Source organism: Mobula birostris, chromosome 27, assembly GCF_030028105.1.
Source record: "Mobula birostris isolate sMobBir1 chromosome 27, sMobBir1.hap1, whole genome shotgun sequence".
Classification (NCBI taxonomy): domain Eukaryota; kingdom Metazoa; phylum Chordata; class Chondrichthyes; order Myliobatiformes; family Myliobatidae; genus Mobula; species Mobula birostris.
In genome coordinates this window covers 6098042-7251474 of record NC_092396.1, presented here as the reverse complement: position 1 = coordinate 7251474, position 1153433 = coordinate 6098042, and the positions used below count along the sequence as shown (strand labels likewise).

General features: G+C 42.1%; 5 protein-coding genes, 1 long non-coding RNA gene and 1 pseudogene across 15 annotated transcripts; 5 read left to right on the top strand and 2 right to left on the bottom strand.

Annotated features, from left to right (window-relative positions):
• Positions 1 to 102562: 102562 nt before the first annotated feature.
• On the top strand, positions 102563 to 143451 carry gpr157 (G protein-coupled receptor 157). Of its 2 annotated transcripts, none has more exons than XM_072245075.1 (4): positions 102563 to 103245; positions 112410 to 112623; positions 127271 to 127465; positions 128465 to 128680. In XM_072245075.1, the coding sequence occupies exons 1-4, from the start codon at positions 102869 to 102871 to the stop codon at positions 128486 to 128488; spliced, it is 810 nt and encodes a 269-aa protein (XP_072101176.1). In that variant the 5' UTR covers positions 102563 to 102868; the 3' UTR covers positions 128489 to 128680. The 2 variants fall into 2 exon arrangements, with proteins under 2 accessions (XP_072101176.1, XP_072101175.1); XM_072245074.1 differs by lacking the exon at positions 128465 to 128680 and adding an exon at positions 140832 to 143451 and having other exon boundaries at positions 102566 to 103245.
• Positions 143452 to 167752: 24301 nt separating this feature from the next.
• Positions 167753 to 200282, top strand: slc2a5 (solute carrier family 2 member 5). The gene is made up of 13 exons (XM_072244755.1): positions 167753 to 167839; positions 174582 to 174710; positions 177625 to 177723; positions 179999 to 180159; positions 183078 to 183202; positions 184650 to 184802; positions 185391 to 185516; positions 189174 to 189361; positions 192615 to 192725; positions 192825 to 192926; positions 195222 to 195297; positions 195649 to 195776; positions 199059 to 200282. Exons 2-13 carry the CDS (start codon positions 174666 to 174668, stop codon positions 199287 to 199289), a joined length of 1545 nt encoding a protein of 514 aa, XP_072100856.1. The 5' UTR covers positions 167753 to 167839; positions 174582 to 174665; the 3' UTR covers positions 199290 to 200282.
• A 4215-nt stretch (positions 200283 to 204497) lies between these two features.
• On the bottom strand, positions 204498 to 227995 carry ca6 (carbonic anhydrase VI). The gene is made up of 7 exons (XM_072244758.1): positions 227821 to 227995; positions 223649 to 223797; positions 220946 to 221041; positions 209627 to 209693; positions 208870 to 209027; positions 207744 to 207867; positions 204498 to 205114 (listed from the first exon to the last, which is right to left on the bottom strand). The coding sequence occupies exons 1-7, from the start codon at positions 227849 to 227851 to the stop codon at positions 204498 to 204500; spliced, it is 1242 nt and encodes a 413-aa protein (XP_072100859.1). The 5' UTR covers positions 227852 to 227995.
• Positions 227996 to 247820: 19825 nt separating this feature from the next.
• On the top strand, positions 247821 to 295900 carry eno1a (enolase 1a, (alpha)). Of its 2 annotated transcripts, none has more exons than XM_072244933.1 (12): positions 247821 to 247933; positions 252108 to 252202; positions 262280 to 262375; positions 270297 to 270355; positions 274963 to 275032; positions 278792 to 278925; positions 282441 to 282663; positions 285294 to 285491; positions 287173 to 287374; positions 293140 to 293248; positions 293340 to 293398; positions 295640 to 295900. In XM_072244933.1, exons 2-12 carry the CDS (start codon positions 252118 to 252120, stop codon positions 295707 to 295709), a joined length of 1305 nt encoding a protein of 434 aa, XP_072101034.1. In that variant the 5' UTR covers positions 247821 to 247933; positions 252108 to 252117; the 3' UTR covers positions 295710 to 295900. The 2 variants fall into 2 exon arrangements, with proteins under 2 accessions (XP_072101034.1, XP_072101033.1); XM_072244932.1 differs by lacking the exon at positions 270297 to 270355 and adding an exon at positions 269991 to 270049.
• A 51843-nt stretch (positions 295901 to 347743) lies between these two features.
• rerea (arginine-glutamic acid dipeptide (RE) repeats a) lies at positions 347744 to 1003473 on the top strand. Of its 8 annotated transcripts, none has more exons than XM_072245212.1 (22): positions 347744 to 347996; positions 519332 to 519777; positions 585087 to 585157; positions 697783 to 697888; positions 707541 to 707637; positions 707753 to 707857; positions 771871 to 771919; positions 794012 to 794136; positions 797628 to 797727; positions 817338 to 817436; positions 870705 to 870785; positions 950127 to 950286; positions 957365 to 957457; positions 959462 to 959661; positions 960822 to 960983; positions 962835 to 962948; positions 968049 to 969352; positions 975088 to 975310; positions 980148 to 980868; positions 994853 to 994999; positions 998685 to 998862; positions 1001212 to 1003473. In XM_072245212.1, exons 2-22 carry the CDS (start codon positions 519477 to 519479, stop codon positions 1001243 to 1001245), a joined length of 4470 nt encoding a protein of 1489 aa, XP_072101313.1. In that variant the 5' UTR covers positions 347744 to 347996; positions 519332 to 519476; the 3' UTR covers positions 1001246 to 1003473. The 8 variants fall into 8 exon arrangements, with proteins under 8 accessions (XP_072101313.1, XP_072101315.1, XP_072101316.1 ...); XM_072245213.1 differs by lacking the exon at positions 347744 to 347996 and adding an exon at positions 426759 to 426841; XM_072245214.1 differs by lacking the exon at positions 817338 to 817436.
• On the bottom strand, positions 410040 to 478856 carry LOC140188693 (uncharacterized). Its single transcript, XR_011883354.1, has 3 exons — positions 478752 to 478856; positions 412778 to 412972; positions 410040 to 412115 (listed from the first exon to the last, which is right to left on the bottom strand). It is a non-coding gene; the product is annotated as an uncharacterized lncRNA (long non-coding RNA).
• A 20028-nt stretch (positions 1003474 to 1023501) lies between the features above and the next one.
• LOC140188536 (protein tyrosine phosphatase type IVA 2 pseudogene) lies at positions 1023502 to 1024061 on the top strand (annotated as a pseudogene).
• Positions 1024062 to 1153433: the final 129372 nt, after the last annotated feature.

Sequence of the window (1153433 nt, the reverse complement as noted above, 5' to 3'; positions counted from 1 at the left end):
CTCCCATATGTCTTCGGAATGTGGGAGGAGACCGAAGCACCTGGGGGAAACCCGCTCGGCCACGGGAAGAAGGAACAGTATAAACTCCTTACAGAGAGAGGCGATATTGAATCTGAGTCACTATTGCTGTGGTAGCATTACTCTAACCACCACAGTCTTCCCCAGGCAGGGGAGGCGAAGACCAGGGGGTACGGAGGGGAAAGTTTTTAAAGGGGACCTGAAGGTGGTGGGTATATGAGCTGCCAGAGGAAATGGTGGAGGTGGGTACAATCTTGTGATGACCTTTGGACAGGTAGGTTTATAGGAAAGATTTAGAGCAGGCGTTCCCAACCCGGGATCCACTTACCCCTTGGTTGGTCCATGGTATTGGTCCATGGCATAAAGGTTGGGAGCCCCTGGTTTAGAGGGGCATTGGCCCAATCAGGCAAATGAGGTTAGCTCAGGCAAGCACTTTGTTCAGGATGGGCTGAAGAGCCTCTTTTCCCACTGCATAACTCTAATTCTCATTTCTAGTTACTGGACTTCACGCCTGGGGAAGCAGCCCTGCCTCATCCCTCCCGAGATCTGCCGATCCTCAATGTGACCTTGTTATTGTGCGCTCCGGAGTGTAATATCCAATCTTAATTTTTCTTCATAGGCGAACCTGTCAGTACAGGAATCGCCTGCCTCGCGAGTCTCTCTGGCAATGACTGCAAGGTGAATGCGCCGTTCTGGTACAGAGAGGAAACCCGCGAAGGGTGATGGAACTGAGATAATCCCAAGGCTCATTATCTCCACGCCTTTGCTCCATCCAGTTTTGGCCAACGTTCCTCCCCATTTGGATGCTGCCTATTTATTTATTTTTTCTTGAAGCAGCTGACATGGATCCCAATCACTGCATTTGTCTTTGACTTGAGATTTTGCAGACACTGGAAATCTGGAGCTACACGCACACAAAATGCTGGAGGAACTCAGCAGGTCAGGCAGCATCCGTGGAAATGAATAAACAGTCAACGTTTCAGGCCGAGACCTCCAGGATCCTTCATGTTGTCTTATAATCTCAAGTGCAAAGCCTCACATTTTCTCAATCTACTATCTCCTTAATCGGTCTCTGATCAGACGCTTGGTGAATACCACAAAGCTTGCTGCCCCATCTTGCTGGTTACGTAACAGTTGGTCGTTTTTGTCCCAAGTCCAAAGAAGAATTTGTGAATTAATGACCACCACCTTAGCAGCTTGAGGCTTGACTTTTGCCCATTTTTTCCCTTTATTTTCAAATCTTTTTATTATTATTATCCAAAATTAACAAGAGTACATCGAAGTAGGCAACACTTACAATGTCTCAAGAAAAAAAAACATTGTTTTAAAAATTGAAAAAAATTTTGGTGACCGAAAAAAAAGAGGGAAAAACCCCCCTACTAAGCAAGGAAAAGTGAGAAAAAAAACTCCATTAGGTGTTCAACCCTGGAGCCATGTGTCACACATAAAGCTTCTAAAGATAAACATCAAACCGCCAGCAAGAAAAAAAAAGTACCAAAAATTTACAATTAGATCGTGGAGGAAATCTATCAATTAACTCAAATGATAGTACCGAGCAAATGAACCCCGTCTTTTCTCAAAATCAAACATAGGTTCAAAGGTTCGACTTCTAATTTTCTCCAAACTAAGACATAGCATCACTTGGCCCATTTTTTTTTCAGTCAACAGGTACATTAGCCTTTCTTGCAAAGGGGCTGGAATTAAGAAATGGGTTAAAGATAAAGGTTAGCTTTATTTGTCACGTGTATGTGGAAACATACAGTGAAATATGGAGTTCCAGTCAACGACCAGCACAGACCTGCAAGTGTTGCCGTGCTTCCTACACCGACACAGCATGCCCACAGCTCACTAACCCTAACTGGTACATCTTTGGAACGTAAAGGAAACCAGGAGCACCCAGAGGAAACCCACACAGGGAGAATGTGCAGTCTCTTTACAGGCGTTGGCAGGAATTGAACCTGGATCGCTGATGGTGTGAAGCGTTACGCTAACTGCTACATAACTATGTCATGGGAGGTATGGTTTGCACGGGGTGTTTGGTGAGGCAGAAACTGGAATACTGTGCACAGTTTTATCCCGTTAAATCAAATCCAAATATATAGTCCAAAGAGAAGTGATAGTATAGGGTAATTAACTGGTGGAAATTTACATAATTCACAGCCACTGACGTTGAGTTGGGGTTCACTTTAAGAGCCTAGTCTGACATAATTACATAAAGTACTTTTACCACGCTTTGTGTTCGGTGCATGGAGTACAATAAATGAGTTGTTAGGATTTTTCTTAACCATAGAGCGTCTCTGCCGTTTTATTTACGTAAACCTATGATAGAAATGCCACCATCTTGTTAGGGGCAGCACAGTAGCAATTAGCATAATGCTGTTATCCAGTGCTAGCGACCCAGGTTCAATTCCCACCGCCGTCTGTAAGTTCTCCCCGTGACAGCATGGGTGTCCTCCCACATTCCAATGGCATACGGGTTAGTAGGTTAATTGGTCACGTGGGTGTGATTGGGCCAGAAGGGTCTGCTACCTTGCTGTATCTCTAAGTAAAATAAATAATATTGAATGGTGGGACGGAGAGTAAGGGGCTGAGTGGCCTTCTACCTGCCCGTGTATTTTCAGGCAAATAGCCAGTATACTGATCCACAGGGAGGACCAATCGAATTCTCAGTACTCCACCCAGAGTTGCATAGCAACAAGACGTATGTCTAAATTGCTCTACACAAGGCACGAGAAGCAAGACGGAAAATGCTCAATGTCAGGGGTCCCCAATCTTTCTCGCACCGCGGACCGGTTTAATATTGACAATATTCTTGTGGACCGGCCGACCAGGGGGTGTTCAAGTAGGGTTGCCGACTTTCTCACTCCCAAATAAGGGACAAAAGTAGCAGTCAAATATGGGACACTTGTGTTTACCCCGAGAAAGACTACCATGAACATGAAGCCTTGCACGGGCACCTGTGTGCGCGTGCGTGTATGTAATTTTCTTTTCTCTACAAATCGGTTTTGGCTTAATCTTCCTGATTCTGTTAAGTGAAACTACACTGTACTTATATTATTTCTACTTTATATAGGCTGTGCGTTTACCATATCATTCCTGCTTTTTCTATATGTTAGTGTTATTTTAGGTTTTATGTGTTATTTGGTATGATTTGGTAGGTTTATTTCAAGTTCAACAGTGTGACAGGGAATGAGGAAAGGTGCAGCTGACTACTATCATTTCGTATCGCCAAATCATATCGTTTCCTGGTGGTTGGAGACTACTGCTCAACGTAACAGTGTTTTACAATTGAATATTGCCATCGGTATAGACCAGCCTGACCCCAGAGATAAGTCCGGGATAACATGGAAAGTTACTGAGTAAGAGTTCTATTGCGGGCACAATTTGTGAAGTCAGCCGTTGTTGCATTTTGCTGGCCTTGGTACTTTTACAAGGGCAATTTGTTGCGATTTACAGATCTTTTGTCCATCAGTAAATGGTTGCAAAGATGTATCTAAAGTGAGGTGCTGGGTCTGTTCAGGAGCTGAGGGAATGTGAAGAATGTAAGATCTGCAGGGAACATGAGACTGCCCACAGCGTGGGAGGCAGAGAGATAATCAGCAAGTCAGGAAGGAAGACAAATGGAGATGGGGCGAAAGGACCACACAGAGAAAGACCACAAGGGAAATGAAGAACTTCTAACACCTTGGGACCTCCCAAGATGCATCCTGGGCAAAACTACCCTCTTAAAGTTCAAGGTAAATTTATTATCAAAGTACGTATGTTTCACCAAATACCACCCTGAGATGTATTTTCTTGCAGGCATTCACAGTAGAACAAAGTACACCAATCAATGAAAAACTACAAACAATCAATGTGTAAACAAAGACAAAATGAGCTAATAATAAATAATACTGAAAACATGACTTGTAGAGTCCTTGAAAGTGTTTAGGTTGTGAAATCAGTTCATTGGTGAGGTGGGTGGAGTTATCCACACTGGTTCAGGAACCTGATGGTTGAAGGGTAATAACTGTCCCTGAACCTGGTGGTGTGGGACCAAAGGCTCCTGTACCTCCTGCCCAATGGTAGCAGCGAGAAAGAGAGCGTGGCCTGGATGGTGTTGGGGTCCTTGATGATGGATGCTGCTTTCCTGTGACAGCACTCCTTGCAGATGTGCTCTGTGGTGGGGAGGGTCTTTCAGGGTAAGCTTGTTTTCTTCGGGGCACGGGAGGCCTTGTAGAAATGTTTAAAGGTATGAGAGGCATTAATAAGGTAGACGGTGACAGTCTTTTCCCTTGCATAGGGGAGTCCAAAGCTAGTGGGAGGGGGAAAGATTTATCTGAGAGGGCAAAGATTTTAAGGAGATCTGAGGGAAAGTATTTCACTCAGAGGGTGGTGAATATATGGAATGATCTGCCAGAGGAAGCAGTTGAAACAGTAATATCATTTAAGAAACATTTGAATAGGTACAGGTAGGGAAGGGTTCAAAAGGATACAAGCTGAACACAGGTAGTTGTGACTGAATGGGTGGCCACCATGGTTTGCAGAGACTTGTTGAGCCAAAAGGCCTATATTTGCTCGGACTCTAACCTACAATGGGAGGACCATCATTAGAAGAAATGTTTTGTGTCTGTGTGTACCTGCTGTAATTGGGTTACATGCCAATCCAAATTGTAGATTTGTATTTGATCTTGTACCTAGACTTGCACACCATGTGAGAGGAAATTGTATAAATAGTTTATTGCATACATCCTATAACTTTTGTCTAGAATTCACCTTGGCAGGCCTTCTGACTCATTGAAGTTAAGAAAATATTACTGAAGAATTCCTTTTGATGGTATTAATTAGGGTTACTGTTTTCAAGTCAATTCATATTGGTGGGTTAATGCTAAATATTGCAGAGAAGTGTCTTGTACTTTTAATTAACTTCTGCTCCATGACTTTTGTGACAGGTCTGGTATAACCTGGAGTTTCTGCGGGTTTCAGAAGATGGAGGCTGCTTCACTGGAGTCTCCAATGGCTTCTTGTGACTGATTTGCAACTTTGAGAGTTCCCAGATGTGGATTGTTAAGGTTAGTGGTACAACAGAGCATCACAGTGCAGGTCCTCATACCTCATCCTCTGCCGTGTCATCTACCCTGAACCAGGGCAAACGTTTCCCAGCGGACTGTCTCTGTGTGATTACCAATATATGTTCGGTTTAGTTGTTGTCTATGGTCCAGTGATGTCATGTAATCTCTTTAGGAAATGGTTGTGAAATACTGGTTAAAATTAAAACTGATTATCAAAGTATGTATCTCATAGTCATAGTCATACTTTATTGATCCTGGGGGAAATTGGTTTTCATTACAGTTGCACCATAAATAATTAAATAGTAATGGAAATAGTAATAGTAATAGTCATGGAAATAATAAATAGCAATAGAATAGTAATAGAAAAATAGTAATAAATAGTTAAATAGTAATATGTAAATTATGCCAGTAAGTTATGAAATAAGTCCAGGACCAGCCTATTGGCTCAGGGTGTCTGACCCTCCAAGGGAGGAGATGTAAAGTTTGATGGCCACAGGCAGGAATGACTTCCTATGACGCTCTGTGTTGCATCTTGGTGGAATGAGTCTCTGACTGAATGTACTCCTGTGCCCACCCAGTACATTATGTAGTGGATGGGAGACATTGACCAAGATGGCATGCAACTTAGACAGCATCCTCTTTTCAGACACCACCGTGAGAGAGTCCAGTTCCATCCCCACAACATCACTGGCCTTACGAATGAGTTTGTTGATTCTGTTGGGATCTGCCACCCTCTATCTGCTGCCCTAGCACACAACAGTACACACATTAGGGCCTCCAGCTCCCAGTTTTTCCCTCCGGGTCTACTCCCAAAGCCTTCCCCGTGATTGGGATCAGCCGCAAGGCAGCAGAGGTTTGAGATCAGAGTTTTCTTTCTCCTAGATGAGCTGCTAACCACGGCGGAGATGCCCCATCTGCCCGAAGTGATGGGTCTCAAGGCGCCAGTAACTCCTGTCAGTAGAAACAGTTCCACTGGGCTTAGTAACTAAGCCATTTGTGAAGTCCAAGAGCTGGACTTGGTTGTCAGAGGCTATTTGAGGCGCACGCCGTAGGGAGCATTTAATAGGTAGTGGGAGCTTGTCCCCATTACCACCCCTCGGCTATAACAAATTTCATGTTGATTTATTTGCTGTTCTCAATCCACCCAAACTCCTTTTGCTATTCTTGCAAAACCTGGATTGCATAGTGTTTGTTTTATGGGGCTAGGCGCTTCCTGTAATAAGCTCCTCTTCTGTTTTGGGCTGATCTTTAGTGCCCCACAGTGATCTCATTACTTGCAGAGTTTTGCAGCAATAATAGTTTATCATTTGTCACTGTGTAACTGCTGCATCACTTTAGTTCACAAGTAAGTAAAATTGGAATAGGCTCAATAATGTTTTGTAACTCCAAAACACAAAACTAGTTGAAAGAGAATCATGGAGCCAGGATATGTGTGTCTACTTTGTTCTTTACTTTTAGTGAACTGAGTACTTATGACGTGCTGAAGTAACAATATATACCATTCACATTCTTGTACATATAACCCATAATGAATTATGTAAACAACAATGAATGCTTAATCATTGCTTAATCAAGCAATATTTCAGTAATATTACACAAATTACTGAAATATTAAATACACAACACTCCTCCCTGCTTGGCTATAAACTCCAACTCAATATAGAGTGTACCTTAACTTGTATACATATACACAGTATACTATAACACAACTACGATACAGGCATAGCTTAGTTTGTGTTCATCCATCATTGTTGATGAAGACCTCGACACCAATTGATGGTGTTGAGACTAGCACTTGATTTGGATTTAAGTGAGGGAGAGTTGCGCAGCGTCAGCCTCACTCTCTCTTCCCAATTCCCATCCGGATCCAGTGGCAAGACAAGAGTTGAGACGGCTGGAGATGGGACTATGCACAGCGGATGATCAGGATGTCTTCTGTGTCTAGTCGTGCTCTACGCATTCCACGACGCTTGCAGAGACCGCCTTCTTGACCATTGGGCCTTCCATTGGTCTCGTCTGCTCAGTCTGCCAGAGTCTGTCTTCACATGCTGGGATAGCTTAGTAAGTATTACGTAGATGCATTCAGGCCTAAATATTTAATCATTCTGGAGAACTTCTTACTGGTGTGGGATGCTGTCTTTCCTGGTAAGGTTGGGGGGGGTGGTGTCACTCTATGCTTGGCAGCTGAGACTTGTAGCTGTGAAACAATTTGATGTTCTGGGACCTCCTCTGTGCTATTTGTAGGAGTTAACTCTGAGACTGCAGGAAGTGGTTCTGACAGCTCTGGACACACTTGTTCTCTAGCAATTGACTCTGCTCTCCTCAACTAATCAAACTGTTGTCTCCAGATGACCCCAGACGCAAGCTCCACTGTGTAGAAGAATGGTCCAGTTCTGTCTTTAATCTTTCCAAGTATCCACTTTGATCACTTCGGTAGTCTCTCACTGGGACTGCTTGTCCAGGAGTGGAACATCGAACCTCCTTGTTTGAGGATCCTTCAATTTGTCTCAGCTGTTTGACTAGTTCTGAGATTGGGTTTGAGGAGATCCAAGCTTGAGTGTGAGGGGCACCCAGAAACAGCATAGCTGGTGAGTTGCTAATTGTGGAGTGTGCTACATCGTGATATGCAAGGAGGAAATTGGTGAGATTCTGATTGTGTAGTGATTACTGCTGACATCGCTGGCAGTGTATTCTTTAGACTCTGGACAAACCTTTCCTCCAAGCCATTTGTAGCTGGATGGTACGGTGCAGTTGAAATGTCTTATTCCATTCATTTTCAGGAATGACTGAACCTGCTCTGTGACAAATTTGTGGTCCATTGTCACTGACTGAATTCTGGAATATCAGTCCTTGAGAAGAGGCTTCTTAACACATCAACAGAACTTGAGGCTGTACTGGAGGCTATAGGGAACACTTCTGGCCACTTTGTAGCTGACTCCACTGTTACCAAGAAATTTGTGCCATTGAATAGTCTGGCAAAATCCACACGAATCCTCTGCCAGGGCAATGCAGGCCATTCCCAGGGATGGGAGGCACTGCTTTTTGCATCTTCTGGAGGGGTGTTGACATCCTGAAGTGTGCATGGCAAGCTGCTCAATCTACTGGTCTATCTCAGGCCACCAGACAAAGCTTTGAGGCAATGCTTTCATTTTCACCACACTTAGATGACTAGCATTTAGCTCCTCCAACACTTCAGCTCTCAGCTTGGATGGTACAGCAACTCTCAGTCCCTACAACCCTCGTCAAGGACAAGTTCATCCTGGTACTGGTAAAAATGGGGGAATCTGGAATTTGTGCTGCACATTCCAACCATTTTGGGTGGCCATGTAGACCTGAGACAGCGTAGAGTCTTTTCTGGTTTTCCTTTGGATCATCTCTGCTGTTGCAGGGAGGTACCTCTGCTCTTTCCATTGATGCAGCCATTTCAACGTCCCTTTTAAATGTGAGATGTGCTTCAGTCAGGACTGGTTTTTGAGTGCTTTCTTGTAAGATTCTACAAACTAAATGATCTCTCAGTGCATCATTAAACCCATCAATCAGCTGACAATGCTCAGACAGTTTCTTTAGTTCATCCATGTATGCTGAAACGGGCTCCCTTTCCTTTTGATTCCACTTATAAAATCTAAAGTGTTTTGTAGTCAACAATGGCTTCGGTTCTAAATGTTCCTGCACTACTTTCACGATATCAGCAAAGATAATTTCGGCTTAGTTGGAACAGTTAAACTTCTAGGCAAGCTGTATGCTTTTTCACCTAATGCATTCTGCAAAACTTGCACTGGCTTTTCATTGGCTATTTCATTTGCTTCAAAATACTGCTCAAATTGTTCAGTATACATCAACCAGTTATGGTATCTCTTGTACAATCAAACACATCTATCTTTCCGATGTAGCCAACCATTTCTGTTTTTTAAATTTATAATTATCATCACCCAGTACTCGCTGTTTATGAATCTGTTATTTTGTTTTAAAACTTCCTCATCGCCACTCTTATTTTTTTGTAACTTCAAAACATAAAGCTAATTGAAAGAAAAACATGGAGCCACAAGATGCGTGTCTGCTTCATTCTTTACTTTTAGTGAGGTGCACACTAATGATGTCGTGGCATTATGACGTTTGCCATTCACGTACTTTTACACAGAACCTGTAAACAACAAAGAATGCTAATCAAACAATATATTTATAATATTACTCATATTACAGAAATATTAAACACAACCTTATTGTCACATTTACAGTGATATAGTGAAAAGATTGTCTTGCATTTGTTCATCCAGATCAAATCATTACACAGCATTTTGCTTGAATAAGGTAAAATAATAACAATGCAGAATAAAGTGTAAAGTCTATATAGTGTACAGGCTACAAGAGTGCAGGCCATGTAAATGAAGTGCAAAATCATAAGGGTAGTTTGTGAGGGCAAGAGTTATTTTATTGTGTGAGGGAGCTATTTAATAGTCGTATAACAGTGGGGTAGAAGCTGCCCTTCCACCAAGAGGAGCACAACATTGTCGTTTGGGTTTGGAGGCTTGCATGCTCCAATGAAGAGCTATGTGGCTGGAGTCAGGGCTTTATGCTTTGTCTCTCGGTAGGATCAACCATGCCAAACAGGTCAAAGGGTAGAGGTCAGACTGAAAGTGGTCTACCTGCCGTCCAGGTTCGGAGATTCAACGCAGGGCTAACAACGCTGACTGATGAAACAAAACCGTTACGGAAACAGCAACGAAGAACCCTTCTACATCTGAGTGTGACAGTATTCCTGAGTCTCCACCCAGGACTTGCATGACTGACAGTAGTGAATACTGAGAGGAAGCTACTGACATGACGATGGAAGCTCTGGACACTGGCAAAGGTGGAGGTGCCCTTCATTGCTGCTCTAAATGCCAGTGGCGTTACGGGCAGCAGGTAAGTAAGGAGCTGTCCTTGAGCCTACTGGTATGTGCTTTCAGGTTTTTGTGTCTTCTGCCCAATGGCAGGGGGGAGAAGATAGCATCTCTCAGGTGGGTGAGGTCTTTGATTTTGCTGGCTGCTTTACTGGGGCGGAGTCAAGAAATGGTTTCTGTAATATGCTGGGCTGTGTCCACAACTCTCTGCTGTCTCGGGTAGAGCAGTTGCCGTCCTGAACTATGATACATCCAGGTAGACAGTTAATGCCTTTGGATTGGTGTGGATAACTTCACTCACCTCCACTCTGAACTGATTCCGCAACCTGCAGACTCACTTTTAAGGACTGAACTCGTATTCTCAGTACTTTCTTATTTGCACAGTTTGTCGTCTTTCTCACATTAGATTAGATTAGATTATGAGGACACACAATCCTCTTTTATTGTCATTTAGTAGTGCATGCATTAAGAAATGATACAATGTTTCTCCGGTGTGATATCATAGAACACAAGACAGACCAAGACTGAAAAACTGACAAAAACCACGTAATTATAACATATAGTTACAACAGTGCAAAGCAATACCGTAATTTGATGGAAGAACAGACCATGGGCATGGTAAAAAAAAAGTCTCAAAGTCTCTCGAAAGTCCCAACATCTCACGCAGACGGGAGAAGGAAGAAAACTCTCCCTGCCATGAGCTTCCAGCGCCGCAAACTTGCCGATGCAGCACCCTGGAAGCACCTGACCACAGCCGACTCTGAGTCCATCCGAAAGCTTCAAGTCTCCAACCAGCCCACTGACACCGAGCACCGATCACCATCTCTGCCGAGCGCTTTGACCCCAGCCCCGGCCGCCAGCAACAGGCAAAGCTGAGGATTTGGGGCCTTCCCTCCAGATATTCTCGATCGCACAGTAGCAGTGGCAGTGAACCAGGCATTTCAGAAGTTTCTCCAGATGTTCCTTCGTGCTTCTCACAGCTGCCTCCATCAAATCAGAATTGTGCACGGCCCCTATTTAACAAATACAATATCATTTCACTGTAGAGGCCATGCACGCTGCGTCCATCTTCTGGTTATTTATCAGTATTGTTTATGTATAGTTTTAATAAATTAGTATTTCTTTATTTTCCTGTAAATGCGTGCAGAAAAGGTAATGTAGCACATACATACTTTTTTTATATAATTTTTATTAAATTTTCAAAAAGAATACATGAAAAGATAAAATCTACCCACCCCCCCCTTAACCCTCCCCCCCCCCCCCCATATATAGTCCTACCTAAAAAGAAGGAAAGAGAAAAAAAAGAAAAGAGCCGCCTGGTTATTGGAAGGTTTCCACATGCTTCATGGGATTCAAAATAAATTTGGTATAATTATTCGTTACTTTCTCCAAGTAACCAAAATCTTTATCGGAGCACTTAAATATGCCATCCTATCTTTTGTAAATAAGGGCGCCAAATATTCAAAAATGTTACATATTTATCTCTTAAATTATAAGTAATTTTTTCAAGTGGAATAGAACTAGCCATTTCATTATTCCAACGATCCATACTTAAATACGAATCAGATTTCCAAGTAACTGCTATAGTCTTCTTAGCTACTGCCAATGCAATTTTTATAAATTCTTTCTGATATTTATTCAATTTAAGTTTCGGTTTTATCCCTTCAATATCACCTAGTAGAAATAATACAGGGTTATGTGGAAGTTGAATTCCAGTAATTTGTTCCAATAAAACTCTTAAATTTATCCAAAAGGGTTGAATTTTAAAACAAGACCAAGTAGAATGTAAAAAAGTACCAATTTCTTGATTACACCGAAAACATTTATCAGATAGATTTGAATTTAATCTATTTATTTTTTGTGGTGTAATATATAATTAGTGTAAAAAAATTATATTGTACTAATCTAAGTCGAACATTTATTGTATTTGTCATACTGTCAAGGCACAGTCTTGACCAATTTGTTTCATCAATATTAATATTCAGATCTGTTTCCCATTTTTGCTTTGACTTATGGATTCCTTGTTTAATTGTCTGTTCTTGAATCAAATTATACATACAAGAAATAAATTTTTTAATTTTCCCTTTTTGAATTAAAATTTCAATTTCGTTCGGCTTTGGCAAAAACATTGTTTGACCCAGCTTATCTATTAAGTAAGCCCTTAATTGAAAATAACAAAAGAAAGTATTATTAGATATTTTATATTTATCCTTAAATTGTTCAAATGACATCAATATACCTCGCTCAAAACAGTCTCCTATAAATTTAATCCCTTTTTGGTACCAATTATATAAAAGTTGATTATCCATTGTAAAAGGAATAAGTCTGTTTTGGAACAAAGGTCTCCTTGCTAATAGAGATTTCTGTGTTTCCTTATCAACATTTATCTTATTCCATAGATCAATCAAATGTGTTAATATAGGAGATTCTTTCTTTTCCCGTATCCCTTTAGATTCCCATTTATATATAAAATCTTCAGGTTTATTTTCTCCTATCTTGTCTAATTCTATTTTAATCCATGCTGGTTTTTGATCATCGAAAAAAGATGCAATAAATCTAAGTTGATTTGCTTTATAGTAGTTTTTAAAGTTTGGAAGTTGTAATCCTCCTAACCCAAATTTACATGTCAGTTTTTCCAATGATATTCTTGACATTTTACCTTTCCAAAGAAATTTTCTCACACATTTATTTAATTCTTGAAAAAATTTCTGTGGCAATTGTATTGGTAATGTTTGAAACAAATACTGTAATCTAGGAAATATATTCATTTTTACAACATTGACTCTACCTACTAATGTTATTGGTAGTATCATCCATTTGTCAAGATCTTCTTGAATTTTTTTCAACAGTGGCAAGTAATTAGATTTATATAAATTCTTTACATCATTATCAAGTCTTATACCTAAATACTTTATACCATTTTCCGGCCATCTAAATTGCATTACTAATCGACATTGACTATAGTCTCCTTTAGTAAGAGGTAAAATTTCACTTTTATCCCAGTTTATTTTGTAACCTGATACCTTCCCATATTCATCCAATCTAGAAGATAATTTATGTAACGAATGTTGTGGGTTTGTTAAATATATCAAAACATCATCGGCAAAAAGATTAATTTTATATTCCTCTTGGTTAACTCTAAAACCCATACATACATACTTTGATAACAAATTTTACTTTGAATTTTGAGATGGGATGCTTTCTGTAATGCCACAATAAAAACTGGTAAGGGTCAACGGGGACATGCTGGGTCCTCTGAAAGTTGTTTTGATTGCGGGATGGGACGCACAAGCAGTTCTTCTGTCGCTTCCTGAAGAAGCAGAGGTGTTGGTAAAGGAGCTTTCTCTGCTGTGACATCACTGGTCATGGATTGACCTATTTGAGATGCTGAGGTAGGAGAGACCTCTGGCCAAATGTGCCTCTGTAACACAGCGGTCTATTAGAATGTGGGCAGAATAATGGAATTACGGCATGTGGGCTTAGTCCAGTCTTGTGGCCTTGAGGTTGAAATAAAACTCCGGCCACTCTTTCCACCCGAGCTGCTGATTTGGTATGTAACAGCTTCGGTACCCAGTAAGAGATTTTCCACAGTAATGATTTGAGCTTCAGGGTTGAAGTCTGGGACTGGTGATGTATTAGTCTCTGCTGGGAGCCCTACAACCCAGTCTGAATCTTCAGTCGTGATGGTTGGGAATGGTGTGCAGGATGCTTGTTTTGCTGAGCAAATATGATAATGTCACGTACTTGTGGTTGCCTGGTTAGAGTCTCACAGCATAGAAACAGGATGTTCACCCGCTCAGTCCACATGACCCATCAATCTTTTTCTCCCCACATTCCCATCATTTCCAGACGTAGAGCGTTACAGTACCATACAGGCCCTCCAGCCCATGATTGTTGCAGCGGCACTTCACAGCTTCTAGCCAGGTAACCTACCAGCCCCTGCATCTTCAGGATGTGGGAGAAGCCCAGAGGAAACCCATATGGTCGCAGGTTTTATATTTTGTAACTCCAGAACATTAAAAACTAATTGAAAGGAAAAACATGGAGCTCGGAGATAACACGTACACACTTAGTTTCGTTTTTACTTTGAGCAAGGCGCGCGCTTATGACATGGTGGCATGATGATGTGTGCCATTCACATACTTTTACATATGACCCATAATGAATTATGTAAACAGCAAAGGTTGCTTAATCAACAATATATTTACGATTTACTGAAATATTAAATACACAACAATGGGGAACATGGAAACTCCGCACAGACAGCACCAGAGGTTGGGTTCGAGCATGGGGCAGCACCTCCACAAGCTGATCTATTGTGCCTCTCAACCGTTTATGAGATCATAATTGAGTAGAGACTGTTCACATAGTTTATGTTTCCCTGACTTGCGGGCCCATACGAACACCTGCGTGTATGGACACTTCTGAGGATGCGTGCATTTGGTTGTGGAAGGTTGAAGGCAGCAGCAGGACTGTGTTTGTTGATTGGTAAAGGGACCAAGGGTCACTGAGAGAATGGGGCTGAAAATACAGTACTGCACAAAAGTCCGAAGCACATGCATATAGTTAGGGTGCCTAAGACTTTTTCATCGTGCTGTATTTGTCAGCATAGAGCAGAGAGTGAGTTTGTAAATCTGGTGGGTGCAAAGGATTTTGGGCTGGCAGGGGTGGAGCTCCGTGGAAGGGGTGTGGGACAGCTGACTGAGGTGGGGCAGAGGTGGTGCGGGTGTAGACCCACCCAGCCCTGAGACAGCAGGCAAGGTCATTTGATTCCAAACAATTGGTTTACTGGTCATTACAGAATGTCTCTCTGGTGCTTCCCTCTCCCTTCCCCTTTTCCCAACCGTGATTCCCCTCTTCCTGTCCCCTTCCCACTGTCAGTCCACAACAGAGACCCATATCGGAATCCGGTTTATCATGAAGTGTTTTTGTGTGGCAGCAGTACGGTGCAAAACATAAAATTGCTACCGTACTGTACAAAAGTCTTGGGTACCCTAGGGATAGATATAGATAGGGAGATGGGAGGTAAGAGATACACGCGCGTACACCTAAGACTTTTGCACAGTTCTGTACTGCCCACGATGGAAATGACTTGATGGGCTAAATATCATAATTCCACTCTGGTCTGTTACGGACATCAAAACAAGTTTTTTAAAAAATTTGTAACTGCCTTTATTTCTGCTTAAATTGCTTGGCTTAGATTCACTCTTTTCTCCTCGAGACTGAATATAGAATTTGGTTATATTATGATCATTGTTATGTTGAGTTGCTTTCACCTTGGGGTTGTTAATTAATCCCACTTCATCAAACGATACCAGGTCTGGTTGAGCCTGTAATCCAGTTGCCTTCTGATAATTGTAAGAAAGCGTTGTGTAATGATTAGCAAGGGTGTCAAAGGTTATGGAATGTGAGAGTTTCTTGGTCCTCTAGTTGGGGAACTTGGCCAAGCAATGCAGCAGATTGTAACCCCTCCCCAGTCATTGTTGCGGGAGCGATCTCCCTCTCCCTGGCTAGTGAGAGCAAGAGCCTGCCTGAGATGTCGAAGCGTTGGGGTGGACTGCAGTTTTTGATGGTCTCTGGATCTTGGTCTCTTTGGGGATTTGCTATACCTTGTGGGGTTGATGCGTTTGCTGGAGTAAGTGGGGGGGGGGTGAGGGGCCTTTGGGGTTCTAACTTACCCTGTCTTTCATTCTTGGGTTTTTCTGTTTTGGTGATGTCTGTGAAGAGTCAGAATTTCAGGTTCTATACTGTATACATTCTCTGATATTAAGATAGATAGAATAGTACAGTGCAGTACAGGCCCTTCGGCCCACAATGTTGTGCTGACCCTCAAACCCTGCCTCCCATATAACCCCCCACCTTGAATTCCTCCATATTCCTGTCTAGTAGTCTCTCAAACTTCACTAGTGTATCTGCCTCCACCACTGACTCAGGCAGTGCATTCCACGCACCAACTACTCTCTGAGTAAAAAAACCTTCCTCTAATATCCCCCTTGAACTTCCCACCCCTTACCTTAAAGCCATGTCCTCTTGTATTGAGCAGTGGTGCCCTGGGGAAGAGGCGCTGGCTATCCACTAAATTGATCCCTTGAGAAGGCAGGAGAATGGGATTGAATCAGCCAAGATGAAATGGTGAAGCAGACTTGATGGGCCAATTGGCCTAATTCTGCTCCTATATCTTATGGTCTTAATGCCTGTGACTACAAAGAACTGCACAGAGAGGTGGACGTGGCTCAGTACTCAACACGCATTCTCTTCTGGTAATCTGCTTCCACTTCACTTCCCAGAATCAGACATTATTACTGACTTGGATGACATAAAAATTGTTGTTTTGTGCCAGCAGTGCAATGCTAAGGCGTCACTACAAATTACGCAATTAAATTGTATGACAAATGGAATAACAGGGTAGTGTTCATGGGCTCGTGGACTGCTCAGAAATCTGTTGGAGGAGAGTAGGAAGCTGCTCTTAAAGCATTGAGTGTGTGCCATCAGGCTCCTGTACCACCTCCACGATGGCAGCTGTGAGAAGAGGTCATGTCCTGGACGCTGAGTCAGGAAGTTGTGTTCAGAATCAGGTTATTATCATTGATAAGTCATGAATTTTTTTTGTTTTGTGGCAGCAGTACAGTGCAAGATAATGGGCACGTGGCCAAGTGGTTAAGGCATTGGACTAACGACCTGAACGTCGTGAGTTCGAGCCCCAGCCGAGGCAGCATGTTGTGTCCTTGAGCAAGGCACTTAGTCACACATTGCTGTGCAACGACACTGGTGCCAAGCTGTATGGGTCCTAATGCCCTTCCCTTGGACAACATTGGTGTCATGGAGAGGGGAGACTTGCAGCATGGGCAACTGCTGGTCTTCCATACAACCTTGCCCAGGCCTGTGCCCTGGAGAGTGAAGACTTTCCAGGCGCAGATCCATGGTCTCGCAAGACTAACGGATGCCTTTACTTTACAGTGCAAGATGTAAAATTACTACAAATTACAAAAAAAAAAGATAAATAGCGCAGAAGACTAATAATGGGGTAGTGTTCATAAATTTATGGACCATTTATGGACTTATGGACCATAAGTTTATGGACTGGTGCCAGAGGGGAAGAAGCTGTTCCTAAAAATGTTGAGTATGGGTCTTCAGACTCATGTATCTCTTCCCTGGTGTTAATAATAAGAGATGCAATGGAGAACGGGCTGCTCAGCAACCCCCAATATAACCCTAACCTAATCATAGGTCCAATTAACCTACCAACAAGTACAGCCTTGGACTGTGGGAAGAAACCGAACTCAGAGGAAACCCATGTGGTCACAGGGAGAACGTACAAACTTCTTACAGACAGCAGTGGTGTGTCCCGGGCGCTGAGGGTTTTTATTGATAGATGACGCTGCCTTGAAGCACTGCCTATTAAGATGTCCTCAATTGTAGGAGACGCTAGTTTTAGTGATGTTAGTGACTAATTCATCAGTCATTGTCTTCACGCGAACAGTATCATTCTCTTCTGGCTGCTGCAACACATTTAAACAAAATTGGGTCAGAAAATTGGGACAGAAGAGTGTGGGCCACAGGAGGAGTCTTGTGCATCCTGCTAACCTCCATTAGAAACCTTCCTAACGTCCTGTTGATTAGCCTAATTCGCAGGGCTGGATTTATAGTTCTGTACTGGAGAAATAGGTTTTCTTTCACCCAGTCCTGATGTTCCAGAGTAAGAATTTGGAAAAACAGGGCAGTGAGGAAGAGTACCATCCAGGACATTCCCTCTTCTCATTGCTACCGTCAGAAATGAGGTACCTAAGCCTGAAGACACACACTGAATGCTTTTACAACACCTTCCCCGCCACCATCAGATTTCTGAACAGTTCGTGAACACTACCTCTTTTATATTATTTTTATATTGTAGCTTTAACGAGAGCTAGAACTAGAGGTCATGGGCTAAGGGGAACCTGAGGGGAAACTTCACCAAGAGGGTGGTGGGAGTGTGGAACGAGCTGCCATCGGAAGTGATGGATGCAGGTTGGATTTCGACAGTTAAGAGAGGGTTGGATAAGTACGTGGATGGGAGGGTAAGGGAGGCTATGGTCCAGTTGCGGGTCAATGGGTTTAAGGAGAATAACAGTTTGGCACAGACTAGATGGGGTGAAGGGTCTGTTTCTTACTGCAGGGGTGTACACTGCATGCACACCTTGCTCTGACACTTAATTTTGTCTGTATTGTGCTGTACTGCTGCCACAGAGCAGCAGAACTCATGACACAGGTCAGTGATGATCAATCCGATCCTGAGACTGAGCTGGCCTGATGTAGGAACTGTGCAGGGAGATTTCCTCCTGCTTTGTCCTGATTGTTCCCTTTTACTGCTCTTGTCATCCTATTTCCTTATATTAGGGAAGGAGATTGCTTGGGCCAGTAAGCCTCAATCCTGCAGTAATTTTCCCTCCGGCCTCTTCTCCCAATGTTCTCATTGTCTCTCTCCAGATTCTCCCACTTGTGCACCCACTAGGGCAATTTATAGCCCCCAATTAACCCACCAACCTGCATGTCCTCCTTGATCAAGTGGGCCCTGTGTAGATTAGATTTGTTTAGTTTATTTACCTTTTTTCTTGTGTGTGTGTGTGTGGGGAGAGGGGGTTTTTGATGTGTTTTTTTTCTTTGAACGGGTTCCATGGTTGTTCTTTGTTTCGTGGCTGTCTGTGAGGAAGACAAATCTCAGGATGTATGCTACATACATACCTCAATTTAAAAATGTACTTTGAATCCTTTGGATCTACACCAGTTTGCAATAATAATATTTACTCACATGAAGATGGTAGTAATAGCAATAAGACCATAAGACACAGGAGCAGAATTAGGCCATTCAGCCCATCGAGTCTACAAGACCAGTTAATCATGGTTGATTTACTATCCCTCTCAATCCCATTCTCCTGCTTTTTCCCTGTAACCTTTGACACCCTGACTAATCAAGAACCCATCAATCTACACTTTAAATATACCCAATGACTTGGCCTCCACAGCCACAGCAATAAATTCCACAGATTCACCACCCTCTGGCTAAATTTTTCCTCATCTCTGATCTAAATAGACATCCTTTTATTCTGAAACTGTGCCCTCTGCATTTGGCCTCCTGTAAGGAGACAGATCTCAAGGTTGTGTATGGTTTACGTACTTTGATAATGTACTTTGAACTTTAGTCGTAGACTCTCCCACCACTGGAAGGATCCTGTCCACATCCACTCTGTTCAGATCTTTCAATATTCAGTAAGTTTCAATGAGATCTCCCCCTGTCCTGCTAAGCCTCAGTGAGTTCAGGGCCAGAGCCATCAAATATGATTCACATGTTAACCCTTCCATACCCATGAACATTCTTGCAAACTTCCCCTGGACCCTCTCCAACCCTTAAAGATGGGGCCCAAAGCTGCCCATAGTACTCCCGATGTGGTCTAAGAGGTAAGCCCCAGCATTACATCCTTCCTTTTATATTCTAGTCCCCTTGAAATGAATTCTACCGTGCCATTTGCCTTCCTTACCACCAACTCAACCTGCAAGCTAACCTTAATGTTAACCTTTAAAGAATCCTGCAGTAGGACTCCCAAGTCCCTTTGCACTTCTAATTTCTGAATTCTCTCCACGTTTATGTAGGAAATAGTCTACATCAGTGGCTCTCCACTGTTTTTTATGCCACGGGCCCCTACCATTAACCGATGGGTCCACAGACACCAGGTTGGGAACCCTGGACCTCTACATCTTTATTCCTTCTGCTGAGGTACATGACCACACACCTCCCAACACTATATTCCACTTGCTACTTCTTGACTATTCTTCCAACCTTTCAGAGTCCTTCTGCGGACTCCCTGCTTCCTTAACATGACCTATCTTTGTATCATCTGCAAGCTTGGCCACAAGGTCATCAGTTCCATCTTCTATTCATTAGCATTTAGAGTGAAAAGTAGTGGACCCAGCAGAACACCACTCGTCAACAGCGGCCAACCAGAATAGGCTCCCATTGCTCCTACTCTGCCTTCTGCCAGTCAGCCATTCTTCAGTCCTTGCTGATATCTCTCCTGTAGTACAATGGACTTTTAACTTGTTAAGCAGCCTCGTCTGGCACTTTGTCAAAGGCCTTCTGAAAATGCAAGTAAACTCCTCCTTTGTCTATCCTGAAAATTTCCTCAAAGAATTTCAACAGATTTGTTAGGCAAGATTTCCACTTAAGGAAACCATGCTGACTTCATCCTAAATTATCGTGTGCTCCCAAGCACCCTGAAACCACTGAAGTCAGGCTAAGGGGCCCATAATTTCCTGTCTTTTGCCTCCCTCCTTAGAGTGGAGTGGTATCAATCTTTTATACTCGTTGGAATTTAGAAGATTGAGGGGGGATCTTATTGAAATGTATAACATCCTAAAGGGATTGGACAGGCTAGATGCAGGAAGATTGTTCCCGATGTTGGGGAAGTCCAGAATGAGGGGTCACAGTTTGAGGATAAAGGGGAAGCCTTTTAGGACCGAGAGGAGGAAAAATTTCTTCATACAGGGAGTGGTGAATCTGTGGAATTCTCTGCCACAGGAAACAGTTGAGGCCAGTTCATTGGCTATATTTAAAAGGGAGTTAGATATGGCCCTTGTGGCGAAAGGGATCAGGGGGTATGGAGAGAAGGCAGGTACAGGGTTCTGAGTTGGATGATCAGCCATGATCATACTGAATGGTGGTGCAGGCTCGAAGGGCCGAATGGCCTACTCCTGCACCTATTTTCTATGTTTGTATTGATTTTCCAGCTCTCTGGGGCAAATCAGAAATTGGAGGGACATGGATATTGTGAGGCAGAAGGGACCAAATTGTTTGGCTTTTAATTACTATTTTAATTAGTTCAGCATAACAGCATGACATCACAGTGCAGGTCCTTCACACTACAGTGTGATGCTGGTCTTTTAACCTCCTCCACAATCTATCCAACCTCTTCCTCCTACATATCCCATAATCCTCCATTCTTCTTACATCCATGAGCTTATCAGAGTCTCTTAGATATCCTTATTGCAAGTTTCTAGCACCACCCATGGCTGTATTCCAGGCACCCACCGCTCATTGTGTGTACATATTAAAATAAAAATTTAAATAAATAATTTACCTCTCACATTGCACCCCCCGCCCTCCAGACTTTCCTCCCTCCCCCTGGGGGAAAAGATTCAAAGACACTGTCTGTCCGATCTATGTATGCTTCCCATAATGTTATCTTAGCCCTCCTTTGGTCGGGGTCCGTTAGCTGTCTATGTGATATGCAAGACTGGGCAGTACAATATGGAGAGCAGCAACTTCCCCCCTCTGTAGTCTGATGAACCCAAAGGAACAGCAGAAACTGATGCAGTTTGGCACCAGCAGCATTACAGGGAGTTTCTAGTCAGTGTTGAACTCGTTGTAGGACTTGCCTTATGGACTCCAGCTCCATATATTTCCCACTGGGTATACTCCCAAAGCTTTCCCCATGTGTGGGTTTAGCCTCAAGGCAGTGGAGGTTCAAGGTCAGAGTTTTCCTTCCCCTTTGGGAGCTGCTAACTGCGGTTGACAAACCCCATCTGACCTAAGGGTCTGGTTTTAAGGAACCGGTAATGCACTTTTGCCCCTTCTCCTGTCAGTAGAAACGGTTCGGCTGGGCTTAGTAACTGAGGCCACACGTGAAGGCCAGGAGCTGAACTTGGTTGTCAGGAGCTACTTGAGGTGTGTGCCTCTACAAAGTTGCACATTGTGGGCCTGTGCTGTACTCATGTGTTTTCCTCAGGATTGTATTATATCAGCAGTTACACCATCCCTCTCTTTCTTGACCGATTACTAAAAGCACATCAGCCTTTGCATTGAGAAATTAATCAGATCCTGCATTTATTTGCCCACAATGAGAAGAATGAGGGTGAATCTCATTGAATCCTACCAAATACTGAAAGGCCTAAGATAGAGTGGGTGAGAAGATGATGGTTCCAATAGTGGGGGAGCCTAGGACTAGAAAGCACAGCCTCAGAATTGAGGGGCATCCCATCAGAACAGAGTAGAGGAGGAATTTCTTTAGCCAGAGGGTGGTAAATCTGTGGAATTCATTAGCTCAGATGGCTGTGGAGGCCAAGGCATTGGGCATATTTAAAATGGAGGTTGATAGGTTCTTGATTAGAAAGAGTGTCGAAGGTTATACTTTATACTTTATTGTCGCCAAACAGTTGGTACTAGAACATACAATCATCACAGCGATATTTGATTCTGCGCTTTACACTCCCTGGAATACAAATATTAAATATTAAAGATATTAAAAATAGGTAAAAATTAGTAAATATTAAAAGTTTAAATTATAAATCATAAATAGAAAGTAGAAAAATGGAAAGTAAGGTAGTGCAAAAAAAACCGAGAGGCAGGTCCGGATATTTGGAGGGTACGGCCCAGATCCGGGTCAGGATCCGTTCAGCAGTCTTATCACAGTTGGAAAGAAGCTGTTCCCAAATCTGGCCGTACGAGTCTTCAAGCTCCTGAACCTTCTTGGATGGGGAGAAGACAGGAGAATGGGGTTGACAGGGATAATAAATCAGCCATGATAGAATGGCAGAGCAGATTCAATGGGCTGAATGGCCTTTCTGTACATTCTGTATGTCTTATCGTGACTTTAAAATCCTGGGTTTACGTGGACTTGGTGCTTAGTTTGCTAAGGCTAATCATTTTTGTTTGGGCTTTTATGTGAGTGTTTGCAGAGTTGCCGTGGAAGTTCTATGGCAACATCTGTAATTCTGGACTGTGGTTCTTTAGGCGCTCAGACAGCCAAGGATAACACCATGACTGGTTTGCTGCTGAAAGTAGGAAATAAATAACCTGTGAGGAGCTCCCAGATTGCTGTATTGGGTCTCCAGCTCTCCGGTTTTTCATTTGACTCCAGGGATCTTTGACCCTTCTGTTGGCTACTCCCAAAGCTGGTCATCAGCTGATCTCCAGTATAGACCTTTAGACCATAAAACATAGGAGCAGAATTAGATGATTTGGCACATCAACTCTGCTCTGCCATTCCATCATGGCACCATTCTCCTGACTTCTCCCCGTAACCTTTCACACCCTGGCTAGTCAAGATCTTATCCACCTCCATTTTAGATACACTGAATGACTTGCCGTCCACAGCCGTCTGTGGCAATGAATTCCACAATTCACTATCCTCTGGCAAAAGAAGTTCCTCCTCATTTCTGATCTAAATGGTTGTTCCTCTTTCTGTGAGAGACTCTGTGAAACAAAGCAGATATAGAAAGTAGAACAGTACAGGCCCTTTAACCTCCTCCAAGATCAATCTAACCCATTCCTCCTACATAGCCCTCCATTTTTCTATCTTCAATGTGCATAATGCATCTGCCTTTACCCCCACCTGTGGCTGTGGTAAAATGGATATTCAGAAAGGATTAAGTGACCTTCAGGGGGAGCGTCTTTATCCTAGCCAGTCCCTGCTAGGATAAGCAGGACTGTCCTTATTGTCATTTTTCGGTAACAAGTGTAAAGGAGAATAAAATGATTGTTACTCTGGCTCCGATGCAGCACAAAACAACACGATATGTATATAAAGCACAATAAATATAAGTAGAAAACAAGTAATTGTTGAGTGTGGCTGTGTAAATGCACGATTAGCTTGACGCGGTGTTTGCTGAGCTTGGCGATTAGCTTGCAGGCATTTCACCAGTCACGGTGACAACCCCAGTGCACGGATGTTGGGTGTTTCTCTCTGGGTGTGCTCACGTTTATATGCCCCCCTCCCCTGACCCCATTCACTTGCCTCGGTCCTGATTGGCTACTCTTTCAGTTGACCTTTGAATATGTGAGCCAGTAAAATTCGAAGGTCAGCTAAAGGGGTAGCCAATCAGGACCGAGGCAAGTGAACGGTGGGTCGGGGAGGGGGTCTGTATAAATGTGAGCACTCCCAGAGAGAAAAACCACAACAATTGCACGCTGGGATGTCACCTCAACTGATGAAATGTCTGCAAGCTAATTGCCAAGTTCGGCAAACACCACAACATCAAACCCCTCAACCTGAGCTACCAATATTCATCACCGCCCTAAACGTGAGATTATCTTTAATACATTGACTGTAAACTGATGGTGGTGGGTGGGTTAATAGGGGGAGGTGTTGATAAGCCTGCTAACCTTGGAGGGGGGGGGTAGGGGTAACTGTTTTTGAGTCTAGTGGTCCTGACGTGGACGGTCTGGTGTCCAGACTGCGTTTCTCGTGCATGGTAAGGTGTGCTGTGCCGGACCAGTCCTCAGAAACGGTGCTCGGAACACTGTAAATAACTGGGGGCGGCAGTGTAACGCCATTGCAGGGTTCCGTTCCCACCGCTGTCAGGAGCTTGCACATTCTGCCTGTGACTGCGTGCACGTCCTCCGGGTGTTCTGGTTCCAAGGATGTACAGGTTACAGGGTTAATCAGTAAAACGTGTAATTGGGCGACATCGGCTGGTTGGGCTGGATCTGTTACCGTGCTGTATCACGAAATAAAATCAACCAAGTTCGAGCTCATGTTCACTGTCATTCAACCATACCCGTGTAAACATCGTCCCTCTGGGGCCAAGGTGTAAAACACGGTACGTAGAGTCACACACAGTACATGGTGCAGCTGATGCTGATGTACATTCCCACCGTACGATACATCACTGGAACACGGCATCAATGTAACCTGGGGTCATTGGGTGTTTCCAGTCTTTCCACATCAGGCGACCCAGCCAGGGTTGATCAGGCCTAGGCTTGTCTCCCAGCAGCACTGGTCCACGGGTCACACCTCTTGATCCATAGCCATCTGGAGGCTCGCTCAGCAGCCTCCGTGACGGTTGTAGTTACAATCCAGCGCAGAATAATATTAGCACAATCCCTGACTGGCATGGCCTGGAGATTGACAGGTTGGCGTAAAGTGTGAGGTTCAAGGTTATGTAAGAAAGTATAATGCTACTGACACGATTATTATAAAACAAGCGGTTGTATAAATTTGTGAAACAGCTGCAATAAAAGATGAAAAGTGACCAGTGCAGGGTGAGAGCGTGTTTGTGAGCTGGGGTGGGCTATGGCACGGCATTCAAACAGGGTGAACCTGTGCCCTGGGTGGCAGCATAACTGAGCCGTTGCTTGGGGCTCGAGAGTTTGCAGTTGCCCGTTTAAATGGATTGCAGTTAATTGCCCTTCTGGGAGGACGACAGCCTTGTAGGGTGTGGAGGCTTGCGTGCCTCAATGACCCGGAGAGCTATGCTGGCTGGAGTCAGGACCCTGTGCTTTGGCTCTCGGTAGGGTCACCCATCCCAAACAGGTCGAAGGGTAGAGGCCAGACTAGGAGTGGTCCACCAGTCCTCCAGGTTTGGGGGTTCAGCTCAGGGCTAACAATCCTGACTGGTCAAACAAAATTGTTATGGAAACAGCAATGAAGAATCCTTCTGTATCTGAGAACAATGGTATGGACAGGCAGAGACGGAGGACCTTCATTGATGCCCAAAATGCCAACAGTGTAATGGGCACTTAAAAAAAAAAGTGAGTTACCAGACTTTGAGCTCTGGGGTAAAACCACAAACACTCAGGTGCAGTGTGTATGATTACATTCTTAGTCCAGATCTGAATGAGTCTTCAACTGCACACACCCACAGCGCACACAAACTACAGGTGTGGCCCATTATGTGGACGCGAAACTCCCCTGGGTGGGGACCAACACTCGCTGTCGTTTGAGAATCAAATCTCCCTGGTATGCGGATGTGTTGCCCTGCGTTCCTGTTTAATGCACTGCGACGGAGAATTGGATTTGCTCCACGCAGGAGAGCGATGGGCTGAATGGCCACTGTGTCATGTGACCGTACGATCAACATGGAAACGTGGAGGTGTTCCTGGTTGCTGAGACCTGACATGTGCTTGAGGATCAAGGATCAACTTTATTCACCGTGTACATCTACTTTTGTTAGGAATTTGCTGTGGTGTGTTTGTCAGGGTGTGACGTGCAACAGAAAAACAACATTCAACAATTCTAAAGAGTTAAATAAGAATAACTCGGGAGATTAAAGTACGGATAAGGAATAAATACATAATCAAGAATCTACTATGCAAGCAACATTATAAAAAGTGGTTTAAAGTGCTTACAGTACAGTGACTGGGTAATAGAGGGGGGTGTGGGGGGTGTAACTAGAATGGTTGATCAGATTAACTGCCTGAGGCACGAACTTTTAAGGTGGGGTGAAGTTTTTGTTTTAATAGCCTTGTAGTGCTTTTCCAGAAGGGAGCTTTAGGCAAAGGCATTCTGCATGATTGGTAGTGTCCACAATGATTTCCTCCCATTTCTTTGTCCTGAAACTAAAGATGAGACAACTGTGGCTAACAAGAAGTCATAGCCAACGTAAAAGACAAAGAGAGGGCTTATAATAGAGCAAAAACTAATGGGAAGTCAGAGGATTGGGAAGTTTTTAAAAACCAACAAAAGGCAACTTAAAAAAAAGTTTTTTAAAGGTGAAGATGAAATATGAAAGTAAGCAAGCCAATAATATTAAAGAGGAAACCAGAAGTTTCTTCAGATACATAAAGTGTTAAAGAGAGGTGAGAGTAAATATCAGACAGCTGAAGAGGTAGTAATGGCGGACAACGAAATGGTATGATGGGATTTCCACGTGTCAGAGGTCATGTGGTGAGTGAAGTTACCATAACTAGACAGAAAGAGGAGGCTGAAGAGATCATAGAGGCATTAGTAATGATCTTTCAAGAACCGCTAGATTCTGGAAGACTAGAAAATTGGAAATGTCACTCCACTCTTCAAGAAGGGAGAGAGGCAGAAGAAAGGAAAATATAGGCCAGCTAGGCTGACCGCAGTGGCTGGGAAGATGTTAGATTGTTAAGGATGAGGTGTCAGGGTACTTGGAGGCACATGGGAAAATATTAAACTGCATAATCTTCCTAGCTCTGACCTTACTATCACGTGGCATGGGTAGCAATCCTGAGATCACAACTCTGGAGGTCCTGCCCTTTAACTTAGCACCTAACTCCCTGACATCCCTATACAGAACCTCGTCATTCATCCAGCCCATGTCATTGGTACCTACATGAACCACGACTTCTGGCTGTTCACCCTCCCACTTAAGAATGCTGAGGACTCAATCCGAGATGTCCCGGACCCTGGTCCGGGAGGAAACCCACATGGTCACGGGGAAAATGTACGAACACCTTACAGACAGTGATGGGAATTAAACTTGGGTTGCTGGCACTGTAAAGTTATTCTAACTGCTACTCAGACCACTTTTAGGGTACCATTCAACTTGCGTGTTTTGGGACGCCAGTATTGAGGAGTCATCTCTCTGAGTTTAGATTCTTTGAATCTGTAATTCACTAGGTTTCTGTGCTAATACGCTTTGGGAGCCAGAAGATGGAAAGAAGGCTATTCTAATCCTGTTCTGACACTCGGACATTACTGTTCTCTCTGCTCCCAGGACTGAACCAATAAGGTGGGGGTCCCCAACCATTTTAGCACCGCAGACCGGTTTAATATTGACAATATCCTTGCGGACCGGCCGACCCAGGGAGGGGGTGTCTAAGTAGGGTTAAACTCACCTCAACATGTCTTTTACAGTTAGGGTTGCCAACTTTCTCACTCCCAAATAAGGGACAAAAGTAGCAGTCAAATCCCAGAACACTTTACCCCAAGAAAGACTACCAAGACCATCAACCCTTGCACGGGCACCTGTGTGCGCATGCGTGACGTGCGCATTCGCGTACATGGCGATTTTTCTTTTCCCCCACAAATCGGTTTTGCCTTCATCTTCCCGACTACACTGTAGATACATTATTTCTACTTTATATAGGCTGTGTATTTATCATATCATTCCTGTTTTTACTATATGTTAGTGTTATGTATTTTTGGTTTTATGTGTTGTTTGGTATGATCTGTTAGGTTATTTTTTGGGTCTGGGAACGCTCAAAAATTTTTCCCATATAAATTAATGGTTATTGCTTCTTCACTTCACGCCATTTTGGCACGAAAGGTTTCATAGGACCGCTCTACCTTAGCAGGGGAAATACAGGACAAGGGCGGTCCTGTATGGGACAAACCAATTTAGCCCAATATACGGGATGTCCCGGCAAATACGGGACAATTGGCAACCCTATGTTCAAGTTCAACAGTGCGTGACAGGGAATGAGGAAAGGTGCAGCTGATTCATATCGTTTCCTCATGGCCCGGTAGCACATGCGTTGTGGCCGCGTACCGGTCCGTGGCCCGGTGGTTGGGGACCGCTGCAATAAGAGAACCACAATCAGAGCTTCCTTGTGTCCACCTTCTGGGCATGTTGAAGGCTTTAGTGATTAGACTCCCTGAAGGAGGATGTATGATGAGGTGCAGCCCGCACTCTGTTGAAAACACAAGAGCTTTCCAATGTCTTTGGTGTTCCAGTTCCGCTTTCTGATTCCTCCTCAATCCATCTGAACAAACTTCCATTTTCGCAACACAAAATTAAAATGGCTGCCCCCACTCCCACCCCCCAGCCCACCTGGAGGCTTTCTGGCTTAGGTGTCTGTCAGCAACTTGTGCTTCCTCCCTCCCTCCCTCCTTTCCTTTCTCTGTCCATTCCACTCTCCTCTCTCTTGTTTGCTCGTGCTATCTTTCTCTCAACTCCTTCAAAAAGGTTGTACTCCATGGCGGTGCACAGCGTTTGCTGGGGTGTGACTTCTGTAAGTCAGAGCAGTTGAACTGAAGCTGCTCCGAATTCCAGCTCGCTGCACTGTGGATGTGCTAAGCAACCTCTGCAATATTCCCTTCTCATTTTGTGCCTTCCGGACAGGTGTGTGTTTATGGAGCTGGAATTTCTCCCTTGCAAACAAAGAATTCCACCCAGCGTTGTGGCAAGCCTTCTAATGGTCACTTGGCTCCACTGGAGTCCCAGGGAACAGGCTGAAAAATGGGGAAAGTCATTAATTTCGCCAGGCACTTCAGAATCCCCACTGGAGTGCATCCATTTGACTTGGTAACCTATACCTGACAGATCCATTAGAATTGGTTTGAGATCCATGAGCAGAAATTAATTAAAAACTGAGCCCAACTTTCAGCTGGGGCGAATTAAATTAATCTGCGTCTTTAATTGACGAGTAACAGAGTGATTTTTAACTTGGGTTCATACCTTCAACTCCTCGGGTTGGGGGGCGCATCAGCAGGGTTGCTGCCTGTCAACACCGACATCCCGGTTCAGTTCCATCCTCGGGTGCTTGCTGTGTGGAGTTTGCATGTTCTTCCTATGACTGGTGGCTCCAGTTTCCTCACACATCACAAAGATGTGTAATTTGATAAAACAAGTCCTGACGAAATGGCGTCTCTATATTCCTTTCCCTGTCTGACCTGCTGAGTTCCTCCAGCATTGTGTATGAGTTGCTCTGGATTTCCAACATCTTGTGTTTATATTCTGTTAGAGCCCTTGCCTGAGGAGTGTCCTCGATCCACTCCAATTTGCCTACCGTTACAACAGGTTAACTGCAGATGCTATTTTATTGGCCCTTCACTTGGGGAACATCCGGACAGTGACGATGCGTCCATCGGGATGCTCTTCATCGACTACAGCTCAGCATTCAACACGATCATCCCCTCGAAGCTCATCACTAAGCTCCAAGCCCTGGGCCTTGATACCTCCCTGTGCAAATGGATCCTCAATTTCCTCACTTGCAAACCTCAGTCAGTACGGACTGGCAACAGCATCTCTTCCACAAGCTCTATCAGCCCAGGTTCACCGCAAAGCAGAATGCTTAGCCCCCTGCTCTGCTCTCTTTATACCTTCGATTGTGTGGCCAAGCTCAGATCCGATGCTACATATAAGTTTGCTGATGACACCACTGGCATTGGCCCAGTCAAAGGTGTCATCTTCAGAAGTTTTCGGATGACTCTGCCATAGTTGGATGCATCAGCAAGGGAGATGAGGTTGAGTACAGGGCTACGGTGGGAAACTTTGGTGTGAGCAGAATTATCTGCAGCTTAATGTGAAAAAGACTAAGGAGCTGGTGGTAGACCTGAGGAGAGCTAAGGTACCGGTGACCCCTGTTTCCATCCAGGGGGTCAGAGTGGACATGGTGGAGGATTACAAATACCTGGGGATAAGAATTGACAATAAACTGGACTGGTCTAAGAACACTGAGGCTGTCTACAAGAAGGGTCAGAGCCATCTCTATTTCCTGAGGAGACTGAGGTCCTTTAACATCTGCTGGACGAGGCTGAGGATGTTCTACGAGTCTGTCGTGGCCAGTGCTATCATGTTTGCTGTTGTGTGCTGGGGCAGCAGGCTAAGGGTAGCAGACACCAACAGAATCAACAAACTCATTCGTAAGGCCAGTGATGTGGGGATGGAACTGGACTCTCTCACGGTGGTGTCTGAAGAGAGAATGCTGTCTAAGTTGCATGCCATCTTGGTCAATGTCTCCCATCCACTACATAATGTACTGGGTGGGCACAGGAGTATATTCAGCCAGAGACTCATTCCTGCGAGATGCAGCACTGAGCGTCATAGGAAGTCATTCCTGCCTGTGGCCATCAAACTTTACAACTCCTCCCTTGGAGGGTCAGACACCCTGAGCCAATAGGCTGGTCCTGGACTTATTTCATAATTTACTGGCATAATTTACATATTACTATTTAACTATTTATGGTTCTATTACTATTTATTATTTATGGTGCAACTGTAACGAAAACCAATTTCCCCCAGGATCAATAAAGTATGACTATGACTATCATCTCCTTGAAACTCATCACTAAGCTTCAAGTTCTGGGCCTTGATACCTCCCTGTGCAAATGGATTCTCAATTTCCTCACTTGCAAACCTCAGTCTGTACGGACTGGCAACAGCATCTCTTCCACAAGCTCTATCAGCCCAGGTTCACCGCAAAGCGGAATGCTTAGCCCCCTGCTCTGCTCTCTTTATACCTTCGATTGTGTGGCCAAGCTCAGATCCGATGCCATACGTATGTTTGCTGATGACACTGGCATTGGCCCAGTCAAAGGTGGGAACGAGTCAGAGAGACTGAAAATCTGGCTGAGTGGCGCCACAACAAGAACCTCTCCCCCAGTGTCAGCAAGACCAAGGAGTTGATCATTGACTACAGGAGGAGGAATCCAGAGGTCCATGAGCAATTCGTCATTGGGGGATCTGAGGTGGAGAGTGAGAATCAGATTTAATATCACTGGCAAAGGTCATGAGGTTTGTTGACTTGGCGGCAGCAGCATAATGCAATGCATAATAGAAAAAATGAATTTACAGTAAGTATATATACTAAATAGTTTAAGTAAAATACAAAACTGGAAATAATGAGGTGAGGTCGTGTTCATGGATTTAATGTCCATTCAGAAATCAGATGGCAGAGGGGAAGAAGTTGTTCCTGAATTGTTGAGTGTGGGCCTTCAGGCTTCTATATCTCCTTCCTGATGAGAACAAGGCATGACCTGGGTGACAGGGGTCCTTAATGATGAAAGCTGCCTTTTTGAGGCATCACTCCTTGAAGATATACTAGATACTATGGAGGCCAGTGCCCATGGTGGACTGACTAAGTTTACAGCTCTCTGCAGCTTACTGTGATCCTGTGCATTATCCCCCCCCCCCCCAAACCCCCATACCAGACGGTTACAATGCTCTCCTTGGTACAACTGTAGAAATCTAAGAGTGCTTTGGGTGACATATCAGATTGCCTCAAACTCCTAATGAAATAGCCACTGTCATGCCTTTGTAGGTGCGTTCATATGTTGGGTGGAGGTTAGATCCTCAGAGATATCGACATCCAGGAACTTGAAATTGCTCAATCTTTCCACCTTCTGATCAAAGGTTCATTTTGTTATTAAAGTGTGTAAACTCTGAGATTTGTCTTCTCCAGATGCCATGAAATGCAGAAAGACCACGGAAGCCATTGAAAGAAAAGACACCCCGTCCCACACACACACACACAAAAAAGGCAAAGAAACAAAAACTCACAAACCCTGACCCCTCAACCCCTCCCATGCACAAAATCTAACAGATCACCCACCTGGAAAATGGCAGGTAGAATATCAAACCCCAAACCCCCGCCTCGCAAAAAACTAACATATTGCCCACCAGTACATCAAATCCCCAAAACTCCAACTTACCGATCAGCAACAAGAAAGAAAACTGAAAGGGACCAATATAAACTATAGTCCACACCAATAATCACATAGATCTTGGAATTTTCAAAACATTCTCCGTCAGCATAGAGACAAGTGGCTGTTTGAACTCAGTCCTTCTGTGGAGAGTGGCCACCATCTTGTCGTCCTCTGCATTCATCTCGATGTTTCAATCTTCCTCGACACTTTGATCAGTGAGAAATGGAGTTGATCATGGCCTCGCGCCCCATGTCTGGTCTTCTCCTTGAGGCAGCTGGTGCTCGCGGTCATCTCCTGGAATTTTCTTTGGCACAGCAGTGTACCCAATCACTCGATCAAACTCCGAACTGTAAGTCACAGGCTCCAACAGTTTCTGAAGCACAATTAAGATTTTTAAAAAAAGTAGAAGTTGTAGAAAAAGTGAAGTAATCTTGACTACGCAGACTGGTGTGTGTTCCCTCGTCACATCCTTTCTGAAGTCCACAATCAGCTCTTTGCTGTTTCTGACAATGAATGCAAAAGGTTGCTGTTGCGACACCAGTCAGCTAACTGAAATATCTCGCACCTGTTCACCCTCTCATCACCCTCTGAGATTCTGCCAGTAATGGTTGCTCAGTCAACAATTTTTAAATGGCTTGCCGCACAGTCAGGGTGCAGGGAGAGTGGAGCAGTGGGTTAATCACACGTTGCTGAGGCGCGCCGGTGTTGATTGCCAGTGAGGTTGAGATGTTATTTACAATCCGCACAGCTTGTGGTCTTCCAGTTCGGAAGTCGAGGATCCAGTTGCGGAAGGAGGTACAGAGGCCCAGATTCTGGAAATTTTTTATCAGAACATTTTAATCACAGTGGGCCAAAGGTTTACAACTATAAGCTTTACATTTATGATTTGTCGAAGTGAGTTTTCTTTGAAAAATATTTGAGAGAGTGAGAAACGCTTCTGTTCCTGAGAAAGAGCAATGCAGGCAAGACTACATCAGGGTGGATTTTGATGTCCAGAGTCCATCTTGTTTGTTTGTTTATTTATTTTATTATTCATTATTTAGCGATTATAGTGTGACGTAGGCCCTTCCGGCCCTTCGAGTTGTGCTGCCCTAGTAACCCCAATGAACCCTAATTTAATCACTGGACAATTTACAATGTCCAATGAACCTACCTGGTACATCTTTGATTCGTGGGAGGAAACCCACGGACTCCACGGGGAGGATGTACAGAGACTCCTTATAGAACGGTGCCAGAATTGAACACCCTGAGGTGCAATAGTGCCACACTAACTGCTGCGCTACCATACCTGGGGTGGATGGGGTCTTTGGTTATGTGGGCTACATTACTGGGGCAGCAGGAAGTATAGACGAAGTCCCTGGAAAGGAGACAGGTTTATGTGATGTGCCGAGCTGTTACCATACCAACCAAGGATGCACCCAGATATACAGTTATTACCCTACAATCATCGGTCCACTCAACCAGTGTGGATAAAGCAGAGGCTGTCCTGTATTTTAATAAGCCAAAATATCTTTTTGCACCACTGATCTCTTGTCCTTGTTACATATTTACGGTTAACTTTGGACAGTGGTGCAAGCTGAGTGCGGTGGTATGAGAGATATAGGATATAAATTTGAGTTTACGGGGAAGGGGCAGGGGAATGGGGTTGAATGATCTAATAAATCAGCCACGGTGGAATGGCTGAATTACCTAGCGTCACTTTAAGTACATACAATCAGTCCTAATTTTATGTATTTATACTTATTATATTTTTATTGTGTTCTTTATGCTTATTGTGTTATTTTATGCTGCATCAGATCCTCTCCCTCAGGCACAGCACATGGCTGTGTGTTCCCCTCCTTGTGTTTACAGTAAGCTCTGAGCAGTAACAGGAGGTTTGATGGGTTTCCTCTCCTTCCTGCAGTCTATGGATACTTTCGAGACTTAATTTACTTTACCGTGAGCTGCAGATGTATGATTTCCATACCAGGAAAGTGCGCGGTGTTGATCATAATTCAATGCTGTTATGCCACAGAAACCAAAAAAACATTTGAATGACCATCAGCCACAGGAGCAGAATTAGAATATTCGGCCCATGGTGTGTGCTTCACCATTCAATCAAGACTGATATATTATTCTTCTCAGTCCCCTTCTCCTGACTTCTCCCCGGAACCTTTGACTCATCAAGAACTTCTCGACCTCTGTTTGAAGTATACCGAATGACTTGGCCTCCACAGCCATCTCTGGCAATGACTTCCACAGATTCACCAGCCTCTGGTTCAAGAAATTCCTTTTCAACTCTGCTCTGAATCAATGTTGACTATATGATGGTCAAGTTGAAATATTTGCTTGATAGTTGTAGAGTCACATTAACATGGGAATAGGAATCAATCCTGTTCTTCATGTACAGGTATCTCTCTACACCAATTATATCCTCCAGTACTCTGCTTACAGCGAGCCACGCCACTGTTGTCTTAAATACTCTTCTCTGAGAATCGTCACCTTGTCTTGATGCAAAGGATTGCGAGTTCCTCAGATCCCGAGAGCGATGCTGTCTGGAGCTTAGCTCCTGATAGGGTCACCCATGGTGGTAAGGCCAAGGAGGAAGATCCAGACAAAGAGCGATTCAACCAAGACCTCAACGGTGGAGCTAGAGGAAGGTGACACATCACAGCAGCAGTGAAGATGGAGGAAGACTGCAACAGTGAAGGGTCCCAGTCATCTGGATCTCCTGACCTCGATCAGTCAAGAAGGTGACTGCCTGTGCATCAGCCTCCCCGTGTTAAATAAAGTCGCACACAGGCATTCGTCATTAAGGGAATCCACCCTAACATCCCGGATTAAGAACTGGTGCAAAGGGGGCAGGATTGTGCCCAGATCAGCCTCTACAGCCACCTGAGGAGTCACCAATAGACAACCCGTTTGGAGAACATCATACTTGACTTGGGTGATTGCAAAAATTACTACTACACCATAAACTCTGAGAGCATCTCTACCTGGGGTAGAATGTTCCTGGTTTCAGCCACCCTCAAGCTGAAAAAATCCTAGCAGGTTAAAAGGTTGGCAAACATCATGAGCCGAGGGGACTTTACTGTGCTGTGGTGTTTTATGTTCTCTGACCTTCAAGGCAGATTATTGACTTGAATAGCAAGTTCAGAATGTTTTCCTTGGAAGCAGCAAAGGGGGTCAGATTATTACTCTGGGATCAAACTGTCCCATTGATCTTATGGAGTAGTTCAGTTCTGGAATAATCCAAGTCCTGACTTGGAGAAAGGCGATCAGGAACTTAATGCTGGGTACAAATCGCCAAGAATGTTTGCGTTTCGCCAATCAGTTGAACGCGCATCAAAATCGCTGTTAAATCCAATCTGTTGCCATGTGGTGCTTCAAAGTATTGGAGAAGGTTATTTATTGTCTTGTGTTGGCGACGCGATGGCAGCGCATGCGGCCTCTCCGGTGATGAATATCTGTAATCTGTCAAGTAGGGGACCGTGCACAATTCTGATTTGATGGAGATGGACGTGAGAGTACGGAGGAACATCTGGAAAACTTCTGAAATGCCCACTTCGCTGCCGCTGCTACTGTGTGGTAACCGGAATCTCCGGAGCAGAAGGCCAAGAATCCTCGGCTTTGCTTGTTTCAGGGGCCGGGGAGAGGTCGAAGGCGCTCGGCAGAGGATGGCGCTCGGGAGGCTGTATCGGACAGGCTGATCGGAGGCTCGAAGTTTTCAGATGGATGGGCTCGGTGTCGGCTGTGGTCGGCTGCTTCCAAGGCATCGGCAAGTTGTCGGTGCCTGGAGGTTTATGGCAGGGAGTTTCTCCCTTTTGCCGCCTGCTATCGGGGACTCGGGGACTTTGAGACTTTTACCATGCCCATGGTTTGTTCTTCATCAAATTATGGTATTGCTTTGCACTGCTGTAACTATATGTTATAATTATGTGGTTCTGTCAGTGTTAGTCTTTGGTTTGTCCTCTTTTCTGTGATATCACTCCGGAGAAACATTGTATCGTTTCTTAATGCATGTATGCATTTCTAAATGACAATAAAAGAGGACTGAGTGTTCTCATAACCTTAAAGTTATTTATTGCCAAACCTGTAAATAGCAGCAAATATCAGTGTATTATTGCCAGGCCAGTTCGGTATTGTAAATTCAGGACAAGAGATTAATTGTAGGTTTCCCCTTACACCCTGGCCAAATCTTTATTTCCAGTGTGAGGTTGGTGGTGAAATGGGAGGGGTGTATGAAACAGTGACTAAATTGTGGGGTACTGCGGCAGTGTGGCGGTTAGTCTGACACGATTACAGCTCAGGACATTGAAGCTTGGAGTTCAATTCCAGTGTCCTCTGTAAGAAAGCTTTTACATTCTTCCCACGGGCATGTGGGTTTTCTCCGCTTTCCTCCCACAGTCCAAAGACCCATCTAGTAGGTTAATTGGTCATTGTAAATGGTTGTGTGATTAGGCTGGGGTTAAATAGGTGAGTTCATTGGGCCAGAAGGGTCTGTGCCACAGTGTCACTGTAGATAAATCAAATATCACCATTGGGTCTCAGCAGGTAGCTGGGAGTGTGAGGCAGATGTGGACTACCTCCCTGAAGCCTTCATGGACCCAGTGTGTGTTGCAGATGGAGTGTATCTGTACACAGCTCCTGAGCAACCAGGGATGTCCCAGGAATGCCATGGTCCCTCTCTGTCCTCCTCCTCTCTCTCCTCCTCTCTCCCCCTCCTCCTCTCTCCCCCTCCTCTCTCTCCCCCCCTCCTCTCTCTCCCCCATCTCTCTCTCCCCCCCTCTCTCCCCCCCTCTCTCTCTCCCCCCTCTCTCTCCCCCCCTCTCTCCCCTCCTCTCTCTCTCTCCCCTCCTCTCTCTCTGCCCCTCCTCCCTCTCTCCCCCTCCTCCTCTCTCCCCCCCTCCTCCTCTCTCCCCCCTCCACTTGTCTCACATGGAGCGGGCTGATGTCAGCACAGAAGCAATCTCACTTACGAGAAAGCTTCTGGTGTGGTGACTACCAAAGACCCGGCCCAGTGCTGCTGTAGGTCAGATTAGGTTGCAGGTTCATAGTTCAGGGTTTAAGATTGTTTCATGTCATTTGTCAGTACACAAGTCTAAAGGAGAAAGAAAGTTTTGTTACTCTAGATCCACTGCTGCATAAAAATACACAATAAGCATAACAAGATAATAAATATAAATACATATGCGGTGATTCTGTGTCGTACCGATGATGCTGAGACCTGTGCGGGGGAGTTTTTAAAGTGGAAAAGCCGTTGCCCTGGGGCAGTTCCACTCCCTCGACCTCGGCAGTCCGGGTCAAGTGGTACAAGCAGTCGTCACAAACTGGGGACTCCTGGGTTGCCGTGGGTGACCACGACTACTTCTGAGCCTTGGCATGCCCCTCGCTCTCTGTGAAGCTTTGTGGTACCACCTTCCTGGCCGTTGAAGCTCTCCGTCGATCTCATCCGCCCCGTCTGCCTGAGCTGACCTTGCCTGCTAGGACAGACATCTCACCACGGGCCAGCCAGTACCCTCACCGGGTTTAGCCTGCCTGTTGAAGCAGGGTACTGTGGTGTGGCTACTTTGAGTCGCAATTGGGAGCTGAGTGTCCAGTGGGGACCCAAGGTGAGTGAGCTGCCCCAGAACAAGCCCCTTCGCCAGAAGTGCTACAATAATATGTTAAGATGAGCTTGCAGACATAGATTTATGGTATCTACCTAAAGTGACGCGAGGGACAAGAGTAATTGTACATACGGTGGCATCTGTATGTAAGATTAAATGGGGAGGGAATGTAATAATTGGTTGTGATGTACCTGGACGTCCAGCTGCTCTGCCTTCTGACCTTCGGTTGATCAGTCTGTAGCTCGTTACAAAACAACCTAGCTCCCACCCCACCCACAGCCTCTCTTGTTAGAATGACCCCCCCCCCCCACCCCTGCCCTCTAACACTCTGCCCCTAAGGGCCTGCTGGCCGTCTGCCTTCAGTGATTCTCGGCAACTGACGCTCCGTACGTCCCTTCACGAGCCTGCTGGTGTCTATGTTCATTGAGCAGCCTGCGCTGAGTCATCGAGCCATACTGCACAGGAACAGGCCCTTCGGCCCCACTAATCCATGCTGACCAAGCTGTCCATCTGCCTGCCTTGATTCCTGCCCTGTTCACATGGGGGTTGGGTTGCCCTTCATCCAGTGACCTTCCCCCCCAGGTAAACATTTGGTCTTAATGGTGCGGAATTAGGCCACTCGGCCCATCAAGTGTGCTCCGCCATTCCATTATGCCTGATTTACTGTCCCTGTCAACCCCATTCTTTTGCCTTTTCCCTGTAACCTTTGAGACTATGACTGATCAATTACCTAGCAACCTCTGCTTTAAATACACCCAGTGACTTGGCCTCCACAGTGAATTCATGTTAGCCAAGATGTCTGTCTAAGGCAGTCCCATTTCCCTGTGTTTGGCCCAGTCTCCTCTCCAACCTTTCCTATCCATGTTCCTGTGAAAGTCCCTTTTTAAATATTGTTGATATACCTGCCTCAGCCACTTCCTCTGGCAGCCCATTCTATACATGGACCACCCTCTGTCTGAAAAGTTCTTACTAAATCTCTCCCCTTTCACCTTCAACCTATGCCCTCTAGTTCTTGATTGCCAACCCTGGGTGGGGTGGGCGGTGGGAAATGCCCTTGCCCCCCCTGAGGGGCAGAATCCAAGGAGGAGTTAATGGGAATGTGGGGGAAGAATAAAATTGGCCATGGTCGAATCAATATTCAATGGTCAGCTTGGACTTAATGGGCTGAGGGCCCTTATTTTCAGTGCTGTGCATTTTCACAGCACCTCTCACCTTCAGAGTCCTGTTGAAGAGTCTTGACACGAAACATTGCCTGTTCACTTATTTCCATAGATGCTGCCTATGTTTTACAATAACTTTTTAAGTGTCATTATAGGTGAACAAATTCCTGGTCTGCTTTGTCTTTTTCCTGTATCATATCTATTATTTAATTAATTTGTACCTTTTTGGAAAAAACTATGGACTAAGTAACCATTACCGGTTTCTTAATCTAATTGTATTTAATTCGTTTGGAGGGTTTTGCATTTTGAGTTTGCAAATTTTATATTAAGATCACTTTCAATTAATTTGTTTATTTGATGTGCAAGTTCATACCCTGATGGATGAAGATTCTTTGCTATGAAGAGCTGACTGAGTTTGGAGTTGCCCGTTTCTTATCCCCTCTTGTGGACTGAGCTGGAATTTGACCTTTGCTCAGTTGCTTGGTGTTTGCGGGGAATCCGCAGTGCACTCAGTTTCTGAATGCAGTTCCGCTGAGTTCAGCAGTGTGACGCATGGCCCAGCACGCAATCACCGCATTACTGCCTATTTTTGTTTCACAAAAATATCTTCATTAGAAATTACCTTCTACAGTTTGGGTGGTGTGGTGGAGATTTGTCTCCACCACAGGAGGTGTGAGGTGCTCCTTCCCTCCTCTGGCCTGCAGGTCACCCTTGGATAAAGTGCAGCACCTGCTCAGCCCCCGATCAGGGTCATGTGAAGCCATGGGAGCAGGTGGTGGATGGTCGTATGAGCAGCTGATGCAGATCACAAGTCCTGGTTACGTGACCACTGACGCCAGGCAGACAATCTCTGAAGGGTATTGATAAAGGCTGGGGTCACCCGTCTTGTAACGACACTGTCCAGAAGAAGGCAATGGAAAATCAATGCCAGAAAAATTTGTCAATGACAGTCACGGTCATGTAAAGATCATAATTGTCCACATCATATGACATGATACATAACAAGCAAACCTTCTACAATACCACAACATACACATTGACAATAATAGTGGCTAACACAATTACTAAAATGAACTAAATTAAATTAACATGTTCCTACCTCCACCAAAGATGCCAGTTATCCTGTGTGGTCTTAGCACACCTCCATGGTACCCATGGGCACTGTACGTTCCCTTGCCGCGGTTACCGGCCATGGACATACCCCCTTGGAACATTGGCGGGCCTCTGCTGCCCACTCCTAGGACCCATGGATAGCTATCGTTGCCAGCCCGATAAGTAAGTTTGCTGGGCCATAATCATCCCTCTTTGCCCTACCCCTTTACTGGGTGACCGCATATAGATAGAGTGGGGTTAAAGTGCAGCCAAGAGACAGACAAAATTTACGGGATGTTGCTGGGACTTGAGCACCTGAGTTATAGGGAAAGGTTGAACAGGTTCGGACTTTATTCCCTGGAGAGTAGGAAAATGAGGGGAGATTTGATAGAGGCATACAAAATTATGAGGGGTATAGACAGGGTGAATGCAAACAGGCTTTTTCCACTGAGGTTGGGAAACTGGAACTAGAGGTCATAGGTTAAGTGTGAAAGGTGAAATTTTTAAGGGGAGCATGGGGGGTTGGATATTTTTCACTCAGAGGGTGGTGCGAGTGTGGAACAAGCTGCCAGTGTAAGGGGTGGATGCAAGTTTGATTTCAACATTAAAAGGAAATTTGGATAGGTACATGGATGGGAGGGGTATGGAGAGCAGTGCTCTGAGTGTGGGTCCATGGGATCTACTGAAGGTAGGTACATAGTTTGGCGTGGACTAGATAGGCGTGCAGTAATGTTCTGTGACTCTAAGGCAAGGAGCAACCCCTAGCATTACTACACAAAATGATCTGCAGTTGCTGGGGTCAAAGCAATACTCACAACACATCGACTCATCGTTTCCACGGATGCTGCCTGACCTGCTGAGTTCCTCCAGCGTGTTGTGAATGTTCCCTAGCATTACTGCCTCCGTAGCACCAGTCTCTGAGCACAAATTTCCACCGCAGGTGTATTCCTGAGTGTTTATTATCACAGGGTCTGTCTCCCATTGACTTCAGCTGTTGAAATGCTCCAGACTTTAAAAGTACATTCATTCATAACACAGACACAACTGCTCCGTGCTTTAAACACACGTTTGTTCATAACGTGGACATGGACGGTCTGGACTTTCAACATGCGTTCGACTGTAACACGGACATCGTAGTTGGGAGTTTGTTTGATATTTCCGAATTGTGACAGTACATAATCACGTGGTTTTGCTGATAGGAAATTGCCTCTATCCTCTGACTCATTTTCAGTGGAGTTAATCCTCTTCCGTGGTCTGTAAGGATTCTCCCCATGACCGCAAGGGTTTCGTCTGGGTGCTCTGGTTTCCTCCTACAGTCCTGGGACGTATGAGTTAGGGTGAGTGTGTTGTGGACGTGCTACGTTGGTGCCAGAAGTTATTTGTTATTTAGAGATTCAGTGTGAAACAGACCCTACCAGCCTAATGAGCTTCACCACCCAGCAACCCACCTATTTAACCGCAACGCTACTGTGGTGCCCAAGTATAGTGACACCAACGGGCTGCGTCCAGCACATCCTGAGTCTACATTGGTCATTGATGTCAATGACGCATTTCACTGAATGTTTCAATATATGTGTAACAAATAAAGCTGATCTTCATTATATTTTCTCTTTTCTAACTCGTTCTTAACGAAGTTGGTATCAACAAACCATCCAGTAATTATTTTTGTGGAAGTTGTATTCCTCTTGGATGCCACAGTGAGCCACTCCAGTTATTTCTTTGTCCTGAAGAAGGGTCACGGCCTGAAACGTTGACTGTGTACTCTTTTCTGTAGATGCTGTCTGACCTGCTGAGTTCCTCCAGCATTTTGTGTGTCTTACTTTGGATTTCCAGCATCTATAGATTTTCCCATGTTTGTTATTTCTTTGGCCATTGTTTTCAAGTTTTCTCATGATTTTAGGCAAGTTTCTCTCTCCAACTTACCCAGTGGTTTGACCCTATTCAGCTCACTGTGGTCGGGCCACTAGCTATCATGGCAGTGGCTGCACAGGTTTGCCCACCAACTCCATACCCCGCTGCTCTGTCTGCATTGGTAGCGGCCCGTATTCAGTACCTTAAATTGTCTGTGCTGTTGGAGGCGTGTCTAAAATTAAAATAAAGTGAATTAAATAAGGCTGTGAAAGCCGCTGTATAAATGCAGACATTTTTTACTCTCCTTTCCAGCCTTCCAAGGTGGCACGATACCATAGTGATTAGCACAGTCGCTTTACGGTCCCAGCGATAACTAACTGGGGTTTGGTACCCGCCACTGCCTGTGAGGGGTTTGTATGTGTTTCCCATGACTGTGTGGTTTCCTCCAGGTGATCCAGTTTCCTCCCAAATGCCAAAGATGTATGTGTTGGGGTGCATGAGTTGTGGGCGTGTTATGCTGGAAGCATGATAACACTTAGGGGCTGCCCCCACATTGCAAACAATGTTTTGATATACGTGTGACAAATAAGGATTTTTTTCTGCAAATTCTCTCTCTTCCTCTTTCCTTCCATTCTGTCTCTTTGCTCTACAACTGTGCTAATTACAGAGACTACAATTGCAGCCCCCGGTCGCTACATCAGAACGGGCAGTCCCCTATCTGATTCAGCGGGCTTCTCCTTACCCAGTGTGAATTGACCTCCAAATATCCAAGTGCTGCATTAAAAGCCTGGTACTGTACTCTGTCTCATGTGCTCTGACCCTCTCCCTCTCTCTCTGGTTTAGGTAGAGTGTTCCATATCTTGTGTCGTGCTGATAAATATAGAAAGTAGGAACAAGGGGCCTTTTCTGCTGCTAAAGGCAGGCTGACAGCAGTGCCCTGCTTACTGAGATCATCCACTGCAGATAGAGTAACACATCTCAGCCTGCTTCTCAAGCTGCTCCCCCATTGGCTCATTCGGAAACCTGAGCCCTTCCTTGATAGGCTGCGGACCCTTTTGCGTCCTTTCTCCTCGGCAACGCTGAGGTGCGTACGCTCACAGACCCTGTGACCTCTGGCAGGATGCTAAACCCTCACAGGGACAGGATGTCACAGCAAATCTCACATGGGCATGCTGTACTGTAATGTAGTGTGTGAAGAGTTCAGACACACCGTTTTGAACAAGGGGTGATTGAATAAACCTTCCATTCAAGGTCGCATCGCATTACATTTAACCGTCAGGGGTATAATTAGCAGAGTTTATTAAGATTTCTTTTATCTGCTGCATGTATATGGAAACATACAGTATGGTGAATTGCGTTATTTGCATCAATAACCAGCACAGTCTAGGGTGTGCAGGGGCAGCCCACAAGTGTCTCCATCCTTTTAGGGCCAACATAGCACGCCCAGAGCTACTAACCTGTACGCTTTAGAATGTGGGAGGGAACCGGAGCACCCGGAGGAAACCCACGCGGTCTACAATCCCTTTTACAGACAGCGGTGGGAACTGAAGCGTGATTGAGGTCACTGGTGTTGTAAAGCGTTACGTTAACCGCTATGCTACTGTGCCGTCCCACATCTCGTGCCCACGGTCTGGTGCCAGTCGGCTGTGTTGTAACGCGGTTCCGTCAGTTCAGTGAGGCTTTGTACAATCCATTGGTAACTGCTTCCCGTTGTTCTGGGGGGAGGGGGCGACAAGGGTTAATTAGCACGCGCTGGATTTAAATTTCATTTGTTAACTCTCATGACAAAGTCCTTGACCTGTCTTTCTATGTTTAAATTTATAAAAGTGGACGCTTCATCAGAGAACACACACAAAATGCCGGCGGAACTCAGCAGCTCCGACAGCATCCGTGGGGGTGGGGGAAAGAATAGTTATGCTGAAATTGGATAAGATGTTGGTGGGCTAAATTTGGAGCAGTCTGTGCATTTTGGTTGCCTACCAACAGGAAAGGTGTCAATAAGATTGAAAGAGTGCAGAGAAATTTTACAAGGAGGTTGCCAAGACCTGAGTTATAGGGAAAGGTCGAATAGGTTAGGACTTTATTGCCTGGAGCATAGGAGAATGAGGGGAGATTTGATAGAGGTATATAAAATTATTGGTTCCTTAAGGTGATTATTGCTGGAGATGGTAATGGGGATCACCTCCCACTACCTATTAAATGATCCCAATTGGTGTGCCTCACATAGCCTCTGACAACCAAGTCAAGTGTGGCTTAGCTACTAAGCCCAGTGGAATAGTTTCTACTGACAGGGGAAGGGCCAAAGTCAGGTTACTGGCGCCTTAAAACCAGTCACTTCAGGTAGATAGGGCTCATCAGCCGTGGTTGGCAGCTCATCTCGGAGAAGGAAAATTGTGATCGCAATCCTCCGCTACCTTGTGGCTTTTCCCACTGATGGGGGAGGCTTCAGGAGTAAACCCCGAGGTTGAAATCCGGAGCTGCAGTTCTACATTGAGTTCAACGCTGACTGGTTACTACTCTGATGCTGCTGCTGGCGAACTGTACCAGCCTCTGCTGTTCCCTTGGGTTCATCAGATGCATGGAGGTAGAGAGCTCGCTACATTGGGCAACGGCTTGCTCTGCCCAGGCTCGTGCAGGCTAGGACACAACATCCACAGTCGACCCTGGCCGACGGAGGCCTCGGCTACAAAATGATGTGTGGTATTTACAGGGTAAATGCAAGCAGGCTTATTCCTCTGAGGTTAGGTGAGATGAGAACTAGAGTTTGTGGGTTAAGGGTGAAAGGTGAAATATTTAAGGGGAACCTGAGGGGCAGCTTCACTGAGGGTCGTGAGAGTGTGGAACCAGCTGCCAATGGAAGTGGAGGATGTGGGTTCGATTTCAACCTTTTAAGAGATATTTGGATAGGTACATGGATGGGAAGGGTATAGAGGGCTGTAGTTTAGAGGTGGGTCAATGTGACTAGACAATAACAGTTTGGTATGATCTAGATGGGCCAAAGAGCCTGCTACTGTACTGTAGTCCTCTATTCTACCTAAGGTCATCACCCCTACTGGGGCATGGGTCGCCTACAGCAGCTCACTTGAGTCTAATGTCCAGGACCGGTCTTTCAAGTTGTCCATGCCCAAGCCTTCCTCCTTTCACAGCCGGACTTGGGACCGTCCCTGACAGCATTGTTGTGCTTTATGACTATGGTATTTCAGGCTAGGTCCCTTCATCTGGACTCTGTGAGGGAATTGTTTCTTTTAAAAAAAGTGATCGCGAATGTAAAATCAAATTCCTCCCCCCCCTTCCTGAAAACTTCCTTTCCCCTCCACCCAATAGGATGGACTGGGGCAAAAGTCAAGACCCTTAAAAGACCGGCCACTTGAGCAGATTTATATAGACCTGCACTTTTGGCGTAGATTGTGGTCTTCAGAATCTAGTGTCTGATTGGGGAGAAAGTGTTTGCCATGAGTCAGGCATGTGGAGGATAGGAAAGATTTAACAGTCCAGGAGTTCGAACGCGACCTAAAGCTGAGTCTAAGTGTTTGTTACCAGTTGAAGTGACTGGAATCCCTTATCAGCTGGGTTCAGCTTTCCTTCACATGAGCCGAGCTGAACTTTAGCTCTCAGCTGAGAGTGCGATGTAATGAGGGCGGGGTGAGGGCCTTATCATATGATTCAGCACAGATGGGATTACAGACTGTGGGTGTGATGTGCTGGAGACTACAGGCACTCTCACTCTGGGAGACCAGCTGCAGGAGAGTGAGTCAAACCTCACAAAGGCTGCGGCCGTGGGGAGGTTCTTCTTCTGCCTCCCTCCGGAGTGCAGACCCGCATCTGGGGAACCTTCCTGTGTGTTGTTTATTGCCTGATTTTAAGCTCTCTCAAACCCCGTTGGCTGAGCCAGACCAGCACGTGGTTTTGGGTGATCGGACTGACAGGAGACACCAGGATGAAATGGTCATGGGTTCGCCATGAAGTAAAAACGAGAGGCAAAAGAAAGAGACACAAATTGCTGGAGGAACTGAGCAGGTCAGGCAGCATCTATGGAGGGGAATGAACAGTCGACGCTTTGGGCCGAGACCCTTCATTGGGACTGGAAAGGAAGGGGGAAGAAGCCAGAATAAAGAAGTGGCGGGAGGGAAGGGAGTACACGCCGATAGATAGAGCCGGGTCAGGGGGAGGGAAGATGAATTAAGAAGCTGGGAGGTGATAGTGGAATTGTTAAAGGGCTGGAGAAGAAGGAATCTGATAGGAGAGGAGAGCGGACCATGGGAGAAGGGGAAGGTGGGTCGCCAGGCAGGGGTGATAGGCAGGTGAGGACAAGAGAAGAGGTAAGCAGGGAGCCAGGGTGGGGAATGGAAGAGGACGGGGAAATACTTGGTGTGTTTTGTCATGAACTGCGATTGTACCTGTCCTCGGATGACTGGTGTGGGACGGACAGCAGGCGTGTGGTCACCCAGACGGATAATGGATTTATCGATGCAGCCTCTGACGGTTCGCTTTTCCAAGTGTCAGACAAGGAGGATGTAAGTGAACATGGCCCCCTTCGGACTGCGCATCTCCAAGCGGCCCAAGGTAGAATGAATTTTTCTGCATGCAGTTACAGCAGAGTTGGTAAATACAAGAGATTCTGCAGGTGCTGGAAATCCAGAGCAGGACACACAAAATGCTGGAGGAACTCAGCAGGTCAGGCAGCATCTATGGAGGAGAAAAACAGCTGACGTTCCAGGCTGAGATCCTTCTTCAGGACTCTGGTGAAGGGCCTCGGCCCAAACTATTGACCATTTGTTCCTTTCTATAAAGTTTCCTCCAGCATTTTGTCTGTGTTACTTTGCAACAGAACTGCATTTTCCTTTGTCTGCTAAGCTAGTCAGGTTTTTAAATACAAAAATAAATTGCGATCGACAACTGGGGATTGTAGCCTCTTGACGTTCAGCCCCTTTGCTACGCAGACCAGTGGAAGACATTACGTGCACTATTGTTTTCAGTCATGCGTGGGGCATCTGGGCCGTGAACAGCCCATTGCTGGCAGTGAGTGGGTAGGGTGGCTGGTGCTTTGTGACTTAAGGGGACACTCCAGAGCAGATTAGAACTGCTGTTCGGAAGCCAGTTCCGGTAGGTCACCACAAGACAACACCTCCCTGAACCGCTCACCAGCTCTCCAGTGACGCTGGAACCTGACCTTTGACCTGACAGGCTTGCTTGTCAGCCTGCAGACTAATCTGATTCTCCTATGCTGGGGTGGGTGTGTCCCACAGCAGTTTTAACATTTCATGCAGATAGAACATACAACATACACTGTACAGGCCCTATGGCCCACAATGTTGTGGCGACCTTTTAACCTATTCTAAGGTCATCCTATCCCATCCCTCCTACATAACCCTCCATTTTCCTATCATCCATGTGCCTATCTAAGAGTCTATTAAATGCTTCTAATGTATCTACATCTACCACCGCCCTTGGCAGGGCTTTCCACGCATTCGCTACCCTCCGTGTATATTTTTTTTGAAAAGCTCTCCTCGGACCCCCTGCCTATACTGTCCTCCAATTATGTTAAAATTAATGCTCTCCTATTGGCCATTTAAGTCTGCTATGGATGGTCCCAAGCCCGGTTACAAAAGGAGGAGGGTTAGGCACGGGGCCAGCAACCCCAACCTGTAAAATTCCAGTGCTGCAGAAACGCCAATGTTAGCTCCAAAGACCTCATCCCTGGAGAGGAAGGATACACATCAAGAAGAAAGACTACACCAGGGGACAAATTGAAACCTTGGCCCAGGATAGAGGACTCTCACGAGCTGCTGTTGAAGGCCTAGGCCCCAGTAGGGGTGATAGGTTTAATAATAAGAAGAAGAATATTAGCCATTTCCTCCCTCGGGGGTGGGGGGGAAGTCTGTGACTTTCCACTCAATCTATGCCTTTTGTCATCTTGTACACCTCTATTGAGTCACCTCTCACCCTCCTTCATTCCAAAGCTCTCACTCACTCATCCTGTCCTCATAAGACATGCTCTCTCGTCCAGGCAGCACCCTGATAAACGCTGGAAATAATTTACTAAATGCTTGATTAATTTCAGGAAACATCCTTGTTCAGTGTAGGGCAAAGGGAACTAGCTGCGCGGTATCAAGGACATCAATTGACACTCTCTAATGAGCCAGTGTGTGCGGTTAATTCATGGTGAATGTGATGTTGGCTCCTGGGACTTCCTTTGACCAGTCTGATTTAATGAGCTGACCTTGTTACTTGAACTGTGATATTTATTAACACAAGAGATCCTGCAGATGCTAGAAATGTTGAGCAACACACACAGAATGCTGGAGGAGCTCAGAGAGACAGGCACCCAGCAGCTCAGTATCTACCTCAGACTGAGGTTCCTAATCAGAACTGGTTCCCCCTCTCATCCCATCACTTCTCCTCACCTGCCATTACTTCCTTCCCTTTCCTCCATGGTCCACTCTTCTCCCCTGTCAGATTCCTTCTTCAGTTCTTTACCTCTTCCACCTATCATTCCCCCATCTTCTTCTTTCATTCCCTACCCCCCCCATCCACTTTATTCTGGCCTCCCTTTGCAGACGAGCCCCATCTGCCCGAAGCAACTGGATTTAAGGTGCCAGTATCCTGCCTTTTCTCCTTCTGTCTGAAGAAACGATTCCACTGGGTTTAGTAGCTGAACCATGTGTGAAGGTCAGGAGCATTCTTTCCATTCCTGGTGAAGGTCTCAGCCCAAACCATCGACTGTTCATTCATTTCCATAGATGCTGCCCAGCTTGCTGAGCTCCTCCAGCACAATGTGTGCGATATTTATTGACCTGAATTATATATTGCTGGAACTAAATTTAACTTGAAGAACCTCATTATTTATTTACATTTATTTGCATACTTTGTCTTCTTTTATACATTGGCTACTTGTCAGTCTTTGTTTACCGATAGTTTTTTTTCCCCATTGATTCAATTACGTTTCTTTATTTTCCTGTGAATGCCCACAAGAAAATGAATCTCAGAGTTGTAAATGGTGACATGTACGTACTTTGACAATAAATTTACTTTGAAAGTTTTGGCCACCGCATCCCAGGAGGGACGTGAGCACTCCTGGGCAGGCGCAGTAACAATTTACTGGAGCAGTTCCAGGGAGGAGGTATTTTTGTTCCTCATTTAGACTGTAGACACGGAGACAAGTTTCAGATTTGACAGAAGTGGGCAAGACAGACATGGAGAAATTTTTCCCCTCTGCTGTACTGGAACGAGCTGGCAGCGGAAGTGGTAGATGTGGGTTCGATCGCAGTGTTTTGGAGAAGTTTGGATAAGTATATGGATGGCAGGGGTATGGAGGGAAATGGTCCAGGTGTGGGTCGATGGGACTAACAGCTCAGTACAGATTAGAGGGGCTGAAGGGCCTGTTTCTGTGACTCCATGACATTTCAGGGACTAGGAAAACATCTCAAATTTTAGGGGAAAGTCAGCGTCAAGGAGAGGATATGACAGAGAGGGCTTAGTTTGGAATTAGCCCCCTATAATCGACATACAGCAAGCCAGCAGAACTCAGCAGATCAGGCACCATCTACGCAGGGAAGCAAACAGTTGACATTTCAGGTCAGTACCTTTCATCTGGACTGGACCCTCCACAGATGCTGCCTGATCTGATTTGGGGGGGGGGGGCGCGGTGTGTGTGTGTGTCTCTCCAGATTCCAGCATCTGCAGCCTCGTGTCTACACTCTGCATGTCAACATTACAACACAGTAGAGGCCCTTCAGCCCAAGATGTTGTGCTGATCTTTCAACCTACTCCAAGATCAACCTAACCCTTCCCTCCCACATAGACCTCCATTTTTACATTATTCATGTGCCTAAGAGTTTCTTGAATCTTCCTCATGTATCTGCCTCTACCACCACCCCCGACAGCACGTTCCACACACCACCACTCAACTCTGTAAAATAAAACTACTTTTGACATCCCTCCCTATATTTTCCTCCAATCACCTTAAACTTGTACCTCCTTGTACGAGTCATTTCCACCCTGGGGAAAGGCATTGACTGACCACTATAACGATGCCTTGTGTACACCTAATTGAAGTGGGAACAGAGGCGATCAGCACTTTGATGTGGGAACTGGAGCAGCAACAGTGAGAATAATTGGCTGCTGGCGAGTGAGGGGGGGAATGTCAATTGCTTGATTGCCCCATCACCCAGGGCATGCCCTCTTCTCATTGTTACCATCAGAGAGGTGGTCCAGGAGCCTGAAGGCACACACTCAATGATTCAGGAACAGCTTCTTCCCCTCTGCTATCAGATTTCTGAATGGACATTGAACCCACAAACACTACTCACTACTTTTTTCCCTCTCTTTTTGCACTACGTATTTAACTTTCTAAATATTTGCATACTGACTGTAATTTACTGTTTTTATTATCATGTATTGCAATGTACTGCTGCGGCAAAACAACAAATTTCACAACATATACCAGTGATACTAAGCTTGATTCTTATTACACAATTGGATCCACTTGAAGGGGGCAACAGTTTCCTTTCATGCTTTCAGAGTTTTGAGATACTGCAAGTGCTTCAGTACAACCTGACAAGTCCTGGTGTAGAGACAACTTAGGCTGTAATTATGAAACATATGTGTACGAACACTTTTAGAAACATAGAAAGTAGGTGCAGGAGTAGGCCATTCGGCCCTTCGAGCCTGCACTGCCATTTATTATGATCATGGCTGATCATCCAACTCAGAACCCTGCACCAGCCTTCCCTCCATACCCCCTGACCCCCGTAGCCACAAGGGCCATATCTAACTCCCTCTTAAATATAGCCAATGAACTGGACTCAACTGCTTCCTGTGGCAGAGAATTCCACAGATTCATCACTCTCTGTGTGAAGAAGTTTTTCCTAATCTCGGTCCTAAAAGGCTTCTCCTTTATCCTCAAACTGTGACCCCTCGTTCTGGACTTCCCCAACATTGGGAACAATCTTCCTGCATCTAGCCTGTCCAATCCCTTTAGGATTTTATACGTTTCAATCAGATCCCCCCTCAATCTTCTAAATTCCAACGAGTACAAGCCCAGTTCATCCAGTCTTTCTTCATATGAAAGTCCTGCCATCCCAGGAATCAATCTGGTGAACCTTCTTTGTACTGTCTCTATGGCAAGGATGTCTTTCCTCAGATTAGGGGACCAAATCTGCACACAATACTCCAGGTGTGGTCTCACCAAGGCCTTGTACAACTGCAGTAGTACCTCCCTGCTCCTGTACTCGAATCCTCTCACTATAAATGCCAGCATACCATTCGCCTTTTTCACCGCCTGCTACCCCTGCATGCCCACTTTCAATGACCGGTGTATACTGACACCCAGGTCTCGTTGCACCTCCTCTTTTCTTAATGGGCCACCATTCAGATAATAATCTGTTTTCCTATTTTTGCCACCAAAGTGGATAACTTCACATTTATCCACATTAAATTGCATCTGCCATGAATTTGCCCACTCACCCAACCTATCCAAGTCACCCTGCATCCTCTTAGCATCCTCCTCGCATCCTCCTCACAGCTAACACTGCCGCCCAGCTTCGTGTCATCCGCAAACTTGGAGATGCTGCATTTAATTCCCTCATCCAAGTCATTAATATATATTGTAAACAACTGGGATCCCAGCACTGAGCCTTGTGGTACCCCACTAGTCACTGCCTGCCATTCTGAAAAGGTCCCGTTTATTCCCACTCTTTGCTTCCTGTCTGCTAACCAGTTCTCTATCTACATCAATACCTTACCCCCAATACCGTGTGCTTTAAATTTGCACACTAATCTCCTGTGTGGGACCTTGTCAAAAGCCTTTTGAAAATCCAAATATACCACATCCACTGGTTCTCCCCTATCCACTCTACTAGTTACATCCTCAAAAAATTCTATGAGATTCGTCAGACATGATTTTCCTTTCACAAATCCATGCTGACTTTGTCCGATGATTTCACCGCTTTCCAAATGTGCTGTTATCACATCTTTGATAACTGACTCCAGCAGTTTCCCCACCACTGACGTTAGGCTAACCGGTCTATAATTCCCCGGTTTCTCTCTCCCTCCTTTTTTAAAAAGTGGGGTTACATTAGCCACCCTCCAATCCTCAGGAACTAGTCCAGAATCTAACGAGTTTTGAAAAATTATCACTAATGCATCCACTATTTCTTGGGCTACTTCCTTAAGCACTCTGGGATGCAGACCATCTGGCCCTGGGGATTTATCTGCCTTTAATCCCTTCAATTTACCCAACACCACTTCCCTACTAACATGTATTTCGCTCAGTTCCTCCATCTCACTGGACCCTCTGTCCCCTACTATTTCTGGAAGATTATTTATGTCCTCCTTAGTGAAGACAGAACCAAAGTAATTATTCAATTGGTCTGCCATGTCCTTGCTCCCCATAATCAATTCACCTGTTTCTGTCTGTAGGGGACCTACATTTGTCTTTACCAGTCTTTTCCTTTTTACATATCTATAAAAGCTTTTACAGCTTATAAAAGCGTACAAAAGCTTATACAGCTTTAGCATCATATTAACCACTGAAGTGTAACAAATGCATCTCAACGCTTTCCGGGGGACGAGAAGTTAAAAGCAAGTTGATAGAGTCCTTCATCAGAGTTCTGATGAAAGGTCTCGGGCTGAACCATTTCCTCTTTATTCCTCGACCTGCTGAGTTCCTCCAGTATTTTGTGAGTGTTGTTCTGGATTTCCAGCATCTGCAGAATCTCTTGTGAATATAAAAGCAAGGGTGTGATGCTGAGCCTTTATCAGGCATTGGTCAGACTGCACTTGGAATATTATCAGCAGTTTTGGGCTCTTTATGTGCTGGCATTGGAGAGGGTCCAGAGGAGGTTCTCAAGAATGAAAGGGTTAACATTTGAGGGGTGTTTGCGTGCTCTGAGTCTGCGCTGCTGGAGTTTAGAAGAACGAGGGAGGATATCCTTGAATATTGAAAGCCCTAGACAGAGTGGATGGGGAGAAGATTTTTCCAATAGAGAGGGAGTCCAGAACCAGAGGCCACAGTCGCAGAATAAAGGATCATCTCTTTAGGACAGAGGAGAAGGAATTTCTTAAGCCAGAGGGTGGAGAATCTGTGGAATTCATTGTCACACAAGGTTGTGAAGTTCAAGTCATTGGGTATATTTAAAGCAGAGCTTGACAGGTTCTTGATTAAAAGGTTATGGGGAGAAGGCAGGAGATGGAGCTGAGGGTGATAATAACTCAGCCATGATGAAACGTCAGGGCAGACTCAAAAGGCCGAATGGCCTTTTTCTTCTATGTCTTATGGTCTAACTCACACAAAATGCTGGAGCAATTCAGCAAGTCAGGCAGCATATAAGGAGGGGAATGAAAAAATGTACCAGACTGATGCCCTTTATCAGGATTGGCTTATGAAGGGTCTCAGCCCAAAACATTGACTGTTAATTCCTCTCCATAGACACTGCCTGACCAGCTGAGTTCCTCCAGCTTTTTGTGTGTGTTGCTCTGGATTTCCAGTATCTGCAGAATCTCTTGTGTTTTCCAGACTGGTACAATCCCATAAATTATACATCGACCTTTAAACACGCAGTGCAATGAAGTCTAGTTTTCATCTTGTCCAAGGTTAAGTTCTGAATCTTGATTTCTGGGCACACAGGTAGGAGTGTAGAGGCCTCCTAACACAAGCTTTGCTTCAGCACAGAATTCTAATCAAGGAAACAGGTAGTCATAACTGCCTGTCACATCACCAGCACGAGCCTGCCTGCCGTCAAGGACAAATGCACAGAAAGGTGCCAGGAAAAGGCCAGCAATATCATAAAGGATCCCACCCACTCGGCTCATGGACTGTCTGCCCCACTCCCATCAGGAAGGAGGCTACACAGCATCCACGTCAGGACCACCAGACACAAAGACAACTACTTTCCTAGAACAGTAAGGCTGATCACTAACCTACCCCTTCACACCCGCAACGACCACTACTTCATCATTTTAATTGCAATCGCCATTCTGGTCCATGTCCCCTTCATGGTAGAGGAGCAATACCCTGTATTCTGTCTTGGTAGCCTCCAACCTAATGGCACGAATATCGATTTCTCCTTCTGGTTAAAAAAAATTTCCACCCACTCCCCTCATCTTCTATTCCCCACTCTGGCCTCTCACCTCCACCTGGGTCCCCTCCTCCTTTCCTTTCTCCTGTAGTCCATTCTCCTCTCCTATCAGATTCCTTCTTCCCCAGCTCTTGAACTTTCCCACCCATCTAGCCTCACCTATCACCTTCCAGCCAGCCTCCTTCCCCTCCCTCCACCTTTTTATTCTGGTGTCTTCCCCCTTCCTTTTGAGCCCTGGGGAAGGGTCAGCCTGAAATGGTCAGAGGCCTGAAACGTCGATTGTACCTCTTCCTAGAGATGCTGCCTGGCCTGCTGCGTTCACCAGCAACTTTGATGTGTGTTGCTTGAATTTCCAGCATCCGCAGAATCTCTTGTGTTTATCATTTCCTGTCAGAGTCACCTTATGAACAGACACTCCTGTGACTAGCACAATTTTATGGAAATATAATGTATATAACTTACCTTATGTATTTATAGTTACTGTGTTTTTTAAATGATTGTGTTCTTTATCTTTCTGTGCTGCATTGGATCTGGAGTAACAATTATTTTGCTGTCTTTTACACTTGGGTACTGGAAATGGCATTAAACAATCTTGAATCTTGAATAATTGGAGCTTGTAAAAAAACAGGTGCAATAATTATTGGTGATTTAATTATCATTTAGATTGGATAAATCAAATGATCAAAGCCGGCCACAAGAACAAGCTCGGAGAGTATAGTCCGCATGAGTTCTGAGGGCAATTTGTTGAAGAACCAGAATTACTTTAGTTCTAGAATCCTGAAACCGGATTAATCAATGATGGCTGAAAAATGAAAGAGTGGTCATGGCTCGTGGGAAATCCGGATTCACTTTGGGAGTGTGAAACCCGAGCCTGAAACTAGTTCACGAACTTAAATGTAGGGATGCCGCCGTACTGCAGTGGTTAGCGCAGCTCAGGGAGTTTGGAGTTCAATTCCGGTGTCTGCTGTGAGCAAGTTCGTACATTGCTTCCTGTGGGTTTCCTCCCACAGTCCAAAGACGTACTGGTTAGTACATTAATTGGTCTTTATAAATTGTCCTGTAATTGGGCTAGGGTTAAATCGGTGGGTTGCTGGGCGGCGAGGCTCAAAGGGCCAGAAGGGCCTGTTCGGCACTGTATCTCTAAGTAAAACATAAAATAAATATATTTATGATAGCAAGAGATCAGAGTTGGCAAAGCTGAACAGAGTATAGGGCCGTACAGTAGCTTAGAGGACAGCTCGGGAGCCTAGCGGTCAGCCCCAGTAACCCGCGTTCAATTCCCGCCACTGTCTGTAAGGAGTTTGTACGTTCTCCCCACGACCACATTGGTTTTCTTCAAGTACTGCGGTTTTCTTGCACGTTCCTAAGACGTATCGGTCAGGGTAGTAGGTTGTGGACATGCTTTGTTGGCGCTGGAACACGGTGACACTTGTGGTCCATAGCATATCCTTGGACTGCGTTGGTGATTGACACAAAACACTGCATTTCACTGTCTGTTTCAATGTAACAATTGACAAATAAAGCTAATCATTAATTTCTTATAGATCAGGGGTTCCCAACCTTTTTTATGCCATAGACCAATACCATTAAGCAAGGGGTCTGTGAACCCCAGGTTTGGTACCCCTGCTTTAGAAGATAGGAGATCAGCTTCAGATTGTCTTCAGAGATGCATCTTCGGAGATATTTTGTAAATCTGAAAGGTACACGCTACTGAGGAAGGTGAGCTTTAGCAGGGACCTCCAACAATGCAGTACTGCCTCACGAACCAAGTTATAACGCTTAATCTCTGCAACAAGACTTCAATGCTCAATGGCTAATTTATGACCCTGGGTTCCACTAATCGGACTCTTCACCCAAAAGAAACCATTGATCCTGCTTTGCGAGGAGGAATCCATGATACAGAAAGGAGTGCCGGATTTACAATCCAAGGCACTTATGCGGAACGCATCTTATTTCAGGCCTGTACGGTCAGATGTACTGAGGAAGTTGTGCTTGGAGAAACAAAACTGAACAAAAGGCATACAACATAGTGAAGGTTAGTGATCGGCCAGAGACTTGGGAAGTCTTTAGCAGCATAAAGACCAAAAATATTGTTGGCTCAGACAAAAAATAAACTAATATAGAGGTAAAGAACATCGTACTAGTAAATTAAAAAAGAGGATCATTTAAGTAACTTTGTCTTCAGAGAAGTGTTAATATAAAACAGCAAAATGGAAAAGATTCCAGTTACTTGGATTTCTACAGCAGAACACATTATTATCATAATAGTCAAGGGGCCATTGGAGATGGAGGAACAATTTCTATTACGGAAAATAATATAGTCCTTTCCCCTTCACTTCTCCTCACTTGCCCATCACCTCCCTTTGGTGTCCCTCCTCCTTCCCTTTCTCCTATATTCCACTGTCGCCTCCTATCAAACTTCTCCTTCTTCAGCCTATCACCTGTCAGCTTCTTACCTCGTCCTACCTCCCCTTCCCACTGACCTCCCACCTGTCACCTGCTAGCTTCTTCCCCTCCCCCACCTTCTTATTCTGGCTTCTGTCCTGTTGAAGGACCTTGACCCAAAATATCGACTGTTTATTCTCTTCCATAGATGCTGCCTGTTCTGCTGAGTTTCTCCAGCACTTTGTGTGTTGCTCAAGAAAAAAAATATATTTTCTCGCAACATGTTACCAGAATTTCATAACCAAGCTGGTCACTTTTCCCCCTGACCTTACCAAAACCAGTGTGAGTCTGACTCTGACAACCAAGTCCAGCTCCTGGCCTTCACGTGTGGTTTAGCTACTAAACCTGGTGGAACCATTTCTTCTGACGGGAGAAGGGGCAAAGGCAGGTTACTGGCACCTTAAAACCAGTCACTGGGGCAGATGGGGCTTGTCAGCCACGGTTGGCAGCTCATCTAAGAGAAGGGAAACTCCGATCTCAAGCCTCCACTGCCTTAAGGCTATACCCAGTCATGGGGAAGGCTTCGGGAATAAACCCTGAGGGAAAAATGCGAAGCTGGAGCCCGTTAGGCAGTCCTGACTGGCAACTCCTGCAACACCACTGGTGCCGAGCTATATTGGACTCCGCCTTTCCTTTGGATCTATCAGCTGTGTGGGAAGAGGGATCTACATGGACAACAGTTTCCTCTCCAGGTTGTACTGCCCTAGTTTCCTTTCTGACTTGTGGTTCACTCCGACGCCAAGGATACAATATCCTCCGACCAACAGAGGCCGTCACAGTAGAGGCTGACTGGCCTCCTCCCGCTCGACGGAGATGGTTAATATTAAAGTTTCTGGACCAGGTGTGATCACTGCTTTTTATTCAACTGTTTGATCGAACTTCACTCCTGTCAGGGAGGGCAGGAGTTTTGTTGAACCCATCTTCACACGGAAGGTGCCATGAAACCCAATGATTTGCTGCTTGTTTCTTCGGACTTGGTTGAGGAGCCAGGAGTTTCCTGCTAACAGTCTGCTGCAGGGACTCAGTGGGGTTGAGAATCTTTGTCAACGTTTCGTGTGAAAACCTTGCTCCAAGACTTGGTTAGCTGTTTCCCTCCATGGATGCAGACCGGCCTGCTGAGTTTTGTACTCTATCTATTCATCTTTCCTTCCTCCTTTGTGAATTTGGTCCTTTTGGCTCTTCGAGCCACGCTACCCAGCAATTCCCCAATTTAATCCTAGCCTAATCACGGGACAATTGACAATGACCAACTGACCCACAAACTAGTATGTCTTTGGACTGTGGGAGAAAATCGGAGCACTGGAGAGAATGTATGATAACTTTCTTACAGAGGATGCTGGAACTGAGCTCCGAACTCCGACGCCCCGAGCAGCACTACCATAGTATGGAGTTCCTCTGGCGTGTTGGGTGTCAATTATGGGCAGTAGGTCCCAGGAAGCTGTTCAACCTGCTGACTGCCTCCAGCAAATTGTTTGTTGCCCCCCGCCATTCATAATTCCAACAGCCTGCAGTCTTTGGTACCTCCAGTTTAGAAGCAGGCTTTGAATCTGTTGACAGAGTCACCCACTCACAGAGAATACCTTGCAGTTGTTAAACTGCAATTCCAGCTGAGGCTGGACATGCCTCAGGATATTACCGGGTACCCTGCTTGGCAAATTGTTCCTATCTTCAGAAAATCTGTCTTTTTGACAGTCTTTTGTTATATATTAAGAGATGTGTGTTATTGTTCTACAGTATGTGCTTCAGGCTGAACTGCAAGAGAAACTCAGAGGCATCTCCCTGCAGGTGTCCGAAAGGAAGTGTGCCCTTGAATCACCAAGGTATGGCAGGTACGGACCAAGTGCTGATAATTGAGATTAGTTTGGGTGGGTCAGCATGGTGTGGTGGGCCGAAGGGCCTGTTTGTATGTTATAGAGTACTGTCAGAGAGTAGAGGCCATTTAGTCCATCTGCAGGCCATGCCAGCAGGGTTTTTCCACTGCATTTGGGTGAGATGAGAACTAGAGGTCATGGTTTAGGGTGAAAGGTGAACCCGAGGGGGAGCTTCTTCCCTCAGAGGGTGATGCAAGTGTGGAGAATGAGGGGAGATTTAACTGAGGTATACACAATTATGAGCGGTATTTACAGCAGCGGTCCCCAACCACTGGGCCACAAAGCATGTGCTACGATATGAGTCAGCTGCACCTTTCCTCATTCCCTGTCACGCACTGTTGAACTTGAACATAGGGTTGCCAACTGTCCCGTATTTGCCGGGACATCCCGTATATTGGGCTAAATTGGTTTGTCCCATACAGGACCGCCCTTGTCCCGTATTTCCCCAGCTGAGGTAGAGCGTTCCTATGAAACCATTTGTGCCGAAATGGCGTAAAGCGAAGAAGCAATTACCATTAATTTATATGGGAAAATTTGTTGAGCGTTCCCAGACCCAAAAAATAACCTATCAAATCATACCAAATAAGACATAAAACCGAAAATAACACTAACATATAGTAAAAGCAGGAATGATATGATAAATACACAGCCTATATAAAGTAGAAATAATGTATGTACAGTATAGTCGGGAAGATTAAGCCAAAACCAGATTTGTGGGAAAAAAATTGGCACGTACACACATGCGCACACAGGTGCCTGCGCAAGGCTTCATGGTCGTGGTAGTCTTTCCTGGGGTAAACACAAGTGTCCCGGGATTTGACTGCTACTTTTATCCCTTATTTGGGAGTGAGAAAGTTGGCAACCCTACTTGAACACCCCCTCCCCCGGTCGGCCAGTCCGCAAGAATATTGTCAATATTAAACCGGTCTGCGGTGCAAAAAAGGTTGGAGACCCCTGGTTTACAGGGTAAATGTAAGCAGGCTTGTTCCACTGTAGTTGGGCGAGACAAGAACCAGAGATCATGGGTTAAGGGTGAAACATGAAATGTTTAAGGGGATTCTGAGGAGGGCCTTCTTCATTCAGAGGATGGTGAGTGTGTGGAACGAGCTGCCAGTGGAAATGGTGGAAGTAGGTTCGATTTCAACAGTTAAGAGAAATTTGGATAGGTACATGTATGGGAGGGATATGGAGATACAGTATATGGTCTGAGTGCAGGTCCATGAGACTAGGCAGATTAGTAGTTTGACATGTGATGTCAGTCTGAGGATGGTCTCCGTGGTTTGTCGTTGGCTCCCCTGGTGAATGCAGCGGGGAAGGATAACTCATTGATGGAGGGGAGGTGGACAGCATGGGAATGGTGACCCCAGACAGGGAGAGAGGATTGACTCAGTCAGAGTAAGTTCCGCTTCTCTTTATCTCTCTCCTGGTGCCTTGGCTATTACACTGTGGGTTCTGGGGTCTGGAGAATGGGCCATGAGCAGTGTCTACAACAGCTGAGACAGAGGTCAAAATAAATTTATTATCAAAGTACGTGTACAGTAGAGGCATTTTCTTGTGGGTATTTATAAGAAATAGAAGAGAACTTATGAAAAACTATAGGACACAGAACTTTACAGCACGGTACAGGCCTAAAATGTTGTGCTGATCTTTTAACCTACTCTACAATCAATCTAACCCTTCCCTCCCTACATCTTTCTATCATCATGTGCCTTTTTGAGTTTTTTAAACGTTCCACATTTATCAGCCTCTACCAGCACCCAGAGCAAGGCGTTTCACACACCCACCACCCTGTGTGTAAAGTATTTGCCTCTGAAGACCCCCCCCCCCGTACTTCCCTCCAATCACCTTAAAATTATGCCCCCTCGTATTAGCCACTTCCGCCCTGGGAAAAAGTCTCTGGCTGTCCCTCTTATCATCTTCTCAAACTATATATAAACAAAGACCGAAAAACACCCAATGTGCAAAAGAAGACAAATTGTACAAATAAAAAACAAATAAAAATATTGAGAATGTGAGCTGTAAAACACTTTGAAAGTGAATCCATTGGTTGTGGAATTAGTTCAGTGTTGAGGTGAGTGATGTTACCATTTCCAATTTGGGAGCCTGATGCTTGAAGGGTAAGGATTGTCCCTAAATCTGGTGGAAAGATGCCAAAAGCCACTGCACTAATTCCAGTCTTGGCACAACCCGAACATTAATTGGACACCTCTACCTGAGCCTAAATTTCGAAATTCCATTCCTAAGTCACTCCAGCTTAAGTCCTGATGAAGGATCTTGGCTTGAAACTTTGACTGGCTGAACATTCTAAAACCAATTCCCATTCCTGTTCCGTGTTGGTCCATGGCCTCCTCTTGTGCCAAGGTGAGGCCACTCTCAGGGTGGAGGAGCAACACCTTATATTCTGTCTGGGCAGCCTCCAACCTGATGGCATGAGTATTGATTTCTCCTTCCAGTAAGCAGATTCCCTCTACCCCTTCCTCTATTCCGCACTCTGACCTTTTACTTCTCACCCTCCTGTTACTTCCCCCTGGGTCCCCTTCTCCTTCCTCTTCTATGGTCCACTCTCCTCTCCTATCTGGTTTTTTTCCTTCTGCAGCCCTTGACCTTTTCTATCCACCTGGCCTCACCTGTTACCTTCCAGCTAGCCTCCATCCCCTCTCCCCCACCTTTTTATTCTGGCGTCTTCCCCCTTCCTTCTTGGTCCGAATGAAGGGTCTCGGCCTGAAACATTGTCTGTTTGTCCATTTCCATAGATGCTGCCTGACCTGCTGAGTTCCTCCAGCGTTTTGTGTGTGTTGCTCTGGCTCAAGCTGTGCTTGTTGGGTCTTTCAGCTTCATAGCTTCTAATGAGGTTTGGCATCAAAAGGATTCTGTTGAAGTTCCCTGAAGCACTTGGGATAATTTAGCAGATTAAAAGCACTTTATTAATACAAATTGCATTATTCTGTTGATTTAAATTTGGGACACGGGTGAAATGAATTGCTTTCATTTTGTGTTTCAGCAGCCAGGGCTAAAGTCTTGAGAAATGGGCATCTATTGTTTCACCAACAGTACGTGGGCTGTTCAAGTTAATCATTATGTTGAGTTTGGTTCAGCTCAGATTGCAGATGGCTGGCATACAAAACACCGGAACTCAGAATTGTTTTCCTGTCGGGTAATGGTTTTGTCAGTGGAGTGAGGGTGGCAAGGTAGTGTGGCGATAAGCAACATCTCGTATTCTGTGTGGGTAATCTCCAAACCTGAACATCGGTTTCTCTAACTTCAGGTAATTTCTCCCCCCTCCCATTTCTGTTTTTTTAATTCTCTATTCCAGTTCTCTTCTTGTCCGTTCTCCTCTTCTGCCCACCACCTTCCCTCCGGGCCCCACCTTCTTCCCTTTTTCCCATGGTCCACGTCTTCTCCTATCAGATTCCTCCTTCTTCAGCCCTTAACCTCTTCCACCTATCCCCTCCCAGCTTCTTACTTCATCGTCCCTCCCCCACCCACCAAACTTCCTCCTCATGTGGTCTCACCTATCACCTACCATCTTGTACTTCTCACCTCCCCCACCTTCTTATGCCAGCTTCTTCTCCCTTCCTGCCCAATCCTGAGGAAGGGATTTGGGCTGAAACGTTGGCTATTTATTCCCTTCCGTAGATGCAGCCTGGAACTAGCTTACACAGGGCGTCTTGGTTAGAATGAACCAGTTGAAGGGCCTGATTCTCTGCTGTCTAAGTCTATGACAGCCAACTCTGCATTTTCTAGTATCGTTCCTTAGTCTATTGGAGGACACTCTATTGGCATCCTTTTGAAAACCTAGTTCCACAATGTTTCTGTGGTATCCTTTCTGCAACTTCAAAAAAAAAGTCGTTTTTGTGTTTGTGTTTGAGATCTGCGCTGACTTTCCATTGTTAGAGTCTTGGTTTGGGAAGATAGCGAGGGTGAATCAGGCGAGTAGGAAGAGGGACTGTGGGTATTTTACACCTCCCTGCTGCTTGATCAGCTCACCCATTGCTGAATGCTCCATCGTCACTTCGACGTTTGACTGTCTTGCAGTCCTCCAGCTCTTCCGGTGTACAAGGTTTTGTTACCTGTAGCTGGATGGACAATGTGTGCAGGAAGTGTTAAAGCAGGGAGGTGTGCACACTTGGTAACACTACAGGTTTTAATGTTCCCCGGGTGTGCCTGTGGCCCGTTGAACTGAATTCCAGAAGTGTTTTGTCATGAGTCTGTGAGGCCGATTTTGGGCTGGGGGAATCGGGAATGCGTCCCATACAGGAATGATCGGCATTTTTGTCAGCCCTTCTGCACTTACTGAACCAGTCTTCATGCTTATTATATTTGTCTCTGAATTCAGTTCAGAATGAAGGCAGCCAGTGCAGGATCAAGAAGACAGTGCTTGTTTATCCACCTCTTTGATTGTGTGTGATTCTCATAGGTGACTTATTTTCAATCTGCGCCATTCACAGGCTGCTTTCGATAGTCCAGGTCGCTGATAAAGCAGATTGTACACTGATGTGCGAGTTAATGAGTGCCCGAGGGAACCTGGCTGAGACTGTGACCTTTGCACTCGGCCCTGTGCGCACCTTGCAGAGACGTCTTCCTCTCGTCTCTCCCTTCCACCTCTCCATACAGCCGAGGGAGGGGAAACACTCTCCCCTCCCAAAGGGACCACACAGGAAAAGGGTTTTTGCTCTTCGCTTCTTGCCAGACTGAGAAAATCCAAATCAGATTTATTATCATGAGTAGCAACAGTGCTGTTGGTTTTAAGGAATGTGATAGAACATTACTTTATCCATTGACAATGATTGTCAGAAGGAAAAACATTGCACAGTTTATTACTGTAAATATATTATGAATAAACTTTGATTTGATATATGGTGTAATCATTGGGATAGGTTGTGAAATTTGTTGTTTTGCGGCAGCATTACAGTGTGAGACAAAAATACTACAAATTATTGTAAGAAATCTATAAAATTAAATAGTGCAAAAGCACTAGGTGGTTAATCTGATCAACCATTCTAGTTAGCCCCCAACCCACTCTATTACCCCCGTCACTGCACTGTCAACACTTCAAACCCAAGAAACTCTGCAGATGCTGGAAATCCAGAGTAACACACACACACTCAATGCTGGAGGAACTCAGCAGGTCAGGCAGCATCTACGGAGATGGATTACCAGTTGACGTTTCAGGCCAAGACCCTTCTCCAACTTCCGATAATCTCTGCCCCCTCCCTCCTCCTTTCTTTTTCCATTCTCCATTCTGGTTTCCCTCTCACCTATTTTCTTCTCTGCACCTACCCATCACCTCCTGCCTTCCCTTTCTCCCATTGGCCACTGCTCTCCTATCAGATTCCTTCTTCTTCAGCCCTTTACTTTTTCCACCTATCACCTCCCAGCTTTTCACTTCTTTCCCCCCTCCCCAGCTTCCCAATCCACCTACCTTCCCTTCACCTGCTCTCACCTGTCACCTGCCAGCTTGTGCTCCTCTCCCCCCCCCCAAACACTTTATTCTGGCCTCTGCCCCCTTCCTTTCCAGTCCTGAAGAAAGGTCAAGAAAGGTCTCTGAAGCCAGGACTAAGGAAGGGCCTCAGCACAGATGCTAGCTGACTTGCTGAATTCTGCCAGCATTTCTTATGTGTGTGTTAAACACTTTAAGCAACTTTTTATAAAGTAACTCTCACAAAATGCTGGAGGAACTCAGCAGGTCAGGCAGCATCCATGGAAAAGAATAAACAGTCGACATTCCGGGCCGCGACCCTTCATCTAAACTTTTTATAATGCTTTTACATTGTTACTGCACACTGATATTTGTGTATTCATGCACATTTTCTTCCATATCTGTACCTTAACCTCTAACTTTATGTTTTACATGTAATTCTTTATTATAACTGTTGAATGTTGTTTTTGTTGCGTGTCACACCAAAACACCACCACAAATTCCACCCCTCCACATTCCCAACCACCACTACGTTATCATTTCCTGTCAGTCATCTGATGTACAGACACTCCTGTGCCTAGCGTCACTTAGTGGACATAGAATCAATCTATGCACGGAAGCTATCTTGTGTATTTATATTTATTGTGGGGTTTTTTATTATTATTGCGTTCTTTACCTTATTGTGTTTTTTTTTGTGCTGCATCAGATCCGGAGTAACAATTATTTCGTTCTCCTTTACACCTGTGCACTGGAAATGACATTAAACAATCTTGAATCGTACTACATGGGATGAATAAAGTTGATCTTTGATCTTCCTCCTCCTTGAAAGAGAGGAGATTAAAATAGTGAGGTGGTGCTCGTGGAGGGGAAGAGGAGAGAGGAATGTGACCAGTATAGGACTGAGCTGGCAGTTCTCGTTTGGTTAACCACTTGCCCAACTGGTTTACATGCTTCCAATATTTGTACTTGTCACCGCTCAGCTGCGGGAGGCAGAGCGGGGCTAATTGGAGCACTGCATGTTTAGCGGCAGGTTCAGTCTCCTGCTGGTTGTCACTGGCCCATTGCCGTGGCGTGTTTTCCTCCCTCCCTCCTGAGTTTGTGCCGATGTCATCTGTAAAAATTCTCTTGACAAGGCCAAGGGGGGGATGGGGGGGGTTGCTGAACTTCAGAATCAGATGACAAGAAGGTTGTGATTCACAGCTAGGTGCAGTTGCTGTCAATACTAGGACTGTCACTAGGTATGCGAGGAGCAAGCAGGTGATCAGGAACAAGAACTCCCTGTGCAGGTAAGCAGCAGGGAGGCAGAATGCTTCGAACATCCCTCGAGGAAACTTTGCTGCCTCAGGAGATAGCTCTGCAACTAGCTGTGATGTTGGGAAGCTGATCCGAGCGGACAGGTAGACTTCTTTTTCTCTTTTATAACTCAGACTGTGTACCGAAACCGTGCTTTGCCAACATTTCAGTGTACGCTGGGGCAGAATGTTTTTCTTGTGTGATTGACTTTGTCCTCATTAATTCAGTCATGTCTAATCTTGCTCTGGGTCGTCTTTGAAACAAACTCTGGGTTTGTGTCGATTATCAAATGTGCTCTGGTATCTATCGTTGGCTGTAAGACATTCGAGGTTTGCTGCAGTGAAAGGCGCAATTATAAGCTAATGCTTCGTCCTGGCAGAGAAGATTTTGAACAAAATAAGCAAAGAAAGAGATTATTTATTTACTTAGAGATAAAGTGCGGAACAGGCCTTTCCGGTTTATTGAGACACTCCGCCCAGAAACCCACTGATTTAACCCTCGCCTAATCACAGGACAACCTACAGCGACCGATTCACCGATAACCGGTACGTACGTCTTTGGACTGAGGGAGGAAACGAGAGCACCCAGAGGAAACCCACGCATATCACGGGGAGAACGTACACAAACCCTTTACAGACGGCGCCGGAATTGAACTCCGAACTCTGACGTCTGTCATGCATCACTACCATACTGTGGTATCCTACAAGAATAAAACGTAACCTTAGTGACTTGTGTCACACTGATTTTGATAAGGTCAAGAGGAAAGGGACCATTAGGTTATCAAATTCTGGTAATGTGTTTCTAGATAATACATTTTTTTTTGTTGAGCAACACACACACAAAGTGCTGGAGGAACTCAACAAGTCAGGCAGCATCTGTGGAGGGAATAGACAGTCGCATTTCAGGCCGAGATCCTCCATCAGGACTGGAAAGGAAGAATAAGAAGGTGAGGGGGAGTGGAAGGAGGACAAGCTGACAGGTGATAGGTAAATCACAAACGAGAAGATCTGTAGATACTGGTGCTGGGTGGATAGGGGAGGCAGGATGAAGTAAGAAGCTGGGAGGAGATTGGTGGGGGAGGTAAAGGGCTAAAGAAGAAGGAATCCGATAGGAGAGGAGTGTGGACCATGGAAGAAAGGGAAGGAGGAGGGGCACCAGAAGGAGGCGACAGGCAGATGAGGAGAAGAGGAGGGATGAGAGTGGAACCAGATTAAGGGATGGAAAAAGAGAGAAGGGAGGGGAGGGGGAGAAATTACTGAAAGTTAGAGAAATCGATGTTCGTGCCATCAGGCTACTGAGATGAAATGAGAGCTGTTGTGCCTCCTACCTTATTGTGGCAGTAGGAGGGGCCATAGATCGACATGTTGGAATGGGGGGTAGAAAAAATGAGTGACCACTGGGAAAGCCTGAGCTTTGTGGAGGCTACCCACCTGGAATCTGAGGTGTTGCTCGTCCAAGCTGAGTTTGGATGAATGTGGTTTTTGTTTTATTTCTCTGCAGTAGGGAACGAATGAGTAAACTTGGGTGTGAAAACACTTATAATGGTTCAATCTCAAAAAAACAATTTTGTCATTGGGATAGTGATGGTCAAGGTACCAGCCAGCGTCTACCATCTTAATCATGTGTACGAGCCCCAGGGCAAAATTAACAGCCTCCTCTTCGGGGAGGAATTCTACCACGGGTAGTCCCAAGCCCGGCTATGAAACAGGCAGGGTTAGGCATGGGATGGGTTGCTAGCCCCGTTAAAATCACAGGGCTACAGAAACGCCAACAGAAGCTCCAAAGACCTCATCCCTGGGAGAGGGGTACACACCAAGACAATGGTGCTCACCCAGAGACCACTTGGAAGTTGTCCAGTTGTCCTGGCCCAGGACAGAGGACTGTTGTGAGCTGCTGTCAGTGGCCTATGGCCCCATAGGGGTAAGAGGTCTTGTGGAGAGAGGGGGCAGCAAGCCTTGCTTCTTCCCAGACAGTTCATTCAGCTCTGAGTGTAGGCTGGATTATAACCTTTTGTGCTAAAACTGCCACGTATGGTGGAATGGTTCCAGCGCCAGCTGATGACGACTGTATTAAGACCGTAAGACTTGGGAGTGGAGTTAGGCCATTTGGCCTGTCAAGTCTGTTTCACCATTTGATCATGGCTGATTTATTTCCCCCCTCAACCCCATTCTCCTGCCTTCTCCCTGTAACCTTTGACACGCTTACTAATCAAGAAACTATCAACCTTTGTTTTAAATATACCCAATGCCTTGATCTCCACAGCTGTCTGTGGCAATGAATTCCACTGACTGATCCACCACCCCCTGCCTAAAGAAATTCCTCGTCATCTCTGTTCTAAAGGGACGAACTTGTATTCTGAGTCAGTGCCCTCTGGTCCTAGACTTGCCCACTATAGGAAACATCCTCTCCGTGTCCACTCTGTCCAGGCCTTAGGCCTTTCAATATTTGGTAGGGCTCAATGAGATTACGCCCCCTCACCCTTCCACCATTCTTCTAAACTTCAGAGAGTGCAGATCCATCAAACACTCGTCATACGCTAACCCTTTCACTCTCGTGAACTCCTGGATGCTTGCTGATGCTCCAAAGTCGCGTGCCATTCACTGCTTCCACCAGACGCAGTGTCCAACGGTTCTCAGTGGATATCATTGGGAGTAAGGATGGATGCCCAGCTCCACAGCTTGGTTTGTGTTGGCCTAGGAAGCTGCAGAGTCCAGCTGGATGGTGGCAACGGAGAGGTTTTGTTAGGGTGATGTAAAAGTCAACCAGGGTAGGTTTGAGTGGGCAGCCTCTTTGGGTGCAGAGGGTGAGCTCAATCCAGCATCTGTAGATTTTCTTTTGCTGGAGATTTAATTATGACATTCTGAAAAAAATGAGATGGATTTTTTTTTTGCCTTGATCAGAGAGGTCAGAATTCAGGGGAGCACAGAGATGAAACAAGTAGCAGAAGGGAGGTCAAGGTGAAGCATTTTTACCCGGAGTGTGGGGATCTGGAGCTGGGTGCCAGGAGGGGGAACTAGCAGAAAATCCCTCCCCACTTTGTGGGATTCTTTTTCTGTTTAAGCCTGACACCTCTACTGGGACGTAAGCCACAGACAGCAGCTTGCCAGGGTCCTCCGTCCTGAGCTGAAGGTTGATTGGCCCTGTGAGTTAAGCTTTCACCACACGACTTCATACGCCTTCGAGGCAAAGATCCTTCCTCTCCCAGGGATGAGGTCTTTGGAACTTCTGTTGACGTTTCTGCAGCTCTGGGTTTCTGCCGGATAGGGTTGCTAGCCCCATGCCCAACCCTACTCCTTCTGCAGCCAGGCCTGGGACTATCCATGACAGGGTTATTTTATGGGACTAGGGTTGCATTGCACTGGAATCTGTTTTCTAACGGGTTCTTCTACTGTGTTGTAAACTCTGTGATGTTGCCCTCAGGAAGACGTGCGTATTGTCCATCTGGGCGGAGGTGCCCTGCACCAGCTGAAGCCGCAAAGAAACGAAGAGGATTCAGGAGGAGCAGAAGTAGGCTCGGGTACAGCTCCACAGGATGGCAAAACTCGGCGATCGTGATGATTCTTGCGCTCCTCGTCCGGGCTCCCCCGGGATTCTCTGCAAGACGGCAACCAGCTAGGGCACGGCTCTGGACAGCGGTGGCTGGAGTAGCCTCACTGGAGGCAGCAGGCCACGCGGCCGGGACAACCCTGTATGGGTGGTGCATGTGGGTGTTTCTGTGGCAGTGTCTTAGCTGGTTGTGGTGTCCACTGGTAAGAAGCAGTCAGCAAGTATACTGCCGCAGGAATGCTGCACTCTTTCGTGTCTTTTCACCCACTCCGTTCGTCAAGTTTTCATCTCTGAACTTTCCAACTAAAACCCTATGCTGACAGGTGAGAGGTCCCAGCAGCAGAAGTATTTTGACGTGAAGAAGATTTTGATGTTGACAGAGTTGGCTTTTTGCACTTGTGTCTGAGTTCTTTGACTAAAAACACAAGAGATTCTGCGAATTAATTAATTTAACAACCTGGATTTTTAACATAATGATGATAATAAAACTATAAACACAAGAGGTTCTGCAGAAATCTTGAACAATGCACACAAAATGTTGGAGGAACTTAGTCGGCCAGGCAGCATCTATGGAGAGGAACAAACCGTCGACGTTTCAGGCCGAGGCTCTTCATCAGTACTCGTGAAGAAGGGTCTTGGCCTGAAGCATCAACTGTTTATTGCTGTCCATAGATGCTGCTTGACCTGCTGAGATCCTCCAGGAGTTTGTGCACGTTTCTGAACTATTTTTGTGCTGAATTACGTTGCACAGTGGAAGTCAGAGGAGGGAAGTGGGGCTGTGGTTTCAGAGCCAAATGCTTGCTGGGGTTTTGGCTGCCTGTTGTACTCGCCTCCTGCCAATCGCTTCCAGTTACGCCGATGGAACCGACTGCGCAGAGGTGAGTACAGCTGCCGGCTGATACTCTCGCTCCCGTTCTGCAACTGCGACCAAAGATTAAATGCTTCCATTTTCTGTGTTGGCTTCGTACCTGGCAGCTTCATACCCGGATCACGCAGGCTTCGCGTGGTGAGAATGCACCAAAATGACCAGATACATTGTTTCAGGCTGGGAGGCTGTGCCCAGTACTACCATGTGTGTGAACAGAGTGTTATTATGTTATTATATTAATGTAATGGGGTGTCACACCAAAGGTTAGGGTAAACATAAAAATAATCACATGTGCTTCTTGGATTTGGATCAGAACTGGTTTAGGTTACATTTTAATGTTATATTCTGTATGACCATAAGTCACAGAGCAGAATTAGGCCATTCAGCCTTTTGAATGTGTTCTGTCATTTGATCATAGCTGGTTTATTTTCCACCTCAACCCCATTCTCCCGCCTTCTCCCCGTAACCTTTGACATCCTGACTAATCAAGAACCTATCAACGTCTGCTTTAATTATACCCAATGACTTATCCTCCATGGCCGTCTGTGGCAATGAATTCCACAGATTCATCACCCTCTAGCTAAAGAAATTCCTCCTCATCTCTGTCTAAAGGGATTTCTGAGGCTGTGAACTGTGGTCCCAGATTCTCCCATTATTGGAAACTTTCTCTCCATGTCCATTCTATCTAGGCTTTTCAATATTTGGTGTTTTTGAACGAGAGCACCCCTTGTTCGTCTAAACTCCGGCAGGTAGAGGCCCAGAGCAGTCAAACCAATCCAAAGATTGAGGAAGGCAAAAATAATTGTACATGCTTGTTAGGTTTGGATCAGACCTGTTCACATTGGATTTTAATTAGAGACTCTTGGGCAAGAAAGAAAAATGGAGAGCTATGATTAGATTAGATTCAACTTTATTGTCATTGTGCCGAGTACAGATACAAAGCTAGTGAAATGCAGATAGCATCTGACCAGAAATGCAAAGAATAGTGTTATTTACAAAATAACTGCGAATAAAAAGTAAGTGCTACAGCACACAAATATAAAAGTACTGAGACAGTACAATATGGGTGCAATACTGCTTAGCGCTGTGATATGAGGTTCAGCAGGGTCACAGCCTCAGGGAAGAAGCTCTCCCTGTGCCTGCTGGTGCGGGAGCGGAGGCTCCTGTAGCGTCTACCGGATGGGAGGAGAGTAAAAAGTCCATGGTTAGGGTGAGATGCATCCTTGATAATGCTTTTCGCCCTGCCCAGGCAGCGTTTATGGTAGATGTTCTCAATGGTGGGCAATTGGGAGGGAAGGGTTGGTTTAATCTTAGAGCAGGTTAAAAGGTCAGAACAACATTGTGGACTGAAGGGCCTGTACTGTGCTAAAATCGTATACACTCAGTGGCCACTTTATTAGGTACAGGAGTCAAACCACCCTGTCTGGCACCAACAATCATTTCGCAGTTAAAGTTGCTTAGATTTCATTACTTCCCCGTTCTGATATTTGGTATGAACAGCTAAACTTGAGCATGTCTGCATCTTTTTCATTCATTTGTTATGTGCCATGTCGTATGATGTGGGTGATCACGATCTTTCCATAAACATGATTGCTCTTGGCAAATTTTTCTTCAGAAATGATTTGCCATTGCCTTTTGGGCAGTGTCTTTACAAGACGGGTGACCCCAGCCTTTCAGAGATTGTCTGCCTGGCGTCAGTGGTCGCATAACCAGGACTTGATATATGCACCAGCTGCTCATACAACCATCCAGTACCTACACTCATTACTTCTTGCCACCCTGATCGGGGTGAAGGGGCGGCTGAGCAGGTGCTACACCTTGTGACATTCAGGCTGGCAGAGGGAAGGGGCGCCTTATGCCTCCTTTGGTAGAAACATATCTCGCCACCACCCAATCCCTCCAACGTAGCCCTCCATCTTCCTATCATCCAAGTGCCTATCGAAGAGTTTCTTAAACGTCCGGAATCTCTCTGTCTCTTCACAACCAAATGTTTTTTCCTACCCTGCCACCAAATGGTTTTATGCATTGAGTTGCTGCCACATGATTGGCTGATTAGATATTTGCATTAATGACTGGATATACCTAATAAAGTGGCCACTGGGTATATGTTCAATATTTCTGTATTGTTTAAGCTAGATAAAGGAAGGTGTTGTGTTTTAACACTGATCACCCAGTGTACACTCCCATGTGTCTTCTCTGCTCTGATAGTGATCCGTTACAGAGAAGCATTCCACTATCAGCAAATGGATAGGAAGGACCATGACTTGTTGCAATGATGTGTTTAAATGTATTGCTACATGTTCATGTTAATCAGTACAACTTGATTATCTCAGTCCATTTTCTAATGTGATTCTTTTCTCGTATAAGAAATTGGAACGGTTTATTTTTGTCCTTTGCCAGCATTTCGCAATAGAAACCCTGTTTTGGAGTTAAACGGGTCTAAGGCAGTAATTACAGTTTTGGCAATGACCCCAGTTTGTTCCCTGCAGACAAAGCCCTTCTGTCACTTTAGCATAAAGTGCTTCACAGCGCCCGCTGTGAGATCAGGGTTCAATTCCTGCCGCTGTCTATGAGGAGTTTGTACATTCTTCCTGTGAGTGCATAGGTTTCCTCTAGGTGCTCAGGTTTCCTCCCATATTCCAGAGAGTTATGGGTTAGGATTGCTGGGTTGTGGGTCTGCTGTGCTCTCTTTCACTTTTATCCTGTTGTTGGCCTCCATTGTCAGCTTCACTGTATCGTTATTACAGCGCCAGCAACCCGCATTCATTTCTGCTGCTGACTGTGAGAAGTTTGTACGTTCTCCCTGTGACCATGCGGGTTTCCTCCGTGTGCTCTGGTTTCCTCCACAGTCCAAAGACCCACAGGTTAGTAGGGTAATTGATCACAGGAGTGTAACTGGGCTGGAAGGGCCTGAGACTGTGCTGTATCTCCAAATAAATAACATTTCTTTCTCCTCCCCCCCCCAGCTCACCCTCTTTCAATTCTAGTCCTCACCTACACACAAGGAGAAGTTCACAGGAGCCAGTTGACATGCCAACCTGCCGCACGTTGTTTGGATGTGGGAGGAAACCAGAGCACCAGGAGAACCCACTCGGTCACGAGGAGATGACACAGACTTCACCCAGGCACCGTCCGTGGTTGGGTTTGAACTTGGGTCACCTGGAGCCAGCAAGCAGAAGACTTAAACTTCTTCGCGTCACTTGGTCGAAGGGTTGGAGGGCAGCAGAGGTCACAGAGGGGTATCTTCTCTTTGGGAGTTCGGCAGGACCCTCTCTCACCCCCTCTGTGATCTCTGCTGCCCTCTGACTCTTTGACTGTGTGCTCAACCAGACCCGCCGCCACAGCCGAGTATCCTTCCAGGGAACTTGTCTGGTAATTTTTTTTCCTTTTTTCTTTTTCTCTCTCCATTCTCTCTTCTTCCAACCTCCACTCTGATCTCCTATATCGTCTGCTCACCTTCCGATCGCCCCCTCTCTGGTGCCCCTCCTTCCTTTTCTCCTGTGGTCCACTCTCCTCTCCTATCAGATTCCTCCTTCTCCAACAACTGAACTTTTCCACCCACCTGGCTTCACCTAGCTATCCTCCTTCCCCTCCTTCCACCTGTTTATTCTGGCGTCTTCTCCCTTTTCAGTCCTGAAGAAGGGTCTAGGCTGGAAACACTGACTATTTAATCATTTCCATAGATATTGCCTGACCGGCTGAGTTCCTTCAGCACTTCGTGTGTGTTGCTCTTAGGTACATTGATGGTCGAAAAAGTTCAAAGTAAAATTTATTACCAAAGTGCATATACAACCCTGAGATTAATTTCTTTGCAGTCATACTCAATCAATCCATAATAAAATAATAATAAGGCATCCGTTAGTCTTGCGAGACCATGGATCTGTGCCTGGAAAGTCTTCACTCTCCAGGGCGCAGGCCTGGACAAGGTTGTATGGAAGACCAGCAGTTGCCCATGCTGCAAGTCTCCCCTCTCCACGCCACCGATGTTGTCCAAGGGAAGGGCATTAGGACCCATACAGTTTGGCGCCAGTGTCATCGCACAGCAACGTGTGATTAAGTGCCTTGCTCAAGGACACAACACGTTCCCTCGGTTGGGGCTCGAACTCACAACATTCAGGTCGCTAGTCCAATGCCTTAACCACTTGGCCACTTGCCCACACATAATAAAATAATAGCCATAATATAATCAATGAAAGGCCACATCAAAGAAAGAAATGATAATAATAAATGAATAAGCAATAAATATCAAGAACGTGAGATAAAGAATCATTGAAAGTGAGTCCATAGGTTGCGGGAACATTTCAGTGATGGGGCAAGTGAATTTGGGTGAAGTTATCTCCTTTGGTTCAAGAGCCTGATGGTTGAGGAGGTAATAGCTGCTCTTGTACCTGCTGCTGTGATTCCTGAGGCCCCTGTGCCACCGCCTTGATGGCGGCAGCGAGAAGAGATCATGACCACCTGGATGGTGGGGGTTCCTGATGGTGGACGCTGCTTTCTCGCGACAGCGCTTTGTGTAGATGTGCTCATATGTTGTGGACGACTTTTACCCGTGATCAACTGGACAATATCCACCACTTTTTGCAGGGTTTTCCATTCAAGGGCATTGGTGTTTCCATACCTGCCCGTGATGCAGCCAGTCGATATACTCTCCGCTACACATCTAGAGCAGTTTGTCAAAATTTTAGATGTTGTTCCAAGTCTTCACAAACTCCTAAGGAAGTGGAGGTGCTGCTGCGCTTTCTTCATAATTGCACTTGCATGCTGGGCCCAGGACAGGTCCCCTGAAAGAATAACACCCAGGAATTCAGAGTTGCCGACTCTCTCCAGCTCTGATGCTCCGATGGAGCCTGGCTCATGGACCTCTGGTTTCCTCCTCTGGAAGTCAACACTCAGCTCCCTGGTCTTGCTGGCATCGAGTGAGAGGTTGTTGTTTGTGGCACCACTCAGCCAGGTTTTCAACCTCCTCCTGTGTGCTGATTCAATTCAGAGGATTATGTAGGAGGGAAGGATTAGATTGATCTCAGAGTAGGTTAAAGGATCGGCAGGACGTTGTTGTCTGAAGGGCCTGTACTGTATGGTAATGATCTGTGTTCTAACTCTTTAAACAGTGCGTCCAACGTGTCAGCTTATGTCCAGCTCCCAGGAAATGCAGCATTATTTCGCCACAAAGTATATTCAATGTTTTTATTATCCAATTTGTTACCAAAGTTACAAAATTAGCTGGACTGATGAAACTTGGGAAAGAACAGAAGGGTGATATCAGACCAGTGCAGATACCGCTCAAGGTTACAGAACTGGAAGAGATTATAGACGTGCCAATGGGTGAGCTGTGGGAGCGTGGAAGCTGAATGGGTGTCTGTGAGCACATGGGTGGGGGCGGGGGGTGGGAATCTTTTGCATGGTCAGGAATATTGGTTTAGTGTATTATTGTCACAGACATGGAGGCGGCCTGTCCTGGGATTGGTGTCCTGTGTGTGTGTGTGAGAGAAGAAGGGGAATTGTTTTACTGTTTTCTGCTGTTGTGTTATTGCTCTTGCTTGTGTCGTTCTGCTGAACATTGTGGACATGCTATGCCATGTGGGCGCTGGAATGTGTGGCGGCACTCGCGGGCTGCCCCCAGCGCATCCTTTGGTTGTGTTGGTTGTTAACACAAGCGACACATTTCACTGTGTGTTTCCATGAACATGCAATAAATAAATTGATCTGAATCTGAAGTTGCAGGGAAAAGCATTTGCTTGCATTGCCATCCACTCAAATTATGCCCTACAGCAGGGGTTCCTGACCTTTTTTTTTAATGCCATGGACCTCCTACCATTAACTGAGGGGCCGTGGACCCCAAATTGGGAACCCCTGCCCGACACAATGAAATCTCCAGCTGGAGATGGCCAAGGCATGGGTGAGAGTTTCGGAGCAGATGAGGAAGTCACATAATGTTACCAATAAAACAATCGGACCAGTTGCAGTGTCTACCGAAAGTCCATCACAAGCAAAGCTCTGCCCACCACTGAGCACACGTGCAAGGCGCACTGCCTTAAGAAAACAGCATCCGTCATCAAGGGCTCCCACCATTCAGGTCATGCCCTCTTCTCACCCCTACCATAGGGCAGGAGATACAGGAACCTAGGGTCCCACACCACCAGGTTCAGAAACAGTTATTACCCCACAGACATCAGGCTTTTGAACCAGTGTGGATAACTTAATTCATCTCAATTCTGAACTGATTCTACAACCTGCAGACTCACTTTCAAGTACTCAACAACTAATATTATTTTATTTTGCCTACTTTTGCACATTGATTATAAGTCTTTATTTATAGTTTTCATAAATTCTATTGTATTTTATTTCCCTATAAATGCCTGCAAGGAAATGAATCTTAGTACATATGCACTTTGATAAGAAATCCACATTGACTTGTTCACTTTGCTTCTATAACATAACATAGTTTGAATTTGTGGGCCTTGCTAATGAAGAAGAAGTTTTATTGTCTATCCCCACATCTCTTGACAAGGCCAGGCAAAGATTTTTTCCCCTCGGGTTGGGTGAAGCTGGAACAAAAGATGACAGGCTTAGGATGAAAGGTGAAAATCAGAGGGCAAACTTCTTTGCTCAGAGCGTGGAACGAGCTGCCAGCAGAAGTGGTGGATGCGGGTTGAGTTGCAACATTTAAGGGAAGTTTGGATTGGTACGTGGATGAGAAGGGTGTGGAGGGCTATGCTCCAGGGTCAGGTCAATGGGACTAGGCAGAAGAACAGGTTGGCATTGACTAGTTGGGCTGATGGCCATGCTGCTGTGCTGCGGTGCTCCATGACAAAGTCCTGAAGTGCTGCGGGGAAAGAGTTTCAAGGGTTTGGGTCATGAATGCCTATGAGGTGGTGGTAGTAAAGGCAATTACATTAGGAACACTGAGGAGACTCTTAGATAGGCATATGGATGAAAGAAAGATGGAGGCTATGTGGGAGGGAAGCATCAGTGTGATCTTGGAGTAGGTTAAAAAATCGTCATAACACCGCGGACTGAAAGGCCTGTACTGTTCTATGTTCTGAAATATTTCCATGTTAGGGTAATGTGCAACTTCAGGGGAACCTGCAAGTGGTAGTGTTCTGTTGCAATTGACCTTGGTGGTAGAGCTTGCAACTTCAGGAGATACTTTTGGAATTAGCCTAGGCAAGCAATTACATTTTGTAGATGATGCATTATTGGCTGTTGTTGTAATTACGGCAGGAGATTGATTGGAAATCGATGTCTGGTTTTCCTTCAAAATCCAAGTTAATGTTATTACTAAACCTGGCACGTTGACATTTCTTCTATCAAATGGAAAAATAACATTAGAATAAGAATAAACAAAAGAAGTTCTGCAGCTGCTGGAAGTCTTGAGCAACACACACAGAATGCTGGAGGAACTCAGCAGGTCAGCATCAATGGAGATCAATAAACAGTCAACGTTTCAGGCTGAGACCTTTCGCCGACTTCTGATGATCTCTTCCCCATCCCTCCTTCTCTCTTTTCCCATCACTTCCCTCTGGTGCCTCTCCTTCTTCCATTTCTTCCATTGTCCACTCTTCTTTCCTTTCAGGTTCCTTCTTCAGCCCTTTACCTTTTCCACCTATCTCCTTCCAGCTTCTCACTTCACTGCACCCCCACCCACCTACCTACCCCTCACCTGGTCTCACCTATCACCTGCTAGCTTGTGCTCCTCCCCACCCCCTTCTTATTCTAGATTCTTCCCCCTTCCTTTCCAGTCGTGAAGAAGGCCCTCAGACCGAAATGTCGACTGTTTATTTCCCTTCACAGATGCTGCCCGACCTGCTGAGTCCCTGTAAGAACAACAGTAATCATTCAGATTTAAACTGCCAAGATTTTTAAGACACAATGTGGGACATACAGAGACTTGATGTTTAACACAACAAGAATTTCTGTCATCCTGGGAGACAATAGAACCATGGAGAAATGCTCAGTGGAATTTGGAATGTAAAACATTTGTCTGAAAGTTTTAAATTGCAAATTCAGCCTGTAGTCAGCACAAATGTGGACTATGCTGGCAGTGGTAAGTGTGTGCATCTGGCGTTAAATGAGTGGGGAGTGTGCCTATGACTTGGTATCAGAATTCAAAATCTCTGTATCTTCACATCGCTGAAGGCAGTTTAGAGGTGTTATCAGAGTGGATTTCTGAATCAATTCTCCAGTATCAAGGACACCTTTAAATGCTGATGCCTCAAAAAGGCAGTATCAATCACTAATGACCCCCACCAGTAGCGATTTCGCGATCTTCTGAAGGACTCAGCGGACTTGACTCTCAAGTATGCAGGTACGGCACCTTTAAATGGACGATGGTACATCGCCATGGTCGAAAGGGAGGGAGGGGAGGACTCCAAGCCAGGCTAATACACAGTGTATGAAACTTCCTCTACCCAGCACCTTGTTAGCAAACTTACAGTCGCTGGAAACAAGATTGAGGACCTAAGGGCAAGATCGCTGTATCAGAGGGAAATGAGGAATTGTTGCATTCTGTGTTTCACGGAGACATGGCTCACTCTGAACATGTTGGATTCGGCAATCAGACCCAAAGGCTTCTTGATACACAGGATGGACCGGACTGCTGATTTGGAGAAGGCGAAAGGTGGGGTCTGTGTTTCATGATAAACTTTGTGTTACTCGGCAGCAGCAATCTTGTCACACTCTTGTTCCCCTGACCTGGAGCATCTAATGATTAAGTGCCGACTGTTCTACTTAGAGAGTTCTCCTTTGTGATCCTGACTGCAGTTTACATGCCACTACAGATCAATGTTAAACAGGCACTCGAGGTTCTGAGTGCCACCAACAGGAAACAAAAGCAGCCTATCCTGACTCCTTGCAAATCATTGTCGGAGGCTTAAATCAGGCTTGTTTGAAGAAATATTTTCCCAATTATCATCAACATATCACCTGAGCACCAGGGGTCCCAATAGGCTTGACCAATACTATACTACAATTAGGAATGCCTGCCGTTCCATGCCTAGACCACATTTTGGGAAGTCTGATCATTTGACTGTACCTCTTTCTACCCGTACATGGGCAGAGGCTAAAGATCAAGACTCCAGAGTTAAGGGCAACAAAGAGGTGGTCGCTCTTCACTCAACCCTGGGACATCTGTACAGCAAAGATGCATACATCAGGGTGCCCTCCATTGACTACAGCTTGGCAGTCGATACTATTTTCCCCTCAAAACTAAACAATAAGCTTCAAGACCTCGATCTTAATACCTTCTTATTCAACTGCATCCTTTCTTCCCTCACTTTCCAACCCCAGTCAGTTCGGATTGACATTTCCTCCAGAATTTCCATCAACACAGGTGCACCAGAGGCTGTGTGCTAAGCCTACTGTCTACTCATTTTATATTTATGACTGTGGGGCTAAGCACAGCTCCAGTGCCAAATTTAAATTTGCTGATAACACCACTGTTTATGGCCAAATCAAAGGTGGTGACGAATATAGGAAGATTGAAAGTCTAGCTGAATGGTGCCACAACAACCTGTCACTCAGTGGCAGCAGGACTAAGCAGTTAATTATTGAGCTCAGGAGGAGAAAACCAGACGTCCGTGTGCCAGTCCTCATCAGGAGTAGAGGGTCAGTAACTTTAAATTCCTTGGGTTTATCATTTCAGAGGATCTGTCCTGGGGCTGGCACGTAAGTGCATTACAAAGAAAGCGTGGCAGCTCCTCTACTTTCTTAGAAGTTTGCAATGATTTGGCATGTCATCTAAAACTTTGGCAAACTTCTGTAGACGTCTATAGATAGCTGTCGCAAGAAAGTATCATCCATCATTAAGGACTCCCACAACCCAGGACATGCTGTCTTCTTGCTGCTGCCATCAGGAAGGAGGTACAGGAGCCTCAGGACTCACACCACCAGGTTCAGGAACAGTTATTACCCCTCAACCGTCAGGCTCTTGAACCAAAGTGGTTAACTTCACTTGCCCCATCACTGAACTGTTCTCACAACCTATAGACTCATTTTGAATGACTCATCTCATGTTCTTAATATTTATTTGTTATTTATTTATTATTGTCATTTTTTTTCTTTCTTTTTGTATTTGCACAGTTGTGTTTTTTGCACATTAGTTGTCTGTCCTGTTGGGGGCGGTCTTTCGTTGATTCTATTGTGTTTCTTGTACTTGCTGTAAATGCCCACAATAAAATGAATCTCAGGGTTGTATGTGGTGGTGTATGTACTTCGATAATAAATTTACTTTGAATTTTGAACCCAAGACATGCTGCCTTCTCATTGCTACCATCAGGGATGAGGTACAGGAGCCTGAAGACACGCGATTTAGGAACAGCTTCTTCCCCTCCACCATCAGATCTCTGAATAGATGCTACCTCACTATATTTTTACTTTCGTTTTGCACTACTTATTGAATTTAAATTTTTAGTTAATTGGGCTATTGGTGAAGCAGGGCAGCCATTTTTTTTGGGCCAACTCTTAAAGAGCAGAAACTAATTGAGAAAATAGCTGGGAGTCCTTTCATTTATTTGGGACACTATGCTGCTTTACTTGGGACAGGACACTGTTGCCAAAGAGTTTCTAACTAGTATCAGTCACGTGGCTTCGAGCTCAGAGCAAACAGTTTTTAAACAATGTCAGTTGCCTGTGTTTGTGTTCAAAAATAGCGATTTTTGTCACTGATAGTTGGTGAGAAATAAGCAGTAAGACAACCCAGAGCTGTTTTGCTCACTGTGTTTTCAAGCATTCAGATGCCAAAATCAGCTGGGAGTGAAAATGAAATTACTTGGTTACTGCAACAAGTTAGGAACTATGAAGAATTTGAAGGTATCGACATCAATCATCTTGAATGTTACAATGAAAATGAAGATTTGGAGGATGCAGTCATTGAAACGATCGTATGAAGGCAGTCCATTATCTGTACTAGGTGTCTACGCTGATTGTGTTCATTTACAGTCAATGAAGAGAACACTGGATGAATTCTAACATCATTAACTATTATAAACTAATAGTTTTATTGTAGCGTTCTAATTTGTTCTGTATTTCATTTAAATAGATAATTTGTTACTTTGTTAAACAGTAGTTTGTCTTTTTTTGGACCTTTTTAACTATTTCCATGAAACTTCATCTGATTGGGCAGCTGCTTAATTGGGCCTCAATGTACTGGTCATGATGTGTTCGAATGAACTGGAATCCACTAATAATTATATACATTATTGTAATATTGTATTATAGTTTTTTATATATTGCACTGTACTACTGTGCAAAAAAAACCCCAAAATTCACAACATAGGCCAGAGATATTAAGTCTGATTTTGATGCTGTAAACATTATTTCAAAGATTCAAAGTACGTTTATTATCAAAGAGTGTATAAATTGTACAACCTTGAGATTGGCTTGCTCAGAGGTAGGTTCAAAGCAAGAAACTTGAAATAACCCCCAATTTAAAAAAAATAAAAGCCCAACACCCAATGTGCAAGAGAATAAAATAAAAACAAATTATGCACACAATTGAAGTAAACAACGATGTTCCAGACCAAAATTGAGTCCTCAGATCCAAACCCCGGAGTAGGCCCGAAGCCTCACTTATCAGTTCATCACATCAGTGGGCACAGACCACCACAGCCAGGGAGTCTTCATAGTCTCAGTGCCAGTTACTTCTAATTATTGTTCCTTGCCTATTAGCAGGAAAATAATAGGGTGTTATATAATGTATCATGAAACAAAGCAGGGTGAATGTACTTGATCATTACAGTATACAGGACAGTATTTAGCCAGACTCCTGGAAGAGGGGTTCCACTGCCACTATCCACCACTCTTACACCGACTGTTCTTCAATTAATTTCCCCAGATGTTGATCCAGTCTCCCTCTGAAAGGTCTGGTTATTCCCCAAGGATTTGAACACAAGAGACCATAAGACAGAGGAGTAGAATTAGGCCATTCTGCTCATCAACTCTACTCTGCCATTCCATCATAACTGATTTATTTTCCCTCCCAACCCCATTCTCCTGCCTTCTCCTCTTCCTAATCAAAAACCTATCAACTTGCACTTTAAATGTATCCAATCACTTGACCTCCACGGCCACCTATGTCTGAAGAAATTCCTCCTCATCTCTGTTCTAAAGGGACGTCATTGTATTCTGAGGCTGTGCCTGTATCGGGTCAGGAAGGACGCAGGCCTTGTGAAAGCTGAGATGGTTTGTCGGTGACAAGACTGCAGAAACTTCAACGTGCAGCTCTGCAGGCTGTAACACTTTCCACTGCATAAACACTCAGTTGCTGAAGGGAATCGCTGAAGTCAGCTTTCTTTTCCAGTTTTTCACTTAACAGAAAGCCTTCCCAGGGGAGTCAGAAATGTCTTGGGATGTCTGATTGATTTCAGCTTAAGTGCTATATTTTCTTGCCAAGAATTAGAACCTTGATTGAGTGACAATTTTCCTAAAGTTTTCAATTGTATTTTCCACAAACTTGCCAATGATAAATTGGTTCATTTCTTTTGAGTACCTTCAAGATTTAATCTTTTCAAACATAATGATTGACAGCACCACACCAGCTCACTGGAAACTGCCCACTATTTCAGAATAATTCGACTAATTTGCAGTACCATCAATTTGGAATCAATTTATTAAAAATGCATAAGTTATTCAAACATCAGTGGGCGTCAGTCTGAGTGCAAAATGCAATGGTTTACAAACACATTTATTTCTTTATTATTGAGCTACAACACGGAATAGTCCCTGCTGGCTCTTTGAGCTGAGCCACCCAGCAGCCCCCGATTTAACCCAGGCCTGATCATGGGGCAACTTACAATGACCAATTAACCTACCAACCTGCACATTTTTGGACTGTGGGGGGAAACCAGAGCACCCGGAGAAAACCCATGCATTCCATGGGGAGGACGCACGGTCAGTCTCCTTACAGATGACGTCAGAATTAAACTCTGAACTCCAGTGCTCCAAACTGTAACAGCATCACAATAACAGCTATGTACTGTGGCACCTTCAACAGATATATCATCAATAGTTCTTGGTCTGTAGACTGAATACTCTTGATAAGCAAGTGTAATTCCAAATCCTTGTCTTACACATCTGCAGACAGCTTTAATTCAAGACTGGTTAGAGACCATCTGAGTAAAAATATTATGTTAAAAATCCTTTAAGTTTATGTTACTTTCTGGATTACAAGACTGGCTCTTGCAAATAATTTAGATTTCACCTTTTTTCTTAATTGTTCTGTGCCAGGTTATTATTACAAGCACAGGTCAGTATTTATGGAATTACATTTGAATCACACGGCCCGCTGAGGACAGTTAGGAGTCTCCTTCCTCGCCATGATTAGATTAGATTAGATTATGAGGACACACAGTCCTCCTTTATTGTCATTTAGTAATGCATGCATTAAGAAATGATACTGTGTTTTTCCAGAATGATATCACAGAACCACAAGACAAACCAAGACTAAAAAAACTGACAAAACCACATAATTATCACATATAGTTACAACAGTGCAAAGCAATACTGTAATTTGATAAAAGAACAGACCGTGGGCACGGTAAAAAAAAAAAGTCTCAAAGTCTCTCGAAAATCCCATCATCTCACACAGACGGTAGAAGGAAGAAAAACTCTCCCTGCCAGGAACCTCCAGCGCCGCAAACTTGCCGATGCAGCACCCTGGAAGCACCCGGCCACAGCCGACTTCTGAGTCCACCGAAAACTTCGAGCCTCTGACACTGAGCACCATTTCTGCCAAGCGCTTCGACCCCAGCCCCAGCAACAGGCAATAGGCAAAGCTGAGGATTTGGGGCCTACCCCTCCAGAGACTCTCAATCACACAGTAGCAGTGGCAGCGAAGTGGGCATTTCAGAAGTTTCTCCAGATATTCCTCCGTGCTTCTCACGTCAGTGTCTCCATCAAATCAGGATTGTGCACGGTACCTACTTAACAAATACCAATATCATTTCGGAGTGGCCACATCGCACCGCCATCTTCTCCTCCCCTCTGGGGATTTATGAAGATATAAAGATTTGCTTGATTTATCACACGTACATCAAAACATAGTGAAATGTGTCGTTCATGTCCCTGGCCAACACAGTCCAAGGACGTGCTGGGGGCAGCCCGCAAGTATTGACATGCTGCTAGCACTAACATAGCCTCCCCACAACTCTCTAACCTTAACCCATATGTCTTTGGAATGTCGGAGGAAGTCAGAGAACCTGGAGCAAAACCATGCAGTCACAGGGAGAACGTACAAACTCCTCACAGACAGCAGAGGAATTGAACCCTGATCACAGGTTGAGTAAGGTGTTGAGTGAGCCAGAGCTTTTCACTTTGCAGCCAAAGAGGATGAGAGGTGACCAGATAGAGGTGTTACAAGAGGTATAGACAGAGTGGACAACAGGCGCCTTTTTCCCAGGGCGGAAATAACTAATACAAGAGGGCATAATTGTAATGTGGTTGGAGGAAGGCGTAGGGGGAGATGTCAGAGATAGGGTGTTTTTTCACACAGAGAATGGTGGGCACATGGATTCCAGAGATGAGGGGGTCAGACTATGAGGAGAGATTGAGTCGCCTGGGACTGTACTCGCTGGAATTCACAAGAATGAGAGGAGATCTCATAGAAACATATAATGGTATGAAAGGGATAGATAAGACAGAGGCAGGAAAGTTGTTTCCATATCAGTAAGTGAGATTAGAACTAGGGGATATAGCCTCAAGATTCGGGGGAGTAGATTGAGGATGGGCTGGCTGGTGGCGTAGTGGCATCAGCGCCAGACTTCAGAGCAAAGGCTCCCGAGTTCGAATCCAGCCGGCTCCCTTGCACGCTTTCCATCCATGCTGGGTTGAGCGTCGAGCTAGCAACTCGGCCTTGCAAAAATAAGAAAGCCTGCTAAAAAAAAAGTTGTCATGACGGTGTCCCGATGACTCCACTCGGAGTTAAGGGCGTTCTTCTTCTTCTTCAGATTGAGGATGGAGATGAGGAGGAACTGATTTTCCCGGAGAGTGGTGAATCTGTGGAACTCTCTGCCCAATGAAGCAGTGGAGGCTTCCTCAGTAAATATATTAAAGACAATTTGGATAGATTTTTACATAGTAGGGGAATTAAAGGTTATGGAGAAAAGGCAGGTAGGTGGAGATGAGTCCATGGCCAGATCAGCCATGATCTTAATGGCGGAGCAGGCTCGACAGGCCAGATGGCCAACTCCTGCTCCTATTTCTTATGTTCTTGTGGAACGTGCTGCCAAGGATGGTGGCAGAGGCAGATGCATTAGGGACATTCAAGAGACTCTTGGGCACATGGATGAAAGAAACATGGAGGGCTAAATGGGAGGGAAGTGTTAAATTGATCTCAGAACCGGTTAAGAGGCTGGCACAACATTGTAGGCCGAAAGACCTGTACTGTGCTGTAAAGTTCTATGTTAACGCTCATCTCCCAGCCTCAGTCACACCACCAGCCCCGAAGTCATAGTCAATCCCCACCGACATTGAGTGTTGCAACTGACTCTCTCAAAACCCCTTTCATAAACCCCTCTAACCCTGAGGCAGCAGAATACACGTCACAGACATTCAATTCAGGACTGCATCTCAGAATCTCTACATCGGTCACTGAGTTAATCTTATGATTAATAGTTACAATTAGAGTCAGTACATTTCCTGGCCTGTTTGGAAGTAATGACTGCCATCAATCACCACTTATGTAGGTGACTAGAAATCATAATCATAATAATTTGTATCATGTGATGATCTGCCATGAACTGTACTCTACACTAATGCAACATTAATCCCTTCACTGCCCCCAGATCTTCCCAACAGCTCCCCCCAGATTCTCTTACTCATCTACACCCAAGGGGCACCCTCAAACCCAGTTGTGTTTGTAGTGTGTCTCCCACAGCTGCAATCAATTCTCCCAGTGTGGTCTCGTTAATGTCCTACTCATCAACAAACATTCATATTTCTGTTCAACAGCTTGAAATTCTTCACGTTAAAGAATTGAATAGTCAGTAATTCAGGGGTGGGGGCACAATACTGTAGTCACAATGCTTTACAGTACCACTGGCCTAGGTTCAATTCTCACTGCTCTCTGTAAGGAGTTTATATGCTCCCACCGTGACCATGTGGGTTTCTCCGGGTGCTCCCCTTTCCTCCCACAATCCAAAGTCATACTGGTTGGCAGGTTAATTGGTCATTGTAAATTGTCCTGTGATTAGGCACAGCCCAAAATGTCGACTGTTTATTAATTGCCATAGATGCTGCCTGACCTGCTGAGTTCCTCCAGCAATTTGCATGCATTGCTCTGGATCTCCAGCACCTGCAGAATCTCTTATGCCCTCATGGAATCTGTTCAGGAACTTGCAGCTACCCTGCCCGATGCTTAAGCCTGGTGACGAACCAGCAATCATATAATCTGAAACCCAGACCAGTCTTTACAGGCTGTTGAAACAGAACTTGGAGCAGGTTTAAGATGAACAATTAACTCATGTCAATTTACACAGAAGACATTTAAAATAAAAGTTAGTGCTGTTGAGTGTAAAATAAATTGCTTCAGAATGGTATGATGTTGACTGTGTGTCCACAGAATCCTCACACGTACTGTACAGACACAAAGACCAATTCATTACAAACAATAATATATTTCATTGGGATGATGTAATGTCAGACACTTAATTTTACATTAAAAAATAACAAATCCTGTTTTTTTAAAAAAATAAATGAAGCAATTTTGCAGGCCGAGATTAGACTGTCTGGTTATTTAAATAAAAAGTGGGAGTTGTGCTAGGAATTTACTTAGAATGGGATATTAAAATTTATTTTCATTTTTCATTTTAAAAATCTTCTTTTGGTACATAATTTTTTACAGCTTTAAAATGGTACATTCTCTCAAAATATAAATATTCCTGACTCTGTATTTTTTTAGATCCCTCAATTCTTTCCCCCACTTATTTTTTCAGAAATAACAGCAATTACTTATGGAGTCATACCACACAGAAACAGGCCATTCAGCCCAAATGCTCAATGCTGAACTAGACACCCATCTAAGGTCCATATCGCTCCAATCATTTCCTATCCATGTAACCGTCAAAGTATCCACTTGCTTGGATACTCCAACACCCTCCCAACCTCAAACACCAAGGGCCAAGGTTTTAGGTAAGGTGAACACCACCTTCTGGAGGTTCCTCTACAGAAACTCTTTTTGCACTACAGTAATTTTAATATATATTTCTTACTGTAATTTATAATATTTTTATGTACTGCTGCCATAAAACAACAAATTCCACATTCACGAGGTCTTCTGCAGATGCTGGAAATTCAAGCAACACACATCAAAGTTGCTGGTGAACGCAGCAGGCCAGGCAGCATCTCTAGGAAGAGGTACAGTCGACATTTCGGGCCAAGACCCTTTGTCAGGACTAACTGAAGGAAGAGTGAGTAAGGGATTTGAAAGTTGGAGGGGGAGGGGGAGATCCGAAATGATAGGAGAAGACAGGAGGGGGAGGGATGGGGCCAAGAGCTGGACAGGTGATTGGCAAAAGGGGATACGAGAGGATCATGGAACAGGAGGCCCAGGGAGAAGGAAGGGGGGGGGAACCCCAGAGGATGGGCAAGGGGTATAGTCAGAGGGACAGAGGGAGAAAAAGGAGAGAGAGAGAGAGAGAATGTGTGTACATAAATAAATAATGGATGGGGTACGAGGGGGAGGTGGGGCATTAGCGGAAGTTAGAGAAGTCAATGTTCATGCCATCAGGTTGGATGCTACCCAGACGGAATATAAGGTGTTGTTCCTCCAACCTGAGTGTGGCTTCATCTTTACAGTAGAGGAGGCCGTGGATAGACATATCAGAATGGGAACTGATGTGGAATTAAAATGTGTGGCCACTGGGAGATCCTGCTTTCTCTGGCAGAGTGTAGGTGTTCAGCAAAATGATCTCCCAGTCTGCGTCGGGCCTTGCCAATATATAGAAGGCCACATCGGGAGCACCGGACACAGTATATCACCCCAGCCGACTCACAGGTGAAGTGTCACCTCACCTGGAAGGACTCTCTGGGGCCCTGAATGGTGGTAAGGGAGGAAGTGTAAGGGCATGTGTAGCACTTGTTCCACTTTCAAGGTTAAGTGCCAGGAGGGAGATCAGTGGGGAGAGATGGGGGGGACGAATGGACAAGGGAGTCGCGTAGGGAGCGATCCCTGCAGAAATCAGAGGCGGGGGGAGGGAAAGATGTGCTTAATGGTGGGATCCCGTTGGAGGTGGTGGAAGTTACGGAGAATAATATGTTGGACCTGGAGGCTGGTGGGGTGGTAGGTGAGGACCGGGGAACCCTATTCCTAGTGGGGTGACGGGAGGATGGAGTGAGAGCAGATGTACGTGAAATGAGGGAGACGCGTTTGAGAGCAGAGTTGATGGCGGAGGAAGGGAAGCCCCTTTCTTTAAAAAAGGAGGACATCTCCCTTGTCCTGGAATGAAAAGCCTCACCCTGAGAGCAGATGCAACGGAGATGGAGGAATTGCGAGAAGGGGATGGCATTTTTGCAAGAGACAGGGTGAGAAGAGGAATAGTCCAGATAGCTGTGAGAGTCAGTAGGCTTATAGTAGACATCAGTAGATAAGCTGTCTCCAGAGATAGAGACAGAAAGATCTAGAAAGGGGAGGAAGGTGTCGGAAATGGACCAGGTAAACTTGGGGGCAGGGTGAAAGTTGGAGGCAAAGTTAATAAAGTCAACGAGCTCAGCATGCGTGCAGGAAGCAGCACCAATGCAGTCGTCGATGTAGTGAAGGAAAAGTGGGGGACAGATACCAGAATAGGTTTGGAACATAGATTGTTCCACAAAGCCAACAAAAAGACAGGCATAGCTAGGACCCTTGCGGGTTCCACATGCACCCGTGATATTAAACCTGGATCTCATTCTGAGTTACACTCATCATTTTGAGTTAGAACGATAGCATAATTTCTTCGCTGCTGCTGGAATTCCCTACCTGAGAGCACTCCAGGCACACCTTCACCACAAAGACTGCAGAGACTCGAAGGAGGGTAACCACCCACCTACTCCAGGGGCTTCTGGCATTCCCACCAATCCCCAGACATCAAAATCAATAATAGAGGCCGTGCCTCCACAGAACAGCACAGCACAGGAACATGCCCTTCAGCTGCAATGTCTGGGCTAAACAGGTGCTGAATTAAAATAAATCTAAATCTAAATCTAGCTTTGGCGTCACAACTAGATAGGGTTGACAAGGTGGCATCACAGGTACATAGGGTCATCAAAGTGATATCACAGGTACATAGGGTCATCAAAGTGATGTCACAGGTACATAAGGTCATCAAGGTGGCGTCACAGGTAGATATGGTCGTCAAGGTGGCTTCACAGGTAGATATGGTTGTCAAGGTGGCTTCACAGGTAGATAGGGTCATCAAGATGGCATCATAGCTAGATAGGGTTGACAAGGTGGTGTCTCAGCTGGATTGGGTCGTCAAGGTGGCGTCACAGGTACATAGGGTCATCAAAGTGGCGTCACAGGTACATACGGTCATCAAGGTGATGTCACAGGTAGGTAGAGTCATCAAGGTGTGTTACAGGTACATAAGGTCGTCAAGGTGGTGTCAGAGGTACATAGGGTCATCAAGATGCCGTCACAGCTAGGTAGGGTCATCAAGGTGGCGTCACAGGTACATAGGGTCATGGAGGTGCTGTCACAGGTACATAGGGTCGTCAAGATGGTGTCACAGATAGGCAGGGTCACAAAGAGAGCTTTTGGCACTTCAGCCTTCATAAATCAGAGTATTGAGTACGGGAGTTGGGCAGTTATGTTGAAGTTGTATAAGATGTTTGTGAGGCCTAATTTTGGAGTATTGTGTGTAGTTCTGGTCACCCACCTACAGGAAAGATATCAGTAAGATTGAAGGAGTACGGGGAAGATTGATGAGGATTTGCCGGGACTTGAGGACCTGAGTTATAGGGAAAAGTCGAACAGGTTCGGACTTTATTCCCTGGAGCATAAGAGAATGGGGGGAGATTTGATAGAGGTATATAAAATTATATGGGGTATAGAGTAAATGAAAGTAGGCTTTTTCCACTGAGGTTGGATGAGACTTGAACTAGAGGTCATAGGTTAAGAGTGAAAGGTGAAATATTTAAGGGGATCCTGAGGGGGTACAACTTCACTCAGAGGGAGGTGCGAGTGTGGAACAAGTTATGGGATTAAATGGAATATTTAATGGAAATTTGTGATAAGTACATGGACGGGAGAAGCCATGAGGGATATAGTCCACTTGCAGGTCAACGTGATGAGGCAGAATAACCACTTGGCACTGACTAGATGGGCTGAAGGGACTGTTTCTGTGCTGTAATGCCCTATGACTTGATGTATGTCCCTCCATTCCCAACACTGGCATATATCTAACAATCTTTCAAATGCATCCATCCAGTGCTTCAGAGAACTATGTTGGGGCTTGGTGCTTTGGCTCTGGGTAGGGTCACCCATGCCAACAAGGTCAAAGGGTAGAGGCCAGACCAGGTAGTGATCCACCAGTCCTCCAGGTTCAGGGGTTCAGCTCAGAACTAACAATCCTTACTGGTCAAAAAACAATAGTTACAGAAACAGCAATGAAGAACCGTTCTATACCCAGACAGAGATGGAGGACTTTCATTGCTGCCCTAAACGCCAGTGGCCTAAGTAAGTAAGTAATATATTGAATGTATAGCCTTTTCCCAGGGTGAAAATGGCTAATACCAGGTCACTGTAAGAGCATTACGCTACCATGCCAATTAGATTAGATTTGATTATGAGGACACACAGTCCTCTTTTATTGTCATTTAGTAATGCATGCATTAAGAAATGATACAATGTTCCTCCAGAATGATATCACAGAAACATAAGACAAACCAACTAAAAAACTGACAAAAACCACATAATTATAACACATAGTTACAACAGTGCAAAGCAGTACTGTAATTTGATAAAGAACAGACGAAAGTGGATCTCAAAGTGGAAATGGCTAATAACAGGGTACTATGATGGCATTGTCCCGCTTGGTGGCACAATAATATCAGCGCCAGACTCCAGAGCGAAGGTTCCCGAGTTCGAATCCAAATTGGGTTGAGCGTCGAGCTAGCAACTCAGCCTCGTAAAAACAAGAATAGCTTGCTATGGAAACACCGTCGTGACGGTGCCCTGATAACTCTACTGCCGAGTTAAGGGCTATTCCATTCTCTATTCTATAATAGCATTACTCTGCTGTGCCAGTTGATTGTGGCAAAGGTTTATGCAGACTGCACTGCTCAGACCAACCATTGCTCTGGGTAGGAAACTTTCACATGGCCTGAAAACTGTGCAGCAATTTAAATGTTTTTTTGTAATATGCATATTATGAATGTTTAGAATGAAAATTGAAAAATTACATACTTTTGATTCTGTTTGTTAATTGAAGGGTCTAATGAAATACGGTACAACATAGAACATCTTTCACACTTCATAAGTTTTTAAACTTAGATGGCATTGGCATTCAACAGGCTGATGATTTATTAACAATGAGCTCCAGACTTCCATTCTGTGTTTATTGTTGCAATATGTAACAGTGTTGTAACTTGAAACACCGACAATTTAAGTACTGTACATTGAAGCTCTAAAATGTTTGGTACATTTGTTATTTAGAACTTTTATGGATTATATTCACTAACACATAATTAATTACACTGTATTTCACTATTATATTGATGTAGATTTCAAAATTATATTACTATATAAAAGGAAATTCCAGCTGTGTGATATTTTCTTTCTTGGTTTCATGGCTATCTGGAGAAGAAATATTTTGGAGTTGTATACCTTGATAATAATTGAACCTTTGAACAAAGGCTATGTGCACAGGACCACTTCAGTTACTGTGCGGCCTCACTCCCTCACAGCTTGGAGGGAACTGCGTTCTCAAATTAATCCAGACTTCCCACAAATATCAATCAAGTAAGCTCATGTTGCACCCTTGTCATAGCAAATACAGCATTCTTCGTATGTTGAGATCAGAACTTCATATGACTCTGATACTAGTGTAACCTATGGACCCTTCATCAGGACTTTCAGCTCAAAATACACCAGAAGTGATGTGTTCACAGAGCCCTCCCATCTGTCCCACAATCTCTTTGACCTCCTACCATCAGGCAGAAGCCACCACAGTATGAGAACAAGCACTGTTAGGCTGGGTAACAGCTTCTTCCCCCAGGCTGTGAGATTTCTGAATACCCTGCTACTACCCAGTACCCATTATTTATGATGGTACCAGAAGCAAATACTGTTGTATATTTAACCATATGTCATACTGTATATGCACTTTGTCAATCTTTATACCTACAGAATACATTTTTATCTGTTAATATTATTGCATTCATATTATTTTATGTGCTGTGTGTGATATATGTGCTGTGTATCCCTGAGGGATGTTGCTTTATTAGCTGTATGGTTGAATGCCTATAAACTTGAACTTGAAACGTTAGCTCTTTCTTCCTCTCCACAGATGCTGCCTGACCTGTTGTTCCTCCAGCATGTTGTGCATGTTGCTCTGCACTCCCAGCATCTGGAGAATCTCTTGTGTTTTATTTAAGTTATCCAGTTGCTTCTGCAACCCATTAACCAAAGAGGTTTCAGCATTTCTGTCAGCTGATCTATAATGTACCAAGTTCAATTGGAAAACACTGGCAGTTCTATGCTACCCTCTATAGGCCATTCCTTCAAGCACAATGTTCAAAGTTATTTGGCTGACCTTTCAACTGGGGTAACACCAATTTGCTTTTAAAGGTGGGAAGCAGAAAGTGAGACGAGGACTGACCTTTAATCCAGGGGTTCAGCATCAAAGAGTCATACCCATAACTTCTGTACTTCAGAGGTGTACAGTTGAGTCCAATCTAACTGGGTGCATCACTGCCTGGTTGAGAGGCTCCAATGCCCAGGAATCAGAATTAGGTTTAGTATCAGTGGCATATATCGTGAAATTTGTTGTCTCCATGGCAGCAGCACAATGCAATACATAATAATAGAAAAAACATGAATTACAGTGAGTATATATATTAATATTAAATAGCTAAATTAAATTAGTGCAAAAATAGAAATAAAAAAGTAGTGAGGTAGTGTTCATGGGTTTAAAGTCCATTTAGAGATCAGACAGCAAAGGGGAAGAAGCTGTTCCTGAATCACTGAGTGTGTGCCTTCAGGCTTCTGTACTTCCTTCCCGATGGTAGCAATGAGAACAAGGCATGACCTGGGTGATGGGGGTCTTTAATGATGGATGCCGCCTTTTTGAAGCATCGCTCCTTGAAGGTGTCCAGGATACTACGGTGACTCGTGCCCAAGATGGGGCTGACTGAGTTCACAACTTTTTACAGCTTATTTCAATCCTGTGCAGCAGCCTCCAGAAGGTGATGTAGCCAGTTAGACTGCCCTCCATGATCGGATAAAGCTGCTGAGGGTTGTAATCTCAGCCAGCTCCACTGTGGGCAAGAGCCATCCTCCATTGAGGATATCTTAAGGAGGCATCCATCATTAAGGACCCCACTACCCTTTACTGCCTCTTCTCATTACTATCATCAGGGAGGAAGTATCGAAGCCTGAAGAGACACACTCAATGTTTCAATAACAGCATCTTTTCCTCTACCATCAGATTTCTGAATAGATAATGAAATCATGAACACTGCCTCACTGTTCTGCTTTATTTATGCACAACTTTTTATATTTTTTATTGTAACATATGAAAAACAGCAAGATTCATGACAAACAACAGTGATGATAAACCCGATTCTGATTCTTCAGGGAGCCAAGTGTGGATAGCCGTTTCGACAATCTGGCCCAATGCCTCTCACAGTCTTGTGATGTCGGAAAGCAACCTCAGACACACAGTCACTGTTCTAATCGTGGAAAGGCAGCGAATAAATTGGACAAGGCAAGCTCACACAAGCAACAGTCCGATCGTCATCAGGAATATTTGTTTGTGCTTTGCCCCATGCCGCTGCTGCAAAACAAGAAATTTCATGACCTCTATGACGTAAACCTGATTCTGATTCTGATTCTGAGGCGTACAGTTACAAGTGAAAACATTTGCACATAGGTGCATTGTAACCAGATGTATTAATTGACACAACCTCTTACAATGTATTGGGGCAGCACAGTAGCCAGGGCCGGATTAACCTAGTAGCAAAAGTAACATATGCTATGGGCCCCGCCCGCACTAAATGCTTGCAAACTGCAGTCTGGTGAAATTGGCATCTCACCGTATTCTCACGACTGTTAAAGTGAGTTTTGGGTAGACGATTCATTCACTTAAATAAATGAGTTCAGCCATCAGTCTTCTGTTCTTTGACCAAGTACTGTGGATTGAGTTCATAACAATGCATTTCCTAAAAAGCTGTGAACCCAGTTTCATTTGTAACAATGCATCTCTGGTGCCTCTGAGACAAGAATGCTAAGTTTACAGGTAGTTGCGAAGACACCATATCTATATGAATTATCCTCTATGTTAGCACGTAACATACCAAATAATGTATTATGGATTTTAACCTGCATTCCGAAAGGCTATGAATGCCAGCTTAGGCATTCTGGCGCTGGTAGAATGAATTTAATCAAAAGAAGTTTAAAAGCCGAACGCTTCTTAACATTATTGACAGCTTGCTTTCTGCCCTGTCAAAAAGGCAGAAAGCTTATCTAAAGGTGAATGGTGTTTTGGATTCCTTCATCAGTTACAGTCGTTTACACCTGAAGTGTTTAGCAGATAAATATCGAGCCTCAATCACAATCACCTGTTCTGCCAGGGGTCTCTGCCTGCTGTAACCTTGTTTTGTCGAATAAGGAAACTGCCTTGTACCTACCGGTAACGCAACACTCTGTGATTTCATTCACGCCAGAACAACGAGAATCTGGCAATGCTGCTGTATTCATGTTGGGGGAGCTGCATGCTGCAATGTACAGTATGTGTGTGCAACATGAGTGGCAAGTAAAGTGGCCAAGGATGTGACTAAGTGTGAAGATTATCAACAGCAAACTGGAAGAAAACACAAGCAAAATCACTTATATGATGATTTCAATAGTTCCAGTACCTCTTGATCCACTTGTTGAATCTCAAACGCCTTCTCAGAAGTTTAAAAGCCAAACACTTCTTCCTATTATTGACAGCTTGCTTTCTGCCCTGTCAGAAAGGCAGAAAGCTTACCTAAAGCTGAATGGTGTTTTTGGTTTCCTTCATCAGTTACAGTCGTTTACACCTGAAGAGATCGTAAAGAGGTCATCAAATCTTATTAAGTCATATCCAGAAGATCTAGAAGAAAGTCTTAATGAAGAATTTGTGCAATTTACTGAACTGTTGAAAACTGATCTGGCTTCTCATATTGGCGCCAAACAAGACCTTGTAGAGTTACAGTTGTACCGTTTGATAACTGACAATTCTTTGGAGTCATGTTTTCCAAATGTAGAAAATGCCTTGCGCATGTATTTGTCACTCATGGTTACCAACTGCAGTGGAGAACGCTCATTTTCAAAATTGAAAAGGATTAAAAATGAACTAAGGCGCACCATGGGTCAGAACAGATTGAACAATCTCACTCTAATGAGCATTGAACATGAACTTCTGCATGAAATAGACATTTCCAGTATCACCAACAAATTTGCTCATGCTAAATCTAGAAAATCTAACTTTTAAATTGTAGTTTTGTTACTTTTGACATTTGAAATTGATACCTACATGTAAGTAATACTATTACTGAAGTATCAGACATTTGTCGTATTATCTGGCTGTACAGCAAATGATAAAATTGAATTACTTTACTATGCAAGTAAATAATTTATGTTTTAATACTTATGTGCATTTTGTAAATTAGGGCCCCTTAAAACATATGCTACAGGCCCCGCACTAGCTTAATCCGGCCCTGGCCCAGTCGGTCTACAGTGCCAGCAATCTCCAGTCGAGGTTCAATTCCCACCACAATCTTTAAGGTTTGTATGTTCTCCAAGTGACCATTTGTGTTTCCTCTGGGTGCTCCGGTTTCCTCCCGCATACCAAACACGTACAGTTCAAGGTTCATGAGTTGTGGGCAACGTAGCATGCCCACAACTCAATACCCTACGTCTTTGGTGTGTGGGAGAAAACCAGAGGAAAGACTGAAGATGTACGGTTCAAGGTTAGTGAGTTGTGGGCATGCTTCGTTGGCACTGGAAACGTGGTGACACTTGTGTGCTGTCCACAATCCTTGCTGATTTGATCTAATGCAAACGACACATTTCACTCTATGTTTCAATGTACATGACAAGTAAATCTAATCTTTATCTTTACAATGAATGCAAAGACATGTACAAATTGTATTTAAGACCAGAAGACATAGGAGCAGAATTAGGCCATTTGGCCCATCAAGTCTGCTCTGTCATTACACCATGGCTGATCCATTTCCCTCACGACCCCATTCTTCCCATTACCTTTCACGCCTTGACCAATCAAGAACCTATCAACCTCCACCTTAAATGCACCCAACCTCCATAACTGCCTGTGGCAACGAATTCCACAGAAACATTACCCTCTGGGTAAAGAAATTTCTCTTCATCTCTGTTTTAAATGGATATCCCTCCATTCTGAGGATGTGTCTTCTGGTCCTAGACTCCCCCACCATAGGGAACATTCTCCACATACACTCTATTTAGGCCTTTCAACATTTGATAGGTCTCAATGAGATCTCCCCCCCCCCTCCATTCTTCTAAATTCCAGCGAGTAAAGGCCCAGAGCTCCTTTTACAATAAACCTTTCATTCCCAGAATCATTCCCAGTAACCTCCTTTGGACCTGTTCCAATGTCAGCACATCCTTTCTTAAATACGGGGCCCAAAACTGCTCACAATACTCCTAGTGAGGCCTCACCAGTGCCTTATGAAGCCTCAGAATCACATCCTTGTTTTTATATTCTAGTCCCCTCAAAATTAATACTAACATTGCATTTGCCTTCCTCATCACTGACTCAACCTCCAAATTAATCTTGGACTCCCAAATCCCTTTGCACCTCTGAGTTTTGAATTTTCTCCCTTTTTAGAAAATAGTCTATGTTTTTATTCCTTCTACCAAAGTGCATGACCATTCACTTCTCGATACTGTATTCTGTCGGCCACGGCTTTGCCAATTCTCCTAATCATTCTAAGTCCATCTGCAGCCTCTCTACTCCCTCAACACTACCTGCCCCTCTACCTATCTTCTCGTAGTCCACAAACTTGGCTACAAAGCCATCAATTCTGTGTTATCTTGTAGGTAGCATTTTGAATAAAGTATATTTTTAAATTGAAAATAATTCCCAGCACGAGGAGGGGTTTAGCAAGATACAGGCCACAGTTTTCCAGTCCCAATTTTGGAAACATTTCAGGAGAGGATTGGGGTGACACACACAAAATGCTGGAGGAGCTCAGCAGATCAGGCAGCTTCCATGGAGGGGAATAAATTGTTGACGTTTCGGGCCAAGATCCTTCATCTGGACTGGAAAAGAAGGGGGTTAGAAGCCAGAATATGAAGGTGGGGGGAAGGGGAAGGAATGCAAGCTGACAGATGATAAGTGAGGGGAGGGGGGAATGAAGTGAAAAATAGTGGGGGGATAGGTGGAAAAGGAAAATGGCTGCAGAAGAAGGAACCTGATAGGAATGGAAAGTGGGCCATGGGAACAAGGGAAGGAGGAGGGATGCTTAGTTTTGATGGGACCAGAACAACCCAAATCCTTAGCCTTGTTAAACTGTGGGTCCATGCCAAAAACTCCCAGGCACGATTCTGAACACAAGCAAGAGCATTCCCTCTGGTGTTCCTAATCAATATTTATTCCCGCTGTCAGTGTCTGCAGTGTGTGGCAGCTTGCTGTGCACTGATTATTACGATTGCATACCAGGTTTGACAAGGTTTCTCAAGTTGTAAGAGACTTTGATATTCAGAAAGATCTTCAAACCAAATGAAAATCATAAAAACTGCAGATGCCAGAAAACTGAACTAAATTCAGAAAATGATGGGAAAACTCAGTAGGTCAGTCGGCATCTGTGGAGAGAGAAACAGTCAACATTTTGGGCCTATTACCCCTTGACAACACAGAGAGTCAAAGTAAAATTTATGATCAAAGTACAATACATACGGTATACGTTGCCATATACTGTACTACTTTGAGGTTCTTGCAGGCAGTCACAGGAAAATAATGAAATACACTCGAATGTATGAAAAAATGTACACAAAGACTAGCAAGTCATGAATGTGCAAAAGAAGACATTGTGCAGATAAAAAAAATACTGAGAATATGAGTTGTAAAAAGTCCTTGAAAGTGAATCTGTGGATCTGTGGACAGCAGCAAGAAGACAGCATGGTTTGGATGGTGGGAGTTTTTGCTGTAATGCTGCATTCTCGTGGCAGCACATATTGCAGATGTGTTCAATGGTGGGGAAGGATGCATCCAACACTTTCTGCAGAGAGACAGAGATAAAGAGAGGTAAAATAATTCTCAATAGGAGAGGAGGAGGAACAGAACGTCTCTCAAAGCAGGACAATTGTCCAAGGGAGAAACCACCAGCATGCTAAGCTTTAGGGTTTGTACATTATTGATTGTGAGGAGGTGGAACCTGCAAAACAAGTCAAACTTGTACCAATAGAATAAGACAGAAACTGATAGACACAAAAGATTCTGAAAAATGCTGGAAATCTTGAGCAACACGCACAAAAGAGTTCAACAGGTTAGGAAGCATCTATGGAAATGAATGAACAGTCAACTGTTGCAGCTATATAAGACCCTGGTCAGACCACACTTGGAGTACTGTGCTCAGTTCTGGTTACCTCACTAGAGGAAGGATGTGGAAGCCATAGAAAGAGTGCAGAGGAGATTTACAAGGATGTTGCCTGGATTGGGGAGCACACCTTATGAGAATGGGTTGAGTGAACTTGGCTTTTTCTCCTTGGAGCGACAGAGGATGAGAGGTGACCTGATAGAGGTGTATAACATGATGAGAAGCGTTGATTGTGTGGATAGTCAGAGGCTTTTTCCCCAGGGCTGAAATGGTTGTCACAAGAGGACACAGGTTTAAGGTGCTGGGGAGTGACTACAGAGGAGATGTCAGGGGTAAGTTTTTTTACTCAGAGAGTGGTGAGTGCGTGGAATGGGCTGCCAGCAATGGTGGTGGAGGTGGATACGATAGGGTCTTATAAGAGACTTTTAGATAGGTATGTGGACCTTAGTAAAATAGAGGGCTATTGGTAAGCCTAGTAATTTCTAAGGTAGGGACATGTTCGGCACAACTCTGTGGGCCGAAAGGCATGTATTGTGCTGTAGGTTTTCTATGTTTCTCTCTTCCCTGAACTCCACCATGGAGTTCCTCCTGCTCCTCTCCTCTTGAGGGTCAGGTGTGGGGCTAGCAACCCCATCCCATAAAAACCCAGAACTACAGAAACGTCAACAGAAGCTCCAGAGACCTCATCCCTGAGAGGGGAAGGGTCTTCACCTAGAAGACGTATGAAGTTGTGTGGTGAAAGCAGAAGCCACGGGGTTGGTCAGCCCAGGACAGTGGTCTCTGGCAAGCTGCTGTCAGCAGCCTATGTCCCAACAGGAGTGATCAGCTTAAGAATAATAGATGCTGCCTCACCTGCTGAATTCCTCCAGCATTTTGTGTGTGTTGCTCAAGACGGAAACTGAAGCCATTTTTACTTTAAGGTGTGGCTGTACTTTGACCGGCAGATAACCTCAATACTCATCTCCTTCCCTTTCTCCCAGGTACCACGATCCTTACTCATCAGATTCCTTTTTTCCACTGATCACCCTGCACCCCCAGCTTTTCACTTCATCCTCGCCCCTCCACCTTCCCCCTCACCAGGTTTCACCTATCCCCTTCCAGTTTCTTACATCAACCCCACCCTCACCCATCCACCTTTCCCCTCACCTGGTCTCACCTCTCACCTGCCAGCTTGTACTCCTTCTCCTCCCCTCACCTTCTTATTTCGTGGAGCAGACTTGATGGGCCAAATGGCCTAATTCTGCTCCTATCTTATGGTCATAATTTCTCCAGCCCTTTGCCTTTTCTACCTTTCACCTCCCAGCTTCTTACTTCATTCCCCCTCCCCCACCCACCTGGCTTCACCTGTCACCTTCTACCTTGTCCTCCCTTTCCCTCCCCCTCCCTTCCTACTGTGGCTTCTTCCCCCTTCCTTTCCAGTCCTGAACAAGGGTCTTGGCCAGAAACGTCGACTGCCTGTTGCCCTCCATAGAGGCTGCCTGACCTGCTGAATTCCTCCAGCATTTTGGGTGTTTTGCTCAATATGCACTCATGCAGAGGTTAATACTGAGCAGGTAGGGGGACATATATTAGACATATACAGAGTTATAGATGAGGTGATTTCTACACTTCTCTCTACCTCAGGAACACAGCCATGGACCTCTCCCACCTCGATCATTCTCTCTTCTGCCTCCTTTATTCCTGATGGGCAGAAGATACAAAAGCTTCAGAACATATACCACCAGCGCAAGATTCAAGTTTATTTATCAGTTTATTTATCGAAACACACAGTGACCTGTGTCCCTTGTGTGAACAACCAACACACCCAAGGAGGTGCTGGGGGCAGCCCGCAAGAGTCACCACACATATTCTGGCGGCAGCATACCATACCCACAATGCTCGGCAGCACAACACAGAACAACAACAGCAAAACAAGCCCCTCTCCTCCCTCCCAAACACACATACACAGTCAAGACAGACTCTTACGTGGACCTCTCATACACTAAAGACGAGCTCTTGATCTCTCTATCTGTTGCAGCCTTTACAATTTATTTACTTACCTGCTCTTTTTCCGTAACTGCAACACTTTATTCTTCTTTATAGTTTTGTTTTTTTTTACTCCCTGAACAATGCATCTCAGCACATGTAACATCAATAATAAACCCACCTTTGGTTGAAACATTAAAACCAAGTTTATTGTGACATTCACAAGTACATCTACAAAGTTCAAAGGTCAATTTATTTTCAAAGTATATATATGTCACCATATACAACCCTGAGATTCGTTTTCTTGTGGGCATACTCTATAATAATAACTATAACAGAATCAACAAAAGACTGTCCAGCTTGGGTGTTCAACCAGAGCGCAGAAGGCAACAAACTGTGCAAATACAAAAAGAAATAATAATAATAAATAAATAAGCAATAAGTATCAAGAACATGAGATGAAAGTGAGTCCACTGGTTGTGGGAACATTTCAATAATGGGGCAAGTGAAGATGAGTGCAGTTATCCCCTTTCGTTTTGGAGCCTGATGGTTGAGGGGTAATAACTCTTCCTGGACCTGGTGCTGTGGGTCCTGAGGCTCCCGTACCTTCTTCCTGATGGCAACAGCGAGAAGACAGCATGTCCTGGGCATGTACAAATGAACACTGAGACGACTGCAATAGTGGCACTAAATCAGAACCCTTCACTGTCAAGACAGGAGTCAAACGGGGCTGTATCATTGTGCCCACTCTATTTACCATAGTTATTGCTGCCACCCTTCACCTCATTGGGTGAGCCCTGCCATGGGAATCCCGATCGTGTATAGAATGGACAACATTCTACAGCCACCCGAGGACCCACCAACAGACAACCTATGTTCTTAGGAGAACATCATATCTGATTTGCGTGATACTACACGAAGGCACAGGAGAAGTGGAAAACTGAAATGCAGCAGCATCGCAGGTGTAGGACGTTAGAATCAGATTTAACACCACTGGCATATATCATGAAATTCATTATTTTGCAGCAGCAGTACATAGCAATAAATAATAATTAAAAATCTATAAATTACAGCAAGATATATATATCTTATTGCTGAGGCCACTACACCACTGGCTGGTCTAATTATATATACAGCATATAATTAAATAAAGTAAACCGTCCAAAAAGAGAGCAAAAAAAGAAGTGAGGTAGTGCTCATGGGTTCATTCAGAGATCTGATGGCCGAGAGAAGCTTCTGAATGAAGTATGTGTCTTCAGGCTCTTGCACCTCCACCTTGATGCTAGTCCTGAGAAGAGGGCTCGTGGGGGTCCATAATGATGGATGCCACCTTTTTGAGTCGGTGCCTTTCGAAGATGGCCTCGATGCTGCGGAGACTGGTGCCCACGGTGCGGCTGGCTGGGTTTGCAACCCTGTGCAGCTCTTACCGAGAAGTGGCGAAGAAATAATGTAACAGAACAGTAGTGAAAGCATTTAACTTTGAATGCGAATAATGAGAAGGCATTGTGCAGTTTATTCTTATGAACATTTTTGTTACTAATTAAGTTTGTTTTATATATATAAAAAAAAGTTGCAAAGAAAATTACCAGAGAATAAAACTTCCACAGTTATAAAGGGACGTGATTTGCTGGAACATAGAATTGACGGCTCAGGAACAGGCCCTTCGGCCTACAGAATCATGCCAGACTAACGACCATGATGATGCCTAACCCATGTAGTTCGCAACACAAACAACATATGCTCAAGATTCAAGACTGTTTAATGTCACTTCCAATACACAAGTGTAAAGGAGAACAAAACAATTGTTACTCCAGATCCAATGCAGCACAAAAACACAATAAATATAAATACATAAGATAGTTTATGTACCTATAGTGACTGTATGTCTCTAAAGTGTTGCTAAACACTGTAGTGTCTGTACATAGCGTGACTCTGACAGGAAATGTGAAAGTAGTGGTGGTTGGGGGTTGTGGAGGGATGGGTTAGTGGGTGGGGGTAGTGATCAGCCTTACTACCTGGGAAAATTAACTGTTTTGTGTCTTGTGGGCCTGGCGTGAACCTGCATAATTTTTTCCCAGATGGGAGTGGGACAAACAGTCCATGAGCAGGGTGAGTGATATTGATCTTGTTGGCTTTTTTCCAGCAAGTATGTCTTTGATGCACACGTGACAAATTAAGCTAATCTTTCATCTTCTGCCCGCATGTCGTCCACATCCCCGCAGTCTGCATATTCACGTATCTAAGAGCCTCTATGGTATTTGCCTTTGCCACTGCATTCCAGGCCCCTACTTTGTTAAAAAAAAATCGCTGCCCCGCACATCTCCCTTGAATTTACCCCTCTCACTTTAACTGCATGTTTTCTAGTATTAGACATTTCGACCCTAGGAAAAAGATATCGGCTCTCAATTTTATAAACTTGTGGCTTCCCCTCAGCCGCTCCGGAGAAACAAGCCAAATTTGTCCAACGTGCCCTCTAATCCAGGAAGCACCCGGCACTCTCTCCATCGCCTCCAGAACAGTTCAAATACGGTCTAACCGGGTGTGTGCGTGTTTTCACAAAGCTGCGATGCACTGTCCCGACAAACGGGATCGACCCTTCGCCTCCTCCCAGTCAGGACGCGACGGGCCGAGTGTTCTCTTGCGGAGCCGCGTTCCGTCAATCGAAACACTGTGTGTTAGTGTGTGCGCGTAGGGATCAGCTAGAAGAGCGCTCCCACACGATCCTGTGGCTTGTTTACCAGACTGGGAGGTGTTTGGAGGAGGGCCCGTCACTCGCCGAGAGCGGGAAGGAAAGTTTTGCAGTGAGGCACATGACCGGACTCCGGTGCAAGGCTGCTGTCGAGTGGGAAGCGGCTGTGATTCGCTCCGGGTCAGCAGCGGAATCCGCTGAGCTCCGTTTGTCCGCGCCTGTCTTTACTGCCCAGAGTTGCGAACATGCAGGGAATACCTCAGACGGAGGTCTACGTGTACGAGAAGGTGGTGATTTCCATCTCCTGCCTGTTGTCTGTCCTGGGCTCGGGGATGATCATCGCCACCCACTTGTGGTGGCCCGACCTGCGCAGCAAGGCTCGCCAGCTCCTGGTCTACCTCTCGGTCGCTGACCTGCTCTCGGCTCTCTCCTACCTCTACGGAGTGCTGCGGGACTTCCAGCGCTCCTCCTGGGATTGCGTGCTGCAGGGGGCCGTGTCCACCTTCGCCAACACCAGCTCTTTCTTCTGGACCGTGGCTATAGCCATCTACCTGTACCTCTTGATCGTCAGGAGCGAGCAGAGCGTGGCGAACAGTCTAAACGGCTGGTTTCACGCCATTAGGTACGCACAGCCTGTTTTTAAATTGGAGTGTCTCATTAACTGATAACTAGGTTCTGTAACACACGCAGAAAGTTCTGGAGGAACTCAGCAGGTCAGGCAGCATCTGTGGGGATGAGTGAGCAGTCCACGAGTCGGGCTGAGACCCTTCCTTTGTCATGGCTTCCTCTGAAGGGTCTCAGCCCGAAACGTCGACTCCACAGATGCTGCCTGACCTGCTGAGTTCCTCCAGCGTTTTGTCTGTGTGTTACTCTGGATTTCCAGCATCTGCAGAATTTCTTGTGTTTATAATGACTTAGTAAATTGGTTCATTATTGTTATAAGTACTGGGGTACAGTGAAAAACTTGCCATGCATACCATTCGCAAAGATCAATTCATTACGTTAAAGTAGTACAAGGTGAAACAGTAACATAATGCAGAACATGGTGCTGCAGAGAAGGTGCAGTTGAGGTGGACCAGAAGGTCCAAGTTCACAACTTGTGGATTGAAAGTTCAAGGGTCCATCTAGGGAGCAAACCATCCAATAGTCATATAACAATTGGACAGAAACTCTACTTGAGCCTGGTTTCAGGCATTTTATCTTCAGAGAATGTCCTGGGTAGGTGGCATCTTTGATTATGTTGGCTGCTTTACCCAGACACTGGGAACTATAGACACTATTTGGAGGGAAGGCTGGTTTCTGTGATGTGCTGGGCAGTGTCCCCAGTTCTATGGACTTCTTTGTGGTCTCGGGCAGAGCAGTTGCCTTCCCAAGCCGCACTGCATCCTGATAGAATACTTTCTGTGGTGCGTCAATAAAAAGTGGTGAGGGTCAAAGGGGACCTGCCTGATTTCTTTAGCCTCCCGAGGAAGTAGAGGTATTGGGGAGCTTCCTTGGCCCTTGACATCAATATGGTTGGACCAGGGCAGTGATATTCAATCCTGGGAACCTGAAACTATCACCGGGGTGGTGTTGACATAAACAAGAGCATGTGCACTGGCCCCTCTTCCTAAACAGCTCTTTGTTGACATTGAGGGGAAAGGGCATTGCCATGACAACATGTCACCAAGCTCTCTATCCTGTATTCCGACGCATTGGAATTTAAGGTATGTCTCACTACGATGGTACCATCTCCAACTTGGTGGATGGAGTTAGAGTGGAATCTGGCCACGCAGTTGTAGAGAGTAGAGTTGGGGGCTGAGGACACAACCTGGTGAAGCACCAGTGTTGAGGATAATCGTGGCGGAGGCACTGCCATTTTAAAAGTTTCTTCCCCCAAGCAGTAAGTCTGATCAACCATTCTAGTTTAGGCTAATTTGTCGGGGGAGGGGAGGTGGGAATTGGAGTGAATGGGCTGAGAATGGGGCATTTGGTATAGAAGTCAAAACCATGTAATGAGACTGTGAGAATGGACAGGCAGATAGGGCAAAATTGCAGTCGGTGCAATGAGGTGAAGTGTAACATGGGGACAAAATCGAAAAGGGTGATGAGTACAGAACTCAAGGTGTTATATTTGAATGTATACAGGATGAGGTAGGTGATCTTGTCGCGCAGTTAGAGATTGGTGGGTGCGATGTGGGCATCACCGAGTTGTGGCTGAAAGAAGATTATAGCTGGGAGCTTAACATCTAAGGGTTCACATTGAAAGGACAGGCAGGTAGACAGGGAGAGTGGGTGACTCTGTTGGTAAAAAATCAAATCCTAGAAAGAGGTGACATGGGATGAGAAGATGTAGGATCCTTGTGGGTAGAGTTAAGAAATTGCAAGGGTAAAAAGACCCTGCTGGGAGTTATATACGGGCCCCCAACGGTTGCCAAGATGTGGGATATAAATTATAATGAGAGGTAGAAAAGGCATGTAATAAGGGCAATGTTATGAAAGTCATGGGGGATTTCAAAACATAGGTAGACTGGGAAAATCAGGTTGATGCTGGATCCCAAGTGAGGGAATTTGTAGAATGCCTTCAAGATGGCTGTTTAGAGTAGCTTGTGGTTTAGCCCACTCGGGGAAAGGCAATTCTGGATTGAGTGTTGTGTAATGAACCAGATCTGATGAGGAAGCTTAACGTAAAATACGATAGAATTCACCCTGCAGTTTGAGAGAGAGAGAGACGATAAAGTCAGATGTATCAGTATATAGTGGAGTAAAGGGAATTACAGAGGCTTGAGAGATGCTGGCCAAAGTTGATTGGAAAGGGACACTAATAGGGATGACGGCAGGTGTTTCTAGGGGCATTTTGGAAGTCACAGGATAAATACATCCTGAAGATGAAGTATTCTAAAGGATGGATGAGGCAACAGTGGGTGACAAAGGAAGTCAAAGGCAGCATTAAAGCAAAGGAGAGGGTACATAATATAACAAAAATTAGTGGGAAGGTAGAGGATCGTGAAGCATTTATAAACTTATAGAAGGCAACTGGAAAACCATAAGGAGAGAAAAGATGAAATATGAAAGTAAGTTAACCAAAAATATGAAAGAGGATACCAAAAGTTTTTTCAGATATATAAACTGTGAAAAAAAGGCGAGAGTAGATATTGGACTGCTGGAAAAAGATGCTGGAGAGACATGTAATGGTGGACGAACTGAGTAAGTATGTTGCCTAAGTCTTCTCTGTAGAAAACATTAGCAGTATGCCAGAAATTCATGAGTGTCAGGGGGCAGAAGTGAGTGTGGTTGCTATTACTAAGGAGAAGGTGCTTGGGAAGATGAAAGGTCTGAAGGTAAATAAGTCACCTGGACCAGTTAGATTACACCTAGGGTTCTGAAAGAGGTAGCTGAATGAAGGCATTAGTAATGATCTTTCAAGTATCACTATATTCTGGAATGGTTCTGGAGGACTGGAAAATTGCAAATGTCCGTCTACTCTTTAAGAAGAGAGGGAGGGAAGCAGAAGAAAGGGAATTATACACCAGTTAGCCTGACTTCAGTGGTTGGGAAGATGTTGGAGTCCATTATTAAGTATATGGTTTCGGGGTACTTGGAGGGGCATGATAAAAAAGGCCAAAATCAGGATGTTTTCCTTAATGAGATATTTTGCCTGACAAATTTGTTGAAATTCTTTGAGGAAATAACAGGTGGGATAGACAAAGGAGAGTTGGTGGATGTTGTTTACTTGGATTTTCAGAAGACCTTTGACAAGGGTCTACACTAGAGGCTGATAGACAAGATAAAAGCCCTTGGTATTATAGGAAAGATACTGGTATGGACAGAAGATTGGCTGATTGGCGGGAGGCAAAGAGTGGGAATAAAGGTGGCCTATTTTGGTTGGCTGTCGAAGATAGGTGGTGTTCCACAAGGGTTGGTGTTGGGACCACTTCTTCTCATGTTATATGTATAATGGATTGATAGCTTGATGGCCAAGTTTGCAGACAATACAAAGTTAGGTGGAAGAGCAGGTAGCGTAGAGGAAGCAAGGAGTTTGCAGAAGGACTTGGACAGATTGGAAGAATGGACAAGAAGTGGCAGATGAAATGTAGTGTAAAGAAAGAGTATGGTCTTCAGTAGAATAAGTAAAGATATGGACTATTTTCTAAACAGGGAAAAAATTCAAAAATCAGAGGTGCAAAGTGACTTGGGAATCCTTGTGCAAGATTTCCTAAAGGTTAACTTGCAGGTTGAGTTGGTGGTAAGGAAGACAAATGTAATGTCAGCATTCATTTCAAGAGGACTAGAATATAAGAGCAATGATGTGATGCTGAGAATTTGTAAGGCACTGGTCAGACCGCACTTGGTGTATTGTGAGCAGTTTTGGGTCCCTTATCTCAGAAAAGATGTGCTGGCATTAGAGAGGGACCAGAGGAGGTTCATGAGAATGATTCTGGGAATGACGGGGTTAATGTGTGAGTGGTATTTGACGGCTTTAGGCCAGTACTCACTGGAGTTTAGAAGAATAAGGGGGGAATCTCATTGAAACCTATTGAATATAAAGGCCTAGACAGAGTGGATGTGGAGAGGATGTTGCCTGTAGTGGGTGAGTCTAGGACTAGAGGGCACAGCCTCAAGAGAGAGGGATATCCATTTAGAATGGAGATGAGAGGGAATTTCTTCAGTCAAAGGGTGGTGAATTTGTGGAGGCCAAGTATTTAAAGCAGAAGTTAATAGGTTCTTAGTCAGGGCATCAAAGGTTACAGAGGAAGGCACACAACCCTGCAGCTCTCCTATTAACTCTGGTCTAATCACAGGAAAATTTCCAGTTAACCTACTAACTGCAATGGCCAGTTAACCTACTAACAGCATCAGAATTGAGCTCTGAACTCCAATGCACCAAGCTGTAATAGTATCGCACTAACAGCTATGTTGTCGTGGTGCCTCACTATATAATGCTGTTTGTATTCAAAACACTTGCTGGTACAGTATTTATGTATTTATAAACATTTTATTTCCTATCCTACCCCCTTTAACCTCTAACTTTATCTTAATATAATTCTTATCCTTTATAATTGTTGAATGATATTTTTTGTTGCATGTCGTGTCTGATTATTTGAGCAGCTGCTTATTTTGGGCAACTGTTAAAGAACCAAAACAAATCGAGAAAATAGCTGGGATTCTCTTTATTTATTTGGACACTATGCTACTTAATTGGGACAGGAGACTGTTGCCAAACATTTTCTAACTAGTGACAGTTGCATGCATGTCGTGTGGCCGTTATAGATACTGTACTGTGTTTAGAATGAACAGTTTTTAAATAGCATCAGTTGTGTGTGTTTGTGTTCAAAAAGCAGTGATTTTTGTCACTGATAGTTGGTGAGAAATATGCAATTAGACTATTCAGAACTATTTTACTATTTTGCTCATTGTAGTTTCAAACATTCAAGCATTCAGACTTGGAAATGCCTGAAACAGCCAGGCATGATAATCAAATGATTTCACTACTTCCACAAGTTAGGAACTACGAAGAATTTGAAGGTATTGGCAATCATCTTGAGTGTTACCTTTGGTATCCCGGACACTCAGCTCTCACCTGTACCAAGTACAACACTTTGACAGGCTGGCTAAACCAGGTGTGGTAGTCAGCAGGTCTCATTTCCTGGTGAGATAGGGACATACCTGTTCAGGCATGTGAAGTGGACTGGGCGGATAAGATCTACAGTGAAATCCAAGGTGATTCTACATGGAGAGTGAAGGGCATGATGAGACACAGAAGAATTCATGGTCATCCACTGGACTTGAACTTGCGAGGTAGTGAAGGTACCACTGACCCAGCGCAATGCCTTTTCCACTTTAAAAACTCTCCCGTACAGTTTTCCTGTCATCGTCAGATATGATAGACTACCATTAGTAGTGTTCTAATTTGATTTGCATTTCATTTAAGTACATAATTTGTTACTCAGTCAAATATTAGTTTGTCTTTTTTATACCTTTTTAACGATTTCCATAAAACTTTGGCTAATTGAGGTAGCTGCTTAATTGGGCCAAAATATCCTGATCACAATGTGTCCCAATTAACCAGAATCCATTGTATATGTAAATATACTTAGCAAATAAAGTTGATCCTTGATCATCAGCTATCCTTATTGATTGTAATCTGTTGGTCAGGAAGTCAAGGATGCAGTTTCAAAGGCGATGTTGGTTTAGGAGAATGGAAACAAGTTTGCTGTGAATTATTCACTCAGTGGCTACTTTATTAGGTACACCTGTATATCTGCTTGTTTATGCAGATATCTAATCAGCCAATCGTGGCAGCAAGTCAATGCATAAAAGCATGCAGACGTGGTCAAGAGGTTCAGTTGTAGTTTAAAGTTAAATTGGATAGCTATCTGGACAGGAAAGGAATGGAGGGTTATAGGCTGAGTGCAGGTCGGTGGGACTAGGTGAGAGTAAGAGTTCGGCACAGACTAGAAGGGCCGAGATGGCCTGTTTCTGTGCTGTAATTGTTATATGGTTATAGTTCAGACCAAACATCAGAATGGGGAAGAAATATGATCTAAGTGACTTTGACCATGGTATGATTGTTGGTGTCAGATGGGGTGGTTTAAGTATCTCAGAAACTGCTGATCTCCTAGGATTTTCACACGCAATAATCTCTAGAATTTACAGGGAATGGTGCGATAAACAAAAAATATCAAGTGAGTGGCAGTTCTGTGGGTGGAGTTACCTCATTAATGAGAGGGGTCAGAGGAGAATGGCCAGACTGGTTCAAGTTGACGGGAAGGTGACAGTAACTCAAATAGCCGCACATTACAACAGTGGCGTGCAGAAGAGCATCTCTGAATGCACAACACGTCGAACCTTGAAATAGATGGGCTACATCTGCAGAAGACCATGAACGTAGACTCAGTGGCCACTTTATTAGGTATAGCCAGCACTTAATAAAGTGGCCACTGAGTGTATTTTAAGCTCTTCCCAATATAAGTGCAGTTGACATTAGCACACACTGGAACACAGGAGTCCTATTGAAACTGTCTCTCATAGAGATACATACGTGAGGGTGCTTGCAGAGTCACGCTGGGTAATTCTGAGATATCGCATACGGAGATAGAAGCTCATGTGCTGTTCAGTTTGTAGATTGGATAGTATTGTACAAACTGCTTTACATTTAGTCCCTTTAGCAATTCCAAACATCCCAAAATACTTGTCAGCTGAGGAAGCAGTGTGCTGTTTGGGTATAAAATTACAACACAGACTGAAACCAGCCAACCCACGGTTAAAAACAAACACAACTTGTGCCTGAGTACCCAATGTGACTGTTGCCGTAAGCAGCTGTCATGAGTATTGATTTAATATTGTCACATGTACTGGGATATAGCGAAGAGTGCTGCTTTGCATGCTGTCAAGACCTATCATTCCATACGCGGAGGTGGTAAATGAAAAGGAGGGAATGCAGAATGAAATGTCACAGGAGAGGGAGAAAGAGAGATGTTTTACAAGGGCCATGACGTGGCAGAGAAGTGTAGTGGACTTTTCCCAGTACAACAGTGGCACCTCATTCCCCCACAGCTGGAGGTGTCTACATTAGAGGTGCTTCTCAAGAAAGCAACATCTCAAGGTTTGAGGTATATTTAAAGTATGTATGCAGTATACAACTGGGATTCATCACCTTCTCCAGGCAGCCACCAAACAGAAAACAATGGAAGCCATTCAAAGAGAAACATCAACCACCCCTCCACTCTCAAAAAAACAAATCATGCAGGCAAGAAGAACATCAGGCCCCGAACCCCCAGGCAAAAAACAAACATCGTGCAAAAGGCAACGAGACCATCAAACCCCAACCCCCACCACGCAAAAAGAAACAAGCAAATCGCGCAAATGACAGCAGGAGAGGACGGGTGAAAACACTGTCTGTAAAAACACAAAACTGAAAGAGTTCAAGGGAACCACAGTCCAACCCATGAATCACAGAACAAGAATGCCAGAATTTCAGTAGCATCGTGGGACAGAGAGACCACCTGGGCGCAGGGGCCTTCCTCCGCAAGCAGCAAGGGAGAGACCATTGCGTGCATTAACCATCCTCCGCGAGCAGCGAGCAAGAGACCATCGCGTGCTTTCACCTTCCTCCAGCAGTACTGAGTGTGAGTCTGGCAGACGGCACTGAACACTCACTCTCCTTCCGCACTCACCTCGATGTCTCAATCTTACTTGCTTTAATCGGCGAGAAATACCCAGTCAATCATCGGCTCGTGACTCTCTTCTTCGCCTCCAGACCTCATGGCCGCTCGCCCGCCCGCTGGAATTTTCTTGGAGACAGCAAAGTGCCAGATTGCTCAATCAATCTTCACACTGTGGATCACAGGCTCTAACAGAGCCCGAAATACATTTCAGAATAAAAAGAAGACACAGAAAGAAACAGTTTCATGGACTGTCTGGAAGAGGTCGCCAGAGGTAGCATTTTTCATTGGTGGTATCTGTCGTCAAAGATCCCTGACGTCTGGGCCATGCCATCAGACAGGAGGTACAGAAGCCTGAAACCCCAAGGCAGCAGGTTCAAGAGTAGCTGCTTCCCTTTAACCATTCGGTTTCAAACCAATCTGCACAACATTAATTGCTACCTCAATATAGCAACACTATGACCATTTCAGTCGCTACAATAGACTTGTTATTTGTTCTCATTGTGTTCTTTCTTGTATAATTTATGTTTAGTTTGTCTTTTTGTGAATGTTGTGTCTCCTGTACTCTGTGCCTTTGATGTGGCTGCAAGTATGTTCTTCATTGCACCTGCACATTTAACGATAAACTTGACTTTCACTTCCACTATGAGGCAGATTGAAGATTCATCGTTTAACATATGAGATGTCCATCCAACAGCGGAATAGAAGCTGTGCTTGAGTCTGGTAGGACATACTCTCATACCTTTATACCTTGGATGGAACAGGAGAGAGGAGAAGAGAGAACGACTACAGTGGGAAGGGTCAATCACATGCGAAGCGCTCCCCTCCATTCAGCACGTGACCGTGGAAGGCTGCCATGAGAAAGAAGCATCGATTACAAAAACAGTGGGGCTTTTTTCCCCAGAAGGCAATGCCCATCCAGTGTTCACTTGCTTTTTCATGGTTGTGACAATCAGAACGTGTGATCAAGTCCCTGGGCTTGAGGTTAAGAGTGTTAGCACTGACTGATTTATTTAAGCCCATCACCCCTACTAGGGCATAGGCCTCCAATAGCAACTCACTAGTGTACTGTGTCCTGGGCCAGTCCTACAGGTTATCCCTAGGTGAAACCCACCTTAAGACCGTTCCTCTCTCAGGTATGAGCTCTTTGGAGCTTCTGTTGGTGTTTCTGTAGCTCTTGAAGATCTGAAGGGTAAATAATATTGAAGCCATTGTTCATGCAAACGATGCATTTCACTGTAATTTTCAAAGTACACTTGGTAAGTAAACTTGAATCTTGAGATTGTGAGATCATTGCATTTAAACAGTTCAAAAGTGTGATTCTTAAAGGGAAGTTACAGGCTGCAGATTACAGCAATAACAGTTCAGAAGATGTATATCTAGTAGTTTTGTAAGCTGTCACAAAACGTCACCGTATGTCACTAATTATCTGTGATAATTAAAAGGTAATCTCTAAAATCTCAATGTTGTGCCTGTCTGAGGTAGTACTCCTCACCCCCATTGGCTGTGGGGAAGGTCTCTGGGAATATCCGTATCAATCTGACTCACTGTGAGGTGAGACAGTTCATCACTAGCAGCGACTGTTGACAATGTCTGTTCGGCCATTTCTAATGGACATGCCTCTGTTTTGTTTTCTCACCAGTTGGCTTGTGCCTTTAGCCATCACGATGGCAGCCGTCAGCCTGCAGAAAATAGGCTACGACGCATCTGACGTGTCGGTGGGATGGTGCTGGATTCGTATCAATGCAGAAAATAGCATCTTGTGGATGCTGCTAACGGGCAAAATCTGGGAATTTATTGCTTACATCACCCTGCCAACGCTCTACATCCTCATTAAGAAGCACATCTACAGAGCGGTATGATCAAAAGTTGCATTCTGATAAAGGCACTGGGCAGCAAGAGGGTGTAGCGATCAGCATAACACTTTACAGTGCCGGCTGTAAGATCGAGGTTCAGTTCTTGCCACTGTATGTAAGAGTTTTTAACCTTATTCCCCGTGACCATGTGGGTTCATTTCGGGTGCTCCAGTTTCCTCCACATTTCGAAGACGTAGGCTTAGGGTTAGTGAGTTGCGAGCGTGCTGTGTTGGTGCCTGAAGCCTGGCGACACTTGCCTGCTGGCCTCAGTAAAGTTTTCACACTATGTACTCATTGACACAAATGACGCCAACACCAGATGTTTCGATTTACAGATACATGTGACAAAAACAGTCAAAGTAAATTTATTATCGAAGTATGTGAACAGTACTGTGCAAAAATCTTAGGTAAATATATATAGCAAGGATGACTAAGACTTTTGCACAGTACTGTAATTGTCAACGTGGAGTGCAGAGCGAGTTTGTAAATCTGGCAGGAGCAACGATGTTGGGAACGGTGAGGGTGGAGTGCCACAGGAGGGGTGTGGGACAGGTGGCTGAGAAGGAGTGCCAGGGTAGGAGATGGTGGGGGTGCGGACACACCCAGCCCTGAGACACCAGGCAAGGTCATTTGATTTCAAGCAATTGGTTTATTGATCATTACAGAATGTCTCTCAGTGCTTCCCCTCTCTGCTCTCCCTTCCTCTTCCCCCTTTCCCAACCATGATTCCTCTTTCCCTGCCCTCTTCCCACTCTCAGTTCACAATGGAGACCCATATCAGAATCAGGTTCATCACCACTCACATATGTCATGATTTTTTTTGTGGCAGCCGTGCAGTGCAATACATAAAATTACTACAGTGTTGTGCAAAAGTCTTGTTTGTGGCTAAGACTTTTGCACAGTACTGTATGTAACCAATAGTTACTTTCAGATTCATTTTCTCATGTGAATTAACAGAAAAATAAAGGAACACAATAGAATATATGAAAAGCTGTACATAAGTAAAGACTGACAAACAACCACTGCACGGAAGAAGACAAATTGTGCAATTAAAATAAATAATGCTGAGAACATGAAATGTAGAGTCCTTGAGAATGAGTCAGTAGGGGGTTGTGGAATCAGTTCAGTGTTGAGGTGAGTGAAGTTATCCACATTGGTTCAGGAGCCTGATGGTTGAAGGGTAATAACTGTTCCTGAACCTGGTGGTGTGGGACCTCAGGCTCCAGCAGTGCGAAGACAGTGTGGCCTGGGTGGTGTGAGTCCTTAATGATGGACTCTACTTTCCTGTGACAGTACTCCTTGTAAGTGTGCTCAGTGGTGGTGAGGGCCTTGCCTGTGATGGACTGGGCTCTATCTACCACGTTCTGTAAACCTTTCCTTTCTTGGGCATTGGTGTTCCCATACCAGGCCGTCATGCGACTTTGCACTGTACGTCTATAGAAGTTTGACAAAGTTTTAGATGACATGCAGAATCTACAAAAGCTGGCTTGCCTTGTTTGCGATGGCATTTGCGTGCTGGTCCCAGGATAGATCCTCTGATGTGAATTTGAAGCTACTGACCCCTGTCCTCCTCTAATCCCCAAATGAGGACTGGCTCACGCACCTCTGGCTTCTTCCTCCTGTAGTCAGTCAGCTCATTGGTGTTGCTAACATTGAGTGAGAAGTCTTTCAAGAGGCCTTGAAAGATTCTGAAAGGTAGTGTTTGAGCAGACAGTGTTACCATGCAAGACTGAAGGAAACCTAAGTCATGGGGAATTTGGGGTTTCCTTCCTTGTTTGGTGAGAATGTAGAAGTTTCACCTCAGGGAGTGCTTTGTGGTTTATGCATATGAGAAAGCTTGCAGAAAAGAAAGGAACGGGGTATTTTTTGTGGTGATTGAATGGGGAAGTTCAATGGGGATAATTCTTTAATCACAAAACAAAAACTGAACAAAAAGTAGATCATTATCAGGTTGACAGAAAATGCAGGGGGGGGGGATCAAATGGCGACTGTCTTGGACTGCATTCACCAGACATTCAGAATTAGTATCAATGTTTTGGATGGAAAGTTTGTAATTTTGCCAATGATCCAAGTCCAGGTAGGATAGTGAGCTGTGAGAAAGGTGCAAAATATCTTTGAAGGACAGTTGAAAGGTTAAGCTAGTGGACAAGATGCCAGTGTTTAATGTGAGACAGGGAAATGAAAAAATACACAAGAGGTTCTGCAGATGCTGAAAATATTGAGCAACCCACACAAGAATTCACCCCTCTCACCCCTTCTCTTCCTCACCTGCCTCTAGTGCCCCTCCTCCCCCCCCACCCCGCACTTTCTCCCATGGTCCACTATCCTCTCAGATTAGGTTAATCCATCTTCAGCCCTTTACCTTTTCCACCTCTCGCTTCCCAGCTTCTCACTTCACCACCCCTGCCCCCTCATCTGATCTCACCTATCACCTGCCAATTTGTACGCCAACCCCACCTTCCACCTTATCCTGACCTCTGACCCCTTCCTCAGCTGCCCTGTCACACCAGAAAACGTCAAATGTTCATTTCCCTCCTTGGACGCTGCCTGACCTGCTGAGTTCCTCCAGCACTTTGTGTGTGTGTGTGTGTGTGTGTGTTGCTGAAAATGTCCAGCACCTGCAGAATCTGTTCAAGCATTGAAGATCACCCTATGTGCAACAGCTGTGATTGCAACAGAACTCAGCGTGGAAGATTGTGGCCTTTAACGGGGTGGAAATGACTTTTTAAGGTGATTGACGGGAAGTATAGGAGAGATGTCAGAGGTAATTTTTTTTTAACAGGGAGTGGTGAGTGCGTGGAACACCCTGCCAGGGTTGCTGGTAGAGCCGGACATATTAGGGAGATTTAAGAGACTCTTAGAGAGGCACATGGATAGTAGAAAAACGGAGGCTATGTGGGAGAGAAGGGTCCTATTGATCTCAGAGTATGTTAAAAGGTTGGCACAACATCATGGGCTGAGGGGCCTGTTCTGTGCTGTAATGTTCTGTCTGGGCAGAAATTTGAACAAGCAGGGTACTGAGGAACATGGAATTAATGCAGGGAAGTCGGATTTGTTTAGATGGGTGTGGTGGTTAGCATAGACCTGATGGGCTGAAGGGCCTGCTTCTGTGGGTACAACTCTGACTGTGGCAAATCTGGAGGTCAAGAGGCCCGTCGACTGCGAGTCTGGACCCACGGTGTGGAGGCCGAAGGCCCAGATGCATCCTGACCTGGGGTGTGAGGCCCATCTGTGTATGTGGGTGAGAGATTGGGAAAGGGGTTTGTTTACTGGTGTTGTCTGTTGGCTCTATGTCGTTCAGCTGAGCATTGCAGGCATGCTGTGTTGGTGCCATAACCGAGCAACATGCAGCTTGAGGCCTAGTCCACACTATGACAGAGGCTATGCTGCTCCCCCGCCGCCCGCCAATAAACCAGTGAATCAGACTTGCAGCATTCCACATTAACTGTGCCCAATGTCCAAATAGGAAAGGGGTTGGTTTTGCTGTTGTACGTTGGCCGCATGTCGTTCTGCTGAACATTGTAGGCACGCTTTGTTGGTGCCAGAATGTGTGGCGACACTAGCGGGCTGCCCCCAGCACACCTTTTATTGTGTTGGTTAACATAAGCAGTGTGTTTCACTGTATTTTCAATGAACGTGTGATATATAAATCTTATTTATCTGTCTTTTATTAAACGCTTCCAAAAAGTAGAAGTATTAGTGGGAGCAGAGCAGTCCATTGGTTGATAGCAAACAGGAAGGTGGTAATGACCAGACAATCTCTTTTAATGATGTTGACCAAGATATAAACATTAACCAGGATACCCAGGATGACCTTCCTGCTCTTCGTGAGTTTGATAAGATCCCATCCACTTAGGACTAGACATCTTTATTCTGATCTAGATAATGGTAGTGTATTGGTTAGCACAATGCTTTCTAATACAGGCAACCCAGGTTCAATTCCTGTCAATATCTGTAAGGAGTTTTTAACGTTCCCCCGGAGACTCCATGGGTTTCCTCCGGGTGCTCAGGTTTTCCCTTACAGTCCAAGGGCATATGGGTTCATAGGTCAATTGGTCATTGTAAATTGTCCTGTGATTGGGCTGAGATTAAATCAGGGTATTGCTGGGTGGAGCATTTCGAATAGTTGGAAAGGCCTATTCTATGCTGTATCTGAATTTAAAGAATAATATCTGAAGTAGACCTAGCTATAGAAAGTGTGAAGAGATCTGCACAATTCTTTTTTTTAAAAATGAGTCCTGATAAGGGTCTCGACCCCAAACATCAGTTGTTTATTCTTTTCCATAGATGCTGCCTGACTCGCTGAGTTCCTCCAGCTTTTTGAATGTGTACCCCAAGATTTCCAGCATCTGCAGAATCTCCTGTGTTTTACAATTTTTTTAATGTTAGGATTGACTGTGTAGAGTGGGGCTGACAATATATCAAGTATTTAATAGACAATGTAACTTGAGTAGACGTGCATCAATAATAAATACAGTTGGCATTTGATTCCCTGAAGAAAGAACTTTATGTAGCAGCTCTTGTAGCCTGTATTCTGAGGTTTTTTTTATTTGATCACTTGATAAATTGCTGAGGTCATCTGAGGTCTGGGAGCTCCCGATGCGGCCTCCTCTACATTGATGAGACCCGCCATAAACTGGGGGACTGCTTCGTCGAGCACCTCCGCTCCATCCACCGAAAGCAGAACTTCCCGATGGCCAAACATTTTGATTCCCATTCCGACACGTCGGTCCATGGCCGCCTCTTGTGCCAAGATGAGCCTTCCCTCAGCGTGGAGGAGCAACATTTTATGTTCTGTCTGGGAAGCCTCCAACCACATGATATGAATACCGATTTCTCCTTCCGGTTTGAAATAAAATTCTCTTTCTCCTTCCCCCGCCCCCACCCCTCTTCTGATCCCTACTCTGGCCTCTTACCTCTTCTCACCTGCCTATCACCTCCCCCAGGTCCCCTCCTCCTTCCCTTTGTCCTACGGTCCACTCTCCTCTCCTATCAGATACCTTCCTCTCCACCCCTTTACCTTTCCCACCCACCTGGCCTCACCTGTCACCTTTAGCTAGCCTCCTTCTCCTCCCTCCCACCTTTTTATTCTGGTGTCGTGCCCCTTCCTGAAGAAGGGTCTCAGCCCAAAATGTCGACTGTTTATTTATTTCCACAGATGCTGCCTGACCTGCTGAGTTCTTCCAGCATTTTTTGCGTGTTATTTGGTAAATTAGTTCATTATGTGAAGAACCTTTTTGGGTGCCATCCACACAGATCATTTCATTATTACAGTGCACTGAGGTCGTACAAGGGAAATCAGTAATGTAGAATGTACAACAAAGTTTCACAGTTACAAAGAGTGCAGTGCAGGCAGGCAGTAAGCTACAAGGTTATGATGAGGTAGATTGTAAAGTCAAGAGTTAATTTTATTGTACCAGGAGAACATTCAGTAGTTTTACAGCAGTGGGAAAGAAGCTGTCCTTGTGTCTGATGGTGCATGCTTTCAGACCGTTCTGTATTCTGCCTGATTTTAGGTGATGGGTGTGGGCTTGGTGGTGGAGAAGAGAGAATGTCTGGGGTGGGTGACTACAGAGAGAATCAGATCTACCTGTGCCTCGTGACGTCCCATTACAGTGATTTGTTGATCCAATCCATTCTCTTGCTCCTCCAATCCCTATGGTATTCAGTGGTTCAATAGGTCCAATTTGATATCAGAGAATGTATACAGTACACAACCTGAAATTCGTACTCTTCACAGACATCCACAAAACAAGAAACCCCATGGAATGAATGATAGAAACATTGAAGCTCTGAACACCCCCCTCCCTTTGGACAAACAGCAGCAGCAGCAACAACCCTCCCCCCCCCACTTGCGCCAGCAGCACCGACAACCCCACCCCACCATGCAAGTAATCGCAAAAGCTCCCCAAAAAGATCTTGATCCAGCGTTCATCAAAACTACAGTCCATAACTCAGCACTTCAGCATCTCTCCCCCTCTCCCCCTCTCCCCCTCTCCCCCACACACATACCCACCCACCCACCATCGGGGGCGAGAGTGGTTGCTCCTGCAATAACAAGAGCGGAGATCAGTAACTCGCTATTCCAAAGTTACAATCCTCCCGTGTTGCTTCTCCAAGCCCCAGGTCTCGAGGACTGGCGGGCTGTCATTCTCCATCAGAAGAGGAGGAGAGAGAGGGATTGCTGGAGTACAGGGGCAGTCTTTCCGACAGCAGCCAGCAATTAGCAAACACACCGCCTGCTGTCTTTTCGTTTCAGTCTCCCATGGAATTACCCCTGCCTAACAAAATCCTTCCTGGAAATTCCAGGTGATACACTGCCCTGTGGGAGGATTCGGGGTTTCTGCTGCACTTTGAATTTTGATCCTGACTAGCTTGTCTGTGTTCCTGAACTGGTTTACTTTGCTTGAAGGAATGTACACTATTCCCCACAAGAAATCATCCTCGTAGCTTCTAATCTCTTATCTTGAACATCGTGACATACAAAGAGGACATTCAACTCTTTGAGACTTTGTTGGCCCTCAGAGCATTTTCATTCACATAATTATCTTCCTGTTCCCTGTTCCCTTCTGATTCCCAACATGTCGAGGAACCAACTAGAGAGCAGGCTATTCTAGACTGGGTTTTGAGCAATGAGGAAGGGTTAATTAGCAATCCTGTCGTGAGAGGCCCCTTGGGTAAGAGTGACCATAATATGGTGGAATTCTTCATTAAGATGGAGAGTGACATAGTTAATTCAGAAACAAAGGTTCTGAACTTAAAGAGGGGTAACTTTGAAGGTATGAGATGTGAATTAGCTAAGATAGACTGGCAAATGACACTTAAAGGATTGACGGTGGATATGCAATGGCAAGCATTTAAAGATTGCATGGATGAACTACAACAATTGTTCATCCCAGTTTGACAAAAGAATAAATCAAGGAAGGTAGTGCACCCGTGGCTAATTGGTCTGAAGGTAGTGCACCCTGGCTAATTGGTCTGACCAGAGAAATTAGGGATAGTATCAATTCCAAAGAAGAAGCAACAAATTAGCCAGAAAAAGTGGCTCACCTGAGGACTGGGAGAAATTCAGAGTTCAGTAGAGGAGGACAAAGGGCTTAATTAGGAAGGGGAAGAAAGATTATGAGAGAAAACTGGCAGGGAACATAAAAACTGACTGTAAAAGCTTTTATAGATATGTAAAAAGGAAAAGACTGGTAAAGACAAATGTAGGTCCCCTACAGACAGAAACAGGTGAATTGATTATGGGGAGTAAGGACATGGCAGCCCAATTGAATAATTACTTTGGTTCTGTCTTTACTAAGGAGGACATAAATAATCTTCCAGAAATAGTAGGGGACAGAGGGTCCAGTGAGATGGAGGAACTGAGCGAAATACATGTTAGTTGGGAAGTGGTGTTAGGTAAATTGGAGGGATTAAAGGCAGATAAATCCCCAGGGCCAGATGGTCTGCATCCCAGAGTGCTTAAGGAAGTAGCCCAAGAAATAGTGGATGCATTAGTGATAATTTTTCAAAACTCGTTAGATTCTGGACTAGTTCCTGAGGATTGGAGGGTGGCTAATGTAACCCCGCTTTTTAAAAAAGGAGGGAAAGAGAAACCGGGGAATTACAGACCGGTTAGCCTAATGTCGGTGGTGGGGAAACTGCTGGAGTCAGTTATCAAAGATGTGATAACAGCACATTTGGAAAGCAGTGAAATCATCGGACAAAGTCAGCATGGATTTGTGAAAGGAAAATCATGTCTGACGAATCTCATAGAATTTTTTGAGGATGTAACTAGTAGAGTGGATAGGGGAGAACCAGTGGATGTGGTATATTTGGATTTTCAAAAGGCTTTTGATAAGGTCCCACACAGGAGATTAGTGTGTAAACTTAAAGCACACGGTATTGGGGGTAAGGTATTGATGTGGATAGAGAATTGGTTAGCAGACAGGAAGCAAAGAGTGGGAATAAACGGAACCTTTTCCGAATGGCAGGCAGTGACTAGTGGGGTACCGCAAGGCTCAGTGCTGGGACCCCAGTTGTTTACAATATATATTAATGACTTGGATGAGGGAATTAAATGCAGCATCTCCAAGTTCGCGGATGACACGAAGCTGGGCGGCAGTGTTAGCTGTGAGGAGGATGCTAAGAGGATGCAGGGTGACTTGGATAGGTTGGGTGAGTGGGCAAATTAATGGCAGATGCAATTTAATGTGGATAAATGTGAAGTTATCCATTTTGGTGGCAAAAATAGGAAAACAGATTATTATCTGAATGGTGGCCGATTAGGAAAAGGGGAGGTGCAACGAGACCTGGGTGTCATTATACACCAGTCATTGAAAGTGGGTATGCAGGTACAGCAGGTGGTGAAAAAGGCGAATGGTATGCTGGCATTTATAGCGAGAGGATTCGAGTACAGGAGCAGGGAGGTACTACTGCAGTTGTACAAGGCCTTGGTGAGACCACACCTGGAGTATTGTGTGCAGTTTTGGTCCCCTAATCTGAGGAAAGACATCCTTGCCATAGAGAGAGTACAAAGAAGGTTCACCAGATTGATTCCTGGGATGGCAGGACTTTCATATGAAGAAAGACTGGATGAACTAGGCTTGTACTCATTGGAATTTAGAAGATTGAGGGGGGATCTGATTGAAACGTATAAAATCCTAAAGGGATTGGACGGGCTAGATGCAGGAAGATTGTTCCCGATGTTGGGGAAGTCCAGAACGAGGGGTCACGGTTTGAGGATAAAGGCAAAGCCTTTTAGGACTGCGATTAGGAAAAACTTCTTCACACAGAGAGTGGTGAATCTGTGGAATTCTCTGCCACAGGAAACAGTTGAGGCCAGTTCATTGGCTATATTTAAGAGGGAGTTAGATATGGCCCTTGTGGCTAGGGGGATCAGAGGGTATGGAGAGAAGGCTGGTGCAGGGTTCTGAGTTGGATGATCAGCCATGATCATAATAAATGGTGGTGCAGGCTCGAAGGGCCGAATGGCCTACTCCTGCACCTATTTTCTATGTTTTCTATGTTTTTCCTAGATTCTCCCATGTCCACTCGTTCGTTCATTATGTGCTGCGTCTTTCCATGACCGTGAGCGTTCGTGGCAAATTTTTCTACAGAAGTGGTTTGGCATTGCCTTCTTCTGGGCAGTGCCTTTACAAGACGGGTGACCCCAGCCATTATCAGTACTCTTCAGAGATTGTCAGCCTGGTGTCAGTGGTCGCATAACCAGGACCTGCTCCCATGTCTTCACGTGACCCTGATTGGGGCCACTGAGTGGGTGCCACCCCTTCTCAAGGATGACCTGCAGGCCAGCGGAGGGAAGGGGTGCCTTATGCCTCCTTTGATAGAGACATATCTCGCCACCACCCAATCCCTCCTGCATAGCCCTCCATCTTCCTATCATCCATGTGCTTATCCAACAGTTTCTTAAACGTCCCTAATCTATCTGTCTCTATCACCGCCCTTGGTTGGGCATTCCACACACCCACCACTCTGTGCTTTAAAAACAACTCTAAAGCACCACATGCAACATGCTGAAGGAGCTCGGCAGGTCAGGCAGCGTCTGTGAATGCCGATGCTGGAAATCCAAAGCCCCACACACATTCCAAAGCAACAGCATTTTGCGTGTGTTGCTTTGGATTTCCAGCATCTGCAGAGTTTCTTGTGTTTTTTAAAAAAACCTCTGAAATTCCTCCTGTACTTTCCACCAATCACCTTAAAATTATTCCCCTTTTAATTTTCTTTTAAACTGCTAATTGTGTTGTTACATGTAACCGAACAAGTTATTGCTTTCTTTCAAGTTCCCAATTGTGTACAGTGCTAATCCTTGGGGTTCAGACAGAATTAGACAGATCCTTAGACATGTTTGTTAAGGAAAAAAGAGGGTTGACCTGATTAACACAAAGCAGACAGAAAACCAAAATCAGCTGTTCGTTTTATTTTTAAGGAATTTCTGCAACCTCACACAGCTGATCTTTTCTCTCATGAACAAAGGCACCTTTATTTGAATCTGGGCCGCGGTTCAGTGGGTCCCAGTCCAATTATTGTCCCTTAGTCATCGCTAACACATTCCTGATGGCTATTGCACTGCGGCTTGTGTGAGCTTGCCTTGTCCGACTTGATCGCTGCCTTTCCAGGATTAGAGTGGTGACTGTGTGTCTGAAGTTGCTTTCGGACATCACAAGACTGAGAGAGGCATTGGGCCAGATTGTCGAAATGGCTATCCACGCTTGGCTCCCTGAAGAATCAGAGTCAGATTTATTACTGCTGACGTATGTTGTGACATTTGTTACTTTACAGCAGTGTACAGTGCAATCCATAAAAAATCCTGTAAGTTACAACGAGGAATATATAAATAACCAGTACAAAGTAGTGAGGTAGTGTTCATGGTTTGGTTCACTGTCCGCTCAGAAATCTGATGGTGGAGGGGAAGAAGCTGTTCCTAAAACATTGAGTGTGCATCTTCAGACTCCTGTACCTCATCCCTGGTGCTAGTAATGAGGAGAGGGCATCTCGTGGGTGGCGGGGGTCCTTGGCAATGGATGCCACCTTGTCGAGGCTTGGTCTTGATGGCAACGCTAGTGCCAATGAAGGAGCTGGTGAAGTCTTCAAACCTCTACAGCTTTGTCCGATCCTGTGCATTAGAGCCTCTGTATGCATCCAGCCGGGATGGTCTCAGTAGAAACTTGGCCATACCAAATCTCCTCGAGCTGCTTGTGAAACACAGTCACTGGCATGCCGCCTTCGTGATTGCATCGGTATGTTGGGCCCAGGGGATACCTTCAGAGATGTTGACTCCCAGGAATTTGAAGGTCTGCTCACCCTTCCCACTGCCGACCCCGCAGGGACAACTAGTGTGTCTTCTCCTGGCTTGTGGCTCCTACTACCATTGGGGTTTCCGTTCTGGTATCTGTGTGCAGCCCGCTGCACCCCACTCACCATTCATTAGAACATTGTCGACAGATGCAAGGAGGGCCGTTTAGAGCACCACAGCACAGACACAGGCCCTTCAGCCCATCTGGTCTGTGCCAAACAATTATTCTGCTAGTCCCAACAACCTGTGTGTGGACCATGGCCCTTCATACCCTCCCCCCTCCCCCATCCAAACTTCTCTTGAATGTTGAAATCAAATCTGCATCCACCACTTCCAAAGGTTCAAAGGTCCAATTTGATGTCAGAGAAATGTATGCAATATACATCCTGAAATGCTTTCTCTTCGCAAACATCCACGAAAACAGAGGAGTGCCCTAAAGAATGAACGACAGTTAAATGTAAGAACCCGAAAGTCCCCCCCAGCTCCCCTCCCTCCCACGTGTAAGCGGCAGCGAGCAACAATCCCCCCTTCCCCCACTGGCAAAACATAAACATCAGCACCTGTCACCGAGCACTCAAGTGTGAACAAAGCAATAGCAAAGACACAGACTTGCAGTTACCCCAAAGACTTCATATTTCACCCAGTATTCGACATACCACAGGCACTCTCTCTCCCTCCCTAATAAGGGAGAAGGAGGTGTCTCCATTTTTACAGCGAGCGGGGAGACATAACAAACTTTTACGATGTTAAAAGTCCGTTATGTCACTTTTTTCCAGCTCTGTGCCTGAAGATCGCAAAGATCCCAGGTCTCCAGGCACACTGCAGTAGATTTTCCGACTCCCCTGCTGACACACGGGTCTCCTGCCGTGACACGGACCTTTGATCCACCCGTCTCCAGAGCTCCGAGAACTTAGCCTTCCAAATCCAAGCCGGACTCTCAGGCCGAACCCTTGGCGTGCCGAACAGTGGCCAGTCCTGAAACCCCGAGAATGGGTCCCATTCCCGCAAAGCACCGAAGTCAACATGTAACTCCAAGTCAGGGTCTTCAAAAGAACTCTGAAAGGGAAAAGTAAAGATATTAAAGATGGAAATAGAGCTGTTTCTGAAGATGCAAGGAAAGGAGTCGCCGTTTAGTGTAATCATTATTCCGCCCCATCTCTGCTTTCTCTGGCAGCTCTTCCCACAATCGTACCACCCTTTGAGTGAAGAAGTTTCCCTCACCTTAAATAGTTCACCTTTCACCTTTGAGGTTCTATAACTTGTTTTAGACTTAGTGGAAAAAAGCCTGGTTACATTTACCCTATCTATGCCTCTCATAATTTTGTTTACCTCTTTATCAAATCTCTCATTCTCCTATGCTCCAGGTGAAGTCCCAACCTATTTAACCTTTCCTTATAACTCGGGTCCTGGCAACATCCTTGTGAATTTTCTCTGTAATCTTTCAGTTCACAGTTGACGAGGCTGCTGAAATTGCTTCTTTTGTTCCAGAACCGATTGACATGGAAGCCCTTGGCAGCGTGCCCCCTTGGAGTGTGGGATGCCTTCACACAGCCGCTTCCCAGCCAACCAAAGGCACAACTCGGAAAGGTCCCCTGGTTCCAATCATTTGGGAAGATGTGGGATGGCACAGTGGCTCAGGAGTTAGTGTAACACTGGTTACAGCCCCAGCAACCCGGGTTCAATTGCCGCCACTGTAATGAGTTTTTACGTTCTCCCTGTGACAGCGTGTGTTTTCTCTGGGTGCTCCAGTCTCCTCCCATATTCCAGCGACGTATGGGTTAGCAGGTTAATTGGGCACGTGGGTTTATTTGGGCAGTGCGGCCTCGTTGGGCTGGAAGGGCCTGTTACCGTGCTGTATCCCTAAGTAAACAAACAAATTACGGGTGAGTGGTTTGGTTTGATTCGCACAATCATTCCAGAGCAATATTGGTATACTAGGCTGACAGGAAGTGATTTTTTTTAATACTAGGCTGACACGAAGTGATGGTTTGACCCACTGTTGTTGATTCTCCTCAACCCTACCTTATTTTGGAGTTAAGCTACACTGAGTGACCGCCTTATTAGTTACACCTGTGTACACCTTGTTAATGGAGCTGTCTAATCAGCCAATCATGTGGCAGCAACTCATAAAAGCACGTAGACATGGTCAAGAGGTTCAGTTGTTGTTGAGACCAAACATCAGAAGGAGGAAGAAAGGTGAATTAAGTGACTTTGACTGTGGAATAACTGGTGCCAGACAGGGTGGTTTGAGTATCTCAGAAACTGTTGCCCTCCTGGGATTTTCACACACAAGTCTCTGGAGTTTACAGAGAATGGTGTGAAAAACAAAAAAAAAACATCCAGCGAGCAGCAGTTCTGTGGGTGAAAACACCTTGTTAATGAGAGGGGTCAGAGGAGAATGGCCAGACTGGTTCAAGATGACAGGAAGGTGACAGTAACTCAAATAACTACACGTTACAACAGTGGTGTGCAGAAGAGCATCTCTAAATGCATAACATGTTGAACCATGAAGTGGATGGCTACAGCAGCAAAAGACCACGATATTACACTCAGTGGCTACTTTATTAGATACAGGAGGTAGAAATATAGTGGCTATTGAGTGTGTGTTAGGTTTTGAAGTAGTTCTTGATATTTATCAACCTGTTGGAAATAATTCAAACTGGATGCATATTTTCCATGAATCTCAGTAAACAGCACTGAGATCCTGAGTAATTATTTCTCTCAATCACAGGTTCCTAGGGATCGAGCAACCCAGGGGGAGTTCTTCCATCTATACAAGAGTATGTTTGTCTCCTGCAGCTGACGTAATATTGTCAGCACACAGCAGTACAGGTGATATGTGGCAGGGAGCTATCAGCTTTTCATACACTGAACTCTTAATCTCCCAAGGAACACACACAAATGACTGGAGGAACTCAGCAGGTCAGACAGATTCTATGGAAATGAATAAACAATCGACGTTTCGGATTGAGACCTTTCATCAGGCTAACCTCTGCCAGTGACTCAGGCTCTCGAGTCCTGACAACCTTCTCATAAATCTCTGTACTCTTTCTAGCTTAATAACCTCCTTTGTATAGCAGGGTGACCAGAACTGAGCACGGAACTCCGAATAGCTAACCTATGTGTTTTGAAATGGATTCGACTGAACACCAGAACATAGATCAGTCCAGGCCCTTCAGCCCACAGTATGAGATCAATCTAACTCCTCCCTCCATTTCTCAATCAATCATGTGCCTATCTAAGGGTCTCGTTAAGTGCTCAAAATGTATCTGCCCCAACCACCACTCGGGGCGGGGCGTTCCACATACCCCCCATTCCCTGTGTAAAGAGCATATCTCTGACACCCCAAACCTCCCCCCATACTTTCCTCCAATCATTTTAAAATTATGCCCCCCTGCTGCTCACTGAATGTTTTTTTTTGTTTTTCACACCATTCTCTGTAAACTCTAGAGACTTGTGTGTGAAAATCCCAGGAGGTCAACAGTTTCTGAGATACTCAAACCACCCTGTCTGGCACCAGTTATTCCAGTCAGAGTCACTTAATTCACCTTTCCTCCTCCTCCTGATGTTTGGTCTCAACAACAACTTCTGCCCTGGGAAAATTAGTTTTAAAAGTTCTGACTGATAAGAACTGTTTGAATAACTCTTGGGCAGATGGGTCTCCTGGATGATAAAGATGTCAGGTGAAGGGTGTCTGGTGCACTGACCCTCCTGCATTTAACAGATCATTTGACACAGAAGAAAGTCGGTGCCTCCAATGTTCTTGACCCTGTCCATACCAGTGTGGTGTCCACTGTACACCAAAACCTCCCCCCAGAGGAGCTGACATATTTTTCTTTCATTTCCCAGCACGAAGCCCTGTCAGAGTATCGCCCAATCCTCATCAGCAGTTCCAGATATCACCCGAGGTCTTCGATTGCTGACCGAAAGATGACCATTATACCTATTATTTTCATCTTCCTTCGGATGTGGAGCACGGTTCGGTTCATACTGACGCTCTACAATTCCGCTGCTGTGCAGAGCCAGGTCCTAGTAATATTACATGTAAGTACTGTGGTCCCCACGTGACTCGCGTCTCTGATGATTGTGGCTGCGTATCAACTTGCAATTGTCACATGTACTGGGATACAGTGAAAAGTTTATGTCTTGCGTACTGTTCGTACCCATCAGATCATCACACAGTGCATTGAGGTCGAACCAGGTAAACCAGTAGAATGCAGTATGTGGCATAGCGGTTAGTGTGATGCTAAAACAGCGCCTACAATCTCAGTTCAATTCCCGCGAGGGGGGAAGTGGGGGTAGAGACGTATACATTAGAGATATTTGTGACTGCGTGGGTTTCTTCAGGGTGCTGTAGTTTTCCCTGCATTCCAAAGACATATAGATTAAAGTTCAAGGTAAATTTATTATCAAAGTCACACATACAAGCAACACACACAAAACGCTGTTGGAGCTCAGCAGGCCAGGCAGCATCTATTGTTGGGTTGCCAGCATCTGCAGATTTTCTCATCTTCACCATATTGCAACCCTGAGATTCATTTTCTTGTGGGCATACTCTAAAGCTATAGACTGAGCATAACAGGATCAGTGAAAGGCCACCCAACTAGAGTGTTGAACCAGAAGGTAGAAGACAAAAACAAAATGAGATTGGGTGGAATAGGTGGTTTCGGGTTGGCAAGGATGTGGTGGGCCAGAGGGTGTGTCTACTGTTCCTTCAGCACAATTTCATGTATAAATATCCACACCACTAGAAGCTGTTTGTAGAACAACCACCAACTCATTCATTCTGGAGGCAGACTTAATGCCCTTAGTCTGCTTTCTGAATAAATGAGGTTCTGTTTGTTTTATAAAGCTTCAGATTATCTGGCGGTTGTCCATCGTGTCCGACAGTAGCAGGAAACCTGCGTGAGAGAGTTTTTAAAGTGGAAAAATAGAAACCCAAATCCAGTGGTACGAACAAACGTCGCGAACTGGGGTCTGTCTTGGTCACAGTGGATGACCATGATGTCTCCAATGCTTTGTCATGCTCTTCACTCTCCACAGAGCCTTGCGGTACCAGCTTCCTGACCATTGGATCTCTCTGTAGATTTCGTCCACCCAGTCCACTGGCGCTAACTTTGCACGCTAGGACAGGCAAGTCCTTATCTCACCAGGTGTAGCCCGCCTGTTGAAGCGGTGTACCGGGGTGTGAACACTGTTGCATGCAAACAGCTTCTTGGAGCCACTGGTGAGAGCTGAGTGTCTGGTGGAGTCCAAAGCTGAGTGAGCAGTCTAGAATGGATATGACGTGCCCCTTCACCAGAGGTGCTTCCCCTCTCCGGACACCCAGTACACCCCTTCCATTTCAATAGGAACATATAAGCGTAGCATTAAGAATGTCAGGCATTGCCAAATGCTGAATTGTACATAATTTTCAGCTGTTGTCCTCTTGAATACTACAAAGTACAGTAAATTTATTATCAAAATACATATATGTCACCATATACTACCCTGAGATTCATTTTCTTGCGAGTATTCACAGTAGAACAAAGTACAATAGAATCAATGAAAAACAACACACAAAGACGGACAATCAACTTGCAAAAGAAGGCAAATTGTGCCAATGCAGACAGACAGACAATACTGAGAACATATGTTGTAGAGTCCTTGAAAGTGAGTCTATACTATGGACTAATTTTCAAGGACTCTACAACTCATGTTCTCAATATTGTCTATGTCTGTTTCCAACCTTGGCTATGCCATGGACCGTTACCATTAAGCACTGGGTCCATGGATGCTACTGAGCAGTGGTACCCAACCACCGGGCCGCAAAGCATGTGCTACCGGTTCGTGAGGAAACGGTATGATTTGGCGATATGAAATGATATGAGTCAGCTGCACCTTTCCTCATTCCCTGTCATGCACTGTTGAACTTGAAATAACCTACCAAATAACGCATAAAACCTAAAATAACACTAACATATAGTAAAAGCAGGAATGATGTGATAAATACACAGCCCATATAAAGTAGAAATCATGTATGTACAGTGTAGTTTTTCACTTAACAGAATCAGGAAGATTAAGCCAAAACCGATTTGTAGAAAAACAATCGGCACGTACACACATGTGCACGTTGTGTATGCGTACGTCACGCATGTGCACACAGGTGCCCGCACAAGGCTTCATGGTCATGGTAGTCTTTCTCGGGGTAAACACAAGTGTCCCGGGATTTGACTGCTACTTTTGTCCCTTATTTGGGAGTGAGAAAGTTGGCAGCCCCACTTGAACACCCCCCGGTCGGCCAGTCCGCGAGAATATTGTCGATATTAAACCGGTCCGCAGTGCAAAAAAGGTTGGGGACCCCTGCTACTGAGGAACTCATAGTCTATGGATTGTGGAATCAGTTGAGGTGAGTGAAGCTATCCACATTGGTTCAGGATCCTGGTGGGTGAAGGGTAACGACTATTTAACAGTGTCTTCCAGTGAAGGGTGCTTTACTGCTCCGGTGCCAGTAGCCAGAATCCAGCACGGTCTTCAGCTGCAACCGTCCACCTATTCTGTCCTGTCTTTGAGGGCACTGATCGGCTGTTTCCACCCTACAAGCAGCAGGCTCCAGATCATAACCACACACTCTCATATCACTCGTCTAACCACGGCCCTTAGGCAGTGTCTTTATTTTTAGCTGACATTTCCTATTGCCTCAGCAACATTTTTGGAGCATTTTTTCCATTGGTTGGCGGGGGCGGGGGGGGGGGAGCAACCTCTCTCATCCGATCACCTCATGAAGTCATCCAAAAGGGAATTTTTTTTCCCCCACCTTTGTTGTCAGCACTTTCATGGGAATTGCATATGACTCATAAGAGGAAGAGATACCTCAGGCAGTTAGTGACAGGACAAGCAGACAATGACTGTTCTGTAATCCAGGCCACCATGACTGGGGCTGAAACCTTTTGTGGTTAAGGTGCTGGATAAGCATTTGTACATCTGGACCACTGATCTCGGGACACAAATACCACCAGGAGTAGAGTCATACAGCCCTTGGCCCAACTGGTCTGTGTTGACCCAGATGTCCTGTCTAAGTTGGTCCTATTTGACTGCATTTGGCCCGCATCCTTCTAAACCTTTCCTTTCCACGTACCTGTCCAAATGTCTCTTAAATCTTATCATACCTGCCTCTACTGCTGGCTGTTTGTCCATTTCTGTGTGTAGTTTTTCATTGATTCTATTGTGTTTCTTTGTTTTACTGTGAATGCCTGCAAGAAATTGAATCTTGGGATCTTACAGTCCTGTGCAAATGTATTTTTATATTTACACACACTCATTTTCTGTTCCATGTTGACAAATACAGTACAGTGCAAAATCTCAGAATACCTAGGGTGCCTAAGACTTTTGCCCGTACTGTGTTTGTCAACGTGGAGTGGAGAGCACGTTCGTAAATCTGGCGGGAGCAAAGGATGTTGGGAATGGCGAGGGTGGAGCACCACGCGAGAGTAGTGGGACAGGTGGCAAAGGAGGAGTGCCTGGGGTGGGGGTGGTGTGGGTTCAGACACACCCAGCCCTGAGACACCAGGCAAGGTCACTTCATTCCAAGCAAATGGTTTATTGATCATACAAAATGTCTCTCTGTTCCTTCGCATTCCAGCTCTTCTCCCTTCCCCTTTTCCCAACCATGATTCCCCTCTCCCTGTGTCCTTCCCTCTCTCAGTCCACAATGGAGACCCATATCAGAATGTCACAAAATTGTGTTTTGTGACAGCAGTACAGTGCGATACTTAAAATTACTACGGTACTGAGCAAAAGTTTAGTCAGTCTCTCTCTCTCTCATACTTTGATAATAAATTTATTTTGAACTTCCTCTGGCATTTATTGTCCATTCTGAATTGCCTTGAATCGAGGAGGCAGTTAAAAAGCTGACCACATTGGTGGACAAGATATGACAGGTAGGTGAGACTAGGTGAGATTGGATGTCCTTTGGAGATGGAAGTTTCCCAATTAGACCATTAAATATAGGAGCAGAGTCAGGCCATTTGGCCCATCAAGTCTGTTCTGCTATTTCATCATAGCTGATCCATTTCCTTCTCAGTCTCAATCTCCTGCTTTCTCCCTGTATCCCTTCATACCCTGACCAATCAATAATCTATCAACCTCTGCCTTAAGTATACCCAATGACTTGGCCTCCACAACTACCTGTGGCAACAAATGCCACAGGTTCACCACTCTGGCAAAAGAAATTGCTCCTCATCTCTGGTGTAAATAGATGTCCCTCTATTCTGAGGCCGTATCCTCTAGTCTTGGACTCCCACACCAGAGGAGACATCTTCTCCACATCCACTCAATTGTGGCTTTTCAACATTTGATGGGCTTCAATGAGGTTACCTCTCATTCTTCTGAATTCCAGTTGGTTCAGGCTCAGAGAGCCATCAAACACTCCTCATACGATAAGTCTTTCAATCTCGGAATCATTTTCGTGAACCTTCTTTGAACCCTGTCCAATGTCAGCACATCCTTTCTTAGATGAGGGTCCCAGAACTGCTCACAGTACTCCAGTTGAGGCCTCACCAGTGCTTTACAAAGCCTCAGCATTACATTCTTGCTTTTATATTCTAGTCCTCTCCCCCAGGGCTGTGTAAAGACAAATCCATTGCATCTTAAAGTTAGTGGATGACACAACTGTAGTTGGTCTCATCTCCAATAATGATGTGACCTGTCATCAGAGAGAGGTAGACAACCCTGAAGCATGGTGTGCTCACAACATATTGGGAGCTTAACACTATCAAGAAGTGGAAGTGATGAGTGACTTCTGTTGACAATCCCTTACTTGCTTCCCTTTGGAAATTAATGATCAGGCTGTGTCTGTGGTCGAGTCATTCGAATTCCTGGGGACTACCATCACCAGTTCGTTGAAGTGCGATAAGCATGTGATACTCATCATGGGGAAAGCCAGCAGAGATCGTTTTCCCTACACCAGCTTAGAAAACTTTGATGAATTTTTAATCGGACATCGTTGACGAGTGTTGTTGCCACCTCTCTTACCATTTGGGTCCCTGCTGCCAAGTCCAGTTAGCAGCAAGTGGTTTAGTCAGTGGAGAAGATCATTGGCTATCAGTTACTGACATCACCTATTCATCAATTTGCCATCAGAGAGACGCTATAAATCCCATCACCACCAGGACTACACGTCATCTCTGAAACCTCTTTTCTGTAGCTCTCCAGCTTCTGGACAAGACTCACTCAGGTGTAATACCCTGACTGTCTCTGTACAACGTCCGTTAAATGGTCTTTCAGCTCTCCTTTTTCTGTTGATAACTATTGAGTCTGTTCATATGTTCACACTTATTTAAGTTTGGGTGGGTCAGGAGGACAATCTGGTGGGCTTGCTTCTGGGCCTGGCCAAGGCAGCCATTCACGGGTCTAGGAGGTGGAAGGTCCAGGGCTCTGCCAGCCCCTCTTCCAAGGATATGTTGGTGCCCGGCTGTCCTTGGAGAGGGAGCATATGGTCACCCCCCCCCCGCCGAGAATTGACTGTTTTATAAACAGTAGTAATCATATTTTAATTTGAATTTACTCAGTGTCTTGTAAATACTTAATGTACTTTGTGTGTTTGTCATGTAAATAAACTTTTGTAGTTTTGTGAAAAAGTAGTTTGATAACATGTACACAGCTTTGCGCATGTGTCTGTTCTGCTAATTGTTGATTGCTCATGGTTGTGTGCGCTATTGCCTTGTAAACTGTTGGTTGCTGTTGTGTTGTCTGTTATGGTATTGTTCTGTCCTTATGCTTGACACCGAACCACAATCCATTCTGTTATGTTCACAGACTGGCAATTAAGTGATTCAGATTAATAGCTGGATGGGTTTTTATGGTACCACTAAACTGCCAGTTTACTGTCACTCAGGACTCAGGACAGTCCTTTCTGAAGTCCAGACATTTAATTTGAATAGTCACCCTTCTTTAGGAAGATGTTATTAAATGGGAAAGAGTACAGAAAAGGTTTGCAAAATGTTGCCAGGAGTTGAAGCACCGAGTTATTAGAAGAGGTCAGACAGACCATGGCATCACAGGAGACTGAGATCAAATCATGTGGGCATGGGTAGGGTGAATGCACACAGTCTTCCTCCCCACCCCCAGGCCTGGGGAATCAAGAACTAGAGGGTGTAGGTTGAGGTGAGAGGGGAGAGATTTAATAAACCTGAGGAGCTGAGGATGGTGTGTCTATGGAAGTTGCTGCCAGAGTGTGTGCTGGAGGAGATTAGCAAGGGAGAAGTTAGAGAGTCCACAAAGACAGCTGTAAAGCAGTAAGCAAGAATTCTGCCTGTGGCTTCCTAATTCTGTCTCCACCTACCCGAACTCCAGATCCACCTCTCTTAGCAGCCAGCATTGTGCGTGGTGTTTAGAAACAACTTTATCCATGTCCTTCAAGTGTCTTAAAATTTAAAGTATATTTCTAATCAAAGTATGTATGCTACAGTATACACAAACTTGAGATCTGTCTCCTTCCAGGCAGCCACAAAGCAAAAAAACCCAGTAGAACCCATTTTAAAAAAGACCGTCAAACACCCAATGTGCAGAGAGAGTAAAACTAGTTATGCAAACAATGAAAGTAAGCAAATAACTTTCTGAACTGAAGTTCATGAAAGTGAGTCCTCGGCCACGAAGCCAGAAGTCACTGCAGCTGATTAAGGAGCCCATTAGTTGCAGGCCACAGCCTCTCTTCAGTGCAGAGATGAATAAGCCTTTCGAAGCAGTGAGCCGAACGCTGGCCAGCCCTTACCTCAGTCCCCGATACAATGGCCTTTTCAATCTGGTCCAACGCTTAAGTTGTCCAAACCTCAAGTCGTTTGTCGCTGGTGGACACGGGCCCTGCTGCTTCGATACGCTGTTAGGCCTGGGCCCAGCCACCTCGACTCAGCCTGTTCCTAATTTTTGCAATTCAGCCCATCACTTAAATCAATCAAACTTCGGATCTTTCCTTGTTCCTGGGCATGTGCCTGGGCCCCGCCACCTTGATACTGCCTCTCCTTGGATCTACCTTATCAAATTGCCTCCAAGTCCATCCGGCAACGGCCAAAAATTGGCTCATTCCCCACTCTTGAGCCCACCACCTCAATCCAGCCCGTACACGCCACGCCGCAACTTCTGTGCGCCTCTGAGACTTTAGTTTACACCACAGAAAAGCCAGTCCGTACAGACAGTTCAACATCTCGACTCCGAAAGGGAGGTTACAGATTATTGATTGCAGTGAAGCAAATTTACTTTGAAGGTTACTTGGGTTTGTTCACCGATATTACTTTGGGATGATGAGCACAGAGCATAAACTGTGCAGGGCTTTTGGTCCACGATGTTGTTCCAACCTCGAAGGTACTTTGAGATCAATCTGATCCTTCCCTTCCACATAGTCTCTCATTGATCTGTCGTCCCTAGGAGTCTCTAAGATGCCCCTAGTGTATCTGGCTCTACCACTACCCCTGGCAGGGCGTTCCATGCACTCAGAGTCGAGTCATAGAACATCACAGCACAGAAACAAGCCCTTTGGCCCATCTAGACTTTGCCGAGCCATTAATCTGCCTCGTCTCATCGATCTGCACCAGGACCATAACCTTCCATACCCCTCCAGTCCATGTACTTATCCAAATTTCTCTTAAATGTTAAAATTAAATCTGCATTCACCACTTGTGCTAGCAGTTCATTCCGCACTATCATCTCCCTCTGAGTGAAGAAATTCCCCCTCAAGTTCCCCTCAGTGTGTATTTAAACAAAAGCTTAAAACCTACATCTCAGACTTCCCCCCCCCCCAACACTTTACTCCATGCATCTTAAAATTATGCTGTCTCTTATTAGCCACTACACAACCAACTTCCACCAACACCTCCAACAGCTTTTGCCCCTCAGTCTCATGGTGTTACCCAACACATGTTGCTTCCCTGGGGAAAGGTTGGGTACAGGCTGAGTTGAGGCAGTGGTGGGGTCCAGGTCCCCACAGCACATCGAAGTGACTGAACTTGATGTTGGGCTGACAGTTCAGGTGCTGGGCCAGATTGAAAAGGTCAGGGTATTAGGGCCCGAGGTGAGGGACGGGCCAGTTCAGCTCGAGTTCTGAACTCGAGGGTCTGGGAACTGACTCCCTTTGTGGACTTTAGTGCAGAATGCTATTTGCTTGCGTTTATTGTTTGCATGACTTGTCTTTTTTTCTCTCTGCACATTGTGTGTTCGACAATTTTTATTTGAATGGATTCTTTTGGGCTTCTATATTTCGTGGCTGCCTGTTAGGGGACGAATCTCAAGGTTGTATAATGTATATATACTTTGATAAATATACTCTGAACTTTGAACTATCACTGATTCCGATCTATGCCAGTCCTCTTTTTGAACTATAGGGGACTCAGTTCTCTGAGATGATGTGGCCCACTCCACTATAGTAGCCAGTAACTTCTTGGGAATTACTGGGACCCCTGTAATTAGAATCAGAACCAGGTTTAATATCACCAGTGTATGTCATGAAAATTGTTAACCCTGCAGCAGCAGTAAAATGCAATACTGATAATATAGAAAAAAACTGTGAATTAGTCAGTATTACTGTATGTACAAACGTATTAAATAGGTAGTGTAAAAAAAGTAAAAAGTAGTGTTGATGAGTTCAAAGTCTATCAGAAATTGGATGCAGAGGGGAAGAAGCTGTTCCTGAATCATTGAGTGTGTGCCTTCAGGCTTCTGTACCTCCTCGCTGATGGTTGCAATGAGAGGAGGGCATGTCCTGGGCGAGGGGGGTTGTAATGATGGATGCAGCCTTTTCGAGGCATTGCTCTATGTCCTGGATGGTGGGGAGGCTAGTAATGGAGCTGACTGCTGACAACTTTCTGCAGCTTATTTCAATCCTGTGCAATCCCCCCCCCTCCCGCCCCCCAAACCCCACACCAGACGGTGATGCAGTCAGTCAGAATGCTCTCCACGGTACATCTGTAGAAATTTGCAAGTGTTTTTGGTGACATACCAAATCTCCTCAAACTCCTAATGAAATTTAGCCGCTGTCTTGCCTTCTTTATAACTGCATTGATATGTTGGGACTGTGTTAGGTCCTTAGAGATATTGACATCTAGGAACTTAAAACTGCTCACTTTCTCCACTTCTGCTCCGTTTCTACAACACAGCTTCAGCTATATGCCAGTTCTGTTGCCTGTCTGTTAGACTTGAAGTCTTTAATTCTAACTCAGTGGCCACTCTGTTAGGTACAGGAATGAAACCTGGTGTGGCCTTCTGCTGTAGCCCATTCACTTGTTGTGCATTCAGAGATGCTCTTCTGCACACCACCGTTGTAACGTGTGGTTATCTGAGTCACTGTCGCCTTCCTGTCAGCTTGAACCAGGCTGGCCATCCTCCATAGGACCATAAGACATTGAAGCAGGATTAGGCTGTTCAGCCCATCAAATCCACTCTGCTGTTTCATCATGGCTGATCCTGGATCCCATTCAACTCCATACACTTGCCCTCTCACCGTATGCCTTGATGCCCCAACCAATCAGGAATCTATCAACTTCTGCTCTAAATACACCCATGGATCTGGCTTTCACCACAGTCTGTGGCAGAGCATTCCACAGATTCGCCACACTTCGGCTAAAAAAATTCCTCCCTACTTCTGTTCTTCAAGGTCACCACTCAGTTTTGAAGCTGTGCCGTCTAGTTCTTGATACCTCCACCAGAGGAAACATCCTCTCTACGTCCAACCTATCTAGTCCTTCCAATATTTGTTAGGTTTCAATGAGATCCCCAAGCATTCTTCTAAATTCCAGTGAGTACAGGCCCAAAGCTGCCAAACACGCCTCGTATGATAACCCCTTCACTCCCGGAATCATCCTTGTGAACCTCCTCTGGACTCTCTCCAATGACAGTACATCCTGAGATAAGGGGTGAAAACTGTTGACAATACTCCAAGTGTGGCCTGAATAGTGTTTTATAAAGCTTCAGCATTATCTCCTGGTTTTTATATTCTATTCCCCTTGAAATAAATGCATTTGCCTTCTTTACCACAGCTCAACCTGTGAATTAACCTTCTGGGAGTCTTGCACGAGGACTCCCAAGTCCCTCTGCACCATGTTTGAACCTTCTCCCCATTTAGATAATAGTCCGCACTGTTGTTCCTTTTACCAAAATGCATTATCGTACGTTTCCCAACACTCCAACACTGTATTCTATCTGCCACTTTTTTGCCCATTCTTCCAATTTGTCTAAGTCCTGCTGCATTCGCATTGCTTCCTCAGCACTACCTACCCCTCCACCTATCTTCATATCATCCGCAAACTTTGCCACAAAGACGTCAATTTCACTATCTAAATTTTTAGCAAACAATGTGAAAAGTAGCCATCCCAATACTGACCCTGAGGAACATCACTGGTCATTGGCAGCCAACTAGAAATGGCCCCCTTTATTCCCACTGTCAGCCTCCTGCCTGTCAGCCATTCCTCTATCCATGCCAGTATATTTCCTGTAACTCCATAGGATTTTATCTTGTTAAGCAGCCTCATGTGAAGCACTTTATCAAATGCCTTCTGAAAATCTAACTAAATGACATACACTTTTATTCTTTATAAAGCTGAAAAAACTTTTACTATTCTGCTTTATATTATTGGCCAGTTTGCCCTGATGTTTCACCTTTTCCCTTCTTATAGTTTTTTTTAATTGCCTTTTGTTGGATTTTAGCTTCCCAATCATCCAACTTCCCATTCACTTTTGCTACCTTATATAGTCATAGTCATACTTTATTGATCTCGGGGGAAATTGATTTTTGTTACAGTTGCACCATAAATAATTAAATAGTAATAAAACCATAAATAATTAGATAGTAATATGTAAATTATGCCAGGAAATAAGTCCAGGACCAGCCTATTGGCTCAGGGTGTCTGACCCTCCAAGGGAGGAGTTGTAAAGTTTGATGGCCACAGGCGGGAATGACTTCCTATGACACTCAGTGCTGCATCTTGGAGGAATGAGTCTCTGGCTGAATGTACTCCTGTGCCCACCCAGTACATTATGTAGTGGATGGGAGACATTGTCCAAGATGGCATGCAACTTGGACAGCATCCTCTTTTCAGACACCACCGTGAGAGAGTCCAGTTCCATCCCCACAACATCACTGGCCTTACGAATGAGTCTGTTGATTCTGTTGGTGTCTGCTACCCTCAGCCTGCTGCCCCAGCACACAACAGCAAACATGATAGCACTGGCCACCACAGACTCGTAGAACATCCTCAGCATCGTCCGGCAGATGTTAAAGGACCTCAGTCTCCTCAGGAATGCCCTTTCCTTGGTTTTTACATCTTTAGAAAGAGGTGACATGGGATCAGAGAATGTCAAATCTTTGTGGGTGGAGTTAAGGAATTGCAAGGTTAAAAAAAACATTATGGGAATCATATATAGGCCTCCATATAGTAGCCAAGATGTGGGGTTGAGATATATGCCCTTTCCTTGGTTTTTATGCAGTCCTTAACTTCCCATATCAGCCACAGTTGCCTACCCCTGCCATTTGAGAACAACCTCCGTGGGACATATCTATCCCACGCCTTGTGAACTATTCCCTGAAACTTCAGCCATCTCTGTTCTGCCATCATCTCTGCCAGTATCCCCCTCCAATCCCCCTGGGCAAGCTCCTCTTTCACGCCTCTGTAATTCCCTTTATTCCATTGTGATACTGATACATGTGACTTGTGTTTTTCCCTCTCAAATTGCAGTATGAATTCAATCATATTATGATCACTGCCTCCTAAGAGTTCCTTTACATGAAGCTAACTAATAAAATCTGTGTTATTACACAACACCCAATCTAAGAAAGCCATTCCCCTAGTAGGCTCGAGCGTAAGCTGCTCTAAAAAGCCATCTTGTAGCTGTTCAACAAGTCCCCTCTTGTGATCCAACATCAACCTGATTTTCCCAATCCCCTTGCATACTGAAGTTCCCCATTACAATTGTGACATTACCCTTATTACATGCCTGTTCTAGCTCCCTTTGTAATCTCAACCCCACATCTTGGCTACTATATGGAAGCCTATATATGATTCCCATAATGTTTTTTTTTAACCTTGTAGTTTCTTAACTCCACACACAAAGATTTGACATTCTCTGATCCCACGTCACCTCTTCCTAAAGATGTAATTCCATCTCTTACCAATAGAACCACACCACTGCCTATGTCTTCCTGCCTGTCCTTTCGATACAAACTATATCCTTTGATGTTAAACCCCCAACTATGACCTTCTTTCAGCCACGACTCAGTGATGCCCACCACGTCATATCGACCAATCTCTAATTGCGCCACACGTTCATCCACCTTATTCCGAATGCTACATGCATTTAAATACAGCACCTTCAGTCCTGCATTCTTTGCCCTTATGAATTTTGCCTCTGTGGTACAACTAAACTCTTTGCTCTGTCTGCAGTTGTACCCAGTCATTGGCTTGTCCTTCCTTATATTCATATTACAAATTACATCGTCTACTTGTAAACCTGCTGGCTCATCTTCAGCCCTATCACACTTGTTCCCGTCCCCCTGCTGTATTGGTTTAAACCACTCCCAACAGCTCTAGCTAAGATGCCCGCAAGGGTATTGATCTCCCTCGGATTCAAGTGTAACCCGTCGCTTTTGTACAGGTCCCACTGGCCCTGGGGGAGGTTCCAATGATCCAGAAACCTGAATCCCTGTCCCCCGCTCCAATTCTTCAGCTATGCATTTATCTGCCCCCTCATTCTATTCCTATCCTCACTGTCACGTGGCACAGGCAGCAATCCTGAGATTACTAACCTTGAGGTCCTGCTTCTCAGCTTCTTTCCTAACTCCCTGTATTCTGTTTTTCAAGACCTCCTCCCTTTTTCTACCTATGAACCACAACTTCTCCTCTGACCTCTCTCATGAACAAGGTGTTTTAGCCCACTGAACTGCTGCTCACTGGATGTTTTTTGTTTCTCGCGCCATTCTCTGTAAACTCTAGAGACTGTTGTGAAAAGTCCCAGGAGATCAGCCGTTTATGAGTTACTCAAACTATTCCGTCTGCCAACAATCATTCCACAGTCAAAGTCACTTAGATCACATTTCTTCCCCATTCTGATGTTTGGTTTGAACAACAACTGAACCTCTTGACCAGGTTTGCATGCTTTAATGCATTGAGTTGCTGCCACATGATTAGATATTTGCATTAATGAGCAGGTGTACTTAATAAAGTGGCCACAGAGTTTATGTCGCTCCTTTTGGACATCCTAGAGTATTCGCAAACAGTGACTTTGAAACTATAGTCGTGATAGGAATGCACCCCTTGAACTATCGGTAGCAACTGACAAGAATGCCTTGCACAGAACCGGCTGTCCACAGGAATTTAACGATGGCACTGTTTCAACCTGCTGACATTTCTCTCTCTCTCTCTCTCTCTCTCTCTTGCTCTCTCTCTACCAGGGGATAGGAAACACCTTTCAAGGAGCAGCCAACTGCATAACTTTCGTGCTGTGCACTCGAGCTGTTCGGTCCCGGCTGGTTTCCGGTCTGTGCAGCTGCTGCAAGTGTGAGAGTGACGCAGTGCCCCACGAAGCCACGGTGAACAACTGCAAGGAACAGCAGCCGTGATTGCTCCGTATGCGCATCCGGGCAAACGCTGTCCAACGGCATCGGAGCTAACTGATCTTCACCTATTCCCAAGAAAACTGGAGTACAACATACGCTGCACTTTTGTAATAAGTTCAGGGTAGTTTCGCTCGCGTTGTGCTGAAGACGAAGATCGGCCTTTATTGGTGGTGTTTGCTGCAGAATGCTCAGGAGCTGGAGCTAGGACCATCCAAGCATTTGAACTACCAAAGTGGGGTGCTTTCAGAACCACAGTGCCTCTATCCACTTACAGTAAATCCAGTTATATTCTAGTTAAGTTTAAATATTATATTCTGTAAGGAATCCCCTTTCTCCCTCTCCCTCTTCCCCCCTCTTCCACCCCTCTTCCACCCCTCTTCCCCCTTCCCCCTCCCTCTCTCTTCCCCTCCTCCTCCCTCTTCCCCTCCCCTGCCCCTTCCCCCTTCCTCCTCTTCCCCCTCCCCCTCCTTCCTCCCCTCCCATTTTCTCTTTGTGCCTCATTGTACTGAGGTTGAAGGTGTGTTTTCTGTTGGTATACACTGCTAGTTATTTTGTTAAAGGTGCTGGTTAAAGGGGCTATGCGGCTGGTTATAAGTCTCTACTTAACCGGTTTAGAAGTTACCAACTTTTCTTTGTAATGCCATTTTGAGCATTGCCTTCCTTACTTCAAAGTTCAAACAAGTACTCTGGACAATAATTTGACGGTATGTTGCCCATTGAGCTCCCTTGCTAAACGTGTTTCTCCCTGATTCTGATGTATCGCCTTCAATGGAGTCTATTAAGTCTTATTCACATTCTGCCTGTTCATACCGAGAGGCTGCAGGGAATTTGGACTGATGTCTCTTATTTATAATGTCAACACTGATAAATAGCGATTTATACATTTCGAACTAATCTTTCCAAAGAATTTCACCATTTCTTGATCTTTTTAAACAAAAGCTTGTTTTTTTTTTACTTTTCCTAATCTTTTGGGCAGATCTCAATCTTGAATTTGCCTTGTCTCCATGCAGTAACAAATATACCACATACAGACATTGTGCTCACGTAACAGTCGAAGACTTCAATACCACTTTGAGTAGCTCGTCGTCCAGCAACCGGCCTTTTCATCTTGCACTGACTGAGTCAGTCATTCTCCCGCTTGGGCTGACGTATGTCCTTTGCCTCTGTGGGAACCTGAAGCAAAGCTTAAAGGTAGTGTGGAGAGGGGAAATAAAAATGTGAAAAGCATTGAATTGGCTTACAGTCCGAGAGATTTGCATCGTGATAATGGCTATTGATGGAGGGACATTGAATATGCCCTGTGTCTATTGAAAGAAAATCGGGCAAGTGTACCCAATGATCTATTCTGGTTAATTATAATCTAAAATGGTGTTGAAAGACCTAAACACGACTTAGTGAATGACATTGGTCCACCTCCACTCACGTATCAACGCTTGAAGATTTCCATCTCATTTGCGGCCCCAGTTTGATACTGTGATTGGTCGACTTGCTGGATTGTTGAAATATTAACAACCTCTTCAACCTGGAGCCCCAGATTGAAATTACAACCAATTTTCCATTGTCACAGTCTGAAAGGAAGATTAAACTCTTTTCTTACCCCTCCCCCCCACAAATTAGTCAGTGCAGGGCTATTGAAGCCATTTCTCCAGGCCCCAAGTCAGGCAGATTGATATTTAATTAAGTTTTTCAGGTCCTTGAAATTCCATCAAACACCACGAGATGAACTTGAGGAATCTCCTCTTTCTGTACATTGGAGTCACACAGTGACAGAATGTAATAATTTTGTATAATGTTACACATTTGACCCTGAATTATCTTCACCACACATCCGCTTCCCATCTGTCTGCATGGGCACCATGCCTCATTCGTATTACCTCAAAACAGCCTCTTCCCCAGACCCATGGGGAAGGTTTGGACCAAACGTTGGATGTCTGCGATTATACTTCGCTGTTACAAACTGGTTGTTCGTCATGCTTTTCTATAAGGAAACATCTTCTACACTTGAGAATAAAATCAAACCAAGGTTTGCTCGGGCAGCTCTGGTCTTTGTGCTAACAGTGTCAAAGTTGGTATACTTCCAATAACTGCACTCCATCCCGGTGAGAAGTTTCACTCTGAGTTTCCTACTGGAACCTGAGGTCATGTGAGCTCCTCCTCGGTAGGTCTGATCCCCTGGAACTAACTCAGGTGACCTTTGCCTAAAAGTTTGGCACTACCAGTACCTGCAAACCCATCTTGGCAATTCTTTCATATATTTCATCTTAGAATTTTGTAAAAGAATTTTCTAAATGTTGTGTAACTTGATTCACCTGGATGCTATACTAAGAAAATGATCCATCACCCTTTGGGAAACCAGACCTATTTTCTCAATGGATTTGTGGATAAATTTTGGACATTGTTTTTGTTTATATTGCAGAAGTATGTAATGTATTTGTCTGGAGTAATAAAGTATTTTTGCTAGATTGCATGTTTTTCTCTTAGTTTCTTAGAGCAATAGAAGATTGGCCTACAAAAGTTGGTGGATACAGCCCAATCCTTCACAGTCAAAACCCTCACCACATTTACAAGGAGCACTGCCACAAGAAAGCAGCATCTATCTTCAAGAACCCCCACCATCCAGGCCATGCTCTCCTCTCACTGCTACCATCGAGGAGGAGGTACAGGAGCCTTGAGTCCCACACCTCTAGGTTCAGGAACGGTTATTACCCTTCAAACACCAGGCTCCGGAACCAGTGTGGATAACTTCACCCACCCCAATGCTGAACTGATTCCACCACCTATGGACACAACTCATGCTGTCACTACTATTGTGTATTTGCACAGCTCATTGTCTTTTGCACACTGGTTGCTTGTCGGTCTTTATATGTAGTTTTTTTTTAGCCTGTTGTGTTCTTCTGTGAATGCTTGCAAGAAAATGAATCTCAAGGTAGTTTATTTACGTAGAGTTACCGTGTGAAACAGGCCCTTCTGGCCTAGTGAGCCGCTATTTAACACTCGCCTAATCACGGGACAATTTACATCGATCATTTAACTTACTAACTGGTTGGTCTTTGGATGGTGGAAGGACGCCAGAGCACCCAAAGGAAACCCATGTGATCACGGGGTGAACGTACAAACTCCTTACAGGCAGCGCTGGAATTGAAATCTGAACTGTAATAGCCTCGCGCTAACCATTAACGCTAGAGTGGTACCCCAGTGGTGACGTATACGTACTTTGATAATAAATCTACTTATATACTTTATTGTCACCAAACAATTGATACTAGAGCGTACAATCATCACAATGATATTTGATTCTGTGCTTCACGCTCCTTGGATTACAAATCGATAGTAAATATTAAAAATTTATATTATAAATCATAAATATAAAATAGAAAAGGGAAAGTAAGGTATTGCAAAAAAAACCGAGAGGCAGGTCCGGATATTTGGAGGGTGCGGCCCAGATCCGGATCAGGATCCGTTCAGCAGCCTTATCACAGTTGGAAAGAAGCTGTTCCCAAATCTGGCCGTACGATTCTTCAAGCTCCTGAGCCTTCTCCCAGAGGGAAGAGGGACGAAAAGTGTGTTGGCTGGGTGGGTCGTGTCCTTGATTATCCTGGAAGCACTGCTCCGACAGTGTGTGGTGTAAAGTGAGTCCAAGGATGGAAGATTGGTTTGTGTGATGTGCGGGGCTGTGTTCACGATCTTCTGCAGCTTCTTCCGGTCTTGGACATGACAACTTCCATACCAGGTTGTGATGCACCCTAGAAGATCTGATCTGACTTTGATCTGAGCATCATAAAACTCAAAGTCGAGTTTATTAACATGTGCGCAAGGACAGTGAATAACGTGCAGCATCTCAGGCATGTAGCTACAGACAGCATGATATTAATTAAACCATGGAGTAGAGGAAGACTGACAGTGTGCAAGATATTAGTGGCAAAAACATCCACCATTGCCGGCTAGTCCATGGTGGTCTGCAGTGAGGTAGCATTAGGGTTGAGCAGGTCAGCTCCAGAACGTGGTGGTTGCAGGAATGGAACTGTTCTTGTTGGGAACAGGCCAAGTGCAGGCAAATAGGGCTATCTCAGATGGGAATCTTGGTCAGATGGGCTGATGGGCCTGCTTCTGTGCTGTATAATTCTGTGACTGCTCGAGGATGGCACAGGAGCGCAATGCTTTACAGTGCCAGCCATAAGGTTGGGGTTCAATTCTTGCCACTGTCTGTACGGAGTTTGTATGTTCTCCCCGTGAGCGTGTGGCGTATCCTCCGGGTGCCTTCCACAGTCCAAAGATGTACGGGTTAGTGTTAGTGAGTTGCTGGCATGCTGGAAGCGTACGGGCTGGCCCCGGCCCAGTTCCCACTGATTTGATTTGACGCAGGTGGCACATTTCACTTTTTGATGTTCATGAGACAAATAAAGCTTTTCTTTCATCTTTATCTACCCTCTGGCAGCCGTTGTGTGCCGTCTTTTCCCATTCAGATTCCGAGTCTGGTTGGCGTTTCTTGTGAGCTGTTCTGTTTTACATCCCTTATTCAGAGTAAGTTTATTACCAAAGGACATATATGTCACCATATTACTACTCTGTGAGATTTGTTTTCTTGTGGGCATTCACAATAAAAACAAACAACAGTCAATGAAAAGCTACACACAATGACAGTCTAATGACCAATGTACAAGAGGCAACACATTGTGCAGATACGGAAAGGAAAACAAACTAATAATAATAATAGGTAAATAATACTGAGAACAAAAGTTGTAGAGGCCTTGAAAGTGAGTCCATAGGTTGTGGAATCCACCGGGACCTCAGTGTTGAGGTGAGTGAAGTTATCCACTCTGGTTCAGGAGCCTGATGGTTGAAGGGTTAACTGCTAGGGCTGAAGTTCGACCAACTGCATCAGTGAAGGATCGATATTAGGGTGAGGGTTTGTGTCACAGCTACACGTAACGAAAAAACCGGTAAAATCAGAGCTGCGCCTATGGGTATCCATATCAATTTTAAAAATGGCCATTTCCCCATCTCTTTAGTAACAGCACTTTCTGCTGCACGCCCAGGTCAGGTTCAGTGTGAGGCTGCTGGTTCATGCGGCTTTGAGCTTGAATGTTAATCTCCCCAGCGGTGTGGCCACAGGCAGCAATCCAGGGGGAGTCCAGGCTTGCCTTTGTACCCCTCTGTGCCACAACACTGGTGTCAAAGCCAGCACTGACTTCAATGCAGGGTGACCGCGCGTTTTCTACCGGAAGCTGAGCCGCTGTAAAGGTTAATGAAAGCTGATGATAATTACGATCTGTCAAAGCCAATTAGTGAACATCCTGCCAGGAGCTTATAGTCTGAGTGAGAAGCGAACCCCAGTCTTACAACTGGCGCTGCAAAGTGATTGCACGAACCGCTGCCTTGCTGTGCTGCCCAAGAGCAGAGTCATAGTTGTACAGTACAACAATGACCCTTCACCTGCCTGGTGCATGCTGATCCCCATCTAGCCTGGTGCTATCGGCCTGCACTTGGCCCATCCGAGAACCTTTTTAACAATGAAGATTAGCTTTATTTGTCACGTGTACATCGAAACGTACTGTGAAATGCACCGCTTTGCGTCAAATCAGATCAGCGAGGGTGTGCTGGGGGCAGCCTGCGAGTGTCGCCACGCTTCCGGCGCCAACATACCATGCCTGTATGTCTTTGGACTGTGGGAGGAAACCCACGCAGTCACGGGGAGAACGTGCAAACTCCTTACAAACAGCAGCTGGAATCTGCAGATTGTGCTAACCACTATGCTACTGTGCTGTCTGTGTACTCTTTGTGCATGATACAATCAGCAAGAGATGAGGTGATTATCTGATCATTGTAATCAATTATGATATACTGAGGATCAAATGTTTATAAGTAATTCATTTTTTAAAAACTTGAGCCTGTAACCCCTCACCTGCCCCCCTGCTAACAAACGCCACCCTCCGCTGCCCCCTTTATATTTATCACCCCCTTAGAAACTCCTACTGCTCCCGGGGGGTGGGAGGGTATCGCCCACTTTGGGAATCACTCAACTCTTATGTACGGCCCCTTCTCATCTTTGACTGGTGACTAGTGACCTCTGCTGGAGACTGCCAGTATGCCACCCTGGGTGGGAACAGGGCCCCTGAAACTGAATACTGGAGCCTGCTGATGATCAGAGCTCGGCTTCAAGTGAGGAACTGCGAAGTGGAAAAAAATAATAAAAGGAGTGCTTTCTTAGCCTCTAACATCTCCTTCTAAAACTGTGACCTCTACTAAGAGGGCGGAGGCAGAAAATACAAGGTTTCCACTCCCCTTGCTGCCTCAGTAAAGCAGCCAGCACAAAGACCTCAACCACTGTGGACATTTTCTTCCTCCCTGCCCCACCGGGTAGAAGATAAAAAGGCCTGAAAGCACGTACCGCCAGGCTCAAGGACAGCTTATGGGGCCTATTGTTGTCAGACTCTTGAATGGACTTCTTGTACAATAAACACGAGAAAATTACAGATGCTGGAAGTCCAAAGCAACACGCAAAATGCTGGAGGAACTCAGTAGGTCAGGCAGTGTCTATGGGAAAGAGTAAACAGTCGACATTTCGGGCCAAGTCCCTTCATCAGGACTGGAAAGCAAGAGAACTCAGAGTAAGAAGGTGGGGGGAGGGGAGGAAGAAGTACAAGGTGGTAGCTGATAGGTGAAACTGGGAGGCGGAGGGATGAAATAAAGAGCTGGGAAGTTGATTGGTGAAAGAGATAAAGGGGTATTTGATAGGAGAGATTAGAAGACCATGGAAGAAAGGGAAGGGGGAAGAGCACCAAAGGGAGGTGATGGGGAGGTAAGAAGATAAGGTGAGAGAGGGAAATGGGAATGGGGAACGGTGAAGGGGGGGGGCAATTACTGGAAGTTCGAGAAATCGATTTTCATGCCATCAAGTTGGAGGCTATCCAGATGGAATATAAGGTGTTGATCCTCCAACCTGAGTGTGGCTGTAGAGGAGGCCGTGGACTGACATGTCAGAATGGGAATGGGAAGTAGAATTGAAATCTTGTACAATAAGGTTGGCTCTTGGCCACACGATGTACCTCGTTATGAGTTTGAACTTTATCTTTTACCTGCTCTACACCATCTCTGTAGTTTTTACACTTTATTTGCATTCTGTTATTGTCCTATTGTGTAATGATCTGATCTGAATAAATAATATGCAAGGCAAGTTTTTCACTATATCTTGGTATGTGTGACAACAGTATTCCAATTCCGATACCAACCAGGCACCATCCCTTTGTAAGGGTAACTAGAAGGATGTGAGAGTGGGGAGTAGGTTGGAAATTGAAGGAAACCAGGGCATGGAACTAGTATAGCTGGTGTTGACTAGAGGTTGGTTATCTGCTCCTTACAAAGCATCAGGACTAAGAATGTAGAAGATTGAGGGGAAATTTGATAGAGAAATACAAAATTATGAGGCATATAAACAGGGTAATTGCAAGCAGGCTTTTTCCAGAGTTTGGGTGGGACTCCAAATAGAGGTCATAGGTAAAGGGTGAAAGGTGAAAAGTTCAAGGGGAACATGAGAGGAAACGTATTCACTCAAAGGGTCGTGAATGTGGAATGAACTGCCGGCATGAGTGGTGCATGTGAGCTCAATTTCAACATTTAACAGAAGTTAGCATAGATACATGGATGGTAGAGGTGTGGAGGGCTATGGTGCTGGTGAAGGTTGAGGGGAGCAGGCAGTTTAAATGGCTCAGCATGGACCAGATGGGCCAAAGGGTCTGTTTCTGTGCGACAATGTCAGAGATGTAATTGGGCTGCTGTCAGTAGAGTGGCTGGACCAACTATCAATCAATAAGCGTAGTTATTGATGGTGCAGATAACAGAGCTGTTTTACTAGAGAACACTTCGTCTTTGTGTCTATTGTTTCTTTGGCGGCCTGACCCGAGCATGCAAGCAGACAACGTGTTACAACTGAGGGAAGATCAACTGTCCCAGCAAGCCTGGTGGTTCTTTACCCCCTCCAAGGTCCCAGAGAGCCAAAAAAAAGCTCGTCAGTTAGAGTTTTTTTGGCACACGCACAAGTACAGTGAGGTCCGTTAATTATGTGCCGTGTTGTTTGACGTGGGTGATCACGGTCTTTCTATGACCATGATTGTTCTTGGCAAATTTTTCTATAGAAGTGGTTTGCCATTGTCAATATTCTTCAGAGATCGTCTGACGTCAGTGGTCACAGAACCAGGCCTTGTGATATGCATCGGCTGCTCATACAACAGTCCACCACCTCCTCCCATGGCTTCACGTCACCCCGATCGGGTGGGGGGGGGTCTATGCAGGTGTCACACTTTGCCCAAGGATGACCTGCAGGCTAGTGGAGGGAAGGGGTGCTGTACACCTCCTTCGGTAGAGACGTGTCTTCACCCCGCCGGTGAGATACAGATGCAATAAAAAAACTTGCAGCAGCATCAGTCAACACACAGAATATAAATTATAGGACCATAAGACATGGGGCCAAGTTAGGCCATTCAGCCCATCCAGTCTGCTCCGCCATTCAGTTATGGCTGATTTATTATCTCAACCACATTTCCCTGCCTTCTCCTGTAATCTTTGAGATGCCCTTACTAATCAAGAACTTATCACCCTCCACTTTAAATATACCCGATGATTTTGCCTCCACGGTGTCTATGGCAGTGAATTCCACAGATTCACCATTCTCTGGTGAAAGAAATTCCTCTTTTATCTCTGTTCTCAAGGAACTGAAGTTCTCATGTTAAAAGGGTGGTCCTTTTATTCTGAGTCTGTGCCCTCTGGTCCTAGACCTCCTGACTGGAGGAAACAACCTGTCCACATCCACTCACTAATGTCCACAAGGCCATTCAATATTCGATAGCTTTCAATGAGCTCAATCCCTCCCCATTCTTCTAAACTCCAATAAGTACCGGCCCAAAGTCATCAAACACTCCTCATGTGTTAATCCTTTCATTCCCTGGATAATTCTCATGAACCTCTGCCAATGCCTGCATGCTAGTTCTTAGATAAGCAATCCAATACTGTTCACAATATTCCTTACAATGCTTTATAAAACCTCAGCATTACATCCTTGCTTCTATATTCTAGGCCTCTTGAAATGAATGTTAACATTGCATTTGCCTTCCTTACCACCGATTATCCATAAACTATACAAAGCAGTGAAGAGAGAGAAAAATAAAGAAAATGCAGAAATACTCCTGATGAAGGATCCCGGCCTGAAACGTCGCCTGTTTATTCATCTCCGGAGATGCTGCCTGGCCGGCTGAGTTCCTCCAGCACTTTGTGTGTGTTGCTCTGGATTTCCAGCAGCTGCAGAATCTGAGTCCAAAAAGCAATTAGCGGCAAATCCTGGCTAGTTCAAGGAAGGAGGCTGTAGCCAGAAGCAGGAGGGTCTTTACCTTTTACACCTATCGTCTTCCCAGCTTCTCACTTCAAATCCCTCACCACCTACTTTCCCCCCACGACCCCGCCAGCTTGTGCTTCTCCCTCCCCACCCCCATGTTAACTTGGTAACATCAGAAGTCCTGATGGAGGGTCTCAGCCCGAAACGTCAGCTGTTCACTCCTCTCCATAGATGCTGCCTGACCTGCTAAGTTCCTCCAGCATGTCGTGTGTCTATTGCTCCAGATTTCCAGCTTCTGTAGAATCTCGTGTTTATCACCCATTTTTAAATTTACTTTGAGTGAGTGAGCATCAGGTGAACATAAAGCTCAGTCGATCTACCGTTTTATTTTCATCATCCTTGTACGAGATATACATCAGAATAGAGATCTCCTGGGGTGTGATAGACCTTTACATAAGTACCCATTCCGGCAAAGACTGCCCGCCATTAAGTGATTCACACTCCAACCGCAGCAACACAGCATGACAGTTGTTATTTCTTCACTCTCTCACTAACCAATCCAAAGCTATATGGCTCTGATGTATATTTTATAGCTGAATGTAACAACTCCATCGCATTTTATTTCTTCCATTTTTATTTATTTAGAGATACAGTGCAGAACAGGCACTGTTAGGGAGAGAGAGCCTGTGGCGTGTCGAATTGCTCGGTGAACAGAGTTTGTTGGACTGCAGATCCTGGTCTCTCTTCGGGGGCTTTGCCATTGCTTGCTCGGAGGGTGCTGGGTGCTGATGTTCCCCACTGAAATAAGTGGGGGCGGGAGGGGGGTAGGTTGATGTTTTGCTGCTTGTGCACAGGAGTGAGTGGGGGGGCTTTGGGGTTCTAACATTTTACCGTCATTCATTCTTTGGGGTTCCCTTCTGTTTTGTGGCTGTCTGCAAAGAGCAAGAATTTCAGGTTGTATACTGTATACATTCTCTGATAGTAAGTTGAACCATTGAACTACTGAAGATGTTGACCAGTTTCTCTCACCATGGAGGCAGCCTGGCATGCTGAGAATTCCCAGGGTTTTCTCTCTTTTTCAGGAGAGGAGATGAGCTGTGAGGTTATGTTTACTGCCTCAGTAAAGCAGCCAATATAATCAAAGGCAAACAGGAGAAAATCTGCAGACGCTGGAAATCCAAGCAACACACTCAAGATGCTGGTGGAACGCGGCAGGCCAGGCAGCATCTATAGGAAGAGGTACAGTCGACGTTTCGGGCCGAGACCCTTCATCAGGTCCTAACTGAAAGAAGAGATAGTAAGAGTAATCAAAGGCCCCACATTTGAAAAATTTTCTCCTCTTCTCTCTCCCATTGAGCAGAAGATACAAAAGTCTGAAAGCTCATACCACCATGAAAGGACAGTCTACCCCACTGTTATCAGACTCTTCAATAGACCTCTTGTATGATAAAATGGACTTTTAATCCTATAATCTACCTCAATATGAGCTTTCACTTTATTGTTTACCTGCACTGCACTTTTTCAGTAGTCTTTACACATAATTTTGTGTTAATGTTCTACTTCAAAGCACTGTGTAATGAATTGTTCTGTATAAACAGTATGCACAACAAACACAATAGATTCTGTAGTTGCCACATAGCACAGCAGGTACCACAGTAGCTTAGCGGTTAACGCGATGCTATTACAGCTTGGGGCGTCAGAGTTCAGAGTTCAATTTCAGCGCTGTCTATAAGAGGTTTGTATGTTCCTTCCCATGAGCACGTGGGTTTCCTCCAGGTGCTCTGGTTTCCTCCAACATTCCGAAGGTGTACTGGTTAGTAGGTTAATTGCTCATTGTAAATTGTCCTGTGATTAGGCTGGGGTTAAATTGGCAAGGTTACATCTCCAAGCAAAATTCCGACGTCTGTGTTGTGTGGCGCGTTTTCACGCCCTGCCCTCAGCTTCCCTTTGTTCCCTGAGGTTTGTCGACAGCCGTCGCAGTGCATTTTTGTGTTGGGCGGCTCCCATCTGTTATTTTCTGGACCATCGGCCAACCCTGTGGGGTTGCTGGTGGAACAAAGCAACTGCCTCTCACATCAGTCTGGTTGCCGGCGGAATCCGCCAAAGCCTTTCCCAGCACCCACATACGTCAGCTGGCTGTGGCCCACTTGTCCCCCACACACAGGGCTCAGCTTTCACTGGCCTGTTCACCTCCCCAACTTGCTCCCAACTGTTACCTGGCTGCATCTTCACACTGGCCGCCACAGTAATGTAGCAGTTAGTGCGACCCTATTACAAGGGTCAGATCTTGCAGTTCAGTTCTGGCATCCTCTGTAAGAAAGTTTGTACACTCTTCTCATGAGCACGTGCGTTTCCTCCGAGTGCTCCGTTTCCTCCCACGGTCCAAAGACATACCAGTTTTTAGGTTAATTGGTCATCGTAAATTGTCCAGTGATTAGGCTAGGGTTAGATTAGGGAAAACATAGAAGACTACAGCATATTACAGGCCCTTCGGCCCACAATATTATGCCACCCATGCAACCTGCTCTAGAAACTGTCTAGAATTTCCCTACCGCACTGCCCTCTATTTTCCTAAGCTCCATGTGCCTATCTGAGAGTCTCTTAAAAGACTCTTTTGTATCAGAAATCTGAGAAATACCCCTGCTTTGTTGAGGTGTGTAAGGGAGACAATGAATCAGAATAACAATGAGATATGTGTTATTATCCCTAAAACGTTTACTTATTTAGAGGCACAGCATGGAATAGGCCCCTCCGCCCCTTTCAGTCTCTGGCAGTGCATTCTACTCAGCCACCACTCTCTGTGGGGATTGCTGGGCGGTGCGTCTCAGTGGGCCAGAGGACCTGTTCTGCTCGGAGTATCTAAATAAAATAAAATGGTTGTGAGGCACAGTAACACAGCTATTCAAATGACTTGAATCAGAGAGTTGTGGAGTATTATAGCAGAGAAACAGACCCTCTGGCCCATCTACTCCATGCTGAACTATTTTTCTGCCTAGTCCCATTGACGTGCAGCTGAATTACAGCCCTTGATACTGCTCCCATCTGTACTTACACAAATTACTCTGAAATGCTGCAATCAAACCCACATCCACCACTTCCGCTGGCAGCTTGTTGCTCACTCTCTCCACCCTCTGAGTAAAGAAGATCCCCCTCAGATTCCCTTTAAGTGCCTCTATCAGCCCTACCGTCCTTCGGGGGCATTTATCTGGAGCTCTGCGTATGCAGGGTGCTTAGTATTATTAAGGATGCCACCCGTCCATCCAGCATCCTCTGACTTTCTACCGTCAGACAGGAGACTCCGATGCACAAAGACAAGACCAGTCAGGATGGGAAACAGTTTCTTCCCTCAGGCCATTAGTCTTCCGAACTTCTTACCACATTGTATTCAAAGTGTGACTGGTTAATTTGTTCTGTGCCTTACAATATTTAATTAATGCTCTTTACTTTGTTCATTTGTGCATAATTCATCTGTAGATTTTATCCTTATTTTCCTAAGTTATTATGTGCCATATGTGTGTTATGTGTACTAATGTGCTTTACACCCTGGTCTGAAGAAACGTCGGCTCACTTGACGATATAGATGTTTATAGTTAAATGACAAAAAACTTGACTTGACTTGATCTCCCCTCATCCTCCTATGCTCCAGGGAGTAAAGTCCTAACCTATTCAAACTTTCCCTAGAACTCAGGTCCTCATGTCCTGGCAGCGTCCTGGTAAAATTTCTCTGTACTCTTTCAATCTTTTCCTATCCTATAGGTAGGTGACCAGAACTACACACAATACACAAATTCGGCCTCACCAACGTTTTATACATAAACATTCATTTTCCCCCATCCCCACAGACGCTGCCTGACCTGCGAAGTTCCTCCAGCATTTTGTGTGTGTTGCTTAGGATTTCCAACATCTGCAGAATCTCTTGTGTTTATAATAGGCTCCTTGTTGATTTCACACTGGGTCAACTGGTATGTCAGAGAGTCGTTACTTTTTTTTGCACTTCCCACCAAGCACAGCGTGAAGCAGCGAGTTTTGTAGCCCAATTAGCAGCCTGACGGGTCATGATGTGAATGTTGTTTCTTGAATCTTGCAACCTCCTACCAGCCAATAACTTGGCCGAACCTGGCAGGGGGTTTTAGAGTTTTCTACAAACTGCCCTGGTGAGCAACACACATAAAACGCTGGAGGAACTCAGCAGGTCAGGTAGCGTCCATGGAGAGGAATAAACAGTCGACGTTTCAGGATGAGACTCTTCATCAGGACCGGAAAGGAAGGAGGCAGAATCCAGAACAAGGAGGTGAGTAGGGGAAAGAATACAAGCTGGCAGGTTAACGGTGAAACTAGGTGACGGGAAAGTGGGTGGGTGGGTGGTGGGGGAGCTGAAGTAAGGCGTTGAGAGGGGATATGTTCGAAGAGGTAAAGGCCTGAAGAAGAATGAATCTGATAGGAGGGGACAGTGGATTACAGGAGTAAGGGAAGGAGGAGGGGAACTAGAGGGAGATGATGGGCAGGTGAGAAGAAGAGAAGGGGTAAGAAGGGAGCCAGAATGGGAAATTGAAAATGGGAGAAGGGGGAGGAGGGAAAAATTACCAGAAATCTGAGAAACACCCCTGCTTTATTGAGGTGTGTAAGGGACACAATGAATCAGAATAGCAATGACATATGGGTTATTATCCCTAAAATGTTTGTTTATTTATTTAGAGACACTGCATGGAATAGGCCCCTCTCACCCCACCACCCGCAACCCTGATTTAATCCTAACATAATCACGGAACAATTTACAACGGTCAGTTAGTCTACACGGTACGTCTTTGGAGTGAGGAATGAAACCGTGGGGAACCCACAGGGTCATGGGGAGGATGTGCAGATTCCTTACAGATATCACTGGAACTGAACTCCAAACTCCAACATAAAATTTAATGTTTTGTGGCGGTAGTAGAGTCCAGAGGCAGGAGAACAATAGATTACAAAAATAAATAAATCGTGTATAAAATGAATAACAAGGTAGTGCTCATGGAATGGTCTGAAATCTGGTGGCTGGATCACCTGGGGTATTTAAAGAGGAGGCAGTACATTTTCCAAAGGTCAGAGGATTGAGGGCGACAGGGAATTGGTGCAGAACGGGAATTGGGCCCTGCGGCAGATCCTCATCTGGAACTCGAGGCCTGATGTTCCAGCTCCTCATTCGTCGTCCTGGGGCCGACACCAAAGATTGGAGCCCGAGGGTCGATCGGAAGCCCAATGTGCAGGGCCCTGCGTCTCTGAGTTCACTGGGGACGTCGAAGGCCCAGTGCCTGCAAATCTGCAAGTCCACCGAATGCTGGAGGCCGGATGGCCTGGGGACTGTGTTTGTCTAGTGGGAGGAGGGAAACGGAGCTTGCTCTGCTGTTTTTGTTTTGTTGCTTGCTGTGTTCTGTGTTGCTCTGCCGAGCATTGTGGGGATGCTATGTTGCCACTGGAATATGGTGATCAACATTCCCTCTAATTCCTAATGACCAGTGTGCACAAAAATCTTGTGCTGTGCAATTTTTTTGCCCAGTGACAACAACATGTGCACACTGAATAACTTTTTCAATAAAAACAGTATAAATAAGCCAGTTCTAAAATCTGCAAACAAATCATCGCAAACTCCACTTTGTCAACACCGTCCACATCAGAAACCTGGAAAGGTAATGCGATTGTGTATGACCGTGAAATAAACTTAACACGGCAACGAGGTAGAGGGCAACAACCTTTTGTGTGCAGTTTAAATTCCTTTGTGCACTAGTGGCAAAAGATGTGTGTGTGTGCACATGCGCACAACTTAGAGGGAGCATTGGTGGTGATCCTTCCAGGCTGCCCCCTGTGAGAGTTAGTTGTGAACACAAACAACACATTTTTCTGTATTTTTCAATGTATACGCGATAAATAGATGAATTGGAATCTGATCTGGGAACAGCCATGATCACGTTGAATGGCAAGTCAGGCTTGAGGGGCCGAATGGCCTACTCCTGCTCCTATTGTGCTCTTGAGGTTGAATGGACTCAGACACAAAGCATTTGAAAATCAAGCCACTGCAGACGCTGGAAATCTGAGGTAAAAACAAGATGCTGGAAACACTCAGCAGGTGTGAAAAGAGAAACAGATTATCGTTGAGTTACCTGCTGAACATTGCCAGCATTTGCTGTTTTAAAAATACTAAATAATTCATCACTTTTAGTAAAGTGAGTCTGTACCCACTGGAGTTTAGAAGAATAAGGAGGCATCTCATTGAAACCTATTGAATATTGAAAGACTTGGATAGAGTGGACATGGAGAGGATATTTCTTATAGTTGGGGGGGGCGCGCAGAGGATGGAATAGAAGGTTGCCCTTTTCAAACAGGGAAGAGGAGTGAATCTGTGGAATTCATTGCCACAGATGGCCATGGAGGCCAAGTTGCTATGTTTTCTAAATTCAGAACATTAAGCAAATTTAAAGGAAGACACTGGAGTCCAAAATGAGAGTCTAATTTTGGGTTTATTTTAAGTGAGGCATCTATGTATCACATGATAGAGTGATGATGCATACAATTCACCTAATTATACATATAACCAGTACTGAATTACTTAAATAAACTAGAACACTTAATCAATCAATATATATACAAAGTTACTCAAATACTAAACACACATTCCTCCCTGCTTAGCTGTAAACTCCAGCTCAATAAAGAATGCATCTCAACTAAATACACAGTATACTATATAATACAACCACCATATACAGACGTCCACAGCACAGTAAATTTTAAATTGTCCCATTCAGGCCTGAAGATCTTTCTCGTTGTGGAGGATTTTTTACTCTTGTGCGATAATGTCTTTTCAAACAAGGGGGTCACTCTGCCTGGCAGGTGAGACTTGTGGCTGCGAAAACAATCCCACATTCTGGGGCCTCCTTGGTGGTTGCAGGAGTGGATTCTGACAGTTTCCTCTCCTTCCTTTTCCTCCTTTTAGCTTGAGCATCCTGATCTTGGGATGGTGCATTGAGTTCACTGGAGGATTCTCTTATTAATCCTCTATCGCTCCCTTTACAATCTGTTCTCTCCTCTTGGTTTCCTCATCCACAACACCATCTGATGAATCCTCTGTTTTGTAACCCCATTGACTGCTTTCTTTTTGACCCTCCGTTCATCCTGCAGGGCTTTGGTCTTTGCATCTACTTTTACCAGCAGCATTTGTCTCCTACTAGAAGTTCATTCAATAACCTTAGTGCACTCAGGGTAGATTCTGGCTCTTTATCATAACAAGAGCTGAATGCTTGCAACTTTCCTGAAGCTCCTTGAACTCTGCTCCAGCTTAAAGCCAAGCCACATTTTGTAAGTAACTGCCTGATTAACATATCAGAAGCTTTCTCAGAAATGTTGCCTGCAAAAACTGTTGCTGTCGGACTACAGCTTTTGTCACTTTCGTGATTCCTCTGTGCAGCATGGTCCTTCCTTTGTCCAAAGTACTTCCCAACCAGAGGCTGAGCGGTTGGCACCAACCCCTGTTTGTCCTCTGTTAGGCAGGGGTTCATGGTGTTCAGCATAGAGACAGTTGTGACATCATCCAGTACCTTGCCTAATTCGCTTTCACTAGGCGTCATTGCAGGGGATTGGCATGCAAGTGGTGGAACGATCTTCAGTCAAGTTGTGGTTGTCTCAGTCACTCACACCCCACAGTGCTGGCCCTCCTGTTTTTAACCACATACAAGCTCAATGTGGCTTGTTTCTTGTTGTATTTCGCTCTTATGAATGTCATTCCCATAGGAGTTATCTTTTCTTCAGTATAAGTTCTATGAATATCTGCAGGCTCCAGTTCAGTATCTTTGAAATGCCGTCCAAACTCATTCCGTGGAATGCCTGAAACAGCCAAACCAGTGTCCAATCCTATTTTAATTAATTTGCCATTCACTTCTGCTGTAAGCCATATTACTTGTCTACTGCTGGTTTTCACACTGTAAATCTCAACGCTACCCAGCCTGTGTCAGTCTCATCTAACAGCATGCAGATTAGTGTTCATTTTGAAACTGCAACTTGCCCTTTTATCTTTTCCTCCTCTTTGTGCAGTCCAGTTATTTTTGTCTGCCTGACATGGGTGTGTGTCCTACTTTGTTGCATTTTCTGCAAGTTTTGCCTTTAAATCTGCATTAGTTTGGTATATGTGAATCCCTGCCACAATGGTAACACAATTTGTTCAGCCAGGCCAGTTTCTGTTTAGAGGTTGCAATTTCATTTACGCTCCCTTTCATTCCTGACTGCAACTCAATTGCATCTCTGTCTGCTGGTTTATATAGTGATTTCAACTGCTCTTTTAAATGTGAGTTGTGCTTCAGTTAGGAGCTATTTTTGAATGCTTTCTTGTAAGATTCCACAAACTAAACAATCTCTCAATGTATCATTAAGCCCATTACCAAACCAACAATGTCCAGACAAACTTTTCAATTTAGCCACATACACGAAATGGATTCTCCTCCCTTTTGATTCCACTTATGAAACCTAAAGTATTCTGCAAACAGCAATGACTTTGGTTCTAAATGTTCCTGTATTACTTTGACAATATCAGCAAAGCTCATTTCTGCTGGTTTGGTTGGAGCAGTCAAACTTCAAAACAATCTGAGTGCCTTTAAACCTAATACATTTATCTAAATTGGTACTCATTTCATGCTAGTTATTTCATTTGCTTCAAACTATTGTTCAATATGCTCAGTATATAAAATCCAGTTATCTGTTGCGTAATCAAATGTGTCTGTCTTTCCAAGGAAGCCAGCCATTCCTGCTTTTATTTATGATAATGGTCTAATTCTGCTGCTACGTTTTATGGTCTTGTGATTCTGGGAATGAAAGTTTGATGGCTCTGGGGCTGTACTCACTGGAATTTAGAAGGATGAGGGGGGATCTCATTGAAACCTTTCGCATATTGAAAGGCCTAGACAGAGTAGATGTGGAAAAGATGTTTCCCATGGTGGGGGAGTCCAGGACAAGAGGGCACAGTCTCAGGATAGAGGGGCATCCATTTAAAACAGAGATGCAGAAATATTTCTTTAGCCAGAGGATGGTGAGTTTATGGAATTTGTTACCACAGGCAGCCTTGGAGGCCAGGTCGATGGGTGTATTTAAGGCAGAGATTGATAGGTTCTTGATAAGCCACAGCACGAAGGGAGAAGAGCGGGGAGTGGGGCTGAGGAGGGGAAAAAAGCATTGAATAGCGGAGCAGACCAGATCCGCAAATGGCCTAATTCTGCTCCTATGTTTTATGGTTATGGTCTTATGATTATCATCACCCAGTACCCACTCTTCATGAAACCATGAATTCTTCCATTTACTTAATTTTTTAAAAAACTCGATCGTGTCTTCCCTTCCAAAGAACACGTGCTGGGCTGCTTTTTTTCAGTTTGAACGTCTCATTACACTTCAAATGGTCAGTAGCCGTCTCGAATTCAGTCTAAAAATACCTCGTCTCCAATGTAATGTTTTGTACAGTCAAACATTAAACTAGTTCAAAGGAAGACTCGAGAGTCGGAAGTGTGAGTCTAACCTCGTGTTTACTTTAAGTGAAGCGAGCACGTATCACGTGGTAGCATGAAGACACATGCAATTCAAGCCTGACCCTAATACATGGAACCCCTAATGAATTATTTAAACAAACAAGAATGCTTAATCAAACAATATACTGCATATATACGATTAGTCAAATGCTACTGAAATATTAAATAAACGACACCTCATAAGTCTGGAGGAGTCTTGTCAGAACTGATCTTCATGGAAGGGTTGCTGCCAAGAAGCCATTCCAATGGAGTAAAAACAAAGTCTAGAGACTCGCCCGTGCACAAAAACACAAGGACTGGGATGCTGAACAAGTGCTCCGGACTGACGAGTCAAAATTTAAAGCTTTTGGCTCAAGCAGGAGGCGATTTGTCCGTGGAAGAGCTGGAAAGCGCTACATGGATGAGTGCCTGCAGCCATTTGTGAAGTATGGTGCAGCCCCCCTGGCCACCCTCAGGGTCGCTCGGCTCGCTGTCGTCTAGGGAAACAGCCTCGGCCCCGCCAAACTGGGTAATTCGTTTGTGTGGATGCTGTGTGAGGTACCCCACCCCACCCAAATAACAGACACTACACCAGATGCAATTAAATGATTTACAGTTTATAGATATTACTGGAACTATATAATTAAAAGAGAATAAAATATAAAAGGAAAATAAAAGGCGCCACACTTATCAAAGTCCAATCTCTTCGTGCACAAAAACCGTTGGAGCTCAAGGACTTTCTTCTTCACCCTGCGACCCCTCGGACCACCTCGACCGGCCGCCTGGGACCAACAACGGTGGTCGACCAGACGCTCCACACCAGTCTGAGTCCGTCTCCGTCTCCTCGCCGAACGTCCCGCTCGGGGTCCGACCCCGTTAGCGGACTCACAGCACCTGGTCCAGCCTCTGTCTCGCTCTCCCGCCTTCTGCCCCAAAACCCCACGCATACAGTATCTTCAAATACACCAAAACCATAACAACTATCCCAATTGGTTAATAGCACCCTCTTATCACCCTCTAAACCACAATAAGCTGCTAGCGCAAACTTTCTCAGCGTTAAAGCACAACAAAGCCGCATTCCCCAGATTAACATAACAAAAACGCCATTTTAATTAGCCTTCGCAGTAACATAAAAATCGAAACCCCCTTACACTCTCCCCCCACCAAATAAAGTCATGTCCTCATGACTTCTAAATAACTCGCCACCCAGTCCTACAGACACACAACACACACATACACAGATACACACAGTGACAGTGCTCCCCAAACAGTAGACCTTACTCCCGTCCCACGGGCGCTAAATAGGCCAACCTATCTGGGAGCTTCTTAACCCTCTGAGACTTCCGTACCCCCTCACCTAAACCCAAAAGGCTCAGACACTACTAGGGATACCTCGGGCCTGCTTGCCAACTCCTCTCTCACCCAGGCCACCACTACAGTTCGGAGCCCCCTGTCCCGTGTCCGGGGCCCCGCCTCTCCTCCTTCCTGATCCTGCCGTAACTCAGACTGCCCACAGCTAGCCCTCCCCACTACACCTGACTCAGTGGGAGAAGGGCCAAAGGTCTCTTCCTCAATCACGGGGAAGTTAGCGAAGGGCAGCATGTTCCACATGTGCAGCACATCATCCTTCGAATCCGTATTCTTCCTCATTCCTTCGATCGGTAGCTGCTGTTTGAGTTTCTCCAAACTGAAACATTTAGCTGCGGCTACCCCTTCAGCCTCCTGCAGTCGAGACGTCAGCTTCTTCGGGGACTCCTTCAACTTTCGCCACAGCCTCCTCAGCAGTTCTGACTCAGGGTTCCTGGCCATCTCAATCTGGGACGCAGTTACCCCACCAGCTTCTTCCTCCCTGACCTGAAAAGCAGCAGTTAAAGGATGTTCAGCCTCCGGTTGTTTCTTCCTGAGGGCGTCTTCCAGGTCAACTTTCAGTTTTTCCACTTCATTTAAACTCGCGATAGTCATCTTCAGGTTCCTTTCAAGCGTCCGCCTCCCTTTTCCGAGATCTGTCCTCCATTTCTTTACCTCCTCGGGAGTGTAGTCAAACTCCCCTCCCTGGGCTCTCGGTTTTCTGTTGACCTTAGTCAGAACACTTCCTTGATCTTCCCCAATTTGTAAATCTTCCAATCTGTTCTGAATGGACGTCTTGAGTTTCTGCTGATCCCTTCGAAGGTGGGTCATTGTTTCTTCTCGCTGGATTAATTCGTCAGTATATGACCGCAGTGCGGTGCAAATCCCCTCTCTTCCCTATGTCTCATTCAGATTGACGACCTGGGTTTCCATCCCCCGGTCCACCACCGTCTGTCCCAACACCAGGAAGTTCAACTGGTATGTCGGGTCATTTTCTTCACATTGCACCAAACTCCTCCGGCCAAAAACTCCTCCACATTTGACTCTTCGCTTCGGTCGCCCGGACTCAGCCACTCGCCTCGCCTCATAGTCCCCCCAGGCGAATCCAAGCTCTAGGCGGTCATCCACATACGTCAAAACTCCACACACCTTCACTTCCCCCATGGTCTTCCTCATGCCCCGCGGGAAGATTGCAGGGGCTCCGGATATGCCCTTGGGCATCTTTTCGGATCGGAAGAATCCTAGGGAACTAGTAACGGCCGTCTTCGGCTCAACAGCCGCACTCCTCAGGATCTGGCAACATCCACCCCTCAGATGCAGCACATTAAACCACGTCGCATCATCCCCACACACGCTGCCTTCATCTTCCACGCCGCTAGGGTCCAGTTGCCGTGACCTCTCTCTCACTGAGGTGTCTTCAGCGGTCAACTCCCCTCCCTCGTGGTGGTTCGGAGCATCTACTAAGAGGGTCTCACCCTCAGCTATTTTCCCCAAGCCGTACCACCGCTGGGTCTCGTTTAAATTCGGTACCGGCTCAAGGCTGCTACACACGTCCTCAGAAGCAACTCGACACGCTGGGTGCCCAGACAATGCCCCCATGAACTCCAGGGTCATTAACCAATCATCGTCTTCTGGATAACTACTGCCACTAGTACCCAAAGTCTCCGGTGTCCTTGCGGTTGTCAATGGTAAATGCTTCAGACACCGGTTGTAAAACGAACTGTCCAACAACTTGACCTGTGCCCCGGGGTGAAGGATGGCTTTAGAATTGCTTCCCTCTATCCATAGCGACACCCTGGGGCGTGGTCCCTCTAAGCCTTCAGGAATAGGGTCTTTTCCTTGCGGAAGTTCAGTGGTACATTGCTAGGAACGTGCTTCCCCAGAGACCGCAGGCCGTTCCCCCACTGGGCCTCCACTAAGTTTCCAGACACCTCTCTGATCAGCTGAACAACTGATCCCCTGGCACTACAAGCAATTTAGCCGCCCTCCTCGCCAGAGAAGGCACACTGAAAACTTTCCCCCCTCTTTCAAATAACTGACAGCTGTCACTACGGTGTAAGTGAACCTGACAGCTCTAACACCGTCACCAGCCCGCCTACTCAAACTTTCAACCAATCCCTGTCGCTCTCCCTCAACCAAGCACTGCCACTCATCTGACAACAGAGATCAGCTCCGCCCACGTCTCGCATGCCTCCACCCCTCTTGGGGTGGACACTATCCCAAATGCCAGGCGGAGCCTGTCAGAGCGAGAACATTTATTCTCAGACTCTACCTCCAAATCAGACCACTCTTTCCTCTCTCTCCCAACTGCATGGACAGCCCCGAGTGCCACCTCTAACTCGTCAATGCTAGTCTGAACTCGAACAAAGACCGCACCCACAACGCATACAGCAATCAATAGCAAATAACCCACAGAGACACACATTACAGATTTAAACAGGGCACCCACACAGCATACCAACAGACTCAAGCATCCCGGACAAAGCCCCCACAATGTAGCCCCCCCTGGCCACCCTCAGGGTCGCTCGGCTCGCTGTCGGCTAGGGAAACAGCCTCGGCCCCGCCAAACTGGGTAATTCGTTTGTGTGGATGCTGTGTGAGGTACTCCCCCCAAATAACAGACAATACACCAGATGCAATTAAATGATTTACAGTTTATAGATATTACTGGAACTATATAATTAAAAGAGAATAAAATATAAAAGGAAAATAAAAGGCGCCACACTTATCAAAGTTCAATCTCCGTGCACAAAACCGTTGGAGCTCAAGGATCTTCTTCTTCACCTTGCGACCCCTCGGACCACCTCGACCGGCCGCCTGGGACCAACAACGGTGGTCGACCAGACGCTCCACACGAGTCCGAGTCCGTCTCCGTCTCCTCGCCGAACGTCCCGCTCGGGGTCCGACCCCGTTAGCGGACTCACAGCACCTGGTCCATCCTCTGTCTCGCTCTCCCGCCTTCTGCCCCAAAACCCCGTGCATACAGTATCTTCAAATACACCAAAACCATAACAACTATCCCAATTGGTTAATAGCACCCTCTTATCACCCTCTAAACCACAATAAGCTGCTAGCGCAAACTTTCTCAACGTTAAAGCACAACAAAGCCGCATTCCCCAGATTAACATAACAAAAACGCCATTTTAATTAGCCTTCGCAGTAACATAAAAATCGAAACCCCCTTACAATGGCAAAGGTTCCCTGTAAGTTCGGGGGCTGCATTTCTGCAAAAAGGGGTTGGTGATCCGGTCAGGAGGAACGGAATCCTCAATGCTGAGAAGTACTAGCAGATCCTCATCCATCACACAGCACCATCTGATTGGTCCCAACTTCATTCTGTAGCAGGACACTGAACCCAAACGTGCGGCCAAAGTCATAAAGAACTATCTTCAGCGAAAAGAGGAACAAGGAGCTCTGGAATATTTGGTATGAATTCCACAGAGCCCTGATCACAACATCATCAAAGCTGTCTGGGATTGCCTGGAGAGACACGAGCAAGTGAGACGACCAAAGAACGCAGAGAACTGTGGCAGATTCTCCAAAATGGTTGGAACAACCTAGCAGCCGATATTCTTATAAAACAGCACAACAGTGTACCTTAGAGAATTGATCCTGTTTTAAAGTGGTTACACAAAATATTGGTTTAATTTAGCTTTTTACTGTTTACTACTCCTTATAGTAGTTTTTTGATATTTAGAAACTTTTCATTTCATTACTTTATAAGGCATCTTCACTTTACAGATTTTTTTACATGCGTCTAAGACTTCTGCATAGTATTGTATATATTGTAGCGCTCCGGAAGGCGGGGCGGGGACCATGGTTGACAGCTCGCCCCAGCATTCCCAATGGCCCAGCATTATTTATTAGTCTTGTTTTAAAATGCGTTCGTGGGGTTATGGTGGGATGTTCAAGTTCCCTTATTGTTACATGTTAGCTTGGGTTATACAGTAATTGGCTTGTATGTGTGTGGGTCACCCTGACTGTAACCAAGGTGTGTAATAATCACTTTGCCAGTCTGTACGTGACTGAGTGGGTTCTCTCCCTGGGTCTTAGCACCCAGTCAGTTTTAGTGCTTGTACTAAATAATATAAAAAACATAATAATAATTTAAAAATTTAAAAAACTAAAATAAAACCAGCAGGGGAGCTGAATGAGCTTCTCTCGTCTGTCATCATGCTGGTCACAATATGTATAAATTAAGTAAGTAGTGCAAAAGAGAGCACCAAAACAGAGAGGTAGGTCCAAGGGATTGTTGTCCATTCAGAAATCTGAAGGCTATTTCTAAAACACTGAGTGTGTGTAGTCAGACTCCTGGACCTTCTCCCTGATGACTGCAATGGGAAGACGGCAAGTCCTGGTTGATGGGGGTCTTGCTTGTTTGCGCTTTAATTCCCTTTCATTCTTTCCACTTCATGCCCTCCTGTTTTAAGCGGACACACATTTTAACCGTCATAGTCCTCCGTAAGAGGAATGTGAAGTGCAAGGTAAAACAGTCAACGTTTTAGGAACCACCATCAGATTTTTGAACAGACGATGAACCCATGAACTCTACCTCACAAATTTTGCTCTCTTTTTGCACGATTAAAGTTGTCCATCGTGTCCGACGATGACGGGAAAGCTGTGCGGGAGAGTTTTTAGAGTGGAAAATCCAATGCTCCACTCTCTCGATCTCACAAGACTGGGTCCAGTGGTACGAACAAGTGTCTCAAACTGGGCTCTTCCCTGTTTGCAGTGGATGACCACGCCACCTTCTGCGCCGTGTCACACCCTTCACCTTCCTAGCTGCCGGATCTCACTGTGGATCTCATTGCCGGAACTGACTTCGCGTGCTCGGACAGGTGTGACCCTATCTCACCAGGGTACGAGGCCTTCCGGCTGCCCTCCCCTGGTTTAGCCGGCCTGTTGAAGCGGTATGCCAGGGCGCGGCCTCTGTCGATAGCAAACAGTGACTTGGGGCCACAGGTAAGAGCTTAGTGTTGGTGGTGTCCAAAGGCGAGTGAACTGCCGTGGAATGGACATGACAAGCCCCTTCACCAGATACCGTTCCTTGTACACCCCATACAAAATATTGTTGTAACTTGTGTATGTTATGTACTGTACTGTACAGTTTCAGTAAAACAGCATATTTCACAACATATGTCAATGACAACAAACCTCATTGTGCTCCTGACTGGTGGATGTTTGGTAGGTACACGCAGGGTTAAAGGAGCAAAGAAAGGCGTGGATATTTCCGCCGTAGCCATGTGCCAGTAAATCATTAACCACCAAGAGAATTAGCAGTCAATCAGCCTAACATCGCAACGTTAGCATTTTCTGCCCACTGTTATGAAGTTTGGCCTTAACACGATTGAAAGGGAGTGAATGTACTATGATCAAATATAATTCATTATCCCTTTATCTCTCGAGATATTTAGTAGCAGGGATCCTTATTCAACAGGCCACAAGAGTGTTATAGTAGAATTATGAGATGAGCAGCCAGAGATTTGGACTATTGATCCAGAGGCAGCAATTCAAATCTCACATGGTAGCTGAAGAACTTAAATTTGTGTTTTTTTAAAAAATGGAGTTCATAAAAGAAAAAATGAAGTCACATTAAATGGTGATACACAGAACTACTAAATACTTGCAAAATGCATGCTCATGAATATCTTTCAGTCTGAATCAGAATCAAAATCAAGTTTATTATCACTGACTCACTCAGTGGCCACTTTATTAGGCACACCTGCTCGTCAATGCAAATATCTAATCAGTCAATCATGTGGCAGCAACTCAATGCATAAAAGCATGCAGACATGGTCAAGGAGGTTTGGTTGTTGCTCAGACCAAACACCAGAACGGGGAAGAAATGTGATCTAAGTGAATTTGACTGTGGATGATTGTTGGTGCCAGATGGGGTGGTTCGTGCATCTCAGAAACTGCTGATCTCCTGGGATTTTCACACACAATCATCTCTAGAGTTTACGGAGAATGGTGCAAACAAAAACATCCAGTGAGTGGCAGTTCTGTAGGCAGAAACATCTTGAAACTGAGAGAGGTGAGAAGAGAATGGCCAGACTGGTTCAAGTTGACAGGAAGGCGACAGTAACTCAAATAATCACAGAGGAGTACTGAGGAAATGTTCATGGATTCATTGTCCATTCAGAAATCTAGTGGCAGAGGGGAAGAAACTGTTCTTAAAACATTGAATGTGGGTCCTGAGGCTCCAGTACCTCCTCCATGATGGTAGCAATAAGAGAAGGGCACGTCCTGGGTGGTGATGGTCCTTAATAATGGATGCCATCTTCTCGAGGCATCTTTTTGAATATGTCCTTGATGGTGGTGAGGATTAGATTGATCTCAGAGTAGGTTTGGTGGTTGGCAAAATATTGTGGGCTGAGGGGCCTGTCCTGTGCTGTAATGATCTGTGAGACTCACCCAAGATTAATAAATTTATTTATCAGTTGTACTTTGGCAGCCTTTCACACCAGATGATGAGTAACTTTGGCGCCGTCAGTAAACAGGACTCAGCTGGAATGATGCAATGTTTACAAGTCCAGGAGGGTGAAATGGATCCATGGAAAGGTGGAAAACGTTGCTTCCAGTAACTGGGGAATAATGATTCCTATTGATATTGTCCGGGCTCAGAAAAACGCAAGGGTCCTGTAATACTACGGAAGGTAGGGACTTCATACATTTTTCTGGAAGTATTAGATCTTCTTTTTAAGACCCAGGTGGATGCAGCAGGCAGCCCTCTTTCCTCGAAATCCGAAGGCAGTGTGTTCGCATCCAGCAACAGGGACTTGGACAGGAAAGTCACAGCTGCTGCGGTGGAAATTGCGGCAAGGCAAGGGTTAATGTAATGTCCAGGCAAAAGTAGATGGCGGATCATATTGAGTACAACAGGGGTCGGAGCCATTTTGGCTTACTGAGACAAGATCATGATATAATGGGGAGGCTCGAGGAACACACACCAAATGAAGGGACGATTACTTCACTAACCTCAAAGTGTCATCTGTCGTCAGCTTGTAGTTTCCATTGACTTTTAACACCTGCCTTGTGGATGGAACTTGAACATGCAAAAGGTTACCAGTTGGTCAATATCCGTAACTGCCAGTCAATTCTGTATAGAAACGGCATTTCTTTGTTCAGACCAGAGCAGTGTGGTGATATTTATTTATTTATTTATTTTATTTGGAGATGCAGCATGGAACAGGTCCTTCCAGCAACCCCCGATTTAACCCTAGCCTAACCACAGGGCCGTTTACAATGACCAGTTAACCTACTAACCGGTACATGTTTGGACTGTGTGAGGAAACCAGAGCACCCGGAGGAAACCCATGCACACATGGGAAGGAATGTGCAAACTTTCCTCCAGAGGATGCAGGAATTGAACTCCAAACTCCAACGCCCCGAGCGATACAAGTGTCGCACTAACGTGGCGCCCCTCTCCTTGTGCACAAGTAGATAAAGCCTGATTGAGGGTCGTGTGGGTTTTCAGGATCCAGGTCAACACCGATGGCTCTACTGTGTTGTGGGGCTGAGGAAGGGCCACATTGTACACGCACAAAATGCTGGAGGAGCTCAGCAGGTCCGGAGGGAGATAAACAGTCAACGTTTTATGCTGAGGCCATTCGTCACGACTGGGAAAAGAGAGGAAAGAATCCAGAATAAGGTGGTGGGGAGGGTAAGGAGTACAAGCTGGCAGGGGATAGATGGGGCCAGGTGAGGGTTTTAACAAATGGATGGGAGAGAGGGTAAAGAAGCTGGCAGGGGATAGGTGGGGCCAGGTGAGGGTTTTAACAAATGGATGGAAGAGAGGGTAAAGAAGCTGGCAGGGGATAGGTGGAAGAGGTAAAGGGCTGAAGAAGAAGGCATCTTCTGACAATGCTCTTTCTTCACATTCAGACATTTTTCCAAGCTCCATCTGCTCTGTCAGGAGGAGGAATTCTCCCAAAGAGTGATAAACTTCCCAGGGTGTGGAAATTCTCCAAGACTGTGGGAATTCTTCTGAAAGAGTGGGAATTCCCACAGAACGTGGAGGAATTCTCTCCAAAGCAACGGAAATCTGCCAAAGTGTGATAAATCTCCAGGGGAGGGAGGGTGTAAATTATCGTGGAGCATGGGAATTCTCCCAGAGTGTGGAAATCCTCCTGAAAGAGTAGGAGTTCTCTTGGTGGTGGAGCGATTCACTCCAAATCATTGGAATTGTGCCAGAGTATGATAAATCTCCCAAGGTGATTCAGTTCCCAGAGAGCATTGAGGAATTCTCTCCAGAACATGGGCATTCAGCTGAAGCATGGTAAGTCTCCCAGGGGGTGTAAATTCTTGAGGGTGAGGGAATTCTCCCAAAGTGTTGGAATTCTATCAGGTCATGTAAATTCTCCAAAGTGTGGGAATTTTGCTAAAGCGTGATAGATCTCCCAGAGTGTGGAAATTCTCCTAAGAGAGTAGGAATTCTCCCCAAAGCTTTGCATTTCTGCCAGAGTGTGATAAATCTCCCAAGGTGATTAAATTCTCAGAGAGTGTGGAAGAATTCTTTTCAAAACATCGGAATTCTGTTGCAGCGTGGTAAATTGTAAATTCTCCAAGAGTATGGGATCTCTTCCACAGTGAGGGAATCTCCACAGATTCCTGGGCAATTTTTATTAACTTACATCCCTAAAAGAGCTTGTCTGGGTAAGAACTCACCTCTGTTTGTGGCAGCTCACAGTGCACAGCCATCTACCAGATCTCCTGGAAAGTTAAACGAACTGATGTCAGTATCCCTGAGGGCCTGGCTACAGTTTGCATACCTGACACCAGGTTTCCACAAGGGACCTCCTGTCCTGTGGTGCCTCAAGATGGTGGCATCCATCATTGAGGACCCTCACCACCCAGGACGTGCCCTCTTCTCTTTACTACCATCGGGGAGGAGGTACGGGAGCCTGAAGACGCACACTCAATGTTTTTGGAACAGCTTGTTCCTCTCCACCATCAGATTTCTGAATGGTCCAGGAACGCATGGACACCACTTTGTTATTTGCCTTTTGCACTACTGATGTACTAACTTATCATATTTTTTATGTATTGCACTGTACTACTTTCGCAATGTATATTCGTGATAATAAGCCTGGTTCTGATTCTCAGTGTCCAACCATGCGTCAGGAACACAAGGAAACCTTGTGTAACCAGTAGAGGGAGTAGACCACTTCACACACTAGCCATAAACCCATAAGACATGGGAGCAGGATTTGGCCATTCATCTCATCGAGTCTTCTTTGCCATTACATCATAGCTAATTTATTTTCCCTCTCCATCCCATTCTCCTGCCTTCTCTCTGTAACCCCAAACGCCCTTACTCATCAAGAACCTCCCATCCTCTGCTTTAACATACCCAATGACTTGGCCCCTACAGATGTTTGTGGCAATGAATTCCACTGGCTAAGGAAATTCCCTCTCATCTAAAGAGACACCCCTTTACTGAGGCTGTGCCCTCTGGTCCTAGAACGATCTAGTCAACCATCTACACTTTCTGCCCCATCAGTGGAAGGGTCTGTTGTCCCCACACTGGTCTCATTAACCGCCTCAGGGATAGCTCATCCTTGTTGCTCAGCGATGTCTCAGACATCAGAAAAATGTCTCTGATTTGGAGAGAAGTTGGTTCCAAAGCCACTTCGGGTAGCTCTTAATTTGTGAAAAGCACTTTATAAATCACAAAGGGAAGGAAAAGAAACTGGAATAACACACACACAAAATGCTGGAGGAACTCAGCAGATCGGGCAGCTTCTTTGGAAAGAGATAAACAGTCAACATTTCGGGCCAAGACCCTTCTTCAGATCTTCATGAAGGACATCAGCCCAAAGTGTCGACTGTTCACTTCCATAGATGCTGCCTGGCCTGCTGAATTCCTTCAGTATTTTGTGTGTGTTGCTCTGGATTTCCAGCATCTGCAGAATCTCTTGTGAAACGGAAGTTGTGTTGTGCCTCGCTGCCACTGCAGATTACCCCTTCATCCAATCAGATACTGCATGATCCTATCCTAAAATCCTTCCTGAACCATTCCACAACTCAAAATTCCCATAAATTCCAAAAAATCCATCATAATCAATCGCATCTCTCTTGGGTCTCCATAATCAGTCATGAATGGATTCAGCAAATGAGCATCCTTTAATAATTCATTCATCTTCCCTTTGCTGATCCCTTAATGGTTCCTACAGCTATCAGATCCCAGCACTGGTTGTTCCTGTGTTCCTGCTAATTAATTACATATCGTTATTGTTACCACAGACGGCTCTGGAGATCAAGTCATTGGGTAAACTTAGAGCAGAGGTTGATAGGTTCTTGATTAGTCAGGGCGTCAAAGGAAGAAGACTGGTGAACAGGGTTGAGAGGGATAACAAACCAGCCATGATCAAATGGTGGAGGAAATCAGGTTTAATACCACTGGAACGTTATGAAATTTGTTAAATTTGCGGCAGCAGTACAATGGGCCCAATGGCATATTTCTGCTCCTATGTCTTATGGTCTTATCGTACTGTCACCGTCTAGTACGTCGTCACGTTCACCCTTCCCTGCACACGCTTGGTTCCATCTGCCTTTTGTTTTTGTCCGCCTCTATCTATCACCTACCTGCCTCATCTCCCGACTCCACTCCTGTGTTAGAATCTTGTCAGTAGAACAGCTTGACAATGATCCCAACTTTGGGATTTTTCCATTTGCCCATCGACGATCCCCAAGTTCCCAGAAGTTAGAGTCTTAAAGGGAAACAGGCCCTCTGGCCCATCGAGTCCAAACTGACCAACATCAAGTCCATTTGTACACAAATCTTGTTTTAAACTATTTTAATTTCTCCACGGTCTCTTCACTCATCTGTTATGCACCGTGATGTATGACATGGGCGATCATGGTTTTTCCATGACCATGATTGCTTTTGGCAAGTTTTCTGCAGAAGTAATTTGCCATTGCCTTCTTCTGGGCAGTGTCTTTACAAGACAGGTGACCCCAGCCATTATCAACACTCTTCAGAGTTTGTCTGCCTAGTGTCAGTGGTCACATAACCAGGACTTGATATATGCACCAGCTGCTCATACGACCATCTATCACCAGCTCCCATGGCTTCATGTGACCCTGATCTGGGGGGGTGGGGGGAGGCTAAACAGGTGCCATACCTTGCCCAAGGGTGACCCCCAGGCTAGCGGAAGGAAGGAGTGCCTTACACCTCCTTTGGTAGAGACGTATCTCCACCCTGCCATCCACTCTTCGACTACCTCTCGCAATTCTTCCACTCAGAACATACTCAATACACTGGGGGCCATTTAAAATGGACAATTAGACTACCAACCCAGATATTTCTGGGATGTTGGAAGAAACTGGAGCAGTCAGGTGATCACCGCGAAAACTTGCAAGCTCGGTTTGGGCAGCACCTAAGATCAGGATCAAACCAGGGTCACTGGAACAGGGAAACGGCAGCCCTATGAATGGTAGAGTGGCCTCGCACTCAGCCTGGTATGGAGACTCCTCAGCACAGGACTGAACGAGGCGGCAGTGGGGTTGGAGACTCAGCCATCTCCATCATGGACACAAGCCACTCCACCATGGAGGACACCAGCGTCCATCGCTAAGGAGCCTCAACATTGGGGACCTGCTCTCTTCTCGTTGCTATCAACGAGGTGCTACATGAGCCTGAAGACACACACTCAGAATTTAAGGACCAGCTTCTCCTCAGATTTCTGAAAGGTCCATGAACACCACCTCACTATTCCCTTTCTGCTCTATTTATTATTTATTTATCTATTTATGTATTTATCTGTCTTTTTATTGTTGTAACTTATAGTAATTTTTATGTATTGTACTATACTGATGCCATAAAACAACAAATTTTGCGACATATGTCAATGATAATAGACCTGATTCTGCATCACTGTGTCACCATCCGAGGCACTGTGCACCCACACTGGAACTGTATTCAGAGGAGGGGTCTCCCTGTTACAGCCCACTTCCTTTACAAATGCTGCCAGGAAAAAGTATCGCCACATTAAAACTCACACAATTGTTAAACTGCTTTCAGTTCCTCAAAGCCTCAGCACTTACTCCCCAAACACAGCAACTCAGCATCACCGCAACCACTGACAAAGTGGTCGCTCTCAGAACAAAGTTATAACTTCACAACATTACACAGTAAGTAAACACAGAGTGGAACGGGCCCTTACGGGGCAGATTTTTGTCACAGATAGTGGTGGGGGTGTGGAACAAGCTGCTAGAGGAAGTGGTCAAGGTAGGAAAGGCTGAATGGGTTCAGACTTTATTCCCTGGAGCATAGGAGAATGAGGGGAGATTTGATAGAGGTGTACAAAATTATGAGGGGGATAATTAGGGCAAATGCAAGCAGGCTTTTTCCACTGGGTTTGGGTAAGACTACAACTAGAGGTCATAGGTTAAGGGTGAAAGGTGAAATGTTTAAGGGGAACATGTGGGGGAGCTTCTTCACTCAGAGGGTGATGAGATTGTGAAACAAGCTGCCAGTGGAAATGAGGGATGTGGATTCAATTTCAACATTTAAGAGAAATTTGGGTAAGTACATGGATAGGAGGGGTTTGGAGGACTATGGTCCAGGTGCGGGTCAGTGGGACCAGGCAGAACAACCGTTTAGCATGGACTAGATGGGCTGAAGGGCTGGTTTCTCTGCTGTAGTGCTCTATGAGTCTACAATGACAACTCTTAAAAAAACATTTGAACAGATTCCTGTTCAGAAACGCCAAGAGACATATGGGCCAGTGCAATTGGGGCTAGCACTGGAAGGCACCTAGGTTGTGTGAATGAGTTGAGCCAAAGGGCCTGTTTCTGTTTTGTATAACTCCATGACTCTCAGAGGAAGGGGTATATACAGAGCCGTGAATTACCTTTCAACATGCACTACAAAAGGTAGTGGATTTGGCCCAGTACATCATGGGTAAAGCCCTCCCAATCATTGAGCGCATCTACATGAAATGTTGCCATAGAAAAGCAACATCCATTATCAAATATCGTCACCTCCCAGGCCATGCTCTTTTCTCGCTGCTGCCATCAGGTAGAAGGTACAAGAGCCTCAGGACTGGCACCACCAGGTTCAAGAACAGTTACGACCCCTCAACCATCTGGCTCCTGAACCAAAGAGGATAATTACACTCATTCTATTTCTGGTGTTCCCTCAGCCAATGGTTTCACTTGAAGGACTGTTTATCTTGTTATTTCATGCTCGTTATTTCTTGCTGTTTATTTATATTTACATCTGTACAGTTTGTTGTTCATTGATCCTGTTTACAGTTACTGTTCTATAGATTGCTAAGTACGTAGGCAGAAAAACAATCTCTGGGTTGAATGTGGTGAGAAGTATGTAGTCTGATAATAAATTTTACATTGAACTTTAATAGCTGGCTTGATACCAATTTTACATATCAACAGGAGATAATGCGGTCTTCCAGATAACACGTTCAAAGTGCAAGGTACCAACTCTCAACACCAGGATTTCTACAGAATCAAGAAATAATGGAGAAACCACAGGCCTTTCAACAGTGTGGCACAAGGAAAGGGGTGAGTATTATTTCCTCTTGGTCATTTCTTGCCTTGTGTTCACAGTGTTCTGTTCCTCATTCTCAGAGCGGGATGACGGTTCCTCTCTGCCTTGCCTGTGGTCAGTACTGTGCCCACAGAATCTCTGTACTGCAAAAGAAATAAAAAACATGGTGTATGCTGGAAATCTGAATTTAAAAAAAAGAATGTGTTGGAAACACTCAGCAGGTCAGGCAGCCTCTGTGGAGAGAGAGCAGTGGAAATATGTTTCAGGTCAATATCCCTTCTTCAGAGCCCGAACATTCTGGAAATTTGATTGTTTTTGAGCAAATATAGAAAGAAGAATATTGTATGATGTTCCAATCACGATGCAAAGGGCAAACATAAATGGCTACTGTACTGGAGAACTTACACTGGGAGGTTTTGGATACTCAATGATTTAGGAATAGCTTCTTCCCCTGTGCTGTCAGATTTCTGAAAGGTCCATGAACCTATGAAAAGTACCTCAATATTCCCTTTTTTGCCCTATTTAATGTTAGTAATTTGTTAAATTGCGGGGGCATAATTTCAAGGTGATTGGAGGAAAATATAGGGAGGATGTCAGAGGTAAGTGTTTTACACAGAGAATGGTAGGTGTGTGGAACATGCTGCCAGGGGTGGTGGCAGAGGCAGATACATTAGAAGCATTTAAGAGACTCTTCGAAGGGCACTTGGTTGAAAGACAAATGCAGAAAGGAAAGGTTGGATTGACTTGGCCTCCACCGTCGTCTGTGGCAATGAATTCCACAGGTTCACCACCTTCTCGCTACAGAAATTCCTCCTCATCTCTGTTCTAAAGGGACATCCTTCTATTCTGAGGCTGTGCCCTCTGGTACTAGACTTTCCCCCTATAGGAAGCATCCTCTCTATCAGGCCTTTGAGCATTGGGTAAGTATTGTTGAGCTAGGTGGCACACCATGGGTAGAGCACAGAGCATGCAATGATTTAAAAAAGAGTGCATCTTAGTGTAGCGTGACATGGTGGTTAAATTACTGGATGAGTATTCAAATGTGGGGACCATTGATCCAGAGATGCAAGTTCAAATCCTTCGACTGTGTCTGGAGAATTGAACTCAGTTAATTATAGAAATGAAGAATCTATAACAATTAACTTGCTGTTGTAAGATTATATTTGATTACAGACGCTCTGATTCCAACCTACCAAGGTGGCTGATTGCTAACTGGTTACTCTGTTTACGTACAAGTAGGCTTGAACAATGAATTATGGCAATGCCGGTGAAATTAATATGAATACATTTGCATATTTAAACACAGCAGTCGTCAGTATACCAAGAGTAAGGTTTCAAAGGCTAGGCAATACAAATTCAAAGCACGACATCCTCAAAATTATTTCATTCTGCTTATTAATACAATCTTGAACTATATATATTTTTAATATGCTTTATCAAGAATAAATACACATATTATAAATAGGTATGTGTACATATATATGTGGTATACAGAAAAAAAATTTACTATATATATAATGCACTCAGTGGCCACTTTATTAGGTAAATTGCTACACCTGCTCATTAATGCAAATATCTAATCAGCCAATCATGTGGCAGCAACTCAATGCATAAAAGCATGTAGATATGGTCAAGAGGTTGTTGTTCAGACCAAACATCAGAATTGGGTAGAAATGTGGTCTAGCTGACTTTGACCATAGAATCGTTGATGGTGCCAGATGGGGTGATTTGAGTATCTCAGAAACTGCTGATCCCCTGGGATTTTCATGCATAGAAGTCTCTAGAACAGGGATTCCCAGCCTGGGATCCATGGACCTCTTGCTTAATGGTATTGTCTCACGGCATAAAAAAGGTTGGGAATCCCTGCTAGACTTTACAGAGAATGGTGCAAACAACAAATCCAATGAGCAGCCATTCTGTGGGTGGAAACACCTTGTTAATGAGAGAGGTCAGAGGAGAATGTCCAGACTGGTTCAAGTTGATGGGAAGGCAACAGTAGCTCGGGTAACCACACATTACAACAGTGGTGTGCAGAAGAACGTGCGTGTCAAACCTTGAAGTGGATGGGCTACAGCAGCAGAAGACCACAAACATACGTTCACTGGCCACGTAATTACATACCTCATAAAGTGGACAACGAGAGTATATATAGTATATATTATATTTCAATATATTTTTTCAAACTACACATTTCATTGTATGTGATAAGTAAATCTGAATTTGTATCTGAATATTCTCTCTCAATCTTGTACCAGTGTAACTTACATATAATTAATATTAATTCAAATTTAATTAATGAATTACCTGTTATGCAGCTGGTGTTTAGATCGGCAATGAAGGTCCTCCATCTCGTCTGTCCTTGGCCACATAGGACTCACCTTTGGTCTCTCCATAACAATTATTTTGTCCAATCTGGGATGTTAGCCCTGAGCTGAACCCCTGAACTGGGAGGACCGGTGGACTACTGTTAGTCTGGCCTCTACCCTCTGACCTGTTTGGCATGGGTGACTCTAACAAGGGCCCTGACTCGAGCCCCATACAGTAGCTCTCCGGGTCATTGAGGCGCGTAAACCTTCAAACCGCAAAAAGGTTGTGGTCTTCTTGGAGGAATTTAAGTTTATGTTAACTCTTATTGACTTGCGCCTTGTAACTGATGGTGGTATTGCAGTAAATGGACTAGATTTCACGGCAATTATATACTGTGTATGTACGCCTATGATGATAATAACATTGATCTCAAACTTGAACATTGTACAGTACTTCGGATAATAAACTTGATATAATTGTACTAATTAAAACAATTTACACAACCCTGCAAGTAATTTACTTTGACCCTTCCAATATTTTCTGCCAACTTTTTTTTACGATGTATTATTATTCTGTTAGAAAATTTGGGATTAATGCCAGGCTGACTTTATTATTCTACAGCGTTTGACCAGTGTGCTGGCTTTGGCTACTCTAGTGTCTGTTTTTGGATCCTCCTTCCAATATGGTTATAATGTCGCGGTTATCAATTCTCCAAGTTTGGTAAGTTATACAAAGATTTTATACTTCCCATTTTTCCTCGCTGGATTCTGCATGACGACTATATTCTATTAAGAACATGGAACATAAAACATTACACAATGTTGTGCCAATCTTTTAACCTACTGTAAGATCAGTCTCACCCTTCTCTCCAACGGAGTCCATTTTTCTTTCATCTTTGTGCTGATCTAAGAGTCTCTTACACGTTGCTGATGTATCTGTCTCTACCAGCACCCCTGGCAGGGCATTCCATGCATCGAACACTTCCTGCGTAAAATCCTACCTCTGACACCCCCTATACTTTCCTCCAATCACTTTAAAATTACGCCCTCTCGTATTAGCCGTTTCCACCTCTGAGTGTCCATTCTATTGATAGCCCTTATCACTTCTCATCGTCCTTTGATCATAAGAGAAAAGCCCCAGCTCACTCAGTCTAAGATATGCTCTAATCCAGGCAGCATTGTGGTAAATCTCCTGTGCATCCTGACATGGAGAGAATGTTTCCTATAGAGGGAGAGTCTCGGACCAAAGAGCACAGCCTCAGAATAGAAGGATGTCCCTTTAGAAATTTCTGTAGCCGGAAGGTGGTGAATCTGTGGAATTCGTTACCACACTGGCTGTGGACGCCAAGTCATTGGGTATAGTTAAAACATGGTTGATAGGTTCTTGATTAGTAAGGGTATCAAAGGTTACGGGAGAAGACCGGAGAACAGGATTGAGAGGGAAAATAGATCAGCAATGATGGGATGGCAGAGCAGGCCCAATGTGCGAAATAACCTCATTCTGCTCCAATGTCTGATGGTCTTTTGGTCTTTTAATAAATCCATATCTTACATTGAGAAGCAATCAGAGATTTTACAAATCTGCTTTACCCTGATCTCCTTATGCATTTTTTTAATCTCACCTGTTACTCCTGTTCAGTTCTATCTGAGCACCTCTGCTCTTCCCTCAGGTCTAAGGGAGTGTCCCTGATTCAAACTGTTAGCTGGCTTCCCTTTCCACCACTCAGCTGACCGATTTCTTCCTGCATTTTCTGATTTGGCTTCGGATTCCATCACCTGCATTATTACTCTTACCAAATTGATTGTTTAATGACAAAGACAATCCCTTACTCGACATCTACCTACTCTCCCAGCTTTAGTTACAGCAACACACACAAAAGTTGCTGGTGAACGCAGCAGGCCAGGCAGCATCTCTAGGAAGAGGCACAGTCGACGTTTCGGGCCAAGACCCTTCGTCAGGACTCAGTTACAGCAAGTGGAATTTAGCAGGCAGTGATGTTATAAATGAGGGCAAAAAATTGAATGGATCCATCCCAGTAATGAATGCTCTCAATTAGTTGCAAACTGCATGATTTACCGAGTGGATGAAAGTTGAAGTCATTGTGGGACCCATCACATGGTATCAACAGCTTTCACTGGTCCTGTGGAAGGGTGACCCCAATCCCAAGTTGTTATGTATTTAATATTTCAATGAGATTTGAGTAATCTTCTGTGTGTATGTGTGTATACATGTGTGTGTGTGTGTGTGTGTGTGTGTGTGTGTGTCTGTGTGTATGTATGTGTGTATATATATAATATAGTTTGATTAAGTGTTCTTGTTTGTTTAAATAATTATGGGTTTTATTTAAAAACACATTAATTGTATTCGTCATCACACTACCATGTGATATGTGCACACCTCACTTAAAAGTAAACATGAATTTACTTGCATTCCCTGATTCCCATGTTTTTACAGGCAACAGCGGGAATTGAACCCTGGTAGCTTGTACTATAAAGCACTGTGCTATATAACACTACCGTGCCAGTACAGCACAGAAACAGTCCCATCGGCCTATCCAGTCTGTGCCAAACTATTAATCTGCCTGGTGCCATCAACATTCACCCAGATCATAGCCCTCCCATCCATGTACCTATCCAAATTTCTCTTAAAATGTTGAAATTGAATCCACATCCATCATCTGCTGGCAGCTCATTCCACACTCTCACCACCTTCAGTGAAGATGTTCCCCCCACATGATCCCCTTAAACATTTCACCTTTCACCCTTAACCCATGACCTCTAGTTCTAGTCTCACCCAACCTCAGTGGAAAAAGCCTGCTTGCATTTACCCTATCAATACCCCTCATAATTTTGTATACCTCTATCAAATTTTTAAAAATCAAAATCTAAATCCTATCGAAAATCAAAATCTTTAATCATTTTTCCATAAGAAACACTCTTGTGTTTATTAAAGTTGAATGGGACTGAATGTTCTTTGACAATTTCTTGTCTTACAGCACATGCAAAGGTTTTACAACCAGTCTTATTTTGATCGATATGGGAAATACATGGACAGTAGCTTCCAGACTTTGCTGTGGTCTCTCACTGTCTCAATGTATCCACTTGGAGGATTCTTTGGCTCCTTGATGGTTGCCCCACTGGTGAATTATTTTGGCAGGTGAGAAAATGGTGATCAGCTGATCAAATACAGAACCCTGGGGTGTATGGAGTGTCCAGGGAAGAGTGACACCTCTGGTGAAGTGTGTCCATTCCAAGGCAGCTCACTCACATTTGGTCCCCACCGGACACTCAGCTCTCAGCTGTGGCTCCAAGTAGCCCTTGGCATGTGACAGCAGCCGCACCCCAGTACACCACTTTGACAGGTGAGCTGAACCAGGTGAGGGTAGCTGGTGGGCCTCGTACCCCGGTGAGATGAGGACAAGCCTATCCTAGCATGTGAAGTCAGCTCTGGCAGACTGGGCGGATGAGACCTACAATGAGATCCACTGTCCAGGAAGGTGGTTCTGCAATGCCCTGTGGAGAGTGAAGGGCAGGGGCAAGTCACAGAAGACATCATGGTCATCCATTGCAACCAACGAAGGGCTCAGATTGTGACGTGTGTTTCGTACCACTGGATCCGGACTTGTGAGGTCAAGAAAGTGAAACTACAGCGCAATGTCTTTTCCACTTTAAAATCTCTCCCGCATCGGTTTCCTGTCATCACCCTGACCACCACCACAGAATCCGTTAGAGAGTCATCTGACTGAGGGCTTTCGGTGAAGAGACCAGCTACAGGAATGTATCATCAGAATCCCAATCAGCATCAGGTTTATTATCACTGACGTACGTTGTGAAATTTGCTGTCTTACAGAGGTAAAAACGGTGATTGTCCATTGTATCCAACAATGACAATGGGAGGTTATGCTGCAACTGTACAGGGTACTGGTGAGGCCGCACCTGGAGTACTGTGTGCAGTTTTGGCCTCCTTACTTGAGCAAGGTTATACTGGCTTTGAAAGCGATGCAGGGGAGGTTCACCAGGTTGATTCCAGAGACGAAGGGGGTTACACTATGAGGAAAGATTGAGTCACCTGGGACTCTGCTCACTGGAATTCAGAAGAATGAGAGGAGATCTTATAGAAACATGTAAAATTATGAAAGGGATAGATAAGACAGAGGCGGGAGAATTGTTTCCACTGGTAGGTGAAACTAGAACTAGGGGACATAACCTCAAGATTCGGGAGAGTAGATTGAGGACGGAGATGAGGAGGAACTGCTTTTCCCAGAGAGTGGTGAATCTGTGGAATTCTCTGCCCAATGAAGCAGTGGAGGCTTCCTTAGTAAATATATTTAAGATAAGGTTGGATAGATTTTTGCATAGGAGGGAAATTAAGGGTTATGGGGAAAAGGCAGGAAGGTGGAGATGAGTCCATGGCCAGATCAGCAATGATCTTATTGAATGGCAGAGCAGGCTCGACGGGCCAGATGGCCGACTCCTGCTCCTATTTCTTATGTTCTTATGACAGGAGACCTTGCAGGAGAGTTTTTAAAGTGGAAAAGCCATTGTACTGGGGCAGATCCACACTCTCAACTTCGGAATTCAGTGTCTGGTGGTACGAGTAGTCGTCAGAAACTGGGGTCTTCCTTTGTTGCAGTGGATGGCCATGACTTCCTCTGTGCCTTGTCCTGCCCTTCGATCACCACAAAGCATTTCAGAACCACCTTTTTGGCTGTTGAATCTCACTGTAAATCTCATCTGCCCAGTCCATAGGTGCTGCCTGGTTATGCTAGGGCAGACATGTCCCTATCTCACCAGGGTTTTAGGCTGTCGGCTACCCTCGCCTGCTTTAGCCCGCCTGTCAAAGTGGTTTACAGGGTGTGGCTGCTGTCACATGTAAACAGCTACTTGGAGCCACAGGTGAGGGCTGAGTGTCCGGTGGGGAACAAAGGTGAGTGAACTGTTCTGGAATAGACCTGACAAGCCCCTTCCCAGAGCTGCCGCCGCTCCCTGGATACCCCATAAACCCCACACTGTATACAGAGTATATTTTATACATTAAATAGTCTATTCATAGTATCTGTATTTCATGGATAAAATATACTATATATTTGTAATATATCTCATACATAAAATATTCTATAAATTATAGTAAAAGATATATGTACAGTATTTATAAGAATTAAATAAGTAGTGTGAAACAATAGTGAGGTAGTGTTCATGAATTCATGGACCATTCAGAAATCTGACGGTGGAGGGGAAGAAGCAGTTCCTAAAATGTTGAGTGTGTGTCTTCAGGCTCCTGTACCTCCTCCCTGATGGCAGTAATGAGAAGAGGATGTTCTGGGTGATGGGGGTCCTTAATGATGGATGCCACCTTTTTGAGGCATCGCCTTTTGAAGATGTCCTCGATGGAGGGGAAGCCGGTGCCTGTGATGGAGCTGGCTGAGTTTACAACATTCTGCAGTAAGCCTTAACCGTGGCTGGAATTAAAAAAAGCATTCAACTTCAGCTGGTTGTCCTTTCAAAAGGCTCCCCAAAAGCCTCAAAAAAAGCCTGAAACCACATATGGCCAGGCACAAGGACACCTATTAGAAGATTACTGAATGGTCTTCTCATGCAAAAAGATAGATTATGGCCTCACAATCTATCTTGTCATGACTTTACACCTTACTGTTTGCCTGCTCTGCATCTTCTATGGACTTGTTACTAATCAAGAACCTAGCAAGCTTCGCTTTAAATATACCCAACAACTGGTCTCCACAGCCATATGCGGCAATGATTTCTATAGATTCACCACCCTCTAGCTAAAGAAGTTCCTCCTCATCTCTGTTCTAAAAAGACATTTTTCTACTCTGAGGCTGTGCCCTCTGGTCCTAGGCTCTCCCATTATTGGAAACACATCTCCTCTATGTCCATTCTATCTGGATCTTTCAATTTTCAATATGATCTTGAGTAATGTTCAGGGTTCATCTTAGATTTGTCTTGTATCGATACAGGGATGATTTGTTCTTTCAAGTTTTGTTCTGCTGTTCTTTTATTGTGATTTATATAACATCACAAAGTTTAAAGCCTGTTTCTTTTTCTTCTGACTTTCAGAAAAGGCACCTTGTTGTTTAACAACATCTTCTCTATCATCCCAGCAATAATGATGGGAACAAGCAACGCATCCAAATCATTTGAAATTATAATTATTGCCAGAATCATTGTTGGAATCTGTGCTGGTAGGTATGTCTCTCTTTAAGGGGAACATGAGTGGGTGACCTCATCACTCAAAGGGTGGTGCAAGTGTGGAACGAGCTGCCGGTGGAAGTGGGTTCGATTTCAACACTTAAGAGAAGTTTGGGTAGGTACAAGGATGAGAGGGTTATGGTCCGAGTCTAGGTTGGTGAGACTAGGCAGAATAGTAGCTCATCACAGACTGGATGGGCCGGAGGACCATTTTCTGTGCTGTAGTGTTGTATGATTCTATAATTCTACAACTGCCCTGCCAAGGAGGAACTCAGTGGATGGGGCAGCACAGTAGCATAGCGATTAAAGCAAACGCTTTACATCGTCAGCTATTGCCAATTGGGGTTCAAGTCCCGCCACTGTCTGTGAGGTGTTGGCACGTTCTCCCTGTGAACGTGCGGGTTTCCTCCGGGTGCTGCGGTTTCCTCCCACAGTCCAAAGATGAGCAGTTAGGAATAGTGAGTTGTGAGCATGATGTGTTGGTGTCCCTCAGCACAATCCCCAGTAACTTGACATAATGCAAATGATGGATTTCACTGCATGTTTTAATATTTGAATGTACAGTACATGTGATAAATCAAGCTAACCTTCAATCTTTAATTCTGTAAGTGTTCAAGCTAACCTTCAATCTTTAATTCTGTAAGTGTGAAGTGTTGATATATATATATATATATACATGGTTGGCGCGTGGCCAAGTGGTTAAGGCGTTCGTCTAGTGATTTGAAGGTCACTGGTTCGAGCCCTGGCTGAGGCAGCGTGTGTACCCTTGAGCGAGGTATTTAACCAAGCGTGAGGTGTTGATAGTTCTTCTTTTACTGGCACCTGAATACAGGGGCATGGAAGCCAATGAGGACCATTCTGGTTAGGAGAATGAGGAGGAAATCTCATTGAAACCTATCATATACTACAAAGCCTAGAGAGAGTGAACGTGGAGAGATGTTTCCAATAGTTGAGGAGTCTAGGACCCAGAAGGCACAGCCTCAGAATAGAACAGAGATGAGGGGAAATTTCTGTTGCCGAAGGGTGGTGAATCTGTGAAATTCATTGCCATAGACAGATATGGAGGCCAGAATCATTGGGGATATTTAAAGTGGAGGTCTTGATTCATAAAGGCATCAAAGGTTATGGAGAAAGGGCAGGAGAATGGGGGTTGAGAGGGAAAGTAAATCAGCCATGGAAGAACGGCAGAGCAGACTCAATGGGACGAATGGCCTAATACTCTTCCTATGTCAAATGGGTTTATGGTCTAAATTCGCCTTACACAGCCTTAAGGGAGGTTTTAAAAATTCTGCAGAGGGAGAGTTTTGGACCAAGGTGACTGGTGGAAGATCCCCTCCCTCTCAGTCCTGGTAAACAAACTGTCTCCAAGCTCGGGTCATTCATGAAAATTAGGAACTGTGCTTCGTACAAGTTGTCTATTGACTCTGTTCTTTTATCTAGGCCTCTCATCCAACGTGGTCCCTATGTACCTGGGCGAGCTCTCACCAAAGAACTTTCGAGGAGCCATTGGGGTGATGCCCCAACTCTTCATCACAATTGGAATCCTGATTGCTCAGATATTTGGATTAAGAAATGTCCTAGCAAATGACAGAGGTATTCCTCTCGGCCTTGTGATAAAAGATTAGAGTGTAGAATCGTTATTTTTCTAGTATTTTCCTTGTAGTTCAACTTCTCTGTGTTTGCTTATAATTTTTATATTAGGTCTATATATATATGTAATTGTTCAGTAAATTTTCTAGTAATTGAAAAAGGAAGATTAGCTTACTTTTTGCCACATGGGCTTTATTTGTCATATGTATTTTGATATATACAATGGAATGAGTAATTTTTGGCAAATCATGTCAGTGGTATTTGTGCCGTAAGTGTTGCCATGCTTCCAGTGCCAACAGAGCATGCCCACAATTTACTCATCCTAACCCTCATGTCGTTGGGATGTAATGGAAACCACAGCTCCCAAAGGTACAGTAATTCACATGGTCACAGGGAGGGACGTACAATCTTCCCACTGACAGTACGGAGCAATTAAATCCCAATCTTACAGCTGGCACTGTAAAGCATTAAGCTTCCCGTTATGCTACTGTGATGGCCCATTGATCACCACTGTTGCTATTACAGTTGTGTCTAACTGAGTACAAATAAATGGGCAAAGACGCCTACATTTTCTCTTGTTTTTCCTTACAGGTTGGCCATTGCTCTTGGGACTGACCGGAATCCCAGCCGTGGTGGAGTTAATCTTTCTGCCTTTCTTCCCCGAGAGCCCCAGATACATGTTGATTCAAAAGGGCGATGAAACTGGAGCAAGAGCAGGTAACCTGGGCTGCACATCTGCGAAAGAATGTGCTGGCTGGCATTGGCGAGGGTCCAGAGGGGGTTCACGGGAATGAAGGGGTTAACGCATGAGGAGTGATTGGTGGCTCCGGGCCTGTTCTCACTGGAGTTTAGAAAACTGAGGGAAGATCTTACTGAAACCCACTGAGTACTGAAGGGCCCGGAGGGAGTGGATGTGAAGAGGATGTTTCAAATGGTGGGGAAGTCTAGGACAAGAGTGCACAGACTCAGAATCGAAGGACGACCCTTTCAAACAGAGATAGAAACATATAAACAGCACGTCCCTTCAGCGCAGGACGTTGTGTCGACATTATAACCTACTCTATCATCAGTCTCACCCTGCCCTCCCATATAGCCTCCATGTGCCTGTCGAAGAGATGAGGAGGAATTTCTTTTGCCAGAGGGTGGTGAATCTGCGGAGTTCAATGCCATGTTTGGCCGTGGGTATAATTAAAGTGAAGATTGATCGATTCTTGATTGGTCAGGGTAAAAAGATTGTGGGGAGAAGGCAGGAGAGAGGGATTGTGAGGGAAAATGAATCAGTGGTGATTAACTGGTGGAGCAGACTCGATGGACAGAGATGCCTGATCCGGCTCCCATGTTTTATGATCTTCGTCATTATCATCATTATGTGCTGTGTCGTCTGATGTGGGCAATGGTTGTCTCTATCCATGACCATGATTGTTCTTGGCAAATTTTTCTACAGAAGTGGTTTGCCATTGCCTTCCTCTGAGCAGTGTCTTTACAAGACGGGTGACCCCAGCCATTATCAATGCTCTTCAGAGGTATACTCTTTCCTTACATCTGGCCTGGAATCATTCTGGGCCTCATATTAAATTAGACTCAGAGTATAACTAAATGACAGCAACCTTTACAGTTGAACAGTGAGGAGGTCTTAAAAGTTTGGACTTAAGTCTTTAATGAAAGAATCTTTGATCAGTGCTTTCTTATCTTGTAAGTGGAGCAGGAATATTGACATGTGGGAATCAGGAATGCAAAGTCTATATCTGACACACCTTGGAGGAAACAGAAGGCAGTGTCAGCAACAGTCAGGAGACTAGTCAACAAGTGATGCTGTGGGCTTTCAATCGTCTCACATAACCTGGTCCCAGCCTGCTACCAGGCACAAGCTCCACCACCTCAGGGGGACATTTATTTTCAAAACCTTTGTCAGCAAGTAATGAGCATAAGAACTTGGGAAATAGAAGCAGCAGCAAGGCCATTCAGCCCTTCAAGCCTCAGGTTAATTAGGGGAAAGCTGTGGGAAAATGCTTTCCAATCTCTTTGGTTCATACCCAAGCTCTTTGGTGACCAAAATTGGTTTAGGACTGGTAGAATCTGGAGAGAGTCAATGGGGTGTGGGGAGAGCGGAAAGGGATTAGTGTGACTATGTGCCTGATTGTCGGTGAGGCAGAAGTTAAGGCTCACATTGAGAAGTCCCAAAGCTATGCTCATCTTCATGAGTTTACCATGGAATGTCGCCAGGGTGATGAAAAGGCTTTGTTCAGTTTTGCCGCCAGACTTAAGGGAAATATTCCCCTGAAAATGGCTCTCTTATGAGTTTACTTGTGATCGTGAGATTTATATTACCTGCTCCTCCCTAGTTCCCAGATCTGTCTTGTCTGGAACAATTAGAATTTTATATTTCTTTATGGATTAACAATTGGTTACTGCCTTATAGTTCAAAGTAAATTTATTATCAAAGTACACATATGTTGCCATACATTACCCTGAGATTTATTTTCTTCCAGCCATTCACAGTAGAACAGAGAAATACAATAGAAAAACTACCCACAAACAGAGATGGACAAATAATTAGAACTGAAGACCGGCTCTTGCTTGAATTAATATCCATTATATTCGTATAACTCCAGAATATTCTCTAGCATGCATAGGAAACAGAGGGGTTTCTTGTGGCAATACAGGACCAGGTTGGCAACACAAAAAAAAATGATCAAAATATGTAATAAAAGACCAATAATTTCAAGACAATGCTGAAAATGTCAAGAGAAACCAGAAACCATCCAACAGATTACAAGATCCTGCAGTAGTTTAACTCAGTCTGATTACTTATACAGGCAAAATCAAGTGGCAAACATCATTCACCAAAATCTTACTTTAAAATGTAAACTCATAAAAGACACCATACTGTACTATAAATACAAGCCTGATCTAGTTTTAAAGTCAGAGTCCTACAAATTATATTACAACTGTGGGAGGATGATTCTTTGAATTGTATTTTGTATATGTTCTTTGATAATAAATCTACTTTGAATCTTTTAATTTTTGATCTATTGCTTTGCACTGTTGTAACTATATGTTATAATTATGTGGTTTTTGTTAGTTTTTAAGTCGATTTGTCATGTGTTTTCGTGATATCATTCTGGAAAAACATCTTTATCATTTCTTAATGCATGCATTACTAAATGACAATAAAAGGGGACTGCGTGTCCTCATAATCATAATCATATTATTACAGATAGGGCATTCCATGATAACCATCTGGATATAATATTACAGGATAAAAAAGTATATAGCCATTCCAACGCACACAACATACATAAATCAGTAAGTGAAAAAACACTAGAGATATGCTGAATTAAAAGAGGAAATTGAAAGTTATGGAACATGAACAGGGTATACGTTGTCCCAGTACTAATGTCTAAAACGCGTGCCATCCCAAAGTCTCTGCACAATAGCATTGAACAATTCTGCCTACACAGCAATATTTATGTAAATCTCCAGAAAGCCACAATACTAAACACCACTGGAATAGTCCGAAGGTTACTAGCAATTGAGAAAGGAATGTGCCTGGCTGTGACTGTACCTCGGGTTTTGCTAGCTTGAGCTGAGAAAAAAATTTTTTAAATTATAATTAATTAATAATATTGAGAACATGAACTATAGAGTCTTTGAAAGTTTCACTTTTTTTTCACCTGTTTTAACATCTCGAGAGTAGTGTTTATGGATGCTATATTAAGAGTCACATATACGCTCAGTGGCCAATTTATTAGGTACAGGAGTGTATGTAATACATATATGTCACCATATACAACCCTGAGATTCATAAAGTGGCCATTGACTGTATGTCTGTGGTCTTCCGTTGCTGTAGCCCATCCACCTTAAGGTTCGAGGTGTTGCGTGCTCAGAGATGCACTTCTGCACACCACTGTTGTAACGCGTGGTTATTTGAGTTACTGTTGCCTTCCTGTCAGAATGAACCAATCTGGCCATTCTCCTCTGACCTCTCTCATCCACAGAACTGCCACTCACTGGATTTTTTTTTTGTTTTCTCTGTAAACTCTAGAGGCAACTGTAAAAACCCCAGGAGATCAGCAGTTTCTGAGATACTCAAAACACCCCATCTGGTACCAACCATCATTCATACCATGGTCAAAAGCACTTAGATCACACTTCTTCCCCATTCTGATGGTTGATTTGAACTACAACTGGACCTCTTGACCATGTCTGCATGCTTTTATGCATTGAGTTGCTGCCACATGATTGGCTGATTAGATATTTGCATTAACAAGCAGGAGCACAGGTGTACCTAATAAAGTGGCCACTGTGCGTACAATAGAAGATAATTAAAATCCCATCTTTAAAACAGCATAGATCAAATGTCTTGTGTTCAAGCTTTAAGGCGTCTGAGAGGATGGGAGGACGTTGATGGTGAAATTGAGGAGATGCGTTTGGAAGATGAGTCCGAGAAAGCTGAAGGTCGGTTGTCTGTACTCAATCTTTGCTCATTCAGGTCACTACGCTGGCAGTTAATCACCGTCATTGTTCTGAACATGGGACAGCAGCTCTCTGGAGTTAATGCAGTAAGTAACGAAAACGTGCTTGGAAACAGTATCTAAGTAGTATCTGAGAAGGAATGTGCTGACATTGGCGACGGTCCAGAGGGGGTCCACAAGAATGATCCCAGGAATGAAAGGGTTAATGTATGAGGCTCTGGGCCTGTACTCGCTAAAGTTTAGAAGAATGGGGGGGTGGGGTGTGGATCTCAGTGAAACCTGTCGAATATTGAAAGGACTAGATAGAGTGGATGTAGAGAGGATGTTTTCAATAGTGGGGGAGTCTAGGACCAGAGGACACCGCATCAGATCAGAATGGAGGTGAGGAGGAATTTCTTTGGCCAGTGGATGGCGAATCTGTGGAATTCATTACCATACATGGCTGTAGAGGCTAAAGGCTGATTTATGCTTCTGCGTTAACTTGACGCGGTAACCTACGCAAATAACTTACGCGCGTTGGTGTGTCTGCGTCACTCTGTAATTCGCAGACGTCATGCATGCGCACACACTTGCTCGTACAAGGCTTCATGGTCATGGTAGTCTTTCTTGGGGTAAACAAGAAGCGAGCTTCTTTTTTCGTAAAAGCGAAATATGTCCTCCATAATTTCGGAGGTCTGTAAAGCTTTATGGAAAGCATTGCAGCCAGAGTTCCTTCCCTGCCCTTCAGTCCCCCAATGGGAAGCTATTGCAGCGTAGGAGGAAATGTGATGCTATCAAGCGGACCAATCACAGCTGTTGGGTTCTGCGTTGCCGCAACGCGTAGTTACATTTTGGGAGAGGTGTGCATCAGGCTCTAGCGTAGGGATCCGCGTCGGCACTGCATAGGGTTTGCGGCGACGCAATACTTACGGCGTTGCATTGACGGAGAAGTATAAATCAGGCTTTAGTCATTGGGCATAGTTAAAGCGGAGTTTGATAAATTCTAGATTCGTCAAGGTGTCAAAGGTTACAGGGAGAAGACAGGAGAATGAGGTTGAGAGGGATAATAAATCAACCTTGATGGAATGGTGCAGAAGACTCGATGGGCTGAATGGCCTAATTCTGCTCCTCTGCCTTATGGTTGTATGAAATAATAAAGCTGTATTTATAAATCAACATTTTCTCATTATTCCATGGCTTTTGGGTAAAAGGTAATGCCAAAACATTGTGTAAGAGTGTTATCAAATAAATGTTCACACTGAGCCACGAGGAGCTGTTAATGAGCAATCATAGCTGGAGCGAATGCACTCACCGTCTTTCCCAGGCTTGGGTATACCCGAACCAGAGGGCATGGGTTTAAAGCAGGGGTGGCCAACCTCTTACATTCCATGCGTCAATTTTTTTCACTCACGAGTTCAAATGCGCTGTACAACTCTTGTACCCCCATTCAATTCTTGTAAAAAAATATGTTAATATAGAACTCATGCGTGAAAAAATCACATCTGAACTCGTGCGTGAAAAACTTGACGCATGGAATGTAAAAGGTTGGCCACCCCTGCTTTAAAGGAAGAAGGGAAGTACAGTGGATTCCGGTTAACTGGGGCAGCCGCTTATTTGGGACGACTCTTAAACAACAAAAATAATTGGGAAAATAACCGATATTCCCTTTGTTTAGTTGGGACACTATGCCACTTAATTGGGGCAGGAGACTGTTGCCAAACAGTTTCTAACTAATGTCAGTCACGTGCACTTGCGTAGTTGGTAGACACTGCAATGTGCTTAGAGCAAGCAGTTTTTATATAGTATCACAAACAAGAGATGTTGGAAATCTGAGCAACATACGCAAAATGCTGGAGGAACTCAACAGGCCAGGCAGCACCAATGGAAAAAAAGTACAGTCAACTTTTCGGGCCAAAACCCTTCGGCAGGCCCGAAATGTCAACTGTACATTTTTCCATAGATGCTGCCAGGCCTGCCAAGTTCCTCCAGCATTTTGTGCGTGCTTCTATTTAAAAAGCAGTGATTCTTGTGACTGACAGTTGGCGAGAAGTAACCAGTTAAACAATTCAGAACGGTTTTGCTCACTGAGGTTTCAAGCATTCAGGCTTGGAGATGCCAGGAACAGCCAAGAGTGAAAATGAAATGATTTCACTACTTCAACAAGTTAGGAACTACGAATAATTTAAAAGTGTCACCAATCATCTTGAATATTTCAATGAAAATGAAGATTTGGAGGATGCACTCGTCAAAAGCATTGTATGAAAGCAGCCCGTTATCTGCACTAATTTTGTTTTCTCTTTGGAGCAAAGGAGGATGAGGGGAGACTTGACAGATGTGTACAAGGTGATAAGAGGCATAGATAGAGTGGACAGCCAGAGGCTTTTCCCAGGCTGGAAATGGCTAATACAAGGAGGCATTTTTTTTAAGGAGATTGGAGGAAAGTATAAGGGGATGTCAGGGTAATTTCTTTGCACAGAGAGTGATCAGCGTGTGGAACACCCTGCCAGGGGTGACAAAGAGGCAAACACATGAGGAATGTTTAAGAAACCCTTAGGTAGATGATAGGAAAATGGAGGGCTATGTAGGAGGGAAGAGTTAGATCTTCGAGTAGGTTAAAAGGTCAACACAACGTTGTGGGCCGAAGGGCCTGTACTGTGCTGTACTGTTTTGTTTTATGTCTGATTGTACCAGCAGTTTAGGAAAGTGACTCTAGAGTGAATGTTTCTCAGGAAGAACACTCATGTCTGCCATTTTCCCAGAACTCAGCAGAAAATACAGTGTCTTCCTGTCTTTTCAAAAGACAAAAAAAATCAACTTTCACACAGCGACTCTTTGAAGAATGTTATGTTGAAAACAAACAAAGGAGGGGCGTGGAAGCATAGCGGTTAGTGCTATCACTTTACAGCACTAACAATCAGCGATTGGGGTTCAAATCGTCCTGCTGTCTGTATGCTCTTCCCATAGCCATATGAGTTTCTTCCGGATGTTCCGGTTCCCTCTCGCCTCCCAAAGATGTACAGGTCAGGGTTAGTGAGCTGTGGGCTTGCTACGTTGGCACTGGAAGCGTGGAAGAACTTGCGGGCTACCTCCAGCACATGGATCTCAGCATAACCTACACATACTTTGATAATAAATTTCTTTTAAACTTCGAACTTTTGCGGCAGGAACCAGAAGGGCCTGTTACCATACGGTACCTCTAAAGCTAAAAATCTAAATCTTAATTCAAAGCATTCATAAATGGTGTCAAGAGTTCAGAATTTGGAGATAAGATAGCAGCTTGTAAAGAGAGGGTATATTGTAAAATTTAATTTTAAAATAATGCAGAGGTCTCATTCAGTATCCACTCATTTTCTGTTTGCAGATATATTACTATGCAGACAGCATATATCGATCGGCAGGGGTGAAGGAGAACGATATTCAGTATGTGACTGTTGGCACAGGATCGGTCAATGTGTTCATGACCATAGCAGCAGTGAGTCCTAATTAATTTCTGCTATAATCTTTACCAGATGTTAATGCGGTTGGACGTGAGTACGCTGCATTAAGCTCACACTGCTGTTGTGTTCTACAGACGGCTATAATCGAAAAGGCAGGTCGCAGGCTGCTCCTCCTGCTGGGATTTGCCATTTGCTGTATCTTCTGCATAATCTTAACCATGAGTCTGAACCTCCAGGTTGGTGGAAATCCTTGTACTCTGTGAATGGCAATGAATTAATAACATATATACTCAGTGGCCACTTTATTAGGTACACCTGTACACTTGCTTGTTAATGCAAATATCTAATGGACCAATCGTGTGACAGCAGCTCGGTGCAGAAAAGCATGCAGACACGGTCAACAGGCTTAGTTGTTGTTCAGACCAAATATCAGAATGGGGAAGAAATGTCATCTCAGCTACGTTGACCATGGAATGATTGTTGGTGTCAGATGGGGTGGTTTGAGTATCTCTAAAACTACTGGTCTCCTGGGATTTTCTCGCACAACAGTCCCCAGAATTTACAGAGAATGGCGCACAAAGCAAAAGACATCCAGTGAGTGGCAGTTTTCTGAGGGAGAAAATGCCTTGTTAATGAGAGAGGTCAGAGGAGAATGACCAGAGTGGTTCAAGCTGACGGAAAGGTGACAGTAACTCAAATAACCAAGCATTACAACAGTGGTGTGCAGAAGAGTGTCTCTGAACACACAAAACATCGGACCCTGAAGTGGATGAGCAACAGGAGCAGAAAACCACACTGAGTTCCACTCCTGTGCCTACTAAAGTGACGACTGACTGTATATTCCATATTCCGAATAGGATCTTAAAGCTTTGAAATGATGTTGCATAATTAAGTTATTTTTACTTGGACAGAGTCTTCAAACATTTGTATGTGATTAACTTTATTAAAGGTTAGCTTTATTTGTCATACATGCACCGAATCATTGAGTGAAATGCATTATTGTTTTGTGACGTGCCAGGGACAGCCCACAAGTGTCACCACGTTTCCGGAGCCAAGTTGCAGGCCCACAGCTCATTAACTCTAATCCGTGCACCTTTGGGATGTGGGAGGAAACGGGAGCATCTGGAGGAAACCCTTGTGGTCACGGGGAGAACGTACAAACTCCTTCCCGACTGTGGAAGGAACTGAATCCCGATCAGTGAACACTGGTGCTGTAAAGCGATATGTGAATTGCTACATTACCATGCCATCCTCGATTTGAAGCCAGCTAACAAGAATAGATTATGGTAACGTAATGGCCAAAACAGTATCTTATGAGGATAGGCTGAGCGAGCTAGGGACTTTCTCTTTGGAGAGAATAAGGATAAGAGGTGACTTGATAGAGGTGTACAAGATGATAGAGGCATATATCAGTGGATAGTTTATTGATTCATTAGTGAGACAGTGCAGAGTAAGCCCCACACATCCCCAGCCACCCCCAACAACTCCAATTAACCCTAACCTAATCACGGAACAATTTACAATGACCAGTTAACACAGGCTTTGGACTGTGGGAGAAAACCAGGGCACCCGGAGAAAATGCAGGCATTCCACAAGGAGGACATATAGGGACTCCTTACAGAATGGTGCTGGAATAGAACTTCGGAATCCAGAATGCCCCAAGCTGTAATGGTGTCGCACTAAACATGATGCTACCACGGTGTGATCGCCAGAGACGTTTTCCCTGGCTAGTAATGGCTATTATGAGGAGGCATAATTTTAAGGTGTTGAGAAGGAAGTATAGAAGGATATCAGGGATAGTTTTGGTGGGTGGGTGCATGGAACGTGCTGCTAGGGATTGTGGTAAAGGCAGACACATTAGGGACACTTAAAAGACTCTTGGAGCAGAGTTGGGGAGGAATTTCTTTCGTGACTCTGCAGGTTTCCTCTGGGTGTTCCAGCTTCCTTCCACATTCTAAAGACGTATGGATTGGTTAGGGTCAGTAAGCTAAGGACGTGCTACGTTGACGCCAGAAGCATGTCGACACTTGCAGGCTGCCCCCAGCACATCCTCGGACTGTGTTGTGCGTTGACACGAGCGACACATTCCACCGGATGTTTCCATGTTTCGATGTCCATGTGACAAATAAAGCTAATCGTTTAATCTTTTCTCTCTTTACCTGTATAAGATCTTTCCACATTCTCCTGCACTCCAGGGAATAGTCCTTATGAAGGGTCACGACCTGAAATATCAACTGCTTATTCCCTTATGTAGATACTGTCCAATCTGTTAAGTTCCTCCAGCATTTTGTGTGCGTTGCACTGCATTTCCAGCATCTAAAGTCCTAACCTATTCAACCTTTCCCTATAATTCGGGTCCTCGAATTCTAACAACATCCTTGTAAATTTTCTCTGCGCTCTTTCAAGCTTTTAACTGTTGTGTATTTAATGAAATGAAGAAAGCACCACAGAAGCTAAGTTACATATAATGCAAGAATGTGATAAAAGTGCAATAAGAATTACTGAATGTGAAAAATATGTTTTCTCCTTAGGACTCCATTGATGGAATGTCATATCTCAGCATAGTCTGCATAATCGTATATGTTATTGGACATGCAATAGGACCTAGTAAGTAGTACAAAAATCATCCAGTTCTTCACTCAGTTTGATTTTTCTTTTACTTGCTGTCTTGATGCAGTTACAAAATGTGAAAATAAATTCAATGTCTTTACGGTGTGTGACCTACAGTACACCCAGTGGCCACTTTATTAGGTACCTCCTATTCCTAAAAAAAGTGGCCACTGAGTGTATGTTTGTGATCTTCAGCTGCTGTAGCCCGTACATGTCAAGGTTCAGAGTGTTGTGCATTCAGAGATGCTCTTCTGCACACCACTGTTGTAATGTGTGGTTATTTGAGTTACTGGTAATTATTTCGCTATAATTGCTAACAGTACTTCTCCTGTTTTTCTCCTTCATTAGGCCCCATTCCGTACGTGATAACAACAGAAATATTTCGTCAGTCCTCCAGACCGGCTGCCTTCATGGTGGCAGGATCAGTTCACTGGTTATCCAACTTCCTCGTGGGCCTCATTTTCCCGTTTCTTGAGGTACATTTAGCTCAAGCCACATTTATTTATGATTAAATGCACCCATCCATATCCCGTGCTCTGGGTGGTCTCAACCTGATAGTCAAGTCAAGTAACTATATACAGGTACTGTAGATAATGTATATGACCATATAATTAATATAGAATGGAGATGTTTCTTCGAACTAGAGCTCAAATTTCACCAGGGTGCCAGAGGCCAAATATCGAGAAAGCCAGACTCAAGGGAAAGGTTGTGCAGGGTAGGACTTTATTCAATGGAGCATAGAAGATTGAAGGGAAACCTTATCATCATCATCATTATGTACCATGTCATGTGAAGTGGACAATCATGGTCTCATGACTATGATTGTTCCTGGCAAATTTTTCTACTGAAGTGGTTTGCCATTGCTGCTTTCTGGGCAGTGTCTTTACAAGACGGGTGACCCCAGCCATTATCAATACTCTTCAGAGATTGTCTGCCTGGCGTCAGTGGTCACATAACCAGCACCTGTGATATTCACCACCTGCTGATACAATCATCCACCACCAGCTCCCATGACCCTGATTTGTGGGGAGGAGGGTGTGGTAGTGCTAAGCAGGTGCTATACATTGCCCGAGGGTGACCTGCAGGGTAACGGAGGGAAGGAGTGCCTTACACATCCTTTGGTAGAGGTGTATGAACTGATGAGGGGTATAGATTGTGTGTACGCACCCTATCCACCGGATGGATAGAACAAACCCATGACATGGGTGAATATATTGGCCCTTGTGGCTAAAGGGATCAGGGGGTATGGAGAGAAGGCAGGTACAGGGTTCTGAGTTGGATGATCAGCCATGATCATACTGAATGGCAGTGCAGGCTCGAAGGGCTGAATGGCCTACTCCTGCACCTATTTTCTATGTTTCTATGTTTCTATGTCATGAATTGGATGGATTGAACAGACACACGTGTTACAGTACAGGTCTTATCTTACCTGCTCATCGAAAGCCACTCCCCCAATGGAGGCAGGGGCTGGCCTATTTGAGGAGCACTGCAGCCCCTCGCACTAGCTTCCATTTAGCTGATGATGTCATGACGCCATTAGGGTTTAAATCTAGTGTGTGGTAACCGTGTGGTCTATCTTCCTCTCTGGTCACCATGGACCAGGTAGATGATAGGTGCCATGGAAACGGTAGACAGTGGGGGGAGGGTGTGCTGCAGTTCAGAAGGGCCGGGCACACACCTTGGATGAGTATTTGCCACTGTGTGTATGTGTAGTGTCTGTTTTGTCCTGTCACTTCAGGCATTCAGTTTAGGTAAATATCTGTATCCGAGTTTGGCTTGAAGGGTTATTGAAGTTATACTCTTTTGTTCAAGAGCCTGATGGTTGAGGGGTAGTAACTGTTCCTGAACCTGGGGGTGTGTGTCCTGAGGCTCCTGTACCTTCTTCCTGATGGTAGAAGTAAGGAAAGAGCATGGCCTGGGTGTTGGGGGTCTCTGATGATGGATGCTGCTTTCCTGCAACAACGTTTCACGTAGATGTGCTCAATGATTGGGAGGGCTTTACCTGTGATGGACTGGGCTGAATCCACTACTTTTGTTTAGTGTCATTGTCTTGAAATATAGGGGGCTTAGATAATTACTTATTTGGTTTAGATACTTGGTTGAGAGTTTCATTGTTTGTCTTGTAAATAAATAGTTAGCATGCTTACTCGCAATCAGCATCTCCTGTCCCACTTACCAAATCCGCAAATCTTCTTCCCTGTACCAACATGAGTTGGGTGAATGTACCCTATCATGAACTGGGTGGGTGAACAGACCCACGAACATACGTCTGTGATTTTAGGTTTGGATTAATAGCCCACATGGATGAATCGACTATGGATGCAATAGAAGAACGGCAATATATATTGTCACGTAACACAGAAAATCTATTCGATCGGATAAATGGGATTTAATTAGGCCACACCAGTCGGTCAAGTCATAGAACAGTACAGCATGGAATCAGGTCTCCTGGCCCAATTTGTACATTCCAACCATGGCGCTGGTTCAAGCTAGTCCCATTTGCCCATGTTTGGTCCACATCCTTCTGGACCCCTCCTGTCCATCTACTTATTCAAATGTCTTTTAGATGCTGTCATTGTACCAGCCTTCATTGCTTCCTCTGGCCGCTTATTCCATATATGCACCACCGTCTGTATGGTGAAGTTGACCCTGACGTCCTTTGATGTCTTTCACCTCTCATCTTAAACTTCTGCCTCTAGTTTTTAGTTTCCTTTTCGTTCCCACCTCCCACCCTTTTCTTCTGGCTTCTGCCCTCTTTCTTTCTAGTCCTGATGAAAGGTCTCAGCCTGAGTTACCAAGTGTTCATTTCCCTCCAGAGATGCTGCCTGACTTATCAATGTTGAAATCAAAGCCAATTTATCTCTGGAATTCTTTAAAGCCACAGTCAGAGTTCATTGAACCAGATTGATAAACGGGTTAGATAGGCGGGTTGTATATCAGCCATGATAAGTGTCAGAGCAGGCTTAAAGGACCAGGTGCTCAACTCCTCCATCTTGTTCTCTTCATGTGTTATGTTCCCTGAGCTTAGGTTGGAAATCGAAGACAAAGTTGAAAAAAGGTCAAAGTAAATTTATTTTCAAAGTGTGTATAAGTCACCATACTCTATCTGAGATTCATCTTCTTGCAGGTATTACAGGAAAACAAAGAAATACAATAGAATTTATCAAAGACAGAGGCCAGAGATTTATTTATGACAGTGCCAGTAGCAGCATACTGTTGTATTTTAACTATATTTAATAAATGCACCTTACATCAACTTGTACATCTGCAGAATACTTTTTTATCTGTTAATATTATTGTATGTGATATATGTATTGCATTTTGCACCTCGGTCCCAGAGAATTGTTGTTTCATTTAGCTATATAAATATGCACAGTTGAAGGACAACAGATTTGAACAGAGTGGTGGAGTAAATGATATTTAAAGTTACAAGCAAATGGAAGTTCAGGGTCTTTTGCAAAGGATTGGGGGGGGCTTTGGGGTTTTGATGTTTCTACCATTCATTCTGTGGGGTTTCTTTTTTCATGGATGTCTGTGAAGAGTAAGAATTTCAGGTTGTACACTATATACGTTCTCTGATAGTAAGTGAACCTTTGAAACTTGCAGACTAGTCACAGGTGCTCTGCAAAGTTAACACCATTTTATTCCCCCTTCATCTTGATACTGTTAGAATTAAGGAATCAATATTAGCATCAAAGGTTCAAACTCAACACCTTCCTGTCTAATTTTTTTTTTGTCTAACTAAATTCTCCTTGCAGAAGGGGATTGGCGAGTACAGCTTCATCATTTTTGGGGTGATCTGCCTAGCCACTTTTACCTACATCTTCTTCGTCATTCCTGAAACGAAAAACAAGACCTTCCTGGAGATCAGTCAGATTCTGGCCAAGAGGAACAACGTGGAGATGAAAGTGAAGCAGGAGCAGCTGGATCTGAGTCTGAGGGATGTGGGTCACGAACAGTGGAAGGCAGAGAAGAGCACACATCCCTAACCAACCCCAGTATGTTCCTTGGGCTGGAATCATTTTGTGCAATACTAACCACACACATGTTAACGTTTGTAGGAGGCTCCTTTGCCACTTGGTCTAACAAGAGTGCTAATACATTTACAATCATTCAGTGTCATTATCATTGCTGGTAGAATTCCATTCCTTAAACCTACTACCTTATTAACTCCCTCACATCTAAAAGAAATTCCTAAAAACCTGTATCTCTGCCAATGTTTTTTGTAATGTGCAAATGCAAAAGCTTTTAGATAGTGTTTATTGACACCAGTCAATGAGGTTATTGACCATAATATAAAATAGGCATCCGTTAGTCTCGTGAGACCATGGATTTGTGCCTTGGAAGGTTTCCAGGGCGCAGGCCTTGGCAAGGTTGTATGGAAGACCGGCAGGTGCCCATGCTGCAAGTCTCCCCTCTCCACGCCATCAATGTTGTCCAAGGGAAGGGCACTAGGGCCGATACATCTTGGCACCGGAGTCATCACAGAGCAATCTGTGGTTAAGTGCCTTGCTCAAGGACACAACACGCTGCCTCAGCTGAGGCTGGAACTAGCGACCTTCAGATCACTAGACCGATGCCTTAACCACTTGGCCACGTGCCAATACTATTGACCAGGACAGCATGGAAACAGGGCTTTTGCCCCAATTTCTCCATGGCAACCATGCTTCTGGCCCTAAGATGGTCCCGTTCACCCACATTTGGCCCATTTCCCTCTAAACCAGGGGTTCCAACCATTTTTATGCCACGGACTCCTACCATTAATCGAGGGGTCCCCGGACCCTAGGTTGGAAACCCCTCCTACCTGTGTATGTACTTAATCAAATATTTTTATATGCTATTATTGTGGATTTGATCAGCTTTATCAGATTAGTTTTATAATTCACGTGGACTTCAAAATACTTAAATATACATCTGACAAATGAAGTTACTGTAATCTTTCATAACTAACGTTCAATGCTGAAGTCAATATAATCAATTTACTTGGACAAGGGAGTCTAGTTATTTACTTACTTTATTTATTGAGATACAGCACAGAGAAGGAACTTTGAGCCACACCCAGCAGTCCCACTCATTTAACCCTGGCCTAATTATGGGACAATTTACAATGACCAATGAATCTACCAACTGGTACGTCTCTGGACTGTGGGAGGAAACCAGAGCACCCAAAGGAAACCCACATGGTCTCGGGGAGAACATACAAACTCCGTACAGACAGCGGTGGGAATTGAACGGGGGTCACCTGTACTGTAAAGCGTTGTGCTAACCACTATGCTGCCATGTCACTCAATGTGAAAAGTGAGGAGGAAGTGGAAACTCTTCCCAATAAAAGCAGCAGTAGCAGGGAATAATTAGGTATAAATTAAATCAATCAGCAGTCTGCAATTGATGGCCAAACTCAATAAGGAGGGGATTTACCCAATCATCTCCATAAGCATTGCACTCCAGCTAAGTGAAATCTGTAATTACAAAACTGAAAAAGCTAGAATTGCCCAGCAGGTCAGGCAGCATCTGAGGGTAGAGAAACAGTTCAGGTCATTTATTTTTAATAAGACCATAAGACACAGGAGAAGAGTTAGGCCACTTGGCCCATCAAGTCTGTTCTGCCATTCTATCATGGCTGATTTATTATTCCTCTCCACCCCATTCTCTTGCCACTCCCTGTAACCTTTGACACCCTTACTAATTAAGAACCTATCAAATTCTGCTTTAAATATACCCAATGACTTGGTCTCCACAGCCGTCTGTGGTAATGAATTCCACAGACTCACCATCCTCTGGCTAAAGAAATTCTTCCTCATCTTCATTCTGAAGGGACATTCTTCTATTCTGGGGCTGTGCCCGCTGGTCCTAGACTCCCCCTCTATTTGAAATATCCTCTTCACATCCACTCTATCTAGGCCTTTCAATATTCAACAGGTTTCAATGAGATACCCCTCATTCGTCTGAACTCCAGTGAGTATAGGCCCAGAACCATCAAATGCTCCTCATACATTAAATCTTTCATTCCCAGAATCATTCTTGTGCGCCTCCTCGGTCCCTCCCCAATGCCAGCCCATTTTTTTTATTAGATAAGGGGCCTAAAACTACTCAAAATACTCCAAGTGTACTCTGACCAATGACTTCTAAAGCCTCAGTGTCACATCCTTGCTGTTGTATTCGAGTCCTCTCGGCGTGAATGCTCACATTGCATTTGCCTTCCTTCCTACCAACTCAATCTGTAAGTTAACCTTTACAGAAACCTGCACAAGAACTCCAAAGTCCCTCGCACCTCAGATCTTTGAGTTTTCTGCCCATTTAAAAAAATGGCCTACTGTCTTTATTTCTTCTACCAAAGTGCATGACCAGACACGTCCCTACACTATATTCCATCTGTCAGTTTTTTGCCCATTCTCCCAATCTGTCCAAGTCCTTCTGCAGACTCCTTGCTGCCTCAACACTACCTGCCCCTCCAGCTATCTTCATATTGTCCGCAAACTAGGCCATAAAACCATCAATTCTGTCATCCAAGTTGTTGGCATAAAACATGAAAAGAAGTGGTCCCAATGCCGACCGCTGTCCACCAGCAACCAACCAGAAAAGGCCCACTTCATGCCCACTTTATTCCCACTCTTTGCCTCCTGCCAAACAGCCAATGCTCTATCCATGCTAATATCTTTCCTGTAATACTATGGGAACTTAACTTGTTAAGCAGCCTTATGTGTGGCACCTCGTCAAAGACTTTCTGAAAATCCACGTAAACGACATACACTGACTCTCCTTTGTCTATCCTGCCTGTTATTTCATCAAAGAATTCCAACAGATTTGTCAGGCAAGATTTCCCCATAAGGAAACCATGCTGACTTTGGACAACTTTATCATGTGCATCCAAGTACTGTACCCTAAACCTCATACTTAATAATGGACTCCAACATCTTCGCAACCTGTAATTTGCTTTCTTCTGCCTTTCTCCATTCTTAAAGAGTAGAGTGACTTTTGTAATTCTGCAGTCTTCCGGAACCATTCCAGAATCTAGTGATTCTTGAAAAATCATTACTAATGCGTCCACAATCTCTTCAGCCATCTCTTCCAGACCCTGAGGTGTATTCCAGGTGACTTAGCTACCTTCAGATTTTTCAGCTTCATAAGTACCTTCTCCTTAGTAATGGCAACTACATTCACTTCGGCTCCTGACACTCTCAAAGTTCTGGCATACTGCTAGTGTCTTTCACATTGAAGACTGATGCAAAATACTTATTAAGTTCGTCTGTTATTTCTTTGTCCCCCATTACTACCTCTGCAGCATCATTCTCCAGCGGTCTGATATCCACTCTCACCTCTCTTTTACACTTTATATCAGAAAAAACTTTTGATATCCTACTTGATATTATTGGCTAGGTTACCTTCATATTTCAGCTTTTCTTTCCTGATGGTTTTTTTAGTTTTCTGCTGTTGGTTGTTAAAAGTTTTCGAATTCTCTGACTTCCCACAATTTTTGCTCTACTCTATGCCCTCTCTTTTGCTTTGATGCTTTCTTTGACTTCCCTTGTCGGACACTGGTGCCCCTTCTTCCCTTCGGATAACTCTATCGTCTTTGGGGTGTAGCTATCTTGCACCTCGTGAATTGCTCCCAGAAACTCCAGCCATTGCTGTTCTGCCATCATCCCTTCTAGTGTCCCCTTGCAACCAATTTAGGCCAGCTCCTTTCTCAGGCCTCTGTAATTACATTTACTCTACTGTAATACTGATACATCTGACTTTATCATCTTTCTCTCTCACTCTCAAACTGCAGAGTGAATTCTATCATATTATGATCACTGCCTCCTAAGGATTCTTTTACCTTTAGCTCCCTGGTTCATTACGTAACACCCAATCCAGAATTGCCTTTCCCCTAATGGGCTAGACCACAAGCTGCTCTGAAAAGCCATCTTGATGGCATTCTACAAATTCCCTCTTGGGATCCAGCATCAACTTGATTTTCCCAATGTACCTGCATATTGAAATCCATTATGATTATCATATCATTGACCTTATAACCTGCCTTTTCTTTCTCCCATTATAATTTACATCCCAATCCCAGCTACTGTTGGAGTCCTGTATATAATGCCCATCAAGGTCTTTTTACCCTTGCAGTTTCTTAGCTCTACCCACAAAGGCTCTACATCTTCTGATCCTATGTCACTTCTTTCTAAGGATTTGGCTTCAATTTTTACCAACGGAACCATGCCAACTCCTTTGCCTACCTGCCTGTCCTTTCGATGAAATGTGTTCCTTGGATGTTAAGCTCCCAACTATAATCTTTTTTCAGCTACAACTCAGTGATGCCCAGAGTGTCATCCCTGCCAATCTCTAACTGTGCTACAGGATCATCTATCATATTCCATATACTGTGTGCAATCAAATATAACACCTTTAGTCCTATATTCATCACCCTTTTTGATTTTGCCCTCATGTTACGGTTCAACTCATCCCACTGACTGCAATTTTGGTCGATTATCTGCCTGTCCTTCCTCACAGTCTCAGGACACACTGTCTCTGCGTGTAAAGTGGTGAATCTGTGGCAGTCGTGGATCTGTGGAATTTGTTGCCACAGGCAGCCGGGAAGGCCAAGTCATTGGGTATATTTAAGGCAGAGGTTGACAGATTCTTGATTGGTCAGGGCATGAAGGGATATGGGGAGAAGGCAGGAGATTGGGGAGAAGGCAGGAGATTGGGGCCAAGAGGGAAAATGGATCAGCCGTGATGAAATGGCAGAGCAGACTCGATGGGCCAAATGGCCTAATTCTACCCCTATATCTTATGGTAAAACAATAGCTTTATCATCAGCCTTATCACTCCAGTTCCCATGCCCCTGCCAAATTAGTTTAAACCCTCCCCAACAGCACTAGAAAACTTGCCAGCAAGGATCTTTGTATTTTAGTTCTCTTGAAATGAATGCCAATTCTCATCTAAGCTAGCAAGCTCTGGAAAGGAAAGAAGAGTTGAGATGCAAAGGAAGTTTGTAGGGGCAGAGCAACCGAGGCAAAGTGGGTGATTGAGTGGTGACCAGGAAGAGGCTATATGAAGGGAAGGTTTAGACCCATCTCAGAGTAGGAAAAATGGTCAGCACAATATTGTGGGATGAAGGGTTTGTACTGTTCTGTGTTCTTTATATTCATTTACATCTCCAACTCCTCTTCCACCTGGGGACACAGTGCCGGGGTCTCCTGTCCAGCTCATTATCCAAAGCAAACAGTGTCCTCCGCAAGCCCCACGCCACCAAACAGTGCCACGGAGCTCACCCCCCAACCCACCACATTACCCTTCCTCCATCTGTACCTGCATTCCATGAGACGTCGAGTCTCCGAAGGACTGAGCACATGGTCCCACATGTTGAGAGCGGTTACCTCTCCCACAAAAGCATCAGAGTACATGCCCTCAATGCCATCCTGGTCTCTCCCCATGATCAGGGATCCGCCTGCTTTAATAATGTATCCTTTCTTCACGTGTCTGGCCCGGGCTGCTAGCCCGTTGTTCCACATTTCCACCGCTCCCGTCTGAGAAGTCCACGTTGTGCAGTAGTGCACCCACTCATTTGTCTGGAAGTTCAAAGGCACGTTCACAAACTGGCCTCCAATCCACAGCCCCCAGTCGAGGCCCACAGAAAGAACGAGTTCGTTGTCGCTCTCCCTTGTTGCGTATGACAGGAGGATCCGCGGCAGGGAATCCCTCATTCTGATCCACAAGCACATTGTAAATGAAGTAAGGTTCATGCTGCGAAGGGTTTGAATTTCCACATAACTCGCAAGGCTTTCCTTGGAGAAGTGAAAAGCAGGATACGAAGACAACTCACTGCCTTTGAAATCAATTTAAAAAAGAGATGTCAATGGCCATTATATTCAACTTCTAAAGTATCTCCTAGCCTCTAATGTTAAACAATGCACACCAAATGCTGGAGGACCTCAGCGAGTCGGGCAGCATCTATCGGGGTGGGTGCAAAGATTGAACCTGGGTGACTGGTACTGTAAAGCGTTGTGCTAACCATTACATTACCGTGCCACCCCCATCTTCAAGATATGTTCTGATATCCTGACGAAGGGCCTAATGATGTTGGCCGTTAACTCCCCTCCATAGATGCTGCCTGACTTGCTGAGTTCCTCCAGCATTTTGTGTGGGCTGCTCAAGATTTAGGGCATCTGCAGAATCTCGTGTGCTTATTATTTAAAATGTTATTGTTTGCCAGTTGAAGTGGAATGATATTTGGAAACTGCAGACATCCCAAAATATTGGAGCAAAAATGAAGATACTGTACTGGAGTCACTCAGCAGGTCTGGAACGATGAAGGGTCTCAACTAGAGACATCAACTGTCCATTTCCCTCCACAGAGGCTGCCCGACCTGCTGAGTTCCTGCAGCAGATTTGTTTTTTGTTCCAGATTCCAGCATCTGCAGATTCTTGTGTCTCCATCTCAAAACACTGGAGAGATAGACTGGGAAGAACCTTCAAACCTGTTACCAGGATTAGTGAACCAATGGCAGTGTCCTCTCCAAGGCCAGTATCTCCTTCACTGAGGTCCTCATGACTCACAACTGGCTCTGATCGGAAAGTCATGTCCTTCACAGCCCCAGCGCGATGTTCCCAAAATAGACACTGTATTCTGAATTCCATCATGGCAAAAGATTGTGAAGTGGACAGCACAAAGGCTGGAGGATATCCTCAAAACCATTTGAGAAAGAGGTGCATCTCCACTGTCTGGGTCTTGTGATCTCTCAAAATAGAAAAGGAACATTCAGTGTGTCAGTCAGAAATGAGAGTATGCCCCTGGGACATGCAAGTGGCTGAAAGAGTGACATAAACCCTAAACTGTCCATCTGCCAGTCTTGACAAGAACCTTAGCCCAACCTGCTAAAGAGTCTCGAGGTTAAGGTAAGTCAAGTCAAAGTCAAAACAAATTTTTTATCGAAGTGTATATACACACAGTCGTTGCTTAATTAGGTACACCAGCTCATGAATGCAAATATCTAATCAGCCTATCAGGGGTTCCTGGGTTTTCCCTCTGATGGGCTGGGCTATATCCACACTTTTCTGTATGACTGTTTCTAGGCATTGGTGGTTCCATATCAGGCTGTGAAGCAAACAGTTTGTCTGCAGGGAGCACAATAGCCTTGGCGCCCACCTCAAGACCCACAGACTGGAGTAGAAACAGAACCTTCTTATTAGGAATGGACAGCTTAATGAGATGAAAATGAAATACTGAATAATTGACAGCTATCTTGCTTCAAGCACTGTGGTCGGTTGTTTGTTGGTGCTGCGGACGGGTAAAGTGAGTAAGGCTCTGCTGCCATCTCTTGGAGGAGATGAGGAATTGCATTGTGTTAACTTGGAGACCCGCGACTACAGATGCTGGAAATCTGGAGCACAGGCACACATACACATACATCAGGCAGCATCTGTGATTGGATGACCAGTCAGAAGACCATCAGGTCAATTTTGGGGTCTGGTTTCAGATTTCATCTCCTGAAGCCAAGTCACCTGTCTCCACTTCATAGGAACCCCACCGCAGCAAGGGGTCAAATACTCTGGGACCAAGGACATGTCACAAAAGGCAAATAGACATAGGTCACACATAAAAGTTGCTGGTGAATGCAGCAGGCCAGGCAGCATCTGTAGGAAGAGGTACAGTCGACGTTTCAGGCCGAGACCCTTCGTCAGGACTAACTGAAGGAAGAGTGAGTAAGGGATTTGAAAGTTGGAGGGGGAGGGGGAGATCCAAAATGATAGGAGAAGACAGGAGGAGGAGGGATGGAGCCAAGAGCTGGACAGGTGATAAGCAAAAGGGATACGAGAGGATCATGGGACAGGAGGTCCCGGAAGAAAGACAACGGGGGGGGGGGGACCCAGAGGATGGGCAAGAGGTATATTCAGAGGGACAGAGGGAGAAAAAGGAGAGTGAAAGAAAGAATGTGTGCATAAAAATAAGTAACAGATAGGGTACGAGGGGGAGGTGGGGCCTTAGCGGAAGTTAGAGAAGTCGATGTTCATGCCATCAGGTTGGAGGCTACCCAGACGGAATATAAGGTGTTGTTCCTCCAACCTGAGTGTGGCTTCATCTTTACAATAGAGGAGGCCGTGGGTAGACATGTCAGAATGGGAATGGGATGTGGAATTAAAATGTGTGGCCACTGGGAGATCCTGCTTTCTCTGGCGGACAGTAGACATAGGTCAGACTGGGCACAATCCTATTGTGGCAGATTGTTATGCATATTTTAGCTGCCATGTTCACAGCGACAGTAATAATTCTGTGTTGTTATTCCTACCTGATTCTGAAGTTTGCAATTTATTCAAAATTCCTTCAATTCTATCCAACTTCCTTTGAAGAGTATCAAGGTGGCAAGAACCTATTAGTGACAACAGTAAGTCATCGTGTCAATGGGATTATGAGGCACAGGGCTAAAATATGCATTCCTTGTGCTAAGGTGTTATACCTTTCTCCTGGAAAGGTTGAAATGAAGCTTCCACAATTCTGTCGTTGATTGGCTGTGCGTGCCGATAATCGTTCCGCAGGGTTTTGTTCTCCCAGTCCATCACAGAGTTTTCTAATAATCGGATCTCGGGGAAAAATATCAGAAGAAAAGTTAACTTATGAAGTGTAGTGAATGCAACAAGAGCACACAGATTCCCTGTGCTTGGACTCAGTGGAGTTTAGTAGAATAAAACCCAGCTCATACCATGTTTGCAACACACACACAAAATGCAGGGGGAACTCAGCAGGTCAGGCAGCAGCAATGGAAAAGAAGAAACAGTTGACACTTCAGGCCGAGCTACTTCATCAAGGCTGGAAAGAAAGAGGAGAAGTCAGAGTAAGAAGGTGGGGGAAGGGGAGGAAGAAGTACTAGGTGATAGGTGATAGGTGAAACCAGGAGAGGAGGAGGAGGTGAAGTAAAGAACTGGGAAGTTGATTGGTGAAGGAGATAAAGGGCTGGAGAAGGAACCATCTGATACGAGAGGAGAGAAGACCATGGAAGAAAGGGAAGGAGGACGAGCACCAGGGGGAGGTGATGGGCAGGTAAGGGTACAAGGTGAGAGAGGGAAAAAGGAATGGGAAATGATGAAGGGGGGAACAATTACCAGAAGTTCAAGAAATTGATGTTCATGCCATCAGGTTGGAGGCTACCCAAACGGAATATAAGGTGTTGCTTCTCTAACCTGAGCATGACCTCATCGCAGCAGTAGAGGAGGCCACGGACTGGAAGATTTAGCGTATTACATATTTCACTGTATGCTTTGATGTACATGTGATAGATAAATTAATCTGAATCGGAATCTGAGGGACGGCTTTTCTGCCAAGAGGGTGTTCATATTTGGAATGAAGTGGTTGACCAGTTGCCTGAAGAGCCTGTTTCTGTCCTGTGTTAGTCTATATTTCCAGGACTGTCTTTCATTCTTCTAAACCCTGGCAGGGACAGGCCTAGTCTACTCAACCTCCCCAGATAAGCAAATTATTTCATCCTAGTAACCAGTCCAATGAATATTTATTGTACATCCTATTTGTTCCTATCTTTATAGATATTAGACTGACCTTTATAAAAACATAATTGGGATCATCTTTACCTGATTAGAGGAGAGCACAATTGGTGTGTCAAAGATTGTCCAGATTATAGACTCAAAACAAGGTGGGGTTGTCAGAGACCCTTTGTATCTGTAGAAGTTGGAGAGGTTATCGGGTAGCATTGTGCTGATGTCAAATGGTTGCATTTCTGTAAACTGGCCTGAAAAGGAAAGAGAAAGTTGCAGATAATCTGAATAAAATATAGAACATAGAACAGTCCAGCACAGTAAAGGCCCTTTGGCCCACAATGTTGTGCTAACCTACTCTAAGATCCATCGATCCATCCCTTTCTACAGAGCCTTCCATCTTTCTATTATCTAACATCATCATCATTATGTGCCATGTCGTACGACATGGGTGATCATGGTCTATCCATAACCATAATTATTCTTGGCAAATTTTTCTACAGAAGTGGTTTGCCATTGCCTTCTTCTGGGCAATGCCTTAACAAGAAGGGTGACCCCGGCCATTATCAATACTCTCCAGAGATTTTCTGCCTGGCGTCAGTGGACATATAATCAGGAGTTGTGATCTGCACCAGCTGCTCCTACGACCATCCATCCCCTGCTCCCATGGCTTCACGTGACCCTGATCAGGGAGGGTGGGTGCTAAAGGAGGTGCTACATCTTTTCCAAGGGTGACCTGAAGGCAAGCAGAGGGATGGAGCACCTTACACCTCCTTTGTTAGAGATGTATCTCCACCCCAAAGCCCAGCTAGGTCCTCTACGTTTATTTTAAATAGAAGTGAAGACAATGTACCTGAATAACGGATTTTACTCAAGCTGGAGATAAAGTCACTGTAGTATGTGTTTTCCAAATGTCCATCCTGGAAAATAGCCATGGAGTAAACAGTCATAAAACCACAATAAAACATCTCTCCACCATCAGCTCGTGAGTATATGAATATATTGTAGCTTCCCAACATGACTGGTTGGTTTTCTGACTAGTTTCATCACCATCTGGTATAACATACTGTATGAGGAGCCTTTGATGGCTTTGGGCCTGTACTTGATAGACTTCTGAAGAATGAGAGGGAATAGAATCACAGTGTCATGGTGTCATTGAGCACAACAATGCAGAACCGGCCCTTCAGCCCATCTAGTCTGTGCCAAAATATTATTCTGCTGATCCCATCAGTCTGCACCTGGAGTCTCATTGAAGCCCACTGGATTCTGAAACGCCTAGACAGAGTAGACGTGGAGAGGATATTTCCATCAGAAGAAGAATCTTGTATCATTTATATCATTTCTTAATGCATGCATTTCTAAATGACAATAAATGAGGACTGAGTGTCTTCATAATCTAATCTTGGATCTGAGGGCACATCAGCCTCATCATTATATGACATGTTGTATGACATAGGCAATCATGGTCTATCCATCACCATATTGTTCTTGGCAAATTTTTGTGCAGAAGTGGTTTAGTGCTGGCTTCTTCTGGGCAGTGTCTTTACAAGACGGGTGACCCCAGCCATTATCAATACTCTTCAGAGACTGTCTGCCTGGTGTCAGTGGTCGCATAACCAGGACTTATATGTACCAGCTGCTCATACGACCATCCACCACCTGCTCCCACGGCTTTAAGTGACCCCGATCGGGGGGCTAAGCAGGTGCTACAGATTACCCAAGGGTGACCTGCAGGTTAGTGGAGAAAAGATTCTCCTTCAGTAGAGACATATCTCCACCTCGCCACCCAAGCCTTAGTATAAAGAGATGTCCCTTTAAAACCGAGATGGAGAAGAATTTCTTCAGCCAGACAAAGGTGAATCTGTGAAATTTGCTGCCACAGAGGTGAAGCCATTGGGTGTGTTTAAAGCAGAGATTGATGGATTCCTGCTTGGTAAAGGAGTACAGGGTTCAGGAAGGAGGTGGGAGAATACAGTTGAGAAAAACAAATCAGCCATGATTGAATGGTGGAGCGGAGTTGATGTTTATTTTATTGTTTCTTCGTTTTTGGCTTAACCCCAACCTCATTTATTGTTGGTTTGTTTGAACTGTTGCTTTCTTAATTATTCAGCTTGCCTTCTTTTTCTCGCAGATTAACTTCAAGTCTTTCAATTCATCTATCAGCCACAGTTTGTAATCTACTGGGGTTTGTATGGAATCAGAGCATTGAAGACCTTGCTGGAACAAGGATCTTTGCCAAGATTACTGGGGAACAGGCATTTTATTAAAGAAATAGGACACCTGATATGACAGAGCAATGTTCATCGGCATAGCACCTTTTGGCATAGCAGCAATTGGAAGGTATGAAAGATTCAGTCAATGCCCATGAACGGAAAAGCCTACAAAACTTAGCGGATTCTGCCCAGTCCCATCGCAGGAAAGACCCTCCCCATCAATGGGCACATCTACAAGGACCCCCACCATCCAGGCCATGCTCTCTTCACCGCAGCCATCATGAAGGAGGCACAAGAGCCTTGGGTCCCACACCACCAGGTTCAGGAACGGTTATTACCTCTCAACCACTAGGATTTTGAACCAGTGTGGATAACGTCACTTACCTGAGCAACTCACCTGATTCCACAACCTATGGATTCACTTTCAAGGTAAATGCTCGCAATGTTGTTATTGATTTATTTATTTATTAGATTTGCAGTTTGTCCTCTTTTGCATATTGATTGTGTGTAGTTTTTATTGATTCTATTGTATTTCTCTGTTCTACTGTAAATGCCCCCAAGAAAATGAATCTCCGGGTATCTCCTGTACCTAATCATGCGGCCATGGAGTGTATGTTCACGATCTTCTGCTGCTGTAGCCCATCCACTTCAAGGTTCAGAGATGCTCTTCTGCACACCACTGTTGTAACGTGTGATTATCTGAGTTACTGTCGCCTTCCTTCAGCTTGATCCAGTCAGGCCATTCTCCTCTGACCTCTCTCACTAACGAGGCATATTTGTCCACAGAACTGCCGATCACTGGTGTTTTTTGTGTTTTTGCACCATTCTCTGTAAACTCCAGAGACTGTTGTGCATGAAAATCCCAGGAGATCAGCAGTTTCTGAGATACTCAAACCACCCCATCTGACACCAACAATCATTCCATGGTCAAAGTCACTGAGATCACATTTCTTCCCCATTCTGATGTTTGTTCTGAACAACAACTGAACCTCTTGACCATGTCTGCATGTTTTTATGCAGTGAGTTGCTTCACATGATTAGATATTTGCATTAACAAGGTGTACAGGTGTACGTAATAACATGGCCATTGAGTATATACATACTTCAATAATAAATTGACTTTGAACTTTGAACTTTTGATTTTACAAAAGCTACAAGGCAATAACTTAACATAGGTCCACATAGATGCATAAAATAAAATGTCCAAACATTTTACTCCGAGATAGATTTAAAGGAGCATCTTATGAAGCAAAGTAAGAGACAGAGTGTTTGGAGTAATAGAATCATAGAGTACCACGCCTCAGAAACAGGGCTTCAGTCCATCTAGTCCATCTGGTTGTAGTCCCACCCTACCTCAGTGGAAAAAGCCTGCTTGCATTTACCCTATCTATGCCCCTCATAATTTTATATACCTCTATCAAATCTCCTCTCAATCTTCTACACTCAAAAGAATACAGTTCTAACCTATTCAATCTATCCTTTATAACTCTGGTCCTCCAGAGCTGGCAACATCCTTGTAAATTTTCTTTGCACTCTTTCAACCTTGTTTACATCTTTCCTTTAGGTAGGTGACCAAAACTGCACACACACTCTGAATTAGGTCTCACCAACATTTTGTACAACTTCAACATAACATCCCATCTTCTGTACTCAATACATTGATTTATGAAAGCCAATGTGTAACCCCTTTACGACCCTTTTTTTTCTGTGATGCCACTTTCAATGAATCATGTACCTGTATTCCCAGATCCCTTTGTTCCACCACACTCCTCAGTGCCCTACCGTTCACTGTGTAAGATCTACCCTGGTTGGTTTTACCAAAGTGCAAAACCTTGCACTTGTCTGCCTTAAATTCCATCTGCCATTTTTCAGCCCATTTTTCCAATTCTTTGCATTCTTTTAAGCTTATTGATATCTTTCCTGTAGGAAGGTGAGGGGGGGGCAATTCCAGAGTTTTGGAGCTCCAATGTGGAAAGGGCAAGGATGAGGAAAGAAATTTTAAGATAGGGGATGGGCCAGAGCTTGCGAAAGGTGGAATTTCCTCAGAAACTTTTCAGAAGGAGAAACTGTGGAGATGAGGTAAAGAGGGACAACAGAATGAGCTAAAAATGGAGAGAATTTGTGGATGAGTGAGATGGGGGGGGTCAGCAAACTGCCAGTTGAATTTTGCATTGAAAACATACAATTCTTCTGCTGAAGTGGAGATTTTGCTGTGAATCATCGAACAGGATGCAAGTCTCTTTAAATGAGAAAACGAGACAAGATTAGTCTATAAGGCCATAAAATATATGAGCAGAATTAGCCCACTCAGCCCATCGAGTCTGATCTGCCATTCCATCATTGCTGATTTACTATCCCTCTCAACCCCATTGTCCTGTCTTCTCCCCGTAACCTTTGACACCCTGACTGATCAAGAACTTATCAACCTCCGCTTTAAGTACACCCAACAACTTGGCTTTCATAGCCAACTGTGGCAATGAATTCCACAGATTCATTACCCCCTAAAGAAATTTCTCCTCATCTCTGTTCTAAAGGGACGTGCTTGTATTCTGAGACCACGAGACACAGGAGTAGGATTGGGCCATTCAGCCTTCTCCCTGTAACCTTAAACACCCACACTAATCAAGAACCTGTCAACTTTAAATATAGCCAATGACTTGGCCTCCACAGCCGTCTGTGGCAATGAATTCCACAGATTCACCACCCTCTACAGAAATTCCTCCTTATCTCTGTTCTAAATGGATGTCCCTCTATTTTGAGACTGTGCCCTCTGGTCCTAGAATCTCACACCATAGGAAACATCCTCTCAACATACACTCTGCCTGGGCCTTTCAATATTTGATAGGTTTCAATTAGCTTTATCTGCCACATGTACATCGAAGCATACAATGAAATGCGTCATTTGCATCAAATCAAATAGCAAGGATTGTGCTGGGGGCAGCCCACAAGTGTCACCGTGCTTCTGGTGTCAACATAGTATGTCCACAACCTACCAACACTAACCCTTTAAAGTTCCTTCCTCTCACACAAAACCTCCAGCTTTTTGTTTTTGATACACCTACCATGAGAAAAAGATTTCAAATACCTGCCTTAACACCTCAACATGTTTTTACATTTTACATGGTAAAATAATGGGTTTTCCAGTCAATTTGTTGAGGTTAAAGGGAGCAGGAAATATACAAATACAGTGGACCCTGGGCATGGCCACAAATCTTTTACTTTATTTTTATTTATTTTTATTGTGATACAGCCCAGAACAGGCCCTTCTTATCTGCTGACCACGCCGCCCAGCAATCCCCTGATTTGATCCCAGCCTAATCACGGGACAATTTACAATGACCAATTAACTAACCAACCGGTACATTTTTGTACTGTGGGAAGAAATTGGAGCACCCGGAGGAAACCCATGTGATCACAGGGAGAGCACACAAACTCTTTATAACAGCTGCAGGAATTGGACCCCACCGGTGATGGCTGGTTCTGAAAAGCCATCGCAGTAACCTCTATGCTACTGTGCCACAGTTCCTTATATTTCTGACTGTAGTTCACAGTTTTTATTTTTATTATTATGTATTGCATTGTACTGCTGTCACATAACAACAAATTTCACAACGCATGCTGGTGATATTAAACCTGATTGATTCCGGCTTTGAATGTAAATTTCCCTTTGTTTGATTATTTGGTACCTTTCTCTGTGGTTCATCTGTTTGAAGTGGATTGAAAAGAAACTCAGCCACTCAACCGTGCAATACCTCTTTCACTTGATTGCTACTTTAGAGTAAAAATAACACATTTCTAATTGACAGCTGATTCAGATAAAGAAAGGTGTAATGAACCCCTCCAATTCAGAAGTAAAAATCCAGCTCAGACCGCACTTGGAGGATTGTGAGTAGTATTGCGCCCCTTATCTTAAGAAAGAATGTTCTGGCATTGGAGAGGGTCCAGTGGAGGCTCACATGAATGGTTCTGGGAATGAAGGGGTTAATAGATGAGGCATGCTTGATGACTCTGGAACTGTACTGACAGAAGATCAGAAGAATGAGGAGGATCTCATTGAATATTGAAATACCTAGATGGAACAGATGTGGAGAGGATATTTCCTCTGAGTCTAGGACCAGAGGGCAAGGCCTCAGAGTAGAAGGGCATCCCTTCAGAACAGGGGTCCCTAACTTGGGGTACACAGGCCCCTCGGTTAAGGGTACACGTCCATGGCATAAAAAAGGTTGGGAACCCCTGCTTCAGAACAAAGGTGTGGAGGAATTTATTCAGCCAGAGGATGGTAAATCCATGGAATTCATTGCCACCAACAGCTACGGTGGCCAAGTAATTGGGTCCTCGATAGAGTGGATGTGGAAAGGGTGTTTTCTACAGTGGTGGAGTCTAGGACCAGGGGATACAGCCTCCAAATAGTGGGACATTCATTTAGAATGGAGATGAAGAGGACTTTCTTTAACCAGCAAGTGGTGAATCTGTGGAATTCGTTGCCACAGGCTGCTGTAAAGGCCAGATAATTGAGTATATTTAAGGCAAAGGTTAATAGATTCCTGATTAGTCAGGCCATGAAGGGATACGGGGAGAAGGCAGAAGACTGGGACTGAGAGGGAATTGATCACCATGATGAAATAGTGAGGAGACTCAATGGACCAAATGGCCTAATTCTGCTCCTATATCTTATGGTCTAAAATAGACATTAATAGGTTCTTGATTAGAAAGGGCATCAAAGATTATGGGGAGAATGGGGTTGAGAGGGGTAATAAATCAGACATGATGGAATGACGGAGCAGACTCGATGGGCCGAATGGCCTAGTTCTGCTCCTATATCATAGCCTTATGGTCTCAGCACGGCATAAGCATAAGACGTTCTGCAGCTGCTAGAAATCTTGAGCAACACACACACAACATGCAGGAGGAACTCAGCTGGTCAGGCAGCATCTTTGGAGGGGAATAAATTGTCGAAATTTTGAGCCGAGACCCCAGAAGTTGCATAGATGTTGCCTGACCTGCCGAGTTCCTCCAGCATCTGCTGAATTTCTTCTGCATTTTATATGTGCTGCTGCAGTGCAGCTAGGGCCTGTTCTCTCCAAGACTGAGTTCATCGATGCCGTGTCCTCCAGCTGGCACAAAGTAGCCTCCAGCACTTCACAGAAGGAAACCACCTATCATTCACTGATCTAATTTGTGATAGGCCTTGGGGAAAACCAGCCCCAAGATCTGCATGGAGCTGGCCAGGATACGTCTGTAACCCGGCAGTTCCTGAGTACGGCTTTACCACAGCGCACCACACAGTGTGGAGTTGGCCTGAGGTCGCCCGTGGAGTCCAACGGGGCAACGTCAGCATCTGCAGGCAGCTCAACTTGCAGTTCAGTCAACCGGCTGGTTCGCCCACAGGTTAACCACGTTCATTGACTGAAATTCACAGAGTAAATCAGCTGCTGGGAGAGAAGTGAAGCCTAATGAAGTGAATTTAAAAGTTCACTGTTGCTTTTAGCGGTGTGTGTGTGAAATGTATATATCTGGATCTCGGTATATGTGTGTGGGTAGGTGTCTGTGTGGGTGTGCGGGTAGGTGTCTCTGTGGGTGTGTGGGTGGCTGTCTGGGTATGTGGGTAGGTGTCTGTGTGGGAGTGCGGGTTGTCTGCGTGGGTATGCGGGTGGGTGTCTGTGTGTATAGGTGTGCCCAGGAGTGTGGGTAGGTGGGTAGGGGTGGGTGTGTGTGTGTGTGTGTGTGTGTGTGTGTGTCTTTGTGGGTGCAGTGCATGTCTATGACTTATGCCATCCTTATTTCCCATCCACACTAATCCCACTTGCCCAGATTAGGACTTCATCCTTCTTTTCCCTGCCAGTGTTTTGTCTAAATGTTCCCTAAATGTAGCGATTATATCTGATTGCAGCACATTCCAGATATCGGTGACTCTCTGTTAAAAATCTTTCACCCTCAATTCTCCCTTAAAGGTCAATCATACCCACAAGAGATTCTGCAGATGCTGGAAATCCAGAGTAACACACACAAACTGCTGGAGCAACTCGGCAGGTCAGGCAGCATCTATGGAGAGGAATAAAGACTTGACTTTTCAGGCCGAGACTCTTCATCGGGAATCCAGAGATTTGTGTGTGTTACCCCTTAAAGTTCCTTCCTCTCACCTTAAACTTCTGGCTTTTTGTTTTTGATACACCTACCATCAGAAAAATATTACAAATATTTGCTTTAATACCTCAACATGTTTTTATTTCAGGTTTATACATTTTACATGGTAAAATAATGGGTTTCCAGTGAATTTGTTGAGGTTAAAGGGAGCCAGAAATATACAAACTCAGTGGACCCTGAGCTGGCCACAAATCTTTTATTTAATCTTTATTTATTTATTGTGGTACAGCCCAGAACAGGCTCTTCCAGCCCTTTTGAGCTATGCAGCCACCCAGCAATCCTCTGATTTCATCCCAGCCTAATCATGGGATAATTTTCAATGACCAATTAACCTACTAACCTGTACGTCTTTGGATTTTGGGAGGAAACTGGAGCACCCAGAGGAAACCCCTGCGGTCTCGGGTTAGAACGTACAAGCTCCTTACAGGCAGTGCCGGGGATTTAATCCAGGCTGTCAATACTGTAGGGTGTTGTGCTAACGGCTAAACTACCATGCCTCCCCAAATCCTAACACCATGAGTGGAGTTACCCATGTTTCAGATCCATCTCCAACAGTATACATTAATGATCTGGATGATGGGGTGGTAAATTGGATGAGTAAGTATGCAGATGATACTAAGACAGGTGGAGTTGTGGATAATGAAGTAGGTTTTCAAAGCTTGCAGAGAGATTTAGGCCAGTTAGAAGAGTGGGCTGAAAGATGGCAGATGGAGTTTAATGCTGATAAATGTGAGGTGCTACATCTTGGTAGGACTAATCAAAATAGGACATACATGGTAAATGGTAGGGCATTGAAGAATGCAGTAGAACAGAGGGATCTAGGAATAATGGTGCATAGTTCCCTGAAGGTGGAATCTCATGTGGATAGGGTGGTGAAGAAAGCTTTTGGTATGCTGACCTTTATAAATCAGAGCATTGAGTATAGGAGATGGGATGTAATGTTAAAATTGTACAAGGCATTGGTAAGGCCAAATTTGGAGTACTGTGTACCGTCCTGGTCACCAAGTTATAGGAAAGATGTCAATAAAATAGAGAGAGTACAGAGAAGATTTACTAGAATGTTACCTGGGTTTCAGCACCTAAGTTACCGAGAAAGGTTGAACAAGTTAGGTCTTTATTCTTTGGAGCATAGAAGGTTCAGGGGAGACTTAATAGAGGTATTTAAAATTTAATAGAGGCTTTTTCCATTGAGAGTAGAAGAGATTCAAACAAGAGGACATGAGTTGAGAGTTAGGGGGCAAAAGTTTACGAGTAACATGAAGGAGAACTTCTTTACTCACAGAGTGGTAGCTGTGTGGAATGAGCTTCCAGCAGAAGTGGTAGAGGCAAGTGTGATATTGTCATTTAAAGTAAAATTGGACAACAATATGGACAAGAAAGGAATGGAGGGTTATGGGCTGAGTGCAGGTCGGTGGGACTAGGTGAAAGTAAGCGTTCGGCATGGATTGGAAGGGCCAAGATGGCCTGTTTCCATGCTGTAATTGTTATATGGTTTATATGGTTATATAGTTTATAGTACACTGGCCCGCATTTTCAAGATTCAAGTTTACTGTATACAGTGAGGCATGCAGCGAAATGCATCATTTGCGTCAACAACCAACACACCTGAGGGTATGCTGGGGGCTGCCCGCAAGCATCGCAACACCTTCCAGCACCAACATGGAATACCCATAATGCTCAGCAGAACAACCCAGAACATAACAGACAACAGCACAACAAGCCCCGTTTCCCCCCTCACACCCACGCACATTCTGGATAACAAACATAGCTCTGGTCACGAATCCCGGACCACCACCTTATGTTCTAGACCAATGAGTGAGCCATATGCCAAGCCATCAGAACATCCAATCAGATGCCAGATTATCAGAATTTCACGGTAATTTTTCTTCCTCAGGGAATGGGAGTCATTATGGCTGTGGTTGATAGATTTTGGACTGAAAGAAAACAAAAGATAAGAAGATGCAAGGGACCGCAAAAGCTGTAATCTGGAGTGAAAACAAACTGCTGGGGGAGCTCAGCAGGTCAGGCAGCATCTAGGGTGGCCAATATTTCAGGGAATAGAGCAAGGGTCCATGAGGAGTGTACTGCACAAGACTGAAATAAGCTGCAGAAAGTTGTAAACTCTTTCAGCTCCATCACTGGCATTATCCTCCCCAACGTCCAGGACATCTTCAAGGAGGTAGCATCTATCACCCCCATCACCCAGAACATGCCCTCTTCTCATTGCTGCCATCAGGGAGGAGGTACAGGAGCCTAAAGGCACACGCACAACAATTCAGGAACAGTTTCTTCCGCTCTGCCATCAGGTTTTTAGATTATGAAGACACGTAGTCCCCTTTTATTGTCATTTAGTAATGCATGCATTAAGAAATGATACATTATTTCCTCCGGTGTGATATCACAAAACACAGGACAAACCAAGGCTGAAAAAACTGACAAAACCACATAATTATAACATATAGTTACAACAGTGCACAATACCATAACCTTGATGAAGAAAGTCCGTGAGCACAGTAAAGTTCAAAGTTTCTTAAATGTCCCACATCTCACGCAGACGGGAGAGGGAAGAAAAACTCTCCCTGCCATGCCGACCACAATCCAACTCTGAGTCATCCGAAAACTTTGAGCTCTGATCAGCTCTCCGACACCGAGTACTGAGGTTTATGAATGGGCATTGAACCCATGAACACTACCTCATGATTTTTCTTTTCTCTTTTTGCTCTACTTACTTAATTTAGCTTTTTAAATATGTGTGTGTATATATATTCACACATACTACTCGCTGTAATTTACAGTTTTTATTATTATGTATTTCAATGTACTGCTGCCACATAACAACAAATTTCACAACATATGCCAGTGATACTAAACCTGATTCTGATTCTGAAGGGTCAACTATGGTCCTACAGGCTACGTAGACCTTGTGTCTTGCTGCAGCGCCTACTATTACATTATCACAATAGCATAGCTTTTCCGGAGGAAACTCATAGGAATGATCCCAGGAATGAAAGGGTTAACCTATGAGGAGTTTTGGATAGCTTTGGCCTATACACACCAGAGTTTAGAAAAATGAGGTGGATCTCATTGAAAACAATTGAATGTTTGAAAATCCTAGATAGAGTGGACATGGAGGTGATGTTTCCTATAGTGGGGGAGTCTAGGACCAGAGGGCACAGCCTCAGAATTGAGGGAGGTCCATTTAGAACAGAGATGAGGAGGGATTACTTTAGCCAGAATCTGTCTTTATGATAGAAGGGAGGGCACAGAATGCACGAAAGTTCAGTCACCACCCAGTGACGCAGACTGAAGTAATTCTGAGGGAGCGCTAGGGTTGGACTGGGGAAGTGGTTGTTGGATTGTCCACCTTCAGAAATTCTTGGCATTCCAGAATGATTCCAATGGACTGGAGTGAGACTAATGTGCCTCCAGTATTTATTCAAGTCAGAAGGGAATAAACAAGAAATTAATCTAACAAATTCCTTTAGCCAGGTGGTGAATCTGTGGAATTCATTGGCACAGGCGGCTAAGGCGGCCATGTCATTGGGTATATTTAAAGCAGGGGTTGATAGGTTCTAAGGTTGTCAAAGGGCACGGAGAGAATGCCCACAGAATGGGGTTGAGACGAATAATAAATCAGCTATGATTGAATGGTGGAACAGACTTAGTGTGCCAAATGGCCTAATTCTGCTCCTACACCTTATGGTCTTGTTGTCCTTGCGTCTTGCTGTGATACCTACTAGTTATGTATCTTTCATTATCTCATCAATGTCGCAGTTGCAAATCAGTTTAATTTCTGATGAAATCTAGAGCCATACCTCATAGAAAAATGCAAGCACAGCCAGTCCATCTGGTTTAGTAGAAGCTTCAGAGAAACTGCTGTATTTGTCCGAATTGTAATGAACAATGTGCAACTGGAAAACAAAATGTGAAGCAATGGTTTTAGCCTAGTATTGTCCAGGCTGTATGATAGCTTGGCATCTACAGTCGACCACACCAAGTCTGGTACGAAAACAAAACATGCTGGAACACAAAGAAAAAATGTTGGAAATCTTCAACAGATCAGGGAGCAAAGAGGAAGGGGCAGAGTTAATGCTTTGGGTCGACAAATTTTCATCAGAAGAGGAACATGTTTTGGAGGGAACCAGGTTTTAAGGTGATGTGAAATGGAGAGAGGAAAGAAAAGAACAACCACAAAGGAGTGTGAGAGGCCACTAGAGACTGAATAAATATCAAAAATGGTTCAGGTACAAGGCTAAGAAATGATGGGACAAGAGTGTATCAAGAGGTGATGCAAATGGGAACTGCAGATTCATTGTCTGGAATTGTAAACCTCAGCATTGAACGTTGACTTTAACATCCTACCTGATATCATGAACAATGATTTCTCCAACTTCTGGTAATTTCTTCCTCCTCCTCCTCCTCTTTTTTTCCATTCCCAATTCTGGCTTCCCTCTTACCCTTTTGTTTCTTCTCACCTGCCCATGCCCTTCGTCTGGTGCCCCTCCACCTTCCCTTTCTCCCATGGTCCACTGTCCTGCCCTATCAGATTCCTGATTCATCAGCCTTTTACCTCTCCTCCCACCTTCCCCTTCACCTGGTCTCACCTATCACTGCCAGCTTGTTCTTCTTCACCAACCCCCCCCCATCTCTTATTCTGGTTTCTCTGCTTTCCTTTCCAGTCCTGATGAGGTCTCTCTGCCCAAAACATTGACTGTTTATTGCTTTCCACAGATGCTGGTCAACCTACAGAGTTCCTTGAGAACTTTGTGTGTGTTTCCATGGAAAGCCTTGTGGTGGCTTGTCAAGGTGCAATTCCTTGAGCTTAGAGTAAGCTTCAGCAAAAGAAATAATCAGTAAACGTCCCCTCAATTGACTCTATGATAGAAGGGAGGTCAAAGAATGTGCTTTAGTTCAATGACGCAGACTAAAGCAATTCTGAGGGGCATTGGGGAGTGGAGTGGGGAAGCTGTTGCAGGATTGTCCACCTTTGGAAATTCTTGGCACTCCAGATTGATGTGAGACTAATGTGCCTCCAGTATTTAATCAAGGCAGAAGAGAATAAACAAGAAATTAATCTAACAAATTCCTTTAGCCAGATGTTGGAGAACTTATGGAATTCATTGCGAAGAAGAGCCATGAAAGCCAAGTCATCGAGTAAATTTACAGTGGAGGTTGATAGGTTCTTGATTAGTAAGGGTGTTCCAAAGGTAGGGAGATAGGGCTGAGGCACAAAATAAATCAGCCATGCTCAATGGGCCGAATGGCCTAATTCTGCTCCTGTCTTTTGGTCAGAAGTGTGAGAAATGTTAGAATCTAGTATAAAAGTGAAGACAAAGCAGTCAGAGTCCGTGCCTGAGGAGAGGAGACCACATTTCAAGCAATGAGTACAGTGTATAAAAGTACAATTTAATCATTGTTTGATGAAGGGTCTTGGCCCAAGACGTCCACTGTTCACTCTTCTCCATAGGTGCTGCCCAACCTGCTGAGTTCCGTCCAGCATTTTGTGAGTGTTGCTTTGGATTTCCAGCATCTGCAGGTTTCCTCCAGTTTATTATCATTTTTGTGCTTGGGAGGAGTGCCTGAGGTTCCGGACAGTTGCTCTGAGTCTCACAGTGAGCCAAGGCTTACTTTGACCTCAGTGACCTGGGACAGTCAAGGCACTGTGATGGGCGAGGGGCGTGAATATTAGAGAAGGAAAGCTGCGGGATTAAGAAGGCCACTGCCTCCTCTCACAGAAAACTTGGGTGACACCTGGAAGCATCACATCTGCCATCCGATTTCTGAATGGACATTGAACCGTTTTTTTAATCACTGTTTTTTTTCTCTATTATTACGTTTTGCAATGTACTGCGGCCATAAAGACAATAAATTTCACGACATATGCCGATGATATTAAGCCTGATTCAGATTCTGACCTGGCGATGTCCCCCAGTGTGTTGTGCAAGTTAGATCCTTTATTGACAAAGTATTCAATACTAAATGTAAAACAAAATCCACTTTATTATATCAGTGGTATTTTTTAATTTCATCATAATCATCTGCAGTGATGCTAAGATTACCTCGGTGCTTTCTCAGTGAGATCAACATGAGCCTACGATCAGCACTGATAATAATTGATTTAATCTGGGGCGCTGATAGAACCTGCATCATCCCAGGGTTGCAAAATACACTAGTTTGTATTAAAGGGACATTACAATCAGTTTTTGTTTCAGAGATACAAGCCCTCCTGGACCAACAAGCCCCCGCCACCCATTTATGACGAATTAACCTCCCTACCGGTACGTCTTTGGACTGTGGGAGGAAATCGGAGCACCCGGTGGAAACCCACACGGTCACAGGGAGAACGTGCAAACTCCTTCCAGACAGCATGGGAATTGAATTTGCGCAGTAATAGTATTATGCTGACGACTTTGCTGCCCTGCTGCAATTCTGCGAACAATAGCCTAACAGGAACCTGAAACAATGTTTATTGGATTCCATCTATTGTTTCGGTATAGCCTAAAGGTATTTTACTATACCTCTGCCACATATCGTATGCCATCAATTGTGTGCTCAGAGCCGCTACTCTCCAGGTCGAGTCCACCCCAGTGAAAGTGCATCTGAACAGCCGTGTAGCGATCCTCCAGCCCTTTGTTGATGGACATCGAGGGAGGCAAGTTTATCGCAACTGTGAAAGCAAATTGCATGAGATTACTGGCTAATATGTGCATTTCTCATGCAAGTATTTTATGAATGGAGGCCGTACCTTATGAGAATAGGTTGAGTGAACTTGGCCTTTTCTCCTTGGAGCGATGGAGGATGAGAGGTGACCTGATAGAGGTGTATAAGATGATGAGAGGCATTGATCGTGTGGATAGCCAGAGGCTTCTTCCCAGGACTGAAATGGCTAACACAACGGGGCATAGTTCTAAGCTGCTTGGAAATAGGTACCGAGGGGATGTCAGGGGTTAAGTTTTTCATACAGAGAGTGGTGGGTGCGTGGAATGCACTGCCAGCAGCGGTGGTGGATGTGGATACCAATAAAGTCTTTTAAGAGCCTCTTAGATACGTACATGGAGCTTAGAAAAATAGAGGGCTATGCGGTAGGGAAATTCTAGGCAGTTTCTAGAGTAGGTTACAGGGTTAGCACAACATTGTGGGCCGAAGGGCCTGTAATGTGCTGTAGATTTCTATGTTCTATGAATGCTCTGCATGTATACATGTCTGTGTATATGTGTACTGTATGTGTGTGTTTTTGTGTGTGAGTATATATATCTGTGTGTATAAATGTGTATGTGTGTATAAAAATGTAAGTGAGTACATGTTTGTTTATTTATGTGTGTATATACGTTTGTATATATAATTGGTGTGTTGGCGGGTGGCCAAGTGGTTAAGGCGTCGGTCTAGTGATCTGAAGGTCGCTAGTCCAAGCCTCAGCTGAGGCAACGTGTTGTGTCCTTCAGCAAGGCACTTAACCACACATTGCTCGGCGACGACACTGGTGCCAAGCTGTGTGGGTCCTAGTGCCCTTCCCTTGGACAACATCGGTAACATGGAGCGGGGAGACTTTCAGCATGGGAACTGCTGCTCTTCCATACAACCTTGCCCAGGCCTGCGCCCTGGAAACCTTCCAAGGTGCAAACCCATGGTCTCATGAGACTAACAGATGCCTATATATATATAATTGTGTATTTAAGTGTCCGTGCGGTGTGTGTCTCAGTGTGCATGTGTTTGTGTGTACATATGTGTATGTGTGCATCTATGTGTCTCTGTGCTTGTGTAACTGTGCATCTGTGTATGTGCATGCAGCTGCACGTGTAAGTTTGTGTGTACGTATGGTATATGTGCATGTTCATGTCTGTGTGATATACGTATGCATGACAGAGCAATACATACCTCAATATCTAGAAAAAAACACTCTTACACTGTAATATATTCATCACTGAAACAATTTAATCAAGCCCATTCATCATATTCCTTATAGTTTCTCTATGATTTCGACCGAAATCTTCTCTGGTGCCATGTCACATCCAACTGTTATCTCCCACCATTTTACATTCACACTCTCACCTGGATATCACCTGCCGGCTCCCGCTGTACCCTCCCCACATCTATACTGGCTTCTGCCTCCTGCCTTTCCAGTCCTGATGAAGGGTCTCAACTTGAAAGGTTGACTGCTCATTTCCCTCCATAGATACCGCCTGACCTGCTGAGTTCCTCCAGAATTTTGTGTGTGTTGCTCTGGTTTCCAGAATCTGCAGAATCTCATGTGTTTGTGATCAAACTTACTCTGTCTTTCTCAACTTTTGACCTGGTTTCCCATGCCATCCACCTTCTGATCCCAACATTCTCCAATGGAGTGAAACCTAACTCCATAAAACATAGGAGCAGAATTAGACCAACAGCCCATCAAGTCTGCTTGGCCATTCAGTCAAGGCTGATTTAAAATCCTCTCAACCCCATTCCCCTGCCTCCCCCGACCCCTCCCTGTAATCTTTGACACCCTGACTAATCAAGAACCTATCAACTTTATTTTTAAATATACCCAATGACTTGGCCTCCACAGCTGCCTGTGGCAATGAATTCCACAGATTCACTACCCTCTGCCTAAAAAAAAAGTCCTCCTAATCTCTGTTCTAAAAGAATGTCTTCTATTCTGTGGCCATGCCCTCTGGTCCCAGACTCCCCCACAAAAGGAATCATCCTCTCCACATCCACTCTGTCTAGGCCTTTCAATATCTGATAGGTTTCAATGAGGTCCCTTCTGATTCTTCTAAACTCCAACGAGTACAGGCCTGGAGCCATCAAACGCTCGTCATACATTAACCCCTTCATTCCTGGGATCATTCAAGTGAACCTCCTTTGGATCCTTAGAAGTGCCAGTACCTCATTTCTTAGATAAAGGGCCCAAAGCTGCTCACGATACTTATATCTCAACCAGTTCCTTTCTATCTCTTGGACCTGAGCAATGATATCATAAGAAATAGCTCCCCTTCCTTCACTGGCATTGTTACCGTGGTGTCACCCAGGGATATATCCCTGGCCTCTTCCTGCTTCTCACATGCAAAATGACCCTTGTATAAATGACTGGAAACACATCAATAGTGTCCATATATAGGTGTATGTATCTCTCTCTCTCTCTCTCTCTCTCTCTCTCTCTCTCTCTCTCTCTCTCTCTCTTTCTCTCTCTCTCTCTCGCAGATTGCTTGTGTGTCCAACCATAAGAGCAGGAATTTATCTGACACAATCATTGGAAGTCTAAGATACAGGGGATTCTGCAGGTGCTGGAAAACATGAGCAACACACACAAAACACTGGAGGAACTTGGCAGGTCAGGCGGGATCTATGAAGGGAAATGGACTTTCTATGTTTCAAGCCGAGACCCCTAATCAGGACTGGTGAAGGGTCACAGCCTGAAACATCAACTGTCAGTAGACTTAAATTCATTGGTGTAAAACATACCAGAGGCTTTATCCTGAGACCAGCATGAAAGTATCATCACATAGAAGGCACAACAATGCCTCTACTTTCTTGGAAGTTTGTGTAGTTTCAGGATGTCACCAAAAACTTTGACAAACTTCTATAGATGCTCAGTAGAGAGTATTCTGACTGGTTGCATCGCAGCCTGGGATGGAAACACCAGTGTCCTAGAATGGAAAAGGTTACAGAGAGTGGTGGATACAGGCCTGTTCATCGCAGGCCAAACCTTCCCCACCGTTGAGTTTACTTACGTGGAACACCACCACAAGAAAGCAGCATCCATCATCAGAGACCCTCACCACCCAGGCCCTGCTCTCCTTTCACAACTACCATCGGGCAGGAGGTATAGAAGCTTTAGGTCCCAACACCAGGTTCAGGAACAGTTTTTACCATCCAACCATCAGTCTACTGAACCAGCACGAATAACTTCACTCACCACTGCTTTGAACTGATTATACAGCCTAACACTCACTTTCTAGGAATCGTTACAACTCATGTTCTCAGTATTACTTTTTATTTGCACAGTCTCTCTACGTTTGCTCATTGGTTGTTTGCCAGTCTTGGTGTGTTGATATACAATTTTTTGAAAAACTCTATAGAATTTCTTTTTATCCTATAAAAATCTGCAAGAAATTGAATCTCAAGGTAGTATGGTAACATACAGTGTATGTACTTCCATAATAAATCTACTTTGAACTTTAGCCCACCTTGTCGATGCCAGCCAAGCGGATCACCTAATTTAGTTCTGTTTGTTTCGCCCATGTCCCTCTGAACCTGGGGTCCATGGACCCCTTGCTTAATGGTTTGGTCCATGGCATAAACAGAGGTTGGGAACCCTGGTCTAAACCTTTCCTCTCCATACACTTATCCAATTATGTTTTAAATGTTAATATTGTACTTGGCTACGAGAAAGCAGATGAAAAGGGATAGATTACATAGACTTATTGGACTGATTTAGACCATAAAACATAGGAGCGGGGTTAGGCCATTCAGCCCATCGGGTCTGTGCTGCCATTCGATCGCAGCTGATTTATTATCCCTATCAACCCCATTCTCCTGCCCTCTCCCCATAACCTTTTGTACCATTACTATTCACAAACCTATCAACTTCTACTTTAAGTATACCCAATGACTTGGCCTCCACAGCCACCTGTGGCAATGAGTTCCACAAATTAAACAAATACATTTTATAAGACATTTAATTTCATTATTATTATTAAGAATGACAGACCTGAATGACCATTATTTAACATCAGGAACATTCCTTGGTGGGGTCCGTCGTATCCGTCTAACTCTAGATTGGGCAGGCTGGGATTATACAGGACCTTTTTCCTCTGAATGTCAATGGGAGACTGGTGCTTGCCAGCACACAATGGATATTTTGAACTCCAATGAGCTTCATTTAAGTCTCCTTCTGGGAAAAAGCAATGAATAACAGACACAAGAAGTTAACAAAGAACATCCCCTGTTAAATTTATCAATTGCACTACCCAGGTAATCTGAGTTTTATACGACCACAAACATTCAGTCAGTGGCCACATATTAGATACACTCCTGTACCTCTTAACTGGCCACTGTCATACAGAATTCTGGATGAACTCAGCAGGTCAGACATGGAAAGGAATAAACAGTCAATGTTTCGGGCCAAGAATCTTTTTTCAGGACACTGGGGCACTGAGTGTATATTCTGCAAGATTAAACAAGAAAGAACACAATTACAACAAAAAAATTAAATGATCATTGAAAATTGGTTCATTATTTTCTCAGGTACCGAGGTATCATGAAATCCGTTGTTTTGTATGCTTTCCATACAGATTATTTCACATCAGCATTTCTACTGTATTCCATTTATAATATTGCCACTTGATAAACAGAAGACAAGTTTTCTTGTATTAAATCACATGAGATAAATATCTTAGTTACCTTGATAGGTCCAGTGTTCTTTATTACCAATGGCTGACTGGGCACAAAGCAGAATAAAAACTCCAGAAGCAAACTTTTCCAAATACAAATATCCCATGTTTATGAACAGGGATGCTATTTTGTTCTTGCTGATTGAAGTCAGTCACACAGACTGTGACTGTAAGGAACTCCCAACTCTTGACAACGCAGAGTACTGATGCTCCAATTAAAATTGAGAGCAAGGCCTCTGGGCGTGGCAAATCATTTGATTCCTGAGCGTACTGCCCTGACCATCTGGTAAAATACGTTAGGAAAAGAAATCAGTGCTGGCAGTGAGAATGGCCCTCCCAGTCAGATCTTATCTGCATGCCCAGAGCAGCACTCCCACAGCACAATAACTGTGGTGAGGAAGAAGCAGTTGTTCACTCTTCTGCAGACTGTGGGTTTGCAAGGATGGTGTGGAGGAAAATACAAGGGTCTGTGTCACAGTTCGTCTGAGCAGCCAGTGACAGAGGACTCTCTGACCTACAGGCTGTTCCCAGGAACATACACGGAGACCGTCATCAAGTGCTGCTGGAAGCAATGTTCCCTCTAATTTGTAATGACCAGTGTGCACAAAAATCTTGTGCTGTGCAATTTTTTGCCCAGTGACATGTGTGCACTGAATTTTTAAGTGGAAGCAAACCTGAAGCTATTGTAAGGACAATAAACTACCATTGTTCATTGTTTAAAAGAAATAAAATAACTTTCAATAAGAACTTTGATCATTTTTGCTCTCGCTCATCTGCACTCTCACAAAACATACGTAGCAGGCTGATAGCGGATAATGAAGAATTTTCTTGCCGGAGCTTTTGCACACTGTCCATATGTGATTTGCTTGCTAAATCACACTTTAAAATAAAGTTTCCAAATATCATTCCACTTCTTCCCACTTGCAAATTCTTCAAAATTTTGCACTGCAACAATACACACGGGTAACACCAGTTTCTGTATTGTACAGAAATATTTCTCATAGCTGCACGTTCCTGACCTCATGAGCTTTCAGTGTAGCAGTTTCTACTGTTTCATTAAGCCATTCTGCTTTAAAGAACTAGCAGTTCTTTTGTGCTTCACACCCTTTGCTTCTTTGGAGTTCAACAGTGAATCAATAGTTTCTTCAATAAAAACAGTATAAATAAGCCAGTTCTAAAATCTGCAGATAAACCAGTTCTAAAATCTGTGTTGGCACGCGGCCAAGTAGTTAAGGCGTCGGTCTTGTGATCTGAAGGTCACTAGTTCGAGCCTCAGCTGAGGCAGCATGTTGTGTCCTTGAGCAAGGCACTTAACCACACATTGCTCTGTGACGACACTGGTGCCAAGCTGTATCGGCCCTAGTGCCCTTCCCTTGGACAACATCGGTGGCATGGAGAGGGGAGACTTGCAGCATGGGCAACTACCGGTCTTCCATACAACCTTGCCCAGGCCTGCGCCCTGGAAACCTTCCAAGGCGCAAATCCATGGTCTCACAAGACTAACAGATACCTATTTAAAAAAATCTGCAGACAAATCATGGCCAGCTCCACATTGCCAACACCATTGCATCAGAAACAGGAAAAAGAGATGTAATTGTGTATGATCGTGAAATATACTTAACATGCCAACGAGGTAGAGGTGACAACCTTTTGTGCGCTAGTAGCAAAAGATGTGTGTGCACGCACACCTCAGAGGGAACATCGCCTGGAAGATCATCAACTCAGTAAAAGACGCCCTTTGGTCTGCCCACACATCAAGATGTCCATGGAGGACAGCTGCCGACTGGCACACTCCAGGCTGCAGGAGTACGTGCTGAAGGACGCACTGAAACTCCACGCAAACACTATTTTGGTGTTCGTGGCATCTGGCGATCATTGATCAGGCAAGTATATCTTCCATAGGTATAAAGCATATGTTGCATAATTTTCATGCAGATAGACTTTCAATTGTTGTCTCAAGGATCCAAGTCATTGCAATAGATTTACTTACTCTTATGCATTTGTACTACAAACTGTAACACAATTTGCTTTCCTAATTGCTTGTTAAACCAAGGAATAAAAGGATCCTTTTCTGGTTGGCTGCCAGTCACTATTGGTGTTCTGCAGGGGTCGGTGTTGGGACCACATCTTTTTATGCTGTATATAAATGATTTAGATGATGTGCTGGCATTGGAGAGGGTCCAGAGGAGGTTCATAAGGATGATTCCAGGAATGAAAGTGTTATCTTATGATGGCTCTGGGTCTGTACTTGTTGGAATTTAGAAGGATGAGGGGGGATCTCTTTGAAACCTTTCGAATGTTGGAAGGCCTAAACAGAGTAGATGTGGAAAGGATGTTTCCCATGGTGGGGAGTCTAGGACAAGAGGGCACAGCCTCAGGATAGAAGGGCGCCAGTTCAGAACAAAAATGCGGAGAAATTTCTTTAGCCAAAGGGTGGTGAATTTGTCGAGTTTGTTGCCACATGCAGCTGTGGAGGTTTGCAGGTTTTTGGGTACATTTAAGGCAGAGATCGATAGGTTCTTGGTTGGACATGGCAGGGAAGAAGGCCAGGATCTAGGGTTAAGGAGGAGAGGGAAAAAGGATCAGTCGTGATTGGATGGCAGAGCAGACTCAATGGGCCAGATGGCCTAATTCTGCTCCTATGTTTTACAATGGTCTAAACCTGAATTTTAGATCACATGATTCATAAGCCAACTTCTTCTCTACGCCAATTACACTCTTCCGTGCACAAAAAGTATGTTCTGACCATTGCACTATCCTCTAGCCTGCAGACCAGTAAGTGACCCAGTTACTTGACAAAAGACACAGGAGCAGAATTAGGTCATTTGCCCATCGAGTCTGCTCTGCCATTCCACCATGGTTGATTTATTATCCCGCTCAACCCCATCTTCCTGCCTTCTCCACGTAACCTTTGATGCCTTTACCAATCAAGAACCTATCAACCTCCACTTTAAATATACCCAATGACTTGGCCTCCACAATGGCAATGAGTTCTACAGATTCACCACCCCGGCTAAAGAATACTTCCTGCATATTATTCTGTCATTTAAATAATTCTCAATCGCTTGTGTCCTGATTTTGTATAATAACTTCTATATGGACTGCATTTATATACTCTCGAGTTTTAACATATGAAAGGCTCGTTGGAAGGGCACTGTAGGTCTCTATAGAGGACGTTCATTTAATTCAACAGTGAAAGCTGTGAGCTAAAATCGTTCAATCCATTTTGTCTGTCCATTCTGATCTGTTTTTTGTTAAACAAAATCAATACTGGTTTTCATCGTTGGGAGGAATACTTGCTTCAGAGTTCAAACAAGCTGTAATGATCAGTAAGAGTAAAATTCCAGCCCAGAAAAAACGAACTTGATGAAGGACCTTCAAGTTCAGGTTTATTGCCATCTGACTGTACACGTAATCAACCGGACAAAACAACTTTCCTCCAGACAGTGATGCACACAGAAAGCATATTACATCAGCACGTAAAACAAAATATAACCATAAATAAGTTAATAAAATATAATTCAAAGTGCATGTAGTGCCCAGAACAGGTAAACAGTAAAAAAGTATAGTAAACAGTTCACTATCCTGGTGATGAGAGACCATGGTGGTGGCAGGGTCTTCAATAATCTCACAGCCTGGGGGAAGAAGCAGTTACCCAGTCTGGCAGTCCTAGTCCTGATGCTCCTGTACCTCCTTCCTGATGGCAGTGGGTCAAAAAGATTGTGGGATGGGTGGTAGGGATCCTCAACAATGCTTTAAGTCCTTTGTCTGCAACACTCACTGTAAATATCAAAAACGGGGGGGGACCCCAGTGATCATCTTGGCAGTTTTTACTATCTTCTGTAAGGTCTCCACAGCAGAACCATTGATTACAAGTCTAAACTTGTTTGGTGAATTTCCATGAAGGTTTGATGATGTACTGTCAGTTGTAGGTGGACGTATATTGAAATGGGGCATTTCATACATCAGATGAATGTTTAGCGGTTTTCTCTTGTTTTCATTTATAGAAGCTATTCCAAATTAACAATGACACCAAGCATATACACAGTGGCGATTTTATTAGTTACACCTGCTCGATAATGCAAATACCTAATCAGCCCAGCGTGTGGCAGCAACTCAAAGGTTCAAAAGTTTATTCTATTATCAAATTATGTATGCAGAGTACAACTCTGAGATTTGCCTTCTCCAGACAGCCATAAAAAACAGAGATATGATGGAAGCCATTCAGAACCCCTTCCCGCACGAAAAAGAAAAAGAACCAAAACTCACATACCCAAACCTCCGAAACCCCTCCCTCGCACAAAAACTTACAAGATCGCCTACCTGGACACGGAAACTGAAACATCCAACCCCCTAACCCCCACCCCCCAACCTCTCCCTCACACAACAACTAACAAATCACTCACCCAGACATGGACACAGCAGCTAAAACATCAAACCCCTAACCCCCCCCAACCTCTCCCTCGCACAAAAACAGACAGATTTCCCACCCAGACATGGACACGGCTGCTAAAACATCAAACCACCTACCCCCAAGCTCCTCCCATGTAAAAAAAAAGTGACAATAACATCAAACACCCAACCCCTTCCTCACCAAAAAAAGTAATAGATCACCCTCCCGCCAATCGGCAACAAGAAAGAAAACACAGAAAACTGAAGGAGACTAATATAAACTACGGTCCACACCGATAAATCTTGGAATTTCGAAAACATCCTCCATCAGCATCGAGGAGAGCCAACAGCTCGGACTCGGTCCTTCCGGGGCGGTGGGGGGGGTCCTTCTTCCACTGTGACGCAGCCTCCAGTGGCGAGTGACCTCCGGCCCAACATGGCCTCCCATTGTAAACAACCACTGACCCGACCTAAGAGCGACCGCCAACTTGGTTTCCTCCACATTCGCCTCGACGTTTCATTCTCAAAGCATAAAAGCATGCAGACATGATCAGGAGGTTCAGTTGCTGCTTAGATTAAAACTCAGAATAGGGAAAAAATGTGATCCAAGTGACTTTGACCATGAAATGGTTGTTGGTGTCAAACGGAGTGATTTGAGTATCTCAAAAACTGGTGATCTCCAGGGAATTTCACGCACAACAGTCTTCAAAGTTACAGAGAATGGTGTGAAAAACAAAAAAAAAATCCAGTGAGGGGCAGTTCTGTGGGTGAAAACACCTTGTTAATGAGAGAGGTCAGAGGAGAATGGTCAGACTGGTTCACGCTGACAGGAAGGCAACAGGCCACGTGTTACAACAGTGGTGTGCATAAGAGCATCTCTGAATGCACAACATGTTGAACCTTGAAATGGATGGGCTACAGCAGCAGAAGACCATGATCATACACTCAACGGCCACATTATTAGTTACAGAAGGTTCCATTTTAACAATGACATCAACCATATCTGTTCTGTGAGCAGGATTACAAATTCATTCTTCCTGGGTTTGATGGAGAGAACTTTGCCTGATCCAGGAATTGTCTATTATGGGGCAATTACTGCAAAACTGATCATTGTCTCACACAAACACACACACAAAAAGCTGTAGGAACTCAGCAGGTCAGGCAGCATCTACGGAATGAATGAACAGTTGGTGTTTTGAGCTGAGACCCTTCATCAGGACCCGAGAGGAGGGGAAGGAGCCATCCCCATTATGTTAAATTCTTTGGTGTCAACTATCCACACCAAGGTAATGATTTAATATCCTTTGTCTCAACATTTATCTGGAAATGTTCCACAAATTCAAGCCAAGTTTACCTGAAGTAAAATTGGAATGTGCCAGCCAGTGTTCCCTCTAAGCCGTGCAGGTGCATGGCCGCACAGTGACTGAAATGCTTCCGCACACACGCCCTTTGTTGCGATGCAGCTAGAGTTTTCTTTCATATAATGTTAACATAGTTTTTAAATTATGCTAATGTAATTGTGAAATCTATGTTAATATAATTGTGAAATACCCTATAATTATTTATTTTAATGACTATAATCCATAAATTTTCTAAATAATAAATGCATCACAACTTTTCCTTTGAAACACTTTAGAGCTTCAACGTATTTAAATTGTCACTGTTTCAGGTTACAACACAGTTACAAATTGTAATAATAAATGCAGAATGGAAGTCAGTAGCTCATTGTTAATAAATTGCCATCCCACTGAATGCCGATGCCATCTAGTCAAATTATTTTACTTTTGCCATTGTGTCTGTCAGTTGTTTTGACTGCCTGACATTGTTGATTTGTGAGTTGTGGTTTGTGTTTGCTTGATGTACATATTACAAAAAAAATTAAAGTGCCGTGCAGTTTTCAGGATGTGTAAAAATTTCCTGCTCAGAGCAATGCAGTTGTAAAAAAAATTAGAGGGAACGTTGGAGCCAGCAGCTACATTTCATTAGGAGATTGAGGAGTTTCAGTATCTCACCAAAGATTCCAGCAAGTTTCTACAGATGTAGTGTGGAGATCATTCTAACTGGTTGCATCTCCCTCTGGTATGGCGGCACCATTACACAGGATCGGAAAAACCTACAGAGGGTTGTAAACTCAGCTAGGTCCATCACGGGCACAACCCTCTCCACCATTGAGGACATCTTCAAAAGGTGATGGATCAAAAAGACGGCATCCTTCACAAAAGAGCTTGAAGACTCACACAATGTTTAAGGAACAGCTTTTTCCCCTCTGCCATCACATTTCTGAATGGACAATGAGCCCATGTACACTAGTTTGCGCTCTTTTTGCACTATATTTTTTACCTATAATAATTTTTTTATGCATTGCACTGCTCTGCAGTCACAAATCAACATATTTATGACATAGGTCACTGACAATAAACCTGATTCTGATTCCACTAAAGGCCTTTCATGATATGTGATCCTCTGGATCATGAATCTGTTATCAGCCACATGATACCCTGCCAGCTAATATTTGGCTTTCATGACATCTTCTCGCAATCTGAGAGCACATTTATATTTAGCCTGCTCCTCAACGGAGAAGATCACCAGTAAAAGCACTAACACAGAACCTGGAACAGTACAGCACAGGAACAGGCCACTCGGCCCACAATGTTGTACTGAACCAGCTGAACTGCAAATCAAAAACACTCAAACACACATCTCTCCTGCCTACACAATGTCCATATCCCTCCATCTTTTTTACACCCACATGCCTATCCAAATGTCTCTTCAAAGCTTCTGATATATTTGCCTCTACCACCATACCAGACAGCACATTCCAGGCATCCACCACTCTCTGAGTTAAAAACTTACCCCTCACATTCCCCTAAAACCTACCCCCCCTCCACGACCTTTAATGCATACCCTCTGGAATTAGACATTTCAACCCTGGGAAACAGATACTCCCTGCCTACTCTATCTATGCCTCTCATAGTTTTATAGGCCTCTATCCCACGTGTGGGCACATGGCCAAGTGGTTAAGGCATTCGACTAATGATCTGAAGGTCGTGAGTTCGAGCCCCAGCCGAGGGAACGTGTTGTGTCCTTGAGCAAGGCACTTAATCACGCAGTGCTCTGCAACAACACTGGTGCCAAGCTGTATGGGTCCTAATGCTCCTCCCTTGGACAACATTGGTGTCGTGGAGAGGGGAGACTTGCAGCATGGGCAACTGCTGGTCTTCCATACAACCTTGCCCAGGCCTGCGCCTGGAGAGTGAAGACTTTCCAGGCGCAGATCCATGGTCTTGCAAGACTAATGGATGCTTTTATTTATATATCCCCTCAGCCTCTGACACTACAGTGAAAACAACCCAAGTTTATCCAGCCTCTCATGATGGCAGCATCATGGTAAACCCTCTAATCCAGGCAACATCCTGGTAAACCTCTTCTGCACCTTCTCCAAAGCCTCGACATCCTTCCAATAGGGGAATGAGCAGAACTGTACGCAATACTCCTGATGTGTGGCCTAACAAATGTTCTATAAAGTTGCAACATAATACCTTGACTTCTGAACTCAATGCCTCGACTACTAAAAGGAAGCATTCCACAAGCCTTCTTAACCACCTCCTTAACAAAAGGCTCTGGAGTTACAGAGAATGGTGTGTAAAACAAAATAAAATCCAGTGAGCCGCAGTTCTGTGGGCAAAAGCGTCTTGTTAATGAGAGAGGTCAGAGGAGAATGGCCAGACTGCTTCAAGCTGACAGGAAGGTGACAGTAACTCAAATCACCACACATTACAACAGCGATGTGCAGAAGAGCATCTCTGAATGCACAACACATGGATGGGCTACAGTAACAGAAGGCCACAAACGTGCGCTCACGTGGCCACTTTATTGGATACAGGTGGTTCATAATAAAGTGGCCGCTGAGTGTAGTTTCAGTGTTATAGTTTTTGACCAAGAATTTTTTCTGCTTACTTAACCTGCTTGCCAAGAGTGATGTACAGCCATTTAAACATTCTCATATTCTGACTAAGAGATCGTTCAGCCCATCAGATCTGTGCTGGCTCTCAGAAAAAGCCGATTAATCCCATTTCTCAACACCCCTTTATTTCCTTGCAACTTATTTCCTCTCACTTGTCCATTATTCACCCCGATCTACTATCACCCACTTACACTGGGGATGATCTACAGTAGCCAATTAACCTACTATCCAGTGCATCGTTGAGATCTTTGGGATGAGGAAACTAGGAGCATCCAGAAGAGATGTTAGCTTTCACAAAGCAAATGCGCAGTCTTCAGCAACCATACAGCACCAGAGGTCAGTATCAAATCCAGATCCTGAGAGTGGGGAAACTGCTAGAGTCAGTTATCAAAGATGTGATAACAGCACATTTGGAAAGCGGTGAAATCATCAGACAAAGCCAGCATGGATTTGTGAAAGGAAAATCATGTCTGACGAATCTCATAGAATTTTTTGAGGATGTAACTAGTAGAGTGGATAGGGGAGAACCAGTGGATGTGGTATATTTGGATTTCCAAAAGGCTTTTGACAAGGTCCCACACAGGAGATTAGTGTGCAAACTTAAAGCACACGGTATTGGGGGTAAGGTATTGATGTGGATAGAGAATTGGTTGGCAGACAGGAAGCAAAGAGTGGGAATAAACGGGACCTTTTCAGAATGGCAGGCAGTGACTAGTGGGGTACCGCAAGGCTCAGTGCTGGGACCCCAGTTGTTTACGATCTATGTTAATGACTTAGACGAGGGAATTAAATGTAGCATCTTCAAGTCTGCGGATGACGCGAAGCTGGGTGGCAGTGTTAGCTGTAAGGAGGATGCTAAGAGGATGCAGGGTGACTTGGATAGGTTAGGTGAGTGGGCAAATTCATGGCAGATGCAATTTAATGTGGATAAATGTGAAGTTATCCACTTTGGTGGCAAGAACAGGAAAACAGATTATTATCTGAATGGTGGCCAATTAGGAAAAGGGGAGGTGCAATGGGACCTGGGTGTCATTATACACCAGTCATTGAAAGTGGGCATGCAGGTACAGCAGGCGGTGAAAAAGGCGAATGGTATGCTGGCACTCATAGCAAGAGGATTCGAGTACAGGAGCAGGGAGGTACTACTGCAGTTGTACAAGGCCTTGGTGAGACCACACCTGGAGTATTGTGTGCAGTTTTGGTCCCCTAATCTGAGGAAAGACATTCTTGCCATAGAGAGAGTACAAAGAAGGTTCACCAGATTGACTCCTGGGATGGCAGGACTTTCATATGATGAAAGACTGGATCGACTAGACTTATACTCGCTAGAATTTAGAAGATTGAGGGGGGGACCTTATTGAAACGTATAAAATCCTAAAGGGATTGGACAGACTAGATGCAGGAAGATTGTTCCCGATGTTGGAGAAGTCCAGAATGAGGGGTCACAGTTTGAGGATAAAGGGGAAGCCTTTTAGGACCAAGATGAGGAAAAACTTCTTCACACAGAGAGTGGTGAATCTGTGGAATTCTCTGCCACAGGAAACAGTTGAGGCCAGTTCATTGGCTATATTTAAGAGGGAGTTAGATATGGCCCTTGTGGCTAAAGGGATCAGGGGGTATGGAGAGAGGGCAGGTACAGGGTTCTGAGTTGGATGATCAGCCATGATCATACTGAATGGCGGTGCAGGCTTGAAGGGCCGAATGGCCTACTCCTGCACCTACTTTCTATGTTTCTATGTTTCTATAGGTCTATAAAACAAACCCAAATCTCTGATTCAGGTTAATTAATTTATCACATGTATGTACATCGAAGCATACACTAAAATACATTGTTTTGCGTCAACAACCAACACAGTTGAAGGATGTGCTGGGGGCAGCCTGCAAGTATCACCACTCATTCTGGCACCTCTCTACTGCTAGAACAATAAGATCAATAAATTCCAGAAATTAATCAATAAATGTTGAAGTTAAAGTCAAGTTTATCATCATATACACAAGTGTGCTCAGGGTGCAATGAAAATCTTGCTTGCAGCAGCTTCACAGACACATAGTAGTATTTACAAGAAATTTCACTTTTAACAAAAAAGAACACAATTAGATTTTTAAAAACATTGACATGCTGATATGCTAATAAACCGTGCAATTGCAGACATCGGTGGGCTTTCCAACTATGCAATCTGAGGGTGATTTCTCCTTGGACTCAGTTGTTGAAGGTTCAGAGCCCAGAAATTTGCAGGTCCAATTAATTAGTATGAGTTCATCTCAACCAGACAGCACTAGGGGGTACTGTTGTTGCAGAAGGAGGAAGTTAGCCAGCGTCCCACCCCTAAACACTTGAACACTAATGACTTAAACAGCACAGTGTCTCTGTGCAGATTCAGAGATTGTCCATTCTCTTCTCTTCATGGTCTGATAGCTTGTTAAACGAGAGGGTGATTCGTACTGATTGTTGTGACTGACTAAAATCGAGCCATACAGAAGATGTAACTGGGATATAAAAGTCCTTATACTCACAGCTAATAGAAGGAGCATCCATATATTGTTTTTCCAGGGACAGAAAACCATAAAGTCAAAGTACGCATGGGTTATATGTACACTACTGTACAAATATATAACTAGGGTGCTCTTTGGTACATATATATATATATATATATATATATAGCTAGTGTGCCTGAGACTTTTGCATAGTACTGTAGTAGTAATTTTATGTATTGCACTGTACTGCTGCCACAAAAAAAACCAAATTTCATGATATATATGAGTGATGATAAACCTGATTCTGATATGGGTCTCTATTGTGGACTGAGAGTGGGAATGGGGCAGGGGGAGGGGAATCATGGTTGGGAAAAGGGGAAGAGAGAGGGGACAGAGCAGGAAGCACCAGAGAGACATTCTGTAATGATCAATAAATCAATTGTTTGGAGTCAAATGACCTTGCTTGATGTCTCAGGGCTGGGTGTGTCTGCATCCACGTCCCCCCACCCTGGCATCCCTTCTCTGCCACCTATTCCGCACCCTTCCGTGGCTCTACACCCTTCCCATTCTCGACATCCTTTGCTCCCGCTAGATTTACAAACTCGCTCTCCACTCCACATTGACAAATATAGTACTGTGCAAAAGTCAGGCACCCTAACTGTACATTAACAAAATCTGACAAACTACCACCGTACAAAAGAAGACAAATTATACTAACAATTAATTAATCAAGTAATGCTGAGTATACTATCAACTGGAAGTTAAACAATGTGCAGATTTTATTTCCTGAAGACTAATTCTCAGCACAGTTGATACATAATTATGCTATCCAACACTGTTCACTTTCCAAATAATGGTTCCTAACACTGTTGAAGAGAGAAGTGAGAACATGCAAATCTTGACACACTGTAATATCTTCACTTCCTGCCGTGATCTGAAGGAATAAATGTTTCATCTTCCCAATTTATCAGTTCTCAATCTCAGTTGGATCTCCAAATGGAGGAATGATATTGATTGGGTCTAGGAGTAATTAAAAAATTTGAAGGTTATCTCCAGGAATTTAAAAAAGGTAATTTTGTACACAGTTATCTGACCTTTGAAATAAAAACAGTAAATGCCAGAAATGCCTCTTGGAGACAGAGAGGAAGAGTTATCTTTCTCGGTCACTGCATCTCTGGAGAGTTATGGCTTCAGGACAATGATTTTTCAGTTTATTTAGCAGAATTTTTATACACTTGATTGGCAAAATCCAGATGCATGACTTCACTTGTTTAATGTTGCACACATTTAGATTGTATTGAATGATATCGCAGTAACGAGGGATGCAGCATGCGGTTGGCTTCATCGTGTCTTTGGGCTTCCTGGTAACAGCTTAGGTTGATGGAGAGTGCCCTCAGCCATGAATTGGCCATCCTCCTTGTGAATTTTCAATTAATGGAATTGAGTTCAAAGTACAAAGGAAGTAGAATTTGGGATTAGTGGCCCTCTTCCTGATAGAAATACAAGCCTTCTATTAAAGAGGAGATGCTTGCCCTATTTCCAGGAGAGGAAAGAGTATTCTTTGAAAGTGAGTGTTGAAATAATGCTAATAATGCTAACATTAATTAATTAAAACAGTAGGATTTGCCCCATTAAAAGATTCAAAGCAACATCTGTTGTACAAAATGCGGGAGCCCTGATGAAGGGTCTCAGCCCAAAACATCATCTGTTTGTTTCTCTCCATAGACACTGCCTGACTTGCTGAGTTCCTCCAGCATATTTTGGGGGTGTGTATCTGTTGTTCTAGATTTCCAGCATCTTCAGAATCTCTTTACTAAATGGCACAGCTTCAAACAAAATTTATTATCCATTCCCAAATCTGACCACAGGTGGCTTTAGAAAGCAACACATTTTCCTGTGCTTAAAGGTGAAAACCTGTGGATCAGAACTATTTGCAGTTCTCATAATACCTCCAGGCAGTTAGTTGCAAAGTGCCACATTTCCAGCAGCAACATAGCATCCCCACAACACACTAACCCTAACCATACGTCTTCGAAATGCGGGAGGAAACCAAAGCACCTGGAGGAAATTCATGCAGTCACAGGGAAAATGTACAAACTCCTTATAGACAGCAGCAGGAATCAAATCTGTTCTTACAGCCCGTACAGAAAGCATTTTGCTAACCATTATGTGACCGTGCTGCATAAATTATGTCAATAGCATGGCTACAAATGCATTATGCTAAACAATTTAAAATTAATCTTTGGGCATTTAATCACAAAATAACTTTCAATTGTATTTTATATTTTTACCTTTTATGTGATCTGGGCTCTATTAGCAACTCTATGACAGTCAATGAATTGGATAATGACAGTATATAGTTCCATATCATTGCACAGCTAACAATGGCAATTAATCTGAAAATCATCTCTTCGCAGATCAGAGAAAGATAATTCATTTAAAGCAACCTCTTCCTTCCCAAACAGGGAATTTCTGTCAGAAATACCATGTGGAAGATACTAGTACAGTACATGAATTTTATGTTTCAAATCAATCCTAGTCATTTACAGTAGTGCAAAGTGATTGGTTTGATCGACAGGAAAATTACCCAATTCTGCCTGGGAAATAACAATGTACACTTAGTGGCCATTTTATTAGATACACTTATACACTTGCTCATTAATGCAGATATTTCATCATCCAATCATGAGGCAGCAACTCAGTGCACAAAAACACGCAGACATGGTCAAGAGGTTCAGTTGCTGTTAAAACTAAACATCAGAATGGGAAAAGAAATGAGGTCTAAAAGTGACTTTGACTGTGGAATGATTATTGGTGCCAGATGGGGTGGTTTGAGTATCTCAGAAATTACTGATCTCCTGGGATTTTCATGTGCAATCATCTCTAGAGCTTACAGGAAATGGTACTAAAAAAAAAAAACAAAACCCATACAGCCAAGCAGCCCTTCTGTGGGCAAAAATGCCTTGTTAATGAGAGAGGTCAGAGGAGAATGGCCAGACTGGTTCAAGCTGACAGGAAGGCGACAGTAACTCAAAAAACCATGTGTTATGCAGAAAAGTCGTGTGCAGAAGAGCATCTCTGAGCACACAACACATCGAACACTGATGTAGCAGAAGACCACAAACATACATACGGTGGCCAATTTATTAGGTACTAATAAAGTAGCCTCTGAGTATAGATGCAGCATCCAAGATTATGACTTTTAGGTTCAAAGTGCATTGAAATATGTTTTGATGTGTTCAACTTAAAATCACAAATTTTATTCTAGCAGTTTCAAATAGACTAATCTACCAGGAAGATCTTTCACTGTACAACAATTTGTCATATTTACAGAATTTTCCATATCACTTCAGAGCCAATAAATTGTTCAACATTGACTAGGAAAATGTAATGGCCAAGTTCCACATAAATCTCAGCAACAGTCAGGCAATAGAGGCTACAGATCTGAAACATAAATAGAAATTGTGAGATGTCAAAATGTCATCACCTCCGATCTCTCCTCAGGTACTCTCTGACCTTCTGAATGATACTCTCTAATCTGTGCTTTGTCCTGTTGCCATCTTCCTCTATGCCTTCTCCACGACCACACAATGAAAGAGGAATGGGGGTCGTCCATCTGGCCCCCTCAAGCCTACACTGCCTTCTGATATCATGGTTGATCTGCATCAGGCCTCAAATCCTCTCCTCTTGATAAGATGGATGCTGAGACATTTCTACAGGTGGGAAAGTCTCAGTTGAGGAAATATGGATATGAGATAAAGGCACTGTCATTTAAAACCAAAATCCATGTGGATTTTTTTTACACAAAGGGTGATGATTCTTTGGAAACCTGTCATGGTCGAACCAATGATAGCCTTCAAAACTAACCAATAAGCTTCAAGACCTTGGCCTCAATATCCCCTTGTGCAATTGGATCCTCAATCTCCTCACTTGCAGATCTCTGTCTGTTTGGATTAGCAACAACATCTCCTCCACAATCTGAAGTACAGATGCACCACAAGGCTGTGAATATGAAGAAGAAAGCCTTCAGGTCTGGAGATGGACAAGTACTGAGGCAAATACGGAGTAAACTGAGAGTAAAGCTGAGAGAGTGCAAAGAATCCTACAAGAGGAAGCTGGAGTACAAGCTCCAGCAGAATAATATGAGGGACATCTGGTTGGGCATGAAGCAGATCACTGACTTCCAAGGTTAAGGAAAGGAAGATCGAGGACTGCCTGGATAGGACCAATGAAATGAACTTGTTTTTCAACAGGTTCAGCATGGGGCTTCTGCTGTCCCTTCCCCAGCTTGCCCAAATCACACACCACCCCTACCCCTGAAGCCTTCTCCCTCCCCTCTGGTGAGAGCTTGTGTTCCAAACCCCCCAACTTTGGAGTAACCTGCCTCCATGGGGATGACCAACCTCCCCCACCTGACTGTGACTGCAGGTCAGGTTAAGAGACAGCTGGAGTTTCTACATCAAGGCAAAGTTGCTGGACCAGACAGTCCAAGCAAAATGCTGGAGGAACTTGGCAGGCCAGGCAGCATCCATGGAAAAGAGTAAACAGCTTGACGTTTCAGGCCAAGAAGTTTATTCTTTTCCATAGATGCTGCCTGGCCTGTTGAGTTCCTTCAGCATTTTGTGCGTGTTGCTTGGATTTCCGGCATCTGCAGATTTTCTCTTGTTTGTGATTGGATCAGACAGTATCAGCCCCATTGTACTGAAGGCCTGTGTGAGTTAGCTGTCTGGTATTTTGCAGCACCTTTACAATCTGAGTCAGAGTCAGGAGAAGATACCAGTGCTATGGAAGGCTTCCTGCTTGGTTCCTGTACCCAAGAAGGCAACTCCATCTGAACTTAATGACTACAGACCAATTACCCTCACATCTCATGTGATGAATGTGCTAGAGAGGCTGGTCCTGACTTACCTTGGACCACGGGTGAGATCTTTTTGGACTGTCTACAGTTTGCCTGTGGGGGTGGATGATGCCATCGTCTACCTGTTGCGGTGAACTCACTCCCACCTGGATGAAGCTGGTGGCATTGTGAAGGTCACATTTTTTGATTTCTCTAGTGCCCTCAATACAATCCAGCCACTTCTTCTGAGCAAGAAGCTGCAAAGGATGGGTTTAGACAAATCCACTATCTCCTGGATTACTGTCCACCTGACAGATAGACCCCAGTTTGTACGGCTGGGTAGTTCTCTATCTGAGATGGTGGTGAGTGACACTGGAGGCCCACAAGGAACTGTCCTGTCTCCGTTTCTGTTCACACTGTACACCCAGACTTTCAGTACAACTCTGAATCTCGTCACTTGCAGAGGTTCTCAGATTCTCTGCGGTGGTTGGGTATATCAGAGATAGGCGAGAGTCAGAGCACAGAGGACTGGTAGACAAGTTTGTGAGTGGCGCAGGAGGAAACACCTGCTCCCGAATGTAGCTAAAACCAGGGAGATGGTGATTGATTTTAGGAGGAAGAGGACTGTGACGAGTCCTGTATACATTCTGGGATGGCATGTGACAAGTCCTGTATACGCTCTGGGATGGTGTGTGACGAGTCCTGTATACGTTCTGGGAGAAGACGTTGTAATGGTGGAGGAGTACAAATACTTGGGTGTTCACCTCAACAACAGATTGACTGGAAAGCCAACACCAAGGCTGTTTACAAGAAGGGGATGAGCAGACTCCATTTTCTAAGGAAGCTGAGATCCTTCAATGTGTGCAGCAAGATGTTGGAGATCTTTTACCATTCTTTTGTAAGGAGTGAAGTCTTCTTTACTGCTTTATGTTGGGGGAGCAGCATCGGTGCTGGTGATGCAAAAAGACTAAATAAACTCCTCAAAAAGGCTGGATCCGTCCTAGGCTACAACCCGGACTCTTTTGAGTTAGTAGTTACTAAACAAACTATTATCCATTATGGACAATCAGGCACATCCTCTCCATGACTTACTGAATAAGCAATAGAGCACCCTTTCAAACAGACACATTCAGCTTCTCCGTCACAAGGATTGTTACAGAAAATCTTCCCCACCAAATGCAATAAGCATATACAACAGTTTATCTCTGTGTGACGAAGATCACATATCATAGTACAATAGTCTCTGTTTTATTATTTCATGCATTATTATTGCACATTGATACATTATTATTGTGTATATTATTATTCTGTACTGTTATTAATTAATATTATATTATTATTATTATTTATTTCTAAGTGTGTTTTTAAATGCTGCTGCTGTAACAAAATAATTTCCCACTCAGGTTCAATAAAGTATTTCTTCTTTGTCTTCTCATTATTATTATTATTATGATGATGATGATGATTATTATTATTATTATTATTATCCCCCGCTCTACTCACTTTATACTTATGACTGTGTGGCCAAGCATAGACCCAATGCCATATTTAAGTCTTCTGTCATCGGCTGAATCAAAGGTGATGACGAATCAGCACATAGGAGGGAGATTAAAAATCTGGCTGACTGGTGCCACAACATCAACCTCTCACTCGATGTCAGCAGGACAAGGGAGCTGATTATTGGTTTCAGGAGGAGGTAACCAGAGGTCCATGAGCCAGTTCTCAATGTGGAATCAGAGGAGGAGAGGGTCAGCAACTTTAAATTCCTCAGTGTTATCATTTCAGACAACCTGTCTTGAGCCCAGCATGTAAGTGCAATTATGATGAAAGCACGGCAGTGCCTCTACTTCCTTAGAAGTTTGTGAAGGTTTGGCATGACATCTAAAACTTTGACAAATTTCTATAAATGTGTGGTGGAGAGTATATTGACTGGTTGCATCATGACATGGTATGGAAACACCAATGCCATTGAACTGAAAATCCTACCAAAGGTAGTGGATACGGCCCAGTCTTTTGTGGATAAAGCTCTCTCCTCCATTGAACACATCTATATGGAGCACTATTGAGGAAAGCAGCATCCATCGTCAGGGACCCCCACCACCCAGGTCATGCTCTCTTCTTGCTGTTGCCATCCAGAAGAAGGTACAGGAGCCTCAGGACTCACACCACCTGGTTAAGGAACAGTTCAACAGTTAAACTCTTGTACCTGTGGAATAACCTCATTCAGCTTCACTTGCCTCACGACTGAAATGTTCCCATAACCTATGGACTCACTTTCAAGGACTATTCATCTCATGTTCTCAATATTTTTTGCTTATTTATTTATTTATTCTTTTGTATTTGCACATTTGCTGTCTTTTGAACATTGGTTGCTTGTCCATCCTGTTGTGTACAGTCTTTCATTGAGTCTATTATGGTTCTTGGATTTGCTGGGGATGCCTATAAGGAAATGAATCTCATGGTGACATATACGTACTTTGAAAATAAAATTTACTTTGAACTTTGAATAGATGGTCTGAGCACATTCAATCAAGGCTGATTTCTGTCAATAAATACATCTGATGAATTTGGGAATATGGAGCTTGTGTGGTAGTGTGACACTGTGATAAAAGGAATGAGTGACCAAATATCCCTCTCCTGACTTTAACATCTGCCGGACGATGCTGAGGATGTTCTACGAGTCTGTAGTGGCCAGAGCTATCATGTTTGCTGTTGTGTGCTGGGGCAGCAGGCTGAGAGTAGCAGACACCAATAGAATCAACAAACTCATCCGTAAGGCCAGTGATGTTGTGGGGATGGAACTGGACTCTCTGACAGTGGTGTCTGAAAAGAGGATGCTGCCCAAGTTGCATGCCATCTTGGACAATGTCTCCCATCCACTACATAATGTACTGGTTGGGCACAGGAGTACATTCAGCCAGAGACTCATTCCACCGAGATGCAACACAGAGCGTCATAGGAAGACATTCCTGCCTGTGGCCATCAAACTTTACAACTCCTCCCTTGGAGGGTCAGACACCCTGCGCCAATAGGCTGGTCCTGGACTTATTTCATAATTTACTGGCATAATTTACATATTACTATTTAACTATTTATGGTTTTATTACTATTTATTATTTATGGTGCAACTGTAACGAAAACCAAATTCCCCCGGGATCAATAAAGTATGACTATGACTATTGTCCCTAGGACTGACAAACCAATAAGAAAATAAAACCGCGCAAATACAGTCATAAGAGTAAATTCTGAGTTGTAGAGCCTTTGAAAGTGAGTCTTTGGGCTGTGGAGTCAGTTCGGCGTTGAGGTGTTTGAAGTTATCCACGCTGATTCAGGAAGCTGATGGTTGAGGGGTAATAACTGTTCCTGAGCTGTTCCTCCTTCCCGATGGTAGTAGCGGGAAGAGAGCATGGGTTGGATGGTGGATGCTGCTGTCTTGTAAAAGTGCTGAACGGTGGGAAGGGCCTTTGATGTGATGGACTTTTTTTGTTATTTCAAGGAGCGAGACTCTTTCCGAGATTACGCTCCGTTCCGTGCGCGCGCACTGCGCTCTCCCGGGCGAGAGCGCGCAGGCAGGAGTTGTCTGTGGCAGTTGTCGCCGTTTCCCGGGAGACGCATTGTTACGTGCGGGAACGAGCCAATAAGAACCACCGCCGCGGCAAAGGCGCCTCTCCTGTTGCCGGGCGGGCGGCGCGGTCGCTTGTCCTTGCGGTGCCCTGTCTCCTGCCTCTGCCCCCTCCCTCCTCTCGCTCGCTGCTTGCGGCAGGTAGGTGCTGATTTGTGTTATTTTATTGTGATCCTTCTCGCCAAGCTCGCTGGAGTTGCAGTTTGTGTTGTTTAACAGGTTAACGCCGTCAGTCGGAAGCCTGGAAGCGTTCGACTGACGCGCAAGCCGCGATTCAGCCCAAAAGACTTCTTGCTACAGCTTGAAGGTTGCAAAATTACCTCCCAATTTGTTAAGCAACTCATTGGAAAAATACCGGTGGTGTTATATTTTTATATTGTGAAAAGACTAGATAATTTGTACGGACTTATCAATATTTGGCCATCGAGTTACTTGTTTTCCACTCTTGGTGTGTGAGCTGTGCGTTTGGGGGTGAAATGAATTTTAACCGAAATTGTAGGATTTCCCATTTAATATTAAACTCAGTAGGAAGGGGTGAAAAGCGGTTGGTTATTATTTGAAATGTGATTCATTTCTGCGATTGCATTATGACTCCAGACTAAAAATAGGGAAATGCTAGATAACTGTCCATGTGTCTGCATTAAGTTGTTGGGGGGATTTCTACAGGCGAAGTTACATACAGTCCTTTACATTTGGTTACCATTTGCCTGGAATGTTTGGCATAAACGTAATTTAAATAATTAAAGGGTTGCTGAATTTTTCATAGCTGGAGCTGCTGATGGTGTTTGAGATGTTTCAGCTCTCTGGTCTGGCAGCATCAGTGGACTGGCTGAAAGAATTGGTAACTGTCCAGATATGTTCTGCTTAACTATAAATAGCAAGTCCTTCTTCACTGGACTGAAGTTTAATCTAAACTGGTGACTCTTCCAAATCCTGAATGGCTGCACTAATTTTCACCCTGTGTATATTGCCCAGTAATTTTGAGTGAAGGCTCTCATTCAATTTTCTCTTCCTTACGCTTTCAGTACCAGATCTACACCCAGTGGCCACTTTATTAGGTACACTTGCTCATTAATGAAAATATCTAATCTGCTCAATCAAGTAGCAGCAACTCAATGCATAAAAGCATGCAGACATGGTCAAGAGATTCATTTGCTATTCAGACCAAACGTCAGAATGGGGAAGAACTGTGATCTGAGTGACTTTGACTGTGGAATGATTGTTGATGCCAGACAGGGTGGTTTGAGTATCTCAGAAACTGCTGATCTCCTGGGATGTTCACACACAGCACTCCCTGGAGCTTACAGCGAATGGTGTGAAAAACAAAAAGCATCCAGTGAGCAGCAGTTCTGTGGTTGAAAATACCTTGTTAATGACAGAGGTCAGAGGAGAATGGCCAGACTGGTTCAAGCTGACAGGAAGGCGACAGTAACTCAGATAACCACACATTACAACAGTGGCGTGCAGAAGACTATGAACATACACCCAGTGGCCACTTTATTAGGTACAGGAGGTACACTATCTAATAAAGTGGCCACAGAGCGTACATTGATTTATCAAAAGTTTGCCATTGAGAGTCGAACTGAAGCATTCGTCAGTAACAATACACAACTTGTTATGTCATTCACTACATTACTTGCTTCAAGCCTAGCCTGGAGAATCGGTCAGGTCTACTACCGCTGACATATGGACATGTGTTGTGGTTTGTTGTTCTGTGGCAGCAGTCAGTGCAATATGTAAAATACAACAAATTACAGTAATATATATATATCTCAGGCTCCTATGCCTTCTTTCCAAAGTAGCAATGAGAAGAGGGCATGTCCTGGGTGGTAGGGGTCCTTAATGATTTGAAGATATTCTTGATGGTCTGGAGGCTCGTGCCCATGATGGGGCTGGCTGAGTTTACAACGTTTTGCAGCTTTTTCTGATCCTGGCCATTGACGCCTCCATACCAGACAGTGATACAACCAGCTAGAATGTTGTAAGAGTCTTTGGTGACATAGCTAATTTCCTCCAACTCTGAATGAAGCACAGCCTTTGTAACTGCATCGATATGCTGGGCCCAGGGTAGATCTTCAGAGATGTTGACACCCAGCAACTTGAAACTGCTCACCGTTTTATCCTTTTTAACCAGTTTTACCAGTTCGTTCTTCTGCGTAAACCCTCGTTTGTCCGATATTTATGGCATCCGGAATTGTCACATCACCAGCAAAAAGGCTCTAAGAGTAGGTCAAATAGTGAGTTTTATTTTCAAGTGTTATGCAAAATAGATCTACCAAGACATTTCAGTTTATTCTATTCATACATAAGGTCAGGGTACCGGTAAACTGATTGCAGCAGCATCTTTGAAGATTTACGCTTCATGTCGTGAAGTAATACAGCACAGACACAAGCCCTTCGGCTCATCTGGTCCGTGCAGACCACAGCGTCTTTGCTAGTCCCAGTCGACCGTATTAGGCCCCTAACCCTCCTCCAGGCCCCTCCCTTCCATGTAATACCCAAATAACTTGTAAATGTTGTAGTTGTGCCCAGCTAGACCACTTCCTCTGGGAGCTCATTCCAGGTACTCACTTTGGAGTTTCTTCTTGGGTCTCCTAACTTTATCCCCTCTGTATCTGTGCCCTTTAGTTTAATACTCCCCCCCACCGACTATCCACCTAAATCTATATCTTTTATAATTTTATAAATGTCATTGAGATCCTCCCTCCCTCCCTCCCATTCCCTGAAGCTCCAGTGAATAAATATCCAGTGTGGCCATCCACTTGCTACACCTCAGACCCTCTAGTCTAGGCGGCATCCTCATAAGTCTGTTCTGCACCTTCTCCATCTTGGCAGTGCCTCTCCTGTAGTAGGGTGATCAAACCTGTGTACGATACTCCACATGCGGCCTCGCCAACTGCAGCTCCTAAGCTCTTTGCCCTGACTGATGAAGGCCAACATGCCAAATGTCGTCTTCACCTTCCTGTCTATTTGTGCAGCTGCTCTCCGTGAGCTGTGCACACTCGTACCCCCAGGTCCCTCTGCTCCACCCCACTCGTCAGTATTAGGCCGTTGTCCGTATAGGTCCTTCCGTGGTTTGACCGTCCAGGATGCATCGTCTCACAGTTGAGTTCCATCTGCCGCTCCTCAGCCCGTCTCCCTAACTGGTCGCGATCTCTTTGCAATTCTTGGTAACCGGCTTCACTATCGAGAACCCCTAATTTACTATCACCGACAAGCTTGCTAATTGTGCCGTGCACTTTCACATCCAAATCATGGGTGAGCGGTCCCAACACTGATCCCTGTGGCACCTGTGTCACTAGTCACAGACATCCTGTCAGAGAAAGGACTTTCAAACATCACCTTCTGCTTCCGATCATCGAGCCAATTTTCGATCCACCTCACCAGTAATCCCCATACAACCTAACCTGTCGAAGGCCTTACGAAGGTCCATACAGACTACAGCCACTGCCCTACCTTCATCTAGCACCTTAGTTGCCTCTTTGACAAACGACAAAAGACTGGTCAGACAGTGTGGATCAGAATAGCAGTTTGGCATGGACTAGACAGGCTGTAGTGCTCGATGATTCTCTCCCCCTTTGTAACTTTGACAGACCCACCCCTCTTGAACCCCAAGTTTGAAAGAACAGATAAGGGCTCAGTAAAATAAACAGCTGGGGAATGGTTGGCGTAAGAGAAACCGCTGGCACTTCTCTGTCACTGTAACCCTTCATTCTGTGATTGTCAATGCACTGACGTGGTGAAATGATCTGTATGGATGGAATGCAAAGCAAAATTTTACCTCAGTACATGTGACAATAGTAAACCAATTTAAACAACACACACAAAAAAATGCTGGAGGAACTCAGCAGGTCAGGCAGCATCAATGGAAGAGATGGCGTTTCTCATCTGGTCCTGATGAAGGGTCTTTGCCCGAAACAGCAACTGTTTCCAGCATCTGCAGAGTCTCTTGTGGTTACGAATTTAAACAGTTTTCATAGCACCACCGTCAAATTTCTCAGGAGTATACTAGGAAAACCAATTCAATCAAAAAAAATACAACTTCACTTAAATACAGTGCTTAACCTATCACCTGAAATGTAGAACTTCTGAGGAATTGAGACCCTGAATTGTTGCCTCTCATGCCCACATTGGGCAGAATTTCCAACACACATCCTTGTCCATCATTGACACAAAATCTGAAGACGTTTGCTACGTAGAGGCTGATCACACTGACTACAACTTGTCCTGTTTGGCATGGGGCTGGAAGGTACTTGCTTTATGTGATGAAGGAGGTTTATTTTTTAAAGTGACCGTATTGTTTCTTCCCTCACAGAACCGCCACGATGTCCATCTTGAGGATCCACGCCCGTGAAATTTTCGATTCACGTGGCAACCCAACAGTGGAAGTAGATCTATGTACTGGAAAAGGTGGGTGTGATCCACATCGTTGTGGTTAACCATGCTGTGTGCGTTTATCTGTTTGTGTGTTGAATTAAGTATTGCATGAGGTAAATGCGTCTCGCTGTATGGTGCACGGGGTCACAGACGAGGTAGCCCGAATTGGAGTGTAGATGGAGAATTTAGAGAGGCTACTGGAAGATCTAACTCTGCGTGGAAAAAGAGAAAGGCTGGGACTGGAACCAGCAACCTATCGGTGGCATCCGTTAGTCTCGCGAGACCATGGATCTACACCTGGAAAGTCTTGATTCAGAGTAACTAGCAACCACGTCCCGTAAAAACCCAGTGCTACGGAAACGCCGACGAAACTTCTGGAGACCTCATCCCTGGGAGAGGAGAGATGCACCTGGGAGATGGGCTGCACCCAGGGGCAGCGTGAAGGACTGACCTAGGACAGGGGACTCTGGCTAGCTGCTGTTGGTGACCTATGTCCTAGTAGTGGGTGCTCCACAAAATGGTCACCCAGTCTGTGGTTTCTCCAGTGTAGAGAATGCACTGAATACGATACACTGGATCAGGGGAAGTGTAGGGGAATCTAGAATTACTTCCCCCATCTAGCATTTTTTTATTTTGACAAATGAGGTTCTGCAGCAAACTGTATGGCTGCAGGAACTCAGGCAGTGGCAGTGGGAAGGGGAGGGGGATCAGTGCAGGGGGCTGAGGAATCCATTCATGTTGAGATCCTGGATTGGGTTCTGTTCTGGGTCCATGTAGATTTTTGAGAGTACTGTAATGGGTTTTAATATGACACACACACCCTGGGGATTCAGATTCATTGTATTCATTGATTCAGATGTATCACACGTACATCGAACCACGTAAACGAAAGCCTAGAGTAGTGAATATTACAGCAAAGATTAAAGATTATCTTTACTTATCACATGGACATCAAAACACACCGAGAAATGCGTCATTCGCATTAACAACCAACACAATCTGAGGATGTGCCAGGGGCAGCCCGCTAGTATTGCCACACATTCTGGTGCCAACATAACATGCCCACAATGGTCAGCAAAACAACAGTACCAAAACTATGAAAACAAAACGAGCCCCTTCCTTCTTTCTCCCTAACCACCCACTTGCGCACACTCAGAGGCAGGTCTCCAACCTTTGGTGAAGCTGCTCCCAGACCTCCAACCTACAGACCCTGAAAGGATAACAGGCTCATGGACATTGGGCCTCCTGCCACATAGTCCTCTGATCCCAAGACTTACTGATCTGGGGAGACTTGCCCATGTGGGGAGTCGCCTGTCCTTGTCTATGGGGTCCGCCACTGACTGGGGATCGTGGTCTCCATTTCAGCACTGGCTCCTGCCTCTGACTCTTCATTTACTGGCCTCACTCCTCTCCCTGAACCTCACCCTAAACTTAACCTACCACCTACCTCCCCGCAGTGCTCTGAAAACCACCTCCATAAACCTCAGTGGACATTGTAGCTCGGCGCCATCTTGACAGGAACTCAGGCTCTACACACAGGCAAATGAGATTAGTGTTGGTGGGGGGGAAGGTCAGTATTGACATGATGGGCCGAAGTGACTGTTTCTGTGCTGTGTGTCTCTGGGGTCTGACTTTCATTCCTTTAAGTATTTGATCCTTGGGTTGACTAAAAGATAAATTTGTACCTACTGTAGGAATTCTCCTAAAACAATGTTACCTTTTACTAAATAAGCTTTGGGCACCATTTTGTACATAGGAGAAATGATTGTGCTTATTATAGATGATGTCTGTGTCACTTTGCCTCAGATGACTGTGAAGGTTGGATGAGTTAGTGCCAAAGAGTCTTCTGGCCTCAATGTGGGTCCTTTCATGGTGCAAGAATATGGATGGGAGGAGTATCGGGGCCTATGGTCCGGGTGCAGGTCAATGGGACTTGGCAGAATAATATTTCAGCCCAGACTAGATGGGCCAAAGGGTCTGTTTGTGTGCTGTAGTCTCTCTGACTCAAATTTCCAAATCTGACTAATTCTCGTGCTGGCATCATACAGCTTTCCTGCAGTTTAGCTCAGTGTTTGCGGCTGCATGTATTAGGAGCAAATTTCGCTAGCCAGAGTAAGTTTAGGTTATTATCTCCCAGTGTCCCATTTCGAACGATATGGTTCGGTTGCATTGTGGTTAGCCCGATCACTTTACAGTGGCAGCACTCTGCGATCAGGGTTCAATTCCTGCCAAAGTCTGTGAGGAGTCTGTGTGTTCTCCCCGTGACTGTGTGGGCTTCCTTCGGGTGATCCAGTTTCCTCCCACAGTCCAACGGTGTACAGTTAGGGTTAGTGAGTTGTGGACATGCTGTGTGGCGACACTCACAGGCTCCCCCCAAGTACTTCCTTGGGCTATGTTGCTGGTCGATGCAAAACAACACATTTCACTGCATATCTCAATGTATGTGTGATAAATAAATCTGAATCTGACTGTAGGTTCCGTTCAGCCCATTAAATCCATGTTGGGAAAGTGGATTGGGAGGATCCTGAGGCTTAACTGGTCAAAGAGGCTGTCTGGTAAAAAAAACAGGAGATTGTGAGTTCAGATCCCAGTGTTCTCTTCGATAATGCACACGAATGAAAGAAAAAAGTTCAAAGTTCAAAGTAAATTTATTATCAAAGTGCATATATGTTGTTAGAGACTACTCTGAGACTAATTTTCTTGCTGTCATTCTGTACAATGTGCAAAAGGCAAGAAATAGGAAATACAAAAATGAGAAAAAAATAGTAATACAGTAGTGTACAAAAGTCGTAAGCACATATACGTGTATAGTTAGGGTGCCTAAGGCTTTTGCACAGTACTGTAGTAAATTTACGTATTGCACTGTACTGCTGCTACAAAAAAAAAATTCATGACATATGTGAGTGATGAGAAACCTGATTCTGATATGGGTTTCTATTGTGGACTGAGAGTGGAAAGGGGGCAGGGAGAGGGGATTCATGGTTGGGAAAAGGGGAAGGGAGAGGGAAGGGAGCAGGAAGCACCAGAGAGACATTCTGTAATGATCAATAAGCAAATTGTTTGGAATCAGATAACCTTGCCTGCTGTCTCAGGGCTGGGTGTGTCTGCACCCACACCACTCCCCCACCCCTGGCACTCCTTCTCTGCCACCTGTCCCACACTCCTCCCGCAGCCCTCCACCCTCACCATTCCCAACATCCTTTGCTCCTGCCAGATTTACATACTCACTCTCCACTCCACGTTGACAAATGCAGTACTGAGTAAAAGTCATAGGCACCGTAGCAATATATATGTGCCTAATATTTTTGCACAGTACTGTGAATAAATAAGGAATAAATATCGAGAAGATAGCTTGTAGAGTCCTTAAAGTGAGCCCAGAGGTTGTGGAATCAGTTCAGTGTTGGGGTGAGTGTAATTCTCCCCCCCGGTTCAGGAGCCTGATGGTTGAAGGGTCGTAACTGTCCCTGAACCTAGTGGTGTGGGACCTGAGGCTCCTGTACCTCCAGCCGGATGGCAGCAGCAGAAAGAGAGCACTGGTTGCATGGTGGGGGTCCTTGATGATGGATACTATGGATGCTGCTTTCCTGCGCCAGCACTCCTTGTAAGTGTGCTCAGAGGTGGGGAGGACTGTGTGGGAGGGAAGGGTTGGATTGATTTTGGAGTCGGTTAAAATGTCAGCACAACACTGTGGGCTGAAGGGCCCGTACGGTGCTGGGGTGTTCTGTTTACTGTACAGTTGTTGGAGGGAATGTAAATGGGTCTCTTGCTGATTCACACATTTGTCGGGAATGAAGTCACTCCAAAGAATACTGGCAGTGGCATTCCCTGAGCTCCCGATCTGTAACCTAATTTAAAGATAAATATAGCGCCCAGATCAGTGGCTCAGAAACTCTCAGAATCGGGCTTATTATCACTGACATATGTCATGACATTTGTTGTTTTGCGGCAGCAGTGTGGTACAATACATAAAATATACTATAAATTATAATCAGCATTTAATATTTAAAAATTAGATAAGTACTCATAAGGTAGTGCACATGGGTTCATTGTTCATAAATGTGATGGTGGACGGTAGAAGCTGTTCCTAAAATACCGAGTGTGAGCCTTCAGGCTCCTGCACCACCTCTCTGGTGGTGGTAGTGAGAAGAAGGCATGTCCTGGATGCTGGGGGTCCTTAATGATGGATCCCACCTTCATACCAGATGGTGATGCAACCACTTGGAATGCTGCCCATGGTACGTCTGTAGAAATTAGCTAGAATCTTTCGTGGCATACCGGACCTCAAACTCCTGATGAAATTTCCCTACTGGAGTGCCCTCTTCATAATTGCATCATTATGTTTGGCCCAGGATAGGTCTTCAGAGAAGCTGACACCCTGGAACTTGAAACAGTTCACCCTTCCCACTGCTGAACCCTCAGTGTGGACTGGCGTGTGTTCCCTCGACTTCCCTTTCCTGAAATCCACAATCAGTTCCTTGTTCTTACTGACAATGAGTTCAAGGTTATTACTGCAACGCCGCTCAGCCAGCTGAACTATCTCACTCCCGTACGCCTCCTTGTCCCCATCTGATATTCTGTCACCAGGTGTTTGTTCTGTGCCTAGACACACAGTCATGGGTGTAGAGAGAGCAGAGCAATGGGTTAAGCATGTACCACAAAGAGCTTTATTTTCTGATGTACTTGTTTGTACAATGTGGATATTTTTGAAAGCATTGACCCGAAGTGAGTGGCGTGCTTGGCATTTGAGAGTTGATACTTGGTGCATTTGGAGGAAGAATAAATGTCCTTTCCCAATGGACATCAGTGAACGAAATGAGTTTTCTAACATCACTTTCATGCTCATTGTTGCATTTTACTTAACTAGACCAGGGGTTCCCAACCTTTCTTATGCCATGGACCACTACCATTAACAGAGTGTCCGTAGACCTCTGGTTTGGAACCCCAATTTAGAAATACAGTCAGGGACAGGGTCTTCTGACCCCACGAGCCACACCGTGCAGCAGCCATCTATTGACCCCCAGCCTAATCACAGGATGTATGTGGTGTCCAGGGAGGGGTGGTACCTCTGGGGAAGGGGCTTGTTGCGTCCATTCTGGAGCAGCTCATTCACCTTGTTTCCCCACTGGACACTTGGCTCTCGCCTGTGGCTCCAAGTAGCTCTTTGCACGTGACAGTGACCACAATCCGGTACCCCGCTTCACCAGGCAGCCTAAACCAAGTGAGGGTAGCTGGCCTCGTACTCAGTGAGATGGGGACATGCCAGTCTTAGCATGTGAAGTCAGCTCTGGTGGACAGGGTGGATGAGAGCAAAGGGCATGGAGAGACATGGAAGAAGTCATGGTCATCCCTGCAGCCAAAGAAGACCCCAGCTGTGATGACCACTTGTACCACTGGACTCGGACATTCAAGGTCGAGAGAGTGGACCTGCCCCAATGCAATGACTTTTCCACTTTAAAAACTCTCCTGCATAAGGTTTCACTGTAATTGTTGGATCTGCCGGACAACCAGTAATCACATGACCATTTACAATGTCCATTTAGCCAACTAACTGGTACGCTTTTGACTGTGGGAGGAAACCAGAGCACCCGGGAGAAACCCAAGTGCTAATAGGAAGGGCATGCAAACTGCTTACAAACGGCATCGGAATTTAACTCCAAACTTTGACACAAGGATTTTATTCCTGACAGACTGAGTGACTTATTTGAATTTAACTTTCACAGAGGTTTGAATGTTTTTTTTTTGGATTAAGAGGATATGCTTTAGAGAAATTATTAGCTTTACTTGTCACATGCCAAACATTCAGTGAGATGTGGCGTTTGTGTCAGTACCAACACAGTCCGAGGATGTGCTGGGGGCAGCCCACAAGTGACGCCACACTTGCAGCACCAACAGAGCGTGTCCACCACTTACTAACCCCAACCTGCGCATCTTTAGATTGTGGGAGGAGACCAGAACACCCAGAGGAAAGCCACGCAGTCACAGGGAAGACGTACAAACTCCTTACAGGCAGTGGCGGGAATTGAACCGGGTTCGCTGGTGCTGTAAAGCATTGCACTAACCGTTCATTCTAAACACTCACTGCCTTTAAGGGAGCTAGGGCTTTACTCTTTGGAGAGAAGGAGGATGAGAGGAGTCATGATAGAGGTGTACAAGATATTAAGAGGAATAGATAGAGTGGATAGCCAGTGCCTCTTCCCCAGGGCACCACTGCTCAATACAAGAGGACATGGCTTTAAGGTAAGGGGTGGGAAGTTCAAGGGGGATATTAGAGGAAGGTTTTTTGCTCAGAGAGTGGTTGGTGCGTGGAATGCACTGCCTGAGTCAGTGGTGGAGGCAGATACACTAGTGAAATTTAAGAGACTACTTGTCAGGTATATGGAGGAATTTAAGGTGGGGGGTTATATGAGAGACAGGGTTTAAGGGTCGGCACAACATTGTGGGCCGAAGGGCCTGTACTGTGCTGTACTATTCTATGTTCTATGTTTGTGTGAAGAAGCAGATCCCAAAGTCCATTCTAAATTTCCTGACTCTAATCTTAAACTTATCCCCATTCCCGGGAAAAAGACCGTGCTTTCCCTGTGTCTATGGTGCCTGTGATCTTGTATACCTCTATCTGGTCACCCCCTCAAACTTTATCATCTCTTCTGCCCAGTTACACCCATGTGACCAATTAACTTTGTAACCTGATGTCCTTGGACTGTGGGAGCAAACCAGAGCATCCGGAGGAAACCCACACAGTCACGGGGAGAACATTTCATTTTTAATTATCCATACGGAAACCTTTGAAATTTTATATTTTCCTATGTAGATAAACATAGTCATAGTCATACTTTATTAATCCCAGGGGAAATTGGTTTTCGTTACATTTGCACCATAAGTAATTAAATAGTAATATGTAAATTATGCCAGGAAATAAGTCCAGGACCAGCCTATTGGCTCAGGGTGTCTGACCCTCCAAGGGAGGAGTTGTAAGGTTTGATGGCCACAGGCAGGAATGACTTCCTATGACGCTCTGTGTTGCATCTCGGTGGAATGAGTCTCTGGTTGAATATACTCCTGTGCCCACCCAGTACATTATGTAGTGGGTGGGAGACATTGTCCAAGATGGCATACAACTTGGACAGCATCCTCTTTTCAGACACCACCGTCAGAGAGTCCCTTACGAATGAGTTTGTTGATTCTGTTGGTGTCTGCTACCCTCAGCCTGCTGCCCCAGCACACAACAGCAAACTCAAGATGTTGATTAGAAAATAAATTGATATAATGTGGGCAGCGGGTGCCTTTTCATACCGTGTTCCACAGACGCTACAAACTCAGCTGTTTGCGTTGTATGTGCGTGATGATTGTAGCTTGCTTCGCCTGATGTAATGCGTTTGATCTTACAAAGCAAAAACTATTTGTCTGGACAGACAAGTCACAATGTATTAGATTGCATGATGAGTTCTATTCAACAGCAGAACTATACATTTGAAAAGGGCGATAATTAATAATAATGGAATATAACTGAAGACTCTATTTGGAGTCTGGGAGTGTTCCTCTCGCTTGAGGGCCATGGCAATTATACCTCTGAGTTCAGAACACTTGAAGATCAGCCATTCTGAAAACACCTCTGTTATGAAGGAATGTGAACATTGTCACACTCCCTGTAATTTTCCAACACTTGAAATATTAGCCTAATGGAATATTTTAGTGCTTTTTTAATAAAACTGTGTAGACTATACACCCGGTGGCCGCTTTATTAGGTACCTTCTGTAACTGTTCATTCCAAATATGCACTACCTTTTGCATGAAGAAGCTGCCCCAATGTCCCTTATAGATTTCTCACCGCTAATCTTAAATTTATGTCTTCCTGTACCTAATAGAAAAATTGTAGAATGTCCACAATTTTCTAACTCTAATCCACAAGTCTTTGGGATGTGACCATAAGATATAGGAGCAAAATCAGACCATTCGGCCTGTCGAGTCTGTCCCACCATTCAATCATGGCTGACTTATTCTCCCTCTCAACTCCATGTTCTTACCTCTCTCCGTAACCTTTGTGGAATGAAACCAGAGCACCCGAAGGGAACACATGCGGTGTCAGGGGAACAGGGGAAATGTATAAACTCCTTTCATGCAGTGGCACGAATTGAACCCTGATTGCTGACACTAGCCAAACGTCTTTTGTGACAACTTCCCTGATCCACAAGTTACTGAAATAACAAACTTGACGTCCATTTTAATATCTGACTCTTTAAATATATACATCTGTTTGCAGTCATATCCACATGTGGCCACCATTTTGCTGTCTTGTTTCGGGGTGCATGTGTGGAGCAGGAGGGAGCTGGAAGGGTGAGAGAAGTAGAATTTCCCCCCATGTTAAAGCAGCACATGACCGTGGGAAAGGGAATCAGAATCAAATTTTCTGTCACTGGCAGATAGCATGATATTTGTTGTTTTGTGGCAGCAGTACATTGCAATACATAATTTTAAAAGTATAATTAGTACAAAAAGAAAGCAAAAAAAAGGGAAAAAGTACTGAGGTATTGTATATGGGTTCATTGTCCATATAGAAATCTGATGGTGGAGGGGAAGAAGCTGTTCCTAAAACATTGAGTGTGTGTCTTTAGGCCCCTGTTCCTTCTTGATGGTAGCAGTGAGAAGAGGACATGTCATAGGATTTAGGTTTGTGATGTATTTTCTAAATTTTCAAACCTCAAATCTTAAAAATCGATGCATTACCCTTTTGGTAACCTCGGAAATAATACTAATTAGAACCAACAAGGGTGCTGGTTAAGGTCAATTAAAGCCACCACAATATACTTCATTGTTGCCAAACAATTGATACTAGAACGTACAATCATCACAGCGATATTTGATTCTGCGCTTTGCACTCCCTGAGTACAAATCAATAGTAAATATTAAAAATTTAAATTATAAATCATAAATAGAAAATAGAAAAGGGAAAGTAAGGTAGTGCAAAAAAAACCGAGAGGCAGGTCCGGATATTTGGAGAGTACGGCCCAGATCCGGGTCAGGATCCGTTCAGCAGTCTTATCACAGTTGGAAAGAAGCTGTTCCTAAATCTGGTCGTACGAGTCTTCAAGCTCCATCTAGATGCACAGTGAGAGTACCTACTAGTTTAAAATCTAGCGGCTTTTAAAGTACTTAGTCATGGGGAGAAACGGTGTGGAAACACATCCTTTGGCCCATGCAAGCCAGACCAACCACCTGTTTATATTAGAGTCATACAATATTACAACACAGAAATAGGCTCTTTGGCCCATCTAGTCCATGCCAATTTGATCTCCTGCCCAATCCCATCTTCCTGCACCTTCCATACCCTTCATATCCTGTATTTTTCCGATCATCTCATAAATGGTGTAATCGAACCCACATCCACCTCTTCCGCGGGAGCGTATTCCACACTCACACCACCCTCTGAGTGAAGGAGTTCTCCCTTAGATAATTCACCTTTCACCATTAATCCTTCCCTTGCCCATTTTCTCCTCACTTTCCCATTAATAGTCCCAGACTCTCCCCCTCATCTACACACTAGCAGCAAAAAACAACTTGCACGTCAGAATCAGATTCATGTGTATAATCACTGTCTTACCTGACATGGAATCTGTTGTTTTGTGACAGCAGGTCAGTGCAAAGATATAAAATGACTCTAAATTACAAAATAAATACTACCAACAAAAGAGGTATGTTGATGTGGTATTCGTGGGTTCATGGACCGTTCAGAAATCTGATGGTAGAGGGGAAACGGCTGCTTCTGACTCATTGAGTGTGGATCGTTAGGCTCCTGTAGCTCCTTAATGATAGTAGTAACGAGAAGAAGACATATCCCAGATGGTAAAGGTCCTTAGTAATGGATGCTCCTTTCCTCGGGCACTGCCTCTCAGTGAGAAGGTGGTGAATGAACTTTAAAAGGAAACACTGGTTGTGATTTGACATCTTAAGTTCTGGATGTCACAAAATGTTTTGCAGGCAATGAATTACACTGAAGTTCTACAACTTACTTTGTAAGTAAATATTGGCGCCAATTACTAAAACTAGAGATTGTATAAAGTTTGCCAAGACTGGAAATGGCTCTGCTTTCACTTTGTTTCATGTATTTGATTGTAGGAATGTTCCGAGCTTCTGTTCCAAGCGGTGCCTCCACTGGTATTTATGAAGCACTGGAACTGAGAGATGAGGACAAGACCCGGTTCTTGGGCAAAGGCAAGTGTGTCAGCTGCACTTCATAAGTCTGAGTTACAATTGTGCTTTGTGGTCTTTTTTTTCCCCAAGAGGCTGTTCAATTTTGTATTTATGTTTCTTGTTTTTAGTTAACTATTCCCTCCGCAGGGTGCCAGGGGGAGATGTGTCTCTACCAAAGGAGGTGTGAGGCGCTCCTTTCCTCTGCTAGCCCGCAGGTCACCCTTGGGCAAGATGTATCACCTGCTTAGACACCCCCATCAGGGTCACGTGAAGCCATGGGATCAGGTGGTGGATGGTCGTATGGGCAGCTGGTGCATATCACAAGTCCTGGTTATGCGACCACTAACGCCAGGCATACAATCTCTGAAGAGTATCGATAATGGCTGGGGTCACCTATCTTGTAAAGACACTGCCCAGAAGGAGGCAATGACCAACCACTTCTGTAGAAAAATTTGCCAAGAACAATCATCATCATGTGAAAACCATGAATTCCCCATGTCATGTGACACGGCACATAATGAACGACTGACCTCCTCCATCCTAAAGTCAGAGGGGTCACACAACACTGAGAGATTTTTCAATCCACTGTGCCCACATAGACAACAGAGCCTTCCAGCATCGTGATGCCTCCTTCCCAGCCCTGAATCATCGATACAACACTGTACAGTCCATCCAAGAACTTTGAAGTGATTGACCAGTAGTCCTGCATCTCCTCCTTTTACCGCAGGGATAAAAATGTTGTCAATTCTCTCCAAACTTGGTCATAGGTTTATCATTGTCACATTACTGAGATACAGTGAGATACTTGGTTCTGCATTCCATTTAGACAGGTCATTCCAAACACAGGTACAAAGGATAAAGCAACCACAGAAAGCACTGTTACAGTTTCAGCAAGAGTACCGTGCAGATGGAAATAGGGTGAAGGGGTCATGTCAACGTCAAAGTAAATTTATTATCAAAGTACGTATGTTACCATATACTACCCCAAGATTCATTTTCTTGCAGGCTTTTATGGGAAAAGTAAAGAAATACAACACTTTAGAATTTATGAAAAACTATACATAAACAAAGACTAACAAACAATGTGCAAAAGAAGACAAATTTGCAAATTTAAAAAAAAATAATACTGAGAAGATGAGTTGTAAAGTCATTGAAAGTGAGTCTGAAGGTTGTGGAATCGGTTCAGTGTTGAAGTGAGTGAAGTTATCCAAACTGGTTCAGGAGTCTGATGGTTGAAGGGTAATAACTGTTCCTGAACCTGGTGGTGTGGGACCTAAGGCTTCTGTATCTCCTTCCCGATAGTAGAAATTAAAACGTGACACATGCGAATTAATAACACACTCAAAGTGCTGACGAAAGTCAGCAGATCAGGCATTTCTATGGAAGAATAAACAGCTGACATTGTTCTCCATAGATGCTGACAGACCTGCTGAGTTCTCCAATATTTTTAGTTAGGGATACAGCACAGTAACAGGCCCTTGCAACCCAATGAGCTGCACCGCCTAATCACACCCATTAACCTATGACCTATGACCTATTAACCTACTAACCCGTACGTCTTTGGAATGCGGGAGGAAACGGGAGCTGGGAGGAAACCCCCGTGGTCATGGGGAGGACCAACAAACTCCTTACAGACAGCAGCGGGATTCAGGTAGGCGTGGGGAGGGCTTTACCCGTGATGGACTGGGCCTTATCCATTACTTTTTGTAGAATTTTCCCTTCAAGGGCATTGCTGTTTCCATACCAGGCTGTGATGCAGCCAGTCAATATACTCTCCACTACACATCTATAGAGCTGATACAGAATTATGTCCTGGTTGGTAGGATAATTGGTCTTGTGATTACTGGAGCGTTGCTGGCAGGTGCGGCTCATACTTTATACTTTATACTTTACACTTTATTGTCGCCAAACAATTGGTACTAGAACGTACAATCATCACAGCGATATTTGATTCTGCGCTTCTCACTCCCTGGATTACAAATATTAAATATTAAAAATATTAAAAATAGTTAAAATTAGTAAATATTAAAAATTTAAATTATAAATCATAAATAGCAAATAGAAAAATGGGAAGTAAGGTAGTGCAAAAAAAATCCGAGAGGCAGGTCTGGATATTTGGAGGATACGGCCCAGATCCGGGTCAGGATCCGTTCAGCGGTCTTATCACAGTTGGAAAGAAGCTGTTCCCAAATCTGGCTGTACGAGTCTTCAAGTTCCTGAGCCTTCTCCCGGAGGGAAGAGGGATGAAAAGTATGTTGGCTGGGTGAGTCGGGTCCTTGACTATCCTGGCAGCACTGCTCCGACAGCGTGCGGTGTAAAGTGAGTCCATGGACGGAAGATTAGGCTAGAAAGGCCTGTCCCACATTGTATGTCTAAATAAATAAATAAAATTCTGTTGGATGCTTTTGTTAAGCTGTGCCAATAAGCTTTTGGGGTTGGGAGACCTGCTTCAAAATGGTATCTAATACTGTGCTCAGGATTTGTGGTTTGCTATTTATGAAGCTGGCTAACTTACTTGGCTTACTTCGACAGTGCATTTACAGTTGGCAGCTTCTGTTTGCAGTCTTAATGCAGAAGATCAACAATAATTTATCACTTCTGTTCCATATGCAGAATGTTGTTCCAAATCATCTGCAGTTAGGGTAATATTACACCATGCATAACACGATGGTGTTTTTTTTTGCACCAACTCATATCTTTTTAAAACAAATGTCTGCTGGCAGTCCTGTTGGCTGTTAATGGCAGCCAATTTATCATTAGTGAGATGTGTGCTTGTTGTGTTAAATTCTCTGTATAGCATTGGCACAACTTTCTCTGCTGTTGACGGAATGCTAATATTCCCACCAATGATCTGCCAAATGTTTAATGGGAGGGCTGCTCCACTAGAGGCACTCATTTGAATACAAGAGGGACCCCGACACTGAGCTTCAATAAAAGCTCCACATCAATGATCAGGGATATAGAGAGGGTCAGCAACTTAAAATTCCTTGGCGTTATATTTTCAGAGGCTCTGTTCTTGGTCCAGCACATTAGTGCCATTACAAAGAAAGCATGGTGGCGTCTCTACATTCTTAGAAGTTTGCGAAGATTTGGCATGTCATCTAAAACCTTGATAAATTTCCAAAGATGTGGAATGGAGAGTGTATTGACTGGCTGCATCACAGCCTAGTATGGAAACACCAATCCCTTCGAATGGACAACTTACAAACAGTAGTGGATACGGCAAAGTCCATCACAGGTAAATCTCCCCCGCCCCCCACCACCACTGAGCACATCTATATGGAGCGCTGTTGCAGGAAAACAGCATCAAGGACCCCCACCATCCAGACCATGCTCTCTTCTCACTGCCGCCATCACGAAGGAGGTACAAGAGCCTTAGCACCTGGTTCAGGAACAGTTAATACCCCTCAATCATTGTGCTCTTGGACTAGAGGACATAACTTCACTCACCCCAACACCGAACTGTTCCCACAACCTGTGGACTCTCTTTCAAGTATTGAAATCAAATCAGGTGACATTGGGTCAGAAGGTGTTGAATCGTTGTGGATAGAGCAAAGGAACTGCAAGGGTAAAAAGACTCCAATAGCAGTTATATACAGACCCCAAACAGTAGTGAAGATGTGATCAACAAATTGTCAATAGTTCAATAGTTCCATTTAATAGCGAATAGATACAATATACAGCCTGAAATTCTTGTTCTCCGCAAACATCCACAAAAGCAGAAGAATGATTGACAGTAAAAATGTTAGAACCCCTAAGCCCCCCCACTCTCCACCCCTCCCACACACAAGTAACAGCAAAGCAATGAACCCCCCCCACTTACTTCAGCATTAAAAAGCTTCAGCAGCTTGTACCCCACCCCAGCAAGCAACAGCAAAGCCCCCAAGAAAGACCGTGTTCTGCAGTACAACAAAAGCTAATCATTCACCCGATAATTTGACATCCCACAGGCCCTCTCCCTCCCTAATAAAGGGATAGAGAAGTGTCGGCCTTTCACAGTGAGAGGGGAGACCAACAAAGATTAACTCGGTGATTTGCTGTGTTAAAATCTGCTGCGTCTCCTTGTTTTTCCCCGAGTTCTTCAACTCAGGAATCGACAACAAACTCTCAGCCACTAACAAGAGAAAGAAAGGGAGTATGCGATTCGCTGAGTACAGAGCCCCCAGCAGCTGATCCGCTGTTCCCAATGTTCCGTTTTCTCCCGTGACACTTCAGCGGCAGCACCAGCTCAGGATCAGCTCGTCCACAGGGCCACGAAGCCTCGGGAGCCTGAAGGTGCACTCGTCTTCCAGGCTGCGTCCTTGGGATATTGAAAAATGGCCGGTCAGTGAGCCCCAGGAGTGGATCCCACTGACACAGAGAACCGAAGTTTGAGTGTAGCTCTAAGTCAGGGTCTTTGACAGAACCCCATCCACCTTCAAAAGGAAAAGGAGAGACATTAAAGGTAGAAATTAAACAGTTTCTGCAAATGAATTTGGAGGAGTCACTGTCGAGTGCCATCATAGCTCAAGAGATAGAAAATGTGTACCAAAAGGGCAATGTTACAATATTCATGGGGTTTTCAATATGAAGATAGATTGAATAAATCAGGTTGGTGCTGGATTCCCAGAGGGGGACTTTCTAGAATGCCTATGAGATGGCCTTTTAGAGCAGCTCGTGGTTGAGCCCACTAGTGGATGAGCAATGAACATTGGGTGTTGTGCAATGAACTGGAATTGATTAGAGAGCTTAAGGTGAAAGAACCCTTAGGGGAAGTGATCATAATCTATTTGAATTTGAGAACGAGAAGCTAAAGTCAGATGTATCAGTATTACAGTAGAGTAAAGGGAATTACAGAAATGAGAGAGGAGTTGGCCAGAACTGATTAGGAAAGAACACTGGCAGGGATGACGGCAGAGCAGCAATGGCCAGAATTTCTGGAAACAATTTGGAAGGCACAGGATATATAAATCCCAAAGAGGAAAAGTATTCCAAAGGAAAGATGACACAACCATGGCTAACAGGAGAAGTCAAAGCCAACATAAAAGCCAAAGAGATGGCATATAATAGAGCAAAAATTAATGGGAAGCTAGAGGATTAGGAAGCTTCTAATAATCAACAGATGACAACTAATAAAGTCTTGAAGAAGGTAAAGATGGAATACGAAAGTAAGCTGGCCAGTAATATTAAAAAGGATACCAAAAATTTCTTCAGATACATAAAGGGTAAAAGAGACGTGAGAGTGGATATCAGACCGCTGAAAAACAATGCTAGAGGGGTAGAAATGGGGAAACAATGAAATGGTGGAAAAACTGAATGACTATTTTGCATCAGTCTTCACTGTGGAAAACACTAACCGTATGGTTAAAGTTCCAGGTGTCAGGGGTCATGAAGTGTGTGAAGTTACCATTACTAGGGAGAGGTTTCTTGGGGAAACTAAAAGGTCTGAAGGCAGCTAAGTCACCTGGACCAGGTGGTGTGCTGAAGAGATTGTGGAGGCATTAGTAATGATCTTTCAAGAAATACCTAACTCTGGGATAGTTCTGGAAGACTGGAAAATTGCAAATGTCACTCCACTCTTCAAGAAGGAAAGGAGGCAGAAGAAATGAAATTATAGGCCAGTTAGTTTGACCTCAGTAGTTAGAAAGATGTTGGAGTCTATTGTTAAGGATGTAGTTTTGGGGTACTTGGAGGCACATGATAAAATAGGTCATAGTCAGCATGGTTTCCTCGAGGGAAAATCTTGCCTGACAAATTTGTTGGAATTCCTTGAAGAAATAACAAGCAGGATAGTCAAAGGAGAATCGGTTGATGTTGTATACTTGGATTTTCAGAAGCCCTTTGACAAGGTGCCACAAATGAGGCTGCTTAACAAGCTACAGGCCCATGGTATTATAGGAAATATTCTAGCATGGATGAAGCAGTGGCTGATTGGCAGGAGGCAAAAAGTAGGAATAAAGGGAGCCTTTTCTGGTTAGATGCCGGTGACGAGTTGTGTTCCACAGGGTGATGTGTTGGGACTGATTCTTTTTATGTTGTATGTCAATGATTTGGGTGATGGAATTGATGACTTTGTTGCAAAGTTTGCAGAATATATAAAGATGGGTGGAGGGGCAGGTAGTTTTGAGGAAGTAGGGAGGCTATAGAAAGACTTAGACAGATTAGGAGAATGGGCAAAGAGTTGGCAGATGGAATACAGTGTCAGGCAGTGTATGGTCCTTCACTTTGGTAGAAGAAATGAAATGGTTGACTGTTTTCTAAATGGAGAGAAAATACAAAAATCTGAGGTGCAAAGGGACTTGGGAATCCTTGTGCAGGATTCTCTAAAGGTTTATTTGCACGTTAATTCTGTGGTGAGGAAAGCAAATGTAATATTAGTATTCATTTCAAGAGGACTAGAATATAAAAGCAAGGATGTAATGTTGAGAGTTGAGAAAGCACTGGTGAGGCTTCACTTGGAGTATTGTGAGCAGTTTTGGAGAGAGTTCAAAGGAGGTTCACGAAAATGATTCCAGGATTGAATGGCTTGTCATGTGAAGAGCATTTGATGCCTCTGGGCCTGTATTCACTGGAATTCAGAAGAATGAGGGGTGGCCTCATTGGAACCTATTGATTGGTGAAAGGCCTTGATAGGGTGGATGTGGAGAGGATGTTTTCTATGGTGGGAAAGTCTAAATCCAGAGGACACAGCCTCAGAACAGAGGTCCGTTTTTTAGAACAGAGACGGGGAGGAATTTTTTTAGCTAGAGAGTGGTGAATCAGTAGAATTCATTTCCATGGGCATCTGTGGAGGCCAAATATTTATGTATATTTAAGGCAGAAGTTGATAGATTCTTGATTGGTCAGAGTAGGAGGAGATACGGGGGGGGGATGGGGGAAGGCAGGAGGTTGGAGCTGAGAGGAAAATGAATTGGCAGAACAGACTCGATGGGCCAAATGGACTAATTCTGCTCCTGTATCTTGTGGTCTTCTGGACTCTTCATCTCATGTTCTCAATATTTATTCTTTAAACAAGTGCACAGTTATACGTATCTGTGACTTAAAACTGATTCTACAGATGTCCAGTGTAGTGTATCCTAACTGGTTGCATCATGGAAGTACCAATAGCCGGGAACAGAAAAGGCTACAGAAGGTGCTGGATACAGCCTGGTCCATCGCAGGCAAAGCCCTCCGCACTGCGTGAACAGTGTGCAAGAAAATCTTTTCACTGTACTTGTGACAATAATAAACCGATGAGCCGATTCTAAATTACAATGTTTCGGATAAATCTTGAGTGTTGTTTTAAACTTTTGCACCTATTGTGTAGGGACCAAGTTACCTTTCAATACTTTAATTGTGTCTTACAATACTTTAATTACATATATGTTGAGCAGGAACAACAGCGGTACGGTAGAATTCAACGTTGTTACTGAGTCACGTTAGTAACGGATCACACTATGTAACCTGCAGTGTAAGAGCAACGAACCGAGCTCACCGAGGCAGTAGCACGCACACTCAAAAGCACGCGCCCAGAAGAGAGAGCCCTTCATGCATTGGAGGCCCAATCAATTCGCTGCATGATTGATCAGCTGTATGCACACTCACCACGTTGTCGCAATCGATCTGATATGGTACCGTTTTCTGTTCGACTGAGGTTTGTTTTCACTTCTTCTCCCAGGTGTGTCAAGACCTGTTAAGTATATCAATGAATTCCTTGGACCTGCTTTGTGTAGTCAGGTAACCAGTGCACCTGCGATGGTTAATTCACAAAGCATGCGTTTTTGTTTTTTTGCAAACTAACACGTCAAGCAGGCATCTGTTGATTTGACTTTGCTGGTCCACTCTTCCTATTTGATCCACGGATAACATGAAACCAAATAATGATTTGAATCCTGTGCGGTAACAATTCTAGCAGATGGTCCACCGTTGCCTGTTCAGCATGAGTGTGGGCTTGAACAATGATTAATTTGCTTGTTTATTCCAGGTGTTGTAAAAGCTGTTGATAACATCAATTCAATAATTGCACCTGAACTCCTTAAGAAGGTATGTCTGTGTTAAGTTCAAGTTTAATTGTCATTAAACCATACACATGTATACAGCTAAAGGAAACATTTTTGCTTCAGGGCCAAACTGCGAAATACTGTACATATAGTCACATCCCATAGCACATATAGTTACAATGCCACATACAGCTACAACACCACAAAATAACATTAGCAGAAGTCCCTGAGTGCCATGGCCTGAAAAATGTTGTCCTGAAGCCACGTTTCCACAGGAACAAGCAGGCAGCAGTTCCTCATCTCCTATAGCTGAAGGCAAACCAGCTTGTATTCCAGGGAGTGAACACTAGAGTGCAGCACCAATAGGTGAGCTGGCCTGTGGTGGCCAGTCCCCAACCCAGCATCGATCCCAACGAGCTCACCACACCTCTGTTGTCTCCCACACAGCCTCTGATGCCTCCTCCACTAGGTTACCGTTGACTTGTTCGGAACAAGGTTGTCGTCTGCATTTCCTTGTCTCTACGATGAGCAGAGTACCCTGAATTTAGACAAAGCCTCAGGACTGTGGCCCATGGGAGGATAGAACTGGCAGCAAAAGGCTACCTGAACGGATCTCCTGAACCTCCTGTTCTTCTCATGACCATACATGGATAACACGTATGGATTGTTCCAGCTGCCATACGCCTTGGTAGGACCATAAGATATAGGAGCAGAATCAGGCCATTCAGCCTATCGAGTCTGATCCGCCAATCCATTATGGCTGATTTATTATCCCTCCCTGTAACCTTCAATGCCGTTACTAAGCAAGAACTTATCAAACCTATAACCAAATTTGTTGGATCAACATCTGTTTCTGTTATTGGCTTTAAAATTTCAAACACATTCTTTATACATATTTGCTTTTTAGTGAATAATACGGAACACTCAGGTTAACATTTCCAGCATGTTACGGGTTTTTTTTCAGTTATTTTTTGTTTCGGCCTCCCCCAGGATCGAGGCTGATTTGTGTCCGCTCTGGTTTAGTGGATTCTGTGTTGACTGAGGCCGGTGGAGTAACTGTGGACTCCCCCACAGTTGGGGGCAGAAAGGTTGCGGACGAGGTGGCTGTTTTTGAGCTGGTGTTCTCCTCCCTCCATTTACGGACTAATTCTGCGTGGTCCCAATGTCGTCAGTACCATCCTGAATTCTCCTTCTCCACTTCGATCGGTCATGGGCCAGAATTTTCTGAGAGTTGGTGGTGATGTTGTGTTTGCTCAGAAGCTTTCAGCATCAGCTTAGTTATTTTTCCTCTTATTTTCAAATTTTTTCTTATTTAGGGTTACAACATGGTAGCTGGCTCTTAAAGCCAATTACACCCATGTGACCAATTAAACTACTGACCCATACACCCCTTTGAAATGTGGGAGGAAACCAGAGCACCCGGAGGAATCAAACTCTTTACAGACGGGCGGGAATTGAACCCAGGTTTCTGGCACTGTAATAGCATTACACTAACTGCTCTGCTACTGGGTTGTTCCTCTGTCTCTTTCCCATGACACAGCTCGCAAGAGGCTGTCTGTTTTGAGAGTCTGGTGTCAGGTACTTGACCTGACAATATCTGACCGTAACTGGGGCCTCGTCGCTGGGTATGTTGGTTTGGGAGAGAATACTGAAGTTTGGATAGTGAGCACTTACTTTTGTAACTTAAGCATTTGAAAAGATCTTGATCCAAGACAAAATTAATAAATAGAGAAGATTTCATGAATAGATGAGGAGTACATATTCCCAAAATACTGGAGGAACTCAGCAGGTCAGGCAGCATCTGTGGAGAGGAATAAACATTCAATGTTTCAGGCCGAGATCCTTCAGAGGAAGGGAGACAGAGCCAGGCTGCCTGACCTGCTGAGTTCCTCCAGCACTATGTCCACGTTACTCTGGAATTTCAGCATTGGCAGAATCGCTTCTGAATATATTCACAACTACATTGCATTTGTGTAAAGGGCCCTTATTGTAAAAGTTCTTTGACAAGATTATTTAGTGTTGAAATTTATTGTTGGAAAGGACTTTTAACATGGCTTCATCAGCGTACACTTATTCTCAAAGTGCAGTATGTATGCAGTATACAAGTACAGCCCTGAGATTCATCATCTCACAGACAGCCACAAAGCAAAGAAACACCATAGAACCCGTTCTAAGAAAACAACAAACACCCAATGCACAAAATAAAGAACAAATCACACAAACAGCAAAAAAAATCAAACGTTTATAAAACATCAAACCACAGTGTCCTTGAAACAGTCTCAGACAGTTCAGTTCAGTTCAGTTCAGTGCAATGCAATACCAGCAACAGCACAGTTCTGTTTCCATACATTTTGTGTTGCATTACTGGCCTGTTCATTCATTGATTATCTAGTTGAACCTGGATGTGGCAAAACCCCCTCCAATAATTAACTTTTTTATCAGCAGCTTTCATTTTGACTTAGTAAGTCAACTCTTTTAATACCATGTGGCTGATTTATTTTGTGTTTATTCCATCTGATTTAATTTTAAAATCTAAGTTATAGCTCAACAAAATTATTCTTGTGGCAATATGCATGTCAAAACATTACAGTTTTTCCTTAGCGTTTCTCAAACTGTAACCATTTCAGACAATGTGAACTTGCTGTAAAAATGAGGATGTAGGAAAATTTAAGTAGAACATGTGAAATGCTGGAGGAACTCAGCAGGTCAGGCAGCACCTATGGAGGGCTGAACACTCAAGGTTTCAGTGAAAAAATGCGACAGATGAACATATTCTCAGAGCCTCAGAGGCCTATACAGAGTGCAGAGAAAAATTTTAAGGATATTGCTGGGACTTGGGGATCTGAATTGCAAGGAAATGATTGAGTAGGTTAGCACTTTATTCTCGGGAGCCCAGGAGGATGTGGGTAAATCTTAGAGGTATACAGAATTGAGGGGTGTACTGTAGATAGGGTGAATGCAAGCAGTCATTTTCCTCCCTGGTTGAGTGAGGCTGGAACTAGAGGTTACAGGTTTAGGGTGAAAGACGAAATATCCTCTCCCCCACCACCTTATTCTGCATCTTCCCTCTTCCTTTCCTGTCCTGATGAAGGGTCTCAGCCCAAAACATTAACTCTTTATTCATTTCCATGGATGCTGCCTGACCTGCTGATTTCCTCCAGCATTCTGTGAGTGTTCAAAGTTCAAAGCAAATGTATGACTGAAGTACATCTGTGTCACAGGATACGACCCATTTATTCATTTTCTTAAAGGCATTTACTGTGCAACAAAGGAATACAATAGAATCAATGGAAAACTGCACACAAAGACTGACAAGCAACCAATGTGAAAAAACAGACACAATCTGTGCAAATACAAACAAAAAAACAAGATAATAATAAATAAATGACACTGAGAACAGGAGTTGCAGAGTTCTTGAAAGTGAGCCTGTAGGTTATTCTGTGGTCAGATCAGTGTTGAATGTTGGGGAGAAGGGGGCATGGAAATTGAAATTTCCATTTGAATGAACACAGGGTAAGTGAGAGCGGGACTAGCCTTGGATGGTTTAGCTCCCAGATTCGGCTGGTTTACATTTGAGGGATGACCTTTACAAAGCACTTCATACCTCATTCTTACTGAGATCCTCCAGCGTTGTCTATGTGTTTTGCTCAAGATTTCCAACATCCGCTTGATTGCTTGTGTTTATGCTTGTATACTATTGTTATCTTAATTTTAAAACCAAAATGCTTTCAGTTGGAAAAATCAATTTGATGATGCCTAATTAAGAACCACGTATTAGTGAAGATTCTCCAGCACTGTACTTAATACGCAGTTCCAGTCAGGTTAATAAATGTCAATTTTTTTTTCCAAAATTCCTTTCATTTTGCTCTTGTGCCTGCTTAATTAATCCGACCACTATTCAGTATGCTCCAACTATTTCTCCATTGGTCCCACAGTATGCAGTGATCATTAATCCATCTGGAATGCATGTTGCTTTGATTCTAATTTATTGCTTGACTGAGGAAGAAGTCCTGATACAATAACAAATATTTGCATGAGCAGCAGTTCTTTTTTCTTTCTCTCTCTCTATTCTGTGCTGATAAGTACTGTGTAAATCCATGGAACAAAGTGGGGGTTGGTGGTGGTTGTGAGTGGCAGTGAACAGTTCCCAGGCTGCGACAGTTCTTCAGACCGTTAAGATATAGGAGCAGAATAAGGCCAATCGCCCATGGAGTCTGCACCGCCATTCCACCGTGGCTGATTTGTATTCCCTCTCAACCCCATTCTCCTGTCTTCTCCGCGAACCTTTTTAAAATGGTGAGATAGTTAATAAAAATAAATTAAAATATATTGATTCTCTGGGCCCTTTGGCCCACATTGTCGTGCTGACCCATGTAAACCTACTCCACAGTTCGATCTAATCCTTCCCTCCTGCACAGCCATAACACTTCATTTTTCTTACATCCATGTCGTGCTTATCAAGAGTCTCTCTCGTATCCCTATTATAGTTTCAAAGTGATCTATAGCTAGGTACAGTGATAATGCTGCTTGCTTTGTTAATTTGTAAATGGGGAAACTGTTTTGCCGTCTAAAAACAGCAGCCACAGAAAAGATGCTGCCGGTTGTCTGATGTCGTGTCTTGTTTCTCCCCCCACCGCCCACCGCACACAGAATGTGAATGTCTGTGAGCAAGAGAAGATCGACAAGCTGATGCTGGACATGGACGGCAGTGAGAACAAATGTAAGTGTGCATTCCTCAGACCTGATCGAACCTTTCCTGGAAAACTGTGAACGGCCTCACTGGAAGCTTAATTCACAACTTGATCTGCTCTGCCTTCAGCCATCAACGAGCCTCTCAAAGTCGTAGAGTCATAGAACACTACAGCAAAGAAATGGGCCCTTTGGCCCAGCTAGTCCATGCTGAACTAATATTCAGCCTGGTCCCATTGATCTGAACTTGTAGCTGATTTCCCTCCCCTCCATGTACCTACCCTAACTTCTCATAAATGTTGCAATCAAGCCTGCTGGCAGCTCATTCTACGTACTTACCACCCCCGAGTGAAGAATTTCCCCCTTGTTCCCCTTAAACAATTCACCTTTCACCCTAACCTATGACCTATAGTTCCAGTCTCACCCAACCTCGGTGGAAAGAGCCTGTTCAGAGATGGTTTCTTCCGACCAAACTTGGTAGCAAAATGTCTGCTGGCTCTAATGTTCTTCACTGCATAAGCCAGATCAATTTTGTTTCCCCTTAATGAAATCTGATATTACTGGGAATCCTGAAGGCTACGTACCCAAGAAACTTTTTTATTAAAACAAAAACTTAACACCTTTTTAGAAGAGTCTTCCCTGGGCAGTTAATAAGACCACAAAATAAAGGGACAGAATTAGGCCATTTGCTCCATTGCATCTGCTCCGCCGTTTTATTGTGGCTGATCCAATTTTCCTCTGAGCCCCAATCTCCTGCCTTCTGCAATATCCCTTTGTGCCCTAACTAATCAAAAATCTATCAACCTTTGCCTTAAAAATACATAAAGACTTGGCCTCCTCAGCTGCCTGTGGCAAAGAATTTCACAGATTCACCACTCTCTGGTTGAAGAAATTAAATTCCTCCTCATCTCCGTCCTAAAGGACACCCCTCTATTCTGAGGCTGTGTCCTCTTGTCTTAGACTCTCCAACCATAGGAGAGTCCTTTCCACATCCACTCTATCAAGGCCTTTCACCATTCGATAGGTTTCAATGAGGTCACCCCTCATTCTTCTGAATTTTAGAGAATACAGGTCCTGAACCAACAAACTCTCTTCATATGACAAGCCATTCAATCCTGGAATCATTTTCCTGAAACTCCTTTGAACCCTGTCCAGTTTCAGCACATCCTTTCTAAGATAAGGGGCCCAAAACTGCTCACAGTACTCCAAGTGAGGCCTCACCAGAGCTTTATAATTTCTCAACTTTACATCCTCGCTTTTATATTCTAGTCCTCTTGAAATGAATGCTAACATCTCATTTGCCTTCCTCGCCACAGATTCAACCTGCAAGTTAACCTTTAGGGAGCCCTGTACAAGGACTCCCAAGTCCCTTTGCACCTCAGATTTTTGTATTTCCTCTCCATTTAGAAAATAGTCAACCCTTTCATTTCTTCTACCACAGTGCATGACTCACACTTCCTGACACTATTCCATCTGCCATTCCTTTGCCCATACTCCTAATCTGTCTGTCCTTCTATACCCTCTCTACTTCCTCAAAACTACTTTCCCCACCACCTATCTTCCAATCGTCTGCAAATTTTGCAACAAAGTCATCAATTCCATCATCGAAATCATTGACATATAATGTAAAAAGAATTGGCCCCAACACAGACCCTTGTGGAACACCACAAGACACTGGCAGCCAACCAGAAAAGGCTCCCTTTATTCCCACTCTTTGCCTCCTACCAATCAGCCACTCCTTTATCCATGTTAGAATCTTTCCTGTAATACCATGGATTCGTAGCTTGTTGAGCAGCCTCATGTATGGCACCTTGTCAAAGGCCTTCTGAAAATCCAGGTACACTACACCACCTGATTCTCCTTTGACTCTCCTACTTGTTATTCTTCAAAGAATTCCAACAGATTTTTCAGGCAAGATTTTCCCTTGAGGAAACCAATTATTATTCATGTGCCAGAGACCTCATCCTTAATAATCGACTCCAACATCTTCCCAACCACTGAGGTCAGACTAACTGGTCTATAATTTTCTTTCTTCTGCCTCTCTCCCTTCTTGAAGAGTGGAGTAACATTTGCACTTTTCCAGTCTTCCAGAACCTTTCCAGAATCCAGTGATTCTTGGAAGATCATTAATGCCTCCACTATCTTTTCAACCACCTCTTTCAGAACTCTGGGGTGTCCACCCTCTGGTCCAGGTGACTTGTTTACCTTCAGACCTCTCAGTTTCCAAAGAACCTTCTCTTCAGTTATGGTAACTTCACACACTTCATTACCCCTGATACCTGGAACTTCCACCACACTGCTCATGTCTTTCGCAGTGAAGACTGATGCTAAATACTTACTCAGTTTGTCTGCCATTTCATTTCCCACATCACTACCTCTCTAGCATTGTTTTCCAGCAGTCTGACGTCCATTCTTGCCTCTCTTTTACACTTTATATATCTGAAGAAACCATTGGTATCTTCTTTAATACTATTGGCTAACTTGTTTTCATATTCCATCTTTACCTTAATGACCTTTTTCGTTGCCTTCTGTTGGTTTTTAAAAGCTTCCCAATCTTCTAACTTCACATTAATTTTTGCTCTTTTATATGCCCTCTCTTTGATTTTTATGTTGGCTTTGATTTCTCTCGGCTTTGCCCTCTGTGGCAATGAATTCCACAGGTTCACCATTCTCTGGCTAAAGAAATTCCTCCTCATCTCTATCTAAAGAGACGTTCTTCTACTCTGAGGCTGTGTCCTCTAGTGCTAGACTCCCCCATTATTGGAGACATCTTCTCCACGTCCACTGTAGTTTGATCTTTCAATATTTGTAGGTATCGATGAGATGTGAATTCCGGCAAGTACAGGACTAAAGCCTTCCAACTTTCCATGGATGAACTATTCTCCTCTCTGCTGGGTAACAGCTGACCTGAGCGTAGGATTTACCTCCTACGAGCTGATCTTCCCCCTTTTGCGTATTGAGATGCAGATGGAACCAGGGAGTGGTAATTTGAACAGACTCCAGTTTCATTTTAACCGTGAAACCAAGTTTCAAGAGCAGAAGGGAGCTACACAAAATCTCAACAGGTCAGGCAGCGTCTATAGGGAGGAATAAAGAGTCAAAGTCTCAGGCTGAGACCTTTCATCAGGACTGGAAAGGAAGGGGAAGAAGCCATAATTAAAAGGTGGAAGGAGTACAAGTTGGCAGGTAATAAGTGAGGCCAGGTGAGAGAGAATGTGGGGGAGGGAAGAAGCTGGGAGGTGATAGGTGGAAAGGACTGTCAGATTCCTTCTGCAGGAGAGGAGAGTGGACCATGGGAGAAAGGGAAGGAGAAGGTGAGTAGAAGATAAGGTGTGAGAGGGAGGATAAGTTACAGGATGTTAAGGGAATTGATGTTCAAGTTGGAGGTTACCCAAACAGAATGAGGTACTGCTCTTCCAACCTGAGAGTACCCTCATCATGGCATTAGAGGAGATGTGGACTGACATGTCAGAATGGGAATGTGGAGTAGAATTAAGATAGATGGCCACTGGGAAACCCTGTCTGTTGTGACAGCTCAACAAAGTTCATTCCCCCCCCCCCCCCATCTACATCAGACCTCCTGGAATCTACGGAAGGAAATGGACAGTCACATTTCATTCTGGGCTGGTTTCTTTACACAGCCCGAGACTGAACCCAAGTCATGGAACACGCACACTGATGTTTGGATAGACTCTGGGAGAAGTTTTTATTTAATTAATGGAAAACCATGTTGAAATTATGTGAGCTAGTTCACTTTATTTTTGATATTGTGTCTTGTGTTTATTTTAAGCTAAGTTTGGTGCCAATGCCATTCTGGGCGTTTCACTGGCTGTGTGCAAGGCCGGTGCAGCAGAGAAACGCATCCCCCTTTATCGGCACATTTCCCAACTTGCCGGGAACACACAGGTCATCCTGCCTGTGCCGGTAAGTTTCAACTCGAACAGTTAGAAAATGTATCCTGATGGAAAGGCACAAATGTCAGCTTGGGTGGGTGGGGTGGGGTGGGGTGCTGGGGCTCGGAATTTAAGAGATTTGCAAGGTGATTTTTTTAAGAGATCGGTAGATGCCTGGAACATGGTTTTGGGTCTGGTAGAGGATGAGACAAACCTAGACAGACCCTTTTGCCCACAACGTTGTGCCAACCTTTAACCTACTCCACGATAAATGTAACCCCATCCTCTAAAAGCAAGGGCTTTTCTCTTTGGAGCGAAAGAGGACGAGGGGAAGCTTGACATGGTTGTAAGACAGCCAGAGACTTTTTCCCTCAGGGTGGAAATAGCTAATACAGTCCCAAGGCGTTGTAATAGCATTACGCTGATTGGTCATGGGGTAGGTTAATGTAGGTCAGCACAACATTGTGGGCCAAAGGGTCTGTACTGTTCTATGTTCTACTGTCCCCACTGCCAAACCCGAGCACACCGTGACATGGTGGTTGCGTTCCTCCTGGTACTCATGGTCATGGACCCATAACAGTGAGTCCCACCAAGTCCCAACAGCAAGCTGATATCCATCAAAGCTGTAGAAGAACCTTTCGATGCTTCTGAACTGTGCAAATAAAAAAAGAAAAAATAAATGAATATGATTGATTTATTGGCTCAATTTGTCTTTTGCACACTGGTTGTTTGCTAGTTTTTGTGTGATTTTGTTTTTCATTGATTCTACTCGATTTCTTTGTTTTACTGTGGATGCCTGCAAGAAAATTAATCTGAAGGTGACATACTTTGATAATAAATGTACTTTGAACTTTGTATTTTTGTTGTTTCGAAGCCCATGGTCTGACTCAATGTTGTTGAACTGCCTCTCAGTTGTGGGGGGAACAGGTAGGAACGGACAGTGACCTTTGGCCCCGCCGGTGACTTCAGTCAATGAATAACCTTTATAAAAGTAATTTGCTGAACGTGGCATTTGGATTTGATTTTCCTTGATCATTTATCAATATCCCATTTCCTTTGTGCTCTGCTGAAAGGAGTCAATACCATTGCTACAAAGTATTGAGCTGTTGAGAACTCCAGATCTTGTCTAATGTTACATATCCCTACTGCTGCAGCTCATTAATGTGCCAGGGAGTCTCAGAGGTCCTTTTCAAATCTGTTTGTATCCTACTTGGGCACTTACTTACACAGACTGAAGTAAACAACGACTACTGTTTCAATTAGTGTTTCAAATTGTTCCTATCAGTCATCAGATATGATCTCCCTTTTCCAAAATTAACTTCGAATCAACTCACATGTGTACAGGTGTTGCTGATACACTTGATTTGAGGATGGGGTTAAATGGCATGTTCTCTGTTTGCCGTTGTCCCCTTCACACCACTTGAGAGAAATTCATAGACACCACAGATTCAAATCCGATTCAGAACAAATAAGCAAAGGATTTAATTTTAGTCACAAGAAATTCTGCAGGTGCTTGAAATCTTGAGCAATGCGCTCAAAATGCTGGAGGAACTCAGCAGGCCAGGCAGCATCTGTGAAAGGGAATAAACAGTTCATGATTTAGGGCTGAGACCCTTCATCAGGGCTGGAGAGTAATTGAGGGTTCTCTGGAGTAATTGTCTTGTGTTTTAAATGTGCAGCGTTCCCATTGAATGGGGTTTAAGGGGCTGTGGTATTCTGCTAGTGTTCATAATGCAGGTTGGTATTAGACTTGGGTTGTGAGGTTACTTGTGGGGGAAAAGTGGGTAACCAACATTAAAAATACAAAACAATAGCATTCTGATCTCTTTAACACAGAACTGTACAGCACAGTACAGGCCCTTTAATCTACTCCGAGATCAATCTAATCCTTCCCTCCTGAATACCCCTCCACTTTTTTTCATCCATGTCCCTAACAGTCTCTTAAATGTCCCTGATATATCTGCCTCTACCACCACTCCTGGCAGGGTGTTCGTTGCATCCACCACTCTCTGTGTAAAGAATTTACCCCTGACGTCCCCCGCCCCCCCCCCCCTTTACTTTACTCCAATCATCCTCTACTATTCTATGAACTCTATAGACCTTAAAATTATGCCCCCTTGTATTAGCCATTTCCACCCTGGGCAAAAGCTTCTGGCTCCCTACTTGATCAATGCCTCTTATCATTTTGTACACCTCTACCAAGACACCTCTTATCCTCCTCTCAAAAGAGAAAAGCCCAAGCCCGCTAAACCTATCTTCACAGGACATGCTTTCTAAACCAGGCAGCATCCTGGTAAATATCCTCTGCCCTCATTTCAATATCCTTCCTATAATCAGGCGAACAGAACAGTTGGACACTAGTCGAGCTAGATTTAGCTGAACACTATTTCACAAAGGGGTGAAAGGTGATGCACATAGATCACTCTGGGGTGTGCAATGCTCAGGGCTGGGGAAGCGGAAGATGAGGTTCATAACTTAGAAAAGAAATTCAAAATAAACCACACTAGGAATAGCGGCACCAGCAGTCCTAGGGACAGCCCCAACACAATGTCCGCGGGAGTGTGTTTGGGGAGGGCTGGGGTTTGCTGTGTACTTTACACATGAGGGGATGGAGATTCCCATTTGTCTTTGAGTGACATTTGGGGTAGTAGGAGCCACAATTCAAGCAACAAGTATACCTTCTTAACTGGGCCGCAGTGGGGGGGCTGTCACCTGGGCCGCGGTGGGGCCGAGGTCAAAGCCAACCCCATCCCAATACCTATTATAGTTGTGAGTGGCAATTGGCACTGTAGCATTGAGGTTAGCCTAATGCTTTACTGCACCAATGATCAGGGTTCAATGCCCACCAAGGTCCGTAAAGTTTGTACCTTCTCACCATGACTGTGTGGGTTTGTGCCGGGAGCTCCAGTTTCCTCCCACATTCCAAAGATGTGCTGACACCAAAAGCGTGTCGATACTTGCAGGCTGTTCCCAGCGCCTCCTCGGACTGTTGGCTGCTGATGCAACCGGCACATTTCAGTGTATTTTTCACTGTAAATGTGACAAATAAAGGTATAAGAATATGGTTCAGGAGGCAAATCCAAATTTTGGGAATCCTAGGGTTGTGCTCCTTCAGTTCCCCCCCTCCCCTTTCAGTGCAATTTTTCCCCAGAGAAAGGGAACAAAAAAGAGCCAAATGCGTGGGGGAAGGGGGGGCAGATTTCATTTCCCATTAAATCGGGCAGCTTGCAATATTGACCATATCTTGGGATTCATGGTAAATTTATTCTCCCAGAAGCAAATGCAACCTTGAGTTTTTCTTGGAGGCATTTATTGGGAAAATAAAGAATTACAATAGAATTTATGAAGAACTATGCACAGACAACGAATGACAACCAATGTACAAAAGAAGACAAATTGGGCAAATAAGTACCGAGAACGAGAGTTGTAGAGTCCTTGAAAGTGAGTTTGTAGATTGGAATCAGTTCCGAGTCGACGGCAGTGAAGTTATCCACGCCAGTTAACCTGCTACCACCTGTTACAGCTTTTTTGTGATCACCTCTCCAGGCATTTAATGTGATCAATGGTGGATCTCATGCTGGGAATAAGTTGGCCATGCAAGAGTTCATGATCTTGCCAGTCGGTGCTGCCAACTTCAGGGAGGCAATGCGCATTGGTGCTGAGGTGTACCACAACCTGAAAAACGTCATCAAGGGCAAGTACGGGCAAGATGCCATCAACGTTGGTGATGAAGGTGGATTTGCACCAAACATCCTGGAAAACAAAGAAGGTAGGAAATGCGAAATACAAAAGTGGCCATACATGTTCTTAGGGTTGTTGGTTTGTGTGTGTGTGTGTGTGTGAGAGAGAGAGAGAGAGAGAGAGAGAGATCGTGTGATCAGAGGGATCTTGGGATCCATTTCACAGATCCCTCGAAGTTGCTGCTCAAATTGATCAGGGTTATTAAGATTAGGATTAGGATGTATGGTATGTTGGTTTTCAATAGCTCAAGACCCATGAGGCTATGTTGCAGATTTATAAAACCCTGTTAGACCACACTTGGAATGTTGTGCCTCATTATAGGAAGGATGTGCGAGCTTTAGAGAGGATGAAGAGGAGATTTACCAGGATGCTGCCTGGATTAGAGAGCATGTTTTACGGGGAAAGGTTGAGTGAGGTTGGACTTTTCTCTTTGGAGCAAAGGAGGATGAGAGGTGATTAATAGAGGTGTATAAAATGATAAGAAGCACAGATGAGTGGATAGCCAGAGATATATTCCTAGGGTGAAAATGGCTAATGCATGGGGGTATAATTTTAAGGTGATTGGAGTAAAGTATGGGGGGGGTGGTGGAGGCACCTGAATTGAACTCCAAACCATAGCACACCCCAAGATGCAATAGCTTCCCTCTAACCACTACACTACAGTGGTGCTAAGCTATCTTGGGCTTTAGTAGCATTAACTGACCCAATCTTGTTGATGTAGAAATAGTTCCTTAAGGTTCTGGCTTTGACTTTGTATCCTGGGTGCACACTCCTCCACCAAATAGCAATATTATCAGCAATTTCTTGAGCTCTTACCAGCAATGAACAATGAGCTTTGCTTGCCAACTTTGGATTACTGTGACCTCTTGTTGTAGCTATTCACTGGCTTATGTTAAAGTGTGTGGAAATGTACATTTCAGTGAAGGATTATTCACATACAGTAATTTTTTGGATTGGCAGTTTCCATTGGATTCCAGTTCATAGAACAATGCAAATGCAATGATGAGTGGATGTCTGTCTGTCTCTCGGTACCATATCCGATGCGGACTTTGGTGACCATGGTTTTCCATATAGATCTATCCCTTGTTCTTTGGATGACTTCCATTTCCTCGATGTGTAGCCACCTGGCTATGCTTTTGATGTACATAAGCCGAGGTCTTCCTCTAGGTTTGCTCCCCTCAATCTTTCCAGAGAGTATGAGTTTTTCTAGTTCATCTTCAGCATGATGTGTCCTAGGAATCTGAGTTGTCTTTCTCTTATTGTTGGTCTGAGTGATCGAACTGCTTGGGCTCTTCTGAGAACTTCTTCATTTGACGTGTGTGTGGTCCATGATATTTTGGGTGGATACAGTCTGCTTTTCTCCTCAAGTAATGTGGCAAAGACTCGAATCAGACTTGCCATTTGTAAACCGTTCTGCAGTGTTCTAACCTTGAAAATAGTGTCTTGACAATTTTGGAAATTGATTACAGGTGGCAGTAATAAACAATTTACTGCTTTGCCATTCGATTGGATGGCTGATCTGTTGTCTCGGTGCCTTTTTCCTGCACTAAACGAAATCCATTGATTCATTTCCAAACCTATGTCCATCTTGAGGCTTCTCTATACATATTGACGACACTTCTTGGACAGAGAATTCTAAAGATTTGCCCAGGAGGGAAAAAACTCCACTCACTTCTGTCCTGAAAAGTCAATTTTCTTGTCTTAACCTCCCTCCCCAATTGTAGACCAGCAGGTGTGACTTACAAAAAAGTTGCTGGTGAACACAGCAGGCCAGGCAGCATCTATAGGAAGAGGTACAGTTGATGTTTCGGGCCGAGACCCTTCGTCAGGACTTCAAAGGGTCTTGGCCCGAAACGTCAACTGTACCTCTTCCTAGAGATGCTGCCTGGCCTGCTGCGTTCACCAGCAACTTTTATGTGTGTTGCTTGAAATTCCAGCATCTGCGGATTTCCTCGTGTTGGTGTGACTTACAATTTGACTACATGAAGGGAACAAGACTCATGATCCAACATTTCAGGCAGACTTATTTGATTACCTTCAATGGAAAGGTACTTCCGGTGGAGATCGTAAGTTAGTTCAAAATAAGTTTTTTTTTAATCAAAGTACATTTTGTCACCATATATTACCTTGAGATTCATTTCATTGCAGGCATTTACAGGAGAACCGAGAAATGCAACAGAATTAATGAAAAACTACATAGAAACAGTGACATATATGTGCAAAAGATAAAATGTGCAAATATAAAAACAATAATAGGTACATCAATAATTCTGAGAACATGGGTTGTAGAGTCCTTAAAAGAGAGTCCATTGGTTGTGGAATCAATTCAGCCCTGAGGAGAGTGAAGATATTCCTCTGGTTTGGAAGCCGGGTGGTTGAAGTGTAATAACTATTGCTGAACCTGGTGGCGTGTGACCTAGAGCTCCTGTACCTCCATCCTAATGGCAGCAGAGAAAAGAGAGCATGGCCTGGCTGGTGGGGGTCCTTGATGATGGATGCTGCCTGCTTGTGAATGAGACTAGGATTAGGAACTGCAACTGTCTCTCCTCTCCCTTAGACAAGTTTTTTTTTTGCTCCCCAGCCCAGTTGTGACTTCCCAAAGTCGAGTGTTTCTCCAGTAAGAGTGCGGCAACTTGCATTTTGACTGTTCTCTTTCAGCTTTGGAACTGTTGAAGACAGCAATTGACAAGGCTGGCTACTCGGACAAGGTTGTGATCGGCATGGATATAGCAGCGTCTGAGTTCTTTCGTGATGGGAAGTACGACCTGGATTTCAAATCACCACCTAATCCTGAAAGGAACATTAGCTACGAAAAACTCATCGAACTTTACACAAATTTCACGAAAAATTACCCTGGTAAGAACATACCCCAATAATTCCCGGTGTGTTACCTCCTGTACCTAATAAAGTGGCCACTGAGTGTATGTTCACGGTGTTTTGCTGTAGCCCGTCCACTTCAAGGTTTGACGTGTTGAGCATTCAGAGATGCTCTTCTGCACACCTCTGTTGTAATATGTGGTCTTTTGAGTTACTGTTGCCTTCCTGGCAGTTTGAACCAGTCCACTCACAGACTGCGGTGGAATTGAACCCAGGACATTAATGCTGTGATAGTGTTACAATTACCACTACTCTACTGTGCCCACCCCCCCCCCAAATCAAAGTTCTAAGTTCAAAGTAAAGTTATTATTGAAGTACATGCAGTGCTGTGCAAAAAGTCTTAGATGTATTTACTTCGAACTTAGAATGCAATCTAAGTGACTTTGACCGTGGAATGATTGTTGGTGCCAGATGGGGTGGTTTGAGTATCTCAGAAACTGCTGATCTGGGATTTTCACACACAACAGTTTATAGAGAATGGCGCAAGAAACAAAAAAACATCCAGTGAGCAGCAGTTCTGTGGGTGAAAACACCTTGTCAACGAGAGAGGTCAGAGGAGAATGGTCAGACTGGTTCAAGCTGACAGGAAGATGACAGTAGCTCAAATAACCACACGTTACAACAGTGGTGTGCAGAAGAGCGTCTCTGAATGCACAACACATCGAACCTTGAAGTGGGTGGGCTTCGGCAGCAGAAGACTATGAACACACACTCAGTGGCCACTGGGTGTATATCAACTGTGAACAATAGCTCTAATCCGAATGTTTTTGAACAATCAAAGATCTTTTCTTCGTAGATTAGAATCACCATGCAAGCTCTGTAACCGGCAGGTATAGGCATGGGGAAATTTTGTTTGCTGGATTGCAGAACTGACGAAAACATGATCACCTAGCGTGAGTCATGTTGTTTTATTAAAGTGCTGAAAGGGGAGGGGCATGCGGGGAGGTTGAAGCACAGGACACAGTAATATGAGAAATGTTGAAGATAACTATGGATATGTTTCAGCTTGTACAGTGCAGGCTTAAGTTACCCCAATGGAGGGGTAGAAGGAGACAGATGCTATGACCTACTGAGTTTACTAACCCTACCCTAACCCATTTTGTAAGACCATGAGACAAGGAGCAAAATTAGGCCATTTGGCCCATTGAGTCTACTCCGCCATTCCATCGTGGCTGATTTATTATCCCTCTCAACCCCATTCTCCTGCCTTCTCCCTGTAATCCTTATTAATCAAGAACCTATCATCCTCTGCTTTAAGTATACTCAATAACTTGGCCTTCATAGCCGTCTGTGGCGATGAATTCCACTGATTCACCTCCCTCTGGCTGAAGAAATTCCTCCTCATCTCTGTTCCAGGGGAAATCCTTCTTTTCTGAGGCTGTGCTCTCCGGTCCTAGACTTCCCTACTATAGGAAACATCCTCTCTGCATCCACTTTATCGGGGCCTTTCAATATTCAATAGATTTCAATGAGAACCTCCCCTCATTTTTCTAAACTCCAGTGAGTACAGGCCCAGAGCCATCAAACACTCCTCAAACATTAGCCATTTCATTCTGGTATCATTTTCATGAACCTCTTCTTTAACACTTTCCTTTCTTAGATAAGGGGGCCAGAATATCTCACAAAGCCCCGAACGCTTTCTTTTTGTTCATCCTTCCAGTTGTCTCCATCGAGGATCCTTTTGACCAGGATGACTGGGAAGCCTGGAAGAAGTTTACGGCAAACACGAGCATCCAAGTGGTTGGCGATGACCTGACCGTGACAAACCCCAAACGCATTGCCCGGGCAGTGCAGGAGAAGGCCTGCAATTGTCTGCTGCTGAAGGTGAACCAGATCGGGACCGTCACAGAGTCCATCCAAGCGTAAGTCCGTCCTTGTTGAAGCTGTATCACACATTAGTGAGGCCCAACTTGGAAGTATTGTGTGCAGTTCTGGTTGCCTAACTACAGGAAAGACGTAAATAAGATTGAAAGAGTGCGGAGAAAATTTACAAGGATGTTGCCGGGGCTTGAGGACCTGAGTTATAGGGAAAGGCTAAGTGGATTAGGACTTCGTCTCAAAAGATTCTGCCGATGCTGGAAATCCAGAGTAATACACGCGTAATGCTGGAGGAACTCAGCAAGTCAGGCAGCATCTATGGAGGGAAGAAGCAGCTGATGTTTCGGGTTGAGACCCTTCGTCAGGACTGGAGAGGAGGGGAAGAAGCCAGAATGACGGGTGAGGGCAGCATCAATGGTAGAGGAGGGGAAACTCTGTCCTTTGAAGAAGGAGGACATCTCAGATGTTATTGAACGGGAAGCCTCGTCCAGGGAGTAGATAGGATACAGATGGAGGAACTGAGAGAAGCGAGTGACATTTTTACAAGTGTGTGGTGTACCACTTGCTTGTGTTTAGCCCGTATCTCTCTAAACCTTTCCTATCCATGAACCTGACCAAGTATCTTTTAAATGTTGTGATTATACTGCCCGTACCACCGGCGAACCTTCCCCCCCATGTCCGCCCTAAATCTTTCCCTTCTCATCTTAAACCTACACCCTCTTGTTACTGACTCACCTACCACCAAGCAGGTTGTGGATTAAAAATCTGTAGATGCTGGAAATTGTGCACTAAAGGGAACATGGGAAGCAGGATGAGATGGGGGTATATCAGATTGGGATTTATAAGGTGTATCAGAGGCATAGATAGAGTGAACAGCCCTCGACTTTCTCCCAGGACAGCAATCGCTAATGCCAAAGGACATCCGTTCAAGACGAGTGCAGGAATGTTTAGGGAAGATGTTGGAGATGATTTTTTTTTAACAGAGTGGTGGGTGCCTGAAATGCACTACGAGGGTGGTGATATTTAAGAAATTCTTGGATAGATACAGGGATGAAAAGAAACTGGAGTGTTATGGGCTGTGTAGGATGGAAGGGTTAGATTGATTGTGGAGTAGGTTCGAAGGTTGGCACAACACCATGAGCTGAAGGCCCTGTACTGTTCCATAGCCAATGCTGGAAATGCTCTGTGAGTCTGGCAGCATCTGTGGAAAGAAAAACAGTTCTTGTACCAGGCGTACAACCCAACATCAAAACGAGTTTGTACAGTCATTGCAAATGTACCTTGTGAACTAGTGAATCATTACCTTCTGAATCAGTGCAAAATTATCTAAGAGTTAAGATTAGATAAGCTTTATTTGTCACACGTACAGTACATTGAAACATAGAGTGAAATGCCACCTTTGTGTCAACGACCAACACAGACTGAGGATGTGCTGCGGGCAGCCCAAAATTGTCGCCATGCTTCTGGTGCCAACATAGCATGCCCACAATGTCCTAACCCTAACCTATCATCTCTTGGCTTCCTACTTCAGTCCGTCCCTTCCCAATCCACCCACCTTCCACTTGCCTAATCTCACCTATCACCTTCTAGTGTGTACTCCTTCCCCTCCCCCCCACCTTTATTCTAGGATCTGCCCCCTTCCTTTCCAACATAAGAGGGCAGCCTGCAACTGTTGCCAACATAGCATGCCTATCACTTACTGTAGCCTTAACTAAAGTATCTTTTAGAAAGTGGGAGGAAACAGGCACCCTGAGGAACTCCACAACATCACAAGGAGAACGTACAAACTTCTCAGAGACAGTGGTGGGGATTGAACCCTGACTGCGGGCACTGTAAACCATTGATGCTAACCACTAAACTACTGTGCCACTCCTGCTATGTAAAGGTCTCTGTCTGTCAATGGCTTTAATAATTAACTATAATTGAGATGCATTCTGGGGAAATGCTTCCCAGAATTTCAGTACTCTGGCGGCCTCGTCTACACTGGTGAATCCCGATATAAATCGGGGAATCACTTCATTAAGCACCTCCACTCCATCCAGCAAGGGTGGAGTTTCCCAGTGGTTATCAGTTTTAATTCTTATCCCCATTCCAGTTCCGACGTGTCGGTCCACAGCCGCCTCCTCTGCCACGATGAGGCCACTCCCAGGGTGGAGGAGCAACACCTCATATTCCATCTGGGTAGCCTCCAACCTGATATCTTGAGCATCGGTTTCTCCTCCTGGCAATTTTTTTTTTTATGTCCCTCTTCTTCTACTCCCCACTCTGGCCTCTTGCATTTCCTCTTCACCTGCCCATCACCTCTCTTTCTCCCATCAGAATCAGGTTTAATATCACTGGCATATGTTGTGAAGTTTGTGGTTTTGTGGCAGCGGTACATTGCAATACATCATAGAAACTGTCAATTACAGCAAGGTGTGTGTGTGATGGCAGAGGGGAGGGAGTTCTTCCTGAATCATTGAGTGTGTGTCTTCAGGTTCCTGTACCACCTCCCTGTTGGTAGCAGTGAGAAGGGGGCATGTCCTGGGTGATGGGGTCCTTAGTGATGGATGCTGCCTTTTCTTTGAGGTATTGTCCATTCTCCTCGCCTATGATCTTCTGGCTAGCCCTCCATCCCCTCCCCCACAATTATTTTCTGGCGTCTTTCCTCTTCCATTTCAGTCCCGAAGAAGGGTCTCATCTCTAAATGTCAATTGTTTATTCATTTCCACAGACGCTGCCTGGCCTGCTGAGTTCCTCCAGCATTTTGTGTGTGTGTTGCTCCGGATTTCCAGCACCTGCAGAACCTCTTGTGTTTATGAAATGTGCCAATTACCAGGAAATGACTGTGTATTGACAGCCTGTTCCATGTGCCTCAATTCATTGTGGTTCAAGAAATGCTTGATGTTAATTCCTCTGAACAGTTACTATTGACACAGAACCCTGGTACAATCATATTACAAACAAAAACCAGATAAGTCAGACCAGTTCAACTGAAAGCATAGAAGACTGAGAGGAGATTAGATAGGATAAATGCAAGCAGGCTTTTTCCACTGAGGGGTGACACTAGAACTAGAGGTCGTGGGTTAAGGGTGAAAGGTGAAATATGAAGCAGAACAAGGGGGAACTAATTCACTCAGAGTGGTGAGAGTGTGGAATAAGCTGTCAGCAGAAGTGGTGGATGTGGTTTAAGAGAAATTTGGATCAGTACATGGATGGGACGAACATGAAGGGCTATAGTCTGGGTGCCGGTCAATGGGACCGAGCGATTAATAGTTCTCAGCCCTACGGAGAGGCTCAGCCTGAAATATCGACTGTTTATACTTTTCCATGGATGCTGTCTGACCTGCAGAGTTCCTCTGGCACTTTGTGTGTGCTGCTTTGGATTTTAGCATCTGCAGACTTTCTTGTGTTTGAGATTAATAGTTCAGCATGGAATAGATGGGCCAAAGTGCCTGTTTCTGTGCTGCAGTGAACACATTCCCATTCTCATCGAGGATGGCATTTATCACCACAATGCCCAGTGGTCTCGAAGCACCTCTGTTTTACCTGTGGACGCTGTGTGTTCTTATTCCACAGCCATCCAGGCAGAATATTCCCCCCCTGAACATTGTCAGGCAGTGAGGCCGGTCAGAACCCCCCTGCCTGTCTCCAGGACCCACAGATAGCCATCTTAGCCAGCCCCAACAGCAAGTTAATTAGAACATCCTCCTCCCTCCCTCCTCCATACTGGATGACCAAAGATGAAGAGGGTGGGGCTAAAATTATTGCAGCCAGTAATCATAGCTAGCTCAGAACGATCCAAATATTTGAAGAAGAATTAGCCAACTTAGCCTAGCCTCAGCTGCTCTCACGTACAGTATCTCTGGGCAAGTTGCAATGTAAGTTATGTGCAGCCTGACCCAGCCAGCCCAAGTTAGGAATAAACTCCAGGCAGGAGCCGGCCAGATCAGATGTTGGGAGTGTGAAGGAGCCTATCAGATCTCTGTCCACTCCATAAATTGCAGTGCTGCTTGCATGAGCAGTGGGGCAGTGATAGATATAACTGGGATATATTGGTCACACCAGGAGATTGGTTTTCTAGTCCATTTCTGTAACTGAGGGACTGTGCAAGCATTGACTGTGGGTGAAGTGTGCACTGGCACCATCTGCTGGTTACATCAGTATCTGCAGGCTGGATGCTCAATGGCTACTGTCCGATCTCCCATTCCCATTACAAGATGTCGGTCCATGCCCTCCTCTCCTGCCACAATGAGACCATCCTCAGACTGGACGAGCAACACCTCGTATTCCATCCAGGTAACCTCCAGCCTGATGTCATGAATATCGATTTCTCTAACTTACAATAATTTCTCCCTCCGTCCCCCTTCTCTCTTTTTCAATTCCCCATTCTGGTTCCCTTCTCACCTGCCCATCATCTCCCTCTGTTTCCCATGGTCCTGTCCTTTCTCCCATGGTTCACTCTCCTCTCCTTTCAAATTCCTCCTTCAGGCCTTCTGTTTTCCACCTATCGCCTTCCAGCTTCTGACTTCATCCCACCCACCCACTTTCTCCATCACCTGGTCTCACCTATCACCTGTCAGCTTGTACCCTTTCTCTTCATGCCATCTTCTTCTTCTGCTTTCTTCATTGAAAATCGGATCAGCCATGATGAAATGATGGCACAGACTCAATGGGCCAAATGGCCTAATCCTGCTCCTATATTTTATGGTCTTATTAGGACGAACTTTCAAGACCTAATGAAGGTTCTTGGCCTAAAACATCAACTTTTTGTTCCTCATAAACACGAGAGATTCTGCAGATGCTGGAAATCCAGTGCAACACACACAAAATGCTGGAGGAACTCGGCAGGTCAGGCAGCGTCTGTGGAAATGAATAAGCAATTGATGTGTCGGGCTGAGATCCTTCTGAAGTGGCAAATTAAACACAATGTTGGAAGGCCGAAGGACCTGCTGCTGCACAGCTCTGTTCCCTATCCGGACGACTTTGAAGTCATCCGGATATGGAACAACATTGCAGGGCAGTGAGAAATGTGTGGGGTGAGGGGGGAGTTGTATGCATTAAACATTCTTTTCCCGAATTACACTAGTGAATCACTTTGAAATTTTATAATATAGATTTTTATTTTTGTTCCTGGGTCAAAAATCTCCCTGATTTGCTGTCAGTGGGATTTCAATTCATGATTTCTGGTTTGTTTGTCCAACCTCAGAACCAGTGTGGTGGTTGTCCATCGTGTCTGGCAATGACAGGAAACCAGTGCAGAAGAGTTTTTAGAGTGGAAATGGCTGATCCACTCTCTCAGCCTCAGAAGTCCAAGTCCAGTGGTCACAAGCATCACAAGCTGGGGTCTGTCTTGGTTGCAATGGATGACCATGACGTCATGCCCTCCTGACCGTTGGATCTCGCTGTAGATCTCATCCACCCAGTCTGCCGGAGCTAACTTTGCATGCTAGGACGGGCATGTGCCTAACTCAGCAGGGTGTGAGGCTGCTAGCTACCCTCTCCTGGTCTAGCCCGCCTGTCAAAGTGGTGTACAGGGGCGTGACCGCTGTCACACGCAAACAGCTACTTGGGGGCCACAGGTGAGAGCTGAGTGTCCGGAGGGGACCAAAGGTGAGTGAGATGACACAACAAGCCCCTTCGCCAGAGGTGCTGCCACTCCCTGGACACCCCACACACCCCAACAACAGAACTCCAGGACGATTTTATCCCTTCCCCGTCAGCACCTCCTCCTGGGGTTCTGCACAGTCAGTGCTAGAGTGAGTAATCATAGTGGAGTCCTCTGCCATCTATGTTATTTACCTCCCAAATCTTTGTCCGTGTTTCTCAGTTGTAAACTGGCCCAGAGCAACGGATGGGGAGTGATGGTGAGTCATCGTTCCGGGGAGACCGAAGATACTTTCATCGCAGACCTGGTTGTGGGGCTCTGCACCGGTCAGGTGAGCGAAAGCGAGCCACCGATCTCCAGTGTGTCCGTGGGCTTTAACCGAGTGTAAAAATCCACAATTCTGCTCTCCTCATCCGTTTCAGATTAAAACCGGGGCACCTTGCCGATCTGAGCGCTTGGCCAAGTACAACCAGCTCATGAGGTAAGCAACGAATAAACGTACTGGCTATTGGTCTAATTTAAAAGCGAAGCCAATCTGTGGCTGAATGTTCAGGTCATTTGAAGTGAGCTCGGCAGACAGGGTCAAAAGTTACTGCTTATCCTTAATACTTGTGGTTTACCGTTTCAGTGGGAGGGTAAGAGTGGACAGCCAGCACCTTTTTCCCAGAACAGAAATGATTAACGTGAGAGGGCATGACTTTAAACTGAAGCTATTGCTAGCGATGTCAGTGGTAGTTTTTTTTAACACAGAGCGGTGAGTGTGTGGAACACGCTGCCAAGAATGGCTGCAGAGGCAGATACGTTAGAGACACAAGAGACCAGCACCCGGCTGAAAGCAAGATGGAGACTATGTAGGAGGAAAGGGCTAGGTTGATCTTAGAGCAGGTTATAAGGCTGGTATAACATCGTGAGCTGAAAGGCCTGTTCTGTACTGTAGTGATATATTATATAAAGTCCAAGACACCTGCTGCAGCCAATTTCTTTTCCCCTGGAGACACATTACAATCACTCTTGCCACTTCATAAATGAATCACCTGAAGATTTTTCTTGTGTGTATTTCAATACTCCCTATGTTAAATATTGTGGACTTTCACTGCAGGCAGAGCCTCTGCACATTCTGTGCCAGGCACGCCTTTTACTTACTGAGTTCGTCTGAAGAGGGATGTTTGCACAGATCTTGAACGGGCACTGGCTTGTAACTCTCCTGACCCACTCCTCCCACAGCTCCGCTGCTGAACGATACAGATGAACAATGAAGAAAAGTGTGGGACTTTGACTGCCACTCTTCAATAGAAAGTTGCAAGTTTTTTCCATGGTCTTTGAAGTCATAAAAATCTCACCTATGAATGTGTCGGGAATGACACAAGCTGACTTGATACTGGGCATCTGAACTATTCATTCAGTGGAGGTTAGCAAGGCCAATGTTTATCACTCATCCTTAATATCCCACAAGTTTGGGGGTTGTTGGACCCCATATCTAAGAAAGGAGGTGCTGGCATTAGAGAGGGTCTAGAGGAGGTTGATGAGAATGATTCCAGAAATGAAAGGGTTAACATATGAGGAACGTTCGATGGCTCTGGGCCTGTACTCACTGGAGTTTAGAAGAATGAGGGAGGATCCCATTGAAGCCCATCAAATACTGTACTTCTTCCTATAGATGCTGCCTGGCCCGCTGTGTTCCACCAGCATTTTGTGTGTGTTGCTTGAATTTCCAGCATCTGCAGATTTTCTCCTGTTTGCCTTTTGAAATATTGAAAGACCTAGATAGAGTGGACATGGAGGGGATGTTTTCTATAGTGGGGGGGGGGGTCTAGCACTGGTGGGCACAGTCTCAGAATAGAAGGAAGTCCCTTTAGAACGGAAATGAGGAGGAATTTCTTCAGCCAGAGGTGATGAATCTGTGGAATTCATTGTCAGACAGCTGTGGAGATCAAGTCATTGGATTTAATTAAATCAGAGGTTGATAGGTTCTTGATTAGTGAGGGCATCAAAAGTTACAGATAAAAGGCAGGAGAATGAGGTTGAGAGGGGTAATAAATCACCCATGATGGAATACGTAGTGAAGCAGACTTGTTGAGCTGAATGGCCTAATTCTTCTATGTCTTATGGATTATCTCAGAGGACAGTCAATTATATTGTATTGGGCTGAAGGCCAGACAACTGGAGACAATAGATTCCCTTCCATGAAGGGCAATTATGAGACCAAGACACATAGTTCTTATAGTTTCATGGCCAGCTTTACTGTTACTAATTAATTACCACTTGACGATCTGTAGTAATTGTCCTTCCTAGTGTGTCTGAGCCATGGTGACTGGCTTGCCTGGGCTTGAGGTGGAACATTAAAGATATAAAGATCAGCTTTATGGAATTGTCACGTTGAAAATGTGACAACATGAAGACATTGTTGAAACATACAGTGAAAGGCATCGTTTGCGGCAAATCAGGTCATTGAGGATTGTGCTGGGGGCTGCCAGCAGATGTCGCCAAGCTTTCAGTGCCAATGTAGAATGGCCACAGCTCACTAACCCTAACCCTTGTGTCTGAGAGTGTGGGAGGAAACCAGAGCACTCAGAGGAAATCCACATGGGCCTGCAGAGAATGCGAATGTACCCGCTCCTTACAGGCAGTGGCGGGAGTTGATCAGTGACTTCCGGGGCTGTAAAGCGATTGTGCTAACTTTTACACTACCGTTAATAATTTGTTTTAAAACTTCTCTCCACAGAATCGAGGAGGAACTTGGGCAGAAGGCTTGCTTCGCTGGCAGGAATTTCCGGAACCCCCTTGGCAAATAGACCAGGCGGTGTGTCAGCCCAGCGTTTCGAGTAGCTTTTACTTTCTTCTCCTGAGTGGTGGCAGAGTTGCTGTTTGTATTTGCCCGGTCGGTGTGATGGAATGATGAGTGTACCAGGTGAAAGATAATGTGTCAGGATGTGACGTCTGCTGCTTCCTCTGGAGGATAATAAATGCAAGGCTTAAATCATTACATCTGTGTGAAAGATTATTCATCCCCCCAAGACCACAACAACATCTGGATTATTGTGAATTCTTGGAAATCTGTTAGAATGTTACAGGGATCTGTACTAGGTCCAGTGTTGTTTGTAATATATATTAATGATCTGGATGATGGGGTGGTAAATTGGATTAGTAAGTATGCAGATGATAATAAGATAGGTGGTGTTGTGGATAATGAAGTAGGTTTTCAAAACTTGCGGAGAGATTTAGGACAGTTAGAAGAGTGGGCTGAAAGATGGCAGATGGAGTTTAATGCTGATAAATGTGAGGTGCTACATTTTGGTAGAACTAATCAAAATAGGACATACATGGTAAATGGTAGAGCATTGAAGAATGCAGTAGAACAGAGGGATTTAGGAATAATGGTGCATAGTTCCCTGAAGGTGGAATCTCATGTGGATAGGGTGGTGAAGAAAGTTTTTGGTTTGCTGGCCTTTATTAATCAGAGCATTTGAGTATAGGAGTTGGGAGGTAATGTTGAATTTGTACAAGGCATTGATAAGGCCAAATCTGGAGTATTGTGTACAGTTCTGGTCACCAAATTATAGGAAAGATGTCAATAAAATTCAGAGACTACAGAGGAGGTTTACTAAAATGTTGCCTGGGTTTCAGCTCCTAAGTTACAGAGAAAGGTTGAACAAGTTAGGTCTTTATTCTTTGGAGCATAGAAGGTTGAGGGGGGACTTGATAGAGGTGTTTAAAATTATGAGGGGGATTGATAGAGTTGACGTGGTTAGACTTTTTCCATTGAGAGTGGGGAAGATTCAAATAAGAGGACATGGGTTGAGAGTTAGAGGACAAAAGTTTAGGGATAACATGAGGGGGAACTTCTCTACTCAGAGAGTGGTAGCTGTGTGGAATGAGCTTCCAGCAGAAGTGGTGAGGCAGGTTCGATGTCGTCATTTAAAGTTAAATTGGATAGATATATGGACAGGAAAGCAATGGAGGGTTATGGGCTGAGTGCAGGTCGGTGGGACTAGGATAGGGTAAGAGTTCGGCACGGACTAGAAGGGCCGAGATGGCCTGTTTCCATGCTGTAATTGTTATATGGTTATATGGAATGTGCATTTTTATTAATGAACCACCAAAATGCTGTCTTAATTCAACCCAAGATCCACAGTCCGGGCAGAGGGTGGTTTCGGACCGTAAGACATAGGATCAGATTCAGGCCAGTCAGTCCTTTGAGCCTATTCCACCTTTCAATCATGGCTAACTTATTATCCCCGTCAACCCCATCCCCCTGACTTCTCCCCATGACCTCTGAAGTTCTTATTAATCAAGAACCCAATATACCCAATGAATTGACCTCCACAACTGTCTGTGGCAATGAATTCCACAACCTCTGGCTAAGGAAATTCCTCCTCATCTCTGTTCGAAAGAGACACAGTTCTATTCCCAGGCTATGCCCTCTGGTCCTAAACTTTCCCACTAGAGGAAACATCCTCTCCGCAGCCCTGTATCTAGGCCTTTCAATATTCTAGATAAGTCAATATTCTTGTGTCCTGATGAAGGGTCTCAGCCCAAAACATCGACTATTTATTCATTTCCATAGATGCTGCCTGACCTGCTGAGTTCCTCCAGCATTTTATCCTTTCATATTTGTTATGTTTCAATGAAATCTCCCCTCATTCTTCTAAACCCCAGTGATTTCAGGATCATTCTTGTACACCTCCTCTGGATCCTCCACAAAGCTAGCATGTACTTCCATAGATATGGGGCCACAGCTGCTCACGATATTCCAAATGTGGTCTGACCGACACTTTATATAAAGCCTCAGCATTATATCCTTGCTTTTGTTTTCCAGTCCTCTTAAAATGAATGCTAACATTACATTTGCCGCCTTTATCTTCAATTCAACCTCCAAGTTAACCTTTAAGGCAGTGGTCCCTAACCATTGGGCCGCAAAGCATGTGCTACCAGGCCGCGAGGAAACGATATGAGTCAGCTGCACTTTTCCTCATTCCCTGTCACGCACTTGATCTGTAAAAGACATGTTGAGGTGAGTTTAACCCTACTTGAACACTCCCCCCGGTCGGCCGGTCCACAAGAATATTGTCAATATTAAACCGGTCTGCGGTGCAAAAAAGGCTGGGGACCCCTGCTTTAAGGAATTCCAAGTCCCTTTGCACCTCCAATTTCTGAATTCACTATGTCTTTCTTCCTTATACCAAGACTTTGTCTTATTCTTTATTCAGGAGACTTCAGTAACTTCTCCTGCACTCTCCTTCCCCTTTACTTTATCCTAACTATTCCAAACTTTTGAACCCACCCATCCATTTAGTTTAAAGCCCTGGTTGTCTGATTCACCAGGACTCTGGTTTAGGTGAAGCCCATTCTATCAGAACACCTCATTCCTTCCCCAATACTGGTGCCTATGTCCCATGAATTCAAACACACTACTCTCAACACTAGGCTTTAAGCCATGCTTTTAACTCTCTCATCTTATTAATCCTGTGCCAATTTGCATGTGGTTCAGGTAACAATCTAGAGATTATTACCTTTTCGGTTCTGAGTTTTTATTTAGTCACCAGCTGTTCAAATTCCCTCAACAGAATCTCTTTCCTTGATTTTCGTATGTTGTTGGTATTCACATGGACCATGACAACCAGACCTTTCCCCTCCTAACCCAAATTCCTCTGCAGGTCCGATGAGATGCCCTGAACCAAGCAGACAAGAGAGCCTTTGGGCGCTCGATCCTTGTGACAAGAGTCATGTATGGTAACTAGGGGAGCCCTTATACTCGGGAGGTAAGACCATGAAATACAGGAGCAGAAATAGGCCATTTGACCCATTGAGTCAGCTCTGCCATTTCATCAAGGCTGATCCATTTTCCCTGTCAGCCCCAATCTCCTGCCTTCTCCCTCTATCCCTTCTTGACCTGACTAATCAAGAATCTATCAACCCACCTTAAATATACCCAATGACTTGGCCTCCACAACCGCTAGTGACAACAAATTCCACAGATTCACCTCCCTCTCCAAGTTCCACCTATCGCCTGGCATTTCTCACTTCCCCTCCCCTCCCCTCCCCACCTTTCAAATCTACTACTCAGCTCTTTTTTTCTCCAGTCCTGTCAAAGGGTTTCGGCCCGAAACATCGACTGCACTTTTTTCCATAGATGCTGCCTGGCCTGCTGAGTTCCTCCAGCATTTTGTGTCTGTTCTACTTTCTGGCTAAAGAAATTCCTCCTCATCTCCATTCTAAAAGGACATCCCTCTATTCTGAGGCTGTGCCCTCTGGTCTTAAGACTCCCCCAGCATAGGAAACATCTTCTCCACGTCTACCCTACCGAGGCCATTCAACATTTGATAGGTTTCAATGAGGTCATCCCTCACTCTTCTGAATCCCAGTGAGTAACGGAACAGTAACTAGTTAACCTACCAACCAGCACATCTCAGGGGGCTGGAACAGCTGGGTGAGAAGCCTGTGTGGTGACGGGGAGAATGTGTAAACTCTACACAGGCCACAACTATGATCAGCTTCTACCTGGGTCACTGGAACTGACAGCATGCTACCCACTGCACCACTGTGCTCCAATCTCTCCGAAGCCTGGAACCAGAAGGTTTTGGGGACCAGCTCTTACCTTTTTTTAACCTCGTCATTTTTACTTTGAATATTTAACTTTTGTAACACTTCTAAGATTCGTGGCCACTTGATTTTGAGTAGGGCCTGTAAGGACTTCCTGATGAGACCACACCTGGAAAATTGTGTACAGTTTTGGTCTCCAAATTTGAGGAAGGACATTCTTGCTATTGAGGGAGTACAGTGTAGGTTCACGAGGTTAATTCCCGGGATGGCGGGACTGTCATATGTTGAAAGATTGGAGCGACTGGGGTTGTATACACTGGAATTTAGAAGGATGAGAGGGGATCTGATTGAAACATATAAGATTATTAGGGGATTGGACACGCGAGAGGCAGGAAACATGTTCCCGATTTTGGGGGAGCCCAGAACCAGAGGCCACAGTTTAAGAATAAGGGGTAGACAATTTAGAACGGAGTTGAGGAAAAACTTCTTCACACAGAGGGTTGTGGTTCTGTGGAATGCTCTGCCTCAGAAGGCAGTGGAGGCCAATTTTCCGGATTCTTTCAAAAAAGAGTTAAATAGAGCTCTTAAAGATAGCGGAGTGAAGGGATATGGGGAGAAGGCAGGAACAGGGTACTGATTGTGGATGATCAGCCATGATCACAGTGAATGGTGGTGCTGGCTCGAAGGGCTGAATGGCCTACTCCTGCACCTATTGTCTATTGATCTAGAGAGCTCATCTCAGATTCAAATTTATTCATTTTTGATTTTATTTAATTAGAGATACAGTGCAGAATAAGCTCTTCTGGCCCTTTATGCTGTGCTGCCGAGCAGCCCATCCGTTTAACCCTAGCCTAATCACATGACAATTTACAATGACAAGTTAATCTACTAAGTGGTATACCTTTGGACCGTGGGAGGAAACCCACGCACTGACAGGGAGGACGTACAAACTCCTTGCCGCATGTATATTGAAACACGCAGTGAAATGTGACGTTTGTCGTAACAGCCAACACAGCTGGGGAGGTAAACACAAAGGACTCCACAGAGGCTGAAAAGTCCTGCTGAAGGGTCTCAGCCCGAAACGTTAACTGTTCATTCCCCTCCATGGATGCTGCCTGACTTGCTGAGCAACTCCAGCATTTTGTGTGCGTTGCCCAAGGATGTGTCGGGGGCAGCCCACAAGTGTTGCCACACAGCATGCTTAGCAGAGCAACAACAGAATCAAATAACAACACCAAAACAAGCCCCTCCCCCCTCACCCACACACACAAACAGGACTCCAGCCTGCCTTTGGGTCTCTGGAACTTGGTCCCAGACTCACAGATGCCTCTCATCAACTCCTCCCAATTCATAGGCAATAATGATCTTTCCACGACCATGATTGTTCTTGGCAATTTTTTCTGCAGAAGTGGTTTGCCATTGCCGCCTTCTGGGCAGTGTCTTTACAAAACGGGTGATCCCAGCCATTATCAATACTCTATAGAGATTGCCTGCCTGGCATCAGTGGTCGCATAACCAGGACTTGTGATATGACAATCTGTCACATGGCTTCACGTGACCCTGATCCAGGGGGTTGGGGTCGGGGCTAAGCAGGTCCCTAGCGGGGGGAAGGAGTGCCTTACACCTCCCTTGCCAGGGATGTATCTCCACCCCACCACCCACCACAGGTTCTATTTCAATTTTCAGTGGCAAATTAACCCAACAGTGCCACACTTTTGGGACGTGGAAGAAACCAGAGCATCTAATGAATGTTCACGGCACTTGGTGTTTATCATCTTTGATGTTCCAGGGGCTGAACTATGATTGCTATTACTTTTCCATTGTTCAATGATCCAAGTTCAGAAAAAAATCAGCAAATACACTCAGTGCCCGCTTTACCAGGTACACCTGAACACCTACTTGTCCATGCAAATATCTAATCAGCCAATCATTTGGCAGCGACTCAATGCATAAAAGCATGCAGACATGGTCAAGAGGTTCATTTGCTGTTCAGACCAAACATCAGAATGGGGGGAGCAATGTGATCTAAGTGACTTTGAAATGATTGTTGGTGACAGATAGGGTGGTTTGAGTATCTCAGAAATTGCTGATCTCCTGGGATTTACATGCACAACATTTTCTAGAGTTTTACAAATAACAGAAAATCTGCAGATGCTGGAAATCCAAGCAACACCCACACAAAGTGCTGCATGAACTCAGCAGGCCAGGCAGCAGCTATGGAAAAAAAGTACAGTTGATGTTTATGTACTTTTTTCCATAGATGCTGCCTGGCCTGCAGATTTCCTCCAGCATTTTGTGCGTGCTGCTCTAAAGTTTACAGAGAATGGTGCAAATAACAAAAGAAAAAATCCAGTGAGTGGCAGTTCTGTGGGCAAAAACACCTCGTTAATGAGAGAGGTCAGAAGAGAATGGCCAAACTGGTTCAGGGTGATAGTAGCTCAAATAATCTCATGTTACAACAGCATATGCAGAAGAGCATCTGAACACACAACATGTCGAATGTTGAAGTGAATGAGCTGCAGCTGCAGAAGACAACAAGCATGCACAACGCACTCAGTGGCCACTTTATGAGGTACCTCCTAAACCATAACACTTCTGAACTGCCCATGAACCATTGGTGGTAGAGGCAGATACACTAGGGACATTTAAGAAACTCTCAGAAAAGCACATGAATGACAGAGCAATGGAAGACTGTGGGAGGGAAAGGTTAGATCGACCTTAAGAGTAGGTTTAAAAAGTTGGCACAACCTCATAAGCCAAGGGCCTGTCTGTACTATAGTGTTCTATGTTTTAACCCATGAACACTACCTCACTATTCCTGTTTTGCACTTTTTTATTGTAAATTATAGTAATTTTTATGTCTTGCACTGTATTGTTTTCACAATTCCATGACACGAGGTAGTAGTGTAGTTGTTGTCACAACACTATTACAGAGCCTGTGACCAGGGTTCAATTCCTGCAGCTGTCTGTAAAGTTTGTACGTTTTCCCTGTGGCCACGTGGGTTTCCTCCAGGTGCTCCAGTTTCCTCCCACAGTGCAAAGACGTACAGACAGGTTAGAAGGCTAATTGGTCACACGGATGTAATTGGGTGGCACTGGTTTGTTGGGCCAGAAGGGCCTGTTACCGTGCTGAATCTCTAACAAATCTGGTTCAGATTCCAATTCATCTGCAGTCTGTATCGTAGGGGAATGAGGGGACATTTGATAGAGCTATACACATTTATGGGGGATATAGACAGGGTAAATACAGCAGGCTTTTTCCCCCGAGGTAGGAGTATTATTAATTTGGGTTAAGGGTGAAAGAATGTTTAGGGGAACATGAGGGGGGGGGGAATTTTCTTCACTCAGGGGTGGTGAGAGTGTGGAATGAGCTGCCAGCAGAAGTGGTGAATGCAGGTTCGATTTTAATATTTATGAGAGATTTGGATGGGTGCATGGATCAGAGAGGTAAAGAGGGCTATGATCTGGTGCAGGTCAATGGGTCCAGGCAGACGAATAGCTCAGCATGAATTTGATGGGCCAAAGGGCCTGTTTCTATGCTATGGTGTTCTATGAATCTCAACATTTTATACACACTCAACACTTCAGAAACAGCTTCTTCGTCTCCACCATCAGATTTCTGAATGGACATTGAACCCGTGAACACTGCCTCACTATTTTTGCTCTCTTTTTGCACTACTTATTCCATTTATCATATATATATATATATATATATATATATATATATATATAAAATAATTTATAGTTATGTATTATTATATATTACAATGTACTGCTGCCGCAAAACTCTCTTTCCTCTGTACTATCCTAGCAATAGGGTTTAGAGCTCCCTCCAATGGCTGTAAGCAAAACTGCAATGTCTGAAAGCAGCAAAACCAGGTGACTAACTAATCCATAATTATAGTGTTCATCAGTGAAATTATATATTATCTGATTACACCTAACAACCCAGGTGAAACCAATGGCATACAGTACTTAGCAAAAGTCTTAGCCACATGTTAAAAAAAAGTTCTGCAAAGACATTCAAAAATAATGAAATGAAAAGTTTCTAAATATCAAAAAAAATTGTAGTAAGGAGCAGTAAACAGTAAAAAAAACTAAATCAAAACAATATTTAGTGTGACCACCCTTTGCCTTTAAAACTGCATTAATTCTCTTAGGTACACTGTCGTGCATATTTATAAGAAAATTTCCTGCTAGGTTTTTCCAAGCATTTTTAAGAACTTGCCACAGTTCTTCTGCAGACTTTGGCTGTCTCGCTTGCTCCTGTCACTCCAGCTAATCCCAGACAGCCAGGATGATGTTGCGATCAGGGCTCTGTGGAGGTTATACCACCTGAAACCATATAAAAATCAAGGGTGCAGTGCCTTAGACTCTTACACAGTACTGTGAATTTGGATGAGTACTGGAGGTGTGGCAAGAATATTACACCGATACACAGCAGTGAGCAGTCTGTTCAGCATTTTAACTCAGGTTTTGCACTGTATAAGATACACTGTAGTTAAATAAATCATGAACAGATTATCTGATTAGCAACACGTTTCTGGTTGAAATTTATTTATTTAGAGATACAGCACAGAACAAGTCCCAGCAGCCCTTTGCGCTGTCCCCCCACCCCCCCAGCCCAGCAACCCACCTATTTGACAGTAACCTAATCACAGGACAATTTACAATGACCATTCGACCTGTTAACTATCTTTGGACTGTGAGAGGAAACCGGAGCACCCGGAAGAAACCCACGCGGTTCACGGGGAGAACGTACAAACTCCATACAGACAGTACAGGAATTGAACTTTGAACTCTGAAACGCCCCGAGCTGTAATGTTGTCCCGAGCAACTGTTGTTTGCAGAACTTCAGATAGTGACGAGAGGGCGTACTGGAGTGAGATAGATCAGCTGGTTGAGTGGTGTGGTGTGGCAGCGACAACCTTATACGCAACGTCAGACCCCCATCACCCAGGATAAGGCCATTTCTCATTACTGCCATCAGGGATGAGGTACAGGAGCCTGAAGGCACACACTCGACAATTTAGGAGGGACTTCTTCCTCTCTGCCATCAGATTTCTGAACGGACATTGAACCCATGAACACTACCTCACTACTTCTTTTTCTCTCTTTTTGCATTACTTATTTAATTTTGATTAGATTAGATTATGAGGACACTCAGTCCTCGTTTATTGTCATTTAGAAATGCATGCATTCAAAAATGATACAGTATTCCTCCAGAAAGATATCACAGAAACACAGGACAAACCAAGACTAAAACTGACAAAACCACATAATTATAACATATAGTTACAACAGTGCAAAGCAATACCATAACTTGATAAAGAGCAGACCATGGGCACGGTAAAAAAAAGTCTCAAAGTCCCGATAGCCCCATCATCTCACGCAGACGGCAGAAGGGAGAAACTCTCCCTGCCATGAACCTCCAAGCGCCGCAAACTTGCTGATGCAGCACCATTGGAAGCACCTGACCGCAGCGGACTCTGAGTCCGTCCAAAAACTTCAAACCTCCGACCAGCCCCTCGGACACAGCCTCTCCAAGCACCATCCTCTGCTGAGCGCTTCGACCCCACCCCGGCCGCCAAGCAACAAGCAAAGCCCAGGACTCAAGGCCTTCCCCTCCAGAGATTCTGGATCACACGGTAGCAGCGGTAGTGAAGCGGGCATTTCAGAAGTTTCACCAGATGTTCCTCCGTGCTCTCACGTCCGTCTCCATCAAATCAGGATTGTGCATAGCACCCTACTTGACAGATAACAGACATCACCAACGGAGTGGCCGCTGCAAGCTGTGTCGCGCCGCCATCTCCTCCCATGTGTGTGTGTGTGTGTATGTGTATAATTTAACATCATACACACACTACTACTACTACTACTACTACTACTACGTCGACTCAGGCATAAGGGGCCGGCGTCGGGCACGATGACAGACTCTCCACTTCTCCCTCTCCCTCACCAGTGTGCTCAGTTCATCTACATTAGCCGCACCGCTGTCTTCTAGAAGCGTGTTGACCATAGTCTTGAGAGGGCGTCCAGGGTTCATCCTCCCGTGCTTGGACTCCCATATGATGACTAGGCTGGCAGGTAGCTCGGGGTGGCATAGACAGTGCCCCGCTAGTTTCAGTCTTCTCGCCTTGATTTTAGTGGTGAGCATCGGTAGGTTGTTATAGAGCTCAACGTTCATCATGTGCTGTTGCCAACTCACGTCAAGAGCCATCCGGAGCATTCGTGTATAGCAACCACCTAGAGACTTTCGCATAGTCTTGGTGAGTGTCCACGTCCGGCATCCGTGCATGAGAATGGACTCTATGACTGCTATGAAAATCCTCTTTTTAAGCCCTCTGGTCAGGTTCGACTTCCAGATTTCCTTCATGTCATTCATAGCCCTCCACGCCAGCGCCTTCTGTATCTTTATGTCCTTCTCCAAACTCATTATTCTTGACCCGAGGTACTTGTAGTCAAAGACTTTCTTAATGGTATCATTCTTTACGATCTTGAGAGTACCATTGTCTCAGTTAAACGCCATGTACTCTGTCTTTTTAGCGTTTAGGTGAAGTCCAACTTTATTGCACTCAATTTCCACTTTTGTCAGTAGCTGCTGTGCTTCCTCCATCTGGTCAGAGAGCAGGACTATGTCATCTGCAAAATCGAGATCTGTGAGCGTAACTGGTCTGACCCTTTTGGCTCGTCCTGGTTTTATGGTAAAACCAAGCTTGTCATGATCTTTGGTAGCTTGACGCAGAGCATAATCAAGGACGATTATAAAGATGTAGGGTGCCAGAGTGTCTCCTTGTAGCACACCAGCTAGGAGCTCGAACACTGCTGTTCCTCCCTCTGGTGATACAACTTTCACCATGGTTTTGGTATAGCTGGACTCTATTGCTCTCAGTAGATGGTCTGGCACTCTGTAAGCTTTCAGGATCTTCAGCATTTTACCTCAGTGAATGGAGTCAAAAGCTTGCGAAAGTCGATGTAAGTAAGCACGGCTGGTAGGTTGTTCTTCTTGACTTCCTCGATGATCCTATGGAGAGCAAGTATTTGCATTACTGTTGTGCGCTTCTGCTGAAAAACCATTCTGATTGAATCTCAGCTTAGGATCAATGGCGGTGCGAATCCTGTTCAAGATCATCCGATAGTATAACTTTGCTAAGATGCAGGTCAAGCTGATACCGCGGTAGTTATCTGTCTTCGTGAGGGATCCAGATCTGGGGACTGGGATAATGTTTGAGAGTGACCACTGTTCTGGTTTGTCGCCTTTCATCAGTGTGTATTACATTTGTCCAGCAAGATGTCGTCCAGGTCGCAGTTCTTCAGGACATCTGGTGGTATCGCATCTGGTCCAGTCCTCCTGCCCTGTTTGGGTGCATATTTGGCCTTCTTCAGTTCCTCAATGGTGAATGGGCCGTCATCGATGTCGACTTGCATTAGTATTGTGGGTATGTCCTCTTCTTCTTCTGTGATCATTGGAGGGCTTCCCAGCAGGTTCTTAAAGTGGGTAAATCATGTCTGGACACGGTCCTCTGCTGTTTTACCTCTTACTTGACCTGATGAGGACTTTCTTCAGTCTACTGATCTCATTGACTAGGTGCCATGCTTTTCCATGCTGCATGTCTTCATTAGCAGCCTCTATGTCTCTAATCCTCTCAGCTAGTTCCTCTTCCTTCAGTCGGTCGTAGGTGGCAAAAAGATTCTTCTTTGCTGTCTTGAACTTGTCTCTTAGCTCTTCTGTTTTGCTCCTTCTAAGTTCGGCATGACAAGCATTGACCACACTTCTTGCTGCGACGGCGTCAGGATGTTTCGAGATCCAGCTTTTCTTGATTCGCTTCACAGTAGGCAAACTCTTTGTTGCGTCTGTGTGTGCGTCTATGAGCCGTTGATAGCGGTCGGTGGCAGTCTCTTCCTCCCTCCTTTCCAGTGGGCCGAAGCGATTTCTCACCTCCACTGTGTACTGAGCTTGAAGAACAGGTTGTGAGGAGAATGCCTTCCAGTCTACCTTCTCCTTGGGACCTGTGGCTTTGGGTTGCCGCAGGCTCAGTCTCATTTGCATTGACACTACTCTGTGGTCAGAACTGACTGAGTTGAAGGTGCTGTAGGCTTCTGTGTTGATCAGACAATTACACCATTTTGTTCTTACGAGGATGGAATTGAGCTGTTTCCTGGAGATGGAGGCTCTGTTTTCGTATGTAAACAGTTTACCAGCTCGCTTCTTGAATTGTGTGTTGGCGGCAATGAGACTGTGTTCCTGGATGAAATCAACTAGATATTATACACACACACACATACTATAATTTACAGTTTTTTATTATTCTGTATTGCAACGTACTGCTGCCACATAATCGCAAATTTCACGACATATGCCAGTGATATTAAACCTGATTCTGATTCTGATAACAGCATCACACTAACAGCTACGCTACAGTCACGCCTGCTGATTCCCCGACATTATAACAGTGACCAAACTTCTGAAAATGTTTGAATGGACTGTCATGACCTCTGGGACATTGTGAAGGATGCTATGGAAATACATGCGTCTATTTGTTTATTCTGCAGAAACTTGGAGAGTGGAAGTTCCCTGGCTAGTTGGAGAGATATGGTAATCTTTTCTTCAACAGTGTATTATCTAACACTGAAGGTTATTGCTTGGGAGAGCAAAAATGAATTCAGTTCACGTTTCTTATGACAGGAGCAGATAAATCTCACTCCTGAACTAGATGAGATTTTCACAGCATGAAGAATCATACAGAGTAGAAGGAGGCCATTTGGCCCATTGAACTCGTGTGCATCAGCTCTCTCTGAGAGAAGCCTCTTTCAGTTGTAACACAGCAAGTGTTTTCATTTGGAAGTAGAATTCTGATCCTCCTTAATGGGCTAAGAATATATCAATTTCCACTGACTTGTGAATGATTTAATGAAGGACTTTTATATCATGAGTGAGGTTATTTACCCTGCTGTCTTCCAAGAACTGAGAAAATGCACCAATTTCCAGCATCCGCAGACTTTCTCGATGCTCTTCTTCAAAGTCTCTTCAAGGGATGCCTGCTCTGGAGAAGTTTAAATCTTCTCTTCTACAGTGGATCCCTCTCTCACTGCTCCCTCTCTATGATCTCTGCAGCCCTCTGATTTTTCAACCTATCAGATTCCTTCTTCTCCAGCCTTGACCTTTCCCATCCACTTGGCTTCACCTATCACCTTCCAGCTAGCCTCCGTCCCCTCCACCCCCTTTTGTATTCCGGCATCCTTCCCCATCCTTTCGAGCCCTGAAGAAGGATCTCGGCTTGAAATGTCAACAGTCTATTCATTTCCATAGACGCTGTCTGACCTGCTGAGTTCCTCCAGCATTTTGTGTGTGTTGCTCTGGATTTCCAGCATCTGCAGACTTTCTTATGTCCAAGATATCTTCGTCCTTCAACATCAGGCTCCTGTCCCAGTGTGGATAACTTCATGCACATCAACTCTGAACTGATTCCACAACCAATAGAAGCACTTTCAAGTACTCTATAACTCATGTTCTCAGTGTTATTTATATTTATCTATCTATGTATTTAATTTACATATTAGATCATATTTTATACTGCTGTTTACTTGCTGGTTTTTGTGTATTTATACGTATTTTATTCCATTTTTGTACTTTAACCTCTAACTTTTATTTTTTATGTAATTCTATATAATTGTTGAACAACAACACAGGAAATCCCTAGCCCATGTAAATGTTTCTGATATGGCCCTTGTGGCTAAAGGGATCAGAGGGTATGGAGAGAAGGCAGGTACAGGGTTCTGAGTTGGGTGATCAGCCATGATCTTACTGAATGGCGGTGCAGGCTCGAAGGGCCGAATGGCCTACTCCTGCACCTATTTTCTACGTTTCTATGTTTCTATGAATAAAACTGATCCCTGATCCCTGCAGGGGACCAGGTTAGTAGAGGTCCTTTGTTAGATGTATTCCTTGAATTCTTCACCAGACAAGTCAGACTAGACGAGAAGCATGCATGCAGTGTTGTTTTGACCTGCGGATCAGTGACTGACTAAGGTTGTCGTGGTTAATAATTATCCCTAGTACCTATTATGGATAACAATGATCTAGTTGTTAGCTTGCTGCCATCTTTGGTCACTGCTATGTAAATATCAATAGTTTCAGAGTTATGTCAGTGGCTACAGTTCAAAAGGTCTTCATTCAACCCACTGCCTGTACACGGTGTTTCAGTTGTAGAGCACCACATCACAGAAACAGGCCCTTCAACCTATCTACTCCATGCTGACCTGTTATTCTGCCTCATCCTATGGTCTTGTGGTCCCATCAGCCTGCACCTGAACCAAAGCTCTCCATGACCCTGCCATCCATGTTCCTACCCAAACTCCTCTTTAACGCTGAAATCGAACCCACATCTATCACTTCCACTGGCAGCTTGTTCCACACTCTCTCCGCACCCTGAGTGATTAAGGGTATTTCCACCTTTCACCCTTATCCCATCACCTCCAGTTGTTGTCCCACCCAACCTCAGTGGAAAAAGCCCTCTTACGTTTACCCTATCTATACCCCTCATAACATTGTATACCTCTGTCAGGTGAAATCAAATGATTGAGAAGACAGGGGTCTTTCTTTTGCAGATTGAAGTCAGAAATGTCAACCTTTACTTCCTCCGTCTCAACCAGGAAATATGCAAATAAGCATAAATGATTTTCATTCTCCTTCCGTACAGTAGGTAATTTCAGTTCTCGAGCAGTATGACGATATGTGACAGGAAGCAATTTATGTAAATAACAAATGTGCAACAGGGCTTGGTGTACTGACTACAAATTGAAAAACAAGTAACTTGAATCCTATAGAGAATAAATTATTTCAGAACTGATTATCAGAATGGTGACTGTACTTGGATGCCTAGACTTATTTATTTATTTAGAGACACAGCACAAAACAGGCCCTTCCAGCCCAACGGGCTGCACTGCCCCAGCAACCTACCGATTTAACACTGAATGAACCACAGGACAATTTACAAGGCCAACTTCCCTACTAACTGGTACATCTTTTGGACTGTGGGAGGAAACCGGAGCACCTGGAGGAACCCACGTCGCCATGGCGAGAGCGTACAAGCTCCTTTCGGACAATGCCGGGAATGAACTCTGAACTCTGAGCCCTGAGCTGTAATACAGTCGCGCTAACCACTGCGTTACCAAGGCGCCCCTTAACCAAATGAAATACTGTAGTATATGTTTATTTTGTGCATGCGTAACCAAAGTCCACTTTGTTGTAGAGTCACAGAGCACCACAGCACAGAAACAGGCCCTTCAGCCCATCTAGTCCATGCTGAACTGTTATTCTGTCTAATACCATCAGCCTACATCTGGAGCTTAGCCCTCCATACCTCTCCCATCTATGTACTTATCCAGATTGCTCATTAAATGTGAAAAATGCTCAGGAAATACAACTTCTTGTTTTCCTCTCTTAAAATGCACCTTTTAATTTCAATTCATTTCTAGTTAAGTATTATTTCTATTTAAATACACCTTATTATTTTTATAAATACCAGGAAGTCTGCAGATATTGGAAATGCAGCACAACACACGCAAGAATGCTGGAGGAACTCAGCAGGTCAGGCAGCATCTATGGAAATGAATAAACAGTCGACGTTTCAGGCTGAGACCCTTCTCCAGGACTGGAAATGAAGGGGGAAGATGCCAGAATAAAAAGGTGGGGGGAAGGGAAGGAGGCTAGCTAGAAGGTGATAGATGAAGCCAGGTGGGTGGGTAAGGTAAAGGGCTGGAGAAGATAGAATCTGATAGGAGAGGGGGAGTGGACCGTAGGAGAAAGGGAAGAATGAGGGGACCCAGGGGGAAGTGATAAGCAGGTAAAAGGTCAGAGTGGAGAATCAAAGAAGAGGGGAAGGGGATAAATTTATTTGTAGTAGTATTAGCTTAGGTGTTGTGTGTGAGTTATACGCACCTTGGTCCAGGGGAATGTTTGTGAACGCAGCAGGCCAGGCAGCATCTCTAGAAAGAGGTACAGTCGACGTTTCAGGCCGAGACCCTTTGTCAGGACTAACTGAAGGAAGAGTTAGTAAGAGATCTTACTATCTCTTCCTTCAGTTAGTCCTGACGAAGGGTCTCGGCCTGAAACGTCGACTGTACCTCTTCCTAGAGATGCTGCCTGGCCTGCTGCGTTCACCAGCAACTTTGATGTGTGTTGCCTGAATTTCCAGCATCTGCAGAATTCCTGTTGTTTCCAGGGGAATGTTGTTTTGTTTTGCAATATACATGCGTGCCGTTGAAATGACAGGAAACTTGAATTTGAACCTGAACTTTAAAGCCCAGCTGCCTGAGTTGGGGCTTGGCATCCCTTATCTTTACACCTTGAGATGCCTCAGTAACTGTTGCTGACGAAGAGTTCCATGAGTGCAAATGGTGGATTATCTTTCTCTCTCACTGGGCTGGAATTAATTTGGCTTACTGCTCCGGGGCGGACAACAGGGTTGGTAAAAGGAAATGAAGTGAGGTTCTGGAGTTTATCTCGTCCTGCGTTACAGCTTGGCTGCTCAACCCGCCAGCTGTCTGCCTGAAATCAGTCAGAAGAGCAGGGTAACCTGCTGACCCTGAACTGTGCTCCGAGCAAATTGTTTTGTTAACTTCTTGAAGTGGAATCATTATCAGCTTCTCAATGTGGAAAAATAAATCCTCCGATGACATTTTCTCAATGCAAGAGAGTCAGCCGATGCTGGAAGTCCAGAGCAACGCGCACAAAATGCTGGAGGAACTCGGCAGGTCAGGCAGCATCTACTGAGAAGAATAAACAGTCAACATTTCAGCCTGACAGCTTTCGTTAGGACTGTCCTGATGAAGGACCTCATCCTGAAATGTCCTGTGCTTTCAGAAATAAAGGTCAAGTTGAAGGGTTCACATTTCCAAAAACAAATATACTTTTGAATCAAGAAGTTTCTGTTTGTAGCTACTGAACACTGGGGTCCACACATTCTCGAAGAGCTTCATCTGTGCCCAGCAGAATGTCTGAATTTGTTGTTTTTAAATTTAGGACATTCCTCCTCTACAGAGTGGCCCATGCTTTGTGGTTTTTGGTGTCTGCTGGAAGGCGCTAAAGTGATTTGTACTTAAGTCAAGCCTCAGATAGAAATCTGATGTTGGGAACCAGTATGCAATATTCCATTTGAGTTTGTGAATCACCTGGGTATGAGCAGTGGCATCACTGGATTACTAATAAAACAAAACGAGCAAACCACTAACATTGCCAACACCGGTGAGACATTCGCCTGGAGGTTGATTATGTGACATTCCCTTCATGCTTCAGTACCTGGCATTTGCTCATGGTTTCCAAATAAGTACTAACAAGTCCGAAATTAAATATTTGGCAGTTCAATTTACAGTAAGGTGAGTTAGTAATTTGTAACCCAAAACCAGATCGTAAGATGGAGTGAACTCAGCCAATAATGATGATTAACTAAAATTTGACTTGGAGTTGCTAAGGTGGCGACATGACAATACAAAACACAAAGAGCCTTGGTTAAACCAGCATGACGGCGTTTAAAGCTTCTGTTGAAATTTATTGAAGTGACTTTAACTTCCAATTTATTAAAAAATTATTAACTAGAATTAGATTTTTCAAATAATCCTCCACTAAAGTCCAGCTTGTCTTTCTGCCTCTCTCCCCTCCTTTTCCTTTCTCAGTTTCTCCCATCACTCTCCAAATTTACCACCATCGATCTCTCCCCATCTCTCCTCCTTTCCCCCCTCAGTATCTCCCTCCCTCTCCTCCTTTCCCCTCTCAGTCTTTCTCTCCTTTCTCTCTCTCATTTCCTTTCACTTTCTCTCACTTTCCTCCTTTCCCATCTCTCTATTTCTCTCATACTTTACACTGTCAGTCTCTCTCCCTCTATCTCTCTCCAATATAGTGTTCATAAGTTCATGGATCTCAATAATAAATGAAGTATATTTGTAGAGGATGTTACTATAGTGGGGAAGTCTAGGACCAGAGAGCACTGCATCATTACAGAAAGACGTCCCTTTAGAACAGTGAAGAAGAGGAATTTCTTTAGCCAGAAGGCGGTGAATCTGTGAAATTCATTGCCACAGATGGCTGTGGAGTCCAAATCATTGGGTATATTTGAAATGAAAGTTGATAGGTTCTTGATTATTAAGGGCATCAAAGTTTATCAGGAGAAGGCTATAGTGTGGAGGCTGTCAGAGGTTACAGCGAGACATCGACAGGATGCAAAACTGGGCTGAGAAGTGGCAGATGGAGTTCAACCCAGATAAGTGTCTTTTGGTAAGTCAAGTATGGTGGCAGAATATAAAAGACTCTGGCAGTGTGGAGGATCAGAGGGATCTTGGGGTCAGAGTCCATAGGACACTCAAAGCTGCTGCGTAGGTTGTCTCTGTGGTTAAGAAGGCATACAGCGCATTGGCCTTCATCAACTGTGGGATTGAGTTTAAGAGCCAAGAGGTAATGTTGCAGCTATATAGGACCCTGGTCAGACCACACTAGGAAAACTGTGCTCATTTCTGGTCACCTCACTACAGGAAGGATGTGGAAACTATAGAAAGGGTGCAGAGGAGATTTACAAGGATGTTGCCTGGATTGGGGAGCATGCCTTATGAGAATAGGTTGAGTGAACTTGGCTTTTTCTCCTTGGAGCGGTGGAGAATGAGAGGTGACCTGACAGAGGTGTATAAGATGATGAGAAGCATTGATCATGTGGATAGTCAGAGACTTTTTCCCAGGGCCGAAATGGCTAATGGGTGCTTGGAAGTAGGTACAGGGGAGATGTCAGGGGTAAGTTTTTTATGCAGAGAGTGGTGAGTGCGTGGAATGGGCTGCCAGCAATGGTGGTGGAGGTGGAATCGATAGGGTGTTTTAAGAGACTCATGGATTGATACGTGAAGCCTAGAAAAACAGAGGGCTATGGGTAACCCTAGGTAATTCCTAAAGCAAGTACATGTTTGGCACAGTATTGTGGGCTGAAAGGCCTGTATTGTGCTGTAGGTTTTCTATGTTTCTAAAGCAGAAGAATGGGATTGGGAGGGAAAATAAATCAGCCATGATGGAATGGCAGAGCAGACTCGATGGGCCGAATGGCCTAATTCTGCCATTATAAATCTACAAGGCAGTCCTATATCAGGGAGAAGGGACAATGTCAGTGATGCTTGGGCAGCTTATCACTTTCAGCTTGACGCGCAATGTCCTTGTAACATGTGTTTGCAGAATATAAAACTTATTCTGCTCTCCGTTTGTGTTTATTTTTCCCATGGAGGGTGGTTTATGAATGGCAGTGATGAAAATTCAGCACCAACATGACTGCAGTGTGTGATTAAGCCAGGCATGATATGGGGACTTGTGTATTAGCTGATAGACTGAGCAATGTCATTATTTCTCCGTATCATATCAAGCGGAATTTCTTTTCCCTCAGCAACATTAAAATCACCACTGGGAGGCACCGCACCCTGAACAGGGACATTTTACTCTCCGGGGATAATGAGTGTCTGTATTACAGACCGAATCCCAACTCTATCAACAGACTCAGATGTTCGACTTCCTGATCTTCTGCCTCAGTATCTCGAGTTTATTTACACAAAAGCAGAAATGCTCTTTTCAAGTTCTGCTTTGTTAAAATAAAACCGTCAATAAAAATTCTGTGTATATTTTGAAACCACCTCACTGCATTACCTGCATGGCGCATTTTAAATGCTTGTCGCAGGCTCTGGCAGATCCTGTTTTGTCAAGTGTTGCTAGTTATCGAATTGTGCTACAGGCAACTTGTTATTACTTTAGATCTGACTAAAAAAATGACTCTTCCAATGTGAAGCTTGGTGACATTTGTGAGTAAATACCCAAGACTGCCAATTGCCTGCAAGTCAGTAAGTGATTCACACTAATGTTTACCCTGGGGTTTTTTTCACCACATGTCTCACTTGAAGTTACATGAAAAGACGTCTAAGGCCCTTTAAAGATGCAACAAGGAAAAACATATTAGGTCTGGTTCTGTCCCCAAAGCCTCAAACTCGCCCCTCCCTCTGTCACTCTTGTGTGCCTGCCGCAGTGTAAACAAATGTGTTAAGTCAACGAATAACCCGCTTTATTAACATGTTTCCTTCGCACTCAAATGACACAAGGCTGACAGCTGGATGTGATATGCCACTTGGCAGTGATGACAGATTGGGAGCATAAAAAATGAACTCGGGGTTGGATGAAAGGACTGAGAGGAACACGGCACTAAATAAATACTAATTGAAAACTCCCCGCCAGATGCAGCTATTGCAAAGCAATGTCACACACTTACTCTTTTAACTTTATACTGTATAACTCACACAGAACACGTAAAGTAATAAAACCCTAAATAAATTGGCCCTTTACCTTTATATTTACAAGTGCTTGGGTTGTATAATTCATCTCCTGTTGTTATCTGGTGACTCATGTGAAATCTAAGTCAGAATCCCTGACTTTATTGGTTGGATTTCATCCTTAGTTCTAAGTGAGTCCAGATACTTCACAGCATCTCCTGACTCCTCAAAGCCTATCCACCATTGACAGGGATGCTGCCTGGAATAACAACATGTCTTCTGAGGAAAGGCTGAGCTGGCAAGGGCTTTTCAAAAGTTCAAAGTTCAAAGTACATTTATTATCAAAGTATGTACAGTATTGAAAAGGTCAGGTACTGTGGTCATTTTCTGTATTGTGCTGTACTGCTGCAAAAAAAAACCAACACGTTTCTTGACACATGTGAGTGATGATAAACCTGATTCTGATATGGGTCTCTATTGTGGACTGAAAGTGGGAAGGGGGCAGGGAGAGGGGAATCATGGTTGGGAAAAGGGGAAGGGAGAGGGGAAGAGAGCAGGCAGAGAGATATTCTTTAATGATCAATAAACCAAATGTTTGGAATCAAATGACCTTCCCTGGTGTGTCAGGACTGGGTTTGTCTGCACCAGTGCCACCATTTCCACCCCCCCGCCGCCACCCCAAGCCCTCCTTCTCTGTCACCTACCCTATATCCCTCCCATGGCACGCCACCCTCGCCATTCCCAACATCCTTTGCTCCCACCAGATTTACAAACTCACTCTCCGCCCCACATTGACAAATACAGTACTGTGCAAAAGTCTCAGGCGCCCTAGCTGTATATATATGTGCCCAAGACTTTTGCGCGGTACTGTGGCCTATATACAGTCCTGAGACTTCCCCTTACAGGTAGCCACAAAGCAAAGAAATGCAATAGAGCCCATTAAAAAAGAAAACCGTCAAACACCCAATGTGCAAAGAAAACGAACAAGTCATACAAACAACGAGAAGTAAACTAATAACATCCCGAACTAAAGTTCACAAAAGTGAGTCCACAGGCACGAAGCCGGTCACGGTCAATCTGGCAGTCCATTACAGGCCACAGCCTCAGTTCAGCACTAAACCTTGTGAGCAGCAAGCTGAATACCAGCCCATCCCTCATCTCCCGCCCCCACACCCTGACCTTTTCAAACTGGTCTGGCACTTAAACTGGCCAAAGCTTTTCTCTTTGGATGGAGGAAGATGAGAGTTGACTGATAGAGGTGTACAAGGTGATAAGAGATATAGATTGACTGAACAGCCAGAGACTTTTTTCCCAGGGTGACAACAGCTAATATGAGAGGAGATACTTTTAAGGTGATTGGACAAAAGCAGAGGGGGGTAATGTCAGAGGTAAGCTTTTTACACAGAGTGGTAAGTGCATAGATCGCACTGCTGGGGATGGTGGTAGAAGCAGCTACATTAGGCACGTGGATGATAAGAGGCAGAGATTGTGTGGACAGCCAGAGAATATTTCCTAGGGTGGAAATGACTAATACAAGGGGGCATAACTTTAAGGCAATTGGAGGGAGGTATGGGGTGGGGGGAATGTCAGAGATAGTCTTTTTACAGAGAGTGGTGGGTGTGTGGAACGTCCTGCCAAGGGTGGAGGTAGGTGCAGATAAAATAGAGACATTCAAGAGACATTTCAGGGGCATGGGAGAGGCACATAGATGATAGAAAAATGGGAGGAAAGGGTTCAATTGATCTCACACAGCACTTCTGGTGAAGGGGCTTGTTGTGCCTACTCCAGGGCAGCTCACTCACCTGCGGTCCCCACCCGACACCCAGCTGTCACCTGTGACTCCAAGTAGCTGTCTGCAATCGACAGAGGCCACACCCTGGTACACCGCTCCAACAGGCGGGCTAAACCAGGTGAGGGTAGCTGGCGGCCTCATACCCCGGTGAGACAGGGTAATGTCTGTCCTAGCACATGAAGTCAGCTCCGGCAGACTGGGCGGAGGAGATCTACAGTGGGATCCAACAGCCAGGAAGGCTGCTCTTTCACGATCCATGGAGATCGAAGGGCATGACGAGGCACAGAAGACGTCACGGTTATGCACTGAAAACGAGGAAGACCCCAGTTTGTGATGATTGTTTGTATCACCGGACCCAGACTTCTGAGGTCAAGGGGGTGGAACTGGCCCAGTGCAACGGCCTTTCCCATTTTAAAAACTCTCTCTGACAGGTTTCCTGGCTTCGTTGGGGACAATGGACAACCACCACAACATGGTGGGCCACAAAGCCCGAACTGTTCTATGTTTGAAGTCCTAAGTTCTAAGTTACCATGCCACCATGTGGGCGGCGTGATAGCGTAGCGGTCAGTGCAACGCTTTACGGTGCAGGCAACCAGGGTTCAATTCCCGCCACTGCCTGTAAGGAGTCTGTACTTCTCCCCGTGACTGCGTGGGTTTCCTCCAAGTGCTCTGGTTTCCTCCCACATTTCAAAGACGTACCGGTTAGTAGATTTTAAATTGTCTCATGATTAGGCGAGCGTTAAGTTGGAGGGTTGTGGGCGGTACAGCTTGAAGGGCCAGACGCTCCTACTCTGCACTGTATCATAAATAAATAAATATTCTCGGGGGATTTATTTTTTAATTATTCTTACGATATGGATAAAAGGATATTAATCCACCAACTTCATGCTGAAATGAAGATCCCTGTCTTTCCCCACATCCTGAGGATAAAGGGGGGGATAAAGAAAGAGCACGGTGATACTGGGAGTGTGTGGGTGGTGAGCAGAAGGTGGGTGGTGGTCTGGGTAGGGAACAGGAGAATAACATTGGAAAGTTAACCCACACAGAGTACTGCGCGTGATCCTGACTGTGGCAGGGGAGGAACAGATGGCCCAATCTTCTTTCTCACACCCTGTGGGCATATTTTCTCAAAAGTGGGACTTAATTTAGCATTTTAAGAAGATACACTGATGAGCAATTTTTGCAGCAGCTCTCTGGGCCCAGGACATGCTGTGCGATGTTCCTCATGTTAGCGTGCATTAATCCATTTCATTTTTAAAGGTTACCTTTCACATTATCTGCAAAACAAGGCTTTGACTTGAGGGATTTTTCTGTCAGATTGTCTTGCCACCAAAGGTAAAACACTACCACACCACTCAGGCAGGATCTCCCTACTGCAGAGAGCAACTTCATTGTAAGGAAGACAAATGCAGTCTTATCGTTCACTTCAAGAGAACCAGAATATAAAAGCAAGAATGTAATGCTGAGGCTATATAAGACATTGGTTAGGCCATTGTGAGCAGTTTTGGGCCCATTATCTAAGAAAGGATGTGCTGGCATTCAAAGTTCAGAGTAAATTTATCTTCAAAGTAAAACCTACCTACAGGAAAGATGTAAATAAGGTTGAAAGAGTACAGAGAAAATTTACAAGGATGTTCCCTGGTCTGGAGGACCTGAGTAATAAGGAAAGATTGAATAGGTTACAACTTTATTCCTCGGAATGTAGAAGATTGAGAAGAGATTCAATAGAGGTAGACAAAATTCTGAGGGACGTAGACAGGGTAAATACTATCAAGCTTTTCCCACTGAGGTTGGGTGGGACTACAATCATAGGTTGTGGTTTAAGGGTGAAAGGTGAAAAGTTTAAGCGGAACATGCGGGGAAACTTCTTCACTCAGAGGGACATGAGAGTATGGAACGAGCTGCCAGCACAAGTGGTCCATGCGAGTTTGACTTCAACGCTTAAGAAAAGTTTGGATAGGCACATGGATCATAGAGGTACGGAGGGCTAAGGTGCCAGTGCAGGTTGATGGGAGTAGGTAGTTTAAATGGTCCAGCACAGGCTAGATGGGCCGAAGGGCCTGTTTCTGTGCTGTACTTTTCTATGACTCTATATATGTCACCAAAGACAACCCTAAGATTCGATTTCATGCAGACAATGTAAACAGCATTATAAAAAAGGGAAAGGAAGTTGTAAGTGTTTGTTTTAATAGTCCTATAGTGCTTTCCAGATGGAAGCTTTTGGAAAAGGCAGTGTGCTGGATGGGTACTGTCTATAATGATTTTTACCTGCCCGCTTCTTTGTCCTAGACACTTACAAGGTATAGGGTCTTAGAATCATAGAACACAACATCACAGAAACATGTTCACGATCCATCTACTTCAAGCCCAACTGTTATTCTGCGCAGTCCCATCTATCTGCACCTGGAACATACCCCTCCCATCCATGTAGCTATTAAAATTTCTCTTAACTATTGAAATTGAACCCACATCCACCTCTTCTGCCGGCAGCTTGTTCCAAACTCGCACCACCCTCTGAGTGAAGGAGATCCCCCTCGTGTACCTCTAAACATTTCACCTTTCACCCTTAACCCAGCTAAGGAAAAGAGTAAACAGTTGGCGTTTCAGGCCAAGACCCTTCATCAGGACTGGGTGAAGAGTCTCAGGTCAAAACATTGACTGTTTACTCCTTTCCATGGATGCTGCCTGGCCTGCTGAGTTCCTCCAGCATTTTGTGTGTGTTACTTTGATTTCCAGCATCTGCAGATTTTCTCTTGTTCGCGATTCTTCCTTGTAAATTTTCTTCACACTTTTTCAGTGTTATTAATCTTTCCTGTAACTCGGTGACCAGAGATGGACACAGTATTCCAAATTCAGCCTAATCAACATCTTGTAGAACTTCAACATAACATCTCAGTATCTCAGTCCCTGTACTCAATACTCTGTTTTATGAAAGCCATGTGTCAGAAGCTTTCTGTATGATCCTAACTACCTGTGACACCACCTTCAAAGAATTATGGATCAGTTTTCCCATTTCCCTCTGTTCTACAGTGATGTCTCTTATGTCAACATTAAGATTTTAATCAAAGTTTTTTTTAAATTAGAACAAATGTTTTAAAGAGTGTGTTCATTCAGAAATGATTATTTTCACTATTAATGCAATTGGAATAGTTGGAGGTACTTGACAGAAAGTTACCAGTTATAAATCATTGAGTTCAGTATTAATATGTTCATGGGAGAAGATAACCCAGGACATCCAGAAAGACCGTCACTCTGTGATTGGATAAAAAATGGACAGAAGTGGGCAAGAGTCCCAGAATGGAGACAGAAGAGGCTGCAGATGCTGGAATCTGGAGCACAGACAGGATGCTGAAAGAACTCGGCCAGCCAGGCCATATTCTCTTCTCACTAATACCATCGGGCAGGAGTTACAGGAGCCTTAGGTCCCACAACACCAGGTTCAGGAACAGTTATCACCCTGCAACCATCAGGCTCCTAAACCAGCATGGATAACTTCACTCACCTCAACACTGAACTGACTCTACAACCTATAGACGCACTTCCAAGGACTCTACACCTCAGTATTATTGACTTTAATTTTATTTGCACTATTTGTCTACTTTTAAAAATTGGTTGTTCATCAGTCTTTATTAGATTAGATTAGATTATGAGAACACTCAGTCCTCTTTTATTGTCATTTAGAAATGCATACATGCATTAAGAAATGATATAATGTTTCTCTGGAGTGATATCACAGAAAACAGGACAAACCAAAGACTAACACTGACAGAACCACATAATTATAACATATAGTTATAGCAGTGCAAAGCAATACCATAAATTTGATGAAGAACGAACTATGGGCACGGTAAAAATAGTCTCAAAGTCCCGAGTCGATCGACTCCCGAGTCCCCGATAGCAGGCGGCAAAAGGGAGAAACTCCCTGCCATAAACCTCCAGGCACCGTCAACTTGCCGATACCTTGGAAGCAGCCGACCACAGCTAACACTGAGTCCATCCACCTGAAAACTTCGAGCCTCCGACCAGCCCCTCCAATACAGCCTCCCAAGTGCCATCCTCTGCCGAGCGCCTTCGACTCGCCCTGGCCGCTGAAACACGCAAAGCTGAGGATTTCGGGGCCTTCTGCAGTAGCAGCGGCAGCAAAGCGAGCATTTCTGAAGTTTTCCAGATGTTCCTCTGTCTCCATTAAATCAGGATCGTGCAAGGTCCCCTACTTGACAGATAACAGATATTCATCACCGGAGAGGCTGCAAAAATATTATTCATATTCATATTTATTCATAAATTCTGTTGTATTTCTTTATTTTCCTGTAAATGCCAGACTGAATCTCAGGGTAGTGTACAGTGATAATAAATTTACTTCAGTTTTGATTTTGACCTCAAGACCCTCAGAATTGGAGTTGAAATAAAGTCATACTTGAGCCCTTGGGTCTGCTTATGGACAGAGGTAGGCTGAGCTGGCTTGAGCTGTCCCAGCTCAGACACAAGTTTCTGCGGAACTAAGACCTATCCCAAAGTAAGCTTTACACATATAGTCATGTCCCTTGTGGTCAGGTTGGGTGATTGTTCTATCTTGCCCTCAGCAAAACCATCATGGACTGGAAAGACAGAGTGATGAGTTCACTGACATCCTGTACCCTGAACAATTTTCATCACCAGTCTTCCATTGCTGTACCACAGGCTGCTGAACTGATATTGCTTTCTTCATGTTATTGCTGAATTTAAAGCTGATCCTGACCCAAAATCTTAATTATTTATTCATATAGAATCATATTTCTTCCTTATTTTATCAGAAAATTAAGTGTAAATATATATTTCCTTAACTGGACAGAAAGTCTGGAGTTCCAATGTTCTTTTATTCAATCTTTCATTTCAAGTCTTAGGTATATACACACACACAGTATATATACACACACACAGACACACACACACACACGCACGAACACACATGCGCGTGTGCGCACACACACACACACACACACACACACACACAGCTAGGGTGCCTAAGCATTTTGCACAGTACTGTATTTATTAACATGGAGCAGAGAGCAAAGTTTGTAAATCTGGTGGGAGCAAAGGATGTTGGGAATGGTGCGGGTGGAGGAGGGTACAGTGCCGTGGGAGGGGTGTGGGACAGGTGGCAGAGAAGGAGTGCCAGGGGTGGGGGATGCCACGGGTGCAGACACACCCAGCCCTGAGACACCAGGCAAGGTTATTTGCTTCCAAACAATTTGTTTATTGATCATTACAGAATGTCTCTCTAGTGCTTCCAAATCCCTCCCCTCTCCCTTCCCCTTTTCCCAACCATGATTCCCCTCTCCCTGCCTCCTTCCCGCTCTCAGTCCACAATAGAGACCCATATCAGAATCAGGTTTATCATCACTCACATGGCATGAAATTCGTTTTTTTTCCTGCAGCAGCGGTACAGTGCAAAACATAAAATTACTACAGTACTGTGTGCAAGGGAGAGGGATTTGAGGCCCGATGTTCTTGTTGCATTTTTTGCAGGGGGAGTGGAGTTTGGTGGTGGGGAGATTGATGATTGTGTTGCCATTCTTTTTTTTGTGCAGTGGGAGTGGGTTTGCTGTTTCTTTTTGAATCTGACTTCCATGGTTTTCTTAGTAGCATGGAGAAGAAGAATTTCAGAGTTGTATATTGCATACATACTTTGATAATAAATGGACCTTTGATATATATAAAATCATAATAAAGCATGAATTGTAGAGTCCATAGGTTGTGAAATCAGTTCAGAGTAAAGGTGAGTGTTGCTGAATGCTTGGTTCAATGAATTTATTTATTGGTTAGCTTATCAGCCTGATTCATACTGTGTACTCAAGGCAGACAAGTCTGAGGTTTATCAGTATTCAAATGTCTTGTTATCTGGTCTAATTTGATCCATTTTTTGTTAAATCTGTGCCTGCAGACAGCCTAAGGCTGAGAATTTTCACTATGCATTAAGAGTGATGGGGGTGAGAGTCCAATCATCTCCACACACCTGTGGGGCATCGTCGCTATTGGGACTGCATTAAATTGGCCTATAGACAGGTGGAGTCTTTTCAACCAGGTTCACTTCTGAATCCCCAGTGTTGTGTTGTGGAGTTATGGTTATATTCGATGCACTTCATTCACATTTAATAAAGCCCTGGAATTCTGTTTCGTAATCTTTTTGGTATGAGGATAAGGTGGGTAAGATAAAGATTTAAATCATATGTCAGAGGCAGGAGCATGCTGTGCTACATGATCCTGACAAGAACGTTATTAAGCCTTATTGAGGACTAAAATACAAAAGCAAGGATGTAAGGGATTGCTCAGATACACTCCGAGTATTATGAGTGGTTTATCTAAGGAAGGATACATTGGCAATGGAGAGGGTCCAGAGGAGGTTCACAAGAATTATCTAGGGAATGAAAGGGTTAACAAATGAGGAGTGTTTGATGGTTCTGGGTCTGTACTCAATGGAGTTTAGAAGAATGAGGAGGGGATCTCATTGAATCCTATTGAATATTGAAACGCCTAGATAGAGTGGACGTGGGGAGGATGTGGAGAGAGATGAGAATATAGTAGAGAGTCTAAGACCAGAGGGCACAGCCTCAGAATAGAAGCATGGCCCTTTAGAACAGAGCTGAAAAGGAATTTCTTTAGCCAGAGGGTAGCAAATCTGTGGAATTCATTGCCAAGTCATTGTGTATATTTCAAGTGGAGGTTGATAGGTTCTCGTTTAGTAAGGTGATTTGGAAAAGGCAGGAGAATGGAGTGGAGAGGGATAATAAATCAGCCATGGAAACAGCAATGAAGAATCCTTCTACATCTGAGTGTGATGGCATTCCTGAGTGTCCAATGGAACTTGCATGACTGTCAGTAGTGGAAGCTGCTGACATGATGAAGGAAGCCCTGAACACCCTACCAGAGATGGAGGACCTTCATGGTTCCATGGTGTTTCTTTGTTTCCTGGCTGTCTGTGGGGAAGACGAATCTCAGGGTTGTATACTGCGTACATACTTTGATAAAAAATGCACTTTGAACTTTGATGCCCTAAACACCAGTGGTGTAACGGGTAATGACATGGCATGACATGGCATGGCATCATAACAGAATATAAACATTCCCAGAGAGTGGGGCAGCTACTCCCACGACCTGAAGCATGTTACAGTCCAGGCTCCTACATTACCCTCTAGGGTTTTAGCTTTGATGGATTTTCTCCTTTTTTTTACATTGGGGTAAGATCTGATTCATGTTGATGGTGGAACCGTAGCATACAGCACTGGCAATCACCGATCAGGGTTCAATTCCCTTTGCCGCCTGTAAGGAGTTTGTATGTTCTGTAGGACCCTGAACCATACGCTTGCTTCAGGCTTGTGGGAATAGCTACCTCACTCTTCAGGAACTGTTTATATTCCCATCTGATACTGTTTTTCAATAGGTGTCATTCAGGTGGAGAACCTGTTAAACTAGCAACAGCTTCTAAAATCCAGAAAAAAAAGCCTACCTCTGCTGACGCAGAACAAAGTATATTTATGTACGTTCTTCCTGTGACTGCGCAGGTTTCCTCCACGTGCTCCGGTTTCCTCCCACATTCCAAAGACGTACAGAGGCATAGGTTGAATGGACAGCCGAAGACTTTTCCCAGGGTGGAAATGGTTAATTCAAGGGGGGATAATTTTAAGATGATTAGAGGAAAGTATAGGGGGATATCAGACATTGTTTCTTTACACAGAAGGTGGTGGGAGCCAGGGTAATGGTAGAGGCTGGCACATTAGGGGAATTTTTAAAATTCTCAGATACGCTCATGGATGATAGAAAATGGAGAGTTATGTCAAAGGGAAGGATTAGATCAGGGTTTCTCAACCTTTTTTATGCCCTCGACCCCTACCATTACTCAAAGTTGGGAACTCCTGGATGAGATTGATCTGAAAGTAGGTTAAAAGATCAGCACAATATTGTGGGCTGAAGGGCCTGTACTGTGCTGTAGTTTTCTATATTTTCTGTTGGTTGGATGGTTAATTAACCACTGTAAATTGTTCCTAATATAGGTGGGTGTCAGGAAATTTGGAAGCTGGGGGTTGATGATGGATCTATGGACAGGTGGACAATGGGATCAATGCAATTTCTTCCAGATTTGGTCCAATGGGCCAGTAGATTCCCCCTCTCTGACATAAGGAAATACCATGTTCAAGTTCAGATTTATTGCCTTTTGACCATATACATGTACACATCCAAATGAAACAATGTTCCTCGAGACCAAGGTGCACAATGCAGTACATATAACTCACACACAACACATAAAGTAATATTACCACAAATGAATGAACCAATAAGAAACACGAGAAAGTCTGCAGAAGCTGGAAACCCAGAGTAACACGCACAAAATGTTAGAGGAACACAGCAGGTCAGGCAGCATCTATGGGAATGAATGAATAGTCGATGTTTCAAGCTGAGACTCTTCTTCAGGACTCAAGAAGAAGGGTCTCAGTCCAAAAGGATGTTTCGTGTGTGATGAGACTTGGGTGGTGGCAGTGAGTTCAATAGTACCTTGGCCTGGAGAAAGAGCAGTTTCCCATCCTGAGCTGTTGTCCTAATACTATGGTACATCCTGTCTGATGGTAGGTCATGAAAGAGATTGTTGGATGGATGGGAGGGATTGTTGAAAATGCTAAGGGCCCCGCGTACACAGCACTCCTGATAAATATCTCTGAGGGGTGGAAGAGAGACCCCAATTATCCTCTCAGCAGTCTTTTGTAGGGTCTCACATTCAGACAAGATTATGAGGATATGAGATTAACCATGAGTGGTGAAATTAGTCTGAGGAACAATAGGACCTTTTCCTGCCTTTGTTTCTTACGTTTTTCATCTTCAGTATATTACACTCTCAGACTAGGTTTCCTTTTGAAATGAGAAATCCTTTTGCCAAGTCAATATGAGTTATATTAGAACATAGAACAATACAGCACAGTACAGATTGTTCAGCCCACAATGTGCACCTTCTTCTACGTCAATTTAACCCTTCCATCTTAAACAGCACTCAATTTTTCTATCATCCATGTGCCTACCGAAAAGTTTCTTGAATGTCCCTAATGTATCTGTGCCTACCATCTCCTCTAGCAAGGCATTCCACACACCCTCAACAACTATCACCCTATTAGCTGCCTCAACAACCATCACCACAAACCGTTTAGATTTCTGAATGGACAATGAACCAACCCACAAACACTACCCCACTATTTTTTGGCTGTCTGTTTGCACTACTCATTTAATTTAATTTAAATATTTATACTGAATTTCCTTTTGTAAGTTATAGTTTTTTAACCGTATTGCAAAGGCTGTCACAAAACAACAAATTTCATTACATATGCCAGTGATATTAAACCTGATTCTAATTCTAAACCTTCATTCTTTTTTAAAATCTTACATGCCAAATATACTTTCCTCCAATCACCTTAAAATTATGCCCCTTCATATTAGCCATTTCCACCCTGGGAAAAAGTCTCTGGCTGTCCACTCTTATCATCTTGGACACCTCTGTCAGGTCACCTTTCATCCTTGTTGCTGGTTTTATGGGTCATATTGATGGCTTAAAGGGCCACCAAGATAGCAGTGAAGAAAATTTACTTTATTGTCACCAAACAATTGATACTAGAGCGTACAATCATCACAGCGATATTTGATTCCGCGCTTCGCTTACAATTTTAGCTTACATCTGGGGTATTGCATACAGTTCTGGTTGCTCCACTCTAGGAAGGATGTTGAGGCTTTGTAGAGGGTGCAGAAAAGGTTTATCAAGGTGCTGCCTGGCTTGGAGGTCATGTGCTATCACAAGAGGCTGAATAAACTTAGGTTGTTTTCTCTGGAGCGCCAGAGGCTGAGGGGAGATCTGATAGAGGTTTATAAGATTATGAGAGACAGAGATAGAGTGGACAGAGAGTATTTGTTTCCCACGGTTGAAACGTCTAACACCAGACGGCATGCATTGAAGGTGAGTGGGATTAGGTTCAAAGGGGATATGGGGGGGAGAGGGGATTTTTTTTTACTCAGAGAGTGGTAGATGCCTGGTATGATGGTAGAGGCAAATACACAGGATGCCTTTTGGATAGGCACATGAATGTGAGGAAGATGGAAGATGGAGGGATCTAGACATGGTGTAGGTGGGACGGATTAGTGTTTGGATGTTTTTGATTTGCTTTTTAGCTGGTTCGGCACAACACTGTGGGCTGAATGGCCTGTTCCTGTGCTGTTCTATGTACTGGAAAGGGTGAGGGTGAATTCCAATATCTCACTCTTTCCCCATGGTCTATGAGTTCCGCTGCATAAAATGGTTATTATTTTATGGGATTTCTTCAGCAGTCCATGGTGAACTGCTCTCTGTTACGACGATTTCTACAACAAACAATTCCATTCTCCATTAACGCTCAGCCTAAGGGGATTTCTCTTCAGATTTTATGGAACAATTTCAAATTCGTCTAAAAGCAAAAAAGATCCACAACATCTGCATTTGAATGACAACTCCTGTCTGGTGTTCGAAACCTCCTAATGCTTTGTAGTCAATTACTGAGTTTCATAGTTAGCTGACAATCTGTTTTAATGATGTCAGTTGAAGGTTAAATACTGAACAGAAGAAATGGAATATTAGTACCTGGGAATGGTCCCACTCCCTATTACCCCAGTCACTGCACTGCACTGTTAACCCCTTAAACCCCTCTTTGTCTTTTTTTTGCACATTGGTAGCTTATCAGTTTGTATTTCTGTGCAGTTTTTCATTGATTCTATTGTAATTCTTTGTCTGAATGTGAATGCCTGTAAGAAAACGAACCTGAGGATAATATATGATGACATATACAAAACTTTGATAATAAATTTACTTTGACCTTTGAACTTCAATGCTGTTCACATTGTAAATGCATGTTGGTATTTATATACTTATATATTACGTATTTTATTTCACATCCTACTTTAATCTCCAATTTTATTTTTATATAACTCTTTATTCCTTATAATTGTTCAATGTTTTTGGTTTTTGTAATGTTGTGCCAACACACCACAGCAAATTCCTAATCCATGTAAATGTATATGCCGAATAAAGTTAACCCTTGATCCTTGATGCCGGAATCTCAACCAAACAATAAACCATTGAAAAAAAATCTCAGCAGGTCAAGCAGCATCTGTGGAGGCAGAATGGATGTGCTGGTATTTCAGGTCAAGACCCTGTATCAGGACCTCAGGTCCTGACCCGACACAACACAGTAAATTCCTAACACATCAAGTAAAATTGATCATCCTCCTCCTCTGGGATGCCAGAAAAACGGGGAAGGAATCTCTCTGATGTGTTAATGTGCAACATTAATTCTGTTTCTCTCTCCTTTCCTGCGAAATGTAAAATCATTGCAGTTTTCCTAAAACAATGAAATAGCCTCAAAACTTGGTGTATCAAAATCTTTCATAGTTTAAAATCAAAACTACCTCTAAACCTTGACTTTTCCAGAATCAGAATCAGAATATGAATCGAAGTCAGAGTAAACTTATTACCAAAGTACATGTATGTCACCATATACTACCCTGAGATTCATTTCTTGCGGGCATACTCATTAATTCCATGGAATAATGACCATAGCAGAATCAGTGAAAAACCACACCAACTTAGGTGTTTAACTAGTGTGCAAAAGACAACAAGCTGTGTAAGTACAAAAAGAAAGAAATAATAACAAAAAATAAATAAATATGCAATAAATATCAAGGACATGAGATGAAGAGTCCTTGGAAGTAAGTCCATTGTTTGAAGGACCATTTCAACGATGGGGCAAGTGAAGTTGAGTGAAGTTATCAGGAGCCTGATAGTTCAGGGGTAGTTACTGTTCCTGAACCTGGAGGTATGAGTCCTGAGGCTCCTATACTTTCTTCCAGATGGCAACAGGGAGAAGAGAGCATGGCCTGGGTGATGGATGTCCCTGATGATGGATGCTGCTTTCCTGCAACAATACTCCATGTAGATGTGCTCAGTGGTGGGAGGGCTTTATCTGTAATGAACTGGGCTGCATCCACTATTTTTGTAAGATTTTCTGTTCAAGGGCTTTGGTGTTTCCATACCGAGCTGTGATGCAGCTAATCAATATAGTCTCCACTATGCATCTATAGAAGTTTGTCAAAGTTTTGGATGTCACGCCGAATATGCAAATATTTGTTTGTTTATTTATTTATTATTATGTTCTTTACCTTATTACGTTTTTTTATGCTGTATTGGAACCAGAGTAACAATTATTTTGTTCTCCTTTACTCTTGTGTACTGGAAAATGGCATTAAACAATCTTGATTCTTGAATGAAAAGGTGGTGGCAGCAGAAAGCCTTATCGCAGTTAAATAATAATCGGATGTGTACTTGAAGAGCTGTTATCTGCTTGGCTACAAACCTGGTACTGGAACGTGTGATTACATTGGGTTTTACAGCTGCCAGGGAAATGGAGGGCCGAATCTATGATCTTGCACACCTTGATGAAATCTCTATAAACAGAGGTACTTAAGTATCCACAAACACAAGAGGTTCTGCAGATGCTGGAAATCCAGAGGAACACAGTGCTGGAGGAACTCAGCAGGTCAGGCAGCATCTAATGAGAGGAATAAACTGTCTTCAAAAGACAATGTCTCAAAAAGGTGGCATCCATCATTAAAGACTTCCATCACCCCCATCACCTGCCCTCTCCTTAGTACTATCACCTGAGAGGAGGTATGGGAACCTGAAAACACTCAACATCTTAGAAACAGCTCCTTCCCCTCCACCATCAGATTTCTGAACAACCCATTAATATTACCTCACTATTTTTGTTCTCTTTTTGCACCAGGTATTTAATTTATATTTTAACTATATTTCTTATTGTAATTTATAATACTTTTAATGTATTGCTTGGTACTGCTGCCATAAAACAAATTCCATGATAAGTCAGTGAATAAAACCTAATTCTAATTCTGATTTTGAGTCAACGTTTTGGGCCAAGACCCTTCATCAGGACCTCTCCATCGAAGCTGCCTGACCTGCTGAGTTTCTCCAGCATTGTGTGTGCTGCATAACTACCTAATACACGAATAAATACATTAATGTCCTCCCTTGCCCCAAATACAATATCATCACAAACTGATAAATAAATTCCCTGTACATAGCTTTCATGATTTATGGCACAATTGATTACGTGCTCTGTTAAACAGAATGAAGCAAATTAAAGTTGGGAGTAAAGAGAAAAATAAAACCAAAGAGTAATATAGCCTGTTTTTAATGAGCTTTTATGAACTAAACAGCATCTGCTATTTTGCACTCTTTACTCCCTGGAGCTTGCAATCAGACTTTACCAAGAAGCCCTTCTGCACACTGCAGTACATCGTCTTAGGAGTTAAAAAAGAATTAAACTTGTTTAGTGATGTAAGAAGACCACGTTAAAGAAATATGAGTGAAAGTAACTATGTTTGAAACTACTCCCACATCGTCTTAATAAAATCACGTTCGTTGACTTATGATGAAGTTGCTTTATGTTTGTAAAAGGCCTCTGTGTGTCAAGCTTCCTAAGGGAACAAAGCTGTCTGCAGATTGATGAAGGCGCCTCGAGGCAGAAGAGTCTCAGTGGTTGTGGTAAGAACTGATTGCAAGTCTCTTTCTCCCAGATGAAGTAGAGTTTAACTGAGATTGCTGTTGTTTTAACTGGCTAACAATGTTCCAAAGACAGTATGGAAAACAAGCTTCCCACGCGTTAAAAACTAAAACCTATGGACGCTTTATTTGTTAGCTAATCTCTATGCCTCAGTAGCACTGCAGTTAGTGCAATGCTATTACAGCTTGGCATGTCACAGTTCGGATTTCAGTTCCGACGCCATCTGTAAGGAGTTTCCACATTCTTCCGGTAAACATGTGGTTTTCTTCTGTGTGCTCCAGTTTCCTCCCACCATTTAGTAGGTTCATCTTGTTCTTCCTTTCCATGGCTGGCATTTTTGCTAGGTTCATCTTGTTCTTCCTTTCACATCAGCTGGCATTTTTGCCGTTTCCATGGCATTTGACTGTTTTTTATGAGGACGAGTTGCTCAACCCAGCATGGATGGAAAGCGTGCAAGGAACCGTCTGGATTTGAACTCAGGACCATTCGCTTCGAAGTCTGGTGCTGATACCACTACACCACCAGTAGGTTAATTGGTCATTGTAAATTGTCCTGTGATGAGGCTAGGGTCGAATAGGTGGGGTTGCTGGGCAGCAACTGCTTGTTAGGCCAGAAGGGCCTGTTCCACGCTATATCTCTAAACAAATTTTTTAAAATAACCATTTTTTTGGTTCAGTTGGGAATGTTTTATTTTATATTTAAGTCTTTTGAAAAATCATGTATTTTCATTTTTTAGAAACAACTGCATTCGAGATACTTTTCAGAGTCACTCTTCAGTTAACTACAAACCAGTTCAAGGTTTCACGTTGTTTTTTTTTGGCAAAATGTTAATTTTCCCTCATGTAATCACTGGCACCATCTGTATTCTCCTCCACTCCCACACATGTTTTAGTTCCTCAGGCCTTTTTGCCATATCACGCCTCCTTTTAAGCAGATGGGATTGCTCGGTGAGTTTATGAGTATTTGTAGAGAGTTCTGGAAGGAAAACCGTACACTAGAAGAACACACATGGAATATGACAGCATGGTGGATTGGAGGTACGTCTCTATCGAAGGAGGCTTAAGGCACTCCTTCCCTTCTCTGGTTTGTAGGTCACCCTTGGGCAAGATGTAGCACCTGCTTAGCCCCTGATCAGGCTCACGTGAAGTCATGGGAGCAGGTGGTGGTTGGTCTTATGAGCAACTAGTGCATACCACAAGTCTTGGTTATGCGACCACTGACGCCAGACAGACAATCTCTGAAGAGTATTGATAATGGCTGGGGTCACCCATCTTGTAAAGACACAGTCCAGAAGAAAGCAATGGCAAACCACTTCTGTTGACAAATTTGCCATGGTCAAAAGACTATGATTGGCCATGGCACACGACACAGTGCATAATGATGATAATGAAAAACAGTACAGTGCAGTACATACCCTTCGGACAACAATGTTGTGCTGATTTTTATAAGACATAGACAAAAGGGCAGAATTAGGCAATTTGGCTTATTAAGTCTACTCCACCATTCCATCATGGCTGATTTATTTTCACTCTCGACCCCATTCTCCTTTCTTTTCCCCATAACCTTTGGTGCCCTTACTAATCAAGAAACTATCAACCTTCCCTCTAGTGATGTCGTGTGATGCCTGGCTTCACAGCTATGACTCACTTTTGTGAACATAAGTTCTGAATGTTATTCGCATACTTTTATTGTTTGCACAAATAGTTTTTTTTCTGCACACTGGGTGTATGACGGTCTTCCTTTTTTAATGAGTTCTACTGAGCCTCTTTGTTTTGTGGCTGCCTGTAAGGAGACAAATCTCAAGGGCGGATATACTTAGTATACATACTTTCATAACAATAAATGTACTTCAAATTTTGAAATTAACCATATGACTTGGCCTCCACAGCCACCTATGGCAATGAATTCCAAAGATTTGCCACCCTCTGCCTAAAGAAATCCCTCCTCACTCTGTTCTAAAAGGATATTCTGCTACTCTAAGGCTGTGCCCTCTAGGATCCCACTATCTGAAGCATCCTCTCCATGTTCACTTTATCTAGACTTTTTAATATTCAGCGAGTTTCAATAAGTTCCCCTCTCATTCTTCAAAGCTCCAGCCAGCACAGCCCCGGAGCTATCAAATGCTTCTCATATGTTAACCCTTCTAACATTTTCCAAGATCAATTTAACCCTTCCCTTCCACATAGCCTTCCATTTTCCTTTCATCCATGTGCCTATCCTTTAAATCCCCCTCATATATCAAACTCTACCGCCACTCCTAGAGTCAAAGAGTCATAGAGCACAGTATAGGAACAGACCCTTCAACCCACCTAATGAATGCCGAGCTATTATTCTGCCTCGTTCCATTAACCTACACCTGAACTATCGGCCTCCATACCTCTCCCATCCATGTACTTATCCAAACTTCTCTTAAATGTTGAAAGACACCCAATTCCACCATTTCTGTTGGCAGTTTGTTCCACACTCTCACCACCCTAACTATGATACCCTCCCGTACTTTTCTTCCTTATATTCTGCATGTTTGGTACTTACTTCTGACACAGAGCTTTAGAAATGGAAAATAATAAAATATTTTTTCCAAGTAGATCTTTGGGATTATCTTTAATCAAGCCCTGATATCAGTAGATATGTGGACATTTTTGTGAAACGGGGAATATAGAAATTCAACTTCACCTCACTGAATGGCAGAGAAAGTCTGAGGAGCCATATCTTCTGCTCCTTCTATTAAATTCATATTTTTAAAATTTCACAATTTTGTACAGTGGAGTGTTGGAAGGTATTAAACTCAGCGGGTTCCATCATGAGCACTCGCCTCCCCAGCATCGAGGACACCTTCAAAACGTGATGCCTCAAAAAGGCGGCATCCGTCATTCAGACCCCCATCACCCTGGACATGACCTCTTCTCATCAGAGAGGAAGTACAGGAGCCTGAAGACACACACTCAATGTTTCAGGATCAGCTTCTTCCTCTCCACCATCAGATTTCTGAATGGACAATGAACCCATGACACTACCTCACTATTTTTTCCTTTTGCTCCCTTTTTGCACTACCGGAGCACCTGGTGGAAATCCACGCGGTAACTGGAAGAACATAAAAGACTGTGGCAGGAATTGAACCCTGGTCGCTGTGCTGAAAGTGCTACGCTATGTGGAAACCTTGGAAGCGCTGAAACCTCCAATAACCAGAATAAATATGCAACGACATATAAGCCAAACGCACTTTGAAAGAAGAATTCATTTTCCTTCACCTGTCAGTGAGACCAGTGAGGCTATGTTGTTATCACATTAAGTACGCAAGTTCAAGATGTAGCAGTGAATGGAATGTGATGTGAAGTGGAAACCAAGACTTTCCCGAGGCAGACACAATTACAGCCATCCTGCTTCAGAAATGCTGTATATCATTAAGTGGCCTTTTCCAATTCTAAAACGTTCTGCTTCAGACTAATGGACATGTTTCTACTCAAACAAGAAAGATTGCCTCTCAGACTTCCATTGATTTAGCACATAGTGAAATCTGGCAGCAGAATGGGTGCCGTGGTAGCGTAATAGTTAGCACGGTGCTTTTGCAGCTCGGGGTGTTCTGGAGTTTGGAGTTCAATTCCGGCGTCGTTCTGTACGACCTCCCCGTGGAAGGCGAAGGTTTCCCCCAGGTACTCTGGTTTCCCCCCACAGTCCCAAGACATACCAGGTAGGTTAATTGATCATTGTAAATTGTTGGGGTTAATCGGGGTTGCTGTGTTGCTGGGCAGCATGCCTCAAAGGGCCTACTCCGCACTGTATAGCTAAATAAATAAACAAACAAACAAACAAATAAATAAATGGAGTAGTATTGTATTATACAATATAGAATATTACAACACAGTACAAGCCCTTTAGTCCATGCATTGTGCCAACCTATTAACCTACTCTAAGATCAATCTAACCCTTCCCTCCCGCATACTATTTTTCTTTCGTCCACGTTCCTATCTAAGGAGTCTATTAAATGTCCCTAATGTATCTGCCTCTGGTCTCTTAAGGTTGTTATAGCTGGGGGTTGTTATGGGGACAAGCTCCCACTACCTATAAAATGACGTTAGTCTCAAATAGCCTCCGATAACCAAGTCCAGCTCCTGGCCTTCACATGTGGTTTAGCTACTAAGCCCAGTGGAACCATTTCTACTGACAGGAGAAGGGGCAAAGGCGGGTTACTGGTGCCTTTAAACCAGTCACTTCGGGCAGATGGGGCTCATCAGCCGTGGTTGGCAGCTCATCTAGGAGAAGGAAAACTCTGATCTCAAACCTCCACTGCCTTGTGACTATACCCACTCACGGGGAAGGCTTCAGGAGTAAACCTTAAGGGAAAAATCTGGAGCGAGGGTCCTGAAGGCTGTCCTATGTTGAGTTCAATGCTGACTGGCAACTCCTACCATACTGCTGGTGGTAAACTGTAACAGTTCTGCTGTTCCTTCGGATTCATCAGACACGTGGAGAGGGGAGAAGCTTGCTACATGGGCAACAGCTTGCTCTCCATATTGTATTGCCCAGGCTTACATATCTAGACAGCTCAGATGCAATATCCATGGTCGACCCTGACCGATGGAGACCTCACTATCTGCCTCTACCACCACCCTGACAGAGCATTCCATGTACTTATCAACCTCCATGTAAAAACCTACCTCTGACATCTCCCCTATACTTCTCTCCAATCACTTTAAAACTATGCCCTTTTGTTTTAACCATTGCAGCCCTGAGATCTCATCATTGGATAAGATGGTAAATTAAATTTACGTTGGCCTGTTCGTTAAAAGATGGGGCAGAATTTTCTAAAGAGTGGATAAATCTGTTCAGCTCAGCATCATTAGCGGACATTAATTGATGTATAACCTCAGTCGATGTTTATGGGATCTTGCTTTGCACAACTGGTCTGCTGTGTTCAGAATGAAGACAAAACAAAATAATTTATTGTATATAAATCACTTTGTCATCTCCCGACGTCAAAAAGAGAATTTTAAGATTCTGAAAGAAAAATATTGCAGATGCTAGAAATCTGAGTTTAAAACAAAAGCTCCCAAAGACTTGAGCAACACAGACAAAATGCTGGAGGAACTCAGCAGGCCAGGCAGCAGCCGTGGAAATGAATGGACAGTTGACATTTTAAGTCGATACACTTCATCAGGACTGGAAAGGGAGTGGGAAGATGTCTGAATAACAAGGTGGTGGGAAGGATAGCTAGAAGGTGACAGACGGGGGGGGGATGAAGTCAGAAGCTGGGAGGTGATGTGGAAAACGCAAAGGGCTGGAGAAGAAGGAATGTGATGGAAGAGGAGAGCGGACCCTGAGAGAAATGGAAGGAGGAGGGGCATCGGGGGACGTGATATTCAGGTAAGGATAAGAGGTAAGAGGCCAAAGAGGCGAAAGGAAGAAGGGGGTGAGGGAAAAAAATGACCAGAAGTTGGAGAAATTGATGTTCATGCCATCAGGTTGGAGGCTACCCAGAGAGAGCATGCAGTGTTACTCCTCCAGTTTGAGAGCAGCCTCATCTTGGCAGCAGAGGAGGACATGGACCAACATGTCAGAACAAGAATGAGGATAGAAATTGAAGTTCTGTTTTTTGTGGATGGAGCTGAGGTCCTCACCAGAGTTCAAGGAACTGTAAAATGGGAATGTTTTTTCTCACAGGAGATGGGGGTGGCGTAGGGGTAGAAGAGATATAGTCAAGCTAGCTGTGGGAATCAGTAGGTTTATAAAAGATATCAGGAGACAGTCTGCCTCCAGTAATGGAGGTCAGAGGCAAAGTTGAGGACTTCAGCATAGGTGCATGAAGCTACACCAATGTAGCACAAGAAGATTCGGGAGCATTTCCAGGGAAGGCTTGGATCATGGACTGGTCCACGTAGCCAACGAAAGGACAGGCATAGCTACACCTTGACATTGGAGAAAGTGGGAGGAACTCCAGAAGACTTCACAGTAAAAGTAGCTACATTGGAGAGAACTGGTTTAACTTTTTATTAAAATCCGGGTTGATTCTTTTTGATGGACTGCTTTAAGGAATGATCTGGCAAAAGAATAAGTTGCTGAAACTTTCCCAGTTGTTTGACAATTCTGAAATTAGGACACAGCCAGAGGGTGGTGAATCTGTGGAATTCATTGTCACTGATGGCTGCGGAGGCCAAATTATTGGGTATATTTAAAGCAGAGGTTGATAAGTTCTTGATTAGTAAAAGTGCCAAAGGCCATGGGGAGAAGGCAGGAGAAGTGGGTTGAGAGGGAGAATACAACAAATCAGCCATGATGGAATGGCAGAGCAGACTTGATGGGCCAAATGGTCTAATTCTGCTCCTATGATTTATGCTCTTCAGATTAAGTTTCTGAAGCTTTTCTAGTTGTCTGCAACTTGTGGAATTAGAACATGAACATTTTTTTTGTCTGTCAAGGGTATATTTCAGTTCCCTGATGTGTCCTTGCAATCTAGTAAGGGTACCGAGGGAGCTAGTTCAGATTAGCTGGCAAAAGCAAACATTTTACAATTTCCCTGGAAACCATAGTACAAGAGTGGCTAACATCTTCTGACGAGTCACATGTGTTAGGGGTGTATGAATATAGCCTTCAGGCAAGGACAGAGCCAGTCTCAGTTCAATCAGTTGCTCATATATGGCAGGTGCCACGTTTATTGTCCACCTCTAATTGGCCTGAAATGAGTGGATTAAGTTGGTGAGTCTGAGAAAGAAGTAGACCGAACCAAGTAGAAATGACAGATTTCCTTCCCTGAATGACATAGGCAAACCAGATGGGTTTTTATAACAATCTAGTCGTTTCATGGTTACCGTGACTGCTAATAGCTTTTTAAATTTCAGATTTATTTAATTACTTAAACCTATATTTCCCATCTGCCATGGTGGGATTTGAATTCGTATCTCCAGATCAACACCAGAGTAAATTAACCCCACCGCTACCAAGCCCAGTAACCTCAGAACGATTTACCATGTAGCGTTGTTTACCTTTATCCTGAGCTCCCTCCCATCACATTTGTACACATACTCACATCCCTATTGTCCATAGGCTTCATTACTCTGATAACATTTCTTCGTTGTCTCAGTGGTACACAACATACGAATTAGCAGTAAGACTAGGCTACTCAACACCTCAAGCCTGCCCCAACATTGCATAAAGCCATGATTGATCTATCCACAATAACCTTTCACCCCTCCCTCCCTTGTTTGTCAATCTCTGCATTAAAAATAGTCGAAGATGATTCTTCCAAGGATTTGCAACCTCTGAGAGAAAAATAAATTCACCTCACCTTGGTCTTAAGTGAATAACCTTATATTTTTTTAACAGAGACTCTTAATTGCACTTACTCCCAAAAGTGAGATGATCTTCCCACATCCACCCTATCAAGATGACCCAGGGTCTTTTATGTTTTAGTTTGGTTCTCTCTTACTCTTCTACACTCCAAAGAATAAGGTACAGCCTTTCTTCTTAAAACTACCTGCTAATTCCAGGTATTAGTTGAATAAACCTTCTAAGAGCAATTGACAATGCATTAACATCCTTTATTATACAAGGCAAGCAATGCTGTACAAAGTAATTCAGATCTGGTCTCTTTATAACGGGAGCATAACCCCTCTACTTTTGTATTCAATTCTCCTAGGCTATAAGTGATAACATTCTGTTAAAATTCCTAACTGTTGCTTTTCTTTATTTTCTTGTGAATGCCTGCAAGAAAATGTATCTCAGGATAGTATATGGTGACATACACGTACTTTGATAATAAATTTACTTTGACTTTGACATGGACATCCAGCTCCCATTGCTTCTCAGATCTCTACAGTCACACACCATTTTGAAAGTATCCATCTATTTTATTTTGCCTACCAAAGTGGACAATTTCACATTTTCTCCATTTTCCCAGTTATTTATCCAGAATATTTCCCTTTGGTAAGATAAGACCATAAGACAAAGGAGCAGAAGTAGGCCATTTGGCCCATCGAGTGTGCTCTGCCATTTTATCATGAACTGATCCATTTTATCCTATTTAGTCCCACTGCCCCGCCTTCTCACCATAACCTTTGATGCCCTGGCTACTCAGATACCTATCAATCTCTGCCTTAAATACACCCAATGACTTGGCCTTCTCTGCTGCCCATGGCAACAAATTCCGTAGATAAAGAAGATGCACTAAATGCTGGAGAAACTCAGCAAGCCAGGCAGCATCAACAGAGGAGAGTAAACAGTCAACAGCTTGGGCTGAGACCCTTCTTCAGGATTGGATTTATTTATTTATTTATTGAGATACAGCTCAGAATAGGCCCTTCCGGCCTTTTGTGCTGTGCTGCCCACCAACCCCTGATTTAACCCTTGCCTAATCACAGGACAATTTACAATGACCCATTAACCTACCAACCAGTACACCTTTGGACTGTGAGAGGAAACCAGAACACCCGGAGAAATCCCACACAGTGGGAAATGAACCCAGGTCGCTGCTGTTGTACAGCATGGTGTAAACCACTGTGCTATAGGGGTGAAGCCAGAATCTCATTGTAATCTTCACAACTTACTTTCCTAATTATCTTTGTGTCATTGGCAAAATTAGTAACCTTTGGTGTCTTCAGTGTTTCAATGGTTCAATTTAATACAGAGAATGTAGACAGTATACAACCTGAAATTCTTACTCTTCGCAGACATCGACAAAACAGAAAAAAACCCAATGAATGAATGGAAGAGACATCAGAATTCCAAAGACCCCTCCCCTCCCACACACAAGTGGCACTGTAAGCATTGACCCTCTCCCTCCTCTCCCCCATTTGCACCAGCAAAAGCCCCTCACCCACCATTCAAGAAATAGCAAATCCCCAAAGAGACCTTGATCATGCCGTTTTGCGGATGAACTGCAGGAGGTCACCTGGGTCTGCAAAAACTTCTGATGCCATTTTTTCTAGCTCCTTCCACTTGATATCAACCAAGTTATCACATTAGATGGTAAAATGTCAAGGCTCCAGTGCTGATCTCCGTAGTATGTCATTCATTACGTTTTCCAACCAGAAAAGACTATTTTATAAACACAAGAGATTCTGCAGATGCTAGAAATCCAGAGCAACACACACAAAATGATGGAAGAACCCTGCATGTCAGTCAGTATCCATGGAAATTAACAAGCAGTCAACTTTTCAGGCCGAGACCCTTTATCAAGACTATTTTTTGCCTATTTTGGTTTTTATACCATGTTAGCCAACAGTCTTCTATCTATGCCTAGTTCACAAGACAAAGCAGGAAAATTCCAATATGTCTAATTACTGCCTAATCACTACTACTACTACGTCGATTCAGGCCTAGGGGGCCGGCATCGGGCACAATGACGAACTCTCCACTTCTCCCTCTCCCTTATCAGTGTGTTCAGCTCATCTACATTAGCCGCACCGCTGTCTTCTAGGAGCGTGTTGACCATAGTCTTGGGAGGGCGCCCAGGGTTCATTCTCCCGTGCTTGGGCTCCCATATGATGACTAGGCTGGTAGGTGGCTCGGGGTGGCATAGACAGTGCCCCGCTAGTTTCAGTCTTCTCGCCTCGATTTTAGTGGTGAGCATTGGTAGGTCATCACAGAGCTCGACGTTTGTCATGTGCTGTTGCCAACTCACGTCAAGAGCCATCCGGAGCACTCGTGTATAGCAACCATCTAGAGACTTTCGCATCGTCTTGGTGAGTGTCCACGTCTCGTATCCGTAGGTGAGAATGGACTCGATGACTGCTATGAAAATCCTCTTTTTAAGCCCTCTGGTCAGGTTCGACTTCCAAATTTCCTTCATGTCGTTCATAGCCCTCCACGCCAGCGCCTTCCGTATCTTTATGTCCTTCTCCGAACTCATCATTCTTGACCCGAGGTACTTGTAGTCAAAGACTTTCTTAATGGTATCTTGTCTATGGTCTTGAGAGTACCTTTGTCGCAGTTAAACGCCTAATCAATCAACTCTTAATTATCAGCATTGGGATGGTAGATGGCTTCGACACTGCTATCAAGGAGCACTTAGTCGTCAATAACCTACTTATTAATGCCTAGTGTGGATTTTAATTGGACCAACCTCTCAGCTCCAGACATCAATGTAGCTTTGATTCCAAAATGGATCAAAGAAGGGGTCCATGGTAGAATGCAGCAGGCCAGGCAGCATCTCTAGGAAGAGGTGCAGTCGACGTTTCAGGCCAAGACCCTTTGACGAAGTCCTGACGAAGGGTCTTGGCCTGAAGCGTCGACTGCACCTCTTCCTAGAGATGCTGCCTGGCCTGCTGCGTTCACCAGCAACTTTTATGTGTGTTGCTTGAATTTCCAGCATCTGCAGAATTCCTGTTGTTTGTGTCCATGGTAGAATAATGGTTAGCACACTGCTTTACAGTACAATTGATCTGGGTTTTTAATTCCCACCATTACCTCAAAGGAGTTTGTACGTTCTTTCATTAAACACGTGGGTTTCCACTGGGTGCTCTGGTTCCTCCCACAGTTCAAAGACATGCCGGTTGGTAGGTGATTGGTCATTGTAAATTGGTCCGTGATTATGTTAGGGTTAACTCGGGGGTTGCTTGGCTGCGAGGCTCGAATGTTAGGAAGAGCCTACTCTGCACTGTATCTCAATAAATAAATAAATCTTAGTACCAATGGTTGAGTTTGCAGATTGGGCTGTTGTTGATATCAGAGCAACACTCACAAAATGCTGGAAGACTCAGGAACTCAGCAAGTCAGGCTGCATCTATGGAGAGGAATAAGCAGTCGACATTTTGAGTTAAGACCATTCATCCAACATCAGCAGAATATCTTGTATCTCTGCGATTTTTTCCTCCCCGCACCCTGTGGCGATTCAGGCAGCAGCCTTGCTGTTTCTTTAGCATTTGTCTGTTTTTTTTCACACAGACAAGTTGCTAGCTTGACGCACAACCCAGCACAGATGGAAAGCACACCTGAAGAAGTTTAAATCTTCCTGACTGTACTTTTTTCCATAGATGCTGGCTGGCCTGCTGAGTTCTTCAAGCATTTTGTATGTGTTGCTTGGATTTCCAGCAACTGCAGATTTTCTCTTGTTTGTCATAAGACCATAAGCTCATAGGAACAGAATTAGGCCATTTAGCCCATTGAGTCTGCTGTCGTCCCATCAAGGCTGATTTATTTTCCCTCTCAACCCTATTCCCCTCCTAATCAAGAACCTATCAATCTCTGCTTTAAATGTACCCAATGACCTGGCCTTCAAAGCCATCTGTGGCAATGAATTCCACAGATTCACCGTCTTCTAGCTAAAGAAATTCTTCTTCGTCTCTGTTCTAAAGGAACGTCTTTGTATTCTGAGTTTGTTCTCTCCAATCCTAGACTCTCCCACTATTGAAAAAAACAAGATGTCTATCCAAGCTAATCCCATTTTCTTGTGTTGAACCATATTCGTTAAATCATTTTCTATCCATGCACCTGCTGAAATGTCTTTTAAATATAATTGAACCCACCTATACCACTTCCCCTGGCAGCTCATTCCATATACTGTGGACACCATCGACTCTGCAAACTACCTTTTCCAAAAGCTCTCTTCTGGATACCGCTATAGGGCTATTAAAACAAAAACCACGCCATCTTATAAATTTCTTCCCCAGGCTAATCTGATCAACCGTTCTAGTTAGCCCCCTCCCCAACTCCCTCTATCTTTTACTCTCGTCACTGCACTGTAAACACTCTAAACCACTTTTTATAATGCTGTTTACACTGTAAATGTATGCTGGTATTTATGTGTTTATGCATATTTTATTCCATATCCATACTTTAACCTCTAACTTTATTTTTATGCAATTCTTTATTCCTATAATTGTTGAACATTGTGACTTTTTGTTGCATCTCATGCCCTGACCAACACACCACGGCAAATCCCCAATACGGAGAATAAAGTTGATCCTTGACCATTCATGTGATAAGATTTCCCCTCACACCTTAAATCTATGGTTTCTCATTTTAGATCCATTACTGTGAGGAAAACAAAAAGCTGGTCAGCTTATTTATGCCCCTAATGATTTTATACACCCCTATAGGATCACCACTCAGTCTCCTACACCCCAGGGGGAAAACGTCCTAGCCTATTCAGACCCTCCTTATAACTCAAGATCCCGATCTCAGTAACATCCTTGTGAATCTTTTCTGCACCCTTTCTGACTTAATAACATCCATCGTACAGCTGGGTGACCAAACCTGCGCACACTACTCCAAGTGTGGCTTCACCAGTAACTTGCACAATTGGAAAATGATGCGACAGAGACACAACAGAATGTGATTCAAGGAACCTGCACGTGGTGGTATTTCCCTTAGGACAGTTGTCCTGGTCCCCTTTGGTGTTAGAACATCAAAATAAATTTATTGTTGAAGTATGCACTTTTGCAGATTGGCTGTTTGTCAGTCTTTGTGTGTGTTTTTCATTGATTCTATTGTATTCCTTTAGACTACTGCAAATGCCTACAAGAAAATGAATCTGAGGGTAATATACGGTGACAAATATACACTTTGATAATAAATTTTCTTTGAACTTTGTATATGCTACCATACACTACTTTCAGATTCATTTTCTTGCAGGCATTTACTTGAAAGTAAAGAAATGCAATAGAATTTATGAAAAACTATACATAAGCGTGTGAGCACGTGGCCAAGTGGTTAAGGCATTGGACTAGCTACCTGAAGGTCGTGAGTTCGAGCCCCAGCTGAAGCAACTTGTTGTGTCCTTGAGCAAGGCACTTAATCACACATTGCTCTGCGACAACTCTGGTGCCAAGCTGTATGGGTCCAAATGCCCTTCCCCTGGATAACATCAGTGTCGTGGAGAGGGGAGACTTGCAGCACGGGCAACTGCTGGTCTTCCATACAACCTTGGCCAGGCCTGCGCCCTGGAGAGTGAAGACTTTCCAGGTGCAGATCCATGGTCTCGCAAGACTATTGGATGCCTTAATACATAAACTAAGACTGACAAACAACCGAATTGTGAAAATAAGAATAAATAGTACTGAAAACCTGTGTTGGAACATTCTTGAAAGTGATTCTGTAGGTTGTGGAATCAGTTCAGTGTTGGGGTGAGTGAGATTATCGATGCCAATTCAGATTGTTAGGTAATAACTGTTCCCGAACCTGGTGGTGTGGCAGGGATGGTAGTAGTGAGAAGAGAGCATGGCCAGGATGATGAGGCTCCTTGATGATGGATGCTGCTTTCTTGTGGCAGTGCTCCATGTAAATGTGCTCACTGGTGGGAAGGGCTACTCGTGATGGACTGGGCTGTATTCACCATTTTCACTAAGCTTGTCCATTCCTGGAGAAGTCATGGATTTAAGTTAGAATAGATCAGGGCAGTAAACTGCAGTGCATTTGTAAATGGTGCATGCTGCAATAAAGGTGGTGAAGTCAATGTTTCAGGACCTAATTGAGGTGTTCAAGACCTATGATTTGGCCCATCATTTCTCTAGCAACTGTAAAAACCAATTTAATAACACCTTCCAGCATCAGCTCCATAGCCCAGCAGATAACAGCTCTTCAAGCATACAGCCAATTATTATTTAACTGTGAGGAAGGTTTCTGCCTCCACCATCCTTCCATGCGATGAGTTTCAGACTCCAGTCACTCTAGTTTCTCCAATCCTTCAACCAAATACGTTAAAGTTATGACTGCATACACACAAGAGAGTCTGCAGATGCTGGAAATCCAGAGCAACACACACACATACACAAATGCTGAAGAAACTTTGCCAGTCAGGCAACATCTAGAGAGAGGAATGAACAGTTGATGTTTCAGGCCAAGACCCTCCAGCATTTTGTGTATGTTACTCTGAATTTCCAGCATCTGCAGAATCTCTTGTGCTTATAATAGCAGGTGAGGAAGCCAATGTCTGTAGTGGCGATTTGGGTGCCAGTCAAGCTGGTTAGCCAGACAAGTGAAGAGTGTTCCAACACACTGCTGACTTGTGTCTTGTAGGTGATGGAAACACTTCGGGGGTGTTAGGTAGAGAATCACCCAATACAGATTGCTTGGTCTTTCCATCAATTTAGCAGAATGGGTGATAACTGATTTTCTTGTGAAGCCCCCATCCCATCAACATCTTTAAGAAAAAAGTAAGTTGTACTGATTTGGAAATGAGATTTTTTAATTAAGGAGATGAACCAAATGAATTTCAACATGGGAAATTGAAGACTTTTTTTTAGGTTATGAAGACATGCAGTCCTCTTTTATTGTCATTTAGTAATGCATGCATTAAGAAATGATACAATCTTTCCTCTGGTGTGATATCACAAAACACAAGACAGACCAAGACTGAAAAAACTAACAAAACCACATAATTATAACATATAGTTATAACAGTGCAACAATACCATAACTCGATGAAGAACAGTCCATGAGCACAGTAAAAAGTTCAAAGTCTCTCAAATGTCCCACATCTCACGCAGATGGGAGAAGGAAGAAAAACTCTCCCTGCCATGCCCCACCACAGTCCGACTCTGAGTCATCTGAAAACTTCAAGCCTCCGATCAGCTCTCTGACACTGAGTACTGAGCACCATCTCAATCCGAACGATTCGACCTCAATCTCGGTCGCCAACAGCAGGCAAAGCCGGGGATTTTGAGGCCTTTCCTCTGGAAGATTCTCAATCGCGCAGTAACAACAGCAGTGAACTTGCGTTTCAGAAATTTACCCAGATGTTCCTCTGTGCTTTCACGTCCATCTCCATCAAATCAAAATTGTCCACGGCCCCTATTTAATGGATATGATATCATTTTCACCGGAGGGCTGCGCGCACGGGGCGTGCTGCTATCTCATCCTCTCGCCGGATTCCTCTCTGGAACCAAATTTTCAGCATTCAATTAACCCCAGTTTTTGCTAAATTTCTACAACATATGCCAGTGATTTAAAAAGTCCATCTACTGTATTCCTGATAGTTACACTATCAAAGTTCTGTTTAACTACATCATCTGTGATTTCCCTGTGTTAATTCCAGTTCAGTCTCATCCCCTGGTTTAAACCCATTGTTGGCAGCCTCTGTTTCCCAGTTTAACAACAGTATTTTATATAAAGATACAAAGATTAGCTTTATTTGTCACATGCACAACAATATAGTGAAATGCATTGTTTGTGACAACGGCCAACATAGTTCAAGGATGTGCTGGGGGCAGCCCGCAAGTGTTGCTATGTTTCTGGAGCCAACACAGCATTCCTACAATTTATTAACCCTAACATCTTTGGAACGTGGAAGAAAACCAGAGTACCCAAAGGTGACAGGGAGAATGTGCAGGTACAAACATTTGTACATGTACTGTCTCCTTATAGAGAATGGCGGGAATTGAACCCTGTTCGTTGATCACTGACACCGTAAATCATTGTGCTAATCCACTTTGTGTGTGTATATTTACACACACACACACACACACACACACACACACACACACACAAACAGTATTGTGCAAAAGTCTTGGGCACACTTATATAGCTAGGGTGCCTAAAACGTTTGCACAGTACAGCAAGTTTGTAAATCTGGCACGAGCCAAGTATGTTGGGAATGGCAAGAGAGGTGTGTTGTGGGAAAGGGCGTGGGACAAGTGGCAGAGAAAGTGTGCTGGGGTGGGGGGTATGTGGCACATGTGCAGACACACCTAGCCCTGAGACACAAGGCTTGGTTATTTGACTCCAAACAATTGGTTTATTGATTATTACAGAATGTCTCTCTGATTCTTTCTGCTGCCTTCCCTCTCTCTGCCCCTTTCCCAGTCTCAGCCCACAACAGAATCAGGTTTATCATCACTCACATATGGCATGAAATTTGTTTGTTTTGTGGCAGCAGTTCAGTGTAATACATAAAAATTACTACAGCACTGTACGAAAATCTTAAGCACTCTAGCTATATATATGTGCCTAAGACTTCAGCACGGTACTCTGTGTGATTATTTTATATATATACACACACAAAAGTTTGTATATACAGTACTCTGTGTGTGATTATATATATACACACACACACAAACAATATGTATATATTTACAAACTTAGTTCCTAATTTGACCTTGGTGCCTAAAGACTAGTGCATTGTTTAATCCAGATATTTGTAGCCTTGGATCATAATTTAACCTCTATATTTTCAGCCCCAGAATCTAATTCTACCCCTGTATTTACAGCCCCATATCTTAATTTAACCCCAGTCTAGGCAGTCCCGGGTCCCAGTTTAATACCTGCGTTTCCAAAACGGGTTCTCGGTTTGACCTTAGTTTCTGCACCCTCTATATATGTAGCCCCAGAACTCAATTTTATCCCAGAATTTGCAGCCCCAGATCACAGTTTAACCCCAGAATTTGCAGACTCAGACCCCTGCTTAACCCAGATTTTGGAATCTCAGATCTCGATCTCAGACCCCAGTATCTGTAGTCCCAAAACCCAATTTAACCCTTTGCCTCAGTGTCGGTGCACACACAACCGCAGCCTCTCCCACCCCACTGCAACATTGTTTGTGGACCCAGAGCTTTTAAATCAATTCAGTCCTCTTTCTCCTTGGCGCTGATTGGCCAGGCGCCGGTGCGGGCGGCGAGCGCGGGCCAATGAGCGCGACGGTTACTGGCGGGTGCGCGGTGTCCTGTGGTTACGGTGTTAGCCGGGCTTTGGTCCTCACTCTGAAAACCTCCCGTCTCTCCCTGAAACAAAAAGGGAAAGATTAGCCAGCCCTCGCTAGAGCACGGCATTGTTCGCGGGCAGTCGGAGGAGAGCAGCGCCAGAGGGAAGGGGCAAGAGGGAGAGGGAATTCAGATGCAATCTTCACCAACTATCCCCCTTCTCTCTCTTGTGAAACTGCAGGCAGCCTCAACATTCATGTGGTAGAGGGACGGAAGGTAAGGAAGGGTCTGAAAGGGTGGCATGTGTGTTGTTACTGCTGCTGCATTGTCTCTGTGACTGGTGCTTATAACTTCACCTTTTCCCCTTCCCAACACCCAAACACACGCCTCACAGAGACGTGCAACAATCCGCACACTCAGACACAAAGGCACAAGTCACCCACGGACACTCCCAGGCACACAGATGTGTACACACTCATCCACACTAACTTATTCAAGTACATGCACACTTATGTTTACACACACTCATTCAAGGGGCAGTTGTGGTCACCAGGACAGATAGCCATCCACACAAGCATGGTCTCATGGATTAATGAAGTCAAGTGGACAAGTGCAGACATGTATGTAAACATGATCATGTGAATAAACAATCATGCGTGAGCAGAGTCATGGAGTTGAACAATCGTGCACAGATACATTCTTGCAGACAAAAGTAGTCATGCAGAGAAACACTGGTTAGCCACATGGACAGATACAAACGCATGTGCACAACCAGTCACATGGATTTTGCATATCACAATTGTGCACACAGTTATGAGTGTGTGGACAATCACATGCATGAACAGTCACATGGATGGCAGTTGTGCAGAAATACGATCACATGCACAAATGCTGCTGCATGGACAAACATGATTGTGAACAAAGTCGTGCGGATCAATGCAATCATGTGGACCGACATACTTAAGTGCACGAACGCAAATGTGCACAATCAATGCAAACAATGCCGTCAGTGATATTGGTTTTATGCCAGTGGACACAAATAATCGTGGAAAAACAGTGCGGACAAAATCATGAATACACTCACACTCATTCAATTGTGCATGCACACTAAACACACTCATTCAATTCCACACAGGCACTAACCGCACTTTTTCACTTGTGCGTGTGCACATATTTATTAACTTGAGCATGCATGCATATGTGAACCTGATTGCACTTGTTCACTAACACTCACACATAACTCATTTACTGCTTTGCAGAAAACTCCTAGACACTCATTCACACAAATACACTTTGTGAAATAAACTCACTGTTGCACACTTTCTCACTTGCACTCACTCAAGCACCCATTTGAACTAATGTTATTTGTGCACCTTAACACTAGCACACTCTTGTGCACATATTTACGTACTCACTCTGATTCACACAAACTTCCACACCTTCATGTGTATACATTCACCCTCATTCTTCTATACCCATGCAAGTGCACTCACTTGCACAGGCGTGTTCAGCTCATTGGACACGTGCTTGTGTGCACAGCTCCGCTTGCACTGTTAATTTGCTCTTTTTCAAGCACACTCCAACTGATTCACACATGTTAATGTCTTTTGATGCCTGTATACACTGATTCTCATTCACAAAAACTCTGTGGCACCAGTGATTGCCCAGCTCCTCCCTCGTTCCCAACTCCCCTTCCACACTTCCACTTCTCACAGACTTATTTTTGTTCTTTCACTTGAAACCCTTCCAACATCCCTTTTTCCACCCACCCTCCGTCCTCCAAAATGTCACTTTCCCCACTTGGATTTTATTATATGTTTATCAGGATAAGTATGGGCTTGATTGGCACCAGAATGTCACTTGTGGAGATGTTCATTTTTTTTCTGTCGTGGTTTCTCAATCATGGACGAATATTTATGACTTCCATTGTGCTTCTACTAACATCTGGGAAACTGTTAAATTTTGCTTCCCTTTTAACCTCTTAATTTAAGATCCCTGAGTTGATGAGTGCAGAGTGACAAGCTTGTCAAAATCTGGTGTTAACTTTGGTAGATTAGACCTTAAACGCATTGTTTTACTCTGGTTACCTGACTGGAACAAAACTTGGAACATACTTGTTTTTTGTTAATGTGCCATTGTGAATGTTGTTCATTTCTTTTCGTCCGAATAAAGACTTTTAAAAAGAAATAACAAAGAATTTTGATTCTGGACTGGAACTGAATTTGTAAGAAATTAGCCAAGAATGCAATTTGTAGGGTCATCAAGAAGATTAGAAATCGCAGTGTAAAAAAATTACTTCAATGTAGAGTGCTTCTGTGAATGTCTTTTTGTGGTTCTTTGTTACAGAGATTATTTTAATTAACTTTCTGTTAAGTAATCATCTTTTGGTTTATTTGAAAAGTAAATCACAACAGTTAGTCTTTTGTGTTGCTTAATACTGTGTATAGGTCATGAATTGAGATGTACATGGGAACTGTGTGTTTCATTGTGATTATTGAACATGTGTGGATCGTTGAATGTAAATATTCCTCTTTCTGAAGTTGGCTTAATTTTGGCATTGCATGCAAAATTGCATATATCGAAATAGTGTTGGCCAGCATATTTGAAAGTCCACAAAATCAAGTCAGTAAAATGCATAAATTCTCTTTTTACATCAATTTTCTTCCAAATAAAGATCACTCAGCAAATAGTGGAACAGATGTAACTCCTACAAACTGAATAAACAATCATTCCAGCAGTCACAATGACAAAATGCTGTGACTAATGCTTTAAGAGCTGATACTAAAATTGAATGCTATCTATATGTAAACAGAGGCTTTGCACATTTCAAGATGTGTACCACAATCACGGTGAAACTGAGTGCTAGTTTGTTGCCAGGATGTAATACAATCAAGGGGTTCAGCTTTCGTAAGCAGTGAGAGCGGAGTTCAGTGGTTTGTGAACACCAACTGCCTCAAACCCCCAAGATTGGGTTACAGTCTGTAACTTATTCTAGCACAGCTGCTATTTTTTGTACTTCTTGGTGGTTACGATGCTGTTGAAATTATTGTCTACTGGTTTTTAATGGTTGCACTGGAATGAGGAGCCCAGCAGCTGTCATGATAAAAGATCTAATGTATGTATTTTATGACAGTGACCTGGCAAAAAGAGCACATCCCACCATAATAGTCATATATTACTTAATAAATACCCATGTAGTGAAGCATGTTTGAGGGACTGTAGAAGCCCTTATTATTTTCGTTCTGGGTCAATTTTCCTCCTTTATTTCATGAAATCATTAATTAGAATTCCAGGTATCTTTTTGTTTGTTTGTGGAATTTGGTGTCAGATATTTGGAGGAGCCACAGTTGAGCTTTTTTTGGCCTGAGGTCAACACTATGCACCACAGCCTTAGACACTATTTAAATCAAAGTGAAATTCCTGGATGTTTCTTCCTTTTCTGTAATCTTCATTCAGTGTTTGACATGTTCAGCTAACAGTGCAGATCTAGGATTGAACTTCCGACCTTTAGCATGTATACTAAACCATCTGAAAAGGTTTTCTTCTCTTTCACTCACACTCTTCTTACCATGTCTCCCTCCTTACAATTAAGCCTCTAGAATGAGCTAAAGACACCATGAGCTCATGTTGCCTAACTTGACAGTGTATTTACAAAATGATCAGAAACATACCTACTAAACCCTTTGTGGTTTGAATGTGGGGGAGGTTATAGACAATCACCACAGATTTCTTTATGGGGCAATTCAGAAAGTGACTTCAACTGTAGTGAGCTGAAATTTAATTTTGTATGAAGAGTGATTTACATACATTACTTTCAGTGTACAGGTACAGAGCAATGGCAAAACCAACCTGTTTAAAGATTCTGTAACTTTTCTCTGTTTTTCAGCAAACAAAATATTGCTATCCACAATTCTTTTGATCACAATTAATAATTTAGAAGTTTCCTATCCAGTACATTTTTGCTTAAATTGAGTAACTTTTTTTTAAAGAGACTTTAATATACTGTGGAGTTAGAAATTAAAATATGGATATGGTTGCAATTATTTTTTTTGGTCATTTAAGATTCTGAATCATGAATAAAATATTGTTACTCATTATCTAAATGAAAGTTTAAATCCAGTAATATTTATTAACATTGTGCAATGTATGAATGAAATTGCCCTTGTAAACTCTTCCTTTATAGAGGGTTGTAGATGCAATAGAAAAGTGCATTGGAAGTTATTAATGCTGTATTTTGCTCACTATTGGTTTTTCTTCATGAGTACACACTGTTCTTGGGTAGCAATAGTTTCTGTATTGACAGACAACTTTAAGTTGCTTTTTGTCTTTAAATCAAAAATCAATGAAAATCCTATGCATGTGGTACAGTAAACTGGATGTCCACAATATTGTAATGAATGGCACCAAAAGCACATGCAATTTGTAGCAAAGAATAATTACTCAAAGGAGAGGAGCGAGGAAGCTAGTTCTGATGTATGTAGGAGCAAACATAAGTACATATATTGGACTTTTGAATCTGATAACATTATGGGACCTTGTTCATGTGTGGGGAGTTGTCCATAAGTCAGGTGTTGGATGTGTACAGCTTAGCTAACTGCAAAAAAAAAGTTATAGATATGTCAAATAAATCTACGAAATGATAAACTAAACTGAGAAACTGAAATGAGGTCAGTTTGAAGACCAAACTTTGATGGTTATGTTGCTGGGCTAATAATCACGAGACTTTGTTCAAATCTCTCTGTGGCAGCTGTGTAACTGAACTTACTTTTTTGACCAATATTTGAGAAAATAAACATAAAAAACATAAAAAATCTGCGCCATTATTAGAAATACTGCATTGATTCATGAATTTCAGGAAATGAACTTGTTACCATGAGGTTACATAAGGTAATTTTGATATTGTCATCTCTGTGCCAATCCTATTCATCATGACCCCTGGGTCTGTTGACTTTTTCCAAAACTTGGCTAATTTGCCTTTATTTTAAAAGTGCCTTGTCTCTCCTCATCTTTGTGTCTGTTTCTACTGTATAACTCTGAGAGAATGATTCTCTCCAGTTCTATTGTTACAACATACTATATTGTCCTAACTTTCATTCTTTGACTGTTGGTGGCCATGCTGTCAGCTGTAAACTCTGGAGCATTCTCTTTTTTAGAATATAGAACAGTACAGCACAGAAATGGGCCCTTTTGCCCACAATGCAGTGCTGACGTAATTTAACTAGTAATTAAATGCCTGACCAGAATAATTACTTATTTTTACACAATGTCCATATCTCTTCATTCTTTGGACATTCATGTGCTTATCTTAAACACCTCTTATCATATATCCACGATCACTCCTGATAGCACATTCCAAGCACCCACCACTCACTGTGGAAACAAAAAATTGCCCCACACATTTCCTTTCATCTTAGTCCATCTCATCCACTTTAAATATATTCCCTCTAGTATTAGATGTTTTGAACCATAGTAAAAGATACCAGTGGTCTTCTCTTAATCTTAAAAATTTTTGTTAGGTCTCTCTTCAGCCTTGCCTCTCTGTGAAAACTACTCAAGTTTGTTCAATATCTCCTTATAGCACATGTCCTCTCATCCAGAATGTATCCTTGTAAAACTCTTTTGTGTTTCTCCAGAGCCTCCACATTTTTTCTATAATGGGGCAACCAGAGTTGAATGCAACTCTCCAGATGTGGCCTAACCAGAATTTTATAAAACTGCATATATTTTAAAGCTTATCCCAATAAGCATAGTGCTTCCTCCTAATGTAATGAAGTTGTGTGTTGGTTACCCATAATGAAGTGTTTTGATATTTACTGTCAGTTCATAGCCCAACAAGCCTCACCTGTTGAAAGTGCACTAGTCATTTATCAGGTTGTGATAAAGGAGAAAATAGCATTTACAGTGGTAATGTAAATTGAGGGATTTCTATATGCTCTGCATTATACTAATACCATTATTGACATTTGGCATTGGTGTCTTTAAAATACATGCATTTTGATAGAATTTAAATAAAAAATCAGTGATGCACCGTAATGAAATCACTGAAAGGTGTTTGAGATTGCCTTTGAAACAAATGAAGAAATATGTAACATCACAACACAAACAGTGTCCTTGACCAATGAAATGGAATGTTCCTTGCTTAATGTCAGGACTTGTGAAGTTAGTGTAGCTTCTGGGTGACTGGTGACATATGAGTGAGATACAGTGATTGCATTACATTTTGAGGTAAATATAAGAAAGCCCTTTTTCTGCGTGGATAATGTTTATAGCCATTTCTGCTTATGGAATGTGTGTAACCTTTAGTATAAAATCACATGCTTTCCATGTTGCCTAAATCTTTTGAAATATGAAGTCTAACTTTATATTAATTGTATGTACAGTTTTAATTTCAAATGGGCAGTTTGTCCTTCTTCCTGTTTAACTAACTATCATTTTGAAAATGTTTAGATGTATTCTGTATATTATGATTCTAAATTATAGCTTTTTCACATCTAAGAGCTAGGTTTTTGAACAGTTTTGTTTTTCATGCATGAGGTGTTACAGACAGATAAATGATTAGTTGTTGGAAACAGCAGTTAATACATCCCAAGTTGTTTTCTTTGGTCTTGTCTGCATGTCTAAGCCATTTTGCGATTTGTGTACATGCAAGCCTAAAACCAGTGAGCAACTGCATGCACCTTAGAAATTGGTCCCTGGCCATCTGTTGTTTCATGGAAAATACAGCTTGTGTTTTAGGTTTTGCATGAATGTGTAGGAAGGCTTTGACATTCCTATTGTTTGTGTTCAAATGCAAATAATCTTTAGATTGCATAAATCTGGAGATACTTGGCCAGAGGCACGTAGAGAATGGATAAATACAATCCTAACTGCCAAATTATATGATGGTTAATCTGCACTGACTGGCACCCCTCTTAAATAAAGCATTGTCAGTACAAGTTAATAGGTTGTAATCAAGGATTGGGCTGTAATGTGTCTGCATGCAAATGAATTGAGCATTTTGAATTGAGCATTCAAAAGAATGGAACTTGTGTTGCATGGAAAGATTTTAAGCATTTATCTGTAAATAAAATATTTAAAGTATTTATACCCTGTTTTCTGACCTTTTATGTCATTGACATCACTGAACCATGCACATCTAGGGAGACATGATAGCATATCTATTGTAAACAGATCCATTCATCTGGTGTGCATAATCTACTTGTAAAAATGGTGTAAGTCAACATTGGTGCTTATTTGCTGAAGAAAGATAATTTATTGAGACTGCTTTGTGCATTGTACAGTTTCTTAAAGATTTAGGACTCTAGCAGATTTCTACAGAAGTACTGTGGAGAGCACTCTAACTGGTTGCATCACCATCTGGTACAGAGGGGCCACTGCATAGGATTGGAGAAAGCTCATTGTTACCATCAAGGGGAAGGCACAGCAGCCTGAAGATACACAATGTTTTAGGATCTTCCTTCTGCCATCAGATTTCTGAGTGGCCAATTAACCCATATATACTGCATCACTATTTTTCCCTCTCTTTTTACTGTAATTAAATATAAATAAATAGTAATTTGCAGCTTTTATTATGGACTAAAGTTCTACTGCCACAAAACAACAAATTTCATGACATATGCTAGTGATGTTAAATCTGATTCTGGTTAGAACTATTGCTAGTCGAAGATGTCTTCATTAATCGTTATACTTGGAGACAGCGTAGGCTGAACAGTGAACAGTTGGTGGCATGCTTTTGTTTGTGAAATTGCCTCATTTTAAAATTAGAAGTGTTTTTATGAATGTAAAGGGAAAATGCCTTTCTTCTTCTTTGATAATGGCCTGCTATCAAACCTCGATTTGCCAAATTATTATTCAGCCAATGTTGTGAACAAACTTCAGTGCCTCCCTTCCCCTGAGTTAACTCCCATTATTTTCCCACCTAACCAACAGCTTTAGGATTTCTGCGTGGACATGGAAGTTGTAGTTAACTATTCCCAGCTGTTTATCTTGTACACAGTCCATTGCACTCCTCATGGAAGCTAAAATAGATACAGTGCTGTGCCTGCTTTTCGCTAAATTGAGAATCCACCTGAGTATCTTTCCCAAGACTGGATCAAGCCCAGGAAATGTTTCCTTAATTCTGGTGGAAGAGGGTTTATACAAGGGGCTTAACTAGTTTTTGTTTTGTTTGAATATAATTTTTTTCCCAGATGATTTAATATTTTGCTTTTAAAATTTAATACTTTAATAGGTTTTTTTTTGAAATGTTTATGCCATTGATAAACGTTGTCTCGACAGCTTTCTCTGTTAAACTAGGAGAGTCCCTTAACTGGTTGTCAGAGGTTTTCAGCTACCAAATGTTTTGTCCTATTCGCCCTCCACATAATCCCATTATGTTGAGGGAGCTCGTGTTGTTACACAGGGCTTCTCTGCTGAGAGTTATCAAGCAGGCCGTGGACTGCACCGGACCAAGTCTGAACGGTGGAGGTTAACGGTGATTGTGGGGGTCCTGCTGTTTACTGTTTACTTCATATACTGGGCTTTGTTTGTGGTGAATGTAGAGCTTTAAAAAAATCCCCTTCAGTTTTTTCCCTCTTAAAGTCTTATAGTCATAGGGGAGAATCCCATTCCAGATATTCTATCTAGTGTAATTTTTCCATTCGTAATTGAGGTTCATGTACATTAACAGGCTGTTTGGCAATGGTGGGCTTCAGAGTTGAATCTTTGCAATGCAAGAATCTGATTTAACTACCTTTTCTTGGTCATTGGGGCTAATTAAAGTGATCTTATCAATATACGAGCAAAGGTAGGCTAACGCAGCATAGAATGATGATCGATCTTGGCCTCTCTGCAGTTTGTGTGTCTCTGTTCTGCATTACTAATGTTTTTTAAAAACTTAAGAAAATAATTTAGCATTGTAAAATAGCTAACAGTGATCATCAACAAAGTTATCATCATGTTGCAAGGATGTGAGGCTAAGCAGAATATCAATGTCCGTCTTTCATTTTGGTATAATTCATTTCCAGGATAAATCAGGGTCTCTAAGAGGAAAGAAAATTGGAGGAGGAATTTCTTGGCCAGAGGATAGTGAATTTCTGGAGGCCAAGTCATTGGGTATATTTAAAGTGAAGGTTGATGGGTTCTTGATTAATAAAGATGTTAAAGGTTACGGCAAGAAGGCAGGAGAATGAGATAAAGATGATAAATCAGCCATGATGGAATGGTGGAGCAGATTTGATGGGCCAAATGGCCTGATTCTGCTCCTATGTCTTATGGAATAAAATCTTAAAATAATCATATACACACTATAGTGAACGATAATGCAAGATTGTTTAATGATGTTTAATGTCATTTCCTGTACACAAGTGTAAAGGAGAACAAAATAATTGATCCTCTGGATCTGATGCAGCACAAAAACAGCACACAAAATATAGAACACAATAATAATAAACAAAAATACATAAATTAGCTTGTTTACATAGATGATTTTGTGTCCAAAAAGTGAAACTCCGTGAAAAAAGTAACTAACAAGAAATAAAGTAGTGGTGGGGAAAGGCCATGACCTTCCAGCTTATCCATATCCTTTATTTCTTTATAAACCTGTGAGGTCATCCCTCGTTTTCTGGGCATTGGTGCCTTTATTATCCAAATTCTCCGGATGATGTAATTTGAGGTGTTAATAAAAGCAAAGGCAGATGTAACTGAATAGTTGCTTTCTAAATCCAAGTGAATAATTGTACTGGAATAATTGAGGGACAAGCCTTTCTCTCACATGAACTTACAAGGTTGTAAAATCTGTTATGAATTCTGGATATCACATCGTTCAAATAGCTCATAGATTTTAAGATTCCTGCTTGATCAATTATAATCGCTGAATAAAAATGATTTATTTGAAAAGGCACAGGGAAAATATTGTTTAAATACCCTTCCAGTTTACATCTCTTAACCAAATTTGGTTAAAACTGATGACTTGTGTGAATCTGGATGCAGTGCTCTCTTCCACCTCATTAACATCAGTTTAAAGCCTTGATTGTAAAGTATTAGTAGGCAATTTGAATATGGGAGACGTAGATAAACTCGATCTTTCTTCACCAGTGCTGTTCCAATAGCAGTTCTTAGATCATCTAAGTTGTGCTTTTACTCTTTTCCCATTTACCTTCTAATACCTAGATTAAAACTGTCTACACTTTACAGATAGCTATTTATACTATGTTTCACAACACATCCAGTGATAATAAATCTGATTTTGATTCTGTTTCCTTTATGCACTTCTAACAATTTTGTGATCTTAAATGACAGAGCAGGCTTGAAGGGCCGAATGTCTTGAGATTGCTCATGTTTCTTACTATCACTTATTCTGTCAGTAAACACCGACCACACAGCACTCGGGCAAAATAAAAAGTGCCTTTGAAGTGTTTTCATGCACCAGACTATTGGCAAATAGATCTTGTGCAGCCAGTGGTAAAAGTTTAGTAAACCTGTGAGGTTTTTAAAGGCAAACTAAGCATTGAATTTGATGTTTCTGATGGCTGCATGAAACCTCGTCAAACTGTGGTATAGCTAGCATGGTAATTTAAGAGTGCCACTTCAATATACATTCATGAGACCACACAGGATTAGGGAAGCTAGTTACCTTCCTACCTGCAGATTGGTTTAGTACCAATTTGTCTTCAGTTTAGTCATTTAAGATTTCCCACAGAACAATAAAGTAATTGAGACCAGTAAAGATTTTACCTGATACAAATGTGAGGTTTAGAAAGATCTATGGGCAGTATTTTAAGATTTTATATCTTTTTAAGTGACTTTTGCTGACTTCTCTACCCATTTTCACTCCATTTAATTGCCAGTTAAATCTGCTGTACACTCTGTTACAATATATATTCGGATTTCAATGTATAATTTGACTCATTCGTGCAGAAAGCAGATGCAACTGGAAGATTCTGACAATTCCTTGGTACTTAGCTCTAATGGTGGCTTTTCCAGTGTTTCTGTATTTTATTTCAAAACATCCCCTTTTTCTGCAAATGTAAAGTAAAGGCATCCATTAGTCTTGCGAGACCATGGATCTGCGCCTGGAAAGTCTTCACTCTCCAGGGCGCAGGCCTGGGCAAGGTTGTATAGAAGACCAGCAGTTGCCCATGCTGCAAGTCTCCCCTCTCCACGACACCAGTGTTGTCCAAGGGAAGGGCATTAGGACCCATACAGCTTGGCACCAGTGTTGTCGCAGAGCAATGTGGGATTAAGTGCCTTGCTCAAGGACACAACACGTTCCCTCGGCTGGGGCTCGAACTCACGACCTTCAGGTAGCTAGTCCAATGCCTTAACCACTTGGCCACGTGCAAATGTATGGCCATCTGAAAGTGGGGAGCATAGAACATGTCAGTTATTGGCTATAGATGAGCTGCCTCAACAGTGTACGAGTCAGTGAGGCTTGGGATTGGAAGCCCGCGCGAGTCCGGAGTTCAGTGTTTTGTGATCGGTGAGTCCTGGGACCAATCCCAAAGCTCAAAGACTGATGCTGGTAAATCTGGAAGTTGAGCCCCTGAGTGGTGTTGGTGGTCCAGACGTTGGGCCAGGGACTGGCGGTTAAAGACCCAGAGGTGATTTGTCCTGGGTGGGAGACATGGGTGAATGGGAGGGAGGAAAGTTTTTTTTGCAGTTGTTGCTGTTTTGTTCTGCTAAACACCTTGGTGTTGGTGCTGGATTATGTGGCGACATTTGCAGGCTGCCCCAAGCACATGTTTGTGTTGTAATGGTTGTTTCTGCAAATAAAATATTTCACTGTATGTTTCAATGTGTGGTACTGTGCAAAAGTGTTGGGCACATCTAGCTAGGTGCCTCAGACTTGCACAGTACTGTATTTGTCAATGTGGAGCAGAGAGTGAGTTTGTATATCTGTTTGGAGCAAAAGATGTTGGGAATAGTGAGTGTGGAGCGCTGCAGGAGAGGTGTGGGACAGGTGGCAGGTGGGGAGTGGCATGGGTGCAGATACACCCAACCCTGAGACATTAAGCAGGGTCATTTGATTTCAAACAGTAAGTTTATTGACCATAACAGGATCTCTCTCTGGCGTTTCCTGCTCCTTCCCCTCTCTCTTCTCCTTTTCCCAACCATGGTTTCCCTCTCCCTGCCCCTTTCCCACTCTCAGTCCACAACAGAGACCCATATCAGAATCAGGATTATCATCACTCACGTATGTCATGAAACTTGTTTTTTTTTGTGGCATCAGTGCAGTGCAATCCATAAACTTACTGCAGTACTGTACAAAAGTCTTAGGCAATGCTCTTAATCTTCAGTCTTTTGCTTAGATGTCCAAAGTCCTTGCTTGCACATTCGTGTTAATGGTGAATTTTCACATTAGTGTGTGCTTGCACCGATATGTGGTTCCCGAAGTATGGAAACTAGTGCACGTTTTCTTAGCAACCTTGTTTTGCAGATGTTCGTTATAAACCCCCGTCTCTTATATGTTTCAGTTAAAGAGTCATTGGTGACTTTGTACTTGGCATCCAAATATGTACAAATACAAATGTTATCTGCCCACTGCATCTCAATACTGAGGTTGGAGTGACCTTGGCTTTGGAGAGGAAATGATTTATGTTTAAGAAGTTTCTAGTTCTGTAGATTTGCTTCAAACCAGTGCTGCGTGTAGGCCTGTATCACTGGGATTCACTGGCTAGTACTGTTTTTTTTGTCGTAATTAAGAGGAATCTTGAATATTATTTGCCAGCCTGTCCCCTCTAATGAAAAGTTATCTCGCTGGTGGTGCAGACAGGTGATAGTGCACAGTGATCCCTGGTTCAGTATTGTTCAGTTGCTTATTTATTTAGTCAGATTCTTTTCCTACTTTTTCATGCTTGCATTTTAACTGTGTGATTGTAAATAAACTGAGGCAGAAATCAAATAGTAACAATCCTGGACCACATTTTAGTTCCAAATTCTTTACTGGGTAATGAAAACCGGTAAGATTAGAAGGAAGCTGCCGTCTATGTGAGCTGATATTCAAATAAGGCTTGTGGAGCAGTAATATCAAAGAAGGTTGTGAGAAGGTTGTGCTGACTCAACCTGTAACCATGCCTTTGGAATTTATTGTTTTGATGTGTGGGAAATCCTAAACACACACTGGGATGATACCAACATTCTTTCAAAGGGAGGATTGCTATCACATTGGGTGTGTGTCTTGTGTGTGGTATTCTATGAACTCTCAAATGCTTATTACATTACTAGACTGGCTGAATTTCAAATGGCAAGCACAGAATACAAACTGTTCTCTACTTTTTGTAGGCTCTGAATGGCAATTCTTACCATCTGGATTCTGATAACAATGTTGGAACCATCTTACAGGATGTAAGAAATGTATGAAAATAAATGTTTCTTTTCAGTCAGAGTCCTTGCTGAGGTATGCAGTATGAATCAGTTTGAATACTTAATGTAAAATTGTAAACAGAGAGCAAAGTGAGAGGATAAGAAAAATATGAGTGAGACAAAAAGAGCAAATTTCAAAGTTTTTCCAACAAGTAAAAGTCATGGTAGCATAGCTGTTAGTGTGTCATTATTAGAACTCAGGACATCAGAGTTCAGAGTTCAAGTCTGGTGTCCTCTGTAAGAAAGTTAGTACATTCTTCCCATGACTGCATGGGTTTCCTCCAGGTTCCATTTATTATCAGAGAATGTACACAGTATAGAACCTGAAATACCTGAAATATCTTCGTGAACATCCATGAAAAACAGAACCCCAAAGTCCCCATCCTCCCCTCCACTGCGCATGCAGCCACAAGCATACCCCCCCCCCCCCCCATTTCAGCAAAAAAGCATCAGCACCCACCACCCACCCAGCAAAGCAAAGCACTGGGAGAGACCATGATCTACAGTCAACAAAAAAAAATATTGTTTACCAGGCAGTTCGACATGCTACTCTCTCTCTCTCTCTCTCTCTCTCTCTCTCTCTCTCTCTCTCTCTCTCTCTCTCTCACTCACTCACTCACTCACTCACTCACTCACACACACACACACACACACACACACACACACACACACACACACACACACACACACACACACACACACACACACACACACACCTGGCACCTATTTTTTTTCCACAGCGAATGGAGAGACTGACAGTCACTGTTTCGGTGTTATAATGTGCTGCGCTGCTTTTTTATTTGGAGATTCCTGACATGAGAATGTGCAACAAACTCTTTTCGTCAACTCCCCACCCTCATTGAGAGAGAATGTGATTGCCCGACTACAGAGACCTCTGTCCATACAACTGCTGAAATGAATTCCTTCTCCTGCGACACCTCCATACAACACCACAATTTCCTCCCACAGTCCAAAGATGGACTGGTTAGTAGGTTAATTGGTCATTGTAACTTATGCTATGATTAGGCTAGTGTTAAACAGGTGGGTTGCTGGGCAGTGCGGCTTGTTCAGCCAAAAGGTTCTGCTGTGTGCTGGAATGAGCCTCTATAGCTCTACCTGTAAATACAGTTTGGTTTATAATTTGGACTTTATTCATTGTAAGATGGCGGTGAGCTCAGATGCAGCAGCCACTCTGGGTCCAAACAAATGTATATTTATTCGTCTTGTATGTCGTTTTTACAATTGCAAGTCACTACTAGATACTAAGAAGATCAAGTACTGCAGAATGACCCCATCAGCGAATTGCCCAATAGTGATGGAGCTGGACTTACTGCGTACTGTTGTGTTGTCACCTGGACTTCTTGTATAGTGTTGTGCCAAGAAAGTGCCAAGGAGTGATTGTCTGGGACATTTTTATTGTGATCACAAGACCCTTTGGACATTGGTAATGTAAGTACAGTTCACTGGTTCATTGGTGAGCCCAACAGTGGGTGAGCTGCATTGCTTTAGATGTGGTGAGGCCTAGGCCGGGCCATGGGGTTGATTGTGGCAGTCGCTCAGGCAAGTAGGTGCTGCTCTCTGGTGTTTGCTCAGTGGAAGAACAAGCTGGACTGGGACAATTTACCATCAATCTAGTCATGCCATGCAGGGACTTGGGCTATATTATTTTTTTCGCTTTGTGACTGTCTTTTTTTTTCTGAAATTGTAACCAACTGTACTGTTTGTGCTATGGGTTATGTGTTTTGCACCTTGGGCCTGGAGAAACACTGTTTCATTTGGCTATTTTCATGTATGTGAATGATAATTAAACTTGATCTTTAAAAATCCCTTACTCTTGAATAGGCTGTGCTAGCTTTTAGATATTGCAACTTCACAGACTTGCATTTGTTTCTGTATCAGGTCTATGGGTGATATAAATTTGCAGTGGAGATTCTGGACAAATTGAAGGTCAGCTTTCTGATTTCTGTGTGAAGTGTATAGGTGTGAAGTTTGCTGTTTGATTAACACCATAATAGCTCTGTTGGCCTCAATGTTATTCTTAATGCTGAGTCTGGAGCATTATAAGAGCAGCTGGTAGGAGTTGCAAATTGCATAGAATTTCAATTAAGATAGTTGAGTTATAAATTCAAGCACTTATATATTTTACATGACTTAGAAACACCGTAAGGAAATTAGATTTTCTGAATAATTTTGAAGAAAGATGGAAATACCTGAATTTCAATTGTTACCAAATTAACTTTAAATTGATGTTTCACATTTACATCAATTGATCTTTGGAATACAAAGCTGTTGGCCTGTATGATTTTGAAATGAAAGATGATTCAGACTGGATACAATCTTTTTATGTTTGTAAAAGATGATGTCTGGCTTTTTTCAAATATTCATTTTAAAAGGTAGACCTCAAATTGTGGCAAGAAGTGAAACAAAGAAAACAAAACTTTGTCTTCATGAATTTAGTCAGGGAAGGTTTTCCTTTTCATTCCATATTACCCCCATAACTACTTCTCATCCGTATATTCAATACAGTTATTGTAGCAAAGGTATCCCAGGGTGCTTCACAAGGGTGTTGTAAAATGAAAAATTGATTTCCAGGTATACAAGGAGATACTACGGCAGATAACCAAAAACATCGGTAAAGAGTAAGTGGAAGTATGGAGATAACCTATACATTCCCATTTTGTGTAAATTATTTCTTAGGTTTGGTTTACATTTTTTGGTAATCAGGTTTTATGAAAGTGTAAATTTAATGCTTTGGAATGGAGTTGTTTAGACCAGTGGTCTTCAACCACTGGGTCGCAAAGCATGTGCTACTGGGCCGTGAGGAAACAATATGATTTGGCAATATGAGTCAGCTGCACCTTTCCTCATTCCCTATCATGCACTGTTGAACTTGAACACCCCCTCCCTCACCGTCGGCCGGTCCGCGAGAATATTGTCAATATTAAGCTGGTCCGCAGTGCGAGAAAGGTTGGGGACCCCTGGTTTGGACTTAACATGGGCAGAATTCAGGTTTGAAACTATCTCTATAAAACCGTATAGGGAATAGTAGAGAGGAATAGTAACCCATTCGGCCCCTTGCTTGCTGTGTGTTATTCAATAGGATGATGGACAATCTGTCATTACTCAAATCTGCTCCCCTTTTTCCATGTGACCCTCATTTCCTATAGTGATTAGCCCTAAGTATACTCAAGGTTTCTGCCCCTACAGTTCTGTGACAAGCATCTCTAAAGATCCACAAAAGTCTCAGAGAAGAACTTCTTCCTCAGCTCAGTCTGAAAACACATCTGGAGAAGAGACACATCTGGAGATGAAGGATGCTTATGTGAGAATGCTGTTCTTGGACTACAGTTCAGCATTCAACACCATAATTCCCTCCAGGCTCGACAGGAAGCTCAGAGACCTCGGCCTTGACCCTGCGTTGTGCAGCTGGATCATGGACTTCCTGTCAGATCGCTGGCAGGCGGTAAGAGTGGGCTCCCTCACCTCCATCCCTCTGACTCTCAACACAGGAGCCCCTCAGCGCTGTTTACTAAGTTCCCTCCTTTCTTTCTGTGTCGCCACCCACAGCTCTAATCTGCTAATTAAATATGCCGGCGACATTACATTGATTGGCCTAATCTCAAACATAACGAGGTGGCCAACAGGGAAGAAGTCATGTCTCTGACACAGTGGTGTCAAGAAAACAGCCTCTCCCACAATGTCGCAAAAACAAAGGAGCTGGTTGTGGTTTACAAGAGATGGGCTAACCACTATTGACATCAATGGATCTGGGGTTGAGAGGGTAAACAGCTTTAAGTTCCTCGGCATCCACATCACTGTGGACCTCACATGGTCTGTACACACCAGCTGTGTAGTGAAAAAGGCACAACAGCGCCTCTTTCACCTCAGACGGTTGAGGAAGTTTGGTATGGGCCCCCAAATCCTAAGAACTTTCTACAGGGGCACAATTGAAAGCATCCTGACTGGCTGCATCACTGCCCGGTATGGAAGCTGTACCTCCCTTAATCGCAGAATTTTGCAGAGAGTGGTGTGGTCAGCCCAGCGTATCTATAGTTGTGAACTTCCCATGATTCAGGACTTGTGTGAAAAAAGGGCCTGAAGGATCATTAGGGACTCGAGTCACCCGAACCACAATCTATTTCAGCTGCTACCATCCGGGAAATGGTATCGCAGTGTAAAAGCCAGAACCAACAGGCTCCGGGACAGCTTCTTCCACCAGGCCATCAGACTGATTAACTCACGCTGATTTGAGTGTATTTCTATGTTACATTGACTGTTCTATTTATTACAAATTACTATGATTGCACATTTAGATAGAGATGTAACGTAAAATTTTTTACTCCTCATGTATGTGAAGAATGTAAGAAATAAAGTCAATTCAATTCTTAAGTGGATAGTCCCTTTTTCTGAGATCATGCCCTCTGCTTCTGGACTCTTCCATGAGAAGAAACAGGCTGTCAGTTTTTATCCTGCATAGTCCTCAAAAAAAATCTTTTATTTAGATTCCCTCTCATTATTCTAAACTCGAATGAGTATAATTCCAATTTATGTAAGTTTTTTCCTCATTGGACAGTCCTGTACCTCGAATCATTCTAGCTGATCTCTGATCTGCTTCCAGTGAAATAATATCCCTCCTTAAATAGGGCAACCACAATTGTTCATGCTTATCAAAGTACATACATGTTACCATATATGACGCTGAGATTTATTTTCTTGTAGGCAGACATGCTACACCACAGTAGCGTAGTGGTTAGCGTGACACTATTACAGTCCAGGAGTCCCAGAGTACAATTTCAGTGTAGTCTGCAAAGAGTTTGTAAACTTTCCCCATGAATCACATGGGTTTCCTCTGTGTGCTCCAGTTTCCTCCCACAGTCCAAAGACGTACTGGTTAGTAGGTTAACTGGTCATTGTAAATTGACCTGTGATTAAATAGGTGAGTTGTTGGGTTAAATGTGGTGCGGATCATTGAGCCAGAGGGCCTGTTCCACTCTGTATCTCTAAATAAATAATTTCACGGTAGAACAAATAAGTACAATAGAATCAATGGAAAACTACACAGACTGACAAACAACCAATGTGCAAAAGAAGGCATTGTGCAAATACAAAAAAAATAAGTAAATAATACTGAGAGCTTGAGTTGTAGATTCTTGAAAGTGACTCCATAGGTTGTGATCAGTTCAGTGTTAAGGTGAGTGAAGTTAACTACAAACAAGAGAAAATCTGCAGACGCTGGAAATCCGAGCAGCATACACAAAATGCTGGAAGAACTCAGAAGGCCAGGCAACATCTATGGGGAGAAAAAGTACAGTCGACGTTTCAGGCTGTAAGTTATCTATGGTGGTTCAGGAAACTTTGGAAGGTGCATCTGTAGGAGTTTGGTTTGACTTTGGAAGGAAGAACAAAAGAAGAATAACATTGATGGCACATTTGCACACTTTCCAGCCACATTTGTGTGTCGTAACTTCAAAACAGTGTTGCTGAACACTTCCATTTCCTATAGCTGCTGTATACCAGTATGCCTGAGCGAGACCGATAAATTACATACAGTATCGTCTCGTGGATTTGTGGCCAACTGGAATTTAGCTAATTTAGTTAAGACATTCAAGCTTCTTTCGTGTTGAGCTTGTCCAACTGGGAGAATGAGAGGAGCTTTTCATCTTATCATTATGGCCTGTATCTGCACCCTGGTCTCAGTTGAAAGGGTAGTACAGTGGCATGCAAAAGTTTGGGCACCCTGGTCAAAATTTCTGTTACTGTGAATAGCTAAGTGAGTAAAAGATGACCTGATTTCCAAAAGGCATAAAGTTAAAGATGACACATTTCTTTAATATTTTAAGCAAGATACTTTTTTATTTCCATCTTTTACAGTTTCAAAATAACAAAAAAAGGAAAAGGGCCCGAAGCAAAAGTTCGGGTACCCTGCATGGTCAGTACTTAGTAACACCCCCTTTGGCAAGTATCACAGCTTGTAAACCCTTTCTGTAGCCAGCTAAGAGTCTTTCAATTCTCGTTTGGGGGACTTTTGCCCATTCTTCCTTGCAGAAGGCTTCTAGTTCTGTGAGATTCTTGGGCCGTCTTGCATGCACTGCTCTTTTGAGGTTTATCCACAGATTTTCGTTGATGTTTTGGTCGGGGGGCTGTGAGGGCCATAGCAAAACCTTCAGCTTGCGTCTCTTGAGGTAGTCCATTGTGGATTTTGAGGTGTGTTTAGGATCATTATCCTGTTGTAGAAGCCATCCTCTTTTCATCTTCAGCTTTTTTACAGATGGTGTGATGTTTGCTTCCAGAATTTTCTGGTATTTAATTGAATTCATTCTTCCCTCTACCAGTGAAATGTTCGCCGTGTCACTGGCTACAACACATGCCCAAAGCATGATCGATCCACCCTCGCGCTTAACAGTTGGAGAGGTGTTCTTTTCATGAAATTCTGCACCCTTTTTTCTCCAAACATGCCTTTGCTCATTGTGGCCAAAAAGTTCTATTCTAACTTCATCAGTCCACAGGACTTGTTTCCAAAATGCATCAGGCTTGTTTGATGTTCCTTTGCAAACTTCTGACGCTGAATTTTGTGGTGAGGACGCAGGAAAGGTTTTCTTCTGATGACTCTTCCAAGAAGGTCATATTTGTGCAGGTGTCGCTGCACAGTAGAACAGTGCACCACCATTCCAGAGTATGCTAAATCTTCCTGAAGGTCGTTTGCAGTCAAACGGGGGTTTTGATTTGCCTTTCTAGCAATCCTACAAGCGGTTCTCTCGGAAAGTTTCCTTGGTCTTCTGGACCTCAAGTTGACCTCCACCATTCCTGTTAACTGCTATTTCTTAATTACATTATGAACTGAGGAAAAGGCTACCTGAAAATGCTTTGCTATCTTCTTATAGCCTTCTCCTGCTTTGTGGGCATCATTTATTTTAATTTTCAGAGTGCTGAGCCTATGGCTGCTGACTGTTGGGATAAGGTTTGAGGAGTCAGGGTATTTATAAAGCTTTGAAATTTGCATCACCTGGCCTTTCCTAATGATGACTGTGAACAAGCCATAGCTCTAATAAGCTAATTAAGGTCTGAGACCTTGGTACAAGTTATCTGAGAGCTCAAATCTCTTGGGGTGCCCAGACTTTTGCATGGTGCTCCTTTCCTTTTTTTCCACTCTAAAAATTGAACAAAACAGAAATAATACACTAATCTTGCTTAAAATGTTGAAAAAAGTGTTTCATCTTTAATTTTATGACTTTTGGAGATCAGGTCATCTTCTACTCGCTAACTATTCACAGTAACAGAAATTTTGACCAGGGGTGCCCAAACTTTTGCATGTCACTGTATATTAATCCACTGTGCCAATCAGTCCAAATCTTAACAATTTTTCCTGATCAGAAGTCTCATCCTGAATTAATCAAGTTCCTATATCTGTGAAGCTTCCATGTTTTTGTTTATTTTTTAAGAATGCAATCCCTATGTGTCTTTAAAAAGAACGCCTTTTTCATATCAGTAGTTTCCCATCTGCTTCACTCCTCTTTCTGATGGTTCATTATGGTAGTACTGTTCAGTCTGCTTTTTGTAGCTCATTTATCAAATAAATTTTAGCCAACTAATGACATATTTCCCCTTCCCTCCTCTCCTGTTCTCTTCTACCACTCACAGCCCCACCCCCTGCCTCCACATCACTTACTTGGCTTCCTTCCTGATTCTTTTGGCCTTCGTACTCCCTTCAGTAGTCTGCTGAGTGAAGTAAAAGTTTAACAGTAGATGGAATTTCAGGCAAGGTTTATTTTATTTTATTTATTTACAGATACAGAACATGCCCTTCTGGTCCAATGAGCCACACCACCCAGCAACCCACCTGTTTAACCTGAGCATAATCTCAGAACAATTTACAATGATCAAGTGACCAATTAACTAGTACATCTTTGGACTGTGGGAGGAAACCCTGGTGTTTCATGGAAAGGACATACAAAGTTATAGATGGCGCTGGAATTGAACTCCAACACCCTGATCTGTAAAGTGTTGTGCTAACTGCTTTGTTACCATGGCGCCTTAGAAACAAAAAAACTCAAGGAACCCTGTGTGGAGATGCTGGGGAGATCTATTAATAAATAAGTTATGGGCACTTTAAGCTGTAGTTCTGTGGTGATATACAGACCATTTACATTTTTTCCCAAGGAAAAACAACTAAAAACTAGAGGACTTAAGCTTAAGGTGAGAGGGGAAAGATTTAAAAGGGAGCTGAAAGGAATTTTCTTAATGCATATGACGGTGTATATAAGGAAAGAGCTGCCTGAGAAAGTATATGAGGTAGGTACAACATCAGTGTTCAAATGACATTTGTGTAAGTACGTGGATAGGAGAAATTTTGAGGGATATGGGCAGGCAGACAGGACTCAGTTGTTGGGCACCATTGTCTCCATGGATGAGTTGCACAAATGGCCCGTTCCCATGCTATATTACTTCATGACTTGATGATCATTGTGTTTTTAGAGGAATAAAAGCCAGTCTTCCAGCCACTGCTCTCAGAGTTTAAAGAAATTAAGTTGGGTGTTTAGCGCTAACACAATCGCTTTACAGCACCAGCCTATAAGATCAGGGGTTGATTCCCATCATTGCCTTTAAGGAGTTTGTGCGTTCTCTCCGTGATGGTGTAAGTTTCCTCTTTGTACTCTGGTTTCCTCCCACATTGTGGGGTTATATGGGAGGCAGGGCTTAAGGGTCTGCACAACATTGTGGGCCGAAGGGCCTGTACTGTGCTGTACTGTTCTATGTTCTGTGTTATTCCAAAGATGTAAGTTAGGATTAGTGAGTTATGGGTATGCTATCTTGGCACCAGATGCTTGGCGACACTTGTGTGCTGCCAAGTGCAACCTTCACTGATTTGATATGATGAAAATGACGCATCTCACTGTATGTTTGGATGTACATGTGACAAATAAAGCTAATTTTTAAACAAATCTTTAGAAATTCCATGAGAAGAAAAGAAAGGGATTGGAAAGGAGTACACAAAATGCTGGAGGAACTCAGCAGGTCAGGCAGCATCTATGAAAATGAATAAACAGTCCAACGTTTCAAGCTGAGACCCTTCATCAAGATTGGGAAGGAAGTTACCGTTTAAATACTTGGAAAATGTACAGTAACATTGACAGCTTGTGAACAACTAGCTTAACTCAACTGGTGTTAAGCCACCGAGATGTTTGTGGTTTTAAACTGTACTGAAGTTTAAAGTACCAAGCCAGGCCTGGAATGGATTGGTTTTATATGTTTGTTGCGGTATGGAAAATGCTTCAGTACAATCGAGGCATTGACATGTATTTGAGGGGGAGTTTTACCATTCAGTTGTGTTAAGGAACCAAAAATTTTGCATTGCATTGAAATAGCAGAAATTAATTATGATTACAGTTTGGATTTCTCAGTTTTGATACTGAATGTTATGACACTAATAGAGGCAGAGGCATTCAGTTCTAACCTGAGAAACAGGTTTAATATCACTGAAGTATGTTATGAAATTTGTTATTTGGTAGCAGTACAGTGCAATACATAACAATACTATAAATTACAATAAGAAATATATATACACACTGTATATAAGTAAATAAGGAATGCAAAAGTGTAGGTAATGTTTACAGGTTGATTCACTGGTCATTCAGAATCTGATGGCAGAGGGGAAAAAGCTTTTCCTAAAACTTTGAGTGTATGTCTTCAAGCTCCTGTACTTCCTCCCTAATGGTAGTAATGAGAAGAGGGCATGTCCTGGGTGATGGGGGTCCTTAATGGTGGATTTTTTGAGTCATCACCTTTTAAGGATCAATACTGTGGGAGGCTAGTGCCCATGGTGGAGCAGGCTGAGTTTGCAACCCTGTGCAGCTTTTTCCGATCCTGTGCAATAGCCCCTCCGTATCAGATCATGATGCAATCGGTTAGAATACTCTTCATGGTATATCTGAAGAATCTGTAGAAACCTACTCCCCAATATGATGTTCTTATGTTCTTATGATAACTCACGGATAAATGTTGGTTTATGCCATCTATCTTCCTCTCGTAGGCTCTTCTCCATCTTCTTGAGTCTGTTCCCAGTGTCAGAGATCCTTCTGTTGGCAAGTGCAGTTTAATGATTAGGAAAGGTAGTCAGAAGAGACCCCAGCATCCTGTTGTAGATGTTCCAGCTGAGGCCCTCTGCAAGCATGCACTTCAAAACTCTCAGCCAACTTATGGTATCCTGCCCAAATGAAAATGTTGGTGTATAATTTAGTTAACATAATTTTTTTTGTCATATACATTTACGTATGCTAGGAGTTCGCTGTGGTGCATTGGTCAGGACATGACATACTGTACAACAAACAAATAGCATTCTAAATGGTAAAGAATAAAGAAATGTATAAATAATGTTAGAGGTTAAAGTATTGATATGGAATAAAATATGCATAAATACATAAATACCAGCATGTATTAACTGGTAATGATTGAAAAGCTTTCCTGAAAGCTTAGCTTTCAGAGTTTTTAGTTAACAGTAGTTGTAATAGTTTTAGATTTCTAAGGTTTTTCTCTTTTATGATATCTTTCTAGATAGTTCTTTTCAAAATCTATCAGCCTGATTGCGTTGATGCAGGAAAGAGTGTACTGTAGTTGGCTTCTCTTTAACCTTCTGCAGTTTTAATCCTGGTAATCTTCATGTTTGCCATTGAAAGAAGTACACAAAGTGATGGCATCATGACATTAATATCACTGAGCTCATGATACTTGAAAGCACCTGGGATATGAAAATATAAATGCACTTATTGAGCCTGCCTCAACCTTTCTCCCTATCTCTCTTACAGGCATTGAAGACTAAGGGCAATTAGGAATCCCCAGCTATTTTTAACAGAAGCATCATCTCAGCTTGTGGGTTATCAAATTTGGCAGCATATTTCTTTCTCTTTGCTGGCTGTATGGAACTCACTTATTAGAAACTGGCACCACTACTGACTTTAAAGCATTCTGAAAAATCATTTGATGTAGCTGCCATAAAACATGAATAGTTGAAACAGTGTTTTAATATCTAGGGAAATGCACATACAAACCACTTCACTTGTAAGTTTCCCTACAACTGAGCAGGTAAAACCAATTGTAGAATGTTGTGAAGTATCACTTTGAACATTTGTTTTATTGAAATTTCAAAAGCCTTTTGTGATTCCCATTTTTGTTCTTGCTCAGAAAGAGCACATGTCTGCAAAGATCTGTGCATCTGTTCGTTACTGCACTGGTTACTAAGTTTTTCCTTCTGTAATTGCTCCTGTCACACGGAAAGGTGAAGATCTTGTTGCAGGAGGGATATAGCTATGCAGGGCATTGGCACCGTATTATTCAGTGCTAGGGATGGAGTGTGATTACTACCTCTTTAATTGCGTTCCTTGCAATGTCTGCACGGAAAATATATTTTGCATTCCAATGTTTGAGGTAGAACATGTATTTTACATCATAACCCACCAGTCTGTAGGAACGTGAACATCTGCATGGTAAAACTCTACAGGTGTTTGTATTTGGCAATGATACCGGTCAATTAAAACTCCCTGTAACATAAACTACAGTGGCTGTTTAGATGAAATATGTAAAATTGTAATAGACAAATTAGGAGAATGGACAATGAAGTGGTAGACAGAATATAGTGTAGGGAAGAGCATGATCATGTGCTTTTGTAGAGGAATAAAGGTGTAAACCATTTTCTAAATGGGAAGAAAATTCAGTAATCATTGCTGCAAAGGGACTTTTGGGAGTCCTCGTGCAGGATTCCTCAAAGGTTAACTTGCAGGTTGAGTTGGTGGTAAGGAAGGCAAATGCAAAGTTAGCATTTATTTCAAGAGGACTAGAATATAAAAGCTAGGATGTAGTGCAGAGGCTTTATAAGGCTTGGTCAGACTGTACTTTGTGAGCAGCTTCAGGACCCTTATCTAAGGGATGTGCTGGCATTGGAGCAGGTTCAGTCAGAGGAGGTTCATGTGAATGATCCCATGAAATGTATGAGGAGCATTTGATGCCTCTAGGCCTGTTCTTGCTGGGGTTTAAAAAAACGGGGGGAGAGGAGTATCTCGTTGAAGCCTATCGAATGTTGAAAGGCCTATGTAGACCGGACATGGAGAGGATGTTTCCTTAGTGGGGGTCTAGGACCAGAGAACATTGCCTCTGAATGCAAGAATGTTCCTTTAGAGATGAGGAATTTCTTTGGCCAGAGGGTAGTGAATTTGTGGAATTCATTGCCACAGATGGTTGTCGAGGCCAAGTCATGGATATATTTAAAGTGGAGGTTGACAGGTTCTTGGTTAGTAAGGGTGTCAAAGATTACGGGGAGAAGGAGGAGGGTGGCGTTGAGAAGGTTAATAAATCAGTCATGATGGAATAACAGAACAGACTCAAAGGGCTGAATGGCCTAACTTTGCTCCTATGTCTGATGGTCTAAATTCAAAAGTGGGTGGAAAATGTAAAATTGTGAATATAATCTGATATAAAGTGGTTTAAGGCTGTAATGCATTTGTAAAGGGTTCAGCTGATACATAAGAGCTACTTGCTCTCTGCTGTTTTAATTTTGATGTTAACCCTCTATCACTTGTTGAAATCTTTTCAAAACATGGACTTGTATATTTTACAGAATGTAAATGTCAGTTGCCATCTAGATATTTTAATGCTGCAATGATGTATAAAAAAATGCTTGCACTTAATGTTCCAGCAACACACATCAAAGTTGCTGGTGAACGCAGCAGGCCAGGCAGCATCTCTAGGAAGAGGTACAGTCGACGTTTCAGGCCGAGGCCCTTCGTCAGGACTAACTGAAGTAAGAGTGAGTAAGGGATTTGAAAGTTGGAGGGGGAGGGGGAGATCCAAAATGATAGGAGAAGACAGGAGGGGGAGGGATAGAACCAAGAGCTGGACAGGTGATAGGCAAAAGGGGATACGAGAGGATCATGGGACAGGAGGTCCGGGAAGAAAGACAAGGGGGGGGGGAACCCAGAGGATGGGCAAGAGGTATATTCAGGGGGACAGAGGGAGAAAAAGGAGAGTGAGAGAAAGAATGTGTGCATAATGTGTACTTAATGTTCCAGTGCACTTTTAGTTCAAGTTGGTACCATAAGTTATAGTCATAATGATACGCAAATATCCCCTGTGTTATAGGGATGAAGTTGTATTCTAAGGATAATAAATCAGTCATGTTGTCTTGTGTTGTGATTTTCTTGAGCTTGAAACTTTTTCATCTGTGCATGAGTTGAAATGAAATGTTGATTTATTTACACTTTTTCCCCCACGTAAAATCATTCTCTCTCACCTGGTCTCTTGTGCTCCCCGTGACTGCGTGGGTTTCCTCTAGGTGCTGTGGTTTCGTGTAACAATCCAAAGCTGTACCATTTGGTAGGATAATCGGTCATTTTAAATTGATTAAGCTAGGATTAAAGCAGGGGATTGCTGGGCAGTGAGCTTGGGGGTGGGGTGGGGATTGTGTGTGTGTGTGTTATATAAAATAGGAAAGTATGTCGAGTTAATTGCAGCATAAAGCCAATTTTTTTTCAAGGATGATCTGGTGAAATTGTTTTAAGTGTCGGTTGGTGTGCATGTGCAGTTGATAATAATTAAACTACCAAGATTGATTCAGTTTATATGAAGTCAATTAAACACTATGTACTGAAAGTTATGTTCCACAACTTGGGAATTTAAAATGTTTGGTGAAAAGGCATTTATGTAAGTAATAGTAAGATTAAGTAAGTGGTGGGGCAATTTTTTTTTAAAGAAATAATCTATCATGCTAGCAGTTAAACAGCCAAGATTGATTTGATGTATGTATCAATCAACTAGCTTCCACAATGTGTTTAAACTGTTTGCTTGTTTTGCATGTGAGGAAACTAAAGAGTAGTAAATGTAATGAAATGATGGGGTGTTATTTTTAAAGGTATAATCTGATTTACCGTAGCCAGGCAAACTTGCATCAATATCCTTTCTTCTATTTTACTGTGCATTTTATGATGAAACTTTTATTATGCATCCAACCAAACTGTTACTGCTTTTTGAACGTTATTTTTTCCTTGCAGGTAACTACCTTTCATCAAAATGAGTAAACTAAAGTGATATAGAACACTACAGCACAACAGCAATCCCTTCAACCCATCTAGTCCGTGTTGAACTATTAATCTGCTGAGTCCTATCAACCCGCACCCGACCCATAATCCTCCATACCTCTCTCATCTGAATACCCATCCATGTTTATCTATATGTTGCCATCAAACCTGCATCAACCACACTCACACCACCTTCTGAGTGAAGAAGTTGCCCCTCAGGTTCCCCTTAAATATTTCACTTTTCACCCTTAACCTACAACTTCTAGTTCTAGTCTCACCCAACCCAATGGAAAAAGCCTGCTTGCATTTACTCTATCTATACCCCTTATAATTTTGTATACCTCTATCAAATCTCTCCTCATTCAAATATACTCCAGGGAATTGTTTTTATTGCTTTCTTCCCTTTTGTCATGTTTGTCAGATACCAAATGCTCCAAAGCATATTAATTCTTGCTTTCAGCTTGGTAGTGTTCATTACAAAATGTATAAATATCTTTAATGAAATCTGGATACACCATTATATGAAAAAGGTTTAAATCTTGTCATTAGTTTCAACGTTTTAGGGATATAGAAACATGGAAGGAACAGGACCTCAAGCCTACAATTGTGGCTGAACCTTTATCCAGCATATCCTGACTTTCTCCTCGACTACCTCTCTCACCACAAATTTTGTTTGCAGACGGCAGCTTTATTGTTTTAATACTCAATTTTGACTAATGTTAAAAATTGTTATATTTTAATATAAATTTTATGCGTTTATGCAAAAAAAAATACTTTGAACTTTGAATTAAATAGGAGAGCATAAATGACTTCATGTCTCGGTCGTGATCACACAAAAACCCAAGGTATGATGAGCCTTGAACACAAAATAATTCTGAACTAGAATATGATTTCAGTCATTTCCGACACCTCCCTCCCCTTTCTAGATCTTTCTGTCTCTGTCTCTGGAGACAGCTTATCCACTGATGTCTACTATAAGCCTACTGACTCTCACAGCTATCTGGACTATTCCTCTTCTCACCCTGTCTCTTGCAAAAACGCCATCCCCTTCTCGCAATTCCTCCGTCTCCGCCGCATCTGCTCTCAGGATGAGGCTTTTCATTCTAGGACGAGGGAGATGTCTTCCTTTTTTAAAGAAAGGGGCTTCCCTTCCTCCACTATCAACTCTGCTCTTAAACGCATCTCCCCCATTTCACGTACATCTGCTCTCACTCCATCCTCCCGCCACCCCACTAGGGATAGGGTTCCCCTGGTCCTCACCTACCACCCCACCAGCCTCCGGGTCCAACATATTATTCTCCGTAACTTCTGCCACCTCCAACGGGATCCCACCACTAAGCACATCTTTCCCTCCCCCCCTCTCTCTGCATTCCGCAGGGATCGCTCCCTACGCAACTCCCTTGTCCATTCGTCCCCCCCATCCCTCCCCACTGATCTCCCTCCTGGCACTTATCCGTGTAAGCGGAACGAGTGCTACACATGCCCTTACACTTCCTCCCTTACCACCATTCAGGGCCCCAAACAGTCCTTCCAGGTGAGGCAACACTTCACCTGTAAGTCGGCTGGGGTGATATACTGCGTCCGGTGCTCCCGATGTGGCCTTTTATATATTGGCGAGACCCGATGCAGACTGGGAGACCGCTTTGCTGAACATCTACGCTCTGTCCGCCAGAGAAAGCAGGATCTCCCAGTGGCCACACATTTTAATTCCACATCCCATTCCCATTCTGACATGTCTATCCACGGCCTCCTCTACTGTAAAGATGAAGCCACACTCAGGTTGGAGGAACAACACCTTATATTCCGTCTGGGTAGCCTCCAACCTGATGGCATGAACATCGACTTCTCTAACTTCCACTAAGGCCCCACCTCCCCCTCGTACCCCATCTGTTACTTATTTTTATGCACACATTCTTTCTCTCACTCTCCTTTTTTTCCCTCTGTCCCTCTGAATATACCTCTTGCCCATCCTCTGGGTCCTCCCACCTTGTCTTTCTTCCCGGACCTCCTGTCCCATGATCCTCTCGTATCCCCTTTTGCCTATCACCTGTCCAGCTCTTGGCTCTATCCCTCCCCCTCCTGTCTTCTCCTATCATTTTGGATCTCCCCCTCCCCCTCCAACTTTCAAATCCCTTACTCACTCTTCCTTCAGTTAGTCCTGACGAAGGGTCTCGGCCTGAAACATCGACTGCACATCTTCCTACAGATGCTGCCTGGCCTGCTGCGTTCACCAGCAACTTTGATGTGTGTTGCTACGATTTCAGTCTAGTCTTTCTCGCTGTTTTTATTCTCTTTATTGTTTTTTTTCCCTCATGATGGTATTAGTACCTTGTTCAAGTGAATATCTTGAGGTATTAACTAGAATACACTTTTTTAGCAGTAATATTTGGAAACAAAGGCTTAAATATGTTGTTTAATGCTAATAATATAGCATAATGTCTAGGCAAATATAAAATCTAATTTCAATTCTTGTGTATCCTGATGTGATTTTTTTAGTATATACAGCCAGTTGCTCAATGGTTAATTGGGACACATCAGGACCAGCACATTTTGGCCCAATTTACCAAGTAACAAATTATGTACTTAAATGAAATACAAAATAAATTAGAACACCACCAAAACTACTGTAATACTATATTAGTATTAGTTCCTAATGGTTATCAATGGAGGAATTCATTCAATGTACGCTGTTGTTCTTTTGATTGACTGTAAATGACCAAAATCAATGCAGACTGTGGACTGCATTCAAACGCTGTTTTTGATGATTGCATCCTTCAGATCTTGATTTTTAGTTGTAACATTCAAGATGGTTGTCCATACCTTAATTTTTCGTAGTTCCGAACTTGAAGTAGTGAAATTATTTCATTTTCACTCCTGGCCATTTCTAGCATCTGCATTCTTGAATGCTTGAAACCCCAGTGAGCAAAAGAGTTATTTTCTCGATGAGTGTTAAGAGTTGTCCCAAATAAGCAGCTGCCCCAATTAACTATTGGCCCAATTAACAGGAACCCACTGTATAATGTGTATGGGGAATAAGTATTTCAGACCCCCAGCCCTATAGTACCGAACTAAAATATTAACATGAGCTGCTGAAAAGAAATATAAATTTCATTTTGAAGTTGACTTAGTATGAATGAATGATGTGTGACCCATAAGTTTAGTTATGATCTCACACTGCTGAAAACTGGCAGCTTCAGGTCATTTTGGTTGGTTGTCCTTGGAATTCAAGGTAGTTTTTGAAAATAATTTTTTTCCCCCTCCCAAACTGAACAAAATAACATTGTTCACTTTAATAAACCAGACCTTGCTGGAAATTGTCATTCTCAGTAGGAATGCCACCAGACTCAGGACCGTCAGTGAAGCTTAGCTTTACTGGTAATTTCTCAACTTCACTCTGACATGGAGCACTCTTGCAAGAGAAGTTTCACTAGGTCTAGCCTGGCATGGAAAGAGTAGATCCATTTTTGTGAAGAGGAATAGTTGCAAGAGGTAAGGCTAGAAATAAGGCATTTTATATTTTGTCATTTAATTTAGGTTGCCAGTTTTCGATTGTTTTAATCTTTTGGAATTATTAATTGTTTAATAGTTTTTGCATGTTTTCTGATGTTCCTATTTTAAACCAAAAGCTTGTCATCTTTGGGAGTAAAGCTCAGGACTCAAAAGATTATGCTACATTGAACAAGGCTTTGCCCATAAGGCCATAAGATATAGGAATCTGTAGAATTGTTTCTTCTTCCTTCAAACTCAGGAGCACCTTGTGCTCATGATTAATGAGCTTCTCAATCTCATTAAATGATCATTGTAGAGTCCATAAGACAGAGGAGCAGAGTAATGTCGTTTGGTCCATCGAGTCTGCTCCACCATTCCATCATGGCTGATTTATTATCCTCCTCAATCCCATTCTCCTGCCTTCTCCCTATAATCTTTGAAGCCCTAATGAATCAAGAACCTATCAACCTCTGTGTTAAATATACTCAATGATCTGGCCTTCACAGTGCTCTGTGGTAATGAATTCCACAGATTCGCCACCCTGGCTAAAGAAATTCCTCTTTATCTCTGTGCTAAAGGGAAGTCCTTATATTCTGAGGCTGTGCCCTCTGGTTCTAGTGTCCACTATAGCAAACATCCTCTCCACATCCACTCTTATCTAGGCTGTACAGTATGCAGTATTTAAGATTGGGGTAGTTATGGAAAAGAAGATCTATAATTAGTAAATTAATTGGAATATTAGTGGCTAATTGTAAGGAGTAAGTTCTGGCCTATAATGTTCAAGCTTGAATTTAAAATAAGGTAATTTCAGTACCAGTGTATGATTCGGGTACAGTGACTGCGAAGGCAAATGACAGCAGAATCGAACTTAAGCAAAGAAGACAACATCTTTTTCCATCTGCCTGAAACTTCGATTGTTTATTCTTCTCCATAGATGCTGCCTGATTTTCTGAATTCCTCCAGAATCTCTGTGTGTTGCTCTGGATTTCCAGCATCTGCAGAATCTCTTGTGTTTACTCTTCCCCTTTATTTAGTATAGGGAAGGCAGAAATCATTGTCTTTGAGACTGCCCCAAATCCTATACTCTTTCCACTGACACTATTCAGCTTTAAGTTCAAGTTTATTACTTTACAAATGTATACAGCTAAGTGAAACATTTCCTTCCATGATTGGTCCTTTTCATACACTTCCAAAATGTATTGAATGTTCATGACTATTTTGTTGAATTTCCAACCCTATTATAAAAAAAATTCCTTATCAACATTTATAAGCTGCCTTCAACTCTGTGCAGCTGAAACCTTCATCTATTTCCTTGTTGTGTCTAGTGTATATTTTTTCAACCAGCCTACCATTCTCAATGCACTTGTCATCTAAAACTTCAGCTTCCAAAATCATAAGCAACACCAAATTTCAGCAATTTGGTTCCTAAGTCAAGACCTACAAAATTTGCAGTTTTGATGTTTAGATCCCTTCATTTTCTAGCTTTGCAACCCCACCATTCCCCATCACATATCCTGTCTCCAAAGTAAAACATGGCGCATCACTGTCTTTTTGTATGTCATCTCAGAATTGGTTAACAGCTTTCAGCAGCTGGACGCACATTCTTTCCCTTATATTCTCATAAATGTTTTAAAAAACTTGAAGTGGAGTTTAAGATGCCATAAAATTGTTTTTTAGATCTACAGATTATATTTTGTAGACGTTAAGTTCAAGTTTATTGTAATCTGACTGTACATATATACAACCAAACGAAACAATGTTCCTCCGGGCCACAGTGCACCCATAAAACATGTATCACATGCAGCACATAAAACAAAATATTACCATAAATATAACTCAAAAATTCAATGTATTTACATTAACTGTACAAGATAAAATTATGGCAGATGTTAGAAATATGAAATTAAAACGAAGTCTTGGAAATCTTGAAGTTTAGCATCATCTTTGTTTACATTAGAGTCGGTGTTGGCAAAAGTTAGACTACTTGAAATAAAGTTTTTGTACCAGTGAATGTAATTATAGAAATTTGCAGTCCGGGTATAAACAGAAATTGACGAGAGAGCAAGGCTAATCTATGAAATAACAAAGCTCTGTTACTGAGAGGATATTGGCACTGAGAAGATAATGAAGAGGACCAAAACTTGGATGATTATTCCACCAAAGTGAGTCTCGAAGTGAAAGACTTCGAAGTGAAGGGCTAATATCCCCAACAAGTGCTTATATCTGTGGCGTTTTAATGTAACAGAATCTTGCAAAGCAAGTTGCATCATTAAAAGCAAAATCTGACATTGCATCAGTTAAGCAATACATTGAAGATCTTATGCAAATGCACACTTTGTCAGTTTTTCCATTTAAAAATCTCTATGCTCATACATTTGATATTTAATAGAAATTAACTGAGTAAACTTATTAAAATATGTTTTGTGCACTACCAGTCAGTGGTAGGAGCAACACACACAAAATGCTGGTGGAATGCAGCAGGCCGGGCAGCATCTATAGGAAGAGGTACATTCGACGTTTCAGGCCGAGACGAAGGCTCCTGACGAAGGGTCTCGGCCCAAAATGTCGACTGTACCTCTTCCTATAGATGCTGCCTGGCCTATTGCGTTCCACCAGCATTTTGTGTGTGTTGCTTGAATTTCCAGCATCTGCAGATTTCCTCGTGTGTGTGTGTGAGTGGTAGGAGGAGTTTATTTCAGTGTAACACTTTTGCTTAGGTAGTTTCTCATTATACGTTTAAAATTAAACTGTTAAAAAAATGAATGACTTTAAAAAGGGGATTGAATTATCTATACTTAATGACCCAAATATTTGCCTTCTACATGTCCTTTGCCTTCTTTCTCACTTGTATCCAATAACATTTTCTAGCAAGATGGGATAATCTTGTATTTGTATTTTCCTATCAGTTTTTCTACTACTTGTTCCATTGTGTTATATAGCTAACTAGCTATAATAATACAGCAGCAATCTATTCTACTAGAGTTGATGTTGTAGCACTTCAGTCTTTCTTTATGTTCCTTGGCATAGAAATCTGTGTTTCAAAGTTCAAAGAAAATTTATTATGAAAGTATGCATTTGTCGCCATATATTACTCTGAAATTCATTTTCTTGCAGGCTTTCACAGTAGAACAATAGAACCAATGGAAAAACCACACAAAAACTAACAGCCAATGTGCAAAAGAAGACAAACTATGTGAATACAATAAAAGAAACAAATATTAACAATGATTAATAAATAATACTGAGAACATGAGTTGTAGAGTACCGGAGAGTGAGTCCATAGGCTGTGAAATCAATTCAGTGTTGAGGTGAGTGAAGTTACCGCGCTGGGTCAGGAGCCTGCTAGTTATAGGGTAATAACTGTTCCTGAACCTGGTGGTGTGGGTCACAGGGATCCTGTACATCCCACCCAATGGCAGGAATATTTCACTTCTTCTCATTGCCATAGATTTTGGCGTTGAATTACAATTAATAATATATTAATTAATTTGTTATGCTGCTGGCATTTAGGGCAGCAATGAAAGTCTTCCATCTCTGTCTGTCCTTGGCCACATAGAAGGAATCTTCATTGCTATTTCGATAACAATTTTTATTTGACCAGTCAGGGTTGTTAGCCCTGAGTTGAACGCCCCCGAACCTGGAGGACCTGGAAGACCTCTTAGTCTGGCCTCTACCCTTTGGCTCTTGGTAGGGTCACATATGTCAAAACAGGTCAAAGCATAAATCCCCAACTCCAGTCAACATAGCTCTCTAGGTCATTGAGGCATGCAAGGCTCCAAACCACGACAAGGTTGTGGTCCTCTTGGAGGTAATGTTGTAATCTTGAGGCATTATGTCCAAGTTAGAACTTTTAAAATAGAACCTGAATTACTTTGCACTTTGCTGTTCTGTGGTTCAATTATTTTTAGGCTGCACTCTACCTGAAGTTACACCTGGAACTACTGATTAAATTGACTAACATCGTGAGTATTGACTTAAAACATATATTGGATCATGTAATACAGTATGTTTTCTTACTGTATTCACCCAACTTAAGTTCACGTTCTTATGTAAAATGTAGCCACAACCTTGAGCTTTTACTAAAAGATGAATTTTGGCTTTTTTTTGTGGGATGTGGGTAATCTTAAGTGCTTAGCAAACTATGGATGTTTTTGTGGGGTTTTTTTTAGACCTTCATGTGACTGAGGTTCTTTTGTTTAGGAAAATGCATTGTTTTAAAATTACAAACATGAGGCTTCCGCATCTGTTTTTTTTAATGATTTGCTTTCCATTGACACGTATCAGAAGTCTTTTGTCCACTGCAGGCAGTTCATGCTCAGAATTTCTGGTTGAATAGACTTGAAGAGCATTGTTCACCCCGTTGCTTTATGGTCGCAATGCTGCCTTGCTGTGTTCCTAATGGTGCATGTATTGTGAAGAAATCAGCTATTAAGCCTGTTTCCCATGAATAATCGTCGTTTCTCAATTTGGCTTAGTTGTAAGGTGAATGATGAAATCACTGAACCTTGTTCAACAATAGATGTTGCACTGGAGCCTATTCGGAGAGCTGTTTTGACAAATATAATGTGATTTGATATTTTTAAAATGGAAATAAAGGCACTTTAATCATGTGTCTAATGCAGTTTGATATTAAACTACATTAGACCGATTCTGTTCTGTTTTTTTTTGTAATAATACACCAGCTTGAGTCTCATGATGAAGAATTACATGGAAATTCCTGAGGGAGAGGATTGTATCAGAGTGATATCAAAACCATGAATCATTTATATTGATCTGCAGCTTAAGTAATGTTTGCATTTTTAGTTGAAGAGGATTGCATTTCATAACACTTCTTTTAAAAAGTCAATATTGAGTGTTTATTTGTAAAATAGCATCAATATTTTTCTTATTACTAAAATCTTTGATCTGTTCACCTCTCTTTATCTTGTATAGGGATATCCGAGTGAGATAAGAGAGGTGACCAGATCAAAAACCTGCATTAAAGGTTTGACTTTACATATTTCTTGCCCTTGTGTGCACACATAATATTTGAATATAAAGCAAGATAATAACAGTTGAAATTAAATACACATGGCTGTAAATGATTCTGTATAATAGCTCTGAAGAAGATAGCTGGTTATTTTGTGTAAATTCATTATGTTTGAGTCCTTGATTGTCATTTTGACCAAATTAAAATAATAATGTTTATTTTTTTCCCTGAAGTGAATGTTTTTAGTTTTATTTTGCCATTACAGTGTTCTTAAAGAATAATATTAAGGTCTATGGTGTTGGAATCCTATAAACAATAACAGTTACATGAAAACATAAAATGCCCTTTTGGGATAATTAATTGTACCTTAACATTCCAGTCATTTGACACTGTTTCAACAATACAAATTCTGAAAGATTTTTGTGTAGATAGAAGTTATAATCTTGTACTTTCTCTAGAAATTAAAATCCACAATTTTCTGTTGAGATTTCTAAAATGTGTACTCATCTTTCCAAGCTGTTGACAGATTATATTAAAAAGTAGATTTTCACCATAGCTGCTGTAAAGCTGAGAATTTTTTCAATAAATTCTCAATACAAATGCATTATTGATGTAATAATAATTAAAAGGTATGTTAATAAACAGTAATAGATTACAGGGTGCCCTCACTGTGAATTGGTCTTGTCAAGATTTTCCAACAATACCTTGACTGTGGAAATTAAGGCTGCAATGGTTTGTGAATGTTATGCAACACATAAATACTGTTGCTGTTCTCATCCAATGTTCTTTCGTGTTTGTGGATACAGATGGCACAATGAATTCTGGTTAAGGCCATTGATACATTTGGGTATTAAGCTTGAGGACAGGATTTGTAATTGAGTATCTCCAGCAAAGTTAAATTAATGAATAGAGTAAATTCATTTAGATATGCTTTACATATAAATTTGTTGTGTTATTTTAAACTCAAGAGATTCTGCAGATGCTGAAAACCCAGCACAACACACACAAAGCACTGGAGAAACTCAGCAGGTCAGGCAGCATGTATGGAAATGAAATCATTTCCATCGATGCTGCTGAGTTCCTCCAGCGTTTTGCGTGCATTGCTTTTGTTATTTTATTGATTTAATTATGTTTTTATTTGGAGTTACAGCGTGGAACAGACCCTTCCGGCCCAGCAAGCTACGCTGCTCAGCAGCCCATCTATTCAATCCTAGTCTAATCACAGGACAATTTGTAAGAACAATTAACTTACATCTTTGTACAGTAGAAGGAAACTAGAGCACCCCGAGGAAACCCACACAGTCACAGGGAGAACGTACAAACTCCTGACAGATGGTGTCGGAATTAATTCCAAACTCTGAAACCCCGAGCTGTAATAGTCTTGCGCTAACTGCTACGCTGTTATTGCACCTCCCACATATGAAGTACTTCTTTCATATCAATGTTTTATATTGGAAGCAAAAATAATGAGCTAGTCATTGCAATAGGGAAAGTATATTTCTTATTATGATTAAGTGGTTGCCCTTTGGAACACCTGACGTTATTTAAATAGTTCAATAACTTTGTTTTTGATTTCTAGAATTTAACATATGGTATAGCCTTAAAGGGTTTGTTTTTATTGCTTTATAATGAAGATTTTATTACATGATGTTACAGAGACAGAATTCGATGTACATGCCAAAATACTTTTTGGTAATTAAAATGCTAATGCTCACTCCACAAGAACTGTTCAGTTCTTGTACAGCATGATGTTTATACAGTTATCACTGAAATAGCTTCTTAATGTACAGTTCTTTCTGTATTACTATTCACCCTTGATGCTATCTTATAAAAGTTCTATGAATAAGCTGTTGAATAAGCTTCCACAGGATAAACATATACTTGATCCCAGTGTGTAATCAAATAACTTTGAATCAAAGCATAAAATATTCCTCACTTAATTATATTTTGAAATAAACTATTTTTGGATTTAAGCCTTTTTAATTTAAACAATTTAGATTTATAAAAGACTATGTTGGGCATATATTACTGAAATAAATCATATTTAACCAATGAATATCAGGATTATATTGTACATTTTAGATATTTAGTAATATCACATTTATTTTCAGTGGAAGTTTGGAGGCTTTAATCGTACTGGAAGACCTATGTGTTGAAAAATGCATCTACTGTATTCCAAAGGACTGCGCTGAATTAGAAATATTTACTTTAACTAGGTACTTACATGTAATGCGTTGTGTAGGGATGGGGGAAGGAATGTAGCTACAATAAACCATTACTTGAGCCAACATTTACTCAATATATTTTGCTGTGTCTTTATAAAAAGATTTCTGTACACTGATCAGCTTGATCCTGGCATTAAGAAAACATTTGAGTAATTGGCTGTGACAGATGCCCAAAGATCTCTCTTGAGTGCAGTCTTTGACGGTTACAGAAGGTGTACATATAGCACAGTCCTGGCAGTAGTAACTCCCTTGGGTAATTGGCTTTGATGGATACTGGTTTCTGCATTAATACAGATCTGTGAGCTTGCGTGAGCTGAATAATGCCATCTAAAGCCTTGAGGGTTCTTCAGCTATCAATACATTTTTGAGCTTGCCACGATTTATTTCCTTTTTCTTCCCAGATTGTTTTTATGTATCAATTGTCTATGAGCCCCCTCTAAATACTAGCAATGCCTTTATTTTAGATTAATTGAAGCCTCTTGTGTTGTTTTTGGCATTGAGAAGAATGAAAAGGGTTAGCAGTTATGACGCCCAAATATAACCTTGCCCTCAGCTAATACCTACAGAATTACAGTCCCAGTAGGAACAACTTGATAACTATCAAGAATGGGAAGCCTGGATGATTTTCTTTAACTTTATTATCTTGCCCCCACTCTTATGACCCCTTGTGCTCCCCCCCCCGACCCCCTAAATACCCAAACTAATTTTGGTTTCCTTATTGTCACCCAGGCTAAGGTCACAAAGTATTATTTAAACAGAAGTTTTTACAATCTGTAGAACAGTTTTCTACAGTTAGCTAACAGTTAGTTAACAGAGGAGAATTGATGTAGTTTACAATATACTTAAAAAATTATTATGGTCTGGTAATGTTGAGCTATTACAGGAATGCATTGTTTGCTTGCCTGTGTGAATCACTGCTTGCCTTCTGTAAACATCTCCCTCCACTTAACCACTGCTACCTAAACATGCCTCCAGAGTTTTGCCATCTGGTGTAGCCTCTTATCTCAGATGGTCCTGATCATTTCCTTGAGGCAAACTTTGATTGCTTCGTTGCATCCCACAACAGCCAGACACCGAACCAGCTTTCATCCCTTTGTGTTATCCAACACTCATCCAAATCTTTCCCAAATGTCCCTCAACTTTGTTCAGTTGCAAATTTTAGTTTTAGCTGTAGAATATATTTTTTATTATTTAGAGATACAGCACAGACAGGCCCTTCCGTTCCAATGAGCCATGCTGCCTAGCAATCACTTAGTTAATCCTAGCCTAATCACAGGACAATTTACAATGACCAATTAATCTCCTAACTAGTATGCCTTTGGAATGTGGGAGGAAACCGGAGGAAACCCACACGTTACAGGGAGGACATACAAACATTGTCAGAATTGAACTCTGAATTCTGCCTGGAGCTGTAATAAGGTTGTGCTAACTGTATATACTTTCATTAACTTTGGCTGGATGACATCAATCATTTTGTCAACATACGTGAAATACTTGAGGAACTCAGCAAGTCAAGTGGGGAGGAATAAGCAGTTGACACTTCATCAGACCCTTAATTTTGGCCATACTTTTTGAGATACAGCACGGAGTAGGCCCTTCCAGTCCTTTGAGTCACGCCACCCAGCAACCCCTGATTTAACCCTAGCCTAATGACAGAGCAATTTACAATGATCAATTAATTTATTAAATGGTACATTTTTTGGACTGTGTGGGGAAACCCATGAGGTCACCAGGAGAATGTAATATTTAGGTTTGACTGTGTGTTGGAAAATCCAAGTATAAGAGAGGTGTGGATGAGGCTCTGAGCAGCTGCTAAGCAAAGACGGGTGTGTATGTACTATCCTGCAAGTGGCAAGAATATCTCAATTGCAAATAATAAAAACCAAATTCTTCATCTGTGCTATATGCTTTCATCTTGCACAGACACAGAAAAAAATCAAAATGTTAAAATTAGTGTAGATCTCGCATTTAAGATCTGATGCCATAAACAATTTTTTTCAAGAGTGTTTATTGTCATTCTTCAGTACATGGTCGTAAAGGAGAAAGACATGATTGTTTCTCCAGATTTGATGCAGTATAAAAAACATAGTAAGCACAAAGAACACAATGAAAAACAAACAAAAAAAGCAATCCTATAAAACACAAAGTACGTGTAACTGTTAAATAAGTAGACTGATTGTATGTACATGAAGTGAAGCTTGTCGATGTGTATGTCATGGTATTGTGGTGCATTAATGGGCAGAGGTGTTGATCAGCATGAAGGCTTGGGGGAAGTAACTGGTTTTGAGTCTGGTGGTCCTGGAGTGGATGTTGCGCAGCCTTTTTCCTGATGGGAATGGGACAAACAGTCCATAAACAGGCTGGGTGGAATCTTTCATGATATTACTGGCCTTTTCCCGACACCTTTCTGTATATATGTCCTTAATGGTGGCTATATTGGTGCTGGTGATGTGTTCGGCAGTTTTCACTACCCACCACAGAGCCCTCCTGTCCGCTGCAGTTATGCGCCCTGTTGTCAATGTGAGACAGGTTCCACGTTCGAATAAATCCCAGTCTGTCTCATCTTAATCAGTTTACCATCTGTGACACAGAAAAGAATATAAGGTGTGTTTTATAACATTCATTCGCCTCCTAGTTTTCGGCTTGAATTTAAAATCATGTTTAAGCAAGCTTTTTATTTATATCATGAGCCAGTTAGTCTATATTTGCAGGTATTTGTTGGGACTTGGGTAATTTTAATGGTAAGCTGAGTAAAACTGATGTTTAGCTGTGTAAATTCAACATTGGCAGCAGCCTTAAATCAGGATTTGTAATGCTAATAGCTGAAAATATTCAAATCTTCTTAAACTCTTAGATACAAAATAAATAAAAATAGACCTTTTGATCGTTTGTCCTGATGGAACTATAATTTTAAGATAGCAGATCTGAAAATATGATGAACATTATTACTATCTTTGAATAATTGAGGTTCTTGTTTATTATGACATGCAAGTATTGAGTTGTTAATCTCCCAGGGAATGAAAATTGAAAATGCTGAGCCCTTTTCCTCTGATGCTAATTTGTTGATATTCGCCATATGGGTGACACGTAATGTAGATTTGATTGCAAATACTTAATCAGAATCAGATTTAGTTTCACTAACTAATATGATGTGAAATTTGTTGTTTTCCAGCAGCAGTGCAGTTCAAAGACATTTTAAAAATTAAATGCGATAGTTTATTGAAAAAATGGTGTGTTAGATTTAAAAGCGGGTTGTGAATTTGAACTGGCGGCATATTTGACCAATGAGCGCAAATAATTCAGTGAACTTCATGGGTATCAGATTTGTGAACTTGAGAACCTTTACAAAATTACAGAATTGTAAATCCATATAGATTAGAAGCTAAAGCAGTGGAGTTATAGGTATGGTATGTAGAACAAGACACAGGAGCATAATTAGGCCATTCAACCCATCGATTCTGCTCCGCAATTTGATCATGGCTGATTTATTGTCACTCTCAACCCCATTTTGCTACCTTCTCCCTGCAACCTTTTGACACTCTGACTAATCAAGAACCTAACCATCTCCGCTTTAATTATACTCAATGACTTGACCATAATTTATTTAGTGTACAGGGTTGTGGTGAATTTTCAATCCACACCGGTATATCACCCCCATTCCATGTGTGTAATTTTCAGATTCATTTATTTATTTTAATAATCTCTCATGTGGCACTTCGCTAAAGGCCTTCTGAATGCCCTTGATATCACATCCACTGGTTCCCCCTTCCCTAAACTGCCGTTGAAAACTCAAAACCCTCCAACAGATTTGTTAAATCAATCTTGATTATTCCCAATCCTATAGTTATTTCTTTGTTTCTGGCAGAGCCAGCTGAGGGAGCTGAAAATATGTTAACAGGTTGGGGGGAGGGGACTGAAGGCAGAGGGTTTAATGCAGGTAGGAGCTTAGGGTTTAGAGTAACGAAAAGGAAGGAGACAGGAATGGATGTGTGCACCAAGCCTGCAGCAGAGCCTGGTGATCAGTTCCTTTGAAGATTTAGAATTGGAAGCAAATAACCGCACATTTTTATAGATCAGTGTCACCACAGATATCTTACTCATATACAGTATAGATATGTGACTGCTAAATAGATAGGTACTGTAACACACACAACACTGGAAAAACTCAGCAGGTCAGACACCATATATACGAAAATTAATAAACAGTCTTTGCTTAAGGCCGAGGCCCTTTATCTGGACCGGAAAGGGAAGAAGCCAGGGGAAGGAGTACAAGCTAGGAGGAGATGGGTGAGGCAAGGTGAAGTAAGGTTCAAACCATTTATTTTTAACCAGGTATTGAATAAGCTGAGTAAACTGAAGAAAAATCATATCGAGTGCACCATCTACGGTTAAGACACCTGTGTTTTTTTTTGTGCTGTATCGGATCCCGAGTAGCAATTATTTCGTTCTCCTTTATGGTTGTGTGCTGGAAATGACATTGAACAATCTTGAATCTTGCTTCATAACTCAAATGTCAAGATAATAATTCAATTATTACGATTTTTTTCTATCTAGGCTTCAAAACAGCAATTGCATTTTTGTGAGAGATGGAACTATAATTGAAATAAATGCATTTTGCTTGGCAAAGGAGGTTGCAGCACACTTGCTAGAGCACATTTTCTTCAGTATCTCAGTGTATAAGAACAGTGGTAATTCAAATTAATAATAAAGGTAAGCAAAAAGAACTTTCTGTAAAAGAATAAACAAAAGACTCTGCAGATGCTGGAAATCTTGAGCATACACAAAATGCTGGAGGAACTCAACAAGTCAGGCAGAGTCTGTGGAGAGGAATAAGCAGTCGACATTTTGGGCCATGACCCTTTATCAAGACCCTACAAAGGAACATTCTCTCTCTTTCCTTGCAGGGATTCCCAACCTTTTTTTTATGCCATGTACCAATACCATTAAGCATGGAGTCTGTGGACCTCAGATTGGGAACCCCTGTGACAGAGACACGTTAGACCAATCCACGTTGAACGTCATTACAATAATGTAGAATAGTTAACATGATACAGCTTTAAAAACTATTACAAATGGTACACATATTGTAGTCAACACAGTAGACTGAGTCCCATTGTCACTGAGTGTGAACTGAATGCTGTTATTGCAGCAGGTTAAAAATTTCTATAACAATTATACCTTAATTATTTTTAATTCAGAATAAAATTCTGTTTGAAACCATACCTCAGATTTAGTTGCAATATGTTAAGGTTGATTTCTAATTGATGGCTAATGCACTCCATCATGGGCACCATCAAGGACACCTTCAAAAGACGATGCCTCAAAAAGGCTGTATCCATCATTAAGGAACCCCATCACCCAGGACATCATGCCGCCTTCTCATTGCTACCACCAAGGAGTACAGGAGCCTAACGATGCGTGCTCAGTATTTCAGGACCAGCCCCTTTAGCATCCCCTTTACCATCGGATTTCTGAACGGATAATGAACCCATGCACTCTTTTTGCACTACATGTTATATATATGTATGTTTGTATGTATGTATGAATATATGCATGTATAATTTGTTTCCTTTTTACAGTTTGTAGTTTTTTTTAAAATTAAGCATTGCACTGCACTGCTGGTGCAAAACAACATATTTCATGTCATATGCCTGTGATAGTAAACCTGATTCTGATTGTTTCCAGTCTGTGTTGCCTTAATTTTACAAGCTTGGTTAGAACTTGCTTTGAATTTACTATGATTCATTGAAAAGTACTTCTCACTTGAGCAGAGCTTTGAAGTCAAGGTAAAATGGCACCTGTGATTTATAAAATCAAAACAAAATGCAGAAGGAATCATTCAGCCCTTCATATTTGCCTGTCAAAAAAAAAAGAGCTGCCCAAACTAATTGCTCCCAACTTCCAGCACAAAATCTTTACCCCTGTAGGTCACAGCAAGTTCAGGTACACATCCAACTTGTAGTTTTTAAAAATGAAGATTTCTGCCTGTCCTATTAATCAGGCAGCAAGTTCCAGTCCCTGACCACCTCTGGGTGAAAAAATATTTCCTCATTTCCTCTTTCATCCTTCTGCATATTACATTTAATTTGTGCCTTTTTGGTAATTGATTCCTCTGCTAAGGGAAATAGATCCTATTTATTATAATTCTACATGCTTCATTTAAGTCTCCCTTCATCTTTCACTATTCCAAAGAATCCAATCCTAATTTATTCATCTTTCTTCATAGCCACAATTTTCCTGACTTAGTAGCATTTTTATAAATTCTTGCTACACCCTGTTGACTGGAGTCATGTTGTCAGTAATGTGGTGACTAGAGCTGCAGACCACTCAAGCTGTGATATAGTAAAAATATTATTAGCTCCCTGTTCTAATATTGCATGTCACAGTGCCACACTAGAACAGTATGGAGAGCATTGACCATGTATGTAAAGAATGGAAACTGATTGAGCGGTTTAATTTTTTAATGTGAATAATGTTTAATTTTTTTTTAAAAGAGGTGGCTAAGAACTTTCTGATATTTCTTAACTACCTTGCTGGCCTGTTTAGTTATCTTCAAGGATCTGTGAACATACACTCTGCAATTACTTTGTACCATTCAATGCCTTCCCATTTCCATTGTCTTGCTCCACCTTCGCAAGTGCTCCATCTCACACTTTCCAGGATTCAATTCTACTTGTAATTTTTCCACCAACTTGCCCAGACTGCCCGCATTCTCCCTAAAATCTTGGGCTTTAGTCAGCTACACAGCCAATCTATTCCTTATTTATACAAAAGATTCTGCAGAAGCTGAAAATGCAGAGGAACACACATTTTCCAGTCCAGAAGGGTCTTGGCCTGAAATGTCAACTCTTACTTCCTTATCCAACAATGCTGCCTGACTTGCTAAGTTTCACCAGCATTGTGTGTGCGTTACTCATTATTTGCAAACTTTTTTTATCAAGTTCCCACAATTAAGCCTAAATCAGTAATGCAAGCCATGAAAAGCAAGGAACCAAGGCAGAATGGCCAAATAGATGAAAAACTAGCTCAGTAACAAACAGAAATCAATAGTTGACATTGTGACATAGCCACCAAGATCAAGCACACCTTGAAAGTGACACCAAAATGTTTGTGAAACCTTTGTGAAATTGAGGCCTGATGACCAGAGCCCTGAGTCTACGAGTCCACAAAGGAAGTCATAAAGACCCGATGTCTGGGAATCTGAGAGTCTGCTGGAGGCCGGAGACTGCTGTTCTGGGGTTGAGGACTGTGTTTGACCATGGGTAGGGGAGAGGAACATGTTTTTTTTTTGCTGTTCTTGCTTTGTTGTGTTATGTTCTGTGTTTATATATACATATACACACATACACACACACACACACACACACACACACACACATTCTGTCTTGGGTCCTGTGCAACTGTACCATGTGCTATGCCAGACCTGTTAATAGGTCTCCTAAAATACAATGTCTTCATAATGTTGGAACGAGTGTTAGTTTGCATTTGGATACTGGGCAGTATCTATGTACACATTATAGAAAAATACCATGCTGCACTTGTTGCAAAATCTGCAGAGCTCAAAAAATGCAAGTGGAAGTTGAATGGAAAAGGAGCTGATTCAATTTTACTTTCCAGGAAAGATTTTGGAGCCAGAGTTGTCAAGAGTAAACTGTCCCTGAATGTGCACAGGATTCCCAGAACACTTTTATTCACATGACTCTGTAGTTTCTGGGAAGAAGCTGATCTTTAACAAAAGTAAACTATTCAGGATTGGATGGTTAGCAGCAGAGTTAATATCTTAAGTTTTCAAGAGATTTTTATGATCTTTCTAGCTTGAAGTCCACTTGGCTTCATATTACCTTAAAACATAGGAGCAGAATTGGAGTCTACTCTGCCATTTCATCATGACTGATCTATTTCCCACATAACCCCATTCTCCTACCTTCTCCATGTAACGTTTCATGCCCTGACTAATCAAAAACCTATCAGTCTCTGCCTTAAATGCACCCAGTAACCTGGCCTCCACAGCTGCCTTTGGCACCAAATTCCACAGATTCTCCACCCTCTGGATGAAGATATTTAAAAACAACTTCTTACTTCAGTGGCTGGTAAGTTGATGGAGAAGATCCTGAGAGGCAGGGTTTATCAACATTTGAAGAGGCATAATATGATTAGGAATAATCAGCATGACTTTGTCAAAGGCAGGTCGTGCCTTACTAGCCTGGTTGAATATTTTTGAGGATGTGACTAAACACATTGATGAAGGTTGGAGTACACTGACCAAACTGGTGTTAGCTGTGATCACAAAAAATGTCAAAAGAAACGGGCTGAAGTCTCCATTAAAAACTGAAACTGTATATAAATGATACTAAATTGGAACCCAATCTCTACTTATAAGAGGGCTGTGAAGTTCCTGAGCTTTGCTCTTCCATTTAATGATGTTCCCTGGGCTACTGATGAGATTACAGCCTGGCAAATTGTCATGATCTGTTCCCCGTCCCTTGTCTCACTACGCCCTAAACAGCTATATTTATAGAATTGTTTATTTTTCTGTTGCTGTTTTGGGAATGCACAACCAAGGGTTAAATTGGTCAGTTGCTGGTCAGCGTGGCATGAAGGGCCAGAAAGGCCTATTCTGTAATGTATCTTTATATAAATAAATATTGCCATATGCTGGAAATCCAAAGGAACACGCACAAAGTGTTGGAGGAACTCAGCAGGTCAGGCAGCATTTATGGAGGAGAATCTATCTTTGAGGTTGAGACCCTACTGATTCTGTGTGTGTGTGTTACCCTTTTACTTATCTGCATTTGCATTTACAGTCTTTTTATGTTTTTTGTAGTCATTCTTGGCCAATACTTAGGTTCTCCTTTCCTGAAATGAGAAATTTTCTTAAGTCTTCAAGCTTCCTGTCTGATGTTGGGAGCATTATAACCCTTCTCCTTTGGTCTATTGCTATCTTTAATTTCTCTTGATAGCCACTTCTGGACTACTTTTCATGTTTGGTTGCTTTAAACAGAGATTTATTACTGATCAACTCTGTATCAATTTTATAGATATTAGCTGTTGCTTGCTTACTGTCATACTTAATTTAGTTTCCCAGTCTACTGCAGTTAACTTGTGCTTCATGCTTTTGTAACTTGCTTTGGATGCTGAACTGTTATTCGGCCTAGTCCCATCGAGCTGCACCTGGACCATAACCCTCCATGCCCCTCCCATCCATATACTTCACCACACGGTAGGCTTGTTCAGAAAGTCAGAAGGCATGGGATCCAGGGAAATTTGGCCAGGTGGATTCAGAACTGGCTTGCCTGCAGAAGGCAGAGGATCGTGGTGGAGGGAGTACATTTGGATTAGAGAGTTGTGACTAGTGGTGTCCCACAAGGATCGGTTCTGGGACCTCTACTTCTCGTGATTTTTATTAATGACCTGGATATGGAGGTAGAAGGGTGGGTTGGCAAGTTTGCAGACAACACGAAGGTTGGTGGTATAGGTAGCGTAGAGGATTGTCGCAGAGAGACATTGATAAGATGCAGAAGTGGGCTGAGAAGTGGCAGATGGAGTTCAACCCAGAGAAGTGTGAGGTGGTACACTTTGGAAGGACAAACTCCAAGGCAGAGTACAAAGTAAATGGCAGGATAATTGGTAGTGTGGAGGAGCAGAGGGATCTGGGGGTACACGTCCACAGATCCCTGAAAGTTGCCTCACAGGTGGATAGGGTAGTTAAGAAAGCTTATAGGGTGTTAGCTTTCATAAGTCGAGGGATAGAGTTTAAGATTCGCGATGTAATGATGCAGCTTCCTAAACCTCAATATGCTGCCTTCTTCCACCTGACTTGATTCTGCACCTCACTTGTCACCCATGGTTCCTTTACCCTACCATTCTTTATCTTCCTCATTGGGACAAATTTATCCCTAACATCCTGCAAGAGATCCCTAAACATCGACCACATGTCCATAGTAGATTTCCCTGCAAAAACATCATGCCAATTCACACCCACAAGTTCTAGCCTTATAGCCTCATAATTTGCCCTTCCCCAATTAAAAATTTTCCTGTCCTCTCTGATTCTCTCCTTTTCCATGATAATGTTAAAGACCAGGGAGCGGTGGTCACTGTCCCCCAGATGCTCACCCACTGAGAGATCTGTGTGACCCGGTTCGTTACCTAATAGTATGGCATTCCCCCTAGTCGGCCTGTCAACATTTTTTCCCTTTCAATTAATTTCTTAGTTGCTCTCTGTAGGTTTTTAAAAACTTCCCAATCCTCTATCTTCCCACTAATCTTTGCTTTATTGCATGCCCTCTCTTTTGCTTTAACAACAGCTTTGACCTCCCTTGTCAACCACGGTTGTACTATTTTACCATTTGAGTATTTCTTCCTTTTTGGAATACACATGTCTTGCACCTTCCTCGTTTTTCCGAGAAGTGCACGCCACTGCTGCTCTGCTGACATCCCTGCCAGCAGCTCCTTCCAGTTTACTTTGGCCAACTTCTCTCTCATACCACTGTAATTGCCCTTAATCCATATTAAATATAGATATTTAATGTATCTATACCCCTCATAATTTACCCCTTTGCTCAGATTTAAGATGGCAATTGTAGATTGAAATAATATCGATCCTATTCTGTAAGATTTTAGCAGGTAGTTAATCTTCCTGTCCACTAACATGAAATATGCTTCTGAGGCGTTCTTTTATTTCTTTCAAAGTCTACAATAGAGGACACAACAGTGCTGAGTCTTTAAGAATAAGCTACAACCTTGTTAGGAATTAATGTTGATCCATAACTATGCTTTAATATCTCATATTTTACATAACTTGGGCCATCTTTGGAACAGTTTGACACTAACTACTCTGTGACTTGTTTAATGCAAACGAGACTAAACTAGAAAATGGGTTAGCATTTAGTTTATGAAGACTATTACATCAAATTAATAAGCTTCTAGCATTTGGCAGTATTTATTTACAGTTGAAGTCAGAAGTTTACATTCACCTTAGCCAAATACATTTAAACTCAGTTTTTCACAATTCCTGACAATTAATCCTAGAAAACATTCCCTGTCTTCAGTCTGTTAGGATCGCTACTTTATTTTGTGATGGCCACTCCAATACCTTGACTTTGTTGTCCTTAAGCAATTTTGCCACAACTTTGAAGGTATGCTTGGGGTCATTGTCCATTTGGAAGACCCATTTGCAACCGAGCTTTAACTTCCTGGCTGATGTCTTGAGATGTTGCTTCAATATATCCACATAATTTTCCTTCCTCATGATGCCATCTATTTTGTGAAGTGCACCAGTCCCTCCTGCAGCAAAGCACCCCCACAACATGATGCTGCCACCCCCATGCTTCATGGTTGGGATGGTGTTCTTTGGCTTGCAAGCCATACCCTTTTTCCTCCAAACATAACGATGGTTATTATGGCCAAACAGTTCAATTTTTGTTTCATCAGACCAGAGGACATTTCTCTAAAAAGTAAGATCTTTGTCCCCATGTGCATTTGCAAACTGTAGTCTGGCTTTTTTATGCCGGTTTTGGAGCAGTGGCTTCTTCCTTTGCTGAGCAGCCTTTCAGGATGTCTCGATATAGGACTTGTTTTACTGTGAATATAGATACCTGGCTACCTGTTTCCTCCAGCATCTTCACAAGGTCCTTTGCTATTGTCCTGGGATTGATTTGCATTTTTCGCGCCAAAGTATGTTCATCCCTAAGAGACAGAATGCATCTCCTTCCTGAGCGGTATGACGGCTGCGTGGTCCCAAGGTGTTTATACTTGTGTACTATTGTTTGTACAGATGAATGTAGTACCTTCAGGTGTTTGGAAATTGCTCCCAAGGATGAACCAGACTTGACATCATTTTCTGACCTCAATCGGATAGAAAATTTGTGCGCAGAATTGAAAAAGCATGCGCGAGCAAGGAGGCCTACAAACCTGACTTAGTTACACCAGTTCTGTCTGGTATATGGAACAAAATTCCAGCAACTTATTGTGAGAAGCTTGTGGAAGGCTACCCAAAACATTTGACCCAAGCTAGACAACTTAAAGGCAATGCTACCAAATACGAACAAAGTGTATGTAAACTTCTGACCCACTGGGAAAGTGATGAAAGAAATAAAGGCTGAAATAAATCATTCTCTCTACTATTATTCTGACATTTCACATTCTTAAAATAGTGATCCTAACTGACCTAAGACAGGGAATGTTTTGTAGGATTAAATGTCGGGAATTGTGAAAAACTGAGTTTAAATATATTTGGCTAAGGTGTCTGTAAACTTCTGTACTTCTGTAGCACACTACTTCTGTAGTGTGGGCACGTGGCCAAGTGGTTAAGACATTCGACTAGCGATCTGAAGGTTCTGAGTTCGAGCCCCAGCTGAGGCTTTTGTGTCCTTGAGCAAGGCCTTTAACCACACAGTGCTCTGCGACGACTCTGATGCCAAACTAAGTCGGCCCTTGCCCTTCCCTTGGACAACATCGGTGTCGTGGAGAGGGGAGACTTGCAGCTTGGGCAACTGCTGGCCTTCCATACAACCTCGCCCAGGCCTGTGCCCTGTAGAGTGAAGACTTTCCGGGCGCAGATCCATGGTCTCGCAAGACCAACGGATGTAAACTTCTGACTTCAGCTATATATAGGGATTCATGATGGAATAGGCCCTTCTGGCCCTTTGAGCCACGCTACCTAGCCACCCACTGTTTTAACCCTAGTATAATCACAGGACAATTTGCAATGACTAACAACCTACTAACTGGTACATCTTTGAACTGTGGGAGGAAACCAGAGCATCCAGAGGAAACCCATGTGCACATGGGGAGGAACATACGAACTTATTCACAGAGGACACTGGAATTGAAATATAACAGCGTCATGCTAACCACTATACTACTTTTATGCCAATTTACACAACATGTGTTCATGAAACCCAATGGGTATGCATGAATTGTAGGGAAAATCACCGAGTTCACTGGTTTGAAAATCTATTATCCTTGCCCCTGTCTGGTTTACATACAAATGTAGAACTGCTATTTGACTCTCATTTGCAAATGGAGATAAAATAATAAATGCATGCAGTGTCAGTGATGCTAGCATCCAGTAAATGAATGTAAAACTGTTAGTAATTTTCTCATTAAAGGCATTATAGAACACGAGAATAGGGTGGTCGGAGCAGTCCATCATCATGGGGCAAAAAAGAATGACTGGTATTGGATCCTGATGTTTTAGATATGAGGTTCTTTGGAAGTTGAGAGTGAGGTATAAAGCTTGTTGCTTATGATTGTTTATTAAGCATTACAGGAATGAAAAGAGGAGAAAGGAAATGGAGGAAAAGTGAATGACAGAGCCTAGTGGGGGGTGAGGGGAAGATAGAGAGAAAGAGGCTGAACCAAAGTGGTCTAGTCTTGTACTAGATTGCTGATCACAGTTAATTCCATTGCTTACTTAACCAATAAGATCGTCCCCATTCAAATATTGTGATCACTGATAAAAAGAGAGAGGCAACTGCTTTAAAAAAACTCAGAACAATTAAAGTTCAAAGTAAAGTTATCATCAAAGTACATATGTGTCATCATATACAGCCCTGAGATTCATTTTCTTGAGGGCAATCACAGTAAATACAGGAAACACAACAGAATTAATGAAAGACCACATTGATTGTTGTACAACAGGGTAGACAACAACCACTGTGCAAAAAAAAGCAGTAAATACAAAAAAGGAGGAGGAAAAATAATCTTAAAGGGAAATTTTGGGCTGCAGATTGCAGTGAAAGTAATTCAGAAGAACTATATTTAGTTTTGTAAGTAGACCACAAAATTCACCAGGGCCATCTTGGGATAACCTACATGTATATAAGTGATGGTATAAAAATACAAACAAGCATAGGAAAGTTAAAACTGCAAGGAAAGTAACAATCATATAGTCCAATCACACACTGGTAAGTGCTGCCTTGGCAGCAGATCCCACACTCCAATGGTGTTTGTAAGAAATACCCTGCTTGGTTGGAGCGATTAGTTCCCCGGAGGCTATACGTATAGTCTGTAAAAACAGAATGAAATGTTGACACCAAACAATAGCTTTGATCTTATGTCTGAGCTTGAAGGATTTTTTTAATAATAGAAGTCAGTGGGATAAATTTGACAGCATTATGTTTTACCAAACTTTCAGTGTGTAATGAACACTTTTAAATATTGAGAGTCCACTCGGATCACTGAGTTTTTAAAAGCGAAATCCAAATCATAATCCCATTAATCCTAGTGTTTGTAATTTGCCAGTCCACAGTCATTCAGCAAAGGAAGGTTTAACGTTACTAGGGTTTAGATAGGATTGAAGTTTCCACTTCATGCACTGTGTGCCTATTTTTAATGTGTATTTTAAAGATTTATGCCTTTCTTTTGTATTGCACCCACACACCACAACGAGGTATGATTTAGAAACTATTTACAAAAATGGGTTTTGCTTAGTCAAAGTACAGGATAAGTCTGTGTTAACGTAATTACAGCTTCAACACATTTCTGAAAAAATATCCTCAAGTTCATAAACACAGGAGATTCTCGGAATCAGAAGCAGATTTATTATCACTGCCATGTGTCATGAGTTTTGTAAAAATGCTGTAAATTACAGCACATGCATCATAATTGTAATTTACCAGTATATACATGCACACAGGCGCATGTATATACTAAAATTAAAATGAGAGCAAAAGTAGTGAGATAGGGTTCATGGGTCGGTTCATTGTTCGTTTAGTAATCTGATAGTGGAAGAGAAGAAGCTGCTCTTAAAATGTTGAGTGTGTCTCTTCAGGCTCCTGTACCATTTCCTGATGGTAGTAATCAGAATAGAGCATGTCATCAGAATGGGGTCCTTAATGATGGATGTTACCTTTTTGAGGCATCGCCTTTTGCAGATGTTGGTAATCTTGAACAACACAAGCTAAATTGCAGCTTATCTCACTGAGGATTTGTGTTTCATGGTGGCTTATTCCTGTAGTGGCAAAATGCCTGTTTAGACTGCATAATGACAGTGTAAGTATGAACAGTGACTGGATGAGCAAGATTATGCATGACTGAGATTTACTAGCGGCAGCCTGGGGATGAGTTCTTCATTTGTCTCTTGCTGGGAGGACTCAAATCCTTTGAAGTTTCCAATCATTGCTGGGTGATGGGCTTAGAGGACATTTTTATTGAATTTGGCATTGGGTGTTTAGTCTAAATATATAACTGGATTCTTGCTGTTATTGCAGAAGGAAGTGTGTGTGTCTTTGCTCACATTGAAGAGGTTTTGCTCTTTGCTTTAACTTTACACTGAAACAAATAGTTGTTGACACTAGAGGGCAGCGAAACAGTCTTTTTCAACAATATGATTTTAGTTACTGACTTGCAAGCTTGGTAGAGTAGAATTTATGTTTTTTTCCAAACATATCAGCAATTCTGCACAGCAGCAGCTTTAAAATTATCAGCTGTTTTTAAGTATCTCTTGTTTCTGGTGACCTTTATCCCTCAGTTTATCAGGTTTACTTCATGGGGGAGGTGGGAAATTAGAGGCATGTTAAAAATACTATTCAATTTCATAACTCTTTGGAATTAGTTTGAAATATTTTAATATCTCAGTCATAAAAAAGTAGGGCTTTCATCAAACTTTATTTTTGCAGTTTCTGTCATCTAGGGAAGATTCATGATAACACAGACAAAATGCTGGAGCATCTCAGCAGGTCAAGTAGCATCAGTGGAGGGCAATAAAGTGTCAGCATTTTGGACTGAACTCCTTGAAAGGTCCTGATGAAGGTTCTTAGCCCGAAATGTCAACTCTTTATTCCTCTCTGTGGATGCTGTCTGACTTGCTATGTTCCTCCAGCATTGTGTGTGTGTGTGTGTGTGTTACTCTGGATTTCCAGCATTTGTAGAATCTCTTGTGTTTTAACATTCATGATATTGAGTTTTTTTTTAAAGAGCGTGAAGTAGTCATATCTGTGAAATCAAATTGATCTTGAGTGGTGATATAGTGTATCGCTGCTTAAATGTATAATGGTTTATTCAAATACTTGTTCTCAAGTAAAGAATATATAGTGGCAAATATAAATGCTGAGAAGAAGGTGACAACATTAGGAGAAGGGGAACTAAGCGGGGTTTATGAGTTGGGTGTTAAGAAGATATTTGAAATTACGGAAGGAGGTAGCAAAATGGCTTCAGAACAGTGTAAAGGCTGAAGAAACCACATTGATCACTGAATATTGACTGTTATATTTCATTTTCTGTTTCAAGATGAATGTTCATTGAGAGTTGCCTGGTAACTGAGGAAGCACTGTATCTGCCATCTATCTAGATGTCATAGGTTTAATTCCCATGGCTACCTCCCTGCTGATGGAGTTTCATCAGTTCTCACTCAAATCGCTAAATGGGTGTTGTGTTCTGTTTGGATAGGGTATTTCTTTGCAATAAGGAAAGGCATCATATGTTGAAAATTCATGGAGTGCACCTTTTACCATCGGAGTTATGGTGTTGGTTAGGAATCTGTGGGAAAGTGTATTTGTATAGTTTGTACTTTTACAGTACTTCTAAATTATTTACCCCAAATCTGTCACTGATGGAGTTGAATGACATTGCTGTTGGGTCCATGCTGTCCCCAACAGATATTATTAAACTCTCAGCTGAAATAAACTATGTGGGAAAAGTGAAAAATATTGGCAAAAGCATTAAATTAAAGCTGGCAGTATTCAGCTCTACAATAAAGGATGAATGTACAGGTATACAATATAAACCCGAGTAGGACACACCTTAATACAATTGTCATTGTCAGCTTTGTATCTAGAATAAATTATTGAGTGCCTCTTCAGCATTTTGGAATTGTGTTGTTTTTTAAACAAAAGGATAAGTACTGAAATTAATAATAGCCTTATTTTACAATTTCAGATTTAAAAAGAAAAGCTTAAAACTATTGCCAGTACCCATGGAGGGAACTTCTTTGTAGGGAATATTTCAAAGTTGAAAAATATTTCTATTTTCTTTTTAATTACAATTGGATTATTGTAAGGAAGATTTGAAAAATGAGGACTTCCTCACTTTAAAACTTCACGTGTGCATGTTGATCCATAATCATTGCTGGGGAATAGAAATCTTGTAAACCTAAATGTGTGGTGACACTATTAAGACATTTGGATCTATGAAAGGTTGGGTTTTGATCTGAAATTCTGCTTTAATTAGGAGGCCCACACAATAAATGGTTAGAGAAATCTGGAATAGAAGACCTGAAGTCAAAGGTCAAAATGATTTTTTCAAAAGATAAAATATGTGTAACTTTTTTTTGTAAATTGTATACTATATTCACACCAGATTTAAAATTCACACTATCCTATTGACTTTTGACTCTTTCTGGTTATGTATCATTCATTAACATATCTCTGATTATTAATTCCCTGTGACCAGTTTTATGACCAGTTTTGCATGAGATGCAAAGTGGTGTCCATGAATATAAAACCAGCCATCTGGCCAGATCAGCCAACCCCCTTCATGTTCCAACATGACATGCAGTATGCGATTGTTGAATCCATACTGTCTTTCACTCTTCCCAGCATGAAATTGAACCCACTTTTAAAAGACAACAGTGGTAGAAAGCATTTTGGGAGTTAGCAGAATGAACACAATCTGCTTGTGTCATGTCGCATCCAGTAAGTATTGTTCATTTGCATGTGTTACAGAAGTTAAAGGTAATGAGGTGTTTGAAAAATGTTAATGTGTTTCTTTTGCTAATTCTGCTGGATCTAATTGGACCACTTATTTTATAAATAATTTTGGTTTCCAGTCTTTGCGCTTCTCATTTTATCTCATAGAATATACTGATAAAAATAATGGATAATTTTGACCACTGATATGAAATAGTACTGAAAATACAGCTAATAAACATCTGTTGAATATTTCAGGTAGGATGTAGCAGTTCTTTCCTAGAGTAGCTCCAAGTATTTTAAAATAGATTTTGAGTAATTATGTTAAAAGTGTTGTCAACTTGGAAAATTGGATTTTTGTTTACCCCTAAATGTCGGTACTTTGAATAATAGCGTTTATGGTTACTCTTGAGAGGTTGACTACGTACATATATAGTTATTGTTTTCACATTGGGTTTAATGGAACACTATATTTTGTAAACCAGCAAATATTACCAAGAGGTCTGTTGAAAAAAAAATTTGCGTGGGTGATGTATGTAGCAAGTTTACTAATGCAAATAAGAAAGAGATCTCTTAATAGTCCAATTATTAATTCTGAAAACATACATTATTCAGAAGAACCATGATTTAAAGCTGTGATTGAAATCACAATGATATTATATTAGTTTGTATATATACACCCTATTATAAATCAAATTGTAATTCATATGTTAACTGATTGTTTAGATAAATTCTTGTAGCAGAATTTATAAATTCAAAGTTCTAGGATAGAATTTTTTCCTTGGTGAATAAATCTGTGCTACTGTAAGGGGGGTAGGAAAAGTGGAAATGGAAGAGAGGAGTGCATTTTAATTTAGAGTTTGGAAACCAATTTGAAAATATCCTCTTTGATTTTAATACATTCCCATAGAAGTTATAAAAAGAGCTTTTTTTAACAGGCAAGAAACAAATAATAACATTTTCTAAGAAGGGTAACATTGTAAATAGGAAATTGGCCCGTAGTGTTTTGTACTTTAGTATGAACTGTTGGAAATGACTTGCTAGATATTTTTATGTCTAGTTCCCATCAAATCTACTGAGAAAATAGTGAAGTGCCTCATAGTTGAAAATAAGAAAGATGCACATTTTTTAAGTACAAATAGCCACATGCCAGATCAGTGAATGTGCATGAAAAGACCAGACAGCCCACAAACTAAGTTGTGGTACACTTCAATTACTTAAATATAGTTTTATACTTCATTGAAATAGAGATCTCAAGGCAATTGTCAACAGATAATTTGAATAGATTTGTGGAATAAACTCATTTCAAATGTTGGCAACCTAAATTTTTTTGGTGATTGAGAAAGTAAGCATATTGGTCAATAACTTCTAATTATTTTCTTTTATTAATGATTTTAATACTTCTTCAGTTGTGTGCATGTCATGTCTCTCCCCTTAGGCAGTTACTCAAGGATGAGGATGTTGTGCTTCTGCTCTAGTTGTCTGCATTCCATGGTGGTTGCTGAGGCCCCGGCACAACCCACAGGCTGTGACACAGTTGAGGTGGCTACATGGGTTGTTTGAAAGATTCTGAACACCGCCTTTTCCATTCTTTGGCTTTGACATGGCCTTTCTAAGAGACCCAAGATGCTCAATACTTTTCCAGATGCTCTATACTCAGTTTACTCATTTTCACAAACCTCAATAGATACAAAGTGGAGAGTATCCTGACTGGTTGGAAATACCAGTGCCCAAGAATGGAAAAGACTATGTAAAGTCGTGGATTCAGCCCAGTACATACATACACACACACATACACACACAAAGATCTCCCTACCATTAAGTGCATTCACATGGAGCATTGCCATAAGAAAGCTGCATCCCTCATCAAAGATCCTCATCATCTAGGCCATGCCCACTTCTTGCTACTACAATTGAGCAGGTGGTACTGAACCACACCACCAGGTTCGGAAACAGTTATTACCCTTCAACATAAGGATTTCTGAACTGGTGCGGATAACTTCACTGACCTCAACTCTGAATTGATTCTACGACCTACAGGCTTCCTTTCAAGCGCTCATTACAACTCATGACCTCGGTATTATTTTTATCTGCATTGTTGTCTTCTGCATATGGGTTGTTTGTCAGTCTTTCTCCATTTATCATAAAATTCTATTGTACTTGTTTTTCCTGTAAATACTTGCAAGAAAATGAATCTCAAGGTAGTTGAATTAATTTGACTTCATTTCTTACATCCTTCATATACATGAGTAAAAATCTTTACGTTACATCTCTGTCTAAATGTGCAATGTGCAATCATAATAATTTATAATAATTTGTAGTAAATAGAACAGTCAATGTAATATAGAGCACTCAAACCAGCCTGAGTTCATCAGTCTGATGGTCTGGTGGAAGAAGCTCTCCTGGAGCCTGTTGGTCCTGGCTTTTATGCTGTGGTACCATTTCCCGGATGGTAGCAGCTGGAATACGTTGTGGTTGGGGTGACTCATGTCCCCAATGATCTTATGGGCCCTTTTTACACAGCTGTCCTTGTAAATATCCTGAATCATGGGAAGTTCACAACTACAGATGTGCTGGGCTGTCTGCACTACTCACTGCAGAGACCTGCGATTAAGGGAGGAACAGTCCCCATACCGGACAGTGATGCAGCCGGTCAGGATGCTCTTAATTGTGCCCTTGTAGAAAGTTCTTAGGATCTGGGGGCCCATACCAAACTTCCTCAACCATCTGAGGTGAAAGAGGCGCTGTTGTGTCATTTTTACCACACAGCTGGTGTATCCAGACCACGTGAGATCCTCGGTGATGTGGATGCCGAGGAACTTAAAGCTGCTCAACCCCAGATCCATTGATGTGAATAGGGGTTAGTCCATCTCTATTCCTCCTGTAATCCACAACCAGCTGCTTTGTTTTTGCAACATTGAGGGAGAGGTTGTTTTCTTGACACTACTGTGTCAGAGAGATGACTTTTTCCGTGTAGGCTACCTCGTTATTGTTTGAGATTAGGCCTATCAATATAGTGTCATTGGCAAATTTAATTAGCAGATTAGAGCTTTGGGTGGCGACATAGTCATGGGTATAGAGGGAGTAAAGGAGAGGACTCAGTACGCAGTCTTGAGGGTCTCCTGTATTGAGAGTCAGAGGGTTGGAGGTGATGGAGCCCACTCTTACAACCTGCTGGCAGTCTGACAGGAAGTCCAGGATTCAGCTGCACAAGGCAGGGTCAAGGCCGAGGTCTCTGAGCTTCTTGTTGAGCCTGGATGGAACTATGATGTTGAATGCTGAACTGTAGTCCAAGAACAGCATTCTCACAATAAGCATCCTTCTTCTCCAGATGTGTAAGGACAGTGTGTAGAGCAGTGGCTATTGCGTCGCCTGTTGATCAGTTGTGTTGGTAGGTGAATTGTAAGGGGTCCAGTTTGGGTGGTAGCAAGCCACAGGTATAATCCTTGACCAGCCTCTCAAAGCACTTGTTTATTATTGAGGTGAGTGTGACAGGACGCCACTCTTTCAGGCATGTTACCTTGGTCGTTTTTGGTACAGGGACAATGGTGGATAATTTGAAGCAGGAGGGCACTCTACAGTCGGAGAGGGAGAGATGAAAAATGTCTGTAAACAAACCTGCCAGTTGTGCTGCTCACATCCTGAGTACTCACCCTGGGATGCTGCCAGGTCCCACAGCCTTGCAACTGTCCACTCGTTGGAAATACCTGCATACCACAGCCTCAGAGATAACCAGGTTGCAGGTTGTAGTCGTGGCTTTCTTCGAAGGCTCTGAGTTAGTGACATCAAACCGAGCATAAGAGCGATTGAGCTCAACTGGGAGAGAGGCTGCGATGTTGGCAGCACCACAACGTTTGGCTTTGAAGTCTGCGATGGTATGCAGCCCTCTCCACAAGTCATGTGTACTTGTACATTGTAACATAGATGTAATTTGATAATAAGTATATTTTGACTTTGAAAACTTTGATGTTGAATAGGTCAGGATGTTAGACTGACCCTCAAGGAGGCTCAGAGAATACTCTTGAAATGTTTTCCCTGTTTTATTGTAAATCTCCTACCAAAGCAAACACACGTACACAGACACACACCACATCCCTCCAAACATACATACCTCAAACGCATAATCCCACTCTTTTCCCCACCAAAAAGTTTCGCAGTTGGCCATCTTCCTGTCCCAGCCTTGAAACGCATTGAACAACCCCTCAAAATACACACCATTCATTACCTTATCCCCAAATATAGTCACTTTACATTTGTTCGTGTTGTCCAAAGATGTTTACTCTTGGTTCTGACAAATTCATTCACCAAACATACTTATGCTTCACATCCTTAGAATATTACATATCTTTTTTAAACATTTCTTTTGCATGTTAAAATCTTCTCTCTTGCTTTAATTAAAATTTCATTTTCATTATTCATCATGTAATTGGTGGCTTCCTCATTATATGATCAGGTAACACTGCAGAAACTTAAGTCTTTTATCTTCAGCAATCCCTTGGGATTGAGGATGAACTGCTTGTACTCTAGTTTTGTGGATTCTGAAATACTTGATAAAGCCATTGGGAAGGAGGTGCCTGATGGGGTAGGTGAGTATGTAGTTTGTAGTGGACTCCTTTAACCGTTTACATGAGGCGCCTGTGTGCCCCTGAAGCAAGAACTCCAGGTTCTCAAGACCATCTCAAATGCACGTTCTCCACTTTGAGTGGTCATAGCCCGGAAATTCCCAGGAGTCGGTTGCAGCTTTGCACTTGTCATGTAGCTTAGAGAACATCCTTGAAACTTTATCTACTGTCCACCCAGTAATCGCCTATAACGGAGCTTGAAGTAGAGTATCTGTCTTGGAAATCTGACATCAGGCATACAATCAACATGGGGTTGTGCATCAATATCTAGACTGATAGTCTAATACAGTTCTGAAAGTCCTCCATTGTTGGAATTGTCATTTTTGAAACAAGTGTCTGTATGCTGTCTGAGATGTATGTTTTGAAGAACAAAGAAGTTACTGGTGGTATCTTGCATCGATCAATATTGCTACAACAGATTTATTGTGCAGTTTTGGGTGCCATTATTTCCTATGTTACAATAATAATACAAGATATTCTGCAGATGCTGAAAATCCAAAGTAACACACGAATGCTGGAGAAACTCAGCAAATTAGGCAGTATCTTTGGAGAGGAATAAACAGTTGATGTTTCAAGCTAAGATCCTTCATCAGGACTAGTGAAGAATCTAGGCCTGAAATGACGACTGTTTATTCCTGTCCACATATGCTGCCTAATCTGTTGAGTTTCTTCAGCATTTTGTGTGTTGCAATAATAACAGCACTTTAAAAGTATTTCACTGGTTGTAAATTGTTTTTAAACATCCTGAAAAAGAGCAGTACTGACTGCCCCAGGGTTAGAAATGTCTGACTTGTAGATACCCTCACAAATGAGAGATTACCCATAATATTAACTTCAAAAGACTTAGCATACGTTCATACATTTGTTTTCACAAATGTATGCGTAGTTTTGTCTCTCTCCCCAATTTTAGTTGTTTTTCTATCTTATCAGTCTTGTGGTTTTTTTTTTATGCCATTCCTTACAATTAATGTGGAGGTATGGTTACTGCATCAAGGAATTTTTGTGTGTTTCCCAATTTGATTTGTAAATATCTTTAAAAATGGAACCTGTTTGCTCATTAGCCAGGGATGGAGTGTAGTAGTGAAAAGTAAGTCTTGCTTTCATTTGATAGAGTGACATGAGTGTGCATACAGGTGGTTTTCTCCCCCAAGTGTAACTGGCCAAATGAGCATCTATATATTGTCAAAGGAAGCAGGTGACAATGAAATTGCAATGACAAGGAGCCAAATTTGACTTGCTTTCTGGACTCTGATCACAATTTAAAGCTTTTTATGGTGGACAATTGAAATACTCTTTTTTTTTTCCCCCTTACACACTAATCATTTTAAATGTATGATGAATAGTTCTGAGAGCATGATCTCCAAGGTTTTTACCCCCGCTGTTCCTTAATAAGATTTATTTGCTCTCGCGTTTAGAATTGAGCTGAGTGAAGAGACTTCTTCAAAGAAACAATAAATTATTTGTTATTGTACTTGAGTTTTTGGTTGTATTTCATCTATTTGTGACAGTTATTTACAATAAGCTCCTGATGATCATGCCTGTAATTAACCTTGAAAAGAGAACTACTATATTTTCAAAATCACGGCATATTACATCTGTATTCACTATCGGTTTTTCATACTTAATAACCATTTTCATGCTCATAATCCTTCAGCATTCAATTTAGTTGACAACAAAATTTAAAAATTGGTAGAGTGGAGCTTTATTTTTACTAGTACATTTTAAATTCCGGAATTAGAAACTGTTAGATACACAAACATTCTGATGTAATCTTTTTCCTAACTGTTTATACTTTTGATGGATTGAGGTACATCAGTGTTTGCAAATGTTTCAGAAAAAATTATGTGAAAAATTGATTTAAGTTCAGATGTGAATCATTATTTTTATAACCCGATCTAATGCAGATTAAAAGCACACAATAATTCTACAGCAAAATTTATTTATTTTATTTAGAGATACAGCGTGGAACTGGCCCTTCTAGCCCTTGAGCTGCGTCACCCAGCAACCCACTGATTTAACCCTAACCTAATCACAGGACAGTTTACTATGACCAATTAACCTGCTAACCGGTACATCTTTGGGTGGTGGGAGGAAACCCACATGGTCAGGGGAGAATGTACAAACTCCTTACAGATGGCACCGGAATTGAACTCTGACACCCCGAGCGGTGTGCTAACTGCTACACTATTGTGGCACCTCAAATGACGGATATTTTGTTTTGAGGAACTTGAAGTGTTCTGTCTAGGTTTAGTTTCAATCTGGGCTTGCCAAAAATCACAAATCAAAATTGTTTAAAGGTAATTTACACGCCTTTTATTTCCTTCTACTTCAATCTGCCCTGAGCACCTTGTTGGAATAAAGTTACAGGGATGCCTGCTGTTCACTGGAATGCTTTTGCTTTAGTTTTAAGCAAAGCCAGTGATCTTGCTACGCCAGTCTGTTGATTTATCACAGTCACGGCTCAGCTGACAGTCTTACAAGCATATGCTTGCTTTCAACAGGGGTCGCTGGCTAGTGATCAGAAGCAAATCTCCAATCTGATTTCCCTTTTACTGTTGAATCAAATAGCAGAACTATTTCCGATATCCCAGCTGATATCAATGGTTGCTGTGCACAATTACCTTGAGACCACCAGAGTCTGGCTTGCTGACATTAGTTCGATGAGATTCATGTTGTGGATTTGGGTTGGGTATATAGTCTATTCCTACATTAGAAACCATTCTTTATAAGTACATTTTAACAATTGCATGTCTTTATTTCCATTTTTCTGCCAATGTCTCCCAAAATTGCATTACTTGAACTATTCCAGGTAAACAGTGGCAGGTTTGAGAACAGTAATGTTGGGCTGTGTTTGAGAAATTTTTGAGCTGAGCTAGACATCAGGTTGGGGCTGCACAGTAGAGTAATGGAGACCACAACGTTTTATTGTGCCGGCTGTAAGATCAGGGTTCAATTCCTCCCGCTGTTCGTAAAGAGTTTGTACATTCTTCCTTTAACATGTGGGTTTCCCCCGGGTGCTCCGGTTTTGACACACATTGCAAAGACGTTAGTAATCATGAGGTGGAATTTATTTAGCCAGAGGGTGAAGAATTGTGGAATTCATTGCCACAGGTGGCTGTGGAGGCCAGGTCAGTGGGTGTATTTAAGATGGAGGTTGATAGATTCTTGATTAGTCAGGGCATTGAAGGTTATGGGGAGAAGCAAGAGAATGGGGTTGAGAGGGAAATGGATCAGACATGATGAATTAGCAAACTCAATGGGCTGAGTGTTCTTTATGTAAGTTGTGATCATTCTATGTTGGTGCAGGAAGCGTGCTGACACTTTCGGACTGCTCAGCACAATCCTCACTGATTGAGTTTGATGCAAACAGTGTATTTTAATGTATGTTTTGACGTACATGTGATGAAGTTAACCTTAAAATCTTAGCTAGATTGTGGTTAAGTTGGGTTCAATGTTATGTCCTTGCAGACCATTACTAGAAACCTACTAAACTAGTTACTTGTGTGGCTCCACTCTGTGCATTTTGGCTGAATTTGCTCGAGACCTTTAAAGTTGGGAATTATGACTCAAAGTTCAAATAAACTTATTAGCAAAGTAGATATGTTACTCCATGAGTCTCATTTTCTTGTGGATATTCACAATCAAACAAAGAAATACAACAGAATCAATGAACATACAGAAAGAATGACAAACAACCAACATGCAAAAGAAGACAATCTGTGCAAATACAAAAAAAAATACTGAGAACATGAGTTTTAGAGTCCTTCAAAGTGAGTTGATAGGTTGTGGAATCAGTTGAGGAGCTGGACTTCAGAGTTGAGGTGAGTGAAGTTGTCCACACTGGTTCAGGAGCTTGATGGATGAGGGATAATAACTGTTCTTGAACCTGATGGTATGGGATCTAAGGCTCCTGTTTCTCCTTCCCTATGGCAGCAGCGAGAAGAGAGCATGTTCTGTGTGGTTGGGGTCCTTAATGATGGATGCTGCTTACTTCTGGCAGTGCTCCTTGTAGTTGTGCTCAGTGGCATTTTCAAATAATTTTTGTATAGTAATATTTGTGGGCTGGTGAGGAGAAGGGAAATTGTTAGATTTTTTTCATTATATTTTGAGTATTTTCTGTCTTCCTCTTCCTTTCACGAGGATAATTCTTTCAACTGATTTAAACTTAGAGTCCCAAGAACAAATATGAAAAGTATCATCAACAATCCTCTGTTGAGATGCACATACAGATAATATAGCAAAGGTCAGTGGACAGGAATTACGTATAGGAGCCCGGGTTGTTGGTCAGTTAATAGAGCTATCACATTTTTTTTCCTTTGGGGCAAAAGAGGAGCTAGACTTCCTTCTGTGTTGAGTAAACCCAGCTCTCTATGGGTCAGGGATTGAACATTGTTTTCTAAGCTGTATGATTTGGCATTATGACAGATATGGTGCATTATATTCTGATCTAATGAGGTACTTAGACAACAGATAACACCTTCTTAGGCCTATGACAAGGTTAAGCGAGAATCCATCTTAATTTCGCAAACACGAGGAAATCTGCAGATGTGGGTCTCGGCCTGAAACATTGACTGTAGGGTCCTGACGATGGGTCTTGGCCCAAAACGTCGACTGTACCTCTTCCTAGAGATGCTACCTGGCCTGCTGCATTCACCAGCAACTTTTATGTGTGATGCATCGTAATTTATCACATTTTCCAACACTTAACCTTTAACTTTTCATACCTTGGTGAATCATGTGTTCATCTCAGTGCTTAAAGTGTGAAATACACTGCCTCTTTGTCCACTCAGGCAGTGGGTTCCATATTCCAATCACTCTATGGGTGGGGAAGATTATTCCTCAAATCCTCTTAGCCAAGGATGGTGAATCTGTGGAATTCATTGCCACAGACGTCTGTAGAGGCCAATTCATCGAGTATGCTGAAAGCAGAGGTTGACAGGTTCTTGATTAATAAGGGTGTGAAAGGTTATGGGCAAAAGGCGGGAGAATGGGGTTGAGAGGGAAAATAAATCGGCCATACTGGAATGGTGGACCAGACTTGATGGACTGAATGGCTTAATTCTGCTCCTATGTTTTGTGGTTTCTCTAAACTTCACACCCTTAACCTTAAGATTTTAGATGCCTTTGCTATAGGGAAAGGTTCCTCACCATCTCCCCCATCTATGCCCCTCATAGTTTTATATAATTTCATTCAGGTCCCCCTTCAGCCTCCTCAATTCCAAGGAAAGCCTACAGCCTATCCAGTCTCCTCGTAACTGACAGCCTCCATAGCAGTCGACATCTGAGTGAATCTCCTCTTCACACTGTCCACTGCAATCATATCTTCCCTTTTGTCTAGGGTCAGAACCACACAGCTGTGCTTTAACTAATGTTTTAAAAAAGTTGTACCATGATCTCCCTGCTCTTGTGTCCGGTGGTTGGGCTAATGAAGGCAAATATCCATTTTTCCTCCCTTTATCATCTTATCACACATGCTCTCAGTGATTTTTCTATCTGTTCCTCTAATGCCTGTTTTATTTTAAGTGCCAAGATTAAGATGGTTGCCTGTGTGAAATACACTTAATTTGAGGATCTTCATGGTAAAGTCTTAAAGAAAATGCGCACCTTAGTTTTAAAAAAATTACATAAAGACATTTTTCAGTAAGTTTCCCATAAGCTTTCTCTTGACATGTATATTTTATGTTTCAGTTTTAAAAAGAATCATCATTTGTTGCTCTTGTTTTTCTACTTGTAAATTGAATCACGAATGCGGCTTTTGATAATGGTAATTATTTTACCCTTTTTACTTGACACTGGCATTATTCTTCTCTTCAGTGTTTTCTTAGGTGAAGACTTGAATTTAGATTGTGTTCTCAGATGGGAGTATGCAAGGGTTTAATTTTAGCTGTGCTTAATTGATAGGTAATGAGACAGTGAGATAGAAGTAACTAGGTTTTTTGTCAGCACATTTTGTTTTTAAATGTGCAGGATTGAGTTATTTTAAATCAGTGAATATGATTTTGTTTTTGTTTTGCATAGAAAATCATAATGCACACACAATAAACTTGCTGTTCTTCATTGTAAGATTTCAAAGGATATAACCTACATTTGTTCAGTTCTTTGCCAAGGAAAGAGGCAACATAGCTATGACCCCAACAAACTTAATGATTCATCTATTTATTTATTTAGAGAGATAGCATGGAATAGGTTCTCCCGGCCCAGTGAGGAGCATCGTCCACCAACCCACCTATTTTGAGGCCCTCCGTTGATCGGTGTCAACCATAGATGTTGCACCCCAGCTGTCTCTGTCATATGATATGGAGTAGCAGGATGTTGTCCATATAGCAGGCCTGCCTCTCCACGCAGCTGATGAATCCAAAGGAACACCAGAGACCAATACAGTCTGGCACCAGTGGCGTCAAACGAGTTGACAGTCAGCATTGAACTCAATGTAGGACTGCCTTAGACATTGCAGCTCTGGATTTTTCCTCAGGGTTTACTCCTGAAGCCTTCACCATAAGTGGGTATAGCCGTAAGGCAGCGGTGATTTGAGATCAGAGTTTTCCTTCCCTTAGATGGGCTGCCAACCACGGCTGACAAGCCCCATCTGCCCAAAGCGTCTGGTTTTAAGGCAGCAGCCTTTGCCCCTTCAGTCAATAGAAATGGTTCCGCCAGGCTTATTAAGTAAGCTACATGTGAAGGCCAGGAGCTGGACTTGGTTTTCAGAGGCTATTTGAAACGCACGACATTGGAAGTATTTAATAGGTAGTGGGAGTTTATCCCCACTATCCGCCTGGCTATAACAACCTTAAGGAACCTACCCACCTATTTAACCCTAACCTAATCATAGGACCATTTGCAATGACCAACTAACCGACTAACCGGTACGTCTTTGAACTGTGGGAGGAAAGTGGAGCACCCAGAGGAAACTTGCGCCTTCATAGGGAGAATGTACAAACTCTACCGACAACTCTGAGGCTAGTCCACACTGTGCCGGATAATTTTGAAAACGAAGCTTTTTCTCTTCGTTTTGACCCTCTGTCCACACTAAAATGGTGTTTTCATCCCCGAAAATTGAGATTTTCAGAAACGGTCTCCAGAGTGAATAAATCTGAAAACGCCTAATATCCATTGCAGTGTGTACGGGGTAACCAGAGCTTTTTAAAACCGCTGTCATGACGTGCCGGAACAGATGGCGGCTGCTGCTCCTCCCCCTCCCCCTCCCCCTCCTCCCCCTCCTCCCCCTCCTCCCTCTCCTCCCCCTCCTCCCCCTCCTCCCCCTCCTCCCTCTCCTCCCCCTCCTCCCCCTCCTCCCCCTCCTCCCCCTCCCCCCTCCCCCTCCCCCTCCCCCCTCCCCCTCCCCCTCCCCCTCCTCCCCCTCCCCCCTCCCCCTCCCCCCTCCCCCCATCCCCTCCCCCCTCCCCCTCCCCCCTCCCCCCATCCCCTCCCCCTCCCCCTCCCCCTCCCCCCTCCCCCCCTCCCCCTCCCCCCCTCCTCCCCCCCTCCCCCCCTCCTCCCCCCTCCCCCCTCCCCCCTCCTCCCCCCCCTCCCCCCCTCCCCCCCTCCTCCCCCTCCTCCCCCTCCTCCCCCTCCTCCCCCTCCTCCCCCTCCTCCCCCTCCTCCCCCTCCTCCCCCTCCTCCCCCTCCCCCTCCCCCTCCCCCTCCCCCTCCCCCTCCCCCTCCCCCTCCCCCTCCCCCTCCCCCTCCTCCCCCTCCTCCCCCTCCCCCTCCTCCCCCTCCTCCTCCCAATTGATACTAGAGCGTACAATCATCACAGCGATATTTGATTCTGCGCTTCGCAGAACCTAACAATTTCAGAACAGACGGCAATGAGACTGAAACCAGAAGAGTTAGAAATGTACTGACCAAATACTTTGACCCATAGCTTACTGAATAAATAAGTATTCTCATTTTGCCCTGCTTTCTGTCCTTGCTTGTATGAAGGTGGTTTACCTATTGATGCAAGTACTTCTCTGACAATAGATGTGTAACAGCCTAATGTAACGTTATACGGAAATACAAGATAACACTGATACAGGCATGTTTTATACATTTAACAAGGTGCTTTATTAATGCAACAGAGTTAGTCAGTTTTTCAATGTTCGTTGTCAGCCGGGTCATACTGTCCGTGAACTCCCTGTCGGTTCCCTCCATACACTCCAGTATTTGTTTTTGTTTAGTTTTAAGTCCTCCTGCGTGACAGCCAAGAGCAATTCCTTTTCTACTCTGTAACTGGACAAACGTGCACCAAGTATACCGTTTCCTCTTCCCAGTAGGAGGAGATTCGCCCAAATATCCGTCTAATGTGGACAGAGATATTTTGAAAAACGCTTCGTGTGTACGCTACACATGTCAAAGTTGCTGGTGAACGCAGCAGGCCAGGCAGCATCTCTAGGAATAGGTTTAGTCGATGTTTCAGGCCGAGACCCTTCGTCAAAGGGTCTCGGCCTGAAACGTCGACTGTACCTCTTCCTAGAGATGCTGCCTGGCCTGCTGCGTTCACCAGTAACTTTGATGTGTGTTGCTTGAATTTCCAGCATGTGCAGAATTCCTGTTGTTGTTCATGTGTATGCCTGTTGTCTTTACTCGAAACTGGTGTTTCCAGAATTATCCGGCATAGTGTGGACGTAGCCTAAATTGAACTCCGAGCTGCGATAACATTGTGCTAACTGCTGTGCGACTGTGGCACCCTATTTACTTAACTTTGTATGCAGGAACAACATTTTCACACAGAAAATGTTGGAGAAACTTGGCAGGTCAGGCAGCATCTATGGAAAAGTCAACATTTTGGACCGGGACCCCTCTCTAAGACTGACAGAAAAAAGAGGGAAGGTGCCAGAATAAAAAGGTGCAGGGAGGGGAAAAGGGCTAGCTAGAAGGTGACAAGTAAAGCCAGGTGTGTGGGAAGGGTCAAGGGCCGGAGAAGAAAGAATCTGATGGGAGAGGAGGGTGGACAATAGGAGAAAGTGAAGGAGAGAGGACGCAGGGGGAAGTAATAGGCAGGTGAGAAGAAGTGAGAGGTTAGAGTGGGGAATGGGGAGGGGGGGGATATGTGTCCTGACGAAGGGTTCCAGCCTGAAACGTCAACCGATCTTTTCCACGGATGCTGCCCGACCTGCTGAGTTCCTCCAGTGTGTTGTGAGTGATATTTGTTAACCAGAAGGAGAAATCAATATCCATGCTGTCAGGTTGGATGATACCCAGACAGAATACAAGGTGTTCCTCCTCCACCCTGAGGCATTATTTGATTTTTATAATAAAATATTAATCTGCATGCAGCCTACAGAGTGTAATTTCTATTGCTGTTAAAGTATATTAAGCTTCCTCCCAGCAGTTCACATGGAAGATAAATGTTAAAGGGCGCAATACTTGTGATAACATTTTATTGTGGCATGTTGACATCCAAAGCTAAGTAAGCGTAACCATTGTCTTGAATCAAGTTTGATGTTGACACAGTTTAGTCCAGATTTATAATAAGGCATTCACCTCTGTTCTCTTGCATTAAGTGTTAACACATAAATTGTCTTAGTGCAAAGTTACATTTTTAATGTAAAATGTGCAGTTAAACAGCTTGCCAGAGTAATAGTCTTCATGTGTGTGGTAATCTTCCCCTGCAGTGTACTACATCAGAATCAGAATTATTATTGTATGGTGTAAAACTTGTCACATTGCTGCTGTGAAACAATATAAAATTTCAGTCAGTTACAAAAGTAAGCACTGCAAAATTTTAAAAAAATAATGAGTTAGTGTTCATGGACGTTTCAGAAATCTTACAAAGGAGGGGAGGTAGCTGTTACTGAATCATTGAGTGTGGGCCAGATTTAAGTAATCGTTGTGTGAATTCTTGTGTTTTCTGATACAATCTTTTTGCATAGATTAATCTTGATTACTGCCATGCTAGTTGGGTTGCACAGTTAGCATGTACCTTAACTGGTACTGCATCACAGTGCATGAATTTCTCAACACTTTGGAAGATGTGGTTCCATTCACAAAGATTGATGCACTTTCAAGTAACTCACTATAGCCTTCTCAGCAAAACTAGTGATGAGTAATATATGCAACTTTGCCAATTTGATTACAGTCAGAGAACAATGAAAATAAATTGTCGAATTTAATGGGCAGAATTTGAAACACAGCAGGGGAAATTTATAACACCAAGATATCTGGCCATTAAAAGATTGTATTGTGCATTTAAGTTTGTTCACTAATATTTTGTATATAGTGTCTTGAGCTATGAAGGTTGTAGTGTTTCAATTTGATCCCATCTGTAGATTGTGGAAATAATTATATCAGAAATAAATGTATTTTGTGTTTGTTAACTTCTTCCTGAAATTTTTATGTAACCACCTCTCATGAAACTGTCCACCTTATTGATGATCGGATCAACCATTCGAATTTGCCTCCTCCCCCCGCCCCCTCTTACCTCAGTCACTTCACTGTAAACACTTTAAGCCATCTGTTATAATGCTGTTTACTTTGAAAATACATGCCAGTATTTATGTGTTTATACATATTCTACTCCATACCCATACTTTAACCTGTAAATTTATTTTTTACATAATTCTTTGTTCTTTGTAACGGTTGAATGTTACGTCTTGACCAACACACCACAGCAAATTCCTAATACACGTAAACGTATATGACAAATAAAGTTGATCCTTGATTTTTCACACTAGTGTGGAAGTATAAAGTTGCTGAGTCAGGGAATATAAGGGAATCTCTTCCATAAATATATGTGGGGTAATCTATTGGCATTTTGCAGGCACTTCACTTGCCCCATCACTGAAGTGTTCCCACAACTTAAACTCACGTTCAAGGACTCTTTATCTCATGTTTTGGATATTTATTGCTGATGTATTTATTATTATTATTATTATTATTTCCTTTCTATTCTATTTGCACAGTCTGTTGTCTTTTGCATATTGGTTGTTTGTCCTGTTGGGTATGGTCTTTCATTGATTCTATTATGATTCTTAGATTTAATAAATATGCCTGCAAGAAAACAGATCTCAGGATTATATATGATGACACATATATATACTTCAACAATAATTAACTATGAACTTTGAATTTTGAATTCTTAAATTGCCTGTGTTAGTTTAATCCAAGGGCACTGCATAATTTTGAGTGTGTGATGTATGGAAAGGAAACTTTGAATGTTGGTTTGTGGCTGCACTCCTGCTAAATAAATATGCATTGAAATGCACAGCATTTGAACTTCACTGACAAATGTTTCTTCTTTTGGATATGTTTAATAGCAAGCACATGCTGTAGTTCTGAAGACAAACATTAACTGCTGCTTTCAATTTTTTATAAGGTCAAACTTGTGTAATGGTTTAATTGCCTATTGTCTATCAAATATAGCAGTTTGTGTAGCAGGAAATTTGTTCTTTTTCTGGAATGGGAAAATCAGCCTGAATTAATACAAAGTCTAAAGTAAACATTTGGCAGGCACACTTCCTTTGGCTTTCTTTCAGTAGTAAGAGTTCCTATAACGGTTCTAAAATAACGAAGCTGACTTTTTATAGAATCTGTTTTTAAGTGATTGTATAGAAGAAGAAAGTCCTTAACTCTGAGTGGAGTCATTGGGACGCTGTCATGACGTTTTTTTTAAGCAGGCTTTTTCATTTTTACGAGGCCGAGTTGCTAGCTCGACGCTCAACCCAGCACATTTGGAAAGTGTGCAAGGGAGCCTACTGGATTTGAACTCGGGAGCCTTCGCTTCGAAGTCCGGCACTGATGTCACTACACCACCAGCCGGCTAAGTGATTGTATAACTAAGAGTAAATCTTTAGTTTTAAAGGAGTCAGGGTACAAGATGGGAAGACTTCATAGGTTGTGGGAACTGTTCCCACAATCTATGAACTCACTTTCAAGGACACTTCTTCATCTTTTGTTCTCAATATATATTGCTTCTGTATTTATTATTATTAATTCTTCTCTTTCTTTTCATATTTGTACATTGGCTATTTGTCCCTCCTGTTGGATGTAATCTTTCATTGATTCTGTTATGTTTTGTGTATATACTGTGAATACCCTCCAGGAAAACGAATCTCATGGTTGTATATGGTGACATGTATGTACTTCAATAATAAATTTGCTTTGTAAATTAGGTAATTTGTGTCTCAGTTGGATTTCCTTGAAACTTTTTGAATACTGTAAATGAGCAGGCAGCATGCAGTGTGGCAACTTAACTATTTTGTTGATCATGATTATCAAAAAATGCATTAGTAATTAATTATTTCCTAAGATATGTAGGTTTTGAAGAATGTTGATTAAGTTCTGCAGGTGTTAGAAATATGGAAAACCTACAGCTCAATACAAGTCCTTTGGCCCACAAAGTTGTGCTGAACATGTCCCTACCTTAGAAGTTACTAGACTTACCCATAGCCCTATTATTTTTCTAAGCTCCATGTACCTATCCAAAGACCAAAGACCCTATCGTATCCACCTCCACCACCACTGCCAGCAGCCCATTCCATGCACTCACCATTCTCTAAGTTAAAAACTTACCCCTGACATCTCCTCTGTACCTACTCCCCAGCACCTTAAACCTGTGTCCTCTTGTGGCAACCATTTCAGCCCTGGGGAAAAAGCCTCTGACTATCCACACGATCAATGCCTCTCATCATCTTATACACCTATATCAGGTCACCTCTCATCCTCCATCGCTCCAAGGAGAAAAGGCCGAGTTCACTCAACCTATTCTTATAAGACATGCTCCCCAATCCAGGCAACATCCATGTAAATCTCCTCTGCACCCTTTCTATGGCTTCCACATCTGTCCTGTAGTGAAGCAACCAGAACTGAGCACAGTACTCCAAGTGGGGTCTGACCAGGATCCTATACAGCTGCAACATTACCTCTCAGCTCCTAAATTCAATTCCACGATTGATGAAGGCCGATACACCTTATGCCTTCTTAACCACAGAGTCAACCTGTGCAGCTGCTTTGAGTGTCCTATGGACTTGGACCCCAAGATCCCTCTGATCCTCCACACTGCCAAGAGTCTTACCATTAATACTATATTCAACCATCGTATTTGACCTACCAAAATGAACCACTTCATACTTATCTGGGTTGAACTCCATCTGCCACTTCTCAGCCCAGTTTTGCATCCTATCATTGTCCCTCTGAAACCTCTGACAGCCCTCCACACTATCCACAACACCTCCAACCTTTGTGTCATCAGCAAACTTACTAACCTATCCCTCCACTTCCTTATCCAAGTCATTTATAAAAATCACAAAGAGTAAGGGTCCCAGAACAGATCCCTGAGTCATACCACTGGTCACTGACCTCCATGCAGAAAATGACCCATCAACAACCATCTTTGCCTTCTGTGGGCAAGCCAGTTCTGGATCCACAAAGCAATGTCCCTTTGGATCCCATGCCTCCTTACTTTCTCAATAAACCTTGCATGGGGTACCTTATCAAATGCCTTGCTAAGATCCATATAAACTACATCTACTGCTCTACCTTCATCAATGTGTTTAGTCACATCCTCAAAAAATTCAATCAGGCTCGTAAAGGAACGACCAGCCCTTGACAAAGCCATGCTGACTATTCCTAATCATATTATACCTCTCCAAATGTTCATTCATCCTGCCTCTCAAGATCTTCTCCATCAATTTACCAACCATTGAAGTAAGACTCACTGGTCTATAATTTCCTGGTCTATCTCTACTCCCTTTCTTGAATAAGGGAACAACATCCGCAACCCTCCAATCCTCCGGAATCTGTCCTGTCCCCATTGATGATGCAAAGATCATCGCCAGAGGCTCAGCAATCTTTTTCCTGGCCTCCCACAGTATCCTGGGTTACATCTCATCTGGTCCCGGTGACTTATCCAACTTGATGCTTTCCAAAAGCTCCAGCACATCCTCTTTCTTAATATCTGCATGCTCAAGCTTTTCAATCTGCTGCAAGTCATCACTACAATCACCAAGATCCTTTTCCGTAGTGTACTGAAGTATTCATTAAGTACCTCTGCTATTTCCTTCGGTCCCATACACACTTTCCTACTGTCACACTTGATAGGTCCTATTCTTTCACGTCTTATCCTCTTGCTGTTCACATACTTGTAGAATGTCTTGGGTAATCCTACCCACCAAGGCCTTCTCATGGCCCCTTCTGGCTCTCCTGATTTCTTTCTTAAGCTCCTTTCTGTTAGCCTTATAATCTTCTAGATCTCTAACATTACCTACCTCTCTGAACCTTTTGTAAGCTTTTCTTCTTGACTAGATTTATTACAGCCTTTGTACACCACGGTTCCTATACCCTACCACGACTTCCCTGTCTCATTGGAATGTACCTGTGCAGAACTCCACACAAGTATCTCCTGAACATTTACCACATTTCTTCTGTACTTTCCCTGAGAACATCTGTTCCCAATTTAAGCTTCCAATTTCATGCCTGATAGTCTCATAATTCCCCTTACTCCAATTAAACGCTTTTCTAACTTGTCTGTTCCTATCTCTCTCCAATGTTATTGTGAAGGAAATAGAATTATGATCACTATCTCCAAAATGCTCTCCCACTGAGAGATCTGACACCTGACCAGGTTCATTTCCCAATACCAAATCAAGTACAGCCTCTCCTCTTGTAGGCTTATCTACATATTGTGTCAAGAAACCTTCCTGAACACACCTAACAAACTCCACCCCATCTAAACCCCTTGCTCTAGGGAGATGCCAATCGATATTTGGGAAATTAAAATCTCCCATCACAACAACTCTGTTATTATTGCACATTTCCAGGATCTGTTTCCCTATCTGCTCCTCGATATCCCTGTTACTTCTGGGCGGCCTATATAAAAAAAAACACCCAGTAAAGTTATTGACCCCTTCCTGTTCCTAACCTCGACCCACAGAGACTCTTCGAAACATTTTTTTTGGGGAAAAAGTCTAAGTTTAGAGTAGCACACGCAAGATGCTGGAGGAAATCAGCAGGTCAGATAACACTTATGGAGAGAAATAAAGAGTTGAGATTTTGTGCTGAGACCCTTCATCCAATTAACTGGTTTACCAACCTGAAAATTTTCCACCGAAATAATGATTGTTAATCTTTTCCGTAATTCATGAATGTTTTATAAACTGGAATCTTGAGTGATTATATTGACTTCCCTGCTCTTTGAATTCATCTGGATCACACGTGCCTCATTTTTATTGAAACTTGAGCTTGCTGTGCTGATCCAATGAAATCATTAGATATTAGCCGCCATGTCCTCAACATCTACCCTTAATCCTGAGTAGTGTTGTTCAATCATTCATATGATCATCACTTAGCAGTTCCTTACAATGCTCAGCTGAGTGAGATATCACTCTTCCTCTGTTCATTCAAAACTTGTTGAATTTCCTTGAATCTCTTTTTGTTTAATCAGTACAGCGAGTTTTACAGGTTTGTGAGTTAAAATAGACCACAACTGTCTGATTTAATCAGTCACTAAACTAGTTACACTATTCTTACTTATCTTTCATTCTCTGGGGCCAATGCAATATCCACTGTTACTCCAAAACAGTTCAAACAAAAGGTGTTTTGATTTAAGAAAAGTAAAGTTTTTATTGTTTCAGTTACAGAGACTGTTAAGTGCCTAGGATATACAGTTCAGGCTGTCAGCTCCCCTGGCTACATGCTTAGGCCTGTAGACTGCAGAGTGCTCTGCTTGTAACTGCACCCGTTGTCTCCTTTCATTATCTGTTAATGGTGCTCAACATGACAGGGTTGTGTGATAAATGGAAGCTGCTGTGAAACCCGGAGCTGGATTCTTTCTCCCTGAAAGTGGTGTTTGTGCTTGCTTCGTAGAAAGTCACAGAAATGTGAAGTCACTTTCAAGTTTCAAGATTGTGTAATGTCATTTCCAGTACACAAGTATAAAGGAGAACAAAATAATTGTTATCCTGTGTCCAGTGCAAAAGACACAATAAGATAAAGAACCCAATAATAGCAAATAGAGAGTAAATATAAATACATAAGATAGCTTGTATGCACAGATTGTAAGTCGAAAAGTGATTCTAGGCATAGCTGTACATAAGGTGACTGATGGGAAATGATTAAGTAGTGGTGGTTGGGGGTGTGGAGTGGTGGGTTTGTGGCATGGGCAGGGTGGGTAGGATCTTTCTTGATGTTGCTGGCCCTTTTCCAGCACCCTTCTGTATATTCAACAAGGTATTTCAGAGTGAATGTTAAGTAACTCTCAAAACCATTACTTTGTAGCTTATTTAATAGAAAATTATGCTGTGTTTTTTGCAAAGTTGAAAATTGTTTTCCAATAAACGAGTCTCTACAGACATAAACTATAATAGAGTCTGGGTCTTGCATTTAGCTCCTTTCACAACCTTGGGATGACCTATTGCCTTCAGTGATAAATTTTGAAATGTTGGTTGTAAAGAAATGCAGTAGCTAGAGCTTCCTCTGTATAATAAACTGCTGGATCAACTGATCACCTTGATTGTTCAGAGGGAAATGTTGGCTAGGACACTAGAATTCTGTTGTCGTGATATCTTAAGTATTGCTGTGGGATCTCTTACATGTACCTGAAAAAGCAGATCTGTTGATTTGTTGTTCAAAACATCCTGATATTCCTGATGAACAGTCTTAGTGCAAATGTTGGCTCTTTATTCCTCTCCATAGATGCTGCCTGACCTGCTTCCTCCAGCATGTTAATGTGTTACTTAGAATTTCCAGCATCTGCAGAATCTCGTGTGTCTAATAATGCTACACTCCCCCATTACTGCACTGTAGTGTTCACAGAGTCATAGAAACAGGGCCTTCAGCCCATCTTGTCCTGGCCGAGCCATTTAAACAACCTACTCCCATTAATCTGCACCAGGACCATAGCCCTCCATACCCCTACCATCCATGTATCTATCCAAAATCCTCTTAAACATTGAAATTGAGCTAGCATGCACCATCCGCATCCACACTCTCATAACCTTCTGAGTGAAGAAGTTTCCCCTCAAGTTCCCCTCAAGCTTTTCACCTTTCACCCTTAACCCATGACCTCTCGTTGTCGTCCCACCCAACCTCAGTGGAAAAAGCCTGCTTGTACTTGGACTTTGCTTGTCTCTACTGAGGTTTGAACTCGTGACCCTGTAATTTGAGGATATGAGTGCCACCTTTAGGCTATTCATGATCCTTATGAATAAAACTTACCCATGTTTTAATTAATTTAGTGTTATGGGCAATAGACAAATGTTAACCAATTTTCCGAAGGATTGTTTACTGGATTCGTTTGCTTAAAAATTGTAATGAAAATAGCCAACTGTGCAGTTTTTGTGATGTAACCTTTTATTTCTCTTTCAAGTCCTCTCACAAAAACAGAGTATGGCAGCATTGCTGATATTGAGTTAGTCTGAGCATTAAATAATTGGAAAAGTATGTCCCAACCGAAAAAGAAATTCTGTGCACTCATTGAGATTGAGAGTGGTTGGTTGTAATGAAATGCAGGTACTTTGATCAGGTATGGTGGTCATTTATTTGGAGTTGTAATGTTGAAATGTGTTAGTTTCCATGTTTAAAATAAATAATATGTTTGTCTCCCATGAGAATACGTTACAGCGTCATCCATTTTAGAGAGCATTTTAAAGAGGTCTTCATTATTATTGAAATCCTCACCCTTTAATAGCTTTTATTGTTTTGCAGTAATTTGCAATAAGTAATTCAAAGCTTTGGAATGCAAAAAAAATAGACTTTTTCACATTTCGAGGTGAGCAGGATATTTGAATTTAAAGAATTACTTATTTTGCTGTTGTGTTGCATACCTTAAACACACCTAGCCGCCTAATAATGTCTAAATTCATGCTTAAACAAAGTTAATTAAGGCTAATGTAGTCAACTGGTTCTGTTTGTTGATCTTGGTGAAAGGTTATTTAAAAAAAATCAGCACAAACTATTTTAGACCATTTCATTTTATCCTCTCTGGTGAGCTTCAGTCTCCGTACACTTAATTCAATGACTGTTTTGTTGGTACGAGTAATAATATTCATTACATATTTTCCCTTCTCCCCATGTACTTCCATTGTTGATTAGAAAAAATGTCTTTGATTAATTCGCAGTTGGAAATGGCATGCCTGCTTCTGTGGTTTTGTGAGTTTGGGATTGATTTCAACAGTGACAGGTGTGGAGCACTTACAAAGCCACTTGGTTATGGAGCTTATTGTCAAGCAGTGTTTTTCCCATGAGGCACCTCTGATTGAGTGGCTAATGTGCAGTGTGTCTCCGCAACAAGCCACACCAACATGGTTTTCAGTTTTTATTGATCTATCATGCTTTAAAGGGTGAGACGGCCATAACTGTTGATAAACTGTCTTGATTAAAATTATTTTGTGTTTTAAATAATGCTCTTAAGGACTATGTTTTGGAGACTGTTTTAATCAGCTTGCGTTTAAACATTTAGTCTTATTACAGCCTTGGCGATGCAGAAAAATGGTCTATGTCTGCTGTTTTTGATTATCGGAAGACAGTTGACAGTTTTCCCCCCTCGTTCTGTGTACGTTCATCTGAGGAGTGTATTAATATTCCACACAATAGCTGTGGATCTGAGATGCAGATGACTCCAGGGATATTGTCTCTAATATCTTGCTTGCTGATGCATTTCTGGCTGACCATGCCATTAAGAGCAGTCATCAATCACAATCTAGTTCCTTTCCGTGCTCGACTCCAGTCCTGGTTTTTCCTGGTACTTGTTGTTGGAGGTTTGTTCTCCTTCACTGGTGTCTGGATAAAGAAGACTACGTCAGGCATGTGGAGTGTCTGCAGCACAGCTGAGCGTGGAGTGTGAAAGAAACCACAATCTGCACTGACTCCCGGTAACCATTCAGCTCTGATTTCCTTTGCCGTACATGTACAACGGTGTGCTCTTTTTAACTTGGCAGCGCTGTCCTGGCCAAGCTTGATTGAGAAGCAAAGCAGCAGGCCTCTTTGTTATCAAGTGCCTTCTCTCCATGGGCTGTGGCTGTTAACGGATACAGCAGCGCTGACATTGTTTAGCTTGGTTGTTGGATTAGGCCCAGGCCACCGAGAAGGTCCGCTGGGGTCAGCTGAACAGCTGCTAGAATTGCGGTAAAGTTGTTACTGTCACCTCAAGGAATTCTGAAGATTAACAGATTGTATTGACTAGGTTGAGAGGAAGAGCTGGCATGAAAAAATGAAAGCTGAAACAAAATCCATTTCCTTTCGGTTATCTCTTTTATCACTATTTTTCTAATGTTGCAGAACTTGTGTGGGAGTGTCTGGAAGTGGAATGCCTTTTATGTTTTTGTCTGGTAACTGTATGAAGTATGTGATTAGCTTTTTTATCATCTGTTTACACAATACCTTAAAGCCAGCAAACACGGGCCACGAAAATAGGACCTGCTTGACCTGTTTACGTGTGAGGTTTGTTTTGTGTGGAAATCAAAAAGCTTTATTGCCTTTGTTTCATTGCCACCTCCACGCTACCGTGTGCACATGTGTCTCCGACCACTATGGAGCACAGCGTGCCTAGTCAGCCACCCAGCAATATTAATTATACACAAAGAGAAAATTATAACGAAAATAGGAAACTGTTTTGTGTACACACACACAAAAAACACTTCTCTGGAACTGTTGATAGAAAAGCTTCCGAAACATAGAGTCCTTGAGTGATTGTTATACTTTGGCAATCGGCGCTTGGCAGGCAGCTCCAGGAATGTCATTCGATCTGACTGCATGATAGAATTGGCTAGGATTACATTAGTGTTTTCTATGACTGTTGAAAGTGATGCATCAGCGAGTGGTCTTCAGTAACACGTTTTAACTACTTGGTCTGTTTTATTCGGTTTATGCATTCAGGTGTTTGCATGAAGTTTAATTCTTCAGCCTTGTCTCTTGGTGTTTCTGAGATTACTGTAATATACAGCTGACAGTTTCGTCTCATCTTTGTGTCCTCATTGATTGGAATTAAGTATCAGTTTAAGAGCAAGTTCTTAATTACAGATGTAAAATGACTTTTGTCTGTATTGTCTGAACAGACTGAAAAACATCTTGCCCTGTTTATGAATTTTTCTGGCTCTGTTTTGATGTGCTGGATTATGGTAGGTTTACACCAGTGTTGCTATAATCCACAGGGTGTAAGTAGCAGAAAGGATGTGTATTATGACAAAAACTGATTTGTAAGACTGATACCCAAAACAACATTAAAACCAATTCTTAAATTTATCATTGGTAATAAATTTTTAATTTGTTGTAATCAAATATTGGTGTGAAAAGTGATTGTGAATTCTGTATTTAGGACACATCAAAGGTCATAGTAAACTTATTATCCAAGTATGTACATGCCACCATATACTATTACCTTGAGATTCATTTTCTTGCAGGTATTTACAGGAAAATAAAGAAATATGATGGAATTGATGAAAACTACATAAGGACTGTCAAACAACCAATATGCAAATTAAGACTAATTTCGTAAATATAGAAAAAAATAATACTGAGAGTAGGAGTTGCAGAGTCGTTGAAAGTGAGTCTAGGTTGTGGAATTAGTTCAGTGGAAGAATGTTGAGAGAAAAGAGCAATTGAATCAACAGATATTAACATGGCTTGTTGAGGTTGTGATATAAATTCTCCTTTTTTTTCCCTAAAATCAAGGGCTCACCCTGTAGTTTTAGAAAAATAAGCTGAGAAAAGTCATGCAGTTCTTTGGATTTCAACTATGTGTTGCAGGTTTATTGAAGCAGATAGCTCAATTTTCATCTTAATTTGCTTCAGAATTCCATCTGGGAGGTGCAAATAGCACCATAGTACAAAGTGCCTCAACAAATAAGATTTTCACTGAAGAAATACCATTAACAAATGGCAGTCACTTCCATTTGTGATGTAGTTTCAGGAAAAACATTTTGTGGATTCAGCATCCATAACTTTGCCTTTATATACAGTTTCTGAATGGGGGTCATGGTAATGACAGCTCTGGTGTTGGTGTATGTAAAAGTCATACATCTGCTGATGGCATATTAAGGTCATTTCATTATTTGTTTCTCCCATGAACTGATGTTGAACTTGTATTATTGTAAGGTTCAAGCTCAAATTCAAGAGGGTCGGGGGCAAAAATGAGTGTAGTTGCTATTACTTATAGTTGATATATTTAAAGTGCAGGTTGCTAGGTTCTTGATTAGTCAGGATGTCAAAGGTTAAGGGGAGAAGGCAGGAGAATGGGTTGGAGAGGGATAATAAATCAGCAATGATGGAATGGCAGAGCAGACTCTGGGTTGAATGGCCTAATTCTGCTCCTATGTCTTATGGTCTTAATTTCAAGTTCATTTTATTGTCATTCAGACGTACATGCATACCACCAAACAAAGCAATGTTCCTCCGGACCAAGGTGCACAACACAGTAAATGCATATAACTCACGCACAGTGCATAAAGTAATATTATCACAAATAAATTAACAAATAGTAAGGTGCATTTACGACATAAGTTAAAAAGTAAACACGATAACCCAACTGGTGCTTCGTGTGTGATGAGACCTGTATGGTGGCAGGGAGTTCAGTAGTCTCGCAGCCTGGGTGAAGAAGCTGTTTTCCACCCTTCCAGTTCTTGTCTAATGTTATGGTACCTCCTGTCTGATGGTAGGGGGTCAAGGAGATTGTTGGATGGATGGTAGGGTTTATTGACAATGCTAAAGGCTCTAACTACACAGCATTCCTGATGAGTATTTCTGGTGGAGGAGAGACACCAATTATCCTCTCAGCAGTCTCGCGTTATTTTGTAGAGACTTGTGGTCAGATGCCTTGCAATTCCTGTATTAGGTATTTATATGTTAAAGCACTTTGCATAACTTGTATGTGAAAGGCCTTCTAAGATTTCAATTCGTATTTAAAACTTTATTTGTACCAATTTAAAACTTTAACTGTGTCTTTGACTCATTGTTAATTTTGTACTTCCTACTGATGCAGCTGAACTAGCTGAGTATTTCCAGCCTTAGTTGCTTTCAGTTAAACTAAGCTTAACAGATGTCATTTAATTATACACAATTTTCTTGAAGCATTACATGACATGTTAACTTCAAGAAAAACTTTCTTCTTCTTAAACACATCACCTATATTGGCTACCAATAGCAGCTTGCCTGAGTCCTCTATCCTGGGCCGACGGCTGATCGGCCCTGTGGCTTCCACTTTCACTACACGGCTTCATAAGTCTTCTTGGTGAAGATCTTTCCTCTCTCAGGAAAGAGGTCTTTGGAGCTTCTTTTGTCATTTCTGTAGCTCTGAGATTTTATGGGATGGGGATGAGAACACCATGACCAACCCTCTTCCTTTTGGTGTGGCCTTGACACCGTCCATGACAGAGTTCAGTCAACTTGGATTATATTAATGAGATGGCAAGCCTGAAGTAACTCAAAACAATCAGTATTAACGGACAGAAAATACATCAAAGTGCTGGTGATTTTGTATGACTGTGAAATTAAGCCAAGTGTCAAATAATAGAAAGCTGAGCTACATGTTTGGACAGCAGTTCATGGGTGTTGTATTTTTAGAAGTTTGCCACCTGCATTTTAGAAGTAGAAATGCTAGGGACAGTTACAACTTAGTTAATGTTTCAGTCAGAAAGAACTGTAAATGTCCTGGTAAAAATTTTACTAGTTCTCTTGAAAATTTTTGGTCTGAAAAAGCATTGACCAAAAAGTTAACCGTTTCTCTCTCCACAGATGCTGTTTAACATGCTGTGTATTTTCAGCATATTTTGTTTTTTTTTTCCAGATTTTCCTATCTGTAGTTTTTTTTGCATTTGGATCTTAAATTTCTGGATCTTCAGTTAAATAACACAATTGAAACTTTTTCATGTTGTCCAGAATCAGAATTGGATTTATTATCACTGACGTGTTCTGAAATTTGTTGCTTTGTGGTAGCAATACAATGCAATACATAAAATTGCTATAAGTTACATAAGAAACAATAAAAATAAGTATTACAAAAAGAGAGCAAAATATTGTGATTGATCCATGAACACTTGCATAAATTTGATGGTGGAGGGAAGAAACTGTTCCTGGAACGTTGAATGTGTGTTTTCAGGCTCCTGTACCTCCCTGATGTTAGTAATGAGAAGTCTGGTAGACTCGTAGTCTGCTAGATTATGTAGTGAGCATTGTGAGTGTATCTTTATATTGAAGTAGATTTCATGATTTGGGCTGAATGAGCTCAAAGTAACTTATTCATTGTGTCACTGGCTTCAGTGTTCACTCTTCTGCTTGTAAAGTTGTATTAAAGTCTTGTATGACTTTCAAGACTTAAACGGGGGTGGCCAACCTTTTACATTCCATGCGTCAATTTTTTTCACTCACGAGTTCAGATGCGCCATACAACTCTTGTACCCCCATTCAATTCTTGTAAAAGTATGTTAATATAGAACTCGTGCATGGAAAAATTGACACATGGAATGTAAAAGGTTGGCCACCCCTGACTTAAAACATTTGGTCTTTTAGCCATTTGAAATAATAACACTGTGAGCCTTTGAACCCAAAGCAATCTGCTTTGAAAATACACAAAAATACTTTTTCTTCCTGTACAACAATGCAAAATCATGAATGCACAAAATTGTTAAAGGAGAAATATGTGGGCAATGTTAGAGCAATTTGCTGTGTTTTAATATTCTACTCCTGGAAGTGAATTATTTGAACATTTATGCACTGATTCAGGTACACTTACAAAAGAAAGTACTTGGTGCCTTACATAAAAGATTAGTTTGATTTTATTTAGAAAGTTTCTTTTTGCATTTAGTTCAGATTTCTCTTTGTGACATTGTTGAAATGAATTTTTTGTGTGATTTCAATAATGACATTTAAACTGTACTAAAGTATAATTCAGAGAAGTGCTGGCATTTGAATACTTAGAAAGGATTAAAGATGCGCTTTTATCACTACCAGTTGTATAGGATTTGAATGCCAGTTGAAATGTATCGTGCGTATGATGGTGAAGAGAAACAGTCTTCAAATGGATTGATGTAAAATTTATGCCAGACAAGTGGGTAAACAGTCTACCTTCGTATACAACTATAGATGATGAACTGGAGGTTATAGAATTTGTTAGCAAAGCCTAGATGGAATCTGTAAATTTTTGGTGCATATATGTAGGAACCTGTGTAACTAGTTCCCTGAAAGCTCTGCTATTTTTTAAAGAAACGGAAATAGCCATTTAAGTATATTCTAAGTAAAATGCATCTCATTTAATGAAGACATTTAAGACTATAAGACATTGGAGCAGAACTTAGGCCTTTGGGCCCATTGACTCTGCTTCACCATTCCATCATGGCTGATTTATTTTCCCTCTCAAACCCATTCTCCTGCCTTCTTCTTTTTACCATTGATGCCCTTACTAATCACGAACCTATCAACCTCCGCTTTAAATATACCAATGACTTGGCCTCCGCATTTATTAGAACAAAATTAGTGAAAACATATTCCCCAAAGAGTTGATTTAAGTTTGGTGAAATGCATCTTCATCACAATAAAGATGAATGCTTCCCCCATTTTGCTTTTATTGATGCAAAGTATATCAACAGAATAGAATTGGCACCTGTCTTTTGTTATAGCTGCACGTGCCTCCAACATATATCAGTTTGTGAATGGTTGGTTCAGAGGATATATATGGCTAGGACCCCACAATTAAATTCCCTTCACAATCTTAGTACAAAAAATGTTGCAGTCATTTGAGGGATCAGACAAGTTTTCAGTTTCATATCTCACTTGAAAAATGGCACCACTTTAGTCTGCCTTTACTGGAACACAAGCCTAGCCTGTACCCAAGTCTTTGGGGCTGGACTTGAGCCACACGATTTTGACTCGTATCTGAGAGCACAACCAATAAAACCACAGCTAATATTCAGCAGATACAGGTCATAGGAAACTTAGTTTAAAGCAAATTAACAAATTTCATGTAATAATTCATCAAATATTGATTAATACTTCATGGTGATTTTTTCTCTATGTATATTAGGGTTGTCTTTAAAAGATGTAAACTTGGAAATGCTGTACTCTTAGTAAATGCACGTGGCCAAGTGGTTAAGGCATTCAACTAGTGACCTGTATGTCGTGAGTTCGAGTCCCAGCTGAGGCAGTGTGTTGTGTCCTTGAGCAAGGCACTTAACCACACAGTGCTCTGTGACTACACTGGTGCCAAGCTGTATCGGCCCTTGCCCTTCCCTTGGACAACATTGGTGTCGTGGAGAGGGAAGATTTGCAGCATGAGCAACTGCCGGTCTTGCCCAGGCCTGTGCCCTGGAGAGTGAAGACTTTCCAGGTGCAGATCCATGGTCTCGCAAGACTAACGGATGCCTTTTTTTTTAGTAAATGTTAATAATTTCATTCGAACAACTTTGAAGATTCATTTCAAAATGGTTGTCCAAAAATGTGTATTTTCAGCAAAGCTATCAAATACGAGATTTTGCAGATGCTGGAAAACTTGAGCAACATGCACAATGCTGGAGGAACCCAGCAGGTCAGACTGCATTTATGGAAATGAATAAACAGTTGAAGTTTCAGATTGAGGCCCTTCATTGGGACTGAACCCCTTGCTCTCCAGTCCTGATGAAGGGTCTTGACTCAAAACATCAACTGTTTATTCATTTCCAGAGAGAGTAACTAAGATTTCACCCAGCAAAAATTCAACATCTTGGTAAAAATTAAGGGCCTTTCTTTTTGGTAGCATCCAGTATGGAGCTGCAAAGCATATTGAGCCATCGATTTAATGTTGGCCTGTGATGCTTTTTTACTCTAATGTGTAGACTGGAACACCTGTTGGGACTTTGTGAATTACTACAGTGTTTGAATTGAACTGTTCAATCTGCGTTTTGGATTTTAACTAAATAGCTACATTGGAAAAAAGCCAAGATCTAAGCGCATCTGTTCTATAGAGAATGCTTCTTCAATAGCTACTTACGGCTATTTCACCCACACAAAATTTAAAAAATAAAGGATTCAAACTACACTTTCAATTTACTGATGGTCGTTGATTACTTCATGATTTCTCATGAGGTACACGCTTTTTTACTGATGACTAAAATGGGTTGAACAATATCTGATTTTCACATATTGTACAATTATGTTAAAGGAGGTTTATACAACTCATTTGAAAATAGTTTTGTAATGTTTGAAGTAAATTTATTATCAATGTACTGTACGTATATGTCACTATATACTACCCTGAGATTAATTTTCCTGCGGACATCCATGGTAAGTACAAAGAAACACATTAGAGTCTTTTTATTTTTATTTATTTAGTGATGCAGCACAGAATTGGCCCTTTTGGCCCTTTGAGGCATGTTGCCCCAGCAACCGCTGACAAACCTGATTAACCCTAACCTAATCATGGGACTATTTACAATGACCAATTAACCTACCTGGTACGTCTTTGGGATGTGAGCAGAATACAGAGGACCCAAAGAAAACCCATGCATTCCACAGGGAGGACAGACAGAGACTCCTTACAGAATGGTGCCAGGATTCAGCTCTGAACTCCGGAACGACCTAAGCTGCAATAGCATCATACTAACTGCTATGCTACCGTGGTGCCAAAATCAATGAAAAATTGCACACAAGAACACAGGCAAACAACCAATGTGCAAAAGACAACAAACTATGCAAATACCAAAAGACAAAGAAAAACAAAATAAGCAATAACTATCAGCAGTATGAGATGAAGAGCCTTTGAAAGTTGCTTTGCCTGAAAGAAAAATCATGCCTAAAATACAGCACATTTGGATGTTCATATCATAAAGTCAATGTCACAGATGTATTCGTATTTTGAAGTGAGATTTTGCTAAACTATCGTACACAGAGAACCACTCGTTGAGGTTTTGATTTATCATCAGAAAGTTAATGGAATTGGATTCCATATTAATCTTTTGGAAGTTATTTGGAAGTACACTTGAAAAGTTCAAATTTATGGGGTTATGTGGAAAGGGCTGGAGAATGGGACTAATTGAATAGCTTTTTTAAAGGAAAGGTTTTACAGTGTCATTTCTCTCTCTGGGTTAGAGTGGGTTTGCTGGACTCTGCTTCTGTGCGTACTCGTGCCCCTTAACCATTTTGTCTTAGTAACAATTATGTATATATGCACTTCCATGGTGACTGTTAAAGGATTATCAGAAATGATCAAGAGCTGGCTGGTGGTGTAAGGGCATCCGCATTGGATTACAGGGCTAGCGGTCCCGGGTTCAACTCCGGACGGTTCCTTTCATGCTTTCCCGCTGTGCTGGGTTGAGAGTCAAGCTAGCAACTCAGCCTTGTAAAACAAGACAAACACTAAAGAAATGTCAAGATTGCTGCCCAATGCATCAGTGAGATGTGGGAGGATGATTACTAATGTGATCAAGAATCAACTTTAATCACCATATGCTTTGACATATATTAGGAATTTGCTGTGGTGTGTTGGTGCAACATGCAACAAAAACAACAACATTCAACAATTATAAAAAATTATAGAAATAAGTTGGTCAATGTTTGGATATGGAATAAAATGTGCATAAATATATAAATACCAGCATGTGTTTACAATGTAAACAGCATTACAAAAAGTGGTTTAAAGTGTTTACAGTGCAGTGACTAAGATAACAGAGGGGGATGAGGGGTGGCGAAATAGAATGATTGATCAGATTAATTGCCTGGGGGAAGAAATTTGTAAAATGACATGAAGTTTTTGTTTTAATAGCCCTGTAGCGTTTTCCAAAAGGAAACTTTGGAAAAGGTAGTTTGCGGAGTGGGTAGTGTCTGCATTGCTGATTCTTTTCTCAATTGTTGTGCAAAGATGTGTATTTTCAGCAAGTGAGGCTCGAGAACAATTAAGTCCTCGTTATGCATGAAACAAGTTTCCTGGGATTTGTATGCCTTTGAAATGTTTAGAGTATTGCACACTGAGCACAATACTATCTAAAGAGAGAATTTAATGTTAATAACCAAAGGAGAAATATTGGAATACTTAGTAAGTATAAATATTAGTTCAAGAATCCTGTTTAATTTTCATTTTAACTGCAGAAATTCTTTTGAATGCCATATATATGGAGTTGCAAAGTAATGGATAGTTATTCCGGGAATCTCACTACTGGACATCGGGGAGGGTTCCCGCTGAGTGTAGGAGAATTGGACACATTACCTGGGAATTATTTTGATCTTGGAGCTCTTAATCTGTTCTGTAGTAATTGGAATACTTGAGCTGTTGTGGCTATGTCATTTTTCTCAGTGTTGTACTAGTGCTCTGGTGATCATTTTAACATGTAAAACTTCCATTGTTAAATACATTCTTTTATTTCTTGTTTGTGTGCAGAGTCACTAATGAGGTTGTTGCTATCTTGGCACTGAATGGCCCTCCCCAGATATTTCTGCTTAACACCTCAACCTTTTACATGTGGGAAATCTCAGATTTGCAGAAACCTAATTTAATTTTCTACCTTTTCACCTCAGTTCCTTACTGATACAACTCTAGATGTACTGGGGAATGGTCATTATTTCAGAGTAGCTATTTTTCATGATTTGAGTTACAATTATGGTTTGAGTGACCATTACAGTTAAGTCTTTTCTCATCTGACGCACTCACACTTTTAGAGGAAGTTGCTGGGTGATGTTAGGTAGTGTGATCTTGCTTTATTCTCCTCTCCCCCACCCAAAAATAACACCTGGGTCTCCATGGCTGCTGTTCAGTGGATATATTTGATCACCCATTGGAGAGACATCCACATTCTGTGGACTCACTTGTAAGAACTTCACAAGTCATGTTCTTGATATTTATTTCTTACTAATAATAATAATTGTTATTATTACTTTTTCTTTTTTTTGTATTTGCAGAGTTTGTAGTCTTTTGCACAGTAGTTTGTCTGTCCATATTTGTGTGCATTTTCATTTATTCTACTGTCTTTCTTTGTATTTACTGTGAATGCTGGCAAAAAAATGAATCTCAGGGTGCTATACACTTCCGGGGTGCTTAGGTGCGACTCGAGTAGCAGCAGTGCTCTCAATGGATATGATTAAATATTCCCATTTCAGCCTGTTACAGCTAAAAAGCACAACTGCTTCCAAGGTCAGTACAGTCAACAAAGATGTCTTAATGCATTTAAACAAACTATTGCTGCTTAAAACCGATGGAAACAACACAGTCTGTGGTCAGAAGGGCCCACGGAGCACCACCTCGGAGAAAGCATGGGCGAATATTAGGATTACAAGTGCATTTAAGGAAATGGGGTTTTAAGCTCCCTATAATGACGATCTTGCTGGCAAAAGTGCAGTCTCTGGTGAATAAAATCGATGATCTCAGAGCCAGGGTGCTGAATCAGAGGGACGTTAGGACCGCATGTGTCCTTTGTTTCACGGAATGCTGGTTAACCCCTTCCACACCGGATGCAGCGATTCAGATTGACGGGTTTACTATATACTGTCAGGATAGATCTGTAGAGTCTCTCAAAAGCAGAGGTGGAGCAGTGTGCCACCTGATCAACTCTTCTTGGTGAACAAATATATCAGTGCTGTCCGAATTCTGCTCACCAGACCTGGAATATCTAGCAGTAAAGTGTCGTCCTTTTTACTTACCATGGGAGTTCTCTAGGGTCGTTCTGGTAGTAGTTCTCATTCTACCTCAGGCCAATGTCAAGCAGACTTTAGAAGATCTGAGCAATGGGATCAACATGCACGAAACAGCGCACCCTAATGCCTTCACCATCGTTTTGGGAGATTTTAATAAGGCTAGTCTGAAAAAATCATGAAGCAATTACCATCAACAGATCACTTGCAATACCAGAGGAAACAACACACTGGACCATTGTTACACCACCATTAAGTATGCCTACCGTACTATTCCACACCCTCACTTTGGGAAGTCTGATCACCTAACTGGACTTCTACTCCCTGACCATAGGCAGAGACTGGAGACTGCAGCACCAGTAGTGAGGTCCAAGAAGGTTTGGACAAGGGAATCACAGGAGCGCCTACAGGACTGCTTTGAATCGGTGGACTGGACTGTATTCAGGGATTCATCTTTGAATCTGGATGAGTATGCTGCAGTTGTTACCGACTTCATTAAAACCTTTGTGGATGAGTGTGTGCCTAAAAAAACTTACTGTACATTTCCAAACCAAAAGTTGTAGGTGAACCAGGAGGTACGTCGTCTGCTGAAGGCTGGATCTGTGGCATTCAGGTCAGGCAACCCAGGCCTGTACCAGAAAACCAGGTATGATTTGCGGAGGGCTATTTCAAGGATGAAGGGACAATTTCGAAAGAGATTGGAGGCAATATCAGATGCACAGCAACTCTGGCAGGGACTGCAAGACATTACTTCCTACAAAGCGAAACCCAATAGTATGAATGGCAGCGATGCTTCACTACCAGATGAACTCAATGACTTCTATGCACGCTTTGAAAGGGAGAACACAACTACAGCTGTGAAGATCCCTGCTGCACCTGATGACTCTGTGATCTCTGTCTCAAAGGCCGATGTTAGAGTGTCTTTAAAGAGAGTGAACCCTCACAAGGCAGAAGGTCTCGATGGAGTACCTGGTAAGACTCTGAAAACCGGTGCCAACCAACTAGCGGGGGTATTCAAGGACTTTTTCAACCTCTCACTGCTATGGGCAGAAGTACCCACCTGCTTCAAAAAGGCAACAATTATACCAGTGCCAAAGAAGAATAATGTGGACTGCCTTAACGACTATCATCCAGTAGCACTCACATCAACAGTGATGAAATGCTCTGAGAAGTTGGTATGACTAGAGTGAACTCCTGCCTCAGCAAGGACCTGGACGCATTGCATTTTGCCTATTCTCACAATAGGTCAACGGCAGTTGCAATCTCCATGACTCTTCACACGGCTTTAGACCACCTAGACAACTCAAACACCTACGTCAGGATGCTGTTCATCGACTATAGCTCAGCATTTAATACCATCATTCCCCACAATCCTGATTGAGAAGTTGCAGAACCTGGGCCTCTTTAACTCCCTCTGCAATTGGATCCTCGACTTCCTAACTGGAAGACCACAGTCTGTGTGGATTGGTGATAACATATCCTCTTTGCTGATGATCAACACTGGCACACCTCAGGGGTGTGTGCTTAGCCCACATGACTTGTGTGGCTAGTCATAGCTTACATACCATCTATAAATTTGCTGACGATGCAACCATTGTTGATAGAATCTCAGGTAGTGACAAGAGGGCGTACAGGAGTGAGATATTTAACTAGTGGAATGGTGCTGCAGCAACAACCTGGCACTCAATGTCAGTAAGACGGAAGATCTGATTGTGGACTTCAGGAAGGGTAAGACGAAGGAACACATACCAATCCTCATAGAGGGATCAGAAGTGGAGAGAGTGAGCAGCTTCAAGTTCCTGGGTGTCAAGATCTCTGAGGTACTAACCTAGTCCCAACATATTGATGTACATAGTCTTAAAGAAGGCAAGACAGCGGCTATACTTTATTAGGAGTTTGAAGCGATTTGTTGATGTCAAATACACTCAAAAACTTGTATAGTTGTACCGTGGAGAGCATTCTGACAGGCTGCATCACTATCTGGTATGGAGGGGCTACTGCACAGGACCGAAAGAAGCTGCAGAAGGTTGTAAATCTAGTCAGCTCCATCTTGGGCACTAGCCTACAAAGTACCCAGGACATCTTCAGGGAGTGGTGTCTCAGAAAGGTAGCGCCCATTATTAAAGACCTCCAGCACCCAGGGCATGCCCTTTTCTCACTGTTACCATCAGGTAGGAGGTACAGAAGCGTGAAGGCACACACTCAGCGATTCAGGAACAGCTTCTTCCCCTCTGCCATGTGATTCCTAATTGGACATTGAATCTTTGGACACTACCTCACTTTTTAAAAAATATACTGCATTTCTGTTTTTGCACATTTTAAATCTATTCAATATATATATACTGTAATTGATTTACTTATTTATTATTATTTTTAAAATTTTATTTATTTTATTATTCTGGTAGATTATGTATTGCTTTGAACTGCTGCTAAGTTAACAGATTTCACGTCACATGCCGGTGATAATAAACCTGACTTGATTTTGATATGGTGGTATACTGTATGCACTTTGATCATTTATAGTGAACTTTGAACTTAATTTTAATTATAAACTGTGGTTGGTAATGGTGCTTGGCTGACATAAAAATTATTTTTAACTGGTTCAATTTTCTTTTAATTAGTCGGTGGCATCTGCTATCTTATTTTGAAAACATGGTATCTTATTATTTGCAAAAAATATATCATGCATAACTTAAATTTGAAACTCCATCCCTTTGTCTTTTTAAACTTCAAGTGGACTCAGCAGCTTCATTAATTTGCTAAGTGTATACTCATTCTCGTTTAGTGCATAGACTGTGTTTATCAGAAATAACATTTGATGAAGATTTTAACTTTGGAGATTTTAGGTGTTTTTGGATAAACATTTTGAAGAATATAGACATCTCGTTTTTGTGTTCACGTTGTTAGCTTTGGATTACACCTAGTTTTTACCTTGGGAGCATGCTTTATGTTCTCCTAAATCAAAGGCTTCCTCCCTGGGTTGTAATTGACAATTCAGAATCTGTTTACTGTAGAATACATTTTGTGTTTTCTTTCAAGTCACTTAAATAAATGAGAATATAGCATTTTATATGGCAGAATTTTAAATTGCAGTTTTGGTTGTTAATGCGGTCTATTAAATGAGATTTGTGGTTTTGCATCAGTGAATTTTCAATGAGCTGATATTTGGTGTACTATTTAAGAATCTTCTGATCGGTATGGATTTATAACATTTGGGAAGAGAAGAAGCGATGGTTACTGGGGATGTTTTAAGTAAAAATAATTTCTATGAGGATACTAACAGTTAATGTTGAATAGTCAGGATAATTTCCATTATAGATGTTTCGATTAGTTCATTGTTGCTAATTAGTGAACAAGTTGCATCTGAAACATGTTCTTTTGATGGGATTAGTAATTGAATGAATAGAAATCCTGAAATTTCCAGCTTTATTGAACTTTTTAATGGAATTCATTAAAAATGAGATGAAAAGCTACCCTGCCATTTCTGTACTTTACATACAGTAATATAACTGCATAATTTATAACTAGATTATAGACCTCTTTGAAATGTGCATAGTCTGGTGCTCTTGCTCATGAAGTGTCCTTTACTCCATTAAGATTAAAAAAGCAGATTTTCCCATTAAGAGAAATTTGTGATCTTTTCCTCTGTTTTAATGGACTGACAAGCCTGCCTATCTACTGTGATGACAGAGACCTGTTTATAAAATTTGTTCTTGTCGTTGTGTGATGAGAAACCCTAATACGTTCATTCCAAACAATAAATGATAGAAAAAGATGGTTCAGCGGAACAAATTATGTGGATGTAAACTTTCAGCAAGACAATAAGGCTGTATGGTGGCGTCATGGTTAGTGTAACGTTATCACAGCGCCAGCCATCCCCGCTCAAATCTGCCAGTGTCTGTAAGGAGTTTGTATGTTCTCTAAATGATCACGTGTTTCCTCTAGCTACCCATTTTAATTGTACTTCCCATTCCCATTCTGATATGTCCATCCATGGTCTTCTCCACTGCCAGCATAAGGCCACACTTAGGTTGGAGAAACAACACCTTATATTCCGTTTGGGTAGCCTCCAACGTATTGACATAAACATCGATTTCTCAAACTTCCAGTAACGCCTCCATCCCCCCACCCCCTACACCATTTCCAATCCTCTTGTCCCTCTCTCATGTTATCACCTTGCCCGGCCATCACCTCCCTCTGGCGCTCCTCCCCTCCCCCTTTTTTCTTTCTTCCATGGCCTTCTGTCTCTTTCACCAATCAACTTCCTAGCTCATTGCTTCATCCCTCCCCCTCCAAGTTTCACCTGTTACCTAGCGTTTCTCTCTCTCCTCCCCCCCCCTCCCCCCCACCTTTCAATTCTATTCCTCGGCCTTTTCTCTCCAGTCCTGCTGAAGGGTTTGGGCCCAAAACGTCAACTGTAGTTTTTTCCATAGATGCTGCCTGACCTGCTGAGTTCTTCCAGCATTTTGTGTGTGTTCCTCTGGGTGCTTTGGTTTCCTTATATATGGCTTGGTATTTTATTCGGTCACATGGATGCAATTGGGCAGCATGAGCTCATTGGGCTGAAAAGGCCTTTTGCTATACTGTATTTCCAAATTGATAAAAAGCAAACTTTTTGCATTTGTTTGTGTTTCCGAGGAATTTGCATAGTTGTTACTCCTATACATGGTAACACTGTCTTGCTTTCAGTTCATTGTTTTACTGATGGAGTGCTGCACTAGCTTTTTGATGAAATGCTAAGCCTAATAACTTTCTGGCCTCTTGTGTGACATGAAAGATCTCTAGATGGTAAGTTAGAGATTATGATGATTCTCCCAAACTATTTTCCTAATATTTATCTTTCAACTGAAGTAATAAAAACAGATTCGTATAGTCTTAAGTATGTTACTGGATGTGGGACTAAGACTAATGACAGTGAGGTGAGGTGAGATGCTTTGTTGAGGCAACAATATAGTAAGGGTTTGGTATCCATGATGTGGTGGGATCTAGGAAATGCTGTTACAAGGATAAGGCAGCAATTTGAATAATCTTTATAAGCTTTATCTCAGATCTACTTGTGTACCTTGATGTTTAACGCAGATTGCCACTAAGCTTTGACAGTGTTTGGTTGTTGCTTCTCTGTCTTCTCAATGGTAGAAATTATAGAATTTGATAATTGCAGTGGGGAGAAAAGAAAATTATTTGTATTAAGGAATTCTGACAGTTGCAATACATTACAAAGTAGAGAAAAAGGATCTTTAAAATTTCTCTTCATACATGACATTCTATTTCACATTTTCTTTCACTGTGGTATAATAAATTTTCTGGTGTGTTTAAATGGAGAGGGTCTAGAGGAGATTCACGAGAAAGAAAGGATTAACATATGAGGAGTGTTTGGTGGCTTTGGGCCTGTACTCACTGGACTTTAGAAGAACGAGGAGGGATCTCATTGAAACCTATTGAATATTGGAAGGCCAAGATAGTGTAGCTATGGAGAGGACATTTTCTATAGAGGGGAAGTCTAAGACCAGAGAGCACAGCCTCAGAATAGAAGGATATCCCTTTAGAACAGATGAGGAATTTCTTTAGCCAGCAGGTGGCAAATCTGTGGAATTTATTGCCACAGATGGTTGTGGAGGCTAATCAGCAGGTAGAGGTTGATGGGTTCTTGATTATTAAGGGTGTCATAGATTTCTGGGAGAAGCCTGGAGGATGGGATTGAGAGGGGTAATAAATCAGCCATGATGGAATAGACTCAATGGGCTGAATGGCCTAATTCTGTTCCTATGTTTTATGGTCTTCATTGGACTGCAAGTATGTGGCATAGGTGTTTGTATTATAGAATTGTATCAAACTTCATTGTGGTTTAGTGTGGAATTTACTGGTTAGGAAGAAAGCTATGACAAGAATAATGATGCCCATTACTGAGCTTTTGTTTTAATGAAGTACCCTTCCTAATTTGAATTAATGATTTTTCAGTAATGCAGAGGGATATCAAAACATGGTGTTAGCTGATATAACAATGATGTTTATGCCATGCGAGAATCAGAACACTGAATGCTAGGCATGATCCCTCTCAATTACTTAGATAGTAAGCTGTGTATTTGAGGTCACATATAGTGGAAGAAAATGGAGATTCCTTGGCTGCTGGATTTCTAAGCAAGTAATTTATCTAAAGAATGAGAACATTGGAGACATGGGTCAAGTGGATAGCCGGAGACTTTTTCTCCAGTGCAGATATAGCTAATACGAGGAGGCATAATTCAAGCTGATTGGAGGAAAGTATAGTGAGATTGTCAGAGGTAAGTTTTTTTTTACACAGCAAGTGTTGGATGAGTGGGTGGTGGTGGTAGTGGTGTGTAGCTGCCAGGGGTGATGGTAGAGGCAGATATATTAGAGGCGTTCAAGGGACTCTGAGAAAGGCACATGAATGATAGAAAAATGGAGGGGTATATGGGAAGGAAGTGTTAGATTGATCTTAGAGTGTGTACCGAATGGTCTGTACTGTGCTGTTGTGTTTTGTTTTATGTTCCATTGGATGGAAGTATTTACATTGTACCTTGAGCTGATCATGAAGATAAACCAGAGCAGAAAGAAGATGTAAAAACAGAATTTTTTAGGAAACTTAATTGGTCAATTGTTAGCTTGGATTTTCAACATCCGCAGATTTTCTCTTGTTTGTTTATAGTTTGTGGGCTATGTCATTTGATTTATTGATGGCAGACAATGTGTGGCAGGCATGAGTGTAGGTAATGTTGTAATCTCCCAAAGGATTGGCAGTTTGCTTTCTTTTGCATGGTGTAACAGGAAGAGAAAGCTGTGGAAGTTAAGTTATGAGAGTCAACCCCTAATTTGAGCACGTTGGCTTTCCCCAAAGCCACATGGTTAATGAGCAGCCCAGTGCAGAGACTTGGACATATATGAACTAGAACACGACTCTCAATAATAGAAGGACAGGTAAAATCAGAAATACAAGAAAAAGGGTAGTAGGGCAATTGTAATCCGTCATAAGAAGATAGATGTACTACTATAATGAAGGTGCCAAAGATTTATTATAGGCAAACTTGGGAGACAGTACAAATGAAGTTCATATCTGTCAGACACCAGACGTAGCTGAAAGCAGTTGTGACTTGACACGAACCATAGCACAAAAATGAAGTTATAATTGAATAGGGTGCGCCATTCTGGAGTAATTGAGGAAGATTGCTGAAGAGACTAGTTTGACCAGCGCAGATGTGGAAATATCAGAATGAAGCACTAAAGCTGCAGAAGGATAATACCACAGCTTGACAAGAGGCTCTGGTAAAATTGCAACCAATTAGGACTACATTGGGACGGATCACCCATCAACCCAGCTACCTGAATGAACTTGGATGGACAATCCGGCATCGACCTAGGCACTGGAAATGATGGCTGCCTCTGGGTACTTGTGCCAAATTTGGGAGAGCTGTCTCATAGACTTGTCAAGCAACAGCCTGACATAGTTGTACTGACAGAATCATACCTTACAGTTAACATTCCGGACTCCACTGTCACCATTCCTGGGTATGTACTGTCTCACTGGCAGGACAGCCCTAGCAGAAGTGGTGGCACACTGGTATACAGTAGAGTGGGAGTTGCCCTGGCAACTTTCAACATCGACTCTGACTCCATGTAGTCTCATTGCACCAGGTTAAACATGGATAAGGAAACCACTCACTGATTCCCATGTACTGTCCTGCCTCAGCCAATGAATCAGTACTTCTCCATGTTGAGTAGCACTTGGAGGAGGCATTGAGGGTGGCAAGGCCACAGAACGTACTCTGGATGGGGGACTTCAATGTCCATCACCAAGAGTGGTTCCTTAGTACCATCACAGACCAAGCGAGCCGGGTCCTCCTGAACGTAGCTACTAGACTGGGACTACAGCAGGTGGTGAGGGAACCAACAAGAGGAAAAGACACACTTGGCCTCATTCTCACCAACCTGCCTGCTATGGAAGCATCTGTCCATGACAGCGTTGCTAGAAGTGGCCATCGTGCAGCATTTGTGGAGACGAAATCCGATCTCCACATTGAAGAAACCTTCCACTGTGTTGTGTGGCACTATCACTGTACTAAGTGGGATAGACTTTGAACAGGTCTAGCAGCTCAAGACTGGGCATCTATAAGCACTGTGGGCCATCAGCAACAGCAAAATTGTACTTGACTACAACCTGTAACCTCATGGCCCAGCATATCCCCAACTCTAGCATTACCACCAGGCCAGGAGATCAACCCTGGTTTAATGAAGAGTGCAGCAGGACATGCTGAGAACAACACCAAGCATACCTCAATATGAGGTGCCTCCCTGGTGAAGCCACAATACAGGACTACTTGCACGCCAAACACCATGAGCAGAAGTAATAGACAGAGCTGAGTGGTCGCACAGCTAGTGGGTCAGATCTAAGCTCTGTGGTCCTGCCACATCTAGCTGTGAATGGTGGTGGACAATCAAACAACTCACTGGAGGAGGAGGCTTGACAAATATCCCCATCCTCAATGATGGAGGAGCCCAGCAAAAGATAATGTTGGGGCATTTGTAACAATCTTCACTCAGAAGTGCCAAGTAGGTGATCCAGCTCGGCCTCCTCCAGCAGTCCCCAGCATTCCAGATGTCAGTATGCAGCCAATCCAATTCACACCACATGATATTAAGAAACGGCTGAAAGCAGTAGATACTGCAAAGGCTAAGGGGCCAGACAAAATCCTGGCAATAGTCCTGAAGACTTGTGCTCCAGAACTTGCCGCACCACTAGCCAAACCATTCCAGTACAGCTACAACACCGGCATTTACCTGGCAATTGGAAAATTGTCCATGTATGTCCTGTACGCAAGAAGCAGGACAAGTCCAACCCAGCCAGTTACCGCCCTATCAACCTACTCTCAATCATCAGCAAAGTAATGGAAGGCGTCATCAACAGTGCTATCCTGCAGCATCTACTTGGCAATAACCTGCTTATGGATACACAGTTTGGATCCCATCAAGGCCACTCAGCTCCTGACCTCATCACTTCCTTGGTCCAAACATGGACCAAAGAGATAAATACCAGGGGTGAGGTAAGAGTGATAGCCCTCGACATCAAGGAAGTATTTAACTGAGTATGGCATCAAGGTACCCTGGCTAAAATGGAGTCAATGGAATTGAGGAGGAAACCCCTCTGCTGGTTGGAATCATACCTGACACAAAGGAAGGTGGTTGTGGTAGTTGGAGGTCAATTACCTGAACCTCAGGACATCAGTGCAGGAGTTCCTCAGGGAAATGTCCTAGGACCAAGCATCTTCAGCTGCTTCATCAATGACCTTCCTTTCATCATAAGGTCAGAAGTGAGGATGTTCGCAGATGACTGTACAATGTTCTGCATCATTCGTGACTCCTCAGATAGTGAAGCCAGACCTTGACAATATCCAGGCTTGGGCTGACAAGTGGCAAGTAACGTTCAAGCCCTGCAAGTGCCAGGCAATGACCATCTCCAACAAGAGAGACTCTAACCATCATCCCTTGACATTCGGTGGCATTACCATCACTGAATCCCCAACTGTCAACATCCTGGAGGTTACTATTAACAGGAAACTGAACTGGTCAAGCCATATAAACACTGTGGCTACCAGCGCAGGTCAAAGGCTAGGAATCCTGCAGCTCCTGACTCCCCAAAGCCTGTCCACCATCTGCAAGGCTCAAGTCAGGAGTGTAATGGATTACTCACCACTCGGCTGGATGAGTGCAGCTCCATTAACATTCAAGAAGCTTGATACCATCCAGTACAAGGCAGCCCACTTGATTGGTACCCCTTCCACAAGCATCCAGTCCCTCCACCAATGACGGACAGTTGCAGCAGTGTGTACTATCTACAAGATGCACTACAGCAACACATCAAACTAAGCAAGGCAGCACTTTCCAGACCCACAACCACAATCTTCTAGAAGGATGAGAACAGCAGATACCTGGGAACACCACCACTTGGAAATCCCCCTCCAAGTTACTCACCATCCTGACTTGGAATCATATCACCATTCCTTCATTATTGCTGGGTCAGAATCATGGAATTCCCTCCCTTACAGCACTGTGGGTGTACCTACACCTCAGGGACTGCAGCGGTTCAAGAAGACAGCTCATCACCACTTTCTCAAGGGCAGCTAGGGATGGACAATAAATGCTGGCTTGGCTGGTGACGCCCACATCTCGTAATGAATAAATTAAAAAAATCTGAAGGACTTGCTGCCAAAATAAAGCACACCCCTTTGTTCTGTGTATCTTGGGTTTCCATTTTTGCAGATTAATGGTATGTGTTATATTGAATATTGGCTGGTTTAACTTCAAGAATGTTATCATGTGACCAAATGCTCAGAAGAATCAGAATTGGGTTTATTATTGAAATGTCATGAAATTTGTTGTTTTGCAGCAGCAGTACAGTACAATACATAAAAAAAACAAGGTTACAATATAAAAAAATAAGTAGTGCAAAAAGAGCAAAATTATGAGGTAGTGTTCTTGGGTTCATGGACCATTTAGAAACCTGATGATGGAGTGGGAGAAGCTCAGAAATCTGATTGTGGAGTGTGTGTCTTTAGGCTCCTGTGCTGCTCCCTGAGGGTAGTAATAAGAGGAGTCCTGGATGGTGAGGGTCCTTAATGATAGATGCCACAATGTTATTGAAATTTTGAGCATTGTGGAATTTGCTAGTGTCCTGGTTTGAATTGTAGGCACACTATCTCGCTATGAAAAGCCAAAGTGAGTCATTTTGTCATTTTCTGTCAATTTAAATCACAGAATTTGCCTCCTTTTGCACATTTATTGTTTGTCAATCTTTTTATGTATAGTTTTTCATTAATTCTGTTATATGTCTTTATTTTCCTGTAAATGCCTACAAGAAAATGATTCTCGAGGTAGTATATGGTGACATGTACGTACTTTGTTAATAAATTAACTCTGACTATTTTTCTATATTTTGAGAGATCCTGAGACAGGGTCCAGGATAGTAATCTTGCATTTGTTGATGAGACATCAGATATCTGAAATGTTAACTCTGTTACTCTCTCCAAGGGAAGTATTTGTAGTGTTTTCAGTTATTTTTCAAAATCTGCCAACCATTTTTCTTCTTGCCCAGCTTCTTACAGCCTCCTAACATCTTTTTAACTGCACTTTCTTGTCCTCTCTAAGTCAATTGGTATAGCTCTGCAGTTTTTTGAATTGGATCACCTTGAATAGCTTATTCAAGAAAGTATTATGTGAATGCAAGGTGTCATTGTTTTATAGATTAGCTCTGAGCTTTCATATAAAGAGGGAAATCTTATTTTAAAAGTTTATACAGACTATGTACGACTGGTATTAGTGAGCACCATTTTACCAAATAGTGGATTAGAATGAGTATTGGAATTACTAACAGATTCTGCCAGGTTTTCCTTTCATTGTTTCCTCCCCCTCTCACAACTGTTTAACTTGCAGCTCAAGAAGTTCAGGAATAAACTTGTCAGTCTCCCTATTGTGCTTCAGAAGTCATTGAATTCATTTAATGTTCAAAACAAGAAGTTATCTCTAAAAGTGAGATACCATGTGACTATTGTGGCCAAATGATCTATAAATGCTTCTTTAAGGCTCTCCTGCTGATCTGATTGTTGATATCAGCTCCATTTCCTTGCCTGATTTCACATTTTTCTTACCCAGCCTTGGAGTCACCCAATAATGGCTCGAGCCTATATCAGTCTGAGGCCATTTTATATCTAATAAAGTGGCCACTGAGTGTATGTGTGTTCATGGTCTTCTGCTGCTGAAGCTCATCCACTTCAACGTTCAACATCCTGTGCATCCACTGTTATAACTTGTGGTTATTTGAGTTACTGTTGCCTTCCTGTCAACTTGAACCAAACTGGCCACTTTTCATTAACAAAGGCATTTTTGTCCACAGAACTGCCACTCAATGGATTTATTTTTTTGTTTGCTTTTCTCACCATTCTCTGTAAACTCTGACCTCTACAATTAACGGAGGGGTCCATGGATCGCAGGTTGGGAATCCCTGCTCCAGAGACTGTTGTGCATAAAAATCCAAGGAAGTGAGTACTTTGAGATACTCAGACCACCTTGTCCGGCGCCAACAATCATTCCACAGTCAAAAGTCACTTAGATCACATTTCTTCCCTATTCTGATGTTAGATCGGAACAACAACAGAACCTCTTTATAATGCCTGCATGCTTTTATGCAGTGAGTTGCTGCCACATGATTGGCTGATTAGGTATTTGCATTTATGAACAGGTGTACAGGAGGTACCTAGTAAACTGGCCACTGAGTGTATTTCATTTTTTCTCAAATCAGGTACACTTCAGTCCCTCCTTCAGTCTAATTTTCTAACCTATGCTGAGTTGGAAATCCATTCAGTTTGTTCACATCTGTGGAGAATTTATTTTTTTCAATGGACAATTCAAATATCATAATATGTTGCTTTTAGGAGTTTTATTTGTTCTGTTTTTTTCCCCCCTCTCACTGGTCTCCCCTGTGAACAATGGTTCTATTACTAGAGGATACAATTCCTCTGAATGTATCCTCTAGTAATAGAACCATTGTTCATAGGGTAGAACCAGTTTGGCTTTTGACAGTAAATTATACTTCTAACCTGGAAGCTGTCTATATAGTTTGCTGTGTGTTATCATCTTCTATCCAATCTGAGTAACAGTTTGAATGATTCATAAAATTATTAATTATTAATTGTGTTTGCTTGTAGTGTATTTTACAGATTCACAACTCCAATTATGATTTCTTTTTCCACCTTGAATTTATCCCACAGTGAGTCAGTATGTCCACATTTCAAAACTATTTGATATTTTGTATATTACTTGTGCCATGCTGTTCTAGTCAGCTACTCTGTGTAACAATGACAGTCGATGTTTACTGCTGAAGGTTGTGTTTTGTTTTGCTAGAACTGACCAGTTTCCATCATTCGAGTTCATTCTTCCTTGTTATTGTTCAGGTATTTTCAAGAAGCAGAATTTGTAGTTTGAGCTTTCTATGTGAGATTCTCTGAACTTGAGTGGTTAATTTTGAAGTTACATCTGATAGAAAGAACTACACACTGCTCAATTCTCCCTTTATGGGTTTGAGGGGGATAATAAATCAGCCATGATGGAATGATGGAGCAGACTTGGTGGAATGGCATAATTCTACTCTTATGTCTTATGATCTGTTCTTGAGTCAGATATCTGCACGCCTCTTGTTTCTGTAATGGTAAACGGAGAAAACCATTTTTCACTGGGCCTGATATCAAGATTCTTACGATGAGCACTTGTTGATGGAGATACTCCATGTAGTGTTGGACACTGTAAGGCAAAATCAAACTTCAGCTTTCCAAATTTCCTCCATCATTTGGTTCATTCTCTTCTTTCATGTCTATTTTTGCTTGAGTGTAGAAGAATGGTGGTGGGAGGGGGTAATTGCATTGAAACCTATCCAACGTTGAAAGGCCTAGATAGAGCGGATGTGTGAATGAATTTTCCTATAGTGGGTGAGTCTAGGACCAGAATAGAAGAATGTCCCTTTAGAACAGAGATGAGGAATTTCTTTAGCCAGTGAATGGTAAATCTGTGGAATTCATTGCCACAGGCAGCTATGGAGGCCATGTTGTTGGGTATATTTAAAGTTGTTGTTGAAAGGTTCTTGATTAGTAAGGGCATCAAAGGTTACGGGAAGAAGGCAGGAGAATGGTGTTCAGAGGGATTATAAATTAGCCATGATAGAATGGTGGAGTGGAGTTGATGGCTGAATGGCTTTATTCTGTTCTTATCTCTTGTGCTCTTATGCATTGACCCCCCCCCCCCCCCAGTTATGGATCATGACTATTATGCTGGTGCTCTCTGCTTACTTTAAGCTGCGTTTTACCAACGGTATTTGATACAGCTTAGTATTCAATGGTTTACTTAAAGCTAAATTTCTCAATGCTTTGAGCCAATATAATTGATTTGACTGTGAAATGTACATCAACTGCAATTGGAAAATACTGCCTGGTAGCAAAAATTCGCTCAAGCAGCATGTGTTGTTTTATTCCTCTGCTGCAAGGCATTCCTCCTTGAAAATATAAAGGATAAAGTAGGAAATTAATTGCAGTCTTCAGTGTGTGAATGGACACTCTCCTATTTGTAAGAAAATAAAATGATGGAGCTGTTATTGTAAATATAGAGTTGGGCTTTTAAGCGTGCACTTATGCTACAGGGTTGACATCTGTAAAGTGTGCTTTCCAGTGCACGTGCTTTATATAATGGAATCTCGGAGTTGAGGTTAACCTGTTTTGTGGATTTAGGCTACATTTATACTGCTACCAGGGCTGCATTGAAAATTAATCTTAAAGAGAAACATCTATTCTTAACTGCTCATTGATCTGATATAAAAGCAGAATTTACTCTTCAGTTAGAAGAGTAAATACACTTCCAACCATTGGCTTCTGTACCCTTCCTCTAAAGAGGAATTGTTTGTCTTTTGGTTGCTGGACTCTACCAGTGCCTGGCAAAATGTATTGACTTTTATTGAGGTGTTTTAGAAATTGTTTATTTTCCTGAATTTGATAATTAACATTGTCTTCTTTAGAAGATCAAATTTTTGTGAAATATTTGGTCCCGTGGTCCTTAATCTTTTTCAAACCTATCTAAAGCACCAGTTTGTAACTCCATGAAGGAATTGGATTTACCTGTGAAATTTGAGGCTATTGAAATTTTTAAAAAGTTATTATTAAAGTACATGTATGTCATACAACCCCAGGATTCACTTTATTGTGGACATTCACAGTAAATACACGAAACACAATAGAGTCAATGAAAGACCACACCCAACAGGGCGGACAAGCAACACACGTGCAAGAGACAACGGTATCAAGAACATGAGATGCACAGTCCTTAAAAGTGAGTCCATATGTTGTGAAAACAGTTCAGTGATGAGGATGAGTACAGTTATCCCCTCTGGTTCGAGCCTGATGGTTGATGCAGATATTCAGGAGAATGGACAATAGCTCCATCTGTACGCATTTCCAACCTCAGTAGGGACTGAAAGAGTATTGTTCTGCACATAATTTGATTGGTTTGATTTTTTGAATTATTAGTGGAGCAGTAATATCAATTTAACCACAAAAGATGTTAATCATGATGGATGCTTCCATAAATAGATAAATTTTAATTGTCTGTGTGTACCTATTGTACCAAGCACTGTGATTCTGTATGTATTTTGTTTGCAATAGGGTTTTTTTTGGGTAAAATAGATATTAGTTGTTTGTTTTGTTTTGTTTAAAGCCTTGCAGAATTTACTTCAAAATAAAGGACCTCACTGTTTTGCGTAATTTATAGATATCACTGTGAAAATTGGTGGTGCTCTTATTTTGCCTAGAGTGAATGTTTAATGAAGGAACTAAACTAAATATTCATGAGTAATTTTGAATTACATTGGATACCTTTGTTTTGGATTTTCTGCATTAAATAATTAGTATGCTTCCTGGGTATTGATTATCGATCTTGGCAAGTCAGAGTGTACTTGTTAGTGGACTTGCGAAAAGCCAAGAGCAGCTGTCCTAACTTAGTACAGGAAGCAAAGATCACAGAAGTGGATGCTCTTTACTTTGATAAACCAAGATTGAAAACAAATGGTTCACATTGGTGCATATCCCCAGGATTGAAAAGATTAGGATAAAGGATAAGATAAATCAATTTGGATTTTTAAAAATGTTATCTTAAATTTTGAGGATTAAGAGTGCCGTGATTTCTGGGGCCTGGAATTGAAAGAATTGCAGTAGGAGTGTATCTTTTTTGCAGATATGTGCAAGGGGGGAGAACGTTGGATTAAACATGAACTAGGATCCCTTGAGCACAAGACTAAAAAGATTTGAATGTAAAACATAGAAATATAACAAAATAGAAGAAAGATTAACTGCTTATTCATTGACACAAAACTTACAATTACATCACGAGCTCTTCACACAGTACTTTGGCCAACTAGTAACAATCCCATAATAAGCCTGTGGCTGGTTTCTGGGTAGATTAGATTTCAAGTTGTCTTTCTGATAGCTAACTTTGGCTCATCTGTTAAATTTTCTCTGAGACAAAAACCAGAAAATGCTGGAAGCACTTCCCTGATGCCTTACAGACACACTTAACACTTTTGATGTGGACTCAAGATTGTATGCCAAATCTCTGTGGGTTTACTGCCTTTTACTTTGTGTTTTACATACCAGCATTGTCTTAATTCAGTATAAAACCAGTTCTGGAGAAGGAGATGAATTTCCTGTAAGGCGATTTAAATTCCCCCCCCCCCCCCAATATTTCCTGTCCAACTGAATTGAGGTGTTTGTGCTTCCTTCAACATGGGAACAAAGTTATGCTAAGTTTATAGAGGTTAAATTATTCATGATAAAGGTCCTTTGGAAAAAACTGCCTTAGGAATCCATTCTTTAACATAGGAGAAATTTGGAAAACTGGCAGCATGGAAAACAATGATAGCTAAAAGTCCAAGAGCCAAATTTTGGGAAGTTGGTATCAATTGGCTGTATTACTTATTAACCCATTCTGACATGTCAGTCCATGGCTTCCTCTACTGTTGTGATGAGGCCACACTGAGGTTGGAGGAGCAACCCCTTATATTCTATCTGGGTAGCCGCCAACCTGAAGGCATGAACGTCGATTTCTCAAACTTCTGGTAATTGCCCTCTCTTCCCCTCCCCTTCACCATTCCCCATTGCTGTTTTCCTCTCTCACCGTATTGCCTTACCTGCCCATCACCTCCCTCTGGTGCTCCTCCTCCTTCCATCGTCTGCTATCCTCTCCTATCAGATTCCCCCTTCTCCAGCCATTTATCTCTTTCACCAATCAACTTCTCAGCTCTTTATTTCAGACCCTCCATCTCTCCTGGTTTTACCTATCATCTTGTACTTCTTCCTTCCTCCCCCCCCCCCCCCACCCTCTTACTCTGACTTCACCTCTTTCTTTCCAGTCCTGATGGAGTCTGAGGATGAAACATCTTTTCTATACATGCTGCCTGGCCTGCTGAGCATTTTGTGTGTGTTGCTTTGTATTATGTAGGGAATGTGGAGAATTGCAAGTACATACTGAAATCTGCACTGTAGGGGTACCAGTTAGCTGTAGAAACCCATATTCATTCTGAATCAGAATCTGACTTAATATCATGATCCACGTGATGAAATTTGTAGTTTTGTAGCACAGTAGTTTTCCACCTGCAATAGAGTGTGTGGGTCCAGGATAGGACTGCACAGTCATCAAAGATCTCACTGTTAAAGGACTGGACATTGTCATCGGATTTCGATGGACAATCGAAGAAGAAGACAGTGCAATACATAAAAATTACTATAAACTACAATAAGAAATGTATGTTATTTTATCTATTTTATTTCATTTTTTAAAAATTGAATAAGAAGTGCAAAAAGATAGCAAAAATAATGGGGTAGAGTTCATGGGTTTGTTTACTGTCCATTCAGAAATCTGATGGCAGAGGGGCAGAAGCTATTCCTAAAATATTGAGTGTCTCTCTTCAGGGTCCTGCACCACCTCCTTTGATGGTAGTAGTGAAAGGGAGCATGTCCTGGGTGATAGAGCTCTTAATGATGGATGCTGCTTGTCGAGATGTTACTCAGGGTTACATCAAAAGTGATGTATTAAAGAGAAATGCTAATTAAATATAGTAAAATTCTGGAAGATGGTATTGGCTAAACAGTTTCCTTAGTTCTATTGATTTCCAAGCTAGTTTTTTTGCAGATATTAACAGAGCCATTGAGAGAGAATTTGGGGGAGTGATGTAAGTAAGGGGAGCACAGGTTGCAAATGTCAAAGTTAAGATTAATCCTTTTATTTCCTTATGCATTAAGTTTTAAGAAGGAATTTTGATGGGGCAACTTCAATTAGAAATCCAGTAATACACAAGAGATCCTTGACTATTTTCTATAGCATATTTAACCTTCAGACTCGCCCTCTTATTTGCATTAGCTTACATATTTTCTCTTTTTAATTTTTCCAGTGGTACTTTTTAAAGTTGTTTTTGCTGTTTTCCTTTGTGTTTGAAAGCTGCTGCGATTAATTTGTTCTGAAGCTAATGGTGTCTGGATTGTGGCTTTCTTTATCACTATTTTCAACTGTTTAAAAAATATTTATATCTTTAAATTTGCTTCATGCTTTGATTCTCATTAGGTGTGGATTTCCTCTGCAGTGACCCTAATGTTTGGGCTTTCATTTTTATTCTTTCTTCCTAAAAGTGATAATGACTGTATGCTTAATCCCCTGCTCTACTCACTCTACACTTATGACTGTGTGGCCAAGCACAACTCCAATGCCATATTTAAGTTTGCTGATACCACCACTGCCATGAACCAAAAGTGGTGACAAATCAGCTTGTAGGAGGAAGATTGAAAATTTGGCTGAGTGGTGCAACAACAAGAACCTCTTATTACTCAGTGTCAGCAAGACCAAGAAGCTGATTATTTTCTTCAGGAGGAGGAAACCAGCGGTCCTTGAGGCAGTCCTCATTTGAGGATCAGAGTTGAAATTTTGGAGGGCCTTGGGCCCAGCACGTAAGTGCAATTACAAAGAAAGCACCGCAGTGGAGTTCGCAAAGATTCGGCATGACATCTTAAACTTTAACAAACCTCGTAGATGTGTGGTGGAGAGTATATTGACTGGCTGCATCACAGCTTGTATGAAATCACCAAAGCCCTTGAACAGAAAGTACCACAAAAAGTAGTGGATGTGACCCAGTTCATCACGGGTAAAGCCCTCCCCAGCACTGAGCACATCTACACGGAAAATTGTCGCAGGAAAGCAGCATACATTATCAGGGACCCCACCACCGAGACCATGCTCTCGTTTTGCTGTGCTGTCAGGAAGAAGGTACAGGAGCTCCAGTACCTGCACCACCAGGTTCAGGAGCAGTTATTACCCCTCAGCCATCAGGCTGTTCTACCAGAAGGAATAACTTCACTTGCCCCATTACTGAAATGTTCCCACACCTATAGATTCATTTTCAAGGACTTGTCATCTCATGTTCTCGATAGTTATTGCTTTTTTTAATTATTTCTTTCTTTTTTTTGTATTTGCATAATTTGCCTTTTGCACACTGGTTCAAGACTCAAACTGGTTTGGTCTTTCATTGATTCTATTATGGTCATTACTCTAATGTATCCAATAATGTTGCAAGTATCAAGGATGGTGGTCTTTAGTGGGGTCCAGTGTGCTTCAATGTCCTCCGGATACTATTTTGGGAACCTTGGAGCCTGGAGATGTTGTACTTTCGCTGTATCATTTAGGCACTTGATGTTGAACGTGGGATGGCTCAGCTTCATTTCCACTCTACCCTTCTGAATGAGTTTGATGGTCATTTGTCAGTGAATAAACCAATGACCTGTCCAGCCATAATCAGCACTGATGATGGCTCTTGTATTCTTTACATCTGTGTGGTGCCTTCTCCACACAATGATATAATCTATAAGATGCCAAGTCTTTGAACAGGGATGGATCCACAAAGTTTTCATCTTATTTCTCTGGTGGAACAGAGTGTTGGTGATGCTCAGGTCAAGTCCAGCACACTTAGAGAGTAAGACCACTCCAATGGAGTTGAAGTTGCCAACACCTTCCTTCCCAGTTGTACCTTTCCAGGAGTTGCTGTCCATGCTGACTCTAGCATTGAAGTCTCCAAGAAGAATGACCTTCTCTTCCTTGGGAATGTCTAATATTATGTGGTCTAGGTCGGCGTAGAAGGTCTTCTTAACATTGCCTGGTGAGTCTAGGGTTGGAACATAGGCCGTTACAGCTGTAGCCATTTGGTTGTTAGTGAGCTTAAGGCACACGTTCATGAGGCTTTCATTGACGCCAGCTGGCAATTCAGAGAGGTGACTGATGATGCTGTTCTTTATGGTGAATCTAACTCCATGATTCTGGATTCATCTACTGGTTTCCCATTCCAGAAAAAGGTGTATCCTTCTCTTCCTTCAGTTTTCCCTCCTCGGCCAATCATGTTTCAGAGAAGGCGGCAATGTCTATTTGGAATCTTCTCAGCTCTTTTGAGATGTTGGCAGTATGTCTTTGAAGATGATTGCTGGTTTTGCTGTCCATGTGTCTGCGCATTCTAGGTTCCAAAATTCAAATGCTTTTGTTTCAGACTGCAGTTTGGTGATCCTACGCAGTAATCCACTCAGGAGTGAGGAGGCAGGCTATTTTTAGGGCACCTTTTCTAGATCCTTCCCATTTGGGGTGAGCAGAACTGTTCTTGAATAGGATTGTTCAGTCACACGTCCGGCCGCCAAAAATCTCCATCTGCCTTAGTCCAAGAGCAAGATGACTGTATCTAGTATCCACTGGCTATGTGCCAGGTTGTAGCTGGGAGCTTGCAGATACCACTGTCCTGCTCCTGTCCCCTTTTCCTGATTGCCACAGGTCTTTGTCCAAGTTAGTCAATCAGATTACTAAACCAGGAGAAATGACTGTGCATGACATCTTTTAACATGGGAGACTGATGCAAAGCAGCCATCACACGACCCTTGACAGAGAAAGGACCAGAATCCAATGGCATGGAGACCAAGATGATTGGGGACCTTCTTTTGCTACAGCCTTCCTCGACCTTCACAGCTATTGTGGTGGTCCTCATAGTTCTGAGATTCTGGAGACTCTAATTCACCACCATCTTCTGCCTGCTCTGCCATTGAGCTTTTGGTGAGACCAGGATAAACAAAGGTTGGTTCAATGAAAATGACAATGAAATAGAAGAGCTAATCAACAACGAAAGGAAAGCTTTCTGTGCCTGGCAGAAGGACATCAACTGCAAGGCAAAAAAATAGATAACACGAGAGGACACAGTTTTAAGGTGCTTGGAAGTAGATAGAGAGGAGATGTCAAGGGTAAGTTTTTTACGCAGAGAGTAGTGAGTGTGTGGAATAGGCTGCCAGCGACAGTGGTGGAGGCGGATATGATAGGGTCTTTTAAGAGACTCCTGGATAGTACATGGAGCTTAGAAAAATAGAGGGCTATGGGTAACCCTGTGTAATTTCAGAAATAAGTACGAGTTCGGCACAGCATTGCGGGCTGAAGGGCCTGTATTGTACTGTAGGTTTCCTATGTTTCTATGTTCTAAGAGAAGCTCACTCCAAAGCTAAGGCTGTAGTCCAGTGTAGAGTAAGGGAAATAAAGAATTAGTGGTGGACTGAGAGGGCCCTAGAAATACAGCAGTTTGCTGACTCTGGTGATATCAGGGGATTCTTTATTGCCACCAATGCAGTGTATGGCCCAAACCATCGTGGCCTAAACCCCCTTTGCTCCAAAGATGGACGAAGGCTGTTAAAGGACAATGGTGCCATCAATTCTCGATGGAAGGAACACTTTCAGGAGCTACTTATTCGTAACACCACTGTTGACATCGAAGTTATCAACCAGCTCCCACAACAACCCATGAAGGACGACATGAGTAAGCCTCCTAGTTTCAAAGAAGTGCTGATGGCTTGCAAGAAATTGAAGAACAAGGCCACTGGGCCTGATGGAATTCCAGCGGAAATCCTCAAGGAAGGTGGCACAGAACTTTTAAAACATATTCATGACCTGCTTGTCAAGATCTCGGGCCAGGAGAAGATTCTAGCTAAACTCGGGGACGCCCTGATTGGCTCACTCTTCAAAAAAGGGCGACAAAACTGACTGTGGAAATTATAGAGGCATCTCCTTCCTTCCCTACTACAGGAAAGGTACTCGCCTGAATGTTATGTGACCGGCTTTCACCTCTGGCAAAAGATCTCCTGCCTGAGTCTCTGTGTGGCTTCTGTCCAGCCAGAGACGCACATCTAATATGATTTTTACAGCACATTAATTGCAAGAGAAGGCCCAGGAACAAAATCTCCCATTTTGTATGGCCTTCATAGACCTTACAATAGCATTTGACTCTGTAAATCATTCTGCCCTTTAGCAGGTACTGTTCAAAATTCGGTGCCTGGAAAAATACCTCAAGATCCTGCAGCTCTTTCACAATGATATGAGTTCAACAGTCATCAGCAACAATGGCTCTGAAACAGTACCTTTTAAGGTTGAGGCTGGGATCAAAATGGAGTGCATAATTACCCCAAATCATCAGTCTGCAATTTTCATTGCAACCATTCTTCACCTTGCAGGCCAAGACCTCCCACAGGGTGTCCAGATTCTCTATAGGACAGGTTGTGGGGGGGGGGGGGGGGTTGCTGTTTAACCTCAACAGGTTCAAGGCAAAGCGCAAGGTGCAGCTACTTCCATCATGGAGCTCCAATATGCAGACGACAATGCTATCGTAGCTCACTCTGAAGAGGATCTGCAGTGTATAATAGATGCTTTTGCTAGAGCAAACAAGCTCCTGGGACTTGATCTAAACATCAAGAAAACCCAGGTCCTGTACCAACCTGCTCCAGATAAAACTCCTAAACCTCCAACCATCCAAGTTGACACCATCCCTCTGGAGAACACTGATCATGTTCCCACATCTTGGCAGCCTTCTATCTTCAAGAGCCAACATTGACCTTGAAATAAATCGCAGGATAGGCAGTGTGAGTGGAGCTTTTGCGAGGCTGTTAAAGGGGGTTTTTGAAGATCGAGATATTAAGACCAACACTAAGCTTCTGGTCTATAAAGCTATAGTCCTTCCCTCCTTGCTATATGGAGCGGAGTCATGGCACATAAAATCCCTAAAAATCTGACATCAAAGATATCTCTGAAAGATTCTGAGAGTTAGCTGGAAGAACATGCATACTAAATTCAGCATCGGGAGGAAGCTAATATTAACTCCATATGACCCAACACCAATGGCAATGGGTTAGACACATCATCTGTATGCCTGACTCCTGCCTCCTTAAACAACTCTGGCTATCTCAACAATGCAAAGCACACTCCTGGAGGACAGAAAAAGTGATTAAAGGACAATATCAAGACCCACCTGAGGAAAGTGTCACATTAACCTAAATGAATAGGAGAAATTAGCATGAGATAGTGAAAGCTGGAGAAGGACTGTCTATGAGAGGAATGCACAGCTTGAAGAATATCCCCACCATGCCACTGAGACTAGGCAGCTTCAATGTAAGGAGAGACTGAGAAAGGCCCAACCAGCAACATCCACTACCACTTGAATGACCTGCACTGCAATAGGACTTTTGGATCATGGGTTGGCCTCTTCAGTCATCTCAAGACCCACAAGTGACCAGATCAACCACCAGGAGAAGAATCATACTTGACGTAAGAGTGGTCAATGATCATGATTACTTTATTATGGATTTATTGATTATGTCCACAAAATGATGAAACTCAGAGTTGTATATGGTGACATATATGTACCTTGATAAAAAAAATTTATTTTGAACTTTGACTAATGTTCCCTCCCTTTTAGTATTTGTTACCTGAGTATTGATTATAATTAGTAAATTATAAAGAAGGTGGTGGGGTGGATGGTTAGGGGCATAAGTGGGATACATCCCAATTGACCTATTTCCTGTTGTGTTCAGTGTTCATAAAGTGCACTGAAGGAACACACACACAAAATGCTTGAGGAACTTAGCAAGTTTTATGGAGAGTATTTATGGAGAGGAATGAACAGGCAATGTTTCAGGCTGAGACACTTCATCAGAAACATCGACTGTTTATTAGTTTCTATAGATTCTGCCTGACCTGATGAGTTGCACCAGCATTTTGTGTGCATTAGTCAGGATTTCCAGCATCTGCAGAATCTCTTTTGTTTATGTACTATAGGAATGCTAGAGAACAATTTTTCTTCTGTCTGCTGTTTTCTTCCATCCTTCCTTCACAGTTAATTTTTATCTGGATTGTTCCTAGCACCTACCAGCTTTTCCTTTGCTCCACAGAGCTTACTGACTTTCTGACCTAATCATCTGTTTACCAAGAGAACTATTCATGCATGCTCGATGCTCATTAGAGTTTTAAGTTTTGAAGGCACAAAATGAGTATTAACTATCTTCATTACTGGATCACTTGATGGATTCCATTTGTACAGGCCTTGATAAGATTATTTTAAATTCAGTACTGCACTTAGAATTGTTCTTGCTCTTCTGTGGGGAAAGCTGAATTGCCTGTTTGATTTCCAGCTCCTTGGATTAGTTTTAAACAGATTTAAAAAGTTCTACTCTTTGGCACATAAAGTATACAGTATTTCAGCATGACATTGAACGATACTTATGACCTATTAGATGTTGATGTGGTTGCAGTTCATTCTCAAGTTGATTTCCAGTTGTTGATTGATGGCTGGTTAACTTATTAAGTCATAGAGTTATACAGCACAGAAACAGGCACTTTGGCCCATCTCATCCATGCTGACCAAGATGCTCACCTGAGCTAGTCCCAATTGTGTGCATTTGGTCTTTATCCCTCTAAGCATTTCTTGTCCATGTCCAACTGTTTTTTAATGTTGTAATTGTACTCACCTCCACCACTTTCTCTGGCAGGTTGCTCCACATACTCACCAACCTCCATGTGGAAAAACTTAGTCCCCTTTAAATCTTTCCCCTCTCTCTTTAAACCCATGCCCTTTAGTTTTCGATTTCCCTGTCTGAGGTAAATACTGACCATCCTATGCTCCTCTTATAGACCTCTATAAGATCACCTCTCAGCTTTCTTTTCTCCAGTAAAAACAGTCCCAGCATATCCGGTCTCTCTTTATAGGTAGAGTCCTCCAATCCCACCGACATCTTTGTGATTTTTTTTTTCTATACCCTCTTTAGCTTAATTGCTTGTTTCCTGTAGTGAGGCAACCAGAACTGAACGCAATACAAAATAACGATCCCTTTCCCTCATACTTTGTAGGTCAGGTGCAGAATTAAATCTTCAGTCCTTGCTCAGTTAGCTGATTTCAACAGATTTGTCAGTAACCTGTTTGTAGTTTGTTTCATGTCCTCTTGTCAGCTGGGAAGACCCAGTGATATTGGCAGTTCACTTCCAACATGGTTTTTGGATTTGTAGGTAGAATTGAGGGTGATTTTTGTTTTTGTTTCTGAATTTAATTTAAGATTATTCTTTAAAGCTGTTGTCAATAATGGGCAATTGGATGGGATACCATAAAATCATCTACTACTGTCAAGTTGCAGTTCAGTGAGGGGTCCATTATCGGTGCCGAAAATGTATAAGAAAGAAGTGAAAAAGTTCAAATAGCTGGCTAATTATTTTAAGCTTCAGCTGTTTTTTCAGAGATTTTTATTATAGTATTCAATTTTAATTGTAAAGATATTTTTAAAGAGATTGAGGGATTTTTCCTCATGAGTAATGCATGATTGTAAGGAATAAACACAAGAGATTCATCAGATGCTAGAAATCCAAACACAAAATACTGGTGGAACTCAAGCAGGTTAGGTGGCATCTATGGCTAGCTTCAGCCCACTTCCTTTCTATTCCTGATGAAGGGTCTCTGCCTGAAATGTTGATTGCTTAATTCCCCTCAGATGTTGCCTGACCTCCAGCATTTTGTGTTTGTTGACGCGAGAGAAATAGAATTGGTAACAGGCTGTTTGAAAGAGTTAACAGAACAGTACAGCACAGGAACAGGCCCTTCAGCCTACAATTTCTGCGCTGAATGCAATGCTGAATTAAACTAATTCTCTTTTGCTGTCATGATCCATTTCCAACCATTCTCTGCACATTCATGTGCCATCCACAGCTTCTTTAAGTGCCACCATCATATCTGTTGCAACTGTTCTCCCCGGCAGTCCTTTCCAAGCACCTACCTACCAGTTGCCCTGCATATCTCCTTTAACTCTTCACCTTTTACTTTAAGTGCATGCCTTCTAGTATTTAAGATTCTTGCCTGAGGATAAAGATTCTGACTTTCCATGTTATCTGTGGCACTCATAATTTTATAAGCTTCTTTCAGATCTCCCCTCAGCTTCTAAGCTACAGAGAAAGCGACCCATGTTTGTTCACCCTCGCCTTTAACTATATCATCTAATCACAATACCAAAACTCTATACCTTTCCTATAATAGGGTGGCCAGAATTGTATACAACATCCCAGTATGACCTAACCAGGTTTAATATATAGATCCAAAAAACACTTTCTGACTCTTGTACTCATACACCCCAACCACTGAAGACAAGCATACTATATGCCACCTTTATCTCCCCATCTACTTGTGTGGTGAGTTAGAACCCAGTTGGAAACTTGTACTGAATTATGACTTTTAACTGTGTAGGTAGGTTGCATAAATCTACAAAGGAGTTAAATTTATTGTGTATTTTTTGTGCTGGAAGCACCTTATTTGTTGTGGATATGTAGTCTCTAACAGGATATCCTGGTTGACTGGCGGTTTATGGTCAATCATGCTTCAAGTCAGGTTTATTATTTTTGAGAAATATGTGCATTTTCTGCATGATTTATCTTGTCAGTAGTGATTGTGTTGATACTCATTAGTATTCCAGTGGACCTCATTATTTTCTTATATCCAGCAGCTATCCTCTTTTGTAACAGATTGGCTTAAACCCAGGCCATTTGTGCATACAGTAGAAATGATCACGACCAGTCTCTATCTTGTATGTGCAAACAAGATTATATGGTTTATATTAGATAGTACAAGTCAACAATGAAAAGTAGTAAGCTGATGTTCGTCTGAAGCTCAACAAAGGATAATTCCTGAGTGATGTTTACTTCTTTGTAATCTGGTAGGTTTTATAAATTACTAAATATGCAAAAGCTGTGTACCGCATTTATTTGTAATGGAAATGCTTGGGTTACTAAATTAGGCGGAGCTTTAATCTTTTAAATGGTGAACACTTGTTTCCTAGAGAAGTTTTTTTTCTTAATCTGCTGTCATGTTTTCATTGAAGTAGGAGCTAGTTAAATATTGGAGGAAGTTAGTTCGAGTTCAAGTTTATTGTCATCTGACTGTACATATATATAACCAAACAGAACGATGTTCCACTGGACCATGGTGCACCCACAAAGCAACGAATACCTATAAAAAGTGTTCACCCTCCTTGGAAGTTTTCATGTTTTATTGTTTTACAACATCAAATAACAGTTGATTTAATCTGTCGTTTTTGACATTGATCAACAGAAAAAGACTCATGTCAAAGTGAAAACAGACCTTTACAAAGTGATCTAAATTACTTATAAATATAAAATTCACAATAAATGATTGCATAAGTATTCATCCCCTTCAATCACTATTTAGTCGGTGCACCTTTGGCAGCAATTACAGCCTTGAGTCTGTGTGGATAGGTCTCTATTAGCTTCGCACATCTGGAGGCTGCAATTTTTCCCCATTCTTCTTTACAAAACTGCTCAAGCTCTGTCAGATTGCATGGGCATTGTGAGTGAACAACCCTTTTCAAGTCCAGCCATAAGTTCTCAATTGGATTGAGGTCTGGACTTGACTTGGCCACTCCAGGACATTAACTTTGTTCTTTTTAAGCCATTCCTGTGTAACTGTGACTTTATGCCTGGGGTCATTATCTTGCTGGAAAAGAAATCTTCTCCCAAGTTGCAGTTCTCTTGCAGACTGCATCAGGTTTCCTCCAGGATTTCCCTGTATTTTGCTGCATTCATTTTACCCTTTACCTTCCCAATCATGCTTCTTGGTAGGGGTGGTGTTTTTGATGATGTGCCCAACTGTACTCCAAGGGATATTCAGAGTCTTGGAAATTTTCTTGTATTCATCTCCTGACTTCTGCTTTTCAATAACTTTTTTGCGGAGTTGCTTGGAGTGTTCTTTTGTCTTCATGATGTAGTTTTTGCCAGGATACTGACTCACCAGCAGTTGGACCTTCCAGATACGGGTGTTTATTTACTACAATCAATTGAAACAACTTGACAGGCCTCTCCAAAACCAGATCTCCATTGTGTGACTTCTGAAACCAAATGGCTGCACCAGTGATGATTTGGCATGTCATATTAAAGCGGGGGTGGGGTGTGAATACTTAAGCAATCAATTATTTCGTGTTTTATATTTATAATTAATTTAGATCACTTTGTAAAGACGTTTTCAATTTGGCACAAAAGTTCTTTTTCTGTCTATCATAATGTCAAAAAAGCCAAATTATATCCACTGTGATTCAACGTTGTAAAGCAATAAAATATGAAAACTTCCAAGAGCGGGGGGTGAATAGTTTTTTTATAGGCGCTGTATATCAAGCAGAGCACATAAAACAAAATATTACTACAAATAATTAATAAAATGTAACTCAGAATGCATGTAAACTGCACAGCACAGGTAAACGGTAAACAGTTTGCTGTCCTAGTGCTGTTAAAGTATTCATTAGTCTCACAGCCAGTTTATACAATGTGTTTACTGTGCAGTTCTATTGCACTAAATACACCATGAGAAGAAACTTAAAATTCAATCATTTGTATGTTTTTAGTGAATTCAAACCTTCCATTATGGTGATACTTAAGACACAACTTCATTTAAAGGTCTGATCAAGAGGCACTAGTCCGAATTTTCATTTAAAAAAAAAAGCCCTTTCCTAACTGAAATCAGATTTGGCCCTAAAGAATTGAACAGTATCTAAAGGTATTCAGTTAGCAGTAGTGCAGGTCTCTTCATCTCGCTGGAATGTAAATGTTACCCAATTTACTATGCCTGAAAATTCTTATCGTCTCAATTATTGTCTCAATGAGCAGTTCTCATGTTTAACTATCACATTAATGCAAATCATACCAGTAAGTGTGAAAAGATGGACCCCAATGCTGGCTAATGTAATAGCTTCATGCGTACTTTCAGAGACTTACAGAATTTTATTCTGGTGATTTAGGTTTGTAAGCATAATGAGCATTTCTGTTTATATTTCAGATTGCCAGCATCCTTTGTCAAAATATCATAATGGATAAGTTGAGAGTCCTTTTCTTCCTCAGTTGTAGAGTTTGCAACTTAGAGTCAAATACTTTTGGATAAAATATTAATCCATAGTCACATCCATCTATTTCAATTAGTTTAATTAGAAGCTGGAAACCTTTTTGCATTTTTAAATGAGGAATAATTCCTTTTGAATCTATTTATAGGAAGTAGATTTTGATAGCAAGATCAGGAATGACCTATTCTTTCCAGTCATTGTGGGGTGTGATTTGGAGAGAAAAACGAAAGTCATCTCTACATCTTCTGCTTGATGGAGATTGTGAATCTAAGAGGTGTTAGAACAATCTTGGCAAGACACTGCAGTGCCAGTGATGAACAGAGTTAATAGTGCAGAAATAAGAACCAGTCAAGTGGCTGGTTTGCCTTGAATGGTGTTGAGCCTTATGAGTGGCTTAACTGATGTTCTTCACTTATTCTGGATGATACAGATGCATACCTCAGGATGCTCTTCATTGATTATAGTTAAGTATTCAGCACTATCATCCCCTTGAAGATAAAACTTGTCACTAAGGTCCAAGATTTGGCTTTGATACCTCCCTGTGCAACCTGATCCTCAATTTCCTCACTGGCAGACTCCAGTCAGTATGAATTGGCAACAACGTCTCCTCCACACTTGCCATCAGCTCAATTGTATCACAAGACTGCGTGCTTATCCCCCAACTTTACTCACTTTACATCTATGATTTTGTGGCTTAGTACAGCTCTGATGCTCTAAGTCTGCTGATAATATTGCGTTGTATTGGTTGCATTGCGACCTGGTATGGAAGCACTAATGCTCAGGAACAAAAGGGCCTACAAAAAGCAGTGGGTACAGGCAAGTCCTTCACAGGCCAAGCCCACCTCAGCATAAAGCATATCTACAAGGAACATCCATCGTCAAAGATCCCCACCATCTAGGTCATGCTTTTTCTTGCTACTACCATCAGGCAGGAGGTGCAGAGGTCTTGGGTTCCACGCCACCAGGTTCAGGAAGTTAATACCCTTCAATCATCTAAACTGGTGTGGATAACTTCACACCACAACTGAGCTGATTCGACAACCTACAGACTTGCTTTCAAGGATTCTTTTCAACTGGCGATCGCAGTATTTTTACTTGTGTAATTTGCCTTTTTTTTTGCATGTTGGTTGTTTTTCAGTCTTTGTTTATATGTATTTTTTTGTAAATTCTGTTGTATTTCTTTATTTTACTGTATATGCCTGCAAGAAAATGAATCTCAAGCTATCATGTGGTAACTTAAATATGTACTTTGATCATTTTTACTTTGTATTTTGATAACGTACACAATTTGGATCAGTTAGTTGTTATGTTCTTGGATTTTCCTGGTGTACGATAGCACACTTGTTTAACTTGGTCCATCTACTGCAGTGTGAAGTGACTGTCATAACATCGTAATGCTATAATTTGTAATCTTAATTTTTGTAATTCTGTTTAGGTTTACATTATCAGTTACATCCAAATAAAGTTAAAGCCTAGACCACTATGTTAGGCTGGTATGGTGTATTCTTTAAGAAAAAGTTAATTAATTTGTGTGTACAGGAAGTGTCAAATGTTATCATTTGCCATGTTGGATGTGGTGTTTGAAGTGATGTTCCACTTTCTAAAAAATCAGCACCCACGGGAGTAATTTGATCTACTGTATCATTGTATATCATGGACATCAGAACAGTGAGCAAGAACAATGATAATTCAGTGAGAATGCCCTTTCTGAATCCCAGGCAGTTATCAGGACTTGAGGGAGGATTTGTATAGAGGTCAGATGAGGATAGGATCAAGTGTAATTGAAATATCTTCCAAAACTGCTCAGTGGTCTTTATGCTACAGTTAGTTATTTGGACCATCGAGGCCAGAGAATCTTTCGCTGTCAGGCCACGTGTCTCACATGGACAACTTCAGGTTACCGAAAGCAGAACTCTACAGAAAACTCTCTCAGGGTATGAGAGATCGTAGTGCCCCATGCAAGTGGTGCAAAGACCAATTTAAGCAGCAGCTCTGTCAGGCAAATATCAAGGTCAATGAGTGGCAGCAGCTGGCTTGTGACAGAGACCGCTGGTGAAGGCTGATCCAAGAATTTTGAGGAATCCAGAAAAGCAACTGCTGAAGAGAAGACAAGATGCAGGAAGGATCCTACTACCCAAGTGCCCACATCCCAGCTGTTCCCGTGTTCCCACTGCTCCAGAGGCTACAGATCCAGAATTGGCCTCTACAGTCACCAATGATTGTGCTGTTTCTCCAGAGGACTCTGCTACCCTCCTGATCTTTGGAAGCAAAGAGCCAGCCATCGTCAGTTACTTGGACAAGTGCTCTTCAAAGCCATAGACTGTCTTGCAATGCAACACACACTAAGTGCTTGAGGAACTCAGCAGGTCAGAGCGCATCTATGGAGAGGAATAAACATTTAACGTTTCGGGGTGAGACCCTTTATTTGGATTGGTGGGCCTGGTCTGAAGCATTGACTATTTATTCCTCTCCATAGATGCTGCCAGATCTGCTGCGTTCCTCCAGCATTTTGTGTCTGTTCCTCATGACGTCCAGTAACTATAGGATCTCTTGTGTTTACCATGTAGATGGATTCATAGAAAATAGAGATCTACAGCACATTACAGACCCTTTGGCCCATAATGTTGTGCTGACCATGTAACTTTTTCTAGAAACTGCCTAGAATTTCCAACCTCATAGCCCTCTATTTTTCTTAGCTCCATGTACCTATGTAAGAGTGTCTTAAAAGACCCTAATGTATCCACCATTGTTGGCAGTGCCTTCCACCACCCACTACTCTCTGTGTGGGGAAAAACTTACCTCTGACATCTCTCTTGTACCTACTTTCAAGCATTTAAAACTATGCCCCCTTGTGTTAGCCTTTTCACTATGGGGAAAAAACCTCTGGCTATCCACACGATCAATGTCTTTCATCACCTTGTATACGCCTTTCAGGTCATCTCTTATCCTCCGCCATTCCAAGGAGAAAAGGCCACGTTAACTCAACCTATTCTCATAAGGCATGCTCTCCAATCCAAGCAACATTCTTGTAAATCTCCTCTGCACTCTCTGTATAGTGTCCACATCCTTCCTGTAGTGAGGTGAACACAGTACTCCAGGTAGGATCTAACTAAGGTCTTATATAGCTCTAACATTGCCTCACAGCTCTTGAACTCAGTCCCATGGTTGATAAGGGCCATCACATCATGCGCCTTCTTAACAACACAGTCAACCCGCACAGCAGCTTGCGTGTCCTCTGGACACAGACCCCAAGATCTCTCAGATACTCCACATTGCCTAATGTCTTACCATGAATATTATATTTTATCTTCAAATTTGACTTACCGAAATGAACCACTTCACACTTATCTGTGTTAAAGTCTCAGCCACTTCTCAGCCCAGTTCTGCAGCGTATCGATATCCTGCTGTAACTTCTGACAACCCTCCAGACTGTCCACAACAAGTTTGTCATTCCCAAGCTAGTTCATCTTTGTGTAGATCTTTTTTCCAGTACTAAATTAAAACACATTTAGGTCATTCATTCTAAGTCTGAATGACTCGCTGATGCAGATTTGTTGTCGAAAATGTTAATATAAATTGTAATTCTGGTTTAGTGTCTTATTTATTTTTCAATGGAAATACAGTGGTTTCTAGGTTAACTGGGACGCATCAGAGCCAATACATTTTGGCCCAATGAAGTGGCTGCCCCAATTAGCCGAGACATCATGGAAATAGTTAAAGAGGTATTAACTAAGTAATAATTTATGTATTTAAATGACAAACGGAACAAATTAGAACACTATCAATACTACTACAGTACTATAAAAGTGTGTATTATTTCCTAATAGTTATCAATGGAAGAATTAATCTAGTGTATGCTGCCATGTTCTTTCGTTTGTCTGTAAGTGAACGAAGTCAGGCAGATACCTAATATAGATGATGGTTTGCCTTCATATAATGCTCTTGATGATTGCATTCTCTAAATCTTCATTTTCATTGTAACATTCAAGATGATTGTTGGTACTTTCAAATTCTTTGTAGTTTCTAACTTGTTGAAGTGGTGAAATGATTTCATTTTCATTCCTGGCTGTTTCAGGCATTTCCAAGCTTGAATGCTTGAAACCACAGTTAGCAAACAGTTCTGAGTTGTCTTACTGCTTATTTCTCACCAACTATCTGACAAAAATCACTGCTTTTTGAACACAAACCCACGCAACTCACGCTGTTTAAGAACTGTTCGCTCTAAGTACAATGCAGTGTAAAATGACCACACAAGTGCATCGCCTGATGCTAGTTAGAAACCGACAACAGTCTCCTGTCCCAATTAAACAGTGTAGTGTCCTAAATATCCCAGCAATTTTTTAGTAAGTTTTTGACTTCAGGAGTTGTCCCAAGAGGCTTCCTTGATGAACTGTTAACCAGAATCCACTGTTTTTGGATGTTCTCTGTTCAACAGAGAAAAAGAAACAAAATATCAGTTGCCTGAAAGGAAGAGGGCTATTGTTGCTGGTGACTTTGTTAATTTAGGTAAAATTGCAGCTATGTCTGTAGGAAAGGAAATGGTCATTGCAGAACTACAGAATATGTCTCATTATTGGTACTGTTAGAAATATTAACAAAAATAAAAGAGTAATGTTACTGAAGTAGAAATAAATTGTTTGAAACTGTATTCAAGTTCTTGGTCTGGAGATTGAACTTCTATTGTAGAAGTGGAGAGAGTATGTTCACTTCTTGTTAGTAGTTGAATGGCGTGACCTTTCATAACAAACCTAGGTGATTCCATATCAAACCATTAGTCTGACTTTAATATGTCTTTCCTTTTTTTTGTGACTTGTGACTCATGTGCGAACAGCTTGCAACCTCAGGTTGCTGTGTATATGTTGGTTTTCTTTCCAGCACATTACGAAAAATGCCAATCTACTTTTGGATTGATCTCTAATTTTTTTTACAGTTATGTCTTTCTTATAAGGTGTGGATCTTAGCTCCAGTTTCTCACCTAAAGAAATGAAGCTGCTTTCCTAAAAAATGCTTCCAATTTATGTTTCATTGTTAAACTGCTGTTCTGTGAAATATTGTCAGAGACAGTATTATAACATTTATGCTAAAGTAAAAAGGTCATGCTGAGAAATCTTGAACAAATCCATGGTTTAAATTTTGATCTCAGCAAAGGAAAACAATTCAAATTTCCTTGCTTGACTGACAATCATCAGGCTCCTGAACCAGCGTGAATAACTTCAGTTAGCTCAACTTTGAACAGATTCCATCACCTATGGACTCATTTTCAAGGACTTTACGGCACATGTTCTCAATATTATTTATTTAACTTTTTATTTGCACAATTTGTCTTCTTTAGCACATCGTTTGTCAGATTTGTTTATGCATACTTTTTCATAATTTCTTTAGGTTCATGTAAATGCTTCCAAGAAAACTGAATTCCAAGGTAGTATACAGTGACATGCATATACTTGGATAATAAACTTACTTTGACTTTTAAAACTGATAACTGTTTAACTGCGTTTGATGAGCACTAAAAGTGAATTGCCTGTATATGGTGAAAACTCAAAGAATTAAAAACCTTCCTTTAGAAAATCAAATTAATCAAGAGTAGTTAGCTTGGATCAGTTAAGAAGTAGTTGTATCTGACCAACCACTATACTTTTATTTGAGAAGATAGCAAGGAAGATTGATGGAGGCAATGTATTTGATGTTGTCTATGTGGATCGCAGAAAACCTTCTAAAGCCTTGCATAGAATCAGAATTAGGTTCATTATCACCGGCATGTGACGTGAAATTTGTTAACTTAGCAGCAGCAGTTCAATGCAATACACAATCTAGCAGAGAGAGAAAAAAAAGTAAATAAAATAAAAGGTAAATAAATAAATCAATTACAGTATACATATATTGAATAGATTTTTTTAAAACGTGCAAAAACAGAAATGCTGTATATTTTCAAAAAAAGTGAGGTGGTGTCCAAAGATTCAATGTCTATTTAGGAATCGGATGTACAATTGGGAAAGTGAAACAAAGGGTGACAGATTGGATCCAAAAAATTATTCACTGGTAGAAAGCAGAGGGGTTCTGCAAGGCTTTGTACTCTGTCCTTTGCTTTTTGATGTAGTAGTTAACGATTTAGAATTAAATATAGAGCTATTGAAGTTTGCAGATGATGTTCCTTTTCTTCATGACCAAGTTTTGTAAGAATCATAGAGTCATCAAGTGTTGTAAGAATCGTAGAGTTACCAAGCGTTGTACAGCACAGGAACAGGCTCTTTAGCCCAATTCATGCATGCCAACCAAGTTGCCTTCCTGAGCTGATCCTGTTTGCCCGCATTTGGTCCATATCCATCTTTCCTATCCAGGTGCTTGCCTAAATACCTTTTATACTTAGGGCAACATGGTAGTGTAGTGGTTTTTGTAACACTTTACCTTGCCAGCCATTATATTGGGGTTTGATTCCTGTTGCTGTCTGTAAGGAATTTACACACGTTTCCTGTGACCATGTGGGTTTCTTCAGGGTGCTTTGGTTTCTTCCCACATTCCAAAGACATATGGTTAGGGTTAGTCAGTTGTCGGGATGCTATGTTGACATCAGAAGCATTGTGACACTTACCCAGCCCAATCCTTGCTGATTTGATTTGATGCAAACAACACATTTCACTGTGTGTTTTGATGTTCGTGTGACAAATGAAGCTAATCTTTTCAGTCTTTTCTCTTTAAATGTATCCAACTCTACCACACCCTCCAGCCACTGGTTCCAAATACCCACTATCCTCTGTGTGGAAAAACTAGCCGCTTGGTCCCTTGCTTCCCTTTTGAATCTTACCGTTTTCACCTTAAACCCATGCCCTCCAGTTCAGATTTTCCTATCCTGGGCGAAAGACTGTGGCCTTTTACTTTGCCTATCCCCTTGTTATTTTATTAACTTGTATAATGTCATCCCTTAGCCTAATTTGCTCTGGGGAAAATAATCCCAGCCTACCCAGCCTCATCTCATTAACTCCAGTCCTGGTTTCATTCTTGTCAATCTTTTCTGCACTCCCTCTAGTTTAATCACATCTATTTCAGCAGCATTTGGATAGTTTGGTCAATTGGGCAGAAATGTAGCAAATGCAATTTCATTCAGTGTGGTGCAACATACTGTATTTGGGAAGCTGCAATAAGGCAAGGGGATATGCAATAAATGAGTGGACAAAGAGAAGTATAGATGAGCAGAGGACCCTTGGAATACAATATGCTCTGATTTCAAATGGAACCTGCATTGTAATTTTTTTCTTGGTTTTTATGCACAGCAAAACAGGACAAATCAGTTGGTTAAAAAGAAAGTGGGGTGCTTTTTTTCAAAGTTCAAAGTACATTTGTTATTAAAGTATGTATGTAGTATACAACCCTGAGATTCAGCTTCCCATGAAACAAACACCATGGAACCTGTTCAAGTAATGCATCAAACATCTAACGTGCAAAAAAAAAGAACAAATCATACAAATGGTAAACAAGGGAAAAACAGAGAATATAATACATCAAACCACAGAGTAATTGAAACAATCTAGGAATGCTTAGTTCAGTTCAATTCATAGGCTGCAGAGCCAGTTCGCCCTGATCAAAATAGCAACAAAACAGAGGGGTAACCAGGAACACGTGTGAAATGAACTGCAGAGGCCAATCCACAAACCCCATCGATTAAACCTTTCCCAAGACCTAAGGCTCTGGTAGCATCGAGCGAGAGGGAGAGGTCAAACACAGGCATCTTCCTCTGGGAGCAGAGAGTGAGGAAGAACACAAAAGCAATGAGGTCATTTAGGCTTGTCTGATGGCACCTCGTGCACACATTACAGAAGAGATGTCATTACACTGGAGTGGGTGCAGAGAAGATTTATGAAGATGTTGCCAGAATTGAAAAATTCTGGTGACGAGGATTGATTGGATAGGCTGAGGTTGTTTTTTGTTTGGAATGAAGCAGGTTGAGGGAAGAAATAATGTTCACCAAACTTCAGCTGTATTTAGATGTGTATTTGAAGGCCTGCAGGTCTGTAGGCCACGGTTGGAAAGAACCATTAGTTTGAGTAGCTCTTTGATGATTAGAATCCTTGTGGGTAGAGTTGAGAAACTACAAGGGTAAAAAGATTCTGATGAGAATTTTCTGTAGGCCTCCGATCAGTAGCCAGGACATGAACTGCAAATTACAACAGGAGATAGAAAAAGCACATTAAAAGGGCAATATTACGATAGTCATTGGGGATTTCAGTGTGCAGGTAGATTGGGGAAATCATGTGTTGGATCCTAAGAGAAAGAATTTGTAGAATGCCTACAGGATGGCTTTTTAGAGCAGCTTGTGGTTGAGCTCACTAGGGGAACAGCAATTCTAGATTGAGTGTTATGTAATGTCTGAGATTTGATTAGGAAGCTTAAGGTAAAAGAACCATTAGGAGACAGTGATCATAAATTGATAGAATTCACCCTGCAATTTGAGATGGAGAATCTAAGGTCAGATGTATCAGTATTACCGTAGAGTAAAGGGAATTACAGAGGCATGAGAGAGGAGAAGGCCAAAGTTGACTAAGGGGACACTAGCAGGAATGATGGCAGAGCAGTAATGCCTGGAGTTCCTGGGAGCAATTCTGAAGGCAGGATGATGCAACCATAGCTGACAAGGGAAATCAAAGGCAATGTAACAGCAAGTAAAGGCATATAATTGAGCAAAAATTAGAGGGAAGTTAGAGGATTGGGGAACTTTTGGAAAAAAAACAACAGAAGGCAACTACCACACATAATGCTGGAGAACTCAGCAGGTGAGGCAGCACCTATGGAAAAAAGTATAGTTGATGTTTCAGGCCAAGACCCTTCATCAGGACTGGTTATTTTGTTTGAGATGGCAACTACAAAAGTTATAAAGAGGGAAAAGATGAAATATAAAGGTAAGCTTTCAAGAATATCAAAGAGGATACCAGAAGTTTTTTCAGGTATAAGTTTTTTCAGTGAAAGAGCGGCGAGAGTAGATATTGGACTGCTGGAAAATGATGTTGGGGAGGTAGTAACGGGGACAAAGAAATGGTGAATGAACTGAATAAGTATTCTGCATCAGTCTTCATTGTGGAAGACACTAGCAGTACGCTGGAAGTGTGAGTGCAGTTACTGTTACTTGGGAGAAAGTTCTTGGGAAACTGCAAAGTCTGAAGGTAGATAAGTTACCTGGACCAGTTGGAGTACACCCCAGGTTCTGAAAGGGGTAGCTGAAAAGATGATTGAGACATTAGTAATGATCTTTCAAGAATCACTAGATTCTGGAATGGTTCCAGAGGACTGGAAAATTGCTAGTGTCATTCTACTCTTCAAGACGGGAGGGAGGCAGAAGAAAGGAAATTATAGGCCAGTTAGCCTGACCTCAGTGGTTGAGTAGATGTTGGAATCAATTGTTAAGAGTGTGGTTTTGGGGTACTTGGAGGCACATGATAAAATAGGCCAAAGTCAGCATGGTTTCTTTAAGGGAAAATCTTACCTGACAAATCTGTTAGAATTCTTAGAGGAAATGACAAGCAGGATAGACAAAGCAGAATCAGTGGATGTTTTGTACTTGAATTTCCAGAAGGCCTTTGGCAAGGTACCACACATGAAGTTGCTTAGCAAGATAAGAGCCCATGGTATTACAGGAAAGATACTAGCATGGATGGAGCTGATTGGCAGGAGGCAAAGAGCAGGAATAAATGGCGCCTTTTCTGGTTGGTGACTGGGGTCCACTGTGGTCAGTGTTGGGACACCTTTTTATGTTTTATGTCATTGATTTGGATGATAGAATTAATGGCTTTGTGGCCAAGTTTGTGGACGATATGAAGATAGGTGGAGGGGCAGGTATTGTAGAGGAAGCAGTGAAGCTGCAGAAGACCTTGGACTGATTCAGAGAATGGGCAAAGAAGTGACAAATGGAATACAGTGTTGGAAAGTGTATGTCATGCACTGTGGTAGAAGGAGTAAAGGCATAGTCTACTTTCTAAATGGGGAGAAAGTTCAGAAATCAAAGGTTCGAAGGGGGTTGGGAGTCCTTATACAGGATTCCCTAAAGGTTAATTTGCAGGTTGATTCGGGGGCGAGGAAGGCAAATACAATGTTTGCATTCATTTCGAGAGGACTAGAATATAAAAGCAAGGATGTGATGCTGAAGCCTTATAAGGCACCTGTGAGGCCTCACTTGGAGTATGTGAATAGTTTTGGGCCCCTTATTTAAGAAGGGAGGTACTGACATTGGAGAGAGTCCAGAGGAGGCTCAGGAGAATGATTCCGGGAATGAAAGGCTTATCATATGAGGAGCTATTAATGGCTCTGGGCCTTTACTCACTGGAATTTTGAAGAATGAAGGAGGGATCTCATTGAAACCTATCAAATGTTGAAAGGCCTAGATAGAGTGGATGTGGAGAAGGTATTTTCTATGGTGGGGGAGTGTAGGATCAGAGGGCACAGTCTCAGAATAGAGGAATGTCCATTTATAATGGAGATGAAGAGGAATTTCTTTAGCCAGAGGGTGGTGAATCTGGAATTCATTGCTGGAGGAACTTGGTGATCAGGCACCTATGAAGGAAATAGACAGTTGACATTTGTTGTTGAGACACTCCAGTCCAATGAAGGATCTTGGCCACAATTGTCTATTTCCCTCCATAGATACTGCCTGGCCTGCTGCATTCCTCCAGCTCCTTTGTGTTGCTCCAGATTTTCAACATCTACAATCTTCTGTTTCAAGTTTAAATTTAGTGATTGTTTGTGCTAAAGCTAATTCTCATGTAATTTAGATTGTTAAATTCTTAGACCAAAGCATAATTGAAAATACGTTATTCTGTACTGAGTGTTATGTGGTGACAAAATAATAAGAGGTTAGGCGCCTTTTAACACTTGTTCTAATCAGTTTGCAAAAGAATTTCAAACTAATAATCCAGTCACCATCATAAAAATTAAGTTTGATAATTGGTTCTACATTATTGACTTTTTTGTCACCCTGCTTGTGTGGGCTCTTCAGGAATTTTACAGTGGTGATGGTCTTTTGCTGATTAACTGAGTGTAAAACGTTCAAAATGCTGGAGTAACTCAGCAGGTTGGGTAGCATGTAAAGGGTCGATGTGAAGGGTCTCAGCCTGGAGCATCGACTGTTTACTCCTTACTGTAGATATTGCCTCCATCGTTTTGTGTGTGTTACTCTGGATTTCCACCATCTGCAGAATCTCTTACGAGTATGATCAAATTGAGTGCATTTTTTGCAGAATAACTGAAGTACTGTAGTTAAAATGCAAATAGCAGATGGTATGTTACAATTTTATTCATAAAAAGTGTTCTATCTGATTTGAAAAGAACAATGAGTAATGAAGCATTATCCCTGGGAAGGAGAAGAGAAATATTGAGATGGGATGAACAGGGTTAGATATACATGATCGGATAAAATAGTCTATTTGGGGTTGTTTCTGGAATTGACAGTTGATTATTCAGCCGAATCCTTAGTGTAATAAACAGGAGCAAATAAAACAAATTTTGCTTCTTGGACTCTGTTAGCAAGTGGAGCCTTTATCAACAAAGACCGTGTGTTTTGGTTGGTCACATCCAGTATGGCTGGATAAAACAGCCCATAAAACCAGTTACAGAGCCTTTAGGATCTCTAAGGTGACTGAATGATCAGTGGTAGGACCCACATTTATCACAAGTTTCCAGCACTAATGATAGTGCTCTTTTTCCCACCTACCAGACTGTTCAGATTATATTTATATCAATGGATGGAGTCCAATGGATTGCCTGTATTAAATTTAATATTGTACAGGTCGACTTTCACTAATCGGACTACCTGTAATCTGGTTCCTTCGATAAACTGCACTGATTTCAAATTTTCCAGGCCACCATACCAATCTGCTGCGCATTGTTTTGGTTGTGCTAGATTTGTTAGTGTGTTGGCGTGCTCTTGTAAGCACAGACAGGCGATTCCTGCTTGTTTTCCTGCATTTACAGGTTTCCCTCGCTATCCAAAAGGCAGAGCGTTCCTATGAAACGGTTCGTAAGCCGGAATGTAGTAAAATGAATAAGCAATTACCATATATTAATATGGGAAAAATTTTTGAGCATTCCCAGACCCAAAAAGTAACCTAGAAAATCAGGCCAAATAACACCTAAAACCTAAAATAACAGTAACATATAGTAAAAGCAGGAATGATATGATAAATACACAGCCTATATAACGTAGAAATACTTTTCTGCAGCACTGTCTAGCGCAGCAAAAATCTCATGGCATCACTCTCGGCGGAAACACAGCGCAAGCGCTCTCAGCAGAAACATTCTCTTCAGTAACCTTTACGCTATGAAGCTGCCAAATCATACCAAACAACACATAAAAATACACAGCCTATATAAAGTAGAAATAATGCATGTACAGTGTAGTTTCACTTACCGGAATCAGGAAGACTCCAATAAATTGCAGTTTCGTCACAATTAAACATTTGCTTATATGAATAACCGCCTTCTGAAATTATTTTCTTCAGTTCAGCTGGGAACTTTTCAGCAGCTTCAGTAATGGCCAAAGCACTCTCTCCGGTAAACATTAAACTAAGAAGCTGTCCTCGCCTCAGAAACCAATCAAACCACCCATGACTACCTTTAAATTCCACTTTCGCAACACTATCATCATCATCGTCCAGTGCTTTCTGTTTCAACTTATTAAAAAGACTGACTGATTTCTCCTTAAGTATAAGAAAACTTAATGGAACACCACGCAAACACGAGGAAATCTGCAGATGCTGGAATTTCAAGCAACACACATAAAAGTTGCTGGTGACCGCAACAGGCCAGGCAGCATCTCTAGGAAGAGGTACAGTCGACGTTGTGGGCCGAGACCCTTCGTCAGGACTAACTGAAAGAACAGCTAGTAAGAGATTTGAAAGTGGTGGGGGAGGGGGAGATCTGAAGTGATAGGAGAAGACAGGAGGGGGAGGGATGGAGCCAAGAACTGGACAGTTGATTGGCAAAAGGGATATGAGAGGATCATGGGACAGGAGGCCTAGGGAGAAAGAAAAGGGGCAAGGGGCAAGCCCAGAGGATGGGCAAGTGGTATAGTGAGAGGGACAGAGGGAGAAAAAGGAGAGAGAGAAAAAGAATGCGTGTGTATATAAATAAATAATGGATGGGGTACGAGGGGGAGGTGGGGCATTAGTGGAAGTTTGAGAAGTCAATGTTCATGCCATCAGGTTGGAGGCTACCCAGACGGAATATAAGGTGTTGTTCCTCCAATCTGAGTGTGGCTTTACCTTTACAGTAGAGGAGGCCGTGGATAGACATATCAGAATGGGAATGGGATGTGGAATTAAAATGTGTGACCACTGGGAGATCCTGCTTTTTCTGGCGGACAGAGAACACCACGCTTTGTACACCCATCAATCCACTCAAACAATAGACTTTCCATTTTATCCATTATTGGATGCTGACTGAGCGAGATCGCTTTGCTACGGGCGGAACCAACAGTAACATCGGCAACTTTCAAAATTCTTTCTCTCTACGTATAAATAGTGCGAATGGTGGACGCAGGCAAGTTCAACGTGTGGACAATGTCCTTACTTCATTCACCACGATCGAAACGCTTAATTATGTCTAGTTTTATGCTAAGTATAACACCCTTACGAGCTCTTTTAGGCTTTTCCGATACCTTAGAACTCACTTTGCTAACGGATGCACAAAATAAATCGAGATAAAGCACGTGTTTAAGCAATGGTGGCTAGAATGCAGTTCCAGGGGAGGACCTTGGCTGTTCGGGTGTGCGCTACCTTTTTTCACACGCTGCCTTTTTTCGTAACAGTGAAAACTCCTTCTGTAGCGAAAACAGGTAACTAATGTAGGTCTTTCGTAACAGTGAGGTGTCGTAAAGCAAACGTTTGGAAAACAGGGGCCATCTGTACTAATATCATTTGCATGAGGCGTGGCCGCCTGGCACCTGCCCATCTCACCTGCCAGCGGCAGGGGAGCTGGTGCATGCTGGATCGTTCCACCTTCTCGCCCGCCTGCCAGCAGTCGCGCAGTACCCTCCGGTGTTGCCCGGCCGGCGCTCTGTTCTCTTCTGCCTACGACCTCAGATCAGACATGGTGACCCGCTGAATTTAAGCATATTACTAAGTGGAGGAAAAGAAGCTAACGAGGATTCCCTCAGTAACTGCGAGTGCGATGTAGTCTTTGGGGTAACTGTGAGTCTGTGTCTTTGCTATCGCTTAGCTCACACTTGAGTGCTGGTAGTGGGTGCTCTTTTTTTTGCCGGTGGGGAGGGGGATTGTTGCTCGCTGTCGCTTGCGCATGAGAGGGAGGGAAGTGGGGGGGGAATTTAGGGGTTCTAATGTTTATCTTCATTCATTCTTTGGGGCATTCCTCTGTTTTCGTAGATGGTTGCGAAGAAAAAGCATTTCAGAATGTATATTGCACACATTTCTCTGACGTTAAATGATCCTTTGAATCCTTTGATATTTTTAAAGGTATGATGAAGCGGTTAGCTGTTGCTTAATGTGATCCTTCTGTAATTCGGCATTTTCACTAATCCGGCACTCCTCAGGTCCCAATGGTGCCAGATTATATGAAGGTTGACCTGCACTTGTGTCCTGACTAGCGATTCTTAATTTATTAAACACACATACCTGTTGTGACTTTGCCTATTGTTTTGCTGAGACACATTACTGTGCTGTTACATGCCATAAATGTTTATTTTTAATAATATTTCAACGAATTTTATAAATCCAAGATGAAAGTTGATCTTGGGAGAAAAAATTCTGATTTTGAATAGACAATACCAGTTGGCTTAACTTACAATTTGCTTTCAGCGGTATAACCAAGATTTGACTGTTTTGAATATTTAAAATTCTGAATTCTGCTTTAGACTAATTGAACTAACAGCGAGCTGTGTGTCTGTACTACAAGAGGGTAAAAGTTTTCCATTAAAATCAGTTTTGCATTGCAGGCACTTAATCCTAATGAGTCCTTTTGGGTAAAAATTTGAATGATTAAAAGGTCATTTTTTTATGTGTATGGCGGAGGTTGTGTGCAATGCCTAACATTAATTGCTGCATGTGTTTGCACAATTTGAATAGTAAACTGTCAGCCATCTCCGTTTCTGCAGTGTTAGTTGCAGCCTGAATTAGGGACAGATATTGGTTCCAAAAATTATAATTTGCCCGAAGTTGCATTGTATATTGTTGAGCAATTTAGTTTGAATGTATTGGATCTGTAAAATAGATTTAGCTTATGAAAGTCACTGCAATACTGCTCTCCGTTCGATGTTTATTTTTATGCGATGAGAGGATTTACTGAAATTAAGCTCCCCTTGGGTTAAAAGTACAACAAATTTCAACAATTAAAGTAACAAATTGTATTCCAGGTTCAAAAGAAAATAGTGTATTTGTTCGGTCCAAACGTCCATTACAGAAGCAAAATAATTGGCTAATTTGCAGCAGGGCTACCCATTGCCTCAAGGTTGGGGTTAATGCCGCAAGTTTAAACATAGATGGGCTTTTGGGCTCATGTGGTGTTGATTATACACCACACATCTGCTTTTAAATGTTGAGTGGAGAGGAGATTACTGTAAATCATTTGCTGAATAAATATTTCGTTATGGTTTTCCTCATTGTAAGTAATACACACGTGAACTGGCTCAATTTTGGTTGGGAAGTTGTACCTTCAATATTGAAAAGGTTTTCATTAGAAAATCCCCTATATAGTCTGCAATTTTCTAAATTGGGTATGCAGACGGCATTCCCAGACAGCTTTTGTTGCATCTTGTGGATTGAAACCAGATAAAATAATGTTTGAATCTCAATACCTGGAAGAAATATAGGTATGTGTACACATAAAAATTCAGACATACTTAGCGTAGTTCTGTTGTTGAACCCACAGTAGAAATTAAAATTGAGAAGCTTTTGTGGAAAGGAAAACAAATCTTAAATTCATTTTCCAATCATAAAATAAAAGCGGATTTTGCTGTTCCTGGACTTGGAGCCCACGGGATTTTGTATCTAAATCTTGTATCCATGCATTTCATAATTACTTTGCAACCTGTAGATGTAAGTTGTTTTCATAGAACAACAAAAACTCTTAGATGCCTTAACATGAACACAGGCACCTCATCCCCTGGAACAAAATGCACGATAATAAGCTGCTAGTTGCCAGATGCTTTATGAAGTCTCATAAAGTTTGCTTCATGCAGCAGATTTTTTTTGCTGTTGTTAAAAGACATGGTACATTTATTTCTTTTAGCTGTGTGCACAGGCAAAATTTTTGGATTATTAGGAGAAAATAATATTTTGATTCATTTAATATATTAATTTCTTGCAGCTATCTGATTTATGATTGCTGTTAATGACATGCACTTAAGAAACACACTGGAAAGCATCTCTGATCTCTAAGGAATACATGATTGAAACCATGTGGTGCTTTAAAAGCTATTGAGTATTTGAAGTAAGCTTGTTCAACCTGAAGCTGGGCACAGTAATTTTGTTTATTTTAACATGATTGCTGCAAATACCAAATTTACCCTGTGCAGTTTTATTTTACTTAATCTGAGAAGAGCATACCTCAAAATTGCTTTGCTGTAATAAAAATCTAATAATTGTGATTCAGATTTTGCTTTGCAGATTTAATTTCCCTTGAATTCTTGAGAGGTGAAACTTTTCCAAAATATTTTTTTTGCTGGATTAAAAATTAGTATTCCTCCCCGAATTAGTTTTAAATATATTCCTGGAAAGTGATTTATTGTCCAGAAATTCATTGGAACAGTGGACCTGTGCATGTTTACTGGTCTAATATTGCCCTAATAAACTAGTGTGTTTACTACACTGAAATTTAAATTATATGAAGCCCTTGGTTTCTATCAGCTGATCAAATTGTGCCTTGGGGGTTAGCATAGCTTTCCTGTCACATGCTTACGAGTCACATTGAAAAGCAAACAAAAGCTACAGTGATTGCAAGGCAAGGAGAAGATGAACAGTCGAGTGAAACTCCAGAGGAGAGCTTCATAAAGGTAACCTATTTAGCAAGCTCAAGAAGAGAGTGTTTAAAAGTTGTAACTTATTTCATATTGCTGGAATATGACACTGTTGTTCTTTGTCAATTCGGGTCTTGAAGATTTTGAGCTGAGTCGCGTATTTCCACTCACTGTCTTCAGTTATATTGTTAGCTCCTCAGAGCAGTGAATTATTTTTGGTGGGACTATTAAATAGGCTTTTTATGCCTGCCCATGTTTCCTTGTGACTGTGTGGGTTTTCCCTGGGTGCTCCGATTGCCTTCCACAGTCCAAATACCTACTGGTTAGTAGGTTAATTGGCCATTGTAAATTGTCCTGTGATTAGGCGAGTGTTAATAGGTGGGTTGCTGGGTGGTGCAACTAATTGGGCCAGAAGGGCCTATTTAACTCTGTATCTCTAAAAAAAATGACACTTTCTACAGTAAATTCATAATGTCCCTCAGAGTAATGTGTAAATAAACAAGCACATCACTTAATTGGTAAAAGATACGGACTGGCACACATTTACTTTTGACTGTGTTTCTCCTTCTGAGCTACTGACAGACCTCCTGCACACTTCCAATATTTTCTGTTACTGATTCAAAATATCAGCCCCTACTGTGATCATTTAGTTTCAGTTAATTGAAATGGGGCCTGAAGGGCTCTTGCCATTGGTCAAAAATATGCAGGAAAGGAAAAAAATGGGCAATACCCATTATTGCTCTGAGCTAAAGAAAAGTGGACAACTTTACTCATCCCAACACTGAATTAACTCCATAACCTATAGAGTCACTTTCAAGGACTCAACAATTCATGTTCACAGTATTGTCTACCTATCCATCTAGTTCAAATTTAATTTTAATTTTCATTCAATCATACATGAATACCTGTAAATGCAGCCAAATGAAAATGTTACTCTGGGGCCAAGGTGCAAAACACTATATCAATAGTTACACATGATACAAAGCACATATAGTGCATAAGATATCGGTAAAATACTGTCACACACAACATGTATAGTCCAGGACTCTGAGTCTATATATGTTGTAGAAATCTGAAGTTGACCACAATACAGCTTGTCTGCCTATCTATATTTTTAATTGCACAGATTATCTTCTTTTGCACATTGGTTTTTAGTCTTTGTGTGTAGTTTTTCATTGATTCTATTGTATTTTTTTTGTTCTACTGTGAATGCCTGCAGGAAAATGAATCTCGGGATGGTATATGGTGACAAATACAAAATTTGATAATAAATTTACTTTGAACTTAGTGTCTGATTCAGATTCCTGAATTTGAAGTTGCAAGAACTAGGGCAAGTGGTCGACTCTCAGGGGAGTTGATGAAAATGTGGAGAAAAAAATATGACTAATGGGATCATTAATATGAGGTGCGTGGTTGATGTTTTGCACAGACTTGATGATGGGCTGAAGAGTCGGTTTCTGCACTGTATCTGTATCTCATATTAACTGCATTGTGGAATCCATAGTGCTAGTTTAGGAGAAGCAGTGGAAGCCCTGGGAGTGTTTTCTCTTCATTGTAAAGTCCATTCTTTAGAAAACATTCAGTTTAGGCGAGCACTTCCTGCCCCTCAAAAATCTGGGGGAGTTGATGTACATCTTATGCGGGGTCATGCAGATCAGCAAAATAAACAACCATTTTGGAACAGTCTATGTAAGACATTGGGAAAGTGCTGTGGCTGAATAAGATGCTGCTTCCTCTTGCCAGAGGGCAAATATAGTTATGAATCGGTGCATATTATAAACTGTTCCTGAGGATCATTCTGGATTTGGTGGCCTTGGCTACTTGTAGACTAATGCATAGCAAGGGAATCCAACTATTTTTTTTGTGCAGGACTATTGATGTACATTGAGAAGTCTTTATATTGGGGGAAAAAGATCTTATGTATTCATAAAGAACACTTTGAAAACAGCAACTAAACTCTACAAGTTTGTAATCCTCTCTTCTAATGATAGAACATATGTATTTGTTTTGCTTGAATATTTTCAGTGAGGGATTTTTTTCTTACATGAATTAATTCTCCAGCCCCTGGGTTAGTAAATTATTTTTAAAGGTATGCCAAACCTCCAAGTCACTACTGTTTTTAAACTCTTGTTTTTACTCAGTTAAAAATTGCATTTCAGTGTTCTTGAGGTGAATTCTTTTCAACATTGGTCTCTTCTACATGTGGTAAAGGTGGCAAAAAAGGTGTATACTTGTAATTCACCAAAATGCAATGGTTAAACCTGAACTGTGCAATGAAGCTTTCCTCTTTTTAGGGATGGTGTGTTTTGAATGTGATTTTTGGTGAATTTAGCTCTATAAGTCATAGAACCATAGACACTACATCATAGAAATATGCTTTTTGGCCCACCTAGTCTACGTTGAACTATTGGGCTACCTTGACCCATCAGCCTGCACCTGGACCATAGCCCTTCATGTGTCTCTCATCCATGTACCTATCCAAATCAAACTCATATCTATCAATTCCACTAGCAGCTTATTTCACACACTCAACACTCTCTGAGAGGAAGTCCTCCTGCAGGTTAACCTTTCACTATTAACCCATGATCTTTAGTTCTCATCTCACCCAATCTCAGAAAAAATCCTGCTTGCATTTACCTGATCTATACTGTTCATAATTTTGTATACCTCTATCAAATCTTCCCTCATTCTCCTACACGTATTCAACCTTTCCCAGTAACTCAGTAATGAAAACATGACAGCCGACATAAATTCACTGAAATAAGAATGAGTTAGATGCTGTCAAATAATATAAATTGTTTGCTCATTAAAGCCTCCTATGTCTCCATTCTTCTTTGTACTCGCTTTGCCAAATTTTATTTATTTGTTTAGAGATACAGTGCAGAACAGGCCTTTCTGGCCCGATGATCCACACTACCCAGCAACCCACTTATTTAACACTAGCCTAATCAGTGGAAAATTTACAATGAGCAATTAACCTACTAACCGGTACGTCTTTGGACAATGGGAGGAAACCAATGCGGTTCGCGGGAGACTGTACAAACTCCTTACAGAAGGTGCAAGATTTGAACTCTGGAAAACTTCAAGCTGCAAAAGTGTCATGCAAATCACTATGCTACTATGGCATCCAAACTCGCTTTGGTGTTAAACGTGATTGGTATGATTAGGAAGCTCTTTTATACTTTGGCTGTACCAACTGTATTAGCTACTGTTGAGTAAAATTTGTTGCTTGACCTTTTGAGTTTAATGCTTAATCAGCCAGAGGTTATCTGAATTTGTGCTGGTTTTGTGAGACACAAGTATTGTCTAAATGAGAGCTTTCATTAATCACGACTCTGTATCCCTGTAAATGAATTATATAAGGGTGAAGGGTATTGCTGAACTGTGTTAATTAAACTTACTGGTCAGAAGATAATCCTGAGCAGCAGTGGATAACTTTACTCACCTCAACATTGAATTGATTCCGCAACCTATGGACTTATTTTCAAGGACTCAACAACTCAATATTAAATTGGTTATCTCTTCATCTATTATTGGTTTTGTTTTGGTATTTGCACAGTTTGTCATCTTTTGCACATTGTCTGTTTGTCCATCTTTGTTTATGTGTAGTTTTTCATTGATTCTATTGTATTTCTCTCTATCTACTGCAAAAATGAATCTCGGGGTGGCAAATAATGATATATATGTACTCTGATAATATATTTACTTTGAACTTCGACCAGGCTGTTATTTGTTCACCATGAGAAATTACTTGCATTAAAAGACTTTTCACATGGAAATGCCACAGTGTGCTTCAGAGAGTGTAGTAGTCAGATATAACTGGAGGCTGACCTAAACAAATGTTGCTGGAATTGATGAATACTTGGTCAAAGAGATGAGCTATATATTAAAAAGAAGTAGGATTAATGGGGATATTTTATGGGCTTGAATATTTGCATCATGGCGACCAGTTGTTATGGACAAGGAGGATATGATACAAAAGGGAATGGATATGTCTTTGTTTTGGCATATGTTCGGTTGACTTACTCAAGTTAATTTGATCAAAAATGCAAACAAATGGATTTTAGTATCCTTGAGTGACCTGAACCTCTTGCAGATTGGTGATAGATTCCTCCTCACTACTTCAATGAAAAAAATATTGCCAATTTTGCCCTCATATCCCAATGCATTTAATTCTCTGAAGTATTTATGAAATGTAATCATCATAACACTGGAGGAAAATGCGGCAACCGGCCTGTATGTGGTAAGGTCCCACAAATAGCTGGCTATGAGATAATGACCCATCAATCTGTTATTGACGTTTGGTGATGGATGAATATTGAGCAGAAAACATGGATAACTGGTTATAATAAAACTAATGCAATGTGATCTTTAACTTTCTACTAAAAGGGTAGATTTGACGCTTAATCCAGTAGTTCAGGGTTCCCTCAGTAATGTATTTCTTTGTATGTATGTGCTCTTTATACTGAATTGCTTTGGCTCTGTCACACATTTTAAAGTATAAATGTACTGTGCAGTTTGAACTAAGTGTTTGTCTTTAGAATGGATCATTGTCTTTTTTGTTGTAAAGCTGCTTGTTCAGTGTTTTGAAAGTCCACAAATGTGCCATAAAATAGGTATGCATCATGCACATTAGACATAGAACTAAATGCAGTTTGAACTATAAAATATTTTGTGTTTTAAAAAGTGATTGAAACTTTGAATGTCAGGATCAGAATCAGATTTATTATCATTGACGTATGTTGTGAAATTTGTTGTTTTGTGGCATCAATACAGTACAATGTATTAAAAATTGCTATAAGCCACAAAAGCAAATAGATATTGTGGTAGTGTTCATGGACTGTGAGGAAATCTGATGGCAGGGGAAAAGAAGCTGTTCCTAAAAGGATGAGTGTGGGTCTTCAGGCACCTGTACCTCCTCCTTGATGGTACCAATGAGATACATTCTGGATGGTGAAGGTGATTAATGACCGTTACTGCCTTCTATGATAGTTGCACCACCTTTTGAAGATTTCTATGGTGGTGGCCATGACAGAGTTGGCTGGGTTTAAACCCTCTGCGGCCTCTTGTGATCCTGTAGATTGGAGACTCCATGCAAGACAGTGATGCAACTAGTCAGAATGCTTTCCATGGTACATTTTAGATACCTAATCTCTTACAATTTTGAATGAGATATAGCCACCAGCAGACCTTCTTCATGATTGCATCAATATGTTGGGTTCAGAATAGATGTTGATATCCAGGGACTTGAAAATGCTCACCCTTTGCATCGCTGATTCTCAGTGAGGACTGGTGTGTGTCCTCGCAACATCTTTGAAGTCCACAATGATTTCTTTGGACTTGCTGACTTTTGAGAGCAAGGTTGTTGGTGCACTCAATGACAACAAGATCAAAGAATTGATGTGGACTTCAGGAAGCGAAGTTGGGAGCCAGCCGATAAATCTCCTGTGCACCTCCTTGTTGCCAAATAGCAGTGATTTTTACATAATGTTGGGTGTGAAGGCATGTATGTTTTTACAGTTTTATCATCTTTATGTAACTTTGCCTTAAGGCAAAGCTAAATCCTACATTATGCAGCAGTTTTGATGAGAATATTTTGTTCTATTATGGTTCCTGCTTTTAGCTGTGTTTATTTAAACATAGAAACATAGAAAACCTATAGCACAATACAGGCCCTTTGGCTCCCAGTGCTGTGACGAACATGTACTTTAGAAATTACCTTGGGTTACCCATATCCCTCTATTTTTCTAAGCTCCATGTACCTAACCAGGAGCCTCTTAAAAGACCCTATTGTATCTGCCTCCACCACAGTCGCCAGCAGACCATGCCACGCACTCACCACTCTGCGTAAAAAAAACTTAACCCTGACATCCCCTCTGTACCTACTTATTTGTGCTATAAAAAGTATCATTTGGTTTTCTTTTCACTGGGGTGGTCTCCTATTACCTTAATAACCCTTAAAACTTGACTGCAAATGCCTACGGTGTGCTAATTATTTTATAGATAATATACACACACACACACACACACACACACACACACATCCGTTAGTCTCGGGAGACCATGGATTTGCACCTTGGAAGCTTCCAGGGCGCAGGCCTGTGCAAGGTTGTATGGAAGACTGGCAGTTGCCCATGCTGCAAGTCTCCCCTCCCCACGCCACCGATGTTGTCCAAGGGAAGGGCGTTAGGACCCATACAGCGTGGCACTGGTGTCGTTGCAGAGCAATGTGTGGTTAAGTGCCTTGCTCAGGGATACAACACGCTGCCTCAGCCAAGGTTCGAACTAGCGACCTTCAGATTACTAGACGAATGCCTTAACCACTTGGCGCCAACATTATGCTTGAATTATTTGCTGCTTTACTTATAGCTTGAATTAAATATGAATCAATTGTTTAACTTATGAGTTAGCACTTGGGTCTTATTGGAGTGTATAATTCTGGTTTGGCCAGTTTGAGATGTTACTGAAGACTGAGGAAATTGTGATTGAGATTGGGAAAGAATTCCCAATTGAAATTGGTAAAGGTTGATCACAAATATATTTGAAATGAGCAGCATTTTAAGAGAAGTATTTTCTTAATACCAGATTAAGAGAAGTATTTTAAAAATATATAATTTTTTGAGGCAATTGATAGGACTGGTGTTCCTATGGATGGTTGGTTTAAAGGATTAATAATATCAAACCAGCTTGCACCGTATTATCGTATGTTGTGAAATTTGTTGTCTTATGCGGCAGCAGTACAGTGCAATACGTAAAATATACTATAAATTACAATTACAATAAGGTATTGATGGTTGCCACCTTCTTGAGGCACAACCATTTGAAGATGCCCTTGATGATGCTCAAGATGCAGCTGGCATTATTCTGCAGCCTCCTGCGATCCTGTGCATGTCGTGGTTTCTCGTTTCTCACAAACGACAAGGAGACGCAGAAAATCCTTCAAGAAGTTTTAAACTTTAATTTGCAAATCAAAGCTGAGACAATCAGAAAGCTAGTCGCTGACTGCCCCCCGAGGCTTGTATACAGCATTTTTTATAGCAATTTCCTATCTTAGCTATATTATCATATCCAGTCGGCCTGTGATTACATATCATCAATATACCCACTCTCGACTTTCCACTATTGTTTTACTCCCCAATTTAATTATGTCCTAGTTTACATTTTAGACCAGGTGTCCCCTCATCCCTAACCACAGTTATTTCTTAATTAGTCTTATTTTGACATACTGCCACATATTTCATTACCTTACTCGCCACCGTTATCTCTCTACTTGGTTTCATTCTAGTTCTCTTCATGAATTAATAGTGATTAGGTCAAAAGTCATGGCTACATAGTGAATACCCTCTATTCAGCTAGCAGTGGTTACATAGTAAATATAGAAAATATAATGTGTGCATTCGAGTAAATACTGAAATACTGTTGAGTAAATACTGTAATACATATATAGTAAATATAGAAAATACAATGCATGTGTTTACATTTTCCAATATGCATTGGAGCCTAAGATACACAATTTCAATAACATAATAAAAAGAGAGCAATAATAATGAGGTAGTGTTATTCCTTCATCATTGTACTAGCAATACATCATGTTGTAATGTCAGGACTCCCAAAGAGAAAATGCATAAATTTTAGTCTAACTGCAAAACTAAATGTACCCTGTGTCAACCATTTTAACTTTGCTTACTATATGCTTCATTAATAACCCATCCATCCCTTGGTAAGCTGTGTTAGGAAGCTATTATGACTCACTGGAGAGAAACATTATATGCAATTCTTAGATTGTCTTGTGGAATGTTGTTGAAAAGCATCTATGTTTAATTTGCTGAGACCTTTTCTTGCAATTTTGCATTAAAACACATAATATCAATGCTGTTCTAAGTAGTGATGCAAATATTGCTTAACTTTTTTTTAACAAACTTTACAACAGAATTAAAATTAGCATTTTTTTTTGTTCTTTAGAATCATTTTAATGAGTACTTCCTTCAGTTTTTAAAATTAATCTGAAGGAATTTGCCAACAGCACTTAGCACATTACAAGATTGCTGCTCTTTATGTGCAGAAATCTTAAGTGACTATTTTGCATGATTGTTTAATATGCATGAATGCATTATTGCCTGGATTTTCTGGTCAGCACTGTAAGGGCAACGTTTTTTACTAACCTGAAAAAAAGGATCCATAGTCATGATCTGGATTTGGTAACTTGTGATGCAGTTGGGTGCAACTTGCAGTGAAACAGGCATATTTAGGCAGATTTTTAAAAAAAAAATCACATTGGGATATATGCAAAGTATTATGATTTAAATTGAAAGCAAAACTTTAATGTTTTTCTAAAAGTTTATTGTTTAACATTTATCAACACTTCAGGATGCAAATACTGCAGCAATCTATTGGCTAGTGCATCTATTGGCATGTAACACCAAACAGAAGTTAAATGTAATATTTTAATAAATGTAACATTTGCAAATGTCATTCCACTTTCAATCCATGTCCAACAAAGGTCATTTCCCTATGTAACTGCTGGGGAATAGTAGTGAGTTTATTCTGTGTTGTTGAAAGTCAAAGTGGAGTTAATGTCATATGTACGTGTATGCGCAGGTGCAATGAAAAACTTAACTTGCAACGGCATCGCAGACACATAACATGAGATACACAGCATTTACAAGAAAAACATATAAATTATCAACAAATATCCAAAACTAAGTAATAAGTTCAATGCTGGAATTCAACCAGAAATTGTCTGGGGAATTTGGTGAACAAGTTTTGGACTTTGGTATTTGCACAGCAGACTTGTACTTGCTGACGTTGAATGTGAGTTAGGGACTGCATTTGTATTTGAAGCAGATTTTCAGCCTATTTTTTATCTTCATCAAATCATGCAATTTTAATTGCTTATAAATGCCCCAGCAACTGAAACTGATCTTCAAAATTGTTCTTATTTTTACTATTGAACATGACAGCCAATTAAGCCCAATATACTGCATCCTTATTTTAATTTTGTATCTATTTGAGTTTGATTTCAATTAGTTTTTCTCATACTTCCTCTGTAAGCTTGGAAAGGTACACGCTGCTTTTCAACATGAATTTGGTTGACATCTGTATAAACAACAAATATTTTAAGCATGGCTAAGATGTAGATGTAAAAACAACAATGGTTGCCATTTGCAGTTAAATTTGTGATGCTTGCATGATGTAACTTTCATAAATTTCAGACCACTGACTGGAAAGGGTTTGTATATTCTTTCCTTAACTGTGTGGGTTTCCTCCAACTGCTCTAGTTTCCTGACACTTCCTGAGAGTGTACAGGTTAAAGTTAACAAGCGTGGGCATTGTATGTTGGTGCTGGAAGCATGGTGACACTTGTCGGCTGCCTCCAACACATTCTCATTGACGCAAACGACTCATCTCACAGTATGTTTCGATGAACATATGCCCAACATCAAAATAAAACCTTTTCACCCTCCAACTCATATTTTCACCATCATTTTATTCTGGCATTTTATTTGATTCCCCCTCTAAACTGACATAAAACATTTAACTTAGGAATTTAAAGCTGAGGTTCATTTTCATATTAGAGAATGTATACAGGCTACAACCTAAAATTCTTACTCTTCGTAGATATCCACGAAACAGAGAAAAAACCCAAAGAATGAATGACAGAACAGAACATCAGAACCCCAAAGCCTCCCTCCCTCCTCCCACCCATAAGCAGCAGCAAAAGCATAGACTTTCCCTCCTACCAACCTGCAATCAATAAAAAGCCCCCAAAGAGACCTTGATCTAGAGTCAATCAAAAACTACAGTTGATCCCAACATTTTGGTATCTCAGCCAGGCTTTCCCTCACTAGCAAAGGAGAGAGAGGTCGCTTCTGTAACAACGAAAGTGGAGTCCATCAGCATGCTGTGCTGATGTTACAATCTTCTATGTTGCTTCTCTGAGTTCCCGGACCTGAGGACCGACAGGCTCTCACTCACCATCAAAAAGAGAGAGAGAGAGCGGATCACTCGAATGCAGGGCCTTCTTCCAACAGCGGTGCTCACCGTCTGCTGCCTTGGTGTTTGAGTCTCCTGTGACTAACGCTTCAGTTGGCAACATTGGCGAGGAAACAGGTCGCCTATGGCCACACTCTGAAGGCACACGTCTTCCAGGATACACCTGGAGATACTGAAATGCCAGACTACGTAGTGAGCCCAAAAACCCATCACTTGTGGAGAACTGCGTATGTGCTGCAGCTGTAAATCACGGACTCCGAGAAGACCCCAGCCACCTTGGAGAAAAAAAAGACTTGATAAAAGAAGAAAAAGAAGCTGTCTCGCAGATGAACTGGAGAAGTCGCCTTGGTCTGCAAAAACCTCTGGCGCCATTTTTCTAGATTCTTGATTAGGTTCTTGTCAAAATTTACAGGGAGAAGGCAGGAGAATGGAACTGAAAAGGAAAACAGCCATGATGGAATGGTGGAACAGTATTAATGGGCTGAATAGTCAATTATGCTGCTGTGTCTTGTGGTCTTATGGAGGAACTCAGCAGGTCAGTCAGTATCTACAGAGGGAAAAGGACTATTGGTGTTTCGGGTAAAGACCTTTGAGGCGTTGACTGTCCATTCCTCTCCATCAATGCTGCCTGATTTCTCCATCATTTTATGTGTTGCTGCAGATTTCTGGCATCTGCAGCATCTCTTCTGTCTCAACTTAGAAATGTTGTGGTTTAAGGAATCAGTTTTTTTTTCTACCTACCTTGTTCTTTGGAATCCTAGAATTTTTTTTGTACAGGTTCGGGTATGGATAGAATATTTGAAAGAGCTTTAACATCTTTCTGCTTGAAAACATCTGTGTCATTTAACACTTAATACTTTTACATCTGATGATGCGTTCATTACACACATCTCTTTGTGATGCAAATAAGATTGCATTTGTACAATACAGAAAACGATACTGTATGCCTTTCAGTTTACTGATCACAGAAAGCACCAGATCTGAATGTGTAGCAGTTGCACACTTACACTGCCCAGCTTCTGAGAGATTTAAATGAATTAAACATTGCAATGTTATTTTAAATATGATTTGCAGCAAGTTTTTTTTGTGTTGCAAGGGGCAATGAATCAGAATTCCCATCTGTATTTCTTGCTGGGAAAGTCAGGAAGCACAACCTACACCAATTTTCCATTTTTGTTCCTTTTTTTAATTTCTGGACTGCCTGTTTGTATTTTTAAAAACAGTCAGTTTGTTTTTATCCAGAAGTTCATGCCTAAGATTAGACTATACCAGATTTTTCTGAAAATTTCTGAAGTTTTGCCAGCATAATTCAGCTCATTGTGTCATTGCCAACAAAGCACATTATTTAGACTAACAGCACTCCCCAGCTCTTGGTCTTGTGACCTTGGAGGTGGCAGCACTTCTAGTGGTCCTCCAGTTATATTTCTACTGTGACAGACCTCTCTATCTTCACCGCCTCTTGAGGCAGTTGGTTCCAGACTCTTGGCACACTGAATGAATTTTTCTTTCCTCCTCTATCTTCTTTACAATCAGTTTCTTTCAGTCACCAGAAACCCTCAGGAGGGCAAACTAACTTGTTAACACTGTATCTCTTTTAGAATCAGGTTTATTATCACAGACAAATGTCATAAAATTTGTTGTTTCACAGCAGCAGTACAGTCCAATACATTTCAATAAGAAATGCTGTGGATTCCAGTTAATTGGGGAAGAAGCTTATTTGGGACAACTCTGGGGGGAAAAAAAACTAATGGAGAAAGTAGCTGGGATTTCCTTTGTGTTTTTGTTTGGGACAACGTGCTGCTTAAGTGGGACAGGAGGCTGTTGCTGAACAGCTTACAGCAAGCGTCAGTGGCATGCGCTTGTGTGGCCAGCTGTTAGACACTATACTATGCTTAGAGCGAACAGTTTTGAAATAGCATCAATTACATGTGCTTTTGTTCAAAAAACAGTGACTTTTGTCACTGATAGTTGAAAAGAAATGAACAGTAAGACAATTCAAAACTGTTTCGCTTACTGCGGTTTCAAACATTCAAGCTTGGAATGTCAGAAACGATCGGGAATAAAAATGAAACTATTTCACTACTTCAACAAGTTAAAGTCTATAAAGAAGGTATGGACAATCATATTCAATGTTACAATGCAAGTGAAGATTTGGTGGATGCCACTGATTTTGCTTATTACAGTCAATCAAAAGAACTCAGCAACATACACTAGATGAATTCCTCCATCGATAACTATTAGGAACTAATGCACAATTTTATAGTATTCTGTAGTAGTGTTCATAGTGTTTTAGTTTGTTATGTATTTAATTTAAATACATAATTTGTAACACAGTTAAACAGTAGTTTATCATGTATACCTTTTTAACCATTTCCATGAGACTTCAGATAATTGGAGCAGCTGCTTAATTGGGCCAAAATGTACTGGTCCCAATTTGTCCCAATTTACTGGAATTCACTATATTAGTGTAAAAAAAGAGCAAAATTGTGAGGTAGTGTTCCTGAGTTCATGGACCATTGAGAAATCTGATGGTGGAGGGACGATGCATTGAGCGTGCGTGTTCCGTTTCCTGTACATCCTCCCTGGCGGTAGCAATGAGAAAGCATGTCCTGGGTGCTAGGGGTCCTTAATGATGGGTTTTTGAGGCATCACCTTTTGAAGATTTCCTCAATGGGTACATAGAGAGAGTAGAGGTGCTTGCTAATCTGCTGAATGTTTACGGTATTTTGTGTCCTTATTTAAGTTTCCCACTGTTTTTTTGAGTTTCACCAGAAGTTGCTTTTTCCTGCCCGATATTTTGTCCAGTCCAAGAGGACACACTTTGTATCAACTTAGTCTCTTTGATTAAGCCTTTTGGCAACCTGCTTTGTTCCAAAGAAAATCATTCACCTATTTAGATACAATTGATTTTGAGTAATAAAGAATTAATAATATAGACAAAGTTCTTGTAAATTTGCAGGCAGTTAGTGATATTTTCAAAATTTAAATTTCATGCTTTTTTTCCAATTTATTATTTTGAGTAGAAACTGCTTGAGTATTGTGTTCGTATTGATAGCAGGAAGCAGGAACAGATGCTAAGCCAGATTCAGTGGTTTGGCCAGCAAGATGTTTGTGATATTCTGTTTGGTCTTTGGATGATATCATCAGAGGTTTGGTTCTTGAGCCAATTGCTGTTGCTTCTCAGCTGAAAAGATAGATTTTGCTGTAAATTGGCATTTTAATGCACAGAATTGAATAACAATGGTAGCATAGTGGTTAACATTGTGGTTCAATTCCTGCTGTCGTCTGAAAGGAGATTGTACTTTCTCCTCTGACCATGTGGATTTCCTCTGGGTGCTCCAGTTTCCTCCCACATTCCACGGGCATGTGGGTTAAGTTTAATATGCTATGATATGCTATGTTGGTGCCAGAAACATGGCGGCACTTGTGGGCTGTCCCCAGCACATCTTGGATAGTGTTGGTTGTTTATGCAAAGAATGCGTTTCAGTGTATGTTTCAAGGTTTCGATGTACATTGACAAATAAGCCTAATCTTGAAATCTTTTAATGATACTGATCCTGGTATGCAGGCGGTATAGTCTGCTTTAGTTGCTTAGGAAGTCCTTTTTGGAATGTGGATCCTACCCGAAAGTTTTATAGCAACACACACAAAATGCTGCTGGAATGCAGCAGGCCAGGCAGCATCTATAGGAAGAAGTACAGTGAACGTTTTGGGCCAAGACCCTTCGTCAGGACTAACTGAAAGAAGAGATAGTAAGAGCTCTACCTTGCCGAGGCACAACGACAACTCACTGATACCTCCTTTTATTTACCTCTTGATCATGACCCCACTAAGGAGCACCAGGCCTTTGTCTCCCACACCATCACCAACCTTAACAGCTCTGGGGATCTTCCATCCACTGCCACCAACCTTATAGCTCCCACACCCTGCACTTCCCCTTTCTACCTCCTACCCAAGATCCACAAACCTGCCTGTCCAGGTAGACCCATTGTCTCAGCTTGTTCCTGCCCCACCAAACTCATTTTTGCATACCTCAACACTGTTTTATCCCCTCTTGTTCAATCCCTTCCCACCTATGTTTGTGACACTTCTCACGCGCTGAATCTTTTCAATGACTTTAAGTTCCCTGGCCCCCACCGTCTTATTTTCACCATGAACGCCCAGTCCCTATATACCTCCATCCCCCACTAGGAAGGTTTCAAACCTCTTTGCTTTTTGGATTCCAGACCTAACCAGTTCCCCTCTACCACCACTCTCCTCTGTCAAGCAGAATTAGTCCTTACTCTTAATAATTTCTCCTTTGGCTCCTCCCACTTCTTCTAAACTAAAGCTGTAGCCATGGGCACTCGTATGGGTTCCAGCTATGCCTGCCTTTTTGTTGGCTTTGTGGAACAGTCCATGTTCCTAGCCTATACTGGTATCCGTCCCCCATTTTTCCTTCGCTACATCGACGACTGCATTGGTGCTGCTTCCTGCATGCATGCTGAGCTCGTTGACTTCATGAACTTTGCCTTCAACTTTCACCCTGCCTCAAGTTTACCTGATCCATTTTGACACCTCCCTCCCCTTTCTTGATCTTTCTGTCTCTATCTCTGGAGACAGCTTATCTACTGATGTCTACTATAAGTCTACGGACTCTCACAGCTACCTGGACTATTCCTCTTCCCACCCTGTCTCTTGCAAAAATGCTATCCCCTTCTCGCAATTCCTCTGTCTCCACCGCATCTGCTCTCAGGATGAGGCTTTTCATTCCAGGACGAAGGAGATGTCTTCCTTTTTTAAAGAAAGGAGCTTCCCTTCCTCCACCATCAACTCTGCTCTCAAACGCATCTCTCCCATTTCACGCACATCTGCTCTCACCCCATTCTCCCCCCCCCCCCCCCCCCTAGGGATAGGGTTCCCCTTGTCCTCAGCTACCACCTCACTAGCCTCTGGGTCCAACATATAATTCTCTGTAACTTCTGCCACTTCCAACGGGATCCCACCACCAAGCACATCTTTCCCTCCCGCCCCCTTCTGCTTTCCGCAGGGATCGCTCCCTACGTGACTCCCTTGTCCATTTGTCCCCCCCCATCCCTTCCCATCGATCACCCTCCCAGCATTTATCCTTGTAAGCGGAACAAGTGCTACACATGCCCTTACACTTCCTCCCTCACCACCATTCAGGGCCCCAGACTGTCCTTCCAGGTGAGGCGACACTTCACCTGTGAGTCGGCTGGTGTGATATACTGCGTCCGGTGCTCCTGGTGCAGCCTTCTATATATTGGCGAGAACCGACATGGACTAGGAGACCATTTCACTGAACACCTATGCTCTGTCTGCCAAAGAAAGCAGGATCTCTCAGTGGGCACACATTTTAATTCCACATCCCATTCCCATTCTGTTATGTCTACCCATGGCCTCCTCTACTGTCAAGATGAAGCCACACAGGTTGGAGGAACAACATCTGGATAGCCTCCAACCTGATGACATGAACATTGACTTCTCTAACTTACGTTAATGCCCTCCTCCCCTTCTTACCCCATCCCTTATTTATTTATTTCCTTCCTTCCTTCCTCCCTCCCTCCCTGTCCCTCTTACAACAACTCCTTACCTGCTGTCCATCTTCCTCTGGTGCTCCCCTCCCGCTTTCTTTCTCCCTAAGTTTCCTGTCCCATGATCCTCTCCATTCTCCAGCCTTGTATCCCTTTTACCAATCAACTTTCCAGCTCTTAGCTTCATCCCTCCTCCTCCTGTCTTTTCCTATCATTTTGGATATCCCTCTCCCACTTTCAAATCTCTTACTACCTCTTCTTTCAGTTACTCCTGATGAATGGTCTTGGTCCGAAACGTCGACTGTACTTCTTCCTATAGATGCTGCCTGGCCTGCTGCGTTCCACCAGCATTATGTGTCTGTTGCTTGAATTTCCAGCATCTGCAGATTTCCTCATACTTGTGATGTTTTATATGGTGTTTTGAGCAAAAGATATGATTGTTATGCAGTTCTGCTAATCCTGATGTGTCATCTGATATAATTATGTTAAAGCTCTCCTATGTGGGACATCAGCCAAATGGCAGTAGGTTATGTAGTATTACAACTCAATGTCTTTCACCTGCCGTTTCCACATGGCAGTCTCTGGTATATTGACCTGACTTGGTCCAACCAAGCAGAGTCCACTGCCAAGAAGGCCCACTGGCACCTTTACTTCCTAAGAAAGCTAAAGAAATTTGGCCTGTCCCCTAAAACCCTCACTAAATTTTATAGATGCACCGTAGAAAGCATTCTTCTGGGGTGCATCACAACCTGGTATGGAAGTTGTCCTGTCCAAGACTGGAAGAAGCTGCAGAAGATCGTGAACACAGCTCAGCACATCACACAAACCAATCTTCCGTCCTTGGACTCACTTTACATTGCACGCTGTAGGAGCAGTGCTGCCAGGATAATCAAGGACACGACCCACCCAGCCAACACACTTTCCGTCCCCCTTCCCTCCGGGAGAAGGCTCAGGAGCTTGAAGACTCGTACGGCCAGATTTGGGAACAGCTTCTTTCCAATTGTGATAAGACTGCTGAACAGATCCTGACCCAGATCTGGGCCGTACCCTCCAAATATCCGGACCTGCTTCTCAGTTTTTTTTTCACTACCTTACTTTCCCTTTTCTATTTTCTATTTATGATTTATAATTTAAATTTTTAATATTTACTGTCGATTTGTACTCCAGGGAGCGCGGAGCACAGAATCAAATATTGCTGTGATGATTGTACGTTCTAGTACCAATTGTTTGGCGACAATAAAGTATAAAGCATAATGTTCAAACTTTGCTTACTCCTCATTTCTTGTTTGAATAAAATCACTTAGTTATGTAATCTGACCATATTGTTCTGCACAGCTCCTGCCCACTGAGTTGGAATGCAGATACAATGAATTTTTCTTCATGTACAAATCCAAAGATATTCATAAATGAAACATACAGTAAAGTTTTCTAGGGATTTTGAGTAAATGAAGTGATTTTTTCCTTTTAAATGGTATCTTGCCATATCCTTGGGGCACCCAAGGGGTTCCTAGCCAGTGGAATAAGCCAGCTCGTTCAGTTTGCAAATTATATTTTGAATGCTTTAACAGCAGCATACATTTTGGAGACACAAGAGACATTGCTGGAATTTGCTGAAGATTGTTGACCATAAAAGAGGCAAAATTAGGCCATTTGGGCCATCAAATGTAGTTTGTCATTTAATCATGGATAGTTTATTATCCCTTTCAACCCATTCATCTGCCTTCTTCCTGTAACCTTTGACATTCTTACTAATCAAGAACCTATCAACCTCTGGTTTAAATAGTCCCAATTAGATTATGTTGGAGGAACTCAGTGGATCAAGCAGCATCTTTGGAGGCAAAGGGGTGGTTGATGTCTTGGTCAAGACCGAGGAGGTAGAGGGAATAAGACCTTTATGAAGATTTAGAACTTAATTTATATCTTACATCCATCTCCCACAATGGGAGGGCGTAAAAATCTTTGTGTTATGACTCCATTGTAATGTGAACTTAAAAATCTAATGGCTTGTACAAAGAAGTTGCCCCATAGCCTATTGGTCCTGGCTTTAACGCTGCAGTAGCATTTGCCAGATGGAAATGGCTGAAACAGTTTATGGTTGCTGTGACTAGTGTTCCAGGCCTTTTTTTCTGTACCTGCTGCTATAAATGTCCTCAGTGGAGGGAAGTTCAATACCACAGATGTGCTGGGCTGTATGTACCATTCTCTGCAGTGCCCAGCGATCAAGGTTGGCGCAGTTCTCATACCAGGCGGTGATACAGCCAGTTAGTATGCTTTCGATGTTCTTGAGAATTTGGGGGCCCATGTCAAACTTCTTCAGTCACCTGAGGTGGAAGAGATGCTGTTGTGTTTTTTTTTGCCACAAAGCTGTTGTGTACAGTCCAGGTGAGATCTTCGGTGATGTGTATACTGAGGAACTTGAAACTACTCACCCTTTCAACTGCAGACCCATTGATGTTGATGGGGCCGAACTGGTTTCTGTTCCTCATATAATCCACAATCAGCTCTTTTGTTTTTTGGACATTGAGAGAGAGGTTGTTACCCCAGCACAACTGTGTCAAGGTGTCAACCTCTCTTCTGTATGCTGTCTCATCACCGCTCGAAATAAGGCCGATCAAAGTCATGTCATCTGCGAATTTGATCAGCAGGTTGGAGGAATGTGTGGCAGTACATTCACGGGTGTAAAGAGAGTAGGGAGGGAGCTCGGAACACAACTCTAGGGGGCACCTGTGTTGAGGGGCAGCGGTGAGGGAGCCCATCCTTACCACTTGTTGGCACTCCGATAGGAGGTCAAGGATCCAGCTATACAAGGTGGGGGTGCAGGCTGAGGTCTCTGAGCTTCCTGTTAAGGAGGGAATTATGGTGTTGAATGCTGAACTGTAGTCCAGGAACAGAATTTTAATGTATGCATCCCTCTTCGCCAGGTGAGTGAGGGCAGTGTACACTGCTGTGACTATGGCGTCATCAGTAGACCGGTTCCGTCAGTAGGTGAATTGTTGGGGTGGGGAAGGGGTCTCGTGTGATTGGCAGCATGCTGCAGATATAGTCTTTAACCAGCCTCTCAAAGCATTTGTTTATAATTGAGGTGAGTGGGACAGGGTGCCAGTCGTTCAGGAATGCTACCTTGGTTTTCTTGGGTACAGGAACAATGATGGACAACTTGAAACAAGAGGGCACTACACATTGGGAGAGGGAGAGATGAAAAATGTCAATAAATACACCAGCCAGCTGTTCAGCACACACTTTAAGGACATGCCCTGGGATGCTGTTGGCTCCGCTACCTTGTGGCTGTCGACACGTTGGAATGTTCTACGTACTTCAGCCTCAGAGATGACCAAGGTGCAGGTCTCAACGGCGGCTCTCCTTGGGGGTTCAGTCCTATCAACCTCGAATCAAGTGTAAAAAAAAAACCATTTTGCTCATCTGGGAGCAAAGCGGCACTGTTGGCTGTACTGCTGCATTTCCTCTTCAAGTCTACAAGGCGTGCAGTCCTTGCCATATGTTGCGTGTGTCATTGTAGCAGAGATGTGACTAGATTTTCTCCCTGTGTTGCCGTTTTGCCACCTTGATGGCTCTATGTAAATCATTGTGGTATCTGTTGAGCTCCTGTTGGTCTCCGGAGGTGAGGGCTTTATCTCTTGCACTGAGAGCAACATGTATTGAAATCTTTATCCAAAGCTTCTGGTTTGTGTAGATGCGGACTGATTTCGGGGGAAGAGTGTCTTCAGTGCACTTCCAAATGAAGCTTGTGACCACCTCCATGTATTCAGACATGTTCTCAGCTCGAAGTACCTCTCAGGTGACACCATCAAAGCAGTCTTGTAATGTTGAGTCTGATTGGTTGGACCAGTGGTGGATAGTTTTCACTATGGGAAGGTGAGACAGGGTGGGTGATAGATGGGATAAGGTCAGATGGGGTTTGATGACATATGGAGCCAATGGGAGGAGGAGGAAGGGGAAAATTAAGGCAGGATGGTGGGTCATTGGCGGAAGCAGATATGGAAAAGGAACGAGGAAAAAAATTGAGCCTTGTTGGGAAGGGGAAGCTGGAGACTGGCTGGAAGGCGATAACCAGGATCGGGGAGGGATCAAGTAGAGGAAAGTAAAAAAAGAATCTAGGTAATGGTGGGGAAAGGTGGTGGGTTGTGTGGAAAGGTAAAGATGAACAAAGGGAAGAGAGAACGAAAGTAGCTGATGGGAGGGATGAAGGAATACGGAGCATGGGTTACCTGAAATTGGAAAATTCTGTGCTCATTTATACAGGATGCCACAGTGCAATATAAGATGTTCTTCTAGTTAGCATCTGTAGCAGTTGAGAAGTCTGAGGAGAGAGTAAGCAACACAGCAACATTTATTACTGGAATTCTTTGTTAATAGTAATTTGAATTGTCGTGAATTGATTGTGGACAGAAGATTGTGTGCAGTTGTATATGTCATATGACTTTGTGTGTGTTTTCCAAGATTACATTTAAAGATCAAAAATTTCCCTTCAAATTAAAATTTTCCAGTTTTTCTTTGCTATATATGAAGGGTGACTGGATGAAGGAGGAGCATAGGATCGGCATTATTCTTTCTGATTTTTAACAAGGATTGCTTGGGTTATTGGTCTGTGGCATGCCACTTACATTTTAGGTTCTCATGGTTGTAATTCTACGTGGTGTACAATAGGCATTACTCAAAGAATGAAGTAAAAGTAAATAATCTCTCATAGGTCATTGACCTGAAAAATTAATTCTTCTCCTTACTGTATGAATATTGTCTGACTTAGCTGAGTACTTCCAATATTTTCTGTTTTTATAATTAACTTCTGCAGAAGAAAATGGTTAGCGCAATGTTATTACAGCTGGGGGCTCTGGAATTTGGAGTTCGAACCTGTATCATTAGCAAGGAGTCTATATGATCTCCCTAAGAATGCATGGGTTTCCTCTGGGAGCTCTGGTTTCCTCCCACAGTCTGAAGACGTACCAGTTAGGTTAATTGGTTGTTGTAAATTGTCCCATGATTTGGGTACTGGTTGCTTGGCTCGAAGGTCTGGAAGGGATTTTTCCATGCTGTATCTCTAAATAAACAAACAAAAACCGACAGAGTTTAGGCAATCATTGTTATCTTAGTCCTCAAACTGAAATTGTGCAAATAATTAGTGTCCGGCTCAATCATTGCTTTAGTTTGCAGAAACAGGCTGTAATAATTCAGTTCCATTCATTTGATAGATTAAGACTCAAACCATGGAATCGTATTTATATACAATTGCATTGTACTGGCAATGCAGAAACACCCCCCTTTGTCATAACAGGTGTGTCAATATTAATGTTAGTCCCATTTTAACTTTAACTCAGTTTATTAGCATATCCTCTTGCACAAATCTAGCTTCCCCTTAAATAAATGTGTGTCACTGTGCACAAATGCAGCCAGATTGGATCTATATTAGAGGCAGGTGAATATATTCATGTGCTTATGCACAATATGAATCTTAATCTACTAAATTTCATCTCAATTTGCTAACATGTTCATTGGTACAAAAGAAACACTTCAAAGATAACAAAAAAATCAGCGTGAAGAAGTTCAACATTACATCTAAAAACTGGGAAGGCATTGCACTCAGTAGATACTGTACACCTGGAGGAAATCTGTTCAAAAGGAATCTACACTACTAGAGCAACTTCCGCTGTGCCACAGAGAACAAGTGACAGCTGCAAAAGGAGAAACTGAACAGCAAAATGCCCAACCACTAAACACAGCCACCACTTTTTTTAAAATTTCAGAATATACTTTATTCAAAAATAAAATTATATACAATAAACCATTCAATAACTTTCCATCCTTTACATACATTTCCATTATAGTCTGTACATATCCATACTTATGGCCACCCACGTGGCACTCCAGTTGTTCGCCTTACCACATCATTGTTGAGGGGTATACTCCCCGCCACCCGACCCCTCCCACTCCCGCGGGTGGAGAAACCTCTACCGTGGTCCTTCCCCACCGGGCCCTTGCGGTGGCTGCACCAAGTTTCAGTGCGTCCCTCAGCACGTACTCCTGCAGCCGAGAGTGTGCCAGTCGGCAGCCACCACTTACTCTTTCCTACACTGCACCAGAATATGTGGATCCTGGATCAGCCTCCACAGCCACCTGAGGGCTCACCAATAGACAACCCTTTAGGCTTACCAGAACATTATACTCAACTTGAGTGATCACACTACCACTGGTACAACATTCCCTTTAGTGCTTCTGTTGTAACCACTTTGAGTAAAGAGGTTTCTGTTATGGGATTTATTGGTGATGACATTTTTTGGCTCCTAGCTGTAGACTTATTCAGAATTCATTTCTCCCTTCCACTGAATATGCAAATATTGATCTTGGTGTATTCAGTTCTTTTCTGTGCTGACCAGTTCAACTTGAATGTAAAGTAAGATCTCTCAATCAAGGGATATCATTTCTATTTATGATGCTACACATCGATAGTTATTGTACAGAAAACCTTAAAATATTATAAGCACAAGAGATTTTGCAGATGTTGGAAATCCAGAGTAACACATACAAAATGCTGGAGGAACTCAGCAGGTCAGGTAGTATCTATTAAGAGGAAAAAGAGTTGAAGTTTCAGACCGGGGCCCTTCATCAGGACTCATGCAGGGTGTGAGTCCTGAGGAAGGATCTTGGCCTGAAATGTTAGGATTGGGAAACAATGGTAATTTGAAATGAAACAGAAAACACCAGGGGTACTGAACAGGCCAGTTAACATTTCTGTTCAGTGATCTTTTGATGCAGATTAATCAATAACATAAAAATTCATCACTTTTTAAAATATATTTGTTCATGGGATATGGACATCACTAGCAGTATCTATATTTATTGCCCGTTCTTACATACTCCTGAACTTGAATGTTTTACTCAAAATGCTTCAGAGAGCATGCAGAAATTAGAGTCAGGTTTATATCACTGATATTTGTTGTGAAGTTTGTTGTTTTGAGCAGTACATAATAGATAGATAGATAGCTAGATATACTTTATTTATCCCGAGGGAAATTTGGTTTTGTTACAGCAGCACCAACCAAGAACAGAGCGTAAGTATAGCAATACAAAAAACCCCAACAATCACACACCAAAATGCAAAGTATGCCAGATGGAAAATAAGTCCAGGACCAGTCTATTGGCTCAGGGTGTCTGACCCTCCACAGGAGGAGCTGCACGTTCGACGGCCACAGGCAGGAACGACCTCCCGTGGCTGCCAAGTGTTATATCATGGTGGAATGTGGCCGAAGTCCAGCAGTAAAAAGTTCAATATCCAGTCTGCAAACACGTTCCTCGATTGTAATATACCCCAGATTGCACCATCTGTTGTTAGCCAGAACAGTAAGCACCGAACTCCTTTACGCTTACCGCTCTCAGTGCACTTCCGGTCAGCCGGAACGGTATTACCCACTGAACTCCTCTTCTCCAAAAGTTTCTGTTGTCTCGACCCGGTCCTCTTTCCTCGGCTTTGTGATCCCCCTCTGTGTGTTTTCCTCCGGATTTCAGGAGGGGTATCCGCTGCTCTGTTCGCTAAGCCGGCCGGTCTTTGCTGGTCTGTGAAATACACAATGCAACCTTGCTTCTGTCCCGCGTATCGGGATGTAACCATTTCCAGCGCTAAAGAAAACTCAAATAAAACTCTCTCTACCAGCGTGTTCCTTCGACGTGTTACTGTGAGAAAAAAAAATACAAAAAATAACGTAAATTAAAAAGTAAGAAGAAGAAAGTAAGAATAGATCGGAACGGCTGTACCAGGCTGCATGCATGACAAAATATACTATCAACTATAAGAAATATATGTAATTATTTATTACACAAGTAGTGCAAAAAATAATGAGGCAAACTGATTTACGTAATTTGTGTTTCTTGACCATTAGTCCAGTCTTCTCAATATCAGTCAAGTATCAATTATAAATTATGACAAACGTTCAATTTAATGTCAGAGAAATATATACAAGAAACATCCTGAAATGATTTTTCTTCACAAAACATCCACAAAAACAGAGAAGTGCCCCAAAGAATGAACGACAGTTAGATGTGAGGACCCCAAAGTCCCCCCCCACCCCAGCTCCCACCTCCTGTGTGTAAGTGCGGCAAGCAACAATCCCTCTCCTCCCCCCCCCCACCGGCAAAACAAATAGAGCACCCGCTACGTGCAGCTAAGCAATAGCAAAGACACAGACGTTGCAGTTACCCCAAAGACAATTGCAATTCATCTGCTATTTGGCAACCCGCAATTTCTCTCTCTGTCATAAGGGAGAGGGAGGTGTCCCCCATTTTCACAGCGAGACATAACAACAACCCGCTGGTTTACGATGTTAAAACGTCAGTTTTGTCGCTTTTTACGAGCTCTGTGCCCAAAGATCGCAAAGATCTCGGGTCTTCAGCCTCACAGCGAAAGAATTTCCAGCCTCCCCGACGACACACGAGTCTCTTGCCGTGACACCGACCCTGGATCCACCCGTCTCCAGAGCCCCGAGATCTTAGGCTTCCAAACAATAGGCTGTCTCTCAGGCCTACCCCTTGGCGTGCCGAACAACAGCTGGTCTTGAAACCCCAAGAATGGGTCCCATTCCCGCAAGGAACCAAAGTCAGCATGTAACTCCAGGTCAGGATCCTCCAAAGAACCCTGAAAGGGAAAAATAAAGAGATTGAAGATGGAAATAGAGCTGTTTCCAAAGATGCAAGCAGAAGAGCCGCCTTTTAGAGCCATCTTAACTCCGCCTCCATCTCTGACAATGGTTAAATTTAATTGAGGTGGCTCTGATGTTGTTGATCATTGATTGGAAAGAGGTTGGACCAGGCTTTTGCAAACAGTGCCTCATTTCATGTAGGATAAGTTTCAGATCACATCTTCTGTGTGATTATGACTACCTGTTTCCACTTTCATAACGCTGCCAGATTTAGCCTGCATGGCTGTGTAAATCCACAATGTATTTTAGACTTGATGAATAAAGCTTCCCTGGTTGACCCCTCTTTTCCTAGTAATTTCAGACTTGAGATCAGTTGGATACATGGTAGTATAGTGGTTTGCGTAATGCAATTACAGTGCCAGCAACCCAGGTTAGGTTCTGCTGCTGTCTGTTAAGAGTTTGTACATTCTCACCGTGATGACGTGGATTTCCTTCAGGTCCTCCAGCTTCCTCCTATATTCTGTAGACCTAGGGGTTAGCAGGTTAATTGGTCACATGGTTATAATTGGGTGGTGTTGGATCATTCGGCTAAAATGGCTTGTTACTTAAGAAAATTTGAAGACACGGTAGCATAACGGCCAGAGTAACGCTATTACAGTGCCAGCAACTCTGATTCAGTTCCACTGCTCTCTGTAAGGAGTTTGTTCTTTCTCCCATGACCATTTGGGTTTTTTCTGAGGGCTTCAATTTCCTCTCACATTCCAAATACGTATGGGTCAGTAGGTTAATTGGCTCATAGGTGTAATTGGGAAGCACTGACTTATTGTGCCAGAAGAGCCTGTTAATGTGCTGTGCCTCCAAATAAAAACAAGTTGCATCTTAATATGTACTTTATTTGCAAGAGGTTTAATCATTTGCCTTGATGGGACAGTGTCACATTGTGTTTGAATATATATATTTGAAATGCCTGTTGCTGTTAACAATGCAATATAAATATCAGTTACAACACAAGGCCGTGGGTCAGCAGCAGGGGCCATCACAACGCATTGCTGCAGTTCTGAGCTGCTGATTCACGCTTCTAGCAATCTGAACTCAGTCCCAGTCCTCACTGGTGAGTGCGTAGACTCTAGATGTTCTCTGTGACCGAAGAGTTTCCTCTGAGTACTCTGCTTTCCTCCAACAACTCAAAGTTGTGTGGTTACTGCTTTACAGTGACAGCGATCATCAATTAGGGTTCAAATCTCCCTGTATCTGTAAGGATTTTGTATGTTCTCCTTGTGACCACCTAAGTTTCTTCCTGGTGCTCTGGTTTCCTCACATGTCCCGAAGACTTGAGGGCTAGAGTTGGTAAGTTGCGGGCATGCTAGGTTGGCGCCAGGTGCTTGGTGATGTTTGTGGGCTCCCCCCAGCATAATCCTCATTGATTTGATTTGATACAAATGACATATTTCGCTAAATGTTTCGATGTTTCATTTTACATGTGACAAATAAACCTAATCTTAATTTAACTGGGCGCAGTGAATTGTCCCTAATGTGTAACAATGGAAAATCTAGGGAGAAGTTCATGGAAATTGGGGAGAATAAAATAGGATTAGCATAAATTTGCCTTCCTAATCGCTTGCTGTACTGTATATCTAGCTTCTACATTTCAGAATGATCCATCATGATCTCGTTGAGAATCATTTATTTTTTTCTTGACAATTAATAAAAACATTTTTTCTGATACCGAAATGAATAATCCCACATGTGCCTGCATGCTCATCTCTTCCATATCCCTTTCCAGATTCATTGCATCTTTCTCACAGCTCATATTTCCAGCTCGCTTTGCATGTCCAAGAAAACGTTACTCCCTGTCGTCATGTCTAGGCCGTTAATATAGATTGTGATCAGCTGACTGTCCATTACTGATTCCTGTTGCACCACGTTCGTAACGGCCTGATAATTTGAACAAGATTGGTTTATTCCTGTTTTCCGTCCTTTACCCACTCCTCTGTCCATGCTAATGTATTACCTCCAACCCACATGAATGCTTATCTTGTGTACAACATTTTATGTGGTACCTTATCAAATGCCTTTTTAAAATCCAGATACACCACATCCTCTACTTTCCCATTTCACTACCCTGGTAGTTACATGCTCAAAGAAACACTGTTACATTTGCCAAGCACAGTTTTCTTTTTGTAAAACTATGTTAGTTTTTGCTGAATGTTATCATGATTATTCTAAGTACCCGGTTTCTTCATCCATAATAACTGATGCTGGCATTTCCCCACTAAAACTATTATTAGGTTAACTGATCTTCTAGCTGCCTGTTTGCTTGCTCTCTGTCTGTCTCTCATTTGCAGTCTAAAATAGGTGTTAGCTTTCTCAGCACAACATAGGTTTTCCTTGTCGGAGCTATTTATTAAATAAACACTTCCTCCAGCTACACATATAATAAACATGAGTGCTACCCATTTTCTGAATGCATGCAATTGATCCACTAGAACACTTGCCAAACAACAGTCATGAAAGGGGAAGCAGAGAGTCAGATTAACATTTCAGATGAACAATCTTTCGTCAGAACTGTATAGTGGAAGAAATGCCTTTTGGTAGGTAATAGCACTTGGTATTTTACATCACACATTTTATCTCTAATGATGTGGTTAAACTGAATATGTCTGCTGAGGCTATATTTGTAAGTAACTAATGAAAATAAATAGTTCTGAAAACATATTCACTGAAGTGGTGTCCATTCATGTTGAGGCTTTTTAATTGTTTCTGAGCTTTGCTGTTTCTTGCTAAAGAATATTTTGGGATATTTAAATGCTACTTTCCTTCGTTGTGGCATCATTTAACAGGCCTTAAGGATTTCTTCCAGGCAATCCTATGACAAAATGCTTCTAAAATATGCAACACTGAGTTAAGTAAGGATGATTAGTTTTAGCGAACCTGCCAAGATGGTGAGAGATGCAGATCAAATCAGTCTGGATTATGTTTGACGACACCAGCAGCTGCCAGAGGATAGTCTGCCAGACTGTAATATTCACTGGAAACTTGACTACCCTAGTGGATCATTAAAATTAATGAAAAGATCAGACGTCTATAAACACTGCTTGGCACAGCCATTTTAAATCTGATTCCAATGAATGTGCACCTAATCACTAAAAACTGGACATCACTTAAAATTTTGTACTGATTCTTGTTGCGATGTATCCCTGCATTTATTTGAGAATTGGGGCTTTAAATAAACCAATAGAATTGTGAGCAGTTTTGGGCCCCTATTAAGGAAGGATGTGCTGGCATTGGAGCTGGTCCAGAGGAGGTTTACAGGAACGATCCCAGCAATGAAAGGGTTAACACAAGGATTTGATAGTTCTGGACTTCAGAAGAATGAGGGTAATTTTATTGAAACTTAAGAAATACTGAAAGGTCTAGATAGAGTGGGCATGGAGAGGATGTTTCCAATAATGGGCGAGTCTAGGATCAGTGGGCACAGCATCAGAATACGATGTCCTTTAGGGCAGAGATGAGGGGAAGTTTCTTTAGCCAGTGAGTGTTGAATCTGTGAAATTCATTACCACGGATGGCCTTGGGGGATGGGGGACAAGTCATTGGGTGTAGTTAAACTGGAGGCTGATAGGATCTTGATTAATAGGGGCATCAAAGATTGTGGAGAGAAAGCAGGAGATTGGGGTTGAGAGGAATAATAAATCAGCCATGATGGAATGGCAGAGTAGACTTAACTTGCTCAATGCCCTAAATCTGCTCCTTTGTCCTATGGTCATAGAGCCATCAAATGTTACAGCACAGAACCACGACCTTCAGCCGTCTACTCTGTGTCAAACTATTAATCTGCCTAGTCCCATCAGTTTGCACCTGGATCATAGCCCTCCATCCTTCTCCCATCCATTGTACCTCTCCAAATTTCTTGTAAATGTTGAAATTGACCCTGCATCTACCACTTGTGCTGGCAGCTCGTATCAGACTCTCACTACCCTCATAGTGAAGATGTACCCCTTAAACAATTCACCTTTCATGCTGAACCCATGACCTCCAGCTGTCATCTCACTCAACCTCAGTGGAAAAAAAAAACCTTCTGGCATTTACTCTATCTGTGCCCTTCATAATTTTGTATCCCTCTATCAAATCTCCCCTCAATCTAGGGAATAAAGTCCTAACTTATTCAACCTTCCTCTAGAACTCAGGTCCTCAAGTCTTGTAAATTTGAGCAACACACGCAAAATGCTGGAGGAACTCAGCAGTTGGTGTTTTGGGCCAGAATGTTGACAGTACTCTTTTCCATAGATACTGCCTGGCTGCCTGAGTTCCTCCAGCATTTTGTGTGTGTTGCTCAGATTTCCTGCATCTGCAGATTTTCTCTGGTTTGATCCTTGTAAAATTTCTCTGCACACTTTCAATCTTATTAACTTATTTCCTGCAAGTAGGTAACCAAATCTGGACACAATACTCTAAATTAGGCCTCACCAATGTCTTGTACAAGTTCACCTTAACATCCTAACTCTTGTACTCAATACATTTATTTATGGAGGCCAATGTGCCAAAAACTTTCTTTATGACCTTTATCTCCCTGTGGTGCTACTTTCAAAGAATTATGGATCTATATTCTCAGACCCCTTTTCTACCGCGCTCCTCATTCCCCTACCACTCACCATGTAAGACCTACCCTGATTGGTCCTCCCAAAATACAACACTTCACACTTGTCTGTATCAATTCCATCTGACATTTTTCAGCCCATTTTTCCAGCTGGTCCAGATCCCACTGCAAGCTTTGATAGTCTTCTTCACTGTCCTCTACAGCCCCAGATCTTGGTACCATCTGCAGATTTACTGATCCAGTTTCCCAAATTTTCCAGGTCCTTGACGTAGATCACAAACAATAATGGACCCAACACCGCTCCCTATGACACACAATGATTCACAGGGCTCCAGTAAGAGAGGTAACCATCTACAACCACTCTGGCTTCTTTCGCAGTTTATTACCTCATCTTGAATGCCAAGTGACTGATCCTTCCTGATCAGCCTCCCATGCAATTGTCAAAGGCCTTGCTAACATCTGTGTAGACAGCATTCACTGGCTTGCCTTCTCAGCTTTCCTGGTAACTTTCTCAAAAAGACTCTTAAAGATTGGTTAGATCTGACTTAATATGCACAAAGCTATGTAGACTATCCCCAATCAGTCCCTGTCTATCCAAATACTCAGATATCCAGCCCCACAGAATACTTTCCCATGACTGATGTCAGTCTCGCTGACCTGTAATTTCCTGGAAGACCCTTACAGCTTTTCTTAAACAATGGAATAACATTAGCTCTCCTCCAAACCTCCAGCACCTCACCTGTGGCTAAGGATGATTAAATATCAAAGCTATGCGCTTGCAATTTCCGCAGTTTCCTTCCACAGGGTCCAAGGGAGCACAATCGTCAAGCCCTGGTGATTTATCCACCCTAATTTGCCTCAGGACAGCAAACACCTCCTCCTCCGTAATCTGTGTAGGGTCTTTGACTTCACTGCTGCATTGCTTCACCTCTATAGATTCTGTGTCCATCTTCTGAGTAAATACAGATGCAAAAAATCCATTTAAAATCTCTCATCTCTTTTTACTCCATGCATCAAAGACCAGTCTGATCTTCCAGAGGACCAATTTTGTCCCAAAAGAATAGCATTCTTTTGCTCTTAATACTGTATATCTGTAGACACCCTTGCGATTCTGCTTCACCTTGTCTGGTAGGGTAACCTCGTGTCTTTTAGCCCTTGTTTTCCTCCTTGTGTGTTCTCTTGCATGAGTTGTACACCTCAAGTACGTATTTTGTTCCTGTTATGTGTCTCCTTTGTTTTCTTAACCAGGGCCTCAAAATCTCTTGAAAACCAAGTTTCCCTAAACCTGTTATCCTTGCCTTTTATTCTGACAGGAACGTGCAAACTTTCAAAATTTCACTTTTGATGGTCTCCCTCTTACCACATACACCTTTGCCAGAAAACAACCTGTTCAAATCCACACTTGCCAGATCCTTTCTGATACATCAAAATTGTCCTTTCTCCAATTTAGAATCTCAGCCCAAGGACCAGACCTATCCTTTTCCATAGTTACCTTGAAACTAATGGAATTACGATCACTAGATGCAATGTGTTCCCTTACACAAACTTGTGTCCCCGCCCTGTCTCACTCCCTAATAGGAGATCCAGAAACTATCTCTCTCTAGTTGGGACTTCTATGTGCTGATTAAGGAAACTTCCTGAGCACATTTGACAAACTCTTTCCCATCCAGCTTTTTAGAGTCCCAGTTAATATGTGGATCACAACCTTGTGTTTCTTGTTACAGTCCACGATCTCTCTACAGATTTGCACCTCTAAATCCCATGGACTGTTGGTTGGTCTATAATATAATCCCATTAAGTGGTCATTTCTTTCTAATTCCTCAGTTCTACCATAAAGCCTCACTGGATGAATTCTCCAGTCTGTCCTGACTAACCCTGCCGTGATATTTTCCCTGTTTAGTAATGCTACCCCCCCCCCTTTAATCATTCCCACTATCACGCTAAAACAACGGAACCCAGAGCATTGAACTGCTAGCCCTGCTCTTCCTGCAACCAATACTTACTAATGGCTACAACATTATAATTCCATGTGCTGATCCTTGCCTTAAGCTTATCCGCCTTTTCTAATGCTCCTTGCATTGAAATATAAGCAGCTCAGAACATTAGTCCCACCATACTTGACCTTTTGATTCCTGACTTTGTATGTAGGCTTGATAGCATTTTTTTTTCACAACCCCACTACTTTGTTCTAGTGCTCTGGTTTTCATCCTCCTGCAACTCTAGTTTAGTTCCTCTCCAGTTTAGATGCAAACCGTCTTCTCTTTACAGGCCCCACCTTTCCGGGAAGAGAGCCCAATGATCCAAAAATTAGAAGCTCCCTCTCCTGCACTCTCCTTAGCCACATGTTAGATTGTATGATTTTGCTATTTTTGACCTCATTTGCATGTGGTACAGGTAGCAATCGAGATCGCAATCCTGTCCTTTAACTTTGCAGCTAACTTCTTGAACTCACTTTGCAGGACCTCATCATCCATCCCACCTATGTTACTGGTATCAGCATGGACTACGACCTCTGACTGCTCATCCTTCCATTTAAGAATGCCGTGGACTCAATCAGAGATGTCCCAGACCTTGTCATCCAGGAGGCAACAATCCATCCGGGAATCTACAGAGCCTCCTTTTTGTTCCCTTAAATAATGAATCCTCTATCACTGCAGCTCACCTCTTCATCTCTCCTTCCCCCCACCTTCTCTTCTGAACCACAGAGCCAGACTCAGTGCCAGCTTTTCTCTGCTAGGTCATCCCTCCCACTCCCACCAACAGTATCCAAAATGGAATACCTGTTGTTGATCTATAGTAATTTGTTAGCAGTTAGTTCAGCACTATAACAGCTTGGGGTGTTCTGGAGTTCATTTCTGGCACCACCCTGTCTGTAAGGAGTGTGTATGTTCTGTCTGAGAGTGCATGGGTTTCCTCTGGGTGCTCCGGTTTCCTCCCACACTTCAAAGATGTACTAGTTAATTTATCATTGTAAATTATCCTGTGATTAGGTTAGTGTTAAATAGGTGGGTTGCTGGACAGTGCAGCTTGTTGTGCAGAAAGGGCCTTTTCTGCGATGTATTTCTAAATTAAAAATAAAAAAACTAAAACTAAAGGGCATATGTTTATGGTGAGAAGGGAAAGATTTATAGGGCACCTCAGGGGTAAGTTTTTCACATGGAGGCTGGTGGGTATATGGAACAAACTGTCGGGGAAAGTGGTAAAAGTGGGTACAATAACAACATAAAATTTTTTTTATGGATTGGAATTCATGTTCTCTTGCATGCGTTGTGCTATAGTTGCATTGTTTTCATTTTGTAAGTCAAAGATTAAAGTGTTGTACAGTGTCTGGTTTGATCACTGTCTGCATTTAGCATTCCCTGTAAGAGTAAGCTTGGTCTGAGAGATACAGCTGGATCCAAAATGAACATTGCTGAAAATACTCCCATCAATTTGAAATTGGTGTTTTCCCGTTGGTTTGTTAACATTCTAGTGGCCTCACACAGCCATAGAAGATGAAGAAAGGCTTTTTGATAACACAGCATTGAGTGTCCTGAAACATTTTCAAAAGTGAAAGATGTTTTATAATTATATGTGACCATGGAAAAAGAAAGTGATTTTTATTGATTAAAACAATGAACTCTCGAGGTATACATCAAGGTATCTTCATGCATCCATATCCAATAAAGTATACTTTTATTCATCTTAGTATATTTTGGATATAGATTTAGTGCCAGTGCATATTGAAATACTTAAAATACATAATGAAATTATTTTCAGTGTTTGGATATGTATAAGATATTTTTATTTAATCCCATTTGTGGCTAAGTTTGCTGACGATACGAAGATAGGTGGAGGGGCCGGTAGTGCTGAGGAAACGAAGAGTCTGCAGAGAGACTTGGATAGATTGGAAGAATGGGCAGAGAAGTGGCAAATTTAGTACAATGTTGGAAAGTGTATGGTTATGCACTTTGGCAGAAAAAATAAACAGGCAGACTATTATTTAAATGGGGAAAGAATTCAAAGTTCTGAGATGCAACGGTACTTGGGAGTCCTCGTACAGGATTCCCTTAAAGTTAACCTCCAGGTTGAGTCAGTAGTGAAGAAGGCGAATGCAATGTTGGCATTCATTTCTAGAGAAATAGAGTATAGGAGCAGGGATGTGATGTTGAGGCTCTATAAGGCGCTGGTGAGACCTCACTTGGAGCACTGTGGGCAGTTTTGGTCTCCTTATGTAAGAAAGGGTGTGCTGACGTTGGAGAGGGTACAGGGAAGATTCACGAGAATGATTCCGGGAATGAGAGGGTTAACATATGAGGAACGTTTGTCCGCTCTTGGACTGTATTCCTTGGAGTTTAGAAGAATGAGGGGAGACCTCATAGAAACATTTCGAATGTTAAAAGGCATGGACAGAGTGGATGTGGCAAAGTTGTTTCCCATGATGGGGGAGTCTAGTACGAGAGGGCATGACTTAAGGATTGAAGGGCGCCCTTTCAGAACAGAAATGCGAAGAAATTTTTTTAGTCAGAGGGTGGTGAATCTATGGAATTTGTTGCCACGGGCAGCAGTGGAGGCCAAGTCATTGGGCGTATTCAAGGCAGAGGTTGATAGGTATCTGCGTAGCCAGGGCATCAAAGGTTATGGTGAGAAGGCGGGGCAGTGGGACTAAATAGGATAAAATGGATCAGCTCATGATAAAATGGTGGAGCAGACTCGATGGGCCGAATGGCCTACTTCTGCTCCTTTGTCTTATGGTCTTATGGTCTTAATCTTTGCAACAAGAGTTGTGTTAATCTGCTGTAGGCTTACAAGATATGAAGTTACAGAAGACTTCAGACAATGGAATCTGGAGTAGATCTGGTTCCTGTAGCAGTTTATTTTGTATAAGATACCCAAGTAGTTTCATAGCTATAGGCATTGTATTGGAATGTGCTTAACTTTGGGAAGCATTACAGATTATGTTTACGAGATTCTATAGCTGTTGAAAATCCTGACTTACTGAGTTCTTCCACAGTTTTGCTTGTGTGTTTGTGTGAGTGTGTTGCAGAGTATATTTCTGACTGTATTTTTAGATATTTTGAAATGGAATTTATGAAGTTAATTTGTTAAACCAGAAAGATTTTGCAGATTAGCTTCATAGTCCATGCCATTTAAAACAATTTCACCACAAGTTATTGTTCAATCAGTGTAATCTGTCTTTTGCAACCCAAGCAGGAATCTAAACCTGTCAATCTTGCTGTTGAATTAATATATTGTATTTTGCACATTCATAAGTAACCAAAGTTGTGCTGTCCTCAGTATTTAATTTTTATTTTGGAAAATGCTGGTTTCCATGGAATTGCATTCAAGCAAAGAATGGACTTTTAAGAAATTGAAGGCAGGGCGATGAGGAATAAAATTATGAGGGAAGAAATTAGATCAGTGAAATATCTTGGTATTCTGTTATACGAATATAACTGCTGATTTCCTCTTTTTTTGAAGAAACTATACTCAAAATCTAGTTAACTTTATTTAGCAACTTGTGATAATTCAGCTCGAAAGGACTGTTTTTTAAAACTCAGCAGAGGAGTTTTCATTCAGAGTTGTAAAAAAAATAGAAATGATTGTGTAATAGGGAGTTTCACAAGGACACAAGACAGGATTAATTAAAGTGGAGGGTGAAGGTTCTTGATGAGTAAGGTCCTCAAAAGTTAATGGGAGAACGTAGAAGAATGGGGTTGAGATCAGTTTCGATGGAATGGCACAGCAGTTTCAGTGGGCTGAATGGCCCACTTCTGCTCCTATGCCTTATGGAATAGTCTGTCAGCCCTTTGAGCCTGTTCCACCATTTAATGACCACGACTGATCTATGTTGGCCTCAGCTCCCCCTCCTTGCTTTTTCTCTATATCCCTCTACTCCTTGATTTATCAAGTCATTCATCTACCTGCAGAGGCAGAGAATTGCCAAGAGTCACCACCTGCAAGAAGCAATCTCACAGTACCTTTGTTTTAACTGCCCTCTTATCTTGTAGTTGTAACCCCTTATCAAGAATCAGAAATGGTATAAACAGAATTATACATAATCTACTACATTCGATCTGAAAACTTCTGATTCTGTTTTGAGCAGACATCTAACTCTGTACTTCACATGAAGATATAAGAACATGATCTTCATCTGAATTAGGTGGAAAGACTTTATTTATGTACTGCCTTATTACATCTTTTAAATATCAGAAATACTTCACATTGAATTAATTACATTGGAAATAAGAACAATGTTATGCAGATAAGTTGCAGCCATTTAGTATTTTGCATATCACACAAGCAGTTGTGAGTTCAAGATTCAAGATGGCTTATTGCCATTCTTCAGTGTGCAAGTGTAAAGAAGAACAAAATTATTGTTGTTCCAGATCCTATGGAGTATAAAAAAACACAGCATAAAGAACACAATAAAGAAGCAAAATGACACAATAAATATAAAAGCAGTTCTATAAATCACGATGTACTGTTAACTAATTGATCTAATTTTGTTGGTGGTTGTTTGAGGGACTGTTACCATGGAATTTTTAAAAATTCACTGTCATAAGTCATGTTTAACTTGTCTTCTAGAATATGGCATTTCTGACAATGTGATGCACTCTTTATTTTTCAAATGGTCAAGTCCTGGAATTACTTGAACCCATTACCTACCAAGTTAAATAAAAATGTTACCAACTGGTAAATGATTTCTCAGCACTGAACATTATTGAAACTAAAATACTATTTCCACCACCCATTTAGTGTGAGATGGACTGCCAGAGATGGTATTTTAGTCTGGGTGGAAATAGTAAGACTGTCAGTAAAACAATTAATACATACATCAATGATATGATTTGTCACATTAGGAATGTAGTCCTGCCGAAGGTTATCACACTGGAATATTAGAGTACAGCGTTTGCCTTTTATTCTGTTGGGTTTTAATCTTTGTCAGTATTGAAGGAGAAAGATGTGATGCATTTATCAGTACAGAGGAAGGGAGAGGCAGCCTGTCTCTTGGGTATCATTGTAGCCTGCCTCTTGGGGTATCTGATCTGCCACTTCCTTGTGGTTGATATTTTGCTTGCGAGGTAAAATGGAAACTGCTAACTTACATGTTTTGAAGATATAGTGTGACCAAGGTCCATCTTATCCTTTGTAGCCTCTCCATTCCTTTCGATTGTACCTTATTTTCATTGACATTGTACTTGGCTATGTATATAGTGGTAATTGCGTTGTGGACAAAATTTTGTAATCCGCTTTTTCTTTTTTTTCTAGCCGTTCCTAACATTTTGGGGTTATTGGAGTGGCTGGATTTTTTCTGGAGTTGAGCATCAAATTCAGAAGACTGAAGCCCAGGCTTACTGTCTACCTTTCACGGAGGCCAAGCCGTGAGAGGACAGAGGAAGGAACGTGGCGAATCATGACAGCAGATAAAGAGAGAGATCGTGATCGGGATAAGGAGAGAGACAGAAGAGATAAACGAGAGAGTGAACATTCCAGGCCACGGCGCAGTTGTACTTTAGAAGGAGGTGCCAAAAATTATGCAGAAAGTGACCACACGGAAGATGAAGACAATGACAAGGATAGTGCTACAAATGAGGAGTCTGGTAAAAAATCCAAAATAAAGAAGCCACCTAAAAAGAAATCACGTTATGAGAGAGCAGAGACTGGTGACATAACTTCGTTTGTTACAGAGGATGATGTTGTCTACAGGCCTGGAGGCAAGTAGTATTTCATGATTGATTTTCTGTATGGTATTTAAAAAGACATTAATAAATGCCAAGATTATAGGGGTAGTTGTGTCAATGGGTTCAAATTACAAAATAAATTTTGAGTGATCCATCTTTGGTCATTTGAATCTTTGAACTTAATAATATGCCTTTAAAGTCAATGTGATGTAGCTCTTTTCCTTTATTAAGAGCTGTAATGATGACGTTGCCTCATGTAGTTACAGGTAGTAATGATTTTGCCATAGGTGTAATGATTGACTTAATTACTTGCAATTGAGTCAATTGTTTTGAAGTTTGAATCTCAGAAAACTTTGTGGTATGCAAGGGTAATTTCAGTTATTTTTTTCACTTAGCAGTCTTAAAGTGGAATGCTGTAAATTGTCATCTACCACACTCTCCAGTCTATCAGAAACTGTTACCATGTACATTTCCATGTTTTCTGCTTGCCTGCTGAAGAATTAAGATGTCAAGCTTGTTTAATGTCATGTCATTTACAAGTGTAAAGGAAAATAAAATAGTTGTTACGCTGGATCGGATGCAGCGCAAAAAAACACAAGATAAAGGACACTAATAAAGAAAACAATAAATATAAATACATAAGATAGCGTATATACATTGATCCATAAAGTGATGTTAAGCACAGGAATGTCTGTACATAAGGTGACTGACAGGAAATGATAAAGAAGTGGTGGAAGGGGGTGTGGTGGAATGGGTTAGTGGTGGAGTTGTTGATCAGCAAAAACAGATACTGCTTGGGGAAAGTAACTTTTTGAGTCTGGTGGTCCTGGAGTGGATGCTACATAGCCTCCACCCTGATGGGATAGGGCAAACAGTCCATGAGCAGATTCATGATAATGTTGACCTTTTGCTGACACCTTTCTGTATATATGTCCTTGATAGTGGGTAGGCTGGTGCTGGTGCTGCAATGGGGAGTTTCCACTACCTGTTGTAGAGCAGATAGCCGCTTTCAGAGTTTCAGAACTTTTACTTGTACTCATGGTGTTACTTCCTGATTCTGAATCATATCAAGAGGATTGATGTTTCTTTTGTTTGAAATTAATTTCTTTTGACAGATTTACTGTAATCTAATGTCTGAGCAAACATTTCTCTCTTTCCTTTTACACTTTTGGCAACATAGTTTTAAATTTACTACGAGTCTGCTGGAGGCTGAAGAAGATAGCCTGCACTGGGGTTATGTGTGTGTGCTTGGGTGGGAGGGAGGAATGGGGCTTGTTTTGCTGTTATTTTTGTTCTGTGGAACATTGTGGACTTGCTCTGTTGGTGCTGTAATGTGTCTGGCGACCCTTGCAGAATGGCCCAGCACACCCTAGAATGTATTGGTTGTTAACGCAAGTGATGCATTTCACTGAATGTTTTAATGTGCCCATGAGTAATAAACAAATCTTAACTCTTGAAAAGGTATGTTATCTTTTTTCATAGTTCGTTTGGAAATTTATAAGCCCACGTGTTATTAGCCCCTTAGAGTCAGGTAATTGCACAAGGCAAAATGGAAGTCAGAATTCATGGAAGAAATTGTTCAGTTAAGATAATACCGTTTAAATACAAAGTGAACTTCCTTGAACTCCCAGAACAAACTTGATTATTCTGTTCACTGGCTTGAAATTTATATTTTCCCCACTTTTGACCTGTGGATCTCTGCGTAAATATTAATATGCTGTGAATTCACATCAGTGGCGTCAAGGAGTCAAATTTATTGGAGTATCTATTTTTATCCACTTTAATACTTCCAAAGATACTTTCTTGTGATGGGAAAGGCTAGGATGTACCCTTTACTGGTACTTGTATGTTTCCATTTTTAATAAGACATAAGCAGCTGATTTGGTTTTGGGACGTGTCATAGCTGAGCACAATTTAGTTTGCACCTTTGTGTCCCATTCATTGAGAAGCATTAGCTAGAGATCAGGTGTGATGTGGTAGAGGTGGTACTGCCTGATTTAGCACTCAGACATTGAGGCTTTCTGCAGACTTCCTGCTGCTTCCAGGTCTTACTTTAAAAAAAACATGATGACACTGAAGTCCTGATGAAGAGTCTCAGCCTGAAATGTTGGCTGTTTATTCCTCTCCATAGATGTTGCCTGATCTGCTGAGTTCCTGCAGCACTTTATGTATGTTATGACACTCAAGTTAATTTTGAGGAACGAGTTTTTAATTGCAATGAGTAATTATGTTCTAGACCAGGGGTAGGCAACCTTAAGTACAAATGATTTTCTAGTATGTATTATTCATTAATTTGAGGCAAAACATAACTACTGTAGATGTATTTAAATGGATAATTCCCATATTTCAAGTTTTTTTTAATGGCATTTATCTGGCCCACCATCTGCTCATTAATACGCAATCTGGCCCACAGGGACAAAAAGGTGCCAACCCCTGTTCCAGACAATGTTTTCTTATCTATAGTTCTCAAATATTTTCATTGAAGTGTACTGTAATCATATGCTCCTCCTCTTAAATACGGGCTATGACTTCTAATTTTTTTTGCGTTGTTCTGAAACTCTTTCTTTGTTGCTGTTTGAAAACTTTAAACACAAAGTTAAGTCTCGAAATAGTATTTAGTTTCCCAGTACGCTTTTTCATTAGATTGCATATTCAATTTTGAAAGTATCTCAATCAGTATGAGTGGTATAAATAGCATAAGTGCAAGCAGGCTTTTTCTTCTGCGGTTGGGCAAGACTAGAACTGGAGGTCATTGGTTAAGGGTGAAAGGTGTAATATTTAAGCAGAATCTGATAGGGAGTTACTTCACCCAGAGGGTGGTGCGAATGCGGAACGAGATGTGAGTTGTGACGAGAATGCACATAAATTAAGATGTTTGCTGGCCTGGGCTAGCACCAGTGGCATCAGCAGTTGGTCTGCCACCTGTCCTCAGGAGAAGGAGAGATAAGGAACACAATGCAGCAGCATTTGGAGATGTTAAATGAAGGAGCCATCAGTCTGGGTATTGTCAAGATCGGCTCCCCCTTTGAACCCTGAACTGTTTGAAGTGTGATGGACAGGCGATACCCCAGCAGGGGGATAAAAAGGGACAGGTTCGCTAAGGTAAAGACACACAACACCACGAGGTAACGAGACCCTGGAAGCGGTGCCCCCCCCCCACAAGTCAGCGGGAGTCGTTTGGAAGGCTGGTTGCGGAACCAAGCCATAGACGCACAGGATGGAAAGGTACGATCAGCGGGAACCCGGTGTGTGTCCACCCTTGCTTGGGTGCCAGGTTCACTGCAGAGGATCGACCGCATCTGGAGGAGGGGTCACAGTCGGTGACCTCAGGTGACATCACAAAGGACTCGCCCGAAAAGCTGCTTGTGAGCAATATCGCAGGTCTGTGTGTGGAAGCCGTTTTGAATGATCATTCGTTCTTGTTCTCTCTCTCCTTCCCCCACGTTGTCCATCGCCACGGCAACGATTACTGCAAACTGAACTAAATTGGACTGAACTTTGCGTCACTTTGAAATTGGTCATTTTCCCCTAGACAATGATAGAGCTTGATTGATCCTGTTATCTTAATTCGGTGTACATGTGTGTTTATCATTGCTGAACTGTTGCATTTATTATCCTTTCGATTACTGTGTTGCTTGTTTCTTTAATAAAACTTTCTTAGTTCTAGTAATCCAGACTCCAACTGAGTGATCCATTTCTGCTGGTTTGGCAACCCAGTTACGGGGTACGTAACAGAGTGGAAGGGGTAGATGTGGATTTGATTGCAACATTTAAGAGAAGTTTGGATAAATACATGAATGGGAGGGGTATGGGTAGCAATAGTCCAGGTGTGGGTCAATGGGACTAGGTGGAATTAGTTTGGTGAAGACTAGATGGGCTGCAGGGCCTGTCTCTGTGCTGTAGTGCTTTATGGCTTGAATTGAAAAAGCTTCTGCTGAAAGGTCATTGATGAGAAATATTAACCTTGTGTTCCTCCACAGATTCTGCCTGACCTGTTGACTATTTCCAGCATTTGTAGTTTGAATTTGAGAAACCTTGTTGACTGCAAGTGGTTAAAGTGATAAACTTCAGCAAAGCTCTATGATGTTAATTGTAATGGTGGCTTGCTGTGACCTGTTGCTGTTTCAATGCTGGCTGGCTATTATAAACACCACTTTGAAATAGTTATTTCCATTGCACAGTGACATATACCAGCAGGCATTAATGGTGATCACAAACTGCTGTCAATAACAGTAATTCCAATTCCCAGGACAAAATGGAAAGCTCAGAAATAGGAAAATAGTGGAAAACTCAAAGCTGGTTTATTGCATTTATGCAATTGTGAAAACAATGGAATCCTTGCTGTTGTTATGTGATACCTGTCAGTCTCCAATTTATGTTACAGAGTCGGTGTCATTAGAAGAGATTTATATACCTCCATAGCTGGTTTGATTCACTGTCATTTTCATCCACAGTGCTGCAAATACCACTGCCATCCGGTTTATTTTCTGTCATCATTTCCCTCCTTCAGATTTAACATGATTAACTGTAGAGATCTTCAAATGTCAATGATAGTTTTCAGCAAATGTATGAATGAGAGTTTAGAGTAAAGCTATATGTCTCAAGAGGCTTTATGAGAAGAGAGCTATAAACAAAGAAACAATTCTTGGTGCTATACCAATTTGCTTGGTGGAATAAACTTTGGAGGTGTTGGCAGCAGAAAGGTCATGTTGAGATGATGCCATGCGGCATTTTGTTTTGCTTTTACTTAATTATTGCCTGAAGTCTGGTTATTGTTGATAAGAATGAATGGCTTTCAACTTTCTGTCAAGCCATTTTAATTCCTATACACCTTGACTTCATTTGCCTAGATACGAATATGTGGAACGTTTTAATACATTTGAAGCAACAAGCCACATGGCATATTGCTGTTTGGCTTTGGTCAGTGGTGAGAAGGTGCTAAAATCACCAAATTGCTGCAACTTGATACCTTCACTGAACATTTCGTAGTGTCATGTGCTGCTAAGTTCTTCATGGCACATGACCTGATCACTGCCTAATTTGGCCTTTCATTTGGTTTCTAAATGGTAATGGCAATAGAAATGCTTTTGTAAAGAAATCATTATCAAAAGACTTAAAGAATCCCACAAACCAAAGCTTGACTAGATAACTTCCAGATAACCTATTGACTTCCGACCAGTGGATTTTGCAGTCTGATGTAATTGGTGTTTGTGAAAATACTTGGTTTCTCTGCCATTTCATAGCAGTACTGGGTTTGATAACAATTTGAAAATCCAGAAACTGATTAGTCGTAAAGTAAGGGTATTCATGGACTTGGAGCTATCACAATATCTCAAGGGGAGGAAAAAAAAATTAGATTTACCAAAAAAAAAGTGGCTAGAAAAGTGCAGGAACTCCAGTAACTAGCTAGCAAGCACAATGGATGTGGTACTTCATATTATTAAGACCGTCTATGGCCCAGGGATTCACTCTACTGAAAGACCACAAGACAAAGGAGCAGAAGTGGGCCGTTCGGCCCATCGAGTCTGCTTCGCCACGCCACCATGAGCTAAACTTTTCTCCCATCTAGTTCCAATTTCTGGCTTTTTCCCTATATCTCTTGATACCCTGACTAATTAGATACCTATCAATCTCCTCCTTAAACACCTTCAATGATCGGGCCTCCACAGCTGTATGTGGCAACGAATTCCAAAAATCCATGACCCTCTGGCTAAAAAAGTTTCTCCTCATCTCTGTTTTAAATGGGTACCTTCTAATTTCTAAGACTGGCCTCTTGTCCTGGACTCACCCTCCAAGGGGAACAGCCTTTCCACATCTACTCTGTCCAACCCTTTCAACATTCGAAATGTTTCTATGAGATCCCCTCTCATTCTTCTGTACTCTAATGAATATAGTCCAAAAGCTGACAAACACTCCTCATATGTTAGCCCCTGCATTCCTGGAATCATCCTCGTAAATCTTCTCTGAACTCTCTCCAACACCAGAACATCCCTTCTAAGATAGGGGGCCCAAAACTGCACACAGTATTCCAAATGAGGTCTCACCAGTGCCCCATAGAGCCTCATCAACACCTCCTTACTCTTGTACACTATTCCTCTTGAAATGAATGCCAACATAGCATTCGCTTTCTTTACTGCAGATCCAACCTGGTGGTTAACCTTTAGGGTATCCTGCGTGAGGACCCCAAGTCCCTTTGCACTTCTGATTTTTGAATTTTATCCCCATCTAAATAATAATCTGCCCGATTATTCCTCCTTCCAAAATGTACAACAGTACATTTCTCAACATTGTATCTCATCTGCCATTTCTTTGCCCACTCTCCTAAACTGACCAAGTCTCTCTGCAACCTTTCCGTTTCTTCAACACTTCTTGCTCCTCCACCTATCTTGGTGTCATCCACAAACTTAGCCACAGAACTATTTAATCCATAATCTAAATCATCGATACACATTGTAAAAAGCAGCCCCAACACTGACCCCTGCGGAACACCACCAGTAACCGGCAACCAATCAGAATAGGATCCCTTTATTCCCACACTTTACTTTCTGCCTATCAACCAATGCTCTAACCATTCCAATACCTTTCCTGTAATTCCATGGGCTCTCATCTTATTAAGCAGCCTCTTTGCGGCACCTTATTGAAGGCCTTTTGAAAATCCAAATACACAACATCCACAGCCTCTCCCTTATCAATCTTATTTGAGATTACCTCAAAAAATTCCAATAGGTTGGTTTCATGAAACCATGTTGGCTTGGGCCTATGTTGTCATGCACCTCAAGGTACTTCATAACCTTGTCCTTGAGGATCAACTCCAATAATTTTGCAACTACCGATGTCAGACTAATAGGTCTATAATTTTCTTTTTGCTGCCTCCCTCCTTTCTTAAACAGTGGAACTACATTTGCGACTTTCTAGTCCTCCGGAACCATGCTAGAGTCTGTTGATTCCTGGAAGATCATTTCCAATGCCTCCACAATCTGCAAAGCCACCTCCTTCAGAACCCGTGGGTGCACTTCATCCGGTCTGAGAGACTTATCTATTATTAGTCCATTTAGCTTCCCAAGCACTTTCTCTCTGGTAATCTTGACTGTACCTAATTCTATTCCCTGAGACCTTTGGCTATCAGGTATATTGCTAATCTCTTCCACAGTGAAGACTGATGCAAAATACTCATTTAGTTCCTCTGCCATCTCTTTGTTACCTATTATAATTTCTCTAGCATCATTTTCAATCGGTCCTCTATCTACCCATGTCACTCTTTTACTCTTCATATATTTAAAAAAAACTCTTGGTATCCTTTTTTATGTTAATTGCCAACTTCCTTTCATAATTCATCTTTTCTTTTCTTTCCTAACATTTGTGCCATTTTTCCATTCACGACTTTCTTATTTCTTGGAATATATTTTTCCTGCATTTTTCTTATTTCTTGTAGGAATTTCATCCAATTCTGCTGTACCGTCCTTCCATCTAGCTTACTTTTCTGATCTACTTGGGCCAGTTCCTCTTTCATACCACTGTAATTTCCTTTGTTCCACTGAAGTATCGATACACCTGATACCAGCTCCTCCTTTTCAAATTTGAAACTGAACTCAATCATATTATGATCACTACTTTCAAGGGGTTCCATTACCTCCAGCTCCCTAATTGCCTCAGGTTCATTACACAGCACCCAATCCAAAGCAGCCGATTCCGTGGTGGGCTTATGGACAAGCTACTCCAAAAAGCAATCCCATAGGCATTCTACAAACTCCCTCTCCTGAGATCCAGTACCTTCCTGACTTTCCCAATCCACTTTCATATTTAAATCCCCCTTAATTATCTTGACATTTTCCTTCTGACACGCTTTTTCTATTTCCAGCTGTAACTTGTAATCCACATCCTGGCTGCTGTTTGGAGGCCTGTATATAACTGCTATTAGTGTCTTTATGCTTGCCATTTCTTAACTCGACCCATAAGGATTCTACCCCTGATCCTATGTCCCTTCTTTCTAGTGATTTGATATCCTTGCTTACCATCAGGACCACGCCACCCCCTTCACCTACCTTCCTATCTTTCCTATACACTGTGTATCCTTGGACATTCAGCTCCCAATCACATCCATCATTTAGGCTTGACTCGGTGATGGCCACAATGTCATATCTTTTAACCTGTAGCTGTACAACAAGGTCATCCGCTTTATTTCTAATGCTGCTTGCATTTAAGTACAGTACATTTAGCTCAGTATCTGTTACCAATTTTGCTGTATTTCTATCGCGCAGCAAATTATCCTGTCTATTCACCTGCCTGTCCTTCTTGCCATCTTTGCTGCACAGTATCTTTGACTTATTTCTATTTTCCTCTTCCTCGACCCTAACAGCTATATTAAACAATCCCGCCAGAATATTAGTACCCTTTGAGTTCAGGTGTAACCCATCGTTTTTGTAGAAGTCATACCTCTCCCAAAATAGATCCCAATGATCCAAGAATTTGAAGCCCTGCCCCCTGCACCAGTTACTTAACCATACATTCATCTGCTTAATTCTGCTATTCTTCCCTTCATTAGCACGTGGCTCAGGCATTAATCCTGAGATTATTACTCTGGAGGTCTGGCTTTTCAATTTTCTTCCTAGCTCCCAGTAATCTTCCTTCAGGACCTCCTCTCTTTTTCTGTCTATATCATTGGTACCAACATGTGCCAAGACTTCTGGCTGCTCGCCCTCTCTCCTCAGAATACTCTGGACCCAATCTGAGCCACCCTGTACCCTGGCAGCAGGGAGGCAACACACTATCTGGGTATTCTTGTCCGGCTCGCAGAATCTCTTGTCTGTTCCCCTCACTATGGAATCCCCTATAACTACTGCATTTCTCCTTGCTGTCTTGATCACAGCACTGGGCAGAGTGCCAGCGTCCCATTCGCTGTGGTCTTCCTCTGTCAGGTCAACCTCTCCAACAGTATCTAAAACGATATATCGATTTCTGAGGAGGACTGCCACAGAGGTGCTGTCCACTATCTCTCTATAGGTATTATCAATCACCTCCTCACTTTCCCTAATTAGCTGAAAGTCATCAACTTGCAGCTCCAGATCCCTAACACGGTCCTTAAGGAGCCTCATCTCAATACACCTGGTGCAGATGTAATCCTTGGGAAGGCTGGGAATTTCCCACGGTCCCCACATCTGACTCTCCAAGCATAACACTAATCCTAGATGCATACCTCCAGTGCTACTGTTATTACTAAATAAATAAACCTGTAACTTACCCCTTTACTATGAGACTCAACGGTCGCAGGAAGCCTCTTCCTGTTTCCGCCTAAGCCCGTTGAGCCAAAGCCCTAACACTTCGCGCCCTCTCACTCCGCTGCCTGCTAGATATGGCAGTGTTCTTTTCAAGCCTTCCGCGCTCTGAGGTCACGTGCCTGTGCAGACCCAGCCTTACCTCACTGGGAGCAAGCTTGCCCTTAGCCTCTGCCTGCTGAAGCCTCCCTACTCTGTCTCCCACTACTCTGTCGCCCGCTCCGTTAATCTGTTCGCTTTTTAAACTTTTCTGCTGTCTCACAGGCCGACTTTCACGCGCATGCGCAGTCATGCCCTGTTCAAGCTGCCAAAGAAATGACCGTCCCTTCTCAATCTGCTTGCTTTTTAAACTCCCACTGTCCCACAGGCTGACTTTCCCACGCTTGCGCAGTTGTGCCCCGTTCAAACTGCTGAAGAAATGACCCAAAGAAAAGACCAAAGCAAAGATCAAAAGAAAGCACGTAATTAACTGTTGGAAAGAGAATTTTGGTGAAGTTCTCAAGCAAGACTCTCTTTGAGATGAATGTTCTTGACATCATTCCATAACACACTTGATATTCTATAAGGCCATTCAGCAGCTGACAGAGAATGCACAATTCCTGATGATAATAAAACACTGTGGAGAAATACTGCTGACATGAATTTATAATCTGTTACCCTCATCTGGGAAGAGTAGCACATCCCAGGGGACTTCAGCAATTTTGTTGTAATTACTCTGTGTGAGAGAGAGCAGCAAGATACCATTGTCAGACATTTAAAGGATTCTCCTGAACATTCTTGCCATACTGCCTTAAGAGGTACAATGGACATGATCTTCACAGCTTGATTATCCACTGCGTGATCTTTGTCAACTTCAAAACTCTTTTAATAAGAAGGAATTATAGAGAATTATTCTCAAATTTGACTCTCCTTAGATCTTTATTCTCATTCTCCATTAGCAACACGACACCATCATCCAAACCAGTGGATTCATTAATAAGCCATACTAGGGCTGAGCAAGGGGATCTCATTGCATTACAAACAGAAAGGATTCTACACATGCTGAAAATCCAGAGTAACACATACAAAATGTGAGAGAAACTCAACGGGTCAGGCAGCATCAAAGGAAGGAAATAAACAAGCAACGCACATCAAAGTTGCTGGTGAACGCAGCAGGCCAGGCAGCATCTCTAGGAAGAGGTACAGTCGACGTTTCAGGCCGAGACCCTTGATGTGTGTTGCTTGAATTTCCAGCATCTGCAGAATTCCTGTTGTTTGCGAAGGAAATAAACAATCAATTTTTCAGGGTGAAACCCTTTATCAGGATGAGTCCTCCTGATGAAGGGTCTGGGCTTGAAATACTGACTGCTCATTTGCTTCCATAGATACTGCCTGACCCACTGAGTACGTCCATCTTTTTGTCGATGTGATCATTGTTTTTGCCTTTGTTTACATTTCTTTGCTGCAGTACTGCATCCTGTCTCCAATGTACTGTACCCTGGATCTTCATCTCCATTCCAGAAGAAAGATTGTTACCATCTTGGTCATTTAGTATGCTGATGATGCTTGTGTATATATATGTTCAGAAGGTGGACCTTACAACAACATCCATCATCAAGAACCCCCACCGTCCCAGTCATGCTCTCTTCTTGCTGCTGCCATCAAAAAGGAGGTACTGGAGCCTCAGGACTGATACCACCAGGTTGAGGAAGAGTTATTACCCTTCAACTATCAGGCTCCTGAACTAGTGTGGATAACTTCACTCACCTTAACTCTGAACTGATTCCACAACCCATGGACTCAATTTCAGACTCCACAGCTGGTGTCTCAGTATTATTTATTTACTTTGATAATCAAATTACTTTGAAGTTTGAAGAATCCTAAGCATCTGGAATAGCGCTCTACCTGTGTTGGAACACTATTCTCTGCCAGTCAAGATCCATGAGAGAAAAAAAATATAAATTGCTTTCTCAATCTCTTGGCAAAACTGTACAATAATGACATAGTTAACTTCTACCTCCAGTGCATCACCATAGCCTTTGGCTAACTGAGGAGAGAGGGGAAAGTATTTGAAGAGCAAACATCTTCCTCCCTGTGCTCCTGGTAATTTCTGCTGGGGTGGAACTCAGTCTAGCGTGTATGTTGAAAGAAACTGGGGTTGGATATACAAATAATGTGATGTCTGAGAACCAGCTAAGGGTAATTGGAGCTCTGATACTGGGGATGTTGACCTGGCTGGCTCATATCATTCAGAGTGGTCGTGCTATGTTGGTGCTGGAATGTGTGGTGACACTTAAGGCTGCCTGCAGCAAACCCTCAGGCGTGTTGTTTGTTAACGCTAGTACATTTTTCACTGTATGTTTCGACGTACACATGATAAACTTGAATCTTGACTAAGTATTTTACCCCAAGTTCCATAAGGACAAATTATTTCCAGGAAGATGGGAAAGATATTTTGAAGATGTTCTCAAAGCCTCTGTGGAAAAGAGGGTTCATTCCCTCTGACTTGTGACTCCTCAAAGTAGAAGAGGAATATCTAGGAAGGCACTGAATGCTTTCAGTCTCTTCAACGAGAGTATGTGGAGGTCATGCACTTGGAGACAAAGGAGCTCACAACATCCGTATAAAGCCTATCACCTATTCCATCATATACCGTCAGCCCTGGCCATTGTAGTGTCTGGAGATCCATGATATTACTTTTCAACAAGCTTAGATTACAAAGAACTGGAGTGAAAGCAAGTCACCTATGACCATGAGAACTGCTGATCCGTTTACAGTTATTTTTTAAGACTAGCTACATTGTAACAGCTGTCCTTGGTGATCCCTCTCAAGGTTTCTGTTCAGAGATGTCTTATTCAAGAGGGAGGTTTGCAGTAAAACTCTTAAGAAATTGCCGACTTATTTAATGCTGTCAGTTGACTTTGCAGATTGGCATTAATATGTGTGTGGAAAAACTCCTAAAATCATGTTACTTCACTGTTTGTCAAGCGAGGTGCTTTTCATTTATCAACTCAAATGATCTTGCCCATAAGGCCTAAAGTTTGCATTATACAGATAGGAAGATGATTGGTTTTTAGGCTAAATCCACATTTAGAACAATACAAGTAATATTTGATTATCATAACAGTATTAGCCACTAGGTGAAAAAGGCAGAAATTTTACTTGTTCCAGTTGACAATGAAATCAAAGTCAAAATTCTAAGTAAATTTATAATCAAAGTATGTTTATGTCACCATAGAAAACTTTGAGATTCATTATCTTACTGCCATTTACAGAAAAATAGAGTACTATGGAATTTATGAAAACTGTACATAAACATATTACCATACATTCTGTCTTTTTGCAATTGACCCATTTTTGCACTTTCTTCAACAATTATATCAATTAAGTTTTGTAGTTCATCCTCTGTACTTGCAATTAACACAGTGTTATCTGCATATCTGAAATTATTGATGTTTTCACCACCAACTTTGCAGACTGAGAATAAACGGGGAAGACATAAAACAAGTACAGAACTTTTGCTACTTAAGAAGCTGGGTGACATCAGATGTCAGGTGCAACATGGACATCAAAAGAAGAATAGGGATGGCTAAAGACACCTTTACGAGAATGAAGAGTATACTGACCAATACTAAACTAGGCATGACAACCCGCCTCAGAGTACTGAAATGTTACATTTATCCAGTTATGTTATATGGCTCAGAATGTTGGACAATATCTAGTAATATGAGGAAATGAATTATAGCAGCAGAGATGTGGTTTTTGAGGAGGATGCAAAGAATATCATGGACGAAACGAATATCTAACCAGGATGTCATGAACAGAGCAAACACAAAAAGAGAAATAATGTATGAGATCATGAAAAGGCAACGTAACTTCATTGGACATGTGATTAGGAAAGAGGAGTCAGAATGCACGGTAATTATGGGAAAGATTAAAGGGAAGAAAGCAAGAGGAAGGCAAAGGCAAATGATGATGGAGACAGTAGCCAGAGAACTGGAAATGAATACCAATGAATTGATCCACTTGACCCGAAACAGGAGTGTGAGGGCCATGGCAGTCAAAGCTCCTGATGATGATGATACATAAACAAAGACAGATAAGCTGACAGTATAAAATTGACAATAATGGCTTATCATTGAATAACCAATGAATCTTTCATTACATTGCCAACTGGCTGACTGCTCAGGCCATTTCATGGGTTAATATCTATACATGTTATATTGACTAGTAAAGATCTGCTTTGTTAAAGTGAATTCATTGTCTGAAACAAAGATTGTATCCTGGTATATCTAGTATATGCCAGTTTATAAACAATGCCATTTGAGTCACCTCAATCTAAAGAAGCATGATGACCTTACAAGCAAAGCTGTAATCTTGTCACTTTCATTCACTCAAATGCCTCAATAAATTATTATTGTCAAGCCTAGCAGGAATGCTTACCCAGGAGAAGAAAAATCAAAATCTGGATACTGACATTTTTAACATGAAGTGTACCAATTATATGTCACAATTTCATCACTTCCAGAAGAACTGTCTGTTGCTACTGAAGCATTTGTTTTGTATGGCTAACATGTTCTTCCTTCATCTATCACATTGAGTGACTAATTATTCCCTTTGAAGAACAAACTAAACATGCAAAGGATTTTATGGTTCTCAGATCATCTCTCAGATCTGTAGGCTGCAAAGGGGGTGAATTTTGTGAGATGTAAGATGATCTAATCTTTGTAAATTTCCAATTAGATCTTGTTTGTAAATTATATATTTTTGTGGATCTGGACTGGTTAATTGGCTGAACATAAGATATTAGTGCACTACTGCCCAGAAACAGGCCGTTCAGCCCATCTATCCATGCCAAACTAATATTCTTCCTAATCATATCAACCTGTACATGGACCTTAGCCCTCCACATTGCTCCCATCCGTATACTTACCCAAACTATTTTAAATGTTAGAATTGAACCAGCATCCACCATTTCCACTGGCAGCTCATTCCACGCCCTCACCACTCTCTGGAAGTTGGAAATGGGATCAGACATAGTGTAAAATGATCAAGAAACATCCTGATTTCTGACCTTGGGGCAAAAGGATGATCACTGATGACGCAGATGAAGATGGTTGCGTTTTACTATGCTGTAGCTATACTGGGGCAGTTGGCTGGATCTGTACCTAGTTCGAGATCCCAGGACTTAAGGTCCAAAGATAGATATTGCCTGGTCTCTTGGCTTAGTTGCACACAGTTTTCTTGGCTACTTCTTGATGGAAGGTGGACTGAATTGAGTTGGCTAAATCTAGTTTTTTTTTGGGGGGGGGGATCTCTGGAGGAAGCTGAGATGGGCCATCACTCTGGGACTTCTGCCTGAACACAGTTGTGATTGCATCGGTGTTATCGTTAACAGTCATGTTGAGTTTTGTGATTGCTGGAGGTTTTCTTGCAGCTTTCTTCACCCTTTAAAGACAAAGTTATCTAGCACCATTTCCAACTAAATATGGCAGGACCGCAGAGCATCTATTGGATCCGTTGTTTGTGAGATTGTTTAGATCAATCTACTGCGTTTTTTGTTGTTTATTAATTTATTAATGGCACAATTTAATTACTGTTTATGTGTCCTGCTACCTAATTTATCTAGCACTGATTGACATTGTTTGAAGAAATTGAGTTCAGTTTAATCAAATTAGTTTAACTTTAATTGTGAATAGATATAGAAGGATGTGATAGCAATAGGCTTTAGATTTTAAACTCCATGTGGGTAGATTCTCACATGGGTTCAGAGACAGTGAGAAAATCTAGAAAGGAAAAGATCGTTTCTTTAACATAAACTCGCAAGATTCTTCAGATGCTGGAAACCCAGAGTAACACACAAAATGTTGGGAGGACCTCCGCAGGTCAGGCAGGATCTGTGGAAAGAAATGAACGAAACCCTTCATCGGAACTGGAAAGTAAGGGAGAAGAAACCAGAATAAGAAGGTGGTGGAGGGAGGGGATGGAGTAGAAGCTGGAAGGTGATAGGTGAAGCCAGGTGGATGGGGGAAGGAGGAATGAAGTCAGAGGTTGGGAGGTGATAGGTGGATAAACAATTTTAATTTATAATTAGGCTATTGGCTTGGAATACCATATTGAAAAATAAATGTGAAACAAGATGTAAAATGGTTGAAATCCCACTGTGAATGAATTGTCTGACCTTGTGACAGAAGCTTTCATTTTATTTTAACTAAAGTAAACCAAGTAATGAAGAATGACCGAAATGTTTTTTGTTAAAGAATAAGTAAATGCATTATTCTAATAATTAGCTAATGTGTGCATGAATTGAGCTTTTCATTTGCCTGGACCGATTTCATTGTAAAGTTCTGCTGTATTGTCTCTGGAGCATTTAAAATAGAACTGCTTTTTGGCTCCAACCTCCTTCAATTGCCTCTGCCATCTGAGCTGCAAAATTAGAGTATATTGGCACGTTAATATTCTTGTCCTCTTCATTTCAGCCCACCAAACTACTTAAGTATCAAAATACTGCTCTGAAAATATTTAATCACATAACTTGGATAAAATACCACCGAGCTGTACAAGATGTCATACAAGGCAATGCTGTAAACAACATTCTTGTTTAGCTTTGTTCACTGCATTTTGTAAGTTAGGGTTTAGATGAAGTCTGCTCTGTAGTTAAGATACCCCAGAGGTTAACATAATGAAAATATTCTTCAGTGTAGCTAATGTGGTATTTAAGTATGTCATGCTCACATTTTTATTTTAGTAATAATACAAGCCTATGCAGAAGATTTCTTCTGTGCAAACCATTTCTGTGATTATTGAGTGATGCTATTTTGTTGAACAGGACTGGTTCTTTTATGATATTAGTTTAGGTTCTAGTGGTACAATCTGAATACTACAAAATGAACAAATTTCTGGATTTATAATTAGTTCATGTAATTTTATCTTGCCACTCTGCACTCACCAGTTCTAAAGCCAGCTTCAATTTGTGTGTGCTCCTTAAATTCTACTTAACTATACCACATGGGAATTGATTTCAGTGTGTCAAAAAAAAATTAGCTTTTAGTCAGGTTTAAAGTAGCTAGTGTCCCAAGGGGAAAGAAAAGTCAAGCCATTAACAAAGTCCTTCCATTAACTTTATTTTCTATAGATGTGGCATTTGATCTCAGTCTTTGTCTCATGATTGTTCTGATGGGCACATGCAGACCAGAAGAGATAGGAACGGAATTTGGCCCATCAATTCTGCTCCACAATAGAGTCATAGAGTAGAAAACCATGGATGTGGCAGGCTAAGGGCCACCACGTCTATGACTATTTACAATTGAGGAAGGCTAAGGTAGCTATACGTTGGTAGAAATTTGGATCCCCCTCATTGGATGGCTGTTGACTCAGTATTCTGTACTAAAACTGCTTGCTGTCCATTTCTATGTGCGTGTGGCTGCTGTGGTTTCCTTTCAGAAAGGTTGTAGAGGATGCTGTCAGCAAGAAAATTAACAACTTTTGATGCCATTTGCTGAATTATTCAGGGTGATGAGAAGCAGGCCTTCTTTGGCTTGAGGTGCTTCTTTATTAGACTAAATGGGGAAATTAAGTGCTGGCTGCTGATCAGTTGACAGATCTCTTGCTTTAGCATCAGAAAGTTTATCAGTTCAAATTCCATTCTGGGGATATGAGCAGAAATGTCTTGGCCCAAATTTTCAGTGCAGTGCTGAAGACGTGCTGGTTTCTGGAAGAGGTGTTAAACCAAGTCCTGTCAGCTGTGAAATGGATATAAAAAATGTTGCTTAACTATTCTGAGAGAAAAGCAGGGTTCTATGTGTGACTCAAACAAGACAACTGAAAGAAAATGTATACATAGGTCCCAATGAAGGGTCTCAGCCTGAAATGTTGACTCTTTATTCCATAAAAGAAAAAATGATCTTGTAATTATCAAACTGCTGTTTCTGCAAGCCCACTTTTGGCAGATTGGCTGCTGCAGAGACTACATTTTAGATGCAATTGGTGTTAATCACTTTGGGGGTGTCCTGAGGTTTGAAGTTGTGGCACGATAGCATTGCGGTTAGCATAACACTTTACAGTGACAGTGGTTGCGAACAGGTTTCAATTCCCATCACTGCCTGCAAGGAATTTGTACTTTCTTCCTGTGACCTCGTGGGTTTCCTCCAAGTGCTCTAGTTTTCTCCCACAATCTAAAGATGTGTAGGTTAGGATTAGTAAATTGTGGGCATGCTGTTGTTACATACCTCGTGGGTATCTTGTGACTGTCTTATGACCATGATGTAATGGTCTTGTGATGGTGGGGAGATGTAATTTTTCCGTCAGTGTGAGGTCACGTGATGACATATTCTCAACAGATATATAATGGGAAACCCCTGTTGTTACGCAGTTTAGTTTGTTGTTTAATTTGTCAGTTACTCCGTTATGCTGCGTATTCGTCTCATGACGCAGTTTCGTTTTAAAGTGGAGTTTTACTTTCTATTGTAAGCCTAGTATTAGAGAGTGAAGACCTTACTAAAGTACGGGAACCCGCAGGATCAAGTAAAGTTGGTGTTGTTCAGTGGTTTCATAAAGGATCGACCTTATTGAATCTTCGTTCAGAAATAGTAACCTGCATCTGAGATAACCCCTGTAAGATCAGGAAGGTTTTTGCAGTGTTCATTCACAAGGAAGTCAGTTCCTTTAAGCCGTTTTACTTTCTTCGTTGTGAATCCTTTGGAGAATCAGCCGTAACGTCACGTCTTTGAAGAAATCCGTTTCCAGAGAACTCTCTCCTTATTGACTGTGTAAATCACTTGGACTTTCGAATTTACCATTTTAAGACTGTGTTCGAATTTACCACTTTAAGACTGTGTTCCAGAGTTGCCGGATAGCAGTTAACTTACGGTTAAGTTAGTCGTTTGAATACTTTTCGCTATTGTTGAGCAGAGTTTAATAAATATTTATGTTTGTTTATAAAACTTGGCTCAATTATATATTCATTGTTGTTGGTCACGTGACACTGAAGGCACTGGAAGTATGGTGACGCTTGAGGGCTGCTGATGCAAATGAAATATTGTACTGTATGTTTCAATGTGCATGTGACAATTAAAGGTAATGTTTATTATTTTCTTTAAGAGAAACTTTGCTGGTGGTAGTCTTCATCAGTAAAGGAAAGTTTCCCATCTGACCTGATTTAATAACAGCCTGTTTGAAATCACTGTACTGCAGAACTCCTGTTGGGTCTAGCCTGGTGTCTGATCCAAGAAGTAATTTTGTTTTCATTTCTCCTCCTTTTATCTACCAGTTTGGGAAAGTCCCGGACTTCATTTAAATAGGCAAATAGTAGCCGCTGCATGTGAAAATAACTGCATTTACTGGCAAGATCAGAACCGTCATCATTCATTGATGAATCAGCATGCCTAGAAATAACTACTGTTATGTGGGTTTTAACTTTCTCTTGTTGAAGAGAATCTGTCCTTTTTTTTAGAAATGCAGAAACGTTTTTCAGCTTCTCTCTATGCATGGCATCTCCTCATTTTTGTTCAATAGATTTGGGTATTGATCACTGTGAAGATTTACCAGTTCATCTACACAATTAATTTGCTTAGATTTCAAAGTGATTTTTAAATTATTTATTTGTTCTCTGGTAATTTTGTTCATTGTCTCTTTTATTGTCTCCTGTAGGTAACAAAGCCCCTCCAGTGACATGCATCAAATTGATTAGTTCCATTGAGCATAAATCGTATTCATGTATAACAAAAAGCTCTCCACTTATAAACCTTGTCTGGCGCAGTATCACCACAACAGATACGAAATTAGAATCATATGTAGAGGCTAAAATAAGCAAGAAGCAAAGAGGAAGCTGTTTAGAAATGACTCAGTCAAAACTGCCCATCACCGGCACCAGCCTACCCACCATCAAGGACATTTATACAGAAGGGTGCCGGAATAGAGCCAGTAACATCATGCAGGATCCAACCCACCCTGCTCATGGACTGTTTGTCCCACTCCCATCAGGGAGGGGGCTATGGAGTATCCATGCCAGGATCACTAGACTCAAAAAAACAGTTACTTTCCCTAAGCAACAAGGCTGATCAACATCTCCACCCACTAACCTGCCCCTCCACAACTACTATTTTATCATATCCTGTCATTCACCTTATGTACAGACACTCTTGTGTCTAGCTTCACTTTTATGGACATACAATCTATCTTTGTATATAAGCAATCTTATGTATTTATATTTATTGTATTTTTTATTATTGTGTTCTTTATCTTTTTGTTATGCTGTATCACATCTGGAAGAACAATTATTTTGTTCTACTTTGCACTTGTATACAGGAAATGATACTAAACAATCTTGAAAATGGTATAAGGAGGAAGATGGGAAGAGGTTCCAAAATAGGAGAATAAAAGAAATTATTTACAAAATAAACTGCTGAAAATGTACCCCACCAAGTGTAAATTTAGCAATATTTATTGTTAACAACATTGAAACAAAAATCCTCTCCAACTGCATTATACCGATATTTGTATCTACATATTATTTCTTTGTGTGGGTATTGATGCTGACCACATGTGCAAACTTTTCCTGGCATGCATATACATAAACTCTTGATGCTTCCCGAAGGCAAATGCCACAAGTCTTCTGCAGAAGCAGTCTTTGATAATTTGCCAACTATCATCCTGTAAAGCAGGGATGGTAAATCTATGGCGCATGCGCCAAATGTGGTGCATTGGATGATTAGAAGTGGTGCATTGCACCCCAGTATAATAATAAAAAAGGAAGCCTACTCAAGCAAAAATTATTAACCAAAAACTGATCTGTAAAAAAAAATCTATAACAGGAATTCAAGTAGCTTAGAGCTAGAAATAGGTTTTACTGAGAATAAATCTGAAACTCAGTAATTATTTTTAGCGATTTTATTATTTTGTGCACATCTTTTGGCGAATGTTATCTTTTACATTAATCTGTTTTCAATTTTAAAAAATGTTCAATGAGTTAAACTAGAAAAGAAGGACTTTTGTTCTGCAGTCGTTCCAAAACTGTTCAATACACGATTGATACTTGTTTGATCCTGAGGTGCCGGGCATCTGCGCCAGCGGTGCATGGCAGGTTTTTGCCAGTCAGTTTACAGTTGACACTCGTGCGCTACGGAGTTGTGCTTTGTTCGTCCTTTGTGAACGTTTGCAGTTTTGTACTTTTTTGAAAACTAAGTCTTGTTTTTACATTCAGTGACCCATCACAGTGCAAAAGAAAATGAGCAAAAGGAAAGCAGAAAGTGATAATAAGCGTAAATTCAGTGAACGATGGAAAGATGAGATCTTATTTATAACGGGTCCGTCAGGAAAACCTTTGTGCATTGTTTGTGAAAACACTTTCTCACATAATAGAAGACATGATCTTAATAGAGACTATAAAACACAACATCAGATTGAAAGAGAAGGAAAACTGAAGCTAATGCTTGGGTCTGAGTTACGGAAAGAATATGTGATTAAGAAAAAGGAAAAAAATCAAAAGAAGACAAAATTATATTTGTTAAAAGAAGTTGTGGGAGTTTGGCGATGACAGAAGTGTTCTATGAAATTGCTTTAGCGTTTGCCAAAAAACGGAAGTCTTTCTCTGATGGAGAAGAAATTGCTAAGCCTTGTCTCCAAATATTCACAAGATGTCTTGGTGATAAAAATATCGAAAGGAAAGTAGACGAAATTGCTCTGTCGAAGCAAACAGTTACGAGATGCACTGAAGCACTCTGTCACAATGTATCTGAGCAACTGAAAGACCTTGCCCATGCTTACACTTTCTTTTCTTTAGCTTTGGATGAATCTGCTGACATATGTGATGTAGCCCAGTTAAGCACTTTTATAAGAGGAATTGATGATAATTTTAGCGTCTTTGAGGAACTTGTCGGTCTTGAGTCGCTTGATGGAAAAACAAGAGGATCAGACATATTTGACAAAGTAAAATCATGCCTAGAAAATCTACAACTACATTCGAGTAAACTCATCTGTGTTTGTACTGACAGAGCACCGTCAATTATAGGTAAAGCCGTTGGGACTACAACTTTGCTTGAAAACTTTTTAGGTCGTCCTCTACTAAAATATCACTGCATTATACACCAAGAGTCACTGTGTGGAAAAATTTTAAATTTGCAGCATGTTATCTTACTGGTTGTGAAATACGTGAATAAAATTAGAGCAAGAGGATTAAACAGACGAGAATTCAGAGAATATTGTGAAATGTTAGATTTGGAATATGGTGATCTCGTCCTTCATTGTGAGGCGCGTTGGCTTTCGAGAGGACAGGCTCTGAGTAGATTTTGGAAACTGAAAAATACTGTTCATAATTTTCTAGAAGAGAAAAATGAGCTCCCTGAGGAAAGAGCCCTTATATGTGATAACAATTGGCCATTTGATTTAACATTTTTAGTTGATGTTACCAGCCATCTCAATTATCTAAATTTGAAACTCCAGGGCAATAAGAAATTGTTTCCTATCTCAGTAAATGATATCAATGCACTCAAGATGAAGTTAAAACTGTTCACCTCTCAGTTAAAAAATGAGGATTTGAGCCAGTTTCCGCACTTAAAAGAGCAGAGTGAATGTGCTGAAGATAATGGCAATTTTACAAAATATACTGAAAAAAAAAATCAGGTTATTGCAAGTCATTTGAAAGTCATTTTTGTGATTTTGCTAAAGAAGAAGACTGCATGCTTGCATTTATAAGCCCATTTTCACTTAGTGAACAAAAAATCATGAAGATGCCTCGTAACATACAAATGGAACTTACTGACTTGAAAACAAATTCATTATTGAACATGAAATTTAATGAGCTTCCCTCAGTCCCAAACGTTTCTGACAAGATTAATTTCTGGCAATCATTACCCTGTGAACGTTTTCCAGAACTAAAAAAATTGGCCCAGAGTTATATTTGTTGTTTCGGAACGACGTACAGATGTGAACAACTATTTTCAGCCATGAAATTGATTAAAAACAAAACGAGGTCGCGATTGACTGATTCAAATTTGAAGAATTCTCTGCTGCTCTCAGTAACAAATTTAACTCCAAACATTAAAAGCTTGGCGAAATCAAAACAGACTCAGAAGTCTCATTAAGGTAAGTAATGTTTATCTTGTTTTTATATTAAATCAATATGTCATGTAAAAATGCTAAATATGTCTATATTAACATATTTTTACAAGAATTGAATGGGGGTACAAGAGTTGTTTGGCGCATCTGAACTCGTGCGTGAAAAAATTGACGCATGGAATGTAAAAGGTTGGCCACCCCTGCTCTGAAGCCTTTAATATTCAAGATTGTTTATCATCATTGTTCAGTGCGCAAGTGTAAAGGAGAATGAAATGATAGTTACTCCAGATCCGATGCAGGATTTGAAAAAAAAACAATGCTCATAAAGAACACAATAAAAAACAAAAAAAAACCTACAATAAATAACATGACTGAAATCTTCTGTAATTATGAAGAGACTGTCTAGATGCTTGTTTTGCAGAGAGCTAGCAATACTGTAAAGTTCTCTCAGTGTGTCCTTGGTGATTAGCACTCAGGGCAGTTACAGTGCTGATGAACACAACGGTAAACTCCATGAGCAGGCAATGTGGCCGGCGTTCAACTGCGTGATGTTCACTTGCCACAGAGCAGTGATTTGAGTAGGGCAGCCCTTGACTGATTTCACTTGCCCAGACATAAACTATACAGTGGCATTCAAAAGTTTGGGCACCCCGGTCAAAATTTCTGTGACTGTGAATAGCTAAGCGAATAAAAGGTGAACTGATTTCCAAATGGCAAAAAATTAAAGATGACACATTTCTTTAATATTTTAAGCAAGATTACTTTTTTATTTCCATCTTTTACAGTTTCAAAATAACAAAAAAGGAAAAGAGCCCGAAGCAAAAGTTTGGGCACCCTGCATTGTCAGTACTGAGTAACACCCCCGTTGGCAAGTATCACAGCTTGTAAGCGCTTTCTGTAGCCAGCTAAGGGCCTTTCAATTCTTGTTTGGGGGATTTTCTCCCATTCTTCCTTGCAAAAAGCTTCTAGTTCTGTGAGATTCTTGGGCCGTCTTGCATGCACTATTCTTCTGAGGTCTATCCACAGGTTTTCGATGATGTTTAGGTCGGGGGACAGTGAGGGCCATGGCAAAACCTTCAGCTTGCGCCTCTTGAGGTAGTCCATTGAGGATTTTGAGGTGTGTTTAGGATTATTATCCTGTTGTAGAAGCCATCCTCTTTTCATCTTCAGCTTTTTTACAGATGGTGTGATGTTTGCTTCCAGAATTTGCTGATATTTAATTGAATTCATTCTTTCCTCTACCAATGAAATATTCCCTGTGCCACTGGCTACAACACAAGCCCAACGCATGATCGATCCACCTCCTTGCTTAACAGTTGGAGAGGTGTTCTTTTCATGAAATTCTGCACCCTTTTTTCTTCAGACATACCTTTGCTCATTGCAGCCAAAAAGTTCTATTCTAACTTCATCAGTCCACAGGACTTGTTTCCAAAATGCATCAGGCTTGTTTGATGTTCCTTTGCAAACTTCTGACGCTGAATTTTGTGGTGAGGAAGCAGGAAAGGTTTTCTTCTGATGACTCTTTCATGAAGGTCATATTTGTGCAGGTGTCGCTGCACAGTAGAACAGTGCATCACCACTCCAGAGTCTGCTAAATCTTCCTGAAGGTCTTTTGCAGTCAAACGGGGGTTTTGATTTGCCTTTCTAGCAATCCTACAAGCAGTTCTCTCGGAAAGTTTTCTTTGTCTTCCAGACCTCGAGTTGACCTCCACCATTCCTGTTAACTGCCATTTCTTAACTACATTGCGAACTGAGGAAACGGCTACCTGAAAATGCTTTGCTATCTTCTTGTAGCCTTCTCCTGCATTGTGGGCATCATTTATTTTAATTTTCAGAGTGCTAGGCAGCTGCTTAGAGGAGCCCATGGCTGCTGATTGTTAGGATAAGGTTTGAGGAGTCAGGGTATTTAAAAAGCTTTGAAATTTGCATCACCTGGCCTTTCCTAATGATGACTGTGAACAAGCCTTAGCTCTAATAAGCTAATTAAGGTCTGAGACCTTGGTACAAGTTATCTGAGAGCTCAAATCTCTTGGGGTGCCCAAACTTTTGCATGGTGCTCCTTTCCTTTTTTTCCACACTAAAATTGTATAAAACAAAAATAATACACTAATCTTGCTTAAAGTGTTGAAAAGAATGTTTCATCTTTAACTTTATGACTTTTGGAGATCAGTTCATCTTCTAACTGTTCACAGTAACAGAAATTTTGACTGGGGTGCCCAAACTTTAGCATGCCGGTGTATTTCTGGGATCGAATCTTGGCCCTATTTGTTCTTCATCTGGATAATTCTCCTTAATGCCAGCATCCTTGATGTGACATCAGGTTCATCTTACAAGCTGATAGAGTCGTAGAGTGATACAGCATGGATACAGGTCCTTCAGCCCAATGAGTCCATGCTAGTCCCAATTTACTGCATTCAGCCCACATCCCTCCAGGCTCACCCCATCCGTTTACCTACCCAAGTGCTTCTTAAATGACTTTATTATAGACCAGAACAGCAATGGACAACCATTCAGCCCACAATGTAGTGCTGCTCCTTGATAAACTCCACCAAACTGTTTGCATTCATTACTACTCCTTGTAACCCATTTCTAGGCACCAACCACTGTCTGTATGAAAAACAACTTGCCCCTCATATCACCTTTAAACTTGCCCCCCTCAACCTGAAAGTCATTTCTACTCTAGGAAATTTACAGTCTACCTGTCTGTGCCTCTTTAATTTTGCAAACTTCAGTCAGAGTAGTAGCATAACAGCTAGTGTAATGCTATTACAGTGCCAGTGATCTGGATTCAGTTCCTGCCTCCGTCTGTAGTGAGTTTGTACTTTCTCTCTATGACCATGTGGGTTTCCTCTGAGTGCTCTGGTTTCCTCCCATATTCCAAAGATGCTCAGGTTAGTCGATTAATTGGTCACCTGGGTGTAATTGAGTGGTGTGGGGTTATGGGCCAGAAAGAACCTGTTCCCATGCGGCATCTCTTTTCTAAAAAGGTATCTCTCTGCTTGACCTTTGACCTTACAGCTGACCCCTTAAACCTCTGCACAGCCTGTACATTGTCACTCTGCCTCTTTTACTTGATGGACTACAATTCTTTGCTGCTCACTTGGTCATTGTCTTGGGTCCCAGTCACACACGTTCTGCATACTTGTAGATTCCAGTCAGTTTGCAGTTTGCAGCCTCTGGTTTGGATTAAATTAGAAAGTTCCATGCCTCTGTAAATCCCGACTTGATCTATGACTCCATGTATTTGTAACCTGCCTTTTGTTTCATCACCTGTCTTTCTTTGAAACCATTGCCCATAGTTTTATTGTCTCTAGACCTGACTGTTCTCGTGCCTTTTTTTGCTGACAGTGCATATTTCTGTCTCTGTAATGTTAACCATTCAAAATTTCAATAGTTACATCAGTCTTAATTCCTCCCTCCAATTTTGTGATGAATTTGGCCTTTTCACAATATTAAAGGAGCTGTTCACATACAAGTTACACCAAAGCTACAGTATCTTAGCTGTCCTCCTATCTCCCACAAGACATAAATTTAACTTCACCCAAAGCTCTGCTGCTATTTCCCAGTTCTGTTCATCTAGCTCCTCTGCTGACAAGACTTTCCAGTACCTCAAGAGTTCAAATGTTGTTCCATACGGTCAGATCTATCCAATGACTTAGCCCTGTCTCTCTCAGATTTCTGGCCCTGCAAGTGTCAGGGAATGCTTAATCTCTTCTTTCATTGTGCCCAAAGGCCTTGGGCTGTGGAAATTATAGCCTAATTTTAAGATTTAAAATTAGCTTTATTAATCATATGTACATCGAAGCAGCATACAGTGAAATGTATTGTGTCAATGACCAACAAAAATGTGCCGAGGTAATCTGCAAGAGTCAATATGTTTCCAGCACCAACATAGCATGTCCACAACTAACTACCTGTACATCTTAGGAATGTGGGAGGAGACCAGAGGAAACCGTGGTCACAGGGAGAACATATAACCTCCTTACAAAGATTCAAAGTACGTTTATTATCAAAGTCTGTATGGAGTATAAACCCTGAGATCCATCCTCCCACAGATAGCCATGAAACGATGAAAACACTACAACCCATTCAAAGAAAAAACATCCAGAGTTTTCTTTGTATCGTGCCTGTCTGCAGTGGAAATTGAACTCTGATGGGTAATTGCTGCCACTGTAAATTTGATTTACATTTAACTTGAGACGTTTTAAAGCTACCTCTAAATGTCTCCTTTTATTTGAGTTATTTCTTTTGTTGTATTTGTATTAAGCATTGTTGAGTCCCACTCATATATTTTTAAAATTACAGTTGTAGTTTGTACTTTAACATGCCCTTCTAAAGTTGTTGATTGACATACTTGTAGATTAGCAGACTTTTTTAACATTGAGTTCCTAAATGTAAACAAAGTTTGGAGGATTGATACAGACCTTAGTTCCAAATGGTAAAGTTGGAATGAAATTTTCAAGTCCTCTGTTAAATCATAATAATAGGAAAGGAATGTTTTTTTGCTTAATTTTTTCTGGAACTTGCATTTCCCACTGCCCCCCAAAGTCAAAGGGCTACTGCAGACAATGTTTTGAGTCATTAATAGAAATAAAACAAACCACTGATGATCTAATCATATTAGTCACTTCCCTCTTGAACTACTGACTAATAAAGGAATGCAGAGTTCCTAGTTACATAATATTAGCTGGTTTGGCTGTGCTACATGTGATAGGCATACCACAGTAGTATGCCTTGCATAAAATTTGCCATTTAGAACTATTATATATATTATGTAACCTGCTTCAAGCTTAATTAGCTCTAAAGAGCACTCATTCTGCTACTTGTACACTTGCCTGCCTAGTATATTAATCTTGGTAAAATTACACTTGGGTCTGCACCTTGAATCTGAGCCACATTCTCAGAAATAGGTATATATCCTCTTGTACATTAAGTTTCTTTGAATATTGATTAGTTAGGCATCAAGGGTTACAGGGAGAAGGCAGGAGAATGGGGTTGAGAGGAAAAATGTATCTGTCGTGATCGAATGGTTGAGCAGGCTTGATGAACTGAATGGCCTAATTCTGCTTTTATATCTTATGGTCCTCAGGCTTGTTGCAACCAAATCATACTTGTGTACGACAACAGCATTTATATTGTGTCATTAGTCAAGTAAAAGTAATTGATTAAGAACATAGAAGAGTACAGCATAGAAGAGTACAGGCCCTTCGGCCCACAATGTTGTGACAACCCTCAAACCCTGCCTCCCATATAAGCCCCCACCTTAAATTCCTCCATATACCTGTATAGTAGTCTCTTAAACTTCACTAGTGTATCTGCTTCCACCACTGACTCAGGCAGTGCATTCCATGTACCAACCACTCTCTGAGTAAAAAACCTTCTTCTAATATCCCCTTTGAACTTCCCACTCCTTACCTTAAAGCCATGTCCTCTTGTATTGAGCAGTGGTGCCCTGGGGAAGAGGTGCTGGCTATCCACTCTATTTATTCCTCTTATTATCTTGTACATCTCTGTCATGTCTCCTCTCATCCTCCTTCTCTCCAAAGAGTAAAGCCCTAGCTCCCTTAATCTCTGATCATAATGCATACTTTCTAAACCAGGCAGCATCCTGGTATATCTCCTCTGTACCCTTTCCAATGCTTCCACATCCTTCCTAAGGTGAGGTGACCAGAACTGGACACGTACCCCAAATGTGGCCTAACCAGAGTTTTATAGAGCTGCATCATTACATCGCGACTCTTAAACTCTATCCCCCGACTTATGAAAGCTAACACCCCATAAGCTTTCTTAACTACCCTATCCACCTGTGAGGCAACTTTCAGGGATCTGTGGACATGTACCCCGAGATCCCTCTGCTCCTCCACACTACCAAGTATCTTGCCATTTACTTTGTACTCTGTCTTGGAGTTTGTCCTTCCAAAGTGTACCACCTCACACTTCTCCAGGTTGAACTCCATCTGCCACTTCTCAGCCTACTCCTGCATCCTATCAATGTCTCTCTGCAATCTTTGACAATCCTCTACACTATCTACAACACCACCAACCTTTGTGTTGTCTGCAAACTTGCCAACCCACCCTTCTACCTCCACATCCAGGTTGTTAATAAAAATCACGAAAAGTAGAGGTCCCAGAACAGATCCTTGTGGGACACCACTAGTCACAATCCTCCAATCCGAATGTACTCCCTCCACCACGACCCTCTGCCTTTTGCAGGCAAGTCAATTCTGAATCCACCTGGCCAAACTTCCCTGGATCCCATGCCTTCTAACTTTCTGAATAAGCCTACCGTGTGGAACCTTGTCAAATGCCTTACTAAAATCCATATAGATCACATCCACTGCACTACCCTCATCTATATGCCTGGTCACCTCCTCAAAGAACTCTATCAGGCTTGTTAGACACGATCTGCCCTTCACAAAGCCGTGCTGACTGTCCCTGATCAGACCATGATTCTCTAAATGCCTATAGATCCTATCTCTAAAAATCTTTTCCAACAGCTTTCCCACCACAGACGTAAGGCTGACTGGTCTATAATTACCCGGACTATCGCTACTACCTTTTTTGAACAAGGGGACAACATTCGCCTCCCTCCAATCCTCCAGTACCATTCCCGTGGACAATGAGGACACAAAGATCCTAGCCAGAGGCTCAGCAATCTCTTCTCTTGCCTCGTGGAGCAGCCTGGGGAATATTCCGTAAGGCCCCGGGGACTTATCTGTCCTAATATATTTTAACAACTCCAACACCTCCTCTCCCTTAATATCAACATGCTCCAGAACATCAACCTCACTCATATTGTCCTCACCATCATCAAGTTCCCTCTCATTGGTGAATACCGAAGGGGAGTATTCATTGAGGACCTCGCTCACTTCCACAGTCTCCAGGCACATCTTCCCACCTTTATCTCTAATTGGTCCTACCTTCACTCCTGTCATCCTTTTTTTCTTCACATAATTGAAGAATGCCTTGGGGTTTTCCTTTACCCTACTCGCCAAGGCCTTCTCATGCCCCCTTCTTGCTCTTTTCAGCCCCTTCTTGCTCTTTTCAGCCCCTTCTTAAGCTCCTTTCTTGCTTCCCTATATTCCTCAATAGACCCATCTGATCCTTGCTTCCTAAACCTCATGTATACTGCCTTCTTCCACTTGACTAGATTTTCCACCTCACTTGTCACCCATGGTTCCTTCACCCTACCATGCTTTATCTTCTTCACTGGGACAAATTTATCCCTAACATCCTGCCAGAGATCTCTAAACATCGACCACATGTCCATAGTACATCTCCCTGCAAAAATATCATCCCAATTCACACCCGCAAGTTCTAGCCTTATAGCCTCATAATTTGCCTTTCCCCAATTAAAAATCTTCCTGTCCTCTGATTCTGTCCTTTTCCATGATAATACTAAAGGCCAGGGAGTGGTGGTCACTGTCCCCCAGATGCTCACCCACTGAGAGATCTGTGACCTGACCCGGTTCATTACCTAATACTAAATCTAGTATGGTATTCCCCCTGGTCGGCCTGTCCACGTACTGTGACAGGAATCCATCCTGGACACACTTAACAAACTCTGCCCCATCTAAACCCTTGGAACTAATCAGGTGCCAATCAATATTAGGGAAATTAAAGTCACCCATGATAACCCTGTTATTTTTGCACCTTTCCAAAATCTTCCTCCCAATCTGCTCCTCTGTATCTCTGCTGCTACCAGGGGGCCTATAGAATACCCCCAATAGAGGAACTGCTCCCTTCCTGTTCCTGACTTCCACCCATATTGACTCAAAAGAGGATCCTGCTACATTACCCACCCTTTCTGTAGCTGTAATAGTATCCTTGACCAGTAATGCCAACCCTCCTCCCCTTTTTCTGCCCTCTCTATCCGGGGCACCTCCTGGTAGCAGACGTCAAATACCGGGGCACTCCGCTCCAGCTGATCAACATGTACGTTTCCCCCGTGCGGAGCGAACGGCTGGCCGTCTTCGAGCAGCTCCCACAGCTGCTGGTGACGACCCAGCCGGTCGTTCTGGCCGGAGACTTCAACTGCACCATTGATGCGGCTGGAGGACCCGGCAGTGCCGACGGCAGGCTAGACAGTACCTCTAGACTCCTGAGGGAAATGGTGAAGACAGCCAAGCTGCGCGACGCCTTTGGCACGCCCACAGGTGGAGCACAGCCGCAAGCCACCTGGACACGATCGGACGGCTCAGCCCGCTCCCGGATCGACTTCCTCTTCCTGTCTGAGTCCCTCACGGTCAGGTCCACCGACGTCACGCCGGTGTTCTTCTCTGACCACTGCCTCCTGAGAGCCACCTGTCGCTTACGGGAGGACCAGAAGGCAGGCAGGGGGACGTGGAAGCTGAACGTAAAGCTGCTGACCCCAGAGAACATCGAGGAACTAGAGAGGGAGTACACAGGTTGGAGAACCTTGAAAGCCTTCTTTGATTCCCCGGTTCACTGGTGGGAAGCCACCAAGGAGAACATTAAGAGGTTCTTCATCCGCAAGGGTATTCAGAAGGCAAGGCAGGAGCAGAGGGAACTGCGTAAACTCCAGACAGAGTTGCAGCAACTTCTCCTTCTGCAGTCGAACGGGGTGGATGTCAGGGAGGAATTGCGAGAGGTGAAGGGCCGGCAAGCCCAGCACCTCGCTGCTGAATCCTCCAAGATCATCTTCCGATCAAGGGTCCAAACCGTGGAGCAGGACGAGACGTGCTCACGCTTCTTCTTCCAAAAGGTGCACAGGGGGAGCTCTGTGATCCACAACCTTAAGGAAGAGGACGGCTCAGTCGCGTCCTCGCAGACCGACATACTGAGGATCTGCAAGTCCTTCTATGCCAGTCTGTACGACGAAAAGGCCACAGAATCCACAGCCTCCCGCAACTTCCTGTCGTCTATCACGCAGGTCTTAGACGACGGCAAGCAGGAGAGTCTGGATCAGCCACTGACCCTGGACGAGCTGACAGGCTCCATCCGTTCCTTTGGGTCGGGTAAGACTCCCGGAAGCGACGGCTTACCGGCTGAGTTGTATTCGGCTCTGTGGAACTGGATGGGCCCAGACCTGCTGGAAGTGTACAACGCTATGCTTCTGGCTGGCAGTATGTCTGAGTCCATGAGGAAGGGCATCATCACCCTCATCTACAAGCAGAAGGGGGAAAGGGAGGACATCAGGAATTGGAGACCCATCTCTCTCCTGAATGTGGACTACAAGATCCTGTCCAAGGCTATCGCCAACAGGGTCAAGTCTGCTCTGGGACAGGTGATCCACCCGGACCAAACCTGTGCTGTACCGGGCAGGAAGATCTCAGACAGCCTTGCGCTGCTGAGGGACACCATCGCCTACGTGCAGGACAGGGGGGTGGATGCCTGCCTGGTCAGCTTGGACCAGGAGAAAGCCTTCGACAGGATATCGCACACGTACATGGCGGACGTGCTCTCCAAAATGGGATATGGGGAGGGAATCCGGAATTGGATCAGACTGCTCTACACAGACATCCGTAGTGCAGTCCAGGTCAACGGGTGGGAAACAGACAGCTTCCCCATCAGGTCTGGAGTCAGGCAGGGCTGTCCCCTCTCCCCTGTCTTGTTTGTCTGCTGCATAGAACCCTTTGTGGAAGCCATCAGGAGGGATGAGGGCATAAGAGGGGTGACGCTGCCAGGCAGTGGAGGGACCCAAGTGAAAACCTCCCTGTACATGGACGACGTCACCGTCTTCTGCTCTGATCCGAGGTCAGTTCGCAGGTTGATTGGCACCTGCGAACAGTTCGAGCTAGCGTCGGGGGCCAGGGTCAACCGCACGAAGAGCGAAGCCATGCTCTTCGGCAACTGGCCCGACCGATCCAGCGTCCCCTTCACCATCAGATCTGACCACGTGAAGGTGTTGGGGATCTGGTTTGGAGGGGCTGAGGCGTGCAACAAGAACTGGCAGGAGCGGACTGCCAAGGTGAAACAGAAACTGGGACTGTGGGGAGGGCGCTCCCTGTCGATAACGGGCAAGAATCTGGTCATCAGGTGTGAGGTGCTCTCAGGGCTGCTGTACTTGGCGCAGGTCTGGCCCGTCCCCCGCTCCTACAGCTCGGAAATCACCCGGGCTGTCTTCAGATTCGTCTGGGGATCCAAGATGGAGCGGGTGAGACGGACCGCCATGCACAAGTCCCTGGACAACGGGGGCAAGAACGTCCCCAATGTCGCCCTCACCCTGATGGCCAGCTTCGTATGTGGCTGCATCAGGTTGTGTGTAGAGCCCAGGTATGTGGGCACCAAGTACCACTATGTGCCCAGGTTCTACTTGTCGCCATGGCTACGAAGAATGGGTATGGCCCCACTCCCGCGCAACGCCCCAGTCAGCTGGTCGTTGCCGGCATACCTGTCCCACGTAGCAAAGTTCTTCCAGGAGAACGCCTTTGACCACAAGGCCATCAGGCAGTGGTCGGCACGAAGTGTCCTGCAGGCACTGCAGGAGAAGGACGTGATGGACACAGTGGGGTGGTTCCCTGAGCAGACTGTCCAGTTCATCTGGCAAAATGCCTCATCGCCAGATCTCACCAACAGGCACCAAGACCTTGCCTGGCTGGCGGTGAGAGGGGCCCTCCCAGTCAGGGCCCTCCTGTACGCCCGGAATGTCGTCCCCGCACCCCACTGCCCACGGGAGGACTGCAGTGAGGAGGAGTCTGTGACCCACCTCTTTGCACACTGCCAGTTCGCAAAGAGGGTGTAGAGGAGGATGGACGGGTTAGTGTCATGTTTTATCCCCAGCAGCTGCGTAACAGAGGACTCTCTGATCTACGGACTGTTCCCGGGGACGCACACGGAGACCAACATCCGGTGCTGCTGGCAGATCATCAACTCGGTGAAAGACGCTCTTTGGTCAGCCCGAAACTTGATGATCTACCAGCACATGGAGATGTCCGTGGGAGAATGCTGCCAACTGGCACACTCTCGGCTGCAGGAGTACGTGCTGAGGGACGCACTGAAACTTGGTGCAGCCACCGCAAGGGCCCGGTGGGGAAGGACCACAGTATAGGTTTTCTCCACCCGTGGGAGTGGGAGGGGTCGGTGGGCGAGGAGTATACCCCTCAACAATGAGATGCTAAGCTGAACTACTGGAGTGCCACGTGGGTGGCTATAAACACGGATATTTTACTGAGTATAATGGAAACGTATGTAAAGGATGAAAAGTTATTGAATGGTTTATTGTATATATTTATTTTTGAATAAAGTATATTTTGAAATAAAAAAAAATCCCTTTTAAAGCACTGAAATCCAGGAATATTGAGAATCCATTCCTGCCCTGGTGCCAGCCAAGTCTCTGTAATGGCCACTACATCATAATTCCATGTATGTATCCAAGCTCTCAGTTCATCACCTTTGTTCCTGATGCTTCTTGCATTGAGGTACACACATTTCAGCCCTTCTACCTTACTGTCTTTACACCGTTTATTCTGCTTCTCTTTCCTCAAAGCCTCTCTGTATGTTGGATCTGGCTTTACTCCATGCACTTCTTTCACTGCTCTATCACTCTGGGTCCCATCCCCCTCACTAATTAGTTTAAACCCTCCGAAACCATGCTAGCAAACCTACCTGCAAGAATATTGCTGCTCCTCGAGTTCAGGTACAACCCATCCAATCTGTACAGGTCCCACCTTCCCCAGAAGAGATCCCAATGATCTAAAAATCTAAAACCCTGCTCCCTGCACCAACTCCTCAGCCACGCATTCAACTGCCATCTCCTCCAATTCTTACCATCACCGTCACGTAGCACTGGCAGCGGTCCTGAGAACGCCACCCTTGAGGTCCTGTTCTTCAGCCTTCTGCCTAGTTCCCGAAATTCACACTTCAGGACCTCATCCCTCTTCCTGCCTATGTCGTTGGTCCCAACATGTATCACGACTTCTGGTTGCTTTCCCTCTCGTACCAGGATGTCGTGCACCCGGTCAGAGACATCCCGGACCCTGGCACCCGGGGGGCAACAAACCATGCGGGTGTCCTTCTCAGGTCCACAAAATCTCCTGTCTGCTCCCCTGACTGTAGAGTCGCTAATGACGACAGCTCTTCTCTTCTCTGTCCCACCGTTCTGCACCACAGGGTCAGACTCAGTGCCGGAGGCCCTGCCACTGTGGCTCACACCTGGTCGGTCCTCCCCACCAACAGTATCCAGGACGGGAAACCTATTATTCAGGGGAATGGCTACAGGGGTGCTCTGCTCTACCTGTCTGCTCACCTTCGCTTTCCCACCTCTGACTGTCACCCAACGACCTGCTTCCGACAGCCTAGGTGTGACTACCTCCCTGTAGCTCTCATCTATGACTGCCTCATTCTCCCTTATGAGTCAAAGGTCATCCAGCTGCTGCTCCAGATTCCTTACACGGTCTTCCAGTGGTGAGCAAAGATTGGGAGAAAGGGAAAAAGCTTGATATGGCGAATATTTTTAAGGGAGCTTTTGGAGAGGAAAAGTAAGATGATGGATGTGTTTAGGTAGATAAGGAATTCTCACATAGGTAGGAACCTCCATTTATATGTGTGGGTGTACCTCTGAGAGAGATAAGGTACTGATATGTTGTTCTCTACATGCAGAAAGAAATTTTAGCAAGCTGCTTTATTGTTCCCCCGAATGTATTGTATGTTATATTAAGCCACTCTATTTAGTTCCTTGTGTAAATTGTCTTGGGATATTTTTCTTCATTAACAGTACAATATAAATGCAAGCTGTTGTTGCATACAGATTTTGGATTCTGTGAAGGACTGCTTCAACAGTCTCACAAAAGCTGGGAACTTTCCAATAGCAAGTGGCAGAATTAAGTTCTATTTTCAATGGCATTCCCCAACCAAAGTACAGATAAAACTAACTGCTGTGTACTGAACTGAACCAAATCCAATACAACAATAGAGAGGGTCCAGAGCAGGTTCACAATACTGATCCTGGAAAATGAAAGGGTTACTATATGAGGAGCATTTGATCGCTCTAGGCCAGTACTTGTTAGAGTTTAGAAGAATGGGGAGGGATTTCATTGAAAGCTATCAAATATTGACAGACACAGACAAAATAGATGTTGAGAGGATGTTTCCTATGGTGGGGTAGTGTATGACCAATGAGCATAGTCTCAGAATGGATGGACATCGCTTTCGAACAGAGATGAAGAATTTCTTTAGCCCGAGGATGGTGAATTTGTGGAGGCCAAGTTTTTGACTATGTTTAAAGTGGAAGTTGATCGTTTCTTGATTGTTGCAGGGAGCAGGAAGGAGGATGGGGATTGAGAGGAATAGTAAATCAGCCATGGCGGAGCAGATTTGATGGGCCAAAAGCCTAATTCTGATTCTATGTCTTATGGTCTTAAACACTTAGACTTTTGCATTCTCTAAATTTGTTGTATTAATTTCAGATTTCTATTTGTATTTCCTATATCAAGAAAAAGGTACATTGTTTCCTTCTAACATGGCCTCCTAAAAGTTGCAGTACTCTCTACCAGTAAATTGACAAATACTAATAAAGATTGTGACTGCATGCATGTCTTGTTACGTAATTCTTGGATTTTGTCACATCGTTGTATCACTGTTGGCTGTTATTCTTTTGCCAGCAGAAGTTGGCACTTTCATCTCTACATACCACACAATTCCTGACACTTCATCTTTATTGGTTGTCTTCTCACATGAAGATCTTGATCTTAATCTGGCCCTAAAATCTTGGTTTAACTAGATTATTTTAGCTCATAGACATGACACTCATTTTTATTCACATTTTCAGCACATCCACAGGTGGTTAACAGGCAGTGAACTACTTTTGATATGTATTATTTTGCATTCAAGTTGATAGTTGAAGGTGGGTCTGCAGCTTTGAATGTATTTCATGTGCATCGGTACATTTTAATTTGGTATAGGCATTTGTCTTCCGTTTGTGGCCATTTTAAAAAGAGAAAGCTTAAGAGCATGTCCAAAATTTTATTTGAGTTTAATATTTTGAAATTTGGCACAAAACACTTTAATAAGGGAAAGGAAAATATTGTGCCATGAACTCTTTGTTACTGACCTTCTGAGGTTGTTGGTTTGGGAGACAATGTGATGTTGGTTACCTAACCTGCCAGTGAATTGGGAAAATCTTCCAGATTGTGCAGCAGAGGAATTCAGCAGATGGGTCAGCATTTGGTGAGGTATGAGAAGGAGTTGCTGATGGTTTGAGTTGAAACCTTGCATCAGGATTAAAAAAAAGGGAGTGGAGGTGACTAGTTTAAAGAAGAGATTGGGTGTGGTGGGACAGGGCAGGAGTTTGGAGAGCAGTAGAAACCACAGAAGGGAAAGCAGTAAGAGAGGGCATGAAAGAACTTGCATCAGAGAGGGCAAGAAAACGTCTTTAAAGTTGCCATGCCTTGAAGTGGCTTCACAGTGAAGCAGTAAAATAGAGAGACAAGAGATTGTAGAAATATTGTATCATAACTGAGTGAAGAGGGGTGATGATCGGTATAAAGATGAGAGGAAGTGGAGAGACGGGAGCATGAGGTTGAAGAACAAAGAGCACACAGTGTTACTAGTATATCTCCAGTGCTTTGAGTATCCTGTTGGAACTCAATTTCAAAAGTATACAGAAGAACGAGGGTGATGGCTGCCTGCTAGATTAAGGCCCTAATTAAACGTTTGGTTTCAAGTTTTGTCACAAGATGGGATGATTGGGTAGTCAATAAAATATTCAAGAAAAGTATTAAAACCTCATTGGAAAATAATCTCCAAAGAATCCCTGCCCATGACTGCTGATGATGGAGGAGTATACTGGGTGGAAATGATAATCTTAAATCTGGACAAACGGAAGCTCGCCATAAACAGTGGAAGGAGCACACTACTTCAAACTACATCTTCTGTCCCATCTGTTGTAGACTCTGGTCACATCAGTTAGATCAAAATCAATAAAAGCAATGGAACCAGGTCATCCGTAATTCTGAGGGAGGGACTAAAGCAGAATTTCTCAACCTGGGATCCATATACCCCTTGGTTAATGGTAGCGGTTCAGGGCATTAAAAAAAAAGTTGGCAACTCCTGGCCTAAAGAGATTCCTCCAGTATCTTTTGCTTGCATAGTGACTCTTCAGTTTTTTTTCTAGTGACATGGTGGAATTGTAGAAAATAGTGTTTAGTTTGTGCCACAGTTGTAAATTATTTGCAAAGGACTGCAGTTAACCCTTTAACTAAAAGTTCATGTTATTTATAACATTGGCATTTCAGACTGAAAAAGAGCAGTCAGAGACTGGCAGTCACACCGTCCTGTTATTTGCATGACATTTGTTTATAATACAGCTGTTGAGAGGGAAATCTTGTAAGATGTATGGTATGCTGTGCTTTAAACAAACCTGAAAGAAAATTTGATCTATTTCTCAGTTTTCAATTCTAAGAAGATGTTTAGTGACATGTTGTATTTTCGAAGTCATTTCTGGGAGTGTTTATAATTGACAGGAAGACTGATGATTCACATGTTGCATTGGTTGCAAAATCCATTCCTTTTGAAGAAATACAAAATTGCTAACTGAATTCTGCCAACCTAAATAAAAATTTAAACAGATGTTATTTGCCATTGCGGAGAGACAGAAGCATTTGTGTGGCTAGTTGTGTGGCTCTGATGGTTGTCAAAATTTTTTTTAGCAGAACGTTTTAAAAAATCTATTTTCTCGATATTGTAGAGCATTGTTGGAAGCTTACAGATTAGCACTAATGTCGTGACAAGACTTTCACCCACCCTAAAATCCAGCAACTATTACTGTACCAAGAAATCCCAAACACCTGTAGTGTTGCTTGTAGTATTATCAGAACCTACAGGCTTCAGTTGTGCCAGATCGTAGAAGCACGATTTGGATCCACAAGAGTCCCAGAACTGTGTCCTGTGTTCTATTAGATCCTGTTGACATTCTGCATCTATTTATAATCTTAAACATGAGAGATTCTGCAGATGCTGGAAATCCAAAGCAACACACACCGGAGGGACTCAGCAGGCCAGGCAGCATCTATGGAAGTGAATAAACAGTCGATGTTTTGGACCAAGACCTGTCTTCGGGACTGGAAAGGAATGGAGGAAACACCAGAAAGAAAAGATGGAGGAGGAGTAGGTAAGGAAGGTAGTGAGAAGGTGATAGGTGAAGCCAGCTGGGTGGGAAAGGTAAAAGGCAGGAGAGTGGAGCATGGCGAAAGGGAAGGAGGGCCACCAGGGTGAAGTGATAGGCAGGTGAGGAGAAGAGGTAAGAGGCAAGAGGCCAGAATGGGGAATAGAAGAAGAGGGAAGGGGAAGGGAATTTTTTTAAAAACCTATCTATAATCTGACAGTTCTTCAAAATGGGAAAGGCTTAGTATTAAATGTCTGAGTGTTTGGATGGATGGCAACATATGCTTGATTGTGTTTAAATGTATGGTATTTCTCTTCAACAAGGGCTTTTTTACATTAGAAATTAATATCTACAGGAGACTCGAAGCATTGGAGATATATTAACAGCACCACCTGCTCTTTGCTCTTCAGCCTCATGCTCCTGTATCATTACTTTCCATCTCTCCTTTATACTGACCATCTACTCTCTTCTTTCTCTTTACTTAAAACTCTTGGAGTGAGGCAGTAGGTGACTCAGACAGTTTGGCAGAAGAGACAAGTTTGCATTCACTTAAGATGAGATGATCACCCATGTTCTGCTTTAGAAAGACAAAAGTAAATTTATTATCAAAATCAGAATAGAGTTTAATATCACTGGCATATATCATGAATTTTGTTATGAAGCAGCAGTACATGGTAATACATAATAATATAAAATAGTTAATTAGATAAGTAGTGTTTTAAAAAAAAAAGTAGTGAGGTAGCATTCATGGGTTTAATATCCATTCAGAAATCTGATGACAGAGGGGAAGAAGCTGTTCTTAGCCTTCAGGCTTCTGTACCTCCTCCCTGATGATAGTGTTGAGGAGGGCATGTCTTGAGTATGGGGATCCTTAATAATGGATGCTGCCTTGGAATAATGGAGGCTGGTGCCCATAGTAGACCTGACAGTTCACAGCTTCTTTTCATCCTGTACAATTGCTCATATTGGTTACGTGGTAGTAAATGTAACCATTTACAAGCTTGAAATTCTTTTATTTTGCAGATATTTACAGGAAAATAAAGAAGTATTGTAGAATTCATGAAAAATATACTGACGAACAATAAGTGTGCAAAAGAAGACAGATTGTGCAAATAAAAAAACTGAGACCATGAGTTGTAGAGTCCTGAAAAGTTGAGTGTGCAGGTTACGGAATCCGTTCAGAGTAGAGGCAAGTGAAGTTATCCACTCTTGTTCAGGGGCCCGATGGTTAAAGGATAATTGTTCCTGGTGGTGTGGGACCTAAGGCCTTTGTTACCTCCTGCCCGATAGTAGTAGCAAGTAGAGAGTATGGCCTGGATGGTGGGGGTCCTTGATGGTGGCTGCTGTTTTCTTGTGGCAGCGCTCCTGCGCTCAGTTGTAGCAAGGGTTTTGCCTGCGATGGACTGCGCTATATCCACTGCTTCTTATTGAAAGCAGGAAGTGCTGACTGAAGGCCAGATGCTTTACAGGATGATGATACAATCGGGTGATGAATAAGGATCATTTATGATGATATCGTTTCGATTCCAATTGCAAGAAAAGTTGTTCGTTGATAGTCTTGAGAAGCCAACAAATAGAAAATAACTTTGAACAGTGGAATGAAACAGACATTAAAAAGAACTTAATTTTTAGTACCCTTGTACTCTGTTGTTTAATAATAGACTTACTCATCAAATGGTACTTCAGGAGCAGTGAGTTTAGCAGCAGATGCTGGAGGTTAACATTACAGGCAGGACATGTTTCGCTGCTTCTGGGCTCATTCAGTACCTATGTAATTTGTAGACAGCCCTGGAGGAGACGCAAGAGAATATTGTGGAATTAATCCCACCAACAACATTGAAATTTTGTGAATTAAAGCAGCAGCTCAATTGATCACATAACTGTCCAGTTGTATTTTCAGTCCCTTAATTGCCGTTTTCAGAAACCTGTTTAAACTATCATTGTACATTTGGGCATGTAGAAAGCAATACATTTTGAAACCTGATTAAAATTTGAGATGCTTAAGTGTGTTAACAAAGTAGTAATTTAACTTCAGTGCAACAGCCACACCTGCTCAAGGAAATTATAGTAATTATGCTATCTGCCAAAACATCTTTCCTTGGCTACTGACTCTCCCCCTCCCTGGATACTGACTATGTCATATCCAGACTATTTGGAACTTGTGATTCTATTTAACACTGAAGTGACATTCTCAACCTGTTCCTTCTCCAGTCCTGAAGCTGCCTGGGTTCCTCTAGCATTTTGGATTTGTTCCTCTGGATTTCTAGCATCTGCAGGATCTCTTGTCTTTATGATTTGCTGCCAGTTTCCAACGCCTTAATGTTGCCAATCTGTCACTCTTCCTCAGTTTACCTGCTGCGCTAGCATTCATTGGTACCCTGGTTAATTCTAGACTTCATTCACTTTTTTTAATCTGTGGAATTCGTTGACACAGACGGCTGTGGAGGCCAAATCGTTGGGTCTATAAGAATCAGGTTCAATGTTACTGGCATGTGTTGTGAAATTTGTGGCAGCAGTATAATGCAATGCATAACAAAAGAAGTGAGGGAGTGTACATGGGTTCATTGTCCATTCAAAATCTGATGGCAGACGAGAAGAAGTAAATTAGAGGGTGGTGAATCTGTGGAATTCGTTGATACAGACAGCTGAGGAAGCCAAATCGTTGAGAATATAAGAATCATGTTTAATATCACTGGCATATGTTGTGAAATTTATTGTTTTGTGGCAGCAGTACATTGCAATGCATAGAAAAAAAGTGAGGTAGTGTACATGCGTTCATTGTCCATTCAAGATCTGATAGCAGAGGGGAAGAAGCTGTTCCTGGAACGTTGAATGTGTGTTTTCAGGCTCCTGTACCACCACCTTGATGGTAGCAATGAGAAGAGGGCATGTCCTGGGTGATGAAGTTCCTTAATGATGGATGCTGCCTTTTTGAGGCATCGCCATTTGAAGATATTCTTGATGCTGGGGAGGCTAGTGCCCATGTTGAAGCCGACTGAATTTACAACTTCCTGCAGCCTTTTCTGATCCTGTGCAGTGGCGCCTGCATGCTAGACGGTGGTGCAACCAGTTAGAATGGCTGACCAGTGGTGTTGTGGCATCTGCACTTGATGTGAGTGGTGAGTGGTCCTGAGCTTAAATTTGGCCGGCTCCTTGTACATTTCCATTCATGCTGGGTTGAGCATCATGCCTGCAACTGGCTTCGTAAAAAAAATAGAAATGCTAAAGAAACTGCAAGGTTGCCGCTTAATGCGTCACAAGGCTCAGAAACAAACAAAAAAAAAGGTTGGAAAGCTCTTAGGTTACAGGGAGAAGGCAGGAGAATAGGTTTGAGAGGGATAATAAATCTGCCATAATGGGATGGTGAAGCAGACTTGATGGGCCAATTTGCTCCTATGTCTTATGGCCTTAATAAATAATAATTTTATTATTCCATATATCATTTTCCGTATTCTTAAACCATAGTCTGCTTATGTAGAGAATGATCGAGGTCAATGTATATTAGTGGAGCATAATGGTTAGCATACCGTTTTAAAGTGCTGATCACTGATCAGTCACTGATCGAGGTTGATTTCCGGCCACTACTTCTAAGTAGTTTGTATGTTCTCCCCATGACTACGTGGGTTTCCTCCAGTTTCCTTCCACATTCCAAAGGTGTGAGTTGTGGGCATGCCATGTTGGCATTGGAACTGTGACAACACTTGGCGGGTGCCCCCCCCCAGCAGGTGTTGGTCGTTCACACAAAATAGCGCAGTTCACATAATTTTCTGCAACTTCTGTGATCTCTAAGTAATCCCAGTACCAAGCACATCTTTCCCTCCTCTCCCCCACTTTCTGCTTTCTGCAGGGATTGCTCCCTACTTGACTCCCTTGTCCATTCATTCCTCCCCACTGATCTCCCACTTGGCACTTACCCTTGCAAGCGGAACACTTGCCCCTACACCTCCTCACTCACTACCATTCAGGGCCCCAAACAGTCCTTCCAGATGAGGCAACATTTCACCTGTGTGTCTGTTGCTCCTGGTGTGGTCTCTTGTATATCGGTGAGATCTGACTTAGATTGTGAGACCGCTTTGCCGAGCACCTATGCTCCTTCCTCCAGAAAAAGAGGAATCTCCTGGTGGCCACCCATTTTAATTCTACTTCCCATTCCCATTCAAACATGTCCATCCATGGCCTCCTCTACTGTTGAAATGAGGCCACACTTAGATTGGAGGAGCAACACCTTATATTCTGCCTGGGTAGCATCCAACCTGATAGTATGAATATAGATTTCTCGAACTTCTGGTAGTGCCCCCCTACCCCCTCTCTTCCCCATTCCCATTTCCCTCTCTCACCTTATCTCCTTGCCTGCCCATCACCTCCCTCTGGTGCTCCTCCCCCTTTTTCTTTCTTGTTAATGATGTAATTTCTTTTCTCCTTAGTTACTTTACTTACTTGCTTAAGCCCATGCCCTTACTGGGCCCCCAACAGCAGCATGTCACAGTCCTCCGTCCAGGGCCAGTCTTTTTAAGTTGTCCCATCCTCCCCTTCCACTCGCAGGGATGAGGCTTTTGGAGTTTCTGTTGGTATTTCTGTAGTCCTGGGCTTTTACAGGATGGATTACTAGCCCCATGCCCCTCCTCCTTTTGCAACCGGGCTTGGCACTGTCCATGGCAAAGTTGGCTTCTCCTTGGTAATTGCAGTTTGTTACTTCAGTACTTCGATTAATTGGAAAGCGGGGCACTCTTGATGGTACACTTGGTTGGCAGGAATGCTGAGATCTAAAACAAGCCAAAAAGATAATTATTGTAGTAGAGGCATGTTAATTGTTTGCTGTGCATCATGGTGCTTGCTGTTTAAAAATATAATAGTGCCCAAGGCTTTGAGGCTTAGGTGTTGATGAATGAACTTGCACGTGGGAACGGTCTTTTCTTCGTGAGCTGCTTGTGTTCAGATTGTACAAACGAAAATGCGGGTTACTTTGATACTCTGATCAGTGGGAGGGGGTGGCGGAGGTGCGGAGGGGTGCAGTCATTGAGGTTTTGTAGCAGAATTAGACTGAGTTTTGAAAGGCAGCAGATCAGGGAGAAGATTGATACAAGAATCATAAACGCAAGAAATTCTGTAGATGCTAGAAATCCAGCACAGCACACACAAAATACTAGAGAAACTCAGCAGGTCAGGCAGCATCTGTGGAAAGGAATAAACAATTGATGTTTCTGACCTGGATCTTTCATCAAGACTGGAAAGGAAGTGGGGAAGAAGCCAGAATATGGGGGAGGAGAAGGAGTACAAGCTGGCAGATGATAAGTGAAGCCTTCAGGCTTCTTCCTCCTTTCTGTCCAGTCTTGATGAAAGATCTCAGCCTGAAACATTGAGTGCTTTTTAATCTCCAATGATGCTACGTGACCTGCTGAGTTCCTCCAGCATTTTGTGTATGTAACTTTGGTACAAGCATCTGATGTTGTTGAATGAGTAATTGAGGACTCTGCCACTGATGGGGAAGCGATTGGTAAATAATGGAAAAAAGGGTAAGTGCAGGAAGCAATTATGAAAGGATCGTGAGCTTGTGGTGGGGATTCTCATTGGTACCACAGAGGTGTGCTAAACAGAGAGTTCCACAACTGTTGGGGTATAGGCTGCCAATAGCAGCTTGCCAGAGTTCTCTGTCCTGGGGGACCAAGGTTGATTGGCCTTGTGGCTTCCACTTTCACAACATGACCTCATACAATTTTTTAGGCAAAGATCCTTCCTTTCCCAGGGGTGACATCTTGGTGTTTCTGTGGTTCTGGACTTTTAAAGGATGGGATTGCTAGCCTCATGCCCAATACTCCTTTTGCAACCAGGCTTGTGACTGTCCATGGCAAAGTTGGCTTTTCCTTGGTAGTTGCAATTTGTTACTTCAGTACTTCAATTAATTGGAAAGTAGGGCACTCTTGATGGTACACGTGGCTGACAGGAATGCTGAGATCTAATACAAGCCAAAGAGATAATTGTTCTAGTAGAGGCGTGTTAATTGTTTACTGTGCATCATGGTGCTTGCTGTTTAAAAATGTAGCAGTGCCCTAGGCTTTGAGCCTTAGGTGTTGATGAATGAGCTTACACTAGAGAATGGTCTTTCCATCGTGGGCTGCTTGTGTTCAGGTTGCACAAAAGAGAGTGGATGGTGGAGGGAGGGCAGTCATCACATTGTAGCAGAATTAGACTGGGATTTGAAGGGCAGCAAATCAGGGGTGGATTGATATGAGGATCATAAACATAAGAAATTGTACAGATGCTGAAGATCCTCCCTGTCCCAGGGATGAGGCCTTTGGAGCTTCTGTTGGCATTTCTGTGGCTTTGGGTTTTTATGGGATGGGGTTGCCCTCCACCTTTTGTGGCCAGACTTGGGACTGTCCGTGGCAAGTTGCCCAACGGAGAGTTGGTAAGTAAATTTAATTCAGTGGGATCTTCCTGAGTCTTGTTCTCAATGCTGAGTTGAGGTATGCTCAAGGAGTGCTCTTTTAAATCATGTCACTATTGAGCAAGTAGTACTAATAAAACCTCCTTGGGTTGAGACTGCCCTGCAACATGTGCTCTTTCAAATATCATGACCTACTTTCTCCAGGCTGTGCCCTAAACAAGCATCACGTAAGATTGATCTGGGTATCTGATGCACAAGATTAATCTGAGAAAGCTCAGTATGTGCAGGGAAGCACTCTTTTACATATTCGGAGTGGCATGATTCAATCCAGAAATGTGCAGAATCATGTCATAGTCGAGGAAATATTGACTTTCTTTGTGTGGATTGAACTGGAAGAGGCACTGAATTTCCAGCCAAGTCTTGTGTTTACCTTTACTGTATGTTGCTCCATCTAGTGGTTTTACTATGAAATTATATAGGACAACATTTCAAATGTCAGAAGAGGCTACTTTCAAAGTTATCCTTTGATTAGGAACCACATGCTTCATGTTTCATTTTTGTATGTTGAATTACTTCATTTATGAATGAAGATTGGTGTCAAAACCTTAAATAATTAAAGGTTAGCTGTGTTTGTTACAAGTATATCAAAATGCACAGTGAAATATGCCATTTATATCAATGCCCAACGCAGTCGGATGATGTGCTGGGGGCAGCCCACAAATGTTACCGAGCTTCTTGCACCAACGTAGCGTGGCCACAACTCACTAACCCGAACTTGTATATCTTTGGAATGTGGGAGAAGACGAGTGCTCATGCGGTCACAAGGAGAGCCTGCAAGCTCCTTGTAGGCAGTATTGGGAATTGGGTCAGATCGCTACCACTGCAAAGTGTTACGCTACTGCTATGTTACCATGCCAATTGTATTTGAGCAAGAAATGGCATGGAAGAGATCTATGTGTTAGTCAAGTTCAGATTTGTCAGCAAAATCCTTTTGTGCTGTTTTGCATTTTAAAATAATTTCTGCATGTGGGATTGTGTGACAGTGTGTGAAATGTCTTCTGGAATTTCAGCACAGATTGAAGTACAACTATCTTTGTTCTTAACTTCTGTTGGTGCAACTGAATTTGTTGTTACCATGTTTTTGCATATCTGTCTGAGCTGTGTTGCCATGTTGTTATCAAGTTATATTACATTTCAGTGAAATGACATGGCATTAAAAAAACTGGATCCTACTAAGCAGTAGGATCTTGTGTTCTGTTATGCTGCTGAAGTGACATTATTCAGTGTCAATACTAACTTTACTACCTCCCAGTCTCTGAATTGTAATAATTCTTGCCATGAGAATTATTCTGAATCAGAAGTATATAAAACTGGAAATGTTGCTTTCAAGGAAAACCTGGCACATATGCAGGAGTTTGCAGCAAAATAGCAGCCAGTTTGCTGCAATTGAGAATGAATAGTTTTGAAAATAGTGACCTTTCTTGGATATATGCCCAGATGTGGTTATTTCAACGAGTAGTTAATATGTTCACATTGATTCTTTGTTACAGTACTCGTCAATATTTACCTAGCATCCAAACTTGTGTTTTAAAAGACTCTGCAAGCGAGCAAAAACCAAAAAGAAATCTTAATTACTCGGTTCTGAAGAAATATTCAAGGGCAGAGGAACTTCAAAGTACCACTGATGCTTTGAAGTTCTGTAAAAGGCCAGCTGAATCAGTGATGTATAACATTTTATGAAGTGAACTATGAGCAACGTTTGCCGATGATGCTCTTCTGTCAAATACGAACAGAAGGGGTCACTCAGTTTTGAAGTTATTTTGAAAGTGAGCATGCTTTAACATTTCAACACAACAGGGGCAACGACACTTTGAATTTCATGCCTATGGTTTTAGCTTTGTGGTAATATTGCCTTGCTATCTGAGAGAATTGATCCTGTGAAATTACTTTTCATGCCTCTCTTGTAATTTTCTAACAAAAATTGAGATCAAGGCCTTATGAACTTTTAAATGTTGTTTAAGTGAGATCATGTCTGGCGGAGTTTCCAGATAAATCATAGCAGCAGGTTCACCTTCTAAATCGCACCTTGGGTAGGTAAAAGGGGAAAACATTTTCTAAGGCCTTTCAAGAAGTATTGTTTTGCTCGGGGATTGTGAATCTGGAAAACGACTTACAAATTTGTTTATAGCCTCTCATTTTTCTCCAGAATTTGCTTGCAGTACGATCCAGGAGATTACTCTCTAATTTACGGATAACCCATGATAATCTGGGAGGATTGATAACTTTAGCAGTGTTGTGTATTTGTATGAAATGGAATTGGGTAATTTGTTGAAAACAACAAAGCACTACTCTTCCTTTGTAAATGTTTTATTTAACCCTAAATATTGCTGTTAATAGGACACCAGGCACGAGGCGTGCATAAAATGCCATTTTTAGCAAAACAATGCTGGCTTTATTTATTTATATGCCTGAAAGCTTGCGTCAATAGCTTTCAACAAATTTCTTATTTTCCATCAAACTTTCCCTGATCCCTTTCTCTTGAAATGGACTTGAAAATGTTAAAGTTGCATCTTTATACATAATATTGAATGATGATCCATTGCCTTGTGTTATAACAGATTTTTGTAACCCCCCCCTGGATTGGACTGTTTTTGTTTTAGACAATAAGACATCCGAACAGAATTATGCCATTTGGATCAACAGGTTTCCTCCACCATTCCATCATGGCTTACTTATTTTCCCACTCAAACCCATTCTCCTGCCTTCTCCCCGTATCCTTTGATGCCCTTACTAATCAAGAACCTATCAACCTTTGCTTTAAATATACCCAATGACTTGGCTTTCACAACCGCCTGTCACATGAGTTCCGCAGATTCAGCACCCTCTGACTAAAGAAATTCCTCCTCGTCTCTGTTCTAAAGGGGTGTCCTTCTATTCTGAGGCTGTGCTCATTGGTTCCTCTGTCTTAACATTCCTCACAATGTTAATTAGAGAGAAAGGAATGGGGAGCTCACAGAAAGTGAGGTACAAGAAAATATAACTGATCAGAGAAGCTTTGAGGAATGGTATGTTTATTATTTGTATTGATCAGTAACTTGTTTAGTAAATGCGGCCGAGTTCTTTGGCTCTTTAAATGGTGATTCAATTTATGTTGTAAATTATAGTTGATTGCTGTTGTTGATATTATGTGACATAATTCAAATTCAGATTGAGTTTGATTAATTTAACAGACTTCTGCCAGTGTCTGAGAAGAATATAAAAGCAAGACACAGTACAAAATCTCCTCCACATAGTTTATGTGATCAGGGTAGGATAGTAAGTTGTATGTCTGTCACCAAGTACAACTGTAGTTTTTCATTTCTTGAAAATAAACACTTATCATTGCCAGCTTTTGCATTAAATAAATTAATTTTTTTAAAGCATCGTACTCTATATCAAATATTGATGCACTGACCTATACTTCAAAGGGCACTGTAGTATGGCTCAGAAGGTAGAATTCTACTCTCAAAGTCAGGAGGCAATGAGTTTAAGTTCCACTTAAGGGATATAGGTTACTGACTAGAATTTAGGCTGGCATTTCAGTTCAGTATTGACATACCAGATTGTTGGAATTGACATCTTTTGACTGAGTTGTTAAACTAAGGCCCCCATCTCAGGTGGATGTAGATTCAAAGAAGAACTGGGGAGTTATCCACAGCTTTTTGACCAATATTTATTTCTCAACAGAGTTCCTCAAATATATCTTTTTTATTGCCTGTGAAGGCTCATTATATGTAAATTTGCTACACTGTTTCCTACATTTAAATAGTAACTAATTTGAGAAAAGGTGCTTTGACTGTAATGTGCTTTGAGATAATCTGAAAGGGATGTGAATGGCACTGTTTTTGACTTTATCCCTTAGTTATAGAGGATAAAAGCATGTCGACACAGTAGTGGAAATCCAACTGACGGTAAAGAAGGTGAGATAAAACTTTAGATATAAATTGGACGCTGTATACTGCTTAATTAAAATATATTATCAAGACCTCAGTGAAAGCAGCATGTCAGAGCACCAACAAGAGAAAATCTGCAGCTGCTGGAAATCCAAGCCAAGCAACACCCACAAGATGCTGGAGGAATTCAGCAGGCCAGGGAGCATCCATGGAAAAAGTACAGTCAACGTTTCGGGCTGAAACCCTTCGGCAGGACTGGAGAAGAAAAGATGAAGACTAAATTTAAAAGGTGGGATGAGGGGAGAGAGAAACAAAAGGTGATAGGTGAAACTGGGAGGGGGTGGAATGATGTAAAGAGCTAGGAAGTTAATTGGTGAAAGAGAGGTGTGTCTAGAGAAAGGGGAGTCTGAGGACAGAAGGCCATGGAAGAGAAAAAGGAAGAGGAGTACCAGAGGGAGGTGATGTGCAGGCAATGAGATAAGTTAAGAGAATGGTAAAGGAGACGAGGTGGGGGGGGGGGGCGGGCGGCAGCATTACTGGGAGTTGGAGAAATGATGTTTAAGCCATCAGGTTGGAGGCTGCCCAGGCAGAATATAAGGTGTTGATCCTCCAGCCTGAGTATGGCCTCAACGCGACAGTAGAGGAGGCCATAGGTTGACATATCGTAATGGGAATGGATAGTGTAATTAAAATGGATGGTCACTGGGAGATCACACTTCTTCTGGTCGATGGAGCATAGTTGCTCAGCGAAGCGGTCTCTCAATCTATGTCTGATCTCACTGATATACAGGAGACCACACTGGGACCACTCGACTCAGTATATGACCCCAACAGACTCACTAGTGAAGTGCTACCTTACCTGGAAGGACTGTTTGGGCAAACACGAGGAAATCTGCAGATGCTGGAAATTCAAGCAACACACATAAAAAATGCTGGTGAACAGAGCAGGCCAGGTAGCATCTATAGGAAGAGATGCAGTCGACGTTTCGGGCTGAGACCCTTCGTCAGGACTACTGAAAGAAGAGATTTGAAAGTGGGAGGGGGAGATCCGAAATGATAGGAAAAGACAGGAGGGGGAGGGATGGAGCTAAGAGCTGGAAAGTTGATTGGCAAAAGGGATACGAGGCTGGAGAAGGGAGAGGATCATGGGATGGGAGCCCTAGGGAGAAAGAAAGGGGGAGGGGGGGAAACCCAGAGGATGGGCAAGGAGTTATAGTGAGAGGGACAGAGGGAGGAAAAAAGAGAAGAAAGAGGGGAAAGAGAGAAAAAAAATAAATAAGGGATGGAGTACGAAGGGGAGGTGGGGCATTAATGGAAGTGAGAGAAGTCAATGTTCAACTTCTCTAACTTCCGTAAATGCCCCACCTCCCCTTCGTACCCCATCCCTTATTTATTTATTTATTTATTTATTTATTTGTTCATTCTCTTTCCCCATTTTTTCCTCTCTTTTTTCTCCCTCTGTCCCTCTCTCTATAACTCCTTGCCCATCCTCTGGGTTTTCCCCCCTCCCCCTTTCTTTCTCCCTAGGGCTCCCATCCCATGATCCTCTCCCTTCTCCAGCCTCGTATCCCTTTTCCAATCAACTTTCCAGCTCTTAGCTCCATCCCTCCCCCTTCCATTTTCAAATCTCTTACTATCTCTTCTTTCAGTTAGTCCTGACGAAGGGTGTCGGCCCAAAACGTCAACTGTACCTCTTCCTATAGATGCTGCCAGGACTGTTTGGGGCCCTGAATGGTAGTGAGGGAAGCACTGTAGGGGCAGGTTTAGCACTTGTTCCACTTGCAAGAATAAGTACCAGGTGGGAGATCAGTGGGGAGGGGCGAATGAACAAGGGAGTTGCATAGGGAGTGATCCTTGTGGAAAGCAGAAAGTGAGGGGTGGGGGGTGGGAGGGAAAGATGTGCTTGTTGGTGAGATCCCGTTGGAGATGGTGGAAGTTCTGCAGAATTATGTGCTGGACACAGGCTGGTGGGGTGTTAGGTGAGGACAAGAGGAACCCTATCCCTGGTAGGGTGGCAGGAGGATGGGGTAAGAGCAGACGTGTGTGAAATGGAAGAGATGCAATTGAGGGCAGCATTGACCGTAGAGGAAGGGAAGCCCCTTACTTTGGAAAAGGAGGAGAACGTTTCCTTCATTTTGGAGTGAAGGGTATGCAGATATAAGTTCAGTGGTGCAGAAACAAGCTAAAACAATGGGTCTACCTGGACGAGTGGGTTTGTAGGAGGTAGAAAAAGGAAGTGCGGGGTGTGGGAACTATGAGGTTGGTGGCAGTGGATGGGAGATACCCAGAGCTAATAAGGTCAGTGATGGTATGGGAGACAATGGCCTGGTGGTCCTTAGTGGGTTCCTGTTACCCCATCCCCCACTAGGAAGGACACCAGACTCAACCAGTTACTCATACCTGCTTACCTTGACTTTGTCTACCCCCCTCCCCCAGTTCAGTCCCTTCCTACCTACATCCATGGCACTTTACTCGCTCTGGATCTTTTCAATGATTTCAAGTTCCCTGGCCCCCGTCATCTTATCTTCAGTATGGATGTCCAGTCCCTATACACCTCCATCCCTCACTAGGAAGGCCTCAAAGCTCTCTCTTTTTTTCTGGACACCAGACCCAACCAGTTCTCCTCAATCACTACTCTCCTCCATCTAGTGGAACTTGTCCTCACTCTTAATAATTTCTCCTTTGGCTCCACCCATTTCCTTCAAGCAAAAAGTGTAGCCAAGGGTACTCACATGGGTCCCAGTTATGCCTGCCTTTTTGTCAGCTATGTGGAACAGTCTATGTTCCAAACCTACTCTGGTTTGTCCCCCACATTTTTTACAATACATTGATGACTGCATTGGTGCTGCTTCCTGCAACCATGTGGAGCTCATCAACTTTATCAACTTTGCCTCCAGCTTCCACCCTGCCTCAAATTTACCTGGTCCATTTCTGACGCCTCCCTCCCCTTTCTTGATCTTACTGTCTTTATCTCTGGAGACAGCTTATCTACTGATGTCTATTATACCTGGACTATACCTCTTCCCACCCTGTTACTTGAGAGGAATCTCTCAATTCCTCTGTCTCTACTGCATCTGCTCTCAGGATGAGACTTTTCATTCCAGAACGAAGGAGATGTCTTCTTTTTTTCAAAGAAAGTGGCTTCCCTTCCTCCACCATCAACGCTGCCCTAAACCACATCTCTTCCATTTCACTCACGTTTGCTCTTACCCCAACCTCCTGCCACCCTACCAGGGATAGGGTTCCTCTTGTCCTCACTATCCCACCAGCCTCTGCGTCCAGAACATAATTCTCCAGAACTTCCGCCATCTCTGACAGGATCCCGCCACCAAGCACGTCTCTCCCTCCAACTTTCTGCTTTCCACATGGGTTGCTCCCTACACGATTCCCTTGTCTATTCATCTCTCCCCTCTGACCTCCCTCCTGGCACTTATCCTTGCAGGTGGAACAAGTGCTATACCTGCCCCTACACCACCTCCCTCGCTACCATTCAGGGCGCTAAACAGTCCTTCCAGGTGAGGCGACATTTCACCTGTGAGTCTTTTGGGGTCATATACTATGTTCAGTGCTCCCAGTGTGGCCTCCTGTATATCAGTGAGACTTAAAGTAGATTGGGAGACCGCTTTGCCGAGCACCTAGGCTCCACTCACCAGAAGAAGCAGAATCTCCCAGTGGCCACCCATTTTAATTCCACTTACCATCCCCATTATGATATGTCAATCCATGGCCGCCTCTACTGTCACGATGAGGCCACACTCAGATTGGAGGAGCAACACCTTATCTTTTGCCAGCCTCTAACCTGATGGTATGAACATTGATTTCTGGAACTTTAGGTAATGCCCCCCCCCCCCCCCCCCCCCACCACCTATCTCTTTACCTGCCCATCACCTCCCTCTGGTGCTCCTCACCCCCTTTTCTTTTTCTATTGCCTTTTGTTCTTTTCTATCAGACGCCCCTTCTCCAGCTACGCATCTCTTTTACCAATCAACTTCCCTGCTCCCCCCTCCTGGTTTCACCAATCACCTTGTGTTTCTCTCTCTCCTCCCCCACCTTTTAAGTCTACTTCTCGTCTTTCTTTTCCCCCAGTCCTGCCAAAGGGTGTCAGTCCGAAACATCGTCTGTACTTTTTTTCCAAAGATGCTGCGTCACCTGCTGTGTTCCTCCAGCATTTTGTGTGTGTTGTCGGAGCACCATCCAGACTATGCTGTGTTCTTGTCACTGCCATCTGGAAACCTTGGGTCCCACACCACCAAGTTCAGGAACAGTTGTTATTCTTCAAGCATCATGCTCCTGAACCTTTACTCACCTCAACTCTGTACTGATTCCACAACCTATGGACTCTACAAGGCTTGTTTTCAGTATTATTTATTTATCTATTTTTGTATTTACACAGTTTGTCTTTTGCACATTAATGGTTTGTCAGTCTTTGTGTTTTTCATCAATTCTGTTGTATTCCTTTGTTCTGCTGTGAATTCCTGCAAGAATCATGGACCCATACCATTAACTGAGGTGTCAGTGGACCCCATGTTGGGAACCCCTACTCTAGAGTAACTTACATAAATTGCTGGAGGAACTCAGCAGGTCAGGCATCATCTCTGGAGAGGAATAAGTTGACAACGTTTTGGGCTGAGACCCTTAATCATCTTGACTTGAAATGGTGTATGTTATAATTAATTCATTATATTATACTAATTAATTTATTTGTATATGTTGAACTATGAATCTGAAAATCAATCTGTGTAAAGATGTCATTTTTTCTGCTCGCCCATTACCAAAGCTTACCATTTTCACAGTACAAAATTATGTTTTCACTTGGTGTTTTTAAGGTGTTATTTCCTAAGAATTAGCTTTTTATTGTTCTACCCCTGAATGATTAGTTGTCAATTTACATAAACTTCTCTGATTTCTGAAAGGGAAACCACGTTGGACTAATTTCGAGTTCCCTCAGGTTTATGATTTTCAGAAGTATTTTGATAAAATCCTGTATAGGTTAGTTGAGATTAGAGCACAGGATATTGCATCTTGGTTAATGGAAAATAAAGAGTAAGAATAAGCATATTCCTCTTGGTCAGTGGGAATCTGAGCAATTATGAGGAAGAAAAGAAGAATACTGAGAAAAAAAAATGGAAGTAGGATTACTGAATGTTGTTAAATGATGCAAGATTAGGAAAGGTTGGAACTTAATATTTCTGAAATCACATGTTATTTCTAAAATGGTGGAACCCAATATTGAATTCAAAATTTAATGCACTCTTCCTTAAGACTATTTTCAATTTTATTGAGACAGTATAGGAGGTTGAGGATAAATTGTGAGTGTGATGGAGAATGTAAATTGGCTGGAAACTTGGTGTCATGTTTGTACACTAAACTGTTATTCTACAAAGCAGTCACCTAATCTGTAATTGGTCTGCTTAACGTGGGAGAGAATTTCTCCTCCACTCTTTGTTGCTGTAATGAATCATTCTTTAAGGACGTTGTGAGGCAGTTTATGATAAATCATGGATTTTCTGGGCTTGGCGGCTTCATTGCTTATGGAATGTCAACTTTTCACTCTAGTTCCTGACATTTAGTAGTGACAGTTAACGCTTTTGGATGACAGCAATTGTAATTCTATTTTTGCAGTGACGTTTGTAGAGTAAACCATCAACTTTCCTTGAGGCATTCTGTCAGATCAGTACAAGACGAGTTTTGTATTATTTGTTTCTTTGCAAAAGACAAAATGTGTGAATCTAATTTATCCACTTCTCCTGAGGTCTAGTATTACCCATGGGTTTAAGGCTTGAAGAACATTTCATGCTCTGTTTTTTCAGCATTGGAAAAGCAGATTAAACTGCTACCCTTTGGTGAACCAAGCTTGTAGGATCTAAACTCCTGTCATTAATCTAAATTCTTCATCCATACTGTGAAGGATCAGGTGATGCAAGAATAGTATCCAGATTTTTAGTGGAATGATTGTAGTGTTCTGGGTCTTGGAAATGACCTGTTTTACTTTTCAAAGGCATTTATTTATTGCTATTTTTCTTCTTCTTCTTCAGCCCATCACCCTTACTAGGGCATAGGCTGCCGGTAGCAGATTGCTAGAGTCCTCAGTCCTGGGCCAAAGGTTGATTGGCCCTTTGGCTTCTGCTTTCACCATGCGACTTCATATGACTTCTGGGCAATGATCCTTCCTCTCTCAGTATGAGGTCTTTAGAGCTTTGGTTAGCGTTTTTGTAGTTCTGGGTTTTTACAGGATGTAGTTGCTTGTCCCATGTCCAACCCTACTCCTTTCGTGGTCGTGCTTCTGACCATCCATGGTGGAGATTTTTATTACTATAGTTTCTTCAAAAAATATTTATATTTGTAAGTTTTTATCTTTATTTGATTTCACACTGTAAAAGCTATGTTGAACAGAAGGTTTTATTATAGTAGAAACAAAGAAGGGATTAATCTATTTTTATTATTTCTGGAAAATGTGTGACTCTCTTCCTTATTAGTTTTGATTGCATCAATAATGTGTCTGGTGTAAGAAGCAGGCAGCATTAAATTGTCCTAATTTGCACTTTTAAGGTAAAAATTTTCCTTGCAGAAAAGTAACAATTCGGTGAAATTTCAATAACCACCATCACTGTGCTGGCCTCTAACATCTGTTAGGTTGAATTATATTTGATCATGTGAACGATAGATCACCAAAATGTGATTTATTCAGATTAAGTACATACTTGTCACCATATACAAATCTGAGATTCATCATCTTGTGGGCAAACTCAGTAAATCCATAGAATAGGAACTATAACAGGATCAATGAAAGATCAGTCAGAGTGCAGAAGACAACAAACTGTGGAAATGTGAATATAAATTAATAGCAATAAATAATGAGAACATAAAATAACAAGATAAAGAATCTTTAAAGTGAGATCATTGGTTGTGGGAACATCTCAATGGGTAAGCAAGTGAGTATAGTTATCCCCCTTTGTTCAAAAGCCTGATGGTTGAGCAGTAATAACTGTTCTTCAACCTGATGGTGTGGGCCCTGAGGCTCTTGTACTTTCTTCCTGATAGCAGCAACAAGAAGAGGACATGGGCTGGATGGTGAGGATCTTTGATGATGGATGCTGCTTTCCTATGACAGTGTTTCATGTAGATGTACTCAGCGGTTGGGAAGGCTTTACTCGTAATGTACTGGGCCAAATCCAGTACTTTTAGTAGTATTTTCCGTTCAAAGACATCGGTGTTTCTATACCAGGCTGTGATGCAGCCCATCAGTATACTCCCCACTACACACCTATGGAAATTTGCCAACATTTTAGATGTCATGCCAAATCTCTGCAAGCTCCTGAGGAAGTAGCAGTGCTGCCATGCTTTCATCGCAATTGCATTTATGTGCTGGGTGTGCAGTCTAACAGAGAGTGATCATCTTAGACACTTTTCTTGTGATCATAAGAAACTGTTGGATATTGGTGGTGTGGAATGCTGCAAGTCCAAATCATTGATTTATTGGTAAATGACGGGGGAGCTGTGTGGCCTTGGTTGTAGCAAGGACTAGGTCTTAAACTGCAGTGTAACCTGTTTACAGCTGCCCAGGAGAGCCGGAGGTGTTGGAGTCAGTGTGCTCCACTGGAGTGCTGGAGGCGTTGTGGTACGGCCTCCATGCTGGTGTCAGTGCTGCACACTCCCCCCCTCTTGGCAGAATACAGTCTGTATGACTGTATTTCACTGCTATCTTATGTGTTTGCTGTCTTATATGTGCCTTCTGTTGTGTATGATCGTTGGCACTTTGTTTTAAACCTTGACCCTGGATTAATACTGTTTTGTTTGGCTATGTTGCAAGTGTCACCATATGTTCTAGCGCCAGCATAGCATGCCCACATTGCTCAACAGAACAACACAACAAGCAATAAAACAGCAACAGCAAAGCAAGCCCCCTTCCTCCCTCCCACCCACTCGCACACAGTCCTCCAACCCCAGGCCTCCAGCCTTTGGCCATTGGACTTCGACTTCGGACATCCAATCAACCTTCGGGGTTTGATCTTCCTTATCAATGTTTGGACTAGCTGATAAAGCAACTCCAAGATATAGTTTAGGGATTTTACATTATGTCATCCAGATATATTAAGATAAACCAGATATGTTAAGTTTAAAATGAATTTCTACTTTTCATTGCAAATGTAAGGAAAAATACATGTTCTGATTTTACTGATTTACCTGTAAACAACAGATGTCTTACAAATTTCTGGTTCAGATCCATGAGATTAAACTTGCCCTGTAACTGTATTACATCTGATCTGAGGCCCGATGCTGTCTGTCAGTCTCATGAGTAGTGGGTAGGCCAGAGGAAGCCCTGTCCACGAAACTTTGGCACAGATGACATCGATATCCACAGCTTTGTCATCAGTCAAGGCAGTGAAATTCAGAAGCATGCAAAATTGTTCAATGAAAAGCATTAACATTTTTTAAATGCCTCAGAATAAATGCTCAGCTGTTGGTCTTAATGATGGAGTGTACTAATAAATTCAGTGACTGCCAGGTTCAGGACTGTCACATTCCAGTAGGCACATATCAAAGTTCTAAACTTTCTGCCAGTCATGAGGGTAAACAAAGACAGTTTTAGAGCTGTTGGCAGTGGCCGACATGATTCAGGTTGATAGATTTTTCTCAATTTAAAAGATAAAAAACTCTGGTAGGTTTGAATAAGGATTTTGCTTGAGAGAATTTGACAAGTGCTAACAATGATTAAACTCAGATTTTACCCAGTGTTATTAAACATTACACATTTCTTTGACCTGAATCATTTACTTGTGGTTAAGAAGACCGAGCCAGGACATTTTTGTTAATGAGAATCGAGCTTCCTTCACAAAGACATGATCAATAAATATTGTAGGTATGCCATATACCTCTTGATAGGCACTTATGATCTGACTTTTAAGCCAACTCTTGAACTGATAGATTTAACTTATAAATTTAAAAAAAATAGAGTTCCTATAAATAATATCTATAATTACTTGTATCATTTCTAAAATTTAGGTTCACCTGCTGGTATTTTTAGCCTTAAGCTTATTTGCTTTTATCAAGGTACAATTATTTTTAAAATATTAGAAATGCAGGGGAACAATTACGAAAGAAATCAGGAGGGTTAAAAGAAGACATTAATAAGTTGCTCTAGCAGTCAAGGTGAAGGAGAATCCTAAGGGCTTCTACAGGTATGTTAAGAGCAAAAGGACAAAAGTGGTCCTCTGGAAGATCAGATTGGAGCCTAAGGAGATGCGGGGGGGGGGGGCGGATCTTAAATGGATTTTTTTTGCATCTGTATGTATTTGGGAGCCGGACACAGTGTATATAGAGGTGAGGGAAAGCAACAGCGAGGGCATGGCCCCTACAGATTACAGAGGAGGAGGTGTTTGCTGTCTTGAGGCAAATTAGTGTGGACAGATCCCCAGGACCTGACAAATAGGTTCCCTGTGGGAGGGAAGTGCAGAAATTGCAAGGGCCTTAGCAGAGATATTTAAATCATCCTTAGCAACAAGTGATGTACCGGAGGATTGGAGGGCAGCTAATGTTGTTCCGCTGTTTAAGAAAGTCTCTAAGAATAAACCAGAAAATTATAGGCTGGTAAGCCTAACATCAGTAGTGGGGAAAGTATTCTAAGGGACTGGATATATGGGTATTTTGATAGACGGTATGGCTTTGTTCTTGGTAGGTCATATCTTACCAATCTTATAGAGTTTTTCAAAGAAGTTGCCAGGGAAGTTGATGAAGGCAAGTCAGTGGATTTTGTCTACATGGACTTCAGCAAGGCATTTGACAAGGTCCCGTATGGGAGGTTGGTTTAGAAGGTTGAGTCACTTGGTAGTAAATTGGATTAGACATTGGCTCTGTGGGAGAACCCAGAGAGTGGTAGCAGATTATTACCTTTTGGACTAGAAGCCTGTGACTAGTGGAGTGCTGCAGGATCCGTTGTTGTTTGTCATCTATATCAACGATCTGGATGATAATGTGGTTAACTGGATCTGCAGATTTGCAGATGACACCAAGATTCAGGGTGTAATGAACAGTGAGGAAGACTATCAAAGCTTGCTGCGTGATCTAGAGCAGCTGGAAAAATGGGCTGAAAAATGTCAGATAGAATTTGATGCAGACAAGTGTGAGGTGTTGCAATTTGTGAGGACCAATCAGAGAACATCTTACACAGTAAGTGGTAGGGCACTGAGGAGTGCAGTAGAACGAAAGGATCTGGGAATGCAGGTCCATAATTCACTAAAAGTGACGTCACAGGTAGATAGGGTCATAAAGAAAACTTTTGGCACATTGGCCTTCATCGATTAAAGTACTAAGGGCAGAAGTTGGGATGTTATGTTGAAGTTGTATAAGATGTTGGTGAGATTTAATTTGGAGTATTGTGTGAAGTTTTGGTGATCTACCTACAGGAAGGATATAAATAAGATTGAAAAAGTTCAGAGAACATTTACAAGGATGTTTCTGGGACTGGAGGGCCTGAGCTATAAGGAAAGATTGAATAGGTTAGAACTTTATTCCCTAGAATATAGAAGACTGAGGGGTGATTTGATAGAGGAATACAAAAATTATGAGGGGTACAGATATGGTAAATGCAAGCAGGCTTTTTCCTCTGGGGTTGGGTGAGACTACAACTAGACGTCATGGGTTAAGGGTGAAAGGTGAAATGTTTAAGAGAAACATGAGGGGAAAATACTTCACTGAGAGTGTGGAACAAGCTGTCAGCTCAAGTGGTGTATGCAGTTTTGATTTCAACATTTAGGAGAAGTTTAGATGGGTACATGGATGGTAGAGGTATGGAGAGCTATGGCCTGGGTGCAGGGCAATGGTACTAAGCAGTTTAAATGGTTCAGCATGGCCTAGATATGCCAAAGGGTCTGTAGTTTTCTATGACTCTATGATTCAATACATGGATCACTTTTCTTTAAAATAATAATCTCTTAATTACAATTGATGATTATTACAGAGAGATTAAAGATTAGCTTTCTGTCACATGTACATTGAAATATCGAAATAGGCAGTGAAATATATAAATATGACAAGTTCTGCAGATGTTGGAAATCCAAAGCAACACACACAAAATGCTGGAAGAACTCAGCTGGTCAGGCAGCAGCTATGGAAATGAATAAATAGTTGACATTTTGGGCCATGACTCTTCTTTAGGACTGAAAAGGAAGGGGGAAGATGCCAAAATAAAAAGTTGGGGGAGAGAGGAAGCAGGGTAGCTAAAAGGTGATAGATAAGAGAAGCCAGGTGGGTTGGAAAGATAAAGGACTGGAGAAGAAGAAATCTGTTGGGAGAGGAGAGTGGACCACAGGAGAAAGGGATGAAGGGTCTCGGCCTGAAACGACTATTTACTCTTTTCCATTGATGCTGCCTGACCTGCTGAGTTCCTCAAGCATTTTGTGTGTTGCTTGGGATTTCCAGCATCTGCAGATTTTCTCTTACAGGTTTCCGCCACCATCCGAAGGTAGAGTGTTCCTATGAAACGTTTCATAAGCTGAAATGTCGTAAAGCGAAGAAGCAATTACCATTTATTTATATGGGAAAATTTTGTGAGCGTTTGCAGACCCAAAAATAACCTACCAAATCATGCCAAATAACACATAAAACCTAAAACAACAGTAACATACAGTAAAAGCAGGAATGATATGATAAATACACAGCCTATATAAAGTAGAAATACTTTTCCACAATCATTACTGCACTGTTCTCCGTAGCGAAAATCTCACACAAGTGCCGTAGACAGAAAATCTCACGCAAGCGCTGTTGGCAAAAACACGGCGCAAGTGCTTTCCAGTAACCTTTAAGGCCCTGAATGGTGGATCGGTCCCTACACAACTCCCTTGTCCATTCGTTCCCCCCATCCCTCCCCACTGATCTCCCTCCTGGCACTTATCCGTGTAAGCGGAACAAGTGCTACATATGCCCTTACACTTCCTCCCTTACCACCATTCAGGGCCCCAAACAGTCCTTCACCTGTGAGTCGACTGGGGTGATATACCATGTCCGGTGCTCCCGATGTGGCCTTTTATATATTGGCGAGACCCGACGCAGACTGGGAGACCGCTTTGCTGAACATCTACGCTCTGTCCGCCAGAGAAAGCAGGATCTCCCAGTGGCCACACATTTTAATTCCACATCCCATTCCCATTCTGACATGTCTATCCACGGCCTCCTCTACTGTAAAGATGAAGCCACACTCAGGTTGGAGGAAGAACACCTTATATTCCGTCTGGGTAGCCTCCAACCTGATGGCATGAACATCGACTTCTCTAACTTCCGCTAAGGCCCCACCTCCCCCTCGTACCCCATCTGTTATTTATTTTTATACACACATTCTTTCTCTCACTCTCCTTTTTCTCCCTCTGTCCCTCTGAATATACCTCTTGCCCATCCTCTGGTCCCCCCCCCCCTTGTCTTTCTTCCCGGACCTCCTGTCCCATGATCCTCTCGTATCCCCTTTTGCCTATCACCTGTCCAGCTCTTGGCTCTATCCCTCCCCCTCCTGTCTTCTCCTATCATTTTGGATCTCCCCCTCCCCTCCCACTTTCAAATCCCTTACTCACTCTTCCTTCAGTTGGTCCTGACGAAGGGTCTCGGCCTGAAACGTCGACTGCACCTCTTCCTACAGATGCTGCCTGGCCTACTGCGTTCACCAGCAACTTTGATGTGTGTTACCAAAATGTGATTTGCTGCCTTACCCATCTTCATCCTTTTGGAAACTTGCTATCATTAGATAAATACTGAGGCCCTCTAAAGGGTAGTTGTCTCTGTGTAGGGAAATTTTATCTCCAGTGAAGGCAGCGAAGGTATTGTGCTTATTCTTCTCTTTTTCTTGGGATGTGATTAGGTATGCAGATCAGTAGAAAAGAGCAACAACACTTAGTTTCTTCACTTACTTTAACAGTTATTTTTCAAAATATGATGGATTGTTCGCTTTCTTATCATGTAAGTAGATATATCAGGCTTAGTAGTGTAGTACTTCCACCACACTGAGTGCTAGGTTGAGCTGGAATTGGGCAGGAGCCAAAAGTCTCATGCCTCTCTGTGAGCTTGATGCACCAACATATAAGGCATTGCCTGCATCAAGTCAGTGGAGGGTACCTGCTGAAGAAAACGCATTGAGATTCCTTTCTTTCAGTAGTGTGGTGATGAGTTAGCTTTGGCAGTCTGATGGTGAAGAAGATTGCTGGCATGGAAATGGACAAGCTGCTCTGCCAATCTGGCTGTCTTACTGACTTGATAAAAGCTGAGCATAACTAATGCTCAGTCAATGGGTTGGACATTCCATTCCATTAACTTTGGTAGCTGTGGTAATCAAATGAACTGCTGTGTTCAGGTGATTAAGCTACCTGAATGTTGTGTTGCACCAAACTGTAGTGAGTATTCTATTAATATTCCTGATGTGAGCATTATAAATGATCAAAACTTTAAATGTTGTCATGAAGTACCCAGCTTGCGTCTTATCTGTAGTGATAGACAGTATCTCAGACAATACACTATTATTTATTACTTATTTAATATTACTCTTTTTTAGTGTATTTGCACAGATGTTGTCTTTTGCACACTGGTTACCTATCTTTGTGTGTAATTTTTCAATGGTTCTATTGTGTTGCTTTGTATCTACTGTGAATGCTTACAATAAAATGAATCTCAGTAGTATTGGTGACATGTACGTACTTTGATAATAAATTTACTTTGAATTTTGAACTATATCTGATCATAATAAGGTGTAACCTTGATACCACTTTAACAAAAGCGATGACACTGTTGAAGACTAAGGGGAGTGCTTCTAATGAGGATGGCCATTGTTACTTTCATGGAATAAGTGTTACTTGTCACTTTTACAGCTCTGAGTTGTTTAATTTTCAGAGGACATGCATATAAAAATTGTCACTAGAAACAAGTGAATGGGCCTTATGACAAGAAAGGTTATGGATTAATCTATTGAAAATCATTGGTTAATTGCATAAATTAGCTGCAAGGTTTCTTGTATTACAACAATGACTAAAATATAGACTTGGTGTGAAGTATTCTGAGATGTTCTGAAATTGTGGAAGGTGCAATGCAAATAGAAATAATTTATCAAACTACCTCGGCCCTCACACCAACCCTATCATTGGCAAATTACCTTTCTTGAAGCATAGTGTCAAAAAATAACAAAAGCCTCTGCTATGAATTGTGGTTAGATATTCTGGTTTGTCTTTCTCAATTTTGAATGACTTTGCATTTCTCTTGAATTCCATTTGACACAATTTCCAAATTGCTAAATGTTCTAACTTCCTGTTTTCAGCTGTATGTACAACCATGATTGTACAAATCTTAATAGGCTCCAAAATATTCAATATATCTGATGTAAAGCTGATTCTGTAGGTGCTGCTTGTCACTTCCCACTGTCTAAGAGAATATTGGCATATCCCTATCGTTATTATCCTTGTTCAAAAGTATCCATCAAATTTATTCTTTCCATGAATGAAGTTTTTTATAGTTCAAAAAACACAATCTGAAGAACCTTGCAGGTTATTGACATGGACTATTACATTCATATGAGCCTCTTGGGGCAAATAAGTAGGATTTTCTTTTAAAATTCTCAGTTCTGCTGATGCATGAGATAATCCACAATGCATGCAATGAAACAGCAAGAACTTAGAATTCATAAACACATGTCAGTGTAAAGAGGAAAACTTGGGTGGTGTAGGTGATCACTAGGTTGCCGTACATCTTCCCAAAATACTGAAGAATCCTATCCTGATTAGTAGAGCCCAAATTCAAAGAAGTAGGAACATTTTGAGAGAGAACTATTTATTCATTTGCAGGGCAGTTTTGGGGAATTTGGCAGTTTCCTTTATGATGGTCTGCTCCTTTCTGAACCTAACAACTGTGCATTGTGAAATAAACTTTTATTTTCAACATACATTTTCTTGGATAAAACTGCACCACACAAAACCACACATAAGTGGTCACAGATCACAAATAAACAAAAGAAGTAAAAATAGAATTGGTGTCTCTTCCATTTGCCTTGTCATTCAGTACAGTGGAATTTTTTTCTTGTGCTAACCTCATTTTCCTTGATTCTCTGAATGTCTAAAAATCCATCTCTATTGTGTACAACTGTGTACATTGTGTTCAAAGGCCTGAGCCTTTGTAGCCCTCTTCAAAAGTTCACATACATATGAGTAAATGAATCTTTTCTTTCGTCAGTCCTAAATGTTTCCTCTTGCTTTGAGACCATGTGCTTGTCTTGCCAGCCAGGGAAACTTTGTTAAAAACTAATAGAGATACAGCATGGTAACAGGCCTTTTCGAACCAATAAGCCCATGCTGCCCAATTAACCTACCAACAAATATTCCAGCTGCCACTGTAGAATGTGGGGGGAAACCCACACAGTCACAGGGAGAACATACAAACTCCTTGCAGGCAGCAGTGGAAGTTGAGCCTGGGTTGCTGTTGCTGTAATAGTGTTATGCTAACGGCTATACTACTGTGCCACCACCACAGCTTCCACAGCTACCTTGTCAAGCACTAAGATTTTTGTCTGTTTGGTGAATATTATTCTTAAATCAAAGCATTTGTATTCTCTTCTCGAAGGATAATTCCCCGGCCCACAGGGTCCATCATGTTGTCAATCCTGAGGTTACTCTCCATCTATTGCAGGTACATCCTTTCTTTGGCAGGAAGACCAGACTTGTTCTTTGTACTTCAGATGTGGTTTCATCAGGGCATTGTATCATTGTAGTAAGATATCTTTGTACTTAATTTAAATACCCGTGTAATAAAGGCCAGCATACTGTTTTCCTTGCTCATTACTTGCTGTGCCAGCATGTTAACAATCAGTGATACATGTATAATGATACTAGGTCTCCCACCTACTTAAAAAAATGCCCTTTTCTTTTTTGAGGACAAGTTCACACTTTTTGCACATTATATTCCATTTGCCATGTAGCCTGTTTATATTCCATTAAAATTCGTCTGCTTACTCATTACAATCCTCCCTGCCACCCAGCTTTGTATCATCTGCAGATTTGGATATCGTTGTCCCCTTTATCCACATCATTTATATAAACTGTCATTAGCTGGGACCCAGCACTTGCTTCTCAAGCAGCCTCCAAACATGTAACTAACTACTCTGTTGTCAATCCACACTAGAAAACTAACTACTCTGTTGTCAATCCACACCAGAATGCTACCCTAGTTTTGTTTAATCACCTCTTGTGGCACCATATCCAATGTCACTTGAAGGTCCAGATGCATTCTATGTGCTTGTCAAGCATTATATATTCTGCTCATAAAACTTCAACAAATATGTCTAATCTGATTTCCTTTTCATAAATCCTTATTGACTCTGTCCAAATCAATTGTTATTTTTGAAATGCTCTGTTTCCATTTCCTGAATAACAGCTTATAGCATTTTCTGTACTGCTGGTGTCAGGTTAACAGGTCAGGGTTTTTCTTCTCTCTCCCTCTTGCCGCCAAAAAGAGGTGAGATTTGCACAGTTAGTAATATTTATATAATCTTTCTCCAAGTGCCTGCAAGTTAACTGGATTGGAAAACAAAAAATGCTGTTCTGTAAAAGGTCCTAGTCGTATTAAACATGAAATACATAATGGTTCTCTTTGTCCCTGGAAGTAGTGTATTCATTGCTTCATTTTCCTTCTCTCATTAGATTGTGTTTACATAGAGAGCCGTCGCCCTAACACACCGTATTTCATCTGCAGCATTCAAGAATTCAAACTGGTGAGTGTCATATTCATTTATGCATGATAAAGCCTTTCCTTTTCTTTTAGACTCATGAGACAATTTAATGTGATTGATTTGTTCAAATACATTACATTCTTATGCTGCAAAACCTACCTTGTTTGCCTAGCTGGATTTAAGATCGTAGGCTGCTCTGTTTGCGTGCTGAATGTGCTACCTACAAATCTTTTACACTTGAGGCAAATCAAGTTTGAACACAAGTTGGAAAGTGGTTGGGGTATGGATTGTTCAAGGCTGGTTATGCATTCTTCCAGTGTTAACGTTTGATTGCCAGCAAGGTGAAGATCTGTAAACAAACAAAATCCATAACATACTGGAGCAGAATTAGTCCATTTGGCTAATCGAATCTGCTCCATCATTCCATCAATGCTGATTTATTATCCTTTCAACCCCATTCTCCTGCTTTCTCCCCATAACCTTAGGTAGTCTTACTAATTAAGAATCTCCCAACCTCTGCTTTAAATGCCCAGTGACTCAGCGATCTGTGGCAGTGATTCTACGTATTCATCACCCTCTGGCTAAAGAAATTCCTCTGTATCTCTGTTCTAAATTGTACCGTATAGCCTACATTATAATAAGGGACTACTTTATGTCTTAGTAACATGTCGTTGCATGTGCTATTAGGTGCGTATTGATCTGTATGTGTCAAGTTCGGACTCTACCAGTAAAGAACCATGAAACTTAGTTTCCGTCTCCAGCATTTTTATTAATAGCGTAGTTGTGTAAACAGGCCACATACACAACAAGTTGGTGACGAGCATTATGAACCTACATTTTATTGGAACGCTGTGTTTTAGTTGATAACGACACTTGGAGGAAAAGAGAGAGAAGGGAGATGAAAAGGAGCGACACGCATCTAGATGGCGTGTGCTCGTGGCGCTAGCAAAAAGGACCTGTGAGTCAAGTGGAATGTGCAGTGACTGCAAGGAGCTAGCTAAAAAGAAAACAAGGAAAATTGGGACTAAATTAACATAACAAAGATGGCGATGATTGGAACCATTACATTATTTGACAGTAGCATTGAAAACTGGGTAACTTAGGCTACGTCCACACTAGACCGGATAAATCCAGAACCGAAGCCTTTTCTCTTCGCCTTGACCCTCCGTCCACACTGAAACAGTGTTTTCCTCCTCCGAAAACAGAGCTTTTCAAAACGCTGGTTGGGCAGTGTAGTGTGTATGGGTAACCGGAGCTTTTTAAAAACACTGTCATGACGTGCCGGAACAGATAGTGGCAGCAGCGCAGCATTTCATTGTTTTCTTGAACGCAACCTCCAACACCACAACAACAATATCTGACCATAGATGTGTAACAGCCTAGTGTAACATTGTATGGAAATACAAGATAACACTGATGCAGACATGTTTTATACATTTAACAAGGTGCTTTATTAATGTATTGCTTGTGCAAACATTCAATAGATGCAATTGTCACTACTTTCAAAATGTCATTTTTAAGTAGTAGCTTATGTTTGGCATTATGAACCTACATGTAGGTTCATAATGAAAATGTTAAGGCCAAAAAAGGAAAATTGTAAGTTTCACTTTTACTCAGGTAAAAATAAAATCACTTTTGCCCAGTAACTCGTTTTATTGCACATGTTAAATACAGCAAAATAATACACAAAGACATGGAAAAAGTAAAGGCAAACAAATGAGGTAACAGCAAATTTCAGTTTTGCCCAGTAACAAGCCTTATTGCATTTAGTTGTAGTTGTCGTCTCTTTTGTCGGTGAAGAGACTGTGGCTGTAGGAAATCTTTCCAAGGTGACCCCTCTGTGGGAGTGGGTGTTGGTGGGGCCATCCGGGGGTCTGTGTGTCCGTATGTGTAGCTATTGTAGTGGCTATGAGGCTGGTATTGTGGCGGTGAAGAGTACTGGGGGTGGAGGCAGCATATTCCTCATCATTGCAAATCCCTCTACAGCAGTTAGTCAGTTTTTCAATGTTCTTCGTCAGCCGGGTCATACTGTCCATGAACTCTCTGGCAGTTGCCTCCATACGCTCCAGTATTTGTTTTTTTAGTTTTAAGTCCTCCTGCGTGAGAGCCAACAACTGTCCATTGTTTGGCACTTTCCTTTTAAGCTTTTCGAGTCTGTAACTGGACAAACGTGCACCAAGTATACCATTTCCTCTTCGCTTGTTTTCTGTAGATGTGTCCCACACATGCTCAGTAGGAGGAGATTCGCCCAAATACCAGTTTTAATGTGGACGGAGGTTACGCAAAACCGGCGTTTTCAAAATTATCCGTTCTAGTGTGGACGTAGCCTTACATTGAAAGAGCGGAGTTATATTGTGGTGCTAACGGTGTTAATGATGAAAAGAAAGCCAGTGTCTTACTCCATGTTATGGGAGCAAAAACATACAGGCTGCTACGGAGCTTGTTAACCCCTGAAAAGCCAGCTGACAAAACGTTCAAGCAAATAGTAGACACTCTCCAACAGCATTTAAACCCCAAACCACTGGTCATTGCTGAAAGATTTAAATTTCACAAATGGAATCAGAGCACAAATAGAAGCATTTCTGAATATTGTATTGAATTGCGCAAATTATCAGAACATTGTCAATTTGGAGCTGGTCTATTGGACACATTGAGGGACAGGTTAGTGTGTGGCATGCACTGTGAAACCACACAGAAGAAGCTCCTGTGTGAAAAAGACCTACATCAAAGAAGGTGCTGAACATTGAAATATCATTGGAAATAGCAGCACAGGGTGCTTCAGAGATACAACAAAAATCTCTGGAATATGCTACAAATAAAATGTCACTGAACAGAAATGAAGGAAAGAGATGTTACCATTGTGGGAATATGTCACATGGCCCTGACAACTGTTAGTTTAAAGACAAAGATTGCAGAAACTGTGACAAACAGAGCCACATTGGCAGAGTATGCAAAGCTAGTAAACAGCAGAAAAAGGACAAAATACAGAGAAACAAGAAACCCCAGAAAGGAAAATACAACAATGTACACAAAATGAAAGAAAGTAGTTCTGGTGGAAATGACTCAGACAAAAGTGAATTGTCTTGTCTGCAACTTCACGGTGTGAAGGAGACAGATAATCGCAGAGTAATATGGATCACTCCATAAGTGGCAGGCGTGAGACTGAAAATGGAGTTGGACACAGGCTCAGCTTTAACAGTGATCTCTGTACATGACTACAAACGACTGTTTTCTCACATACCCCTGAAACGAACTAAACTACTGCTAAAGACTTGCACAGGACAAAGAGTGTGTCCCAAAGGTAAATTTAAAGTTACAGTGCCCTACAGAAACAAAACACAGCAGCTGAACCTCTATGTACTGAAAAATGGAGGACCACCGTTGCTGGGATGTGAATGGCTCAGGAAAATCCAGTTGGATTGGCACAACATCAAGGCACTAGTTGTGTCAGCAAAGGAGGACAGCAAGGCTACATCTGAGAGACTGTCACAAATACTTGCTGGCTCTGAGGAAGTGTTCATGAAAGGAATAGGAACACTTCAGGGCATGAAGGCAAAGATTGAGGAAAATGCATGTCCAAAATTTCACAAAGCCAGACCAGTGCCATATGCAATCTGTCCTACAGTAGAGGCTGAGCTGAAAAATCTGGAGCAGACTGGAGTCCTGTCAAAGGTGGATTGGAGTGAATAGGCCACACCTGTTGTTCCAGTAATGAAGAAAACCTCCAGCACAAAACCAGGAAAACCAAGCAAGGTGCTCATATGTGGAGAATTTAAAGTGACTATTAACCCAGTTCTCTGCACAGTACAGTATCCTCTACCTCGTATTGAGGACATCTTTGCTTCCCTGTCAGGAGGGGAGCATTTCACAAAAATCGATTTGGCCCAGGCTTATCTCCAAATGGAAATCGATGATGCATCCAAGAAATACCTGATAATAAATACACACAAAGGACCTTACCAGTACAACAGGTTGGTGTTTGGGATAGCATCAGCTCCTGCAATCTGGCAAAGGGCAATGGGCCAGGTCCTGTAGGGGATTCCAGGGACTCAGTGTTACCTGGATGAAATAATTGTCACCGGCAAAGATGACGACGAACATCTTTCTAACTTTGAACAAGTGCTCACCAGCTTACAAGAATATGGGCTCAGAGCTAATCGATAGAAATGTGAGTTTTTCAAAAAGGAAATCTCATACTGTGGGCATGTGATCAACAAGGATGGCTTATCCATGTCTCAAGACAAGGTAGAAGTGGTGCTTACGGCACCACCACCTGAAAATGTGTCTCAGCTGAGAGCATATCTTGGACTAGTGAACTATTACCACAAGTTCTTGCCTAATCTATCCACAGTCCTACACCCACTAAATGCACTTTGCAGACAGGGACACAATGGAAGTTGACTGAGAGCTGGAGAGAGCGTTTCCAGAAACTAAAAGACTCATAACTTCAGAAGGGATGTTCACACACTTTGACCCCTCCTTACCAATCCAACTGGCTTGTGATGCCTCACCCCATGGGATAGGAGCTGCTTTATCGCACAAGTTTCCGGATGGCTCAGAAAGACCAATAGCCTTTGCCTCAAGAACGCTAACTTCAGCTGAATGCAACTACGCACAGATTGACAGAGAGGGCCTAAGCCTCATGTGAGGAGTCAGGAAATTCAGTCACTACCTGTATGGTCAAAAGTTTACCCTGTTGACTGACCATCAGCCTCTCATGTCAATCTTCAACCCAAGGAAAGGCGTTCCAGTGATGACAGCACAAAGACTCTTTTCTTAGGTCTCTTTTCTTAGGAGGTCTGACGTTGAACACAAGGGGACCAAGCAACATAGCAACGCAGATGGTTTATCACGTTTACCACTGCCGACTTCAGAGATAACTACACAAGTGGATTCAGCAGAGGTCTTTCACACAACAATAGTTGAACAATTGCCAGTGACAAACAGCCTCATTGAAAGAGAAACACGCAATGACCCTGTGTTGTCAAAGTGTATGACATCACGGTAAAGGGATGGCCAGCATATAGTAACACACTGTTTCCAGCCTTCTCATCGAGGAAGGAGCAGTTGTCAGTGTGTCGGGGAACACTAATGTGTGGCTCACAAGTGGTGATTCCTCCCAAGCTACGCACCAGAGTGCTGGAGGAACTGCACAAGGGGCACCTTGGTACCGTGAAGATGAAAAGTCTTGCTTGTGGCTATGTGTGGTGGCCAGGAATCGATAAACAGATTGAGGACTTGACCAAGAACTGCTCTGGATGTTAAAAGATCCAGAACACACCACCACAAGCCCCTCTTCATCCATGGGAGTGGCCCTTATCACCATGACAATGAGTGCACATCGACTTTGCTGGACCATTCATGGACCCTATTTTTTTAATCGCTGTCGATGCACATTCCAAATGACCAGAGATCATCAAAATGAAGACAACCGCATCGGAAAAGACCATTACAGTTCTGAGGGCCATGTTTGCCAGAAATGGCACACCAGAACAAATCTGCACAGACAATGGACGACAATTTGTCTCCGAAGAATTCCAAAGTTTTGTGAAGAACAATGGAATCAAGCACTTTACATCTGCCCCTTACCATCCATCCACAAATGGCTTGGCAGAAAGATTTGCGCAGACGTTCAAGAAAGCCATCAAGGCAATGGACAGCGAAAATCGACCACTGCAACACAAGATAGACAACTTCCTCCTTGCCTATCGTAATGTAGTATATGCAACCACTAATCAGACTCCAGTGTTTCTGAACAGGAACCTGAGGTCCCGCATGGATCTTCTCAAAGCAGATGTACAGCGTGATGTGGAGAGCAGACAGTTCAAACACTTGAATGCTAAGTCAACACGGAGCTTCAGTGTGGGACAGTCAGTTCTTGCACATGAATACTGGACTGAAAAGTGGCAGCCGGGTACAATTTCCGCCATAGATGGGCCACTGATGTATACAGTGGAGGTGGGAGAGAGCTTATGGAGACGTCATGTGGACCAAATCATGGATGCTCAGGTGAAAAACACAGTAACACCTTGCCTGGACTCCCCTGACATAGAAGCAAACACTCCTGATGTGACCACATCAGCCTCATCTACAGATAAGCCTGTCATCCGTGCTGATGACCCACCTGATGTACCTGTGGAGATGTATTCCCCAAAGCAAACGTTTCAGAACAGGTGTTACCCGGAGAGGCAGAAAAGACCTCCCCAGAGACACCAAAAGTAAAAAGAAAAAGAAGGCTTATTATAATTTGATATTGTTCAGTTACTTTGTTATAACTTGTAAACAAATGGTAAGCATTTGTATGTTAAGGGTAAACATTTGTTTAGCATAGTGCCCCAGTAAAAAAAACAGTTGATACACTATTAAGATAAAAGGGGAGGAGTGTACTGTATAGCCTTCATCAGTGGTCTCCAACCTCCGGGCCGTGGACCGACATTTACGTGCCAGGCGGCACCTAATTTATTAGCTTGTTTGTTTCGGCTTTTTTCTTAAATATGTGCTGGGTGCATTCCGGCTACCGATGCACCCCTGCATGCTTCGCAGCCCGGAGGTTGGGGACCACTGGCCCACATTATAATAAGGGACTACTTTAAGTTTTAGTAACACGCCATTGCATGCGCTATTAGGCGCGTATTGATCTATATGTGTGTGTCAAGTTCGGACTCTACCAGTAAAGATCCATGAAACTTAGTTTCCGTCTCCAGCGTTTTTATTAATAACATAGTTGTGTAAACAGGCCACATACACAACATAAATGAATGCCCCTGTATTGTGAGGCTGTGCCCTCTGGTCCAAGACTCCCTCACAAAAGGAAACATCCTCTCCCCATCCACTCTGTCTAGGCTTTTCAATATTCAATATGCTTCAATGAGATATTCTCGTGAACCTCCTCTCCCTCCAATGCTAGCACGTCTTTTCTTAGATCAGGGGCCCAAATTGCTTACAGTACTCTTGAATGCGGTCTGACCAATGCTTTCTAAAGCTTCATGGCTATAAATGTGGATGATACGGGCAAGTTCTCATCAATGGTGACCTCAGTAGTCAAGGCAGGTGACTGGATTTTCTCTTGGTGGAGATATATTGCCTGGCCTTGTTGGCAATGTTCAGATATGAATTGCCTGGTCCTTCAACATGCAACCATGTGCTGCATCATCTCTGCTGATTTGCTAATGGTATTGTGTATTTTGCTATTATCAGCCAACATCTTCATCTCCTGATCAAATTATGAAAGAAAATTCATTGCTGAAGCAATTGTAGTGATTGATGTATAACAAATGGAACTGTCTTTGTGCAAATTCTGACTCCAGTCAGTAGAAAGTTGATCCCTTTCCCTTATTTTCTTCAAACCCTTGACATCACGCTCCGATTAAATAATGAGTTGAGATTGATTGCCTGTAACATTAAGGCAACATTTGACTACGTTTGCATTATGATTGTAATAAGGCAGCAAGACAGCTCTGGCAAACACAAAATGAAGCTTTGGTGAGCTGGTTATCAGCAATTAATAGTACAATGATTGTTATGTGAGTTACCACTCTTAAATCTACATTTTCCTTTGATTTGTATGGATTGGATTAACTGGATTTTTAAATTATGCCAGTGGACTTTTTAACATGGATGTGTGGTTAAGGAGAGAATTGAAATCAAATCTATGCGATTGACAGAGATGTTTATGGCTGATATGTTGCTTCCTTTGCCTTACAAATTAGCACATGCTGACTACTGAGAAATAGCAACACTATAACAATAGGAGTTTTTAGATTTCCTTACTGTGAAGTAGTTTCTGTAATCTGTATTTTTAATTTAGGCTTAATATGCTGTTGATGACTATTATCTAGAAACTACTGGATAATTAGAAAACATTAAGAAGGGAAGCAAATGCCCATTTTGTTATTAATGCCTTTTGTAAGTGTATGACTGAGGGTTTGGCTATAGCTTCTGTTTGATTTGCTTCTAATGATACAACATCATAGAACTGTTGTACAATATAGTAGATTCATTATTGCGTTGAATGAGAGTGGGCATTAGTGAATTATTTACACTTAGTAGATTCAAAACCCATGGCTACATTGGGTATTTATTATACCTGTTCAGAAAATTACTGAGCTGTGCTATAATTAGTTGCATTTTGACACTGCTTTCATGCATCAGTGCTTATATAAATTAGCTTTAATATGGGTATTACATTTGTCAAAACTCTATAAAATAATATTTAAAAGGGAACTTCAATTGAAATGATCTGAAATGGAGTGAGAAATTATTGGTATCTTCTGTTCCTGTTATGCTGAGATCACCTCAGTATCTTAATCTTTGACTTAATTTTTTTGTAAGGAATTGTAATTGAAGAAAGAGAATACTCATGTTAAGCTTTAGTGTCTGTGCTAATTTAAGCCAATTTTTCAAAAAAAGACTTCGAGTTGAGAAAGCAATTTAATATATTTTCCATTTTAAACTCAAAATGCTGCTCTTTGTAGGAAGTTTATCGTTTTTTTCTGAGTGAAAAATTCTTTGAATAATTGAGCTGGTAGAAGAGGAACTATCCAGTGCAGATGACGAATGACAAAATGCAAAACTACATTGAAGGTTGCGTTTATGCACATGTTTGACTTGACTGTGTCCCTTAAGACCTGATATGGCAGTTCAATAAGACAATGGGTGCCATGATAGCATAGCGGCTAGTATGATGTTGTTATAGCTCATGGTATTGGACTTCAGAGTTCAATTCCAGAGTTCTTTGTAAGAGATTTTCATGTTCCTCTACATGAGCGCATGAGATTCCTCTGGGCTCCTTGGTTTCCTCACAGCTCCAAAGATGTACCAGTTACAAGGTTAATTGGTCATTGTAAAACGTCCTGAGATTAGGTTTATTTTAAATAGGTAGGTTGCTGGACAGCATGGCTTGTTGAAAGGAAGGGCTTGTTCTGCACTGTATCACTAAATAAATAAAAATAAATGTATATAAGAAATATTGGAGCTTTCAAACTGGCAATTACATAGCAAACAAAGATTTTGTTAGATATTGTATTTGAATTTAGTTGCATTGCCAAGATGAATGATTATAGATGACATATGGGTTGGTGATACATAAATTCTGGTATTGAGAGTCAATGGTGTAACTTAGAATGTTAGGAGTAGTCTATTCAGTTAATTGAACCTATTTGCCGATTAAAAATAACCATAGTTGATCCTTTCTCACGATACTATATTCCCAATATGACCTCAGAAGTATTGATACCTTTTGAAAGTGAAAGGAGAAAATTCGTGTAAATTGGATCCAGATTCAGGTGTGCTCAGAGAGACCTCGTATCACAACTGGAATCCAGAAAAACATCCCAAGGGAGAAGCTGGTCACAGCAGTGATATCGGGAGAGGTGATAGACGTCCCTAGGGACAAGCTGGCCACAGCAGTGATATCGGGAGAGGTGATCGACATCCTGAGGGACAAACTGGTCACAGCAGTGATATCGGGAGAGGTGATCGACGTCCTGAGGGACAAGCTGGTCACAGTAGTGATATCAGGAGAGGTGATAGACGTCCCGAGGGACAAGCTGGCCACAGCAGTGATATCGGGAGAGGTGATAGACGTCCCGAGGGACAAGCTGGCCACAGCAGTGATATCGGGAGAGGTGATAGACGTCCCGAGGGACAAGCTGGCCACAGCAGTGATATCGGGAGAGGTGATAGACGTTCCAAGGGACAAGCTGGTCACAGCAGTGATATCGGGAGAGGTGATAGATGTCCCGAGGGACAAGCTGACCACAGCAGTGATATCGGGGGAGGTGATAGATGTCCTGAGGGACAAGCTGGCCACAGCAGTGATAGCAGGAGAGGTGAAAAAACTTTATTGATCCCAAAAGAAATTACAGTGTCACAGAAGCATTACGGGCACAGGTAGACAAATATGCAAATATTAAAAAAGAAAGAAGAAAGAATTTTTAAAGAAGTTACCTCAGACACTCTATAGGAGGAGATTGTGGTTGCGTGAATGAAATCACTGGAGAGAGAGTTACTGGTAGATACAAAGCAGCTTCTTTATTCGACAAAACAAGGTACAGCAGGCATACGGAGACAATTTCGGTGGAAAGGTCTGCTGCCCAACGTGGGGCTTGATGTTTATTTGCTACACACATAAAAGGACAATTCCATATTTACAAAGTATAGACAATGCTTTCTTTTGAAGCTACATACAGACTTAACTCCTGATTACATTTGTCCCACAGACGCCAGCAGGTCTGGACTGGTATGCACAGTTTTTAGGAAATGCATTGTTACAAATGGACTCGGATTCTGATATCCACAGCTTTTAGGAAATGCATTGTCAAGGAACAGAAGATTGGTGGCTGAAGCCATTTATGAAGTGTTAATGACCTAAACCCAAAAATTACTCTATGACAGGGATCATCACTTCCATGGCTATAGGTTGACTCATTATTGAGCCCTAATAGCCAAGGGTAAAAATGACCTCATATAGCACTCTCTGGAGCAGCTGGCTTAGTCTGTTACTAAAAGTGGTCCTCTGTTCAGCCAAGGCGGCATGCAGAGCGTGAGAAACATTGTCCAGAATTACCAGGATTTTCCATAGGATCCTTGGATCTACCACAGTGTCCAGTTTGACTCCTATAACAGAGCAAGCCATTCTAATCATTTTATTGAGCCGGATGGCATCATCTGTGTTGATGCCATTGCCCCAGCATGCCATCACATAGAAAATTGTTCTGCCAACAACAGACTGGTAGAACATGTGAAGGAGAGAGGCCTGCATACGCCAAAGGACCTCAGTCTCCTCAGGAAGTAGAGGAACCTCTGGCCCTTCTTGTACACAGCCTCTGTGTTGGTGCTCCACTCACGTCTGTCATCCAGGTGCACCCCCAGGTACTTGTAGGTCCTCACCACATCCACATCCTCACCATTAGAAGTACAAGAGAGCAGTGCAGGCTTAGTCTTCCCTCTGCTTTGTCTTACTAATGTTGAGCTGTAGATAATTCAGCTTGCACAATTTGATAAAAATCCTCCACCAGGGCCCTGTATTCATCCTCCCTTCCTCCCTTTATACACCCAACTATTGCTGAGTCATCAGAGAATTTCTGCAGATGACATGACTCAGTGTTGTATCTAAAGTCCAAGGTACAGGGTAAACAAGAAGGGAGCCAGTACAGTCCCCTGTGGGGCCCCAGTACTGCTTATAGCCATGCCTGACGCATAGGTCTGAGGCCGCACATACTGTGGTCTGCCAGTAAGGTAGTCCATTATCCAGGATACAATGGAACTGCCAGTCTGTATTGAACGAAGCTTTTCCTCCAGCACTAAGGGCTGTATGGTATGTGTGTATGTGTGGTATAGTGCTCCATTGCTTATCCGAATGGGAGTAGGCTCCGTTCAACAGGTAGATGATAGCATCGTTGACTCCTATGTGCTCCTGGTAGGCAAACTGCAGGGGATCGAGGGGTGATCTGACCAGGGGCTGGAGGTGAGCCATAACCAGCCTCTCTAGGGTCTTCATGATGTGAGCTCAGGGCTACTGGATGGTAGTCATTCATCACTGTCAATTGGCCCTTCTTTGGTATATCCCGAGGGACAAGCTGGCCACAGCAGTGATGTTGGGATAGGTGATAAACGACCCGAGGGACGAGCTGGCCAAAGCAGTGATGTTGGGAGAGGTGATAAATGTCTAGAGGGGCCACAGCAGTGATATCGGGAGAGGTGATAAATATCCAGAGGGGCCACAGTAGTGATATGAAAGAGGTGAAAAATTCTTCGCCAGAGAACTGAGTTCAAGAAGAGTCTTGAAGGAGGGGAGGTAGAGAAGCAAATAAATTTTGGGTAATAATTACACATCACAAGTGCAGCTGGCTGGAAGTGAGGGAGTCCATGCTGGCACATATTCAGGGGCAAAAAGCAAATGATAGGATAAGATGAATAAAGGTGAGAAGGAATTTGAAAAGAACAGAATAGTAACTGAAGCAATGAGGACAATTAAACAAAATAATAATAAAAGTGTCTTCACCTAAATCAGATCCTCACATTAAACTGCTATTGGTCTTGTCCTGGTTGGTGCAATAGGTAATGATGATGTAGGAAATAAAACTTGCAAGCTGAAATATGATATTTAAGGGCATGTACAGTATATGAAGAAAGGGATGCAAATAAAGTGGATACTCTCAGCATCAGTTTTATTATCATTGACGTGATGTGAAATTTGTCTTGCTTTTGCAGCAACACACTACAAGGACATATTTTGTATATTATAGTAATTTTTAAGTAATGCAGGAAACAGGAATGACGTTAATGTTCGTGGACTGTTCAGAAATCTGATGGTGGAGGGGAAGAAGATGTTCCTAAAACTTTGAGTGTGTTTCTTCAGGCTCCTGAACCTCTTCTCTGGTGATAATAATGAGAACAGTGTATGTCCTGGATGGTGACGGTCCACAGCAGTGATATAGGGAGATACCACTTGAAGATATCTCTCGAAGATGTCCATGATGGTGCGGAGGATTGCGCCCATAATGATAATAATAAAATAATAATAATAATAATAATGGTCAATGGTACAAAATAATAGTACCAGTGTTTTAAATGTGTTTTATAAATAGTTTGAGTTTTGGGATCAAAGCCATTTTTGAGATCAAAGCCATGAAATCAGCCTGCATTTACTGATGATGGTTTCAGCAACTAATGACCTATGGCGAAGGAGGAGGATTTTGAAGAAGCAGGTTGAACAAAAAAAAGTTCAAGAGATTCTTTGATTTAAAAGGTGCTCCAGGCATGTTTAATTGCCAACCCTATCAGTAGTTTTGCATCCTATGTTGACATTTGTCCTTAGCTTTCCAGAAAAGCTTAGTGTAACTGTGAAGATTGCCTCATCATCCAGCTAGACAAGCTGGATTCCTTGGTTACAGTGAGTTCAGTTATTTCAGATAATCTGTGTGGCCATTCTGTATTTTCCAAAAACTGAAGTTCAAAAGTTCAAGGTAATTTTTTATTATCAAAGTTCAGATATGTCACCTTATACAAACAAGATCCATTTTCTTGTGGGCGTACTCAAAAAAATTACAGAATAATAACCATAACAGAATCAATGAAAACCTCCCAACTAGGGCATTCAACCAAGGTGCAGAAGACAACAAGTTGTGCAAATACTAAAAGAAGAAATAATAATAGATAAATAATAAATATTGAGAATATGAGATGAAGAGTCTTTAGGTTCAGGAAGAGTTATTACTCAAAGGTTCCTATGCCTCCTTCCCAATGACAGCAGAGAGAAGAGATTATGAACTAGATGGTGGGGGTCTTTGATGATGGATGCTGTCTTCTTGTGGCAGTGATCCTTGTAGATGTGCTCAATGGTGGGAAGGTCTTCTCCTGTGATGATCTGGGCTATATCCACTACTTTTTTGTAGGCTTTTGATGTTGGTTTTGGATAATAATACTGCATTCCCTCAGTACTGCAATGCAGTGTTAGCCTAAATATTAATTCTCAATACTCTGGAGAGGAAGTTGATCTCTCAAGGCTGTTTTCAACTGTTTTAAAGTTGGGAAGATTATATATGGAATAGACTGGTTTAATTGTCTATTATCATCATTACAACAGAGAAGCTGAAAGAAAGAAGATTAATTTAATGTTCACATATTTGTTATTCATTAACCATTAGCTTTAATTCCTGTGTGCAAATGGACTACCCTATTTCCTATATAACCACAGAAACAATACTTCCATCCGCTGCAGAATATTTTGGTAAGCCTCAAGGTCATAAACAATGCAAAGTTCTCTATCTTGGCCAAGCCCTCTTCTCACTGCTACCAACAGGAAGAAGGTACAGCAGCCTTGGTTTCCACACCACCAGGTTTAGGAACAGTTATCACCCTGAACCTGCAGGAAAGTGAATCTCAGGTAGTATTCACTGTCATATACTTCATAATAAATTAACTTTGAAGCCTTTACTCCTTTTTTATTTCAGTCATAGCTTTGTGGAGTCATTTACCAGCGCTGGAAAAGTCCTTTCAGTCAGTTTTTACAGACTTCTACTCATAAGAAATGCGGTGGATTCCAGCTAATTGGGACACATTGGGACCAGTATATTTTGGCCCAATTAAATGACTGCCACAATTAGCCGAAGTTTCATCGAAATAGTTAAGAAGGTATAAAAGACAAACTTCCATTTAACTGAGTAACAAATTATGTATTTAAATGAAATACTGAACAAGTTGGAACACTACCAATGCTACTACAGTACCGTATTACTTTGTATTTGTTCTTAATAGTTATTGATGAAAGAATGCATGCAGTGTCCGCTTCCGTGTTCTTTTGAGCAAAAGCAGTGCAAACACTTAGTGCAGATAATGGACTGCCTTCATGAAGTGGTGTCGTAATCCAATAATAAGTAGATGCCACAGAGGTATAGTGGTTAGCGTGATACTGTTACATCTCACGATGTCAGAGTTCAGAGTTAAATTCCGATGCTGTCTGTAAGGAGTTTGTGCATTCTTCCATTTGAGCGCGCAAGTTTCTTCTGAGTGCTCCGGTTTCCTCCCACATTCCAAAGCCATACTGGTTAGTAGGTTAATTGGTGATTGAAAATTGTCCTATGATTAGGCTACGGTTAAATAGGTTGATTACTGGGTGCTGGAAAAGCAAATTCCGAGCTGTATCTCTGAATAAATGAATTTCCCGGCATCATCTGTAGATACTAGCTCAAGTTCAGATGTGTCATCTTCATCACTTTCCTTATCTTCATATTTCCTACCTTGATGTTTTGATACAATGCTTTTGACAATGGCATCCTCCAAATCTTCATTTTCATTGTAATATTCAAGATGATTTTCAATACCTTCAAATTCTTCTAACTTGTTGAAGTAGTGTAATTGTTTCTGAGCATAGTGTAATGTCTAACGGCCACACAAATGCATGTGACAGACCCTCATTAGAAACTGTTTGGCGACAGTCTCCTGCCCTAATTAAGTGGTACCCATTGTGTCCCAAATAAATGAAGGGAATCCTGGCTATTTTCCCAATGTGTTTGTTTTTTAAGAGTTCAAGTTTATTAGTCATCTGACTTTGTGGTGTGTGTATATGTGTGTATGTGTGTATATATACACGCACACACACACACACACACACACACACACACACACACACACATATATATATATATAACCAAACAAAACAACTTTCTTCCGGATCATGATGCACCCACATTGCATATATCAGAAATAAGTGGCTGCCCCGATTAACCAATATCCCAATTAACCGGAATCCACTGTTATCTAAAACATGGAATTCCAAAAGCTGATTCTTTCTGCTGACACTTTTTATGCTTCTGCATGTGTGAAATCTAGACCTTTAAAGAGCTATACTGGTGACTGTCCTCATGAGACAGCAATCACTGTGCAATAAGTTTCCTGCTGAAGAAATGCCATGACTCTGTTTAAACACCTACATTATAAAGACATAATTTGGTCTATTTTAAGCACGTTAGAAATAGAAAGCCAAAATTTTACTTAGCTGTGTGACTTTCAAGGCCAACCATGGACATAATTTTGAACATGTAGGTCATTTGTTGTGCGCTATGTTTTCCACTCTTTGTAATTTCTTAGTGCTTTTTCATCAAATGGCTGGCAGTTAAAAGAATCCAAAATAAAAACAGTGTGCTTAAAACACTCAGCAAGTCAGACAGCACTTTTGAATGAGTAATGGAATTAACTGTTTGGGATTCAGTCAGAGCTGTATGAGGCTCTGGCAAAATGACCTCTGAACACTGAAGGTGAATCTCAAGGTTGTAAATGATGTATTTATTGAGATACAGCATGGAATAGGCCCTTCTGGCCCTTCAAACCATGCCACCCAGCTATCCTCCAGTTTAATCCAAGTCGAATCATGGGACGATTTACAATGACCAGTTAACCTACCTGCTGGTACATCTTTGGACTGTGGATGGAAATGAGAGCATCCAGAGGAAACCCATGTGATCATGTGGATAACATACAAACTCCTTATGGGCAATGGCTGGAATTGAAACCGGGTCGTCTGTACTGTAAAGTGTGTGCTAACCGCTACATACTGTGCTGCCTGTTATCATACTTTGATAATGTATTTTACTTTGAATTTTGAACTTTGAACTAGTTTTGGCCTCCTTATTGAAGGAAGGATATTCTGAACTTTGACATGGTACACCAAAAGCTTAAAGTTAAACAGTCACGGAGCACAGAAACATGTCCATGTCACCCATTAACTGCCCCATCTAGAAGGCATAGAACCAAGTGCCCAATTATAAGCACTTGGATCTAACCCCTCTCTGCAATTCAGGTATTTCTGTAGATATTACCTAATTGTTATGTGAGTACCTGTCACCAGCACACTCTCAGGCAGTGTATTTCAGATTCCAGATCTCCAAATAGGTGATTCATAGACCTTTACAGCTCCAAAAGCAGGCTCTTTAGCTCATCATGTTCATGATGTTCTTTTTCAGCACTTAACTAATTCCATTTTCCTCACATAAGGATTGCTCTTTTTTTGTTCCGAAGGTCTGCCTATTTGTCTTCATTTGAAGCACATTCCAGGGTAGCCACCCTCACTACCTCAGAAATGGACTTATTGGTGTAATGTTCAGTCATATTGGCTCGTGTATGTCTAGGGGAAATCCAGCCCAGCACCCGCCTCAACACTCCCCACAGGGTCGGTTGCCGCCCGAATCAATCACAAACATCAATCATCAGCCAGCACACCCAGTAAATTTTAACAAATACACTTTATAAATATTACTAATTCTATGACATTAATATACATTTGATACAGAGAGGAAAATAATGAAAAAAAAAAGGCGCCAACACTTATCAAAGTCCAAGTTCTTTGCGCGCTACGTTGGAGCTCAATTCGACTTCAGGCGACCACCTGAATTCCGTCGACTCACGGCTCGGGACCACCTTGAGTGATCGACCGGAGCCTCTCCACACGTCCACAGTCTTCCTCGTCTCTCCTCTGACTCCCCACCAGAACTCAGTCCACAGTCATATCATACAGCATGGTATCCGAAAACAAAACGATACATAACCACCTATTGGCTAATAGAACCCTGTTACCTCATTTTAAAGTAAAACAAACTGTTAGCGCAAACTCTGTTCAGCGTTAAAGCACAACAAAGCCGCATTCCCCAGATTAACATAACAAAGTCGCCATTTTAAATGTAACAAAAGAAAGACCCCATACATTGGGATTTGATGTTTTAATCCATTATTCTTTCAGAAGCCAGGAAAGAGGCAGAATACCTGTTGCTAGATGATCATTTTAATAGGACTTAATAGAACAAAGAGAGTTGGAAATGAGTAGTGATAGTGGTCTACTAACTGAAGAGAGGGAGAGTCAAAAGATGGTGCTGCTGCACAGACAGTTCTTTTAATACTACATTCAAATTCTTAGATAAGGGTCAACCAATCAGAAAGCTCATATTCAAATAATGTAATACCAAGAGCAACTTCCAGATTCATACAAATGTAGTCATGAGGGGACAGACTAAACAACTGCATATGCACGCCATGACCACATGAAGGAAGCATAGTAACTTGTATATAAGTAATGATATAAAATACAAACAGACAATTAATTGTTAAACTAAAATAACAATTAAACAGACAGATACAACAGACTCCTTAATTAATATTGTATACCACTTTCTCTTTTGCATCCTTACTGCCATGCATGAAAATCCTTTACCTTAAGATGTTGAGTTTCTAATCTTCCCCTTATTTCATCTATATTTTTGTATTTTATATTCCTATGTGCTGATCAGCTCTCTAAGTTCATTTATCTTACTAATCGCACTTCATTAAAATGGATGCAGTTTGGCCTTGCATTCTACCCATGTGCTTTATTTTATCCACGCTTGCTCTGTCTACAAGACTAACTTAGTTTTCCTTCAGAGTGTGACTGCATCTTCTTATCCCTCCCCCAACTGATAATTAGATAAATGTTTGGATAATAGGCTTATAACAAGAAATTTCTTTAGCCAAAGTTTGGTGAATCTGTGGAATTAATTGCCACAGGTGGCCATGGAGGTCAAGTCATTGGGGATATTTAAAGCGGAGGTTGATAGGTTCTTGATTAGTCAGTGCGTCATAGGTTATGGGGAGAAGGCAGGAGAATGAGGTTGAGTGGGATAATAAATTAGCCATAATGGAATGGTAATGGTGTTTCGATGGACTGAATAGTCTAATTCTGTTCGTATGTCTTGTGGTTTTATTACACAAGGATAGATTGAATGGATATGCTCTTTTTATTAGAAGAATGAGTCATACGAGTTTTAGTGGGGATTTGGCACAGATGAATGCTGCAATGACGTTTTCCATGCTGGGGAGCATAAAATTTGTGAAGTAATGTTGGGTTGAGAGGCCAACCATTGAGAGTTGAACTGATAGAAATTTTCTTCACTGGTTGCCATAAAAATTGGAATTCTCTACTCTCAAGAGCTGTCTGTGCTGATCATTGAGTGGATTCAAGCTGAGGTAAGTATTTAGCCAACAAGTGAATTGAGGGCTTGTAGAATTAGGAAGGAAATGGGGTTTAGACCAAAACTCAAATTGGTCTTAATCTAATTGATTGGCAGTACAGGCTTTTGAGCTGAGAAGTCTATCCCTGCTCCCATCACTGTGCTGAAATAAGACAATAATACGGAAGCAGAATTAGGCTATTTGGTGCATCAGATCTCCTTTCCATTATATCATGGCTGATTTATGTTTCTTCTTGACCCCATTTCTCTGCCTTCTCCCTGTAACCTTTGATGCCATGATGAATCAAGAAACTCTTCTTCAGCTTTAAATATACCCAATGACTTGTCCTCCACAGCTGCCTAAGGGAATGAATTCCACAGATTCACCACCCTTTGCCTCAAGAAGTTCTTCACCTCTGTTCTAAAGGGACATCCTTGTAGTCTGAGGCTGTGCCATCTGGTCCAAGGCACCCCCACTGTGGGAAACTTTCTCCACACATCCACCCTAACTAGTCCTTTATCTCAGTTTCTATGCGATCCCCTCTCATTCGCCTGAACTCCAAGTATAGGCCTAGAGCCGTCAAACACTGTTTGTACCCTTTCATTCCTAGGAATGAAACCTCTCACTGCTATGGGTGGAAGTTCCCACTTGCTTCAAAAAGGCAACAATTATACTAGTGCCTAAGAAGAATAATGTGGGCTGCCTTAATGACTATCGCCTGGTAGCACTCACATCGACAGCGATGAAATGCTTTGAGAGGTTAGTCATGATTAGACTGAACTCATGTCTCAGCAAGGACGTGGATCCATTGCAATTTGCTTATTGCCACAATAGGTCAATGGCAGACGCAGTCTTAATGGCTCTCCACATGGCTTTAGACCACCTGGATAACACAAACACTTACGTCAGGATGCTGTTCATTGACTATAGCTCAGCATTTAATACCATTATTCCCACAATCTGTGTGGATTGGTGATAACATATCGTCCCCGCTGACAATCGACACTGGCGCAACTCAGTGGTATGTGCTTAGCCCACTGCTGTACTCTCTATATACACATGACTGTTTGGCTAGGCGTAGTTTGAGTACCATCTATAAATTTGCTGACGACACAGCCATTGTTGGTAGAATCCCAGATGGTGACAAGAGGACACACAGGAGTGAGATATGCCAACTAGTGGAGTGGTGCTGCAGCAACAACCTGGCACTCAACGTCAGTAAGACTGAAGAGCTGATTGTGGACTTCAGGAAGGGTAAGATGAAAAAACACATACCAATCCTCATAGAGGGATCAGAAGTAGAGAGAGTGAGCAGTTTCAAATTCCTGGGTGCCAAGATCTCTGAGGATCTAACCTTGTCCCAACATATCGATGTAGTTATAAAGAAGGCAAGACAGCAGCTATACTTTATTAGGAGTTTGAAGAGATTTGGTATGTCAACACATACACTCAGAAACTTCTATAGTTGTACCGTGGAGAGCATTCTGACAGGCTGCATCACTGTCTGGTATGTGGGGGTGGGGGGAGTTACTGCACAGGACTGAAAGAAGCTGCAGAAGGTTGTAAATCTAGTCAGCTCTATCTTGGGTACTCGCCTACAAAGTACCCAGGACATCTTCAGGGAGCGATGTCTCAGTAAGGCAGCTTCCATTATTAAAGACCTCCAGCACCCAGGGCATGCCCTTTTCTCTCTGTTACCATCAGGAAGGAGGTACAGAAGCCTGAAGGCACACACTCAGCAATTCAGGAACAGCTTCTTCCCCTCTGCCATCCGATTCCTAAATGGACATTGTATCTTTGGACACTACCTCACTTTTTTTTAATATACAGTATTTCTGTTTTTGCACGTTTAAAAAATGTATTCAATATACCTATACCGTAATCGATTTCCTTATTATTATTTTTATTTATTTTTTTTCTGGTAGATTATGTATTGCATTAAACTGCTACTGCTAAGTTAACGAATTTCACGTCACACGGTGATAATAAACCTGATTCTGATTCTGATTCATTCTTGTGAACCTCCTCTGGACTCCGTCCAATGCCAGCTCGTCCAAATCTAATACATGTTCTCCTAGTAGCAAAGGAATGTGGCTTAATAATGTCATCTGCTATAACTGCTTATAAAATCTGAAGAAACAGAACCGATCCTCCTTGGAGTGTTCAGTATTTTGGTTGCTGGTTGAGTCTTTCACAATAGAACCACAATCAGGCTTAAAAGAAAATTCAGTTAAACAAGTAGTGCAAAAAGAGAGGAAAAAATACTGAGGTAGTGTTCATAAGTTCGTTGTCCATTTAGAAATCTGCTGGTGGAGAGGAAGAAGCTGTTCCTGAAATGTTGTGGGCATGTATTCAGGCTCTGTATAATCTCCTTGATGGTAGCAATGAAAAGAGGGCATGTCCTGCATGATGCAGGTCTTTAATAATGGATGCTGCCTTTTTGAGGCATTGCCTTTTGAAGGTGTCCTCGATGCTGATGAGGCTGGTGCTCATGATAGAGCTGAATAAGTTGGATGAGTTTACAACTTTCAATGGCTATTTCTGATCCTGTGCAGTGGCCCCTCCATACCAGATGTAGTTAGAATGCTCTGCATGATACATCTGTAGAAATTTGTGAGTGTCTTTAGTGACATACCAATTCTCCTCAAACTCCTGCCATTTCCACAGAACCTGCCGTCTCCAATACCGGTAGGCCGAGACACCTTCAGACTGCGACCCTTACTACCCACCTCAACGGCTCTAATGATCCAGGGCAGATTCAAAACCTGGACTCCACAGCCATCAATGTGGGTTCCAATGTCCTCAGACATCTCCAAGGCACCAATAGTGCAATGTCCAACTCCAACTCCAGCCTTGACCTCCAGGCTGGGTTTTCACGCGCTGCCACTGGAACCTGCGTCTCCCCTTACCCCACCACCACTCCGCAATCCCGTTTCTCATAGGTCCCACTGCAAGCTCTTGGGCTCTCGGAGACTCCCATTTTCCTTTCACCCCACCATCCCTAAACACCCCAAACCTCCCTTCTCCTCAGACACTACCAACCACCTTCCCCCCTCCAATCCCATTTCTCATCCCTTTCGGGTTTTCGCCATTTTTTTTCCCCTGATCTTCCCCTCTCTGAGCTCAGTAAGAGCCTCACCTTTGTCCCCCTGCACCCACACCTCAGCGAGTTCTCTGCCCATCATGCTGAGCTTTTCTTCTGCTGCCTCCGTCTCCGAGCCTACTTTTTTTGGAAGGACCCTGCATCGATTTCCCCTTCCCCATCTTCGACCCTCCTCCTCTTCCTGGACATCTGCCCTGGTCTTCTGCCAGCTCTGGACCTTTTCACTGCCACCTGCCTACAGGACATCAACTGTCTCAACTTCAACACTCCTCTCTCCAATTCCAATTTCACCCCTTCCGAACACTCTACTGTCCACTCCTTCTGCACTAATCCTAACCTTGCTGACAAACACACAGATAAATGGGGTGCTGAAGTAATCTGGAGGACTGACGTCTACCTTGCTGAGGTCCAACAACAACTCTCAGACACCTCTTCTTACTTACCCTCAAACAGGAAGCCACTAAGGAGCATCAGGCCATTGTCTCCCACACCATCATTGGGGATCTGGGGATCTCCCATCACTGCCAGAAAACTCATTTGAAGTTTAAGGAGATTTGATACGTTACCAAAGACGCTCACAAGTTTCTAAAGATGTACTGTGGAGAGCATTCTAACAGGACTGCATCACACTCTGGAATGGGAAACTACTGCATAGGATTGAAATAAGCTGCAGAGAGTTGTAAACTTGGCTCCATCATGGGCAGGCCTCAAAAAGGCGGCATTAAGCATTTGGGGTTCCCATCGCCCAGGTCATGTCTTGTTCCCTTTGCTACCGTCAGGGAGGAGGCACAGAAGCCTGAAGGCACACTCAGTGGTTCAAGGACAGCTTCTTCCCCTCTGCCATTCGATTTCTGAATGGACATTGAACCAGAACTAGAATCAGAATTAGGTTTATTATCACTGGCATGTGACATGAAATTTGTTAACTTAGCAGCAGCAGTTCAATACAATACATAATATAGGAAAAAAAAACAAATATTATAATAAATAATAAGTAAATCAAGTACATATATTGAATAGATTTAGAATCTTGCAAAAAAACAGAAATATTATATATATTTAAAAAAAAGTGAGGTAGTGTCCAAGGGCTCAATGTCCATTTAAGAATCAGATGGTAGAGGGGAAGAAGCTGTTCCTGAATTGCTGAGTGTGAGCCTTCAGGCTTCTGTACCTCCTACCTGATAGTAACAGTGAGAAAAGAGCATGCCCTGGGTGCTGGAGGTCCTGAGTAATGGATGCTCCCTTTCTGAGAAACTGCTCCTTGAAGATGTCCTGGATACACTGTAGGCTGGTACCCAAGATGGAGCAGACTAAATTTACAACCCTCTGCAGTTTCTTTTGGTTCTGTGCAGTAGCACCCCCACCCCTCCCATACCAGACGGTGATGCAGCCTGTCAGAATGCTCTCCACAGTACATCTATATAAGTATTTGAGTGTATTTGTTGACATGCCAGATCTCTCAAACTCCTAAAAAAGTATAATCGCTGTCTTGCCTTCTTTATAACCGAATCAATATGTTGGGACCAGGTTAGATCCTCAGAGATCTTGACACCCAGGAACTCTCTCCACTTCTGATCCCCCTATGAGGTTTGGTATGTGTTCCTTTGTCTTACCCTTCCTGAAGTCCACAATCAGCTTTTTCGTCATACTGATGTTGAGTGCCAGGTTGTTGCTGCGGCACCACTCCACTAGTTGGCATAACTTGCTACTGTCCGCCTTCTCGTCACCACCTGAGGTTCTACCAACAGTGGTTGTATCATCAGCAAATTTATAGATGGTATTTGAGCTATGCCTGGCTACACAGTCATGGGTAGAGAAAGTAGAGCAGTGGGCTAAGCACACACCTGAGGTGCACCAGTGTTAATCGTCAGCGAGGAGGAGATGTTATCACTAATTCGCACGGATTGTGGTCTTCCGGTTAGGAAGTCGAGGATCCAATTGCAGAGGGAGGTACAGAGGCCCAGGTTCTGCAACTTCTCAGTCAGGATTGTGGGAATGATGGTATTAAATGCTGAGCTATGGTCGATGAACAGCATCCTGACATAGAACCTATGAACACTACCTCACTAATTTTATATTTCTATTTTATGCACTAGTTATTTAATTATTTAATAGTATTACTGTTATAATAGTATTAATGTATTACTGTAATTCAGTTTTTTAAAAATGATCTTGGTGTGCAGCAGCCCAGATTTTGGAGCTTGTTGATTAGAACTGAGGGTATGATTGTGTTGAATGCTGAGCTGTATTCAATAAGCATGTAATATATAAGCTGCTGTACCCTCTGCTTGAAGAGCGCATTGTCTTTCACCAGTGGTGTGTGGAAGGCACCACAGGGTTGCCTCTTCTTTGGTGACATTCTGCCAGTGTGATCCAGAAAAGTGGGATATGTATTTAGGAAGGCATATCCTTCATAATGTGGTTTGTGGACTCATTGCTATATTAATGCCAGGCAGCATTGTATATTGAATAGTTATTTCATTCTACCAGATTAAAAGGTGTACTTTTTTGTTGTTTGTAGTTTTTTGTATGCATTTGGATGTGCTTTCAACCTCAGGTACATGCATTGCTGATCAAAGCTGAGTACTGTTCTAAGCCTTGAATTGTAATATGCCAACTCATAAATCATTCATTTCTATTATGGATAAATAGTCAGCTATTCATTTCCTTTCTTTTGAAGCTCGATGGATTAAATGGTTTTGAGTTTCATCTGTACAAAATTGCTTTAATATATTTTTGTGCTCCTAACAGACTGAGGCATTAAGGTGAAAGCAATATAAGCATCTTGCTGCTTGTTCTTGTTTTAATAGTCTTGATTCGTGTTCTCGTTTTGTCAAATCAATCACTGCTCATTCATCAGATTTTAGTTCAGTGTCACCGATAGAGATTTTATAACTTAATGAACTTTTAAAAAAAGTGAAATCTTGCAATTTGCCAGCAGAAGATTTCTATTTTCTTTTACATTGGCTAGTAATTGAAATTACCTTTTCTCTCAACTAAATAGTTTTAAAAGAAATGAGATGTGTCCTATTACTGATGCTAGCAGTCTTGTGCTACACTTGGATGATTAAAAATAATTTCCTTCAGAAAACTAAATGTATGTTTATATTGGGCACTGTTTATAAGGTCATTTAATGTTGGCTTCTCTTGTTGTGTGATGGCCACATTTGAGCTTCTTTGATCATCAACAATTTACAATAATTTTATATTTTTGCTTCAGCTCAGTCCAGGCAGTGGTTCTCCTTATCTCATATCAGAATGGAAGGTGACCATTCGCGTTATGAACATGATGTTGTGTGCATGTAATTGGAGTTTATTACTAAAAAAAGATTTCTCCCTTTGAAAGGATAAAAAGTGCTGTGAAAAGTTGTCAGAGTCATAAACACAAAAGATTCTGCAGATCCTGGAAATCCAGAGCAATACATACAAAATGCTGCAGGAATTCAGCAGGTCAGGCGGCATCTATGAAAGGTATAAACAGTCACAAACACAAGAGATTCTGCAGATATTGGAAATCTAAAGTAACACACAAAATGCTGAAGAAACTCAGATCATCAGGCGGCATCTATGGAGAGGAATAAACAATTGATGTTATAGGCCACGACTCTTCATCAAGACTGGAAAGAAAAAGAGGAAGAAGCCAGACTAAGAAGATGGGGGAGACAAAGGAGTACAAGCTAGAAGGTGATAGGTGAAACAATGTGAGAGGTAATGTGGGTGGCTGCGGGAGGGGGGATGAAGTAAGAAGCTGGGAGGTGATGGGTGGAATAGGTAAAGGATGAAGAGGAAGGAATCTGATAGGAGAGGACAGTGGACCATGGGAGAAACGGAAGGAGGAGGGTCACTGGGGGAGGTGATAGTTAGGGGAGGAGAAGAGAAGTAGTGAGAAGAGAGCCAGAATAGAGAATGGAAGAATAGAGAAGGGGGAGGAAGAAATTACCAGAAGTTAGAGAAATCAGTATCTATCCTGTTCTAGAGTATGTAGTTGCTTTACAGAATAGAAATGGACATTTTGGCTAACCAAGCTCAAGTTGACTATTTAGCACCCTTTTACACTGATGCCTTTTTATTCTCCCTTGACTCCTGCTAGATTCTACCATTCACCTCTACTCCAGGAGAAATTTGCAGTAACCAATTAACCTACCAACTTGGGGACACATGAGGTTGTAGGTACTGGAAATGCTGAGCAACATATAACTTGCTGGTGAAACTCAGCATGTCAGGCAGTATCTGTGGAGGGATATGGAGTCAGTATTTCAGGTTGAGACGCTTTGTCCAATCTGGATGAGGAGTCCTGAACCAAAAGATATACTGTCCATTCCTCTCATAGATGCTACCTGACCTGTTGAGTTGTCCCAGTGCTTTATGTGTTGCAACCCATCAACTTGAATGTGATTTGGGAGGAAACTTTGACAAACTTCTATAGATGTGCATTGGAGAGTGTATTGACTGGCTACATCACAGGCCGGTGTGGAAACACCAATGCCCTTGAACCCAAAATCCAACAAAGGTGGTGTATTCAGCCAGATATATCATGGGTAAAGTCCTCCCAACCATTGAGCACATCTACATGAAATGCTGTCATAGGAAAGCAGCATCCATCATCAGAGGTCCTCACCACCCAAGGCATGCTCTTTTCTTGCTGCTGCCATTAGGTAGAAGGTACACGAGCCTCAGGACTTGCACCACCAGGTTCAAGAACAGTTGCTACCCTTCAACCATCAGGCTCTCGAACAAAAAGGGATAACAACACTCACTTGTCCACCCATTGAGATGTTCCCACAACCAATGATCTCACTTTTGAAGATTCTTTATCTCATTGTTTTATGTTTTTGTTATTTATTGCTATTTATTTATATTTGTATTTGCACAGTTTGTTGTGTTCTGCTCTCTGGTGGATCTTTCACTGATCCTGTTATAGTTACTATTTTATAAATTTGCTGAATATGCCCACAGGAAAGTGAATCTCAGGGTTGTATATGGTGACAATTGTGTACTTTGAGGAAACTGGAGCACCTTTAATAAATGTATGTAGTCACAGGGTGAACGTGCAACCTAGACAGCAACCTAGGTTAGGACTAAAAGCTGTCTCTGGAAATGTGAGGGAAAAGCTCCAATAGCTATGCCATTGTGACACAATATGGAATATCTAAACACGAGGAAATCTGCAGATGCTGGAAATCGAAGCAACACACACAAGATGCTGGTGGAACGCAGCAGGCCAGGCAGCATCTATTGGAAGAAGCACAGTCGACGTTTCTGGCCGAGACCCTTCGTCAGAACTAACTGAAAAAAGGATAGTAAGAGATTTGAAAGTGGGAGGGGGAGATCCGAAATAATAGGAGAAGACAGGAGGGGGAGGGATGGAGCTAAGAGCTGGAAAGTTGATTGGCAAAAGGGATACAAGGCTGGAGAAGGAAGAGGATGATGGGACGGGAGGCCTAGGGAGAAAGAAAGGGGGAGGGGAGCCCAGAGGAAGATGGAGAGCAGGCAAGGAGTTATAGTGAGAGGGACAGAGAGAGAGAAAAGAGAGGGAGAAAAAAAGGGGCAAAAATAAATAAATAAATAAATAAGGGATGGGGTAAGAAGAGGAGGAGGAGCATTAACGGAAGTTAGAGAAGTCAACATTCATGCCATCAGGTTGGAGACTACCCAGACGGAATATAAGGTGTTGTTCCTCCAACCTGAGTGTGACTTCATCTTGACAGTAGAGGAGGCCATGGATAGACATATCAGAATGGGAATGGGACGTGGAATTAAAATGTGTGGCCACAGGGAGATCCTGCTTTCTCTGGCGGACACAGTATAGGTGTTCAGCGAAGTGGTCTCCCAGCCCATTTCTCAAGGCTATCCACTTCTTTTTGGATTTCAGACCTAACCAGTTCCCCTCTACCGCCACTCTCCTCCTCCTAGCGGAATTAGTCCTTACTCTTAATTTCTCATTTGGCTCCTCACACTTCCTCCAAACTAAAGTTGTAGCCATGGGCACCTGTATGGGTCCCAGCTATGCCTGCCTTTTTGTTGGCTTTGTGGAACAATCCATGTTCCAAGCCTATACTGGTATCTCTCCCCCACTTTTCCTTCGCTACATCGACGACTGCATTGGCGCTGCTTCCTGCACGCATGCTGAGCTCGTTGACTTCATTAACTTTGCCTCGAACTTTCACCCTGCCCTCAAGTTTACATGGTCCATTTCCGACACCTCCCTCCCCTTTCTTGATCTTTCTGTCTCTATCTCTGGAGACAGCTTATCTACTGATGTCTACTATAAGCCTATGGGCTCTCACAGCTATCTGGACTATTCCTCCTCCTACCCTGTCTCTTGTGGAAATGCCATCCCCTTCTCGCAATTCCTCCGTTTCCACCACATCTGCTCGCAGGATGAGGCTTTTTATTCCAGGACGAAGGAGGTGATTTTAAAGAAAGGGGCTTCCCTTCCTCCACCATTAACTACGCTCCCAAACGCATCTCTCCCATTTCACGCACATCTGCTCTCACCCCATTCTCCCGCCATCCCATTAGGGATAGGGTTTCCTTTGTCCTCACCTACCACCCCACCAGCCTCCAGGTCCAACATATTATTCTCCGTAACTTCTGCCACCTCCAGCAGGATCCCACCACCAAACACATCTTCCCCTCACCCCTTTCTGCTTTCCGCAGGGATCGCTCCCTACGCGACTCCCTTGTCCATTCATCCCCCCCCATCCCTTCCCACCTATCTCCCTCCCGGCACTTATCCTTGTAAGCGAAACAAGTGCTACACATGTCCTTACACTTCCTCCCTCACCACCATTCCGGGCCCCAGACAGTCCTTCCAGGTGAAGCGACACTTCACCTGTGGGTCGGATGGTGTGATATACTGCGTTCGGTGCTCCCGGTGCGTCCTTCTATACATTGGCGAAACCTGACGCAGGCTGTGAGACCATTTTGCTGAACACCTATGCTCTGTCCGCCAGAGAAAGCAGGATCTCCCAGTGGCCACACATTTTAATTCCATGTCCCATTCCCATTCTAATATGTCCATCCACGGCCTCCTCTACTGTCAAGATGAAGCCACACTCAGGTTGGAGGAACAACACCTTATGTTCTGTCTGGGTAGCCTCCAACCTGATGGCATGAACATTGACTTCTCTAACTTCTGTTAATGCCCCTCCTCCCCTTCTTACACCATCCCTTATTTATTTACTATTTTTTATTTTTTCTCTTTTTTTTCTCTCTCTTTTCTGTCCCTGTAATTCCTTGCCTGCTCTCCATCTTCCTCTGGGTTCCCCCTTCTCCCTTTTTTTCTCCCTAGGCCTCCCATCCCATGATCCTCTCCCTTCTCCAGCCTTGTATCTCTTTTGCCTATCAACTTTCCAGCTCTTGGCTCCATCCCTCCACCTCCCACTTTCAAATCTCTTACTATCTCTTCTTACAGTTAGTCCTGACGAAGGGTCTCGGCCCGACACGTCGACTGTGCTTCTTCCAATAGATGCTGCCTGGCCTGCTGTGTTCCATCAGCGTTTTGTATGTGTTATATGGAATATCCAGTTTGGTGACCGTAACAGTCTGATAAGAAAACATTAAAATGAATAGATCCCAATTTTTTAACAACGTGAGAAGTTCTAAATCAGAACAATAATACTTAATAATACTCTTTCTTCTTGTTTCTCTGTTGCTGAATATGCTTGATCCACCTAAAGGCCTTGTGTCACAGTAAACGTATTAATACTATCCTCAAAGGTGAATGCAGAATTGTAACAAGCTGCCAAAAAGTCATCCTTGCATTACCTGCTCTAGTAGGCTCTAACGTCAAATGGAAAATAGTCTGTGATAATGTGCAGGAGTCAGCTGACAGTCAGACACAGTACGGGTATCAGTGAACACACCATTGCCATTCATTGCAGCACAGCTTCTTGCCACCTTTTGTATCACTAACAGTATTGATGGAAACAGCAGAATGACTGTGTCAAATAGAATCTGTAAGCTAGAGGACATAACCATTGAAGGGTGGCACAGTAGTATATGGGTTAGCGACCCTTACTGCACCAGGCAGCAATCAGAAGATCGGGGTTCAATTTTGCTGTCTGTGAGGAGTTTGTTCATTCTCCTTGTGACCATGTTGATTTCCTCTGGGTGCTCCATTTTCCTCCCACATTCCAAATATGTACAGGTTAGGGTTAGTGAGCTGTGTACATACTGTGTTGGTGCCAGAAGCATGGTGACACTTACGGGCTTATGACCAGCACATCTTCAGACTGTGTTGATCATTGAATTGTGGGCATGCCGTGTTGGCACCAGAGCCATGATGGCACTTACAGGCTGTTCCAGTGGAATCCTCGCTGATTTGATTTAATGCAAATATTGCATTTCAGTGTATGTTTTGACTTGCATGTGACAAATTAAGGTAATCTTTATCTTGAAGGGATGCACAGTGGAACTACTCCAATTGAGTACTTGCCATAAGACTGCAGTTGAAATGGCATGTTTGGCCCAGATTGATCAGATTAAGAGTGGGATTCAACAGATGCAACCTTCTCCAGCCGACATGGCTTTTTACAATTAACTACATCGGTATCTTGTTCAACCCACAGGATGCATTTCCAGGATCAAGGGCTCTAATAGAAACACTAAAAGTCATCAGTATAGCATATTATATCATAAGATGTGTTATTTTGCTAAGGGTAGCAGCAAAAGACCTGTGCAGGTTGACTCTGTGGTTAAGAAGGTATATGGTGCATTGACTTTCATCAACCATGGGATTGAGTTATAGAGGTGTATAAGACGATGAGAGGCATTGATCATGTGGATAGCCAGAATCTTTTTCCCAAGGTTGAAATGGCTAACACGAGAGGGCACAGTTTTAAGGTGCTTGGAAGTAGGTACAGGGGAGATGTTGGGGATAAGTTTTTTACGCAGAGAGTGGTGAATGCATGGAATGGGCTGCTGGTGACAGTGGTGGAGGCAGATACTATAGGGTCTTTTAAGAGACTCCTGGATAGGTACATGGAGCTTAGAAAAATAGAGGGCTATGGGCAATGTTCCCTCTAATTTTTAGTAGGCAGTGTACGCAAAAATATTATGTTGTGGGAATTTTTTTTTCCTGTGACAAAAGTATGTGCGCTCTGAATGCACACATGACACAGTTTATGTAGGTTTACAAAGTATTTAACAGAAAACTGCTCAGAATAACAACAAAATAACACAACGTATTTAAGTCACTCGGTTATTTTTTCTCTCTCCTATCTTTGGCATTTACCCATTCTTTGTAAACTCTATCTAGACTGATAGAACTTCCATTCAATTGATAGCTTTTGATTCTCATTAACATATCCAAATGACATTCACCTAAAAGGTTTCTCAGCTTGTTTTTGAGTTGTTTCATTAGGCTAAAACCTCGGTCACAGTCCGCACTAGATGCAAGAAAGGTTCCCCCAATCTCCATCAACTGTGCAAGGTCGCAAAACTGTTCATTTTGAAGTACAAATGCCACCATTTGAGCAAAGTTTGAAATCGGTTTGGATTTAATTTTTTCTTGCACGGAAGATTTGAAATCATTAAACTATCTAATTATTACAATATTTTTAGCTGGAAAATCATGATATTTTAGACATAAGGCATTAACTTGTTCATCGCCAAATGTGAAGTCACAATCTGCAATTGCGGAGAAAACAAAAGCTGACCATTCTTGTACCTCAACTTTGATCTCCTTGGGTTTGATCACTTTCGCCCTCGCTCATCTGCACTCAACCATAACATGTGTAGCACTCCTGTAACGGGTATGACGGGTTCTGTTGCCTGAGCTTTTGTACACCGTCCAAATGCAATTTACTTGCTAAATGACGCTTCAAAAAGTCAAGTTTCCAAATAACATCCCACTTCTTTCCACGAGCAAGTTCTCCAGCAACTTTCGCATCACGACAATACAAACAGATAACTTCAGTTTCCGAATCGCACATAAATATTTCTCGTAGCTGAACGTTCATGACCTCATGAGTTTTCGGTGTAGCAGTTTCTACTATTTTGTTAAGCCTTTCAACTTTAAACAAGTTTGCAGTTCTTTTGCACTTCATGTCCTTCGCTTCTTTTGAATTCGACATAGTGAATGGATATTTTTTCCAATAAAAACTTAGTAAGCTATCTGCAGAATTTGAAACAGATCTTTGTAAACTTTACGATATGAACACTGTCTGCCAAACATAGCTGCCGCCGTGATGCAGCTGTACAAACCGGAATAGGATTGGTGAGGTGACGTAAATTAGTGACGTGCATTGTGGTATTTGGAAAACTGACTAGCTAGTTAACAGAAACAGTTAGCTAAAAGATTATTTTCATAAGTATAATTATTAATTACTACATTATTTTAGCTAACTAACCTTTTGTGCACACATTAATTTCCTTTGTGCGCTGATTGAAAAGTGTGTGTGCACGTGCGCACACGCGCATAGCTTAGAGGGAACTATGGCTATGGGTAACCCCAGGTAATTTCTAAAGTGAGTATACGTTCGGCACAGCATTGTGGGCCGAAGGGTCTGTATTGTGCTGTAGGTTTTATATGTTTCTATGTTTCTAAATCTCGAGAACTTGCTAAAGTCTCTGTTCATGTGTCCACTGTAAGAAAAACACTGAACAAGAATCAGAATCAGATTTAATATCACTTGTGTATGTTGTGAAATTTGCGAACTTTTACAGCAACTGTACAATGAAATACATGATAAATAAATATAGTGAAAAATTGAGTTACGTTAGGTATATATCTGTCTATTAAATAGTTAAGTTAAAATAAGTAGTGAAAAATAACAGAAATAAAAAAGTAGTGGGGTAATGTCCATTTAGAAATCAGATCGCAGAAGGGAAGAAGCTTTTCCTGAATTGCTGAGTGTGTGCCTTCAGGGTTCTGTACCTCCATCCCGACAGTAACAGTGTGAAGAGGGCATGTCCTAGATAGTTGGGATCTTTAATGATGGATGCTACTCCTTGGAGATGCCTTGGATACTACGGAGACTGGTACCCATGACTGAGCTGACTTATTTTACAAGTTTATGCAAGAATGGTGTTCTTGGAAGGACATCACGGAGGAATCCACTGGTCTCCAAAAAAAAACATTGCTGCATTCCTCAAGTTTGCAGAAGACCACGTGGTTGTTCCACGGTGCTTCTGGGACAGTGTTCTGTGGGCAGATGAGACAAAAGTTGAACTTTTTGGCAGAACTGTACACTGTTATGTTTGGAGGAGAAAGGGCACTGCACGTCAACACCAAACCTCATCCTAGCTGTGAAGCATGGTGGAAGGAGCATCATGGTTTGGGGCTGTTTTGCTGCCTCAGGGCCTGGACAGCTTGCAATCGTCGAGTGAACAAATTGTATCAAGACATTTGACAGGAGAATGTCAGGGTATTGGCCTGTCACCTGAAGCTTACTAGAAATTAGATGATGCAACAAGCAATGATCCGAAAAATGAGAGTAAATCAGCAACAGAATGGTTTAAAAAGAAGAACATTTGTGTTTTGGAATGGCCAAGTCAAAGTCCGGACCTTAACCCCATTGAAATGCTCTGGTATGACCTGAAGAGGGCTGTTCATGCAAGGTACCCCAGAAATGTTGATGGGCTAAAACAGTTTTGTATAGAGGAATGGTGGAAAATTCCTCCTCGCGGTTGTACAAGTCTAATCAGCAGTACAGGAAACATTTGATGGAGGTAATTGCTGCTAAAGGATGTTCAACCAGTTATTAAATACAAGGTTGCAGTCTTTATAATGAAATGGTCTTCAGATTAGCTGGAATGTTTAACATGTTTTTAAGTTTTGAGTCATTGCTAACCTTTGACAGCCCATCTGGATATTCACTGCCCTCTATGTGAAAAATTTATCACTTTGGATTATAAAAATCTCTATCCTCTCACGTTAAAACTGTGAACTCTAGTTCAAGAAACCCCTGCCCTGAGAGAAAGATTCTGACTGTCAATCCTATCAATGCCTTCCTTAATTTTATTGACCTCTATCAGGTATTCCCCTCAGCTGCTTAGATTCCATGAGAAGAAACTTGCCTGCCAATTCTATCCTGAAAACAATTCAGATTCAGATTTATTTATCACATGTACATCAAAACATTGTTAACAGGCAGCACATCTAAGGATGTGCTGGGTGCAGCCTTTAAATGACACCACATATTCTGGTGCCAACTCCGTTCCATTATAGCTCTCTTTTCCAGGCAGTGAACAACAAGACCAAAGGCAATGTCTTCTAGATGCTTCATGAAACTACTCTCACTTCTTTTTCTTTCAAAAGTGCTTCTGCTCTGTTGGAGCCTGTGAGTTACATTTTGGTGTGTGTTTTCTGTCCGATCGAGTGATCTGGCACTGTTCTGTCTTCAAGAGTGTTTTGTGAGGCATGTGGCCTTGAGGCCAAAAAGCCTGAAGATGGGCTGCAAGCCCATGATCGACACCATTTCTTGCTGATCTCACCGATTTAAAGAGCCAAGAAAAATTGAAATCATTGAGGCAAGTGTAGAAGGCGAGGTGGTGTTCAGCGCAGATAGTGACCATTGAACTGGACTGGAGATGCCTGGACTCTTTGGTCTTTGTGTTTAATATTCTGTGTTTTTTGCTTTTTTTTTTGATCATGTTTGTGTGATTTTTGTTTTGTGCATTGGGAGAGTTAATGTTTTTCTTTGAACAGGTTCTGTGGTTTTCTTTATGGCTGTCTGTGGTGAAGATGAATCTCAGGGTTGTATACTGCATACATACATGGATAATATTCATTGAAATATTGTGAGAAATGCATAAGTATTGAGGATGCATATTTGTCTGAAGTGGATTTCAGAACAGTATTGATTTTTGATCTGAGTCAGACCATATTTTTATGTTTTAATTGTAAAAATTCCTTCACTTGGCTTTCTGCACAGTAAATGCTAGAATATCCATTTCATCTTCCTTGTGTATAAAAAGTTTGTTTGATCAGCTGTTACTCAAATTTTAAATGAAGACATAATTACTGGTGAACAGTCTCTCTGACCCTTAATAAAAGGTAACGCGAGTATGGAGTCTCATTCACTCAAAGTAACATCTGGAAATCTTGTAATTTTTAGCTGTTGCTGATTATTCACTTTTATATTAATTAGTGTATAATTCTGAAGTGGTTACAGCCATTTGAGAGGTTTGTAGGCTGTATTGCTGGACTAATGTCAGATTGTTGTCGGGAAATTGTTGGTGAAGTTCAGTTAAATTCATTTCCGTGGCAACCTGGAACTTGGTGACATACATGCAATAAGTGCTGGCTGTTACTGTGGTGTGGAGGTTGTCGGAAAGCACGTACTTTTAAGGATTGCAGTATAGAGAGAGCATTTAGCCATTTGAGTCTGTCCTAATACTGTGTGTGTAGAAACTTTCCAGTCTGCTCTTTCTCTGAAATTCTTTGGAAATATTTCCTCCTCATACCGATCCAGTTTTCTGTTGAAATCCCCTCTTGGCTGTTCCCAGTATTTATACAAGCAGAGAGTTCCACATCAATAAAACTCATCGCATTTTATAAACAAAATAAAGGTTTTCTTCAGAATCCCACCTGTTGTTGTCTGTCCAATAAATTAAATCTGACTCCTAGTCCTTGAACCAACTGCTAATAGGAACCATTCTGTGCATTTAACCTATGTAATTTCAACATAATTTGTTACACCCCTTGCCTGAAATGTCGACTCTTTGTTTCTCTCCATAGATGCTGAGTTCCTCCAACATTTTGTGTGTGTTGCTCTGGATTTCCAGCATCTGAAGAATTTCTCGTATTTATGAAAATTCCTTTGCAGCAAGGAGAGCAACATTGGTCTTCCAGATCTAGCGACTATAGATACTGGAATCTGGAGCAACAAACATTCTGGCAGAGAAGTCATTAGCAGCAGTTTCTCAGTTTAATCTTTACTTAACTTTATTGTCGTCAAACAATTGATACTAGAGTGTACAATCATCGCAGCAATATTTGATTCTGTGCTTTGCGCTCCCTGGAGTACAAATCGATAGTAAATAGTAAAAATTTAAATTATAAATCATAAATAGAAAATAGAAAAGGAAAAGTAAGGTAGTGCAAAAAACCAAGAGGCAGGTCCGGATATTTGGAGGGTATGGCCCAGATCCGGGTCAGGATCCGTTCAGCAGTCTTATCACAGTTGGAAAGAAGCTGTTCCCAAGTCTGGCTATACGAGTCTTAAAGCTCCCGAGCCTTCTCTCGGAGGGAAGAGGAACGAAAAGTGTGTTGGCTGGGTGGGTCATGTCCTTGATTGTCCTGGCAGCACTGCTCCGACAGCATGCGGTATAAAATGAGTCCAAGGACGGAAGATTGGTTTCCACTGGGCTGTGTTCGTGATCTTCTGCAGCTTCTTCCAGTCTTGGACAGGACAACTTGCATATCATAATCTTGTTGCTGAAATCCCTTATTCTTGAACAAACATTCTAAATCTCTTCCAACCCACCCACATGTTCTTGTTGTCTGTTACTACCCTCCTTACTGCCGACCACATCAGCAAATGCTGTCACCTGGGAATTTTGAAATTGATCCCTCATATACTATTCCAAGCTTTTAATTTACTAAATCACACTGACCCTTGGGGAAATACCACTACAACCATTCTTTAGTCTAGACAACAGCTACTTACCACAACTCTCTGCACTTTCTGCCTTGGAGACAGTTTCTTATTCATGCTGCTACTGACCCTATCACTTTGTGGGATTCCATTTTGCTAACCATTTTCCTATGTCGGGCTGTGTTAAAAGGCTTTTGGAAATCCATACCTTTGACAGCATCTTTGATGAAATGTCAATGAAATGGTTGGTATTACCTTGCTTTTCAGCTGAGTTCAGTCCCTCCCTTATAGTGCATGTGAATTTAAATCCATTGTGTTCCTTCCTCTCTACAACTGAGAAGGCCTCTCCTTTTCTTTCATCTGCCTCCATCTGCCAATCATCCACCTCTGCTGATTCCACCAATCACCCACTGGCTCCAGCCTCACTCACCACTTTATATTGCCTGCCTTCCCTCTACACTCTCAGTCCTGACTCAGGGTCTTATCCCAAAGCATCAGCTTTCCCTTGGCCTCCACAGATGCTGTCTGACTCCCTTTTGTTTTAAAGGTTAGGAGTGTACTGAGTTTTGGGTATTTGCCTTTCTTGGTAATAACCTCCTGGTTAATTGAAGAATGCAGTGGACTTCTCCGAGCTGAATTGCTCTGAGTTGTTGCTCACTTAAAAAATAATTGCAATGATCTTGGGAATTATTCAATTCAATTCAATCCAAGTTTAATTGGCATTCAACCATATATGAAACTCATGAATACAGCCAAGCGAGACAGCGTTACTACGGGGTGAAAGGTGACACATCACCAACAGATACACGCAAGAACACATTCACGGAATAAAAGACATCTGACCCCGCCCCAGTGACACCACAGCTTGATGCCCAGACCTCACACATACAGGTCAACAAACCCATATAGAATATCAACAAAGTACAATGACACAAAATATGCACGTGTATAGTGTAGACCTCCCAGCCCACTGATATCATCTGTTGAGCTGCCCCTGATGCTCCCTTGGCGACATTATGACTTTGAGGGCCAGTCCTTGCATATACAACTAGATCTAGAATATTGGTAAAAATGTGACTCAGAATATGTATCTATTTAGGCTGCGTCCACACTAGACCAGATAAATCCGTAACCAAAGCTTTTTCTCTTCGTTTTGACCCTCTGTCCACACTGAAACCGCATTTTCCTCCCCTGAAAACAGAGCTTTTCTAAAACACTCTCCAGAGTGTTTAAATCTGAAAATGCCGGTTGGCCGTTGTAGTGTGTACGGGGTAACCGGCTATTTTAAAAACGCTGTCATGATGTGCCGGCACAACTGGTGGTGGCAGCGCGGCATTTCATTGTTTTCTTGAACGCAACCTCCAACACCACAACAATATCTGACAGTAGGTGTGTAACAGCCTAATGTAACATTGTATGGAAATGCAAGATAACACTGATGCAGACATGTTTTGTACATTTAACAAGGTGCTTTATTAATGTATTGCTTGTGCAAACATTCAATAGATGCAATTGTCACTTTTGCCCAGTAACTCGTTTTATTGCACATGTTAAATACAGCAAAATAATACACAAAGACATGGCAAAAGTAAAGGCAAACAAATGAGGTAACAGCAAATTTCACTTTTGCCCAGCAACAAGCCTTAATGCATTTAGTTGTAGCTGTCGTCCCTTTCATCGGTGAAGAGACTATGGCTGTAGGAAATGTTTCTGGACAAACGCGCACCAAGTCTTTCGTTTGGCAATTTCCTTTTAAGTTTCTCTAGTCTGTAACTGGACAAACGTGCACCAAGTACACAGTTTCCTCTTTACTTGTTGTCTGTGTGTGTTCTGCGCATGCCCAATAGGAGGAGATTCACCCAAATATCCGTGTTAATGTGGACAGAGGTATTTTCAAAAACGTCTTGTGTGGACGCCCTATCGTTTTTACGCGAAACTGGCATTTTCAAAATTATCCGGTCTAGTGCGGATGTAGCCTGAGTCTGGACCTCCCAAACCCCCCCCCCCCCGCCCACCACCACCACCACCACCACCACCACCACCAAAGGTATTGCTGACCAGGCTGAATGTATTGCAACTTTAATTATATTTTTAGAAATAACATTCAGCATATCATCTCACAGACCAAATGCACATTTTGACTGTAAATGGTTTTTATATCAATCGTCTGTGCTCTAATAATCCAGTTGAATTCAAAGTAGTTCTGATTAAAGTCGCAATTAAATAAAACATTGATTTGGTTGCTCCCAGTATGTGATTTTTATCATGTGTATGGTTTGGTATTCTATTGAATCAATGCTACTTCTTGGTTCTAGGGCATGTGGTAGCATAGTGACTACCGTATAATGCTTTACAGCACCAGCAATCGTGGTTCATTTTCCTGCTGCTGTCTGTAAGGAGTTGTGGGGTGGCATGATAATGTTTCAATAATTTTTAATAGGCACATTTAATGTCAGAGAAATATACACAATATACATCCTGAAATTATTCTTCTTCGCAAACATCCATGAAAACAGTGGAACGCCCCAAAGAATGAGAGACAGTTAAATGTTAGAACCCCAAACCCCCCTGCTCCCCCCACACATAAGCAGCAGCAAAGCAACGACCCCCAAACCCCCCAACCAGCAAAAAGCATCAGCAACCCCCCCCACCGAGCACTCAAGCATGCAGCAAAGCATCAGTAAAGACACAAGAGTTGCAGTACCCCAAAGACTACTAGTTCACCTGGTAATTTGACATACTACAGTCTCTCTCCCCCCCTCCCCCCGTCTTCCCCCCCTCCCCTCTCCCTAATAAGGGAAAAAGAAGAGTCTCTGTTTCACAGCAGAGTGGAGACAGAACAAAACAACTCACCGATTTATGGTGTTAAAAGCCTGTTGCATTGCTTTTTCTGAGCTCTGTGCCCAAAGAACTCAGGTCTCTGGGTACACAGCCATCAACCAGCACGCTGCTTATGATCTTCTGTCTCCCATGTGGCAGCACCGGCCTTGAGTCTGCCCGCCTCCAGAACCACGAACCCTGAGGGCGCACTGGTCTTCCAGGCTGCGTCCTTGGCATATCGAGAAACGGTCGGTTGTGAGGCCCAGAGAGCGGGTCACATTTCCGCAAAGAACCGAAGTCAGCGTGTAACTCCAGGTCAGGGTCTTCAAAAGGAACTCTGAAAAGGAAAGAGATATTATAGATAGAAAAAGAGCTGTTTCTGAAGTTGCAGGTATTGTTATGTTTTATAGTGCTAGTGATCAGGTTTAATTTTTCTGCTGTCTGTAATGAGTTTGTACCTTCTCACTGTGGCTGTGTGGGTTTCCTCCGGGTGTTCCCATTTCCTCCCACAGTCCAGAGGCGTACTGGATAGTGTTAGTAGATCAGAAGCACGGCGACACCAGTGGGCTGCCCCCAGCACATCCTCAGACTGTGTTGGTCATTAATAAAAATGACACATTTCACTATATGTTTTGATGTACATGTGACAAATAAAGCTCATCTTTTTTGGTACTTTATCTTTGAAACCTGATATAAAGGAAACTTATAGCTATATTGCCCAGGGGTCTTGTAACAATTTACTGGCTGTGTGAGAAGCCAGAACTGTCAAAGCAAGCAGCTGTGAAATGCTATGAGAGTGTCCTGTGATATATAAAAGAATGCTTCTGGTGATCTTGGGCATGAAGTCCCATGGGTTCATTGTACAAGAATCCAAATGTTGGTATAACATAAATCAGCGCATCTTTAACCTAGTGTTGGTAGCAAGAAGTAAGATGCTCTAAATTTAGAAAATGAACGGACAAGGCTAATCAGAATTATTAAGGTTAAAAGTTACAGAATGAATGCAGAGAACTTTCCCATGTGAATGTCAGCCTACTAATACTATGATTACCACAAATGGTAAAAAAAAATTTCATTTTGATATGAAGAAAATCACAGCAAGTGTTGACAAAGTATCATGCTATGGTTTAAAGAATGCATGGGTTAAGTGTAACGATTAAATTTAACGATGCTGTCGTTGACTTGTTACAGGAAGATCGCGTTCTCTTCTCTGTAAATAGTGATCAATACAACATTTTTGATGCAGGCTAAATTATTAAGTAGCTCTGCTTATAATGCTTAATTATCTTCGGCTTACTTTGGCTGTTGCTTAGTCATTAATTGGGAATGTTTGCTTAGTTTGTGATGAATTTATTTTCCTATCACAATGTAAAATCGTCCTTTTAAAATTCCACTGCTTAAAAATTGATGATTATTATTTGCATCCTTTTAAAAATTTACAGATTATTTGTATCTGAAGTGTCTTATGTTCAGCATATTAGCTTGATTAAGTTGCAGTATTTATGAAAGCAGAGAACTTTAATTCATATCCCTCTGTTTACCCTTCCAATATACTTTTGGTTTTGTACCAAAGAAGAATTGTTGCAGGCCATTTAAAAATGAATGGTGACAGGCAGGGATATTAATTTTCATCAATCACATCTTAATCCTATTTATTTCTTGTTGGAGTTCTTTGTCCTCATGCAGAGGTGAGCTTTGTAGTTTTAATTTTGTTATTTTTGCCGAAGTGAGATAATTGTACTGCCAATAGTCAGGTTTTGGTTTCTGAACATTAGTCACTGTAGACCTCAAGAAAGAGTGTTTTACAGTTGCTATATCTGCTGTTCTGTTGACGATTTTGATGAAAGGGTACAGCATTTCCTATTTCTTTGCTGTGAATATTAACCCTATGTATAACTGTAATCTGTATGGATTAGTGTTTTGTGCCATATCTCAGTACATGTGACAATAATACACCAATTTAAAATGTACCAAACTCCCAAATCCTTTGATATTTATCACTTCAACCTGCTCCACTGCATTAAGTTTTTATTTTCCCTTTGTGTTTGAGCAATACACTGATTCTAGTGATAGCAACCAGAACCTAGCTATCTCTCCAAAGCAGTTCTAAAGCAGCGGTCCCCAACTACCGGGCCGCGGACCGGTACCAGGCTGCAAAGCATGTGCTACCGGGCCGCGAGGGAACGATATGATTTGGCAGTAAGAGTCTGCTGCACCTTTCCCCATTCCTTGTCACGCCCACTGTTGAGCTTGAATGCACGCGAGGTCATTACCCGCGCGTCATCCATGTCAGCACGGGAAGGAGATCAACTCCTCGAGCTTGCAAATGATGGTGGGCTGAAAAGTATGTTTGACATAACATCTCTGCCGGCATTCTGGATCAAAGTCAAGGCTGAATATCCGGAGACAGCCACGAAAGCACTGAAAACATTGCTTCCATTTCCAACATATCTCTGCAGTGAATGCAATGAAAACTAAATTGCGGAATAGACTGGACATAAAGAACCTCCTTCGAATATCGCTGTCTCCCATCACCCCTCGATGGGACCATGTTGTTGCAGGGAAACAAGCCCAGGGCTTCCACTGATTCAGCAATATTGGTGTGTTGTAATGATTTTATATGTTCATACGCGGAAAATATGTGCTGTGTGTTTAATATCCAAACGTTACTTAAAATGTTATGATGCTATTGACTTATAAGTAACTCTTACAACTATATAACAATTACAGCACAGAAACAGGCCATCTCTGCCCTTCTAGTCCGTGCCGAACGCTTACTCTCACCTAGCCCCACCGACCTGCACTCAGCCCATAACACTCCATTCTTTTCCTGTCCATATACCTATCCAATTTTTCTTTAAATGATAATATCGAACCTGCCTCCACCACTTCTACTGAAAGTTCATTCAACACTTACATCAAGCACCCCTGTCCTCCTCTGATAATTAACTTATCACTATATTCATGCGTGGAAAATATGTGCTGTGTGTTGAATATTAAATTCATTAGATAAACCCTTTTAAAAATGAAATTGAGTGTATTAGCCACTTATCACCTATACTCCGGTCGTGATTAACACCCCCCCCCCCGGGAACAGAATCGCCAAAAACGATTTGTAGGAAAAAAAATCGGCACGTACACACATGCGCACTGGTGCCCGCACAAGGCTTCATGGTCATTGTAGTCTTTTCGGGGTAAACACAACGTATTTGACTGCTACTCTTGTCTGTTGGCAACCCTACCTGCCCCCCCCCCCCCAGTTGGCCGGTCCGCAAGAATATTGTCGATACTAAGCCGGTCCATGTTGCAAAAAAGGTTGGGGACCCCTGTTGTAAAGAACGTCAAAGCATTTAAGCCCTTATAGTGATGGTAAATTTGTTGTTTTACCACCATATCCTGTGACTATACTTAATAGCTTAAAGTTACAAACTCTTTACACATATTTTAAAAAAATCTAAAACATTTCTAAGACAGGTAAGGGATTCTTCTTCGTAAGTCCATCAGCAGCTCACCAGAGTCCTCTGTTCTGGACCGATAGGAGGTTGATCAGTCTGTGACTTCTGCTTTCAAGACACGACTTCATATGTCTTCGAGCTGAAGATCCAAACGCTCCCAGGAATGAGGTCTTTGGTGCTTTTGTTGGTATCTCTGTAGTTCTGGGTTTTTACAGGGTGGAGTTGCTAGCCCCATACCCAACCCTTGGCCTTTTGCATTGGGAGCATGGGACTGTCCATGGCAGAGTTAGAGATAAGGAATAGAAAATTTAATAAACAAAATCTCAGTTGCATGAGAACTTGCATTTAAAGAATCTTTTAAAAGAATAAATGGTGGAATACAGGTGCTCCCTGGATCAGCGAAGACCAAACATACTGGAAATTCTCAAACTTTATGCAAATTCTCCCTTGGTTTTTTAGAATAGTTTTCCAAGCTAATAAAAGTAAAATGTATTCATTAACTAAATAGAATACAGTACTTTGTAAAAGTATTCAGCCCCCAACCCTTTGTTCACATAAATGAGTATTACAACCAGGGATTTTGATCAATTTAACTGAGAACTTTTATTTGTGAACTGGACAACGGGGTGACCTGTTGGGGCACCCTTTGAGAGAAGGGTAATGCAGTCTGATGTGACCAGAATGAACATTAAATTTTCCTGAATGTTATTGCTATCTCTTTGATTTGGAAATTAAAGAAGAAAAACTCAGCTTATTAAAGAAGAAAGATGCATAGCAAGACAAATATGTGACCAGAATGAACATTAAATATCCATGAAGTAAATTTGAAGGAAATGAGCTTGCTGGGTCTGGGCTGGAATTAAATGTCCGATGTAATGATGGATTTGGCCTTGAATAATCACAGAAGGATTCCATCGATTCCTAGTTGGAATGACTTGTTTGGCACCAAAGGATGTCATTTGGAAGAGGCAGTTGTATTGTCTGATGTTCTTCCTGAATTCGTTTGCAATAGGTTCACCACTGCTGTACAAACTGAGGAGTTCATTAGGTAGAGGCTGCAAATTGCCTATCCTGACCTTTCCCTTCATACAGCAGAAATGTGCGGTTTCCCCAGTGAATAGGAAGGCATGACAGTGAGGGCATACTCTGGTCATCGAACCAACATCAGCAGAAATGTGTCGGCATGCGAGTCGTGCATTTTGCCTTGCTCTTTCTCTGTCGAGGTATTGTCATCGAAAGTGGCCATTGTCATCTTCGGCAACTCTTGCAATAGTTACTCTGTGCCGCATATTCTTGAGTTGATCTTTCCTTTTCTTGTCTCTTCCTCTGTCCTCCGTCTGTGCCTATTGTTGTCATTTTGGAGACATGCGTGCCTGTCCTCCCCTGTCTCATCTTCTCTCATCTTTTTTTGTCCTGACTCTTTGATCCTGGAGTCGTGCACCCCTGGCCTCATCCGATTGTTGTCCTCTCCGTCTCCTTTCCGCTTCCCAATGACGTTTGGTGTCATCTCTTGACCATAATGTCCCCCTTCTCTTTCCATGCGGCATAATTAGGCTATCCATATATTTTTACCCTAGTGCTTGATAGAAGATAGGAAGCAGTAACACCAAAGCCTCCAAGCTGCTGAGGCTGGCCGTGCGCATGCGTCGGGCTGTGGCGTCGCGGTCTCCATGGAAGGTGGAAGCGGCTCTGTGAGCATCGTGAGGTGCTGCTGAGGCTGGCCGTGGCATCCTGATTTCCGTGATGGCTGATCGGGTCTCGGGTGAAAGGCAGCCTGTTTGTTTTTCACGAATGAGCAATTTTATACGAATATATAACCCTGAACTTCGCCTGCATTCTGTAAGTTAGCGCATCTTAATTCGATTTAAGCAAAAAAAGTGCCGCTGTAATGCACTGTTTGCGCTAATTGGAGATCACAAACAGACAAGCAGACAGATAGACTAGACAATGGGGCGACCCGCTGGGGCACCCTTTGAGAGAGGGTAGTGCAGTCTGATGTGACCAGGATGTACATTAAATTTTCCTGAATGTTACTGGTATCGCTTTGCTTTGGAAACTGAAGTAGAAAACCTCAGCTTATTAAAGAATAACGACGCGTAGCAAAGCAAATATAGCTCCTCCTCATTTACCGAAGGACAGTTTTGATGGCATCATTTCTGGTTTATCTGCCACCCTCGTGCCTCTCATTGTCATTCTGGAGACATGCAGTCCTTTCATCCCCCGTCTCTTCATCTCTTCTGCTGTTTGTTGTTTGTCTGTGATCCTGGAGACGTGTGTGTCTCTCCTCCTCTGCCTTTTTTCTCTCATCTTTTTTTGTCCTGACTCTTTGATCCTGGAGTCATGCGCCCCTGGCCTCATCTGATTCTTGTCCTCTCTCTCTCCGTGCCGCTTCCCGACGACGTTTGGTGTCATCTCTTGACCATAATGTCCCCCTTCCCTTTCCATGCAGCATAATTAGGCTGACCATTTTTTTTACCCTAATGCTGGATAGAAGATACGAAGCAGTTACACCAAACGTTGCTGATTATTCTTGATTATGTGGTTGGCGCTGTCCTAAATGGAGATGATATAGTCACCGCTGTCCTTTGACTGCAGCATAGGGTTTTATGGGTGTCTCGAAGTACGTCATTACAATAAGATTTAATTGTCTCTTATTGATGGGTGGCAGTTAGATCTGTCCCAATCCTGCACATGCTGATGGTGATTAGTAGAATGTGACCCCTCGAAATAGAGCTGCCCTGCCCTTTTGCTCCGGTAGGTGTCGCTGCTGAGGCTGGCCATGCGCATGCGTCTGGCTGTCACGTCCCAATCTCCATGATGACCGATCGGCTCTTGGGTTACAAGGGAGCCTATTGATTTTAGCAAATGAGCAATTTTATACGAATACATAACCCTGAACTTTGCCTGCATTCTGTAAGTTAGCGCATTTTAATTCGATTTAGGCAAAAAAAGTGCCACTGTAATGCACCGTTTGCGCTAATTGGAGGTGACAAACAGACAGACAGAGCATGAGAGTTTTAGTAGTATATAGATTACATGCTCCTTTTTCACAAGAGCCCAAAAATGGGGAAAATTGTAAAGCATGAAAAACTAAAAGTTCAAAAACTAAATGTCAGCAGTTCAAAAGTATTCATTCCCCTTTGCTTAGTAGTTAGTTGAACCACCCCTTTAAGCTATTACAGGAAGACATTTTTCCACATCCTTACAGTTTCTTCTAAATGATGCTTTGTAAAGTCTTTACGGGCAAGGATATGCTTTTGTTTTAAGCCAGAGCTTCCTCTTCCATAAATTCCTTTTTAATGGAACAGTGAACTCCACCTCCTGTTGCAGCCAGTAACATCTGGAACTCACTCAGAGTGACTGTTGGCAGCACAGTCGCCTCCCTTACAAGTGCCATTCTTCTCTGGTGATTAAGTTCAGAGGGGTGGCCTGACCTAGGCAGCGTGGCTGTGGTTTCATATTTATTCCACTTTTTCACGATGGACTGCACTGAGTTCCAAGGCGTCTTCAGAATGTCTTGTACCCTTCCCCAGATTTTTGCATCTCTATTATCATTTACACATTTTAATTCCACATCCCATTCCCATTCTGATATGTCTATCCACGGCCTCCTCTACTGTAAAGATGAAGCCACGCTCAGGTTGGAGGAACAGCACCTTATATTCCGTCTGGGTAGCCTCCAACCTGATGCCATGAACATTGACTTCTCTAACTTCTGCTGATGCCCCACCTCCCCCTCGTACCCCATCCGTTATTTATTTATATACACATGTTCTTTCTCTCGCTCTCCTTTTTCTCCCTCTGTCCCTCTGACTATAACCCTTGCCCATCCTCTGGGTTTTCCCCCCCCTCCCCCTTTTCCTTCTCCCTGGGCCTCCTGTCCCATGATCCTCTCATATCCCTTTTGCCAATCACCTGTCCAGCTCTTGGCTCCATCTCTTCCCCCTCCTGTCTTCTCCTATCATTTTGGATCTCCCCCTCCCCCTCCCACTTTCAAATCTCTTACTAGCTCTTCCTTCAGTTAGTCCTGACGAAGGGTCTCGGCCCAAAATGTCGACTGTACCTCTTCCTAGAGATGCTGCCTGGCCTGCTGTGTTCACCAGCAACTTTGATGTGTGTTGCTATCGTTTCCCTGACTTGTCTTGAATGCTCTTCTGTCTATATTTTGGTTTGGTCAGTTGAAAATTGACCATACTGTTGGACTTTACAGAGGGTGGGTATTTATTCTTATGAATTAATTGAAGACACGTGATCCTCCAATTTTTTTTACATCGACCAGCTGGGTGAGTTGGTAAGGCAATACAGTATACTACACCTGAAGAAAGTTTACATATTAATTACAAAGGGGATGAATATAAACAATTTTGGTTTTTAATTTTTCATAAATTATTGACAGGTTTTGGAATTTTTCTTTTGATTTGACATGAAGCTCAATGTTTTGTACATTAGCTCATAAAATCCTACCACAATATATTTTAAATTTAGAAAGTGAGACAGTAAAATGTGAAAACAATACTTTTTCAAGGCATTGCATGTATTCCCTTAGTTTCAGTGCAGGTAGTATTAGAATGAATTTTCAATGAAATAATTGTTGAAAGTGCATGCAGAGCAATAGATATAGTTACTATAGAAAACGAATGTTTCTGAATTACAGAAAATTAGCTCTCTGTGGCATCTACAGAAAACCTACAGTTCTCAGAAACAGAGCCCTAACATACACAGGAATATCTGTTTAGTAAGGGAGTTAGTATTAATAGGTGTGCAGAGATGAGGGAAGGAATGGCGACTTGAATTAGAGTGTTTTGGAGACCTTAATAGGTGATGAGAAGTAGACAGATGAAGAATGTATGATTCTGGGCTGAGGCTGCAGAGTGATAGATTTCATGCTGAGAATTTTAAATTCGGTACAGTGAAGGAAGTGTCAGTGTATGTCAGAGAGAGCGCAGCTGATAGGTGAGCATCATGTATGTGGAAATATCTTAAACAAAAAATCTTTTAAGTAGTTCTGAATTGAATTGTTTGTAGAAGAGAATGTTACAGTGAATGGATGGGGTTGAGGGTGGGGGTTGGCAGTAATAACAATTGCATCTTCAGCTGGCAGTATCTGTTATGGTCCTAAACCCTGTCTCTCATACTCCCTAGTGGCAGTCATGGAAAATAAGGAAACTTTTTTTAAGAGACCAATTGAAAAATATGCTCTTTCTTCTCTCAGAGTATTCTGTGACCCAGTAAAACCTGCTGTTCTAGTGACAGTGTAAAAGTAACTGATAGAATTTCATTGTATAAATGGTCATTCCTAGGAATTGGGTGTAAATTCATAAATATTGATGTTGAATTTGCAAAAGTTTGGTCTCCTTTGAACATGGTTTTAATACTAAACAATCCATATGGAAGAAGAATATTAGAGCTTTGGAATGTAAGCAATGATGGTTAACTTGAATGTTATCAGAAATAATAGGTTATTGTTAGCAAAAAGTATTTACACCATTCAGACTTTCTGGACCAAATATGTTTAGGGGGATCAATTTCAAATTGGTCAAATTTCAAATTCAATTTCAGTTTGCAAATTGGAAACAAGTGTAATGTTCTTTTATCACAAGAAAAGGGGAAGGAAAGAAATAATTTAGCTAATTTTGCAAAATATATTTAAGCTTATTTATAGAAGCTGGGAAGTTAATTTAGATTTGGATTCAGATTTACTTATCAAAGCATACAAAAAAATGCCTCACCATTAATGTTGCCTGAACTGCTGAGTTCCTCCAGCATTTTGTGTGTGTTACTGTGGATTTTCAGCATCTGCAGAATCTCTAGTGTTTGATTTGCTGCTCTACTGCAAATTCTCTTTAAGGTAGGGATACTCTGAAGAAGTTTCAATCTTCTCTTCGACTGAAGTTCAGTGAGACATCTCTCACTGCTCCCCATCTGTGATCTTTGTCTGCTTCTCTCCGACTCTGCTTCTTCCCCTTTCCTTTGCCGTGTTTATGAAGGGACTTAGCCCAAAACGTTGACTGTTTATTCCTCTCTATAGATGTTTCAAGGCTTGCTGAGTTTCTCCAGCAGTTAGTGTGTATCACAATAAAATGTGCCATTTGGGTTAACTAGCTCATCCAAGGATGTGTTGGGGGCAACTTGTAAGTGATGCTACGCATTCCAGTGGCAACATAGCATGCCCATTGAATACAATAATTTGTCCATTTCTTTTGACAGTACAGAGATTGAGAGCTTGCCTTTATTAAAAGAAAAATACTCAGATCTTTAGCTTTAGGTAAAAAATATTGCCTGTCATTTGTGTTGTCACTTAGTATAAATAAATATGTTGGTGTGAAACATAAGGTAATGTAGCAGCTGTAAAGGTCAGTGATAAAAAGGCAATTATTTTCATCTTAACCTAAAGAAAGTTTAAAGATTTGAGGTACATCATTCTTGGCTTTAAAGGGGTAATGTAGCATTCATCGTGATGAAATCTATAAGGAATATAACACCCAGGCTTTATTTACAGGCTCACTTTCAATCAATTCTTCTCATTCTTTCAATCAGTTCTTCTCATTTCAATAATTAACACAAAACACATGTTGGTGGTTCCTCTTGCCAGGTGTGGAAACTTTGTATGCGATAGGAACACTCCCTGGATTTCCAAGTATGTGGAGTTTTCATTGTGGGAGTATCTGAGAAAAGTCTTGAGATGCTCTGCAGATGGTTTTCTTTAGTTTCTCACTTCAGGTGAATGAATATACAGCAGGTTTGAGAACTGTTACAGACTGGAAAAATAACTGATATCATGCACCTTTGATTAATGGAGTCTATTAACTATTGACATTCTGCGAGGACCTACCTAGATATTTGGTCCTTCAAAAACATGCGCTAACTTTTCGGCGCGACCTTTATCTGTTTGATCTTACTAAACTTGTTATTCAAAGTAACAGTGTCAATAGATGGTAAGTAACTGTGGTTGCATTTTTGGCACCGACAAAAATGAACCCCTCTCTTAACGTCATATTGCTCTCCACAGTTTTAGCTCCAAGAACATCTAGGTTGAAACTAATGACTTTGGATGACTTCATAGTGTGTCTTAGAGTTAAACAGTGCAGAATCAATCCTTTTAGTCTAATTCATCCATGCCAACCAAGGTGAAGATGAAGAATAGCTTTATTTGTCACAAGTCCATTGAAACACGTCCAGTGAAATGCGTCGTTTATGTCAACGACAAACTGTGGTGGGGGTGACCCGCAAGTGTTGCCATGCTTCCGATGCCAACGTAGCATGCCCACACCTTACTAACCCTAAATCTAATCTTGTATGTCTTTGGGATGTGAGAGGTAATCGGAGCACCCGAAGGAAACCCGCGACATTATGAGGAAAAAGTGCTGACTCCTTACAGACAAACAAACAAAATGCTGGAGGAATTCAGCAGGTCAGGCAGCATCTATAAAACTGGATAAACAATTGTTGTATCAGGCTGAGACCCTTCCGTTAGGATTGGAAAGGAAGGGGGAGGATGTCAGAATAAAAAAAAGTGGGGAGAGGGAAGGAGGACAAGCTAGAAGGTGATAGCTGAAGGTATGTGGGTAGGAAATGTAAAGGGCTGGAGAAGAAGATATCTGATAGGTGAGGAGAGTGAACTATGGGAAAAGGAAATGAGGAGGGGCATCAGGGGATAATAGGAGGGTGAGTATAAGATGTAAGAGGCCAGAGTGGGAATAGGAGGAGGAGGAAGGGGGATGGATTAAAAAAAACTGCCATGATGTAGGTTTCCGAACTTCCCCTAAGTTCCACTCAATGACTGAAAAAATTTCATGACCCTATTACAGTAATAGTTAACATCACAGCATTGCTTTCCATGAAAATATTTACTTTATGAGGCTTAAACTCTAAATATATATCTTGGCTGTTGTTTTACATTTTCATAACATTTCTACAGGGCCATGATGTTTAAATGACTACAGTCACACACCACCACTTCCCTCTAGACTTGCTGCCTACTGCCTGTTTTTGAAACCTTTTCTTCTTGCTGCTTCTGATGTTAAACCAGTATTTTGTAGCTTGCTGTTAGAAGTAGGAAAATCAGTATTTCAATATCACTGCCTCGTTAGAAGGAAGAGCTTATAACTCTACTAGTTGAGAAAAGTGAACAAAAGTTATTACTGGGCAAGACTTTTATAATTTTATCCCCAAATGCTGGAGAGCAAAATTTACAATTAGGTATCAGTTAATTTAACAGAGTACAATGAGATATTTAGCTAGTATTTACATATCATGTTTTGGTATTTATAGTTGCATTGTTGTTTTCTACTAAACCAAGTGATAACTCACTTCAGAGATTCTGCAGATGGTGGAAATCCAGAGTAACACACAAAATTCCGGAGGAACTCAGCAGGTCAGGCAGCATCTATGGAGAGCAATAAACATTTGATATTTCACGCTGAGGCTCTTCATCAGGACTGTGTATATGTGTTCATATTGCTCACTCCAGTCTCTCCTTTTGGTGTGGTCCATATATTGTTATTTTTAAACATGACATTAAGGTTTCCTCTATTAGATTAACGATCTACCTACTGTCTTGAGCACAACTCGTATTGATTGTTTAATTAAAATTACATTGACTTTCTCTATTAGTTCACCATTTGACTGTGTCACTTCATAGTTAATGGTTAATAATCACTGTGTAAAATTGTGATTATTCCATAATCGCTGATCTATGCCATTCCATAGAATGCTGGCTTTGAGCTTCCTAGATATTGTTAGAATTAAAAGGAATTCAAACTGTAAAGCTTAACAAAAGTAACCTCACAGATCATCATCAAGCTGCTAATTGAGAATATTGACCGGTGGTTACTTAATTACACCAATTATTCTTTCAGAAATAAAAGTTGCTTGCATCTTGACCCGTGACACCAACGTATAGCACTGTTTTATAGAAAATAGGTGCCTCAATCCCAGGAGTATAGTTTACTGGAATAATCATTTATCCCTGGAGGTATTGTGGATTACTGCACTGGTTTCTAAAATTAAGACCATTAATTTTCAAATGTGGAAAATAGTATACAAATTAATCACTTCAAAATCTAATATATTTAACATGATAATGGAAAAATTCTGCCAATGATCTATAAAAAGGCCTGGTGTAGGGAAGCTTGTAACAGATTTGTGTGTGAACATCTTCTTAGCAACTTAGTACTTCGAGAAATTCTTAGCCAGATTATATTTCCGTACCTCCACCTCCAGTGCTAATTTTCAGACATTGGCAAATGCCTTGTTCTGGAATGTTGCTTTGAGCAGAACTGAAGGTGAATAAAAATAGGCTGAGCTGGCTTAACTTTGCGACTGCTCCACTTCACCATTTCAACACTTAACAAGGTCTATTCTTGCAAGAGTTCCGCTTGAAGTGGTTTATATTTAGGATGGAATTGTGAAAATTGCATCTTTTTGCTTTCTGCAGTTTCCACTGATGTCGTGACTGCTTTTAGGATGATTTGCACAATCATAGACCTTGGCTAATAATAACTGTTGATTTTGCTTTCCATTTTTAGACTTCATTATTTTATCCTTTATGTTTTAATGTCCTTCCCTCAGAGAAATCACCAATGAATGGTCTGTGTCCAGGGTATCCGTATCTGCTAAAAGTACTTGAGCTGGTTGACATGTCATAACAAAAGACAACTTGCAATATAAATCTATTAGAGGATCTGAGTGTCTAACCTCTGCTCAACACCTCCACCTGATGGTAATTTGAGATGAGTGCTTGATAAATCATTGAAATGAAACCAGCCAACAACCAGTAAAGACTTAAGATAAGTATGAAGGGGCCACTGCACAGAACCAGAAAAGGCTGCAGGAAGTTCATGGTTGTGAGCCTTCCCAGCATCGAGGACATCTTCAAAAGGTGATGCCTCAGAAAGGCAGCAACCATTATTAAGAACCTCTGTCACCTAGTTCATGCCCTCTTCTCATTGCTATCATCAGGAGGGAGATACAGGAGCCTGAAGGCACACACTCAACACTTTAGGAACTGCTTCTTCTCCAACATCAGATTTCTGAATGGACAATGAACCCATGTACACTAACTCACTTTAATTTTGTTCTCTTTTTGCACTTCTAAATTAATTTAAGTTTCAAAATAAATATTTCTTATTGTAATTTAGTTTTTTATGTATTGCAATGTGCTGCTGCTGCAAAACAAGAAATTTCATGACCTACGCCAATGATATTCTGATTCTTATTGTGAAATTTATTTTTTTATTATATTTATGCCATGTTTTTCCTATTAGATTGTAGCTTGTGCATCATGTGCAGCTGCTAGCAGCCCCTACATAGTCATTCTATTTTTGCACTGCTTTTGAGCAGATGTTTGTAAAGCTTAAAAAACACTTCACCTAGTAAGAGTCAGTGGGCAAAATTTGACTACGTTTCATAGGCTAATTATTCAGAATAGTAATGTATGTACATTGTAGACCTCTTCTGCAATTCAGTTTCTTGAGCGAAATTGAATCAAATTTCACGCGGAGCATAAAGCTGGTGCTAATCATGTATAGATCAAGTCTGACATTCTCCTAAGGTGATGTATATTGGTGGGCCTTCAGGTGGCTGTAGAGTCTGATCCAGGATCCTCATATTCTGAGGGGGTTCGGTTCCAGACCTCACAACCTTGCCCCTGTCTCCACTTGCTGATCACCATGGGACTTAATCCGAGATGTTAGGGTGGAATCTCTTAATGGAGAAAGCCTGTGTGTGATTTTTTTTTAAAGTGGAAGACTGATACATGGGCAGCCACCATGTGCTCGATAGATCAGGGCCTTACTCGTGAAAATAATATAGCACAGACCAGAAGCAAAACTTCTGTATGGAGCATTCTTATGTTTAAAAACACACTCAGTTATCACTTATTGAAAGGTACAAGCTGGTTGCTTAAGTTGAGCACATGTTGATTTAATGCCAGCCCAGTTTATAGCACTTTGTGTACACAAACTTGTGAGTGAACAGTGTGATTTGTTTGATGTGCTGTGCCTGGGAAAGCAGCTGCCTTCAGAAAGGCAGGTAACAAGTAGAAGTGAGGAGGAGGGACTGTCTGCAGTCCATCAGATACTTGAACCATACTAGGATCATGCCCTTTCCATTTCACTTATGTAGTACAATGACAAACAAGCAGCTGTATTTAGGACTATTGCAAGGGTTGGTGCTTTGGGAATGTAGATCTTTGCACAGCAAATTAATGTCTTACACCCAGTGGCCACTTTATTAGGTACACCTGTACACCTGCTCATTAATGCAAATATTTAATCTGTCGATCATGTGTCAGCAACTCAATGCATAAAAGCATGCAACATGGTCAAGAGGTACATTTGTTCAGAATGGGGAAGAAATGTGATCTAAATTGCTTTAACGGTGGAATGATTGTTGATGCCAGATAGGGTGGTTGGAGTATCTCAGAAACTGCTGATCTTGTGGGATTTTCACACGCAAATAGTCTCTAGAGTTTACAGAGAATACTGCAAAGAGACAAGATATCCAGTGAACAGCAGTTCTGTAGGCGAAGATGCTTTATTAATGAGAGAGGTCAGAGGAGAACGGCCAGGTTGGTTCAAGCTGACAGGAAGGTGATGATAACTAAGATAACTATGAGTGACAACAATGGTGTGCAGAAAAGAATCTCTGAGTACACAACAACCTGTTGAATCTTGAAGTGGATGGGCTACAGCAGCAGCAGACCATGAACATACCCTCATGATCTATAGGAGATACCTAGAAAAGTGGCCACTGAGTGCATATCTGTAGTACAACCTTGTCAGTATGTGAGCTATGCACAATCTTGTCCACTGGGCAGATTCAACAAATGAAGAATATCAAATATCAGCCAAATAAAATTTCTCATTGTTTTTATCAAATCCGTTTCAACTGCTGTTTGTTTAAAGAACTGTATGATAAATTTAAGCTTTCCATTTGTTTCCCTATAGTTCTGCAAGTTTTTCTATTTTTAGTGTATATCTGATTCTCTGCGCTCACTGGAGTTTGGAAGAATGGTTGGGTTCTCGTTGATATTTACTGAATACTGAAAAGCCTAGATAGAGTGGATGTGCAGAGAGTGTTTCCTATATTGGGTGAGTCTAGGACCAGAGGACACAACTTCAGAATACAAGGTGCAAGAACTTCCCTTTAGAACAGATGTGAGGAGTAATTTCTTTAGCCAGAGGGTGGTGAATCTGTGGAATTATTGCCACAGATGACTGCAGAAGCCAATTCATTGGGTATATTTAAAGCGAAGGTTGGTAAGTTCTTGATTAGTCAGGATGTCAATGGTTACAGAGAGAAAGCAGGAGAAAGGGGTTGAGAGTGATAATAAATCAGCCATGATAGATTGGCTGTGCAGACTCAATGGGCTGAATGGTCTAATTCTGCTCCTATGACTTATGGTCTCTACAGAAAGTTGTTGTTACGGTGATTGAGATAGATAAATTCATTCATGTCACATCACAGTAAGTCAAACTGCAGACATCAAAAGGCCATTCTCATGTTGCCTGTGGTTCATATCCAGCACAAAACGCTTGAAAATTGGTTTTATTTTACATGGTAATCAAGAATAGAAAAACAATAACACAACAGAAAATGCTGGTAATATTCATTGTGTCAGACAGTGTATAGGTTGGTTAAGATGAAGGGTCATCATCCTGAAAGTTTTTACTATTTTTCTCTCCATTGACGCTGCATAATGTTATTGTTTTTCAGAGCTGATGCATCTGTATTTTTTATGCCTTTTCTTTAAAATGCAGTTGGTCTATACTATCAATCAGCCAATGTTTGTACGCTGATTCATTTATCTCAAATTTCTAAAATATCTCATGAATAACTCCGCCATGGACGGTCCCAAGCCCGGCTGCGAAAGGAGGAGGGTTGGGCAAAGGACCTCATTCATGGAAGAGGTCTTCACCTAAAAGACATATAGATGGGCTACACCTGGACTTGAAAGACTGGCCAGAACAGAGGACTCTGATGAACTGCTTTTGGCAGCCTCTGCCTCAGTAAGGATGATGGGCTTAAGAAGAACTCATGAATGATCAGTGAAAGTCATGTATGTTTCATGTGCTGTGGATAGAGTCAAGCACCTTGCTGGTACATTAAATACGCAAGCCTTGCATGAGCTTCCTGCTATTATTATTAGATACAGATATTACATGCCACTTCTGCTGTTTATATATATTTTTGCATTCCATGTAGTTAAATTTGATTACCGTGGAAAAAATTCAGAATCCAGAAACTCAAAGGAAGAAATATTATTTATACAATACTCAAGTACGTGAGACTTTTTAAAATTCCTTTATGCTAAATTTGAGTACAGAATGATATTGTTCATACCACTAATCTGGGGATATGAGTTTAAGTACAGTTAGTTTATTAGAAGCTTGAAAATAATGAACTAATATTTGCAATGATGAGTATGAAACAATTGGACTATCATTAAGAAGCCCTAGTTCATGAACATTTGTACCCAGTTTGGTCCAGATTTTTATCTCCCTCTTAATTCATAAACGGTATGCAGTCGAAGAATAAACAGTTCTGGAGCCAATGGATTATTTCAAATTTCAAGTGTCCTGACATATCTAGCTGTGGTTTTTTGTGAATAACACTGGACAACAAATTTTTTCTGAAGTGTTGCTTCCTCAGATTTTTGTTTTTTTCTTTATGATAAGACTGCTCGAAGCTGAATACAAATATAGTTTCAGACTATTTGTATCATGTAGGAATTTGGAGAAACAAGAAATTAACTTTTATTCAATATAATGTGTTTAATTGCATAACGATGCTGATGCTTTGCAGGAGTTCCACTTAGCTAAAAATGTTTTGTTGATGATTTTCATTTGTAGTCAGTGTCTGAGGCTTCTCACTGAAGTGTCCAACAATTATTAGCCAGCATTGATGGATTCCAATTGCCCAGATATCGTTTCTGCATAACTGCAATATCGTGGTGTCAGCTTTCACCATGCTCGTCACTGACAGTGCCAAGATTTGCAAGAAAAAAGTCCAAATGAGAATGCAGAGAATGAATCTTTAGTGACATGTTGCACTTCATGGTCTTGTGTGCTTGAAACATGTTGTTTGGTGCTCTAGTTGCCAAGAAAATTTTCAACAACCTGAATGCCCTCCATACGATTTTCTCTGGTTCCACGAAAGGTTCTTCAAATTATCTGTCATTGATGACCTGTTTGACTTGTAGACCAACAAAAATGCCTTCCTTAGTCTTGGTATCAGTAATTCTAAATCAAATTATGAATTGAAATGACAAATAAAAGTGATTTTTTAAAAAATGGTGTGTAATAGGGAAATTTAATGGTGATTTTCATGATCAGCAGCCCAAATTCCATAAGATACACCCATAAATTTTCAGGAAGCAAAATCGTTGTTGTCCAGTGTAATTAAGGAACTAAGGAGTTCCACGGTCATCTCTATCCTCAGTGCTGAAGTCTTATAAAGTAGTGCAAATAGACAGGGTTAAAGGATATGCAGTACTTTTGCCTAGTGATGACCTTGTGAATAACCTGTTGTCAAGAAATTACAAAATGTCCATAATTTGGAATAGTATGATTGAACACTTCTGAAAACGTTCATACGGAAAGTGAGCATCATTTAGTAAATGGGAGGGGCATGTTTGATAAACTTGACTAAATTGTCTGCACTGCTTTAATTAATGAAGAGTGGAATACATATACTTTATACTTTATTGTCACCAAACAATTGGTACTAGAACGTACAATCATCACAGCGATATTTAATTCTGCACTTCACACTCCCTGGATTACAGATATTAAATATTAAAAATATTTAAAATAGTTAAAATTAGTAAATATTAAAAAATTAAATTATAAATCATAAATAGAAATAGAAAAATGGGAAGTAAGGTAGTGCAAAAAAACCGAGAGGCAGGTCTGGATATTTGGAGGGTACGGCCCAGATCCGGGTCGGGATCCGTTCAGCAGTCTTATCACAGTTGGAAAGAAGCTGTTCCCAAATCTGGCTGTACGAGTCTTCAGGCTCCTGAGCCCTCTCCCGGAGGGAAGAGGGGCGAAAAGTGTGTTGGCTGGGTGGGTCGTGTCCTTGATTACCCTGGCAGCACTGCTCCGACAGCGTGCGATGTAAAGTGAGTCCATGGACAGAAGATTGGTTTGTGTGATGTGCTGCGCCGTGTTCAGGATCTTCTGCAGCTTCTTTCGGTCTTGGACAGGACCACTTGCATACCAGTTTGTGATGCACCCTAGAAGAATGCTTTCTACGGTGCATCTATAAAAGTTAGTGAGGGTTTTAGGGGACAGGCCAAATTTCTTTAGTTTTCTCAGGAAGTGAAGGCACTGGTGGGCCTTCTTGGCCGTGAGCTCTGCTTGGTTGGACCAAGTCAGGTCACTTGTGATATTGACCCCGAGGAACTTAAAGCTTTTGACCTGTTCCACTTGTGCACCACCGATGTAAATTGGGTCATGCGGTCCGCTACTCCTTCTGAAGTCAACCAATTCCTTCGTCTTGCTGACATTGAGGGATAGGTTATTGTCTTCGCACCATGGCACCAGGTTCTTAATTTCCTCTCTGTACTTAAACTCATCATTACCCGAGATATGGCCTACAATTGTTGTCTCATCAGCAAACTTATATGTTGAGTTTGATGGGAACTTGGCTACACAATTATGGGTGTACAGTGAGTACAGCAGGGGGCTGAGTACACATATGAATGTTAATGTATGAATATAAGGACACTCAGAAGATATTATCTCATGAGAAAATATGATGGAAGACAAAATCATCTGACCAGGTGAGAAAACACTCTGAGAAGTAGGATCCTGAGTTAATGGAACATAAGTAAATATTCCTCAAGAATATATATGAGGATTCCCCGTTAACTATATTTATTAGTGATTTCGTTGATGGGTATTTGGCTTTCTATCCCAAATGTGCTAATGATACAAAGATAGATGGCACTGTTATCAGCTTAGATTAAAGCTGAAATTAAAAAGTGACATGAAAAATAAGCAGATATGTAAATAGATTTTATTGAAGGCAAATATGATGTCATTTGATTTAGGCCCAAAATTGGATACAGCTTGATCTCAACAGTAAAAGTCCAAAAAAAAAACATGAAGTGTATGTATATGGGCAGTTGTAGAAAGATCTAATGTAACATTTGAAAGGCCTGAATACAAGAGGGTGGGAAAGATGTTACACCTTTGCAGAGACTTGGTCAAACTACACTTGTAGTGCAGATAATGTCAATAATATATTGACCATGGCAAATATGCAGCAAGATGTTATGAGGGGTATAGATAGGGTAAATACAAGCAGGCTTTTTCCACTGAGGCTGGGTGGGGCTACAACCAGAGGTTGTAGGTTAAGGGTGAAAGGTGAAAAGCCTAACTGGAACATAAGAGGACTTTTCTTCACTCAAAGGGCTGTGAGAGTGTGGAAGGAACTGCCAGCACAAGCAACACATGCAAGCTTAATTTCAACATTTAAGAGAAGTTTGGATAGGTACATGGATGGTAGGGTTCTGGAAGGCTGTGGACTGGGTGCAGGTTGATGTTAGTATGCAGTTCAAATGATTCAGCACAGAGCAGCTGGGCCAAAGGACCTGTTACTGTTACGTACTTTTCAATGACTCTGTACTAGAGTTGATAATTGGATTTTAAGAATTATTTTGCTGAAAATGATTAAGTAAACTTATTTGATTCCCTGGAATTTAGATATAACTACAGTTTAATAGGAAAAAATCATATGCTTATTTCTATGGTATTATTATTATTATTGCTTGAGTGATGGGTGAAAGGAAGAGGGTTTGGCCTAGGGCTAGACAAAAATTTAGAGCCTGGCCTTAGGGGATTTGAAGGTAGAGAGCACTTCTGCATACAGAGGTGGAGTTTTTGTACATTTACTCTTATATAGTTGACAATGGTTGATAGGTCAGATGTTAATTAAAAATGAATAATAGATGTTGATTAACAAAAAGTGAAAAGGAATCTTGACTGAGTAGCCTGCTATGAGTTATTTGGTTCACATAATCAATATCAGCCTTTCCTGAGACCCTGCCTGTTATCAAAGAAGCCAGGAGTCAGCAAATTCTTTTGAACTATATTGTTCACTGCTAATTGATATGTACCTTTGCATCTCCTCTGTTAATGAAATAGTCCATTCCCATGTAGAAAAAAGATTGAACACCACTTAGCTTTGGCCTTTCTCAGTAAACAACTGTACCACTTTCAACAAGAAGACAACCATCTTCTCTTTACGCAAACAACAGGAAATATATTATTTCCAACATATTATTCTCCGTAACTTCCGCCACCTCCAACGGGATCCCACCACTAAGCACATCTTTCCCTCCCCCCTTCTCTCTGCATTCCGCAGGGATCGCTCCCTACACAACTCCCTTGTCCATTCGTCCCCTCCATCCCTCCCCACTGATCTCCCTCCTGGCACTTATCCGTGTAAGCGGAACTAGTGCTACACATGCCCTTACACTTCCTCCCTTACCACCATTCAGGGCCCCAAACAGTCCTTCCAGGTGAGGCAACACTTCACCTGTGAGTCGACTGGGGTGATATACTGCGTCCAGTGCTCCCGATGTGGCCTTTTATATATTGGCGAGACCCGACGCAGACTGGGAGACCGCTTTGCTGAACATCTACGCTCTGTCCGCCAGAGAAAGCAGGATCTCCCAATGGCCACACATTTTAATTCCACATCCCATTCCCATTCTGACATGTCTATCCACGGCCTCCTCTACTGTAAAGATGAAGCCACACTCAGGTTGGAGGAACAACACCTTATATTCCATCTGGGTAGCCTCCAACCTGATGGCATGAACATCGACTTCTCTAACTTCCGCTAGGCCCCACCTCCCCCTCGTACCCCATCTGTTACTTATTTTTATGCACACATTCTTTCTCTCACTCTCCTTTTTCTCCCTCTGTCCCTCTGAATATACCTCTTGCTCATCCTCTGGGTCCCCCCCCCCCCCGTCTTTCTTCCCGGACCTCCTGTCCCATGATCCTCTCGTATCCCCTTTTGCCAATCACCTGTCCAGCTCATGGCTCCATCCCTCCCCCTCCTGTCTTCTCCTATCATTTTGGATCTCTCCCTCCCCCTCCAACTTCCAAATCCCTTACTCACTCTTCCTTCAGTTAGTCCTGACGAAGGGTCTCGGCCTGAAACGTCGACTGCATCTCTTCCTAGAGATGTTGCCTGGCCTGCTGCGTTCACCAGCAACTTTGATGTGTGTTGCATCTTCTCTTTACATTGAGTAGCAAATTGTTGTTGAATCCACCATCGTGCTGTGGTGGTAGGAGACAGCAGTGAACAGAAACCAAACTGGATTCATTATGTAAATATACTAGATTAGAAGGACTGTGGAGTTTGAGATGTTTTCTTTGCTTCTTCACTCTCTGAAGGGTTTACATCATAAGAGTTGTATAGCATCTAACCAGGCCCTTGTTGAGCTTTTGAGGCAAACAATGACTAAATATTTATATTGGATATGTGAGTTGTACATTCTCCTTGTGGCCACTTGGGTTTCCTCCAGGAGCTCTGGCTTCATCCCACATTCCAAAGATGTATGGGTTAGGATTAGTAAATCGTAGGCAAACTGTGTTGGCACCAGAAACATGACGACATTTGCAGGCTGCCCCCAGCACTTCTTGGACTGTGTGTTGATCGTTGTCGCAAACAGTGCATTTCACTGTATGTTTCAATGTTTTTCTATACATGTGATAAATAAAGCTAATTTTATACTAATTCCTCTTACCTGTACTAATTCTTTATCCCTCAGAGGTCTGCTTATTCAAATACCCATGCAGATGTCTCTCAAATGACGTTATTGTTCCTGCCTCCACCAGTTCCTCTGGCAACTTATTCCAGATACTAACTTTGTGAGAAAAACCCTCAGATTCCCTTTAAACCTCCTTTCTCTCACCTTAAACCTATGCCATCTAGTTTTAGATATCCCTGCAATAATTTACTGGCTATAAAATACCTAGGTGAGTATGGTTCCAACAACGCTGTAACCCAGGGGTTCCCAGCTTGGGGTCCATGGACCCCTTGTTTAATGAGATTGGTCCATGACATTAAAGAAATTGGGAACCCCTGGTCTAATCATAGAATCACCCAGGACAAAGCAATCTTCCTAATCATATCCCGCATAAAATGCTAGAGGAAGTCAGCAGGTCTGATGAAGGGTCTAGGAACAGATGAAACATCTCTGCCCAAAACGTCAACTCTTTTATCCCTCTCCATAGATGCTGCCTGACCCACTGAGTTCAATATTGTGTGTATGTGTGTTACTCAGGATCTACAGAATCTCGTGTTTATTATCACATCAGGCTTGTCATTTTAAATATTTATTCAGTTTACCGCCAATGCATCTTGGCAGTAGCATTTACTTTAGGCTATATATTGCAGCAAATTATTAGGTCATGTATGGCACATCTCCCAAACTCGTAACCTCCCTGAAACTGTGGGACACCAGGGTTACTGGAACTATGGACATACAGTAAATGGTTCTTTCATCACTACTGGGTCAAATCCTTGAACACAGATCAAATCCTTAAATGAACAACCCCACAACACTGTGCAAGGGCCTCATCACGATGATTGGAGATTTGATGTGCAATAAATGCTGGGTTTGCTTAGCGACACCCACATTCCTTGTGCAAAGATGAAACAATGACTTCACTGTACTTGAGCAGATAATGAACGACCATAACAGAAAAATACACATCTGTGAAATGGATCTGTGCTCCTGAACTGCTATGACCTTGTTCTCCAAGCAGCTGTGGGCTATAGTTCATTAGTTTTGGCACTCCACTGGAGTGCTAACTGTGAGCTCTCTTTCAAGCCTCAAGGAGATTCCCCATCAGTGTAATTTGGCAATGTCTTGTTAAACGGAAATATTTCAAACAGGTATGCTCTTACTTACTTTCTATTTTATCTATCTAAGCATAAATATCTGCAGTAAATGTTTGAAGAAAGAAAACAACTAATTCAATTAATGATTCATACAGTTCAGAAGTTGAATTATTATTGGGTAATATTTTAATTTTCAACTTTGTGAAGAAGGATTGAATATCTTTGATATCTTAAACTGTGTAAAGGTGGTAGAAGTAAATGGCTATTCTAGTTCCATATCGATTTCCTTTTTAATGGTATATGTTACCCCTTTTCGTGCTTTGATTCTGATCCTTAACCAAGTAATGCATACTTCTAAGTGCAGTGGCATGTAAGACAAATAGATTTTGTTCACCCTTGCCATGAAATGTGTTGAGCTTTTGAAACAAATAATGACTAAATATTTGCATTACATATTCTAATAGTTAGGATTTTGTGGAAGCAAATTAAAGGCTTCTGGTGCAGCATTTGAGAACAAAAATAAGATACGGTCTTCTCATGGAAATTACTGCATAAAATGCTGAGCCAAACAATAATTAAACTGACATAATTAAATGTTGAGGAAAGAATCCATTTTTTAGGATGTGTAATATAAATGTATTAAGAAAACTAAAACACAATAATGAATTCCCTTTTTGATACTGCAACTTATACAACCATGATATAGGAAGAAGTTAAATTCAATACATATGTTGTAAAAAAAAATGGGAAAGCTATGTGCTTCCAGTACCTTGTATGTGTTAGTTCTAAGTTGATCTGGTGGTTTGCTTAAATAGGAATAGAAGCAATGTTGAAAGCTCTTCTTCGTGCTGGTTTTTATACAGTAATAGAAAGCTGAGGAAGATTATATTTAGAGATTTGCAGACGGTATCAATTAGAAGCTTTTTTTTCTGGGAAAAGAAGCCACTTAATGAGGTGGATTTTCTTCTCAGAGGATCGTGACCTTCGGAAATCTCTACTGCAGCATGCTGTGGTAAGTCATTGAATATATCTGTGTTGGATATTGACAGATTTTTGAACTACAAGGAGTCAAGGCGTATGGGGAAGGACTGGGAAAGTGATGTTGATCCCAGAGTTACATAAGCCATGATTTGTGTTTAAAGATGCAGTAGTTTAAGGGGCTAATTGGCTGCCTTCTGCCCTGCTTCTAATGACTGCAGGACCCCAGGATGCTGGTTAAACCCGATTCAAAAGCATGAACTGGCATTACTAAACATGTCACTGAGATTGCAGGTAACACTACAAATGGATCCCAACTGCTTAAACAAATAATAGGAAATGTGGGGATATTGATGAGCTATGGCAGTGCTTTGTACACATAAAGGTGGTTTCTACACTTCTGCGCTGAGGTAATTGGAAGCTGGCGTGCTTACCATTTCATGCAGAAGAGAACAATGGATTGGTTTAGAGACTTGAACATGTCAGTGGGTTTCCACAGAAACTAATTACTTGTTTTGAAATCTGACAGCAAAAGTTGCAATTTTCATCTATTGCTCTCATCCCATTTTTCCGTAGACTAACCATTTGCTTAAGCCAGTACCTAAAGCAGGTGTTCCCAACCTGTTTTATGCCATGGACCCCTACCATTAGCCAAAGGGTCCGTGGACACATGTTGGGAGCTCCTGACCTAAAGCTTAATTTTTAGGATGCTTACAACTTCCACATCTATTTAAATAACACACACAAAATGCTGGAGGAACTCAGTGGGTCAGGCAGCATCTGTGGAAAGGAAAAACAGTTGATTTTATTGACAGACATTGTCTTCTTAAAGGCTGATTTATACTTCTGCATCAAATCAACGCTGTAGGTACGGCGTTGCTGCGAACCCTACGCAGTGCCTACGCTGATCCCTACACCGTAGCCCGATGCGCACCTCTCCCAAAATGTAACTACGCGTTGCGGCAACGCAGACTGCAACAACTGCGATTGGTCCGCTTGGTAGCATCACACTTCCTCCTAGGCTGCAGTAGCTTCCCTTTGGGCGACTGAAGGGCAGGGAAGGAACTCTGGCTGCAATGCTTTCCATAAAGCTTTACAGACCTCCGAAATTACGGAGGACATATTTTGCTTTTACGAAAAAAGACGCTCGCTTTAAATTTGTTTACCCCGAGAAAGACTACCATGACCATAAAGCCTTGCACGGCAGGTGTGTGCGCATGCGCGACGTGCCCAAATTGCAGAGCGATGCAGACACACCAATGCACAAGTATAAATGCTTACAACGCGCGTAGGCCACTTGCGTAGGTTACGTCGTCCATTTGACGCTGAAGTATAAATCAGCCTTAAGGCAGTACAAATTCAGATTTGTAGTTTATCTTTATTTTTAATGAAAATGTACAATCTATGATGGCATAAAAATTTGTTACATTCAGTGTTAACCTTTTAAACTAATTGCATTCTTAGTATGTAACAGACTGAGATATGAAGCAACACTGAGACTTAAATCTCTGAAGATTCATTCTTGCACTTTAAGAGGCTTCTGAGTTAATTCATCATTGAAATGTTTACCTAGTTGAAATTGCAGTTGCACCATAAAACCAGTGAAATGTCCATGTAATTACTAATTTTCACATTTTTAATCATCCATAAAAACCATGAAGCATAAAAAAGATGAAATAAAGGCTTACATGGGCAGGATATAGCCACCCATCAGGGCACACAGATGTGTGTGCATTAGAATGATTACTGACCCTCAGGCTGTTGAACTCTACTTCCCATTTTTATGTAATAACATTAGGGCCTAGCTTTTAATACAAAAATAACTCCTTTATAGTTTTAAAATAAAACCTGGAGTTCTGAAATAAGTATGTCATTTGCACTATGCTCATACAGTGCGTCATTTCAAAAAAGCAATTTTACTTGTGCAATGGATAGCATATTTAAGCCTGTGGGCACTTACAATGTAAAAGGAGTTAATTTCATCACACATGAACAGTAAGTTAATGCATTATTTTTAAAATGAAATATTTCAGCAAGTAATGTTTAGATGCTACTGCAATATTCCCTGTTATTTAAATAATATTACACCCCTTTGGGCACTGTAGCAAATTAAAAGACAAGTACTGTACTTCCTGTTGCCTTTGCTTGTAACCCAGAGTGATTCTGGTGATTTGTTAAAGTCAGTATCATAATATGTGAAAGGAATGTTACAGCAGAGATTTTGATTGTCTGCCGGATTACTGCAGTCAGAATAAATGCATTGTATCTTGGATGACACAAAATAATTTATGAACTGCTCAGGGCACATAATCCATATTTATATTTTAATAGCACTGTTAGATGTTGAGCATCTTTTCAAAAAAGGATTTGTTCTAATATAATAAATTGAAAATAAACGCTTGGGAATTATGCATCAGCTGAAACTTGCTGGAAATGGTTCTTGTAAATTTTGGACATTTTAAGTAAAATTTTAAAATTACATCTTGGAAAGTTCTCTTTAAAATAGAAATGGAGAGTGCGTTGAGAGGAACTTCATCTGCATAAATCTAGGGTTGCTCCATTAGCTATAGAACTTAATTTTTCATCTTACTGATGTTTAGCTGTGTCATCACAGAGGGATGGTTTTGAGTGAATGGGATTTATATTTATAAAGAAAATAGAAAAATTAACAATTTTTACAAATCTTTGGTCTTTTATTTCAGTTGTATGATCTGGTAATCTCATTCTAAATATCAACGTCTTGGTTTGGGGTTTTAGCATTTATGCTATCATAGAGTAGGAAAGTACAGCACAGAAACAAGTCCTTTGCCCCATCTAGTCCATGCTGAACCGCTTAAACTGCCTTCTGCTATTGACCTCCACTGGGACCATAGCCCTCTATAATACTATCACCCAAGTATCTACATATCCAAACTTCTCTTAAACGGTGGAATTGATCTTGCGTGCACCACTTGCACTGGCAGCTCATTGCCCTCGTTCCCCTTAAATTTTTCACCTTTCACTCTTAACCCATGACCTCTGATTGTAGTCCCACACAACCTCAGTGGAAAAAGCCTGCTTGTATTTCACCTCTTCTATACCCAACATAATTTTGTATACCTCTATCAAATCCTTCCTTGTTATAGAGGTCCTCCAGAGCTGACAACATCCTTGTAAATTTTCCTCTGTATTTTGTCTGTGATTTTCCTTATTATTGAAACAAGATTTAATAATAATAATTGTGCAAGTTTCATACAAATTATATAGCTCAAAGTGTTTTATAATGGGATAAAGTGCAAATCTAAAAATAAAAGACAAAATTATGTTAGTTAAATGTAAATTTAAATAGATAGTTTTTGAGCTGGCATTTTAGGTATCAACTGAGTCTACATACTTTATTAAAGATGCTTATAGTGCATTCTAGTAATAATGATCCAAGTTGATAACTTGAATTACAATTCTCCCAGCCAAAATGAATATTTCAGAAATAGGGTGAATCAGGTAAAATAAACTTACACTATTTTCATTGACTCCTAGTCTGATCATGGGGCACAGGAGGTGCTGATGGGTAAAGCACACCCGATCTCCTGGAGCATTGATTGAGAATGTGAAGTGAGGTTGGGAGATCTGATGACCATGAAGACAAAGAAAAGCAAAGATCAAACGCATACAAAAATGGGAAATCAATATGTTTGAGTTATTCCTGGCCACACAGTCATGAGTGTAGAGAGAGTAGAGCAGTGGGCTAAACATGCAGCCTTGAGGTGCACCTGCATTGATTGTCAGCAAAGGAGGAAGTATTATTTCCAATCCAGATTGACTGTGGTTTCCCAATGAGGAAGTCAGGGATCAAGTTGCAGAAGGAGGTACAGGGGACCAGGTTTTGGAGCTTGTTGATAAGTACTGAGAGGATGATGGTGTTGAATGCTGAGCTTTAATTAATAAACAACAGTCAGACGTAGTTTTTTGCTGTTGTTCAGGTGATTCAAGGCTGAGTGGAGAGCCAGTGTGATTGCCGTAGATCAATTGTGGCAGTAGGCAAATTGCAGCAGGTCTAAGTCAAAGTACTGGAAATAGTATTGAGGCAGTGGCTTGAATAGGGCTGAGTGAAGCCTGGCCCACAAAAGACATGTGAACTTTGGAGCCATGCTAGTACCCATAGCCATGTCTTTGAACTGGAGGAATTGAGTGGAGTCAAGGGAGAAATAGTTCAATATAAGGAGAAATTCTGACAGATGAAAGTGTGTGTTAGTGGACAATGCATACACATAGAAAGAAGTATAATGGGTTCTAGTTGCCACTTTGTCATTTGGCCTCACCTTATCAGAGATGTTACCTCCCGCTATTGAAATCTGACTTGTTTAACTGGGTGGTAGGGTAGTGTAGCAGTTAGTGTAATCGCTTCACAGCACCAGTGATCACCAATCAGAGTTCGCTTCCTGCTGCTCTCTGTAAGGAGTTTATGTGTTCTCTCCCATGACTGCACGGGTTTCCTCCTTGTGCTCCGGTTTCTTCCTACATTCCAATGACACCGTTATATATTTATTTATTAAAATAAAGTGCAGGGTAGGCCCTTCTGGTCCTTTGAGCTGCACCGCCCAGCAACCCCTGATTTAACCCGAGCCTAATAACGGGACAAGTTACTATGACCAATTAACCCACTATCCAGAATGTCTTTGGAATGTGGAAGGAAGATGGAGCACCTGGAGGAAGCCCACGCATTGCATGGGGAAGATGTATAGTCTCCTTACAGATGATACTGGAATTGACTTCTGAACTCCAAAGCCCTGAGCCTTAATAGCATTGCATAACCAGGATTAGTGAGTTGTGGGCCTGCTCTGTTGGCGACAAAAGTGTGGCAGTACTTGCAGGTTGATCCCAAGCACAATCCTTGGACTGTGTTGGTCATGGACACAAAGTAATACATTTCACTTTGTTTCAATGTACATGTGGCAAAGAAAGCTAACCTTTATTCTTTGTTTTCTCCATTTTGTAGTTCTGACAGAGAACAGAACCTGAAAGAGTATCTGCTTCTCTTTAAATCAGCTGACCTACCAAGTGTTTACAGCTTTTTCTGTTTTCATTTCTGATTTCCAGCATCCTGTAATTATTTTGATTCTTAAATTGGCATCTGGTAATTATTCTGAAATGATGAAAATGCAACTCTGAGTCCATGTTTCATTCGTTTTGTATTTTCAGGTGGATGATTGAGTGACAAAGCTTTATCTGAGTGGGAATCCAAAAATTTATTTTAATGTAGAACAGGAATCCATACATGACAGAGAGAGGTGTTTAAACCTGATAATGTCAGGATACTTTTACAGAAATATTGCTGTATTCTCTCTCAAGCATATGAAAGTGATGTGGAACAGCCATAAATGAGTATGATTTTGTATTTCTATGTCATATGGCAGTTTTAGATGTTTTTTCTCCCCAAGGCATGTTAAAGGATTTTAATCTTGTTTCTTTTCTGCCCTAAAGCACGTGTGCCTTTTTCTTTACATATGCAAGAATAAGTACAACAATGTTTTATTGTTAGTAACGGTAAATACTGGTCAACTCACAGCATGGCAGCGACGAACCGGGGCTGCCGAGCTGCACTCAAAAGTTCACGTGAAAAGAGAGAGCCCTGTGTGCATCGGAGGCCCAATCGATTCACTGCGCTAATCAATCAGCCATAATTGGTTTGATACAGTTCAAATAGTAACACCATATACAACACAATTCAGTGTTGAATATTGAACCTGATCTTCAGCAGTGACTAATGTCATTAAAGCTAATGTTGAAATCAAAATAATAACAATAATTATTAGTTGTGCTAAAATTATTAACGCATGGGAAGAACAGAAAATACTTGCTTGAATAAAAAATACAGACACTGCAAACCTAAAGTAAAGCAAAATATAATGTTGAGGCTTTTATAAGGTGTTGGTCAAAATGCACCTGCAGTATTGTGAGCAGTTTTAGGCCTCATATCTAAGAAAGTACGTGCTGCCATTGGAGTGGATCTAGAGAAGGTTCATGAGTTTGATTCCAGGAAAGGAAGTGTTAATATATTAAGGAGCATTTGATGGCTCTGGGCCTGTACTCACTGAAGTTCAGAAGAATGAAGGGGCATCTGAATGGGGGCGACAGTAGGAAACTTCGTCACATGGTGTGAGCAGAATTATCTACAGCTTAATGTGAAAAGGACTAAGGAGATGGTGGTAGACCTGAGGAGAGCTAAGGTACCGGTGACCCCTGTTTCCATCCAGGGGGTCAGTGTGGACATGGTGGAGGATTACAAATACCTGGGGATATGAATTGACAATAAACTGGACTGGTCTAAGAACACTGAGGCTATCTACAAGAAGGGTCAGAGCCATCTCTATTTCCTGAGGAGACTGAGGTCCTTTAACATCTGCCGGACGATGCTGAGGATGTTCTACGAGTCTGTGGTGGCCAGTGCTATCATGTTTGCTGTTGTGTGCTGGGGCAGCAGGCTGAGGGTAGCAGACACCAGCAGAATCAACAAACTCATTGGTATGGCCAGTGATGTTGTGGGGATGGAACTGGACTCTCTCACGGGGGTGTCTGAAAAGAGGATGCTGTCTAAGTTGTATGCCGTCTTGGTCAATGTCTCCTATCCACTACATAATGTACTGGGTGGGCACAGGAGTACATTCAGCCAGAGACTCTTTCCTCCGAGATGCAGCACAGAGCGTCATAGGAAGTCATTCCTGCCTGTGGCCGTCAAACTTTACAACTCCTCCCTTGGAGGGTCAGACACCCTGAGCCGATAGGTTGGTCCTGGACTTACTTCATAATTTACTGGCATAATTTACATATTGCTATTTACCTATTTATGGTTCTATTACTATTTATTATTTATGGTGCAACTGTAATGAAAACCAATTTCCCCCGGGATCAATAAAGTATGACTATGAATGAAGCCTACTGAATGTTGAAAGGCTTGGATAGAGTGGCTGTGAAGAGGATGTTTCCTATAGTAAAGGAAACTAGGACCAGAGAGCACACCCTCAGAATAGAAGGATGTCCATTTAGAATGGAGATGGGGAATTCCTTTAGCCAGAGGGTGGTGAATCTGTGGAATTCTTTGCTCTGAAGGCCAAGTTGTTGGGTATATTAATGTGGATGTTGATGCGTAAGGGTGTCAAAGGTTACAGGGAGAAGGCAGGAGAATGGGGTTAGGAGGGATAATATATCAGCCATAATGGAATGTCAGAGCAGACCTGATGGGCTGAATGGTCTAATTCTGCTCCTCTGACTTATGGTCTTGTGTTCCATTCAGCTAGTCAGGCTGTATCTGTTCATCAGATGACCTTCTTTACTGTTTATTCCTGTAGTTCCCTCAGTTTTACTTTCAGGGCCATCTCCCCACTCTTCTGGCAGGTTAAACACTGTTTTAGTCTCCTTCCCAGTTCTAGCGGAGAAACTGAGACCTGAAATGTTAGTCTTGTGTTTTTTCCCCCACACAGGTGCAGCGTGACCTATAAGGCGTTTTCATCTTTTACTGTTTTTGTTGTACTTGTTTGAAAGTCATAAGATGGAGTATAACATTTTGTATTCCCAAAGGTTTGTTTGAAATTGCTGCAAAGTCTCCTATTATAGTCTGAGCGATTGTTTTCATCTCAAATGCACTTCCTGACATCCATTATATGTTGAGAATATTGAGACTTCATAAAATCACTGGTGAGGCCTCACTTGGAGTATTCTGAGCAGTTTTGGACCTCTTATCTCAGACAGAATGTGCTGAAGCTGGATAAGGTTCAAAGGAGATTCACGAAAAAGATTCCAGGATTGAATGGCTTGTCATAAGAAGAGCATTTGATGGCTCTAGGCCTGTATTCACTAGAATTCAGAAGAATGGTGGTGCCCTCATTGAACCCTATTGAACGGTGAAAGGCCTTGATAAAGTAGATGTGGAGAGGATATTTCCTATGGGTGGGAGAGTCTAAGACCAGAACACACAGCCTTAGAATAGAGGGGCATCCTTTTAGAACAGAGATGATGAGGACTTTCTTTAGCCAGAGCGTGATGATTCTGTGGAATTCTTTGCTGCAGGCAGCTGTGGAGACTAGTCTTTACATGTATTTAAGGCAGAGGTTGACAACTTCTTGACTGGTCAGGATATGAAAGGATACAGGCAGAAAGTAGGAGATTGGGGCTGAGAGGAAAATCAGATCAACCATGATGAAGTGGTGGAGCAGACTTGATGGGCCAAATAGTCTAATTCTGCTGCTATATCTTGTGGTCTAAATATTGGAGATTTCATGTCTTGAATCAGCTTTGATTTACATTTTTTAAACATAAAGTTGGTGATGCTTCTGATATATCCAAGAGAATTGCAGTCGGAGTTCAGGGTTGGAGAAATTCTTTAGGTGAAGGGTTTCTTGTCACTTACTTATGGCTGATTTTGTTTTCCAAATCATCAGAAATGAATATATAATGAACATTTGTGAAAAGGACAAGGAAAGCAAAATAATAAAAGGAATAACAAATACAAAATGGAACAAAATAAGCAATTAACGTTTTGGGCTGAGGCCCAAAATGTTGACTGTTTATTCCTCTCCATAGATGCTGTCTGGCCTGCTGAGTTCCTCTGTCATTTAGTGTGTACTTCTCTGGATTTCCAGGATCTGCAGAATCTCATATATATTAAAAGAAGTAGAACTCCGTAGATTTGCAGCAAAGGGAATGGTATTCCTACGTGCCTGTAAGCCTTGCCCTGGGTGGTCAGGATTCTCAGGGTTAAGTGTGTTGTTCGAGCAGCATTGCATTTTGTAGATGGTCTCACCTGTGCTGGTGGTGGAGGGAATGATACGTAGGTTAATACGTACTGTGCCAGTTCTGAAGAAAGGCTTTGTCCTGCGTGCTGTTGGTCTTCCGGACTGTCATCTTTCTCCAGTCCTCATGAAGGGTCTCGGCCCAAAACGTCAACTGTTTACTTTTTTCCATAGATGCTGCCTGGCCTGCTGAGTTCCTCCAGCATTTTATGTGTGTTGCTTGGATTTCCGGTTTCAGCAGATTTTCTCTTGTTTCTATTGGTCGTCTTGTTGTTGAAGCTGCACTCATTCAGGAAGGCAGAGGAAATTTCATCATTGTGCCTTGTAGATGATGGAAGGACTTCCAGATCTCAGTAGATGGATGATTTTGATACAGGGTACCTTGCCTCTGAATGCAATATTTCTTTAGGACTGGTCTGCTTGAGATTCTGGTCAAAGATGATCCCAATGACGTTGACAATGGGGAATCTGTTATCATTGCATATCAAGGGCGAGTAGTAAGATTTTTCTTTGGAGATCCTGTCTCAGCCCATGCCTCAATGTTGTTTAGGTCATGCTGCATGCAGAGATGGGTTGTCTTATTTTCTGACAAACTGTGAATGAAATATGGTCTGAATGAGTTCAAAACTGAAGCTACAGTACCACTACTGGTAGGAGAATACCACTTTCTTTCACTTGTCTCTTTAATAACTGTATATGTAAGAACATATAATAAAAAGGTTTTGAGGAATTATAAAATCTTTTAATTATACAGTGTGTTCCTTTATTTGTAGTTATTCCTATATATCCCATATATCCTCCCTGTCTATACTGTATATGTTTCTATGTATGCTGTAGGGTAATTCTACACAGAGTTGATAAAATCATACTGAACAATGAATTAGTTTGTACCTACTAATTAGCTTAGTATAAAATTTTCCTGAGCGTTGCCTTGGACATAATTTAGCAGTTCAATGGTTCAGTGGCTTCATTTAAAGTTCACTTCAAAGATCAAACCATCTGCATGGTCGATGCATGTAAAGCAAAATATTGACTTCCGTTGTATTTTATTGTTAAATACTACGTTTGGAATTAGATTGTGGAAAAACCATGTTGCTCACAAGTGTGCCACTTCCTTTCCAATTCAAGTGTAACTTCTTTACTCCTTGCAGGAGAAACAGTTATTTGTGATTCCTTTCACCATGAGTAAGAAAGAAAATTAAAATTCTGATGTAGACCATAAGACATATGAGCAGAATTAGGTCATTTATCCCATTGGGTCTGCTCCACCATTCCATCATGGCTGATCGCAGATCCCACTCTCCCACCCTGCCTCCTCACCATATCCTTTGATGCCATGACCAATCAGGAAACTATCAACTTCCGCTTTAAATATACCCATGGACTTGGCCTCCACCGCAGTCTGTAGCAGAGGATTCCACAGACTCACTACTCGCTGACTAAAAAAATTCCTCTTTATCTCTGTTATAAAAGGTTGCCTCCCCCCCTCAGTTTTGAGGCTGTGCCTTCTAGTTCTGGATATTCCCACCATAGGAAACATCCTCTCCACATCCACCTTATCTAGTCATTTCAACATTTGGTAGGTTTCAATGAGATTCCACCCCTTCCCCCCACCCCATCCCCACATTCTTCTAAATTCCTGAGAGTACAGGCCGAAAGCTGTCAAAAGCTCCTCATATGCTAACCTCTTCATTCCCAGAATCATCCTTGTGAACCTCCTTTGGACTCTCTCCAATAACAACACATTCTTTCTGAGATACAGGGCTCCCAAACTGTTGACAATACTCAAGTGCAGCCTGAGTAGTGTCTTATAAAGCCTAAGCATCATCTCCTTGCTTTTATATTCGATTCCTCTTGAAATAAATGCCAACATTGCATTTGTTGTCTTTACCACAGACTCGACCTGTAAATTTATCTTCTATGAGTCTTGTACAAGGACTCCTAAGTCCCTCTGCACCTCTGATATTTGAATTTTCTCCCCATTTAGATAAGTTTGCACTATTGCTCCTTTTACCAAAATGCGTTATCATACATTTCCCAACACTGTATTCCATCTAGCGCTTTTTTGCCCAGTCTTCCAATTTGTCTAAATCCTGCTGCAATCGCATGGCTTTCTCAGCGCTACCTACCCCTCCACCTATCTTTGTATTATCTGCAAACTTTGTCACAAAGCCGTCAATTCTATTATCTATATCTTTGACAAACAATGTGAAAAGTAGTGGTCCCAATACCTACACCTGAGAAACACCACTAGTCACAGACGGCCAATCAGAAAAGGCCCCCTTTATCCCCACTCACTGCCTCCTGCCTGTCAGCCATTCCTCTATCCATGCCAGTATCTTTACTGGAACAGCATAGGATTTTATCATGTTAAGCAGCCTCATATGTGACACCTTAGGAAATGCGTTCTGAAATTGTTATCCTCTGCCTCTCCTTTGTCCATTCTGTTAGTTACTTCATCAAAGAACTCTTAACAGATTTGTCAGGCAAGATTTCCCTTTACAGAAACCATGCTGACTTTGACTTATTTTATCATTTGTTTCCAAGTACCCTGAAACCTCATCCTTTCTGATAGACTTTAGCCAACCATTGAGGTTAGGCTAACTGGCCTATAATTTCCTTTCTTTTGCCTTCCTCTCTTAAAGAGTGGAGTGGCATTTGCAATTTTCCAGTCCTCCAGGATCATGCCAGTTTTCCTGTTCCCTGACTCTCATGGACCTTTAGCACACTACTAGTGTCTTCTACAGTGAAGGCACATGCAAAGATGTAGTGAAGTTATTGAGCATATTTATTGGGCACTTGCACTTCTGATCTTTTTGTGAATATTAGTGGTTGAAAAACAAACTATTTCAATAATGAAAGGAGTTTTCCCCCTTTTTTTTAGCTTGTCTCTTTTTTGTTTTCAGCAGCATGTCCACACCTTGGCCAAATTTTGTAGAGGGTATAAGATTAGAGTAAGACTGATGTGATTCATTCTGTACGTAGTACATGATATCCAAATGAGAGTAATCGAGTCATAAAAGAGAGGAAATCCCTTTGGCCCACTGAGTACATTGTAACAAACTTCCACCCCCACCATCCAGACCATATTCTCTTCTCTCTGCTGCCATCGGGAAGAAAGTACAGGAGCCTTCGGACCCAAGTTTCACTCATGTGAAAGAGGCCAGATCACGAACATTGACCTGCATGCAGGTCTGAAAAAGGTGCTGCTGAAGAGATGCTTTGGTCCTTGGATGGTAGTGAGAGAGGAATTGTAGGGCAGGTGAACAGTCCGTGAACGCTAACTCACTTTCCTCCTTTAGCTCTATTTATTTATACTGCTGTCCCTCATTTTGGCAACAAATTTCACTACTTATGTCAGTGATGTAAAACATAATTCTGATTCTGAGTTGCAGGGGTAAGTACTGAAGGATGGTGGACCAAGAGTCCCAGAGAGAACAGTTCTACAGAAAGGAAGAAGATAAAATATAGGAGCAGAATTTGACTATCTGGCCCATGGAATTTCTCTGGCATTCAATCATGGCTGATTCTTTTTTCAGCTCCATTCTCCCACCTTCTCTCCACAACATTTAACCTCCTTACCAATCAAGAACTGTCAATCTTTGCTTTAAATTATTATAGTGATTTCCTATTCATCCTTTGCATTTTAATCGGTGCAGCAGAATGGCTGTTAGGGCAGTGGAATGCTCCTCCTGCAAGATGTGAGAAGTCAGATATCCTCACAGTTTCCTTTATGACTGTGGGAAATGTGACTCCTGATGACTGGTTTGAGGAACTGGAGCTGGATATACTCAAGTTCATCTGAGATTCTGGGAACATCATAGATAAGAATTTTACTGGGATGGTCACACCAACAAGAGAACCTAGTACAGTGAGGTCCTCCTCTTTGGAAGGAAAGAAAGATCTGAATATCATTTAAATGGTGAGTGATTGCAGCCTGCTGTTGTGCAGTGGAACTTACATTTGCGCATGACTGTATCACAGGATCCAGCTCAAACCGTGTTATCAAGTTTGCGAATGACACAACAATTATCAAGAACAATGATGAGACGAAGTACAGAGAGGAAGTGGATCGGCTGGTAGATTGGTATTAGAAGAACAACCTAAGCCTGAATATGGAGAAGACTAAGGAAATCATTGTGGACTTCGGGAAGGTGCGGACCAACCACCCACCTCTGGGAGTATGTGGCTCCTCCGTAGAAAGAGTTAAGTGCTCCAAGTTCTTGGGAGTTCACATCACAGACCTCACTTGGTCCCTTAATATCATCTCCCTGAGCAAGAAGGCACAGCAGCACCTTCACTTCCTAAGAAGATTAAGAAGCAAGGCTCCCACTCCCTACCTTAACTGCATTTTACAGGAGTGCCATAGAGAGCATCCTGACAAGTTGCCTCTCCATCTGGTATGGGAGCAGTCAAGTATCAGACCTGAAGTCCCTACAAAGGACTGTGAGAACAGTTGAGAGGATCATAGGGTCTCCCTACTATCCATCAGGGGCATTTATCAGGAGTGCTACATACGCAGGGCCCTTAATATTATTGAGGGTCCCACTCATTCATCCAGCATCCTCTTTGACTTTCTACCATTGACAGGAAACTACAATACATAAAAGCAAGAATGGTCAGGATGAGAAACAGATACTGCCTCCAAGTCATAAGGCTTCTGAACTCCCGGCCACATCGTATTCGAAGTGTCATTGCTTAATCTGCTCCGTACCTCACAATATTTAATATCAATGCACTTTAGTTTGTTATTTATGTGAATTCACCTGTAGATTTTATCCTTACCACCTTAAGTTATCGTGTGTTATGTGCATTATGTGTTTTACACCCTGGTTCAAAGAAACATTGTCTCAATTCTATGTAAAGGCAACCATTAGTCTTGCGAGACCATGGATCTGCGCCTGGAAAGTCACTCTCCAGGGCACAGGCCTGGGCAAGGTTGTATAGAAGTTGCCCATGCTGCAAGTCTCCCCTCCCCACGACACCGATGTTGTCCAAGGGAAGGGCATTAGGACCCGTACAGCTTGGCACCAGTGTCGTTGCAGAGCACTGTGTGATTAAGTGCCTTGCTCAAGGACACATGCTGCCTCTGCTGAGGCTCGAACTAGCGACCTTCAGATCACTAGTCGAATGCCTTAATCACTTGGCCACGTGTTATATACATATATGTACTTAAATGGCAATAAACCTCACTTGTCGCTTGGAGTGCTGGTGCATGAATAGCAAAAATGGTTTGCATGTACATCAGATTATCAAGAAGGAAAATAAAATGTTAGCATTCATTGCTAGGGAAATTAAATTTAACAGTGCAAGCACGAGGAAATCTGCAGATGCTGGAATTTCAAGCAACACACATAAAAGTTGCTGGTGAACGCAGCCGGCCAGGCAGCATCTGTAGGAAGAGGTACAGTCAACGTTTCAGGCTGAGACCATTCGTCAGGACTAACTGAAAGAAGAACTAGTAAGAGATTTGAAAGTGGGGGGGGGTAGATCCGAAATGATAGGAGATGACAGGAGGGGGAGGGATGGAGGCAAGAGCTGGACAGGTGATTGGCAAAAGGGATATGAGAGGATCATGAGGCCCAGGGAGAAAGAAAAAGGGGGGGGAACCAGAGGATGGGCAAAGGGTATAGTGAGAGGGGCAGAGGGAGAAAAAGGAGAGAAAGAAAAAGAATGTGTGTGTATAAATAAATAACGGATGGGGTACGGTGGGGGTGGAGCATTAGCGGAAGTTTGTGAAGTCTATGTTCATGCCATCAGGTTGGAGGCTACCCAGACGGAATATAAGGTGTTGTTCCTCCAACCTGAGTGTGGCTTTATCTTTACAGTAGAGGAGGCCATGTATAGACATATCAGAATGGGAATGGGACGTGGAATTAAAATGTGTGGCCACTGGGAGATCCTGCTTTCTCTGGCGGACAGAGCATAGGTGTTCAGCGAAACAATCTCCCAGTCTGTGTCGGGTCTCACCAATATATAGAAGGCCACATCGGGAGCACCGGACGCAGTATATCACCCCAACCGACTCACAGGTGAAGTGTCGCCTCGCCTGGAAGGACTGTCTGGGGCTCTGAATGGTAGTGAGGGAGGAAGTGTAAGGGCCCCCTTTTCTTTCTCCCTAGGCCTCCTGTCCCATGATCCTGTCATCCCTTCAACTGTCCAGCTCTTGCCTCCATCCCTCCCCCTCCTGTCTTCTCCTATCATTTTGGATCTCCCCCTCCCTGTCCCACTTTCAAATCTCTTACTAGCTCTTCTTTCAGTTAGTCTTGACGAAGGGTCGCGGCCCGAAATGTCGACTGTACCTCTTCCTAGAAATTTAACAGTGGAAGGTTACACTGCAAACCACACCTGGGGTACTGGTAAAGCTCTACTTGAAGTACTGTGTGCAGTTCTAATCTTCTTACTTGAGGAAAGATATGCTGGCATTGGAGGTGGTGCCGAGGTGATTCACCAGGTTGAATCTGGAGAACTTGAATCACCTGGGACTATGCTCACTGGAATTCAGAAGAGTAAGAGGAATGTTATAGAAATATATAAAATTATGAGAAGGATAGATAAGATGGAGTCACTGGTAAGTGAGACTAAAACTAGGGACAGGGCCTCAAGATTTGAGGGAATAGATTTAGGATGGGGATGTGGAGAAACTGATTTTCCCAGAGAGTAGTGAATCTATAGAATTCTCTGCCCAGGGAAGCAGCAGAGGCTAACTCATTAAATATATTTAAGACACAGTTAGATGGATTTTTGCACAGTGGGAATTAAGGATTTTTGAGGAAAAGGCAGGTAAGCTGAGTCCACAGCTAGATTAGCCATGATCTTATTAAATGGCAGAGCAAACTCAACAGGCCAAATGGCCGACTCCTGCTGCTATTTCTTATGTTTATTTTCAGGTTCAGGAACAGTTATTATCCTTCAACTATTATCAGGCTCCTGAACCAGCATGGATAACTTCACTCACCTCAACACTGATTGCACAACCTGTGGACTCACTTTCAAGGACTCTGCAACTTGCGTTCTCAGTGCTATTTATCTACTTATTCAATTTTTTTTGCATGGTTCGTCTTCTTTTGCACTTTGGCTGTCAGTCTCTGTGTAGTTTTTCATTGATTCTATTGTGGTCCTTTGTTCTACTGTGAATGCCTGCAAGAAAATGAATCTCAAGGTGGTATGTATGTGGTGACATCTATGTATGTACATTGATGATAAATTTACTGTGAACCTTTGAACTTTGAACAAACTGTCATTCAGCTGTTTTTTGTAGCCCAACAGCAATTGCATCGTATTCACTCCACCCACTGTGGTGTGTAGTTGAGTGGTAAAATCTGCAGTTTGCAGTGACCAATTAACAGTAATTTGCATGTCATTTGGATGTAGGAGGAAACTGGAGTAACTGGAAAGTCCCTCGGGATCACAGTGTGAACATGCACACTCTGCACAGACACCACAAGAGGTCAGGGTCAAATTTGGTTCCCTTTAACTCTGAGGTAGCAGCTCTGCTGAACTATGATCCAGAGAAAATTGATTCAGCAGGTACACTGTGCTTGCCGTCAGGATAAGCTAATCAGAAACTCAGTTGAAGTAAAAGCATCTCCTAATTGGGAGGGAAGAGGAAGGTAAGAAGGGAATTGGAATTGTGTTATTATTATCACAGTGAAAACCTTGCCTTGCATACAATTCATACAGATTAATTAGTTACACACTGTACTGAGGTACTACAAAGTAAAATAATAACAATGCAGAATGAAATGTAACAGCTGCAGGGAAATTGCAGTGCAGGTTCACAGTAAATTTATCATCAATGTACATACATAGATGTCACCACATACATACCACCTTGAGATTCATTTTCTTGCAGGCATTCACAGTAGAACAAAGGACCACAATAGAATCAATGAAAAACTACACAGAGACTGACAGCCAAAGTGCAAAAGAAGACGAACCATGCAAAAAAAATTGAATAAGTAGATAAATAGCACTGAGAACGCAAGTTGCAGAGTCCTTGAAAGTGAGTCCACAGGTTGTGCAATCAGTGTTGAGGTGAGTGAAGTTATCCATGCTGGTTCAGGAGCCTGATGCAGGTAGACGATAAGGTAGAAGATCATACAAGTTTTTTTGTGAGTCCTTGAGCCTGGTGGTATGTGTGTTGAGGCTTTTATATTTTCTACCCAAAGGTGCTCCTTCCCTCCGCTAGCTGCAGGTTATCCTTGGGCACCTGCTTAGGCCCCCAATCAGGGTCACGTGTAACGATGGAAGCGGGTGATGGATAGTCTTACGAGCAGCTAATGCGTATCACTAGGCCTGGTTATGCAACCACTGATGCCAGGCAGACAATTTCTGAAGAGTATTGATAATGGCTGATAATAGTGTCATAAAGACACTACCCAAAAGAAGGCAATGGCAAACAGTTTGTCAAGAACAACCATGGTCAAGGAAAGACTCTGATCACTCAGGTAATATGACAGGACACATAATGATGATGATGGCTCACTAGGAGAGGGGAACATAGAGCATTGAAATTAGCAGCACATTACAGGCCCCTTGGCCCACAATGTTGTGCTGACCATGTAACCTACTCTAGAGACTGCCTAGAATTTCCCTACTGCATAGCCCTCTATTTTTCTAAGCTCCATGTACCTATCTAAGAGGCTTTTGAAAGACCCTACTCTCTATGTGAAAAACTTATCCCTGACATGCCAATCAGCTTAAAACTATGCTCCCTCGTGTTAGCCATTTCAACCCTGGGAAAAAGGCCTCTGGCTATCCACACAATCAATGCCCCTCATCATCTTATACACCTCTATCAGGTCACCTGTCATCCTTCGTCGCTCCAAGGAGAAAAGGCCAGGTGCGTTCAACCTATTCTCATAAGGTACGCCCTCCAATCCAGGCAACATCCTTGTAAATCTCCTGTGCAATCTCTCTATAGTATCTACATCCTTCCTGTAGTGAGGTGACTGGAACTGAGCACAGTACTCCAAGTAGGGTCTGACCAAGGTCTCATATAGCTGAAGCATTAACTCACGGCTCTTGAACTCAGTCCCACGGTTGATGAATGCCAACACACCAAACGCCTTCTTAACAACACTTCCAGCCTGCACTGCAGCTTTGAGTGTCCTATTGACACGGATCCCAAGATCTCGCAGATTCTTCATACTGCCAAGAGTCTTACCATTAATATTATATTCTGTCTTCACATTGGACCTACCAAAATGAACCACTTCACACTTATCTGGGTTGAAGTCCATCTGCCACCTCTCAGCCCAGTAACGATGTCCAGCTGTAACCTCTGACAACCCTGCAGACTATCCACAACACCCCCAACCTTTGTGTCATTAGTAAACTTACTAACCCACCCTTCTACTTCCTCATCCAGGTCATTTATAAAAACCACAAAGAGGAGGGATCCCAAAACATATCTCTGCAGAACACCACTGGTCACCGACCTCCGTGCAGAGTATGAAACATTTACAGCCACCCTTTGCCTTCTGTGGGCAAGCCAATTCTGAATCCACAAACATCAAAGTTGCTGGTGAACGCAGCAGGCCAGGCAGCATCTCTAGGGAGAGGTACAGTCGACGTTTCAGGCTGAGACCCTCCGTCCTGATGAAGGGTCTCGGCCTGAAACGTCAACTGCACCTCTTCCTAGAGATGCTGCATGGCCTGCTGCGTTCACCAGCAACTCTGATGTGTGTTGCTTGAATTTCCAGCATCTGCAGAATTCCTGTTGTTTCTGAATCCACAAAGCAAGGTCTCCTTGGAACCCATGCCTCCTTACTTTCTTGCATTGGGAACCTTATCAAATGCTTTACTGAAATCCATATACACTACATCCACTGTTCTGCCCTCATCAATGTGCCTTGTTACATTCTCAAAGAATTCAGTCAGGCTCGTAAGGCACGACCTGCCCTTGACAAAGCCATGCCGACTATCCTTAATCTCTCCAAATATTCATAAATCCTGCCTCTCAGGATCTCCTCCAACAACTGCCCACCACTGAAGTCACACTCACTGGTCTATAATTTCCTGGGTTATCTCTACTCCCTTTCTTGAACAAGGGAACAACATTTGCAACCCTCCAATCTTTTGGTACTTCTCCTGTCCCTATTGATGACGCAAAGATCATCGCAAGAGGCTCAGCAATCTCTTCCTTCGCTTCTCACAGTAGCCTGGGGTATATCTCATCTAGTCCCGGTGACTTATCCAACTTAATGCTTTTCAAAAGCTCCAGCACATCCTCTTTCTTAATGTCTATATGCTCAAGCATTTCAGTCCGCTATAAGTCATCCCCACAATTGCCAAGGTCCTTTTCCCTGGTGAATACTGAAGCAAAGTATTCATTAAGTACCTCTGCTGCCTCCTCTGACTCCATGCACACGTTTCCACTATTGCACCTGTTTGGTCCTATTCTCACACAGCTCATCCTCTTGCTCTTCACATACTTGTAGAATGCCGTGGGGTTTTCTTTAATCCTGCTCACCAAGGCCTTCTAATGGCCCCTTCTAGCTCTCCTAATTCCATTCTTAAGCTCCTTCCTAGCAACCTTGTAATTTTCTAGAGCTCTAACGGTACCTAGTTTCATGAACCTTTCGTAAGCTTTTCTTCTTAACTAGATTTTCTACATCCTTTGTACACCATGGTTCTTTAACTGTATCATCCTTTCCCTCCCTCAATGGAATATACCTCTGCAGAACTCCATACAGATGTTCCTTGAATATTTCCCACATTTCTGTAGTGCATTTCCCTGAGAACATCTCCCAATTTATCTTTCCTGCCTAATAGCATCATATTTCCCCCTACCCCAATTAAATTTTTCCCAAATTATCTGTTCCTATCCCTCTCCAGCCATGTGTTGAAGGAGATAGAGTTTTGGTCACTACCTCCAAAATGCTGTCCCTCCGAGAGATCTGACACCTGGCCAGGTTCATTTCCCAATAACAAATCATGTATAGCCTCTCCTCTAGTTGGTTTATCTACGTATTGTATCAGGAAACCTTCCTGAACACACCTAATAAACTCCACCCCATCTAAACCCCTTGTGCTAAGGAGATGCCAATCAATATTCCGAAAGTCCTAATCACAATTTGGCCTTTTCTCCTTGGAGCGACGGAGGATAAGGGGTGACCTGATAGAGGTATGTAAGATGATGAGAGGCATTGATTGTGTGGATATTCAGAACTTCTTCCCAGGGCTGAAATGGCTAACATGAGAGGGCACAGTTTTAAGGTGCTTGGAAGTAGATACAGAGGAGATGGGTAAGTTTTTTACACAGAGTGGTGAGTGCATGGAATGGGCTGCCAGTGACAGTGGTGGAGGCGGATACAGTAGGGTCTTTTAAGATAGGTCTTAGATAGGTACATGGAGCTTAGAAAAATAGAGGGCTGTGGGTAACCCGAGGTAATTTCTGAAGTAAGTATATGTTCGGCACAGTATTGTGGGCCGAAGAGTTTGTATTGTGCTCTAGGTTTTCTATGTTTCTAACATTATTATTGCACATTCTAGAATCTCCCTCCTTATCTACTCCTCGACATCCCTGTTACTATTGGGGGTGGTCTAGAAAAAAATGCTATTTCCCCTTTCCCGTTTGTGACCTCCACCCACAATGGCTTGGTAGACAATCCCTTCATGACTTCCTCCTTTTCTGCAGCCGTGACACTATTGCTAGTTAGCAATGCCGCACCCCCACCTCTTTTGCCTCCCTCTCTGTTCTTTTTGAAAAATCCAAAGCCTGGCACACTCAGCAGCCATTCCTGCTCCTGAGACATCCAAGTCTCTGTAATGGCCACAACGTCACGGTTCCGCGTATTGATCCACGCTCTAAGTTCTACTGCCTTGTTAATGATGTTCTTTGTATTACAATAGACACATCTCAAACTATCAGGCTGAGTGCACCTTTGCTCTAACATCTGTCTGTCCTTCCTCACAAACTCCCTACAAGCTGTCTGCTTGTGCTCCAACTTCCCCATCCTCAGCCTGTTCACTTCGGTTCCAACCCCTTGCAAATCTAGTTTAAACCCTCCCCAATAGCAATAGCGAACCTCCCGCCAGGATATTGGTCCCCCTTGGTTTCAAGTGCAACCCATCCTTTTTGTACAGGTCACACTTGCCCCAGAAGAGGTCTCAATGATCCAAAAATCTGAATCCCTGTCCCTGCTCCAAGCCACACATTTATCCTTCACCTCATTCTATTCCTGTACTCACTGTTGCGTGGCATAGGCAGCAATCCCGAGATTACTACCTTTGAGGTCCTGGTTCTCAGCTTCCTTCCTAACTCCCTGTATTCTGCTTTCAGAACCTCCACCCTTCTATCTATGTCATTGGTACCAATATGTACCACGACCTCTGGTTGCTTACCCTCCCATTTCAGGATATTGTGGGTAGCTCAGAAGAAGAGAGAATGTCTGGGAATATATAAGCACGGTGCTGGAAGTGCTGGGTGTGAAGTGAAATGCGGCAGATTTCATTGCTTAAGTAATAAAGAGCATGTTATACCTTGTAAGGACGTTTGAATGTTTGGGTTTGGGTATTTGATCCTCCACAATATTCCGCATGGGAATTTAAACTGGAAGTGACAGTGTTTTTGTTTTACGAGGTCAAGTTGCGAGCTCAACATCAACCCCGCACGGATGGAGAGCGCGCTTGGGAGTGGTCTGTCACTGGATCAAACTCGGGAACCTCCGTTCTCGAGCCCGGCGCTAATCTCACTGCGCCGTCAGCCGACCAGGTAGTAAGTTGCTTACTTGGAGTCAGACTGGGAGATGTCCTGACAGACTTGAAAGGAGACTGAATAGGCCTGGGATGCATCCATTTGGGACCAACAAAATCGAAATGGGCAGGATTGTACTGGAAAGGACACAGAGAAATTCACTAGAATGTTGCTAAGAATGGGCTATTTTAGTTCTGAAGCGTGTCTGGTAGCTGGGTTTGTGTTCTTTGGAATAGAGAAAGCTGAAAGGGAACCTGATGGAGGTGTACAAAATTGCGATAGGAATGATAGTAGGAAACACCATCTTTCTATCCATCCCTGCTTCCCTTCCTCCTCTTATCTATTCCTCATACTATTCCCCATAGCAGAGGGTCTAAGTTTAAGGGAGGTTATAAAAGGGTTAGAAGGGATCTGTGGAAAAAAAATCTTTCAGCCAGTTTATGATTGAAATCTCGAACCCATTGCCTGAAAAGTTGGTGAAGGCAGGTACTCTCGCAGGATTTAAGATGATCTGGGTGAGCTCTTAAATTGGGAGGTATTCTGTGGTCAAATATACTGGCTAAGTGTTTATAAATGGGGTTACTATAGATTGGACTTGATGGTTGGTGTGGACATGGTGGCCTCTATTACTCTGTGACTTATTGAGAGTAAAGAAGTCATGATTGGGCAGCACTCGGAACAGCATTTAAGCAAAATCAGAAAATAAATATGTACATTATGCAGTGACAGATAATGATACTCATGCATTATATTGTAAACTATCTTACAGTTGTCTAGAACTCAAAACCTCAGCGGTTTTGAACTGTAAATCTGTCAAATTACTTTTGCTGAATTATTTTGCCATACACTTTTCTCAGCTATCTCTGCGGTCCTCCTTTATTGCAGTCAATGATTGACAGTCTCAGAATTTGCTCTCCGAAGCTGGCTTCACTGCTTTTGTTATTTTTTTTCTTTTAACTGGAAGGGAAATTAATGGTCTTAACCTCAGTTGCATATTAACTTCTGCAAATTCATCAGTCAATGAAATAGTAGCAACGAATTAGGATTGTAACATAATATAATGCTAGGTCAATTGAACTTCATTTTGATACCCAGCTGTGCCACTAAAATGATTTGAGACTTTTTAGGGAACTGGTAGATTAATTTTTTCCTGTGTAGAAATTGTAATCCATTTTACTGTGAACTGATCTTGTATATCATTGAAAATAATATGTCCTGTATTTCTGCAAAATAATCCTGTTTAAAATTACTAGTAAGTTTTACATCAAAACAATAATCTGTATTTTTAAAATAACCTTATTTTTGAACACTGTGAAAATATCATCTGCGTATTAATATTCTGAATTCTGCTATTATAAGTCAGGCAGGCATATTTAATCATTAGGTTAATATATTTGTAATGTCATGAGTTGTTGGGTAAAGTGTTTGCTGATTGTGTTTGGCATTAACTCTGGTAATTTAAAATGCACACTGTTTATTGTTGCTGTAAAATACTAATATGTTATCTGCGTGAAATTACTGAAATGCTCTTTTGATATTACAGCAAAACCGAACAAGTCTGTGGCATTAAGTGTAGCATGCACTGATCTAGTGGAAGGTACATTGTACAATAGCTCTTCTTTGACATTTTGTGGAAAAAGGCGCTGTGCAAGGACAGATGTTAATGGCATTCAAAGGAAGTGAATGTTAAACCGAGCAGAAAGGCACCACACACATTTGATTAAATCAGGGAGGGCAAGCAACGACCTTTGACCGGCATTGAAGGGCCACTTTGATTCGTTTCGTACACCACAATGCATTTCCTAATTCACTCCCTAATATCTTAGGCATATCCTAGCTGTCAGTTTTCAGGAGAATTTCAGCTTTCTACCTCGGATCCCTGAATGCTTACAACTGAGCATGCAAAATTTGAAATGGGAATAGTGAGATTCATACATTTGAACTGATTCCAACATCATTAGCATTTAACAGATAGAATAACCAATGCAAAGAATAATTAATGTCCAAATGCAGTATTATTAAGATAAGATTAAGACAACCTTTTGAGTTTCTGAGGAGAGATTACCAGATACGGCTGAATGGTTGGGCCTTGCTATTTATTCCAGTGAAGCGATTGATGTATTTGATACCCCAAGCAGCTTAGCGCAGCTCAACTCGCACTTCACTGAATATGGTGATCGATTATTTGCAGCTTAACCAAGCCTTCTCATTTCCTGTTTTCCATTACCTCGCTCAATCAAATTGGGCATTTGTAACCATGTATGTGCGTTGAGATAAGCAATCAGGGCTTGTTGCTATTTGCTAATCTCTTGCAGATGGCGCTGCCTTTAGATAAGGCTATTCTTTTTAGAGATGCACTTTATTGTATTCTCCTGGTCTGAAGAATTGAAAAGTGGTGCATTAAGTTGAGAGTAGGCTTGTTGTAGAAATAGCCTTTAATTTAAAAAGAGTACTTGCGGTGCTGGTAGGGGTAGTGTGCATGGTCACACAATATATAATGTATCTCATAAATAGGTATGAGCATAGCTCATATCCCATCCATGATGAAAAGTCCCATTTACTGTACAATATTGATCTTGCATTTATGACCCATTTTAGAAATGCAGTACCTGGCAGTTTTTTGCCGTACAATAATTCAGGAGTTACTGGCTTGTGCATTAATGTTGCAACATTCTGTTTTTGTTAGCCTGCATAGGCCAATTGCAAAGCTATTAAAAATGTATGGAGTTAAATAATGCATCCCCAAACAATAATCAGTCTTTTCACAATTTTTTGGGCAGCTTTTTGATTAAATCTGCTTTATGGCCAACATGGAAACATTTTTCTACAAGATTGTGAGCACTTTATAAAATCCTGTAAAATTATACAGTAGGTAGTGACCAGTTTTTGATACGGAGGCTTTATCAGTTCAGTTTTTCCTATAATGAGGACAATAAGATGTTATCCAGTTATAAAAGGCACACAGGCTATGTATGTGTGTTGTAAATCGTTGGAAATATTGTTCCACTTTTTAACATTATTCATGGTCTAAGGTTGCATAAATTTCACACTCCAGATAACAGGTGAATTAAAAAAGCCAGCCAATCAAAATATCTATTTAAAAATTCTGCTTGAACACAGGTTTTCCATAGTGTTTCTTTTCAGATTTAAAGCTACCTTGCAATTAAATTATAATTTATAACTTAAAATGTTTAGTAAAAAGACTATAAATTGTTTCATAGTTCTATCCAAATGAGCACTTTAATCAGTGATAATATGTACATTTATTTATATATGTAGACTATAAAATCTATCCCGGCACTTAGAACGCAAAAAAAATTTCGCTAATATAGTAATGCTTACTTCCTTTGTATCATAATTTTTTTTAAATTGCAGTCACGTCTCTTTCATTGTATTGCATTTTTCTCTTGTTCAGCTCCCATTCTTTGAATATATTTTTACTTTTATTTGTATTTTACTATCTAGTTGCTTGCCTCTCTTTTTCTAAGTTCCTTTTCACTCCTGCTGCTTCAATCTGTCCCATATTGTTCAAGCGCCATGGTAGCATAATGGTTTGCGTGATACTGTTATAGCTTGGGGTGTTCCAGAGTCTGGAGTTCAATTCCTGCTCTATTCTGTAAGGAATCTCTGTACATCCTCCCCATAGAATGCATGGTTTTTCCCGGAGTGTTCTGGTTTTCTCCAGTAGCCCAAGGGCATACCGGGTAAATTATTTGGTTATTGTAAATTGTCCCATGATTAGTTTAAACTTAGTTGGGGTGTGGGATTGCGGGAGTGGCATGGCTCAAGAGACCAGAAAGGCCTATTCTGCACTGTATTGTGAAATAAATATAAAAAAAATAAAAATTTTGGGAATCCCATCCTAGGAGTCCGAAAATGTTTCCGTTTTAATATAAGCATTCATAGATGAGCAAGAATAAGACATGCAACCCCTTTCAGCCTTTCAGAAGGAGGAAAAGCTATGGAAGAATAGGGAAGGAGCTGTGGAGGTAGATGAATTATGTGATTATTTGAAAGAGCTGACTCTGCATTGAATAGCCTCTGTCAGTGCCCGACTGCTCTGTAATTCTACGATTCGATCGTGTAGCCCATGAATAGGTATTGCAGCTTTTATGGTTGCATTGAAGAATGATTTCACTGAAAGCAAGTTTGTTGCCTACAAGATCTGCCTCACTGTATGTAGTGATTGTGTACATCTAACAAATGAAATAGTAGTAAAGGTTCTAGGCAAATAGCCTTCATAGGGAGCTCCAGTTTAGACATTGCTGGTTTTGAATTTTAGTCCATTTCAGAAAAATGAAGGTAATGTCTTTAACCCTGCAGTTCTCCTTCCATTTTCTCTTTGGGGATCAAGGAAGAAATCCCATGCACTATAGAGTGTGTTGCACTTATCTGTGTAGGAATGAAAGCAGATTTGGCCTTGTAACGTGTCAGAAGGTAAGGCACATCCTTTTGAGGCACAAGTAGAATGGACAGCTGCTGCTTTTTTTCCCGGGGCGATACTGGCCAACACCAGAGGATTTCCATTTAGGGTGACTGGAGCAAAGTCTGGGGGATGTCAGAGATAGGTTTTTTTCACACAGGGAAGGATGGGTGCCTGGATTGCACTGGTAGGGGTGGTGGTTGAGGCTGATACAAAAGGGACATTTTAGAAACTCTTAGGTAGCCACAGGGATGCAAACAAAGGAGGGTTATGGGCTGTGTAGGAGGGAAGGATTAGATTGATCGTGGTGTAGGTTTTGTAGAGGTCAGCACAACATCATGGGCTGGGGGGCTTGTACTGTGCTGTGTTCTATGTTCCAAGAGCATCACTGAATTGGTTACACCCACCTCTCTATCTTAACTGTTACTTTTAAGGTCAATGTCCTGTTGAATGACAACAGAAGTGATGGCATTTCATTTTACCTCACTATTTGACTGTTTTAATAAATTTTTAAGTATAATTAGTCTGTATTGGTTGAGAAGAAGAAAGGTGCCTATATATAAATAATTTTAAGAGGTAAAGTCCCTTAAATATTTATGATAAGATGGTTATAACTACTGGGCAGTTAGCCTGGTGATGGGTATCTACCCCTTTCCTTTCCAATCCTGGTGAAGGGTCTTAGCCCAAAATGTTGAGTGCTTAATCGTTTCCATAAATGCTGAGTTTCTCCAGCACTTTGTGTGTGTGGCTGGGGATGGGGATATGCTTCTGGGATTGCAATCTCATTACTGTTCAGTTAACAACAAAATGGTGAAGGAACTCAGGCAGTCAGATCATATCTATGGAGGGGAATAAGCAGTTGATGTTCCGGACCAAGGCCCTTTATCAGGACTGGGAAGGAAAGGGTCAGAAACCAGAATAAGAAGGTGGGGGGAAAGGAAGGAGTTCAAGATTGACAAGTCATAGGTGAGACCAGGTGAGGACGAAGGTGTATGGAAAAATGGCATCAGGAATAGGCCAGCCAGACCACAAGCCTGCTGCACCAATCAGATCATCTCTAATCCAATCAATCACTATTGCTTTCCCACTTTTGTACTCAAGTCCTTTGAGTCTTCTGATATTGAAATGTTGATTATGAAAAGAGTATAATATATAGATAATGGATAAAGATGGGATCAGGTTCAGCTGTGAATGGCTTTAACTACCCTCCTGCTGTTCCTTCATTTCTTCTCCAACCTTCTGACCCATCCAAGAAACGCTGAAGGAACTTAACAGGTCAGGCATCATCATGGAGAGGAATAAACAATCGGTATTTCGGAAAGAGATCCTTCATCAGTACTGGAAGTGTGTGGAGGGTTGGGGTAAAGAAACTAGAATAAGTGGGGTATAAGGTAAGTACAAGTTGGCTGGTGAGTTGGGTGCCACCAGGTGAGGGGGAAGATAGCTGGGTGGAGGAGGGAGGATGAAGTGAGAAGCTGGGAGATGGAAGAGATAATGGACTGATGAAGAAATCTGATAGGAGAGGATCGTGGATCATGGAAAAAAGAGAAGGAGGTGGGGCACCAGAGGGAGGTGATGGGTAGCTGAGGAGAAGAGAATGGGTAAGAGTGGAGACATAATGGGGAAGAGAGAAAGAGAGAAGGAGGAAAGGGAAGAAATTACCTGAAGTTAGAGAAATCAATGTTCAGATCATCAGAAAAAAATGCAGACTTAGAAATTTCAAATAAAGTATAGCAGGGAAGCTGTGTCCACGGAAAAAGATTTGGATAGATAAGATTGAATAGCTGATAGTGGTGGCAAACACCCAAAAGCATGCTGAAGTAAATGACCTCTCTTTGATTAAAATGGCTTTTGTGCAAATAATTCAGATTTTAGCTGGCAGCTAATGTTTGACTTTGTGTAAAGATAGAGCTGTGAGTTTGCAATGATGTCAAATTAACATCTTTTAGTTATGAAGGAGGACAGTGATCAATCATTTCTGGTGTTTAATGTGTTGCAGCATTTATTGTGCTTTCTCTGTATTTATTAAATTTGCCAACACTACCAATAGGGGAAGACAGCTCTATAATGCTCCTACATTGATTAACCATTGTAAAAATTTAAATCTTACGAGCAGACCGTGCTATGTAAAGCAGATGTTATGAAGAATGTATTTTCATTATACGCTGCACTGTTCCCATTTGAGGCACTGTAAAGAACACTGTATCTTCGATCTACCTGTGGGGACTAATATCTAAATAAAAGGAAATTGATTCCAACATGAAACCTAGGAAGCAAATCATTTCCTGAACATCTGACTGGTTTATTCGCTATTTGCCTGCCAGAGACTCTCTGCCTGGTGCAGCTAATATTCATAGTCACAAAAAATAGTCGAGGTGACAGATGGCCAAATAGCCTTCGAAGCTTGCGGAGATTTTAAATATAAATAGTGTAGGTAAGACCCATGAATGCATGGTCTAAACAAAGGGGCCAGCCTGCCATAGTCAGTATAACATCTGTGGTCACTTGTACCATTTTGTTTTACGTTGATCTGAAAGGATTGTTGTCAAGTGGTAACCGAGGAGCTATCCAAATGAGAGCAGCTGTGATTGTGCATATTGCTTAATGTCATGTTGTGACAATGAGATCTTCTTACAGTATGGCATTTTTTTCTGTTAAATGTTGGCAGGGAAAGTACGTGAATAAGATATGTTGTGAAGCCGTTAATAAAATAAAAGGGTTCAATCCTTTGTCACATTAATTTCCTGTCTCTTTTTTGGGAATAGTTGAATCTTTTAAAAAATTAAAATTACGAACAACTACATACTATTCACTCTGTTTTAATTCCATCATTCTTAAAATTAAGGTGCTTTATTTTAGGAATATCTGATGTTTGGAACACATTAGACACCAGTGAAAGTACTTTTGTATTTTCTGATGGTTGTTTTAAAGTACAATTTTAGAACCAAAGTAAATTACTATAGACGAGCGTTAAGAATATATTCAGGAAGAAAAGTTTGAAACACATATAAAATTTTATCCACATTCTTTATATGAATTTAATTAAATAAATGCTTTTCTGTCACTTAATATCCCAGCACAATTTTTTTTAACTTGCCAGATTTTATTTAATAGTTCAATTAAGGTTGAAGATATTAAACAGATAATGTGGAGAGCTGTCTAGAACAATCTAAAAAAGCAAAATACACTGTATGTTATGCAATATGAATCTCTTCCCTTCAGGGATTTCTTGTGTTGGGAATGATTTGTGGAAATGCAGATAACTTTTAGAAATGGATGTTAAATGTTTCATCCTTATCCAGCATTGCTATGTACTTGTGTATGTCCAAATGATTGTGTCTACCTCTTTTAATATTCATATCTGCTGTGTGTTATTACATTTACAGTTTTGTGTTTTTTGTAAAGCTGCTGATGGAAGAGGGTTTATATAAAGCGGTGCCTCAGTATAAGCTGATAATTTCCTTCTCACTTGTGTGTAGCAGAATAGATAGCAGCTTAAAATATTTGTTTCATTGCAACATCAATAAGACTTAGAAATTTTTGTTCAACAGATGATTTTAATTTTAGTCAAGAATCCTACACATGAAGATTTATAAAAGTCAAAATCAATATAAAATATGATAGTATGTGTTTTTGTTTTTCGGTTCATTTTATGAGATAAGCATTAATTGTCATTGAGAAATGGTCTTGTGATGCCTCCATGAACTGCTTTAGTACTGCTGAAAGTGATCTCATAACACCAGTGGACAGAGTGTTCCTCAATTTAGACCCAACGTCAACAAAGGAACACCTTGTATTTTCTTGTCAGCATAGTGTGTAACTTAGAAGGGAACTTGTAAATATTGGTGTTCTTGGTGCTCACTAACCATGTACTACTTGGTGAGATACTGGTACAGTAGCTGTGGCAAATTGCTGCAACACATTTTGTAGATGCTGTGCACTGCAACCACTGTTTGTGTTGAAGGAACCAATTGTTTCATTTGGTGATGGCATGCCAGTGAAGCTGGATGGTGTCTAGCTTCCTGGGGTGTCTTTAAATTGCTTTTCTTTGGCAACTGGAGAATAAACCATCACATTCCTGATGTAGATCTTGTAGGTGTTGGATAAGCTTTGGAGAATCACAAGGTGAATCATTTTCTGCAGGTTACCCAGATTACTCATTAGTTCTTTGAGTCATTATAGAGTATTTCACAGCATCACATCAGAGAATCAAATCAGGTTTAATATCACCAGCATATGTTATGAAATTTGTTAACTTTGTGGCAGCAGTACAATGCAATACATGATAATATAGAAAATAATGAATTACTGTGTGTGTGTGTGTGTGTGTGTGTGTGTGTGTGTGTGTGTGTGTGTATACACACACAAACACATTAAATGGTTAAGTAAGTAGTGCAATAAAATAGTGAGGTAGTCTTCATGGGTTCAACGTCCATTCAGAAATTGGATGGCAGAGGAGAAGAAGCTGTTCCTGAATTGTTGAGTGTGTGCCTGCACGCTTCTGTATCTCCTTCCTGATGGTAACAATAAGAAGAGGGCATGCTCTGGGTGGTGGGGATCCTTAATGATGGATGCTGCCTTTTTTGAGGCACAGCTCCTTGAAGGTGACCTGGATACTGTGGAGGGTAGTACCCATGATGGAGCTAATTTTACAAATCTGTGCTGCTTCCTTTGATCCTATGCAGTACCTCCCCCTCCCATGCCAGACTGTGATGCAGCCAGTTAGAATGCTGTTCACAGTACATCTGTAGAAATCTGCCAGTGTCCTTGGTGATATTTATGTGTCTGGTAAAGTTAAACTTTTGGTCAATTGTGATACCACAGGATATTGTTAAAGAATTTGGTGATGATCATGTTGTAGAATGTGGAATGTAAATAATTAGACTCTCCCTTGCTTAATCCATTCCTTACATATATTATTTGAAGGCTACTTGCTACTTGTCTGAAAGTTCTCCATTTTTCATTGTATGGATTTTGGGTTGGTTCATTGTCTGGAAAACTGCTAATGGCTCTAAACATCGATGAATATCACCTCTTCTGAAGAAGAATCCTTGACAATGCCAGAGGAACTCAGCAAGTCATGCACACTCTATGGATAGGAATAAATAGTTAACATTCTATGGAGAGGAATAAATAGTTGTCATTTTGGGCCAAGATTCTTCATCAGAACTTATATAAATTGTTGTAAGTGGTTTGATGCTGGATTAATGTCCTGGACCGAAGTGGTTGTTCTTGGAGAATCTTTTGCTCTCATTATCTGTGAAGGTTGGGAACAGGTACTTCCCCTGAATCCTCCTGTATCAAGTCCTATGTATCTATTCCACTTCCCAAATAAATATACACTATAATGTTCTAAAAGCAGTAACACATATTATGAAGCACATTGAAATACCAAAAACAAAATTATATCAGTTAATGAATGACTTAAAAAAAAATAAAATGCACATGCCATTAATATGCACAATCACAGCTAATCACATTAGGAGATCTCCTTGGCTACTCTTGACAACAATCTTTTCAGATCATAAATAAGATTATAAATCTTATTTTTAATGCCCATTTCTTCCTATCTGCCAGTGACCCAGGTTCAGTACCACTGCTGCCTGTAAGGAATTTGTATGTTCTCCCTGTGACTGCATGGGTTTCCTCCCACATTCAGTAAGTTAATTGGTCATATGGGTGTAATTGGATGGCACAGGCTCAACGGGCTGGAAGGGCCTGTTACCATGCTATATCGCTGAATTGAAAAATAAATAAAATAAGTCGTAAGCTTTGCTTCATCAGGAGGGATGATGTGAAATTTAATCTCTTGGAGATGATATGCGAATGTGGCTGGCTTAACCTCTGGGTCAGTGTTTGTTGATAGCAGGAGACTGGAAACAAGATGGCAGTGAGGAAGAGGCACAGGGTTCTGATTGTTCTGCTGGCTTTGCAGCAGGCTTTAAAAAGTATGTGCACATGGAAGAGCACATCTGAATATGTTCTCACTACATTTAAGGGGTTTCAAGTTCTTTTTGGCATGTGACAAACCTTGTGGAAAACATTCAAGATGAAGTCCAGCTCTGACCTTGTCATCAGGCAGACAGCAAGTCAGCTGACAAGAAGCTCACATGTACTTGATATGTAAGTATGTGTGAGTGCTTTTTTTGTTCATTGTGCAGTTCTCTGCATTATTTGCTGTTTAAAAAAATACATTGCCCTCTGGTTTAGATGATTACTCTGGCAGTTTGGAAAGACCATTTAGATACCCAGGAATTGTTTCATGAATAGTTTCACAAGTAACACCATGAATGTTGGAGTACATTTAATGCTCCCAATGCAAGGATCTACAGCGTCCATTGTGGCTTACATATTGTAGCCAGGTGGAACAGAGAATTGTGCCTGTTGTTTCTGGCAAGAAAGGTAGCGTGGGACCTTCCTCCCCACGTGGCCTTGAAAGCATGCCCCCACTTGTGCATAGGCCATTGTCTAGTCCAAATGGCAACATTGCTGATCCTTTCAGTTAATTTATTTTAGTGACCATGTGGACCTGTGTGAGGTGTGTTACTTACACAGCTCCCTTTGTACATTGCAGGACAGTCTTTGTGCAAGTCACTGCTTTAGCCTTTTACTTAATGCCTTTTGCTCAGCTTGAGTTTGTGGTATTTGTAAGGGCAGTCTTAAATTTTCATGTAAACTTTAGGCACTGATGTACTTTATTACACTGGTAATAAAGTATTACTCTAGTAACTTTACCTAACACACTTAATTGCACTTTACTTGTTCTGATGGTAACAACTCAGGAGCTGTATTTTATATGAAATCTGATTTGCTTCTCTATGTACAACGTTTTTTAACATAACTGCTGTTTGTTAATAAAATTTGTTATATCTTTAACCTATCTTGTCGGACTGCCTTACTTAAAAAGATACAGAACCTATCTGTAATTCTGTCTCATATCCCTTGCAGGAGTACATCAAGTTTAGGTGTTGGCATCAGGACCATAGATGGGTTTTCTCAACACTGCATCTGATTAGAATGAACAAATCCATTACTACTTGTACACTATTGTAACATACTTTTTGTAAAACTATCTGGAAATGAAGTTTGCAATATTTCAATTTCAGTATTCATGTTCTGGCAAAAATAATTTGGGCTCGGACTTGTAACATTTACTATCAACCTGCTACTTTTGTTCCTTTCTTCCTCCGTCTCAACCAAGAATCATGCAAATAAGCATAAATGATTTTCATTCTCCTTTCATAGAGCAGGTACAGTAATTTCAGTTCTCGAGCAATATGACGATATGTGACAGGAAGCAATTTCTGTAACTATCAAATGTGCAACAGGGCTTGGTGTATTGACTACAAATTGAAGAACAGGTAACTTGAATCCTATAGTGAATAAATTATTTCAGAACTGATTAATAGAGTGGCAATTGTACTTGGATGTCTACTATTTTTATACGTTTTCATTTTGAACACACATCATCGCAACAAAGGTCCACTGTGTTATACAGTCATAGAGCACTACAGCAATGAAACAGGCCTTCCGTCCGTCTAGTCCATGCTGAAGTGTTCTTTTGCCTAGTCCCATTGACCCGCACCTGAATGTTAGTCTTCCATACAATTCCCATCCAAAATTCTCTTAAATGTTGAAATCGAACCCTCATCCACCACTTGCACAAGCAGTTTGCTCCACCCTCCCACCACCCTCTCAGTGAAGAAGTTCCCCCTCGTGTTCCCCTTAAATATTTCACCTTTCACCCTTAACTACAACCTCCTATTATAGTCTCACCCAACCTCAGTGGAAAAAGCCTACTTGCATTTATCTTATCTATAATACTTTTGGTATTGTTACTCTAAAATATTACAAGTCTAAGTTCCAAGTTATTTTTGCCAGAACATGAATATGCATTTGGAGGATCAAAGTGGAGAGCAATTGTACCTATCTTGAAAATGTATATATAAATATACCAGTGAAAATATATTTTTGCCTTTCCTCCATAATATTGCATTAGATTACAGAAAACAAAGGGTAAAGATTAAGAAATGAGAAATAAGGAGAACAGACTATTTAAAATCATTTGTTCTAAAACACTTTCTTTCTCTTGGAGGTTACCATACCTTAGTGATGTTCAGGTGATATTCTGGTCCAGTGAATGGAATCCAAAGTTGAAGCTGATTATAAAATGATTGCACTTTTGTTCAGTCATATGTTGCTCTGCTGTGGATACATTAGTACACTTATCCAAATGCAGAAGTCTTAGTGCTTATGAAAGCATAGGAGACTCGAAAGAACAGCAGCTATTGAATACTTTAATATATTAAAGCCACATGGTCTCAGTTTTTTTGTTATTAAAATAATGAGCTCATGGAGGAAAGTCTGATTTGAAAATTGGTGTCATTTTGAAGTCTTGCAGCTTCAAAATGAAAATGAACAGTGTTTTGTTTGAGATGTTTGTGCCAATATCAACTAAATCCAAGAAATCCTAGCTTTATTTCGAATACAAAGATGGGATACAGAAACTGATTTAGGGAAAGGAGGTTTAACGTGCTGAATACACGCAGTTAGCTTTCTTAACAAAGACTTCCATTCTGACTGATTAGAAGTGGTTCATCTGAATTGGTTGAGATGGGTAAAATTGAATGATTGGGCCTGATGAAGGGTCTCTGCCCTAAACATCGGCTCTTTATTGCTTTCCATAGATGCTGCCTGACTTGCTGAGTTCCTCCAACACTTTGTGTTTGTTACGATGAAAGTTTTTGCATCTTATTAACTTTATTTTTTATATTCAACAAAAATTGTTCCCCCCCCCTTTCCCATAATGTAATGAATGATAAATAATTATAACTTGTGGAGTATCCATTTGTAAAGGATTGCATTCCAATTCTGTAACTATCAGATAAGTTCCTCATGTGATTAACTTTCAACTTGTGAATGCAGTGTTTTTTCTCCTTCCTTTTAATTTTGATAGCACAAAATTATGTACTATATTTTGTAATGTGTTTCCAGATGTTTAGAAGTATCAATGAAAAGCTGAATAAGGATGAGTTAGAACAAAAGAGATTTTGTCGAAGCTGCCCCAAACATAGAACATAGATCAGTACAGCACAGGAACAGGCCCTTCAGCCCACAATGTTTTGCTGAACCAATTAAAATTGTAATTGCGGACCAGCTGGTGGCGCAATGACATCAGCACTGGACTCTGGAACAGAGGTTCCCGGGTTCGAACCCAGTTGGGTCTGCTCCGGAGTATGCTTCCCATCCGTGCCAGGTTGAGTGTCGAGATCACAACTCGACCTCGTAAATTAAAGGGAAAAATACTGCGAAATGTCTGTCTGAGGAGTGGTGCGCCACACAGTCTCTCTCTCTCTCCACACCTTGTAAAGGCATGAAAAAGACATCTTCCCGCCAACATCGAACACGCACACAGACGCACATGCACGCACACGCCAAAAAAAGTTGTAATTGAATGGCTAATTAAACTAACCTCCATGTTCATGTCCTCCTATTTTCCTCACATTCATGTTCCTATCTAAACATCGCTTAAGAATCTCTAATATTTCTGCCTCTACCATCACCCCAGACATTGCATTCCAAACACCCAACCACGCTCTGTGTGTAAAAAAAAAAATTCCCCCTCACATCTCCTTTGAAATTACTTCCTCTCACCCTCAGTGCATGCCCTCTGGTATTAGGCATTTTAACCCTTGGACAAAGATATTGTCTGTCTACACTATCTATGTCTTTCATAATTTTATAAACCTCTTTCAGATCTCCCCTCAGCCTGTACTGCTCCCAAGAAAACCACCCGAATTTGTCCAACCTGTTATGGCACGTGCCTTATAATTCAGGCAACATTCTGGAAAAGATCTTCTGCCCCTTCCGAAAGCCTCAACTTCCTTCTATAATGGGGTGACCAGAACTGTATGTAATACTGCAGATGTGGCCTAGCTAGCTTTATAAAGCTACGACAAAACTTCCGGACTTTTGAACTCAATGTCTTGACTAATAAAGGCGACCGAAATATTTAATGCCAATGATTTGCATTCAAAGCTGTCTTTGAGACCTGGAAACCAAAAAAGGTGAGAATATGCATATATAAGCTAACACATACTGTTTTGAATAGTTTCACATTGTTCAACTTGTTGTGAGTCTATCACTTCCATTGTTGAGAATGTATAGAAAATTTACAGACCTTAAAATGATATTATCAGCTGCACTCTAAAATATCAAATAACTAATGCAAAAATAGAAATTAAAAAAGTACTCTAAAATACTCAGGGTTATTAAGACCAAGGAACTGATTGTGGACTTCAGAACAGGTAAGATGAGGAAACACAGCAGTCCTCATAGAGGGATCAGAAGTGAAATGAGTGAGCAATTTCAAATTCCTGGGTATCAATATATCTGAGGGTCTAACATGGACCCAACATTGTTGCAGCTACAAAGAAGGCAGGACAGCGGCTATATTTCATTAGTAGTTTGAGAAGATTTGCTATGTCTCCAAAAACACTCAAATTTCTACAGCTATGCGATGGAAAGCATTCTAACTGGCTACATCACCATCTGGTATGGGGGTGGGGGTGGTAGCTACTGCTCAGGATTGAAGTAAGCTGCAGAGAGTAGTAAACTTAGCTCCATCATGAGCACTAGCGTCTGTAGTATCTACGACATCTTTAAGGAGTGACGCCTCGAAAAGGTGCTGTCCATCATTAATGACTACCATCATCCATATCATGGCTTGTTCTCATTGCTACCGTCGGGAGGGAGATACAGAAGTGTGAAGGCACGCACTCAATAATTCAGGAATAGCTTCTTCCCCTCTGCCATCCAATTTTTGAATGGGCATTGAACCCATGAACACTACCTCCCTGCATTTTTTATTTCTATTTTTGCACTACTTATTTAATTTAACTATTTAATGTGTATATATATTTACTATAATTCACTATTTTTCCTCTATTATTATGTATTGCATTTATCTATTGTGAGCACGTGGCCAAGTGGTTAAGGCATTGGACTAGCGACCCGAAGGTCATGAGTTCAAGCCCTGGCTGAGGCAATGTGTTGTGTCCTTGAGCAAGGCACTTAATCACACATTGCCCTGCGACGACACTGGTGCCAAGCTGTATGGGTCCTAATGCCCTTCCCTTGGACAACATTGGTGTCGTGGAGAGGGGAGACTTGCAGCATGGGCAACTGCTGGTCTTCCATATAACCTTGCCCAGGCCTACGCCCTGGAGAGTGAAGACTTTCCAGACGTAGACCCATGGTCTCGCAAGACTAATGGATGCCTTAATAAATGAATTGCATTGTGCTGCTGCCATAAAGTCAACAAATTTCATGACTTATGCTGGTGATATTAAATCTGATTCTGATGAGAAAGTCTTATTTATTGTCCTATTTTGTCTCCAAACATGGGAAGATACTTCATTCACTTGACTTTCAAATACCCCAGTATGACTTCAAAGTAAATTTGTTATCAAAGTACATGTGTCACCATACACTACCTTGAGATTTGTGCAGGCATTTTCAGGAAAATAGAGAAATACAATAGAATTTATGCAAAACTATAAATAACAAAGACTGACAAACAACAATTGTTTAAATAACTTAATTTTAGTGCAAGAAAATGTATTGCAAAATCACAACACAACGACGAAGTATTGAGAAGCTGTCTACTTTAATATTCCATCTTAGAGGAAAGCTTTCTTACTATAGAATGCATGGCAAGGAAGAGCCTTGCTCTTCTGTGATGAACTCCAGCAACAGCAATCTGACTTTTAATGCATCTTTCTTTAAATTTGGATCACAATGTGTCATATTTAATACTTACTATGAAATATACTGACTTGTGATATTTTAATTTGCAAGTAATAGAAGTAAGGTGTCATAGTTTGTGTTCCAACACATAGGAACCTCCAAGTCAAACTGATTATTTTTTTGACAGATATAACATTGAATAAAACTATTCTCATAAAACTATTCTCATAATATAGAATGGATCTGAATAGCTTTGTGACGTTGTGTTCTTTAAATAGAATGCATAGAACAACATTATACAGGTCCTTCAGCCCACGATTTGGTGCTGACCTTTTTAACCTACTTTTAAGACTAACCTAACCAATCTCTCCTACGTAGCCCTCCATCTATCAACCATGTGCCTAAGAGTTTCTTAAATTGAAGAAAAAAATCAGAAGTTAACCAACTGAGTTAATTAAAGATGGAACTGCCCATTTTTTAAACAAAATAAAATCAGAGTGGTTATTAACTGGGGAACATTGTTTTAAGTTAATTGGTGACACCAACCTTTTTGTTACCCATCCCTAATTGTGTCTGAATGGTTAACAGAGCTGTTAAAATTCAGCCATTTTGTTATGGATCCGGGCAGGTTCACATTTGGCCAGATAGAAGAGAATGGTTGTTTACTTTGTCTAAAGGTCATTAGGAACCAGATGGAGTTTTCTGACATTATGGTGCTTTCATCGGCATCTTCACTGATGCTGGTTTTTTAATTCCATATTTATTTAATTAGTTGAATTTAAATACTGCAGATGCTATGTGCCTCTGGCTCAGTACCAGATCCTTGGATGTTAAGCCAGCAGCTTAACCACGGCTCCAACTTTTGCAGTGTAAAGATCTCTAATTTTTTCTATAATATCCTTGGTTAGGTGGCTGGCTGGTGGCATAGTGGCATAAGCGCACTTCGGAGCAAAGGCTCCTGAGTTTGAATCCAGCCGGCTCCCTTGCACGCTTTCCATCTGTGCTGGGTTGAGCGTCGAGCTAGCAACTCGGCCTTGTAAAAATAAGAAAGCCTGCTAAAAAAAAAGACGTCCCGTTGATTCCGCTCGGAGATAAGGGCTTTCTTCTTATTCCTTGGTTAGGCCACCCTTGGAATATTGTGTTCAGTTCTGGTCAACTCATTATAAGAAGGTTTGGAAGTTTTAAGGAGCTTCTAAGCAGAAGAGATTTACCAGGATGCTATTTGGATTAGAGAGCATGTCTTATGAAGATAGGTTGAGTAAGCTAGGGCTTTTCTATTTGGATCAAAGGACAATCCGAGGTGACTTGATAGGGGTGTACTACAAAATGATAAGTGGACAGCCAGAGTCTTTTCCCCAGGGCGGAACTGACTAATACAAGGGGACATAATTTTAAGGTGATTGGAGAAAAGTATGGTTAAATGTCAGAGGCAAGTTCTTTACACAGGGAGTGGTGGGTGCATGGAACCTGCCAGGGGTGGTGGTAGAGGCAGATACCTTGGCGGCATACAGAAAACTCTTGGATTGGCACATTGATTATTGAAATATGGAGGACAATGTTGAAGGGAAGGGTTAGTTTGATCTTAGATTAGGTTAAAAGGCTGGCACAGATTGAAGGGCCTATACTGTACTGTGTTGTAATGATCTATGTTCTAATATTTACTGCATATGTGCTGTTTGGACATTATCCTCAATTAAGCCATGACGGTATTCAAAAAATGTGCATGCATCTTAATTTCCTTCTGAGCGCATTCCATACCTTCTAAGAAGGCAGGTTGTCTTGTAGACTGTTACTTATAAAGGCATCTAAAACTTATTTCTGTTTATATTACCTATGTAGGATTAGATCTGCTTGTCTGTCAAATACTTGTATAGATTTAAAATAAAAACTAAGTATGCTGGGTGTGTTCAGCAAATCAGGCAGCATTAATGAAGAGGGTAGCAGAGTTAATATCTCAGATTGATGAGGTTTCATTGAAACGTACATCAAATTGCTGAATGTTTATATTTGTGCTTCTCTCTGATATATATCTAATCTATAAGCACCAGTTCATTTGGATATCGTATATTCTTTATGACAGTTGTTCAGTTTGCATCCACAGACGGTCCAAATCCAGATCTTGTTCTGTATGAGCAGTTTTGCAGCAAAAATTAGCACATTTAAACAATTCAGATTCTCACTATATATTCTCACAGGAGGAAGTGAAACTAGAGTCTCATGAGAGAATTTTGCTGAATGCCAAATATGATTGTGAATTAACCCCCAGGATTTTATCTGGATAATCAGCTGTACACCGATCATGCTAATCTGTTCTTTTTAAAGTGTTGATGTGAGAATGTTACTGTACAAAGTTCAAGTTTATTATCATTCAAATGTATACTGATAAACAAAACAATGTTCCTCTGGACCAAAGTGTACAACACAGTACATATAACTCTCACACACCACAAAATAATTTTACTACAAATAAATTAACAAATAATAACAACATATATTCCATAATAAAAATTATATATTATTATTTCTTCTCCTCCTTCTTAATCCCATCAACTCTGCTGTGCCATAGACGCTGACAGCATCTCATCAGAGTCTTCTGTCCTGGCCCTCTCTTTGAAGATCCTCCCTCTCTCAGGGACAAGGGCTCCAGAGCTTCTCTTGGCATTTTTGTAGCGCTGAGTTTTTACGAGATGGGGTTTCTGGCACCATGCCCAATCCTCCTCCTTTCACAGCCAGGCTTGGAAGCATCCATAGTGCAGTTATACTGTATTATAATTTTGCACAAGGTTAACTTTTCTTCTGAAAAGATGCTGTCACCATTTGGTTGACTTCATGGCAGGTTTGTTAACTGTGGACTGCTGGATGAAATTATGTGGTTCTTTTTCTATTTGCACTGTTTATACTTTAGTGGGAATTCAGTGCTCTCAGTAACCATAAAGTCCAATTTCCTGCGATACCTGACTTCATTCCAGTTGCCTCTGGGTGTATGCTGTATTAATGAATGATAGTAAAAGAAAATTGCTTCCAGCTTGATAATTCATAGCAAACTTCAAATGAACTGAACAGCATTGTATAGTTTGAAGATCTATTAATAGCAATGGTATAGTTTTATTATATTAGGATCTGTGAACTATTAATGCCACTTTATCTATTTATTTTATTTCATTTCAAGATGCCATATGGAACAGGCCTTTCCGGCCCAACGAGCTGCACCACCAGCAACCCACTAATTTAACCCTAGCCTAATCACAGTACAATTTACAGTGAATAATTAACCATCACCGGTCTGTCATTGGAATGTGGGAGGAAACTGGAACTCACGGGGTAAATCCACATGGTTATGGGGAGAATATACAAACTCCTTACAAACAATGCCAGAATTGAACTCTGGATTCTGATGCCTGAGCTGTCATAACGTCGTGCTAACTGTTACATTATTGTGATGCCCCCATCTAAGTTCTTGAAGTAATAATAATGAGTAATAAAAAATGCTGTAACCCTCAGGTTTGCCCACTCTCGTTCTTCCTCTTCCTCTCTCCTCGACGAAAAAACCCGTGAAAACCCCGGCTCCCAGACACACAAGAAAGAATAACATTTCTCCCATAGAATAGCCACTGAATTCCGAAGTCCCGTTATCTCTAGTCATAACCCACGTTTCTGCTACAGAGAAATCATTACCTCAGCAGTTGACATTACGGAGAAGCCATTACATTAGGAATTTGAAGAACCTTTTTCGTGATTTGGATAATTTTCTGCTCACCTGGAGCAAACAACAGCAAAATACAAGATCTTGCAGGCATATTCATTCTTTAGCCATGCTCTCCCTTTTTTCTGTGTTTAACTGATGTTAATGCAGAAAGCCCGAACTGTATCATGGGCTCCAGCTTTGTGGCTTGTGCAACAGAGGCAGGCATCCCACCCTGCAAAAACTCATTTCAGGGAGGTATCACCACCATTTCAGGGAGGTAGCACCCCCCCCCCCCCGCCCGTTGACCTCCAAGGGTGTATGTAATACTTTGTTTAGTGATTTTGCCTAATCTGTAAACCAAGTTGGGTATATGCAGCAAATGTGACATTAAAATATGTGCTTATATTATATTATCATGTTTATTCTATTACAACTTTAAGCAAGTCTACAGGGAGTTTGGCCTCATCATGTAGGACATCAATAGAGTAGCTCCTCAGCAGCTAGCCAGCTAGTTTAAATAACATTAGCTATACTGTAATGACACCTGTTAAACTCACCTCAACATGTCTTTTACATTTTAACCCACCATGGGCAATAGAAAAGTCACTGTTGCAAACAGTGCAGCGAGCAACACTGTCATTATTTTTGAGGTTGACTGTAAAGCCCGCCCACAGAGAAAACAGATAGGTCTACTTAGCAGGGGTCCCCAACATTTTTTTGCACCGCAGACCGGTTTAATATTGACAATATTCTTGCGGACCGGGGGGTGGGGGGTGTTAATCACGACCGGAATATAGGTGATAAGTCAATAGTATCATAACATTTTATGTAACGTTTGGATATTAAACACACAGCGCATATTTTCCCCGTATGAACATATAAAATCATTGCAACACACCAAATCGCTGAACCAGTGGGAGCCCTGGGCTTGTTTTCCTGCAACAAGATGGTCCCATCGCGGGGTGAGGGGAGACAGCGATACTCGAAGGGGGTTCCTTATGTCCAGTCTATTCTGCAATTTAGTTTTCGTTGCATTCATTGCAGAAAACTCCGCTTCGCAGCGATATGATGTTGGAATGGAAGCAATGTTTTCAGTGCTTTCGTGGCTCTCTCAGGATATTTAGCCTTGACTTTGATCCAGAATGCCGGCAGAGATGTTATGTCAAACAAACTTTTCAGCCCGCTGTCATTTACAAGCTCGAGGAGTTGATCTCCTTCCCGCGCTGACATGGATGACGCGCGGGTAATGACCTCGCGTGAGTTCAAGTTCAACAGTGCGTGACAAGGAATGAGGAAAGGTGCAAATGACTCATATCGTTTCATATCGCCAAATCATATTGTTTCCTCACAGCCCAGTGGTTGGGGACCACTCTTAGCACGAAGGGAGACCAATCAGGATGCTCGTTCTCCCTCTCCCTCTCAAAAAAATCTATTTCCGGGATATTGTATATAATTTCCAGGCATCAGGGAGCCACTATTGATATGCTGGAGACTCCCGGATCTTCCGGGAGAGGTGGGATGTCTGCAGAGGGCCTCCAACTGCACACTCTTGGAAGCCTGGTCTCTGAAAGGCTCTTAAGGATTTATCAGATGGCTAAACCTAGTTTCCATTATTGCAGGTTGTCAAGGCGATGAGGGTAATTTGTTAGTTTTTAAGTATATTTGACATTGTGAAATATTTGAAGATATTAAAATTGAGGTAAATTGATAAACATTAAAAATAAGCTTTCATAAATATATTCATAAGAAGAAACAATTAAACTGAAGGAATATAAATTAAGAAAAACAAGGAACTTGCCTCCCCCTTTGTCACTCATTTTACACCCATTAATTCTATTGAAATCATCAGGGGTTTGGATCCTGTGCCAGATCCGATTTGATGAGGGATTTGAAAGATGATCTCCACAGTGTAAGTGTGGAGAATCTCTGCAAAATAAGGCAGCAGTGAGAGCTAATTATGGATGCATCACCCCAAATCTATCATGTAGGTCAGGAGTTCATTTGGAAGGGTGGCAGGAGATATCCCAGACTTGCCCATCTAAATGGATAAATGTCAGCTGTTCCTTTCAGAGCTGCTGGCTCCAGCCTATTTCTGTTCAATGAAATAGTGAAAGGCATTTAACAAACCAACAAACACAAATCTGATAAGTATCATATTGAACAACAGAATGCAACTATCACCCAGACTTGTAGATGCACAGATTTGTGGACAGGCAGACAGAAATGCAGATGGACTCTGTGTGTGCGTGTGTGTCAGGCAAGGTTTAGGAAGGTAATTCCGAAGGGATTAAGGGCCAAGGCAATAAAGCACAGTAGCTAGTGATGGAGCAATGCAAATCTCTTTATGTCCCTCCTCAGTCCCACCATCCCTTCCTATCCAGCCAAAGCCTTGCTTCATTATGGAACTCAGCTCATTAACTGCAGTAATAATTTGTACTTCTTTTGTTTTGGTAATGTAGAAAAGCATCCTAAGGTTTGTTACAGAAGTGCAAAGTCAAATAAAGAAATATTAGAACTCAAGTCTTGGTTGACAGGTCTTGGAGGGGATATGTTAAGAATATCTCACAGCTTTGCATTGTTACCAGTTGCAACTGGTTATTCAACCCAAATGCAACAGCTATACGTGTGGCAATGGACAGTCAAACTTGTGTTTAATCATGATGGTTGATCGTGGAATTTTGTTCACTAGGTGAAACTCACTGTTTTTAAGAAAAGTAGAGTGCTTAAATGTTATCTGAACCATCTGCAAAAACCTCTTACTTAACAATTTGCTTATAGATGTAATAATCTACTAATGTCAACACAAATTATAACCTCTGATTTTAGAGTAGATTGTCAGTTCTTGAACACTAATTCTGATGAATGTTTTACAAACTGAGTCAGGATATCAAGTCGGGCAGGATATCTGGCTCAATTTGCAGTGTTAAAGGGCTGACAATCAAATCTCGGATTAGAGGTTATAATCTGTATTGACATTACCTCAGACTGAGGTAATATATCAACACAGACTATAACCTCTGTATCGTTCTTCTTAACTAAATATTTAGTAAACAAGCTTTGTTCAAATTTCAGCTCTTAGATCCATCCCTCCCCTCCTGTCTTCTCCTATCATTTTGGATCTCCCCCTTCCCCTCCCACTTTCAAATCTCTTACTATCTGTTCTTTCAGTTAGTTCGACGAAGGATCCCAGCCCGAAACGTCGACTGTACCTCTTCCTATAGATGCCACCCGGCCTGCTGCGTTCACCAGCATTTTTTGTGTGTATTGCTTGAATTTCCAGCATCTGCAGATTTCCTCTTTGTTCAAATTCGGTGTATTTATTTGTGTTCAGAGTAGCACAGATGTTGAGAAGTAGTTTAATTTTCAAAGGTTTCATAAATATTCTATCCTCATCATAGAGTCCTACAGGGCAGAAGTAGATCCTTTGGCTCACTGTGTCTGCATTAACTGTACATCCCCCATTTACACTAATCCTACTTTAATCTCATTGCTCCCCACCCCTCTGATGTCTCTATCACACCCTTCCAGATTCTCCCACTTAATTGCATGCAGTGGCCAATTACTACAAAAATGAGGGGTTCTGCAAATTGTAGAAATCTTGAGCAACACACACACAAATGAGACCCCACGAATGCAAATCCTATACTTGCCTTTTACAAATCAGGTAGCACCTATGGATGGTCTTGGCCCGAAACGTTGACTATTTCACTCAGGCATGGCGAGAATGTGCAAACTCCACACAGACAGCACCTGAGGTGATATTGAATCTGGATCTGTGGAGCTCTGAACAGTGGTTTTACCAGCCGTGCCTCTCTCCATGTCAAAATGAATGTTGATCTATTGCTGTTTATGGATTGATGTACGTGGCAGCCGTAATGATGTAGGACTTCAACCTGAAACATCGACAATTTTCCTCCCACCACCACTGCACGACCTACTGAGATCCTCAGCACATTGTTACCCCAATTCCACCATCTGCATTCTCTTGTGTCTCCTTAGCATTACTTGACCTCTTGATTGTAATATATCCAGCAGATGTTGTCAACATGCTTAAAGTGTAACACAAATCCTAATCACTACAGGTTTTATTAAAACTCTACCCTCTGTGCACTGTGATGTTCTGCATTTGGGTAATCTAGGAAATCAAGAAGTGTTAAATGCTTCATTTTTAAAAAATGGAGTATATTTGGAGTAAAAGATGATGAGAGGCATTGATCGCGTGGATAGTCAGAGGCTTTTTCCCAGGGCTGAAGTAGTTGCCACAAGAGGACACAGGTTTAAGGTGCTGGGGAGTAGGTACAGAGGAGATGTCAGGGGTAAGTTTTTTACGCAGAGAGTGGTGAGTGCTTGGAATGGGCTGCCAGCACGGTGGTGGAGACAGATACAATAGTGTCTTTTAAGAGACTTTTGGATAGGTACATGGAGCTTAGAAAAATAGAGGGCTATGGGTAAGCCTCGTAATTTCTCAGGTAGGGACATGTTCGGCACAACTTTGTGGGCCGAAGGGCCTGTATTGTGCTGTAGATTTTCTATGTTTCTGTATTTACGATGTATTAAAGTGCTTTGAAACATGCCAAAGGAGATTTAGATTTTTTTCCTCCTAAGTGACACGCATGATGGGATTTTGGCAGAACTTGGTTTTCCTGACAGGTTCTTCTTAACAACAATGCTACAGAGAACCACTGAGTCCAGGGGTGTTGTTGAAAGTATCCACAAATTTTTATGCATCTGGTTATAGTTGATCCCATAGGTATTTGTATGGTTGTTGGAGTGATAAACCTATAAGGAAATTTGCTTTTTTTTATAGTTTCCTGTACAGGTTTGTACTGAAGAGGTGACAAATTCAATTTAAGTAAATTCTGTTGATTTGTGTAAAAGGAAACAAAAAAAAAGTGAGCTGTAAATTGCTAGATAAAGTAGCATTGTTTGGCTTTATATGGGAGTTTAATATACCCAATTCCGTAAATTTTGTATTAGTGCATTCCATATCTGTGAAGCTCTGATTGCAGTTTTCTAACTAAGTGCTGCCACTGACTGGCTGATTGATGAAACTACAACAATACACTCAGTGGCCTCTTTATTAGGAACAGGAGTGGAACCTGGTGTGGACTTCTGCTGCTGTAGCCTGTCGACTTCAACGTTTCACATGTTGGTGCATTCAGAGGTGCTCTTCTGCACACCGCTGTTGTAATGCACAGTTACTTGAGTTACTGTCGCCTTTGTGTCAACTTGAACCAGTCTGGCCATTCTCCTCTAATCCCTCTCATTAGTAAGGCCTTTTTGCCTACAGAACTGCTACTTACTGGATGTTTTTGTTTCTCGCACCATTCTCAATAAACTTTAGAGACTTGTGTGTATGAAAATACTAGGATATCAGCAGTTTCTGAGATACCCAAACCACCTTGTGTGGGACCAACAATCATTCCACCGTCAGTCACTTCGATCATATTTCTTCCCCTTTCTGATGTTTGATCTGCATGACAACTGAAACTCTAGACCAGAGGCTCGCAATATTTCTTATGGCATGGGCCCCTACCGTAAACCAAGGGTTCCATAGACCCCATGTTCGGAACCCCTGCTCTAGACCATGTCTGCATACTTTTTTGACTTGAGTTGCTACCACTTGGCTAATAGATATTTGCATTAATGACCAGGTGTATCTAATAAAGTGGCCGGTGAGTGTGTATTTATTGTAAAATATCCCTATGTGGGACTCAAGATATTTCGATCTGACTTTCCAGTTACCAATTGATATGTAGCATGCATATTTACTGAGTATTTTAACAATCCTATTAAACTACTAATATCTGCTTTGATGACTGTGCAGACGAAAGTAAAACCTTTGCAGTCAATTTTACTCTGGAATTATTTAATCATATTTCCTACAATTTTTGTATGGTTATTGAAGAATCTGGTCTATTAACAGCTAAAGGTGAAATTACCGCAAACTTTGAAATTTGATTTTTGCCTTTAATGCTGAATTCATAAAAATATTACATGTCCAATGTACTGTAATTGTATGATGGAATTTGCTGGGAAGAGATCAAAGCCATTCACAAGAGAGGTTCTTTCAAACTTCTCCACATAGAATGTTGGTCCACAACAGTCAATTAAAAGTACTACTATTTAAGAACAAATTAAATAGAAGCAGAGATAGTTGTTTTGAGTTTGCTCTGACATTTGACAATTCATGGCCGTTTTCATAAGACCCAGGAGCAGAATTGGGCCATTTGGCCCATTGAGACTACTCTGCCATTGTATCTTGGCTGATTTACTATCCCTCTCAACTGTAATCTTCCAATCCTCGCAAACACGAGGAATTCTGCAGATGCTGGAAATTCAAGCAACGCACATCAGTTGCTGGTGAACTCAGCAGGCCAGGCAGCATCTCTAGGAAGAGGTACAGTCGACGTTTCAGGGGTCTTCGTCCTGACGGAGGGTCTCGGCCCAAAACGTCGACGGTACCTCTTCCTAGAGATGCTGCCTGGTCTGCTGTGTTCACCAGCAACTTTGATGTATCTTCCAATCCTTATGGCTTTTGATTTCTTCAGTGTCCACTTTAAATAGAGTGTTCAAAATAGTTGCAAATGGGTCTGTGTGTAAATTTACAACCTTGGAAATTATTCTCTGCTGTTATTTCTTTATGTACTTAAGTTATTTTAAAATATGTAATGTTCTGAACTGCTAACACTGATGTAAAAATAGTGAATATATCATTCATAGAAGCAACATTATCTTCAAGATCACTTGCTTACACAGACCAACGTACTACAATCAAACTTTTTTTCCTGCTTTCACTAGCTTCACTAATGCTCTATATAGGAATCTAGTATCAAACCTGTAACTGCCTAGAACTACGTTGATTATCTCTGTTGAAGCCTCTGCAGAATGCTTGGTACTTCCATTAACTGCACTGTAATGGGAGTCCTTGTATTGGCTGCCCAGCTTTTTATACTGTCTCCTGGTCTTCCTCTGACCTCTCCCAGCAGGAGGTGTGCGTCTTGCAATCCTAATACCTTTGCCTACGTGGGGGAAAAATATGTAATTGATCATAGCTCCAGGGCAAAACGCTGTGGATGCTAAGGCAATGAATTTATTATTTCTGAGTTGAATGCTTTTTGCAACGTAATGGTTTCATGGGATATAGAGGAAAGGCAGGGACATTTGACTTTGGATATATATTAGTTTTTATGTAATTGGTTGGTGGTACAAGATTGAGGGATTGAATGAGCCATTGCTATTTTAATGTTGCATTTTATGGTATCAAATAATCTAACAATAAATGCTCTATAAATTCATATTCTAATTTAATATACGTGGGCAATCGTGACTGCTTTAAACAACTGTATCTAAGCAGCACATTGCTCTGAAGTGGTCTTTTACGGTATTAATTCATCTCTTTTGGATTTGTAATCTTGACTGTAGGCTTGTGAATTTTAGGAATTATTATTTATATTATTTTAGTGCTGAATGCAGTGTACTATCAAGATTCATCATTCAAATTTATTTATCATGTGTACATTGAAACATACAGTAAATTGCTTTGTTTATGTAACCAACACACCCGACAAGGTGCTGGGGGCAGCCTGCAATTGTCACCACACATTCCAGCGCCAACATAGCATGGCCACAATGCTCGACAGAGCAACAGAGAGCACAAAAAAGCAGAACACAAGTAGCAACAAAGCAACAATGGCAAAGCAAGCCCTGTCCCTCCCATCCAATGCACATACATAGTCTTCTAACATGTCCTGAAACACTGATTTTGATGAAGGGTGAAGAGGAACTGTAGTCCAAGGCAGCTTTGCAATAGAATGAATCATGTGCTGTTGCTGATGCGGAAAAAGCTAAAGGTTTGAAACCATATGGCCATGTATGTCATTGTTAGTGTGCTGGTCTTAACTGGAATATTTCAGTAAGTATTGTTCAAACTTGCATTTGCTTTCTGATGAATTCGTCTATGATCTGATTACAATTATTTATTATATAAATACCAAATTCATGCTCATTTCTATTAGCACAGTGCAAAGAAAAGAGCTAATATTGTTCCTTTTATAATTTCATTTATTTAGCCTGCTGATGTTTAACATTTCAGAGCAAACGGGACCATCTGCTAATGAATGTCAAGTGGTACTATCGCCAATCAGAGGTGCCTGATTCAGTCTACCAACATCTAGTTCAGGACCGGCATAATGAGAATGGTGAGTACTATAACCCTTATTACCATGAGACATTCAATCTTTTCCCTCTAATTACCTTTTCTTAAGTTCCTTCTCCTCTAATTCTTCTGATGGCAGTGGTTTGTCATCTTCTGTGGGATCCCACCACCAAACACATCTTTACCTCCACCCCCACCCCCACTCTCACTCTCTGCTTTCTGCAGAGATTGCTCCCTCCATGATTCCCTTGTCTATTTGTCCCTCCCCACTAATCTCTCTTCTGGCACATGTCCCTGCAAGTGACAGAAATGCTACACCTGCCTATTCACCTCCTCCCTTATCTCCATTCAATGCCCCAAATAATTCTTCCAGGTGAGGCAACACTTCACCTGTGAATCTGTTGGGATCGTCTTTTGTATCCTATGCTCCCAATGTGGCCTTCTCTTCATTGGTGAGACCTAATGTAAATTGGGGGACCGCTTTGTCGAGCACCTGCATTCCATCTGCGAAAGTAGAATTTCCTGATGGCCAACCAATTTAATTCCTCTCCCCATTCCTTTTCTGACATGTCGATCCTTGGCCTCCTCTTTTGCCATGATGAATCCACTCAGTGTGGAGGAGAAACACCTCATACTACATCCAGGTAGCCTCCAACCTGATGGCGTTAACATCAACTTCTCCAACTTCTGGTAATGTTTTTCCTTTCCCTTCCCCCTTCTTCTATTCCCCACTTTGGTCTCTGACCACTTCTCCTCACCTGCCTATCACCTCCCTCTGGCATCCCTCCTCCTTCCCTTTCCCCCCATGGTCATTTCTTTCCATAGATGCTGCCTGACTTGCTGAGTCCCTCCAGCATTTTGTGTGTGTTAGTCTGGATTTCCAGCATCTGCAGGATCTCCTGTGTTAGTGGTTTGTCATACTTTTTTTCAAAGGTATATCCTCAGAATACATGCATCTGTATGCATTTTTTTGTGATGTGGACAAGCTGAACTGGGTACTGAGAGACAAAATAGGTCAACTTCATTCACTATACAAATGCATTTGACTCCTAGAGCTATTAGTTTTAAAAAAGAATTCTGATCTGTGACAAATTTCTACTTGTATTCTGGCAGACTGGAGTCAACCATTTCATCCAACTTATTTTCAATATGTCTATACCAAAAGACCCCTATATTCTATAACCATTTTGAAGCCGTGATGAAAGATTGGAACACAGGAGAAGTCTCAAATCCTGTAATATCAGTAGCTCCATAATTATGAAATATAGTATAATTTGATGTAGTTATGATGAAAGGTCTCATCCCCAAATGTCGACTGTTGTACCCCCCCCAAAAAGATGCTGCCTGATCTGCTGAGTTCCTCCAGCATTTTGAATGTGTTGCAATAAATATTAGAAGATATCTTGCATTGGGAAAATAGATTGCCCACTTCTTGGATATACGGTGCCCATAAAAAGTATTTACCCACCCCCCCTTGGAAGTCTTCATGTTTTATTGTTTTACAGCATTGAATCACAGTGGATTTAATTTGGCTTTTTGACACTGACCAACAGAAAAAAGATTTTCCTGTCAAAGTGAAAACGGATCTCTACGAAGTGATCTAAATTAATTACAAATTTAAAGTACAAAACTATTGATTGCATAAGTATTCGCCCCTTTCATTCAAGCCAGTATTTAGTAAACACGCCTTTGGCAGCAATTATAGCCTTGAGTCTGTGTCAATAGTTCTCTATCCGCTTTGCACATCTGGACACTGCAATTTTTTCCCATTCTTCTTTACAAAACGGCTCAAACTCCGTAGACTGCATGGGGGTCGTGAGTGAACACCTTTTTTAAGTCCAGCTACAAATTCTCAATTGGATTGAGTTGAGGTCTGGACTCTGACTTGGCCACTCCAGGAAATTAACTTTGTAGCTTTTAAGCCATTCTTGTGTAGCTTTGGCTTTATGCTTGGGGTCACTGTCTTGCTGGAAAACAAATCTTCTCCCAAGTTGCAGTTCTCTTGTAGACTAAATTAGGTTTTCTTCCAGGATTTCCCAGTGTTTTGCCACATTCATTTTACCCTTTACCTTCATACACCTTCCAGGGCCTACTACAGTGTAGCATGCCTTCAGCATGATGCACCTGCCACCATGCTTCACGATAGGGATGGTGTGTTTTTGATGATGTGCGTGCTTGGCTTATGCCAAACATAGCATTTAGTGTGATGGTCAGAAAGCTGAATTTTTGTTTCATCAGACCATAGAACCTCCTTCCAGCTGACTTCAGAGTCTCCCACATGCCTTCTGGGAAACTCCAGCCGAGATCTCATGGAAGTTATTTTCAACAGTGGCTACTTCTTTGCCACTCTCCTATAAAGCTGCAACTACTAAAGCACCCAGGCAACAGTTGTATGTGCAGTCTCTCTATCTCAGCCACTGAAGCTTGTAACTCCTTCAGAGTTGTCATAGGTCTCTTGGTGGCCTCCCTCACTAGGCCCCTTGCACAGTCATTCAGTTTTTGAGGACGGCCTGCTCTAGGCAGATTTACAGCTGTGCCATATTCTTTCCATTTCTTGGTGATTGACTTAACTGTACTCCAAGTGATATTCGTTGACTTGGAAAATTTCTTGTATCCATCTCCTGATGAGCTTTTCAGTAACCTTCTCGCGGAGTTGCTTGGACTGTTCTTTTGTCTCCATGGTGGAGTTTTTGCCAGGAGACTGACTCACCAGCAGTTGGATCTTCTAGATACAAGTGTATTTTTACTACAATCAATTTAATACACCTTGACTGCACACAGGTGATCTCCATTTAACTAATTATGTGATTTCTAAAACCAATTGGCTGTACCAGTGATGATTTGGTGTGTCATATTAAATGGGGTGAATACTTGTGGAATCAATTATTTTGGGTTTTACATTTGTAATTAACTTCGATCACTTTATGGAGACCTGTTTTCACTTTGACACAAAGGAGTTTTTTTCTGTTGATCAGTGTCAAAAACAGCCAAATTAAATCCACTGTGATTCAATGTTGTAAAACCTGGGGTAGGGGGGAGATGTGAAGTGAACACTTTTTATAGGCACTGTAATTACATGATAGGTACTACTAAACCTCATCTTTCACTTACTTACTAATGTTCCACTAACCATACTTGATTTTGTTTAAACTTACCTACGCATCCTGTATGTTACTTCAAAGGTTGTCTGGTCATTTAAAAGTATTATTCTTATACCGAACTTTGTCCTGGGCTTGGGCTAAATGACAGAATTAGATAATTCATTCAGAGAGAAATTTGGCAGATTGTGTTGCTTGTTTACTTATGGTTAATGGTCTAATAATAATTGCCTTAGTTGCATGTATTTGAGTGTGTTAATTTCCTTTGAAGGCATGGGATTAGATAAAGGCAGATGGCATCATGATGTGAATAGTGGAGAGATCACCTTTTAACTTCCACACATTCAAAATAGCCTGAGCAACCTTAAGCTCTGATGTCCCAAAGTTATGAAAAACATTAAAGCAGCTATGTTTTTGAATCTTACAGATGGAGGTATGATGCACCTGTATGTGGGTAATGGTGGGACATTTCACTTTACGAGAGTGAAATGCCTCCACCAAAGACACACGTTATTTTATTAAGGGTCTTGAAATTGTGGTTACATTAAACGAAGTGACCCTTTCAAGTAGTGACTTTATGCATAATGCATTCATTGAAAATTTTTAATTTGTAATTTTTTATTATTATTTGCTGCAAAGATCTGTGCATTTGTCACTATATTTAATACAACCATGGAATAATTGCAAAAACTGTGTGTGTGTGTCTTAAAAACTGTATTCTTCTTGAAAAACTCATTATTTCATTGTCTTTGTCGGTCTTGAGTGAAATAAAATTTTTCACTGTGGCTGGAGAGGGAAATCACAATGAAAATCTAATCATTACGGGAGTGAAATTTCAACTAAAGTTGTCACCAAATAAAGTCTGGTGCATCGGTTAATGAGTACATCTGTTAATTTACTCTTCCAGAGGTTTTGAGTGATAGTCCAGTAGTTCAGTATTCTGGTAGTTGTAAAAGTAAAGAGGTTATTTTGACTGACGGAATGTTTGAAAGTTTGTTTTAAATAGCCCCATTCCAAGTTCAAGTTTATAGTCATTCAGCCGTACACACATGTACTGCCAAACAAAACACTGTTCTTCCGGACCAAGGCGCACAATACAGTAAACACACAACTTGTAATATAATATTACCACAAATAAATTAACAAATAATTAAATCTATTCGAGAAGATTGATATGTAGCATTAGGTGTATTTACAATGCAAGTTCAAAAAGTAAGCAGTATAATGCTACTGGGGTGCTTCATGTGTAATGAGACCTGGGTGTGGCAGGGACTTCAGGAGTCTCATGGCCTTGGGGAAGAAACTGTTTCTTATCCTAACAGTGTGTGCCTTCCTGCCTGATGGTAGAAGATCAAAGAAATTGTTGGATGGATGGGAGGGATCCATTACAATGCTAAGGGCCCTGTGTATGCAGCGTTGCTGATAAATATCTTGGATGGGTGGAAGAGAGACCCTGATGATCCTCTCAGCAGTCGCCACAATCCTTTGCAGGGTCTTGTTGGTGGGGTTCATGGTATGAAGTTCATGAAAGATAAGTTTTCTGACATTAAAATAGAAGAGAAACAGGTGTGGTCTTAACATCTGATTGACTTGCATAAATTGAGTGATTGCTGCAAAGTTGGTTCAGACTGACTGGCAGCCATCCTGGTTAAAACAGTTCCTGGTATATTTTAACCCTGTGAACAAAGTAAGGGTTGACTAGACACCTTTTGTGCTGAAAGAGAGAACTCTCCCTGATGGTCCATAAATAGAGATCTCATTGGTGAATAGATAGCAACTTGAGCTTCATTACATCCTTTGACTCTCAGAGCATTTCTGCTTTGATGAAGAGCCAGTTAGCAGTTGCTAGTTGGACTTAAAATCATATTCTTTCAATTAATAATTTTTCTTTAAAGATTTAAAAACTGACCAGTTGGGACATGTAAAGGGAAAGCACTGTCTTTTTAACCTTCCTTTTGAAAATTTTATGCCTGCTTCACTTTGCTCACTCTTATAAGACTGCTTTTCTCCAGATGTTCAGGGCCCTGTGATATCTCTTCTACACGGCCAACCTTCAGGTGAGTTGAGAAAGGTCACCCGGAATGCATAATGTTTAGGGCATCACTGTTGAATTAGCCCAAAGTTCACAATTTTGGGAGTGATTCCGCTCCATTACTGTACGTTATCCTGGGCAGTATGAACCAATTTCATAATCTAAACTAAGAGTATTTTAATTCTGTAAAGACTGGGACTTGAACCTTAGTAGTTAGTTTTACCTATCCAGATTACACCCCAGAGATGAGGTAAGGAGGTAATATTTCAGAATCAGAATCAGGTTTATTATCACTGACGTGTCATGAAATTTGTTGTTTCATGACAGCAGTGCAGTGCAATACTTGAAAAATAATAATGTGCAACATAGTGAGATTGTGTTCTTGGCTTCATGGACTGTTGAAAAGTAACATTGAGTGTGTGTCTACAGGTTCTTTTAGCTCCTCCCTGATAGTAGTAATGAGAAGAGAGCATATCCTGGGTGGTAGGGGTCCTTAGTGATAGATGCTGCCTTCTTAAGATATCCTTGATGCTGAGGAGGCTGTTACCCAAGATGGGGTGGGCTGAGTTTACAACCCTGTCACTTTTTCCAATCCTGTGCATTGGCCTGTCTATGTCGGGCAGTGATGCAACTAGTTAAGAACGTTCTCCATCTGTAGAAATTTGCTAAAGTCTTTGATGACATACCAAATCTCCTCAAACTCCGAATGAAATATAGCCACTGTCATGCCTTTTTTGTAATTGCATCAATATGTTGAGCACTGTTTACACTGCTGACCACTCGATGAGGACTAGTGTATGTTACTTGAAATCAAATAAAAGCTGCAGGTCCGGATATTAAAAATAATATCTGGACCTGCATCTCAGTTTTTTTGCACTACCTTACTTTCCACTTTTATACTTTCTATTTATGATTTATAATTTACATTTTTAATATTTACTGCCAATTTGTAATCCAGGGAGCAGGAAGCGCAGAATCAAATATCGCTATGATGATTGTACGTTCTAGTATCAATTGTTTGGCGACAATAAAATATAAAGATGCTGGAAATAAAAACAGCAATTTCCAGCATTTTCTGTTTTAATTTAAGGAGGTGATACTTGTTTTGACAAGTAATGAACTATGGCACAAATTATCATTTAATCAATTATAGAGAGTTTTAACTGTGTCTAGTATGATTTGTGAATTGTAATATGTATGTGTTATAATATGCTGTCCTCTGGTCTTCCTTCAGAAGAGCAACTATTTTGCATTCAGGATAATGTGCATTTGAAAGAATTACTATTAGCCTACACATGATAGAAGTGTTTCGATATTAATATACGAAGAATATTAATCTGAGTGAATATAATGAATAAGGTATACCTGGAAGTAAAATGAGAAAATACTGGAATTAATTGTTTCTGTTTGACTGAATTTAAAGATTTTCTTGAAAGATTTCTTTCTGAAGATAAATCAGTGTGATCTCATCACTACTCGCCCTCATCACTTTGATAATGTGTTATCAAAGGTGTCCATAGTTCATTTTTATTGGGTATTAAATGGCCTGTGAACTGCTGCTGCTTCTGAAAGACTGCACAAGTTTTGTTAGTAAATTAGTTTGATTTTTTTTTCATCAAATCTAAATTGTAATCATAGCTTCCAATCCATGTTCGTTCATTCATTCATTATGTGCTGTGTTGTATAAGGTGGGTGATTATGGTCTTTCCATGACCGTGATTGTTCTTGATAAGTCTTTCTACAGAAATGGTTTGCCATTGCCTTCTTCTGAGCAGTGTCGTTACAAGACAGGTACTTTTCAGAGATTGTCTGCCTGACGTCAGTGGTCACATAACCAGGACTTGTGATATGTACCAGCTGCTTGTATGACTATCCACTACCTGCTCCCATGGCTTCACGTGACCCTGATTGGGGGTGGGTGTTAAGCAGGTGCTACACTTTGCCAAGGGTGACCTGCAGGCCAACAGACCTACAGGCTAAGTGTCTGACATCTCCTCTGGTAGAGATGTATCTCCACCCTGCCACCCACCAATCCATATTAGCTGAAGCAAAATAGTTCTAGCTGGCTTTCTCTGCTCCTGCACTCAATCCTGCAAATTGTTGCTGCCTCATAATGAGGAAAAGGTAAATAATGTTAATTACAGATGTCTTCAACTAAATACGTTAGTGTTTTTCTTTGGTAGAAATAGCAAGCTGAAAGCCGTAGCAACACACAAACTGCTGAAGGAACCCAGCAGTTCAGGCAGCCATCTGATCAGAAGAGGTTCATGAAAATAATTCCAGGAATGAAAGGATTAACATATGATGAGCTTTTGATGGTTCTCACCTGTACTCACTGGAGTTTAGAAGAATGATGGGGGGGGGGGGGGTTGCGAAATCTCAGTAGCACCTACCGAATATTGAAAAATTGAAAGACCCAGACAGAGTGGATATGGAGAGGAGGTTTCCAGAAGAGTGAAGTCTAAAACTAGAGGACAGAGCCTCAGAATAAAAGGATATCCCTCCATCAGGACTGGAAAGGAAGGGGCAAGAAGCTTGAAACAGTAGAATTCTTTTTAAGATAATTTGGGAAGTGTTTGTTTAAACATATAAAAACTTTGAAAGAGATTTTCAAAGGATTGTTTAAAGAATATATTGTAAGTGCTGACAACTCAAGTATGAAATTCATCTTGCTGAAAAATGTAGCTTTAAAAGTGTTATGGTAGTTGGCCGTGGCATTCCAATGTCAATCAGTTAGCCGCTCCCACATGGGAGGAGTTCACATATTGTACAAGCAGCTTAGCAATAAATTTTAGTTGGGTATCCTCCATGCTGCAGTACTGATGTGTGTACTCTGTACTCTCCCTCATAATGAACACAGCAAAAAGGTGCTAACAGTAGTTTTGCAGGAGAAGGCTGTGTTATATTAGCTGGATTTTCATGTGGTCCTGCATTCTCTGTACCAGTAGTTGCAATACTCAGAGATGAAAATGTGGGAACACACACTCAAACTGTGATGCACATGTACGTATGTGAAAAATATGGGAATCTCAACTTAACAATTTTGAGTTGATGGTACTGTATACTTAAGGACTTGTCTTGGGACTGCAATATTAGATAGTCTGTATAAACAGGAAATGTTGATGTAAGTTTGGAATTCCATTGTGGGGAGAAATTTCTCTCTGTCAAACTATCCAGAAGTAATAATGCAGATGGACATGCAATCAACTGGAATTATTCTGTCTCTGCTTGGCAGATCATCTGCTTTTCCACAAATTAAAAAAGCCGGTTAGTGAATTTCGTAACATTAAATAAAGAAGTTTGAATATTAGGTAAAATAGACGTTAGTTAGCACCCGATACTTGACTGTAAATACCAAATACTGAAAATCCAGAGCAGCACACACAAAATTCTGGAGGAACTCATCAAGTCAGGTAGCATCTATGGAGGGGAATAAACAGTCGACGTTTCATACTCTCTCAAGACTGGAAAGAAAGGGGGGATTAGGCCAGAATAAGCAGGTGGTGGGAGGGGAAAGAGTATAGACTAGAAGGTGATAGGTGAAACCAGATAAGGCAGAAGGTAGGTGGGTGGGGGAGAGGGGATGAAGTAAGAAGCTGGAAAGGGTTCAGTAGACGAGGTAAAGGGCTGATGAAGGAATCTGATTGGAGAGGGAAGTGGACCATGGGGGAAAGGATGAGAAGGAGCACCAGAAGGAGGTGATGGGCAGGTGAGAGAAGAGAAGGGGCAAGAAATCAGTTGGAATTGGGAAAGGAAAAAGAAAGAAGGAAGAGGGGCAAAAAGTACCTGAAGTTTGAGAAATCAATGTTCATGCCATCAGGTTGGAGGCTGCCTCGACATAATATGAGATGTTGCTCCTCTAACCTGAGAGCGTCAACACGCAAGATTTGATTAGGTGTTTCATTTCTTTGTAGTGCCATAGTAGCAGTGATTAGTATAATGCTTTACAGTACCAGTTACCTAGGTTCAATTCTCGCCAGTGTATGTAAGGAGCTTGTACGTTCTCCCCATGACTCAGTGGGTTTCCTCCCATGGTCCAAAGATGTACCAGTTGATAGGTTAATTGGTGATTGTAACTAGTCCTGTAATTAGGCTAGGGTTAAATCGGTGGTTGCTGAGCAGCTCAGCTCAAGGGGCCAGAAGGGCTGATCCTGCACTGTATCTCAAAAATGTAACATTTAATAAAAAGAATCATTGCTTCGATAGTTACTGCAAAATAATCTTGATAGCATAAAATGAAGAAAGTTGTGAAAATTGCAAAAGGTTTTGATGATAAGGGATTGTAAATTATATCATTTGATAAATTTCTCCACAACTCTCTTTCAAATGCAGAGCTGCCACCTCTAGGTCACTCTGAGTTGGGCTCTGTTTTATGATATTTTTCTCTCTCATTTGTCAAGGCCTGTTGTTTTCAGTGTATTTTCTTCTCTCATAAAACTTCCCCTTGGGGAACTGTTTATTACAAGTATTCAATTATATTAGCATTTTCTAACATTTATCCTACATCTGAATTTTAAATGAATACTTGGAAGAATTATTGACGTACGTAATTACATTTCCTATAGATTCTGGCCGTGAGCTTGTGATCACAGACCCGGTAATTAGAAGTCGGGAGCTCTTCATTTCGGATTATGTCGACACCTATCATGCTGCAGCTCTCAGGCAAGTTGGAGTAATTAATGCGATAGTTTATTTGAATAAAGCAACAAAACTGAAATATTAATTAGTTTTATAATGTTGTCAGGACAATCAATTGTAACTTTTATTTTCCTTACAGAGGGAAATGCAATATTATTCACTTTTCTGACATTTTTGCTGCGAGAGAATTCAAGCCACGACCAGACCAGTTCTTTTATATCTTAGGCTACAACCCAGAGACGAGGTAAGGCAGTGATATTTCAAAATCAAAAAACTGCAGATATTGGAAATAGCTACAGAGTTGTAGAACACTACAACACAGAAACAGGCCCCTCAGCCCATTTAGTCCGTGCCAATCTCTTTCTGCCTAGACCCATCAACCTGCACTGGACCATAGTCCTCCATACCTCTCCCATTATGTACTTATCCAAGCTTCTCATAACTTTTGAAATCTAACCTACATACACCACATTTTGCTGGCAGCTCGTTCCACACTCTCACCACCCTCTTGAGTGTAGAAGTTCCCCATCATGTTTCCCTTAAATATTTTACCTTTCACCCTTAACCTATGACTTTTAGTTCTGGTCTCGCCCAACCTCGGTGGAAAAAATCTAAAATATAAACAGATAAAAACAAGCTGAGTATTTCCAGAGTTTTCTGTTTTTATCTAAGGAGTAATACTCATTTTGACAGAAGTGATGAACAACTGTGCAAAGCTTCACTGGTTCAAATATAGAGACCCGTTCTGCCTGATTCCTTGACAAAGCCGATGAAGATGTGAGAGACATCGCAAAGGATATCAAGTAGTAAGCTAAACTGACAGAATAACTATGAAATCAAAAAGCTGCACATTTTTAAAATTCCCTGCTTAGTGCTGTAGCAAATTAACAATGATGGGTTTTGCTGTTATCAATTTCTCAAGATACTGTATCCTCTGTTTTCTTTCTTCCTTCGTCCCTTGCCCTCACTGAATATATGAATAACTTCACTCCAACATCACACTGACCTGTGCACATCCTGAGAGAAAGTGTACCTTCCTTTATGTTCAAGGCTACTGCTCATAAATGCAGAGATGGCATTGCTAGAAATGGGGAATTAAATTTGTACTCCATTATATTTGTGTCTATTAATGTGGCCCTACTTAAAGCAATTTGAATTTTACAATTTTTTTGTGTTTTTTGTACAGTGATCTGATTAGTATAAAAATGTTCTTGTTTTGAATTTTCTCAATCTATGTAGTGTTACTAATAATATTTCCATGATGTTTTAAGGTTGGAATATGAAACTTAAATAGTGGGAAAACATTAGTATATGATTTTGAATGTCAGAATTTTAATCACCATCTTGAACAAATATGAAGTAGTGGCATGTATGGATTACCAAGTTGTGAGAACAATTGACAATATCCATTGTACTGCATATCATGCATATTGATGCAGAATCAAAATCTGGTTTATTATCACTGACCTATGTTATGAAAACTTGTTCTGCAGCAGCAGTACAGTATAAGACATAACAATTGCAATAAGTTACAAAAATAAATAAATGGCAGGGAGGATTCTGCCTCTGATGAAATTGGCTGAGTCCATAACCTTCTGCAGCCTCTTAAGATCTTGTTCTTTGGACACTCTGTACCAGGCTGTGATGTAACCAATCAGAATACTCTCCACTGTTTGAAAACTTTCAATCTGAAAACCGATCTAAATTGCCAAATCTCTTTTGATCTGTACTTCAAAAAAAAAGTAGACTATTTACGTCAGAGAATCAGTCTGTGATGTACGATAGAGAAACTGTCAGATGGAAGAGTCTATTTTCAATTGTTTTGCCAGATGAAACAATGTAAAAAAAATATTTTCACTCAAGACGAAGTTAAAACTGATTTAGAAAACATAGAAACATAGAAAACCTACAGCACAATACAGGCCCTTCGGCCCACAAAGCTGTGCAGAATATGTCCTTAGCTTAGAAATTACCTAAGGTTACCCTTAGCCCTCTATTTTTCGGAGCTCCATGTAACTGTCCAGGAGTCTCTGAAAAGACCCTATCGTATCCACCTCCACCACCGTCGCTGGCAGGCATTCCACGCACTCACCACTCTCTGTGTAAAAAAACTTACCCCTAACATCTCCTCTGTACCTACTTCCAAGCACCTTAAAACTGTGTCCTCTCATGCTAGCCATTCCAGCCCCGCGAAAAAACCTCTGACTATCCACACGATCAATGCCTCTCATCATCTTATACACCTCTATCAGGTCACCTCTCATCCTCCGTCACTCCAAGGAAAAAAGGCCGAGTTCACTCAACCTATTCTCATAAGGCATGCTCCCCAATCCAGGCAATATTCTTGTAAATATCCTCTGCACCCTTTCTATGGTTTCCATATCCTTCCAAGAGTGAGGCAACCAGAACTGAACACAGTACTCCAAGTGGGGTCTGACCAGGGTCCTATATATACCTGTATAAATCTATATATGCCTTTATATAAATCTATATATACCTATATAGATTTCCTTATAGTAATTCTTTATTAGTTTCATCTTGTAACAAGGTTTACTTTCTGACAGCATCTTTCACACCTCATCTGATCCAGATGTGGTAGTGTGAAATGAAGAAAGTACACTATTTCTCCAAGGTTTCATGTGTGCAAATCATTATTAGTTGTTCAGTCTATCATATATAGTAATCTCTTTATTGAAAGAGATTTGTACTGGATCCTGTAATGCAGCAGTGATGACACTTTGTTGTATGCACATTTAAAGGTGCAATGAAATACGCAGTTTGTATCAAATGAAATCAGCAAGGATTGTAGCAGGCCAGGCAGCATCTCTAGGAAGAGGTACAGTTGACGTTTCGGGCTGAGACCCTTCGTCAGGACTAACTGAAGGAAGAGCTAGTAAGAGATTTGAAAGTGGGAGGGGGAGGGGGCGATCCAAAACGATAGGAGAAGACAGGAGGGGGAGGGATGGAGCCAAGAGCTGGACAGGTGATAGGCAAAAGGGATATGAGAGGATCATGGGACAGGAGGCCAAGGGAGAAAGAACAGGGGAGAGGGGGAAAAACCCAGAGGATGGGCAAGGGGTATAGTGGGAGGGACAGAGGGAGAAAAAGGAGAGAGAGAAAAAGAATATATATACACATACAGTTGGCCCTCCTTATCTGCGAGTTCTGCATGCGCAAATTCAACCAACTGCGAATCAAGAAATCAGAACTGCTCTTCCAACACTTGTTCGAACATGTACAGACTTTTTTTTCTTGTCATTATTCCCTAAACAATGCAGTATAACAATTATTTACATAGCATTAACATTGTATTAGGTATTATAAGTAATCTAGAGATGATTTAAAGTATACGAGAGGACGTGTGTAGGTTATCGTGGATCGGGATTGAAAAAAAACCAGAGGTTCTCTTACTGAGCAAGTTGGAACAGGTACATCCGGTATTATTTAGAGTGAGTTAGTCAAACGTTTGTCTTAGTATATAGTATATATTTTACCTTTCTATGCATATAAAACATTTAAGAAACGTATGTTTCAGTGCCGGGCTCAGGAACGGAAATTCCCGAGTTTGATCCAGTGACAGATCGCTCCTGAGCGCACTGCCCATCCCTGCCGGGTTGATGTGGAGGATCAAAAACCCAAAACCCCAAAACCCCCAAACCCAATAATTAAACCACTGCGTTGCTTAGTAATAATTGTAGCTTTCATTGGGGCAGAGATTTTCTCACTTTATCCTTTAAAATTGTTCCGATCGTTGACTGAATGTAGCCTAACGCTTTTCCAATGACCGATGGCGTTTCACCTCTTTCCGATTGCTGTATTATTTCCATTTTATTTTAAATCACGATCGTGATTATTTTCGTGAACAGAAACACTGCGGATTCAGAGTTCCGCCGCCGGGTCCTAATGCCCACCGCATTGAGACAAGTTAAATAAGGTCCGGGGTTCCGCTGGGTCCTAAGGTCTACCGCATTTATGTTGAATAAGGGACTTGAGCATCCACATTTTTTGGTATCCGCGAGAGGTCCTGGAACCAATCCCTCACGGATAAGGAGGGCCAACTGTATGTGTGTGTGTGTATATATATTTTATATATATACAGGTGGGGCATTAACGGAAGTTAGAGAAGTCAATGTTCAATGTGTGTTGCTTGAAATGCCAGCATCTGCAGATTTCCTTGTTTTTGCATCAGCAAGGATTGTGTTGGACAGTTCACAGGTGTCACTACGCTTCTGCTGCCAACACAACATGCTCACAACTCACTAATTTTAACTGGTATGTCTTTGGAATGTGGGAGGAAACCAGAGAACCTGGAGGAAACTCATGCAGTCATGGAAAGAACATACAAACTTCTTACAGACAGCGGTGGGAATTGAATTCTCATGCCATAAAGTGTTGCACTAAACCCTGTGCTACTGTGCTGGCCCTAGAAGTACTTAGCTGTAAATTATCTCCTGAAAGGCATATGAAATGTGCACACAACAGGAATTCTGCAGATGCTGGAAATTCAAGCAACACACATCAAAGTTGCTGGTGAACGCAGCAGGCCAGGCAGCATCTCTAGGAAGAGGTACAGTCGAAGTTTCAGGCCGCGACCCTCTCGGCCTGAAATGTTGACTGTACCTTTCCTAGAGATGCTGCCTGGCCTGCTGCGTTCACCAGCAACTTTGATATGAAATGTGTGTTGGAAACCTGCCTTGTTTATCTCCTTGTTTCTCCTTAATCAAAATTCACATTTTTTAAATTTCATATTCATGGCTTTTCCTTTTTTATATAGCATTCTATACCTAATAAAGAGTGTTTGTGGTCTTCTGCTCATGAAGGCCATCCACTTCAAAGTTTGATGTGTTGTGTATTCAGTGATGCTCCTCTGCAGACCACTGTTGTAATGTGTAGTTATCTGAGTTACCTTCCTGTCTACTCGAACTAGCCTGGCCATTCTCTGACCTCACTCATTAACAAGGCTTTTTCGGCCACAGCACTTCCATTCACTGCATGTTTTTTGTTTATCGCACCATTCCCTGTGAACCCTAGAGACAGTTGTACGTGAACATCCCAGGAGATGAGCAGATTCTGTGATACTCAAACTTGCCCAACTGGCATCAACAAACGTTCTATGGTCAAAGTTATGTTGATCACATTTCTTCTCTACTGTAATGCTTGGTCTGACCAGCAACTGGACCTCTTGACCATGTCTGCGTGCTTTGTATTGCTTTGTTTGTCACATGTACATTGAAACATACAGTGAAATGTGTCATTTATGTCGAGGATATGCAAGTATTGCCACGCTTTTGTGCCAACATAGCATGCCCACAAACCTAACTTGACCATCTTTGGAATGTGGGAGAAAACTGGAGCATCCAGAGGAAATCCACATGGTCGTGTTAAGAACGTACAAACTCCTTCTAGGCAGTGGCGGGGATTACAGGCTGGCGCTGTAAAGAGTAGAATTTTTCAAATCTTCAGCCCTTTATAGCATTTTATGGACTATTTAATGAAAATCTGCAGCATTTCCTCTGTCCATTTCATTCAGCCAATTCATCAAAAAGTTCCATTCAATTTGCTGAGAGTGTTCTGTTGACAGGCAATTAACATGTTGTCTAGTCAGTTAACAAAGACACTATTCAACAGGATAACACCAATGAGTCTGTATTCAGTCAGCACATTAAACTCCCCTTTAACAGAAACCAAAGCACATGCTAATTGCTTCAGTTTGTTAGACCTTGTTAAAATAACTAGAAAAAGTCCCATTTTAATCCTTTTGTAGTCATTAATGAGCAATCTAAGGAAAGAGGAGCAATTGAAATTGCAATTTTGTAGTTGAGAAGATGACCAACAAATGCTGATGTCCTTAAAATACACAAATACAAAATCGGTTAGTTCCCTTTTGGCTTTTGGATACTGGGTTTAAATTTAGATTAGATTATGAGGACACTCAGTTCTCATTTATTGTCATTTAGAAATGCATGCATGCATTAAGAAATGATACAATGTTCCTCCAGAGTGATATCACAAAAAAACAAGACAAACCAAAGACTTAACACTGATAAGACCACATAATTTTTTGAATATCAACAAGTTCATTGCTAGTTCCCCATAGAAAATAGGTCCTGTTTTCACTCCCCATCTCCAACCTTTCCCATCCCCAGAACACCTTGCGTATCATAAACTTGTACGATTTATGCATGTCACCAAATGCAGTTCATTCAGATTTGGAATCAGAATCAGGTTTAATATCACTGGCATAATGTCATGAATTTTGTTGTTTTTGCAGCAGCAATGCATTCTTATACATAAAAATTATAAATTACAATAATAAATAAATGTGTGTGTGTATTTATATGTGTGTGTGTATAAAATATAAAAAAAATGTGTTTGTGTAGATCGATAGATATAAATTAAATTTAAATAACTAGTGCAAAAAAAGAGCAAACGTTGGCCATTCAGAAATGGGATAATGCTGAGTGTGTATCTTCAGGCTCCTGTACCTTCTGCTTGATGGTAGCACTGAGAAGAAGGCATGTCCTGAGTGATGGGGGTCCTTTCTGAAAAATATACCTTTTTGAGTCATCACTTTTTGAGGATGTCCTCAATGTTGGGGAAGCTGGTGCCCATGATGGAGCTAGCTGAACTTAAAACTTTTTGCAGGTTTTCTGTTGTCAGTGCTGAAGTATTCTGTGGAATAGGAAGATCAGTACTCCATGCATGCGTTGTTATTTATTGGAAGCTGTTTTTACAGATTGAATGCAGCTGACAGGTCAGTCAGCTTTTCCTGATCAGCAGAAATGAAAAATAAGTCTACTGTGGTGCCAGGATTTTTCCAAAGTTTTTAGAAAGCTTTGCATGCCTCTGTTTAATTGGCCCCTGGTGTGCAAAAGTGAAAAGCAAGGCAGGATATCATCTGTTAGAAATGATTTTGCTTATTCCTGAAATGGCAGATTTAACAGATTTACTGCCACCCTCATTGGAGATTAGCCTTCTTTAAAATGTGAAACAAAATGTTCAGTTCAGTGATTATATATAAAGCCGTGTGTGATTTCACCACATTCACTGACAAACTTGTCTGGAACAAAGGCTGTGGCGCTTTGATATATAAAACATATTTTGGCTTCTGGGCATAATGTTGGGCCGCGCATAGCTCAGGAGGGAGCCATTGTTCTTTCAGTATTTAAGCAGTATCACAATCAGGTTAAACACTGGCAGACATCGTGAAATTTGTTGTTTTGCAGCAGAAGTACATTGCAATACATAAATTATATAAATTATAATGAGACATATATTAACAAATAAATGAAATAAGTATTGCAAACAGAGAGTCAAAAAATAATGAGGTAGTGTTCATGCGTTGGTTCATTGTCCATTCAAAAATCTGATGGTAGAGCGGAAGAAGCTGATCATAAGAAGTTGAGTGTGTTACTTTAGGATCATGTACCTCCTCCCCAATGAGGAGTGTTGTGATTTGAAACTACTTTGTTGGTATTCCTTTATTCAAGTATTTCTGAAGTAGAACATTTTACGTAAGGCTACTGTTTGTGTACTGGTCATTTCTGATCCTTAGATTGCTTTAACCTAAGAGCTTCCTGGCACTGGCAAAATATTAAATCCACATTTTAAAACAATTTGAAAGTTCTTTATCAAATCTTTTGCAATGCTTACTGGTTAGGTGTATTAAAAATAGTAACACATCTGCAGTTCTTGATTGAAACTTCAACCACAGATTTGAACTCATAGATCAGTGCTGTCATGTCACAAATGAATTATTACAGTGACATCTGTCAGCCCCATTAGTATAATTAGGAGATCCCAGTCATTTCAGAGAAAAAGGCATGGATTAGCTTTAATTATTTATTCTTGATCAGCAGCACCAAGATACATCCTGTCCATGTATTTTGTTGCTGTTTGTAGGGGGGTGGGGTGGGGGGAGGTCTCCTGTTTAGAAGTGCAGAAAGAGGGGCATAGATAATAAAAAGTTTTTAAAAAATGCTGTCGTGTGTTTATTTTGTTTTGGTGATGACACTGGGTTGTGCCAATGTTTTTTTTAAAGAACAATGAAAGTACTGATGATGAGGCAATATTAACAAACATACCAGGGCACCCCAGAGATACCATAAACATGATCATCTTAAAGAAAGCTTCCTTCAAGTAGTTCAAGTTATTGTGGTTCAACTGCATGCATGTATAACACCAAACGAACCAGCGTTCCTCCAGACCAAGGTGCACAACACAATCCATACCTCAAACAACACATAGGGTAATATTACTCCAATAAATTAACAAAAATGAGGTGCATTTATAACACAGGTCAAAAAATAAACAGTGTAACGCGACTGTTGTTTCATATGTGATGAGACCTGTGTGTGGCAGGTAGTTCAGTCAGCTGACCGCCTGTGGGAGAGAAGCTGTCCTGCTGAAGGGTCTCGGCCCGAAATGTTGACTGTACTCTTTTCCATAGATGCTGCCTGGCCTGCTAAGCTCCTCCAGCATTTTGTTGCTTGGATTTCCAGTATCTGCAGATTTTTTCTTGTTTGTGATTAGATCCCCTCCTAACAGTCCTTGTCCTAATGTTATGGGGCCTCCTGCTAATGGTAGGTGGTCAAAGAGATGACGTTGGATGGATAGGAGGGATCGTTGACAAAGCTAAGGGCCTTGCGCATGCTACGCTCCTGCTAAATACCCTGGATGGATGGAAGAGAGACCTCAATAATCCTCTCAACAGTCTTCGCAATCCTTTGTAGGTCTTGTGGTCAGATGCCTTGCAATACCTGTACCAGGACAGTCTCAGTGGTGCTTTGGTAAAAATTGGTTAGAATGGGGGGAGAGAGGAAGCCTTGCTTGCCTCAAACTCCTCAGGAAATGGAGATACTGCTGTGCTTTCTTGGCTCAAGGACATATTGAGGAACCTGGTAAGAACTTATGTACATTCTCAGAAATCTGGTGCTCTGAACACTCTTCACAGATTTATTGCCTATTGCAATAAAGTTTTGTGGTAATACTCTGGAAAAGTGGACCTCGACCCATAACTTGGGAGATACTTTTTGACAAGGGTATACATCGATGATGAAAATCATCCTTGACCCCAATGTGTGAGTGCGGCATTTGGTTGATTGATGAAAAATGTACTTGAATATCAGGGCAGCAGATCTTGTACAAACCTCATGAACAGTCGACATTTCGAGTGTCTTGGCCCAAAATGTCAACTGTTTACTCTTTTCTGTAGATGCTGCCTGGCCTGCTGAGTTCCTTCAGCTTTTGTCTATGTTGCTTGGATTTCCAGCATCTGCAGATTTTCTCTTGTTTATTAACGAGAGAGGTCAGAGGAGAATGGCTGGACTGGTTCAAGTGGACAGGAAGGTGACAGTAACTCAAATAACCACACATTACAACAGTGGTGTGCAGAAGAGCATCTCTGAATGCACGGTGTGTTAAACCTTGAAGTGGAAACCAAGAACATGCACTCAGTGGCCACCTTATAAGGTACATGAGGTACCTAACAATGTAGCTACTGAGTGTACGTTTGGCATTTTATGATATTTAATGTTTTGTTTAAAAATAATTCCTGAATTCAAACTGCTCTAATTCATATTCTCACTCTGTTTTGCACTTTTATTCTTGCATCTTAATTCTTCCTTGCCTTTAATGTGTCTGCTGAAGGACCAGATATCTGAAAGCTATGAAGATTAATAGCTTACAGGCATGGAAAATGAGAGCAGGATGAATTGTTTTTAAGTTGGCATATGTAAGTTCTTTATTAAATTCAATTGAACATAAAAACATAACTAATTAGATTCACAAATGCATCTGAAATCTATACCATAGGCTACACCACAAATGTGGCTAGGCAAAGCTTACAATCAATAATGGACATCGTTAGATAAAATACATGGAACAAAATCATGCTATCAAGTGTTTTCAAGTCACAGTGAGTGCCTTTCTAGAATAGAATGATACATCTTGCGATGCACTCAGGCATATCATCAATGATGTAACCTGGGGTCAGAGGGCGTTTTGGGTCTTTCAGCATCAGGTGCCCTCACCCAGGTGACCCAGCCAGGGTTGATCAGGCCCCAACATGTCTTTATAGCATTCTGCCACGGATCACTCTTCCTGATCCACAGCCATCTCAAGGCTCGCTGTGGTGCCGCTATGGTGTTCCTGATGGCTTTCCTGTTCGGACTTCTGGGATGCCCATCCGGCTGTAGGCTCTGCAGAGAGATTGACCAGCAACCCACTGCAGCCCTCCTCAATGGGCATGCAGTGTGCCCACCATCCCTTGCTGCAGCACTCCCCTACCAAAGTCTTGGTACTTTTGTCTTTTTCCTGTCATATCTTCCTCTGTCTGGTCTTCCCAGGGTGCAGTCAACTCCAACGTGACTGCCTGTCTAGATGACTCTAACAGCAGCACTGTGTCTGGCCTAAGCATGGTCGAGGAGATGTGCCCGGGCAATCTGAGCTGTTTCCCCAGGTCGGCTCTCAATTGCCAGTCCTTTACTACTCCTAAGAGGCCGGAATACTCCTTGGATTGGCTTTGAGCCTTCTCCCCTGTCTTGATTAAAGCAGTTGCTTGCTTTGCTGGACGATGCTGTTTGGCCTGGGCAATGGCTGTGCACAAGGTGTCAGCCACTGTCTTCGGCACCTGGTCGTGGTGCCAATGATAATGCCCCTCTCCCAGGGCTTTTGGGCAGCAGCTGAGGATGTGCTGTAGTGTCCCCTTCCCTCGGCGCAGGGAGCATGCTGGTGTCTTGGCCTTGCCCCAGCAGTAGAGGTTCACTGGCCTTGGTAAGACATCATAAACCGTCTGGATCAGGAACTTGATGCAGTGGAATCCACTCCCAAAGTGTTGTGCTCCATTCCCTGGTCCTATCTTATCCAAATGCCTTTTTGCTGCATGCCAGTAATCTTGCTGGCACGTAGCTCCTCACAGCAGCTTGCACCTCCTGCTGGACCAGCTGGCGCCTCACTCTTTCTTGCACCTGATTGTAGCAGACTGTTGGGAAGCAACCCAAGCCCACCCCGACCTGATACCACTGAGCCCACCGGCACACTATGGTGTAGCTGTGCTTCAGCTTGTTCCACTGCAGCCTGTGCCCTCCACCTCCTGCCCGTCCTCACCTGTGCCAGTGTGTGAGACCTTCCGGTCGTTGGACTCTCTAAGTTGCAGCACTTCTCTTGCACGGTGACCATGAACTCCTCGATCATACTGCTGACGGGGAGTTTCAGTCTGTTTTTCTTCCTGTATAAAGTGATGCTGCATAAGCTTCTAGGCAGACCCAGCCACCTCCATAGGTACTGGCTGATTTTTCTCTCAAAGGTCTCAGCTGTTGACAGTGGGACATCATAGACTAACAGAGGCCACAGGATCCGAGGGAGAATGCCATGTTGGTAAATCCAAGCCTTGAATTTACCCGACAGTACTGACGTCCTCAGAAGTCGACCATTACTTCAGCTTTTCCCTGGCTGCTTTGATGGATGCTGTGTGAGCTGTTAAAACACCTTGCCAAGGCTCTTCACTGGCTTCTCTGATAGGCTTGGAATTTTGGCGCCTCCCAGGTTAAAGTGAAATTTGTCAACCACCTTTCCTCTCTTAAGTACCAAGGATCTGGATTTCTTTGGATTGAAGCTCATCCTTACCCAAGAGGTGAACTTCTCAGGACCTTGGAGAATCCCTCTGCATCCTGGTACTGACATTGTTGTTGCAGTCAGGTCATCCATGAATGCTCTTATAAGTGGTTGACAGACACCAGGCCTCTGCACTTCACCTCTGCTGACTTGGCCAACATGTTCATCGCCAAAGAGAAGATGATCACAGGCAATGTACATCCTGTTATGATCCCCTTCTCAAGATGGCGCCAATCAGATGTGACTGTCCGAGAGGCAACTCTTAGACTGAAATTACTGTAGTAGTCCAGAATGAGTTCCTGGTCCTGAGTGGGACACAGTGATGCTCGAAGGTGACTTCAACCAGCTAATGCTGTATGCAGCTATATGCATTTGTGAGGTCCAGCCAAAGCACGGAGCGATTGCCCTTGCCTTCCCTTGTTTCTCTGATCATCTGAGTGATCACTCCTGTATGCTCTGAGCACCCTGGAATTGTGAGGCTGAGTGAAGATTTTATTCAAGTAAACGCATCAGGCCATTTGCCTGCAGCAAGATCTTGCCATTAACATATGCACTCGATGGCCAATTTATTAGGTATATCTGTATACCTCGTTAATGCAAATATCTAACTAGCCAATCATGTGGCAATAACTCGATGCACAAAATCATGCAGACACGGTCAAGAGGTCCATTTGTTGTTCAGATAAAAAACATCAGAATGGGGAAAAATGTGATGAAAGTGACTTTGACCATGGAGTGATTGATGGTGCCAGACAGGTTAGTTTGATTACTTCAGAAACTGCTGATCTCCTAAGACTTTAATGCACAACAGTCTCCAGAGTTTACAGAGAATGGTACATAAAACAAAAAAGATCCAGTAAGCAGCAGTTCTCTGGGCAAAAACGACTTGTTATTTAGTGAGGTGTGAGGAGAATGGCCAGACTGGTTTAAGCTGACAGGAAGGTGATAGTTACAATAGTGTTGTGCAGAAGAGCATCTCTGAATGCATAACATTGAAGTGGATGGGCTACTGCAGCAGAAGACCACAAATGTTCACTGAGGCCACTTTACAGTACTTAATAAAGTGGCCACTGATGTAGATAAATGACTGGGAAATCTGCTTCTGGCGATACTGGTTGAGAGATGGGTCATCAGGAAAGTTATAGCTGGTCTTTGAATAATATCAGCTGGGTCTTTTAAGGCATTGGTAAGAACACATTTTGAAGTATTGCGAGTAGTTTTGGGGCCCCTTATCTAACTAAGAAAGGATGTGCTGGCAGTGGTGAGGGTTCAGAGGAGGTTTATGAGATTGATCCCAGGAATTAAAGGTTAGATGCTTGCTGGAGTTTAGAAGAATGAAGGGGTTCTCATTGAAACCTCCTGAATATTGAAAGGCCTAGATAGAGTGGATATGGAGACTATGTTTCCGATGGTGGAAGATAACAGCCTCAGAATAGAAGGATGGCCCTTTTGAACAGAGATGAGGAGGAATCTCTTTAACCAGAGGGTGATGAATCTGTGTAATTTGTTGCCACAGATAGCTGTGGAGGCCCAGTCATTGGGTATATTTAAAGCGGAGGTTCATAAGTGCTTGATTAGTAAGGGTGTCTAATGGTTATGGGGAGAAGGTTGAGAGGGAAAATAAATCAGCCACGAATGAATGTCAGAGCAGACTTGATAGGCCGAATGGCTTAAATTGCTACTATGTCTGTGGTCTTATCTTTGATTTCCTGCCAGCTCAATTGAAGTTTTAATTGATTTGCTTTGTTGGAGAATTTCCTATTGATATGTGTACCGATAACAATAATTGCTTTCTGGCTGTGATTCTTTAGCTGAAAGTACTTCTAGCATCCTGAGAATGTACTCTTACTGCAAGCTCATTATTTTTTCTATAAGATCTGGTTTCTTAGGGCAGCAATGCTGAGTTCTTACAGCACAGCATTCAAATGTTAACCTTGTTTTTTAGATCCATGTCCTAGAATTGGATACATACAGATGTGAAGCTACTAACTAAGCCAAGCCTATGCTTGAAACTCAGAAACACAAGAAGGTCTGCAGATGCTGGAAGTGCAAAGAAACACAAAAATCTCGGGTTTGACATTGGATCAAACAATTTCCAGTTACTTATTTGTAAATCTGGGGCAAGAAGAATCTAGGGTTAACCAGAATTAATTAAAAGTTTGTATACTGGCATTGTAGGACATTTGAAAAATGCTATGCCTTTTCTGTATTGCTGAAGCAACCTTGTAATATTTAACAGGAAGAAATACGTAACACTCAATTAAAAATGTCCGCATGTTCATTATTTCTTTCCTTAAGATCTGGGTTCCTGGGTCAGCAATAAAGAACTCCTTTACCATAGCTTTCGATTGTTGGCTAAAAATATAATTTTTGGTTGCTGTTTTCCACAGATTTTGCTGGCCTATGATATGAGGGAAGATCTAGATGGTTGAGCTGATGGAGTTGAAGTCATCATTGTGTGTGTGGGGGGGGGGGCGCGGGGGAGGGGTAGTTTCTAAGGTTGTCCTTTATCGCGTGTTGACCAAAAGAGATCACTGCAGACTTCCCAAGCTTTGGCACAAATGGTCAATGATCAATTAAAATGTAAAGTTTCTAATAGTGTGGGAGTCTAGGGCCAGAGGGTGGCAAATCTGTGGAATTCACTGCCACGAAGGGTGTGGAGCTCAGGTCATTGGGTATATTTAAAGCAGAAGTGGATAGGTTCTTGATTAGTAAGAGTATCAAAGGTTACAGGGAGAAGGCTGGAGAATGAGAGGGATAATAAATCAGCCATGATCAAATGGCCGAGCAATTTCAATGGACCGAATGGCCTAATTCTGCTCCTATCTCTTATGGTGATTTCATGTTATCACCGGACAAATGCTAAGTTTGGAAGTAACTTAGTAAATGCTAAGTTTCAGAGCTGCTATGCTTTGATAAATTACTGTGCTGTAACATGCAGTTTGTGGAGTGTTGAGAGGCACGCGCTGTCACAGCAGATGGAGTGAGCACAGAACTTGGACCAAGTGGTTGCCCCATTCGGCAATGCAAAATTGAAGGAATCCTATTTGGATTGCTGCTGTTAATCTCCAAGCTTCAATAGAACAATGTTTGAAAGATTCATTGGAGCAGGTTATTGATTGATCAAGGAAAATTAACATAATGTAGAAAATGTTTAAAAAAACACGAAGTGAGCAAGAATATTATTTATACGAGTTGTGGAGCCTTGTACATCAGGGCAATAAATCAAATTTTATACACCCAGGGGAAAGTGTTATTCAAGATTGTTTAATGTAATTTCCAGTACACAAGTGTAAATGAAAAAGAAGTAATTGTTACTCTGGATCTGATGCAACACAAAACAATCCTACAAAAAATGAGGAAGACAATAATAATAAAAACACAATATGAACACATTAGATAGTTTATATACATAGATTGATTGTATGTCCCTAAAGTGACACTAAGCACAAGAGTTACTGTACCTAAGGTGACTGATAGGAAATGATAAAGTAGTGGTGGTGTCGTGGGGTGGGTTTGTGGGTGGAGAGGTTGATCAGACAAAAGCAATTGCTTATTAGAATATTGCAGTTCTATTTGCAAATGAACCCTAACTCCGCCGAGCTTCCTTTTGTATCGAGTCAGAAGAAAATGTAAGGCCAGCTCTGTGAGACCCCGATGAATAAGTGCCGAGCATGTCTCTTACTCAGCGTTGCACATTTAAATGACATAAACGGCACAACCGGCAATCCCTAATGACCTTTGAGAAGGTGATGGGGAGGCACTTTCTTGCAACACTGTAGTTTTCTAGTGAGATCACTTGGTGTTAATGTGTAGGGAGCTCCTGCATTTAAACTCAGTGATTTCTCTTAAGTTAGCATGGTGTATGACCTGAAAGGAAACCTGCAGGTGGTGCTGTTTCCACCTCCTACTGTCCTTGTCCTTAATGCTAGATGGTGGGATTTGGAGATGCTGTTGGTTTAGAAAAGGCCAATGTCTTCACTACATTTTGTCACTGGTAACCGGTGCAACCACTGAGTGATGATTGTGATGGGATTAATGTTTAATGCAGAGGATGCGGTGCCAGTCAAGCAGGATTTACTTACTTAGATACAGTGGAGAAGCGGCCCTTCTGGCTCTTCGAGTTCAGAACCCCCCCCCCCCCCCATTTAACCCTAGCCTAATCACAGGACCAACTAACTTACCAACCAGTAGGTCCTTGAACTGTGGGAGGAAACCGAAACATTTAGAGGAAACCCACGCAGTTACGAGGAAAATGTACAAACTCCTTACAGACAACAACGGGAATTAAATCCAGGTCATTGGCACTGTAAAGCGTCGTGCACACCACTATGCTACTGTGCTGCCCATTTATGGGAATGATCACAGGAATGAAAGGGTTAATATATGAAGAGTGTTTGATCGCTTATAGAAACCTGTCGATATGGAAAGGCCTAGATAAAGTGAATATGGAGTGGATGCTTCCTCTAGTGAGGGAGTCTTGGACCAGAGGACACAGCTTCAGAATGAAAGTATCTTCCTTTAGAACAGAAATAAGGAAGAATTTCTTTAGCTGGAGGCTGGTGAATCTGTGGAATTCATTGCCACAGATGGCTGTGGATGTCAAGTTATTGGGTATATTTAAATCGGACACTGACAGGTTCTTGATTAGTAAGGCCATCAAAAGTTACGGGGAGAAGGCAGGCTGTTGGTGTACTTTATACATGGTGAAAAGGCTTTGTGGTGTCAGTCATTTACAGTGGTATATCCAGCCTCATTCCTCTATTGTGTCAATGATATTCATGGACTGATCCATTTGAAGTGCTGGTCAGTGGTAATTATCAGGTTAATGCTTTAAATATTGTGGATGGTTGATTAATCTTTCATATTGATATGTTTGTGATGCAAATATCACTTATCATCTTCCAGTGCATTTTTCAGTCTTACTGGATCTTGTTGCATACAGGTGTGGAATTCGTTGCCACATTCAGCTTGGAGGCCAAGTTATTGGGTATATTTAAGGTGGTAGTTGATAGGTTCTTGATTATTAAGGGCATCAAAGGTTACAGGAGAAGGCAGGAGAATGGGGTTGAGAGGGAAAATAAATCAGCCATGATGGAATGGTGGATTAGAGTTGATGACCCAAATGGCTTAATTCGGCTTCTGTGTCCTGTGGATTGATTTTCTATTAATATGGAACTGGAGTGGAACCTGGTGAAAGAATAAATGAACATTCTTACTTGCGACCATTTATCGGAAGTAAAGAATTTGATGAGGGCTTGGGTTGGGACTTGAGGAGCTCCAAGGCAAAGTTCTAGGATAGGGGATAGAGTGCTCCCCAGCAAACACAATCATCTCCCTTTATGGAATATACAACTCCAATGATCTCCATCCTCCTGATGCTTGTGTTATCAGATTGCCTTGAAGCAATACACACAGTCAAACGCTTTCTTTCTTGTTAAGGGCATTCATTTTCATCTCATTTCTGGAAGTAGTAAGGCTGGTCATTACCTTCACCCACTATCCCACTCCTCCACCCCACCAACCACCAAAACTTTAGGGACAGCACAGTAACATAGTGGTTAGCACAGTACATTACAGTACAGGTGACCACCGCTTGAATGGAGTTTGTACATTCTCCCTGTGACCACGTGGGTTTCCCCCAGGCGCTGCAGTTTTCTTCCACGGTCCAAAGACATACCAATTGATAGGGTACTTGGTCATTGTAAGTTGTTCTGTGATTATTGCTGGGTGTCATGGCTCGAAGGGTTAGAAGGGCCTATACCTCACTGTATCTCAATAAATAATTCCTGTACCTAGCATCACGTTATGCACATACAATCAATCTATGTATTTAAGCCATCTTATGTATGTATATTGTATTTTTTATTATTATGTTCTTATTCTTATTGTGCTTTCTTGTGCTGCATTGGATCCAGAGTAACAATTATTTTGTTCTCCTTTACACATGTGTACTGGAAATGACATCAAACAGTCTTGAATCTTGAATTCAGCTCTCTTGGACCATATTTGGAATAAGGCTTAGATGGAATATTGAGCCAAGTAGTCCTGTTGTAACCTCAGCTGGACGTTGAAGGGCAGGGCAGGTTATCAGTGAATAAGATGTTCCATGATAGAACTGTGAATGGCACCCTCTAATTTTATGATGATCAAATGTAGCCTGGTAGTCGGTCAGATTGAATTTATCTTGATTTTTGTGAACTTAGTGTACCTGGACAATCTCTGCTTCGTTGGTTAGCTGCCAGTTTTGTATTGTGCTGCAGCTGCCAATCTAAAGGCACATTAGATTTGAAGCTCAGGATTTCAGTACTATTGTCAAGATGTTGTCTAGCCCCAAAACTTTTACTGTATATGGTGTGCTCATGATGTTTTGTAGAATGATTCAAACCTGTCTTCAAACTACTTTTGATGCTGGGAACTCAAAGAAGTTCAAAGTAACTTATCAAAGTATCTATACTGTATGTCACCATATACTACCCTGAGGATAATTTTCTTGCGGGCGTTTGCTTTAGAACACAATATAATCAGTGAAAAACTACACACAAAGACTGACAAAAAAACCAACGTGCAAAAGAGGACAGAGGAAGTTAAGGTGATCAAATGAGGTACTTGAGGAGTGTAAGAAATGCAAGAGAACTTTTCACACAGAAATCAGGAGGGCTAAAAGAAAACATGGGGTTGCTCTAGCAGACAAGGTGAAGGAGAATCCTCAGAGCTTCTACAGATATATTGAGCAAAAGGATAGCAAGTGACAAAATTGCTGCTCTGAAAGATCACAGTGGTAATCTGTGTGTGGAACCAAAAGAGGTGGGGAGGCTCTAAATGGATATTTTGCATATGTATTTACTTGGGAGTTGGACAAAGTTTATAGATGTGAGACACTGCAGCAGTGAGATCACTGACCTTATACAGATTACAGAGGAGGTGGTGTTTGCTGTCTTGAGGCAAATTAAGGTGGATAATCTCCAGGACCTGACAAGGTGTTCCCCTTGGACCCTGTGGGAGGCTAATGCAGAAAGGAGGAGGAGAAGATGGCGGCGTGACACAGCGCGCACGGCCTCTCCAGTGAATGATATCTGTAATCTGTCAAATAGGGTATCGTGCGCAATTCTGATTTGATGGAGACGGACGTGAGAGTACGGAGGAACATCTGGAAAACTTCTGAAATGCCCGCTTCGCTGCTACTGCTACTGTGTGGTAACTGGAATCTCCGGAGCAGAAGGCCCCGAATCCTCAGCTTTGCTTCTTTCGGCGGCTGGGGCTAGATCGAAGGCGCTCGGCAGGCTGTATCGGAGGGGCTGGTTGGAGGCTCGAAGTTTTCGGATGGATGGATTCAGTGTCGGCTGTGGTCGGCTGCTTCCAAGGCATTGGCAGTTGTCGGTGCCTTGGAGGTTTATGGCAGGGAGTTTCTCCCTTTTGCCACCTGCTATCGGGGACTCAGGAGTCGATGGGGACTTGGGAGTCGATTGGGACTTGAGACTTTTTTTTTTACCATGCCCATGGTCTGTTCTTTATCAAATTATGGTATTGTTTTGCACTGCTGTAACTATATGTTATAATTATGTAGTTCTGTCAGTGTTAGTCTTTGGTTTGTCCTGTTTTCTGTGATATCACTCTGGAGGAACATTGTATCATTTCTTAATGCATGTATGCATTTCTAAATGACAATAAAAGAGGACTGAGTGTCCTCATAATCTAATCTAAAAAAATCTAAACATTTCAGAGGTATGTAAGACATCCTTAGCTGTGGTTGAGGTGCCAATGAATTGGAAGATAGCCAATGTTGTTCTGTTGTTTAAGAAAGGCTGTAAGAATAAGCTAGGAAGTTATAGGCCAGTGAGCCTGACTTCAGTAAGTGGGAAAGCTATTGGAGGGTATTGTGAGGGGCTGGACATAAAAGTATTTGGATAGACAGGGACTGATTATGGGATTGTCAACGTAGCTTTGTAAGTCATGTCTACCCAATCTTACAGAGTTTTTCAAGGAAGTTACCAGGAAAGTTGATGAAGGCAAGGCAGTTGATGATGTCTGCGTGGGCTTCAGCAAAGCCTTTGACAAGGTCCCACTCATTTGCTTGGCATTCAAGATGAGCTGGAAATTTAATTAAACATTGGTTTCACAGAAGAGAGTGGTTATAGATGATTGCCTCTCTGACTGGAGAATGTGACTAGTTCTGTGCTGCAGGAATTGGTGCTTGGTCCATTGTTGTTTTTTATTTATATTAATGATCTGGATGATAATATAGCTAACTGGATCAGCAGATTTGCAAATGACATCGATAGTGGGTGTAGGGAAAGGTTGAACAGCATAGGACTTTATTCCCTGGAATATACAAAAAAGTACAAAGTAAATTTATTATGTATTAAGGTACATGCATGTCACCATATACAACCCTGAGATTTGTTTCCTTGGGGGCATACTCAGTAAATCCAAGAACCATAATGGAATCAATGACAAACAACCAATGTGCAAAAGACCGCAAACTGCAAGTACAAAAGAGACAAACAAAAGTAATAAATAAATATGCAATAAATATTGAGAACATGAGATGACATGTCCTTGAAAGTGACTCCATAGTTTGTGGAAACAGTTCAGTGATGGGATGAATGAAGTTTTCCCCTCTGGTTCAGGAGCCTGGTGGTTGAGGGGTAATAACTGTTCCTGAATCTGGTGGTGTGGGTCCTAAGGCTCCTGTACCTTCTTCCTGGTGACAGCAGCGAGAAGAAAGCTTGGCCTGCGTGCTAGGGATCCTTGATGATGGATGCTGCTTTCCAGCGACAGCAGTCCATATAGATGTTCTCAATGGTAGTGTGGGCTTTATCTGTGATGGACTGGGCCATACCCATTACTTTTTGTAGGATTTTCCATTCATGGGCATTGGTGTTTCTATACCAGTCTGTGATGGCAACCTGTCAATATACTCTGCACCACACATCTATAGAAGTTTGTCAAAGCTTTTGATGCCATGCAGAATCTTTGCAAACCTCTAAGGAAGTGGAGATGCTACCATGCTTTCCTTGTAATTGTACTTAAATGCTGGATCTAGGACAGATCCTCTGAAATGACAACACCAAGGAATTTAAAATTACTTACTTCTCCACCTCTGATCCCCCAATGAGGACTGGCTCATGAACTTTTGGTTTCCTCCTCCTGAAGTCAACAATCAGCTCCTTGATCTTGCTGACATTGAGTGAGAGGTTGCTGTTGTGACACCATTCAGCCAGATTTTCATTCTCCCTCCTATATGCTGATTTGTCACCAACTTGGATTCTGCTAATGACAGTTGTGTCGTCAGCAAACTTAAATGTGGCACTGGAGCTTGCTTAGCCTCACAGCCTTGGGTGTAAAGCCTTTCTCTTTAGCCTCTGCCCCTATGCAAGGCAGAGAAGGACTGCCAGGTGTTCAGATTTCCTGAAATACAGTACGGGCATGAAACGATAGGCATTCCTTCTTGTAGTATAGCAGTGGTCTAGTATGTTGAGATCCCTGGTGCTGCAGGGTTATATGCTGATGGTAACTGAGCAGAGATTTCTTAAAACAAGCGTAATTTAAGTCCTGACTGTGATTTGAAATGCATCAAAACTGTTCCTTGTTTGGTTATGGCCGCAATCAATATCTTAAGTGCCTCATTATCGTTTGATTTTGATGGTATGTAAACTGTGGTCACGATCACGGAGGAGAATTCTCTTAGTAAGTAGAACAGTCAGCACTTAATCATTAGATGTTTCAGGTTGGGACAACAAAGAGAATAGCAAATCTGCAACATTGGACCATCACAGAGTTTATCATGAAACACAGATTCCCACCCTTTGCCTTCTCTGAATCAGCTGTCCGATCCATCCTGTGTGTGAAGAAGCCTGTGGGTCTTATCGATATACAGGTGTCCCCTGCTTTTCGAACATTTGCTTTTTGACACCTCGCTGTTACGAAAGACCTACATTAGTTACCTGTTTTCGCTCATAGAAGGTGTTTTTACTGTTTTAAAAAAGGCAGCGCGCAGCCCGAGCAGCCAAGCTCCTCCCCCGGAACTGCATTCTAGCCAGCATTGCTTAAACACATGCCTGTGAGCATCTGTGCTTTATGTCGATTTATTTTGAGCACCGTTAGCAAGATGAGTTCTAAGGTATCGGAAAAGCCTAAAAGAGCTCGTAAGGGTGTTACACTTAGCGTAAAACTAGACATAATTAAGCGTTTCGATCGTGGTGGTGAACGAAGTAAGGACAAAGTGAGTTTGGCTTGTGGAAGTTGACAAAGATGATGTTGAAGAGGTTTTGGCAACCCATGACCAAGAACTGATAGATGAAGAGCTGATGCAATTGGAAGAGGAAAGGATAACAATCGAAACCAAATGCAGTAGCGAACAGACCGAAAGTGAAGTCATCCAGGAACTGAACGTGAAGCAACTGCGTGAGATTTTCGCTGCAATTGACAATGATTGCAGAAAAGGACGACTTTAATTTTGAAAGGGTACGTAGGTTTAGGGCATATTTGCAGGATGGTTTGAGGTCTTACAAAGAACTGTATGATAGAAAAATGTGCGAGGCTAAGCAGTCAAGCATACTGTCGTTTTTCAAGCCTTCCACATCAGCCACAGCAGGCGACGAACCTCGACCTTCGACATTGAGACAGGCAGACATAGAAGAAGATGACCTGCCTGCCCTGATGGAAAAGTCGACAATGAGATGACACCCCAATGTCCCACCACCCCAGCCTCCGACGACTCAGCCTAACACACCATCATCAGTGTGCTCACTGTCTTCCCAATTCCCGTAAGTGATACTACACTGTACATACATTATTCCTACTTTATATAGGCTGTGTATTTTTATGTGTTATTTCTACAAATTTGCTTCTCTAAATCCCATGGATAGAATGCAAGTTTATTGCCTAGGTTGTATTAGCTGCGTGTTCAGTGATCCATAACAAGCAGCATAATTGGCAATTAGATAATGTTGCTTTTAAGGAGATTTTTCTGCTTGTTAAATAAGTTATTGACAAATAAAAGACCAAAACAGTAATTGACAAAGAGCAGCATGCGTAAAGTTGGTAGTAGAAGCATATAGCACCAGGCTTGGACTTCAAAGAATTTGTTACTTTGAATGAAAGTGAATTTAGTACAATAATCTGAGAACTTTAATTGTGGCACTGACAATGAGAGAGCATGGAGAATTTAGAGTTAATGAAAGTTTAATACCAATGCGAGCACTTTAGTAGCAGAGCTTTCCTAAAATCTTTTCAGGTTCTTCTGCAGATGCCTTTCTTCTTCAATATTACTTGCTCCTTCAGGTGTCACGTGACCAGCAACAATGAATATATAATTGAGTCAAGTTTTATAAACAAATATAAACATTTATTAAACTCTGCTCAACAATAGCGAAAAGTATTCAAATGACTAACTTAACCGGAAGTTAACTGCTATACGGCAACTCTGGAACACAGTCTTAAAGTGGTAAATTTGAACACAGTCTTAAAATGGTAAATTCGAAAGTCCAAGTGATTTACACAGTCAATAAGGAGAGACTTCTCTAGAAACGGATTTCTTCAAAGACGTGATATTACTGCTGATTCTGTCCGAAGGATTCATGACGAAGGAAATAAAACAGCTTAAAGGAACTGACCTTTTCCTGGTGAATGAACACTGCAAAGAACCTTCCTGATCTTACAGGGGTTACCTCAGATGCAGGTCACTATTTCTGAACGAAGATTCAATAAGGTTGATCCTTTATCAAACCGCCAAACGACACCAACTTTACTCAATCCTTCAGGTTCCCGTATTTTAGTAAGGTCTTCACTCTCCAATACTAGACTGTAAAGATAAATCAAAGATACCCCAAGCAAAACTGGCAGCGATTGGTGAAACTGCCAGCACAACGATTTTACCTTACAATAGAAAGTAAAACTCCACTTTAAAACGAAACTGCGTCGTAAGACAAATACGCAACATAATGGAGTAACGGATGAACTAACGAAACTAACTGCATCACAATAGGAGTTTCCCTTTACATACATGTTGAGAACATGTCATCATGTGACCTCACACTGGCCGGAAAATCACATCACCCCACCATCACAAGACCATTACATCATGCTCACAAGATACTCAATTACATCATGGTTATAAGACAGTCACAAGATACCCACGAGGTATGTAACACAGGTATCTTTGTACCATCTGCAAACTTGGCCAAGTTTCATCCAGATCATTGACATATAACGTTGCGTAAATGTACTTTGATAATATATTTGCTTTGAACTTTGAACAGAGAGTTGTGGATTCAAACTTGGCCTTGAGATTTGGGTAGGTTATGTAGATTGACAACTAACGAGAGAGTTATCACAGGTGGTCTTTGAAAACATGTTAAACCAAAGTGAACATAAAATACCTTCCGAAAGTCTCTGAAGGGAATTATCATTCCTTTTTCAATCATTCATTGGCCAATTAACTCATTGCTTCTTGCGATGTGCTATTGTACACATATGTGAAAAGCGGAGTTAATTCTTTCCATTTGAAGTTGGGAGCTGTTTCTTGCACAATTTAGAAATTACCATTAGGAACTGATGGCAGTACACTGATTTCCAGATGTTTTTTTTGTACTCCAGATCCTTTGAAATTAAAGCAACACGTGGAAAAGGGTCTGAAATGAACTACAAATTGCAGTGTATTGTTACTGTTCATTGTACACAAGTATATATATCACAGCAATTATGCATAATTAAATATTAAAATTTATCCCTTAGTGCTGCTGCTAGAGGCTCTACTGAAATAACTCTTACAGAAGAAATAGTGTGACTTGTATTTTGTCAAATGGTTTATGGCAGAAATGCTGTTCAGCTCTCCAATTTTTGTCTTAATTGTATCTTTCCCCTTCTATTCTTCTGCTTTGAGTACATACTTCAGATCTATAATACTCTGCATGGTTTAGAATAATTTATTCTGTAGTTACTTGCTCTCTCCTCTTGCTTTAGGAAGTGTAATTTGATGTGTTTGCTATCAGTGGGCTTATTGCTGGCACTGAAATACAAATTGGTAATCTGTTGATTTATCGCTGCAAATCAGAGGCAACTGCTCTTGGTGCAGTCCATAAACAAACCCTAAGTACTGTTCAAACTCCCGATTGTTATAAGATGAGTAAAAGTGGACTTGCATACACTTGGTCTGTGGTGGATGATTGGTGCTGTGATGAGGACATAATTGCATAACCATTTCTAAATAGTGCTTGAGTCAGGACTACTGTATAGATGTACTATGGTGCAATTTGTCTGTTGATGTCACAGTTTAAAAGACATATTGGATTTTGATGCTTGGATGTGCTCTGCAACTTCTTGCATTACTCTGGAAGTTTCTGTTTGATTATTTATGATAGTTTGACTACTGGACTGGAACAAGCATACCTTAAGTTTATTTGTAAGGTCTTACAGCAGGGGTTGGCACCCCATTCAATAAAATATTCCTTTATTTATGAATGGTTAATTTACAAACCTTAGCTATGTCATCAAGCAACAAACAAAATAATACTGTAATAAATAAGCAATAAATATCGAGAACATGCGATGAAATGTCTTTGATTGTGTTCAGTATAACATGCCATTGCCATTGAATGTCCTTTCCCAAGTAAGTATGGTTTAAGCAAGTTGTTGATGTGGCTGTGACCTTCATTTTGCCCCTCACCTTCTCACCACTTAAGTAATACTTCCGATCTCCACATACTGTGAAGCCCTTTGGCCTTGAGTTTGACATCTTCTCTTCATGCTTTGAAGCTTAGACTATTGTGATGGTCATAGATGGCAAGTTAGACCTTAGTCATTATTTTGATTTTTGTTGGGCAGTTTTTAATTTAACTCCTCATTGCAAAGTTGAGATGCAAAGTCTCTACTTTTATTACCTTAATTCACAAGTTGTATGATCTCTTTTTATAAACTTTATTTAGGTTGGTATGTGTAATCTGTCAATAGTGGAATGAGTGCATTTGCTCATCCAGATATGCTGTCAGATTACTAACACAAGAGATTCTGCAAATGTTGGAAATCCAGAGCACACTCACACAAAATGCTGGAGGAGCTCAGCAGGTTAGGCAGCATCTATGGAGAGTTACAAGCTATGTTATCATTGATCCTGTGAGGTATGTATCTTGGTGTTTGAAACCATTAGTGTGCCAAATAGTGCACCACTTGCATTGCAAATCCCTATAATGCACCTTTCCCAGATTTTTGACTTTAAAAAATGCTGAATGAGATACTTTCACCAGAGTAGCAACGTTACAGAGGGTGTAATCTGCAGAATTAACTGCAGTTACTCACCAAGGCTATTCAGGCAGCAGGTTTCAAACCTGCAATTTCTATTATCTAGAAGAGCAAGAGCAGGGATGCTCAGTAGATTTTGAAAATGAATTCCCAGTGAATACAGAATATTTACGACAACCCTGTATACACTCAGTAGCCACTTCATTTGATATATCTGCTCATTAATGCAAATATTCAAGTTCAGCTTATCGTCACTCAACTGTGTACATGTGTACAGCCAAATGAAACAATGTTCTTCTGGACTATGGTGCACAACACAATTCATATATACCTCACACAAACAACACATAAATTAGCATTACCACAAGTAAATTAACAAATAATAATACGCATTTACAACACAAGTTAAACAGTAAACTGCATAACTCCACTGATGCTTCATATGTGATGAGACCTGGGTCGTGGCAAAGAGTTCAATAGTCTCACGGTCTAGGGTAAGAAGCTGTTTCCCATCCTAACAATTCTTGTCTTATGCTAAGTACCTCCTGCCTGATGATAGGGTGTCAAGAGATTGTTAGACAGATGAGAAGGATCATTGACAATGTTAAGGGCTCTGCATAAGCAGCAGTTCTGGTAAATATCTCTGATGGGTAGAAGAGAGACCACGATAATCCTCTCAACAGTCCTAGCAATCCTTTGCAGAGACTTGTGGTCAAATGCCATACCAGACAGTTATGCAGCTGATCAGGACACTCTTGACAATGTTCCTGTAAAAATTGGTCAGAGTAGGCTGGAGGGGAGCCTCACTCAACTCATTCTCCTCAGGAAGTGGAGACACTGCTGTGCTTTCTTAACTAAAAAGGTGGTGTTGAGGGACCAGGTGAGATCTTCCATTATGTGCACTCCCAGAGTGGTCAGCGTGCATCTTCCTAAAGTCCATAATCATCTCTTTGATCTTGTCCATGTTGTTGTGTTCACTCCATTCTACCAGACCCTCTACTTCCTCTCTGTATGCCGTCTCATTGTCAGTGTTGATGAGGCCAGCCACAGTTGTGTCATCTGTGAACTTGATGATTTGCTTCGAATTGGATCTAGCAGTGCAGTCATGTGTCAGCAGCAGGATGAGCATGCAGCCTGGGATGGAAGAGATTTGCTGGTACTCAGCATGATGGAGCTAGAGCAGTTTCTGCCAACATGGACTGATTGTGGCCTTGCTGTCAAGAAGTCTAAGATCCAGTAACAGAGAGAGGTGTTCAGACCCATCGAGGACAGTTTACTCACTAGCTTCTAAGGAATGATCATATTAAATGCAGAGCTGAAGTTGATAAACAGCATCCTGGCACATGAACCATCATCTTGCAGGACAGAATGGAGTGCAGAGGCTGATCAGATATCTGATCATTCAATCATGTGGCAGCAACTCAATGCAAAAATAGTCTGGAGATTCAGTTGTTGTTTAGACCAAGTATCAGAATGGAGAGGCAATTTGATTTTGACCTTGGAATGATTGTTGGTATCAAATGGGGTAGTTTGAGTATCTCAGAAACTGCTGATCTCCTGGATTTTCAAGCGTAGTAGTCTCTAGAGCTTACAAAGAATGGTGCGAGAAATAAAAATCACCTAGTGAGTGACAGTTGTGTGGGTGAAAAAGCCTTTTTAGTGAGAGAAGCCTTGTTAATGAGTGAATGGTCAGACTGATTCAAGCTGACAGGAAGGCAACAGTAACTCAGGTAACCATGTGTTACAACAGTGGTGTGCAGAAGAACATCATCAAACCTTGAAGTGGTAGCTAACAGTAGCAGAAGACCATGAACATGCAGTAAGTGGGTACTCTAATAGGTGCAGGAGGTACCTAACAAAGTGGCCACTTACCTGTAAAGGAAGGTCCTCAGAAACCAAAGTATGTCAAAAACCTACTGAACTGATTTTTAAAATATCAAGGGTGCCACTTAAGATTCATGGATGGAAGTGTTATCTCCAAACTTATTCAGCTGTGGAAACCAGAATGCTTATATTGGAAATTATGAAAGAAAATGGGAATGAACATAATGAAAGCCACTGTAACAGGACCAAAGCATTGTTAGCATTGCTGACATTAGCTGATTTAAATCTCCATAAAACCATAAAGCATAGAAGTAGAATTAGACCATTCAGCCCATCGAGTCTGCTCTGCCTATCCATCATGGCTGATTGTCCCTCTTAACTCCATTCTCCTGCCTTCTCTCCATAACCTTTTATGCCCTTAGTAATCAAGAATCTATTGACCTCTGCTTTAAATATGCCAAATGAATTCCACAGACTCACCACCCTCTGGCTAAAGAAATTCCTCCACCTTTCTGTTCCAAATGGACATCTGTCTAATCTGAGACTGTGCTCACTGCCCTAGACTCACCTACTGTAAGAAACATACTCTCCATGTCCATTCTATCTAGGTCTTTCAATATTTGATAAGTTTCAATAAAATCCCCCTCATTCTTCTAAACTCCAGTGAATGCAGGACCAGAGCCACCAAACACTTCTCATAAATTAACCCTTTCATTCCAGGGATCATTTTCGCGAACATCCTCTGGACCCTGTCCACTATCTAGCCTTTCTCACCGCAAACTTTGTCTGCAACCTAAAAGAGCATATCAAGTATTTATTGCTACTATTGTATCAGAATATGAAGTTGTTCAAGGTGTTTGAGGATCCATGACAGCCTGTTAAACAGCAAACAATATTAATGTACTCAGAGAGCACTGGTACTTTTCATCTATTATTGCTGCTGTTTCACATATTTATTTAATTGATTGTTTTCTAATAATAGTGCCAGTAACATTATACTGTCTTACACAATTGTGAACCTCACAGTTTATATCAACTTGTCAATCTTCAGGGCATCTCACTCAGGGATTGTGCTAATATTGTTTTGTGACTGTGCTGTATTGCAGCTACTGTATATGTGCCATGTGTGACTCTGTGTACTATAATTTGAACCTTGGCTGCAAAGGAACAATGTTTATCTGTATTTATGTGTATGGTTGAAGGATGATAAACTTAAACTTAAATTGACCACTTTTTTAAAAAAAAAGGAACCAGAATGCAGAGATTTCTCCAGAGAATTGGTGGAGTTGAGGATAGTTACATGTAAATTATGTACATAAATCAACCTGATATTTTATTGATTGAAAGAATATTATCCAATCAGCTCTGTCACTAACCAGAGTGCAGCTTAAGCCATAAGGAAGAATGGTAATCCTTGTTCAAAGTATGAAGTACGTTTATGTCACCATATGCTGTACGACCGTGATGTTCTTGTGGGCCCTCACAGTAAATACAAACACAATAGGATCAATAAAAAATCATACACGAGACTGCAAACAACCAATGTCCAAAGGAGAACAAACTGTGCAAATATACAGTTGAAGTCAGAAGTTTACATACACCTTAGCCAAATACATTTAAACTCAGTTTTTCACAATTCTCGACATTTAATCCTAGAAAACATTCCCTGTCTTAGGTCAGTTAGGATCACTATTTTAAGAATGTGAAATGTCAGAATAATAGTAGAGAGAATGATTTATTTCAGCTTTTATTTCTTTCATCACTTTCCCAGTGGGTCAGAAGTTTACATACACTTTGTTAGTATTTGGTAGCATAGCCTTTAAATTGTTTAACTTGGGTCAAACATTTTGGATAACCTTCCACAAGATTCTCACAATAAGTTGCTGGAATTTTGTTGCATTTCTCCAGACAGAACTGGTGTCACTGAGTCAGGTTTGTAGGCCTCCTTGTTCGCACATACTTTTTCAGTTCTGCCCACAAATTTTCTATCGGATTGAGGTCAGGACTTTGTGATGGCCACTCCAATACCTTGACTTTGTTGTCCTTAAGCAATTTTGCTACAACTTTGGAGGTATGATTGGGGTCATTGTCCATTTGGAAGAACCATTTGCGACCGAGCTTTAACTTCCTGGCTGATGTCTTGAGATGTTGCTTCAATATATCCATGAAATTTTCCTTCCTCATGATGCCGTCTATTTTGTGAAGTGCACCAGTCCCTCCTGCAGCAAAGCACCCCCACAACATGATGCTACCACCCCCATGCTTCATGGTTGGGATGGTCTTCGGCTTGCAAGCCTCACCCTTTTTCCTCCAAACATAACGATGGTCATTATGGCCAAACAGTTCAATTTTTGTTTCATCAGATCAGAGGACATTTCTCCAGAAAGTAAGATCTTTGTCCCCATGTGCACTTGCAAACTGTAGTCTGGCTTTTTTACGGCGGTTTTGGAGCAGTGGCTTCTTCCTTGCTGAGCAGCCTTTCAGGTTATGTCGATATAGGACTCATTTTACCATGGATATAGATACTTGTCTATCCGTTTCCTCCAGCATCTTCACAAGGTCCTTTGCTGTTGTTCTGGGATTGGTTTGCACTTTTTGCGCCAAAGTACATTCATCTCTTGGAGACAGAATGCGTCTTCTTCCTGAGCGCTGCATTGTTCCATGGTGTTTATACTTGCGTACTATTGTTTGTACAGATGAACGTGGTACCTTTAGGCGTTTGGAAATTGCTCCCAAGGATGAACCAGGCTTGTGGAGGTCCACATTTTTTTTTCCTGAGGTCTTGGCTGATTTCTTTTGATTTTGTTTATAAACTTCTGACCCACTGGAATTGTGATATAGTCAATTAAAAATGAAATAATCTGTCTGTAAACAATTGTTGGAAACTCGTGTCATGCACAAAGTAGATGACTTCAACCTAAGTGTATGTAAACTTCTGACTTCAACTGTAAATAGAAAGAAAAAAACAAGCGAAGTAATAACAAATAAATAAGCAATAAATAATAGGCATCCGTTAGTCTCATGAGACCATGGATTTGCGCCTTGGAAGGTTTCCAGGGCGCAGGCCTGGGCAAGGTTGTATGGAAGAACAGCAGTTGCCCATGCTACAAGTCTCCCTTCTCCAGGCCATCAATGTTGGTTGTCCAAGGGAAGGGCACTAGGACCCATACAGCTTGGCACCGGTGTCGTTGCAGAGCAATGAGTGGTTAAGTGCCTTGTTCAAGGGCACACACACTGCCTCAGCCAAGGCTCGAACTAGCGACCTTCGAATCACCAGACGAACGCCTTAACCACTTGGCCACACACCAACACAAGCAATAAATATCAAGAACATGAAATGAAGAGTCCATTGTAACATGGCATTGTCATTGAATGTCCCTGAGCGAGTATGGTTCAAGTGAGCTGCTGATGTGACTGTAAACTTCATTTTGCCCCTTATTTTTCTCACCACTCAAAAATAATATTTCCAATCTCCACACACTGTAAAGTCCTTTGACTGTGACATCTTCCCCTAAAGCATTAAACTTTGGACTGTTGTGATGGTCATGGATGTCAAATGAGGCCCTTGGTTATTATTTTGATTTCTGTTGGGCAGTTTTTTTACTCCTCATTGTGAAGTCGAGATGCAAAGTCTTTACTTTTATTTCTTCAATTCACAAGTTGCATGATCTCTTTTTATAATCTTCATTCAGGTTGGTAGGTGTGACCTACCAATAGTAGAATGAGTGCATTTGCTTAGTTGGACGTGTTGTTAGATTACTAGCACAGGAGATTCCGCAGATGTTGAAAATCCAGAGCAAGACTCACAGAAAATGCTTGAAGGACTCAGCAGGACAAGCAGCATCTATGGAGAGGAATAACTAATCAATGTTTCTAGCTAAGAACTGGAAAGGAAGGGGGAAGAAACCAGAATATGAAGGTTGGCTGAGGGAAATGAGTTATTTTTGGGTCACCTCCCCTTAGCTTCTGACTTTGGCTTCTGTTTATTACTCTCCATAGGTGCTGCCTGACCTGCTGAGTTTCTCCAGCAAGTGTGTTTGTTTGTAGTGATACAGTGCAGAACAGGCCCTTCCAGCTCTATGAGCTGCACCACCCAGCAATCCATGTATGAAGAAGAAGGCCCTTAACTCCAAGTGGAGTCATCAGGACGCCGTCATGACGGCGTTTTTTTTAGCAGGCTTTCTTATTTTTGCGAGGCCGAGCTGCTAGCTCGATGCTCAACCCAGCACGGATGGAAAGCGTACAAGGGAGCTGGCTGGATTCGAACTCAGGAGCTCCGAAGTCTGGCGCTGATGCCACTACACCACCAGCTGGCAAATCCACGTATAATCTAGACAAATTTAAAGTGATCAATTAACCTACAAACTGGTATATTTTTCTGCCACTGTGGCAATGTATGGTTATTTAAGTTACTGTCGTCTTCATCTTCCTGTCAAATTGAACAAGTTTAGCCATTCTCCTTTGACCTCTGTCATTTTCCTCCAGAGAACTGACACTGAATGGATGTTTTTTGTTCTTCACAACATTCTCTGAGAACCCCAGAGACGGTTATGCATGAAACTCCCAGGAGATCAGCAGTTATACTCAAACCACCCTGTCTGATACCAGCTGTAATTCCACGAACAAAATTACTTAGATGACATTTCTTCCCCATTCTGATGCTTGGTCTGAACAACAACTAAATTTCCTGTCCATGCCTGTAATAGATATCTGTATTAACAACTGAGTGTACCTAATAAAGTGGCCACTGAATATAATAGTACCTTTACAACGGAAGTGTAGTGCAGATAATCTAGGGTTATGATGAGATGGATTGTGAGGTCAAGAGTTTAACTTTATTGCACAAAATATCAGTACAAGAGTCATAACAACAGAATAGAGCTATTCTTGAGCCTGTTCATGTGTATTTTCAAGCTTTTGTGTTCCTCCTCATTAGAACAGGGGAGAAGAGAAAATGACTGGGCATCCCAAGGTGATGAATGGACAGATGGAGTCTGTGGAGAGTAGGCCAGTTTTCGTCAGGGGAATTGAGCGTGTCCACTAATCTCTGCAATTTCTTGTGGTCTTGGAAGAACAGTTGCCTTCCTAAACTATGATAGGATGTTTTCTCTGGTGCATCTGTAACAATTGGTGAGGATCAACAAGGACAAGCAGAATTTCCTTCATCTTTTGAGGAAGCTAGAGGTGCTTAAATACAATAGCCAGCTGGACTAATGCTGCAAGTACTTCTCCAATGACATATGTTGAACATCTTCCAGATGGGTTTTGACTCATCCTTATGTATTTCAGAACCAAAAGGAACCAAAATCCTTGAAGTTAATGTGATATCAAATTCAAACTGGTGTTTTCACAAATGTGTTGAAAACCGAGGAGGAGGATGGAAGTTTACTCAAACTTTAAAAGCCATGCAGGGTGGCTATCCAGAGCAGTGCTTGATATTAAGCATTGCCTTGGTGCAAAATGCTGACAGCTTCTTGACTGCATTAAATATAGTCCAGAAAGCCCAGGACAAAATGCATTATTTTAATGGCTGTTGGAAATGGTTTCAGTAACAGCAGTCATATGGGAATTGGCTGTGGCTTTGAAAAAGGGAAAAACGTTGAATTATGGAGAAAGACTGGGGTTGGAGAGCTAGGTAAATGGATTGGTAACATGGGTCTGCAGTATCTGATGATCCCAATATGGCGTCTCTACATTGGTGTGACCCAACATAGATTGGGGGACTGCTTTTTTGAGTGCCTCTCTCTATCCACAAAATGGCAGGGTTTTCTGGTGGCCAACCATTTTAATTCCAGTCCCCATTCCCATTCCAATATGTTGGTCCATGGCCTCCTTTACTACCAGAATGAGGCCACTCTCAGTAGTAGGAGCAATACCTCATATTCCATCTGAGTAGCCTCCAACTTGATGGCATGAACTTTGATTTCTCCAACCTTTTGTTGCTCCAATGAGATGTGCTGAGTGTCTTCCAACTGGTAATTCTCCCCCTTCCCTCTTCTTGAATTCCGCAACACAAAATACTCTGCAGATGCTGGGGTCAAGGCAACACTCACAGCACGCTGGAGGAACTCAGCAGGTCGGACAGCATCCGTGGAAACGATCAGTCAACATTTCGGGCCAGAACCCTTCGTCAGGACTGAAGAGGGAAGGGGCAGAGACCCTATAAAGAAGGTGGGGGGGAGGGTGGGAAGGAGAAGGCTGGTAGGTTCCAGGAGAAAAATCAGTAAGGGGAAAGATAAAGGGGTAGGAGAGGGGAAGCTGGGAGGTGATAGGCAGGAAAGGTGAAGAAGGAATAGCGGAAAACACAATGGGTAGTAGAAGGAGGTGGAACCATGAGGGAAGTGATAGGCAGCTGGGGGAGGTGGCAGAGTGAAATAGGGATAGGGGAAGTGGGGGAAGGGAATTACTGGAAATTGGAGAATTCTATGTTCATACTAAGGGGCCGGAGACTACCCAGACGGTATATGAGGTGTTGCTGCTCCAACCTGAGTTTAACCTCATCATGGCAGTAGAGGAGGCCATGTATGGACTTACCCGAATGGGAATGTGAAGCAGAGTTGAAGTGGGTGGCAACTGGGAGATCCTGTCTGTTGTGGCAGACGGAGCAGAGGTGCTCGACGAAGCGATCCCCCAATCTGCGTCGCGTTTCACCGATGTAGAGGAGGCTGCACCAGGAGCACCGGATGCAATAGCTGACCCCAACATCTTGAATTCCCCATTGTGGCTCCCCTCTTTTCTCTTCTCCTCACATGCCTATCACCTCCCTCTGGTGTCCCTGCTCATTCCCTTTTTCCTGTGGTTCTACTCTTCCTCTCCTATAAGATTCCTTTTTCTCTAGCCCTTTACCTTCTCACCTATCACTTCCCAGTTTCTTCATTCATCTCCCTTCCACACCCACGTGGTCTCACCTATCACCTTCTAGCTTGTACTTCTCCCCTCCCCACACCTTTTTATTTTGGCTTCTTCCCCTTTCCTTTCCAGTCCTGTGGAGAGTCTCAGCCCAAACTGTCAACTGTTTGTTCATTTCCATAATTACTGTTTGACCTACTGAGTTCCTCCAGCATTTTGCGTGCGTTGCTCTTGTGTATATAAAATGGTTTGATAGTTTTTGTTGAATGGAAATAATGGTAAAGGATTAATTTTAATTGAGTGGACTATCATAAGTTTTAACATTGTTTTTTGGCATTGCCTCTTGGAAGGAGCAAAGATCATTATTGAAACTCTTGTTTTGCAGTAATAAATTACTGGAGAAATGTTTTCTTGTGTGCGAAGTGGTTTTGTATGGATGAGCCTAATTTATTTTTGGACGATAATTGTTTCTGATTAGAGTGTAGCTTTTAATGGTGAGTATTTTGGCAATAATTTACCAACTGACCACCGAAATCTGAATTGATCTTGGTTTGATGTTTGTCACAGTACCCCCTTTGATAGGGCCCTTTTCTTTCAGCCGTTCTCACTAAAGCTCCCTGGAGCTGGGAGCTGGTTCTGCATGCTTATTTAGAGAACATAAAGGGAGAGATTGATTGTTCTGTATGTGAGGGAGACAGGGTCATGGCACATGCTCAGTGCTGACATTTTGAGGGGAAGTTTTTACGCTCTGCGTGGAGGCTGAGGTCACAGCACAAGCTCAGTGAAAGCATTCTAAGGTCTCTCAGAGACTGCGTGTGCCACCATTTTGAGTACAGAGAGTAGGAAAAAGGGAGACTTTTGCATTCGGTGCAGTCTGTAGCCAGACTGAGGATATAATTAAACCAAAAGGACTTGTTTACACCATGGATGATCTCTTCAGCCCTCGGAGGTAGGCTTATTTATTTTGGCCTATCCTAAAAGGCTGCATTTTGTGGATTCCTTGCCTTGTCAAATATTTATTATGAAATCTTCATTATTAACGCTGCAAACCTTTTTGCTGCTGTTTCTGAATGTTTGATCTGCAATAAACAGGAAATGGTGATCCTTTCCTAAACACCTGGCTGTCCTTTTTTTTTCATTTTGGAAAGTGAAAGATTCAGAGCTATTTCTTCTGCTTTGGGGGAGAAAGGGAAGGAAATCAAATCATGGCAGTAAAATTTATATAATTATTTTGCTGGCATCAGTCAAATTTTCTCTTTTAGTGCTATTTAGACTAGGCTTGCTTTTGTGCAGTTTGCCTCTGTAATTTTCCTCCAAGCTGAGAAACGTACCATTTTGGGGCATCCGTAGGCATGAGAACTATTTGGGCCTGTCAGTTTGATTAGGGAAATTGTAGGGGGTAGGATATGGTGAGGACTACTATTGGTGGCTTCCAGAGATGGGTGGGGCCTCAGTGCTTGTTCTTTTGGATATATGCTCAGGTCTTTGTGATGTTAAATTTCATTTGCAGAAGGAAATTAAAAATACAAACTTGATATTTGGAAATAAATGCATTATTATTTTGTCACTTTTTAAACAAAAACTTAAGATTTGCAGTTACAAAGCTGGTGGCAGAAGTTCTTTTGGTCCAAAACTTGCACCTTAAAGACATTGTTGTTTAAACCAATCTGGGATGAACCTTACACCTTGATTCCAGTCAGCGCATTCCAACCAAGTTCAGATGAGCCATTTTGGAAGCAACTTCAGTGATGTCAAGATTGGTACTGTTAAAGCAGAGATATTAGAGACATTTTGTTTAAATAGCAGATATGTTTGAACATCTTGGCAACACTTCCTATTCATATGTACCTGTATCAAAGGAAGTCATTGGGCACCTGTAATACTCTGATCACTACTTTCTGATAACTTTGGTAAGTTGGGCAAGAGAATGCCAAAGCAATCCAGCAGTATTCTGAATAAAAGTTGCTTCGACAATGTTTGGAAGAATCTGGATTTAAATGCAGCAACCAAGATGAAGGATTTATAAGCAATCATTAATTGCAGATTAGCTTTGTAGTGAATTTCCATTTGAGGGATACAAAGCTTTTCATTTAAATATTTTGCACCACTCCCTATATAGTAGAGCAAAATATATTTGGGTTGAGGTGATGTGTTCTACAATAAATCAGTTTTGTAAATTAATATATGTGAGCTTGGCCTGCAGAGAGGAGCAAGTGTTTTGGTGCTATTTAGTTTACCTAATTTACTGTTTTTGGTCATTGTAAAGTCATATTTTCCTACTGATTGCTTATAATGCAATGGTAAAATATCCCAAGCGCCTCACAGGAATACTGTATTATTAAACTAGAACTGATGCCAAGATGTGTTGGTGAGATGCATACGTTTATGACAGAATTGTTGACCTTTGGGCCTTTACTATGTGAAAATACTGCTACCATTTGGGGCTGATTAAACTTTGGTAAGTTCATGAGACTAGAAATTACAAAAGCTGAGGAGTTCCAAGATGGGAGATGTAGACTACTGTGGAGGTATTTGAAAATGAGTACAGGCATTAAGATAATTGTATGAATAGAATTCAATGGGTGTGGGAATTCAGGTGACCTCAAGGTTGTGGATAGTAGATTGAAGGATGCAAGCTAGTGTTGTGCAGGAGTGGTCATAGTAGGAAGTGATGAGGTGTAAGCAAGGGTTTTGTGCAAGGTTGGTGTTGGCTAGGTTTTATACATTTAGAGAGATGAAGATGGCATCTTAGTGTTGAGCTAAACTCTCGTTCAGACATGACACCGTTCTTCTATAGGTTCTGAGTGAGTTTCAGATATTTACTATTGGAATGGACTGATATGATCACAAAGGAATTGAACTCGTGATGGAGACTCAAGATGATGGCTTAGGTATATTTCGGAAGCAGAAATTTCTACTCCAGCATTAGATGCCAGACAAACAACCTGATAACACTGAGACATTGAAAATGCTTTTTGTCTTAATGCCAATGCTCTTTTTTAAGTTACTCCACACAGTGCTATTGAGTATAAAGCTCCAGAATGTAGTCCCAGCAGTGAAGTTGGAGCAGCACTAAATGTACTTTGGACTTCGAACTTTGAACTTCTGTGTATTCTGAGGTTGTGCCCTCTGGTACTACTCCCTCTTATTTAGGAAACATCCTCTCATATCCACTCTATTAGGCCTTTCAATATTTGATATGTTTCAATGAGATCGTCTTTCGTTCTTCTAAACTCCAGCGAGAACAAGCCCTTAGCTATGCAACTGTTCCCTGTGCTTTAACCCGGGATTGTTCTCATGAATCTACATACGTACTGAGTAAAGAGTTGATCTCCATCAAGTTCAATATTATCTGGACCACTTGATGTTTCTCAGAGTCAAATAATGCTTTACTATTAAAGGCAGTCAGTAGCTTCCTCTGACCTCTAGAATTCAGCATCGAACTATGGTTTTAATGTGGCCAGTGGTCCGAGCAAAACCCAGACCGAGCCTCAGCAAGCAATTTATTAATGAGTGCCATTTGATGTTTTGTTATGACAGCAATCATTCTGTTGTTATGCTTAAGACAACGATGATCAGGCAGAAATTAACTGGACTGGATTTTTCCTTATGTTTTTGTGCACGGGGGAATACCTGAGCAAGTTTCCACTTTGGCCGATTGGCAACAGGAGTGTAACTGGAATGTAGTCTGGTCCTTTGTGACATCAAGTACGTAAAAACAAAGTCAAGATAGTCAGAATGTTTATTATCAGAGTGTGTGTATGTGTATGTGTATATATATATAATACATTGAGATTCATTTTCTTGCAGGCATAGACAGGAAAATACAGAATTGAACATAAACTTATTATCAAATTGTGCATGTGTCTCCATTTACTACCTTGACAAATAGCCAATGAGCAAAAGAAGACAGTGTGCAAATAAATAAAAAAATACTGAGGACATGAGTTGTAAAGCTAACTTGAAAGTGAATCTGTAGGTTGTCGAAAAGGTTCACAGTCTGAAGTTGTCCATGGTGGTTCCAGAGCCTGATGGTTGTAGGGTGATAAATGTTCCTGATGGGGTGGGATCTATGGCTTCTGTACCTCCTGCCTAGTGGTAATAGTGAGAAGAGAGCATGGCCTAGATGCTAGAGTTCTTTGATAATGGATGCTGCTTTCTTAATGGCAGCGCTCCATGTAATTGTGCTCTATGGTGGCGAGGGCTTTGCCTGTGATGTTCTGAACTGTATTCACACTTTCTGTAGCCTTTATCATTTTGTTCAAGATGCCAACAAGTGAATGAGACTGCATGTGAACTGGCTTCACTAATGAAGAATCCTGCAGTAAAGCTGAGATGAGTCATCTATTTGGTACTTTAGACTGAGGTTTGTAGATTCTTCATTCTTGTATCTGTCACTAGCTTAATGAGCTTCACCATCGCTTGGAATGAGAATGTTCTCATAGTCTGCTGCTCCCTTCACTTTTACCATTGTGGCAAGACTGTGGAACCTCAGTCTGACCTGTTGCTTGTGGAATCACTGGTTTCATCTTTTACACCTCCTTTCTGGATATTGACCAGAGTAGCGCACACAAAATCCTGAAGGAACTCAGCAGGTCAGGCAGCATCTGTGGAGGGGAGTAAACTGTTGGTAGTTTTGGGCCGAATCCTATTTAGTGTGATCATATTGCCACACGGCAACATTTATAGTATTCTTAGAGTGGAGACGATAATGTCTGCAAGAAGTGTTCGCTCTTCCCAATGCTATGATAGTTTGATGTAGGATATAGATATGGTTGACTGTATCGATCCTTTATGTTGATTTATTCTCACCATCTATTGCAGACTCATTAAGGCAGGTATATCCTTTAAGACTCACCCATCTCAGCCATTGGTGCAGGACTTTTCAAGTCCCACTTTTGGAGTTAATCCATTCTCCTTAAGACTTCAGTGTTGGAGGAGTACTAAATCACTAAATGATGAATAATGGTAGGCAGTTTTCAGCAGAATGTTTTCTTATCCAATCTGATACCATTGAATTTTGTGGGGTCTGAAGTCTATATGTGGGAGTCCAGGAAAATCAGAAAAAATAACAGAATTTGGAAATCAGACATTAAAAACAACATTTTGGAAACATTCAAGAGGCTGAGCAGCAGCAGTGGATGGAGAAACAGATTTAATATTTAGGTCCATGTGATGAAGTATCTTCGAACTGAATGTAAAGTCCGTTTTTCCTTTAAGATGCTGCCTGACCTGCTGTGTGTTTCCGGCAATTTCTGTTTTTAACTGGGGGAGTTCTGGGTGCAGTCCCTTCTGCTTGTCAATCACAGATCTGTCCTGTGACTGAGCAATACATCAGCAGGGATTTTGAAGGGGAAGATTCTAGATTTCTGTACTTCAGACTGTAATGGTGGTCACAATTCTTTGAGATTTGTCTTGCTTCATTGCACTTTCTCTGTAGCTGTTACACTTTATTCTGCATTGTTAGTGCTTTACCTTTTTCTACCATAATACCCTGTGTAATGATCTGAACTGTATGAGTAGTGTGCAAGACTAGCTTTTCACTGTATTGTCACTAGGACATGTGACAATAGCAAGCAATTCCAATTCAGACTGTTGCTTAACTAGTCTGTACATACCATTGCCTTGCTGCTTCTGCAGAACACTTTATGGATCACTGTGACTGGTAGTGAATTTGCCACGTCAAAATCCAGTGCCTGGGTCAATGTTGGAAGATCTGTCAACATATTGTGATATATATCATGTTTCAAAAACTGGAAGATTTGATGCAACTGAACGACTTGTTCCCACCACCATCCAGTCCAAGCTCTTCTTTTTGCTATTGCCATCAGGAAGGAGGTACAGGAGCCTAGGGTCCCACACCACCAGCTTCAGGAGCAGTTAATACTGTACAGACTCACTTTCAATGAATCTACAACTCGTGTTCTCTGTATTATTTTTTATTTTGTGTTTGTGCGATTCGTCATCTTTGCACATTGGTTGTTTGTCAGTCTTTATGTATAGTTTTTTTTCCATTGTATTTATTTTCCTGTAAATGCATGCAGGAAAATGTATCTCAAGTTAATATATAATGACATGTACATACTTTAATATGTTAAAGAACACAACAATACAAAAAAACAATAAATATAAATACATAAGATTGATTGTACGTCTATAAAGTGACACTAGGTACAGGAGTGTCTGTACATAAATGACTGACAGGAAATTATAAAATAGGGTAGTTGGCGGTATGGAAGTGTTGGCTAACTTTATTGTTTGGGGAAAATAATGTTTTTGAGTCTGGTGGTCCTGGCATGGAAGCTATGTAGCCTTTCCCTGATGGGAGTAGGGCAAACGGTCCATGAGCAGAATGGTTGGGGTCCTTCATGATGTTAATGACTTTTTAATGGCACTTTCCTACATCAATAGTAAAATGGTAACAGGAGTAAAGTGGTCCAGAAGATGAGGGAACATGAACTGATCCTCATAGAGGGAACACAAGTGGAGAGAATGAGCAATTTCAAGCTCCTGAGCCTCTATCTCTGAGGATCTAACCTGGTCCCAACATATCGATGCAGCTATAAAGAAGGCAAGACAGTGGCTATATTTTATTTGGAGTTTGAGGAGATTTGGTTTGTCACCTAAAACACTCAAACTTCTACAGATGTACTGCAGGTAGCATTCTGGCAGGCTGTATTGCTGTCTGGTATGGAGGAGCTACTGCACAGGATCGAAAGAAGCTTCAGAAAGTGGTAAAATTAGTCAGCTCCATCATGGGTACTTGTCTTTGTAGTATCCATGACACCTTCAAGGAGTGGTGCCTCAGAAAGGTGGAATCCGTTATTAAGGACCCCCAGCACCCAGGGCATAACCCTCTGCTCATTGTTACCATCAGGAAGGAGGTACAAAAGCCTGAAGGCACACACTCAGCAATTCAGGAACGGCTTTTTCCCCTCTGCTGTCCGATCTCTAAATGGACATTGAACCCGTGAACTCTATTTCACTTTTTATTATTTTTTTCTGTTTTTGCACTAGTTTTAACTTAACTATTTAATAAATTTACTTTAATTCATTTATTTATTTTTCTTTATATTTATCTTGTACTGCATTGTACTGCTGCTGCTGTTAACAAATTTCATGGCGTATGCCAGTGATATTAAACAGATTTCTGATTCTGATATGCAGAGCAGGACTTATAATTAGCTGGTTATAAGAGTAGAAGAAGGAACGGGTCCATAACATTCAGACCATTGAACCTATTCCATATTTTATTTCAAATATGGTTGATTTGAAGTTATTTACTAACTTGGGTTTATATTTTTTGGTGTTTCCTAAAAAAAATCCTTCAATCTCTGTTCCAAACTTTCCAGTAAAGTCAGTCTTTAAGGGAGTTAGTCTTTGTGTTTGAAATCACTCTAAGAAACTTAGGAATTACGACCCAATAAATCTGAAATATTTGCTGCATAACAGTAGCAGTAATAAAATAGAATAATGTTTGACTGAATTTGTCCCACTCCCATCAAGGAGGTGGTGACGTAGCATCTGCACCAGGACTACCAGACTCAAAAACAGTTACTTTCCCCAAGCAGTAAGGCTTGATCAATGCCTCCACCCACCAACCCACCTCTCCTCACCTTTCCTGTCAGTCGTCTATGTACAGACACTCCTGTGCCTAGTTCACTTTATGGACATACAATCAATCTTATGTATTTATATATTTTTTATTATTATTGTTCCTTTATCTGTTCTGAATTTTTTGCGCTGCATCAGACCAAAAATAATAACAATTATTTTATTCTCTTCTACAATTGTGTGTTGGAAATGACATCAATCAGTCTTGAATCTTGAATTGCCAGATTATGCAGCCTAATATAGTGAATTAATAAATTGAATTCAGTTAAGTGGAGCTCAAAAATTTCATTTCATTTTTCTGTTTATAATGTTTCAATGTCTATTATGCATTATTTGTGTAATTTGAATATTTGTTCCAAACTGGAAAAAAATGACCAATGGAAATTTTAACTTGCCAGCCAAAGTTGTATTCATCTTAAAGACTCTTTTAAAGTGTTTAGTTACCTGTAATTTAACAATGTTTGATGCTGACTCACATCTACCTGTAAACTGAGCCATGTCATCTGCAGAAATTGTCTGAAGACTTGGTAATAGTTGGGTTTATAAAGGGAGAACAGGAGGATAAATACTGGGCCCTGGTAGAGGACTTTGTCAAATGGTGCAAGCTGAATCAGCCACAGCTCAAGATTAGTAAAACAAAGGAGATGGTGATGGACTTTAGGAAGACTAAACCTGCATTGTTTCCTGTTACTATTGATAGTAGTAGTAGTAGTCATACTTTATTGATCCCTGGGGAAATTGGTTATTGATGGTGAGGAGGTGGATGTGGTGAGGACCAATAAGTACCTGGGGTGCACCTGGATGACAAACTTTAGTGGAGCACCAACACAGAGGCTGTGTACAAGGAGGGCCAGAGTGGCCTCGACTTCCTGTGAAGACTTGCATTCTTTGGAGTATGCAGGCCTCTCCTTCACATGTTCTACTAGTCTGTTGTCACCTTTACGATCTATAGGCATTTCAAAGATGGATTCAATGTCAGAGAAATGTGTACAATATACATCCTGAAATGCCTTTTCTTGAAAACCATCCACAAAAACAGAGGAGTGCCCCCAAAGAATATTTGACAGTTTCTGGACAACGTTTCTTCCCTCTGTATGCCACCTTGGCTGAACAGAGGAGCACTTTTATTAATAAACTAAGACCACTGTGCTGGTCCAAGGAGCATTCTACGAAGTCATTCTTGCCCTCTGCCATTAGGCTCTACAGTGAGTCAACCTATAGCCGGGGCAATGATGAACCCCCCCATTAGCCAGTTTGTGGTAACTTATTTTTATTCTTTCTTCTTCACTTCTAATATTTATAACTGTGCACTTGTAATGCTACTGTGACACTGTAATTTCCTTTGGGATTAATGAAGTATCTATCTCTCTATCTGATGGCAATTAGCATTTTTAAAGAAGGATTTGAGTGGTGTTAATCCATGTAGACAATGCAACAGTGTGCAGTATGGCTATTGTGTAAATATAGTGTTTCACAAGATGTTTCAAAGTGGGTGGTTGGATCTTGCATATGAGTTGTCATCAGCAACAGGAACATCTGTAATTTTATTATTCTACCTTTATTGCACACTGATCCAGCTAATTCTTTGATAACATCTGCTGCATTTAAATTTTGGAGGGTAGCTATTTGTTTGAAGGTGACAACAAAATTGTTGTGGTATTTACCTGTATAGGTGCAATCTAAAATCAGCTGTCAGAGTGAGACAAGTTTGTACTTTAAGATTCCATTGCAAATTGGATGGAATTTGCATTAATGGTCTCTGGTTCATCCTCCACCCATCCAGTGTCCCCCTCACCTGGTGGTTTCACTTATCAACTGCTAGCTTATACTTCTTCCTCTTTTCCCCCTCCCCACCTTACTCTGGCTTCTGCTTCCTTCCTTTCCAGTGCTGATGAAGTGTCTTAACCCAAAACGTTGACTGTTACTCCTCTCTATTGATGCTGAGTTCTTCCATCCCTTTCTGTGTCTTGCTCTGGATTTCCAGCCTCTCCAGAATCTCTTGGTTTTATTAAAATCATCAGGAAGCTATATTAGCTTATTTTCTTGGTATCACTTCCTCCATGACCTTTCCTCCATTACTCTTGAAAAATTAAGCAAATTTTAATTCAGCTAATTCAATTTTTTCTAAAATTATGTTTATGCTTCAACTTTGTACTAAAGCACATCTGTTGATGGATATGCTATAGTTGTAATTGTTCCTGAACTTGTGATAATCATTGGGAATCTGTGGAATCTTCCTTGCTTCCATAATTTTATTCACTTCTGAAAACCAGCCTTGGTGAATGGACTGTGGCATGAACTTTGGAGATGTGCTTTATCCTCATTTTGTTCAGCATAGACTAAATGGGCAAAAGGAGTTCTTTCTATGTTGTAATGCTCTGTGACTCTATGTTTTAATATGGTTCCATAATTACTGTCCGTCCTGTATCAAAGTAGAAGCAGGGTCTAGCTAACACTGTCATATGCAGAATGGTGTTAGAAGATCTTGATTTTACTGGTATTTACCCATCAGAAATATTTTGCGAAATAGATCAAGGAATTACATTTATAAAATTGAAACTTGGTTTCACCTCTCCTCATCGTCTTGTTTTGTCCATACTGCTGGCCTGTCGCAAATCAGTTAAGAGGACAGACTGTTTTCCCTTTTCCAATAAAGAATCAGCCAGGAAACTTAAGGTTGTCATGGCCAGGGGGTGGTAGTGAGGATAAGCTCCCACTACTTATTAAATGCTCCCAATGGCATGGGTCTCAAGTAGCTTCTGATAACCAAGTCCAGCTCCTGGCATACACATGTGGCTTAGCTACTAAGCCAGGCGGAACCATTCCTATTGACACGAGAAGGGGCAAAGGCTTGTTACTGGCGCTTTAAAGCCAGTTGCTTTAGGCAGATGAGGCTCGTCGGCCATGGTTGGCAGATCATCTAGGAGAAGAAAAACTGCTCTCAAACCTCTGCTGCCTTGCAGCTATACCCACACATGGGGAAGGTTTCGGGAATAAACGCTACGGAAAAAAATCCGGTGCTGGAGTCTCTAAGGTTGTCCTATGTTGAATTTAATTCTGACTGGCAACTCCTGTGACGCTGCTAGTACCAAACTATATTGGTGTCTGGGTTCCTTTGGGTTCATCGGCTTTTTAGAGAGCGGGAGCCTGTGGTAAAGGCAACAATTTGCTTTCCAAATTGTACTGCCCTGGCTTGCAAATTTACAGCTAGGACACAATATCCATGGTCAACCCCGACCAAAGGAGGGCCTCTAATCAGCCAGGGTCTTTAGATGTGGTCATCTGAATTCATGTGTTCAAATCTACCCTGTTAAGTCTGAAACTGAGGTAGGATTTGATTCCCTGTAGAAGACTTGGAGGAAGTTAATGTGCATTCAATCTGCTAAAATGGGTGGAGCTTTGTTGACAGTCAGTCCCAATGAGAGCATGCATTCAGTGGCCAATCAGCCAGTTATATGGCAGCAACTCATTGCATAAAACCCTGCAGACATGGTCAAGAGGTTCACTTACAAAATGCTGGAGCAACTCCACAAGTCAGACAACATCTGTGGAAAGGAATAGACAGTCGATGTTTCGGGCTGTGACTCTGCATTAGGACTCTGTGTCATGGTTTATGTTAAGAGGTTGGTTCAGTTGTTAAGACCAAGCATCATAAAGGGGAAGCAATGACCAGACCAGCTCAAGCTGACAGGAAGGCGACAGTAACACAAATAACCACATGCTACAACAGTGGTGTGCAGAAGAGCAGCTCTGAACATGCAACACATTGAGCCTTGGTGGATGAGCTACAGGAGCAAAAGACCACACAAGGTTTCAGTCCTGTACCTAATAAAGTGCCATTGAGTATACAGCTCAATTTAAATAGCCTCATGGTCAAGAGTATTATCTGTTTGTAAAGTGTAGGTGTCTTTGGGGTACATAATCAGTCAACTTCTCAAAGAAAATTATAGTCTAAACACAAGAGATTCTGCAGATGCTGGAAATCTATAGCAGCATGCACAGAATGTAGGAGGAACTCAGCAGGTCAGGCAGCATCTATCAAAATGAATAAACAGTCAACGTTTCAGGCTGAGACCCTTCATCAGGACTGTCAAGGCCCACGACATATTGACTGTTTATTCCCCTTCATAGATGCCGCCTGACCTGCTGAGTTCCTCTAGCATTTTGTGTGTGTTGCAATAGTTGTTTTGGGGAGGAAGGGTAACATTGTAATGCAAGGCCAATGAACCATTAAATATTATTTTGTTTTTATTCCTTGATATGTTTTTTGTATTAGTGCCACTGGATTCTGATTTCTATAATTGTTGGATATTAACTTATATTGGCTGGCATTCCAAAATTACATTGTTTATATTTTTGCTAATTTACTTTGAGCTAATATTCAACCATGCTGTTTCTCTCTGACGTATTGTGTAAGGTTATTATGTGGTTAGTGTTGACATCCTTTTAGCTAAGCTGAAGAACTGATGATTATAAAGAATGCATCGCAATTGGTTCTTCCCTAATGATAAAATCACAAGGTTTGCAGTTGCAGAGAAAAACACTTAAGGTTTATTTAATGTTTTGATTAAGTTCGTGATGTTCTCTATAAACCATATTTCTGTGTGCCTACTATATCTGAAACTCTCAACTGTGGCATTGTCGCCTTGGCTTAGAACAACTTCATGTGAGATACGCCGGAATACAAGTCAAATTAATTGTAAAACTATATAAATCCCTCGGTAAATATGATTTTTTAGTTACATACTTTTAGTATTGGAACAGTTATCTGTTAATCTACTCTTGTTAATTAAGTGACAACACTCTAATCTCACAAAAAAAAGAGAGAAATATTTAAATAATTACATCATCCTATTTTCTTAGACCACAAGACCATAGTCTAAAAGACATAGGAACAGAATTAGACCAGTACCAGAATAAAGTTCAATATCACTGGGGTTTGTCATGAAATTTGTTATTTTGTGGCAGCAGAACATTGCAATATATAATAATTAAAAACTGTAACTTTCAATACATATATGTGAAAATAATTAAGTAGTGCATAAAAGAAAGGGGGAAATATTGAGATAGTGTTCTTGGGTTCATTATCCATTCGGACAGCTGTTGGTGGAGGGGAAGAGCTATTCAGTGCATTGAATCTCCTCCACCATCCCAGCATGGCTGAATTATTATCTCCCCTCCCCCTACCTGATTCTCTATAACCTTTGACATCCTTACTAATCAAGAACCTATCAAACTCCGCTTTAAATATACCCAGTGACTTGGCCTCCACAGTCGTCTGTGGCAGTAAACTCCACTGATCCATCACCTTCTGTCTGAAGTAATTCCTCTTCATCTTCATTCTAAAGGGACATCCTTGTCCTTGTTCAGTTTTGACTAGAGGCAGAAACAATCCAAAGAATTAACAGGCATTCAGGCACAATAAATGGTGAGGAGTAGAGGGATATAGACCAAGGTTAGTTTAGACCAGTTTCACAGTCAACATGGACCTGGTGCATGGAAGGACCTGTCCTGTGCTGAACTGTTCTATATTCTGTGTAGCTGGTGGATACTGACAGAGTGCAGATTTGTCTGGAGGAATTCCTGAATCTTTGTATATAATGAGCAGTTCATCAGACTGTTTTCTGATGCTCCCCTTGTTACTGACTGTATACTTATGTTTGTATTCCTTAAAGAAGGGGGATCCTCAACACCTTAATCTTTTTAATCTGGCTTCGTGCTTGAATTGTGTAGATGTCCTCAATGATTGGGAGGGCTTTACCTGTGAGAAACGGGGCCATATCCACTACTTTTTTGTAAGAATTTCCAGTGTTTCCATAACAAACTGTGATGCAATCAGTCAATATACTCTCCACTACACATCTACAGAAGTTTGTCAAAGTTTTAGATGTCATTCTGAAAGTTCACAAACATCTCAGGAAGTAGAGGTGCTAATGTGCTTCCTTCGTAATTGCAATTACTAGGCTCAAGATAGATGCTCTGAAATGTTAACCTTGAGGAATTTGAAGTTGCTGACTTCTGATCCCCTGATGAATGGTTCATGGACTTCCTGCTTCTTCCTCCTGAAGTCAATAATCAGCTCCTTGGTCTTGCTGACATTGAGTGAGAGGTTCTTGTTGTAGCACCACTGAGCCAGATTTTCAAGTTCCTATATACTAATTCATCACCATCTTTGATTTTGCCTGGGATAGTGATACCTTCAGCAAACTTAAATATGGCATCGGAGCTGTTCTTAGCCTTAAAGTCATAAATATAAGGCAGGTAGAGCAGCGGGCTAAGCACACAACCTTGTGCATCTGTGCTGATGGAGGTCGTGGAGGAGATGATGTTGCCGATCTGAACTGAGTGGGGTCTGCAAGTGAGGAAATCAAGGATCCAATTGCACAAGGAGGTTTTAAGGCCTAGTTCAGAGGGAAAGAAAATACTGAATGCTGAGCTGTAGTCGATAAAGAGCATCCTGATGTATGCATCTTTATGCCCAGACGTTCCAGGGTTTAGTAAGGAACCAATGAAATGGTATCTACTGTGGACCTGCTGCTCCCCTAGGCAAATTAGAGTAGATCCAAGTTGCTTCTCCATCTCCATCTCCAACCACTCAAAGTACTTCACAGGATGTAAATGCTACTGGATGATAGTCATTGAGGCAGTTACCACCTTCTTCTCAGGCATTGTTATAAGTGAATCCTTCTTGAAGGCTTCAATCAGACTGCCTAAGTGAGAGGTTAAAGATATCACTGATACTCCAGCCAGTTGATTGGCACAGGTCTGTAGTACTTGACCAGGGGTAACACATCTGAGCCAGATGCTTTCTGTGTGTTCACTCTCCTGAAGGATGCCCTCGTCCTCTGAGATAGAAATCACAGGTTCATTGGGGACAGTGGGAGTTTGCGAAGGTTCCTCCATTTTTGATGGTCAGAGCGAGCATAGAAGGCATTGAGCTCATCTGGGAGTGAAGCCGTATTGTCACCTATGTTACTTGGTTTGTTCAGGAATTGCCACTTCACACATGAGATAGCTTTCTGGAGATCCTACCTGGACCTCTTGTATATCGCCAGACCTGAATGACACTGATCTAGCCCTCAGTGGATTGCGGATCTCATGGTTCATCCAGGGCTTCTGGTTGGGAAGACTCTGAAAGATATTTTAGGGACATATTCATCTATAACTATTTTTATAAAATCCGTGACAACCGTGGTGTATTTATTCAGATCCTCTAATGAATTCTTGAACACAGCCCAGTCCACCAACTAAAGCAATCCTGTAACCACTCCTCTGCCTCCCATGACTATCTGTTTGTTGTTATTATCTCTGGAGCCTTGCTCTTTCGCCTCTGCCTGTATGTAGGTAGGAGGAGGACAGCCAAATGATCAGATTTCCCAAAATGTGGTCCTAGCTCGGAACAGGAGGCATTCCTGCTTGCATTATAGCAGTGGTTGAGTGTGTTGGAACCCCTGGAGCAGCAAGGGAATATGTTGATGGTAATTGGGCAGAGAATTCTTTAAACAAGCCTGATTGAATTCCCCAGTTATGATTTGAAATGCGTCAGGGTGGACTGTCTCTTGTTTGGTGATGGCAGCCTTCAATGTCTCGAGTGCCTGATGAACAGCATCTTTTCCTGGTATGTAAGCTGTGGTCAGGATCATGGAGGAGAACTCTTTTGATGAATAGAAAGGTCAGCACTTAATTGTTGGATGTTCCAGGTCAGAGTAACAAGAGTGTGATAAGACCACTGCGTCCAAGCATGACAAAGACCTTATCATGAAACACCTTTTGCCGCCTTCACCTCAGGAGTCTGGTCTGTCCTGTGTAACGAGAAGCCTTCTTACCGACACGTATGGAGTGAGCTGTGTCTCTATGAAACACAGAATACAGCAATCCCTCATTTCCCTCTGATACAGTCATCTTGTCCTTAGGTCCTCAATCTTGTTATCCAGCAGCTGTACATTTGCTGTTACCATGATAGGTAAAGAAACTTTTATTCCTCTGTGTTTCAGCCTGGCTTGGAGCCTCCTTTCTTCTCTCTCTTTTGGCCATGGTGGTGAACCTTTGTCCACTTAAAGATGCCATACGTGCATGCTTGAAAGTTAAGTCCTCCAAGTCCTTCAGAGGATCATGAAATCACCAGTTCATTAAGATGGTTCAGAAGTACTAGACATTGGTTATATAAGTACTAGACATGAGCCAGTAGAAGCCAAAGGCAATTTAATGACATTTTATGAATTTTATAGACATTATATTTCATAATCGTGTTCTATTTTTGCAATATGGTCAATTTTTTTAATGTAAGAAATAGGAGATAACAAACTATGTAAGAGAAGTTGTGCTGCCCTTGGAGTTGCGGTGATTATTTTTATTTTGCACTGATTTCAGAGCCGGCTGTTGAATACAACTGTGTAGAACATCCTCAGGGAGCTAACTGCTAAGGCTTACCACTGCATTGCGTATGACTCAAGATGCAGTATGTTAGAAAGTTTGTAAGCAGAACAGAGCTTTTATTTTGAATGTTAGTGCAGAGGGTATTTCTCTCTGCTCCTATATTATTCTACAGTGTACTAGCAAATGGGTACAATGCAGGTATAAGCGTGCAAGCACAAAGTTGTCTACCAGAGGTGACAGTTTATTTGTACATGTGGAACGATTGTTGTGGTTTCAAATCAGTCCTTGTTGCATCAACCTTCTGACATCTAATATGTTGGCATTTCATAGTAAAGAATTTCCATAGGTATATTTGATAAAATTGGATGTTTGCTATATATAATGAACCTTCTAAATAAAACATTGCATAACTGTAGGAAATAACTGTAGACAGAATAGAGAAAGGAGAGACAGTGGATGTTGTTTACTTGGATTTTCAGAAAGTCTTTGACGAGGTGCCACACATGAGGCTACTCAACAGATTGGGGAGGCATTTGTAATGGTCTTTCAAAAATCTCTAGATTCTGGCATGGTTCTGGAAGACTGGAAAATTGTAAATATCACTTCACTCTTTAAGCAGGGAGGGAGGCAGAAGAAGGGAAAATATAGACCAGTTAGCCTGACTTCAGTAGTTGGAAAGATATTGGAGTCCATTTTTAAGGATGAGGTTTCAGGGGTCTGGAAGCATGTAAATAGGCCAAAATCACTATGATTTTCTAAAGGGGATGCCACAATCTGTTGAATTCTTTTGAGGAAATAACAAGCAGTGTACAAAGCAGAATTAGTGGATGTTGCGTACTTGGATTTTCATGACAAGGTGCCACACATGAGACTGTTAAACAAAATTAGAGGCCGTGGTATTGCAGGAAAAATACTAGTATGGAAAGCAGATTGGCTGAACAGAAGGAGGCAAAGAGTAGAAACAAAGGGGGCCTTTTCTGGTTGGCTACCGGGGACAAGTGGCGTTCCAAAGGATTCAGTGTTGGGGGACAGCTTCTTTACACATTAGATGTCAGTGATTTAGATGACAGAACTGATAGCTTTGTGACCAAGTTTGTAGATGCTGTGAAGATAGGTGAAGGGCAGGTAGTGTTGAGGGAGCAGGGAGACTGCAGAAGGACTCTGGCAGGTGAGGAGATTGGACGAAGAAGTGACAAATGGAGTATAGTGTAGGGAAGTGTGTGGTTATACTCTCTGGTAGAAGAAATAAAAGCGTTTTCTAAATGGGAAGCAAATTTAGAAATCAGAGATGCAAAGGGACTTGGGAGTTCTCATACAGGATTCCCTAAAGGTTAACTTGCAGGTTGTGTCATTGGTAAGGAAGGCAATGTTAGCATTCAGTTTGAGAGGGCTACAATACAAGTTCAAGGATGTACTGCTGAGGCTTTATAAGCTGTTGGTCAGGCCACACTTGGAAGATTGTGAGCAGATTTGGGCCTCTGATTTAAGAAAGGATGTGCTGGTATTGGAGAGGGTCCAGAGGAGGTTCACAGGAATGCCAGGGTTTAATGTTTGAGCAACATTTGGTTCTGGGCCTGTACTTGCAAGAGTTTAGAACAATGAGGGGATCTCAGTGAAACCTTTTGAATATTGAAAAACCTAGACAGAGTGGATGGGGAGAGGATGTTTCCTGGGGGGGGGGGAGAGGAGTGCAGAACCAGAGGACAAAGTTCAAATTTATAATCAAAGTATGTATATCATATTCAATCTTGAGAATAATCTTTCTGTAGGCACTTAAAATAAAGAAACACAATATAATTCACTAAAAAGCACTCACAAGACCAGCAAAATCCATTTTGCAAAAGAGCACAAATCATGCAAACAATAAAAGAAAGTCGGCAAAAACACATGGGCCATGAACTGCAGAGTCCCCGAAACTGAGTCCGCAGCTGCGGAGGGCATTCACCGCTGAAGCAAATGAAGCCGGTCCAGGGGTCTGATGTTTGCAAGGTAACGACTGCTGCTGAACTTGACACCATGAGACTCAAAACTCCTGCGCCTTCCACCCGACAGTAGTAGTGAGAAGAGAAGGAGATCAGTCAGACGCAGGCATCCTCAACGATTTAAATCTCGGTCATTTCTTTAATTGACATTGAGTAATGGAACTGACCACCGGACCTTCTTCCATTACCAGGCCTCAATGCAGCATCCACCCCCAATGTTGACCGCCCTGGCTGTACCTGCACTCCCAAGAGCCTAGTTTGCTAAATCCCCCTGGAAATCATGAAAGCACCAGATCATTTAGTCAAAATTGAAAGTTCATTGTTAACTTATTATTATCAAAGTACACATATGTCACCATGGCAGTGTAGTGGCATCAGCACTGGACTTCGAGGGGGATGCTCCTGAGTTCAAATACAGCTGGATCCCAACCCGGGCAGCAGCATTATCTGCGCAGAGAAAGGCCTGGCAATCTACTTCCATATATTGCCGCGAAAGCCCTATGGGCAACTATACTATCCATAGGTCAGCATGAGTCAAAAATGACTCGACGGCACTCAACAGCAAACAACATGCAACCCTGAGATTTGTTTTCTTGTGGGCATACACAGGAAATCCAAGAAATGTAATCTCTCTTTCTCTCCATGTGCCTTGCGCGTTACACACCTGGGCGATCATGGCTCTCCACATCGAACGATCCCTCGCAGCGTCAATGATATCTCGCACACAGTGTCCATATATTTTCTTCTTTGCCTTCCTCTACCGCGTTTCCCAGGCATATGGCCTTGTAATGTAAGGCATTCTGTTTCTCCATTTCTGATGACGTGGCCCAGGAATTTAAGTTTCCTCTCATTTAATGTTCTCATTAAAGATATTTTTTATATGGGCACATTGGAGTACTGTCTCATTAGTTGCCTATCTCTATATGATATTTTCAGCATTCTTCTAAGAAACCACATTTCTGTTGCTTCTAAGTTTCTTTGGAGTTCTGGTGTTATAGTCCATGTTTCGGAAGCATACAGCAAGATTGACCAGATGTAACATTTTAGTAGCCTAAGCCTTGTTGTCATAGAGATGTGCCTGTTGGTAAAACTGAGTTTCATTTTTTGGAAGTTGGTTTTGGCAATGGCAATCCTTCTTTTTATTTCTACTTTACCTCTAGCATCTTGTGATATAAAGCTACCAAGGTAATTAAACCTGGTCTTTTGTTCAATCTCTTGGTTGCCAATGTACAATTCGCAGTTGGGAATATCCTACTGTTTTGATATTACCATATATTTGGTTTTCTTACAGTTGATGTTTAGACCAAAATCTGCACTTGTTTGTACTACTTTGTCTAGGAGGACTTGTAGGTCTTCTGCAGCACTTGCTATTAGGGTGGTATCATCTGCATATCTTATATTGTTGATGTTAACACCTCCAACTTTTATCCCATCTAGGTCTTCTATATCTCTGAGAATCATTTCTATATCTGTAGTGAAATATAATGGAATCAATGAAAAAGCACACCCACCAGGACAATCAATCAATGTGCAAATTACAACAAACTGTGCAAATACAAAAGGAAAATGGAAATAATAATAATAATAAATCAGAATCAGGGTTTATTACCACCGCCATCTGTCGTGAAATTTGTTAACTTAGCAGCAGCAGTTCAATGCAATACCTGACAATATAGAAAGAGAAAAATAAGTAAATCAATTATATTAAGTATATATATGTACATTAAATAGTTGATTAAAAGTAGTGCAAAACAAAGATTTTTTTAAAAAATGAGATAGTGTTCATGGGTTCAATGTCTATTTCGAAATTGGATGGCAGAAAGGAAGAAACTGTTCCTGAGTCACTGAATATGTGCCTTCTGGCTTCTGTACCTCTTTCCTGATGGTAACCATGTCCTGAGGGCATGTCCTGGGTGATGGGAGTCCTTAATAATGGACACTGCCTTTCTGAAGCACTGCTCCTTGAAGATGTCTTAGATACTATGGACGCTATTACTCTGTACAGCAGCCCCTCCCCCATAACAGACAATAAATAAACAATAAATAAATTGATTTAAAAGTACATTCTTAAAAGGGAAGTCACAGGCTACACTGCAGTGATCACATCTGAAAAGTATATCTATTAGAGTACCTAAGGATTGCCCTTTAGAAAAGAGGTGAGGAGGAATTTCTTTAGCTAGAGAGAGGTGAATCTGTGAAATTCATTGCCTTAGAAGGCAGTGGAGGCCAAATCTTTCAGAATATCAAAGGCGGAGGTTAATAGGTTGTTGATTATTAAGGTTGTCCACTGTTACGGAGAGAAGCTAGGAGAATGAGGTTGAGAGTGATAATAGATCAGTCATGATGGAATAGTGGACCAGACTTGATAGGTCAAATGACCTAATTTGCTCCTATGTCGTATGGTCTTATGATGTAACTTAACCGAGGAGATTTTAAGACTTTTTTATTCCTTTGCTATTTGATTTGAGAAAAGCTGAAATATTTTGCTAACGTTTTCAGTTGATTTGCTTCTTTTATTGAGGCTATCCTAGCTTTGATAATGTCAGTCTTTCCAGTGAGTTTGGGTAAGACTAGAACCAAAGGTTATGGGTTTAGGGTGAAAAGTGAAATGTTTAAGGGGGAACTTCTTCACTCAGAGGGTGGTACAAGTGTGGAATGAGCTGCCAGTGGAAGTGGTGGATACAGGTTTGATTTCAACATTTAAGAAATGTTTGGATAAGTACAGGGATGGGAGTGGTATGGAGCACTATGGTCCTGGTCCATGTCCAAGTCAACATTATCATCCCCTTGAAACTTCAACAGTATCATCACCTCAAAAGTAATCAATAAGCTCCGAGACCTAGGCCTCAATACCTCCTTAGGCAATTGGATTCTCAATTTCCTCACTTTAATCCCGGTCAGTTCGGATTGGCAACAATATCTCCTCCACAGTTACCATCAGCAGAGGTGTGCCACAAGGCTGTAGCCCCCGCTCTACTAGCTTTATACTTAAGACCCTGAGACTAAGTGCAGCTCCAATGGCATACTTCAGTTTGCTGATAACACTGCTCTTGTTGGCTGAATCAAAGATGGTGCCATAGTAATATCAGTGATATTTCTCTATTCCTCGTTTGGAAAGTGATTTCCATTGCTTCTAAACTGCAAACTGCTACAAATTTTTAAGAGAAAATCCATCCATTTCCAAATACAGCTGGCTTTATGCTATCTGACGCAGTCTGCAGCACTGCTTTCTTTTTATGAATCATGCTGCAGATCCATTGAATTTTTAATTATAGTTTTTTTTTATTTCACTCTGTAACAGGGCAGCTCTTCAAGTCAAATAGCAATATAGTTGGAAACAGCCATGGACAAAATATAGGAAATGGATAAAATGTAAGAACTCTGAATCCTTTAATAATGCAAGAAAAAGCTTCTGAAAAATTCTGCCATTGTCTTTGAGGCATTTATTCAAGTCGTGTTATGTTACAACATGTGCAGGATGTCGTGACTCGCAAGTTCTACTTTATTATATGGTTTCCTTGGCTTTTATGTAGATTCTTCTGCAGTAGGGTGTCGTATTTCTTAACATAACAGGGGAAACTCACGGTCAGCTCCTGAACGTCATCTCCAGAAAGAAGAAAGTAGATCAAAAACAAGCTTGTACTTAAGGAACATAATCCATTTAAAAAGATTTTCAAAGTAAGACTAATGTCTCTGTTCCATGTCTGATTTTCATCTTCTTTACTCCTTACAACTTTATTAAAAGCCACTTTATAACAGACAGGTGAAGTCTGAAACCAGAATATAATCAGAATCAGGTTTATTACCATTGACATATGTTGTGAAAGTAGATGTTTACCTTACAGCAATACAATGCCATGTTACAATTAAAAAATACATAGTGCCAAATAGGAATAATGATGTTGTGTTTACGGGTTCGTGGATCGCTCAGAATTAGGTGGCCAAGGGGGAGAAGCTGTTCCTAAAGCATTGAATGTGGATATTCAGGCTCCTGTACCATCTCTGTGATGGTGATAATGAGAAGAGGGCATGTCCTGGTTGGCGAGGGTCCTTAATGATAGATGCTGCCTTCTTCAGGAAGCACCTTTTGAAGATGTTGTGGATGGTGGGGAGGGTTGTGCTCATAGTGGTACTGGCTGAGTCTATATCTCTCTGCAGTCTCTTGGATAGGAGCCTCCATACCAGGTGCAGATCAACCAGTCAAAATGCTCTCCATGGTACATCTTTAGAAATTTGAGATGGCAAAATGCCTCAAACTTCTAATGAGGTGTAGCAACTGATGTGCCTTATTCATGATTGCATCAATTTGTTGGGCCCAGTACAGATCTTCAAGATCCCACAAACTTGAAACTGCTCTCCCTTTCCACTCTTAACCCCTTGATGAGGATTGATGTGTTTATCCCTGAAGTCCACAATCAATTCCTTGGTTTTACCGATGCTGAGTTCAAGTTTGTTATTGCAACACCACTTAACCAGCATACCTATCTCACTCATGAGTTAGATATGGCCCTTGTGGCTACGGGGGTCAGGGGGTATGGAGGGAAGGCTGGGGCGGGGTTCTGAGTTGGATGATCAGCCATGATCATAATAAATGGCGGTGCAGGCTCGAAGGGCTGAATGACCTACTCCTGCGCCTATTTTCTATGTTTCTATGTTTCTATAAACGCCTATTTCTTGCTATCTCAGATTCTGCTAACAACATTTGTGCCATTGGCGATTTTACTAATAGTGTTAGAACTGTTGATAGCCGTGCAGTTATGAGTGGGGAGAGAGTAAAGCAGTTCTTCCAGTCCTTATCAGGACCTATACAAGACTTTGCTTATATATTCTCAAATGTTTTCAGAGAACTTTAGAGAGCATTAACCAAAGTTCAAAGTAAATTTATTATCAAGGTACCTACAGTAAACAGCACCGTATATTACCCTGAGATTTATTTTCTTACCCGTATTCACAACAGAACGTAGAAATACAACAGAATCAATGAAAACTACACAGAGACTGACAACCAATGTGCAAAAGACAAATCGTGCAAATACAAATAAATAAATAAATAAATAATGTGAACCAGAGTTTAGAGTGCTTGAAAGTGAGTCCATAGGTTGCGGAATCACTTCAGTAGATTCTTGTATGTAGCAACCTTAAGATTGTACACAGTGTCCATTCTTCTATTCAGTGACGACTGGTTTACCCCCATGATAGTCACAATTTTAAAGAGACTGTTGATTGTTTCAGTGGCACGTCACTGCTCCCTAACTATAATGGCAGTCGTTTGCTGGCAGCAGCACTAGCTTTTCTTGTTTTTTTCCACCTGAGGTTTACCAATTTGCTCTGTTCCCTTCTTGATATGTTTCATGCTTCTGCATCCACGGTACTACTTTCTTTAGTTCCTCCCCCTCGCATATATACACATACTTCCCATTTAAGCTTTAGACTATTGGTTTAGCCACATTTAGCCTTAAACTCACCAATAATTTTTCTTCAATTCATTTCTCTTAGTTCCTGGTGATCGTCATTGCTCAACAGTTTGATGACCGGTCAGCAGAGAAGACCAAGATTACAGTTGCCTTTGGTTACTTATAAGCCTTTGTCCCTGATCTGCAAATCTGAATAAGCTCCCTCTTTCCAGTCTAGCCACCATTTTCTGCAGACCTATGTATGTAATTGTTGTAACACATCACAAATAGTTATCTTCACCTCAATCAGATTCTTGCATTAAGTTATTTGTCGTGTTCCAGGTGGTGAGGTAGAAAGGAATGATGATGAAGGAAACAAAAACTGCAAGCTCAGAAAATGATACTTAAAGAAAAGTAGGCAAATAATGAAATGGTATTTAGGAGGAATTACCTAAGAGGGATCAAGGTGGTCAAAGGTGCAAGAGTAATGTGTAAACAAGATGAATGAAAAAATTAAAAAAGAAGCAGATACATTGCTCAAAAAATTGTTTTTAGTTGATGCCCTTCCATCTTTTCCATCCATATGTGTGCTTTGCACATATTTATCTAGAATACATTTATTTTTAAACTTTAAAATGGATAAACTTACCATGCAAGTCAATAAATAATTGGAGATTAATACTCATAAATGTAAGAATAAGATTTTTTTTTGTTTATTAACATGGTCTTGAGGGTTTCTCATCTTTAGAGGGTTATTTCTTAATTCTTTCTCCATTGACACTTTGCCAATGATTTGGATTTGGCTGGGAAGAAAGAAATAATGTTCTAGACTAGCATTTGAAGGCTGTGTGTACTATTAAAAAAAATATGAGTATGTCTATTATTAAATTGACCCTTGTCATTTTGGTGTTAAGAATGCTCTGGCATTTTAAGGAAGACTATGAGATTTCCTGATGTACCAGTGGTCATTTCTCCTTCAATTTATATAGGCAAAGCAAATGGATGTTACAATGATCTTGTTTGTAGCACATCACTAGTGCAAAATGGCTGTTGAGTTGCTGTCACTTTGCAAATAACTCAATGTGAAACACTTTCAGTTTTAAAAATGAGGAATTATTTGTAAATTACCTGCCTGTGCTCTATCTGAAACAATTCAAAGTTAAAGTAAAATTTATTATTAAAGTACATGTATGTTGCAATATACGACCTTTAGATACATTTACTTGCAGACATTTACAGAAAAAAAATACAACAGAATTTATAGTAAACTAAACATCAATTCTTGGAAATGCACATGTGGCAGTAATATTTCCTTCAAAACCAGTCCTTGTGGTACTGAAGTATTACTGTCTTTCCTCCCTGACAAAAAGCTATTTGATATTTTTTTTTGCAGATGCTAAATAAAAACTCTCATACCTTAACAGATATTTGAAAACGCTATTTTTTAAGGAAAGTATATGTGGATTGCTTATAGTTAAAGCTGTTCTGGCAATTCAGGTTCTTTGAATATGCTTCTGCACATTTAAAGTGTTCCCTTTTATTTAGACAAAAAATTAGGTCCCCAATCCCAAATTCTGTGAAGATGACTGGTTTTCAACAAACAATCCAAGATAATGCTAAATGCAGTCCTACTGGGGAGCGTTACTCCACAGACGCAAATAGAAGCTTGGAAATTCTGGGCACTACTGGGCTTGTTGTAACATGAAATCTGCAGTGTAACCATAGCAACAGTGCACTTTGAAGGCGAACATCTTGTCATTTTCTTTAATCCGTTGCAGCTCTGGAACCAAAAAAAAAATTAAATTGGTGTTGCTATAGTTACCATCTTTGTTGGATCAACCACTTGTGTGCCCAGTTTCCTGCTTGCCTTTTAACATTCTGAGCCAGTCCGGAATCCCTTGTTTAAAGAAAACAGACATCTCATGAAAATGTGAATATATGAGAAATCAAGGAATCTCCATGCGTAAATATTCAGTTTTAACTCTTTCTTTATTTAAAATAAAAATACTTCATTTGGCCACTGTGCCCCTCATAAGGGGAGATCAGCAAGGAATTTATCAATTTAACAACTTTAGCAAGCTAATATATCCCAAGAAACTTCAGAAATGGTTATGAAATATAATGAGCCACAGAAGGAGAAGCCTGGAGTTCAGGATGGTGGCCTTCCTGTTGTGGAGTGTCGTAATGATAAAATGGAATCACAGCAGCATAGCAGTTAGCACAATGACTGATTGGTGTTTGATTGTCACTGCTGTCTGTAAGGAGTTTGTATGTCCTCTCTAACCCTAACCATGCATCTTTGGGTTGTGGGAGGAAACCCACGCAATCACGAGGAGAATGTACAACTTCTTACAGAAAGCGTTATCCAGTGATCATATCAGCTGGAAGGACAGACATACTAACACCAGTATAATGGAGGAGGCCAACATGAACGACACCTCCGCCATGATAAAGCAATGCCAACTCCAGTAGGTCATGTTATCTGGATGCCTAACTCGCGTTTCCCAAACAGATTCTTTATTCCCAGTTGAAGAAAGGTCAGTGAGTCCCTTGTGAGTAAAAAAAACTCTAAAAATAACATCACAATCAGCCTGAAGAAATTCAACATGACATCTAAAAGCTGGGAAGAGATTGCATTCAGCAGATACACCTGGAGGAATCTGTTCAAGAGGGAGCTGCACTACATGAGAATGCCCTCCACTGTGCCACAGAGAACAAACGGCAGCTGTGCAAGGAGACTGAACAACCAAGCCACCACATTCTCTTATCCACTATCCACTATGCACCAGAACATGCAGATCCCAGATCAGCCTCTACAGCCGTCTGAGGACCCACCAATAGACAACTCCTTCAGAGAATATCATACTCGAACTCAGTGATCACGTTACCACATATTCAGCTTTTGGATGCAGCACGTTCTTAAGCAACCGAATGCTGTTGTCCTGCACATATGATCTGCAGCATGTGACATAACAATTTCCAATAGGGCTTGGGAGGGTGTTCAACACTCAAGTGTATTCAGCTGTTCTGTATACATTGACTGATTTAGAAAGCTTTATGATCAATACTTTGATTAAACCCAAGTCTTATTTTTCTGAAGGAAAATGAATTTTTGGTCCTGATGAAGAGCTTTGGCCCAAAACCTTAGCTCTTTATTCCTCTCCTTTGATGCAGTCTGACCTGTAGAATTCCTCCAGCATTTTGTGTGCTCTGATTTTCTAGCTTCTGCAGAATCTCTTGTTTTCAGGCCCGAAGGAACAATGATTCCACCTGAGAGAAATCATAGGTGCCATGGTAAAGTAGCAGTTAGCACAGACCTATTACAGCTTGGGATGTGGGTATTCAGTGTTCGGTTTCGGTGTCTTCTAAAAGTTTATATGTTCTTCCCATGTGCATGTGGGTTTCCTCTGGGTGTTCCAGTTTCCTCCCACAGTCCAAAGATATACCAGTTAGGAGGTTAAATGATATTTGTAAATTATCCTGTGATTAGGCTATGGTTAAATAAGTGGCTTACTGGGTGGCATGGCAGGCTGGAAGAGTCTGTTCTACACTGTATCTCTAAATAAATTAATAAATAAATATGATTTAGATTACTACACGCAACACACGCAAAATGCTGAAGGAACTCTGTAGGCCAGGCAGCATATATGGAAAGGAGCACAGATGATGTTTTGGGCCGAAACCCTTCATCAGGACTGGAGAAAAAAAGCTGAGGAGTCAGAGTAAAAAGGTGGGGGGAGTGGAGGAAGAAACACTCCTTCACTCTGGGAAACCGGGAATGGGGTGGGGGGGTGGGGAGGTTGGGGAAAGGTGAAATAAAAACTGGGAAGCTGATTGGTGGAAATGATACAGGGCTGGAAAAGGGGAGATCTGATAGGAGAGGGTAGAATTCCATAGAAGAAAGAAAAGGGGGAGGAACACCAGAGTGAGATGATGGGCAGGTAAGAAGATAGGTGAGAGCGGGAAAAGGGAATAGGAAATGGTAAAAGGTGGGTGGGGCGCATTACCGGAGGCTTGAGAAATCGATGTTCGTGCCATCAGGTTGGAGGCTACCCAGACAGAATATAAGGTGTTGTTTCTCCAACCTGAGTGTGGCCTCATTGCAACAGTAGAGGCCATGGACTGACATGTCGGGAAGTGGAATTAAAGTGGGTGGCTACTGGGAGATCTTACTTTTTCTGGCAGACGGAGTGTAGGTGCTCGGTGAAGCAGTCTTCCAATCTAAATTGGGTCTCACCAATATACAGGAGGTCACTCCAGGAGCACCAGACACACTATATAGCCCCAACAGATGTGCATGTGAAGTGTTGCCTCACCTAGAAGGATTGTTTGGGGCCCTGAATGGTAGTGAGGGAGAAGGTGTAGGGGCAGGTGTAGCACTTGATTACTGACTTGCCATAAACAGTTTTGCAGGAAATTAATTAGTATATAAAAAGAAGTCTGCTCCATCCTGTAAGATATCTTCAAATGTTCTGAAGCAAACTTTGATAAAATATATGTGGAAAATTTAAATTGCTGTAGGCATTTGTCTAATACTTTCTATGAAAGAGAAACTGATTACTTTCAACATCAAACCGAGTATTTGTCCAATGATCATCTTTGGTATATTGTAAATGGACTTGAAACAGAGATCTCCAGGAGTTATTCTGAGGAAAATAGGGGCAAACCTTTAGAAATGCTACTGTGTAAAAAGAACTTCCAACAGTTTTCACAAGGTTTATTTGCGATTCTGTATCAGCTTAGCTTTGGTCGCTGTTGATCTGCTTTCCATCTGAAACACTCAAGGACAAAATGTGGCTTAATACTGAGGGACTGTGGTTATGTCAAACGTGGAACTTGGACGCTGTTGACTAGAATTCTGCGAGTCCAGTGGAGGCGGGAGGGCCGGAGCCATGTCCTGGGGTTGGAAGACTTCTTACTATATGTGGGCGTGGTTGAGAGGAGGGAAAGGGAATCAGAATCGGGTTTAATATCACTGGCATATGTTGTGAAATTTGTTGTTTTGGAGCAACAGTACAGTGCAATAATTAATAAAAAAAAAGTATAAATTACTATCAGAAATATAGGAAGTAAGTAGTGAAATAAGAGAGCAAAAATATTGAGGTAGTGTTCATGGGATGATTGTCCATTCAGAAATCTGATGGCAGAGGGAAGAAGCTGTTCCTGCACCATCTCCTTGATGGTAGAAGTGAGAAGAGGACATGTCTTGGGTGATGGGGTTCTTAATAATGGATGCCACCTTCTTGAGGCATTGCCTTTTGAAGGTGTCCTTGATGCTGGGAAGACTAGTGCCCATGCTGGAGCTGGCTGAGTTTACAATGTTCTGCAGTTTTTTCTGATCCTGTGCAATGGCAATGGCCCCTTCATACCACACGGTGATGCAACCAGTTTGAACAAGGTGCTTGTTTTGCTGTTGTTATTTTGTTGCTTGTTCTGCCAAGCATTGTGGGTGCTGGAATGTGTGGTGACACTTGCGAGCTGCTCCAGTACACTTTTGGGTATGTTGGTTGCTGACATAAATGACGCAGTTCATCGTATGTTTCGATGTACAGTACTGTGCAAAAGTCTTAGATACATGTATATAGCTGGGATGTGTAAGACTTTAGCAGAGTATTGTATTTGTCAATATGGAGTGGAAAGCGAATTTGTAAATCTGATGGGAGCGAAGGATGCTGGGAGGGACCAAAGAGTGGTGTGAGACAGGTATTGAGAAAGAGAACCGGGGTGGGGGTGGTGTGGGTACACCCAGGCAGGGTCATTTGATTCCAAACAATTGATTTATTGATCATTACAGACTGTCTCTCCGGTGCTTCCTGCTCCCTCCCCTCTCCCTTCCCCTCTTCCCAACCGTGATTCCCGTCTCCCGACCCCTTCCCACTATTAGTCCACAATAGAGACCCATATCAGGTTTATCATCACTCATTTATGTCATGAAATTTGTTGTTTTTTGCTGCAGCAGTACAGTGCAGTACATAACATCACTATGATACTGTGCAAAAGTCTTGGGCACCCTAGTCATACATAATGGGTCTGAGACTTTGCACAGAATTGTACATATGATAAGTAATTGAATCTGAAATGTTAAAACATTATCTTCTCTGCTTAAACATATGAAATAATGACTTTTGTTCAAGAACTTAACAGGTATAATGCTAATGGATGAGAGGATCAATCTATTGTCTTGATCAACCTTCCCACCCCAACCAACACAGTAGAAACACATCAACTGCTCACTTTGCTACTATTTGTGCAGAAACTAAATGTGAATTATTTTGGAGCATATTAAAGATAAAACGAAGTATGAAGTTTGTTTCTCTGTGTGTAATTGTCACTTCAGCTTTTCACACCATAATTGTCTCTTACAGAAGGCTGAACAGCACCCAGGGAGAAATCCGTGTGGGACCCAGCCATCAGGTAGGAAAGATCAAAGTCATGAAGCCTTGTTATTTTGCTTTTACTGCCTGTAACTAACCTTTTCAAAAAGCTACATCTGTAAAAGCAGGAAAATAGCACATTCATTATGTTCTTTGAACAAATATGAGGTTTCACTTTAAAACATAGAACATTACAGCACAGCACGGGCACTTTGGCTCACAGTGTTGTACTGACCCTTTAACCTATTCTAAGATCAATCTAGCCCTACCTTCCACATAGCCTTCTATTTTCTAATCATCTATGTGCCTAAGAGTTTCTTAAATATCCCTAATTTATCTGCTTTTACCACCACCCCTTGCAGGGTGTTTCAGGCACCCACCAATCAGTATAAAACACTTACCCCTGACATCCTCATTATACTTTACTCCAGTAAACTTAAAATTGTGCCCCCTTGTATTAACCATTTTTGCCCTGGAAAAACATCTCTTGCTATTCACTTGATGTGTGCCTCTTATCATCTTGTACACTTCTATCAAATCATCTGTCATCCATGTTGATTTTATGGGGCCCTATTGTTGGATTGTCCATCTTCACTCCAAAAAGAAAACATATCCTGATAAAATGTGCCCTCTATCCAGGCAGCATCGTGATGAATCTCCTCTGCACCTTCTCTAAAGCTGCCACATCTTTCCTATAATAAGGCAACCAGAAGTGAATGCATTTTAATTACAGTTGGTTTGATGTTCAGTTACCCTCACTTTCAATGTGCTCACTTGATGTATTAGTTGCATGCCACTTTGAAGCATTCTGAAAGGCCATGTTTTGCAGATTACAAACTTGTTAAAAAAAATCAATTTGGCTTGAACCAGATGGCCTATTGTGGCACTTGTTTAACTTTTCTTCCTTTTCGTGGCTGACAAAGATGAAGAAGTATTTTAAAGGGAGGATGAGGCAACAGTGGGTGATAAAAGAAAGTCAAATCCAACATGAAAGCAAAAGTTGAGGACATAACATTGTGGGCCGAAGGGCCTGTTCCTGTACTGTACTGTTCTATAATAGAGTGAAAATTAGTGAGAAGTTAGAGGATTGGGAAGCTTTTAAATACCAAACAAAGGTGAATGCAATGTTGGCATTCAATTTGAGAGGACTGGAATATAAAAGTAAGGATATAATGCGGAAGTTTCTGTATAAGACATTTATCAAACCGGACTTGGGAAAATTGTGAGTAGTTTTGGGCCCCTTATCTAAGAAAGGATGTGCTGACATGGAGAGGGTTCACAGGCAGTTCATGAAAATGATTCTGGGATGAAAGGCTTATCGTGTGAGGAGTGTTTAATGGTTCTGAGGCATACTTGCTGAAATTTAGAAGAATCAGGGGGGATTTCATTGAAACCTATCGAATGTTGAAATGTCTAGATCGAGTGCATGTGAAGAGGATGTTACCTATTGTTGGAGAGTCTAGGACCAGAGGGCACAATCTCAGAATAGAGGGAGGTCCATTTAGAACAAAGATGAGGAATTTCTTTAGCCGGAGGTTGAATCTATGGAATTCATTGCAATAGGCAGCTATGGTGACCAGGTCATTGAATGTATTTAAGGTGGAGTTTGATAGATTCTTGATAAGTCATGGCTTGAAAGATTATGGGAAGAAGGCAGGAGTATATGGTTAGAACAGGGGATCCCAACCTTTTTAATGCCATGGACCGCTATCATTAACTGACGTGTATGTGAACCCCAAGGTTAGAGGGAAATTGATCAGCCATGATGGAATGGCAGACCAGACTCGATGGACTGAGTGGCCTTACTCTGCTCCTGGCTCCTATGTTTTATGGCCTTATAAAGAATAGTAATGGCCATCGAAAATGTTCAAAGCATTATACCACTTAAGTAATTGAAAGCTCAAATTTGTTGGTTCAACAGCATTCAGTACCAATGTTTTTTATCCCTTGTTCTAGTTGTGTGTTTGCTTTACCCATATAAACTGCTCAATTAATTGTTTATAGCATATGTTTAGATAAGATGGGAACTTGTCTGCTTCATATTACTGTCAAAGGCTTGCTGGTGTGTGTTGGCGCCAGAATGTGTGGCGACACATGTGGGCTGTCCACAGCACAACCTCGGGTGTGTCGGTTGTTAAAGCAAATGATATTATTTGACTGTATGTTTCAGTGTGCATGTGACAAATAAACTTGAATCTTGATGTAACTTTAATAACAAGGAAATCAATTGTGCTGCCTATTCATAAAGTATGACCAGGAACTGTCCGCTGGAGTTCATTTCAGGTTCAGCAGCCTTCTCAGGAGCTGAGAGGTCATCCATCCATTACCTTGACTTTTGGTTTCTTAAATTCAAGTTTAAGTTTAAGTTTATTGTCATTCAGCCATACACATATATATAGTTAAGCGAAAGATCGTTCCTCTGGGGCCAAGGTGCAAAATACAGTACATATAGTCACATACAGCGCATATAGTTACAATCCAGCACGTACAGTCACAAAATAATATTAGTTCACATCCCTGAGTGGCAGGGCCCAAAGATTGACAAGTTGACATAAAGTGCAAGGTGCATGTTTATGTAAGACAGTATAATATTTAATGTTATAACAGTGTAAGTTAGTGATCTTCATATTATGGGTTCTTTAATCTAATGTTATTGTTAGTGTTGGATTTCTTGAGGGTTCACTTCCAGATAGTGTACTTCCTAATGAGGAAGTGATTGATTTTAAGAAAGAAGATCTGTACCTCCAGTTTTAATATATCATCTTTGATTTACCTTACCATTTATTCCTTTACTGGACTTTGCTGCCAATAATAAACGTATATTCAGAATATTGAAGAGGGATTGGGCAGAGTTAATAAGGACTTATGAAAAGGAAATAATATTTGTTGAACACAAACATGAGAAAGTCTGCAGATGCAGGAAATCCAAAGCAACACACAGAACACTGGAACTCACCAGGTCAGAGCAGGCTTTGCAAGTGACCAGACGGTACACTACACTCAGTGGCCACGTTGCACCGCTGACCTGCTGAGTTCCTCCAGTGTTTCGTGTGTGTTGCTTAATACTTGTTCAAGTTGAAGTTTATTATTTAACTGTATACAGATATACCACCAAACAAGTCAATGATCCTCTAGACCAAAGTGCACAATGGTAACTCACACACAATGCATAAGATAAACTTAGCACAAATAAATGAACAAATAATTTATTATTGAATCTGTTGTCACTTTCGCAGTTTTAGCCAACAGAGCTATCGAGAGCAAAATCAATCAATATGGTATATGGGGACTTTGAAGGCCTTCGATAAGGTGGCATGTGTGAGCTTATATGAGAAATTGAAGATGAGATTGAGGATTGGTTTATGCACAGAAAACAGACTAGGAATAAATGGTGCATTTTCAGGTGGTAGATTGTGACTAGTTGCCTGTTGCAGAGATCTGTGCCAAAACCCCAGTTATTCACAGTTGATATCAATGAGATGGATAATGGGAAATATATGCAGGTTTGATGTTAGCAACAAGCTGGGTGCAGTGGGGGCTGGGAGAAGGGCTTCAGCAATATCTCTGCAGGTTAATTGGCTGGCAAACTGTCATTAGATGGAATATAATGTGGAAATGTGTAAGGTTATCCACTGTGATAGAAAGAGGAGAACAGCTGAGTATATTTCTAGTGGTGAGAGATTGAAATGTGTTGGTGTTCAGAATGCCCCAAGTGTCCTTGTCCATGAAATGTTCAAAAGTTAACGTAACAGGTGAAGCAAACATTTAGAAAAGCAAACAGCATGTTGACCTTCAATGCAGAAAGACTTTTAAAAATAGAAACAAATTCCTTCCCATTATATTGGAATGTACACTCAGTGACCACTTTACTAGATACAGGAGTAGAACCCGGCATGGTCTTCTGCTGCTGTAGTCCATTTGCTTCAGGGCCTTTTTGAACACCACTGTTGTAAAACATGGTTATTTGAGCTACTGTTGCTCTCCTGTCAGCTTAAACCACTCTGACCATTCTCCTCTGACCTCTCTCGTTAACAAGGAATTTTCACCCAAAGAACTGCTGCTGCTTGCTGAATGCTTTTTGTTTTTTTGCACCATTATCTGTTCTCTCTAGATTCTGTTGTGCATAAAAATCCCAGGAGATCAGCAGTTTCTAAGATACTCAAACTACCCTGTCTGGCACCAACAATCATTCCATGGTCAGAAAGTCACTTTGATGACATTTCTTCCCCATTCTGATGTTTGAACCAAACCCCTTGACCATACCTGCATGCTTTTCTGCATTGAGCTTCTGCCACATGATTGGCTGATGAAATATTTGCATTAGTGAGCAGCTTGTGCAGGTGTACCTAATAAAGTGGCCATTGAGTAACATATAGTCTGGTCACTTGCATGGGTACAAGTGCAATAAAAGTTAGCCAGAATAATTTGTAGAATGGTGGGTGTGTGAAACAAGAAGTTAAGAATTTGGGTCCAATTCCAGCTGAAATTTAGAAGAATGAAAGGTCACAGGACGTGACAGATAGGTGTGAGGTTTATTCTGAGCCTGTCACTCTTGGTTCTAGATACTCATTGGCAGGGCTATCTAGAACCAGGAGTAACCAGCTCAGAATAAGGAGTAGGCCACTCAGGGTGAGAAACTAACTCTTTATCCAGGGGAACGCTCTATCACTGAGCATATAAGAACAGGGATCGACTGGTTTTATTTTGTACAGGAGTAGAGTTGCGATTGCCATTTATACTGACTCTCTTTTCACTTAATAATGGATTTTAGCATTTTCCAAAAGACAAATATGTATTTAAATGACCCGTAGTTTCTTCCTTTCTGTCTCTTTTGTTGAATAGTGGCATTACATTTCTGACATTGATCAAATCTGGCAGAATCACCCAGGATGCAGAATTCTTTAAGGATGTTACTTTAATGATTTTCCTGCCAACTGGAACCTCTCCAGAATCAAGGGAATTATTATATCCATTACAAAGTTCTAAGGAAATTTATTATCAAAGTGCAGATCTGTCACCATATACTACCCTGAGATTCATTTCATTGCAGGCATTCATAGTAAGTACAAAGAAATATTAATAGAACCAATGAAAAACTACACAAAGGCAAACAACCAATATGGAAAAAAGGACAAACTGCAAAATACGACACACACAAAATGTTGGAGGAACCCAACAGACCAGGCAGCATCTATGGAAAAGAATACAGTTGATGTTTCGGGCCAAGACCCTTCAGCAGGACTGGAGAAAAAAAGATGAGTCACAGAGTTAGAAGGTGGGAGTAGGGGAGGGAGAAGGACAAGGTGATAGGTGAAACTGGGAGGGGGAGGGGTGAAGTAAAGAGCTGGGAAGTTGATTGGTGAAAGAGTTTCAGGGCTGGAGAAGGGGGAATCTAATAGGAGAGGACAGAAGGCCATGGAAGAAAGAAGGGGGCGGGGGAGCACTCGAGGGAGGCAGTGGGCAGGCAAGGAGATAAGGTGAAAGAGGGAAAAGGGGTTGGGGAATGGTGAACTGGGGGCATTCCAGAAGTTTGAGAAATCGATGTTCATGCAGTCAGGTTGGAGGCTACCCAGACAGAATATAAGGTGTTGTTCCTCCAACCTGAGTGTGGCCTCATTGCGACAGTAGAGGAGACCACGGGTTGACATAGCGGAATAGGAATGTGAAGTGGAATTAAAATGGGTGGCCACTGGGATGGAGCGTAGGTGCTCGGCGAAGCAGTCTCCCAATCTACATCAGGTCTCACTGATATATAGAGGCCACATGGGAGCACTGGATGCAGTATATGATCCCTACAGACTCACAGGTGAAGTGTCACCTCATCTGGAAGGACTGTTTGGGGTGATGAATGGTACTGAGGGAGGAGGTGTAGGGACAGGTGTAATTGTTCTGTTTGCAAGGATAACTGCCAGGAGAGAGATCAGTGGGGTGGGGGGATCTCGTTGGTGATGGCAGAAGTTCTGCAGAAATTTGTGCTGGACATGGAGGCTGGTGGGGTGGTAGGTGAGGACAAGAGGAACCCTATGCCTGGTAGTGTGACGGGAGAATGAGGTGAGAGCAGACGTGTGTGAAATGGAAGAGATGCAGTTGAGGGCAGTGTTGATTGCAAGGATAAGTGCCAGCTTCCAGGTGAGACAACACTTTACCTGTGAGTCTGTTGGGGTCTTAGCCCATTGCAGTTATCCTTGAATCTCTGTGTTTAAAAAGCACAGGGTTTGGTATATTTGTCAATAAGGAAAATATGTTCACTCCATTTTGGTCAAAGAAAGCTGCTTAGTAGTTAGTGCTTAGTTCTGCGGACTTTTTAATATAAGACCATGTGACCATAAGGCATTGAAGCAGAATTAGGCCATTCAGTCCATCAAGCCTGTTCTGCCATTTAATCATGGCTGATTTATTTTTCCTCTTAATCCCATTCTCCTGCCTTCACCGTGTCTCCCCTTAGCCTTTGACACCCTTACTAATCAAGAACCTATCAACTACTGCTTTAAATATAGCTAATGATTGAGCCTCAACAGCTGTATGGCTAAAGAAATTTCTCCGTCCGCCAGAGACAGCAGGATCTCCCAGTGGCTACACATTTTAATTCCACGCCCCATTCCCATTCTGGTATGCCTATCCACGGCCTCCTCTACTGTAAAGATGAAGCCACACTCAGGTTGGAGGAACAACACCTTATATTCTGTCTGGATAGCCTCCAACCTGATGGCATGAACATTGACTTCTCAAACTTCCACTAATGCCCCACCTCCCCCTCGTACCCCATCTGTTATTTATTTATATACACACATTCTTTTTCACTCTCTCCTTTTTCTTCCTCTGTCCCTCTGACTATACCCCTTGCCCATCCTCTGGGTTTTCCCTCCCTCCCCCATTTCTTTCTCCCGAGGCCTCCTGTCCCATGATCCTCTCATATCCCTTTTGCCAATCAACTGTCCAGCTCTTGGCTCCATCCCTCCCCCTCCTGTCTTCTCCTATCATTTTGGATCTTCCCCACCCCTTCCCACTTTCAAATCTCTTACTAGCTCTTCTTTCAGTTAGTCCTGATGAAGGGTCTCGGCCCGAAACGTCGACTGTACCTCTTCCTATAGATGCTGCCTGGCCTGCTGCGTTCACCAGCAACTTCGATGTGTGTTGCAAAGAAATTTCCTCTTCATCTCTGTTCTGGAGGGACGTTCTTCTATTCTGAAATTGTGCCCTCTGGTCCTAGATTCCATTCCACCCCCTGCCCCCACCCACTATTGGAAAAATCATCTCCACAACCACTCTATCTAGGCCTTTCAATATTGAATAGGTTTTAATGAGATCCTCTCTCATTCTTTTAAACTCCAGTGAGTACAAGCCCAAAACAATCAAATGCTCCTCATATGTTACGCGTGGATACTTCTAGATTAGCACAGATAAAGTAGTATTCACGTGAACAGGCACATAGTGCTTTTGCCAAGCTGTCAGCTAAAGCTTTATCTTATGAAATTGTTTGTTTTGAATTGTAGGAACATTTGATAAGAGACTACATACAACTCAGTATTGAAAAGATCGCAAGAATATTATAATTCCCCAATTTTCTAGACTACCTCTCCCTTCCCTGCATAGTTACTATTTATATTGAAAGATTTAATCATATTTTTCCAATAAACAGCATCAAAAGTCTTCAATAAATGGCAGGGTTATTCTCTAAGTTGACTTTCTCAGAACAATAGCTTGCTTCTCCATGTTATACAACAATTGCTTTCAAACCAGTCAGGTTTAAGAATTCCCATAGATACCATGGAGCCCTTGTTTACACAGACTGTAGCAGACACCCCTGAGGTTTTTTTGCCATGCATAAACTAGATAAAGAAAATCCCCAGTGTCAGTTATTTATTCCTCCTGGAAAAATTACAAATAATGGATAATTAAAGTAAAATATTTTTTAAACTTTCTGTAGCATTGTGTCAGGAAGAAGGGTAGACCTTCAGTACATTAACAACCTTACATTGCTCACCTTGTCACTTGAGATCTTTCCTGGTTCAGATAAAAACAGAAATATTTTTTGTTTATTGGTCTGAGGGAAAAAAATGTGCAACTAGTCAGGCATCTCAAGAATGGAGATATTTTAAGGAGATTACTTTAGCAAATTTCATGCTATCTTCCCAACCATCATCACTATGTCTGATGGCGGTCCTGTTTGTATGTGAAGATTGAAATCGCTCGCAAAGTATGACGAATACGGTAGGTAGACATGTTATTTGACCCCTTTGGTGAAACACAGTGATCTTTATTTGTGACGACAGAGATATTTGTTAAAATACTAGTTGTAACAGTCATAAACTGTTTTAAGGTGTTAACGCACTGCATTTATATGGCTGGTCTATGTCTTAACAATATTTTCTAAAAGGACTTTTTGGTTTAGATGCAATTCTTTTGCAAAAATATGGTTGTCTCCTGCAAAAGAAAATGTAGAAATAATTCAGTCGTTAAAATACTTGACCTTTTGAAGGCCAAAGCTATTTTTCAGAATCAGAATCAGATTTAATATCACTGGCATATATTGTGAAATGTGTTGTTTTGTGGCAGCAGTATATTGTAATTGCAATTCAAAATAATAATAATAAAAATAAATTGCAGGAAGAAGTATACAAAATATACATTAAATAAGTAGTTCAAAAAGAGAGCAAAAATAAAGAATAAATAGTGGGTAGTATTCAGGGATTCATTGTTCATTCAGAAATCTGATGGTGGTGGGGAAGGAGCAGTTACCTAAACATTGAGTCTGTTTGTGAAGTCCTTCATCCTTTCTCCTAAATTTAATTAGCATATCAGGCCAAGTGAGATTTGGGGTGCAAGTATGTGGATCTTAAAAAGATAAGTGGGATTTATTAAAGGTATTGAAATGGAAAACTGGAATTGTGAGCTATAGTACATCAAAACATTCAGCGTGAAAGCTTGGAATAAAAGGAGAATTTAGAGACCTTTCTCCTGTGGGAATTATTAGAAGTTGGGACTGTTTTACATAAATCAGTTGAGACTGAGATGATGTCATATTATGTGTGTAAATCAGATAAGTATTTAAAAAGGAAAAGAATCAAAGCAGTTTTAAGTAAATAAAATTTGAGCCCCTCATCTTCTCTTGGAATGTTAATATTTGCATGTTATGATAAACTGGGTGCATGTACAATCCATTGTTTATTGAGATGGTTGAACTCAGTGGGACAGCAATTACAAATGGAATAGTCAAATACACATGAATTTGAATAGACCTTAAAATACGCACAGGGCCGAAGTGTCCTTTACAGTCTGCTCAGATTTATTGGCAGAACTCAAAACTTGATTTGCTTTTTGATACAGGTAATTCAGTAAAGAGTTAACTCTTTTGAAAATTGGGATAAAGTTTACAAGGAGAATAAAATGAGGGAAAACAAACTCATTACTTATAACAAAGCTATGTATTCTAGAGAGGGCTTCACAGTGTGGACTATATTGAGATCCCTGAGGAAGACTGAACCAGAAATGGTAAACATCTGTACTGATTTTGTAAGAACTGCAGCTTCCTCTGTCCCAGTAGACCAATTTGAGATTTGTCAATTAGTGTACCTACTTCCAATATGCATCAGCGCGTTAATGATTTTTACGTCATACCATTTTGACAGATTTGTTAAGACTGGTTGAATATTTTAAACAAGTAATTACTACACATGCACACATACTTGTCTACCTGCAATATTTGTACTGTACAGATTCTGTGTTCTTCTTATTCTAGATTCTTTAGTGTAACATAGGTCACAGTAAATATATTGTGCAAAGCTAATATTGGTGACAGGAGAGGGGACAGTTAAAGTAAGGTGATAATTATGGTAGCATCAATAGAAAAGAGTGCAGTTGACATTTCAGGCCAAATGGTCAACTATACTCTTTTCCATAGATGCTGCCTGGTCTACTGAGTTCCTCCAACATTTTGTATGTATGTTGCTTGGATTTCCAGCATCTGCAGATTTCCTCTTGCTTTTGAAGGTGATAATTATGTTTCTTTGCAGGAATTAACATACATATACAGTGTATAACCAGAGTGAAAGTCTGGGTTTTAACATTCTTTTGAAAACTGGTTCACTTTGAACAGATTGATAATGTGCTGGGGAAGAAGAAGCAACACAGTGCAAAAACAAAATGCACCATTTCAACCTGAAAATACAGCACTTATTCCTAGTCTTCATTTTCTGTCAGTTAACCAATGGGCAAGTCTACGACAGCTTAACATCGACAATACTGTGAGTTCTGAGTTTTCATAATAACCTGTCACCTTGAAGGCTTCAAATTCCATATACAACACATTGACTAATTTGACTTCACCTATTCTATTGGATAGAAACATAAACGATTTGGTTGTGGCTGGAGCAACCTGTTACATCAATGCAATTAAGAAGTCATTTCTTTTGATTTGCACTAACTCTCAATCATTCTGATCCTTCTCTGAGCCGTCATGTGTTTACTACCAAGTAGAGTTACACAAATATAAATAACAAGCTGGTCACGGCAGTCACTAGACCATATGCTACTTCCTGAAGTCAGGTCCATTTGCAGAACATGCAATCCAGTCTGTTCAGTACATCCACAACAATACTGTAGCCTCTGTGTTCCCCCAATTTGTTTTTAGCAAGTTGTGCTGAGTTATATTTTCTGACAGGTTGCTCATATTTGCTCTGCACTCTGGGAGACTCTACGCTCACCATTTTCATATTGCCTGAGGCATTATTGATCGTCTTATTTACCCACTGCATCTAGAAACCATGCTGAGAAGAATTCTATCGAATTGGTATCATGGAAGTCATTTAAAGTTACATTCAATGCTTGTTATAAAACAAAATGTTTGCAAGAAAAGGTAAATAAAACAAAACCCGAAGTTATCACTCTTTGAAGCTCTGTAATGACATGATTGGTGAGGAAACTGATACAAACTGGAGGAACTAGGAGGATACAGTTGGAATGCTGCTGTGAGCTAAGTTAGCTGATCTCAGTTGTGTTGACATAACAGCAGAAGGTTGGGTTGTATTAATGGAGATCAGAATTGTTTCAAGGCCACTGACCTTTCACAAGACATAGACACTGCATGGAAGCTGCACCACGCCACACCACCTCTGGCATCTCCCCTCCTGGACTGCTGCAACAGACAAGCTGAAGGCGTGAGTCCTTGTCCTTGCTGCAACTAAGGCCATGCAGCTCCCCCAATAAATCAGTGAACTGAACTTGCAGACTTTTACATTCCCAATGTCTAACAGGCTCTTGTGATTGCAAAAGAAAAGTCCAATACACTCAACACACATCAAAGTTGCTGGTGAACGCAGCAGGCCAAGCAGCATCTGTAGGAAGAGGTGCAGTCGACATTTCAGGCCAAGGCCCTTCGTCAGGACTAACTGAAGGAAGAGTGAGTAAGGGATTTGAAAGTTGGAGGGGGAGGGGGAGATCCGAAATGATAAGAGAAGACAGGAGGGGGAGGGATAGAGCCAAGAGGTGGACAGGTGATAGGCAAAAGGGGATACGAGAGGATCATGGGACAGGAGGTCCGGGAAGAAAGACAAGGGGGGGGGAGACCCAGAGGATGGGCAAGAGGTAGATTCAGAGGGACAGAGAGAGAAAAAAGAGAGTGAGAGAAAGAATGCGTGATAAAAATGAGTAACAGATGGGGTACGAGGGGGAGGTGGGGGCCTTAGCGGAAGTTAGAGAAGTCGATGTTCATGCCATCAGGTTGGAGGCTACCCAGACGGAATATAAGGTGTTGTTCCTCCAACCTGAGTGTGGCTTCATCTTTACAGTAGAGGAGGCCATGGATAGACATGTCAGAATGGGAATGGGATGTGGAATTAAAATGTGTGGCCACTGGGAGATCCTGCTTTCTCTGGCGGACAGAGCGTAGATGTTCAGCAAAGCAGTCTCCCAGTCTGCGTCAGGTCTTGCCAATATATAAAAGGCCACATCGAGAGCACCGGACGCAGTATATCACCCCAGTCGACTCACAGGTGAAGTGTTGCCTCACCTGGAAGGACTGTTTGGGGCCATGAATGGTGGTAAGGGATGAAGTGTAAGGGCATGTGTAGCACTTGTTCCGCTTACACGGATAAGTGCCAGGAGGGAGATCAGTGGGGAGGGATGGGGGGGACGAATGGACAAGGGAGTTGTGTAGGGAGCGATCCCTGCGGAATGCAGAGAGAGGCAGGGAGGGAAAGATGTGCTTAGTGGTGGGATCCCGTTGGAGGTGGCGGAAGTTACGGAGAATAATATGTTGGACCCGGAGGCTGGTGGGGTGGTAGGTGAGGACCAGGGGAACCCTATTCCTAGTGGGGTGGCGGGAGGATGGAGTGAGAGCAGATGTACGTGAAATGGGGGAGATGCGTTTATTTCTTCAGCAAAGCGGTCTCCCAGTCTGTATTGGGTCTCGCCAATATATAAAAGGCCACCACCAGCCTCCCACCACCACCCCACCAGCCTCCGGGTCCAACATATTATTCTCCGTAACTTCCGCCACCTCCAACGGGATCCCATACTGTATTATTTTACATTGTAAGTTCTAAGTTTTGATGCACAGACACTGGTACATGCCTGGAACAAACTGTTGGGGTAGAGCTAGATGCAGATGCTGGAGTGGTGTTTAAGAGGCTGTTAGATTGCCACTGAATATGTGCAGGGAATGGAGGGACAAGGATCATTTACCGACAGAAGAAATTTAGTTTGATTCCACATTACTTTTGGTGCATACATTGTGGGCTTAAGGGCCTGTTCCTGTGTCTGTGCTCTTCTGTGTAACGGATTTATAGCTTGCGCCTGGGATTAGTGGAAAAGGGTCACTTACTGTTGTATGTCAAACCTAATCTTGTCGAAATGATGTCCCAAAGAAGCTTCGTTGATGGTCAGATGAATGATGGAGGTAGAGGGGAGGGTGATTAAATTATTTGTTAGATTTACTCATTGCTCATCGCTTGTGTGGCATACGTTACTAAGACATGCTTGAAAGTCGTCCCAGTCTTCCTCCATGCCTTAATTTTCTTCGAAATTGAGGAACATCTTGCAGCCATCATGAGCAACACTCTTCTGACTAGATCAGAGAGAGAAGGTCATTGATAAAGCAGCTGAAGGTTGTTTTGTCTTGGATACTGCCCAGAGTATCTCCAGCAGAGGTGTCCTGTGACTGGAATGATCATGCATGAAGCAAGAGACAGTGATTAGGCCGAGTCCGCTGCCCCGAGGAATGCCTGGGGCTGTGTCCTGGGTCTGAAATAATTGACTTCCAACGGTCACAACCAGCTTCCTATGTGCTAAGAATGATTCTGGTCAGCCTTTGGGGGAAAAAATATACATTCTTCCCAATTTTTTCTTTCATGTTTCGTAAAGGAAAATTTCCAGAAAATACATTATTTTGGTCTCTGATATTCTTTCAAATAATCCTTTGTTCTTTATAAAAAATTGACATAAATTATTACAAATTTTTTTCTTTAACTGTTTTAATTTTTTAAATTCTTATTTGTTTGATAATTTACTGGGAGTTGAATGCATTGCTTGGAATTACTTATTTTTAAATATAGAACAAAGTGCTCAAAGTTTAAATATTTCACTAATCTCTTTGAGGTAAAATTTTGTGGCTTAGATGATATGACATTTAAACTTGATTTGCTAAAGAAGAGTTGCATTTTAGTTTTCAGAAAAATGTACTACAAGGGTATACAAGAGGGTTGCACAGTTGCGTAGTGGTTGGCATAATGCCTTTCAGCCCCAGAAACTTGGGTTCAATTCCACCACTGTAAGCAGTTTGTGCATTCTCGTGACTGCATGAATTTCCTCCAGGTCCCCTGATTTTCACCAGATACTCTGGTTTCCTCCCTCATTCCAAAACCATATAAATTAGGGTAACTGAGTTGTTGACATTTTGTGCTGGCACCTGAAGCATGGCAACACTTGCACATCCAGCATGTCCTTGGACTGAGTTAGACATTGATGCAAACAACACATTTCACTGTCTTTTTGATGTACTGAAAGTGATACCAATAAAGCTAATTTTAACTTGCAAGTAGTTTTTTTTCATGAGCCTAATCTTAATATGATTTAATTTCTATCATTTTAATTAATTTTGTGCTGAAGATTCACCAACTTGGAGTAAATCTACTGTATGGCGCAAAAGTCTTACATTTATATAACTAGAGTGCCTCAGACTTTTGCACTGTACTATTGCTGCTGCAAACGAGACAAATTTCATGACGTATGTGAATGATGATGAACCTTATTCTGATGTGGCAGAGAGTGGGAAAGAGGCAACAGAGGACAATCATGGTTGGGAAAAGAGGAAGAGAAAAGCGAGGGAGTGGGAAGCACCAGAGAGACATTCTGTAATGGTCAATAAGCCAACTGTTTGGAATCAGATGGTCTTACCTGGTGTCTCAGGGCTGGGTATGTCTGCACCCACACCACTCCCCACTCCTGGCACTCCTTCTCTACCACTTGTCCCACACCCCTCTCGCGGTGCTCCACCCTTGCCATTCCCAACATCTTTTGCTCTCGCCAGATTTACAAACTCGCTCTCCACTCCCTGGCAACAAATACAGAACAGTGCAAAAGTCTTAGGCACCCTAGCTCTAATATATATACAGTCGGCCCTCCTTATCTGCGAGTTCCGCATGCGCGAATTCAACCAACCGCAAATTGAGAAAACCCGGAAGTGCTCTTCCAGCACTTGCTGTTCGAGCATGTACAGACTTTTTTTTCTTGCCATTATTCCCTAAGCAATACAGTATAACAACTATTTATGTAACATTTACATTGTATTAGGTATTATAAGTAATCTAGAGATTATTTAAAGTATATGGGAGGACGTGCGTAGGTTATCGTGGATCGGGATCGAAAAAAAAACTGGAGGTTCTCTTACTAAGTAAGTTGGAACAGGTACATCCGGTTTTATTTAGCATTTGTTAGTCAAACATTTGTCTTAATATATAGTATATATTTTACCTTTCTATGCATGTAAAACACTTAAGAAACGTATGTTTCCTCACCGGGCTGTTCCCAAGTTCAATCCAGTGACAGACCGCTCCCTAGCACGCTCTCCATCCATGCCACGTTGATGTGAGGATCAAAAATCCAAACCAAAAACCCAATAATTAAACCACTGCTTTGCTTAGTAATAATTGTAGCTTTAATTGGGCAGGGCCTTTCTCATTTTATCCTTTAAAATTGTTTCAATCGTTGACCGACTGTAGCCTAACACTTTTCCAAAGACCGATGGCGTTTCACCTCTTTCTGATTGCTTTATTATTTCCACTTTATTTTAAATCGCGATCATGATTATTTTCGTGAACAGAAATACTGCGGATTCAGAGTTCCGCCACCGGGTCCTAATGCCCACCGCACTGAGACAGGTTAAATAAGGTCTAGGGTTCCGCTGGGTCCTAAGGTCCACCGCACTTAGGTTGAATAAGGGACTTGAGCATCCGCATTTTTTGGTATCTGCGAGGGGTCCCGGAACCAATCCCTCGCGGATAAGGAGGGCCGACTGTATCTTGAATCACAGTGGAGTTAATTTGGCTTTTTTTGACACTGATCACTGAATATCCCTTGGAGTACAGTTAAGGCAATCATCAAGAAATGGAAGGAATATGGCACAGCTGTGAATCTGCTGAGAGCAGACCGTCCTCAAAAACTGAGTGACCGTGCAAGAAGGGGACTAGTGAAGGAGGCCACTAAGAGACCTATGACAACTCTGGAGGAGTTACAGGATTTAGCGGCTGAGATGGGAGAGACTGTGCATACAACTGTTGCCTGGGTGCTTTAGTAGTCGCTGCCTTATGGGAGAGTGGCAAAGAGAAAGCCACTGTTGAAAAAAAACTCTCATGAAATCTCGGCTAGAGTTTGCCAGAAGGCATGTGGGAGACTCTGAAGTCAGCTTTAAGAAGGTTCTATGGTCCGATGAAGCCAAAATTGAGCTTTTTAGCCATCAGACTAGATGTTATGTTTGGTATAAACCAAACACCACACGTCTTTTAAAAACATACCATTCCTTCTGTGAAGCATGGTGGTGGCTGCATCATGCTGAGAGAATGCTTCACTGCAGCAGGCCCTTGAAGGCTTGTGAAGGCAAATGGTAAAATGAATGCAGCAAAATACAAGGAAATTCTTGAGGAAAACCTGATGCAGTTTGCAAGAGAACTGCAGCTTGGGAGATTTGTTTTCCAACAAGACAATGACCCCAAGCGTAAAGTCAAAGCTACACAGGAATGGCTTAAAAACAACAAAGTTAATGTCCTGGAGTGGCCAAAGCAGAGTCCACACCTCAATCCAATTGAGAATTTGTGGTTGGGCTGTTCATTCACAATCCTCATACAGTCTGACTGAGCTTGAGCAGTTTTGTAAAGAAGAATGGTGAAAAATGCAGTGTTCAGATGTGCAAAGCCAATAGAGACCTATCCATACAGACTCAGGGCTGTAATTACTGCCAAAGGTGCATCTACTAAATATTGACTTGAAGGGGGTGAATTATTCTGCAATCAATTATTGTGTTTTCACTTTGGCACAATAGAGCCTTTTCTGTTGATCAGTGTCAAAAAAGCCAAATTAAATCCACTGTGATTCAATGATTACAAACTCATTCGTAAGGCCAGTGATGTTCTGGGGATGGAACTGGACTCTCTCACGGTGGTGTCTGAAAAGAGGATGCTGTCTAAGTTGCATGCCATCTTGGACAATGTCTCCCATCCACTACATAATGTACTGAGTGCGCACAAAAGTACATTCAGCCAGAGACTCATTCCACCGAGATGCAGCACAGAGCGTCGTAGGAAGTCATTCCTGCCTGTGGCCATCAAACTTTACAACTCCTCCCTTGGAGGGTCAGACACCCTGAGCCAATAGGCTGGTCCTGGACTTATTTCCTGGCATAATTTACATATTACTATTTAATTATTTATGGTTCTATTACTATTTATTATTTATGGTGCAACTGTAACGAAAACCAATTTCCCCCGGGATCAATAAAGTATGACTATGTTTTAAAACAATAAAGTTGAAAACTTACGGGGGGGGGGGGAGTGAATACTTTTTATAGGCACTGTATATGTGCCTAAGACTTTTGCACAGGACTGTATGTTTTTCCAAAGGTTTACTTCAATCACACCAGCCCCTAAAATGAGAGGCAGGTTCAGTTCCTGAAGTTGTAATGCTGATACACGGGTAAGATATTTGCATTGGTATCTCTGACATGCTGGTATTACCTGAAGGCCATCTTGTTGATCCCCAAATGGAACTAAATGGTTATTATAAAATATTAATGCTTGATAAAACATTCTACTCTACAATACCTATTCAAAAGCTTTATAAAATAACATTTCAACTTAAACATTGCTTTTGTAGATCAGTTGATATATTTTGAAATTGTAACCATGTGCTATTACTAAAAAAAATTAAAGGCTAATGCCAAAAAGGCAATCTACTATCTGTGTAATGATCACTGAATAAAGCAACTAATTAGACCCCTTGATGATAGTAATATTAATTTAACACTGATGTCTTATCCACTTCACTATCTCCCTAATAACAATTTCCATGGGTCATTAGAGGTTATATTTAATGATTTACTGTGTGCTGTACTATAAAGTGATGGAAATGGTACTTAATGTTTAGGGAAATTACATTTTTGGGGAGTATTATGATTGCGCTTTTAGAAACCGAACTGCTGATGCATCACTAAACTCTGGAGCAAGTACAATTCCCCACCTTAAGTCAATTTTAGGTGATTATTGTTCACTGACATTTACTTGGCACACATATGTGTTGACATTGAACTGGAGAAACAAAACAACTGGGCCTCATGACAAGGAAGGCAACTGTCTGTCTGGACACCCTACTGTCATTTTAGAAGGATATGGAAGCTTTTGAGAAGGTGTAGACAAGATCTATCAGGATGCTGCCTGGATTGGAGAGTGTGTCTTATGAAGATAGGTTGAGTGAGCTAGGGCTTTTCTCTTTGGAGCGAAGGAGGATGAAAGGTGTCTGAATAGAGGTATATAAGATGATAAGAGGCATTGATAGTGGGAAGTGAGTGCCCTTTTACAGAGGAAGAAGTGGCTAATATGAGAAGGCATAATTTTAAGGTGATTGGAGAGAAGTATAGGGAGATGTCGAAGGCAGGTATTTTACACAGCAAGTGGTGGGTGTGTGGAAGGCGCTGCCGGTGTGGTGGTAGAGGCAGATACACGAGAGACATTGAAGAGACTCATAGATAAGCACATGGATGAAAGAAAAAAATGGAGGGCTATGTAGGAGGGAGTCATTAGATTGATCTTGGAGTAGGTTAATAGACTAATATGTCAGCACAGATTGTACTGTGCTGTATTGTTCAGTATTTTATAAATTTGGAGGAATGTTTGATGTTCCCATAAGCTTAACGGAACAATTCCTTGGGCAAAGGAAAACGGTTATGGATGTTGAAGGTGTATTATCTCAGATCCCAGGACATGTTTTAAAACTTTCGTCAATCCTACAACAAAAAAAAACCACTAATATGCTGTGAAAAATCTGCCACAAAGTAGCATAGAATGACGATCAGGTTTAGCATTAACTGCTGTTTGGTGTGAAATGTATTGTTTTGCACAGCAGTACAGTATAGTACAAACGTACATAAACTATACTGAAGATCAGGAGGGAAGAAGAGCTCTCAGGAGAACAGCACAATCGTTAGTGACTGTAGAGGCCAATCCTGGATCTGCAGACTCAGGAGCAGTAATGACACGGGAATAGCTGGGACCTCGGTGCTTCGGTTGTGGGATCCTTCTTGCATCTCCCCTTCTCTGCAGCAGTTGCTCTTCTGGGTTCCTCAATATTCTTGGCTACGACATGGATCAGCGATATATTTAGAAAAGGGAACAAAAGTATTGAGCTAGTTTTCATGGGTTATCTGATGGTAGAAGCGTAGAAGCCATTCCTAAAACTTTGAATGTGTGTCTTCAGACTCCTGTACCACCTCTCTAATGCAGAGTGTTTAGATGTATTTAAACTAAACATAGTCTTTCTTGATATTTACATAGGAACAGTATTGTCTACACATTGGCAATATGGTGAGACAAGAGCAAGTGTAACGGATGTTAGAACTTTGAAATTAAATCAGAAATTGCTGGAAAACGTTTCTGGAAGAGAAACTATTCTTTTAGTTTGCTGTTCATGCCATTTTAAACATTTATTCCTCCAAGCAATTAATCTGATCAATCCTTCTAGTTAGCCCCCCTCATACCTCCCCTCTATCTATTACCTCAGTCGCTGCACAATAAACACTTACAGCCACTTTAATACATGCTGGTATTCCGGTATTTATACACATTTTATTCCATGTTTGTACTTTAGCCATAGATGTATATATACCTAGGGTGCCTAAGACTTCTGTACAATATGGTATTTGTCAATGTGGAGCAGAGAGTGAGTTTGTAAATACGGCAGGAGAAAAGGCTGTTGGGAATGGTGAAAGTGGAGTGTGGGACAGGTGGCAGAGGAAGAGTGCCAGGGGCTGGGGGGTGGTGCAGGTGCAGACACATCCAGCCCTGTAATATGGTGAGACAAGAGACAAGGCAAGGACATTTGGTTTATTGATCATTACAGAATGTCTCTGTAGTTCTTCCCACTCCCTCCCCTCTCCCTTCCCCTTTTCCCAATCATAATTCCCCTCTCTCTGCCCCCTTCCCACTCTCAGTCCACAATAGAGACCCAGATCAGAATCAGGTTAATCACCACCCACATGTGTCATGAATTTTGTTTTTTTTGTAGCAGCAGTACAGTGCAATACATAAAATTGCTACTACAGTACTGTGTAGTTTTTTTATATATATATATATATATATATAAATATATATAAATAAAATGTACATATACATGTAAATGTATATGATGAATAAAGTTGATCCTTGATCCTAGATCTATAAAAAGGGAGGGCACAGAGAAGGAGAGAACAAAATGGGCGAGCATTAAACTGGAGAAATTATGAAAACAAATGCAAGAATAGTACCGGTGAAATGTACTGGTACTTGGACTAGTAAGGAAATAGTAGGTCATTCGGTAGGATGTGCACTGAAGTGCAAATTAAGGATCTGAATTCAGCAGAGCACAATGTGGTGAAAGCTGAAAATTTGGAATAGAGAAGCTGGAATGAACTGATTATCTGAGTTATGGTTCAGGCTGTTGTTCCTTGAGCTTGCGCTGACCTAATTTGGGACAGTATGGGAAGATGAAGGTAGAGGTCTGAGTGGTAATAAGACTGAGAATTAAAACGACAGGCAGCTCGGTGCTTTGGGGGGGGGCGGGGTTGGTGTCACACTTGTGGACTGAGTAACAATCTTCTGCAGAGCAGCCACACAATCAGCACTTGGCGTCCCCAGTATGGAGAAAAATACAGAATGAAAACTGACTGCAGTAATATGAAATTAAAATTACGTTTAACTATCTCTTCACATACAAAGTGTATTTGGATGACGGGGAAGGAGAAGGTGAATGGCCAGGTGTTTTATCTTCTACACTGGCAGAAGAGGAAATGGAGGTAGTGGTTATCATGGAGCCATCGAGTCATACAGCATCAAAACTGGCCCTTCAGCCCAATTCATTGATACTGACCAAGATGCCCATGTAAAATAGCCCCATTTGGCTCATCTTCATCCATATCAGACAATGCAGTGAACACAATAGCAGGCTGAAGCACTGGTTCTGTTTCTTTCTTCAGAGATGATGTCCAATTTTGAGTATTTCTGATTTTATTTGAACTTTCACCTTGTTGGTGTAGATAGAAAGGTGAACCAGTGTTGCTGGAGGGAATGGTCCCTTTGCAAGGCAGAAGGAGGAGAAAAGGAGAAGATGCTTCATCCTGCTGGCACTGGGACTAGTGGGGAGTAACTGGAAAAGGTAGGTGGCAGAAAAGTAAGGATGAGGGAAGTTCTGTCTTCATTTTGCAAGAAGATTGCTGGGGAAAATTGAGAGTTGAAGTACACAAAGTAGAGTGGGCATTGTTTGGAGGTCCTTTCAAAGGAAAGATGATCTATGGTTGAGAAATATGAAGGGCAGGTTGAAGGCATTGGTACTATTTCAATATAGAAGGACATGGCTTTATGACAGATTTAAGGAGAAATTTCTTTAGCCAGAGAGTGGTGAATCTATGGATTCATTGCTGCAGATAGCTCTGGAGGCCAATTCATTAGTATATTTAAAGTGGAGGTTGATAGGTTCTTGGTTAGTCAGGGTGTCAAAGGCTATGGGGAGAAGGTGGGGGACTGTGGTCGAGAGGGATAATACATCAGCCATGCTCAAATAGCAGAACAGACTTGAAGGGCCAAAGGGCAGCATGTCTTGTGGTCTTACCTCACACAAAGTAGGATGGTTGTGGATGGCAGCCAGAACATTGTCTTAAGAGAACTGATGTGATATAGGTGGAGAATGGAACCATAATAGAATCAAGTTCTGCAAGGAACCATGGTAGAAGGGGACACAGTGAATATTCATGGCACTTTTGTGGGGATATTGATTGTTAACCAGTCTTGTGAAATGGAGGTAGAGTGGAAATTGCCAGCTAAAGTGAAAAAATGGGAACATGAAAGAGAACCAATGAGGTCCCACTCTTACTGGAAAAGGAGATGAGATGTGGGACCAGAGCTGAGTATTTATTATTGATACGTTTCTTTTTCATGATGTCAATGGCTGAAAGCAGTGGCAATTATTACCCATTCCTTATTGCCTTTGAGAGGGTGAAGACGGTATATTTTCAAATCAGGCACGTTGTATGGTGAACTGATTATTTTGGTTTTGTTATTTGGACTTCTTGGCTTACTCTTTCTAAATGTATTGGTGCTTGCTCAATGAATATATTTAATTTCAATATTGCTTTTGCACGAGACAGTCCATGGTGGCACAGTCGCACAGCGATTAGTATAATGCTATTACAGCACCAGCGACTCTGGTTCAGTTCTTGATGCTGTCTGTAAGGAGTCTGTACCTTCTCCCAGTGACTGCGTGGGTTTCCTCCCATATTCTAAAGATGTATGAGTTAGGAGGTTAGTTGGTCATATAATTGTAATTGGGCCAGAAGGGCCTGTGCTGTGTCTCTAAATAAATAAAAAAAAGTCATGGCTGAACCACATGTTCCCTCTTTTAGGCAAAGCTTCCAGAATTGAAGCCTCTTCCCCTGTCCACCGGTGAAATGATAACGGAACACGAGGAGCTGGTTTGGACTCCTGGTGTCAATGACTGTGAGCTTCTGATGTACCTGAGGGCAGCCAGGTAAGATTCCACTGAAGGCCTGATCCTTTCCTATAACTTTCTGAGAGAATGCAAAGGTTTCAAATGTGTAAGAGGAGAAAATAGACAATGGGTTTCAATCACGGTTAAGTGGTGGGATGCTTTATTCAGTAGTCAATCAATTGTTAATGGTTCCATTTAATATCAGAGAATGTATACAATATACAACCTGAAATTCTTATTCTCCGCAATCAACCTATTGATTGGTTGAACTATTGCTTTACTCTTGCTGTTTTTAAAAGGTTTTATATCCACCTTTGTCAGTTCTGAAGTGTTTCCCACCCAGATCATGTGGTGGTCTCATCAGTACAAAAGTGCACAGCCTAAGTACTCTTAGCTTCTCACCAGGCCTTTCTGTTTATCGCCATTCAACCATACGAAGGGTGATTAATATGTTCATGGCCTAAGGTAGAAGAAGTCAATTTTAGAAAACCTAGCACATTTATTTTTCAACATAGTCCACTCCTACATTTACACACTTAGTCCTGCAGTCGTGGAGCATACAGATCCCTTCTTTGTAGAAGTCGGCGTCTTGGACCTCCAGAAATTGGTCCACAGCAGGGGTGAGAAGGAGATGAGTTATACAGCTCTCGTTACATACACATGCAGTTCAACTCTCTGAGTGATTACGCAGAAAGTTTGAAGTTAATAACTCATCTCCTTCTACCTTAGGCCACGAACTTATCACTCACTCCTGCTGTGGACCACTTTCTGGAGGTCCAAGATGCCGACTTCTACAAAGAAGGGATCCGTATGCTCCATGACAGCTGGACTAAGTGTGTAAATGTAGGAGCGGACTATGTTGAAAAATAAATGTGCTAGGTTTTCTAAAATTGACGACTTCTACCTTAGGTCACGAACTTATCAATCACCCCTCATTATACCGATATAGCACCAAATGAAACAACGTTCTTCCAGACCAAGGTGCACAACACAATACATATAACACACATAACACATAAAGAAATATTACCAAAAATAAATGAACAAATACTAAAATATATTCCAGAAGATTAACATTTAGCGTAAGGTGCATTTACGACATTAGTTAAAAATAAACAGTATATTGCTCCTGGCACTTTATACATGATAAGATTGGTTAGAATGTGGAGGGGGTGGGGGAGGGAGAGACTTGCTCACCAAAATCTTCTCAGGAAATGGAGATACTGCTGTGTTTTGTGTTCTGCCTCTACGTGCAACTAAACATATGCATCATATCACACTCTCCAATACTGGACCGGTTTTACCTTGCAGAAGAGTGCAGGCCAGCCCTGTTGTAAAGGAGTATCGTATTCATTCTTGGTAATCAGTGGACCATTCCATCTTTTAGGCATGCAGGAAGGAGAATTTGTGATCTTTGTCATAAAGAACAATGGCATTCCAAAGAACCTGTTGGTAGAAATGGAGGAAAGGAGTACAAGTGGAAATAGTGAGATTATGTGGTTAGCATTACTTTCGAGAGGCCCATTGTATAACAGGATGAAAGTTGAATACTCACCTTGAAACTGAACAATACAAAGGAGGGTCTTACTGGGTTGACTTATTTGTTTGATAAATGCTGGAGGAAGAACAATTTTTTCTGGACACCAGGGTGAGGCAAAGCTGGAGGAGAATCTTGAGCTTTTGAGCTTGGTCCATAACAATTGACTTGATAATTTAGATGTGTTGCATTCCATGGCAAAGAGTATAGCTGACATTTTCTACCTGAATTCTACACATGGGAGCAGTGATATTTGGGTTGGGTAGCAGTGTAAAATGATACTTGTGCTTGTAGGACATTAATGCTATTGGATTAAATGCAGGAACTATGTGGTTACATTGGAAGGAGAGCAGAGAAGTCTTTAAAAATGTAGTCTGGACCAAAGAATTATAACTGTAAGGAAAGATGAGATAAGGTGTGGTGTTCTTTGGGATAAAAGCAGACTGAGCAGAGGTTTAATTGAACTGTATAAAATTATGAGGGGTGGAAACAATAAAAAGGGAGGACCTGTTTCCATTACCAAAAACGGTATTTTAAAGGTGCGTAAAATCTCCCATTTTAAAAATGGGGGAAAAGAAAAAGCCTCTTTCACCCAGAGTCTGGAATTTATTACCTGACAGATTGGCGACAGCAGAAATCTTTTTCACATTTAGAAAACCCTTCGATGAGAATTGCAAGTCTAAAGATCCGATGGTTGTAGATCAATTAAGATGGTAGGTGTGTTTTTTTCCATATGGGGCTGACTGTGCCTGGACCAGTTATAAATCTTCCATGACTTTTCTCATTCTACTTTGGAAAGGAGGGAAAATTACCAGATTGGACCATATTGTAATGTCGCTCTCAAATGAAGAGTTGGGCCCCGGCATGGACTTTCAATACCTTGGGGGAGGTGTTGAGGAAAGCAAAAGTAATTATTGAAGACTAGGATTAAGAACAGCATTAGAACGGGTTATCTTGCTGCTGCCTTGTCTGGAGGGTATTCTTAAACATGAGTGCCATAAAATCAAGAGAAAAGAGAGATGCACATTATCTTGTGGTGAAAATGTATATTAAAATAGAGACATAAAATCTCATGCACTGGCGTATTGTTTTCAAATTACCAATTAGAATGAATTGAATGATTAGAATTCATTTTGTCTCAAACTGAAGGAAATTGTTGAATCTTCAGAGGTAATATTGTTGACATCCTTGGGTCTTATTCCTATGCTTTATCCATGATTTCAGGACAGTGAAGACATAAGAAATAAATTTGTTTGCATTAATTTAAGGTATAATAGGGACTGTGTGGAATATTGTTTTGGAATTGATTTTAGGCTTGAAGAAGAGGTCATGGCTTGAAAACATGTTTATTTATTTATACCCATTCCTCCTACTGGGACATTATGCTGCCAACTGTAGCTCACCCGAGTCCTCTGTCCTGGGCTGATAGAAGGTTGATCGGCCCTGTGACCTCCAATCACCACACAACTTCATATATCTTCTAGGTGAAGATCCTTCCCCTCCCAGGGATGAGGTCTTTGGACCTTCTGATGACATTTCTGTAGTTCTGGTTTTTTACGGGATGGGGTTGCTACCCTCATGCCTATTCCTCCTCCATTCGGGTTTGGGACTGACAATGGCAGAGTTATAACTTGAAAACATAAAGGAAAGAAAACATTGCTCAATGATTAATTAGTTAAATTTACCAGTTTGAATAAAGGAACAGTAAATGTATGTTTTCCAAGTTAGTCACAGAATCTTAAGAAGATAATCTGTCATATATTTTAAAATAACATTACTGCACACAAATTGCTCAATTGTTTGACTAATTGTAAATCTACAACTTTGTCTGAGCTAGGTACAGTAGAACTAATCTCCTTTTAAGTAGGAACCTATATTGCAGAAGGCCATTTGGATAATTTCTGTAATGTAGATGTTTGCTATTTTGATCAGTTATTTGATGCATAAATGTAAATATCGCATTGAGAGTAATGCAGCATTTGTTCATATGCAGGAGTATGGCTGCCTTCGCAGGCATGTGTGATGGTGGATCAACAGAAGATGGCTGCCTTGCAGCATCTCGTGATGACACTACAGTAAATGCATTGAATACTGTAAGTTTCCTTCATCTTACATATTTCACTGAGGTTTAGGAGGTGATTAATACATACAATTCAGTGTTGCAGCTTTAATTTTAAATAAACAAATACATAAATTGTGTCATGAGGTTATATTATAATGGGAAGCTGAACATGACATTTTTAATAATAATTTCAACAAATAAAATGCATTTAATCGAGTTCTGATAATTAAATCAGATTTTACTAAAACTGTATAATGAATGCATATAGCTTCTACAATTAATCACATATATTTTATTGAATACTAAACATAAAATGACTTCTGAAAGAATAATGTGAATTACTGGATATTTTTGACTCTTAAGTATTGCTGCTGATGCCTTTTTGGCATTGTGATATCTTAAATTATTAGAATTAGAATTGTGAAATTTGTGACCTAAAGATTTACGAACTGTTTTCACAATTGGACAGTTCAGTGGATGCAGCAACCATCTACTTAAGGACTAGATTTAAGTAATTCCATGTTTTAACCCTGAATAAGTGCTGGCTCCAGAATTTAAGGACATGGAAAACGTATTCCATTTAATAACCGGAACTCTGCATTCCCATTATACCACAGCATATATTAAAACCAGGATCTTCCAAATATTTAAATACTCCTTATTTATCTACATTGCCAGGTACTGATAGCAAGCTACTACTATATTTCTGTGTCGGTGTTGTATACACATGCAAATTCGTCCAAAGTTATGGAAGTATAACGAAAACTTCATCAATTTTACTGCAGTACATTGTATAAATCAAAGCTGGCAGCTCACTACGGCAATGTTTTATTTATGTAGTGGCAGACTGCGGCAGAAAGCAATGGAATTTACTGTTAATTGTGAAAGATAGCTAAGAGGGACAGAAAATGAGAAATGTCATTCAGCTGTATTCTAAAATATAATAAACATATTCTTCCAATCATTATTTATATGACAAAAATACAAACGACTGTAATTGCATATGAAATATTGGATCAATTCATTTATATTTAGCTGAAATTCTTACTGAATAGGCTGTGCTGGCAAGGGGGAGAAAAGGGATAATGGATACCTCAAGATTAAAACTGATTAAATTTGAAATCGCGGTCCCAACAGGAACTTGCAAATTCTATTAGGTTAAAGCAGTTTTATTCCTAGGGCTAAAAAAAATACCAGCTGCTCTTTATTTATTAAGTTCTTTGTGGAGCTTTGAATAAAAATCATGACTTTCTTACATTTTTAAGGTACAGCGATGCACCTTTATTCATGAATAATTAATTACTTCCCTTTCTTCTGCGAAAGATGTGCAGACCTTGCTGAATGAAAGCCAATGTAAATAGATAATTTGAAGGCTAATGGTTTTTCATTGTGCTAAACGAACTGAATGATATTGTTAACTCAAAGTATGCACAAAATGTACAGTATTGTAAAGCATTAATGATTGGTATGTGCCACACACAAAATGCCTTTTGAAGAAAATCCTTAACCTTAGTTTCCCTCTCAAGGCACACAGTGCCATGTAAATTTCATAGGGAAGGAGGGGGACAAAATTAGGAATACTGCACTCTAAATAAAGACAAGAGTTGACAGAGAATTTGCTTTCAGTTGTGGGTAAAAGTAAACCTGAATTGATCAGTGATGTGTGTTCCATTATTCTGAAAATCCAGTTCTTGTTGTATGCTCTACCCCAAGAAAAGGCCACATCAGGAATGGCTTCGATAGTAATTAGAAATATGTAAATACTAATTAGCTCAATATTGACTTGGTTGGTGGTCATACTGTGTTTCTATTTACCCCTTGTATTCATCATCATTATGTGCCGTGTCATATGATGTGGGTGATCATGGTCTTGATCATGATTGTTCTTGGCAAATTTTTCTGCAGAAGTAGTTTGCCATTGCCTTCTGGCTTTACAAGGCAGGTGACCCCAGCCATTATCAATACAATTCAGAGATTGTCTGCCTGGTGTCAGTGGCTGCATAGCCAGGACTTCTTCCAAATGTACCATGCTTTGAAAGATATAAAATGCAAATAATTGCACTCCTTTCCAGTGTAACATTTAACTTTATACTTTAGTTCTTTTGGGAGGGGAAACCATGAAAGTAAAATACATGTGTACAACATAAATGCAGCAGTCAACAGTACTTACAAATCATATTGTGAAAATGTGACAATTCTGCATAAGTTTATGGTGATTGGAGGAGAATGTAGGGGGATGTCAGAGGTAAGGTAAGAGTGAAGTGTGCTTTGAATGCTCTTCCAAGGGTGCTGGTAGAGACAAGTACATTAGGGACATTTAAGAAACTCTTAGATAGGCACATTGATGATCGAAAAATGGAGGCCCATTCCAGCTACAGAGAATCTCAAGCAGACAAATATAGTCTCAATTAAAATGGAGGGTTCTGTGGGAGGGAAGGGTTAGATTGTTCTTAGAGTAGGTTAAAGTTCAAAGTAAAATTTATTTTCAGAGTACATACATGTCACCACATACAACCCTGAGATTCTTTTTCTGCGGGCATCCTTAGCAAATCTATGGAACAGTAACTAAACAGGATCAATGGACAACAAGCTGTGCAAGTGCAGACATAAATAAACAGTAATAAATAATGAGCATGAAATAACAAGATGAAAGACTCCTTAAATGAATTATCCTCTTTTGTTCAAGAGCCTGATGGTTCAGGGGTAGTAACTGTTCTTGAGCCTGGTGTTGTGAGTCCTGAGGCTCTTGTACCCTCTACCTGATGGCAGCAGCCAGGAAAGAGCATGACCTGGGTGGTGGGGATCTTTGACGACGGATGCTGATTTTCTACGGCAGCATTTCATCTACATGTGCTCAATGGTTGGGAGGGTTTTACTCATGATGTACTGGGCTGAATCCACTACCTTTTGTAGGGAGGTCGGCACAACATCTTGCACCAAAGAGCCTCTACTGTGCTGTTATGTTCTGCATTTTAATTAATTTTAAAATGTTATATAAGAGTTTCTGCTTGTTGGGCAAATAAACATCAAGCCAGTGAGAACAGCATAATTGTTTGTATGCAGGAATGTAGTCGGAGACGGAACTTAAAATAACTTGGTATGATACCAGAATTTTAGGTTTATTATTACCCTCCTTTATGAGGTGAAGTTTAATGTTTTTCACATCAGTACAGTTGAAAAGCATAAACATTTGTTATAAATTACCAAATAAATAAATAGTGCAAAACTAAAGAAGTGTTCATAGACTGTTTAGAAACCTGATGGCAGAGAGGAAGAAACGGTTCTGATTCATTGAGTGTGGTTCTTCTGGATTCTGAACCTCCTCCCTGATAGTATTTTAATTGTTAATAAAATTTAGCTGCACAGGCTGTCAATGTTTTCTGTACATTAATGATGCTGTACTTATTGTCAGAGTATCCTGTAATTCAATTCAAATTTAGTTTTCATCATCACTAATTGTGTCTCCGGGCAACACTCTCCAGTTTTGGACAGTGAACGGTCTCACCACTGGGAAGGCTCGGAACAGTTGTCGAGCATCATTTGCATTCCCATAATGAAAACATGTGCACTTGCTCTCATAAAAAAAATGAAAAATAGGCAGATTTTCTCATCATTTGGGAGAAAAGATGCACTTTTTCAAATCCCATGCACCATTCCACAATCAGAAAGACAACTATGTGAACAGTTTTCAATTTACTGTGCGTTTCCTGTACATGGCAGCTGAGATTGGGCATTAACATGGATTCACCATTCCTCTCCTTATGGCAGAATTTGTACCAGACATCTAGGGTACACTCAGGACTTTCATAACACATTGGAGCAAATTAGGCCATTTGGGCCATTGAGCCTTCTCTGTCATTTGATCATGGCTGATTTTCTGAATGGAGAGAAAATTTAAAAACCTGAGGTGCAAAGGGACTTGGGAGTCCTCGTGCAGGATTCCCTAAAGGTTAATTTGCAAGTTAAGTTGGTGGTGAGGTAGACAAATACGATGTTAGCATTCATTTTGAAAGGACTAGAATATAAAAATAAGGATGTAATGTTGAGGCTTTATAAAGCACTGGTGAGGCCTCACTTGGAATATTGTGAGCAGTTTTGGTCCCCTTATCCAGGAAAGGATGTGTTGACGTTGGAGACGGAGACAGTTTCAACAGAGGTTCAGGAAAATGGTTTCAAGATTGAAAGGTTTGTCTTATGAGGAGTGTTTGATGACAACATTGTGGGCCGAAGGTCCTGTACTGTGCTGTACTATTCTGTGACTCTGGGCCTGTTACTCACTGGAATTCAGAAGACTGAGGACTGATCTCATTGAAACCTATTGAATATTGAAAGGCTGTGATAGAGTGGATGTGGAGAGGATGTTTCCTATAGTGGGGGAGTCTTAAGACCTAAGGACACAGCCTCAGAAAAAAGGGATGTCCTTTTAAAACGGAAATAAGGAGGAATTTCTTTGGCCAGAGAGTGGTGGATCCGTGGAATTTGTTGCCACAGATGGCTGTGGAGGCCAAGTCATTGGGTATATTTAAGGCAGAGTTTGATAGATTTTTGATTAGTCAGGCCATGAAGCGACACAGGGAGAAGATAGGGGCTGAGAGGGAAAATGGATCAGTCATGATGACATAGTGGAGCAGACTCGATGGGCCAAGTGGCCTAATTCTGCTCCTATATCTTAATGGTCTTAATTATTTTTCCTTATCAACCCCTTTCTCTTGCCTTCGCTCATAACAATGCACTTACTAATCTAGAATCACTTTACCTATCAACCTCCACTTTAAATATACCCAATGGCTTGCCCTTCACAGTCATCTATGGCAGTGGCCTCAGAAAACAAGGATGTCCCTTTAGAACAGAGATGAGGAGGAACTTCTTTATCCAAAGGGTGTTGAATTTGTGGAATTCATTGCCATAGTAATTTTAGAGATGTGAGTAATGCCAGCACTTATTGGTCATTCCTAAATGCCCTTGAGAGAGGGTTAGTGGTTCATTGTGATATATACTCAGTGGCCGCTTTATTAGATACACCTGTATTCCTGGTTGCTAATGAAAATGTCTATCAGCCAGTTATGTGGCAGCAACTCAATGCATAAAAGTTTGCAGATATGGTCAAGAGGTTTGGGTGTTGTTCAGGCCAAGCATCAGAATCAGGGAAATAGATGTGGTCTAAGTGACTGACTGTGGAATGAGTGTTGGTCCCAGACGGGGTGGTTTTGAGTATCTCAGAAACTGCTGACGTCCTGGGATTTTCACGCACAGCAGTGTCTAGAGTTTACACAGAATGGTGTGAAAAACAGAAAAATCGTCCAGTGAGCTGCGTTTCTGAGGTTGAAAGCCCTCACCCCACCAAGGGGCCAAATTCACCCAATATCACCAGCAGTTCAGTTCCTCTTTCAGCCCTCCCCCTACTGCGAGGTCCCGCAGGGTTCAGTGGAGAATGGCCAGACTGGTTCAAGCAGGCAGGAAGGTGACAGTAACTCAGATAACCACACGTTACAACATTGGTGTGCAGAAGAGCATCTCTGAACCTTGAAGTAGATGGACTACAGCAGCAAAAGACCAGAAATATACAGAAATACATTCAGCAGCCACTTTACCAGACACCTCTTGTACCTAATAAAGTAGCCGCTGAGTTTATATATGACCCATCATGTTGTTGGTTAAAGAGTTCCTAACTTCACTGTGTTTGACCATAAGCAAGTAACCAATTACCAATACAAACCTTGTTATTTGTAATATATGATGATACTTCTAGGTTGCAGTCAGAGGATTTCTGATCCATCATTACATCATTGGAATGATTTGATGAGAAACTATTTTTAATGCGACATCTTTCAAATGCACTTTCTCTTTCTGATTAATATTCGCACAAACCTGTTGTTAAAGCAAGATGTATCTCAGGTGGTTTTAGAATCGTAATCTATTATTCTGCCACCCAGTTTAACACCATCCCCCAGATTAATGATTCATTATACAGGGTGCACATTCCTTTATCCGATATTCTGAAATCCAAAAAGCTCCGAAAACTGAAGTTTTTTTCGCCAACAGCTGACGTCGCTCAGGTGTGACAGGGTAGCACTAGCAGAGGCCGCCAGATGTCAGTTGTGGCTCAGCGCTCGTACTGGTTACACGTGCATTTGCTGTTCACTGATATTTTGTGTTCACTGTTGACTTTGTGTTTAATTTCACTATGAAAATGTGAAAAAGAGCTGCAGATACCCCTGTGGGTAACGATGAGAAAAAGAGAAGGAATCTTTCTCTATCAATAACACAGAAAGTGGAGTTATTGCAGAAACTTGATCTTGGTGTGTCTGTGCGGTGTCTTACTGAAGAAAATAGTGTCGGAACTACCACTGTATATGATTTAAATAGACAGAAAGACAAGTTACTGAAGTTTATGGTGACAGTGACATTCTACATTTATTCCAATAAGTCATTTACCATGTGTTTAATTCGGTTCGTTTGAAGCTGTATATTTTTATGTTTTTCTTGGATGTTTTTGTTGGAAATAAAATTTCTTCTGGTCATTATTCCCTAAACAATACAGGATAACGATTATTTATGTAGCATTTACATTGTATTCGGTGTTATAAGTAATCTAGAGATGATTTGAAGTATACGAGAGGATGTGCGTAGATTTGGTGTGCCGCTGGGTCCTAAAGCCCACCGCACTGAGACAGGTTAAATAAGGGACTTGAGCATACGTGTTTTTTGGTATCATGGGGGCAGGGGAGTCTGAAATCTGAAAAATTCTGAATTCTGAAATGCAACTGGCCCCCAAGGATTTCGGATAAGGGATTGTGGACCTGTAGTACTGATTTCTTATAGAACCTGTGGCCTGCAGCTTCAACACCCCAACTGCATGCCACTGTGCAGGGATCTTGCAGCAAGGAAACAGTGATTTTAAAGCTGCACAGCTTGAGAAAATGGTTGTCAGTGGGCTGCAGTGGGATAGGCTTGTAGCCACTATTAAGCTTGTTACCATAGAGAAGTCTAGGCTGACGAGAGCTGCACAGCCATACAGAGATTCTGAAACATCCAGCAGGGAATGATGAGAGAAACCATAACATCCAGGTACTTTTCCAGCAATGGCTGGCACTCTCGGGGGTAGACTGACACCACTGATTGCCTCAAATTTCTCACCAAGTTAATTCAACTGAAGATATTTAACAATAAAACTATAGCAGAATAGAATTCATTGGGAATAAATTAACTATCAAATAAAATTCCCTTCTAGGCCAAAGTAAAAATTGCTAAGACATAGGAGCAGAATTAGGCTACTTGGCCTATTGAGTCTGCTCTGCCATTTAATCATGTCTAATTTATAATCCCTCTCAATCCCATCCTCCTGCCTTCTCTCTGTAACTTTTGACGCCCTTATTAATCAAGAACCCATCAACCTCCACTTTAAGTTCTCCAGTATCATCTCCATTCTAACAGAACTTTGATAACTTAATGGGGAAAATCTCCAAAGCAAGACAGAGGTCCCGGTGTTGCCTTCCTTTGTTAATCTTTTAATAAGATACTCTACATTCTGTGGTAGTTTATAAAATGGGAAGTTACCTGTAATGCATTTGGCTGTCTGCACGTTGACCCTAAAGCAATAATTTGTATTGATCATAAAGTTCTTAAACATGTGCACGCTATCACTCTAGTAAAGTTAACATCTGCAATATGAAGAACCAATCCTCTAAATTTAGGGGTTCAGAACCTTTTTTATGCCATGGGCCCCTATCATTAACCGAAGGGACTGTAGACCCCAAGCTGGGAAGCCCTGCTGCAAAGGGTTTCTCCTTTGGTATATTAAATGAATAAAATATTGTGAACCTTTCATTAGCACTGGGATATGGATAATAGGCTTTGGCATCATAACTTGAGTCTTCTTACTGATGAAGGGTCAGGAGTTCAGCCACTCATTGGCATCCTCTTCTCTTCGCTTTAACTGTGGTGTAGACTGGAATGTTTTAGCACACTGCTCTCTATTGGTAGACCTGAAGAATGGTAACTCTGTTGAAAGTTGGTGACACTGGCTGAGCATTCTCTTGTTGGTAATCAGCTGGCACTTGGTTGGCAAAAACATTACCCGTACACTATTTGTGTGCCTAAGAAATCAATAAAGTCAGGTATTGTCTTGGTATGAACTACTTCATTAACAGAGATAATTGGATTTAAACACTCTGAAATCGAAGCCGAACTCTTAACCCTAAACTGAATGAAATTTTATTGAAAAATCAGCTGAAATTGGTTGCAGAAGATGTGACGCTGAGGAACTCCAGCTTTGGATTTCTTGGGCCTGTGATGTTTAACTTTGCAAAACCAATAATCATCCTCCTTAGCCTTGGACATGTCTCCAGCCACAGCAAGCTTTACTGCTCAACCTCTGTTAACCTCCCTTTTGCTATACTAAGTCAAAGAATGCCATACAGTGAAATGTGTTTTCGACAACGACCATCTCACTAAAAGGGTGTGCAGGGAACAGCCTGCAAGAGTTGCTATACTTCTAGCACCAAGATAGTATGCTCACAACTTACTAAACCTAACCATTAAACCTTTTGGAATATGAAGGAAACTCACTTGGTCACGGGGAGAATGTACAAGCTCCTTAAATTCTGATCAGTGGCACTGTAAGGTGTTGCACTAACTGCTACTCCACTGTACTGTACAGTCGTGGGTTGAAGCCAAGAAGACAGATGCAGGGTTTTGACCCAAAATGTTGACATTTCCTCTCTCCACCCAACCGATACTGCACAACCTGCTGAGTTCATCCAAGGGATTGTTCCTTTAGTAATCCATCCTCCTTCCGATCAAAAGCCAAGGTTCTGTTTGCCTCCCTGTTTAGATGCAGTACATTTACACTGATGTCATGTTGCAATTATAAGGGCAGCCAAAGGTTTGGATAAGACAGCATTCTGTTGTCTTCATTTAAACAGTAGTTTCCTTTCCATTCTTCTAATCAAATGACCTCACTTTGCCCCATATTATACTCCATCTGGCAGATTTCTGCACACTTGCTTAATCTTTCTATTTCCCATAAGGACACTCTTTGTATCCAGCTCATAATATGCTTTTCAATCCATTTTTGTGTTGTCAGTAAATCCGGCTGCAGTACACTCAGTCCTTTCATCTAAGTCATTAATGTAGATCGTCAATATTTGAGACCTTAGCCAGGATCTAATGATATGCCACTAGTTACAACTTGCTAACCAGAATATTCCCATTTAACCCAGCTTTCTGTTTATTAACCGATCATCTTTCAAGGCATATGATCCATTTCTTCATGAGCTCTTGTGACTGTGACAGTTCACATTGAAATTCCAAATACTTTATGTATACAGGTTTCTCTTTATCCATCTTCCCAGTTATAATCTTAAAGAGCCTAAGTAACTCTCAAATATGGTTTCCCTTTCATGGTACTATTTAGTGAAGTAAACATTGTTTTGTGTTTTTCTACATGGCCTGCAATTCTTAATAATGGATGCCCCAACTAGCTACTGCACACATTGCTAGAGGAACTCAGCAGATCAGGCAGCATCTGTGGAGGAGAATAAACAGTTGATGTTTTGGGTTGAGACCTTTCATTAGGACTCATGATGAAGGGTCTTGGCCCGAAATGTCGACAGTTTATTCCCCTCCATAGATGCTGCCTGGCCGGCTGAGCTCCTCCAGCATTTTGTGTGTGTTGCTCTGGATTCGCAGCATCTGCAGAATCTCTTGTGCTTATGATTAGGCCAGTTAGCCAGTATTTCTCTGCTTTCTGTCTCCCTCCTTTCTTGAAGAAGGCTGCTATTTTGGCTGATGATTCATTCTCTCACTCTACTGACATTGCCCACGGATTTATTACATGTTTATGGTAATCAGCCACAGACACTTGAAATTGTATCATGTTTACACTTTCTCCCTCCCAAGTCCAATGTGTTGCTGCCAACTTCAACAGCACTACTATATCTGACAAAAGTTAGGTGCGATATGTGGGATAACAAATTCCTAGATAATTTCGGACCGAGGCAGATCCCAAAAAGAACTTTTCAAACGACACCTTCTTCTCGTCTCTACCCATATGCTGTTACTTAAGCTCATCATTCATACTGGGGGCATAGGCTACTGACAGCACCTCACTACAATCATCTGTTCTGGACCTGTCTTTCAAGTTGTTCCCCAGGTGTAGCCCCTCTGAAGTTCCTTCCTCTCCCAGTGGGGAAGTCTTTGGAGCTTCTGTTGATGTTTCTGTAGTTTCTGGGTTTTTACAAGATGGGGTCGCTAGCCCCATGCCCAACTCTCTTCACCTTTCTTAGCCGGGCTTATGACTGTCCATAGTGAAGTTGTATGCTGCTAAGGTCAGGTATAATGCGGATAATAAAGCTGGACAAAAGAAATGCTCCTGTTTCATTTGTGTCTAAATACTGCCAATAGAAATTCTTCCAACAATTTATGTAGTTGACATTTATTATAGTTAGGTTGGGTTGTTCTCTAGTCTTGGCAATTTATTTGCAAATGTTTCATCACCATGTGAGAAGACGTCATCAGTGCACTGTTGATTGACAAGTAAATTGCCAAGATCAGAGAACAACTCAACCCAACCATCAACCACCTGAGCTATACATCTTCCAAATTATTTCTGACGATTATTATATATAACTTTTCATAAATTCTGAATTGAATCAATATTTTCATCAATAGATCTCAGCTCCAGGGATTCAGTTTAATTGTAACCTGCAGTGTGGTTTATGTGGAGTTTGCATATTCACCCTGTGATTACATGGGTTTCCTCTCTGTGCTCTGCTTTCATCCCACAAGCGTTGATGGCAAAAGTAAGATGGGATTAGTGAAGTGAAAGGACACCTCCACTTGCTGGTTTCCTTCCAAATCTCTCTCCTCTTTCATTATCACAGAAGACCATGAATGTACACTGTCAGAGGCCACTTTATTTGAAACAGGAGGTATCTAATAAAGTGGCTACAGTATGTATTATTGTCCAAGCCAGATGTCTATATTAAAGCTTCACACTGTTGCACTTTTTTTTGGAGTTAACCCTCAAAGTATGGTTTCCAGGTTTGATCAGGAGTGCTGCAGTCACACAATAGGTGTTTCTTCAATCTTCTATTTCTATTGAAGGTGACAACATTTACCCTGTTGGCTCTTAAGGAAATGATAATTATCCAATTTTTTTTTACGAGAGCTGGGTTGTCTAATTCACACCAGAAAAAACGCAATCTTCCATGGGGAGTAAATTTCACATAGTCCAGCTATTCTACGTGTTACACCATTAGTTTTCAAGGCTGAGAGAAGGCACTAAATAACATGAGCAGTTAATCATAATAGTCATTAGCTTTTTGTTGGATTGGTGGTATTTTGCTCTTTGAATTTGAGAGTCAGTATTTGTATTTTTCTGAAGATTGCAAGTTTCCATCATTGATATAAAGGGATCAAATTTGCAGGTATAAACATCAGACTTGTGTAGTTAATAAATGTATAGCCATGATAGATTGTCTGTGAGAGCCCAGCTGGCGGTTGACAGATTTGGCATGTGGACTTGATAGCCATGTTGGAAACCAACACTTGACAACAAGCATACTAAAATGAATGTTGCCATGTGGAGGATTGAACATTTGCTTGTGAATCCATTAAATTTCTAGATCAAGCTAATCCTGCTGTTGAATCTTTCACTTGGTTTGAGGGGGTGTTGTCCAGTTAACAGATTCGAATTGTGATTCAAACACAACATTTTTGAGGATTTCAGCAGGTCAGGCAGCATCTATGGAGAGGAATAAACAAATGACATTTCGTGTCTCAGTCTGAAATGTCGACTGATTATTCCTCTCCATATATGCTGTTTGTCCCCCATTATTACCTCTTCACCGTCATTTTCCAATGGTCCAATAGCATTTTGTATTTCAAGTTCCTCTAGCATTTTGTGTGTGTTGCTCTGGATTTCCAGAATATTCAGAATCTCTTATGTTTAAATTTGAGAATGTCCCTTTGATGTCAATTGGTTTTACCCCCACCGCAGAAGGAAACTTAGACTTTGGATGGCTTCATAGTTGCTCAGTCTTATGTGATTTCTAGTGAATCATCAATAGTAGCATTTCCCATTTTCTGTAGATCATTGGTTGGAGTTTGCTGTATGGTGGGCCAGTCATATTTTGGTCATCATGACCGCTGTTTCTGTTTTGGGCACACCCTGTTGCAAATATTGACCATACGTATTTAAAAGCTAACAGTAGATTTGAAAACGGATTACAGTTGCACTATTAACCTTTGCTTGCACTTGCCTACAGTTCTGTTAGCATCATACTAGGAAATCCAGTGGTTTCAACACTGATTTATTTGTTCCCAGTAGATTACCATAATTTTCACGATAATCTTAAGGATCTTCATATGAGAGCGGAGGGTGGCATGCTTAAATTTGTTATGTTGACATTCAGTTTCTCCCAGCCTTCCTGGATACTATTTCACAATACAGCTGAAAATGTAGGACTAAGTCTGTAGAATTCTACAGTACTTCTGACATGTCAGTCCATAGCCTCTTCTGCGATGAGGCCACTCTCATATTGAAGGAGCAACACCTCATTCTCTCTCAGTTGCCTCTAACCTGACGACATTATACTTATACTTTATTGTCGCCAAACAATTGATACCAGAACGTACAATCATCACAGCGATATTTGATTCTGCGCTTCCCGCTCCCTGGATTACAAATATTAAATATTAAAAATAGTAAAAATTAGTAAATATTAAAAATTTAACTTATAAATCGTAAATGGAAAATAGAAAAATAGAAAGTAAGGTAGTGCAAAAAAACCGAGAGGCGGGTCCGGGTATTTGGAGGGTACGGCCCAGATCCGGGTCAGGATTCATTCAGCAGTCTTATCACAGTTAGAAAGAAGCTGTTCCCAAATCTGGCCGTGCGAGTCTTCAATCTCCTGAGCCCTCTCCCGGAGGGAAGAGGAACGAAAAGTGTGTTGGCTGGGTGGGTCGTGCCCTTGATTATCCTCAATTTCCTCAATTAACATCAATTTCTCCAATTTCTGGTAAATTCTCTCTCCCTTGCTTTCTTTCATTTTTTATTTCCCATTCTGGCTCCCCTTCCTACCCCTTCTCCTCACCTGCTCTTCACATCCCTGTGGTTCCCCTCTTCTTTCCCCTTCTGCCATGGTCCACTTCCCTCTCCTATCAGATCCTTTCTTCTCTAACCGTTTACTTCTTCTACCTATCACTTCCCTGCTCTCACTTCATTCCCATCGCCTAAGTCGCCCACCTTTCCTCTCACCTGGCTTCACCTATGAGCATGTACTTCCCATCCCCACACCATCTTGTTCTGGTTTCTCCCACTTTTCTTTCCAGTCCCAATGAAGGGTCTCATCTCAAAACGTTGACAATTTATTCCTCTCCATAGATGCTGGCTGACCTGCTGAGTTCCTCCATTTCTTTGTGTGTGTTGTCTCACCTGAAATAAAGCTTTCTTAATCTTTTGGTGATAATTATATCAGGGAAATGCAACACATCACCCTTTTTTAGTGGCATTTATTCATTTTTTTCCCTATCCTTCCTTGAATGCAGTGACTCATTTTAACATACAATTAAGTGGGTATGAGGACTCCCTGAAGTACTGGCAGCATAAATTGCCTCTTATCAGTCAGACTAATTTGAAGTGCAAAATAGTATGTATTTTTATATCAGAATGTGTGTAAAAAAAGTGCAATACAAAGCAAACATAATGGAAGAAACATTGTCCTATTGCATCTGCCAATGCGCATTTTGATAATATGCAGGCACTGTGAAAGGTCAGAATAAGAATCAGGTTTAATATCACTGCCATATGTCATGAAATTTGTTTTTGTGGAAGCAGCACATTACAATATATCATAATAAAAAATCCCATAAACTACAATAAGAAATATATAAAAATATTAAAATAACAAAGTAGTGCAAGAAGGGTAAAAAAAAATGTGTGGTAGTGTATATGGGTTCATTGTCCATTCAGAAATCTGATGGCAGAGGGGAAGAAGCTGTTTTTAAGACATTGATTGTGTGTCTTCAGGCTCCTGTACCTCCTCCTTGATGGCAGCAATAATAAATATCGCATTTAAAGTTCTTGAAAGAGAAGTAGGAAAATGCTTACCCAGGTTTAGTTTCATGCCACGGGTGGTGAGCACCATAACTACAGAATGATCTATGGAGCTAAAAGTATAATGGCTGTAATCACGGATGATGCATCGATGGCTTTGTTATGACTGCAACATGCAGCGCCACTTGTGGAAGGTCACAATGGAAAAAGGGGGCATGCAAATGAAGTTATAAATTACAGTTGAAGAACAATATTTTGATGTGTTGGATGGGGACTGTCAGTGCAGCGAGATGTAATTCATGAGTTCATTATAGCGCGAAGGTACTTGACAGCTGAGCCATGCCGAAAGGAAAATTTATTCTTTAGTTTGTGCTGACAGAAAATGGCAGATCATATGAGCAGTTTGTGCAAATGCAATGAGACCTTGCAGTGAAATTGTGTCACTCTGACAACTCTGCCAACCCTTGTTATTTATGCTTTCAACCACAGATATTTTATTTAATGACAAAAGGAGTAATTTGTACTTTGTGTGTGGGTCTGTGTGTGTCCCACAATATTGTCTTATATGTGTTTAATTAGGCTAATATACAGTTTGAATTTCTGAATATATGTGAGGTCTCACTACATAATTCTGCAGACTGCATTTCAATTTTTTTTCTTTGCTCTCTTTTTGCACTATTTAATTTAAATTTGAATATATTTTTTATTGTAATTTATAGTTTTTTTATTGTTATGTATTGCAGTGTACTGCAGCTGCAAAACAACAAATTTCATGACATATGCCAGTGATATTAAACCTGATTCTGATTCAAAATAGTTTATTGTCATTCTACATTACATATAAAGGAGAACGAAATGATCGTTACTCCAGATCTGATATAGCATAAAAAGCATAAAGAATACAATAAATATAAATATAAAAGCAATCCTAAAAAAACACAATGTACAGATAACTGTACATAGATTGATTGTATGTACAAAAAGTGACACTAGGTGATGTGTATGTAGTGGTGGTGGGGGGGGGGTAAGAATATTGTTATAATTGCAATTTGGAAATATTGTGAAGGAAAGGAAAAGAATGGAAATGCGAAGAAAGGAACAGCTGTCCAATAGAGACTCTGCCTGATGCCTGCATTCACCATTTTAAACCAAATAGCTGATTAGGATTTGCATCAGCTATTAAATCTTTGTATTTTTGCCATGTTAAGAGACTAGTCCACATATTATATCGTCTCTAGGGTGTGGGAGAATGAGAGGTGATTTGATAGGGGTGTACAAAATTATGAGGGGTATGGATAAGGTAAATGAAGTCAGGCTTTTTGCACTGTTGTTGGATGGGACTGGAACTGGAGGTCATGGGTTAAGGATGAAAAACAAACTGTTTAAAGGGAACCTGAGGAGCTTCATCACTAACAGCGTGGTGAGCTGCCAGCAGACATAACATACTCAGAGTGCTGGAAAGCCTCTGCAGGCCAGGCAGCATCTGTGGAAAAGAGTAAACTATTGACTTTTTAGATGGAGACCTTTATCAGGATTTGCCTGGCCTACTGAGTTCCTCTAGCATTCTGTGTGTGTTGCTTTGGATTTCCAACATCCGCAGATTTTCTGGTATTTGTGCGAACAGAAGTGATGGATTCATGTCTGATTTCAACATTTAAGAGAAATTTGTATAGTTATATAGATGGGAGGGATGCAGTTGCAGCTTGATAGGACTAGGCTGATTAATATTTCTGTAAAAACTAAATGGGCCAAACAGCCTGTGTCTGCGCTGGAGAGTTCTATGACCTATTACCGTTCTAGCAACATTCCAATCAGCAAGACTAAGTGACCTATACTCATTGAGTGTTTGCATTCCTTTCATGCTTGAAGTTCATTAGTGAACTTCATGTTGAATTCTAATCTTTATAGATTGACTGTCATCCAGTGTCACATGCATTATGTCGAGAGCTGTAGTTCACTGTTTTGGTGTCTACTCATTCGTGAGATGAGGTTTGATTTGCAGAGCCAAACTATAACTAAAAGTCAACTATTTATATTCCCTTAGCATTGCCCAGTTTCATACTTGCCTCAGTCTGAACTCTTCCAGAATTCCTCATCCATAAATTTGTTCCCTCTAGATCTGACTATTCAAAATTATTCTCCTAGTTAACCTTGAATCATTCTTCCATTGATGAAGTTACCCAAAAATCTTCCTTCTCCAAGCTCTCCAGATCAGCTGCCAATCCCCCTGTTTGCCATCCTGTATCAACGTTGAATTAAGCAATATCTTGTTTTCAAATTCCTCATGAATTTATTCCTCCCCATCTCTGTAAACTCCCAGAACCCCATAATCCATCTGTTATTCCAGTTCTGGCCATATGATGAAGATTGATTTGAACTACTCCAGCTTTAGTACTTTGGTGACTGATTATCAGGGACCACACATCAGGAATTATCTCTCTGAGGATTTCCACCTTTCCCTTTAAAATAGAACATAGAACAAACAAGCCTAGTGCAGTATTGGGGAGCATGCCTTATGAGAATAGGTTGAGTGAACTTGGCCTTTTCTCCTTGGAGCGACAGAGGATGAGAGGTGGCCTGATAGAGGTGTATAAGATGATGAGAGGCATTGATCGTGTGGATAGTCAAGAGGCTTTTTCCCAGTGCTGAAATGGTTGCCACAAGAGGACACAGGTTTAAGGTGCTGGGGAGTAAGAACAGAGGAGATGTCAGGGGTAAGTTTTTTACTCAGAGAGTGGTGAGTGCGTGGAATGGGCTGCCAGCAACGGTGGTGGAGGCGGATACAATAGGGTCTTTTAAGAGACTTTTGGATAGGTATATGGAGCTTAGAAAAATAGAGGGCTATAGGTAAGCCTAGTAATTTCTAAGGTAGGGACCTGTTCAGCACAACTTTGTGGGCCGAAGGGCTTGTATTGAGCTGTAGGTTTTCTACGTTTCTAGTACAGGCCCTTCTATCCTCAATATTGTGCTGACTTTTAACCTCCTCTAAGATCAGTCTGGCCCTTCTCTCCTAAATAGCCTTCCATTTTCTATCATCTGTGTGCGTATCTAAGAATTTCTTCAATGCTCCTAATATATCTGACTTCACCACCATTCCTGGCAGGGCATTCCACAAACTCACCTCATTTTGTTTGGGGAAAACAAAGAAACTTACTTGTGACATCCCTCTTGTACATTTCTCCAAACACCTAAAAATTAAGCCCCCTCATCTTAACCATTTCCGCACTGGGAAAATGTCTCTGGCTATCCACCCGATCTATGCCTCTTATTATCTTGTACCCCTCTATCAAGTCACCTCTCATCCTTTGCTCCAAAGACAAAAGCTTTAGCTCGCGCAACCTATCAAAAGACATTCTCTCTAATCCAGGCAGCATCCTCTCTAAAACTTGCAGACCCTTTCTATAATGAGGTAACTATATTCCAAGTGTGGTCTAAGCAGGGTTTTATAGAGCTACAACATTACGTCACATCTCTTGAACTCATACTCCAACTAATGAAGGCCAACACACCATATATCTTCCTAACAAACCTTAGCAAAATTCTGGAGGAATCTATTGAGAGAAATAAAGAGTCGACATTTTGGGCCTCCATTGATGGTGCCTGACCTGCTGAGTTCCTCCAGCATTTTGAGTGTGTTGCTCTGGGTTTCCAGTATCTGCAGAGTCTTTTGTTTTCCGCTGTGATCACGTTTTTGCCTTTTTCCCTAACAGCTGGCCCAGGTTTTGTTTAATAAGGCTCCTGTGTTCTTGAGACCTAAAGGTGCTATGTGGAAAAAGATTTTTGTTTCTCATGAGAGGCTGCTGACTTTTGCATAGGTCCCATAAGGTTTCTGGTGCAGTTGAAGGTCCATAAAGAGCAATTGCTGACTTTGCATTTTGCAGGTATGAATGGTACCGGAAAGTTACATATATAAAGATTTAAAGTCAAGGTTCAAAAGTCCAAACGTATATCAAGAGACCTGATTTATTTATTTGTACTAATGCAGTAACTTTGAGTTCAAGTTCGCATCCCCGTTATTTAGTCTAATGGGACTGAAATAGCACAGGCAAAAAATCAAACCTGGATTAAATTTGGTCCACTCAAGTTTTTGATAATCATTTTCTAATAGAGTATAAAAATGAATTACAGAAATAGTGATATTTTTAGTACTATTGGCTACCTCCATGTGCAGCACCAGTGACTCAGGTTCAATTCCCGCCATTGTCTGTAAGGAGTTAGTTTGTTCTCCCCGTGTGGGTTTCCTACAACATTCCAAAGGTATACGAGTTAGTTAGTAAGTTGTGATCATGCTGTCTTGGTGCCAGAATATGTAGCAACACTAGCAGGCTGCTCCAGCACATCCTCAGACTATGATGGTCATTGATGCAAAACAATACATTGCACTGTATTTTTTGAGGTACATACGACAAATGAAACTAATCTTTAATCTTATCCATTTGTAGTTTTTTATGTTCTTATTATCTACTCGGGTACACAAACTAAAATCCTTGTTTGTAAGATATGAGAGAAGGAAACTAAGTTCAAAGTAAATTTATTATCAAAGTACATATACATATAATCCCATGCAAACCTGAAATTTGTTTTTTTGCGGGCAAGGGACTTTGTAATACAGAATACAGTGGATTCTGATGAACTGGTCCATTGGTTAATCGGGCCAGCTGCTTATTTGGGACAACTCTAATCAAGAACAAAAACTAATCAAGAAAATAGCCAGAATTCCCTTCATTTACTTGGGACACTATGCTGCTTAATTAAAATTGGTGTCCACCGGGCGATCCTGCTTCTTCTGGCTTCGTCTGGGTAGCCTCCAACCTGATACCATGAACATTGATTTGTCGAACTTCCAGTAATTGCCCCTCCCCCTCAACTTCACTATTCCCATCCCCTTTTTCCCCTTTTCCCTCTCTTACGTTATCTCCTTGCCTGCCCATCGCCTCCCTCAAGTGCTCTTCCATCTTCTTTTTCTTCCATGGCCTTCTGTCCTCTCCCATTAGTTTTTACATTGAATGAATTCCTCTGTTGATCAAGTACACATTTTTATGGTGCTGTCTTTGTATTGATATGTTCTAATTTATTCTGTATTTCATTTTGATGCATAATTTGTTGCTCAGTTAAACGGTATATTTTGTCTTTTATGCCTTTTTAATAAGTTCAAGTTTATTGTCATCTGACTGTACACATATGCAACCAAGGAGAGCATTGTTTTTCCTGACCACGATGCTCCCACAAAATGCATATCACACAAAACACCTGAAATAAAATATTACTACAAATAAGTTAATAAAATATAGTTTTGTATTTTATTAACTTATTTGTGGTACTAATAAAGCAAATGTATGACATTATATCATTATGGATTTGCATGTATATTTTAAATTTTGTGCATTGGCACAAAACAAATCAATCTTGATTATATTTTGCATAATTCCTATGTCTATGGTAACTGATTGAAGCCTATTTGCATAAAAAGTAGAGATGGCAACTACTTCACTTGTTCCAGCTAATATTTACCATTCACTTGCTTCTGATAACACTCTTCCTTCTTCTCATTCCTCCGCCCCCCCCCCCGCTATCCCTTTTAGTTACATGAGAGCAGTTACGATGCAGGGAAGGCCTTGCAGAGACTGGTTAAGAAGCCCGTCCCCAAACTGATTGAAAAATGTTGGTCTGAAGATGAAATGGTAAGGAAGTTGTTTTTTTCAAATTTGTAAATAAGCTAGGAAAGCTTTGGTATTTCTGAATATGATTTGAGTTACTTTAATTGCTTTAAGGCTACGGAGATGGGATCCTTTCCCATGTGCAGCAGAAATTACAACCACAAAATGCAAATAAATACTTGAGATCTTCATTCTCCCATTGACTGATGGTAAAACTAAATACTGAAACATTCAGGCTGGTATGTGGTTTTAGGATTTTTTTTACATTTATATACTGGTATAATGCTTTTCAGTAGTTTAGCATTTAGATTTAATGATAATGCTTCTTATTGCTCTGCCCAGAATGAGTTGGTTCATTTGACCCAGCATTGACCTGCCACTCACATAGAAGCTGCTGCTTGTTGAGAAATACACACAAAGTGTTGGAGGAACTCAATAGGTCATGCCACATCTATGAAGGTGATTAAACAGCCAACAATTCAGGCCAAGAAGTGACTCTGTCCAAATCGTCAGGTCTTTATTCCTCTCCATTGATGCTGCCTGACCTACTGAGTTCCTCCAGTGGTCTGTGCATGTTTCTCTGGATTTCTAGCATCTGCAGAATCCTCTTGTGTTTATGCTTGTTAAGCAACATTGGATGTGGTGCTGAGCGCCTGATTGAGCTTTGCAGCCAAACCCTGTATCATCAGCGTGTTAGGAGGGAGTGAAGGGTGATCTAAAGTGACCAGCCTTCAGTTACACCTGGTTTGTTCCATGGGTAAGTGGCTTGGGAATGCTCGATGATCTTTCTTGGCCGTCCACTTTCTTGGGGTGGGCAATATTCTATGACCCCCCGCCCCCCCCCGCACTCTTAAGAAAGTTCACAGCTGAGAATCATCACCTATGTTACTCATCTGGAAGGAAGCAGGAACTAAGAACACTTTAAAACTGTTTGGAAACAAAATATGGGAGAAGCTTCCACCTTCATTCAGTTCATTCAGTTCCCTCTCCTGCAGTGGGGAGAGGGAACAGCAGGATGGCTAGCAAGTGGACAGCCGTTCAGTCTGGTGATGCACATCGCTTTACTGATCCACTCTTATGACGAAAATGAAGCTAAGTATTGGCTGTTGCCACTGTGGTTGTTGATATGCAGGTCAAATATAGAGATAATTATCTGTATTTAATAAATATTACATATATTATCTTTTAAAGTAGGTAATACAAGAAAGATCCTGTTATTTATAAAAGCACTAAATTCATTTTTACAATCTCGTCCCTTGACAACTGGTCTATCCAGGAAGGTCCAGTTTTAATTACCAGTGATAAATTTCCTATTGTTAGTTTGTGTCTGTGCATTTCTTTGTTCTGCTGTCACAGTTCTGATGAAGCGTTTCTGGCAGATTTAGCTGTACTGAACCTTCTGATTTCATTAATTAATTTCTGTTGATTCTCAACCTTGCTGATGATCAAAGCATAGTTTCAATACACTAAAAGATATTGGTGATTCTATCCCCATTGAATGACAATACCAGCAACGTTTTGTCGATGCAAGTGTCTCTGGTCTTATTATATTGTAGCTTCTTGAAGTGTTCTGGACAGCTGCATCCTGTTTACAAGGCAGATCTACACCTGCTGTTCCTAGTCTTGCCAGAGATGGTATAAAATCTGCTTTTCTTAACTCAAAGAAAGACTTTGTAACATGCAATGTCACTGTTAAATATTGTTTGGAATTATTCCATATTTAGCACTTGAACTTATCCTGAAAGTATTGCAATTTCTGCTGCAATACATTTTAAATTTTAAGATGGAATTACCAGAGGTCAGAATTTCTCACAGCTGAGAGCTATTTTAATAAATAAACACTGTTCGTGCAATTTTCATGAGCGGCCACAGGACAAATTGCCCTGAATGATGATTTTGCCCAACTCCTGAATGGATGCTTCACATTTTCAGTTGGTCTGGTCAACACAAAACATTTTGCTGCATTCTCAGGAACTTACTCATATTTCACCTGCATGTGGACCTACACATGCACACGCGCGCGCGCACACACCCACCCACCCACCCACCCCCTTTGCAGGACTAGAAATTTTAAAAATTATTTTAAAACTTTAAAAAATTCTTTTTAGAATTATATTTCTGTTAAATATTCCCTCACACACTTTCTCTTGCTCCTTCTCTCTTTGCTGAGGTCTTGAATTGTAAGGATAAAGAAAAAGATTCCTCATATGAGAAATTCACCTTCCCAGAAACCACTCTGGTGAATTGTCACTGGTCATCCTATTTAGAAAGTATATCTTTTTAGGGAAGAAGACTGAAAATACACCATGCTAAGATTTAAAAATAAGATTAGCTTCATTTGTCAGACAGTCTGAGGATTGTACTGGGGGAAGTCCACTGGTGTCATCATGCTTCTGGCATCATGTAGTCTATCCACAATTTGCTTACCCTAACTGATATGTCTTTGGAATGTGAGTAGAAACTGGAGCACCTCAAGGAAACCCACACTGTCATGGACGAACATACACAGTCCTTACAGAGAGCAACGGGAATTGAACCCCAATTGTATAGCTGATCAACTAGGCCATCTGTACTTACCCCACAAAGAGAAAGGGAGGAACTGGATGTACAGTAAAAACTTGGTAGTCTACTGTTCTGAGATCCAGCTCGCTCTAATAGACATCGTTTCAGAACTTTCTCAATAGTTCTTTATCCATTAACTGGGTTGTCTTTAAAGTCAACCTGTCATGCGACAACACCTTCTTATGACAAGTTTTCTAGTGCAGTTTCAGATGTTGCTGATAGATGTACACATTTGTGCTAAGTGCTCCTTTGTTCCCATAAACCAAAATGCTCCATTGTTACTGTTAGTTGATCCATATAGTTTGTCAATGTAACGCAATTAATGGGTAACATAATTTTTGCTTGATTAATGTATTCAATTAACTGGCACATGTCAACTCCAACAGATGATGGATAACAGAGCTTTTACAGTATACTGTATATCGCCTTTTTAGACACAGGCCATGCCAGTGAAGTAAGGTATGGTCACTGTTGTAAATTAACAGTCATTCAGAAGTATCAAAGTGGAAAGCATCATGTCTAAGCTTGTCAATATCCACCCTAAAATTTGACTTAAGATTAAGGCAGTCTATGACTGTTTAGTAAGCCATGTACCACAACATTTTTATATGCAATTTCTAAGTTGAAATTGTAATCTAAATACTCTTTAGAGATTTCCATTTCATTTTTTAAATCTTTGTTGCAAAATTCAGTTTTCAATTGTCCAATTGTCCTTGAGTAGCTCTTGAAAAGTCTCAAGAACAGAATAGAAAACATCAGGTAAATGTCATTCTTTCTATAGTTACAATGGAAATGCTTCCACTATTTTGATGAGTGGCAATAGCTATACTGATATGTCATCAGTACAGTGATGTTGATGTTTCACGTAGATAAAGGAAGTTTTAAAAAAATCTTCCCCTTTACTTAGCTATAAATGATGAGACCTTGAACCCACAGTAAAATAGACATCTGTGGAGTAATTTCATTTTACTTTTTATAAATGAGGCTCTCAACTGCAAAAGAATAATCTTTTTCCCTGCATAAAAGGGGATTATTTATTGATGAAAGCTCACATAACTCAATTTGAAAATCTATTTATGATGCCTTCATACTCTGTGCCTTTCTAACAATATACTTCCTTTGAAACTTGAAACCAAGGAGAGATATGCTATCTTTTTAGCAATGGTAAGCTGAAACAGTTATTTAGTGTATAAAGAACTATACGTTCATGAGCACTGCAAGCTTAAGTGAGTTATTAGTATTATATTGTGATCAGACAGAGAAGCTTTGATAATTTGTCTTCCCCTCTCCATGCAAAGCCATCCACATCAGTTACATACTCATCACCACGGTAACCAGCTTGAGAACCTGTAATACTTATTTGCACCTTATGGAATGAATTCCTGACGATCAAGACAAAAAGAGATCAAAATGGTCGTGTGATTAAATAACAAGTGACAGTGCAGCTTCTATTAAACATCTTCAAGCAATTCTAATTGAGTATTCTCGGTCAGTATTTCATGCATTGCTTTTACACATAAGTATCATCCTGGAAGCTGTGAATGTTCTATTTACTCCCATGGTGTGGTATGAAGCAAATTTTCCTCAGCTAGACTGTGTGCCAAATGAGATGGGGAGAGAAAGAAGTCTTTTGGTGTATGGCATGAATAGATTCCGAACCGTTCAGTTTGCCAATCTTATCACGCTCATGTTTTAGACAGTACTTGTAACAATATGAAATCTTACTTCTGAAGAGTGTGTTGTAATCATTGTTGTTCACTTTATTGGCCAAACTGAATGATACTCTTGATGGTTGAGTATACCAATCCATCAGTCTCCCATTGGCAAGAAGTTATAATTGAAATTCATGTAATTGGTAAGACCATAAGACATAGGAGCAGAATAAGGCCTTTCAGCCCATTGAGTCTGCTCTACAATTCTATTTTTGCTGACTTATTATTCCTCTCAGCCACATTCTGCTGTTCTAAAGTGATGTCCTTCTATTTTGACACTCTGCCTTATGGTCCTAGATGCCCCACTATTGGAAACATCCTCTCCGCATCCATTCCACCTAGGCCATTTGGTATTCAATAGGTTTCAATAACAAACATGAGAAAATCTGCAGATACTGGAAATCAAGCCAACACATACAAAATGCTGGAAGAACTCAGCAGGCCAGTTCCTGAGCAGCATCTATGGGAAAGAGTAAACAGTCAAAGTTTTGGCCAAGACCCTTCATCAGGTTTCAATAACATACCCCCTCATTCTTCTAAATTCCAGCAAGCACAAGCCCAAAGCCATCAAATGCTTCTCATATGTCAACCCTTTAGATGCTGTTCTACTCATTGGTTTGAGCTGATAATTCTAAACCTTTCATACAAACTTAAACATTTCAATCAGCATACCTTTTAGCACTTATAAATTTATATCAAGCTAATTGTTCACATAATAGCTCCGTGTGTAATCGGGCATGACATACATACCACCAGTAGACTCACAAGTTGTACTTTGTCAGACAGAAATGTCCATCAGTGAAGATACCTCGAAGCTACTCAGTTAGATGCTCAGCTGGGACCTAATTGAAATTGAATTAATTTTGTATAAGGATAATGATATCAGTAATTAAAATATTTCAAAGGCATGTGTTCTGTGCTTATCAGGGGTAGGTCTAGATTAGATAATTGTCACAATGATGAGGTAGTTGCTGTGTTAAACAAAAGGGCTCTCCAGTGTGTATATTGTTCCTTTGGGAGCAGCTACCTTGCATTATTTATTTTTTCATTTAGAGATGCAGTGTGGAACAGGCCCTTCTGGCCCTTCAAACCAGGCTGCCAAGCAAGCCACTGATTAACCCGAGCATAATCATGGAACAAATCACGATGACCAATTAACCTTCTAACTGCTATGTCTTTGGACTGTGGGAGGAAACCAGAGCACCCGGAGGAAACCCACACATACACATGAAGGGATATACAAATCTGCTTACAAAGGATGCCAGAATTGAAGTCTGAACTCCCAACGCCCCGAACTGAAATAACATCACCCTCACTTCTATGTGACTGTGCCACTCCAATGTTTGTAGCCACCACAAGCATCTTGGTGTCAGTCTCAGGGTTTACTCTGTCTTGGTGGCCAGTGAAGATATCCACTTCTTATTTAGTACTTTACTGGCGGCCTTGGTGGCTTCTGTAGAAATTTCTTTCTTAGTAACTGATTTGATCAAACTAACAGCTACCACGTGTCTCATACCACAGACAGCAAAGCAACCAAGAAGTGGATGTTTAGAAAACTTATCAACACGCATGGGGTTAGTTGGCATAATGTGAGCAATGGCTGCATCTCCACACCAGCTATTTGAGTACCTCGAAAGTGCTTTAGAACTTACTGAGGTTGTGAAAGGCATCTTGCAGTTGCATATCGTTAACACTAAACAGATCAGCTTTATACCCCAGGCTTTCCCACATGGATAAATACTTTGAGGAACTAACTGGGGGAACTACCCACTTTTACATTTGGTCCTGAGCAATGCAGGAAGGTTATTTAGTAAGGGTGCTGGAAGCAAAGTCTTTGAATATTTTTAAAACACTGGTAAATAGATTCTTGAAACAAAGGGAGTGAAAGATTACCATGGATAGACCTGTGTTTAAAAAAAAAACACATATCTCCAACTTCTCCTCATCTCCCCTATACTTTTCTCCAATCACCTTAAAGTTAATATCCCTTGTATTAGCTATTTCTGCCCTGAGGAAAAGGTCACTGGCTGTCCACTCGATCAGCACCTCTTATCACCTTGTATACATTTGCAATGTACAAAAAGCTTTTCTTTGATTCTCTGAACTTCTGATAAAGATGGAGCACATTTGTCCATTGTGGCTATCCCACATTGATATAAATAGTTCCCAAAGAACAAATGACCATTACAGGATAGAATTGCACATTATTCAAACGTGATCTTGTTCAATCTGAAAAAAATTTTGTCTCAAAGACAGAAGGTATGAGGTACAGGTAGGGTGTGGTAAATAGGAAAGCTGTTTTAAAGGGCATGGTAGTGAAAAGACTTCGGTGAGCATTTAAAGAAATATATGAGGAACATATATCGCCTTCAACCTAAAGGCATGACAGGAAAGATGTCCCAACCAAGATTATAGGAGAGATTACAGTGTTAAATCCAAGGAAAATGCTGTTAAAGTAACAGAGAAAAGCAGTGAGCATGAAGCTTGGGACTGAAGGGTGATTGGCAGATCCTGGAAAGCTGCCGGCCCCTGCAGTGGTAATGGCAGCACAGAGGTATAGAACATGCTTGGAGTCCAATATCTCCATTGAATCCAGGAGCATTCCATTACCTACTAAATTGCTAGACTGAACACTTCTGAGATGTGGCCTTCCAACATTATGGCTGGCATTATGTAGCTCTGTCCTAGTTATTTACATGGGATTCTTGACCTTAGTTCTAAAGGTAGGTTTGACCAAGCTTACAGTTCTTTTTTTAAATTTCTCTCTCTGTTTTGACCATTTAGCAATAGTTTATAACTTAACCTACAAAAAGTAATGGATGCAGCCCAGTCCATCATAGGTAAAGCCCTATGATGGACTGGGCCCATTGAGGACATTGACAAGGAGCACTGTTGCAGAAAAGCAGCTTCCCATTATCAAAGACCCTACCATCCAGGCCATGCTCTCTTCTTGATGCTGCTATTGGGCAGGAGGTACAGGGGCCTCAGGACTCACACCAGCAGTTTCAGGAACAGTTATTACCCCTCAATCATTAGGCTCCTGAACTAGCATGGATAACTTCACTCACCCAACACTGAACTGATTCCACAACCTACAGACTCGCTTTCAATAACTCGACAACTCATGTTCTCAATATTATTTATTGCTCATTCATTAATTTGTTTGCTTGTTATTTTGTTGTTCTGTTTGCATTTGCACAATTTCTTGTCTTTTCCACATTGGTTGTTTGTCCATCTTTGTGTGAAGCTTTTCATTAGTTCTATTGTATTTCTTTGTATTCGCTGTGAATGCCTGCAAGAAAATGAATATCAGGGTAGCGGATGGTGACATATATCTACTTTGATGATAAATTTACTTTGAACTTTATTTAATGCATTGAAATGGAGATATTTTTTTTCATGATTTACATCCATTTCTACAGTTTTTTAAAAGACACTGATTATTGGAGGTATATGAGGTAGTGAAACAAAGGGCATAATTTTATGGTGACTGGAGAAAAGTATAGGTTTTTAACACAGAGAGTGATAGGGCGGTGAACACACTGCCAGGGGGTGGTGGTGGAGGTAGACTCAATAAGGCCACACAAAATGCCAGAGGAACAATGCTGCAGACTAGCTATAAGATCATTGATTATTACATGAGTGGGAAAGATGAGTTTGCACAGGGATCGCACAAGGAGTAGGACAAGCTGTGTACGGTCTGGCATAGTAACTCTGTTTCCCTCTCCATTAACGCTACCTGACATGACGGGTATTTCCAATATTTTCTGTTTATGCTGTGAATCAGGAAATGTAACACAAGAGGATGCATGTTTCCCACTGTGTATGTGATGTTGTGAAAAAACGACCAGCAGAATTTTATCTTCCGGCTTGTGAGTTATATCCCTACACGTACAGCTCATCACAAACTTGTACAAGTACTTTTTAAATGTGATAATGAATTCTGCCTGCCCAACATTTCCAGACTCCTACCATCCCCCAACTGATTTTGTGTTTTTTCTTCTACGTTTCTTCTCTAATCCTTTTTTTCTTAATCCTGTTTGTTCATTATGTGCCATGTTGTGATCATAGTCTTTTCATGATCATGATTGTTTTTGGCAAATTTTTCTACAGAAGTTGTTTGCCATTGCCTTCTGGGTAGTGTCTTTACAAGCCATTATCAATACTCTTAAAAGTTGCTGGTGAACGCAGCAGGCCAGGCAGCATCTCTAGGAAGAGGTACAGTTGACGTTTCAGGCCGAGACCCTTCGTCAGGACTAACTGAAAGAAGAGCTAGTAAGAGATTTGAAAGTGGGAGGGGGAGGGGGAGGGGGAGATTCAAAATGATAGGAGAAGACAGGAGGGGAAGGGATGGAGCCAAGAGCTGGACAGGTGATTGGCAAAAGGGGTATGAGAGGATCATGGGACAGGAGGCCCAGGGAGAAAGGAAAGGGGGAGGGGGGGAAGCCCAGAGGATGGACAAGGGGTATAGTCAGAGGGACAGAGGGAGAAAGAGAGAGAGAGAAAAAGAATGTGTGTGTATGTGTATATATATATATATATATATATATATATATATATAAATAATGGATGGGGTACAAGGGGGAGGTGGGGCATTAGCAGAAGTTTGAGAAGTCAATATTCGTGCCATCAGGTTGGAGGCTACCCAGACGGAATATAAGGTGTTTTTCCTCCAACCTGAGTGTGGCTTCATCTTTACAGTGGAGGAGGCCGTGGATAGACATATCAGAATGGGAATGGGACGTGGAATTAAAATCTGTGGCCACTGGGAATCAGAATGGGAATGGGACATGGAATTAAAATGTGTGAGCTCAAACTTCCGCTAATGCCCCACCTCCCCCTCGTACCCCATCCATTATTTATTTATTGATATACATACATTATTTTTCTCTCTCTCCTTTTTCTCCCTCTGTCCCTCTCACTATACCCCTTGCCCATCCTCTCAGTTCCCCCCCCCCTTTTATTTCTCCCTAGGCCTCCTGTCCCATGATCCTCTCAAAGTCATAGTCATACTTTATTGATCCTGGGGGAAATTGGTTTTCGTTACAGTTGCACCATAAATAATAAATAGTAATAAAGCCATAAATAGTTAAATCATAATATGTAAATTATGCCAGTAAATTATGAAATAAATCCAGGACCAGCCTATTGGCTCAGGGTGTCTGACCCTCCAAGGGAGGAGTTGTAAAGTTTGATGGCCACAGTCAGGAATGACTTCCTGTGACGCTCAGCATATGGCATACAACTTGGACAGCATTTGCTTTTCAGACACCACCGTGAGAGAGTCCAGTTCCATCCCTACAACATCACTGGCCTTACGAATGAGCTTGTTGATTCTGTTGATGTCTGCTACCCTCAGCCTGCTGCCCCAGCACACAACAGCAAACATGATCACACTGGCCACCAGAGACTCGTAGAACATCCTCAGCATCATCCGGCAGATGTTAAAGGACCTCAGTCTCCTCAGGAAATAGAGACGGCTCTGACTCTTCTTGTGGACAGCCTCAGTGTTCTTTGACCAGTCCAGTTTATTGTCAATTCGTATCCCCAGGTATTTGTAATCCTCCACCATGTCCACACTGACCCCCTGGATGGAAACAGGGGTCACCGGTACCTTAACTGTCCTCAGGTCTACCACCAGCTCCTCTCATATCCCTTTTGCCAATCAACTGTCCAGCTCTTGGCTCCATCCCTCCCACTCCTGTCTTCTCCTATCATTTTGGATCTCCCCCTCCCCCTCCCACTTTCAAATCTCTTACTATCTCTTCTTTCAGTTAGTCCTGACGAAGAGTCTCGGCCTGAAACGTCGACTGTACCTCTTCCTAGAGATGCTGCCTGGCCTGCTGCGTTCACCAGCAACTTTTATGTGTGTTGCTTGAAATTCCAGCATCTGCAGATTTCCTCGGGTTTGCGTTTTTAAAATCAATACTCTTCAGAGACTGTCTGCCTGGCGTCAGTGGCCACATAACCAGGGCTTGTGATAACCAGCTGCTCATTTGACCATCCAACACTTTCTCCTATGGCTTCACGTGACCCTGATTGGGGGGCGGGGAGTGTCGCTAAGCAGGTGTAACAACTTGCCCCAAGGGTGACCTGCAGGCTAACAGAGGGAAGGAGTGCCTTACACTTCCTTTGATAGAGATGTAGCTCCACCCTGAGGAACTCAGCAGGCCAGGCACTATCTAAACAAGTCAACTATTTAGTTGTCATCTCGACTTGAAACATTGATTTGTTTATTCCCCTCCAAAGATAACTGCTTAGCCTGCCGACGTCCTCCAGCATTTTGTGTGTGTTGCTCTGGATTTCCAGCATCTGTAGAATCTCACGTGTTCCTGACTTAAGTACCCAGTCTCTTTAACTAACTCATCAGATTTATTTTGCTTTTTCTCATTCTGTAATTCTTTTCTATTGTTGTGTGCTTATGTTGTTACAGGGAAACCTTTAATTGTTTACCTCACGATACATCACCAACATTTTCAGCTTCTTTGCTTCTCAGAGGCAAATTGCCTTCAGTTTTGAAACATTTCACTGCACTAGCCATAATTTTACTGGGACTATTTTTGCACAAAACCACATTTGGATCACAGATAGGAAGTGGACTAGATTTTGTAAACAGCCATCTGCAGTTAGATCTCTCTTTTAATCTGACATTTTATTTTTTTTTAATGTTCCCATTCCATGTTGCTTGTGGATTAAATTAAAAGTTCCTGTTTTTGTAATTGTTTCGGCTTGCCTTTCCCTGTAATTATTTTAACCTAGCCCTATCCAATTTCTGTAGATCTGTTTTTGTCTAATCACGCATTGTTCATCTTCTTAACATTCTCTCTGTTGCACTTTCCATCTTTTTAGCATGTGTATTTCTTCTCGTTCGATATAAACTGTATCTCCCTGTATTCTGAAAATGGGTCATTATTTTTGCCTTTGCACCAAAGCAGACTAAAGCATCAGCTGGGAGAAGGATAAAGACCAACTATAAACAGGGCTGAACCTGTGTCTCGGTTAGGATATGTGTAGGCTCTGGCGATATTGATACACACTCAGTGGCCACTTTTTTAGGTACAGGAGTGGAATTTAGTGTAGTCTTTTGCTGCTGTAGTCCATCCACTTTAGGGTTTAATGTGTTGAGCATCCAGAGATGCTCTTCTGCGCACCACTTTTGTAACATGTGGTTATTTGAGTTACTATCACCTTCCTGTAAGTTTCAAGCAGTCTAGCCATTCTCCTCTGACCTCTCTCTCATTAACAAACCATTTTCATCCACAGAACTGCCACTCACTGGATTGTTTCTGCTTGTTTTTTTTTGCACCTTTCTCTGTAAGCTCTGGAGACAGGTTGTGTGTGAAAATTCCAGGAGATCAGCAGCTTTCAAGATACTCAAAATACCCCCATCTGGCACCAACAATCATTCCATGGTCAAAGTCACAGAGATCACATTTGTTCCCCATTTTGATATTTGGTCTATACAACAACTGAGCCTGTAGAGCACGTCTGGATGCTTTTATGCATTGAGTTGTTGCCACATGATCGGCTGATTAGATATTTGTATTAACAAGCAGGTGTATAGGTGTACCAAGTACTGAGTGTAATTAACTGGATCCACTACTCAGAATTCCTATTCAAGTGGAAAGGGCCTTGGATTTGGAATGAGTAGAGTGATTGGTTAGGAAAGTGTGAAATTAAAAATGAGAATTGGAACAAGGGCCCTCTTGAACCAAGTGAGTGACAGAATTGTATGTGTAAAATCATGTATCACACACAGAATGCTGGAGGAGCACAGTAGGTCATGCAGCATCTATAGAAAGGAATAAGCATTTGATGTCTCGGGCCGACACCCTTTGTCAGGACTGGGGAAGAAGCCAGAATAAGAAGATGGGGGAGTGGAAGGAGTACCCATTAGAAGGTGGTTGGGAAGTGGCGGGGGGTGGGGTGAAGTGACAGGTGGAAAATGTAAAGGACTGAAGAAGGAGGAATCTGACAGGAGAGTGGACCATGAGAGAATGGGAAGGTTTGAGTTTTTACATGGAGATGATAGGCAGGTAAAGAGAAGAGAAGAGGTAAGAGGGGAACTAGAGTGAGGAATGGAAGAAGAGGAAAGAGGAAGGAGGAGAAATTGCTGGAAGTTGGAGAAATTGTTGTTCATGCCATCAGGTTGGAGGCTACCCAGGTGGAATGCAAGAGTGGTTGCTTTGGATTTCCAGCATCTGCAGGGTTTGTTGTGGTAATGAAAAATGAGGTAGTATGTTCAAACCAAAGAGACTTTTAGGAGAGCTGTGGAGCTTTGGTTTTATATTAAAATGGCCTTGTAATGACAATGGGCCAGGAGACCTCAGGGCAGGCCTGATTTTAAAGCAGTTAAAATGAGTAAAATTCAGCAATGAAGTGGGAATGGGAGCTATTATACGAGATAAAGATGAATTATTTTCTCTAATTTTCTAGTGCGTAGTGCCATGCTTAGGTGAACCAATCAGCAAAACACTACAGCCACACAATAATCTGTGTAATGATAGGTAACAGATGAAGCCTCAGCACTCAAGAGATTCTGCAGATGGTGAGACTTGAGCACTACACACACAATGCTGGAGGAATTCAGGCAGCATCTCTGGAGGGAAATAAACAACAGACTTTTTGGGTCATGATCCTTTGTCAAGGTGTCAGCCTTAAATGTCATTTGTTCATTTCCCTCCATAGATGCTACCTGACCTGCTGATATTCCTCCGGCATGTTATGTGTGTTGCAATCGATGAAACCTTGTATGTCAAGTTATTAAATCTTCATTCTAATATTCCCCTGTCTGTGATTGAAATATCAGAAGATCTCTGATAATGATAATTACTTATTAATCTGCCTTGTCCATGTTTTGGTGCATTGAGAAATTTTCTGGTCCTTGTTTTTCATCACCATTAAGTGTCTCCTGACCCAATCAGCATAGGAGCTCAGAATAATTAGCTTTTTAATTCAGGGTTAAACCACAGTGGCAAAGTTACTGTCTTTGTATTGAGCAACATATTGACTGGTGATCTTGGGGGGTAGGTTTGAATCACAGAGTAGGGGTTAGGTCATTTGAACTCATCCAACTAAATAAATCTGGTATAAAAAGCTAGAATCAATAACAATAACCACAAGATAGCCTGATTATTATGAGAGCCTATCTGGGTCACTTCTGTGAATTCTACAGTGGTCAGGAAAACATCTGATTCTGAACCAATCAATTGATTGAATCTTAACTGTTCTCAGAGCAGGCTTGTTTGGGGGTAAACTAGAGACAAAACAATAGATCTGACTAGCCTTGCCAGTGAAGTCCATATCCCAAAACACCTTAAGACATAGGAGTGGAATTAGGCCATTCAGTCCATTGAGTCTCTGCCATTCCATCATGGCTAATTTATAGAGGTATATAAGGTCATGAGTGGATTAGATAGGGTGAATGCACACAGTCTTTTTTTTGCAGGGTAGGGCAATCAAGAGGGCATATATTAAGATGGTGGGGAGAAAATTAATGAGAAGAGGTACAACTCTTTTACACAAAAGGAAGGTGTGTGTATGTGGAATGAGCTGCCAAAAAAAGTGATTGAGGCAGCTACAATAACACCTTTTAAAACCACTTGGACAGGTACTTGGATTGGAAAAGTTTAAAAAGTTACGGGACAAACACCGGCAAATAGAACTAGCTTTATGCAGCATGTTGGTTGGCATGAACAAGTTGGACAAAAGGGTCTGTTTCCATGCTGTGTGACTCTGGAATGGTGGGTATCTTTAATTAGGGCATTACAGCACTGAAGTAGGCTCTTTGGCCCATCTAGTCCATGCCCATCTAGAACTGTTTTTGTGCCTAGTCCCATCGACCTGCATCTGGACCATAGCACTCCATAACCCTCCCACCCCCACTTATCAATCAAACCCACAGCCACCACTTCCACTGACAGCTCATTCCACACTCTCACCACCTTCTAAGAAGTTACCCCTTTAATGTGGGGTTTGAGGTGAAGGTATAGTTAGCAGTAACATACTTGAGTTTCTTGATAAGAATATGTTATTCATTCTGTTTATTTTTGTGTGTCATCTGAGAGCATAGTTCACTGCTTATTCTCTGCAGTTCTGTGCACTGCTGTGGGATGATGTTGCTGCACTTTGCCAAAGCCGTTAATTAGGACTCAAATGGTCGATTACCAGTATGCCGACAGGCTAATTGAAATGGTTTAAAATGCAAGCTAAACTACTCTGGCAAAGGTAATGGTACAGAGCTTTGTGTTTTTTTTCTACATGTTTAAAATACTGTATATCCCAGTGATGGCTCTGTTTAATTTTGTATTTTTGTTCCCAGAAAAGGAGCAGCAGGGAGGAAGCTATGTGGTCTATCAATTCTTTTGATTGGTGCATTCATTAAATATATATTGCAGTCAGATTTTTTCCTTGTAAACTCTGATCAATATCTGCATTCTGCCGAGCGTATACAAATTCTGCTAAAGTTATGAAGTTACAAACTAATTCATTGGGTACATAGCCTCAAGATTGAGGAAATAGATTTAGGAGAGACATGAGGAAAAACTGTTTTTCCCAGAGAGTGGTTAATCGGTGGAATTCTCTGCCCAGGGAAGCAGTGGAGGTTTCCTCATTAAATACACTTAAGCTGCAGAAATTTTTTTTTTGCGTAGCAGAGGAATTGAGGGTTATGGGGAAAAGGCAGTGAAGTGGAACTGAGTCCATGGCCAGATCAGTCATGATCTTATTGAATGGTGAAACAGGCTCAACAGGCCAGATGGCCAATTCCTGCTTCTGTGTCTTATGTAAGTTGTGCAATCACTTCATGTTATTATTGATGGGAAAGTTTCTGTCCTGAGTCAGCTCTTTGCTAATGTTGTTAGAACTGCTTTTTGAAGATAATGAAATTCAGATAGTTAAAGATAAATATGATTATATGGTTTCCTGTCCAATTGACTGCCTCTAGGACAGAATCTGTGGATTAAATTGACTGTCAGATATTCAGATGTTGGAATTCCAGTCCTGAATATTTAGCTGCCATCTCAATATTGGACTGGTGTACATTTCTGTTAATACCTTTGTTTTTCTCTGTGTTTGCGCTTGTGTATTCCTGCTTGTGCATGAGCCCATGTTGCTGTCAGTATTTGTCTGCATGAGCCTATGCCTTCCTTTCTGTGTGTCTACAGGTGCACTTTCATCCATAATATGCCATATTTTGGCAGGTATCCAGCTCAATTAAGAGAAATGACAGAAAGGGAAAATTATAACCAAAATGTAGTTTCCCTTTATGAGAACTCTTTTGATGAGTCAACTGTGTAAAAAAAAAGTGAGGATCTTATTTTTTTCAAGTCTATCTCCTTAAGCATAAGCCGAACAAAACTTGCTTTCACTTTTACAGCCATTCGAAGTTAGGATTCCTCCTCCGTTATACAGTACAGAACCAGTCTATTCTGGCTCAACAGATCCATGCCAACCAAGATGTTTTAATGAGCTATTCCCATTCGCCTGCATTTGGCCCATATCTCTGTTAATCATTCCAGTCCATGAACCTGTCCAAATATCTTTTAAACATTGTAATCTACCTCTATCACCTACTCTTGCAGGTCATTCCACATACCCACTACCCTGTGTGTGAAATTCAATTACCATTCATTCAGTTCTTTTTCTGAGCAACAGTCAGCAACCTGAAACATTAACTGACCCAATTCCCTGAAGATGCTGTTTGACCCGGTGGATATTCACAGTAATTTCTGATTTGTTTAAGATTACCAATGCAAACAAATTTTAGCCTTTGGATAAAATCCCTTTCAAAAGGAAAGCAGAATTAGCTGACTAACTGCCGTTTGATTGAGAGGGCACCGTCCTTTCATTTGGTTATTTTTAATACTTGTATCTTGATGGCAGCATACTGGTAACTGCTAGACTTACCATTAGCTGACATTCCTGAGTCCAATCCCAGACTGTGTCTTTTAGAATTTCAGATATATTGAAACTTAAGCCATCACCCATACTGGGGCATATGCTGCTGACAGCAGCTCACCAGAGTCCTCTGACCTGGGCCAGTCTTTCAAGTGTAGCCTATCTAGGTGAAGATCTATCCTTTCCCAGGGATGAAGTTTTTTGGTGTTTCTCTAACTCTTGTCTTTTTACGGGATGCCGAGCCCCCTCCTTTCACAGCTAGATTTGGGACCGCCTATGGTGGAATTGAGATATTGAAAGCTACATTTAAATTCCTTGTAGCTAATTGGCTCCAATTACATAATAAAATATTGCAATTAAATGACGTTAGAAAGTACTGTTGACATATGGGAATGAAACAAATAGCAAATTTGCAGTCAAAAGTTCCTGATTATCCATTATGATTGACAATAGCATTCAATGGAGTCATATTGTTTAGATTATGTTTCAACTCAATAAGTTGCACACAGGCTAAAGTAGCACAGTTTCAAAACAAGCAAAAACATCATTCATTTCTGGCAAACATTTCGGCATACTCTTGACCTGGAAAAGTAAACTTTAAAGATTCTTTCTGAGCTCTTTGTTTCCTTCTTTTTCTTCTACTTTATTTCCCTACCTCTGGGTTTTTCTGGGATGGGATTGCTAGCCTCAGGCCCAACCCTCATCCTTTCACAGCCTGGCTTGGGGCAATCCACGACGGAGTTTCTGTTTCCTTCAACAAACAGTAAAAGTCTGACTGGTTTGATGTTTGATTTCCTTCAAAGCAATTTGATTTTAGACCACTGAGTTTGCTCCACCATTTCATCATGGGTGATCCAATTTTTCTCTCAGCCCCAGTCCCTGCCTTCTTCCTGTATCCCTTCATACCCTGACCAATCAAGAATCTATCAACCTCTGCCTTAAATATATGTAAAGATTTGGCCTCCACAGCTGCTTGTGGCAAAGAATTCCAGATTCACCATTCTCTCGCTAAAGAAATTCCTCCTCATCTCAGTTCTAAAAGGACACTCCTCTGTTCTGAGGCTGTGTCCTCTGGTCTTAGACTTTCCCACCATAGGAAACATCCTTTCCACATGCACTCTATCAAGACCTTCACCATTTGATAGGTTTCAATGAGGTCACCCCTCATTCTCTGAATTCTAGTGAATACAGGCCCTGAGCCATCAAACACTCTTCATATGACAAGCTATTCAATCCTGGAATCATTTCTGTGAACCTCCTTTGAACCCCCTCCAGTTTCAGTACATCCTTTCTAAGATAAGGGGCCCAAACTACTCATAATACTCCATGAGGCCTCACCAGTGCTTTATAAAGTCTCAACATTACATCCTTGCTTTAATATTCTAGTCCTCTTGAAATGAATGCTAACATTGCATTTGCCTTCCTCACCACAGACTCAACCTGCAAATTAACTTTTAAGGAATCTTGCACAGCATTTCTAAGTCCCTTTGCACCTCAGTTTTTTGAATTTTCTCTCCATTTAGAAAATATTCAACCCTTTCATTTCCTGTACCAAGGTCCATGATCATACATTTCCCAACACTGTATTCTGTCAGCCGTTTCTTTGCCCATTCTCTTAATCTGTGTAAGTCCTTCTGTAGCCTCTCAACTTCCTCAGAACTACCTGCCCCTCCACCTATCTTCATATTGTCTGCAAACTTTGCAACAAAACCATTAATTCTATCATCCAAGTTATTGACATATAACGTAAAAAGAATCAACCCAACACAGACACCTGTGGGACACCACGAGACACCAGCAGCCAACCAGAAAAGGCTCCCTTTATTCCCACTTTTTGCCTACTGCCAATCAACCACTGCTTTATTGATGCTAAAATCTTTCCTGTAGTACCTTGTTAAGCAGCCTCATGTGTGGCACCATGTCAAAGGCCTTCTGAAAACCCAAGTACACAACGTTGACCGATTCTCCATTGTCTTTGCTGCTTGTTCAAAGCATTCCAACAGATTTTTTAGGCAAGATTTTCCCTTGAGGAAACCATGCCTATTTTATCATGTGTCTCCAAGTACCCTGAGACCTTATCCTTAATAATTGACGCCGACATCTTCCCAACCACTGAGGTCAGACTAACTGACCTATAGTTTCCTTTCTTGTACCTCTCTCCCTTCTTGAGGAGTGGAGTGACATTTGCAATTTTCCAGTCTTCTGGAACTATTCCAGAATCTTGCGAATCTTGAAAGATCATTACTAATGCCTCCACGATCTCTTCAGCCACCTCTTCCAGAACTCTGGGGTGTACACCATCTGATCCAAGTGACTTATCTATCTTCAGACCTCTCAGTTTCTTAAGAACCTTCTCTCTAGTTATGGTATTTCACACACTTCATGACCCCTGACTCCTGGAACTTCCACCAAACTTCTAGTGTCTTTCACAGTGAAGACTGATGCAAAATACTTATTCAGTTCACCTAGCATTTCGTTGTCTCCCCTCCCCCCCCCCAATTACTACCTCCTCAGCATCATTTTCCAGAGTCCAATATTCACTCTCATGTTTCTTTTACACTTTATGTATCTGAAGAAAGTTTTGGTATCCTCTTTAATATTATTGGCTAGCTTACTTTCATATTCCATCATTACCTTCTTAAATACTTTTTTAGTTACCTTCTCTTGATTTTTACAAGCTTCCTACTAATTTTTGTTCGATCATATGCACTCTCTTTGGCTTTCATGTGGGCTTTGTCTTCTCTTGTTAGCCATGGTTGTGTCATCTTTCTTTTAGAACTTCTTCCTCTTTGGGATGTATATATCCTTAGCCTTCCGAATTGCTTCCAGAAATTGTAGCTATTGATGCTCTGATCCCTGCCAGTGTTCTTTTCCAATCAATTCTGGTCAACTCCGCTCTCATGCCTCTGTAATTCCCTGTACTCCACTTTAATACTGTTACCTCTGACTTTAGCTCCACCTTCCCAAATTTCAGCGTGAATTTGATCATAATATGATCACTTACCCCTAAAGGTTCTTTACGTTAAGCTCATCAATCAATTCTGGTTCATTACACAACACCCAGTCCAGAATTGCTGTTCCTCTAGTGGGCACAACCATGAGCTGCTCTAACAAGCCATCTCATAGGCAGTCTAAAAAATTCCCCTCCTGTAATCCAGCACCAACCTGATTTTCCCAATCTTGAAGTTCCCCATAACTATTGTAACATTTCTCTTCATGCATACAGTTTCTATCTCCCATTGTAATTTGTAGGCCACATCCTTACTACTGTTTAGGGGTCTGTATATAACTCCCATCGGGGTCTTTTTACCCTTGCAGTTTCTTTGCTCTATCCACAATGACTCAACACCTTCTGACCCTATGTCATCTCTTTCTAATGATTTGATTTCATTTTTTTACTAACAGAACAATGCGCACCCCCCCCCCCCCCCGCCTTCCTGCTTGTCCTTTTTATACAATGTGTAACCTTGGACATAAAGCTCCCAGCTGTAATCTTCTTTCAGCCATGATGCTTACAACATTATACCTGCCAATCTGCAACTGTGCTGCAAGTTCTATATACTGTGCACATTCATATACAACACCTTCAGTCCTGTATTCATCCTTTTCAATTTTGTCCACCTTTGATGTTGCAACTCATCCTGTTGACTGCAATTTTGCCCTATTAACAGCCTCTCCTCGCTACACATTGCCTCTGCTTCTAAACCAGCTACTGATCTTCAGCACTATTTTCCGCTTTTCCTACAATACTTATTGCTTTGAAATAAATGCAGCCTAGGACACTAGTCACATCCTTTCAAGAACATAAGGCATAGCAGAATTATGTGTATGGCCCATTGAGTCTGTTCTGCCATTTGATCATGGCTGATTTATTATCCCTCTCAACCCCATTCTTCTGCCTTCCACCCATAACCATTGATGTCCTGATTAATCATTCTCTGCTTTAAACATACCCAATGATTTGGTCTCTATAACTGACTATAGCAATAAATTCCACAGATTCACCACCCTTTGGCTAAAGAAATTCTACCTTATCTCTGTTCTAAAGGGATGTCCTTCTATTCTGAGGCTGTACTCTCTGGTCTAGACTCTTCCACTATTGGAAACATCCTCTCCACGTCCACTCAATCTAGGCCTTTCAATATTTGGTAGGTTTCAATGAGATCAACCCTCGTTCTTCCAAACTTCAGCGAGTACAGGCCCAGGGCCACCAAACACTCCTCATACATTAACCCAGGATCATTCTGCTGACCTCTTCTGGACCCTCTCCAATGCCAGCACATCCATTCTTGGATGCGGGGTCCAAAACTGCTCGCAGAACTCCTTCATTAGTCCTGAAATATCGACTGTTTACTCTTTTCCATAGATGCTGCCTGGCCTGCTGAGATCCTCCAGCAATTTGTGTGTGTTGCACAATACTCCAAATGTCGTTTGATCAATGCCTTATAAACCCTTGGGTGTAATATATTACCTTTTAGCTTATTCGATTGAATTCAGATCCACTACATCACAGCTACTGACAAAATGTGGCTCAATTAGATGCAATAATTATTTTTGAAACATCATTAAATAATTATCCATTGCCATCTCCAACGCCAGTACTTCCTTTCTTAGGTATGGGGCCCAGATATCTCAAATGCTGTGTTGAGCAATGCCCTATAAAGCCGCAACTATCCCCTTTTAAGTTGCCCTTAAAAAAAATACTGTACTTTATTAACTAAGCTCTTCTTTTATATTACCTGGTCATCAAATTTTGTTTGGTAAAACTGATGTGAAACATTGTACACTATTTTGCTGCATTAAATGTGGCATATAAATACAAATCATTGATTAAATTATTTTGACAATTACAGTTGACCACTAACTATTATCTTGTATCTTTAAGCCCATAATGTATATCTGATTGGTTTGAATTTGGTCAGGGCAGCCTACAGGACGGAATGCAATGGCGAGCTTCAGGTGCTTATATTATTAGTCATTAACTTGATATGGCATCTGTCATGCTGTCAAAACCATTTTGAATTTGTCCTTAACCAGTAAATATAAAAATAATAAAATCTTGACTAAATTGTCATGCTTTTAGGTTACCAAAGTGAAAAATAATTGTGTAGCTCCACATTTGATTTAATTTTGCTTCAGGTGCATGGCTGGCATTCTAATAATTGCATCAGCTGGCCACAAATAAGTAAGTTGTTTCTCAAGCTTGTTACTGTAGATAACAAATGGTCAGCAATGTAACTTATGTGGGCAGGTTGAATAGAACCATTTCCTTAGAAAGCCTTTCACTTCTGTTTTTCTTCCTCTTTAAGTCCTGTGAATATTCCCTGTACTTTAGTCATGTTATCAAAATTTTTAACATTGTTTAAAAATAAAATGCTATGAGCAGACTGTGTGGGTAGCATGTGTGGGTGGTGACAATTGTGAGGGAGGAATGTGTCAATCACAGTGAGGGCGGCTGTCAAAAGTCCATGGGCAAAGAGTTTAACTAGCAGTGGCAGGAGACCTAACCCTGAAGTTAGATCTGCACAATGTTTACACAGCTTTGGAATGGAGCTTGATGTATTCTGTCGTGGAGAGCTTAAATTTGGAATCAATTTTGTAGCCAGAGTAAACATAATGGAAGGAATAAAAAAAAGAATCGTTTTATTCTGTTCAATCAACACAGATATCCCTTTGATCTCACCACTGGGTTCGAAACCTGGTATCAATGGATAATGATGTTAATTGATATGGAAAGCTCACAAAATGCATGCATGCTATCAGCTAGCTATAGAGTATTACACTGAAAATGCTGGAGGAACTCGGCAGGTCAGCAACCCTGAAGAAGGTCTCAACCCAAAAGATCGCCTCGTTATTCCCCTCCATAGATGCTGGCTGACTTCCAGAGTTCATCCAGCACATGACTCCCAGTAGTGGAAGGATGAAATTCTGGGTGAACGAGGTGACCAGAATTACAGGAGTCCAAGGATCTTGGTGTGTTATCAGTTTGGAGGAGATTAAAGATATAAGGAGCAGCTAGATTGTGGAAGGATTTGAAAACATGGATGAGAATTTTGTAGACTAAAGTGCTTCTTAATTTAGGAATATAAAGTCTCCAATGGACATTATTCCTTAATGTTACACCATGTATATATAAGGTAGTTCCTATTTTCCTATGCAATTATTTATAACATCAAATAGGAAATACTTTCCATATGCATGGTGTAATATTGGGGAATAATAATATTTCTCTCACACAGTCACAATGCGGACTCACCAGAAATATGCCGACTTTTCTGAGTAAGGCCGATAAGATGTACGTATGTAATGAGTTTGGGACAGTTTGATGTTGTTCTCAGTGGGTGCATCTTCTCATATAATGCTGTCACTAATTTAAAAGCAATAGGTGGTGGTTTATCATTCAGGTAGCACTGTAGGTAATAAAAAAAAATGTCTTCTCAATGTAGCATGAAGTGCTCTTTTCTGCAGCAAGAGCTTTACTTACCATGAAATGTGATATATCTGGCCTGGTACATTTTATGCTTGAAATGGATTCATTTTTATCCCTCACCATGATGAGCACTAAAACTTGACGAATATGTTTTAAACTGAAAATTTCAGAGGAAGCATGTAATTGTGAATTTCATAAGTTATAAAATTTCATAAATGGCCAGATGTTGTCTGAAAATGCATTTAATTCATGTGCATATGTTTATAAATCCAATTCAACTTGTCTAATTGAAAATAAATCTGAAACTAAAACTAAATTGGTAATTACACACAATTATCAATGACGAGCTTTAAGGAACCTGATGAAGGGTCTTGGCCCAAAACATTGACTGTTTATTCCCATCCATAGATGCCACCTGACCTGTTGAGCTCCTCCAGCACATTGTGTTCTAGATTCCCAGGATTTGCAGTATCTCTTGTATTAATGGAGACACTTATTCAGTGCCCCTAATTTCCTACAAGTTTTTGGCTCAAGATCGGAATTGCATTGCTTTTTATCTCCCAAGTACAAATCAGTCTTAATGGAATTGTGATGGTTTTACTCTGAACTTTTTTGCAAAAAAGTTTCCTGAATTACTGAGCTGAAACCTCCAGAAATTCATTTGCATAACACTGTACTACCAGTAAAAAATATAGGCCCACACACAATTTTTTTGGATTGATGTTGAATTATGTACCATAGAGATAGTTGCCAGAAAATTTAGGTACTACAAAGACCTGCATTGAATTTCGGCCAACATCTCCCTCAGATCCCAGGTGAAGGTGCAGCCAGCTAGCCAACTTAAGTGTAACTTAAGCCAACTTGGATAACAACATTATCCAAGTCACCTATTTCCTATCTTGTTTCCTTGGCAAGAGACTTCTGTGCTATTTATTATACTGGTTAACATGGGACATGGAGATTGATTCTTTACCAGCCAGTGGTGCTAAGTGAACTCGGAGGACAAGACAAGTATTAAAATGCACAAACCATTGAGTTGCCACTAGATAATTCTGAATATATTCACAACTAGTTGCAATATGAATTCTTTCAAAAAAAAATCGTAAGTTTCTAGGATTAGCATCATGGGACTCCAGGAAGTGGTGGTGAATCCACTGTTACAGCATTCTCAAGAGAGATGCTTAAGCACAAAACATTCTTTAGATGCTGGAAATATTGAGCAACATGAACAAAATTGCTAGAGGAACTCAGCAAGTCAGGCAGCAGCTATGGAAATGAATAAACATGGGGCTTATTCCCCTCCATAGATTGGTTAGTGGTCAATGAATTTATAAGGGTTTATTCTCCAGTCGACCAAGCAGAACAGACTTTGCGTAGGACTATAATTTGATGCCAAAACAGTTCTTAAGTAAAGTTTGTTCTGCTTGGCTGACTGGAGAATAAACCCTTATAAATTCATTGACCACTAACCAATTTGATCTCTTGCAAGAAAGACATGACTTAGTGACCTGCTTTGTTGGCACACGGAGACCTCGAGGATGCTTTTGTCATTTGACTGTGATGTTCTTTAGGTGCCCCTTACAACTTCTTAGAACACTCTGAAAGATCGCTAATGTGATGAAGAAACTCTACAAATATGAAGCGGTGACTTCGCATTCAGAATCAAGGCTGGCGTGAATGAGTCAATCCTCCCATTGCATCATACTGGCTCATTGCACCATGGGATAACTTCCTGTGATTCAAATTTCTGCAAGGTCTGCTGTTAGTAATCCTTAGCACTGAGGTGTTTGCTAAACTGGAACACGTCAACAATGCCCTGCCAGTTGAGCTGTGTGAATTACTGCACTTTATCCTGACATTTGTGCAAGCTAGAGTTCTCATTTAGCCTGGAATGATTTTGACATAGAGCAAGGTAGAGGTGACGGAAAAGCAGCCACACAAACTGAATGGGATGCAAAATGGTGGTGACCGGTTTTCAAAGTAAATTTATTATCAATGCATATATATGTTACCATATACTACTTTGAGATTTTTTTCCTGCAGACATTTCAGGAACAAAGAACTACAATAGAATTTTACAAAAAAAAAATTATACACAAATAGACAAAGACTGACAACCAACCGATGTGCAAAAAGAAGAGAAACTGCAAATAAAAATAATACTGAGAGCAGGAGTGGTGAAGAATATTTGATAGAGAGTTTGCAGGTTGTAGAAGCAGTTCAGAATTGAGGTGAATAAAGTATCCATTTCCAAGAGCTTGATGATGTAAGGGTAGTAACTGTTCTTGACAACACACACACAAAAATGCTGGAGGAACTCAGCAGGCCAGGCAGCATCATTGGAAAGGAGTATACAGTAGTTGATGTTTCGGGCCAAGACACTTCATCGGGACTGCAGAAAAAAAGATGAGGAGTTAGATATGGAAGGTGGGGGGAGGGGATGAAGAAACATAAGGTGATAGGTGACCCCGGGAGGGGAGGAGGGGTAAAGTATAGAGCTTGGAAGTTGATTGGTGAAAGAGATACAGGGTTGGAGAAGGGGGAATCTGATAGGTGAGGACAGAAGGTCATGGAAGAAAGAAAAGAGAGAGGAGCACCAGAGGGAGGTGATGGCCAGGTAAGGAGATAGAGAGAGAGAGAGAGGGAAATGGGAATGGTGAAGGGGGAGCATTACTGGAAGTTTGAGAAATTGATGTTCATGCCATCAGGTTGGATTGGAGGCTACCCAGATGGAATATAAGATGTTGTTCCTCCAACCTGATTATGGCCTCATCGCGACAGTGGAGGAGGCAAGGGCTGACCTGTTGAAAGGGGAATGGAAGATGGAATTAAAATGGGTGGCCACTGAGAGATCTCGCTTTTTCTGGAGGACAGAGTGTAGGTGCTCGGCAAAGCAGTCTCCCAATCTACATCGGGTCTCACTGAAATACAGGAGGCCACACTGGGAGCACTGGATACAGTAGATGACCCCAACAGACTCACAGGTGGAGTATCACCTCATCCGTGAGACCTGTTTTGGGCCTTGAAAGGTAGTGATGGAGGAGGTGCAGTTGTAGCACTTGTTCTGCTTGCAAGGATAAGTGTCAGGAGGGAGATAAGTGGGGGGAGGGGAGAGGGAAAGATATTCTTGGTGATGGGATCCTGTTGGAGACAAATTGAATTGAATTGGCTTGACTTTATTTCTTACATCCTTCACATATCTGAGGAGTAAAAATCTTTGCGTTACATCTCCATCTGAATGAGCAATGTGCAAATTATTGTTATTTGTAATAGATAGTATGTACAGTAATATATATATATATAACAAAACAGTCAATAGAAAATAGAAATACAATTGTGTTCGTGTGAATTAATTGGTCTGATAGCCTGGTGGAAGAAACTGTCCTGGAGCCTGTTGGTCCTGGCTTTAATGCTGAGGCACCGTTTCCTGGATGGTAGCAGCTGGAACAGTTTGTGGTTGGGGTGACTCAGGTCCCCAATGATCCCTCTGGCCCTTTTTACACACCTATCACTGTAAATGTCCTGAATGATGGGAAGTTCACCTCCACAGATGTGCTGGGCTGTCTGCACCACTCTCTGCAGAGTCCTGCGATTTAGGGAAGTACAGTTCCCATAGCAGGCAGTGATACAGCCAGTCAGGATGCTCTCAATTATGCCTTGTAGAAAGTCCTTTGGATTTGGGGACTCATGTTGAACAACTTCAACCATCTGCAGTGAAAGAGACAACGTTGTGCTTTTTTCACCGCACAGCCAATATGTACAGATCAAGTGAGTTTCCTCGGTGAGGTGTATACCGAGGAACTTAAAGATGGCGGACGTTTTGAAGAATTATGTGCTTGACACGGAGGCTGGTGGGATGGTAGGTGAGAACAAGAGGAACCCTATCCCTGGTGAGGTGATGGGAGGGCAGACATGCATGAAATGGAAGAGATGTGGTTGAGGACAACATTGATAGTGGTGAACATCTCCTTTGTTTTGGAATGAAAAGCCTCACCTTGAGAGCAGATGTGATGTAGATGGAGGAATTGAGAGAATGGGATGGCATTTTTGCACGTAACAGTGTGGGAAGAAGTATAGTGCAGTTAGCTGTGAGAGTCAGTGGGTTTATAATGGACATCAGTAGATAAGCTGTCTCCATAGACAGAGAGAGAGATCAAGAAAAGGGAGGGAGGTGTCAGAAATGGACCAGCTAAATTTGAGAGCAGGATGGAAGTTACAGGCAAAGTTGATGAAGTTGACAAGCTCTGCACAGGTGCAGAAAGCATCAGTGCAGTCATCGGTGTAGCATAAGAAAAGTTGGGGACTAACACCATTGTAAGCTTGGAACATAGACTGCTCCATGTAGCCGACAAAAAGGCGGGCGTAGCTGTGACCCATGCGAGTGCCCATGGCTACACCTTTTGTTTGAAGGAAGTGGGAGGAGCCAATGGAGAAATTATTGAGAGTGAGGAGAAGTTTGGCTAGATACAGGAGAGTAGTGGTGGAGGGGAACTGGTTGGGTCTGGTGTCCAGAAAGAAACGGAGAGCTTTGAGGCCTTTCTGGTGGGGGATGAAGATGTATAGGGACTGGACATCCATGTTGAAAGCAAGATGCTCAGGGCCAAAGAACTTGAAATTATTGAAAAGATCAAGAGTGTGTGAAGTGTCACGGATGTAGGTAGGAAGGGACTGAACCGGGGATAAAACTGAGTCGAGATATGCAGATATGAGTTCAATGGGGCAGGAACAAACAGAAACAATGGGTTTACCTGGGCAGGCAGGTTTGTGGATCTTGGGTAGGAGGTAGAAATGGAGGGTGTGGGGTGAGAGAACTATGAGGCAAATGGCAGTGGATGGGAGATCCCTAGAATTAATAAGGTCCGTGATGGTGTGGGAAAATTGCTTGGCGCTCCTTAGTGGGATCCTGTTTGAGGAGGTTTCTGACAAATCCTGAACCAGGTGGTGTGGAACCAAAGGCTCCTGTACCTCCTGCTGGTGGTAGTAGCGAGAAGAGAGCATTGTGTGGATGCTGGGGGTGTTGAAATGGTTAAAGTAATTCATCTGTCGTGTACATGACATGCAATAGGTGGGAAATTAGATCTCAGGTGCGCACAGGTGCCTTGGCAGGCATTTCCTATACTCTACCATTTCTACAACAACAGGAGCAGTTGTACGTCTGACAGATGTATTCACCAACAACATGTTTATGCAGGGAACTGGACACATTCTGTCAGTGTTGTCTGTGACGTCTGTTATCACTAAGATGATAGACAGTTTCCTTGGTAGGTGCGTCAACCAATTACACTAGAGCGACGCACACAATTATCAACTGCCTAACACAAATTGAAGCCAGCCTTGAGTTGACCTGTCAACCTGCACAAACAAGGTTAAAGCTGTGCCTTGGACTGTGTTGAGTGCAGTAGTTTGTTCAGTTTAGATTTGCCTGACCACGTCTCTCACAGGGATGACTGAAGGTGAGATAAAGGTCTATAGATTACCTGATAAATACAATGAAACTTCTGAATTTTGTTAAATTCTTTCCACTGAGGCTTGCACTAAACTTGGCATTATTCTGTTGATGATATTAAAACAGAAATTTTTCAGATTCACCTCACAAACCTTATTTCTCCCACACGTATATTCAAAAGAACTGCTGAGCTCCATGGACTTTACCAATGGACATACCTATTCTGCATAATCATAGAAAAGGAGCAACAAGGGCAACATGTGCATTGGCAATGGTGCATTTGTTCTAGTTCTTAAAGATCCAGCCAGCGCCAGTGAACTGCACAAGATCAATGTGCAGCACATTGTCAAAGGCCTTCTGAAAATCGAAGTAAACAATATCAGGCTAATATACCTCTAGCTGCCTGTCCCTTACCTCCTTCCTTTCTTAAAGAGTAGGGTTGTATTTGTGATTTTCCACTTTGATTAAACTCCCTAATCAAATCTAGTTCATTTCACAACACAAAATTGCTTTTCCCCTTGTGGGCTTAATCACAAGGTGCTCTAAAAAGCCACCTTGTAGGCAATCCACAAATTCCTTCTCTTGGGATACAGCACCAGCTTGACTTTCCCAGTCTGCTTTATCCCCTATGACCACAGTAAATTTGCCCCTTTGTACCTTACCTATCCCTCATTGTAGTTTGTTTCCCACTTCCTGACTAGTGGTCAGAGTCCTGTATATAACTCAAATAAGGGTCTTTTTACCTTTGCAGTTTCTTAATTCTAAGAGTTTGAAGCCAGCCAGCTCCTGTGCACGCCTTTCATCCATGCTGTGTGATCTCTTTTTTAAAAAAAACTCATCCGGCGGAAGGCAATGGCAAACCACTGCTGGAACTTGCCTCGTACGCGGTTCCCACTACATCAGAGTGGCGTGGGAGGAAGTGAATGGACTGATCGGGGCCCTGACTGGGCAAGTGTAGCATTTCTCACATTTGGAGGGAAATATGCCAGGAGGGAGATTATTGGGTAGGAAAAAATAAAGCAGCATTTCCCCGTGGCTAACCATTTTAATTCCTATCCCCATTCCTGTTTCAACATGTCAGTCCATAGCCTCCTTTTCTGCCATGATGACTCCATTTTCAGGGTGAAGGTGCAACACCTCATGTTCCATTTAGGTACCTTCCAACTTGATTGCATGAACATTGATTTCTCCTTTTGGTTTTTCTTTTCCCCTCCCCTTTCCTCTTCTATTCCCCACTCAGGCATCTTACCCCTTCAACTCACCTACCTATTACCTCTCCCGGTATCTCTCCTCCTTCCCTTTCTCTTATGCTCCACTCTCCTCTCCTATCAGATTCCTTCTTCTCTAGCCCTTTACCTTTCCCGCCCACCTGGCTTCACCTATCACTTTTCAGCTTGCCCTCCTTCCCTTCCCCTACCTTTTCATTCTGGTATTTTCCAATTTTCACTTCTGATGGAGTGTCTTGGCCTGAAATATTGACTTTTGATTTGTTTTCATAGAAACTGCCTGATCTGCTGAGTTCCTCCAGCAATTGTGTGTGTTATTCTACATCTTCTGATCCTATGTCACCTCTTTCTAAGGATATGATTTCACTTTTTACCATCAGAGCCTCCCCACACCCTCTACCTATCTGCCTGTATTTTTGATAGGGTGAGTATCCTTAGCAGAATTTCTTTCCTTGATCTTCTATGTTATTGGTAGCAACATGAACCTCTCAACATCTGGATCGTTTCCCTCCCACTCAAAGTTCTCTGCAAGTCAGATTAGATGTCCTGAACCCATGCGCCAGGCAAGCTGAACAGCCTTGGGGGCTTTATATCGATGTGACAAAAAATTGCGTCTATTCCCCTGGCTATGCTACCCCAATTACCACCATATTTCTCTTCTCTCCTCTCTTTTGAATGGCTCCCTGACCCACGGTGTCACAGTTTGTTTGATCATCCTTCCTACAGGCCCCCATTCTCATCCAGACAGGGAGCAACAATCTCAGACCTGTTGGGTAAACTCAAGGGCTGAGACTTTTCATTCATGGATATACCCATGGATTTTTATACTTTATTGTCGCCAAACAATTGATACTAGAGTGTACAATCATCACAGCGATATTTGATTCTGCGTTTCGTGCTCCCTGGAGTACAAATCGATAGTAAATATTAAAAACTTAAATTATAAATCATAAATAGAAAATAGAAAAGGGAAAGAAAGGTAATGCAAAAAAAAAACCGAGAGGCAGGTCCGGATATTTGGAGGGTACGGCCCAGATCCGGGTCAGGATCCGTTCAGCAGTCTTATCACAGTTGGAAAGAAACTGTTCCCAAATCTGGCTGTACGAGTCTTCAAGCTCCTGAGCCTTCTCCCGGAGGGAAGAGGGGCGAAAAGTGTGTTGTCTGGGTGGGTCATGTCCTTGATTATCCTGGCAGCATTGCTCCGACAGCGTGCAATGTAAAGTGAGTCCAAGGACGGAAGATTGGTTTGTGTGATGTACTGCGCCGTGTTCACGATCTTCTGCAGCTTCTTCCAGTCTTGGACAGGACAACTTCCATACCAGGTTGTGATGCACCCTACAAGAATGCTTTCTACTGTGCATCTATAAAAATTAATGAGGGTTTTAGGGGACAGGACAAATTTCTTCAGCCTTTTCAGGAAGTAAAGGTGCTGGTGGGCCTTCTTGGCAGTGGACTCTGCTTGGTTGGACCAAGTCAGGTCATTTGTGATGTTGACCCTGAGGAACTTAAAGCTTTTGACCTGTTCCACTTGCGCACCACCGATGTAAATGGGGTCGTGCGGTCCGCAACTCCTTCTGAAATTTCCCCCAGCTGCCTCACTCATAGTCACATTCTCTTGTCCCTGACCACAGCCAAATATGACATAGTTAATCTAATGGGTGTGACTGCCTTTTGAGACACACTGTCCAGGTAACTCACCCCCTCCCAAAGCAATCGCAGTGTTTGAAGCTCAGATTCCAGGTCATCAACTTCGAGTCTGAGTTCCTTGAAAAGCCAGCACTTGCTGCAGACGTGGTCATTAAAAATAATAGGGTTAGGGTCAATCAGCTTTCACATCATAAAGGAACAAAGTAAATCAGATAACAACAGGAATTCTGCAGATGCTGGAAATTGAAGCAACACACATCAAAGTTGCTGGTGAACGCAGCAGGCCAGGCAGCATCTGTAGGAAGAGGTGCAGTCGACGTTTCAGGCCGAGACCCTTCGTCAGGACTAGGTAAATCAGATGATGTGTTGTAGATTTAGTTGCAGATTGGTGTCTTTGCTTCCTTGCCGAAGCCTTGTGAGCCAAAGCCAAGATCATGAGCCAGTCCTCATTAAGGGAATGATGTGGAAAGAGTCAGTAGCTTAAAATTCCTTGATGTTAACATATCAGAGGATCTGCCCTGGGACAGTACAAAAGCTGCATCACAAAGAAGGCCCCTCATCGCCTCTGCTTTCTTTGAAGTTTGCGTAGATTTGACATGTCACCAAACATGTACAGTGCAGAGTATTCTAACTGGTTGATCACGACCTGGTAAGGGCACACCAACGGAACTGAAAAGGCTACTGCAAGTATTGGGTATAGCCCAGTCCATCACAGGCTAAGCCCTCCCTACCATTAAGTATAGTTTCATAGAGTACAGTTGCAAGGAAGCAACATCCGTCATCAAAGACCCCCACCCTCCAGACCCTCTTCTTGCTACTATCATCAGACAAGAGATACAGAAGCCTTAAGTCCCGCACCACTAGGTTAAGGAATAATTATTACCCTTCAACCAACAGGCTGTTGAACCAATGTTGATAATTTGATTCGCCACTACTCTGAACTAATTCTTTGACCTACAATCTCACTTCAAAGACCTTTTACATGTTGGTTGTTTGTCAGGCTTTGTTTATGTATAGTTTTTCATCAAATTCTATTGTATTTCTATTTTTTCTGTATATGCCTGCAAGAAAATGTATCTTTGAACCTGTGATAGCCACTTTTTTTTGTTTCTGTTGATTTTTTTTTTGGTCACCCATTCTTCCATCCTTTGTCTCACCCGGTTTTCAGGTAATTTAAGCAGAATCCTGAACATTGTTGGTGTATCACCAAAAATTTATAAAACTAAGACTAATTTTTAAGTTGGCATGATTAAAAAGTCTTGATTGTATTCTCTGGTAGTTTAGCATTGCGGGAACTTTAATTGTATTCAGCAGATCATGTGTACTAAGTGAAGATCTTGATGTTCTTTCAATATGTTAATGATTTCCAATTGAAAAATGCTCAAGCACAAGGGGTTGGACTTTGTGTGCTATTGAGAGACCAGCATTGATCATTAGATGAATAATATGTTTCCCACTGGCATCAGAAGGTAGCTCCATGAAATTTGATAGCTTTGACATTGGCTATTATATTGGCTTTTTGTCCCATTTTACTGGGATTTTATGGCCTGGTGTGTGCGTTCATCTCATCACAAATACTACATTTTCCAGTAGACATCACAGTATATAATGGTTTCAAGTTCTTTTTTCACATTTCTGGATTACTGCTCTAGGATCATCTTAAACCAATTGGGACTAATGAATCATCCTGATGCCAATATAAAACTATTTTTGATTTTACTGTTTCATTCAGCAACTTTAATTCTCTTAGGCCATCTGTTGGTCCCAAAAGTATGGTGAATATTTCAAAGTTCAAAGGGAATGTATTATGAAAGTGCATTTATATCACTATATGCTACTTTGAGATTCATTTTCTTGCAGGCATTCACAGTAAGTACAAAGAAACAATAGAATCAGTGAAAAACCACACCCAACAAAGATGGACAAGCAACCAATGTCCAAAAGACAACAAAGTGTGCAAATACAAAAAAGCTTTTGAAAATATTAAATAAATAAGTAATAAATATCGAGAACATGAGTTGTCGAGTCCTTAAAAGTGAATCCATAGGTTGTGGAATCACTTCAGTATTGGGGTGACTGAAGTTATCTCCTCTGGTTCAAGAGCCTGATGAACACATTCTCTGTTTTGTGCCCTATTTTACATTCCACTTCTACAGAAGAACGACTGAAAATATTATTAGTTTTTAAGCAACTATTTCACTCTATTTCTGATTGTAATAAATTTTTCTGTGTCCACCCACTAGTATGTATTTTGTTTTCTTCTTGTTGTGTGTGCAGTTTAAGAATCACTAGCATTAGCTTCTCTTCCCTATATATTGTCACTATATGCTATTTAGGTGTCAGAATGTGTGGTGACACTTGTGGGCTGCCCCTAGCACATAAGACCATTAGATATAGGAGCAGAATTAGACAATTTGCCTATTGAGTCTACTCCACCATTTCATTATAGCTGATCCAATTTTCCTCTCAGCCCCAATCTCCTGCCTTCTCCCCGTATCCCTTCGTGTCCTGACCAGTCAAGAATCTATCAACCTCTGCCTTAAATATACAAAAAGATTTGGCCTCTACAACTTGAATGCCATAGATTCACTACTTTCTGGCTAAATAAGTTCCTCCTCATCTCTACTCTAGAAGGATACCCCTCTATTCTGAGGCTGTGTCCTCTGGTCTTAGACTCTCCCACTACAGGAAACATCCTCTCCACATGCACTCTTATCAAGGCCTTCCACCATTTGATAGGTTTCAATGTGGTCTTCCCTCATCCTTCTGTATTCTAGTGAATACAGGCCAGAGCCATCAACCACTCTTCATATGACAAGCCATTTAATCCTGGAATCATTTTTGTGAACCTCCTTTGAACCCTCTCCAGTTTCAGCATATCCTTTCTAAGATCAGAGGCCCAAAACAGCTCACCATACTCCCAAGTGAGGCATCACCAGTGCATTATAAAGTCTCATCATTACATCCTTGCATTTATATTCTAGTCCTTTTGAAATGAAAGCTAACATTACATTTGCCTTCCTCGCCACACACTCAACCTTCAACGACATATCCTTCAGCTGTTTTGGTTGTTAGCACATTTCACTCTATGTTTCAATACACATGTGACAAATAAATTAATCTGAATCTTCTCATTGATTTGTTCTTGGTTCCCTGATATATTGCATCATGATGGTGTCCTCAGTGACATTATCTGCATCTGTTCCCATGCGTATACCAGAAGCATGCAGAGTATCTTCAATACCCACCCTGACCACTCTCTCCATTGCCTCTAGACACTCCTGCCATTAAAAAAGAGATTGGCTTTTTTGGTCATGTGGGCATTAATTGAAGCATGCAGCGAAATGCATTGTTTGCACCAAATCAAATGCACCAACATAGCCCACAACTCCCTTCCCTTAAACATATGTTTTGGAATCCAATCATGAAGAGAACATACAAACTCTTTACAAATAGAGTTGGAATTGAACCTATGTCACTGGTGCTGTAATGTCTTATGCTAACTGCTGTGCTGCCCACGATAGGCTGTCATAACAACACAAAACAAGCTGCCATCATCTTGCCTGTCCCTTTGATTAGTTTTGATCTTTACTCTAGTCTGAACATGATTGGGGATGCCACCCTCTGCCATCTGCCACAAGTACCCATTGTGAATGTGGAGAGCATGTCAAAAGGGAAGAGCGATTGGCCAACGAGTAGATTGATTTTCTTCATGGTCAGGCCTACATGAAGAAGAGAGGCATCTCCTTACCCTGATCTGACATCTGTATGGCCAGTATATTGTCTGTCTTCAAGTGATGTTCTTGTCCCCTAAGTATGGGTCATTTTTACTAATGAGTGTTCACCTTGAGTGCATAGGAGGAGAATAAGAAACTACATAAAGTCTTACTAACTTCTGCTCTTGCTACTTGTTGTTGAAGTCAACCTATTGTGCTGTAACCTGTCCATGGAATAGAGCAGCTAAGTCAATAGATTTGTTTGAGATGAAGTAGTGTAAGTCATGGCTGGCTGTCGTTGATATTTGGATTTTCTTCCCAGGTAGAAATAGTTATCGAAATTGTTTTTTTATATCATCCTCAGATGTGTGTGGTTTACATTTAAAGGTTAACACTGCATATTTGTTAACAGTAGGCACAATTTCCTTGAGATCATTCCAGCACAGCAAATTAGAATTCATTGTTGATGTGGGAATTACACACCCAGGAAACAGTCCTTTATAAAATTGTCTTTGTTTATGTAGAGCTCGGGAGTAAATATTTAAACAGATCTCTATATTAGCAATAAAGAGGCATGTCATATGCTGGAATGTGCAGCTTATTGCTCCATCGTTTCCTGTGTTAAAGTCTATGTTTCTAAATAAACCTCTTCTGCATAATTAACTTTTGTAGTTGATGTGGTATAATTTTCCTTTTCACAGGATGTAGATAAATGCAACTTAGCGGACCATCAGAATTTATTGTTTATTCATACACATCTCCACCAATAGTTTTTATTTCCCTAGTTTCTAGTCACTCCCAAGAAGGTGAGCCATTGCCTTAAATGGCAATCTTCTTGTTGTTACATATACATGGAGCAAGAACAACAGCAGAGTGCTATGACAAAATATTTTTACATTTTTAGTCGTGTTAGTGATGGTACATGCTGGGGAATTTAGAACGTGGGTATGAGGAACTGGGGAGGGAAAGAGACCTCTGAGTGTGTGACGCCCAATTGATTCACTGCATGATTGATCGTATATCGTTCACTTGTGATCAGTATATTCCCAACATGCTAATGGATAGGAAATTCAAAATTTTTACCTACAACGGTGCAGCTGTTTCCAAGTCAGGTTGGAAAAGGTCATAGTTATCTTTTCATCTGTCCACTGTCCTTCGGTAGAGGTTTCAAGTTTAGGAATTACTCTCAGTGTAACCTTGGAGAGATTCTGCATTGCATATTACAGACGGTATCACACTGCAGCCACAGCTTGGGAGGGAGATGGCATGCTGATAACACAACCTGTTCACTCTGGATGGGGTTGATTTTCTAAATGTTGTTGGAACTGTATATACATCTAAGCATGTGAAAAAGTATCCATCACACTCTTGGAGTTGTGTTTTGTATTTGTTGGGAAGTCCTGGGGAAATCAGGTGATGAGTCATTCAGTACAAATCACCAAGACTCTGATCTGCGTTGGTACCCAGAGCATTTATGTAGATTGTCATTAGATTTCTGACCTCTGTTGACCCTCAGTAATAGCAAGACTTAGTGGTGGTAAATCTTTTGAATGTCAAGAGTAGGTGTTTTGACTTTTCTTTGTTGGTATCATTGCCTGATACACATGCATTGCAAATGTTAATTTCTAGTTTTCAGCCCATGTCTGAATCTTAACCAGTTGTTCATCCATGGACTGCTCCACTTCTGAGGTTGGGTTTCATTTATGGAACTTCTCATCCTTTGACGGAAAAAGTTTATTATTGAAGCAGGAAAAGGTGGTTGGGGCAAGAACGTTGCCCCAAGTAATTTAATGTAGGGGCAGAAATAATCAGCCAGAATCTACACCTGTCTTCCTTTGTGCAGGAAGACAGAACTAAAGAGCTTTGATCCCCATTAATAGTTTTCATGGAAACAACAGGAATTCTGCAGATGCTGGAATTTCAAGCAACACACATCAAAGTTGCTGGTGAATGCAGCAGGCCAGGCAGCATCTCTAGGAAGAGGTACAATCGACGTTTCAGGCCGAGACCCTTCGTGGAGCTTCTTGATGCACCACTTAGTTAAATGCTTGTCCAATTCCCTGTCTAGGGGTTAAAGTACTATGTATTTATGTGAGTGAGAGGGAAGAATAGGGCTTGTTTTGGTGGGTTTTTTTTGCTTGTTCTGTTTTGCTGTGTTCTGTGTTCTGCCGAGTGTTGTGGGTATGCTATGCGAGTCAGCACTTGCGGGTTGCCCCCAGCACACTCTTGTGTGTGTTGGTTGTTAACATAAATGACTTTTACTTTGTATGTTTTGATGTGCACATGATAAATAATTTTGAACGTTACACAGTGCCTCATCCAATAACTATAAGCCAGTTATTAGAATTCAACCGATATGCCATGTTTAGTCCAAGAATAGAATGAAGTCTGAAGCAGACAGATGTGAAGCAACCCAGAGTGAGCATCACTGAGCAGAGTATTTGTGTGGGATCTGGCACAAGGTGAGTACGTATTCTATAGTGAAGAGCAGCTGTAAGGGAGAAGAGTAGTCATGCATTAATTTACAATGTTTGACCTAATTAATATTATCAAAAATATCAAGTTCTTGTCTTCCTTGTGAACTCAAGAGATTCTGCAGATGCTGGAAATCCAGATCAACATACTCAAAATGCTGGAGCAAATCAGGCACCAATTAAGGATAGGAATAAACAGTCAATGTTTCCAGCCAAGAACCTTTATGAGAACTGGAAAGGAAGTGAGCAGAAGTCAGAATAAGGTGGTGGGCAAAGGAGAGGAGTTCAAGCTGGCAGGTGATAGGTGAGACCAGGTGATGGGGAAGGTGGTTGGGTGAGGAAGGCAGATGAAGTGGGAAGCTGGAAGTGATAGGTGGAGGAGGAAAGGGCTGAAGGAGATGGAATTTGTAGTTCTTGGTTTTTTAAAAAAAATATTTTTTATTTACTTTGTTGATTTTTAATCATTTTTAATTTTTCTGAATAGATTAGAAGCACTTAGAATCCTTGATAGATTTGACAGTTAGTCAGATCTAGAGGGCTGATTCAGCAATTTCTGCCTGATCTGCTGGGCACGTCTTACTGTTCTGCATTTTCAGAATCAGAATTAGGTTTATTATCACTGGCATGTGACATGAAATTTGTTAACTTAGCAGCAGCAGTTCAACACAATAGATAATATAGAAGGAAAAAAACCCAAAATATAATGATAAATAAATAAGTAAATCAAGTACATATGTTGAATAGATTAAAAATCATGCAAAAAGCAGAAATAATATATATTTTTTAAAAGTGAGGTCATGTCCAAGGGCTCAATGTCCATTTAGGAATCGGATGGCAGAGGGGAAGAAGCTGTTCCTGAAATGCTGAATGTGTGCCTTCAGGCTTCTGTACCTCCTACCAGATGGTAACAGTGAGAAAAGGTCATGCCTTGGGTACTGGAGGTCCTTAGTAATGGATGCCGCCTTTCTGAGACACCACTCCTTGAAGATGTCCTGGGTACTTTGTAGGCTAGTAGCCAAGATGGAGCTGGCTAGGTTTACAGCCCTCTGCAGCTTCTTTTGGTCCCGTGCAGTAGCCCACCTCCCCATACCAAACAGTAATGCAGCCTGTCAGAATGCTCTCCACAGTACAACTGTAGAAGTTTTTGATTGTATTTATTGACATTCCAAACCTCTTCAGACTCCTAATTAAGTATAGCCGCTGTCTTGCCTTCTTTATAACTACATCGATATGTTGGGACCAGGTTAGATCCCCAGGAACTTGAAACTGATTCTCTCCACTTCTGGTTCCTCTATGAAGATTGGCATGTGTTCCTTCATTTTACCCTTCCTGAAGTCCACAATCAGTTCCTTCGTCTTACTGACGTTGAGTGCCAGGTTGTTGCTGCGGCACCACTCCACTAGTTGGCATATCTCACTCTTGTACGTCCTCTTGTCACCACCTGAGATTCTGCCAACAATGGTTGTATCGTCAGCAAATTTAGCTGTGCCTAGCCACACAGTCATGTGTATATAGAGAGTAGAGCAGTGGGCTTAGCACACACCCCTGAGGTGCTCCAATGTTGTTTGTCAGCAAGGAGGATATGTTATCACCAAACCGCACAGATTGTGGTCTTCCAGTTCAGAAGTCAAAGATCCAATCGCAGAGGGAGGTACAGAGGCTCAGTCTCTGCAATTTCTTAATCAGGATTCTGGGAATGATAGTATTAAGTGCTGAGCTATAGTCGATGAACAGCATCCTGACATAGGTGTTTGTGTTGTCCAGGTGGTCTAAAGCCATGAGGAGAGCCATTGAGATTGCATCTGCCATTGATCTATTGTGGCAATAGGCAAATTGCAATGGGTCCGGGTCCTTGCTGAGGCAGGAGTTCAGTCTAGTCATGACCATCCTCTTAAAGCATTTCATCACTGTCGATGTGGGTGCTACTAGGCGATAGTCATTCAGGCAACCCACATTATTCTTCTTGGGCACTGATATAATTGTTGCCCCTGCAACTCCTACATTCTTTTGTCTGCCTTCTTGCACTCTGATACCATTCACTCACCGATTAGATTACTATCCCTGTGGTTTTATTCCAACATAGAAATTTTCCTTCTCTTACCTTCCTGCAGCTTAACAAGCTTCTTTTAACTCTTCTCCCAGTTCTGATGAAGGATCTTCGACCAGAATTATTAGCTCTATTTCTCTTCCCGCAGATACAGCCTGACCTGAGTACGTCTTACATTTTCTGTTTCTATTTTAAATTTCTAGCATCTACTTTTCTAATTTTCACCTGATCATTGGTCTTTCATGGAGAGCACTTGTTCTGAACATCTCACATTGAGGCACTACATAGCGCAAAGGTCTTCCTGCTACACTGGATCTTGGCTTTTAGGATTGGGGGGCATTGGAAAGCTAACACTAATAGACCTGGAAATGTGTCATCTGTGTTTGTGGGTCGCTCAATGTCAGCTTTAAGTTTAGTCTTGCATTGAAAAAATACTTACTTCTATTCAGGTATTAAGATCATATGATATAGGAACAGAATTAAGCCAATTGGCACATCGAGTTTGCTCCGCCATTCCATCATGGCCAATTTATTTTTCCTCTCAACTCCATTCTCCTACCTTTTCCCCATAATCTTTGATGCCCTTACTAATTAAGTACCTATCAACCTCTGCGTTAAATATACCCAATGACTTGGCCTCCACAGCCGTCTATCAGCGAATTCTACAGATTCACCACTGTCTGGTTGCTCATTCTTCTAAACTCCAGTGACTACAGACTCAGAACCATCAAAAGCTCCTCATAGGTTAACGCCTTGATTTACAGGATCATTCTTGTAAACTTCCTCTGGACCCTCTCCAATACAGCACATCCTTCCTTGGATATAGAGCCTAGAACTGTTCACAGTATCCCAAATCTGTTTTGACTAATACATTATAAAGCCTCTGGAGTAGATTCTTGCTTTTACTCTTGAAATAAATGCTAATATTGCATTTGCCTTGCTTACCACTGACTCAACCTGCAAGTTAATCTTTAGGGAATCCCGTAGTAGAACTCCTAAGTTCCTTTGTACCACTGGTTTCTGAATATACTCCCTGTTTAGCAAATTCATTGCCTTTATTCTGCCAGTTCTTTGCCCGTTCTCCTAATCCATCCACGTCCTTCTGAAAACTTCTTGCTTCCTCAACACTACATGTCTCTCTACTTATCTTTGTACTGTCTACAAACCTGGCCACAAAGCCATCAATTCCGTCAGTATTGACTTTACGTTGACAAGGAATATCAGCAGAACATGATATGAAAGAGTAATAACTCCTTCAGAATCTGAAAGAGAAAGTGGCATTAATAGTGTGAATGGAAGGACTGTTCCTTCCTGAATCGTTGATCTTGTATCTTCACTTTCAGGTTCTGACAGACCTGCTGGGTATTTGCAGAATTTTCTATTTACATTCCAGATTTTCAGTATTTGTGTTTGGATCCCTAGAAACCTCACTGACACTGCTGATATCCACTCATCTCCTCGGGGGTTTTACCAGCCTTGGAGCCTCATTCAGATGGTGATGAGCTAATACCAATGATTTGATACACAGAGTATTGTCAGTGTCAATCACTAAAACAGAAAATTGAAAATGGATTAATTCTTGGTAAATGAATTTTGCATTGTTCGATTCTTCACATGCAAAACATGACTTTTACCAGGAATATTGTGTATAAAGGCCCCGAAGCATTGTTGAGGATCCCTATCACCCATCCCATGATCTTTTTGACCCACTATTGTCAGGAAGGAGTACAGGAGCATCAGGACTAGGACTGCCAGACTGGGTAACAGCTTCTTGGTCAGGACCTGGGTCTCGGCCCGAAACGTCGACTGTACCTCTTCCTAGAGATGCTGCCTGGCCTGCTGCATTCACCAGCAACTTTTATTTGAGACTAATGAATACTTTGCTATCACTTATCACTAGGACAGCAAGCTAATTACTGTTTACCTGTGCTGTGCACTACCTGCACTTTGAATTATATTTTATGTACCTCTTTGTGGTAATACTTTGTTTCATGTACTGCATGTGATGTATCTTTTGTGAGTACACTATTGTCCAGAGAAACATTATTTTGTACAGTTGGATACCAATGACCTTGAAATTGTACCTGAAACAACCTCATGCTTTGAGGACCTGAGTCTCATTTTACTGTTTAGTTCACTTGCCAAGCTGTATCATAATGTCCTGAACTTATCCTCAGAGTTGGGTTTTGGAAAAGACTCAGGGACAAGCTGTTCTTGAGTACCACTGGTGCTGACGACTTCACATTTTTCTTTTTCCTTCTGAGTTCCTCCTCACCTGTGTAGTGTGAAGTTTTAATATCATTAAGGTCTTATTCTAGTCCTCCCCTGCCTCCTTACTTCTTCACAGTTAGCACAACACTTTAAAGTACCAGCAGCCCTGGGTCCAACTCCTGCTGCTGTCTGTAAGGAGTGTGTGTATTCTCCCCGTGACCACGTGAGTTTCCTCTGGGTGACCCAGTTTCCTCCCACGGTCCAAAGGTGTACCGGCTGGTAGGTTAATCAGTCATTATAAATTGTCCCATGATTCAGCTACAGTTAAATTGGGGGTTGCTGGGTGGCGCAACTTGAAGGCCCTACTCTGCGCTTATCTCAATCAATCAATATAGATAAATAAATAAACTTCTGAAGGGTCTGAAATGGAAAACTTCACCTTCAGCGGTCATCTTAGGTTTGCAAGAAAGAACTACACAAAGGGGCAGTGCTCAAAAAGCTTGTTCTTTAAATATACTGCCTGATTTTTAACTAGATTTAATATTCACTTAGTTAAACAGAAGTGGGTTGTTCTGTGTGCCTGTTGCCATTTCACATTAACAAAAAACCGACTGAGTATCTGTACAGTTAGAGTCGTACAACTTAGTAATAGGCCCTTCAACCCAATAGATCCATGGCATCCATCATACCCAGTTATACTAATGCTACATTATTTTATTGCCACTAATGCTTTAACCACATCAATTTCAGGAGGAGAAATTCAGAAAAGCTCTTGCATTCTGTTTGGAATTTAAATTGCTAAACCATCTTCAGAAGCACATTTTTTATGCAGCTCAGAATCCAATGGATATAGTGAATAAACCTGTTCAATGTCAAGGTGTTTTTCTTCTCAATGACCCCACCTTACGTGTATATGGTTACATTAATGCTGTGATATTATAGTAGCAAACTGAAGTGATAACTCTGCCATGGACAGTCTCAAGCCCAACTGTGAGAGGAGGAGGGTTGAGCATGGAGCAAGCAACCCTATCCCATCAAAAAAAAACAGAGCTACAGAATTGCCAACAGAACCTCCAAAGTCATCATCCCTGGGAGAGAAATAATCTTCGCCTAGAAGACATATGAAGTCATGTGGTGAACACAGAAGCCACAGGCTGGTCAACCTTCAGCCAGAACTGAGGACGGTAGCAAGTTTCTGTTAATGGCCTATGCCCCAGTAGGGGTGATGGTGTAAGAAGAAGAAGAACCTAGAGTGATGACCAGAAATTAACCTTGACATGACAGCTCAGAAAATTAAATTAATTAATTGATAGGTGTTTAAAATAACTAGTTAGAATCAAAATCAAGTTTATTATCACTGACACATGTCATGAAATTTGTTGTATTGCAACAGGGGGACAATACAATATATAAATAAATTATAAATTATAATAAAGAAGATAAATAAGTAGTGCAAAAAGAGGGAAAAAAACAGTGAGGCAGTATTCTGAGTTCATTGTCTGTTCAGATATCTGAGGAGAAGAAGATATCTGAGGATAGAGGAGAAGAAGCTGTTCCTAAAACATTGAGTGTGTGACTTCAGGCTCCTGTACCTCTCTGATGGCAGCAGTGAGAACTGGGCAGGTCTTGGATAGTGGATGCGGAGAGGGGTTGTCCTTTATGATGGTTGCCATCTTTTTGAGGCATCACCTTTTGTAGATGTCCTCGATGGTGGGGAGGCTAGTGCGCATAATGGCTTGTAGTGTCAGTGACTGTGAGCATGCAATCAAAGGACGGTCGTAAAAGTTGAAATGGTTAATTAACAGACATCCCACTCTGCAAAAACTCATTTCAGGGAGGTAGCACCTCCCCCCTCCCCCACCCCCGTCGACCTCCAAGGGTGTATGTAATACTTTGTTTAGTGATTTTGTCTAATCTGTAAACCAAGTTGGGTATATGCAGAAAATATGGCATTAAAATATGTACTTATATTATCATGTTTACGCTATTACAACTTTAAGCTAGTCTACAGGGAGTTTGGCCTCATCACCTAGGACATGAATAGCATAACTCCTTAGCAGCTAGCCAGCTAGTTTAAATAACGTTAGTTATGCTAATGAACAAATGACACCTGTTAAACTCACCTCAACATGTCTTTTACATTTTAACCCACCATGGGCAATAGAAAAGTCACTGTTGCAAACAGTGCAGCAAGCAAAACTGTCATTATTTTTGAGGTCGACTGTAAAGCCCACCCACAGAGAAAACTGATAGGTCTACTTAGTAGGGGTTCCCAACCTTTTTTTGCACTGCAGACCGGTTTAATATTGTCAATATTCTTGCGGACCAGCTGACTGGGGGCGGGGGTGTTAATCACCACCGGAATATAGGTGATAAGTCAATAGCATCATAGCATTTTAAGTAACATTTGGATATTAAACACACAGTGCATATTTTCCCCGTATGAACATATAAAATCATTGCAACACACCAATATCGCTGAATCAGTGGGAGCCCTGGGCTTGTTTTCCTGCAACAAGATGGTCCCATCGCGGGGTGATGGAGACAGTGATACTCGAAGGAGGTTCCTTATGTCCAGTCTATTCCGCGATTTAGTTTTCGTTGCATTCATTGCAGAAAACCCCACTTCACAGAGATATGCTGGAAATGGAAGCAACGTTTTCAGTGCTTCCGTGGCTATCTCAGGATATTCAGCCTTGACCTTGATCCAGAATGCCGGCAGAGATGTTATGTCAAACATACTTTTCAGCCCACTGTCATTTGCAAGCTTGAGGAGTTGATCTTTTTCCCACGCTGACATGGATGACGCATGTGTAATGACCTTGTGTGCATTCAAGTTCAACAGTGGGAATGAGGAAAGGTGCAGCTGACTCATATCGTTTCATATTGTTTCCTCGTGGCCTGGTGATTGGGGACCACTCTTAGCACGAAGGGAGACCAATCAGGATGCTCGCTCTCCCTCTCAAAAAAAATATTTCCGTGATATTGTATATAATTTCCGGGCGTCAGGGAGCCACTATTGATATGCGGGAGACTCCCGGAACTTCCGGGAGAGGTGGGATGTCTGAATTAATGTCCTTTGGAGAATAAAACCTGCTGTCCTGTGGTCACTGAACAGAGACCCACAGGAATAGGGGTGACTCTTGATTTCCTCCTGAAATGGCTGAGCAAATCATTAAATTTAAAAGCAATAGGAGTGGCCTTCCCTGTGACACCACCACTTTATGAGTTGGTCAGAAAAAGTTCTCTTTGGAGCTCTGTTTCATAAATAGCGTGACTATATCAAGTGTGGAAATCAGATTATTTAAAATATTTGCTTCTGCCTAATAGGAAAGGTCGATTTCTTTTTTAAATGTTTGATTGCTCATGGGGGTTATGTTGTGGTATTTGGGTCGGGCAGATTGAGCTTCATGGTTGGAGCAGGTGGTCTGGTGTTATATCAAAGAGCTTGTATATTTCTGTATAAAATAAAGGTCATTCTGGTTAATTTGTTAATTTGGCTTGAGTACATAGAATAAAATGTATTCATCCAGTGGTCATAATCTCAAAATATTTTTCAGATATGTACTGTAGAATGTCTTATCCAATTGGTTTGCATGAATGGAAAGCTGACAATAAAACATAGCACATAAAGCACTGAAGAAATATGTTATTTAAACAATAAATTATTTTATATACTGTAACCGATTTTTGATCAATTTGGCACTGAATTGCAGTCTCCCTCATGACCATGGCTCAGACTTAGTTGTTTTCATTTTCAGTGATTTTGGGGGCAGAAAGGTCAGATTAGGCTTCAGGCACAGTGATGTGAGGGAGCTGGAGGTCAGGCCTCCATACTGCATTTGAAGTCTGATGTGGATGAGTGATGAAGGGCATCTGTGAATGATGGGCTGCCCCAGATTGGTAAGCCCCAAGATCAGATGTCTGTGTGAGCAATAGTCACTTGGACCCGTTGGTCAGTCAGCACAGCCAGAGTTTAGGGTCCCGTTGTCAGCTCGTCTAGGGTTTGGTACCAAAGATTGATGCCTGAAGGTTGATTGGAAGTCCAGAATTCAAAGCCTGGATACTGAAGGCCTGTTCTGGAGTTGGAGGACTGTCTGTGTCTGTTGGTTGGGAGGGAGGAAAGGGGCTTGTTTTGCTGCTGTTGTTTTGTTGCTTATTGTGTTCTGTGTCGTTCTGCTATGTTGGCATCGGAATGTGTGGCAACACTTGCGGGCTGCCCCCAGCACATCATCGGGTGTGTTACTTGTTAATGCCAATGACGTATTTCACTGTATGTTTGGATGTACATGAATCAAAATCTGAATCTGATCATCAATAAGGTAGATGAAGATAATGGAAGGCTTATCTCTCCATGGATTTTGAGAATATAATCGATAAAGTCTTACGCAAGAGAATAGAATCACAGAACTGACCAGCCTGCTTCAATACACACTGAATATTATTCTAACAATTCTAAAGTGTTCTTTCTCTCAAATGCATTCTATCTGATAACATACTGAGGCTTTAGTGAGGATTTTACTTTTAGTATTTCTATTCATGGCTGTTTTGTTGGAGACTGGTATTGCATAAAGTATTCAAAATCATGCTCTTGTATGGTAGCAATGAACCAGCAGTCCATTCCTTGTTTCACTGCCTAATTATGAAATAAAAGAAATAACTGAGCAATGTGTAATGACATTCGGATGAACAACTGAGTTGTATGTTTTTTCAAATTGTACTTTGTTGCTGTAGATGATACTCAACGGTCACTGTGCTGGGGAAATTTTGTTCATCAGTACCCAGGGTGGATTTATGTATAAGGAGAAAATCTTCCTCACATCTCTCCTGTTTTCTAATGAAGTATAACAAGGCTATTAGGCCCACTGAGTCTCTGATGGCTCTCAAAGCATTCTCAAAGGTCCTTCTCCCCCATTTACTGACCCCTAAACCATCTTTCTTGCAATACCCATCAATTAACTGCCCAATCTCGCCTTCCCCACCCAATTCTCCCACCATCAACCTACACAAGAGACAGTTTATATCAGCTAATTAAGAGTGTCAGCAAATATTTGAGATCTGGGAAGAAGCCAGAACACCATGGGGAAACTCACGTGATGACAGGTAGAAGTAAATGCTTTGACCCCATTATGTTACGCAGTATATCTGTTTCCTATAAAATAATCATTCAAATATACAGTTTTGTATTTGCTTTGAATTCTGTCAAGTTAAATTTCTCAAAAATAGAATATATTTTAGTTAAGGAATGAGTGCAAAGTAACTCCTACATAGGCCTACAAATTGAGTTTATTTAATTTTGACAGAATATAAATTGTTTTCATGTGAAGGTATCAGTAAATGTCAGTGTGTGCTGCAATGTTTGGAATATCTCCAGAAGGGCAGGTCCTTTTTCTCCCCCTCTCCACAAAGCTGAGCTATTCACTCTTGTTAACACACATGCACACAAGTGCACACACACACACACACACACACTTCCCCTTTCTCTCACACTCACTCACTCTCATAATCACACTCTCTCACACTCTCTCACAATCCTCATAATCGCACTCTGTCACATATTCTTTTGCATGTGTGTGCGCGTGCGCACACACACACACACACACACACACACAATCTCAAGCCATGGCTCAATCAGAGGAAGTTCCAGCAGCTTCTTGGAGGCAATAGGCAATGTTTCTTGGATGTTCTACCAATAGGGGCAGTAAAACATCCTCCTTTGTATTTTTTTTTGTCCTCGCTTTGTCCACAAATCTAGATGTTGGCGGAACTCTCGTTCATATCTGGCAAAACAATCGACTTAATGGTTGGAAGTCTGCTTTAATGAATTGGCAATGCAGCATTCTGAACTTGCACTTGCCAAAAGCTCCCTTAACTTCCCTGGTTTATGCGGAGAATGAAAATTGTGGCGCAGTTCATTATTTTTGAGGATTGTTGCACAATCTCTGGGAGGAATTAAAAGTAATAAAATTGGAAATATGAGAGATTCTGCAGATGCTGGCAATCCAGAGTAACACACACAAAATACAGGAGGAACTCAGTAGGTCAGGCAGCATATATGGAGAAGAATAAGCAGTCGACATTTTGGGCTTCAACCCTTCATCAGAGCTGGAAATGGAGGGAGAACACACTAGAATAAAGAAGGTGGAAGGAGGACTAGCTAGAAGATGATAGGGTGAAGCCAGTTGAGGGGGAAATAGATTGATGGGGAGATGAGATGAAGTGAGAAGCTGGGAGGTGATAGGTGGAAAAGGTAAAGGGTTGCAGAAGAAGGAACCTGATATAAGAGGAGAGTGGACCATGGAAGAAGGAATAAAATTGAATTTGGAAAAGAAATAAAATTGGGGTTGCTTTGTTCTGAACGATTCAAGTTAACATTCTGTCCCTGTAATTTTCCCTTATTACAATGAATGTGTTTTTAATGAAGCAGAATAATGGATGTGTTAAAGAAAATGTTTGTACTCAAATGTTTATTGCATATTCCGTACATCAAAGAAAGCTGGGTGGTAAGGTGAACACAGCATGTTAAATGTACCGTCCTGGAAACTTTACTCTGATTACCCACTTGCAGATCAACTTTTTACTTTCAGAGTTCTCCTTTATAGGATTTTTGTCCTGATTGTGTGCATTCATTGTGAGGCCCATTATTCAACTGTGGTATATTTACTTCTCTTGCTAAAAGCATCCAAAAACCTTCATTGTTTTTTTTTGTGTGATCTCATCCCAACCACAGTTAATGACGGTATCTATTGACGAAGAAGTTTGTGTAAATTACAATGGCTTTGTTTGATTTTTTAAATCCCATCGTCGCATAGTGAAGAGAACAGAACAGCGAGAGAAAAAAAACAGGCTGTTCTTTGGAACAGATCCCACTGAAGACAAGTCTGTTGTTTCAGCCATTTGGCCATTTGTCAGCAATTCTTTCGACTTCTCTCCTGTGCTGTTGCTTGGCAACATGGGCTGGAGCAGTGAAACCATGGCCAAAGCAATTCAGCGAGCAGATTGTTGGGTGATTTATTAGTGAGGCTGTGAGCTAGGCAGCTAACTGGAGCCTTAAGCAGGAGCAGAGGAAAACCAACAGCACTTGGATGCTGTTTTACAGACGGATCTCCACTGTTCAGTAATGTTGAGTAAATAATAAAGGTGTGATTATGTGGGGCAAGCACTAAATGTTCAAGTATAATTAGAGGTTATTTTGCGCCGCATTCAAATATAATTAGCCAAGGAAAATACAGTAGTGATCTAAAGCAGCAAGCATTTTTATATATTTTGAGTATATTTATTATATATATAATCTATTGAGATTGTGCCGAATTAAATAGAGAGCTTTGCCTTTGTAACAGTTCATGCCTCTATTTTTATTTATCGGACCACCTAATGCGTTTGTGATGTGGCTGAAACTGCAAACAACATGCAGCCATCTTACACTGTGATATCTGCAGTTAAAATATCAACATGCATTCTAAACACTTAGAAAATTTTGCCTTGGCAACAAAAGCAGACAGGATCATGAAGTAATAGCAGAAAATGCTGGAAGCTTCAATAAGCAAATCAGAATCTGCAGAAAGGGGAAAAGACCAGTTATTGTCTCAAGTTTACGACCCTTTATTCAAGATTGTTTAATGTCATTTCCAGTACACAAGTGTAAAGGAGAATGAAAGTTCTCTGATGAAAGGTCAAAGACTTGAAACAAACTTAGCACTTTCTTTTATATTTCACATTTTTCGCATTGCCTTCTAATTATTGAATTTCTGAAGTAATTTTCTGTGTTGAAATTATGCATTTATGAAATAATTTATAAAACAATAGGAGCTGGATAATAGTTGAAAAAAGAACAAAGATGTTTTTTTGTCTTTATTGCATCTCAAAATTATCAAAACCAAAAGCTCAAGCAGCTAATCATGTGGAGATAGAGTAAATTACAGACATTTTGTACACAGAGGGATCCCACAAACAACTCAAAGCTGAATGGATTATGAACTGGATTTTGCTGACGATTAAAAAGTTTGTCGTGCTCACCTTATTGTTGGAGACTTCCTGACCCACATCTGTAAAATGAAGTACAAAATTAATGATTATTCTTTTATCTTATATTTAAAATTTAATTAACCTCACAAACATTTAAATAAGGAAATATTGAAAAAAATACCCTCCTGTGATTAACTGCAAAGTTAATGGGGGAAGATCTTTGGAAAATGTAAAAGCACATTAATCCTTCCAGTTCTTGCTGCCTTGTTACTGAAGATATACGATAATTATTCTTAAAAGCTGCTTGTCAATCTTAGGAGCACTGTTCATTTTACCAGCATATTTTGTACTGTAGGTCAGCAGCATAAAATTAATTTTGCAAAAATGTTGCTTTAGTGTGTAATTTTCTACTTAAAACAAAAATGGGCAACTACATCATTTAAGTTCCTTTTGCATTCTTGGGCATTATTGATTTGAAATACAGTTATCTAAATGGGGAATGAAAGTAATCTTGTGAAAATCTCATTGGCATTAACCTGAATAATAAATGCTGTGCATTTAGGTATGCGGTGAAAATAAAGATCAATTTCAAGAGGAAAAATAACACATTCTACAGTTACCAATTAATCAACAATAACAAAAAGTATTATTTTATATTTATGTTAATTAAGCAACTTTCATGCATTGAATTACTCATGAACTGTATTTCCTGTTGTGTAGTAGCACTCTGCAGCTGCCAACTCCTGAAACAGCTATTTGTTGTATTATTTTTGACATACTAAATATGTATTACCTCCATTACTGCAGACTAGTGACAGAGAGCTTTGTATTAATCACAGTCTGACATTGAATAACCATACCTTATAATAAAAATTGCCTTATAAATATAATTGTGTGCACAATATCATTTGGTGCTGCACTTGGATTAGTAAAGTAGTTATCCAAACTTTACTGAGGCCTTTAACTCTGACAGAGTGCATAAAGGACAAAGCTATGAATGTTATTGCATGCTGAAAATGCTACTGTAGGGGTAAAACTTTAAATTTCAGCTTTCAATTCACAATTAATAGCTTATTTTATAGTATAGTTTACCAAGATCATAATTAAAGTACAATATAGTTCCTGCATCATGAATATTCTGTTTGTGTGTTGGGAGTAAAATTTAGTATTTAACAGACTATAAAGAAAATTTATTTTACATTAATTGACATAATGACTTTCATATAAAATATGTCAGTGATACATAATAATTTCTGAAGTGGAGTTCCGTAGTGATGAACATTGTGCATAGTTGTCCTTACAGCCATAAGCAGACATTCACGTGAGCTTCTTCAGATACAATACAGGAGACTTAAAGAAGGGCGGCTTGAAAGACTCGCTGCATGAGTTCTTCTGAAAAGCCGTGTACAGTATCTTGTTTCTGCAATTATAATAGGTAGTGTTATTGCCTTGATTACAGCTTTAACAGTTCGCAAACAAAGATTTTACTTTGAAAATATGAATGTCATTAGATGAGGTAAGTATGAAGAGATGCATTTAAAAAAACTCAAAAGCTTTTTTGTTACTTCCATTTGCTCCTCTTCTCAAGGTAGAAAAGGATATGGCGCTTTGGCCTGACTTTCAGGTTGACAGAGTAGTAAAAAAGAATTTGTGCCATGCAAGTACTTCCACAATCTCAAAAGATCCCAAAATGCTTCACATTCCATTAAATATACTTATAAAAATTGTCACTGTTATACAGTGGGAAATGCAAAAGCCAATTGGTGCATAGTGAGATCCCACAAAAAACATTGGTTAGTTTTTATTACTGATGATGGTTAAGAAAGAAATATTGCCCAGAGTGGAAGGCACACTCCCTGTCATGGGATTATTTAATTTTGTCTGACAGAGTCAACTGGGCTTCTGTTGTCCCATCCAAATGACTGCCCTTCAAAAGTACCACATCTCCTCAGTAGATGAGAGCTTACTGTTTTGTTTTCAGATTTAATATTACAGATGTATGTCATGCAATGTGTTGTTTTGTGGCATCAATATATTGCAATTTTAACACCTATATATGCCAATAAAAATAAATAAATGCATATAAACAAATTAAATTAAGTAATTAGTACAAAAAGAGAGCAATAAAAAAATATTTAGGTAGTGTACGTGGGTTCATTGTCCATTCAGAAATATGACGGCAGAGGGGAAGAAGCTGTTCCTGAAACATTGAGTGCATGTCTTCAGGCTCCTGCGGAATTCTCTGCCACAGGAAACAGTTGAGGCCAGTTCATTGGCTATATTTAAAAGGGAGTGAGATATGGCCCTTGTGGCTAAAGGGATTGGGGGTATGGAGGGAAGGCTGGTACAGGGTTCTGAGTTGGATGATCAGCCATGATCATACTGAATGGCGATGCAGGCTCGAAGGGCCGAATGGCCTACTCCTGCACCTATTTTCTATGTTTCCTGTACAGCCACCTTGATGGTCGCAACGAGAAGAGGGTATGTCTTGGGTAATCGGATGCTACTTTTTGAGCATCTCCTTTTTGAAGATGTCCTCAGTGCTGAGGTATTTGAAGATGTTGATGCTGAGTGCGGGTTAACCTTTTACTATGATAAAAGGCATTTAGTATCTTCAGCCAGATTTACCCAGTGGAGATCCATGCAGGATCTTAGGGAATCATTCTGTAGTTTTACTTGTTCTTTAGAGGTGTTAGTGTGAATGTCACACCACCCTCATTCGGAAATGGTCACTGTTGAGTTGTATGCATGCGGGTTTCATCGTTTGGACTTGTAAATTTGCCTCTGAGCCATGAGTGGAACCATGCTGCTCACTTCTGTTTGCCTTTTTGCCACAGTCATAGAGCACTACAACACAGAAACAGGGCCTTTGGCCTATCTGGTCCATACTGAACTATTAATCTGCCTAGTCCCATTGACCTGCACCTGGACTATAGCCCTCTGTACCCCTCCCATCCATGCACCCATCTAAATTTCTCTTAAATGTTGAAATGGAACCCACATCCACCACTTCCACTGGCAGCTCATTCCACACTCTCACCACCCTTTCGATGGAATGAATACCAAAATTGTTCACTTCAAAAATTGAATATGAATCATTATTTCAGGCATTCAGTCATCAGTTTTCTTGAATGGCAGTGAACATCATTAATCTGCAAAAAAAGAGTCAGTTCTGCAAGCATTATTTTCACGTTTAAATTTTCTTATTTAATTGTCAAAATAATTGATTTGGTCATATCCATTCTGAAAACTGATGCTAAATTCACACTAAACTTAATGCCCATTTATCCCTGACTAAAAAGTCAAACCTTTCAGCCAAGCAGCTTTCTGCTTGCTAGTTAACCGCTGGTTAATTAGATTACAACATAGTACTTGCTAAAAACAATTTGACAACATTGTTGCTTTGGTGAGATGTTACTCTGTTGCTTGGAATATATACTGCAAATAATTCTATGCTGTTGGAAACCATTGATCCATGCCAGGTTTTATGTCTGACCGGAGACGAGAGCGTCTAGCAAAGGGATCACATGTAAACCATCCCCTTTGTAGTGTAAGACCAGAGTGACAAGGTACTTCTCGCTTGTATGCTCTCCCTCTGCCACTTACTGACGGCACACTGACATTACCAGAGACAGAAGAGGAATAAAAAGGTCCTTCGCTCTTTCCTTTTTTGTTGCTTTAATTGTCATGGATTGCTGGAGTCAAGCCAAGCCCTGAAGTGCAAGCCTTTGCTGTGCTGAGCTCTGAGCTGTGTGTGTGTGTTGTCTGTATTATGTAGGGTGCCTCCAGTCTGAGTGATCAGTGGCTCGTAAAGAAAAAAGGAGCTGTGTGCAGTACACATTTCCGCCATCTTCCTTGCCTTCCCCTAGTGAATTTCTGCTTTCTCCCTCGTTGTCGAGCCAAAGCCGAGCTCTGTTTCCCTGTCTCCCCTGTTGACCCCCTTGTTCTGTCCCCACAGAAACGCTTCATCAAAGGACTGAGGCAGTACGGCAAGAACTTCTTCAGAATTCGCAAAGAGTTGCTACCAAATAAGGAGACGGTGAGTGTTTTTTTTCATTATCTGTCTGTTTAATTGATCTGTGTTGGTTTCTGGTAATCTGCTGTTCGATTGGTTGTTTTCCCCCCACTGATGTGCTTTCAAAACTTGTGGCGATCGGAAGGGACGCAGCTTATCAGCAGAAGTGATTTGAAGTTGCAGTTTTATATTCTTCATTTGTATTTCTGGTCGTCTGGAAGATTCCGTTAGTACCTCGCAGGTGCCATTTCTTCTTATAGTGGCAAAGAATTGTTGAAATGTACCTCCCTATTGCAGCCGCGGGAAGATTTTCTCGTTAAAACTGCGGTGCAAAGTACAGTATTTAAGCTGCAAACAGTTTCATTTACTGCCGTTAGTTTTTTTTTCATCGTCGTCCCCTTCCCCAACCCCCGCCTCTGCTTGTGTACTATTGTGTTTTTCTTTCCGTCAGAGACTGGTGTACAAACTCGACCTTCCCGCAGCTCATCTTCCACCCTCTCCAAAACGTCCCTTTTCTTCTCTGTTTTGTTCAATCTTCAGGCAGTCTCGCTGATGGCTTCATGTCAGATACACTATCTTAACTTCTGACAAGCCAACCAGCTAATCATTCGCAGCTTGTGGTGGCTTTGAATGAGCAAAGGGATGGGGGGGGGGGTAGTAGTTGAGGGTTAAAGGTCGACGCCTCTTGTTTATAGTGTGAAGTAAATCAGGCATCAAACAAGTGGTCGTTTGCTTTAAGGCAATTATGCCAGGAGAAAGGTTCCTGGTGGGTAACATGCATAAACAGGTTTTGTATTCCGCCACCTTTGTTCTCAATTGTGCATGAAATCAAACAAACCCACTTATGAACGTCTCCCTTGTTGGGTTCTGAGCTGTGTAAATGTTTTTATGTTCAACGTCAAGGGTTCCCATTGACTCTCAGATTTGCATTTTCCATTTGTGCAACCTACTAGCACCTCGCAGTTTATGCATGTTTGAAGCAATGTTTTTCCTGTGCTATAATCAAACTCCCTACAGTCACATTTTTTAAAAATAGTTCTTAAACCATTTATTCAGTTAGTTTAGCAGTTAACCCTTAAAGAGAAGAATATCCCCAGGAGGGGTCAAGGGTTAAAATAAGATTGAAATATGGAATAAATTTAATGGTCTGGTGGATCTTTGTACTCTATGATTAATGCTTCTGGTCATGTTGTAATAATTCGTGGAAGGCAACACAGTGACCTGTTTACCGTTTCTTCTTTACAAGTGAAAATGTCAGGTTGATTTAAAGAATTTTTTTAAATTGCTTGATAATCCTTTTTGAGCATTTCCCTCAGGCCTCATGGTGAGTACAAGGGTCATTGGCAGCTCCAGCACTGAAAACACCAAATATCTCTGACCTCTAAACGTCAATTGATGCATCAAAAAGATTTTTAGAAAACTTCTGTTTCCTCTGTTTTTTTCCCCTTTTTTCTTCATCTCCAATTCCGGTAGCCGCAGCTTTCTGAGGTTTCATTCTGTCTGACCAGCCTTAGTTTCTTATTGAGGCATTGGGCTGGAAACACATCTGTACAAAAGGATGATGCTGTTTATTTTTTAGAAGTAAATTATCCATCTGCTTTGCTGAAAACTTTTGGCAATAGTCTTTGATCTTTTGTAACAAATTGATCATTATAAAAGATATGGAAAACAAGTTTTTCAGTGTACCTCAGTACGTGTGCTAGTAATAAACCAATCTACCAATTTACACTTGAGTAACACACACAAAATGCTGGAGGAACTCAGCAAATCAGGCAGCATCTATGGGGGGGAATAAACAGTCAATGTTTTAAGTTGAGACCCTTTATCAGGACTGGAAAGGTAGGGGGAAGAAGCCAGAATAAGAAAATGGTTTGAGAGGAAGGAGTACAAGCTGGCAGTTGATAAGTTAAACCAGGTGAGGGGGAGGTGGGTGAGTGAGAAAGGGTTTGAAGTGACAAGCTAAGAAGTAGTAGGTGGGAGATGTAAAGGGCTGAAAAAATAGTAACCTGATAGAAGACAAGAGTGGACCAAGGAAGGAAAAGGGGGCTTTATGTTTATGTTTGATGATTTTTTTTTGTGTATCTTTTTAAAGTCAAGGTCAAATATTGTTCCTTCTTTAACTAGCATATTTAATCTTAAGCAAGCAGATAAAAATAATTAAAATGAAGTTATGAAAATACTCGGTTATTCAGGCAGCAATAGTGAATAGAGTAACGTTTATCGTGCTAGGTCATTAGATCCAACCTGAAATATCTGCCCTGATTCTGTCTCTGCAGATAGTACCTAGTCTGCTGAGTATTTCCAGCAATTTTTTCAGATTTGCGGCATCTTAAGTATTATCTTCTGTGATTTTTGTATCAAATAAAATGGCGAGCCCTTGTTGATTGATATTGCATCTGTGTCTGTGTTCTGTGAACACAATTTAGAGCAGGTCTATCAGCAGCACACAGTCTGGGAACTGCATGCATAACACCACTGAAACTGTTCATGTTTGTGTTAAGTGAAGTAAACGATTATTCATTTCATATCACAGATCCTGCAGCCTCCCTATTTCTCTCCTCCCCACCCAATTATATATTTAACTGAATTTAGCTGGTGAATAAATAATACTTGCTGGTGTTAGACAGTAAGTGCAAAGACTTGAGAGCTATAAATTGAAAACTGGAGTTGAGGGGCAGAGCCGTGAGGGGTTGTCAAATGGGAACCACCTGCCAAATTTCAAAGTTCAAAAGTAAATTTATTATCAAAGTCCATGTATGTCACCGTATACTACCCTCAGATTCATTTTATAACCATATAACAGTTACAGCACGGAAACAGGCCATTCCAGCCCTTCTAGTCCGTGCCAAACTCTTACTCTGACCTAGTCCCACCGACCTACACTCATTTTCTTATGGGTATTCACAGCAAGTACGAAGAAACATAATAAAATCATTGAAAACCTGCACACAACAAGACGGACAAATATCCAATGTGTAAAAGGCAATAAACTCTGTACATATGTACAAAAAGAAAAAATTCAAACAAAATAATAATAAATAAATAAGCAGTAATTATCGATAACTGGAGATGGAAGAGTCCTTGAAAGTGAGTCCATATGTTGTGGGAACATTTTAGTGATAGGGTGAGTGAAGTTATCCACTCTGGTTCAACAGCTTGATGGTTGAGGGTAGTAACTGTTCTTGAAGCTCGTGGTGTGGGTCCTGAGGCTCCTGTACTTCCTTCCTGATGTTTATATTGATATGAAGCACGTTTTGATGAAAAAAAGTGATGCCCATGTAAGTGAGTAGAGATGTTTTCCTAATTTTTCTGAGAACAGGAAATCCGTAAGACATAGGAGCAGATTTGTACCTTTCGGCCCATCGAGTCTGCTCCACCATTCTGTCTCCTTTAATCCCATTCTCCTTCCTTCTCCCCATAACCTTTCACACCCTTACTAATCAAGAACCTATCAACCTCCGCTTTAGATATATATTATCCAGTGACTTGACCTCCACAACTGTCTGTGGCAATGAATTCCACAAGTTCAACACCCTCTGGCTAAAGAAGTTCCTTCTCTTCTCAGCTCTAAATGGATGTCTCTCTGTTCTGAGGCTGTGTCGTCTGGACCTATAGTCCCCAACTATAGGAAACGTCCTCCCCACATCCACTCTGTCTTGGCTTTTCAATATTCAATAGGTTTCAATGAAATCCTGCCTCATTCTTCTATACTCCAGTGAGTACTGTCCCAGAGACAACAAACCCTCCTCATTAATTAACCCTTTCATTCCCCAGATCATTGTCATGAAGCTCTGCTCGACTGTCTTCTTAGATAAGGGGCCCAAAACTGCTCACCGTATTCCAAGTGTGGTCTGATCAATGCCTTATACAGCCTCAGCATTACATCGTTACTTTAATATTCCAGCACTCTCGAAATGAATAATTCCTTCCATTCATCCTGACTAAAACTATTTTTCAAGTGTATGTCAATCAAGTGGTCCTGCCTTTGGTCATTGCTCATTATTCTTCACCATCTGACTTGTGCAGTAAAATGTACAGAACAACAATTACTGGCCAATACCCATTTGTCAGGGAAACAGGGTGCACTTTTGCATTCAGTTGTTTCAAGTGGATCACATTTCCTTAAGAACCACCTTCTGGGAGGTGCAATCCTTAATCCATGTACCATAAACTACATAGCTGTTAATGCTATACATATTAACGAACAAAGTGTATAATATTAAATATTAAAGTTAAATTTCATAATTATATGATATTAGATTTTGAAATTTGCAAAAATGAAATGTAATATTGGATTTCATGCCGTTAATGTTTAGTGATCCTGTAAGTACATCTGCTTAATAGCTTATTTTTCTTTCTTCCATTTTCTGTCGATTTTCCTGAGGATGGAGAGATGCAAAATCTTCAGATCTGTTGCAAAGTCTGACAATTTTTTTCGCCTTTCTGACATGAAATTTGTTTAGAAAATTGAAGGCTGTATGGTATCTACCCATTTGGGCTGTTACAGAAGGATCTGACCTGCCGTGGCCATTGTACAAGCTTTCCCCCTCCATTACGCACCACACACCATACTCACCCACCCACACCGGCTCTGTTTCCCCAAAGGCTTTATGTTACACAATGAGAATTTTGTCCCCACTACAGTAATCCCTTCTTCATTTTTAAGAACGATGGATAACGTAGCTTATTCTTCATAGAAACTGTTCAATTTATCTATAATTATAGCTTTATCAAATATGTAACTAATGAATGACAAGCTCGGAAAGGGAAAACTAGAAGCCTAAATGGGAACAGAAGCAGACAATGAAATAAGCAGAGAGAGATATTCTTCCTATTAAATCACCCTTATTTAAAGTAACTGCAGGACCAGTTACTATGTTTCATTGACAGCCAGAATCAGGTTTATTATCACTGACCTACGTTGTTTTGTGTTAGTAGTACAGCGTAATACATAAAAAATACTGTAAGTTACCATTAGAAATATTTTTTTAAAAATCAGTGCAAAAAGAGAGCAAAATGTGAGGCATTGTTCATGAGTTCATGGACCATTCAGAAATCTGATGGCTTAGGGAATGAAGTTGTTCCTAAAACGTTGAGTGTGTGCTTTCAGGCACCTGTACCTCCTTCCTTGGTAGCAATGAGAAGAGGGTCTTAATGATGGATGCTGCCTTCTTGAGGCATTGCCTTTTGAAGATGTCCTCGGTAGTGGGGAGGCAAATGCCCATGATGGAACTGGCTCAGTTAACAACCCCCTGCAGCTTTTTTCCTGTCCTGTGCATTGGTGGCTCCATACCAGATGATGATACAACCAGTCAGAATGCTCTCCATGGTACATTGGTAGAAATTTGCATGATTCTTTAGTGGTGATGTAGCAATTATTTTCAAACACCTAATGAAATATAGCCACTAGTGTGCCTTCTTTCTAATTGTATCAATATGTTGGGCCCAGGATAGATCCTCTGAGATGTTGCCACCAAGGGAATTGAAATTGCTCACACTTCCGACTGCTGACCCCTTACTGAGAACTAGTGTGTGTTCTCCTGACTTCCCCTTCCTGAAGTCCAGAATCAATTCCTTGCTTTTACCGACATTGAATGATGGTGGCCACTTTATAACATCTTATTAAACAGAAATGTTTTACCTTTGGTTAAAAAAATGTAAGTGGAATGTTAACCTGGAATAATTGGCCTGGCTTATCATTGGACAGGTTAGACTTGCATCCTCTGGAATATAGAAGGACGAGAGGGAAGATGATTGAAACCCTGAATGTTACTGACAAGGCATTTGTAGAGAGCATACTTCCTCTTATGGAAGAATCTTAAGCAAGGTGTCACTGTTTAAAAATAATCAAAGCAATAGATTCTGTTCCTGTCATGAACATACAAATTAGGAGAAGGAAAAGTCATTTGGCACCATTAAATAAGATTTGGAAATTCAGAGCAACTTTCACAAAATACTTGAGGAACCCAGCAGCCGCCTGTGTTAAAAATAATAAGCCACCTATTTAAAGTCAAGTTGAGGCGAAATTCTGTCCATGAGAGCATCAAGAGTCTTTGAAGCACTCTTCCTCAATTTCAATGGTAGCAGAATTTGTATATTTTTAAGACAAGAGGTAGATAAATAGTTGATAAGTAAAGAGGTTAAAAGTTATCACAAATGTATGGCAATATGGAGCTGAGGCAGTCAAATCAACCGTGATCTTATTAGGGCCAAGTGAGTTTTTCTGGCTCCTAATTTGTCCATTCATAGTGTCAAAAATAGAATATGAATGTGATGATGAGAATTCAAATCGTTTTATTCTGTTTGTTAAAAGATTTTACTGGATAATGTAGTGTACTTGACCTTTATATTTTAATCTTTCATCATTTATATATGGAAAATCATGAGTAATTATAGTCTTAAAATGTACAGGGGTGATGATGAGGTGTTAGAATAAGGGGGCTAACATAACAAGGACATGAAGTCATAATCCAAAATCCATTTTAATGCCTTGTTGTCAACCCATCTTTCAATTCTACATAATTCCTTAGTAAATTTCAAAATGCAGCACCACCTCTGGCAGGAGGGTTTAATGACAGTGTGAAAGGGTTACTTCAGGAGTTTATAGTTGTGTTCATGATTACAATATAATCATTTACAGTGGAGAAAAATAGTTGTAAAGAGCATAAAGGTACAAATAATAGTTTCTAATTTATTATTCAAACATAATACCCTGCAATTAGCAGTATTAATTACAGCAGATTGTCAGCTTTGTACGTCTGAACAATAAAACTGAGCACTTAAATTAAGAAAGTTAAAAATTGATGTCACTGACCCACTGCTCCACAAGGCTACAAATGTAGAATTATTGGTATGGTTAAAAATTCAGATTTTTTTTTGCTGTAGTAACTGTTGTGAATGCAATGCCTTTGTAAATTAGATGTATCTCAACTTTTAATGCTATGCTAAGTCTATAAGAGCAACATTCTAGCCTGAGAAACTTTCATTTAATTTGAATTCACATGCGTTAATTTAAAATTCTGTGTTACCATTCCATTTTAATCAAGGTTCTAATTTTCCTCTAAAAGAAATGGTCCATGAACCAATAAACACCACCTCAATATTTTGCTCTCTTTTTTACACTTCTTTAAAATAGATACTTGTTATTGTTGTCTTCTTCTTTTTCTTAAGCTTATCACCCCTACTGGGGCATATGCTGCCAACAGCAGATCACCAGAGTCCTCTAACCTGGGCCAGTCTTTCTCATTGTCCCCAGGCGTAGCCATCTTAAGATTCTTCCTCTCCCAGGGATGAGGACTTTGCAGTTTCTGTTGGCATTTCTGCAGCTCTGGGCTTTTACAGGGTGGGTGTGCTAGCCCCATGCTCAACCCCCCTCCTTTCGCAGCAAGGCTTGGGACCATCCATTGTGGAGTTCTTTCTTACTGTAATTTTTAATATATTACACTATACTGCTGCATTACAACAAATTTCATCACGTGTCAGTGATGATAAACCTGATACTGATTCTGAAGTGTTTAAGAAGAACTGAGCCTCTTTACTTCCTGTTTTGTTGGCCATCAGCAATGTTCTATCTATTTTCTGCTCACCTAGCTTGTTGACATTGCTCTTGCTAGAACCTTTAGTTACCTAAGGAAGGTTCCAGACAGTTGCATGCCAACAAAGGCTTCTGCACAGCTTTACGATGAATGTTTTGCTAATAACTGGAAATTATGGAGCATAGTAGCGTAACATTGGCGCCATGCTATTACAGCTTGGGCGTTCCGGGGTTCAATTCCAGTGCCATCTGTAAAGAGTTTGTACATTCTCCCCATGAACCTCGTGAGTTTCCTCCCACAGACCAAAGACATACAGGTTGGTAGGTTAATTGGTCATTGTAAATTGTCCCGTGCTGAGACTGGGGTTAAAATAGGTGGTATGCTGGGTGGCACAGGTCATTGGGCTGAAAGGCCAGTTCCACACTGAATCTCTAAATAATAATTTTTTAAAAATAATAAATCGATAGGTAAATAAATATTCAATGCAGTAGAGAAACCTCATTATATATTAATCCACGAGCAGTGTCACAAGCGTTCAATATGTGTTAACTTGAAATGATAAGCATGGCAAGTCCATTTTATTCCGTGGGCAGATAATTGATTTTTACCTGTGAGCATTGTATTACAATTTTTACTGTAACATTGATATGAAAAACATTTATTTTAATGTCTGTTTCTGTTACCATGGTGCTTGACAAGGTCGATACATGGATATATAAACTAAATAGCAATTCAATAGTTTCCATCATGTACAACAGTGTAATTTTGGTTCTGGTTTTCTGAGCTTGATCGATTGATTATTCATTAATTTTTCTCTCACAACAGATGAAATTTGTTTCATCATGTAATTTCTAACTTTTCTCATAAATATTGTAGTGTTTGAGCTTGAAACTGTTGCTTTATTATTTTGAAGCTTTTATTTGCAACAGTGCATTCAGAACCCAACCTAGTGACATTCCATCCAGATAAACTACAAGGGCTTGAGCAACACATGCAAAATGCTGGAGGGACTTGGCAGGTCAGGTATGGAAATGAATAAACAGGCTATGTTTCAGGCCCAGACCCTTCATCAGGACTGGAAAGGAAAAGGGAAGAAGCCAGAATAAAGCCATTAAGAAGTTAGAAGCTTTTAGCTTCTTCTCCATTCCTTTCCATTCCTGATGAAGGGTCTCGTCCTGAAACGTTGATTGTTTATTAATTTCCATAAATGCTGCCTGACCTGCTGAGTACCCCCAGCAGTTTGCGTGTGTTGTTCTGGGCTTATAAATTGAAGTGTCTTATCCTGGACCTTTCCTGCATAAAGTAGATTATGCTACTAAAATTCATTATAATGCAAACAAACAAAATGAGTGACCGACTTCCCAAATCATTTTTTTTTTGTACTGTCATCACAAAGAGAAAATCTGCCCATAATGTTAAAAGCAGACACAGCAATTGAAGCAGTAACATTATTGTCTTTCACTGCCTAATATCGAGATAGGCTGAGTATGAAAACAACAGCAGATATTTTTTACTATAAGTTTGTATAAAATATATTTTTTGTAGTTTAATATGTTGCAATGAACAAGGGTGAAGCTGGTTGTGTTGCATTCCCATTAATTTCTCTTCCATTGGCATGTTTTGGCTATCTTCATTCCACATATACACAGATATTTATTTGCATATATTGAGATGGGAAGAAATGAGATTCTACAGGTGCTGGAAATCCACACACAAAATGGTGGATGGAGGAACTCAGGCAGTCAGGCAGCATCTATAGAGAGGAATAAACAGTGGAAATTTTGTATTGAGACCCTTCATTGGGCCAGTTATGATAAATGGTCTCGGCCCACATCATTCACTCTTTATTCCTTTCCTTAGATGCTGCCTGACCTGTTTAGTTCCTTCAGCATTTGGCATGTGATGCTCTGGATTTCCAGCATCTGCACAATCTCTTGTGTTTCCATCTCAACATGTGTGTGTGTGTTACTATTGAGATGGAAACCTCTTTCCAAAAATTTTCCATGTAAAGTTTGCTTTTAATATAGTTCAATAGTAATAAAATCATTTATTTAAATCAGGGCTTTCCAATCTTTTTTATGCCATGGACCAATACCATTGAGCAAGTGGTCCATGGACCCCACGCTGGGAACTCCTGATTTAAGTGGTAGTAGGCCAAGCATTTCTTACACAACCATGCTGTTTCTTGTTTCAAGGTTTATTAAACTAGCCTGAATTTTTCAATGCTGGCTGTGCATCACTGTTTAAAAATGTTAAATGTGCTTAATTTCCATTTATTTCAACATCCTTGAAAGAATGTTTTACTTCTGCAGGCGTAACGAACACATTCAGTTAAGTTGCTTGTAAATCAAATGGTGTGCTTTTATTTTAAATGTAGATTTTCAAATTTTACTCAGCTTTATCATTAAAAAGCTTCGGTAGTTAAGTCCATCAGATGCAACACTTGCATATAGAATGAATATTTGTGCTATAGTGCTCTATAACTCTATATGATTGCAGTGATAAAGATTGAATGAGGCAGCCTCAGTATCAAACTGCAGTGGAGGAACCAGATGCCTTCATGCTACTTATAGAAATTATTTATGCGAAGAAGTAGTTTAACTGGTAATATTCGATTATTGTCTTTTTACAAAGCCAATCCTGATCATCTTACCATGGTACAGAGTATTCATATGTCAACCAGCCATAGTGGCAACTTCATTAGGTACTGTTGTAGCCTGTCTACCTCAAGGTTCAATGTGTCGTGCTTTCAGAGATGCTCTTCTGCACACCACTGTTGTAACGTGTGGTTATTTGAGTTGCTGTCACTTTCCTGTCAGCTTGAAGCAGTCTGGCTATTCTCCTGTGACCTCTCTCATTCACAAGGCCCTTTTTCCCACAGAACTTCTGCCCACTGGATGTTTTTTGTTTCTTACACCATTCTTTGTAAACTCTAGAGCATATTGTGTACGAAAATCCCAGGAGGTCAGCAGTTTCTGAGATACTCAAGCTACTAAATAAAGTAGCTACTGAATGACCATAAGGCAGAGGAGCAGAATTAGGCCATTTGGCCCATTAATTTTGCTCTGCCATTCCATCATGGCTGATTTATTTATCTCTCTCTATCCCATCCTTCTACCTGCCTTCTCTCCCAAACCTTTGACGCCCTCATTGATCAAGAATCTATCGACCTTCTCCGAAAGTGGACCCAGTAATTTGGCCTGCACTGTCATCTGTGGCAATGAATTCCACAGCAACACACACAAAATGCTGAGGACCACAGCAGGCCAGGCAGCATCTATGAAAAAGAGAATCGTCAACTTTTCAGACCAAGATCCTTCATCAAAATTGGAGAAAAAAAGATGAGGCGTCAGTTAGAAGGTGGGGTGAGGGGAGGAAGAAACACAAGGTGATAGGTGAACCTGGGAGGGGTGAAGTAAAGAGCTGGGAAATGGATTGGTGAAAGAGAAATAGGACTGGAGAAGGGGACATCTGACAGAAAGTCATGGAAGAAAGAAAAGTGGGAGGAGCACCAGAGGGAGGTGATGAACAAGTAAGAAAAAAGGAAAAGAGAATGGTGAAGTCGGGGGGGGGGGGCGGTGAAGGCAATTACCAGAAGTTTGAGAAATTGACATTCATGCCATCAGGTTGGAGGCTACCCAGGCAATATAAGGTGTTGCTTCTCCAACCAGAGTGTGGACTCGTTGCAACAATAGAGGAGGTCATGGACTGATCTCAGGATGAGGCTTTTCATTCCAGAGCAAAGGAGATGACCTCCTTCTTCAAATAAAGGGGTTCCCTTGTTCCACCATCAATGCTGCCCTCAATCACATCTCTTCCATTTCTTGCATGTCTGCCCTCACCCCATCCTCTCACCACCTCAACAGGGATAGGATTCCTCTTTCCTCACCTACCATCCCACCGGCCTCCATGTCCAGCACGTAATTCTCTGTAGCTTCTGCCATCTCCAACGGGATCCCACCACCAAGAACATCACCCCCCCCCCACCAACCTTCTGCTTTCCGCAGGGATCGTTCCCTACACGACTCCCTTGTCCATTTGCCCCTCCCCACTGATCTCCCTCCTGGCATTTATCCTTGCAAGCAAAACAAGTGCTACACCTGCCCCTACACTTCCTCCCTCACCACAGTTCATGGTCCCAAACAGTCCTTCCAGGTGAGGTGACATTTTCTTTTGCGGTCATCTACTGTATCCGGCGCTCCGGTTGTGGCCTGCTGCATATCGGTGAGACCTGATGTAGATTGGGAGACCACTTCGCCAAGCAGCTACGTTCCACCCGACATGTCCGTCCGTGGCCTCGTCTACTGTTGCAATGAGGGCACACTCAGGTTGGAGGAGCAACACTTCATCTTCTGCCTGAGTCGCCTCCGATCTGATGGGCATGAACATTGCTTTCTTGAACTCCGATAATGACCCCCACCCCATCATTCTCCATTCCCTTTTCCCTTTCTCATTTTACCTGCCCATCACCTCCCTCTGGTGCTCCTCCCCCTTTTCTTTCTTCCATGTCCTGTCTTATCATATTCCCCTTTCTCCAGGCCTGTATCTCGATCACTAATCAACTTCCCCTCTCTTTTCTTCACCCCTCCCTGGTTTCACCTATCACTTTGTGTTTCTTCCTCCTGTCCCCTCACCTTTTACCTCTGACTCATCTTTTTTCCTCTCGTCCTGATGAAACGTCTGGGCCCAAAACATTGACTATTCTCTTTTCCATAGATGCTGCCTGGCCTGCTCAGTTCCTCTAGTGTTTTGTGTGTATTGCTTGGATGTCCAGCAGTTACAGAGCTTCTCTTGTTTGTGAATGAATTCCATAGATTCACCACCCTTTGGCTAAAGAATATTTTCCTCTCTCTGTTCTAAATGGTTGTCCATTAATTCTAAGGCTGTGCCCGCTAGTCCTAGATTCACCCACTATAGGAAACATCCTGTCCACATCCACTTTATCCAGACCTTTCAATGTTCGATAGGTTTCAATGAGGTTTCTCCTTAACTCCAGTGAGTACAGGCCCAGAGTCATCAACGCTGCTCATACATTAACCCTTTCATTTTCAGGATCATTCTCTTCAACCTCCTCTGGACCCTCTCCAATGCCAGCACATCTTTTCTTAGACAAGGGACCTAAAACTGCTCACAATACTCCCAAGTGTAATCTGACCAATGCCTTATAAAGCCTCAGCATTACATCCTTGCTTTTATATTCTAGTCCTCTCGAAAAGAATGCTAATATTGCATTTTTCAAAGGTTTCAAAGAAACATTTAATGTCAGAGAAATGTATACAATATACATCCTGAAATTCTTTTTCTTTCCAAACATCCATTAAAACAGAGGAGTGCCCCAAAGAATGAATGACAGTTAAATGTTACAACCCCAAAGTCCCCCCCTAGCTCCCCCGACCCACGCATAAGCAGCAGCAGAGCGATGAACCCCCTCCCCCACCAGTAAAAAAGCATCAGCGCCCCCCTCCGAACATTCAAGCGCGCAGTTAAACATCAATAAAGAAACAGACTTGCAGTACCCCAAAGACTACTCATTCACCCGGTAATTCAACATATCACGGGCTCTCTCTGTCCCCCTAATAAGGGAAAAAGAGATGTCCCTGTTCCACAGCAAGAGGGGAGACACAACAAACAACTCGCTGATTAACGATGTTAAAAGTCTGTTGCGTCGCTTCTTCCGAGCTCTGTGTCCAAAGAACTCAGGTCTCTGGGCACATAGCCAGCAGCCAGCTTGTTGCTTTCATCTTATGTCTCCCATGACACACCAATTTCCTGCACAGGCACCGACCTTGACTCCGCCCGCCCCCAGAGCCACAAAATCCCGGATTCCTGAAGGCACACTAGGCTTCTAGGCCACGTCCTTTGCATATCGAATAGCGGCCAGTCGTGAGACCCTGAGTGTGGGTCCCATTCCTGCAAAGAACTGAAGTCAGCATGTAACTCCAGGTCAGGGTCTTCAAAAGAACCCTGAAAGGGAAAAATAGAGATATTAAAGATATTAAAGATTTTCCATCCTTACCACTGGCTTAACCTGCAAGTTAACCTTTTGGTATCCAGTACAAGGATTTCCAAGTCCCTCTGCATCTCTGGTTTCTGAATTTTCTCTCCATTTAGATACTAGTCCATGCCTTTACTCCTTCTATCAAAGCGCAAACCATATACTTCCCTACACTATATTCCATCTGCCGCCTCTTTGCCTAATCCTCTAATCCAATGTGCCCCAACCTTTTTTATGCCATGGACCAACACAATAATGCAAGGCGTCCATGTATCCCAGGTTGGGAACCTCTGCTCTAATCTGTCTGAGTCCTTTTGCAGACTCCCTGCTTCCTCAGCACAACTTGCTTTTCCACCTATCTTCACATCATCTGCAAACTTGGCTGCAAAACTATCAATTCCTTCATCCAAATCATTGACAACCACTGTGAAAAGAAACTGTCCTAACACCAACGCCTGCAGAACACTACTAGTCACTGGCAGCCAACCAGAAAAGGACCCCTTTGTTCCCACTCTTTGCCTCCTGCTAGTCAGCCAACCTTCTATCCATGCCAGTACCATGGGATCTTATTTGGTTAAGCAGCCTCCCGCGCAACACTTTGTGAAAGGCCTTCAGAAAACCTAAGTAAACAGTATTCACTGACTTTGTCTATCCTGCCCATTATTTTGTCAACTTTCAAAGCCTAAGGTATAGTCCATCTGGTCCAAGTGACTTAGTCTTCAGGATTCAGGCTTTTCAGCTTCCCAAGCACCTTCTCTTTAGTTGTAGCAATGATACCTACTTCTTGCCCCTGACACTCTCACATTTCTGGCCTTCTGCTAGTATTTTCCACAGTGAAGACTGATATAATTATTGAGTTCCTACATCTTTTCTTTTTCCCCATTGCTACCTCTCTAGCATCATTTTCCAGTGATCTGATATCCACTCTCTTCTCACTTTTACCCTCTATATATCTGAACAAACTTTTTGTATTTCCTTTTATATTATTGGCTTCTTCATCTTCATATTTCGTCTTTTTTCTCTTTATGACTTTTAATTGCCTTCTGTTGATTTTTAAAAGCTTCCCAATCCCCTATCTTCTAACTAATATCTGCCATATTTTATCCTCCTTTTAGAATACTTCTTCAGCTTTGGGAAGTACTTTTCCTACACCTTCTGAATTTCCCCCATAAACACCATTGCTGTTCTGCCAGCATCCCTACTAGTGTGCCCTTGCAATCAACTTTGGCCAGCTCCTCTCTCATGCCTCTATAATTTCCTTTACTCTACTGTGATACTGATATTCAATTTTATCTTCTCCTTCTCAAAATGCAGGGTGAAATCTATTACATTATGATCACTGTCTCCTAAGGGTTCCTTTACCTTAAGCTTCCTAATCAAATCTGGGTTATTACATAACATCCAACAGAATTGCCATTTCCTTAGTGGGCTCATTCACAAGCTGCTCTTAAATAAAACAGTTCGAAGGCATTCTACGAATTCCCTCTCGTGGGATCCAACACCAGCCAGATTTTCCCAATCTACCTGCATATTTAAATCCCTCATGTTTATCGCAACACTGTCCTCTTTATGTGCCTTTTCTATCTCCTATTGTAATTTGTAGCCCCGTCCTAGCCACTGTTTGGAGGCCTGTATATATCTTCCATTAGGGTCTTCTTACCCTTGCAATTTCTAAACTCTACCCACAAGGATTCTACATCTCTTGATCCACGATCACCTCTCTCCAAGGATTTAATTTCATTTTTTACCAATAGGGCCACCTTAGCCCCTCTACCTACTAGCCCGTCCTTTCCGATACAATATGTATCCTTGGATGATAACCTCCAAGTGTTGAGTATTTAATATTTCTAAGTTCAAAGTTTAAAGTAAAATTTATTATCAGGGTAATGTTTCAGTAATATTTGAGTAGTCTTGTGTGTGTGTCTCACTTATAGAGCAAACTTAGGCCTTGTATCTTTCGCCTTGGAATTAATTTAATGTTTTGTTGGAAAACATAACACCAACTATGATCTTCTTTCAGCTACGACTCAGATATATGCATAACATCATACCTGCCAACCTCCTACTGCGCCACAAGGTTATCTACCTTATTCGTTACATTATTTACCATTCAAATATAGCACTTTCAGTCCTGTTTTCATTACCCTTTTTGATTTTGGCCCCCCATTATACTTTAGCTCATCCCATTGACTGCAGTTTTTCCCTATCATCTGCCTGAGGGTATGTCAACCAGCCAGTAATATATGATCATTGTTAGCCTATCGTACTTTTTAACTATTTCAAGCATGAGAGCCAAATTCAGTGCATACATTCGATAGCTGGATCAATGAATCAGTTTATGTTTTCTTTATTCCATGCGTATATAAAAATGACTTGATTGGAACTGGGTGTGAAAGTGGAGCAAGGCTGGAAATGTGGATAGGTTGCTGCGGGGGAAGGAGTCAAGTGTGTGCGAGGACCATGGGCTGCAAATGTGTACGGGTCTCACATGGCAGCGCATTGATGTTTCAAGGCCTGGAGCCCCGGCTATGATCAGATGAGCTGGAGACTTGAGCATGGTCAGGATTAGTGGCTGTGCTTTTCTGCAGCAACAAGTACATCTCAGCTGAACAGTGCCTGTATTATAAAATTAATTTGCATATATGCTTTTTTTAATAATTGGTAATTGGTTTATTACGACATTCAGTGAGATACAGTGGAAAGCTGTTGTTTCATGCCATCCAGTCAGTATAAAAGGAAAACAGAACAGAATACAGAAAATAGGGTTACAGCTGCAGAGAAAACTGTAGGTTACTTGGTCGGCACAACGTTGTGGGCCAAAGGGCCTGTAACGTGCTGTAAATTTCTATGTTTTATGAAATGTGGTGCAGGTAGTTAAATAAAATGCGAGGACCTGACGAGGTAGATTGAGAGACCAAGAGTCCACCTTCATTGTATAAAAGGTCCGGTCAAGAGACTATTAAGAATTTTCATTGAATGTATGCATTGAAGCTGTCCTTGAGCTGTTCAGTACGTGCGCTCTAGGCTTTGTATATTTTTCCTTATGAATGGGAAGAAGATGGGAGAATGACTGGCGTGGAGAGGGGGTCCTTGATTATTTTAGCTGCTTTCCTAAAGCAACAAGAAGTGCAGAATTGAGTCAGTGGAGGGAGGTTGTTTTTTTATGATTGACTGGGCTGTGTTTATAACTCTCTGCAGTTTCTTACGGTTTTGGCAGAGAAGTTGTCATACCAAGCTGTGATGCATCCGGATAGGATGCTTCAGTGGCGCGTCTAATCATTAGTGAGGGTCATTAGGGACCTAACAAATTCTCTTAACCCTCTAAGCAAGTAGAGTCACTAGTATGCTTACTTGGCTGGATGGGTGAAATTCTTGATGATTTCCTTGTATTTTTCATATATACTGTAATTCCATATGTTTTTTCTTTTTTAAATAAAAGGTACAGTTTTATTGTACTGACATGCTTTGCATTAGTAGATAGAGAGGGTTATGGGAAACTAGCAGAGAAAGGAGTTAAAGTCATAGATCAGCCTGGATGATTTTAAGCAGGGCCAACTCGAGGATTGAGGTGACTCCTGCTCCTGTTTTCCTGTGTTCATGCTATGTAAGTTGCTTTGTAAAAGTACATCATCAAAGGGTAGTACACATTGTGTTAATTTAGATGCTTGAACATTGAAGTTTTTAATCAAAACAGTTCTGGCTTGAAAATTAGTGAATATCACTGAGTCTGATTAATGTCTTTCCTGGCTGCCACTGAGCTAATTCAGTGTAAAGTGAATCAAAATCAGGTTTATTATCACTGACAAATTGTTGTTTTAAGGCTGCAGTACAGTGCAATCTGTAAAATATACTATAAATTACAATAAGAAATGCATATATCAAAAAGTAAATGAGTAGTGCAAATGTAGTGCATGTTCTGGATGGTGGCAGTCTTTCATGATGGATGCAGCCATTTTGAAGCATGACATTTTGAAGATGTCCTTGGTGGTCGGGAGGTTGGTCGCCAAGACAGAATTGGCTGAGTTTACAAGGTGAAGCTAGTCACCTGCATCACCTTGACCTTCAGGATCTTTGGGAGAGTTTATATTAAGATAGTTGAACATATTAGTTTCATGACCAATCATTTTTTGATCGGCTTTATTTTATTAAAAAATAAATGTTGTGCTGTTTATTCACCATCGGAAATCTTGCCTCTAAATTACCTGCTGTACAAATATTGGATTGCCACTTTTTAAACAGTTAATATTGTCTTTAGGCACACCTTTAGTTTTTTGTTAACCTTGTGCTGGTTAATGATGTAACATTTATGACTTGTAAAATGTAAACACTGTGGACCAATCAACAGATTGCAAAGCTCTCTGAGTGAAAGCTTTGTATAATCAGGTGTAGAACAGTGTGGAAAGAATGACGTTTACAAGATATGTGAGCTGGAAATTTTGCTGGAGGCACATTTCAATGGAAAGATTAGGCTTTTATTTATGGAACAAAGTTATCAACAGACTACAATTTTACCAGGCTTTGGTGCTCCCAATTCCTAGCAGATGTAGAAATTGATTTGGGCATCCTCGAAAAGAGAAGGAAGCAGTAAGTTACATGGATTATTTAATGTTATTTCCTGAATAGTAAGTTTTTTCCTTTTCTTTTGATTTTTTTCTTACTCTTGGTTGCTGGTTGTGAATCAGATTATTATTTATTTTGTCTCTGAATTCTCTGCGGTAAGTAGACAAAAATTCTTGTTTGGAAATAAAAATCAACTGCAAAATTTAAGATTATGGGCAATTGTAAATTTTTATACTCTGTTACTTTTTTGTTCTCAGTTTTGACTATAATAGTGTTTGAATTGTGGTTGACTAATTTGTGAGGTGTACAGAGTTAGATTGATCCTGGAGTAGGTTTTAAGGTTGGCATAACATATCAGGCCGAAGGGCCTGTATTATGCTACAGTGTTCTGTGTTCTATGTCAAAGCCTGATTATTTATTAGAAACAGATATGCTTCACTCAATGGAGCTTCAGTTTAGATGAAGTCCAGCCTAAAAAAGTACCCGATAAATGCATTGAGAACTGTGCAAAGTGACCTGATTCTGAAATAACTTCTTCATAAAGCAAATCAAGTGAATGTGGACTCAGATAAATATGAGTATGCAAGGATAGGAGACTGAGAAGCCCAGAACAAAATGTGTCCACCTCATTATATAATCTTGGGCATAATTTTATTCTGTCATAAAATTCCTGCATAAATGTAGTTTGTTCCAAACTGCAGAACCAGTTTTGGATTTACTCATCCTCTGCAATAGGGAAGTATAGCTGCATTATGTCCTGGTGTTGCATGCTGCCCCCAGCACATGCTCGGGTGTGTTGGTTGTTTAACGCAAACAACACATTTTTAGATTAGATTAGATTATGAGGACACACAGTCCTCTTTTATTGTCATTTAGTAATGCATGCATTAAGAAATGATACAGTGTTCCTCCAGAATGATATCACAGAAACACAAGACAAATCAAGACTGAAAAGCTGACAAAAACCACATAATTATAACATATAGTTACAACAGTGCAAAGCAATACCGTAATTTGATAAAGAACAGACCATGGGCACGGTAAAAAAAGAGTCTCAAAGTCTCTCGAAAGTCCCATCATCTCACGCAGACAGCAGAAGGAAGAGAAACTCTCTCCCTGCCATGAACCTCCAGCGCCGCAAACTTGCCGATGCAACATCCTAGAAGCATCTGACCACAGTCGACTCCTGAGTCCGTCCGAAAACTTCGAGCCTCTGACCAGCTCTCCAGCACCGAGCACCATCTCTGTCGAGCGCTTCGACCCCATCCCCAGCAACAGGCAATAGGCAAAGCGGAGGATTTGGGGCCTTCCTGTCTAGAGATTCTCGATCGCACAGTAGCAGCGGCAGCAAAGCAGGCATTTCAGAAGTTTCTCCAGATGTTCCTCCGTGCTTCTTCACGTCTGTCTCCATCAAATCAGAATCGTGCATAGCCCCTACTTAACAAATAAGATATCATTTCGGAGCGGCCACGTGTGCTGCGTCGTGCCGCCATCTTCTCCTCCTTCACCACTATGTTTTAATGTATACATGATAAATAAACTTGAATCTCAATCTTGAACTCTTGATCTCGCTTCCCAGACAGCAACATCTGCTGAAATCCAGCATCTGTAGAATCTCTTGTGTTTATTGCTAGAATTGACTGACTGCTTATATTCAAGTTGCTATTTATGGGTACTTTCTGATGGAAATTAGATCCCATTTTTCTCATACTTCAATAGAGACTATTCTTCAAAAAAATTTTTTCTTCTTTGAGCATTTTATGATGCCCTATGTCTAATGCTATGGAAGAAAACACTGTCCAAGACAAACTTTTCTTCTTCAAAGTTGTAAGATGCATTTAAAATACTTCTAATTGGATGCAAGTGTACTGGGAATAGGCTTTTAAATATTTATCATAACGTTCAAAACAAATTTGTGATTAATAGGCCACAGGATGCTGCAATTTTGTTGTAAAATGTTATGGTTTTTTAAAAGTTCCGTGGTAGATTGAGCAACAGGTCTGGTCCCATCGTCACCTTTTAATGTTAATCATGTGCTTTGTGGTTGGCGTCATCAGGTTTTGACGGAAATGCATAATTAACACAATTATCAAGCTATGCTATTGGCATAGGATTAGTTTACAATTTCTGTTGTGATGTCTTGCTAGGATGAAGGATAGGGTCTTGAAAACAGTTAATTTTTTAAAAACAAAATAAACTTTATTCACAGTTAAAAATTATTTACAAGAATAAACTGTTCCATGCCTTTCTGTTCCTTACATACACGATCAATGCTTTCCATACTGTTCTATCACTGCTGCCACAGTTTATAAAGTTGTGAGAGGCATAGATAGTGGCTAGCCAGTATCCTCTTCCCAGAGTTGAAATGTCTAATACAAGACAGAAGGTGATGGTGGGAGGGTGTGGGCATGGAGATTTCAAAGCAGATGTGCGGGACAAGTAATTACACAGAGTCGTGGTGCTTGGAATGTGCTTCCAGGGATGGTGGTGGAGGCAGATACAACTGAGACGTTTCAGAGACTGCTAAGTGGGCACGTAGAGAATGGAGGGATGTAGACCATGTGCAAGCAAAAGGAATTAGGTCTAATTAACTTCATTCGTTTAGCACAATATTGACGGACAAAAAGGCCTGTTTCTGTGCTGTACTGTTCTGTCTTTTTTGTGGCCCTGTGTACCCAACTTGACAAACCAGATCTTTCATAAATACACCATTTTTTTTGTTGGTATTTTAATCTCCTGCCATCAAGCTCTTTTGTTTTTGTGGTTTGTGGTCCAAGCTATTGCTGAGGTTACATCATTATCTCTTCTGACTCACTGCTATAATGTGCACAATACCACTGATGTCTGTAGTGGTATCGAAAGAGCTGTTGTCTCCCAACACTGCTGAAAGCAATGTGGTAGCTGCTGTCTGCAACCAGATCCCTTTCAAATATAGAGCTGAGGGCATTGAACACCTTTAGTGAAATGTTGGGCAAGCTAAATTTTCATGACTTGGTCTGTCCCTACAATGCAGACAGGGAAGGCCCTACAACGGGTAGTCAAAACTGCTCAATGCATCACCGGCACCAGCCTACCCACCATTAAGAACATATATACCAAAAAGTGGTGGAAGAAGGCCAGTACTACCATGAAGAATCCCACCCATCCTGCTCATGGGCTGTTTATTCAAGTCCCGTCAGAGAGGGGGCTATGTGGCATCCACGCCAGGACCATCAGACTCAAAAACAGTTACTTTCCTCAACAGTAACAACACCTCCACCTACTAACCCAACCGTCCACGGCCCCCACCACCACTACTTTATTATTTCCTGTCAGTCACCTTTTGTACAGACACTCCTGTGCCTAGTGTCACTGAATGGACATGCAATCAGTCTATGTACAGAAGCTTGCTCATGCATTTATATTTATTGTGTTTTTTAATAATTGTGTTCTTTATCTTACTGTTTTTTTGTACTGCATCAGATCTAGAGTAATATTTATTTTGTTCACCTTTACACTTGTGTACTGGAAATGACATTAAACAATTTTTAATCTTGAATTTCTGCAGTACCCAATCTTCATGGATTTTCTAAAATTGAAGATGGTTTACAGCTGAAATATTATGTCGTAGTTGTGCTTTTATGCTTATTGGGATGAGAAAGCATCATTCATGTGTCAGTAATTTCATAAGTCGTAACAGAATTTGGACATTCAATCCATCACATCTGCTCTGACAAGACGGTATGACAGTAGTACACCACAGGCAGATGGAGGGCCAATTTTACAATGTATTGCACTTACTCACTAGAACTCCTCGGACTTTTCAAAACCATAAGCACTACCTTCAAAACTAAAGACAGCAAGCACACAGAGACCCAAAGACCATAAGACTTAGGAGCAGAATTAGGCTATTCAGTCCATTGAGTCTACTCTGTCATACCACCTAGGCTGATTTATTTTCAGTCTCAGCCCCATTCTCTTGCCTTCTCCCTATTACCTTTGATGTCCTTACTAATCAAGAACCTATTAACCTCTGCTTTAAATATACCCAATGATTTGGCTTTTACTCCTGCCTGTGGCAATGAATTCCACAGATTCACTGCTCTGGCTAAAGAAATTTCTCCTCTCAACACTGTTGTAAAGGGATGTTCTTCTATTCTGAAGCTGTGACCTTTCATCCTCGACACTTCAACCAATGGAAGCATCCTTTCACAACACTCTTATCGAGGCCTTTCAGTATTCAATAGGTGTCAATGAAATCTCCCCTCATTCTTCTAAACTCCAGCATGTACAGGCCAAGAGGCATCAGATATTCCAGTATTGCCTTTGTTGCACTGAAATTCAAAATGAATGAGACAGATTCCACAGAGCCAATGGATTTGATGCATTGTGTAACTTGCCATTAGAAATTTATGGAATACAAATCATCAATAGATGTATATAAGGATATTACTTCCAATGGTATTTCTGAACCAGAGTGAGATATTTAATAATGGGTTTGAAAATCCTGGTGCAAAAGTTTTATCAGAAGAAGTCAGTAAAATGCAAATATTGGACAATATCTTTACTCAATTTTTTGATGCACACGTTGGCTGGATTTTCAGCCTTTAATATAATCTTTTCACAAAATTATTGGAGCAAATGGAGTAGACAGTTTGCTTGCTTGAGCTTATTAGGTCAAGACTAATTTGCAAATAAATATCATAGAATAATTTAACTGTACACCTTGAGCTTTGCAGTGTAGCTGAAGAGCATAAATGATTTATAATATAAGCATTACCCTCAAATAGTAGAAATGTTGATCACTAACTGCCTTATCAGCACAAACCTACACTCAGTGGCCACTTTATTGCGCTCCTCCTGTACCTAATAAAGTGGCCACTGAGTGTATGTTCATGGTCGTCTGCTGCTGTAGCCCATCCACTTCAAGGTTCGACATGTTGTGCGTTCAGAGATGCTCTTCTGCACACCACTGTTGTAACGTGTGGTTATTTGAGTTACTATTAATGCCATATTCCATACCACTGGAAGTTGTCCATAAGTCATAACATATGGAACCGAGTTAACCATTCCACCTATTGAGCCTGTTCCACTATTCAATAGGATCATGATTATTTAATATTCCCCAGGTCCACTTTCCTGTGCTTTCCTCACAGACTGATTTCCTTACTGATTAGAAATCGATCTCAGCTTAGTATGGAGGAGCAGCACTTCTGAGTAGCCTCTAACCTGATGACATAAGCATCAATTTCTCCTCCTGCTTCCCCTTCTCTCTTCTATTCTCCATTCTGATTTCTCTCTTACCCCTTCTCTTTTCTTCACCTGTCCATCACCTTCCTCTGTTGCCTCTCCTCCTTCCCTTTCTCCTATGGTCCTCTCTCCTCTCCTATTGGATCCTCCTTCTTCAACACTTCCACAGCTTCTCATTTCCTTGCCTGCTCTCACCTATCATCTGCCAGCTTATACTCCTTCCCCTCACCCCAACTACTTATTCTGGCTTCTGCTCCCTTCCTTTCCAATCCTAATGGAGGGTCTTGGATCAAAATGTTGACTGTTTATTCCCTTTATAGATGCTGCCTGACATTCTAAGTTCCTCCATTCTAAGTTGCGAATATTACTAGAGGTGATTGATAAGCTCGTGGCCTAAGGTAAAAGGAGTCAATTTTAGAAAACCTTGCACATTTATTTTTCAATCTAGTCCCCTCCTACGTTTACGCACTTAGTGTAAGGTCGTGGAGCATACGGATCTTGGACCTCCAGAAAGTGTCCACAGCAGGGGTGATTGATAAGTTTGTGGCCTAAGGTAGAAGGAGATGTATTATGCATCTCTCGTTACATGCACATGCAGTTCAACTCTTTGAGTGATTATGCAGAAAGTTTGAAGTTAATAGCTCATCTTCTTCTCCCTTAGGCCACAAACTTATCAGTCACCCCTGATGAGTTATTAACTTCAAACTTTCTGCATAATCACTCAGAGTTGAACTGCATGTGCATGTAACGAGAGCTGTATAACTCATCTCCTTCTACCTTAGGCCACGAACTTATCAATCACCCCTGGTACTCTGGATTTCCAGTTTCTGAAGAGCCTCTTCTGTTTAGGATCAACCCAGGATCACACAGCTTTCTCTAGCAAGGAGTTCCAAAGACACAAGCCCACTGAGAACAGAAATTCCTCCCTATTTCATTCTTAAATGTGTAATACCTTATTCTGAAACAATCCCTCAGGATTTGGATTCAACCAGGAGAAGAAACCTCCTTTCATCATTTCCCCTTCATTGTGCCCAATAACTCTTTAATGTTTCAATAAGGTAACTTACTGGATTTTAGAAGAATGAGAAGTCATGTCACAGCATGTTTAAAATTCCTTTGTAGGACATTCCCTTGTATCCAACTGAACCGTCACTGACTGTCTGCAATGAAATACATGTTCTTTAGTGCAGAGAGGCCAAAATTCTTACAGTATTCGATAAGATCTCTCTGGTGCCTCATGCAGCTGAGATACTCCAACTCGATTGACACGAGGGCCAATGTTCCATTAGTATCCTATATTATCATATATGCCTTTGCTTTATTTGATGTTGGAAGCACGGTGACACTTGTAGAAAATAAATAAAACTGTGATATGAGTTGTAGAGTCCTTGAAAGGGAGACCATAGGTTGTGGAATCAGTTCAGAGTTGAGGTGAGTGAAGTTATCCATGCGAGTTCAGGAGCCTGATGGTTGAAGGGTGATAACTGCTCCTAAACCTGATGGTGTGGGACCTCAGGCTCCTGTGCCTCCTTGACTGATCCCTGATTGATACGCAAAGAATTCAATGCCGTACCTTTCAGCTATCAAGCTGATCATCATGGATTGTTGAACCATCAGTCTAGGCAAACCGCACCTTTTGCTTTGCTGCAGTACAGTGGGCGGTGGGGGAATGAAGGGAGTAAAGAAATCTATTTTGAGTTCATGTAAATAAACTCTTTTTATTCTGTTTTGAGTTTCATGTCTTTGTTTTCCATTTGTATTTGGTGCATGCCAGTCCCATAGGAGTTCTTGATTGATTTGCCTGTCTTTAGTTTTTGCATTACTGTTGTTAGGCAAAAGCTAAGGGAGCTTGAGAACTCAATAAATTCAAAGATTGTACTCGCTTCTGCTATCAACCACCAAAATGCCAGAAAAATTGCTAACTTTTTCCAAAGGTCTGACCTCATTCAAGCATGGCCTAGCATGTAACCCCCTCTCCCACTGGTCAGGACCTCTCCAGATCCTGAATGATAAAACTGTCATGTGCCACTTGTTTTGAAAGGGATTACTGCAAGCATTGAACTTGCTGCCAGTGTACAGCCCTAATAAGAGTGAACTAAAACCCTTTTGCTGACCTTCACTGCACTTGAACTACTGATTGCCTTTATGTTTCCAGTAAGCGGTTTCTTGCAGCAGAGAGGCAAGGTGCCAAACTTCAGCTCTCAATGTTATAAACAGCCGAGCTCTTGCTGAAGGAGAGGATCCAGAACGACATCTTGTATGAAAACAGTTTGCTTACATTCCTTTCTGTTTTTCTTCATCCTAGCCCACTTTTATATTTTAGTGGCTGGGGTGAAGCAACAAATGTAGTTCTGAAAAGCAATTCACACGATATTTTTAAGACCAGAAAGACTTCAAGGTCACCTTATAAAACATTCTTGTGTTTCCTGAGGCTTGTATTCTGTCATGGTCTCTGTATTCTAGGTTATTCAAACTACTTAATCTAATTGTCAGCTGTACTTGGAACATAGAACACTACAGCACAGTACAGGCCCTTTGGCCCACGATGTTGTGCCGGTCTTTTAACCTACTCCAAAATCAATCTAATCCTTCTCTTGCACACAGCCTTCCATTTTTCTGTCATCCATGTGCATAGCTAAGAGTCTCTTAAATGTCGCTAGTGTATCTGTCTCTAGGTGTTCCACTCAGTCACCACACTCTGTGTACGATGCCTATCTTTGATATCTCCCCTTAGACTATCCTCCAGACACTTTATGCCCCCTCATATTTGGCTTTTCTGTCCTGGGGAAAAGTCTCTGGCTGTCCTGATCAAAACTATATTTTTTATATATAGTTAATTGTATTAAATAATGGAATTATCTGTAACCAAAAAGCGACAGCTTTTTCCATCTGCAAAAATTTTGATGACCAGCTGTCAAAATATTCTTTTCCTTTCAATTTGTAATCCCCAAAATTAGCTCAATTTCGTTTGATAACTATTTTTTGCCAGTGTTTCTGTTGATCAGGGTGATTCATCATTGCTGGGAAATGAGCCATTTTCCGTCTGCTGTATCATCTTCCACTGCAACAGAACAAGTTTGGTGCAGAGGATGCCAGTCAAATTAAAACTGCACCCACTGATCACCCCACTCACAGTGAAGAATGGCGAACCTTTTCCACTGCACTATTGTGGCATTTTCGACAGTGTGAGATTCAAGAGATTCTGCAGATGCTGAAAATCTAGAGCAACGCACACATAAAATACTGGAGGAGCTCACCAGGTCAGGCAGCATTTATGGAGGAGAATAAGCAGTTGACATTTCAGACCGAGACCCTTCATTAGGATTGGAAGGGTAAAAGGAAGAAGCCAGAACAGGGTGGGACAAAATATAGTCAAGAGAGCTGTGATAGTCAGCAGGATTATAAAAGACATCAGTAAACAGTCTATCTCCAGAGGTAGAGACATGAAGATGGAGAAAGGGAAGAGAGGTGTCAGAAATGGACCAAGTGAATTTAAGAGCAAAGTTGATGAAATTGTTGAGTCAGCTTTGTGCATGAATCAGCACCAATACAGTCGTCAATGTAGCATAGAAAGAATTGGGGAGTGGAAATAGGGAAGGCTTGGAACATGCGACTATTCCATGTAGCCAATGAAGAGGCAGGCATAGCTGGGGCCCATGTGGGTGCCCATGGTTAACTCTTGGGTTTAGAGAAAGTGGGAGGAGCCGAAAGAGGAATTGTTGAGAGTGAGGACCAATTCAGCCAAAAGGGAGAGTGCTGGTGGAGGGGAACTGTTCAGGACTGTTGTCTAGGAAGAAGTAGAGCACATTGCCTAAGGATTATAAGTTAAATATATCTATGTTAATTTTGAAAGCAAGTGATATTTGCCATGTTACACAACTCAAAATAAGGGAGTACTTGGGGAAAAAAGTCAAATTTGTGATTTTTTTCTTCTTCATGCTGTTGTGAAATACAGCAGTTATCTGAAACATTTGGAAAACTGTGGTTGTCCTAAAGCTGACCATAAAACAAACAAGAGTATTGCACATTTGGAAAGAACTTGCTTAACAGCTGGCAGAACACCATGCAGAAATTTTATTTTTCCTGTAATATCAGTGCTATATTTAGATGCTCATCGAGAGAACTAGAATATAATAGCAAGGGTGTAACACTGAGGCTTTGTAAGGCATTGGTCAGACTGCACCTTGAGCAATGTGAGCAGTTTATCTAAGAAAGAATGTGCTGGCATTAGAGAGGGTCCAGTGGAGGTTCATGAGAATGATCTCAGAAATGAAAGGGTTAATGTACGAGGAGTGTTTAATGGCTCCAGTTCTGTACTTGCTGGAGTTTAGAAGAATGATGGGGGATCTCATTGAAAGCTGTTGAATATTGAAAGGCCTAGATAGAGTGGATTTCAGAGGATGTTTCCATTAGTGAGTGTGTCCAGGGCCAGAGGGCACAACCTCAGAATAGAAGAAGATCCTTTTAGAACTGAGGTGAGGAAGAATTTCTGCAGCCAGAGAGTGGTGAAACTGTTGAACTCATTGCCATGGGCAGCTGTGGAGGCCAAGTCATAGGCATATTTAAAATGGGTCGATAGTTTTTTGATTAGTACGGGTGTCAGTGGCTAGAGAGGAATATGGTTGAGACAGTTAATAAATCAGCCATGATGGAAAGGCGGACTAAATGGGCTGAATGGTCTTATTCTGCTCTTATGTCTTACGGAGCTAAACCATGGGTTTCATGGAATTTAAACGTATTTTGCAATCAGGTATTGAGGTTTAGTTTAACAAATTCAATTAACCTTGCTGGAAAGAACATAGGCTTTGCCGGGGATCAATTAAGAAGTGATGTCATCTGAAACTGCTTTTTGCAGCCATCATATTCACAGTGAACAGCCTCAGCAGCTTGTGAAATTCAAGATGACTGCCTTCGTTTTAGGTGATTACATGAGAGCTATGAGGCCATGCAGCACTGACATAAATGTCTTTCATGACTAGTAACATTATATACAGAGTATTAACGCATTAGTGAAAGAGATGTTTTATTAGGAAAAAATGTATTTGTCTTCAAGAAGCACAAAATAAATCTCCTGTACGCAGTCTTAATAGTTGTAGCTTGTGATAGCTTGTAATGTAATCCAACCCTGGTAGCTATATTTGTCCAAGTAATACATATCTGACTTCCTTTTACGCTAACCATGTCATGATTAGGTTTCCTATCATCTGGGATTATGTGTTCAAGTTTCTGAAGTGAGGTTTGAACTGGGAAACGTTTGGTGCTTGGGTAAAACAGCAAAAGTGCATTAGCATTGTTGTGTGTTTTTGCTGAGTAAATTGTCAGCCATTTCTTTTCTTCCATTATAATAACCATACTTGGAGGTGCATAATTTACAACAACAAGCTTTGGAAAATTCTGAGGATACGAAAGTTATATAAATATATTTGTTTTAATTCTGTGATTTTTTTTTCATTCTGTTGCATCTCCATTATCTCTTATCAACCTTAACTGTATTTTGGCAATCCCCTTAATACTAATGTGTGTAAAAAGTCCTTTGTTGTTTTTCTGTTTTTTTAAGAAATGCAGCATGGTAAAAGGCCCTTCCTGTCCAATGAGCCCACACCACCCAATTACACCCATGTGACCAATTAACTTACCAGCTTGTACATTTTTGGGATGTAGGAGGCTACTGATCTTTCACTAATCGTTAGATTCTGGAATGGTTCCGGAGCACTGAAAATTATAATTGTCTCTTCACATTTTAAGAAGGGAGGGAAGCAGAAGAAAGGAAATTGTAAGCCAGTTAGCCTGAATTCAGTGGTTGGGAAGAAGATGGAGTCCACAATTAAGAATGAAGTTTCGGGGTATTTGGAGGCACATGATAAAGTTGGCCAAAGTCAACATGGCTTCCTTGAGGAGAAATCTTGCCTGACAAATCTGTTATAATTTTTTGAGGAAATAACAGGCAGGATAGACAAAGGAGAGTCAGTGGATGTTGTTTACTTGGATTTTCAGAAAGCCTTTGACAAGATACCCCACATGAGGTTGCTTAACAAGAAAACAGCCCATTGGTATCACTGGCATGGATAGAAGATGGGCTAATTGGCAGAAGGCAAAGAGTGGAAATAAAGGTGGTCTTTCCTGGTTGGCTGCCGATGTCTAGTGGTGTTCCATGGGGGTTGGTATTGGGAAAACTTCTTTTCACATTATATGTCAACAGTTTGCCAGTGATAGAAAGATAGGTGGATGGGTAAGTAGTGTTGAGAAAGCAGAGAGTCTACATAGAAGGACATAGATTGGGAGAATGGGCAAAGAAATGGCAGTTGGAATATAGTGTAGGGAAGTGTATGGTTATGCACTTTGGTAGAAGGAATAAAGGCATAGACTATTTTCTAAATGGGGAGAAAATTCAAAAAAAACATGTGCAAGGGGACCTGGGAGTCCTTGTGCCTGATTCCCCAAAGATTAATTTGCAGGTTGAGTTGTTAGTAAGGAAAGGAAATGCAATGTTAGCATTCATTTCAAGAGGACTAGAGTATAAAAGCAAGGATAGGATGCTGAGGCTTTATGAGGCATTGGTCAGATCACTCTTTGAGTATTGTGAGCTATATTGGGCCCCTTGTCAAAAAAAAAAGATGTGCTGGCATTCGAGAGGGTCCAGAGGAGGTTCACGAGAATGATTCCAGAAATGCAACGATTGGTGTACTGTACGAGGAGCTTTTGATGGCTCTGGGCCTGTACTCGCTGAAGTTTAGAAGAATGAGAAAGGATCTCATTAAAACCTGTAGAATATTGGTTATTGGTGGATGTGGAGAGGTCATTTCTTAAAGTGGGTGAGTCTAGGCCAGAGGGTACAGTCTAAGAAGAGAAGGCCATCCATTTAAAATCAAAAACGGGAAGGAATTTCTTTAGCCAGGGGGTTGTGAATCTGTGGAATTCATTGCCTCAAATAGCTGTAGAGCCCAAGTTACTGTGTATATTTAAAGCAGAGGTTTATAGGTTCTTGGTTCATCAGGGTATCAAAGGTTATGGGGAGAAAGCAGGAGAATTCAGTTGAGGGAGATAGAAATGGCCGAGTGGCCTAATTCTGTGCCTATGTCTTATGAAACCCATGATGTAATGGGAAAAATATACAAACCCCTTTCAGACTGTGTCGGAACTGAACCTCGATCACTGATGCTGAATAGCGTTATCTTTATCTCTTAGTTAGAGATACAGTACAGTAACAACCAGCCAACGTGCCCACTCCGGACTACTGCACCCATGTGACTTATTTGTATTAGAAACGTAGAAAACCTACAGCACAATACAGGCTGTTCGGCCCACAAAGTTGTGCCAAACATGTCCCTACCTTAGAAATTACTAGACTTCCCCATAGCCCTCTATTTTTCTAAGCTCCATGTACCTATCTAAAAGTCTTTTAAAAGACCCTATCGTATCCACCTCTACCACCATTGCCGGCAGCCCATTCCATGCACTCACCATTCTCTGAGTAAAAAAAACTTACCCCTGACATCTCCTCTGTACCTACTCCCCAGCACCTTAAACCTGTGTTCTCTTGTGGCAACCATTTCAGCCCTGGGAAAAAGCCTCTGACTATCCATACGATCAATGCCTTTCATCATCTTATACACCTCTATCAGGTCACCTCTCATCCTCTGTCGCTCCAAGGAGAAAAGGCTGAGTTCACTCAACCTGCTTTCATAAGGCATGCTCCCCAATCCAGGCAGCATCCGTGTAAATCTCCTCTGCACCCTTTCTATAGCTTCCACATCCTTTCTGTAGTGAGGTGACCAGAACTGAGCACAGTACTCCAAGTGGGGTCTGACCGGGGTCCGAAATAACTGCAACATTACCTCTCGGCTCCTAAACTCAATTTCACAATTAATGAAGGCAATACACCGTATGCCTTCTTAACCACAGAGTCAACCCGCGCAGCTGCTTTGAATGTCCTATGGACTCGGACCCCAAGATCCCTCTGATCCTCCACACTGCCAAGAGGCTTACCATTAATACTATATCCTGCCATCATATTTGACCTACCAAAATGAACCACTTCACACTTATCTGGGTTGAACTCCATCTGCCACTTCTCAGCCCAGTTTTGCATCCTATCAATGTCCCGCTGTAACCTCTTACAGCCCTCCACACTATCCACAACACCTCCAACCTTTGTGTCGTCAGCAAACTTACTAACCCATCCCTTCACTTCCTCATCCAGGTCATTTATAAAAATCACGAAGAGTAGGGTCCCTGAGGCACAACACTGGTCACCAACCTCCATGCAGAATATGACCTATCTACAACCAGTCTTTGCCTTCTGTGGGGCAAATATTGCTGCCATATTTCAAAGTTCTGGGGGGTGGTAACATAAAATCCATGGATATTTTAATTAATAATTCCATTTTGGTCATGAACCATTCCTGCAGTGCCATTTCATGGAAAAGAAGTTGGTTGCAGGGTTCTGGGGTGCAAACTGTGCAATAGTTTAATAGTAATTCAAGGAATATAAAAACAGGCTTCAAGTAAATAAAAAAAGGAAGAAAGAGGTCTAAATGACAAGCTGGCAGAACTGTTACAAGAAACAAGGGAATGGCAGAGAATTGCTGCATCCATTGACTATGCTTCCTATTCAAGTTCAAGTTTGTCATTCAACCAAAAGCAGCTAAACGAAATAGCATTCTTCAAGGGCCAGTGTGCAAAACACAGCACACACAGTCACACACAGCACAATAGTCACGATGGGACATACAGTCACAAAATAATAGCATAAGCCCCTGAATGTCATGGCCTGAAGATTGGTGCAGGGGATGTTGCCCTGGAGCCATGTTTCTGCAGGAACAAGTAGGCAGCAGTTCTTCATCTTGCACTTATAAACTTTCCATATTCTTGAGATTTGTCTGATTTCTGATGTTATCATTTGGCCTGAAACATAGAATGAATTCATTCTGTAAAATTTTCCAGTATCTGCAGTTTTTAAAAAAAAATTTCATTTACTGTAACTTCCTGACTGATTACATCCACATTTTTCTCCTTGCTACGTGATCCTCTTTCAGCTCCTGACTGTTGATTACAGATGTATAGTTTTTAATTGCCTTTCTCTTTTTAATCATGGCAATGTTCCATTTTATCTCACTTAGCTCCTGTACCTAATAAAGTGCCCACTGAGTGTCTGTTCATGGTCTTCTGCTGCTGTAGCCCATCTTCTTCAAAGCTCGACATGCTCTATTTTCAGCGATGCTCTTCTGTACACCACTGTTGTAACACTTTGGTTATTTGATTTACTGTTGCGTTCCTGTCAGCTTGAACCAGTTTGGCCATTCTCCTCTGATCTCTGTCATAACAAGGCATTTTCACCTACAGAGTGGCTGCTCACCGGATGTTTTAGTTTTTCACACCATTCTCTGTAAACTCTGGAGATTTGTGTGTGAAAATCACTGGAGATCAGCAGTTTCTGAAATACTCAAACCACCCCATCTGACACCAACAATCATTCCATGGTCAAAATCACTTAGATCACTTTTCTGCCCCATTCTGATGTTTGGTGTGAACAACAACTGAACCTTTTAACCAAGTCTGCTTGCTTTTATGCATTGAGTTGCTGCCACATGATTGGCTGATCAGATATTTGCATTAACAAGCAGATGCATATGTTTTCCTGACTAAAGCATGCTAATCTTTGGTTACTCTATTTTACTCCAGTTGCCTGGCATGGAGCCTATTTATGTTATAGTCACTGTTCCCTATTGTTCTCCTGCTTTAGCTATTCCTTTTGCTTGATTAAACAGAACAAGAAACAGTTTTCTTCCTTGGTGGAATATTGGTATGCAGCTGAGAATCTAGGTTACTGCCACAATGAGGCCATTCTCAGTCTGGAGGAGCAGCATTTCCATTTCTGTCTGGGTAGCCTCCAACCTGACAGCATTAACATCAATTTCTCCCCTTCCCCTTTCCCTATTTTCCCATTCCCTATTCTGCCTCCTCTCTTACCTCTTCGCTTCTCCTCACCTGCCACTCTGGTGGCCCTCCTTCTTCCCTTTCTTCCATGGTCCACTGTCCTCTCCTGTCATATTCCTGCTTCTTCAGCCCTTTACCTCTTTTGCCTATCACCTCCTAGCTTCTCATTTTATTCCCCCCTCCCCATCAACTCATCCTGCTCCTCGCCTGGTTTTACCTATCACCTGTAACCTTGTACTCCTCCTCCCCCATCACCTTATTCTGGCTTCTTTCCTCGATGAAGGGTCTTGGCCTGAACCGTTGACTGTTTATGTAGATATAGCTTGACCAGCTGAGTTTTTCCAGCATTTTGTGTGCGTCAGCCTATTAAACACCACAATAAGCCTCTGATTTTTTTTAATGTGTCACATATTTCACATCTCAGGATATTTTTAGCTAATTAAATTTTTTGAAATTTTGCTTTGTCATCTCTGATCTCTCAATGTAAGGGTTGTCACAGTATGATTCATTGATGGATTGTGAAGTTATTCTTTAACCCCATTCAGTTCCTGGTTTTTCTTCAATGATTTTCAATCTTAATCAATGATTCTGGTTCCTGAATACATTTGTTGTTGTCTGACAGTACCATACATGAACTTTATACTTACAACTCATTATTTCTATTCTTATCACCCTCTACTGCCTAACTTTATGCAGCCTGTTTCTTTTTTCCTAGGCACTTGAGTTTTTTTCCATTCCAATCGTCCTACATTGACTTTTATCGCCTCTGTGGCACTGCAGCCATTTGCAATGAAGACCTTGCCATGGCCTTTTTAATCAACTGTTCCAGCTCCTTTCAATTGCAGGGCACCAGAAAAGCTTGCCCAACCCTCAATGCAGTCTTGGTTTAGCTGCATTCAGGCAAGGATTGCTTAATTTGCTGAGGAATTGCAGATGAAATGGAGCACTTTGTAATCATCAGCAAATATCCCCATGACTGACCTTATAATTGGAAGAAAGTCATGATGATGCTGCTGAAAATGCATTGACCAAGGGCATTACCCTGGGGAATTCTCATAGTGATGTCCTGGAGCTGAATTTATTGACCTCCAGCAACTACATCTATCTTCCTTTGTCTGAGCTATAACTTCAAGCATCAGAGATTTTTTTTTTAACCCAGTGTTATGTGTTGACAAGTCTCCTCAATGCCTCATTCAGTTATGCACTGCCTTGACATCAGAGGTACTTGCCACCACCTCACCTTTGGAATTCAGCAGAGAGCTAGAGCCAAGTGCTGCTGTAAAATTCCAAACTGGGTTTTGCTGAACAGATCATAAACACAAGACATTTTTCAGATGTTAGAAATCCAGAGCAACACACAAAATGATATATATAGGAGCTAAGCAGCTCAGGTAGCATCCATGGATAGGAGAAAACAATCGATGTTTCGGGCTGAGGGTCTTTATTAGGGCATCGTGGTAGCCTAGCAGTTAGCACAATGCTGTTATAGCTTAGAGCATCAAGGTTCGGAGCTCTATTCTGGCACTGTCTGGAGGAAGTTAGTATGTTATCCCCATGAGCATGTGAGGTTTCCTGCCACATTACAAAGACTTATGGATCAGTATATTAATTGGTCATTGTAAATTGTCCTGTGGTTAGGCTAGGGTTGAAAAGGTGAGTTGCTGGGTAGTATGGCTCATTAGTCTGGAAGGGTCTGTTCTGTGTTAAATCCTTAAATAAAAATAGATAAATAAAACAGATAAGTAAATATTTAGTATTTAAATAAATAAATATCTCGAAGTAAAACAAACCTGGACTGGAAAGGAAGGGGAAAGAAGCCAGAATCTTTAAGACTATTTATTCTCCTCTATAGATGTTGCCTAACCTGCTAAGTTCTTCCAGCAATAAGGGTGAATGTGGTCTTCTGCTGCTGTAGCCCGTCCACTTCAAGGCTTGACATGTTGTGCATTCAGAGATGCTCTTCTGCACACCACTGTTGTAATGTGTGGTATTTGAGTTACTGTCACCTTCTTGTCAACTTGAACCAGTCTGGTCATTCTCCTCTGACCTCTCTCATTAACGAGGCCGTTCACTGGATTTTATTTTTATTCTTCACACCATTCTCTGTAAACTCTAGAAACTCCAGGAAATCAGCTGTTTCTCAGATACTCAAACCATAAGACCATAAGACAAAGGAGCAGAAGTTGGCCATTTGGCCCATCGAGTCTGCTCCGCCATTTTATCATGAGCTGATCCATTCTCCCATTTAGTTCCACTCCCCCACCTTCTCACCATAACCTTTGATGCCCTGGCTACTCAGATACCTATCAATCCCTGCCTTAAGTACACCCAATGACTTGGCCTCCACTGCTGCCCATGGCAACAAATTCCATAGATTCACCACCCTCTGACTAACCACCCAGGTCTGACCATTCCGCAGTCGAAGTCACTTAGATCACATTTCTTTCCCATTCTGATGTTTGGTCTGAACGACTATTGATCCTCTTGATCATGTCTGCATGCTTTTATGTATTGAGTTGCTGCCACATGATTGGCTGATTAGATATTTGCATTAACGTAGTGTACCAAATAAAGTGGTCACTGAGTGCATATTTCTGTTTCCACTATTTTTTGGTTCTGATGAGTTAATCTGATAAAAGTCCAGCAGCCAGAAACATTAAATTGTCACAGTATCTCCAGCATTCTCTGTTCTATTTCCAACATCTGGAAATTTCCTTTTGCATCACAACCTGATACTCCAGCTGCAGTGCTGTCGACAAAAAAGCCTTGCAGTGGGTGGTTAGGGGAGCAGAGAAGGTTATTGGGGTCTCCCTACCTTCTGTCCAAGACCTCTTTCAGAGTCGATGCCTCCAGAAGACACGGTACATCATTAAAGGCCCCTCACATCCTCTCCATGAACTGTTCACTCTTCTGCCATCAGGCGAACGCTAAAGAAGCATCAAAACTAAAACCACAAGGCTACTAAACAGCTTCTTCCCACAGGCAGTCAGACTGCTAAATAGCTGCTCTACCTGACTCTGCTTTGGACACTTTTAACTTGCACTGGGCACTTATAACTTGATTTTAACTGACATGTGGCTGTTGTGTTTTACTATTTATTGTTATGTTTATTATTTAGTGTTACGTTTGTTATGTTATGATTGCACTGCTCCTGAGAAACGCTGTCTCATTCTGCCCTGCAGAGCTGATGTACAGTTAGAATGACAATAGAGTTTTTCGAATCTTTGAATTTTTACTGCTTTTCTGGGTGAATCTTCCTTCTGGTGGTTGACTGTGTGATTTAGAGGGCCTTGCTGACTCTTGAGACCAGGTTGCTGTTCATGGCGAGAATAAGTAGTGGAATGGTGAATGTTAATGTCTCGCTGCTCACTAAGATGGGGTCATACAGTTAACTGAGCTTCTCATGGCTTTCTGGGAACCTGTATGCTTGTGCGCCGCACTAGCACGACGCTATTACAGCTTGGAGTGTTCCCGAGTTTGGAGTTCAATTCCGGCAGTTTCTGTCTCTGCTCCGGTTTCTTTCCACAGTCCAAAGGCATACCAGTTAGCAGGTTAATTGGTCATTATAAATTGTCCTGTGATTAGGCTAGGGTTGAAATAAGTTGGTTGCTGGGCAGTGTAGCTTGTTGAATGGGAAGGGCCTATTCCAGCTGTACCAATAAATAAAAGATAGATAAATATTCAAACAAACAAATAAATGTTCTTCCAACATTACTTCTTTCCTTGATGAGAACATACTTTCAGCTTTTAACTCACCCCTATTGAAGATGACAAATAGTGTCTCCGGTCTTCCAGTGTGGACAGATTTTTCCTACGGTTTCTAAATCTCTGTATTTTGTGTGAATACAATTTTCTTCTGGTGAATCTGCCCAAAGTGTTCAAACCATCCAGAAAGATTCACAACACTCTTGTTCACAATTTCTAAGGCACTTCAAATTAGTTGAAAAAAAATCAGATGCAGCAAAATTGAAGCTGTGATAAGCTGCTGACTGTAATATTTAAGATCCAATCCTATCCCATGGAAATCTGATTACTGACCTTTGGACATGTTGTTTGCAACAGACTTCTATTCAATGTGGATTTACTACCTTGAGCAACAAATACTTCATTTGCTATGCTACATTTGTACCATAATTTGCCATGTTCCGCCTGTTACCACATTATTCACTAAATAACTATTATGTTCTATTATAATTCATTGAACTAAGTTCTATCTTCATCAATCTAGAGTAGTTTTCAGAATAGTACATAAATTTATCTATCCAATTGAAATCTATACATTTACTAAAGTTGTTTAAGATTACAGATAATGTTAGTTTATCTTTTTTTTAATAAAGATTTTTCTGTTAGTCAGCAAAGTTATTTGTAAGAAATTGCAAAATGGAACAGTACAGCATAGTGCATATCCTTCGGCCCATGATGATGTGCTGACCTTTTCACAGACACCAAGATCAGTCTAATTCTTCCCTGCCACATAGTGCTTCAGTTGTATTTAAGTAGTATCCTTTATGCAAGCCATGAAGAGCAGTGGACTGAATTTTCTTATAACTATACATTTAGCGGCTGCATTATTCTAGGTTAATCTCTTGGTTGAGGCCCCCATTGATTGGGTTCACCGGTGGATGTCGTGACTGTGTGATATGCAAGCTAGGGCAATATGATATGGAGAGCAGGCTGTTGCCCGTGTAGCAAGCTCCCTTTCTCCACACAGCTGATGAACCCAAAAAATCAGCAGAACCAATACAGTTTGGCTCCAGTGGCGTTGCAGGAATGGCCAGTCAGCATTGAACTCAACATGGGACTGCCTTAGGGACTCCAGCTCTGGACTCTTCCTCAGGATTTCTTTCCAAAGCTTTCCCCATGTGGGAATTGCCGCAAGGCAGCAGAGGTTTAAAATCAGAGTTTTCCCTCTGAACCCCATCTGCCCAAAGGAGTCAGTAGTTGCCCTTTACCCCTTCTTCTGCAGTAGAGATATGTTAAGACCATAACATATGGGAGCAGAATTAGACCATTTGGTGCATCATATCTGTTCTACCATTTCATCATGGCTGATCTATTTTCCCTCTTAGCCCCAATCTCCTGCCTTCTCCCCATATCCCTTCATGCCCTGACTAATCAAGTATCTTTCAACCTCTGCCTTAAATATACCCAGTGTCTTGTCCTCCACAACCACCTGTGGCAGTGAATCACACAGATTCACCACTCTCTGGCTAAAGAAATTCTTCATCTCCATTCTGAAAGGATGCCTCTCTATTCTGAGGCTGTATCCTCTGGTCTTAGACTCTCCCACCATAGGAAACATCCTCTCCACATCCACTCTACATTCTTTGAGTGTGTGCCTTCACGCCTCTCTATGATCTGAGAACAGCTTCTTCCTCTCTGCTGTCCAATTTCTGAATGGATCTTAAATCCACGAACACTACAGGTACTTCTTCGTTTCTATTTTTGCGCTACTTATTTAACTATTAATTATGAATATATATTTTCTATAATTCAGTTTTTTTTCTATTACTATGTCTTGCATTGCACGGCTGCCGCAAAGTCAACAAATTTCACAACATATACCAGTGGTATTAAACCTGATTCTGAATCTGCAGAATTAGTTTGTTAGATGGGTACATAACTGCAATAAAAGAGTACGACAGCATTCTTTAAATCTATTCATGTTGCCTCATACAATACAGTGATTATTCTTGGCTGGATGTGAAAAATAAAGTTTATTTGAATTGGGGGAACAGTAAACAGCTTTAAGAGCCTTATTGGTAGGAAATGAACTTCTTCATTATGTGCCTTGAGCAGTGAAGTGGGTGGAACTGGTGGGAGCTGAACATTGTTGTTTACTTGCCTCGGGTCTTACATAAACTAAGTAAGAGCGTGAAGCGATTACCCTGTTTGGAAAACAACCCTGTGTGTGAACTCTTAATTTTAAGAATATTTTATAAAATGGTGTTGGATCCTGATGCTTTTGCGATCCAACGGTTCTTTGGAAGTCAAGAATGAAGCATAAAACTTATTACTAGTGAATTTTATCATGGGTCAAGAACAGAGAACAAAGAAAGAAAGAAGAGCCGAGAAGAAAAAAAACTAGAAAAGGCAGTCATGTTGTCTCATACTCCGGTTATTAACAATTACTATAAAATGGCAGGATTCAAATCGCGTGACACCTGCAATTGAAAACTCAGACATTTCTGGAAAATATAGATGGAACTGACCCGTACTTACTGGAAAATTCACTAAACAATTACATGTATATATGAGATTATATTGGTGAGTGGCCAAGTGGTTAAGACGTTCGTCTAGTGATCTGAAGGTCGCTAGTTCGAGCCTTGGCTGAGGCAGCGTATGTGTCCTTGAGCAAGGCACTTTACCACACAATGCTCTGCAATGACACCAGTGCCAAGCTGTATGGGTCCTAATGCCCTACCCTTGGACAACATCGGTGGCGTGGAGAGGGGAGACTTTTAGATGAGATTATATAAAAATGCAAACAAGCATAACAAAAATAAACTACAAAAAAATAACAATTCTACAGTTCAATCCAACAATGGAATGACACAGAGTCCTAGTATAACGGGTATCACAACTGGTAGAATATGTCAGACTCTGGTCCAGACAGTTGTGAATTGTTTTTCTCATCTATAGTGAATTATAAACAAAGTGGACAATATTAACTATTACAAATTTCTGTAATGTGGATCTTTACAGTTCTTTTCAAGCATTGAAATTAATTTAACGTGGACATTGAAAGACTTCTGTTAGTTTCTTTGAATATTCCTTGCTGATTATATAGAACATCTGTTTTTGTTGGCATGTTTTGATTCTGGCATTGATTGCCAAAATAGAAGATGGTATATTTTCTCAGTTCTGGTATTAAAGGTTAGCTTTATTTGTCGCATGTACACCAAAATATCATAACATAGAGTGAAATGCATTGTTTTGTGTCAGTGACCAGCACAGTCCAAGTATGTGCTGGGGGCAACCAGCAAGCGTCCCCACGCTTTTGGCACCAACATAGCATGCCCATAACTCATTATCCATAAGCAGTGCATCTTTAGAATGTGGGAGGAAGCTGGAGCATCTAGAGGAAATCCATGTGGCCACAGGAAGAATGTACAAATTCCTCATAGACAGCAGCTGGAATTGCACCTTAATCGGTGATCACTGGTGCTGTAAAGTGATTGTACTAACCGCTGTTCTACTGTAGAGAAACTCAACAAAAAATCATTGCAGAGTGTAAATACAGCATGGCTGAATAGAAAAGCAATGAATATCTATAACTATATGGGCCTTGTGTGTGGCTCAAAATTAAGAGGTGTGGTTGATAGTGAAGAAGGTCATTGTAGATTACAAGAGAATCTTGGTCAGGTAAGTGGAATGGCAAGTGGGTTTCTATACAGATAAGTGTGAGGTGATGTATCTTGGAAAGTCAAACCAAAGTAGGATTACGATTTGATAGTAGGGCACTAGAGCGTGTAATGGAACAGAGGGACTAGGAGTACAAGTGCATAGATCATTGAAAATGGCATCACTGTTAGACAGGATAGTCAGGAAGGCATTTTGCACAATGGCCTTCATATAGGGATTAGGTCATTATGAGTCACCGGTGAGACCACACTTGGATTACTGTGTACTATTTAGTCACATAATGTTACAGGAAAGATGTGATTAAACTGAAAGGAGTGAAGAAAATAATTATGAGGATGTTGCTAAGACTAGAGTGCCTGAGTTATAGGGAGAGTTTAGGAAGGTTAGGTCTTTATTCCTTGGAACTTAAGAGAATGAAGGACAGCCTTATTGAAATGTTTATAATTATGAGAGGTTTTGTTAAGGTGCATGGTAGTTTCCCCAAAGAAAGGGAGACCAAAGCTAGGAGGACATAGATTTAGGACGAGAGGGGAAAATATAGAAGAAAAACGGAGTAAGTACGAGATGCCAGAGGAAGTGGTTGAGGCAGGTTTAATAGTATTTTTAAAGAAACACTTGGATATGTACATGGAGGGTCTGGGCTTGAGCAGGGGTTCCTAACCTTCTTCTGCCAAGGACCCCCCACCACCACCCCTCACTCCTTGGCAGTTCGGTGCAGCCCATGAACCCCTTCTCAGAATAATATGTTAAATATATAAAATGAAATACATAGGATTGCAAAAGAAACCAATTATGTTAAATTAATTGAAGAAAATGCTAAATTTTAATTAGGGGGTTAGTAACATAAACTCATAAATATTTTTGCCCGTCCAAGATTATTGGATGGTTATTGGTAAGGCTCCATGACATAAAAAAAGGTTGGGAACCCCTTGCTTAGGGAGAAATGGACCGAACACAGGAAATTGGGACTGACTGGGCAGTATGACCAGCATAGATTTGTTGGGCCAAAAGGCCTGTATCCGTGCTGTATTGCTGTATGACTTTGGCTTATTCTAATGGCAGCAACAGGATAATACCAGAAAAAATATACATTATCAGCTGACCAAACATTAATTAATCTTTACCTTCATCATTGGAAATGTTTGAATGTTAGATTGCTTATTTGATCTTGGATAACCAGGTCATTCGCTACTTTGGAATCTTTGAGATGGAGCATACACATTATTAACTTTTAGGGCTTGTGGTGCTTATAATGAGTCAGGAAGGTAAATTATGGCCCATAAATCTCATTAGGGTTAATTATGTCTCTCACATTCCAGAATGCTGACACAGTAGAGTGTATGAACTGGCTTTCTCCAGGCACTGTTTAGATTTGCTGACTAGAGCTTGTCCTTTTGTTTCCAGAAGGGAAAACTCGTGTTCCAACATTTTATTTTTTAAAGACTTTTTAATGAACTATAATGCTTGGATTCAAATAATATTTAATGTAAAATGCTGGAGATGTACTCAAATCTTTTGCTATTTACTGGTCATTGTTGTTGTGTAAAATGGTGGTACTTCTCATCAGCACACTGCACTCAGTGGCCACTTTATTAGGTACAGGAGGTACCTAATAAAGTGGCCACTGTGTCTGTTCATGGTCTTCTGCTGTAGTCTATCCACTTCAAGGTTTGACGTGTTGAGCATTCAGAGATGCTCTTCTGCACACCACTGTTGTAACGTGTGGTTATTTGAGTTACTGTCACCTTCCTGTTAGCTTGAACTAGTCTGGCCATTCAGCTCCGACCTCTCACATTAACAAAATGTTTTCACTGATAGAATTGCTGCTCACTGGATGATATTTTGTCTTTTGCACCATTTTCTGTAAACTCTAGACAGGGGTTCCCAACCTGGGGTCCACAAATCCCTTGCTTAATGGTATTGGTCCATGGCATAAAAAAAGGTTGGGAACCCTGCTCGAGATTGTTGTGCATGAAGATCCCAGGATATCATCAGTTTCTGAAATACTCAATCCGTTCTATCTGACAGCAACAACCCTTCCATGGTCAAAATCACTTAGATCATATTTCTTCCCCATTCTGATGTTTGGTCCTTTATGTGTTAATGTGCTGCTACATGATTAGCTGATTAGATATTTACATTAATGTGCAAGCATACCTAATAAAGTGGCCATAGTGTGTATACCTTTTGTGTGTGGTAAACTTGAATTACAAGCTGTTTGTATTTATCTTTGTGTGCCTGTATATAAAATAGTGCTTTATTGCTATCTGAGACAATTTTAGGTCATCTTTCTGAAAATGGAGATTCTTTGTGCAAACTATCTCATTCTGCAGCTTTTATCTCGATTCAATTCATCCTGAACTCTCAGCTTTAATTGACCCCCTGTTATGGCTTCAGCCTTGTTAAATTCCTAACGGAACAAAAACAAAAAGTACAGTAATTCATTGCTTTTCAGTAATGTCCTCTGATTAACTGATGAAAGGACTTCAGTATATTTATGTATGAAGATTCTTTATGTTTGATTCTCAATTATTCCAGCAATTTTCATTCATATGGCATCCATAATAGTTCACCCATTTTCTTTATTAGAAGCGGAATTATTCCTCTGTTTATTTCACATCTATCAAAAAACAGCAGTGACAACCCATAGAAACATAGAAAACCTACAGTACAATACAGGCCCTTCGGTCCACAGTGCTGTGCCGAACATGTACTTACTTTAGAAATTACCTAGGGTTACCCATAGCCCTCTATTTTTCTAAGCTCCATGTACCTATCCAGGAGTCTCTTAAAAGATCCTATCTTATCTGCCACCACCACCATCATCGGCAGCCTTTCCCACGCACTCACGACTCTCTGCGTAAAAAAAAAATCTTACCCCTGACATCTCCTCTGCACCTACTTCCAAGCACCTTAAAACTGTGCCCTCTCATGTTAGCCATAATTGACCCAATTAATTAGATTTCAGTTAAATAATGGGCATGCACTTTTTGGTTTCCCTCCTTGCAACTGGAATTCTAAAATGTGTACTTTATCATTTTGGGCCCATTTTGTTTTAAATTACCAGTACATTATTTCATCTGAGTTAAGTTGGTCTGTGAACATTTCAGATTAGTTTCAGACAGTCTCCCCTCTACTCTGTTCCGCACTCTGGCCTCTTACCTCTTCTCACCTGCATATCACCTCCTCCTGGGTCCACTCCTCTTTTCCTTTCTCCAGTGGTCCACTCTCCTCTCCTATCAGATTTCTCCCTCTCCACCCCTTTGCCTTTCCTGCACTCTTGGTTTCACCTATCACTTTTTAGCTATCCTCCTTCACCTCTCACCAGCTTGCCCCCTTCCCATCCAGTCTTGGCCCAAAATACTGACTGTTCATTCATTTCCATAGATGCTGCCTGGTCTCCTGAGTTCCTTCAGCATTTTTGTGTGTGTTGCTTTGCTTCAGACTAGTTTGTTTCAGAATGGAGAATTCATATCACAACATCTTATGGTGTTTAAATGGGAACTTGGTTGGCATAGCTCACTTAGGCCAAAAGGTCTTTTTCCATGCAGTGTGCCTCTGAAATTCTGATTTCCCACAAGGCTTTAGACTTAATGAATTATTGTTTTGTGGGTCTGCTCGGTGAATAGCAATATTCAGCAAAAATGCTGCATTAACAGTTTTCTCATTTTAGATACCATAAAACAACTTATATAATCTTATAACAATGATAAACAGTTATTTGACCCTCACTTGCACTTGGATGGTACAGTCCCTCAGTTCCACCTGAATGTATTGGGTGTTAGCCCCAAGCTTGAGTAATGTAGAAAACTGAGTTAAATATAGCAAACAAAAGCAGATAAATGGGTGAACAAAGCATTTTCTCTCTCTCAAATTTTTTTTTTGAAATATTCTGCTATTGATTCTGTTTAATGTTTGGAATTAAGAGTAAGTCACAAACATACTAATTAAGGAAAAACATTCTAGGCTGAATGTTTTAGACTGAACTAAATAGGATTCAAGTAATTCCTGCCAATTAATAGAGTACGGATTTAATTTAGTGGAAAATATAGTGTCCAGTAAATTCAGGGGTTGCAGAATAAGAAGAGATTTTCAGAGCCAGCACTGTAGGTCAAAAATATTTCTCTGCACCCCTAAGGCCAAATTGGAATCAGATTTATTGTCACTGACATAACGCCGTGAAATTTGTTGCTTTTTGGCAGCAGTACAGTGCAAAGACATAGAACTATAAATCCCAAAATTAATAAATAGTGCCAGAATAAAAGGAATAATGAGGTTGTGTTCATGAAAAGTTCAGAAATCTGATAGCAGAGGGGAAGAAGCTGTGCTTAAATTGAGCTTGTATCTTGATATTTATTGCTTCTTTATTATTATTTTTTTTAACATTGGTTACTTGTCTATCCTGCTGAGTGCAGTCTTTTGTTGACTCCAGTGTGTTTGTTGAGTTTACTGTGAATGCCCATGAGGAGATTAATCTCAGGGTTGTATATGATGACATATATATGTACTTTGATAATAAATTTATTTTGAACTTTAGATCCATAAGTCCTTGAAAGTGGTGTTATGGGTAGATAAGTTTGTAAAGAGAGCTTTTGGCACATTGGCCTTAATAAATCAAAGTACTAAGTATAATAGGTGGGATATTATGTTGAAGTTGTATAAGATGTTGGTGAGGCCAAATTAGAGTATTGTGTGCGGTTCTGGTCACCCAAGTACAGGAAAGATATCAATAATGTTGAAAGAGTCCAGAGAAAATATATAAGGATGTTGCCAGGTCTGAAGGACATGAGTTTTCGGGAAAGGTTGAATTGGTTAAGATGTTATTTCTTGGAGCGTAAGAGAATGCCAGGAGATTTGCCAGAGTTATATAAAATTATGAGTGGTAAGGTAAGGGTAAATGCAAACTGGCTTTTTCCACTGAGGTTGGATGAAACTAGAAGTAAAGTCATGAGTTAAGGGTGAAAGGTGAAATATTTATTGGGAACCTGAGGAGGAACTTCTCTCAGAGGGTGGTGAGAGTATGGTACGAGCTGCCAGTAGAAGTGATGGTTGTGGGTTCAATTTCAACATTTAAGAGAAGTTTGGATCGGTACATAAGTGGGTGGTGTATGGAGGCACACAGTTCAGGTAATAATAGTTCAACATGAGCTGGGTGTGCTCTATGACTTTATAATCACACATATTAATTCTAAAGCCTTAGTTATGTACTTTGTTACTAATGTCAGTCATTCATTTTAGAAGGACACCAAAATTTCAGCAGCTGACCTATCTCATGGCTTACTCTTGCCTTACCGACCTTGAGTTTTTCCAAACAAGATGGCTTAACTGTTCGAACTGTTTCTGTTTTCCCCATTACTCTGGAGCAGATATTCGCCTCTGCTAGTTCAACAACACTCGCAAACATCAAATATAATTCATTACCGGTCCTTCACATGCTGCCCTAACTAGTTTGATAATAAAATATTTTGTTTCGGGCAGTAATTAATATTACTAAAAAGGATCGCTATACAAGAGCAGCTGTCCTCCGTTGACAGAAAGAGCCAATTGTTTGGTGTTGTTTGATCTCCTTACATTAGAGACAGCTGTGAAGTTTATATAATGTAATTGTCCTTAAAACCAGATTTGAAGCCTTTATTCCCATACCTGATGCTATTAAATGCTATGCTAAATGCAGAGATTAAAGGGATTAGTTTGCAAGGTGTTAGTTTTCTAACTGGTGACCATTTACTTTTGAAAATTCGTTTTAAATGTCATGAGGGTTTGTGGTTAGCAGCAAGTGTGTTCAACAGGTCATTTCACACCTTCAGAAACAGCCATGTCATGATTAAATATTGAAAGGCCTAGACAAAGAGGACGTGGAGAGGATGTTTCCTCTAATGGGGGAGTCTAGGACCAGAAGGCACAGCCTCAGAACAGAGGGATGTCCCTTTAGAACAGAGATGAGGAATTTATTTTTCCAAAGTGTGATAAATCTGTGGAATTAATTGCCACAGACAGCTGTTGAGATAAGTCATTGGGTATAAAGTGGATTCCTGTTAATTGGGACACATTGGGACCAGTACATTTTGGCCCAATGAAGTGACTCCCTCAATTATACTTTATTGTCGCCAAACAATTGATACTAGAATGTACAATCATCACAGTGATATTTGATTCTGCTCTTCCCACTCCCTGGATTGCAAATATTAAATATTAAACATATTAAAAATAGTAAAAAATTAGTAAATATTAAAAAATTAAATTATAAATCATAAATAGAAAATAGAAAAATGGAAAGTAAGGTAGTGCAAAAAAAAACCGAGAGGCAGGTTTGGATATTTGGAGGGCACGGCCCAGATCCGGGTCAGGATCCGTTCAGCAGTCTAATCACAGTTGGAAAGAAGCAGTTCCCAAATCTGGCCGTACGAGTCTTCAAGCTCTTGAGCCTTCTCCTGGAGGGAAGAGGGACGAAAAGTGTGTTGGCTGGGTGGGTTGTGTCCTTGATTATCCTGACAGCACTGCTCCAACAGCGTGCGGTGTAAAATGAGTCCAAGGACGGAAGATTGGTTTGTGTGATGTGCTGGGCTGTGTTCACAATCTTCTGCAGCTCCTTTCAGTCTTGGACAGGACAGCTTCCATTCCAGGTTGTGATGCACCCTAGAAGACTGCTTTCTACGGTGCATTTATAAAAATTAGTGAGGGTTTTAGGGGACAGGCCAAATTTCTTTAGCTTTCTCAGGAAGTAAAGACGCTGGTGGGCCTTCTTGGCAGTGAACTCTGCTTGGCTGGACCAAATTAGCCAAAGTTTCACAGAAATAGTTAAGAAGGTTTAAAAAAGACAAACTACCATTTAACTGATTAACAAATTATGTATTTAAGTGAAATACAAGACAAATTAGAATACTGCCAATACTACTACAAAACTGGGTTTTATAGTTACTTAGTTCCTAATAGTTATTGATGGAAAAATTCATCCACTGTACCCTGCAGTGTCCTTTTGATTGTAAATGAACAAAATCAGCGCAGATATCTCGTGCAGATGGTGGACTGCCTTCATAAAACGCTGTCAATAATTGCATCTTCCAAATCTTCATTTTCATTGTAACATTCAAAACTATTATTGATACCTTCAAATTCTTCATAGTTCCTAATTTGTTGAAGTAATGAAATCATTTCATTTTCACTCCCAGCCGTTTCTGGCATATTCCAAGCCTGAATGCTTGAAACCACAGCTTATTTCTTGCCACTAATCAGTGACAAAAATCACTGATTTTTTTAACACAAGCACACACAACTAATAGGTTGATAGGTTTGTGGATGGTAAGATTGTTATAGGTGATGAGGAGATGGCAGGGTAATGGGTTTGAGAGGGATAATAAATCAGTCATGATGAAATGGTGAAGCAGACTCAATGGGTGGAATTGTCTAATTCTGCTTCTTTGTCTTATGGTATTATGGAAAGCACATGTAGGAAAACCAGTTGCTTATGTTAAGTATCTGCATGCTGGTTACTTTGAAAATGAAATGTTTTAAAAGGTGAGGTGCATGGGTAGACCTTGCTATAAAGTGGGTGCCCCAAATCCGCAGGTTCATTGTGATAGAGGTGCAATGGTATAATTTAAGAAGCATTTGGATAGGTACGTGAAGGGGCAGGGGTTGGAAGGAAATGGGCTGGTGGGCTGTATTGTTTTATGTCTGTATGAAGCATGCCATTTCGTATTTAGCCAAGTATCCAACACTTAATGGATTACATCCATTTACAATGTTTGGAAGGCATACTTTACAGGAATAGTACTGTAATTAAGCATCAAAATGAAAGTAAGTTTTTAAGTGCTAGAAGCCACTGCCCAAAGAGTGAACTGGATATAGGCAGAAGTACAAGAAATTTTTCTTTATTAAGTGCAATCATGAACAATAGCCAGATCAGAAATGCTGATCAAGTCAACTAGTTCCCAAAGAGAACTCTGATAGGCCAGTCAGATGGTTCACTGTTGCTCAGCGATAGAACACAAATAAATCATATGTACAATTAGGAAACATTTCTACTATAGAAATACTGGAGTCATGATGATCATGACGAAGTCTGCTGGAGAGAGATATTTATACACATGCTGTCCTCCATAATTCAAAGAGATTGAAGGATAAGGTTGCAGGGTGACAAAACGTGGCAGGAGCACTTGAAACTAAAAACTAATCCCTACTGGGAGAAAACAGCACCTGTTCTTTCCGCTCTGTTCTCCAGCAGTTTAAGAACTAAGTCCAGCCGGGACATAACTCACAAGTGCTCTTGAAAGTCAGGTATTAACCCTACCTACCAGCAACCAAGCATTGCCATCCTGGTCCCCTTCATGATAGCTTATGAAGAAGCATGTGACTTCCCTCCCAGAGATTGTGCACGCAACTCTTGAAGGCTTGGACCCCATCGTTGCAGATGTTTCCAAGCACAGTGTCTGGAAGGCTGTTCCAAATTCTGATAGCACAGTGAAGGAAGCTTCTATCCAGTGTGTAGGTTCTCGCATCAGGCATAGAAACAGCATGAGCAGGCACAGATGAACTTGATTGTGTGGTGCACCGTCTCTCATAAGATGAAGGCAGCATGGCACGAAAGTCTGCAGGGCTGTGACTGGTGTGCACTTTGAATAGCACAGTAGCTGCAGCAACCTGTCGTCTGTGGTGTAAGCTACTGATGGCTAGCTTCTCTTGAGCTGTGGCTTCATCTACACCTATAGTCCTGAGAACCATTCTTTGGATGGAATCAAGTTGGCTGAGGACACTCTGTGAGGCATTCATCCATGACAAGCAAGCATGATACTTCGTACCTGGGCTTTGTAAACCTTGGCTCTGCACTCTTTGTCTAGTTTGGATGCTACTTTCCACAGAGCTCCAAGCCTTTGTCCAGCCTTGTTTGAAATAGTGGAAAGGTGTTTATCCCACACCAACTTGCTGTCAATATTAACATACATTAACAGAGATTCTGTACATGCTGGAACTCCAGAGTAACATACACAAAATGTGGGAGGAACTCAGTGTGTCAGGCAGCATCTGTGGAGAGAGGTAAACAGTCGATATTTTAGGCTGAAGAATCCTGACACTTTACAGTGCCATTTCTAAGATTATGATTCATTTCCACTGCTGTCTATAAAGAGTTTGTACATTCTCCCTTTGACTGCATAGATTTCCTCCGGGTGCTCCCATTTCCTCTGACATTCCAAATACATATAGGTTAGGGTTAGATTTAGTAAATTGTGCGTGTGCTATGTTGGCACCAGATGCATGGCAACACTTGTGGGCTGCCCCTAACATATCCTTGGACTGTGTTGGTCATTAACCACCAACAGCACATTTCACTGTATATTTCAATGTGACAGATCAAACTAATCTTTCAAAAAACATTTCTGATTTAATTAACAAGTTGAAGGCATAATCATCACCACCTTTATGTGCTGTGTTGTATGACGCAGGCAGTCATGGTCTTTCCATGACCCTGATTGTTCTTGAAAACAGGGCGAGTCTTGGATGAGAGAATCAGATTTAAGCCTTCTGAATAATAACTCTTCATCAGGATTCCTCTGCTGGGGTTTTTTTTTTGCTTTTTAAAGTTTTATGCTTGTGAAGGAGAATGATAGGTGTGCCTTATACACTGGTGGGGCCAGTGATATACTGTAGAGAGAAACCAAGAGGGAGGACGGGGTGGGCATCAGGTGGATAGGACAGAGATTAGTCCTTATGAGTTGGAGACAAGAAGGAAAGATGAAGGTGGATAGTCCTGTTTTTCTGGACTACTTGTGGCTTGGCAGAGAAAGGGTGTCAAAGGTTACAGGGAGAAGGCAGGAGAATGGGATTGAGAGGAAAAATAAATCAGTCATGATGGAATGGCAGAGCAGACCAGATGGGTCAAATGGCCTAATTCTGCTCCTGTGTCTTATGGCTTTATAATATGAAGAGTGGTTAAGTACACCAGTGGAACACTCACAGAATGCTGGAGGAACTCAGCAGGGCAGGCAGCATCTATGGAAAGGAATAAACAGTCGAAGTTTCGAGCCGAGACCCTTTATCAGCGTCCTTTATTCTTTACTCTTATTCTTCTCCATAGGTGCTACCTGACCTGCTGAGTTCCTCCAGCATTTTGTGCGTGTTACTCTGGATTTCTAACATCTGCAGAATCTCTCGTGTTTTTGTACACTAATGGACCTGTGTTATAGAACAACATATCAACAAATCAGAATGATAGTTCTGTTAGAATTTTACATCTTTGCCTAGTGGGTAAATTGAGGTAAATAATGTTAATGAAAAAGGTTTTCCCATTAGTTTCAAGATATTTCTTTGTGTTTGTTAAAATACATCTTCACCATGGCAAAAACACCATTATTTGCACCATTGCAGCTTTACCTGTTTTTTCTGTAAGCTGCTTGAGGCCACTTGGATTATGACTGCTGAATGGGAATTAGTTCTGCTCGTCTGATCAGTTTTCCCCTTCCAGCCCCTCCATCCATGATGTGCACCCCCCCACAAGAAAATATCAGGCAGAGGACCGTGTTAGGTGAAGTTCACCTTTCCAGGAATGAATTGCAAAAGCTCCACCATCGCCATCTGTATCTTCCAAAGGTTAAAAACTTCAAAAGATTTTATTTTCCTTTGCAATAGCCTTTTAGTTCACAAGAATACTTGCATATATCTGCCCTCTACTTTTGTGACCAATTTCTGTCAGCATTTTTTTCTTGAGCAGTGAAGAGGAGTGCATTGTTCACTTTACCAGCATTAAATGTTGAAGCTTCGACATATAAGTAAGGTTTCAAGACAGAAAATACGTTTCTGTTTCTGTTCTTAAGTGAAAAATGTGTTGCAGTCAGCACTGGGCTGTGAATTCATTATGAGGATTTACTTATAAGTTAAATTCATGATTATGGGATAAACTCAACCAGCTCCATCATCACCTCCTCAGTGTTGAGGACATCTTCAAATGGTGATACATCATAAAGGAGCCATCCATCATTAAGAGCCCCCGTCACCCAGGACACACTCTTCTCATTGCCTTTGGCAGGGGGGAGGTACAGGAGCCTGAGAACACACACTCAACGATTCAGGAACAACTTCGACCTCTCTGTCTTCAGATTGCTGAAAGGTCCATGGACACTACCTCATTAGTTTTGCACTGTACTACCGCCACAAAATAGCAAATTTCACATCATGTATCAGTAATAATAAATCTGATTCTGATTATTTTGGTCCTAACATTCTTGGTAATATGTTGCTCTGCAATTGCACCCCTATTTATCCTGTTTTCAGTCAGTAAATTCTTTGTGATGCAGCAGGGCATTTATCTCTGAAAGTAAGCCATACCATGGGCATCTTCGGAAGCATGGATTAGCAGCTTTTCATGGAATTAAAGTGATATTAAAGTGAAACCATTGGAACCTGAAGATCACTTTGTTACCATTTAAGGCTATGTTGATAGACCTTTGCAGCATGTACAAAATGCTGAACAAACTCAGCAGGTCAGGCAGCATCGATGGAGAAGAATAAATGGTCAACGATTCAGGCTGAGACCTGATGAAGAGTCCTGATAAAGGGTCTCAGCCCGAAACAGCGACTACTGTTGCCTGACCTGCTGAGCTTCTCCAGCATTTTGTGTGTATTGCTCTGGATTTCCAGCATCTGTGGAATTTCTTGTGTTTTTGATAAACCATTTTTAATCAATGTTCCTATGTGAAGTTAGCTTGTTTCTGGCAGACACTGAATGTGTTGCTGAAGTGTAGAACAAATTATTAGCATTATCTCAATCATTTAATGTCGTAAGCACATTTTTAATACAGTTGGCCCTCCTTATCTGCGGGTTCCCCATGCATGGATTCAACCAACCGCGGATCGAGAAAACCCGGAAGTTCTCTCTCCAGCACTCGTTGTTTGAGCAATTTTTTCTTGTCATTATTCCCTAAGCAATACAGTATAACAACTATCTACGTAGTCTTTACATTGTATTAGGTATTATAAGTAATCTAGAGATGATTTAAAGTAGGCGGGAGGATGTGCGTAGGTTATGTGCAAATACTACGCCATTTTATATAATGCACTTGAGCATCTGCGTCTTTTGGTATCCGCGGAGGGTCCCGGAACCAATCCCCCACGGATAAGGAGGGCCAACTGTATTTAAAATATATAAGAAATTGAAAATTGTTTTAAAGAACACCCTCCACAAAAGTGGAATAATTACTCGTGGCTGTTCGTGTTTAGCAGCAGCAGTGGTTAAGTTGACAAATTTCTGATACTTTTGTGAAAATATGCATTTTAGGAACCAGAACAAAACAGTGGAGCTGCTATGTTCCATAATGCATACACTAAGAGGCTACAGTGAATTTGCATATTATTGAAATGATTTCAGTGTAGTTAGAAGTAATTGCTATGTAACCTGCACCCTACAAGAAATAGAGAGAAATTAAACAGAAGATTAGGACAGTGGTTAGTGAAAGTCTTGGGAGGCTTGGGTCCCACACCACCAGGATCAGAGGCAATTATTAACCATCAGACTCCTGAATCAGCATAGACATTTTCATTCACCACGACATTGAACACAACCTTGGGATTCACTTTCAACGACTCTGCAACTCACGGTTCTCAGTCTGTCTGTCTGTCTGTCTGTCTATCTATCTATCTATCTATCTATTTATTTATAGTTTCTTTTTTTATATTTGTACTGTTTATCAGCCTCAGTTTCTGTGTACTTTGTTTCCGTAGATTCTATTGTACATCTTTGTTCTACTGTGAATACCTGCAAGAAAATGCTGACATATACATATTTGATAATAAAATTTACTTTGAACTTTTAGCTTCTCCCTCAAACTGATACAAAGAGAATGTGCATTTGTACATAATAAAATGGACACTGAGTGTATGCTTTAAGGAGGCTCCAAGTAGGTGTTTGAAGGAAACTGTGTGTAATGTCCACATATCTAACAATACAAACTAGCTGAATCACAGCTTTAGGCAGTAGATTGTGAAATGGTTGTTCTTTCTTTTGGAGGGTGGCTGTTCTTTATTTCAAGAGTGAGAATGACTACTTGTGAAATAAAGCACAGGCATTCAGGGACATTAGTCATGAAACAGAAAGTAGAAGGAAATGAGCACAAAGCCAACGCCCAAATGTTTGTAGACTATACAGCAGGATATTTTTAGCTGTAGTTTGTGCAGTGCACAATTGGGAAAAGCTGATTTGGATAACTTCTGTGGTAAAATTTGATTATGCTTAAAGTTCAGTATGCCTCACCTATTTCATTTTGTAAGCAACAGATTTTTTAAAAAGAGAAACCTTAAACACGAGTTTTTTAAGATGCGGAAATCCAGGGTAAAGCACACAAAATGCTGAAGGAACTCAGCAGTTCAGGCAGTGTCAGTGGAGAAGGATAAACGGTTGACATCTCCTGTCATATTCTTTCTGCTTCAGTCCTTTACCTCTATCACCAATCACAAAAAGGAGGAAGAAGAAAATCTTCAGCACAAGAGGTTCTGCAGATGCTGGAAATCCAGAGCAACGCATATTAAGTGGTGGAGGAACTCAGACGGAAATAGAGTCAACGTTTCATGCCGAGATCCTTCAATCAGGATTGGTCTTGGCCCGAAACATTGATTGTTTATTCCTCTCCATAGATGCTACCTTACCTGCTGAACTCCTCCAACATTTTGTGTCATGCTTTTTTTTAAAAAAAGGCCCTTCTACTAATCTGCATCATGACAATGAAAGCCTTCTGTTGACTACTCACTCCAATTCAAAATTGGATCCCTACAGATGCAGCTTGTAAATTGCAAGATTCCAAGTTCATTTTTGTGTTGGTGTCAGTATATGTACAGGTGTGGGATGTTGCTGTCTGTACTTGCAAGGATAATACTGGCATTTCCCATCAGCGGAGAGGCTCGGTGGCATCCACGCCAGGGCCAACAGACTCAACAGTTAACGTTTCGCAAGCAGCAAGGCTGATCAACACCTCCTCCCGCTAACCCACCCCTCCATACCCCGACCACCACTACTTTATCATTTCCTGTCAGTCACCTTGGGTATAGACGCTCCTGTGCCTAGCGTAACTTTTTGTATGTATGATCAATCTATCAAAGCTATCCTGTATATTTATATATATTGTGTTTTTCATTATTGCGTTCTGTATCTTAGTATGTTTTTTATACACTGCATCAGATCCAGAGTAATAGTCATTTTGTTCTTTACATTCGTGTATTTGAAATGACATTAAACAACCTTGATTCTTGAATCTTGAGGTGACACGGCAGCATAGTGGTTGGCGCAGCACTTTAAAATAATGTAAATTTATTATCAAAGTATATCTATGTCACTATATACAACCCTGAGATTCATTTGCTTGTGGGCATACCCAGTAAATCCATAACAGACCAGAGACCTGTGTACAATTCTTGCCACTACTAGGAAGGAATTTGTACATTCTCCCCTGTGACCATGTGAATTTCATCCAGGTCATCCCACATTCTACAGACTATGGATTAGTAGGTTAATTAGTGGCATGGTTTCATTGGGCCAGAAGGGCTTGTTACTGTGATGTATCGCTCAAAACAGTAAGTAATAGGAATTCCTAAGGATATCAATGACAACTGAAAGTTCAGCTCAGAAGCAACGGTTACTGTCATTGTAATTGTGAGTGCCCCCCTGTATTTCTTTCAAGACCCACAGGCACATTGCAAGTAGTAATGCTATTTCAAAAATCAGTTAGATGCAAAGCATTTTGGACTGTATCATGATCATGTAAGGCACAATATAAACACACACCCTTCTTTCTCCTTCTCTGAATGCTTTTATCCTATCTTCAGGAAGGAAGAAAAATAACCAAAAGGGTTGTGTCATTGTTACAGAAACAAAAAATTAAAGTCATGAAATTCAGTATTTTCACAAATCTGATCTGTAGATCAGAAAATGTCAGTTATTTTCACAAGGTTGTTGACTCTTCATTGATTTTTATGTCAAACTAATCTGAAGTAGCAGGTTTCAATATTTTCTTATTGATTAAGTGTACCAAGAAATGCATAAATATTGCAAAACCCAATATTCTTTTAATCTGATTTGCCTCTTTTGTTTTGCATTATTTAATGACACAAGGGTTGGGGTAACAAAACTTGGTTATTTAAGTTCTGCAATTTTCATCTGTTATTCCGCATTGCGCCAATATTTCTGCGTTTAAATCTCTCAATTTCTGAATATAGAGCTGGCTGTGCAATATGGATGTGTGCACCTCAATACAGGGCTGTTAAAGTTCGCTTCACTTTAATTCTATTAATGGGTGTAAAGTGGAAAGAAACCAATGTTTTCATTTCTGCATTGAAATTTAGCTTTTATATTTGGGTGCCAAGGTGGTAGAACAGTTAGCAAGACACAATTACAGCTTGGGGTGTAGGAGTTCGAAATTCAATTCCTCGAAAAAGTTTGTACATCCATCCCATGAGTGCATGGTTTCTTCTGGATGCTCCAGTTTCTTCCCACAGTGCAAAAGCATACCGGTTAGTAAGTTAATTGGTCATTGTAAATTGTTCTGTAATTAGGCTAGGATTGCAGGATGATGCAGCTCGTTGGGATGGAAGGTCCTGTTCCATGCTGCATCTGTAAATAAAATTAACTAAATAAAGTGAACTGTACTGAACAAAGCCAATATTCCAGCTCGTACTACCTCTCTAAAATAATTGAAGCATTTACTCTTGGAAAGGAAACTATTTGTTGACAAAACACAAATTTTAAATGCCCCTCATTTGCTGTCACCAAGGTAAGTACTTACTTTGATGATCAATGACATGACCATATCTGTATTCCCCACCCTCAACAGCAGGAGGTCTATATTAATCAGAAACCTGAGTAGCCCAACCACATTACCACTGTGACAAAAAGAGCAGGTCAGAGGCTGACGAGTGACTCATGTTCAGGATTCAGGGTTGTTTATTGTCATTCTTCAGTACACGAGTGTAAAGATTGTTACTCCGTATCCCATGCAACATAAAAATACAATAAATATGAATATAAAAGCAGTCCTACAAAACACAATATACTGTTTTATACTTAGACTTGATTCTATGTACATAAAGTGATGCTAGGCGATGTGTATGTAGTGGTGGTGGGATTGGTTAGTGGCTGGAGATGGTGATCAGCCTGACTTGGGGAGAGTAACCGTTTTTGAGTCTAGTCCTGATGTGGATGCTGCATAGCCTCTCCCCTCTGTGAGTGAGGCACAGTCCATTAGCAGGTATAGGTGGGATCATTCCTAATATTGCTGGCCTTTTCCCTGCACCTTTTGTATATAAAGTATTGTGCAAAAGTCTTAGGCACCCTAGATAATAAATTTTGTAGTGTGTCGGTAGAAAAGAGCAAGTTCTAGATTTGCAAACATCCATTTTCCAAAAAATTAAATGTTAGAGAATTTTTATATTTTGTTAAAGAAAATAACAGATTAAGTAATAGACCATTTTTCAAATAAAAACTTGATTACTTTATAGGTATATAGCCGTATGCATGATGAAAGAAAGGTGGCAAACAGGTGCTAATAAACAGTGATATAATGACTTGAATGAAATAAACTGAATAATCGAAACAGAAACGGGTGTAGAAGGAATCAAATTGGGCAAAGGACAACCAAACTAAAAGGTGAGTGTGTGGCAGATATGGCAGTTTAACCTTCAAATCATTAATTCTTACACCTTGGCAAGAGTGAACAGAACAAGAAGACACAAGGTGACCATCCTGATCAGCAAGGTCTCTCCCAAGCAGAAACTTTGCAGCATGCAGGAATTTCAAGGTTTGCTGTCCAAGCTCTTCTGAAGAAGCACAAAGAAATGAGTATAGCTGAGGACCAGAAATGCAGTGGTAAGCCACAGAAACTGAGTGCAGCAGGTGAGAGATGCCTCAGACTGATGGCCCTTCTAATTTGGAAGAAGTTTAGCACTGCTATCGGCTCTGAAGCTACAGAAACGACTGGAACCCGAGTACACCTCTCTACAACCTGGAGAAGTCTTGTCAGAAGTAGTTTTCATGGAAGAGTTGCTGCCAAAAAACCACTTCTCCAAAGTGGAAACAAAGCTAAGAGACTCACCTACACACAAAATCACAATGACTGGGTTGTTGAATAATGGCAGCAAGTGCTCTGGACTGACGAGTCAAAATTTGAAGTTGTTGGCTCAAACTGGGGGTAGTTTGTCTGTAGAGGAACTGGAGAGCACTACATGGATGAGTGTCTGCAGCCAAAAGTGAAGCACGGCAGAGGTACCCTGCAGGTTTGGAGGTGCATTTCTACAAATGGTGTTGGTGACTGGTCAGAATGAATGGAATCCTCAGTGTCGAGAAGTACAAGCAGATTCTCATCCATCACACAATGCCATCAGGATCGGTCCTAACATGCTGCAGCATGACGGTGACTCCATTACATGGCAAGGGTAAAGAACTATCTTAAGGGAAGACAAGAACACGGAGTTCTGCAGCAGATGGTATGGTCTCCACAGAACCCTGATCTCAATATCATCAAAGCTGTATGGGATTACTTAGAGAGACAGAAGCAAGCGAGACAGCCGAAGTATGCAGAAGAATGGTGGCAAGTTCTTCAAAATGCTTGGAGTAACCTACCAAGCAATTTCCATATAAAACTGCACAACAGTGTACCCAAAGAGAATTGATGCAGTTTTAAAGGCAAAAGGTGGTCACACTGAATATTGATTTGATTTAGTGTTCATTGCTCTTTACAGTGCTTTTTGATACCGTCAATATTTTCATTTCATTATTTTTGAAAGCATCTTCTCTTTACAGAATTTTTTTATACGTGGCAAAGACTTGCATAGTTCTGTATGTGTCCTTGATGGTGGGTAGGCTGGTGCCAGTGATGTGCTGGGCAGTTTACCTACTTGTTGTAGAGCCTTCCTATCCTCTGCAGTGCAGTTTCTGTATCACATTGTGATGCAGCATGTTAGGATGCTCTCAAGACTAAAGAAAATCTGAGATCTCACAGCCTTCCATTATCACAAGCACATGGAGATATAAGATTCACACTTACTCAGATGACTGTAGCTGTAAAAACACTGAAGAAACCCAACACTATCCTGGGTAAATTAGGCCACAGGTATCTCATTCACTAGCTGAAGCATTCACTCCTACCATGGTTCAGATACATTCTCTCTGCAGCAAACACTGCAGTTAACTGTGCAGGCTATTCTGACACTACTTGCAAACTATAGCCCTCTGCCATCAAAAATGACAGAGCAACAGATGCCTGATTAGGAGAGTCAGGCATCTAACAGAGGCTAACAGACCCTTATATAAGGAGAGATGCCTCCCTTTGTATGAGGTAATGGTGGTGAGGATGTGGGAAGAATTCAACTCAAGCTGATCAGAATTCAAGCAGTGTTTAAAAAAAAGGTCTTATGATAACATAAGCATTTAAGAGTGAAATGAAGGATGGCTTTCCACACAGAGAACCATGGAAGTTTGGAACTCTCTTCCCAAAGCGTTCAGGAGCACTGATTCAGTTCAAGTTTTCAGGAGAGCACTTGGTAAATTTTTTGCCAGTTAAGGGTTTCAGGGTCTGTAGAACAAATCAGATAGATTTTAACATCAGATGTAATCTAATTCAGCAGTGGAATATACTCAAAAACTCCAAAATAAATTTATTATCTAAGTATGTATATGTCACCATATACTGTCCTGAGATTCTTGCGGGCATTCACACTAGAACAAAGAAATGGAATAGAGAGAATGAACGACTGCAGACAAAGACTGTCAAACAACCAATGCGTGAAAGAAAACAAACTGCAAATATAATAATAAATAAATAGTACCAAGAACATAACTTTTTGAGTCCTTGAAAGTGAGTCCATAGATTATGGAATCAGTTCAGTGCTGAAGTAAGTGAAATCATCCACGCCGGTTCAGGAGCCTGATGACTGAAGGGTCATAACTGTTCCTGAACCTGGTGGTGTGGGACAGTATGGCCTGGATGTTGGATGCTGCGTTATTGTGGCAACATTCCATGTACAGTAGGTGTGCTGAATGGTAGAAAGGCCTTTTCTTGTGATGGGGCAGACTGTTTCCGCTACTTTTTATGTTTTTTTTCCGTTCTTAGGCATTGGTGTTTCCATACCAGGCCATGAGGCAACCAGTCGTGATACTCTCCATCGTGCATCTGTAGAAGTATTCTTGAGATTGAATAGCCCACATCTGTATCTGTGAAAGAGTTGGGACTGATAATGGTGCAAGGACTTTCAGCAAGGCCTGAATGATAAAAGCATATCTGTCTTCATGAAGCATATGTTCTACTGGACAGGAAATTAGTCTCATTTAATGATTCAGGGAGTAAACTGATCCTGTGCTACTTTAGTAAATTAGCGGTCTTGACAAGGTACTCAAGGCAAAATTTTGTGCCTGGAAAAGTCATTACCATGTCAGTTGTTTTCTATTTAACTCTAGAAGACTTACAAATAACGTTCCACTGTAATATGAGTATTCATATACATTTCAGACTGAATTTAAATGGAATGACTTGGAGAAAACATGCTGATTTATTTTGAGACCTGTAATTTCTTTATGAATTAAGAATAGATACCAAGAGAATTAACTTTTAAAGTAATTTTATTTGCAGGGCCCAACATGATTACAAAGAATCTCCCAAACACAATTAATTTACACAGGAACAATAACAGTGCAGCTGTTTGTTTTAGACAGAAAATAAAACATTTTAGTTCATACTTCTGAAAGCAGTTTTTTTAGTAGCATCCAAAATTATACCCACAGTTTGAATGTAGAATGAGGTTAAAGTTGCCTCTGTTGCAGACTAAGAGGTTCTGTTAAAATCGGGCTTCCAATCCTCCATGAGTGGCCTGGAATCTCCAGAAATTACATTTATGTCCCCCAAAACACCAGTATAGAAGCCTTAAGAGTAAAAGGAATGGGGGCTGCTCAACGAGCTAAAAGGCATCGCTTAGTTAAGTTTTGAAGCTTGTATGTTGATACTGGAAAGGATGTGCATGGGAATAGGTCATTGGAGGCACTGGGCCATTTGATATGAAGTCCCAGGTGTGGGATATGATGGCAGTATTGTGGTAAATTACCAACCTTGAGGTTGAGCTCCTAAACCCATCATGGCAGTTGTGGGGATTTAAATTCAGTTAATAGTCTAGAATGCTGATTACTTTAAAAGAGTTGACATATGGCTCTCGGCATGTACTCGCTAGAGTTTAGAAGATTTTGGGGGGGGGGGATTTCATTGAAACCCATCAAATTTGAAAGGCCAAGGTAGAATGGACATGGAGAGGATGCCTCCAGTCGTGGGGAATCTAGAACCAGAGGGCACAGCCTCAAAGTAGAAGGACATCTCTAGAACAAAGATGAGGAGAAATCTCTTTAGCCAGAGGATGGTGAACCCTGCTGTGGAAGCTAAGCCATTGGGGATATTTAAAGCAGAGGTTGACAGGTTCTTGATTAGTAAAGGTGTCAAACGTTATGGGGAGAAGGCAGAGGAATGGGGTTGAGATGGAAAATAATCAGTCATGATCAAATGGCAGAACAGACTTGATAGGCTGAATGCCTAATTATAGCCTATGTCTTATGGTCCTATGATAACCTCAGAGCTACCAGATTTTCCTTTTTAAAAAAACTTCCTCAAGAAGAGGAATTTTACCATCTTTACCTGGTTTGCCCTAATATGAGTTCAGACCTATAGCACTGTGGTTGACTCGAATGGCAGACTTTTCAGGGCAGTTACGGATGGCCATTAAATGCTCTCCTTTGCAAATCCTCAAACTTTCTAGACTGAGTTACCTCCTTGTAGCAAGGTCACTGTGGCAGTACTACACAGTGCTGGGCAAACGACTTTTCCTGGTGTCCGATGCAGGTGTTCAAATATCACGTGAGGTCTGTGTGGGCCTCTGCTTTGATGCCCTTTTAGGGGGAATAACTTGCCAAGACTGGCAAACTAGGCACATTATTGAAGCTTTGCTCTTTGAATAATGGAATATCCCAGCAGCATTAATGACATAGAAGAAAATGGGAAAGAAATTTGAACGTGCTCTATTATAAAAATCCATAAGATACAGTAAGAGTCAAACTGGGTTGTTTTCCATATCTTGGCCTGGTATGGAAACACCAATGTCCAGGAACAGAAAAGTATACAGAAAATGGTGGTTACAGCTCAGTCCATGCAGAAATACAGCCACAAGAAAGCAGTTTCCATCATCAATGACCCGGCGCCCCCCCCCCCATCCCCAATTCATCTGGCCATGATCTCTTCTCACTGCTGCCATTAGGAATGAGGTACAGGAACCTGAGGTCCCACACCACCAGGTTCCAGAACAGTTATTGCCCTTGAACCATCAGGCTCCTGAACTAGCATGAAGAACTTCATTCACCTCAACACCAATCTGATTCCAGAATCACCAGCATGTGTCGTGAAATTTGTTACTTAGCAGCAGCAGTTCAATGCCATACATAATATAGAAGAAAAAAATAGTAACAATAAAAAAATAAATTACAGTATACCTATATTGAATAGATTAAAACTCATGCAAAACAACAGAAATATATATTTAAAAAGTGAGGTAGTGCCCAAGGGTACAATGTCCATTTAGGAATCGGATGGTAGAGGGGAAAAAGCTGTTCCTGAATCACTGAGTGGGTGCCTTCAAGCTTCTGTACCTCCCACCTGATGGTAACAGTGAGGAAAAAAGCATGCTCTGGGCCTGGATGCTGGAGGTCCCTAATAATGGACTCTGCCTTTCTAACACACCGATCCCAAGATGGAGCCGACTGAATTTACAACTCTGCAGCTTCTTTCGGTCCTGTGCAGTAGCCCCCCCCCCCCCCATACCAGACAGTGATGCAGCCTCTCAGAATGCTCTCCATGGTATATCTATAGAAGTTTTGAATGTATTTGCTGACATACCAAATCTCTCAAACTCCGAATGAAGTATAGCCACTGTCTTGCCGCCTTTATAACTGCATTGATATGTTGGGACCAGGTTAGATCCTCAGAGATCTTGACACCCAGAAACTTGAAACTACTCACTCTCTCCACGTCTGATCCCTCTATGAGGATTGGTATGTGTTCCTTTGTCTTACTCTTCCGGAAGTTAAAGTCAGCTCTTTTGTCTTAGTGACGTTGATTTCCAGGTTGTTGCTGCGACACCACTCCACTAGTTGGCATATCTCGCTCCTGTACACCCTCTTGTCACCATCTGAGATTCTACCAACAACGGTTGTATCATCAACAAATTTATAGATGGTATTTGAGCTATGCTTAGCCACACAGTCATGGGTATAGAGAGAGTAGAGCAGAGGGCTAAGCACACACCCCTGAGGTGCACCAGTGTTGATTGTCAACAAGGAGGAGATTTTATCACCAATCCACGTAGATAGTGGTCTTCCAGTTAGGAAGTTGAGGATCCAATTGCAGAGGGAGGTACAGAGGCCCAGGTTCTGCAACTTCTCAATCAGGATTGTGGGAATGATGGTATTAAATGCTGAGCTATAGTCGATGAACAGCATCCTGACATAGGTGTTTGTGCTGTCCAGGTGGTCTAAAGCCGTGTGAAAAACCATTGAGATTGTATCTGTCATTGACCTATTGTGGCGATAGGCAAATTGCATTGGGTCCAGGTCCTTGCTGAGCAGGAGTTCAGTCTAGTCATGACCAGTAATGTCTTGCAAACCCTGCCAGAGTTGTCTTATGTCTGATGTCACCTCCAACCTTGTTCAAAATTGTCTCTTCACCCTTGAAATAGCCCTCCACAAATCATACCTGGCTTTCTGGTGCAGGCCTGGGTCACCAGACTTGAATGGCACAGATCTAGCCTTCAGCAGACAATGTACCTCCTGGTTCATCCACGGCTTTTGGTTTGGGAATGTAGAGTAAGTCTTTGTAGGCACACACAGGTTTTAATGAAGTCGGTTGTTGCTTTTGGTTTGGGAATGTACACTAGGTCTTTGTGGGCACACACAGGTTTTAATGAAGTCGGTAACAACTGCAACATACTCATCCAGATTCGAAGATGAATCCCTGAATGCAGTCCAGTCCACCGATTCAAAGCAGTAGGTGCTCCTGTGCTTCCCTTGCCAATACCTTCTTGGTCCTCACTGCTGGTGCTGCAGTCTTCAGTGTTTGCCTATACTCAGGGAGTAGAAGTACAGCCAGGTGATCAGATTTCCTGAAGTCAGGGCGTGGAATATCATGGTAAGCATTCTTGATGGTGGTGTAACAATGGTCCAGTGTGTTGTTTCCTCTAGTATTGCAGGTGATTTTTTTCAGACTAGCCTGGTTAAAATCCCCCAAAACAGTGGTGAAGGCGTTAGGGTGTACTGTTTTGTAAATGTTGATTCTGTTGCTCAGATCATCTAAAGCCTGATTGACATCGGCCTGAGGTGGAATGTACACTGCTACCAAAATGATCCTGGAGATCTCCTGCAGTAAGTAGGTAGGACGGCACTTAACTGCTAGACATTCCAGGTCTGGTGAGTAGAATTGGGACTGCACTGATATATTTGTGCACCAAGAAGAGTTGATCATGAGGCATACTGCGCCACCTCTGCTTTTGAGAGACGCTATAGATCTTTCCTGATGGTGTATAGTAAACCTGTCGATCTGAATTGGTATATCCGGTATGGAAGGGGTTAACTAGGATTCTGTGAAACAAAGGACACACGCAGTCCTAATGTCCCTCTGATTCAGCACCCTAGCTCTGAGAGAACTGATGTTATTCACCAGAGACTGCACATTTGCCAGCAAGATAGTTAGTATTGGGATTTTAAAACCCTGTTTCCTTAAATGCACTTGTAACCCCAATCTGCACCCACGCTTCCTCCGGGGTGTCCTCCGTGGGCACTTCCGACCACAATCGGAGTTGTTTCCATTGGTTTTAAGCAGCGATAGTTTGTTTAAATGTATTAAGACATCTTTGTTGAGACTCACCTATAGACTCACTTTCAAGGACTAATTACAACCCATGTTCTCAGTATTTATTTACTTGCATGTTTTACCTTCTTTTGCACATTAGTTGTTTGTTATTTTGTTTATATATAGTTTTTCATAAATTGTGTATTTTTGTAAATCCAATAATTGTAAATGCCTGCAAGAAAATCGATCTCATTGTAATACATGGTAACATGTGTTATACGTACTTTGATAATAAATTTTACTTTGACCTTAAGAAACTTTGGATTAGCTCATGCATGGGAATTTGGAAAGTATAAAATTGAAGGATTAGAAGCAAATGCAGTCATATGAGAGGCATTTGACATGTAGAAATGTGAAATTGGATCTTAACAGAAGTCATTAAAAAATGATGTATTTTGACTTCCAGTTATTTTCCTGATGCACATAGACCCAGGTTCTGGCAGGAGTTCTAGTTGGGCCTAGTATGTTTCATTAGAAGTCTGAAAAGAAATAAGGACCATCTGTTGTATTAAAAGACTGAGCATAGATATTAATTCTATAAATATATCAATGAGGCCTGTGAAATGGCTGTGTGCTTTTGCACTGTTGATCTTAATATTGGATTGAGGAAAAATGAAGTCATTCCTAGGACACACAGGTTGTTGAAAGGTTATAGCATTGTGCTATGACCAAAAAATATCCTTTAATATGTCTAAAAGAGCACCTGCAGAGTTTAAAACCACTCAGCTGCAAGATAGGAAAGTAAGTAAATGTGCAAAGCTTTAATGTCCACAAAGTGAGAACAGTATGATTATGTCATAATTTTAATAATATTTAAAGCATTGCACACAATGTCACGTCCATGAATTCTGCTGCAGTAGCCAATCTGCTTAAGGTTTGATGTGTTGTGCATTCAGAGATGCTTTTCTGCACATCACTGTTGTAATCAGTGGTTATTTGCATGACTGTCACCTTGGCCTTACTCCTCTGACCTCTCTCATTAACAAGGCATTTTCACCCACAGAACTGCTGCTGACTCGATGTTCTCTTTGTTTTTCACAATGTTCCGTATAATCACTAGAGACTGTTGCGCATGAAAGTCCTAGGAGATTAGCAGTTTCTAAGATACTCAAACCACCACTTCTGGCACCAGCAGTAATTCCACAAAGTCACTCAGATCATATTTCTTCCCCATTCTGATGTCTGATCCGAACATCAACCGAATCTCTTGTCCATTTCTGCGTGCTTTTATGAATTGAACTGCTGCCTCATGATTGGCTGATTAGATATATGTATTAATGAGCAGGTGTACAGGTGTACCTAATAATGTGGCTGCTGAGTATAGTGTCATCATGTGCCAATTAGAATCTTCATCATCGCTTTTTAATGAATCCTCTGTAGTCATCACAAAGTGTTGCTTTCTTGCTGTTGCAAGTAATTATATCAATCTGTCGATGGGTGTACACTTACACTGTAGCATTGGAAACAGTTGGATTAACAGAAGTAGTCAAATTGGAATTGCAGTAAAATGCATCAGGAATGATCAGAATTCAATTAAATTAAACCAGTTTACTCATGGTTAAATTGTTTCCTGTCCATTATGACAGCATCTGGTTTAATTTCCACAATAAAATTGGAGGGAGCCATTATGGCTTCATTGGTTTAGGAAGAAATTGCCAATTATGTCCTTTAACGCTTAGCAACTGGGAGCATAATGGAAGTGAACAGAAGTAGAACATTCTGATACATCCATTATTCTTTACTTATGCAAGGAAAATGTTGTTAATCTCTAAATAAAAGCTTTCCCCAAAGTATAGCACAATATCCCCAATACGAGCTGATCCTACAGCAAGCTTTCCAGACTAGACCACTCTGCATATGGTGGTCATGTAGATTTCTCTCTCTGTTACTTGGTCTATGACACCAGCTGGTATCCGCATGCTGTTTATGTGATTCATAATTTATGGAAAGAAGTTTTATTTCTGGGAGGAGGAAGAAATCTTGCTCCCTCAATAGTAAATGGATTTGTTCATCCTAATCCCATTAGGATTGGGACAGACTTCCACCAGAATTTTAATCAGGTTTAATATCACTATCATACTTCATGAGATTTGCTGTTTTGTGGCATCAGGACATTGCAACACATAATTTTTAAAAAGTTAGATTATAATAAGAAATATATTTTTTAAAACAAAATTAAATAAGCAGTGCAAAAAGAGAACAAAATCAAAAGAGAAAAAAAAGAGGTAGCATACATGGGTTCATTGTCCATTCAGAAATCATGCCAGGACAACTAGGCTCAAAAGCATTTACTTTCCCCAAGCCATCAGACTAATCAACACCTCTACCTATTAACCCACCCCACAACTGCTACATCCCCATCAGCCACTCCTCTCCACAGTCCCTCAACACCCTTCAACCCCTCCCACCATGCACTGCCACTTTGCCTGTGCATTGTGTTTTATAGGATTGTTTTAGTATTTATATTTGTAGTGTTTCTTATGCTGCATTGCATCCTCAGTAACAATTATTTCGCTCTCCTTTACACTTTTGTCCTGAAATATGACAACAGACAATCTTGAAGCTTGAATTTTGAAGATTGAAAGCCAAATTAGTGCCTGTGAAGACCAAGTAACCTGCAGAGATGTATAAATATGAAGTGTATTCTATCAATGTATGTGACCTTGCTCCCTGGTTTTGTGTGTGTGTGTGTGTGTGTGTGTGTGTGTGTGTGTGTGTGTGTGTGCGTGTGTGCGCGCGCGTGCGTATATTCTGATCTGGCTGTCTCATTCACTCTGGGTCACATTCTGGTGGTCTTCACTCTACTGTGACAACTTATATTATTTGCCAAAGTGATGTAGGTCCATAGGCCCCTCTCTCCTGCTCCCCCCAATGGAAGGTGAATGTCTCCGTGCATTTGCAACAGTTGTCTTTTATATACTGCTCTCAGCTGTGCCATTTGTCAATGCTTTCTCCTTTTCATTTTCCTCCTGAGGGCACATCTCAGCTCTTTTGGCCAAAACCGCTCTTGAAATTCAGATTTGGCATGTAAAGTTTGTGTTTGGGATAAGGGCACACCTGCTGATTCAGCCGTTGTGGCCTTGTGAACCACTGGGGTCCATGATGGGTCTCCTACTGAGTTTCCAGGATGAAAGTTCACAGGTTTTGCCTAGGTGGCAATGATGGCATGTTTGTGTAGGTCCAAAACAGGCCAGTGTATGATAAGCAAAGGAGTGACAATGTTCTCATTTGCTCGGTGTCCATGCACGCCCATTTGGGTGGTAGGGGTCTCCAGTTTGGGAGGTAGTATCAAAGAAGCTTTGGCATGGTGTCATGGTGTACCTTGTGAAGATAGACATCACAGCCATAATGTGTTGAAGGTAAAGAGTTGTCTGTATAATGAATAAAAGCATTAAATATTTAATTTTTATATGGATTAACAACTTCCTTTCAGGCTGCCTTCTGGAAGTTGAGATGATTCATCATGATAGTTGGGTTCAGTAAGACCTAATTATTTTACTGAATGTAAATGCTACATATAACTCATTGTAGTTGCTTCAGTCTGCCCTGCCCCTTTACCCCATTTTGATTAACACTGCCAAAGAAGAAATAAACATGAAAACAGTATTTTAAATGAAGGTGTCAATTCAGATAAAAGTATAAAATAGTTCATTTTTATTGTTACATTTGGAAAAATATAATCCTTTATAACTTCCAAGGTAGTGTAGTGGTTAGTGCGATGCTATTACAGCTCGGGGAATTGGAGTTTGAAGTTCAATTCCAGTGTCCTTTGTGAGAAAGTTTGTAAATTCTTTCCGCGTGCTTGTAGGTTTCCTCTATGTGCTCTGGTTTCCTCCCACAGTCCAAAGACCTACTGGTAAGTAGGTTAATTGGTCATTGTAGATTGTCCCATGACTGAGCTAGGGATAAATAGGAGGGTTCCTGGGTGACACAGCTCGTTGGACAGAAAGGGCCTGTTGTACACTGTTTCTTCAAATAAACTTTTAAAAATTAAAATGAAGAAAAATGAGAGTTTTGAAAGATTATTGCTTTTGACAGCTATTATGTTCCTCCCTAGAATGAAAAGCATCCCCCCTCCCCGCCGTTACTTCCCAGCAAACCTTTCCTGTATTTTGCAAAACATTTTTCCCTATAGGTGCTGTCATTTAGTCATTACCTCAGGAGATTCAGGACAGTACTGATGATGCTGTTAAACTTGTAAGCTGCATTTACGGTCGATCTTCTATCCTTCCTGGTTGTCTTCATTAAATATAGCATTGCTTATGTATATTTTATAGGCTGACCCTGCCAGTTGTCAGGCTGCCATTCTTCAGCGTGCTGGCATTGTGATTTAATGAGGGCAGATCAACAGGAAAATATTTACTGTAGCCAGGCTTGCAGTCAAACCTTGTGTGTTAAAGGTCTTTGTTTGTAGAGTGTCAACCTTAAAGGCTTAGTTTATTTTTATAAAATTCATCTGATATTCTCAAGCTGTTAAATCAGCTTATTATAAAAGATCCCTTGCCTTTCGCGATCTCTCCTTAACCCAGTATTGCAGCCTTATCAACAGCTGCTCTAAAGGCATCATCTTTTCCACTATAAGCTGCAATAATCACCCAACTACATAAAATGGCTAGCATCAGCTTTTCTATAGTAGTGTAATCACTTGAGTTGAGTATGATATGCCCTGAAGGTGGTGTCGATTGGTGGGTCCTCAGGTAGCTGTAGAGGCTGATCTGGGATCTACATATTCTGGTGGGTATAAGAGTAATTGATGGCCATGGTTAGTGGTTGGGTCTTTTGGTTGTTCGTTCCCTCCTTTCACAGCCTCTGCTTGCTCTCTGCAGCATGGTGGAGGTCGTTCTCATGTAGTGCAGCTCCCTCTTGAACAGATTCCTCCGGGTGTATCTACTGAGTGCAATGTCTTCCCAGTTTTTAGATGTAATGTTGAATTTCTTCAGACTGATTTTGATGTAATCTTTGAAATGTTTCCTTTGCCAACTAGGGGCTTACTGATTACCTTTTAAAATGGGAATAAATTATCCTTTTGGAAGAGACACAAGACAGGCATCCAGAGACATAATTTTCAGCACTCTGTAGTCAGCCAATCCACAGCATTCATTCTTTTGTCCTTAAGGTTCTGGAGGCTGTTGGCATCTAACTTTGTACTCAGCTCAGTTGTAGTTTGAATCCTTTCTGAGTCTATCTTGGACATCCATTGAAAAAACTGGTCCACCATCTGCCTGCAGTTTACCACTGTTGGCAGAAGTTAATGTTTAAGGGTGGTAGATACATGCCAATTAACCAGACTGATTTATTCTGGATGATGCTGTAATCTTAGTCTTTATTGTTGGAGCTGCTTTGGGAAGTTAGGAGATAGGTATTTTGCCCCTGGAAACCCATTCTTGCGATTACTTAAGCCCAATCACTCATACTGAAGCAGAGGCGTCCGACAGCAACGGGCCCGAGTTCTCTGACCTGGGCCATTCTTTCATGTTATCTTTAGTTAAGCCTGTCTTCTCAATGTATCCTTCTTCTCTCAGGGATGAGGTCTTCAGAGTTTTTGTTGGCAGTTCTGTAGCACTGGCATTTTATGGAATGGGGTTGCCCAAACTGCCTCCTTTTGCTGCTGGGCTTAGGACCAGCTATGGTTTAATAACAGAATTTAAATGGCTATTGCAGTCCTGATTAAGGGTCTTGGCCCAAAACACCTCTCTTTATTCCTTTCCATGAATCTGAGATGTCCACAACATCATACCTGCTAATCTCTAACTGAGTCACAAGATCATCTACTTTATGCCATATACTGCATGTATTCAAGTATATCACCTTCAGTCCTGTATTCATCACTCATTTTGATTTTTGTCCCCTGTTACACTTCAACCAAACCCACTGACTGCAATTTTGCCCTATCATTTGCCTGTCCTTCCTCACAGCCTCACTGCATGCTGTATCTAGTTGTGTACTAACTGCCCCATCCTGAGCCCCATCACTCCAGTCCCCATCCCCCACCAAATTAATTTAAACTCTCCCCAACAGATCTAGCAAACCTGCCTGCTGCGTGGTTATTGGTCCCTCTTAGATTCAGGTGTAACCCATCCTTTTTGTGCAGGTTGTACCTTCCAAAAAGAGATCCTAATAATGCAGAAATTTGAAATGCTGTCCAACACACACACACACACAACATTCCTTGGCCAAATCGTATTCTTTACCTCACTGGCATATGAAGTGAAATAGGTACCATTCCAGAGATTACTACTCCAGAGGTTCCTGGTTTTAGCTTTCTTCCTACCTAGCTCCCTCTATTCTTTCTTCAGAGTGACCTCCCATTTCTTATTTATGTCATTGGAACCAATATGTACCATGATTTCTGGATTTTCACCCTCTCCCTTTCGAATGCTCTGGACCCAATCCAAGGCCTCCTGGACCCAAGCATCTGGGAGGCAGAATGTCATCTGAGTGCCTCTTTTACAACTACAGAATTTGCTTTCTGCTTCTCTGACTATGGAATCCCTTGTCATTGCTGCCCCCCCCCGCTTCTCTCCCCCCGACCACTCCTTCCCTTCTGAGCCACAGAGCCAGACTCGGTACCAGAGACCTGATTGCCATAGCTTCTCTCAGTAGGTTATCCCCCAACAATATCCAAAGCGATATACTTTTATTAAGGGTAACAGTCACCAGGGTTCTATGCACTGGCTCCCTATTCTGTTTGCATTTCCTGACTGTTACCCACGTACCTGCCTCCTGCAACTTAGGGGTGACTACCTCCCTGTAGTTCCTATCTATCATCTCCGCATTTTCCTGTATGAGACAAACATCATGCAGCTGCATATCCAGTTCCGTAACACACTCTCTAATAAACTGCAGCTCGATGCACTTCATGCAGATGTAGTTATCAGTAAGACTGGAGTGCTGCCAAATTTCCCACATCTCACACTAGAGACCTCCACAACCTCCAGATCCATTCTCAGTGCACTAAGGCCCTCCATTGGTTAGAATCAACCATAGATATTGTGTCCTAGCTGTCTACGTGATATTCAAGCCAGGGCATGATGATGTGGCAGGCTCCCCCTCTCCATGCAGCTGATGAATCTAAACCAACGGCAGAGACCAATGCAGTTTGGCACCAGCGGTGTCGCAGGAGTTGCCTTTCAGCATTGAACTTAAAGTAGTAGGAGTCCGTTAAGGACTCCAGCTCTGGATTTTCCCTCAGGGTTTACTCACACAGCCTTCCCCATGAGTGGGTATAGCTGCAAAGCAGTGGAGGTTAGAGATCAGAGTTTTCCTCCTCCTGAATGAGCTGTCAACCCAGGCTAATAAGCTCCATCTGCCTGAAGGGACTGGTTTTAAGGCACCAGTAATCTGCTTTTTCCCTGCTCCTGTTAGTAGAAACAGTTCTGCCGGGCTTAGTAGCTAAGCATTACATGAAGGCCAGGAGCTAGCCTTGGTTGTCAGAGGCTATTTGAGATGTCAGAGGCCATTCAGAGCTTTTAATAGATAATGGGAGCTTATCCCCACTACCACCCCAGCTATACAGCCTTAAGGAACCAAGGCTGGTTCAGTGCACTAGCTATGTACTAATAGAAAAAAAATTGCTAGAAACTTTCATAATTACTTACTTAGAACCGCCACCTATGCTTGCCTAAGCAAGTTTTCGCACAGGCCTGTTGAGCCAAAGCCAGGCCACTTTTAACACCGGCCCACTCCAACAATGGCCGCTCCACTTACACCTCTCTTCTTGTTATTGGCCCCTGGGCTGATTTCAACTCACTGAAAGTTCGCAAGCTGTTTTTAAACCTCATGCTGCATAGCCACGAATGACCTCTTGTGCTGGTTTCAGCCCACCGAAAGTATTGAAAATTCATTGAAATTTATTAGTATTAAAAATTTGATGACTTGGTCTTAATTAAGCCATTGTATTGATTACTAAATCTCCAAAGCCAATCTGGTATTTATAAATTCTGCCAGTTTATTAACATAAGGCACATTGCTTGTCTTTATTTTATAATATTGCTGTCTGATTTATGAACCACCACTATTAATATATAAAAATAAGTTCTCTAGTTTGCACAATAAAAGTGATAGACAGGGTTAAGATTTAATCTAGCTGAAGTGTTAGAAATGATTAGAAGAGTTGATAAAGTGAAATTGTTTCCAGATGGGGTCCAAAATATGAGACTGTAACCGAACAAAGGTAAAAGTACCTCTTACATAAGGATAGTTCAAATCTAGCTGCTGCTTAATGTAAATGAACTAAAAATTGCAAGTGAAGTTCCGAACAGAGCTGTTGTAGGTGAATGGAGTTAAGACACAAATTCTGTTTACATTCCTGTGACTGTGGGTATACTTGATTTATCTGAAATAAGGTACAGGAGCCTTAAGTCCCACACCATCATGTTCAGGAACAGTTATTACCCCGAATGACGAAGGATCTCGGCCCAAAACGTCAGCTTTTTAATTCTGTTCATAGATGCTACCTCACCTTGCTGAGTTCCTCTGGCACTCTTTGTGTGTCATAGTCACCGGCCTTTCGGGTCTGAGAAGATATTTCTTCACGAGGAAGACTGCAGTGTCAGCAAAGACTCCTACACTGTAGGTTGACTGCGATATTTCAGAGAAGTTTGGATAAGTACCTGGATGGGAGGGGTATGGAGGGCTATGGTCCTGGCGCAGATGGATGGGACGAGGCAGGATAATATTCCGGCACTGACTAGATGGGCCACAGGGCAAGTTTCTGTTCTGTAGTGCTCTATGACTGTTTGACCTCAGTATTGCAATAGGTTTGTTTACTATCAGATGCAGCAGCAGGAACACTTCAATATTTTGATGCCAAAGTGAGACATCATTATAAACCATGGAACCATTCAAGGTTCATTCCAATTTTTAAGGCTGGTAGGTGCGCTGAATGCACCTGCTTGAGAGCTCCTTCGTGACTCTTCTCCACAGGCAAGGAGTGGAACATGAGAGCAGATCTTGACAGACAGCTGCAGTTCCCCAAGGAAATCACCACCATCATCTCAGATATAGTACTGTGGTCCATGGCTGTCAAGACAGCCCTCCTCATTGAATTAACCATCCCATGGGAGGAAGGAGTGGAGACTGCCCAGGAGCAGAAGAGGCTGATGTACTCGGATCTTGCAACTGAGTGTAAGGAAGCTGGCTGTTGGACCACTGTGGAAGTTGGATGACAATATTACTCTGTAATATGACAGTGACTGGAGCATGGCTCAGGAGGGCCACCAGGGAGTTAGGTGAAGAGACAGAAAAGATCAGCTTTTGGCTGTGGCTGAGGAGGAAGAACAGAAATTGGGGGACCGACTACCCCATTGGAAGCTGCAGGGCATGGCAGGGAAGCAACGGTGTTTGGTGGTAGGATCCCATTAAAGATGCTGGAAGTTACGGAGAATGATGTGTTGGATGCGAAGGCTCATGGGGTGGTAGGTGAAGGTAAGAGGAACTCTATCCCTGTTAAGGCAGTGGGAAGATGGAGGAGATGCATATGAGAGCAATATCAATGTGGAGGAAGGGAAACCCCATTCTTTGAAGAAGGAGGACATCTCTGATGTTATGGAAAGGAAAGCCTCATTCTGGGAACAATTGTGACAGAGACAAAGGAACTGAGAAAAAGGAGGAATAGCATTTTTACAGGAGACAGATCAGGAAGAGTAACGTCAAGATAGTTGTGGGAAATCGGTAGGTTTATAAAAAAAATGTCGGTGGACATTTTGTCTCCAGAGAGGGAGACAGAGAGTTTGAGAAAAGGGTGAGAAGGGTCAGAATGAGCCAAGTGCATTTAAGGGCAGTTGGAGGCAAAATTGACAAGTTCAGCATGGGAGCAGGAAGCAGCACCAATGCAGTTGTCGATGTAGCGCAGAAGGTTTCTTTCCATGCCATTATAAATCAATCCCTGCATCGTGCTGAGTCTTTGTTTACCCATGGACAAAGCACATAGCTTATATTGTATATTCAACACCTTGTGAAACATGGTGATTATGTAGTAAGCCTTTCACCCTTTCATGTAAGGTCAGTAGCATTTTATTAAATTAATAGTATGAAAGTCACGTAGGATACAGGAGGTAAAAGAACTAACCAAGATGGCAACAGTGGTAATGATGTACTGTCCTACATTCTTTAGGAATCAGTACATACTTGCTGTTGCCAATAACATTTATGCTGTTTAGTTTGTACACAAAAAAGTAGCAGATAATTTGCCTGCTTGACTTCTTTGGAACAAATCTTTGATCAATGATTTGCCTGTGCTAATGTTTCAGCAGAGTATTGATCTTGCCAGAGCTTTGTTCACTGTGGACTGAGAACATGTTTGATTAACGTCCAATTGACTTTATACGCATTGAAACCAGGAACCATTTTGCATGATTTGTTCCTGTTTGAAGCCAGTCGGACATGTTCTTTTGTTTATGTATGAGTGCTGCCGCCCATATAGTTAGCAGTGTGTGGCTCCAAATCTATTTGATTCACTGCACTTCAACCCACATGCACACTTAATCCCTGAACTGTGATGCAAAGCAAGATAGGTTATGAAATCTGGACTGGATTCTCAGATCCAGTTTCTCTTATTTCTTGCTGGATCTTATTGTCAACTTAACAAACCAATTTATTTGGAATCATGAAGAGATAGTACAGCTTTTACACTTACAGAGGGATCATTATTTGAGTTACTAAGCATTCAGGGTTGGAGCTGCAATCTGGTTAATTAATGTGAAATTTATTTTTAATGACTAAAGGCTGGCAGTATTCAGTAGAGCCAGGGACCAGAAAGAGGCAATACCACAGAGAGATTGAATCAGAATAGGGTTAATATTACCGGCATATGTCGTGAAATTTTGTTAACTTTGCTGCAGTAATGCCATGCAATGCATGATAAATATTTTTTAAAACTGAATTACTGTATATATATGTATATTAAGTAGTTACATTAAAATAAGTAGTGCAAAAACAGAAATGAATAAAAAATAGTAGTTCATAGGTTCAATGTCTATTTAGAAATTGGACTGTGATGCTGAGAAGTTAGCTCCCAGTTTTGGATGTTAATTAGCTAGGTCAGTTTTCCTGTGGCAATTAGCATAATGCTGTTACAAATTGGGACATCAGAGTTCAGAGTTAATTTCCCGCACTGTTTGTAAGGAGTTGTATGTTCTCCTCGTGACTGCATGGGTTTCCTCCAGGTGTTTCAGTTTCCTCCCACAGTTCAAAGACTTAAGGGTTGTAGGTTAATTGGTCATTGTAAATTGTCCTGTGATTACATTAGGGTTAAATAGGTGAGTTGTTGGGCCAAAAGGGCATGTTCCATGCTGTGTCTGAAATTAAAAATAAAAAAAAATCAAAGATGCACTCTGTCAGATTTGGCTCTTTTGATAGCCCGTATCTTCGAAGTGTCCTGCGACCATCATTAAACTTACAAGAATGATACCTTGGACCAAAACTCCTTTTTGCCAGGACCTTGTTTCCAAATTTAGAATAAGCTGGATGCAGCATGACTGGGTTAACTGGGACTGGCACTATAAAAACACAGAGCAGGTCACCCACCCTGCTCATGGACTGTTTGTCCTACTCCCATCAGAGAGGAAGCTCTGTAGCATCTATGCCAGGACCACCAGATGCAAAAGCAGTTACTTTTCCCAAGCAGAAAGGCTGATCAAGAGCTCCACCCACTAACCCACCCCTCCACACTCCCAACCATCACTACCTTTATCATTTCCTGTCAGTGTCACCTTATGTCCAGACGTTCCTGTTCCTAGCGTCACTATGTATTTGTACATACAATCAGTCTATGGATTTATATGTATTTTTTTATTACTGTGTTCTTTATATTCTTTGGTTTTTCTTGTGCTCTATTGGGTCTCGAGTAACAATTATTTCATTCTCCTTTACACTTGTTCATTGGAAATTACATTAAATACTCTTGAATCTTGAGGGGAATTGCACATCAAACCATAAGGTATCATGGCTCTTAGCTTCCCACTTGGATGAGACAACTGTGATCTTTGTTTCACTTTTGAAATTATAATTAAGGATGATAGCATAGTAGTTAGCGTAATGCTTTTGACCATAAATACACAAGCCATAAGAGCAGAAGTGGGCCATTCGGCCCAATTGGTCTGCTCCGCCATTCCATCATAGCTGATTTATTATCCCTCTGAACCCTGTTCTCCTGCCAGGTCTGTCTTTACAATGCCAGCTGTAAGAGTGGTGTTCCATTCCCACTGCTGCCTGTACAGAGTTTGTGCATTTTTCGTATGACTGCATGGGTTTCCTCCAGGTGTGGGAGTTTTCTCCAAAATTTCCAAAGATGTACAGGTTAGGGTTAGTAAGTTATGGGAATGCACTGTTGGCACCAGAAGCACGGCGACACACTAAGGCTGCCCCCGGCACATCACAAGATCACAAGACAAAGGGGCAGAAGTAGGCCATTCGGCCCATCGAGTCTGCTCTGCAGCTCCCCCATCTAGTTCTCCCCCTATTTACCCATCTAGTTCCAATTTCCGGCTTTTTCCCCATATCCCTTGATTCGCTGACTAATTAGATACCTGTCAATCTCCTCCTTAAACACCCTCAATGATCGGGCCTCCACAGCTGTATGTGGCAACGAATTCCACAAATCCACGACCCGCTGGCTAAAAAAATTTCTCCTCATCTCTGTTTTAACTGGGTACCCTCTAATTCTAAGACTATTGCCTCTTGTCCTGGACTCACTCACCAAGGGAAACAACCTTTCCACATCTACTCTGTCCAACCCTTTCAACATTCAAAATGTTTCTATGAGATCCCCTCTCATTCTTCTATACTCTAATGAATACAATCCAAGAGCCGACAAACGCTCCTCATATGTTGGCCCCGGTATTCCTGCATTCCTACATCCTCGGACTGGGTTGGTCAATGACACAAAGAATACATTTCATGGTATGTTTCTATGTACATGTGATGAAGAAAGCTAATCTTGAACAATTGAAGAATAAATTTTCTCTTTATCCTGAACACAAAACTGTAGAAAGGAAATAACTCTTTAGTAACTTACAGTATCTAGAAAAAAATTATGACAGGTGACCATTCAAACCATTGTGCACCTACTGTCAAAAACAAGCCAACTAACTAATCCTATCTGCCAGCATCTTCTGATCCACAACCTAACAGCTCTTCAAATAGACCTAGGTACATTATAAAGCATTAGTTCTCTACTCTCTTACTTTACACCTGTTTTATCAAAGCAAATAAAGCAATATATTTAGTCAACACACACACAAAATGCTGAAGGAACTCAGCAGACCAGGCAGCATCTATGGGGGGGAAAAGTACAGTTGACATTTCAGGCCAAGATCCTTCGGCAGGAACACCCTTCTTGCCAAAGGGCCTGGGCCTGAAACATCGACTGTATATTTTTCCATAGGTACTGCCTGGCCTGCTGAGTTCCTCCAGCATTCTGTGTGTGTTGCTTGGATTTCCAGCATCTGCAGATTTTCTCTTGTTTGCAATATATTTAGTACTCAGTGCCTGAGGAAACTTGGGCGTGGTTACTTATAAATTAGGACACTTCCAAATTAAACACAGAACCTGCTGGAAGTACTCAGCAGGTTAAGCAGCCTCTGCAGTGTAAGAAATCGTTGATAGTTCAGGTCAGTAACATTTGATTTAAAAAAAACTCCCTAGGTTGGAAATATTATCACTGCTTTTCTGTAAATCAGGGGTTCCCAACCTGGGGTCCATGGATCCCTCGGTTAAAAAAGTTTGGGAACCCATGCCCTACATTGATACTGCCTGATCTGCTGTGAATTTCCAGCATTTTCTGTATTCCAGATTTCCAGCATCCACAGTATTTTGTCTGGACACTAAAAATGCCCTCCTGATTTTGAAGGATATTTTCTACAAACATCCATCACTGAAAATTAATCATCAAATACAGGAGCTCAGTAAAGCTGTTCCATCTTGGGGATATTGCAAGGGAGACTGGATTTCAATTAAAATCAGTGTTTACTTCCAACAATTGATTACTGACTAACACTCCACCCGATCTTCCAAAACCAATGTGAAAGGTTAGAGGCAGCAGGTACATGGATAGAGCAGATCACACCTAATCCTGAATTGGAAATATTGTCACTCTTCTTCATTGAGTCTGAATCCTGGAACTCCCAACCCAGCAGCAAAGTGGAAGATCCTTCAGGTACGTTGCTCTAGTGGTTCAGGAAGATGGCTCACCAAGGTCAGACGCGGATGGGGAGAAAATACTGGCTTTGCCAATGATAGCTACATCTCATCCAGTGTTTATAAATCACCACTTGCTGATTGTTCAGTGTCTGTCACAACCCAACATTGATATCCAACATTGTTACCTCTGTCAAATACATGGGGATTCTACAGTGTGCAATGTATGAACTAGAAATTGAGTATAGTTGCCAATTTACAGCTGGGCTTTTACATTTCCAAGAGACTTTCTCCATCTTAATTAATGATTGTATACATCAAATGGGACAGCACAGTAATGTAGTGATTAGCATAACACGTACAGCACCAGCAGTAACATCGGGGTTCGATTCCCACCACTGCCTGTAAGGTTTTTGTATGTTCTCCCTGTGACCACATGAGTTTTGGCCGGGTGCTGCAGTTTCCTCCCGCATTCTAAAGGTGTGTGGTTAGGATTAGTGAGTTGTAGGCATACTATGCTGATGGCTCAGTATAATCTTCAAACTGATTTGATTTTTCATTAAACGACACATATGTTGTATGTTTTGATATTTCTATGTACATGTGACAAATAAAGCTCATCTTCAACTTTATGCAGTGGGATTCCAGGGAACAGAACTCCAGTAAGACCTATCGAGCCAATGCTTTTTGTTCTGTTCTGTTACAGGGTGAACTGGTAACATTCTATTACTACTGGAAGAAAACCCCAGAAGCAGCCAGCTCCCGTGCTCACCGTAGACATCGCAGACAGGCCGTGTTCAGAAGAATTAAAACACGTACTGCAACCACCCCAGTGAACCCATCTCGACCACCATCTGGTGAATTCTGTAAGTTCCATTCAGGTTGATTACAATTTTTAAGAAATAATTCACGGGGGACTGGGTAATTTTGTATTTAGCAAGTCATGCAAACCATAGAAAGTAAGGAACCAACCTTTCAACCTATGCCAAGATCAATCTAACACATCCCTCCCACATAGTCCTTATTCTTTCATCCATGTGCCTCTGTACGAGTTTCTCTAATATGTATCTGCCTGTACCACCACAGTAGTAGCACACCACTACGCTGTAAAACACAACTATCTCGAACATTGCCTCTATGATTTTCTTCAATCACCTTAAAATTATTCACTCTCGTATTAGCCATTTCCACCCTGGGGGAAAAAAGCGCTGGCTGTTCACTCTATCAATGCCTCTTATCGTCATATACATTTCTATCAAGTCACCTTTCTTCCTCCTTCCTTCCAAGGAGAAAAGCCTTAGATCAATCGCCCTCTCCTCATAAGACATGCTCTTTAATCCAGGCAGCAACCTGGGAAATCAAACCTGATGTACAAATTCAAGCCTGATATACAAATTCTTAGTAGTCTGGCACAACTGATTAAAATAGTTTAGGATCTACACTCTCTCTAAAGGTTTCACATCTTAAATCAGTTGTCCCAGATTGACTAAGAATTCGTATATCAGATTTGAATTTTTTGCATCTTTGAGCTGGAGAGATAGTATAGCTAAAAGATACCTGTAACTTCATTATTTTTTCATCATTATTAAACTCCAGGCAGCTCCATAGCAATGGTTGTTTCAGCTTTCAATAGTTAAATATTAATAGATCAATTAAGAAAGTGGCTGTAGTTAAATTTTCAATTGGTTCTAAATACACTAGTGAAGGTGCTGATCTTCGAGAATCTAGCCGGGCAAGTGAATGGAGTGTTGGTGGAAGAACATTTTATAGATGGTGACTGTAACTTGTTAAGTGTCAAGTAGTTATGGAAGGGGATTACAGTGAAGTGGAATTTAAGGTCCTGAATGGGGAAGGCAAGTTTCAATCCCATAAAGCATAGGAACAGAATTAAGCTATTTGGCCCATTGAGTCTGCTCTGCCATTTGATAATGGCTGATTTATTTCCCCTCTCGACTTCATTCTCCTGCCTTCTCCCTATAATAATGGAAGTCCCCAGCTGAACTTCTTTGAGCTTCTACTTCCTCAGAAGAACCTCATAAATATCTTCCTTACTGGACTCCATCTACAAAGGTCAACTGAGAACAATTATTGAGACATAAGAGTCTGGAAGTGGTAGAATGTGGAACATCTCTCAAAACATTAGAGGACCTCAGTGGGTCAGGCAGCATCTGTGGAAGGAAATGGTCAGTTGACAATGAAAGTGAAGAGCATTTTGAGTCCAGATGAAAGGTCTCAATTCAGAATGTCGATTGTCCATTTCCCTCCATATATGCTACCTGGCCCACTGAGTTTCTCCAGCACTTTTAGGAGCAATTGTTTGCAGATATGTGTACAAGGCCAACATTGTTCCCTTCAGACTGAAGGGTTAAGACAGCTCATCCAAGGAATTCTGGAAGTTAGGAGTTATCGAGGATTAGGTAAAGAAATAAAAGGGATCAATTATCAAAAGTAGAGAATTGTACTTTAGAGAGACTCAACATGAATGGGATGGAGAAGGGTTGTTTTTGTGATTAGAACCTGTGTCCAGTTGTGTGTCCCACGAGGATCAGTGCTAGGACCTTTCCTGTTTGCTACAAACATTGACTGTTAAGATATGAATGTAGGAACCAGATGGCACGAAAATAAAGAATATTGTTAATGATGAGAAGAGTAGTCTGGCTCCAGGATAATGTAAATAAATTGGTAGAATGGTGACTGAAATTTAATCTTGATAATGCATAATGGAAGGATTAACAAGGCAGAGGTCCTCTAGAGCTTTGAGGAACAGAAGGACATTGGACTATGCACATCCATACTCACCTCATTCTACAGATGAGCAGTAGAGAGTGTACTAACCAGCTGCATTACTGCATGGTACGGAAACTGCACTGCGGCAGACAGGAAGGCTCTACAATGGGTAGTCAAAACTGCCGAACGCATCACCAGGACCAACCTATCCAGCATCAAGGACACATATATACAGAAAGGTGGCAGAACATCATGAAGGATCCCACCCACCCTGCTCATGGACTGTTTGTCCCACTCCCATCAGGGAGGAGGCTACGTAGCATCCACACCCAGGACCACCAGACTCAAAAACAGTTACTTTCCCCAAGCAGTAAGGCTGATCAGCACCTCCACCCACCACACCCCCAAACTCTACTACTTTATCATTTCCTGTCAGTGTTACTTTATGTACAGGCACTCCTGTGCTTAGTTTCACTTTAATGTCCAAGGTTCAAAGTAAATTTCTTATCAAAGCACATATATGTCACCATAAACATCCCTGAGGTTCATTTTCTTGTGGGCTTATTCAATAAATCCATAATGCAATAATAACCATAACAGAATCAATGAAAGGCCACACCAATTTGGGTGTTCAACCAGTATACAAACAACAGTGTGAGACGTATAATCAATATGTGTGTGTGTGTATATATATATATATATTAGTAACTTACGTATTTATATTTATTGTGTTTTTTTATTATTATTGTGTTCGTTATCATTTTGTGTTGTGTTGGATCTGGAGTAACGATTACTTTACTCTTGTGTTCTGGAAATTACATTAAACAATCTTGAATTTTTAAATCCAAGGATCCTTGAAGTGGCTACACTGGTAGATAAGTAGATTAAGGAGGTTTCTGACCTACTTGTCATTAGCTAGGACTTGGAATGTAAAAGCAGGGAGGTTATAGAGCAACTATATAAAGTGTTGGGTTGGCCACATTTGGAATACTGTGTACAATTCTGGCTGCCGTGCTAGGAAGGATGTGGTGGTGCTGGAGGGGATGCAGAGATTTGTTGTGGTACAACCTGGTATTTCATTTATAAGGAAGAACTGTTCAGAGTGGGTTTGCTTTCCTGGAAACTGAGGTGACAACAAGAATATAAAACTGAGGGATATAGATAGATAGGAAGCATTGTAAGGTAATTTCCCCCACATCAGAAATGACTAAAGCCTGAGGCTTTAGGTTTGATAAGGGCTAGGAGACTTAGAGAGGATCTAAGCAAGAGTTTTCTCACCAAGAGGTTGGTTGGTATTGGGAGCGTACTGCCTGAGGGGATAGTGGTGCCAAAGGCTCTCACAACACTCTTCTCATAGATGGTTAAAGATGAAAGATTAGATTACCTTTATTTGTCACATGTGGGTCAAAACATTGAAATGTACAGTGAAATGTTTCATTTCTGTCAATAACCAAAACAGTCTGAGGATGTGTTGGAGGCAGTTCAGAAGTGTCACCATACTTCCAAGACCAACATGGCATGTCCACAAGCCAGCGAGCACTGTGAGGGTCATGTTTTTTGACTTCTCCAGTGCGTTCAACTCCACCCGTCCTGCTCTGCTGGGGGAGAAGCTGACAGCGATGCAGGTGGATGCTCCCCTGGTGTCATGGATTCTTGATTACCTGACTGGCAGACCACAGTACGTGTGCTTGCAACACTGAGTGTCTGACAGAGTGATCAGCAGCACTGGGGCTCCAGAGGGGACCGTCTTGTCTCCCTTTCTCTTCACCATTTACACCTCGGACTTCAACTACTGCACAGAGTCTTGTCATCTTCAGAAGTTTTCTGATGACTCTGCCATAGTTGGATGCATCAGCAAGGGAGATGAGGCTGAGTACAGGGCTACGGTAGGAAACTTTGTCACATGGTGTGAGCAGAACTATCTGCAGCTTAATGTGATAAAAACTAAGGAGCTGGGGTGGTGGACCTGAGGAGGGCTAAGGCACCGGTGACCCCTGTTTCCATCCAGGGGGTCAGTGTGGACATGGTGGACGATTACAAATACCTGGGGGTACGAATTGACAATCAACTGGACTTGTCAAAGAACACTGAGGCTGTCTACAAGAAGGGTCAGAGTCGTCTCTATTTCCTGAGGAGACTGAGGTCCTTTAACATCTGCCGGACGATGCTGAGGATGTTCTACGAGTCTGTGGTGGCCAGTGTTATCATGTTTGCTGTTGTGTGCTGGGGCAGCAGGCTGAGGGTGGCAGACACCAACAGAATCAACAAACTCATTCGTAAGGCCAGTGATGTTGTGGGGATGGAACTGGACTCTCTGATGGTGGTGTCTGAAAAGAGGATGCTGTCCAAGTTGCATGCCATCTTGGTCAATGTCTCCCATCCACTACATAATGTACTGGTTGGGCACAGGAGTACATTCAGCCAGAGACTCATTCCACCGAGATGCAACACTGAGCGTCATAGGAAGTCATTCCTGCCTGTGGCCATCAAACTTTACAACTTCTCCCTTGGAGGGTCAAACACCCTGAGCCAATAGGCTGGTCCTGGACTTATTTCCTGGCATAATTTACATATTACTATTTAATTATTTATGGTTTTATATTGCTATATTTATACTGTATTCTTGGCTAGGGCAACTGTAACGAAAATCAATTTCCCTCAGGATCGATAAAGTATGACTATGACTAATCCTAACCCGTATGTCTTTTAGAATGTGGGAGAACACCCACACAATCTTGGGAAGAATGTACAAATTCCTTACAGGCAGCGGGGGGGATTGAACCCGGAGCAGTGGCACTGTAAAGCATTACGCTAACCATGCCACCTTAATGCAGCACTTGAATTGCTAGGGCATTGATGACTACGAACCAAGTACCTTTGTATAAATGGCGATTTGATGGTCAGCATAGACACTGGCCTAGGCGTCTTTGGGCTGTTTGACTTGAAAAATCTAAAATACACATTTCAAGTGAACCTAGGTTTTGAAGTAAAAGACATATTCAGTATTTTGTATTGGATATGTCTCACAAAATTAAAGCAGTGAGAATCAAATGCATAGATAATATCCACGTTTTTCAGAGATTGATAATGCTACTATTTATACTCCAAGTGACAAAAGATTTCTTATGTACTCATTAATTTGTGTGATGTGTAAAAGCAAAAGAACAGTTGCAGTCCCTGCAAAAATCGTTCTCTGATGCTGGTGCTTTCATACATCTAAAAATATATTTTAATAACTGCTTGAAGTACTTGATGAAAATTGTCAGATTGTGAGTAATTACAGCAGAGAATACGAGGAAGTATGAAATACACTCAGTGGCCACTTTATTAGGTACAAGAGGTACCTACTAAAATGGCCACTGAGTGTATGTTTGTGATCTTGTATTGCTGCAAGCCCATCCACTTCCAGGTTAGTTGGGAAGCTGTGGTGGACAGCAATCTTGAGGTTATTCCAGAGATGTTCCATCAGGGCAGGGCTCTGACTGAGCCACGCAAGGACATCAGTTTTCTTCATTTCAAGCCATTCCATGGTTGCTTTGGCAGTGTGATTTGGGTTGTTGTCCTGTTGAAAGACAAACTTCCTCCCCAGTTTAAGCTTTCAGGCTGTGGCTAGCAGGTTTTTATCCACGATCTCTCGGTAGTTAGAAGCATTCACCTTCCCATCAATCCTGACCAGATTTACAGTCCCTGCTGCTGAAAAGCATCCCATAGCATGACGCAACCTCCACCATACCTTACAGTAGGGATGATGTTACCTGGATGATGCACAGTATTAAATTTACACCATATGTACCTGTAAAGACTAGGCAAAGCATCACTTAAAAGATACCGTAAAGATGTGGAAGAAGGTCTTGTGGTTGAATGAGACTAAAGTGGAACTTCTTGGCCGCAACCCTAAGCAGTACATCTGGCATAAACCTAATACTGCTCATTAGCCAGGTAACACCATCCCTACTGTAAAGTATGGTGGAGGTAGCATTATGCTATAGGGATGCTCTTCAGTAGCAGGTACTGGAAATCTGATCAGGATTGATGGGAAGATGAATGCTGGTAAATACAGAGAGATCCTGGATAAAAACCTGCTAGCCTCTGCCAGAAAGCTTAAACTGAGGAGGATGTTTGTCTTTCAGCAGGACAACGACCCAAAGCACACTGCCAGAGCAAGCATCAAGTGGCTTCAAATGAAGAAAGTTTATGTCCTTGAGTAGCCCAGTCAGAGTCCTGACCCTAATCTGATTGAACATCTCTGGCAAAACCTCAAGAATGCTGTCCACTGCTGCTCCCCAACTAACCTGGCACAGCTTGAGCAATTTTGCAAGGAGGAATAGGGCAAATCTTACTCCATCACTTTGTGCAAAGCTAATAGAGACTTAACCAAAAAGACCACTGGCTGTAATATCTGTGAGAGGTGGTTCAACGAAGTACTGAGCAAAGGGGAATGAATACTTTTGAACTGCTGCCATTTCAGGTTTTGGATTTTTTGTTTTTCATGCTTTCCCTGTTTTCTGGGCTTTACTGTGGTGGGCGGGGGGGGGGGTGTGGGAAGAGCATGTAATTCAGATAAAAATTTTCAGTTAAATTGCTCAAGATCTCTTGTTGTAATATTCATTTATATTTATACGAGCAAAGGATTGGGTGCTGAATACTTTTCCATGGCACTGTACTGTGAACCTCAGGCAATCCTGGGGCATTGTGATGGCCTGCTGCTTTGAATTGGATTTGCGCAGCATAGTCACAACAAGGTGCCACCCTGGATCAGTTTTGTAAAAGGTTTAAAGATTAGATTACATTATTTGTCAGATAAATCAACTATGATGGAATGGCAGAGCCAACTCAATGAGCCGAATTCTGCTCCTGGTCTTATGGGCTTAATTATTTTTTAAGAAAACTTTCACAATTCCTGTTAATGAAGTCACAGTCTCCACATTGCAAATAAAATAAATGGTATAAGGTATTAACATGGGGAATTGTATTGTAAGTAAATGAATAAAATTGCAGCTTCATTTGGGAAAATTCTCCAGCATTATCAACTGCCATAGCCTCGTTGTAAATTATTTTATAAGAGAGTTCTGTATTATGACAATGCATCTTCACAGCTTTCAGACATTACATTGTGAGAATGGGCAATGTTAACCAGGTCAGTAAAATTTATTGTCTGCTACACTTGCACCAAGCTGTCTTATTGAAAGAACTAATTTTTTATCATTCTTTTCACAGTGGATCTCAGCTCGGCAAGTGAGGATGACTTTGACAGTGAGGACAGTGAACAGGAATTGAAAGGCTACGCCTGTCGTCACTGTTTTACCACCAGTAAGTATTCTTACCATTTTTATTCAGAAAAGTAATGATATACATTTGTTTAGCTTTCTTTAAAGGAGTATTGTATATAAATTGTTCAAGAGAATGCTTAACCATAGGCTATTTCCTCTTTATTTTATCAACATGTATATATTTTACTGAAGACTTGTCTGGCCCATTCTGGCGCACATGGAAGTGTATTGAATCCATGACAACCTAGATTGTTTAGAAAACAACCTCAATTTTTCATTCCATCATCTCTTCAACATGGTAGCCAGTGGCAACCTCAAACTTGTCGTCCTGTTACCAGCATCATAGAGGAAGTATACTGCAATAATGCAGGGCTTCCCAACCTGAGAGTCCATGCATAAAAAGGTTGGAAACCCCTGGAATAATGTCACGTTGACTAACGGCTACTTTTAAGGATACTGCAGCATATCCTTAGTGTGCTGGTTGTTATTCGAACAATGCATTTCACTGTGTGTGTATTGGTATACTCTTGATATATAAATTAATCTGAACCTGAATGTGCTCTTGGACAACTGTTCAACTACAGTCTTCTGGAATGGTATAGCAAGTGCCAGGGCCTGAAGCTCCTACTCCCAATTTTGTCCGTCCATTCAACCTTGTGTAAGCCTCTCAATGGGGCTCATATGCAAACTTGACTCGAAAGCTAACTCTGCTAACAGCCACGTGACTCCACAGTGAGAAGGCTATCTTATGTAAACAGTATACGTCTAGAGTTGGTATGATTTGGAGTTCAACCAAACAGGAAAGTTGGGATGTGCCAATCAATGGAACCTCGATTGAGTGAATGCTGTACAAGTACTGCCCATATGCAATTATCGGTCGGCAAGAAATAACAGATCGTACATTGCATAAAATTATGAAGAAAGTATATTTACTAATTGCAGCTTTATCAAACAGTTATTAAGAGAAAGAAAAGAAAAAAAAATTCAAGGGCCCATTACAGTTAAACCAGTTTAAGTGTGCACATGACTGTTGGAGCTTGTCTCTTACAAAAACTGGGTATAACCGTTACTCATGGTGCTGAAATCTCGTCACCAATCACCAATAGAGCTTCCCAATTTGGACTCCTTTGTCTCGCGAAGCACTCCTTGCATTCGCGTCTTCCTGCCAGATCAAATCCCATAGGTGTCTCTCTGGATCTTCTCTTTACCGCATCTCCTTCCAAAAGACCATGAACCAGACTACTATCCTTCAGAAAACTCTTCCCCACACTCTCTAGAACCTTCTCTCACATCCCACAATACTGATTGGCTGACTCAAATTTCCAAGTTGGACAACCAAGGGGTCCTTATCTTTGCCAAAGCCAAAACACACTTTCCAGCGTGGCATACTGCTTTTACAGAAAACTGCTAATATAACCCAACTCACAGCATAGCAGTAGAAATCTTAACCAGAGCATTACACTTAGAAGCATACACAACAGGAGAAATCTTCCCTCTAATTTTCTTTCATCTCTGCCTGTTCTCAGCTGCCCCAATTGCACAGTTAGAAGCAGTAAATTTCAGAGACGTGTGGATGGTGAGATGGATGTGACAAAATTGTGTTTCTCATCTTTTCAAAGTCTTCCACCTTCAGTACACTCCAGCTTGCTACAACTGGCATTTATCTGATTAGATTAGCTTTATTTGTCACGTGTGCATTGAAACATTTGTGTCAAATCAGCGAGGATTGTGCTGGGGGCAGCCCACAAGTGTCGCCATGCTTCTGGCACCAACATAGCATGCCCACAGCTCTCTAACCCTAACAATACATCTTTGGAATGTAGAAGGATGCCCACACAGTCATGAGGAGAACGTACAAACTCATCACAGACAGTGGCGGGTATTGAACCCCAATCTTACAGCCAACACTATAAAGCTTTGCACTGACTGCTACTGTGCTACTCCTACAGGTTCCTCACCAGTGTCGATGCAAGCATTTGGCTTCTGTTTTTACATTGAGTTTTATTTAACTCATGCACTATTTTGTCTTTTGAAAACAACACAGCATCTAAAGACTGGCATCACGGAGGAAGGGACAACATATTATTGTGCACAGAGTGTCGGATTCACTTCAAGAAATACGCGGAACTGCCACCAATCGAGAAGCCAGTGGATCCCCCACCCTTTATGTTTAAACCAGTTAAAGAAGAAGAAGATGGACTCAGCAGCAAACATAGCATGAGGACCAGAAGGAGTAGGGGCTCGGTATGAGAGCCGTTATTCCATTTTTACTTCGTAAAATATGAAATTCATACAAAATAGAAGTGGTGCAGATGCAAGAATTCTTTGAAAATTCTGAATGCATCTTAGCAGCAGCATGCATCCTAATTTATTGTTGCATCAGATATAATCATGTGATGCAGAATGGCAAATGGCTGCATCCATCATATCACGTGGGGCAATTTACACCGCGCTTTAACGCATTCAGCCTCAGTGGCACCAAACTGTTATGATTTAGTGTTGCCATTTTATTCGAGAAGCCTAAATGAAATGCTCTCTGTTGGATATTCTATATTTCAGATTTTTATGATGCCTTTGCCATTCCGTATGAAAGCCAATAGAAAACTCGTAAAAATATAAAAGTAATGTTCAATTTTGCAGCGTTCCTTGTCCTAGTCGCAGCTAATAAAGAAATGGAAACTCGAGATGCATGCAGAAATATTCCCCAGACAGTGATTGTATAGGTGGGGCTTTAACACCAACTCGATTATAATCTGCACAGCATTTTTGATAATACTACCAAAATGAAGAGCCTCACTGTCTTTCGTTAAATATAATGTACTGCTGCTGTATTAGAATCAGACTTAATATCATTGGCACCCTGCATGTTATGAAATTTGTTTTGCAGCAGCAGTACATTGCAATACATCACAGCAATAAAAAACTATAAATGACAAAATATTTTAAAAGTTAAATAAGTAATACAGAAAGAGAGCAAAAAAAATAGTGAGGTATGGAGCATGAATTCATTTTCTGTTCAGAAATCTGATAGTAGAGAGGAAGAATCATTCCTAAGATATGAGTGTGTCTTCAGGCTCCTATACAATCTTAAAAAAATGAGCCATAGCCAGAAGATACAGTAGACTAAGTGTTCAGATCATAGACACAAGAGATTGTGCAACTGCTGGTAGAGCTGGTTTTAGGAAAGTAATTCTGTAATTCCCTCCAAATAGCAAGTATGTACCACCGAAATAAGTGAAGATATTTTTTCTTATTTAAAAAGTACAAGTGGAATCTGAACTGGCAACAATTACCAGCAGTTAACTAGAAAGTAGTAATTGGAATCTAACACTGTTATTAAAGCACTTATGAATTATTAATCCCTCAATCGGTGTGGGTCTAATAATAATTTTATTGTTAATTAGATGTCTTCACTGCGCAGTGGTCGTAAAAAACAGACAGCCAGCCCTGATGGTAGAACCTCTCCTATCAATGAAGACATCCGGTCCAGTGGCCGTAATTCTCCCAGTGCTGCCAGCACATCCAGTAATGATAGCAAAGCAGACTCTATGAAAAAGTCCAGCAAGGTAACGTTCTGATGATCATCGTAGTATCAACTATTACACGCAGCATTGTTGTACCTATTGAGAAGGCCTGTTTTGAGGTTAAAGTGAGATAGGCTTCAGAATTAGCACCATCCTTATTCTGAGACATTGCAGAAAATGTATTGTTCATTTAAGTTATTTTAAAACCCAAATTTAAAATGAGTCCAGTAAAACTCAGTGAGGCTGGGACTTATTGGATTAAGATCTCTGGAAAAAGTTGTTGTTGTGCCTAATAACATCTCAATCAATGAATACATTGAGTGAGGCCTCCCTCGGTCAGGGTTGACTGTGGATGTTATGTCCTATGCAAGCCTGGGCAGTACGATATGGAGAGCAAGCTGTTGCCCATGTAGCAAGCTCCCTCTCTCCATGCACCTGATGAATCCAAAGGAATGGTAGAGATCAATACAGTTTAGTACCAGCAGCATTACAGGAGTTGCCGGTCAGTGTTGAACTCAACATAGGACCGCCTTAGGGAGTCCAGCTCCAGATTTTTCTCTTGGGGTTTATTCCCGAAGCCTTCCTCACAAGTGGGTACAGCCACAAGGCAATGAAGGTTTGAGATCAGAGTTTCCCTTCTCCTATATAAGCTGCCAGCCATGGCTGTTGAGCCCCATCTGCCTGAAGCTACTGGTTTTTAGGCGCCAGTAACTGACCTTTGCCCCTTTTCCTGTCAATCGAAACGGTTCTGCTGGACTTGGTTGTCAGAGGCTATTTGAGGTGCATGCCATTGGGAGCATTTAATAAGTAGTGGGAGCATATCCCCCATTACCACCTCTGGGTATGATGACCTTAAGGAACCAATGATGCATTAAATGTATTAATATTATTTCATATGAGGCAGATACATTTCCTCTTTTCATCTTCATATTGGTTGGTCACTTTTTATTGAGTGCTTTTATTTTGTGGTAACGAAGAGGGTAAAGCACAGTTCTTCATCAAACAGTGAAATATTTGCAATTTGATGTACAATGGTGTTTGTGTTAACAGACTGTGATGCGAAAATATTTTGGGCCTGAAGTGCTTTATCACACCCTGATCACAATCAATACTTACACAGTCTACGGTGAAAAAGCAAATCAATCAATCAATAATTTATTTGTTTAAATTTATTTTAATTATTTTTTGTTTTAAATTTATTATTTATATGTTTTACTTTATTTGTATGTACTTAAAGAAAAGTTAATCTCAACCATCCTCCAGCATTCAGTAAGATCACAGCTGATACTCCATCTTGTTTATTTAACATCATAACCTCCACAACCCTTTGGGGTTCGAAAGTACCCCCCTGAGTAAATAACTTTCTCCTAATCTCACGTATGAAAAATCAGACCCTTTTTCTGAAACTGATCTTGCCAGTAGGAAGAAATACTTTGTATTCATACACATTTGTCTCTCTCAGAATCTTGGGTGTTTCAATGTGATTATGTCCCATTCTACCAAATCCTCATAGGTCAGTCTCCTCATACCAAGAATCAAGTGGCTCCAACCTCCACACAAAATGCTGGAGGAACTCAGCAGCTCAGGCAGCATCTAAGGAGGGGAATAAATAATTGACACTTCAGATGACATTGGTGTCATAACTGTTTTTCGATAATATACTTACTCCCCTTCCTGCTCCAATGGTAGCCTCCTCCTCGTATAAATCAAGTGCTGTCAGGTAACATGGACAGATTAGCCGAGACAAGTCACATAGCCTGCTGACACCACAGTACCCTGAATTAAATTTTCCATTAATAATTGCTTACTTATAAAGTACTCATTTTAAAACAAAACCTTTTTATGACCTGTTCTACATATGTTAACACTAACCTTATTGATTTCACACTGCAGAGGTCAAAGGATGATCTGTCGTCACCGTCAAAGAGCACCAAACGCCAAAGAGAAAAGGTTGCTTCTGATACAGAAGAACCAGAAAGGTTAAATTCAAAGAAATCTAAGACACAGGTGTGTACTTGGCAACAGCGATCAACATTAGTCCACTATCTAAAGTAGTGGTGCAATCTTGGGTTGTTTTCTCTGGAGAGGTGGAGGTTCAGGGGAGATCCGATAGAGGTTTATAAGATATCAGAGGCATAGACAGACGTTTTTTATACAGGGTTGAAATGTCTGATAACAGAGTGCATGCATTTAAGATGAGTTCAGAGTATATTTATTTTCAAAGTATATTTACTATATACAACCTTGAGATGTGTCTCCTTACAGGCAGCCCCAAAACAAAGAAACCTGGCAGAACCCAATAAAAAATAAGATCATCAAACACCCACTGTGTAGAAAAAAATCAAATTGTGCAAACGATAAAAGTAAGCAAGTAACATTCATAACTGAAGTTCACGAAAGACAGACAACACCCATGAAACCAGTCACAGCTGATCCAGGAGCCCGTTAGTTGCAGGCCACAGCCTCCGTTCAACACAGAGACAAGTAAATCTTGCGAGCAGTGAGCTGAACACTGGTCTCCTCCGGCCCAGACACCCTGACCTTTTCAATCTGGCCCAGGGCTTTAATCAATTGAACATCAGCTTGTTCTTCACTCTTGGGTCCAGTCCTGCCACCTTAATTCTGCCTCACCTTGGATCTGCCACTTCAAAAGGCTCCAAGTCTGCTCCAGCATCCAAACTTTGACTCATGCCGTGCTGCTTTGATTCGGCCCATATACACCACGCCACAGTAGTCTTGCACCTTTGAGACTTCAATTCACACCGTAAAGATGCCAGGTCGTACAAACTGTTCAAAAGCTTCAACTGCAAAAGGGAAGTTACAGGCTATTGGTTAGAGTGATCATTTTCGAGAAAAAGTGTGAGTAATAAAGTAGTTGTATTTGCTGCCAGCAAGTCGTCGCTGTGCTTCACCAGAGCCATCTTTACTCATTTGTTGTTGTTTAGTCATTAAGTCGAGTCCAACTCTTTGTGACCTCGTGGAGTCCTGCACACCAAGCATTAAACCGTTACAGAGGGTAATTTCAAACAAGATGTGGAGGGAAAGTTTTTTACACATTGTGGGTGCCTAAAATGTGCTGCCTGAGGTGGTGGTTGAGCCAGATACATTAGAGACTATTAAGAGACATTTAGTTAGGCACATGAATGTGAGGGAGGTGGAAGGATATGGATATTGTGTAGGCAGAGTAGATTAGTCAGGTTGGTCATTCAATTACTAATTTAATTGGCTCAGCACAACATTGTGGGCCGAAGAGCCTTTTCCTGTGCTGTACTGTTCTACGTCAATGCATTCTGATCCTTTGTAAAGTGCAGGACTTAAACATGTTTGCCAAGTTTCAGAAAATGCAACATACTGTTATTCTGGTGTCAAAAGTCAAGAGCAACTTTTGAACCCAAGCATATTGAATGTGTAAGCTGAGCCCCACAAACTTGCGATGCCATTTGCTGATTTGCCTTTTCAAGAAACATATTGCGGCTTATTAAACTATAATTTCCACTTGGTTCTATTGTGACCACGTGCCTTTATGAAGAGCAGCAGTTTAATTTGAGCCAACATAGTCCCATCTGAAAGAACACACAACAAATATGTTTGCTTTTTATGTAAAGTATTGGAGGTATACCTGAAAGGAGGTCAAAATTCAAAGAAAATTTATTATCAAAAAGTATGTATATGACACAATATACGTCAGTACCTAAGACTCATTATCTTGCAGGCCTATAAAGAAATACAATAGTGTAGAAATGGAAAACTCTACATAGATAAGCAACCAATGTGCAAAAGAAGGCATTGTGCACAAATGAATGACTAAATAAATAGATGGATAGATCAATTGATAAACAAACAATTTAACTAACACTGAGAGCATGAATTGTAGAGTCTGAAGGTGAATCTGTAGGCTGTGGAATCAGTTCAGAGTTGAGATGAATGAAGTTATCCACACTGGTTCAAGAACTGATGATATCAGTTCCTGAACCTGGTGGTGTGGGACCTAAGCCTCCTGTATCTCCTCTCTAATGGTAGTGGAGATAAGAGTGCATGGTCTGGATGGTGGGGGACCTTGATGATAGACACTGCTTTCTGGTGGCTGTGCTCCTTGTAGGTATGCTCAGTGGTGGGAGGGCTTTGCCTACAATGGAGTGCAAGTTGGGCAATGGGGACCATTTTATCCTAATTTCTATTTCCTACAATAAATATGACAAGAACAACCATAAATTGGATATTCATATGATCATGGGTTAATTGATTAAATTCATTAGGCATGGAAAGACATTTATTGGAAACAGGGTTCTGACAGTCTCAGTTGGGAGTAACAGTTCTGTGAAAGACCCATATCTTATAACAAGTTATAGGATTTTTTATGTAGACTATAATTTTGTAACCTTTTGAATTATATTTTCTAATTTTGAATTATCATTAAATTGAAGCTCTGGTGATTCAGTACAATGATAACATCCTCCTGGGAATAATACGCCTGGTTTTAAACTTTAGAACTAAAGTTGTTGACTTTCTAAAATCTGTAAGGTATGGAGCAACCCTGCAATAATTGATGCACTCTTTAAACTTGGATGGTGAAAATGGAAGACATTTATAATGGAGCCACCTCTAGGGTTAGCAGAAATTATTGGGTTTATCTCTCAATGGATTTTGTAAAACCTGTAGAAACAGGAGTTTTACTTACACTGGTAATTACCAAAAAAAGTGTTCAGATTTGCAATGTTGAAAATGATCAGAAAAACGTGTACTGTGAATGCCCACAAGAAAATGAATCTCAAGCTAGTATATGGTGAGATATATGTAATTCGATAATGAACTTACTTTGAACTTTGAAATCTCAATTGATGCAGTTGGAAAAAAAAACATTTCAAACCCAGAAAAAAGGGCCAGAAGGCAATGAGCTTAATTTTCCCTTTGAATTGTCATTTTAAGCTTAAAATGCAGCTTTAAATGTCAATATCCTAATTTACCAGTTTAAACTTTAACATTTCAAGAAAAGAACAATTTTAGCTTGCTTAGGGCGATGGGAGGGATAGGTGCTGTCTGGGCATTAATATCTTTGTACACATTAGATGGTGGTGCTCTGAGCCATGTCCAGGAAGTGACAATGCTCAGAGTTCTGAGCGCTGATGTGTTCACGTTGCCCATACGGAGACAGCCCTGACTTCCCTACAATGTTCAGGGGAGATCTGAGCCCTCTGGTCCGAGTGCTCTTAAATCGGAGATGTGGCACAAGAAGATTGGTGGCAAGGTGGAGGCCAAAGACCAAGTTGCTGTCAAAATAAGATTTCCAGCAGCATTGCTGAAACAGACCCGATGGGCTAAATAGTCCAATTCTACTCCATGTCTTATGGTCTTATAAGTGTGCATGGTCAATCGCAATGATTCAGAATCATTCAATAGAAAGGGAAAAGATGTTTCAAGAAATTCAAATTTACAGATTGGTGGGGTTTATCCTAAAATTAGGTTTAAATAAATTGTTTCTGTGTCTTTTGTTTGTTACATTGTCAAGCTGGTTTCAATGTTATAGCATTGTGACAGTGAAAAAAAAGCTTTCTTTCCCATTGTAAGCTCTCTGTTATTTTTTCCATTGTAAGCACTCCAGTTGAATTTTAAGTGCAGTGAAATCTCTCATGGTTTGGAATACGAGAGACAAGTTGGTTTGGGTGCTGCAGAATCCTCACAGAGCTTTGTACAACAACTCCTGCTGAAACCACTGTGCTTATAAAGAGGCAGTATTCTCTTTCCTGGATGCGGGAGGAGGGGAAGTGGAGTCAGTGGAACTGGCAAATTACTTGAATTTGTTATGACACGAACACCTCATCATTATGTGTGAAGTTAACATCTTAATTATGCAGTGATTAATGTATATCAGATGGAGGCTTATAAAGCAGTTGGCCCTTTGAATTAGCACATGGGTAGGAAAGGTTTAGAGCAGGGGCCCCAGCCTTTTTTATGTCATGGACCCCAGGTTGGAAACCCTTGGTTTCGAGGGATATGGGCCAAATGTGCAAAATGGGACTACCTTATATGGGTGCCTTGTTCAGTATGGATGTGTTGGGCTGAAGGGCCTATTTTCATGCTGTATTACTGTACAATTCTAAGTAAGCCTATTATAAGACCTGATTTATTTGAGGATTTGGAGACTGCTTTCTCAAGCACCTTTGCTTTGTTCAGTACAAAAGGCAGGATCTCCTGCATGGTGTCTACCCTTTTCAATTAGACTCCCCATTCCCATTCCAACATGTCAGTCCACGCCACCTCTCCTGCCACGCTAAGGCCAAACAGATTGAGGACCAACATCTCGTATTTCATCTGGATAGCCTCCAATCTGATTGCATGAACATTGATTTCTCTAAAATGCCCAGTAATTTCTCTCCCTCCCCTGCCCCCCCATGTCTTTCTCCATTCCCCATTCTGGTTCCTCTCCTTCACTTTCTCCCATGCCCACTGTCCTATCCTATCAGATTTCTTCTTGTTCAGCCCTTTACCTCTTCCACCTTTCATCTTCCAACTTCTTTCTTCTTCCTCTCTCCCTCTTCCACTCACTTTCCCCCTCACCTGGCCTCATCTACCACCTGCCAGCTTGTATTCCTTCCCCTCCCTCCACCTTCTTATTCTGGGATCTTCCCCCTTCCTTTTCAGTCCTGTTGAAAGGTCTTCGCTTGAAATGTTGACTGCTTATTCCTCTCCGTAGATGCTGCCTGACCTGTTGAGCTCCTCCAGCATTTTATGTGTTGCTCACAATTTCCAGCATCTCTTCTGTTTAAAGCTTACTATATTAGTTTGATCAGATATTAGCTTGACCAAACTAATAGTAGTGTGCCATGGTAGTGTAGCGGTTAGTGGCACTATTACAGCTCGGAATTCATTTGCACCCCCGTCTGTAAGGAGTTTATATGTGTGAATGCATGGGTGCTCCAGTATCCAAAGACAAAATGGTCAGAAGGTTGATTGAGCATTGTAAATTTTCCTGTGATTAGGCTACATGTTTAATAGGGGGGCTGCTGGGCAGTTTGGCTCATTGGGCTGGCAGAGTCTGTTGCATGCTGTATCTCCAAATAAATAAATACAAGTTGATAATATGTAATATTGTTTTAAAAATCAAAACAGGAGATCAGCAGGCCGAATTCGCCGTCTGAAGGAGAGAGTTCTGACAGTCGCAGTGTGAATGATGAAGGAAGCAGTGATCCAAAAGATATTGACCAGGACAATCGCAGTACGTCACCAAGTATCCCGAGCCCAAGGGACAATGAAAGTGACTCTGACTCGTCAGCACAACAGCAAGTGTTGCAGTCTCAGCCCCCAGTACATCAGAGTCCGTGCACCTCTCTGCCGCTGGAACCACCGCCCATGCCCCCGCCGCCATCTTCCTGTGCGGTGTCCATTCCGCAGACCTTGTCTCCGGTTCCGCAGCCTCGCAGTCAGACACCGCCTCATTCCCTGATGCAGCCCGCACCACAGCTCCACCCCCAGAGGCTTGCGTCGCCGCATCCGCCGGTCCAGCAGCCACTGCAGCCTCAACCGCAGCCCCTCCCACAGTCGCAGGCCCAGCCCCATGCGCAGGTGCAGCCACTGCCTCACCCCTTGCCGCCGCCTGCCCACATGCAGCACCAGCTGCAGGGGCCGCCCTTCACCATCAACCCCCCGCCTCAGATCCCTCAGACTTCTTCACAAGCGTCTGCCGCCGTGCACCCGCAGTCGCATGGTCCGATGCAGGTCCAAGCTCAGCCTTCGCCTACCCAGGCACAGCCTCCGAGGGAGCAACCTCTGCCACCGGCTCCTGTGTCCATGCCCCACATCAAGCCGCCACCCACCACACCAATCACTCCCATTTCCAATCCCCCATCACACAAACCCCCTCCCCATCTCGCAGGCCATCCTCCTTTCCCGCAAATGCCTTCAAACCTCCCACCTCCTCCTGCCTTAAAGCCGCTGAGCTCCCTTTCCACACATCATACCCCCTCTGTTCATCCCCCTCCATTACAGCTAATGCCCCAAACGCAGCAAATTCAGCCCCCTCCTGCGCAACCTCCCGTATTAACCCAAGCCCAGAATCTCCCGGCAAATGCAGCTCACCCCCAACCAGTGCCCCACCAAGTCTCTTCCCAGCCTCCATATGCCCAGCATTCTTTCATCCCATCGGGTGCCCCTAACATCGCATCGTCGTCAGCCACCCCCACTTCCAGCGTGGCACCCATCTCTACCATCCAGCCCACGGCATCAATTGTCACATCCATGTGCTCCACCGGGAACGTGGTGAGCACTGCTCCCGCCACCATGACGAGCATTCAGATTAAAGAGGAAATCCAGGATGAGGCGGAGGACGCAGATAGCCCACCACCATCTCCCAGCAGAAGCCCATCTCCAGAACCAACTGTCGTCAGCACACCGAGCCATGCCAGTCAATCAGCCAGGTAACGTTTCCTTTTTGAATTCAGTAGTGTCAGTATTTCTAGAAAATATGCCCCAGTGACATCTATCTTCTTCGTTTATATATGCCTTAGACCAGCCTCTTTCAACCTTCTTTGCCCTGGAGGAACCCTTGAAATAATTTTCAGGTCTCAGGAACCCCTGCGTAAAACTTATTATATCTAGAGCTCAAGGTACCTTAACGTGATCTGTAAGTAGTAGATATAGCAATCCAAAATAATTGTCAGTTGAGTAGAGAGTAAATTTTTAGTCAACCCTTCTTGAAAAAAATCAGATAGTTAAGTTTGGCGCCCCACACAGACTTCCAATCTGTGCCTTGTAAGGCGTGAAAATGCCCGACGCAGGCCTCTCATGGTCTGAGTCGACGTTCCCTCCCTCCCCCTAAGCTTGGCTTACCTTTCTTGAAATTACTTTTTCTTTTTCTTCCAAAATTTTAAAAACTCATAAGGCAAGCATAATAAATTTCTCAATTCTGGGTCGAACTTGAGATAAGTGCACATGGATTTCACCTTCAACTGAAACCATAGAAAAACTACAGCACAGAAACAGGCTTTTGGCCCTTCTTGGCTGTGCTGAACTATTTTCTGCCTAGTCCCACTGACTTGCACTCAGACCATATCCCTCCATACACCAACCATCCATATATCTGTCCAATTTATTCTTAAATGTTAAAAAAGAACCCGCATTTACCACCTCGTCTGGCAGCTCATTCCATACTCCCACCACTCTCTGTGTGAAGAAGCCCCCCTCTAATGTTCCCTTTAAACTTTTCCCCTCTCAGCCTTAACCCATGTCCTCTGGTTTTTTTCCTCCCCTTGCCTCAGTGGAAAAAGCCTGCTTGCATTCACTCTATCTATACCCATCATAATTTTATATAACTCTATCAAATCTCTCCTCATTCTGCTATGCTCCAGGGAATAAAGTCCTAACCTATTCAACCTTTCTCTGTAACTGATTTTCTCAAATCCCGGTAACATCCTTGTAATGAAATGGTTTCTATCCTTGCTCTTGATGCTTGTTAAACAAGAAAAAACTTGCTCAAATATGTAAAAGTTTGAAAACTGCAGCAAAATGTTCATTGCTTTCATCTGAATGGCAGAATTCATGGAAATCCAGAACTTGTCCAAGGGCAGGTCAGTAAATCAAATCTTGAGTGCATAATTAAAGTGCAGCTCACAAAGTTCTTCCTCTTCCCTCAAAGTCAAGTTCTCAGGCTAAGCAGAAGGTTCAGAAAAAGGGCCCCTCACCTAGTCATACACTTGTGTTGAACGGGGGGAAAAATACTGTTCAATTTTGTTCTGTGGTTCTTCTAGGTGGTTTTCAATAAGACTCAAGACTTTCTGATATCCTTCCTCACTCTCAATCTCAAACAGCAATGAAAACATTTCAAGATTTCCTTTTGCAGCATGATTTTCTAAAGATTCAGTTTCGTTTCAAGTCCAAGAACCTTGTCACTTGAAATCAAAACATTTTCTCCATTACCTTACAGAGGCTTGTTCAGTTAGTTCACATGATGACAAATGTCCGTTAAGTAGGCTAATTTCTGCAGCCATTCTTCATCTTCAAAGCACTCAATAAAGTCTAACCTACTATTTTCATGGAAGTACTCCTGCAATTCACCTTTCAGTTCAAACACTGTGTTGAGAGCTCTTCCACTGCTAAGCCACCGGATTTCTGTATGTAGCAGGAGATTGGTGTGCTTTTTGTCCAAGTCTTCACACAGTTTTTTAAATATTCTCGAGTGAACTGGTCGTAAGGCTACTAAATAACTTGCTTCCTGAATCCTTTTATTGACTCTGACTTTATTTTCAAAATCTTTAATCTTTTTTTTATTCCGATAATCGTTTAAAATAATCAGGACTTACACGTGTCATATGGCTGTGATTTGTAGTTAAGTGTCTCTTCAATTTTGCTGGAGCCATTCTACATTTATAAGCTGCTTGCCACAGACTAGGCACAATGGAACAGGACAACTTGGATCACCAGTCCATGTAAAACCCATTGATAAGTAGCTTTCATTGTAAAGATATAGTACCGGCTGAATACGTTAGTCCCGCCCACTGTTTTTGTCTCCAGGACCCAGAAGAGGCTGGTGGACGACTTCTGAGGCAACAGAAGGCATTGGGTCTCTGCTGCAGTCCTGAGTCTTCCAGTCATGGAGGGTGATCAGTCATTGGTGTACATGCATACCCAGCTGACAGCTCTCTACCTCAAGACCCTGCAGAGATATCTGTATAGCGCCCACTCTCTGAGATGGCATGCACTGGCGATGTACTTACTCTGCTGGGGGCACTGCATGTAGGAGGGCATGTGGCTTCCAGTGGACAGCATTTGCTGTGCTGCTTTAAGGGAACTTGCTCACTTTTACTGACAGCTGTTGAGGGTATATGGGGTCTGGTCTTATCTAGACAGGGTGTTCCTGCACTGATGGGAAACAGTGCTCTAGCTGCGAGGGGGCTGGTCCCCATCCTATCACAGTGGTGTCGAGGAGGTTCAGCGAAGTGAAGAGGTTCCAGCTGCACCGTCACCCTCCAAAATTTCTATTACATGTAGAGTTTGTTTCCTTCTGAAAGTCAGCCGGTAGCGCATAAGGGGAAGTTGGGGGAGGTAATTTGGGAGGGAGAGGCTGACATCACAGCCCAATTTGAGAGAGTGCATTCAATGCTTGGAAAAACGCACTTCATGCTCCTCATCAGCCTATCATCCTCCCCTCCATGCAATACAGCGCTCAGTAATTATCAGCCTACTGTCCTCCCCTCTGTGCAATACAGCGCTCCCCAATTCTCAGTCTACCGTCCTCCCCTCAGTGCAATATAGCACTCACCATCAGCCTACTGTCCTCCCCTCTGTGCAATACGTTTACCAATTATCAACCTACCGTCTTCCCCTCTGTGCAGTACAGTGCTCAGTAATTATCAGCCTACTGTCCTCCCCTCAGTGTAATACAGCACTCCCCAATTGTCAGACTACCGTCCTCCCCTCAGTGCAATATAGTACTCCCCAATTTTCAGACTACCGTCCTCCCCTCAGTGTAATATAGCGCTCCCCAATTGTCAGTCTGCTGTCCTCCCCTCTGTGCAATACAGCGCTCCCCAATTGTCAGACTACCGTCCTCCCCTCCGTGCAATACAGTGCTCACCAGTTATCAGCCTACCATCTTCCCCTATCTTGCGTCAAAAACTGAAATTGGACTCAACCAAATAAACACGGTCTTACTGCACACTGCCATGCTGGGCTGAGAGACCTCGAATGAGATTGCCAATGGGGCTGCTCGGTCACTGTCCACCACTGTGTGCACTAGCATTGCACGTTGCACGAAGCTCAAAAATCAATTTTTTTTTGTATCACCATTTCTCACAGAACACTTAGCGACCTCTCACAGAACCCTGGTTGAGTAACCCTGCCCTAGATCATAGGAGCAGAAATAGACTATTCGGCCCATTGAGTCTGCTCTGCCTTTCAATCATGGCTGATTTCTTTCAGTGACTCAATGGTTCCATTTAATATCAGAGAATGTATACAATGTACAATTCTGTTCTCTAGTTTCTCCCTGTAACCCTGGTCAACCTCAAACCCATTTTCTTGCCTTCTTCCCGAAACCTTTGGCGCCCTTACTACTGAAATAACCATCAACCTTGTCTTCAAATATTCCCAAAGACTTGGCCTGCACCACTGTCTATGGCAATGAACTCCACCCTCTAGCTAAACAAAATCTTCCTAATCTCTGTTGCAAATGGACATCACTCTATTCTGAGGCTGTGCCCTCTGTCCTAGACTTTCCTACTACATGAAACATTCTCTCTACATCCACTCTATCTAGTTTTAAAGGAAAATCTCTTTATTCTGAGGCTGTGCCCTCTGGTCTTAGACTCTTCCACTGTAAGAAACACCCACTCCATGTTCACTCTATCCCTGCCTTCCAATATTCTGTATGTTTCTTTGAGATCCCCCACATCATTCTGATCTCCACTCAGTACAGGCTCAGAGACATCAAACACACCTTGTGCAATTATTCATAGGAAACAAGTTGCCTGTTGAAAACTATTATTAGCTTTGAGCAGCACACAAATGCTGGAGGAACTCAGCAGTTCAGGATAAGAGGGGAGCCAGAGTGGAGATTGGAAAAAGAGAGGAGGGGAAGGCGTTTAAATGACCAGAAGTTGGAGAAATCGATGCTCATGTTGGAGGTTGGAGGCTACCCGGATGGAATAAGAGGTGTTGCTCCTCCAACCTGAGAGTGGCCTCATCATGACTGTAGAGGAGGCATGGACCTCTTCTCTCTTCTTCCATTCCCCACTTTAGCTCCCCTTCACCTCTCCTCTTCTCCTCACCTGCTGGGGGAGAAGCTGACAGCGATGCAGGTGGATGCTCCCCTGGTGTCATGGATTCTTGATTACCTGACTGGCAGACCACAGTGCGTGTGCTTGCAACACTGTGTGTCCGACAGAGTGATCAGCAGCACTGGGGCTCCACAGGGGACTGTCTTGTCTCCCCTTCTCTTCACCATTTACACCTGGGACTTCAACTACTGCACAGAGTCTTGTCATCTTCAGAAGTTTTCGGATGACTCTGCCATAATTGGATGCATCAGCAAGGGAGATGAGGTTGAGTACAGGGCTACTGTAAGAAACTTTGTCACATGGTGTGAGCAGAATTATCTGCAGCTTAATATGAAAAAGACTAAGGAGCTGGTGGTAGACCTGAGGAGAGCTAAGGTACCGGTGACCCCTGTTTCCATCCAGGGGGTCAGTGTGGACATGGTGGAGGATTACAAATACCTGGGGATACGAATTGACCATAAACTGGACTGGTCAAAGAACACTGAGGCTGTCTACAAGAAGGGTCAGAGCCGTCTCTATTTCCTGAGGAGACTGAGGTCCTTTAACATCTACCAGACGATGCTGAGGATGTTCTACGAGTCTGTGGTGGCCAGAGCTATCATGTTTGCTGTTGTGTGCTGGGGCAGCAGGCTGAGGGTAGCAGACACCAACAGAATCAACAAACTCATTCGTAAGGCCAGTGATGTTGTGGGGATGGAATTGGACTCTCTGATGGTGGTGTCTGAAAAGAGGATGCTGTCTAAGCTGCATGCCATCTTGGTCAATATCTCCGATCCACTACATAATTGTCTGGTTGGGCACAGGAGTACATTCAGCCAGAGGGTCATAGGAAGTCATTCCTGCCTGTGGCCATCAAACTTTACAACTCCTCCCTTGGAGGGTCAGACACCCTGTGCCGATAGGCTGGTCCTGGACTTATTTCATAATTTATATATTACTATTTAACTATCTATGGTTCTATTACTATTTATTATTTATGGTGCAACTGTAATGAAAACCAATTTCCCCTGGGATCAATAAAGTATGACTATGACTTATCACCACCTCCTGGTTGATCCTCCTCATTCCCTTCCTCCCATGGTTCATTCTCTCCTATCAGATTCCTTTTACTCCAGCTCTTTTCCTTTTCCACCTATTACCTCCCAGCTTCTTACTTCCTCTTCCACCTACCTGGTTTCGCCTATCACCTTTTAGCTTGTCTTCTTTCCCCTCCACCCACCTTCTTATTCTGACTTCTAATTCTTACTCTAGCATCAGCAGAATCTCTTGTGTTTAACATTGTTTTTTTTCTCTCTATAGAAAAGAACAAATATTTTATCATGGTTAAAATCTTTTAAGGTTTTGCTTTATTGATGTTTCCACTTTATGCTTTGTTTCAGGTTCATCAAATATTTGGATCGTGGCTACAACTCCTGTGCACGAACAGATCTGTACTTTGTACCATTGCAAGGCTCGAAACTGGCCAAGAAACGGGAAGAAGTAATGGAAAAGGCCAGACGAGAAGCAGAGCAGAAGGCCAAAGAAGAGAAGGAGAAGGAAAAGGAGAAAGAAAAAGAGAGGGAAAGAGAACGGGAACGTGAGAGGGAAGCTGAGCGAGCAGCGGTAGGTGAACATTGATAGGCGGCAGGCTGACTGGTACTTAACCTATGCCTGTAATTATTAGGTAGTTACAAATCACTCCACGTTATTTGCTACACTTGCTCATTAATGCAAATATCTAATCAATCATGTGGCAGCAACTCAATGCATAAAAGGATGCAGACATTGTCAAGAGATTCAGTTGTTGTTCAGACCAAACATCAGAATTAGGAAGAAATGTGATCTACATGACTTTGACCAGCCAAACAAGGTGGTTTGAGTATCTCAGGAACTGCTGATCTTCTGGAAGTTTCACATATGTCAGTAGAATTTACAGAGAATAGTGCAAAAAGCAAAAAACATCCAGTGAGGATCCATTCTGTGGACAGAAATGCCTTGTTAATGAGAAAGGCCACACTGGTTCAAGAAGTTGTCAGCAACTCAAATGACTATGTGTTACAGCAGTGGTGTGCAGAAAATCATCTCTGAATGCACAACGTATTGAAGCTTGAAGTGGATGGGCTACAGCAGCAGAAAACCACAACGTGTTCCACTGCTGTACCTAATAAAGTGGCCACTGAGTGAATACGGTAGTTACTAATAAATCCAGTAGGGAATCGAAGAGAAAACACTTTCCTGGAGAGTGGTTGAATTATTGAGCTTATTACCTTAGGGAGAAGTTGAGGTAAACAGGTTAAATGTATTAAAGCAGAAGCTAGATAAACTCACAAGGGAGGAAAGAAATAGAAACACTGAACAGTTGGTTAACAAACAGAAGTAGTCCTCCCTGCCATGAGTGGTTCAGCCATTCGGTTCTTGAATCAACCAGTACTGCACTAATTACTATCTCAATATAGTGATTTTCACTACAATGGACTTGGTTCTTTTTTAAATTTTATTTTTTATTTATTGAGATACAGTGTGGAATAGGTCCTTACGGCCCTTTTGAGCCATGCCGTCTAGCAATCCACAATTTAACCCTAGCTTAATCATGGGACAATTTACAATGACCAATTAACCTATCAACTGGTGCGTTTTTGCAATGTGGGAGGAAACCCAAGCAATCACGGGGAGAGCAAGCCAGGCTTGGATCTGTCCATAGTGGGGTTGGTGAACTCCCTTTAGGTACTAGGCTGTTCTGTCAACAGCAAGCACGCTCTGCCTCCTACAAATCCACAAACCCGCTTGTCCGGGTAGACCCATTGTTTCAGCTTGTTCCTACCCCACTGAATTCATATCTGCATACCTCAACTCTGTTTTACCTCCCTAGTTCAATCCCTTCCTATCTACGTCCATGACACTTCACATGCTCTGGATCTTTTCAATGATTTGAGGTTCCCTGGTCCCCATCATCTCATTTTTACTATGGATGTTCAGTTGCTAGACACCTCCATCCCCACCAGGAAGGCCTCAAAGCTCTCCATTGTTTTGCCGGACACCAGACCTAAGCAGTTCTGCTCCACCACCACTCTCCTCTGTCTAGCAGAATTTGTCCTCATTCTCAATAATTACCCCTTTGGCTCCTCCTTCTTCCTTTAAACAAAAGGTATAGCCATGGGCACTCACGCTATGCCTGCCTGTTTGTTAGCTACATGGAACAGTATATGTTCCAAGCCTACACTGGTGACCGTCGTGCACTTTTCCTATGCTATATTGATGACTGCATTAGTGCTGCTTCCTGCACCCATGCTGAACTCATCGACTTTATATATTTCGTCTTCAACTTGTGCCCTGCCCTTAAATTTACCTGATCCATTTCTGATACCTCCCTCCACTTTCTTGATCTTATTGTCTCTATCTCCAGAGACAGCTTATCCACTGATGTCTATTATAAACCTACAGACTCTCATGGTTACTGGACTATACCTCTTCCCACCCTGTAACTTGTAAAAATGCCCTTCTCTCAATTCCTCCGTCTTCGCTGCATCTAGTCTCAGGATGAGGCTTTTCATTCCAGAATGAAGGAGATGACCTTTTTCAAAGAAAGGGGCTTCCCTTCCTCCACCATCAATGCTGCCCTCAACTGCATCTCTTCCATTTCTCACACATTTGCTCTTACCCCATCCTCCTGCCACCCTACCAGATAATGGGGTTCCACCTTCCACCCCACTGGCCTCTGTGTCCAGCAAATAATTCTCCAAAACTTCCGCTATTTCCAACGGGATGTCACCACCAAGCGCACCTTTCCCTCCTCCCCCCCACCCCACCTCCCCCCACATTCTGCTTTTCGCAGGGATCACTCCCTACATGACTCCCTTGTCCATTCAACCCTCCCTACTGATCTCCCTTCTGGCACTTATCCTTGCAAGCAGAACAAGTGCTACACCTGCCCCTACACCACCTTTCTCACTACCATTCAGGGCCATAAGCAGTCCTGCCAAGTGAGGTGACATTTTGCCTGTGAGTCTGTTGGGATCATCTACTTTGTCCGGTGCTCCCAGTTTGGCCTCCTGTATATTGGTGAAACCCGACATAGATTGGGAGATCGCTTCGCTGAGCACCTGTGCTCTGTCTGCCAGGAAAAGCAGGATCTCCCAGTGGCACCCATTTTAATTCCACTTTCCATTCGCATTCTAATACGTCCATCCATGGCCTCCTCCACTGTTGTGATGAGGCCACACTTAGGTTGGAAGAACAACACCTTATATTCTGTTTGGTTAGCCTCCAGCCTGATGGCGTGAACATTGATTTCTCAAACTTCTGGTAATGCCCCCCACCTTCCCTCTCCTTCACCACTTCCCATCCCCTTTTCCCTCCCTCACCTCATCTCCTTGCCCACCTCTCGCCTCCCTCTGGTTCTCATCCCTCCCTCTTCAGCTTTCACCTAACACCTTGTGTTTCTCTGTCCCCTCCCCACACACCTTTAAAATCTACTCCTCAGCGTTTTTTCTCCAGTCCTGCTGAAGGGTTTCGACTAAAACGTTGATTATACTCTTTTTCCATTGATGCTGCCTGGCCTGTTGAGCTTCTACAGCATCTTGTGTGTGTTGCTTCTCCAGTCCATTGCTGGAAGTGAGGAGTGAGTCATTGCGAGCACAGTCACGAATTTCTGCCAAAACCACCCTGGCAGAGGTCCAGCAACAGCTGTCCATCCTGCCCATTTCCTTGGGAAATGTTTGGCAGACTTATTTAATGGAAAAAAAAGAGAAATTATAATTTTAAAAAGGCAGAAATGACTAACTATTCCCAGTAGCTACCCTGATATTGATTTCATCTACCGCCGGCTTATTTTGCCAATTAGAAAATTTGGGATTTAGTAGTCATGGTATTTTATATCCTGACCCATTTATTGATGAAGAAATTAGTTGGAAATGATCAGATTCACTTTCTACTCCAGTATAGTTCTTGGGTTTTCAAAACTTAATGGATAACAGCTGTAATGTAGTCTAAAATAGGAATGCAGAAGTTGTGTTTTTTATACAGGATGTTAAAATATGTAGCATTCTTTGCCAAAAGATAAAAAAAAATTAAAGGTTACCAGGAAAGTATTACTTAGCTATTGCAATAAGATTGGTGAAAGTGGTCAATTCTGTAAAAATCAGCAGGTCAAACAGCATCTATGGAAATGACACATGCAAAACGCTGGAGGAGTTCAGATCAGACAGCTTCTTTGGAAATGAATAAACAGTCAATGTTTTGGGCCAAGAGCCTTCTTCGGGGCTGAGTGCCTACAACATTTTGTGTGTGTTGCTTTGGATTTCCTGCATCTGCAGTATTTATCGTGTCTATGGAAGTGAATAGCCCTGATGAAGGGTCTCGGCCTGAAATGTCGACTGTTTATTCATTTCCATAGGTGCTGCCTGACCTGCTGAGTTCCTCTAGCATTGTGTATGTGTTGCTCTGGATTTCCAGAATCCACAGAATCTATAGTGTTTATAATTCTTTAAAAATATCCATCTTTTCAATATCTTTCTTCAATACCATGATCGCCTCCTTTCTGTATTTGCTGCTCCTTACATTTGGTTATAATTTTCTTAATTTACAAAAATGCATGATGCAAGTGTCAGTGATTCTAAACCTGACACTGCCTGAAATGAATCTGAGTCAGAGAACGTGGAAACAGGCTCTTCAGCCCAACTTGCACGTAGGTGATAGAAAAATGAAGGGCTCTGGAGGAGGAAAGGGTTAGGTTACAGTAGGTTAAAAGGCTGGCACAACATAGTGGGCCGAAAGGCCTGTACTGTGCTGTAATGATCTAGAAAAGGGCAAGACAGTAAGTTACCAAATACATCATAGACAGAAATAGAGTTGGTAGATTAGGTTACCTGTACACTGTTAAGATTATCCTATGTTCATCTTCTTGCAGAGTGTAAGAAAATGGATCTTAGATCAGAGTCAGAATCAGGTTTAATATCACCGGCATATGTCGTGAAACTTGTTGCCTGCAGCAACAGCACAATGCAATGCATAATAATAGAGAGAAAAAAACTGAATAATAGTAAATAGTTAAATAAATAGTGCAAAAATAAAAATTTTAAAAAGTAGTGAGGTAGTTCAATGGGTTAAATGTTCATTCAGAAATAGGATGGCAGAGGGGAAAAAGCTGAATCGTTCTTTGAACGTTGACTGTATTAAATCTCGAGAAATCTCTGTTCTGGAGGTTAGGTCATTGGAAGTATTTGAAAAGAAGGTAGACACATTTTCCATGGAATTGAGTGTTATGTGGAACCTCTACAGAAGAGCAGTTAAGACCAAGTCCAGATTATTCATGGTGACGTTGAATTGTAGGGTAGACTTTAAGAGCAGAGTTCCCTATTCCTGTTGTTTTTTTTCATGATGACTTGTTGTTTTTAGCATTAGGTATTTTTGTTTCCTATTCTCAGATTTTCATTTTCTATAATTTATCTATTTCCTTTCACAGAAGGCATCCAGCTCTTCCCATGAGGGACGCATGTCAGAATCCCAGCTTGTTGGCCCCACACACTTACGACCTTCATTTGAGCCGCCACCAACAACGATTGCAGCCGTTCCTCCTTACATTGGGCCGGACACTCCAGCACTAAGGACTCTCAGTGAATATGCAAGGCCACACGTCATGTCTCCAACCAACCGCAACCACCCATTCTTCGTCCCACTGAATGCATCAGATCCAATCCTGGCTTACCACATGCCCAGCCTCTACAGCGCCGACCACGGGATGAGGGAGAGAGAACTCCGCGAGAGAGAGATTCGAGAGAGGGAGATTCGTGAACGGGAATTCCGAGAACGGATGAAACCAGGCTTTGAGGTCAAGCCACCTGAACTGGAAGGCCTTCATCCAACGGCTAATCCTATGGATCCATTTGCTAGGCATGGCGGATTAACAATTCAGCCAGCAACAGGAGCACACCCATTCCCCCCTTTCCACCATGGATTGAATCCACTAGAGAGAGAGAGACTCGCCCTTGCAGGCCCCCAGCTGCGGCCTGAGATGTCCTACGCTGATAGACTGGCTGCGGAAAGAATACACGCAGAACGCATGGCATCACTTGCAAATGACCCACTTACGAGACTACAGATGTTCAATGTGACGCCACATCACCATCAGCATTCACACATACATTCACACTTACACCTACATCAACAAGATCCACTACATCAAGGTGAGTGGATTAGATTCGCATTATTAATAACTAAGGCAATGTTTAGCCATATGCCAACCTGCCTTGTGTTTATCTAAGTGCTAAAGCGTGCAGAATGTGAAAATGATTTTTGCTGAGTGATTGCACCTAGGATGTGTTTGATCCCACAGCTTCAGTACCATGGCTTTATGACATTACTCACAAATTCAGGGCTCATTGTGGAGCTAGTGAAAGGTCTTGGCCTGAAACATCAACTGTTTATTTCCCTCCATAGATGCTGCCTGACTTACTGAGTTCCTCCAGCATTTCGTGTGTGTTCCACATTCTTATTGTTGGGTTGTGGTAAAATTTTTGCTTTGGTAGTTAAAAACTATGCTGGCATCTTTTATGTAATCAAAACCGGAAAACTTTCCACAAACGAGCTCAATAAGGCATTGTAAAAGGATACAATTAGCGGTTTCTTGCTCGTTCCTTCATTATTTTTAAGTAGTTATTTGACCCATTTTAAAAAATTAAAACTGCTCAAACTGTACAGAGACATCAGTAAATAATGGCCACACCCATTTCCCAACTCTTAGTTACCTGGTTTAAAATAACTAAAAATCTAAAAGAGTAAAAAGTAGAATCACACCATTCATTACTTTTAGTACAGTACATTAATTGACTTCCTAGTTTTTTGCTTTTAGAAGAAGCTGAAATATGCCAACTATTGACAGTGCATCTAAAACAATAAAAAGATTACAGTTGAAGAGTGTTTGTTAACTCATTGTTGGAACCTTCTGATTAGAGACCTGGGAACACAGGTGGGATTGGATCACAATGAGAATCAGGTTTATTATCACTGATGTATGTCATGAAATATGTTGTTTTGCACAGCAGTACAGTGCAATACATAAAATAATAAATCACAGTAAGAAATATATTTTAAAAACATAAACATAGGTAGTGCAAAAATGGTGAGATTATGTTCATGGGTTCATTGTCCATTCAGAAATTTGATAGCAGACAGGAAGAAGCTGTTCCTAAGCTGTTGAGTGTGTGTCTGCAGGCTCATATACCTCCACTTTGAGGACAGTAATGAGAAGAGGGTATGTCCTAGGTGTTGGTGGTCATTAATGATGGATGCGGACTTTTTGAGGCATTAGCTTTTGAGGGTGTGCTTGATGGTGGGGAGGCTGGTGCCCATGATGGGGCTGGCTGAGCCTGCAACCCTCTGTAGCTTGTTCCCGTCATGTGCAGTGGTCCCTCCATACCAGACAGCCATATAGCCTTGTTGAATCTGCGGTCAGTTTAAGAGATTACATAATTTTGCTGTACTGAATTTGTTGATTAAAGTTTCCTGATTTTCCACATTTGTTTAGCCAGTTCTGACAATTAAGAGTAGGGATTGAACCCTAGTCTTCTGAACAGAATGGTCTACTACAGAACATACCTTTCACTAGTGCTTTTCAATTTCACTGATATTAAATTCTTAAGACATCAGCCGTATCAAGGCAAGAATTTGTACATATGGATGTCACCAGCAGTAAAAACAACAGTGAAATAACATTTCTAAAATTACATCAGAATGAGGTTTAAAAGACTTCTTTCATTCATAGAACATGGAACTCTAGAGCACTTACAGACCTTTTGGCCCACAATATTGTTTCAACCTTTTAATTATGCTGAGATCACTAACCCTTCCCTCCTACATAGCCCTTCATTTTTCTATCATCTGTGTGCCTATCTAAGATTCTTAAATGCCCCGAATGTATCTTCCTCTACCACCACCCAAGGCAGGGTATTCCATATAGTCACCACTCTGTGTAGAGAATTTAAGTCTGACATTTCCTGCAATCTCCTAAAATTATGCCTGCTTGAATTAGCCATTTCCACCCTGCGAAAAATCTCTGTCTAGCCACTCTGTCTATGCCTCTCAGTGCCTTGTACATTTCTATCAAGTCATTTCTCATTCTCCTTCACTCCAGAGAAGAACACTAGCTCGCTCAACCTTTCCTCATAAGTGCCCTCTAGTCCAGGCAGCATCCTGCTAAATCTCTCTAAAACTTCCACATCCTTCCTATAATGAGGCAACTTAATCATTATGATATTCATTATGTAATGGTGCATCATTGAATGATGTGATTAAGGTTGTATAACTAACCCTTCATTAGTGTTCGTCATGGCTAATCAATTTCAGTGCAAATGCAAGAGTTCACTTTCATCAATGTTTTGATAATCTTCACAATTTGAACAAATGAATATAATAAATTATTTGTTTTTCCTAATTAAAATACGTGATGATAAGTTTACTGTACAGATGAAGGGCAATTATTCTTGAATATTATAAATACAATGGAGAGCTAGTTTTCAATTAGGGAGAGAAGTATGCATTTTGAGACAGCAGTATTAATTTTCAGAAAATGTGGAGATATAAAATGCTAATATTTGGAATAGTAAAATATTTTCTGGCAGAGTTAATTCCAATGTTTTCAGTGAGCATTATCAGTGGTCAAAGTTATTAGTTAGCATGCTTTATGAGCTGAAACACACAGTACTTTGTTTCCCAGGCAACTTGCGTTAGCCACCATATAGCATTGAATTTAACTAAAATTGTGTTTAAAACAAAAACCTGAGCTGCAGTATTTGGTTATACTTTTTTTTAAGTGCGTAAGTACATGGTTAGTATAATTAGGATGAGGAATAAAACTGCTCATTCCTCAGAAGATGCTTGTCTGTGTGTTGAGAGTTCACATTCTCGATTCCCACTTAGGGAAATTGCTTAGCTAACAGTTGTGGAACGTGGGAGGGAATCTCAAGAAGGCACACTCAACACTGTGAGATAAGTGTCTTCGTACATTAGAAAATCAGAGATTTTTTTCCCCCACCATTAATGAATGATGCTCAACTGTTTAGGCTGATGAAATGAAAGGCGAATTTATAGAGTGCAGAAATGTAAGTTAGGCTAACACGTGGGTAAAACTGGGCGTTATTAGTGGGGAAAAAAATCCAAACTGAGCAAGGCAAAGATGATTGCTGTAGATTTTTTGATCTTAATACTGGATAGCTAATGGAGAAATGTGAGCCATTTCCTCTCAGTTACTCACAATCTTGATCCGAGTATTTTCAAAGCTGATTTCTCAGTTTGTCTGTAATAATCTGTTATTTATTTATATAATCTGTTTTCTATCTCATTAAAAAGTTCTTTGGTGATTATTCACAATTGAGCTAATTGACCACAATGCCAAACAACGAATTGTAAACCAATATACTTGTCCAGTTTTACTATACTCTGGGCCTGACATCAGCATTTGAGACCATAAGACATAGGAGCAGAATTATGCCATTTGGCTTGTTGAGTCTGCTCTGCTATTACATCACAGCTGATTTATTTTTCCTCTCAGCCCCATTCTCCTGCCTTCTCCCCCATAACCTTTGACATTCTTACTAATCAAGTACTTGTCAATCTCTGTTTTTAATGTCTTGGCCTCCACCGTCTGTGGCAGTGAATTCCTCAGATTCACCATCCTGTGGCTAAAGAAGTTCCTTGTCATCTCTGCTGTAGAGGGACGGCCCTCTATTTTGGGGCTTTGCCCTCTGTTCCTAGACTCTCCCACTATAGGAAACAACCTCTCCACATCCACGTGAACTAGGCCTTTAAATATTCAATAGGTTTCAATTTTAATTGGTTAGTTGTGCATTTCTCAGGCTATCTATTGAGGTAGATCATGCAAGTAGTGGGATATTTATCAGTATATCTAAATGCATATTAGATATAGCAATGAAAGATTTCAAATGAATATTTTGTAGAGTCAATGTATATGTTACATTTTTATTTTGATTTGCCTTTATGATTTTGGGAGGGGAGATTTGAAAATGAGATTTTCAATAGTGGGTACCTTCTGCCATTATGTAAAAATGTACTATTTGCATTTGTAGATATTGTCTATTAACTCTAAAGCTGTCCAGATCATGCATGCACTATCCTGGTCACCTATCACTCTTGTGCTTGCACATCTACACTGGCTTCCAATTAGGTAATGCCTTGATTTTAAGATCTACTGCATTTTCAAAGTCTTGATGACCTAGCTCCTCCAACTGTATAACACTCTAAGCTACCAGTGCTCCTGGTCTCAGAACATCTCCAGTTTAAATCTCTCCATCTGGTGGTGGGGCAGAGATAGGTCTTTACCAAAGAAGGTGTAAGGCACTTCTTCCCTTTGCTAGCCCACAGGTTACCAAGGGGCAAGGTAACATCTGCTTAGCCCTCTTGCCCCCCCCCCCCCCAATCACGGTCACGTGAATCTATGGGAGTAGGTGGTGGATGGTCATATGAGCAGCTGGTGCCTATCACAAGTGCTGGTTATGCGACCACCGACACCAGATAGACGATTGCTGAAGAGTTATTGATAACCATTTCTGTAGAAAAGTTTGCCAAGAACAATCATGGTCATGGAAAGACAATGGTTGCCCATTTCACATGACACGGCACATGATGAATGAATCTTTGGTAGCCATGACTTAGCTATCAAATCCCTAAACTGTAAAATTCCCTCTCTAAAACTGTTTGGGTCTCTTCCCTCCCTTTTCTTCATTAAGGTGTTCCTGAAAGCCATTCTCCAGGACGAAGTGTTTAATCACCTGCATGCCTATCTCACATGTAGCTATGTATCGATATTATTTCCTCAACACTCCTGTTAGGCACAGGATGTTCGGCTGCCTCAGAGATGTTATCTTATTGGAAGCTGTTGTAATGAGTCACGATTCATATTTGAACAAATGCATTTTTTAAAAGCACAATAAGTCTTCCTAAAAAAGAAAAACCAAGTGTTTAATTTGTGATTAAGAAACCTGTTGTTTATCAATTCTTAACTAATGCTCTAATATTTGTTTAATATATTTTGGGTGTGCATGGACTACAACAAATAGGCAGTAAATATATTTTAGCTGCAGAGTGGCCTGGCTCTTCTTTGGCTTTTTCCATTCCTCTGTAATTAAATCAATTGATTCCAATTTCCTGATTGCCAGGGGTCCAGGTTCCTTCAAATGAGTTGGCAATGGATTTAACTCTAATGCAGATACAAGCAAGCAGTCAACCAATGGACTGCCTTGTCCTCAAACAAGGTCAGGCAAATGGCTTGATTTGGCACTCCCACATCAGAATTGTTCTCACAGATCAAACAAAGTGTTTGAAGTGCAGAGGGGTTTTATTTTGCAATCTGTTAAGTTAATGCAAAGTGCTTTTTTTTCCCCTTCTAATGTTAACAGTTGCTCAGTTTTTATTTCCACATTTTCCAAAGAACAATGTAAAACCACGAACTGAGGCTGAAAAAAAATGTGTAGTATTTATATTACTGGAACAACAGACTGGTCCAGGAAGATCAAAGTTGCACTGAAACTCAATCAACAATACAAGAGATAGGAATATTTGCAATAGAAGATTGAAAAAAGGGATTATTTTTCACACAAGGTTTCTGCCATCTTGTGAATCAACTGCTGGAGCCTTCCTGAAAATGTAGGAATAAATATGTCTTTTGTATAAAGATAATGCATAAAACTAAACTTTTCCATGTAGTGTTAATGATGTATTTACATGATGCTCCATCTGTCACAAAAGGAAATGCAAAGTTGTGTAGTTTTAACATATATAGAGGGATGTTTGGGACCAGCAAAGGTAAGAGCACTGAGTGTTAGGTTCTCGGAAGTAAAAAATAATCCTTCTGGGAACTGGGAACTTGATGGTCATGACATCTTTGCTTAATCAAGGTTCAACTTTATTTGGCTGTACATTTACACGGATTAGGAGCTTGCTGTGGTGTGTTAGCGCAACATGCAACAGTAAACAACATCCAATGCTTATTTGTTTATTTAGAGATACAACACAGAACAGGCCCTTCCGGCCCAACAAGCCTTTCCTCCCAGCAACCCACCTTTTTAACTTTAGCCTAAGCACAGGACAATTTACAATGACCACTTAACCAACTAACTGGTAAGTCTTTGGACTGTGGGAGGAAACCAGAGCACCTGGAAGAAACCCAAAAGGTCACAGGAAGATCATACAAACTCCCTACAGGTGGTGCTGGAATTGAACTCTGAACTCTGACACCCCAAACTGTAATAGCGTCATGCTAACCCACTTTATTCTTCATGAAATATAAGAATTGTAAAGTATAAAGAATAAAGTATAAAAATAAGTTAGAGGTTGAAGTCTGGTATCTCAAACATTGTAAGAAGACCCATCAAATTTGGAGAATGAGTGCAGAAGAGATGTACCAGAGTATTTCCAGGGATTAAGGGCTTTAGGTTCAAATTCAGATTCATTTACTTATCACATGTACATCGAAGCATACAGTGTTTACTGTATGTTACATACATACGTTAACAACCAGCACACACAAGAATGTGTTGGGGAATGCCCACAAGTGTCACCACACATTCCATTGCCAACGTAGCAAAGCCACAATACTCAGCAGAACAACGCAGAACACAACAAGCAATAGAACAGGAACTGCAAAACAAGCCCCTTTCCTCCCCCCACCAACATACACACAGTCTTCCAACCCCAAGCCCCCATTCTCCAGTCACCAGCCATCAGGCTTACGATCGACCTTTAGACTTTGATCTTTGGTATTGACCTTGAACTGGTGATGGGAGCTGGACAGGAGAAGTTGAGGTTATCTCCTTGGGTCTCAAACAGTATAGGGAGAGTTGAATCAAAGAAGCTGCATCCATTGGTAGAGCCCACAAACACCACCTCATTATTTGTCTATTGCACTATTTACTGCTTCTTGTAATAATTTTTAACATATTGCACTGCATTGCTGCCACAAAACAACATATCTGTAGCTAGGGTGCCTGAGACTTTTGCTCAGTACTGTATTTGTCAACATGGAGTAAGAAGTGAGTTTGTAAATCTGACAGGAGCAAAGAATGTTGGGAATGGTGAGGGTTGAGCACCGCGGGAGTGGTGTGGGACGGGTGGCAAAGAAGGAATGATGGGGGCTGAGGTGACACAGATGCAGACACATCCAGCCCTGAGACACCAAGCAAGGTCAATTGATTCCAAACAATTGGTTTATTGATCATTACAGAATGTCTCTCTGGTGCTTCCCGCTCCTTCCCCTTTTCCCAGCCATGATTCCCCTCTCCCCGCCTCATTCCTACTCTCAGTCCACAATGGAGACCCATATCAGAATCACGTTTATCATCACTCACATATGGTATGAAATTTGTGTTTGTTTTTGTTGCAGCAGTACAGTGCAATACATAAAATTACCCTTGCTAAGTATATTTGCCTGAGACTTTTGCACAGAGTTGTATGTTAGTGATAACAAACCTGATTCTGTTTCTGAAGCTCGCAAGGCAGGACACAAAGAAGAAAGATGTGTGGAGAAAGCAACAGAAGTGAGAAGAGGGAAAATCCTTGATGTAGCAAGTGGTTAGGGATAGAATGCGTGGCCATGATAGCAAAGGAGCCTCCATCGATTATCACAGTCACTGCACTGCACTGTAAATGTTGTTAACTATTTTTAATAATGCTGTTTACATTATAAAGACGTACTGGTACTTATACACATTTTATTCCATATCTGTACTCTAACCTTATATCTTTTACTTTATAAATGTTGAATGTAGTTTTTGTTGCATTTCATGCTCTGACCAACACACCACAGCAAGTTCCAAGTTCATGTAAATGTATATGGCAAATAGTCAATCAGTTGCAACATAAGGAAAAGAACGAATTTGCATGTCCGTGGGGGAGGACATTGGGATAGATGAGCTAGTTTGCCCTTGAACCTTGACGGACTCAAAGGGCAAAATGACCTTCATCTGTTGTATAACCATTCTGTGGGATTTTGCTCATGGATAAATGCAGAATCAGTTCAGCGTATCGATCTTCATCAGCCCTTGGAGTTTATTTTTCACCCACAGTCCAACCTGACTGACAAAATAACATCTTGTTCTCCTACAAATGGGCATTTGGCCAGACAATGCATTGTGGAGATTAGTCTCTTGACCTAGTGTAAATAAAAATCATCCTGATTAAGGCTCTTGGCCCAAAATGTTGGTTCCTCCATAGCTGCTTTCTGGCCTGTTGAATTCTTCCAGCATATCGATCTCCATCAGCCCTTGGAGTTTATTTTTCACCCACAGTCCAACCTGACTGACAAAAAAACATATCTTGTTCTCCTACAAATGGGCATTTGGCCAGACAATGCATTGTGGAGATTAGTCTCTTGACCTAGTGTAAATAAAAATCATCCTGATTAAGGCTCTTGGCCCAAAATGTTGGTTCCTCCATAGCTGCTTTCTGGCCTGTTGAATTCTTTCAGCATTTTGTGTGTGTCGCTCTGGATTCCCAGCATCTGCAGAATCTCGCTGCTCCTCGATAAATGAGTTCACTGCACTCATGCTTCCCCTGACTTTATTTATGGATTTGTTAAAATTAAGATGGTGTAAACCTTCAATTTTCATGTTTCAGGTTCACCATTTGCATCCTGTACAGTTTCTCACAGAATCTTTCACAGCTAAATTTGCTTCTTACAGGGAACAAACTGTTAATTGCAAGTCTTTTCAGTTTTACTCACGGATGCACAATTTGTCATTAGTCCAAAAATAGTTCCAAGACAAAAGCATATAGAACTAGAACATAAAACGTTACAGCACAGTGCAAGCCCTTTGGCCACGATGTTATGCCAAGGTTTTAAGCCATACTATAAGTTTTTTAAAAAGTCAAAAGTAAGTTTATTATCAAAGTACATATATGTCACCATATACTAACCTGAGATTCATTTTCTGTGGACATTCACAGTAAACACAAAGAAACAAGATAAAATTATGAAAAACCAAACAAAGACAGACAAACAACCAATGTATGAAAGACAACAAATTGTGCAAATGCATAAAGAAAAACAAAATCATATTAATAAATTAACAAGTAATAAATAATATTGAGAGCATGTGTTTAAAAAAAGAGTCCGTAAGTTTTGGAATCAGTTTAGTGTTCAAGAATATTGTACTTTAAAATTCCTTTATATAACAGTAAAAATCTGTACAAAATCTTGGAGAATATTTAGTGAATATATTTACTTCAATGTGTGACCAGTACTAACTTAAAAGGCATGCAAGCACGTTTTTACACAGAGAGTCATAATCAGCACTACAGCACAGTACAGGCCCTTCAGCCCACCATGTTGTGCTGACCTTTTAACCTACTCTTAAGATCACTCTAACCCTCCCCTCCTTCATAGCCCTTCATGTTTCTTTCATCAAGTTTCTGAGCTAACCCTAATGTATCTGCTTCTACCACCGCCCCTGTCAGGGTGTTCAACCACTTACTGTGTAAAAAAAGCTACCTCTGACATCTCCCCTGTACTTCCTCCAATCACCTTTAAATTATGTTCCTTTGCATTAGCTATTTCCACCCTGGGAAAGAGTCTCTGGTTTTCTACTCCGTCTATGCCTCATATAATGTCTCTTGGAAAAGTTTCATATTTTAAAGTTTTAACTTTTTATGAGGTAATTCCAGCAACCAAATGTGTGCCTTTTTTTTTGAATAGCCGTTCATTCATTCTACTGGGGTTTGTTTAAACAAAGAACAAACTCAAATTTCTGTAATGTTTTCATATCTTGGTGCTTCACGCAGTTGTGTAAGGTACTATTGAAGTATTTTTGACGTGGAATTACAAGTAGTGTGGGAAGTGAAGCAGGTAATTTATCCACAGCAAGCTCCCACAACAGCAGTGCCATGAGGATTAAAGATTAACTTTATTAACTTTATTAACCACACGTACATCTAAACATTAATACATTACAGAGAAGTGCATTGTTTGCACCAACAACCAACATAATCAAGGATGTGGAGGGGCAATCTGCAAGTGTTGCCACTCTTCCAGCACCAGTGTAGCATGCCCGCAACTTACCCTAATTTTAGAATTTCTGTCTTTGGAATGTCGGAGGAAACTGGAGCACCCAGAGGAAACCCATGAGGAGAACCTACAAACTACTTGCAGACAGTGGCAGGAATTGAACACGGGTCACTGTTGCTGTAAAGTGTTGCTCTGACTGCTATACTTCCATGTCATTCTATTAGTTAACAGATTTCAGTTTCTGTGAGTGATAATGCATTCAGTTCTTGGTCAGATACAACTAGAATTAGAGGAGAGGCAAAAATTGGGTTAGGTTTATCTACAGATTCTTCAGGACCCTTGGGGTACAGTAAAAAAAATAACCTTGATGAAAAGCAGTGACATTACCACAGGCAGCCAGAATTGGGTTGATTGGATAATTCCCCTGTCAATCAAATCTTTAGACCACCCTGCCATAAGTGACTGAGGTTAATTTTATGCACTATTTTCCCCTTTTTGCAATCTTCTTAGTAAAACACTTTACTCTATGTTTGTTTATTATGCTCCTAAGTCAGATTGTCCACTGAATAAATTAACTGTTTGCTGTACAGTAAATCCTTTGCTCCCATCCTATCTGCAGCTGTTATTACCTTTGCCAAAAGATAATTTGATAAAAGTGTGATCACTTGCATTGTTCATACCTAAGACCTAATGTAGAAGTTTGATCTGAATAATATCATTACTCTACAACCTTGGCACCAAATGAAAGAACAATATTTTAGTTTATTCATGACCTTCAAGTGCCTTGAAGAGCCTTACAGTCTGTTTGTAACCTAGGCAACACAGCAACCAGTTTGTACACTGTAAATTCCAGTAAGATCATTGAAAAAATCTGTAGTCCACATGTTACAGTAAGGTAGCGGTTAGTGCGACGCTATTACAGCTCAAGCCATCACAGTTTGGAGTTCAGTACCAGCGCGGCCTCTGAGGAGTTTGTACATTCTCCCCATGACCTTGTGGGTTTCCTCTGGGTGCTCCAGTTTCCTCCCACAGTCCAAAGACATATCAGTTAGCAGATTAATTTGTCATTATAAACTGTCCTGTGATTGAGCTAGTGTTAAATCGGAGCTGCTGGGGCAGCACAGCTCGAAGGGCTGGAAGGGTCTACGCCGTGCTGTATCGCTAAACTAAATAAATAAATAAACAGGTGGGCTGCTGGGCGGTGCGGCTCGTTGGGCCAAAAGGGCCTATTCTGTATATAAGGAGGTCAGTGAGACAGCTATCATCTTACTGCCCTGGTCCCCATCTTAAAATACCAAGTTCTCATGAGAAAAATGCAGCTTGTATCCAGAAACAATGCCTTGAATTGACCTATACATAAGACAAATCCTAATTACATGAATTCTACATGGTAACCTTGCTTCCAGAAAATTACAAATCTAATGTTAGCTTCTTCAGAAAACTTTCAAATCGTAACCACGCACAGCTTTTTCAGGGAGGGAGCGGAATGTGTCAGCAGGGGCCCCACGGTAGCCTAACGCCATTACAGTGCTAGCAATCCAGGTTCAATTCCCCCCCGATGTTTGTATGTTCTCCCCATGGCTGCATGGGGCTCCTCTCACATCCCTAAGATGTACAGGTTAGTAGGTTAATTGGACAAGAAAGACCAGTTATTGTGCTCTATCTCAAAATTAAATAAATAATTTGAGTGAGAAACAAAATATTTAATGATAGCATTGGCAAGATTTTGAAAATCTGTAATATATCATCACCCACCAAAGATCTTACTAATGTCCTGAAGACTGGAGGAACTCAGTGGGTCAGGTAGCACCTATAGAGGGGTCCTGATGAAGGGTCTCAGCACAAAACATCGACTGATTATTCCCCTCCATAAATGCTGCCTGACCAGCTGAGTTCCTCCAACATTTTGTGTGAGTTCCTCAGGAAATTAGCCTGGGTGTGTTTGAATCCTAGGTTCCACCCACGCCACGAAGCTTAATAAAGTAAAACAGCATAGGAACAGGCCCTCAGCTAAGCTAGTCCCATTTTCCCTCTTTCAGTCTGTACGTTTTAAACCTTTCCTATCTATATACCTGCCCAATTGTCTTTGAAATATTGTTATTGTATCTGCCTCAACCACTTCCTCTGGCAGTGAAGAAGTTGCCTCTCAGGTACCTTTTAAATCTTCCTCCTCTCACATTAAACCTGTGCTGTTTAGTTTTTGGTTCCCTTTCCTTGCAATAAGTTAAGAGTCACGAAGATAAAGATTAGCTTTATTTGTCATATGTGGATTGAAGCATACAGTAAAATGCACCATTTGCATCAGCAAGGACTTTGCTGGAGCAGTCCATATGTGTCGCCACGCTCCTGTGCAAACATAACATGCCTACAACTCACTAACCCTAACCCATGTGTCTTTGAAACGTGAGAGGAAACCAGAAAACTAGAGTACCTGAAGAAGACCCATGCAGTCACAGAGTGAACAAACAATCTCTTTACAGACAGCGGTGGGAATCAAACATGACCTTTCAGCTGGTACTAAAATAGCGTTTCAATAAAACCACTATGCTACCATGAAAATTACATGATCAGGAGTAAACTATGCAGTCATTCATGTCCATTCCATCATTCCATTTACTAATGAATATACAATTGGAAGGCTGTGTAGGAGGGAAGGGTTAGATTGATCTTAGAACCAACCAAGACTTCCATAAACATAAGGCTGACACCTTTCTATGGACTTAGGAGAAACCGAATTGTTGCTGTGGTATTTCAGAATCAGAATCAGGTTTTTTATCCCTGGCATGTGTCATGAAATTTGTTAACTTAGTAGCAGCAGTACAATACAACGCAATACATGATAATATAGAAATGAAAAATAACTAAGTAGATCAATTACAGTAAGTATGTGTATTAAATAGATTAAAATAGTGCAAAACAATTTATATGTGTGTGTGTGTGTGGTAGTGTTCCTGGGTTCAATGTCCATTCAGAAATCGGATGGCAGAGGAGAAGAAGCTGTTCCTGTATCGCTGAGTGTGTGCCTTCAGACTCTGTACCTCCTTAGCGGTAACAATGAGAAGAGGCCATGTCCTGAGTAATGGGCACAGACTTTCTGAGGCACAGCTCCTTGAAGATGCCTTGGATACTACAGGGCATAGTAGTAAGCTGATGGAGTTGACTAATTTTTGACGACCACCCGTGGTTGAGTTTAAGTTTCTGAATAGAGCAGCTGGGACTTAAGGACATGAGGTACAGGGAAGGTTTGAGTAGGTTAGGACTTTATTTCCAGGAACATTGGAGAGGAGATTTAACAGAGGTATATAAAATTATGAGGCATATACATCAGACAAATGCAAGCAGGCTTGCTTTTTCCACTGGGGTTGGGTGGAACTACAACCAGAGGTCATGGGTTAAGGATGAAAGGTGAAATGTTTAAGGAGAACCTGAGTGGCAACTCAGAGGGTGTTGAGAGTGGAAAGAACTGCCATCGGAAGTGGTGGTTGCAAATTCACTTTCAGCATTTAAGAGAAGTTTGGATAGCTACATGGATGGGAGAGGTATGGAGGGCTGTGGTCTAGGTACAGGTCAAGGCAGAGTAATAGCTCGGCGTGGATTAGATTCAAAGGGCCTGATTCTGGATGACTCAGACTATTACAAGTCCAAAAAGGTGCAAGAACATGGTCAAGAGTTCAAACAGGAGACTTGAGCTTGCTTCAGAAGACAGCATTAATATGGATGTAGAAGGTGGTATCCTTGGTGATAGATAGAATCTTGCAGGATGTCATACCTGGTTCAAAGCTCAAAGTTTATTTATTATCAAAGTGTGTATATGTCATCATAAAAAATTGCAACTTGTAAAAAGAAATTATGAAACTCCACGTCATCCGTGTCTAAAACATCTCAATCCTTACACCTTATAACCTGGAGTTCCTTATGAGATTGTGGTTCTCTTTTCAGTACAAGTTCAAAAGTTCAATGAGGTGAGTTAAGATATCCACACTCACCCTACGAGACAGGTGAAAGAGATGGTATTTTATTACAGAATGCATCCAGAGTCTCAGTTGTTGATTTCCAACCCACTGTATTGATTTAAAAGATGAAAGTGGTTCGATTTGTGGCTGTCACATTCTTTTGCAGTGCACCTTCAACATGATCTGTTGTTTTCTCTCAACTAGGTTCAGGAGGTGTCCATCCATTAGTGGATCCTCTAGCAGCTGGACCACACTTGGCTCGTTTTCCTTATCCTCCAGGTGCAATCCCAAACCCACTGTTAACTCAGGGTCCACATGAACACGAGATGCTCAGGCATCACCCTGTCTTTGGTAAGAGCGTTCACACCATCTGTCCTCTAAGGTCATTACATTATGATGTACGGTACATGTAGTACTGTGTGTATGTGTATATATCCCTGATATACTATGCGTCATGCTGTACACACACATAGACAGTTGCAAGAATAAGTTTATAAACCCTTTGCAGTTACCAGGTTTTCTGCATTAATTACTCATAAAATGTCTGATCTTCATCCAAGTCACAATAATAAACAAACACAATCTGCTTGAACTAATAACATACAAACAATTGCACTACTTCTCATCAATACTGAGTATACCATTTAGGCAATCACAGTATCACAGTCTAGGTTCAAAAAAGTACATGAATTCTGGGGTAATACCATCTACAAAAACTATTTGGAGTCGGGTGTTCCAATCAGTGAATGCTGAAGGAGGTGAAAAAGAACCCAAGGGTAACAGCAAAAGACCTGCAAAAATCTCTAGAACTAGCCAAACTCTCTGTTCATGTATCCACTATAAGAAAAAGATTGAACAAGAATGTTGTTCATGGAGGGACACCACAGAGGAAACCACTACTTTCCAAAATAAAAACATTGCTTCATGTCTCAAGTTTGCAAAAGACTACCTGGATGTTCTACAGGTGAGATAAAAATTGAATTTTTTGGCAGAAATGCACACTGCTATGTTTGGAGGGAAAAGGGCACTGCACACCAACACCAAAACCTCATCCCAGCCGTGAAGCATGGTGGCAGGAGCGTCATGGTTTGGGGCTGCTTTGCTGCCTCAGGGCCTGGACAGCTTGCAATTGTTGAGGGAGCAATTAATTCAAAATTGTATCAAGACATTTTACAGGAGAATATCAAGGTGGTGGTCTGTCACCTGAAGCTTATCAGAAGTTGGACAATGCAACAAGGCAATGACCCAAAACGCAAGAGTAAGTCAACAACAGAATGGATTAAAAAGAATAAAATTCAGGTTTTGCAATGGCTAAGTCACAAGTCCAGACCATAACCCAATTGAGCTGCTGTTCATGCAAGGTATCCCAGAAATATTGATGAACTGAAGTAGTGTTTTATGGGAGAATGGTCTAAAGTTCCTCCTCACTATTGTCCAAGTCTGATCAACAGCTGCAAGAAGCATTTGGTGGAGGTTATTGCTGTTAAAAGAGGTTCTACCATTTATTAAATACAAAGGTTAGTATACTTTTCCAACCTAGATTGTGAATGATTAAACAATGTGTCAATAAACACATGAAAAGTACAATTGTTTGTGTGTTATTAGTTTAGGCAGATTGTGTTTCAGCAGTCCTGCCGAAGGGTTTCGGCCCAGAACATCGACAGTACTTTTTTCCATAGATGCTGCTTGGCCTGCTGAATTCCTCCAGCATTTTGTGAGTGTTGCTTGGATTTGCATCTGCAGATTTTCTCTTGTTTGAGATTGTGTTTGTCTATTACTGTGACTTAGATGAAGATCAAAACACATTTTATGAGTAATTAATGCAGAAAACCAGGTAACTGCAAAAGGTTCATAAACCTTTTCTTGTCCCTCTCTCTCACTCTCTCTCCATATTTTTCTGGGAGGTATATAATGCCTACAAAAAATATTCGCTTCCATTTTGGAAATGTTCATGTTTTATTGTTTTACAACGTCGAATCACAGTGAATTTAATTTGGCTTTTTTGACATTGATCAACAGAAAAAGAGTCTTGTGTCAAAGTGAAAACAGATCTCTAAATTAATTACAAATATAAAACACAAAATAATTGATTGCATAAGCATTCACCCTTTTTAATGTGACATACCAAATCATCACTGGTTTTAGAAATCACATAATTAGTTAAATGGAGATTTGTTTTCAGAGACCTATATGCGGTCAAGGTATTTCAATTGATTGTAATTAAAATACACCTGTATCTGGAAGGTCCAACTGCTGGTGAGTCAGTATCCTGGCAAAAACTACACCACGAAGACAAAAGAATACTCCACCCAACTCTGTGAAATGGTTATTGAAAAGCACAAGTTAAGAGATGGATGCAAGAAAATTTCCAAGTCACTGAATATCACTTGGAGTACAGTTAAGTCAATCATCAAGAAATGGAAAGAATATGGCACAGCTGTAAATCTGCATCGAGCAGGCTGTCCTCAAAAACTGAATGACCGTAAAGAAGGGAACTAGTGAGAGAGGCCACCAAGAGACTTATAACAACTGTGGAGGAGTTGCAAGCTTCATTGCTGAGATGGCAAAGACTGCACATACAACAATTGTTGCCCGGGTGCTTCACCAGTCGGAGCTTTATAGGAGAGTGGCAAAGAGAAAGCCACTGTTGAAAAAAACTCTCATGAAATCTCAGCTAGAGTTTGTCAGAAGCCATGTGGGAGACACTGAAGTCTGCTGGAAGAAGGTTCTATAGTCTGATGAAACCAAAATTAAGCTTCTTGCTCATCAGACTAAATGCTGTGTTTGGCTAAAGCCAAACACTGCTCATCATCAAAAACACACCATCCCTACCGTGAAGCATGGTGGTGGCTGCATCACGCTGTGGAGATGCTTCACTGCAGCTGGTCCTGGAAGGCCCGTGAAGGTAGAAGGAAAAATGAATGCAGCAAAATACAGGGAAATCCTGGAGGAAAACCTGATGCAGTCTGCAAGAACTGCAACTTGGGAGAAGATTTGTTTTCTGGCAAGACAATGATCCCAAGCATAAAGCCAAAGCTACACAGGAATAGCTTAAAAACAACAAAGTTAATGTCCTGAAGTGGCCCAGTCAGAGTCCAGATCTCAATCGTCAATTGAGAATTTGTGACTGGACTTGAAAAGGGCTGTTCACTCACGATCCCTATGCAATCTGACAAAGCTTGAGCAGTTTTGTAAAGAGGAATGTGGAAAAATTGCATAGTCCAGATGTGCAAAGCTGATAGAGACCTACCCACACAGACTCAAGGCTGTAATTGCTGCCAAAGGTGCATCTACTAAATACTGACATGAAAGGGGTGAGTATTATGCAATCAATTATTTTGTGTTGTATATTTGTAATTAATTTAGATCACTTTGTGGAGATCTGTTGTCACTTTGACACAAAAGAGTTTTTCTGTTGATCAGCATCAAAAAAGCGAAATTAAATCCACTGTGATTCAGTGCTGTGAAATAATAAAACCTGAAAACTTCTAGATGTTGGGGGGGTGAATATGATTTATAGGAAATGTAGGTGTGAGGAGGACTGATCATGCTTTAGTTATAAACAGTATCTTTCACTGTGGTTTAGTAGATATTTGTATTTTGTACATACATAAATTAAAAATAATTTGTATGTGAATAGTGGTTAACATAATGCTATTAAAGCACCAGTGTCCTGGGTTGATGCTCACCATTTTCTGTACGGGGTTTCTATGTTCTTCCGGTTTCTGTCCACATTCCAAGGATGTACAGGTTATTGTTAGTAAGTTGTTGGCATACTACGTTGGCGCTGGATGCGTGGTGACACTTGCAGGTCCCCAGCACATCCTCCTGCTGTGTCATGCATTGATACAAACGATCCATTTCACTGTATGTATCAATGTACATGTGACAAATAAAGCTAATCTTTGTCTTAACGTAAGGTGGCAAATTGTCCCTTTTTATTTAACTGTATTTGGCGCATAGTATTTCAAAGTCTGTCAGAGGAAGTCAAAGATGAACTATCTGACGAAAGCTGTCCATTGCTTGTTGGTTTCAGGTGGACCATACCGAGACCTGCCCAGTGCTCTCCCAGCTCCTATGTCAGCAGCGCACCAACTACAGGCAATGCACGCCCAGTCAGCAGAACTACAGAGACTGGCTATGGAACAGCAGTGGCTGCACGGTCATCACCACATGCACGGAGGTCCCCTCCCTGGGCAGGAGGACTATTACAGGTAGGAACCTCTGTCCAGCTCCCACATCTGCCCTTAAGTCAAATGCAACAGACTCAAAGATTGTGTTGTCCTTCAACAGAAGTGTACACCTACTGAATATTGAAAGGTCTGGATAGAGTGGATGTGCAGGGGATGTTTCCAATTTTGAGAAGATTAGTATATAAAAGCAAGGATACAATGCTAGGGCTTTACGTGTTTGGGTAAGAGGGTGTGCTTGGACGCAGCAGTTTCAAGTACTGCAGGTCAATCCCATTATTGGTGAAGAAACTGAAGGAGCTGGACTTTGTACAGATTGCGCCGTTGCCTGCATTGGAGAAGCAGTGGACAAGGCAGTGTGCAAACTAACAAGTGATCGTCTTAGTCACTTTACTTGTGATTGCAAGACCCTGTTGGACATCATTAACATGGAATACTGCAAGTCTGATTCACAAGTTTATTGGCGGATGTCAGGGGAACTGCCATGTCGCTTGTTTACAGTTGCCCAGGGGAGAGGTGGTGTGGCGCACTGTCCAAGCCGGAGATGGTGCTGGTCTCAATGTTCGCTTGGCAGAAGCCAACCTGTACTGTGATTGACTGCAGACTACTGCAACATTCTTGGACTCAGAGACTGGGACTGTATTTTTCGTGTGACTGTACTTTACTGCTATCTTATGTGTTTGCTGTCTTGTATGCCTTGTGCTGTGTATGACTATTGGTACCGTGTTTTGTACCTTGGCCCCCAAGTAACGCTGTTTCGTTTGGCTATATTCATGTGTATGATTGAATGACAATTGAACTTGAACTTAGTCAGACCACATTTGGAGTATTGTGAACAGTTGAGTAGTTTTGGGCCCCATATCTAAGAAAGGATGTGCTAGCATTGGTGAAGGTCCAGAGGAGATAATGAGAATGATGCTCAGGAATGAAAGGGATAACATTTGAGGAGCATTTGATGGCTTTTGGGCCAGTATTCGTTGTTTAGAAGAATGAGAGGGTTCCCACTTGAATATCGAAAGGCCTAGATAGAGAGGACATTGAGGGGACATGTGCAGTCGTGTCTAGGACCGAGGGCACATCCTCAGAAAATGAGGATGTCCCTTTAGAAACAGAGATGAAGGGGAATTTTCTTTAGCCAGAGGGTGGTGAACCTATGGAAGTCATTGGCACAGACAACTGTGAGTATACTTAAAGCGAAGATTGACAGGTTCTTAATCCGTAAGGGTTTTAAGTGTTATGGGGTGAGGGTGGGATGGGGGAGGCAGGAGAATGAGATTGAAAAAGAAGATAAATCAGCCAGGATGGAATGGTGGAGCAACCCCAGTGGGCCAGAGGACTAATTCTGCTCCTATCTCTTATGGTCTTATGTGCATCATTTTTTGAATCTGATTCCTGGTGACTGGCCATGCAGTATTAAGTGATCGTTCTCAGCAGCTCATTGGAAAGGCAGAACTCATTTTTGGGTGTTGCATTGCTTTAATATGCTTCATGTCTGCATCCACAGCTCTCAGAGTAAATCTGTTTCTACTCCTCTCAATCATTAATGTTGAACACTTTATCTCTTATTTCATTGTACCTGAGATCTAGACTCTCCAAACAGAGGCAACAGCACCCACCATGTAAATCACTGTCATACCTTCACACTCCACTAGTATAGGCCAACCTTATTCATTCACATTCAGAACCTTTTATATGGAGCACTGCTGCAAGAAAGCAGCAACGACCTCCATCATCCCAGCCATGCCCTCTTCTGGCTACTCCCATCAGTCAAGTTGTACAGATGACTCAGGTCAGAACACCACCTTCAGCGTGTTATTACCCTACACCCATCAGTCAGCAGTCTCCTGAACCAGCATGAATAACTTCACTCACCTCAATTCTGAACTGATTCTATGCCCTACAGTCTACGTGGTGCTAAGACCTACAGACTCATTTTCAAGGACTCTTTACAACTCATGTTTTTGGGTAGTAAAGGTGTTGACATGTCGCCACACAAGAACTGACATTTGAATCCTAGTGTGTGCTGGTTTTAGTCTGGGTGTCCAAGTGATTGTGTTCTTTATCTTACTGTTCTTTACTGCGCTGCATTGGATCTGTTTTCCTTAACACTTGGGTACTGGAAATAACATTAAACAATCCTGAATTTTGAATAAAGTGCCTGCTATCCAACTTAGGAGTTTATCTAGAACATTATAAAACATTAGAAGGCAGTGAGTTAGGACAGTGAAAGAAAGCATTTTCGTCAAAATGTTGTTGAATTTAGTTTTAATTGTTTTAATTTTTTGAGTATTTTTGAAGCCCAGATAAACATTGTATCTCGTAATGTTTTTTTGAAGCATGTTATTTTCAAAAGCACATCTGTCTCTTTTGCAGTCGTCTGAAAAAAGAAAGTGACAAGCCACTTTAAGCCCTGAATCTCACGGAGGCTCGCTCACGAGGCCAAGGATCACTCAACCAGTACTTTGGAAGGAACTATGACATCCTGGAAGAAAGAAAAAAAGGAGATTACATCCAAAGCTTTTATCCTCCCCAACTAAAGGATTGTATGATTTTAATTTCTGATATTCCTTTCTGGAGGAAGAATCATACAATGCTGGCTGTGGATCTTTGCACAAAGCGCTATTCTGTAATGTGATGGTGGGAAATGCACATTGAACAGTATGTCTGACTGTTCTTGTATTGGTACCAGACCAGGTTTCAATTGGATACTGCACAATACAACCTAACACACAAAAAGGATTAAACAAAGTTCTCGTAGAAATACTATAATACATTTTATGGTTCCTTAAATAATATGTAGGATATCTTTAAAGAGAAAAATCTGTGGCATGGCTTCTGAATTTGTAAATAAAGAAAAAGAACCTTGTACGTAAAGGGTTAGTTGTGGATTTCTAATTGGACAGCAGACTGCAAAGCTAAGTGTTTGAAACAGCGTTCACTTCCTTTGGTTAAAGGAGAAGTTAGCTGGATGGTAACGTTGACTCTGAAATGGAGTGGGTTTTTATTATCGTGTGTCTGGTAGCAGCGGCATGCATCAAAAGGTTGCAGGGATTGTGGTCCAGACAATGTCAACATAGATTTTAAAATATAATAATGCAAGCCTGCATAAATAGTATTTTACCATCGCCAGGTTTGGACATCCCATGCTGGTCAACAGTGCAGACTATTACTAGACTTACCGCTTGCCAACAGCATAAAAAATTTGTAAGCTTTCCATTCTGATCATTAAAAACATTTTCAGTATCTGAAATATTTAAGAGATGGTTGAATCTTTTAATTCCATTTTATAGTTATAATTCAATGATTTAATATTTTGAAAATAAACTAATTATAAGGAACAAATAAGCTACTTTTATATTTGATGCGTTTAATTTCACATCTTTGTTAAATATTAAGATAATGCATATGCCTGTAACATCATTACCAATTTTTACTTTTTGCTTGCCAACTTATTTTTGCTATATGAGGATGATATCGTGGCTACTGACATGTCTCAATTTGTTTTCACAAAATGGATTGTGAAGTTTGCGGAAACTGATAAGGACCAAACATATAAGCTAAACAATTATTGTTAATAGCCCTTCATTTAACAGTGAGCCACTGACAAGCATTTGAGCAGCACAGTCCCCTTGAACTGTGGAATTCAGTTGTACACATTTGTACATTTCTGACTTAATGGTTACGAGGAAGTAATCTTCTGTATTTAACAAGGAATTGGAATAAGGGTATGTGCTTGTGATTACTGAAGCCTGATGGAAAAAATATCCTTTTATTTCTGGGATAAAGGTTCTAAGAATGACTAAAAGATAATAGTCAAAAGCATTCAGTTTTGAAATTTATTTTATATTAAATATTATAGTAGCTGTTTTAATTTTGGGCTGTTAATTACTTTGTGGAAATTTATACCCATTTTTGATTAAAAGTAGCAGAGAATTGTCATAGTTAACCATTGCACACCAGTGTCTGGTGCCAGTGGTTGAGGTATCTGAGATGCCGGCGGTTATGTCAATAAAGTAGCATTAATTTTAGAGCAGGGTGCTGCTTGTTTTGCTTCTGTCAATCACGTCTGTGTATCTTTTTAAAAAAATAACCTGACAATATCATTCTTAAAAGTTACTGCAAGTTCATGCTTTTATGTTTTATTGATGAAACCGTTACGTTGCGTCGGAAGCTGAACGCAGAGAGTCTGGCTGATGTCTGCACTGGGTGACTGGTTTCCTGATGGTGCGTATCTGTCTTTCCCCTTGATTTTATCAAGGACTGTATATTTGCCATTTGTAGACTGTTATGTGGTGTTCACTGTCATAGGACTGTGTTTAAAAGGAAGAACTACATGATGTGCCGACAGCTCGGATAGTGACACAAAGTTTTTTTTTATTTTGCTTTTGTGTTTTCAGAAGTAAAATGTTTAATGTTGTCAATGGTCCAGCTTCTTATTTCACAGCAGCATTAACAGAATGTAAATTCTGATGCTAAATTTATATATATCTTGAAGCTTAATGTATATAATAGTAGTTTGCCATGGGATAACACAATGTAAACAAACTGTAGAAGCAAAGATTGTGAGTTCTGTGTTTTCTCCATTTGAGTATTTTGTAATTTTTGAAATATTTGTGACTTAAATAAACCAACAGAGCTGCAATAATCTTGTTTCTCCTTGATTTCAATGCAGAACGCCAGGCATTGACCTCATTATTTTGCCTGTTAATCCACTGGTTTACTTAGAATCAAGTTAAATTATTGCCCCCCAAAATACTTTTGTCAGATACATTCACTTATCACATATATGTCAAAGCATACAGTGAGATGTGTTGTTTGTGTTAACCAACACAACCTAGGGATATGGGGCAAGTGTGGCCACACATTCCAGTGCCAATGTACCATATCCACAATGTTCAGCAGAACAGCACAAGCAACAATGACAACAACAAAACAATCTTTTCCCACCCTTTCCTTTCCCATCCACACACTCAGTGCATTGTAGGTGAATCTAATGAAGGATGGGGTGTCAAACTCTCCTATGCGGTCTGGCACTTCATTAGCAAGTAACATGTTCTGTCGTGTGCCTGAATATTGTCCAGGTCTTGCTGCAGGGAGACAGGGATTAATTCAATTCCTGAGAAGTTCAGATTCAGATTCATTTATTTAATACATGTACATTGAACCGTACAGTGAAATGGGTCATTTGCATTAACAACCAACACAACCTAACGATACACTGGGGACAGCCTGCAAACTGTCTCACACATCCCGATGCCAATATAGTATGCCTACAATGCTCGGCGGAACAACACAGAACACAACAACAGCAAAACAAGCCCCATTTCTCCCTCCCACATTCATACACCGACTTGGGCTGTTCCCCTAAATTATAGAATTAGAAGTGATCTCTTTGAAACATACAGATTTAGCTTAAGGCTCGACAGGATAAACGTGGAGCTGATATTATTGCATGGCTGATGTGCCTAGATCTAGGCATCAAAGAGATCAGACATTCAGGAGAGAGTTGAGAATTTTCACTGAGGTTAGTAAATCTTCGGAATTCTTTATTGGAGAGAGCAGCAGCAGCACTGTGTCCAAGTAGATATTTAGGGAATACGAGGATATGGAGGAATGTTAGAGAGTGTCGGTGATGTTTTGCAGGGTGGTGGTAGGTGAGGATTAAATTATCTTCCATGGATGTGTTTAGGCACAGAAGGTTCCTGTACTTTAATTGGAAGGCTCTAGTTTCTGTTGCTGATATTAAAATGTAGCCTTGACTTTATTACACTTAAGGCACTGCCCTTCCTGTCCTTTTTGATCCCATGATTATCCCACAATAAGGCCATACCAGGAGGAGCAACACCCCATATTTGGCTGGGTAGCTTCCAACATCATTTTCTCTAATTTTCTGTCATTTCTTCTCCCAACCCCCTTCCCTGCCCCCAATCTTTTCCCCTTGCCCGTTCTGGCCCCCTTCTCACCCTTTCTCTTCTCCTTACCTGCCTATCACGTCCTTCCCTTTCTTCTGTGTCCACTGTCCTCTCCTATCAGATTCCTTCTTCCTCAGCCCTTTACCTCTTCCACCTATCACCTCCCAGCTTCTTCATCCCCTCTCCCTAACCTGTCACCTATCAGCTTGTACTCCTCCCCCTCCCTCCACCTTATTTTGGCTTCTGCCTGCTCCCCATTCCTGGTGAAGTGTCTCGGCCCGTGACATCGACATTATTTCCCTCCATAGATACTGCCTGACCTGCAGAGTTCCTCTGTATCTTATGGATGTGGTAGATGGATCTTTGATCTAAAAAAATGGCAATCTGTCAGAGCCATCACAGAACTGAAGAGAGATTTAGCAAGGAAACAGGCCTTTCAGCCCATCAAGTTCATGCTCAGTCACTCAGTTACAGTCATCTTTAATTAAACCCAAACCCACTTTTTATTGAGCAAGCACAGGCTCACAGTCAGCAAACACTACTCGTATGTTAACCATTTCATTCCCGGGATCAGAGATCGTACTGAGAATCAGTGTAGTTCAGATGAGGGGAATGGTTTCCTTCTATGGCATTAAAAAATAAAGATGTGATCGCATCTTAGAATTAGTACTCATGCAAAACACACAAATATCTAATCTGAGATACTAAGGAAATGCTAAATACCAGGTAAATAACCAGCATTTATGCAAAGTTTGGAGGTAGAATTTCAGAACCCGTGTGTTTTTCAGCAATCATTCCTCAAGCATAATGATTAAACTCGGACAAATAATAAAAAGTGTAAAGTTCAAAATAAATGTTATTATCAAAGTACATATATGTCCATAAGACCATAGGAGCAGAATTAGGCTATTTGGCCCATGGAGTCTGCTCCAGCATTCAATCATGGCTGATCCTTTTTTCCCCTCCTCAGCCCACTCTCTGACCTTCTCCCCAAAACTTTTGATGCTGTGGCCAATCAAGAAGCTATCTTTCTAATTTTTTTTATTAGTTTCTACATAGAAGAATACAGAGTACAAGAAAGTATATATAAAAGGTGAAAAAAGATTTTTAAAAAACTACCAAATACATTATATCTATCCATAATAACAATCTTATTACCCTGTATTCATGTAAGTTAATCAACAGTTATATTGAAATCTACTAATTTATTACAAAAAAGAGAATCTAACCCCTACCAAGACCAAAGCTGTTTATTAAGGAGAAAAAAGGTAAAATACCTTCTCATATAATAAAAAATAATAATAGCCAACATCTGAATTTAAACAACGAATTGAAGGTTTTGGAAGAAGCTATCAATCTCCACCTTAAATACACCCAACGCCCTGGCCTCCACAGCTGCCTGTGGTAACAAATTCCTCAAATTCACCAACCAATGGCTAAAGAAATTTCTCCGCATTCCTAGTTTAAATGGATGGCCCTCTATTCTGAAGCTGTGCCCTCTTGTCCTAGATTCCCCCATCATGGGAAACATCCTTTCCCCATCTGCTCTGTCCAGGCCTTTCAGCATTCAAAAGGTTCAACAAGATCCCCCTTATCCTTCTAAATTCCAGTGAGTATAGACCCAGAGCCATCAAATGTTCCTGTCAGGTGATCTGATAGAGGTGTATAAGATGATGAGAGGCATTGATCGTGTGGATAGTCAGAGGCTTTTTCCCAGGGTGGAAATGGCTAGCATGACAGGGCACAGTTTTAAGGTGCTTGGAAGTAGGTACAGAGGAGATATCAGGGGTAAGTTTTTTATGCATGGAATGGGCTGCCGGTGCTGGTGATGGAGGCGGATACAATAGGGTCTTTTAAGAGACTTCTGGACGGGTATATGGAGCTCAGAAAAATAGAGGGCTATGGGTAACCCTAGGTAATTTCTCAGGTAAGGACATGTTCGGCACACCTTTGTGGGCCAAAGGGCCTGTATTGTGCTGTAAGTTTTCTATGTTTCTGTATGTTAAGCTTTCTATTCCTGGAACCAGCTCTGAACCCTCTCCAATACCAGAATATCTTTTCTTAGATGAGGAGCCCAAAACTGTTCACAATACTCAAGGTGAGGCCTCGCCAGTGCCTTAAAAAACCTCAGCATCACCTCCCTGTTCTTATATTATAGACATCTTGAAATGAATGCTAGCATTGATTTGCCTTCCTCACCTCTGACTCAACCTGCAAGTTAATCCTTAGGGTGTTCTGCACTCCCAAGTCCCTTTGCATCTGGGAATTTTGGATCTTCTCCCCGTTTAGAAAATAATCTGCACATTTATTTCTTCTGCCAAAGTGCATGACCATGCAATTGACAACATTGTATTTTATTTGCTACTTTTTTGCCCATTCTCCTAATCTGTTTTAAGTCCTTCTGCAGCCTTCTTGTTTCCTCAAAACTACCTGTCGTTCCACCAATCTTCGTATCACCTGCAAACTTGGCAACAAAGCCATTTATTCCATCGTCTATATCATTGATACACAGCTTAAAAAGAAGCAGTCCCTATACCGACTCCTGCGGAACACCACTAGTCACTGGCAGCCAACCTGAAAAGGATCCTTTTATTTCCAATCACTGCCTCATACCAATCAGCCAATGCTCTAACCATGCCAGTAATTTCCCTCTAATACCATGAGCTCTTAACTTGGTAAGCAGCCTCATGTGCAGCACCTTGTCAAAGGCCTTCTGAAAATCCAAATATATCCTTCTAGTAATCTCCTCAAAGAATTCCAACAGGTTTATCAGGCTAGGTTTTCCCTTAAGGAAACCATGATGACTTTGTCCTATCTTGTCCTGTGTCACCAAGTTCTCAATAACCTCATCCTTAACAATTGACTCCAACATCTTCCCAAACACTGAGGTCAGGCTAACTGGTCTATAATTTCCTTTCCGCTGCCTCCCTCCTTTCTTAAAGAGTGGAGTGACACTTGCTATTTCCCAGTCCTTTGGAACCATGCCAGAGTTCAATGATTCTTGAAAGAGCATTACTAATGCCTCCACAATCTCTTCTGCTATCTCTTTCAGAAACCTACATTGCAGTTTATCTGGTCTGGTTGATTTATGCACCTTAGGTCCTCCAGCTTTTTGAGCACCTTCTCCCTTGTAACAGTAACTGCACTCATTTCTCCTCCCTCACACCCTTCATTACCTGGCACACTGCTAGTGTCTTCCACAATAATGCAAAATACTCATTTAGTTCATCTGCCATCTCCTTGTCCCCCATTTTTATTTCTCTGGCCTCATTTTATAGAGGTCCTATATACACACTCATCTCTCTTTTATTTTTTATATACTTGAAAAAGCTTTTGCTATCCACTTTGATACTGTTTGCTTTCATATTTCATCTTTGCCCTCCTAATGATTCTTTTTGTTGCTTTCTGTAGGTTTTTAAAAGCTTCCCAATCCTCTATCTTCCTACTAATTTTTGTTTTGTTGTATGCCCTCTCTTTTGCTTTTACATTTGCTTTGGCTTCCCTTGTCAGCCACGGTTACACTATTTTGCCATTTGAGAATTTCTTGCTTTTTGAAAATTTCTTTTTGGAATCCTGCAGCTTCCTCATTTTCTCCAGAAACTCAAGCTATTGCAGCTTGGCTCTCATGCTTGCTAGCATCTCCTTCCAATTTACTTTGGCCTACTCCTCTCTCATCCCACTGTAATTTCCTTTACTCACTGAAATACTGCTACATCAGACTTTATTTTCTCCCTATCAAATTTCAAGTTGAACTCAATCATATTGTGATCACTACCTTCTTACCTTAAGCTGCCTGAGCACCTCCGATTAAATACGTAGCACTCAATCCAGTATAGCTGATACCCTAGGAGGCTCAATGACAAACTGCTCTAAAAAGTCATCTCTTAGGCATGCAACAAATTCACTCTTTTGAGATCCATTGTCAACCTGATTTTCCCAATCTACCTGCATGTTAAAATCTTCCATGAATATCATAACATTGCCCTTTTGACATGTCTTTTCTATTTCCCGTTGTGATCTGTAGTCCTCATCCTAACTACTGTTTGGAGGCCTGTATATAACTGCCATCAAGGTCCTTTTACCCCTTGCAGTTTCTTAACTCAACCCCGAAGAATTCAACATCTTCTGATACTATGCCACATCTTTCTAATGATTTGATACCATTCTTTACCAGCAGAGCCACGCCACCCCTTCTGCCTACCTTCCTATCCCTCCAATACAAAACGTAACCCTGGACATTCAGCTCCCAACTATAACCATGCTTTAGCCACAATTTAGTGATTGCCACAACATCATACCTAACAATCTGTAAAAGTGCAACGTCCTTATTTCCACCTTATTTCTTATTCTCTGTGCATTGAGATACAACACATTGAGTGCTATATTTGCTACCCTTTTTGAATTTGCATCTCTAATGCATTGATGCTTCTTCCTGATAGTCTGACAGCATGCTCTCTTTGCTTTTTTACCATCTGTCCTATCCTGGGCCCCTTCACTCCATTTTCCATCCCCTGTCAAATTAGTTTAAACCCTCCCCAACAGCTCTAACAAACCTGCCTGTGAGAATATTGGTCCCCCTCGTGTTCAGGTCATACCTCCTCCAGAAGAGATCCCAATGATCCAAGAACCTGAAACCCTGCCCCCTGCACCAGCTTCTCAGCCACACATTTATCTGCCAAATCATCCTGTTTCAACCCTCACTGGTGCGTGGCACAGGTAGCAACCCAGAAATTACTACCCTGGAAGTCCTGCTTCTCAGCTTTCTGCCCAGCTCGCTAAATTCTCTCTGAGGACCTCTTTGCTTTTCCTTCCTATGTCATTGGTAGCAATACGTACCAAGACATCCGGCAGCTCTCCCTTTCCCTACAAGATGCTGTGGACGCAGTCTGAGTTGTCCCTGACCCTGGCACCTGGGAAGCAACATGTGTCCCGTTCATGTCCACAGAATCTCCTATCTGACTACTGAGTCCTCTATCACTACTGCTCCCCTCTTCTCCCTCTCTTCCCTGCTGTACCACGGACACACATACAACCCTGGGATTCATTTTCCTGTGGGCATACTCAGCAAATCTACAGAACAGTAACTATAACAGGATCAATGAAACCATAGAAACTACAGCACAGAAACAGGCCCTTTGGCCCTTCTTGGCTGTGCTGAACCATTTTCTGCCTAGTCCCACTGACCTGCACACGGACCATATCCCTCCATACACCTCCCATCCATATATCTGTCCAATTTATTTTTAAATGTTAAAAAAGAACCTGCATTTACCACCTCGTCTGGCAGCTCATTCCATATTCCCACCACTCTGTGTGAAGAAGCCCCCCCTAATGTTCCCTTTAAACTTTCCCCCCTCACCCTTAACCCATGTCCTCTGGTTTTTTTCTCCCCTTGCCTCAGTGGAAAAAGCCTGCTTGCATTCACTCTATCTATACCCATCACAATTTTATATACCTCTATCAAATCTCCCCTCATACTTCTACGCTCCAGGGAATAAAGTCCTAACCTATTCAACCTTTCTCTGTAACTGAGTTTCTCAAGTCCCGGCAACATCCTTGTAAACCTTCTCTGCACTCTTTCAACCTTATTTATATCCTTCCTGTAATTTGGTGACCAAAACTGAACACAATACTCCAGATTCGGCCTCACCAATGCTTTATACAACCTCATCATAACGTTCCAGCTCTTATACTCAATACTTTGATTAATAAAGGCCAATGTACCAAAAGCTCTCTTTACGACCCTATCTACCTGTGACACCACTTTTAGGGAATTTTGTATCTGTATTCCCAGATCCCTCTGTTCCACTGCACTCCTCAGTGCCTTACCATTAACCCTGTATGTTCTACGTTGGTTTGTCCTTCCAACGTGCAATACCTCACACTTGTCAGTATTAAACTCCATCTGCCATTTTTCAGCCCATTTTTCCAGCTGGTCCAAGTCCCTCTGCAGGCTCTGAAAACCTTTCTCACTGTCTACTACACCTCCAATCTTTGTATCATCAGCAAACTTGCTGATCCAATTTACCACATTATCATCCAGATCATTGATATAGATGACAAATAACAATGGACCCAGCACTGATCCCTGTGGCACACCACTAGTCACAGGCCTCCACTCAGAGAAGCAATTCTCTACCACCACTCTCTGGCTTCTTCCATCGAGCCAATGTCTAATCCAATTTACCACCTCTTCATGTATACCTAGCGACTGAATTTTCCTAACTAACCTCCCATGCGGGACCTTGTCAAAGGCCTTACTGTAGACAATATCCACTGCCTTCCCTTCATCCACTTTCCTGGTAACCTCCTCGAAAAACTCCAACAGATTGGTCAAACATGACATACCATGCACAAAGCCATGTTGACTCTTCCCTAATAAGCCCCTGTCTATCCAAATGCTTGTAGATTCTGTCTCTTAGTACTCCCTCCAATAATTTACCTACTACTGACGTTAAGCTCACTGGCTTATAATTTCCCGGATTACTTTTCGATCCTTTTTTAAACAACGGAACAACATGAGCCACTCTCCAATCCTCCGGCACTTCACCCATAGACAGTGACATTTTAAATATTTCTGCCAGGGCCCCCGCAATTTCAACACTAGTCTCTTTCAAGGTCCGAGGGAACACTCTGTCAGGTCCCTGGGATTTATCCACTTTAATTTTCCTCAAGACAGCAAGCACCTCCTCCTTTTCAATCTGTACAGTTTCCATGGTCTCACTACTTGATTCCCTCAATTCCATAGATTTCATGCCAGCTTCCTTAGTAAATACAGGCGCAAAAAACCTATTTAAGATCTCCCCCATTTCCTTTGGTTCCGCACAAAGCCGACCACTCTGATCTTCAAGAGGACCAATTTTATCCCTTACAATCCTTTTGCTCTTAATATACTTTGTAAAAGCTCTTTGGATTATCCTTCACTTTGACTGCCAAGGCAACCTCATGTCTTCTTTTAGCCCTCCTAATTTCTTTCTTAAGTATTTGCTTGCACTTCTTATACTCCTCAAGCACCTGATTTACCCCCTGTTTCCTATACATTTCATACAACTCCCTCTTCTTCTTTATCAGAGTTGCAATATCCCTTGAGAACCAAGGTTCCTTATTCCTATTCAAGTTGCCTTTAATCCTGACAGGAACATACAAACTCTGCACTCTCAAAATTTCCCCTTTGAAGGCTTCCCACCCACCAATCACATCTTTGCCAGAGAACAACCTGTCCCAATCCACGCTTTTTAGATCCTTTCTCATTTCTTCAAATTTGGCCTTCTTCCAGTTCAGAACCTCAACCCTAGGACCAGATCTATCCTTGTCCATGATCAAATTGAAACTAATGGTGTTATGATCACTGGAACCAAAGTGCTCCCCTACACAGACCTGTCCCTTGCCCTAATTCGTTTCCTAACAGGAGATCCAATATTGCATCCCCTCTAGTTGGTCCCTCTATATATTGATTAGTCCCTCTATATAAAGATCAACTAGAGTGCAGAAGACAACAAACTGTGCAAATGCAAATAGTATTAAATGAGGACATTAAAAGAGACCTTAAAGTAAGATCATTTGTTGTCGGAACATTTCAATGATGGGGCAAGTGAGGTTGAGTGTATCTATCCCCTTTTGTTCAAGACCCTGTTGGTTGAGGGGTAGTAACTGTTCCTGAACCTGGTGGTGCAATGAGTTAATCCACTTTTAGCATTTACATGCAAAAGAACTTAAAATGCTTCCCAAATGATAGAAAACAGAATTGAGCAAAATTAATGATTTCAATGCCAAGGAAACCATTTTAGAAGGGCTCTGATTTTTTTTTCCATTGGGTTAGTTACAGCTCAATTCACAGAAAGTTTATGCAAATTTCTGCAGAGAGTGGAAACTTCAAAATTTATTAAAATGTGCATGGTAAGATATGTCTCAGCTTTGAAGCCGGGGCTCATAAATAATTATTCAGATCTTGTTTTCATGAAAGTTGACTGAACCTTTGTGATGTTTATACAATGTCAAATCTGAGGTAAAGTAAAGGCAAATGGTCCATCCACTGCCCTGTTTAACTTAGGCCTGATCCCATCCTGTTTTCTGACATTCAGATCATGCCTCGGTATTCAGGGTGACATCTGACAAGAACCCCCATGATCTAGACAGGGAATTGGTCAGTCCCAAAGAGGGGAGTCCCAGGAATGAAAGGCTTAACATACACTGTGAGAATCATTTGATCTCTCTGGGACTGTAGTAAATGGAGTTCAGAAGAATGGGGAGGTTGGGATCTTACTGACCGGATACCGAAAGATAAACACAAGATATTCTGCAGTTGCTGGAAATCTTGAGCAACAAACACAAAATGCCAGAGGAACTCAGAAAGCTAGGCAGCATCTATGGAGCATAATAAAGACCTGATGTTCTGGGCCGAACACACTTCTTCAAACGCCCTGGATAGAGCGAATGTGGAGAGGAAGTTTCCATTGGCCAGGGAGTCTAGGATCTGAGGGCACAGCCTTGGGATAAAGGGTCATCCTTTCAAAACTGACATGAGGAGGAATTTCTTCAGCCAAAGGATGGTGAATGCTGCAGAATTCGTTGCCACACGTGGCTGAGGAGGCCAGGTCATTGGGTATATATAAAGCAGAGATTGATAGGTTTTTGATTGGTAAAGGGTTAAGGGCAATGAGAAGGGGTTTGAAAATAAATCAGTCAGGGTCGAATGGCAGCGCAAACTTGATGGACCAAATGGCCTAATTTTGCTCTGTGACCTATGGTCTCGCGTTCAATGAGAAATGAGCCTTTCCCAATCATCATAGACAGAATATTACTTATTACTCATGTTAGAGATTCCTCCATGTTGTTCTCAGTGAGAACCGTTTCAGAAGGGTAATTCTCCCACATATTGGCTGCCGAGGACTCATCTAATTAGTGGTGGGCGGATGTGTTAAGTGAACAATTAGTGGACAAATCGTGATGTGTTTAGTGAAGAGCGAGTCATCCAACAGGCTGATTTTTTTTTAAACCCAGGGACCCTCTTGGAGTTTTTGACCATTATCGTATGGCATCATTGAAAGCACTCTGTGAGGCGATGTAAAATATTTTCAGAGAATAAAACACTCAAAGACTATTGAAGAGAGACAATGAAACATTTAATTCTCTGTGGGACTGATTCCAGAGGCATTGGGTAAGTATCCTGCTGTTGGTTTTTACATCTAATGTATTTTAAGGCTAAGCTCATCAAGCCAACTCTGGCTGTTTTCTGAAGTGATAAAATGTGTTAACAAGCAGCCAATAGGCAGCTGCTGACGTTTGGGACCTAGTGGTTGCAGCCTTTTATCAGGTTTCTGTGATTGCAGAGATCTCAGTCTTGGGCCTTGCATAAATCTGCTCACAGGGCTGGAGTGAGTGAGTGTGTGTATAATACATAAAAGAGGGTTGGTTTCCTGTCGGTTGTGCTGTTAACCTGAACATTAACCTGCCCCCAGCACATCCTCTGGTTGTGTTAGTTGTTGACTCAAATGAAACATTTCACCATATGTTTTGATATGCGTGTGAGGAATTTTTTTAAAAAAAATTCTAATTCTGAATCTGAACATCACCCAAAATTCTGAAAGAATTCAGCAGGTCAGAGAGCATCAATGGTGGGGAATGAACGGTCGATGTTCCAGGCCGAGACCCTTCATCAGGGTTGGAAAGGAAGTGGGAAGAAGGCAGAAGGGGTAGGTGGGGGAGGGGAAGGAGTACAAGCTGGCAGGTGATAGGTGAGGGGGAAGGTAGGTGGGTGGGCAGGAGAGGGGAATGAAGAAAGAAGCTGGGAATCGGTAGGTTGAAGCCCAATGGCACAACAGGGATTCAGAGGCCTGACATCCGTGATGGCAGCCTGAACTGGGGTGTGAGGCGTGTGTTTGTGGGGGGCAGGGGGCGGGGGGTGTGTGGATAGGAGGGGAGGAATGGGGCTTGTTTTGTTGCTGATGTTGTTGTTCCGCTGAGCATTGTGGGAATGCTATGTTGGCACCAGAATGTGCGGCAGCACTTGCAAGACGAGACAATTAACATTGAATAATAGCCATAATAGAATCAAAGAAAGACTTCACCAATTTGGGCGTTCAACCAGTGTGAAAAAGACAACTAAACTATGCAAATAGAAAAAAGAAAGGAATAATAAATGAATAAGCAATGAACATCAAGAACATGAGATGAAGAGTACTTAAAAGTGAGTCCATAGGTTGTGGGAACATTTCAATGATGGGGCAAGTGAAGTTATCCCCTTTGGTTCAAGAGCCTGATGGTTGAGGGGTTCTGTTCCTGGACCTGGTGGTGTTCAGGCTGAGGCTCCTGAACCTCCCTCCTGATGGCAACACTGAGAGGAGAGCATGGCCTGTGTGGTGGAGGTCCCTGAAGATGGATTCTGCTTTCCTGAGACAGCGTTCCATGTAGATGTGCTCAATGGTTGGGAGGGCTTTACCTGTGACAGACTGGGTCATATCCACTACATTTTGTAGGATTTTCTGTTCAAGGGCTTTGGTATTTCCATACCAGGCTGTGATGCAGCCAGTCAATATACTCTCCACTGCACATCTATAGAAGTTCCTCAAAGTTTTAGATGGCACGCCGTATCTTCTCAAACTCCCAAGGAAGTAGAGGCACTGCCATGCTTTTTTTGTAACTGCACTTGTATGCTAGGCACTGGACAGGTCTTCTGGACAGGACACTGAAGAATTTTAAGTTGCTGGCCCTCTCCACCTCTGTTCCTCCAATGAGGATTGGCTCATGGACCTCTGGTCAATAATCAGCTCCTTGGTCTTGTTGACATTGAGCGAGAGGTTGTTGCTATGGCACTACGGGGGGGGGGGTGTGGGAATGTCTAGGGTGGAGTGGGGGGAATGTCTGGAGAGGAGTGTGGACCATGGGAGAAAGGGAAGGAGGAAGGGAACCAGAGGGAGGTGATGAGCAAATGAGAACAGAAGGGGGCAGAATGGGGAATAGAACAGGAGAAAAGGGGGAAGGAATTACTCGATGTTAGAGAAACCAGTGTTCATGCCGTCAGGTTGGAGGCTACCCACTCAAAACACTGGGGAAACTCAGCATCTGTGGAAATGAATAACGAGCTGTTTTTAATCTTATAAACATCAGTCAGATAAATTAGAAATAATTTCCAAAGGCAATAGGTTGAATTTAGATAAGATTAATTTTATTTATCCACATGTACATTGAAACATACAGTGCATCAACAAGCAACACAGTGCAAGAATGTGCTGGGGGCAGCCAGCAAGAGTCGCCATGCTTCCCACACCAGAATAGCGTGTCCACAGCATACCAGCCCTAAGCAGTACGTCTTTGGACTGTGTGAGGAAACCAGAGCACCCAGAGGAAACACATGTGGTCGCAGAAAGAACAAACAAACTCCTTACAGGCGGTGTGGGAATGGAACCCGAGACTGCTAGCACTGTAAAGTGTTACACTAGCCACTAATGCATACAAGGCACAGAGGTTGGTATTATCAACACAAGAGCTTCTGCAGACTCTGGAAATCCTGAGCAACACACACAAAATGCTGGAGGAACTCAGCAGGTCAGGCAGCATCTCTGGAAATAAGTAAACAGTCAACATTTGAGACCAAGACACTTCATCTTTTGCTCTGTACTATCTCCTGATTGATACAAATATATCTCCCTACGACTGGACCACCAAAACAGCACAAAGGTAAACAACAATTCCAACACCTCAAAAAAAAAACAGAAAATAGCTTCTGATTTGCAAGTTATTTCTGTTTAATCTCTACTTTGTGTTTTATTAGTATTAAGCACAGTGTTTATCCCATGTAATCATCCTGAAATCTCATTCTGATTAATGTGCAGATTGACTGACCCATTTATTGCAGATTTTTAATGCCTCACTTCCGTATTAATATTTAACATGTTCACTTGAGTTTGTGTAACTATCTTTCTTCAGCAATCCCTCAAAACCACACGATTGCAATGAATAACTTTGAAGTCTAGTTAAAGCCATTACGTACACACACAATACACACAGGTGTTCTTTTTGCGCAATACAACCAGCTAATGTCTTAGTGAAGGTTGAAGACAGAACCGTGGTTTTGAAATCCCTCCCTTTCATACTTTCTTGGGGAAATTTTCACATCTACCTGAATAATAATCTGAATAACAAACTTCAAAAGTTCAAAGTAAATTTGTGTTCAAAGTAAATTTATGATCAAAGTGCATTTGTGTCACCATATACAACCCTGATATTTGTTTTCTTGTAGGTGTACTCAATAAATATATAGAATACTAACCATAACAGATTCAATGAAAGACTGTCCAACGTGGGTGTTCAACCAGAATGCTTCTTCCTTGGTTGTATTGGATGACCATGACTTTTTCTGTGCCTTGTCATGCCCTTCGGTCTCCATGGAGCGTTGCAGAGGGAGGGATCGTCAAACCATCTTCCTAAGCATTGGATCCCACTGTAGATCTCAACCACCCAGTCTGCCGGAGCTGACTTCACGTTGCTAGGACAGGCATGACCCTGTCTCCCTGTCTCACTGGGGTACGAGGCTGCTGGCTACCCTCACCTGGTTTAGCCCACCTGTCGAAGCGGGGTACCAGGGTGTGACTGCTGTTGCATGCAAACAGCTACTTGGAGCCACAGGTGAGAGCTGAGTGTCCGGTGGGGACCACAGGTGAGTGAACTGCCCTGGAATGGACAGGATAAACCTGGGACCCAAAATATAATACTGCTCTAAGATCAGGCACTTCCCTTCAGACATTTAGTTCTTGAACCAACCAGCAAGACTCTAATCAGTACAGTTTTACAGCACGATGAGCACTTTGATAACTCCGCCATGGACAGTCATAAGCCCAGTTGCAAAAAGAGGAGGGTTAGCAATCCCATCCTGGGAAAAACCTAGAGCTATAAAGGATCTTCAATGGTCTAAACCTTGAAAGGCTGAAACACTGGCCCAGTTCAGAGCACTCTGAGTTGCTGTTGACAGAATATGCTCCAGTAGGGGCAATGGGCTTAAGGAGAAGAAGACGCGGACTTTGCATTAAACTGGATTACTTTTTTGTTCTACTTCAAAGTTCAAGTGCAAGGTAACTATATTATCAAAGTACAGGTTCAAGTTAAAGTTTAATTGTCATTCAACCATACCTGAAATCCCATGAATACAGCCAAATGAAAAACACAGTACCAACAGTCACACACAGCACAGGCACATATAACATATCCATAAAATACAGTCACATACACAAAATAATACAGTCCATGAAGGTTGCAGCAGTCTGCACTCTAACATGTACAGCTTGCCTTCTGCCGCACAGACACTGGGGGGCAGCACTGACTCCAGCTTGGATGCCCCACCATACTGCCTCCAGCAGAGGGCAGCAACCCCGATGCCTCTCTCCTGGGCAGGTTGTAAACTGCGGTTTGAGACTTAGTCCTAGCCACGGTTGAGGCCATGCAGCTCCCTCACCCTCTGCCCCTGCCACCCGCAAATAACTCAGGTAATTTGTCTTGCAGCTTTCCACATTAACAACATCCAACAGGGTCTTGTAATCAGAAGAGAAGCGGCTAAGACGATCACGCACTGTTAGACTGCACACCGCGTTCACGCACCAACTCCTCCAACGCCTCTCCGATGCAGGCAGCAGCACGATCATACAGTATGTGTTACCATGTTCTACCACACGATTCATTTTCTTGCAGGCATTTGCAGGAAAAAGAAATATTATAGAATTTTATGAAAAACTATATATAGGCAAACTGTATAAATAAAAATAATGTTGGAAGTGAGTCTGCTGGTTGTTGAATCAGTTCAGAGTTGAGATGAGTGAAGTTATCCACACCAGTTCAGAAGCCTGATGGTTCTAGGGTAATGACTGTTCTTGGACGTAGTGGTGTGGGGCCTAAGGCTTTTGTATCTCCTGCCCTATGGTGGCAGGGTGGAGATACATCACTTCCAATGGAGGTGTAAGGCACTCCTCCCCTCTGCTAGCCTGTAGGTCACCCTTGGGAAGGGTGTAGTACTTACTTACTTCTTCCCCCACCCCCTGCCGATCAGGGTCACGTGATGGCATGGGAGCAGGTGGTAGATGGTCACATGAGCAACTGGTGCACATCACAAGTCCTGGTTATGCGTCCACTGACAATCTCTGGGGTCACCTGTCTAGTAAAGACACCGCCCAGAAGAAGGCAATGGCAAACCACTTCTGCAGTAAGATCTGCCAAGAACATTCGTGGTCATGGAAAGACCGTGAGCCCCACATCATACGACATGGCACATAATGAACGAGCCCAATGGTAGTAGCAAGGAGCGAGCATGGCCTGGATGATGAGGTTTTGATGATGGATGCTGCTTTCTTGCAGCAGTGCTCCTTGTAAATGTGCTTAATGGTGCGTCGGTAAAAATTGCTGATGGTCAAAGGGGTCTGCCAAACTTTTTTTAGCCTCTTGCGGAAATAGAGGTGCAGGCACACTTTCTTGGCTGTGACCTCTATGTTTCTGGTCCAGGACAGGTGATGCTTACACTTCGGAACTTGAAGCTCTCAACCCTCTCATTCTCAGGACGATTGATGTAAACAGGAGTCTGTCCTCCAATCCCTTCCTGAAGTTTGCAAGCAGTTTAAAATTCTCCTCCTTGTTTTCAAACCCCACAAAGTTTTGATTGGGCTGCACTTGACATTGTGTTTACACCAGCAGCTTTACTTTGATGGGGGTTTGAGAAGATTTGGTATGTCACCAAAGACCCTAGGAAATTTCTATAGATGTATGGTGGAGAGTCTTTGGTGACATACCAAATCTCCTCAAGCTCCTATTAAAATATCCTACACAAAATATAGGAGGACCTCGACAGGCCAGGCAACATCTATAGCAAGGAGTAAATAGTTGAAGTTTTGGGCTAAGACCCTTCATCAGAACCTGCTGAAGTTTAACCACTGTAGTGCTTCATCGTGATTGCATCAATATGTTGGGCCCAGGATAGATCCTTTGAGATGTTGATGCCCAGGGACTTGGAAGTGGAATGTTAAACTGATTTACCAATTGAATTCAGCAACCAGGACACGTTTTGCAGAGTCTGGGTCTTCTATGTTTTGTGGAGACCTCCCAAACTTGTGAGCACTTAGGCAGAGAAAATGGGGGTTGCTCAATATAGCCTGGGGCATTACTTAGGTGTATCTTTTTTTATTTATTGCCCATTATGGCGCTAGCATTTGGGGCAGCAATGAAGGTCCCCATCTCTGGTTGTGTCAGGATTTCCTTTATCATGTTGGTAGCTTCCTCTTGGTTTTCTCTTCTGTTAGACTCAGGAATACCGTCACAATCAGATGTAGAAGGAATCTTCAATGCTTTTTCTGTAACAGTTTTATTTTACCAATTAGGGTTGTGAGCCCTGAACTGAAACCCTGAATGTGGAGGACCGGTGGACCACTATTAGTCTGGCCTCTACCCTTTGACCTGTTTGGGTGACTCTACCAAGAGCCAAAGCATAAAGCCCTGACTCCAGCCAACATAGCTCCCCAGGTCATTGAGGCACGCAAGCCTCCGAACCCTATGGCAATTTTGTGGTCCTCTTGGAGGTTTGTGTATCTGGCCACAGTAATAAAGAGTGGAAGAGATGGGTTGGGAAATGAATGAAGTTGTATAGAGACTAACATCAAAAAACAATCACATTCTAAAATATTTTCTTCAAGTAAGTTAACGCATCAATTTAAAAGACTTTTGAAGAATCTACCAATGATATTTAAATGGAAGTGTCAGCGAGTTTTGGAAAATATTGCATGTCGCATCCTTTAAAACTGACATTGATGTAAAACTTGGTAAATACATTATTTTAAGGAAAATCTTTTCTGGGTCACATTTATCCATCTTCGTGTTTTAGATCTACATCACTGTCAGGCACCTACAGATTTCTGGCAGGTGGACCTGGATGAACAAAATATATAGCCCCAAAAGTGAGAGGGAAGATTTTTTATAATTGGGAAAAATGGAGATGGGAAGGTGCAACATTATAATTTTTTCATGCTGGATTTATGAATTAGTGCCAATGGACGATTATAGAGGTGTTTTAATCTATTACACATGGAGTATACTTGAGTGCTGATATTTTTCATTTTAATTGGAGCTCCTTTAGAAAGGCTATAAAAGGAGAAAGATTGACGGTAAAGCAAAGAGGTTTTCTTTTAACTGAATGACTAGAATTGGCTGTATTACAGGTACATCCAAACTGTTTGCCCTTCCCTTCGTGTTAGGCAGTCCAACATCAGGGACCCCTAACACAGAGGCCATGCTCTTTTCTTGCATCTGCCATTGGGAAGGAGATACAGGAGTCTCAGGTCCCACGCCACCAGGTTCAGGAATAGTTATTACCCTTTAGCCAACAGGCTCCTGAGCCAGCATGGATAACATCACTCACCTCGGCACTGAACTGAAAATGCTAAATTGCTATTCCCTTTTCTCAGTTCCTTCATGTCTGCCACATCTTTTCCCAGGGATATCCTCCTTTTCCAACAGATAGAGTTTCCCTTCCTCACCCATATATCTTCTCCATTTCCTTGACATCTGCGATCACACCATTTTCTTGCTGCTTGAACAGGGATCGAATTCCTCTTGTCCTCATCTACTACCCCCTGAGTCTCTGCATCCTACACATCATCCTCTGTAACTTCCACCTTCTTCAACAGGATCCTACAACCAAACCCATCTTTGCCTCCCCTCCCCCACCCTCCCTTCTTTCTGCAGGGGTCGCTTCCTCCATGATTCTCTTGTCCACTTGCCCCTCCCACTTATCTCCCTCCTGACATATAATCCTGCAAATGACAGGTATGCCACGTTTGCCCATTTACCTGCTCCGTTACCATTCAGGGCTCCAAACAGTTCTTCCAGATGAGGCCATACTGCACCTGCAAATCTGTTGGAGTTGTCTGTTGCATCCAGAGCACACGATGTGGCCTTCTCTACATTGGTGAGACCCAACGTAAATTGGGGGACCACTTTCTCAAGCACCTTGGCTCCATCACCAAAAGTGGAATTTCCCGGTGACTGAATATTTTAATTCCTATCCCCATTCCTGTTCTGACATGTCGGTCCATGGTCTCCTCTTTTGCCACTCTCAGGGTGGTGGAACAATACTCCATATTCCAAATAGGTAACCTCCAACCTAATGGCATGAACATCAATTTCTCCTGACAGTCTAAAATAAATCCCTCCCCTCCTCTCTTCTTCTATACCCCGTACTGGCCTCTTACCTCTTTTCATCACCTCTTTCTTCCCTTTCTCCCATGGTCCACTCTCCTCTCCTATCATTCTTCTCCAGCCCTTTACCTTTCCCACCCACCTGGTTTCATCTACCACCTTCAAGTTGGTCCTCCTCCTCCCCTCACCTTTTTATTCTGCTGTCTTGCCTTTCCTTTCCAGTCCTGAAGAACAGCCTCTGCCTGAAATGTCGACTACTTATTAACTTCCATATTTGCTGCCTGGCCTGATCTGCTGAGTCCCTCCAGCGCTTTGTGTGTGTTGCTCTGGATTTCCAGCATCTGCAGAAGCTCTTGTGTTTAACACTGAACTGATTCCACAATCTTTGGGCTCACTTTCAAGGACTCTACGACACATGTTCTCAGTATTTATTAGAACAGAGGTGAGGAGGAATTTCTTCAGCATGAGGGTAGCAAATCTGTTGAATTCATTGCCAGAGATGGCTGTGGAGGCCAACTCATTGGGTATAATTAAAGTGAAATTTGATAGGTTTTTAATTAGTCAAGGCATCAAAGGTTACAAGGAGAAGACAGAAGATTGGGGTTGAGAGGGATAATAAATCAGCCATGATGGAATGACGGAGCAGACTCAATGGGCTGAATGGCCTAATTCTGTCCCTATGTCTTATGGTTCATGGACTATTCAGAAATCTGATGTCGAAACCCTTCATCTGGACTGAAGCTGAAAGGTCTCGAATGTGACCATTTCCCTCCATAGATGCTGCCTGACCCGCTGAGTTCCTCCAGCATTTTGTGTGTGGTTTGCAGGATCTGCAGCCTCTTGTGTTTCATTTGCCTCTCAGATTCCCTTTAATACTTATTCTCTCCTTAAATCTCAGTCGTCTTGTTTTTAATGCTGCTACCATGGGAAAATATCTCTCACAAATCTGCAGTATATACTTTTTGGCATTGTATTCAACTCTGTTTCGTGCAGACATCTTGGCCTCTGTTCTATGTTCTATCGGGTCACTAGTCCCATGTCCAACCCTCTGTTTGCAGCCAGCTTGGGACTGTCCATGTCTGGCTTGGCAGCCATTCAGTGTATACACAAAATAAACTATTATATATATATATATATATATATATCAAAAATTAAGTAAGTAGTGTTAAAAGAGTTTAAAAATACTGAAGTAGTGTTCTTGGGTTCATTGTTCATTCAGAAATCTGACGGTAGAGGGGCAGAAGCTGTTCCTAAAATGTTGAGTGTGTGTCTTCAGGGTCCTGTACCACCTCCTTGATGGTAGCAATGAGAAGAGGGCATGTACTTACAACACGCTGGAGGAACTCAGCAGGTCGGGTAGCAACCGTGGAAACGATGAGTCGACGTTTTGGACCGGAACCCTTCGTCAGGACCTATAAACGACTTTATAAACAACTTTATATCCTGTGTTCAATATCCAGCTGTCAGTGGAGCTTTAAAACCACAAGTACTAACAGTGAAATCAAACACTGTTCTGCTCCATCCCCCCATTTTTAAAACTTGAATTAAGTATTGCAGTCACAATGAACCGCACAGCCCCAGTAGAAATATGCTCCTAGAGTATGAGATTTCTCATCACACACAACCCAGCTGGTGCTACTCTCAACAAGTTCACAGAGGAGCTCAAGAAGTATGGTGTTCGAGTTTGTGAAGCAACCTATGACAAAGCTCCTGTTGAAAAAGAAGGCATCAGGGTTTTGGACTGGCCTTTCGATGATGGTGCTGCACCTCCTACCCAGATTGTGGACGACTGGTTAAATCCGTTGAGAGAGAGATTTCATGACGATGCTTGGATGCTGCATTGCTGTGCGCTGTGTGGCAGGACTGGGACGAGCTCCAGTTCTTCTTGCACCAGCATTGGTTGAACCAGGAATGAAGTATGAAGGTGCAGTTCAATTTATCCAGCAGAAAAGACGTGGAGCTTTTAATTCAAAGCAACTACTTTACCTCGAGAAATATCGGCCAAAATTACGTTTGCGCTTCAGGGCGCCTAATAGTACCAGCTGCTGCATCCAGTAGCATTCTAAGACCAGACTGTAGACATCCTGGTGACACGAACACACAATTGAGATGTTTCCATGCTGTGGTGAGGTCAAGATCGTCAATCTTGGAGTGAATTTTTAAAAAAAGGGATCTGTCTTTTGTGGTGAAGGAATTGTTTCACATTATGATTGATCTTATCAGGGAGGTTCAAGGAGTCTATAGAAAGGAATCTGTTACCTGTGTGAACAGGAGGTTAAGATTATGTCTGTGCAAAGCCCCGCATTCTGTCACCTCACTTGTATTGCACAATAACTTGATGAGGATATGGTTTGCTGCAATAGTTTATCCTTCTGATTGCTACAGGTAGGCAAAATAAAGGTGGAAATAATAAACTTATAAACTTTTATAAACTTTATAAACGACTCATCGTTTCCACGGATGCTGCCCGACCTGCTGAGTTCCTCCAGCGTGTTGCGAGTGTTGCTTTGATCCCAGCACCTGCAGAGTATTTTGTGTTTAGAAGAGGGCATGTCCCGGGTGATGGGGGTCCTTAATGACGGATGCAACCTTTCTGAGGCATCGCCCTTTGAAGATGTCCTCGATGCTGGGGAGGTCAGTGCCTGTGATGGAGCTGGCTGAGTTTGCAACTTTCTGCACCTGCTTCTGATCCTGTGCAGTGGCCCCTCCACACCAGACGGTGATACAACCAACGAGATTGCTCGCCATGGTACATCTGCAGAAATTTGTGCGAGTCTTGCGTGACAAACCAAGTCTCCTCAAACCCTTAATGAAATATAGCCTCTGTTGTGCCTCCTTTTTAATTGCATCAATATGCTCGTACCAGGATAGACCTTCAGAGATGTTGACACTAAGGAACTTGAAACTACTCACCCTTTCCACTGCTAATTCCTTGATAAGGACTGGAGTGCATTCCCTTGACTACCCCTTCCTGAAGTCCACAATCACTCATTGGTCTTACTGACATTGAGTGCAAGGTTGTTGCAATGACACCACTCTACCAGCTGAACGATCTCACTCCTGTGCGCCCCCTCATCGCCATCAGAAATTCTGCCAACAATAGTGGTGTTGGTGGTGAATTTATTGATGGACTTGTAGATCCTCTGCAGTCTGTCCAGAACAATCACTTCCTTCTTATAATGTGGCCAACAGAACTGCATGCAAAACTCCAAATGCAGATGAACAAGTGGTTTGTAAAGTTGCAACATTATGTCCATTCTCCAGATCCACCATATTGGCTGACCCTTCACTTTTCCTGAAATGACCCTGGTTGGGGGTTCAGCACGGACCTTCAATGTTGGTCTTCTGAGTGACATCTACAACTTGTAGTGTCATAGAGCTCTACGGCATGAAACAGACCCATCGGCCCATCTAGTCGGTGCTGCCTTGACAGTCTGCCTAGCCCCATTGACCTACAACCTGGACCATACCCCTCCCATCCATGTTCTTACTCAAACTTCTCTTGATTGTTGAAATCAAACCTGAATCCACCACCTCCGCCGACAGCTTTTTCCAAAATTGCACTGCCCCCTGAAGCTGATCTCCCCCCCTTTCCCCTTAAGTAGTTCACCTTTCACCCTTCACCCATGACCTCTAGTTCTAGTCTCATCTAACTTCAGTGGAAAAAGCCTGCTTGCATTTATGTTATCATAATATTCCCCTCGTAGTTTTGTACACTTTCAATCTTAGTGAAATCTTTTCTGTAGATAGGTGACCAGAATTGCATACAATACTCCAAATTAGGCCTCACTAATGCCTTAAACGTCAACAAATGGGAGGCGGAGCGGAGTACTGATGGCGCTAAACAGCGACTCCTTTGCTTGCATCCTCGGAAGCAGCTCTATTTCCATCTTTAATCTCTTTATTTTTTCCCCTTCAGGGTTCTTTTGAAGGCCCTGATCTGGAGTTACACGCTGACATCAGTTCCTTGCAGGAATGGGACCCGCTCTCGGGGTTTCATAACCGGCCATTGTTCAGCACGCCAAGGGCTTGGCCCGAGAGTCCAGCTTGGATTTGGAAGCCTAGGATCTCGGGGCTCTCGAGACGGGCGGATCGAGGGTCTGTGTCACGGCAGGAAACCTGTGTGTCATTGGGGGAGTCAAAATATCTACAGCTACGTGCCTGGAGACCCGAGATCTTTGGGCACAGAGCTCAAAAAAAGTGATGTAACGGGCTTTTAACATGGTAAACCAGCGAGTTGTTTGTTATGTCTCCCTGGTCACTGGGAAAACGGAGACTCCTCCTTCTCCCTTATTAGGGAGAGAGAGAGCCTGTGGTATGTCGAATACTGGGTGAAACGCAAATTCTTTGGGGTAACTGCAAGTCTGTGTCTTTGCTTTGCTCACATTTGAGTGCTCAGTGGCGGGTGCTGATGCTTTTTTTTTGCTGGTGAGGGGAGGGGGGATTGTTGCTCGCTGCTTCTTACACAAGGGCGGGAGGGGAGCTGGGGGTGACGACTTTAGGGTTCTAACATTTGACTGTCGTTCATTCTTTGGGGCACTCCTCTGTTTTCGTGGATGTTTGTGAAGAAGAAGCATTTCAGGGTGTATATTGTATACATTTCTCTGACACTAAATTGGACCTTTGAACCTTTGATTCAACTCCTGTACTCAATATGTTTATTTAGAAATACAGCGCAGAATGGGCTCTTCCTGCTTTTCAAGCTGCACTTCCCCGCAAGCCCAGAAAATCCCGATTCAACCTTAATCACAGGACAACTTACAATCATCAAATAGCCTGCCTGGTATGTCTGTGGACTGTGTGAGGAAATCTGGAGGATTCGATGGGGAGGACGTACGGAGAACAGTGGGATTCAACTCTGAACTCCGACGCCCTGAGCTGTAATAGCGTTGTGCCGACCGCTGAGCTACTTTTATTTAAGAAGGCCTGTGCGTCAAGAGCTCTCTTTATGACTCTGTCAACCTGTGGCGGCACTTTCAAGGAATTGTGGATCTGTTTTCCCCAGATCCTACCCTGGCTTGTCCTCCCAAAGTACACCTCACACTTGTCTACATTAAATTAAAGTGCAAGTTTACTGCCATCCGACTGTGCAGATATACAACCAAACGAAACAATGTTCCTCCAGACCACGGTGCACCCACAGAACCTATATCGTGCACAGCACGTAGAACAAAATATTACCCCCAATAAGTTAATAAAATGTATTTCAGAGTGACTGTAGTGCGTGACACAGGTGAACAGTAAAGAGTTGCTGTCCTCGTGACGAGACTTTGTGGGTAGCAGGGTATTCTGAGGCACACGGCCTGAGGGAAGAAGCTGTTGCCCAGTCTGGCAGTCCTAGTTGTGATACTCCTGTACCTCCTTCCTGACGGTAGTGGGTCAAAGAGATTGTGGGGCGACGGCAGGGATCCTCAACAATGTTTCAGGACCTTCGTATACAATGCTCCCGATAACTGTCACAGAAAGTGGGGGAGGGAGGAGACCTGGTGATCCTCTTGGCAATTTTTTTTCTCTCTCTCTGGTCTCTCTAGGTCTAGTAGTCTGATGCCTTGTAGTTTCCGTACCACACAATGACGCAGCTGGACAGGACACTCACGGGTGCATTCAGACATCTATCTATAAACTTAGTATTTTCCTCCCTCCCAGTTCTTCCCTCTTTAAATCTCTCCTCCACTTTCGGCAGGAGCAACAATTTTCTGCGGAATGAAATTTTTGAAACTGCCCATACATTTCATTTGGAACTGCATGTTCCCTTATTGTACATTGGCTGTTAGTCCAGGTTTATATCCAACCATTGTGAGGCCCTCTTCGGCAAGGACGCGATTATAGTGGGATGAGGAGGGGGAAGAAAGGATCAGCCATGTTTGAATGGTGGAGCAGACTTGATGGGCCAAATGGCCTACATCTGCTCCTATTTCTCCTTGTCTTGCGGTCTAAATCTCCAACCTGAATTCCTATTTACACCTAATGTCGAGCCCAGGCTCACTGAAACCAGGACACACTCCGAGATTACAATGCTATTTTTTTCCTCCAGCAAGTCTCCCAGGATTTACTATGAGCTTGCAATTGTCTGTGCACCATTTGTGACAAGTTGAATTGCAATAATAGCCTTTCAGCCTCAGTGTTTCAAAGTGCTGAACAACAATTACATCTATACTTTTCTCAGTATTACTGTGATCATTTTTGCTTTTTTTTCCCCCAAATACACTTGTGGTATAGTTACAAATCTCATGCATGTGTAAAATTCCACTTCTGCAGACTCCATGTTTCCTCAACACTACCTGCCCTCCGCCTATCTTCATACCGTCTACAAAATTGGCCACAAAGCCATCAATTCATCATCGAACCCTGTATCATTTCTTAATGCATGCGTTACTAAATGACAATAAAAGAGGACTGCGTGTCTTCACAATCTTAAAAAAAAACCTTTGCGAAACACCATTAGTCCCCGGAGGCCAAACAGAAAAGTCCCTCTTTTTTCCCACTTTTTGCCTCCTGACAGTCAGCTGATCTTCCATCTATGCCAGTATCTTTCCTGTCATACCATGGGTTCCTATCTTGTTAATCAGCCTTATCTTGTGTGGCACCTTGTGAAAGGCTTTCTGAAAATCCAAGTAAACCACATCCACTGACTCTCCTTTTTCTATCCTATCTGTTATTTCCTCAAAGAATTCCAACAGATTTGTCAGGCAAGGTTTCCCCTTAAGGAAACCATGCTGGCGTCAGGTTATTTTATCATGTGCTTCCAAGCTCTTCCTCAATAATGGACTCCAACAACTTCCCAACCACTGAAGTCGGCTGAGCTGGCCTATAATGTCCTTCCTTCAGCCTCCCTCCCTTCTTAAAAAGTGGACCTCAAGACCATAATTCACAGGAACAGAATTAGGCCACTCAGCCCATCGAGTCTGCTCCATATTCCATCATGGCTGATCCTAGATCCCACTCAACCCCATACACTTGCCTTCTTGTCATATCCTTTAATGCCCTGACCAATAAGAAACTATCAACTTCTGCCTTAAATACACCCATGGACCTGCTGCACTGCAGTTTGTGGCAGAGCATTCTACAGATTCACTACTCTCTGGCTAAAAAAATTCCTCTTTACCTCTGTTCTAAAAGGTCATCCCTCAATTTTGAGGCTGTGCCCTTTAGTTCTGGATACCCCCACCATAGGAAACATCCTCCCCACATCCACCTTATCTAGTCCTTTCAACATTTAATTGGTTTCAATGAGATCCTCCCCCCGACCCCTGGCATTCTTCTAAACTCCAGTGAATACAGACCCAAAGTTGCCAAACGCTCCTCATATGTTAACCCCTTCATTTCCGGAATCATCCTCATGAACTTCCTCTGGACTCTCTCCAGTTCCTCTAACCTAGTATCTTTCCTGTAACACCATGGGATTTTATCTTGTTAAGCAGCCTCATGTGTGGCACCTTATCAAATGCCTTCTGAAAATCCAAGTAAATGACATCCACTGCCTCTCTTTTGTCCACCCTGCTTCATGCTTTCTCAAAGAACTCCAACGGATTTGTCAGGCAAGATTTCCCTTTACAGAAACCATGCTGACTAGGGTCTATTTTATTATTGGTCTCCAAGTACCCAGAAACCTCATCCTTAACAATAGACTCCAACACTTTCCCAACTACTGAGGTTAGGCTAACTGGCCTATAATTTCCTTTTTTTAGCTTTGCTTTTTAAAGACTGGAGTGACATTTGCAATCTTCCAGTCTTCCAGGACCATGTCAGAATCAAGCAACTCTTGAAAGATCATGACCAATCCATCTGTTATCTCTTCACTAACCCCTCTCAGGACTCTGGGATGTAGCCCATTTGGTCCGGGTGACTTATCCACCTTAAGGCCTTTTAGTTTGCCAAGCACTTTTTCCTTCGAGATAGCAGTGACACTCACTCCTGCTCCCTGGCAGTCATGGACCTCTGGCACACTGCTTGTGCTTTCCACAGTGAAGGCAGATGCAAAGTACCCATTAAGTTCATCTGCCATTTCTTTGTCCCCCATTACTACCTCACCAGCATCATTTTCCAGTGGTCTAATATCAACTCTCACCTCCTTTTAATTTTTTATATAACTGAAAAAACTTTTGGTATCCTGCTTTATATTATTGGCTAGTTTGCCCTCATATTTCATCTTCTCCCTTCTTATAGATTTTTTTAGTTGCCTTTTGTTGGATTTTAAAAGCTTCCCAATCTGACAACTTCCCACTCACTTTTGTATGCTCTTTCCTTGGCTTTTATGCATCCTTAACTTCCCTTGTCAGCCACGGTTGCCTACCCCTACCATTTGAGAACTTCTTCTGTGGGACATATCTATCCTGTGCCTTGTGACTATTTCCAAAAACTTCAGTGACCTCTGCTCTGCTGTCATCCCCGCCAGTATCCTCCTCCAATCCACCTGGTCAAGCTCCTCTCTCATGCCTCTGTAAGTCCCTTTTGGTTTCTGAAAGTTTCCCAATCCTCTAAACTCCCACTAATTTTTTTTGCTATATTATATGCACTCTCTTTTGCTTTTATGCTGCTTTGAGCCATTGCTGTCTGGAGTCATCCTTGCTAGTGTCCCCTTCCATTCAACTTTGGCCACCTCCTCTCTCATGCCTCTAATTCCCTTTACTCCACTGCAATACTGATACATCTGACTTTATGTTCTCCCTCTCAAACTGCAAGGGGAGTTTTATCATATTATGATCACTGTCTCCTAAGGGTTCCTGTACCTTAAGCTCCCTAATCAAATCTGGGTTATTACACAGCACCTAATTCGTAGTTGCCTTTCTCCTAGTGGTCTCAACCATAAACTGCTCTAAAAAGTCATCTTGTAGGCATTCTAGAAATACTCTCTCTTGAGATCCAGCACCAACCTGATTTTTCCAATCTACCTGCATATTGAAATCCCCCATGCCCACCGTAACACTGTGCTTATTGCATGCCTGTTCTATCTTCCTTTGTAATTTATAACCCACATCCTGACTACTGTTTGGAGCCTGTATATAACTCCTATCAGGGTCTTTTTACCTATGCAGTTTCTTAACCCTACCCACAAGAATGCTACATTTTCCAATTCTATCTCAGCTCTTTCTAAGGATGTGATTTTATGTTTTTACCAAAAAGGCCACCCCACCCCCTCTGCCTATCTGACTGTCCTTTTGATACAATGTGGATCCTTGGATGTTAAGCTCACAACTCTGACCTTCCTTCAGCCAGAACGTCATACCTGCCAATCTCTAACTGCGCTAAAAGATCATCTACCTTATTCTGCGTATTTGCGTGCATTCAAATATACCACCTTCAGTCCTGTATTTGTTATCCTTTTCAATTTTGTCCCCGTGTTACACTTCAACTCATCCCACTGACTGCAACTTTGTCCTATCGTCTGCCTGAGCTTCCTCATGTTCTCACTACGCACTGCATCGACGTGTATACCAACAACCCTCTCACTTTGTTCTCATCCCCGTGCCAAATTAATTACCCAACTACGTTCCTGATGTTAAAATTAAGTAGATGATTATAGCGATTGAAAATATAGTTAATTGTTTATTGTTATCTTTGTGTTGAAGAAGTGTAAACATTGTGTCAAGTGAGTGAGATTCTCCTGAGCACTCTCTCTCTTCTGGGGGTTTGCTTTGTGAATACACTTTCCTATTTCCTAGAGAAACACATAAAAATGCTGGAAGAACTCAGCATATCAGGCAGCATCTGTGGAGAACAATAAGCAGTTGACATTTTGAGCTGAGACCCTAAACGTTGACAGTTTATTCCTCTCCATAGATGCTATCTGACCCGCTGAGTTCCTCCAGCACTTTTTGTATGTTACTATGGATTTCAGCATCTGCAGAATCTCTTGTGTTTTATATTCACTAATTACAGCTTCCAAGTGGCTCAATTTTAAAGTTCAAAGTAAATTTATATACATTCTTTGATAATATCACCAGATACAGTACTGTGCAAAAGTCTTGGGCACGTATATACAGTATATCTAGGGTGCCTAAGACTTTTGCACTGTACTGTATTTGTCAACGTGGAGTGGAAAACGAGTTTGTAAGTCTGCCGGGAGCAAAGGATGCTGGGAATGGTAAGGGTAGAGGGTGGAACAGGTGGCAGAGGAGGCGTGTCAGGGCCAGGGGTGGCGTGGGGGCAGACACACCCAGCCCTGGGACATCAGGGAAGGTCATTCGATTCCAAACAATTGATTTATTGATCATTACAGAATGTCTCTCTGGTGCTTCCCACTCCTTCCCCTTTTCCCAACCATGATTCCCCTTTTCCTGCCCCCTTCCCACTTTCAGTCCACAATAGAGACTCATATCAGAATCAGGTTTATCATCACTCACATACTGTATGTCATGAATTTTTTTTGTGGCAGCAGTACAGTGCAATACATAAAATCACTACAGTACTGTGCAAAACTCTGAGGCACCCCAGCTATAAATATGTGCCTGTCTTTTGCACAGTACTGTACTAAGATTCATTTTCTTGCAGACATTCACAGTAAGCCAATGGAATATAACAAAAACAACGTAAAACTATATAGAAACACAGATTGACAAGCATCAGTTAGTCTGACCTCAGTGGCTGGGAAGATGTTGGAGTCGATTGTTAAGGGTGAGGTCTCGGGGTACTTGGAGGCACATGATAAAATAGGCCATAGACAGCATGGTTTCCTCAAGGGAAAATCATGTCTGGCAAATCTATTGGAATTCTTTGAAGAAATAACAAGCAGGATAGACAAAGGAGAATTGGTTGATGTTGAGTACTTGAAATTTCAGAAGGCCTTTGACAAGGTGCCACATATGAGGCTGCTTAACAAGGTATGAGCTCATGGTATTACAGGAAAGATTCTAGCATGGATATAGTATTGGCTGATTGGCAGGAGGCAAAGAGTGAGAATAAAGGAAGTCTTTCCTGGTTGGCTGCCAGAGACTAGTGGTGTTCCACATGAGTCTGTTGGGTCTGATTCTTTTTACATTACAAGGCAGTGATATGGATGATGGAATTGATGGCTTTGTTGCAAGGTTTGCAGATGATAGGAAATTAAGTGGAGGGGCAGGTAGTTTTTAGGAAGTAGAGATGCTACAGAAGGACTTAAACAGATTAGGAGAATGGGTAAAGAAATAGCAGATGGAATATAGTGTTGGAAAGTGTTAGGGCACTTTGGTAGAAGAAATGAAAGGTTTGATTATTTTCTAAATGAAGAGAAAATACAAAATAACTGAGGCTTAAAGGGACTTGGGTGTCCTTGTGCAGGATTCCCTAAAGGTTAATTTGCAGATTGAATCTGTGATGAGGAAGACAAGTGTGATGTTTGCACTCATTTCAAGAGGGCTGGGATGTAACAACAAGGATGTAATATTCAGACTTTATGAAGTGCTGGTGAGGCCTCACTTAGAGTATTGTGAGATGTTTTGGACCCCTTATCTTAGAAAGGAATTGCTGAAACAGGAGAGGGTTCAAAGGGGGTTCAGGAAAATGATTCCAGAATTGAATGGCTTGTCATATGGAGAGTGGTTGATGGCTCTGGGCCTGTATTCACTAGAATTCAGAAGAATGAGGGGTGACCTCATTGAAACCTATCAAACAGTGAAAGTCCTTAGTGGAGTGGATGTAGAGAGGATGTCTCCTATGGTGGGAGAGACAGAGGACACAGTTTCAGAATAGAGGGGTGTCCTTTTAGAACAGAGATAAGGAGGGATTTCTTTAGCCAAAGTGATGACTGTGGAATTCTTTGCCATAGACAGGTGTAGAGGCCAAGTCTTATATATATATTTATTTATTTAAGATAGAGGTTGATAGATTCTTGATTGGTCAGGGCATGAAGGGATATGGGAAGAAGGCAGGAGATTGGGGCTGAGGGGAAAATTGGATCAGCCTTGATGAAATGGTCGAACAGACTCGATGGGCCAAATGGCCTAATTCTGCTCCTATACCTTATGTCTTGTATATAAATCTTGAGAATGTGAGAATACAAGTTTTGGAGTCATTGAAAGTGAGTCTATGGGTTATGGAATCAGTTCAGAGTCAAGGTAAATGAGGTTATTCACGTTAGTTCAGGAGCCTGATGGCTGAAGAGCAATAACTGTTTGTTGTAGTCAGTCACAGCAGGTTGTGCCTGTGATGGAGCTGTGTCCAAATGGGATTGCTGGGACGGATGAGATTGTTCTGAAAATGAACATCAATCGAAAAGCCTAATGATGCTGTCAGAAAAGAATTGAAGAATATAAAAATATTGTGAGTCGGATGTGTATCCTCTAGGTCCCTCTGGTGGCCAGATAAAATCTAACCCAGCCAGGAAAGTTGCAGGAAAATGAACCAAAAAATGAATTCCATTTTAGGGAATAGTTTGCACAAGCATTTAAGGTCAATGGTCAAAATAAAAAATGTATTATTGGGAGAAGACACGTAAGCTCACTGACCTCTCAAAAATGTCCAAATTTACTACTATAATCTCTTCTTAGTTTTCCAGTAGCTTTTGAGGGGAAAAAATCCACCCAATTGAACAGGAATTAAGGGAAAATCTTGCCTGACGTACTCCCGTTGGAATTCCTTGAGGATATTACAAGTAGGATAGATAAAAGGGATGCAGTGGATGTTGTGTATTTGGATTTTCAGGAGGCATTTGACAAAATGCCACACATGAAGTGGCTTGCCAAGTTAAGAGCCCATGGTAGTACAGGAACGTTACTGGCATGATTAGAGCATTGGCTGATTGGCAGGAGGAGGCAGTGAGTGGGAATAAAAGGATCCTTTTCTGGTTGGCTGCCAGTGACCAGTGAGGTTCTGCAGGGGGGGTGTTGGGACTGCTTCTTTTTATGCTGTATATCAATGATTTAGATGATGGAATAAATGGCTTTGTTGCCAAGTTTGCAGATGATACGAAAATTGGTGGAGTGACAGGTAGTGTTGAGGAAACAGGAAGGCTGCAGAAGGACAGATTAAGAGAATGGGCAAGAAAATGGCAAATGAAATACAACGTTTGAAAATCATGCACTTTGTCAGTAAAAATAAATGTGCAGACTATTTTCTAAATAGGAAGAAAATCCAAAAATCTGAGATCCAAAGGGACTTGGGAGTCCTTGTGCAGAACACCCTAGAGGTTAATTTGCTGGTTAAGTCAGTGGTGAGGAAGGCAAATGCAATGTTAGTATTAATTTCAAGACGTCTAGAATATAAGAACAGGGATGTGATGCGAAGGTTTTATCAGGCTCTTGCGAGGCCTCACCTTGAGTATTGTGAACCGTTTTGGGCTCCTTATCTGATAAAAGATGTGCTGGCATTGGAGAGGGTTCAGAGGAGGTTCACAAGGATGATTCTAGGAATGAAAGGGTTATCATACGAGGAATGTTTGATGGCTCTGGGCCTGTGCTCTGTGAAATTTAGAAGGGTGGGGGTGGAATCTCATTGAAACCTTTCAAATGTTGAAAGGCCAAGACTTTGAGGAAAGGATGTTTCCCATGCAAGGAAGTCTAGGACAAGAGGGCACAATCTCAGGATACAGGGGCATCCATTTAAAACAGATGCAGAGAAACCTCTTTGGCCAGATGGTGGTGAATTTGTGATCACAGGCAGTTGTGGAGGCCAGGTCGTTGGGTGTATATAAGGCAGAGATGGATAGGTTTTTGATTGGCCATGGCATTAAAGGTTACGGGGAGAAGGCTGGGGAGAAGGCCGGGGAGTGGGGCTGAGGAGGGGAAAAATAGATCAGCCATGATTGAATGGCAGAGTAGATTCGATGGACCAGATGGCCTAATTTTCCTCCTGTGTTTTATGGTCTTATGGATTCAGAGTTTATTGCAATGGGCAGATCAAAATTTGGATAAAATTAAGAAGGCACAGAAATTGTGTATGTTGGAGTAGACCAAATTAAGAAAGAAAGCACTCCTAGGGTGTACTGCCTGCTCAACAGAGTACCTCCAAAGCTTCCTATTTTATGATCAGAGGTTAGCACAAATAGGGAAGTGCAAAATCATGGAATTATTACAGGAAAGGAAGAGGCTACTTGGTCCATCAAGTCTGTCCTGAAGCCAGCTGGTGGTGTAGTGGCATCCACACTGGACTTTGAAGCAAACAGTCCCGAGTTTGAACCTGGCTGTCTCCTTGCACGCTTTCCATCTGTGCTGGGTTGAGCGTTGAGGGAGAAATTCAGACTTGTAAAACAACAGTCAAATGCTATGGAAACGGCAAAAATGCCGATCTATGTGCCACAAGGCACGAGAAGGAACAACAATAACAGGTCTGTACTGAGTTCATTGGTGCTAGGGGCATTGCTGAATAATAATAATAATAACACAAAAACTTTCCCCATACCTTTGTTTACATATTCTTTTGGCATATCGTCTTGGTGGAAAGTGATCTGGAAAATTTACAAAGAAAAATGAGAACTGAAATGACAAACTTCAGAAGACATTATGTACACACGAATGTGCTTAGATTAACACTACCTCGGGCAGAACAGGGGAGAGGAATAACAGACAGTAAATGCAAGTGTTGGCATTTTGGGAGGGTTCTGGGAGCTGGATTTGAGTCAAAGTGAAACAATCAGATAAAACTTTTAAGGATACACTTTCATCAACGAAAACAGGGATTCAGCACTCCACACGACCATATCCAATTCTGATTTTAAAAAGTACACACACCTGTGCCTTAAATGAAAGCACAACCCAGAAAAATTAAGAAATTATCACCATTGAAGAAAAAGTTAACCAATAGAAGAACATAACCCTCCATGGAAGACATCCCCAGGACCTGAGCAGACTGGATGTCAACAAGGAAGTGTTGGATGCCTGGTTCAGAGTTGAAGTCCTCTTCCCAGAAACAGAAGGGTTGGGTTCCTTAAGGCAATACAGGGCCAGGTGGTTAAGACAAAAAAGTATCAAAAATATAAACTGAAAGACTGACAAATTCAAGATAATAAATGTAGAAAATGCAAAGAGAAACAAGAAACAATCCAACACATTACAGGATCCTGTAGCAGTTTAACACAATCTGATTACTTACACAGGCACAATCAAATGGCAAACATCAGTCACCAAAACCTTGTTTTAAAATACAAACTCATAAATGAAATCACACCTTACTATAAATACAAACCTGATCCAGTTTTAGAGTCAGAATGCCACAAATTGTATTAATACCAATCAGTTATTACAGATAGGACATTCCATAAAAACTATCTAGATATAATAATACAGGATAAACAAGCAAGAACAGCTTACTTAATAGATAGAGCTATTCCAAGCATACATAACATACAGAAATTAATCAATAACTTATTGATTCAGTACCAGAAATCTGCTGAATTAAGAGGAAATTGAAAGATTATGGAACATGTACAGGGTATACATTGTTCTGATAGTATTATCTATAATTGGTATCATCCCAAAGTCACTACACAATAGCATCTAAAATATATACTTCCTACACAGCAGATTCTACATAAATCTTCAGAAAGCCGCAATGTTAAGCTCCACTAGAATAGTCCAAAGGTTCCTAGCAATTGAAAACTGAGCATACTTGGCTATGCCCGTACCTCAGGTTTTACCAGCTTGAACTGAGACAAAAATAAAAATAGTGATAACTGATTATAGATTCTGTAATTCTAAACTAACCCTGGAAGTAAAGCAGTAATCTTTCATGTTGTTATATTGGCTACCAAGGAACATTTGATTCTGTCCCACACTCATGGTGAATAGAAGCTCTTGATATATATAAACTACACCCATTACTTGTGAAACTGTACTACAATCACCAATTCTATTAGAGTAGAACAACCACCATTATCAAACAAGGCATTTTGCAGTGCCCGCTATATTTTTTCTAGCTTTAACCCCACTCTCTAATTTACTGAATTGGACCAAAATAGGGTATCAAATCAGAAAATACCAAATGAATTATACCTTGACACACTTTCTATACACGGATAATTTGAAATTACAAGCTCCTTCATCAGTAAACCTAAAGCAATTCAGTCAAATAGTAGAACTATTTTTGAAAGATGTAAACATGAATTTTGAACTGGATAAGTGCAGAACATTAAACATAGAGAAAGGTGCAATAGAGCTAATAGGATATAAACGAGAGCAGCAGGATACAATACAACTGGTGGATGAATATGAAACATTTAAATTTCTGGGATATCAGCAAACAAAGAAAATAGATCATACTGTGATAAAGGAAAAACAGAGTTTACTTCAAGGCTTAAGAAAATCTGCTAAACAGAACGCAATAGTAAGAATATAACAAAGCCAATAAACACTTTTGCTATACCCATATTAACATATTCTTTTAGCATAATGTGTTGATTCAAAACCAATCTGGAAAATTTGCAAAGAAAAATAAGAACTGAATTGACAAATTTTAGAAAGCACTATGTACACTTGAATGAGCTTAGATTAACATTACAGTACCTAGGACAGAAGGAGGAAGGGCAATAACAGACATTAAAAAAAAATTACACAACAGTCAGATGAAACTTCTAAGGATATATTTTGATCAACAAAACCAGAACTCAGCATTCCATACGAACATATGCAATTCTGATAAGTACACACCACTAAACCTAAAAGAAAGCACAACCCAGAAAATTGAAGAAATTATCATGACAGAAGAAAAGGTTAACGGATGGAAGAGCATGAGCCTCCATGGGAGACATCCCCACGATCTGAGCAGATCAGATGTCAACACGGAAGTATCAAACGCCTGGCTCAGAGTTGACCTCTTCCCAGAAACAGAGGGGCTGGGTTCCTTGTGGCAATACAGGACAGGGTGGTAACACAAAAAAAGACCCAAAAATACTTAATTAAAGACGATAAATGCAGACAATGTCAAGAGAAATCAGAAACAATCCAACACATTATTAGATCCTACAACAGTTAACTCAATGTGATTACTTATACAGGCATAATCAAGTGATAAACATCATTCACTAAAATCTTGCTTTAAAATACAAACTCATAGAAGACATCATACCTTACTATAAATACAAGCCTGATCCAATTTTAGTGCGAGTCCCACAAATTATATTATGACTGATTCATTATTACAGACAGGACAATCCATAATAACTGTCTGGATATAACATTACAAGATAAACAAGCAAGAACAACTTACTTAATAGATATAGCCATTCCAAACATGCATAACTTATGGCAATCAGTAAGTGAAAAATACCAGAAACATGCTGAATTAAAAGAGGAAATTGAAAGACGTTGGAACATGAACAGGATATACATTGGCCCAATAGTAATATCTACAACTGGTATCATCCCAAAGGCATAACACAATAGCATTAAACAATTAGGCCTACAGAGCAATAATTATGTGCATTTTCGGAAAGCCACAATACGAAACACCACTAAAACAGTCTGAAAGTTCCTACCAATTGAGAAATGAGTGTGCTTGGCTATGCTCGTACCTCAGGTTTTGCCAGCTTGAGCTGAGCCAAAAATAAATAACACAAGGACAATAATAATCATTGAGCACTTTTCATACAGATGATGTATTTCAAAGTGCTTTAAAACTGGATAAAAATAAAAAGATGAAAATAAAATAAAAATAAACATGAAAATAAAAGACAAAAAGATGTTAGTTAAAAGCAAACACGAGGAATTCTGCAGATGCTGGAAATTCAAGCACCACACGTCAAAAAATGCTGGTGAACGCAGCAGGCCAGGCAGCATCTGTAGGAAGAGGTACAGTCGACGTTTCGGGCCGAGACCCTTCGTCAGGACTAACTGAAGGAAGAATTAGTCAGAGATTTGAAAGTGGGAGGGGAGGGGGAGATCTGAAATGATAGGAGAAGACAGGAGGGGGAGGGATGGAGCCAAGAGCTGGACAGGTGATTGGCAAAAGGATACGAGGCTGGAGAAGGGAGAGGATCATGGGACGGGAGACCTAGGGAGAATGAAAGGGGTGGGGATCCCAGAGGATGTGCAAGGAGTTATAGTTAGAGGGACAGAGGGAGAAAAAAGAGAGGGAAAAAAATGATAATAATAAATAAATAAATATGGGATGGGGTGCGAAGTGGAGGTGGGGCATTAACAGAAGTTAGAGAAGTCAATGTTCATGCCATCAGGTTGGAGGCTACCCAGACGGAATATAAGGCGTTGTTCCTCCTGCTGGGAGACCGTTTTGCTGAACACCTACGCTCTGTCTGCCAGAGAAAGCAGGATCTCCCGGTGGCCACACATTTTAATTCCACATCCCATTCCCACTCTGACATGTCTATCCACGGCCTCCTCTACTGTAAAGATGAAGCCACACTCAGGTTGGAGGAACAACACCTTATATTCCGTCTGGGTAGCCTCCAACCTGATGGCATGAACATTGACTTCTCCAACTTCCGTTAATGCCCCACCTCCCCTTCGCACCCCATCCCTTATTTATTTATTTTTTATTTCCCCCTTTTTTCCCTCTCTTTTTTCTCCCTCTGTCCCTCTCACTATAACTCCTTGCCCATCCTCCGGGTTTTTGGCCCCCCTCCCCCTTTTTTTCTCCCTAGGCCTCCCGTCCCATGATCCTCTCCCTTCTCCAGCCTCGTATCCCCTTTGCCAATCACCTGTCCAGCTCTTGGCTCCATCCCTCCCCCTCCTGTCTTCTCCTATCATTTCAGATCTCCCCCTCCCCTCCCACTTTCAAATCTCTTACTAACTCTTCCTTCAGTTAGTCCTGACGAAGGGTCTCGGCCCGAAACGTCGACTGTACCTCTTCCTAGAGATGCTGCCTGGCCTGCTGCGTTCACCAGCATTTTTTGTATGTGTTGCTTTAGTTAAAAGCAAGGTTAAATAAATAGGTTTTGAGCTGACATTTAAAAGTGTCAACTGAGTCTGCATCCCTTATAATTTTAGGCGTTGAGTTCTACGGTTTAGGAGCTTAGTTCAAAAGAGCTGACCTGTCAATTATCTTTTGAAGGAGATTGTTTAAGTTTAAGAGACCGGTGGAAGAAGACCAGAGAGCTCAAGCAGGATTATAAAACAAAACCGATTCTGTGATCTACTCCGGTCTAGATCATTAAGAGTTTTTAAAACAAGTAAGAGAACTTTGAAATCAATTTTAAAAGATACAGGAGGCCAATGCAGAGTAGCTAATATGGGAGTGATATGCTCCCTCATCCTGATTTTGACTAAACATCTAGCAGCAGTGTTTGAAATAGTTGAAGTTTGATTGCTTTGGAAGGCCAGTAAAAAGTGCATTGCAGAATCTCTTATTCAATATAAAGGTACAAATTAGTTTTTCAGCACCATTACGTGAAAGAAAAGAGAGTACCTTTGCGATATTTCTTAAGTGTAAAATTGCTGCTCTGATCACTTTCTTTATGTGAAATTAAAATTTAATTCTGAATCAAGGATAACACCCAGGCAAGTTACTTCTGATTTTACAAAGGGAGCAAAGTTCCTAAGTTTATCACAAAGTTTACCTCTTTTGGCTTTGGGAGCAACCAAAAGTATTTAAATTTTATCTTCATTTTTTGATTGTATTCAGTTTTCTCCTCTTAACAATAAACTCTAGTTAGACCTCACTTGGAATATTGTGTTCACCTCTGGTCACCTCATTATTATAGGAAGGATGTGGAGGATTTGGAGAGGGTGCAGAAGAGATTTACCAAGATGCTGCCAGGATTAGAGACCACGTCTTATGAAGATAAGCCGAGTGAGCTAAGCCTTTCCTCTTTGGAATGAAGGAGGTCGAGGGGTGACTTGATAGAGGTGTAAAAAGATGATAAGAGGCATAGATAGAGTGGATGGACAGAGACTTTTCTCCCCAGGATGAAAATGGCTAATATGAGGGACATAACGTAAGGTGAATGGAGAAAAGTATAGGGTAGACATCAGAGGCAGGTGTTTTACACAGAGAGTGGTGGATGCATGGAACACCCTCTAGCGTTGGTGGTTGAGGCTAAAGGAATTTGGCATTTCTCCATAGATTCTTACTGATGCACCATTGAAACCATATGGATGCATCACAGTTTAGTCTAATAACTGCTCTGCCCGTGATCTCAAGAATCCGCAGAGAGTGTGGACACAGTTCAGCACATCACGAAAGCCAATCTCTCTTTATGGACTCTATATATAGTTCTTGCTGCCTCAGGAAAGCAGCCAGCTCACTTACTGCACATTACACCGCTGGCATTTAGGGCAACAAGGAATGTCCTCCATCTCTGTCTGTCCTTGATCTTGGTCTTGGTGCTGTTCAGGACTCCCTCCATCATGCCAGTTGCTTCCTCTCGGTTTTCACTACTGTCAGCCATGCAAGTCTTGGGTGGAGACTCAGGAACCCCACTATACTCAGATGTAGAAGGATTCTTCATTGCTCTTTCTGTAACAGTTTTGCTTGACCAGTCAGGGTTGTTAGCCCTGAGCTGAACCTCCAAACCTGAAGGACCAGTGGACCAGTCTTAGTCTGGCCTCTACCCTTTGACCTGTTTGACATGGGTGACCCTACCAAGAGCCAAAGCATAACGCCTTGACCCCAGCTAACATACAGGTAGCTCTCCAGGTCATTGAGGCATGCAAGCCTCCAAACCATGAGAAGGTTGTGGTTGCCATCCTGTCAGTTTGAACCAGTCTGGCCATCCTCTGTCCTCTTTCATTAACATTAGATCAGTGGATAACAGAGACTTTGCTCCCCAGGGAGAAAATGACTAATGCAAGAGGACATAATGTAAAGTAAATGGAGAAAAGTATGGGGGGACATCAGAGGTAGGTTTTGCTTTTGTTTGTTTTTTTTTACACAGAGAATGGTGAACATTCTAACTGGCTGCATCACTGTCTGGTATGGTTTCTTTTTTCCCACAGAACTGAATGATTTTTGTATTTTTTTTACACTATTCTCTGTAAACTCTAGAAACAGTTGTATGTGAAAGTCCCAGGAGATCAGCAGTTTCTGAGATCCTCAAATCACCCTGCCTGGCACCTACAATCGTTCTACAGTCATAGTCACTTAGATCACATGTCTTCCCCATTCTGATGTTTGGTCTGACCAATAACTGTTGACCCTGTCTACATGCCGTTATGCAGTGAGTTGCTGCCACATGATTGGCTAATTAGGTATTTGCATTAACGAGCAGGTGTATAAGTGTACCAAATAAAGTGGCCACTGAGTGTTTTGGATTGGGGACACGGCCAATTAAGGTTCTGTGATGAACAATTCTCTTTGTAGTGCGATTATAACAAAGATTTTTCTGAGTAGTTAAGGCAGCAGACTTAGAGAGCACTATGGGAATCCTGGTCCCAAACCAGCTGAGGAAAATGGAATCAAGCTTGGTGATTGTATAAACTTAAAGTTAAATGATTTGGGATCAATTCAAATTAGATCCAACCAGAAATCAATCTATTAATATACAGGCTTCAATCTTTGGCCAAATCCAACTTATGTCAGAATCAGGTTTGATATCACTGACATGTGTCGTGAAATTTGTTAACTTAGCAGCAGCAGTACAATGCAATACATAATAATATAGAAAGAAAAAGCTGTGAACTACAGCAAATATATAGTATAACTACAGTTACATGCAAAAGTTTGGGCACCCCTGGTCAAAATTTCTGTTACTGTGAATAGTTAAGCGAGTAAAAAATGAACTGATTTCCAAAGGGTATAAAGTTAAAGATGACACATTTCTTTAATATTTTAAGCAAGAAAACTTCTTTTATTTTTATCTTTCACAGTTTCAAAATAACAAAAAAGGAAAAGGGCCCAAAGTGAAAGTTTGGGCACCCTGCATGGCTGTACTTAGTAACACCCCCTTTGGCAAGTATCACAACTTGTAAACACTTTTTGTAGCCAGCTAAGAGTCTTTCAATTCTTGTTGGGGGATTTTCGCCCATTCTTCCTTGCAAAAGGCTTCTAGTTCTGTGAGATTCTTGGGCTGTCTTGTATGCACTGCTCTTTTGAGGTCTATCCACAGATTCTCGATGATGTTTAGGTCAGGAGACTGTGAGGGCCATGGCAAGACCTTCAGCTTGCACCTCTTGAGGTAGTCCATTGTGGATTTTGAGGTGTGTTTAGGAACATTATCCTGTTGTAGAAGCTGTCCTCTTTTCATCTTTGACTTTTTTACAGACAGAGTAATGTTTGCTTCCAGAATTTGCTGGTATTTATTTGAACTCATTCTTCCCTCTACTAGTAAATGTTCCCCTTGTCAATGTCTGCAATACAAGCCCAAAGAATGATCGATCCACCCCACGCTTAACAGTTGGAGAGGGGTTCTTTTCATGAAATTCTGCACCCTTTTTTCTCCAAACATACCTCTGCTCACTGTGGCCAAAAAGTTCTATTTTAACTTCATCAGTCCACAGGACTTGTTTCCAAAATGCATCAGGCTTGTTTAGATGTTCCTTTGAACCTTTTGCATAGACCTTTCTGGCTGCAATGAGCAAAAGTATGTTTGGAGAAAAAAGGGTGCAGAATTTCATGAAAATAACACCTCTCCAACTGTTATGCACGGGGATGGATCAATCATGCTTTGGGCTTGTGTTGCAGCCAGTGGCACGGGGAACATTTCACTGGTAGAGGGAAGAATGAATTCAATTAAATACCAGCAAATTCTGGAAGCAAACATTACTCCGTCTGTAAAAAAGCCAAAGATGAAAAGAAGATGGCTTCTACAACAGGATAATGATCCTAAACACACCTCAAAATCCACAATGGACTACCTCAAGAGGCACAAGCTGAAGGTTTTCCCATGGCCCTCACAGTCCCCCGACCTAAACATCATCGAGAATCTGTGGATAGACCTCAGAAGAGCAGTGCATGCAAGACATCCCAAGAATCTCACAGAACTAGAAACCTTTTGCAAGGAAGAATAGATGAAAATCCCCCAAACAGGAATTGAAAGACTCTTAGCTGGTTACAAAAAGCATTTACAAGCTGTGATACTTGCCAAAGGGGGTGTTACTAAGTACTGCCATGCAGGGTGCCCAAACTCTTGCTTTGGGCCCTTTTCCTTTTTTGTTATTTTGAAACTGTAAAAGATGGAAATAAAAGTAATCTTGCTTAAAATATTAAAGAAATGTGTCATCTTTAACTTTATGCCTTTTGGAAATCAGTTCATCTTTTACTCGCTTAGCTGTTCACCATAACAGAAATTTTGACTGGGGTGCCCAAACTTTTGCATACCACTGTATATTAAATAGTTAAATTAAATAAGTAATGCAAAAATAGGAAATAAGAAAGTAGTAAGGTAGTGTTCATGAGCTCAATGTCCATTCAGAAATCAGATGGCAGAGGGGAAGAAGCTGTTCCTGAATCGTTGCGTGTGTGCCTTCAGGCTTCTGTGCCTCCTTCCTGATGGTAGCAATGAAAACAAAGCATGTTTTGGGAGCTGGGGGTCCTTAATGATGGATGCCACCTTTCTGAGGCACTAGTCCTTGAAGAGTCTTGAATACTACGGAGGCAAGTGCCCATGATGGAGATGATTTATTTTATAACTCTGCAGATTATTTTGATCCTGTGTGGTAGTCCTCCCCAACCCCTCATACAGATGGTGATACAGCCAGTTGGAATGCTCTCCACGGTACGTCACCAAAATCCCTTGTTTCTTATTATTGAGTATAGAACTGTACAGCTCAGTACAGGTCCTTCAGCTCACAGTGTTGTGATGACCTTTTAAACTACTCCAAGATCAACTTAACTCTTCTCTCCCACATAACACATTGTCTTCCTATCATCCATGTGTCTATCTTACAGCTCCTTAAATGTCCATATTCTATCTGCCTCTACCACCACTGCGGGTGTTCCATGCATCCACCACTCTCTGTGTAAAAAAACCTACCTCTGATGTCCCCTCTATACTTTTCTCCATTCACGTTACATTTGGTTCTCTCACATTAGTCATTTTCTCCCTGGGGAGCAAAGTCTCTGTTATCCACTGATCTAATGTTAATGAGAGAGCACAGAGGAAAATGGCCGGACTGGTTCAAGTGGACAGGAAGGCAACCACAACCTTCTCATGGTTTGGAGGCTTGCATGCCTCAATGACCTGGAGAGCTACCTGTATGTTAGCTAGAGTCAAGGCGTTATGCTTTGGCTCTTGGTAGGGTCACCCATGTCAAACAGGTCAAAGGGTAGAGGCCAGACTAAGACTGGTCGACCAGTCCTTCAGGTTTGGAGGTTCAGCTCAGGGCTAACAACCCTGACTGGTCAAACAAAACTGTTACAGAAAGAGCAATGAAGAATCCTTCTACATCTGAGTATAGTGGTGTTCCTGAGTCTCCACCCAAGACTTGCATGGCTGACAGTAGTGAAAACTGAGAGGAAGCAATTGGCATGATGGAGGGAGTCCTGAACAGCACCAAGACCAAGATCAAGGACAGACAGAGATGGAGGACATTCCTTGTTGCCCTAAATGCCAGCGGTATAATGTGCAGTAAGTGAGCTGGCTGCTTTCCTGAGGCAGCAAGAACTATATACAGAGTCCATAAAGAGAGATTGGTTTCCGTGATGTGCTGAGCTGTGTCCACACTCTCTGCGGATTCTTGAGGTCACGGGCAGAGCAGTTGCCATTCTAAACTGTGATGCATCCATATGGTTTCAATGGTGCATCAGTGAGGATCTGTGGGGACATGCCAAATTCCTTTAGCCTTCACAGGAAGTAACGGCTTCTTAACTGTGACATCAAAGTGGTAGGACCAGGGCAGGTTACTGATGTTCTCGCCTAGGAACCTGAAGCTCTCAACCTCAATACCATTAGTGTAGACAGTAGTGTGTGTCCTGAAGTCACTGACTTGTTGACACTGAGGGAAAGATTGAAGACTTCAAAACTCAGATTGATTGTTTGTGAAGGGAGGCAACCTAGTTTACTTGACCACTTATGCAGGAATTGCTACGCCATACATCACTCTCAGCTTCAATGGTACCATTAGCTGAAAAAGATTTATTGTGGAATGTTGTTTGAGAGCTTCTAATGGAAAATTCCACTCAACTGCTGTGCTTATTTTGAGTAAGTATTCTATCAGGTGGTTACTTTAAGAAAAACAATAGTGTACAGACACTAGAAACCACTAAACCACTGCCTCCTGTTAGCTACTGACCGTAGTTTCACACAATGCTACATTTTGATTAAATAGAATTCCTGCTCTTTATCCTATTTCGCAATTCAAGCAGCCAGCCAGAGCAATACTCTTTTCTGAGAAGTTGTGTTGTCTTGAAATTCAAATCTTACACGTGATTTCAGGCAAAGTGCCACTCCCGTTAAAATGTAATGGCCCTACTCTTAATGAAAACCTTTTTCTTGTTTGCTACTTTACTTGAAACTAACTGAACATAGAGTGTCTAGGGGCAGGGAGGAAAAAGGAATACTGGACACTTTTGTCCAAACACGACAATTTAAAAGTTACAGTTAGTGAGTTCCGTGAAGCTAGGATAATTGTCCCAGTACATTATCAACAGACAAAAATGTCTGGACTCCCTCTCTTCCCGTATTCCTTGCAGCTGTTTTCAGCCCACACACCCTCACTACCACTCAGATGATAAAATCCAGTGCTCGAGCCAATACCATTGACAACCGGCCAGCCACAAAGCCTGTGTTACCTTAAGGCTTCTAGTTAGAGCGACTTGACTCTTTTGGCCAATCTCAAAGTAACTGGACCATCAATGTAGAACATAGAACAGTATAGCACAGGAACAGGCCAATTTGTCCTCAATGCTGTGCCAAACCAGTTAAAAAGCAAATCAAAAACATCCAAACACTAATCCCTCCTACCTACACCATGTCCATATTCCTCCATCTTCCTCCCATGTGTCTTTCAAACATCTCTTAAAAGCCTCTAATGTATTTGCCTCTACCACCATACCAGGCAGCGCATTCCAGGCATCCATCATTCTTTGAGTAAAAAGCTTACCCCTCATGTCCAACTTGAACCTATCCCCTCTCATTTTCAATGCATGCCTTCTGGTATTAGACATTTCAAACAGATGCTCTCTGCCCACTCTATCTCTACCTCTCATAATCATGTAAACCTCTAATCGCAATTTTGTATATCACCATATACTAAGCTGAGATTAATATCTTGCAGGCATTCACAGGCAAATAAAGAAATATAATACAATTTGTGAAAAACTATACGTAAACAAAGATTGACAAACAACCAACGTGCAAGAGAAGGCAAATTGGGCAAATTGTGTGTGTGTGTGGGGATGGGGTTTGTATTCTGGAGATGGAAAGAACAACCAGAAGACAGAAGAGAGCCAGGAGAAATGCAGCCATGGTTGCCACCACGACCACATATACATGTCCCACCTGCAATAGAGCTTGTGGGTCCAGGATAGGACTGTATAGTCATCAAAGATCTCACCATTAAAGGAGTGGACGTTGTCATCGGATTTCGATGGACAACTGAAGAAGTGTGTGTACTGTATCATCATCATCATCATTATGTGCCTTGTCGTATGACGTGGATGATCATGGTCTAAAGCCATCATCGTTCTTGACAAATTTTTCTACAGAAGTGGTTTGCCATTACCTTCTTCTGGGCAGTGTCTTTACAAGACGGGTGGCCCCAGCCTTTATCAACACTCTTCAGAGATGGTCTGCCTGGCGTCAGTGGTCACATTACCAGGACTTGTGATGTGCACCAGTTGCTCATATGACCATCCACCACCTGCTCCTATGGCTTCGCGTGACCCTGATCAGGGGCTAAACAGGGACTACACCTTGCCCAAGGGTGACCTGCAGGCGAGTGGAGGGAAGGAGTGCCTTACACACACACACACACCACTTTATTAGGTACATCCTAATATATCCATGATCGTCTACTGCTGTGACTCATTCATTTCAAGGTTCGATGTGCTGTACATTCAGAGATGCTGTTCCGCACACCACTGTTGTAACGAGTGGTTATTAGAGTTACTGTCACCTTCCTGTCAGCTTGAACCAGTCTGGCCATTCTCCTCTGACCTCTCTCATTAACAAGGCACTTTCACCCACAGAACTGCCGCCGCTCATTGGATGCTTTCTGCTTTTTGCAAAATTCTCTGTAAACTCTGCCAGGAGATCATCAGTTTCTGAAATACTCAAACCACCCCATCTGGCACCAGCAATCATTCCATAGTCAACATTACTTAGATCACTTTTCTTCCCCATTCTGATGTTTGGTCTGAACAACAACTGAACCTCTTGACCATGTCTGTATGCTTTTATGCATTGAGTTACTGCCACATGTTTGGCTGATTAAATATTTGCATTAAAGAGCAGGTTTACAGTTATACCTAATAAAGTGGCCTCTGAGCGTATAATTAAAAAAATGAGTTGTGGAGTCCTTGAAAGTGAATCTGTAGGTTGTGGAATCTGTCAGCATTGTGGTGAATGAAGTTATCCATGCTTTGGAGAAGTATGTTGCTTGTATTTTGACAATTCAACTCTGCCTGCCTATGCAGTTATGAATCATTTTTCTGACAAGGTACAATAAGCATCAAATTATAGCTCAACCAAGCCATTATTATGGAGAAAAGACTGACCACCAAGCACATTTACCAGAGCAGTTGATGTGACGAGCACTCTTACATTCACTTATTAGTAACCGCTGAGTTTGCCAATTTAGTACCTTCACTAGAATAATTGCTTCAGCGGACCAAATGGATCAAATCAGAATCAGGTTTACCTAGTGCTAGACAAGAGCACAGTATTTTTAAAAAATTTGTCAAATGTAGATTTAAACAAAAAAAGATACGGTGAAGTGAGTTGTTTGTGTCAACGACCAACACAGTTCGAGGATGTGCATGTGTCACCAAGCTTCTCTCTCCCTCCCTTTCACCTCCCTCTCTTTCTCTCTCCCTTTTTTCTGTCCTTCCCTTTCTCTCTCCCTCTTTTGTCTTTCTGTCTTTCTCTCTCTCCCCTTCTCCCTTTCTCTCTCTCTCTCTCCTTCACCCTTTCTGCCTCCCCCCACTTCCCCTTTAATCTCCACTCTGGCTCATCGATGTCTGCTCGATAATTCTTTCCTCTCCACACTTCGATTCATTTCTGTCTGGTCTCGCATGTCAGATATTTTATATCTGTTTCAATGAATCGATCTCCCATTTTCTGCTTATGGCTGTCAATCACAATGAATTCAAACTTACTGAAACCTTGCCTTTCTGTTTTGACAGTGGCCTTAACAAAACAAAATTTCACTTAATGTACTTTCCCCCTTACTATACCAACACTTGATATCCTCTCTGTGCAGAGAAGCATTATCTTTAATTTTTACGAACTACAATACGTCACAATGACATTCAACAACTTTCCAAAGTCTGCTACCTTTCTCCACATAAAAGCAGTGATAAATTCTCAAACCAGAATTTATTATTTTTTTTCTCTGAATCCAGTTCTGTATTTCTATCTGAAGGAGCTACGAATATAATCAGCCTATTCTTGTATTTCAACCCAATGATGAATTTCAAATTTACTACCCTGGAGCTTTTAAGCCAATATTAGATCGCCCAAGGAACATTTTAGGATGTCCAGAAGGAGACATCCTTCAAAGCTTGGCTCCTTTCATTAATAGCTTGCATCTCCCTACAATTCCCCAAATTTATACCTTCTGTAAAGAACCTTCCATCTCTCTGGAGAGTGCCGACAAAGCGTGGAGCAAGGGACACTGAGCTACCAGTGAACAGAATTCGAATGTCTGGAGAACTAGTCACCTAATAACCCACCGCACCGCCACCCCTTTGCCATTTCCTGTCAGAGTCACCTTACGTACAGACACTCCTGTGCCTAGCGTCACTTTATGGACATACAATCAATCTATGTATATAAGCTATCTTACAGATTTGCAGTATATTTATTGTGATTTTTTTAAATCATTGTGTGCTTTATCTTATTGTGTTTTTTATGCTGCATCGGATCCAAAACAATTATTTTGTTCTCCTTAACACTTGTGTACTGGAAATGACACGAAACAATCTTGAATCTACTTGCAGAATAGACATCAATAAGATTGAAAGAGTGCATAGGAAATTTACAAGGAATTTGCCAGGACTTGTGGGCCTGAGTTATTGGGAAAGGTTGATTAGGTTAGAAATTGTGGAGCAGAAGAATGATGGGAGATTTGATAGAGGTATGTAAAATGATGAGTGGTATTTACAGGGTAAATGCAATTAGGCTTTTCCCACTCAGGTTGGATGAGACCAGTACTAGAGGTCATGGGTTAAGGGTTAAAGGTGACATATTTAAAGGGACCCTGAGGGGGAGCTTCTTCATTCAGAGGGTGGAGAGAGTGTGGAACAAGCTACCAGCAGAAATGGTGGATGCGGGTTTGATTTCAACATTAAAGATAAGTTTGGATAGGTAAATGGATGGGAAGAATATGGAGGGCAATGCTCCACGTTCAGGTCCTTCGGACCAGGGACAATATGGTTTGGTGGTTCTTTTTGTGTTGCAGTGTTCCATGGCTGTATAACTCTATGAGTCAGAATCAAAATCAAAATCACTGACGGTTCTCATAAAATTTGTTGTTTTGTGGCAGCAGTACAGCGCAACACATGAATTATAAGAATATATATAAAGTGTAATGCAAAAATAGTGTAGTAATGTTCATAAATCTGATGGTGGTGGAGAAGAAACTGTTCCTGAAACACCAAGTGTGCCTCTTCAGGCTCCTGTACCTCTTCCCTGATGGTATTAATGAGAAGAGGGCAGGTCCTGGGTGATGGGAGTCCTCAATGCTGAATGCCACGTTTTCGAGGCATCGCCTTTTGAAGATGTCCTCGATGGTGGGGATGCTGGTGCCCGTGATGGAGCTGGCTTTTTCTGAATCTGCTCAGTGGCCCCTCCATGTCAGACAGTGATGTAACCATTAGGAAGCTCTCCATGGGACCTCTGTAGAAATTTACTGGAGCCTTTGGTGGCGTACGAATCTCCTCAAACTCTTAATGAAGTATAGCTGCTGGTGTACATATTTCATAATTGCATCAATCTATTGGGCCCAGGATAGGTTTTCAGAGACGTTGACACCCAGAAACTTGAAACTGCTCACCCCTCGATGAAGTCTGGTATATGTTCCCTTGACTTCGCCTTCCTGAAGTCCACAGTCAATTCCTTGGCCTTACACAGTGTAGATTAGGTTAGGTTAAGCCCACCTCTCTTACTAGGGCCTAGGCCACTGACAGTAGCTCACAAGAGTCCTCTGACCTGGGCCTGTCTTTCAAGTTGTCTCCAGGTTTAGCCCATCTACTTTGTGATCTCTCCCCACCCAGGGATGAGGTCTTTGGAGCTTTGGTTGGCTTTTCTGTAGCTCTGGGTTTTTACAAAATGGGGTTGCTAGTCCTGTGCCCAATCCTCTTCCTCTTGCAGCTGGGCTTGGGACTGTCCATGGTGGCGTTACCCAGTGTAGAGGATATGGTTAAACCAGGAAATCAGGGTCCATTGGTAATAAACCATTACATAACTAGTCCGGGAACGTGTCATGATGTTCGGCTTTATGTGGCATTTTGGATCCTCAGCAATGCATCTTCCAAAGTGGTTTAGATCAATAGATATGACGCCTATAAATATAATGTTTATCTTTGCTCCTATTCCTTTCTGATGCTGTTAAATAATTCAGATGTGGTTGTTTTGTTCTCTAAGGATAAGGAGCTGTTTGTGGACAGATGAAATGTATGAGTGGCAAAACACATCCCTCAGTGCACAAAATATGATTAGATGTTAAAATTTTAATTGTATATTGAAAATGTTAATTACATATTGGTTCTGAGTATGCAGAGATCTCCTTATTTTATCACAGTCATGAGATTAGGCCATTTGGCCCATCAAGTCTGTTCCATCATTCCATCACGGCTGATTTATTATCCCTCTCAGCCCCATTTTCCTGCTTTCTCCCTGTAACCTTTGACTCCCTTACTAATCAAGAACCCTATCAACCTCCACTTTAAATATACCCAACAACTTAGCCTCCACAGCCGTCTTTGGCAATTAATTCCACAGGTTCACCAGCCTCTAGCTAAAGAAATTCCTCTTCATCTCTGTTCTAAAGGGACATCCTTGTGTTCTGAGGCTGTGCTCTCTGCTCCTAGACTCTCCCACGACAGGAATCACCCTCTCCACGTCCACTCTAACCAGACCTCTCAATATTCAGTAGGTTTCAATAAGAATCCCTCCTCATTCTCCTAAACTCCAATGAGTACATGCCTAGAAACATCAAATGCTTACTATAGGCCTGTTGGCCCATCTAGTCTGTGCCAAACTATTATTCTGCCTAATGCCATTGCCCGTACCATAGCTCTCTACAGTCCTCCCATCCGTGCACCTATTCAAGTTTCTCCCATGTTGAAATCAAACTTGCATTTCCTTTGTCAGCTTGCCCCATACTCTCACTGCCCTCTGAATGAAGAAGTTCTATCCTCAGGTTCCCCTTAAACATTTCAAATTTCACCTTTAGCCTATGACTTCTAGTCCTAGTCTCACTCTACCTCAGTGGAAACTCAGAATTCCCATCAGAAACTATTTGCTAACTGTCATGTCAGTCACGGGTAACTCATACCCTGATGTTGTCCTACCACAAACTCGTCTGTCTATCTGGGTTTCTTCTGCCTTTGTTCATCCCTCCTATCACCTCCTTTCCCCCACTTGACGCCATCTGATCATCGCCCCTCCCCACCGCAGGTTAACAGGCCATTGTAAATTGCCTCGTGATTAGGTGAGGGTTAAATCAGGGGATTGCTGGGTGACGTGGCTTGAAATGTGGAAGGGCCTGTTCTGTGCTGCATCTCAATAAAATAAAGAAATAAATGTAATGTTGAACACGCCTATTAGTCATTTTAATTTGAAATGCACTGTTTTTTTATTCAGAAAAATAATAGTGTGTGTGTGTGTTATAAAGTAAATGAAATTTTGATTGTAAGGTCAAAGTGCATAGGTATTTTTATTAATCTTTCAGGATTTGGGCCTGGTTCTATGCTCAATAATAAGAAGAAACAAGGTATATGAATGTGTACAAGAGGAATTCTGCAGATGCTGGAAATTCAGGCAACACACATCAAAGTTGCTGGTGAACGCAGCAGGCCAGGCAGCATCTCTAGGAAGAGGTGCAGTCGATGTTTCAGGCCGAGACCCTTCGTCAGGACTAACTGAAGGAAAGTTAGTCCTGACAAAGGGTCTCGGCCTGAAACGTCGACTGCACCTCTTCCTAGAGATGCTGCCTGGCCTGCTGCGTTCACCAACAACTTTTATGTGTGTTACCAAAATGTGTGACTTGGAGGAGAACATGCAGGTAATGGTGTCCCCTCACATGGGAGAGGCTGTTGGCTTGGGAGAAGCTCTCAGTGTGGTCCAGAGCACTTTATAGATGGCACACACTGTCCAATGACGTAGTGACGGGTATGCGTCGTTCTCTGCGACTGAAACTTGCCAGATGAATCACATTTCACTGTATGGTGTGCGTCTCATACAGTCCAAGTCAAGGTATTCATTCCCAATACACTTGCACAGTGCCACCCAGAACTTCAAAGTCAAAGCCAAAGGAAATTTATTATCAAGGTATTTACGAGGGGTGATTGATAAGTTCGTGGCCTAAGGTAGAATGAGTCAATTTTAGAAAACCTAGCACATTTATTTTTCAACATAGTCCCCTCCTACGTGTACACACTTAGTCCAGCGGTTGTGGAGCATACGGATCCCTTCTTTGTAGAAGTGGTCCACAGCAGGGGTGACTGATAAGTTCGTGGCCTAAGGTAGAAGGAGATGAGTTAATAACTTCAAACTTTCTGCATTATCATTCAAAGAGTTGAACTGTACATGCATGTAACAAGAGCATCTTGGACCTCCCGGTGGTCCACGGCAGGGGTGATTGATAAGTTCGTGGCCTAGGGTAGAAGGAGATGAGTTATACAGCTTTCGTTACATGGATGTGCAGTTCAATTATTTGAGTGAAAATGTGGGAAGTTTGAAGTTAATAACTCATCTCCTTCTACCTTAGGCTACGAACGTATCAATCACCCCTGCTGTGGACCACTTTCTGGAGGTCCAAGACGCCGACTTCTACAAAGAAGGGATCTGTATGCTCCACGACTGCTGGATTAAGTGTGTAGATGTAGGAGGGGACTATGTTGAAAAATAAATGTGCTAGGTTTTCTAAAATCGACTCCTTCTATCTTAGGCCACAAACTTATCAATTACCCCTCGTATGTTACCTGAGATTCGTTTTCTTGCAGGTATTTACAGGAAAGTAAAGAAATACAATAGAATTTATGGAAAACTGTACATAAACAAAGGCCGACAAACAACCAATGTGCAAAAGAAGACAAGTTGTGTAAATTTAAAAAAATTAATACTGAGAGCATGAGTTGTGGATTCCTTGAAAGTGAGTCCACAGGTTGTGGAATCAGTTCAGAGTTGAGGTGAGTGAAGTTATCCACGCTGGTTCAGGAGCCTGATGGTTGTAGGGTGATAACTGTTCCTGAACCTGGAGGTGAGGATCTTCAGGATCCTACACCTCCTGCCCGATAGTAGCAGTGAGAAGAGGGCATGGCCTGGATGGTGCATTCATACTCAATGAGATGATGCCGGAAGTACAATCACCACTTTAATATGAAGAGGTGGGAGCCAACTTGCCCATAGCAAACCCCCATACACAGCAGAGTGTTAATGTGCAGTAGAGTGAACGATGCATACGGTTAGACCTCAGTTGCCATTTTAAAAGTAATCTGAGTGTCTGTTACGTATGAGGAGAGCAAGTATGATTAAATGTTTTTCCTCAGTCACGGTGCCTATGGTGTATGTGGAGCAATTTACAGTGTGGGAGTGATGAACCAGGCCCGTCGTCATTAAAAAACGCGCGCACTCGAAAGCCTATGCAAAAAGAGAGCCTCCCGCACGTATGAGGCCCAATCTTTTCCCGTAATCAAAGGGTGCCACAGAGCTGTAGTGATTAGCATGGCACCATTACAGCAGAGGGAGTCAGAGTTCAGAGTTCAGAGTTCATGCCATTGTCATCTGTAAGAAGTTTGTACATCCTTCCTGTGAGTGCATGGGTTTCCTCCAGATGCTCTGGTTTCCTCCCACAGTCCAAAGACGTACCAGTTAGTTGGTTAATTGTTCATTGTAAACTGTCCTGTGATTAGACTAGGGTTAAATCGGTGGGTTACTGGGTGGTGAAGCTCGTTGGCGGGAAAGGCCTGTTCTGCAGTCTATTTCTATATAAATAAATAGAAAAACAAATAAATAAATAAACAAATAAACAAATGGAAAGAAGCTGCACGTGCTTGCCACATTCTCGCAGTGGATCCAATATGGTTCAGTATCTCCTTTACATCCAGCTGAAAGTGTTGAAGTTGTACAAGGTATTGGTGACAATGAATTTAGAGTATTATATGGAGTTCTGGTCACCTATCTAAAGATTTATAGAGCAGCTTTATTTTTTAAGATTATCATTACTATTTAAAAATCAGCTTTACTTGTCACAAGTACATCAAAACACCGAAACATACAGTGAAATGTGTTGTTTTGTGTCGACGACCGGCGCAGTTTGAGGAAGTCTGGGGCAGCCAGAGCCACCATGTCAATAAACTTGAAAGGGTGCAGAGAAAATCTACGAGGAATGCAGCTACTTCTCAGCTAAGGTCCGTTGGCGGGATTTGAACCCAAAACCTTGCGACTCAAAAGGTGATTAACTCGAGAGATTCTGTAGATGCTAGAAACCTTGAGCAACACACACAAAATGCTGGAGGAGCTCAGCAGGTCAGGCAGCGTCTGTGAAGGGAAATAAACCATTGAGGTTTCAGGTCAAGAACCTTCACCAGGACTGGAGAAGATGGAGGCAGAAGCCAGAATATGAGAGGTCCTCCGTTGGTCAAGGTTGACCACGGATGTTGTGTGCTAGCTGTCTATGTTATATACACAGCCAGGGCAGTACGATACGGAGGGCATGCTGTTGCCCATATATCAGGCTCCCCCTCTCCATGGAACTGATGAATCCAAAAGAAGAGTAGAGAACGAGACGGTTTGGCACCAATGGCGCCGCAGAAGTTTCCAGTCAATGTTGAACTCAACGTAGGGCTGCCTTAGGGACTGCAGGCTCTGGATTTACTCCTGAAGTCTTCCCCATGAGTGGGTATAGCCACAATTAACTGCGGTTTGAGATCAGGATGTTCATTCTCCCAGAGGATCTACCAACCACGGCTAACGAGCCCCAATCTGCCCACAGCCACTGGTTTTAAGACGCCAGTAACTCACGTTTGTCCCTTCTCCTGCCAGTAGAACTACTGAGCTTAGTAGCTAAGCCAGATGTGAAGGTCAGGAGCTTGGCTGTTAGAGGCTATTTGAGATGCACGCCATTAGGAACATTTAATAGGTAGTAGGAATTTATTCCCACTATCATAATCACCATCACTACTATCCTCCCCCCCCCCACCCCCGGTCTATGACAACCTTAAGGAACCAGGAGCCAGAATAAGAAATTTTCTATCCATGGCATCCTCTACTGCCATACTGAAGGGAAAACCAGGCAACACCTCACATCCTATCTGGGTAAACTCCAACCTGATGGCTCTAACCTCTAACTTCTGGTAATTTCTCTGCCTCAGTACTTTCTCTTTTTCCATTCCTCATTCTGGCTCTCCTCTTACCCCTTCTCTTCTCCTAACCTGTCCATCACCTCCCCCAATGTCCCTCCTCCTTCCCTTTCTCCCATGGTCCACTCTCCTCTCCAATCAGATTCCTTCTTCCTCAGCCCTCTACCTCTTCACCAATCCCCTCCCGGATTCTTACTTCATCCCTCCCTTCCCCACTCATCCACCTTCCAGCTTGTCCTCTTTCTCCTCCCCTCCCCCACCTTCTTCCCCCTTCCGTTCCAGTCCCGATGAAGGGTCTTGGTCTGAAACGGGGACAGTTTATTCCTCTGCGTAGATGCTGACTCAAGTGAGAGTGCTCTGCCCTGACTAGAGGAACTCAGTGACCTCTCTCACAGTGAAAGCCACAACTCAGTAGAGGAATAAGGTTCTGTCTTTAAGTGTCAGCTATATGGCTGGGGAGATTCTGAGAGCAACCTTTGTGGATCGAGGTAACTGCCGCGTTCAATAGCTCAGCCGGCTTACTTTGGGACTTCTGTGTGTGTGTCTTTCTTCTCTTCACGTCCCTACCCTGCTCACTCTCACTGTTAAGCAGAGCTCTGGGTTCCACCCACCGTCACCCCGCCCACCTGGTGAGACTGATGAAATCAGTTGGCTTACTGTTCTTGGAGCAGATTTCACAGACCTGGGCCAATTCACAGAAGAAACCACACTCCCATGGATGGGAACTTTTCTCCTTCCTGCCCCGGCCTTTGAGGCCAACCCTTAGGAATGCTGTTGTACTTTAAAAAATTTTACTTTATTTTATTGAGATACTGTGCAGAATAGCCTCTTCCGGCCCTTCAAATACTCTGCCCAGCAATCCCCCGACTGAACCCTAGCCTAATCATGGGTCAATTTACAATGACCAATTGACCTACCAACTGATACAACTTTGGACTCACCTTTCAGAAGAACTTCTCCAAGCAAGGCTTGGAGGGTGGTAGAGTAGCATTGCAGTTTGCAGAAAGCTTTACAGCACCAGTTGTAAGACTGGGGTTCAATTCCTGGCACTGTCTGTAAGGTGTGTGTACATTCTCCTTGAGACTGCGAGGGTTTCCTCCAGTAGCGCCAGTTTCCTCCCACATTTCAAAGACGTACAGTTTGTGGTCATCAAGTTGGCGGCGTGCTACGTTGGCACCTGTGTGTTGCGACACTTGCACGACCGTCGCTGATTTGATCTGACACAAAACGAAGCATTTCGCTGCAGGGTTTGATGTACACGCGAAGTACATCAAGTAAATATCTTTACTGCCACGAACGCTGTTTGCACGTAGAATAAGGTGGGCAGCACGATAGTGTAACAGTTAGTGCGATGTTCAATTAGCGCCATCAATCCAGGTTCGAATCCTGCTACCGTCTGTAAGGAGTCTGTATGTTCTCCACGTGACCGTGCGGGCTTCCTCCCACATTTCAAAGATGTACGGGTGAAGGTTAGAAAGTCGTGGGCTTGCGATGTTGGAGCTGGATGTGTAGTGACACTTGGGGATTGCATCAATGACCAGCACATCTCGGAATAAATATACCCTCTCTAAAGCTTCCAAATCTGTCCTACCATGAGATGACCAGAACGGAACACAATTTTCCTTGTGTTATAACATGTCAAGATGCTCAGAGTTTCTAATTAAAATATTAAATGTTCACAAATAGTTAAAAACATTTAACTTTCTACTATTCAGCCCCTTGATCCTCTCAAACCTCTGCTACCTTGTGCCTATCTTCACTATGAAGGCCTGAAAGATCACTGGGGACACCAGTCACTCCAACCATTAACTGTTTCAGCTGCTTCTGTCTGGCAAATGGTATCGTAGCGTTAAAGCCAGGACCAACAGGCTACAGGACAGCATCTTTCTACAAACCATTAGACTTTTAAGATAAGACCATAAGATATACCATAGAACCATAGAACCTACAGCACAGAAACAGGCCCTTTGGCCCTTCTTGGCTGTGCCGAACCATTTTCTGCCTAGTCCCACTGACCTGCACATGGACTATATCCCTCCATACACCTCCCATCCATGTATCTGTCCAATTTATTCTTAAATGTTAAAAAAGAACCCGCATTTACCACCTCGTCTGGCAGCTCATTCCATACTCCCACCACTCTCTGTGTGAAGAAGCCCCCCCAATGCTCCCTTTAAACTCCCCCCCCCACCCTTAACCCATATCCTCTGTTTTTTTTCTCCCCTTGCCTCAGTGGAAAAAGCCTGCTTGCATTCACTCTATCTATACCCATCATAATTTTATATGCCTCTATCAAATCTCCCCTCATTCTTCTACGCTCCAGGGAATAAAGTCCTAACCTATTCAACCTTTCTCTGTAACTGAGTTTCTCAAGTCCCGGCAACATCCTTGTAAACCTTCTCTGCACTCTTTCAACCTTATTTATATCCTTCCTGTAATTTGGTGACCAAAACTGAACACAATACTCCAGATTCGGCCTCACCAATGCCTTATACAACCTCATCATAACATTCCAGCTCTTATACTCAATACTTCGATTAATAAAGGCCAATGTACCAAAAGCTCTCTTTATGACCCTATCTACCTGTGACAACACTTTTAGGGAATTTTATATCTATATAGGAGCAGAAGGAGGCCATTCAGCCCATCGAGTCTGTTCTGCTATTCAATCATGGGCTGATTCAATTCCTCCAGTCATCCCCACTCCTCTGCCTTCTCCCCATACGCTTTGATGCCCTGGCTAATCGCAAACCTATCTATCTCCGTCTTAAATGCACCCAATGATTTGGCTTCCACAGCCACTCGTGGCAACAAATTCCACAGATTTACCACCCTATGACTAAAGTAATTTCTCCACATCTTTGTTCTAAATAGACGCCCTTCAATCCTGAAATCATGCCCTCTTGTCCTAGACTCCCTTACCAAGGGAAATAACTTTGCCATGTCTAATCTGTTTATGCCTTTTAACATTTACAATGTTTCTGTGAGATCCCCCCTCATTCTCCTGAACTCCAGGGAATACAGGCCAAGAGCTGCCAGACTTTCCTCATACGGTAATCCTTTCATTCCTGGAATCATTTTCGTGAATCTTCTCTGAACCCTCTCCAATGTCAACATATCCTTTCTAAAATAAGGAGGCCAAAATGGCAGACAATACTCCACGTGTGGTCTCACGAGTGCCATCTAGAGCCTCAACATCACATCCCTGCTCTTATACTCTATACCTCTAGAAATGAATGCCAACATTGCATTCACCTTCTTCACCAGCGACTCAACCTGGAAATTAACCTTTAGGGTATCCTGCACAAGGACTCCCAAGTCTCTTTGCATTTCTGCATTTTGAATTTTCTCCCCATCTAAATAATAGTCTGCCCGTTGATTTTTTCCATCAAAGTGCATGACCATACACCTTCCAACTTCTTTGCCCATTCTCCTAAACTATCTACGTCTCTCTGCAGGCTCTCTGTTTCCTCAACACTACCCACTCCTCCACCTATCTTTGTATCATCAGCAAATTTAGCCACAAATCCATTAATCCCACAGCCCAAATCTTTGACATACGTTGTAATAAGCAGCGGTCCCAACACCGACCCCTGTGGAACTCCACTAGTAACCGGCAGCCAGCCAGAATAGGATCCCTTTATTCCCACTCTCTGTTTTCTGCTGATCAACCAAAGCTCCACCCATGCTAGTAACTCCCCTGCAATACCATGGGCTTTTATCTTGCTAAACAGGCTTATGTGTGGCACCTTGTCAAAGGCCTTCTGAAAATCCAAGTACACCACGTCTACTGCATCTCCTTTGTCTACTCTGCTTGTAATTTCCTCAAAAAATTGCAGTAGGTTAGTCAGGCAGGATTTCCTTTCAGGAAACCATGCTGGTTTTGGCCTATCTTGTCACGTGCCTCTAGGTATTCCATAATCTCATCCTTAACAATCAATTCCAACAACTTCCCAACCACTGATGTCAGGCTAACAGGTCTATAGTTTCCTTTCTGCTGCCTCCCACCCTTAAATAGCAAAGTAACATTTGCAATTTTCTAGTCATCGGGTACAATGCCAGAATCTATCGATTCGTAAAAGATTGTTAATGCCTCCACAATCTCTCCAGCTATTTCCTTCAGAACCCAAGGATGCATTCCATCAGGTCCAGGAGATTTATCCACTCTCAGACCATTAAGCTTCCTGAGCACCTTCTCAGTCGTAATTTTCACTGCACATACTTCACTTCCCTGACACTCTTGAATGTCCGGTATACTGCAGATATCTCCACTACACATTCAGTTCCTCTGCCATCTCTGCGTCTCTCATTACAATATCTCCAGCGTCATTTTCTATTGGTCCTATATCTACCCTCCATTCTCTTTTACCCTTTATATACTTAAAAAAGCTTTTAGTATCTTCTTTGATATTAGTTGCCAGCTTCCTTTCATAATTCATCTTTTCCTCCCTAATGACCTTCTTAATTTCCTTCTACAAGTTTTCAAAAGCTTCCCAATCCTCTAACTTCTGACTAGCTTTGGCTTCCTTGTATGCCCTCTCTTTTGTTTTTACTTTGGCTCTGGCTTCTCTTGTTAGCCACGGTAATGTCCTCCTTCCATTCGAAATTTTCTTCTTACTTAGAAACTATCTATCTTGCACTTCCCTCATTTTTTGCAGAAACTCCAGCCATTACTGCTCTGCTGTCCTTCCTGCTAGTATCCCTTTCCAGTCAACCCTGGCCAGTTCCCCTCTCATTTCATTGTAATTTTCTTTACTCCACTGAAATGCCGACACATTGGAATTTAGTTCCTCTTCAAATTTCAAAGTGAACTCAGTCATATTGTGATTACTGTTCCCTAGGGGTTCCTTAACCTTAAGCTCTCAGAATCATAATCAGGTTTATTTTCACCAACATATGACGTATCACCTCTGGATCATTGCACAACACCCAGTCCAGCACAGCTGATCCCCTCGTGGGCTCAACAACAACCTGTTCTAAAAAGCCATCCCTTAGACATTCTACAAATTTTCTCTCTTGAGGTCCAGTACTGGCCTAGTTTTCCCAACCCACTTTCATGTTAAAATTCCCAATGATTATCATGACATTGACCTTTTGACATGCCTTTTCTATCTCCTGCTGTAATCTGTAATCCACATCCCGGCTGCTGTTTGGAGACCTGTATACAACTGCCATTAGCGTCCTTTTACCCTTGCCATTTCTTATCTCAACCCATAGAGACTCTACATCTTCCGATCTTATGTCACCCCTTTCTAATGAGTTAATATTATTTCTTATACACAGGGCCACAACACCCCCTCTGCCTACTAACCTGTCTTTCTGATATACTGTATATCCTTGGACATTCAACTCCCAATGGCAGCCATCCTTTAGCCAAGTTTCAGAGATGGTCACAACGTCACACTTGCCAATCTGTAGCTGAATTTCAAGATCGTCCATTTTAATTCTTATGCTGCATGCTTTCAAATATAACACTTTCAGTCCAATATTTGTTGCTTTCTGTTGTAACTGCACCACACCTCTATTGCCCTGTAACTCATCCCACTGGCTCTGATTATGCCTCATCTCCTGCCTGTCCTTTCTATCATCTCTGTTGCACGTTACCTTTGATTTATTTCTGTTTTCCCCTTCCTCAGCCTCATCATTCCGGTTCCCATCCCCCTGCCAAGTCAGTTTAAACCTTCCCTAACAGCTCTATTAAACCTGCCTGCTAGGATTTTGGACCCCCTTCTTAAAAATTCACATGTCTGTACATTGAGATGGAGTCATAACGCAAAGATTTTTACTCCCTCACGTTGTGGGACAGATGCAAGATTTAAATAAATAAATTCATGGGGAAGGCTTCAGGAGTAAACCCCGAGGCAAAATCTGGAGCTGGAACCCCTAAGGCAGTCTTGAGTTCAACACTGACTGGAAACTCCTGCAACGCCACTGGTGCCAAACTGTGTAGGTCTCTGCCATTCCTTTGGATTCATCAGCTGTGTGGAGAGAGGGAGCTTGCTACACGGGCAACAGCTTGCTCTCCATATTGTACTGCCCAGGCTTGCATATCATATAGAATTCCTCGTGTTTGCGTATCACATACACAGCTGGGATACAACATCCATGGTTAACCCTGACCAATGAAGTTCTCGAGATCTCGTGCCGCCCAATTACACTCATATGAACAGTTAACCTAGGAACCCAGGTCTTTGAAATCTGAGAGGAAACTGGAGCACCTGCAGGAAACCTACACGATCATGGGGAGAATGTACAAACTCTTTACAGAGAGCAGTAGGAATTGAACCCTGGTCATTGGCATTGTGCCAACCGCTACCCTACTGTGTAGCCCTAATTTGCTACTAAACTATTTTGCAAAATATCTATATTAAGTGTGTTACTCAAGATTTCTAGCAGCTGAAAAACCTCTCGAGTCCCCAGTATCTTTTACATTCAGAATTAGACTGGGGGAAAAAATCCTTTTCTCCAAGGTGCAGTTTCTGAATAATTCCTCTAGATGGTAGCATTTAGTCACAGGAGAAAATTGTTCAATCCTGACCTGCTGAAAATTTACAGCGCCTTGGTTATATTTTAGATTTAAAGCATATGTACTGCTTTGCTTTTAAATAATTATTTTCCTGGCCTTCCAAAGCGTATCTTTGGGACATAGAAGGAAACTGAAGCACCTGAAAGAAACCAATGTGGTTATAGCTCGAGCATGCTCAAAATACTGGAAGAACTCGGCAGTCCAGGCAGCATCTGTGGAAAAGTGTAAACAGTTGATGTTTTGGGCCAAGACCCTTCATCCTCTTTCTTGGCCCAAAATGTCAACTGTTTATTATCTTCTACAAATGCTGTCTGGCCTACTGAGTTCCTCCAGCATTTTGTGTGTCTTACTTTGATTTCCAGCATCTGCAGATTTTCTCTTGTTTATGGGTGGAACGTACTGATTGGAAGTGGCAACATGGGTAAACTGGGTCGTAAAGAAAGCTTTTGGCACATTAGTCTTCATAACTTGAAGGACTGGGTAGAAGAGATGGGAAGTTATGTTGAAGTTGTATGACATTGGTGAGGCCAAATTTGGAGTATTGTGTGCAGTTTTGGTCCCCTTCCTACAGGAAAGGTGTAAATAAGGTTGAAAGAGTACAGAGAAAATTTACAAGGATGATACTGGGTCAGGAGAACCTGAGCTATAGGGAAAGGTTGAATAGGATAGGATTTTATTCCTTGGAATGTAGAATATTGAGGGGAGATTTGACAGAGGTATATAAAATTATGAGGGGTATAGATAGGGTTAAGGGTGAAAGGCGAAAAGTTGAAGGGGAACATGAGGGGAAACTTGTTCACTCAGAGGGTGGTGTGGGTGTGGAACGAGCTGCCAGTGCAAGTGAGGTCGCTCAACTTTCAAAAGAAGTTTGGATAGGTAAATTAACAGTAGGGGTAAGGAGAGCTATGGTCTGGGTGCAGGTCGGTGGAAGGAGGCAGTCTAAGTGGTTCAGCACAGATTAGATGGGCTGAAGGGCCTCTATGGCTCTATACAAACTCCACACAGACAGCACCTAAAGCCAGGACCCAGCTGGATCACTGGAGGTATGAGGCAGTGGGGCTGACTGTTGTGTTACTGTAAATGACTTGATCTCTAAACCAGTCCAACTACTTGAGGGCAGCTAGAAATGGGACATAAATGAAATGGGGTTACGGATGAAGTAGTTAAAGAAGATTTTGACCATAAATGACGTCGTGGACTGCAGATACTGCAGCAACAAGCAATCTGCCGAGCAGCATTTCCTTGGGGAAAGAATTGTAGGTATTTCAGGTCAAGACTGCTTTTAGAGCGTAGGACATGAAAACTGCAGCACAGTACAGGCCTTTTGGCCCACCATGTTGGTGCTGACCTTTTAACCTCCTCTAAGATCAATAAAAACTTTCCCTCCCACATAGCCCTCAATTTTTCTATCCTCTTAACTGCCCCTAATGTATCTACGTCTACCACCATCCTGACAGCATGTTCCACACTCCTGTCACTCTGCATGAATAACTTGTCTCTAACATCCCCCTATAGTTCCCACCAATCACCTTAAAATCATGTAACATCGTATCAACCATTTCTAACCTGGGAAAATCTCCTTTGTTGTCCACTCTATCCATGCCTCTTATCATCTTGTACACCTCTATCTCATCCTCCTCCTTCGCTCTAAAGAGAAAAGCCCTGGCTCACTCAATCTTTTAAGACTTGCTGTCAAACCCAAGCAGCACCCTAGTAGATCTCCCCTGCACTCTCTCTAGAGATTCCACATCCTTCCTGTAATGAGGTGACCCGAACGGAACACAGTATTCCAAATGTGGTCTAACCAGAGTTTTATAGAGCTGCAACATTACCACGCAGTTCTTGAACTCAATCCCCCAATGAAATACTAACTCTTCCTTCAGTTAGTCCTGACGAAGGGTCTCGGCCTGAAACGTCAACTGTACCTCTTCCTAGTCTCTTACTAGCTCTTCTTTCAGTTAGTCCTGACGAAGGGTCTCGGCCTGAAACGTCGACTGTACCTCTTCCTAGAGATGCTGCCTGGCCTGCTGCGTTCACCAGCAACTTTGATGTGTGTTGCTTGAATTTCCACCATCTGCAGAATTCCTGTTGTTTGCGAATGAAATAGAGCATCTCAGTTTATCATTTTGGATCTCCCCCTCCCCCTCCCACTTTCAAATCTCTTACTAGCTCTTCTTTCAGTTAGTCCTGATGAGGGGTCTCGGCCCAAAACGTCGACTGTATGTCTTCCTATAGATGCTGCCTGGTCTGCTGCGTTCACCAACAACTTTTATGTGTGTTGCTTTAAATTCCAGCATCTGCAGATTTCCTCAATCCCCCAGTGAAATAGAGCATCTCAGTTTACTGCTCAGTCTGAGAGTCACTTGGAGGTAACTGAGATACCACCAAAACAGTTACTACCCCTCAACCTCAGGCTCTTGAACAAAAGGGGATAACTACACTCATTTAAGGACTCTTGTTATTTCATGCTCGTTATTTATTGCTATTTATTTATATCTGTATTTGCAGAGCTTTGTTTACAGTTTACAGATCCTGTTTACAGCTACTGTTCCGTCTGGACAATTGCAAGGCTGCGGGACCAGGCGGCATCCCAGAGCGGGTACTCGGGATGTGAGCAGCACCACTGGTAGGTGAGTTTACAGACATTTTTCATCTCTCCCTCTCCCAGTGTAGAGTGCCCTCCTGCTTCAAAACATCCACCGTTGTCCCTGTACTTAAAAAGACCAAGGTAACATGCCTGAACGACTGGTGTCCTGTCGCACTCACCTCAATAATAAGCAAATGCTTTGAGAGGCTGGTCAAGGACCACATCTGCAGCCTGCTGACACCCACCCTGGACCCCCTATAATTCACCTACTGACACAACCGATTGGCAGATGACACAATAGCCACAGCTCTACACACCATCCTTACACATTTGGAGAACAGGGATGTGAGAATGCTGTTCTTGGACTACAGTTCAACATTCAACACCGAAATTTCCTCCAGGCTTAACAAGAAGCTCAGAGACCTCAGCCTTCAACCTGCCTTGTGCAGCTGGATCCTGGACTTCCTGTGAGTTCGCTGGCAGGTGGTAAGACTGGGCTTCCTCACCTCTGCCCCTCTGACTCTCAACACAGGTTCCCCTCAGGGCTGTGTACTAAGCCCCCTCCTTTACTCTCTGTATACCCATGACTGTGTCGCCACCCACAGCACCAATCTGCTAATTAAATTTGCTGACGACACTACACTGATTGGCCTAATCTCAAATAAAAATGAGGCAGCCTACAGAGAAGAGGTCGTCACCCTGACACAGTGGTATCAAGAAAACAACCTCTCCCTCAATGTCGCAAAAATAAAGGAGCTGGTCATGGACTACAAGAGGAATGGAGACAGGCTAGCCCCTATTGACATCAATGGATCTGCAAATGAGAGGGTGAACAGCTTTAACTTTCTCGGCATAAGCATCACCGAGGATCACACATGGTCTGTACACTCTGGCTGTGTGGTGAAAAAGGCACAACGGCGCCTCTTTCACCTCAGATGGTTGAAGAAGTTTGGTGTGGATCCCCAAACCCTAAGAACTTTCTACAGGGGCACGATTGAGAGCACCTTGACTGTCTGTATCCCTGCCTGGTATGGGAACTGTACCTCCCTTAATCGCAGGACCCTGCAGAGAGTGGTGCCGACAGCCCAGTGCATCTGTAGATGTGAACTTCCCACTATTCAGGACATTTACAAATCACGTGTGTAAAAAGGGCCCGAAGGATCACTGGGGACCTGAGTCACCCCAACCACTAACTGTTCCAGCTGCTACCATCCGGGAAACATTACTGCAGCATAAAAGCCAGGACTAACAGGCTCCAGGACAGCTTCCTCCACCAGGCCATCAGACTGATTAATTCACGCTGATACAACTGTATTTCTATGTCCTATTGACTGTCCTGCTGTACATATTATTTAATATAAATTACTATAAATTGCATGTTGCACATTTAGACAGAGACGTAAAGATTTTTGTTCTTCACGTATATGAAGGATGTAAGTAATAAAGTCAATTCAATTCTATGGATTTGCTAAGTATGCCCGCAGAAAAAAGAATCTCAAGGTTGTATACGGTGACATGTATGTACTCTGATAATAAATTTTTCTTTGAACTTTGAACAACCACGTGAGTTGTGCAGCAAAAGCTGGAACTCCCAGCCTTGGTATTTCCCCACCGTGTACGGTTTGCTCATTACTACACCACAAGTACGTGCAGACAGCGGAGGCATTATGTAGGCAGATTAGTGAGGTGTTTAATACCTACATTAACTAATTTGACACAACATCGTGGGCCAAAGGGCCTGTTTCTGTGTTGTGCTGCTCTGTGTTCTAAAATCAGGTCTCTTCAGAGGCTGGTACTTTTTGGTGATGTCAGCCCTGCTAGTTCTCGTGAATTTTTTTTGCTCATTGGAGGGTATCACGTTTACATCCCCTTTTTCAACTGTGCCTGAGTGGTTTGCTGAGCTGGTTTTGAGAACATGTCAACCACAGGGATGCGATATCTTGTTAATGTCGGTGCCTCACAGTTCCAGTGACACAATTCGACCCTGACCGCCCTGGTGCTCTCAGTGTGGTTTGCACATTCCCCTCGTGACCATGGGTGATATCACAAGACCATAAGACATGGGAGCAGAGTTAGGGTATTCGGCCCATCGAGTCTGCTTTGCCATTCCACCATGGCTGATTTATTTTCCCTCTCATCATTCTCCTGCCTTCTTTGACACACTGACTAATCAAGAACCTATCAATCTCTGCTTTAGATATGCCCAAAGTCTCAGCCTCCACAGGCACCTGTGTCAATGAACTCCCGAGATTCATCACCCTCTGGCGAAAGGAATTACTCCTCATCCCTGTTCCAAATGGATGTCCCTCTATTCTGATGCTGTATCCTCTAGTCCGAGACTCACCCACTACAGTATAGGAGACATTCTCTCCATGTTCACTCTATCTAGGCATTTCAATATTACCCCAGGTACTCCAGAGTTTTTCTCGCACCCCAAATATGAACTGGTTAATTTGTTCATTTGTTCTTTCTGTGCCGTGTCGTATGACGTGGGCGAACATGGTCTTTCCGTGACCATGGTTGTTCTTGGCAAATCTTCCTACAGAAGTGGTTTGCCATTGCCTTCTTTACCAGACGGGTGGCCCCAGCCTTTATCAATACTCTTCAGAGATTGTCTGCCTGGTTGTGTAACCAGGACTTGTGATCTGCACCGGCTGCTCGTACGACCATCTACCACTTGCTCCCGTTGCTTCACAGGACCCTGATCGGGGGGCTAAGCAGGTGCTACACCTTGCCCGAGGGTGACCTGCAGGCTAGCGGAGGGAAGGAGAGCCTTAAAGAGTAGTCTGTGCTGAACTATTATTCTGCCTAGTCACATCAACCTGCCTCTGCACCATAGCCTCCTACACCTCTCCCATCCATGTGCCTATCCACACTTCTCTTAAATCTTGTTAAAGGCTTGAAGAAAACAAGGCAGCACCTCTACTTTCTTGGGAGTTTGTGGAGCTTTGACAAACTCCATATACGTGTGGTGGAGAGTGTATTGACTGGCTGCATCAAAGCCTCGTATGGAAACACCGATGCCCTTGAATGGAAAATCCTACAGAAAGTAGTGGATACGGCCCAGTCCATCACAGGCAAAACCCTCCCCACCATTGAGCACATCTACACAAAGCGTTGTTGCAGGAAAGCAGCATCCACCATCAAGGACCCCCACCATCCAGGCCAAGCTCTCTTCTCACCGCTCTCACCAGAAAGCAGGTACAGGAGCCGCAGGACTCACACCACCAGGTTCAGGGGCAGTTATTACCCCTCAACCATTAGGCTCTTGAACCAACGGGGATAACTTCACTCAACTTCACTTGCTCCATCACTGAAATGTTCCCACAACCTACAGACTCACTTTCATTGACTCTTCATGTCATGTTTTTGATGCTTACAGTGAAATGCGTCGTTTGCATCTCGCTGACCAAGGACGTGCTGGGGGTCAGTCTGTGAGTGTCGCCACGCTTCCTGCGCCAGCATCGCTTGTCCATGCGTTACTAGCCCTACACCTGTACACCTCAGGAATGTGGGAGGAAACTGGAGCACCCGGAGGAGACCCACACAATCGTGAGGAGAACATGCAAACTCTTTACAGACAAGGGCAGGAGTTGAAATCTGATCGCGGGCATTGTGAAGTGTTACGCTAACCACTACGTCACCGTGCTGCCCCTTAAGGGTCTGACAAATGAATAACTAAGTAGTGTAAAAAGAGAGAATTCTTCCTACATTCTTATCATTGTGCTTTCTGATCGAGCCAAAAGGACTCCAGTTTCCAGACGGTGAATTTTGTCTGGCATTGAAGGTGTTAACTCGGTGGGTGATGTTAACAGATGGCTACTGCCCAAATGCAGCAGGTTTTAAAGAGCTGACCATTGAGATTTCACCCGTTGGTCTCCTGACACGGGAGGCGAGTGTGGGTGAATGTGTCTGTTCAATGCTCCCACTGTGGAGCAGGGCCCAAGGGCTGACAGCCAGCAATGGCTGCTCTGTGGGGCAGAGTCCTCACGGAACCTGACGCCAGCAATGGGAGGAGGAGGAGGAACCCAACGGCCAAGGACAGGGTCACAGGGCCAGGCAGCACAGAAACGGGCCTATCTGGTCACATGGATGAAAGAAAAATGGAGGGCTGTGTGGGAGGGAAGGGTTAGATTGATCTTAGAGTAGAGGTTGGTGCAATACAGTGGGCCAGAGAGTCTGACAGGTACCGTACTGTTCTTTATCCGATGTCTCTGTTCTAATGCTTGCCAAGCTGTCTAGTCCTGTCTACCTGCACTCAGACCATAGCACTGCACGCTCTTCCCATCTACGTAGCTATCCAAACTTGGCTTAAATGTTGAAATCGAACCAGCATCCACCCATTCTGCTGACAGATCATTCCACACTCGCACCACCCTCCGAGTGAAGAAGTTCCCTTGCAGCTTCCCCTTAAATGTTTCACCTTTTACTCTAAACCTGTGACCGCTGGTTCTAGTCTCACCCAACCTCAGTTGGAAAAGTCTGCTTGCAGTTACCCTATCTATACCCCTCATAATTTTTGTATACCTCTATAAGATCTTGCCTCATTTTCCTGAGCTCCAGGGAATAAAATCATCATCCCAATTTTTCCATATAAGATCCTTGTAAATTTTCTCTGTACTCTTTCAAGCTTATTGATGTCATTCCTGTCGTTTGTGTGATAGTTCTCCACAGGCCCTTTCCCATTCCTAAGCCAGGGAGGGGGAGGTGATGTCACTTTGGTTGGTGAGCTAGGCAATGCTGGAGACTGTTAGGATCATAGGGACTTCTTAGTTTGTTCAATAGGCCCTATCTTATTAAATCAGGTGGCAGGGTGGAGATACGTTTCAACCAAAGGAGGTGTAAGGTGCTCCTTTCCTCTGCTTGCCCACAGGTCACCCTTGGGCAAGGTGTAGCACCTGCTTAGCCCCCTGATCTGGGCCATGTGAAGCCTTGGCAGCATGGTCGTATGAGCAGCTAGTGCGTATCACAAGTCCTGGTTATGTTAACCGCTGACGCCAGGCAGACAATCTCTGAAGAGTATTGATAACGGCTGGGGTCACCCGTCTTGTAAAGACGCTGCCCAGAAGAAGGCAATGGCAAAACACTTCTGTAGAAAAAAAATTGCCAAGAACAATCATGGTCATGGAAAGACTATGATCGTTTACGTCATACGACAGGGCACATAATAATGATGACCATAGTTTTTCCATTGAGGTTGGGTGAGACTAGACCATAGGTTTAGGGTGAAAGGTGAAGTACTTAAGGTGGATCTCCTTCACATGAATATGGATCAAGCTGCCAGCTAAAGTAATGGATAGAGGTTTGATTGCAATGCTTATAAGAAATTTGGATAGGTACATGGATGAGAGGGCTATGGAGAGCTGTGGTCTGGGTGTGGATTGATGGGATTGGGCACATGAACAGATTGGCACAGACTAGGCAGGCCGAGGGGTTTGTTTCTGTGCTGTAGTGTTCTATGACTCTATGACAATGCTCTCCGCGTTTATGATGTCCATTTCTTTAGGGTATTTATGGATGATATCAATGCAAGTGATCAGTGCGTAGAAGATTACTTACTTTCTTTTGGCGATACAGCACGGTAAGCGTCCTTTCTGCCCAACAAGCTTGTACCGCCCAACTCCACCCATGTGACCAATTAACCTGCTAAACTGTATGTCTTTAGAATGAGGGAGACCTGGAGGAAACCCATGCAGTCACGGCGAGAATGTTGAGTCCTGTTGAAGGGTCTCAGCCTGAAACATCGACTGCTTACTCTCTTCCACAGATGCTGCCTGGCCTGCTGAGCTCCTCCAGCATTTTGTGTGCGTTGCTTGGGAGAGTGTACAAAGTCCCTGCAGGCAACGGCGGGATTTCAGCCCGGGTCGCTGGCTCTGTAACGGCGTTTTGGTAACTGCTCAATCTATCTGATGACATTATTTAAGTTTTAAGGGGCAGGTACAGAGATGTGAAAATATCACTGATCTACCCACCAGCTTATTACACCCACTCCCAAAATGTACACTGATTAGCAGGCACCATCTTGTCCCTAAATCATCTCTTCCTGGTGTGTCTCTAAATAATAATGATAATAAACACCCACATTACTTCCCTCTGGCAGCCCCGAGGACTGGTGAACAGGAGCCGATTTCTGAATGCACTATTGCTCTCTGGACTTATTCACTTGGTGCCTGAGTCGAAAGACAGCATATCTTCCGATGCGGAGAAAACTCAACACTTTTAAGGTTACAGAATAAAATGCAGCAACCACAGCCCTCAGCTCAGGTATAAAAACTTGTAAAAGTTGAATGTGCTCAGCAGGTCAGGCAACGTCACTGCAGGAGAAAAACAGGGTTAACTTTTCAGGTTACTGCCTTTTCATGAGTACGGTTACCGAATTTAGAACAGAGAAGAGGAGGAATTTCTTTAGCCAGAGAATAGTGAATCTGTGAAATTGATTGCCACAGACAGCTGTGGAAGCCAGGTTAGTGGGTATGTTAAAAGTAGAGATTGATAGGTTCTTGATTAATCTGTGTTAAAAGTTATGGGGCCTCTCAAATTCCAACCCTATGTCCCTATCGTGAGAGGTGGAAATGCACAAGGCCAGCATCTCTGAAAACGCACAGGGCTCTGGTGAATCTCCTGTACAGTGGATGCAACGGATTGCAGGAGCGTCGATGAACTCCAAACATACCATCGGCTTCAGAGGACAATGGGGACGGGAGGTCATCATGGCCTGTGCTGCACTGGGAGCTCAGGGTTACGGGGAGAAGGCAGGAGAATGGGGTTGAGAGGGATAATAAATCAGCCATGATGGAATGACAGAGCAGACTCAATAAGCTAAGATGCCTAATTCTACGTCTGTGTCTCATCATCTTCTGTGATTAAGCCGGAGAAAATGCAGGAAGATCCACAGGGAGTTTATATGGTTCGGAGTGTCTGAGTGATGAGGAGGGAATGGACTGGCTGGAGCTGTTTTACCTGGAGTGAAGGAGGCTATGGGATGCCCTTGTATTTATAGGTCAGGTGGATGTTCATTGTCTGTTTCCCTGGATAGGGGAACCTGAAACTAGAGGGCACAGGTGTCAGGTGAGAGGGGAAAGATTTAAAGGGGACCTGAGGGGCAAATGTTTTCTACACACAGCTGAGTGGGTATTTGGAATGAGTTGCCAGAGGAAGTGATGGAGGCAGGTATAATTTGGACAAGTTCATGGGTAGGAACTGCTCAGAGAGATTTGGGACAAATGCAGATAGGTGGAAAGGCTTTCATTCATTAGGTTGAAGGCTATTTCCATGCAGCATAACCTATGACTCAATGATAATGAGTCTCAGGCTGTAGAGAATGAGAGTCTTGATCTGAGTCATGGCCACTTGATGTCTGTCACAGGCCACCTATGAAGCCACATTCCCTCACAATTTACTCACGATACTTCAGAGGCATTTGGATGAGTACCTGAATCACTAAGGCATAGTAGGCTATACATAGAAACATACATGGAAAATAGGTGCAGGAGTAGGCCATTCGGCCCTTCGAACCTGCACCGCCATTTATTATGATCATGGCTGATCATCCAACTCAGAACCCCGCCCCAGCCTTCCCTCCATACCCCCTGACCCCCGTAGCCACAAGGGCCATATCTAACTCCCTCTTAAATATAGCCAATGAACTGGCCTCAACTGTTTCCTGTGGCAGAGAATTCCACAGATTCACCACTCTCTGTGTGAAGAAGTTTTTCCTAATCTCGGTCCTAAAAGGCTTCCCCTCTAACCTCAAACTGTGGCCCCTCGTTCTGGACTTCCCCAACATGATGACTACGTGATGGTTACTATGGACACATGACCACATGATGGTTGCTATAGACACATGACTCCAATATTACATGATGGTTGATGTGAACATATGATGACTATGTGTGGGCCGTGGCCAAGTGGTTAAGGCATTGGACTAGCGACCTGAAGGTTGTGAGATCGAGCCCCAGCCGAGGCAACGTGTTGTGTCCTTGAGCAAGGCACTTAATCACACATTGCTCTGCGACGACACTGGTGCCAAGCTGTATGGGTCCTTATGCCCTTCCCTTGGACAACATTCGTGTCGTGGAGAGGGGAGACTTGCAGCATGGGCAACTGCTGGTCTTCCATACAACCTTGCCCAGGCCTGCGCCCTGGAGAGTGAAGACTTTCCAGGCACAGATCTATGGTCTCGCAAGACTAATGGATGCCTTTATGATGACTACATGATGGCCATCATTGACATAATCGGCCAAAAGCCCTGTTTCTGTGCTGTGTGATTTAATGACTACATGATGATTGTTATGAACACATGTTAACTTCATGATGGTTGTCATAGATACAATGGGCCAAAAGGCCTGTTTCTGTGCTATGTGATTGAATATCTACATACCCCTGAGTTCTTGAGAGGAAAGGTATTTGCTTTTTTTCCCCATACCTTCCATTCTGATCAGGAATGAGAGTTAAGATCCCATTTCCATCGGGCCTTCCACTGTCTTGAAATTTGTTGTTTTGTGGCAGCAGTACAGTTGAAGATCTAAGAATGACCATAAATTACAAAATAAATAAATACAGGTTGTGCACCTGTTATCCAAAATCCCAAAATCCCCAAATCCCCAAAATCGGAAAGTTTTGAAACGCTGACATAATGTCACAGATGGAAAATTTCACAAGCTCTGGGAAAGTTAGATGCATAGATCTCTGCAAACCAGACATTTCTGAGAAGTGACCTAACAGATGTAATGAACAGAAGTTAATGGAAGATAGAGAAATGCTGTAATAAACGAGTGAAGATCTTGGTCGTGTATTGAAAGAGTGGAGCTGTGAGCAGCTGAGTGAACTGCTTAACTGGGTGCTGATCATGAAACAAGCGAAGATCTATCATGATGAACTGAAAATTGAAGCCATTTGTAAATATCCAACAGGCTGGTTGCAGAAATTTAAGAAAAGGCTGATATTAAATTTCTAAGCATTTGTGGAGATAAAGCACCCGCTGATCACAAAGCAGCGGAGAAATTCGTTGGTGAGCTTGACAAGAATGTTGCTGATGGAAATCTAACACACTGAACAGATGCATCAGTACATATGTGTGATGAACAAGTGTAAGGGCAAAGTCTACTTATCAGTAACATATAAATTCAGAGTTGGGAATGATGGCAATGCCAAACAGCCACTGACTGTCCACCTGGGTGGCCGAGGTGGTGATAGTTTACCTTTCTGATTTTTCAATGTATACATTATTGTTCCATGCACAAAATTATTTAAAATATTACCATGTATAAAACTACATCCCTCCAGTTGTAGTTGCTGTGGTAGAGGTGATGGCAAAGATCTGGGGTGGGGTGGGATCATTCAACTCTGCCAGCCTACGGAGGACCCAGTTACATGAAGTCAGACCGTGCTCTGACTGTGGACGGTTTTCTCTGCGAGCTTCAGGCCAGCCTTACATAAGCTGTATATGTAACGTAAATGCATTTTATATATAGACGTGGGTCCCGTCTCCAAGCCATCTCTATGTAGATCCAAATATTCCAGTATCCCGAAACACTTTGGGCCCAAGCGTTTTGGGCAAGAGGAGTTCAATCTGTAGTGTAAAAGATAAATAGTGAGATAATGTTCATGGTTCATTCAGAAACCTGTTGGTGGAGAGGAAAAAAGCTGTCCTTAAGATGTTAGTCCATGGCTTCCGCTTTCGTTATGATTAGACCACTCTCAGATCGGAGGAGTACCACTTCATATTCTGTCTGGGTAGCCTCCAGCCTGATGAAATGAACATTGATTTCTCTAACTTCTGGTCATTTCTACTCCTCCTTCTTTCTTTTCCCATTCCCCATTCAGGCTCCCCTCTTACCCCTTCTCTTCTCCTCTCACTTGCCCATTACCTCTATTTGGTGCCCCTTCCTCCCACGGTCCACTTTCCTCTCCTGTACCTCCTCCCAGATGGTAGTGAAGAGAGGAGGGCATGTTCCAAACGTTAAGGTCCTTAATGATGGATGCTGCCTTCTTGAGGCACTGCTTCTTAAAGATGTCCTCATTGGTGGGAAGTGTGCCCAGAATGGAACTGAAGATCAGGAGAAATGTCTCCTTCTCTTCCCTGAAGTCATTCTGTGTGATAATTTACACCCGTCGAACTTGACAGATGGTTGAATCCAAGAATTATATGTCCAACAGTGGATCAGTGGATATTGTTGTGCTTTAATCCCTGGGGTGACTTTGAACTCACAACTTTCAATCGGAGTGAGAGGTGAAGAAAGCTACCAACACAGTCACAGCTGAGTCTGAAGCTAAAGCTTCATTTTACATGGTCTACTAATCATCATCTTTTTTTTAACAGCACAGAAAATTTCCCAGATTTAATTTCACAACTAGCTAGGAAACTTGAAATCACGTTCTGAGTTAATTCTTTTAGAACCTTTTGGCTTATTATTGTCAAGTGTACTAGGTGCTGTGAGAAACTTGGTTTTACGTACCACCCATACAGATCTTTGCACAAGTGTCAGTATATCAGGGTTTTACAAGGGAAAACCAGAATGCAGTATGGAGTATTACAGAGGAAGTGCAACACAGGTAGACAATAAAGTGCAAGGTGATAATCAGGCAGATTGTGAGGTCAAAGAGTCGATTGTTTTGTTTTGTAATTCCAAAACATTAATTCAAAGGAAGACATGGGAGTCCGAAATATGAGTCGAACTTCCTGTTTTACTTTAAACGAAGTGTGCATGCGCGGTAGTGTGATGATGTATGCAATTCACCATAAAACGTATTCACTCCCCCCCCCCGGAAGTTTTCATGTTTTATTGTCTTACAACATTGAATCACAGCTTCTTTTTGACACTGATCAAAAGAAAAAGATTCTTTCGTGTCAAAGTAATAACAGATCTCTACAAAGTGATCTAAATTAATTATAGATATAAGACACAAAATAATTGATTGCATAAATATTCTCCCCCTTTAGTTTGACACATCAAATCATCACTGGTGCAGCCAGTTGGTTTTAGAAATCACACAATTAGTTAAATGGAGATCACCATGTGCATTCAAGGTGTTTCAATCGATTATAGTAAAAATACACTTGTATTTGGAAGATTCAACTGCTGGTGAGTCAGTATCCTGGCAAAAACTACACCATGAGGACAAAAGAACACTCCAAGCAACTCCGTGAAAAGATTATTGAAATGCACAAGTCAAAAGATGGATACAAGAAAATTTCCAAGTCTCTGATCAGCCTTGGAGTACAGTTAAGTCAATCATCAAGAAATGGAAAGAATATGGCTCAGCTGTAAATCTGCCTTGAGCAGGCCGTCCTCAAAAACTGAGTGACCGTGCAAGAAGGGGACTAGTGAGGGAGGCCACCAAGAGACCTATGACCTCTGGAAGAGGTTACAAGCTTCAGTGGCTGAGATGGGAGAGACAGCGCATGCAACGACTATTACCCGGGTGCTTCACCAGTCACAGCTTTATGGGAGAGTGGTAGAGAGAAAGCCATTGTTGAAAAAAAACCTTCCATGAAATCTCAGCGAGAGACATAAGATGCTGGAGGAACTCAGCAGGCCAGGCAGCATCTATGGAAAAAAGTACAGTTGACGTTTCAGGCCGACACCCTTCGGCAGAACCCTGTCATTGACTGTCCTGCCAAAAGGACTTGGCCCAAAACAATGCTGTGAAATATTTGGAAAGAACATCAGAGCGTGGTGGACAGTGACGAACGCTACCAAGGTTTGCTGCTTAATTTCGACTCACTGAGAAAATGGCCTGAGAAATGGCAGATAGAATTTAATGCAGACAACTGTGAGGTATTGCACTTTGGAAAGACAAGCTTATAGAGTGAATGGTAGGGTACTGAACAGTGTGGTGGAGCAAAGAGATCCGGGAAGACATTTCTGATTTGGTCAGCTATCCTATTGTAACCTGGGAAAACAGATCCATAATTCCCTGAAAGTGGCATCACAGGTACTGTAGCTTGGATCACAAAGAAAGTTTTTGCATGTTGGCCTTCATAAATCAGAGTACTAAAAACAGGAGATGAGACGTCATGTTGATGTTGCGTAAGACATTGGTGAGGCTTAATTAGGAGTACTGTGTGCAGTTATGGCCACCTACCTACAGGAAAGATACTGAAAGATTGAAAGAGTGAGGAGAAAATTTACACAGATGTTACCGATAGTTGAAGACTTGAATTATAGGGAAGGGTTGAATAGGTTCGGACTTTTCCTGGAGTGCAGGAAAATAAGGGGAGATCTTATTATGAGGAGTTTATAGACAGGATAAATGCATGCAGGCTCTGTCACCTCGGTTCGGGTGTGACTGGAAGTAGAGGTCGCAGTTTTAGGGTGAAAAATGAAATACTTAAGGGGAATCTGAGGGTGTTCTGCACTCTCAGAGGGAGGTGTGAGAGTGTGGAACAAGCTGCCAGTGGAAGTGGTGGTTGTGGGATTGGTTTCAATATTTAAGAGAAGTTTGGATAGGTACATGGATGGGAGGAGGGGTGTGGAGGGCTGTGGTCTGGGTGCTGGTCGGTGGGACTAGGCAAAAAGGAGGCCAACATGAGCTAGATGGGCTGAAGCTGTTCCTGTGCTGTAATATCTATGACTCCATGACCAACTTCACTGTTAATCCAGTGACTGAGTTGTACAGAACAGAACAGGCCCTTCAGCTTACAACAGTCATTTTGACCTTTTCTGCCTATCTACATGCATTCCATTTGCCTGCGTTAATCTTCGTCCTTATCTGCCTTGCTATCTAGCTGCCTGTGTATCTGACTGTATCTGATTGTATCTGACTTCATCACCTCCACTGGAGGTGAATTCCAGATATCAACCATTCTCTGTGTAAAAGGGAAACTTTCCCCACACGTCCCCTTTCAAACTCCTTCCTCTCGGCTCAGTTGGTATGCAAACACAAGGAAATCTGCAGATGCTGAAATTTCAAGCAACAGACATAAGAATTGCTGGTGAACGCAGCAGGCCAGGCAGCATCTCTAGGAAGAGGTACAGTCGATGTTTCGGGCTGAGATCCTTCGTCAGGAGTAACTGAAAGAAGAGATAGTAAGAGATTTGAAAGTGGGAGGGGAAGGGGGAGATCCGAAATGATAGGAGAAGACAGGAGGGGCAGGAGGGGGAGGGATGGAGCCAAGTGCTGGAAAGTTGATTGGCAAAAGGGATATGAGAGGATCATGAGACGGGAGGCCCGTTATTTATTTATTATTATTATATATATATATTTTCTCTCTCCGTTTTCTCCCTCTGTCCCTCTCACTATACTCCTTGCCCATCCTCTGGGTTCCCCCCTCCCCCTTTCTTTTTCCCTAGGCCTCTTGTCCCATGATCCTCTCATATCCCTTTTGCAAATCAACTGTTCTGCTCTTGGCTCTATCCCCCCCCCTCCTGTCTTCTCCTATCATTTTGGATCTCCCCCTCCCCCTCCCACTTTCAAATCTCTTACTAGCCCTTCTTTCAGTTAGTCCAGACGAAGGGTCTCGGCCTGAAACTTCGATTGTACCTCTTCCTAGAGATGCTGCCTGGCCTGCTGCGTTCACCAGCAATTTTTATGTGTGTCAGTTGATACTCCCTTGTTTTTGGTATCCCTACCACAGGAGTAGGATTCTGACTGTCTGCTCCGTCTACATCTCTCTAGGTCACCCCATAGCCTCCTTTGGTCCAGGGAATACAAAACCTGGCTCATCCAGCCTCATCTCATAGCTAATGTCCTTCTGGCAAATGACCTTAACTACCCAACTCCAATGCAACCACACCCTTCTGTCCTTAACAGGTTCTGCAGAGGCTAGAAATCCAGAGCACACATAAAATGCTTGTGAATCTCTTGTGTTTATGATCTTCTGCTCCATTTCAAGGTCTCCTCAAAGTCTGCCTACCCTGAGGAAATTTAAATCTTCCCGTCAACAGGAGAAACCCTCTCTCACTGCTCCCCTCTGTGATCTGGCTTCTTCCCTCTTCCTTCCCAGTGCTGATGAAGGGTCTCAGTTTGTAACATTAACTCTTCGCTGCTGCCTGATCTGCTGAGTTCCTCCAGCATTTTGCCTGTGTTAACTTCTTCTGTGCTTTCTAGTTATGCGTTCTGTGGAGTTGCGTTGCTGTGGTTAAATACAGAAACTTAAGGAGCAACACGGCGCATTGGAAGTCTGTGACAAGGGATTGTTATTAAAACAAGTGGGTCTGCAGGTGCTGGAAATCCAGAGCAACACACAAAACACTGGAGGAACACAGGAGGAGTTGCTCTGGGGATCCCAGTAGGGCAGCATGGTAGCATAGCTGTCAGAGCAACACTATTACAGCTTGGGGGCGACGGAATTCAGAGTCATCTGTAAGGAGTCTGTATGTCCCCTCTGTTGAATTTTCTATAGGTCCTCCGGTTTCCCCCCACAGTCCAAAGGCATACTGCGTAGGAGGTTAATTGGTCATTGTAAATTGTTTCGTGATTAGGCTGGGGTTAAATTGGGGGTTGCAGTGTGGCGCAGTTCGAAGGGCTAGAAGACTTTGTTCCATGTATTTCTAAATTTAAAAAAAGTAATTAAAATAAGTCTTGCAAAAAGAGAGGCAGAAAAAATTATGAGGTAGTAATTCATCGTCCATTCAGAAATCTGATGTTGGAGGGGAAGAAGCTGTTCCTGAAATGTTGAGAGTTGTCTCTGATCATTGGAGATGTTCAGAAATAGTTGAAAAACACAACAATGAATAAAAGAATCCAAAGAAACAAAAGGAGAACGTGGATGATTCCATTCAAATGAAGGTTTTGGTGAAGCTAGGGGGCCAAATGTGAATTGTACCTGCTCAGGAAGAGACAGAACTGGACTGGACGTATCAGTGAGTCTGGTGCCAGAGCGAAGAGCAACGTACACACACACACACACACACACACACACACACACACACGCACGCATCTTAACACGAGACTCTGCAGATGCTGCAGGTCCTGAGCAACACACGCAACATGCTGCAAGGGCTTCAAGTCCATGGGTGCCTGAAAGTGGTAGCGTGGTAGCATGGTGGATAGGGTGGTGAAGGAGCTGTATGGTATGCTCACATTCATAGGTCAGGGCGTGGCTGGGATGTCATAACGCCACTTTACAAAACACTAGTTAGTTCGCACTTGGAGTATTGTGTGCATGAACCCCGGTACTAACCTTAGAGGCACAGTGTCATAGAAAAGTACAGCACAGGAACAGGCCCTTTGGCCCATCTAGTCCATGCAGAACCATTTAAACTGCCTACTCCCATCGACTTGCACCTGGACCATAGCCCTCCATACCCCTACCATCCATGCATCTATCCAAACTTCTCTTAAACATTGAAATTGACTGCATGCAAAACTTGCACTGACAACTCATTTCATTCTCTCACAACCTTCTGAGGAAAGCGGTTTCCTCTCATGTTCCCCTTAAACTTTTCACTTTTCACCCTTAACCCAAGATCTCTAGTTGTAGTCCCACCCAACCTCAGAGGACAAAGCTGACTTGCATTTACCCTGCCTGTACCTTTTATAATTGTGTATACCTCAATCAAATCTCCCCTCAATCTTCTACCTTCATGTATGTGGTACATGAATGCAAATTTTTTTCCCTAGCCCAGAATCAGGTTTAATATCACCAGCATATGTTGTGAAGTTTGTTAGTAGTAAATTACAATAAGTAGCAGGACATGAGAATTTGGAAAGGAATATGTACAGCACCAGCCAAGGCAACACTATAGTGTAGAGGTTAGCATAGTCATTTTACAGCCCCGAGGATCCCCAATCGTGGGTTCGATCCTGGCGCTGTCTGTAAGGAGTTTGTACGCTCTCCCCATGGCCCCGTGGGTCTGGGAGATCCGGTTTCCTCACACATTCCAAAGACGTACAGGTTAGGGTTAGTGAAGCGTGGGCGTGCTATGTTGGTGCCGGAAATGTGCCCACACTCGTGAGCTACCTCCAGCACAATCCTCGGATTGACACCAACAATATGTTGCAATGTAAGTCTGACAAATAAAGGTAATCTTTTAAATATATTTTTATTCCGCCTCAGCAGAGTTTTCCTTTTGTTTTTTTTTGGAGTGGAGTTGAACGTTTTAATCTGCTTTCATGCGATATTATATGAAAACTGACGAAAGCACTTGTTTGTAAATTCTATTTCCAGTTTAATGTATCATCAGGCCACATATGAGGAGCAGAGCGTCTGCTGACTCTTACAGCGGGACCCAGGGACTTTTGCGAGTGACTAAAAGGTAGAATGTTGTCCTCATATTGTGGGCTTCTCTGCACAGCAATCACTCAAACCACAGAAGCAAATGCGTCATAGTGCTAATTGTTATCAGATGGCGAAGGGGGAATACGCTCGTTCGAGGAAAATAAAACAGTCGTTTTAGAAAAGGAGGAGTTTCACGGAAGCTGGCTTTTTTTTGTTGTTTTCTGCAGGATCACTGGTCAGTGCCGCCTCTGTAATAGTTGACAGATACCGGCACATTTGCCAAGAGTCCTGGCTTTCCGACATGACAGATCAGAAACCCCCAGTGAGACTGACGGGAGAAGCCAGCCGGATATCTGCCCAGTGTTCCCGGCAACGTCAAGCCATCCAAACAGAATGAGAAAGGCGAAAAAAATGTCCATAGTACTTGTTTCCAAATTGCTAGATTTCTCTCCCCTCTCTCTCTCTTGCCCTCTCTCCCCCTTCCCCTCTCCTCTCTCCTTCCTCTCCCCCTTGCCCCTCTCTCCCTTTCCCCTCTCTCTCCCTCCCCACCCCCTTTCTCTCTGCCCCATCTCTCCCTTCTCACCCTCTCTCTCTCTTCCCCCTTCTCTCTCTCTCCCTCTCTCTCTCTTCCCCCTCTCTCTTCTCTTCCTCCTCTCTTCTCTCCCCCCCTCTCCCTCTGCCCCCTTTCACTCCCTGGTGCCCTCTCTCTCACATGAAGAATAGGTCAGGGGAAAACCAGATACTTGAAAATACTAAGAACTGTAGTTTTCCCACTGAAATCCACAGAACAAAGAAGCCGTTCAGCCCATTGAAGGTGTTCTGGCTCCATGTTGAGCAAATTTTTTCAGTCCCATCTCCTCTTCTACAAATCCCCTTCCTTAATATGTCTGTCCAGAATCTCTTTGAATCTGTCTTCACATTAAAAGAAAGCCATGTTTGCCCTTTCAGAGAAGATTAAATCCCTGATGGCACTCCATATCAAGCAGAGGTTGAAAAGCTCTTGGTTAGTAAGGGCATCAGGGTGGGCATTAGGGTGGGCATGTGACCAAGCGGTTAAGGCATTGGACTAGCGACCTGGTCGAGAGTTCGAGCCCCAGCCGAGGCAATGTGTTGTGTCCTTGAGCAAGGCACTTAACCACACAGTGCTCTGCAACGACACTGGTGCCAAGCTGTAACGGCCCTAGTGCCCTTCCCTTGGACAACATCGGTGTCGTGGAGAATGGAGACTTGCAACATGGGCAACTGCTGGTCTTCCATACAACCTTGACCAGGCCCACGCCCTGGAGAGTGAAGACTCCATGGTCTCGAAAGACTAATGGATGCCTTAGTAAGGGCATCAAAGCTAATGGGGACAAGGCAGGAGAATCGGGGGGGCGGGAGGAATTATAATTCAGCCATGATGGAATGGTGGAATAGTCTCAATGGGCTGAATGGCCTAATTCTGCTCCTATGTCTTATGTTCCTTCCTTATTAAGACCTACAGTATTTATTTCCACTCTGTTTTCTATGTGATAACTCATCTTCTGAATGGCAGGGTGGAGATATGCCTCTACCAAAGGAGGTGTAAGGCATTCCTTCCCTCCACTACCCTGCTGGTCACCCTTGGGCAAGGTGTATCACCTGCATTGCCTCCTCCAGTCGGGGTCACGTGAAGCCAGAGGAGCAGGTGGTGGATGGTCGTACGAGCAGCTAGTGCCGATCACAAGTCCTGGTTATGTGACCACTGACGCCAGGCAGACAATCTCTGAAGAGTACTGATAATGGCTGGGGTCACCGGTCTTGTAAAGACACCGCCCAGAAGAGGGCAATGGCAACCTCCTCCGTAGAAAAATTTGCCAAGAACAATCATGAGACCATGATTGCCTTCGTCATTTGACGCAGCACGTAATGATGATGATGATCCCATGTTCAATCCTTGCTAGTCGACTTCCTGCAAGAACTGAAGCCTTGTGTCCTGTTCATCAACATTACAACGCAGTACAGGCCCTTCGGCTCTTGGAAAAATGTTTCTAGCTATCCATTCTATCCATGTCTTTTATCATCTTGTACACCTCTCGCCCTCCTTTGCTCCAAAGAGAAAAACCCTAGGTTGCTCAACCTATCCTCATGGTCTCCAGTCCAGGCAGCATTCTGGTAAATCTTACCCAGCACCTTGTCAAGCGTGGAATTCCAACTACACACCATCGACATCTTTCTTTTTATTGACTCCACTTGTTACATCCTTGAAGAATCTAGCAAATCCTCCCGGGAGGGGGGAGAAGATGGCGGCGCGACGACAGTGCGCCCGTCCACTTCGGTGATGAATATCTGTTATCTGTCAAGTAGGGGACCGTGCACAATCCTGATTTGGTGGAGACAGACGTGAGAGCACAGCAGAACTTCAGGAAAACTTCTGAAATGCCCGCTTTGCTGCTGCTGCTACTGTGTGGTAACCGGAATCTCCGGAGCTGAAGGCCCCGAAATCCTCGGCTTTGCGTGTTTCAGCGGCCGGGGAGAGGTCGAAGGTGCTCGGCAGAGGATGGCGCTCGGGAGGCTGTATCAGACAGGCTGGTCGGAAGCTCAGAGTTTTCGGACGGATGGATTCAGGGTCGGCTGTGGTCGGCTGCTTCCAAGGTATCGGCAAGTTGACAGTGCCTGGAGGTTTACGGCAGGGAGTTTCTCCCTTTTGCCGCCTGCTATCGGGGACTCGGGGACTTTGAGACTTTTTTTTACTGTGCCTGTGGTCTGTTCTTTATCAAATTATGGTATTGCTTTGCACTGCTGGAACTATATGTTATAATTATGTGGTTCTGTCAGTGTTAGTCTTTGGTCTATCTTATTTTCTGTGATATCACTCCAGAGAAACATTGTATCATTTCTTAATGCATGTATGCATTTCTAAATGACAATAAAAGAGGACTGAGTGTTCTCATAATCTTAAAAAAAATTGTCAAACAGTGTTTCTGTTTAATTCACAAACATGAGGAAATCTGTAGATGCTGGAAATTCAAGCAACACACATAAAAGTTGCTGGTGAACGCAGCAGGCCAGGCAGCACCTCTAGGAAGAGGTACAGTCAACGTTTCGGGCCGAGACCCTTCGTCAGGACTAACTGAAAGAAGGGCTAGTAAGAGATTTAAATGTGTGTATATAAATAAATAATGGATGAGACACATTCTTTCTCTCTCTCTCTTTCTCCCTCTGTCCCCCTCACTATACACCTTGCCCATCCTCTGGGCTTTTTTCCCCCTTCCCACTTTTCTTTCTCCCTAGGCCTCCTGTCCCATGATCCTTTCATATCCCCTTTGCCAATCACCTGTCCAGCTCTTGGCTCCATCCCTCCCCCTCCTGTCTTCTATCATTTCGGATCTCCCCGTCCCCCACCCACTTTCAAATCCCTTACTCACTCTTCCTTCAGTTAGTCCTGACGAAGGGTCTCGGCCTGAAACGTCGACTGTACCTCTTCCTAGAGATACAGCCTGGCCTGCTGCGGTCGCCAGCAACTTTTATGTGTGTTTCTGTTTAATTCAACTGTGTTGACCTGGGCTGATTACAATAAGCATCTCTAAAGGACTAGATACTTCTACCTTCATTGTAGACTCCAGCAACTTGCTGACTACAGCTGTTGTGTTAATTGGCCACTAGTTACATACTCACTATTTGTATTACTTCTCAGACATCCCACCCTGCAAAAACTCATTTCAGGGAGGTAGCATCATCAATTTGCAGGAGACTCCCGGGAGAGGTGGGATGTCTGCAATAGAGTAGCTCCTTAGCAGCTGGCCAGCTAGTTTAAATAATGTTAGCTATGCTAATGAACGAATGACACCTGTTAAACTCACCTCAACATGTCTTTTACAGTCTTAACCCACCATGGGCAATAGAAAAGTCACTGTTGCAAACAGCGCAGCGAGCAGCACTGTAATTATTTTTGACCCCTATTAGGCAGGGGTACACTTTACTGTAGTCTGGGGTGACGTACGTTTTATATTTTCTTTTTTTTCTGGAACACTCTGCCACGGAGCGCTCTTGCTTTCTCTCGCGCTCGTGCGCTCTCGCTTGCTTTCTCTCACTCGTTCGCTCTCAAAAAAATTAATTTCTGCGATATTGTATATAATTTGTGGGCATCAGAGAACCACTACTCATATGCGGGAGACTCCCGGAACTTCCGGGAGAGGTGGGATGTCTGACTTCTTGAACAAGGGAGTCCCATTGCAATTTTCCAATCCATTGATTTCATCCTGAACTCGATGAGTTTTAAAGAACTTCCACCAATGGCTCTATTCTGCAACGGATTGTAATGACTGCTGAGAAAATCATCTCTTTCTCACCCCCCCCCCCACCACATATACTAGAAGCTCTGTGTTCACAGAACCCTCAGCATAGTCAAGGACCCTTCCCATCTGTCCCACAATCTCTTTGTCCTCCTACCGTGAGGCAGAAGGTACCACAGTACTGGAACAAGGACTCAGGCTGGGTAACAGCTTCTTCCCCTGGGCTGTGAGACTTCTGAACACCCTGCTACCACCCAGTACACATTAATTATGACAGCGCCAGTGGCGTTAGACTGTTGTATGTTTAACTATATGTTCTATATGCATCCTGTGTCAACTTGTACATCTACAATTTTTTTTATTATCTGTTAATATTATTTTATGTGCTGTATGTGATATATACTATATGTACTCTGCTTTGCACTTTGTTCCCCGAGGAACGTTGTTTCACTTAGGTGTATACCTGTGTATGGTTGAATGACAATAAACTTGAACTCGAAGTATTATCTCAATAGCCACTTCCTTAAAAGCCCTCAGATTTAGGCCACTAACATCTGGCAATTAGTCTGTCTTTCATCCCATTATTTTTACGAGTACCTTGTCCCTCATGATAGACCACAAGATATAGGAACCATTCACCCTAATTCAGCCCAAAGGTCATTGTCTCCACGACTTGTATGCGTCCCGGAAAAAGATGCGGGCAAGAAAAAACATTACGGACACCACCCACCTAAAAAACCATCTTTTCCAAAAACTCCATCTGGATAGTTCCCTTCCCTCAGCGTCTCCTCAGAAACCAGCTGCACTGCAAGTTAGGAAAAGTTGAGGAAAAACTTTTTCACCCAGAGAGTTGAGGAAAAACTTTTTCACCCAGAGAGTGGTGGATGTATGGAACGTTCTGCCCCAGAAGGCTGTGGAGGCCAAGTCTCTGGATGCTTTCAAGAAAGAAATGGATAGAGCTCTTAAAGATAGCGGAATCAAAAGTTATGGGGATAAGGCAGGAACTGGAGACTGATTGTGGATGATCAGCCATGGTCACAGTGAATGGCGGTGCTGGCTCGAAGGGCCGAATGGCCTACTCCTGCACCTATTGTCTATTGTCTATTAAAGAAGTGCCAATTCCACACCTGAGTCATTTCCTTCCTGGGTTATGTCCTTTCATCCGAAGGCATAGCCTTGGACCCAGAGAAAGTGTGCATTGCTGTTGAACTGTGCCACACTCTGCACACTTCCGTCATGAGTATGTTATCTTTTGAAGTGAATCACAGCTACCACCAACTGTTCTTCCCTGTGGTGAATGTCCTGTCCACTAGAAACTGGGTTTGTCACTGCCAAAATGCTCGGAAAAGAGCACAGAGATCTATCGTGTCTGCCAATGCACCTACTGCTGCCAGGCCAACCGCTGGCAGTACCCAGCCGGCCCGTGGACTGTGCCTGACCTGTCCACCCGAGATCTGCCCCTGTGCACTGACTACCACGAGCTCTCGCTCCGGTTCATTGGTCAACTCAAATTTACCCATCGCATCAATCCAGTCATTGACCATCTCCAGCTGACATCGTCCCCCAGGATCACACCTACCTGCCATGTGTCTTGCTTCAAGCCCGTTGTTCATGGGCCAGACAAGCCACCTGAGTCTGCACCTCCAGAACCGAGGATGTTAGAAGGTGGTCCAGTGCACACAGTTCACTGGTTGATGAACTCACATCGTCGTAGATGGGGTGTGCAGTACCTGGATTCCTCCGCTCCTACAGATATCACCTGGGCCACTCAGATACTCCAGAAGGTTGTCTGTTGCTTAGTCATAGTCATCGTCATAAAATCTCAAAAGTCGGCCCAACTCATCAATGCCAATTGTGTTGTACAGTGAGCTAGTCCCATCTGCCCATGTTTGGCCCATAGCCCTCGAAATCTCTCCTATCTATGTACTCATCCAGACGGATTTTATCCATTGCTAATGTGCAGGCCTCGACCACTGCTTCTGGCCGCTCATTCCGAATATGCATGAAGAAGGAGGAGCGAACTTGGGAGCCATTTAGTTTTATCTTCAATCCATTGCTCATCGAAGAATTCCACCGGACCCATTGGATCATCCTGGGCTGTTAGGGGGGAGGGGGAGATGTTGTTAGATCTGCACAGGCAGGCACCTCTCAGTGTCCACCCAGCTAACAGGAGTCACCTGCCAATCATTTCCAATTGATCACCTGCAGCCTATTTAAACCCAGTTCTCGTCACAGTCCTCGTTCACCCATCGAACCAGCCAGCCTCAACCAGTTGCTCCTAATCTCCAGTTACCTCTTTGCTTTGGTGAGTTAAGTACCTGTTCTCTCTTGTCTTATGGCCCCTTGTGGCTTGTTATTTTGCAGTTTACCATTGAAGTGATCGCTAACCACTGTATCGTCTCGGCTGCTCAGTGTTTGGGTCCAGCCTCCTCAACATTTCCTGACAGATGCGGCTGACTACTGTGTGTTTCCAGCATTTTCTGTTTTTAGCAACTGTAGCTGTTTTGATGTTGGGAAAATCAGTGGTGATGCTTTCCTAACAAGTGTGTGCTCTCGAACTTATACCTTGTACTGCAATTGGAGAAAGAACTTGTGAGGGAGAGTTTCAACCCAAAACTTTGGAAATTCCTTCCCTCCTACAGATATCCCCTGACCCGCTGAGATAGTTCAGCAGATTGTCTGTTGCTTAGTCATAAAGTCTCATGAGTTGACGCAACTCATCCACGCCAATTGTGTTGCCCAGCAAGTTAGACTCATCCGCCCACGTTTGGCTCATAGCCTTCGAAATCTTTCCTATCCATGCACTCATCCAGATGTATTTTAACTGCTGCTAATATGTCTGCCTTGACCACTATTTCTGGCAGCTCATTCCAAATATGCACCCCCTTTGTGTGAAGAAGTTGCCCCTGATGTCCCTTTTAAATCTTTTACCTCTGGCCATAAACCTATGTCTACCTGTAATTACAAGCCTGATTGAACCTACATTCAGTGGCCACTTTATCAGGTACACCTGTACACCTGCTCGTTAATGCAAATGTCTAATCAGCCAATCATGTGGCTGTAACTCAAAGCATAAAAGCACGCAGACATGGACAAGAGGTTCAGTTGAAGGGCTTTAGAATGTAAGTCTATTGCAGACTCCGGAGCAGAAGGTGGCGGTAATGCACCATTAAGCTGGGTGCCAACCGCCGTAAAACAAGACGGAGAAGAAACAGAGGTTCAGTTGTTCAGAACAAACATCAGAATGGGGAAAAATGTGATCTAAGTATCTCTTACCGTGGAATGATCATTGGCGCCAGATGGGGAGGTTTGATATCTCAGAAACTGCTGATTTCCTGGATTTTCACACATAACAGTATCTAGAGTTTATAGGGATTGGTGCGAAAAATTTAAATATTGAATGAGCAGCAGATCTGTGGGAGAAAATGCCCTGTTAATGAGAGACGGCCTTGTTGGCGGAGAATGGCGGGACTACTTCAAGCTGACAGTAACTCAAATAACCATGCACTACAGCAGCAGTGCGCAGAAGAGCAGCTTTAAAAACACGTGTCAAATTTTGAAACCCAAAGGATTACTTGAACTTGCTAACAGTAGCCAACACTGAGGACCCATCGTAAGTGTACTGAAGGTTGAGGCATTATAAAATTAGCTGAATTGCTCATGAGGAGTAGTCATTACTTTGGTCCTGTGTTAAAAGCTCGTGAGTAAGTTTTGTTTATGACCCCTACAGAACTGTACAAAGGTCTCAGGCACATATGTGTATCTTGGGTACCTGAGATTTTTGCATAGTACTGTAGTAATTCTATGTATTCCACTGTACTGCTTCCGTAAAAAGAAACAACAAATTTCATGACATATGTGAGTGATGATAAACCTGATTCTGAAATGGGTCTCTATTGTGGACTGAGAGTGGGAAGGGGGCAGGGAGAGAGGAATCATGGTTGGGAAAAGGGGAAGGGGAAGGGGAGGGAGCCAGAAGCATAGAAGAGTCATACTGTAAGGCAAATAAACCAATTGTTTGGAACCAAATGAGCAGGCCTGGTGGCTCAGGGCTGGATGTGGCTGCACCCGCACCCCCCTAGCCCCTGGCACTCCTTCTCTGCCACCTGTTCCACACCCCTCCCATGATGCTCTGCCCGTGCCTTTGCCAACATTCTTTGCTCCCGCCAGATTTACAAACTCACTGTCCGCTCCACATTGACAAATACAGTACTGTGCAAGAGCCTTAGGCACTCCAGCTATATACATGTGCCTAGGACTCTTGCACAGTGCTGTGTACCTTCATGAAAGGCTGACGTCACCAATCCTAAGTCACCTGTGAAATATCCTGTGCTTCTGTGATTATTTTTATTCTCCCATGTAGTGTGCTGAAAATCTGTTTGCCTTTCCAGTGGATCATGACACGGTGAAAAACTTTGATCTTCTGTCACTTCAATTACGTAGCAGTGCCACTCTGAGTGATTACTGTTACACATTCAGCCAATGAAGTACTTATTGCATTTTTAATAAATATTCTGCAGTGATACCGTACAATAAGGTGCATTTTAGCAGATTAAAATGGGGAAGAAAATATTTGTTGCTTAAAATTCAATTTTCCTCCATTAAATCAAAATTGCATTTTTATGAAGACCAAAATAAGTTTTACTTTGTGATAAAGAGCCAAAAGGCAAATTTAAATGAAATTATTTCTAGAGTAAAACAGTTCTTGGTAGAGGTGTTGGAAATTTGCCATCAATGATATAGATACAGAAAGGGGCCGGGAAAAGGCCAGTAACATCATGAAGGATCCCACACACCCTGCTCATGGGACTGTTCCACTCCCTTCAGGGAGGAGGCTATGTAGCTTCTACGCCAGGACCACCAGACTCAAAAAGTTACTTTTCCAAAGAAGTAAGGCTGATCAATTACTACAGCCCTCATTGCTAGGAGAGAAGCATTTCCATTGTATCCTGGATAATGGACTACCTGGCTGATGGTATGCGTAGCTTTAGAACTGTGTGTCAGACATGGCCATAAGTAGTACTGAGGCCCCAAAGGGGACTATATTGGCACCCTTCCTGTTTACCCTGTATACCTTGGACTTTAGATACAACACTGAGTCATGTCATCTGCAGAAATTCTCTGACCCAGCAATAGTTAGGTGTATCAAGGGAGGACGGGAGGATGAATACAGGGCCCTGGTGGAGGACTTTGACAAATGGTGCAAGCTGAATCATCTGCAGCTCAACATCAGTAAGATAAAGGAGATGGTGATGGACTTTAGGAAGACTAACCCTGCGTTGTTTTCTGTTACTATTGATGGTGAGGATGTGGATGTGGTGAGGGTCTACAAGTACCTGGGGGTGCACCTGGATGACAGACTTGAGTGCAGCACCAACACAGAGGCTGTGTACAAGAAGGGCCAGAGTTGCCTCTACTTCCTGAGGAGACTGAGGTCCGTTGGAGTATGCAGGCCTCTCCTTCACACGTTCTACCAGTCTGTTGTCACCAGTACAATCTTGTATACAGTGGTGTGCTGGGGCAATGGCATCAACACAGGTGATGCCAACAGGCTGAATAAACTGATTAGAAAGGCTGGCTCTGTTATAGGAGTCAAACTGGACACACTGGACACTGTGGTAGAACAAAGGACCCTCCGGAAAATCCCGGCAATTCTGGACAATGTTTCTCACCCACTGCATGCTACCTTGGCTGAACAGAGGAGCACGTTCAGTAATAGACTAAGACAACAGTGCTGCTCCAAAGAGCGCTATATGAGGTCATTCTTACCCTCGGCCATTAGTCTCTATAATGAGGCAACCTATAGCTGGGGAACTGTTAGACTCTTTGTGGTAACTTATTTTTATTCTTTCTACTTCTCTTCTACTATCTATATCTGTGCACCTGTAATGCTGCTGTGATACTGTCATTTCCTTTGGAGTCAATAAAGTATCTATCTATCTAACCCACCTCCAACACCCCCCAACCACCATGACTTTATTTCCTGCCAGTTACTTTATGTACAAATACTCCTGTACAAATATATCGATCATCATCTGAGTCCACATCCTCACCTGGCAGCGCCTTCCAGAATCACTAACTATTTGTTGTCTTTCTCCTTTGATCTCGTTTTAGTCCTTTCTGAGGATATTTAGTTGGATGCTCCTGGAGTAGAACAGGTCTTATGAGGATAGGTTGAGCGATCTGGAACTTCTCTCTTTGGAGTGTGGGAACATTTGGTTATTCGTCTGCCTTTGTTTGCACGCAGCTTTTAGTTAATTCAATTGCGTTTCTTTGTATTTACTGTGAATGCCTGCGAGAAAATGAATGTCAGGGTAGTATATGGTGACACACATGTACTGGACTTGTTACGTAACCGGCAACAAGGAATATCAATCGAGTCAGGTTATATAAAAACAACCAAACATTTATTAAACATGGATAAACAATAAAAAACAAACAAAAACCTTAACCGGAAGTTAACCGCTATGTGGCCATTCAACAAACCGTCACTCGATACTGGTTCTTAAAGCGATAAATGCGAAAACAGTTCCTAAAGTGGTAAAGTCAAACACAGTTCTTAAAATGGTAAATTCGAAAGTCCAACTGATTTATACATTCAATTGGGAGAGACCTCTCTGGAGAAGGATTTCTTCATAGACGCGACTTTCCTGCTGGTTCTGTCCAAAGGATTCACAATGAAGGAAATAAACGGCTTAACACAACTGACCTTTATTTCTAGAGAGCACCTTGCATGAACTTCCTTGCTCTTTTGGCAAGAGTTATCTCGACGCAGGTCGCTACTTCTTCAAAGAAGACTCAATAAGGTCGATTCTTTATTAAGCTGCCAAACGATACCAACTTCTCTTAATCCTTCAGGTCCTGTACTTCGATAAAGTCTTCACTCTCCAATACTACTGAAAAGGTACATCAACAAATCCAGCAGAAATTGCCAGTCCAGCACTATTGTACCTTGCAACAGAACGTAACACTTCATTTTAAAAATGAAACTGCGTCATAAAACAAATATGCAATGGAACGGAGGCACTGACAAATGTGCTAGCTGGAAAACTAACTGCGTCACCAGAGGTCTTCCCTTTTACACCCGTGATGAACATGTCATCACGTGACCTCACATCGGCGGGAAAATGACATCAGGTGACCTCCAAAAGACCATTACATCATTCTCACATTAAAGTCACACGATCTCCTTGAAGTATGTAACAGACTATAACAAGTTTAATTTGAACTTTGAACTTTGAAATTGTAAGGGGAATGAAACATAACTTAAAAGTTTTTAGTAACTAGATTTCTAAAGGGAATAAGGGCAGATTAAGAACAATTGTGCATTCATACAGCAAGCTGGGTCAGTTTCTGTGCAATGTTAAACTTGTACTTTGGATTAGATCGCAATCCCTGTTGACTCTAAAGGAAAGTGGAGTTGGAATTCCTTCTGACTCTGCGGTGTTAATACCATGTCCTGACTGAGATCCCAGGCTGTATTAACTCTGTAATTATGACATCAGCATGAATGGAAATCACTTCACAGAAATTCCACATGTATTTCAACTTCCTTTACTTTGAGGCTCAATGCCTCTTAAACTTATTGATCATATCTGACCCTTATCTGGCAGTGCTTTCCAGATATCAATAATTATCTGTCTTCTTGCCTCTTAGATCTCCTTTTTAATCTCTTCATGGGTGATTTACCAGGATGCTGTCTTGTGAGGATAGGTTAAGCAACACAGAGCTTTTCTCTTTGGAGAGAAGCAGGATGAGAGCTGACAGAGGTGTAAAAGGTGATAAGAGGCATAGATTGAGTGGACAGCCAGAGATTTCCCCCCAGGGTAGAAATGGCTAATACGAAAGGGCATAATTCTAAGGTGATTGGAGGAATGTTTAGGAGAAGAGTCAGCCCCCCGTAGTTTTTATTACACAGAAAGTGGTCGGTGTGAGGAATGGTTGCCAGGGGTGGTGGTAGAGGCAGATACTCTAGAAGCACTTGAGAAATGTTTAGACAGGTGCATGGATGATAGGAAAATGGAGGGCTGGGTGGGAGAGGAGGGTTAGATTGATTTTAGAGTAGGTTATAAGGTTAGCACAACCTTATGGGCTGAATGGCCGATAATGTGCTGTACTGCTCTATGTTCTTTCTGTGCCTCTCATAACCTTATATACCCCTACCAGGCCAGAACTTTGTGTCATGACAATCAAGCTCAGCCGGTCCAACCTTTCCCTGTAACTAAAGTCCTCCAGTTCCAGCAACGTCCTGGTGAATCAATTCAAGTTGAAGTTTAGGTTTGTCATTCAGCCGTACACATGTATACCACCAAACGACGCAGCATTCCTCCTGACCGAGATAAACAACACAGTACATATTATCCACACAACCACATAGTAATATTACCACAAAAAATTAACAAATCATAAGATGCATTTACAACATAAGTTCAAAAATTGACAGTATAACACTACTGGCGCTTCATACATGATAAGACCTGGGAGGTGGCAGGGAGTTCAGTAGACTCCCAGCCTGGGGGAAGAAGCTGTTTCCCATCCTAACAGTTCTTATCCTAGTGCTACGGTACCTCCTGCCTGATGGTAGCATTTTGCCTGGGATGGGCTGGACTGTATCTACCACTTTTTTCATAGGCTTTTCCATTCATTCCTGGGCATTGATGGTTCCATACCAGGCCATGATGCTACCAGTCAGGATACTGTACACCTACAGAAGTTTGTCAAACTTTTTGGTGACAACTTTTGTTCACTGGGAGATTTCCTTTGAAATGTTTTTCATACACTTGGCAATTTCTGTCCAATGTAGAATCCACTTGCAGATGCTGCAGTAGAGATAGTCATAGTCATAGTCATACTTTATTGATCCCGGGGGAAATGGGTTTTCATTACAGTTGCACCCTAAATAATAAATAGTAATAAACCATAAATAGTTAAATAGTAAAAAATAAATTATGCCAGGAAATAAGTCCAGGACCAGCCTATTGGCTCAGGGTGTCAGATCAAGGTCGGGTTGCCATACTATGTCCAAATAAACCCATTTTAAAATCAGACACATATGCATCCTCATAAAGACATCAAAGCATCACTGCCCATGTCACCCTCTGAAGCAAAGTGCAAAATTATTATGATTATGAGGACACACAGTCCCCTTTTATTGTCATTTAGTAATGCACGCATTAAGAAATGATAAAAACGTTTTTCCAGAATGATATCACGAAAACGCATGACAAACCGACTTAAAAACTAACAGAAACCACATAATTATTACATATAGTTACAACAGTGCAAAGCAATACCGTAATTTGATAAGAACAGACCATGGCACAGTAAAAGTCTCAAAGTCTTTCGAAAGTCCCATCATCAGAATCAGAATCCTTTATTATCGCCAAGTATGTGCGCACGTACAGGGAATTTGATGCTGGTTTCCCTGAGCTCTCGCTGTACAGAATCAAAAAACAAACAAAACAATAGTGCAAATAATCGTGAACTATATACAATGAGGTATACCTGTGTATGTACAGGTGGACTTGGTTTATAATAGACTAAAATTCAAGTGTTCATAAGACTGATGGCACACGGATAGAAACTGTTCTTGTACCTATTTGCCCTAGCATACAGTGATCTAAAGCGCCTACCAGAAGGAAGGTGATGTTCAGGATGTCCACACAGACGGTAAACCTCCAGCGCCGCCAACTTGCCGGTGCAGCATCCCGGAAGCATCCGACCACAGTCCGACTCCGAGTCTGTCTGAAAAACCCCGAGCCTCTGACCACCTATTTGATACCGAGCACCGAGCACCATCTCTGCCGAGCGCTTCGACCCCGGCCCCGGCAACAGGCGATACGCAAAGCGGAGGATTTGGGGCCTTCATCTCCGGAGATTCTCGATCGCACAGTAACAGCAGCAGCGAAGCGGTCATTTCGGAAGTCAATCCAGATGTTCCTCTGCGCTTTCTCTTGGCTGTCCCCATCAAATCCGGATTGTGCATGGCCCCCTAGTTACACATATCGATATCAATTCGGAACGGCCGCGCGCGCTGCGTTGCACCGCCATCTTCTCCTCCCTGCTACTAAATCCTGCCTAGCATTCAAATTTGCCAATATCAGTGTGGTATGGAAACTTCACTGTGGCAGATGGGAAGGTTCTACATCAGGTAGTCAAAACTGCCCAGCACATCACCAGCACCAGCTTACCCGCTGTCAAGGACGTGTATGCAGAAAGGTGCCAGAAAAGGCCCAGTAACATCATGAAGGATCCCACCCCACTGCTCATGGACTGTTTGTCCCACTCCCATCAGAGGGGAGGCTGCGTGGCATCCACACCAGGTCCACCAGACTCAACTTTCCCCAGGCAGTAAGGCTGATCAGCACCTCCACCCACTAACCCACCCCTCCACACCCATAACCACCACTATGTTATCATTTCCTATCAGTCGCATTACGTACAGACGCTACTGTTGTGTCTGGTCATTGGTTATTTGTCTGTCTTTGTTTTCATGCAGCTTTTCATTGATTTTTTTTGTGTTTCTTTGTGAATGGCTGCAATAAAATTAATCTTAGTTACTTTCCCCAAGCAGTAAGGCTGATTAGCACCTCAAAACACTAAATCCACCACTATTTATTATTTCTCATCAGTCAACTTACGTACAGCTTAGCGTCACTTTATGGACATACAGTCAATCTATGTATATAAGCTATCGAAAGTATTTGTATTTGTTGTTTTTAATCAATATTATTATGTTTTTATCTTTTGTATTTTTTGTGCTGTATTGGATCTGGAGTATCAATTATTTCGTCCTCCTTTACATTTGTGCACTGGAAATGATATTAAAAATTGTATCTTCCTGAATCCTGAAACAATAAAGTTGACCTATTAACATCAGATCTGCAGTGGTTACTTGAAAACAAACCAAAACCGCTGAGCGACTAAGCCAGGGTAATCAACACTGTATGAAGCATTTCCAAATAACAAATTTCCAAATCGAAAGAAGTACATACAATCCTTTTTACCAAACCAGCAAAGATGGATGATCTTCTAGTGATTTAAAAAAAAATTAACGAATCTAAATTAATGATAGAGCGATCTTAGCATTCAAATTAGGGCAACTAAGCGATCTAATTGGCGATTGAATTGTGTTCCAATTAATGTAACTAAGTGAAGTTAGCAATCTAGTTAGTGGTTAACAATCAAGTTCGCATTCTAATTAGAGGTCTAGTTAGCAGAATTAATGTAGTAAGCAGTCTTGGCTATACTAAGCAGTATTCAATCAGTGGTCAACAAAAGAATATCATTTCCTGTGGCTCTCTCACTCTCCACTAGACTAAACTAAACAACTAACTGAGACAAAGTATGAATACGTAACTATACTTCTATCACACTCCATCCCGCGTGACAGGTTACCATAATAAACGCGCCACAAAATACAACACAGACGGAAATGGATAGCTCCTGCAAGATCCAAGGGTAAACTGTGTGACCCGCATTAGAACATGTTACAATATTTCAAAACGTACTTTTTTGGTTGTGTAAATGCAATGTTCTTGAAGTTAGGCATGGTGTTATGTAAATACTTTTTCTGAACTTTTAAGAAATTGATAGGGACCTGCACTCAGTGGCCACGTTATTAAGTACACCTGTACACCAGCTGGTTAACATAAATATCTAATCAGCCAATCACATGGCAGTGACTCACTACGTAAAAGCATGCAGACATGGTCAAGAAGTTCAGTTGTTCAGACCAAACATCAGAATGAGGAAGAAATGTGATCTAAGTGACTTTGACAATGGAATGTCGTTGGTGCCAGAGGGGGTGATTTGATTATCTCAGAAACTGCTGATCTCCTGGGATTTTCACGCACAACAGTCCCGTGGGCAAAAACATCTTGTTAATGAGAGAGGTCAGATGAGAATTGTCAGACTGCTTCATTGGCAGGAAGGCAACACTAACTCGGATAGCCACACGTTGCAACAGTGGCTTGCAGAGGAGCGTCTCTGAATGCTCAGCACATCGAACCTTGAAGTGAATGGGCTTCAGAGGCAGAAGACCATGAACATACACTCAGTGACCGCTCATTAGGTACAGGACATACCAAAGCATTGGTTACAAAGTCGCCATGGAGTGTAAAGGTGAGGGTCAAAATGAGATGGTTGATTGAAGTTGATTGACTTAATAACTAGTGCATGGACAGTCAACTATGGCTCAGCTGGTAACATATTTGCCTCAAAGGCATTGTCTCTGACACATCACGGCATCAAAAGCACGCCGGCGCCTTTACTTCCTCGGGGGGGGGGGGTCAAAAAAATTTAGTGCGCTCCCTTTGACCTTCACCAATTTTTATCCATATACCTCTTATCCGGGTGCATCATGGGTTAGTACGACAACGGCTGTGCCTGAGCCCACGAGAAACCCCAGAGGGTAATGTTGACTCAAGTCCCTGAGCTGTTGTGTTAGTTAAGTCTCTGGTGGTCAGGGACATGCGTACCCCATGGGCAAATCAACAAAACTGCCAGAATGTGTGATGAAGTTGTTAAGTGTCCTCTGTCTGTAACGCCGCTGGCTTTTAGGGCAGCAATGAAGGTCCTTCAGCTCTGGCAGTGTTCAGGGCTTCCTTCATCGTGTCAGTAACTCCTCAGGGTCTTCACGACTGTCAGTCATGCAAGTCAGGAATACTACCACACTTAGATGTAGAAGGATTCTTCATTGCTGCTTCCATAACAGTTTTGTTTTACCAGTCAGGGTTGTTGGCCCTGAGCTGATTCCCTGAACCCCTGAACCTGGAGGACCGGTGGACCACCCTTAGTCTGGCCTCTACCCTTTGACCTGTTTGACCCTGCCAAGAGCTAACACATAAAGCCCTGACTCCAGCCAACATAGCTCTCCGAGTCACTGAGGCCCACAAACTTCCAAACCACGACAAGGTCGTGGTCCTCTTGGAGGAAATTGTTAAGTGAGGAAATATCAAAAGCTAAATATTTCATTTGAAATTTTCTCATGGCTGCTACCTTTTTCACTCTCAGTCACATCACATTTGGTTCTATAGGCTGCAAATCTACTTCACTCCCAATCACTCTATTTTAATTCAAAATGGCAAGCAAAGCTTAAAGGATTTGTAACCCATAGCAACAGAGCCATATGTAATCTACACCCACATGCCCTTTACGAATAAAGTTTGGATGGGAATTTACAGATCTATGCTCAGCATCAAAATAAAATTGTAAAGTTTACTCATATAGCACACAAAGGATGTAATGCCGAGGTTTTATAAGGCATTGGTCAGACCGCACTTGGAATAAAGTGAGCAGTTTTGGGCCCCTTATTTGAGAAATGATGTGCTGGCATTGGAGAGAGTCCAGTGATAATTCATGAGAATGATCCCAGGAATGAAAGGGTTAACATATGAGGAGTTTTTGATGCCTCTGGGCCTGTATGTGCTGCAATCCAGAACAATGAGTGGGGATCTGACGGAATCCTACAGACTATTGAAAGGCCTAGATAGAGTGGAGAGGATGTTTCCTATCGAGGGGGAGCCTAGGACCGGAGGGAACAACCTTTAGAACAGAGATGAGGAGGAATTTCTTTAGCCAGAGGGTGGTGAATTTGTGGAATTCATTGCCACAGATGGCTGTGGAGGCCAAATCATTGGGTATACTTAAAGCGGAGGTTGCTAGGTTCTTGATTAGACAGGGTGTCAAAGGCTACAGAGGGAAGGCAGGAGAATGAGGTTGAGAGGGATAATAAATCAGCCATGGATAATAAATGGCAGAATGAACTAATTCTGCTCATATGTCTTATGTCTTTTAAAATTGCCAATAGTAATTGCACCACTGATATTTGGTAAAGGCAGGTTATTTCATTTATTTTGAATGGAGTTTACACCCTCCCTATGTTAGAAAGAAAGCTAATGGTTCCTTGTTTATTCTGGTATCCATCGTTGGTCAATCCAATTTCCTGATGGAATAAAGGAACCTCAAAGAAGTGATGAAGAAGCTGAGAAATAAACATAGTGGGCTGTGTTCTGACCCACCAGTCCTGACGAAGGGTCTTGGCCCGAAATGTTGACTGTTATTCCTCTCCATAGATGCTGCCTGACCTGCTGAGTTCCTTCAGCATTTTGTGTCAATTACTTTGGATTTCCAGCATCTGCAGACTTTTCTGAAAGTTAATGCTGCCAAGAGGTAATGTTACTGGAGAACTAACATGACCAACTCTTCCACCTTCTGGGAGAAGATACTGGTGCTTGAAAGCGTAGATGATTTCTTCCCCACTGTTACCAGACTTCTAAAGCAGTCAGCTCATTCATATCCTCTTCTCGGTGGTGCAGTTGTGTTCCCAGACTCTTAACCCCACCTCTCTCAGTTATTCTGTTATTGTCACGCTGGCATTTCTTCTTGCGTAACTTCAGACTGCAATACTGTGCTTCACAGCGTGCTGTTATTTTCTGTTTGTTGCTGTATTTATTGTCGTGTTGTAGGCCACGAACGCTGTTTACTCTGTGAGTTTCACCCAAGCAAGGAATTTCATTGCACACTGGTGTATAAAACAACAAACTAACCTGAATCTGAATCTTAACCATGAGTTCAAATCCCATCACTGCACATTTTTTTTATATTTTTGTATTTTCACATTGGTTGATTCTTGGTCTTTGTGTGCAGATTTTCACTGGTTCTTTTGCATTTTGTTGTTCCACTGTGAATGCCACGGTAATGTAGCAGTTGGTGTGACGCTATTACAGCTCGGGTAGTTGGAGTTTGGAGTTCAATTATGTTGTCCGTTGTATGTCCTTCCCTTGACCATATGGGAGTCCTCCTGGTGCCCTGGTTTCCTCCCACAGTCCAAAGATGTAGATTAATAAGTCATTGTAAACTGTCCTGTGATTAGGTTAGTGTTGCTGGGCGGTTAGCTCGTTGTGCCGGAAGGGTCTGTTCTGTACTGAATCTTTAACTAAAAATGAAACAAATCTCGAGTAGTATATTGTGACATACATAGTGCATACTTTGATAATAAACTTAATCTGAACTTTGAATGATCTGTGGTGTCAGAAGGAGATACAGTGGTGAAGAAGGCATCCGTCATGCTGGCTCTCATCAGTCAGGATATTGAGTATCGGACATGATCATAATAAATTTATTTAAAACTTTGAGCTGCCATTGGAATATAAAATTGAGTTATTAAACAAACAAAAATGAAGAAAAAGCTGAAATCAGTGGAAACCACGAAGCTAAAAAATAATGTAAAAATATATCTGGTTCCTTCCAGCTTCACTTGTCTGGGATTTTGATTATCGTCATCTGGTTGTTCTCTGACTGGGCCTGGCAAGCGACTTATTTTAGGGTAATTTACGAATCGATGGTAAATGCTAGCCGTGCTATACCAGTGAAGTCCGTATCCCATTGTGAAATAACTGAAATGTGTGTGGTACTGCAGCACAGCAGTTAATGCAATGCTTTACAGTGAAAACGATGAGGATTCAATCCTCATTGCTGTCTGTGACCACATGGGTTTCCTCCAGCTTCTCTGCTTTTCTTCCACATTTCGAAAGACGTATGGGTCATGGTTAGTAAGCAGTGGGCAAGCTACGTTGGCGTTAGGGTTGCCAACTTTCTCACTCCCAAATAAGGGATAAAAGTAGCAGTCAAATATGGGACACTTGTGTTTACCCCAAGAAAGACTACTATGACCATGAAACCTTGCGCGGGCACCTGTGTGCGCATGCGTGACGTAGGCATACATGACGTGCGCATGCGTGCACGTGCCGATTTTTTTTCTACAAATCGGTTTTGGGCAATTCTGTTTAGTGAAACTACACTGTACATATATTATCTCTACTTTATATAGGTTGTGCGTTTACCATATCATTCCTGCTTTTACTATATGTTAGTGTTATTTTAGGTTTTATGTGTTATTTGATATGATTTGGTAGGTTATTTTCTGGGTCTGGGAACGCTCGAAATTTTTCCCATATAAATTAATGGTAATTGCTTCTTCCCTTTACTCCACTTTGGCACGAAAGGTTTCATAGGAACGCTCTACCTTAGCGGGGGAAATACGGGACAAGGGTGGTCCCGTATGGGACAAACCAATTTAGCCCAATATACAGGATGTCCTGACAAAAACGGGACAATTGGCAACCCTAGTTGGCGTTGGCATCGTTATGACTCCTGTGGCCTACCCCAGGCACATCCTCAGACTGTGTTAATCATTGGCGCATTTCACTGTGTGTTTCAACATGCACGTGAAGCTAATTTTCAAAATGAAGGTCCTGAGTTTCTTGTATCCCGACAATGGAGTATTGACCACGAACTTGTACAATAAGGGAGATGTGGGTTTTGAACCAGATTTCACTCATTGGACCCGTATCAAATACCAGGACCACTTCAGGCATCAGACAACCTCTGCTGAGCACTCCAGCATTGTCTGGTTTAAAGATTAAAGATTTATTAGCACCTGGGAACGTCCTTGTTGCGGCTCTCTTGATCCCATACCGAAACCAGTTCTGCACCAGTATGGAATTGATCTGGCTATGGTGTATTCCATTGGGTGCATGCCAGGTCCAGCGTTGTGCTGCCTTCTGATCTCCAAGAGTGTCCACAAGGGCAGCCCAAGTAACAGCAATGCTGGCTAAGCTAAAATCAACGTGGAGAGACAACGACATCGCTCTCAGACCCAAGTTAAAACTCCTGTATGCCCTTGTGCTCTCCATCTTCCTGTGGGCATGCGAATCATGGACTTTGGCAGCAGAACTGTGAAAGGAGATCCAGGCAGTCGAAATGAGCAGCTTCAGAAGGGTCCAATCACAAACAAGAGAAAATCTGCAGATGCTGGAAATCCAAAGCATCGATGGGGGTGGGGGTGGGGTGTACAAAAGCACAGTCGGCTCCCCATTATCTCTACAAACCATGTCTCAAATGACAAGTATGAAGAACCATCACTAAGGACATGAGACTCTACAAAGATCTACTGTCCACAGTAAAGAAGAGGAAACTGAGATGGTATGGCCACATAACAAGATCAAGTGGACTCTCAAAGGCCATCCTTCAGAGAATGGCGCAGGGGAACGGAAAAGGGGGCAGACAGAGGAAGACATGGGCAGACAACATTGCAGAGTGGACCGGAGAGGGCATTGTCACAACCTAGGCACTCGGCCACAACCGTGAGAAATGGAGACATCTGTAGCAGAGCTCATCTGTACAGCACCTCTATCACCCAGGGGTTGCGGGATCAATAACCGTAATATCACAATAGTGAAATGTGCAAAACTTCAACTGTTTACTCCTTTCCAAAGATGTTCCCTGACCTGCTGAGATCCTCCAGCATTTTGTGTGTGTTGGAGTTAATAACACCTACCCTTCATTTAGCAACACTCATTTTGATTTTCTAATTGTACCTCTGACGTGCTGAGTTGCCCCTTTGGATCTTCTGCCAAATAATAATTGATACGAAAGTACACAAGGAGGGATCAGTGCAGGAGACTGGGCGCGTGGTCAATGTAAAGATTTTAATGATTAGCTTTATTTGTTAGTCGTACATTGAAACATCAAAACATCCAGTGAAATACATCGTTTGCATCAAATCAAATTAATGAGGATCTTGCTGGGGGATGCCCACAAGTGTTGCTGTGCTCTGGCGCCAGCATAGCATGCCCACAACTCACTAATCCTAACCAGTGTGTCTTTGGAATGTCGGAGGAAACTGGAGCATCCACAGAAAACTCACATGTTCATGGGGAGGAGACAGTCACGAGAACTGAACCCTCATCTACCCATCACTGGCGCTGAGAAGCATTATACTAATCGCTACACTATCTTGCAGCCCCATATACAGTTTTGTATTTCAAACTAGTGACACATGGCTTTGATATTATGAAGATACTATCTAAATAAAATACGTCCTATTAAATCAGGTTTCCCAACCAACTATGTGTCTGTCCTAAAGCCCATCCCAGCTATTCAATTTCTCAAAGGATAACTGAAAATGCTTCTCTACCTCTTACAAACAAAGTCTGGTACCACATTGATGGTCTGATGAAGGTGTTCACTCTTATTGACTATATTAGGTACCTTTTGTTCATAATAAAGTGGCCATTGAATGCATGTTCATGGTCTTCTGCTGTTGTAGCCCATCCACTTCAAGGTTCAATGTGTTGTGCATTCAGAGATGCTCTTCTGCACACCACTGTTGTAATGTATGATTATTGAGTTACTGTCACTTTCCTATCAGCTTGATCTAGTCTGGCCATTGTCCTCTCATCTCTCTCATTAACAAGGTATATTCACCCACAAAACTGCTGCTCACTTTATGTTTTTGTATTTTGCACCAATCTCTGTAAGCTTTAGAGAGTGTTGTGTATGAAAATCCTAGGAGATCAGCCGTTTGAGATACTCAAGTCACCCCATCTGGCACCAACAACCATTCCACAGTCAAAGACAATTAGATCAGATTTCTTCCCCATTCTGATGTTGGTATGAACTCTTGACCATGTCGGCGTGCTTTTATGCATTGAATTGATATCTCATGATTGGCTGATTAGATATTTGCATTAATGAGCAGGAGTACACATGTACCTAATAATGTGTCCACTAATTGTATCTCTCCAGAATTACCTTGAATATCTCAATGCTATTCCTAAGGAGGTGCTTATTCGGGATTAATTCACAGCACGTTAGTTGACTTCACAGGATGTTTATTTACCATGCAGAGTCAGGTGAACAGAATTTTATTTGTTTTATTGTGATACAGGGTGGAATCGGCCCTTCTGGCCCTTCGAGTCGCACCACCCAGCAACCCCCCAATTTAACCCGAGCCTAATCACGGGACAAATTACAATGACCAGTTAACCCACCTGCTGATGCACCTTTGGACCATGGGAGGAAACTGGAGGACCCAGAAGAAACCCACGTAGTCACAGGGAGAGTGTACAAACTCCTTACTGACAGGAATCGAACTCCCGATGCCTGTACTGTAAAGCATTGGGCTACCATGCCACCCCCAATTTTTAAAATAGATTTGGTTATCGTAGGAACTTCTAAATCTGAGCAGGTCCCTTAGTTCCTCACAGTTTGATCTGCGACCAGTCTCCATTTCATCATCTCCAGTCTCCTGGGATAAGTGCCAGGAGGGAGATTATTGGGGGGGGGGTGGAGGATGGACAAGGGAATCACATAGAGATTGAATCCTGTGGAAAGTGGAGGGGGACGAGAACAATATGTTTAGTGGTAGGATCTTGTTTTAGATGGCAGAATGGGAGAAAGATGTGCTGGATACAGAGGCTCTTGAGGTAGTAGGTAAGAATGAGGGGAACTCTAGCCCGGTTGTGGCAGCAGAATGTTTGGGGGAGGCTTACTCACTTACTGCCAGTTACCACTGGCATTTAGGGCAACACTGAAGACCCTCCATTTCTGGCTACGCTCAGGGTTTCCTTCGTCATGCCAGTTACCTCCTCTTGGTTTTCACTACTGTCAGTCATGCCATTCCCGAGTGAAGACTCAGGAATACCGTTGCACTCAGATGTATGATTTTTCACTGCTGTTTGACCAGTCAGGATTGTTAGCCCTGAGCTGAACTCCCAAACCTGAAGGACTGGTGGACCATTATGAGTCTGGCCTTTACCCTTTGACCTGTTTGGCATGGATGACCCTATGAAGAGCCAGAGCTTAAGGGCCTGACTCCAGCCAGCAGAGCTCTCTGGGTCATTGAGGCACGCAAGCTTGCAAACGATGACAAGGTTGTGGTCATTTTGGAGATGAGGGGGGTGGTGGGTGAGGGCAGACATGTTGGAGATAGAGGAGATGTGACTGACAGCAGCACAGATGTTGGTGAAAGGGAAACCCCATTCTTTGAAAAAACAGGACAGTTTTTTGCGTATCGCTGAAGACTCCAGTATCTGCAGTCTCTTGCGTCTCCAATTTGCTGAAGTACCGCGAAGTTTCTTCAAGTACACCCTTTTCCTCCTTTTTTCTGATGTGTTCTGTGAAACCTCTCTCACTGCTCACCCTCTGTGGTTTCTGATGCTCTCCCCCACTTCAATTACACTCACACCCCATAGCTGGCTCCCGTCCATTTTCTGGTCCGGATGAAAGGTCTCGACCAAAAACGGCGACTGCCTATTTCCCTCCACAGACGCTGCCTGACCCACCGAGCTCTTTCAGCAACTTGTGTGTCGCTGGCAGTCCAATAAATTTATGCTACTGTCCTCTGTATCAGTGTATACCACTACCTGGGCTGAGACCGCCCAAAGTTATTTCACAGCAATGTGCCACATCTGGTGGACAGATTATAGTTTGTCATAGAGACTGACTTGGCCTTGTGCCTGGTTTCAGGCGTGAAAGAAACTGAAATGTTGTTTTTAATTGCACTTCCCCTTGTGAGTCAAAAAAGTCCTGAGGCTTAAATCTGATCGGTCTTCCGCTGCTGAAAATGAACAGGATAAACCCACTAAAGCAAATGGAACCAAATCAATAAACCTTCCCAACTTTTAATTTTTGAATAGCACAAAATGCTGGAGGAGCTCAGCAGGTCAGGCAGCAAAATAAACTGTCGATGTTTCAGGCTGAGACCCTTCATCAGGACTGGAGAGGAAGGGGGAAGATGCCAGAATGAAAAGATGGGGCCAGGGGAAGTGGGATAGCAGGAAGGTGATAAGTGGAGCCAGGTGGGTGGGAACAGTAATGGGCTGGAGAGGAAGGAATCTGATCGGAGAGGAGAGTGGGCCATAGGAGAAAGGGAAGGAAGAGAGGACCCATGGGGAGGTGATTGGCAGGTGAGAAGAGGTAAGAGGGTAGAGTGAGGAATAGAAGAAGGGAATTTTTTTACCAGATGGAGAAATCAATGTTCACACCATCATATTGGCGGCTACCCAGATGGAATATAAGGTGTTGCTCCTCCACCCTGACGGTGGCCTCTTCTTGGCACAAGAGGAGGCCAAGACCTGAGCACAAGAGGAGGCCAAGACCTGACGTGTCAGAATGGGAATGGGAATTAAAATGTTTGGCCACCGGGCCGGCTGGTGGCGCAATGACTCAGCGCCAGACCCGGGAGCGGAGGTTCCCGGGTTCGAAACCAGTCCGGTCCGCTCCCAAGTACACTTTCCATCCGTGCTGGGTTGAGTGTCGAGATCGCAACTTGACCTCGTAAAATAAAAAGGGAGAAATACTGCGAGTCGTCTGTGCGAGGAGTGGCGCGCCCCGCACCTTGTAAAAAACCGTGAAAAAGACATCATCACGGACGGACGCACACGCACAGACGCGCACGCAGGCACACGCACAGACGCGCACGCAGGCACACGCACAGACTCGCATGCACGCAGGCACACGCCAAAAAGAAAACAAAAATGCTTGGCCACCAGGAAGTTTCGTGTTTGGTGGATGGAGTGGAGGTGCTCGATGAAGCTGTCCCTCAATTTTTACTTTTTCGGGAGGCTTGTAACTGTGATGACCATTGTGTCACAAGAGGGAGAGGGAGAGGGGGATGTGCTAACAACAAAAGTAAGCAAGTAACATTCAGAATTCAAGTGCAGAAAATTGAGTTCACAGGCACGAAGCTGGTCACAGTTGATCCAGGAGCCTACTAGTTGCAGGCCGCAGTCTGTTCGACGCAGAGCTGAGTAAACCTTGTGGAGCTGTATGCTGAACACCAGTCCATGCCCCGCCTCTGGCCTGACGCACTAACCTTTTCAATCTGGCCCTGCGCTTAAATTGACCAAACCTCGGGCCGTCTCTCGCTCTTGGATGACGTGGGGAGTCGGGGTGGGAAAGCTGTTCCTAAAGTGTGTGTGTGTGTGTGTGTGTGTGTGTGTGTGTGTGTGTGTGTGTGTACGTCTTCAGGCTCCCGTATCTCCTCCTTGATGTGAAGAGGTCTTGTCCTGGGTGATGGGGGGGGGGGGGTCCCTAATGATGGATGCTGCCTTTCTGAGGCATCGCCGTTTGAAGATATCCTCGACGTTGGAGAGGCTAGTGCCCATGAAGCAGCTGGCTGAGTTCACAAATTTCCGCAGCTTTTTCCAATCCTGTGCAGTCAGTCATCCTTCCATACCAGATGGTGATGCAACCAGTCAGAAATGATTCCTCAGATTGCTTTTAAATTTTTCACCTTGCCTTAATCCTATTTCTTCTATTTTATTTTTAGTTCCCCTTCCCTGAGAAAAAGTCTGTGTGCTCTCACCCTACCTACACCCCACCTGATTTTTATACACCTCTATAAGATCACCCCCTCAGCCTCCTATGCTCTAAGGAATTAAATCCCAATCTGCCCAACCTCTCCCTATAACTCAGACCCTCGAGTCCTGGCAGCGTCCTCGTAAATCTTCTCCACACACTTTGCGGTTTAATGGAGTCTTTGTCTCTGACTGTGCGAGTGTGTATCACAACAGTGCTGGAGCCTTGTCTTTGGAGCAGGAACCTGTAGCCGTAATCCACTGACCCATCGTGCGGTCAGATGAGCTGCAGCTGACACCAGAGCGGAGGCAGCCACGTCTTGGCTGTGTTCCATGTCCTCCTGCCAGTTTTCAACAGCACCAGGATTTAGAGCGTGACCTGCCGGCTTCTCGCAGCCTGCCAACTAGCGAAGGAAGTTTCATTCTAGTTGCCGCAAAACCTGCCTGAACAATTGATTCACTGTTTAAAGTGAGAGCCTGAACTGAAGTGGGGAGAGCAGAGAAGAACATTCATCACTTATCCCGAAAATGATGAAAACCAGGACTTCAAAAATCACCCGGTGGGTGAAAGATATGGTACAAAGGTAGGATAGGGCCTGTCAGCTTGCACTCTTTCCCCTTTCCCCACCTTCTTATTCTGGTTTCTTCCCTCTTCCTCTCCAGTCCTGATGAGGGGTCCTGGCCCGGAAAGTTCCGAGTTGCCTCTTTAGAGCGTTTGACAAACAATAATTGTTACCGAAGTACGCAAGGAGATGGAACAAGCAATCACTGTAAAGATTTATAGCTTAACTTTATTTGTCACATGTGTATCAAAACATACAGTGAAATATATTTGATTTGTATCAAATCAAATCAGCGAGGTTTGTGCTAGGCAGCCCACAAGTGTCGCCGTGCTTCTGGTGCCAACATAGCATGCCACAACTCACCTACCCTGATCCATACGTCTTGCGAATGCAGGAGGAAACCCACACAGTCACGAGGAGTATGTACAAACTCCTTACAGACAGTGGTGGAAATTGGACCCTGATCTTACAGCTGGTGCTGTAAAGCATTGCACTAATTGCTACACTGCCAATCCATACAGTGGTAGACTTTCATTAGCATCTTGAAAGAAATAATTTTTCTACAGGGTGGTTTGCCATTGCCACCTTTTTGCCAGTGTCTTTACAAGGTGGGTGACCCCAGCCCTTATCAATACTCTTCAGAGATTGTCTGCCTGGCATCATAAGCAGGACTTGTGATACGTACCAGCTGCTCATACGACCATCCACCACCTGCCTCTATGGCTTCATGTGACCCTGAGCGGGGGGCTAAGCAGGTGTCACACCTTGTCTAAGGGTGACCTGCAGGATAGTGGAGGGGAGGAGTGCCTTGCACCTCCTTTGGTGGTGACATATCTCCATCTTGCCACTCCTAGAGGTAGACAGAGGCATTAAAGAAGGAATTTCAGAGTTTAGAACCTTGCCAAATGAATGCCTGATGAAGTGATTATATTTGAGGGTCGAGTTATTTTTAAGATGTCAGTTTTCCCTGTTTGAAGTCTGCGTATTTTACTGATCAAAGTAAAAAGGTGTTGGCCCTGCAATTGAAATAAATGTTTCCTAGTGTTAGAAGAAGTGTGATTAGTGGTGTTAAAATATAATCCAATAAAAAATAATTACAGCAGAATTGCAGGAGTCAAAATCTTACCAGAATTGTATGAGATGCACACGGTGGCCACTTTGTTAGGTACACCGGCTCGATAATGTGAATAGCTCATCAGCCAACCATGTGGCAGCAACTCAATGCATAAGAGCATGAAGACATGGTCAGGAGGCTCAGTTGTTCAGACCACACATCAGAATAGGAAAGAAATGTGATCCAAGTGACTTTCACTGTGGAATGCTTATTGGTGCCAGATGGGGTGGTCTGAGTATCCAGAGATGCTGATCTCCTGGGTTTTCATGCACAACAGTCACTAAAGTTATCAGCAAATGGCGCAAGAAACAAACAAATAAAGCATCCAGTAAGTGGCAGTTCTGTGAGCAACAGCACCTTGTTAAAGAGAGTTTGGGGCTGTGTGCTTAGCCCCCTGGCTCTACTCGTTTTACAACTATGACTATGTGGCTCAGTACAGCTCCAAAACCATTTTCAAGTTTGCTGATGACACCACTGTTGTGGGGCCTTATCAAAGGTGGTGATGAATCAGCATATGGGGGCGGGGGGAAGATTGAAAACTTGGCTGAGTGGTGTCATAACAAGAATCCCTCAATCAATTTCAGCAAGACCAAGGAACTGATTGGTGACTTCAGAAGAGGGAAACCAGAGATCCATGAGTCATTCTTCATCGGAGAATCAGAGGTAGAGAGGGTTGGCATAGTAATTCCTGGGTGTTTCTATTTCAGAGGACCTGTCCTGGACCCAGCATGGTAACACAATTGCAAAGAAAGCATGGCAGCATGCCTACTTCATTAGGAGTTTGTGGAGATATGGCATGACATCAAGAACTTTGACAGACGTCTATAGATGTGTAGTCTATAGTGTATTGACTGGCTGCACCACAGCCTGGTATGGAAACATTAATGCCTTTGGAAGGAAAATTCTGCAAAAGGTAGTGGATTCGGCCTAGTACATCACAGGTAAAGCCCTCCCAACCATTGAGCACGTCTACATGAAACACTGTCATAGAAAAGCAGCATCCATCATCAGAGATCCTCACCACCCAGGCCATGCTCTTTTCTGGCTGCTGCCATCAGGTAGAATGTACAAGAGCTTCAAGACTTGCACCACCAGGTACAAGCATGGTTTTACCCATCAACCATCAGGCTCTTGAACAAAAGAGGATAACTATAACTCACTTGCCCATATATTGAGATGTTCCCACAACCAATGATCTGACTTTAAGGGCTCCTTATCTTTTTGTTTCACATTCTCATTTTTTATTGCTATTTATTTATTTGCATTTGCATAGTTTGTTGTCTCCTGCACTCCGGTTGATCCTGTTACAACCCTGTTATAGTTACTATTCTATAGATTTGCTGACTATGCCCCCAGGAAATGAATCTCAGGGTTGTATGTGGTGACATATATGCACTTTGAGAATAAAATTGACTTTGAACTTTGAACCGTTGAGGAGAAAGGCCAGACTGGTACAAGCTGACAGGAAGGTGACAGTAACTCAACTAATGATGTGTTACAACAGTGGTGTGCAGAAGAGCATCTCTGAACGCACAATACATCAAACCTTGAAGTGGACGGGCTACAGCAGCAGAAGACCATGAACATACTGAAAAACACTCAGTGGCAACCCCCTGAGACTCCACAGGGGACTGTCTTATCTCCCTTTCTCTTCAGCATTTACACCTCAAACTTCAAGTACTGCACAGAGTCTTGTCATCTTCAGAAGTTTTCGGATGACTCTGCCATAGTTGGATGCATCAGCAAGGGAGATGAAGCTGAGTACAGGGCTATGGTAGGAAACTTTGTCACATGGTGTGAGCAGAATTATCTGCAGCTTAATGTGAAAAAGACTAAGGAGCTGGTGGTAGACCTGAGGAGAGCTAAGGTACCGGTGACCCCGGTTTCCATCCAGGGGGTCAGAGTGGACATGGTGGAGGATTACAAATACCTGGGGATACGAATTGACAATAAACTGGACTGGTCGAAGAACACTGAGGCTGTCTACAAGAAGGGTCAGAGCCCTCTCTATTTCCTGAGGAGACTGAGGTCCTTTAACATCTGCCTGACAATGCTGAGGATGTTCTACAAGTCTGTGGTGGCCAGTGCTATCATGTTTGCTGTTGTGTGCTGGGGCAGCAGGCTGAGGGTGGCAGACACCCACAGAATCAACAAATTCATTCGTAAGGCCAGTGATGTTGTGGGGATGGAACTGAACTCTCTCACGGTGGTGTCTGAAAAGAGGATGCTGTCTAAGTTGCATGCCATCTTGGACAATGTCTCCCATCCACTACATAATGTACCGGGTGGGCACAGGAGTACATTCAGCCAGAGACTCATTCCACCGAGATGCAGCATAGAGCATCATAGGAAGTCATTCCTGTCTGTGGCCATCAAACTTTACAACTCCTCCCTTGGAGGGTCAGACACCCTGAGCCAATAGGCTGGTCCTAGACTTATTTCATAATTTACTGGCGTAATTTACATATTACTATTTAACTATTTATGGTTCTATTACTATTTATTATTTATGGAGCAACTGTAATGAAAACCAATTTCCCCCGGGATTAATAAAGTATGACTATGACTATGACTGTTAGATTCCTCCTGTCCCCTAACAAAGTGACCACTGAGTGTAGATGGGTTTCGTGCTCTTCACGGAGATGTGGTAACAAATTAGGTTGGCAGAAAATAAAGAAAGCAAGGTGAAGATAAGACGTGGAGCTGACTGCCACTGCAGTCAGGTACAATCTCAGGTTCTTGCTGAAGGATAGTGGCAGAGATTTGTGGCTTTCATATTTCATGTTTACCCTCTACTTCAGATTCTTCGCCTTGTCTTATTGGTTAAGATGAAGAAAGGTCCATTTGTACAGGAGTGATAAATCTGTCAGGCTAACAAGTTTCAGTTGTAAAATCCGAGCTGAGAAGCTGGCAATAAATATGGAGTCAGTCTCGATCCTGGTTTATTCATGAAACCCAAGTGGGCTTTCTCAGAAGGGGAATATTAGACCATGAGACCATAAGATACAGGAGCAGAATTAGCCTATTTGGTCCATTGTATCTGCTCTGCCATTCCATCAAGTCTGATTTATTTTTCATCTCAACCCAATTCCCCTGCCTTCTCCCCATATTCTTTGACACCCTTACTAATCAAGAACCTGTCAACCTCTGCTATAAATATAACCAATGTCTTGGCCTCCACAGCTGTCTGTGGCAATGAATTCCACAAATTCACCACCTTCTGGCTAAAGAAATTTCTCTTCATCTCTATTTGAATGAATGTTCTATTATGGCTCCTCTGGTCCGAGAACATCCCCACACCCGACAGTAAGAAACATCCCCTCCACATCCACTCTGTCTTGGCCTTTCAATATTCAATAGTTTTCAGTGAGATCACCCCCCCACACACACACACACACTTCTAAACTCCAGCAAGTACAGGCCCAAAGCCATCAAACGCTCCTCATACGTTAACCCTTTCATTCTGGGATCATCCTCATGAACCTCCTCTGAGCTCTCTCCAATGCCAACACATCCTTTCTCAGATATTCAAGTCCAAGTTCAAATTTGACAGTCCTGCTGCAGGGTCTCGGCCCGAAATATCGACTGTACTTTTCTCCATAGATGCTGCCTGGCCTGCTGAGTTTCTCCAGCATTTTGTGTGTGCAGTCTGAATCCGTGCTGGGGGGGGGGGTAGCCCACAAGTGTGGCACAAACACAGCTTATTAACCCTGATCCCTACGTCTTTGGGACGTGGGAGGAAACTGGAGCACCCGGAGGAAACACACATGGTCAGAATCCTAAATGAGAAATCAGAATCAGGTTTAATATCACCAGCATATGTGGTGAAATTTGTTGTTATCCAGCAGCAGTACATTGTAATACATAATAATAAAACTGTGAATTATATATGAAGTTAAATTAAATAAGTAGTTCAAAAAGAGAAATGAAAAGGTGGTGTTTGTGGGTTCAATGTCCATTCTGCTGTGTACATACATCTATTGATGTTTCTGGACACATCTTCAGTGATGTTCCTGGAATCATCGGGTGTTTCAGGTCTTTCAACATCATATACCCTCCTCCAGGTGACCCAGCCGGGGCTGATCAGACCCCAGCTTCATCTGGACACAAGCTAGCTACTTATGACTCCCCTCTTTTGAGCCACAGCCTTCTTGAGGCCCTCTCTGCCGCATCGGTGGTACTGCGGATGGCTCTCCTCTTCCTCTCTCCCTCGATATCCAAAATGCTGAAAGCTCTAAGTAAAGAACAGGCTATGAATCCCCTACAACCAACCTCCACTGGGAGACACCTCGCTCTCCATCCAGCCTGCTGACAGTTGCTGACCAGTCCTGCGTACTTGGAGAGCTTCCTTTCAAAGGCCTCTTCCAAGCTATCTTCCCATGGCACTGTCAGCTCCAGCAGCACCACTTGCTTAGTAGACTCAGACACTAGGACAATGTCTGGTCTCAGGGTGGTGGCTGCGATATGGTTGGGGAACTTCAGCTGCCCTTCGAGGTCCACCAACAGCTGCCAGTCCCTTGCAGAGGTCAGAATGCCTGCAGATGTTCTTTTGGCGAATCCTGATGGCAAAGGGAGAACGTACAAACTTCACGTAGACAGCGGCTGGAATTGAACCCTGGTCACTGGATCGGTAAGGCATTACACTAACAGCTTGGCTACCACGCTGCCCTGTATTATATTGTCTAAGTCTTCTATTGAGTAAATATATTGTCTTTGTGAGACATTCTGTAGATAATGTGACCCTTAGGAGACAAAATATTTGCATGACAGTGTTTGTGGGCATCTTAAACTGTGATCATTCAGTAGCACAGTTCAAGTCACCTGTGCTGATGTTGACTCACTCTGCTGCCTGGATTAGCAAGCATAATGCATGAGGAGAGTGTTGTGTATCTAATATTTAATTAATATTTGAATAATCTTGTATACATATTGGTTGATTAAGCATTCTTGTTTGTGTCAATAATTCATTACAGGTTATATGTATAAGTACATGAATTGTATACGTCATCGCGCTACCACGTGATATGTGCGTGCCTTACTTAAAGTAAACTCAAAGTTAGACCCGCATTCCCGCATCTTCCTTTGAATTATATTAACGTTTTGAAGTTACAAAACATACCGGAAAGGCTGAGTGATCTAGGTCTTTTTCCTTGGAGAGAAGGATGAGAACAGGTGTATACAAAATTAGGTTAGATTAGATTAGATTATGAGGACACGCAGTTCTCTTTTATTGTCTTTTAGTAGTGCATGCATTAAGAAATGATACAATGTTTTTCCAGAATGATATCACAAAAGCACATGACAAACTGACTTAAAAACTAAAAAAAACACATAATCATAACATGTAGTTACAACAGTGCAAAGCAATACCGTAATTTGATAAGAACAGATCATGGCACGGTAAAAGTCTCAAAGTCTCTCGAAAGTCCCATCATCTCACGCAGACGGTGAACCTCCAGCGCCGCCAACTTGCCGATGCAGCATCCTGGAAGCATCCGACCACAGTCCGACTCCGAGTCCGTCCGAAAACTCCGAGCCTCTGACCAGCTCTCCGACACCGAGCACCGAGCACCATCTCTGCCAAGCGCTTCGACCCCAGCCCTGGCAACAGCCGAGGATTTGGGGCCTTCGTCTCCGGAGATTCTCAATCGCACAGCAGCAGCGGCAGCGAAGCAGGCATTTCAGAAGTTACTCCAGGTGTTCCTCCATGCTTCAAACGGCTGTCTCCATCAAATCCAGATTGTGCACGGCCCCCTAGTTACACATACGATATTCATTTGGAACGGCTGCACGCGCTGCGTCGCGCCACCATCTTCTCCTCCCTCCTCTACTGTCCATGATAAGAGGCATGGATAGAATAGTCAGTCAGACTTTTTCCAAGGTGAAAATGGCTAATATAAGAGGACATAACTTTAATATGATTGGAGGAAAGTACAGGGGAATGTCAGAGGTAGATTTCTGACAGAGCGATGGGTACATGGGATGTCCTGCTGGGGTGGTGGTAGAGGCAGATAAATTAGGGTCATTTAGGTAGACACATGGAAGAAGGAAAAGCGAGGGGTTATGTGGGAGGGAAGGGTTAGATTGACTTGGGAGTGGGTTAAAAGGTCGGCACAACAGGGAGGGCCAAAGCGCCTGTACTGTGCTGTAGTGGTCAATGTTCTAAGTTCTAAGTAGTGACAGACATAATAAGACAATGGATCAGTTTGTAATTCCAGACAAATTAGCATATTGAATTTTCTTGAAGTGCAACCCATTAGATACACACTGGTGAAGGGATATGTTGATGTATAAAATTAAAAACTGGCCTTTCTAAACCCAGTCCAAGACTTACGACTTCTAAAGAGTATCAGTCTTTGCCAAATAGATGGTGCTGTGATCTCAGCAAAGGAAGGTGAGTTCAGAGTCTGGATGGAATCGAAACTGATGAAGAGATAGCTATCAAAAGTCCAGTGGCACCTTTTAAATGGAAAAGTCAAAGATTTAGATTGCATGTTTCCAATTTTACTGAGGGAGGTTAGGGTGCAAGCCTTATCCATAATCCTCCAATCATATGTATACTCAGGGTGGTGCCAGGGGTCAGGAAAACTGCAAATATTGTACCTTGAATAGCTTATATTAGACCTGTATAACCTTGCACTAACTGGTATGGTACTGTGGTGGTTAGTGAAATGCTTTACAGTGCCAGCTGTAAGACTGGGGTTCAAATCCCTCCACTCCCTGTAGGCAGTTTAATCCTCCCCCCCCCCCCACACCCAAGACTGCATCGGTTTCCTCCGAGTGCTCCAGTTTCCTCCCACATTACAAAGATGTATGGTCAGGGTTAGTGAGTTGTGGGCATGCTATGTTGACATCAGAGTCACGGTGACGTGTGCAAGGCTGCCCAGCACAATCCTGGTTGATCTGATTTTAGGTAAAAATACCCATTTCACTGTATGTTTTGATGTTCATGTTCAAAAGATCAAAGTTCAAAGTAAATTTATTATCAAAGTACAAATATGTCACCATATACGACCCTGAGATTCATTTTCTTGTGGGCATTCACAAAAAAATCTATAGAATAATAACCATAACAGAATCAATGAAACACCACCCAACTAGGGTGTTCAAACAGAGTGCAAAAGACAATAAACTGGAGGAACAAATTGTATCATTTCTTAATGCATGCATTACTAAATGACAATAAAAGAGGACTGTGTGTCCTCATAATCTAATCTAATCTAATCTAAACTGTACAAATAGAAAAAGAAGAAATAATAATAATAAATAAACAATAAATAAATGTGACAAAGCTAATCTAATCAATACATTGTGCTGAAAAAAAGTGTACAATGAAATTCCCATTCTGTATTCAGACTATTACTTGTCTTAACAGAGTTATGAATAACTTGAGCTTGCCTGTACATGCTGTTAAAGGACTGTTATGTGTGTGGGTGTGAGGGAGGAACGGGGCTTGTTTTGCTGTCGTTGTTTTTGTTGCTTGTCGCATTCTGCCGAACATTGTGGGCATGCTGTGTTGGCACTGGAGTGTGTGGTGACACTTGTCAGCACCCTCCAGCCCACCCCCGGGCCCGTTGGTTGTTGTGTTCTGCTGAGCACTGTGGAGATGCCATGGTGGCACTGGAATACGTGGCAGCACTTGCCAGCTGCCAGCCCACCCTCGGGTCTGTCGGTTGTTGATGCAAATGGCACAGTCTGCTGCAACTCACACAAATGCTGGAGGAACTGAGCAAGTCAGGCAGCACCTGGGGAGAGGAATAAACAGTGGATGTTTCGGTCCAAGACCCTTCATCCGATTGGGAAAGGAAGGGGGAAGATGCCAGAAGAAATAGATGGGGAGGGGTAGGAGAATAGCTAGAAGGTGATTGGTGAAGCAAGGTGGGTGGGAAAGAGAACGGGAAGGAATCTGATAGGAGAGGAGAGAGCGGACCATGGGAAAAGAGGAAGGAGGAGGGGACCCAGGGGGAGGTGATAGGCAGGTGAGAAGAAGTAAGAGGCCAGAGAGGTGGAATAGAAGAGGGGAGGGGGAAGGAAATATTTTTTCACCAGAAGAGAAATTGATGTTCATGTCATCAGGTTGGAGGCTACGCATATGGAATATAAGGTGATTCTCCTCCACCCTGAGGAGCAATATGTCGGAATGGGAATGGAAATTAAAATGTTCGGCCACCTGGAAATTCTGCTCCTTGGCAGATGGAGTGGAGGTGCTCATTCCACTTTTGATGTATACGTGATAAATAAAATTGAATCTCGAAGTACAATTTCCAAATGGCACAAGGCTTGAGGCATGAAGAAATGGAAGAGGGATCGGTATTTTAGAAAATTATAGAGTAGCTGTCATGGGCAACGAGGAGAGAGACTTTATTTTAAAAACTTAATTGTTTAACTTAGCTTAACTAGGTCTGAACCAAGTTACTTTCATTTGAAGTGGAAGACAACTGGTAGACAATTAACTGGTCGGGTAATTAGATACCCAACTGGAACTAGTTAACTGATGTCAGCTGAATCAGAACAGGCTGGGGAATATAAGTCAATGTTTCCAGTCAGCTATAGTGTTTTTTTGCACAGAATGTACTGTCTATGTGAGATATCAGTGAGGTAAGATCAGCAGTATAACTTTATAATTGAAGCATCATATAAGCAGAAGTGATGAAATAAGTAAATTGAATTAAGGAAGGGAAAGCAGGTAACGTGCTGCAGTTTGTGAGATCTAGCAGCAACCACTGTGATCTGGTGTAGTGATTGTCCTCAGTTGATGGATGTTAATGAAGTGGATTTTAAAGTTTGGGTACTGTTGTGTTTGATATGAGGGCTCACACCGGTACGGTGGCATGCAGGCTATTCAGTGGAACTTCACTGATAACCAGGCTTGTACAGAATGTGATCTCTTCCCATGTGGGAGCGTCTAACTGAGTGATTTGGGAACAGCCCTGTTAACTGCCACAACAGGTACCATTTATGTATCAGGGAAGGGGAGAGCTGCTGGTATACTGTGTGGAAAGTAGCGTTCTGCTGAAGCAGAAAGTAAAAGAGAAAGGGACAGTGTTGGTAGCAAAAACATTTCTCTTCCCGAGTCTGGTTTTCAAGTTGATGTCTTGCGCGTGTAACGGTCATCTGCTGTGCCCAGCGCACCAGCCAGAGCAGTGCACACAAAGTGCTGCAGCAGCTCAGCAAGTCAGGAGGGACTAAACACAAGAGACTCTGCAGATGCCGGAATCCAGAATAACACACACAAAATACAAGAGGAACTCAGCAGGTCAGGCAGCATCTATGGAGGGGAATAAACAGGAGTGTGTAATTGCCTGGGTATCGTTACAGCAGAGGAGGCTGTGGACATACATGTCAGAATGGGAATGGGACGACATATCAGAATGTTCCTCAGGTTGGAGGAACAACACCTTATATTCCATCTGGGTAGCCTCCAACCTGATGGCATGAACATTGACTTCTCTAATTTCTGCTAATGCCCTACCTCCCCCTCATACCCCATCCATTATTTATTTATATACACACATTCTTTTTCTCTCTCTCCTTTTTCTCCCTCTGTCCCTCTCACTATACCCCTTGCCCATCCTCTGGGCTTCCCCCCCTCCCCCTTTTCTTTCTCCCTAGGCCTCCTGTCCCATGATCCTCTTATACCCCTTTTGCCAATCACCTGTCCAGCTCTTGGCTCCATCCCTCCCCCTCCTGTCTTCTCCTATCATTTCAGATCTCCCCCTCCCTCTCCCACTTTCAAATCTCTTACTATCTCTTCCTTCAGTTAGTCCTGACGAAGGGTCTCGGCCCGAAACGTCCACTGTACCTCTTCCTAGAGATGCTGCCTAGCCTGTTGTGTTCACCAGCAACTTTTATGTGTGTTGTGTGTATGTGATCCTCTGAAAAGGACATCCCTTTAGAACAGAGATGAAGAGGAATTTCTTTAGCTAGAGGGTGGTGAACCTGTGGAATTCATTGTCACAGGCGGCTGTGGAGGCCAAGTCACTGGGTATATTTAAAGCTGACGTTGACGGGTCTTGATTAGTAAGGGCATTAAAGGTTACTGTAAGAAGGCAGGAGAATGGGTTTGAGCGGGGTAACAAATCAGCCATGATAGGATAGTAGAGCAGACTGGATGGGCTGAATGGACTAATTCTGCTCCTATGTCTTCTGGTCTAAAGTAGGAGGTATTTAGATAAGATAGAAAATGAGGGCGGTTTGGAGGGAAGTTTGGGGTTGTGGAGGTTGGACAGCAGTTTCTCCAAACAATAAGTCCTCTTTTTAAAAAGTGCAATATCTCTGGTAAAGATGCTTTGAGATATGAGCATTCTGCACAGGCTACACCAGCTTTTTGAGCTCCAGATACCATCTGGACAACCTTTTGAGTTATTTGTCCTTGTTGGGTTGTCTCTGACACTTTCACATTCTTAAAGAAACGGAAGATATAGCAGTTTATTTCCCCAGGAGCCAGCACATCCTCTGATTAATTGCTGCTTGGTGAAGTCAGAGATTTTTTTTGGTTGAGTTTTATTTCTCCAGAACTATATTTGACTGAAAAAAAAAATACACAGGATTCTGCAGATGCTGGAAATCCAGAGTAACACACACAAAATGCTGGAGGAACTCAGCAGGTCAGGCAGCGTCTATGGCGGGGAATAAATGGTTGACATTTTGGGCCAAGATCCTCCTTCAAGATGGGAAAGGAAGGAGTAAGATGCTGGAATAAGGGTGTGGGGGTGGGGGGAAGGAGGAGGATAAGCTAAAGGGTGATAGGTGAAGACAGGTGAGTGGGGAGGGGCGTGAAGTTAGAAGCTGGGAGGTGATGGGTGGGAAAGGCAAAGGGCTGGAGTAGAAGGAATCTGATGAGAGAAGTGAGGGGCACCAGGGGGAGGTAATAGGGGGGTGAGGGGCACCAGAGAGAGGTGAGGAGAAGAGGTAAGAGGCCAGAGTGGGGAATTGAAAAATGGGGAAGGGCGAGAAGTCCTGGTGAAGGGCCTCAGTCTGAAACATTTAACTAGAAAGTCTTTGCTGTAAGGTTTTGAGTTATTTCCTTTGTCCATGGAAGACTCGTCTCTTACACTACCAATACCTCTGAAGAAGCACCGGAGGCGAGGGAAAAGGTCCTGGTGAGACTGAGAAGGCGTGCAAATTGGCCGCTGCTCCCTAGCATACTCCTGGCTAATGTTCAGCCCCTGGACAACAAGCTGTGAGAACTGGAAGCCAGACTCTCGTACCAGTGTGAAACAAAGGAATGTAAAGTTTTGTGCTTCGTGGAGACCTGGCTGACGAAGGAGATACCAGATCATGCCATCGAACCCTCTGGGTGCTCCCTGTTCTGGGCTGACATGTCAAAAAACCTGACTGGGAAAAGTAAAGGATAAGGGGTATGCTTCATGGTCAACAATGCTTGGTGTGACCCCCGGAGTGTGCATGCACTTGAATCCTTCTGTTCCCCAGACCTGGAATACCTGGTGCTGCTGTGCAGACCCTACTGGCTGCCTAGGGAGTTCACGGCTGTTAACATCACAGCGGTGTACATTCTGCTGCAGGCTGATACTGACCTGGCTCTCAAGGAACTGTTGGAGACTATTAACATGTTGGAGACTGCACACCCAGAGGCTGCCTTCATCATCGCTGGTGACTGTAATGGAGCGTCGCTGACAAAAGTCTCTCCAAAGTTTTGTCAGCACGTTGTGGAGATAAGACACCTGACCACTGTTTTGCACTCCCTTCTGCAACGTTTACAAAGCTCTCCTTTGCCCAGCTTTTGGAAAATCAGACCACTCTTTGATCCTGCTTTTGCCGACGTACAGGCAGAAGCTGAAACAAGAGGCGGCCATCGTTAAAACTGTCCGCTGTTGGTCCGACCAATCGGACCTCGTGCTGCAGGACTGCTTCAATGCCGTCGACTGGAATGTCTTCCACAATGAGGATGTCTCCGAGTTCGTGGATGGAGTCACTTACTTCATCCAGAAGTGCTTCAACGATGTTGTCTCCCAGAAGGCAGTCGGGGCCTTCCCGAACCTGAAACCCTGGATCAATAGTTCTGTGTGAGCAGCTTTTACTGTGCGACATCGAGCTTACACTGGAGATCAAGAAAAGCAGCTACGATCTGCGCAAAGCTATCACGGCTGCGAAACAACAATACAGGGAAAAGATTGAGTCAAGATTCACACTAATAGCACATGTGACTTGTGGTGAGGGCTGCAAACCTTCGCTAACTTCAAAGCCAAACGTAGTGGTGCGGCCTCTCTCCTCGATGAGCTCAATCGTTTTTTTTTGCTCGGTTTGATGTCGCTAACTCTGAGCCTCCGAGGAAAGCCATCGCTATAACCTGCAACTTGGTCATCTCTGAGGCTGAGTTACGCAGATATTTCCAGCGAGTGGACAGTCGCAAGGCTGTGGGACCAGGCAGCATCCCAGGGTGAGTACTCAGGATGTGAGCAGCACAACTGACAGGTTTGTTTACAGACATTTTTCATCTCTCCCTCTCCCAATGCAGAGTGCCCTCCTGCTTCAAATTATCCAGTATTGTCCCTGCACCAAAAAAGACCGAGGTAACATGCCTGAACGACTGGCGTCCTGTCACACTCACCTGAATAATATCAAATACTTTAAGAGTCTGGTCAAGGACTACATCTGCAGCCTGCTGATACCCGCACTGGACCCCCTATAATTGGTCTACTGACACAACTGATTGACAGATGATGCAACAGCCGCTGCTCTACACACCATCCTTGCACATCTGGAGAAGAGAGATGCTTATGTGAGAATGCAGTTCTTGGATTACAGTTCAGCATTCAGAATCAGAATCAGGTTTATTATCACTGGCATGTGACATGAAATTTATTAATTCCCTAATTCCCTCCAGGCTCGACAAAGCTCAGAGACCTCATCCTTCATTCTGCCTTGTGGAGCTGGATCCTGGACTTCCTGCCAGGCGGGAGCAGGTGGTAAGACTGGGCTCCCTCACCTCTGCCCCTCTGACCCTCAACACAGGTGCCCCTCAGGGCTGTGTACTAAGCCCCTTCCTTTACTCTCTATATACCCATGACTGTGTCGTCACCCACAGCTCCAATCTGCTAATTAAATTTTCTGACAACACTACACTTATTGCCCTAATCTCAAACAATAACGAGGTGGCCTACAGGGAAGAAGTCATCTCTCTGATATAGTGGCGTCAAGAAAACAACCTCTCCCTCAATGTTGCAAAAACAAAGGAGCTGGTTGTGGACTACAGGAGGAATGGAGATGGGCTAACCATTATAGACATCAATGGATCTGGGGCTGAGACGGTCAACAGCTTTAAGTTCCTCGGCATCCACATCACCGAGGACCTCACATGGTCTGTACACACCAGCTGTGTGGTGAAGAAGGCACAACAGCACCTCTTTCACCTCAGACGGTTGAGGAAGTTTGGCGTGGGCCCTCAAATCCCAAGAACTTTCTACAGGGGCACAATTGAGAGCATCCTGACTGGCTGCATCACTGCCTGGTGTGGGAACTGTACTTCCCTCAGTCGCAAGACTCTGCAGAGAGTGGTGCGGACACCCCAGCGCATCTGTAGTTGTGAATTTCCCATGATTCAGGACATTTATAGAGACAAGAGTGTAACAAGGGCCCGAACGATCATTGGGGACCCGAGTCACCCCAGTCATAATCTATTCCCGTTGCTACCATCCGGGAAGTGGTACCGCAGCATAAAAACCAGGACCAACAGGCTCCGGGACAGCTTCTTCCACCAGGCCATCAGACTGATTAACTCATGCTGATCTGAGTGTATTTCTATGTTACATTGACTGTTCAATTCATTATAAATTATTATAAATTACTATGATTGCACATTTAGATGGAGAAATAATGTAAAGACTTCTACTCCTCATGTATGAGGAGGATGTAAGAAATAAAGTCAATTCAATCCAATACAAAACTACAACTTTAAGTTGTTTGGATGCATCAAATAACATTTTGACACTAACCCATTTTGCTGGAAGATCAGTTTATGGAATTGTTCAATTATTCCAGGGTTTAATGGCCTACAGCACAGAAACAGGCCCTTCGACCCATCTAGTCTGTGCCAAACTATTATTCTGCCTCATCCATCGACCTGTGCCGGGATCATATCCCTCCTTGCCCCTCCCATCCGTGTACTTATCCAAACTTCTATTAAATTTTGCAATCAAATCTGAATCCACCACTTCCACTGCCAGCTCATTCCACACTCTCACCATCCTCTGAGTGAAGTTATTCCCCCTCAGGTTCACCTTAAATATTTCACCTTCCATCCTTAACCCACTATCTCTGGTTCTAACCTCAGTGGGGCGGGGGGGGGGGAGCCAACTTGCGTTAACCCTATTTTTACTGTTTTGTAACAACAGTAAAACATTTTTTTGTAACAACTACGAGGGCATCCTCCCTCCTGAGTATTGTTGGCAAAGTCCTTGCCTGAGTCGTCTTGGTCCACCTACAGAAGTTGGCTGAACATGCCTACCCAGAGTCACAGTAGCTTCTGTGCTGAATGGTCAACTGTGGACATGAGTTGTCTCTTTGCCGACTCCAGGATAACAATTTGGCACGGACTAGATGAGCTCAAGGCCCTGCTTCTGTGCTGTAGTGCTGTGACTCTATTTGGAACAACTGTAGCCAAAGTACTCTCCTTTGGCCTAACCTGAAGTGAAAATTTGCTGAGCGGATACGATGAAATTTGTTTATTTTTGAATAAGTACATCAGCCAAATATGGATATTATTAATTTGAGAAATGCTGCCTAGAGATTTTCTGAGATCATGCCTCCTGGGGTATGTTTCGGGTTTTGGCAACACCTGTATTTCAGCAGGATTTTTAAGTTACTGGAGTTAAGCGAGTTGGGACCAGGCTCCTCCAGCACAGTTTGTCTTTTTCACGTTAGTTATCAGTCATTTGTCTGTTCGTTCAGAGATACAACGCGGTTACAGGTCCCTCAGACCCAACAGACCCAGTTACACCCATGTGACCAATTATCCCACTAACCTGTACCTCTCCGGGAAACTGGAGCACCCACGCAGTCATGGGGAGAACATGCAAAGTCCTTGCAGACACAGTGGCGGGATTAAACTTGGTTGCCAGTGCTCTAATAGTGTTAGCTACTATGCTGACCCAAATGTTAATGTACAGTTCTTCATAACATTCTAATGTACTTCCTTTTCCCTGTGAATTGTTCATTGTCCATTCAGAAATCGAATAGCAGAGGGGAAGAAGCTGTTCTTGAATCATTAAGTGTGTGCCTTCAGGCTTCTGTACCTCCCTCCCTGATGCTACCAATGAAAAGAGGGCATGTCCTGGCAGGACAGTTGCTCACAGGCATAATATCGTTTGCTCTAAATTCTGGTGGTTTCTCCTCCCCTTTTTTTTCCCCCTATTTCCCCATTCTAGTCAACCTCTCAATCCCTTTTCCTCACCTACCCATCACCTCCCTCTGGTTCTCCTCCTCCTTCTCCTTCCCCTTCATGGTCCACTGTCCTCTCCTATCAGATTGCTCCTTCAGCCCCTTACCTCTTCCACCTTTCCTCTCCTGGCTTCTTCCTTCATCCTCACTCCCCACCTCCTCATCTGGTCCCGCCCATCACCTTCTAGCTTGCCATCCTTCCCCTTCCCCCACATTTTCATTCTGGCTTCTGCCCCCTTCCTTTCCAGTCCTGGTGAAGGGTCTTGATCTGAAACGGCAAATCTGTATCCCCCGTCGTAGACGCTGCCTGACCTACTGAGTTCCTCCAGCATTTTGTATGTGTTGGATTGATTTTCCAGCATCTGCAGAATCTCTTGTGTTTATGAAGTGAATAGGAAAGGTTTTGAGGGGTGCGGTCTAAATATAGGTAACTGGGACTAGCTTGGGTGGGCATGGATGCTATGGGTTGAAGGGCCTGGCTCCAGGCTGTTTTTTTTAAAGAAAAACTTAAAGATTAGCTTTATTTGTCACATGAATAAACTCTTCTTGGGTTTCCAGCTGGATACAGGTATCGATTTTAACCAACATTTCGATGACAAACTCTACTATCTTCATCAGGAATGAAACCTGCCTTGTTCAGTAACAACAGGAATGGGGATCTACTCTTTTCCTTGATTTAAAATTTTTTTTCTCTGATTTTAGCGATACTGTATAGCGCGGAACCAGCTCTTCTAGCCCAACAAGCCAACGCCACACAGCAACCCACTTATTTAATCCATGATCTCACTGGAAGGATGTACCAACTTCTTACAGATGGTATTGGAATTGAACTCCAATGTTCTGAGCTGTAACAGTATTGAGCTAATTGCTACCTATCATGGTGCCCATTCTGTGTGTAGTTTTTTCATTGATTCTGTTGTATTTCTTTGTTCTGTTGTGAACGCCTGCAAGAAAATGAATCTCAGGGTACTGTATGGTGCAAGCTATGTACTTCGATAATAACAAAAATGAGAAAATCTGCAGATGCTGGAAATCCAAGCAACACACACAAAATGCTGGAGGAACTCAGCAGGCCAGGCAGCATCTATGGGGGAGAAAAGCACGGTTGATGTTTTGGGCTGAAACATCAACTGTACTTTTTTTCCATAGATGCTGCCTGGCCTGCTGAGTTCCTCCAGCATTTTGTGTGTTACTTTGATAATAAATTTACTTTGAACTTGCTGCATATCTAACACAGAGCTGTAGCAAAGAAGCAACTGCTCTCTGGGTACTCATTTTTTTTTAAAAAAAAAAGGAAGCCATTTAGTTGAAGGCAATTGAGTTCAAGATTGTTTAATGCCATTTCCAATATACAAGTATAAAGGAGAATGAAATAATTGTTACTTCAGATCTGATTCAACAAAAAAAACACAATGACATAAAGAACACAATAATAAAAACACAATAAATATATATACATAAGAATGTTTGTATACCTAGATTGACTGTATGTCCATAAAGTGATGCTAGGCACAGGAGTGTCTGTGAATAAGGGGACTCTGACAGGAAATGATAAAGTAGTGGTGTTTGGGGGTGTGGAGGGGTGGGTTAGTGGCTGGAGGTGTTGATCAGCCTTACTGCTTGGGGAAAGTAACTGTTTTTGAGTCTAGTGGTCCTGGTGTGGATGCTACGTAGCCTCCTCCCTGATGGGATTGGGACAAACAGTCCATGAGCAGGATTGGTGGGATCCTTCATGATGTTACTGGTCCTATGTCCTTGATGGTGGGTAGGCTGGTGCTGGTGATGCCTTGGGCAATTTTGATGAGCTGTGGTAGAGCTGTGGTGCTGCGGTATAGTTTCCATACCATGCATGCTAGGATGCTCTCTACTGTGCATCTGCAGAAGGATGTGAGTATAGATGTGCAAAGTCCAGCTCTCTTTGGCCTCCTCAGACAGTATCGACATTGGAGAGTTTTCTTCAGTGTATAGTACATGCTAAGGATGCAAAAATGTGCATTATCAATAGGTAGGTATAGCTTTGAGTACTCACTTAAAGATGATGAGTGTGTCTTAAACACAAGAGTCTGAAGATGCTGGAAATCCGGAGTAACACACACACAAAATGCTGGAAGAACTCAGCAGGTCAGGTAGCATCTATGGAAAGGAATGAACAGTTGACAATTTGGGCTGAGACACTTCATCAGGTCTGGAAAGGAAGGGGGAAGATACCAGAATAAGAAGGTGGGGGAAGGACATGCTAGAAGGTGATGGGAGAAGCCCAGGTGGATGAGAATGGTAAAGGACTGAAGAAGAAGGAATTTGATAGGCGAGGAGAGTGGAGCATGGGAGAAAGGAAAGGGGAGGTGATAGGCAGATGAGAAGAAGAGGTAAGAGGCCAGAGAGGGGAATAGAAGAAGAGGGAAGGGGGATGGGAAGAAATTACTGGAAGGAAAAAATTGATGTTCCTGCCATCAGGTTGGAGGCTACCTATACAGAATATGAGGTATTGCTCCTCTAATGTGTGAGTGGCCTCGTTGAGGGTGAAAAGGAGGCCATGGACCAACACGTTGGAATGGAAATGGGAATTAAAATAGTTGGCCTCCGGGAAGTTCTGCTTTTTTGCGGATAGAGCGGAGGTGCTTGACAAAGTGGTCCCACAATTTGCATCCGGTCTCCCCAGTGTAGGAGGCTGCATTGGGAGAACCGGATACAGTAGACTATGATGAGTATATCTGCTGGCTTAGTCCCAAGCAGTGAACTCCAGTGTGGGAGTGAGGGCAGGCAGTGACTGCAGGCAGAGCCATAAATTCCAAAATTTGGCAATAGAAGTCTTTAATGAAGTAATTGCCTTTAATAGATGTTAATGCCACCTGCTTTAATTGCCCATTATAAGCAATTGATTTACAATGAAATGCTACTTAGAAATTGTGTTGCTTCATTGAGAATTATACGCAGGGATGGATTGGCACAGTGGTAATGAGACTCTGCTCCTTGTGTTATGGAATTACAGAACTGTGTGAGCAGTGGTCTGGGTCTATATTGTACAGATACTTGTACAATCAATTTCATTCACCATATACAGTACATTTACATGTGTTGGGTATTGGCCGTGGTGTTGGTCAGGACATAACATGCAACAAATTATACGCCGCGGCAGTGTAGCAGTTAACGCGATGCTGTTACAGCTTGGGGCTTCGGAGTTCAGAGTTCAATTCTGACGGCATCTGTCAGGAATTAGAATCAGGTTTGATATCACTGGCATATGGTGTGAAATTTGTTAACTTTGCAGCAGCAGTACAATGCAATGCAGAATGCAGAAACCCTGAATTACAGTAAATGCATACATATTTAGTTAAATTAAGTAGTGCAGGAAAAAAAAGTAGTGAGGTGGTGTTCATGGGTTCATTGTCCATTCAGGAACCTGATGGCAGAGGGGAAGAAGCTGTTCCTGAATCATTGAGTGTGTGTCTTCAGGCTTCTGTACCTCCTCCCTGATGGTAGCAATCAGAACAAAGTATGCCTCTCCCCTTGACTGTGTGGGTTTCCTCTGGGAGCTTCAGTTCCCCCCCCCCCACCCCATGTTCTAGAGAAAGTACTGATTTGAAGGTTAATTGGTCATTGTAATTTGTCCTGTGATTGACAGTTGTCTGATGACAGGAATCCTGTGTGGGAGAGATTTTTTTTAAAGTGGAAGAGTCATTACACTGGGGCAGTTCTACTTTCTCTTCCTCAAGTCTGGGTGCAGTGGTATGAACAAGCAACACAAACTGGGGTCTTCCTTGGATGCAGTGGATACATGGGTGTCTTCTATGCTTTGCCATGCTCTTTGCTCTCCACGAGGTGTTGCCATACCTCCTTCCTGGCTGCTGAATCTCAACTGGCCGCTCTGCTGGATCTGACTTTGCATGCTGGGACTGGCGTGTCCTAATCTCACCGGATACTCTCGCCTGGTTTAGCCCGCCTGTCAAAGCAGTGTATCGGGGGGTGGCTGCTGTCATGTGCAAATTGATGCTAGGAGCCACGGGTGAGAGCTGAGTGTCCGATGGGAACCAAACGTGAGTGAGCTGCCCCAGAATGGACACAACAAGCGCCATCACCAGAGATGCTACCCCTCTCTGAAAACCCCATACACCCAGACCTGTGATTAGGATAGTGTTAAATCGGTGGGTTGCTGAGAGCTGTGGCTTGTTGGGCTGGAGGGGTTTGTTCCGTGCTGTATCTCAAAATGATAAAACAAAAAGAAAACAACATTATAAAGAATTATAGAAAAATAGAAGCTAAAACACTGATAAGGAATAAAATGTGCACAAACACATAAATACCAGCATATTTTCACAATAAAAATAACACTATAAAAAATGGTTTAAAGTATTTACAGTGCAGTGACCAAGGTAACAAATAGAGGGGGATGGGGAAGTGGCTAACTAGAATAGTTGATCAGATTAACTGCCTGGGGAAGGAACTTTTAAGATGGTGTGAAGCTTTTGTTTTAGTAGCTCTGTAGCACTTTCCTGAAGGGAGCCTTTGGAAAAAGCATTTTGCAGGGTGGGTAGTGTCGGCAATGATTTTTCCTGCCCCTTTCTTGTCCTGGACACATACAGGTCCTGCAGTGATGATAGACTGCAGCCAATGACCTCTTCTGCTGACCTGACAGTTAACAATAGTTTTTGTGCATTGGCAGGATGCTGCATTCTCTCAAGATGTATGAAATGTTAAATAGCAGTGGAGGTCAGGACTGAACCCAGGTCATGGAAACTTTGAGGATGCAACTTGTAGTGTCAAGGGATGTTAGAAACTAGAATGTATTTCTAAGATGGTGTGAAGATTTTGTTTTAATAGTTTGGTAACACTTTCCAGAAAGAACTTTTGGGGAAAAAAAAACAGCTTTTCCTAACCCTAACGATCAAATGCCAGTCAAGTTCTGCTGAATTATAGGCATGTATTCTCTACTCTACTCTACTGCCTGCTATGTCACTGATGTTTAGGCCAGCAATGAAGGTCCTCCATCTCTGCCAGTGTTCAGAGCTTCCTTCATTGTATCAGTAGCTCATTTTTTCACTACTATCAGTCCTGCAGGTCCTAGGTTGAGACTTAGGAATACCATCACACTCAGATGTAGAAGGATTCTTCATTGCTCTTTCCATAACAATCTTGCTTGATCAGTCAGGGTTGTTAGCCCTGAGTTGAACCCCCGAACCTGGAGGACCGGTGGACCACTCTTACTCTGGCATCTTTCCTTTGACCTGTTTGGTGTGGATGACCCTACCACAAGTCAAAACGTAACGCCCTGACTCCAGCCAACATAGCTCTCCGGATTATTGAGACACGCGAGCTTCCAAACCCTACGACAAAGGTATGGTCCTCTTGGAGATGTGTGTATATGTATGTATGAATATTTTGTGAAACAAAAAATTGAAACAGAAGATATATTTGAATCTTCAGGTGTGTTAATATCTTGCCACAATATCCAAAAAGATTAGCTCGGAATAGTGTGGGCTCTTACTTGTACAGTGTGGAAGTCTTGTCTTTGTCTGGTGTGCTAATAAAGCCATAAACCCATCTATTTTTGACGGGCCCTCAATTATTGCAGTGGTGTACCACCCCAGGGGACCACCTGAGTTGCAACAGTCCTATTGCTTTTAAAGACTGTAATGAAACACTACTTAATGCATTGGCTATAAATGTAAGAATGAAAAATATATTGTGTGGTTTATTCTTGTAGTTTTTTTTATTATGAATAAAGTTATATTAAAAAAAATCTTGTTTTGATGGGATATTGTCTCTGGTAGGATCAAGGAGTGGTGTACAAATGTTATTTTCCCCTGGTATCGCCAAAAGTAATTGCTGTAGTTTGAGACACTGGAATGCATCTCGCACTGAAGAAGATGACCAATTTGATTTTAATTATTTTTGGGACTGACAGGGGAGAGACGAGAGAACTGCCGCGAGGATAAAGCTGCAGATTGCGCTTGTGTGATTGATGTAAGGTGAAATGAGCTCGCACACGTAGACACAAAATGACCAAAGAGCAGATGTTAGAAATGCCTGCCATCTGAGGTGCAGCACATGACAGCTGGTGTAATAATTGTAGACTTCCCTGTCACATTTTTTTGGACGACTGTCCTTCTTGCCTTAGTAGCTTCACACAATGCTGCCTCGTAGCCATCTGTCAAGCCTACACACCTCACCTACAAAGAGCTCCCTGGGTTATTATATATGTCAGGAACCTCCGGGCTCTCTCGTAATTTCCTAAATCTGTAGACTCTTAAAATCATTATGTACTGTGACCAGCCTTTAATTATGTAGCTATCAGTTTAAAAGCAGGCCTACCTGTTCAGACACAAATAGAGGTATGGAGGCCCATTTTGTTCTGAAGAAATTCAGGTTTTTTGCAGTGTTGATCAGTTTCTGGGAAGTATGCAGTTTGTATACTTGCCTGCATCTCTCCCCCCCCCCCCCCCGCTATTTATTTATTTAGAGATACAGTACAGTAATGAACCCGCGTGGCCCATTTACACCCACGTGACAAGTCGGCCTACTGACCTGTATGCCTTTAAATGTGGGAGGAAACTGGAGCACCCAGAGGAAGCCCACACAGGCACGTGCAGAATGTACAAACTCTTCACAGAGTTTGCATCAAATCAAATCAGCAAAGATTGTGCCGGGGAGCCCACAAGCGTCCCCACATGTCTGGCGCCAACATAACATGCCCACAAAACGTATTTGGAACGCAGTCACAAGAAGATCATATGAAGTTCCGACAGACAACGATGGGAATTGAACCCTGATGGATGATCACTGGCGCTGTCAAGCAACTGCGCTAACCGCAACGCTACTGTCCCGCCCCTTAAGCATAACATTTATAAACAGCTGCTGACATATCACCGACAGCTGCACAAATACTGGAAAATATTTTTTTCTGATACATCTCTCACAGTAAATACAGAAGATTTTAATCGTTGAATTTAAAAAAGTTACCAAATTGCACCAAGTTATGAGCTCATCTCTAGTTAGTTACTTCTGTTTGTGCTAGAGGGCGCCATTTGAGTTTAGCAATAAAATGTTAAACTCTGAGTAGCTTAGTATTTGATAATAAATAAGGCAGTTTGCTGAGTTCCTGTCATTCATTAGGAAAACTGAGTTTAATCCAGAAGTAATAAACTTAATTGATTCGTTCCTGAATATTTAGACGTCATAAATATGCAGCAAGTTATTAGATAGGGCAGAGGCTATGTACCATCTACACTAGGACCACTAGACTCAAAAACAGTTACTTTCTCCAAGGAGTCAAGATAATCAACACCTCCACCCACTAACCCACACCTCCACACCCCCAACCACCACCACTTTATCATTTTCTGTCAGAGTCACCTCATGTACAGACGCTCCTGTGCCTAGCGTCACTTTATACATACAATAGATTATATTCATGGATTGATTGTGTGTATTTATATTTATTGTTCTTTATCTTATTGTGTTTTTTGTGCTGCATCGGATACGGAGTAACAATTATTTGATTCTCCTTTTCACTGTGTACTGGAAATGACAATCTCGAAATAACAATAGGACTAGTCAATTTTTCTCCAAAACATGAATACTGCTCAAAGTAAATTTATTATCAAAGTACTTGTTTATCAACAATTACTATCTTGAGACTAATTTTCTTGCTGGGATTCACAGTAGAACAGAGAAATACAATAAAATCATTGAAAAACTGCTCACAAAGACTGACAAATGACCAATGTATGAAGAGGACAAACTGAGCAAGTACAAAAGAAAGCTAATAATAAGGGTATAAATAATATCGTGAGTGAGTTGTAGAGACTTCGAAAGTGAGTCCATAGGTTGTGGAATCAGTTCAGTGCTGGGGTGAGTGAGGTTATCCACACTGGTTCAGGAACCTGATGGTTGAAGGGTACTAACTGTTCCTGAACCCGGTGGTGTGGGACCAAGGCTCCTGTACCTTGTTCTCAATGTGATTACAGTGTGATTTTTTTTTATTTTTGAAAGATAAAACATGCCATGTGAGTCCAACTATTGGTCCTCTGAGCTGTAAGTTAGTTCCTTCAATAATCACTATGTATAATGGCCAACCAAAGTGCTTGGATCGTGGGTAACAGATTAGAGTCTGGACATTGGCTGATGCCAATTATCACTGTTGTGGTTACTCAGGCGTTAAAGGGTAAAAACTCAAAGTGATTAAGTTACTGGACTAGTAAACAGGGTGCTGGATTATTGATCTGGAAACAAGAGGTCAAAAACCACCACAGCAGCCGAGGAATTTAATTTCCAGTAATGGAATAATTCTTTGTTAAAGAGCTGGTGATTATGAAACAAATTGTTGCAAAACCCTATCTGGTTTACGGAAGTCTATCAGGGAGGAAATGTGCTGATCCTGGTCAATCTGGCATGTAGTGTGATCACTCGAGTTGAGTACGATGCTCTCTGAAGGGGTTGTCTATTGGTGGGTCCCCAGGTGGTTGCACAGGTTGTCAATTGGTATGAGCCTATAAGGACGATATAACAATACTGACGACAACTGTCCCCCTGCACCAAGAGGCTTCTGGAAAAGCTTCATCAAAACATCACATGGGCGAGGATGAAGGTCATGCCCAGCAAGGGCAGAAGCATCTCCATTGTCAAAGGTCAAGTCATGGATCAAAGATTTCATATTGACGGGACACCTGTCCCAACTGTTCCAGAAATGCTAGTGAAGAGCTTGGGCCAATGGTATGACGCTAAGCTCAAGGACACTGAGCAGTTTAAACAACTCAAAAAGGATACCATCATGTCCATAGCTCCCAAGACTCATGTGGCCTTTAACAGTGTATGAAATCCCCATCAACAAAGTGGAAAAGCTCAAAAGAGTGATCAGCACAGTGTGAAACAGTGGCTTGGACTTCCACGATGCTTAAGTCCTGTTGGACTGTATGGGAACGGCAAATTAGAATGACCAATTGCAAGTCTTGAGGAAGAATTCAAATGCACCAAAGCAAGGTTGGTCATGACCTTCACTGAATCTGAAGATACTGTTATTCGAACAGCAGCCCCCTGTGTGGCAATGGGGAGGAAGTGAACCCCATCTGAAGTCATTCAGAGTGCTAAGTCTGCTCTTTGCTTCAGGGATGTGGTTGGCCAAGTCCAACATGGGAGAGTTGGGCTCGGGCTCATCCCAAAAGCTCCTCAATGGCACAAGGCAACATCAGTGCAGAAGAGACGGCTCGTGGTGGAGGAGGTGAGAAGACAGGAGGAGGCAGAGCAACATGCCAGGGCCGTCTCAATGGCCAAGCAGGGCCAATGGACTAATTGGGATAGCCTGGAAAAGAGGAAACTTAGCTGGCATGACATCTGGAATCTCGGCTAAGTTTTGTCATCAGAGCCACTTATGACCTCTTACCCACACCTGAGAACCTGAACCAGTGGTGGGGAGAGGATCCCGCTTGCTCTCTTTGTCAAGCACCTGGACCACTAAGGCATGTTTTAACAGGATGCACCACGAGCCTCAGCCGGGGCAGTATACTTGGCAGCATACCCAGGTTCTCGGACAGCTAGCATCATCTTGGAATAGAGACGAATCACCACAAATGCTCTCCCACAAACATCAGCAGGAAATGTCCACATCACATGATTTGTACCAGCAGGCCAACCTCCAGAGCACCATATAACATCAAAAGATGTAAGCATTCTGCAGGTTGCTCGGGATTGGAAAATGGACGTGGACTTAAAAGAAAGCTTGTGTTTCCCCCAGACATTGTGGCTACAACACTCCGGCCAGACATGGTCCTGTGGTCCACAACAGCCAAGCTGGCATATGTTGTGGAATTGACAGTACCATGGGAAGATGGTGTTGAAGAAGCTTATGAGACAAAAAAGACCAAGTACTCTGAACTGGCAACTGAAACTGCCCAGAACAGCTGGAAGACTAAAATTTTCCCTGTAGACGTGGGATGCAGGGGATTCGTGGCTCCATCTATGACCAGTCTATTGAAGAATATGGGGGTGAGGGGTTATTCACTCCAACAAGCAGTCAAGTCCTTGTCAGATGCAGCAGAAGAAAGCAGTAATTGGATTTAGATTAAAAGGAAAGACAACAACTGGGCTGCAAGATGAAGACAGGAGGGTATGGAACTGAGGTGGGTGTATCTGGGACACCAGGTAGCACCGATGAGCCCTCTGGAGATGTTGTGGGCTTATCAATGAAACATCAAAGAAGGAGGGTGCCCACCTGATGACCCCGATGAGGTACCTACCCTCCCTCCTTGTCACCACTCCAAGCCCACTGCCAATATTGAGTGTGCCAATTTATCATAAGGATTGAAACATCAAGTCCCATTTGCTCTACTCTACTCTACTGGAAACAAGAGATCAAAAACCACCACAGCAGCCGAGGAATTTAATTTCCAGTAATCGAGTAATTCTTTGTTAAAGAGCTGGTGATTATGAAACAAGTTGTTGCAAAACCCCATCTGGTTTACGGAAGTCTATCAGGGAGGAAATGTGCTGATCCTGGTCAATCTGGCATGTAGTGTGATCACTGGAGTTGAGTACGATGCTCTCCGAAGGGGTTGTCTGTTGGTGGGTCCTCAGGTGACCGTAGGGGTTGTCTATTGGTGGGTCCTCAGGTGACCATAGGGGTTGTCTATTGGTGGCCCTCAGGTGGCCGTAGGGGTTGTCTATTGGTGGGTCCTCAGGTGACTGTAGGAGTTGTCTATTGGTGGGTCCTCAGGTGGCCGTAGGGGTTGTCTGTTGGTGGGTCCTCAGGTGGCCGTAGGGGTTGTCTGTTGGTGGGTCCTCAGGTGATTGTAGGGTTGTCTATTGGTGGGTCATCAGGTGGCCGTAGGAGTTGTCTATTGGTGGGTCCTCAGGTGGCCGTAGGGGTTGTCTATTGGTGGGTCCTCAGGTGGTTGCAGAGGCCAATCCTGGATCCACATAACCACAGTATTAGGGCAGACTCTCTAAATGGAGAATACCTATGTGTGACTTTGTTTAACGTGGGGAGGTTTATGCTCGGGCAGCAATCACACAGTCCTTGACAGATCAGGGACAGGGTCCAGTGGCATGGAACCCTTCCTTGCTGCAGCCTCTTCCACCCTCTCTGCTGTTGTGATGTGTCATCATCTTCCATCAACTCCAGCGCTGAGGCCTCAGTTGGACTGCTCTTTGTCTGGAACTTCCCCCCTTGACCTCACCGCCACGGGGTGACCCTACCAGGAGCAACGCACCAGATGGCTTAACTCCAGAAGGTATTGCTCTGAGGATCACAGGAACTTATGAGTCTTTCCACCTTGACAAAGTGATGATCCTTGGAGAATCTGGCATATACGAGACTCCAAACCCACTTGACTTTTGCCTGCCCTGCTCAAGTAGCACAGCAAACTACTTAGTTCCAGGACACCTTGAGAAGATCACCTAAAATTAGCTTTATCCAGCCAACAAAGTAATTAAATGTGGCCATTCTTTGGTCACTTTTCGATGCCTCCTGGTCATGATGGGAAGAGTTTATCGAACTGAAGCATTGGCTCTATTTCTCCCTCTGTCACCCCTGCCTGATCTACTGAGTATTTTCAGCAACATTTGATTTTATCCCATTCTCCACGTCTTTTGCCTTCTGGAGTCATAGCCATGGATCACTGCAGCACAGAAACAGGCCGTTTGGCCCATTTAGTCTATGCCAACCTATCATTCTGCTTAGTCCCATCAACCTGGACCGTACCCCTCCATACTCCTCCCATCCCTGTACTTACCCAAACTTCTCTTAAATGTTGGAATCAACCATACTGGTAGCCCGTTACATACTCTCACTGCCCTTTGAGTGAAGCTCCCCCTCATGTCCTCAAAATTTCACCTTTCACCATTCATCCTCGACCTCTAGTTTTGAGGGGAGGGAGGGAATGTCAACTCAGACCATGAGAGGCCTGCGTTGGGCATTTTCCTTACAAGACGCAGTTTGGAAGTCTGTGTGGGGCACCACTCCTCGCACAGACTAGAGCAATGTGTGATTACGTGCCTTGCTCAAGGGCACAAACACGCTGCCATAGCTGAGGCTCAAACTAGCAACCTTAAGGTAACTAGACGAACGCCTTAACCACTTGGCCACGTGCCCAACTAATTTTAGTCTTGCTCAACCTCAGTGGAAAAAGCCTGCTTGCATTTGCCCTATCTATACTCCTCATAATTTTGTATACCTGTATCAAATCTCCTCATTATCCTATGCACCAGGGAATAAAGTCTTAACCTAGTGGTACAAAAAAGCTTAATGTAGACTTCAGAAACAGCTCTGCAGATTCTGACTGGGCCCAATACAACCATCTGCACTTGATTTGATCATCCAGATGGGTTCTCAGCCTGAAACGTCAATTGTTTATTCCTCTCCATGGATGTTGCCTGATTTGTGGAGTCCTTCCACATTTTGTGTGTGTTGAATTCCTATATCACACATTTCCAGAGTGTTCTGTTCTCTCTCTCTGCCCATTAACCCAGCTCACCACCACACCCTCCACTCAAACAATGACATTCACATCAGGCACTCCTCTCCACAGGCCCTCAGCACCTTTCATCCCCCTCAATGCACTGCCACTTTACACTTACACTCTACACTTACCTATGCTGACATTCACTGTCCTATTGTGCTTTCATCTGCCCCGCTGCTGCCTAGAAGAGTTCCTCTTGTCAAGAGTCACCTTGTCACTTTTATCATCTCCTGAGTTACTTTATCTTCAGATAGTCCTGCACCTCACGTTACTTTATGTACAATCAGTCTACGTATATAAGCTAATCGTGTGCATATACAGCCACAGTCGACAATTACCTGTACATTGTCTTTGCAGGATTGCTTTTATATGTATATCAACTGTGTTTTTTAAATTTATTTTATTTTCTTTATGCTTATTGTGATTTTTTTTTACAGATCTGAAGTAACAATCATTTCATTCTCCTTTTCACTCTTGTACCAAAGAATGACAATGAACAATCTAGAAACTTCAGATCTTAATTTTCAGTGTTCACACTCCCCAGCACACCTTCCACAAATCAGTCACCTTTGTCGCCTCTCTCATTGATGCTCCCTCTACTCATTTACTCCTGCTCTTTTGCTCAGTCACACGCCTAAACTTTGACTTCCAGATCTCCAACCCCCAATTTCCCTTCTGCTTATCAACCTGAAACCTGTTTCGTTCCAGCTTTGATCAGAGGTCACAGAACTGGAACATTAACTCTGTTTCTCTCCCCACAGATGCTGCCCGATCTCTTGATTATTTCCAGCATTCTCTGTCTCATAGCAAAATGAAATGGTCTTGTCGTAGAAATAATTGGAATCAGGTCTACAATCACTGACATATGTCATGAATTTTGTTTGTTTTGTGGCAGCAGTACATTGTAATACATAAATTGTACTATAAATTACAACAGGAAATACAAAAAATAAGTGTGTGGAAAAACAGCAAAAATATTGAGGACCATGGACCGTTCAGAAATCTGATGGCAGAGGGGAAGAAGCTGTTCCTAAAATGAGTCGGCAGGCTCCTGTACACCCTGTCTGATGATCGCAATGAGAAGAGGGCATGCCCCAGATGATGGTGATTGATTACAATGGATGCTACCTTTTTGAGGCATTGCCTTTTGATGATGTCCTCGATGCTGGGGAGGTTTGTGCCCATGATCTGAAGCTGGCTGAGTTTACAACCCTCTGCAGATTTTTCCCATCCAGATGGATAGCAATTGTGAATTTCAAAAAAGGCGATGTTTCAAAACAAAAATGAGAAGCTCCATTTCAGTTGTGTTTCCCATCAAAGTTCCCTGCGTGGTCTGCTTCCAATATCCTAGGCAGCCACTGTCTCTGGTTCTGGTGCTGCCAGAGTTGTGGGGATTGTCGTTGTCCTGTAGCAAGTGTCAGGAAATGATCCAGTTTTTTCCTCCTCTAATGTGCACAATTGATGGTTGTGCAGACACCCCATGATCTCATGAGGTAGCTTGATCTGCCAAATCCCACTCTCCATCTGTTCAGGCTGGGCTTGTACGCGGGGATGTGATCCAGTTTCTGACTGTTGGGACAGAACCAGCTCTTCTGGATATACATTCTGTGCTTGGGTTTAATAGGGGGAACTAGGCAGCAATGTCAAGTCATGGAGCACAAGTGTGATCACTCGAGCTGAGTATGATGTCCTCCCAAAGGGTTGTTTATTGGTGGGTCCTCACGCGGCTGATCCAGGATCCACATAACCTGGATGTTGGGGTGGATTCCCTGGAGAATACCGCAGCCTTCCTCCACCTTCACTGCTGCTGTGATGCGTCATCATCTTCCGCCAGCTCCACTGTTGAGGCCTTGGCTGGATCTCTCTTTGTCTGTAATCTCCCCCTTGACCTTAGCGCCATGGGTGACCCTACCGGGAGCTAAGCGCCAAGTGGCTGAACTCTGGACGGCATCGCTCTCGGGGTCTCAGGGTCTCCCATATCTCTCCATCACATCAGCTCACCACAACATCGCCACAAGTCCTTCCTGCATTTTACACTACCCTCTCTGGAACCTCTCCCCAAACTCCTTCAGCTTATATTTTAAAATCTTTTCTCCCCACAGTTACATCATCAGAACAAGTTATTTGATATCGCACCCCCCCCCCACCCGCCAATACTCCCACTGAATCTGAATCAGAATCAGGTTTAATATCACCAGCATATATCATGAAACTTGTTGTTATGTAGCAGCAGTACAATGAAATACATGATAATAGAGAGAAAAAAGAAAACTGAATTTCAGTAAGTGTGTGTATGTGTGTATATATAATATAATATATAGTTAAATTAAACACGTAGTGCAAAAAAAGGAAATAAAAAAATTAGTGAGGTAATATTCATGGATTCAATGTCCATTCAGAAATCGGATGGCGGAGGGGAAGAAGCTGTTCCTGAATTGCTGAGTGTGGGCCTTCAGGCTCCTGTACCATCTTCCTGATGGTAACAATAAGAAGAGGGCATGTTCTGGGTGGTGGGGATCCTTAATGATGGATGCTGCCTTTTTGAGGCACAGCTCCTTGAAGGTGACCTGGATACTATGGAATCCATATGGTAGAATCTATCTGCTTCTGCCTCACTATTATATCTTGGAAGGTTTTTTCTGCATTATGGTTTAATGTGATTTTATTTACAACAAGCGTTTCTAACCTGGAGATTTTAATTTGTTTACCGTGCAATCTACCCTCAATGATACTTATGTTCAGGGACTTCTGCTACTGCAGCCCTTCCACTCCGAGGTTCCTCGTGTTGTATACTCAGAGATGCTCTTCTGCACCCCACTGCTGTAATGCATGGTTATTTGAGTTACCGTCGCTTTCCTGTCAGTTTGAACCAGTCTGGTCATTCTCCTCTGACCTCTCTCACTAACAAGGCTCGTTGGATGTGCTTTTGCCCCTTTCTCTATAAAATCCCCAACATTCTTATGCCAATGTTTTACCTCTTCCATTAACTGAGGGGTCTGTGGACCCAGGTTGAGAATCCCTGCTTTAAAGACTGCTGTGCCTGAAAATCCCAGGAGATCAGTAGTTTCTGAGATACTCAAACCACTCCATCTGGCACCAACAACCATTCCACGGTCAAAGTCATTTAGATCACATTTATTCCCCATTCTGATATTTTGTCTGGAGAACAGCTGAATCTTTTGACAATGCCTGCGTACTTTTATGCCTTGAGTTGCTGCCACATGATTGGCTGATTAGATATTTGCATTAATGAGTAGGTGTACCTAATAAAGTGGCCACTGAGTGTATACTTATGCAATTAGTTCATAATTACTAAATACCTGTTAATGCTTATTAAATTAATGAGACCTGTGTGTGATATATAATCTCCTAATGGTATGATCTAATTTAAAATGAATTATGATATTTAACTGTCTCATTTCTACATTTAAATAAATCTCATTTTTCTAATATACACTGGAGTTATTTGTAGCTAAGATAATTCCGCATAATTACCGAGCAACTGTTGGAATGTAATGTGTCATATTCTCGATTTAATTCTCAGCTATTAGAAGAATAAGCAGTTAGTTGACTGCATTTTCAATTATTGTTTTACAGTCATAGAATACCACAGCACAGAAACAGAACCTTTGGCCCATCTAGTCCGTGCCAAACTGTTATCCTGCCTAGTTGCATTGACCTGCTCCTGGGCCATAACCCTCCATACCTGTCCCATCCATGTACTTATCAAAACTTCTCTTAAACGTTCTTTAATGTTCTCGATAGTTATTGCTTATGTATGTATGTATTTATTTATTTACTATTATTATTATTATTATTACTTCTTTCTTTTTGCATTTGCAGTTTGTTGTCTTCTGCACTCTGGTGGACCCCCCCCCCCCTGCAGTTTGGCAATCTTTTATTAGTTCTATTATGGTTATTATTCTATAGATTTATTGGGTATGCCCTCAAGAAAATGTATCTCAGGTGATATGGTGATACATATGTACCTTGATAATAAATTTACTTTGAACTTTGTAATGTCTCAATTGAATCCACATCCACCATTTCTGCTGGCAGCTCGTTCCACAGTCTCACCATTCAGGTCCCCTTAAATATTTCACCTTTCACCCTTAGCCCATGACCCCTAGTTCTAATCTCACCCAACCTCAGTGGAATTTATCTTATCTATACCTTTCATAGTTTTGCATACCTCTGTTAAGTCTCCTCTCATTCTCCTATGAACCAAGGAATAAAGACTCAGAATTGGAACAGGAACATGTCACAAAATGGTATGTTGGAGCAGGAATGTGTGGCGGCACTTCCAGGTTGCCCCCAGCATCCCCTTGGTTGTGTTGGTTGTTAGGGCGAACGACACATTCCACTATATGTTTCTATGCACACGTGGTAAATTAACTTGAGTCTTGAATTGTGTATTCAGTCTTCAGCTGGGTCTGATGGAAAACTGCCCTGACTTTGAGCAGGGGACAGAATATAGCCCATCAGAGTCAGAATCAGGTTTAATATCATGTTGTGAAATGTGTTGGTTTTGTCGCGGTACAATGCGATACATAATAATCAAAAAAGAAACTGAATGACAGTAGATATAGATATGCAGCAAATATATAGGCATATGTATGTGCACACAGAACCAGAGTAGCAACATGCCAGTACATGAACCAAACAAAACAGCATCTGAGGAGTTCTGAAGAGCATATGGGAGAAAGAAGCATTTAATAACACCAGGCCCAATGGCTGAAAGACCTACAAGCAAGCCTTAGCAATCTCCCAGAGGGAGAACTAGTCACCATCACAGCAGTAGGTGTCCAGCAGCTGGTAGCAAGTATGAAGAACTGGAGATCATCAAGGCCTGATATGATCCATGCCTATTGGTTGAAGAAACTAGCAGCTTTATATACACAACAAGCAACTCAAATGAACTAACTGCTTGAAGCAGGCTTCCATCCTGACTGGCTAACTCAAGGAAGGACTGTACTCATAATGAAAGATCCTCACAAAGGAGCAACATCATCAAACTACTGGCCTATAACCTGCCTGTCAACAATCATGGAAGACATCTTAGCCACCACGCTGAAGTTACATGTGTGTAGATTCCTGAGCTCTGCTCAGAGGAGGATTGGTAAGGAGCCAGAGGCTCCAAGCACCAACTACCGGTGGACAAAGCAGTCACGTGAGACTCCAAGTCCAGGCAGGTCAACCGTAGCACAGTCTGGATCGGCCACCAGAAAGCATGCAACTCAGTGCCCCACACACGGGTCCTGGAATGCCTGGCTCTCTACAAGGTCAACAAGACACTAAGGACCTTCGTCGAGAACCCAATGGGCTGTTGGAAGGCAATGCTAGAAGTTAACTCAAAGCCAATAGCACAGGTGACCACCAGATGTGGAATATACCAGGGTGAATCACTATCCGCACTGCTGTTCTTGGAGTCTTGCGTGACTGCTTTGTCTACTAATAATTGGTGCTTGGAGCCTCTGGATCCATTACCAATCCCCCTCAGAGCAGAGCTCAGGAATGTACACACATGTAACTTCAGAATATCTCAGACAATAGTCAGGCGACATGGAAATGGAAGTGGGTGAAGCAGAGCCGGAGGACTAGAGGCCATGGCAGGACAAGCCACTGCACGGATGCACCATCGCCAGATATCAGAGGTGGCTGACATAAGAAAGTCCTACCAACGGCTGGAAATGGCAGGGCTGAGGAACAGCGCTGAAGCACTGCTCATGGCTGCAAAAGGATGGGCACTGACCATAAGAGAAATAGAAGCAGGGATCTATCACACCAGACAAGACCCAAGATGCAGACTGTGCAAGGAATCTGCTGAAACCATTCAGCACGTGGTAGCAATGTCCAAGATGCAAGCAGGGACAGCATACACTGAACAGCACAACCAAGTTGCAGGAATTGTGCACAGGAACATCTGCACTGAGCATGGATTGGACACTCCCAAGTCCCAATGGGAAACACCCGAAAAGGTAGTGGAGAAAGACAGAGTTAAGATCTCGCAAGTACAGACTGATAAGCAGGTACTGGCCAACCAACCAGACATGGTAATACTGGACAAGGAACAGAAGAAAGCAATAGTAATAGATGTGGTGATTCCAAAAGACGGTAACATCAGGAAGAAAGAATATGAGAAGCTGGAGAAATACCAGGGCTTGAAAGAGCTGATAGAAAAGATGTGGAAGGTTAAAGCCGGAGTAATCCGGGTGGTGACAGGAGCACTTGGAGCTGTGACATCTGGACTGGGAAAGTGGCTCCTCCAAATCCCGGGAACAACATCTGAGATCTCGATCCAGAAGAATGCACTGCTAGGAACAGCAAGGGTACTGTGCTGAGCCTTTAAGCTCCCAGGCTTCTGCTAGAGGACCGGAGATTGAAGGGGAAAAATACACATACACACCACCCATATGGGGTGAGAAAATATATATATATTTGATATAATCATTAAATTAAATAATTAGTGAAAAAAGTAATGAGGTAGTGTTTATGGGTTCAACGTCCATTTAGAAATCTGACGGCGGAGGGAAAGTCACTTCACGCCATGGAAACCGGCATAATGGCCTGATGGGCCACAAGGCTCGTGACAGACTTTAATCTATGGACAAAGATTAGCTTTATTTGTCATGTACAGTGAAACTTCAGACCATGCAGTGAAATACGCCATTTGCATCACTGACAAAAATCCAGCCTGAGTATGCGCAGGGGCAGCCCGCTGAGGACGCCATGCTTCTGGTGCCAACACAGCATGCCCGCAGCTTGCTAACTCGTACGCCTTTGGAATGTGGGAGGAAACCAGGGCACCCGAAGGAAGCCCGCCCAGTCATGAGAGGAACGTAGCAACGCCTACAGACACGGGCGGGAATTGTAACCTGATTACAATCGCAGATACTCTAAGGCGTTACACTAACCACTACACTTCGATGCTGCCTCAATGTAAGAGCTATCTGCTAATCCCACTCCCATACTTTCCACATATATTGGTAAACCCTTTCCTTTCAAATTCTTCATTTGTCTACTTCTGAATGCAAACAATGAATCTGCTGTCTTTATTACTTCTGGCAGTGTGTAGCAGACTTTAGCTGTTTGCCGCACAGGCAGATTTTTCTCTCTTGCCACTTTTTATTTTTTTGAAACCTCTTTTTTTGGCACGTGCCTGCGTATGTACAAGTCCATGCGTTTGTCCGTGATGGTGTCTTTTTCATGGCTTTTTACAAGGCGCGGAACGAGAGAGAGACTGTGTGGCGCGCCACTCCTCACACTGACATTTTCAGAGTATTTTTCCCTTTATCTTACGAGGTCGAGTTGCGATCTCGACACTCAACCCGGCACGAATGGAAAGCGTACGCGGGAGCGGACCCGACTGGTTTCGAACCCGGAAACCTCCACTCCCGGGTCCGGCGCCGATGTCGTTGCACCACCAGCCGGACCTTCTGAAGCAATTTTATTTTTTTCTCCTCCTATCTATGCTCCCTTGGTTTAGAATCAGAATCAGGTTCGATATCATAGGCACAAGACGTGAAATTTGTTGTTTTGGGTCAGCAGTACATTGTAATACATAATACAGGTTGAGTTCCCCTTACCCGCAATTCCACAATTGGAAATGTTTTTGAGCGCTGACATGACGTCACAGATGAAAAATTCCACAAGGCGCAGGGAAGGCTCCCAGGCAATGCACAGGTCTCTGTACAGCACAGACAGTTCTGAGAAGTGACCTCGCATAGGTAATGAACAGAAGTTAATGAAAAGTAGAAAAAAACTGCATAAAATGAAAAATGAAGATATCGATTGTGTATTGAGAGATTGGATTTGTCAGTGTCGGAATGAATAGATGGCGCTTAACTGTTTGCTAATCACGGAACAAGCAAAGATCTATCACAATGAACTGAAATTGAAGGTAATTGTGAATATTCAGCATGCATGTTGCAGAAATTTTTTTAAAAAGGCATGCTGTTGAATTTTAAAGATTTAAAAAATTTTAAGAGAAAGCGTCTGCTGATCATGAAGCAGCAGAGAAATTCCTTGATAAGTTTGCGAAGGTCATCACCTGATGAAAATCTAACACCAGAGCAAGTCCACAATGCTGATTGTTTTTATATCTTACATAAAACCTTAAAAAAAAGTAAAATACAAATACAATGTACTGTAACCTTTTGATCAAAACATGGTATCACAGGTGGATACTGAAAGCCTGTCATTGTTTGAATACATCAGGTATTCTCCTGATGCTGCTGTGCTGGTTTTGTTACCCAACACACATTATATTTTCATTATATTAATGGTATGTAATAACTTTTACTGTTAAATACATATGTGTAATCCAAAGGCTGCTGACTGGTAGCACATAAATTCACAGCTGGAAATGATGGCGATCCCAAGTTATGAGATAATTATACATTCATTATACATTCCAAAATCCAAAACACTTTTGGCCCCAAGCATTTCAGACAATGGGTACTCAAACTCTAATAATAAGAAATCTATAAATTATAATAAGATGTATATATTAAAAAGTAAATTAAATAATGCAAAAAGAGAGCAAAATAAAATGAGGTAGTATTCATGGATCCATGGACTGTTCATAAATCCGATGGTAGAGGGAAGTTGCTGTTCCTAAAACATTGTATGTTTTCAGAATCCTGTATGGGTGATTGGGGTCCTTAATGATGAACGTTGGCTTTTTGTGGCATTATCTTTTGAAGATGTCATCAGCGATGGAGAGGCTAGTGCCCATGATAGAGTTGGCTGAGTTTACAACTTTCTGCAATATCCTATCTGCTCCTTCTATGCCTATCATGATTTTAACTTCAGCCCATCAGATCTCCTTGCAACCTCCTTTATTCAGCTTGCAACCCTAGCTGCAAGAGAATGAATCTCAAGGTAGCATGTGTACCTTGCCTTGCTGTTGACCATACTTCCTTGTGTATTCAAAATCAAGATTCGAAATTCAGATTTGTTTGATGTCACTTACAATACCCAAGTGTAAAGGAGAACCAAATATTTGTTACTCCAGATCTGAAGCACACAAGGAACACAATAAAAATGCAACAAGTATAAATATATAAGATCGCTTATGTACATAAAGTGATACTGGGCACAGGAAGGAAGTGATAAAATAGTGGTGGAGGGGTGGGTTAGTGGGTGGAGGTGTTGATCACCCTCATTGCTTTGGGGAAAGTAACCGTTCTTGAGTCGTCTGGTGGTCCTGGCATGTTTGCTGTGTAATCTTCTCCCTGGTGGAAGTGGGACAAACAGACCATGAGCAGGGTGGGTGCAATCCTTCATGACAGATCGTCAGTAAGTAGGATGCTGTACACAATTCTGATTTGATGGAGACAGCCGTGAGAGCAAGGAGGAACATCTGGATTAACTTCTGAAATGCCCAGTTCGCTGCCGCTGCTACTGGGCAATCGAGAAACTCCGGAGGGAAGGCCCCAAAATCCTCGGCTTTGCCTGCTGCTGGTGACCGGGGCTGAGGTCGAAGCGTTTGGCAGAGATGGTGCTTGGTGTCGGAGGGTTGGTCAGAGCTCGAAGTTTTCGGACTACTCAGAGTCGGACTGTGGTCGGGTACGGCAGGGAGAGTTTTCTTCCTTCTCCCGCCTGCGTGAGACTTCGAACTTTTTGCCGTGCTCATGGCTTGTTCTTCATCAAGTTACAGTATTGTTTGCACTGTTGTAACGATATGTTATAATTATGTGGTTTCTGTCAGTTTTTCAGTCTTGGTCTGTCCTGTGTTTCTGTGATATCACACCGGAGGAATATCGTATCATTTCTTAATGCATGCATTACTAAATGACAATGAAAGAGGACTCCGTGTCCTCATAATCTAAATCAGTAAGTCACTGGTGCGGCCTCACCTGGAGTATTGTTTTGGGCTCCTTATCTAAGAAAGGATTAGAATGGGTCCAAAGGAGGTTCACGAAAATGAATCTGGGATTGAAAGGCTTATCATTTGAGATACATTTGATGGCTCGTGGCCTGTGCTCACCGGAATTCAGAAGAATGAAGGGGGATCTCATTGAAATCTACTGAATGTGGAAAGGCCTTGATAGAGTGGATGTTGAGAGGATGTTTCCTATGGTGTGGTAGCCTAACACAAGAGGACACAGCCTCAGAATAGAGGAATATCCATTTAAGATCATAAGACCTCAAGATATAGGAGTAGAATTATGCCATTGGCCCATCATGGCTGATCCAGTTTCCTCTCTATTCAGAATGGAGATGAGGAGGGATTTCTTTGGCTAGAGAGTGGTGAATCTGTGGAATTTGTTGCCACAAGTGGCTGTGGAGGCTAAGTCACTGGGTATATTTAAGGCAGAGGTTGATAGATTCTTGATTAGTCAGGGCATGAAGGGATACAGGGAGAAGGCAGGAGATTGGGACTGAGAGGGAAATGGGTCAGCTGTGATGAAATGGTGGAGCAGACTCGATGGGCCAAATGGCCTAATTCTGCTTCTATATCTTATGGTCCTATGACATTACTGGCCCTTTTTTGGCACCTTTCTGTATATATGACCTTGATGGCATTCAGAGATTATTCACAACCTTTACTACAGACAGGAAAAATATACTTATAATGTAGCTGATCAGAAACTTCAGCATAATCTCCCAATCTACCTCTCCAGGTGTTTTGGATAGCAAGGAAGGCTATCATGGCTTGCAGAGAGATCTGGACCAGTTGGAAAAATGGCCGATGGAATTTAATGCAGACAAGTGCGAGGCATTGCACTTTGGTACGACCAACCAAGGTAGGTCTTTCACAGTGAATGGTAGGGCACTGAGGAGTATGGTAGAACAAAGGGAGCTGGGAATACAGGTTCATAATTCATTGAAAATGGTGTCACAGAAGATAGAGTTGTAAAGAAAACTTTTGGCATATTGGCCTTCATAAATCAAAGTATTGAGTACAGGAAATGGGACGTTATGCTGAAGTTGTGTAAGACATTGGTGGGATCTAATTTGGATGATTGTGTGCAGTTTTGGTCTCCTAACTACAGGAAGGATGTAAATAAGGTTGAAGGAGTACAGAGAAAATTTGCAAGGATGTTGCCAAGTCTGGAGGACCTGAGTTGTAAGGAAAGATTAAACAGGTTAGAAATTTATTCCTTGGAATGTAGAAGACTGAGAGGAGATTTGATAGAAGTATACAAAATTATGTTCGGTATAGATAGGGTAAGTGCAAGCAGGCATTTTCCATTGAGGTTGGGTGGGACTAAAACCAGAGATCATGGGTGAAGGATGAAAGATAAAAGTTTAAGGGGAACATGAGGTGAAACTTCTTCACTCAGAGGGTCATGAGAGTGTTGAATGAGCTGCTAACACAAGCTCGATTTCAATGTTTAAGAAAAGTTTGGATAGGTATATGGATGGCAAGGGTATGGAGGGCTATGGGCCCAGTGTAGGTCAATGGGAGAAGGCAGTTTAAATAGTTCAGCATGGACTAGATGGGCTGAAGGACCTGTTTCTGTGCTGTACTTTTCTATGACTCTAAAGGTTAACTTGCAGTTTGAGTCGGTGGTGAGGAAGGCAAACGCAATGTTAGTATTCATTTTGAGAGGACCAGAATAGAAAGTTTGCCCAGGTGACCAACCTTTCAGTGGGTGAACAGTTAAGGAACAGTGATCACAACTCCTTAAGTTTTAAGATAGCTAGAGCTAAGGATAAGTCTGACCTTTGCTGTAGAGTATTAAACTGGAGCATGGCAAACAACAGTCTTGTCCCTCTGGGAGAAGAAATAGGAAGTAATTTCACCGGGTTACAAGTAGACAATGACAGGACCATCTACACTTAGAGTCACGGATTTACACAGCATGAAAACTCATCCACACTTTCTTTACTACCCTGTCTGTCTATGTCACCACTACCAGGGAGCTCTGTACTTGTACCTCTCAGTCTCTCTGTTCAACTCTCCTCTGGGCTCTGCCATTCACTCTGTATATTCTGCTATGGTTTAACTTCCCAAAATCTATAATGTTGCACTTGTCCACCTGCCATTGCTTGGCCCACTTTCTCAGCTGGTGTCCATCCCATTGTAACCCTCACGTTCACTGGACATCAATTTTGGTGACATCCACAAACACACTAATTGTTCGACCTACCTCCTCCTCCAGATCGGTAATACATGTGACAAAGGAACAGATTATTTACTACAAGACAACAAAGATCGTCAACACTTCTAGATTCAGTCACTGCCTGAGTATTAAAGTCGGCAGATTTTCTGGTCTGCAGGTGGACATTGGGCCGTATGTTCAGACAGGCCCAACGGGTGTGTCTGACATCCCTGAAGGGCTTTGGGTGTGTTTTTTTCATTGATTCTATTGTGTGTCTTCTACTCATTGTGAATACCCACAAGAAAATGAATCTCAGTGTTGTATGTGGTTACATATATATCCATCATCAGAGATCCTCACAACCTCCATCATCAGAGATCCTCATCACCTCCATCATCAGAGATCCTCACCATCTCCATCATCAGAGACCTTCATCACCTCCATCATCAGAGATCCTCACCGCCTCCATCATCAGAGATCCTCACCGCCTCCATCATCAGAGACCCGCACCGCCTCCATCATCAGAGACCCTCATCACCTCCATCATCAGAGATCCTCATCACCTCCATCATCAGAGATCCTCATCACCTCCATCAGAGATTCTCACCACCTCCATCATCAAAGATCCTCACCACCTCCATCATCAGAGATCCTCATCACCTCCATCATCAGAGATCCTCACCACCTCCATCATCAGAGATCCTCACAACTTCCATCATCAGAGATCCTCACCGCCTCCATCATCAGAGATCCTCACCGCCTTCATCATCAGAGACCCTCACCGCCTCCATCATCAGAGACCCTCATCACCTCCATCATCAGAGATCCTCATCACCTCCATCAGAGATTCTCACCACCTCCATCATCAAAGATCCTCACCACCTCCATTATCAGAGATCCTCATCACCTCCATCATCAGAGATCCTCACCACCTCCATCATCAGAGATCCTCACAACTTCCATCATCAGAGATCCTCACCGCCTCCATCATCAGAGATCCTCACCGCCTTCATCATCAGAGACCCTCACCGCCTCCATCATCAGAGACCCTCATCACCTCCATCATCAGAGATCCTCATCACCTCCATCATCAGAGATCCTCATCACCTCCATCATCAGAGATCCTCACCACCTCCATCATCAGAGATCCTCACAACTTCCATCATCAGAGATCCTCATCACCTCCATCATCAGAGATCCTCATCGCCTCCATCATCAGAGATCCTCATCACCTCCATCAGAGACCCTCACCACCTCCATCATCAGAGATCCTCATCACCTCCATCATCAGAGACCCTCACCACCTCCATCATCAGAGACCCTCACCACCTCCATCATCAGAGATCCTCACCACCCAGGCCATGTTGCTGCCATTAGGTAGAAGGTACAGGAGCCCCAGGACTCGCACCACCAGGTTCAAGAACAGTTACTACCCCTCAACCATCAAGCTCTTGAACAAAAGGGGACGGCTACACTCTTTTAAGGACTCTGTTATATTGATAATTCATGCTCGTTATTTATTGCTATTTATTTATATCAACATTTGCACCGTTTGTTTACAGTTCCTGATGTTTTTAGTTTACAGTTCCTGTTCTATAAATTTGCTAAGTATGCCTGCAGAAAATGAATCTCAAGGTTGTATGTGGTGATGTGTGTGTACTGTGATAATAAATTTTACTTTGAACTCTGATCTTTGATCATAAATGTACTTTGAAGTTTTTAAAATTTGAACTTTGAGTCTGCTCTGCCTCATGGCTGATATATTATTCCTCACAACTTCGTTCTCCTGCCATCCCCCCTGTAAACTTTGACACCCTTACTAATCAAAAATCTATCAACTTCCACTATAAATACGTATACTTGTCCCCCACGGCCACTTGTGGCAATGAATTCCATAGATTCACCACCCTCTAGCTAGTGGAACATCACTAGTCACTGGCAGCCCGTTTATTCCCACTCTTTCCCTCCTGCCAGTTAGCGATCTTCTATCCATGCCAACATCTTCCCTATAACACCTAGGGCTCGAATCTTGTTCAGCAACTTCATGTGTGGTGCCTTGTCAAAGAGCTCTGAAAATCCAAGCAAACAACATCCACTGACTCCCCTTTGTCTGTCCTGCTTGTTATTTCCTCAAAGAAGTCCAATAGATTTGTCAGGCATGATTTCTCCTTAAGGAAACCATGCTGATTTTGGCCTATTTTGTTGTGTGCCTCCAAGTACCCTGAAATTCATCCTTTACTTCTGAAATGCCTGCTTTGCTGCTGCTGCTACTGTGCGGTCCAGAATCTCCGGAGGAGAAGGCCCCGAGCCCTCGGCTTTGCTTGTTGCTCGGTGGCCAGGGCGGGTCGAAGCACTCAGCAGAGGATGGTGCATGGTGCTCAGTGTCGGAGGGCTGGTCGGAGGCTCAAAGTTTTCGGACGGACTCAGAGTCGGCTGTGGTCGGGTGCTTCCAATGGTGCTGCATCGGCAAGTTTGCAGCGCTTGGAGGTTCATAGCAGGAAGAGTTTCTCCTTTCCACCATCTGCGTGAGATGATGAGGCTATCGGGACTTTGAGACTTTTTTTACTGTGCCCATGGTCTACTCTTATCCAATTACGGTATTGCTTTGCACTGTTGTAACCATATGTTATAATTATGTGGTTTTGTCAGTTTTAGTCTTGGTTTATCTTGTGTTTTCTTGTGATATCATTCTGGAGGAACATTGTATCATTTTTTAATGCATGCATTTCTAAATGACAATAATGGACTCCAAGTTGGGACTAGCTGAGTGGACAACAAT

Excerpts from the sequence above, each read along its gene's own strand:
- gpr157 (XM_072245074.1), top strand. The coding sequence starts at position 102,869 with ATGCAGGGAATACCTCAGACGGAGGTCTACGTGTACGAGAAGGTGGTG. Across the intron at positions 112,624-127,270 it reads AGAAGCACATCTACAGAGCG|CACGAAGCCCTGTCAGAGTA; the intron begins GTATGATCAAAA and ends TTCATTTCCCAG. Across the intron at positions 127,466-140,831 it reads AGGTCCTAGTAATATTACAT|GGGATAGGAAACACCTTTCA; the intron begins GTAAGTACTGTG and ends TCTCTCTACCAG.
- rerea (XM_072245212.1), top strand. The coding sequence starts at position 519,477 with ATGACAGCAGATAAAGAGAGAGATCGTGATCGGGATAAGGAGAGAGAC. Across the intron at positions 817,437-870,704 it reads GTTGGTCTGAAGATGAAATG|AAACGCTTCATCAAAGGACT; the intron begins GTAAGGAAGTTG and ends CTGTCCCCACAG. Across the intron at positions 957,458-959,461 it reads TCGTCACTGTTTTACCACCA|CATCTAAAGACTGGCATCAC; the intron begins GTAAGTATTCTT and ends AAAACAACACAG.
- ca6 (XM_072244758.1), bottom strand. The coding sequence starts at position 227,851 with ATGTTCCTGATGTTAAATAATGGTCATTCAG. Across the intron at positions 209,694-220,945 it reads TGCTTGCATTTTTCTATGAG|GATGGACATTTGGAAAACAC; the intron begins GTATGGCTCTAG and ends GCTATTTTCCAG. Across the intron at positions 207,868-208,869 it reads TTGTGCTCTCCTCTAATCAG|ATCCGATTATTAGAAAACTC; the intron begins GTAAAGATGATC and ends TTTTTCCCCGAG.
- slc2a5 (XM_072244755.1), top strand. The coding sequence starts at position 174,666 with ATGGAGAAACCACAGGCCTTTCAACAGTGTGGCACAAGGAAAGGG. Across the intron at positions 174,711-177,624 it reads AGTGTGGCACAAGGAAAGGG|CGTTTGACCAGTGTGCTGGC; the intron begins GTGAGTATTATT and ends ATTATTCTACAG. Across the intron at positions 180,160-183,077 it reads CTGGTGAATTATTTTGGCAG|AAAAGGCACCTTGTTGTTTA; the intron begins GTGAGAAAATGG and ends TCTGACTTTCAG.
- eno1a (XM_072244933.1), top strand. The coding sequence starts at position 252,118 with ATGTCCATCTTGAGGATCCACGCCCGTGAAATTTTCGATTCACGTGGC. Across the intron at positions 287,375-293,139 it reads GTCACAGAGTCCATCCAAGC|TTGTAAACTGGCCCAGAGCA; the intron begins GTAAGTCCGTCC and ends CGTGTTTCTCAG. Across the intron at positions 293,399-295,639 it reads AAGTACAACCAGCTCATGAG|AATCGAGGAGGAACTTGGGC; the intron begins GTAAGCAACGAA and ends TTCTCTCCACAG.